At 42.6% G+C, this 1,071,677-nt stretch overlaps 6 protein-coding genes and 2 pseudogenes across 10 annotated transcripts; 2 read left to right on the forward strand and 6 right to left on the reverse strand.

The window, feature by feature from the left end:
- Nucleotides 1-740: 740 nt before the first annotated feature.
- Nucleotides 741-149,899, reverse strand: PTPRE (protein tyrosine phosphatase receptor type E). Its single transcript, XM_066619135.1, has 21 exons — nucleotides 149,842-149,899; nucleotides 100,679-100,701; nucleotides 56,582-56,688; nucleotides 38,701-38,803; nucleotides 38,310-38,383; nucleotides 32,937-33,073; nucleotides 24,605-24,695; nucleotides 23,587-23,663; nucleotides 23,418-23,454; nucleotides 21,227-21,324; nucleotides 17,918-18,037; nucleotides 16,488-16,651; nucleotides 12,839-12,974; nucleotides 11,338-11,487; nucleotides 8,209-8,302; nucleotides 7,895-7,971; nucleotides 7,401-7,535; nucleotides 5,087-5,212; nucleotides 4,625-4,776; nucleotides 2,016-2,151; nucleotides 741-846 (listed from the first exon to the last, which is right to left on the reverse strand). The coding sequence occupies exons 3-21, from the start codon at nucleotides 56,679-56,681 to the stop codon at nucleotides 772-774; spliced, it is 2,082 nt and encodes a 693-aa protein (XP_066475232.1). The 5' UTR covers nucleotides 56,682-56,688; nucleotides 100,679-100,701; nucleotides 149,842-149,899; the 3' UTR covers nucleotides 741-771.
- Nucleotides 149,900-165,084: 15,185 nt separating this feature from the next.
- Nucleotides 165,085-175,502, forward strand: CLRN3 (clarin 3). The gene is made up of 3 exons (XM_066622676.1): nucleotides 165,085-165,313; nucleotides 171,585-171,764; nucleotides 175,231-175,502. Exons 1-3 carry the CDS (start codon nucleotides 165,085-165,087, stop codon nucleotides 175,500-175,502), a joined length of 681 nt encoding a protein of 226 aa, XP_066478773.1.
- Nucleotides 175,503-243,198: 67,696 nt separating this feature from the next.
- On the reverse strand, nucleotides 243,199-248,271 carry FOXI2 (forkhead box I2). Its single transcript, XM_066621435.1, has 2 exons — nucleotides 247,683-248,271; nucleotides 243,199-243,761 (listed from the first exon to the last, which is right to left on the reverse strand). The coding sequence occupies exons 1-2, from the start codon at nucleotides 248,269-248,271 to the stop codon at nucleotides 243,199-243,201; spliced, it is 1,152 nt and encodes a 383-aa protein (XP_066477532.1).
- Nucleotides 248,272-349,202: 100,931 nt separating this feature from the next.
- NPS (neuropeptide S) lies at nucleotides 349,203-368,355 on the reverse strand. The gene is made up of 5 exons (XM_066621436.1): nucleotides 368,260-368,355; nucleotides 362,153-362,220; nucleotides 360,839-360,877; nucleotides 354,719-354,800; nucleotides 349,203-349,382 (listed from the first exon to the last, which is right to left on the reverse strand). Exons 1-5 carry the CDS (start codon nucleotides 368,353-368,355, stop codon nucleotides 349,203-349,205), a joined length of 465 nt encoding a protein of 154 aa, XP_066477533.1.
- Nucleotides 368,356-438,906: 70,551 nt separating this feature from the next.
- On the reverse strand, nucleotides 438,907-923,327 carry DOCK1 (dedicator of cytokinesis 1). 5 transcript variants are annotated; one of them, XM_066618882.1, is made up of 52 exons: nucleotides 923,208-923,327; nucleotides 865,424-865,507; nucleotides 855,795-855,835; nucleotides 850,877-850,932; nucleotides 847,819-847,915; nucleotides 843,728-843,876; nucleotides 841,129-841,264; nucleotides 839,649-839,806; nucleotides 837,836-837,917; nucleotides 836,143-836,278; nucleotides 833,062-833,134; nucleotides 828,638-828,717; nucleotides 827,396-827,521; nucleotides 825,827-825,951; nucleotides 824,219-824,317; nucleotides 819,342-819,414; nucleotides 815,786-815,889; nucleotides 815,036-815,219; nucleotides 805,555-805,652; nucleotides 799,450-799,539; nucleotides 797,400-797,500; nucleotides 796,331-796,456; nucleotides 793,851-793,959; nucleotides 784,845-784,915; nucleotides 781,729-781,835; nucleotides 774,293-774,420; nucleotides 768,960-769,055; nucleotides 643,050-643,151; nucleotides 633,031-633,125; nucleotides 581,270-581,348; nucleotides 577,910-578,010; nucleotides 573,409-573,467; nucleotides 555,683-555,831; nucleotides 541,412-541,497; nucleotides 541,062-541,218; nucleotides 536,086-536,126; nucleotides 533,093-533,183; nucleotides 527,738-527,857; nucleotides 513,428-513,517; nucleotides 508,093-508,197; nucleotides 505,902-506,043; nucleotides 505,645-505,723; nucleotides 504,157-504,241; nucleotides 502,794-502,880; nucleotides 495,494-495,670; nucleotides 492,905-492,988; nucleotides 482,243-482,380; nucleotides 471,600-471,745; nucleotides 467,258-467,456; nucleotides 449,872-450,022; nucleotides 446,843-446,988; nucleotides 438,907-440,038 (listed from the first exon to the last, which is right to left on the reverse strand). In XM_066618882.1, the coding sequence occupies exons 1-52, from the start codon at nucleotides 923,251-923,253 to the stop codon at nucleotides 439,943-439,945; spliced, it is 5,580 nt and encodes a 1,859-aa protein (XP_066474979.1). In that variant the 5' UTR covers nucleotides 923,254-923,327; the 3' UTR covers nucleotides 438,907-439,942. The 5 variants fall into 5 exon arrangements, with proteins under 5 accessions (XP_066474979.1, XP_066474978.1, XP_066474980.1 ...); XM_066618881.1 differs by having other exon boundaries at nucleotides 828,638-828,780; XM_066618883.1 differs by lacking the exons at nucleotides 438,907-440,038; nucleotides 446,843-446,988; nucleotides 449,872-450,022; ... (14 more) ...; nucleotides 541,062-541,218; nucleotides 541,412-541,497 and adding an exon at nucleotides 549,315-549,376 and having other exon boundaries at nucleotides 828,638-828,780.
- On the reverse strand, nucleotides 517,974-518,093 carry LOC136646314 (5S ribosomal RNA; annotated as a pseudogene).
- On the forward strand, nucleotides 710,826-754,296 carry INSYN2A (inhibitory synaptic factor 2A). The gene is made up of 3 exons (XM_066622664.1): nucleotides 710,826-712,021; nucleotides 738,994-739,065; nucleotides 754,113-754,296. The coding sequence occupies exons 1-3, from the start codon at nucleotides 710,826-710,828 to the stop codon at nucleotides 754,294-754,296; spliced, it is 1,452 nt and encodes a 483-aa protein (XP_066478761.1).
- A 108,397-nt stretch (nucleotides 923,328-1,031,724) lies between the features above and the next one.
- Nucleotides 1,031,725-1,031,841, reverse strand: LOC136646740 (5S ribosomal RNA; annotated as a pseudogene).
- Nucleotides 1,031,842-1,071,677: the final 39,836 nt, after the last annotated feature.

Here is a 1,071,677-nt window from a genome sequence, read left to right on the forward strand (position 1 = left end):
AGGCAAAATATGGGCATGGTCCAGCCAAAGTTAAGTACTTCTAAAATTTCATTAATTAATGATATCCATATCTTGTTTCTACATGGGGTTTCCAGGGATCTCTTCATCCAAGACACTGATGACCTTTTTACAGGAGTGCTACATTATTAAGTGCTTCATTTACTAAGGTCCAAGTCCCATTAATTTCAATAGAGGGAATTTAAGTCTGTATTTAATATTGCTATTGGTTGAAAATATGCCTAACGTAAAATGGATTGTGCCCTGTATTCATTAACATATATTGCAATCTAATGTACATGGCCACCTGTTAGGCAGAATACCACACCTCATCCAGCTAGGAGCAGCACATGTACGCAAACAGGTTTGCATCTCCCTAGCTGGATGGTGAACTCCATAGACAATTATCACTGCACACACAGTTACCCTCTTTCATTCAACAGCTGAGGTTACATGTGTGGAGGTCTTTCAAAAAGATTAGCGTTCCACCACTCAGCAGTTTGGGCAAAAAAAAGAGCTAGGTTTCAGTCCCTCCTTTCCATCCTCACCAATGAATTAATTTGAAGATTCTTATTCTTTTTGAAAAGGTTTTGCACATGCTTTTTCGGATCAGAACAAAAGTCTATTTGCATAATTTACACATCTGAGAAGACATTCAGAGCAAACAAACATAGTAATATGTACATTTAGAGTTTTAAAAAATCAATGGAAATAAATTAACATGATTTACAAATCTCTGTACAGGTGATTAAATAAAAAATAAGGCAGAAATCTTCACTTGAAATTAGCATAATCAGAAAATATATCAATGAAATCTTGTACCACTTTGTAGCAGAATTCATACTGTTCCTAGAAAAAAAAAAAGGAATACATTTACATTGATGTACTCCTCTGAATTAGAATCAATCCAGTGAAGCGTGTCTAACATTTAACTGAAGCATCAGATTTAATACAAAATACAGCAAATTACCACACTACTAACTTTTTGCATTTCAATTTAACAAACCTTTCTTTGTTATGGCGTAATCAATTTGCAAGTAATGCTGCCTGGGCTATTGCTTTTGAAATATTTATTTATTTATTTATCCACATTTTTATACCGCCCTTCCGCCAAAGAACTCAGGATGGTGTACACAGCTGCTCCCCTCCTTTTGTTTTCACAACAACCCTGTGAGGTAGGTGAGGCTGAGAGAAAGTGACTGGCCCAAGGTCACCCAGGAAGTTTCGTGGCTAAGGGGGGGATTCAAACCTGGATCTTCCAGGTCTAAGTCCACCTCTAAAACCACTACACCACCCTGGCTCTCAAATATAATAAACACAACAATGGCTTCACTGGAGATGTGAACAGAGGATACGTATGCTGTTCGCATTAAGCTCACAGTATCAGAATTGGGCATTGGAGCTGAGTGTATGTATATGGGCACACCCAGTGCAGCGTTTTACAGCTTAAAATGTTGGATTTGTTTAATTTGGACAATGTTGCCTGATTGTAAATTTTCCCAAACCTCATCTCTCCTCAAGCGGAGTTCATTTATGGCTGGCCTAATGCAAGAGCTACCAGCCTTACTTCATTGGTTGCCCTGGGGGAGGTGGGTGATGCCTGCGCCTACCTGACCCACCACACCCCCTGGGCAGCCATTCTGCATGTAACAGTGCTGCATGCAGGTTATTAGGGAGTGCAAAGGCAAAAGCCTATGCACACTTATTTGGGAATAAGCCCGACTGAAGACAATGAGACTTATTTTTAAATAAATATAGAAACAGACTGGATATTTATTTTTTGTAAGGTCTGGGCATTTTTCTGCAGAATTTTTATTGTTATTACAGAATATAAACAAGTCTGGGTTTGGCAAGCAACAGAGATAGGAAATTACAGTTCCCCAAATACTGCATATGTTGTGCCTCTAAAAAGTAGAAAACAAGAGTCCCATTGTAAGAAGATAGTAAAAAGTGCTCCTTTTCTTAGTATCAATATCCTATATTGTGGGACAATTATTTCAGTGGCTAAAACAACTTACCAGTGTTTGCACCATATGTGGTCTTTGCAATCGTAAACTCTTCACAGCTTGAAATACATCTAAAAGCCCTTCAGCTTTGACTCGCTCCAAAATATTGCTGAGTGCTATGAATGTACCTGTTCTTCCAGCTCCAGCACTGCAAGACAAATACATTTCTTAGTTTTAACAGGATACTTTGTGAAACCTATATACAGTGCAATAAAAACATACCCCAAATTGCATCCGTAATTGATCTTCTGTTACTAAAAATGCATTTGGTGCTTGTTACAGTGTCCCCAGGAAAACTTGACTAGCATTTACATTTCTTTTAGGGACCAAATAAAAATCAACATTGTTCTCCCAAGATTGTTCTTGGATGTTTCTCCCAACCTTGCTACTGTATTTATTATTTTTACAACTGTTTTAAGTTTTGCTGTTATCAATGTGCCGGCAATTAACGTATCCAATTTACATTGGTCAGTGTTGGTCACTGCTCTTACTGTGTTTTTTTTTTTGTAATAATAATACTTTACATGTATATGGTGCTGTCCGAAGCATGTACTTCCCATGTACTATTTGATTTACTCCTGACAACAAGGTAATTCAGTGCCAAACTGGGCCACCCCCCCTCCTACATTATAGGAGGAGGAGAAAGACGCAGCCCAGAGAGGAAGTGCGCCGGGAATTGTGACGCACTGCTGTTCTAGGCTGCCTCTTTTCTCTCCTCTAGGAGGAGAGGATTCGTGACCTAGAGCAGCAGTGCACTAGGAGTCACAACTCCCAGTGCGCTGCCGCTCTAGGCCACCCCTTCCTTCTCCTATAAAGGAGGAGGCCTAGGCCTCCTATAAAGGAGGAGAGGGGGCAGCACAGTCTGGCATTGAATAGTGGTCAGAGTGGCAGCAACTTACTGCCTCTCCAGCCGCAATGCTGGGTCATGTTTTTGGAGGATACAAAAGATACGAAATCCTCTCCTTGGAGGATACGAAAGATACTGCCTGGAGTGGCATTGTGCCCAAAATGGCAGCCACCCTGGGTGCGATTCTGTGCAGTTCTGGGCCACATCTTTTGAGGAGACAAAAGACGTGCCACTCTGGGCTGCGTCTTTCCTACCCTTAGAGCAGGGGTGTCCAAAGTTTTTGGCAGGAGGGCCACATGGTCTCTCTGACTCTGTGTTGGGGGCCAAGGAAAAAAAGAATTAATTTACATTTAAAATTTGAATAAATTTACATAATTTTACATAAATGAATATATTAAAGATGAACTTATATGAATGAATGAAGGTCTTCCAATAGCTCAAGGCCTATAAAAGTCAATGAACAAACCAAGGCTGGCCTTTCCTTTGCTGCCACTACTGCACCACAGGCGTGCAACAGTAAGCAGTGGAGGGAGCCCTCGTCTCACAGCTCACAGGAGAGGTCAAACAGTCGCGCTCACGCTGAGAGCAATTGCATCGGGCCAGTGTGTGCTCCAACAAATTTCTGGAGGGCCAGAGGCTCATTGGAGACTGGGGGTTCTATGAGGGCTGCATTGGGAGTTCTCGAGGGCCGCAAGTGGCCCCAGGGCCGGGGTTTGGGCACCCCTGCCTTAGAGGAAAGAAAGCAGGGCAGCCCAAAGAAGTGCAAAATCGCACCAGGAGTAGGCTTGTACTTCTGGCGCAATTCTGGAAGCAATTGTGGTAACATGATGACATTCAACGCAATTACGTCTGGGTCATGGGTGGGGCGACAAACAAAGTGGCATCCCTGAGCATGAAAAAGCCCAGGACTGCCACTGCTCCCGATTCCAAGTTAATCTCCTGAGAGAAGGAAACAGCTGTTGTTATGGAAACCACCAACTTGCTGAGGTACCAGACCAGTAACACAGACGCTGACCACAATTCAGCACACTGAGCTTGCATGACCAAACCCACAATGAAACTTGGAATTCATTGTCCCTTCCTTCCTTTCTGCAACTCTTTGTCTTTGTTCCTGGTTTGCCACAAACCAAGCAGGGAGGAGAAGCAAGTCCCATTGTAGGTGTGCAGTGCCAAACTGGGCCACCCCCTCTTCTCCTCCATTATAGGAGGAGAAGAAAGACGCAGCCCAGAGAGGAAGCGTGCCAGAACAGGAGGGAGTTGGAAGGAAGAGGGAACACGTGTGCCTGTTCTAGGTTTGGAACATTAACAAGCAAATCATGATTGGGGCAGTATATCTATGAATGAAGTCTGAATAATGAGTTGCTTATTCAAACTAGTGGTCAAGGCTCCATCCCCACTTTCCTTTCTCAAAAGAAAGTCTACAGAAAGTGAGATATTGCCTAGTCACAAAAAAAGGGCTTGAGACACCTTTGTGTCTCACCTGCCAAAGCATTAGCAGCAACAGTTGGAAAGAATAGTGAATCACCCTGAGACTTTGATCACTGTGCATTACGAGATGTTGGTAATCCACATTTTAAGGCAATGGATGAATTATATCTCCAGCTAACAAGATCAGATGAAGCAAGTCTTCAACACTGTGAATGCAATTGACTGAGCAGAAGAAATCCAAACCCACAAGTAATGACAGGTCACAGCTTTCTAGCAATGACCCTGTTTCTCATCTTAAGAGATGAGCCCGGGCCAACTTCACCATTCAAATACAAAAACATTTTACCTGCAGTGCACTGTAATGGGATGGTTGCCTGTCTGCTGCTGCTGCTTTTGGACAGCTGCAATGAGGTCAATCATTCCTTTTCCTTCAGCAGGAATTCCAATTTCAGGCCATCCATGAAAATGAAATTGTCGGACAAGTCTGCCCTGCTTTTCCTGGTCATTTAAAAAACAACAAAAGCACAAGTTTAATTCAGTTGTAAGAACAGAAGGAATATAATTTAGTCTTCTGAATCCAGCCATCTAATCTGTTAACTGCAGGGCTTGTTTAACATTAATAACAAGCTTGTTAATTATGCACCCTGTTAGTTTATATAGAAAGATAATCATCAGTAGATATATACAATTTGGTTACAAAGCTTCCAAAATACATTCAGTTGAATTACATCTGAACTGATTTTAAGCAAACCTCACGTTCAGCAAATGATTTGGATCACGATATATACAGAAAAATCACCAACAGTACCTGACTGTGTGTTATCAGAAAGTCCCTTATGCTTATGGCATCAGCAAGTGAATCATTCTTTATCTCGATGGCAATTTCACCATAAATAACAGAACCTTCTGATGGCCAATACTGAAAACATTTTTCCTATAATATTGAAACAAGGAATACATGAATTATAAAACTTTCTTTTTGATACCTTGTCATACAAAAAGAACAATACTTTCTGGAAATCACTACAAAAACCAAATCTAGTTTCACCCAATCACGTATAGTAAATAAAAATCATTTAATTCACTATTAGCAGAATAATTCACTATTAGCAGAATGATGCAAAACAGAGAGGGGAATCTAAGAAGTGGAAGACACTCTGGATTATTTGAAATGAAGGAAAACAATACTTAAATCATATAATAATCCAGTCTCTTTCCTAACTTTGTACAACTCTGAGACAATCTCATGATATCAGAGAATGAAAAACAAAACTGATATTCAACTATTCTGATCAAACACACCATTTTTTCCGCCTAGAGTCACAGTCTAAAAGTGACTAGTCGGTATACCATGAGAAGGAACAACTCTTCTAAATGTAAAAAAACATCACTATCTTTTGTAATCTTATTCTGTTGCATTTTTACTTATTTCATTATTGGTTGTAAAGCTGTATTGTAAACTGCCTGGGAATCTTTGGGCCAATTTGTTAAAATTTTAACTATCAAAAACTACAAAGTGAGGTGCACTTGAACAGTAAAACAAAGGAGTTGTATCCTATGAAAATTAGTTCCCCTGAAATCAATTAGATTTCCCCTGAAATCATTAGTCATCTTAGTATACAGGACCAAAATACTGGCCAGAACAAAGTTCCAAGACTAAGGTCAGATATCAATGCCTTCCACAGCAAATATTTTGCCAGTCACTTACTGCCTGAAATGGTATCACCCCTTCCAGCAGCACCAGTCACCAGACAACTAACTCACTTACCTCCTTCCTCCTCCTCCTGCCACTTCAAAAGAAAGGAAAGGAGGAAGAGGGAGAAGAATGACGACTGGCAATCTAGAGCAGCTCCTCTCCCACTCCCTTTCCTGCACTCTCTGTCTTTTGCTAGGATAAAAAGTCAAGGAGAAGAGGAAGGCATGATGCACTGCTGCCACCAATAAGTCTTATTGAGTTTCCAGCATGTTCCAGATATGAAATGGATGCTAGAAGTTTGCCTTTGAGCTGGTCTGTAAAGAATCTAAATATTTCTTTGATAAAGATCATTTTCATAATGTACTGGAACATTAATAAAAGTCCAAATGGCTGTCCTGTTTTTGTGTTCTGTTGTGTGTTGATTCTCCTTCCCATTTGTACTGCAATAATTGCCTGAAGAGCAAATAGCATCAAATAGGTAAGCAAAGTGGCATTTTTCAAGACGAACAGAAAAGCAAAACACAAAAAGGCCTAGGGTCACTACAAAATATTAGCTAGAGGAACTATCTTTCTAAGCTCTACAATCTAAATGAAGCATTGTTCAACCAAACCCACCACACCTCAGCGCTTATTAGAAAGATATAAACATGTCGATATAGTGAAAAGGAAGTTGGCTTAGACAGATTCATTTTATGTCTGTTCCTTCAGCAATACTGGCAATTTAAGTTACTCTACATTATGCAGCAGACAGAGAGAAGAACAACATTATATTCTACTTAAAGCTAACAAATACAGTTTGACACTTCACTAAATATACACTTCTTGCTATCATGCAGTTGTCCACACTGAGTGCAGTTCAAAGAAAGCTAAGTAAGCACTACTGTATTAAGCCTCACCAACATCTGAACACTCAATTCAGCACACTTAATTCCCATTTATTACTGTGGGACTTGATTACGTGTGATTTCCTCTGGACTGTGACAGCTGTTTCTGAATTTTCACACCAAGGATGTTCAAGCCAGGTTAGATTCAGCTGAGCCCTGGTAAACCATAGGTATACTGGATACTGTCTTGCCCAGGAGCTATACAACTACAGCCACCAAGGTCCAATTCCTGTGACTTGTCAGTGCAGTTACAAAATCTCTAAGCTGAGTACAGCAGTACATCTACACCAGTGAGTAGTTACACAGCCTACTGGACATGCTGTGTTACACAGCCTACTGGACATGCTGACACTCTGCTCACAGATGCACTCAGACACTTCTGGGGCTTGAAGGAATGAATTGGTATAGCAGAGCACTCTTGTGGCTCAGTTAACCCATTTTGCTGATGGGTTAAAATGTTTTAAAGAAAATTGTCCTAAGTTCAGCCCATTTTACAAGTATTAATAAAGGAAAACTGAAAACATTAGCCAAATTGATCATACTTGCTCCCTTTCCAGAACTTCAGTAAGCATAACAATTGTGTGGCATTTCCATTCCCACACCATTCGCCAGAAGTCTTCCACAGTATGAGGAAGTGGTCCTTGAGTTGCAATAAAGTAATCTTTTTGACGATAGCCCTTGACAGGAAAAAAAATATATTTGGTAACTTGATGGTTTGAGCATTACATTCCAAGTCATCTAATCAAAGTAGTTCTAAACTCACTAGAAACAGATTTAGGCTTAAATTTTATTGCCTAAAATGGCAGTAGAGAGAAGTAAATGTCCTTGCTATGGGGAGATATGTGCAATGATCTTTCTTAAGATACTGAAAGTATCTTTAAGAGCAAGACGAAATGGAAATCCCCATCTAATATTTCAACAGGTCATGTGGTAATGATACGAGCACACAACACAGCAATGTTGCTTGCTAGTCCTAAACAAAGCTGAATATTTTTTTATAAATGATACACATTAACACAAAGAGAGAAGTACTTACATCTATGAAAGAAGCATTGATGTAATCAGTATATTCCTGACCTCTTTTCATCGAAAGAATTACTCTGTTAAAGTCATCTACAATAGAAAACCATCACATATTAGATTTCTTAAAAGATTCTACATTTCACAGTCTACTATACAAGTTATGTCCTGCAGACCTTTGCAATTCAAATTCGCAATTGAATTTATTTGTATTTCAGTCTAGCAGTGCCATCTGCTGCTGAATGTATACCATTACTGTACTCTGTCCCAGGCATTTTTTATGTGTGAAACTTTTGCACAGGTTTATGCAGAGGAGAACCAATATCTTACATGGGATGATTTGGATAACTCTGGCTTTCTTCATATTTGCTGGCAGGTTACCAGTTCTCATGTTTTCTTTCATTATTCGAACATTTGTTAATTTCTAGAGCAAAAAGGTACAAATTGAAAGTTAAGCCATGCCTTTTTGGATCACTATGTTTATATTCAGAAAGCTAAAATGACCATTTCAATTTCATGATAAAATTTGTAAATAAAGATTGATCGCAAACCATGCAATGTTACTTCACATAAGTTCGCTTGCATCCTACATATAATAAATTAAAAACTGATATTTGCACCATGAACTTGTCACCAGTTTCTTTGTTTGGAGTGATAAGCCGAAGTGACTATAAAGAAGACTGGAAACTTCTGTTCCTTCTGCTTTGTCCCATGGACTGTAATTCATGTTAGTATGCAAGTATCACACACGTATATGTACAATACAGCTCATTTACCATGATAATGTCTGCTCATGACTTTCATGAGCAACTTGTCTGCTCGTGAAAGATAAGACCATCTATTTATATTTGTTCACAATCCTCAAATTCCATTACCAAAGATACATACATTATTCAAGAAAAATGATTTGCTTTCTTTTAAAAGTCACAATGGTTTGAAAAGTAAGTAGCACATTGTCTGCAGGACACTGGGGATAGGGCAGTATCTCATCTAGGTGGCAGATGACACAGAGGCTACTGATCTTAGATTTTACTCTTTAACCTGTGGAGGTGTGTCTCTGCCTTGCTTGCTTCATCACAGGGAATCCTAGGGTTTTTCTTTTTACATAGGTGTGTAAGACCACATGGCATGGTGTACTCCATGCAGCTGGTGGAGCTTATGGAGGGAGCTGCTTGAGCATTGCAAGGTCAGGAGGGGAGGGAGGGAGTGAAGAAATCCCAACAGAAACGTACCAGCTTTTGAACTGTAAGTAAAGTGTTTTTCTTTGAAATCTTTTTACTGCCACTGCCTCTGTTTTATTGTTAGCAGCAAACTAGCAGGGGTCAGTGGAAACCAATCAGAAAATGAATCTTCTGCTACATAACTGTATAATTTACACCCATTTTCTAACACAGTGAACCCTTGATTTAACAGACCTCAATTCAACTATTTTGAAAAAAACAGACAATTTTTGATGTCCACAGAAGTCTGTTAAGCCCTACCTTACAGAGCTCACTTGACAGTGGAAAAAGGGCTGTTTAAGGTAGTTAAGTGTCAGAAAGTGCTGACGAGTGCTGGGAGTGAAAGTGCTGGGAGATTTGCCTCCCGTCTAGGACAGCATTTATCAACCACTGGTATTTGTACAACTTGTACAAGTAACTGGTGGTACTTGCAGTGGTACTTGCGGGATGCCCAGACTCCCACCGCCTGGCAGAGAGACCAGCAACATGATAAGCAGCAATAGGAGACTCAGCTCAGTGAGTAGAGCTCCAGCATGTGCTTTTCACAAGCTCAAAAAAAGCTGGTCAGCCTGCCCTGAGCCTCTTACTGATATTTGTTGTGTTGTGTCTGGTCTCCCAATCTGGAAGTAATTGGCCTCCTGTAACTGGCCATAGTGTAGGTTTCCTCATGAGGAAGCTGCTTGAACCATTCACTAAAGAGGCTATACTATATCTCCAAAACTAGAAGTGATAGGGCAAAACGCATGCCATTTTTGGAAATCAGAGTTGGCATCCTTCAGTCTCGGAAGACTATGGTGTCATGCTCTGAATGGTGGTTCTGGAACAGAGTGTCCTCTCCAGTGTGCGAAGCCTGGGTAAAGTAGGTATGGAGGATAGGCTGTTACCCATGCAGCAAATCCCCCCTCTCCACGTCGCTGAAATGGTCCAATGGAAAGGCAGAGGCCAATACGGTTGGTTCCAGCGGCGTCACAGGAGTTGCCAGAACGCGACTGTGTTCAGCCATGTACTGCCTCAGGGACTCCGGCTCCGGATTTTGCCTCGAGGTTGACTCCTGAAGCCTTTTCCATAACTGGATGTAGCCACAAGGCAGTGGAGGTTTGGGATCAGAGTTTTCCTTCTCTCAGATGAGCTGCCTTCCCAGGCTGACGAGCCCCATCTACCCAGTGGCTGTTTAGTCGCCTCTTACGACAAGTACAGCCAAACTGAGGGCCTATTCTTATCCCCAGCCCCCAGGGGAAGATATTTTGGAAATAGCACCCCAAATATACCCAGGAATTGGTGTAACGTTTAAGGAAGCAAAATGTGTGTTGGCCTGGGTAATGTTTCTTTGTTTCTGAGGCTGCTTTAGGAATTGAGAGGTCATTAAGAAGTGGAATCCACTTCCTGAGGACCTCTCCATTCCTAGAGCAGTCTCAGAAATGGAGATGTGTTTCAATTCCTAGTGCATCCTGGCTGGGAGTGAGGCAGAGCAGTAGTGTCCAGGAGAGTTCTACAATAGGGGTTTAGCAGACCAATGGGGGAAAGGGGTGCCTAGACTTATCAGACTTTTGACATTAAAAGAACCTGTTTCCCTTCTACTAGTCTATTAAATCAAGGATTCACTGTAGTAGTAACCAAAAGTGCACGAGAATAACTTAATGCACAGGTAGCCAAAAGGCATAATTTGAATGGGTTTTAGAACAGAGTTCCATAGGCACCATTTATTGCTGTAAAATGTCTCATTTCCCCTACAGTGGTATGTCCATGTAGTCAACCAGATTTGGCTACCAAATGATGAGATCAAATTCAGATAAAACATTTCAATATAAATAACTGTGCCACAGCAGCAGTGAATTGAAGCTACAAAAAGATTAACTGGGAATGCTATCTGAGTGTTGTTGCGCTGTCCAAACATTTTCAGCCTCTTTGCACACATTACAAATCACCAAGGGAGGAATCTTTTTGGGGGGGGAATCTTTTTTTGGGGGGAGGGGGAGAAGGAAATATGTTCACCAAGGTTTCCCTCACCCTCTAGCTGAACCACCCTTATATAAAGAACCCTCCCCCCCTTTTTTTTTGCCTAGCAGGAGATTCCAGATATCTCATGGAGAAACTGACCCATAATGCCAGTAACTAAAATCATGTATTTGAAAGAGTCTTTAAAAAAATGTTTAACCGGGGGGGGGGGGGGAGAGAAAAAAGTATATCCATCTTTTCTATTTGAGTCTGAAATTTTAATAAAAACATATTTAATGCTTACCTTAAACTCATCATCTAGCCCTATTTTGACAAGATTTGGTGTTGCACTGTGTGATGGCTGCAGGTGCTTTTCCAAAGAAGACACATCTAATTCAGTGTCACCATAGAGGTAGTATTCAAGTAAGGCTTGATAAATGAAAGAATACTGCATCTGAAAAGAAGCAGACAAACTTATTAATCAGGACATTCGAAATATTTTTTCAAACACACTCAACTTACCATTGTGGTATTTTTTTACTACTCCAGAAATATCTCTCTTCTCAAAACATGAAGTTGGTCATGCTACAACGTCTCTCTCTTAGGGCTATCACCAATACATAACATATCCAAAAGTCGGTCAGATACCCTATATATTTTATTTTCTGTTAATAAAAAAATAACCTTAGTAGAATTTTCACCCCAGTGTTACTGACAACTGCATATCAGATGAAAATCTATCCTGGCTTTGAGAAAAGGGACCAGTGATTAGTTTTTTTGCACTCAGCAACTCTGAAAGATGCTAGTTGTTGTTTATCAGTGGTTAACTGCAAGAGACAGCCTGCATTTCAGGCAACCTAACTGGCATTTCTAAGCTTTATAAAAACATAATAAATGCTCTAAGCATGTGGGGGCCAAATCCATTTCTTTTTCCACCTCTGCGATGTAGCAGACAGTCTTGCAAAATGAAATTTCTAAAGTTCTAGAAGCGAGCCCCAAGGAATGGCCAGGGGCTTGTCTCCACACAAGCAAGTCAGCCCTCCGTGCACACTGACACAGTGCACAAAGCATGCAAATTCTGCTGTTGCTTACCAGGACAGGAACAGGAAGTTTACTGCCCTTAGAAGGGCAAACTCTCAGGGAGAAACTCCCAAATGTTTTAGCAAACAGGTGCTGCTGGGATACAATGCAGACACTGGAAGTCTGCCAAAGGATGATTGGCAGTGCCTGAGCAGGCACTAGTGCAGCTTTTTCCATGAACTCCTGAACTGGAGTGAATGTGTGGCCAGTCTCCTGTGGGTTTAAACTCAGAGATACATGCTTTAGCAACCATTCAGTTGCAAATATGTCTTGTTCTCCCTAACAATAATATTACTATCATTGTTGTTAAGTAGCATGGCTATCTGATGTCACTGAGGAGAAGCCAAGTTTATTTAGAGTAAGGGAAAAACAAGCAAATCATTTTAAGAATATACAGGTGCCGAAGCTGCAGCAAGCGCCATCTCCAAAAAGGCTACTTCTGGAGTATTACAACTACCATGTACCAGAACTGCTCTCTGAATGTACACCAGGAAGGAACACAATGTTAAGCCCTTTGGGGATAAGGAACCATTTAATGACTTATTTTACTATGTTAACCGCCTTTAAACTATTCTTTGTTTACTGTTTGTTGAAAAACAGTATATAAGTATTCATCATCAACTAGGCCTACTGGCATCTAGAAGATGTTTTGCTTTCATTTAATATTTCTTGCATCTTGCATGAAATATTAGCAAAGATGGACAGGGATGTATTTATGTACTTACATCAGTCTGAACCATTTGTGGACGCTGATTGCGGATTCTTGCCACAAACTCGAAAACATCAACCTTTTGTTCAGCATGCATCATGTCAATCATTGCATCAATGACTATGAATGTGCCTGTCCGACCCACACCAGCGCTGAGGCAAGAAAGAAATGCACAGTTGAGCCAAGTCATGTTGAAGTAACATTTTTGGATGTATAATTCCCTACACACGAAACCGTCTTTATACAGAATCATAAGACATAAGAACTGTCTTACACAGCTACTGGTCTACATAGGTCAGCACTGATGATTTATTTATTTATTTATGGCATTTATACCCCACCATTCTCCCCAAGAGGACTCAAGGTGGCTTACAAAAGGGCAGGTACAAAAAGGTAAAAACACAGTAAAAAGTAAAAATACAGTTAAAACCATCATACTCTGCCCTAAATATTCATAGAACTTTAAAACATTAAAAAAAAACTATAAAACAGAATATACAATGATGCTGATTGACAGTAGTTCTCCAGGGCTTCAAAGAGGGCTCTCAACTCTACTTGAAATTGTCTTCGATCTTGAACCTGGAAACTTCTGCATGCAGAGCATGCTCTCTGCCACTGACTACTGTTCCTCACTTTCTCTGGAAGAATCCTCACTGCCCAATACTCCTGAACTCCCTTGTGAACACTCTGTAGCAGGCCACTCCTGTACAGCACCTACCATGTACAGTAGTTTCTGCTTAGGGGTAATAACACTGCTTGTTGACTTTAGTTAAGTCAATGTATAAACTGAGATGCGACTCCCAGGCCAATCAGATCCAAAGTTCTCTCCATTGGATTACACTCATAACCAGTCCTCTTTTTTGAGGTCTTTTTGAACCTGCTTTCCTTTATTTAGGGCCAAACTGCACATGACAGTAACAGACCTGTGTCTTTTTTGGTCTGCTGAAATCATACATAAAAAGTAACAACATTTAAGTGCAAAAGGAGTAGGATACTGAGCGTTTTGCCAGAGTGATTTGTCCAAGTTGGGCACACTTTTAGTACTGGAGCCCAGTGTAAAATAAAAGTAAACTGGGAAGGCAGATTAGGGGCGGGGGAGCAGCACACAGGAACAGGGTTCCATAACCCTTCCCACAGGCCCCCTTTCACTTTAAATCCACCCTGCCATTCCCATTTTATGCATGATTGGGGCCGACCCAGTTTTAAGCCAATGTGATGTCTAGTTTGACCCACAGACTTGCTTTTTATTTCTCATTATAACCATAAGATCAACAGATAAGTATACCAAACCCAGTTCTGAAATCCATCACACTGGATGTGTATGCGCAACCTCCTGATTTTAGAAATGGGTTATGTCAGAATGCCAGATGCAAGGGAGGGCACCAGGATGAGGTCTCTTGTTATCTGGTGTGCTCCCTGGGGCATTTGGTGGGCCGCTGTGAGATACAGGAAGCTGGACTAGATGGGCCTATGGCCTGATCCAGTGGGGCTGTTCTTATGTTCACACTACAACTTCCACACTGATGTAACTGTTACAGTATTCAAATTATTATTAGATGATGAAATTGCATAGTATGAAATACTGCAAGAGTTAGAACCACCACTAGAGGGGGCACAATCACCAGCATCAGTATTCAAATTATGAACTCAAATGATTTTTATCCTTCCATTCAGAGGAAAAGGGCAGGGTATCCTGTCCTAAGCATAAATTTTCATCTTGCATTCTAGTAGTTTGTTTTGCTCTGTTGTTGTTATTACATCATATTCCAGCACTCTAAGTCACAATGTACATCCTGCCACCACTCTCATTCTATTATAACTAAAATGTCAAGTTTATTAGCTATATCTTTTCTTCTAAAATAGGATCTGGGAAATAGGTTGTAGAAAGAGCATGCTTTATATCTGTATTGTGACATGGAACTGACATTTTAAAAATGTATTAATCATCTTGGATCCAACCCAACTAGCCTTTCCTCCCCCTTGAGGGCATCAACAGATATGTGTGCGTCTATATATAGTTGGAAAGAAGGCTCTTAACAATATGCAAAAAGGTGTACTTGTTTATATGTTCTCACTAGAAGCAAAGGTTTTATATGGGAGTACTTTACAAATTATAAAAACATGTCTGAAGGAAATTTGGGCATGCACAGAAGTTAACAAATCCATCTACATAAATAACTGACTTTATGCCCTTGGTTAGCTAAGCCATCTGTTGATGCTCTCTTTATAGACTTCTTGTCAATATAATTTGCTGAATCAAACCCTAGAGAACATTTTCTTTTCAGACCTGGGCTGCTCATTCCACATGTATTACCAATATTGGACTTAAGCAGATGGAGGTAGTGGTGATCTACTGTTTCAACTTTGAAAAACAATTACTGAAATCTGTTTGGAAGTTATACAGTGTTGCCACTGCAAGAGGGATGCTAAATAGTTCTCAAGCCTGGGCATAATTGTGCATGCAGCACATTGAATTCCATCCACTAACATGAAGAAAATAATCGATACACTGAATTTGTTCAGGTGTAGACTTATCTAATTTGTAGCAGTTCTTGACTAAAGAGGTGTTGATTTTCTGTTTTATGAAATACAATTTCTGCTTTCCCCATTTTTGCATTACATCCTTTCAAGCAGCGTAGCGATTAAGACAAGGAAGGAAGTTTGAATGATACTGTGGTCTACACCGAAGCATGTTTATATTTAACTATCAAATATATTGTTTGGTCTTGAGCATTTGTTTATTAAACATTTAAATAACAGCTGCAGGGTTCTGATCCTGGTTGGGACTGAGTATGGGGAAGGGAATTTAGCCCCCCATCCAGATCCCTCCACAGATTCAGTTTGCTCCAAGAGGGAAGCTGCCACTGATTCTGATCAGAGCTTCACTTCCAAGGTAAACAGAAGCAACAGCAGGTATCTGGATTGGAATCATGGTGGAGGCAAAAGTTAAGGTTCCATCTAAGAATGATGCAAAGTGATGGTGGGACCTCCTTATTCGCAGGTTTGGCATCTGCAGATGCCGAACTGGAAGCCACTTTCAATTCGCACTAGTAGCTTCCAGTCATATCTAGCAGGTGTTCTGAGGCACCACCCCCTGAGGATTTAATTATTTTCGGATTTCGGTATCCATGGGCGGGGGGAGGGATGTCCTGGAACAGATCCCCCGTTAATACTGATGGCCCAATGTATATGTATGAACGGAATATCTCAATTGGCCCCTAATATAATGAAAAATCTTCCCATGACAAAGCGTTAACTTGAGTGAAGTGTTAAGCTAAAAATCTCTTTGACTAACCAGTCTCGACAATCAAATAGCAACGTGGTGGCGGTGGTGAGGAGAGGGGAACCCTGCAGGATAAATTCTCAGTTAAAGTGAGGCTGTTATAAATTTATTTTTGTTTTTCCCCCAGAATATTTGCTTATGCCAAAAATGAACATTGTTTTGGTAATACCGAGTAGGAAATTGCAGATTTTCTGGCAATCGTTCTGATGACTACTACTTCCTTTCACTAGCTTTCAGTTTCTCAGAAGTGAGAGACTGGAAATCCCACTCAGACACCGAGCAGACCCTTGGAGTCTGATACAAAAAAAAAAATCCCTCACAGTTACGCCTACTCCCAAAACACTGAGTATTTGTGCGTACCTGCACATGTAGATACACATACCTGCAGTGAACCACAATTGGGCCAGCATGTGTAGGATTTAGAGATTTCACTTTCTTTAGGAATTTAAGCATTCCAATTGGTGTGAAAGGCACTCCAAAATCAGGCCAGCTGGTGAAATGAAGCTGAGTTACAAGCCTTGGAGCTTTGCAGCCATCAGGAACCTGCTAGACACCCAGAAATAAAATGCGAGTATAATGATTTATATCTTGGGTCAAAATCAGTAAATAATTTACAGAACAATCTACATGTTTACTCAGAAGTAAGACCCAATGTGTTCAATGGGGCTTACTTCCAAGTAAGTGTAAACAGAAGTGCAGCCTTAGTTACTGATATGAGTAATCCTTCACAGAACATATCAACGGGAGTGGATAAAAACACCTAAGATAACAGTTAAGGCACAAATTCATTCATATATAAAGACACGGAAATGGTATGTTATGGGGTGTACCTCAGTTTCTGCACCAAACATGTTCCACCTTTCTAAATATTGTGCTTGCTTAAACGTGACCTCTATGCACCCACTTTTTCACCTGGTCTTTCAGTAATAGCCTTGCGGTGACTGTCTCATGACACAAGCTAGAGAATTTAAGCACCATTAGCCCCTATTCCCACAAAATCCACAAGGGGGCAGGAAGCAATTCTGAAACAAGACTCCTCAAAACCACTTTTCCTTCCTCCTAGAAGCAACTCCAAATAAGGGGAACCAATGAATCCTCGAGTGCCACACAATATAATGATCAAAATTGTGGCTTTGTGATGGCAAAGACAAAGGCTGATTTTGGAACTTGAACCATTCTGTCAAATAAATCTTAGGCAAAGCTTAATTTTATAACTAAATGAAATGTTAACAAAAACATGCAGTTTCAACTATTTATTTTAAAGAAACAGACCATGATTTTTTCATATCAACAGTGTAATCCTAGGTGTGTTTACTCTAAACCAGTGGTTCCCAAACTGTGAGTTGGAACTCACTGGTGGGTCGTGAGCTGATGTTTGGTGAGTTGCAAATCCTCAAGCAGAGCTTCCAATGAAAACATGGGTGACGGAAAAATCAGAGAACTGCTTGCCTCAAGCCCTGAAGCTATTAAAAAATGAGAGAGCTGCTTACTGCCCTGTAAAGAGCTTAGCTCCTGCAGTTTGAAAGCTTGTGCAAATATAAAACATTTGAGCATCTTTTTCTGATTATTATTTGTAAATCAAAATATTTATTTCCAGATCTTTTTTTTAAAGTCTCGTAAACCTAAGTGGGTCCCAAAAGACTGTCATTTTAAAAAGATGGTCCCAGTGCTAAAAAGTTTGGGAACCATGCTCTAAACATGTTTATCTAGACATGTTTACTCTGAAATCCCACTGTGTTCAGTAGGACTTACTTCCTTGAAAAGTGTGTTTAGGGTTGAAGGCTACACAATGGTAACTAGGCCACTACTTACTGAATGAATACAAAATTTCCGAATGGTATAATCCACAAGAACTATACAATCTTCCACAGAAACACGGATGTTTCCATAAGTCCAGCATCCTTGATCAGGCCAATACTGAAAACATTTGTCCTGTATAAACATGAATTTGAAATATTAGGTCATGATACTTGCACGTTTCTCTAAAGCAAACTGGCTACAGAACTTTTGTAACTAATCTTACATTTGTACAAATGTATACAAAGTGTACTTTTTCAATTATGAAATCCAATTTCAATTTCAAAATAAAATCTAATTGTGACCACATACTGCAGTGATTTTCAACCTTTTTCGTCTCATGGCACACTGACAAGGTACTAAAATTGTCAAGGCACACCATCAGTTTTTTGACAAAAGGCACACTGTACTGTTCGTGGGGAGCTCACATCCCCATAGGCCCTACTAACAAATGACCCTCCCCCAAACTCTTGCGGCACACCTGCAGACCATTCGCGGCACACCAGTGTGCCACGGCACAGTGGTTGAAAATGACTGACGTATTGTAATAGTATCCATGAGGGATCAGTTCCAGGACTCCCTGCAGATACCAAATTTTATGGATTGTGAAACCCATGTGTGTGACATCCCAACACCTCAGAAGGCCTCCCTGATCCTTCTGCAAGGCATTTTCAGTTTTTTGACAAACCAGAAGTGCCTTTCAGAAGACTTAAAAGGCTCCAGGACATGACTGAGAAGCACTTCTGGTCACTTCTGGGAGGTCTCCAAGGCCCTCTCATCATGGGCTTGATGTCTGCCTATATTCAAATCTGTGGATGCTGGGTCCACGGATAAGCAGAGCCCACTGTATATGTATCACTGTACAGGAGGTCTGGCCTAGAGGGAAGAGCTGCCATTAAGCCCAAAGATTTAGCATCTGAAGGTGATCAGTTCAAGATCACTGGAAGCCTCCGTGAGTAGTGAGACCTGGAGAGCTGAGAAGCCAAGCTGAGTCCTTTTGGGCGAGAGGCAAAAGAAACCGGCTCTAGCTCTTTCTGTCTGTGGGAGGCAGCATGCAGCCAGAGTGTTTCACCAGACCATGAGAGATCTACCTAGACCAGGGGTGTCCAAGGTTTCTGGCAGGAGGGCCACATGGTCTCTCAGACACTGTGTCGGGGGCCAGGGGAAAAAAGAATTAATTTCTATTTAAAATTTGAATAAATTTACATAAGTTTACATAAATGAATATATTAAAGATGAACTTATATGAATGAATGAAGGTCTTGCAATAGCTCAAGGCCTATAAAAGGCCTTGCACAAAGCAAGGCTGGCCTTTCCTTTGCTGCCGCTACTGCATCACAGATGTGAAACAACAAGTAGTGGAGGGAGCCTTTATCCCACAGCTCATGCAAGAGGTCAAACAGTCACCCTCACACTGAGAGCAGTTGTGTTGGTCCAGTGTGGGCTCCAACAAATCTCCCGTGGGCCAGAGGCTCATTGGAGACTGGGGGCTCCCTGAGGGCCACATTGAGAGGCCTTGAGGGCCGCAAGTAGCCCCAGGACCGGGGTTTGGGCACCCCTGACCTAGACTGTAGATTGTTCTTGAAAGACATATTTGCTATTGTAAAAAAACCCCTCAGGGGTCTATAAAAAAGCCTACCTAAAACATCTTGAATAAAGCCAAAAGGAGCAACAAAATGGCCAGACAGGCAGCATACAAATACCAGTTATTATTACTACTCCTGCTCACCTTCTTCCTCCTCAGCAGTTTAAAACCAGCCTCACTTACCATTGTAATGGCAGGAGAGTGGCAGCAATCTATCAATCAATAGCTAACTTTCAATTCACTTCAAGGTAAGTGATCTCCTCCTTCCCCCTGGAACTCACAAAAGAATGCAAAGAGAATGCAAAACAGAGGTGATAAACACTTCAGCTTTACATTCTTTTGCACCTCCAGGGGGGAGGAGTGGTCACTTGCCTTAGAGTGCAGTGAAAGTAAGCTGTTGATTGATTGATTGATTGATTACCTACCTGCTACCGCTCTCCATCATTACAATGGTAAGCGAGGCTGAGTAAAGGAACGTTTTTCCTTTAATTTAAAGGCCCCTTCTCAGAATATTGAGATAAAACCACCCATGAATCTACCCATGAATAATTAGGTTATACCTGCATATATCAAGTACACACACACCAGGATTCACTACTGTTGCAGATCTGCTAGAGAGTTTACTGTGTCTTCCATTTTATCAGTTTAAGCAAAATGTCTTATAAGGTTATGTGTAGCCTAATATGCGGGGTAGCAAATGACACAGCAAAAATAGGCAATGGAACTGGCAATTCCACTGAAAGTGAGTGGAAACATTTTCTTTTTAATAGCACAGGGAGCGCAATAAGAAGTGAAACCATAGCAAGTGTACAGTCCTAAAGCCCTGCCACCATGGTTCTGCTCTGGTTTGTAGCTATCCTGTGTTGCTATTTTTTATTTTTATTTTTTAAACTCACACACACACACAGGGGGGGGGGAGAGAGAGAGGACTGTTATATGTTTAGTGTCAGTATGCAACTAGGCCCTAATTCGTACCTACTAGTTTTAGTAGGTAGTACGAATTAGTACTACTAATTTAGTAGTAGTACGAATTAGTACCTACTAATTCGTACTACTAATTCGTACCTACAAACCCCGGCCTGGGGGCCACTTGTGGCCATCGGGGCCTTTCAACCAGTCTCCAATGAGCCTCTGGCCCTCCAAAGACTTGCTGGAGCCCGTGCTGGCCTCTCAGCAAGAGAAAGACTGTTCAACCTCTCACTTGAGCTGTGGGACAAGGGCTCCCTCCACTACTTGCTGTTTCACGTCTGTGATGCAGCAGTGGCAGCAAAAGAAAGGCTGGCCTTGCTTTGTGCAAGGCCTTTTATAGGCCTTGAGCTACTGCAAGACCTTCATTCATTCACACAAGTTCCATCTCTAATATATTCATTTATGTAAATTTATTCAAATTTTAAATTGTAAATTAATTCTTTTTTTCCCCGGCCCCAGACACAGCGTCAGAGAGATGATGTGGCCCTCCTGCCAAAATGTTTGGACACCCCTGCTCTAACGCATGAACTTTCACATGGTAATTTTCTTTTGGCTGAAAGCATGATTCACAGGCTGACACATAAAACATTAATTTCCTCAGTTAATCACCAGTTAAAATGAATTTTTTTTGTTACTTTGCCACACTTAAGCAATTTTGCAAGAGACCAAAGCTTATTAAAGAACTGGAAAAGGAAGTGGTTACATTAGTAACAGTTACATAGGATACGGAACAGCTCAGAACAGAACAAAGGAAAACAAAGATGACTTACCTCTTTTCTCTCTTTCACATTTGTTAACATAACAATGGTTGCAGACTTCTGTTCCCATATCATCCTCCAGAAATCATTTACTGTGTCTTGCTTAGGACCTACACACAGAATGCATCTGTTGAATAAAAAACAATGCAACACTACCAAAGCCAAAAAGCACCACTGTCCACTAGACAACCTCAGTGGTTGAGAGTTACCAAAACTCATTTTTATTTAAACATGTTTTATACCACATTTCCATTACTAATGCTCAAAATAGCTAACAATATTTTAAGACCCTCCCCCCCCACACACACACATTAGAAACTAATATTAGAAGTGGCAGCAATCCCCACTTAGCCATAAAGCTTCCTGGGTGACCTTGAGCTAGTCACTCTCAGTCCTGCCTACCTCACAGGGTTGTTGTGTGAGGACAAAAGAAGGAAGGGACCATGTACATTATCCTGAGCTCCTTGGAGAAAGGGCAGTATAGAAATGTTAAAAACAAACAGCATTTAAATGATAGTATCATGGGTGCTGGACCAACATCTCAGGGGAGGGTATTCCCAACACAAAACTACCACAGAGAAGGCCCAGCTAGCACAGTTACAATTATGACTTAAATAAATTTGTGCAGCAGAAGGTAGTTCTGCAATTAGTTCATACAATGGATGGCATTATAAGTATGCTGCCTTATTATCAAAATGATTACTGGGCTGGGGCACCTCCCTTACATCATTCGGGGCTCTTCAGTCTAGAAAAAAGGAGCCTGAGGGGGGAAATGATTGAGGCATACAAAACTATGCTGGAAATAGAGGGATGTTCTTTTCCCTCTCATACAGCGCCAGAACTAGGGGACATTCACTAAAATAGAGTGTTGGGGGAGCTAGAGCAGACAAAAGAAAATATTTATTTACCCAGTTGTAAATCTGTGGAGCTACTTCACAGAATATGGTGATGGTGTTTGGCCTAGAGGCCTTTAAAAGGGGATTGTGCAGATTTCTGAGAGAAAAGTCCATCACAGGTCACCAGCTGGGGCGGTCCTGAAGGTTTTCCCGCTAGGGGCAACCCCCCCCATTCACCACTGCCCCCAACCCAGAAGTAATTGCAGTGGTGTCATTGTCACTGCAATTACTTCCATGCTGCTGCCTCCTTCCTCTCCCCTTTGAAAAAAGGAGAAAGGCAGCCCGGGCTCTGATGGAGCTTTGTGTGCCGCTGCTAGTGGCACAGAAGGTTCCATTGGAGCTTTTTCATGTTGCTGGAGGGCACCTGGGAGGCATGTGCTGCCTGCCTCCTGGAAGCAGTGCTCCCCTCATGGGCGTCATTTCCAGAGGCATGAAAAATCTCTGATGGAGCCTGAAGTGGCGTGCGCCTCTGCCAAAATCGGAGGAGACGTGCACCCCCTTCTGGTTGGGCCGACTTCCTCTTCAAAGAATGGGGAGGAGAGGAGGCCAGCCCTCAAATTGGTGTGGAACTGCACTGACAGCAGCTGTGCTCCTGCAGCCACTCTAGGTGGGCCACTGTGAGGTACAGGAAGCTGAATGAGATGGGCCTTTGGCCTGATCCAGCTGAGCTCTTATTTTTTCATTTTATTTTCAGGGGATTTTTGATCCCTGGAAGTGGTATTTTTAGAATGTTTTATGGTTTTGCATACCTTGGGTTTCCACCCAAGCACAGAGCAACTTGCCCTTTATTTCTTGATAGTCCTGTTTAGGCGATGACCAGGGCCCCTGGATTTTGCTAAAGGAAGGACAGCCCTTAAAGCAATCTTCATTACTGTTTTAGATGGGACAGTATTAAAGGGATATATTTGCCTCATAATAGTTTTATGAGTTTAAATGGCAAAGGATAACAATGGTGAATAAGCAGCACAGAATATAGAACACATAAACACACAAGGATACAAAGAAACAAGTATGGTTTTCTAAGGAGTTGCAATGGAATCAATCTTGCAGTCCAGCAAAATTCCAGAAGTGCTACTTAAAATTTAGTAAATGAAATTTTACTAAGGTAAAATTTTACTTAGTTAAAAATTTATTAAATGAAATTGTAAGTCACAAGTCTTTGCATCTGACTTGGTACATCCAAGTAGTGTACAGCATTGGAGAAACCAAAGTGCAAACTTCTGAAATTTTGCACATGCGGATGTACAAAAACAAAACCTTTGAAAAGAGAAGTTAAAGATAGTTCGGTGATGGGAACTGGAAAGTACCTTGAGCTGCAATAAATTTATTCTGTTCTTTGTAGCCCTGAGGAAAAAGGAAAGATGGGTATACAGAGTTTTATTTTTAATAGAAATCCACATTAAAAGGTGTATTTCCAAACAGTCAATGTGTTGCATACTGAAACTAGCAATTTAAATAGCAAAATGAATTACTTACATCTATATAGGAAGCATTAATGTAGTCTGAGCATTGAACTCCATCTATTTGCATCAAAATTACTCTGGAATGATCATCTGCAAAGAATCAACATACATAATCAGAGCATTTTTACAGCAAATATGGATACATGTTGACATCTCTCCAAAATGTATTATTTTATCCTTGAAAACAAACTCTGAAAGCACTTTTCCACTTAGTATGTTTCTCAGTCCAACAGCAGTACCATATGATAAATTGTTTATAAGTGTTACAGCTTCCATATGGCACACTGCAACATGCTCACAGTAAGTGTCCATTTTCAAAGCATCATTTTGGTCACAATGCAATAAATTCTGGATACAAATACTACATGTTATTAAAAACAAAGAATGTTGTGCCACCTTAATGACCAACATTTATTATGACTTAAGCTTTCATGGACTACAGCCCACTTCACAATATGCATGCAGTATTCTTCTCAGTTGAATTTTTAACCTATATGCACAGAGAGAAAAAATTATGAAGCTTAGTACCCATGAAATGCAAGAGTATGTGAGTACAGTGCATGAATAGCCAGTAAGCATTTAAGCTTTATGTGGTATTTTTACAAGTGCCACAAGAATTTTTTACAGCAGAATACCCACAGGGAAGCTTTTGTTACTCTGGAAAACATTACTCATGATGCGAATGGTCCACAGGTATGCCGCGGGAGGGTCATTTATTAGTTGCGCCATTGGGGGAGTTTGAGGGAGAGCAGAACCTGTGTCATTCTTCAGTTAGCTGTTGATCTAATCAATGTGTTATTCCATATAAGTTTGCGCAAATGCATTTTTTTGTGATTTCTATTTCTTAATACTCATTTTTAAAATTATCTAATATATCCTTAAAAAACTGATGGTCTGCCTTGACAATTTTAGTGCCTTGTCAGTGTCCCATGAGATGAAAAAAATTGAAAATCGTTGTACAAGTCTATTCAGAAATTTGCACTTCCAGAGGCATGCCTCACAGTTAGAAGAAATCAATCATTCAAACTTACAAGGTAGTATGTTGGGATATCTGTTTTTCTCCCTGTTTTCCTCTTTATTTGCCATCTCAAGTGACCCTTGCATGTATCCAGGTGGTAAAGACTACAGAGAAAACAGAAATGTTTTGGACAGAGTAGCTAAACAAAGCTGTTTGTTTAGGTAAAAGGTTTAAACACAATTCAATAAAGTTGCATGCAGTATTTCATTTTAACATTGCCATGTGGATAAAATGTATCCACCTAGCTCAAAATTTAGTGAAAACACCAAACGAGGAAATAATTTAAATTTTAGCTTTGGAGCAAGATGAACTTTTGTTGTTGAGCAAGTTATCATTATTTCAGATTGCCAGTTCAAACACCAATGAGTCAAAATAATTCAAGTGTATGGTGCCCTGAAAACTGAAGGACAGATGTTGCAAATGGTCAGGGTTATCAGCTGTGGGTACCAACCAACTACATGTTATATTAAACGTGTTGCACTGAGCCCAGTGATGTAGCTAGCCACCCTGGAGCCCGGAGCAAAGTTTACCTATTTTTGCCCAGCCCACAGGTATATACATTTGGTCCCTGTTGCATATGTGCAACGTTGGGCAGAAATGGCTTAAAAATTATTCCCCATGACACATGTGTTTTGACACTGATGTTGTCTTCCTTTGATGAAAATAGCAACTGTGGGACGTGGATCAGATTGTGACCATAGGTGCAAAATGTTGAATGTAGCAGGGCTATGCTGCAGTTCTGAACCTGAGATTCACCCCCTGACTCTGGAGACTTTTATTTTATTTGCTTTATGTTAGTAAAGAAAATGTAAGCATATCAAGGCCAACAAGATTAACATAATGTGTCATTTGTCTTCAGAAAGCTAGCAATGTGAATGCAAAATAAGAGGCTATAAATATGCTGGAGAGTGGGATTGGGAAAAGAAAATGGTGAAGGAAAGGAAGTAAAGATGAAGTTCTTGAACAAAGCTGAAATTTAGGGATTATTACAACACTGAAATTGCATATAAATGCTCATAACAAAGACAGAGAACTATAAACTTTGCTTTGAAAAACATGCCAACATACACTCTGAAGAATGGCCAAAACTACAAAAAATTCTCACACACACTTTCAGTTAGTGTATACTAAATAAAGATCTAATAAAATGACCTAGATTGTAATCTTTTACACACATACTAAGCAGTAAGCCCTACGGAATTCAGTGCAACTGCTGAAAAAATATGCATAGGATTGCACTGCTTGAATCCAACAGGTTTACTAAAGGCCCAATTTACACTGAGGTAGCTGCCTTTAAAAGATAACTTCTCTAATTTATTCCATAAAGTTGTTCCATAGAATTTTGACAACATCTTATAGACTTTTTTAAAGCCACATTTTTGCTATTCTTTCTAAAGAAATTGAATATACTGACATATATCTACTCTATGTTTACACAGAAGTAAATCCTAATGACTTCAATTAAACTTACCCTAAGGTGTGTGTGTGTGTATACAATAATAGCCCAAGGCTGCAATTCTATTCACACTTACCTGAGAGTAAACTTTATGGAGCATAGTGAAACTTACTACTGAGAAAACATGTAGAAGATGGCTCTGAGAGTTACCAAAAGGCTGAACAAAAAGAGCCTTAAAAAAAAAAAATCAAAAGTTCCAGACAGGTACTGCACAATGAAGAACTTAATTCAGACTACTGTATAACAGAAAATTCATCAGAAGACATGTAATACACTTTGTGTTTTACATTTTGTTGCCACAATATGAATAAGTATGCTTTTGGTTTCACTGTCCAGGCTTGCTTTGCCTCTAGTTCTCCACAGCAAACTTGCATTTCCGCTCCTGGGCCGGGGGCGGACGGTGGACACAGACACATAGGTTTACAATGCAGAATTATAAATTTGTAATCACATAAGCTGAAATAACAGTAAAAATTTTAAGTTTGAAGTTTAGTTTTAAGCAAATTGGTTGCTTTAAACATTTAGCTACCCTACCCTTTGAACACAGCTTTCTTCATATTCATGACAAGAATTGTGTAAAGCTGTTACTGAACTTCCTGTTTCTATAAAAGCTTCAGAAACAAGTGAGGTAAAGGAGACCTTAGACTTGTTCTCATTTCTCCCCTGTTCCTTTCCTTCAATATTGCACATAAAGTATGTAAAATTATATTCTGGAAAATAAATAAAACACTGACTCCCATTTCAGAATTCTACTAGAAAAGCTGTTTGTACAAGAAAACCACCCAGAATTCACATCTGTTAGTTTTACAGGTAGTTATGTCTCATAGAAAAGTTTTACACAGCATTATTAAATCCATGGTTCAGCATATCATATGAATAGGGCCTCTGGAGCAGGGTATAGGAGGTACACTGTACCTGGGTCTGAGGTCAAAAAGAGTGCCTAGGAACCCAATTCACATTTGAAGGGAGAAGAGGAGGGGCCCAAAAGAAACTTGTACCCCCCCTCATAAAATTCTTCTCAGTGGCTCTGCTTACATGAACATATGAAACTGCCTTAGGCTGTTCATCCATCAAAGCCGAGGTACTATCTATATACCAGTGTTCTTCAACCTTGGGGTCAGGACCTCAGTGGGGCTGCAAAGCCTCAGTTGTGGGGTCACAGCAACTTATGGGAATGAAAAACCACTGGTTGAAGACCACTGAACTAGAGCACCATCAGGTAAAGGGGGAGGCATCTGTGTAACCCTTCAGGTACCAGGAGATTGTGTTCCAGTCCTGCTCAGATTCTTAACAATTGTGCTAAAATAGTTTTCTCTAATGCCAACCTCTAATGTCATGGTAACTTTTTTCTGCTCTCGCTAATAAGAATATTAGTGAAAGTGAGCAGTGCTGGGAGGGCATTATGAGGGCAGGGAGTGTGTGCCAAGGGGGTGGGTGAATAGGGTCCTGGGAGGGGTGCGGGATCAGTTGTGGGATCCCCACTCTCATACCTTATTTATTGGGTTCCTGGCACGAAAAATGCCTACTAGCATAATATCCATGTTTTGCTATGGTATTTAACTACACTAAATCCACTTTGACTCCAATAAACTTTCCTTTGATTGCAATGAACAATTGAAATTTAGCAGAACTACCCCATGTCAACTACCCCAACTACTCTCCCTGTAATTATTGAAGTCATGGTTCCATAGAATTTTTTGGTTTAATAAATTGTTATTTTTGTATTTTGAATTGGTTTTGTACTATAATAGCATAGTATCCGTGTTTCGTAAGGGTATTTGCAAAAGTAAAGGGAAACAATTTAAGAAAAAGTATATGTAGTTTGAATAAATCAAAGCATGTTGATGCAGAAAAACAATGACGTGAAATTTGAAGTAACACTTTTGATGAAGAAATAACAGAGAAGACTGGAGTGAAAAAATATAGCGAAAAATACCTATGATCTTTGGTTTCTACTTAAAGACCTCTTTGTAGATCACATTGGTGGTTCTCTCCTCAGGTGCTAGGATCACCAGGCTGCTGGGTGAGCTAACTCTGGAGCAGGCCACATAGAAATGCCCATGTGAGAAGCAGTCCTCCCTCAAGTCAATCCTTCAGGCACCTGTTGATGGTCATAGCACCATCACCTGTTTTTGGTCAGCAAAGTAGAAAGGTCTGCTTTGCTATGACCACCTGTTGATGGTCATAGCAAAGCAGACCTTGAGGAAGAACTGCAGCCTCTTGAATTCAAAGGGGTACTTTCATGATATGAGTGGTATGCATGGTATGAACAGTGTATGAACAGCACAGCTGGTGAACACTGTGGTCTTGATGGTGTTTTTGTGGAGGGCCTTCACTCGCAGCCTGGTCCCATTGCAGAGTTTGGGTGGGTTGAGGTTCTGAAGCAACATTACTGGAGCCCCCAGTTTGAGGAGAAGCTTGTGCACTGGGAAGCCAGGAGAACTAAGGGTGTTGAGGAACTCTACAGGGTAGTGGATGGCATCATCCATTTGCACTACCGAGTCCACAGACCTGTGTTCCATTTCTGCCCCTTCAAACAACAGTGTTATTCATGACTGCAGCCTCCTCTCACTGGAACACAGGGAGAAGCAGAGCAATGTCTCCTGTGAGGGAAACTAGACTGTGCCACACAACTCTTGAACCAGTGCCCCTCCCTAACTCTTCTCTCACTGGAACAAAGGGATAAGCAAAGCAAGGCTGGCAATAACACACGTTCTCAGGAGACAAGCATGTCACAAAGTTGGGGTAGCAGAACTTCGCACTGAACCAGAAATACACTTCATATTACTGTTCAAAAATGGCTATTGTTTTTCTATTATTTTACTACCATACCAACTTAAAAAGGGTTAAAAGGGCCGACCTGGTCTCAGTTGCCATGTAGGCCACAGGCCATTCTCAGGCAGTAGCATGGGGGGAAAAGCCAGCCAGGCCTAAGTAATAGGAAGGGTTGTATAATTCAACTCTGAATTTAGATTTGCCCTTTTAGTGCTTAAGGCAAAATCCTGAATTATGTTTTTGTTTTTTTTAATTTATTACAGATAAGGGGCAAGGATGTGGGATAAACTTAGATATGGGGTTACACAGGTTAGATAACACAACAGGATAATTGACCATTGGATCACAAAATGCATTTTAGAACAAAGTTTAAACATCAAAATAAAACTAACTATGAACTTATTCATATTAATCATCACCGCATATGACATTAAAATGCTTAACTTAATCTACTCAATCTATAAATACTATCTATCCAATCGTAAAATGGCTTCTAATATCTTCTTACTTTATCTAAATCTTTATCTTTCATTCTTTCTGTTAATACATCCATTTCTGCAATTTCATAAATCTTATCTGAATTATGTTTTTAAGCATTTGTATAAGTAACCTTTGTAAGCAAAAACCAAGTCAGTATCTCATTGGAGCTAAGAGATATTGAGGAATCCAAGAAAATACATTTTACCTTTTCACCCCCTTAGGGTGAAATTTTAGAATATGGGATGCCAAGGACACAATCTGAAATCTTCTATATGCAACACAGATGCACTACCATGGATCTACAGTCCCCCAGCATCCCTGGTTATTCAAAGGCTACATGTCTCCAAGTATAGCCTGTATACAGGACGGTTCCCATATCCATTGATCCAGTACCACTGTTTCAATTATCCGCATATGGGGAGGCGCTTATGAGACTGAATATGTTCTTGCTCTATAGGTCACTATAAGCATTCAAATTTATAGCGATACCCAGGCTGCTTCCCGACTTGAGAAAACTAGATTAAGGTTTACCCAGATTAAGGTTTACCTCACCCCAGCAATGTCTTTTCTAGTGGCTGTCTGCTGGTGTCCCTTTGCATCTTTTTGGATTGTGAGCCCTTTTGGGATAGGAAGCCATTTGTTGATTTTCTCTGTAATCCGTTTGTGAACTTTTTGTTGAAAAGCAGTATATAAATACTATTAATCATCATCATCATCATTCGGCACACGGGAGCCACCTTGATGTGGTGTGCTGGCTTGTGTGCCCCAATGATGCCTATGCTGGAGGTAGTGTATTCTACCAACAAGGTCACCCAAGCCAGGAAGAGGAAGTTAACTGCTCTTCCTGATAACCTTGATTTAGTTTTTTCAAGCATGCAGGCTGCCAGGAAACAGCCTGTGCTGTTGCCACAAGCTTGTATGCTTATAGCAACCTGTAAAGCAAGAACATTTTTGGTCCGGTAAGCATTTAATTGACACATGGGGCCACAGAAACAGGGTTCCCCATATCTGCAGTTTCCATATTCGTGGGGGGTCCCTGGGATCCCTGGGGGATCCACCACAGATACAGGGGCACACCTATACTCCAATTCAGAAATCTGATCCCAACAGCTTAATCCCAACAGTGCCCTGGGATTTGTGATTGCCTAGACTGCAACACTGGAATGAAACTGAGGCACTTACCAGAAAGACATGTATCATTATGCTCTATAGAGATTTGGGCATGGGTGTTCAACCAGTTCTTTCCATTTGTTCCTCTAATGACTGTTCTACCATTTCCCCCCCTACTACTAGTAGTAAAATTGCACATTTTAAAACAGTCATTGTAGGTTTATGGATTATTCCAGTTGCAGGCATTTCTATTGTAACCCAGGGCATTTTTAATAGCCTTTTCTAAAAATATCCATTCTCTGAGAAATGTCCACCAAACAAAACCTTCACTGAACTATCAAAATCCTTTAAAAACAGTGAGTCATCTTGATATCCATGAACCTTGTATCCCAATCCAACAAGGGAGATATGGACTCTTCTGTGAACATATTCCTTTGCTGCACTGGGAACTCAGCCCATCTGCATCACAGTGTGTACCTGGAGGAAAATCATGGTGCAACCCCCACTGCAATCCAGAGACCCTATTGCTGTCTTGGATCACTACCCATTTTCATGCAACACCATGTTGCAAATTACAATCTCTGGACAGGACTTCAGAGTTTTAAGGTTCTATACATTTATGGACACTCATTACTAAACTTAAAATGGGTATCCATGTTGTGCAGGAAAAATCCACAGCATCAAAAAGAAAAACACACCATCGGTAAAAGCAGAAGGAAAGAGATTAGTACTGAATCACAAAATATATTTGGCATTTTACTTAGTCGACCCACATTTCCCAGGTTATCAGGATAACATTTAATTACTATTTCTGGCTTTTATTTCACAGACATGCAAATATAAACATTTAATTTATGGAGATACAGTACTGCAGAAACATGTTTGAAAGCATATAATCAAAATACAAATTGCTGACACACAGTGTTGCCAATTATAGAGCTCACGTCACTCTATATTACAGCCTTAAAGGGTACAATCCCATACTTGAGACAGTTTAATTGGCATTTGTTTTTTTCATTTTGATGAAATTTGAATGAATGTGGTACTCCCATTGTTATGTCTACTTCTGTCATGAACTGGTGAAAGAAGGAAAGAGGAACAAAGAGTGGATACAAACAAAACTGAAGAGGACAGAGAGCAGAGGGGAGGGCTGCATTTGCAGGAAAGTCTTAAAGCCTATAAAACCAGATCTGGAGGGACTAAAGGACAAAAATCACACTGAAGAAAGAATCCTGAGCAGCAATGTAATGTTAGCATAATCCAAGTGGTTTCAACAAACATCCTCCTTATTCCTCAAAAGTGTCAGTATGTTTCTTTCAAAGCAGGAAGGTCAGATTTTCATAGGTAATTCAATCTCATAGGGTGGTCCATAAAGACTTTTCTGCATATAGAAAAGATATCAGATCTCAGATCTCCAACTTCCATACCAGTATACACTGTATATTAGACACAGTCTGGCATGACAGAAGTGGCCACGTGACAGAAGTGGACAAGTGGGTTGGCCACTCCTGTTCTATAGCATCCTATTTACTATGATGGCTCACTGTGTGCTGAATATATAGTGCACAGATGAAAAACGAGATAAAAACCTGGAAAGGCAATTGGGTAAGCAGTTGTTTTTAGGAATGGGGCCAAGACTTGTACACTTATGGGATACTGCTTTGAACAAAAAGTAGACTCAGAGAGCTAGGTAGAGAAGAACTACAGCAGTGTGTAGATGTGTGTAGGGGACAAACTGACAACAGAAAGCATAAGAAACACCCAGGATCTGATAACAAGGACCTTCTTAGAGGGTAGGCAGAGCAGTGGTTGTGAGCAGGGCTTAATAAACAGTGCTATATACCTGGTTCCATATCTGGCTCCTGAATCAGAGAATACTATTAAGGTCTACCATCTTCAATGGACCACTGGCAAAGTTAGTCATGCCTCAGCAAGATTGATAGGTATCAAAAAAGCCAAAATAGTCAAGTTTACAAAGTACAGGTGGTGCCACCTTATCCACAAGGGTTCTGTTCTCATGGATACAGAATTCCATGTGAAATTTTGGGCACCACTGAGTTCCAAACATGACCAGCTCTGGTCATCTCAAGAGGTTTCAGGTTGGGCTGAATGAGGCTCAACGGAATTCCGTGTTGAGCCAAATCCACAGATAAGTAGGCTCAACCTGTACAGACTAATATAGTATGCTAAAACAGAATGCTAAATGAGGTTCATGTAAGCATTTTACGTTATGTTGGCCTACTTCCAAGCCTTCTTTAGATCACTTAAACATCTTTTAAAGCTTTATTAGCTATGGATGACATCCAGAATAACTCACCTGTGAATGGAAGTGCACATGAATGGAAGCTCTCTCCAAAAATGGAAGTTCTGCTCATGCAGGGGGCCCTTTGAGAAATTGGAATACACCTGTTCTCAGAGCTTCTATTCATGGAGTGCAGTTCTGTTGATGGAAACCATGAACCCCAGATGCCACTCCAATGGCTTTGTGTTGACAAAAAAATAAAAAATAAATATGAAGACTTACATTAAACTCCTCTCGAAATAACTTCCCATCATCAGCTGCTCTTATCCGTATTTCCTCTTCCAAGTGCTCTACTGGAATAGGAAAATACTTCTTTGGGCCAGAGGGAGACCTCTTGAGAAGCATTACTCTTTGCTGTTCTGTCAAAACAGAATGCCAGATACACTGTATGATTATTGCAAGGACAGACCAAATTGTTTATTGCTTTATTTTTAGAATGACTATTTTTTTTGTTTTAGAAACACATTTGTATGGCTGAATCAAAGGAGAAAAAGGACACCCAAAAACATCCAGCTGGTAAACTGATGGCTTTGGTACACACGATCATATCCCAAGTTATACTTTCAAGAGCATGGGGTTTACTAAAATAATGTAACAAGATACAGGACCTGGAGAAGCAATCTCAGATTTTGGATTTTAACCCAACATTGACCAAGTGAGTCATACTAGAAACCCAATTAATTTGGGCATTAACTCTTCCACTAATGAGACTATAAATGTATTTATACTGCCATAAATATTCATCATAGTAATTTATATTTCCAAGGCAATAAGCAGGTTCATTAGTTGGTTTAACTTTCATCCACATCTTGGCTCTTAATTTAATGGTGTTTAGAGGTCCCCAGAGACACAGTGAATAGGTCAGGCATGGTGGCTGACAAGTAAATTTGAACACAGGATAAAATGCCACAAGTAGATGATATCTTTAACAAATGTCATAGAACACTCAAGATGTTAATGTCCAATTCTCACTGAGGTTGGGCCAGAGATGTACTACAACACAGAAAGCTATGTCCCAACCCTGGCTTTCTTGCCAACATTTAAATTTATAATAAGCAAAGAGGTGGTTTTTTGGGGAGGGGGGCACTCATCATATGAGCCCTCACACCTGCAGTCTGAAGTGTTTCAGTCTAGACACGTTTTTTAATCCAACTGATGACTAGATTGAAACTAGCTGTAGAAAAGAAGCTTAAGAGAAACACAGTAGTCATTTTCCAAAAGGATGCTAGAAGAGAAACACTAAAGGCATCATTAGGCTCAAAGAGGCCAGGCAAAGAAGCAATGGAGTCAAACTTGCAGAAATGAAGATGGATTAAGTTTCAAAGCATAAACATTCTACTTATTATGATGGCTGAGCAGTGAAACAACTGTCAAAAAACACTGCTGGCTCTTTTCTTTTGTGGACATTTCAAAGCTTAACACAGGGAACATCTAACGAGGATTACCTTATGTTGAGGAACGTGTGAGGCGGCAGGACTATGCTATCTTTTAAAACTCAGTCAAACTGTATAATTTTAGGAAATTGAGTGACTTTAAAAACAGATAAATGAAAAAGCATTCTGATCCTTTCCCCATTATCTGAAGGACTGCCTGCCTTCACCTGCCTGATTATCACCTGCCTGTGTGCTGTGATAATCTTCACCTTCACAGATTATCACCTGCCTGTGTGCTGTGATAATCTTTCAAGACTCTCCTTTGCGTAATCTTTGGGAGTAGTGACAGTGGAGAAGGTCTTCTCAGCCATGGCTTCCCTTTTGTGGCATGCTCTTGTTAGGGAGGCTTGACTGACACCAAAATGTATAAATGCCTTTTCAGCATCAGGCAAAGACCTATTTATTTTCCCAGAATTTTTATCCTGAAATATTTTTAAGCAGATGTTTGTTTTTGTTTAATCAATTGGTGCTTTTATTCTGGATTTAGTTTTTATACCTTTTTATGTGAAGTACCCTATAAATATATATTGGTGGCATAAACACTTTTTACGACATACCATTTGATAGAAATTAAGTATTTTATATCACTCTGTACCTTGAAAAGCATAATAGACATGCTACATTCATCATCATCATCATCATCATCATCAAAGCCCTGATTCCTGAAGAGAGTGTTCATGCATTGCACACCATAGTCAAGAGACACCGTTTAAATATTAATAGACATCCGATAGGATTTTTCACTATCCCAGACAGCTTCAACCTCTGAACAGGTTGTTTGCACAAAAAGCCTTTCTTTAATTTCTAATAAAATAATTATTCAGATAATATCAATGAAAACTGATATATGAATACTCTACAATGAAGTCAGCTTACATGAGGTAAATTGTGCTTTTTACAGAAGTGGTACAGGAGATGACACTGGGTCAGAGCAGTTGTTACGATGGCTCCCTGATGAATGTGGTCAGCAAAACATGTGCCAGCCTTGGAAATTGGCACTCTCACCCTGGTGCAAATTTCCCCTTCTTCAGTTAACTGTAGATAAACCCATTTCTTTATGGCATATACACAACAGGGATCAAATATGTGGGCTGGGCAGAAAGGGGTTAAGCCACTTCTTCCTTTTCCTGGTGTGATGTCCCTCCAGACTTCCTGGCCAGGTTCACTATCATGAATTTAACCTTCCCTCTACTCAGAGGTCATGTCTAGTACTTAAAACATTGTCTGACTTCCATGATATTGTAACTGCTGCCACTAGCAAACAGTCTTTAAGGCCACATTACAATCATTTCTTCCAGCTGAGCAGTCAGGTCTGTCTGTTAGCAGGTAGCCCTCCTGAGCTGAGTTACCTGGGTGAAAAGGAAGTGTCTTGACCCAACACTCTTAGTTTCTCTCCACATATCCCATGTCAGCTAAAGGAGACCTGGAGGCAAACTGCTCTTTAGGGTTAAAAATTACGCAGGTCTGTTTAATTGAAAAAAGGGAACGGTTTTTTGGAAGAAAGAAATAGGGAAATGGAATATAACCAAATTCTATACTTGAGATCAGAGGCAAAAGAAGCAAAATCCTCAAAAGAAAATAAACTTCTTTTTTGACTAAAACTTCTCTGACAAAGTTCATTACAAGCAGCATCCTGCGATACCAGAGAGCCAAGAAAAATTAAGAATCATCCCTTTCCTTGCTGGGTAGCAGTGGCATTCCTCTTCACCTGGCTGGTACCTCCTCATGCTGACCCCAATGAGACTGTTCCTTTTTATCTCTTTCTGGGGAACTGCCTTCCCAAGTATTTAGAGGCTGGTTTAAGCTTAATAAACCCCAAAATTTAAACACCTGTTTCCAACTCAGGTGTGGACTCAACCCAATTACCAGATTTAAGCTAAAAACTCAGCAGGAATCTAGGCAGTTTGGGCCAAGGCTTTTTGTTCACTATGTCAGAACCAGAGACAATAGTGATTTGATGTAAAAATGCCCTGTTGTATGTACCACAGAGCTCCTGACAGAATGGTAAAGGCAACAGGTTGATTGCCAAGTCAACATCAATGAACTCAGAGGCCACTGATATACAGTTTATGCCTTGTTATCTGCTAGGGTTCCGTTCCAGAACCCCTAGTGGATACAGAAAATCTGTGGATAAAGAAACAGTGGAAAAATAGATTTAAAGACCCACTTCCAGGTTTCTTGCCCCTCCATTGCTGCTAATAAGGTCGTGTCTTGACATCCACAGGGGTTTGATTCTGGGACTCCCTGCTGATACCATAAAATGTGTTAAATAAAAGCAATTTTTAAAAAATAAAAAATGTGTCCCTTTACAATTGTGGTTTAAAAACAGCTCTTTTATTGTTGTAGAGAGACAGTTAGCAATCAGAAATGCAAAGGAGCCCTTGCCTTTGCCTGGCTCAGCTGAAGAATGGAATGATCACTTGCATGACTCTCTCTACAACAGTAAGGAAAGCAGTTTTTTAAACTGTGATTTTTAAAAAGATGCATTTTTCCCCTTCTCCAGGGATCAGCACATTCCTTCTCATTTGCAGTGGCCATTCGTGTTGTGTCAAATCCGTGTATAAAAAATCTGTGTATAACAAGGTTGGACCTGTATATGGAAAGGGTGCCTGCCTGTTCACTATACCTGGTTCAAGAGGATACCTTGCTTAGACTTAGCTACAGTCAAGTGCTAAGCGTCAATAACTTACTTAAAGCACAGTTAAAGGGGATGTGCCCTGGGGAGGGAAAACACAGCCCAGAGACCAGTTATTACCTATGCTTATCATTGTTAACAGTGTTACATTTACACTGGTTCACTTACACTACTGGCAGGCAAAGCAGACCGGCTGAACCTATAATCAGTACATGAAACTGAATTGCCACAAAGAGGCAGGACCCAGATTCTGCACTGAATTTTTTAAAAATTCATCAATCCTACTGCTGTATGACAAATCTAGATGATATGACAATTGAACAGTTCTGAAATCAGAGTTGAGAGAGTTCCGTTTCATAACTGGCTATGCTGAAATGAAACCCACTTCTAGAAAAACACAGGCACATTTCTTTAGTTAAAATCTGACACACTGACTATTGCTTCACTCATTTTTTGCAACCCTAGAAAGACTCACTTGCATAATTCTGAATCTTCAACACTCTTGAAAACTATTTAGATTGCTTTTGTAAATATGTTAAAAATGGAAGTTTTTTTTTCCTTATATGCTTTACACTGGAAGCATGACAAATACGCCTATACATAGTGTTTGAAAAAAGGGGATTAGGAACCTCCAAGCTGCTAGGAGGAAAGGGCATGATGTCTCCTTTTCTTTGCTCTTGCCTCATTATTTTGGCACTTTCCTAATATAAGGGTGACCTTGTTCAACACTTGCTATATTTCTACCTTTCATTTTATACATGAAAACTGGAATAGTCAAGCAGCTGAGAATGTGAACTGAACAACCCCATTAAAATCTCACCCCAGCCACAAACTCACTGGCTGGTCTTAAATAACCATATCTGAGCCTCGGGTGCAGTATTATCATCAGGGGATAATACTGTCCTAACTTACAGGGCTGCTGTATAGCTTACAGAGATAATAAGTGAACTACTTTAAACACTTAAAGTGTAGCATATAAATGCTAAGCATTAACAACATCATAATGACCACAATTCAGCCTATGGATAAACCTGTCACATATATTTTTCAAGTGTCAATCACAGCTGTTTCGCACATTACATAGAAACAAACTGCTGCCGGCAATCCTATCTGCATCATAGGCATATTTTCAGGCACCTCCTTGACATTTTCACACACATTTTTGGCATTTAAAACATAGTCCCACACTTTAAAAACAAAGTGTGAAATGGCCCAAATTCTAACCTGCTTGACACATCTTAACATTAAGATTTCACTTTACATGAAATCAAAAATACTTTGTTTTTCTGAATCAAAACTTCTCACAAAATATCATAGCCTACTCAGAGCCAAAAATGTAGGCAGCACATTCTGATACCACATTTAAAGCTGCTTTTAAAAATAACAAACAGTTCTGAAACACAATCGAAACTAAAAGTAATTAAGGCTAAAGAATAAGAGTAAAATTTTGATATCCATTTTCACTTTCTTAATTTTTTTAACACAAGGAATGAAAACATTCAATATGAAGTAAATGAAATGTATTACCTTGCTCTTCTAAGATTCCATTTGGCATTTTTTTATCACTGGAATTCACAACTGCTTTTCTGTGCTTCCTGAACCTTAATAAATATAATGAGATGTATTTAGAGGAAAAAACGTAGCTCCCATGAAAAGAAACTATTTCAAACAACATATTTTACTGGAGATTGTTTCACAAACCATGTAACTCTGGAGAAACTCTTTTTAAACATCTTCTGATTGTAAAAGCTTCAGTCAGCATAGAGGAACAGGGTGTAACATTCTGTGCTACTCTTAACTAGTGTGGGAGGCTACAGAGACCACAGCTGCATGTACACATGCTTTCATTTCCTTGTTAGAAGATCACATGGAAACAAGACGGAACTAGTTCCAAGCCGACCGTCTGATGCATGCCTACCTGAAGAAATAGCCAGCTATAAGGATTAAAATTATGAACACTAAAATCAGGATTAGCATCGAAGTCAACAAATGCTGGGGTGGAACATTTCCATTTGGAGTATCTAGAATAGAAAAAAAAAACCACACACAGTTAAAGAGAGGCATGAAATAGTGCATTAATAATACATTGCTTAATTTCCAACAGATAAAATTTAACACTCAAAGTTTATCACTAGTTTCTTCTGGGTTGGGAGGCCAGATGTGACACAATCAACACCAATAAGAGGCTCAGGGTGAATGGGATGTTCTTTGAGTTCAGAAAAAGTCTCCTACCACTGTTTGTTGTTTCACGTTCCTGATCTTGCTGCTGGGAAGCAGAGTCCAGGGTTCCTGTGAGTACCACCAGAGTATGACTTCAAGAAACACTGGTATAGAAACTGGCTGAAACACTGGTTGAGAAACTCTGGTATAATCCAATCTGAACCCTAGTACTGGTTCACATATGGTACTCACATTGATATAGGGTCAATCTCTACATCAGTGCAAAAAACACCCCCAAACTCTGCTCAAAACATATCTGCCGTGCAATCACTACTTTTTTTGCTACTGAATAACACACAATGCAATAAAAAGTGAGCCATTGCACAAAGAAGGATGCTTTCGGCTTAATAATCAACCATGGGCAAGAAACAGCTGGTCAACTGAATTGTCAGTTGATTCAATTCTACCAGGCAAGTGACTGACATCCCAAGTTTAAAATCATGTCACCTTTCTCCCTGTAGTTCCCCCTCACTCCTATTTTCCACAACAAGGTTTCAAACAGGGATAAGCTGATTGGTTTGTAATTCCATCAATGAAGAAAAGCAAGGGCAATTGCAGATGCTTCCATTGGTTTAATTTCATATGGGAGGCTGTTGCAAACCCACCTAGAAGGAGAAATAATGTAAGCATGCAAGATTAAAAAATGCATGTGAAAAATAGTCTTGGAAAAACCCCTCTCTCATTGGAAGGCAGAAAAGATTCATGAGATATGGGTGATGGAGCAGTTTAAAGTCACAACATATGCTTTTGCTTAATATATTTTTCACAATACTACTCACAAGGCAGAAAGAAAAGTATTGTTGAAAGAGAAGTATTGTTTAGAGCTGCAGTTTTCAAACTCCCAGGGAATTTGAAAGTCACAGTGAATTCTTGCGGGAGCGGTGTGGGGGGAAACAGTGACGCAATCCCCAGGATCGTGCCAATCAGGGGGGCTGCAGGGGCTTGGGTACACTTACCAGGGTGTAGGGAGCCCTGCATGACTGTCTGGGGATCCTAGGGATCACGCCACTGCCTCCTCCCTGCCTCCTGGCTGTCCCGCCCCTTAAGAGGAAACAGGCCAGGGCCCACAGGCTGGGATGTTGCAACCACCAGGGCTGAGAAGCCCTGGTTTAGAGCAGTGGTTCTCAGAGGCCCTAGAGGCTGTTGCCTGATTGTTACTGCCAAGGGGTGTGGCTATAAAAGTGATTGGACAGCAGTGCTCCTCCCATAACAGACTTATCCCACGCGGCGCCCAGGGCAAGGGTCTACGATGCCGCCCCCAATACTTACCCAGCGTGATGGACCTTGCACAGCTCCAAGACCTACTGGGGAAGTATTCTGAAGCTTCCCCACAGTCTTAAACAGTACTTCTGGAAAGTACTTCTGGAAAGTTTGCTCTACCCCAGGTCAGCTGCTGGCTCCCTCCCCAAGTAGCACTTGATTAATCCTTGATGCATATAGCCTAATCTGGCCTGTCAGTTTTGTGAAGCACCAAAAAATGGGTCATGACTCACAGGTGGGTTCTGCACCCACAGTTTGAGAACCACTTATCAGTTCTTCTCAAATGGTGGGTCATGAGCCAATTTCAGGTGGATCCACATTCATTCAATATTTTATTTTTAATATATTAGACTTGATGCTGCCATGGTATGTGTCTGCATTTGGGGAAATGTTACAGATCTGTACTTTTAACAGGCTACTGTGAAGATGCTTTTAACTATGATAGTAAATGGGACTTACTCCTGGGTAAGTGTGGGTAGGATTGCAGCCTAGGATTGTTACAAAAGTTCCAGCTTGATGATGTCACTTCCGGTCATGACATCACTTCTGGTGGGTTCTGACAAATTCTCATTCTAAAAAGTGGGTCCCAGTGCTAAAAGAATGAGGACCGCTGATCTACAGAATATTGACTGATCTTCAGGTACAAAACCACCAAAAATGTTTAGTGATAGAAGCAACTTCTTCAAACACTTCTAGTAATTGACCACGCAGGAGGTTAACAGCAAACTGCACCCACCCAACTCTCCTACTTAAAGGAAATTATTAAAAAAGAGAAACCATCACCTTCCAGGAATAAGGGAATTAATTTATTAATAACCATCATCAAAGTATTAATAACCATCATCTCTCAACTCTCTCTTTTTAGATTGTGAGCCCTTTTGGGACAGGGAGCCATTAGTTATTTGATTTTTCTCAGTAAACTGCTTTCTGAACTTTTAGTTGAAAAGCGGTATATAAATACTGTTAATAATAATAACAGTAACAACAACAACTGCCAATTCAGACTTAGGCTGCAATCCTATGCTCACTTTCTTGGGAGTAAGCCCCACTGAATTCAGTGGAGCTTACTGCCAAGTAAACATGCATAGGACTGGGCTGTTGATGTCTCTGAACTTTCTCCATAAAATATCCCTTCTATCTAATGTCATCCTTAGCAACACAACAAAACTAATAATGAGGGCCCCATAACAATTTTTTAACACAGAAAGTTCAAGAAATGTACAATCTGTTTTTCCCCCCTGTTAATTTTCATACTTGAAGTCAGAAGTTACACTATGTGGATAAAATTAAGAAGTGACTTACAATTTACATGTTTTTCATGTCTAAAAGCATCTGTTTGATATTCTCTCTAGTACTGACTTTAACAGGAAAGGTTTTACTTCATGTCTGCACCAAGATTTTTCTTTTTTAATCCCTCCTCTTGTCCTTTAAGCATATGCAAACCACAATTGTCTCAAAGCAGTGAGTCTCTTTACATGCAACATAAAGGACTATCCCAGCAACAGAATGTTTACTAAACAGTAAGTTTCTTGCACAGCATGACAAGCTGCTGTCTTACTTTAGAGAAGCTCAAGAGGAGACTGCAGTGGAATGAGTGATGCTGCTCTTTGGCCAAAGTCAGCACAAGGTTTTTGTGTCTCTTTTTTTTTTTCATTGAAACAAACACGCAAAGTGGCAGCATGGGAGGATATCCCGGGTGTTCATTGAAAGTATTCTGAATTTGCTGAAAGGGTGCTGCCATAAAAAAATATTGGGAAATCTTACTGCTGATACATTTCCTGTCATACATTAGGGCTTTTAGGACAACAATGATACATGTACTTCCTGATTTCAAGGCAACATAATATTGGGAAATGGAGCTTCCAAACTACAGCCTTTGTGAGGCTCCAGCTTCACTACCAAAACACCAATAAGAGCAGTTACAAATAGTGTCAGCTTTAGTTGATTTGAAACAAAAAAATATAATCACTGGGTCTAAGGCAGCAAACTGGCTGTGTCACGGTCAAATAATACATCAGAATTTAAGGAACTATTTTTGACCTCTGCCAGGAAGTCATGTCAAGCTAAAACGAAGTAGATTTGAGCTGAAGTAGAAACACAAATGACACTGGAGAGTAGTAGACATTAAAATAAAAGGAAATACATATGTACACCTATATATTGTGTTAAAGAGAGCAGCCACTTGGATATCACTTTGTAATGTTGTGAGAGAAAAAAACAGAGGGCTGATATCAGGCTATGTGAGCAGCAGCAGATGTGAAAGTTACTTTAAAACTGCCAGCTATTCTTGAACACATCTACACTTGAGGAAGAATCCTAAGTCAGTCAGATGAAACACCAAGCTTTCTGGGGAGCAATGCTTATCTAGATATTGGTAGAAGTACCACAGAAGACCACATGTGTTCTTTAAAATGGTGTTCATTTCCCATGATGAAACGTGGAAACAGAGCCCTGGTAAGACACACCACTTCATCAGCCATTTTCATGACATATTCTGGAAAAGTTAGCTGATGTGGACACATCAGAGGTAGTTACAGAATTTGGCCAGGTTAACCTCAGAATCCTCTGTACTGATAGTTGCTGTAGCATCCAATATGTTATGCAATGTGAAGCCAAAACATGCCATAGAGAGCCCTGCACTAAGTGAACTAAAACTGAACTCAAACTAGTGTAAACGTCAAGCAACAGCCACACACACATGTACCATATTACTAAAAGGATTGTATTCTACACAACATTTACCTATTTTACAGATGGGAAATACTGAGGATATCTACTTCAAAAGATAGTGACTCCAAGCAGAGATAGTGGCTCCATGTACAGAAAGATTACTGAATGAAGCATGCCACAGACTACATGTTGTCAAATATGAATTGTATAGTTAAGAAATTAAACACTGAGAAAGCACTTCTCCATTACATGCTTCCAACTTGTCACACCCTCTCCATTATCACCTGCTTTGTGCAGCAGAAGTTGTAAAAATTAGCTCACTGGCTTGATGCTGGTGTTCATAGGGGTCTGGCAAGTTGAAAACACCAACTGTAAAGCCAACCAACCAAGATGGGCAGCATGTTGCAGTGGCCACAAGTAGTTGACTCAAGCCAGCTTGCCTACCTGAGGTTGCACAGCCTCTTGGGCTTTCGCTGCTCATCACCCACCTGTTACTCACTTGGAAGTCAGTGTATGATAGCAACATGGAAATGTAGTCAATGAGGCTCTAGCTGCCACTATCAATAGGAAGGAGGTCCTAACAAGGTGTGGGGTATAGCTTGCTCTTGGCACTGCATTACACACACACCCGGGTCTCCTGACCTGTTCCTAACATGCATGTATGTGTTCTACATGCATGCACAGAATAATCTTTTAATTAAAAATTAACTTAAAATAGTTGGAGGCTTGGAAAACAGACTTCCATCTCTCTTAATTGATAACAAGGTGAGGGCAGAAGTTTGATAACTTAACAGACTGGTAGGAGACTGGTAGGCAACCCTACCATACACAACTGCTTGAATTGCCCGTACAAGTCTAGGATTTCCTAGTTAGATAGCACTATGTCTACAAGAAGTCCCCACCCCCAGCATACAGAAATTTAACCCAAGTACATGTTAGCAAAACTGCATGGAGTTAATCTGAATTTGTTTTCTTAAAAAAGAAAGGCATATGTGGAAGTCACATGAAATGGAGGGTAAAATGGCAGGGGAAGCAGTTAAGGAACTTTACAACTTTGCCATCATCATGGTTCCACCCAACACTAAGTATGTGCTCCCCATATATACTATTAATAGAGGTGTTTGAAAAAGTGCTATTTATTCTACTCAGAAGTAAGCCCACTGTGTTTAGTAAGGCTGTAATCCTTATCTTACTCACTGGAAACAAACTCCTCTAGCTATTAACACCTTTATCTATTGTAAATAGCATGCACTTGATTGAAATGAGAACCAGATTGGGACAAAAGTCTAATGCCCCCCACCCCCTGCTGCAATTTCTTCTTTTCATGTGCACTATTTTAAAAGAAAACAAAATCTCAGGTCAATGTATGTGTTCCCACTAACATGTAGTTTGGCCCCAACAGTAAGTTTATTTTGTATTGGCAACCTTCAGTCTCGAAAGACTATGGTATCGCGCTCTGAAAGGTGGTTCTGGCACAGCGTCTAGTGTGGCTGAAAAGGCCAATCCGGGAGTGACAATCCCTTCCACACCGGGAGCAAGTGCAGTCTGTCCCTGGTCTGTCTCCCTGGCTATGGGCCTTCCTTCTTTGCCTCTTAGCCTCAGACTGTTGGCAAAGTGTCTCTTCAAACTGGGAAAGGCCATGCTGCACAGCCTGCCTCCAAGCGGGCCGCTCAGAGGCCAGGGTTTCCCACTTGTTGAGGTCCATCCCTAAGGCCTTCAGATCCCTCTTGCAGATGTCCTTGTATCGCAGCTGTGGTCTACCTGTAGGGCGCTTTCCTTGCACGAGTTCTCCATAGAGGAGATCCTTTGGGATCCGGCCATCATCCATTCTCACGACATGACCAAGCCAACGCAGGCGTCTCTGTTTCAGCAGTGAATACATGCTAGGGATTCCAGCACGTTCCAGGACTGTGTTGTTTGGAACTTTGTCCTGCCAGGTGATGCCGAGGATGCGTCGGAGGCAGCGCATGTGGAAAGCGCTCAGTTTCCTCTCCTGTTGTGAGCGAAGAGTCCATGACTCGCTGCAGTACAGAAGTGTACTCAGGACGCAAGCTCTGTAGACCTGTATCTTGGTATGTTCCGTCAGCTTCTTGTTGGACCAGACTCTCTTTGTGAGTCTGGAAAACATGGTAGCTGCTTTACCGATGCGCTTGTTTAGCTCGGTATCTTGTTTAGTAAGTTTATAGTATATGCAAAAGCTGCCTATGGCAAGCTTTCTCTCTTCCTGTTATCAGTAAACACTTGTCTCCATTTCTTTTTTACATCTGGGGCCATTTAATTTTCTGACTTCTGGTGGTAAACCAGACAGTGAGATAATATTTACTGAGTCATACAATGCAGATATCGAACTGAGTTGAGGTTAATACTCACTTTACATTGCTGTGACCAAAATACAGTAGACTGATATATTTCACATACAACCTGAGTGATCAGTAGACTAAAAATGATTTTAGTCAATATACTGTTCAGCAGTAGGATTTTGGAAAGGCAAGTACAATGAACAATCAATGTGCTACAGACTGATTTTCTACAGACATTTTAATAAAGAATATTCAATTGTGGCAATACAGTCCCAGAGCAGAATTCAGTACAGCAATTTGATAAAACATGCAACATTCTGTGGACTACTGTGGTTTTAATTGTTTGGGGAGCCATTGCAATGCTAATGCAATATTCACCAGCAAAACAAGGTAGAAAAATTATGACTGAAGCTTTAGTCATAGACTAGTCTATGATCATGGGATTCAGGCAAGCTTTGTAAACTGTTCTGCTTTCCAAAGTGTCACAATTACTTCTTCTGAAGTGGATTAGAACATAAGAACAGCCCCACTGGATCAGGCCATAGGCCCATCTAGTCCAGCTTCCTGTATCTCACAGCGGCACACCAAATGCCCCAGGGAGCACACCAGATAACAAGAGACCCCATCCTGGTGCCCTCCCTTGCATCTGGTCTTCTGACATAGCCCATTTCTAAAATCAGGAGGTTGTACATGCACATCATCCAATCCCCTTTTAAAGGCGTCCAGGCCAGACGCCATCACCACATCCTGTGGCAAGGAGTTCCACAGACCAACCACACGCTGAGTAAAGAAATATTTTCTTTTGTCTTTTCTTACTCTCCCAACACTCAATTTTAGTGGATGTCCCCTGGTTCTGGTGTTATTTGAGAGTGTAAAGAGCATCTCCCTATCCACTTATAGGATATTTGATTTGATTATTTGATGACACTGTTCTTTATACTCACCCTGTTCCTAATTTAAATAAATAAAAATGAAACAAAATAAAAAGGGAAATTGAAACATAAAAATGTGAAACTTAACATGGGACTTTTAAAAATATCTCTTATTCCTATGGAATTACTACATAAAGCAGATGGAAGGCAATCAAATTCCCTTTTCAGAATTAAGAGCTAGCACAGCTTACATCATGCTTAGAATACTGAACATGAACAAGAGATGTTGGGTCTGTGACCGTAAATAAAGAATGACGATGATGACATGAACAAGATCCTATACAGTATGTGTAAAGACTAAGGGCCCAATCCTAAGCAGGCTTAGTGCTGGTGCTGACATCCAGTGCTGGGTGTTGCAAATGCACCATAAGGCACGTCCGCAGCACTTGGAGAGGAGGGGCTGCCGGTACTGAGCCTCAGTGCTGCGTGGACAGCCGGCCAGTCCTCTTCCAGTACCAACCGGCAGTGAGCATTTTCAGGGCAGAGGGAGGCGTGGAGTGGGCAGAATGGGGTAGAGGGAGGGGAGGATTGGTCCAGGGAAGAGGGGGTAGGCAGTGTATCCTAAGTTCCGCGTCATAACCTCCTGTATCCTAACTTCCGCATCCTACCTCCTGTATCCTAACTTCCATAACCATATCCTAGCCTCCCTCCTGGTATGGGCAGCCCAACATGAGCCTCCTTGTGTATGTGCCCACTCAAAAGCAGGCACAGATCCAAGGAGATCCATTGGTACCACAGCTGCATTACCTGGGGTCAGGGAGCAATTTCTCCCTTAACCTGGTGCTAGCCCAATGCCCATAGAATCCAGTGGCTGCCATTTTGGCACCGCTGGAATCCTGGTCACCACCAGGGATAGGACTGGCCTGAAAAACATGTAGACTACATTCATGCAAGCTGTACACTCCATGTTCACAGCAGATGGATCATGTAAGTTCTAGAGTCCATTAATAATTCTCTTTGCAACAGGAAAGGATCCTTAAATGCAAGCGTGCCTCATGCTTACCACATGTATAACCTAAACAGCCATACAATGTGTGAACTGGCCTTAACTGCTATTTTCCACATCTGTGCAGGTCTATCTACTTCTGAACAGCTTTGCCAATGTGAGTAGGAAAGGCACTGTCAGAGAGTTGAGAGGGAGGGTACGTAACAGACTATGCAAGGGAATCTACAAACCTTTCACTTGGGAGGGAGCTTTCCAGATGATGCATCTCCATCAAAACTGCGTAAAGAAAAAATGGCTGTTTTTCTTTGCTTTACAAAGCTATCAGTGTCTTTGTGATATTACCTTCCATTATGCTATTTGTCACCTTCATTGCAGACATATTTTGAGTTTTTGGATGAGGAATAAGGACAAAGGTTGGGTTCATACATAATGCAAAATCATGGTTTGTGATTATCACTATTGTTTGAATGTCAAGATGTACAACAGACAAACCACAGTTTATATCAGGGATGTCGAACTCATTTCATATGGTGGGTCAAACAGCATTCATGGTGCCTGCTGAGGGCCAGAACTGACATCATTAAGCAGGAAGTGATGTTATTAAGCAGACGATGGCCAGGAATAAGCATTTTCATCTCACCTAGAAACTCATTAGCTGCAAATGACATAAAATATGCAACTCTTGATCATATTTTCAAGATTTGGGAAAGCCCAATTACATGGCTATGCTTTTAGTAGCACTGCTTCTGCCGCAGATTCACTTAGCAGCTCAGCAATTAAGAAGTGGTCTTAGCAGAAGTAGTGTTGCTAAAAGTGTAGCCCATGTATTAATTGGGCTCTCCCAGCACCTTGGCAGCATTCTCCCTCTCTCATTCATCTTGGTCTGCCCCTTACTGTGCAGCTTTCCTTGTTTTCTGAAACTTCCTTCTGTCTCTCCCTCCCAGAGGCTTGGCAGAAGAAGCATTGCTGAAAGGGCAGTGCTGGAACAGCCAAATCATCATGAGGGTCAGTTAAAGAGCTTCTGGAGGCTGCATCTAGACCGTTGGCCTTGTTTGACACTCCTGGTCTATATGTTTGCTTTTGTTTCTCATCTGCTCAGGACAAAACTTCATAAGGTCACACAGTCTCTCCTTTTAACACTATACAGTAGCCTCTTACAGCAAACATTCTAACTGCAGTTTATCAATGGCTCACGAATTCAAACAAGGCACAAAACCACAGTTAGCACTAACCATGGTTTGCAAATCACCTTCAAATCATGGATTCAGTTTCTGGTTTGTTGGCATCAAAAAAACCATGGTTTATGAACTGGCTTGGTTCAAATAGAACGCAAAATCATGGCTTAGATAAGCAAACTATGGTTTTGAGTCACATCTGAACTTAGAAAGTTCACGATCCTACATATTTAGAAGAGAGAAAGTATTAACACAAGAATCTGCTAGAATCTCTCCAGCTGACAAATGTAAAGCTCCCTACCTACAAAAGTAAACATACCTACAAGATACGTAGACCACCTTTGAAAGACTGGAGTCAAACAATTGTATTTCATAATAACATTACATTAACAAATCTTCTTGAACCTGTAATTCTAACTTAGAAAAAAAACCTGTGGCCTGAGCTGACAGCAGACTGGTATTGCTGAAGTCACCATATACGATATCAATTCCATAGATTCTGAAAGCAGATAGACAATATTTTTTCTTTACATATGAAAATATGGCCTGCTTTCTACTGTGAAGATGAATCCGATAAGAAAATATTAAAATGAAAACATGAAACCAATATGTCATAAATAAAATTTACATATGTTTAAACGAAAAGCTTCAGCTGCTGCACTGTTTACTTCAACTACAATAGAGTAGTGGGTATACTTGTTTCCCCTGAGCATTGTATGGCTTTTGTCCTAAGAAGAGCAATTTGTACTATGGTTGATCAGAAGGGCTTTGATTAACTCATTAAGAACGGCGTTCAATAACTCATTGTATGCAAAGATCCCAAAAAAGACATGGAGTTAGGAGGAACTAGTGGGAGAACAAACAAGAAAGAGAATGAAGGGGAAAACAGAGTCACATCTTGATATTCTAGAAAGCTGTTGTATTGAACCAGACAAGTGTTGTCAACTGGCAGTGGCTCTCCAGGATTTTTCTCTGCCCTCCTCAGACATTAAATCTGGTATGTTCTACCTACAAAAGAGGTGCACTGCCATGACCCTTCCCCTTCTTGATGATGGTGGAACAAAAGATTCTACAAAATCCATTCCACACTAAGGAATAGGCCAAACTATCCTCTTCTTTTTAAAATTAAAAAAGTATATGAATCAGACTAACAGCACAATCCTATGCATGTTTACCACAAGTAAACCCCTCTGACTCCCAGGTAAGTGCATATATACCCTTTCCTGGGAGTAAGTACCATTACTTCTGAGCAGACACACATAGGATTGTGCCACAAGTTATCCACTCCATCAATCTCTCCCCCATAGCAGATTTAATAGGCCAAAATGGGCAATGGTCAAATTTACCTTTAGCCTTCTTCATACAAGCATCCAACAGTATGGTAGCTGCTTCACCATGGTATGCTTTCTGCTGCTGGAAGTCTGGTCAGTCATGGAATAGGCATGATCATGCAAGTCCTTCCTATACAGTTGGCACCTCAGAGGAAGAATGTTAATCAGGTAGCAGAAACCTATGCAATGCATGAGCATCCCTACAGCATGGGGTTGCACCATGTGGAAGTGGTTCCCATGGAGATGGGTGCCTGTGTGAAGAATAGTGTGTTCTGTTCATGCACAAATGTAAAGATATCCAAGCTAAAAGAAGTCATACAGTCAGCGGCATCAGCATGCTCTAACATCTTCATGAGCAGATGACACCAGTTTTCCTCATGATTTATGAACATTCTATTATTATAAAGGCTGCACCTTTAATCAATTTTCAAAATCTCTCAGAGCAGACCATCAATGCACATATTTGTCTGCCAGTGGAATGCTAAGAAAAAAAGCTTTTCTTTGGCTATAACAAGACTGAGAAACTACACATATAAGTCTCTAGTGTCAACTTCAGTAGCAGATAACAAAGTATAAAAATAAACCCAATGGAGTTTACATTCTCAACATTGTCATCATGTGTACTGAGAGATCCTTGAGACTAGTGAAAGCATACAGGTTTTCCAACATGTAATGCATGCTGGCCTACAAAAGGGAGGATAGTACAATTTGTTCATCTCTGTATTGCTATGTAAAGTCCCCCAAACAAGTTCTTTGCTTTGTTTATATTGTTTCATTTATTCAAAAGTTAAAAAACAACAGAGTCTCAGATTAATACCAGCAGCTGCGTAAGTGAATCTTTGACCTGCAAAAGCCAGGCCTTCCAAGTCATCTAATTCAATGTGTGCTAAAAATCATTACAGAGTTCTTCTCCAGGTTTTTTTTTTTGTATTGGCAACCTTCAGTCTCGAAAGACTGAAGTATGGTATCGTGCTCTGAAAGGTGGTTCTGGCACAGCGTCTAGTGTGGCTGAAAAGGCCAATCCGGGAGTGACAATCCCTTCCACACCGGGAGCAAGTGCAGTCTGTCCCTGGTCTGTCTCCCTGGCTATGGGCCTTCCTTCTTTGCCTCTTAGCCTCAGACTGTTGGCAAAGTGTCTCTTCAAACTGGGAAAGGCCATGCTGCACAGCCTGCCTCCAAGCGGGCCGCTCAGAGGCCAGGGTTTCCCACTTGTTGAGGTCCATCCCTAAGGCCTTCAGATCCCTCTTGCAGATGTCCTTGTATCGCAGCTGTGGTCTACCTGTAGGGCGCTTTCCTTGCACGAGTTCTCCATAGAGGAGATCCTTTGGGATCCGGCCATCATCCATTCTCACGACATGACCAAGCCAACGCAGGCGTCTCTGTTTCAGCAGTGAATACATGCTAGGGATTCCAGCACGTTCCAGGACTGTGTTGTTTGGAACTTTGTCCTGCCAGGTGATGCCGAGGATGCGTCGGAGGCAGCGCATGTGGAAAGCGCTCAGTTTCCTCTCCTGTTGTGAGCGAAGAGTCCATGACTCGCTGCAGTACAGAAGTGACTCAGGACAAGTCATCTAATTCAATGTGTGCTAAAAATCATTACAGAGTTCTTCTCCAGGTTATAATCACGGTTATGAATGAAGTGGTTGAATCCACCTTCTATATGTTCTCTCCAGATTTGTTTTGAAATAAAGGAATTGTTCCAATTTAAAATAAAGTATAAATCAAGACAAGTCCCAACTAGAAAATAAAGTTATCTGGTCAATGTCTATCTCCTCCCCGCACCCAGTTGTTTTTTTCTTGAGAGCCAACATTTTGGCCACTCTAGCAACAAAGGGGCCCTGCTCTGAATTCCATCATAGTTAAAAGATACTGTAGGTGGGAAGGAGAGATGTTAGTGGATATCAAGCCAACTGTTACTGTTCTGCAAATCAGATTAGATTAAATGCAGTTAAATTAAAAGCTTTAATGCTATCAAGCAGTTTGTGGCTTGAGGGCGTTAAAACGATAATAAAAACAGCTTGAACCTTGCACTTCTGCCATAGAGTGTTACAAAATAGTTATTGGTAGCACATAATGATAAGCACTGGGGTTCATAGCTTCTTATCTAGAATTCTAAAACCTTGTACATAACTTTGCAAACACTGCTACAAAACATCGCTCAATGAAAGCTCTATTTCAAAACATCAGTTAAAAGTTTTATTTATTTGTTATATACAGTACTTTCTAATTAGGTCGCTGGAGATAACTTACGAAAGTACTTGGCTGAACTAAGGATGCACAATATACTGCAAATGAAATTGCTATTCTATCGTCCACAGCCCAGCTTCAATTATCCTGTCAGGCATTAGGCAGGAGATCTGGCTTAGTTGGTAGAGCTGCCGCCTTGTATGCCTAAAGATCTGAGGCTGCCAGTTCGAAACAACCGGAAGTACCCGAGAACTGGCGACATGCTGAGATACTGATGAGCTGACCCTCAGTGGCAGAGAGGAGTTGCCATCAAGTGGAGCATGGGAGGCGAAGGACCAAGAGAGAGGCCAGACCAGGAAGGAATCCAGCTGGAAGGAGGAGTTCTATGAAAGACTAGAACTATGCAATTGTAAAAATCCCTACGGGGGTTTAGAACAGCCTGCCTATGTAAACTGCCTTGGATTAAAGTCTGAGGAGAAATCTGACGACCAAAGAAAGGCGGTATATAAATACCTGTATCCCGTATTTTTCGCTCCATAAGATGCACTTTTTCCCCCCCAAAAAGTGGGGGGGGGGGGAAGTGTGTATGTCTTATGGAGCGAATACTGCAAAAAAAAAAAAAAACACCTCCGCCCCAGCCCCAGCCCTGGCCCGGCCCCCTGCCCGCTCGCTCTGCTCTGCTCTGCTTCCCTGGGCAGTCAGAGGCTACTCAGAAGTAAGTCTCAGAGTCAGTGGGGCTCACTCCCAGGAAAGCGTGGGTGGGGTGGCAGTCTGCCCAAGCCCGCTTGTCTACTCAGAAGTAAGTCACAGAGTCACTGGGGCTCACTCCCAGGAAAGCGTGGGTGGGGTGGCAGTCTCGCTGCCCAATCCTGTGCATGCCTACTCTGAAGTAAGTCCCATTAGAGTCAGGGGGGCTTACTCCCAGGAAAGCCTCTCTCTCCCCCCCCCCAAGCCTGGAGCATCACATCTTCTCTCCCCCCAAGCTTGGAACATCACAGCTTCTCTCTTCCGACCCCCAAACCTGGAGCATCACAGCCTTTCTCCCCCCCCCACAAAGCCTGGAGCATCACAGCCTCTCTCTCCCCCCCCCAAGCCTGGAGCATCACAGCTTCTCTCTTCCCCCCCCCCAAGCCTGGAGCATCACAGACTCTTGCTTCCCCCCCCAAGCCTGGAGCATCACAGCTTCTCTCTTCCCCCCCCCCAAGCCTAGAGCATCACAGACTCTTCCCCCCCCCCAAGCCTGGAGCATCACAGCTTCTCTTTCCCCCCACACCAAGCCTGGAGCATCACAACTTCTCTGCAACACAAACACTTTCTCCCCTCTCTCACACACACAGGCTGCCCCCTTCTCTTACACACACAGATGCTCTGCCCCCCCCCACACACACTCACTCACTCACACAGCAGGGAATGCGCACTTTCACTCACCTCATCCAGCATCTGAATGTAAGCCCCCCCCCCCCCATCACAAAGAAAAAACTGTCTCCTTGGTCAGAATGCCAGTGTTTGCTTATTGCACAAGCCCCAGGTAAGGCTCGGTTCTCACCATAAATCCAGAAGTTTGTTGTGTCTTGAGAATTCAAGTTGTGGTTGGACTTTCCACTTGTTCATTTGTATTGGAATCACGGAAGAACTGGCGAGGAGGTAGATGTGGTGTCAGCAGTGGCTCCTTTAAGGGTAAGGCCTGGGCATTCAGCAGAGTGTGCTGCACAGCTGCAGCCACTGGAAGGCAATAGGGCCCTCAGGGATATAAGGAGTACCTGAGGCAGAAAGGGTTTGTGGGTTTTGAAGGAGTGCAGGTTGGAGAGGAGACTGACTGGGTTTATTGAATTTGGAATCTGACTGTGGATTGTGACTGGACTTGGATACCCTGATGGATTTGACTGACCTTGGGCTGTAATTTGGCTTATTGGTTCTGGACTCTGATTTGGCAACTCTGATTGATGGGACTGATTTACTTGGCATCTGTGGAATGGAACTGGACTCACTTTTGCTTGCTGCACTGGTGAGTTGCACAAGGGGGACTGATCAGCCTTAAGCGGGCACAAGGCCCAGTGGATTGGGATTTGGCAGAACATCATTGTAGCAGAAAGATAATGTGATCCCCTATTTGTGTGCACCTGTTTTTGTGAGCTTCATAAATTCTGACTCTAGCGATGATGAGTTCTTGGTTTCCAGAAAACTAGAGTACTCAAACTTTTAAGTCTCTCCATTTGTTAATGACAGTGATAATGGTTCTTAATGCCACTGTTGACTGCTGTTCACTTTACATGGTTCAAATGTTATTCTGTTATAGTTTATTAAATATTTTATTACACTATTTGGTTCAGAATATTTTTTTTCCTGTTTTCCTCCTCTAAAAACTAGGTGCGTCTTATGGTCAGGTGCGTCTTATGGAGCGAAAAATACAGGAAATAAATTAGTAAAGCTGCATATGTTGTGTACATGAGGGATGTGCAACATACAAAGTTCCCAAACAGAGACTTTTTCTGCAACTCACACATTTGTTGGTCAATGTGGTAATGGTTCAGAAACAATTACTCAGAGACCATGAATTTACTCATTTCAAAGCTCAATGGCTTACTTTCTTTAAACTATTTCTGTCCTGCATCTTCTCCTCCCTTTAGGAAGACACTCAAGGCAGTTTTACAATAAAAGAGATGAAATATATTACATTAAATGTATAATGTATAAAACTCAATAAAAACACAATAACAAAATCAGAAAACAAAACAGTATCTACGGCAAACAGAGAAAGAAACAAAAATCAAGCAATAGATAGCACTGAATCAAACAAAAAGTTCTTCAGGTGGCACTGAAATTGAAATAATAAGGTGCCAATCCTCCTTCCTTAGAATCAGTGGCATACCTGGGGGGCAACAGGGGCAAATGCTCCAGGCACCATGCCTGCAAGGGTGATGCCACCAGCCTCGCTCCCCTCCCACCATTTTTTTTTTAAAGAGAAAGAAGCCGGCATCACCATTGGCTTCTTTCACTTTAAAAAGAAAAATCCTCCTCCTGATGGGCAATCAGCCCCAAAGTGGCTGTGAGTTGCAGCCACCCTGACCACAAATCAGCACTGTTCAGGGCTGCCCCCTCCTCTTCTTCTTTATAGGAGGAGATGAAAGAAGCAGCAGAGCATCAGGAGTTGCAACTCCCAGCATGCTGCCACTCTAGGCTGCCTCTTCTCCTATAAAGGAGGAGGGTGGGGTGGCCCAGAATGGTGCCAAGTTGCAGCCATAGTGGCTGCAACTTGCAGCCACTCTGGGAGAAATTCTGGGCCCCATCTTTCATCTCCAGAGGAGACAAATGGCATGGGCCAGAGTGGCATTGTGCCAGGAGTGGCAGTCACTCTTGGTGTGCCAGCACATCGCTCTGGATCGCATCTTTCGTCTCCTTGGAGGAGAGGAAGGGGGGTAGCTTAGTGCAGTGCAGAATCACACCAGGAGAGGCTTCAAGTCTCGGCACGATTCTGGAAGTGACTGTGGTGGTATGGTGATGTCACCACGATTACTTCTGTGTCAGGTGGCAGTGACCAGCAAACTGGGAGGCGGCCCCAGGCAGAGAAAAGCCCAGGACTGCCTCTGCTTAGGGAGGCAGGTCTACAGCCTGGTTACCACCACAGAGAAGGCTGTTTAACACACAGGTGCACCTCCGTTGGCAGTAGAACATGTAGAAGAGTTCTCTTGGATTATAATCTCAGGGGATAGGCATTTTCATACCAGGGTTCATTATTCATATTTATTGCAGACAGCATACAACATCAGGAAAGAGGCTACATAAAAACCCAGCATTTCCTTCAGCTACTCTGGTCCAAAGACCTTTAGGGTCTTCAAGGTTAAGACCAGGACCTTCAGAATAGCACTTGGAAATGTACCAGGAACTAGTGCAGGTAGGAACAGCACAGGCATGTTATGTTCTCCATGTCTTGTGCTAGTCAGCAATTTAGCAATAACATTTTGCATGAGCTGAAGTTTCCAAAAGGTCTTCAAGGGCAGCCCCACATGGAGTGCATTACAATTGCTGAAACAAGATATGACCAGTGCATGGAAACACCAAGCACTTCTTTACATATTTGGGTTTAACAGATCATGAACAAACACATCGCAGAAGAACTTCAAGTGACGTACCAGCAGGTGATTAGCAGCCAACTTGTTTGTAAGACCCGTCCTCTAACTGTGATGGCAGAACTATGACTGACAATTTAGGTACACAGCACATATGTTCACCACAAATCAGTAGTAACATCCAAAATGCACAAGGAAACATTTATTTAAGAAAAAATTTTTTAAAGGGAAAGGGAAAAACCATGTGAACCCAGCCTGGCTGTAAAAGACACACTCTCTAACCATTAGCTATGATATCTGGAGCCTGGAATTCAGCTACCAACATTCTAGCTCAACTGGATACAAAGAGAAACATCCAGAAAGTAGACTGTATACAAGGGAAGCCACAAGGGAACAATAATAGTATGTTGGGGGAAAGAGAACACTGGCTCCCAATCAGGATCCAATGAGAAAAATGGATCATGTGGAGATAAATAAACAAATCCCAACACAAACTGTCAATGAGGAAAGAACTCTATATGGTCCATTAATCATATGTATTGCAAACAGCATACAGTACTTAAGCATAACTCAGCATTATCCAGGATTTCCTAAGATTTACAGCATACTGCTATCAAAAATACTTAAGCTGCAACTGAGACCATGGAACAGAGAATATTCAACATTTACGCAAAAGACTCAGACTAACCAAAATAATTCAATTTTCCTTACTTGGTGTTGTATCATTGGGCGATATTGTTCCATTGGTAGGTGAAGCTTCAATGTGTAAAAAACTAATGGAAGCAAGCACAACTGAACAGGAATATTCCATTGTGTACCTGTAAGCAAGCATATAAAATATATTAAACTCACATTTAAAATTCACATTAAATGCTCAGAGTCATGGTAGAATCATAGGAACTTCACAACTACAGTAGAGACATTAAAGGTTTGCTTCTTGAAATTTGACCTTGCATTCAAGTTATTAGTTTACTTTATGTGAAATCTGACCATATTTACGCAAGCACTAGTCTAGCATTACTTTATATTTTGGCTCAAAAGGTTTGCCAGGGTTGGATAATTAAGGTACTTGAAGAGAAAAAAAAAAGCCTTTCTGTACGAACATCAAGAAAGAAGTAAAACATGGAGCGACTTCAGACGTTACACAGAAACTGCAACAGAGAAAATGCCTATGATTCAGCCTTCCTCTTTTCAGAGTCTCTTCTGTAATTTCTGAATTGGGAGTTTTCACTTCTCTTCTTGCATTTGAACTTGGAAGGATCTCACACTGTTAGAAAGTTATACAAGTTTCCAAACATGGCAAGCTACATGGGAAGCACAAAAAGAGGAAATACAAGTCACTTCCTCTACATGTTTGCAACGTCCAAACTGCCATTAATTATAAGCTTGCTGAAGAAAATATATGACCTATGTTGTAATGAGTAGAACACTATACACCATATGAAAACTATAGAACCTTAATGATCATTTTGTAACAATTTGCTGCTCTTCCAGCTTAGCCTTCACAGAGACAGTTTATGTGGATGGTTTTCTTTTCCCCATAGGAAAAATATTCAACCATGGAGTCCTCACATCTGCAGTGTGAGCTGGAACAGTCCAAGAACACTATTTTACTATGCCATCTGCCACTGTGCAGGTCAACACTGACTTCTAGGCTTCTACAGCAACTGAACATCTTTTTGATCCTCCATTCACACAAAATGTACTATTCTATAAATATACTTATATCAAAAATGTATCTTTGCAAAGAACTGTTCATGCTATCGTGTTTATATTTGCAGAATATTTTTTGCTTCTCCAAAACCTACATGCAATGGCCTTAATTCAGGGGTTCTCAGACTGTGGGTCAGAACCCTCAGGGGAGTCACAAGCAACTTGGAAGGGAGGAAGGTTGCAAACAGAGAGAAGCTGGAACACTGCCAGAACGCTCCAAACTGACTGGATTCCCTGAGCACGCTTGGAGGCATTAGAAGCAAAGGCAACTTGCCATGGTAGTAAGTTAACTGTACGTGTGCCTGATGAGGATGCAGCAAGAGGCTCAGCTAAGGAATTTGCCATATATGAACCAAAGCCCTTTTCCTCATCTGGACCTAGCAAGCCCACCTCTGTAAAGCAGCTCTCTACTTCTCCCCTCAGCTTTTCTAGCATGCACATTTTGAAGGTGGGCAGGAAGCCTGAACAGGTACCCCCCCACACACATACACAGGGTACCTGTGTACACACAGGGCCGTGTCTCAGTAACAACTTCCACAATAGAACTCTTGTGGAGGGATCCTCACAAAGCATAAGAGATCCTGCTCCCCAATAACCACTCAGACACATAGTGCTTCAATTCATTATCTCACCCTTGTGGTCAAGGTAGACAGACACTGAGGGGTACCCGGGGAAGCACTGGTCAAGAATATTGGACACACGCACTGGCCTCCCATTCCCCTAATGGCCTGATATAGTGCCTATGGATCATGCATGTACATTGGACTGAGTCCATTAACAATAACAATATTTCATTTACAATTACTTGTACAGCTAGATAACGCATAAAGTTACAAGTACACACACACTCTCTCTCTCCCCCCCTCCCCATGAATATAGGCAAAAAATAACATTCATTCTATAAAAGAAAAAAGTTGCCTTCTTAACTATAGGAAATACAGAGAAAACCACACAACTTTAAAATAATTTAGAAATGGGTTATGTCAGATGCAAGTGAGGGCACCAGGATGCAGGTCTCTTGCTATCTGGTGTGCTCCCTGGGGCATTTGGTGGGCCACTGTGAGATACAGGAAACTGGACTAGATGGGCCTATGTCCTGATCCAGCGGAGCTGTTCTTATGTTCTAACCGGAATGTTATACTCATTAAAAGAACCTTCAAACGTAAACATGGTCACTCCCTTACTTTATCAAAATGTACTGGTTCCCGAATCTCAGATGGCAAAGACAGGAAGCAACCTTCTGAAGAGCATGAATGGATTACAAAGGGTCAAGGACTGCAGTTCAGTACTACCAATTACATCATCAGCCTTTCCTAAAGCACTGTACAAATGAAATATATCTTTTAGACTCTAGCAGTCTGCTTTCATTTCCATAGCCACTTAATTACAGAATAAACTACAATTCAAAAATTACTGAATTCCCAGCTGGCCTTCAGTCAGACATATTTACCCCCCCCCCCCCAAAAAAGCACAACACATCTATGTTTTGCATTCTACGCATAGTTATATATCCTTTCAGGAAGTATCACTGTTCAAGAAGTAATCAAGTTATCACTGCCAGAAGCGAACAACAGAAAACTTTGCACCAGTACCATATTAATAGCTCAGAAATGTAATTATTGTAATTGCAACAGGATTGTAATTATTGCTACAAAATGTTAACAAAGAAATTCACCAATTAACTAATACATACATATTTATGATCTTGCAAAAATCCTCATAATTTGATAATTTATTTATAATTTATATGATTAATTTTAGACAATATATGATTCAGAAAGAAGAAATGAGAACAATCCAGCCATAATGCTAAATTCTTATTGATATTTGTCACTATCTGAAAAAAGTTTTTAAAAATGAGGAGAAAAGTACATAAGAATTTCAAAGTAAGAAAGTTTGTATTAACCTAGCGTAGTAACATATACAGGCATGCCCCAATACCCAATGCAGGTTCCATTTCTGAACCTCCCCTCATGGTTAAGTGAAACCGAGATACCAGGGAACACCCATCCCCACCCTACAAGAAAAAATCTGAAGTGACTTTTTTTGCCTCTAAGGTTCAGTCTGAACCCAGCAGAGGCTGTGGATGGATGTCTGAGACCTTCGCTGGACTTAGAGGAACCTTGGGAGGAGAGGGGAGCTCTGCAAGGGGAGTAGAGCTCCCCTCGCCTCCGGAGGGGGCGTGCGCTAGAGACTGATCTGCAGATAAGTGAAACTGCGGATATGCGACCTCCATGTATTTCTAAACTGTAATTCTCTGCTGCATCAGTTGAGTGAAATGGTGTGCAGCAGCAGTTCCTATACTTATCGTGGTCATAGCAGACTTCTTTCTCAGCAGTCTCTCTCAGGTGCTGCCATCTTGGATTACACAAGTCCTCTTGTGATCCAGGATGGCGGTGCCCAGGAGAGACAGGAAGAAAAGGCTGCCGGAACATCCTGCAGTGCTTATGTGAGGGCACTTGCAGCATACAATTTAGGAGCCACTGGTGTATAGTTTATAAAACACATTTCAGAGTCACAGCAGATACCTGAGCATAAGTCGATCTCACAGATAAGTTGAGGGCAGGTTTTGAGCCAAAATCATTATAAGTCAGGAGGGTGTCTGACTATAGTTTTGTCTGATTTTACCCAAGGCTAGATCCTGAGAAAAAAATATACCAGTAATTGCTACCTAAGAACTGTACAGTCTCTAATTTATTAAAAAAATATAGTGACAGATCATAAGATACATTTTTATTCATTAACTTTTTCAGTTCTGGCATTCACAACCTTTTTGTAAACAGTATCAGTGCACTGTAAACAACATACCAGAAGAACCATTAATCAAATCTTTCTTTAAGGTGCTTGGTGTGTTAAGCCAGAGGCTCAATATATAACATGCAACTTATAACACATAACTGGGAGTGTGCAATTCAATTCACAGCAGAGACAAGCAACAAGGAATGACTGTGAGCAAGTTCAGCTGCACATAATTGCAACCCTACTTACTCAGAACTGGCCCCATCACTTTCCATGGGTGTTATTAAGTGATAGTGCACTGAACTGTAGCCTATGACTTTGTTTCAAATGGAAACGAGGATGACAATTCTGGTGTTTTAAAAACCAGATCTCTGTCAAGCATTTGCAAAATGGAACGAGGGTGCAAAAGGGTCTGCTAAAGAGGCTTGCTTAATTTAAATGGAAGCCTTTAGCCCTGGCTTGCTTTTTTCCCCTCAGAAGCAGCAAAAAGGTTAACTTTGGCTGCAGCTTGCCTTGAAGTCTGGTCACCATGGAGATTGATTGTCCTGTCATTATCTCTGCTGCTGCAGATAAGGGGAACAGATGATTTACTCTTGATTTATTGTTGGACATTTCTGCCCCATATCATCTCTTAGATGGCTCTTATAAGCTTTCTATCTATGCACTGTCGAGGTTTCAAAAGCATCAAGGGTAAGGTTCTTCTCATTGTCTGTCCCTTAACTGTGAAACCCCCAAACCCCAGAAGTGGCAAAGCCCTCTCCCGTCTATAAACTGGAAGTAACATAGAACCTCGTTTTAATTTTTTGCTGACACTAGCTAGATTGGCAATTGTGGTGGAGTTTCAGTATTTCTTCATGCATGTTACATGCAAGCAGATTGTAACCTGTCTCAGGATTTCGCATGGGTTAGGATATATAACCACCCCATGTAGATGGATATACATGGAGGGTATTTGAGGGATCACCCCCTTCCATACAATCCAACCAGTCCTCTCAGATCATCAGAGGGGTCCTTTCTGACTGTGCTGCCACTAGCAGAGGTGAGGGGGATGGCGGCAACAAAGAGGGCCTTCTCGGTAGCGGCTCCCCATCTGTGGAACTCCCTCCCTCCGGAATTGAGAACAGCTCCCTCTTTAGAGTCCTTTCAGCGGGGGCTTAAGACCTTTTTATTTAGGAAGACCTTTTATGCAGACACCAGGGGGCATGGCACTTTTTGAATGTTTTATTGTTTTTAATGTCATATATTTGCTATTTAGAAGACTAGCCTGCCCAGCAGATTAAGGATATATATATATGGATATAAATTTCTAAAATAATAAATAATAGATAATATAAAGGGACCCAAGGAACTGAGTTAATGAAAAAAGAAAACAAAGAATGCTTTCCTTTCAAATTGGTATGATGTGTTTTGTTCATCAATGATAAAGGATTCCAGTATTTGCCTCAGATAATATTGTGTGCCTATATGTTGTTGTACAGCAGAGGGTGCTATGCTTATACTATATGACAACAGACTAAAATCAAATACCAATGTTCTGCTTTTCTAGCAGCACTTTAAAAATATTTCAAGATACGATGTCGATATTGCTTTCATAAGTTAATATCTTCCAAAGAAAGCAGCAGCATTTTAGAAGTGTAAAAAAAATGTGAAGTCTGAAAAACCCAAATTACAGAAAGCTATTCCTAACATAGCCAAGAGGAATAATGTACACACACCAAGCATGTGTGGGTCCCTTTAGGGAGAAGGGCGGGATATAAATAAAGTTTATTATTTATTATTAAGCATACAATGTTTGTATAAAGAATCTTGCTTCTCAACAGAAAACAGAAGCATGATCTTTTTATAATTGCATAAGTTATAGTAAAAAAAAAATTCTAAATGCTAAGCTAAGCCTGTCTTGCTCGATCATGTTTTTATGCTTCAAATTATTTGGATTCTTGATTAGTCAAAAGAAATGTATGGATGCTATTTTTAGCACTGCTGGTTGTATGGTGTTTTTCTTTTTAGTACAGCTTAATTCTGCCCCAAACATCAGGGCATGGTCACACGAACTACCCCCCTTGCTGAAGCCAAGGAGTCTTGAGCTGCTCAGTGCCGGCATGAAACCCCATGGAGGCATCCTTGAGTTCCAACATGGAAGGAAGTTGGGAAATAAATACCTGTCTTTATTACTATAGTAACCAATTTATTTATTGGAATAAAATTAAAACATATAGTAAATATAAGTAAATAAATTACATTTCAACATTATTTGACTCAACAGATTGTAAGGGAGCACCTGCTGCTAGAGAGTCACTGATGCTTGGCAGGTATGTATTTCATCAGTAACTTGGATGAGAGACTACTGGTAGCCAAAGGAAGAGTAGGATAGTAATGAGGCCAACTCCTCCCTTTTCCACACATGTGCAGTCTATCCTAACTCCATTTCATTTTCAGGTTAACATTTCCTCAAGAGCTAGGCAGAACTTTGTCCTGGAGGGGATGAGGTACTGCTGAACTCTTAGGAGAGGTCATCAATCAAGGACCATTAAAGGGAAGAAAGCACTGTGGTCTTCTTTCCAACAAGGCAGGGGTTCCCAAAGAGTGTATGTTGCAATGCCTTACGACATTGCAACACACTCACAGAGGCACCACAGAATGTCCCTCTCGGCCTTTCCTACCTGTTCCCTGGGCACCACCATCTTGGATCCCATGAGATCCAACATGGTGGCACCTATATCTCATGAGATTTGAGCATCGCCATCCTGATTCTCACAAAAGATGTAAGATGGTGGTACCAGGTCGAAAAGGCTATGGGGGCATTCTGACCTAAGGTAGTTTGGGAATCACTGGTCTAAGGTCTTACAAATTTAATTCCATCTTGATAAAATTTCACTACAAGTACTAGTCTTACTACATAATAAGTTAAAAGTTCCCATTGCCTAGTGATCAGGTCACCTGGACACTCCTTTCAGTTTCTCTCGTGAAGCCTCTCCCACTGATGACCTGAACATGGGTGCTGCACACACCTTGCCATACCTTTTATCCCTCACGACCCTATCTGACAGCACTAAAATTAAGCCTTTTGTGTCCCTTGATCTACTTTAGTTCAGTGAAATCTAGCTGCATATCTAGAAGCTTCAGAAGCATTTGTCCACATGGATATAGTTTTGTTTTCTTTGTGTAAAGTCCTATAACTACCCCTGCTCTGGAAGCAGAACTTTATCACATTTTAGTTTGAAGGTGTCCATGCCACTGTGCCTTTGGTGGTCGCTTCCCCCAAAGAGACCTCCACCATTTTGAGGCCTCTTGCCATCGACCAATGTGTCCATGCTGTGTGTTTCTGCAGCCTTTCCTACAGAGATTCTCTCCATTTTGTGGCACATTTTCCCCTCCAAAAGCTTCCACACCCTCGTCTTTTGCAAGGCCTGTCCTGCTTGGAAAGCCTCTCAATCCAGTAGCTGCCCTCGCCCTTGGAGGAGCTAGTTGCCCTGCCTAGCAGAGGCACTTTTTGGCTATTTTTTCCCTTTTGAAGACATGTAGCTGAAGTTTGCTGTTTAGAAGACTAGCCTGTCCAGCAGATTAAGGATCTGTTATCTTCCCCTCCTTTCCCTTTGATCCTCATAATCATCCTCTCTCTCCTTTCTAAAAGCTTCCCTTCTCAGCATTTGTGTTTAAAGTCTCCATTAATGCCTCCTTTTCACTGGCTGGTTGAGTTGAAACTCAGCCCAGCTGCAGCCTCACTTTCACTCTCACTCCTTTCTTCCTTCAGTTAACTCCTGTCTGTCCAGAATGGAGGTTACAAGTATTTCTTTCACCTGCAACTACTTCAATTTCTGTGTAACTTACTTCTTACTCAAAGTAACTGATCTCTCAAGCAAAATAAACATGCTTTCCCCTTATTTGGCTTTTTTTTTTTTTAATAAACTGTCTTCTTTGAAAAGCCGTCTCTTACTTATTAGTAGCCTAGTTTAGAGGCACTTTGAGGTTGTTTGTTCCACTGTCCGTGTCAGCTATCTCAAAACTGCCACATACTTCTAAATTTGACAGCTCACTCCAGAAGTGTTGCTAATTCCTCCCCCCCCCCATTTGAGTTTCATTCTGAGCCAGGCAGATACGAGCCTAAGATTGTGTGTTTACAGGACACACAACAGGAATAGACATCGGTATGTCAGTGAGCAGTATAGGCAACATACTTTTTTTTTTTTTAAATGGAATTTGGTAAACCAACTTAAGCACTAGCTTAAAAAAGACCAATACAGTTGTACTTTATTTCCCAATGGACAGAGAGAAATGAACATTATAATTCCCATGCTGGGGTGGATGGCTGGGAGAGCAATCTAACCAAGCATTGAGATAACCATTGAATGAATTCGAGCATATTTAATCTAGCAAATTCACTTGCAAGATTCCCTCTTCATAAATTGCTTCAGCAGAATTTTTTATCCAGTTATCAAGGATTTAACAAGTAGGTAAAGGTGTTTATATGGAACAGAATTTCTGCAAACATTTTCCTGATTCAAAGGATCATATAGCACTCTCAGGGCCCAATCCTACCCAACTTTCCAGCACCAGTGCAGCCACAATGCAACCCTGAGGTAAGTGAACAAATGTTCCCATACTTTGTGGAGGCCTCTGTGGCTACCTCCCCAGCTGCACCAGCAATGGAAAATTGGATAGGATTGGGCCCTCATCCAGTAATTACTGATTATAAAAAAAGAGGGACAGAAAGAATGAATACTAGAACTCTGACGGAATTCTAAGTAGTTATTACAGGCTTTTACTATTGAGATGTTGTATTATTTAATAATACATATTCTAAGGGCCAATTCACAAAATACTGCTTTTATCCATAAGTACTCTGCTCTTATGTGCTCTTATACTCAGTGCATGAAAACATCAATCACAGAGAGCAACCTCATTATGTGAATGAGATTGGCTGGATTTGTTGTCCAAAGGGGAAAAAAAATATCAAAATCCCCTGAGCACACACAAGTTTGGGGGCATCTAGAGTAGCCCTTTGGGTCTTGACCTTAAATGAGAAATAATTTATATGATCATGGGAAACTAGAAAAATTGCTGCCATATGATCATGTAAATCTGCTCGAAGTCTACATTACAGTAAAGAAAACTGTGAAGTTTTATTCCATCAAGCCAAAGGATTGCAGTAAATCTCATCTAAAGACAGCAAAAAAGACACAGCTGCAGTGATTAAGCACAATCTAATATAATTACGAGTTTACCAATAGGAGGACAATTAAAATAAGATGGAGAATGGGAATAAATATAAATGGTGCATCCTTTCTTAAGTGTCTTACTGCAATCCCACAGCAATTTACAGGCTTATGGTGAAGAATGGAGGTTGGTTGACACAACTCCAGAAAAACTGTCAATGAACTGCTTTTATAATTGTTAGCAAATGAAGAACTGTAAGACAAAGAGGAATGGACATGCTAAATTGGGAAGCTGTAGTAAAATCAGTCCTTCTTTTGTCTGCAATCCAAAGCTACAAATGTATTGTTAGAGGTGTGATTTTTTTCGTTTGTATTTTTTTGCAGATTTCATTTTTTGACAAAAATAAGAAGTGCAGAAAGCGGTGTTATGTGTTTTTATTTCAAGGGCACATTTTTATAAATTATAATTAAAAATTATGATGGCTTTAAAAGTGTAGTGTCAACAGATGCAGCCATAGTCATTACCCATGCACCCCCCTCAGTCTAGCCCAACCAGTCTACAATGACCAATATGTAGAGATGTTAGAAAACTATTTTATTTTTTTCCACAGATTTTGGAGTTTCTTTGTTTTTGTTTACCAAAATGAGAAGTGGCGCCTAACATCTGCAAGGCTGGGGACCCACTGGTATGATGAATCCTGATGGCTGTTGGATCCTGGCTGATGGATCCTGATAGTTTCCCAAGGGCTGTGAGGGAGCTCCTTGCTACTAGCGTCGGTGATTCACCCACTGGTCTGGTTGACCTCTGGAATGGGAAAATGGCCAGAGAGGTGGATGAAATAACTTCAGTCAGACCTTGGTCAGGCTGTAGAATCAATTCAGCTCCTTGGTTTAACTGAGGAACTGTGGGTGACCAAATAGCTTGGCAGACATCTAAAATGGTGTCAGAGGAGGATGTGGGATGAATATGACCAAACTCCAGAAAGAGTACGACTTAGTTCCTATTCTGCAGTAATGAAAGTGTTGAAGGTCTTCTCTGCTACAATCACTGCTACAGAATGCCATCTAGCAGGGCTGTTCCACATTGTACTAATTAGATGGTTGCAGAATAGTCAGCTACCTGGCAGGAATAGCATCAAAAAGCTGGCCAGGTCAGGCACTGATCAAGGGGCCCATATCTATGAAAGGGATCACTTGACCAGGCCAACCCCTCAATCCTTAAGTACCAGTGTTATCACCAAGGATCGAATCAGTAGGCTGATAAAGATGCCATGGAGGGAGCAATAATAATAATAATAACTAGGTATTTATATACCGCCTTTCTGGTCATCGGATTATTCCTCTGACTTTATTCAAGGCGATTTACATAGGCAGGCATTTCTAAATCCCTCAAGGGGATTTTTACAATCATAGAGGTTCTCTCTTTCAAGAACCAACAACATTTCAGAATGGATCTTTCTGGTTTGGTCTCACTTCTGGCCTCCAGTTCTCCCACGCAGGCTGACAAGCAGCTCCATCTCTCACATGGAGGGCAGCCAAGACACTTCTTGCTCACACCAAGAGCAGGTGGAATCACTCAGCTCGGCAGCTGCTTCAAGGTCTCGCCATTCTCAGTCGTTCAGGGAGCTGCTGGTGTCCTCGAACTGGCGGCCTTCTGATGTTATCTTCATAAGAACATAAGAACAGCCCCACTGGATCAGGCCATAGGCCCATCTAGTCCAGCTTCCTGTATCTCACAGCGGCCCACCAAATGCCCCAGGGAGCACACCAGATAACAAGAGACCTCATCCTGGTGCCCCCCCCCTACATCTGGCATTCTGACTTAACCCATTCCTAAAATCAGGAGGTTGCGCATACACATCATGGCTTGTACCCCATAATGGATTTTTCCTCCAGAAACTCGTCCAATCCCCTTTTAAAGGCGTCTAGGCTAGACGCCAGCACCACATCCTGCGGCAAGGAGTTCCACAGACCGACCACACGCTGAGTAAAGAAATATTTTCTTTTGTCTGTCCTAACCCGCCCAACACTCAATTTTAGTGGATGTCCCCTGGTTCTGGTATTATGTGAGAGTGTAAAGAGCATCTCCCTATCCACTCTGTCCATTCCCTGCATAATTTTGTATGTCTCAATCATGTCCCCCCTCAGGTATCTCTTTTCTAGGCTGAAGAGGCCCAAACACCGTAGCCTTTCCTCATAAGGAAGGTGCCCCAGCCCCGTAATCATCTTAGTCGCTCTCTTTTGCACCTTTTCCATTTCCACTATGTCTTTTTTGAGATGCGGCAACCAGAACTGGACACAATACTCCAGGTGTGGCCTTACCATAGATTTGTACAACGGCATTATAATATTAGCAGTTTTGTTCTCAATACCTTTCCTAATGATCCCAAGCATAGAATTGGCCTTCTTCACTGCCGCCGCACATTGGGTCGACACTTTCATCGACCTGTCCACCACCACCCCAAGATCTCTCTCCTGATCTGTCACTGACAGCTCAGAACCCATCAGCCTATATCTAAAGTTTTGATTTTTTGCCCCAATGTGCATGACTTTACACTTACTGACATTGAAGCGCATCTGCCATTTTGCTGCCCATTCTGCCAGTCTGGAGAGATCCTTCTGGAGTTCCTTCGGGTTAACGGAGTTAAATCCTTTAACGGAGTTAAATCCTTCGGGTTAACGGTGGCTCTACCCTCTAGACCAGACCTCCTGCCCAAATGCAAGGCTTTGCTCCACGGTCTCCTTCCAGCAACCTTGTACATGCAGTACTAACTGTCCCTGCTTAGCAAAATTTGCATTTAGAACCATTCCTTGAAATTGTTCAGAGATTGTTCATGGCAGACGTCCCCAAAGTGGAGACTGCTACATGCTGGTATAGGTGTCCCCGGCATGGATGGAGCTTACCATTCTGCCGGGGGCCTCTCTGTCGTGCAGCAGATCACCCCTGACTTTGCAGTGGCTGGGGTCTGTCACCCCAGCAGGCTTTGTGCCCAGATTTCCGGGCATGTGCAACTGGGTAGCACGAAGGTTGGGGGTGATCTTCAGCAGATCTGGGCTATGGGAAGAACGGTAACCTCCGTTCACCTGGGGGTAAGATTGCGGTAAATGCCGGATCTGGCCTGTAGGTTGAGGTTTGGCGCCCCAGTATATGGCAAAGAAAGCAGAATATTAGGTCAAAAAAGGTTCCAATATTACCAAGAATATAGTAATAGGTTCCTATTGCCTATTCTTTTTATTTAAATGGAGACGCACCTCATTATAAAGAAGTTCTAAATATTCAAAATGTGGTACTTTCTGCATTTTGTTTTTAAAAGATTGACAGATACCTAACTGCACACCAGCTTTTCACAAGCTGTGCAACAGTAGTAAAGCCTTCCTATCATAACAATGAGGTTAGATTTCAACTGAAGATGTTAAGGCAGCCTCCAGCAGATCCCTGTGGTTCTGAAAAATGCTACTGACATTTGGCTTTCTGAGATTGGATTAGCTAGATCTAATTGTATGCCTAATTAAATTGAATTTTCTGATAGCATACTATGCTGTATTCACCACAATGAACAATATTGCTATTGATTACATAATGTCTCCTGAGTCTAGTCTATATGAAAGCAATCGTTGTCAGCACTCATTCACACTTATATCTTAATTTTCATATACTATATTCATTTTTTAAAAGGCAACATAGAAGACATGCTAAAAAATTCACACAACAATAGTTCTGACTTGGAAAAAGCTCTCAAGGGTAATTTAAATTCCAATGTATTCATCTAACAAACACAGAGCAGACTATCAGAAATTTCAAGGTAGCTCACAAAACAAACACAGCAATGAAATAACAACACATCTACAATTTCTACAAAAAAAAATCTCTTGAAAACATCAGAATCCACAAAAAAAATCAAACCAACAGCAGCAAAACAAAGTAATAAAAAGCTGCAGCATAGTAACTCACTTTATTCTCAAAGGCCAGCTGAAACAAAATGTACTGTATAAGTTTTTGGTGTGCTCTTTTGGAAGAGATGCAAGTACATCTCCCTGGAAAGTCTACAACTCTTGAGCAACCATGCCATCCTGCTGCAGTTCTGATATCCATCAAAGATGACACTTTACATAACACCTGTTCAGAAGATCTTAACATAGGGTAGGCCATGTATGTTTCCCAAGATGCAGAAAGCATCTAAAATGCAATACTGCAGGATCCTTGATTGATCCTGTACACTACTTGGAAACTGATGCAGCTGCTATGTTTCTATCTGCCTATATCAACAAGGATCCATGGGCAGCACTGAGACTGTAAGCTGTTCATTTACTCCAGCACTCTCTTTCCACATTGCAAATTTTCTCACAGAACAAACAAGAACTTAGCAATAACATACATACGTCACTAATGGCTCAATTCTACTGAGCCCAGTTGCCAGCTGAATATTAGTTCCACCAGCACCAGCAGTGCTGCAAAAGCAACTATAAAGCGAACTCTGGCAGTGAGCAGTGTGCTGCCTAAGCACTAACAGGAAGACTGGTGCCTTCCCATGCATGTCAGGGGATTGCTGTCCACCAGCTGGAGCAGGTAACACTATGAGGGAGGCAGGAGGGGTGAGGAGCAGGGCTTAGGAGAGGGGGGTAAAAGGGGTAATATACCTAGGGGTAAGGGGGGTAAAAGGGGTAATATACCCAGGCCCAGAGTCAAAAAGGAGGCCAGAAGCCAAAGAACGGGTCCCAGAAATTGTTCTGTATTACTATCGATGCCACCCGGGTGGGTAGTCCTGGGCTCCTTTCCCAGCTGTCTCCACCCTCCCCCACCCTGTTTCACCCTTCCCTGCCCCCATTCTGCTTACCCATTACCACCCTCCCCTGTTCTGTTTCACCTCCCCCTTTGCAAACGGGTCCAAAAGAAACTTGTACCCCCTGATAAAATTCCTCTCAGAGACCCTGGTGAGGAGGGGGCAAAATCAGGTGGGAAGGCTACAGAAGGGGGTGGAACTGAATGCTGGATCCTATCCCCTCCAGCAGTAGCCTTCATGCCTCCTCTCTCTTCTCAGACTTGCGCCAGAAAATTGGTGGTACATGTCCAAGGAGATTCATTGCACAGCGGGAGGCTTACAGAGGTCTAAGGGGATTTAAATCCCCTTTCCCCTCCAAAGCCTCCCAATTCTTCCCACTGGATACAATACACCATTTTTGGCTTGGGTCACCAGTGGGGGCAGAGAAGGATAGAATTAGGCTGCAGGAATATTTTGATTATTCACCAATATCATAACTTTTGGGGCCCAAAAGGCAGGACATAAATGCCTAGAAAGAAACACATTTCCATCTCGCATATATTTCGTTCCAGCCTGTTCCCAACTCAGCTGTGGACTTCAGACACTGGGTTAGCATAGGACAGACAACAGACCTAAGATTCATAATGGTTTGAGAAGCAGCTCACAGGTTTAAGGTAAAATATTTAGATCACATGCATGACAAACTAAGGTTTTATTTAGATTGAAGCTCCAGGTGAAAGTTAAACTGAATTTCTGGGAAAAAGAGAAAAAAATTGCACATAAGCCTCCTGGCTAATCACATGCTACTGATGGGGGGGTTGGCCCAATTGGATCAACCTTCAGCCAGCGCCCAACCTAGCCAATCCCTGATGCTGCCTCTGAACAAACAAGAACTTATTAATAATTAATAATAAGAACTTAAGAATAATTAATACATGCATTTCATTTACAAAGACACCCACACTGTGTGCCACCCACAGGAGGATTTGATGGGATTTTAAATTCAATATTACCTTTTTGAAAACCTTTTTTTAGTGTAGTGCAATTAGAACATCCCCTTTATTTACTTGTCCCTGTACTAGTAATTAAAAAAAAAATCTCAGTCATTGTGAATTAGTTGGGAGGGCAATTTACTAATTTAATCGAAGCAGGCATGGATCATCTTTGTTAAATCAGAGCAAGATGATGTCACTGAACTACAATTAAAGCCAGCAGGGATAAATAATTTATTAAGCAAAATAAATTAAGCTTAATGATGATTAGATGAGTTAAATAAACTCGTTACTTTTGTGGGGGGGGGAAATCTACCACTTAATGACACACAGCCCTGCAATTCGTCTTCTGTACTCAGCAACTGTTGCATTGTTATTTATTATTTAATGTTTCTAAAGATAGCATTTGGTTAACTTTGGAATAGTGGCTTACTGAATACATTAAATTAATGTAGTCCCATCAAGGTTTTATAAACTGTTAAGTAAATGGCAAAATGCCTAGTAATGTCAACAGTCTCAGAGCCAATTTACGTATCATGTCCATCACACAGCAACTGCTTAAAAGACTCCATGCAGTACTTTCAGGCTGTCAGTTTCAACTGAGAATTGAATCAGCAGCCTCATGATTGGAGCACTGGGACTCTTTGTCCAGAGCCACTTAAGTTTACATACTGGGGGAGAGGGCAGAATTATATTCTTTGGTCCCAGCATGGCTCCACCTCTAGGTCAGATCTCCTGACCCAACTATAAATCCATCTGGGTCAGGTACAAGTCATGACAGGAAAAGAGCCAAATTCTGACCTCACTTGTGTAGCTTCATAAACTTGTTCTAGCTGACTCTGCTTGTCAGCTTCCCGCTCAGTTTCTAACCTGCCAGTATTTTACCTGTTCCTCTTTCCAGCAGCTCTTTTGGACTAACAGCTCTGCTCTGATCCTAGGGCTGGACTATACATTGATTCTCCAATGTACCTACAGAAGAATATAAGAATAGCCCCGCTGGATCAGGCCATAGGCCCCTAGTTCAGCTTCCTGTATCTCACAGTGGCCCACCAAATGCCCCAGAGAGCACACAAGACAATAGACCTGCATCCTGGTGCCCTCCCTCTATCTGGCATTCTGACATAGCCCATTTCTAAAATCAGGAGGTTGCACATATACATCATGGCTTGTAACCCGTGATGGATTTTTCCTCCAGAAATTTGTCCAATCCCCTTTTAAAAGCATCCAGGCCAGATGCCACATCCTGTGGATAGGAGTTCCACAGACCAACTACTTGCTGAGTAAAGAAATTTTCTTTTGTCTGTCCTAACTCTCCCACCATTCAATTTTAGTGGATGTCCCCTGGTTCTGGTGTTGTGTGAGAGGGAAAAGAACATCTCTCTTTCCTTCTTGTGCATAATTTTGTATGTCTCAATCATGTCCCCCCTCAGGCATCTCTTTTCCAGGCGGAAGCGGCCCAAACTCTGTAGCCTTTCCTCATAAGGAAGGTGTCCCAGCCCAGTAATCATTTTAGTCGCTCTCTTTTGCACCTTTTCCATTTCCACTATGTCCTTTTTGAGATGTGGTGACCAGAACTGGGCTCCATACTCCATACTGTGGCCTTACCATCAATTTGTACAATGGCATTATAATATTAGCCGTTTTATTCTCCTGCCCCAGGAGCTCTGGTCCCAGTCTTGCACGTCAGCTCCCTAAATGCTCAGCCAATTATGGTCCAGTGCTGACACAAACACTGGGTACAAAGAGACCTACTGCTTCTGAACAAAGTTAGAATGGCATTGTTAGGAGTTTTCAGCTGGCTTCATCTCTGCAATCAAACAAAGGGAGAGATCCTGGATATTGTAAAAGAGATAAATAAAAGCCTTCCCACCACTGCCTGGATCTGACTGACATATACGTATGGTTGATTCCTGCTCTGAACTCTGCCTCAGCACAGAGCAATCAGTACCCATGCATTATATAACTGGACTTTCAGAAGGCGTTCAACACGGTCCCTCACCAAAGGTTACTGAAAAAACTCCACAGTCAGGAAATTAGAGGGCAGGTCCTCTCCTGGACTGAGACCTGGTTGAAGAGCAGGAAACAGAGAGTGGTTATCAACGGGCAATTTTCACAATGGAGAGAGGTGAAAAGTGGTGTGCCCCAAGGATCTGTCCTGGGACCGGTGCTTTTCAACCTCTTCATAAATGACTTGGAGACAGGGTTGAGCAGTGAGGTGGCAAAGTTTGCAGATGACACCAAACTTTTCTGAGTGGTGAAGACCAGAAGTGATTGTGAGGAGCTCCAGAAGGATCTCTCCAAACTGGTAGAATGGGCAGCAAAATGGCAGATGTGCTTCAATGTCAGTAAGTGCAAAGTCATGCACATTGGGGCAAAAAATCAAAACTTCACATATAGGCTCATGGGTTCTCAGCTGTCTGTGACAGATCAGGAGAGAGATCCTGGGGTGGTGGCAGACAGGTCGATGAAAGTGTCAACCCAATGTGCGGCGGCAGTAAAGAAGGCCAATTCTATGCTTGGGATCATTAGAAAAGGTGTTGAGAACAAAACAGCTAATATTATAATGCCATTGTACAAATCAATGGTAACGCCACACCTGGAGTATTGTGTCCAGTTCTGGTCACCACATCTTAAAAAGGATATAGTGGAAATGGAAAAGGTGCAAAAGAGAGCGACTAAGATGATTACTGGGCTGGGGCACCTTCCTTATGAGGAAAGGCTATGGTGTTTGGGCCTCTTCAGCCTAGAAAAGAGGTGCCTGAGAGGGGACATGATTGAGGCATACAAAATTATGCATGGGAAGGATAAAGTGGATAGAGCGATGCTCTTTACACTCTCACATAACACCAGGGGACATCCACTAAAATTGAGTGTTGGGAGAGTTAGGACAGACAAAAGAAAATATTTCTTTACTCAGCGTGTGGTTGGTCTGTGGAACTCCTTGCCACAGGACATGGTGACGGCATCTGGCCTGGATGCCTTTAAAAGGGGATTGGACAGGTTTCTGGAGGAAAAATCCATTACGGGTTACAAGTCATGATGTGTATGTGCAACCTCCTGATTTCAGAAATGGGCTATGTCAGATGCAAGGGAGGGCACCAGGATGCAGGTCTTTTGTTATCAAGTGTGCTCCCTGGGGCATTTGGAGGGCCGCTGTGAGATACAGGAAGCTGGACTAGATGGGCCTATGGCCTGATCCAGTGGGGCTGTTCTTATGCTCTTATGTCTGGGGAACACAATACAGTACGATTGTTAAAGCCAAGAAGATCCAAGTCTGATCAATGGCAGAGCCAGTGCATCCATGAAGGTTACTAAGGGCCCAATCCTATCCAACTTTCCAGCACCAGTGCAGTGCAGCCCCAATGCAGCCCCAAGGTAAGGTAATGTTCCCATACCTTGAGGAGGCCTCTGTGATTGCCTTCCCATCACAGGATGCAGCACACGCCCCCAACTGGCACAGCTGCACTGGCTCTGGAAAATTTAATAGTCACCCAGCACCAGTGCTGAGCCCTAACGTTGGCACTGGGTGCCATAAACGTGCCATAAAACATGCTTACAGCATCCATTGAATAGAGAGCACTGGCGATGGGTCCACACCAGTCAGACGCCACACCCACCACTGGCAAGAGGAGGATGCACTACCACTGGGGGTAAGTGGGGCCCACTGGGTTGCCGCGTGGCCTCTGGGGGAGGAACCAGGGTGGGAGGAGAGGGGATGAACTCCATGTCAGGCCACAAGGCCCAACATGGAGTCTTTCAAGTCTGTACTGGCAAAATAGCCAGCACAGACTTGAGAAACCACACTATGTGGCATGGGGCTTTTCCTGAGGAATGAAAGTCCCCCTAAGGAAACTCCCAGCGGCTTCCCGATGCCTGCTGGATACAGTAGTAGCCGCTTTGATACTGCTGCTCCAGAAGCATCTGCTACTGCTGCAGGCACCAGGAAGCTGAGGATTGGGCTGTGAGGTATTGCCTCAGACAGGTTGGCAGGGAGCACCTGTTTCTTTCCCCATACCACACCCATTCCTCCTTTTCCTTCTCTTGCTTTAGCCTATAACTTTCCTGCCACCACCGTTCACTCTGCTACCTGCTTCTTTTTTGAATTCAGGAAGCAGCAGGAGGAGCAGTAATGGCAAAAGCTGGTGCACCACCAAGTAAAGAGGGATGGCATTTGATAAGACCAGACACCAAACAAAGAAAGGTACAATTTGACCTGCTGCTCAGGCAGTGGGAGGTCTTGGGACAATCTTGGTCAATGGCCAGATGGAATTCTGCATGGGAACTAGATGTATAAACCTGGAATTCCATAGAACAAAGGCAAAATGTAAGTGTAATAAATAAATAAAATCACCCTTCCCATACAAACTGATTGCTACCATTCATTCCTTCTTCTTCCTCAAGCAAAGTACGGTAGTCTCTATCACTGTTATTCAAACCACATTTGACTGCTGGAGGTTAAAAGAATGGAATGGTCACTGCTTAGTGCATCAGTGAAAAACATCACATAGAAAAATGTGTTAAAAGTAAAACTGTCACCTTTTAACTCTTCCTCCCACAACTGGCTCATGTCATAAAATGCTGGCAATATTACAGAACAGCCCATGACATGCTAAATGGGACAAATGAGTCAGAGAATGTTGATAGAGCAGCTTCTGTGAAGGTAGTGAAAAGCCTATGTTTGGCTGGAAAGAGGAAACCTTCACATATGGTCCAGGGAAGAGGGATCTGCATTGGGTGGCAACAGAACAGAGATTATTGAAGATGCAGGGTAGCTGAAATAATCAGCCCAATCTTTTACTTTAGATGTCCACTTACAATATTAGCTTTTAACATACAACATATGTTAGCCTCCTTACTCATTTATTTTTTAAAAACTGATTATTGTTCTAATTCCCTGTGGCAGAGGTTCAGAAATTTAAACTTATTTAAAATATAAACTTACTTAAATTTATATAAATTTAAATAATTTTAAATTTTAAATATGTTTAAATTTATAAACATTTATATAAATGGCACATTTATATAAATTTAAGTAAGTGCAAAACAGAGGCAGTTTCAATCATAAGATCTGGGTAATTATGCACAAAGGAAGCTTATATGACAACAGGAACATGGTCACTTAAGTTCAAGCCTAGCTGAAAAAACAATGAAAAGGTCAAACTGGCCTGGGAATGTTCTACATTCACGGTGATAGAGGAAAACTCAAAGAACTCTCAAGTTCAGTTTATAAACACATGAAATTCCACTCCTGGATAACCACAAAGCAGCATTTCCACAATGCTCCCTGCAACTGCTTATACTATGTAACCTAAAAGTAGATATAGCACAAAACATGCCCTGCCTTCCATATTCAAAGTGAACTGCTGTTCCCATAGCTACATGACCATATAATTTATTCAGCCAATACAAAGTTGAAACCAAGTTTTAAATGGGATCAGCAATAGTTCAGTCATAGAGCCCTTGCTGTGCATGCCAAAGGTCCCAGATTTTGTCTCTGACATTTCCAGGTACAACAGGGAATGATCCTAGTCTCAAAACCTGGAGAACTACAGTCATTCAGTGTAGACAATATCTAGTTAAACCATCTGTTAAAAAAAAAAAAAGAAGCTAATATTAAAAAGGATGCAACTGCTATCAGGAACTTCCCTTCTCACTATCTCATTTCAATGTAAATTTCTCCTGACATTAGATAATTAAAAGGCATGAAAAACTGACTTTTTAAACCAAGGTTCATAAATATCCTAGTCTACCCACAAAAGCGCCTAATTCAAAAACATTCTTCTGTTACTGTCCAAAAACATCATCTGCTCAAAGCAATATTTCCATTTAGTTAGTCCAGGAATAGAATTATTAGCATATGAATGAAACCTCTCACTGTGCAAATGGAATGAGGATACTCCCCCGAAAGGTAAATACAAATGGAAAAGTTATGCTGCCTTTTCAGCAGATTATCTGGTTGAACTATGTTCATAATCTGCCACTTCCATGCTCCATGATCTATGCAAGTTTACATAGTGCTGGTGCTCAAAAGGAATGGCTCTAGCTGAAAGGCACTAAGACATAAACAAGACACCCAATCAGTACCTTAGAAATGAAGTTCAGACCACTTTTTCCAAAACAGACCTTGTATGAATACTGTACTCCTCGCTCTGACATCCTGAAAGTTTTGCAGTGCATCTTCATTTATTTCACTGGAAGTACCCAGATTACCAAAGATACTCTCACACAAAATATTTGCGTGACTTTGCCGTTAAGTGATCATCCAAGCTCAGTAAAGTCTTGTTAATCTTAGTAAATCTCCTCTTATGCTGCATTTTGCAATGGAATTTAAGATCAAAACATTAGTCAAAATGCAGCTCTTATATAACTCTGATTGCAGACACATTAAACATCAGAAGAAACACAATCAGAAGCCTCTCAATATAATATAAAACAAGATGTCAGGATGACCTTGATATAGAGAAACATGGAATCATTTATTGTCAAAGTCTGGTATGCTGTAGAGGCCACAGAGTAGACTTTAACATTTCTTTGCATTAAATTTAGCAGCCTGTAGGCAAAATGTATTACAGAAGCTCACAATTTTAACAGTTGAAGCTGCAACCACGCAGTACTCCAATGATATCAAGATAAAATATATAAAATTAATATGCGAATGAAATTTTTAATCTTAGGGGATTTTCCCTCTCATTCACCCCCATCTTCTCCACAAAGACAAGAAACAAATACCTTATTCATATCTATAAAAGGACCAAAGCTGAATTAATCCAAAGCAAATGCTTCCCACTATTACCTTCCCAATTTAAGACACTCTATTAGAGTGGATCTGTCTTGCCAGTTCTTTAACTAGAATTCTTAATTAGCAAGCATGGCAACAGTCTTTTTCTACTGCATGCTGCTATAGCTTTGTCACTTAGCCCTGATCCTATACTCATTCTGCTGTGGCCCACATCCAGTCATTACTTGTCTCAAACCCAGATCTTAGGAGAAACATCCAAGACCTAAGTCTGATATTAACAGCAATGTACTGTATCGGTAAGATTATAGTCAGCTACTGAAATTCCCAATTCTCCAATTCCTAATTCTGCCAGTCAACCAAGTCCACATTGTTGCCTGGCACATTGTTTTATACATATGAACTGTGGTGTTGTGTGTGTGCAAGGACAACATGACCAAGTACAGATTCATGGCATTTAAACTGGACCAATGGAAGAAAGACTCAGATCTGTAGAACATCGAGAGTTGAGAGGGAAAGGAGGTTGTGATTAAAAACCAAAATTTGTTTTTCCACCTATGGTATGTAAGAGGTATCCCACTCTAGCCAGCTATAATTTGTTGGAATTAATTTTGAATCCAATATTAAATATATAACTCAGAACCAAATCATTCTGAACACAAAAACATAATTTTAGCCAGGGTTAATTGCCCAAGGTTAACTGTCTATTCAGCAAATATAATTAGGTTTCCTGAAGCAAAAAAGACAGTCTTGCATTACTTTGTTACTGATAACAGGAGCGAAATCCCACACTGTAAACCAGACACTATAATTATGTCCAAAATCTCTGCATGGTTCAAGTAAAGTGCTATCTTTTCTAATCAGCAGGGTGCAAGCAAAGATTTATATTCTCTAATTACCCAGCAGGGAGCAAACAGACTTAATCAATATACCCACAATGTGGCAATTCAGCAAAAATTGAAAAAAGAGTAAAGCAGTTCAAGAAACAAGCACATTTGCATAACGTAGAGTTTTGAATAAATTTCTCAAATTGCCTAGTGTCAGATAGCTCACCTTAATTTTTTGTCTCCTTTTCCAAATCAAATCAGTGTCACTTTTACAAATCAATACCAAATGATTTGTTAGTGCACTCCCTCTACTGGACCACGGACATCTAGTATTAAAAACTTTTACAATGTAAACACAATGACATTCAACAGCCCTAGAGGCTATGTGCTTCTACAGAGATTCCAAATTACAACCCAGAAATAATTGGTAGACTGTCTTGACATTTTTATTATGGAACCAGACAAAAGACTTATTTTTATTAAATTGTAGTGCCTGGGAAAGATAAAAAGCAAAATTCCCTATAGCCATTAGGAGGAAAAAAGTACAGTTTGAAATAACATTGAAAGACCTGAACTATGAGGTGGAAGATTACATATTTAAATGAGAGACTGTGGGCACAATCCTGACCCCTTATGTCAGTGCTTTCCAGCACTGGCACAGCGGTACCAAATGGGACATGTGCTGCATCCTGCAGTTGGGTGTCACTCACGGAGGCCTCCTCAAAGTTAGGGAATGTTTGTTCCCTTACCTCAGAGCTGCATTGCCCTTATGTCAGTGCTGGAAAGCACTGACATAAGGGGTTAGGATTGAGCCCTAAATTTTGGAAATTAACCTTTGAATAAATCTTATAAATGACATGAGATTTAATCCCACTTTATCTTCAGGCAGCAACGAGAGACAGATTAGGTCATCAGTATTTTCCTAGCTCAAGGATTCCTAAACTGAAGAACCAGCCAATTCACACACCATTTGTCCAAAAATATTACACGTTTGGGATTCTCAAATATTTGTTACTGAGAATAGGAGAATTCCTATTTCACGAAGAATACCCTATGAAGCTTAGATACAGATCTTCAACCAACTTCCATACACAGTCTGAGAAATCAAAAGATGCATATTGTAGTATAAGTAAGGAATTCCAATATCTAAATAAAAAAAAATTCATCTACTGTGAAATGGTTATTCACTATATAGGTGGGGCCTATTTATCTGTGGTTTCAGCTTCCATGGATTTGCCTCACTGCAGATGCCGAACACCCAGATCTCCTCACTGAAGACGTCCCAGGCGCAACCGGAACCTTGTTCCCATTGTGCCTGGGAGTTTTCTGAGCCTTTCAGAGGCTCAAAATGCTGCCTGGAGCCTTTTCTTGGTGACTTCCAGTTTTCACTGGCCAGAAGCCAGAAGTTGCCAAAAAGAAAAAAGAAGAGAGGCTCCACACGGCTTTCTGAGCCTCTCGGAGGCTCAGAACAGCTATGGACGCAATCGGAGCAAGGCTCTGGTTGTGTTTGGAGCTCCAGTGGGGCCCCAAAACTGTGGATTTCATTATTGGCGGTTTTTGGCATCAATGGGGGGGCCAAGGAAAAGAATGGATAAGGAGGCACCACTTGTATTAAGAACACAAGATCCCGTATTTGCAGTTAACCAAGAATCAGATTCACAGTCCCCCGCATGTCACGTCCAGAAGAGGGGGGAAGCTGTGCTCCCTTCCGCTCCTGGGGGTCTTCTGACCCACAGAGGCTGCATATGTTCGTTCAAGGCTACGGCAGGGCTCAGACTGACTAAAAGTTTTTTTGTTGTTTTTTTTAAAAGAGAGACTTTGGGTTTTATCATAAAAATGGAAGTGACTTTTTTTTGGCCTTATAAGGTATTCTGATGCCTGCGGAAGCCCCAGAGGCTGCCATTGAATCGTATTCCCCCTTTCGGTCCTCAGAGCCTAACGCAGGTTTCCTTGGTTCTGACTCAGCTGGTGCAGCTTGTAGTAGACCCACTGGGCTGCCAGGGCTCTACACAGGGTAAGGGAACTGAAGTTTCCTTACCCTGAGGAGACCTCCAGCGGCTTCCCTGGCTCTGCAAGATACAGCGTTTAGGTGCCTCTGTACCAAAGGCAGCAGTGGAGGATAGGATTGGGCCCTTAGTTGTTGCTGAAAACAAACTTAAAATGGCTTGTCCTCTGGAAGCTGTTGCAGGTTTCTCCAATTGTAAAAATTCAGGCTACATTGTTACAAGGTTATAAGGACTAATTTTTCAAAATAAATGTTATTATTCCACTGTTATTTTTGTTGTGATTTGTCTATATGTATTGCCAAATTTTCTTTTCAAACTTTCTAGAGAACTTATGCCCACTTTCAGCTAATTAGTCCCTCTGGCTCAAACACGCCTAACTCTAGCGGTGTGTGAAACTACTGCTGAACCTCAGCACCAACGTGAAGGTAACCCATAAGTAGCATGCCTGTGGGGCTGCAAGGACCCTCCCCCAGTTCTCAAAGCAGCAGCTCTTCTAGGTACAGCAGCACCCCCTCGGTTTGCCACCACTCAGCAGTCTCTGTTCAACTGGTCAGTTTGCCAGGCAGTTAGCTAGTCCATTAGCCTGTTTGTTAGGCAGTTAGCTAGTCCATGAGTCAATCCTTCTGCCAGTCCATTAGTCAGTACCAGTTAGTCCACCAGTTCGTCAGTCAGTCAGTCTGTCCGTCTTCTCTCCTTCCTTCCTCCAACATATTCTCCTACTACTATCCACAAACTCTTCTGTCCACAGCTTCTTCTGTCCACACAAACTATCCACAGCACCTTCTTCAGGTGCTGACTTTATCCCTGAGGGCCCTGTTGCCTTCAAGTGACTGCAGCTGTAGAGTACACTCACTGCATTCTAAGGCCCTGGTGTTAACCCCATGCTTGCCTACCAGAGCAAGGGGCCACTGTTGACACCACACCCTATCTCCTCGAGGGATCTTGCAAGTTTCCAATACACTATAAACATTAAAATATCTGGTGTTACATAAAATTAAGTTTTTTTAAAGCTTAACCAATACTTGATTTAAAAATATACTAGACCAAATACACATAAGAAAGAAACTAAGGTAAGAGTCTGATTTATGTCATTAATAAAGTATATTTACTCAATTTTTCAGTCAAGAAAACAGATAGAACAGCTTAGAGCAGCAATATACAACAGTCATTTTAATTACTACTGTGATAAATTATATGTCAAGCTTGTGATATGTTGCCAGTTATCCTTCATGTACCACAATAGTTGCATCAAGTACTTCCATTTTTTCCATTCAATTATTAAAGATAGCTAGCATAATTCCAAATACAGAGCGTCCATAAAGTCCTTGTGCAGTTTAAATATTAATAACTTAGAGCCCAATCCTGAGCTCTTACCGCTAGTCCTCCATAGGCACTGAGTGTTGTAAACATGCTATAAGACAAGTCTACAGCCCTCAGTGCTGGCCCACAGCTGGAGCTAGCCCGAAAACTGGAACTGCCTTTCTAGGACCTCCAGAGGCCTTTCGTCCATAGAAGCTGCGTGCGGCCTCCTTGGGACTCAGAAAGGCCCCCAAAAGCATCAGAAGGAGACTTCCGGTTTCACCTTTTGACGCTTTCAGGCATCTTCCGAGACCTTCAGGGGGTCTTTCTGAAAGAGTGTCAGAAAGGCCTCCAGAGGTCCTAGAAGGCCACTTATGGTTTTCTTCAAAAAACTCCAGAGGCTCTTCTGAGGCCCACGAAGGCTGTGTGCTCCAGTAGTCTCCGGAGGGCTAAGGTGGGGCTAAGTTTGGCTCCAAGTAGGTCCAGGGAACCCATGTTGAGCCGGATTCACAGATGGAAATTCCGCGGATAAACAGGCTTCACCTGTATTCAAAGTATTTTTCATAGGATTTGGTGATCCTTAAAAGAATCTGCCAGGACAGACTAATAATTAGTCTCCCTATATTTAGAGAGGTCAGAAGCTGAGGGATGTTGGCTCACTAAAGGTCACCCATTAGGGTTGTACTGAGACTTGCTGGGAACTTCTGACATGTATTTTCTCTTAACTACAGCAAATTCAAGTTCAAAACCTTTATTGGCATACATAATGCAAATACAGTACAAATAAAAGAATCAAAAAATAAAAATCAAATCCTTACCCAGCAATATTTGCTGGGAGCATCTGAGTTAAAAACACTGAATTTGCATCCCATTTGGATAATTAGATTAACATATTTTCTAATCCTTTTGGTTAACTCCTTATTTACCCTCCTCAACAGATAAAGGGTCCTCCTTCCAATCCAGAAAATTAGAAAGGATCAAATCTCAGTGGTGTAAACGAAGGTCCCAATACAAATCACACTGGAATAACATGGGATACAAAGATTCAGTAGCACCTACATTACATATACACTCTCTGACTTTGCCAGCTGATCCACTGAACCTACGCAGCAAAAAATTAGAGGGGAGAATATTATATCTAGCCAGCATAAAGGCCTGGTGATCAAGAGGATTTTCAAAGAAGCTTAAATATTCAGCAGCACATATACATATACATATATAAAATTGGAACGATACAGAGAAGATTAGTATTGGTGCTACAGCAGTTTTTATATTAAAACTTCATAGGATTTTATCATATCCTAAATTTATTTTCTGCAAGCAGAAAGAATCCCGGTTTTTGTGTCTGCGGCAGGGGACAATGACAACAATTTTTACTGATCCCTCTTTCCCCCTGCATCTTCTTCTGCCCTTTTGAATATCTGCTCTTGTGGATTTGTATTGTGTGAAGCTTTCTGTGAATTGTTTTGCAAGATTCAAATTAACGGGCTTAGGCTAAAATTACTTAGAGGAATGCAACATTGTGAAAGGAGGCATGCTACTTGTCTGATAATGAATTGAGGCTTCGAATAGATGACTGCGGAATGAAAAATTGGGAGAGGTTAAAATTTATGCAGTCAGGTAAACTGGGCATAATCCTCCAAAAGTAAAGCAGTTTTTAGGTTACGTGAACCAAAGTTCAACACTATTGATTTCAATGGTGGAGTTCTGTAGGTAGTTAAGTTCCATTGATTTAAAGAATTTAAGTACTTGTGTCTCGTGATTTCAAGAATTTTAACTATGTAACTATTGCTGAAATAAATAGGAGAGTTTACTATGAAGTTTAGCTCTTAGTCTCTACTCATCTTTGCAAATACCTTACCCTCTCATATCCTCAACCTTTATTGGTTCCAAAATCTATTATTTGTTTGACTTCTTTTCCTTTTCCTTTTTTTTCTTTTTGGTCCTCTCATCTTGAATGTCTTCTCAAAGTATCTATGCAACCTCAAATCCTTGAGGTCCCTGCTTATAATCTCCTTCTTTGAAACTTACATTTCTTTCCGTTATTCCCTAACCTTTTAGCTAACGTTCAAGTATATTTATTTGGAATTCCTATTAATGTAATTTATTTTCCAGTTATCATACTTGCTAACAGCCCAATCCTGAGCTGCCCTGGGTGCGCGGCTGCAGCAGCGCCGAGAACGGCTGCCGCCGCATCCTGTGCACCTCAGCCTGCCGCGAGCAGCACCTCGGGAGAAGGGCACTTTCGTCCCCTTCTCCCAGGTAAGAGAAGCAGCTCCACAATGGGGCTACTCACTTTACCGCTGACCAAAATGTTGGCGATAAAGTAAAGGCATTCGTGTAGGGCACCGAGCCCTACACGAATGGACAGGATCCAGTGAAGCACAGCTCCACCGGACCCACTTCCTGCCTCCCCATTCCCTCCCCCGGCATGCCTCCCGCCTGCCCTCTCTCCATCCCTGCCTCCCCATCACGCCTCCCACCCACCCTCCACCTGCCTCCCCCTTCCGCAGAATGCCTCCTCCTCGCCCCCACTTACTGTGGGGTGCACGGGTGCTGGCCCAGCGGTAAGCCTCACAGATGTGCCTTATGGCGCTCCAACGCAAAGCCGGAGAGCCGAGCTCAGGATTGGGCTCTAAGTTGTCGTTTACCATCTGGATATGCTGCTACTATCTGTTTTTGCATCTTTATTGCTCCAGACTGTACGCTGTTTGTGCTTAGCTCTATAAAGTCCCTTGTATTGATGACACTGTATAAATAATAAAAATAAATGGTAATAATGCAAACTGTAATGACAACAAATTAGTTATTTTTGTGTTCCTAACAATTATTTTGCCTTTAAAGCTATTTCAATGTCCGTATTAAAAAAAACAAAAAAAATTCTAGTCTCACTGATTACAAACTATCCTGATATATGTTCTACTACATCTATTTTTAGAGAATTAATTGAGTGAAACATCTTTTTTCAAAGACCAACAAGCCATGTTTCTTCTGCAATTAACTAAAATGAGAATTGGGAGAATCTTGCCAAAAGTTTATTTCAAAAGACTATATAACGATTCAAAGAAGTGTAGACCATTCAAAATAATAGTTGCAATATTTAATCAAAATAGATGGTTAAGACTGCAAATAAAAGTGTTTCACTCATTTTTTTAAACATTTGTATATGTGAGGGTATAAAACGCAGGGTGTCCATAAAGTCATTGTGCCATTTAAAATATTTATAACTTACGCTCTGTATGAAATAAAACAAACCATAAAATGCATTAGAAAGATAAATTGCAGTTTAGCATCCTTAATCTTAGGATTATTGAGTTTCAGCATTTCCGCCATCATTATGTGCATGCAAAGCATAGTACAATTGAAGTTCCACAAACACATTCTGTTGTTGTTCCAGTTGTGGCATTGATTGCATCAGTTACAAAGATTGTCTAAAGAGTGACGTTTTGATGAGTAAACAATAGTTTTAACCTGTCCTGTGACATGAGGTGACGTTCAGGTCGGGGGTGGTACAGCCACATGAATATACACACTCTCCCCCTTCCCCTTAAGCTCAGTCTCTCTCAATACCTTTCTTGAAAAACACATTCTCCCCCCCCCCCCAATAAATTTTAAAAAAATTCACCTCTTCTTCCCGACTCAGAGCTAGGTAAAGCTCACCGACATGCCTCCTGAGGCAATCAAAAAACTGTCTCTCCTAGTGCTTTAGAGCACTGGTTCTCAAAATTCTAGCACCAGGACCCACTTTTCAGAATGTGAATCTGTCAGGACCCACCAGAAGTGATGCCATGACCGGAAATGACATCATCAAGCAGGAAAATTTTTAGCAATTGTAGTCTGCAGTCCTACCCACACTGATCTAGGAGTAAGTCCCATTTACCATCATTGTTAAAAGTATATACATAGTAGCCTGTTGAAAGTACAGTTCTGCAACATTTTCTCAGATGTAGTCACATACCATGGTAGTATCAAGTCTAGCATATTAAAAATAAAATATTGAATAAAATGGGACCCACTTGAAAGTAGCTCACGACCCACCCAGTGGGTCTGACCCACAATTTGAGAAACACTGCTTTAGAGAGTTGCTTTGTTGCTGCTTTTTTCATGTTTTTAGAACAGAACAAAGGTCACTCTCTCTGCTGCTTCCCCAGAGCTTGCTGATGCAGGAGTTCTGCATTTTTTTTAATTACGAGAAGCCAGTCACCCTACTCTTTTTTTTTTTTTATTGGAAGCCAGCCATGATCATAGCCTAACCTGCTGGAGGCAAGTCTGCTTGCTGCCTCCCCAGAGATGCTTGATACAGGCACCCTGTCAGTTTTTTTCATTTGGAAGCCAGCCATGATTACAGTGAATTGGCTACTGGTAGCTTGCTCTGTATTGTAATGTACCTGTGTGTGCTGCTTAAAACTTACTAACAATGCTGGAGAAAAAAGTTGTGGAGTAGAAAGGCAAATAACTTTTTCTTTTTACTTGTTGGGTCCTTGGCTTTTTTTTTTTTTTTTTTAAATTCGTTGGATCTGGTGAGACTCTGCCTCCTCTGACCGCACGTCACTGAGCATGTTCCCACAGGAAAAAGTCCAGTGGAAACAAAGCTGGTGAGTGAGCTGGTCAAACAATCTGCCCACATCTTCCAATTCATCCATCTGGAAAAACTTCATTTAAAAACTGTCGAACACCGCAAGCAAAGTGTCAAGGTGTGCCACCTTGCTGAAAAGAATAAATAATTTGGTAGCATTTCCAGAGAACACAGTTCACTCGATGAACACATTTCACCTTCGCTTCTACTGAAGCCATTCAGTATGTGGAAAAATAAAACAAAACTGGAATACATAAATTTCTTTGTTCATAAAAACGAAAATAATATATCTAATGCATTTTTGCAGATCATCTCATATGGAATCACACGGCCCATGCCTGAGCTGCCTGTTGCACCAGGACTGCCACAGTGCCAAAATGGGCTGCCACGGGATCCTATGCACAACAGGGGAGCCATCACCGGCTCCTTGCCAGCTCCAGGTAAGAGAAGTAGCCCTGTTACTCGATTCTGCAGCAGCCCTTGGGCTGCCGTAGAATCAAGAGCCTCTGTGTCAGGCTGCACAGCCCAACATGGAGCTCAGGATCCAGTGGAGCTGAGCTCCATGGGTCCTACCTCCCTCCCCCCAGCATTCCTCCTCCCTGCCCTCCCCCTGCCCTGGAACGCCTCCTCCCCACCTTCTCCCTAATTCCCCCCCCCCATTTCCCCACCTACCTTTCCACCATCTGGTGGTCCATGTAACCGCTGAGCAACAGAACACCGGCTGGGCTAGCCCAGCAGCAGAGCACTGGCTGTGCAGTCTCCACGGGCCTCGGAACAGCTCCAGATGCAACCGGATTAAGGCTCCGGTTGTGTTCGGAGCTCAGGGGACCCTGATATCCATGTGATTTGATTTCATGCGGAATTCAGTATCCACGAGGGTTCCAGGAATGAAACCCTCAGATAATAAGGGTCTACCTGTACTTTGAAAAACACTGTATAATACCTGAGGCTCATTACAGTACAGTTTTCCAACATATTGTATAGTTTACCAATGCAGGAAAAGTAGACCATCATGCAGTACGTGCAGCAACACATACTATTTATACATCCTTTTTAGTTACTAGGAATACTGAAAAAACTGTTTGCAAGTAGCAAGGTTTATAAATAACTTTCAGCCTGTTGCGCTAACATTTAAGAGCTTCGAATAAGGTTTAGTGCCAGTGCTATTTAGTGCTATTATCACAATGTTAAAAATGCTGGCATCATTACACTATGTTAAGCAGATATACAGCACTAACACAAGCAGAGAAGGACAATCTCTCCCACCACCAGCTAAATTGGCCAGTGTGAGTAAAATGAACTGCATTTGAAGGGAGTGGATTGTGATTCACTTTTTGAAAAGATACATAAGAAATGTTGTTATAATTAGATCCAGAAGCTCTCTTTTCACAATAGTTGTCTTTATATACCCAGGGAATTGATAGGAGGTATGCTATCAACCATTTTTGCAGGTACACTAGATACTTAAGTACTTTAAGTATTTATACCAGATGCCAGAAGAAGGTTTAGCTAGCTCTAGTCCAATATAGAGACAGAGAGTAAAGCAGAATTGGATAGGATCAGCTTCTGCCAGTGCACACAGAGCAGTGAAGTATTCTCCAAAATCCATCTTCCATTTCCATGGAAGGCAGAAAGAACCCATTGCATTTGTCAGATGAAGTTAGAGCTGCATTCAGGGAAGGTCATGATTTGCTGCCTAAAGACCACAAGTTTAAAAGGAACCAGCCAACCTCAATGGAGCCAGCCAACCTCAAAACATATTGACGAAGCTCTCAAATGAAGCCTAGGACAACAAAAGAAACAGGTAGAGGCAACTATTTTCCATTTGTGCAAGGCTCTAGGGGGGGCAAGCTGAATACCCAAGAGAGATAAAGTCATCACCTGGTGCTGGGGACTTCACAGCCAACAAAATTACATCACAATAATGCAATAGGATAGAGGAAGATATGAAATTGATGCCGTATTTAGGGCTGTCATAGTGTAGTTAATAGGTTTAGTTATGTGCAGGTCCCACATAGGGCTATGATCTGAAACAAGACCACAGAAAGGAGATAGATAGTATTTAATTCTTTGCCTCTGTTATGTTTTCCTGCTGGAAATTGCCTATAAGAAGCAACAATTTTATCCTAAAAATGCCACTACAGCAAATGCTTTCAGCAGGAAAACAGCACAAAGGGAAAGAATGAAATACTCTATGAGCCCCACTCTGATTCAAGAGGCCAAGTGATGCTTATTACACCAACAGCAAATGGGAGGGATCTGAGGAGGTGGTGGATTCAGGATGACTTTCACCTTGAGTCTGCCACCGCCATCTCTCTGCAACCTGCTGCTGACAAGCCGCAATGAACTGCTTCACACTTGCTCCATCAAGAGGCAGATCGAGCTCCTTCTGTGCTGTTGTCAAACCTGGAAAAGCAGAACTTCTGACTTATGTAGAGACAGCACAAACTACTTTGTTTGAACTGTCCCTATAAATAGAGCTGGAAATTTGGAAAGTAGCCCTAGATACAAAATTAGAAAGTAGCCCTGCAGGAAGTGGCTCGAGTTGGTGTTGATAAAAATGGCTTTTGAAAATCTAAAAGATGATCATGAAAGCCAGGCCTTGTTGGTGGACTTTCTGATGGATTTTAGAAGAGAAATGGAGCAACAAGTCAGAGAACTCTCTGAACAAATTGGGCAAATAAGCTCCTCCCTTGTAAACTCGCGGGAACAGATTATAAACAATAGAGAAGAAAAAAGAATGGATCAGATGTCAGGTGAAGTTAAAGAAGTGGAGTATTTTGAAATGGGACACGAGATGGAAGAAGCAATTGTTATAATAACTGGGAATCTTAAGGAAGAAAAAGACGAAATGTTCAGAGAGCAAGCTGTCTCAAGAAGAGGAAGAATTTATGGATTGAATTCAAGAATAACAGAATGAAAAAGAAGAAAGAAAAACAGAGGGGGGGACTTAAGAAGAAAAAGAAGAAGTGGAAGAACCAGTAGGAGGACTAAGAGGGAACACCAATAAGATAGAGTACAAAGTAAACAATAAGAAGAAGGGCGAAATGGTTGAATAATAAATAGAATTTTTTTTTAAAACATATTAAATTAAAATAGATGCAAATGAAAATTTGAAATATAAATATTGTGGAAATTAAGTGGTATTAAGATAAATATTTTATTAATTAGATTAAACTAAAGTGGATGAAAAGGGAATTTGGAATATAAATATCGTGAAAATTAAAGTGGTAAATATATGAAATAAATTAGATGGAACTGCAATTTTGGAATATAAGTATTGTGTAAAATATAGTGGTATTAAGACAAATAAAAGGGTTATTTTATAAAAAAGAAGGTAAATAAAATAAATTATAGATGTCAATTTATTTTGGAGAAAATATTAAACCTGTATTTTGGGTTAATAAATATGTGGTGGATAAGCGAAGTATAATATTATTGTAATTGGAGATATTTGTTTTTAGATGTGATATTAGAAATTAAGAATCAGATAAGAGATTGTATTTTAGAGGTTAGTTTAGTGGTAAGAAGAGTCTATAAGTAAAAATTTGAAGCCTTTTTTGATTGGATAGTTATGGAAAATGATGTATAACATGTTATAAGAGATATTGAAGGAGGTAATACCATGGTAATCGGAGACTTCTTTTTTAGATGTCATATTAGAAATTAAGAATCAGATAAGAAAGATTTTATTTTAGAGACTAGTTTAGTGGTAAGAAGAGTGTATAAGTAAAAGTTTGAAGTGTTTTTTTTAATGATGGGATAGATAAGGTTAGAGGAAAAATATGGAATGTTAAAGTATTAACCAGTTGGGTTAAAGAATATGATAATTTTTGTATTGATTATTAATTTCGTTTGGATTAATGTTTGTTGTAATCGATGGCCACCACCCTCGTGTGTAACCTATGTAGTCCTAGCCTTAAGTCTATCCAATTTTCCTTACCTGTATCTGTAATAAATAAATAAAGCATTATATAAAAATATATGTATAAATAGAGCTGGAAATCCTGCACATTTGAGTTTGGTGAAAGGGTGCAAGAAGCACAGCAAGAGTTTGGGGATTTTTTGTTGTGTGTGCACTTGTTTTTAGCACAGGTGGTAGACCCAAGAAAGTATTAGGTGGTGTTCTAGACTGTATCACCCTGCCTACACACAAGTAAACCTAAGCATTTATCTACATGACATGTTTAGCATCACCTGTAATTTGGCCCTTAGAAGGTTGTGTTTTTTTTTAAACTAAAAATGCCCATCTGAGAGAACATTATAAAATATTCCTAGCATGCACAAATAAAGTTGCAGCCTGCTTATCAAGCTCCCAAATGCTTGACAAAATATATTTAGCAACTTTTTACAATATTTAAACAAATCAGTGTCTAATTTATTTTTTCCATTCAGGATATTCTTCAATAGTATTGTCTTGCAATACAGAACAACGAGCAACAGAAATGTTATTTCTTTGTCATTAAAATGCTTATTAATACAGAGCCCTGACTTTAAACTTTTGAGTGTATTGTAATGCAACTCAATTTTAGACATTTAATATCAAGTTCATTGACACTGTAGTTCTCTACAGCAGTGATTCTCAACCTTTTCATCTCACAGCACACTGACAAGGCACTAAAAATGGTCAAGGCACACCACCAGATTTTTGACAATTGACAAGGAACACCATGCTGCCAGTGGGGCTCACATCTCCCATTGGCCCTATTAATTAATGACCTCCCACCAAATTCCTGTGGCACAACTGTGAACCACTGGTGGCACACCAGTGTGCCATGGCACAGTGGTTGAAAATGGCTGCTCTACAGTCTGCTCAGAAGTAAGCCCCATTCAGTTCAAAGAGAGTTGCTGCCAGCAAAGTACATATAGGATTGCAACCTTAGATTACCATACAATATATTATGATGAAGATGAATATTTACATACCACTTATAAATAAGAAACTTCAAAGCAGTTTCTAGAGCAAACATAAAATGGTTCCCGTTCCTATAAGGGCTCATGCCAAAAAAGGTGCAGAAGAAACACTGACAAACAGGCCCTGGAAAAGATGATGTCCTGGGATGAACGGGGACAGTTGCTTTCCCACTTGAAAAAGTGCATCTTGCACACACTACATATGTTATGCGCCCTATTTGATTAAAAAAAAAAGGGTGTGTGTTTGTGTGTGTGTGTGTGTGAGAGAGAGAGAGAGAAATTCTACACAATCAAAATATGAGTGTTAGCAATTCCAAATTGTTTTAACTCACGGAAAATCTTGCAATAATAAGTGTGTGCTCCAATTACAGATGAACCATATGGTTTCAACAAATTTGAATTCCCTACTGTTGTTTTTAAGAAGTTATTTTATTTCCAGTAACTGTGGTGTTGATCATGAATGGCTCCTACTTCCTACTGACACCGAAAATAATAAGTCAAATCATTTATTGTATTTGGTAAAGCTTGCTGAGCAAGTCTGATAAGTAATTTTAATATAAAGCCTCATTAAGGGACTATATTTTCTGTCTTATCTGAAATGCAACATAAAATTATGAAGTCTGAACTAATTAATGTGTTGTTTGAAGTCTTAAATTACACTTGCAAAATGTCAGAAGCTATATTTCAAAGTGCAATATCATGTAACCTCTCTCTCACCTAACCACCTAAAGTTAATTAGCAATTCAGTTGCTGTACATTATAAAATATGATTAAGGACATTTCAAATAACATTCTTGTTAAAGTGTAAAATTTAACAAGATTCTCATATTGTTCTGGAAAATTACTACCAATGAAACTTCTTTCTGATAAAGTCAACGTTCACAGCAGGGCTTCTCAAACTAGGGTGTCGCAGCACCCCAGCCTGAGGACCCTGGCCTCTGCCCCCTTAAGGGGCGGTGCCAGGGGGGAGGCAGCAATGCGATCCCCAGGATTGCATAGTTAAGGAGGCTACAGCAGGGTTGTCCAAACTTTTTGGCAGGAGGGCCACATCATCTCTCTGTGTCGGAGGCCAGGAAAAAAAAAGAATTAATTTACATTTCAAATTTGAATAAATTTACATAAATGAATATATTAGAGATGGAGCTTATATGAACACATAAAGGTCTTGCAAAAGGTCAAGGTCTATAAAAGGCCTTGCACAAAGCAAGGCCAGTTTTTCCTTCAGCGCCGCCTCTGCATCACAGACGTGAAACAGCAAGCAGTAGAGGGAGCCTACAGCTCACACAAGGGATCGAACAGGTGCGGGGAACCCTACGCAACCGTCCACAGGGTTCCCCAGCCTTCAGAAAGTGAAAGCAGATCAACTGCGCTCCACTTCTAGTTTTGGCATGATAGCCATGCCTCTGCCAGGTCCGATTAGGAGGACAGGTAGTCAAAAGGTGGGCACCTGGAGCCAGAGCAGCAAGCACCACTTAACTCTCAATTGTGACTCAGCCTTTACACTGAAGTGGGCTAAAGAGTTTGGGGCTTCTTTTGTCTGAAAGACAACAAAAGTAGGGCAATAGAGGAATTTATAAAAGAATGCATGGTGTAGAGAAAGTGGGTGGAAAGAACTTTTCCCCCATCTTCATCACTAAAGGTCTTTAGGGTCATCAAGCGATATTGATGGCAGCAGAAATAATTCTTTCTTGATAAAGAAATAATTCTTCACACAACTTGTAATTAATTGCTACATAACATGGTAACAGCCATAAGCTTCAATGGCCTTTAATTCATGGTGAAAGAAAAGTCTAACAGCAGCTCACATTCTTTCAGTTCTCAAACAAAAAGGCAAAAAACTACTTTTTTGCTATTTAAAACCCCTTTCTTGTGCCTTATTTGAGGTAGCAACTTGCACAGACTCCAGATCTATCTTTATGCGTCAATTCTAATAGATTTCATTTTTTTCCTTGTCATCAGCCATCTAGCCCAGCAATTTTCAACCAGTGTGCTGTGGCACATTGGTGTGCTGTGAATGGTCCACAGGTGTGCTGTGGGAGTTTGGGGGAATATCATTTATTAATAGGGCCACTGGTACATGCGATCCCCATGCCATCAACATGATGTGTCCTGTCAATGGCCAAAAAACAGATGATGTGCCTTTACAGTTTTTATACCTTGTCAGAGTGCTGTGAGATGAAAAAAGTTGAAAATTGCTGATCTAGCCTACAGAGCCATATGAAAGACATACATGGCTGATAGCTCTATCAGTAGCTACGAGCCATGATAGCCAAGAACAGAATCTCAATGATGTATTAAAAAAAAGAAAGGGGCACTCAAAAGGGGTAGCAAAATGTTTTGGGTTCGCATGGATGCCAGATGCAGCTACTACAGTACCACAAAGGTAGCAGGATCAACACAGAATGGGGAGTGCTATTGATTTGCTCAAACAGTGATGGTAGCTCAAAACAAATGCAACAAGAAGCACATTGAATTACAATTCAGTCCATTATTTTCCATCCAATGCTTTGCAATGTAGTACATGATGGCAGCATCCCTTTGCCAGCTAGCAAGGAACTAGGCCAGGGGTGCTCACACTTTTTTGGCTGGAGAGCTACTTTGAAACCCAGCAAGGCCCGGAGATCTACCAGAGTTTTTTTTACAATGTTCGCGCCATCATAACATATAACATTTATGTGTACAATGTATGTTGGTGTACCTTGAGCCCCACTGAGTAGAACAGGACTTACTCCTGAGTAGACATGCCTAGGATTAGGCTGTGAGGCTGCAATCCTAGCCACACTTATCTGGGAGTAAGCCCCATTGAGTACAATGGGCCTTACTCCCAGCGTTTCCTCCCAGAGGCACCTGAAGGGGGTTCAGCACTCCGCGATCTACTCATTTTGCCTCGCGATCTACCAGTAGATCGCGATCCACCTATTGAGCACCCCTGAACTAGGCTATTTAATAACAGTGCTTGCATATATATTGGTAAATGTATGCCAAGTGGCCTCAAAACTGCTAAAGTCAGCAGTCCACATCTTTCTGACAGGTCTTTTAAAAAACAGAGGGCACATAAATTTAGGCGAAGGTGACAGAAATTGCACTTACAGTGCAATCCAGTAACACTGGTGTGCAGACAATACCAAATAAGCGTGATCAGGCAGACATATGGAGACTTTCTTATCTTGCTGTTTAAACTTGCAACAACTTCACAAGATCATGCCTTAACACTGCGAATAACAGCCTGAATAATTTAAAAAACAGTGCGATTTGCAGACAAGATAATGTGGCAAGCATTCATTGCACAACAGGTGAGAGAAAGAATAACAAAAATTTCCTGGCAAATAAAGAAAAGGATTGAATGTTGCAGCAATGCAAGACTAGCAATAAGCTACTTAAGGTAAATAATGCTTGAGCAACAAAAAAACATTTTCTTTATAAAATCCAGAACAGAATTGTTTGGTAAGATAATTATTTATCCAGCTGCTGGTGGATTACAATTTTTTTTTAAAAAAAAGGCAAATCACACTAAAGTTATTGGGAGCTAGGAATTCAAGCTCCAGCGTCCTTAAAGTCCACTGATTTACAGTACTCAAGTCAGAGCTTCCCCTTAACTGCATCTATTCTGGCAGTGCTCTTGAAGTTTATTCCCTTCATGTGAAATTAGCTTCCTCTTGACATGAAAGAACATCAATTTCCACTATTTGTCACCTCTTTGGAAACAGGGTTGGGAAAACGAGTCATTTCTTCCTCTAGTTTTCACTTCCTTTTAAGCAGCATGACTCTCCTCTGACTAGCTTTCCACAGAATTACCCCCAAATATTACTGTAGAAGTGTACATTGGTGGAAAACACAAAATTCAAGTTAAGGAGGAAGGAATTAGAAAATGTTTTCCAAATAAGAATTAGTATGGACAGTTCAGTTCAATACACACACAAAAATTAAAAGCAGGGAAGCTAAAATACATACATATAAATGAGTGATGAGAAAAGGCTATTCCAATTCCTCCTACATTTGAGGAGGTAGCCACCCATGTGTCTGTTTGGCTCGTGCACAAGTACTTTTGGAGAGATCTGTTCTTTAAATGTTAAGGTATGGCGGTTGGGGGAAGAATACACCCCCTCACTACAGACATGTAGATCTCCTGGCTTCCTCACTCACTTTACTGAGCCCTACTTCCTTCTTTCACTGTTGTAATCTAAGTAGACTAAAAGACCTCTTTACTTGGGCCTTGTTCACTGCTCTTAGGACACTGTGGGTACTAAATGGCAGGAATAACGTCAGCAAGTCAAGAAATTATGTTTTTCTTCTGTAACATCCCAAAAATGTTAGTCTTCTCTGAGGGGGGTGGGAATCTCTCTCTCTCGCTCTCTCTCTCTCTCTCTAGATATAGATATATAGATATAAATTAACTACTGTATTAAACATTCATGAAGAGTATTAATGGGATTCATCCTTAAAATAGGCCAGCTTTGTTAAATCTTGCACACATATTTATGAATACTTTTGTATATCATTTGATTTGGAAGGAAAACTGTACACAAACAATGAGATTAACAACTGCACCCATGCCTAAGTGAATAAACAACCTTTGACTGGCTTTCTCAGAGTTTGGGCAAAGCATAGTACAAAATGAAATATTTGTTCCCATGTAGGTTTTGCAATTTTTTTCAAGTCCATTTACTACGACATTTATGGCTGTTGCAGATTTATTTTCATTACTGAATTGATATATATATATATATATATATATATATATATATATATATATATATATATATATATATATATATCAATTCAGGTATATCAAGGTATATATATATATACCTTGATATACCTGAATTGATATATATATCAATATATATCAAGGTATATATATATATACCTTTAATAGTTTGTTTCTGTTGATTCAAGCTACACACAGCAGCACAAAATGAAACAAAATTCTCCCTTCTGTCAGCTCACAAAAGAATTTTACACAGTAAAAACAAAATGCAGTTAGAACTTTAGGATCTCTCCCTGTACAACCACAACCACAACCATCACAACCACAACCACCACACTCAAATGCATCTAGAAATTTATTTATCAAATTTTGACCAAACTTGAGAGTAGTAATGCACTTCACATCTGTTAACATTTCTTTTTGGACAGAAACTTCCACATCTGTAGCTGAGTAGCCAACTTGCAGACAAAGGTCTACAAGTAGAACAAGCAGCGCACACTTGTAGCATACTAGGATATACACAAGTATACACAAAACTATGGAATAGGCAGGTCTGCACCCGTCAGTGTCTCCTAAACCCAATGATACTGTCCACTTCCTGACTCACCACTTCCTGAAGGACCACTCTGAGACAACAAGGGGAAGGGCTAAATATCCACTATAGCGCAAACCTTTCATAATTTGGACTTCCCCATCATCAAAAACGTTGTCCACAAATGTACCAAAGGATATCAGATATAAGAGCTAGCAAGGGCCTTCATCTGAGATTCTGGGGAGTAAGCCATAATAGCAGCCAATTTTGAACTGGGAACAAAGCCTTCTGCAAACACAATCAAACAAACAAACACACAGTAACACAATCCAATGTGAACCACCTGAATGCTGGAACAGCACTCAGGTGCACCTCATGAATTGCTGTCATCAGGCCTGGTCCTGAACACACACAACAGAGTGAAGGAAAGAATCTGCACCCAGCATGGTGATGATTCATTGTGGATTTCTCTTCACAGATCAGTGCTGTCAATTCCAACTGTGTTAATCACATATGATTTTAAAACGACACTATTGGAACCCACCTAGCTTTACAAGACAAAAAAAAAATTCCATTTACCAGTGCTCTCAATCTGTTTGTATCCTTGTTACTATGGTGCTGGGGGGGGGGAGCAATCTTCTAGGGTAGGGGTGTCAAACATAAGGCCCGGGGGCCAGATGCAGCCCATGGAAGCTTTTTATACGGCCCTCGGGCTTTCAGCTGCCAAATAGTGCTGAGGTGTTACTACTGAAAGGGCAGCCCAAGTGAAAATTGGGCTGTCCCATTATCTTGAAATATGATCAAGATGCATATATTTTCTCTTTTGTCATTTGCAGCTAATGAGTTCCTAAGTGAGAAAAAAGTGTTTATTTTTTGTTGACCTGTTTAATGACATCACTTCTTGCCTAATGACATCACTTCCGGCCCTCAGCAGGCACCATGAATGCTATGTGGCCCTCCATATGAAATGAGTTTCACGCCCCTGTTCTAGAGCATTTGTTGAACTCCACATTAAATGGATTGGGACCATTCTGTCCGACTTGCATTCCCCTTTACAGTGGATCAAGTTATGTGTGGCTACTTGCAACTAAGTTCACAATTGTGGCTCAATTTAGCTTTCCATGGGGCTCAATACATTTTCCTTGTCAGCTTTGGAGGGGGGAGGATGACTTCCTTTTGGAGAGTTTGTTGGGACCTGCATTCATCAGGCTGAGACCATTCTGGTTGCATTGTATTCCGCTCAGCCTGCCCTTTGAATGGACTGGTGCATGTTTGCCTACTCATTAGTAAAAGTGCATGTACGGCTCCATTTTGGTTTCCAAAGGGCTCAATACATTTTCTTTTCCAGCCCTCAGGTTGTCAGTTGTCACCAAAGATCGGTGTTGGATGGTGGATCCTGACCCACAATTTGGGAACCATTCATTAGAGTCAAAAATCTGGGTTCAAACATTAAGGGCCAAACTAAACATGCACATAAATATATGAAACAAAACTGCTTCCAACAAAAATGTATCTGATTTGTAAATGAACTTCTGCATGTCAGAGGAGGTTACCCTTGCCAAAACTGCCCATTTTCATTTTTATTTTCAGTCCAAAAATTGTTGCTCTGAGTTACTAATTTCCCCAAATGAGTTGAACAGTTTCCCTAGCACTGCTCCTTCTAGTTGTCATGTGACTTTTTAGCCACATTAAATGAAGTGCAAATTTTAATAGAATATTTCTAGCTCTAACATAAGGGGGGGGGGGAAAGACCTTTACTTTAGATATAAGTGTCTCCTTGAAAACACCTTTAATATAATGGTATAAATGCAATAAGTTATTACACACACACACCCCTCAAAAGTGACCAAGAACATTAAGTCCAGATGCGACTTTAACTTACTGATGAAGCTAGAATGGTGCACATACTCATCTCACTTCTGCACTCACTTTTGACATCTTGACAATATTCTATCCAACTATGGTTGAAATCCTATACACACTAGGGACTAAATCCTTATTGATCTTAGCGAGACTTATTTATAATTTAACACGCACGGGATCAGTCTATGTATAACATTAGATTGAGCGTATTTCTATAAACTCAGGATTCTAATTGTTATATGCTCTCATGATTTTTCATTAATTTCAGAAAAAGTAGTATAATTGTTTAATATATTTAAAAACGAATTGAACTATGAATTAATCATACTCAATTATGTACAGTACAAGCTTCCTTACACTGAACACATGATTAAATTGAACAAACCAATATACTCTTTTACCTCTTTTCCATTCAAAGCTGATCTGTTGAACAACCAGCACACCAGTGTTGGACCCATTTTGCTTATCAATTTGGAATGACGATCAGCAAATCCAGGGTTCAGCAAATCCTGGCTGAAGCACAACACGGTGCCTTTTAACAGATAAATGCGTTGGCCTTTCCACTCTTTTCCCTCCCACTCATGCTGTGTTAAATGGAAACCTTGACTTTTGAGCATTTTATTTGTGGTTTACTTGTGTGATAAACAGTTTTTTTTAAAGCCTCAAGGGTCATGGGATTGTCTGGGAATGGGCCACTCCATTTAATAATGTAAATATTTCCTCTTCTTACTGGAAGAGGAAACATCATTTTTATGAATGATTAAGAAATTGCTCACTTTCAAGTCTAACTCTTAGATTAGACACAATCTTTTCCATGAAGCTACAATTGTCTGTGAGTTCTATTCTTAAAAAAAGAAAAAGAAAACAGCATTAAAATAAAACTTGAAAGAGAGCACACCAGGGAAAAATCTTTCTGTTTGCAGAAGACAAAGACTATCAAATAAAGTCTTCCATAGAATAAAACAGGTCTGCCGTACCCAAATAGTGAATTATTACCAGAGTAATGCAATTCTATTCAGATATTAATAAGCCATTTCTGCCCAACGTTGCATATATGCAACAGGGATCAAATGTGTACACCTGTGGGCTGGGCAGAAATGGGTTTTAATAAAAGGTCAGTAATTTTTCATGTGAATCTTCTCTACCACACAATCCCAATTTGGGCTCTAATCTCGAATGAGCTCTTCCATACCACATTGTGAAAGACAGAGACAGTCACTGCACCCCCTTAACAGCTTAAATCAAGTTCTTTAATTGAAACACTGAAAGAAATGAGCTTGAATATCACTAACGTTAAAAGCACTGCAGTAGATTTGTTTAAAATAACTCAATTTATAGCATTAACTTGCACCCCTCAGCACGATTAGCTCCCTCAGTCATGTGCTCATCACAAAAAATGAACAATTTTTCATCACATTTTTCTTTTAGCATGTATTTTCAAATAACAGTACACTTACTCCAAGGAAAAGCAGGCATTAATGTACCAAGGCAGATGTGCTTTAAATATTTCCTTGTACCTATTTTTATCTTCCTCTTTGAACAGAGTCCTATTTTTTTTTAACTAGAGCCCAGAATGTAAGACAATTATAATGAAAGCATCACAGTTTGCCTGATACAGATTTAGAATTGTTCTTTTTCAGTCATTTTAGAAACAGCAGACCAGTTTAAGCAGCAATTGCCATCAATGAATTAAAGGTCTTGGTTAACTCCTTTTTTCAGGATCACAAATCAATGAAACATTTGAATGCTTAAATGTGTTCAAAGCATTCACACCTGGTGCAAAAACACAAAATAAAGAAAGCTGGTCTTTACACATGCTAGCCAATAAAACTAAATATAGCTTAATTGTAATACGCAAATATAATTTAATTGCAATATGCAAATATAGCTTCAAGCAACCAACTCTATATAACAGTTTGGGGTTTCTTTAAAAAAATCATTTTTTTAGATGATGCTACTGAACTATTGTTAAATTTTGTAAGGTACTCACCTGGTGAAATACGATGCTATAGGCTGCAAAGAAAAATAGAAAGAAGAGATGAAAACGTTACTGCTTTCTCCATTTGTATAACTTCAATGTTTTACAGCACAATCCTATACATGTCTACTCAGAGGTAAGTTCCACAGTTTTTAATGGAACTTTGAGGAGGAAAATGTGTATAGGATTGCAGGCTTAGATTTATTATACAATACATATCTACAATGTTTTACATGCAAGAACAGATGATTCTATGAATTTCTCTCATAGAACAACAATAGTAGAAAATCCCATTAAAAATGGGTTTTAAAAGTGGGGTTAAAAAATGGTCTGCCTGCCAATGTAAACTGCCTATAGTCTATGAGAGAGGCAATATATTAATACTGTAATACAGTGGTTCCCAAAGTCCTCCTCAAGAGGAGGGAGCCATTTAAATCTTTTGGGGGTTGGGGGGATGCAATCTGCAGGACTGAGCTGCTGCTGGGGCTGATTGAAGAGGGGCGTTACTTACCTTCTGCAGCGCCAGACTCTAGGGGGTGCGGGGAGCCCTCCGCAGGGCTCCCAAAGTGTAAAAAAGTGAACAGAATCCTTTTCCAGTTTCCAATCACAAAACCAGAAGTGGCTTCCGATTGCATTTTTCATAATTACAGAGGCTTAAGGAGCTCTGCAGAGGCCTCTACTGGGCTCCCTACACCCCCTGGAGATCAACACTGCAGAAGGTAAGCAACCCCCCCCCCCCGCATCAGCCCCAGCAGCAGTATGATCCTGGGGATCAAGTTGCTGACATCCCCCTGTCCCTGCCCAGAGGGACAAGGGGCCAGAGTAGTGGCCTTCCCTGGCTGGTGGGTAATGACCCACTAGTTTGGGAACCACTGCTGTAATAAATAAAAATAATGTATTTATCTCCAGGTTAACTACACGTGTCTAATTCACCATTCTTATTTGTGTATCAGGAACACCCATAAATAAAGGATCTCTAATGCGGACACTGAACCAGCTGAAAGCAATTATTAGTGAACTACATATATCATTGGAAGGTTTTTTCAAACAAGCATTGATAAAAGCAGTGTTTAGTCCAGGGGTGTCAAACATAAAGCCCAGGGGCCTGATGCGGCCCCCAGAAGCTTTTTATCCGGTCCTCAGGCTCTCAGCTGCTAAGGCGTTACAGCTGAAATAGCAGCCCACAAGAAAATTGGGCTTGCCCAAATCTTGAAATATGATCAAATCTTGCATACTTTCTCTTCTGTCATTTGCAATTAATGAGTTTCTATATGAGAACAGAGTCTGATTTCTGGCTATTAGCTGCTTAATGATGTCACTTTCTGCTTAATGACATCACTTCCGGCCTTCAGCTGGAGCCCTGAATGCTAACTTCGGCTCTTTATATGGAACGAGTCTGACACCCTTAGTTTAGTCATTCTTTGGGGTGAGCACACATTTTGGCAGGAGGACCACATCATTTCTCTGACACTGTCAGGGCAGGGGAAAAAATTAATTTACATTTCAAATTTGAATAAATGTACATAAGTGAACACATTAGAGACTAAATTTATATAAATGAATGAATTTTACTGAGCTTATTTATAATATACATGAGAACTATAATACAGGCATGTAGAACCATATGACAACTATGAACTGTTTGCCACACATCTCTAACACAGTGAAAACATGCAGAACAAGCCAGAAATACATGGAGACATAAGTTGTTCAGAAACAATGGGGGAGTTAAAATAATGCCCAGGGAAAAGCAGAAAACATATGGAAAGCCTTGCTGTAAAAGGCCTTGCTCTAACTTAGCCTGCAGCTTGCGTCTGACAGTCACAACCAGCAGTTGTGGGCCGGCACAGGCTCCAACAGTCTCCAAAGACCAGAGGCTCATTGGAGACTGAGGGGTCCCTGTGCACCGGATTGGGGGGGTCCCTGAGGGTCACAAATGGCCTCTGGGCCAGGGTGTGCCCACCACTGCTCTACAGGGAAAAAAAAACAACACAGAGAGGGGGATTTGTAGTTGCACTCAGTGGTCCCAGCCCCATCCGCCTTACATCCATAGACTCATTATGCACAATCTAAGGTGAAAAGTTCAGCAGATTACTGACTATGTTCATAATCAGCAACTATTTTGTTTGGCACCTGTTCAGAAGGCTGTTTATTTTCTCCATAAGATCCCTCCTGTGTCCTGCTTAAATTGTAAAGGCTTGGCAGAACTCAGCAGAAGTTAATCTTGGAACAAATGCTTTACTGAACTAAAGGATCATCCAGAAAGAGGCTGGGAACTGTTTGCCTGGAAGCAGTACCCCACCCCTGCCCAGAACCTGCTTGCAACTTCAGTCCCAATAATCATGTCACAATCCAACAATTCAACGTATATGGGTGGGAAGACCATGGTTGTGGATATGTGTCCAATCCAGGTTTGTTTCCCTGATGAAATTCTGAAAAAGTTACAGAACAAAACGTTGGACTTTTGTTGAACCACGTGGATTTTCATTGTTTAACACAAACATGGGTATGTTGAATTGTTGGATTATTGCTGGCCATAAAAACCCACAGACATACATAATCGTATCATACCTCCTATTTACATGAAGAATAGCATGAAGCTGCTCTTGGATGAACCAAGCTGTTCACACATATATCCCACAGAGGCCAGGTAGCCATTGTTGTAACCTGGTAATACTTTTTCTAGCTGCTACAATCCTAGAACTAGCAATTCTGTATCTTGGGAAGCCTCTTGACCTGAATGTTACATAACTGTTCACTATACTAATGATCTATGTATTGATATAATCGGAAGTGCAGGAAGTGGATATTGGGAAAGGAGAAGAAATAATTTTACTACTTATATGTGGTTCTTAGTAGAACTGGGTCGATGCTACATAGTTTCGCAACTGCTTAGAAACGGAGTGGGATGGACAGGTGCTGAAGGTGAAAACATCCACTTGCTCCCTCAGACAGAGAAAAATGGAGCTGAGGCAAGTAGCTTTGTTATCATATCCTCCTCCTGCTCTTTACATTTCTGAATGGGCTTGGTAGAGGCTTCTGTGTCATCACAGGGCTCCTTGAGGAAACCCTTTTGCAGCTGGGAAGAGGAGGAAGGAAAGGCAATAATAGAGTGACTCACTTGATCAAATGCAACATACCACTGCTGTGTGCTGGGTGGCTTCAAGACCCTTGGCATGTGCCTTACTTGTACAACCTCTGACACCACTGATGAAGTAGAGAACTACTATGCACTGGCAAGCATTATTACCATGCATGAAAACCTTACTTGATAGGACTGGTTTTCACACTATCCACATTATTCATCTAATATGTACAAGAGTTATCTTGATTCTTGCTCAGTCTGTTAGCTGCTATTACACCAGCTCACTCTCATGCCTACAGCATGATTCCAACCAGAACCTGATCAAGAAATGGCCATTAAAACAAGCTTAAAATGTACCGATTTTTATTTTCAGCAAGCAGAAAACAGAACAAGAAATTAGGTCATAAATCACCAGAGATATGAATCCAAAAAAACTAATATCATTATTTCATAATCTGTCGCAATCTACTTATTTCCCCCCAAATTCTAGAGAGAATTCATCCATCTTGGAGAATGTTAGACTCCAACTGAATCATTTCAGTTGATTATGCTGCACATCAAAAGCCATAGTATAAAAACTCATTGAATAGTCATTCTGCATTATGAAGATTTAACAAGCTACAAATAATTCCAGTAACCAACTGAAGTCAATAAAACTAATTAGGTTTTCCTCTACACTCTAAGGCAGCTGCCCTCATTACCTACTATTTTCTCTTAACTCTCAACACTCCCCCCTCCTGTTATCAAATCCCTCAGCCAATGACCTTCAATTTGGAGGTGCAAACTGCCAGTGTAAACAATTACAGAGGCAATCTTCGAGACAATTATGCAAGCCTGAACCACTTAGACACAATCATACAACTGACTGAAATCGAAGACACAAACATACCTACATTCTATTTGTATAAAATATGTAGTTTCATGTTCAAAGTGAGAAGAAAGGATGCTGTAAACTTGCAATATTTAAGTTCTTATTCACATAAAAACCTTTTTCTTTATGGAATTTAACCCTTGAGTGCTTTGTACATTATCTTCTGGAGTGCAGCCTTGAGTTTCCAACTCTAAGATTTAGTTCTTTCTCGTTCGCTCTCTCTCACACACAAACACACACACAGGACAGAGGAAAATGAAGGAAGCTATTACTGAACTTCCTGATACCTAACAGATGTTTCCTGGAAAGGGGATGTGCATGAAGCCATTACGGCATGGTAAATAGCTATACAAAGTGGTGACATTTAACCTAGAGTAGTCAGGGGCCTACAGAATATCCTGTGAACACAATTAATTTCCCATCCAAATGTGGGTCTTAAATAAGATTGAAATCCTACACATGAATCTGTTTCAGCTCTCTAAAAATATGTAACAATCAATTAAATCAGGGTCAAGTTAAATAACACCCTCACACAGAGGCCACCAAGAAATGCTGACCTATGATAGCTCACCATTTGAAGGAGACAACATTTAAAACAAATCTAGAGACCAAATGAGTGCAGCCTTTCCATGCCTGCACCACACATCCCTGGCAGCTGGTGGCATGGAGATGCAATTGCATCTGGAATGACAGTGTAAGCACTTTAAATGTGTCACTTGAAGTGCAACCACAGATGAACACTCTTCATTGAGCTCCATATTTAAAACAACCCTCAAAATGAGTCCTTTGCTAGATGTGCAAAAACATGGTTATATTACAACAACAAATGTAGTGGTCTTTGACTAAAAATGATGTATTGGCTCTTCGGATGTTATTTTAATTGAAGGCCAGAGACAGCAGCTAGAAGATTTAGGGCACAATCCTAACTGGCAGTTATGCCAGTACAGGTGGCCCTGGAGGGTTGCAAACGTGCTGTAAAGCACGTTTGTGCCTCCTTAGGCGGGAGCTGCTTTGGCACATTCAGATGCGCCGATGTGCAAACGCAGGCAGAAGCCTCCACCGCAGCTCCCGCACCACCGCTTGTGTTGGCGCGAGCGCGCCAACATAAGCGGCAAAGGTAGGTGTGGGGGTGTGGGGAGGGGGCGGGAGGGGGCGTTACTGGGTGGAAGGAGGGTGGGCCCGGGGTGGGCACATGGGGGCCTGGGGCGGAGCTGGGACCCGGTGGTTATGCAGGATCCCAACCCCCGTCCCCGGGGCGAGCGGATTGGCTTCAAGCCACTCCGCTTTCCTCGGACTTGCGCCACCTCTGGAGGTGGAGCAGGCCCAAGGAAACCCATATGGGCGCGCAGCCCTTACCCACGGGTAAGGGGAAGAGTTTCCCCTTGCCCGTGGCTGAGCCGCTGCTCACTGCAATCCCGCATTGGATGCAGCGCAAGCCTCCTGGCTTGCCTGCTCTGGCGCGGCTTAGGATTGTGCCCTTAGTCATTTTAATCCTTTTATAATATTTCTATCCTGTCTTTTCCTGGCTAAAATGGGTGCCCAAGGCAATCCTAAGCACAATTTGAATGCATGGTCTTGAATATCTTATTTACTCCTGCTAACTGGGCAAAGAAGTATTGGTTAAAGTGGTGTTCTTTTTATATTTAGCAGGGGGAGAGCAACTGCCCTCCTTCACCCTAACATGGCATCTTTACCAGTGGCTGTTGCTGGTGTTTCTTTTGCAGCTTTTTAGATTGTGTGCTCTTCTGTGGCAGGGAACTATTCATTTGTTTAGCTACATAAACCACTTGTGAACTTTTCTGTTGAAAAGTGGTATATAAAATACCACTACTAAAAATAAGCAATTTAACACACTATGCAATACAAGCTGAAATCTGAACACAGGTGAACTTATTACTGAGTTAGCATGCATAGGAATGCAATACAAAATATATTTTCTGATGGAAGGCAGTGATATTTATCCATTTTACAGTTACATTGTTTAACAGTAAACAAAGCAAAAGCTGTAAACAAATTGCACAGCCATCCATCAACATTTTATTTGGACTGCTAAAATGTACATTAATTTTCTGAAAAGCAAATCTGTTTACTGATATTAATGTAGGATGGTGGTGAAGCCAAAAGGAAAATGGATCAGAAACAGACCAGTAATTATCTGTTTATGAACATAAGGGATGACAGCTAGGGCATAGTATATTTAACCGCATACTCTCTGCATATTCTCATTTAAAAGGCACGCACAGCATAGCAGAAGAACCACAGCATACTGCATCCCAAAGCATAGCTTGGAAACATTATCTCTGCATGGTTTCTCGACACTACGGAAACAATAACTGACACTTGCTCATTCCTAATGCTTTTATTAGGAATAACTTCAATAACACAAAGTTGTGAGCAGCTACTTCCACAATTTTGTGCCATTTCAATTATTACTAATGGATGCATTAGGAGACCATGGCTTTTGTGGTTCTAATGAACCAACACAGCTACTGATTATTTTTCTACACCAGTTGTGTTACCTTGGTTCCAGGGTCTAGGGGAGGGGGGGTAAAGGGGGTAATTTGTTCCCGGGCCCAGGGTCAGAAAGGAGGCCCAGGAGCCAAAAGAAGGGGCCCAGAAATTTCCTGGGATCCTACATTTTCCATGCTGGGGGCATTATCATGGGCACATGGCGGCCACTACTGCCAAAAGTCATACACACAAGGCCCAGGAATGCATACATTCCTTAACAGTGTCACACCTGGGAGGAAACTGACCTGCTACAGTAGCTCTTCGGCTTGTGGATCCACTTCCCATGTAGGAGTGTAGAGGAGCTCAGGGACACAGCTGTGGAACCGCAGCTGCTGCAGAAGTCAGTTTGGGTGTACAGAGGATACTTTCCATTCTAGTGTGAGCATAAATACAATGTTACTAATCTCCTGCAATGATTTTCTAGATTTGAAAGATTTTAGAGAGACTCTGGAGCGTGTTTGGTTTTCCATATTACTGTGGTTAGCTGCAAGTGCTGGGCAGGTTGGTAGACCTGAGCTCTGCATCGGGGAGACTGGTAGTCATGGGCTATAAAAACTATTCCGGCTGTTGCCACTTCTCCCCATCTGTTTTGCCCCCATTCTGCCCACCCCCATTGCCACCTCCAACTCTGATTCACCCCCTCTCTCTTTGGGAAGGGGCCCAAAAGAAACTTAGTACCCCCTGATAAAATTCCTCAGAGGCCCTGCTTGGTTCTCAGCACTACCATTCTGTTACTCAAAATGGATACCCATGAAACATCGCTACTTTGTGCAAGGGGAAATAATTTAGAAGTATACATCATGCATGAAGAGCTCAACCTTTCCTGTTACACTGAATAAAGAAAATATTTGAGGCCTTAAGTGACTGCGTTAGGAAAATCAATTTAAGGCATGGTTCAATAACATTTTCAATTAAAAATGCTCATATGCTAGACATTATAGAGAAATTCTGAATCCATGTTCAGCACTGACCACATGGTTACACTGTGTGTGTACGGGTACTGGGTGTACATAAATGTGCGTATACAAACGCTGTGTTGTGTGTGCACATATATTTATGAGCACACCGTATGTGTGTATACACACATGCACACATATATATGTATCTATACACACACACAAAGCATACATTAATCAGCAAGAATTCCCTCCACCTTTGTGTGTATCTGAATCCCAGAACATTAGCTGTCAGACATCTGACAATTTGGGCATCCCTACCTCAAGTGTGAAAAAAAAGATGTGACACCAATAATCTGCACCATAGCTTTATGGGACAATTTACAGCATATGTTTTTCTTTTCAAAACTGAAATTATCATCTTCAGTAATATACATCTCCTTGGTAGTTAACATATTTTGCAATCCATCTGCATTCTGAAGTTGTTCCATCTTGTTGCCATACGGTCTCGGGAAACAATGAAAATGCTTCTTAACTGACCATTAAATCTTGACCATACAACTGCATTTACTTTCTATTGCTCCAAGTAGTTCATGTCATCACACAGCCCCCCCCCCCCGTTTCATTTCTTGATCTTTCTCTGCATCTGCAATGCTTTCAAACTTGGACCAGAATCAAAAGACCTACTTTAGCTATTCCAAGGGCTTCCATACCCTTTTTCATTCTCATTTCCTGTGCCTAGCTAAATTCAAAGTTCCCAAAGTTTGATATCCTGATTTACTTATACCACAGTTTCCTAGTTCAGACACAAGTGAAAACTGTGCTTTACCAACTAAGGGCTCAATCCTGAAAATGAGTTGGGCCAGCACAAATCCCTTGCACCAGCCCATGAGGGTCACCAATGTGCCATAAAGCATGTTTGCGCCTCCTCAGGCGTAAGCCGTGTCAGCGCACACAGGTGCACTGACACATGGAGGCTGAATCCTGTCTCCATGGCGGCTTCCTTCGCAAGGCTTTTGTTGGCCTGAGTGGGCAGATACAAGGCTCTGGGGTGGGCGGGAGGGAGTCATTCTTGGGCGGGCAGGGGGAGGGTGGGCAGCGAGCAGCCCTGGGGCGGGCAGGTGGGAGCGGGAGGCAGGGCTTGGATCCAGCAGTTATGCCAGATCACAACCCCCGTTCCCAGAGAGAAAGCAGAGCGGCCTTAAGTCCAAGGAGACCCATGAGGCAAGGGCACCTTACCCAGGGGTAAGGGGAAATGTTTCCTTTTGCCTTTGGCTGAGCTGCCTTGGGCCCCTATCCTGCTGCGGATACAGCGCAAGCCTCTTGGCTTGCCTGTTCCAGGGCAGGGTAGGATTGCGCCCTCGGACATTTTGCATGTAGCCAGGGAGAGGAGAGCACATGCAATGTGGCTAATAAGTTAATGGCCCAAAGTTTGCTGGATTTTCTGAAACAGGTTTAAAATACACAAGCACGGTACTCTTTGGGGCATGCAAAAGTTTTGGTAGAGTTCTTCAGCCCCTGACCTTGTCATCCTTTACAAACTTTGTTGACATGTGTCTATTTCACTCCTCAAAGACACTTTTTTCCTGCTTCCAAGTTTGCCTTTCAGCACTGCCTGTCCCTTAGCTATCTTGCATAACTTACACACAGATATCTGTGACTTACAGATTACTTCAGTCAGCAATTTTCAAACATTTTCATCTCATAGCACACCGACAAGGCACTAAAACTGCCAAGGTGCACCATATGTTTTTTGACAATTGACAGGGCACACCAGGGTAATAGTAGGGGGCTCACAATCACCAATGGTCCTACTAAAATGACCCTCCCCCAACTCCTGTGCCACACACACACCTGAAGACCATTGTGCTGCAAGACTCTGGTTGAAAATTTCTGCTTTAAGTCTTACTCACTATACAAAACACTTTACTAAAATTCAAATAAATTACATCCAACTGTGTTTTTCTTAGTCAGAAGCCCAGTCATTTTTTCAAAAGTAGTATCATGTACTATCATATATTACTCTTTTCCTTTAATAATTGTTATAGAGGAACACTAACAGTCTGAATAATTTTTACTTAATTTGAGATGCATATCAAAAGGCAAAAGCAGCACATCTGATTTTAAGTAAGCCTCACTGAGTGGAAAGGGCTTACTCCAAAGTTAAGTGTGCACTGGATTACAGCCTAAATTTGATTTCTTTGCTGATGTTTACGTGGTTTTCAGTTGGCGGACATTCAGTTGGAACTGCAAGGATAAACACATCTGGCATAGCTTGTGACCAGAGTAGATGCTGTCATTTTTCTGGCATCTGTGCTGTAATGGTACATGCTGAATTCCAGGCAGATGGCTAAGTCTTGTGTAGCACAAAGACAGTGTGGTTGTGTCACTGTGGATAAACAGACTGGGGGAGTGACACCCTTTCCTGAACATTTAAGCAAAATTGATTCATGATTTTAGTGCCCAAGATCTCATCCAAATACATGAATCATTCAAAGGAATATTTCCAGTTTGCTTGACCAATGTTTACTCTTCCTCCTGTATTCCCACCCCCAGAATTAAATGGGACTTGAACTACTTAGGTCTGGTTTAAAAAGTTATTGAACTCTGTAATATGTGACAATTGGCAGCCCACTCCTAAGATGCGCTGCTGCAGCGGGGCCACTGCATCAAATGCAGCTCAGGAGGTGACTGGAGGTCTCCTGAGGGTAAGGGGATAAATTTCCCTTTATCTCAAGTAAAGCCCCAGTCAACCCTATGGGGCTTTTCAGATCTGCGCCAGCTGCATACAGAAATAAATTGGAACACGTAACATCAACTCCTAAGAAAGTCAGCGAAACTGGCCAAGCCCCAAGCCTGGTCTAATTACTAGGAGTCAGGCCTTCTACTTTTGCCTGGTCAGAAGAGAAATAATTCCTACATGCTGTAATTTAACATTTAGTTTCCAGCTTATTAATCTCAGATACCCTGAGCAGAAGCACATACTATCCCTGGATCTGGGTGTGATTACCCACAGCCTGGCCTCAACAGTGAGCTTGGAGAATGTCCTGGAATGAGGGAAATCCCACCATCCAAGCAGGAGTGGGTGAAGTCACCAAAGCATGTACAGGTGGAGCCGTTTATCTGCTAATTTTTCATCTGCTGATCTGGCTCAACGCGGGGTGCCTGGACTCACATTGAGCCACTCAGCTCCACCTGAACCCTCCAAAGGGGCCTGCAGCTGCACTCTGTTTCCCTCTGGAGGGCTTTCTGAAGCCCGCAGAGGCAGCGTGTGTCCACCTGCTGCCCCAGCAGACTTCAGTATGGCACAGAGAGGCAAAAAAAGCCACTTCTGCTTTCTCAAGGGAAACTGGAAGTGACTTTTTCCACTATATCAGGCATTCTGAGGCCTGGAGGGACGCGCAGCTCTGGTCCCCTTTGGAGGGAGAAAGGGGCGGAAAATCGCAAATTTGATTATCCACAATTTTTGGTGTCAGCAAAGGGTCCGAGAACTGATGCCTCATGGATACTGAAGCCCCACCTATATAGATTCAGTATTGAGGCAGAAACACAGAACAATTTAGTGGTACTTGCTGCATGTGCTCCATACTTGGGCTAGTCAGACTATCAAGTAAGGCAGCCTAAAGTGGCCCTGAGAAACCAAAGTTCCCCTACTTAGGTATTGTCAACATACACATGCAGCTGGTCAGAGTTGATCAGAACTTCCATCTCCAGAAATAACACAAGGGGCCCTGAAGGACTGCAGTGCAGTCACTGCTGCTCTCTGGGGAAATTAACTGGCGATTCTCCTGTTTGGTCAGCACGGCAAGGCTTCCTGCCTTTAAAAGGGACACTATAGTATAAAGGACTGGTTGTGGCTTCCTTTACTGGAAGTATCATTAGATATTGCAAAGACCAGCTGATTAGGCTCAGGGGAGTGTTAATATGAGAAAAAAGTGGGCCTTGAATAGAGACAACCTAGGTCCCAAGATGAACAAAACAAAACCACCAACTTTTACTATTCAGATGCACTTTTGCAGGAATGAGAATCCCTTTCTGTACAGTATCTGCATCCCACACAATACAGAGTATTGCACTGTAGCTGTTCTATAAATACCCTTCTCATTTTTTGCATAATGATTATGATAAAAGTGATGTTGAACTTAAAAACAGATCCCTAGAATTTAACCTGTTCTTAAGTAAAGAAGTTCTGTAACAATATAGCTTATGTAAGGGGCCTAGGTACAGTGCAGCCTAGACATTCATATAAATTGTGTCTTATAAGGATAAAAAACATTCCCATTTGCTTCCTTAAGGCTCAATCAGAATTTGGCCTCAATACCACCTAGCTCATTTTGTCCCAGAGGGTGTCTTGGGATCATATGCCTTGATGCCAAGCTTATTCATGATGTAGCTGAGCAGCCAGAGCCTGTCGGCCTATTATCTCACTGTGAGAAGCCTCCAAGAAAAATAAAGTCAACACCACCAAAGGTTAGGAACACTCTTTCTCCAGGGAATTCATTGAAAGGAAGTGTGATTATGCAGTAGATTAATTCATAATCCATCAGTCAGTGCATCAGCAGGCACTGCAAGGCAAGATGGGGAGGTGCAACATATATTTAATATAAGGCATGAAAATCAGGCCAAACTTGCAGTTGTTATAAAAGCAGCTGCAAAAATGTGCAGAAAAAAATGCTGAATAAGGATTTTGAATAAGTCTTCATCAAGAGAAAATTCTCATATTGCTGCTGCCTTTCTAGGTTCTTTTTTCTTTGCACATGCCTTTTCCCCTCTGGCACTGGGAGATTTGAGATGGAGCAAGATCAGAAGGTTAAACCAATTAATATTTTGCAAAGTCTTTTGTGCAAGATACTCTGGAACAGAAGCAAGAGAAGCAGTAAAGAATTCCACTTGAGTCTGGCTAGCTGAGAACACCGACACTGTAAAAACAACCATTATTGTGTCATCTACAGACAACCCACATAACATGAACTTAGTGGGTTTCATCCTAAGATTTATTCCATGAGTGAAAGAAATGCTAGGTTTGTGCGGGGGGGGGGGGGTTTCTCCCATTTTCCCTTAGCTTGGAGGTCCCCTGATCATTTTTTCCCCACTCAGCCCTCAGGAACAATTTTTGGGAGGGACTCAGGGGGTTTCAGAGGGGAGATGTCAAAAATCACCCCTTCTCCTTTTGGGCAAATCAGGTTCCTTTGCAAGTGGAAGAAAACTTAGAATGCAACCTGGTGGCATGTGACATAATAACACAAATTATAGCACTTTAATCTCTACAGCAACACTTATCCAGTGCACAAATGTGGTATGCTCAGTCTGTCACAGTGACCTTCAGCAGTTAGATTCCTCAGGACCATAAGGTTGTGCATATCATCTGAATCTCAAGGGTAGCCTATGAAAGTAGCAGTTTCTTAAACAATACCCTTCTGTATATACCCATTGAGTTTTCACTTGCTACAGCCCATGGACATTCATGCTACAGATAAAACAATACAAAAAACAATTTGTATCATCTGTGAAAACAGCCTAAGTGAGGAATTAACATAATTAGGACTTACTTCTGAGTACACCTGGTTAGGATTGTGCCCCACATTGTTCAATGGGGCTTACTCGCAGGAAAGTGTGGTTAGGATTGCAGCCTTAATCCAAAAATTATGAAAACACAATTTTCTGTGTGCAATTATTTTTATTTTATAAATACGCAAGTGCTCAGAGTAGATTCACTAGGTTTCGTTTATGTTTTGTTTTACTTGTAAATATCACTTTTGTATTATCTTAATAGTTAGAAGTGTCATTTAATTTTATATTACAGTATTATTTTACCATATGATGACCTTATAAATGAAAAACATGGACTTCTCTCAATATACAAGTGCCTTTGAAAAATCAGCGCAAGTTTCAAAGGGCAAATAACCTTATTTTCATGACAAGAGTTGAATAAAAGAATCTGTTCTCCCCACACCCCACTGTCTTGTGAGAACATTCTGTGAGCTCATCATGAATACTTCCTCCACATGAAATAACACAGCTGTATTCATTTATAAAACAAAACCAGCACTGTAGAAAAATATGCTGCTCTCCATTCTGGTGTGTTATCAGTCCAACAAAAGGCTAATGTTAAAAATGGAAGGCATGCTGTTTACGCTATCTAGAAATGTCAAACTCTTCTTGAATTATTTTCTAGCACATCTCTAAGAGACTTGTAAAATTATTTCTCAGTCCTATATGATACATTAAAGCTTAGTCTTTATGACTATTGCAAATTAACCATGACATGCAACAGGATCCTAAGTTAGCCTAGACACCAAGGTGGGAAGCAACTGAACAGCCAAAGCAAACTTCAGCAGGATGTCAAACAAGTATATACTTGCCAATAGTTGGTGAAAACCAGTAAAGGTGCATTTGCAATACACAGACTTCTGTCATGAAGAAATGAGTTCTTAAATTATCTTGAAGTAGCTATACATACATGCCTCACTTTTGTAAATGGTTTAACTTCAGCACAGGTCCACGCTGCCTGACAATTATTAATTATTATTATTATTATTAACATTAACAAAAAGTTCACAAAGCGGTTTACAGAGAAAAATCAAATAACTAATGGCTCTCATGAATCCAACCTTCCCTTACCCCGTCTCTCAAGAATCCCACAGAAGTAAGATGTGAAAATTGTGGGAAAACAACGAAGCACAAGATGAAACAAAACCATGACAAGGCACCAAGCAGCCTGCTAACAACCTGCTAACAGGGCAAAAAAGCATATTTGAAAGTGGTGATCCTCTTATATTTAGCAAGTGAACAGCAACAGCATAGAATCTTTCCTAGTGGCTTTTTGCTGATGTTCCTTTTGCACCTTCTGTTATAGTCTTAACAGAAGGTGCAAAAGGAACATCAGCAAAAAGCCATCATCAGCAAAAATTGCCCCCATACACAATCCTGACTGTGAACTAGGCCAGCGCAAGTCCTGCCGGCAGCCTGCTGCCATCAGATCCAGTCCCAGACACAGTAGGTAAACGCTAGTCTAGAAAAGCCGGTGTTGGGTTGGGAAGGGCAGGGAAGAGTGTTTCAGGGGTGTTCCAGGGCAGTGGGAAGGCGGGCAGCAGGTGAGTTGGTGGGAGGACTGAGCCTGGTAGGGGGCTGTTTCCAGGATCCAGCACTTCGGCCAGATCATAACCCAGCTCTCAGGAAACCCGGCCTTGAACCAAGAAACTCGGATCTGCGCCACCTCTTTAGGTGGCACAGATACGAGTAGCCCCATTAGGACCCCTGCAGTGTTACTTGGCGTAAGGGGAACTACTTTCCCTTGCCCTGAGTTGCACTGCAGGCTGCCCCAACCCTGTGCTGGGTACAGCACAGTCCAGCCAGCCAGCCTGTTCCAGCACGGGTTGGGACTGAGCCGCTTGTCCTCGATTCATTTACATTCACAATTAGTATTCTTAATAGTCTTACATATTACATAATATTTAAGCAATCTTATATGCATAATAAAAACACATAAATACTCTTAATATTAAAAATTATACTCTGGCGTGGATAATAGAAGACCTCTCTGGATTTGGCTGGGCTTTTCAAAAGGGCTGGCTACCACTGCCATGGCAGTCAACTTGCAAGAGGAGTGGTGGTTGTTACACGGCCACTAGGTCATGCATCATGCACTTGATTTCCTGGGGCTTGCTGTTTGCAAGTGAAGATGGACTGAAGCAGCAGAGTTGTGGATCATGCCCTTCAACCTCGTGATAGGCCAATAATGCATGTTTTCCTTGATAGTAATTTTTTTTAAGTACTTGCTTGAAACAACTCAGATTTTATATCACACCCACACCCCCTTCTGAGTATTGCACAGCACAATCCTCCTATACAGGAGGCCTGCACTGTACCCAGCACAAGACTGGGGCCAGAAGTGGCTCAGTCGGAGACAAGGGGAAACTCTTCCCCTTACCCCCAGGTAAGTGGCCACAGCCCCAGTGGGTCTCCCCGAACTTGTGCCACCTCAGAAGTGCCACAAGTTTGAGGAGAACAGAGCAGCTTGGAGCCACTTCACACTGCTTGGGGAATGGGGTTGGGATTCAGCATGACAGCTAGGTCCCAGCCCCGCCTTCCACTCTCTGCCTGCCCACCCCTGGAACGCCCTCCGCCTGCACTCCCCCTACCCCAGAATGCCTCTCTCCTCCCACTTCCTCCCCAGACTCCTCCAACGGCCAAGCTTGGCCAATGCAACCCTTCCTCCCCAAGTCAGTAAGGAGGTTGAATGCAGCCTCCGAGGGCCATGCATGTCCCTGCACCAGACCAGCCAAATCCCGAGGAGGCGCAAATGTATTTTATGGCACGTTTGCTACCCTCCTGTACCAGTGCAAGGGACTTGCACCAACCTAATGGGGAGTTAGGATTGTGCCCTAAGTTTCATATTTCTACAGTATATATTTATGGATTATTCAAAAATCTTTTCTTGTTCATATCATCTAATTTAAACAATTTGTTTAATTGTAACAATGTAAGCATTTGTGATTTGTTCAGATAACTCTATATCCAGATGCATAATTCACATTTATCACAGTATAGTATTTTTATAATTGATGACACAGATTCTCCAAATATAACATGAGAATATAAATGTTAAGCTTGCTTTCCCATCTTTTCACTCCTAATGACCTTGTTTAGTCCAGTGTTTCCCAAAATGGGGGTCAGGACCCACCAATGGGTGGTGTCCTGATTGTTGGTGGGTCATGAAACTGAAACTGAAACTGACAAGCTGAGAGCTGACAAGGAAAATGTATTGAGCCCTATGGAAAGTGAAACGGAGCCACACATGTGTGTTTACTCACAAGTAGGTAGCAATGCTTTAGTCCACTTCAAAGGGAAGGCCAAGAGGAACGCTACACAACCAGAATGTCCCCCGATCCAATGAACACAGCCCCCACTAAAGCACTTGAGAGGAAAGCCCCCCCCCCAATTGACAAGGAAAAAGTATTGAACCCAATGACAAGCAAAACTGAGCCACACATGCATGTTTACTTGTGAGTAGGCAACCATGCCTCCACTTCGATTGAAGGGGTGAAGGGGAACATAAAACAGGTGAAGGGGAACAGAAACCACCATGATCTGATGAAGCTCAACAAATGCTCCAGAAGGAGGCCCCCCAACCACAGTAAAAAGGATAAAAACAGAGACTTGAGCAGCAGGTAAGGCAAGGCCTTTTTTTTTAAGTCTTGTAAAGCTAGGTAGATCCGACAGAGCATAATTTTTAAAAAGTGCGCCCTGGTTCTAAAATGTTTGGAAACCACTGTTTTAGTCTAGTGAAGGGCTGTCTATTAACAAAAAATAAAACTAGCAATAAGAGATATCCTTGCCTTGATCTCCAAAAAATATTTGGCATCAGTGTATTTCATGGCTGAAACGTTATTTTCGGTTTGGAGGCTTCCATGTTTACAGTTCAAGTAATGGATGCCTGTAGTATGATTTCACACATCACACTTAAGTGCATTTAATAAGGCTTTAAAACTGTGAGAGGTGGAAAGAAGTGATAGATTGGTGGGGTGGAAATGACAGGATGCAAATTACTAGGGAAGTTCTAAATGGAAGGATTGCCTTCGAAATGCCCTTGGCATCAATGTATGAAATTAGTTAAAACAGCATTTGATACCTTCTGAAAATTAATTATCCAGTTCTTGAGCTAATTATGCATCTACAGATAATTGTAGTTTATTAGAAGCATAAACCTTATAAGACATTGCCTTGTAATAGAGATGTCATTCATGCTAAGGTAGTTTAATTTCAACAGAATTTCCATTACACTCTTTTTTCATTCAACAAAGCTACATTTTTATAAAGTATAACGTTGAGTTTCTCCTTGTTCTAGTCTTTGTCATATTTCATAAGAACAAGTTTAAGAATCCAAGATTCTTGTGAACTTTTATTAATGGGTAGTCCAGCCTAACCTGTACTGACACAGCTAGGCTGCAATGGCCTGTGCTGTAATCAGCACAGCTTAGGAGGCAGCTGGATGTCTCCTTGGGGTAAGGAGATATTTTTCCCCTTACCCCGAGTAACACATCAGCCTGTCCTATGAGTCTACTTGGATCTCTGCCAACTATTTAGTTGGCAGAAATCCAAGTGGCCCATTGTAATGCTAGGAGGTCCAAAACAAGGGTTAGGATATAGCAAAAGAGGCCTCTACTGTTCCCACAACTCTCCTGGGTCTGTTTCACTACTACCCTCATTCTGCCTCTGGAATGCCCTCCCGCCACTCTCTCTCAGTCCCTGTACCACTTGATGCGAAAATCACCTCTGCCAGCGTTCCAGGGACCGAATGCAGTACTGGCGGGCTGGCGCAGGCTATCCTGATGGCACTGCTTGCTTGCAAGTCACCATCAAGGGCTTCACAGCACTTTTACAACAGCTTGCACCTGAATAGCAGCCGCTGCACCGGGACTCCTCTTAGATAGGATTGGGTCTTGATTCAAAAAGTGAGTATTAGAAAAACTATAACCATTGCTTCTGCTCAGGTTATTTTTTCCTTTCTGCAAGAAGTCAGAATCTCTAGAGCAGTGTTTCTCAAACTGTGGGCCAGGACCCACTAGGTGGGTTTAGAGCCAATTTCAGGTGGGTCCCCATTCATTTCAATATTTTATTTTTAATACATTAGACTTGATGCTACCATGGTATGTGACTGCATCTGAGGAAATGTGACAGATCTGTACTTTGAATAGGCTACTATGTTTATGCTTTTTACTCCTGGGTAAGTGTGGGTAGGATTACAGCCTAGGATTGTTAAAAATCTCCCTGCTTGATGATGTCACTTCTGGTCATGACATCACTTCTGGTGGGTCCCAACAAATTCTTATTCTAAAAAGTGGGTCCCGGTGCTAAAAGTGTGAGAACCGCCACTCTAGAGCCAAAAGTCAATCTCTAGAAACAACTCCCTCAAAGTCACATATTCCTCAAAGTTTTCTGTTTGATGTATAGATTACAACTGTCACTTGTGCACTCAGAAAATAACTTGTACTCCCTGATAAAATTTCTCTCCGAGGCCCTGCTCACGGGCCTTGGACTGGTCCTGAAAAGATGATGTTATTCTTTTCAGCCAAGTACCCTGAACTCAACTAACTTGGAAGAACACAGGCATACGTGCAAGAAAACCAAAACAACAACTAGAAAAATACAGTATATGCATAGACAAGGGTGAGTAGAGGACAAATCTTTGGTTTAACTGAGGGGTGTCCAAACTTTTTGGTAGGAGGGCCACATCATCTCTCTGACACTGTGTCAGGGGAGGGGGGAAAAAGAATGAATTTACATTAAAATTTGAATAAATTCACATAAATGAATATATTAGAGATGGGACTTATATGAATAAATGAAGGTCTTGCAATAGCATAAGGCCTTTAAAAGGTTTTGCATAAAGCAAGACTAGCCTTTCCTTCACTGCTGCTGCTGCATCATAGACATGAAACAGCAAGCAGTGGAGGGAGCCCTCGTCCCACAGCTCATGTGAGAAGTCGAACAGTCACCCTCACGCTAAGAGCAGTTGCGTCGGGCCAGCACGGGCTCCACCAAGTCTCCGGAGGGCCAGAGGCTCATTGGAGGCTGGGGGCTCCCTGCGGCCCAGACTGGGAGTCCCCAATGGACGGAAGTGGCCCCTGGGCTGGGGTTTGGGCACCCCTGGTTTAACTCAATAGCAGCTGAACTATTGCAACATCACTGATAACAGTCATGACTGGAGCTACTTCGGGTGAATTCACCTGACCAATCCTAAATTTGAGGATGCATGCACTGAACTACACAGAACAAAATAATGAAGTGAGTTGGACTGTGCTGAATGAATTTAACACCTTAACATGCACATAAGTGAGTGCAATGAATAAGAAAAACACAAAACACTCAATGAACCCTACGGAGCACAGGAAAATACTTTGCTAAGTTTCTCTAGGCAAAAGCTTTCAGGTCTAGGAGCACAGAAAGTGTCCTGAATATCCCAGCATTTGCAAAACTAAAATTTGCCAGAAAAAATTACAAATGCACTAATTTATCTAGAAAATATCTGGTTTTTCATATTAAAATAGGAGACATGGTTAGTTACTTTTGCCATGCTACCCTGCTCAAAATCAAACCAACATCTGTTATCTATGAAACCACTGGTAATATATTACAAAAGCTCCTGTTCTGTGCTACCAGTTTCATCAAAATATATGACTGTTATACACAGAATGTGTATACCCACTCTGCCAAAGATCTCCAGCAGCTCATGGATCGTTTTAGCAAGGCCTGCCAAGATTTTGGACTGACAATCAGCCTGAAGAAAACACAGGTCATGGTTCAGGATGTGGACTCACCTCCCTGCATTACAATCTCTGAGCATGAACTGGAGGTTGTCCATGACTTTGTGTACCTTGGCTCAACGATCTCCGACACTCATTCTCTCGATACCGAGCTAAACAAGCGCATCGGTAAAGCAGCTACCACGTTTTCCAGACTCGAAAAGAGAGTCTGGTCCAACAAGAAGCTGACGGAACATACCAAGATCCAGGTCTACAGAGCTTGCGTCCTGAGTACACTTCTGTACTGCAGCGAGTCATGGACTCTTCGCTCACAACAGGAGAGGAAACTGAGCGCTTTCCACATGCGCTGCCTCCGACGCATCCTCGGCATCACCTGGCAGGACAAAGTTCCAAACAACACAGTCCTGGAACGTGCTGGAATCCCTAGCATGTATTCACTGCTGAAACAGAGACGCCTGCGTTGGCTTGGTCATGTCGTGAGAATGGATGATAGCCGGATCCCAAAGGATCTCCTCTATGGAGAACTCGTGCAAGGAAAGCGCCCTACAGGTAGACCACAGCTGCGATACAAGGACATCTGCAAGAGGGATCTGAAGGCCTTAGGGATGGACCTCAACAAGTGGGAAACCCTGGCCTCTGAGCGGCCCGCTTGGAGGCAGGCTGTGCAGCATGGCCTTTCCCAGTTTGAAGAGACACTTGGCCAACAGTCTGAGGCTAAGAGGCAAAGAAGGAAGGCCCATAGCCAGGGAGACAGACCAGGGACAGACTGCACTTGCTCCCGGTGTGGAAGGGATTGTCACTCCCGGATTGGCCTTTTCAGCCACACTAGACGCTGTGCCAGAACCACCTTTCAGAGCGCGATACCATAGTCTTTCGAGACTGAAGGTTGCCAATACAATATACACAGAATGTGTACAGGAACTGTTAACCACCTCTGTTTGCTTTTAGGGTGGAAAACTATATCACCTGTATTTACTTTCTTCATAACCCCCACAAAAAGGATACAGTTAGTTTTTACTACAGCAACACACCAGCCAATAAAGCTGCCTACATACCAAACATGGAGAGAGATCAGCTGACTTAGAATGCTAGAAATAAAGAAAATAAACCACAGTGCAAGAATGTTTTGCACTGGGACCTGCAACTCCTAAGGCTGGCCCTGCTCATGACAATCTGAAGGCAAGGTTTGAGAGTTCTGGTGGTATTATTATTAATAACAGTATTTATATACCGCTTTTCAACTAAAAGTTCACAAAGGGTTTACAGAAAAAAGTCAAACAACTAATGGCTCCCTGTCCCAAAAGGGCTCATACTCTAAAAAGATGCAAAAGAATACCAGCAGACAGCCACTAGAATAGACACTGCTGGGGTGAGGTGGGCCAGTTACTCTCCCCATGCTAAAAAAAGGAGCACCCACTTGAAAAAGTGCCTCTTACCCAATTAGCAGGGGTCCCCAGGTATCCAAGGATTGAAACCATCTTTCCTTCACATCTGAGGCCAAGGCTAAAGCCACTGAGCCACAGGGAATTCCATATGTAAATAGAAATACACATAACAAGTTTATAATATTTCATCTTTAAGGAGTTCATTTAAGAAAGAACTTGCCAACATGTTTGAACAGATTAATTTTTTAAAAAACCCAAAACTGTCACATTTTCTTGTGCAATAAATCATCTTCTTTACAATTTAGAATCTAAAAGGTTAATGACTCTGCTATTCTATAGTCTGAAATGCATTCTGCCTGGACTACTGAAAAGCATCATTTATTATGATTGTAATAACTGCAAAGGCAGAATTTCATCTCGATGTAGGACTAATTTGCAAGATATGTGGTCCAGGTTTTTTGAGAAGCTGTTCTCATTGCTTTCCATGAGAGCACAGATGCTCAGTATCTGTGTCAGGTCAATGACATATTTTTATGGCATCACAGCCAATACTTGCCACACTCTGTCACACTAGGGTTCCTCTCAAGAAGAATGAACACAGAGATACTGCACAGACAAGTAAAAGGGCAGACATAACCCAATTTCCATCTCAATTACTTACAAATAAAATGGATGGATTACATTTATTCTTAAGCAATAACTCCAGCAACAATAGGAGTATTACATTATTATTTAAATAATCCCAGCTCAGAATGTCTGCTTCCAAAAATACATGCATACTTTAATTTGTGACACTGCAGTGGGTTAGGGTTTTGTGACCAGTTCACATACCTTTTCTTTCACTGTTATTTCAGAAGAGCCATGCCACCATTTTTCTATACAAGTTTTCCCCCCAGAAAAGTTTGGAAAGGCAAGAAAAGAGCTTACACTTTATAATTGTTATAGAAAACTATGCTAACAGAACACTAACACTCAATACAAAGTCTTTCATAATAAAGCAATGCCCAGTAAAAAAATGCATTATTCAACAACAGCTTCACAACATGAGAGACAAAAAGGTTCAACAGACTTTGAAGAAATCATGGCTTAATGTCTGAAAATGTAGTATTATGGTTCGGTGGACATCCCTGAGAAGTGAGTTCCAGAGTTGGACTACCACCACAGAGAAGGTCCGTCTCTCTCTCTCATAGACCCACAATGCAATCCTTTACATCACTGTTCTTCAAACTGTGGCTTGTGACCTAAATGGGGTCACAAAGTCTCATTTTTTTGGGGGGGGGGATAGTGCCAAGCTTTCAAAGCCTGTGCAAATGAGGACTTGGATTCAGTCCAATAATGGTACTGCCTTATCAACTTGAGTTCCTGATATAATCCTGCACAGTCTCTTCTCTCTGTCTTGACCTGCAGCTCCTAAGGTCAGCCTTGCTCAGGTTGCTCCTTCACAAGGTTTTTGTGAAGATGCAAGATGTAGGGGAAAATGGGGCAGGTGGGGTGGGGGTGGGGGTGGGCAGAATGAGTGCTGGGAAAGGGGTGGGATCAGTGGTAGGTCCCCCATCTCATACTTTATTCATTGGAGTTGTGGCACAAAAAAGGTTGAAGAACCCTGCTTCACTTATTTAGTCAGAAGTCCCACTACTGTACATTGAATGAGGCTTATTAAATGAATTTTTAGTTGTATGTAAGTGTTTAATGATTTCTGAACTATATGCCATTAAAGTACCCCTGGGGGCTGGGGGCCAAGAATAGGCCCTCAGTTTGGCTGTACTTGTCGTAAGAGGCGACTAAACAGCCACCGGGTAGATGGGACTCGTCAGCCTAGGAAGGCAGCTCATCTAAGAGAAGGAAACTCTGATCCCAAACCTCCACTGCCTTGTGGCTACATCCAGTTCTGGAAAAGGCTTCAGGAGTCAACCTCGAGGCAAAATCAGGAGCCGGAGTCCCTTAGGCAGTTCATGGCTGAACACAGTCACGTTCTGGCAACTCCTGCGACGCTGCTGGAACCAACCGTATTGGCTTCTGCCTTTCCATTGGACCATTCCAGCGACGTGGAGAGGGGGGATTTGCTGCATGGGTAACAGCCTATCCTCCATACCTTCTTTACCCAGGCTTCGCGCACTGGAGAGGACACTCCAACTTCGCCATACGGCGTCGGCACAACACGGGAAGCAGCAGTTTACCGGTTATAAGTCTTCGCTCGATTGGCGTAGAGCATGACGCCAGGGGCTGCTTCCGACGGTGGGAGAGATCATTGCATCTCATTGGGCAGCTACCGCCCGCCTTAAGCTGGGCAGTCCCCAGCCAGTAAGGTGTTGCCTCGCCACGGTCCGTTAACCTCATGGGGTGCGTGGGGTTTAGGGTGAAAACCGACAAGCGGATCGACAACTCTGCACCATGCAACAGAAAACAGAAAACTACTGCCCTAAAGCTGGGCACCTGGAACGTTAGGACAATGACACCTGGCTTCTCTGATGACCTGCAAGAAATAGACGACGCACGCAAAACAGCTGTCATCGACATGGAGCTGAGCAGACTGCAGATGGACATCGTCGCCCTTCAAGAGACTAGGCTGCCAGATTCCGGATCTGTCAAGGAGAGAAATTTCTCATTTTTCTGGCAGGGAAAACCACCAAACGAAACCAGGGAACATGGCGTTGGCTTTGCGGTCAGAAATACCCTGCTGAAATCCATCATCCCACCTACTGTGGGAAGTGAAAGAATTTTGTCCCTGCAGCTCCAGTCATCAGCAGGACCTATCACTCTCATCAGTGCTTATGCACCGACTCTGTCGTCTCCAGCAGAAGCCAAAGACAAATTCTATGATGACCTGGCCACCACTGTCAAGAAAATCCCTGTAAAAGAGCCATTGTTCATCCTCGGCGATTTCAATGCTAGAGTTGGTGCTGATAACAGTTCATGGCCCACTTGCTTAGGTCAGTTTGGCACTGGGAGGATGAACGAAAATGGCCAACGCCTGCTAGAGTTTTGCTGTCATCACGGTCTCTGTGTCAGCAACACATTCTTCAACACAAAGCCCCAACATAGAGTCTCTTGGAGACATCCAAGATCAAAGCACTGGCACCAGCTCGACCTGATCCTCACCAGACGCTCCAGCCTTCCCAGCATCAAGATCACACGCAGTTATCATGGTGCTGCCTGCGACACTGACCACTCCCTGGTGTGCAGCAGAGTGAAACTGCAAACAAAGCGACTGTATCACACGAAAAAGGAAGGAAGACCTCGCATTGATACCAGCAAGACCCGGGATCAGAGAAAAGTGGAGGAATTTGCACAAGCGCTTGAGGAATCTCTTCCAGGCCCGGCCGACGCAAACGCATCCAGCAGATGGGAACATTTCAAGAATACCGTTTACAACACCGCCTTGTCCATATTCGGCAAGAAGACCAACAAGGCGGCAGACTGGTTTGAAGCCCACTCTGAGGAGTTGACACCAGTCATTGAGGAAAAGAGGAGAGCTCAAGCAGCATACAAGGTCTGTCCCAGTGAGCGCAACCTGCAGGTCCTCCGAACTGCTCGCAGCAAAGTCCAACAGACTGCCAGGAGATGTGCTAACGACTACTGGCTCCAGCTCTGTTCCGAGATACAGATAGCAGCTGACACGGGCAACATCAAGGGGATGTATGATGGTATCAAGCAGGCCCTAGGTCCAACACAGAAGAAAATTGCCCCTCTGAAGTCTGCCACAGGCGAGGTCATCCAGGATCGGGCGCAGCAGATGGAACGCTGGGTGCAGCACTACTCTGAGCTATATTCCAGAGAAAATGTAGTCACCGAAGAAGCACTGAACAACATTGAGTGCCTGCCTGTGCTGGAAGAGCTTGACAGTGAACCAACCCTAGAAGAACTTCACGTGGCCCTAGACTCCCTTGCCTTTGGCAAGGCACCTGGAAAAGACAGCATCCCTGCTGAAGTCCTAAAATGCTGCAAAGAGATCATCGTCACTGAGCTGCATGAAATCCTCTGTCTCTGCTGGAGAGAAGGTGGAGTACCTCAAGACATGAGGGATGCAAACATCATCACGCTGTACAAGAACAAAGGTGACAGGGGTGACTGCAACAACTACCGCGGCATCTCTCTCCTTAGCGTTGTAGGAAAGCTGTTTGCCCGAGTTGTACTAAAGAGGCTCCAGGTACTTGCAGAGAGCGTCTATCCAGAATCGCAGTGTGGATTCCGAGCCAACAGGTCCACCACTGATATGGTATTCTCCCTTAGACAACTGCAGGAGAAATGCAGGGAACAACGACAGCCACTCTTTATAGCCTTCATAGATCTCACAAAGGCTTTCGACCTGGTCAGCAGAGACGGCCTCTTCAAGATTCTCCCCAAGATTGGATGTCCACCCAGGCTCCTCAGCATCATCAGATCCTTCCACAAGGACATGAAGGGCACTGTTGTCTTCGATGGCTCCACATCAGACCCTTTTGACATCCGAAGCGGAGTGAAGCAGGGCTGTGTTCTTGCACCAACCTTGTTTGGGATTTTCTTCGCTGTCCTGCTGAAGCAGGCCTTTGGAACTGCAACAGAAGGCATCTATCTCCGGACCAGATCAGACGGAAAGCTCTTCAACCTCTCCAGACTGAGAGCAAAATCCAAAGTCCAGCTGAAATGTCTGCGTGACTTCCTCTTTGCCGACGATGCAGCTGTCACTACCCACTCTGCCAAAGATCTCCAGCAGCTCATGGATCGTTTTAGCAAGGCCTGCCAAGATTTTGGACTGACAATCAGCCTGAAGAAAACACAGGTCATGGTTCAGGATGTGGACTCACCTCCCTGCATTACAATCTCTGAGCATGAACTGGAGGTTGTCCATGACTTTGTGTACCTTGGCTCAACGATCTCCGACACTCATTCTCTCGATGCCGAGCTAAACAGGCACATCGGTAAAGCAGCTACCACGTTTTCCAGACTCACAAAGAGAGTCTGGTCCAACAAGAAGCTGACGGAACATACCAAGATCCAGGTCTACAGAGCTTGCGTCCTGAGTACACTTCTGTACTGCAGCGAGTCATGGACTCTTCGCCCACAACAGGAGAGGAAACTGAGCGCTTTCCACATGCGCTGCCTCCGACGCATCCTCGGCATCACCTGGCAGGACAAAGTTCCAAACAACACAGTCCTGGAACGTGCTGGAATCCCTAGCATGTATTCACTGCTGAAACAGAGACGCCTGCGTTGGCTTGGTCATGTCGTGAGAATGGATGATGGCCGGATCCCAAAGGATCTCCTCTATGGAGAACTCGTGCAAGGAAAGCGCCCTACAGGTAGACCACAGCTGCGATACAAGGACATCTGCAAGAGGGATCTGAAGGCCTTAGGGATGGACCTCAACAAGTGGGAAACCCTGGCCTCTGAGCGGCCCGCTTGGAGGCAGGCTGTGCAGCATGGCCTTTCCCAGTTTGAAGAGACACTTTGCCAACAGTCTGAGGCTAAGAGGCAAAGAAGGAAGGCCCATAGCCAGGGAGACAGACCAGGGACAGACTGCACTTGCTCCCGGTGTGGAAGGGATTGTCACTCCCGGATTGGCCTTTTCAGCCACACTAGATGCTGTGCCAGAACCACCTTTCAGAGCGCGATACCATAGTCTTTCGAGACTGAAGGTTGCCAATACATGCCATTAAAGGTACTGAAACTGAATGAGGCTTATTCCCAGATATGTATAAGATTGCAACCCTAGTCTCCAATGGAAGCAAGACCGTAGTCGTAGAACGTGATGAGTCAAAGATATGAAAGTCATGCATGACACAGTACCTTGATTCAGCCTAGAAACAAACTAATAACCAATGAACTCAAACAAGAATTGGACTAATATATGGTTTGAACGGGCAGGTTGTAGAATTTTGTACCTAGAGATTTCTCACTAACCACCCACACAGTCAAACATGCCTGTTATTTGACCATGATCAAATACTGTTGAATACACTATTTAGGTGGCAACATATCTTATTCCATTATTCTATTATTCCATTATGTCAGGGGTCTCCAAACCGTGGCCCGGGGCCAGATGCGGCCTGCAGTGAGCCTCTATTCGGCCCACGGCCAGCCTCTTGTCCCCTGAAAGCCTCTGGCCCACTCGACTGAACATGACAGGAACTATGCTCTGTTTCGATCTGGATGGTGTTCTGAGGGCCAGAGAGGCTGAGTGAATGAGCCCACTCATTCATTTATTCATCATCGAAGTTCTATCTCTAATTTATTTATTTAAATTTTATATTTACATTTTTTCCAGCCCTCAGCACTGTGCCAGATATTTCATGCGGCCCTCTGGCCAAAAAGTTTGGAGACCCCTGCATTATGTTGTCATTGTTGGCCAAGACAGATACGAGGGGCCACCTGCCCCCTCACTCTGCCGGTAAAGATCTGAGGAGCAGGGCCTCTGAGAGGAATTTCATCAGGGGCTACAAAGTTTCTTCTGGGCCCCTTTGCAAAGGGGGAGGGGGTGAAAGAGCAGGGAGGGTGGTCAAAGGTGAGCAGAATGGGGCAGGAGAGGCAAAACAGGGTGGGGGAGGGTGGAGACAGCTGGAAAAGTCTTTGGAGCCCAGGTCCCACATGGAACCCATGTGACATCAGCAGCAAGATACAGTAAAATGGAAAAACCAAACACACTCCTAAGTCTCTCTAAAAAATTTTCAAAATAGAAGATCATGCAGAAAATTAGCATCATATTTAGACTCACACTAGAATGGAAAGTGTCCTGTGTGTACCAAAACTTGCTTCTGCAGCAGCTCTAGTCCCACAGCTGTGTGCCTGAGCTCCTATGCACTCCTTCATAGCAAGCAGATCCACAAGCTAAAGTGCTACTGTAGCAGGCCAGTTTCATTCCAGATTTTATAATGTGTTAAGAAGTATCCATTCCTTGGACCAGCATATATGGCTTGCCAGTAGCTGTAGTAGCTCTAGCTATACACTCGTGGTAGTGTTCCCAGCATCCCGTGCAGGCAACAAGTCTGAGTAGATAGGAAAATGTAAGATCCCAGGAAATTTCTGGGCCCCCTTCCTTGGCTCCAGGGCCCCCTTTTTGATCCTGGGCCCAGGTACAAATTACCCCCTTTACCCCCCTCTCCTAGGCCCTGCCAAGGAGATTCACTGCAGAGTGGGAGATTTACAGAGGAATACAGGGACTTAAATCCCCTTTCCCCTCCAAAGCCTCCCAATCTGTCCCTCCCGCCCACTGGATATTGCACATGCCTTTTTTGGCACAGCTGAACCTGTCGGGGAAGGATAGCATTGGGCTCCCAGGCATTTTTCTTTCCAGAATTAGCTGCTTCAAGTTAGTGGTCACCCTTTGACCAAAGAACCTGTAACACAAAACAGGGGACAAGGATTCTGAAATAGAAAAGGATTCTGAAATTGACATTGAGAACTATGGCCAGATAGATATTCCTCCCCGCCCTACATTATATGACATTAAGTCAAACCACCAATAGCCTAAACCTATTTAAACAACCCCCCCCCCCATGCAGCTGTGTCAACACAACATCCTATAGGGGGTGAAACCCTGGAGGTCTCTGGGTAAGCCTCAGGCACAAGAATAGGTCTACTCAAACCTGCCCCAGCAATTTCGCGAGCACAAGTCTGAGTGAACCCAGGAAGGTTTGGGTTCTGAACTGAGGCCTGGAAAGGGGATAAGTAAGGTGTTTGTTTTCTGTAAGACTGGATTACAGTCTTACTAAACAGAGTGGGCTTACGTCTGAGTAAAATATCACCATTTTCAAATACCTCTAGGGATAGGATATCAGTGGCACTGCTGCAGCTAATACTGCCCTCTTCCTGGCCTTGATCTGTTCCATTCCAGTATCCACCCCGTCCCACTGCCTGAACTGACTTAATTATCCCAGGGATGTTCCACAGCCATGGCAGCCCAGCCACACTCTTTGGCATGTCGCCTTTTGTGACAACCATGCTACACTGTCAGAACATAAATTCCAGCAGTGCAGAGGCCCCACAGGACTGGACCATAAGCCATTAAAACCTGTTAAAATTTTCAGGATTGCTTTCAGTAGCCACCTGGAAATGGATAGAGATTCCTGGAGACTGCAGATTAAGCCAGGAGGGTTGGCAACACTATGGCAAGGAGATGCTACATTACTTAATATTAATACTATTTAATCATTAGTAAGGAACAATCATCTTGCAATTAAGCCCCTAGCACAAGTACAGGTGCAGATACAGAGAGTAAATTATATAACCAGCAAAATCAAGTGGGAATCAAGTTTTCTACAGTGTCCCTCCACTTGATGATGCAGATTCTCCCTGAAAAATATTTCCCATATGTAGAACAATACACGTTGGTAAAAAGGCTAGGACGAGCCTCTTCTCCCTGACATGCTAGTTTGCTGTTGACATTTCAGAAGTAGAATAAATTTAAAGTTATTCAGTTTCAGGCAGTTTTGAAAGCGCTCCCAAATGCATATTACAGTTAATAACTCACTCTCTGAAATATCTCATATGATGCTGAAGCATGAGGTCTCTTAAACTGCAGTCATACTGAGAAAGTGAGATTAGTTCCATGGTCATTGGAGTATTTTTAATTATTCATACAGTTGATGAATTCATTCAATACAAGCATCTTATCTCTGATTATCAATTTTTATACAGTTTATTATGAATACGAAATTGATCTAAATATGCATTTAATTTATATGTTAATTTACCAAAATATAATGAAACCGAAATTAAGATGTGACTGCCTTCAACTTTTACTACTGAACCAAATGGAAATGCTGCTTTTGAATTCAATAAGACAGCCATCTGGCTGTTCAGACAAGTATCTTATTGTTATATTGAGAACACAGCGCTGCACATATTTCAGAGCAGTTCTCCTTTAAAAGGACCAGTAACATCTGTAGTCAAGTGAGGGCCCAATCCTATCCAACTTTCCAGCACCAGTGCAGCTGCAATGCAAGGGTACAAATATTCCCTTACCTTGTGGAGGCCTCCGTAACTACCCTCCCACCAGAGGATGCAGCACACATCCCATTGGCACAGCTACACCAGGGCTGGAAAGTTGGATAGGATTTGGCCCTGAGTTATACAAAATAACTGACCACACGGCAACACAGACAGCAAGATGGGAACATCTTTCACTCCTTCACTGTGGTCTGCAAAAAAACATAAGGTCACAGATATAGCAGAAACAGACAGCTTACTTAACCTGTAACAGAGCCTTTTCCCTGCATATCTTTTAGCTTTAAAGTGGTTACTGGAACATCAGAGAGGAGGCTCCAATTAACAAATTAAATCCTTGCTGAGTAGCAAATTAAGCCTTCCTTTCTCCTTCAGCCCTTCCAGTTGGGGAACAAGAGGGAAAAGTGCGTTGTGTGGCATGTGATTAGTGCTTTTCTTTTAGCACTCAATGGTGAACTCATACTTTTGAGCTATGCTGCTCTCTGCATGGTACACCAAACACAGTCATGGACAAAGACAAAACATGGGTTCAAATTCTTATTAAGTCCTTCATTTTGTGGGTGGCCTTGGTCTGCTGCATTGTTTGAGAACTCCAGAACCAAAAGAAGCACATCAATCAATGGCAAAAATACAAGGAAAATAACCAAAGTTGCTGTTGAACAGTAGCCTTCAACAATCAACAATCAAGTTGAGCCAAGTATAAAAGTCATAGGAATAGAGGAAACTGCCTTATAATTAGCCAGTCTATTGGTCCATTCAGCTCAGTGCTGCTTAGACGAAGTGACCCTGCTAGTAAATGTTCAAGCTGAAAAATTTCTTACCCAGAGATGCTGGGGCTTGAACTAGAGTAGACTTTCTACATGAAAAGCATGTGTTTTACCACTGCATTGTGGTTCCTCCTCTATAAAGTGGATAATATGAGAAACAGAGCAACAATTTTGTTTGCTTAAGCTTTTTCTGTTAAAAAAAAAATAAGGCAGAAAATGAAGGGAAGAGAGGAAAGAGAAAGAACAAGGTAAAGGTATAAATACTGTTAATAATAATAATAATAATAATAAAAAATAAAGACACACAGAAGGGAAAAAAACAAGAAGTGGGTCCCATGTTGCAGGGGGAAGGTAAGGGGGAGTGCGAGGTCTAACAGTGCAATTCTATGCATATCTACTCAGAAGTAAGTCCCACTGCGTTCAATGGGGTAAGTTTATTTATGATTGCAACCTGAAGGCAACTAAAGACTGGTTTTTTAGTTTTTGAAAACTGGGTCAACAACTTTGAGCTGTACAGTCTTTTCAAGATTTGTATAATACAAAGATTCAGTAATATAAACTTGTTAAAATAGGAAAATTGTTCCCATTATCATTTTATATAGTACAACACAGCCAATTTCATATAAACATGATACAATATAAAACGGACATATTCATGCAGGGTAATAAAAATTTTGTTTAAGGGTTATTCCTTTTTAGAATGAAGGAGCATGCAAGTATGTACTGTAACTTGTTAAAACTCAGTTTAAGAGTTAGAACCTTAGAAAAGTATTTTTATAGTTTAGAAACAAACTACTTTTTAAATAATTGTTCTGCTTACTGACTGTAAATTTTACAAAAGTAAATAGAAATAATTTAACTTGGTTTTCCTTTTCCATCTCTACAAGGTTTTTTTCTGGGGACCTTTACCCAGTATTTTTAAGTGCAGCAGGACCAGAATAATAAACGTCAAATAATGTGCATACAGTTTTGCAGAACTCAGTCATTTTATTTTTAATGAAAGTCGTATTACTGGTATGCAAATTGCTAGCCTTTCACTCTTTAGTATGCCCTGTCACTCTGACTTGCTATCTCAGTGCCCACAAAAAAATTGGATGACATCTCACACACAGTCAGACATGAAGGTTATTCCAATCTTCCCTATGATTACTTTCATGTTTGCTCAAATATTACTTGAGTGCTTTTATTTAACCACAGTAGCTCTCTGAGCCCTCAATTTTTTCAAACAATTTCCGATATCGGGTCAAACATAGTTCTCCTTGAAAAGCACTAAACATTATTTTAAGTACAAAGGGAATAAGATTCCTTTTGAAGCTGAAAAAGAAAAAACCTGAACTCTAAATCACTTCCTAGGAAAGTGGAAATAATTGGAGAAGAGAATGGATGTTACACATTGGAGAGTGGTCTGTCCCCCAATATTAAGGTGAATAGATGGAAGACCAAGGCTAGCAAATGGCAAAATACATTTACACAGCCAACCACATTTTAACACAAAAATCTGTGGCAGAAATTTCTGAACAATTTCACTTAACAAAAATAGTTCCCAAAGTTATGAGGTATTCCACAATTTTATATTCTCTCCCCCTCTGTCCTGGCCAAGATCCCTTCAGAGAATCAATGCCATTTGTAGGTCAGATAAGTTGTATCAACTGCTATCACAATACAGTACTACAGAAGTGTCTTGTTCAATTGTGAAGTCCTTACTACTAGACAACATACTAGACAACTTCTTGTTTTCCAGACAAGAATATGCTGTGGCTCCCAAGGATAATTAATTTTTAATTGTAATTTTTAATTTAATTAAATAATAAAAGTCAACTAGCACCTCAGGGTGGACACCAAAATCCCTAGTCCCACTCTTGGCCCACACAGTAACTGCCAGATGTGACTACCTCTGCTAAGAAGAATCCTAAGTGAAAAGCAGCAGTCTGGAGTGAGCAAAAAGGTTTCTACCCAGATCCAAAAGACAAACAACTAAACTCAGACTGGCCCTTGAGCAGGTGGGTGGGGGCAAAGACATGAGGCACACCAAAGGGGATGCAGTAATTGCCACTAAGCTCTGCCCACTCCCTCAAAACACCCAGTTAGGTTGCCTCACATGTCAGCAGGGCACAGCAAAAAAAAAACCTTCTGCTGCCTAACAAGGGTGGGGTCGGCAATCTTGCAATTAAAAATTAAAACCACTTCCCTCTTTGGGAGGGAGTGTGAACTCCACACTCAAAAAAGTAAACAAATTTTAAAATTCTGCTTGCCAGTCTTTAAAGTGCATTTCAGATAGGCAATGACACAAGCAAAATATACACTCTGTAAAGCTCATGAGCTAGCTGGCTGTGTTTACAGATAAAAATACTGTATAGCAGTAAACTGCAAGCACACAGTTATGTCTTAGTTTATATCAGCATATTCAGTATTTGGTTGAATTAACAGTTGCATGTTTCAATCTATTTTGTATTTCCTTTTGCAGATGTTAAAGAGAGCAATTGGATGTTACAACAAATATGCACTAGAACACCCTTCAAAGAGGAATGGGTAAGAACATAATTTTACAATAAGCTAAAATTACTTTTGCTCAGAAAAAAAAAATATGACAGGCAGTAAGCTGGTCAGTTCATATTTTCACACCTTAGTTCTGCCAGCACTCAACTTAAAATCAGTTTAAACATTATATAGAGTCAAACAAAAGGCAACTAGCATAATAAAACTAGCCTCGTGTAAATATTTTTGTCTTCTTATATGTACACACACACCCCAATCCAAACTCCTGGACCTAGAAACCTGAAATTTGAGGAGTATATTCCTTCCATGATGCAAGGATCCACTAGGAAGGGATTTTTAGAAATTCAATAAGGGGGTGAAAGGGGGTCAAATGTGTTTGCACAGATGCCTCAACATCTCTTAGGCCCAATGAGATATCAACTTGATTTTTACTTACAAAGGTTACCCGTACAAATGCTTAAAAACATTCAGAATTTCACCCTAATCAACTCCTAAAGAGTGAACCTACGAGTGAACCTTGTACATTCAGGGGTGAATTATAAAACCCTTCCTGTTACTTAGGGCTGGCTGGCTTTTCCCCCCATACTACTGCCTGAGAGTGGCCTGTGGCCTACACAGCATCTGAGGCCTACACAACATCTGAGGCCAAGGACACCCCTTTTTAAGTCAGTATGGAAAGGAGTAGTAACAGTAAAATAACTGAAAAAATATCAGTTATGTTAGTGTTTACTCTGAACAGTGAAATGAGGTGTATTTCTGGTTCAATGCAAAGTTCTGCTACCCCAACTTTCTGACATGCCTTTCTCCTGAGAACTTGTGCTATCGCCAGCCCTTACTCTGCTTCTCCCTGTGTTCCAGTTAGAAGAGAGTTTGGGAGAACACTGACTCGAGAGTTCTGTGATGCAGTCTTGCTTCCCTCACAGGATGCACTGCTCTCTCTGTTCCAGTAGCAAAGCGCAGGTATCAGGCTAGTTACACATAAAATGTAAAGCACGATACAATGTTTTTAAGTGATCAATTCCATGTATGAGGCCTTGGACTAAACAGCAGTTAACTTCAGTCTAGGCTGCAGAAATTTTCAAAATCAATAGCAGAACTGTGACCAAGGAACAATGCCCTGCTCACCACAAAATGAAATCTTTCACATTTAGCGACAATTGCTACTCAAAAGGCCTTTTGTATGCTACAGCAACAAAACACAGGCGGATGCAACAGCCATACTCCCTATAGGGCATATTTTACAGTCTATAAGCATCTTCTTGTGTCAATATGTAACCCACGCGAGCAGTGAATTGAGAAGAGCTATAATCAAATACTTGAGAACTATGACTATAATTTATTTTTTCATTCTATTTCTCTTCATCGGACCACAGTTTTGACAATCACATTCTGAATAGTCATACCAATGACACACAAAGGCTCTGAGTCACATTTTCAAAAAATGTAGTAAAAAAGCCAAGGTTATGCCAGGTGGTCTACTAATGAATAGCAGAGATAATAAGATTGCAATAAACTGGCAGCTTCCTATATACAATACTAATGTAAAAAAGTTGTGGGGTTTTTCCCCTCTGAGCACCAAATTAGGGTTTGTATGGTACACAAACTCCTGTCGGCTAATATTCCACCACTAGGTACTTTCAGGCAATAAAGAAGAAATTACACTCTCCTATTGTTTAAAATGCATCCTAAAGCGATAATAATTGTATTCACAAATACAATAGCATTAGATCACCACAACTGTTAAGTGAAAGATGCGCATGCATAATGGAAGGCAAAGTTACTGCTGACTTGTGCTTTCCAACTTCAATGCTTTGATCAACATGAGATTCTTTTTCCAGCCTACGCTAATTAATTAAGGCTAAAATCACTATGCATGCTTAACTGCATGTAAGCACTATGAATTACTTCTGAGTAGACCTGCCTAGGATTGCATTGTAAACTATCTTTTTTTAATTTTATAAGAATCATTTAACATGTATACACAGAATTAAACATGGCTGAATAAAACTTTTCTATCTGTGAGGGCCACCATTTACCTCTGGAGAGTAGTACAAGATGTATGTCTAAGTGATAAAATGTAAGATTCTGAATAATTGTGTGTAGTTCATTATTCTACTATCTTTAATTACAGTACTACATGCAGTGATGGAACTCAAGTCAGGTGACTCGAGTCAGAGTCGCAAAAAACACATGTTTATTGCTGACTCATGTACACTTCGGCACTGACTCGGTACTCAATCGCCACGCATGCAGACTCAAGTTTGCCTGTGTCTGGGTGCACTTGCTTACTTTTTTCATGGCATGAAAGACCTCATGGGTCCATCATTCAGTCTGGGCAAGCAGCAGGGGAAGTTCCAGCCAGGAAGTAAGGAAGTGTTAATGTTTTGGTTTCACATCAAGCAGGAGGCAGGTGGGGAGGGAGGCGGAAGCGAGCTCTCTTCTCCATCTCTGAAGAAGATCATCTCTGATCTTCTCATGACAAAGGATGAGTGACTTGATTTTTTTCTTTGGATGAGGGAGGACAGCAGGAGGAGCCCAAGAGGGTTTTTGCCTTACAATTGGCTGGAGAAGCCCAGGGAGAGACATATAATCTTTAAAAAAAGAAAGAAAGAAAGACAAGGTTTTTTTAGACCAGGAAGCTAGAGAGAGAGAGAGAGTGTGTGTGTGTGTGTGCGCGTGCATATGTGCAGTCTTCCTTGAGGCCTGTGGGACCCAAGGCTTCTTGCCATCATCCCACTTCAAATGCCTCAAGACTGCCTCCTGGGATGCATCCAGTACCACATACACATGCAAACAAGCATGCCATGCACAGTAAAACCCTGATATTACAATACTTCCAGTAATTAAACAATTGCTCAGCATCCCAGTATTGTAATGTCCCCAATAGAAAAAACCCCAATCATAAATTAATCATAAACCCATAATCCACAAAACACCATAGACTCCTAGAATTCTTTGATTTGCACAGACCCAGTACACTGCTCCCAGTAGTTAAATCAATTTCACAATGTTCCATAGAAGTTCTATTCTACTGTACAAAGCCTGGAAGCAGAAAAATATTGTACTTATCCTAGACTGCAGGAACTCTTTGAGCTGCACAAGGCTGGAGATGGTACCACTAATCTTTATACTCCAATTTTGCAGCATTCTGGAATGTCATTCAGAAACCATAGTTTAGTGCAGGGACTAGGGATTACAGATTACACAATTCTGAAGGTAGCATGACTGCAAAAGAAAAATTGATCGGCACAAGTCCCGGTGTCATTCACAAGCCTGGTAACTGCAAGTATGCTAATCGAAAGGCAGGAGAGCAATTTTAATTTTTACAGAGCACACCACAAAACAGAAATACTTCAGAGGTATGACATGCTGTAAACAATTAGTGCCAGTTAGTTTGACATATTTGCCAACTGTTCAAAAACTGATGGGCATCTGACATAAAGTCCTCCCCCAAAAAGGCTTAAAAATTTAATTCATTAGATTGTTCATTTAAAAATTACCCCATTTATCAAAACAGTTCATGAAAGCATCTTATACTCACACTCCCTAGATAACAAAAACTGGGAGTGAGGGTTATCTCCTTTATCCTTCTCCAGGCAATTGACTATCACAGATATCTGAAGTTATTTTGTTGCTTGACTACAAAATGTTGAATCTTCTCTTGGCACTTTCTTAAAATTTAGGGTGAAAAATTGTAAAATGAACAAAAAACATTTAATTCTAAAAAGTATTTTTGAAACATATGAGAAACCACATATGTCCACAGAAAATTTCTTATCTTGAATTCTTCCTTAAACTTGACAATAACAATATTTATGGCTTTTATAAAAAGTTCACAAAGGATATTTTGAGTTTTCCAAAAGAATTCAGAGAATTATTTCAAATGAATTTTCACTACTGCATAGCAAATCTACAACAGCAGATCTTGTAGGTTATGTTTCTGGATTTGACATGCATTTCATTATTATCCTTTTCGATATGATACCTCATGTGCATCAGCATAAAAGTGAGTACCACTGCCAGGAAATCTGGTCAGTGATTCCTTTTCTCTACCTTGTGGTTCAAGTAGTATTAGTCATCACAGCCTTTAACAAAACTCTTTCTGGACTAAGCAATTGTCCAGTCTGCAGTTCTTGTAAACTGGAATAAGTGCTAAATCTTCTTTTGATGGCTGGACAAGTGAAAGGGATGGTGAGATCAGTATTTGTGGGAAGAAGAAATAAAAGAAACACTGGTTTTTTGGTATTCTTAGGGTATAATCCTATCCAACTTTCCAGCACTGATGCAGCCATGCTAACCAGTGCACGCTATATCCTGCAGTAGGGGGGCAGTCACTGGGGCTTCATCAAGGTAAAATAACATTTGTTTCCTTATTCTGGGGTTGCATTGCGGTTGAGTAGGTAATGGAAAGTTGGATAGGATTGGGCCCTTAATTTTCAAGAAGCCATGAAAAATTGCAATGCAATATTATCTTAAGAGTTTCAGACTGTCAATCCTAACGTGAACGTTACTTAAGATCTAGCTGTACTGTCATCTATATCAGCCTTAGATGTAGTGTAACCAATGTAAAATGTCATTTCAGAAATCCCACAGCAGCTCTTAAACAGTCTGGAAACAAGAAAGAGAAACAATACTAAATATACTTCACAGTCATGTCTGTTTTCATATTTGCAGCAAACAGAGCTTTATACCTAAAAAGTATTCATGCTTAGACTTTTGGATATTATTTCTATGTACCTGTATTAAGTCATGATGTTGGCTATTTATAGGGCTAATTAAAACACTTCTATGTTAAAGCATATATTTTCTGCGGCAAGTCTTCTTCTCTGTAGTTTTATCTTCTTTTAATACAATCCTGCAGTGTCTGGAGAAAGCCGGATTGAACTGAGCGTGGAATACATATAGAGAAAAGAATGTTTTACGTTGAACAAGTATTCTATTACTTGTTCTATTCTGTACTTATTCTATTACAGACAAATAGTTATTTTCAAAAACCTTTTTATTTCTGAATTTTTGTACATTAGATACAGTGGAAGTCCTTCAAAAACTGCAAATAGGCTTGAGAGAGTAAGGGCCCAATCCTATCCAATTTTTCAGCATTGATGCAGTTGCAACACAGCCCAAGGTGTGTTGGCATAGCTGTATCAGCACTGGAAAGTTGGATAGGATTGGGCCCTAAGTCATTCAGAATTTTCTAAGTGGTCAAACAGAAGACCGGACTGCAAATCTGCAAAAATTTTAGCTCTATGTTCTCAGCCAGAGATCCAGTGCAATTTCAGCCATCAAGATATTACTGTCTCTTAATCTAGAGACATTCCAGCAGCACAAACACACACAAGAGAAAAGAGAAGAAAGCAAGGTAAGACCTGCTTTTCAGAATTCACCTGCAGAGGATTAGGCTGTGCAAGATAGTCTCTGCAGAAAGTGAGTTATTTAAACATACAGAATTCACAGGTACAGAAGAGGTTGGCAAGTATGTGGTCCTGAAAACATTGAAATAGTGCAACCATTAGTTTCCCTTTCAGTTAAAAATAGAGAGAACTGTCAGGTGATGGAAATAACAGAATGCATTTTGAAGGTGGAAAGCAGTTCTAGAATTCTTATTAAAAATCGTACTTAGAAATGGAGCATCCTCTGCTTGGAAGAGAGAAGGGCTGTTGTCTTCAGCTTGGCTTCTATCATAGGGGCATTTGGCTGTTGGAGGGAGAATTGTGAAATACTTAGATTCCAGCTTCTGGTCCGATGCCTGAGACAGCATGCCAAATGCTACCCACCCCCCCTTGCCTGCTGATGCACCAGCCTCAGCTCCTTCTACTACCCACTGTTCAAGTTGGGCATTCCCCTCTCTTCTACATGTCAGTTTCCTCTCTGTCCCTTTTCCAATCTAAGGAATAGAAGAATGTGGAGCAGTGAGGCCAAGCAGGCAGACAAAGATGAGAACTCCTACCAACCTGCTGCCTGTGGTGACTGCTTCAATGGGCCTCATGGATGAGCCAGCCCTGCCTAACTCTGATGTAATGGAATTTGCTCATTAACTTCAGTTATTTAATTCTGACAATAGTTTACATAAGAACATAAGAACAGCCCCACTGGATCAGGCCATAGGCCCATCTAGTCCAGCTTCCTGTATCTCACAGCGGCCCACCAAATGCCCCAGGGAGCACACCAGATAACAAGAGACCTCATCCTGGTGCCCTCCCCTACATCTGGCATTCTGACTTAACCCATTTCTAAAATCAGGAGGTTGCGCATACACATCATGGCTTGTACCCCATAATGGATTTTTCCTCCAGAAACTCGTCCAATCCCCTCTTAAAGGCGTCTAGGCTAGACGCCAGCACCACATCCTGTGGCAAGGAGTTCCACAGACCGACCACACGCTGAGTAAAGAAATATTTTCTTTTGTCTGTCCTAACCCGCCCAACACTCAATTTTAGTGGATGTCCCCTGGTTCTGGTATTATGTGAGAGTGTAAAGAGCATCTCCCTATCCACTCTGTCCATTCCCTGCATAATTTTGTATGTCTCAATCATGTCCCCCCTCAAGCGTCTCTTTTCTAGGCTGAAGAGGCCCAAACGCCGTAGCCTTTCCTCATAAGGAAGGTGCCCCAGCCCCGTAATCATCTTAGTCGCTCTCTTTTGCACCTTTTCCATTTCCACTATGTCTTTTTTGAGATGTGGTGACCAGAACTGGACACAGTACTCCAGGTGTGGCCTTACCATCGATTTGTACAACGGCATTATAATACTAGCCGTTTTGTTCTCAATACCCTTCCTAATGATCCCAAGCATAGAATTGGCCTTCTTCACTGCCGCCGCACATTGGGTCGACACTTTCATCGACCTGTCCGCCACCACCCTAAGATCTCTCTCCTGATCTGTCACAGACAGCTCAGAACCCATTAGCCTATATCTAAAGTTTTGATTTTTTGCCCCAATGTGCATGACTTTACACTTACTGACATTGAAGCGCATCTGCCATTTTGCTGCCCATTCTGCCAGTCTGGAGAGATCCTTCTGGAGCTCCTCACAATCACTTCTGGTCTTTACCACACAGAAAAGTTTGGTGTCATCTGCAAACTTAGCCACTTCACTGCTCAACCCTGTCTCCAGGTCATTTATGAAGAGGTTGAAAAGCACCGGTCCCAGAACAGATCCTTGGGGCACACCGCTTTTCAACTCTCTCCATTGTGAAAATTGCCCATTGACACCCACTCTCTGCTTCCTGGCCTCCAACCAGTTCTCAATCCACGAGAGGACCTGTCCTCTAATTCCCTGACTGTGGAGTTTTTTCAGTAGCCTTTGGTGAGGGACCGTGTCAAACGCCTTCTGAAAGTCCAGATATATAATGTCCACGGGTTCTCCCGCATCCACATGCCTGTTGACCTTTTCAAAGAATTCTATAAGGTTTGTGAGGCAAGACTTACCCTTACAGAAGCCATGCTGACTCTCCCTCAGCAAGGCCTGTTCGTCTATGTGTTTTGAGATCCTATCTTTGATGAGGCATTCCACCATCTTACCCGGTATGGATGTTAGGCTGACCGGCCTATAGTTTCCTGGGTCCCCCCTCTTTCCCTTCTTAAAAATAGGCATGACATTTGCTATCCTCCAATCTTCTGGCACCGTGGCCGTTTTGAGGGACAAGTTGCATACCTTAGTCAAGAGATCTGCAACTTCATTCTTCAATTCCTTAATAACCCTTGGGTGGATGCCATCAGGGCCCGGTGACTTATTGATCTTTAATTTATCAATGAGGTCTGAAACATCTTCTCTTTTAACCTCTATCTGACTTAACTCCTCGGTCAGGAGGGGCCGTTCGGGCAGCGGTATCTGCCCGAGGTCTTCTGCCGTGAAGACAGATGCAAAGAACTCATTTAATTTCTCTGCCATCTCTAAGTCTCCTTTTATCTCCCCTTTCCCTCCCTCACCATCCAGAGGGCCAACCGCTTCTCTGGCGGGTTTCCTGCTTCTAATATATTTGAAGAAGCTTTTATTATTCCCCTTAATGTTGCCGGCCATGCATTCCTCATAGTCTCTCTTGGCCTCCCATATCACCTTCTTACATTTCTTTTGCCACAGTTTATGTTCCTTTTTACTCTCCTCATTAGGGCAAGACTTCCATTTACGGAAGGAAGCTTCCTTGCCCTTCACAGCCTCTCTAACTTGGCTGGTTAGCCATGCGGACACCCTCCTGGATTTAGTGGAACCCTTCTTTCTTTGCGGTATACACCTCTGCTGGGCCTCTATTACTGTTGTTTTAAGCAGCCTCCATGCACTCTGGAGAGATTGGACTCTTTTTACCCTCCCTTTCAACCTCCTTCTAACCAGCCTCCTCATTTGAGGGAAGTCCGCCCGTCGGAAGTCAAGGGTTTTTGTTAGAGATTTGCCTGGTATTCTTCCCCCAACGTGCACGTCAAAACGGATCGCAGCATGATCACTGTTCCCCAATGGCTCAGTAACGTTTACATCTCTAACCAGGTCCTGCGTACCGCGCAATATTAAATCCAGAGTCACCTGTCCTCTGGTGGGCTCCGTGACTAGCTGATCTAAGCCACAGTCATTTAGCACGTCAAGAAATCCGGTTTCCTTATCGTGACCAGAACACAAATTGACCCAGTCAATATGAGGATAATTGAAGTCCCCCATGATTACAACCCTGTCCCTCCTTGTCACCTCCCTGATCTGTTTCCTCATTTCAAGGTCCCCATCAGATTTCTGGTCTGGAGGACGATAGCACGCCCCCAGTATTATATCGCTGCACAAGCCTGGTAATTTAACCCACAGAGATTCTACGGTGGAGTCGGACCCACCTTCAATCTCTACTTTGCTGGATTCTATCCCTTCCTTAACATAAAGGGCCACCCCACCCTTTAAGGAATGGAAGAATGTGGAGCAGTGAGGCCAAGCAGGCAGACAAAGATGAGAACTCCTACCAACCTGCTGCCTGTGGTGACTGCTTCAATGGGCCTCATGGATGAGCCAGCCCTGCCTAACTCTGATGTAATGGAATTTGCTCATTAACTTCAGTTATTTAATTCTGACAATAGTTTACAAAGGTGGTGTATTTGTGCACATGTTAAAACAATCTAGTATTCATTTTATCTATGTAAGCATAGATATGTAAACTTAGATATTTAAACGTAAGCATAGATATTTAAACTATATTTAAACTTTACCCTCCCCCTCTCCAACAGGGTGCCCAAAGTTGGTCAAGCACCTTGAAATGATGTGTGAATAAAAATTAGAGTTAAAAATATTAGACTCCATCTCATACAATTCCACACAGACAGGGTGTGCAACAAATAATTTCACTTTCTGGTTGTTTCTATAATTAAGTAGTTAACTCCTATCATTCCAAAAAACAACCAAGTTAAAATATCAAGAGAAAGTTAAGACAATTTTCCCTTATGCTCCAAAATGAACATAAAAAGAACCCTGCAGATCAGGCCAAAGGCTCATCTAGTCCAGCTTCCTGTATCTCACAGTGGCCCACCAGATATCTCAGAGAGCACACAAGACACTAGCATCCTGGTGCCACCTTCTTGCATCTGACATTCTGAGGTAGCCTACTTCAAAAATCAGGAGGTTACACATACCCATCGTGACTTGTAACCTGTGATGTACTTTTCCTCCAGAAATCTGTCCAATCCCCTTTTAAAGGCACCTAGGTCAGATGCCATCATCACATACTGTGGCAAGGAGTTCCACAGACTAAATATGTGCTGGGTAAAGAAACAATCCTTTTGTCTGTTCTATCACTCCTGACAACAAATTTTAGTAGATGTCCCTGGTTTTCATGTAGTGCAAGAGGGAAAAACACATCCCTCTATCCATCGCCTGCATAATTTTGTATGTCTCAATCATGTCTCCCCTCAGCCTTCTTTTTTTTCTAGATTGAAGAGCCCCAAACAATGTAGCCTTTCCCCATAAGGGAGGTGCCCCAGCCCAGTAATCATTTAGATTGCTCTCTTCTGTACCTTTTACATGCCCAGTATATCCTGCATGGGAAATTACTAATTAAGGTGGTCACTCTACACCATGGAAACAGTAACTACTTTCTACAGTCTATACCAGGGGTGCCCAAACCCTGGCCCGGGGACCACTTGTGGCCTTCAGGAACTCCCAATCTGGTCTGCAGGGAGCCCCCAGTCTCCAATGAGCGTCTGGCCCTCCGAAGACTTGCTAGAGCCCACACTGGCCCGACGCAACTGCTCTCAGCGTGAGGGTAACTGTTTGACCTCCTGTGTGAGCTGTGGGATGAGGGCTCCCTCTACTGCTTGTTGTTTCACATCTGTGATGCAGCAATGGGAGTGAAGGAAAGGCCGGTCTTGCTTTGTGCAAGGCCTTTTATAGGCCATAAGCTATTGCAAGACCATCATTCATTCATATGAGTTCCATCTCAAATATATTCATTTATGTAAATTTAAGTAAATTTATTCAAATTTGAAATGTAAATTAATTCTTTGCCCCTGACAAAGTGTCAGAGAGATGACTTGGCCCTCCTGCCAAAAAGTTTGGACATTCCTGGTCTATACAGAAGTATACAGTATAGGCTGGAAATACCCAATCTTTGCCTTGGTCTTTCAGTTTGACACTGGGAGGGATGGATTCAGGCAGAAAATCCAAAAGGAGACATTTACCACATCTCTCTCTTCACTTGGCAGAGATATTTCTGATGAATGTCTGCCTGATGCATTTCCACAAGCCTCAGTCCAAAATGTCACCTACTACTATAACTGTCCAGCCACACATTTTACAGGAGGTGCAGGTTCTGACTGAATCACTCTTTAAGCAAACCTGTTTTTCCTCTCCATTTAAACTCATGGCAATACAAGAGTTTTCATAGGCTTCACCCTGGAGGGAAGACAGCCAGTTAGTAAATCATCTTTGAATAATATGGTCAATTTTATTACATATCCTTGCATGCCAGCACAAAACAAGAGGTGGGGAATGCAAGTCAACTGTCTCAGCAGATACTGATGCAATTTCTCCCCCTCCCCAAAAGGATGCTCCTTAAGATGCTCCTAGGATGCAATGGCAGGAAGGAGTAACAACAGCCCTAGCACATCCACAGATACAGCCTATAATTTCAAGCAGAAATTCACACAAGCATGGTAGCGGACAAATACGCCAACAAGATCACACATATCACTACTAGGAAGTCATGGCAGCATTTGTGGCTGGACTGAGTTAGATCACAGTGGATTCACTCTCCGGTACTGACATAAGGGCAATGCATCAAACATTCCCTTACTTTGAGGAGGCCTCCATGAGTGCCACCCAACTGCAGAATGCAGCACATGTCCCATTGGCACATCTATGCCAGTGCTGGAAAGTTGGTTAGGATTTGGGCCTAAGTCTTCCAAACCCATTGTAACCCTGGAGACTCTTGGGACATTCTGAATGAGCCAATTCCAAAAGTCTGGTTTCAGGACAGAATAAAAGGCCCAATCCTATCCAACTTTCCAACACTGATGCAGACATGCCTATGGGGCATGTGCTGCATCCTGCAATGGGAGGGAAGAGAGATACGAGGTTTCTCGTATCTTCAAGGTTTGTTCCCTTAAGTTGAGGTGCACTATAGTTGCATCAATGCTGGAAAGTTGGATAGGATTTGGCCCTAAATGTTATAAGAAATGTGTGACTGCCACTGAAAATAGCATCCCCAGGTCAAGTTCTCCTACTGGTTTTGGTCTATATAACTGTATGCTATTTGCAGGAACAGGGGAAATTAGCAGAGAGATAATTTTAGGTTGCAGAATCAGGATGGTAGGCGACAACACGGGGATGCAATTTTCAGCCCTATATTTCTTGTACCATGTATAGTATACCATGTACCTTGTACAGTATAGTATAAACAGATTTTCTGTTTCAATTTTTTTTGCTTTAGAAGCATGAACACCAATTTTGAATTCATTAACTTTGCTAGAAAAACAATTTTTCCTCTCACTCTGGTTCTATAAGCCACTGTGATCTCATGTATAGTGTATGGTATGAAGATGAGAACCACAAACACCACCTCAGCAATCAGATTTACCAAGCAGCCTTTGACGTTGAAATATTTGCCCTGAACCCCATTTGCAATTCCATTGCAAAATTCCATATGCAATTCCATTGCAAAATTGCATTGGAAATAATGATTATAGACTTTTGGATATTATTTGTAACCAAGAAAAATAAAAGTTTAAAAGATAAGCCACTGCCTTATACACACTCATCTATTTACTATCTATATCAATGGTTCCCAAACATTTTAGAGGCCAGTGACTGCTGCCTGATTTATAAATGCCAAAAGGTGTAGCTATAATGGTGATTGGTCAGCAGTGCGTCTCCTCACATAACAGCTTGCTTAACCCTTGTTGTTCATAGCTTAATCTGCCCTGTCAGTTTTGTGACTGATCTAAAATTAGGTCATGACCCACGTGTGGGTCCTGGACCCACAGTTTGGGAACTGCTGGTCTATAAGACACTGACTGGCAATAGCTTTCCAAAGTTTTAAACAACAGGCTCTCTGGTCTACCTGAAGATACCAGGGATTGAACCTAGGGCTTTCTGCATGCAAAGGAGTGCTCATCCACTGAGCTACAGTCCTTCCCCAAAACAAGCACTGAGGCAACAAGAACTCCTAACTTTGTGGACCAATTGACCACCACACAGTGTGTGGTACTAAAATGCTGCTTCTAAAAGCATACAGAAGTGCAATTGAAATTTTCAAGATTTATTAATCCCAAATTCAGCAAGGTTAGGATCATACTGAAAAATGCCTGTTCTTCAATATATTTGTTTATCCAGTAATATTTCATAAAACAGTAGCTATTGCTTCATAATGTTTGACAGAGATATTACTGCTTTCTTACAAATATTGACAGAATAGACATTATTCCCAGAAAAATGCAACAAAGCAAACCCATAAACAGTTTAAATGATTCTCTCTCCAGATGATTTGAGATTAAGTAGTGCTATGCTATACTAAATCCTCATTCCAGCCATTACTCGCCTACACCTCAAGACTCTCAAACCCAGACAAGAACACACTGTTATTTGCCTGAGGAAACAAATTCTGCAGATCAATGTAAAGATTTTAACACTTTCTAATTCAATATCTTCTAGAGAAAGAAATACAACCAAAGCATAAACAGAGAAGGTGATAGCAGATTTCATCACTGCCATGAGCAAAACTCCTCCTAATTTGCATAGAGAACTTCTTGCTATGTAAAAGATGCATAACTATGTTAATCAGTCTTGATTAAAAATCCAACTGCTGAAAAGACTGTGCCAAAGCCTTGCTACAGATTTCTCTACTTAGTCTAACAGATGCTATCATGACCAATACCTGGTGAGAGGAATACAATGCTACCTCGTCCTTGCCCGAGGATCGCTCCACAGGCGGGGACCTTGTGGGCACATGCTAGTATCAGTGTCCACACAAGATCCTATGCTTATGCCCAACCAAAACCTGAGGTATCAAGGGTCCACTGCTGCTGCCCATAACCTCTGGTAAGCCATGTGGCCATTTTACTAGGTAATTGTGGGGAAACAGCAGCAACAAACAGACTTCTTTACAGCTCCCAGATATCCTGTGCACTAATGCTGCATGAAGGAATAGGGAATCTGAACTTTTCAAAAGCACAGGGGAAAGAAAGAGGATAGTTTGTGGCCGTCACCTGGTTTCCCTTGCTTCACAGAATCACAGAGTTAGAAGGGTCCTAATAGGTCATCTAGTCCAACCCCCCAGCCTGTAGCAGGAAATCTTCCTAGAGCATCTCCAACAGGTACTTAACAAGCCTCTGCTTGAAGATGTCCAGTGAGGAAGAGTCCACCACCTCCCTCAGCAATCTGTTCCACTGCCAAACAGCTCACTTCCTTCCTAGTCAGGGTCAAACAAGAAAGTTAATGATGAGAGCCAAGCAGCAGACTGGTGAGAGTAGTCCTGCAGTGTACTGGTACCACAGCTGTAGTTGCAAGTAATAGTGTGAAGGAGGGCTCAGCTCAATTTGCTTCCTGGGAATCATGAAGGAGTTGCTGGCATGGTTGGTTGGCAACCTTCAGTCTCGAAAGACTATGGTATAAGCACCCAGTATTCCCAGGCAGTCTCCCATCCAAGTAGTAACCAAGCCTGACCCTGCTTAGCTTCCAAGATCAGACAAGATCAGGCACATGCAGGGTAACAGTTGCTGCTTTGCTGGCATACACATCCTTCCAAAGCATAGGGAGAGTGCATCTTTGGAGGCTCCCCACAAAGCTTTCACCACAGGACCCCAAAAACTGGAGCCCCCACTGTCCTTGCCACATTAATAGTACCCAGCAGTTCGTTTTTTGCAAAGTGTCTTGAAAGCAAAGATTTGTGAGTGTGTGCGTGCACATGCTTAAAATGCAGAATTACAAAAACACATCACCCTGGAGTTTCTCTTCACTCTGAATTCCTCAGACCTTAAATTTGAAACTACTGTAGTGCAGCAGCAACACTGTATTCCAAATCACACTTACTTAGGCACCAAGCCCTATCAAACAGATCTATTTTTATATAGCATCATCAATGTACCATGACATTTAATACAGAATTAAAAGATAGGTGCCCAGAGGTGCTTACTATACTGACACAAGGGAAATGACAGAGGGAGGGGAAGAGAATGGAGGCAAGATAAACAGAATTTATCTCTAAAAAAAGATGCATAGGATTGTGCTGTAAGATTGCAAGCATTATGCCAGGAAGTCTTTAGCTGAAATATTGCACGCAGTGCAATTCTATGAATGTACACTCAGAAGAAAAATCCTATTGCGTTCAGTGTTGCTTACTCCCAGGGAAATGTACATATCATTGCAGTCTAAGAAGCATTAGGCTAGTTATCATTTCAGCATCACACACACCCCATGCATAGTGCAAGGCTGCTGAACCGGAACCAACCTGACAGAGTTGTAGGGATACTAAAACAATGTTCGAGAGTCCATTCTTTGAATATTCAGAGAATGCCATGTAAATGCCAAGCACACCACAGTGTTATTACGTGGTTTCATTTCAGCTGACACCCAGTATTGCTTTCCAGCCTATATAGTTAATGAAAATGCTTGTCTGCCTGGGGGGGGGGGGGTGTCCTGATTTTACAGCTACCAAGACAGTGGCTCCGAAGAAGAGGCATGCCTGAGGCTGCAATCCTAGCCACACTTTCCTGGGAGTAAGCCCCACTGACTATCATGGGACTTACTTCTGAGTAGACACGCCGAGGCTTGGGCGCCTGTGCGTGTCTACTCAGAAGTAAGTCCCATGATAGGCAATGGGGCTTACTCCCAGGAAAGTGTGGCTAGGATTGCAGACAAAATTATTTCTTTTCAACTGAAAAGTGAGAGTCACCAGGGAAAAAGGGGGCGGGGGGGGCAAGAAACCTTTCAGGGACTCTGCAGTCCCGAGCAGGAGGGAGCCGGTGCCCTCCTGTTCCATCTCTTCCCCCCCCCCCCGCAGGCTGGCCGCATTTCGCTCGCGCGACTTGGCCCCCTCCCCGCCCTGCCGCCACCTGCCCGGGCACTGCTTGGCTCCTTCCCTCCCGGCTCTCTCTTCGCCAAGGGAAATGCCCTTTCCGCCTGCAACACCCCCACCTCCTTGGCGGCCGGCCAAGGCCACCAGAGGCGGCAGCGGGCACACAGGCAGCCCTGGCCGCGTCTTCCCGGGGGAGGCACTGCCAGACCCGGTTCTTCGCTTGCACAGGAGCCGCTCGGCTGCATGGAGTGCGGGGGGGGGGAGGCAGAGACCCTTTGCGGCGAAAGGGAGGCGCTTGCCCGCTCCGTGCCCTGGCGGTGCAGCTGCTGCGGGCTGGGTGTGGAGAAGCCTCTGCTGCGTCCGTGCCCCGGGCGGCTCTGGGATGGGCAGCCAGCCAGCCAGCCGCGGCTGGCATCCTCACCCCGGGCGGCGGCGGGGGGAGCAGCAGCAGCACCCGCCAGCCGCTTGCATCCCTCTGCCAGCTGGCCTCGCTCGCACCGCTTACCTCCCGGGGATGCGCCCAGCTCGGCTCCTCCGGGCGCGCCGGCTCCACATGCCCTCCTCGCAGCGCCGCTGGCGAGCTGTGGCGGGGGCAGCGGCAAGCGGAGGGCGCCCTGGCATCCGCCTTGCCCTGCCCGCCCGGCTGCAGGACCGCGCTCGCTTCCAGGCAGGCAGGAAATTTTAGCCGTCGCCTCCCCTCCCTGTGTGTGCAACAGCAGCCGCGGCAGGCAAGAGGCGGCGCCAGCCCAGCGCGGGAGCCGCCTGCTGTCCGCAGCGGGCTACTGCGGCTGCAGGTACTACCTGCTCCCTCTCAGACGCAGCAGCAGGCTTTTCACGCGCAGGTCACACCTGACCACGGGCAACTCCCCCCCCCCCCTTGAAGCCTGCAGGGACGTGCGGTGGGTGGGCAGGCAGGTGAGGCAGTGCCTCCCCACCGGAGTGCTTCAAAAAGCGCCAGCCATCGTGTGAGGTGCCCAATCACCCACAAGCCACGCTCTTCACAGGATCTGGGGCCAAGCTCTGCATGTATGGCGTGGGTGCTTGGGTACCTCACATGACGACGGCAGCGCTTTTCTCTGGTGGGGAGGCACTGCCTCACCTGCCTCCCCACCCACCGCAGGTCCCTGGAATCCTGTACACACGCGTCCATCTTTCCCTTTTTCAGGCTATCGCTAAATGACCCCTGCACCCAGGGTGACCAGATGTCATAACTGCCAAAGAGGACAAGGCACTTCCAAATGTAGGACATCCAAGATAAATATTGGACGTGACAAAATAAAAGCTAAAAACACTCGTACATTGATTTCATGTGGTTAATTGAAACACTAGGTTCCTTACTATTAAATTTAAAACTATATTACATGTAACAACTTGGATTTGGTTTTCATGGCCAGCAATAGTCCAACAATTTAACATATCTGGGCGAGAAGACCATGATTGTATAAAATCCATGCTGTTAAAAGTCCAACATTTTGTTCTGTTATTTTTCAGAACTTCGTCAGGGAACGAGCCTAGGCAGGACATTTCGCTAGAGAGAGAAAGCCAGAAACATTGGACTTTTTAACAGCATGGATTTTACACAACCATGTTCTTCTCACCCGGATATGTTAAACTGTTGGATTTTTGCTGACCATGAAAACCTACGAACATATATATTACATATAATGTATTAATTACAAGCAGGTTCTGCTGGATCAGGCCAACAGCCCATCTATTTCATCTTCCTGTATTTCACAATGAGTGGTCCACTATATGCCTCCAGAAACACACAAGATAACAAGCAACCCGCATCCTGGTGCCACCCTCTTGCATCTGACATTCTGAGGTAGTCTACTTCTAAAACCAAGAGGTTGCTTATACCCATCATGGTTTGTAACCTGTGATTGACTTTTCTCCATAAATCTGTCCAATCCCCTTTTAAAGGCATCTAGGGTAGACGCCGCCACCACCACATCTTGTGGCAATGAGTTCCACAGACTAATTGTACACTGGGTAAGGAAATACTTCCTTTTGTCTGTTCTAACTCTCCCAGTGCTCAATTTTAGGGGATGTCCCCTGGTTCTGGTGTTGTGTAAGAGGGAAAACAACACACCTCTATCCAACCCTTGCATAATTTTGTATATCTCAGGTCGCAACCCTAACCCCTTATGTCAGTGCTTTCCAGCACTGACATAACGGCGACGCAGCTCTGAGGTAAGGGAACAAACATTCCCTTACTTTGAGGAGGCCTGCATGAGTGACACCAAACTTCAGGATGCAGCACACATCCCATTGGCACCGCTATGCCAGTGCTGGAAAGCACTGACATAAGGGCTTAGGATTGCGCCCTCAATCATTTTTTCAAGGCACCTTTATTCCAGACCGAAGAGCTCTAAATGCTGTAGACTTTCTTCATAAGGGAGGTGCCCCAGCCTAATAATCATTTTAGGGTCCTAAAATCCTGCAGAAGTTCCTGCAGTCCTAACCCCTTATGTCAGTACTTTCCAGCACTGGCATAGTGGTGCGAATGGAACGTGTATTGCATCCTGCAGTTGGGTGTCACTCAGGGAGGCCTCCTCAAAGTAAGGGAATGTTTGTTCCCTTACCTCAGAGCTGCATTGCCCTTATGTCAGTGCTGGAAAGCCCTGACATAAGGGGTTAGGATTGCGCACTTGTTTACTCTCTTCTGCACCAGTTCCACCATATCCTTTTTGAGATGTGGTGATCAGAACTACATACAGTACTCCAGATGTAGCCTTACCATCAATTTGTACAATGGCATTAATCTCGACCATTTTATTCTCAATCCCTTTTTAATTATCCCAAGGATGGAATTGGCCCTCTTCACTATCACCACACACTGGATCGACACTTTCATCAAGTTGCCCGCCAGCACCCCAAGATCTCTCTCCTGATCTGTCACAGACAGCTCAGAACCCATCAGCCTATTTGTGGTTTTGATTATTTTTTTGCCCCATGTGCATTACTTTATACTTACTTACATTGAAATGCATCTGCCATTTTGCAGCCCATTCTCCCAGTTTAGAGAGATTCTTCTGGGGGGTTCTTCTTATGTTGAGATATTCTAATTCTACCTTCCAACACATCAGTATTGCAATGAAAACACTAACATCCATTGACTATAGGTGTGGACTGTTGTTAACTTTCCTGTTCTGTCTTTTTCGAGAGACACCTGCCCAGATTCAACAAACAGAAACAGAAAGAGAAAAAGCTGGAGCAACAGTCTGCCCTGGCCCCAGAAAGTGCTATATCTGCTGGGACGTAGAAGGAACATTGCAGTTCCACGTTGCAAGTGGAAAAGCAACACTTGTCTGCTGGGACTGGCTTTGATCTGGAAGTGCCCTGTAAGAAAACTCCAGAAATGATTTAACAGGTTGCTTCATCTTCTGGAGTGGCATGAAATGACTCATTGAGGGCACAATCCTAACCCCTTGTTTCAGTGCTTTCCAGCACTGACATAAGGGCAATGCAGCTCTGAGGTAAGAGAACAAACATTCCCGTACTTTGAGGAGGCCTCCCTGAGTGACACCCAACTGCAGGATGCAGCGCACGTCTCTTTGGCACCACTATGCCAGTGCTGGAAAGCACTGACATAAGGGGTTAGGATTGCACCCTGAAGGGGGAAAAAGGGTGATACTGGATGTCTGGAACCCAAATGATCACAATATACTTTTTGATGAGTACAGAAGCAAAGATCAATGCCTCTGGTTTCTCCACATATTGTTGCACTACTACTGGATAAGGAAGTAGGTCTCACCCATGCAGTGGCGTCACTAGGATTCATGTCACCTGGTGCGGGAGGCCTGCGCGTCACCCCATGCAGTGGGCAGGGCAAGGCCCCAGGTGGTGGGCATGGTGATGTACTATTGCCCTGCCCCTACTGGTTTTTTGGCTATACCTTTTATTAGAACACAGATATTTCAATGTGGTTTGTTTCATTGCATTCTGCATGAAATTATGCATTGACTGATATATAACATGATGGGATTATTCCTCCAAACTCTGATTTTAGTGATTTTGAAAACTTGTAGTCTCCCACACAAACCTGTAGAGCTGACACACACGTGTCAACTTACTAACACTTTATTGCAGCAGTTCTCAAACTTTTAGCACCGGGACCCACTTTTTAGAATGACAATCTGTCCAGGACCCATTGGAAGTGATGTCATGGCCAGAAGTGACATCATCAAGCAAATTAAAATAAATAATTATAAATAGTTAAATTAAAATAAAAGAAATAATTAAATAAGGGGGAGCCAGTCCTGTTCCACCAAGTGAATCTACTCTGAAGTAAGTCCCATAGTGGTCAATGGGGCTTACTCTCAGGAAATTGTGGGTAGGATTACAGCCTGTGAGCTCAAGCCTATGCATGTCTACTCAGAAGTAAGTCCCATAGTGGTCAATGGAGCTTACTCTGTAGCCTGTCTGCAATAACGCCTCCAAAAAGAATCAGTGAGATTTCCAGCCCTCCCAGTGCCCAGTTTAAAGTTCTTCTATTTAAGGCACATCAAGATAAAGACCCACCTGGCTTTGCAAGTGCAAAATAGAAAACTTTTCCCTTACCAGCTCAAGCCTCTTTTTTGTCCTTTTTAATGGGGGGGGGGGAGGGAGGCTGCTTTCTGGAGCATCTCTAGCTCCATCGGATCAGGACCCTTCTGGTGTCCTCACATTCCCCTTAGCCTGGCCTGACCAACAGCCAAGGCATGTCTGCCTACTCGTGAGGAAATGCGATGTGAGGCTGCTTGGCTTTCCATATGGCTCCATAGACTGCAGCTGGGAGGGAGGGAGGGAGGGACGGACCTCCTTCTCCCTTTTGTGTTGTTGGGGACTGCATTCATTGGATCAGGACCATTCTGACCTCCTTGGATTCCTCTCAGCCTGCCCTTTCCGACGGACTATGGCAAGTTCGCCTACTTGCAAGTAAACGCGTGATACGGCTCACTTTCACTTTTCATAGGGCTCCATGCATTTTTTCCTTCCGGTTTTTTGGCCATAACGTTTGATTGAAAGGAACTCTTTCGATTCTGTTTTTTGCATTGCACTCTGCTGGCCATTCCACATCCAATGGTATATGGCATGACACAGTAGCTCCTAAAGCCATGATTTTAGCGCATCACCCCCAGGGCGCGTCACCCCCTGGCACGTCACCCGGTGCAGCCCGCACCCCCCGCACCCCCCTAGCGACGCCAGTGGACCATGTCATACTTTACTAGAGCAACCAGGAATGGTGTCTGTGAGTCTCAGAACAATGAAAACGTATCTTCCATCTGCCCCTAATGTTCCAGAATGTATCAACAAGCGGGTCAGAAAAGCAACATGATGCAGGCAATTAGTTTTAATGTAAGGATGTACACTTAGGTATGTATGAAACACACAAGCGACTGACAGCCCAATCCTATCCACACTTTCCTGGGAGTAAGCTCCATTGACTCTAATGAGACTTACTTCTGAGTAGACATGCATAGGATTGGGCTGTCAGCCTATTCCTTACTGGTATAATTAATTGCAAATCATGTTACTTAATCTAAATTGGTGCTCATATTCACAAAATATAAAAATGACATCACTGAATACGTTCAAGAAAATTAGCATATTTTGTCCATTAGTGCACGGAGCGTATGAGGACTTTTATAGGCATGCAGCTTTAAAAATAAACATCTTGAGGATTCAAGAAAAAGATGTGTGGAGGTTGCATTGTAATATGTATACAGTATTCTTCCAGTTAAAACACTGCAAAATGTGTGGGGGTATAGAGAAAAATTAGCTGAATATCCAGTAGTATCTATAACCTATTTCTGAACTTCGGCTCATAGTAATAAGGGCCACAGATAAAGCACTTAGAGCGCAATCCAAACCCGCGCTGGAGCAGGCAAGCCAGGAGGCTTGCGCCACATCCAACACGGGTTTGTGGGCAGCAGCAGCTCAGCCAGAAGCAAGTGGAAACTCTTCCCCTTACCCATGGATAAGGGCTGCTGGCCCCAATGGGTATCCTCGGACCTGCACCACCACTGGAGGTAGCGCAAGTCCAAGGAGAGTGGAGCGACTTGAAGCCGCTCCGTTCTCCACAGGGATGGGGATTGGGATGTGGCATAACTGCCAGGCCCCAGCCCCGCCTCCAGCTCTCCGCATGCCCACCCCCGGGGCGCCCATCCCCTGCCCTCCCCCCACCCAGAAACGCCTCCTTCCCTCCTCCTCCCCACCCCCTCACGCCTGCCTTTGCCACTTGTGCCAGCACAAGCATGCCGACACAAGCAGCTGCAGGGAAGCCGCGGCTGAGGCTTATGCCAGCCTCTGCAGGCCGGCGCTTCTTGAAGCACCGGCCTGGCTTCCCCTCAAGGAGGTGCCAACGTGCTTTACGGTGCATTTGCGACCTTCTTATGCCGGCCCAAGGGACTTGGGCCAGCATAAGCCACCCTTTGGATTGCGCCCTTAACAGTGCAATTCCATAGCTATCTACTTAGAAGTAAGCCCCATTGAATATGATGGGACTTATTCCCAGGGAAATGTATATAGCAGTGAATCCCAAATTTTTTAGCACAGGGACCCATTTTTTAAAATAACACTCTCTTGGGACCCACTTAGCTTTATGAGACTTAGGGTCAATCCTATCCAATTTCCCTGCTTTGATGCAGCTACTTAGCAGCTGGGTAAGGGAGCAAATGTTCTCTTACTTTGAGGAGGCCTCTGTGACTGCCCCCCCCCCAAAGGATGAAGCACAAGTCCCACTGGGATGGTTACATCTGTGTTAGGAAGTTGGATAGGATTGGGCCCTTCAAAAATAGTTCACTTTACCAGCTGCTCAAGCCTCTGATTATGTCCTTTTGACTATGGTGGGGTAACCAACTTCTGTTCATCAGATCAGGAATGCTCTAGTGGCTTTGCATTCCCCTTTGCCTGGCCTTTCATAAGAGCTGAGATGCGTTTGTCTACTCGTGAGTGAACCTGCATGTGTGGCTCAGTTTCACTTTCCATAGGACTCAATACATTTTCCTTGTCAGCTTGGGGTGACGACAACTTCCTTCTCAACAATTTGTTGGGGCCTGTATTCATCGGAACAGGACCATTCTGATGGCATTGTGTTTCCCTCAGCCTGTCCTTCAGAGGGGAACAGGCACAGTCGCCTATTGATGAGTAAACACACCCCTGCTGCTCCTTTTGGTTTCCATAGGACTCAATGAAATTTTCCTTTTCAGCTATCAGTTATCCTTGTAAGTTTCATTCGCGACCCACCAAAAATCAGATCGCAACCCATTGGTGGGTCCTGATCCACAGTTTGGTAACCACTGACACACAGGATTGCAGCCATTGTGGATTTTTTCTCCAGCATCATTCCACTCTGCTTAAGTTCAACCCATTAAGGAGACTCTGCTTAAGTTCAACCCATTAAGAGATATGGCAGGCCAATGGGAAAACATAGGGGAAGAAAAAAGTTCTTCCATTGTCCCTTGAGAGTATGACTAAGCATTAGATCTCCCAAAGTTACTGTGGGAGGACTGTGGCATTAATGTAAAGAACATCACTGGGACATATAGGGAGGACTCAGTATTAACAACACTTTTTACCTTCCTGTGCCTTCCAACCTTTCTGCTACACTACCACAATGCTTTTAGATTTCCACATTGTATACACCCTTTCAAAATATATTTTGCCATATTTCTGTGCGCAGAGTTTACGTGGGAGTGTAGAGGAGGTGCATTTAACATGCAGTTTTGCTACATCCTGCAGCGGTAGGGGTACAATTTCAGCATAACCAACTAATCTACAGTCAAGGTATCACATCTCATTTGGGGCATCCTTCCAACATATTCAGAGTGGCATTATTGTTTCTTTAGGCTTGAATGTATGACTCCTTTATATTTATCCCTTCACCTCATCTTGATAGATGCTATGGTAACAACACCCTGCCATTCTCCAAAAGGAGAATCTGCACATTTAGCACACTAAAGTTTTCTTGAAAAAATGTGTCCATAGTAACCCATGTGTTTCTCTAAAGGGATTCTTCTAGTCATTTAATGAATGCTTTTTGGTGGGATAATACACTTCTGCCCAGGTATTTTGACTTAACCCTGAAGTTCTGGTACATGATGTTTTGAGAACAGGAAAACAGAGGAAGAGGATAGAATTTGTGGTGATCTAACAATGCCAGACTGCTTATCCCTCCAAGAACTAAGAATAGCAGCACAGGCAACTAGAAGGTATTTAAAGTATTACAACTCTGTGCTGTAGCAATTCATTGCTTTCTCCTCTCCATTGTGACCCTGTAAGCCTGAAAATCTAGGTGTATTCTGTAACATTTCAGAGGCTCTTCTCTATATAGCATATTTAACAACTGACAACATGTCTGACAACCCCAGTCATGCATCCTTCTGTTGTACAAGATGGAAAGTGTCCCAGCACTTCTCTAGCTGCTTTTCAAGTCCTTCTCAAAATAGCTTTTCATGTGCAGTGCGTCATAATAATATACAAACTATGTGATGGTGTAGTGCATTTACTGTACTACTTTTTATTATGATGGGATGAACTGTATAACTCATTTGTTGCCATGCCAATAAAATCTTTATATGACGCAAGGCCTTCTTTTCTATCCATATTTATGATATCCACACCCACACATATCCTGTGAGCAGCCTTATTTATTATGCAAATACGAAATTCTTTACTGCATTATTGAAATGCAACAGCTCTGTAGTTCTCAGAATTACATTCTGCAAAAGTATTTGGAGAAGACTGGTGTTGGCTCACCCAGTGTACTTATCTTGTGTACAAAGAGGATAAGAATGGAAGCTTCAGGTCTAGCAATGGGAACTTCAGACCTGGTTCGAATAAGAACTCAATTTGGGTCAGATTACAGGTTATATTATTAACATGCTTGGACTTGATTTCCTTTGTGTTTCTGAGCACCAATGGAAGCTTTCCACCCAGGACAAATAACAAAGCCAAAGAGGGAAGATCAAGGGCCCAATTCTAACTGGGTGTACTGCCAATGATGAGCTCCAGTGTCAACACCCTGTGAGGAATCAGCACTTGGCTGAATGATGCCCAGATCACAGTAAGTGCTCCGGGCTGTGGTAAGAGCATTGGGGGCAGGGGAGGCATTCTGGGGCAGGAGGGGGGAGAGTGGGGTGGGGAGGAACCAGCATGGGAGGGGATTGGAACGGTGGAGCCCTATGTGCCATGTCAGGCTGAAAGGCCTGCGCCACTCTGCGCCAGCAAAACAGCCAGTGCAGAATGGAGGAGACCCTTTGCAGCTCAAGGGTCCTTACTTGGGGGAAAGAGACAAAAGTCCTCTTCCCCTGAGGAGGCTTCCAGCAGCACCGGGACTGCTGCCAGATGCAGTGGTAGCTATTTTGGTGCTGCTGCACCCAGCGGAGCCACTGGGGATAGGATTGGGCTGCTCAGCCCCAAGCGTTAGGCTGCAGTCCTGATTCCAATTCTCTCCTTCCTTGTTCCCTCCTTCCAGTTGCGGCTGCTATTTAACTTGGAAAAACTAAGAGAGCAATCCTATAAGGCACTTGTGCTGACACGTATTCCTTGTGGTGGCCCAGGAACGTCACAAAACTGCTGTAGAGCACTTTTGCGCCACTCGTTGGGGAGACAGGCTGGTGTATGAACGTGTACCAGCCTGCTCATGCCAGTGCAGGCTCCAGGGAAAGGATGAGTTGTGTTGGCTGAGCTCAGCCAATGCAGGGTCTAGGTGTCATGGGGAGGGCAGGGAGGAGTGGGAGGGAGGCATTTCGGGGTGGGGGAGGGCAGGCAGGACCATGGGCAGGCAGGTAGGAATGTGGGTGGGTGGGCGAGGAGTGGGAGGCACGGCCAGAATCTGGCAGTTATGTCGGATCCTGATGCCATTCGCAGGCAGCCCAGGACAGTCCCAAGCTGCTTGAATTTATGCCACCTCATCAGGTGGTGCAGATCCGAATAGATCAATTGGGGCAGCTCCAGCGCCACATGGGGTAAGAGGAAAGGTTTCCCCTTGCCTCAGGCTGTGCTGCTTTGGGCCCCAAACTTGCACTGGATGCAGCGCAGGCCTGCCAGCCTGCCTGTTTCTAGCACAAGTTAGGACTGCACCCTAAGTATGTCAGGGCATATAATCAGTTTCAAGAATATTTATATACTGCTTTCCAACAAAATAGTTCACAAAGTGGTTTACAGGGCAAATCAAATAACTAAAAGGCTCCCTTCCCCAAAAAGGTTCACAATTAAAAAAAAATGCAGAAGAGGCACCATCAAACAGCCACTAGAAAAGAGACTTTGCTTGAGTGAGGGGGAACAGTTACTCTCCCCCTGCTAAGAGGACCATCTGCAATAGTGCCTCTTTGCCCAGTTAGCAAGTGATTTTACTTTATTTATTACCTTTCTTTGTCCATGGGTCCATGGTGGCTAATATGGAATAAAAACAATATAATTACACAATGAAGGAGAAAGAACCATAACCAAAAAAATAACCAGAAACAGTAAAAACCACCGTAGAACAACCACAACAGAGAAGTTGCTGTTCTGTGTGCCTGCCAATCCAACCTCCCTCAAAGATCTCATATAGGATGTAGTTCATTCAAGAAGCATGCAAATCTTAAATGTCTTCTGTAAGTTTAACTCAAGTTGCTAAATGTGCTTGGGGGTGTTGCAGGTATCTTTGTCTGTTGACAGCCACAGGCATAAAACACATATATACCACCTATATGACAGTCATTACAATTGATAAAATCATGTTAAAATTGATTAAAATGTTAATTTGGAATAAAAGCACATCACTGCTTTCAGTGCTCTCTCTCTCTCTCTCTCTCTCTCTCTAGGATAACAGTACACTGAAGTCCACAAAAAAAAAAATAACTGTTTTAGACTGCCCCTACATATAGCTCACATGACAGGGGTCAGTCCTTGAAATATCTAGGGCTCCAACTATTGGGGTAACAACCAGCATATTGAACTGAATACTGGAAACAGATGGGGAGCCAATATATCTCACACAGGATTGAAGTTATGACCCCCAGTCATGAGCTTCCCTATCAGCAACCAGACTGCAATAGGTTAGTTTAAAAAAAAAAGTGTAGTTTGACTCTCATTTACAGTGCAACCCTATTCATACCTGCTTAGAAGTAAACCCCATTGAGTAATATGACAATCCCAGGTAAGCCTGTATAGTATGCACCCTTATAGAACAATCATACCATGCACACTTCTGGGAGTAAGTTCCACTAAACTGAATGGGGCTTACTTCTGAGTAACCACGCTTACAGTTGTGCTGTTGGCCTCCCTGGAACTCTGACACCAGTATAACAACACCAGCATATCTCATAGCATTTTTGTGAGTTTTTGAGCATGCCTGTTGGGTTGTTTCCAATTAGTATTGTACAATTTCAATTACAACACATGGGGAAAGGCTTCTTTGAAAAGGGAAGCTCTCAAAAGTTTGCATCCGTCTGTGAAGTGATTTTTTTTTTTTTTGGTCCCTACTTTGAAATGCCTAAAAATGTTACAAGATAGAAGGTTTAGGAGTTTCATGCTGTGAAGCTAGTTTCACCTACTGCACAAACCTGGTAGATTTCCTACGTAAACTAATAGCTGAAATTTCTCTCACACTATGGTCCTAATAAATCTTTGGAACAACTCGTTAATTTCCTTGGTGCCTGCTGTGGCATCAAATCATTGAGGTAAACATATATCCATTTTTCTTTTTTAGCAAAACAGTTGGATTTAATGCTTTTGCACAGCCAAGAGATTCAAATGATGGGGCAATTCTGTTATCTCCAGGTGCAAATCTACTGCCTCTAGCTGTAGACTGGGAATGAATTTAGTATAATGAACCAGAATTGAAAGATGAGTCTCAGTAGGCATGGTAAAGAGCACAAATGGTTTTTTCCCAACTCTTCACCTGTAAGTACGTATTTTCAGTAATTATAGTGGCTGACAATAGGATGAATTCATTAAAAAAATGTGGTTAAATATCTACGGACGCCTACAATCATTTCAACATATAAAAATATGGCTATAAGAAGGATGCATTTTTTTCTTTGTCAAGAATCCTTCCAAGCAGATAAAAGAACCAAATTATAATATATAATCATATTCCAATAATGCTGTAGTACACAGTCTGTTGTTTTTTATTGGCAGTAATGGGTATGGATAGACAAATACTATCATATTTTGAAGACATATTTTGAAGACATATCATTTTGAAGACAATTCAAAAACTACACCAATCTAATCCGAAAGGCTAATTTTTTTTCTGTCAGAATGTTCACATGCCTTCATTTTGGATAGTTGTTCTGCTTCCAGTATCTAGGAAAGCTTTAAAGAAATTGGAAGGGGAAAGACAGACTGGATGGACAGAAGAATATAGTTACCAAAAGGACACGGGAGCATAAAGAACAAGCCATGAAGCCACACTATGATCACAACGAACCTTGTTCAGTCCCTCTGCCTTTTCATCTACAATGTGCACTCAGCTGTCTAAAACAAGTACAAGGTTTAGAAACCAAGGGTATTTAAAAATTAAAGCAGATCATCTCAGGATACTAAACTCTGAGCCAGATGCCATATTCACTCTAGCAAAGTGGAAACTTGGTTTTCAAAGAGGAACAGCTTTCTGCAACTCCTAGATCAGTGGTCTTAACCTAGAAAACCCTAGGGGGTCCATTGGATGGGATTCAGGAGGCCTGTGAACCAGGTGCAGAAAAAAAATGTGTTGTGTATATGTGTTTAAGTGCATTTTTCTGGGGAGGGGATCCATAGTATTCATTAGATGCTCAAAGAAGTTTAAGAACCACTGTCCCAGACATTTTCCAGCATAAACACTGATATACATTCATATTATCTAGGCATCTAAACAACTTCAGCTCCGTTCTGACATGCAATTAGCTAGTCTTAGGATGTGCCAGGGCTTGCACAAATTCCTTGCTACTTTGTTTCCTAGGACTTAAAGTCTGCAGTCCTATACACATATACCTTATAGTAGATTCCACTGACTGACTTCTGAGTACATATGTATAGGATTGTGTTGAAAGTTAGATCAGTGTAAAAAAAATGAGGAGGGAGTAACTTGTAATCCTATGTACATTTACCTGGGAGTGAGATTTATTGACTGTAGTGAGATTTACTTCTGAATAGGGGTTCATATAATTACACTGAACAAAAGTAGCCCTTCTTGTTGGCATCCTTCAGTCTCGGAAGACTATGGTATCACGCTCTGAATAGTGTTCTGGAACAGTGTCCTCTCCTGTGCGCGAAGCCTGGGTAAAGTAGATATGGAGGATAGACTGTTACCCATGCAGCAAATCCCCCCTCTCCACATCGCAAAGGGAAAAAAGAGGAGATGGTTAGAATTTGTATACAATTCAGAATTTCTCATCTTTACTTTTGTAAAAAGTGTAATGTTGGTGAAAGAAAAAAAAAGGGTTGTTTGGTATTTTATTTTTTACAATACATTATGTGAAAAATGTGAAAAATGACCTTTAGCAAAAGCAAGGGGTATTTATTTTGTCTTTATTAATGGACAGTAGCAAAAGGTCCCTCCTAAAGATGGGCAGATTGTGTGGAGGGAGGGCTTTTATATTACAAAAAATTCTAGATGGTTGTAGATAGTCTCTGTCCAGGCTCCCAGTTTTAATCATGTGCTACATTTTTATTCTGGAAAGTGAATATCAATTTATTCAATTTATATTTATGCAATTTTATTAAACTATCAATTTATTCAATTGATAGTACAGTACAGTAAGCATTTTATAATGCCCAATGTGCTTTACATCCATTTGTAATCGCTACAACACTGTGAATAAATCAGCATTATTAGTCCCCTTTTGCAGATGGAGGAAAGGTAGGGGTAATATTCAAACTGAGGCTTGAGTTCCCAGTTTCCCTAATTCAGAGTTCCCCCAAAGGTCAAACTCTCCCACTGCCTCCCTCAAAAACCTCCCCATCAGATGCCCAGTTAGATAAGCTATGTGGAGACTGGCAGTGGTAAAGTGAAATTCCTCCTTCAGCACTGCTGATGTAGCTACAGGTGGTGACATATGTGCCTGATGCTCAGTTTCAGGGACTAGTAGCTTGCACATGCATGCACTTTCCAAAACATGGGGTGAGCACACCATTAAGCCCCTACAGGGCTTTTGTCCCAGGGCCCTCCGAACATTGAAGCTGACACGAATTTCACCTTGGGAGAAATGAATTAAGAAAGCTTAAGAACAAAACAAATGGGGAAAATTACCTTGTAATTGCCATGCTGGGAATGATGATCTAAAGCAGCTGTCTCCAAACTGGGAAAAGCCCTCTTTGTCCTGACTGGTGCTTACTGTTACACCACCATGATGCTCATTTCCAACCTGATCTCTGCACAGGAACACTATGGGCAGTCACTTTTGCCCAGCATCCAAGCAGGCTGTACAGCAGGATGTCCAGGCAGATGCAACTGCCCTGAGCATCCCAGTGCAGAGATTGGTTTGGAAAATAAACCATGCTGTGGCAGAATGGTAAGGGCTGCTCATGAAGGGAGGGCTTTTTCCAAACCCCTGATCCAGCCTGTGGGCCAGGGTTTGGAGAGTCCTGATCTAAAGCAGTGGTTCCCAAACTTTTTAGAGGTCCTTGTGGGTGCTGCTTGATTTATAAATGTCAATGGGTTTGGCTGTAATGGTGATTGGGCAGCAGTGCTCCTTCGCCAAGTAGCAGCTTGTTTAATGCTTGAGGCACACAGCATCTTCTGCACTGACACTTTTGCAACCCACCAAAAATTGGGTCATGATCTACTGGTGGGTCCTTAACCCACAGTTTGGGAACTGATGATCTAATACAGTGATTCCCAACCTCAGGTATGTGTACCCCCGGGGGTACTCAACAGGATCTTTAGGGGTACTTGAAAAAGAATTGAATAACAGCAGAAAAAGACAGGTAGTGCCCCAGAATGCCTTGCAGGGCCAGTAAGGCAGGAAGGAAGGTAGCTAACAGACTGTGAAAGCCCCACCAATAGTTAGTTTTTGATCATCAATTCATGTATGAATCAGTGATTGAAAACCAGCACAGTAAAAAAGTTGAAACAAAATGTGGAAAGTTATCAATCACCAAGAATTTCTCAGGTCACATCTCACGCAAAACAGTTGGTGCAAAACAGTGAAAAGGCACAGTCTTCACTTCTTCAAACAGGTGAAAAGAGAAAATACTGTGATGAATACATGAAGAATGGGTTTTCATATATAGGAGATGAGTGCTTGTATTATTAATATTAATTACAAACATTTTGCTAATAAGAGTGGTACAATTTATGGAAATAGTCTGTCAAGGGGTACACAAGTGAAAACAAAGTTGGGAACCACTGATTTAAAAGAATGAACCAGAAGCAGACCTGTGCCATTGGCCTAATGATTGCATACGAACAGACCAAAGCCCGTCATCAGAAGGTTTTATTTGGGCAGAACTGTCTATAAAATTTTAATTGGGTTTTCCTCTATCTGTTCTTCAGTCACAAATTAATAGTGAATTATTTGATTATAGAAAGCTTGCAGATCTTTGCTGGTGCCGTTTCCTTGTCACTATGGTAACACATTACTGCTGACCAAAGTTCAGTGATTTTACATCTTTATTACTGGTCCTGTTAGTCCAAAGTTTATGGCATAACTTTCTGCCAGCACAGACACCGACAACAGTAACCCCTAATCCAGCTGCATAGGTGAATCACTGGACTTGTAATTAAAAGAACTGAGAGAAGGGAAAAATAAATCTTATTTCACTTCAGGAATAGATTCTTTCTCTGCCTGACAAAATGCCATCGAGGAGAAAATCCCTGATGTTTGCTTCAGCTTCTTTCGTCAGTGTATGCTCCTTTGTGATTGTTTGCCTTGTTCTTGCAACCAGAAATTGGGTCTCAAGTAAGATTAACTACTCGGAGAGAAACTCCACAGTGGCAGTATCCATTTCATATGGGCTTTTTCAAGGAGTTTGTTTTAAGACTGCACAAGCTGGACTTGGTAAAGAAGAGACTCCTTTCCAAGGTAACTAGCTTCTTCCGTGAATGTATATAGTTTTTGTTGGGAATGGTATGGCTTGATAATAGTTAGCTAGGTGTTGTAAACTGGCTCATGCCTTTGGTTTGTTTATGCAGCTACTTTTATTGAAGACAGAGGTATCAATGGGAAGTGGAAAGTTCTAAAATGAAAATATTCTACTAGCAATCTTTTACAAGCAAACCTTTAAAAAAAAAAAGAAGAAGATTGTCAAACTAGTAGTCCAGCACTGGGTACATCATGAGTGAAGACAAAGCAAAACAGCTGCAGTTGGAAGATTTGGCAATAAATAATAATAATAATAATAATAATAATAATAATAATAATAATAATAATAATAATAATAATAATAAGCTATTTCCGTATTGTTGTTGTTGCTGTTAACAAAAACAACAACTTTTCAGCCAAAAAAAAAGTTCACAAAGTGTGTGTTTTGCTGGGATCTTCCCAGACAAGTTTCTTTTGGATCTCTAGAATGATCCTAATGTTCTTCATGCAATGAAAGTGAAACAGCTAGTTCCTATAGATATTCCAGAAAGCTGACTCATTAACAATTATTGATTCATTTACTCATCTGAACAGTGTGATGCCAGAAAAGCAAAATTACGCAATATTTGGGAAGGGTCAATCAATCAATCAATAATACCTTTATTGGCATATATATTTGGGAAGGGTCTGAAGTTTGGTGCAAGAGCACCTATTTTGAGCATTGGAAGCCCCAGGTACAATTCTTGGCTCCTCCAGGTAGAACAGAGAAATATCTTGATATCCTAGAGATACCCTCTTCTCTACTCATCTGCACAGGGAGTTGGTATTCCCTGACCACTGTAAGGGGAAGGAACACAGTGAAAACTTCTAAGCAATAAATACACAGGGGTCTCACTAGGAGTGCGGGGGTGTGCACCGCCCTGGTTGACACCATGGCACTGCTGCAGGCTGAGACACAAGTCTTCCATGGCCTGCATAGCCCACCAACTGGGAAAAGTTGCCAGCCTGCCAGAGCACAGACCAAGTGGGCTATTGGTGGAAGGCTTGACCACGGAGAGCCTATGGTGTTTGTCATAAGGTAGGAGGCCTGTTTCAGTGATGTGCGCACACGTGTTTAGTAAAGAGCTGCAAGCACATACATGTTTGCACAACAATGGTGCCCAAAGACATATCCAGTGGTGGTGGGGGGAGATCAGGAGGCTTCAGAGGGGAAAGCAGAATTATTTCTGCTTAGTCCTCTGTAAGCCTCCCCTTCTGCAATAGGTCTCCTTGAATAGGTCTCTTGCACTAGTTCTGTAGTTGGAGAAGAAAGGAACCGGGAGGCTCCAAAAAGAGGGATAGGATTCGCCATGCACAATCACTACCAGATCCACCCCTCCCACAGCCTCACACCCTACTGCTGTTCCTCCCTATTCCTCCCATGTTGCTACCTTCCCTTTTCCAGTGGGTGCTGTGAGGTCTGGCAATGGTCAGGGAGCACTGCCATGTTTTGCTTCCAAAATGGCTGCTGATGGAATGCTATATACTCCATCACCAGCCAATTACTGACCACAGTTTCAAAATGCCCTGCCTTTGACAGCCCAATCTAGAATAAGGTCAGGCTGTTAATGTGATAGCCTAGAGCAGTGGTTCTCAAACTTAGGGAGAGTTTTACTCCCTAAGTAAGTCTTTGCCAGAGATGGCCTAGGGCAGCAATGCATTCCCCACAATTGCATTGCTAATGGGGGTGAAAGGGGGCTATTTTTCCTTACTGAGGGCTGCTGGCAGCTGCAGGAGTTGTGGGGATCCCCAAACAGCCCTCTCAGTTGCTTAGAATGTTGACATTGAATGTTGCAAAAAATCAGTCGCTAAACACTTCCTAGTTGCATGGCGATTGGTTTTTCTCAACATTCTAACATTCTATGTCAACATTCTAAGCATTGGGGAGCCCTGCAGAGGGCTGCTCGGGGCTCCCCACAACTTCTGCAACTGCTAGCAGCACTCCTTAAGCAAAAATAGCCCCCTTTCAGCCCTCCCTTAGCAATGTGATCCTGGGGATTGTGTTGCTACTTCCCACCTTCCCCCATCCCTTAAAGCAGGGGTCTCCAAACTTTTTGGCCAGAGGGCTGCATCAAATACCTGGCACGGTGTTGAGGGCTGGAAAAAAAATTTAAATATAAAATTTATATAACTAAATTAGAGATAGAACTTAGAAGAGTGAATAAATGAATGAATGGGCTCATTCATTCAAGCTCTCTGGCCCTTAGAACACCCTCCAGACATAACCAGAGCATAGTTCCTGTCACGTTTGGCCAAGGGGGCCAGAGGCTTTCAGGGGACAAGAGGCTGGCGGCGGGCTGGATAGAGGCTGGCCGTGGGCAACACCTGGCCCCCGGGCCGGGGTTTGGAGACCCCTGCCTTAAAGGGACAAGGGAAGCTTTACACAAACTGGTGGGTCGTTACCCACCAGTTTGAGAACCACTGGACTAGAAAACATTTGGCCACTGGGCCTTCTGTACTGCAGCTGTTAATTCCAAATTTCACTGGCTGCAAATAATATAAGTTGGTTTAGTTGAATTCTGAGAAACGAGTTAACATTGTGGGCTTTGGAAACTTTTAAAACACAGAAGGACAGAAAATTATTTTGAAGCACCATGAGATACCATATTTAGAGGAAAGGCAGTCCTCAGCTGAATACACTAACTACTAGCCCTGCCCTAACACCTGAACTCACCTTCCAAGAGTTCACAAAATTCAAACTTGTCACTTTGACCATAGCAAGTTGGCATCCTTCAGTCTCGGAAGACTATGGTATCACGCTCTGAATGGTGGTTCTGGAACAGAGTGTCCTCTCTAGTGCGCGAAGCCTGGGTAAATAGGTATGGAGGATGGGCTGTTACCCATGCAGCAAATCCCTTCTCTCCACGTTGCTGAAATGGTCCAACGGAAAGGCAGAAGCCAATACGGTTGGTTCTAGCGGCGTTGCAGGAGTTGCCAGAACGTGACTGTATTCAGCCATGAACTGCCTCAGGGACTCTGGCTCCGGATTTTGCCTCGAGGTTGACTCCTGAAGCCTTTTCCATAACTGGATGTAGCCACAAGGCAGTGGAGGTTTGGGATCAGAGTTTTCCTTCCCTCAGATGAGCTGCCTTCCCAGGCTGACGAGTCCCATCTACCCGGTGGCTGTTTAGTTGCCTCTTACGACAAGTACAGCCAACGTGAGGGCCTATTCTTATCCCCCAGGGGACACTTTGACCAATTAGCTGGGATAAAGTCATTCCATTTCCTTTTTGATTCCAAGGACTGGGAGAAGCAGAGGAACAATAGAGACAGGTACATGGAGGCAAGTAGAAGGCACCAATTGCCAACCCAATGCCTAGGTCCTCAGTCTGCTTCATGGCTGGCCCAGTCATGAGCCCACCCTTTTGAAACATATCCGCTCATATTGATTTGAGAATAGGATTTCAAGTTTATGTGTGTACATGGTTCAAAAACCAATGGAGTATGTGCTCAGGATAATCTGATACAATGGAGGACAGTGTCTGTACCTTTAACCATTGTATAGAAAAGGAAATTTGGGCAGGTGCAGCTTTTTAAACCCTTCCATGTTACCAAAAATTCCCTCAGTTACCAAACTGCAGTTACCAAAATTCCCTCTTCTACACCATGGTTAAAGGTACAGGCACCCTGTTCTCCATTATATCTGGTCAACCTCTATGTGCCACATGCTGAGCAGCCTACAATTTTCACGTCTCTAACAGCACAAGCCTATGCATGTCTACTGAGAAGTGAGTGCAATTGTGTTCAATGGGACTTACTTTCAGGAAAGCATGTAAAAGATTGCAGCCTTATTGGAGGTGAAATAGTAGATGGATATTTTCTTCAATTACTTACCTGAATAGATTGTTTCTCCAATCAGTTATTTGCATGTCACCAGCTGGAATACAGTATTATCAGAATTGGCTGAAGGTCAACATCTGATACTTCAACTTTATATCTCCTCTTGAAAGCAATTTTGCATAGACTTAGGCTTTGTAAATCCCACTGAAGTCAAAGCAAGGTGTCCATATGCTAGCAAGTGTCCTTGGTAGACTCTGAACTATTCACTTGGTTTTCATTCATAGTCTGAAGGACAAACTTCTGAAATGCTAGATGGATGCATACTAAATGCATCTGAGTAAATAATTGATAAAAAGAGATGGGGGGAGGAAAGTAAAGATTAAAATGCCTGGGATAAACAAGTCTTGTTGCTAGGCTTTCAAAAGAAATTTATGAAAAGAGGTTGTTGCTATAACCATGTTACATCATGTTTCAGTGCTGAAACCTATATTTTGTAAAAATCACAATGGGCTATGAAGAAACATCTTTGTGAAAGATACGATAAATATTAAAATGTATAAAGCAAACAGATGCAGGAGCCACAAACTGCTATATACACTGCTGTTTACATAGGCTCTTAAAAAGAAAGAGTACCACATTGTCTCCAATCACTTCAATGTAGACATTCTATGTACATTCCTTTCAATTTGGAAATCTACTATTTGCCTTTGACACAACATTCAGTGGATTTCAGTTCCATATCATCTCCATTTTTAAAGAAGGAAAATCCATTTTTAAAAGACCCAATGTTTGCTTTCCACTAAATAAATAAATAAATGTGCATTCTATGCTTTGCATTTGCTCACCAAATAATTAGATTTTCAAATGCTGGGAATTCCAAAATTCACAGCTGAGATTAGAATAGTAGCCAAGCTGCTGGGTAAAATTCAAAATTCAGAAAACTTTAAGAAAGGATATAAGACCTATGGCAAAGAAGGGTCCCAGGTCTGTCAATGGGTGTTAACCATAATGGCTAAACAGAGCCTCTTTTTTCTAAGGCAGTACACCTTTAATCACTAGAGCAGGCGTGCCCAAACCCTGGCCCTGGGCCATTTGCAGCCCTTGGGGACACCCAATATGGCTCACTGGGAGCCCCCAGTCTCCAATAAGCCTCTGACCCTCCAGAGACTTGCTGGAGCCCGTGCTGGCCTGATGCAACTACTCTCAGCATGAGGGCAACTGTTTGACCCCTTGCATGAGCTGTGGCTCCCTCCACTGTTTCCTTTTTTACATCTGTGAAGCAATGGTGGTGGTGAAGGAAAGGCTGGCCTTGCTTTGTGCAAGGCCTTGAGCTATTGCGACACTTTCATTCATTCATATAAGTTCCATCTCTAATATATTCATTTATGTAATTTTATTCAAATTTTAAATGTAAATTAACTCTTTTTTTCCTGGCCCCCAACACAGTGTCAGAGAGATCATGTGGCCCTCCTGCAAAAAACATGAACACCTTGGCACAAGAGTATGGACAAATAACAAAGGACCCAATCCTATCCAATTTTCCAGTGCCAGTGCAGCCATGCTAATGGGACATGCACTGTGTCTTGTGGTGGGATAGCAGTCACAGAGTCCTCCTTAAGGTATGGGAAATTTGTTCCCTTACCTTGGGGCTGCATTGCAGCTGTACTGGTGCTGGAAAATTGGATAGGATTGGGTCCAGAGACAGGCCATCATACCATACCTGTGAGTACATAGAAGCACTTGTTTGGCACTTGTAGAAACAGAATGCTGAGCTAGATGGGGCTTGGTCTGATCCAAGATGGCAATTCTTTGCCACACAATTTGTTTGTACCTACTATGAAAGTTGCAAAAGGTTTTCAGCAATGTATGTGCCACACTCCCTGTTGCCATGTACATCTACATTGCATCGGGCACTGATCTGTCAAAAACATCAGGGGATGGGGAACTCCTGCTGATCTCAATGGTGGCTGAGCATGAGAAGTAGATTGTAGAATATGCTATAAAACTCTGAAATGTTAATTAGATGGAGGGCATTATGGGCCACTCTTGGGTTGCAAGGAATTTGCTGTCAAGAGACATTTGCTTGTATATTAAAAGGTTGGTTAATTAGTAACCTTACTGCAAATTAAATAAAGATCTCGGGTATTATCCCCCAAATTTATTGTGACTGCTACTCTGCTGAGCAGTAAACTTGATCTTTTCTTCTACATTCGAAAAGTTAACCATGCAAATCACACAATCCTCAGTCACAGTGGCAAACTGTTATTAGGCTGCCATTAATGAGTTACATGGTGTAATAAACAAAGTGCCTCTTCTTGGACTTTAATGAGTGAGGTAGGATGAACAGGTGTACAGTTAGAGGCTGGTAGCTACCTTTGGACCCTTATTTTTTTTAATTCAATACCAATCTCTTTATCCTCTGGCACTAATCCTCAAGTGTTTTGTTTTTCAGTTTTCGATAATCTAGAACATGCTAAATTGAGGAGTTTCAATGTTGTGATCATCGTTCTCCTAGTTATCAGTTTGCTCAGCTCCCTCCTCAGCTCAATATTTACAGGCCTCAACGCTCTTAGTAATCCCTACCAGACCTTTCTGGGTCCAATTGGGGTCTATACCTGGAATTCCATATGTGGTAAGTAATATACAATGTTAATATAATAGTTTTGAAAATATTATAATGCAGTGCAATTATCCTGGATCCCAAGACAACCAATTTAAATAATTCCTTTAAATAGGGTACAAAATTAGAACAGTTGTAATGTTCAAGATTGTTATAAATAAATAAAAAATATTACAAAGACACAAAATGTTCATATCACAGTTATCTCTGGTTAATCTGATTCATCTGTAAGCCCACAAACATATGGAGACCAGTGAATACTTGATGAGAAGCCTGTTTCCACTAAAACTCCATCAGAAGTCAAAGGAAAAGTGAACTTCAGCAGTCAATGTCCTCCACATGTCGGTATATGATTAAAGAAATGCAATCATAATTGCTTTAACCATCTTGCAGGTTCTTAGTGCTGGTAATGATATTAAGCTCCTCAGGAAGCCAATTTTTCAGATTTCCAGTACAAGTCCAATAATGAGATAAAAGCTGCTGTTTTAGTGGCTCTTTTTATTTGCAGGCTCTGCTATTTTTATTCTTGCATTTTATGGGATTTAAAGAATAGGTATTGTACCTTATTCCTTTAATTTATTATGGTAACTCGTCTTGAAGTTGTTCATGCCAAAAGGAGGGCTATAAAGGGTATAAAGCTGGTGTAAAGATTCCATCTGGACTGGAAATGGCAGGCAAGGTTGGCCCAGCCAGCCCTGACGTGAATGATACAGATCATATTGAATGGGAGGGTGGCAGACTCAGGGTACCCCTTCACCCCAAGAATGCTGTCACTTCCTTCCAGACTGCTAGACAGAGCTGTACCAATCTGCTTCCCTACCCACTCAGTTTTTTCTTTGTGAGGTTCCTTTAAACAAACCAGGAAATGCACCAAAAGGGACCACTCAAGGAAGGAGTGAGGTGTGTATGTAGTGAAGTGGATCACTGCTGCCTGTGCCTGAAAAAGCCATGCAGGAACCAACAGTCCATCTCCCTATCCACTCTCCTGTCTTGCCTTTATATTCTGCAAGTACTGAAACAAAACACACATGGTTTCAATCCAGTTTTCCTTTATATGGGGTTCAGGCAGATAAAAACCTCCTTTTCCTATTGGCTACTCTCAATAGTGGGAAGCTTAGCTCATTCCTGGGCCTTCTCTGCAGCCTTGATTGGATGAATGGACTGTTAGCAAACCCCAGCAAAGGTGCCAGTTTTTTGTGTGTGTGTCCCATTGTCCTAACAGAACCAGAGGCCTGTCACAGTGGTGCATCCAATACATATCCTTAAGTCTTTCCTTTTCATTTTTTTCTGGATGTGCAGGTTACAGAGATCATAATGGCAGGCAGAACAAGCCAACTAATAGCTATTCTTTCCCTCCCACTCCTCTGGTGCAGTTGTGCCAAAAATGGGCATGTTGTATCCAGCAGGGGGTGGTGGATCAGGAGGCTTTGGAAGGGAAAGGGGATTTAAATCCCCTTACCCTGTGTAAGCCCCCACTCTGCAATGGGTCTCCTCAAACCTGTGTTAGAGATTTTGCTAGCATAAATCTGAGGACAGAAAGGTGGCAAAGAGGCTGCTGCCAGAAGAGCTAAATTCTGACGTGAGCCATCACCACTGGATCCAATCCCTCTCACAGCTTCCTAGCCTCCATTCTACCCCCTCCCTGCTCAGTTAGGAAAAAGTGGCATCAGTGTGCCCAAATCAGGAGGGACATTCCACTTAACTACATGCAGTGGAGAAGCAAAATTCCTCCAAAATTGGGGGGGGGGGGCTTCTATCCTGGATCTGGTAGATGATTTGCATGGCTGCCATGTGGCACTGCAAGAACCAAAGGAGGAATTATATATAAAGGCTGCAGTCACCTAGGAGTAAGCCCTATTGAACAGAATAAGACTTCTGAGTAGACATGCATAGGATTGGGCTGAAAATCTGTGCTCAGATCTCCCCTTGGTAGTTTTGATCTTCAAAGTTTCTACAAGAGTCCAATTTTGATCAAACCAGTGGTACAGGGAACAGGGTTAATCCTCTCTTCCACAGGTTCCTCAATTCTGCTATTAGTTTCACTAGGGGAAAAATATAGGCACAGAAATATCTGTATTTTTCTACCAGCTATGCTTACAGAAGCTTGTGAGAGGGACAGTTCAGATCATGGAAAACTGTGGAGGGAAGGGTTAATCCCCTCTTCACCAACACACCAGACCAGTCAAAACTGAAGTCCCTGAAGGCTGGTTTGGATAAAGTTTGGAAAATCTATCACTTATCACACCTACATCACATATACACTGGGACCGCACCACCTCCCCAAAACCACTGTTCTTGTGGTCTGATCTGTGTTGCTTGAACTGTGATAGTTATTCCATATAAACATGCTGTCACATGGCATTTGGGATTATCATGTCATAAGCATAGTTGGATGAGTCACACTGCAGATGCATCTGAAAAAAAAAATCCTCAGGTTAGCTTAAAAGAGTAGCATAAGAAATTGCGAAAATAGGGCAAAACTTTGCTAAGAGAAAAAAAAATTAGCAATAAGCTTGAAAGGAATTTTTAGAAAAAGTATTTCCCAGATACATCAGAAAGTTGTGACATGTTAGACTGTGAGATGAACTCCGCCAAACATTTCCCTGGAGATATAACCCTTCATTCCCCTATTAGGCTTACATCTGGTTTCTTTTGATGTACTTTGCTATCTTTCTGATCCTGCTGCTGAAATAACTCCAGTACTTAGAATGAATATGTCTCAAGAGGCTCTAGCTTTTTCTAACAGTAAGCATTTGGACTAAGAGAATTTATTCAGAGAGGGGAAAATCATACTGCAAAAATACATCAGTATAATTCCCATACAAAAAACTTGTACATAGAAAGCAAATGTACATGTTCAGACCTCTTGCTTCTGAAAACCTCTTTCATTTTTTCCTCCTAACTTTTTGGAAGGAATTCTATATTATTTTTTAACACCAGTGGTGCTTTACACAGAACTTGAAGCGGCATTTTTAAAAAAACATACCAGATTCAAACCTGCCTCAAAGCCATACCAGATTTTGGGGATTTTCTAAATTTGAATTAAGTCTTACAGTCCAATCCTATGCTTGTCTACTCAGAAGTAAGTCCCATTAGAGCCAATGGGGCTTACTCCCAGGAAAGTGTGGATAGGAGTGGGCTGTTACTCTTCTAAAATAGGGCTCAGAATTGCACTGTGGTTTAGCCTGCCTGGTTCCATTATCCCTGATCTTCCAGTGCTAGCATGTTGTTCCCATCTGTCCCCTTATGGGACATTGTATACTGCCACTTGCACCACTACCTATTGTTCAGGGATCAGCCTAGTAAGGTGGGCTTGCCAACCTGGCCAACCTCAGATGTCATCCCTGCTTTCCTTCCATTTCTCACCCACCTTCACTAGTTTGGCTCACCAAATTTTCTTAAAACATAAGAGAATTATTTATCTATCTTTCACTCTCCCAAAATAATAGATTCACTATTTGCATTTCTAATTTTTCAGGTATCAGCTCTCTTCTAACCTTGATACTATTTCCTGTGAACGTGGAGGCCAACAAACTATCCACTGAACTGGCCATCAAACCTTGCATGTCTTCAAGACAATCGAAACAGTCGAGTACATATGGATACTCATACTGGATTATTCTTCTTATAGTCCTCTGCAATGCAGCAACTATTATCATAATTGTCTTCTATCAGCAAGCAAGATATTCAGAAAGAAAGGAAAGAGAGAGGACTATAGAAAGTGCACCAAAGGATGGCATTTTATTTTGATGGGATTCAGTGTCTCATTCCAAGACCAAGGGTGCAAGCTAACCATTGGTTACATGTACGGAATGCCTGTTGACTTACGACTCGTAGACTGTTGACTCGTATGTGGGTCTTAACTGTAGATCATTCAGTATAGGATTGCTCCTTAAATGAGTGGAGTAAAACAACCATTGAACATGGTACAATCAGGATTGAGAATGGAATGTTGTACTTCATATTTTTCTAGCTGCTTGGTTAGCTATTCCACTTGATGGTTTTTGTCAACTCTTTCTGTCCCTTGTCAACTCTTCACTCTTATCAACTCTTCACAGAGTTTATATGTCACAAGTTGGGTAGATCTGTGTAAAAGTCAATTGCAATTCACCTGTCAACGCACCAAGGGCATGATAAACATCATAAACTGATCACCCTGAAATTAGTAATTGCAGAGTAACAAACTCACAATATATCAGTGTTTGCAATTAGAGTGCTAGACAGATGTATCTATTAATTCAAAACTAGCTAGTCCAGTGTTTCCCAAACTGTGGGTCGGGACCCACTAGATGGGTTGCAAGCCAATTTCAGGTGGGTCCCCATTCATTTCAATATTTTATTTTTAATATGTCAGACTTGATGCTACCATGAGATGTTCCTGCATTTGGGGAAATGTTACAGATCTGTTCTTTTAACAGGCTACGGGCATAATCCTACCCTGTGCTGGAACAGGCACGCCAAGAGACTTGTCCTGTATCCAGAGCAGGATAGGGGCCCAAAGTGGCTCAGCTAGAAGCAAGGGGAAACTTTTCTACTTACCTCTGGGTAAGGTACCCTTGCCCCTATGGGTCTCCTCAGACTTGTGCCACCTCCTGAGGTGGCACAAGTCCGAGGAGAGTGAAGCAGCTTGAAGTCGCTCCGAACTCCCTGGGAATTGGGGTTGGGACCCATCTCCCTCCTGCCCCCAGGGCTGTCCCCTGCCTGCCCTCCCCCTGCCCAGGAATGCCTCACTCCTGCCTCTTCCCTGCCTCCACCCCACCCACCCCAGAGCCTTGTGTCGGCCCAGCAGGGCCAACACAAGGCTCACCGAGGAAGCCAGTGTTGAGGCTTCTGTCAGCCTCCACAGGCTGGTGCACCTCTGTGCACCGGCCCAGCTTACTCTCGAGAAGGCGCAAATGTCTGCGACCCTCCTGGGCTGGTGCAAGGGACTTGCATTGGCCCAAATGAAGGGCAGGCTTACGCCCTATTCTGTATATGATAGTCAATGGGACTTATTCCTGGGTAAGTGTGGGTAGGATTGCAGCCTAGGATTGCTAAAAAATTTCCTGCTTGAAGATGTCACTTCCAGTGGGTCCTGGCAGATTTTCATTCTAAAAAGTGGGTCCTGGTGCGAAAAGTGTGAGGCCCACTAAGCTAGACTGTTTCCTCCACTAAACTCCTCTTGTGTCATACTGTACAGCATGTAGGTCATATGCTGAGAACCTTTGCATTGGATTTACCTAGTTATTTGGGGCCCACTCAAAAATCCACCAAGGTGTTATTGGCCTTCAGGGCCTGTTGCTGTAGCAACCACTAAGTGCTGACTAACCTGCAACCGAGCATCTCTTCAGAAATCATCACTGTACATCTTGTACATCCTTTTATAGCATAGGTTCTGTACCCGTAGCACAAAGAATGTTCATCTGACTGAAAACTTCAAGCTGATAATTAAAAAAAAAAAAAAGATTCAGATAAGCATTCGACACTCAAGGTGATTACTAGATGAAAATTGGAAATCTCCTGAGGTTTGTCCACTGCTGATAATAGCCTCCTGCTACTCCACAATTGCTGAAGCCATGCAGAGCCACTTATTTTTTCAAAGCCCCAGACATGGATTCTCTGATAATACAAATGGTTTGTTTCCATCATAACCAACATCTGATTGTAGATTTAATCGCATCGCATGATGGATGTTGGCTCAGCAAAACAGTGACAATTGCTCATTGAAGCTCACTGTGAAAATTTCTGCAGCTCAGGCAAAACTGGCAAAGGCTTGGCGGTGTGCCAGTATAGCTTGTGGGTGCAAAATGTCTGATGATTTCAGCTTAAACATCTGCAGTGGTGAAAAGTAGTCTCTGAGCTGAATAAAATCACCAGTTATTCAACATGATACATGGAACTCACATTGCTTGATTCATGCTGCTAATCGTATGGGTCTTAAAGCTTGTTGATGGAGGACCTTTGTTCCAGTTTGCGGACCACAATATTCTTCTGTTTTTCAGTCTCTTATTGGAGAATGCCTGTAAGGCTTTGGAATTAAAATTCAGTGACTGTAGTTGACCTCTCTGTCCTTGATTCGAGTATGCATGGCTGGGGGATAATGCAGTGAAACGTTTCTTGGATGTTTTCATGACAGTTGCTTGTACTATTCAAGGGGCAAGCCACTTTTCAGTTCAGATTTTACTATTGCAGCTAAAGCGTGGTTTGTCTCTTCAGCATGTGGTAGAAACTTTAGAAAGAACTTCTGCCATTTCCCTCTGCCATCATAGTAATCTTAGGTACCACTTTCGAAATACATTACAGGAACCAGCTGAACCAATGAGCTAATCTGACTGAAGCCACTGGACAGGGCTGGCCCATCCATGAGGCCAAATGAAGCAGCTTGCTCAGGCAGCAAATTGGTGAGGCCACCCATCTCGGTTTGCCTACTTGCCTCCACTGCTCTTCCTTCTCCTACCACTCCCTGAATTGGAAAAGGAAGAGGGGACAGAGAGGAAGAGGAAATGTGGAGGAAAAGACAGTGCTGAGCTAGAACATGAGAGAGTGGGAGGAGTAGAGGCTGGCACATCATCAGGCAAGGGGCAGAGCATTTGGCATGCCTCTTCAGGCGTCAGGAGGTCTTGGGCATGCCCTGCCATTGGCAGCACAGCATTGTCCATCCAGCCTGGGATGGCCCATTCATGAAGTGGTGGGCAGTCCAATCCTGAGCTGCCCAGAGCATGGGGTGGCTGCAGCACCAAAATGACAGCCATGGCATCCAACTCACCCTAGGCAGCCGCCGCTACCTCCTTGGAAGAAGGGGACATTCATTCCCTTCCCCTGCATAAGGAAAGTAGCCTCCCAATGGGGTTACTCGATTCTGCGCCCACTATCAAACGAGCCAAGAGGCTCAAGGTAGGGCTCTCAATGCAGGGCTCCACCGGTCCTGCACCCCCTCCCTCCTTGCTCCCTCCCTGCACCACACTTCCCCCCCACACCTCCCCCTGCCTGCCCTCCATCTACCTCCCCCTGCCCTGGAATGCCTTCTCCCTGTCTCCTCCCACACCCCCACTGACATCTCCACTGCCAGGCGGTCCTTATCCTCCCAATACTCAATTTTAGTGGATTTCCCTTCCAGCCCCTCCCCTCCCCTCCTCCCATGCTGACTTACCGGTGCCACAGCTTTTCCTTGGGTCGTTAGCACGCAGCTGCAGCCACTCACCTCACACAGCATCTCCTCTATGGCATGTCACCTTTTGCAATACCCATGTAGCATGCTGCGCCACTGGAACACCAATTCTGGAGATGCAGCTGGTGATAGAATTGGGACTCAAGCTAAATAAGATAAAACTGGCTCTAAGATTTATTTTTGGGGGGGGAAAAACCCACGAGCTCACTGCCAGGAGCTCACTAGGTGTTCTTGGGCAACTCACCGTCTCTCAGCCTCAGTAGCAATACAGTAATAAAATAATAATAACTTACTTTCTATCATGGCTGCAAGGATTCTACCAAAAGTAAGCTTTACTTAACAAATGCTAAGTATTCCTGCAACAAGCCCCTTTTCTGTTCTTCCTTCTCTAGAGGATTCTTTAGCACTCATTTGTGGATTGAAGAAAAAACCATAGAAGCAAGCAGGTAGCTTTTATGTGGGTGATTCTGACAGTCAGGTATAAGACAGGCAGGCACAGGAGAACTAACAGCCCAGTCCTACCTAAACTCCTGCACAGCAATGTAGCGGTGCCAGTGCAGCCTCCACTGCATCTTGTGAGGGAATTTTGGCTGCTGGAGGTCTCTTCAGGGTAAGGGGACATTTGTCCCCTTGCCACAGGCTAAGTCCCAGCTGTTGCTATGGGACAGCTTAGATCAAGTCCACACACCATGCAGGTGTATTAGGCCCTGGAAAGTGCTCAGAATTTGGCATGCACCTCTGATCCTGCACTCCTCCTGGCCCCAATCCACTCACCACAATGGCGTCGCTAGGGGTTGCGGGTGGTGCAGATCACACTGGTTGATGCGCACAGGGGGGTGATGCACACTGGGGGGTGACACACTAAGATCAAGGTGGTTAGGAGTAATACCATCCTGTTATAAACCCTTGGATGTGGAATTTTCAGCAGAATGCAATGCAGAAAACCAGAGTGAAATATCTCATTTCTATCAAAAGTTATGGCCAAAAAACTGGGCTGGAAGTGATGTCATTAAGCAGAGAGTGACATTATTAAGCAGCTAATGACCAGAAATCAGACCTTGTTCTCATATAGAAACTCATTAACTGCAAATTACAGAAGAGAAAGTACACAAGTCTTGATCATATTTCAAGATTTGGGAAAGCCCAATTTTCATGTGTGCTGCCATTTCAGCGGTAACACCTCAGCAGCTGAGAGCCTGAGGGCCAGATAAAAAGCTTCCGGGGACCGCATCCGGCCCCCGGGCCTTATGTTTGACACCCCTGCCTTAGTCTGTCAGAAAGGGCAGGCTGAGAGGAATCCAACAACACCAGAATGGTCCTGATCCAATGAATGCAGCTCCCAAAAACACCTGAGAAGGAAGTCCCTTCCTCCAAGCAGACGAATATATTGAGCCCTATTGAAAGCGAACTAAGCCTCATTGTCGTGTTTACTCATGAGTAAGCAAACGTGCCTTGGCTGGTGGTCAGGCCAGGCAAAGGGGAATGTGAAGCCATCAGAATGGTCCTGATCTGATGGAACTGGAGCTCAACAAATGCTCCAGAAGGCAGCCCCCCCCCCACTAAAAAGGATCAAAATAGGCTTCAGTTGAACTTTTTTGAGACTTGCAAAGCCAGGTGGATCCTGACAGTGATCTGGTTTAAACAGAAGTTCTTAAATTGAACTGGGCCAGCCATGGACCTCTGCAGCCCCGTGCCTGGAGCAAAGCTATTGCTGCCCCCCGTGCAGAAATCAGCACCCCCTACTCACCAGAGGCTCACGGAGCATCCCGTGACCTCCTCCCATGCCAGGAAAACCTCTGTGTGGTTCCCTGGCACTATAACCTGTGCTTCCGGCAAACTAGAAGCACAGTTTCTGCCCCCATCTGGAGCCTCAGAGAGGCTTCTACTACGTCCTATAGCGGCTGGCGCCTGGGGCATTTGCCCCAGGGAAGTCTATGGCAGACACACAACTAAACTAGGCACTGGGTAGGGCTGAAAACCTAGAGGGGGGTGTTATTGCAGGCAGCCTACTGAGGAAATTCACTGGAAAACCAGCAGGGGTGGAGTCGCCGGTGTCACTAGGGGGTGCGGGCCACACCAGGTGATGCGCCAGGGGGTTTAGCACTAACATTGCCGCATTAGGAGCTACCCCTGTCATGCCATACACTGTTGGATGCGGAATGTACAACGGAGTGCAATGCAAAAAAACAGAATTGAAATTGCTCCTTTCCTTCAAAAGTTATGGCCAAAAAACCAGAAGGAAAAAATGAATGGATCCCTATGGAAAGTGAAAGTGAGCCGTATCACGCGTTTACTCACGAGTAGATGAACTTCCCTTAGTGCATTGGAAAGGGCAGGCAGAGAGGAATCCAACAACACTAGAATGGTCCCAATCCAATGAATGCAGCCCCCAAAAACACAAAAGGGAGGAGGAGGAGCTGCCTCCCTCCCAGCTGCAGTCTATGGAGACCTATGGAAAGCGAAGCAGCCTCATGGTTGTGTTTCCCTGCGATTAGGCAGACATGCCTTGGCTGCTGGTCAGGCCAGGCAAAGGGGAATGTGAGGGCACCAGAAGGGTCCCAATCCCATGGAACTGGAGCACAAATGCTCCAGAAGGCAGCCCCCCTCCCCCCCATTAAAAAGGACAAAAAAGAGGCTTGAGCTGGTAAGGGAAAAGTTTTCTATTTTGCACTTGCAAAACCAGGTGGGTCTTTATCTTGATGTGCCTTAAATAGAAGAACTTTAAACTGGGCACTGGGGAGGGCTGGAAATCTCACTGATTCTTTTTTTTTTTGGGGGGGGGGGTTATTGTAGGCAGGCTACAGAGTAAGCTCCATTGACCACTATGGGACTTAATTCTGAGTAGACATGCATAGGATTGGGCTCACAGGCTGCAATTCTACCCACACGTTCCTGAGAATAAGCCCCATTGACCACTATGGGACTTACTTCAGAGTAGATTCACTTGGTGGAACAGGACTGGCTCCCCCTTATTTAATTATTTCTTTTATTTTAATTTAACTATTTATAATTATTTATTTTAATTTGCTTGATGATGTCACTTGTGGCCATGACATCACTTCCAACGGGTCCTGGACAGATTTTCATTCTAAAAAGTGGGTCCCAGGGCTAAACGTTTGAGAACTGCTGCAATAAAGTGTTAGTAAGTTGACACGTGGTGCATGTGTGTGACTCTACAAGTTTTCAAAATCACTAAAATCAGACTTTGGAGGACTAATACCATTATGTTATATATCAATCAATGTATAATTTCATGCAGAATGCAATGAAACAAACCACATTGAAATATCTGTGTTCTAACAAAAGGTACAGCCAAAAAACCAGTGGGGACGGGGCAATAGTTCATCACCACCTCCACCACCTGGGCCGTTGCCCCGCCCACTGCATGGGGTGATGCGTAGGCCTCCTGCACCAGGTGACACGAATCCTAGTGACGCCACTGGGCAGAGTGATGGTACATCACCATGCCCACCACCTAGGGTGTTGCCCTGCCCACAGCATGGCGGGTGATGCGCTGGTATCCCGTACCGGGTGACCCTAGTGACTCACCCTAGCGACTCACCATTCTCCTTTTCCTCCCTGTTCTGCCCACCCTCCATCCCATTCCATACTCTCCCCACCCTCCTTCCCCTACACTGGGCTTATCTGCTCTGGTAGGCCTCCTAATGACCGCTGGCATGTGGGGGAAAGCTCTGACCTTCCCACTGGAGTGCTGGCTGCTTGTGCTGCTGCAAAGTGCTTTATGGTGGCTTTGTGGCAGCCCATGTCAGCAGAACGTGTGTTCCACCAGCTTGCTTTTTAGATAGGAATGGGCTGCTAGGCTATAATTCTATACATGTGTAGGTGGGAGTAAGCCCGACTGAACTCAATGGGGCTTACATCTGAGTAGCCAAGCAGAGGGTTACGCTGCCAAACAGGTAGTTTTATTGTTTGCAATTGAGCCATGGTCATTACAACAGATGACTGAAGAGGGAAGCTGAAAGAAATTTAAGCAAGGCAAAAGGTAGGCTCTTATTGCACCCCACCCAACTTTTGTAGCAAAATGAAACCTTCATTTCCTGAAGCACAGCACCATACATAAATGTTCTGCACTCAAGTGTGCTGTTGATGTCCGCAGCAAGTGCCTCATTCCTGCCTCCTTCCATCCCTGAAATTCCACCAGGAGACAAAATGCTTGTCAAGAGCAATACTAACCATTCCAATATTCCGGGTATATCCACTTTGTAATTTCATGATAGTCCCTGATGGGACCAAGAAACATCAGACATGATTTAGAAATGGCATGATAACGAGAGCCTGATGGTGCTGCCAGCACATTGCAAAAGACCTCCCAAGGGCAGAAAAGAGGAGCTTTCATAGCAGAGAATGCCGACTGCAGCACTTCATAAACAGACATTTGGTGCAGGAGGACATTACTCACAATCACACCGGACGGCACATGTTCTGCCTTCCTGAACAGGCACAGGTCAAGTTAATTTAAAAGGTGAGATCCAGTCTCTGGCATCGATAGCGCATAAACTACCTTAGCCTTTTTTTTTTTTTTTTTTTTAGCTCTTATTGAAAATGAAGACCGAAGTGCTAGAAATAAAATCAATACATTTACTGGGGGCATGGGACGGTCCTCTCATCATAGAAGAGGACAAGGAAACCTCCAGTGCCTGACCAGGTCCTTTGCACTGTGGTTGTGAATAACATGAAGGTTTTGAGAGATGATGCATGCTGGATATTTTGCAGAAGCTCACAACAGCACCTTATATCTTTTCTGAAAATATTTTCATTAGCAAGGGAAGCAGAGTATGACTGTTTTTTGAGGGCCAGGTCCTTTTTATTCATGTAATCCCATCACTATTAGGTTTTCAATCATGGGATATTTCTATGGATTTTGATATTTAAATTTCTTATCTGTTTGGCACCAGTTTCCACGCAATTAACAAGTGCCTTACCCCACAAGTGGACTTAACTAAGGGCTGGTTTTCCTCAGTGGCTCACATCAAGTTTTAAAGAACAAATCTGTCCTAGGTGCAACTTTATTGTTTCAATATGTGTACCATGAGAAGTTCAGGTTAGTATTCAGGAGAGGTCTATAATTTCCTTTTGAAATCTTTGAAAGGACAGACAATTGACAAGGGAATTTTTTCTGTTCTCTTCTCCACCATTTTTCATAACATTTATGATGATGATATAGCTTTTATAGAGACATACAAAACACAATGCAATCCAGTGTATGGGGGGAGGGGGGAATCCAGCAGCCAACAGACTTTAAAACACACAGTGTGACAGTAAGAGAATGCCTGTTATTAAAACAAAGAACTAGAAGCATTGTTTATAAATTGGGTTGCCACTGCCACCTATGTGTTTATAACCTGGCTAGTATGTGAGTTAACCTTGGTTGGCAGGTATAAGTACACATATGAGGATAGATCAGAATCCTGTCTTGATACTGAGTGCTCTATGTTCCAAAGTGTGTCTGCTCATTACTTTTTTCACAGAATCGGTGAAGCAGCAAAAAAAAAAACAACAGTCTTTGAATGTATTTGAGTCTAGCATTGCGAAAAGGAATTGGTTTGGGCCTCTGCAAATCCTGCCTGCTTCCAAAATGAATGGAGTTGTATATAGCCGTTTCACCCTTTTAATGAAAACAAAATCTGACAGCTTCCCCCTTAGGAAAATAGAAAAAAAATATGTGCATGTGTCAGCTGGATACTGTACAGAAATAAAATCAAGTACTGTACCTACATCGGTGGTTCTCACGCATTTAGCACCAGGACCCACTTTTTAGAAAGAAAATCTGTCGCGACCCACTGGAAGTGACATCATCAAGCAGGAAAATTTTTCACAATCCAAGGCTATAATCCTACCCACACTTACCCAGGAGTAAGTGCCATTTACTATCATTCTTAAAAGAATATACATAGTAGCTTGTTAAAAGTACAGGTCTGAATACAATTCAAACTGAAAATATTCCTCCTGAATATAGTGTCAGAAATTAAAGACTTACAAAAGAAATACCTTATTGTACAGCTAAATACAGCGGCAAGAATATTATAAGCACAATTATGGAAATCTGCAGAAATCCCTAATAGAGAAAAATTGATAGATAAGATTTATGAAATTGCAGAAATGGATGTATTAACAGAAAGAATGAAAGATAAAGATTTAGATAAAGTAAGAAGATGCTGGAAGCCATTTTATGATTGGATAGATAGTATTGAATAAATATTATAGAATGAGTAGATTAAACTAAGTATTTTAATGTTATATGTGACGACGATTTATATGGATGAGTTTGTGTTTAGTTTCAATATGATGTATACATTTTGTTTTAAAATGCATTTTGTGACCCAATGACCAATGCCCTGTTGTGTTATGTAACCTGTGTAACCCTGCAATAAATAAATAAAAATAAAAAAATAAAAAGTACAGGTCTGTAACATTTCCCCAAATGCAGTCACATACCATGGTAGCATCAAGTATAATATATTAAAAATAAAATATTGAAATAAATGGGGACACACTTGGAATTGGCTCACAACCCACTTAGTGGATCCCGACCCATAGTTTGAGAAACACTGACCTAAGTTATCTGAAAAGCAAAGGCAAAAGAGGCGTGTGCACATCATCAGTGTGACATTGGTGTGCCACCACCATGATGTCGGCATGTCATCGGTGTGATATCTATGTGTCATTGGTGTGATGTCATCAAGGAGCCAATCACCGCATGCAATCAGCCCCGACACAGGCAACCAGACAATTCCTGTCATGGTTAGCTGAGCAGATGGTAGGGGCAGGGCCCAGTATTAATGAGCAACCATTACTGCAGGGATAGCCCCCACCAGCCACTAGGAATGAGCAACAGAGCAATAGGCACCCACTGGCAACCATGGGAAGATGATGCCCCAAGGACACTACACACCCAACATAAGGATGACATGGCACCCTTTACTTCCTACAAGAATTACACTGGCATCAGCAGCAAAGGGACAAACGCAAAGGAACCCCTAAACCCAGGGGTTCCTCATCCCACTCATCTCCTCACACAAACAGAGGCATCTAAGAAATACCTTTCTGAGCAGTGCACAGGAAGGGTAGAAAGGCAGCTCCCTTGAAAGTGGGCAGCCATATGAAACAAACACACAAATCTCTCCATGACAAAGGTTTGAGTACAAATGGGGACATCCACCAACTGGAAGGAGCACTTATGCCAATGAAGAGACTGGAACAAGACACAAGGGGGACTGCAACAAAACTTAGGCGAAGCAGGGTGTGTGTTTACGAAGACACAGGCTGGGAGCCAGGCAAGATGGGCTTGAGCCCAGCCATAAGAATTCTGCCCATTAGCAGAATTCACCATCTTTGCATGACTGGTCAGAAATATTCATGCCAAGGCCAAAAGAAGAGGGGAAGGTAGATCTAGAATCCACACCAGCAAGTCTGCAAAGGTGCAGTCTACTCACCTAGCCACAGCAGGATACAGGCAAAGAGCACTTCAACGGGCATTTAACACCTTGTAAGAAACAAGTTGTAAGAAACAACTAAGGTCCCAATCCTATCCAACTTTCCAGCACAGATGCAATTGTGCCAACAGGGCGTGCACTGCATCCTGCTATGGAGGCCTCCTCAAGGTCAGGGAATGTTTGTTCCTTTACCTTGGGGCTGCATTCGTGCAAGTGTGTGGGTTAACCCTCTGCACCTGCCATAATTCCAGTCCAGAGAGAGGCCTTTACACAGTCAAGGTCTAGGAGGGGGCTGGGGTAAAATGAATAATTTGTACCCAGACCCAGGGTCAGAAAGTGGGCCCAGGAGCCAAAGGAGGAGGCCTACAAATTTCCTGGGATCTTACATTTTCCAGTCTCACCCAGACTCATTGCACATGTGGAATGCTGGGGGCTTTACCATGGGCACATGATGGCAACTACTGCCACAAGCCATACATGCTAGGCCCAGGAATGCATACACTTAACAGTGTCGCATCTAGGAGGAAACTGACCTGCTACAGTAGCTCTTTGGCTTGTGGATCCACTTACCATGAAGGAATGTTTAGGAGCTCAGCGACAAAGCTGAGAGACTGCAGCTGCTGCAGAAGTCAGTTTTGGTGTACACAGGACACTTTCCATTCTAGTGTGAGCCTAAATGCAATACTCCAAATCTCATGCAATGATTTTCTAAATTTGAAAAATTTTAGAAAGAGGAGCATGTTTGGTTTTCCATATTATTGTATCTAGCTGCCAATGCTGGGTAGGCAGGTAGACCTGAGCTCTGCATTGGTAAGCCTGGTAGACCTGGGCTCCAAAGACTATTCTGGCTGTTGCCACTTTTCCCTGAGGAAATAGCAGCTGCAGAGAGACCAATCTGGTTTGGAACCTTATCAGAGGCCAAGAGGATAACCCCTGTGGCCTCAATCCAGATCACACCCTCCATGGCTATATATGCTAAAAACAAGCAGAGACTAGTTAATATTATTAATAATGTGTGGTTTGATCTTAATAATAGTGAACATGCATACACAGAAAATGTTTAACATGATTGCATTTCATATATCATATAACATCCTGGAGCAAATATTCATTGCTCACTTTTCCAGAATATGTTAGTTATTTTCAGTATCAACTACTTCAATTTAATAATTAAAATGTAAATCCAGCTGGAAAGAGGGTGAAAATGTTCACATTTTAAAACATTGACTAGACTGAGAACATAAAAACAGAGTAGGAGACTTTTGCTTTTCCATGTAAAAATATTTATATGATACTTACTTACTAACTTACTACTAATTTACTTACTAACTTACTAACAAGGGAGATTCAGTAGTGTTTAGATATGTGAAAAACATGAAGGCTGAACCTGAGGTCAATCAAGGCCCATTTTAAGAAAGTATATTTGACTTCCCAGGCAGGAAGTTTAACATTAATAGGATGAGCTATTTATTGAAACTGTTTCTAAAAGCCCCAAGCAAGACCAAGATAGGTGTTCTATAAATATATATGACAATGTACTTATCTCTGTTTACCATCTAGACTAGATGATCCAGTACAAGCAAAACAAACTCTTAGTCATGCATAGCAACTTGATGATTGCATGTTACAAGGAAGTAAAAACTGACTCACCTCCCCCCTCCCCCGCTTCTAGGATAAGGAATTAGATGAGTGCATAGGTGTGGAAGGCAGCATACACCAAAAAGATATCTTGAGGTGAAAAATATTGACCCTGCCCTAATTCCCTCTTCTACCCAACCATTAAGAGCAGAGCACCCAGGCCTGCATTTGCATCTGTTCAACCTATGGCAGAGTGGATTCAGTCCTACCCCAGTTCTTTTACCCCAGTGTCCATAGATGGGTCATGACTCAGATGACTTTGACTTGAGTCACAAAAACATGAGTTTTAAACTACTCTTACAGACTTGATTCAAGAGTGTCAAAAACTTGGGCACTGACCCAGGACTCAGGGGTTTTATCCTAAAAATGAAAAGACTCAAATAGAATCAAGTCAAGACGACTCACTTTTGTGTGTGCTTACAACTCTGTTTTGTGTGTGTGCTTGCTTTTCTTTTGCCACTTCTGTGACCTGACTTGTTTCTCAAAAAGACTTGGACTTGAGCCAAAATGACTCAAAAAAAGACCCTGGATGAGTCGTGATGGTCACCTATTATGACTCGTGAGCGACTCGAGTCAAGCGGGCAGAGACATGGGGCACGACTCAAGACTCAGCACTGTGACACCGGCAAATTCCTGCCAGTGCTTGGGCCCAAATGATGACATTAATTTCTCCTAATGCACCCACCATGGAAACACTGCTGTTGTAAGGAGTCCCTTCTTAAGGTACCTAAACATTTTGTATAGATCACATGTAAGTAAAAAATGTTATTTGCTTGTTCCACTGGCATTCCTGAAGGGGGAGTAAAATGCTAGGCACCTGGCAGCTGGTGTAAAGTGGTCCCTCCCCTCACCTGCAGAACCAGTTGCTGCTGCAATAGATTTTCCTTTTGCAGCCACAATTGGCTCTGAAGGCAAGGGGGAGGAACTGCTTTACACCAGCAACCAGGCATCTAAAGAAACTTAGTGTTCCCCCCCTTCCAGGTACGCCAGTGGCTTGTTCATAGGGATGGACTGAATTTCAGTGGTAGATAATGTACTTGGGATGCAAGTTCAATCCCTGACATCTCCAGGTAGGGCAGAGAAAAGTTCCTGTCCAAAATCCTGGATTACTGCTGCCACCCTGTGTTGATCATACTGAGCTAGACGGACTGAGGACCTGACTCCATACAAGGCAGCCGTCTACATTTAGCAAGGTGCTTCCATTTCTTTTCTCTTCCCACTCCAGAATAAATATCCCAAGTCAGGCCCCCTTGTGGCTACTTTTATTAAAAGACAAGGCTTTTTTTTAAGCATGCTTTTAAAAAACACTGTTAAAAGAACTCTGACTTGCACAGGGAATAGTTGCAATCTAGATGCTGGGCAAAGTCTTTCTCAAAACCGAAAAGGACAGAGCCCTGGCAGTGACGGCTGCTGATCCTCTATTTTTGTGACAGGAGCTGTAGCAATGAAGCTTCCGTCTGCTGTCTGTGGCAGTGGTAGTAGCGGTGTCTTTTCATTTTTAGGCCCATCTTCCTGTCTGTCTGTAGCACATACACTAGTAGTGTTGCTTGGCAACCGTTTGGCTGCATTTATCAGGCATCATTGCTTGCCCTTTCTTTCTGCATTTCTGAAAGAACACTCATAGACAGAGATTTTCCAGTGACCTTCGTCATGCAGTAATATCTTGCATCATCAAGTGAAATCCGAAGGTGAGCATTTCAAACTGTTTCACGAGGCATCCATCTACACTACAACGACAGCAGCTGCAGGACAGCAGTTCATAAAAAATGATAAGATCAGATTTTACAGACAGATTTTTCTGCTGGTTCATGCTCGCCTGACCGTGAAACATGTCTGTATACGAGCTGAGAAAGGGCCCAATCCTATCCAATTTTCCAGTGCCAGTGTGGCCATGCCAATGGGGCATGCACTGCATCCTGTGGTGGGGAGGCAGTCACAGAAGGCTCATCTAGGTTTGGGAACATTTGTTCCCTTACCTCAGAGCTGCACTGTGGCTGCACTGGTGCTGGAAAGTTGGATACGATTAGGCCCAAAGTCAGTAAGGAAATAGGCTCCTTGATACTGGCTTCCATTTGTAGATATCACCATCCTGATTGTGTGGAGTCTGCTCTATTACTAGATGCTGGACACAAAGACATTTGCCTAGTTCACACAAACAACGGATGAGGTGTTAATAGGGTTGTAAACTGTTAAATGGAACATTCTAGCCTCTTGCAAAGCTTGAAGGTAGGTCCAGAAATGGAACCCAAAAATGTATTGTGGGCCTTGGGTACAGCATATGTCCTCTGCTATCAAGCATACCATTCACACATTATATCAGACACTTCTACTCCATAGACCTCAGCACAATCCAACACATCCTTGGAGCAGATATTGTAGTTTGAAAATGTGAGCTACATCATTTGAGCACAGTTCACTTCCCATATATATATAGTGTATAGTTAAAGAATAGTTAACAATAAAAATAAATCAGTATGTTGGGAGAAGCCCTGGCTTGTCACCAGTGTGTCCCGCCAGCACCATCTAAGAATGATAATTCAGGCTGTTGGGCTGGTTAGCTACCCTTTGTGGTAAATCTGTGTTTGAAGTCTATCACATTTTGTCTGCAAGCAAAGGACACCCTGGTTGAATGTTCCACTATACCAAAAAAGTTCCCTGTTCAGGAGACCTTGGAATTTCCTGACAGCTATTCAACAGGTGCAGTTGCCTTTGAGAAACAACAAAACTCATGTTCCTCAGTTATGACTACGCTCACAGCACCTGATAGTTTATTTCTCTGATCTAAGCAGTACTTTGGGGAAATCTTTTTTACAGAGATTATTATGACTCTTTGTAAGTAGCCAGACATGCAGAAAATAAGCAGGAGGAGCTTATCCTGGTATGAAGACTACATTCTGCTTATGTGCTTACTGTTAAAGGTGATAGAGCAGTACTTACAAGAAGTTGGCAACCATATCAATTGTAGCACAATGTAGTTTGTATTTAGAGTGTTTAGTATTACAACTTAGCTCTTCTTCAGATGTGATAAGAGGGGGGCTGAGATAAGCAAGTTATTGGAACAAATCCAAATCACAAGTGCGTATTTTTTTTTTCCACTGAGATCAAACCATTTTGGCAGCCTTAGAATCATGCAATGTTTCCTTATTGTTGCTGTTTTCAAAGATGCACTTAGAAAAAATGCCACAAGAGAGCAGCAAAATACTTCTGGTTGCAAAAAGAATTACGCTGTTATCGCATTGTGGGATGTTAACATTCCAAACTTCATGGGACTCTTTTCTCCCTCTAGTGGGAGCAAAAAGGAGTTTATTATTTGTTGCAGTCTCAGTGCTCAAGTGATGACATTCTTAGGGAAATTTGCACCACAGAGTTTCTTTTTCTGCTACCAGATATTCAGTGAAGAGTGCTTATTTCCTAAACCTTTTGCAGAAAATTGTATTGCACTAGGATTCATGGGGGCGAGACTTTAAAGTCCATACTGTTCAGCACTTTTTTTGTTCAACAGGTTTGATTTTTTTTAAAAAGGTATACATTTGTTTAATGCTGGACTGCAGAAAAGTAGCGTAGCTAATGATTGTGTAGTTCGGTACTGAGCTCAAAATGATGCCCCAGAAGTGACGTCACAACCAGGCTTTTAAAAACGTGAAAATAAGGAAAAATCTGCCTCCTCCCCGCAGCAGCTCACTGCCCACTAGCTCTGCTGCCACCCCCCAGCCTCTCCCCATATTAACACCTGATTGGTTCCCTACTGTATCAAAATAACACCTAATGGACTCTCCAAACCATCAGTCTCATTGGTCAATTTTGAGTTAAGAAAATCCAATTTTTGTTACATAATGCATTTGTGTTTTTGTTTTCTGGTGTTTTAACTATAACTTTTGAAAATGTTTTGACAAAGTTTGTTTCATTGCATTCTGCATTAAATTCCGCATCGAATGGTATATAACATGATGGTATTATTTGAAAATACCAAGGTTTTCACAATTTTGGCCACTAGTGTCAATTTCAGGTTGTTGATCTCCTAAAGATTGTTGCCTGGTGCAATTGCTGCTCCCTGCACTCCCTTAGCTACACCATTGCTGCAGAATTCAGTGGACTTTCATCTGATGAACGTATGTTAGAAAGATAAATACTGTATAGGCCAAAATGTAAGTATTAGACCCCATCTACACATTATGTACAGGGAAATGATAAGAGGAGGAGGTAGGATTCTCAACAGTTTTATTATTGTATTTCATTTATTTCTCACATTTTTATCCTGCCCTTCCTCCAAAGAGCTCCAACGGTGGTGTACATAGTTTCTCTCCTTCTTTTGTCCTCACAACAACTCTGTGAGGTAGGTGAGACTGAGACTGGCCCAAGGTCACCCTGGAAGCTTTGTGGATTAGTGGGGAATTGAATTTGGCTCCGTTTCCCCCCCCCACCAGGAATGGCTCTGAAGGGAGGGGCCGCTTGCCCGCCGCGCCAAGCTGAGGCTTCCTGCCATGGGTGCTCCGCCCCCCTCCAGCTACACCACCGACAATATGCAAACTGTAATTAGACGTGTGATTGGTTGAGGCTCTTTGGAAGTCTTGCACAGAGACTAAACTTGGCTACAGTCTTTGCTTTCTTCGTTTGGGGGTTAGGTTGAGAGGAAAAAGAATTATAAAGAGCTTTTGCTATTTTTTTATTCCTATGTGACACCTCCTCTAGATGACAAGGAAAAACAAGCAAGGAACCCCAAAGAGATGCTTAGGCCAAGGGTGTCAAACTCATATCATACCAAGTGCCGAACAGCATTCATGGTGCCTGCTGAGGGCTGGAAGTGATGTCATTAGGCAGGAAATGTTGTCATTAAACACGTCATAACCAAAAATAAGCACTTTTTCTGACTTAGGAACTCATTAGCTGCTAATGACAGAAGAGAAAATACACAAATCTTGATCATATTTCAAGACATGGGACAGCCCAATTTTCATGTGGGCTGTCCTTATAGCAATAACACCTCAGCACTGCTCAGCAGCTAAGAGCCTGAGAGCCGGAAAAAAAGCTTCTGTGGGCTGCTTCCGGCCCCCGGGCCTTATGTTTGACACCCCTGGCTTAGGCAATACAATACAAGTTGTTCTGCTTCAAACTAATTATCTGCTCCTTTCAATATTTGTGTTACCATCAAGCAAGCGGTGACACAGAGAATAGCAAATTAATTAGCAATCATGGGCAACTTATGTTGTTCCCAATCATATTCTCAGTCACCACTTGTTGATATATTTACTTCTTTATTTTTCAAGCTCAGTAAATATTTCAGATGAAATCACTGTCACAAAACTCCATTGGCTTTTGCTTTACGGATGACAATTTTGGCTCAGAATGTATTCTACAATCAAAATATCAGAGATAACACAGGCAATAATTGATTATAGTATCTGCAGAGGTGTCCTTGGGGCAGGTGCCGCCTGGTATGGTGTTTACCTGCAGATGCTTGTGTTCCGGAGTTTTGGGAGGGTACATAATGATGTAATAAATAATGACCTTCCAGGCTATTCATTGCTTTAAATGTGAATGCTTGCCTCTAGACCGCCGCTGTTCCGCAATCTTCAGCCTGCACCAGGTCCAATTGAACATAAGAACAGCCCCACTGGATCAGGCCATAGGCCCATCTAGTCCAGCTCCCTGTATCTCATAGCGGCCCACCAAATGCCCCAGGGGGCACACCTGATAACAAGAGACCTGCATCCTGGTGCCCTCCCTTGCATCTGGCATTCTGACATAGCCCATTTCTAACATCAGGAGGTTGCACATACACATCATGGCTTGTAACCCATAATGGATTTTTGCTCCAGAAACTTGTCCAATCCCCTTTTAAAGGCATCCAGGCCAGATGACGTCACCACATCCTGCGGCAAGGAGTTCCACAGACCAACTACACGCTGCGTAAAGAAATATTTTCTTTTGTCTGTCCTAACTCTCCCAACACTCAATTTTAGTGGATGTCCCCCTAGTTCTGGTGTTATGTGAGAGTGTAAAGACCATCTCTCTATCCACTTTATCCTTCCCATGCATAATTTTGTATGTCTCAATCATGTCCCCCCTCAGGTGTCTCTTTTCTAAGCTGAAGAGGCCCAAACACCATAGCCTTTCCTCATAAGGAAGGTGCCCCAGCCCAGCAATCATCTTAGTCGCTCTCTTTTGCACCTTTTCCATTTCCACTATATCCTTTTTGAGATGTGGCAACCAGAACTGAACACAATACTCAGGTGTGGCCTTACCATCGATTTGTGCAAAGGCATTATAATATTAGCCGTTTTGTTCTCAATAACTTTCCTAATGATCCCAAGCATAGAATTGGCCTTCTTTACTGCTGCCGCACATTGGGTTGACACTTTCATCGATCTGTCCACCACCACCCCAAGATCTCGCTCCTGATCTGTCACAGACAGCTCAGAACCCATTAGCCTATATCTAAAGTTTTGATTTTTTTGCCCCAGTGTGCATGACTTTACACTTACTTACATTGAAACGCATCTGCCATTTTGCTGCCCATTCTGCCAGTTTGGAGAGATCCTTCTGGAGCTCATCACAATCACGTCTAGTCTTCATGTTCTCACCAGAAAGTGGCAAAAACGAGATCTTTGGCAAATGTGTGAGGTGGCTCAGTCCAGAGTGGATAGAACATCACTAAATAGAAGCTTGGGTTGTGTGGTGTCACCACTCCTGAGGGTGACACCTGGTTCAGCCTGTACCCACCACACTCCTGTAGTGAAGCCACTGAGTATCTGTTTAGTTTTTATATACAATTGACAATCCAAATTTGCCCAACATCTATACCAATTTTGAACTATATTCTTGGATAGTCTGGGGTGCCACAAATCAGTCATGGTGGAAATGTTTTCCTGAAAGACAGCTCGCCTGCTTTTGCCAGCGCTGCCCCACAAATGGGGGAGATTATTAGGTGTGTTGTAAGAGTCACTTCACGATTTCAAGTGGAACATGATTTCAAGTGAGGCCCAACAGCCTGATCAGTGCCCCCATGAGCTGAGCATGAACCCCCAGAATATGCCACATCATGAGCTGCAATGTTCTGGGGTTTTTCAGTAAATGAGACCATGTAGAAAGGTTTTCATGAATGCAGAAAGCTTTATCTTCACCAAATGCTGGTAGTTGGACCTCGTGTATGGCATGCCAAAGATCCTGGTTTCCATCTCTAGCATCTCTAAGTAGGACTGGGATGCATCTTGGTCTTAAACCCTGGAGAGCTGCTGTCAGTGTTGAAAATACAAGCTAGATGGGCCAATAGTTGGATTCTGGACAAAACAACTTTATATGTACCAAGTAGCTTAGATCTGAATAGAACTGTGCTGAACTTAGGGCATGCATCTCCCTTGTCTATAGATGTGCTCCATTGCCACTTGGTGGTAAAGACTGATAGATGATTTCAGCACATAAAGATGTCATTTGAACATGCACTCATGAGGGCTGAAGTCACCTCCCTCACATGAGGAATATCAGATCACTTCTATATAGGGAATCCACATGAAATATTCTTCACGTAAAAGTGTGATGGGGAAATCACCTCATGGTAACCATATCACATCAAAAATAAATGAGTAAACAGGTATGAAAATATCCTTTATTAGTGTGCACAGTTACCATGATTATGTCTGTCTCACCTGTACTTTATAATTGATTTTCCTGCTCCTTATGTTCATTCTTCTTTGCAGTTTAATCTATATTAAATAGAGAAGACTTACAGCCCAATCCTATGGGGACTTTATGACAGCAGATCTTTCATGCTGCCAGCATAAAGGCTGCAGTGGCACCATACATAGTGTAAGCTCCTTGCACTTTGGAGCTGCTAGTGCAAATGGCCAGCAGCTCCATGTGCCTGCCACTGATGGACCCAGCCCATGCCAGAGCAGGTAAGGTGGCACCATCAGTGGACCATGGGAGGTCTGGGGGAGGTTCAGGGTGGGAAGAGTGAAGGCAGAGAGTAATTTGGAGGCTAGAAGGGATGGATCTCAGCAGCAACAGTGTGCACCAGGATCCTATCCTTTTTCCCCCCAGTCCAACGTTCCCCCTGCCTCTCCTCAGACTTGCACCAGCACAATAGCTGATGCATGTCCAAGGAGACCCAATGATGATTAGGTGGCCTATTAGGAGGTAAATAAAAAAATATTTTTACTTACATCTAGCGGGCCATCTGATTGCTCACCCCACCGTTGCAAGCAGGGTGTGCTCCATCAATGCAGCTGCATTGCAGAAAATGGTGCAGCGACAGGATTGGGCTGCAAAACCATTTTAACCTTGACACACCTGAAGCGAATTGCTCTTACAGAGTATGATGGTTCTAGGTGTAGCTGTGGTTGGAGCCCAAAGAACTATGGAAAAGAAAATGTAGGAAAAAAATTCTGGGGTATGAACATCTTCATCTATGTTTTCTACATTGATTTGTAGAAAATGTCCGTATTATAAGGCATGGCTCTTTTTCCTTTTTTCTTGAATGAGCTGCAAGAAAATATTTAAAATATGTAGATATGACAAATTGGTTAAGCATTGTAACATACCTGATATGCCACCTTCTGAGCCTTGTAGTCACATCCTAAATCAAATTGACAAGAAGGAACTTGCCACCATCCATCTTAATTTGCCTTTCACAAATGTAAGAGAAGGGAGCAATAATTAGGGATTCCCTTTCACCATGCTAATGACTAATAAATGAGAGCATCTCTCAATCTGATTTCTGATACACCTGGCAATTTGAAGTCTTGAAACTTCAGGCAATCATGTTTCATTATTTCTGAAGCAATCTTAAAAAGAAGAAAATGTGTCCTCCACCTCAAGACATTCTAGTAATTTTGTCACTACAGGCAAACGCCATAGAAAGAAGACTGAAAACTATTTTTTTCTGAAGCAACACTTACCAACTATATGAATGACACTCACTGTCCAATCTTATGATGCTGCACTGGTGGTGTTCAGATGTTAGTGTGATGCCTGTCATATCCTAAGCCCACCCTGGGAACACCATGCTAATGGCACACCGATGCTGGTACCACAAGGGCCATATGCCAAACCTGCCCTGGCAAAGCAACACTTGCACAGTCCTTCCTAGTAACATCCCCAGTGCCCATGGAAACATTGACCCAGGAGGTGCAATTTTCTTCTGTTTCCCCCTTTTCTCCGATTGTTCCTTATATCCTCATCCTCGATGCCATCTCTGTCACCATTGTATCATCTTTCAAGCATTGGGAATTTGACTCCTCCTTGTGCCTCCCATATGTTCCTCCTATGTCCTTTCCATGTAACACCCCAATCTCCTCCCTCTTTTTGCTTCTTTCCTGGTGGAGTTGTACCAGTGACAAAGTGACATCAAAGCTACATCAGTGCTGTGTTTCTCCAGTGTCGTACTGCATCCATAGCTTATTCATCTTGGTGGACTTCTAAGTTGGTGGGACTGTTGTTACACTAGTTATGTACAGATATGCTGGTGTATTTGGATTAGGCTGTTCCAAATGTTTTTTCAGAAAATGTAGTATGCTTTTAAAGGCTTGGTCTGTACTAGATATGAAATCTAGTAGGGCAACAATGTTAAAACAGAGAACCTTAAAAGTGAAAAATGTTTAGGAAGTATGACAAACTACAAAGCAGAACCTACTTTAGTCCGAACTATAGATACTTCCTGGGTGTAAGCCCCACTGAAAATGATGCAGCTTGTGTAGGAAATGACATGTCTAGGATTGAGCTGTTAGTAAGTATACTAGAACTTAATCTACCTACCAAGTATACCAAGTATACCAAGTATACTAGAACTTAATCTACATACCAAGATCCAGGTCTACAGAGCTTGCGTCCTGAGTACACTTCTGTACTGCAGCGAGTCATGGACTCTTCGCTCACAACAGGAGAGGAAACTGAGCGCTTTCCACATGCGCTGCCTCCGACGCATCCTCGGCATCACCTGGCAGGACAAAGTTCCAAACAACACAGTCCTGGAACGTGCTGGAATCCCTAGCATGTATTCACTGCTGAAACAGAGACGCCTGCGTTGGCTTGGTCATGTCGTGAGAATGGATGATGGCCGGATCCCAAAGGATCTCCTCTATGGAGAACTCGTGCAAGGAAAGCGCCCTACAGGTAGACCACAGCTGCGATACAAGGACATCTGCAAGAGGGATCTGAAGGCCTTAGGGATGGACCTCAACAAGTGGGAAACCCTGGCCTCTGAGCGGCCCGCTTGGAGGCAGGCTGTGCAGCATGGCCTTTCCCAGTTTGAAGAGACACTTTGCCAACAGTCTGAGGCTAAGAGGCAAAGAAGGAAGGCCCATAGCCAGGGAGACAGAGCAGGGACAGACTGCACTTGCTCCCGGTGTGGAAGGGATTGTCACTCCCGGATTGGCCTTTTCAGCCACACTAGACGCTGTGCCAGAACCACCTTTCAGAGCGCGATACCATAGTCTTTCGAGACTGAAGGTTGCCAATACAAATCTACCTAGAGTCTTATGACATCTTTTACTCATAAAGGTAGTTGTTTTAAAACAACTACCTAGTGTAGTGGATTATCGGCTTCCCAGTATAGTGGATACTGTTCTTATACTTTGTATGGAAAGGTCCCATGGTCAAATTATAGTATCTCCATCATGTAGGGCTGGGATAACTCCCTGTTTGAAACCTTGGAGAACTGATACTATTTGAAGAAAATTTTGACCTTGAGGGACCGACTATCTGATTTGGTATAAGGCCACTGCATATGTTAATGATGGAAAAGAAAAAGGAAAAAAAAACCACACTGTCCACTTTAGACCATGTGATCCCATTCTAAAACCTGCAAAGTGAGGAGGATGCTCTGCCTGGTAACACAGGCCTACAAAATTGAGGGTCAGAAAAGTTCTTCCCAAACTTTATGGTGGTTTGATATGAATTTGGGGTGCTGATTCAAAAAATGGCATCCATTTTGCCGTATCATGTCTAGTTTTGGCCTCATTAGTGAATGGTTCAAGCAGCTTCCTCATGAGAAAGCCATGGTGTAGGGTTCCTCATGAGGAAGCTGCTTGAACCATTCACTAAAGAGGCTATGGTATGTCTCCAAAACTAGACATGATAGGGCAAAACGGATGCCATTTTTTGAATCGGCGCCCCAAATATACCCAGGAATTGGTGTAATGTTTAAGGAAGCAAAATGTGTGTTGGTCTGTGTAAGTAATTTCATAATTGTTCATCAGCAAAACAGCTGATTTCTGATCTTGTTGAATTCTTTCACATTTTTTGGATTTACAGTAGCCATCATCTGGCCACTTGTATAAGATGAAACATGTCTTAAGCTCCACCAATTACAAGGCTATAAAAGATAGTTGCAGATTGAAGCTGGCTGCCATTTTAAGTTATTGAAAGATATGTAGTTTGCTCTTATAACGACCAGTTGATTTCTAAAAATGAACCCAAACTAAAAGCAAGAAGAAGGATTCAAGCCTAGAATCCAGTTAAGAATCCTAGATGACTGAAGGCCATTTGTAATTCATTATTGTAATGAATTAAACTTTGCACATGGTTAAAGACACCTGTATTTTCATTATAGTATCACAGGCACTAGGTCTGGGACTCCTGGCTGTGAAACCTGGTTCAAGTAAAGTGCTATTAATTTCATTCAGGACTCGTTTCCCTTAATTTTTATAATGGCTAAACAATAAAAATGGTAATGGAAACCACTTTAATTGCTGAAAGAAAATAAACAGTTGATTATATTTACCAAAAGAGAGAAAAGGAAAACTTACCCAATTCAAATGAAAATTTTGATCACATTTCTTCTTTCCCTCACTCCTCATTCATTGTTTATGAATATCAAGTAAGATAGCATATATCTTAAAATATTAAGATATCATGTGTCTTTAAAAAAAAAAAAAACACCCTATAAATATTACCTTTTGTTTTTCAGGTGTGCAATGTTTTAATGTGGTACACCCCCTGAAGAAATAGCACACTGCAACCATAACTATGTAAATAAAAGCATTGGAAGACTAACAGAAAATAAGGTAGACTATATGTAGTTGAGATAAATAAGCAGCTGTTACAACTTTTCTGTCCATCTTATCTACAACTTAGTCAGTATCAGAAAATAGTATTATTTGCCCAGCATAAAAGAATACCAAGAGACCTGCCAAAGCATTCTCATGAAATGTATCTAATTGAATTAAGTGATCCATTTTGGCCTAACGCCACAGCTTTCCTTCAGTCCCTGAGGCTGTCTTTCCTGATCCCTATTGTCAATTTTTTTTTCCTGAGTGGTGATGGAGAATTTGCCTAAAGCAACCTTGCTTTCTTCAAAATTTCTTTCTTGGGAAAGCATTAACTCATTTACATTCCTTTGTAGACATGGCAGGCATGTCTTCTTTTGCAAATCCAGCTACCAAAATACTCAATTTGTCAGTGTCAGGATACTCTTTTCCAGAAATGAGAAGTCTCCCAGATTCCTTTCAGATTCCTCATGCAATAGTTTTAAAACACGTTGGAAGGAAGTTGGGATGCTTCCAAGTTGGGGTTTGAGTAAAATCTAGTGAATAATTGTCTCCAGGCTATTCAAATAGCAAATATCAAACCTTATTATCTAGTAAATTGTAGAATACAGTTGTTTGAATAGAATACAGTTTACTAGAGGGAAGGCTTCTTCTTAGTTTTAGATATGTCTCCTAAAGCATGAAATACTGATTTGTTAATCTTATCTAATCCAATTCATTTATTTATTGGGATTCCTAGTCTGCCCCATTGTAAGGGCTTGATGCTTCTATCCAAAGATAAATTCAGTAAGATTACAAAATAAAATCACTTCATACCTATTTAGCTGGAGCTATTAATAGTCAGACAAGTCAGGAAGTTTTCAAACAGGAAAGTCAAACATAAAGGGTTGTGGTTTTTTCAGTCTTATTAGCAATTTCCAATGTGGCCCACAGCACCTCCCACATAAATTATTGAGTATCTCAAGCCAAGAATCCAAATCTCTAGTATCAACCTAATAAAGGAGAAAGTCAAATATAGGTGATGAGGGTGCAGTGGTCATAAACTACTGAATTCTTTCAGTATTCAAAAAAAAAAAAATGCCAAAAAATGCCAAAAAAAATATGGGCATCATTTCTAGACATTTGGCTGATGGGGAATTGGTCCTCCTCCAACCCACTGGATGTTGATGCCCTTGTTTAATGGTACCACTGGGAAATGGTCAGGCCCAGGTCATAACCACCGTGGGAAGAGAGTTCCATGGGAATAAGTGAGTCACTGAGAAAAGTTCACTTTTTGCCCTTGCTGTCTGGCCTTGGCACACAGTTGGTACAGTCAAGAGGACTCTTTCAAACAAACTGAGGGCCTAATTCTATCCAACTTCCTAGTGCCGATGCAGTGGTGCCAACAGGGCATGTGCTGAATCCTGTGATGGGGGAGCAATCATGGAGCCCATGAAATGTTTATTCCCTTACCTCAAGACTGCATCGATGCTAAGAAGTTGGATAGGATTGGGCCCTTAGAGATAATGACAACATATATGTAGGATAGAAGCTATGAGGTCTATAAGTGATGAAGACCCAAAAACATTTTGGTTTTTAAATAACCAAAGCCAGAACCTTAAATTGTGTTCAGAAGATAACATGGGACCAATAAAGACACTGGGATATACTATGAACAGGTGCAGCTCCACATTGAGTGTAGCCACCTAATCTTGGGATTATGAAGGCATGAATGTGGGTAACTAGATTGAATTTGGCAGAAATGGTCATAGGCTTATCATGAGTTTATGGCCAAAAAATCCCCAAAAAGATTCCAGGCCATCACTGAGTTTGCACACGCACTAATAAATCCAGTTTTTGGAGGGAAAAAAACAACAGTATACAAATATTTTAGTGAATTAATAACCAACTACAATCCAGGAGTATTTCAAGGTTGTGAGCATGAAGAACAGAGGGAAGCTGAAACATCCTATTATGAAAACCCTCTCACCTCAAAAAGGACATCCATATAGTTTGTGATTTCTTCAGTGTGTGGATATCCCTGCTTGATGTGGGTGCAGTTCACGAATCTTCTGCCCTAGCAAAATAGTCTATAATTAGCATGTTTGCACTGCCTTAGGGCCTGATCCAGACCCATTCATGCTGGCTCAGTACTGGCACGCAGTATTGCAAACATACGGTAAGGCACGTCTGTGACACTTACTGCCCGGCCAGTGAGTGGGGGGAGGTGTTCCTGGGTGGAGGAGGGTAGGGAGAAGGTGTGGCAAGGGAGGGAATGTGGCAGGAGGGGGGCGGACTGGCAGAGCTTAGCTCCGCCAGATCCATTGCCTCCTGGCCTGACATGGGGCTGTTTTGTTCTGCGCCAGCTATAACTGGAGCAGAATTGAGTATCCCCATTGCAGGGCCATTTCCCTTACTTGGGGGAAGGAGACAAATCTCCCCTCCCCTGGAGGTAGCATTGGGAGCTGCCTGCAGTTGCCCAATGTCCATAGGATGCAGCAGCAACCATTTTGGCACCATTGCAGCCTTGGACACTGGGCAGCTCAGGATTGGGCTGCCAGTCCTCCAGCCCTGTTCTAACAGATATGGTAGTACATGGGGGGATAGTTTAAGAGAAAAAGGACTTGGGCAGACTAGAAGGAAAGGGAAGCAGTGAGATGGGCCCACCCTAGATTCCATTCTCTCTTCAGACAAATGTGGCCTTCACTTATCCCCTGAATACACTGGACTGTATCCTAAAGAACACACTCCAAAATAAGGTGAAATTCTGTGGAAGAAACTGCACAACAATTTTATATGTGACATACTGTTTATTGTGTTTCACCAGTGCAGTGTCATGTCAGGAGTTGATTTGAATTTCTGTGCTAAAGAACCGTTCACTATCGCTTCTGTGTGTGCAAAGCCTTATTTATTTTTCACATGTTTATACCACCCTTCCTCCAAGAAACTCAGAGTGGTGTACACTCCTTTTGCCCTGACAAGAACCCTGTTGAGGAAGGTGGAGAGATAGTGACTGGCCCAAGGTTACCCAGAATGGCTGAGTGGGAATTTGAACCTGGATCTTCCAGGTCTAAGTTCTACTCTTGAACTCCTACCATATCCAAGTGAAAGGTTAAGTTAAACAAAGCCCTGGAGTCTGTCCAAGGTAAATTTCTGTGAAAAATCTTGGATCTTCCAAATTGTGTAGCTTATGCAGCCCTATGTCTAGAAACGGGCCAATCATTGCTAGAAACCAGGGCCTGGCTGATGGCCATCAAATATTGGCTGTGCATATATTACAACTATGATCCTCGAAATTTGCTCTATATGATGTTCCTTGGCCCCTTGCCATAACAATTTTGGAAAAGAAAATTAACTCAATCGGGCTGTCTTTTGAATGTTTAGGCTCGCTTCCATATCAAGAGGCATATCAGTGCATCAAATGCAGATTTCTTGACATTGAAAGGCAGGATCTTTATAGGTTGGCAAACAGAGCATGTTCCCTGTTAAGTCTGGAGATTCCTATACTGTATGGTCAAGTAGCCTCATATTTTTATTCGTTGCACACTTATCAAAAAAGGAGAGCTTTCTCCCTTACTAGATTTAATGTGCTCCCATCAGCCGTCCTTTTTGGGAGATTTCATAAGATAGCTCATTCTGAAAGGCGATGCCCTTGTGGGCTGGGTTGTGTTGAGACCATTGTCCATTCCATTCTTTATTATCCCTTCTACACCGAGATCCGTCAAAGATATTTGGATCCTATACTGAGAACAAGAAGAGGACTTACAGACGTGGCAAAAATATGCTACCTCCTAACTGATTCCTCTGTGGAAATAATAGACTGTGGCAACTTTCCTATATCAGCTCATTGAGCTGCGCAATTGAGAAGTTGATTTGTTATCTGGCTGACTTAATGTATATAGTGTAGATTTGTTTGTTTTATATGCCAATAAAGGATTCTATATCTATCCTAAACACATTTTTAGTTCCCCCCCCCCCAAGTATCTTAAGAACATAAGAACAGCCCCACTGGATCAGGCCATAGGCCCATCTAGTCCAGCTTCCTGTATCTCACAGCAGCCCACCAAATGCCCCAGGGAGCACACCAGATAACAAGAGACCTGCATCCTGGTTCCCTCCCTTGCATCTGACATAGCCCATTTCTAAAATCAGGAAGTTGCACATACACATCATGGCTTGGAACCCGTAATGGATTTTTCCTCCAGAAACTTGTCCAATCCTCTTTTAAAGGCATCCAGGCCAGATGCCATCACTACATCCTGCGGCAAAGGAGTTCCACAGACCAACTACACGTATGCCTACAGGTTTAGGTATACCTGTAATATACAGGTAGTATACTGTATGCTTGTCAGTTTTATCTTGGCTGTTTTGAATGCCCTTCCAGAACCAAGAACACACCTTTTAAGAGTGGTGTCAGTAGAAGCAGCATCATGCAAATCAGTTGGCTTAGTTTAATCTGTGAGTGAGAAAAGTCACCCTCTCAAATCACAAGACCTCTGGAAATTATTCCCCAGTCTTGTCTGGGTTGAGAGCTCAAGCAACTGTTTATATCTCTTATCTTTTATCCCGGCCACTAAAACTCTTCCAAATGTGATTAATTAGATAAATGTCTAATGCTTCTTTGAAATCTACTTAGCTCTTGTCCTCTGTCTTGGTGTTGAGCTCAGAGGTTAATTATGGGCTTGAACAGAAAGGGGAAAAAGTCAACAAGACTGGGAAGTAAGCAAAGCAGAGTATGACAAGGAATCCAGTGGTGTAAACTTGTATTCAGAATTTCAGTGCTTTGCAGCGTCATAGATTTGTGGGTGATTGTCTGATAGTGAGACAGGACTGGAGCTGAACTGATTAGAACACTTATGGATGTTGACTGGTATTCATTTCCCTAATGGGCATACATGGGTTAGTAGCACACAGTTAAATGAAATCTGATCAAACCTGTTGGGCACTGATTCCCATAATTACAGCAGCTCATTCTCAGTTTTCTGGTAATGATTGCAATTGCTCTAGCAATACCTACAATTATTCATATATATCTCTGTCTGGAGTTGTAGAAGCCAAGTGAGAAAAGAACTAAATACCATACTCCATTCCACAATGAAAACCCGAGTTTTGTTTAACTTTTAATTTAACTAGAGCAGGATGGGCCCAGTCGCTGGACACTTCACTGACAGAAAACCACACAGAAATAATGAAGTTCAAGATGAAATTGGTAGTCATGGGGAAAAATATATAATGTTGAGTAATTATATAAAACTGTCCATTATTTGCTTTTTTTGTTTGTTTGTTTTGCTTGTTCTATTTAGTACTGTTTTCATAGATTATATTTTTTGTTTGTTTGAATGATTTTGAATTGTGAGCCCATTTGAGCTTCCTTTCCAGGAAGGAAAATAGCAGGACAGAAATGTTTGCAAATAAATGAATAATGCCATAGGGAATGCCCCTTCAAAGACTTGCAAGATTAAATTTTTAAATCTTGCAATGACCAGAGCTTAGGTGATTGGCTTTTCACTCTTTTTTTTTTCTTTTTGTATCAACATTGTCTTTTTATTCATTAATAAATACAAAAATTATGTTGCCTAGACTGAAGAGTACTGCCTAAAAGAAGACATTTGAAGACATTTAAGTATTTTGCCTCGGGGAATTTTGTGCTCAATCTTCATGATGACCTCTCCCAGACACTTTGGAGCACTTTGAACACCGCAAAAGACCAAGAACTCACTATTCCCAAGGTATTTAGTTTCTGCTCAGAAGTTTGTTTGGCAGTGACTTCAGAATGGAAAAGCACCTCTTCCATTAGCATCACAGGCGATTGAAATAGTTAGGGCCCAACTAATAACGGCAGACCCATGGCTTTGACAGTAGAGCAGGAATGGGGTGCATGAAAGAACTCTTTCCTGCTATTATTTGCAGTCCCTCCTTCTGCCTGCTTTTCTTGCTATTGGAATCACTTCCAGAATCAGAACTGAGCCTGGGAAAAAGGACCTGGGAAATAGATGTGTGTAAGAAAAGCAGTAGGCTGACACACACAAAAAATATCATATACATACACACACCGCTGGTGTAGCATACTAGCTAAGAGGCTGCAATTACATTAGCTGTAATATGGGGATAATAATACATACTTTTCCAGAGTTGTGGTAGGTATTACATCAGTAAGCCTTGATTGTGAGACCACTGTGGAATAGATGGGCCTATGGCCTGTTCCAGCAGGGCTGTTCTTAGGTTCTTATGTTAAATAATACACTTTACACCCTCAGAAAGTGCTGTACATGTATTAAATATTATTCTTATAGTTGTAGAGGAAAATCATTTGTAAACAGTGCAATTATAAGGCCACGAAATGCAACATGTAGTGACAGGTCTTATTGCATTTCTGTGCAGAGCCCAAATGTTCGAAAAGAAATGCAAAGAGCACCTACTACATGAATAAATGCCTCCTTCTTTCAATGAGCCCTCTCTTCGAATATGTTCATTAAATGCAGGCAGGAGGAAATGGGACCACACTAGCTGAGGCTGACAGGCTGATGGCCATCCCAGAAGCCCTGCATTCATAAGAAACATTCACATATATACCACAGGAACAGGAGGCCCCTGGAAAATCTGAATTCCCACTCCTATGATGCACACAAGGGACTGCCTGAATATGCAACTGAGGGAGGGGGGAAGTGATCAATAGGAGATAATTTTATGACCAGTGTGACTCTTATATAAGAAGATATGATCTGCTAGTTCTTTCCTGTTACTCTGATATTTCCACCACATGACATGAAAAGCACACAAGATGAATTGTCAGACTAACTGAAAGATGTGAATTGCTGTCAACCCTCTCACTGAACCCTCTGCAAGAAACTCAGCAGTATGTAGTATAATCTCTCTCCCAGGCAGTGAATTCACACTGCACTTACCATTTTGATAACTTTGAAGTGCACGAAAGCCACATCAATACAACTTGGTAGTTCAAGAAGCAGATACAATTCAGCTTACCAGCAGTTTGGGGATAAATTACAAAACTGATTGAAGTTTTAGTGAATCTTCAGCTTTCTGTTTCCAGAGAGATTACATTTATAAATCTACAAATGTTGCAACAAGAGACTGGCTCTTTGCGACAAGCTGAATTTTAATGGCACAAGTTTATACCAAACGTGTACATTATTTAAAGTCTCTCACCAGCAGAGCTTATTGAATTTTTTTCAGATTCCCTTAACATTATAACCTTGTTTATCCAACTGATGTGGGAAATACCCAAAATATCTGATGTCAGGTGATACCACTGATGACTCAATGTAGTCAGATCCAATTGCCTAGGATCAGAGAGTGGAAGAAGGAAATTGTACTGGAGAATCAAGCACAGAGGAGAAAAAAACTGGCTATAAACACCCCCCCCCCACACACACACACACACAAAAGGTACATTTGAATTTTGTAGGAGATGTAAAGTCAAATTCTTTTTTACAAGCAATTTTACAGACAAAACTTGGCATATCTCCAATAGTGATATTTTCACCTCCTTTTATAAACAATTTTGCATGATTGATCAGCAGGTGAGGTGAGGCTGAGCTCCATTCACCAGTGAGTTCTGTTACGAAATGGCAGCAAGAGGCACAGCAACAAAATAAACCAGAGGAGTTAAAGCTACCCATTGTTATAACATTGAAAAGTTGGTGCCATGACACTTAAGGCCACAGCAAGAGAATATAATGAGTGTTAGACCAGGGACACCATTTGAAATTTCATTAGTGGCAGAGAAGAAATTTCAGAGGAAGGAGGCCTGGTATTGTATTGTACAGATACACAGGATTACTTTGTCCAAAGGACTACATTTCAGCATTCTTTTTTACACCTCCTAAAATAAGAGATATAGATGCTCCTGAGAAATAATAAGCACGTGTGATTTAAAACATGAATGGAGGAGAATTGCCCGCTAACCCACCTGAAATGATGCCCTTTTAGCAATTCCCACTGAGATTCACTATAAGGAATATGCATTCACCCAAAAAATCTGTAGTATGCCATAATCTAGTTGTTGGATCCTAAAATAAAGGTTTGCACCTGAAATAATACCTGAAAATGACCAAAGAAAAACTATGCATATGCAACACTCATTATGGACTATATACACCTATGGTGTAACAGCTCTGTCCAGTTCACACCTAAGTCAAGAAAGGTGACCTTGGCTTACATAATTTTAAATGTGCTTTGAACATTGTTGACAGTAAATGTAACTGAGAGCTGTTTCACCTGCTAGTGGACAGGATGACAGGTGTCTCCAGCTGAATCTTACAATTGTGGAAGGAAGAAAGCTTCCCTCATCTGAGTTTCTTAATGTTTACTGTAAATTAAAACATCCCCAATGTGTATGTAAATGATGGTTGGATGAATAAGTTACACCAAGTGAAAATTTCCTTTTCCTGTTGTGTCACTGCAGCAATGAAACGGCAGAACTATCTTGCCTGCATTTTTAAAAATTAAGATGCCCTCGTGAAAAATACAAATAATGTTTTAATTGACCAGTGTTTCCTTGGTCTTATCCTTGGTCAAACCAATGCAACATTGGGCGCAATCCAAACTGTGCCCTATGCTGGCCAAGTCCCTTGGGCCAACCTGGGTGGGTTGCAAACGAGCTGTAAAGCACATTTGTGCTTCCTTGGGAGGAAACCAGGCTGGTGGTCTGAGAAGCGCCGGCCTATGGAGGCTGACGGAAGCCTCTGCACACATTTCCCTCCAGCTCCTTGCATCGGCTTGGATGAACCGATGCACATCCTGAAGACTATGTGGGCTGTTTCAGATATCTACAGAACCAGTGACCAGCATCTTCACCCTTCATGTCCAGGGTTACTGGGTAACTGGAGATGATTCCTGACAAAGTTTGTCTGCAGAAGGAGAGGCAGTGATTAATGGGGGTACCAAGATCATAAGGTCCTTCCTGCCTCAACTCAGGTGAAAAATTGAGTTATTGCTATGGATGGCGATAGCTTCCTAAACACAAACTCAGTGTTATCTGACTGGAACATATGAAAAGGTTGGACCATCTTTTGTAGCTTTGCAGAGTCACTCCAGAAATGACCTAAACATTCTGCAATATAGACATGAGACATTGTGTAGAAAGAAAAAAAGAACAAAACTGATGCCTTAAATGTCTGGGCATCAATTCATACAGTTTCAATAAAGAGAAAGCAAATGATGACATCACTTTGCCCTCAATAGCTTCCTCCCATGAAGATTTCAAGCTACCTTACAATACAGTATTGCTGCAAACTATGTAAGCTTTAGTTGAAGGAACAGCATGAAGTCATTTGTTGTCTAATAAACAGATGCAAAGATCCTTGATACAAAAGGACACCTTGAGGAGATGGCAACTCCTACATTGGGAGAAAAGACATTAGCTAATCAGGATGAATATACAAGAAGTTACACAGAGATGAAGGGTAAAAGTTATTCATGGGAATTTCTAAACAACTCTATAGATGGTGCAGGACCGAGTTGACCCATTGCAGCTGCTGGGGTTTATCTTGGGGATAAAGGACAAATATCCTGTTGCTCCAAGGAGACCTCCCACAGGCAAAAATTCCCTGCAGGATGCAGTGCAAGTCGCACTGGTGGCAGTGTCACATGGGGATTTGGATAGGATTGGGCTGATAATGTTGGAAATTTCTGGATGCAGTGTTAACATCTCTAGGATTGCTATCAGTAGTCCCCTGGAGACTGATGCTGATTCCTTGAGTTTTAAGCCAATCCTGGAGGGTTGGTAATCCTGTGCTGAACAGGAGGAGGAGCCTGAAGGAGAGAGGTTTTGGAATATACTGTACTGCCTCAGTACAGACATGGAATATCTTCAGATGAGAAAGCCTGATATAGATGTTTATTTGCAAAAGAAAGCTAAATTGATATCAGTAAATACACAAGTTGCAGTGACGTTTTGTATGCATTAATACATTTTACATTCATACGCACACACATATAGAAGAGTAGGAATGGAGTTTACATGCATCACACACATCATTTCATCGCTGGAAGAAAAAAAACAACAATGTTTCTCACTTCAGATTTTCCTGGATAGCCTCCCAGATCCAAACAATGGGACCTTTCAATATATTTGTTATGGCAATAATGAACAGGTAGTAGGCAGACTAATGTGGATTTTTCCAAGTGTGTAGTATAGATATATTTTTTTTTAATCTTGCTCTTTGAAAATAAGAACTGTCTTACTTGATCAGAACTAGGTCTACCTAGACTGGCACATTGTGTTTTAACCATGGACAGCCATAGCCAGGCAAATGTACAAGTAGAGCACAGTTATGACGACTGTCCCCACTTGTTTGTCCCAGGCATCTGGTAATCAAAGGTACAGTGCCACTGAATGTGGCCTTTTGCACAGCAATCATTGCTAATATCCACTAGCTATATGCTCTGTACAGTGTCTGTTTAAAGCCATTTAAGTAGTATCTATCGCAACACCCCATAGTTCTGAAGTTCATATGTTCATTATCTGCCACGTTTTTGTTTTTTTTATCTGTCCTGAGTACACTATCCAATCATTTTCCCCTGAATGACTCTGGTTTCTTCCTACCCAGGTCTGGTGAGAAAAAAACCATGTGGGTAACTACCCTGGCCCTGATGCACACTGTGCAGTTACCTCACTCATGCAGGTACATATCCAAAGCAGTTATACTTCATTTCTGTCCCCATCAATTTGCTAGAAAAAAACTTGTGCTCTACATGACAGGCTGGGCAAATCTACACCAGAGAAGGGGGAGATGTTCTGAAAGTACATCTCAAAGAAGCGTGATGTTATTAGAGGATAAATTGTCTCTGATCCAGTTGAGACTGTCCTCAGAGAAACAGGACTGGAAGAGGTTGATCAAGTCCCCAGAGAGTCCTCAATTCCCCTAAGGGTGGGTACTTTGATCCTGGATGGAGCTACCCTGAGATCGCATTTCCAGCTATAAAGAAGCTTATTCCATGCAGCTTTATGCAAGTACGTTCATTAAATATAAAAGCAACATGCTGAAATCTTTACTAAAAGCCAATCAATGCTAGTTTAAAATAGCTTAAAAAACTATTTTAAGTCCCTAGTATTTTTACAAGTGCCACCGCCCAAGGAGGTTCGTGGGGCGGCGGCAAGAAATAGGGCCTTCTCAGTAGTGGCACCAACGTTGTGGAACTCCCTTCCCCTTGACTTGAGAATGGCTCCCTCTCTTGAGTTTTTTCGGCGAGGCCTGAAGACCCTGCTCTTTAAACAAGCCTTCTGATTCCATGGCCTTTTTAACGTTTTTATACATCTTTTAGTTTCTTTTTGACAGACTGGATTCCTCAATGATTTTGCTGTTTTATGCTCTTTTTATTCTGACTTTATTCTGACTACTGTTTTTATGGCCTCTGTTAATATGTTTTTAATATAAGAACATAAGAACAGCCCCACTGGATCAGGCCATAGGCCCATCTAGTCCAGCTTCCTGTATCTCACAGCGGCCCACCAAATGCCCCAGGGAGCACACCAGATAACAAGAGACCTCATCCTGGTGCTCTCCCCTACATCTGGCATTCTGACTTAACCCATTCCTAAAATCAGGAGGTTGCGCATACACATCATGGCTTGTACCCCATAATGGATTTTTCCTCCAGAAACTCGTCCAATCCCCTTTTAAAGGCGTCTAGGCTAGACGCCAGCATAAAATATGCTTTTATAAATATGTTTTTAAATATGCTTTTAAAAATATGTTTTTATCTGTGTTAAATTATGCTTTTTAAAATTGTTTTTTACATGTTGTAAGCCGCCCTGGGTCCCTTTCAGGGAAAAGGGCGGGATACAAATAAAGTTTATTATTATTATTATTATTATTATTATTATTATTATTATTATTAGTAGTAGTAGTAGTAGTAGTAGTAGTAGTATTTCTCATTCACTCACACAGTCTCTTACCACTCTGGCCAGACAATTGCAGTGCTGAAATAACCTCTGTTGGGAGATGTAATGGAAAATCAGAAGATCATCAGGTGGATGATGTGGTGTTGACAGCGATTCCATGTTTAGACAGCTGGTTGACAGCTCTGGGAAGGATAGGCTGGCTCCACAGCTGTAATCAATCAAGGCCAATGGAGACTCTGATGGACATCTGAGCTGCATTTGACCTTGATGGGACTTTGAATGGACATGGACTGAAGAGATGACTCACCTGAGCCTAATTTGGACTTAACAAGGGGCTAACATGGTAGTTCACAGGTGAACTGCATTTTGGATTATGAGACATCCAAGGATAAAAGGCAACTTCAGAAGGAGCCAGAGCTACCCTGACCCAGAGGGAGACGCTACCTGACCCAGACCTATGGGAGCAGGGGACTGCCAGGACCCTGCTGGAGGACACAGAAGAGAGGATTGCCAGGACCCTGCTGGAGAGGAGGGACTCTGCTGCACTAGACTGTGCTTTGGAGACTGGATTGGACTTGGACTGGAGGCTTTGGACCTTTACCCACTAAGTTAAGTGGAGTTTTAAGGAGGGGAAAGCCTCTGGACAAGAGGAATTGCCGGGGGTGTGATAAGAAGTTCTGTTTGTTTCCTTTGCACACTGCAGCTGTTGTTCTTTGGGGGGGGGGGAGAGGGTATTAATTAGCCAAAAAGTGGGCATTAGAAGGGAGTTGGACTATTTGGATGGGACAAATTGGTTTAGTTGGCAGGATAGGGAAAATTGGGATAGGATAGGGTGCAATCCTAACCAACTTTCTAGCACTGGCATAGCTGTGCAAGTGGGGCATGTGCTGCATCCTGCAGCTGGGGGGGCAGTCACGGAGGCCTTCTCAAAGTAAGGCAATGTTTGTTCCCTTATCTTGGAGTTGCATTGCTCTTACCTCACTGCTGGAAAGTTGGTTAGGATTGTGCCCTGAGAATTGCTGCCCCTTCCCAACCAGGGAGGAGCCTTCTGCAGCAACAAGCATTCCTGGGGGCTGGTGGGTGGAGAGCAGGAAGTGGGGCCAGGATCCACCACTTATGCCAGGTCCTAGCCCCATTCCCAGGCAGCCTGGGGCAGCTCCAGGCTGTTCGGATTTGCGCCAATGATTTAGGTGGCACAGATGTGAGTAGCCCCACTGGGACTGCTATAGCTCTCCCCGAGGTAAGGGGAAAAGTTTCCCCTTGCCTCAGGCCAAGCCTCAGTCAGCCCCAAACTTGCACTGGGTACAGCGCAGGCCCACCAGCCTTCCTGTTCCAGTGCAAGTTAGGATTGCGCTGTTAGACAACTAACCTAAAATGAAAGTTCAGGATGACTACAAAGTCTTATAGTAAAATTGATTCTAGTACTGTCAATGTCAAGGTTGGCCATGCTGGTCACTAGTCAAGGCCCTAAGCCCATTAGCGAGCCCACACAGCTTCTCAACCCCTTCAGTACAAGTGGTTGGGTGGGGTATACCATGGGTAAGCGGTCTAGGACCAGGGCTTCCAGTAGCCTGGCATCAGCACTCACCTTTTCTGTCACGTCTGCCATGATTATCACCAAGATCCTTCTTTTGGAAACAAAGCACTCAGAATACTGGGGAACATCTCTGCCTCTGAAATTTTCCTGTAACTGAACTTTTCCCTTTCTTTCTGTGCATGACCAAAAGCAACCAGTGCTTATATCCTAATTTTAGAACATTGGAACTGTAGTGACACAGAGCATATTCAGCTTACTTCTGGTGTGATATCAGACCACAAGCAAATCTCACATTTGAGGGATTGCCTTCAGGACTTTTTTTTTTCCACCCAGACTTATATTTCTGAAAAACTCCATGACTAAACCCCAGAACAATTTTTTTAATATTAGGAAGCAATAGATCTTCAGCAGCTACGAACTATAAAATTGCTATACAGGGTGGGGCCTCCGTATCCGCAGATTGTGTATCCACAGATATGGCTCAACATGGATCTCTCAGACCCACATTGAGTTAGTCTTGGCCCCGTAAGCCCTCTGAAGGAGACAGGAGCTGTGCTCTGGTCACCTCTGAAGGGCTTTCTGAAAGCTTTCTCGAGAGGGCTTCCCCAGGCCTCAGAATGCCTTATATGGTAGAAAAACCTCACCTCTGGTTTCCCTCAGAAAACCAGAAGTAGCTTTTTTTTGTTGACTGAAAAGGCCATTCTGAAGCCTGCAGAGACAGCAGGCGGATGCGTGCTGCCTTTGCAGGCTTCAGAAAGCCCTCCAGAGGTGACTAAAGCACAGCTACAGTCCCCTTTGGAGGGCTTATAGGGCCAAAAATTGTGACTTTATTATCTATAATTTTCTGTATCTGTGAGGGGTCCAAGAACAGGTCCTCGTGGATACTGAGGCCCCATCTATATATCTTTTCACACATTATGCTTCTGCTGCATGCCTGCACACATTCTTTTGCTTCTTAATTCTCTGGATGTATAGCCTAAACCCAATAAAAATCCTGTTCACTTAGAAAAAGTCTAAAATTAATTCCCAAAGCTTTGCTTTATTGCAAAACAGCCAGCAAAAACCATGGAAACCATATGTGGGCTGGAAAGACTGAAGACACTCTCGTCCAGGGACAAGGTAATGGACATCCAGTCACAGACTTCCCACCTAATGAGCTAAAATGAATATATTCTATTTTCTTTTAGATACTGATGTGGAATACCTGGAAACCATTTTCATAACAAAAACAGAATAAATTAATTTTTTATAGTGTTCACAAACCACAGTGTATTCTGAAAAACCTGAGTATAAGAACAGCAAAGCACACAGACAAAATATTATGAGCTCGCATCAAATAAATATTTAAAAGGCAAGTCACTGTGCCATGCCAAAAATGTTTTCACATAAAAAAGCACACTTTTATGACCTGATCTTAAGGGCTGCTCGTAATAACACATTGTACCCATGTCAGCATCGCTTAAGGATGTGTATAATGCCATCTATTTCATGACAAAAATGAATGTTTTATTTTGCAATCTTGGAGGTAGGAGAGGAAGATATGGTGAACATAAAATCAGTAGTGAAAGAGATACATTTATACCTATTCCTCATCAATACTGACAGGCATTTTAAGACATGGGCTCTAAGGCACGAGTGGGCAAACCGGAGGCTTCTGGGAGTCGAGTTTTTGTTTTTGCCAGGGCCCACATTGCTACTGGCATGAAATGGTGCCTTGAGGAGGCAGAGAATGTCACCAAATAGTGGCTTGGGGTGGTTAAGCCAGTCACAAAATGACAGCTTGTGCAGTAAGTTACATTTCTGGGGGTAACTTTAATATATGTTCAAAAGTACCCTAGTCGATACTCTTCCCATGTGCCAAACAAGGTTGGGCTGGGATTTAAACCTGGGCTCTTGGATACACACATGAAAAACAATTCTAGTCACCAAGTGGGCAGAAGTTTGGGGAATGGTTTTAGATCACAACCGAGCCAACAGTAGTTCCAGAGTGATCTTTGTCCAACCCATATTGAGGGGATAATTATTGCTAAAATTTATTTATTTCACTTTTGTCCCACCTTTCCTCCTACAGAAGAACTAATTTTTATTTTATTTTATTAATTTATATCCCGCCTTTATGCCCAAAAGGCACACAGCAGCATAATAATAGCAGCATAGTTCAGTCTCCCATGCCATTTTTCTTCACATTTATCTAAATTACCTGTTGGGTAATTTAGACTGTTGGGTATCTAAATTTACCTGTTGGGTAATTTAGGCTGAGAGACAGTAACTGACCCTATGTCACCATGAACCGATGAGGAGCTGAATCTAGTTCTTTCTAATTCTTGACCGACATGCCATCTGCTATACCGCAACAACTTCAGGACCCAATCCTATCCAATTTTCCAGCACTGGTACAGCTGCAATGCAGCCCCAGGATAAGGGAACTAATGATCCCATACTTTGAGGAGGCCTCTGTGCCTGCCTCCCCACCCCAAGGTGCAAGGCATGTCCCATTGGCACAGCTGCACTGACACTGGAAAATTATAGGATTTTGCCCTCAGTCAGGAAAATAGCCCAATTCTATCTGGACACAGTGCCAACGGTACATCAATGCCAGTGCAATGAGTACCATATCCTAAGCCTATCAAGTATTCCCTCCCTCCTTTTCTCACCCGTGTGGGGTGAATTGTGCTTTCATCCCCCGTTGGGGTGGGGAGGTATAGGTTGCCCTTGTGTGTCTGCCTATAGAGTCCTCCTGGAGCAGAATATTTGCAGCAAGAATTCTGAGAAGACATGTTAACAACATATCTTACCACACAAGATGTGAAGGACAAGAAACTGTTTGCACAGTGCTCTTTGATCATAGTTCCCATTACCAAAGTCCAGTACAATGATTGGCTAAAGAGGTATAGCCCCACGCTCTACATCTTATCTGAGCTGTAGTCTCCCTGGCAGAGACTTATGCACTGGGGTTGATGTAATTGGCTGCCAAAAGCAGTCTGTATACTATAATCTGTGGTAGAAAAGTGGGCAAGGTGGGAGATAGTGGATTTTCTGGTGTTTTTCCCTTTCCCATTGTTCCCAATGGTTTTGCTCCTTCCTATGCCACCTCTGTTGTTGGCACAGCAATTATTCTGCATTGAGGACATGCCTATTATATGAAGATAATTGAGATATAGCATATATTGACTCTTCCCATGCTGTGCTCCACTCCTCTCCCCATTTTGGCTTCTATAACAGTGGAGTTGTGCTGGTATCCAAGTTACACTGGACACCACACTGGAGTACATTGGACTCCACTATAACAGTGGAGTTGTGCTGGTGTCTAGTCGTTATACAAGCATTTTTCTGGTGTCCAAGGTGTGACTGCCAGTGGATAGATTTCTGCACTGGTAGGGCCATTGTTATACCAGCGTACACAGACATATTTGTATCTTAAGAACAGTTGGAAGATTAATAACAGCTGAGTTTTTGAGTTTTTGATGGGACATTCCAGTGCCTATTATATCTGCAATGCACACAGATACATCAGTGAAAATATTTAAAATATAGGTGCCAAATATATCATGCACTGTTATTGTTCAAAGACTTTTTGACTTTGTAGTTATTTTGTCATTAATGATGGATAGAGTTCACATCCTCTTTATTCAATAGCTATGGTCTTTGAGAAGAAGTTTCAGTTAAAAACCTTATGTTTCTTTGTCTGCAGCAATGAAAATTTCTTAAGTCTTAATCACAGAGTCCCCACAAGCATCAAGTGCAGGAAGAGAAAATGGGCTGTAAGCTGAAGAAAAAGTAATTACAGTCTTCTGTAGAATGTGGAACCATTCACCTGTTATGGTAATAGTTGCATAACCATTTGGACAGACCTCTCTCCTGCAGAATTAATCACCATGTTTGTTTCTATAAATAATCACTACAAATCTCCTTTAATTTGTTCAGGTTGGAGCAAACTCTTGCCAACAAGCCACTTGTTTTTCTTCACTAATTATTTTTAATATAATGAACTTATGCAGGCTGTCCAAAAGATTTTGCTTCTGTGTGATACAGTTAATTGTACCTTTATAGTTGTTTGTAAACCACATAGCTTATGCAGTTGGGGTGCAGAGGGAGGAAGGTGGGATGTGCTCTAAGACCCAGAAGATATTCAATTTATGTGAAGGATTTATGTGAAGGATATCATGTAAATGATAAAGGTTAGAGAGGAAAAGTCACTGAGCACTTACACTGACAACTGGCGATTTAAGGAGGGAGGTTACTAGGAGTGGGACAGTGAGGTTACCGATACTGATAGCTGAGATAATTTTGAATCTCAGATGTTTTGGAGAAGTATAATAACTCTGTCTTTTAAATGGCTTTTCCTTTCCTTGCAAGTTTTCTCTTTTACACTGCACAGCTGACCGTACATTTCTGCTCACTTTTGAACTATGTTTGCTGTTTGGATTTTTTTTTTTTCTAAAATAGCCAAAGTATTCTCAATTAAACTGAATTTCTCTGCCAACCACCTAGCTGTTAGAATATGAACAACATAAACCTGCTCTTTGTTGTCCACTTTGTCAGGTTCCTGCTCCTTTTCAAGGTCAAGCAAATCTTGTTGCAAAAGTTCTTCTGAGGAGAATCTAATGAATCTGCACATCTTCTATCTCCACCTCTTCAAGATCTACTTTCTTAGCCACAATATTAGTTAGTTCACAATATTTTATCTGGTTTTAGATAGGGCACTTTCAACACTGAAGCCTCTTAAGTTACATGCTGGAAAAGGGCAAAGTTCCCCCCCCCCCAACACCATTCACACATGAATGACTAACTTTCTCTATACCTTATCAACCAGCATTATAGAGTCTCTAAAACACTTGTTAAAAGACTTAGGGTGCAATCCTAAGTGCTTTCCAGCACTGACCTAAGGGCAATGCAGCTCCGAGGTAAGGGAACAAACATTCCCTTACTTTGAGTGACACCCAACTGCAGGATGCAGCACACGTCCCATTGGCACTGCTATGCCAGTGCTGGAAAGCACTGACATATGGGGTTAGGATTGCGCCCTTACAGAAATATTGAACCGTGATTCTTCCATTGTTACTAGCTTTCACTACAGTATCAAAAGTTTTCTTCAGATAAGGAGCCTTAAATATGCTAATCACACCCTGATCCATTGGCTGGATGAGGGATGTGGTGTTCAGGGGAAAACGGACAACTGGTATGTTTTCACAAAGTTCTTGAATGGAACTTGGATGTCCAGGTATATTATCCACTAGGAGTTTGATTTTAAAAGACAGATTCTCACCCTCACAATACTGCACAACTCATATTTCTGCTCTGACACAAAATAGTCACAGAAAATATGACCAGTCACCCACCCCTTGGTATCTGAGAAGAAATGAACCAGTAAAAGATTTCTGACATAGCCTTTGAGAATACAGGAGCTTGTAGAATGATACACACAACTGCCAGTTTCAATTTGCAGTCTTCTTCAGATTTACTCCCAAACAATAAAGTGTAGCAATATTTAGATGCATTGAAGCTGGGTGTTATCTCCTCACGAGATATATATGTTCATACTGGCATTTTCTTCCCCCTCCCCCCCAAAAAAGAGCTGTTTCGTTCACTTTGAAAATTTGTTTTGCAGAGTAACCTCCCTTCTCAATGATAGTCTTCAGAGTCTGGAAAACCACTCAGCAGCCATGGCATTGGCAGATGCAGCCTCCCTTCCCATTTTTATATTGTTTTAGCCATACCTTCACCTAAAGTTAACGCACCAGCAGGAATGAGCAGTGAATGGCTTCACAAGGCCTCCTTTAGCATTTCTTCCAAGGTTGTGTGTGTTTCTTCCTGGGCTAGGAACATGCTGCCCCAGCAGGGCTCTTACATTCATGCCAGAAGGGCTTCCCAGTGCTCTGCAATGTCACTGAAGATGCTGGAACTCAGGTTTTGGATTCTTAAGTTTTGTTCCTCTGCAACATTTCAAGGATTTTGGGATGCATCTTTTGGACTGTGTAGTGCAGACACCTGGGATGGCAAAATGTTTTGATGGTCTCATGGAAGGTTTACATGGAAGGTTTACTACTACTAGAGACTCTTTCTTGTTTCAATCAGCACTCATGCTTGCTTCACACCAGATGTGTTTCTTATACTTTTTTTGAAGGGGATGTAACGTGACTATGCGACTTGTGTGAACCTAATTGTAACCTGTGAAAACCTATGCGAACATTGCATGAATATCTTTTAAAAGCTGCAGGGTGTTTTGTACCTATTGCTACCAGCTCCATGCAACATTGGTATGGAGATTCTCCATATAATCAATGGTAACAACATGGCAAGATTTTGTCAAATATTAGCATCCATAAAGGGAGAGGCCATGAGGAAGGAGGGCTCATTAGCATCTACCTGTATAGGTGAATCACAATATTTGATTTGGGTGTCAGAAGATACCTTTCTCTTCTCACCAAGTCCAGTTCTTTTCCTCAGGTCACTTCCTTCTCTCACACAGAGAGATTACAGAAACATAACCTTCCTGGCTTATCTTATAACAGTGATGCTGTCCTAGCCCACCCCTGGTGAGGGAAAGAGGTCAATGGCAGATGGGGGTAGTCAGGTTGTTTAGATGACTGGGACTGGGATGCCACTCTTTTCTGGCAAGAGGAAACTCTCACAAGAGGCCAGGAGCCTTTCCTATGCATGTGTGGCTTGTGGTGCTCCCTCCATAAGGTTGGGAGTAGTCCATGATAAGAGGTTAGCTCCTGATGGCTAGAGAAAGGCTCGCCCACCTGAATGAGGGTGGAGCTAAGGATGAGGAACAGCTCTCCCTATTTGTTTGGGACTGCCAGGAAGAAAAGTGATTAGACTGATAAGCCATGCAGCCATAGATTCTACTTTTTCCCCTTACCCACCTGCTTCTGCCACAACCCTTCCCCATAAAGGGGATCAGCACAGAAAGACAGGTCTTCAAGCTTTTGCATACAGCTGGAGGCTACGTGCACATAGCAGGCATGGAGGCAAACCTGCATCCTGCTGTGCAACTTCTGGTGCAGCTCACATCCTCTGTTCACAGCAAGACTTCTTATCTATCTTCCCACATGGAGCAGGTTGAACACCTGCACACGTTCTCTTTATACGGGTCACACATGCAACTCCTTGCAGAAATATAGCTTCAGTAGGACGTCAATGCCACAGTAGATAACACTTTTAAAAAAAATTCCCATGAGAAGCAAAGAGTATGGAATGATTATGCCTTATTGATTTCAAGGCCAAATGGAACTCCACATCTGCTTCAAAGGCCTTAAAAAAATAAAAAATCACAGTGCAAACATAAAACAGGTCTAAAAATAAACTAAAAAAACCAAAAGATTCCTAGTAATATAAAGGTAAGCATCATACTAGTCATTTGAATGTAGTTTGGTACATGCTCTCCCACACGTACCTTAGGAAATACTGGTATCTTCATTTGTAGAACATTGTTCGTATCACAAACTAATACTGTACACATTATGTTGTCCGACGGCAAAGACAACCCCTACTTACATTTCCATCACATCTTTGCTGTAATGGATTTTTTATTGCTTTCTAAAATATTCTGGAATACAAATCCCCCAAGATTGTCATTAGATGTCATTTTAGGGCATTCATATAATAAAAGCCTGTCCATTCTAATGTTGATCATATGATGGATTCTTACTGCTTCTGGATGACCTGAATAAATGTGATAGCAACATTTTATACTGTACAACACACATATAGGAGTGTCAAAGCTCCTATTCCTTTATAGGCTAGATGTAATGCAAGTTTTGAGTAGTTAAGTGCACCTGACAGTTTCCCAGGCCTAGCTTGTGTGTGTATACATCTATATAGGCTTGATTCCCACAATTCCTCTGCCTTGAAAGAGAGTTGTGGACAGATATGTTGAAAAAGAGATTGTGGACAGATATATAAGCCAACATATATATGTTGTGAACATGCAGGCCCTGCCTCCTATGTAACATTTAACTGTGTAGAATCACCATGTGAAAGAGATGACCTCACTGATTCATGAGAATCAGTGTTTGCAAAGCCTATCACAATTGTATTGAGTCTTTTTAGAACTAAATTTATACTAATCTCTATTTATAAAACTTACAATTACAGTTTAATACAATAACAACAACATTAATGGAACATAAATGGAAATGTCCCATTACAATACTGAAAATTAGAATTAAATATGCTTAATTGTAATTTTTACAAAACCATGTCCACACGCTATTGATTTACGATCAACCCTAATGTGATAAACTAAATAGTAAATGCTTTATTATTTGTGATTTTTTAGAAGAAGAAAATCTTCTAGATTAGCAAGGCCCATTGAGGTCCAGCCCAAGCTGGACTTGAGGCGATGCTCAAATTTTGCACCCACATTTTTCTTGATGCATGCCAATACCCACATGCCCACACACCACTAATTACTGCCATTTCCTCTGCTGCGGCTTCTTCTAACTGGCTGAGTGGAGGGATCCTCCACACCTGGCCAATAGAGGAGATGATAACACATGGTTGGACCCCTCTTGCCAAACTCCAACAGGATAACTGCAGAGGTGTTCATTACTGCACTGGCATTCATTCAGTGGCAACCACTCCCCTCTTTAGAGCCTAGAACAGCACACATGAAATCATACTACACCTGAATTTTGCAGGAAATAGCCAAAATTTGCTATTCTATCCTTAGTAGTTGACCAGGGCCAACTGATGTAGACCAGTAATTCTCAAACTGGTGGGTCACAACCCATCAGCCTGAGAACCCCTGCCATTTTCCCTTCAATGGGTGGGGACGGGGAAAGCAGTGACACTATCCCCAGGATTGCACCATTGTGGGGGAATGGGAGCTGTTTTTTAAACTTACTTGCTCCTGGGATCTGGGGAAGGGGTGCGGGGAACCCTGCGGAGCTCTCTGCAGTTTATAGAAGGTTAAAAAAAGATTGCAACCCACTTCTGGTTTAGCGATCACAACTGGGAAGTAGATTGTGATCTTTTTTTAACCTTCTACAAGCCACAGAGAGCTCTGCAGAGTACTCCGTAGGGCTCCCTGCACCTTCCCCAGACCCCAGCAGCAAGTAACATAAAAAACAGCCCCCCTTCCTCTACAGCTGCATGATCCTATGGATTGCATCACTGCTTTCCCCCTGCCCTGCAAAGACTTAGTGGTTGGAAAACTTTACATGAGAGTTTGAGAACCACTGATGTAGACAACTGGTGTTCTATGCATCACATGACAAATGAGAGCTTAAATTCCATAAAGTTTCAATTGCCTAATTCTACTGTCACTTTCTTCTGCTGTCTACTCCTTTCTGCTCCTCTGCTGTCACTTCTTTATAATAATTAATGTTTTCTGGAACGCACAGATATAAATTTGTTGATTGAGAGTTAACACTAAGATCAACTAGGAGTTCAATTCTGTTCTGCATGTAAAAGTAATCACCCTACTTTCCATCAACATGTGGTTTGGGGGGGGCTGACATAAACTGACCAACATGTATGTTTACGTCTAAGCAGGTGGCCTCCTGGCTATTAATCAGGCACAGGTATTTACCAGATATTTCAAAACAAACAATTAAAGTACATAAGATTTTAGGAGTCTGCTTGTGTTCAAGGCAATTAAATACAACTTGTGTGTGTACATTTATCTGAAGTTAATATTAGACACATTCTGCAGTAGAAAAAAAAATCCATATGAAAGAGACAGATTACCTGTTGGTGCACCTATTGGAGAGGACAAGCAATCCAGGACCTGGGAGTAATTACCTATCTTCTTCTTGGGCACACCTTCAGAGACATCACTATCACCACAACATGTGCCTTACCCCTCCAAAGCCTCCTCATCCATCCTCCTCCACTTGATACAGCATATTCTCTTTCTGGCACAGTTGCACTAGTGGGGAAAGGGGGAAGATAGGATTGGGCTGTAAGGCTCCAAAGTTACTGAGGCATATCTTCCTGGTCCAGATGTACAAGTGGCACCAATTCCCAAAAACACTCCTCCTGATTATGAGAAAAGGCATTGGCGATTCCGTTTTGCAAACCCCAGAAGATGCTTGGCAACAATGAGAAGACAGTTTCCATTGGCTTTCAGTGGAAGCTTTTTTAAACATTCAAAATATCATATGGGAGAGGTTACAACAGGGATTGGAACTGGTGGGTAGGGAAGTACTGAAGTCTGCTTACACTTGCCTTGATTTTTGCTTGACTTGAAATAAAACTGAAATAATAGCCGGCTAACGTAAGTATAGAAGGTCATTTTTTTCATCCCTAAAATCAACACTCAAGTCATCACTAATGTTCATAACAAGTAGGGTCTAGACAGAGATGACCACTGTCTCCATGGTAGCAAAATAGGCTTTGCTGTGGGCACTGCAAGAACCATGCAGCAGAATCAACATACATCTTTTGTAATTCAAGAGCCCTTCTGCTTTTTCTTACAAAGAATTATCTTGCCGATCTGATCTGAAGGAGGACATTATAAATCCAATAGATAAACTTATAAATAAAAATGAGACAATTAAGCTGCTTTTCGCTTTCTAGGAGAAATATAGGACACATGCATTTTCAGAATCTCTCAAGACTGTGAGAAAAATTCAGAGGCATGAAATATCAAACCCTTAGCAAACCCTTTTGTTCGGGTATTTTACAGCCAGCAGGAGCAAACTGTCAGAAAGTATCCTGAAAATTGATGAGTCTTGGTAAAAAGCTGGAAAAGTGATTGGATCTCTTCAGATTATAAAGTTATTGCCCTAGTCATTCCTATAATCTGTTTTCAGAATGAAGTGTACAGGGTCAGAATGTTCTGTTGTATGTTTATCCACCCTCTTATTTAGAATTTATATTTCAGCAAGGTATTGATAGAGATAATGAGGAGTACACACACACAGCAGGATTCTCTTTACAAGACCAGAAGAGATCCTTGGGTGGTGTCAGAAGAACTCTAGAACATTTTTGATGGGAAACACTTAGGGAAATCCTTATCTGTTCTAATGTAAGAATGGCTTTCTTATCTGGCTGAAGGATGTGGGTAGAATTGGGTGACAACCTTTGATTTAAGAAAATAATTTCCATTGTCAGAACAGCTGCAGAGAAGCTGCTCTCATAACTAGCTGTTCAAGGAAAAATTCTGATCACAAGAGGAAAATACTAGGATAGCCTACAAAATGATGAATGTCTCTTAGGTTTGGTCATGCTATCACACTGGACATACACTCAAACTTTTCAAGCAGGGAAACATGTACACTACAGCATCCTCATCAGGCTCAATAACTTCAGGAAAAGATTTTCATATATATGCATATTTACTCAAAACATGGGGCTTTGCACAAAAACATGTGCATAGAACTGCAACCTTTCAATCTTTGAGGGACAGAACCTGGCTCACTTCCTCCTCTTTGGAACACTGAAAGGGGAAAGCTATATCACTAGTTTGGATGATAAACGTGGTACACTCACTAACAGCCCAATCCTATCCAGCACTGGTGCAGTGGAGCTGCATGGCTCATGCTGTATCCAGAGCTGGAACTGGTTGGAATTTTCCATGGGGTAAAGGAATATTTGTTCCCTTTCCCATGTTGAGCCCCAACCTGCCCAATGGGGTACTTGGATCTGCACCAACAAAATTGCTGACACGTCCAAGAAGCCCAATGTAGGGCTTTCAAACCTAGGAAGAGGGTTAGGATATGGGGAAGGCCTCTTCCATTGACCCTGCCCCCAGGTCCGATCCACTCCCCATTCTGCCCTCCCCACTGTTACACTCCTCCCTACCTTTGTTCTCCCAGCCCCTGCACCACTCAGTGCTGTACTCACCAGTGCCAGTGGCTGCAGGTCTGGATTCAGTGCCAGCAGGGCAGCATAAGCCTTACCACTGGTGCTTCCTACTCCTGAGTCATTGCAAACATGCTAGTGACTGTTAGAATTGAGCCATAAAGTACACACACACACACAGTTTGTAACTATATGCATGTTGATGGATCATAACATGATTAGCATATTAAATTGTATTAAGTTTGAAAGCAAAGAACATTTGGCTGAAAGAGAGAAAACAGGCAATACAGTGGTAAACTTTGCTGTAACAAACACCTTAGCTCAGGAATTTTCAACCTGTGTGCCTCAGCACACTGGTGTACTACACATTGTCCACAGGTGTGCCGCAAGAGTTTGAGGGAAGGTCATTTATTAGTAGAGCCATTGGAGGATGTGAGCCCTGTACTATCAGCATGGAGTGCCTTGCCAATTGTCAAAAAACTGATGGTGTGCCTTGACCATTTTAGAGCCTTGACACTGTGCCATGAGATGAAAAAGATGGAAAATCTCTGCCTTAACTGAAAGAAAAAGGCTCCTATATTTGAAGAGGAGGATCTGACCCTTATTTTCTTCCTGAAGTAGTTCACTACTAACCATTTTCAAGAGGGTGGCAGCAGGATTCTCTCTTCTGCCAGACATTCCCAGAGATAGTAACTTTTATGGCTACAGTTTGAATAACTGGTGTAACTGATACAGTTTATGGTTGTTGAGTGGTATTAAGCTCAGCTATCGAATGTGCATATCACCTCTTTTACAATAGCATGAAATGAATTGTTCATTCTTCATAGAACAGCAAGACTTTGCCTGAGCTGTCATCGTGCTAGAAAATCCTATAATTAACTGCCCCTAGAGATTAGAAACAAGTCCATGTTCACGAGGACTACAACACCAAGCAGAAGTTTTATATAACTGTAAGACAGTCAAGTTCTATTTGTTACACAATTTTCTTTGGCTAGACAGCTTTTAAAACAGAAAAAAATGACCTAAAATTGGTTCACCTCAAATGAAAAGTCACAGCTCGTTCCTCGCTTTAAAAAAAATCCTGAGTGTTCACATTACAGAGAATGGGACAGAAAGGAGGGGACAGGGAGGCCCCTTAATCTGTTTGGAGTTTGCTTAGTTTTCTAGGTCACTGTTTCCAAAATGATAGATTGAGACAAAACGTGGTTCGTAAGAACCTTTCAGGGAGGTTCACCACATTGCCAGCTACAGTTATGCAGGGCAACAGCCCAAGGGATTGAAGGGATTTGTAAATAGTGGCTTTGGATTCTAAGGATGTACATGACTACTAGAAGTGTGCACATGTAACTACTCTCTGAAGAAAGGACTCAAGGATCAATCCCATGGGAAAACACCATGTGTTCCGGAAATGGTATTTCCAAATCACAGGATGTTCATATGGAGCTTGCTACCTGTGGAAAAACTACTTATCAGCAGATATTGGCAGTCAATCAACCATCTTTAAGGGAATGTTATTGCCATGGCTAAATTAGCCAAATACCAGATGGTGGAATTCAAGCTAGGGAATATATTGAAGGACTTAGGATCCAAAACTATCCAACTTTCCAGCATTGACGCAGCCATGTCAGTGGCATGTGTGCTGCATCCTGCAGTCATTGAGTCCTCCTCAAGGTGCACTGCAGCTGCATCGGTGCTGGAAAGTTGGTTAGGATTGGGCCCACAGTCTCCTTATATGTTTTACATGATCATACACTTCTCCTTGGATATAATTCTTTATTTCTTTCTTAACATTCTGTAAATGTTGGAGTGTTTGCTGTATGTTGAGAATTGTAAGCTGAAGTCTATAACAAAGAATTTTAAAACATGATTCATATTATAGACTATAGGCTGCCTGTATTCAAGGAGGGCATACAGAAGCCCAAGACAGGTCACACAAATCAAGTCTTTGATCTGAAGTCACCCATGACTCATGGGCCGTGAGTAGCGTTGGCCTTAAACAATTTTGCACCTATGTTGACATGACTCCTCCCTCTTACCAAATTGTGATCTTAAAAAATAAACAAAATTAACAAGCAATTTCTGAGGTTGCAAAGAGAAATCAAGAAATTAAACATGCCATCCTCTAAAGCAGCAATTCTCAAACTTTTCACCACTGTGACGCACCGCATTGGCCATGGTGGCTGCTTTGCACCCCAGAACGCATTGCGACTTCCAAATCATGCCCTATAATACAACAGCAAAAGGCATTCTGGGGTGCAATGCAGGCCAGAAGCTGCAAGGCATATGGGGGGTGAACCAGAATGACTTGCAGCTTCTGTGGCACGGAAGCCCCATGACGCACCAAAAATTGGGTCGTGACCCATATTTGAGAACCGCTGCTCTAAAGAACAGGAAAAATGGATTGAAAGAAGACAGTAAAGTAGTGTCCACTCTTGGAATCTGCTATATGAAAGGGGGGGGGGGAATCACATGGCTCTTTGTAAAGCCAGACTTGATAGTGAAATCGTTTTGGGACTTCAGGGGGTTATGCTGGTGTATTTCACAAGGTACCTGAAAACTGCTCCCCTATGTTCCAGACTCCCCAAAGCTAACACTTAGAGAGGCAGACTTGTTTGTCCCAACTGAATATCAGCATATTATATAGAATAAATGACAACAGGTTAAAAGAGTACACTAGAAACTCACAAATATCGTACTAGCTACTACATCTATTCCCAGTAGAGTGTAAAACACACTCTTTAGTATACTCCACCTATAGGACACATTTACTCAAAGGGAACATATAAAGGACAGAGGGAATACTATTTTATCCATTAAATATCTCATACAAAACATTCATAATTATTTTCCCAGCAATTGGGCTTATGCATTCCTCCTGCATTCCAGTACAGTAGCTAAAATGTGATGCCTGAGTAAGAACTCCATAAGTAAGTGCTAATCTCAGAGCAAGCTGTCAAAACATTGCAGCACTATTGGATTACAAAGTTAGCATAGAGTGTAACATTAAGGCCATGCGAGTATGTCTGCTGGATATGGCCCATTTAACGCTAAAGGAGGAAGTTTTGCCTATCGCACCTGTTTCATCATGTCACAGCAACCATGAGAATGATCCATGCTGGCAAAGATAAGAACAAGCAGATACAACAGGTAGAATTTCTTTAAGGAACACATGAGTCTGAATAAATGTGAGCTTTGTTTTATCTATAGCAGCAGGAGCTGACTCCAGCAATGAAACCAGAAGTTCTATCTTGAATTGCACATATCATTTCAGACTTCTGAAATGACAGAGAAGACAAATTCAGTGATTCATCTGTATTTAAGCAGCTACTAAGGAGTTTTTTTTAAAAAAATTCAGCATTTAAAATTCCATTTCATCTTTGAGGAAAATGGTGGGGAAAAACAAATGTCAGCTATTTATCTAGAGAGCTCCTTTAAACTTCTAGAACAGTGTTTCTCAAACTATGGGTCGGGACCCACTAGGTGGGTCATGAGCCAATTTCAGGTGGGTCCCCATTCATTTCAATATTTTATTTTTAATATATTAGACTTGACACTACAGTATGTGATTGCATTTGGGGAAATGATCTCTACTTTTAACAGGCTACTCTGCATATGCTTTTAACAATGACAGTCAATGGGGCCTACTCCTGGGTATGTGTGGGTTGGACTGGAGCCTAGGATTGTAAAAAATTTTCCCTGCTTGATGACATCACTTCCAGCCATGACATCGCTTCTTGTGGGTCCTGACGGATTCTCATTCTTAAAAAGTGGGTCCTGGTGCTGTATGTGTGAAAACCACTGTTCTAGGGAACACATTTCAGGTACTTCACATAAGGAAATAATCTTGTCTGCACAGAACTACAGACAAGGGAGGCAATCTGGAGAAACTATGGATACTTCTGTGCTGTTGTAATGAATGAACTCAGTAATGAAAGTCCTATTTATATGATTAGTGCTGGGCAGGTGCAACACTTGCATCCCCTTGTGCACAATTTTGCCAAAGCAGCTTCCATCAGCAGGAAAATATTATTGAAAAGAGTGTGTATCTGTATATTATTTTGTTTGCAAAATTTTATATTTTGCATATTATTGTATATTATTATCTGTTTGCATAATTTTTGTTTCCTTGAAGACTACGCATATCCTTGCTATAGAATTTAATTCTTGATTCATTTTGAAATTTAAAATACTTTATATATGTGTTAGTAAAACAAATAAGGAAACTATTGCATCACTTTCTTCCCTGAAGAGGGAATAACAGCTGCAATAATATAAGGAAATTTCAGATACTGCTTGACAACTTTTGCACTAATAACACAAGTGCTTAACATTTATTTACTGCCATCAGGTGCCGATTGCAGAGGAAACACTTCCAGGCCATGTAATTTTAATTTCAAATTGCTAAGGTGATTCTGAAACCTTTAATTAAAGTATTAAATATACTCTCTCTTCAGGCTGTTTCCATCTTCACTGCAATCCAAACAAATCTGCCCCAAGGCTTATCATAGCAAAGACATTTCCCACCAACACCCACAAGGTTAAGTCAGTCAAACAGGCCAGAGATACTTTGGTTCAGATGCTAGAGTTAATGCACGCCTTAGGCAGGTAAAGAGCACTGGAGCATTCAACAGTGGAAAGTCAGAATAAAGGTGATAAATTACCATAAGTGAAACCTAATGCATGGCAAAGCCAGCCACAGAACAACAACCTTGATTATATGTCACCATCAGTTTTTCCTAAAGAACATCCAATTCTCAATTTCAGTTTGAGAAATTAAATTCATTATTTGATTACATGAGGTGGTCCACATTCTTTGGGAGAATGTTATGTCTTGCTTGTATTATCTGCTGAATGTTACTGAAGTTACTGAATTTTTATTTTCAATAAATCCCATTTTCTTTAATTTTATGTTACTGCAAATTCATCTAGAAACCAATTACCAGTAACTAAATATACTTGGATTCATTTCCTCCATGCATCATATATACAGCCAGGATGGTGTAGTAGTTCAAGAATTGAACTTAGACCTAGAAAATCTAGGTTCAAATCCCTACTCAGTTGTGAAGCTCCCTGGGTGACCTTGGGCCAGTCACAATCTCTCAGCTTCACCTACCTCACAGGGTTGTTGCGAGGACAAAAGAAGGGGAGAAACTACCTGTCAATGAAAACGGTCAGCTTGTAGTAGCAAGTTCTGTAATATCAGAGGCCACCCTATTCTCCAGTCACTGATCAAGGAGTTATGTATATTTTGCCACACAAACATTTTCACATGGATGAAAAGGCTCTGTGACAAACACAGTACCCTCTAGTACTGCATGCCTCACAGTTATGGAGCACATGTGCTCACAGACACAACTGTGAGATTTAGAAAACCAAAGAAAAAGAGATGCCACATTTATATTTTTCATTCATTTTTTGTTTATTTAAATATTTACATCCTGCCATTCCACGCCCCATCAGGAGTTGCCTGAGATGCAGTACAGTATTTTTTCTATGTTTTAGTAGAATGCAAAAGTAAAGGGGGGGGGAAGGATGCCTCTCTTTTTTTCTCTTGTATGTATGACTTTGTATGTACGACTATGAGAAAAGTATGACTTTTCTCTTCCTCCACACATGGCCACTGATTTTGCTCCATGTACAAGGTGGGGCACAGTTCAGTTTTTTTAAAAAGTGAAAGTCATAGGGCAAATTTTTTCTACAACTTGATTCAAATTAGATACTATCATAAGGGCCTGTTAAAGTTGCTCAGGGGAGGATGATCTAGCCCTCTGGTTGCCAAGTGACCAACTCTGTTTCAAAAAGGTCACACTAGAGATCTTATAGGAAAAGGAGTTGGTGACAGATGACAGCAAGTCTACAGACTTATGAAGATGTTGCTAAAGATGAGGGCAAGCTTATAAAGTAAGCAAGCAAACAAACTTGGGATAGGAACTGAATTCAAGGAGACTTACAACACAATCCTATGCAGACACTCAGAAGTAAGGTCAGTTGTATTCCGTGGGACTTATTCCCAGGAAAGTGTGTATTGGATGTGCAGTCCAGTGTCCTGTGCACTTACTGAGAGTAAGCACCGCTGAACACAGTGGAACTTACTTCTGTGTAAACACACACAGGCTTGTTAACTCTCAGTAGAAGTGTTTTGGATTGGACCATAAGCATTAGGAAAGAGTCTTTGTTCAGTATCGTGAGGCAGACTGAAAAACAATAATAAGTGAGACCTGTGTGCTGATCTGAATATAGGAGTGCATTCTTTCCATCTGCTTTCCTAATCTTTTTTATAGGCAATTGCATAAAACTGCTACCAGGTAGCGATATTGCTTGGAACTCTGAGGAAAACAACAACTACCACCACTGCCGCCGCCACCTTCAGGACAGGAAGTTTCTCTCTAGTTTTCCCATTGATCAAGAGGGTAAGAGTACAGGACCAAATGAAACATGACAGTCAGCCATGCTGGTTTAAGCAAATGTCTGGCTCATTTATGTATAAAATAACAAGGACTCTAATTTTAACAACAACAGGAGTACACAAGTGTGGGGCATACAACAATTAGAAATATAACCATTTTAGAAGTTCAGTATTCCCTTGCTTGCGATGCCCGTTGAGCTGGTGTTCCACACTTGCTTGAGAATAAGATACCAATCCTGTTCAACTTTCCAGCACTGATGCAGCTGCAATGCAGCCCTGAGGTAAGGGAACAAACATTCCCTTACCTTAAGGAGGCCTCCGTAACTGCCCCCCCACTGCAGGATGCAGCACATACCTCTTTGGCACAGCTGCACCAGTGCTGGAAAGATGGATAGGATTGGGCCCTTAGTCTCATTGTACATAGCAAGTCTTACTGCTAAGTAAACATGCATAGGATTGTGCTGGAAGAGGCGTCTTTTAAGTGGTTGTTCTGAGGGGCTGAATATCAATATTCAGTTCAGTATGGGGTCTTTACTGGAAAAGCTTTTTCTTTTCTGTCTTTTTTCTTTAAGCTTTTGGGACAGGGAAACATCTCCTTGTTCATTTGAAACAATTCACCATTTTGTGAATTGTGTTTGTTGAAATGCAGCACACGTAGTTTAGTAATAATAAAACTACTTGATATAGATACTCACATTAATTCCCACTCCTCTTCACCTTGAGCCAAGACTCTCATTAAAAAATGTAATTCATTTGAATTTCCAGAGAGCATTCTGTATCAGTTCTTTGGGGCAAGGGCCCTTTTAATGTTTATTGTTAATGTTTTGTAATGTTTTATATTAATGTTTAAAGTGCTGTATACATGCATGAAGCCTTCGGTCAGCTGGCACTGAGTCCTGTCTCCCTTCTGCATGAACGGAGTTTGCAAACAGTGGGGCCAAAAGGCAATGAAATGTGAAGTAGTTTTGTCACATTTTTATTACAAGAAGAAGTTGGCATTCCTCTCAACCACTTTGCAGAAATGAAACACCAAAAAAACAATAGCCTACCTTTGTACTTCAGACAGTATTTCTTGCTAAGAAGTTTCTGGAACACTTCTGATAACTGAAAACAAGAACAACATAATTTGAGAAATTTGACCTCCTCATATTTGACCAATATTCAGTCACACATGCTGAAAAAATTTTATATAACACATACACTTCAGCCAAGTGTGCTGACACATCACATACACATTTAAATTCCACCAGTTTCAAAATTGTTTTTGGCTATAAGAAGGGAGGAGGCAATTTTCAGTGATGGAGGGAGGAACAATACTTAACCTTTTCCTGCTTATCCACTACAACCGACTCTCTTCTGTTGGTATCAAGTTGCTGGGAACCTTGAGACAAAGCCCTGCAGTGATATCACCTCCAATGATATCTACCCCCTGATGCACTGCAACGGGTGCTACTGTTACCACCAGTACTGAAGGCTCCTGGTTTGTTGGCTGGACAAGTGGACCTGACCTGAGCAACCCAATGCCTTCCTTGTCCCACTCCACCAAGCTTCTTTCTACCATGAGATTTTGGAACTACGTATGTTGGGGTAAACATCCATTTGGAATTTCACAGGGTGGGAGAATTGAAGCAAATAGTGGTTGGAAAGAAAGAGATAAAGCACCCCTCCCAATTTATTTCTGCTGAGCACTGCCTCCTCGATAAGCGGTTATTGTTACAAGAAGTAGCTATTGGACTTCATGTGCATTTATATGTCATATATCGCTTGGCCCTAAGCTATACTGATATGCAGCCTGACTCCAAGTCCCACAGCATGACCAACAACAGAAACAAGCTTGCTAAATAGTTAGCATGCCAGAATTCCAGCAGTGCTCAGTGCAGCTCAGCTCTATACATTTCTTGTAAAGAGAGAGCCCTTGTCTGCATTTTCTAAAGAGACCTTACCCTATGGCAGGGGTGCTCAAACTTTCAACTTTAGGGATGCTGGACCTTTAACAAGTGTATAGAAGAGAGAATTGCAGCAGGTGCAACTTGTCATCCCACAGATGACAAGCTACACCTGCTGAAATTCTCTCTTCTATACACCTGTTAAAGGTCCAGCATCCCTAAAGTTGAAAGTTTGAGCACCCCTGCCCTATGGGGAGTGAGCAGGAGCAGAGCTACACATCCAGCTATAAAAATTGTGGGTGGTGTTGCATTCCTACTTTAGTAAAGTGAGTGTCATAGAGGAGGCATGCTTTCCCAACCTGGAGAAAGAGAGCAGCCATGTGTTTCATCACCTGTGCGTACACCTGGATTAATTCTGCTTTCTAAATGTGTCCGGTCTCAAAGGAAAATTTTTCTTTTAACCATACCAGATATACTTTTTATTTTTTAAAAAGAGATCAAAAGATGTAAAGTTTGTAATTAAACATATGCATGCATGCATACTTTTTCATAACTTTAGGATGTTAAAATACCATCAGCTGGCCTTGGCCCCAATTGTCCCTTGAGGTTTCTGTCCCTTCATTGAAAGTCCAAGGATGAACCTGTAGTTGGCTCAAGCTCCTGACAGATGTGATAGACTGTGAATGGTGGAATGTGGCTCTCGGCTTTGAGGTCAGCGAGCCTTTACTCAGTCACAGGAGGTGTCCTCTCTCTGGAGCAGCACCTATTGTCTGACGACAGCCAGCGCCGGGCTTGTTTGTGGCCTTCTTGTCAACTTCGCTTTTCTCCTGAGCACAGATTAGAAGAACACAAGCCACTGGGAATCAATTAGAAGGTGTTTTGCTGTATTTATTGCCTTTGATTTCAGGACAAATGTTAGTCTATGCTTTTTTTCCTTCTCTCTCTGCTTTTGTTTTTTAAGAGAAAAAAAAATGTCTGTAATCCAGACACGGGACAGTTTTCTGCCAAGCTGTCTTCTGTATTTTGTATATGCACACACATAACCAACCTGCTTTTGATTTAGATTTCATATGATATTGAAATTACATCAAAAACATGCTGTTTACAGTAAGATTTCATTTGCATAAGCAATACAAGTTAGCATTGGCAGCAACATTTAAACAACTAACCAATCTTTAAAAACATTAAATACCATTTTAAGTGCATTTACTAAAGAAAGTCCAATTGAAAGTGGGTTTTGCTTCTGTAAAGACTGAACCAGGGTGACCAGATCTAAAGGGGGACAGAGTGCTTATACCTTTGAGCATTGTATAGAAGAGGGAAGTTGGCAGGTGCAGCTCAACATAAGAGTTTTAAAAGCTGCCAAAATTCCCTCTTCTATACAATGGTTAAAAGTATAGGTACCCTTCCAGATTAGATGAATCTGATTACCCTGAACTGGGCTGTCCTACAAGTCACTGTAGAATTATTTTCCCCCTTTTCCTTGCTACTCTCTTCAGCCCTTGACTCAACATTAAACTGAAGGAGTGTGTGCTAGATAGAAGCTAGAACATAAAAGCAACAAGGCGTTTGCTGGTATAAGCGCAAAAAAAGGATCAGTAGTTTATGTGTATTTTGTCCAATCAAATAAACCTTTATTGGCATAATAATAAACTCCTCCCTCCAGGGAGATGTTAATCTTAAAGATTTTAAAGATGGCCCTTCTGGTCTACTAACAAAAGAAATTTCACCACTCGCTCAATGACTTCTGTCCGGCCACCACTGAGGAGAAAAAGCAGTTATTTTGTCATGCTACAGGTTTTATTCATTGCTTTCAATGGGATTGCTCCAAGAATAAGGGATTTAGCAGTCATCTGTGTAGAAACTGCACGCTTACTCAGAAGCCCCACTGAAACCAGTAAGCATGCATGCATACAATTGGGTTGAACAATGCACTCGCTGACTCCAGCTTAGTTTACAGCCTTGCAGCTTCCTTTTAATTAATTTGTGGAAATAATCGTCACCAGACACTTTTCAAGATGCAATATTTCAAGGCAAGAGCCCTGGTGCTACATAGAACCCTTCCAGATTAGATGTTCTGACAATAACAATATGGCTGATCTCCCTGCCTGAATAACCCAAAAACACAACTCTCAGGTAAGGCTGCAATCCTATCCATACTCACCTGGGAGCAAACCCCCAATAACTAGATAAGCATAGGATTGTGCTGTAAACTGAGTGGGTGCTTTTCAGGTTGAAACCCTACATGTACTTTACTTGGGAGGAAGCCCCATGAACTCAGTGGAACTTACTTCTGAGTAAATATTGATAAACACGGTGCACATTTCACTCTTGAGGAGAAAGAACTGAGCAAGCACTTAATTCTCTCAAACCAGCCTGCCTCCCCATCTTGGAAAGAGCTGAACACATGACAATTGATGGATTTAGTACCCAATCCTATGCATGTCTACTCAGAAGTAAGCCCCATTATAGTCAAAGGGGCTTACTCCCAGGTAAGTGAGGATAGGATTGTAGCCTTAGAGCATGCTGCCTACACAGGGTTATGCTGCAAAGCCACACAGGTTTCTTTGGCATGTGTGATCCTGGGAGTGAGTGCCATTGAACACAACAGAACTTCTGAGCAACCATGTGCAGTACAAGTGTTGTGTTGTCTTGAATTTGCCAGGATTTGCTTTGGAGTAGCACAATTGCAACCATGCAACCCGATACTACTTCAGAAGCCAGCCCTGCTCAGTTGAATGGGATTTACTCCCAAGAAAGCATGTTATAGGATTGCAGTGTTCATGTGCTAAACTGGGGTGGCCAATCTTTCAACTTGAGGGCTCCTGGACCTTTAACAATTCTGAAGATGAGGGAATTTTAGCAATTGCAATTTATCCTCACAGCTGGTAAAGCTGTGCTTACTGCAATTCCCTCTTCTACATCAGGGGTGGGCAAACTTTCAACTTTAGGGATCCTGGATCTTTAACAATTGCATAGAAGAGGAAATTTCAGGAAGTGCAGCTGAAATTCTCTCTCCTACATCAGTGTTTCGCAAACATTTTAGCCCAGGACTTTTTAGAATGACTTTTTTTTGAACCCACTGGAAGTGGTGTCATTAACCTGGAAGTGATGTCATGGGCAGAAGTGACATCATCAAGCAGGAAAAATTTTAACAATCCTAGGCTGCAATCCTATCCACACTTACCCAGGGAGTAAGCCCCACTGACTATTATTGTTAAAAGCATATACAATGTAGACTGTTAAAAGTACAGCTCTCTCCAAATGCAGTCACATATTATGTTTGCACCAAGTCTAATATTCTACAAATAAAATATTGAAATGAATGGGGACCCACCTGCAACTGGCTCAGGCCCACAGTCTGAGAAACAGTGTCCTACACAATTGTTAAAGGTCCAGGATCCCTAAAGTTGAAAGTTTGCTCACCCCTGTCTACACAATTATTAAAGGCCAAAGAGCCCTAAAGTGGGAAGGTTGGCCACCCCTGTGCTCAACTTCCACCCAACTCCCAACCCCCTGGAAATGAGAAGATCAGGGGGGCTAAGAAGATGGTGTTTTGGGGGTCTCCCCCCCTTTTTTGGCCTGTGCTGCTCAACATCCCAGGTGGGATGCACTGGTGTCAAAATCAAAGGAGGCTAAGGGCACAAGCCTAACCAGGCCTACTCAGAAGTAAGTCCTATTGTGTTCAATGGGGCTTACTCTCAGGGAAGTGTGGTTAGAAGTGCAGCCTTAGAGAAAGAAAAGGACTGCAGGTTCCACAAGGGAAGGCTGAGGCAGATGATGCCTTTTCCTGATGCGGTCCTGCTGCAAGTGAAGGGAAAAGGCCCTTCTTGGCCCAGCTCCCTCAGCATAACAGCTGCCTTGACCTGAACTCCTTAATTAGGGCCATTGGGTCAAGCCACTGTCCTGGAACTGACTGAGGAAGGAAGCCAAGGCTGAGGTGGGAGACTTGAGAGTTGGCTGGCCTGGCTGGGCACCCCAAACAGGAGGCAAGTCTGCAGCACCCACTACTGCTTCTCCTCCATCCCTTCAGAGGTCAAGGAACTATTAAGGTCCTCAAAGGGAAGAGGGCATCCCTTCCTCCTACTGAGGGGTCTTTGCAAGTGCATGGAGGGCAGGGTGCAATATAACCTTGCCAGGCAGGCACACAGGCCTCAGTGGGGCTGCGATGCCAGGCTGCAATACCCTCACCTGAGAGTAAGCCCCACTGGGCACAGTGGACCACACTCCAGAATGAGCGCGGGTAGGCACATTGCTGCCTGGGAATAGAGAACAGCTCCCCACACACAGGGTGAAAAGACCCTATGGAGGACAGGGTGCCTATCGCTTTAACCAATGTATAGAAGAGGGAGTTGGGGCAGATGCATCTTTTTAAACCCTTCCATGTTGAGCTGCAGCTGCCCACATTCTCTCTTCTATACATTGGCTAAAGGGATAGGCATCCTGTCCTCCATGTGGTCTGGTCACTGTGGCCACTTTTTGGTGAAGAATGAGAACTACCCTGAGACAATGTGCAGAGTGAATGCAAATTAAGCACCCATTTATCTGCCAGCAGGGTATAGGCTACATCCTGCCTTACCTGTGTTGGAAAGTTGAATAGGACTGCCGGTGCAGTACTGGAAAGTACTATCCATATACTATCATATCATATACCATCCAATTTTCCAGTGCCGCTGCAGCTGTGCCAATGGGGTGTGCGCAGCATCCTGTGGTGGGGAGGCAGTCACAGAGGCCTCCTCAAGGTATGGCAACATGTTTCCTTAAGTCCGGGCTGCACTGAATAGGACTGGGCCCTAACACTCTGTTTTCTGCGTCCTCAGAGCCCAATCTAAGTCTCTTTCTCTCTCACCTCCCCAAAAGAGGTTTGCATTCAGGAAATCACCTTTGATTTGCTCTCCCCCCCCCCCCCAGAATGGCTCCAAAGGGTAAAGAGAGAACAAGCCCTTTCCTTCCAAATGGAGAAACAACATCTGAGGTTGGCCCTTTGAAGTTTGTCTCGCGGAAAGGCTTCCTCGTGGGAAAGGGAGGGGGAATTCTGCAGGTGTCCACCTAACGGTGAGGCTCCCTGCGAAACTCCACGTCCTCAGAGCCCAAGAGGCTCTGCACCCCTCTCTAGCTACGCCACTGGGAAGCCCAGGCTCGTTCATTCTCTGGATCTGCCTGCACCGAATGGCGATCCTCAAGGCACGAGGATATTTGTGCCTATTCCTTGAAAGTGAGGAGGTTCCCACCGAAACTACGTACTGCCTGCTCATGTCACTGCAACCTCCACTGTATTCAGAGGGGTTGTGGCTGCCACAGGAGAGGAAACTGAACGCTTTCCCAGTTTGAAGAGACACTTGGCCAACCGTCTGAGGCTAAGAGGCAAAGAAGGAAGGCCCATCGCCAGAGAGACAGACCAGGGACAGACTGCACTTGCTCCCAGCGTGGAAGGGATTGTCACTCCTGAATCGGCCTTTTCAGCCAAACTAGACGCTGTTCCAGAACCACCTTTCAGAGCGCGATACCATAGTCTCTCGAGACTGAAGGTTGCCAACATGTATGTGGCTGCCAGCCTATTCACACTTACCTGGGAGAAAGGCCCATTGACATGGGACTGACTTCTGAGTAGGCGTGGCTAGGCTTGGGCTCTGAGTCCCAAATAAGAGTTGCACAAAGCCACTTACTGGAGCGACCCCCCCTTCATTTTTGGAGAGACTGGACTTGCACCAGGAGGCTCAGACCTGCAAATGGAGGGATGCGCATAGAGAGGGTTTGGGATTGCAGGGTTGCCACACCTGGGGCTTTCACTGGATGGGTGCAGAAGTGGGCTGGACACGTGCTGAATCTGCCCCCCTTTCCCACGAGGAAGCCTTTCGCGTGAGACAGACCCCGCAGGGCCAACCTCAGCTGTTGTTTCGCCATTTGGAAGGAAAGGGCTTGTTCTCTCTCTCTCTCCTGCACAAAAGAGGTTCGCATTCAGGAAGCGAGTAATGAAAGGGCGCCGCAGCGGGGATGCAGCTTAATTTTGGACGCTCGATTACACCCCGGCTTCTCGCTCGCAATCATTGTGCGGCTCTCCGGGCGGAGACAAAGATGATCTTTTGTGCCGGCCCAGAGAAAAGGGCTGTTATTTACAAACTCGCGAGGCGTTCGGGGGCTCAACACGCGAAGCGGGAGTGTGAAAACAAGAGCGCCCTGGAAACAAGCGGCGCGCAAAGGCGGCCCGGCGCCCCCTCGCCCGCCGCCCGGCGGCCAGGAGGCTGGGGCGGCAGGAGCCGCTGGAAACGGCCCCGGGTTGAGACCCTTGGCGCTCCCGGCCGGTAATCCTACTACCCGGGGTCATTTTCTGGCAGTGCAAAGGAAATCAGTTGAGTCGGACTTCCCGTTTAGGAATGTGACTTGGGGACGAAAGGGCTCTCCCTCCCCCACCTACGTGGAAGAGGTTCCTTTGAAATTAATGGGGCTTGCCCTCCCACTGTTAATTAACCCACTTATTGTTTTCTATGGAGCTTGCCTCTGAATAAATGCAGCCGCAAAGAAACCAAGGCTGAGATCCCCTGCACGTTTTCCTGGGAGTAAGCTCACAGTGGGGCTTACTTCTGAGAAGACAGGCATAGGATTGTGCCCTAACGGCAGAGCAGACGTAAGTGGAGTCATCACTGCACACAGTGGGACTTACTTCTGAGTAAACACGCAGAGGCTTGCCTGCAATCCTTACCTGAAGTGCCATCAAAATGGGATTTCCCCGCCACACACAAAAACGTGCACAATTGGGCAATCTCAGGTATGCTTTCTAAAAAATGCCTACTTACAAGTAAACATACTTAAGCTTGAGCTACCAGGCCATGCACACTCTTTCCAGTAAACTTGCATAGGGTCAGGCTGCATACATGCAACCCCTAAGGCCTAGTTGTTTGGGAGTAAGCTTTACTGAGCTCAGTGGACCTGATCTCGGAGTAAACAAACACACATGGACTCAGGCTGCACCATGGTAGTTTTTCCAGGGCCACAGAAATTAGTGGGACTTTCAGCTCCTTTCTAAAGCTGTGCATAAATTAGGCATTAATAAGCATGTCTGTTATTGTAGCCCAAGCAGGCCTTTTAAAAACCACAAATCAAACATTTTGGACAAGAGCATTCAGAGGGTTGGATGCTTCACTCCCAGCAACTCATTTTTCAGAGGGGAGGGCTGCTTTTGCTCTGAAGCACAGTTGCTTTAAATATTTGGCTTCAGGAACCTAAACATCAGCTTGGAAGTAGGTTCATAGAAATCAGTGGGAGTAACTTAGTTCCAAGCAAGTGTGCTTAAACTGAGGGTGAAGGCGATTTAGGGTCCAATGCTATCCAATTTTCCAGTACTGATGCAGCTGCAATGCAGCCCCAAGGTAAGGGAATAAATATCGACTTACCTTGAAGAGGCTTCCCCTCCCACTGCAGGATGCAGTTTGCACCCCATTAGCACAGCTGCATCAGCATTGAAAAGTTGGGGAGGGGATGGGCCTTAGCTGCTGCTGAGTGGGCTTGTGGCTCCAAGTTGCAAGGTTATAGTCACTCTGGTTCCTGGATTTCCTCAAAACTTTACCTTAATGAGGGATTAAACATAGGCAGAAGTCTTCCTATGATGGGGCTATAGAATTACAATATGGTTTATTTGATTTGCTCTTATCAAATCCCAGTCACTGGCTTCAAAATTTACACTTGCTTCTCTGGTCCCATTCATGTTAATAGAGTTTACTTCCAGGACAATTTTTTTTTTACAAAACGTTTTTCTATCCAGGCTATTTTCTTAACTATTTACCAAGAAGAAGAATAAGCAGTACCTTATAACATTGTAGCAAGTCTTTAAATGAAAAGAGAGATGGTGTAACACAGTTGCTAGAGAGACTGAGCTATGAGATTTTCCTAATTCAATTCTTTGCTATGATATGCAGCAGTCTTATGAAAGCCACTTCTTCACAACCACAGGTTCAACTTCAATATGTGGATTATAGTAGCAGAGTTGTAAGGGTTATGAGTTAAGAACAAGGCAGCGTTTGACTATTCTGACAGCACTACGTAAAATGCTAAGCATTACACAGCATAACAAATGCTAAGTTTCAGACAGCCACACAATTCTCTGCTCATGGGTTTAATTTCTCAATCAAGGGCCTACTCCTGTGTCTTGGATGTTTTTATACTTTCATGTACAATAATTGATTGTGATTACTCAGTGGTATAATAAAGTCAACTCTGCCCATGCTCTAAAGATTTTTCTTTTTATTACTTCATACAAATTCCAAGCCCAAATCCTGGAACTGAACAAAACACTGGGGTTCTAAACGGTGTGGATCAGTGTAAACTTTGAAAAAAATTCTTAAAACTATACCTTAAAAACAATAATAAGTAGATATGGATAACACATTAGGATTGAAAACAATTTAAGGAACAGCATTTTATTTTGTTGATTGCATAGATCAGTAATATGGCAATAATGTACAGTGGATAGGAAACTCCAATCTTTTTTTTTCTCCAAAATACTGTTATTTCCTTCCAACAGTAGCATACAACTATTATATACACATTCCAAATTATTCCTATAATGTAGATTAGTGCGTTTGTTAAAATCAAAGATCAACAGCCATAATGCATAGCATCAAGGTTGGAAACAGCTATTTCATTGCTTAAATTGATAAGATTTGCTTGTTTACAGAAGGTACTCCTGAGCACAGTTCCTTGAAAGTAAACACCATTTAAATCAATGGAGTTTTCTTTCAAGTAATCGCATTAAGGATCATGGTGCTAGGACTGCATGAATTGTGTCATCAGCTTTCATCAGAGTATAGTTGTTTAACTCATTTTGTTTCTGCCCAACATTGCATATTTGCAACAGGGACCAAATGGGTATATCTGTGGGCTAGGCAAAAATGGGTTAAAGTAGTTCTTGTAAGGCATAGAAGCACACTACAAGGTAAATCTAAGGATATTTTAGTGCCAGAGCTAAAAAAAATAAATAATCCAAGGGTCATTTTCTCAGGGTTGGCCAAGATTTCTTTGTATGCCAATTTCTGCCCTCCTTACCAGGTGATACATCAGTATTTGCTCCTCACTCCTGAGATTGGAAAAGGAAGATGGGGAAGGAGCATAGGAGGAAGTGTGGAGAAAAGGTGAGTGGTGGACTCCAGTGTCTCTGGGTAGATGGATTATTAACTTCCTGACAATCTGCTGCCTGATTCAATTGATTCAGTTGGCCTAATATGGGCCAGCCCTGCATCTCCTCCTACTAATTAACATAAAGTCTATTTCCCCAGAAATTTCTCCTGTGCAAATTCCTTTTAACTCATTGAGACAGGTGCAGGAGAACCTGTCAGTAGATTGCATCCCTATTGATTAGATCAACTTGTGTTTCCCTCTACTAACCTTAATGATCCCCAAATCTGCTGCAAGGGGGGGGGGGCTGAATGTACAAAGAAATGGATTTTGCTTAAAAGAATCTATTCTATTGGATTGTGTTCTGGGATAAAGTGAGTGGCAACTGAGCAGTCAACAGCATTGTTTTTATTTGAATTTTGTGTTAAGAGGGGAAATTGGGGTAAAAAAACAGAAGGAGAAAAAGAGTGGGAAGGGGTAGGGAGAAAAAAAGGATAAGAAGAAAAAGAACTAAGGAAAAAAAATGGGGGGGGGATTTGAAATATAAAACAGGTAACAATGGGTCTCAGTTTTTTCTCAAACTGAAATGGCTGAAAACCGCTGGCCCATCAGGAACAAAGCAAATGCCTAAACACCAAACAAAGGCCACTTATGGAGTTTATTTTAAGCAGAGGCTATTTTACCGTAACTTTAAACTTCTGTTCCTTCTCTGCTATAAATCAAATTGTTCACACTGAAGGTGCTCAAGACAGGGGTGCTGAGCCAACCCGACTGGCCACCAGCAGCACCTGGAAAGTAATTCACCCTGGAGTGAGACTGACAACTAAGTTCGAATCCTGAAGCTTGATTGTTGCTGGAAGCAGAGCAAGAACTCGAGCTAGGCCCATTCTGTCTTCCGTGTGAGAATTCAGACCCGGGCCCACCAGAAAGCTGCCTGGGGAAGTTATTTCTGCCAAGGGCCGTGGCGTTCATGGTGGAGACAAATGTAGAGAAGCAACGACTAGAGTCCAGGCTGGGAGATTTGCAGTCATTCATAGAACTCAGGGAACATGGTAGTTCAACAGAGCCCAAACTGATCACATTAGTGGGCTCTGAGACTTGTTGGATGCTGCAACTGCTGCTTTTGTCCTCCACTTTGTTTGGGACTCCAGTCCCATTAGGTGGGTCAGATCTTCTCTTCCTCTTCCTCCTGAAGTTGCCATTATCAAACATCTTCTCACAATTTGGATCCAGGGTCCAATAATTGCCTTTACCTGTGAATCAATTTTTAAAAAGAGGATTTAAGAGTGCCAGGCAGAGAAAATGCTGAAAACATTTCTGGACAACCAGACCAAATAGATTTAAGAGTTGTCAGTAAAGTTAGCAGATGTCAGTGTGTGAATGGAAATTCACTCTTCTGAATAATTCTCAAGCAATTTAGCATTGCTGATTTTAATATAATATGTTTATGTAGCAGTGCAAACTAGCCAGTCTCAAATGACCACTTATTCTATAAGTAGTTCAAGAAAGTTAATAGGCTTGCACTCAGGACTTGGAAACGTCATTCTGCTGCTCTATCTAAATATGTTTACTTGGAATAGAATTATGTTGAAATCAAAGGGACTTTATATTTCTAAGTAAATATGTCTAGTAAATAAAATAGTTCTTGTGAAAAGAGTTGATATTACAGAAGCGGCTGTTTAACCATTTAATGTCCATCTCTCATTGTAATATTTCATTGGATTAGTTCTTATTCTCTGATGGCTCATGATGAGATAATTGCAAGTCTTGTCTCAATGCAGACAAAATTTCTACAGTGCAATCTTATGCACATTTACTCGGAAGCAACCAACATTAGGCCTGATTGGCCTTACTTTCTACTATGTTTAGAACAAGATTACTTGTTGCCCAAGATGAGTTGCTAAAACAGAAGCTATTTGCTTTTTATGTTTACTGTCAATTTTATCTATACTAAAAGCTAAAAGCTTTTATTTACTAAAAGCATTTTATTTACTATAAAAAGCATTAATTTACTATAGAAATGTGCATTTCCACTAACATTTCACAAAGAACAAAATATTGCCAGTGATGCATATTCTGTTTGTGAAGCTTCCTTATACAGGATCAGGCAACTGATCTGTAACAGACTTTATCTTTGAACTCAATGGGAGGTGAATGACTGCTACGCCATGTTGCTCCATACATTAGCCTATGTCAGGGGCGCCCAAACCCTGGCCTGGGGGCCACTTGCGGCCCTCAAGGCCTCTCAATGTAGCCCTCAGGGAGCCCCCAGTCTCCAATGAGCCTCTGGCCCTCCGGAGATTTGTTGGAGCCCGCACTGGTCCGACGCAACTGCTCTCAGTGTGAGGGCGACTGTTTGACCGCTTGTGCAAGCTATGGGATAAGGTCTTCCTCCACTGCTTGCTGTTGTCTGTGATACAGCAGTAGCAGCAAAGGAAAGGCCAGCCTTGCTTTGTGCAAGGCCTTTTATAAGCCTTGAGCTATTGCAAGACCTTTATTCATTCATAAAAATTCATCTTTAATATATTCATTTATGTAAACTTATGTAAATTTATTCAAACTTTAAATGTAAACTAATTATTTTTTTTTCTCTGGCCCCTGACAGTGTCAGAGAGATGATGTGGCCCTCCTGCCAAACACTTTGGACACCCCTGGCCTTTGTGGATGAGCAACTCCATGGAAAAAGATCCAGTGAGCCTACAACCAACTTCACAATCATGGCTGCAAGATTTCTAGGTTAATTCACACTTTTGTGTTCACTTATACATGGAGGAAATTAGCAGGGTACACCTGTTCTTCACTGCAAACTGGGGTGTTTATAAATCCCAATTCCAAGACCACCCTCTGATTTCAGTACATTATTAATGCCATGTAACATGTTTAAGATCATCAGAGTTCAGAAGGGAGAATAGGTTAGTGCTCCTTTTTGCTGGGTGAGTCATTTCTGTGCCTTGTCTAAAGGAGATGGTCCTACCAACTTCTCTACATTGGTGCTGGATGTTTTCTCCACCCTTTTAATGCATACTAATGCAAACCCTTGCTACTTGGGTAACTTGCTACTTTTTCAAGTGGGTGCTCCTCTTTTATTTAGCAGGGGGAGAGTAACTGGCCCTCCTCACCCCAGCAGTGTCTTTTCTAGTGGCTGTCTGCTGGTGTTTTGCATCTTTTTGATTGTGAGCCCTTTTGGGACAGGGAGCCATTAGTTATGTGATTTTTCTCTGTAAACTGCTTTGTGAACTTTTGTTGAAAAGCGGGATATAAATAGTAGTAGTAGTAGTAGTAGTAGTAGTACAGTAATCAAATCTCTCATTTATGAAGCACACAAACTTTCTAGGTGTTATACCAGACCCACCCTGCAGGCTTTCAATCTAAAAGGTAAGGGTTAAGGAGGGAAGGAAAATTCAAGGGAAGAATGGTAAATTGGGATAAACTGGACAGGATGGGAAACAGAAATGTGTTTAATCCTTGTTAAGAGGAGTTTTACTCACTTTGTGGGCTTTCCCATTGTGCCCCACTTTGTTCATCCCCCTGGACAGTATTTCGTTTCTCATCCAGCTTTCAGTTCATACTAATAAATGTATTAACTTATTTGGATTTTAGCTCTCAGTCCTTGTTAGTGGCTGTGAGTACAGAACCAGCAGGTGGTAGTTATTCCAGATGGATTAAGTCAGTATACATGACAATACTTTTGTGCTCCACATTAATTAATCCAGAATATAATGGTCACCCCCACCATTCTCTGTAAATTCTTAAACAGCACCACAGTTTAGAAAACCTGATCAAATCTTATCTTTTAACCAGCATGACTGATAGTTCTACAAAGTGATTCGTATATTCATCCTGTATCTTATCCATGATCAATTTTTGAGCATGCACCCTTTCACTTTACATCCCCCAATTTGGAAAACTCCCACCCACTGGTTCCATATTAAATGAAAAGCTGACAGAAATTTAGAATATACATCATTTCCCCCAAACATTTGCCTCAGAAAGCTGGGAAACGTTTTGTCCTTTTTATCACAGGCCAGCACCCTGAGTGGGAGTCAGGCAGATTGGTTAAATCCTAGTTTAAGGGATTACATCTATGCAGGGGGTCACTAAATACAGCCTTTGCTTGTTTTACTCAGAAGTCCCACTCAATTCAATTCACTATGAGCCTATGAGGACCAGATGAGGTGACCATGGGCTTGGCAGAGTGTAGAAAGATCCTCCAAAATATTCCCATGTATGAAACAAAAGTGAGGCAACTACTTCGCTTTCTGTCCAGAAATCTGGAGCAAAACAGCCAGGACTCTTGAAGGAGGTGGTAGAGCGACTGTAAGTTGGAGAGAAGGCATGTTGGGTGGGGGAGGTCATGAATCTGCTTTTCACAATGCCAAGGAAGTGTTGGACCCGGAAAAGGGGTCCCTCTGCTTTGACCTTTCTTAATCAGGGTGACCAGATGTCCTCTTTTTCCAGGACATATCCTCTTTTTTAACCTTGTGTCCTGTAAAGAACTTGACCCAAATCCTAACCAACTTTCCAGCACTGGCATAGCTATGCCATTGGATGTGTGCTGCATCCTGCAATTGGGTGCCACTCATGGAGGCCTCCTCAAAGCAGGGTGACAAGGTACAATGGAGAACACAGTGCCTATATCTTTAGCCATTGTATAGAAGAGGGAATTTTGGCAGGTGTAGCTTTTAAAGCCCTTCCTTACTGAGCTGCATCTGCAAAAACCCCTGATTCTATACAATGATTAAAGGAATAGGCACTCCACCCGACCTTGTTTCTGGTTTCGATGCCTCAAAGTAAAGGAATATTTGTACCCTTACCTCAGAGCTGCATTGCCCTGAGCTCGCTGCTGGAAAGTGGGTTAGGATAGCGCCCTAAATGTCCTCAGTTTCTCTGCGGGCGAACCCCTGAGGCACCGCATAGCCTTCCGGCAATTAATAAATCATATGTAATATAGTTTTAAATTTAATAATAAGGAATGCAGTGTTGAAATTAATCCCATGAACTCAATATACAAGTGTTTTCGGTTTTTATGTTGCCATGCCCTACATTTTCTTTGAGGGTGCCTTGGGGGTACATTTGGGGACGCCTGGTCCTCTTTTGCAGTGATGCCACCCGAGCACCCTGCCCTTGAGCCAGCCCGCTGGGAGCGAGGCGGAGGGCCCCCCAGGCCACCTTACCGGGGTCGTCCTCGTTGCGGGGCACCTTCCTGAAGCAGTCGTTGAGCGAGAGGTTGTGTCGGATGGAGTTCTGCCAGCCGGCCTTGCTGCGCTTGTAGAAGGGGAAGTTGCCGGCCACGTACTGGTAGATCTGGCTCAGGGTGAGCTTCTTGTCGGGCGCGCTCTGGATGGCCATGGCGATGAGCGCCGAGTAGGAGTAGGGCGGGCGCACCAGCCTGAAGAAGTCCTGCGGCGGCGGCCCGGCGGCCAGCGAGAGCCAGCCCAGGTCCGGGCCGCCCGACGGGGCGCCCAGCAGCTGCCGGGGGCCGGCCCCGGCCCCAGCCCCATAGGCCGCCGAGGGCAGGAAGGCGCCGCTCGCTGCGGCCCCGTTGGCGCCGGGCAGGTAAGCGCTGGACGGCACGGCCGCCCCGTTGAGCCACAGGTAGGGGCTGCCGCCCCCCGGCTCCCCCAAGCCGTAGCCCGCCGTGGGTCTCTGCGGGTGGGGGGGCTGGAAGAGGCTCCGGTTGTCGCAGTAGACGGCGGCCACCTCCAGCAGCTCGTGCGCGTTGGGGGGCTGCTGTTGCTGCTGCTGCCCCCCCAGGGAGTTCATCCTACACGGAGGCACCGGGCGCACCCCGAGCGCAGAGAGCCGCCGGGCTGCGGAGGAAGTGGGGCAGCGCCGCCCACTCTCCAGCCCACGTCGCCCCCCCAAGCCACAGGCGGCCCCCACTGGTCCTCGGCATCCCTCCCACCCCACCTCCGACCTCCCCGCGTCGCCACCTTCAGCGCCCTGTCCCGTCCCCAGACTCCAGCCTCTCCACTCCTCCTCCCAGATCTCCTCTCTCCTGTTCAGCATCGCCTCCTCTCGCCCAGCCTTTCCCCCCACCCAGTAAGCCATCCCAGAGGACGGTGGGCTGGTGGTGGACAGCTTTCCCCTGGGAGCGGCTCCCCCTTAGTCCTCCAGCCTAGCCACATGCTTATCCCCAGTAGCTGGGGAGCTGGAGAGAGATTGCCTTCTCAGGTCTTGGCAACAGACCACCTCACCCACAAAACCGCCTGCTCCTTTACACAAACATTTTGGCCGCAGTCGTTCCAGCTCCTATCTTTTCTTCTTCTTCCCCTTTTCCTTTTCTGACCAGATTCTTGTGCTGTAACAAGTGTCATGGCAAACAAAAGTCTAGCAGGTGATGCTTTCCCCATCACTGTTTCTCTGTGTTCAAAAAAGTTCACTTGCTGTACTTCTGCCTGTTGTGCTGCCATAAAAAGCCAAAGGAAAGGTTAGAAACCAGACAGTACCCACAGCCTACTCGAAGAAGTGTTGTTATTGTTAAGAATATTTATATGCTGCTTCTCAACAAAAAAAGTTCACAGAGCAGTTTGCAGATTAAATAAAATAATTAAGGGCCCAGTCCTATCCAACTTTCCAGTACTGATGCAGTTGCAATGGAGCCCTGAAGTAAGGGAAAAAACATTCACTTACCTTGAGGAGGCCTCCATGATTGCCCCTTCACCACCACAGGACGCTGCACATGCCCCTGTTTGCACAGCTGTATCACTGCTGGAAAGTTGGATAAGATTGGGCCCTAAATGGTTCCCTGACCCTAAAGGGCTCACAATCTGAAAAGATATAGAAGAAACACCAGCCGCAGCCAATAGAAAAGATGCCTGTGCTGGGGTGAAGAGGAACAGTTAGTCTCCCTCCTGCTAAACATAAGAACAGCACCACTTGAAAAAGTGCCTCTTTGCCCAGTTAGCAGGTCATGACCATTCTTCATGCTCCCTTACTCCATTTGTCATGATAATACTTCCATCTTGTGGGCTATCCCCCACCACATACACCCACATGGATTACTCTACCAAATTACCATTGTCTACTTTGGCAACTTGTATTTACTGTCAGGCTTCTGTTCTATGAACCCCTGCTAACTGGGTAAGAGACACTTTTTAAGTGGCTGCTCTTATTTAGTGGGGGAGAGTAACTGGCCCTCCTCACCCCAGCACTGTCTTTTCTAGTGGCTATCTGCTGGTGTTCTTTTGCACCTTTTTAGATTGTGAGCCCTTCAGGACAGGGAGCCATTAGTTGTTTTTCCTCTGTAAACTGCTTTGTGAACTTTCCGTTGAAAAGCGGTATAGAAATACTGTTAATAACAACAACTATTAAGGAAGAGCATGTGCAGAGCACCTATCCATCACCCTAAGTAAGACCCAGCCCTCTACAATGAAGGGAAGAAGATGAAATGTTTTTAAAAAGAGAAGCGAAAGTCTCTTCATGAGGGTTTGTTGCAGTTGCTGTGTACTAAGGGAAATGAATTTTGCACATGCTCAAAAGCAGAGATATTTCTTTTCACCCTCCATGTAACAGGAAAGAAATACTAGACTGAAAGCAAGCTCCAGTGCTGAGCACAAAGAGCGTATCGAGATCTGATTTCAGCAAGCTTTAGAAAGCTGTTGGTTTGACATGCTGCAAAAAGAACCTTTAATAGATGGAGGCAGAAGGATGAGTTTCAGGAGGTGCCACTTTTCAGGCAGGAGTGAGAGCCAAGTTAGAAAGACACAGAGCGCAAATCAGGACATTCATGATCAGGATTAAAAACAACTTTGTAGCAGTTATAGCTTTGTGTAGAAGTCAGACTGGGACCATGGTTAACCCTTTCATATTGTAAAATCACCCTCCCTGCAAAGTCAAATGTGCCTCATGGAACAAATGAGCTTTAAGGATACAGGGTAAATAGCAGCTTCTGCTAGTTATTTTATTCAGGAGTTGTGCTGAAGGAAAGATTAAACTCTTTCTATCACCACTGCAGTTCAGATCTGATTTCCTCACTCCCAGCTCCTTAAAAAAAAATAAAAATGGGAGAAATATATCTATGGGGGGAATCCTCTTTCCCAATGATCTGATTCCTTTCCTTGGTCCCTGTTATTTCTTGTTATTGCTTTTAAAGTGTATTAGGTAGGTGATACAGCTGGTATAGTGTCCACAGATGCAGTCACAGGCATGTTGAGGTGTTAGAGAATATACAGAAGTGTTAGAAAATGGCTTTTTTTGTTGTTGTTTTTTTGCAGATTTTGGAGTTTTTTTTGGTTTTGTTTTACAAAAATGAGAACAAAAAAGAACACCCTCTTCCATAAAGGCTTCACCTCCCTCTTTGTCTTTTCACCAGTGGGAGTTGAGTAAAGGGAGCCCAAATCATCCATTTGCTGAACTAAATTTTTCCCTCCTGTCACTTTTGCAGACAGAGGTATGTATAGTCCAGTCCAGTTCAATCCAAACCAAAGAGACATGCCCAGAGAATTGTGTTATGCAGGAGGCCTGCAAGCTGACAAAACCAAAGCAAATGGAAGAATGGTTTTCCTAATGAAGTTACCCTACAAGTTGGGGTGGGGTGAGGTGGGGAAACTCTCACTCTGCTTTATAGAAACTGTTTTGCTCAGTTCCTTGGACACCTCCAGCCACCAGTGCTGCTGCCAGTCAGTCCCAAATCTCCATCTCCACTGGAAGGAGGTTTCTTTGTTTCCCCAAAACAAATGATTCTTTATGTTTCTTTCCTCTCAAACAAAAGCTAAACATAAAAGGTACCATTCAAACTTTTTTTAAAAAATGAAGCCAGTACTAATTTATTCATGCTACAGTAGAATACAATTTGGACTGTCCATGTGTGGCTCCACATCAGCTCTGCACACTTTAAATGCAGCTAGTCCAGAGTTGTCCCTGTCCGTGGCTAATTCCAGACCTTTGATTGGGGGTGCAGTTTAGGAGAAGGGAACAGAGCTCTGGAACTTCTCCTGCAGCAACAGCAATCATGTTACCAGCAGGAGCACTCAGGTGCTGCCTTTGAATTTTATTTTTTTTTCCAAAAGATTTTTACAGGAAAAGCATCAGGTTCAGCAGGAGGCAAACTGAGAAATGTGTCTAGGGACATGTTAACATCTGGGCAGTGTTCCCTGAAATTTTCACAGGGCCTTGTAGAGCCCTAACACAGTTGTGTAGCGGCATCTCTGGAGTGCTTGGTGATGATGTAATTGCCAAGCTCTGGAGTGCCCTGACAGAAGCTGACCTGGTTCAGAACTGAACTGAAATCAGAATCATTCTGATTTCAGCTGTGTGGCTGCACAGCCTCACAGATTAAAGCAGCGGTTTTCAAACTCTCAGGAACTTTGAGAACTGCACTAAGTCCTTGCGGGGACAGGGGGAGGCGGCGAGGGCATGGGGCAAGCAGGATCACATCACTCAGGGGGCTGCAGGGGCTTGGCTGTACTTACCAGAACCTCCTGCCGCCTTCCGGGGGTGCAGGGAGCCCTGTGCAACTTCTGCAGAACTCCCCAAAGCTTAGAAATGACATTGCAGCGATTGCGCCCTGCCTCTGCAAAACTGGCAGTGGCGCATGATCGCTCCACTTTCACTTCTTCAGCTTGGGGGAGCCCTGCAGACAGTCGCACAGGACTCCCCGTCAAACTGGGGATCGCGTCGCTGCCTCCTCCCTACCTCCTCGCTGCCCCTGCCCCTTAAGAAGGCAGAGGCCAGGGCCCTCAGGCTGGGGCATCGCGATGCCCCAGTTTGAAAACCCCCGAATTAGAGGGAACACTGCATATAGGCCATCATTTTTTTTTCTTTGAAAGTCTGCCTAAGGGTCCAGTCCTATGCTTTTCCACTGCCCTGTGGTACAGCAACGCTGAAATGGCGCTACTGTATTCTGCGGGGCCAGGGAAGCAGCGGGAGGTCTTCTTGAGGTAAGGGAACTTTTATTCCCAAAGAGCCCCAGCAGCCCTGATGGGTTTACTCAGATCTGCACCAGCTCTTTAGCTGGCACAGAACCGAGGAGACTCATGTTGGGCTCTGTGGCTTGGGAGTACAGGATTTGTTTGCAGCAGTGATGAAAGAATGGTGCTGGGAGAATTCAGTTATCATGCTAGCTAGCCGTCCTTTCAGCAGCGACATTTCAGTAGAAGCAGTGCTGATGAAAAGATGGCCCGCATGACACTTGGGCTCTCCCAGCACCTACCTTTCAGCAGCACCACTTCTGTGGAGGTGTCACTTTACAGCAGGGGTCTCCAAACCTCGGCCTGGGGGCCAGATGCAGCCTGCAGCAAGCCTCTATCCAGCCCACGGCCAGCCTCTTGTCCCCTGAAAGCACCTGACCCACTTTGCCGAACATGACTGGAACTGTGCTCTGGTTGCATCTGGAGGGTGTTCTAAGGGCCAGAGGGGTTGAATGAATGAGCCCATTCATTCATTTATTTATTCACACATCTAAGTTCCATCTCTATTGACATAAATTTTCTATTTAATTTTTTTTTTCCAGCCCTCAAAACCGTGCCAGACACTTGATGCGGCCCTCTGGCCAAAAAGTTTGGAGACCCCTGCTTTACAGTTCAGCAGCTAAGAGCAGCTGATGGTGGCACTGCAAGAGCCCAGTTACCACAGGAGCCAGATAAAAAGCTTATGTGAGCTGCATCTGGCTTTCGGGCCTTATGTTTGACACCCTGATTCATCTTCATGCCATGAAAAGCATCACATGGCACAAGAGCAGGACAGGCAGTCTTTCCAATCAGTTGGTAACTATTGTGGGAAGTTTCAAGCAGTGGAAAGCAGAATTGAATGCTCTTCCATACATAACATAAAAATCTCCAGCCATAGGAACCTGAGGTCCCTATCTTGAGCCCCGCAAGCTGGCTTACCACTGGTGCACACTGCTGCAAATGTTTGCGAGCCCTTACCATGAGCACAAGGCTCATGCTGAGCCAGCTCTGGTGCTGGGCCTGTGTTCTGCCGCCCAGACCTCCAGGCAGTGGAGAGGTGAGTGGGGGCATGGGGGGACGCAATGGGAGGCATTCTGGGGCAGAAGGTGGTAGGGGAGGAAGGGCGAGGGGGGAGGCATGGCGAGGGAAGGGGCGGGACTGGCCGAGCTCAGCGTCACCAGATCCTGAGCCCCCATGTCGGGCCACATGGCTCAGCACGGAACTCTTCAGTTCTGCGCCAGCTCAAGAGCTGCTGCAGAATTGAGTAGTCCTATAGCATTCCCTTACTCAGGGGAATGGGACAAAAGTCCCCTTCCTGAGGAGACAGCGGCAGCTGCCTGGGGCACATAGGATACCGCGGCAGCTGTTTTTAGTACCATGGCAGCCCCGTGCTCCGGGCAGCTCAGGATTGGGCTACCCCATGTCAAAGACCCTCCCCCTCCCCCTAATGCATAGTCTTATTGCATGCAGGATTTAATCTTTTAATGAAGAAGCACTCAGTCATGTGAGCCCCCACATGCAGTCTCAAGTGGGGTGACCTTGGTACTTAGATCAGCGATTTTCAACCTTTTTCATCTTGTGGCACACTGACAAGGCATCAAAATTGTCTAGGCACACCATCAGGTTCTTGACAATTGAAAAGGCACACCATGCTGCCAGTGGGGGGCTCACATCCCTGTTGGCCCTACTAATAAATGATCTTCCCCAAAATTCTTGTGGCACACTCGCAGCACACTAGTGTGCCACGGCACAGTGGTTGAAAATGGCTGACCTAGATACTCCCCTCAGGTTCACCTCCTTGTTGCATGTTTGGGAGAACTGCATAGGCCTATGCAACACTCCAGTCATGTGTTTGATTCTATATAAATGTGCTACAAGACAATTGGGAGGGGAGAGGATTGTAGTAGTGGGAACAGGTTTGACACTGTGTTATCTGATAGTAGGCAGAGCATGACAAATGGATCTAAAATGGTTTAGGAATGACATTGCAAAGCACCTGGCTGTTGAAAAAGAATTTGCAAGAACAGAAGAGAATTGTCTGAGGGCCCAATCCTGTCTGACTTTCTAGCACTGATGTAGCCACAGTGCAACCCCAAGGTAAGAGAACAAACATTGCCTTGCCTTGAGGAGGACCCTGTGACTGCCCCTATACTGCAGGATGCATTGCATGCCTCGTTGGCACAGTTGCAGCAATGCAGGAAAGTTGAATAGAATTGGGCCCATAATAATAATAATAACTAGGTATTTATATACCGCCTTTCTGGTCATCGGATTACTCCTCTGACTTTATCCAAGGCGGTTTACATAGGCAGGCATTTCTAAATCCCTCAAGGGGATTTTTACAATCATAGAGGTTCTGTCTTTCAAGAACCAACAACATTTCAGAATGGATCTTCCTGGTTTGGTCTCACTTCCGGCCTCCAGTTCTCCCACGCAGGCTGACAAGCAGGTCCACCGCTCACATGGAGGGCAGCCAAGACTCTTCTTGCTCACACCAAGAGCAGGTGGAATCACTCAGCTGGGCTTGTCAGCTGCTTCAAAGTCTAGCCATTCTCAGTCGTTCAGGGAGCTGCCGGTGTCCTCGAACTGGCAACCTTCTGATGTTATCTTTGGGCTAACAGAGGCTCTACCCTCTAGACCAGACCTCCTGCCCAGGCAGGAGGGTAATGCATCAGGCAGGCCTAGGGAATACTTTAGTAGAAGGCCAAAAGGCAAGAACGGAACAAGAAAGAAAATGCAATTGGTGAATGAACAGCTGAGGTAGCTGTGCTTTTAAAGAGTGATTCGCTCTGCAGACACTAGTAGATGACCATATGTATACCCATACCATGAAAGACTTCATCAGTCATGAAGACATTTTTCTGGTCAGTTGGCAACTCTAGTGTGACTGGACTAAAATAACGCATGCACAGTCTTTCTCTAAGGCTGCAATTTTCAGCCAGTGTGCCATGGCACATTGGTGTGCTGTGAATGGTTTGCAGGGATGCTATGAGAATTTGGGGGAGGGTCAATCATTCTGTATTGGATGAAATGAAGGTTGCAATTTGTATGCCTGTGAGTAAGCCCCTCTGAACACAGAGAAATGTTTGAGTAAACAGGCATCTGTTTTCTTTCCTTTTGCCTCCCTACTGGTGCAGCTGAGCCAAAAATTGGCACACATAGGGTGGGGCTGGATCAGGAGGCTTCAGCAAGGAAAAGAGGATTTACCTTTACCCCCTCATAAGCCTCCCACTCTGCATTGGGTCTCCTCAGACCTGTTTTAGAAATTTGACTAGTGCATGTCTAGGAGAGAAAGGGGGCAGGAAGACTGCTGCCAGAGCAGATAAGACCCAGTGTGTGCCACTGCCACCAGAGCCACCCTTCTTGTAACCTCCCTGCCCCCTATGCCTCCTCCCAGCCCCAGTTACACCATTTTCCCACCCCTGCCGTCTCTCCTGCTTTTGTACCTACTCCAGTGGGCATTAGGAGAGCCAACAGTGTAAGCTTGGAACTTCCCACCGACACCCCAGCAGCGGGCTGCTCAGTACACTGACGAAAAGTGCTTTATGGCTGCTTTTCAGCAGTCAGTGCTGGTGGAACATGCATTCTGCCTTTGCTCTCAGCGCATAGGATTCAGCCCATAGGATTGGGCTGTTAGTTGCATAAAATTCTCTTTCTGAAGACCCTGATAAGAATAAAGACACCTGTGAGTTAATATTATACTCAAGTTTGCATGGATGAGCAGAATTTGCATATGGCACAGCCTGCCTATGAACTTTTGCTAATTTTAAAGTTCAGTGCCCTAGCACTACCCTAGCATTAGGAGCATTTCAGTAACACAGACTCCCCACACCATGGCACAGTAAGTCACTTTCATACCATCCATCAATTTGGGGCATTTTAGTTTGCATTTTTGCATGCATGCCCTGATGTGATATTTAGTTTAGGCTGCAATCCTATACATGTTTGTCTGGGAGGAACCCTGTTGAATGTAGTTGGACTTATGCCTGACTAAATGTGACTCGGATCAGACTGCTGGACTACAATCCTACGCATACTCTCCTGGAAGTAAGCCTTGTTTAATAGAAGTGGACTTGTGCCTGAGTGAATATGCATAGGGTTGCAAGGGTTGTGTGTTTTGTACTCATAAGCAGGTACTGTAGTTTGATGATCAGTATTACTTCAAAGCTCTCAATGATCCCTCTTCTCACTCTTACCCTACTCTAGAATAATTGCACAATTCTTTGTTATCTGGGTCTGTGTTCTGGTGCATTGCTAGTGTTACAAAATTGCTTTCCAGATCACCATTTACTTTTCTGCCTTCCAGGTTGGGGGTGAGGGAGGGCTTTTGTCAAATGGGGGGGGGCTGCAGCCCTCCTCACTTTTGTTCTTATAGCAGAAGGATTCCATATGAGAATCAGGTCTCTGTATGGTATCTCTGCCAGTGGTTTTGGGTGGTTTTTTCTTTTAAGAAGTACTCAGTGTGCTTTATAGAAAGGACACAGTAACACAGTAAGCTTTACTTCATGTGCCCTGGTGGGAATGGACATCCATGATACGCACGGACCTACACATAATTCACACATTTTATGAGGTGAGGAGATGTTTCTCCCTCTTGTGGACTTTTCTATGATGCCATAAAACAACAAGGCGAAGGCTCTCTATATTGCTCATTGTTGATATTGTATATTTCTGAGCAGATGCCAGATGAATTTTCACCTTTTGTTTATTCTGGTTGGGCAGTTTACCTTTGCTGTTTTTTGTTTGTTTTAACAAAACATCTCAGAATGTCATTCTTTGTCCCCTTCATTAGAACTATGACATGTCAGAAGTAGTCCTGAATGAACAAAATAATTAAGTAATCTGTTAAAAAGCAAAAGGACCTTAAGGATCAGGACTTTAAGAATCAGGACCCTAAATGTGTTTTACATATCTCTAGACTGCCATCTGCTGTCAGAAAAATACATAACATGACTTGTTACCAAATATTACTTTGTGGGTAGCACAGCCGAGTGAGAAGACTGTCAAACTAACATTTACAATGCTAGAAGAGAGATCTCGAAGTCCTGTTCTTCATCAGCACTTACCTTCCCATCTCTAGAAAGAGGACAATCATTGGGCTGCATCCTTATCCAGTCATGCCTCAGTCCAACTGAAGTAAGTGAAATTTCCTTAGTGACTGACACAGCTAGATACAGTAATATGGGAAAACCAAACACACTCCTAAGTCTCTCTAAAGCTTTTTAAACATAGAAATTCATTGCAAAAAATTAGCATCATTGTATTTAGGCTCACGCTATAATGGAAAGTGCCCTGTTTGCACCAAAACATACTTCTGCAGTAGCTGTAGCCCCACAACTGTATTCCTGAGCTCCTACGCACGCCTTCATGACAAGCAGATCCACAAGCCAAAGAGCTACTGTAGCAGGCCAGTTTCCTCCCAAGTGTGACACTGTGCTAAAGAATGCAATGTGTGTATGGCCCAGCACATATGGTTTTCGGTAGCAGCAGCAACTGCGCATCTAGCGTCCCATGTGGGCATCACTTCCAGGTGAGATAGAAATTTCTGGGCCCCCTTCTTTGGCTCTCGAGCTCCCTTTTTGACCCCGAGTCTGGGTATAAATTACCCCCTTTACCCCCTCCCATGTGTGTACAAACAAACCTGTGTTTATCTTTACAGCAAAGTGTCAATCAAGCATTTCTAAATGACTTGATATGTCTCTAACAGGTTTATTGTGAGGATATAATGGGAAACTCTCACATATACAAACTCCTTTGTGAACAAGTGGGACAGAAATGTGATAACTAAGATAATGTGAAAAATTATGTAGCATTATTAAAATAGTATTTTTTCAATTACCATGGGTAGAAATGTTGAATCCCCAGTTTAGAAGGTCTTTTTAGACTTAGGGTTTTGTATGTGTTGGAACAACATTATCATTTTCTTTAATTGTTTGATTCTAGTGCCACCTAGTGGACTTAGCCTCATGGGTACTTCTTTATACAAAGGCTTCTTCCCCCCCCCCCTTCTTTTTCATCCCAAAAGAGATGTAATAGAAATTTTTGGCAATCACCCAACAGGAGGAAATCTCCTGCCTTTCCTCCAAAGAGTTCAGCATAGCATACAAGGTTCTCCCTCACATGTTATCTTTGCAACAACCCAATGAGGTAGATAAGGCTAATAACACAAGTCTACAAAACACAAAACACCTTTTTTAGTTGCAAAGGGTGTTTAAATGAATTTAGAATATTTCTGGTGTATTGAATCCAAAAATGACATTGGTTTTGCCCAATAGGCTGTAGTTTTGGGGTTTCGGCATGGCCACCTTATATGCTGATTCAAGCTATTTCCTCATGAGGAAGCAGACTCCATGATTATCCGCGAAGACACATGCATCTTCCTATATTTGCACATGCTTGCAAACTGAAGGAGCTCAGCTCCTTGCAAACCTGAGGAGCTGAGCTCTTTGCAGAGTAATTAGCAGCTATCCGATTTTGATTTATCAGGGCTTGAGGCAATTAGTTATATGATATTGCCATTATCTGTGTTTACATTGGAGGCTCAGTCCAGCCTTTCATGATCCATAAAAACTCATAGTTCTCAGGATCTCAACTCATAGTTTAGGAAACAATGATCTAGCTTGATCTCCCACCCCAGTCTCACAATCAGGCAAGTTTCAGCTTACCTCACAGCATATACAGAATACCAAATAGCTACTGGTATTTTCTAACATATAAGGACACAGTGCAGTGAAGATGACCAGTGCAGAGAAGAATCATTTCACCACTTTAAGGAGTCTCCCCATAGCACACACAAATGGCACATGCCTGCAGCAAATATAACTGAGTGGTGGGCCCTTTGTTGGGAAATGCCCCATTTTTGGCCACCCCAGTCAGGTCCAGTTTTACACCTATTTTCAGGAGTGGCCTTATGAGGTATAAGATGCAAGGGGAGAAGACTTCCAATAAAATAAAAAAAGTAACATACCAAGTATTTGCTGCACTGATAGCAGCTGCATGGCAGAGTGAAAGATGTTTAATTTCTCACCACTAAACACAGAGACATCTATGTGACACAGGCTATATCAAGCTGTTGTGCAGACATAGTTGAAAGATGTACTTAGTAGATGGATGCACAGAGACTATGCTTTGATCTACAGAAGATACAATGGAAGAAAGTAGAAGAGGAGAAGCTCTAGCAGTCATGTCCACTTTAGCATCCTTCTTTTATGGCCATCAACTCAAGTGACAACATGAGTCAGACAGGGAGCCACTCTGAGCCAGTGAGATCCAGTACTAGCTTCCAAAGTGCAGGTTCTGGCCCTTGACAGTGAATATGAACTGATATGCCATGAGTCCAGAGAGCCTGAATTTGACTCCCAAAGTTGATCCTTCCTGAGCCAGAGTCAACCAAGGGGTTAGGCCATCATTTTCAAACTTTCTAGGAGAGTTTGCATCACTGTAAGTTCTTACGGGAGTGGGAGGGAGGCAGCAGGGCAGGGGTAAGACAGTGAAAGTGAGTATGATTGTTCCACTTTCACTTTTGATGAGCTGGGGAGCCCTGCAGACACTCACACATCTGGTGAGTGCATCTCAGTCCCTGCAGCCCTCCTGAGTGGCACGAACCTGGGGATCGAGTCTCTGCTTCCCCCCTGCCTCCGCCCCTTAAGGTGAAAGAGGCCAGGGCCTTCAGGCTGGGGTGTCACGATGACCCAGTTTGAATACCACTGGTAGGCCCTGGCAAATTAAGAATCTCTTACTCTCCGCTGGCTGCTTGTTGATGCAGGCAAAAGTGTAATGCACTGTCCCAATGCCTGGAACAGTGATGCCACAACATCACATGACATGGTATCACTTCTGGGTTCTCCTCAGATAAGGGGATGCTCACTGTGTTGGCTTCGTGACACCTGTTACCTCTCCTGTGGAGGCTCCTGTCTCATCACAGCTTCTCCCAACTGGGCCTCATGCCCACTTAAGGCTGATTAGTTTCCCTTGCTTTTAACTCACCAGTGCAGCTAGCAAAAGTCAGAGTCAGGTCCCAGTCCACAGATTCCCAGTAAGTCAGTCTGATCAATGAGAGTTGCCAAATCAGAGTCCCGAGCCAATATGCCAAGTCACAGTCTGAGGTTGGTTGGTTGGTTGGTTGGTTGGTTGGTCAGGTCTCATCTCCTCTCCTCTCCTCCAACATACACTCCTCCTACAACCCACAAACTTTCCTGCCTCAGGTGCTCCTTATATCCTTTGGTACCTAATTGCCTCTAGTGGCTGCAACTGTGCAGCACACCCTTTGCTGAAAGCCCAGGTCTTAACTCTTAAAGGGGCCACTGCAGACACCACATTCTACCTCCTCGCCAGATCTTCCGCAATTCCAATACAGCTCCCCTTCAAAGGGAGCCTCCACAGAAGAAGGAACAGACAGCATAAAGCCACCAATGCCTCCTCCTGTGGGGAGAACCCAAAAGTGACTGCTTTGTGCTGCTTGCTCCCCTTGATGTGGGGAGCCCTGTGCAAGTGTCTGCAGGGTGGCATGAAGCACCACCAGCACCTTGTTCTGCCAAATCCCAATCCACTGGGCCTCCTGCCCACTTAAGGCTGATCAGTCCCCCTTGCGCAACTCACCAGTGCAGCAAGCAAAAGTCAGAGTCCAGGTCCAGTTCCAGTCCACGGATGCCAAGTAAATCAGTCCCATCAATCAGAGTTGCCAAATCAGAGTCCAGAGCCAATAAGCCAAGTTACAGTCCAAGGTCAGGTTCCAAGTAGGTCAGTCAAATCCCTCAGGGTATCCCAGTCAAAGTCCAAAGCCAAAGTCCAGTCACAGTCCGATTCCAAATTCCATAAGCCAAGTCAGTTAGTCTCCTCTCCTACCTCCAACCTGCACTCCTTCAAAACCCACAAACCCTTCCTGCCTCAGGTACTCCTTATATCCCTGAGGGCCCTATTGCCTTCCAGTGACTGCAGCTGTGCAGCACTCTGCGGGATGCCCAGGCCTTACCCTTAAAGGGGCAACTGCTGACACCGCATCTACCGCCTTGCCAGTTCGTCCACGATTCCAATACACACCTCCATAACTAGGGCAGAACCTGAGGCAGTGGTGTAGCTAATGATTATGTAGCCCGGTGCCAGGCTCTAAATGTTGCCCTGGAAGTGATGTCACAACCGGAAGTGATGTCACGCCTGTGCTTTTAAAAAAGTGAAAATTGGGAGGAACCCACTTCCTCCCCCCAGCAGCTCACCTCCCATTTGCTCTGCTGCCTCTCCCCAGTCAGTGGCATAGCTAAGGCATCTATCTGCTACCTGGGGGTCAAAGATTTGTAGCCCCCCCTCCCCACAAAATCAAATTTAATTAAATAAATAAAAAGTGTGTCCCTGACTGGTTTGAGACACTGCTGGGATGAAGAGGGATGGTTATTCTCCACCTGCAAAATATAAGAGAAGCACCTCTTGAAAAAGTGCCTTTTTATCCAGTTAGCATGTATTTCCATGTATTATGATACATGGAAACGAGAGCTGACTCATATTAACACTTTATTGGTTTCATGCTGTATCATGATAATATGTCACTGCAACATGTCAATAACATAATAACATGTCATTGGCTCTCAGAACAATCAATCTCATAGGTTGGTTTGGAGTTTAAAAAATCCACTTTTTGTTCCATAAGGCAGTTGTGTTTTCATTTTATGGTTAATTGGCCATAACATTTGATAGAAAACAGATATTCCAGTGCAGTTTGTATCATTGCATTCAGCATTAAATTACCTTTCCAGTGATTTTCACAATTTTGGTCACTAGTGTCAAGCTTGGCTTGTAGCCCCTCTAAAACTGCCCTGTGCAACAGCTACCCCCTGCACCCCCTTAGCTATGCCACTGGCCTGAGGGGCTGTCATGCGCCTGTTCTTGGCAGAGCACTTGATGCAGGTGACCCTCAGGCTCAGCACTAGTTTCACCTTTAGATATAGGGCATGCATGTGATGGTCCAGAGGCAGTGAACTGCTTGGTTCCATGCCCACAGGATGCCCCTTTAAGGAGTCTCGCTCAGCAGCAAGGGGTTAAAGCCTGGGTGGCATAGTCTGAGTGAGAGATAGTGTAGCATAGTGGTTAAAGCAGTGGTTCTCACACTTTTAGCACCGGAACCCACTTTTTAGAATGAGAATCTGTCAGGACCCACCAGAAGTAATGTCAGGACCAGAAGTGACATCATCAAGCAGGAAAATTTTTAACAATCCTAGGCTACAATCCTACCCGCACTTACCCAGGAATAAGTCCCATTTACTAATGATGCAGGCTAAAGAAAGCCATAAGCCAAACACAAACAAATGTTCACTTATGCTAACAGACCAAATGTTTAATGAAGTCAATGTAATACAATGTTATGGGTGAATTAGTTAAGAAATAAGGAAAATGTTATGTTCAAATGTCCAAAAGCCTATATGTGCTTAGCACATATCACAAACAAATTTGCAAGGATTCATTTCTGCCCTCTCTCAGTCTGAAGAAGTCTGATGTAGAAAGTACAGGCTAGCTGGCAGGTCATAAATCAGTGTTTCTTAGCAAGCTGACAAGGAGATAAGATATTGAGCTTCAAAGCATTAAGAGGCTGGAATTTCCAGTTGTCAAATTTAATTGGTAAAATGATAAATGAAGCTAAACTGAACAGATGAAACCCATGGCAAGAATAGGCTAATTGGAAACCTGTTATTCTATTAATTCCCTTTAAAACCAAAATATGCACTGGGAGACCAGAGAGAAGGAAGCATTTTGGATTTCTAAAGCTATTATTTTATTAGGCTTCTCTTTAAATCAAATTACAGTCATGTATGCATATATTGAAGGCTGGGAGGAGCCAATATAGCAAAGTTTCATGTCAAAAAGAGATTTAGTAGTCAGGGAGCAGGATGGCTTGCTCCAACTAATTGGAATAACATATCTTGTGGCAACATAAATCAGAGTTTTATGTCAAAGGATCACAGAGTCAGCATGTAAGCTAAATAATGTTTCAGTATTTTAATAATTATGGCTTGAAATGTAATTAACATATATATAAGGGCATAGTGGCATCAGAAGTAAAATTAGCTATTAAAGTAAAACTTGATGTTATTGAAAGTTAAAAATAGTTTGATCAAAGCATGGAATACACGGAATAGTAAAAGCAGTTAAAATTTGAACATTGGGGCTGCTCAAGCCATGTAATTAAGTTTGGATGCAACCTTGGAGAGGCAGAAGTAAAATGTCTTGCAGATATGGAATATGGGAGCTGTATCACTGTAAGAGGCAGATGTGGTAAAGTTAATTAAGAGAATCAGACAGCTCATAGACCTGGAATGTAGTACTCCACAGATAAGAACTCTGTATATATCTGTAAAGTCCAGCTTGTTAATTTTAATTGGAACTAGGGAAGTACAAAGATAAGTAGCCAAGATGCACCTGCACCAATTAAACAGGAAGCCATATCTCTTGACACTTGCAATAATAAATTATTTATTGCAATAATAAATTATTGCAAGAAGCGAGAAAGCTAGGGGTTGTACATAGGCTAAAGAGATAGCACTAACATTTTAAAGAAGAACCAAGCCTTGACTAAGACAGTAAATCTGTTGCAAATTAAATTGGAGTTTTGACAAACACAGACATCAGCAGAAATGAACAGGAACATGTGTTGGCATCCTTCAGTCTCAGAAGACTATGGTGTCATGCTCTGAATGGTGGTTCTGGAACAGAGTGTCCTCTCCAGTGCGCAAAGCCTGGGTATGGAGGATAGGCTGTTACCCATGCAGCAAATCTCCCCTCTCCACGTCGCTGAAATGGTCCAATGGAAAGGCAGAAGCCAATACAGTTGGTTCCAGCGGCATTGCAGGAGTTGCCAGAACGTGACTGTGTTCAGCCATGAACTGCCTCAGGGACTCCAGCTCCGGATTTTGCCTCGAGGTTGACTCCTGAAGCCTTTTCCATAACTGGATGTAGCCACAAGGCAGTGGAGGTTTGGGATCAGAGTTTTCCTTCTCTCAGATGAGCTGCCTTCCCAGGCTGACGAGTCCCATCTACCCAGTGGATGGGACAACAGGAACAGGAACAAGATAAGCCCTAATTGTCAGAACATTCCAGAGGACTTCTGTCAGAGCTCTAAGCTGACAGAGAAGGGACTGGATTTAGTTAAAATAAAGGGAAAAGTCTATTAAAATCTTTATTTACAAATAAGAAGTTAGTTTGTTTTGTATAATTTTATACCCAAAGGTAACAGTACACATATGGAGAATCACAAATAGAGAGGACTTAGTTTAAATAGAAGTTAGCAAAAGGTCCAAAGTGATTAAGGAATTTGAAAGCACAGGTCATACCAAAGCCAATAAGTGAGTAAAGAATGCCACCTAGTGGTTGTTGAAATGTATGTTTTTAGTTTGTAATTTGAAACTAGCCAATCAGATGTTTGTAAAGTGATCTATCTATGATGTCATGAACCCAGCCAATGACAGTGTGAGATTTTCAAACAAAGATGCCAGAATCCTATATAAGACAAGGGTTCACACTGGAACATTGCTTTTCTCTGGAGACACTGGGAGTTCCCACATAGCTCCCATTGCTTTCAGTTTTGGACAAGAGTCCCTGAGAGGCCCGTTGCTGGCAACGAATAAAGCTTGCAGATGATCACCACTCTTGCCTACTGAGTTTGCTTTTGAACTTTGCTCTTGACCTTGCAACACTATCATTGTTAAAAACATACAGAGTAGCCTGTTAAGAGTACAGATCTGTAACATTTCCCCAATGCAGTCACATGTCATGGTAACATCAAGTCCATTAAAAATAATAATGAAATGAATGGGGACCCACCTGAAATTGGCTCACAACCCATGTAGTGGATCCCAATCCACAGTTTGAGAAACACTGGGTTAAAGTGTTAGACTGGGCTAGAGAAAGCTGGTGAGAGGCTCTTGGGGCAGGGCCTCAGCTCCCTTTATGGGAGCTGCGAGGCTCTTAGGGCTGGGCTTCTGCACAGCCTGAATGGTCCTTTAAGGGAGCCCTGGGAAGGCCTCAGACTGACTCAAGGAGAGGAGGTTACAGCTCAGCCCTGGAGCCTTTTCCTGAGGTAAGGCAGGGGCCCAGGGTGGGGACACTGACAGCTGGGTTCAAATCACACTCAGTACTGAAGCTCACTGACTGACCATGGAGTAGTCATCCCCCAGCTACCCATATAGGTAGTGTTCCAGGGGACAAGCAAGTGTTCCACCTATTCCACACAAGTAATTAGCATATACTCATTGTTCAATCAAAAACATAGGGCTGAAACCCGATAGTGGTTCACTTAGGGCTGAAACCCCAAGTATGCATACTGAATTAATGCTATCAAAATGAATTATTTCATTTACTTCAGCAAAAATATGTTTAGGATGGGAGCACTAATGCAAAATAGTTATTTCTCTTTCAGGTGTGGAACATACTCCCCCCCAATACACTTTCCCTTTTTGTAAACCGTCAGTAATTTTTTTCCCTGGTCTGTCATTGCTCATGTTTGTTGAACCTTGCAAATGCAGCTCTGAGTTTTTTTGGAGAAACAGTGGAATAAAAATGTATTCATAAAGGATAATGTTAATCCCTGCCCATTTTAAGGAGTTCTATATACCTTTAGATAGGAGGCAAACTTTTCCTGTGAAGTTCCATGCAGTAATTTGAGGGCAAATCTCTAGCTATTTGAAAACATATTTTTTTTCCATCAGTCTAATTCATTTAATTTTGCTTTTCAGCATTCACTCATTGATTTATTGTAGACTTGATCCTCTTTAAATTGGTTTATCTAATAATTATGTATGTGTGCTTTTAACAACCCTTAACACTGAAGTACCCTTGCTTCCCCAAACTACAAGAACTTTGAACAACAATCTATGGTTAATTTCAACATTTCATTTAATCGATGGTAAGATACACTACATTTAAATAGCAGGTATTAGAGTGGAGAGTTGAAACTAGCAATTAAACTAATTTCTTCATCTTAGATGAATTTTTCTAACCTAAGTTAATTACCAAAAGTTTGAGTAGGAGCTGGTAACAAATGATAAACCATGGTCCAGTTATTTCAACACATGTAAGCAATTAGAGCTACCTTATGGAGCAATAATTGTAACTAGTTTTTTTCCCTATGGATGGTTCTTGTAGTTCATTGGGAGTGAGCCTTTAAATCAAGGCCAGCCTGCATCTGTGGGCTCCAAGATGGTTTTACAAGGTTAAATAACAAGGGACTTATTTGTGTGAAAGCAAATATGTGTTCAGCCAAGTATCTGTGACAGAGTGCTAGAAGGTGCTGTAGTTCTTTGGCACTTGTGTCATCCAAGGCAGATATGTGAAGAAAAATCTCTCTAGTGAGGTGAGTGCTTTTGGAAAAGCTTCCTTGGATAAGGGCTGCTGGAGGGCAAAAGAAAGAGAATACATGAATTGACACCTCTCTGCCTTGAGGGAGCAGGTAGAACAACTTACTGAGCCCTTGAGGGGAAACCAGCTGAAGAATCACACAAGCTGCAAAAGGACATCTTGCATAAAGGGACATAACAAAGGTGGCATGTGGATCTCTCCATCAGTATGTAACTCTATCTCCCTCACAATGAGTATAACTGATGAAACATTTGCTCTGGGAGCAGAGAGGTTTTCCTCACTTTGCAAAGCTCAAATGTATGACTGCTTTGTAAATGCCTGTGGCTTGGCTTGGCTTTGCAGTTCATGACAGAGATGGACTTCTTTTTTAAGGCTATATGCAGCATCAGCTTCATGTCTAGAAAGGAAACAAAAGCTTTAAAGAAGTTAACAATGAAATATTATTATTATTAACAACAGTATTTATATACTGCTTTTCAACGGAAAAAGATCTTTCATCTAAAAAGATGCAAAAGAACACCAGCAGATAGCCACTAGTAAAAACAGTGCTGGGGTGAGGAGGGCCAGTTACTCTCCCCCTGCTAAATAAAAGAAGAGCACCCACTTAAAAAGTGCCTCTTACCCAGTTAGCAAGGGTTACCACTGAAATAGGCATACCCCTTTTTGAACTGGTATGTCATCTGCTTATTTCCCCCTCCTTCCATTGCTGAGGACCTGCAAAACGATGTGTGATATTACAGTAGTGTAGTGGTTCTCAAATTGTGGGTCGTGACCTGATTTTCGGTGTGTCCCGCAGATCCTCCAATGAAAACATGGGTGATGGAAAGATCAGATAACCGAGGCCCAAATCCAAACCAAATTTCCAGCACTGGCATAGCTGTGCCAATGGGACATGTGCTGCATCCTGCAGTTGGGTGGCACTCATGGAGGCCTCCTCAAAGTAAGGGAATGTCTGTTCCCTTATCTCAGAGCTTCATTGCCCTTATGTCGGTGCTGGAAAGTGAGTTAAGGTTGTGCCATAATTGTTGCAAGTCCTAAACTATTCAAAAATCAGATAGCTGGTAATTGCCCTATGAAGAGCTGAGCACCTACAGTTTGCAAGCTTGTGTAAATATAGGGAAATAAATGTTTGAGTGCCTTTTTTCTGGTGTGTTTTTTTCCAAGTTCATCAATAACAGCTAGTGGGGGGGGGGGGAGGTGAAGGCTGGGTCACATAACCAAGCCCTTCAAACCTTGAGGCTGTTCATTAGGGCTGCCTCATTATGAGAAATGGATAGCGTTCTTTTGTCCATAAATAAATAAAATGTTGCTTATATATAAATAAATAAAAATACTATTTCTTTCTAGATCACCTTTTTTAAAGTCTCGTAAAGCTAGGTGAGTCTTGATAGACTGTCATTTTAAGAAGTGGGTCCTGATGTTAAAACATTTGAGAACTACTGCAATAGCATGCAATAGAATTCAGGCTTAGAACCATGAGTTACTATTTGTCCTAAGCATATTTTCCTTGAAGTGGAGCTGATAGTCACCAAAAGCAAAACTCAAGAAGAATTACTCAAGTAGTCATGATCATGCACTCCACAATGATGTGAAGGCAGTGCTGGCACCAGGCTGCTGGGCACCATGGAGCAAAGAAGTGAACTGGGTCACATGTGGCGCTCCACACCCACCCAGTGGAATACTTAGCACTCCCATGGCCACCAGTGCTACACATGACTGGCCTTAGAGTTTCGGGGCCCCAAGTTCACAGTCAAGTTCAACAAACAAACACTACAGGTGCAACGCATTTATCCACGTCTTTTTAAATCTTCTCAATGGAATTTGTCTCAAAGGGAAGCGGGTGGGGGGAATTAAAAGTTGCACACACCTTTGCCTCCTTTGCCCTGCGCTGGCTTCTTGATCCATTTCAAGGCACCCCAAAACACTGCAAAAGGCTCTACCTTGCACAGGCAGGGAATAGCCCTGGAAGAGGTTCCCCTTGCAAATGAACAGTAAGACTCCTGGAGCCCCTGAGCCAGCCGAGGGGAAGAGGAGGTGGTGGAAAACCTCTGAAGCCAGAACACATGCGTGGAGGTGGGGAGCTCTCTCTCTTTTTCTCTCTCTTTCACACACTCACACACTAACAGAGGGGACTGCTTTAAAAAACCCAGGGAGTGTTTCCCAATTCCCTCCCCCTTCAGACTGAGATGGTGCAGGCTCTTCAGCTCCAGCCTTCGGAAACAAAACAGCCCAGTAAGCAAGTCTTCCCAGCAAGTCAAAGCATGAGATTTAGGCTACAATCCGATCCACACTTTCCTGGGAGTAAGCACCATTGACTAGAATGGAGCTTACTTCTGAGTAGAAATGCATAGGACTGGGCTCTCAGGCTACAATCCAATCCACACTTTCCTGGGAGTAAGCCCCATTGACTACAATGGGGCTTCCTTCTGAATAGAAATGCATAGGACTGGACTCTTAAAAGCTCAGCATCCCACCTGTGAAAGAAGCGGGACAGCTGGCAACGGGGAAGGCTGAGTAGGGAGATCATGTGAGGGGGAGGTGAAGGAGGGGAGGGGATTGATAACAGCTGCCTTAGTTTCCTTCTATCCAGAAGTGCTGTTCTCTATAAAACCTGCATTGTGGTGTTATGTGTCAGTTGGAATGAGTTGTGTGAATTTGACAAGACTAAAGTAGATTACCTTAGTGTAGGGGTCCCTTAGATTGGAAGCAATTGGTCCAATTGGGTTAAAGCTTGCCTTGGTGCTACAAGTTCAGGATAGGCCCTCCAAGGGGCACGGGCCTTGGTCAGTGCCTAACCTGGATGACTCCTAACACTAAACTGGACAGGCAGCCCAATCTTTAGCTGTTAGCTGAAAATGGTTGCCACTGCGTTCTATGTGCTTTGGGCAGGGCCTAAGAGAGGGGGGTAAAGGGGGTAATTTGTACCTGGGCCCAGGGTCTAAAGGGGGGCCCAGGAGCCAAAGGAGGGGGCCCAGAAATTTCCTAGGATCTGACATTTTCCTTTCTACTCAGATCTGTTGCCTGTATGGGATGCTGGGGACACTACTGATGCCACAAGGGTGGATAGACCTGGACTCCAAAAACTTTTCCAGCTGTCTCTATCCTCCCCTCATCCTGCTTTTTCCCTCCTTGCTCCTATTCTGTTTGCCCGTTACCACCCTCCCCTACTCTGTTTCACCCCTTCCCCTTTGCAAAGTGGCCCAAAAGAAACTTTGTGCCCCCTGCTAAAATTCCTCTCAGAAGGCCTGGATCTGTGGGATGGGGAAGATCAGGTGAATCAGTGGAATATGTGGGGAAAGGGCTACAGGGAGACTAAGTTGGAAGGGGATTGCCAAGGTCCATGATGTGGATGCTCAGAACACCTGCCTTCTGCACTTGCTTTCTTGGAGCAAAATGTCTAGTCAATTTTGACGTACGCTTTTTTAATTAACTGAGGGTGCTGTCCTCAGGGCCTAGGAGAGGGGGGTAAAGGGGGTAATTTGTACCCGGGGCCCAGGTCAGAAAGGGGGCCCAAGAACCAAAGAAGGGGGTCCATAAATTTCCTGAGATCTTACATTTTCCAGTCTCACCCAGACTCACTGCCCATGAGGAATGCTGAGGGCATTACCTAGGGCACATGACGGCTACTACTGCCACAAGCCATACACACCAGGAATACATACATTCCTTAACCATGTCACATCTGGGAGGAAACTGACCTGCTACAGTAGTTCTTTGGCTTGTGGATCTGCTAACCATGGAGGAGCATAAAGGAGCTCAGGGACACAGCTGTGGGACTGCAGCTGTTGCAGAAGTCAGTTTTGGTGTACACAGGACACTTTCAATTCTAGTGTGAGACTAAATACAACAATACTAATCTCCTGCAATAATTTTCTATATTTGAAAGCTTTTAGAGAGACTTAGGAGTGTGTTTGGTTTTCTGTATCTAGCTGCCAGTGCCAGGCAGGCAGATAGACCTGAGCTCTGCTTTGGGAAGACTGGTAGACCTGGGCTCCAAAGACTATTCCAACTGTTGCCACTTTCCTCCTGCCTGTTTTGCCCTCATTCTGCCACTGCCACCCCCGCCCCAAAGGGGCCCCAAAGAAACTTTGTACCCCCTGATAAAATTGCTCTCAGAGGCCCTGGCTTTGGGCAGCTGCCAGTGGCTCCTCGAGAGAAGGGGACTTTTGTCCCCTTCCCCCAGGTAAAGAGAGTAGCCCTGCAATGGGTTTGGCGGTGAATCAAAAGGCTCCATAAGCGTTGCTCCACTGGTCTGGCCTCCTTCCCTCCCCGCTCCCTACCCCGGCATGCCTCCCCCCGCCCACTCCCCACCTCCCCATAATGCTTCCTCCCTGCCCTCCACCCACCCTCTGCTCACCTCCCCCTCCCTGGAACGCCTCCCCCCACCTCCCCCCATGTCCCCACTTACCTCTCCACTGCTTGGCGGTCTGCACGACTGCCAAGTGGTGGAGGTCAGGTGCCCGCCTGGCAGTAGCCCAGCGCCGACCAGCTAGGGCATTAGGGCCAGAAAACGTGCCTTTTGGCACATTTGCAACAGTGCACACCAGCTGTGAGCTGGCACATCAAGCTCAGGATTGGGCTCTAAATATCTGTTTATGGGATGAGAAGAACAACAGGTGTAGGAAACAAGTAATGTATTGAACTGTCTTTCCAAAAAATTAAGCATTACACATTTTGCCTATACTGTTCTATAGAAATATTTAAAACCTACAGAAGACTGTGTGCATCAGTGGATTTTCCTGCCTTCCTGTTTAACTTTATTAAGGCCTGATCCTATTGTCCTCAGTGCTGGCACTCTAGCTCCACTGCAGGCACTGGCTTTGTAAAAGTGCCACAAGGCACTTTCCTGCCTGCGTGAGACACCCAATGCCGGCAGAGAGGCGTCTGTACCAGGAAGTTGCTGGAGTGCTGGATGGTAAGAGTCCTCACTGGGTGGCAGGGAGGCTTTTCAAGTTGGGGGGGGGGGTAGGTGGGGGAGGGTGGAATTGGCCAGAGGGAGGGAGGGCCAGAGGGAGAATCAGGACCAGCAGAAGCCGCCACAAAAATCCAGTGTCCCCTCCTGAGCTGCTCCATCCAACACAGCCTTCTTGGTTCTAATAACTGGTTCTTGGCTAAATAACAGGCACTGATCTGAGGAGACCCATTTCCACCAGTGGAGTTTGACATGAGGTAAGGGAACATTTGTTGTTCATTGCCCAAAAATACACTGAGGAGGTTCCAGTGGCTGGTCTGGCCCCACAGGTCACAGCAGCAGCAACTCTGTTCTTCACAGTGACCATGGGATTGGCCTATAAGTCTATAAGTAAGTCTGTAAGTCCTGTTATGTGAAGTTACGCAGCTCTTGACTTTCCCATTGGACACTGCCTTGACGGACTACATTTTGCAGCAAGTGCCGTTATCAAACTAATTTCTTGTCTTTTTATTGGCCATTACACTAAGTATTTTGTAACTTCCCATTTCCCTATCAAATCAATACAATAAATCTAAAACTTGTTCCAACACTGTGTCTCAAGGCTTCTCATTAGAAATTTCAGTGCTAAACATATATAGCCCAGTTTGAGATAGCACTTTAATTTGCTGCATCTTGTAATTTGCAATTCTCGCTATGAATACTGCATCCCCGAATGATCTTGAAACTTATCTTATGCATTCACTGTGCATGAATTGATTCCAAAATGGAGGACTTTCAGCATATTTTAGGAACATGCTGTTTGGCTCATATTTAACTGACTACTAAAGAGTTGGTAGTAGCAAGCTATTAGACTGACAAGACTCTATTCAGGGGCAGAAAAGTCTTCCCAAATGTTGCTTCCCAAAAATTTTGAAAGAGAATTCATTCAGGGTGTGAAAAAGCCTCTGCTCTTAAACTCCTCACTCCCTAAAGCAGCCATTTTCAACCACTGTGCCATGGCACACTGGTGTGCCACAGATGGTCTGCAGATGTGCTGTGGGAGTTTGGAGGAGGATCATTTGTTAACAGGGCAACTGGGGGATGCAAACCCCTACTGTCAGTGCAATTGTCAAAAAGCTGATGAACAATTTTAGCGCCTTGTCAGTGTGCCATGAGATGAAAAAGATTGAAAATTGCTGCCCTAAAGGATGGTTTGGCTCCTAAAATAAACCAGCCTCATTTTTTCCCCCCAACACAACATTAGTTTCATCAATTCTGTGCTCCTATTCTTTTTACAAAGGAACACGTTGGATCATATCATAGTCTAATAATTTGTTCCTCAAGGGGGGAAAACTGTCATAGAGAGGCATTCGGGGCATAATTGAAGTAGAGTCAATTCCAAGTCAGAAATCCCTAGATGGGTCTGAAAAAAGCACACTCACATCAGGGAGTTGAACTGTATGTCACCGAGAGAATGGGAAAGAAACTCAACTCTTTACTCTTTCTACTTCCTATTATAAGAAAAATGTAGCAATGTTTTATTTGCTATTGTTATCTGCCACATTTGTACACTGACTTTCCTCCAAGGATCTCAGGGCAGCATACATGAGGTTATTCCATTTTAGCTTCATAATAGTCCTATGAGTAGGTTAGGCTAAGCCTCATTCATTCATTTTCCTCCATACGTATACTGAACCTGTGTAACAGAACTGGCAATACTGGCATCAGGTTGCTGGAAGTCCTGGAGCAAAATTCTGCACTGGGCCTCTCCATGGTGCTCTGGCATTGTGCACCTACAAACCCCTCCCCCACTACTGGTTGTTTGTAATGGATGGCAAAGGCAATAGCATCTTCTGTCTTCCCCACCCTCCAAAGGGAGCATCCCCTAGAGGTTCCACCATGACTCAGTGACCTTTTGAGACCTTCCCATTTGAAGATGGAGTGCTGGACGACAGTGAAGTAAGTTTCTCAGCTGATTTGGCCATTTTTATCACTTGAGGTCATTCAGGGTTGGACCAGCTGGTTGGACACTCTGATGAGTGTGGATCCCCAGCCTAACCTCTGTTGCAGCCTCAGAGCCCAATCCTATGCATGTCTACTCAGAAGTAAGTCCCATTATAGTCAATGGATCTTACTCCCAGGAAAGTGTGGATAGACTTGTACCCTCTGTTGCCTCAGTTGCAGTTTTTGGCAATTGATTCTGTTTTCCGTTGCCCACGCTCAGGTGAGAAGAGCCTGCACATAGACTTCCACATCCTGCTAAATGTGTAGATATTAAGGGTGGGCCTGGTGGGAATGGGGCTGATTTCCTTCTGTGTGTCCACTGTGTGAAGGGGAACAAGTGAATAGCCCTTTAGTGATTTTTCTGAGTGAACATCATAGCCAAGTGGAGACAAACACAGGTGTCTGAAGGCCATGTCTACTTGGCTGAGTGGATATAAATATTATTAAGACTAGAATGTGTGTATACAATCCTCAGGTGACCCCTTTTGTCACCTGACAATACTGTTGTTATTGTTGTTGTTTTTCACTGCAAAGCAGCATCAGGAGGGGCCAATAATATTTGAAATAAACTGTACATTATGTATATCTCTATCCGTGTATTCAAGTACAATCTCTATATGTACTTATATCTATCTATCTCTCTATATATATATATCTATGTATCTCTATATGATAAATGTCTTCCAACAACTATGTCTTCATCAAATCCTAGGCATCTCATATAGAGAACATATTACAAACCAAGAAGTCCATCAGCAAGCATGCATGCGCCCAGTGTCGCATTATAAGTCCATCAGCAAGCATGCATGCGCAAACCATGGCTGAACGACGCTTCCGATTTGCAGGTCATAGCTTACGTCAACTACTAACCCAGCTCCGAAGGACAGCCATGAACTGGATTCCAAATAAGGGGAAGCGAAAATCAGGACGTCCAAAAATCACACGGAAAAAGACCTTCATTGAAGATCTAACAGCCATCAACCTGTCATGGGATGAAGCCGAAGCTGCTGCAATTGAGTACGATGGAGAGTACTTACTGCGCAATGTGCTGAATGGCATAGGAGGACCTATCAGTGTTTCAAAACCAGGTTGCCAAATTTCATCACACTGTTGTCGCACACCAAGGTACAGAACACAAGGTATGGCAATACAAACAGGAGGTAGTTGACTGTGGGGGCAAACATTTTAGCTTCTACCCCAATATAGACAGCGCACCTTTTCTCCCTCCCTCTGTACATGTGACTGGGTCCCATGCACTTCTATAGGGGAAGTGATGGGAACACAGTTGTAGTGAGAACAAAGCCTGTCACCTAAAACATTAGGTGTCCCATTTTTCACTGGCAGGAATGATGGGGGAAGGTGATGTGCTTGGTGGTAAAATGGGAGTTGTGTTCTGAACATATAGAGATCCTTGGGGTCTTTGCAGCATATAAAACTATCCCTTTGCATATTATGACCTTCTCTTATTATAATGATTACCTTCTCTCAGCTTGAGTCCCTTTGGGGAGAAAGGCGGGGTAAAAATAAAGTTGTTGTTGTTGTTATTATTGTTATTATTCAGCTTCCATCCCCCATCAAAGCAGTTCTACCCAACCTGATGGGGAGGAAGTGCTGCTCCAGACTAGAGTCTGGAGCACAAATATGGAGAGCTCCAGTGGCAACACTACAGTTGGAGCCCAATGCTATCCCCCACCACTTGCGATGATGCAACCACACCAACAGGGCATGAACTGCATCAAGTGGGGGGGGGGTGATCAGGAGGCCTGCCAAAAGTAAGTAGAAATATTTTATACTGGCCAAGGTTACCTATCTAATGCTGTGGAGTCAATCTTATTGACGTGAGATAGGACTGCTCAGGCTAGGTAGCCGAGATTCCTCATATTCCCATTTTAGGAGAAAAGTCTGTAAAAAAAAAGAGTAATAGAAGGGCCAAAAACTGAACCCAGAAGGTACAAGTCAGTAGTGTGGCTGGATTTGGGAGAGGGGAGCAAGGCAAGGGAGCTGAAGGTGCTTTCCCAAGGGAAGGATTGCAAAGAAGGTTCAATGGGTACATGGTGGGTGCTCACTTATGGGGAAGAAAAAGAAACAAGCTGAGAGGTGGATTGCCTGGCCTGTTGACACAGAGCTTCTTGGGCTGCTGAATGAGAAGGGGGAGTATTAAACAGAAACAGGCACATAGGAGAAGAGTATGCACTTTGTGTATCTGTGGCCAGACCTTCTGCAGGGATTTTGGCAATAGACTAACATAAATTCTGTTGCAGGATGAGCCTATTTCAGTTCATCTTTCTGTTTGGAGATGATTCTTGATGAATTACTATTGGCCTATTGGCCATTCTCAGTGCAGTGGCTGTACCCAGTGGTGGGATTCAGCCGGTTCACACCGGTTCTGTAGAACTGATTCCTAATGTAGATTAGGTTCTGCGAACCGTTTGCTAATAAGCGCCAGCTGCACTGCTCACAGGGGCCGGAGCGGCGAGCGTGGCGGTGGCTGCGCACCAGGTGGCCTCATGCCAGTGCCCAATTGCCTGCAGCTGATCACTGGGCGCCTTGAAAAGTCCCTGCAAGAGCCTCGCTGCACCTGCCTGCAGCACAGGCTCCAGAGCTCCTCTCGTGCCCAGCCCAGCCCCGCACCCTGGGCTCATTAACCCCCTGCCACCGCCACTTGCTTGTGCAGTCCCACGACTTGGAGGAGTGCAGCCCGTGGGTGCCTGTGGGGAGGGAGAGCCGAGCCAAGCCCAGGCATGTCACATGGCGCATGTGCCCAGCTCCAAGCAGGGGAGCATCCCTGGTGCCATAGCCTCGGAGCAGGTTCTTCTCCCTGCTCTGGCCTCCCTCCCCGCCTCCCTGCCCCTAGGCATGCGCATGCCTCCTGCCAGCCTGTAGGGTGCGCGCCAGGCTCGCAGCCTTCCCAGCTGGTGTAGACGCACGGCGCAGGCGGGTGGGCAGCAGCAGGGTCATGCAGAAGGGCAGAAGTCCCTCAGCAAGCAGGTAGGGCATGAGCAGGCTGTGTGGCCACCCTCCCCCATGCAGCCCTGACCCCCTCCCCCATGCAGCCCTGGCACCCAAACAGCCCTGACCCCCTTCCCAGAAGCAGCCCTGACTCCCCTTCCCACAAGCAGCCCTGACCCCCATGCAGCCCTGATCCCCCTTCTCACATGCAGCCCTGACCCCCATGCAACCTTGACTCCCCTTCCCACAAGCAGCCCTGATCCCTGTGGAGCCCTGACCCCCAAGCAGCCCTGACCCCCCTTCCCACAAGCAGCCCTGACCCCCTCTCCCATGCAGCCCTGACTCCCCTTCCCACAAGAAGCCCTGATCCCTGTGGAGTCCTGACCCCCAAGCACCCCTGACCCTCTCCCCTAAGCAGCCCTGACCCAAGCACCCCTGACCCTGTCCCACGTGCACCCATGGGTGTCTGGATATTTGATGGGAATACTGGGGGGGGGGCTACTGGACACCTGATGGGGGATACTGGGGGGACTACCAGGATTGTCACAACTGAGAGCCTCTGCTCCTTTCTACTCAACCCCCAGCTCAGTCTGCAACTGCCTTGCTAGGTTCTCTGTGACTCCAAAAAGCCTGGTGAAGACTATCAGTTAAGGCCTTGTAGCTGTCATTTGTTCTGTAGCTCTCATATCAAAAAGGACATTTTCAAAAAAGTATTTCACTGTTGAGCTCTCAGCTGCATTTATAAAATAACTCATGAGAATTAGTTTTAGTTCCCCATTGTTCCAACAGTTGTCAGATTTCCTATTTTGCTAAAACTGTGAAAGGAGTCATTTTTGGTACAAATTGGGGAAAATAACACTCATGTGCAGAGGGCCAAATTTTACATTTAAAAAAACCTGTTGATTCTACTTAAATATATTAATTAAAGAAGTACTTTGCTACAAAAACATTTCACTTTTATGGTTCCAATCTCCATGCATCAAGAGGAAACACTTAAAATAATAGGTAAGAAACATTCCACAGGGTCACTCTGCCACAGAGAGATGGACTTATCTCAGCACTTCAATGGAGAATTATTTCTCATCTCTTAATTGTTTGTCGCTTATCAGTTTCATTTGGTGTCATCCATCTGTGTGAGTCCAATCCAATTATAAGTGATCAGTCCCTGGTATTGGTAGTTCTGGTAATGAATTTACATTACTGCAGCAGGCTACCCTTGCGTGTACACTAAAATACAGGTGAACAGAGAAAGGTGCAGGTTTTTTTTATTTCTCTGTACCAAAAAGTGTTGGTGTTTGTCCTAAGTAAATCAACCAAAATGAGATAGGTTGAATTTCAGAAACAGACTTATTACTCAGAGTAGCATCATCAAGTGTACAGAGCTTTTCATTCCTGTTCAACTATGATCCATGACTGATTGATTTTTATTCAGTTTACAAATGTTGTTGTATCTATAATATTTTAATATTTTAAAACTCTTTCTTAAAACATAATCTAGTTTTGTGTACCTCTTTTATTGTTCTTATCTGAGTATTTAATGCATGAATTATTAAACTACCTTTTGGTATATCTTTTGGTATACTTAAAATGGTCATTAGGACATAGAACCTTAATTTATTTGAATCCCACCACTGGCTGTACCTATGGTGTTGTCTGGGGAAAGATGTGACTGGGTGCTCTTTAAAGTGCCTTGATTAGCATAAGACTCCATCTGAATTGTCAGTACTATTGGTGAGGAGAAGCTGAGACCAGCCGCACTTTTTTGGAACACAAGTGTTTCTGTAGCCCAGAAGTTCCTAGGCTGTGACAGTGTTTTGTGTTTTTTTCTAATAGGACAGCAGGAGAAAGTGTAGCACACCTGGAATTTTCCATAGAGGCTCTTCACAAGATGGGGCAGGGGGTTGTTCCAATGAACCAAAGTTAGCCTTTTCCCCAAAGATATGTGGGACCTGATGCTCTCCTGGCATAAGCCCTATCAAAGATAGTATCAGTCTGGCCTTGCTCCCAGTTACCTGGCACGCACCCAGCTCCTTGTACCCTTGTGCCCAAATGTTTTGGACATTTCCCAAGGCAAGTACTAGTACTGATGCTACACAAAATAACATTTTTTTGTAGTCTGAACCACTTCTGAGATGTGCATAACTGCAAAAGCAATGACGGATATAAAAGAGAATTGTTTCCGTGGGAGACACCACTAGAAGCAGCTCTTATCTAGTTTGTCTCTTGACCAATGACCCTGGCTGTTTCTGCAAGAGAAAAACAGCCAAGCCTCTTGCAACTGAAGTTTAACAGTACTGAAAATTTGTCATCCTATTGTCACTGACCCCATTTTAGGAAAGCAACTGCCATTATACTGTGTGTATTGGCTGACTTTATTTCCAGTAAAAGTCAGCCAACGGCTTGTAATTATGCTGAATAGTTTCCTGGAACCTTACTACTTTAAGTGGTGCCATATTTTGAGTAATATATCATCAATGTGCCATGCTCAGATTATTGCACTAATATATCATTAGAGCAACAGCTAACTGTAGTGATGGATTAGTCTAATACTGCTTTAGAGCAATTGGCCTCTCAGGTGAATCTAGGATGCTCACACTTTCATGCATAAGTACAGTATCACATAGCATTGCAGGGAGATACTGTAAGGAGACAGGGAAAATCCTAGACATATGTTTAGGAAGAAGCCAAAATATTAAGTTCACACTGCATTCAAGGCACCAAAGATGACAATGCTTGATGTTGACTGCAAATGTATGGGCTATCATTAACTTGTAAATTCAGGTAACATAGCCTGAAGTTGAAAACAACTACAACCAGGTGGCCTAGAATGCACAATCAAGAAATAATAATTAATAAGAAGGGTGATCTATGTCTCTTTTTAATTATTTACCATCTTAATGCTTTGAGGTACTGAGATTGAGGTTCCTCCAGCCCATCTACCTGTTCAACATGTGTAACACTGACTGGGGGCTAAAGCTGACATAATTTTAAATCATGTCATTGTCTTGCCTGGGGTTTAGTTTTTCTTTAAGACAGCAGCTGTGCAGGGATCTGATCTAGATTTAGATTGTGTTGCGGAAATCACACGCCATTTTCCCCACTGAAAATGCGGTCATAAACTATTACTTCTATATTAACGTTTAATGTTTTTTAAAAATAGAATAAATAAATGTCCTTTTATTTTTCTGTCTTTTTGTTACTTGCCACCTTTCAGTTGCCTGGTTCTGCTTCCTGGTGGTAATTCCAGCAACCTAGTCTGCCTTCTGCTCAGATAGTTCCTGAGCCTGAGGTGGCCACTTAAATTAAATTTTCTTCTTAGCTGCAAGTGATGCTGAACACACCTCTTCTAGTCCTGTGGTTGATTGCTGTGTTTAAGTTTAAAATAACCTTAATCCCATATCTTGTTCCAGAAATTCCCCTCTACGGGCAACACAACACAGTCAGCTATTGCTGTTTGATGCCTGCAGAGGAAAGAGAGGCCCTGGTACTATGACCTAAAAAGACCTGCTCTCTCCACCTTTTGGCTAGAGGGGGATGAAGACGCTGCCACTGTGTTGTGCAAAGAACAGGAGCCAAATTTCAGGCGTCTGTGAATGCTCTTGACAACCACCTGATTTTACGACAGTAAAATAGTTTTATGTAGGATATAATTGTTAATATGCAAGCAAGCCTCTTCACACATTATGCTCCTAGGTATACACCTGTAATTTTTGGAAATGTACAATGAAAAGTATAATTCATGAATGAGCTAAACATGAATTTGGAAATGCAGGCCTTGCACAGGTGCACACATCAGAGAGCCAAGAAGACTGCAGCTCCCTGCTGGCACATAACATTAAATAATTGGCAGAGCACCTTTTAAACTGAACCCTGGAGGAAAGCCGATGACAGCCAAGTGGCATCCGGTTCGGGACTCCTCATCCCTATGGGATGAGGTTGGTGAGGTCAGAGAACAACAAGAAAATGACACAGTAGGAATTAGGGCTAGAAGCATGATGGGAAGGCACGGCCGGTCCAGCAAAATGAGGTGCTGTGGGGACAAAGGTGCAAATAAGCAGCCCTTCTTGGGGTACCCCATATACAGGTGCTTTTATGAAAATGCCCAAAGTCTCAAAGAGAAGATGGGAGAACTGGAATGTTTCATGGCTAGGGAAAACATTATATAGTGGGCATAACAAAAACCTGGTGGAGTGTGGAGAACCAGTGGGATCCCAGGCTATACTCTTTAGGAGGGACAGGGAGGGGCATGCTGGTGGTGGGGTGGCCATCTATGTTAAAGAAGGGATACAATTTAGCAGAATAGAGATTGAAAGCAAGATCGCTGCCTCCATAGAATCACTGTGGGTTAAACTACCAGACCCAGGGCCCAATCCTATCCAACTTTCCAGCACTGGTGCAACCTCAATGCAGTGCCGAGGTAAGGGAATAAATGTTCCCATACCTTGAGGAGGCCTCTGTGACTGCCTCTCCATCACAGGAAGCAGTGCATACCCCATTGGCACAGCAGCACCAGTACTGAAAGAATGGATAGGATTGGGCCCTCAAGGATTGATGTAATAGTGGGAGCGTGCTATTGGCCTCCAGACCAAAAACCTGAAGGGGACCTTGAAATGAGGAAACAAATCAGGGAGACATCAAAGAGGGATAGGGTTGTAATCACAGGGGACTTCAATTATCCTCATATTGACTGGGTCAATTTGTGTACTGGTCCAGAAAGAGAGACTGGATTTCATGACATGTTAAATGACTGTCCTTTGGAGCAAAGAAGAGAGCCAGGTGGCTGTAATGATGCTGCCTGGAGCTAGAAAGAGAGCCAGGTGGTGATAAGGTTTGTTGGGCGGGGTGGGGGGGAGGTGTTCCAGGGTGTTGAGAGGGAGTGGGACTGGCTCAGTCCTGCTCTGCCGAATCCAATGCTCTGTGTTGGGCTGTTGTCTGCGTGCTCCCTGAGGCATCTAGTGGGCTGCTGTGAGATGCAGGAGGCGGGACTGGACTGGACTGGATGGGCCCTAGGCCTGATCTAGCATAGCTCTTCTTAAGTTCTGAAGTGTAAAGTGAAACAATGGTGCCAATATTGTAAGAATTTGCTCTTAAGTGTGTGAAGGAGAGTTGGGAGGGTTGAGCTGAACCATGGCAAAGCCTGTATGTAGTAGGAAGGAAGTAGAAGTCAATTTAAAAGGTGTAGTATTAAAAGCTAATGTTACACAGTGGAGTGACTGAGATGTGAACCAGGATTTCCCTGGTTTGAATCTTATGTCATCTACAAACTCTAGGTGAATGAAGGGCCCAATCCTATCTTTGTGGTATGTGGGGTCCTACTGCTACTGCCAGTGTAAAGGCCAGAATGTTGTGCACCGTCAGTGGTGCTGTGCAAACCAGCCTCCAGTTCTGCTGCTGCAGTTGTGAGTATCTGGGAGAATCGGGATGGATCAGGAGTGGGACGGGAATGAAACTTGGTAGCTGGGGAGCTAAATAAAGTTTTCATTTGCTTTCCTCTCTCAGCTGATCTGATCCCCTACCAGCATGCAGGATACAGCAGCCGTTGCACTGGTTGGCCCTGCATTCTCTGTGCTGACATGGGATGGGATTGGGCTTAGGCAAGTAGCTTGCCCACCACAGCTGCAGCTTGGGGAAAAGAATACTTCCCTTATAGCATGACAAATCCTGATTGCCAGGGTGCCTAGTGTTTTTGATCATAATTATTCACTTCTTTACACATTGCTGTGATAGTCGAACATGAAATGCAGTGACTCTGCCACTTAGCTATTCATTTCTAGCAGTGAATCCAAATGTCAAATTCTTTGTCTGGTGGCATTTGTGTTCATGTATATCTTGGGGTACACTTGGTGAAGAGTTTGCACATGGCCCAAGGCACAGAGCACAGCGATTGGCTTGCGTGCTGATTTGAAAATCCACTCACTGTGTTTGCATGCAGCAAACAATGTTCTATATAGACTCATGGGTATGTTATGCTGTGTTTGGAAGTGCAGGTCCAGCCTTGTTATACACAGATTTGACTCAACACCAATGACCCCCTGCAAATGAGAAGGAATGGGCTGATCCCTGGAGAAGTGAAAAAATGCACCCCTTTAACATCACAGTTTAAAAAACTGCTTTTTACTGTTGCAGAGAGACAGTCATACAAGTGATTACAGGTATAACCTCAGTATCCACAGATTTTTCTATCTCAAAGCTGATGAAAAGGGCCCTTTAAATGAAAGGAAAACAATCTTTTAATAATGCCAGAGAGGGCAGCCGGCTGACAATCCATCAATCATTCTCTCTGCAGGCTTCACTCCTTCCCCCTGAGCACATGAAAGAAGGCTAAATGGCAGCAATTATCACCTTCTCCATACTTTCCCCCTTGCTGGGTCTCCTGGTGAAGGGAGGGATAGCTGCATCCTAGTAAAACCAAAGCGCCTGGAGACAGACTGATTGCCTCTGTGTGCATTTCAAAAGGTCAGCAAGGCTGTTGTAAATCACAAGAGCAAAGAAACTTTGTTTTTTTAATTGATTTACTATAGTGCGTTTTTTGCCATCCACATGAGTTCTTGGAACGGAACCCTCCTGAATAATAAGTCTCAACCTGTATTAAATTTTATTTGTGAATTCTGTAAAAATGAAGAATGCAGAATCACCTGGGAAGTGATAAAATGCAAAACAACTGGGGAAGTAAATCTATAGCACGTTTGTTTCACATCACAAATTGTTATTTTGTAAGATATATACATTCATGAAGTTCTTCTCTATGCTTGTTTATATGAAAAACCTGGCTCTCCTTGAAATGGCTGGCAGACTGTAGAGACCCATAGGCAGCCCCTAATCTTAGGGGGAGATAAGTAAAAAATGTTTTTGCTTACCTCTGGTTTGCTTTTAGGCCACCCCCACCCCCATCACCACTATAGCATGCATGCTATATTATGGTAGGAATAGGATTGGTCTGTTATGTACCAGGTCTACTCACAAGGCTCTTGGTCTTGGATCTGAATCTTTGAAATTGCTTGAGGATTCTAACCAAGTTTCAGGGATGGGCACTTGAGTCCTGATGACTCGAGTTGCAAAAACACACATTTTCCGCAACTCGTGTCAACATGAGTCGCAGGCATCACTGACTTGGACACAACTCGCAACTTGGGGCCAGTGGCTCAGAAAAGCGTCATGACTCAAATTAGCTTGAGTTATGACTCAGTTTTTGCATGTGCTTGTGACTCAGTTTTCTCTGTGTGTGTGCTTGCTTACTTTTTTTCTCATGGGGCAAACCAGCATTCAGACCAGCAGCAGTAGCAGATGTGATGGGAGGAGGGTAGGTTGGCTCTAGGAGGTAGGGGCTGGATGGGGTGGAGAGGAGGAGGGAGGAGGCTTAAGGTTTTTTAAAAAATTTTTGGCTAAATAATTTTTTATTTTTATTTTTTGCCCTTCCACCTTGCTGAGCTTGGATGCCTCACAAGGCATCACAAGGAACTCTTGATTTTTCTTTCCTCTTTAACAAGATAACTCCTCTGCCAGTTGGCTTGAGCTGCTTATTTTATTTATTTTTCCCTTTGTTTGCTTTAGTAATGTGGCATAATAGTTAAAATTAATTCTCGGCCAACATGATAGAGGCTGAACTAGGCAATCTTGGTTCCATGAGATTTCTTGTCCCCTGCCTCTAGTCAGGGCTCAAAAATTATTTCTTAACGGTGATTAGAAGTTTGTTTATGTAGTGTGATTATTTTGCATAATGCCTCTTTCTGTAATGCACTAATAAAAAAAAGGAAAGACACTGCTTGCATTTGTTGGTAGAAAAAGTTAAGGAGTTTATTAAAGTTATAAATTATGAACTCAACTAATATAGGATAATATGTGTATGATGTATTGCAGATGGGTTTGACTGATCACTCTTTTGTTTTCTCCTAATATTCTGTAGTTATGAGAAAGACTGGGATATATATCTTCTTGGCCCTTCTTCCACAGCTCCGCATCGCTTTAAAATAAATAACTTGCTGAGAATCTTAATGCAATGACTGAAATCCATCAACAATTACAAATTACAATCAATAAAACAAACTTCACACTGAGATGATAATCCTTCTCCTCTCACTGTGAGAGGACCTTCAGGCTAGAGGGAAGGAAACTCATCCAGAGCAATATAAATATCTACAAAGTCAATTTATTCCAGTGGAAAATTCTAAATGTCACTGCTTAATGCTGTGTAAGGGATTTCACATCCAAGTGATTATTAATAACAATAAACTTACCTTTTTATGACTCTCTTTTATGGGAGGGCTTGAAAGCACGTTCAACACAGCGCATAGCTCCATGTCCAAGAAAATGAATGTGATGCAGTAATACCCAAATGTGTGTGCCAGAGCATGCAGGACCCACAGCCCCTTCCCATCTACTCTGTCTCCTGTGCAGTCAAGTTGATGCCATGCGTAGTGCTCCTGTCTTTTCCAGCTCTGTCTGTGTGCTCTGTGTGTGCCATGAGCTTGTGGTCTGTTTGGCACTTTTTTAGGAGGAGGCCTAAAGATTAGTCCCAGGCCTCCAGCATATGATTTCCCTAACCAATCCATCACGAATCCCAAGAACAAAGAAGTTCTCCACTTTGGATTGATTCCCTTCTCAGAGGCTTGGCACATTAGTTACGAATATCAAATGGCGGAAGAGGCCAGTACCATAGCTAGAGGGGGGAAAGCCATTCCTGGCAGTGATGGCAATGAGCATCGAACCAAATGGCGTCTCCTGTATGTTGCTGTCGATGCTTGAAACAGCTCAGATGGCAAGTGGGAGGAGCGGCTTACACAGCGCATTGCAGTAATTACTGTTTTGCCCCCCTTTAGCGGTGCTGTTGGGAGGGACAAGTATCTCCCACTACAGGTGAGTGTAGTGATGGCCCGTTGAAGCCTGAACCCAGGCTAGAGAGAACAAGGATTCAGCCTTGGCCTCATGCCTTGACTGGAACTTTAGTATTCTCTCACTTCTTCCTCTTCCTCCCCCCAAGCTATCTCCTCTCCTCCCTTCCTTGGCATTAGGCCAAGGCTGAATCTTCCACTACAACGAAACCACCTGGTTCTTCATTCCCCCCTTCCCCTGGGGAATGAGCTTGATTTTCCAGTGTTCTCCTCCCCCTTTTCTCTCCACTCCTTCTCCTGCACCATTGCATATTATAGTATATTCATTCCCCATCCCATTATTAGCCACACAATATAGTTATCCATGGTAACACCTTCAACTGTTCCTCTCTCCTTTTCATTCCATTTCACTGAAATAAAATATTTTATGTTCCTGAAAGCACTGTGAAATAGGCACATATGGCATTTAGGCCCAAATCCTAACCAACTTTCCAGCACTGGCTTAGCTGTGCCAATGGGACATATGCTTCATCCTATAGTTGGGTGGAACTCACAGAGGCTTCCTCAAAGTAAGGAACTGTTTGTTCCCTTACTTCAGAGCTGCATTGCCCTTATGTCGGTGCTGGAAAGTGGGTTAGTGGAAAGTGCCTTTCTCTTGGGTTGCAAACATGCCGTAAAGCACATTTGCACCTCCTCGGTTGTAAGCTGTGCTGGCGCATGGAGGCAAGGCTCTGGGGTAGGTGGGGAGGAGGTGGGAGGGAGGGAGGGAGGGAGGGATTCCTGGGTGGGGGGAGAGCGGGCGGTTGGTGGCCCTGGGGGCAAGCGGGGAGCAGGAGGCAGGGCTGCGATCCAGCAATTATGCTGAATCCCAACCCCCGTTCCCAGGGAGTTCAGAGTGGCTTCAAGCCGCTCCGCTCTTCTCAGACTTGTGCCACCTCAGGAGGTGGCACAAGTCCAAGGAGACCCATAGGGGCAAAGGCACCTTACCTGGAGCAAGGGCAAAAAGTTTCCCCTTGCATCTGGCTGAGCCACTTTGGGCCCCTATCCTGTGCTGGATACAGCACAAGCTTCTTGGCTTGCCTGTTCCAGCACAAGGTAGGATTGCATCCAAAATAACAATACAGGTGGAGCCTATTTATGCTCGTGAGTTCTGTTCTCTGACCCGGTGCAATTAAGAAAAAACTTCTTGTGCTAAATTGCATAGAGTTATGCAAATATGCTGCAGTCTGACACTTGGGGATGGAAGGAAACTAAGGCAGCTGTTTTCAATTGCCTCCCCCTCCTCTACTCCTTCACTTCCCCCTCCTCTGCTCCTTACTCAGCCCTCCCTGATGCCAGCTGTCCCTGCTTCTTTCACAGGTGGGATGCTGAGCTTTTAAGAGTCCTATGCATTTCTACTCAGAAGTAAGCCCCATTGTAGTCAGTGTTTTGGGCTGCCTTGAAAGGGAGCAAGACAGCAGCACAGGGCAGAGGCAGCAAAGGGGTGTTCGACTTTGAATTCCCCCCACCTGATTCGCCTTGAGACAAATTCGCAGATAAAAAAATCTGTGGATGAATAGGGTGCACCTGTAGATAACTTCATTACACTTTTAAAATGGACAACTGTGCATGCAAAACAACTCCCAAATCTCCTTGTATATGCAGTCTCTTGTGAGACTATAATGTTTTAGTAATAACACCAATTGCCTAATTACTGATCTCTTGTTCCCTTTGTGTACAGATAGCTTGTCAACCTCTACCCTCTCTCCATTCTGACTGGTGGATTAAAAACATAAGTAGAGCCCTGCGATAACGCAATCACATCATCACCAAACTTCTAGGTCACCAAGCTCTTTCATTCATGCAGTCCTTTTAAACCAAACCAGAAGTCCTGCACTTTTGCAAGTGACAAAACCATGCAAAGAGCATAGTAAATGGCTGCTTTTGTGTGTGTGTAATTGTGCAAAGGCCGCTGACCTGAAGCAGTCTCAGGCAGTGTTCATGGTCATGCTACCCCTGCATCACTGACATGATTTTTCTCTATTTCTGTTATCATCAGCCAATGAATAATGAGTCTATTTTGTGGGTGTGGGTGGAACAACCTGTGTTTTGTGTACTGTTCCAAGTTCCATAATGGATCCAACGCATTCTGATGCAGGGCCATTAAATACATGGTTCACAGATTGTTAAAATCCACTCAGAAAATGATGTATTCAGAAGCTTTTCTTGTCAGCAGGCAGCTAATGGGCAGTTCTAGACACATGGAACAAATGCTTTTAAAGCTGGTGTAATTATTTTTCTTCTTGGTCAGAAAACATCCCAACTTTGTTCTTCTTAACATGCTTTCTTTGAATGCCAGTAAAACTGTAACACAAAAAGGGAGGGGAAACTCATGGAGGGTACCAAAGAGAACCACGGAATGGAAATTGAGTAATTTTCTCTTTGTGATAAACTCAGCAGGGCAATGGACCACAGGTAACTGTGTTTTAGGACTGAGTCATTTCTTTTTTTACTGTTTTGTTATAATTATATATATAATTACACACAGAACTGTAGACATGCACATATACTCAAAGAGAATATTTGGGACAGGCATTCTGTGATGGTAGGGCAGTGTTTCCCAAACGGTGGGTCAGGACCCACCAGTGGGTCGCAGCCTGAATTTTGGTGGGCCGTGAAACTGACAAAGAAACTGTACTGAGCCCTCTGGAAACTGAAATAAAGCGGCAAGTGCACATTTACTCATGAGTAGGCAAGTGTGCCTTGGTCCACTCTGAAGGGCAGGCTGAGGGGAATGCAATGCCACCAGAATCGTTCCAACCAGATGAACACAGATGCCAACAAAGTCTTGAGAAGGATGTCCCCTCCTCCAGCTGACAAGGAAAATGTATTGAACCCTATGGAAACTGAAACAGAGCCACATGCCTGTGTTTACCCACTGCTAATTGACTGTGCCTTGGCACTTATCGAAGGCCATGTGAAGGGGAACACAAGGTCACCATAATAGTTCTGATTCAATGAACATGGAGCTCAGCAAAGGCTCCAGAAGGCAGAACCCCCGACCATAATAAGAAGGATTTTAAAAAAGATAAAAACAGAGACTTGAGCAGCTGGTGTACTGAAACTTTTTTTAAAAGTCTCTTCAAGCTAAGTGGGTTCCAACAGAGCCTCATTTTAAAAAGTGGGTCCTGGTTCTAAAAATTTGGGAATCACTGTTGTAGAATATAGGAAAGATCCCATACAGTGGTCAGTGGCCAGTAGATACATTGACATATGGAGTTCTGCATTTATGCCTTTAGGTTGCAGTTTATATAGGTATTGGCTTTGTGCAACAAACCATCTAAATGTGGTGGTCATTCATAGAGTGGGAGCCTCTTTTTTTTTTTTTTGGTTCACATCTACAAAACCATACCGCTATGCTTCTATATACTGCAGAGCCAGGATGATGTAGTAGTTTGGGTGTTGAATGTAGACCTGGAAGATCCAGGTTCAAATGAAGCCATGTTTAGCCAGGTTTAGCCATGAAGCTTCCTAGGTGACCTTGGGTCAGTCACTCTCTCTCAACCTCACCTACCACACAGGGTTGTTGCGAGGACAAAAGGAGGAGAGGTACTATGCATATCGCCCTAAGCTCCATGGAGGAAGGGTGGAATAAAAATGTGAAAAATAAATTTATACCACCCTTCCTCCAATAAGCTTAGAGTGGTGTACATAGGTCATGTACTTATACCTCCCCTCCTTTTGTCCTCACAACAGGCCTGTGAGGTAGGTAAGGTTGAGAGAGTGACTGACCCAATGTTTTTGTCCTCACATTTCTTTGCACGTGTCTTGTGATAGTCTCATGTTGAAATTCAGCACCTTTTAAAATAGAATTGAAACAGTGTTCTATTTATTTATTGTGGGAAGTGGCAGAGCAGTGATGAGTAAGTGACAATAAAATCAGACATGCCACTGAAATGCACAGTGTTCCACTTTTAACTTGCTGGGATTTTTTTTTTTTGTCAGTTTAACCTATTTCAGGTTCTGTGTGCTTCATTGTGAGCTTTATTTTGGACACCTTGATTCAGAAGAATGCATTTTTAAAAAAAAATACACAATTTTAAAATTTTTGCAAGGGTGCTTCAGCAAAGATATTTCATCCTTACCCATGACCTAACCATTGGCACAGTCCTTGCAGAGCCTTGATCTTGAAAGTTTTGGCTTGTACTGCAGTGTCCCCAGATTCCATTGCAAGAAGGTCAAAAGAATCAATTGCAAGGAATGAACATAGTTTCCTTTTGTCACAATGCTATGCACTTGAGTAATCTCTGATGAAACATAAATACATCTTCACTCGCCCCTGGTGAATAGAAATCAAGGTGGTTATATTGTGGTGTGATGCTTGCTGAAATATACCCATGCAGCACTAGCACCAAAGAGTGTCTTACTCACGAAGATCCTGCAGTTCGGGAACAATGAAATGACACAGAGTGGTGCAGTGCCTTTTACTGTCAAATCCCATTTAATTTGTGTGTTCATTCAAGTCTACCATTCATATTGGCATAATTCCTTGTAAGGCGCCAAAGGCTTCACACGTATATCAAGAACTGCAAGTGCACTTGAGCTTCTGCTTTCCATAGTGTATAGTCATACCTCTGAGAATGGCATGCATGTGTCTCAGCCATGAAGAAATGTATTGGCTGTAGATGTGGATGAAAACCACTTTCATAAACAACTCAGACAAAGGAAGCTTCTTTCAACAGAGTCAGACCATTGCTCCATCTAGCGCTGTATTGTTTACACCAGGAGTGGCCACCCTTTAAACTTTCAGGCTCCTGGACCTTTAATAATTGTGTAGAGGTGCAGCACCTGCTGAAAATCCCACCTCTACGCAATTCTTAAAGGTCTAGGAGCCCTAAGGTTGAATGGGTGACCACCCCACTGATTGGCAGCAGCTCTCCAAAGTTTCAGATATGGAACCTTCCCAATCCTACCTGGAGGTAATAGGGATTTAACCGAGGCCTTCTGCATAGAACTTATATGTTTACTTTATATCCCACACAATAACTGAACGTTCGTTCTCTCTCTTGCTCATGACTAACTGGTTTGGGACCTAGCTATTTTAGGCTGCAATCCTATGTATGCTTTCCTAGAAACTGGACTTCTGAGAGGAATTTTATCAGGGGGTGCAAAGTTTCTTTTGGGCCCCTTTGCAAAGGGGGAGGGGTGAAACAGAACGGGGGAGGGTGGTGACGGGTAAGCAGAATAGGGGCAGGGAGGGGCGAAACAGGGTACGGGGAGGGTAGAGCAGCTGGAAAAGTCTTTGGAGCCCAGGTTGACCAACCCATGTGGCATCAGTAGTGTCCCCAGCATCCCCAGTCATGGTAGTGTCCCAAGAATCCCATGTGGGCAACAAGTCTGAGTAGATAGGAAAACGTAAAATCACAGGAAATTTCAGGGCCCTCTCCTTTGGCTCCTGGGCCCCCCTTTACCCCCTCTCCTAGGCCCTGCCTAGAAGTAAATCAATGGGGCTTACAGGCTAATCCTACAGCAGCAACCTCATGATCCAGAAGTTGTGCCACTGTTAGGCACTTTGGGGGCACTGGTGCAAATGGCAGGAGACCTTGCACACAGATCACTGGCTCACTCAGCCCACGATGAAGGCAGTTCAGGGTTGGTTTGGTGTAGGATCAGGGCAGGAAGCTAGGTGAGGAGAAGTGTTCAGGGCAGGCCGAACCAGGGGTGTTCAGAGATGGAAGGAGGAGGAGATCAGTGGCAGCAGTGCATGCCAAGATCCAATCCCCCTTTTCTCATACTAAAACCCCCGATACTTCTCAAACATATGCCAACTAAATAACTGGTGTAGGTCTGAGGAGACCCATTGGTGGCCAGATGACTTACGAGGAGGTAAGTAAACATGATTTTTACTTTCTTCTCCTGAGCCATCTTGTTGCTCCCTGCCACAGAACGCAGCACATGCTCTGATGGGGGATATAGGATTGAGCTGTTAGTTCTGAGTAGACATGCATACAATTGGACTCTAATTTTGCAAGGACAGCTGCTCATTAAAGAGTCAACAGAACCATATTTATTTATTTGTTGACCTATGTAAAATGCTTCTTTGCTGAAAAGCAACACATTAATATTCTTGACAATAATGATATTATTCCACTGGTTAGAAGAAGAATTAAAAGCTGATGGAAAACACAGGGTTCAAGAGGCTAGTGCTATTTGCTGATGGTGAGATAAAATTTTGACATCTTGTCTATTTAGCTGAACTGACCCTTGTGCAATGGAAAATTGCCATTCAATGAACAGCTGGAGATGTTCTGGTTGCCTTGGGAAAACGCTTAGGGGCAAAAGGCACTTTGAAAACAAAGAACCTTCCATCTTAGTGCCATTCCTCCTGGAGATGCTGCTGACAGCTGTGTTCCATGCATAGAAGGACTGTGCAGAAGAGCTCTACAAAATGAATGGATGATCGAAATCATTCCAAAAATCATTTCAGTTTCTCAAGAGGATGAATAAGGAGCCTGGCATAAAACACCACAAATTAAATACAAAGGTAACAGATGGAGCAGAGCCATGGATACTCAGCATGGCCAAAGATGCCATGCTTATCTCTTGGTTTTGACAGCCATTGTGTGCCTGGTATGTAATGACTACAGGTTGTGCATTAGTTTCAGTGTGATACTTCCAGGATATAGTGAATAGTTTTAAACTGGTGACAACTGCATTTGGTTTTCCCCTGAGATAATTTCTTTTTATAAGACAGAAAAGTAGTAAGTATGCAATGGTTTGCAGACAATTGTACTGCTGGCAGTTACAGCACGGTAGAGGAAGACCTAGCAAGGACATGCGTCCATTTTCAAAGGACAGATTGTGGCAACTCCACATCCAACTACAGTTGACATGGAGAATGAGCAGGAAGGAAGGACAGAGTAGGTTGGGCTGGCCTACCTTTCTTTCCTCCCTGTATTTCAGTACTAGCAGCCAGACAGTGAGCATATGTGTCTACACATGGGCCACAATTGCTAGGAAGCAAGTGAAGGGTACAAGGCTGGCCCTGTGATGAGGTGAGATGAGACGGGCTCCTTGGGCAGTGGATAGGTGCAGACAGCATCCTGTGCCTTTGGCCATCTCATGGCCACTTCAACTAGCCCCCATTTTCCCTCTTACCTTTTCCTCTTTGCTCTTGTGGCAGACAGGGTTTTGCAACAAGGAACCACCTCCCCACTTGTGGGTTGTGAGGCCCTAAGTCAGTGGTACTCAAACTTTTCCGGCCAGTGGCTCCTCTGACCCCTGTGGCTGTTGGCCATGACTCCCCATCATGTTCCTGAAGACTCATTTTTTTAAATTGTAAGCATACCAATAGAATTGTTTTATCAAATGAACTTTGTAAACAACTAGTCTGACCAACATTACACACACACACACCCCTGTGGACCCCAATCCAGCTAGTCATTTCTCCCATTCTCCTTGGATAGGATTGAACCCTTTATTAATTAAATTAAATTTTTCCAGCAGCTGGTGGGGAAAACAAAAATAATCCATGAAAATATATCAGAGCTGGTAAGGGTTTGGTTAGGAAGCTGATTTGTCTCCTATACTAGGAGATGCACAGTTCAAGCCTCAGAAGTAAGTCCCATTAGAGTCAATGGGGCTTACTCCCAGGAAAGTGTAGATAGGATTGGGCTGGCAATCACTTCCTCAGTGGCTGATAAGTATTCCCTTCAAATAGCAAGATTCATCACTTTAAAAATACAGCCTGTCCTCTTCAGTCAAACAACAAGATTAATAAATCACTTTAAAAACAGTACCCTTTTTCTGCTCCTGGCCAAGTAAAGTGTGTGCTTCTCTCTCCCCTCCCACTTTGCCAACTGCATGGAAGCAACTTTAAGACTCCTGGTGACTGGTAAATTAGGAAGCGTTTTATTTTGGGAGGGGGAGGAAAGCGGGAAGATTTGGAGATTGAAAGGGGGAAGAGGAAGAGGGAGGGGGTTGAAAAGAGAGATTTCACTTTGATAAGAAGCAATCCCAGGCTGGGAACTAGGAACCAAATAGACAAGGATCAGCCAGGGTTAAGGACTGCAAGCTGAGCATGCTCAGTGGAGTTGAAGAGCGAACACAGAAGGCGGCAGCCTCGAAGTGGAGGGAGAAGAGGGCGGGGCGGCAGCAGTTCCTCTTGCAGCTGAGCAACTCCTGTTTCTTCTGCTTTAAAAAAAAGCGCAGATGACGGGCAGAAGATGGGCTCGTATTCTACCCAGGGGTATGACTGTATCGCTGCAAGAGGACATCCTGCGCCTCCCCTTTGAGTTCCTGGCGCCTCCCTAAAGAGTCGCGCCGCACAGTTTGAATAACACTGCCCTAAGTTGTAGCTTATTTTAGCTTTGCCTAAATCTGGGAGGAGGAGGGACTCTATTATTTATAGGGAGGAGGGGGACTCTATTATTTCTTCTGTTTCTGAAGTACTGACTGAAAGTGCTCCCTTTTAAAAGTGTGCTAGAGAAAGGATAGCATTGTGAAAGCAACCCAGGCATCAACAACAAGGTAGCTTTGGCAGAAAATGGATGCAGAAGTGGCATGCATTTTTGCTTTTTGCGCTTGTGACTAACGTGGAGAGCTTGAATGTCTCGCTGTTGTGTGAGGAAAGAATTCCAAATACTTAAGAGTTTGCAAATTGCAGCACAGGAGAAATGCAGCAGATTCTCCTTTGCATTTTAACTCTGACAAGAGAAGGCTTTTCACCACTGCTCATAAGGTGCGAAATAGCTCTGAATCTCTTCTGGTAAAAGTCCCAGAGATCAACCACAGCACACCAAGGAGAAGGCCCAGTTAGCAGTCATTAGTTTATTGTACTGCTCTTGGCATCCTTCAGTCTCGAAAGACCACGGTGTCACGCTCTGAATGGTGGCTCTGGAACAGAGTGACCTCTCCAGTGCGCAAAGCCTGGGTAAAGTAGGTATGGAGGATAGGCTGTTACCCATGCAGCAAATCCCCTCTCCACGTCACTGAAATGGTCCAATGGAAAGGCAGAAGCCAATACGGTTGGTTCCAGCAGCGTCGCAGGAGTTGCCAGAACGTGACTGTGTTCAGCCATGAACTGCCTCAGGGACTCCGACTCCGGATTTTGCCTCGAGGTTGACTCCTGAAGCCTTTTCCATAACTGGATGTAGCCACAAGGCAGTGGAGGTTTGGGATCAGAGTTTTCCTTCTGCCTTCCCAGGCTGACGAGTCCCATCTACCCGATGGCTGTTTAGTCGCCTCTTACGACAAGTACAGCCAAACTGAGGGCCTATTCTTATCCCCAGCCCCCAGGGGATTGTACTGCTATGTCATATAAAAGGCACATTAAAAATGACATAGCATATAACTGTTCACATATTTTCATATTAAGCTATTAAGTGAGACAAAGAACTTAAAAGGTGCAGGAGCATCCGATTTGCATGCAGCAGGTCCCAGGTTTGATTCCTGGCATCTCCTGGTAGGGCTGAGAAGGTTTCTTGTCTGAAACTCTGCAGCCCAATGCTGGTCAGTGATAATATCAAATGAATCAATGAATGGTCTGATTTGGTATAAGGCAGCTTCCTGTGTCCCCTAGTCCTTGGCCCTCCATCGGTGCTTTCTAACCCTGCTATCTGAATTGCTGAAAGTGCCAAGGATTTAAACCTGGGACCCTCTGCATGTAAAACATGTCTGTTACTGAGCCGTGCCCATTCTTTGTGATGGATATTCAATATTTCTCTGTCTCACAGCTAAGCGAGAAGAAACATTGTTGCTGCATTGCTAACAGTGTCTTGAGCAATGTGTGAAAAACTGAGAGGAGATGCAAGAGTCTGATGCCAATATTTTCAACAGGAATATTTCAAGTTTAGGGAACATCTAACAACTAGTTTCTTGTAAGCCTGCAACTGAGATGCTTCTGTGACTTGCAAGAGATGCTGAATCAGCTGGCTCTGCCCTGGTTTCCAGAAAATTGTATTTTTTGTTTTCAGTCCTAGGTACTGTATCCCTGCCAAAAAGAGCCACTGCACAGCATGCAATGGGGTGGAATAGAATAATGTATCTGAAGGTAGCACCAAGTCATGCATTTCTTTCTGATCATTAAGTTCCTGCTTTGAAGAGTCACATACATTCACTGTCAATTGTAAATGGGATATGCATATTTCAATAGCAGAGTTTCTTTACAATAAATGTTGATGTTATGACTGGAAAAGAATCAGTCCTTCCATTTATTTATTACTCACAATCCACAGCTAACTGTGCCCTTACGTGTATTTTGCCATTTGAGCTCAGTATCCAAGTTCCAAAAGTAAAATATGAATTGGCCTTGAAGTTACAGGAAATTATGCACTTCTGGAACTGTGTTCATGATGCCATAACACTGCCATAATGCCATAATAATGAACTGCGCTCATCGTGCCATAACACAAGTTGTAGCAGTGTTTGCTCTGAATAGGATTGGGCTGGAAGGCTGCAATCTTATCCCCATTTACATGGGAGTAAGACACATTAATTATAATGTGACTTAGTTCCGAGTAGACATGCATAGGATTGGGCTCTTAGGACACAATCCAATCTGTGTGCTATGCTGGCACAGTGGCTGTTGTGCCGGCGGAAGGCATCACAAAATTCTGTAAGGCACATCGCAACACCCAGCGAGTAAGTAGTGCTGGCGGAGCAGCCTGTATTTCTGCCAGTGCTGCATTTCGAGCCCCCTGCTGTCCACACAGGCAGGTAAGTTGCCAAGTGGTGCAGCAGCATGGAGAGGGGAGCAGAGAGAGGGCGTTTCTGGGCAGGAGGGGGAGTGGGGCAGATCAGGCCCAGGAAGGGACTGGGATTGGTGGAGGCCTCCTCCACAGTAGCCTGACCCCCTTCCTGGGCCAGGCAGCTCTACTCTCAAACTTCCCCTAGCTATATAGGTGGTGCAGATCTGAGTAGCCCCATGGAGCTGGCTGGGGCATTATTTGGGGTAAGGGAAATACCCTGAAGAGACCTCCAGCTGGCTCCCAACTGGCGGCTATCCAATTTTCCAGTGCTGATGCAGCTGAGCCAATGGGGTGAGCTCTGCATCCAGTGGTGGGAAGGCAGTCACAGCGGCCTCCTCAAGGTATGGGAACATTTGCTCCTTTACCTCAGGGCTGCACTGAGGATACACCAGTGCTGGAGAGTGGGAAAGGATTGGGCCCTTAGTTAGGATTGCCCAACTCATACAGCTAGAGCTTTAGACAATGTAGAGCTCTCACTGATTCAAGAAACCTTAGCTGATTAAATCAGATGACAGCTCTACATGTTAATAACTTATACTTGGTAATTAAATTTAATAAGACTGAAATCTATCCCCACATTTTTAGTCACAATTATCCAGCCTTCAGACAGAAACCCTAGGTAGGTGGTGGAAAATTCCTACAACATAAGAAGATGGTTTTTATATTTCTCTTTATATAGGAATCATTTTTTCAAGTAGTATTTAAACAAGAGGTTGTTGGAGTCACTGCTTGGTTTCAAACCGATGACATTTCTTTTCTCTGATGTAACAGATATAATTCTAGCACTTCTCTAATTGCATGTGGTAAATTGCCTCTTTTTGCTCTGAAAAAATACTGCTGCCTCATTAGTTACTTTGCTGTCTTCTAAGTACCATTTAAAGTACTACCAGGGTCAAAAATACAGTAACAGTGATGGCAACATGAGGGGGTTTCACACACCCCCTTCCTTCTCACCAGAGGGTGAAGCCACTTAATTGGCCTACAAATGATGATTAAACATAATTGTCACATAGGGAAGAATCCCTAAGTTTCAGACCTATACAACATAAAAGCTCTTTGGACCCAACTGCAGATGGCTTTCTGACTGTGGACTCTGGACCACTCACCAGTCCTGTTCAGGTATTCAGGGTGAACCTGGGTAAAGGGGAAATGGGAATGTGCCAGATAGCCACACCCTATGCCAGTGCACTTGCTCAGGGGCTGCATAACTGGAATGCTGCTTGATACTGTCTTGGGTCCACATCTGCCACCTCTGCACTTCAAAAAACCCAGACTCTTGCTATGCTCCTCACGCACTGTTGTGTGAATGCTCATGCTGTCCCTGTAAATAAAACCAGAAGTCAGACCCCCTTGCAATCTGCTATTGATGTAAGCGATATCAGACGGCATCATAGATGGGACAGTGTAGCACCTGCTTTCCCTATATTCAGTGCTTGTTTGCAGATGGTAGGGATGGGAGAATGTGTGATACAAAATTACATTTATCTCCTCCTCCTCCTCCTCCTCCTCCTCCTCCTCCTGGCACATAGTGGAGTTGGTGCCAGTTTTTCCAGCTTGCTGCAGCCACCCATCCACTCTGCATGAACATATAAATACTGTTAATAATAATAATAATAATAATAATAATAATAATAATAATAATAATAATAATAATAATAATATTCAGGGCAATAAATAAAAAGAGAAGTAAATGTGTGAATAAACTATGTAGAGCATAACAGTGCTGGTTATTATGAATTGTAAGTAAAGCTGACATTTTCTTGGGAGCAATTACATAGTACAGTTGTGCATAGGTTGCAGGTGTGTACAGTCTCATGTTTGCTTTGTAACTGCTGGTTGAAAATACCTTAAGAGTATGTAGTTGCATGGAGAGCAGTAGGAGGAAATCTCTTTTACTGACCCTGAGCTGTACATATTCCTGGGGAAAAAATTCATCTGCCAAGGTGAGGTTCACTCTGATATGATTGCATTTTAAGTCATTTCATATTACAGAATCACCTTCGTTAAATGACCTGGGCCTGGTTTTAATATGTGTTTTGTACTCACAGTTGCATTAAGGGTTTTGTAGTCTTCATAAATATGCTTTGTATACATGCAGTTTGCTCATTGCCATATAATTACCGTATTTATCGGCGTATAACACGCACAGGCGTATAACACGCATCTTCATTTTAAGAGGGAAATTTCAGGAAAAAAATAAGGGTAGCTCAGAACTTTTTTTTATTAATATTATTACCACATATAAGGTAAATAATGTAAAAGGACAGTAAAAGCAACTGTTTTAACAAAAGAAACTTGGATATTTTGTTTTTACAAAAGTTTACTCAGAAATCACTATCTGGGAAACCAAGAAACTCTTCATCTTCACTGCTATCTTCAAAATCGCAATGAACACTGCTGCTTTCACTGCTACTATCTTCATAAATCAGCTCATCTTCTTCACCATCCAAAGCATTACTTATGCCACCTCACCTCAATCCCTCCCCCTCCCCTCCCCAAAGAAAGGGTCTCCACTTACCATATTCATCAGCTGCCAGCGGCTGTGATAATATGCGGCGGGCGCAGCGCTGACATCACGTCACGACGCTGCGCCGCCGCTAGGCACTATTGGGAACGGGATCCCTTAAAGAGGATTCCGTTCCCTGGACATCGGCGTATAACACGCATACATCATTTGCCCCCTATTTTCAGGGGGAAAAAGTGCGTGTTATACGCCGATAAATATGGTATTTATTATTTGGAATACTTATACTGTATGTTAGTTTTCAACAGCAACAAGATCTCAAAATGGTTTGCAGAGCAAAGGGTTAAGAAGATGATTCTCTGACTCAAAGGGGCTAAGAATTATGCATTGAATGATATATAACATGATGGTATTATTCACAACTTGCAAGATTTTCACAGTTTTGGCTGTTGTGGTGTCACACACACACCCTGAGTGCATCACCCAGTGTGGTCCACACTCTCCACAGCCCCCTAGCAACACCACTGGTTAGATGTTGCTAGGAAGTCCCTAAAATTCTTTTCAGCTGTAGTCTTGTAGATAGTTAGGCAACTTAGCATGCAATCCTGAAAATGAGTAAAGCACGTTTGCGCCTCCTCAGGAGTAAGCTGTGTTGGCACACGGAGGTGTGCTGACACACGGACGTTGAATCCAGCCTCCATGGCGGCTTCCTCCGCAAGGCTTGAGTTGGCCTGGCTGGGCTAACACAAGGCTCTGGGGTGGGCGGGAGGGAGGCATTCGTGGGTGGGGGGAGGGCAGCCCAGGGGGCAGGCAGGCAGGGAGCGGGAGGCGGGGATGGGACCTGGCAGTTATGCTGGATCCCAACCCCCATTCCTGAGGAGATTGGAGCAGCGTGAAGCCGCTCCACTCTCCTCAGACTTGTGCCACCTCAGGAGGTGGCGCACATCCAAGGAGACCCATAGGGGCAAGGGTGCCTTACCCAGGGGTAAGGGGAAAAGTTTCCCCTTGCCTCTGGCTAAGCTGCCTTGGGCCCCTATCCTGCGCTGGATATCCTGTTGGCTTGCCTGTTTCAGCACAGGTTAGGTTTGTGCCCTTAAGTGCATTTTACTCAGAAGTAGTTCAGTGGAACTTACTCCCTGGTAAGGGTGTACAAGCTTGCAGCCTTAATGAGATTTAAGCAGCCTAACAAATTAAGGGCGCAGTCCTATCCTGCACTGGAACATGCAAGCCAGGAGGCTTACGCTGTATCCAGTGCTGGATAGGGGCTATAAGCAGCTTAACCAGAGACAAGGGAAAGCTTTTCCTCTTACCACTGGGTAAGGCTGCTGGCCCCAATGGGTCTTCTCGGAATTGCGCCACCTCTGGAGGTGGCACAAGTCTGAGGAGAACCGCTCCATTCTCCCCGGGAACGGGGGTTGGGATCCGGCATAACTGCCAGATCCCAGCCCCGCCTACCGCTCCCTGCCCACCTCCCCCCAGGGCCACCCATTGCCCGGCCTACCCCCACCTAGGAATGCCTCCCTCCCTCCTCGCCCTACCTCCCCCCAGCCTAACTTTTCCACTTGCGTCGGCCCAGTGGGGCACTTCTCTGCAGGCTGGCACTTCTCAGAGCGCTGGCCCGGCTTCCCCTCGAGGAGGCACAAACATGCTTTACGGCACATTTGCGACCTTCCCAGGCTGGCCCAAGGGACCTGGGCCGGCCTAACTACTAGTTAGGATTGCGTCCTTAAAGCCCAAAATAATTCCTTTAAAATTAAATAATTTGACTGACTTAAAATTTTACATGTGTGGGGTGTGTGTGTGTAACTGCTCCATTGCATTTTGAGTGAATGTCTCACCATGTTTTTGGAAAACCTCTTGAAAGCATGTGAAGAAAGCGGTTGAGAGTATGATGTACTGGAGCATTCATAAAACAAGACATGATGCTAGAATTGTTGGGGAAAGTCAATCCACAGTGACTTTGATACATAAAAAATAGTTGCATGATGGCACCTTTTAAATCTCTTCTTCAGAGAGCCAAATCTTATCCTATGTAGTGCAGTTATAAATATATCTGAGCATGTTGGTGCTGCAGTTCTTTTCTACTCCTTGGCTTTTTTCTTATGTGAGTGGAAGTCTACCATCATTTCCAAATGATTAATGTTAATTTGGCACTTCATACCCTCCTGTGAAAGTTTACAAATAATAGAAAGTAATGTTATACTGATTCCAGCAGTTAAATTCCTGCTGATTCCAGTAAGGAATTGTGTGAATACTGTAGATCTATTTTGCTGGTGAAAGTTTCCATGGACCTAGCTTGGGGGATCGGTTTGGATATGGTAGACTCTGCTGCCTCCAAACATATCCCTTCCAGGATCCAATCTCTACTCCTCCCTACTCCTGTCACCTCCCAGTTCCACCTACTCCCAGCTCTGTTCTGCCCTCCACCTGCACCATTTTGCCCGCTGGCTTACCTAGGTCGACAGCCCTTTTCCAATCAGTCACTACACATGGGACCACTCTGGCCTTCCCACTGATGCTCTGGCAGTGCACAGCTTCATGTGCTGTTGGAGAAGCATTTATGGCTGCCATAATACAGAATCCGCTAGTAGAACACTAGTTCCCCTAGTGGATAAACCCAACTGGATTGGACCGTTAATTATTATTAGTTACATTTTATCCTACCCTTCCTTTAAGAAGCTCAAGGCAGCTTTAAAGGGGGCCCCTTTTATCCTCATCGCAACCCTTGAGTTGGGTTAGGCTCAGAAAGTGCCTACCTTCTGGCCCAAGAAGAGAGTGGCGAATGTGGGATTTGAACTCAGATTTCCCCACTCATAGTCTACAACTGAAACCACTTCATCCCATTACATCTTAGCTTACATTTAAGCTTATAATATAATATAATATAAACTTAGTTTATATTTTTACTTTTAAAAAACAGCACACTTTGAATGTGCATTCATTGTAGAGGAGACCACAAGCACTGGTGTTTCTGGAGAGGGGCAAAACACTAAGTTTCTTTGGGCACCTGGCTGTTAATGTAAAGCAGCCCCTCCCTAGAGTTCCACAACTGGAAAAGCTAAAGCAGTTTAGTTGCAATTGACTCTGAAAACGAGGAGGAGGGGCCACTTTTCACCAGTGGTTCAGACATCTGAATAAACTTAGTGTTTATCCCCCCTTCAGGAATGCCAGTGACCACAAGACCTTTAAATGGGTGTTGATGCATGTGACTGTTGCTGGGTGTCACATGTAAATTCAAAAGTTTGTGCCTGGCCATTGCTGCACCAGGCCTGATTGCACTGCCCGCCACAGTTAAGACAAGAACATAGTTGGCTGTCTGAGGGCGCAATCCTAACCCCCTATGTCAGTGCTTTCCAGCACTGGCATAGCGGTGCCAATGGAACATGTGCTGCATCCTGCAGTTGGGTGTCACTCATGGAGGCCTCCTCAAAGTAAGGGAATGTTTCCTTACCTCAGAGCTGCATTGCCCTTATGTCAGTGCTGGAAAGCACTGACATAAGGGGTTAGGATTGCGCCCTTACTCAGACAGGGTCAGCAGCTTAAAAGTCGTAGCAGGCATACTGGCAAAGTAGGAAGACAGCAGTAAACTGACAAGTAAACTTGTGAATGTCCCAAGATCATTTCAGCAATACGGTATGGAAGAAACCCTGAATTCCTTACTCGACTGCTACCTCAAAACAGCAACCCTGAGGGGGCATCCTCAGTCTTTACATTGTGAAAACTTGCTCTGTCTCTTTCACTGCAGACACACTTGGCCTTTGTGGCACTTAAGAAGCAGAATAAAGGCCCAATCCTATCCAGCTTTCTAGTGCTGATGCAGCCACAATGCATTCCTGAAGTAAGAGTACAAATATTCCCTTCCCTTTGGGAGGCCTCTGTGACTGCCGTCATCACCACAGGATGCAGTTCAAACCCTGTTGGCACAGCTGCAGCAGTGCTGGAAAGTTGGATAGGATTGGGCCCTAAGACTGATATTTTGATATCATCACTTAAAGTCAATTTGTATATTTCATAGAATCAAATGGCAGTGCTTTTCTTCCAGAACAATAGCACTTTCAGCTGTTTGCACTGCATTTTTGATAGTTTCCCATGGGAAAAATCCTCCCTATGTATTAAATACCAAATCTTTCTATGCTGAACCCTAATTCAAAAAAATTACCTGTCAGGGTCAAGGGTCCAGGTTAGCTTTCTCTTTGGCAAGTTAGTGTGCCACATTCAGGGATGTACCCTTTTTCCCCACATAGGACTATTCAAACATACAAGCACTGTCTGCAGCCTGAAGTGGTACAGTCCAGCAAAAACTTGATCACTTTATTTAACTCAGGCCACAATCCTAACCAACTTTCCAGCACTGACATAAGGGCAATGCAACTCCGAAGTAAGGGAACAAACATTGCCTTACCTTGAGGAGGTCTCCAATGACTGCCCCCCAACTGCAGGATGCAGCATGTGCCCCACTGGCATAGCTATGCCTGTGCTGGAAAGTTAGTTAGGATTGCACCCTGAATGTACAAGCAACTGCCCCTTAGTCCCATGACCCATGGCTTGATATTACAGATCTACTCAGGGTTAAATAGTTTCAGCACTAGATTCTCTCACCTATCCAGTGTGAGAAAGTTGTTTACCTGTATAGCTGTTCTGTGTCACCAGTGTGATCTTTAAAAGGCTTTTTCTGCATGAATGCACCTTGCCATATTCATGCTGTATCAGCCTAATAGCATTCTGTGACCCCCAACAGATGCTTCGCTGGTATTCTGAATCCACACATCAGTAACTAAGTGCATGAGATTAGAAGAATTCTGACCATGTAGAACACATACATAGATTCAAGCAGGCATGGATTATAAATGAATATTCTTAGGGTTTTGGTCTCTTTAGATTTCTTCTAACTTCCCACACAAAAGAAAAGGGTCCCAAAACAAAATATGCAGCTCTAATTAAAGGAAAAATTATTTTCATTTATCTTGACAAAAAAAGTAAGTTGTCTGAGCAGCAGGCACGTAAAAACAGGTATTTTGAAGACAGTGTATGTAAAACTCTGACTTACAGATATGGCAGCAAACTTGTGATGGAGTCGATAGGCTTCGCTGCGTCTCCCTCCGAAGGAGCTCATTCTATACTGAAAATCAATTGGCTGCCAGAATATTTATTTTGGAGTTGTCAGATATCTATTGTAAAATTAATGCTGGTGTGTTGTTTGCAGAAGGCTTTGTGCTGTCGGAGCAGCTGAATAGTAGTGCTGTCTCCTTCATCTAGCTGAAATTGTCTTGCTGATATAAATGCTTGCTAACTTTGAACTTCTAAGTAATTGGCTCCTTTAAAAGAAATTCTACAGTACATAAGCAAGTGGGATTTCTGTGTGTGTGTCTATAATGACGTGATATCCAGTTTTGTAACTACTTACTTTCACTTCAATCCATCGCAAATCTGCTAATAAAGCTATAAACATGTCAGCTTGTGGTGTGTGTGTGTGTGTGTGTGTGTGTGTGTGTGTGTGTGTGTGTGAGTTTTTGTGTGTGCGTAGCCAACCTTGACAAAGTCTTCATAACACTGTGTGATGATGTATGTAAATATGGTTCATCTTTTATTCCATTAATTCATTTAACAAGAGGGAATGTGAAATGCAGGCTTATTTACATTTGCTCATAAAAGAAGTTCCGTTACAGCCATCCTTAGCTGAAATCTGCCAGCTATATTACAGGAACAGCCATTATGAAAAAAGTGAGTGTGCAGAATAAGAAATGAGACCAAGAAAGGGAAGAAGAGGAAGTGCACATTGCAAGTGGAGAGGAAATGTGAGTTACATTTTCTCTTTCATGTCTCTGATACTGCTGAGAAGTCGATATAATGCCTTTTGCTGGACACTGGGATGGCAGTGCTTTGTCCAGGTGGCAGATGGCTTTGAGGTTACCTGTCTCAGACCTTTGTCCTCTATAACCTCTGGAGTTGTATCCCTCTCCTTGTTTTCCCTCCCCAACCTCCAAACACATAAGAGCTTCCTCCAACTTCATGGTGTATGTGCAACCTCCTGATTTTAGAAATGGGCTATTTCAGAATGCCAATGCAAGGAAGGGCACCAGGATGCAGGTCTCTTGTTATCTGGTGTGCTCCCTGGGGCATTTGGTGGGCCGCTGTGAGATGCAGGAAGCTGGAATAGATGGGCCTATGGCCTGATCCAGTGGGGCTGTTCTTATGTTCTTATGACTGTGCCATGAGCTCTCACACATAGGCCAGCTGAGAAATGACATTGGGAAAGATGCCTGATTGAACTCCCCTTCTTAAATTTGTTTTGTTTGTTGTATAGTTTTGTTTGCTTGTTTGCTTTTTGGTTTGTTTTTGTTTATTTTGTTATGACCACCAGGGCCACCATGGGCCTGCAAGCCTGCACCCTGAGGATTTTGCCCCCCCTGCCCCTCTCAGACCTGCTCACACTTCCATGCAAAAGGGATAGCTTTAGGATTCCAAAGTCTAAGACCCATACTATTTATTTTATTTTACTTAATTACACCCTGCTTTATCTCCCTGAAGGGCATTCAAAGTGGCTAACAGAGATGTTCATGTTTTAAACTGTAAATAAAGTGTATCCTTTGTTTTTGAGACCTTTTTTTTTTGAGACCGCTTGTCTTTGGTATATGGTTATAGCAAACCAGCAGGGGCTGCCCCTAAAATAAATAGTTGGCATCCCCTCAAGGCGTGGTTCCTGCAGCAAGGTACCCCCCTACCCTCCCTTAGCTATGCCACTGCATAATCCCATCAGTTGGCCTTGCAGATTGACCAGCTCTATGAGAATTCCTTGCCTTCCTAGAAACTGATAGTAGCTGGTTTTTGAAGCAGGAACATAAGAACATAAGAAGAGCCCCACTGGATCAGGCCATAGGCCCATCTAGTCCAGCTTCCTGTATCTCACAGCGACCCACCAAATGCCCCAGGGAACACACAAGATAACAAGAGACCTCATCCTGGTGCCCTCCCTTGCATCTGGCATTCTGACATAGCCCATTTCTAAAATCAGGAGGTTGCGCATACACATCATGACTTGTAACCCGTAATGGATTTTTCCTCCAGAAACTTGTCCAATCCCCTTTTAAAGGCATCCAGGCCAGACGCCATCACCACATCCTGTGGCAAGGAGTTCCACAGACCAACCACATGCTGAGTAAAGAAATATTTTCTCTTGTCTGTTCTAACTCTCTCAACACTCAATTTTAGTGGATGTCCCCTGGTTCTGGTGTTATGTGAGAGTGTAAAGAGCATCTCTCTATCCACTCTGTCCATCCCCTGCATGATTTTGTATGTCTCAATCATGTCCCCCCTCAGGCGTCTCTTTTCTAGGCTGAAGAGGCCCAAACGCCATAGCCTTTCCTCATAAGGAAAGTGCCCCAGCCCCGTAATCATCTTAGTCACTCTCTTTTGCACCTTTTCCATTTCCACTATGTCTTTTTTGAGATGCAGTGACCAGAACTGGACACAATACTCCAGGTGTGGCCTTACCATCAATTTGTACAACGGCATTATAATATTAGCCATTTTGTTCTCAATACCTTTCCTAATGATCCCAAGCATAGAATTGGCCTTCTTCACTGCCGCCGCACATTGGGTCAACACTTTCATCGACCTGTCCACCATCCCCCCAAGATCTCTCTCCTGATCTGTCACAGACAGCTCAGAACCCATTAGCCTATATCTAAAGTTTTGATTTTTTGCCCCAATGTGCATGACCTTACACTTACTGACATTGAAGCGCATCTGCCATTTTGCTGCTCATTCTGCCAGTCTGGAGAGATCCTTCTGGAGCGCCTCACAATCACTTCTGGTCTTCACCATTCTGAAAAGTTTGGTGTCGTCTGCAAACTTTGCAACCTCACTGCTCACCCCTGTCTCCAGGTTCAGGGTTTCAACCTGAAGAGGTTGAAAAGCACCAGTCCCAGGACAGATCCTTGGGGTACACCACTTTTCACCTCTCTCCATTGTGAAAATTGCCCATTGACACCCACTCTCTGCTTCCTGGCCTCCAACCAGTTCTCAATCCAGGAGAGGACCTGTCCTCTAATTCCCTGACTGTGGAGTTTTTTCAGTAGCCTTTGGTGAGGGACCATGTCGAACGCCTTCTGAAAGTCCAGATATATAATGTCCATGGGTTCTCCCACGTCCACATGCCTGTTGACCTTTTCAAAGAATTATATAAGGTTCGTGAGGCAAGGCTTACCCTTACAGAAGCCATGGGTCAGTACTTTGCAGCCATGTAGTTACTCACTGGCCAGCCGTCCTCATGGATGTCATGAGGTGAATGAACCCATTCTCATTGAACAGCAGGTTGAAACGAAGCAAAAAGAGTTGGGAGTTTTGTTCCTGAGTTGCCCCTATCCTGTATGAAATATAAATGAATCGGGGTGAAGTGCTCTGAAACAAAATGAACAGGAACAATGGTGCTACTACAGTTACAGCCTGAAGCAACAATTATACTGGAAAGGTATATGTATAGATTTGGTAATGGCAACACTGATGAACAAACCCCTACTGCAATGGATTCAAATAGGAACATGCTCAGAGTTTGTAAGGTCAATGGAAAGAAATGGCTTTAATTTTCTCATGTTGTAAGCTCCAGAGTCCAATGTCACTTTGTGAAAAATCAGGTTCCAAAAAGGCTCCAGTTTGGGCAAAGTGATCTTCAGGGAAAGCAGGATGTTAGTGCTTCTTGAATTATTGAGATATGGGGCTATACAAGAAGGGTTAGGGTTCCAGGTAGAACAAGAGCAATTAATTTAATCTGGCAGTGTACAAATGTTTTCTAAGAAGCAACTGGAATGACTTCCCCTATAGCATGACCACAACACAAAGCCTATAAATCTATGAACATAATGGAGAGGGGGGACAAATCTTCTTTACTCTGTTTTTCTAAGTCCTAATTGAAGCCACCTCCCTTGATCATACAAGCCAGTGGAGCTGTGTAATGAACTACAGTAGTACTAGCTTCTTGGAACTTTAACTTTTAAACTTTTCTTTTGCTTATTCAATGAAGCTTCATATTTTTCCTTCTCGCTCTGAAGTGAAAAGTATCTAATGGATGACACACTATGATCATTTTGACCTTTTATCCCTATGAGGTCCTTTTTCACCTGCCATAATTCTACTTGATATTGACATTCAGGCAGATTAATAAAAGATTTGTCTGCTGTCAGTGGTTGATCAGAATAGGAAAGTGAGTCATTTAATTCAGTTTATTTACATATTTACCAACACTTCAACTTTCATTTCTCCTTAGCTACTTGCTCTTTGTCCATATCTGTGCACAAGATGTTTAAGAACAACTTCCCCTTATTTACAATCTTCTCTATGGACCATTCTTTATATTACTTTTCCCTGTAGGTGGTGTGGTGAACAGGATGTCCTTAGCCTTTGGTAAAGCCCAAGCCCGTGTTTAAAATGGAAACGGGCTGGCTCAGGTCTGCATGGTTCAGTTCCTCCATTATTCACTTCTTACCCCTCACATTTCTCTACGCAAGCCAGAAACCCTGGTAACAACTTGAGATTGCCCATCCAGAAAATATTTGGGGAAATTCTATCCTGTCTAGCACCAATATACTTTAGAACAATGGACAATAAAGGATAAATCTGGCAGTCTGCTGCATTCTGGTCATACCTGCTCATAGCTTAGAATAAGTCCCAGGAGTTGGGATAGTTTTTCCACCCTAGAACAGGGATGCCCAAACCCTGGCCCTGGGGCCACTTGCGGCCCTTGAGGCCTCTCAATGCGACCCTCAGGGAGCCCCCAGTCTCCAATGAGCCTCTGGCCCTCTGGAGATTTGTTGGAGCCCACATTGGCCCAACACAACTGCTCTCAGCATGAGGGCAACTGTTTGACCTCTCACGTGAGCTGTGGGATGAGGGCTCCCTCCACTGCTTCTTGTTTCACGTCTGTGATGCAGTAGTAGCAGCAAAGAAAAGGCCAGTCTTACTTTGTGCAAGGCCTTCTATAGGCCTTGAGCTATTGCCAGACCTTCATTCATTCATAAAGGTTCATCTTTAATATATTCATTTATGTAAACTTATGTAAATTTATTCAAATTTTAAATGTAAATTAGTTCTTCCCCGCCCAGCCCCCAACACAGTGTCAGAGAGATGATGTGGCCCTCCTGCCAAAAACTTTGGCCCTAGAACTTGACAAATAGAAAAGGAAATGATAGTGACATTGTGACATACTTGTTTTGGAGAGCAGAGCCAACTGCCCAAGACAACCCATACCGCTATCCAGCGATGGAGGAGATTCTTTATCTTCATTCTGCATAAGTGGATTTCTTAGTGTAGGTAACTTATAGCGCAACTGCTATCCCCCATTGCCCCACACTTTACAACCATTGTAAATTGCCTTTTGGCAGAGCGTGGAGCAGTGTGCTTCTAGCATGCCACTGGAGAGGCTGCGGAGGCCCAGCCCAGCGGACAATGGCAGAGACAGGAACACCCAGCAATTCAGGTCGGTGGAGGGGCAGAATGGGACAGGGCAGAGTGGAATGGGACAGAATAGAGTGAAATGGGGAGGGCTGGGGGCATGATGTAGGTGGGAGAGGATGGCACCCACTGTGGGTGTCTTGTTCTGGATGTTATCCCCTCTGATCATAGCTAGCATGCCCCCTTTGCCTCCTTGGACTTGCACCAGCTAAAGAGCTGGCACTGCTCCAAGGAGACCCATAGGAGTTACCATGGTGTGACAGAGTAGGGTTAGTAGAACTTTGCCTTACTTCCTTCTCCCATCATGTCATGATGCACACACCAACCCACAACCTGGATACAGCACAGCACAAGTCTCCTTGGCATGGCTGCATCAGTAGGGGAGAAAAGGATAGGATTGGGCTCTAACAGTTAGAAACTGCTTTTGATTCCTTTTTGTCTTGCCTCTAACCACAAGGATCTTTTTTCCTTATTTTGTACTTAGCTTTTTTCTCCTTTTAATAATCCTGTTCCTTTATTTTAAAAGGATACTGCTTATCTGTCTAAGAAAAGGGTGAAAAGCTATTTGCCTACTCACTCCTTATTAGACTGCTACAAGTGCTTTTTGTAGTGTCTGTGGATGCTACAAGAAGGTAACCAATACAGCTGGTACCCTTTTTCTCCTCCAGCAAAGTGCTCTCCCACTGAGGGATGACAAAGTAAGCTTAGGCTATAGAAGGCTTGAAATGGGGCCATCAATACCACCTCTGGTATTGCATGACCCCACTCAAGTCAATAGGGATAATCACATTAACAGCCAGGTTGGGTTGCTACAGTATGTCATGTGGAACTCAAAGGTGAATGGGAAAGTGGCACATAGGGGGTGTTCTTGCACCTTCATCACTGGTGCATGAAAGTGGTTGGAAGATATGTATCTTTGAAACATGTAAACAGGTGAGATGCATTGCAAGGTACAAGAAAAATTAGCATTTGCCACAAGAAATTTGCTAACACCTCACTGCGTGGTAGGTCTTTCTGAGAAGCTGGCACAGGAAAAGGGATAGGATCTCAGCCTGCACTGCCACCACCACATCCTGCCCCATGCCCGGCCCACACCTTGCCATGAACCACCCACAATCCTCCCTCAAACAACCCGCACTGCTGACCTACCTGCTCTGGAAGAGTGTCTGGGAGTTGCTGCCACACAGATGTGGCCTCTGGCCACCTGCACTGGCCATTTTGAAGTATATGATGGTGGCATGGCTTTCATGCTGCTTGTTCAAGTCTTATGGTGGTAGATCACAATAAGCCCTGGATAGTATTGGACTGCAAGACCACATGATTGGGGCACACAGGGATTGGTTTGTCCCCTTGTATTCTTTGAGATAAGAAGTCACTATCACATGTTGACCTGTCCTTGTGTTCCAGAATTATAAGGGTAATGGTGGTAGCAACAGCACCTGATTTTTTTGTTTTAAACTGCTGCCTAAAATAAGCTAGGTGTTACTGCTTCTGCTGAGCAGAATGAGGACAGGTGAATGTGTGCCAGTTTCTCATTCTCCTCTCTGGGGCAGTGGTAGAAGAATTATAAGGATAATCCAGTTCTCCAGGCTTTCTAGGCCCATCTGCCAATGGTAAAAAGAAACTGGCTCACTTCTTCAGCATTCAAAGGCAGGATGCTTCCACATTTGCCCTTTTCTTTGTAATTGCCATTTCCCCCCCCCCCCCGCTTGATTTGTGGTGATTTCTTTTGTAATGATACCTAATGAATAAAACCCAGTAAAACTTGGCTCAACCTGATTGCCCAGCAGAGACAAGAAAAATGCTGTCAAGGCTTTCCAGGGCTCTTGTGCCTTTAATTTGAACTCTTCCTTGTTCAGGATCCAACTGTTTTGTTTTTTGCATTGATAGAACTTGGTTGGAGGTTTAGTAAATAAGCTTTAAATAAGCTATTTGTGAGTTGCCTCTATGAGTTTTGTGAGTTTCTGTTTCTATGTGTATGAGGGGTGCAGGGTGATCTCTCATTACTGATTTTTTTTCTCATTTTTTATTTTCTTATTTAAATAGCAAAATGTTTTGCCTTAAAGAAATCATAGGAAAAAGGAGATGAAATTGGTAATTAAAGACTCCTCTGCTGCAGGAACACTACCAAAAGGACATGGGGCAATTCACAAGAAGGATGTTAAAGGGCCAGTTATTCACTAATTTGCCAACTGAGCTCAATAAAAGCCATCTTGGGTTCTTGTATAAATGGAAATGTCAGATACAAATTATGCTAAACTATCAAGCAATAAACGTTTTTTGTTTTTTTTTTAACTTTCCAGAGACCATTGCTGACTGGAACTTATAGATCTGTCATGGCCATGGGAAAAGCCATTCTAGTTAATGTAGTACTATATTAAATACTGTGTAGAACCACTGATTTAATTCTGCTCACAATTCTGCTGTTTTAATTCTGCTTCTATTTAAGAAAAGCAATGCCTTTGCACCACAAAAGAAAGCACCTTCCTCTAGTGAGCAAGCACCTAAGGACTAAGCTTCCCTCATTAGAAGAGCAACCCATAAAGCAGTTTCTTAAACATTTAGCATAGAGTTCTTTAACAGATGTAAGCAACAGAAGAACACTGTAACCCCACTTTCCTCAGGCATATACTTTATATGAATAAATTCTTCCGTACTTTCATTGTGAACATTGCTCTATAATTCATATCTCACAGATTTATACAAAAATCTTTTTATGATGATGTGTGTACCAGATTTGGAGTCTTTGTCTCACATGTTAGGAGTAGCATTTATAAGTAGCTCTTGTCTGCATGATCATCTAACAAACCAAACATCTGATATCCACATTTTAGGCCTCTGTGTAGTACAGAAGAACATGGAGACTAAGCTGACTGAAGCCTCTGACACTGGAAAATGTCCGTGAAATAGCAAGTATCTATTGTCTCTGCCTTTACATTCTTTTTTCCTTTCTTGTAGGGTTTTTGGAAGATTCCGCTGCATAGCAAAGCTTAAGTGAAAAAGACAGTGGGGGTGGGAAAGTTTCCCTGAATTTATCAGTGACCGGGTTTCACACCTGCCTGATGTAATCTTTCCTCAGGGATGCCTTGCCAAGGGTGATTTCTTGAATTTCAGCTAGAGCTGCTCAGAATGGCAGAGTTGACATCAGTTCTCTCTCTCTCTCTCTCTCTCTCTCTCTCTCTCTCTCTGTGTGTGTGTGTGTGTGTGTGTGTGTGTGTGTGTGTTACGCACTTGGCTCTTTGAAGCAAGTAAATGCCGATTATACAATTTTGGGTCTATTATATAAGTAAAATGCAGCATCTCGGGATCACTTTATGTGTGTGTCCCAAAATACCACTCAGTATGGAACAACCTGTATTCCTTTAACATTTAAAAGTGGACTTTTCTTTTAAAGTAAGCTGCTCAGCGGACTCTGTTGAGAATATTAAAGGCAGAAAAACAAACTAAAAGCTAGAGGCAGCATTGAATGGCCATTTAAGCAATATGAAAGATTAAAGGTGCCACAAGGAAATAAAACCTCTGAAGTGGATACAGTCACGCACATTTACATCAATGTGTGTTGTCTCTGGAGCTAAATTGTGCATCACCGCCGTTCCTTAGCTTAAGAAAATTGGTGTAGATTTTATTAACAGAGGGTTGGGGAAGCTGAGGGCTCACAGGGAAGGGGTTAGAAGGGTTATAAGACCATTTAGTATTATTGGAGGACAAGGTTTGCCAAAAAGCAGGCTTTTTCATAGTTGTCAAGCCCAATTAGAACTGAGTGTGCAGGAGCATGTTCATCTCTAACTGCAACTCCTTATCCCTTACTTCAGAGTATGCTACATAAATATGTTGAGTAGCACTGGTTTCATTACAGATCTTTGAGGGACCGCACTATTTACTTCCCCCATTGTGAAAATTATCCAATTATTCTTGCCTTCACTTACTGTTCTTTAACAAGCTACTAATCTGTCAGTTTTCCCTTGACTGCTAAGTGTATCCCAGAACTGTTAGACATGAACAGGGGTGTCCAAAGTTTTTGGCAGGAGGGCCACATTGTCTCTCTGACACTGTGTTGGGGGCCGGGGGGGGAAAGAATTAATTTACATTTAAAATTTGAATAAATTTACATAAGTTTACATAAATGAATATATTAAAGATGAACTTATATGAATGAATGAAGGTCTTGCAATAGCTCAAGGCCTATAAAAGGCCTTGCACAAAGCAAGGCTGGCCTTTCCTTTGCTGCTGCTGCTGAATCACAGACATGAAACAACAAGCAGTGTAGGGAGCCCTCATCCCACAGTTCATGCGAGAGGTCAGACAGTTGCCCTCACGCTGAGAGCAGTTGCGTTGGGCCAATGTGGGCTCCAACAAATCTCCAGAGGGCCAGAGGCTCATTGGAGAGTGGGGGCTCCCTGAGGGCCGTATTGAGAGGTCTCGAGGGCCGCAAGTGGCCCCAGGGCTGGGGTTTGGGCACCCCTGGTCATGAATGTTGTTGGAAAGTTTTTTGGAAGTTCAAGTATAGACAGTTTCCCCGATCACCCCTATCTATTGCTGACACTCTCAAGGGCTTCTAAAATGTTAGTGAAACAGAACTTCCCTTTCAAGAAACTATGCTGATTCTTCCTAAGCAAGGCGTGGTCTTCATGTTTAATAATTCTAGCCTCAATAAAGTGTTCTACCAATTTATGAGGACTGGAGTTAGAGTCCTACCTTCCCCCCCTTTACCCTCTCCATTTTAAGAAATACTGTTACATCTTCATTCCATTATCCCTCCAAATTCAGCATTTTCTTTAAGAGAAAAAAGACAAAATTCTTTAAGAGAAATGACAATATTTTGAAGTCAGAACATTAAAAACTAATACATATGAATATACTTCTAGGGTAGTGGTACCCAAACCTTTTAGCATTGGGACCACCAAAAAAAAAAACCACAAAAACAAAAAAAACACAAAAAAACTCTACCAACCACTCAAGCCTCAGTGGCTATAAAGGTTATTTGGCCATAGTTCTCCTCCCAAGTAGCAAATTGTTTAACCTTGATGTGCATAGTCTAATCTAATTGCTTAGTCATAGTCTAGTCTAATTGTCAGTTTCATGATCCACATTGAGTCAGGACCCACTGGTGGGCCATGGACATACAGTTTGGGAACCACTGTTCTAGTGCATACAAATATCTTCATATCATTTACAATGGGGAAAAGAATTCAAGTGTACCAATAGAGGGTTAGTCTATGTCTCATATCTGTCAGACTGGATAGAAATTTTCTATGTGTAAACATTTTTTAAAGTGTATTATAAGTGTATCTCTAAATGGTATTGAACTCCCTAGAGGCTTATGAGAATTTTGGTGGCATGCCCATAGCTTGCCACTACTTTTGCCCTGCCCCCTCTGAGTGCACAAGTTAGAGGTGCAGAAAGGTTCACCTCTGATTGGCTGGGGCCTCTTCAGGTAGGTGCGGTGAGCTGTGCGACATGTGCAGACCTCAGCTTGCTGCACAGTTAATCACTTGTCATCCTCCCCTGCCTAACCATCCCTTTGTACAGTCTTGAGATTAGTTGGTTGCTCATTTTGGGGACCAGATAGGAATTTTTTTCCTGCCAGTCTGATTGGCCAAAAGGTTTGGACACCCTTGCTGAAGAGGGCAGTGAACAAATGAGTTAGGGGCTCATCCATTCACCACTCCAAGTGACCATTTCAGGTTGCTTCATGACAAATCCAGCACTATATGGAAGGTTGCAATTATCTGCATTGCAGGGGTGTAAGAAAAGTGAAAAGTTTTAGACATAATACAGTTTAGGGTTTGGAGATATTGCTGTAATGGAAAAATAACATTTTATGTTAGTATGAGAGAAAGCAATAATGCTTAATAAGAATAATTTAACAAAGTGCATCATGCATATTATCTTGATGGTGTCCTGACAACCATGCTGTAAGAACAGCCCCACTGGATCAGGCCATAGGCCTATCCAGTCCAGCCACCTGTACCCCACAGCGGCCCACAAAATGTCTCAGGGAGCACATCAGACAAGAGACCTGCATCCTGGTGCCCTCCCTTGCATCTGACATAGCCCATTTCTAAAATCAGGAGGTTGCTCACACACATCATGGCTTGTAACCTGTAATGGATTTTTCCTCCAGAAACTTGTCCAATCCTCTTTTAAAGGCATCCAGACCAGATGCCGTCACCACATCCTGCGGCAAGGAGTTCCACAGACCAACCACATGCTGAGTAAAGAAATATTTTCATTTGTCTGTCCTAACCCTCCCAACACTCAAGTTTAGTGGATGTCATTGACATTTCCATACTGTACCTAGGAAGCTGAGAGAAGTGACTTGCCGAAGGCCATTCATGGCAGAGGTGAGATTTGAACCAGGAAACACTTGATTCACAGCTCAGTCTACTCACAAATAAGTCCCACTGTATTCAATGGGGCGTACTCCCAGGAAAGTGTGTACACCTGGGAGTAGATCCCATTGAGCTCAGTGAGAGGTACTACTGATTATATGCCTAGGCTGATCTGTTAGCCTCTGCACTACACCAGGAAATACTTTGGTTTTGAAACATCAGAGGAAGATGTACAAAATCTATTTTGGCTGTGAAATTTTTTTTCTTTGTATAATTTTGAAATTGTTAAAGAGTATGTGTGTGTGTGTGTGTGTGTGTGTGTAAAAGAATTTGGGAACATCCAATGCTTAGATCAGCGATTTTCAACCTTTTTCATCTCATGGCACACAGACAAGGCATTAAAATTGTCAAGGCACACCATCAGGTTTTTGCCAATTGACAAGGCACACCATGCTGCCAGTGGGGGGCTCACAACCCCATTGGCCTTACTAATAAATGATCTTCCCCCAAATTCCTGTGGCACACCTGTGGACCACTCACGGCACACCAGTGTGCCACGGCACAGTGGTTGAAAATGGCTGGCTTAGATACAGAGGTTGATTTTAATGAAAAGTTCCATATTTTAATTAAAGACCAACAATATCTTAACTGATGTCTTAAGAACTCTTTAGCATTGAATAATAAACAGAATACAGTACAACTTCTAATTTTATGAAATATGAAGTGACTGAGTATTTTTCATGTTACTCTATCAGTTGTCTTCCTGATTAATTAGCTTAATTGCCAACACTAAGTGGCTTTGCCTCTTCAGGATCAGACATGAACAGTGCACATGATCAGTTACATATTGCCCCTGAAACGAGATCAGAAACCTTGGCAGACACAGCTCCCATATGTGCTGGTATTTCAAAACCAATTTGTTGTTTTTTTGTACTATATAAACAGTAAATATAATACAATTAGTTGGATTATTTCTGTTATTGTCGTAAAATTCTTTTCTTTGTATCGGTGATCTCACAAACCAATTAACAACATTTAGTACACTTTCCCTGTATGGCTTTGCAGGAATGGAAGTCCAGAACCTACCAATTTTTCACTCTTATTCCCTATACACAGTACACTAAGGCTGAAATCCTATAAAAACTTTCCTGGGAGTAAGGTCCATTGAACATAGTGGGCAGTGGTGTAGCCAGAGGGGATGCAAAGCACTAAGCTTTTCAGGGAGCCTCATTGCAGTGTACAAGTGGCCCTTCCCCCTCTTCGAAGCCATTCTGGGCTGCTAGCAAAACCAAGGTGTCTCATCTGTTTTACTTAGCATCCTGGAATGTGTTCAAAGGGGAGGGGAAAGTTACATGGCACCATGCAAAACTTTGTGCTTTGCACCCCCTCTAGTTACGCCACTGATAGTGGGACCTACTTCTGAGTAGATATGCAAAAGATTTCACTGTATACCATATGAAAACAGAAAATAGCTGAAGATTAAAGTCTAGATCAAAACGTTTTATAATACAGCTGCTTTCATAACATGTGAGAGGGAACCTGCACATGAAAGGGTGATGTCTCTTTGTGTCTCTCATTCATTCTGACACACAGAGAGAGAGACAGGAATCTCTTCAGCAAAAAATATTAATTAACGCAATAGATGGAGATGAAATTATTAGCCAGAGTTTTACGTGTACTTTTAAGTCTAGCCTGAACAAGATGGAAACTCAGAGGACCAATCATGGTTCAACTTGGAGAAATAGATTATCTCTCTTCCTTTCAGTCTTCCACATAGTTTTTTTAGGAACCTCTTGGGGCTGGGCAAGGTGGTTGCAGAAGCTTCTAGCACAAAGTTACATTTCCCAGGCTGGTTTGGATGATACTGTCTTTGTGATAGGTAAATGGGATCAGCACACAGGGAGAGGGAATGGGTAGCAGTGTTTGAGAACAGTGTTATTTACCTTACTCAGAAGTAAGCCCACTGTGTTCAGTAAGAGTTCGGCTACAATCCTATCTAATTCACTGGCAACAAACACCTATGGGAATGGGTTGTGCACAATCTAAGGGGGGGTATTGCTCACTGTGCAGTGGGTGATTTGGATAGTATCAGCACCAGCTATTTCTCTTATCCAAGATCAAGCTGAGGTTGTAGTGGTCTACCATTGCTTTTGGTGCCAAAGATTGCAAAAATGTCTTGAGGAAGCTATTATGTATTCTTCTGGAAATCACTGCGGGCAGAAACTGTTTGTACTTTATACTGTTATCACCATCACTAAAGCAAGGCAAAAATATCCAGGACAGGCTGTGCTTTGCAATTGCTTTGGAAGCTGCTACAAGGGCTCCCCCCCTTTTTTCCTTCCAAAAGGGTGAGGGCGGAAGCACTGCCTGCTAAGTGGTGTTAGGAATCAGGGGATGCATCATAAGATGTTTAAAAAAACTGAATGTCGCATAGAAAAGTGCACTACTGAGGTGACTGTGCTACATTCCTGCTTCAGTTTTCTGGTTCATTGTTGATGCCTTGTTACTCCAGGGACTACAAGTGATGGCATGGAGGGAATGGCCCCTTTAGTTGTGTGTAATCTCATACATTTTGTAGGTTTTGTTCAGTATTAAATCCAAGGTCAAAAGTTATGGATAACACAAGTTACTTGCTTTCCTCTGACATATTTTGGTTGAGAAAGTTACTAGCAGACCAACACAACTGTGGGTGCAATCCTAACCTGTTATGTCAGTGCTTTCCAGCTCTGAAGTAAGGGAACAGACATTCCCTTACTTTGAGGAGGCCTCCGTGAGTGACACTCAACTGCAGGGTGCAGCACATGCCCCATTGGTACCACTATGCCAGTACTGGAAAGCACTGACATAAGGGGTTAGGACTGCACCCTGTGTGTTGCAATTTACCATGAATTTGTGAGGTAAATTCATATCCTGTGGGGGGGGGGGGGGAAAGCCTTGCTTCTCTCAGTTTAGCAGCTGTTCATAAAATGTTACTTTGGTTCTGCTGGTTTCTATGTGAAGTTAATGGTAAAAGCCATTTATTAACCAGATGGTGGCAGTGTTTTCATCAAGAAAAAAATATAAGGTATTGCCTATGTTTTCCTCAAAATCCCATCTGAACATTTTAAAGTGGAACAATCTCAATTGCTCCATTCCTTGTCACTGAAATTGTAGGCAAATTCTTACAAGAAGCAAACATATTTCTATTTTTCTAAGATTTCTAGGTTTCTCCTATTCTAAGAAGCTATATGATACTAGGAAAGGGGGGGAAAAGAGGGAAAGGGTTATTTTCTTCTAGGCTGGAACATTGTTGCTTTCTGTTGTTTGAACTGACAGGATGTTGCCTGGTTGAAGAATCCTTGCTCTGTCTGTGTAAACTAGTTTAGATTTTGAACAGAGATGTTAAAAGCGAGATAAAAGCATGACAGATTTAATATTGTTTTCCATCCACTACAGTGTGCTGTGTTTTAAGGGGGGAAATTGCTCTTTGAAAAAGAAAAAGCTCTGGGATACATGCTTCACATTCTCACACGTTCACAATGGCATGCTCCTCTCATTTACCTCACTGCAACCATAAGTACAGCAATATCAAAAACAGAGAGAGAGAGAGAGAGAGAGAGAGAGAGAGAGAGAGAGAGAGAGAGAGAGAGAGAACAAACTAGCTTTATTTGTGACACTTGAAAAAACAAGAATGACAGTTCTCAGCAATTACCACAAACTATTACAGTAACCAACCCAAGATGCTATAATAATACTGTCTTGCAGTGTAATATTTACTAATTCTCTCCCACCCCCTTGTCCCCCTTGGAATAACATCAAGATACCTTCTAGCAGGTTATAGAAGAAAGAACACTGGCAAACATTTTGACCTCTCTTTTTTTGTTTTGTTTTTAGATCATCTTACTCCTATTATGAAGCAGCAGATAACTCCCACCCATATGTCATAAAAATACCAACAGTATTATTTCCATCTGGTCACAGCCTTCTCAGTTCAGACATAAGATTCTGAATGGATGTCTATTCATTTTAAACATAGGTATTCCAACTCCAACACAAAAAGCTCCATACAGCTAAAGAAAGCAAAGAACTGCAAGCATTGATTGAACGAATTCAGTTCAGTCTGAATGTCTCATATTTTCAGATGGGTTCCCTAGGGCAGAGGTTCTCAAAGTGAGTGTCAAGATGTGTTTCCAGGGGCGTTGCAGAATGCACACTGGCCAAGCAGTTCAGCAAAGCAAACAGGACGTGATATGGCATGACAGCCCAGTCCACCATAGGATGGGGCTCTTAACTGTTTACCTAGGTAGTCCAGGATCTTAAAAACACACCTAACTGGACAGGCAGGCGAGTCACAGCGATCCATTGTGTCCAGCACATGGAATGAGAAACCAAGGAGAATGGAGAGCCAGCAAGGTCTGAGTCATCACTGTCACCTGTGACTGTGCTTCTTCTCCCCTCAGAGACTCTTATGAAGAACTGTTGTGCTTCTAAAAGCTGAACTATGCGAACTGCATGTTGAACCAAATGTGAGTTGCTTTCTGAAGAGGTGGAAAGGTGGCATAGCCATGCCCAGATGAATCAATAAATATATAAAATAATCCAATTTAACCTCTGGGATAGGATATTTCAGATCACCTAAACTCTTGAAATCCCCACTGTTGGGAATTAGTTGAGCTTCATGGTCCAAGAAGGTACCTCAACACCAGTTCCTTTTTTTTTTTTAAACCGGTCAGTTGAGGAAGAAGAAAAATGAACATTAAAAAAAACAGCACAATTGGGCAAATATGGCCATTGCATCTCATTGACTTAGCGGTCTACTCAGCAGGAGACTCTGAGGTGACAGGAGAGTCCAAATAGGTGGAAAAAAGAGAAAATCAGCTTTTCACTACAGTTGGTCACACCTCATATCTGATTTGTGCAGAATGAATCCACCTATAGTACTTTGAGAAAGAAAATTTTTGTTCTAAGATATATGAACTGTTATCATCCATCTCAGTGATATATTTTTGATGTCTCTTCAAAGCCAGTTCATTATTTAGTCCCCACCATTCGTCCTCTTTTCTGAGGAATGTAGGAGATGCTAACAAAGTTAGCTTGATTTCTGACTTTCTGGACTGAAGTATACAAAAGATGTACCAGAAGATATGGTGACAGCCACTAGCTTTGATGGTGTTCAAAAAGATTATACATATTCACAGAGGGTTATGGCCCAATTCTATTAGAGCTGTACCACCACTGGAACAAGTGTTCCAGTGGCATATGGTGCTTTCTGGCAGCTGCAAAATGCAACACGCTGGACCAAGTGACCTGGCTGCTGTTGCAAGTGGCCAGTTCCAATTGCCAGTGGCCTTTGGACACCCATTGGCACAGGTAAGTGTGCACAAGGGCCAGGGTGGGCAGAACAGGGTGACAATAAGTGTGGGTAGGAAGGTGGATTGGTGCCAGGAAAACAAGGCAGTTTCAGCAGCAGTATATCCAAACTCCCCTCCCAGTCTTGATCCGCCTTCACGAGTCTGTGCAGACTTATGCCGGTTATGGACCTGGTGCAGGTCCAAGTAGCCCCAGCAGCCCAGCAGGGGCTTATCCCAGGGAAAGGGGAAAAAATGTTTCCTTACCCCAAGGAGACCTCCAGAGGCCAAAACTCCCCTGCAGGATTCAGTGGGTGCTACACTGGCACTGCTGCATTGCCGCTTGGGGAGTTAGGATTGGCGTGTTAGTCTATCAATGGCTATTAATCACACAGCTAGATACAACCTTTCTCTTAAAGAGCAGGATAATGAACGCAGGAAAGAAAAAGGAGGTCTGTTGCCCTGCTTGGAAGCTTCCTGGGGACAACTGGTTGACCACTACTGGAATCAAGGCTAGACTAAACCGACCTTTGGTCTGTTCCAACAAGACTCTTCTCATATTCTTAAAAAATAGTTCTCAATACCTAGGTTCCTTGTTACTTAACTTCTCACCTCACCATATTTTTCTAATAGCGTTTCTCTTCCCAGTTCTGTCATTCCAGTCTTTGCTTGGATTAGCCCCTTTGTGCAGTTTACACCTCTACTACTACGCTTGGTTGGCTTTTGTATCTGTAAATTGGATGCTTTGTCTTTCAGTATTGCACAACTCCTACTACAATTTATTGTTGACCTCTGTTGGAGCCTGCAGATGATTAGACACCCTGAAGAAAATAAATACTTGGGAAATGGGAAGTCAGTACATTTTCTGAGAATGTTTGGCAACAGTTTCTGAATGTTGTCATTATGTATTCAAAGCCCCATATCACTCGCTTTATGGAATCAGCATGCTCATTTTCTATGCTGCTTAGAAGGGTCTGGATAGAACATTGCCAACCTGCTGTACAATATTTTGCTCAGACTTAGCCTGAGGAAACCCTAGTTACTGGGTAGACACCATAATTATGAGGACAAGTCTTTTCTTTCCTTCAGGTCTGTCTTACTGAAGAATACTAGCTTGGAGGTCAGAAACAGGTTAATAATTCTGGCATCTTGCTGACCTCCGTAGTTCTGTGGAAATCCATCCACTAGATTCAAGAGTATTTTAGCTGGCAATGACCTTGAAATAGCAGCACATACAATTATCATACCATGAAGCTTGATTACTGTAATTCACCTTTAGCACTGCCTTGCCATATAATGCAGTTTGTTAAGAATTCAGTAGCAGCAGCAGCGCAGTTTTGTGTTCAAGCTTGCTCTCTCATTATTATCTTGATCCTGCTCTGCAGTGGGCCCATATAATAATGATCTAGGCCAGTGCTTCTCAAACATTTTAGCACTGTGACCTACCTGTTCAAACAACTATCTGTCATGACCCACTAGAGCACTGGTACCCAACCTATGGTCCGTGAACTACAGGTGGTCTGCAAGACCCTGAGAAGTAGTCTGTGTGGTCTCGGGAGAAAAGAAAAATCACCTTCTATCACTGCCAGCGTCTTGCTGAGCAAGCACTTCCCCAGGACCACTAGAGAGGGCAGAGAATGGACCACACACAGGTGACACTTCAGTGGGTGGGTAGCTGGTCTGACCCACCTTCCTATGTGCCACATCAGGAGATTTTGCCACTAGTGCTCCCCTAAAACCTAGAACTAGCTCCTTGTGCCTACCAGAACTTGGGAAACTTTTCACGAACCTAAGGAACATTTGAAAAAGACTGCATTTATCACAAAACTAGACATGAAAGCTACTCTCTGCCTCTGCTGTCAGCTTTCCCTTCTCCATCCTCTCTGGTAGTCCTTTGAGGAGCGCTTACTCAGGAGATGCTTCCCCACAAACCACCACAGAAGCAGGAGCATAGACCTCATCAGGCAACAAAAGCAGGAATCCACAAATCTCCTATATAAATAATAAATCTTCTCATTACAAATTAAATTGTATTTTTGTGTGTGCAGGGGGGTATAGGGTGGGCAGGTTCCATGTGGTCCACAACAATTCCAATTTTTGCTTCAGTACCTAAAGGTTGGGAATCACTGCACTAGACAAAAAACGAGATCTAGAAAGAAATATTTGTATTAATGAATTAATTAATGCAAATATTTCTTTCTAGATCTCTTTCTCTTAATTAATAACAATAATGAGGGTCCTATGCTCCCAAGACTGCTAGAGAAGTTACATATAGTATGCATGCTTACACATTTGCTTAACCCTCTCTAGAAATGGAGTTCAAGACTGTTCCCCCACCTTTATAGTCATTCCAGGGTACTTGGAAGGCTCAATTGGAGAGCAAATTAGGGACATCAAGATCAGACAAAAGGCTAAAATTGGGTTCACACATGATCGATGGCACACTAATTACTAGAGAAAATAGGAAAATGTAACATTTTAATCTGGGGGTATAAAGATTACCTCATACCACAGGTTAGTATTCCAGATAACAATTTTCTTCTGCAAACCAAGCTAGGGTACTTTCAAAGTTGCTGTTTTGTTTTTTAATGTTTCAGAAACTTTTCAGGACCCACCAAAAATAGGCTCATTACCCACTGATCGGTCCTGACCACCGTTTGGGCGACACTATTCTAGGCTTTCTTCCATTCGGGATACCTGCAGGATACTTGATGGTTGCTTTTTCCATCAGCCAGTTTCCTAGAGAAGCCTCAGAGACACCTACAGAAGTTCACTTCAAAATCCATACCTTCACAGTCAGATCTAGAATTGTGTTTGGAAATTTCATTTCGGAAAGCCTGGACAGTGGGGCCGAAATTAGGAAAACAGACAGCATTAATTTGTATGGAATAGATCAGGGGTGTCCAAAGTTTTTGGCAGGAGGGCCACATCATCTCTCTGACACTGTGTCAGGGGGGCTGGGGGGGAAGAATTAATTTACATTTAAAATTTGAATAAATTTGCATAATAAATGAATATATTAAAGATGAACTTACATGAATGAATGAAGGTCTTGCAATAGCTCAAGGCCTATAAAAGGCCTTGCACAAAGCAAGGCTGGCCTTTCCTTTGCTGCTGCTACTGCATCACAGATGTGAAACAAGAAGCAGTGGAGGGAGCTCTCATCCCACAGCTCACGTGAGAGGTCAAACAGTCGCTCTCACGCTGAGAGCAGTTGCGTTGGGCCAGTGTGGGCTCCAACAAATCTCTGGAGGGCCAGAGGCTCATTGGAGACTGAGGGCTCCCTGAGGGCCTCATTGAGAGGCCTCAAGGGCCGCAAGTGGCCCCAGGGCCAGGGTTTGGGCATCCCTGGAATAGATTAATAAAAGCGTTGGCAAACCCCCTCTATCCCAAAGTGACAAGTCTGCTGCGATTGCTGCCCTTCCCATTGCTCAGTAAGCTTCCTGGGGGGAAGCAGCAGCAGTCACAGACTGACCTTTTTCTTCCTTGGTGCAAATTTGATTCTTTGCACCAAATTTGATTGGTGCAAATTCCTTGATGTCCCATCCTGAACACAGCCTCTGACTCTTGCCCAGTTTCTGGTCAGATGGAGATGGTGGTAACTGGCATGTACATTTAAAAGGACATATGCCAGGGTATTTTTAGCACCCTCCTAGGGCATGCCCCAAAAGTTAGCACCACCCTGTTTAAGATCTTTAAATTAGTTCATAATTTTCAAAATTGTCTGAAATGTCTCTCTAAATAAAATTATTTTTCCTTTCTTCAGGAAGGCCATGACATGTCATTGAGGATGTGTGCTTGGGGGAGAACTCACTTAGGGCCCAATCCAGACCTGTGTGCGCTGGCTTACAGCTGGTGTGCACTATCACAAATGTGCCATAAGGCATGTTTGCGACCCTTACCGCAGGCCCAGCACTAGAGCTAGTCCAATGCAAGCCCACGCTGGGCCCCCAGTCCACTGCCAGTGCTCTGTGTGAGTGCCGGGTGGTGAAGAAGTAAGATGGGGAGGTGGAGAGGAGCCGTTCTGGGGCAGGCAGAGGGAAGGGGAAGGCGTGGCAGGGGGAGGGAGTGGGGCGGGACTCTGCTCCACCATATCTGGAGCCCCATGTCGAACCCTGCAGCCTGAAACAGGACTCCTTTATTCTGCACTGGTTAAGCAGCTGCCGCAGAATCGAGTAGCCCCATTGCGGAGTACTTCCTTTTCCCAGGGGAAGGGGACAAATTTCCCTGAGGAGCCGATGGCAGCTGCCCAGCATGCTTAGAATACCACAGCAGCCCCACACATTGGGCAGCTCAGGATTGGGCTGTGACTGTCTAGCTGTGAACCCCCTCACACCAAGAAAACACATCTTGGTTAAAAAAACACCAAGAAAAGATTCTCAAAGTCCTCAATACTTTTTCCCTGGTGATCTGGTATGGCACAGGCATGGGAGTGATCATATAATCAAAATTAAAATAAACCAATATTATAAAAATGGTTGGTTGGCAACCTTCAGTCTTGAAAGACTATGGTATAAGCCTACAGCACCCGGTATTCCCAGGCGATCTCCCATCCAAGTACTAACCAGACCTGACCCTGCTTAGCTTCTGAGATCAGACGAGATCGGGCACGTGTAGGGTAACAGTCTGGAGGTATTATAAAAATAATAGCTGTTATTTTATTAGATTAGATGTTCAATTGCTTATAAGGTTATTCCAATACTGGCAATCAAGAATGACTAGACTCCATGATTAGCTGAATTCCCAAAATTGTCTTAAAACTTCCCTCTTCAATTCCCTACGCATTATCTAAAAGAATCTAGATAGCCAATAACATCTTCCTGTCTGCACTCCAGTTACACTCACACACTGTATTGGGCTTCTTTGGAAAACTGGCTGGCTCCACAGCTGATGCAGATTCGGGGTTCCGGAACCCCTTTCATGTTGCCTCCAGACACTTGCACTTCTGCTGAATTACTACCTGAAGAAGCCAATAAGTAGTCATGTCCTGGCTCTTCATTCAGGATGAATGGTGAGTGGGTGTGTGGAGGAGGCAGATCACAAAGGAAGCGGTATCAACAGCAGTAGTGCATATCCTTTCCCCCTTCCTGGCCTTAATCCCCTAATCTGAGTCAATGTGGACTTGCACCAGTGATATAGCTGGTGCAGGTCCAAGACCCAGCTGGCTGGCTCCGGCTTACCCTGGGGAAGGCTCCAGAGGCTGAAACTCCCCAACAGTATACAGTATGTACCACATTGCTGCATCTCCACAAAGGAAGTTATGTTGGATTGAGCTGCCTATTTTATTTGATATTACGAGCTTCCTTCCAGAGTTGAATTCTGGCACAGTTCAAATCTTGGCCTCCCAACAACACCTTACAACACCTTACCACTGTATAAGCAGTGATCAAACTCATTCATACATCTGATGCAAAATAATCATATATGTTTCCAGCAAAACAGTTTATGCCTTAGTCTGAAGAATCAAAGACTTGTTCTAAATCTATCAAATTTCCAAACCTGCAGGCAAGGCCACTGCATGTGTTAGCTCCCACCAACAGAGATCAAGCCATGAGCTGCACTGTGCCATTAGTGTATCTAACAGAGATATGCTGTGTTACTAAGAAACAAGATATGCAGCATCTTGCCAAGAAATAAGCACAAGAGGACAGGAGGAGGAGGAAAATTATAGCGTCATCTCTCCTTGCTCTAGATAGGGAAAAAAAGGATACAAGAAGGTAAAGAAAACTCTGGTTCCCATAATACTCTGGAGACACATGTCTCTTTTTCCCCCTAGGACCTGAGTGCATTCTTGGATTGCCTGTATTGGATGGAAAAGCTAATAGTCACAGGTCACTAGCACTGTTCATCTGAGTGCATGTATAAGGGGACTTGGGTCATGCCCACTCATGGTTCCTGACCATGCCCATGCACATATTTGGCTGAAGCTCTGAAAGAGGCTTTGACTACACCAGGGGTGTCCAAACATTTTGGCAGGAGGGCCACATCATCTCTCTGACACTGTATCGGGGGCTGGGGGAAAAAGAATTAATTTACATTTAAAATTTGAATAAATTTTGGGCACCCCTGGACTACACAATTAAAAAAAATAAAACTTGCCTATGGAAAAATTCCCCTTGGTGTGGTTGGAGCCAAATGAGCATATGGGGCAGCTGTGGGCTCAGTGACAATGAGCATGTAATATCGCACTCACCCCTGGATGAATGTTCATACAAAAGTCTGACTAGAGTTATTGTTTCATGCTTTGCGGGATGCAGGAACTATTAACAATGAAAAAAGTTTGCACTTACTCTACTGGGCAACCCAATCCTATCCATAGTGTACACTGATGGATCTTGTGGTCTGTCAGCATAAGTCCCAAACAACAGTGCAAAAATCATTCCGTCATTCTATGGGCTGTAGACACCAGGGCAAAGAGCCAGAGGCCACGCACAAACAACAGTGGGCTGCTGAAACTCTTTCCAAGTTGATCAACTGGAAGCCAGGCAGCCTGTGGGGAGGTAAGTAAAATTTTACTTACCTCTCCTGTGCCATCGAGTCCTGTCCCCCCCAGCATAGAGCAAGTGCACTATCAGCAGTGTTGCATGCTGTGTGGACTGATAAGGAATAGGACTGGGACATCAAATGCCTAAGTGAAATCTTGGATCATATACTGTGTTTAATGAAAAGAACAAAGACTGCCTTGATAGTAGACTACAAGCTAATGTAATGTAAATGACTATAGCTGGCAGAATAGAGTCTCTTCAGCCATATGTAACAATGGGAAGGAAATGCAGGAAGTGATCCTTGTTATGAAAGCAGAGGTGTTATGAACATATCCCTATTTTCATCTGAGAAATGCTAGGGTCTCGCTCTCTCTACCCCCCCCCCCCAGCTCTCAACTGAAAAGGTAAAAGCTGCTGGAGGGATGGAGGTGAAGGGTGGGCCAACTGGATGATGGTAAGATGGGGAAAAATGTGAATGAGCTATATGCTTTACCATCACCTCAATTTGTCTGTTTGTTGGATGACTATTGATGCATGTTTATTCTATTACATGCCTTATCACCACTCTCCACCTCCACGAGTTTCAAGAGCCCCATTTGACTGCTCTCATATGAGTATTTTAGAGTTCAGTCTTATTTTAATGGCTTTTCCCAAATGTATTTTACCATATCTTTATGCCAATGTTAAGAGCTAAGAAAGACACTAATCAAAGTTGAAATAAATGCATGCAGTGTTGTTTTAAGTATATGATGCAGGCATACAAATGCTACCTGGATGACTTTCCCCTGAACATTATTTGACTGTTCTAGCAGGAAATGTGATGAGTTCATGCGATGCAGATCTTTCCTTCCACTGCAGAGCACTGACCCAGAGGTGTCGCTAAAGATGGCTGGTCTGTGCTACCGTTTTATGATCATTCCTACCCCCCCCCCCTCAAAAAAAGAATACTCATCAAAAATGTATTTGAATCAAGGAACAGAAAAAAAGAGATGGAGAGGGGGAAAGAACCTGAAGACCAGAAAGTGAAAACTGCTTTTAAAATGTGCAAGGGGAAAAATGTGTTCATGAGTTAGAAAGACTGTCTCATAGCTATAAAAGGCATAAACCATCTATAATCCCATTCCAATATTCAAAGGGTAGTATTCATATATCAAAGTGCTAAGGTGCTTTTAGCATTCTACTTTTTTTTTTAAAGGATGACATTCATCTTTATGACAAAAAAATAATTGTAGAATACTAACCTGCAGTGACTTCAACCTTGCTCAGTGAAAACTGCACCCAAATTTAAAGAGCTGCTCCTGAAAATGATGAAAATAACATACCAATAGTTTTATTTCATTTGGTACACCTTCTCCACTGTCTGTAAGTAACACTAAAAAGTACACATATTTATGTGCATGCTCAGTTTTTGGATGTGAGCATCCTCATAAATACTGCCACAGACTAAATGAATCCACACACTCTGCAAGGTAATGTATAAACTCAATCCATGAGATTTAAGCAACCCACAACCCAATCCTATAGGGCACTTACTGCAGCTGATCTTGCAATCTGCTGCCATTAATATTGCTGCAGCATTGCAAAAGCCATGGCACTGCCATGTACTTTGGGGTTGCTAAAACAACAGCTGGAGACCCTGAAGATGCACCAGTGGTCTGCAGCAGTGCAGGTAAGGTGGCAATGGGGATGATTCAAGGGCAGGAGGGGATGATTGGTGAGGGGAGCTGGCAAGCAGGAAGTGTTTCAAGGGCAGGAGTGGGTGGAGCTCAGCAGCTCTAGTACACATCAGTTCCTATCTCATTTTCCTGGCCCAATATGCCTCCACCTATCCTAGGACCTGTGTCAGCAAAATAGCTGGCATAGGTCCAACATGACCCATTGATGGCCAGGTGGCCTAAGGACATGTAAGAAAAAAATGTTTACTTACCTCTCCTGGGCTGCCTTGCCCCCACCATCAGATGCAATGCCCAATTCAGCAGCATGGCTCATCATCTAGGATGGTGGGGGATAGGTCATCAGACTGCAAACCTGTACACACAATTTCCTGAAATTTAGCCCAACAAAACAGAGTGGGACTAAGTATGCATAGGATCATGCTGTTAATTGTATGACAGCTGGCAACCAAGGCTCCCAGGAATGGGTCCCTGTCCCATGGAACTTCAGATTTGTATGAAGGGATCTGGGGACTCTCCATGAGATTCTGTTGCTGTACACTAGGTTATTATGATATGAAAAAGGGATGTTTTAGCATGGAACAGTTAAGTAACCAGTCAAATGAGCTAGGTAAATATATGCCAAGAAACATCTGCAGAGTCCCCAAAGATGCAAATGAGGATATGTGTGTTGTATCTTTATAGCAGCAGTACCTTCCCAGTTTGTTTCTCAGAAATTTGTCCCTAGAGGGCACTGGTCGAAAGGGAGAAACAAGTGATGGGGGCAGCAGCAGAATGGAGGAAAGAAGAAAAGAAGGAAAAGCTGTACCAATCGAAAAAGTGCTGTTGCAGTCTGCAGCATCCTTCATACCAAGGACAAGAAACAAAAATTGTTAGAGAACAACTGGATCAGAAATTGTCATAGGTGACCATGCTGAAATGGACAGATGATAGTACTGCAGCAAAACTGGTGAATCTGTGATTCAGTAGTGCAGACGGGATGGTTTAACATCTCTTCACGTACGAAAGGGGCAATCCTACCCCCCAACCAGTCCATAGCATGCAGTGCCACTGATAGAGCATGTGCTACGTGCCGGGGCAGCGAATCAGACAGACAGCAAGAGGTAAGTCAAAATATTTTTTGTTTACCTCCTGGTAGGCCGCCTGATTGCCAATGGCTCTCCTCAGGCATAAGCCAGCTATTTTGCTGGCCTAAGTGCAAGGGGAGAAAGGGGGCAAGTCTGGACCAGGAAAAGCTATAGGATCTGGTGTGCATCACAGAGATCTACACCCTCTCACCCTTGAATTGCCCTGGGTTTGGCCCATCCCCTGCCCCAATACTCTCCTGGACTGCCCACAAATCACCCCCTCTGCCAACTTACATGCACTGGTGGAACATCCAGGTGGTTCTGGTGTGCGCATGGAGCTTCCAGCTATTTCTACTTGCAGCTGCATAATGTGTGATTTTGGTGTAACATTTATGCCATTGCAAGGTGACTTATAGCAGCGGACTGCTAGATTTGCTGCCTAAAGTGGCCCATAGGATTGGGCCATTTATTCAGTTCCTAAGTCAGTATATCAATGAAATTAAAAGTTCCTCTCAGTAGTATTTGATCATGTCAAGTGATGCATGATCACCCCGTCATAAAGGTCTTCAAATGCTGGAGATTTGCTGTATCTTTGAACACAGAGGGGAGTTATTCCTAAAATAATTCAAGCCATGAAGGCAAGAATGAAATCTGAAGAATATTTGAAGGGAAAAAGTTCAAGGAAGAAAAAGGGGGAAAGCCTTCCTAGTTTCTGCCTTATGGAATTTAATCCCCTAAGGCCATTGTCCATTGATCGGTACTGTGCGCTGGAAAGCAATACAGTATTTGAAGACTGCTCTCTGAGGAAAAGAGATAGCAACCTGTACTATGTTATACCCTTGATTTCATTCTGACATCTTAGTGAAGATAAATGTAGTTCATTTCCCAAGTAAGTATATAAATAACACCTTAATTACTGATCATAAGGTATGATTTGCAGGGCTGGAATACCCAAACCAAAGTTCTAAACCGCTACAAAAGCTTGTCAGTCAAGCAAAGGAAGTAAGTAAAACCTTCTAAGTAAAACTGAGCATCTTCAACCTGCAATAAGCTTTAGCTTACCTTTCTATGCATTTCTTCTCTTGGTGTTGAATAATGCATTTTATAATGATCTGACAATAACACATCACTCAGCATCCTGATGCCAAAGCAGCAATTTTGCAGCAGTTGAGGTTTGTTTTTGTTTTTTGTTTCCAAAAGGAAACTTCAGTGATAAAAACTGAGATACAGTAAGGTCATTCTGAAATGATGAGTTTGAATTCATAGTTGTCTTCAAAGACAGTAGATATACACTCCTTGGCATATGCATTTATTTTTTATTTATTTTAAAACATTTAGATCCCATCTTTCTTACCTATAAGGCGTAACCCAAGGCAACTTACAACCAAAACAATATATAGCAATAAATGAAAACAAAAAAATATATACAAGTAAAGTCTTGGCATCTGCGAGGGCTCCAGTGACGGAACCCCTGCGAATGCCAAAAATCATGTTAAATAAAAAGTTCTACTTTGCATTCTTTTGGCTCCAGGGTGACGAGAGAAAGTCCTTGCTGGCACGAACTCAAACAGAGCTGTTTTAAGCCCTGGAGACTTCCTGATTGCCACTACAATGGTAAGAAAGGGTTTTTGGTTTTTTTTGCTGTGTAAAGGGACGTGACTATTTAATTTAAAGGGCCCTTCTCATTTGCGGTGGCCACATTGAGTCAAATTTGTGGGTGGTGAAACCATGGACGAGAAAGTTGGACCTGTATACACAAAGGAAAAATAAGTATAATCAAACCCTGATGAACAACAGAACCCACTCAGCAATATTAGCCAACCACACCCACCCATAGCCAAGCACCCTCCTCCAAAAATGTTTTGAAAATCCAAAACACACCCAGATTTTGATACAGTGTCTGAAGAAGAATAAGGCAGGGGCCAACTGTATAGCAGGGTTTTTCAGACTGGGGTGTTGTGACGCCCCAGCCTGTGGGCCCTGGCCTCTGCCCCTTTAGGGCGGGGGCAGTGAGGAGGCAGGGAGGAGGAAGCGGTGTGATCCCCAGGATTGCAGCACTCAGGGGGCTGCAGGGGCTTGGCTGTACTTACCACAGCCTCCTGCAGCCTCCTGGGGGAGCGGGGAGCCCTGTGCGGCCTTCTGCAGGGCTCCCCGCAGCTTTGAAAGTGAAAGTGGAGCAATTGTGCTCCACTTCTGCTAAACAAGGGCCTGCTAAACTGAAATGGAGCGCAATTGCACCATTTTCACTTTCAAAGCAGTGGGGAGCCCTGCAGAAGGTCACGCAGGGCTCTCCACACCCCCAGGAGGCTGCAGAAGGCTCGGGTAAGTGCACCCAAGCCCCTGCAGCCCCCTGAGCTGTGCAATCTCCAGGATCGCTGCCTTCTCCCCACCCCCGCAAGGACTTAGAGCGGTTTTCAAACTCCCGGAGAGTTTGAAAACCGCTGCTCTATAGGGTAAACATTCTACAAAGTCAACATTACCACCTAAAAGGCCATGTTCTAGGAAAATGTCCAACATGTCTCAGAAAGACATTCAGAAGCCTTGGAGAATGATCAAAGTATAGCGAATTTCACAAATGGCTGAAATTATGCTTAAGGCTATCCAGGTCCCAGATTATAAGCCATACTGAAATCATTGCAAAGTTTATACATGGCAAGCTGTCAAAAATAAATCTTCTTTAAATTAAGTCTAACATTATACCAAATAAATCAAGCTGTATCACTGCTCTTTAATTATGTTCATGTCAAATAACTTGCAATATGTTGAAGACATAGAACACAAAATGATGCTGATGTACCAATGTGGTAGAACATTCAGATATATTGGGCTGAAGCTGCATTAAATAGAGGAATGTTTAGAACATGGCTTCATCCCACATGGGTGGAACATGGATGGAAGTAGAATTCACCCAGTTCTTTTTCCATGTATGATGTGCCAGACTGCCATTTATGGGGAACCAGGAGAGCCTGCCAAGCTGCTTCACAGTACTGAGGCCTCCCAGTGACATTCTGTCTTTTGCTGTGAAGGAATCTGTGCATCCACCCACCCAGGAGGTTGCAACCACTGGCCACTGTTCAGGGCTGGGTATGAATTTTTTGGTCTACCTCTTGTTATCTGTGACTCTGTTCTCGTTATCTGCTAATTCTGTGCCAGTGCACTCAGGGAGGGGGGCTCAGTACATCTACAAGCAGGCATGCTGAGGGTGAGAGAGGATGCAGGAGGAGGAGGATGAAAAGGATCAGTGGCCTCCTCATGAACAGAAGGCAGTACTGGCGCCATGCAAGGGGGAGAGGAAGAGATGCCTATACAACAGACAGTCGATGGAGGAGAGGGTTGCAGTAATCACGTCCATCCAATTATACTTATTTTTTAAAAAAATTGTCTGGATTGGGTCAGTTTTCTGCATCAAATGGGCATTGGGATTGGCTCATGGAGAATTGTCTGCACATTTATGTCTGCTTCCAGACTTGCCCCACCATCTTGGGCACCATCTTGGGGGCTCTAGCTGAACCTGCGCAACCCTGGCAGTGATGAGAGGCCAATAATGAGAAGTCTCTGGAAGGCTACCTGAGGGTTGCCCTAGGGCTGAGGCCTCATTGTTAGGTCAGCAACGAGTCAAGGAATAACCAGCGCAGAGGAGGAAGCAACAGAAATTGGAGATGTTGATGAGCCCTCACTATCAGCCCATAGCCTTCAAATTAAAATTCAGGTTCATACCTAACCCCATTTTTCCCATAGGCTCAACGATTCAGTATCCGCTAATTTAGTACTTACTATGTTTTTCAGGAACCTAACCCTAGTGGATAATGAGAACTGACTATAATGTTCTATGAGAGAAATTCATAGAACCCTCAATTTCCACACACGTTTTCTTTCCAAAGTGTGGTCATCATCCTGGCTGTACTATTGCACTTTCCAAGCTTTCACAGGTAGCCGCAAATCACACCTTGGCCGGTTCTCAAGATGTTATCTGTCTCTTGTCATCGGACTCCTCCACATTCCACATTCATCACATTCCTCCGTGAACTCTGTCAGTGACTTCTGGTTTCTTATCCAAGATTGATCCTGCCACATGGATACCAAAATCCACAGATCCCAGGATCCCAGTTAATGAATGAAATTATTCCATCAGATTACATTCAACTCCATCTAGAGGCCGAATGTGGCATAGATCTATACCAGGTGTGTCCAAACCCTGGCCCAGGGCCAAATCTGGCCCTCAGGAGAATTTCATCTGGCCCCTGAGGTTCCCCAGCCTCTCAGGGCTAAAAATAACTCAAAAGGCGCACTTCTGGAATATACCATATTCAGCCACAAGATGGAGAATGTAATACAATATAATGGAAAGAAATTATTCCATTACATTCCATTATTCCATTGCATTCAGCACCTCTAGTGGCTGAATGAGATATATACCAATGCTGACAGACCTGGAATATAAATGTAAATATGTTAGTTAAAATTAAAACCGAGCAGAAACTGAGACAAGAGTTTGAGATTTGCATCATAGGTTGCCTGAAGCTTTTTCAAAATCCATTCCCCGCTTTTCCTGTGCAAGTCAATTTTGTCCTCTGCTCCCACCCCCACCCATTTATTGTATTCAATCAAACTCCCAGCGCAGCCATCCTCCATGTATTTATTATTTATTTATTTTCTGGCCCTCGACACTGTGTCAGATACATGATGCGGCCCTTGTGCCGAAAAGTTTGGACACCCCTGATCTATACCAATGTATTCTGAGGCAATGTTGGGGGACCCAGAAGAAAATCTTTAGAGCTATTTTAGCCCAAGGGACTTGGAAATGGCGCGTTTTTGCTGCACAAAGGTAGGAAAACTGATTTTCATGAGCTTTTTTTAAGTTTAAAAGGACTGGAACCCTAGCATCTGCAGTGAGTCAGATCTGTGAATGACAGAACCGTGGATGTCGGGGTTGGACCTGTACATGTAGCCTTAAGTAGGGACAGACATAATATAAAAAGATCAATCACAAGGCTGTGGAAGTACGAACTCACTTTATGTATTAATCTTCATCTGTAGCATACAAGTGAATGGAATGCATCATTCTGCACTTCACTGCTCACTTCTCTCTCCAGTCACTTTTCCTCCGAGTGATAAATTCCCCTTCAGGTGAATGCCTGGAATGGGAGAGGTTTGTAAAAGTATCCACCAATTAAATGAAGAAGGTAGATGAATTAACTCATATAGCACTTTTGGTATGCATAGGGATTTATGATCCTTACTTCCTTTAATTCTGACAGGGTGAGAAATAAATTTTGGGATTCCATCTAACTTTATGACTCCTTTACACTCACAACCACTTAATGTTGCTTTATTTAGCCTAGCATGTATGCACTGCTGAAACAGAGACGCCTGCGTTGGCTCGGTCATGTCGTGAGAATGGATGATGGCCGGATCCCAAAGGATCTCCTCTATGGAGAACTCATGCAAGGAAAGTGCCCTACAGGTAGACCACAGCTGCGATACAAGGACATCTGCAAGAGGGATCTGAAGGCCTTAGGAGTGGACCTCAACAGGTGGGAAACCCTGGCCTCTGAGCAGCCCGCTTGGAGGCAGGCTGTGCAGCATGGCCTTTCCCAGTCTGAAGAGACACTTGGCCAACAGTCTGAGGCAAAGAGGCAAAGAAGGAAGGCCCATAGCCAGGGAGACAGACCAGGGACAGACTGCACTTGCTGCCAGTGTGGAAGGGATTGTCACTCCCGAATTGGCCTTTTCGGCCACACTAGACGCTGTTCCAGAACCACCATTCAGAGCACGATACCATAGTCTTTCGAGACTGAAGGTTGCCAACAAACTATTTACCCTTGCACACCCTTTAATAATACCAATGAGAAGGAAGTTAGAGTAGATTTTTTTCCCCCACTGGTCAGGCAAGTTTTTAGTGAAGTGTATATTTTAAACCATGTTAGTGACTGTGCAAAAACAAAATAAGTTTTTGGCAGTTATTCTGTTGTAAAATCAAAGTCAGGGAAGTTTTGTTTATCAACATAAAAGGAAAAATGTGCAAAAGACAAACAAAATGTAGTCAGGAAAGGAAAATCAAATAATCTCTCTCTTTCTCTCTCTCTCCAGCTGTTTCTTTATGTCATTGTGCAGTCAACTCTCTGCCAATTCCTGTCTAATTATGTGAGTGACTTAACACCCTTATTGACATGCCAAAGTGTCTAGCACAACACAAATGTTGCCATATTTCTGAACATGAAAATGAGTTTAAAACTGTGAAAGACAAAGTGTCGTTCACAAGGCACACTATGTAGGCATCGCTGAACAGTAACAAAATATGCTTGTGACTACACTGTTCTCATCGCCCAGTAAGTTAACAAGGTTCATTTTGCCAGAAAAGAGGAATAGTACAGCAAGCTAAAAGCAACAAAAGAAAAGGCAAAAGAGCAGCCCAGTAAGCACTGGAGAGCTCGCCGTAAAACAAACTACAGTCCCATTGTCATCTGTTATAAAACGGCTATTTGAAACCTACTGGCAAGGGCTAATTTTCTATTTTGGGGAAGAAGTCATACATGTAAAGATCAGAAATATTTCTACATCTGCCATGCTACTACTGATGCCTTGATTACCTGCGTGCATGCGCTCATATATGTTTCCCAAAATAGTCATGTTTAGGGATTGTTTACCTTTGATCATGGTGCAAGCATTGTTGGGAGTGACACCATAAAAGGGAAGAGGAGGTGGAAAGTGACTCAAAATCTAAGCAGAGTAAACAACAAGTTTGCATTTTGCTATCAATATGGGAGGGGAAAGCAAAACTTTCTTTTGTTCCCTCATTGAAAGGAACTTCTTTGCTTCCATGATGGTGATTTAGGGTCATTGCCACTAAATTTTGCTGCTGCAGCCAGCAGAAAACGTAATGGTATGACTTGCTGCTGCCAAGCCAAATCCCAGTGTCCTCCCCATCAGACTGTGGAACTGCATGCCCAGACATATTGCTGGAGCCAACCTGTTGTGTTGGCTGCATGGTTTATTCACAACAAAAACACCTCTGGAGTGCATGAGTACCTCCATAGCTTTTATCTGCTCCAAGAATTGTGCCTTGGATGAGACAGCAAACTGTATCTACTACAGCACTGGAAAAATGGACACCTTTACTACAATACTTGAGCCAGTAGCCCCATGTTCCAAGTTCCTTTATGTGCCTATGCAGACTCTTGTATGCTAGAGAGCAGTATCACCATGGCTTGTCATCTCCACTTGTGATGTGATCCATACAATGTATCTGCAGCTCAATGGATGCCTAATGATAAGCTGCATGTGAAAGCAGTTATTAGGCCTCAATCAGAGCATCAGCCCGGTAGGGTGACCAGATGCAGTGGAGGACAGAGTGCCTATATCTTTGAACATTGTATAGAATTACATTTTCTTTCATTTTGAGCTGCACCTGCCAAAATTCCCTCTTCTATAGTTAAAGGTATAGGCACTCTGCCCTCCATTGAATCTGGTCAACCTGCAACCAGGAAATCAGTTGCAGCTGTCTTTGATCTCTTTAAGAAGGAATATAACCAGGCTTGTAATCTATTGGGAAGTCCACAACTGACAACTCAAAGGCAATCTCTAGATTATGCATGCCCCTCCCCCCCAAAAATTGGGCTTTGTCCATTTCCAGTTCACATTGTACTCAAAAAGGGCCCTTAACTTGGTTTAAATGTTTTGACCATATTGCTAGTACAGAAGAACCAGATGAGGCTGTCTTATGGCAGGTGGAATTGGAAAGAATAAAGACGCTTTGCATGTTAAACATCTGCTTACCAATGTTGCTGCTGCCCGCAAAATGGAAAACTCCTTAGTTGTGTCCCATATGCTTAAATTGGATCAACCAGATAGTTATGCACCCCATATTTAAATGAATTGCAAATATATTTGCAGGGCCTCAATCACAATCAGTGCCTCCCATCTTTCTCCAAGGCATCAGGGATAATTTGAATGGGTGATTTCATGGAAAGGGGTAAGACATCAGGGAGGGGCCACTAGAAAGTTAGAGGATGAGCTAGGGCCAATCAGAGCTGGGATTTCTCTTATTGATGCTGTTAAAGTTGAAGTTTTAGCACAAAAGTTACCATATACTACACATGAAATAGGAAGGGTGTCAACACCATTATCTACTTCTGAGCCAACTCACCTCAAGGGGAGGGCCAGATTTTTCCTAACTGGGAAAGCCTTATAGAAACTGATAACATATAGTTGCTGAAACACAGTCATTAAAGAATAACTTGTCCCTGGCTTTAGCATGCCAGCAGGCATAATCCTTCACACAGACAGTAGTAATGGCAATGATTAGAGCAGCCCAGGCAGGACACATTCCCATGGAAGTAACTAACTCAATAAGAGATAACCTTTCCCCAGGCAAAATAACTCTAAGAGCCAGGTGGAGACTTGTCAATGCCACATAGGATCCCACTAAACACATGCTCAGAATGCTCATAGTAGAATCACCTGAAATTTATACAGTCTACTCTGTATTAGATTTAGGATTTCAAATCAGTTCTAATGTGGTTATGTACTCTTATGACACAAATAGATGGGCACAACACAGATGTGGGGATTGGCAGACACTTAAGGTGGGGGACTGCACAAGGAAAGAAAACTTGGGTTTCATATGGGAAGACATTAATTTTGAAATGCATCTTTCATAGTTTTTATGACACTGAAGAATCTGAATTCACTGTAGTATATATAGGTAACACTTATGTCCTACTGCTGTAAGTTGTATGATCGTATTGGGTGTTTGACTGCAGTCCTATGTGTACTTCTTTGGAAATAGGTCCCAATGAACTCACTGGAGCTTACTTCTGAATCAATATGCAAAGGATTGTGCTGTAAAAAAAAAAAGACAAAAATAAACTGCTTTCCTCAGCAAAAAAGGGGCAAAAATAAATATTATTGATAATTGTCCTTAGTCTTGTCACAGAAAAAATCCAAACATCCATTCTGCTCGATCTAGTCCATTATTTTGCTAAGCTCTTCCAGTAGAGTAGCCTGGCAGCCTGCCAATTCTAGTGCTTCTGGTGCATGCACATGTTCACCTATACTTCATTCATTCATTCATTCCATTTATATCCTGCCTTTTACCCCAAAGAGCCCTAGGCAGCTTACAACAACATTAATACATATATGCATTGAGAATGGATGATGGCCGGATCCCAAAGGATCTCCTCTATGGAGAACTCGTGCAAGGAAAGAGCCCTACAGGTAGACCATAACTGTGATACAAGGACATCTGCAAGAGGAATCTGAAGGCCTTAGGAGTGGACCTCAACAAGTGGGAAACCCTGGCCTCTGAGCAGCCCGCTTGGAGGCAGGCTGCGCAGCATGGCCTTTCCCAGTTTGAAAAGACACTTGGCCAACAGTCTGAGGCAAAGAGACAAAGAAGGAAGGCCCATAGCCAGGGAGACAGACCAGGGACAGACTGCACTTGCTCCCATTGTGGAAGGGATTGTCACTCCCAAACTGGCCTTTTCAGCCAAACTAGACGCTGTTCCAGAACCACCATTCAGAGCGCAATACCATAGTCTTTCGAGACTGAAGGTTGCCAACAACATTATAAAATGCTTAAAAAAATATAAAACACATATAACACCATATTTGTTAAAAAGCCAACCAGCAGCAGGTAGCACCTTTAGAAAAATTAAGTAATTAAAAAGAACCACCAAGCACCAAGAGACATTTATGTGTCATGTGTGGTTTGGAACAATTTACTACCTAGGTAGATTATTCATAGGAACATATGTTCAGGTTTACATAAATGTGAATAGCATGCACTGAAGGTGTTTTTCTGTGTGCATATCTGTTAATTGTTGCCTTACAATTTTCTTGAATTTACTTTTCTGCTGTGCAATCATTGTACAATTCTCGCCTCATTGAAAAATGTGTCTTGTCTTACTTCTAGCACTTGGAGTGAAGACGAACAGGCTGGTTAGAGAGGCCTCAAGGTTTAATCTCAGGTCTCTGATGTGTGGGGGCAGGTCAAGGAATCAACGTGCGTTTGGTGCATCAGGGAGAAGCTCATAGATGTGGGTTTCACTGCCAGGGCACATTTCTGACAGAAGTCCTTGGTACCACTGCACCATTAGAACAAAAAAGTAATAATGAACCCATACACAAAAAAATAGCAAGCCATTGTACGGAATACCCCCAAAAATAACATGACTGCTCTTTTCATGAATCATGAACAGATTTTCAAAATGGGAGACGGCATTTTCACTCAGCCTGAAACTTTGAATGCTACCTATATAAATATGTCCTTGTAAATAAAGCAAACAAGCAAGCTTGCACAGCAGGGAAAGGCGCTAGAACTGTTGTCCCTGATGTGTTAATTTTGTCCTTGCAAGGTGGTTTTGTTTTGTTTTTACACAGAGGCAATCAAAACTGATATTTCTTCATCTGCAGTCCGAAGTAACACTGCCTCTTCTATCATCACATTCTTGTGCACCTGTGGACCAGACTTAGAGCCCAATCCTATCTTATGCCAGTGTATCTCAATGCATGCTGGTGCAATAACAGCTCCACCAGCCTAGGAGTCCGGCTGCTGACAGGCACACCATGAACACCAGCACAATGCTGGAAAAATGCTGTGCCAAAGTAGCTGGGATGCTGGTACAACATGGGAGGGCTGTGGGAGAAGCATGAGTAGATTGAGGGGGAGCTGGCGCATGTCAACCATGCCTTCAGCACTGGAAAAATGCTGCACTAATGACGGACCTTGCATAGCTAGGAGTAAGCCCATGGGGAACAATGGAAAAGGGAAAAACACAAGGAAATCTCATCTCCCACACCCCCACCCTGCCCATCTTCTCAGCATGAAGCATAGGATACAGATTACATTTGTCAGCCAATCACAGCACTCCATCCCTAGTACATAAGAACAGTCCTGCTGGCTTAGGCCATAGGCCCATCTAGTCCAGCTTCCTGTATCTCACAGCAGCCCACCAAATGCCCCAGGGAGCACACCAGATAACAAGAGACCTCATCCTGGTGCCCTCCCTTGCATCTGGCCTTCTGACATAGCCCATTTCTAAAATCAGGAGCTTGCACATACACATCATGGCTTGTAACCCGTGATGGACTTTTCCTCCATAAATTTTTGCAACCCCCTTTTAAAGCATCTAGGCTGGATGCCATCACCACATCCTGTGGCAAGGGGTTCCACAGACTAACTACACGCTGAGTAAAGAAATATTTGCTTTTGTCTGTCCTAACACTCCCAACACTCAATTTTAGCAAATGTCCCCTGGTTCTGTGGTGTGAGAGGGAAAAGAGAATCTCTCTATCCACTCTATCCTTCTTGTGCATATATACACCCTTGCCAGGGAGACTACAGCTCAGATAAGAAAATAAATGTCATGGACCTATACTTTTCTGGGCTCGCAAAGGGGAACATTAGTGATGGTAACCATGGTGAAAAGGCAATTGGTACACAAAGGGTGCATTTTGTGCAAATTACCTCTTGTCTTTCACAAAATCCATGGCAAGACAGTTTGTTAACTTGTGTCATCTCAATACAGAATTCTTACTGCAGGTAATCTGCCCAGAAGAATTCCACACACAAACACCCAAGTGGAACCTCTACCTCACCACCCCAACAGGGAAAGCAAGGTAAACAAGTGAGGGGAGGAAGTCCCATGCTTCAATGTATTGATACTGCATCTGTTCATGTCTCTCTGTGTGCCCCCCCCCATACTAACTTGCAGGATTGTTAAACATGCCTTTGCTATAAACCACATTGTCAAACCATCTGTTCCTTTTGCAATAGCAGGGAGTGTCTGCTCTTTCTTGGTGAATGCCACAGACCTCTTGATATTACTGGCCAAACACTCATCTGAACACCTCTTGTTTTTACAGCACCATTGCCACATGGTAAAGAACAGTGGTCCTCTGCAGAGTTGCATTGCAGTTCCCCTCCATGAGAGGAAATGGACATGTTCCAAACCACCATGCTCTTACCCTCAACATGGTACAATTGCATGTACACTCTGGTGACACCACCTTCCCTCATAAACACTGCCAAAGAACAGGTGATGCTTTTGTTGAGTTCTTGTTACTCTCTCTGTGTTTCTCCTTGTTTCCCAAAGGCAGCTGTTCCACAGGCCAAAACACCATGCAGACTCCAGGGCAAGCCTGCAGACTGCCTGCAGTGACCAGTGTGAGTTCAGTTGCTGCTCAATGAGATTGCTGACTTGTTCCAGTCAGGCCCTGTGGCTTCACAAAGTCCATAGCAGAGAGTGAACCAACCAATGCAGCTAGACTTCACTGGGACCTGGCTGTCTGTTGGATCATTTACAATGGCACAACAGCCCAGCTGATGGTTGGCAACCCCACTCGTTTGTTTCTCTTTCAGATGCTGCTCTGTTGCCTGTATAGTTCAATACAAACTTTGACTGGCTCACCTTTGTTGTCTCCTTGCTAACAGATAGAGATCTTTAGGCAGGAGTTCTGGTCTAGAGAGAGAGAGAGCTGCTCTTATGCCCAAAGGTATCCTCACTTCATGACTTTTTGGGCATCAAATGGAGGACACTCCTCTATAGTCTTCAGCCCCCATCCTCTTTTCTCTGCTATCAGTAGTCAATGAGGCAAATAGTGGTAAAGAGATGGCAAAGGCAGCATACTGGCAGCCAGCAGGTGCCATGCTGGCACAGGTAAGAATGTGTGTGGGTATCAGTAGATGGGCGGGCTGCTACAGTCAGTGTCTTGTGTCACATGGCTGCCCAGTGATTGGCCCATGCAGTGCTCCCTCTGATAGGCCAATGTGTTATAGCAGGGCTTTTCAAACTGGGGCGTCACGACGCCTCAGCCTGCAGGCCCTGGCCCCTGCCCCTTAAGGGGCGGGGGCAGCCTGGAGGCAGAGAAGAGGCAGCGGCGCGATCCTCAGGATCCCGCCACTCAGGGGGGCTGCAGGGAGCCCGGCGTGACCTGCAGCAGGGCTCCCCGCAGCAGTGAAAGTGGATGCGGAGCGATCGCACTCCACTTCCACTTTAGCGGGTATGGGGCGCGTTCGCACTGCATCCACTTTCCCTGCTGCGGGGAGCCCTGCCAGAAGTCGCACCGGGCTCCCCACACCCCAGGGAGGCTGCAGGAGGTTGGGTAAGTGCACCCAAGTCTCTGCAGCCTCCTGAGCGGCGTGATCCGGGGGGGGGCCCTCTTCTGTGTTCTTCCCCTACAGCAGGGGTATCCAAACAATTTGGCAGGAGGGCCACATCATCTTTCTGACACTGTGTCAGGGGCTGGGGAAAAAAAGAATTAATTTACATCTAAAATTTGAATAACTTTACATACATGAATATATTAGAGATGGAACTTATATACATCAATGAAGATCTTGCAATAGCTCAAGGCCTATAAAAGGCCTTGCACAAAGCAAGTCTGATCTTTCCTTTACTGCCGCTGCTGCATCACAGACGTGAAACAGCAAGCAGTGGAGGGAGCCCTCGTCCCACAGCTCAAGTGAGAGGGTAAACAGTCGCCTTCATGCTGGAGCAGTTGCATTGGGCCAGCATGGGCTCCAGCAAGTCTCCTGAGGGCTAGAGACTCATTGGAGACTAGGCTCCCTGCGGGCCAGACTGGGAATTTGGGCACCCCTGCCCTGCAGCATTCATATAAGATTGGGCTGACACTTCATATCAACTGTGATCTTTTAGAAATGTACTCTGATTGCTGAAAATTTTAGCCCTAGAATATACCATTTTATATATATTTTATTTTCTTTGTAAAGCAACGTCCTAATAGCTGTGGCAGTTTCTTTCTGCTCAGTGATTTTTATTTGTATTTTATTATGCTAATAATAACTAATATACCCTTTTCACATCTGTCTTGTTCTTTCCTGCAATCAAAATGATATTTAGATCTAAAAGTGGCAAGAGACTGCTTTCTATTGCGCTTACAGTAGTTTGTGAATACTAAATTACCCATATATATGCAAATAAAAGCAAATTAGAAAATCTAAACAGAAAGACATTCTTTTTAAATATATGCTGGGTAATCATCAAACTTGCTGCATGCCATTACAATAACTAATTTTCAATCTTGTAAGTAAATAATGTGCTTTTACATCTAGTTATCTAATTGCCTTTTGGGGGGCCAATAATCCACAAGCAACAAAATGTTCCTTCTCCCTTTTTCCCATGTTGTTGTTCTAATGAACTTGTTCTTTTCATTCTTTTTAAAAATGTATTTAGGCCTCTTTTCACACAGACACATAGCAGTGTGATTGCAGTTTCAGGTATTATTGAATGTGAGGTTCCTTGTACCATGACATTGAGGAGGGTTATCAAAGGGCAAGCTCATTCAATAGCGGGCAGCATTGCAGTTGTATCATTACTTGTACGGAGATCATTAGAGGAGTGGCTGACAACAACTCAAGCTTCAAAACTGACCTGGAGACCTTCTAAGTGCAGGGGATCAATCCCTTGCAACAGTAATCTCATCCTTTGAAAACAATTTAATTAATCCTTTCTTGGAGTCTGATTTGCTAACTTTGAATGCTTACTACTGTAGTCACTCATAACAATCTTGACATACCGACAATCATGGTGTTGGAACAGTAATATAAAAGGGGTCAATTTCTTAACTCTCACAAACCATAAGGTAGCCCAATCCTACCTTGCACTGGAACAACAGGCCAGTGGGCCTGTGCAGTATCCAGCTCAAGTTTTGAGGTGCTCGTGGGTCAGCCCGAGGCAAGAGGAGGCTTTTCCCCTTACCCCAGGGAGAGCCACAGCAGCCCCAATGGGTCTATCTAAATTGGTGGTGCAAATTCGAGCAGCCTGGGACTGCCCTGGCCATCTAGGAATGGTTCTAGGATCCAGCATAATTGTCAGATCCTGGCCCGCCTCCCACTCCCTGCCCACCCCTGTGAACAACTTCTACCTGCCCTCCCCTGCCCTGAAACACCCCCCTCCCACTTTCTCCCCACCCTCCCCATACCACCCTGGATCCCTGCACTGGCCAAGTTTGGCCAATGCAACTCACCTATCTCCAGGTCCTGTGTCAGCATGGGGAGGCTGGCACACGTCCATGCTCCGGCCTATCTGCCCTTATGTTGGAGCAAAAGTGCTTTACAGCACTTTTGCGACAATGTTGGGCCAGTGCAAGGGGCTTGCTTTTTGCAAGGGTGCCTTTGGATTGTGCACTTAATGAACCAAATGGAGATTTTCCTGCTCCATATTAGAACTAGTTCTTAAATTTGGGGAGTTGCATGATTGGTGCTCCAATGTGGCTCCATTCCATGCCACAATATAGGAGAACTGTAATTCACATGGAAATAGTCAGCAAGATTGTTACTCCCCATGCTATAGTCGCATACACTTGGGGAGGGGCAACACTGGCTTATAAAGTAATCCTCGTTATTCGTATTGGCAACCTTCAGTCTCGAAAGACTATGGTATCGCGCTCTGAAAGGTGGTTCTGGCACAGCGTCTAGTGTGGCTGAAAAGGCCAATCTAGGAGTGACAATCCCTTCCACACCGGGAGCAAGTGCAGTCTGTCCCTGGTCTGTCTCCCTGGCTATGGGCCTTCCTTCTTTGCCTCTTAGCCTCAGACTGTTGGCAAAGTGTCTCTTCAAACTGGGAAAGGCCATGCTGCACAGCCTGCCTCCAAGCGGGCCGCTCAGAGGCCAGGGTTTTCCACTTGTTGAGGTCCATCCCTAAGGCCTTCAGATCCCTCTTGCAGATGTCCTTGTATCACAGCTGTGGTCTACCTGTAGGGCGCTTTCCTTGCACGAGTTCTCCATAGACATCCTTTTGACATCCTTTTGACATCCGAAGCGGAGTGAAGCAGGGCTGTGTTCTTGCACCAACCTTGTTTGGGATTTTCTTCGCTGTCCTGCTGAAGCAGGCCTTTGGAACTGCAACAGAAGGCATCTATCTCTGGACCAGATCAGACGGAAAGCTCTTCAACCTCTCCAGACTGAGAGCAAAATCCAAAGTCCAGCTGAAATGTCTGCGTGACTTACTCTTTGCTGACGATGCAGCTGTCACTACCCACTCTGCCAAAGATCTCCAGCAGCTCATGGATCGTTTTAGCAAGGCCTGCCAAGATTTTGGACTGACAATCAGCCTGAAGAAAACACAGGTCATGGTTCAGGATGTGGACTCACCTCCCTGCATTACAATCTCTGAGCATGAACTGGAGGTTGTCCATGACTTTGTGTACCTTGGCTCAACGATCTCCGACACTCTTTCTCTCGATACCGAGCTAAACAAGCACATCGGTAAAGCAGCTACCACGTTTTCCAGACTCACAAAAAGAGTCTGGTCCAACAAGAAGCTGACGGAACATACCAAGATCCAGGTCTACAGAGCTTGCGTCCTGAGTACACTTCTGTACTGCAGCGAGTCATGGACTCTTAGCTCACAACAGGAGGGGAAACTGGGCGCTTTCCACATGCGCTGCCTCCGACGCGTTCTCGGCATCACCTGGCAGGACAAAGTTCCAAACAACACAGTCCTGGAACGTGCTGGAATCCCTAGCATGTATTCACTGCTGAAACAGAGACGCCTGCGTTGGCTTGGTCATGTCCTCGTTATTGAGCTCACTGATTCTAATGATCTCACTGTTCTCATGGGAATGGTTGTGGGAGCATAGCAACCATGGTACATTCATAACATAAGAGCCAGTCCTTGGTACTTGTGTGTACAAGCCTAAGGGTTCTTTTAATTATTCATTTGCATACTTAAATTCTTACCTGACTGCAGCATAGATGGAGAGCTGACCCTGATGAATGAAATCTCTTCCTGGCATGGTAGAATCAGACCTGACATCAACTATGTGTATGTTCAGTTATGCATCTGAATGGTAGACACATGAATGTCACATTCATATGTTTACATCAAAATTTAGGCCATGACAAGGGAAGTTTGAAGAGCAGGTAAAGATCATCCCAAGTTGCCTGGCTCTCTTGCATGTAGTAATGAATTCAGGCAGCTGGCTCTATGCCCAAAATATCTGCTTTTGTTAATTGCATTCAAATTCCACCACATAGATCTGAAGGAAGGAAGGGAGGCAACTTTTGTAACTTCATTTGACAAATCAACCATTCCTACAAATGTCTGTGTATATCCTTATTCAGATGTATGCATCAGGAAGTTATTCTGGGACTACACCAATTGATTCACCACATGACTTTAATTGATTTCAAGAGAGCCTGGTTTCTGGTGTTATACAATGAACAAGTCACACTTTTCCCATTCTCTATCCTACTGGTTTGCATGGTTGTCTCATATTTGCCAATGTTATACATCACGTTATCCCAAAAGCTTGTACTGCAAGATTCCTCACAAGGGGATTCTCACTGCATGCAAAAGTTCTTAGCTATATGGGCTGATGAAGAAGATGTATCTGATTGGCCCGTCCTTCACGCAATGCAGGATGAGAGTATGGATGGCCTCTATCCAAATGCACCATCCCACTGCTCTATAACTACATGGGAATGGTTTGTCCAAACCACCCCAAAACTTGAAATTTAAAATGCAATTTTAATACTACTTTTGTCATAGTTAAATTGCAGGCTGGGGTGGTTCACATGAACCACTCCACCATTGAACTATGAGACTGCAGGACAGCATAATAGGAGGAAGACTGGTTATTGCGGGACTGGTCAGAGGTAGTGTCTGAATCAGTTTTTTGTCACTCTGTTTACTATTAAGTTACCAGTAGATTGTAGTTCCCAATCATTGGTTGTGCAAAGGCCTAGAAAACTGAAATGAGAAAATAACAATGCTCTGTGTATATTTAGCACTTTCCTGCCTCACTGGAGCTACTGCTAGTCAATGTATGTTAAGCGTTCTGAATTCTAAAATACTTGAAAGATCCTGCCCAAATGACCCCAGATTAAGCAGAAATCCATAATCAATTCCCGTTGAAGCGTTCTGCCACAAAAGATGTCCACAACTAAGCATCTACATAATTTTTATTCATATGAAAATGGATTGATAATGTTCCATTTATTGCACTTCAGACAAATTAACTCTATTATTCATCTTCCGTATCTGCATTTACTAATAACATTTCCTTCTTTGTGATGCTTAAATAAACATCTTGAAAGGAACTATCCATACAGCAATTCATACTTTGGTTTTGCATTCAAAATGCATCTGATCAGATTTCTTGGTAGCATCTTTACGCTGACAAACAGAGTTGGTAAAAGTCACACAAATAATGTAACTCAGCAGATGACCTTTTCTTGTTGACAAAATCTACAACATTTTGAGACTGCACAGCTAACCAGGTCTATTTTTGTACAGCAGAGAAATAAAAGAGAAAAGCTATAGGAAAGAAGAGAGACTATTTTCCATCATAGCACAGTCATAGTTTTTAAACAGGCAAACTGAGCTCATTGAATAAAACATCTGGCTCAACCCTACATGTGTTTGTTGTATACTTTAATTAACTGAAGCAAAGTGAATGCAATCTCTGCACTGATTTTGTTAGATTTTCCAGTATACATAAAAATGGTCGTAAAATAACTCAAGGGAGTTCTTTCTGGCAAGGTAATTTTAAATATGCATGATAAGGACTCTTGAGACAACAGGAAGTGTGTTAAGTTGGCTAAACAGGAGTATAGTGATTTTCCTTTAGATTTGAAAATAGTTTGGGAATGTATTCATCACATGCATTGGTATAGCTTCCATGCCTTCAGTAGAACTGGTGATGGAATGGTTCCAAATGAATTTCAAACTACTTTCTTGCATAAATTGTATCATAGATAACCTAGTGATCTTTCATGATTGTTATCTGAATTCAGATTCTACTTCACATAGCCCTATGCTGCTTCCATTTATTCCAAAGCTTGGTACTTTGGACAAATGAGATTGTACAGAAGTGTGAGCATGTAAATCAAAGCAATATCAGCAAAATGTGATAAAGAACAAACGTTTTTTGTTTGCCAGAGATGAGCACATTCAGATCATGCTGCTTTCCTTCAAGGATGATTTCAAGTGGAGGTGTTCAAAAGAAAGGGCCTATTTCTGTGTTAAGACCTCCGACTGGAAGTAGGTGAAATTAAAGAGAAAACACTTTATATACCAATGCAAAATGCTTGATGTTGTAACTTTGAAAGAAATGTCTGCTTTGATCAATCACATTTGCTTCACTTGGCTTGCACTGTTTCAAATAAACAGCTGTTTACATTATGAACACACTGATACATTTGTCTCTGCTGATTTCATTCATCATATAAAATGCACAACAAACAATTTTAAGCACATCTAGTTAAACTCGATATGTTCTGATTTGTGGTTACTTTCAGAAGCACCTGTTTATGACTTGGCTCTTTGAAAGGAAGTTTTTTTAATTCCTGATCCAACGCCGTTCCGAAAGGACCTTTTAGTAAAAATCTTCTCCAGAAAAGGCTTTAGCAATGCCAGTTCTTCCACCCCATCCACCAAGACTGGACAATTGTTCAGTAGAAGGAGACAGTAATCAGATTTTCTTGACAGCTGACAATTCAAATAAAAAGGATTATTGCTCTGGAGATTTAAAAAAGAAATCATAGATAAGGAGAAGCTGCATTATGGGTTTATACATTTATGACAGGCATTCATGTACACAAACACACCCCTATCCTTAAAAAAAGAGACATGGTCAATTTTGTATTACATTTAGATCAGGGCTACAGAATTTAGATCAGGTTTTTATAAGATTTATATAACAACAGCAAGGTTTACCTCTAAGGATTGTTGCTATTATTGAACTTGTGCTTACATAAAAGCACCGCTGGATCAGGCCAATGGCTTCCTGAATCTCACCATGGGTCACCAGATGCCTTAGGGTGCACACAAGACACCTACATCCTGTTGCCACTCAGGTCATCAAAAGTGAAAGTGGAGCGATCGTGCTCCACTTCCGCAAAACCGGAAGTGGAGCACAATCGCTCCACTTTCACTTCTAACTAGCTGGGAAGCCCTGCAGACGCTCGTGCAGGGCTCCCCGCACCACCGACAGGCTGCTGCAGGGACTGCTGAGTGCACCCCAATCCCTGCAGCCCTCCTGAGCGGCACGATCCTGGGGATCATGTCACTGCCTTCTCCCCCACCGCCTCCTTCTCGGCCCCGCAAGGACTTACAGTGGTGCAAACTCTCCTAGAGAGTTTGAAAACCACTGGTTTGTTCTAATTCTCCCAGCACTCAATTTTAGTGGATGGCCCCTTACTTTCAGAAGAAGTCATGTTCATTGTAATGTTAACGATGCTCCATCACTCTGCTTTATATTGAGGTATTTTTTTGTTGCTGAAAACTAATATTTTGTTCCAAAATAGTAATAATTTCATACTTGCTCTCAGGAAAATCTCTAACATTCAAAGTTTCAAAGTGCACTTGTAAGGCTTAACAGTATCTATTCCCACCTTGTTTTAGAGCCCAATACTCTTCCCCCTCTGATGCAACCATGCCAAAAAAGGTGCACATTATATCGGGGGGAGGGGAGAGAATAGGAGGCTTAGGAGAGGAAAGAGGAATTATTTCCCCTTATCCTCTCCATAAGCCTCGTGCTCGCCAATGGGTGTCCTCTGACCTGCGCCAGCTGTTCAGCTCAGTGATTTTCAGCACATGTGCTATGGCACATTGATGTGCCATGAATGGTCCACAGATGTGCCACAGGAGTTTTGGGAATGTCATTTATTAATAGGGCCATTGGGAGATATGTTCCCCATGCCAGCAGCATGATGTGCCTTGTCAGTTGCCAAAAACTGATGGGGTGACAATTTTAATGCCTTGTTAGTGTGCCATGAGATGAAAAACACTGCAAATTGCTGGTTTAGTTTATGCTGATCCAAGGAGAAGAAAGGTTTGACAACCTGCAAACAGATGGGATAGGATCTGGTACGAGTCATGCTGCTGGATCCACCCCCTCCTGTTGCCTCCCCGTCCCCATTCCTTCCATATCCCTGTCCAGTTTTTCCTTTTCTCTGCCCACTTTCACCCCCATTGCTGCCTTACCTGGTGCAGAGGGTGTGGTGGAGTCTGTTGGGGCAGTTGCAGTGCTGCTACTTCTAGCAGTAGTGCTCAAAAAATGGCAGCCAATGGAGCCATTTCACAAAGGAACTCTGTTCATAAATGCTTCCAACCTGACAGCCCAACAGTGTGGCAGCCACGAGCCTGAATAGGATTGGGCTGTCAAAGAATAATGGAGGCTCATGATACATCCTTCTCTAACCTCATCTTCACAGCCCTTGAAGGTTGCAATCCTATCCACACCTACCTGGGAGTAAGCCCCACTAATTATAATGAGACTTACTTCTGTGTAGATATGCATAAGACTGGGCTCAAAGTCATATTAGGTTGACAGAGGGCAACTCTGTCTAGCCTGCATGCATCAAAACATTACCACTCTCCAGAATTCTTAATCACACGATTACAGGTTTCAAGATACCCTGGCCAAAATACTTGCATGCTTACCTGCCTTCCAACTATAGTTGCAACATGGTTAATTTCCAGGTGCGTAATAACTAATCAAAGTTTGTAACTAATAAATAATACAACCTTTTACACATGTATTTTAAAGGCAAATAGTGCTTATTTAGAAATAAGCAATGAGAGCATTAAATGAAAGCAAAATTATAAAAGAGACCTGCAAGAAGACACCATTGTTAAAAACTGATGATCACTAATCAATATCCTGGCAAAAAAGAAGATAATTCTTGCTTACAAGCAGAAAATGACAGTCAGGTAAAGCTTAATTGAAAGTCAATATGAAAGGCATACTAGTAAGTTCTGTTTATACAGACAGTATATATTGTTAATGCAACAATAAATGCGAAGGAAAAACTCCTTTTTGATCCATTTCAATAATCACAAATTGGGCCTGAGATTTCACGAGAGCGGGCCAATCAGTCACTTTTAAGTGAGCAGTCAATTTCCCCTAAGGGTCTGTTTCACTCCCCTTCACTTTTCAAATAACATTTCTCACCTATATGATGAATGCTCAGTTAAGTGGCAATAGCGTAAAAAAAAAAACTCTTGTTATTGTAGTTAGTTATAAAAGACAGTTATTATTGTCCTGTGACACATGCTTTAACATTTAACCTACTACTTGGAAGACCTCACTGGTTTATCCAAAATCTGCAAGTAACACAAAGCTCCACCCCTCACCCTGGTTATCCAAGAGACCTTGAAAAAGTTCTGCCCTCAAAAGTAGTCTAAGAAAGGATGAAAATCTTCACCTATGCATGTGTGGCTCAAATCCTAACCAACTTTCTGGTACTGACATAGCTGCACCTATGGGGCATGTGCTGCACCTGCAGATGGGTGGTAGTCACAGGGGCCTCCTCAGGGTAAGGAAAAGTTTGTTCTTTTACCTCAGAGCACCACTGTCGTTACCTTGGTGCTGGAAGGTTCATTAGGATTGCACCCTGTGTAAGATATTAGCTATATGTCATATGTGTAAAATGTTACCCTGCACTTGCCTAATCTTGTCTAATCTTGGAAGCTAAGCAGGGTCAGGCCTGGTTAGTACTTGGATGGGAGACTGCCTGGGAATACTGGGTGCTGTAGGCTTATACCATAGTCTTTCTAGACTGAAGGTTGCCAACCAATCCAATTGTATGTGATTTTTTCATCTAATATACAGGTTTTAGACTATCACTTAAAACCACTGTTGCTGGAGAGCCAGAGTAGACAAACTCAAATTATTTTTTATTATCATTATTATTTTTTACTTTTAAAGTGCCTATTTTGTTTGTGCCTTTGTCTGGAAAAATATGCTTTCTGGTTAAATGCCTTGATTGGAATATTACTTGAGTTCTGTATTAACCAGGGACGTGCAGTGTGGATGTAGCAGGTAAAAGACAGTATTGGACTATATTTCTCCTTCGTGATCAGTAATTTATTTTGCCTTACAGAATCAATTTATTTCACTATACACTTGGCCCTGATCCAGAGCTCAGGAATAGCCAAATACAGTGGCACACAGCTCACCTGCAAATAAACTCTACCTAGAGCCTGAAGTTTGGGTGCATGGGGCTCATGAATAGAGTTGCACATGTGGTCTTTGTTCCTTTAAGCAGAAACCTTCTGCACATCTGATACAGTAAATTGACACCTGGAAACCTGTTTCTACATTGATTGTGTTTTTCAACAACCATCTCTAATAATCTAGATTTTTAAACATAATGGTTTGGATCCAAACTTACCTCTCCATTTGTGTTTTAGCTCTTTCCAAACCCTTTCTCACTCAAAGTTGTTAAAGTAACCCTCCTTCTGATCATGAAAGGAGCTACAGTGAATGGAGTGGTAACTTTGGATCTAAGCCAATCTACAGAACTTTGGTGAAATATTCAAGCCTTTCTGCCCCAATCAAATTCTTGCTGTGCTTTAAAAAGGTATTTATGCCTGACTAGTTGTTCAGAACATGGATGCTCATTGAAATGTGCATTGCATCTCACTGAAAGCAATGCTGAGTAATGCTTCTTTGGAAGCAAGTAAACAATTTCATTGGGAGGGCAATGATAGAACAGATCATGGAAGACCCAGATTCAAATCCTTATGCAGTCTGTAGAAAGTCTGTCAGTGTCACTGTGACTAACTTCATAGAGTTCTTCTGAAGGACAATATAATCGCAAAACACTGAGAATACCATCTCTATAAATTCATTAACAATCTAACAGTGTAATCTTATGTATTGTTAACTCAGAAATAAGCCCCATGGAATTCAATAGGACTTACTGTCAAGTAAGCATGTATAGGATTGCAGCCTTAGTTAAACTATTGTCGTATTAATTCCTGGAACCTTTCTGTTTTCTAGAGTTCTGTTTTAAATCTTTCCAAAAATTAAGATGTGAAAAAGTTGAAGTACATTTTGGGAATCCAGAGGACAAAAAGTACCCCCCCCCTTTTTTTTTAAAGAACATATTCTCAGAAACAACTGAAAGAAAATTTTTAACTTGCCCAAGATTATATCACTGTGTTGTCCACAGGGTGGTTTTGAGAAGATACAACTATCCAAAATGTAGATAAGGCAAATTTGTTTTTCTTATGGCAAATAATGGTTCTAAATAAGAAGCTGTGATTTGTGAAGATTTTTTTCTGCCCTAAAATACAGTTTGAAATTGAGATTGTACAATTTCAATCAATAGAGAAATTTCTCTTTCAACCAATAGCACTGTCATATAAAGCACCAATTTCTCTCTCAACCAATACACTGTCATATAAAGCACAGTGATCCTACCTGTAGTATACTAACAATTATCATTCGAATAATAAATGCTAGTGGAGTTTGCAGTTCCTTGCTTTTGCAGAGTTGAATTAATTCTCCTTAACCCAATGGTGTCTTGTGGCACCAAGCATCCCTCAGAAAATACTACTGCTTGACTCTTCTGCAAACACTGCATAAGTTTCTTCATATAGCACAGAACTGCTGCTATCCTCCTGACATCAGATCTATAACAGTGTACTTGACCCTGGAACTTGTCCCTGTTATGAAATAACTGCTTACAGTAAATAAAAAGATCTAAGCATATGAAAGAGTTCCATACTCAATAAAGTTTATATTTTGAACACATTAAATTTTAGCTTTCTGCTTCAGTCAGCAGACCAGCATCCTTCACAGAAGGTGACTTAAATTCCTGTAGCTAAAGTCCATGGAAGTCGATAATTGAGATGCTGTTATAATTTTATTAGACCCACAAAAATTGCTTAATAGAACAAATCAGATGTAAAGTTGCAGTATACTTACATAAAGAGCAGTTTATATTTATATTACATATATTTGATTACATTGATGCTTCCAGCAGTTTTATATATTAGATAGGATATCTCTAGTTGCAAGTCTCATTACTTACCTTTGAAGGAACAATAGGGTAACACCTCCACATGTGCATGGCAGAGATCCAGATAATTAATATGACATTTAATTTGGAGAGGCTGCAAGGGAAAAAAAATCATATTAGTTTTATTTTCCAATAACATGCTAATTTTCCAAAACTAAATGACAACTTCAATATATTTACCTGATCATTTCTGTTAATTTTTTTTAACTTTCAGCTCTAAGTGGAAATGCAAGGTTTTATAACCACTCCCTTATCTTTCTCACTAGTCATTTCCTAAACGATCATTTTATACCAAGAGTTCAGAACAAAAATGTCACCAAATCGCATTTAAGTATGACTAATTGGTCACTAGTTGGCCTTTATTCCTGCTAAATGGAAAAATGGCAAGGACACAACATCTTCATTGCCAGCATGGAGCTACCAAGAGACTAAACTGACAGTTCTGCCATTAAAAGAACTTTGAAATCACTTCTGGTCTGTATCTTCATGGCACAAATTGTCAAAAACTGTATAGATCTATCTAGCGTGGAATGCTGTATGTACATCGTAGGAGAAAAATGAAATGGACTTAGACACAGGAAACAAGGATATTTTAGAGAGATTGATATCACTGTTATGCTTTCTATAATATTTATTACCATAAAAGAGATATGCAGTACTACTCCTTATAAGCAAGCATATTGATACCAATAGGACAGAGGGTCAAAACAGACATTGACTCTATCTATCTACTAAAGGGTTTAACTTGAGTAAAAGAATCATCTGGTTTACTTCTGAGTCTACATCTACTTTTCTGGGCTAACATGCATGATCCAATTCTTTCTGTGTGCCCTGCCATTTGACTAAACAATCATGCCTTCACTGCTTTGCTCCACCAAGATTATTACATTCCTGAGCATTCCTACATAGAATGCAATAGTCCTGGTGAATAATGTCTTACAGGTACTCTTAGGACACAATCCTAAAAAGGATTAGGAAGTACCAGTAAGTCAGAAGTAAGTCCTATTGTGTTCAGTGGGACTTACTCCCAGAAAAGTGAGGTTGGGATTGCAGCCTTTGTGGATAAACTTAACTGAGAGATGGTTTAAGACGAGAGTGTCAACCTGATCCTGAATGCAATGTGATGGGCAAACCAAACCAACGCATGATGATGCAGCAGCAACAACTAGGTGCCCGCTGCATCTTGCAGGGGGGTTTCAGTGTCCAGAGGCCTTCTCAGGGCAAGGGAACATTTGTAAGTAAGCCCCTGCCAGCCCAGTGAGTCTACTTGGACCTGCACCAGCCAGGAATATTGCTTTTAAGGCAGCTCAAACCTGGGAAGGGGGCTTGGATTCAGTGGATACTGCTGCAATTTAATCCACCCTCTTCATGTTCCTGAGCCACCCTAATAACCACCTGTGGCATCACTAGGGTTTGTGTCCCCTGATGTGGGAAGCCAGCATGTCAACCCCATGATGGACCTCTTCCCATGCAGTGGGCAGTGGGCAGGGCAACAACCGTGGTGGTCTCCATGGTGGTCTCCATGGTGAGTGGTGGGTGTGGTATTGTACCATCACCCTGCCCTGCTGGTTTTTTGGCTATATCTTTTGATAGATCACAGGTATTTCAACATGGTTTGTTTCATTGCATTCTGCTGTAAATGACACATCGAATGGTATACAACACGATGGTATTATTCCTACAAACCGCGATTTTAGCAATTTTGGTCACTAGTGGGGTCACCCACCATGCATGTCACCTGGTGTGGCCAGCACCCCTCTAGCAATGCCACTGATCCTCACCCTGATCACTGTCCCATTCTGCCCACACCCTGTCTACCTTGCACCTGCTACATAATCCTCCCTGGAGTGGTGGCTGTCCAGAGTCTGCTGCCATGTTTAGCTGGCCGCTCACAACTTCTGGTTGTGGCCAGCCTGTGTGCTCCAGCACGCTGTGATTTGTGAGTGCTGAAAAATGCCTAGAGCTGCTGGAGCACTCGTTTTGGAGGCACTAGTTGCAGTTAAGAATGAGCAGTGAAATATCTTGGGTGTGGTGAAAGAAAAGGAAAAAAAGGCTTACAAGTTTTTTTTTAAAGAAGTAAACATGCTTTTAATATTATAATCAGCCCACATCTTATGTGAGAATTATATTCCAGAGTCAGCAATTAAAGCCAAAATCATGCCTACTCAAAATTACTTTGAAAATCTTTTACAGCCAAAAATATATATTGTCTCTGTAAAAACTACAAGAGAGAAATGGGAATGGAGACTGTTGGAACAGGATCTTCATTCTCCAATCTCAGGCTCACTCAGGGGTATGTGTTTGGTAAGTAGAATGGCTGGTGGAATTGCCTGCAATAAATTGTTGTTTTTCTCTGGGGTTCTTTTTTTTTGGGGGGGGGGGGGGCATGTGCATGTAACTGATTTCATTCCAGTAAGTCTGCGTAAGATGTAGGTCCACTCTACACCTATTTTGATCCTGAATCTGCTCAAATTCCAGATATCCAACTGTGGTGTTTTTAAGTGCTTAAGCAGAAGCACACAGAAAGCCTTGGTGCGATGGCAATTGCGGGCAAATCCTCCCTTGTTGGCAAACCGACAGGGACGCTAGTTCTCAGGCCGAAGTGTGACAATAGCTGATACAGCACTCTGTGAAGAAGCACCCATTGTTTTAAGCCCCTGTATGAGATTCTAATGTGGCACACTATCTGGGAACAGAATGTAACTGAATTAATGTTGCAATGTTCAATAAAAGAGCAGTGAGAAGGCTTGTACAAGGAGCTTCTCTCTCTCTCTGCACTCTCAACCCTCAATATGTCTGCTGTCTCATGATTTTCTGTCTGACCATTCATTGCTTCTGCTCTCGCACCTATATCCAGCAACCTGACCCCTGGGCTTTGGTTGCTCCCCCAAGGGTCACTGCAACATCCAACTTAGCAGTATCCTCATGAATTTATCTGTGAGGCTCCTAAAGAAAATGTATACTGGTGATAATTAGCAGGCCTCACTGTTGCAATAGTCTTTGTTCTGCTTTTAGCTTTTCTCATTGCATGGTTCTCACAAAGGATCTGTGATTGTTTATGATGGATTCAGAAAAAGAGCAAGAGCTTTCTGCTTGCATATAGCAGAGCCACTGGTCCCCTTTGCAGCCCCCTGTTCCCCCATCTGCTCTTGAATGCAAGGGATGCTCCAGAACACAGCAGAGGGAGGCTACAGCAGGAGGGAGGGAAATTGGAGAAGGGCATTTGTGCATGCACTGCTCATACAAGCCCAGTTTTTATCCAGCCTTATATGTTTTATAAGGTCCTTATATGGCCTTGGCCCATTTGATTAAAGCATTGCAGACACTCTAGCCCACCACTGTCCTTCACAGTTCCTCTTTTGTTCTAGTCCTTTATCCCTTTTCAAATTCATGGCATAAGAAGAGGAGGGCTGGAGGCAGTGGCTGGTTCATTGCTAAGTAAGGAGGTCTGCCAGTTGAGCCACTGAGAGGTCTTGGGCCAGCCTTGTTCATGGCTGCTTACAGTGAAGAACGGAGGAATATGAGGGTTGATAAGAGCCTGAATGCTCTCATAATCTTTCCCCACAGAGAATTCTTAGGCAAGATGTGATGTCTAAGAGGCCTCAGCCTTTTCTCCTTCTCAGAATCTAAAACACACCTATTCAACCTTGATCTATAAGTTTTGCATAAAAAAGCACTGTACCATAAAGCATGTGATGGTATTTTTAAAAAGGAGATGCTATCAAAGGCTTGCATTCGCATCACTGATTGGCTTATCTATCACCCATGAGGTCCTGTTGGCAGCAGTCATGAGCCAACCATAAAGTGAATAACATATAGTGGATCTTGTTCTACGATGGAGATTCCATTGTAAAGTGATTTGATTATAAAGTAAACCCATTGTAAAGTGGGGGCCCACTGTACTAGGGTGTGGGTGTTGAAGTACATTTCCATAAATATGAACCCAACTGCTTTCCCTCAATCAAAAATAATTCTGCACTGGAGGTGAAATGTAACAATGTTGTGCTCACTTACCTGGATAAAAGCCCTACTGAACACAGTGAGACTTACTTTCAAGTACGCATGGCTAGAATCAAACTGATTCTGATCAGTTTGCACAATATTTGAGACCCAAAGGGTTAAATATATGAGGGGTTTTTTTGGGAGTTTTCCCCCCAATCTTAGTTCTTAAGGACTCTGACAAGTGACTTCAGTCATACAAACCGTCAGGGAAATATTTGACTATTTTCATATTCAACAAATGAAGCCTTATTCATGGAGAAAATCCTGTCATTTGAATGGAACAGTGTCTCGACAGGTACAGTATGTTCATCCCTGAGAGATAAGCGGATTAACTGGATGGTTCTGGTACAGTGAAAAGTTGTATAGGCTTGAGCCTTCTGTAATAATGTTTAGCCTTGGTTTTAATTGTATCTGTACTTACTGGCTCAATCTTCATACAAATTAAGCTTGATATTCTGTTGGAGAAATCCAGGAGGCAGTCTTAATCAGCAAGGACAGGGGTGCCCAAACCCCGGCCTGGGGGCCACTTGCGGCCCTCCGAAGCTCCCAATCAGGCCCTTGGAGAGCCCCCAGTCTCCAATGAGCCTCTGGCCCTCCAGAGACTTGCTGGAGCCCGTGCTGGACCGACACTACTGCTCTCAGCATGAGGACAACTGTACAATCTCTCATCTGAGCTGTGGGACAAGGGCTCCCTCCCCTACTTGCTGTTTCACGTCTATGATGCAGCAGTAGCAGCTAAGGAAAGGCTTTTATGGGCCTTGAGCTATTCCAAGACCTTCATTCATTCATATAGGTTCCATCTCTAACATATTCATTTATGTAAATTTATTCAAATTTTAAATTCTAAATTAATTCTTTCTTTCCCGGCCCCTGACACAGTGTCAGAGAGATGATGTGGCCCTCCTGCTAAAATGTTTGGACACCCCTGAGCAAGGAGTTCAGGGATCAAGCAGCCCCTCCCCAAAAAAGTCACAGGATCACCGCATGCTCACCACCTTTCTTTTATTCACAGTGCAATCCTATACATGTCTACTCAGAAGTTGAGTTGAATGGGACTTGCTATCAATCAAGTAACTGTGTGTCGGTTTGCAGTGTCAGTCTCTTCTTTTGAAAATTATCTACTAGTCCTTTACATCCCATGATCCATGTCCTCCAAAAGTCCTGAGCAAGGACCTGTAGCTTTACAAACAGACAGCACAATCCTCCTGACACAGTTCCATGCTCACCAGCTGTCAAAAATCTGCTGGCACTGAAGCTATTTCTGTTCTTGCTAGGTCAAACACAAATGCTTACCCAATTGGCTCCTGTTCCAGGATCAGCACATTTTCTCAGGTCTAAACAAGAGGATGGCCATGTGATCTGATTTCCTTGCCTTCTCTCCACAACCTTCTTTCTAACCCTGTTTTGTTTCAGCAACAGCCTGACTACATTACACTTTACACATTACATGAGGATCAAGTCAAGCCTTACCTAAACCAGATCCCAGTCACTTCACATCCTACAATAATAAACCTGTATGCAACCACTATCACATTGGACTTCAATGGGTCAGATAGCAAAAACCATGGAGACATTCTGAAACCTGCAGAGCCTGCAGGTGGATGCATGCAACCTCTGCATGCTTCAGAAAGCACTACAGAGACAAACAGAGCTTCAGTTGCGTTTGGAGGGTTCAGGTTGAGCCAGATCCACAAATGGAAAATCTGCAGATAAGTAGACAACCTGTATTTTGAAAGGCCTCATGTTGAAGTTTTCAGACCCAGTGGTCTGAAAAAAGTTGAAGAGCACTCCACCACCACATACTGCTAACATTTTGGGCACATGCACCAGTGTACCCAAAAATCAGGTCTTGAACAGAAGCAACTTGCCACATAAGTACTCCAAAGCAAATGAGAAGAGTTCCGAACCCTTCCTCCAACCCACATTTTCACCACAAAACCAAGTCTTCCCAGTCATTGTTTCCTGATCTCAGAGCCCCACTGGAAGAAAGGCAGCTACAGGGAGAGAATGCTTTGGGTGGAAACTACAGGTGGGGGAGACATTCCTTGTTCTCTCCCTGCCTACCATCTGCAGGCTGGTCCAAGACCTCCTGTTACTTGAGGCAGCATGTCAAGTGCTGCCCCCTCTTACCTGGTAATGTGCCAGTCTCTGCTCCTCTCACTCCCAGAACTGGAAAAGGAACAGAAGTGTGGAGGAGATGAGAGAGGCAAGTTGGAATATATAGGAGGTTGAGTGGAGATGAATGGGTGGGCAGGAGTGGGTGATCCCTACCAATCTGCTATCTGAGTTAATGACAGCCTCATGGATGGGCCAGCCCTGTTCATCAGTGACCCAGTTCCAACACATGACCATCATGTCTACTTTCACTCTGAAATGCTTGAATTGTTTATCTAAAAATAGGTATGGATGTGACAAACAAACGGCAGGAGCTCTTGTCAGGCGCCATGACTGGCTACAGCTCCTCACTGAGTACACTCTCTGAGGCAAATCCAAGTTTGCCTTCAAGGACATGTCCTAAAACTACTTGTGGAGGGAGGGTTGTGTTTATTTAAATGAATCAGCAATGAAGTCTCAGAAAGACAATCTGGTGTTACATCATCATGTTCTAACATTCAAAGGAGACATTTTTGTCACTGATTCTTTTATTTCTTAGCTTTATTCTAAAGCTAACAGAGATGCTATTGCCTTTTTCTTTTTTAATACTGTGCACCCATTTAAGCTTTATGGCTTTTATTAGACCTTGTTTGTGGACAAATAAGCAGACACCATTTGTAATGTTATCTACGAGAAGCTCCTAACTATCAGATACTAAAAGCAGGAAGAAGCCATTCCATTGAAGTAGTTTAAGCTAATAGTATCCTAAAGATATAGGTTTATAATTGTTAGTCACAAAATTGGCACCTAGCTGAGTCTTGTTAAAGAGCAGAAGAAACCGTTAGCAGTGAGCAGGTAGGTAGGGTGAAGCTGTTGCTTCAAGCAACAGACTGGAGGAGGTAGAAGATTGGAGATGTGCACCAACCCCTGCACCTGCCCACCATCTTCCCCAGCCTGTTGCTATCCACTCTCTTCCACTTACACTGAAAGCAAGTGAGAAAAAATTATCACAGCAGCAACCCATCCCTTCCTCTGGTGCTGCTACTATGACAAAGCAATTGGAATGGCAGGTTTGGAAGAGGAAGCAAGAGACTTGCTACAATCCTGTTTTGATTGCACCTTCGAAGAAGCAGTTCAGCACCTGCCTGCTCCTCCTTTCCTGCTTGGCCAATTTTTCAAAACAGGCTGGCTGGAGCTTGTTGGAAGAAGAAAAGGACCCCTTCTGTTCCCAGCATGCTCTACCCAGCCTGTTTTGAAGAAGCAGCTAGGCAGAGAAGAAGGGTGGAGGAGGAAGAAGTAAGGGAGATGGGCCATGCTTGGATTGCTTTATCACCTCCTTGTTAATCTGACCTATTCTTCAGAACTGGCCAGATGTAGTAGGCCTGGTACACTTTGTCCAGCCTGTTCTGAAGAAGTGGCTAGGCAGAAAAGGAGGCAGCCACAGAAGAATTTTGCCATGTTAGACTGTAACCAGGCAAGTTCCTTTTCATTTACTGGATGACCCTCTTGACCTTGAAAGTGACAAACTGTTATCCTCAGTCAAAATCTGGTTAACAGTATTCCAAGGTGCATCTGCTAGCAACTGGATTTAGCTGCCTACTCCATGGAAATACGAGCTAGGTATGTTCGTACACAGAACATACCTAGCTGAGCAGCATGATTTATGTTTGCTACAAAGCTACACTAGCAGATCCAAGTATTTTCAGTCCAAGTATTTTAAGGTTCAGACCGCAAATTTCAAAATTTATAAAACCTGAACAAATGGAAATTCTGTCTCTTCAGCAACCTCAAATATGAACCACTTGATATCCAAACAGTGTTTTTTTCCCCCCACCAGAACTGACTGAACTACAACTAAATCATAAGATGAATTGTTTACAATAGCATATTTTTGGCCATAGGATCTCAGCACTAGCAGAAAGAAAGAATGAAGGAAGCACAGAAGTCTGACCTGAAGCTGTCATTTGTCCTCAGACTGAGATGGCCTAAATTGAGAGTGTCAAGCACTCTGTCTGCGGATTTGACTTTTGCTGTCTCAGCTTGTCCTTTCCCATCTTATACTATTGCCTATATGGTTCCTTTCACTAGCAAGCCTCGATAGTCAAAGGAAACAAACAAAATCTGTATGTAAAAACTTGATGTTAAAAAAATCCTAGAATTCTCCAGCAGGAATTGTGCAAATCCAAATAAACTTTCCAGGATTGAATAATCTGGAGGAAGTGGGGGGCTGCTGGTTTTCTTTGCTTTTTGTTAGCGATGAACATTCTGAAGTGGACAAAGTGATAAAGCTAATATGACATGGGGCAGAACTGAGTGAAGAAGCCATAGATTCCCACAGCCCATTCCTAACTAACTTCCTGCATGGTGATGTGTGAACTGTGCTGGAGGGATTTTTGGCTGCTGGAGGTCTCCTCAGTGTAAGGGGACATTTATCCCCTTAGGGTAAGTCCTAGAGGCCACTGTTGGTCAACTTGGACCTGTACCAGCAATATCACTGGCACAAGTCCACGTTGATCCATCAGGTGGATCGGGCCTGGAAAGGGGATTATGATGTAGCGTGTGCTACCCCCTCCTGGGCCCAATCCACCCATTCCTGCTCCATCTCCTCCCCATTCTGCCCTCCCTCGCCCTGTTCAGATCCATCAACTGTTAATGATCAACAACAGTTACTGCAGTCAGAATAAAAGTTCCTGTCCATTAATATAATCAGAGGAATACGACTTCTGGAAATGTCACCTCTATTTCTTTTCTCATGATTGGTAGTAATTGATGGACTAATCTTCTATAAATATGTCTAATCTTATGAGGAAAATGAATAGGAACTAGCTTGTGCTGTCAGCACCTGCAACCTTTTGATCAAGTCCCCACTTTTTAAGTTCCTTGTTGTGAAAATTACTGTACATTTAACGTATCTGAACCTTCACAAAGTCCTTTATATTTGTTTGTACACATGCCCTATAATAACCTAGCATTTGTTCTGGTGTTCCACATTTGGAGGCTGTCCAACATGTGCCCACACACATGTTTAAAATAGTACTGCATATATAGATTTCCAGGTATTGGCTTTTATACCTGTTCCCACTAAATGTGCACACAATTCCATTTTCCCTTGCACAGCTCTGCTGAGAATCCTACCATCACAGGAGTCCCTGCTCTCTTGCACTTAAACAATGTTACTGGCCTGTGTAAAGGTACACAGCAGTCTATTTGGCACTATTTTAACAAGTAATTACTCAACTGTAGTGATTCTTCTGAGCCTCTGATAGATGGTCATGAAGAAGCCCAACCATAACTGCCAGACAGTCCTCCACAGCTTAGCCTGGCAGTGGAGGAAACATCAGAAGAATGTTGCATGGAGGCAGTGTTGATAAACATCCATGCACAGCTGGGTGGGGAGGCCAGCAGGTGCACTGGTTCCTCAGTTGGTCATGTGAATGACTGCTGACCTGGAAGTAAGATGTCACAGGACTCGGGACATCTATATAGCAGCATACAGGGGTGCTGTGGCACCCTGGGTGGGAACGGAGTGACATCACATGATGTAATGACACCACATGAAGTCACTTCTGGGGAAGCAACGGGAGCATGCACCCATTCTCACAGTAGCAGCTGGAGCAAAATGCCCCAAGCCGTGGCTGTTAAGAGCCTAGGCAGCAGGTGCTCCTGTTGCTTTCCAGCTCAGGAACTCTCATGCACTCATGTGTGTGATATTTCTATTTCTCCTTACTCATCCTGGATTTCATTGTACAAGTCATCATTCATATTAGAAAACTACCTATCTTACTTTACAGTGCCAGCTTTGCGCAAGGCTTTCACTGCCTTGCATTTTCAGTGCATGCAGACTTCGGTCCTTGAAGGTAGATATAAAAAGACTCCCTATCATCTCAGGACCTGCATTTGTAATTCTGGCGAAATAGAGGACATTTCTCATTATTTATTAAAATGTCCTTTATACGAGCTACCCAGATCAAAATATTTATCTAATATTATCTCTCAGTTTCAAGAGAGATCTATTTTAGCTTTGATCTGTTGGCTTCTTGCAGACTCTGACCCTGACGTCACCTACAAAGTTGCTATCTTTGCTTTTGTGGCAAAGAAAATCTGAGATAATTTTGTGTTGGCTTGAACTTAAATTTTCCTATCCCCTTTATTAGCTGGTAAGATCCTGATTGTGGCTGCAGTTTTTGCTTTACTTTATGTGTCTGGAAGGCTGTAATGCCTCTGTCTGTTTATTTGTATTTATTGTAGCATGGTGCTTTTATACATTGTAATGACCTCTGGTTATACAATAAATTCAATAAATTCAAAATTCATGCACTCATGGGGCAGCTGGCACCCCAGGGGCAAATGGCTCCTGCCTTGGGGTGCTATACTCTAGATACACCACTGCCTCTATAGCTCTTGAAGGCAGGACTGGCCTTAGGAGCTGCAGGGCCCAATTGGAAATGCTTCTGCCGGGCCCCCCTCTAATTAAACAGGGCCCCCCCCCCTATTAATTCTTTTTAGCTCTTAGCTTGAATGGAGCCAGACCAAGAAAAAAAAATCTGTTACTTCTGTGCAAGTGGATAGAACTCCTGTACCTTTAGTGGTTATACAGAATAGGTTCCTGGGAGGTCAGCTGGAAGGAGCAGGGAGCGTACGCCCAGCCTGCAGCACTCCCCGACTCTCGCCCATTGCTGCCCTAACCACAGCAGCCCACTCTGGAGTGAGACAGGGGAGAGGATGGCGCTGGGAGCTGTGAGGACAGGGAAAGAGCAAGATGTGATGCTGCTGCCTGCATGGTATCAATTTCAGGTCAACTAGAAGCAGCGGTGGGTGGGAGCTGCTTCTGAAGTGACCCAATTTGGGGCCAATCAGATGTAGCAGTGGGTAGGAAGTGACCCAACTTCAGGCCCATTGGAAGCAGCGGTGGGCAGAAGGGCAGTGAGGGGCCTACACCATGCGCAGGGCCCAGTTGGGCAAAATCTCCCCAACTGCCTAAACGCAAGCTCTGCTTGAAGTTCTTACTGTTTAGCTTCTGCCAATTTCAGCTAACACTGATGATCCCTGAAATGGCAAGAAATGTGGAAGCTGAGCATAGCATGTAGAAAGCCAGGACTCATGGCTGGGTGCAGCCCACTTTTGCATTCTCCATTAGGGCTCAGCGGAAGATGCTCCCACTGGATTTTGTCAACAGCCAAAAAGTTTTCATAACACATTTGTGATGTCCTGATGACTCAAGCTGATGTTTTCAGCCAGAAAGTTGTGGAACGGAAACTTATTTTCTAACGTACATACTTAGTTCCGTTCTAAGAAAATGTTTTCAAGTACTAGGTGTTGCTGTTACTGAAGTGTTAAACAAAAGCCCATCCTAAGCGCATGTCTTTGTTGTCACTGGGTAAGCTGTGCATTCAATTAATGCCTAAGAAATCAATAAACCACAACACTGTTGTGGGTTTGTTGGGTGAACGAAACATGCAATGTTCCTTCCGGATTGGAATTGCTAGGTACCTTGATCTATAAATTGTGTTGTATTTTGTTGTGCCATGTTGGTGTAAACACTAGTTTACTTCTTTGTTTTCTGGAATTTGCTGATCAAGGAATGGAAAAGGCAGCATTGTTTGGACCGTAGCAAGGTGCAAAATGGAAAATAAACAATCACTCACAGGTCACAATTTTGACTCTGACTCGGTGATAATGGAAATCTCAGCAAGATATAGAGACAACAGAGAAAGACAATTTGACAAACAGGAGAAGGCTCATTTTGCTGAAGAGCTTTCTGAGTGCTTGCTATTAGCAGGGGCGAGTGCAGAATTTTGCAGCAGGAACAGAGGAAATCACTGAACTATCTGGGAATAATTTTGTAATAAAAAGAAAAGGAACAGAATGACAAGATGGCGCCGGAACATTCTGTGCTAACGATACCCAAACTTTACAATCAAAACATGGAATGTAAATTAAGCAGATTTGAATTTGTATATGCAATAGATATTTATTTTGTACACATCACTCGTCTTCCAAGATCCATATTTCCAAATAACTTATAATATTTTGGGCAATAACTTGGGGAATGGTGCAGGGAGTAGGTGCGAGGAGTTGTTCTAGAGACAAAAGGCATGCAATAGTAGTCCCAATGCATGGATAAGAAATGTTTCCGGGGATCAAATGACTGTCATTTGGCAGGTTTATTCTGGGGGTTTGAAAATGGACCATACCCTGCTCTAGCACTCTGAAATTTATCTTCAGAAACAAAACGTTATAGCCCCCTTTCCCCCAAAAAGCATTCATCTGTGGTAGATACTAGGACACTCTAGAGCAGCCACTTTCAACCACTATGCCAGTGCCACGAATGGTCCCCAGATGTGCCACGGGAATTTGGGAGAGGGTCATTTATCAATAGGACCATTGGGGGATGTGAGGCCCCATTGACAGCACAGTGTGCCTTGTCAATTGTCAAAAGGCTGATGGTGTGCCTTGACCATTTTAGTGCCTTGCCAGTGTGCCACGAGATGAAAAAGGTTGAAAATCACTGCTCTAGAGAGTACCCTGACACTGGAAGAAGGTGAGGGTGTGGGGGGCTGCCACTAAAAAAAAACAACAGAAAACCACATGCTATCAGATTAGCCACTTGAACTGGTTTGGATCCAAGCAACTGTTAGCCAAGATGGCTTTTCTTATCTATTTGTAGTTACGATAACACTTGTCATATACAATCACAACAGTGAACTCTTCAACAGAGTGTTCCAAAGTGTAATGGAAGGTCCAGATGTATGCCTTAATTCCATTATAGAGATATTTATTTTGTAAGCGTTATTTCTAAAAATGAATACGGGCATCCCCGCTGTATCTATAGATTCAGTATCTGTGGATGTGGTTAACCACGGTTCCTTGTGTCGTCCCCCCACGCCCCCATTGCCCATCACCTTCATTTGCACACAACTGGATGACTGGCACAGGGGGCATGTTGTTTATAGCTGTGTGAAGGAATCGTGGACTTGCTTTAACCAGATGCTGGAAGCAGAAAGCTTACAGCAAGACAAGCAGGCAGGCAGCCTGCAGCTAGAGGGGCTGACTCAGAGAATATTAACAGGGAACAAGGAACATGTTCACAGACAGCCGAATCTTGAACTGCCCAGTGCACGGGGCTGCCATGGCACCAAAATTGTTACTGTGGATCCTGAGTGCGCCTGGCAGCCACCGGTGGCTCCTTGGGGGAAGGGGACTTTCATCCCCTTGCCCCACATAAGGGAAGTAGCCCCGCAAAAGGGCTGCTTGATTCTGCGGCAGCTCTTTTGCTGGCACAGAATCAAGGAGTCCCATATCAGGCTGTGTGGGCCGACACAGGGTTCCAGATCTGGCGGAGCTCCGTTCTGCTGGTTCCACCCCATCCTGCCTTGCTCCTTCCCCCCACAACGCCTTCCTCAGCCCTCCGCCCACCCCAGAACACCTCCTCTGCACCTCCCCCTGCCCTGTCTTACCTCTTCTACCTGGTATTCCAGGTGAGTACCAGCTGGCGGATCACGGGCCCAGCGCTGGAGCTGGCCCAGTGTGGGCTCGCACTGGGCTAGCTCCATCGCTGGGTCTGCAGGAAGGCCTTTACAGCAAGTTTGTGACAGTGTGCACCGGCAGTGAACCGGCATGCTGAGTTCAGGATCGGGCCCTGCGATCCTTTGCATAACTATAAACAAAGTAAATGAAGATAATGGGCACGGGGGAGGTGAGGGGACATGGAGATGGGATCCCCCTATATCTATAGTTCCTTGTATCTGCTGTGGGGCCAGGAATGCATCCCCTGCAGATATGGGGTGACATCTGTATTTTCTTTTTGTGCATGATCATGCTGAGGTCTGTATATTATTTTTAAAGCCAGATAATCAAACCTTCCTTTTATTTATATTTATTTATTTGTAATATTATCCCACATTTTCTCCATTGACATAGGCACCTAAGGCCCCTTTTCCTTTTGTTCAGTATAAACAAACTCTGTTTTCAACTTCCTGGTTTTCTAGCTGGCAAAGTATTCTTGGGCCCAATCCCATCAGGCTGTTGCACTGTCAAAAATTGTGTACCAGCAGCACAGTGGCCTTGCCAGCACTGCGGATTGCAATATGCTGTTGCGCACAACCGGATGACTGGCAGAAACGGTGGGTACTGGTGTCTGTGTGACAGCAACCTGCAAAGATGCACCAGTGCCAATATGTTGACACAGGGGGCAGGTGGTGGGTGGGTAGAATTAGGTTGGTAAGAGGAACAGGTAATAGGACAGGAATGTGCCATGGGAGGGGGGAAGGAAGTAGTTATCTGCAGCAGTAGCTCCACCGATATCCCTCTTTCTGGCTTCCGTCCCCCTTCTCAGATCCACTGAGAGTTGCACCAGCAAAACAGCTGGCACAGGTTCAAGTAGGCCTATTGGTAAAAATTTGAGACAAGAAGGCCTCTGGAACCGCCTACCCAGGACACACTGTGTGTTCTCCTGGCACATCTACACCAGTGTGGGACTGGGGCCAGTGTGGATGGGACTGCCTGGTTAGAGGTTGAGCTCAGATGAAGAAGTAGTGCATATATTTTTTGTTTCTTCCCAAAATAAGGAAACAAAACAGAATTCTCTCCCCCACAGCTTCCTCTCACATTCACCTACAATAAATTTTACATCACCAGACAAAAGTAGTTGTGGTTACATCCTCTTTCACAGTTGCAGATTATTAACAGTTGCAGATGTGTTAGAGACAGTTGTAATCTCTGGATTATAATGCTGCAGTTCATAGTAAGGTCTCAGATCTCTTTTGAAATCACTTTCAGCTCTGTGTGCTCCCTTTCTACCCAAAGCTCTGCAAACCTTAGCCAGGTTCTTCTGATATCTAGGCATTTATCTCTGGCTCCCTTGATGATTTTTAACAGTGTTTTAGAGAAGAAATAATAAGGAATACATCTTCTTGCACAAGAGGAATCAGAACAATGGTGTCTTCTACGAGTCACCCACAGCATTGCCAACAATTAGCACACAAAACCAGAAATTCTTGCTCCTAAACCAAGGTAGTGATCCCCTATCACAACATGATCATTTTAACTATAGAGTCTTCTCTAGGAATGAAAAAATAGAAATTACCTGTAAAAAATAGCCAGATTTTGTGGGTCCTATCTTAGGCAGATGCAAAAATATTGTCGGCTGTGTCACAGTCATAGTTCTCTATTTATAAAATTTAATTCCTCATATGTAATTATATCCCTCCTTCCGTCTACTACCTCCCCCTCCTTGCCACATACATTATAGCTTAAACATACAGGAAGAGTGTGGCAAGATGAAATGTTAAGTTCCTTTGCATAATTGTGACAATGTGTGTCAAGTCTGCCTTCCTCTAACTTTGCCAATTATGTCAATTGTGCCTGATTTGGGGGCCCAATCCCTCTATCACATGACTAACATAAACAGCCATTGACACATACCTCTCAGTTTCCGTTCCTTTTGCAAGAAAGGTAGATTTCCATAGGGACTTCTGTGGAAGCAACGAAAACTTATTTATATCATCTAGCACATGGCAAGAAAAATCTGTTTTCTAAAAATACCTAAAGCATAGCCAAGAATATCTCTGAAAACTAAGCCCTGTACCTGATTTGAAAACTGCAGAAGCTCAAGAGAGTAGCAAGATTTTGAGGGGAGGGTTGGCTTCTAACATAAGAACATAAGAACAGCCCCACTGGATCAGGCCATAGGCCCATCTAGTCCAGCTTCCTGTATCTCACAGCGGCCCACCAAATGCCCCAGGGAGCACACCAGATAACAAGAGACCTCATCCTGGTGCCCTCCCCTGCATCTGGCATTCTGACATAACCCATTTCTAAAATCAGGAGGTTGCGCATACACATCATGGCTTGTACTTCTAGTCCTCTAAAAGTATATGCATATTATCTGATGTAATTTAAAATTGAGGTAGAAGGAGCAAGTAACCTTCAGACAATAAACCTGAGAGTCAAAGTGAAGAGCTGTGAAGATTGATTTGTAATTAGCACATCTGACCCACTTTTCAGTATGTATGTGTATTTTCAGAATCTGCTCAAATCAGTGTTGAAGCTGAAGACACCTGTCAAAGCTGAAACTTCATTTTGGATCAATTTAAAATAGGTGTCTTGGTGGTCAGCTGTGAAAGGATTGCAAGCACTTTTGAACGGCACAGCAAAGATGAGTCCCTGTACATTAAAAATGAAAATATGGCATAGCATAGCCATGAAAATCAATGTTTCAAGCAGAGGGTGGGAAGCTTCTGTCATACTGAGAGAAGGAAGGAAAATGAGAGCACACTTCAACAGCAGAATCCACAACCTCGTTAGACCAAAATGCTTGGATTGGCGCCAATCCTATTCTTACTGAAGTCAGTTGTATTAAATCAGCTTAAATCCAAGTACTTCAGCTAAACTGGATTAAACTACAAGAAAAGAAATAAAAACATCTTTATGGGAGAAGCCAAAATAGCAACACAGCACACACTTCAGAGAAAAGCTTATTATGAATACAACTAACTCTACATGCTAGATTACATCCTGTTCTCATCTCTTTCGAGACAACTTTTCTTGGCTCCAGATGGAGTTACACTTAAAATGAAAAAGAGAATCAAGTCCCTTCAAGCTCACCCACTGGGACGTTTACTGCTGTAAACCACATTGAAATTAATGTGAGCAGTAAAAGTTGTGGCATAGCAAGGGCAGGGCTAAAGGGGCAGTCTGCCCAGGGTGCCAGCTGTAAGGGGGCACCAATGGGTGTGCTTCACCTGGTGTGTGTTGCTACTGCTGCGCTATTGGGTCAGCGGGCTGAACCTGCTGCATGCACCGCCAAGAAGTCTTCAAGCAGCAGTAGTGGCAAAAACTGCAGTGAGAGATAAAAAAAAGAGTGCAAGAAGCCAGGAGCTGAGTCGGGATTATCTGGATAGACTCACCACAAAATACTTTCCTGGACTCTCCAGTTTCATATTGTCTGCAGGTGTGATAAGCCACCCCCTCAGAACATGAAGTGGCAGAGGAAACAAAGTCATAGTAGTCCTCTTCCTGGTCACTCTTCTTCCAGATAAGCAATTTGTAACTGGATCACAGTGGAGTTTATCTCCTTCTCCAACTTTGCTGCCTCAACCTTCAGCAATGGCACTGGAGGAGGGGATAAGGGCCCAATCCTATCCAATTTTTCAGTGCTGGTGCAATTGTGCCAGTGGGGTGGGCGCTGCATCCTGTGGTAGAGGGGCAGTCACTGGGACCTTCTTAAGGTATGGGAACATGTGTTCCCTTATCATGGGACTGCATCGTGGCTACACCAGGGCTGGAAAGTTGGATAGGATTGGGCCCTAAGCCACCATCCTGTTCCCTTCTGCTCACTCTTCTTGGAAAGAAGAGGAGGAGAATAGGACAGCAGCTGGGTGGAGCAGCCAGGGTAAAAAGCTGGGGTAAAAAGCAGCAGGGTAGAAAGGGGCTGGGGGTGGGCACAGGGGAAAAAGTCAGTTGGTTACCTCCACTAGCCCACTGCTCAAAACAGCCATTTGATCATCTTGGTGGGATGCCTGTGCTTTGCACACGTACAGAACAGGATTGATGTCTGAGGAAGCATGCACAGAATGGTATGGAGACCACCCCCCCCCCCATCCAGCATACAGTCTTATCTCTCAAGGCTATTTTTTCCCATGAAGATCAAGCACTACAGAAAACATGAATGGTGCAGAAAGCCATGGATGAGTTTTCACCTAACACCCAGGGAAAGTTTCATGGGGAGCAGAAGAATAAAAAATTATTTCTGTGGAAAAGATTGAAATCAGCCCCTTCGTCAATCTCACTGTGCAGGTTTCAGGCTGGAGGCAGAGAGCCCAAAAGCAGAGCTCAGGAAGGACAGGGTGAAAGAAGGTAACACAAAACCTACACATTTCCAGTCGTCACTTATCAGATGTTACCCTTTGTTAAATTGATGAGTGACAGCCAGGAGCTTTACTACTACTGGAAATGTCAGCACCAGATCATTATTTGATGACTATCATTGCTAGCATAAAGGTTCCTGTGTAGAAGAAAGCTAATGTTGCTGTCGTACAATTCAGTGCCCAGCCTGACATGCCTTTTGTCTGAATATAAGCCACTGAGCCTCCTCCAATAAAAAAAAGTTCAGCCAAGAATATCACCTACCAAGGGATGTAAGATTTTTCATTTTCCCCTTTATAGCTGTCAAAGGTGAGGGGATGTTATCTTCTAGAATGTATATATCATTTCAGCAAAGAATGCTGTGTTCATGTACTAGCAGGGTAAATCTCTTGGATTTACGAAGGGGTCCCCTTGTTGTTGTCTCCCCAACTGTCACTTATTTCGTTTGCCATTGTTCATTGTTAATACTTCTTTCATCTCTTCACTTTGTGTTGTTAAAGTTTAAAGCCTTCAAGGTGTTTTTTTCATATCTCAGGGATCCAGTGTGGCGTATTGGCTAAAGGACTGGGCTGACAGAACTTCCTCTGTTCAAATCTTATGCCTGCCATGAACTCATTAGGGCAGGGGTGCTCACACTTTTTTGGCTCGAGAGCTACTTTGAAACCCAGCAAGGCCCGGAGATCTACCAGAGTTTTTTTTTACAATGTTTGCGCCATCGTAACATATAACATTTATGTGTACAATGTATGTTGGTGTACCTTGAGCCCCACTGAGTATAACAGGACTTACTCCTGAGTAGACATGCCTAGGATTAGGCTGCAAGGCTGCAATCCTAGCCACACTTACCTGGGAGTAAGCCCCATTGAGTACAATGGGCCTTACTCCCGGCGTTTCCTCCCAGAGGCACCTGAAGGGGGGGGTCGGCACTCCACGATCTACTCATTTTGCCTCGTGATCTACCGGTAGATCGCGATCCACCTATTGAGCACCTCTGCATTAGGGGATCTTAAGCAAGCCACTTCGTCTCAGTCTCAAGCCCACCCCCACCCCCAAATCTAAAATATGGGGATAATGGTACTCATTTATCTTATAGAATTTCTGTAAGGAGCGCATCAGGATAATACATGTGGCACATTCTGCATACTCAGAAAGCACTGTAGAAATATTAAGTATGAAGTATTAAGATAATTCAAACCATCAGCTTACGTCCAGGGTGTACATTGGGGCTTTTGGAACTGTCCTGCCGCAGTGGTTCTCCGACCTGGACAGCCCCTTCAGTGCAGGCATAGAATGAAGGCTTATGCTGGAAGCCAGTGGCAGTACATAGTGTTAAAAAATAAATAAAATATATACAATCAGACACAAAATAGCAGAGCAAAATCATAATGTCCAAAGTAGAGATGGAATCTGTGTCATTCATATAAAAGCATGGACAAATGAAAACATCTTTTTTAATTTTCTATAAACAAAACAAAACACACACACACACACACACACACACACACACACACACACAAAACATACATAACATTGGGTTTGCAGGATATCATATACCTATACTAATATCTCATTCTACAAATAAAAATGAGAAAAAAAAATATTTATTACCTCTAAATACCCTGTTCTATACTTTCTGTTTCTATACTTTCTTTCATCATTTTCATCATCATCATAATTGTCTCTTCTTTATTAAATTCTTATCAATATCTCATATAATAAATTTTACTACTAATATCATAATATGGAGGTCTGTTCTAGAGGGTAGAGCCTCTGTTAGCCCGAAGATAACATCAGAAGGTCGCCAGTTCGAGGACACCGGCAGCTCCCTGAATGGCTGCGAATGGCGTGACCTTGAAGCAGCTGACAAGCCCAGCTGAGTGATTCCACCTGCTCTTGCTGTGAGCAAGAAGCGTCTTGGCTGCCCTCCATGTGAGGGATGGAGCTGCTTGTCGGCCTGCGTGGGAGAACTGGAGGCCAGCAGTGAGACCAAACCAGGAAGATCCATTCTGAAATGTTGTTGGTTCTTGAAAGAGAGAGCCTCTATGATTTTTACAAATCGCTTTTACAAATCCCTTGAGGGATTTAGAAATGCCTGCCTATGTAAACCGCCTTGAATAAAGTCAAAGGAGTAATCCGATGACCAGAAAGGTGGTATATAAATACCAAGTTATTATTATTAATAACCAAATATATCATTTCTCTGTCTATAATATCTCAAATTAATCATCTTTAATATCTCTAATCATATACTAAATTTTACAATAATATCATTATAACTAAATATATCCTCTCTTTCTCTAACCTCTATACCAGGCATGTCCAACAGGTAGATTGCGATCTACCTGTAGATCGTGGAGGGGTCAGAGGTAGATCGCCAGCCCCACTTGGCTCCATCTCTCCAGCAGCTTGCCCCGTTGCTAGGAGAGAGCTCGTGCCTGCAAGTCGTCTGCCGAGGGCTTGTCGCCACTGCTGATCTTTTGCCTGTCTTTTTTCCCTGCCTGCAGGAATTTTGCCTGCGGGTGTATTGGGGGCGCTTGTTTTCGTGCCAATAGTTTGTGGGTACCCCAGGGGACCGCCACCTACACCCCACGACGAGACGCCACAGGCCTGGCGTCATACCTGGTCTCCTGCCTCTCAGTATCACCCATTCCTGCCCCCACCCCAACACCCCTTAGAAGTGTGTTATATACCTGGTGATATCCATTCACCTGGGCTTTAACTGAATATGCTTACCGTATTAGTTGTGTCATGTGCTAGTCATTGGTCACTTTATAGTTTGCCTTCATTAAACGTTTTCGGGCAGACACAACAAAGTGTCAAGAATTTGATGATTTTGGCGGCTTTTCCAATTTTGTTCTAACTTGCCTATGCCTTGCCTTCAAATTGGTTCAAATCATTTTATTTTGCCTAGCCTTTGCGTTGATTCTACACTGTGTGCAGAATTTATTAAATCGCGTGTGGTGTTATTTGAACTTGTTCGGCGGTATTTGATTTTATGTGGTTTGCTGGACAGGTTTTTGAGTTTTTTGGATGATTGTTTGGTGGTATTTGATTATTGGTGCCAGTATGATGAATTCTTATTTTTCTTTTAGAACTGCATGTGTGGTTTTGGCATCTCCAGTCCTTGTACTGCACATCATCCAGAGGTCTTCAGTTCCTGTTGATCTTTAATACTTTGGGACAGTGACAGTTTTGAACCAGATTCAACCAGTGTTTATACTAATTTAGCAGATTTGGCTAGATTATACTCTAGCCACCTCAGTATAACGAAGATGAGTGTCCCAAAGAAGAGCAAAACCTACCACTTTCATGATGAATGGGAAATGGACTACTTCTTCATCATGGTGAAAGACAAGTGTTGCTGTCTAATTTGTAATGCCCCTGTATCCTTGCCCAAAAAGGGTAATCTGGAACATCATTCTAAGGCTCTGCATAGCAATAAGTTTGATGCTGATTTTCCACGCAAAAGTGAAATTCGTAAACTGAAGCTCAAAGAACTTAAATCGAAATTGGTTACTCAGCAACAGTTGTTGGCGAAGCCAAGGTCACATTCAGTCAATGCAACCATAGCATCCTTCAAGATCAGCAACCTGATTGCAAAGAAATGCAAACCTTTCACTAAAGGGGAATTCGTAAAAGATTGTTTTCTTGAAGCAACTGACAATCTTTTTGAAGGATTTAAAAATAAGAAAGAGATCATAGCTGCTATTCAAGATGTACAGTTGTCGTGTGGCGAATAGAAAAGATGTGTGGAGACGCAACTGAACAATTGTTGGAGGATGTTTCAAATTGTGTTGCTTTCTCACTCCAACTGGATGAATCTACAGACATAAGAGACATAGCCCGGTTACTAGTCTTTATCCAGATGGTTTTTGAAGACTTCAGTGTTAAAGAAGAACTACTTGGAATGATTTCTTTAAAAGGGAGAACTACCGGTCAGGAAATATTCAGTTCTTTCCATTCTTTTGTGACAAAGTGTAATCTTCCATTGCATAGACTTGTTTCCATCACTACTGATGGAGCAAGAGCAATGACAGGTGAGGTTAATGGTTTCATAGCCCTCTGTAGACAGCATGATGACTTCTCAGATTTCCTTTCTTACCACTGCATCATTCACCAGCAAGTTTTGGCAAGCAAGAGACAAAGACTGTCATGGACATCACTTTCAAAATTGTAAATTCAGTTTGTGGAAGATCACTTCAAAGATGGCTTTTCAATCTTACTCTTGATGAAGGGGCAGTGGAAATCATTTTGCACACAGATGTACGGTGTCTAAGTAGGCACAAATTTCTGCAAAGATTTCATGATTTGTTGAATGAAATAAGAAGTTTTTTGAAGGAGAGGGGAGATGACCAAGCAGAGTTGGAAGATGAGGAGTGGTTATGTGATCTGGCATTTCTCGCTGACTTTACAGGTGAACTAAGTGATATGAACCTTGAACTACAAGGTAAAAACAAATGCATTGGCGAGATGATGAGTACAGTTTCATCCTACAAGAGCAAATTTGAGCTAATGATGACTGACCTTGCAAACAACACTTTTGATCATTTTCCTAATACGCAGGACCATCTGGGACAATATCCAAATTTTGTTTTTCAGAACAAGAAGTATGTGACAGAAATCTGTTCTGTTATCCAGGAATTTGAAAATAGATTCTGTGACTTCCAAAAAATTGGAAAAGTTGTGAAGTACTTGTCATACCCATTCAAAGTAGATGTGGACATTAAAGAAACTGCAGCTGCTATCAGTAAAAATTACTCATTGAACAAGCCATCTCTTGAAAACGAAATATTAACCCTTAAAAGTGACATTTTTCTCAAGACCTGTGCTGAGCAAGAATCGTTTTGGAAGCTAGTGCCTAGAGACAAATTTCCCAACTTGAGAAGATGCAGTGAAGCTGTACACTCCTGTTTCAGTTCACAACTTATTTGTGCAAATCTGCGTTTTCCCATCTGAAAATGACAAAGAGTACACAACGTTCCAACATGACAGATGAACATCTCCAGGATTCCCTGAGACTGACCCTCACGCAATATTCAAAAAGCTGGTGGATGAAATGCAGGCTCAGACGTCTCACTAATGAGCAAGAGCAAAATATTAAAGATTGTGCAAGATCAGCCTGGATCAATACTCGACCTAAATTTAACACAAATTACTCAGTAAAAGTTAAAGAAAGTTATTAAGACTTATAACTTTAATAAAAGAAAATTATTACTCAATAAAACTAAGAAAAAATGTACTTTCCATTTCCCCTCGCAGTTCTTACTGGATCTTCGTCTCTCTGTTTTGTTTTTGCTTAATTTGCTTAACAGCTGATCACATCCAAGTAAATGACAGAAGGTTCATTAAAAATGGGGGAGAATCCTCCAACATTATTGGTTTAAAATTTAATTTGAAACTAATTTGAAACTTAATTTTCATGGTGGTAGATCACTGGCACTTTTGACCGGAAAAAGTAGATCACGACCTGTTCGAAGTTGGACATGCCTGCTCTATACGATCTCTAATTAACCTATAACATTCTAAAATTATTAATATCTAGAAAATACCACATTTCAATTACATATATATATTATATTATATGTAATTATATATATATAATTATATATATACTCTAATCAATTTCTACATTTTAACTCTAACTTTTACTATCACTTTCCATCTTTTCTACCATTCATTATTTTCCCTCTTTCAATAAAATTCGAAACTCTTTCATTTATACAACGTATTCTAAGACAAATTTTCTACTAAATACATACTATAAATCTAAATATAAATCAATCTACCATTATTTCCATATATTCCAAATCATCCCCATCAATACATTCTATTTCTAATTCATCAAAATTACCTTACAAAATTGACCTACAAAATTCTAGCCTATATATTCTAATCCCAATCAAATATTATATAACTACCAGATCTCAATTCACATCCCTCATCATCTCTAAACTTTAGCTTCCCTCTATTTCATTTTTAATTTTCCCTTTTTTAAAATTAACTTCCTACAAATCTGTCTCAACAATTTCTTCCAAACAACCTCTCCCTACTCCTCCCAACAAGTCCAAATCCCAATAAGTCATCTTGATCTCTTGACCAATTCCTTGACCAATGTCTTCAATATCTAGCAATCGAAATGGAGGGAATAGAAATGGAATACCTCTCCATTCTGATCTGGTATCTTCCTCAGTCCTCTCTTCCAGTTTATCTCATCCAACAATAGCTCAAATTGTTGACCCATAGTTGTCTCCAATGTTATGTCTCCGACTTCCATCTCACTCAGCGCAGACACTTGTCTGCTCAAAATTTCCACACTGATCTGGATCTGCAAGGACTGTGTTTGAGCCAATACAAGCAATTCATCCATTTTTTTCCAATATGCTATTTTTCCACTCTTGCTCCAAAGAGTCGGTCACCTCTCTGCAATTATCTTCCATTCCACCAGATGTCATTAGATGTTATAGACAGCTCTCTTCTACAATGGAATGTAAAGAATTTTTCAGTCTCAAATTACCACTCCACACTTCACAATGTCCTTCCGCGATCTGAAAGAATCCAAAATAGTTCCAAATTCAGGATCTGATAAGAAGAATTTATATCTGGCACAGGGTTACACATTAAAAGAAAATGTCGATAAAATCATGCTCCATATGCTCCATATAACACCTAATGCTCAACAATCTTCTGAGTACAAAAGTCCACAGTGAGGCGGAAGCGTCCTTCCCCTCTCTCCATTGTTTTTTCTCCAAAGCGTTGGGCCAAATCAATCCTTTAAAACTGGGATTTACATAAGCAGCACTTACTTTGTTCTTCCCAGTGTCTCATTTCAGTAGATGATCTCCTGCACAGGGTTCCAGCAGTTTGTCGCGATTCAAAGCTCCTCAAAGCTCCGCGTCACTTCCTTCACTGTCTTCAAGCAAAGTCCTTAAAGGCTAGGCCCACGGCCGAGCTTTCAGCCATTAGAATAACAATGCCTCTCCTTACTAGATCTTCTAGATCTCTAGACCTGCAGTTAAAAGGTGAGAAACAAGATATCTCCAGGACCAGGTCTTGAATACGTCCTGTTCAGGGCACTGCTTCGCCCCTCGCCCCACCAAATGAAAGCATCTTTTGCCTGGTTGTTTGTTGATCTATTATGAAAAGAGCACCAAAATAAGTGTAACGTTCTTCTGATGGTATTTTACACTTTGGCAGTCTAACGTATTACCTTTGCACATCTCTACTATCCTCTCTTCCCTGCTGCTGGTGTGAGCAACCTATGTGAGCATTATGAACAGATCAAAGCCAAATGAATGTTAAAGCTTCTCGTGTTCTAAAAAATATGTTGTTTTCAGAGGAGGAAACACCATGCTGATAGGAGAGGTGAGTCCAGATGCTCTCCTGGAGTGCCCTGTGCATCACCTTCTTATGACTAGGATTTTGACTGCCTGCAAAGACACAGAAGTTGCCCATCTAAAAACAGCATGTCACATGTTTTGCTAAGGTAATGATGGTGATCAAAGGATGTCTTGCTCCTTAAAGTGATCTGTTGAAAGACAAGATGATGCAGCCCCCTCCATTAACTGAATTTAATGGCCATATTTCTAGAAACAGATGTGCCTAATACTGTATATTGCGCCAAACATCTTTGAGTTAAAAAATGAAAGCCAGAAAAGCATGGTCAAGTTTGCTTCACAGTTCATATTTTCAGTGAACCAAGGCAGTCTCTACAAAGGACCAATGTGCAGAACACCTTACTGTGTAATGTAAATGTTTATTTTGCCAAAGGTTCATGAGTCAAGGAAGGTTCACAACATGCTGGCCCATGTAGTCACTTCAGATTAATTCTCATGTGACACTTAGCAGGCAGATGGCAATTATTTTTTTTCTTTCCAGACAAAGATAACCTCTGCATGTAAAAAAAAAAAATCCTTTTTTGAAGCAAAGTGTGTAGCTAAAGCTTGATCATATCTTTTTTAGTTCAATGGGACTTACTTTTAGGTGTGTATAGAATTGCATCTTTATTGTCTCTTTTGTAAAAAGCAGTGTTTAGTTAGGAACTGCTTACTTCCAGCATCTGGACAGGTGCATTTTTTTATTTCCTAGTACAATAGGAAAGTGCTATTTTTTTGTGGCTTTTTTTTCAACCTACTGAACATAGAACTAAAATACAAGTGGCATTTCAGAAAAGGCTTACAGGTGGGATCCTATGCACACATTCCTAGGGGTAATTTCCTGCCCCAAATTCAGTGGGGCATATTTCGTAGTAAACCTGCACAGCAGCAGTTTTCAAACTCTCAGGGAGAGTTTGAACCACAGTAAGTTCTTGCAGGAGTGGGGGGAGGCAGTGACGTGATCCCCAGGACTGCATCGCTCTGGGGGCTGCAGGGACTGGGATGAACTCACCAATCCCTGCAGCAACTTTCCTGGGGTGCGGGGAGCCCTGTACAAGTGTCTGCAGGGCTTCCCAGGTCTTGAAAAGTGAAAGCATAGTGATCATGCTCCACTTCCGCAAAACCAGAAATGGACAGGCCGACGCAAGACGGAAATGGATGGAGCAACGGGCCGACGCAAAACCAGGCTGACGCAAGCCTTGCCAAAGAAGCCGGTGTGGAGGCTTGTGTTAGTCTTCGCAGGCCGGCATGTTACCGAAAGGGCTGTTTTGTTTAGGGGAATTATTACACTGCCCTTATTGGAACCTTAGGATCGTAGGCTGGATAACAAGATGGCATAATGCAGAGAAATTCCCTTTTGCTTAAAGAGACTGAGAAAAAGATAATTTTTAATAAAAGATTATAGTTTTATTACAAAAGCACAAAGGTAAACATAATGCACATGGAGAAATGATAAGTGTATGTTTCTTGGTCTTAGTACTTGAATCCAGTGTACCTAGCTTTAATGGTGGTTGCGTGTATCCAAGAGTATTTGGTGCATCCGAGGAAATTAGAAAAAGGAAAGGTTGTAGGGAAGGATTTTAGGGGTCCCTGATCTGCTAACCCCAGCTGCTAACTTGAGAAGGGGAGAAAAAGGGGGGAAGAAGGGAAAGAGTTCCAGGCGCAAGATAGTTACCTGCCCTGTAGAGCAGTTGGGGGGGGAAGAGTCCTGTGAAGAGGACCCTCTGACACAACACAGATGTGTTGGTCCTTGGAGAGAGAGAGCTCAAGAGCATGTGGGAGGAAGCCCTCACTTAAAAGGGGTTTGCAGGCAGTGCTGAGCTGGATGGTAGCTTGATTACTACCACACAGCAGGGTGCTTGGAGTATGTAAAACATTGAAAGAGGATCAGGATGTCAGTTATCAGCAAAATTCAATGGGGTCTATGGCTGGCTTCCTAGATGGGGGAACTTAAACAATACAATGAATCAGCAACACAAGAAGGCAGTTCAAGTTTGCATACAGTACTTTAACAGTGATTGGGTTAAAACAATACAATGAATACAGTGATGTAGGAGACACTTAAACAATGATTTAAGACGCCAGACTTCATCCCACAATGTGTGACCATGGGGTGGTGGTGGTTGTGTAACCATGAGCTTGTGACTTGACTTGATTCTGGAAATGTGGCCTGGGAGAAGTTTAGCCTGCCTGATATTTTAGTCCATAGTAACATAACCAGATATAGAGAAAATCACAACTAAAAGGCAAAAGGGGATTTTCACGTAACAGCCACACCTCCATGCACCAGCCCTGCTTCCTCCTGAGGAGGCACAAACGTGCCTTACGGCACATTTGCAGCCCTCCTGGGCCAGCACAAGGGACTTGCACCAGCCCAAGGGTGTCTCTGGATTGTGCCCTTAGAGATTTTCATGAAGAAACCCCCCTCACCCTGAAGTGACTATTTGAAACTTTTCATTGCAATGATGAAATCAAGTTTTCCATCAGACAGCTGTACAAAAAAATGCTGGGGGAATGTGATCAGGCATCCTCCGCAGACACCATCAACAAGGGTAAGACACTTTTTGTATATGTTGCACCAGCAAGAAGACAGCAATTGCCCACGTATGAAGATGTTGTGGTGGTTGCCTGGGAAACTAATGTCTTTTGTCTGCAGCATCACCACTGACATATTGCATAGATTTGTTTTCAGCAACATGATGATCATCACCACTACCTTACCTATATAGGTTGCATCTGAAATGGGAACCCCTCCAGAACGCAGCCTGCTCAAATCAGTCACTCCTCTGAGGCACAGGAGACATTGATGGAACACGTACATGTGTGCCCTTGTTAACAAATTGCAGCTCCTTGAGTGCAGACTTGTTAAAGATCAGCTGAAGTGGCTCAGGTGAAGTGGCAAAGGTGAAGAAGCCCTTGTCAGTGTCATTTTTGACCCACCATGAGCTACTTTGCGAATTTGCCTGAGAAGTGGGATGGGTGGATAAATAAAAAAAATTGTTGTGCTGATCAAGTGCCTAATCCTATCCCATTTTCAAGCTCCGGGGTAGCCACAATGCAACCTCATGGTAAGAGAACACATGTTCCTATACACTGAGAAGGCCCCAATGACTTCCCCACCACCACAGGATGCAATGCACACCCCACTAGCACAACTGCACCAGCACTGGAAAATTGGATAGGATTGGGCCATAAAGCTCTGACATATTTCCACAGAGGCAGCTTCAGATGGGTTGAAGCAGCAGAAAGTGATTAACCCATCCCTGGACAGTATTTCCTCAGCCCATTTTGCACCTTTGGAATTTAAAATGTATGGTTGTAGGCCCCGTATCTGGCAGCCTTGGACAGTTGCCAGGCCCATGGGGAACCACTACTGATGTCTGTTCTAGTTCCATTAGAGGATTAGACCCAGCCAGCAACTAACTGCCAAGGTCTCCCTTCCCCTTACAGTGCTGGTGGATCAGGGATTCATTCATTCTTGCAGCTCCTTTGGAGGTGGTCAGCTCACAGAAGCAATGGTGTTTTGAGCTTCGCTTTGCTGCGGCTTCCCTCCATGTTTACTTCCTACAAATCTCCACCTAGCATTGCACGATAGAGGGGCATGGAGGTTGCAGCAGCCATGGGCTGCCAGTTAGAACATTAGCATTGCTAGCACATCCAAAGAAACCCATGTCAGGTAATGGGGGAGCCCACATTTCTGAAGGTGGGGTTCACTTGCCAAAGGCTCACTTAAACCTGGAGCCCCCTTGCATGTTTACTCTTGCAAACATGCATTTGAAGTCCTGCTGGGGAGTTAAGCTCCTGGGGTTCAATTTGGAATGAGAGATCAGTTAACACAGAAAGTGTTAAGTGCCAAGGGCCAGTGGCAGGACCATTGCATCCTGGACAACTGGGTCCTGCTCAAATGTGTCCCAGTATTGAACATTTGCATCCGCTCTTTTTACATCCCAGACATTTGTGTCCCGATATATGCAAATTTATATTAGAAATATTTTTTTATTTTTTTAAATACAGCAACTGTTACCCTGCACATGCCCGATCTTGTCTGATCTTGGAAGCTAAGCAGGGTCAGGCCTGGTTAATACTTGGATGGGAGACCGTCTGGGAATACTGGGTGCTGTAGGCTTATACCATAGTCTTTCGAGACTGAAGGTTGCCAACCGGTAGGGTTAGGGCTGGGATTAGAGGTTTGGGATGTATAATATAGGGTTTGTTGTCTAGTTATAGTTTCTTGGTTGCCCAGGTATAGTGGGAAGCAAATAACTGGAAACATACATACACACAAACATACACACACAACACACAAAAACCAGGCACAAACGTCCAATGCCTGGGACACATTTTACTAGAACACAATAGTCCAGGGTGGAAAATAGTCCAGGACCCACAGTACTAGGCTCTCGATGCAGCAGACTGCAGAGGTGTCAAACTTGCGGGGAGTAAATTTTGAAATGCTCTTTCAGTCATCCACCTGCCTTCTCACCATGTCGCTTCCATGGTGCTGGTGCAGCCACAACTACTGGCGAGAGCAGGCACTGTAGCTCAGCACTCTCCTCCACCTCCCCCTTCTTTTAAAATTCAACGTGGAAGAAACAGCACCAATTTGCCCACCTGTGGTCTGAAGGCCTTAGGAGTGGACCTCAACAGGTGGGAAACCCTGGCCTCTGAGTGGCCCGCTTGGAGGCAGGCTGTGCAGCATGGCCTTTCCCAGTTTGATGAGACACTTGGCCAACAGTCTGAGGCAAAGAGGCAAAGAAGGAAGGCCCATAGCCAGGGAGACAGACCAGGGAGAGACTGCACTTGCTCCCGGTGGGGAAGGGATTGTCACTTCTCCATTCTCAGTTGCCCCTCCCAAGAAACCAGGTGTTGGAACTTTGATATATGTGTTTGCACAGAACCACCAGGATGCCAGATTAAATGGGGAAACTCTTACTTAACACCTCGTCTTCATTGTGGCTCCTCCTTGGTGTTTCTTGAGGAAATGGAGAAAAATGTTCTTCTGGTGACTACTTGAGATTGTAGCTAGGATGAAAATGTTCCATTCCCTTAGGCTGGCCTCAAATGGCTCCACCTAGGGATAGGAATGCAACGGGTGCCATGCAAATGGCAGATCTTGTCCCTACCTGACAGAACTCATCTGCACTCCTGGGGAAGGACATCACTTAGCATTGCCCCAATTCCTGGAGTAATTAAATCACACACAAAGATGCAACTGGATGGAGTAGGGCAGCGGTTCTCAAACTGTGGATCTGTGGCCCACCAGTGGGTCACAACCCAATTTTTGTTGGGTCACAAAACTGACAGGGTAGATTAAGCTATGTGCATCAAGAGTTAAACAACCTGCTACTGGGGGGTGGTGGGTGGAGAGCACTGCTACCCAAACTTCATTATAGAGACAGAGACTTCATTACAGAGACTTCAGCAGTTGGTAAAGTGAAACTTTTTGTTTTAGGTGGGTCCTGGGGCTAGGGGAAAGTTTGAGCTTCCTGGAGCAACTCTCTGGTTTCTTCTAGGGAAGCTTCTTCTCAGTTGAGAACTACAGGTCCAGCCTTGTTATACACGGATTTTTTATACATGGATTTGACTCAACATGAAAGGCCACTGCAAATGAGAAGGAATATGCTGATCCCTGGAGAAGGGGAAAAATGCATCCCTTTAAAATCAGTTTAAAAAAACTGAACAGTCTTTTAACAATAGCCTCCTTAATGAGAGAGGGAGAGGGAAGCTGGCTAACAATCCATCAATCCTCCTCTCTCCAGGCAACCCCTCCCTTCCCCCTGAGCATGTGAAAGAAAGGTGATCACTTTGCATTGCTGAAGGGAGGGGCTGAGTGAAGAGCCTTTCTAAGCACTTGGAGGAGGACTGATTGATGGTTTGTCTTCTTAATGACTCTTATCTTACATCACAAAGGACAGCAAGGCTGTTTTTAAATCACTGGAGCAAAGAAACTTTGTAAATTGATTTGCTATAGTGCATTTTTGCCATCCACCTGAGTGCTCGGAAGGGTACTCATGCGAATAATGAGGCTCAACCTGTATTCCACTAGATGGCTTGAGTACCCCTCTGTGCAGCAACTATTACCCTGTAGAAGCTCAATCTTGGAAGCTAAGCAGGGTCAGGCCTGGTTAGTACTTGGATGGGAGACTGCCTGGGAATACCGGGTGCTGAAGGCTTATACCATAGTCTTTCAAAACTGAAGGTTGCCAACCATCCCATCCCTACCCCCTTTCTTTTTAATGGACCTACTCCACTAAAGTACTGTATTGCTAATCCTACCTGCATTTTATTCATCACAATGGTCACTACAGCTTCTGTACTCTACTCTGATAAATACTTCTTGTAGCGTGACCAGACATTTGGCACTTTTGAGCTACAATGAGAGCCTTGTAAAGGAGCCTGGACACTGTTGATGCAGGCATGGACAGGCTTAGCATCAGGCACAAATATTTTGATGACAAAGAATGAAAGGAAATGTAATATAGCTAGATAGAATTTTATTCAGCAACTCATGCCAGTTTCTGCCTTTGGCATTTATTGGCAGTTTCAGCTGGCTGCTGTGGGAATTACATACACTCATCCTGAGAACAAAAATCAGCTGTGTGCCTTGTGCCCTACATATAATGAGCATACAGTGGGGAATTGTCAAAGTAGTGGGTACAGAGAAAAAAGAAGTAGCAGCAGCTTGTGGGGAAAATATTTTGCAAGTAAAGAACTCTCTTGAACTGAGATTGTCTTATTTCAACCAAAATACAACACAGGATTTTAACGTGTTTTCAAAGTGTACAGCTGGGCTTCTCCTCACCCCAAGATTTAGGTCTTTTTTCTCATCAGCACAGAATCTAGGTAAAATAGATTGAAACTAAATGAAGCTATATCACAGCTCATGGGATTATGTCAGCATCATGACCCACTCTTCAATGTCGCATCAGGACAGTGAGCAATTGACCCTGACAGTGAGCAATTGACAATGACACTACATGATGCAGAAGTAATGGTGAGGTGGCATGACTGGAAATGATTCACGTGTCCTTTCAGCCAACTAGAAGCCAGTTATGTGGTTGAAATCATCCATGTCTAAGAGCCGGAAACAATTTGGGGGGGAAAACAGGTAGTACAGCAGAGTTGTTATGCCCAATATACTACACGTAAGATGCTATTTTAGTTGGCACAAATCATTGTCAGTGCTATTATATATAATTTAATTTTATTCTTCCTTGATTTTGTACTTCATTGGTGGTTCCTTGGTGTCTCATAATGCATTAAAATCTCCAATTTGAATTTTTCTGCCCAAGCCAGAGAAGAATATCTCCTTTCCCCATCATCCATGAACCTCAAAACACCTTCTCTCTCCCTGCCCCTGACTCTTGAACCTGAAGCACTGCTGTAGCAGTGACTCAAGCAGGTACAAGTAGCTCTGGGAAATGTGATTTTTGCCAGATCAACTAAACATCCAAAAAAATATCCTTTAGTCTTCTGAAGCCCTGGGGAAATTGCATTTCCCAGAGCTATTGGTGCCTTTCCTGCAACAGTTATACCCATCACCAGTTAAATAAACTTAGGCTTTCCTAACCAACTTTCCTGTGCTGACATAGCTGTGTCAATGGAGCACGTGCTGCATCCTGCAGTTGGGTGGCAGTCATGGAGGCCTCCTCAACATAAGGGAATGTTTGTTCCCTTACCTTGGAGCAGCATTGCCCTTACCTCGGTGCTTGAAAGTTGGTTAGGATTGCACCCTTAAGTTTTTAATTAAATGCTGTATCAGACCAATGCTCCACCTTGTGTAGCACTGTGTTCCTAATAGCGGTCAGAGCAGAAAGCATCAGCTCTCTCCAGTATTTATCCCCAACACCTACTAATGAGAGGTGTACTGTCTCTGAACATGTCAGTTCCAATGATCCTCTATAAAAGACACATCTCTAAAGGAACAAGAAGCAGGTTACTGGCTGCCATTTTTTATTCTGTAAATTGTTTCTATAACAGTTACCATTTTGGATTGCACTGAACGCACTGAATTATGTTGTACATAACCTCTCCAGCATTGGCACTGATGCACAGAACGCATCAGCATATGTGCTGCTACCAATGTTCTCATCTGGAACCTCCAACCACCACAGCCAGTTCTAATTACGAAAAGGAAGATGACTGGAATAAGATTGAAACCAGAACTTCCTATACAATCATTCTGTCATTAACTTGAAGGGTTTCTCGGCTAGCACAGGTCACTTAAGAATCTATTAGGCTTAGCTCAGAGTACTTCACACCCTGTAGGCAGCTTAACTACAGGATAAAGGAGTGCATATTCCTTCAGCACTGACTGACAGGAAAGCTCCACCAGTCCATTTTTTTCCCCAGCTATAAAACTGCTTCAACAGAAATGTTACAGGAATTACTGAGATCACATTGTTAGCACAGATGAAATATGGATGATAAGGTGCTTAAAGATGTAACACCGAGAGGAAATTTGTGTGCCGGTTTAAGGCATTTTAGTGAATTTTGCTGGATGTGCATAAATCCTTCCGCACGGCACATTATAAACTGCAAAATATAGTTATGATACATGAGGTATGTCAATACATGCTATCTATATGCTTCATAACATGATAACCATTTCTGTGCAAGGTTCATTCATTTCTTTTGCTTTTCATATTTAGGCCCCAATCCTATTTAACTGGCACACTAGTGCACCCCAATCCTATTTAACTGGTGCACTTTGTGGCAGCTCAAAGAATAGGCACACAGACCACAGGGTCTTCCCACTGGTGCCAGCAGCCAGAGCAACACCTGCTGAAGCAGGTGAGTCCCACATGGGGGCGGGGGGGGGGCGGGGTGGAACAAAATGGGGAAGAATGGTGATGAGGGTGGGGGTGGGCAAATTGAGCCCAGAAGGAGACAGGATTGGTGGCACTGGTGAATGCCATATCCTATCACCATTCCTGGGCCTGATCTGCCAATCTGGATCAATGGGCCAATGCTGATGTGCACCAACAATATCACTTGTGCAGGTCTGAGTTGATGCATTGTGGTTTCTGGGACTTACCCTGGGGTAAGGAGCAAATGCCCCCTTACCCTGAGGAGACCAGCTGAAATTCCCCTGCAGGATGCAGTGGAAGCTACACTGGCACTGTGCATCAGTGTGGGAGAATTTGGGTAGGACTGGGCTGTTAAGCTTGCATGTAGCTGAATGGAAGTTTATATTATAGTTCTAATCTTTAGTATTATTTTCAAGTTGCATCCCATTTTCACCTTTTTATATATAACTGCATTGCAAATGATTATGTATTAAGAGTGTTGCCACCAACAAAAAGAGCCAAAAGAGTCAGTGCAGTGCAATGTTCAATCTGTTCAATGCTGTCCTCAGGCATGGAACTAGCTTGGGTTTCCAAGTTGGGCAAACCACTGTCTCCCAGACAAACCTACCTTTCTGGGTTATTACAAGGGGAAAATAAGATAAATCCTGTTGGGTGTTATCCTCTTGGTCTTAAACCAAGTGGGGTCTCACTTAACTTCCAACTTGCTGTTGCTACAATGAAATGGACTTAGAGCCCAATCCTATGTAGTGCGTACTGACTCACCGCCAGCACACACTGTCGTAAACATGCCATAAGGCACATTTGCAGGACTTAGTGCCAGCTGAGTGCCGGAGCTAGCCCAGCACCAAGAGACACTGGGCTAGCACTGGGGGATAGCCAGTGCTCCACTGCTTGGTGGTTGACTGAACTGCCAGGAGGTGGAAAGGTAGGTGGGAGCGTGGGGGGAGGGTTGCTGCAGAATCAAGTAGCCCCATTGCTAAGCTACTTTCCATACCTGGTAAAAGGGGATGAATGTTCAGGGCCATAGCTGGGGGGGTTTGTCCCCCCCTGAGCCAGCAGTTTGCCCCCCCTGGCATTTTTTCCACACTTGTCATGTAAATGTGGTTGAATGTCCTCCAATTTAGCTCCTGTTCCTTGAAAGCTCAGCCCCTCCCTGCAAGCAGCCTCCTCCAATCAGCTCAGGCTGCTGATGCTTAGTAACTCACCTTAGGGGCCAATCATAGCAACCTGCTGATAGTCACAGGACACCAGAGAGGCAGGCATGAAAAAGCCTGGAGGGAATGTGCTCAGTGCCTTCAATCACCTTCCTGGGAACTGCGTGGCTGTGCAGGCACTTTGCAGGACCCTGGAGGCTGCTGCTGAGCAACTCTGCCATCATTTGGGGGTGAGCAGGCAGGAGATTTTGGATGGGCCATTTCTGCTGTTTGGGTCTGGCAGGGCCTTTCTCTTTGGGGGGGGGAGAGATAAGCATGGCTCTGGCATCTGAGATTTTGGATGGACCATTTCTGCTGTTTGGGTCTGGTAGGGCCTTTCTCTTTGGGGTTTGGAAGAGAAAAGCATGGCTCTGGTATCTGAGATTTTGGATGGACCATTTTTGCTGTTTGGGTCTGGTAGGGCCTTTCTCTTTGGGGGGGAGAGAAGAGCATGGCTCTGGCATCTGAGATTTTGGATGGACCATTTTTGCTCTGGGTCTGGTAGGGCCTTTCTCTTTGGGGTGGAGAGAAAAGCATGGCTCCAGCATCTGATTTTGGATGGACCATTTCTGCTGTTTGAGTCTGGTAGGGCCTTTCTCTTTGGGGGGGGGGAGAGAAAAGCATGGCTCTTGCCTCTGAGATTTTGGATGGACCATTTGGATGGACTGTTTGCGTCAGTGACAGAATCTGGGAATCTTTCCATCAACATGCCCCTCCCTATTTGCCTGGGTGACATAACCCAATGTGCATTACTCTTGGAAGAAGAGCGTGATACAAAATGAATCAGTTTCTTCCTCCTTTTCCTGGTGGCTTCATTGGATAAAATGGGAATAACTTTTCAACCCAGAATGTAGCAGGCCATTGCTGACACTGGGGTTTTCCAGGGACCCTGAGATAAATTCCTGCATCAAACCTTCTATAGATGCCCAACTGGGTGATGCTTTGAGCATTACCACTGCCACTGGCACTGGGGGTTCAGGGGTCAGTCCAGTCAGATTGCTGGATACTGTGATAGGCATAGGACCTTGGTCCCTGTTTGACCTGAACATGGGCCCTTGGTCAATGTTTGGTCTGATCAGTCCCTGACACTATACCTGTTGCAGTCAACCCAATAGTGTGGGTTGTTGAAAAAGTGTTAATCAAGCAAAAGGCACAAGAGCTGTACATAGGGAGTTAGTAACCTACATTTTGGGAAGATTCTACAAAACCAATCTAGGATCATTCTAGCTTCCATATTTCCATTCTAGGCAGATGGATATTGGTGCACTTAAGGCCCAATCCTATCCAATTTTCCAGCACCGGTGCAGCCACAATGCAGCCTGAAGGTAAGGGAACAAATGTTCCCATACCTTAAGGGCTGCTGCCCCACCACAAGATGCAGTGCATGCCCCATTGGCACAGATGCACCGGTACTGGAAAATTGGGTAAGACTGGGCCCTTAGGCTTTTCAGTATAGCAGGATTAAGCAGGGGGAGTTCACTGCTAGCATGCCAAATACAAAAATTGGTCCATCTTAGGGCCCTATACTATCCAACTTTCCAGCACAGATGCAGCCATGCTAACAGGATGTGCACTACATCCTGGGGAGGGGGGTGCAATCACAGAGGCCTCCTCAAGGTGAAGGAACATTTGTTTTCTTACCTGGGAGCTGCACTGCATTGGCGCTGGAAAGTTGGTTAGGATTGGGTTTATTTGTTTCAGCTCTTTGAGGTAATGCTAATTGAATGCTTGCATACTTGATCTACTGGAGAATGTATGTATCCTAGACTATAAGTCTATAAGATTAGGCCCCATAGTAAGTGAGCTTTTGATAGATTAAATTTGGTCCCGAGTTAATAATCATGCAAACTTTTTCTTTGCCTTAAAATATGATCCTGTAAGTGGGACACAATACTTACAGGACCCATGAGGTTCCCCCCCCCCCAAAGCATTTACCCTTGATTCTGGATTTTAAATATTTTATCTATGATCCTTTTTTAATCTGAGTTTGATTTAACCCATTTCTGCCCTGCCCACAGGTATACAAATTTGATCCCTGTTGCATATATTTAACAGTGGGCAGAAATGGCTTAACTGGAATCCTATTCTGTTCCGTGCTTATAGTCTCAAATAGGCCCGAGAAATAAAAATATATAATTTTATCAGCTACAAATCTAGCGCTATGCCGAGAAAGGGGATTCTGGAAGGAACAAGCATATTACCATTCAATGAAAATCTTATTTAAGAAGTTAAATGTTAAGGCAAACAACAAGAAAGTACTCTTATAACTCATACCACTTGTAGAACTCACTGGCCCAAGGACACATAATGGTCAACTTGCACAACTTACTTTTAAAGTAGTGTTAAATGGTGAAAGACTACTGAATACACAATGACTCAGAGAGAGAGAGAGAGAGAGAGAGAGAGAGAGAGAGAGAGAGAGAGAGAGAGAGAGATGGGTTGTAATAGCCTGTAACTGCCCACGAATCAGCATCAATGTCCAGGTGACCACTGAAAGCAATCCTGGTAATTTTAATAAGGCCTTCAGGAAATTTAGCCTTGCATCACATTGAGAAAAGAAATATCCCAGAATAGTTTCAGTCAGAGTTGGCAACCCTCACTCAGAACAATACTTTCGAGTGACTTAGGAACCGAAGCGCAGACGTTTAACATTTTTCATGAATGACACATGGCTGAAATGATAAAGTTCACTACTTTTGTTTGCAGCTGTGAAAGGACACCACAAATGGAATTTTTCATTAAATTATGGTCTTGCTTTTAGTAATTTTTAGAAGAGGTATAATTGTAAGGCTCTCAGTAAGAATACATTTTCTTCCTTGCAATTGCTGCCATTGTCTGTCAAAATTTTGCCCATGCTATTGCTGCATTGAATATTCAAATTAATTAAAATGTGTAAGGCAAATATGGGAGCTTGGACCCATTGGCTCTCTTCTTGTTATTAAGCCTATTATAAACAGAGGTTGAACTAGGTCATACAGACATTGAATATAGAATTCAAACAGAATCAACTGTACAGTGCCAAGGTTGCTGGGGGCCCTGGGGCAAAGCCTTGTACTGGGACCTATTGTGTTCCCATCCACCTCCTAATGGCTCCTATTGTGCCCCCATCAACCTCCTAATGGCTCATTGGGAACTACTACTGGTACTGAGAATTCAAGGAACAGCCAGGTCAGATGGGGTCTTTGATAGGCATGGCCCTTTGGCCAGGGCCCTGTCTGATTATTGTAGTATGAAACTTTTTAAATAAAAATCTATATTTCCCTTAAAAAAAACAAAAAACTATATTTCCTTATCTGATCAGCCTCTGACAACACCTCCATGCTCATGCATAAATGTGGTTGCTGGATTCCTTTCCAAGTTACTATCTATATTTTTCAGGAACTGCAGTCATGTTTTATCTACATGTGTGTCTTTCATTAAAATAAATAAATACTTAATCCAACATCATATGACATCAGCTCAAAGAAATCTGGATATTTTCTATGCACCTTTAAACTAGCCTCCTTCCGATCTCTTTCTATACTCTCTCTGTGTGGACCTTCAAACGACACCATACATGTATATTTTGTACTGAGGAATCAGCTTCTGAGTCTTTTCTTTGCAGACAGAATTTTGCGCTCGATGAAATGGTGGTCTGATCCAGTAAGCAAGTCCCATATCTGCCCATAGCAAGTCTCTGACTCTCTTTGCAAATTTGTCCCTATACTTGCTATAAGACCCTTAGCAAGTCTCTGACTCTCTTTGCAAATTTGTTCTTGATTAAACAGCAAGTTCTAATTAAACAAAGTACAATTCAGTGGAGAATATTGAAGCTGCACTCACAACCCTACCAATATGGCTCATTTGTGACTGAGACAGAGGCAGCTGGTCTCTAAAGAGTTGGAGAGTAAGTCAGACTTGTCTTCAAGTTCTTCTCAGCAGACCTCTCTATTAGTGCTGCCTGCTATGCTGTTAACCGACACGGGTGCTGCTCCATGAGGCCAGCAAGTGACCTCGCAGAGACTGCCACAAAGCAACTCTTTTTGTGCGGGCAGGATTCAAAGTAGGAATTTAGATGTTACACGATCAATATCCAATTACCAATTTTACAATATATTCGGTTTCGCCTTGCTAGTTCTGCTTTAAATAGGAGTCGAGGTTCATATGGCACCCATGAGACAAGAATGCCTCTAAAGGCACAGGCATTTTGCTGATAGACTGCTTTATTCCCCCCTCCCCAATTATAAAGGATGGTCTGTGGTTCTGTAATAGGTGAAACAACTTGAAGGATGAAACAACTAGTCTTTCTTCCAATCATAACTTTAAATTACAGGTTTCCTGTGACAGTGATTAATAGCAACTGCTAACACAACATGGGTATTAATAGAACCAAAATATCTATTTTGATGGGTGTGGGGTGAAGGACAATGGAAGAAGGCATGCTTCATTTTCAAGTATTCTTTATATCCTGAACTATGACTCTATATGAGCACTGCCTCATCATTTCTGTTTGCAACTCCTTGGCAACCCTAAATTCTCCTCAGAGGATGGAAAGTAAAGGATGTGGTGAGTGTCAGAGGCCAGCCCACCTAAGAGCCCCTGACTTAACTGCAGGGAATGGGAGGGCAGCGCCCAACCCCAAGCTATCCTCCAGGAGTGCGAATGAACTCACACTACCCCTGCCACCCCTGGAGGGCCAACGGGAGGTGGCAGGAACTCACCGAGGCAGGGCCTCCAACTGCAGTCCCAGCAGGGAGGTCGGGCGAGGCACAACCTTCCCGACCATCCCCCGCAGCCGACCAAGGCCCCCCTTTAACCAAGGCGGGCAGCAGGAGGAGCGGCCACTGCTCACGCTTCCCGCCTGCTGCCAGGACGCTGGGAAGCCTTGCAGCTTCCCAGGATGGCCCATGGGGATGACCTTGCCAGCTGGAGACACACGCAGCAGGCCCCGCCCTCTGGGCAAGGCCACCGCGTGCCATGACAGTGGGGCGGGCATCCTCTCCAACAGGACAGGCATGCCTGAGGGGCGGAAGCTCCCCTGACTTGCCGGGCAACCGCCTGCCGTACCATTAGACAACAGGGAATATGCAGGGGAAGAGGAGGCCAGGGTCCCTTTAAGGATGTCTGGATGGAGCTGATATGCTCCATACAGCTGGGGCAGGCCAGTGATGACAAGGGGTCTGAGGACAGGTGAGGCAGGCAGTGCAAGGGAAGGCTGCCTGCCTGGGAGCCACTGGCTTGCCTCAGGATCAGGGTACATTCAAACCCCCCGCCCACTTGGAAGAGTCTGAGGCCTCCTCAAGCTTCCCTTTTCAGACTCCAGACCTCCTGAGAGTTACAGGTGAGCCATGCCTGCAGAACCCCCATGCCAGCCCAGCAACATCGAGCAGCGCCATGGGCCAGGGGCCCAACAGTGAGAACATGGTAGAAATTTAATTGTAGTAGTGGTTGCACGTTCATTGGAAACTGAACTCCCCCAGTTTGATAATCCTGCCATCAAAAGTAGAAGCTGAGCCCAAACCCCCTTTGAAGTTTAGTCTCAGCTACATATACCACAAGCCAATTTTATGGTCCTTCCCAGTGCCAATGAGCCACATGCAGCCCTGAAGTAAGAACAAATGTTCCCTTAGTTTGAGAAGGCCTCCAAGGTCAGAATGTTGTGCATGCCCCATTGGCATAGCCGCATCAATGAATGGTAAGTCAGATAGGATTGGGTCGCTAGTTTCACAAAGAGAGTGGGAAAAAGTGGTCACCAAAAGGAGAGACTATAAGGCCCCATTCCTGAGGTCTTGACACACTTGAGAATACTCAGGAGAATCTATTTCCAAGGATCTGTCATTTCCAGTGCCTTCCTACTGAACTGGGAGTAAGAGGAAACTACAGACTCACCTACAGACTCATCTGTGTAACTCACTTGGAGTATCCTGGTCTTAGGAATGATATCTAAAGGACTCTTCTACCTGTAGTGACCCCTCCATGTCACAGGTCCCCCCTCCCCCCACAAGGTTAAATGTGTTTGAGATGAGGGAACTAGCAGGAAAGCTACCTGTGGGTAAGCTCCTCAAAATTTAATTTTCCAAATTTTCTTTGAAGACACATTTTTATTCTTAGAATTCTTCCAGAAAGCTTAGGGGGGAAAATGAATTAATTATGAGGTAGGCCAGGGGGTGCTCATCATGAATATCTGTGCTTATGGACCACAGCTTTTTAGTACGAGCCTTGTTTAGGGCAATCAGGGTCAGCCCATCCATGAGGTAAGCTGAAGCAGTTGCTTCAGGTAGGAGATTGGCCAGGGATTCCTTCTTCCATCTACCCCCTCCCACTCTCTCACTTGGGAAAAGAAAGAGGCACCCACTGATTTGATTCATCACTGATACCCTTCATTAAGATGTGTTGAGCTACTCAGAACAGACTGGTTATTTGCCCGGTGTATCATCCCTGCACTCATTTTGGCATGGAGGAATGGGTTTGCAAATGAGCTTTGTCAGTTGACATTACTTGTGCCAAGCAGGATGTCATGTGGGTTTCTGGAGACAGAAGGCCGACCATTGGATCTTCTCTATTTCCTACATATGTGGAATCCCACAGAGCATTGCTTGCATGGAACTATTCTCCAAATGCAACATCTGTACTGCACAAGCAAAAGCTTACTTTTGCTATTTGCATTGTATCATCTATTTTTGCTGTCTCCAATGTTTTTCATTACCCAGTGGCACAGGGGGCAAGCAAGAACAGGCAAGACAATAAAACTGAGATTATAACACTGCATTTCAACACTTTATAATATTAATTGGAAAAGTCTGGAGATGTGTAGCATAATGAAGGTGGAAATGACAGATGCAATTAATGACTGCGTTTCAGAGACATTATTGGAAGTGGTTAATGTTTAGATCTTGTTCTAGCTAATGACCAAGACAGTGTGGGGAAATTAGAAAGCGTTGAGATTCAGGGGTCATGAAACCACCACAGTGATGAATATGATGCAGCACCACAAGCGGAAGCGGAGAGTGCCGGAATTCAAAAAGCATGACTTTGAAACTGGCTGGTTGGCTGGCTATGAATAGCACATTAACTAATCAATGGAAGGCTTCAGTCGATACAGGGGAAATGTCTTTCTTCATTTGTTGGAGAGGGCGACCAAGATTCAAACAGGCACACTTTTCTGAATGCATCTGCCCATATGACACAGGGCCCAATCCTATCCAACTTTCCAGGTCCAATGCAGCTGCAATGCAGCCTCAAGGTAAGAGAACAAATGTTCCTTTCCGTGAAAGGACTTCCATGACTGCCCCCCCCCCCACATGGAATTCCCACCCACCCACCTCCACCCCCACATGGCATGGCTGCATCAGTGCTGGAAAGTTGGATAGGATTGGGCCCTCACTGCCATCCTGCACAATTTGTAACATAATAATACCTCACTTGCAAGATTGTTGTAAGGACTACAGCAGGATAGCAGGCATGAAGCCTGTTCCTGCACTCACTAGAGGAATGAGTGTTGCTTTTAAAAATATTAGTCGTATTTGCAGTGGTGTCACTAAGGTTTGTGTCACCCAGTGTGGGAAGCCAGCATGTCACCCCCATGATGGACCTCCTCCCATGCAGTGGGCAGGGCAACTGGGCAGTGGGTGTAGTGGTGTACCATCAACTCACCCCTGTTGGTTTTTTGGCTATAATTTTTGATAGAATTGCAGTTTGTTTAATTGCATGAAATTGCAGATCGAATGATATATAAAGTGGTGGTATTATTAAAAAATAACAAGATTTTATAACGTTTGACCAGTAGTGGCATCACTCCTCCTTGCACGTCACCTGGTTTGGCCCGCACCCTCCCTCCCGCGATGCCACTGAGTACCTGCAGAAAAAGACAGGCCTGACAGTACTTCAGACATCTGAGTCCAAAGCAATATAGTGCTTTCAAGGCAAGAACCAGCTCTCTGAATTGTACTCATAAGTGGACCAGCAGCCTGTGAATCTGTTTCAGCACTGGGATGAATTGTTCCTTGGGGCCAGCCCCAGACAGCAGCTGCATTTTGTTCTGAAGCTTCAGAGAAATCTTCAAAGGCAGCCCCACATGTGGTATGCAAGCTAAGCAGGAAAGAAAGATGAAGCAGTGACAAAGAAGTAGAAGGAAGTTGAGTTATGGGGTGAATGTGGAAGCTTGGGCAAAGGAACTTGCCTTCATTCGGAGCTGGAGATTTCCTCTGTGGTTGCTTGTATTGCTGAAGAGGCAGGATGCTTTCCAGTTTGGAAAGTAAACAGAAAATAGGCTTGCCTCTTCAGCAGTTTGAGTGATTGAAGTAGAACCTTCATAGGAGCCCCCAGTTGTGCTTGCAGTACTACCTGTAGGCACAACTTGCTCTCCTGCTTTTCATCACCTTCCACTTCCAGTTTCAAAGAGTCTGCAGTGAATGAAAAGGCCCATTATATTTGCCATTGGCTTTGACTGACTGTATTTATATTCATTTAGCTTTTATTCAGAGCGGTACAAGGAGCTGGAAAGTAACTAGCAGTGCATCCCACAAAGCACTTAAACCAGCGTACTTGCTCTTAAAGTCAAGCCCATTTCTTAGGTTTATGTACGCTTAATAAATGGTTTGTCGATTGCACCCTGCTGGTACCAGCTGGTTCATTTTAGCAGGGGCTTAACAATTGGGCTGCCTGCTGCCAAATGTAATTGAAAGGTTCTCATGAGGTTGCCTAAAAGGATCGGGGGTGAAGCCCAATATTTTGGCACGATCCACCGCTATTACTGCAACCCATTTCCAGATACATCAGAAGAAAAGCTTTTACAGCAACATTCTGCCCTGTTATTTATTAGTTTTATACATTCAGTTCGGACCATCACTGTAGAAGAAATGAAATGGACAACAGAATGTGTAGCCTTCAAAGTACTAGAAAAATATTTTAAAAATCTAATGCTAATGCAAGTCTCTAAAAAAGAAGGAACCCTAGTCAGATGTCACAAATCTGCATGCAGGGATCTGTTTCCCCTTTGTCCACTGAACCGATCACCCACTCAGGCAATTTTTGCTATCAACACAAATGGCACTAAACCAAGAACAGGACCTACATGTGCTGCCAACTGGATGTATGGTTTTAGCAAGGACCTCCTACACCTATGCATTACTCTGCTTCGTTCTGCCTTAAAATCCTCTGAACCAATATTGTAATTGGAACAATGATGCACTACATGGCCTTGACATTGTTCAAACTGATTAAGCCCTTTTCGACACCCTGCAAAATGCTTCCCCAAAGCAAATGCCTTATGCTCCTCTTCATTATGGCAGCATATATGTTTTTGTTACAGAATTGTACACACCTGGAATGCCTTTCTCCCCCAGTGATACGGCCCCTTTTATGCTTTAATGGGAAATGGTATCACATTACCAGCCATACCGCAATGTCCACCAGCATGCATCGTCAAGACGTGTTCCAAGTGTGTGCTTAAATCCAAACATGCAAATGGTGACTAATCGTGTTTCTGCAGAAGCCCTTGATGCGAGACAAGTTCTCCCTAAAAACAGTTATTACTTGTGAGATCTTGTACATAAGAAGCACGTATAGATGACGTGGACCATATAGATTTGCAAGGCTATGCCAAACTGCAGCAATGGCATGCAATGGCATTCTAACATCTTTAAGCAGTTATTAGTTTTGCTCTTGGCAAGTTTGGGGCAAGGTATTTCTCCCTTTTAAATCTACCAGCAGACCCTCTGTGGACTCCACGGCTGCGGCAGAATGATATTAAGGAAAGCTATGCAGGTGGTGTTTTGTCAGTATATAAATAAGAGATTACAGATGCATATTTACTAACTGTGTTAATTGTGTGCTAAATTATGCCAGAAATTTTTACAGGCCCCAACAGCTTGCTAGGCTGCGATATTAAAAACAAAGCAAACAGTACCCAGAAAGCAAAATGAGAATAGTTCATGTATACTAAACTCCAGAAGGGCATGATCAGCATGGAGAAACTAGCTAATGGCTTTGAATTCCTGAAGAGGATTTAAGACTGTGATAATAACGGTGCATACTTAATCGTTTATGTTGATTTGCAGAAAGACATTGATAGACTGCTCCTTCTGACAGGACCTTACATAAGATTCTTGCTTTTGGAATGTAGTGCCAGGACATGGAAATTGATAAAGAGCTGGGTCATATGATAAAGCAGATGTTATTTATCTGTGGAAAACCCTAAATGAAAACTTTGCCATGGCTGCACATCAGAGGAATTGCAAGCATAAAATATGAAGCCAGGGCCATTCAACAGGTTTCCAAGCTCATTAATAAATGGAAGAAGTGGCACTAATAGATGTGAAGCATGGCACAGGCAGAGCAGAAAACTAATCAAATGAACCTCTAGTGGAAGAAAGGAGGAAGAATCGCGAGGATTATCAGCACTTGAAGTGGAAGCCGAGAGAAAGCAGACTAATGCACGCTGCTGGGAAAACAGGCTTCCATTTTAAACAGTTGGTAAGCAAATGGTAAGAACCTGAGAGTGATGTTGCTCAGTCTGGTTCTTGCAGAATGGAGTGTGGCAGAGGCCAACGTAGGTCAATAGATGTTTCCCAAAGCTGACTCCAGGAGGAAAGTTCTTGAGCCCTTGTTCAGATACGGGGCTGACTCAAGCGTACATGGCATCCAAGACTCTATTGGGGTGCCCAGCTGTGTCTACTGATTAGGATAGATCCTCTACTGAAATGGTCCTCCTTAATCAGTAGCCACAGTTGAGCACATCAAGAAGGCCTTGGATGTCTTGTACATATGAGTCATTGTACAAGACATCCCAGCTGTGTGCATTGGTCTCCTTGCAATGGTCACAATTTGAAATGTGTTGCCCACATTGCTATATCCTTATATATCTCCTCTTCAAGCATGTTTTCTTTTTATACCCTAGAGCTGAGGTATTCAATCTGTGTGTTCCATCTCCCTAGTGAGGTGTGGCTAGCCTCCAGGGGCGTCGCCAGGCATCTCGGGGAGAGAGGCTGCTCTGCTCTGCTCAGCTCCACGTGCTGCCTGCTGACTTGCTGCTTTTCCGAGGCTGAGAACGAGGTGGGTGGGGCAGCGTGGGGTGAGGTGGATGGGGCAGTGTGAAACATGGTGGGGGGAGGTGGGAGTGAAGGCTGGCTGGGCAGGCAGAAGTACCTCATCTCATCATGGAGCTCTCGCCATGTGCAACCTCGCCCCAAGGACTACATTTCCCAGTGTGCCCCTCACCCCGGGCATCCTGGGATTGGTCAAGGATGGAGGAGAGAAGAGTGCAGAGGTGTTGCATCTCATCAGCACAGGGCATGCTCCTGGCAGGCTTCAAACTGGGAGGCAAGAGTAAGTACAGGCAGTGCCGGGCTTTCCTCTGCTTGGGAAGGAAGGAGCTCTGCTCAGCTGCACATGCTGCCTCCTGACTTGCTGCTTTTCCAAAGCTGAGAACGAGGTGGGCAAGGCAGGGTGGGTTGGCGAGGGCATGGGAAACATGGCGGGGGGAGGTGGGAGAGAAGGCTGGCTCTGCAGCAGAGGAGGTGCTGTATCTCATCAGCACAGGATGCGCTGCTGGCAGGCTTCAAACTGGGAGGGAAGCCTGACCTAGAGAGAGCAGTGAAGCACTTTCCTTGGCTTGGGATGGAGGAGGCCCAATGTGCTTTTGGCGGGGTGTCCAAATGCCCAGCCTGCATCCCTCCATCTTGCCTGGGGGGAATAGGGGTGGCACCTGCATGTTGGAGTGTGTGTGTGTACGCATGTACTTCGGGGGTGAGTTGTAATCTTGCTCTGTGTGGCTGCAATCCTAGTTGCACTTTCCTGGGAGTAAGCCCTACTGACTCAAATGGGACTTACTTTTGAGTAGACCTACATAGGCTTGGAGTCTGTGTCAGGTTAACTAAGGATCCTCACCTTTCTCTTTTTCCTCCCCCTTCAAAAAAGAAAAAAAAAGCCACTCTTGATGGCTTTGTCTCCAAAAATTGGTTAAAAAATCACCATTCCTTTTCAGCCACCCCCCTTTTTCTTCCTGTCTCCTTTTTTTTGGGGGGGGGGGTACTTCCCATGTTAGCTGCTATTATAAGAAAAAAGGCACAATCCTAGCTAAGACTACTCAGAAGTAAGTCCTATTGTGTTCAATGGGACTTACTCCCAGGAAAGTGAGGTTAGAATTGCATCCACAGTCTCTAGGTCTCAGTTTGCATCAGTTTGCAATTAGCAGATGCACACAAAACAAAGTCTTCCCCTCCCCCAGCAAATTCATCACTTCCCCCCTCCCTTTCCAAACCCCTCCAGGTGTGCCGCTAACAAACTCAGGGCACAAACTAAAGCCTAACCAGCTCTACTCAGAAGTAAGTCCTATTTTGTTCAATGGGGCTTACTCTCAGGTAAGTGTGGTTAGGATTGTAGCCTCAGAGTGCTGGCAGCTTTTTTTTGTTTCTATGGTTTAATTATAACACCTTCATCCCCATTTTGGGGGTAACTGAGGTGAGGTGATGTAATGGGGAGCTGCGGCCAATGGCCACAAGGATCAGGGGAGCCACGGGCTGGAAATGTTTGAGAACCATTGCCCGAGAGTGCCATCTTTTATGTTTGAATTAGGTTTCTGCAATAATACTGTCATATCCTCACCTATCAAAAGTCAGTAGTTTCAGATCCAAGTTCTTTTAAAACTTTTAGGTAAAAACCACTGCGATATACAGACATCTATTTGAGCTTAGTTTAGTGGCTTGTTCTCAGTTCCCCTCTGCACGTTAGGCTACAAACATGCTTACCAGACATCAAACCCCACTGAATACAATGGGACCTACTTCTGAGTAAACATGCATAGGATTGTGCTGTAAGTGAACATTCAGGTTTGACACTAAGGACTAGTTCAGATGCTTGTATTGCTTTCATGCTATTTTCCTTTAAGGAAGTCAAGGTTGAACTGCCATGGTGTTTTCAGCTTAGTGACTTGGACATTGTTCGATGTAGAAAAACACTGATGCATATGGATTTCTGGATTAATGGGAATATGGAAATCATAGAGTTAAATTCTCCAGTACCAGGCAGGTGACACACTCAGTTCAGACAATTAGGAAGTGTGGATAACTAAGGTATGGATAATGAGATTCTCCAGTATAATCAGTGATCTGTTATAGTGCAAACAAATTAATTGAATTACTTATTTAGAGGCCATTACATGCATCAAGAAACACATCAGGCATTGACATGGCAAATTTCCCTTATAATAGCTTACAGTGAAAATAATTGTTTTAATATCATACAGAAGGTAACGGTGATAGCAACATTAGAATAACCTTCCATATCTGCTTATTATAATGTTAAACAGATTATCTGTGATTATGACGTATAACTTTAAAATACTTGCATAATATGTATTTCAAAATTACTGAAAAGCAGATTTGCTAGCTATTTGAGAGCTGCTTAATGAGATCCATTAATATTGGCTTCTACCAGTAACAAAATAGAACCAAGAATGCTTTTGCAGCAACTAGAATCTAAAGGATTCATTTTTTTTTTCTTCCTGAAGCAATATAATATGAAGGCATAAGAATGTGTTGAAACATAATTGTCTCTCTTGGATGATAAACTCAGGAACCATGCAGGAATAACAAGGTCAAATGATTCAGGGCGTACAGCTCATTCATAATGATCTATCCAACACTGAGCAGCCACAGAGCATAATGACTTGAAACACAATAAACATCCTGAAAAGTACGCTGGAAAATTTACAATCATCTGGATTGAGATGAGGACACTGACAAATATACCTTTCAGCAGAATCACCTACAGATTACAGAAGTTCTCCCCTATTCCCATTCTATCCATCCTGAATTTGTGATCCTAGCCATAGCTGGTTGGAAAGAAAGTTCATTCAGGTATATTCCCCAGAGAACTGGTGTGGGGAATTATGAGTAAGGACTTCCCTGGTTCAACTCACGTCTCTGCCATGAAGTCTCTCAGTGACTTCAGGCAAGACCTTTTGCCTCAGCTGCCCGGCTCAATACGGGTATAAAATGGACAAGGTTTTTGTAATGAGTCCATCAAGATAATACATGTGAAGCATTCTGCACACCTGTGAAGCACCATGCAAATGCTATACAGTTATTGGTGCAAGTTCTTACACGTATGTCCATCTTGTTTGAACAGCAATATCAAGTTATTACTTCCATGTGTCAGAAAGAGCCATGACAAATTAAACACCAGGGACAAAGCTTTCTTTACCACTGACTTTTATTTCACAGTACTGCCCTCTGATGACAGTTGCCCAGTTTGCTGCTTTCACCTGCTGTTGATGACCCCTGCCATTTTGATCCAAAGTACATGTGAAGCCATGGATAGCAAATGCCAGCTGACAAAGATATTGATGCACTGTGGTCCCTGTTAAACATGTGCATGCACATTAAATTAGCAGTGACAGCAACCGCAGTTATGGTGGCCAGCTGCGGCAGCAGATGGAAGGATGGAGACAGGGAGAAGCAGAAAGCACTTGAAAAAGGACAGGAACCAGCTCCAGATATCCAAGGCTACTTTATGAACATTATATCAGTATAGCCACTTTAAACAGCAGTAATAGAAATAGTAATAGAAACTACCCAGAATTATTCTGAAGGCTTGGACAGAATTTATGGTACTTTTTTTTTCTTTGGACACAAGTTGTATTCGGAAAGATTCATCCTTCTTAGGATTGCAGACAGAAGCTCACTCTGGAGTTACGGGTGGCTCTGAAGCTCTGATGGTCAGCTAAAGTTACTCCCAAAATGTCTGCTCATCCACAAGCTGGTGAATTCCCCAGTTCCTCCCCAGTTCCCAGGAATCCAGATTCACAGCTCAGCTCAGTCTTGTTTAGAGCACTATTTCAATGTGAAAACAAATGAAAATGACTGTGTAAGCCACCTTTTTATAGCATGTTCCGCCTCTGCATGGTTTCCCACAAACCCAGTCACCAACAAAAGCCTTCAGAGCCTGCTCATTGGAATAACCTGTTAGGCACCTTAGATTTGAGTACATTACAGGAAGGAAACACAGAAGTTCAGGACCATGCTAAAACAGGAAAGGGCCTTACAGAAAAACATAAAATAAAGGAAAAGGATAATGGTGGGCTGTAGGTGCCTTAGAGCCCAATCCTGAGCTCCTTGCGCTGGCTTACTGGCAGCACACACTGTCGCAAACATGCCATAAGGCATGTTTTTGAGCCCTAACACTGGGTGAGCACTGATGCTAGCCAGCGCTGGCCAGCACTGGGCTAGCACCGGGTGGGTGCCCAGCCTCCACACTCGGTGGTTGCACAGACCATCGAGCAGCAGAGAGGTAAGCAGGGGGGTGGGGGGAGGCAGGGATGGAGGAGGCAAGTGGAGGGTGGGCGGAGGGCGAGGAGGAGGCGTGTCGGGCAGGTGGGAAGCAGGGAGAGGGTGGGGGAGTCATGCAGGGAAGGCGGGACTGGTGGAGCAAAGGTCCACCAGATCCAAAGCTTCCATGTTGGGCTTGCCGCCTGACATGGAGGCTTTTACCTCACTGCCGACATTTTGGTTGGTGGTGAATTGAGTAGCCCCATTGAAGGGCTACTGCGCTTACCTGGGGGAAGGGGACAGAAGTCCCCTTCTCCCGAGGTGCCATTGGTGGCTGGCTTGGGCTCACAGGATGTGGCGGCAGCCATTTTCAGTGCCACTGCAGCCGTGTGCCCTGGGCAGCTCAGGACTGGGCTCTTGGGCAATAGCTTATGGGCTATGGGTTGTCCAGCATAACATATGAGATGAAATGATCCATTTTGTGGATGAGCAATGTCATAAAGACAAAGCCATGTTTGAGAAAGTCAGGAATACCAGGTGGTGGCCATACATGTTACTGGACTTAGATAGATGGTGTGATAACAGATTTGCTTGTGCCGTGGTAAACAGATTGCCAGATCTGAAGGAATCAATTTCAGGTTCATCGTTTCATAGGCCAAAGAATTGATGGCCTATGGCCTTGGATACAAATACAGTAGATTACATTACTGTATTTGTGCCCACCACTTAATGTGGAAACAAGCATTGTCTTACAATTATCGATCCTTTTTCCAAGTGGCTAAAAGCCATCACTGTGAGAAGCTATGCAGCCATCACAACCAAGCCACTGTTCCAAACAGTTTTCTTTCACCACAAAGTAGATTTCACCACGCTCCATAGATTTAAACTTAGGTAGTCATTTTGTAGGAGGAGTAATGCAGGAGATACGTATGGGACTCTGAAGGGAGTTGGTCACTCACAAGCTGCTGGTCAAATCAAAAGAGCTAATGAAACCTTAAAAAGAAGCTCTGTGTAAAAAGGCCTCAGCTAGTGGGGATAAAATACGCCTTTAATGGCTCTAAGAGGGTCTAAGACAGTTCACGGTTCTCTTCCCTTCAAAGGGATGACAGGTAGACAAATGTACATGCCAGAAAGCTGAGGGTTAGGATCAGTGGTGGAATTCAAATAAATTAACAACAGGTTCTATGTCCTAATGACCATTTTAAGTATACCAAAAGATATACCGAAAGGTAGTTTAATAATGCGTGCATTAAATACTCAGATAAGAACAATAAAAGAGGTAAACAAAACTAGATTATGTTTTAAGAAAGAGTTTTAAAATGTTAATGAAAAAATATTAAATACCTGACAAACTGTTATTGAAGATATTTCCATATTGCTGTTTGATTGGCGTCCGCACTTGCATGTCCAGTAGCCCCCCCCCTCCCCAGTATTCCCATCAATTATCCAGACACCCATGGGTGCACGTGGGACAGGGTCAGGGCTGCTTGTGGGAAGGGGGTCAGGGTTGCATGGGGGTCAGGGTTGCTTGTGGGAAGGGGGGTCAGGGTTGCATGGGGCTCAAGGCTGCTTGTGGGAAGGGGGGTCAGGGTTGCATGGGAGAGGGAGTCAGGGCTGCTTGTGAGAAGGGGGGTCAGGGTTGCATGGGAGAGGGTGTCAGGGCTGCTTGTGGGAAGGGGGGTCAGGGTTGCATGGGGTCAGGGCTGCTTGTGAGAAGGGGGGTCAGGGTTGCATGGGGGTCAGGGCTGCTTGTGGGAAGGGGGGTCAGAGTTGCATGGGAGAGGGAGTCAGGGCTGCTTGTGAGAAGGGGGGTCAGGGTTGCATGGGAGAGGGTGTCAGGGCTGCTTGTGGGAAGGGGGGTCAGGGTTGCATGGGGTCAGGGCTGCTTGTGAGAAGGGGGGTCAGGGTTGCATGGGGGTCAGGGCTGCTTGTGGGAAGGGGGGTCAGAGTTGCATGGGAGAGGGGGTCAGGGCTGCTTGTGGGAAGGGGGGTCATGGCTGCTTGTGGGTTAGGGCTCCACAGGGGTCAGGGTTGCATGGGAGAGAATGTCAGGGCTCCATGGGGTCAGGGCTGCTTGTGGGAAGGGGGGTCAGGGTTGCATGGGAGAAGGGGTCAGGGCTGCTTGTGGGAAGGGGGGTCAGAGTTGCATGGGAGAGGGGGTCAGGGCTGCTTGTGGGAAGGGGGGTCAGAGTTGCATGGGAAAGGGTGTCAGGGCTGCTTGTGGGAAGGGGGGTCAGGGTTGCATGGGGATCAGGGCTGCTTGTGGGAGGGGGGTCAGAGTTGCATGGGAGAGGGTGTCAGGGCTGCTTGTGGGAAGGGGGGTCAGGGTTGCATGGGAGAGGGTGTCAGGGCTGCTTGTGGGAAGGGGGGTCAGGGTTGCATGGGAGAGGGTGTCAGGGCTGCTTGTGGGAAGGGGGGTCAGGGTTGCATGGGGGTCAGGGCTGCTTGTGGGAGGGGGGTCAGAGTTGCATGGGAGAGGGTGTCAGGGCTGCTTGTGGGAAGGGGGGTCAGGGTTGCATGGGGGTCAGGGCTGCTTGTGGGAGGGGGGTCAGAGTTGCATGGGAGAGGGTGTCAGGGCTGCTTGTGGGAAGGGAGGTCAGGGTTGCATGGGGATCAGGGCTGCTTGTGGGAGGGGGGTCAGAGTTGCATGGGAGAGGGTGTCAGGGCTGCTTGTGGGAAGGGGGGTCAGGGTTGCATGGGGGTCAGGGCTGCTTGTGGGAGGGGGGTCAGAGTTGCATGGGAGAGGGTGTCAGGGCTGCTTGTGGGAAGGGGGGTCAGGGTTGCATGGGAGAGGGTGTCAGGGCTGCTTGTGGGAAGGGAGGTCAGGGTTGCATGGGGATCAGGGCTGCTTGTGGGAGGGGGGTCAGAGTTGCATGGGAGAGGGTGTCAGGGCTGCTTGTGGGAAGGGGGGTCAGGGTTGCATGGGGATCAGGGCTGCTTGTGGGAGGGGGGTCAGAGTTGCATGGGAGAGGGTGTCAGGGCTGCTTGTGGGAAGGGGGGTCAGAGTTGCATGGGAGAGGGGGTCAGGGCTGCTTATGGGAAGGGGGGTCATGGCTGCTTGTGGGTTAGGGCTCCACAGGGGTCAGGGTTGCATGGGAGAGAATGTCAGGGCTCCATGGGGTCAGGGCTGCTTGTGGGAAGGGGGGTCAGGGTTGCATGGGAGAGGGGGTCAGGGCTGCTTGTGGGAAGGGGGGTCAGAGTTGCATGGGAGAGGGGGTCAGGGCTGCTTGTGGGAAGGGAGGTCAGGGTTGCATGGGGTCAGGGCTGCTTGTGGGAAGGGGGGTCAGAGTTGCATGGGAAAGGGTGTCAGGGCTGCTTGTGGGAAGGGGGGTCAGGGTTGCATGGGGATCAGGGCTGCTTGTGGGAGGGGGGTCAGAGTTGCATGGGAGAGGGTGTCAGGGCTGCTTGTGGGAAGGGGGGTCAGGGTTGCATGGGAGAGGGTGTCAGGGCTGCTTGTGGGAAGGGGGGTCAGGGTTGCATGGGGGTCAGGGCTGCTTGTGGGAGGGGGGTCAGAGTTGCATGGGAGAGGGTGTCAGGGCTGCTTGTGGGAAGGGGGGTCAGGGTTGCATGGGGGTCAGGGCTGCTTGTGGGAGGGGGGTCAGAGTTGCATGGGAGAGGGTGTCAGGGCTGCTTGTGGGAAGGGAGGTCAGGGTTGCATGGGGATCAGGGCTGCTTGTGGGAGGGGGGTCAGAGTTGCATGGGAGAGGGTGTCAGGGCTGCTTGTGGGAAGGGGGGTCAGGGTTGCATGGGGGTCAGGGCTGCTTGTGGGAGGGGGGTCAGAGTTGCATGGGAGAGGGTGTCAGGGCTGCTTGTGGGAAGGGGGGTCAGGGTTGCATGGGAGAGGGTGTCAGGGCTGCTTGTGGGAAGGGAGGTCAGGGTTGCATGGGGATCAGGGCTGCTTGTGGGAGGGGGGTCAGAGTTGCATGGGAGAGGGTGTCAGGGCTGCTTGTGGGAAGGGGGGTCAGGGTTGCATGGGGATCAGGGCTGCTTGTGGGAGGGGGGGTCAGAGTTGCATGGGAGAGGGTGTCAGGGCTGCTTGTGGGAAGGGGGGTCAGGGTTGCATGGGAGAGGGTGTCAGGGCTGCTTGTGGGAAGGGAGGTCAGGGTTGCATGGGGATCAGGGCTGCTTGTGGGAGGGGGGTCAGAGTTGCATGGGAGAGGGTGTCAGGGCTGCTTGTGGGAAGGGGGGTCAGGGTTGCATGGGAGAGGGTGTCAGGGCTGCTTGTGGGAAGGGGGGTCAGGGTTGCATGGGGGTCAGGGCTGCTTGTGGGAAGGGGGGTCAGAGTTGCATGGGAGAGGGGGTCAGGGCTGCTTGTGGGAAGAGGGGTCAGAGTTGCATGGGAGAGGGTGTCAGGGCTGCTTGTGGGAAAGGGGGTCAGGGTTGCATGGGGGTCAGGGCTGCTTGTGGGAAGGGGGGGTCAGGGCTGCTTGTGGGTTAGGGCTCCACAGGGGTCAGGGTTGCATGGGAGAGATTGTCAGGGCTCCATGGGGTCAGGGCTGCTTGTGGGAAGAGGGGTCAGCAAAATACGACACCACTAATTGCACCGCCTTTGTATACATCACCTGGTATGTATTTCTACTAGCACTTGCAGAAACAAGGAAGCCCTGGCACAGGCACTTCTTACAACAGAAGGAAAATGCCATGATCAGCCACACACACACACACACACACGTTACAGTGGCAGGATGGCATTAAGATCACACCTGAGAAAACATTTTATATTAAGGAAGAGGTTAGCCTTCTGAATGAAAAGGATCCACAGTTTAACATGGCGGAATACATCATTCTAATCCAGTGATTTTTCTACCTTTTTCATCTCACTGCACACGGGCAAGGCACTAAAATCAAGGCACACCATCAGTTTTTTGACAACTGACAAGGCACACCGGTGCTGTCAATTGGGTCTCACATCCCCCAATGGTCCTCCTGATAAATAACCATCTCCCAAATTTCCCATGGCACACCTGGGGACCATTCGCGGCACAACCAGTGTGGCACAGTGGTTGGAAATGGCTGTTCTAACCAATGCATAGATTCAAGGGGAAAGATCTGACTTGCACTATGAAACCTCTTGATACTTAAATGTATCTGCAGGAGATCATTTGAGGTTGCATCAGCTATCAGACTAATGCTTGATAATTTTTTTCTCTGCCACCATTATTCAGGGCAAGCTTTCCCTAACTGCAGTTTCAGAGGCAGATCACCTCCTTGATATTTTGCAAAAGGGCAATGGTTTGAGGCTGCAACCCTATACACACTTACCTGGGAGTAAGAACCACCGACTATAACGGGTCTTGCTTCTGAATTGACATGCATAGGACTGGGCTCTAAATGAGCTGATGGCAACCTTAAACACACAGAAAAGAACCCGAGGCAGAGCCACAATCCAGGCAATCAGTCCGAGTTTGCTACCTTAAGCCTTCAAAAGGGGGGGGGGAAGAGACTTTTTTTAAACTTCTGTTGAAAAGGAAGCGGAATAATGCACAGAAAATTCATTATTGGGGGGAACCTTATCAGTACAATACCTGGACTGCAAGCATTAAGTGTAGGAGATCCACTGTCCAATGACGCCCTTTCAAGGCAGGTTTTTGTAGCTAGAGAAAGTACAGCCCTCCACATGGCCACAGGAGCAGGGTTGCCCACTTCACCCCCCACGCTCAGAGAAAACTGCGCCCTTCATACAGTGGTGTAGCTAAAGGAGGGCAAAGCACTAGGTTTTGCAGGGCGCCTCACCGCAGCGAGCAAGCCGCCCCTCCCCTCTCCTTCAGAGCCATTCCGGGCAGGGAAGGTTCCTCAGTTTGCTCCAAAGGGGGAGGGGCCCCTTGCATGCTGCGGTGAGGCTCCCTGCAAAACTTAGTGCTTTGCCACCCCTTCTAGCTACACCACTGCCTTCACAGCCCGGCCTGTGGAAACCGCTCCAACCGAAAGGTTTGCGTGTTACGCGATGCCTTGGCACTGCTTTCCTGCCGGGGAAGAGAACGAACTTCCCTCCCAGGATTGGGGCCGCACGTTTGCCTGTTCCGCCTGTTTTCCTTTGTACCGCTCCGAGGACGGCTGGGCTGCGGAACCCCTCGCCCGACCCCAATCTCAGCACTGTAACCAGGGGGAGCTGCTGCTGCTCTCAGGGTCACCCATATCAGCCTCGCTTGGAACTGCTTCACTCATTTCTGGAAACTAGGAGCCCACGCCTAGTCTTGTCTACTCAGAAGTAAATCCCACTGCAGTAAATGGGGCTTACTCCCAGGAAAGTGTGCATAGGATTGCTCCTGGGATCAGGCTGGCTGGCCGGGGCTGAGCGCTGGCGTTTCCTTCCCGGACACACACTCCTCCTTCACCCGCCTGCTCGCTCGCTCTGCAGCTGCGGTGAACTTTCCTGGTGCCAGGCGCTCAGCTGCGGGCAATCGGGCATGAGGCCGCCTGGTGCGCAGCCACAGTGCGCTCATTAGCAAACGGTTCGCAGAACACCTACCTAGATTAGGTGCGAACCGGCTGAATCCCACCACTGGATAGGATTAGAAATTCTGCAGCAATGGGAAAGCAAAATTGTTACAGATGTGTGGTTTCAGGAACTAGTAACCCAAATAGCCATGGTACATAAGCAACTTAGAAAAATTCATAAAAATATTGATATGTATCTGGCATGGATGTAAACTCTGACTGTATAGAAGATGGGACAGCTGACCATTGCAAACACTGGTTCTCACACATTTAGCACCGGGACCCACTTTTTAGAATGAGAATCTGTCAGGACTCACCAGAAGTGATGTTATGACTGGAAGTGACATCATCAAGTAGGAACCGTTTTTACAATCCTAGGTTGCAATCCTACCCACATTTACCAGGAGTAAGTCCCATTGACTATCATTGTTAAAAGAATATAAATAGTAGCTTGTTAAAAGTAAAGATCTATAACATTTCCCCAAATGCAGTTACATACCATGGTAGCATCAAGTCTACTATATTAAAAATAAAATATTGAAATGAATGGGAACCCACCTGAAATTGGCTTGTGATTCACCTAGTGGGTCCCAACCCAGTTTCAGGAAATGCTCCAAAAAAAGAAGCAACACCACTGTCTCTTTGGGGGGCAGGCCCCTACTATATTGTTAATAGGGCAATGGCCCAATCATATGGGCCTTTTCCAACAATGGATCTTCTAATCCGCTTGTGCAAAAGGTCCAGTGATGGTGGAAATGTCATCCCACTGTTATACACAATGGAACCACTTGCAGAACTGGCCAACAGTTCTGTGCATGCTTCAGAATTGCCGTGAGATTTCACTGATCTAGGTAAGTTGGTGGGGGCGTGGTTTGGGGTAGACTCAGGGAGGGGAAGGGAAGTTCAGGGTGTGGGGAATGAGTGGATTTTGCCAGCAAAAGTGAACACCAGCTCCTAGGCTCCATTTCCCAACTTTCCCCACCCCCTTTCTCTCCTTAAACATACACCAGCTGCATAACTGGTGTGAGTCTAAGGAGACCCATAGATGGCCAGAAGGCCTACCCAGAGTTAAAAAAAAAAAAAAGGTTTTTACTGCAGCCATCAGAGTGGCTGCATTGCATACAGTGGTTGGGCTGTCAGTCTGTGTGCCTATCAGGTTGAGCTTACAAAGAAGAAAATTGGCTAATCTTGGCAAAACTGGTTTCATAGTTTCCAGTTAAAGGTTTGGAAAAGCAGACCACCTGATTGGCATCTAGAATCACCTAAACCTCCAGATTTAGCCAGGGTACAGTCTTAACATGGACAGCCACCTTCTAGCTTGGTCCTGATAGAGATCATTGTGCATGATTTGGTACCATCTAGTTTTGAAGTCCAGCTACATGCTTTTTGCCAGTAGTGTTCTTAGAAGCACAGTACAGCACTAAGTTCTGCAGGCACCTTTATGTGCAGTGTAAGTGGCCCCTCCCCCTTGGAGCTATTCTGGGTGGCAAAAGCAATGCAGAGGTACCTCCTCCATAGTGCTGTTGCTGCCCAGAATGGCTCCAAAGATGAGGGAGAGGGGTGTTTATATGGCGCTTTGAGGCACCTGTAAAAAATATAGCGTTCTTATTTATGTTCTTATAAGAAAATATTTCTTTACTCAGCATGTGGTTGGTGAGTGGAACTCCTTGCCACAGGATGTGGTGATGGCATTTGGCCTAGATGCCATTAAAGGAGGATTGGACAAATTTCTGGAGGAAAATTCCATGGCGGGTTACAAGCCATGATATGTGTGTGCAACCTCCTGATTCTAGAAACGGGCTATGTCAGAATGCCAGATGCAAGGGAGGCCACTAGGATGCAGGTCTCTTGTTGTCTTGTGTGCTCCCTGGCATTTGGTGGGCCACTATAAGATAAGGGAAGCTGGACTATATGGGCCTATGGCCTGATCCCGTGGGGCTGTTCTTATGTTCTTGTAGCGCTGAGCCCTCCCCTGTGAATGCTACTGCTTTTTTTCTGCTTTTCCTATCTCTGTAAAAGAAGTTGAAAAGCCAAGATCCCACAATACTTGGGTTGATGATCAATACCTTCCTCAATGGACTTGCATTCTGGCATCTAGCATTGGCAGGGCCAATGTTCTTGCAGTTCTGGCCTGGTTATGTGGAAGTCCAAGGAGGTTCACAGTAGGCCCACCTTTGTTCTAGATCACAAAAGCTTATGCTGAAATAAATTGTTGTTGTTATTATTAACAGTATTTATATACCACTTTTCAACAAAAAGTTCACAGAGCGGATTACAGAGAAAAATCAAATAAGTCCCTGTCCCAAAAGGACTCACAATCTAAAAAGATGCAAAAGAACACCAGCAGACAGCCAGTTACTCTCCCTCCACTAAATAAAAGAAGAGTACCCACTTGAAAAAGTGCCTCTTACCCAGTTAGCAGGGGTAATGGGCTAATCCTGAAGGAAAAGTCTTTAACAATAAAGGGTCTTATAGCACCTTCAGGATTAACACATTTATTTCAGCATAAGCTTGTTCCGCAAAGTAATGTATGAATAGAAAAAGAATTAATCTGTACCAAACACAGATGTAAAGGTTGTACTGTTTTTCAGCCTCTCCTACAATTAGGTGTTCACCTTTAACATTAGGGACCTTGATTCATTTATCACCTGTAAGTGAGAAAAACCACTTCTAAGATCAGTAGAGGGCAAAACTGCCTCAATTTCAAGCTGCTAAAGTAAATGTCTCAGTGAGCTGCAAAACTGATTACTTTGGCCCCTTTGGGCATTATGACTGTCATGGAATTACAAAACAGACCTCAAGGATCTAGGCCAGCCATATTGTCACCGGATTGTCCTTCCAGGGTTGCTCTTAGGCCTTTAATTTTAAATTAATGACATCTCCTATTAGCTCACCCAACATGGTCTATAGACTACTGAACCCAAAATATAGCTTAGTTTTGAAACATGAGGGGATAAAAAAAGACAATCCTTCTCTGAGTTAAAATTATGGATGAGAATACCCCACATTTTGTGTTTGTTGCCTAAGTGAAAGCACCAGTTCATTTCCAATAGTACATTCAATCATATTACACATTCATTATGTAAAATATTGAATAATTCCTTAATGATCCCAAAATAGAGGTTAGATATTTGCTGCAGTTCTTCAGTTAGTTTTGCTAATGAATAAGATGCCTTAACAATAAGCCCAAGTGACACAGCCATGGCTGAATCCATTCATTAGATAGTGCTATACATTGTGGAATTTTTTCCCCATCCATAAATCTACTATGCACAATGAACTTACAATGTCAGCAGAAATTCAGCTAATCCTATAGCAGACAGAGGGTAATTTCAAAAGGTAATTGATGTCTTTTTAACCTAGAAATGTCAGATTGTATTGAGAATAATGGTGCCTGACAAGTCTAAAGTTAAAAGAGAAATTGCAAAATTGATCCACTTTGGGTTCTGAATTTTTAAACTAAGTTAGCATTGTACTCCTACCAAAGTATTATTGCATGAATATTTCACACTGGGTTTTCAGGCTGGCTGCAGAAAGGCATGCAACCTGCTGGATGGGGAAAGCTACCACAACTTCTGTCACATAGAACCTTGAAGGATGGGGCTCTGTTTTGTAGGGCGGAATCATATGCGTTTTTGGAGGGTGGGTGGCTGGGTTGTGCTTCCTAATCATGATTTTGTTTTGCTCCTTCTGCACAACTTTCTTCTGCTGAAATCCGGGTAGAATTCAGCCTTGCTAAATGATTTAATACATTTTGAACTTGGGCTACTATGGAATGACAAATGTGAATTTTTAAATTCACTACCACTGAATTTGTGATGCTGTTTGTGTGGATGCACTGAAAATGCATCACAGCCACTTGTGCAGATGCACCAAAGCTAAATGCATGCCCCATCCTTTGACACATGTGGTTGATGCCTCAACGCAGTGGGGATTCACATTTAGCTTAGGATCCAAAGAGCAACTTCGGGTTCAAAAGGGCTAGCATGTACTAGTAGGATTTTTTTCAGCTAGTAGGATTCTTTTTCAGCAGGCCCAGCCACGACACAGCACAAACTGTTGTTGAAACTCCTTCAGATTAAAAAAAAAAATGATGTAACATACAGCAAAGGGAAATTGTTCAAGAAGAAATAAAGCCGAACCCCTTGCTATTTAGGTGCACCAAACTAGTTGCTCTGTCCTTGGGATACCGGCCTGAGTATTTGAAAAGTCTCATGTACTCATGCTTACAGCAATTTTTAAAGGTGGGCAGGTATAGCAAGAACCATAATACAGATGTTGCATGTGAATCTATTTGTAGCTCTTCAGCCCAGAATGCTGACAATGAACTGGTTGTCCAAGGGATGGTGGTTAATCAGCTTGGAAGATAATTTTGATACCACTTTCTGGAACGTGGTATGTGCCATTAAGCCCTTTCTGGCTCAATATTCTTCCTGCATTCAATACACAGCATGGGGAATGGAAACTCACCAGCTAGCCATGCCCTTTGTGCCAATGTGCTTGACAACACCTCTCAGGTGTCCCTGTATTCAGCACATTCACAGAGACCTGCACTGAATACAGAGAGAGTAAAAAGGTAATAGGGTTATTGTCAGTCTCCAATCCTCCTAACACAGGGTGGCACATGTCCTGTTCATAATGGCTTGGATTCCAACACTGTCCTAACACAAGTGGAAGGCGTGAGAGGAACTGTTCACCCATGTCTGCCAATTTTCTGCATCCACCGCCCTGCCATGATTTGTACTGACCCTTAGGAGTGTCTTTTGGAAGGGGGTTTGTGCATGCAGAGGGGATAGGAAAGCCGTGTTCCATGAGTGGAGCTTCTTTTGTGATCCTTAGGATCCAAGGCCACTGGTTTTGAAATATGGTGTGACCAAAATACAGTGCAATATTCTAATTTCAGAAGTTTCCTTAAAATCAGATATTAGAATAATTTATTATCCCAGTGATGTCTACCCACCATGTCAAAAACTGCAATTAATTAGATACACAAAGGCCACATTGCTAAATCATTTCATAATTAAAAATGTACAAAGTGTTCAATGATTAACAGGGGTCAGAATTATAAGGTGTTGCTCTATGGAGCCTGGATAATCTGAATTGCCCTAATACCCATGTTTAGAATTGAATTTAAATGGGTCACAACTTTACTGAAAGTATTAACATAAATGGAGGATAACTTATTTAAATTTCCACTTCTCATTTAGTGCAGACATTTACCTTGTGCAGTCACTTACACGAATGCTGCTATCATAACTTCTGCTTGCTTTCACAGGCATCATTACTCCGGCTCCCAAGTTGCAGATCATCTCATCATCTCACATCTCACTTTTCAGTTTTGACCTCCTAGCAGGAGCCTAGGTGGTTCTGACACACATTGGGCCCAATCCTAGCCAACTTTTCAGCATCAGTGCAGTCACAGTGCAGCCCCAAGGTAGGGGAACAAATGTTCCCATACCTTAAGGAAGCTTCTGTGACTGTCCCTCATGCCACAGGATGCAGCACACACACCCCATTGACATGGCTGCACCAGTACAGGAAAGTTGGATAGGAATGGGCCCATGGTCTGCCCAAGCCCATCAGCCTTTGAGGACAACTCTGCACTCATTGCTCAATAGGATCCAAATCAGCATCTGAAAATTGGACTTCCCCCCCCCCATTCCACTTTACCTCATAGCACATATCAAGTGCCTGTTACTGCAGTTTCCTGGACCAAGCCTACCAGCTGGAATAAACTATAGCAACCTCCCACCCCAAAGTAAGTGGGGGGGGGGGACTAGGGAGTAGAAAAAAACACTCCTCAACCAAGAGGCAATCAGGTGAGGAACAAAAGATTCCTACTCAGTTCTTAAGCAACCAGTAGTCCCAGGTGGGCTTTGCCACTCCAACAATAAGCAGGAGCATAGATTCTGCAGCCCTAACAGCTGCCTCCGTGCTTCCCCTCACACTTCAGCCAATCCAAGTGCCCCATTTTCTATCTTGCCTCACTGATGGGGGATGGGACAAAGCTGTTCATCCTCCCCCCCCCCACCTCTAGTGGTCCCTGGGGCTAGGTGACATTCCACTGAGATCCAAAACAATGCTAAGTGCTGAACTTGGCTTTCCAGCTTATAAGACCACTGGATAAAACTGAGTAATGTGCCGATTGAACCACTTTCCCCAAAAGTCTGCATGAACAGTTTCCCCCTAGCACCTTGGTCCTATCAGTATGAATCTCAGGCCCTAAGTTAGCCTCTTTCAGTAAACACTCTGTGTTATGGATCTTGAACCAACAAAACCTTAATTAAGGACAAAATATATGTTAATCACTTTCCATTGGACATGGAATCTATTCATACATCCCATTTTTGTCTTGGTATTGATTTTTTTTAAAGCCGACCGTGTTCCACTGACATGTTTTCAAGGACATACATTTTATTCATTGAGAAAAGCTTTTAAAAGTCTGCAGCTTCAGAGAATGCCATCCGCTTATCTGGGTGCAGATACGCTAAAATCCCAAAGGATCAATGTTTCTGTGGAAGTGGACAGCAATCAGTTGAAGATAAAGTACATTATATTCTATATTGTCTCTTTTACAATGCACCTAGAAGCAGATTTTGTCCGGGCTCTTAAGCAGCTGTATGGATTCTGTGTGTGTGTGTTGACTGCTGTCCAGCCAGGACATATTTGTTGCTTATAGGTCATTGTAGCTGCCCAGAAAATTAGAAGTAATTATGGACAATCGATGGCAGTGTCATGCTATGAAGATCATTTGATATATTTAATGGTATGTGCACGTGATGTGGGTTTTTTGAATTGATCGATGCTGAATCACTTGCAGAGACTGTAGCAAGTCATTACGCATATGTTTACCCTTTGTCTTGTGTGTGTGACAATCTGTAATTTTAAAGAAACAAAATGTAGATGCACTGAGCAAGAGGTTTGATTTAGGGCACAATCCTAACCAACTTTCCAGCACTGACATAGGTGTGCCAATGTGATGTGCATGGCATCCTGCAGTGGGGAAGCAGTCAAGGAGGCGTCCTCAAGGTAAGGGCATGTTTATTACCTTACCTTGGGCCTGCATTTCAGCTAGGTCATTGCATTGCAGCTAGGTCAGTGCTGGAAAGTTGTTTAGGACTGCCAGGGCCTCTGAGAGCAATTTTATCAGGAGGTACAAAGCTTCTTTGGGGCAGGGGTGGCAGTGGCAGAATGAGGGCAAAATAGGCAGGAGGAATGTGACAACAGTTGGAATAGTCTTTGGAGGCCAGGTCTACCAGTCTTCCCAAAGCAGAGCTCAGGTCTACCTGCCTGCCTGGCGCTGGCAGCTAGATACAGAAAACCAAACACACTCCTAAGTCTCTCTAAAAGCTTTCAAATATAGAAAATTATTGAAGTGATTAGTATCATTGTATTTAGGCTCACACTAGAATCAAAAGTGTCCTGTGTACACCAAAACTGACTTCTGCAGCAGCTGCGGTTCCACAGCTGTGTCCCTGAGCTCCTTTACGCTCCTCCACAGTTAGCAGATCCACAAGCCAAAGAACTACTGTAGTAGGTTAGTTTCCTCCCAGATGTGACATGGTTAAGGAATGTAAGTATTCCTGGTGTGTATGGCTTGTGGTAGTAGTTGCCGTCATGTGCCCATGCCCTCAACATTCCTCATGGGCAGTGAGTCTGGGTGAGACTGGAAAATGTAAGATCTCAGGAAATTTCTGGGCCCCTTTCTTTGGTTCTTGGGCCCCCTTTCTGACCTGGGCCCAGGTACAAATTACCCCCTTTACCCCCCTCTCCTAGGCCCTGAGGACGGCACCCTCAGTTAATTAAAAAAGCGTACATCAAAATTGACTAGACATTTTGCTCCAAGAAAGCAAGTGCAGAAGGCAGACATTCTGAGCATCCACATCATGGACCTTGGCAATCCCCTCCCAGCTTAGTCTCCCTGTAGCCCTTTCCCCACATATTCCACTGATTCACCTGATCTCCCACAGATCACATATCATGTGAAAAGGGCTATGCTCTTTGAGACTTTTCATATGCTCTCTTTTTCATTACTAAAGAGTACAATATAAAAAAACAACAAGAAGATGAAGAACTGTTGGGATTTTTCTTTTGCAGAGTCTGCAATAGATTCTTACCAAGAGTTCTGCTTTTATAGTTTCACTGGGAACAGCAGGAAACTACAGCAGGGACAAGAAGCAAGCTGTAAGGGATCAGGAAACTAATCTGCAGTACAGAACTCTTCTCATCAGACCTGGGTGGTACAAAGGGAAAAAAACACAAGCTTTGCAGTCATGCTGATAAACCACCACTCCAGTCATGTGGGAAAACTTGCAGTAAACTAATTAAAGTCCACCACCTCACAGTGGGAATTCAGCTTCACATCAAATGTTTGTATAAGCCCTCCTAGATGGAGGGGGGGGGGGAGGGATCTATAAGTAACTAGTAGTATGGCTGATGACACACCCACCTCCAATCCACCTTTCCAGCTATGTAGCTGGCCACTGAGGTATCAGCTGCTGGGGCCAGTGAATGAAGAAGCAGTCTCTCTAGAGAAAGCATCTGCTTGGCTTCTTTTCAAGACTTCCTATAAAATCCAAAGCTGAGCAGTTTTCTTACAAGGATTTAAAACACAAATGTCAAGCATTTTGCATGACATTTTGCCTTGAATTTCTAATTTTTTTCATATTTTATTTGCTACTACTGCGGGCAGGTACAGTGAAAAAGTTCAGTGGAACCATAAGGAAGCTGGAACGCCTCCAAGGAGCATCATATTAAGATGCTGCATCAAGGTGGGGATAAAGGGAAACACTGGGAGAGTAACAGGGACTTGACAACAGCATCAGCCACACCTGTTCTCTGGCTTGAGACACATACTTGATGTTAGTGAAGGAGACTGGTACCACCAGAGTGTACATTCTGTGATTCCCTGTTAGGAGTAGGAACATAGTGGCTCAAGAGATTACCTTTCCTTCTCCAGATGGGGGATTTAGTGGAACTCTGCAGAAGCCCCCTGTGGCAGTGGTACAATCCTGAAAAACAAAAGGGGTGTAATGAAAGTGCACAAGATCCCTCAAGAAGATAGGGTATAGTGTCAACAGTGGCCCCTTGCTCTGGCAGGCAAGCATGGGATTAACACCAGGGCCTCAGACTGCAGTGAGTGTGCTGCACAGCTGCAGTCACTTAGAGACCAAAGGCCCTCAGTGTTAAAAGCAGCACCTGCAGGAAGGAAAAGGGGCTTGGGTGAAGAAGGAAGGAGTCTGGGGAAGATTGAGAGTGCAGAAGGAAAGAGGAGGAGAAAGAACTAAACTGATGGATTAATGGACTGAGGAATTAATGGACAGGCTGGTGAACTACTGGACCTGTTGACTGACCAATGGACAGGTGGGCGAATGGACTTCTCAGGATTGCTGGAATGGGGCTGCTGGAGACACTGGAGATTTGGGTATGGCAGCTACGTCCAAGACCTGCTGAGGACCAAGGTGTAGCTGTAGTGGTTGGAGAAGCTGCTGGCAGAAGAGCAGAGTAAGGAGGACCTCTGCAGGTTGAACAGGTGAGCTACCCTGGTGGTGGGGTCCAGCAGTGCAGAGCTAGGGCCATTGTTGGGGAACATAGGGGAGCTAATTAGTTTAAAGTTGGCATAATTCTCTAAGTGAAGTTTGAACTGGGAATCTGGCAAAATAAGGGGTTCAGATGAAAGGAAAAGAAAGGGAGGCTTATGCTTTTGATAGCAGAAACACATTTAATTCTGGAGGGTCACAGCAGGGGCAGAGACGTGAGAGGGAGATGCAGTATAAACAATACACTATAGCATGGAATTCCTCCCCCACTTATCTGTGTGGGATACACTGTGCTTACTTCCCCTGTTGGGGTGGTGAGGTAGGTGTTCCACTTGGGTGTTTGTCTGTGGAGGCCTCTTGAGGCAGACTCCCCTACAATAGGAATCCTGAGAAGTGTTAACCAAATATCTTGCCATACACGTTGCTTCGGACAAGAGATTGTTTGTGCAAAGTGCCCCCTTTGTGCACCAGATGCCCATTCACCATGATTCCTGACACTAACATTCTCCTTTGAGAGACCATAAAGGTATAACCCCATGCTGTGTGCCGTGTGATCTGGCTGGGGCTTATATGCCGAGGTGGATGGGCTGAGATTGGCTTCCAGAGGCTGTTTGTATCCTATTTTATCCCATAGTTTATATCCTGTGCTCCATCATGGTGCAGTGCCTGGTTCAGGGGGATGAGAGGTTTGTGCTTCTCTTCTGTTTTTCACTTTCCCTTTGGTCCCTATGGGGTTCCTCTAACCCAGCGGTCTTCAAACTGACCTGTGCTGCACTGGGATTATCAATCCGGGCATGATGGCACCTTAATACTCTGCCCTGCTGCCTTCCATTGTCAAGCTTGATCTTTGTAGAAACTTCCATGAGACAGCTGCTTCTGTAGTTGTTTGTCCCAGAAGGCTTTGCACCCCGATTTCCTGGGGGAAGCATCTACCCAGTTTCTGCAAAGATTGGGTGTGAAGACAAGACGTTGTGGGGCGGAAGATGCAACTGTGTTATGCCCGAGCTGAGTTTCTGGCACAGAGGATCTGGCCTATGGGCCAGAGTTTGGAAGCCTGTTCTCGAACCTCTTCCAGGTTGGTCATTGACGCTGCATTTTTCTTATGTCGTGGGCATTTGTCATTTGAACGGGATTTGGGATCTGGCATTCATTGTCTTCTCTTTGTACTGTTCACGTCCAGCTCCATTTTGGCCTGTCAGCTGGTGGGCTTACATTGGCATTTGGGCTGTGTCAGGTTACAGCCGCATGGTGCTTTCGCAGCATTGCACCAGCATGCATGGCACAGCCATCAGTAGAGGGTAATCTGTGCCAGCAGGGCTGTTGTTGTGTGGGTTATGCATGGTGTTGTGCCAGCATATCACAGGCTAGGACTATGCGTAATGCAATATACAATACTACAGCCAAACATGCAGGAAATCCTTGAAATTAGAGAGACTGATGAAGAAAATAGGTAAAATTATTAGTTAATTAAATTTCAGCCTTGCATTTCGCGATCTATAAACACAGCCTCATTTTAGATTAAGACCAAATCCTTCAATAGACTTTGACATTTCTATCTTCTGTTTGGATTGATTTGTTTTTGTTCCTCACTTTCTCTGCACCTTGGCTCGCTACATATCACAATCCTGGCTGACATTAGTCGAGTTTCTCTGAAATGGTATTTCTCACTTTACAAGCACTGACGGAGGGTCAGAATCACTTACTAGAAGTCTAATACTGAATAGTTCTCTCTTGCTCACTGTAAAGTCCTTTATTTCCTTGTATTTGAGAGCAAACCAAGTCATTTATATACATACAGTGTAAAAAATAGTAATGCACACATTCAGAAAATATGCTCTTTTGGTCCACTTTATATCTACATCTATTCTTTTTTGAAACCCAATGCAAACATTGCCTTTGCAGCATTGGGGCTACTCTGGGATGGCCCAATTTTTGGCTGCTCCAGAAATAGTGGTAGCTCCACAGCCAGAGCCTTGTGGGGCATACATGGTGGGGGGCATGCATGCACGATTTGTACTAGTCTACACCTGAAGCAATTAGGGTCTGCTGCTGCCATTGCTCCCCAGTGTTGTGTAGTAAGCCTGGTCCCATGGGGATGCTTACTACGAGACTGTGGGGGAACAGTGAACTATCTTCTTCCCATAGTACAGCAGTTCCCAAACTTAGCATGATGCCCTTCTTTTGCACAAGATTTTGCATGATCCAAGCTGGCAGAACCAGGAGAACCTGGAAGGGACTTCCCATAGCACTCCTGTGAGTTTGCCGCAGCACCCTCAGGTGATGCAGTGCGCAGTTTGGGAACCACTGCAATAGTACCATTTTACAATCCCCCAATGCTGCGTTGGGGCCTAGGGAAACTGGGAATTGTTAAATAGCACTGGGAGAAGGAGGAGAATGGTTGTTGTGCTGCTGCCGCCTACTTTCCTCTACTTCCTAAAAAGCCTCCCTACAAGGAAGATTTTCCAGGCAAGAAAGTTAACCCCGGAACAGGGTAGCAGACAGGTAAAAACGATTCTTCATCATCTGTACCATAGGTGGCAGTATAAAGGAGAATTCATGTCCAGATGGGATCGTGTCCCCTTGGATCCCTCACAGGCAATTGTGCCACAGGCCTCAGAGCACCATGAAGAGGTATCTGGTGCATGCATGCCCTTTCCAAAATGTGGGGAAGAGTTTCACGGGAGGGAGCACCCACATGGTTTTTGTCCCAAGGTCCTGCAAAAGCTGGAACTGCCCTAATGAAGTACTGCATGGGAGAACGTAACGACATGGTGTTGCTATGTGAAGGGTTGGTGGCACTAGTGTGGGAGGTACTCCCATCATTACCCCACCCATCTTCCTATATGGTGCTGCTTGATAGAATGGTGAGGAACGGGACCATGCTGCAGCAGCTGGCATGCCACAAAGGGTAGGCCTTACTCTTTGTTCTGAAGCAGAACTTACACACAGTTTCAACAGGCATCTTGTATATAGACCTATTTTTAAGCCCAGGTCAAGAAAACAAGAAGTGAAGTTGAGCTACTATAACAGCCTGTAAGTCCCCAGCTACTTAAACCATTGCTGTCAACAACTGCTGAAGGCATGCTATGAAGATGAACCAAGGCAGATCTCTGCGCCTTTGCAGAGATGTGGAGAAGGGAAGAAGCTTCAGGAATGGTCCAGCCTTAACCCCACTCTTCCATGGAGAAACGAAAACACTGCTCATCTGCAATTTCTTCGTTCGGAAGATGTGCCATACCTACGGTCCTTTGATCCTTTTTGTTTCCATCTGCAATACAGTCTCTAGCTTTGAAATATCAGGTAGCTGAATATTGGAAATAATGTTGCATCATTAAGAGGCTGAGCTGTAAATTGGAACTTTCCTTGTTGAATCTTGCCTCTTGCCATGAACTCATAGGAGTCATTTGGGCAAGCAACTCCTGTTTAGTCTCGGCTTCCCAGCTGCAATTTGGAAATATATATTTCCTTACAAGTTTGTAATGGTCACTGCTGGTTCAGATGGCTTTGCTTTGGTTCAGTCCACTTCGGTGAGGCCTTGCTTAGTTTAGAACTGACTCCAAAGTACAGTGAGTCAAGTTTTCAACACAATTCCTTCTGAATCCAATGCACACCTTCATGTGATTGCTTTGTGCTCTCGCTCTCTCTCTCACCCAAAAGAAAGAAAAAGAAAAAGCACTATACAAACACTACTATTAATTATGATTATTTTAATCTTATTTGAGATAAGGTGACAAACATCTTCTTTAGACATGTGCAGTGTTCAGATAGCACCTGCACCATGGTCCTTTTTCTATACTTCCCCTTCCTCCACAGTGAGAATTCATGCACAAAGAAAGCAATTGGCAAGAGACACTGCTGCTACAAGTTGACCCCATCTGGACCCCATCCGGACCCCATCCAGAGACATAAATTTATCCACTTCTGCCTTGACTTCTGTTAGTTCTTTCTTTCCTCACCACTGTTGCAGGAAGACTATGGCAGGAATCAATGTTTCTCTTTTTAAAATACTGGTAAAATTGTTACTCAGTGAAGAAAACGCTTTTAGGGATAAAAGCATCTCTGGAAACGACAACATACACCAAGCTCCTTTGTGTTCCATCAGGACAAACCTTTCATTTATTTGATGAATGGGCCACTTTGCCACCACTGAACCTTGTTAAGTGCCTGAATTTTGAATACCACCACATGTATTTGGGCCTAAATTGGAGATTTTGGAATCGGTGCAACAATAGTCTACCACCACTCAAAAAAGAAAAAGAAAAGGCTTCTGGGCTTAAAAAACAAATAGAATCCAGGAAGGAATTCCTTCAAGATGATCCAGAATAAATAAGCAGAGAGAGAGAGAGAGAGAGATTTACTTTCTTAACCTGAAAATAATGGAGAGGGTCATCAAGGATGGCATGTGTGCTCAGGGGCAGTCTGTATGTTAAGTACCTTTTTTTGGTTGCTCTTTTCAAATCGTGGCTGTCACAGTAGTTTACAGCAAGAGGCAGGATGTGTGCACATAATTTCCCAAAAACCACAATGCTAGCATGTGTCCTATTTTGTTCTCAGCCAGATTTGTTCTTGCCCGAAGGTGTTTTCCTCTGCTCCATCATTTTGTTTTAAAATGAAAGGAGGAAGGAAGAAGGAGGTATTCTACTATAGGTAAATTAGCACTTTATAGGTGGCTGCTTCAGTCTTCCCTTTCAATTGTCCTTATCTCAAAAATAAAACACAACGGACATATTGATTTATTCCCTTTACAACATGGATGCTGCTTGAAGCCCTATCTTCAGCTATTAAAAAGCATTATCTCTTAATGAACTCCTTGCGAACAATTTAAATAGGCCAGGTTGAAAAGAGTTTGAGACAAAAAGTCAGGACTGGATTTGGATTTCTTTCCCATTGTATATAAAGATTTTGTGGACTCTTTCATTTAGCTGCTAAATTATATTTTGTTCCTTCAGCTAGGAAGGATATTCTTCTTTAAGCAATAATGAATGGATAAAATATATAAATGGCTTATTTGGGACATGACTGAAATAAGAAGCAGAGGTACTTTGTGACTATAAAGTACTAGTAGCCTTACTAGATGGAAACCACCTATCTCAGTATGATCTTTCTGACTGAGACTAATGCTGACAATGATGTCAACCAAATGGACAACCATGTAAATGGACACCATTTAAACAATTTTTAGAGAGGAACAAGTTGTCATTCCTGTACAAGCATGCACAAGTTCTTACTTTCCACTGAAGTCAACCTGAGAGTTTTATGGACAGTGACATCAGAGATACGAAGAGAAAATGGACACTGGCTTCAGTCTCAGTCCAGATATACAAGAGGGCTCAGGGAAGTTCTGAGAGAGGTTCTGAGTAAAGGTCCCTCATCTAGAATTCATCTAGTGCAGGGGTCTCCAAACCCTGGCCTGGGGGATAGATGCGGCCCGCAGCAAGGCTTTATCCAACCTGCAGCCAGCCTCTTGACCCCTGAAAGCCTCTGGCCCACATGACTGAACATGACCAGAGCTGTGCTCTGATTGCATCTGGAGGGTGTTCTGAGGGCTGGAGAGGCTGAGTAATGAGCCCACTCATTCATTTATTCATTCATCTAAGTTCCATCTCTAATTTATTTATTTAAATTTTATATTTAAATTTTTTCTGGCGCTCAGTACTGTGCCAGATATTTCATGCGGCCCTCTGGCCAAAATGTTTGGAGACCCCTGATCTAGAGTGTTAAGAACAGCCCCACTGAATCAGGCTATAGGCCCATCTAGTCCAGCTTCCTGTATCTCACAGGGGCCCCACCAAATGCCAGGGAGCACACCAGATAACAAGAGACCTCATTCTGGTGCCCTCCCTTGCATCTGGCATTCTGACATAGCCCATTTCTAAAATCAGGAGGTTGCACATACACATCATGGCTTGTAACCCGTAATGGATTTTTGCTCCAGAAACTTGTCCAATCCCCTTTTAAAGGCGTCCAGGCCAGATGCCGTCACCACATCCTGTGGCAAGGAGTTCCACAGACCAACCACACGCTGAGTAAAGAAATATTTTCTTTTGTCTAACTCTCCCAACACTCAATTTTAGTGGATGTCCCCTGGTTCTGGTGTTATGTGAGAGTGTAAAGAGCATCTCTCTATCCATTCTGTCCATCCCCTGCATAATTTTGTATGTCTCAATCATGTCCCCCCCCCCGCAGGCGTCTCTTTTCTAGGCTGAAGAGGCCCAAACACCGTAGCCTTTCCTCATGCCCCAGTGTTGGGGATGGTCATCTGTTAGTATTGGGGGATGTGAGTCTCCTACTAGAAGTGTGGTGTGCCTTGTAAATTGTCAAAAAACTGATGGTTAGCCCAATTCTATGCATGTCTACTCAGAAGTAAGTTTCATTATAGTCAATGGGACTTACTCCCAGGAAAGCATGGACAGGATTAAGAACGTAAGAACAGCCCTACTGGATCAGGCCATAGGCCCATCTAGTCCAGCTTCCTGTATCTCACAGCGGCCCACCAAATGCCCCAGGGAGCACACCAGATTGTAGCTGGTGTGGTTTGACAATTGCAGCACCTTGTCAGTGCATAGCGAGATGAAAATGTTTGAAAATAGCTGATCTTGAGGTTCTGGATCAGATCAAATGACCATTTAGTCCAGGATCCAGTTTTCCACAATGGCATGCCAGCTGTCTTGGGGAAGCCCACAAACAGGATATGTTAGCATATTGCCCACTCCTGCAACTTTTTCCAGCAAGTGCTATTGAGAGGTACATTGAACTTCTGAAACTGGAGGTAGCTGGCATGACCAGTAGCCACTGATAGACTTGCCATTCATGAATTTGGGTAATCAACTTGCAATACTGTCTGGGCCAATGGGCATTCTCCACATCCCATGGCCGTGCATTTATTATGCATTATGTGAAATAGTACTTCCTTTTGTCTGTATTGAACCTCCTAGTGATCAGTTTTTGAATGTAAGGACAAGATAGTGAGACTCTGGGGTCCCTTTGCTCTCATCCCTGTCTCTAGCACCCTGCCAATGCATCATACAATAAAGACTATTCCAAAGATCTCAGAAGAGGGCAGGATGCCTTCCTGAATGATGTCACACTTTGGCTTTCTTTTATATCATGTGGTCCTGAACACAGGGATAGCATTAGAGGTTGACCAGGCTCTGCCAACCCTCAATACTGGTGTCAGCAGTAGCACCCAGAGCACCACTAGGGGTAGATGGGTGGCACCAATAGGGACCAGACACAGGACATTGCCGCAGGGCTTTCAGCGAGCTGGTGCTGGCATTGCTCCAACCCACACCCTTCAGTTAGGATGCCAGACTCCATTGTCGTGGTGAAAGCAGGTTGCTCTTGCTGTACAGCAATTCTGGAGTTTACAAATTCAGCTGTACAACATTGGACAGTTGGAAGAGGTGGGAAATTGCAGAGACAAAGAAGCATCCGCCTTGCAAACATGATCTTAAAAGAAAGGAACTCCCTCCCACACAGCTTTTTTGTGGTCACTGCTCACTTCCAATTATGTTGTACCATCAGCTAATGCCTGTTGTCAGCCAGAAACAAAGAGTACCAGAGGAAAAAAAAGAAACCAAGTTCTAAGCAGTGAAATCGTTTCTTTCTGGTACTACAATGGCCTACAGAAAAAGAAAACATTCCTGCTGAAGTTACATAATTATGTGTTAGATAACCCTGTCAGAATCCCAGAGGAGGCCCGGCAATGCTGCTTTATTCCCATTAAAGATCAGTGCCCTCCTGTCAATTACCTGCCAAGCTGAGGTCACGCTGCTCTGGGGACATCTCGTTCCTGAGCGAAAAGCAAGCCAGTATTTGTATGGAAGCTCCTTCTAAATAACAGGCTATAGATAACGGGAGGAGAAGAGGTAAAATCCCTTTCACAAAACGCGGTTCAGTATCCAGGTGAACAAGCAGGTCAGAGAATTGGCCATTTGTGATCCACAAAGGCATCGCCCAGTTCTATTTAATGAACAACAAATGGGATCAGGATTTCATTTGAAAAGGGATGTGCAGGGTCCCAATCCTTCAAGAGCCTAGGAAGAAGAGACCAAAACATGTTCTGAAATTATCAAGTAGATTAGTTTCTTGGTCTTCCAGCTTTCAGGTTGAAAGTCTTCTGAGAAAACCATTTTGAGCTAGCAGTTAGAATATAGGTTTAGATCCAAATTCAAACTCACCCTATATGTGCCACCTTTTATCCTGGAAAATTCTGGGCAGTACAACCTGTTTCATGATCAATATTTTATTTCTGTTAGTTCTGTTTGATTCAAGGCATGAGTGGAGAGCAAAGGGCCAGACCAATAACATGGCTGTTTTCCAGGACTGCTGGCAAGAGGCCACAGGTTCAAAGGACAGGAAAGCCACACTTTTCATTTGAACCATATAATCTCCCCCCCCCCCGCACCACTAAATTAATCCAAGAAATTCAGTGCTCCCAATTTGAATGGGGACTTGTTTATTCCTTAAATATAAACTGAGCTTTCATGCCTCCAAAATGTAGATGAAGCCTTCCAACTCCAAATCTATCTGGAACAGCATATTGATGTCTTGAGCCCAGTGCCATCTTCTTGAATTACTGAGTTTGGAAGAAAGAATTTTTGTAAAATGATGGACAACCTTCACACCTCCACCAACTCCATGATTAAGCTCAATTCTGGAGCAATTCAGTGACACACACCCCCCCCCCCCCACTGAGTGGGAAAACAAAAACAGAACCAGCAGGGGTCCTTTACTAGTAGCAGAGGACCTCATGATTGAGTCACCCCATGTAAGAATCCCATAGAACGTGTGCTTTTCATTCCTTTGTTCTATCTTCCTGTGTCGGTTGCATCCTTGCCAATGCCAAAGCAATGGCAGAAATGAAAAAGGGCTAACCGCATTTTCACTAACACACTGTACTACTACTTTATTGTTTCAAGCATTTCAGTTGTTCATTGAAATTTTGATAACTGGGCCTTAATGTAAAAAAAAAAAAAAGTTTAGAAATAAACTTGAAGGCATTTGCTTTTCTTTAATGAGGAAATGGGTATGTTGGTCACCTTTACAGATAAGCAAGAAATACATTGTACATCAGCAAACATTTTTGCTATGGTGTATACTTATGGCAGGGAAACATGGCCAATCCACACTTTATGTATGTGTACATACATGTATGTATGTTTAATAGCATAAACATACATGTATGTATGTTTAGTTGAAAAGCGGTATATAAATACTGTTGATTGATTGATTGATTGATAATAGCAACCCAATCCTGAGCCAGTGTCCAAGGCTGCAGCAGTGCCAAAATGGCTGCTGCTGCATCCTGTAGACCCTGGGCAACCATGGGTGACTCTCGGGGACTCTTTGGGAAAAGGGGATATTTGTCCCCTTCCCTCAAGTAAGTTAAGAAGCCTTGCAATGGGGCTACTTGACTCTGTACTGGCTACTTAGCCAGTGCAGAGTAAAGTAGTCCCATGTTGGGCCAGGAGGCCCGACACGGAGCTATGAATCTGGCAAAGCTGAGCTCCACCACCCCACTCCCTCCCCTGCCATGCCTTCTCCCTGCCCTCCCCCCAATCTGGAATGCCGCTCCCCATGACTCAACTCACCTCTCCACCACCTAGCGCTTAGCTGGAACTCTGGGTGGCGGTTGCCGATCCTCGGCCTGGCACTGTCTGAATGTGGGCTCACACTGAGCCAATGTCCATGTTGGCCAGGTAGTAAGTGTTGCAGGCATGCCTTAGGGCATTTTTGTGATGCTGTGCGCTGGTGATGAGCCAGTGCAAACCGGTCTGGATCAGTCTCTAAATGCACTTCAACAAATGTGTTCGTGGTGTACAAACCCTACATACATATATATAAAATCCTAACGTGTGAAATGTCCCTGACTTTAAAACAAAATGCAGATTCCATCACCTGGACTCAGCCTTGCCACAGCGTTCCTAGTCCCCTACAACAAGAGTATTACATTTGTAGAAATGCAGTTGCTATTATGCTTCCTAATGGACTTGGAATTTCATTACATTGAAGAGGTTGTTAGTTTAAAGGACACATTTACACTGACTGAATTCATGCAGCCGGGATAATATGCTACCTACAGTAGCTGTGAATACAGGCTTCAGTCGATTTACATAGCTGTACTTCAGATAATGAGAACCAAGCTTAGAGGGGAATAATAGATTTTTTGCAAAACTGGTAGGAGAAAGTGATGTACTTATTTGCAGGCAGGAAAATGCTGTTTTTCCTGTGAATTGTCCTTCTTGAGTGATCTCAGGTGACATTCTGTACTTACAAGTTTTACTTCCAGTTCAGGATAGGAGGCAAATTATAAGAGGAAAGAAAAGGAAAATATCTTGCAATCTCCCAGTTGAGAACTCCAAAGCAGCAAGCAACAAGGGGGGAGAAAACAACCCTGAAAAACTATAACTACAAAAATGGTTCAAAGCCAACAATTCAATTTAGGGCGCAATCCTAACTAACTTGCCAGCACTGGTATAGCTGTGCCAGTGGGGCATGTGCAGCATCCTGCAGTTGGGGGGGCAGTCATGGGGGCCTCCTCAAGGTAAGGTAGTATTTGGTCCCTTACCTTGAAGTTGCATTACCTTATGTCGATGTGGAAAGTGGGTTAGGATTGCGCCCTTAAAGTGTTTACTTTTGTAATCTTAATTTAGAATTGGGAAGCCATAATGACTAGTGAAATTACAATCTCTGACTCAAATGTGATAAGGATGATATGGAACAGGCAGCAAGATAAAAGCAACTGAAGACATCTCAATACATAGCTGACCATCTCCTTCCTGGAAGCCTGTTGGATCAGCCTCATTATAGTCGCTCTAGGTATGCAACATACAAGGGCGGTCCAGGCACGAGGATGACCAAAATGCTTGTTTTAAGCAGTGGGCTGGAAGAAGTGGCAAACTGGTGGGGCCATACTCTGCACCCTGTGCCTAGGACGTTGAAAATATTTTGTTCTTGATTCTGGAGTGCAGGAACATGCTGGTAAAATATTTAAGCGAGGGGAAATCAATTTTAAAAAATTACCTTTCAGGTTTATACTTTAAAGGCAGGTATTTTAAATCACATATATTTGTACAGGCACAATAGCCTTAGCTGACCTTCAGTAAATTTTACAGTGGCTTCCCCCTGACACTTTCATATTCTCAAACTGGGATATTCATAATGGTAAACTAATACTGATCAGTATAAGGTACACTAGTTTAAGAATGCACATGTAATGCACTGCTGAAACAGAGATGCCTGCGTTGGCTCGGTCATGTTGTGAGAATGGATGATGGCCGGATCCCAAAGGATCTCCTCTATGGAGAATGCGTGCAAGGAAAGCGCCCTACAGGTAGACCACAGCTTTGATACAAGGACATATGCAAGAGGGATCTGAAGGCCTTAGGAGTGGACCTCAACAGGTGGGAAACCCTGGCCACAGAGCAGCCTGCTTGGAGGCAGGCTGTGCAGCATGGCCTTTCCCAGTTTGAAGAGACACGTGGCCAACAGTCTGAGGCAAAGAGGCAAAGAAGGAAGGCCCATAGCCAGGGAGACAGACCAGGGACAGACTGCACTTGCTCCCAGTGTGGAAGGGATTGTCACAATCGGACTTTTCAGCACACTAGACGCTGTTCCAGAACCACCATTCAGAGCGTGATACCATAGTCTTTCGAGACTGAAGGTTGCCAGCAATAGTTTAAGAATGACTTTGAAAACAAATAGAACTCAAAAAAAGAGTCCAACATGATTATTTTTACATTTACCAGTTTTGATTCAATGCAGTAGTCTATGTAAAAAAAAAAAAATGTTTTAAATACCCATTAATTTCCACCAGTTGTTTTTCTGTCCCATGTGCTTGCCTAAATGTTTTTAAGTTTGAATAGTTCTAGCTGTTCAATTTCCTAAGTTCTACATCATTGCTGCTATGATCTGTCATTGTTTACAGGACTGACGGAAAGGGAAAACTTAAATTAAGTTGTGATTAGAGTGCTGAGTACATAACTGAGAATGCTCATCAAGGAAATCAATTGTTCTGAAATCTGTGTAAAACCCAGGGAAAACAGAAAAAAAGCTTACTGACAGACTGCATGCATTCATTTTTTTTAAATAAAAGCTATGAAACTCCGATCTTTACAATAGGAGAATGTCAGCTGTACTCAGTACTTCATTCCTGCTTGTAACTATCAGGCCCTCCGGGATCCTGATCTTCAGAGAATTTGGAGATGTTCCAGTATAGTCCAGCTGTCGATTAACGAGCAGACTGGCTAAATCTTTCTGCTATCCAGAGCTGAATTAGCAAAGATAAATCATGATGTCAGAACTTTGGTGCGTGCCAGATCCTATCCCCTTTTCCAGGCCACTCTGCCCCTTTTCTTTCCTTGGATGTACGCCGGCAAAATGACTGACGTAGGTGCGGGGAGCCCCCCTCCCGGCATTGGATGCAGTGCGCACTCTATCAGGGCAGTAGCCCAATGACATTATGGCACTGCTGACTTCTGCTTCAACCGAGCTCCGAGCTGCATGGAGCTCAGCAGAGAGCTGTCCAGTTTATCAGGAACACTGCTTAAGACATAACTGTACCCAATGTCCTGTACTTGGGTTGCAAACAGTTGCTTTTTCCTTAAGGATGTGATACTGCTACATTATGCCAGTGTCCTGCAAGGACTGATAAAATTATTGTGAGCAAGGAAATTCAGTTTGAGAATTTCTAGGAGCCCTTTTCCAGGCAAACAATGAAACACTGTCCCTTTGAAATTGGTTTAAGGATTGAGAGTCTCAAACAGTGGTGAAGCAGACTTGGTTCTGGTGTGAGTGCCTTGCCAGCCTGGCACTTGCTCAGATGAACCTCATCTGAGACATCTCCAGGTACCCCCACAATAATGGGGAGGGCTGTGTCTGTCCTTGTAACAAGGGACCATGCCAGAGAGAGAGAGAGAGAGAGAGAGAGAGAGAGAGAGAGAGAGAGAGAGAGGATCCCTCTATGGAAACATGGAAGAAACAATTGGGCAGGCAGGAAGAGAACCATTAGAGGACAGAATCGCATCAAGTCACAAAGGCTCTTAAGCAACAGAGTGTTCAGCTGTACTGAAGGCAGCAGATATACTAAGAAGGGTGAAGGAGACCTTTTGATAGTGACCATTAGATCTGGCATCAGTGATGTTTGTAAGGACTGCTACAGTGAAGTGCAGTGGGCAGGAACCAGATCAGTGGTGTAGCTAGAGCAGAATGGGAGGACAGAAAGTCAGAGCGGCAGGTGGGAGCAGCCTTTTTCAGGATGGCATAAATCATGCCAAGATCTAATCAGCACCACTTTCAAGATATGCACAGAGGGAACCGTTTGGCCTTCCAACAAGTTCAGCCATCTCTGTTAATCAGTAGACCATATTGCAAATAAACCAGTCCACAGAAGTGTCTTTTCTGGGATGGAAATGAAAATGGTAAAGTGATGAAGCCATCAACATTCAGCCTTATAACTAAGGAGTAGTAAAATTGTCACAGAGTTCAGGGACACCAACGTTCTTGCAGAACTGTCATCAGGCAATGATTGAGGAGCAATCAATGCTGGTGATAACTTCAAATGCCTTAGAACATTCTACAATTATGTTAGTTCCAAGGTCAAACTTTCAGAAAAGAAACACCTTGATGACAGCACATTATGTTATATTGTTCATATTGTGTATCGAAAGCAAAGCAAAAGATGCAAATGAACTCATTTTCCAGTTCTTAAACATTTGCGACTAGTTTAAAAGAACTAGGTGCTGACCAGGTATGCGGGACTGAAATATTGAAGATTCTCAATTACTATAAATGTTGTGAAGATATAAGTCTGTGTAAGTCCCCCAAGCTCTACAGAGTGTATGGTGCTTATGAAGACTGAAGTTCTTGACTTTGAAGAGTTGGGAAGTTTTTTTTCCTAGAAGAAGCCAGAAATTCTAAGAGATGTAACATCAACTATAGGAGGACAGTGTAAAGGTAGTCAGAAGTATATTGTATGATATCAAAGAGAGACAATTTAAGAAGATTGCTTTCAACAAGTCAAAAGGTCTTGTTTGCCCAAACAATGATACATTCTCACAGGGTTGTGACTTGGAAAATAAGGGAATGTTGTTTCCTTACAGTTGCGTGCCTGCCATAGACTTCCCTGGGGCAAATGCCTCTCTGAGACTTCCGATGGGGGCGGAAACTGTGCTTCCAGATTGCGGGAAGCACAGTTTATAGTGCCAGGGAACCTTACAGAGGTTTCCCCAGCATGGGAAGAGGTCATGTGAGGCTCTGTGAGCCTCTGGTGAGGGGGGGGGGTGGATTTCTGCACTGGGGGGGCGGCAATAGTCCACGGGGGGCACTATCATGGAGCTTTGCCCCAGGCGTGGGGCTGTGGAGGTCCGCGACTGCTTCCTTACAGAAAGAACAGTATGCTACTATGGAACGCAACTTGAATATGCTCTCAAAACTGTTTATCACTTGGCACCCATGACCACCTATGGAATCTGCCCATGGCTGTCCAGCTCTTGGAGAACTCAAGTCTGATACAAATTTAGGCTGCAATCCTAACCACACTCTCCTGATAGTAAGCCCCATTGAACAAAATAGGACTTACTTCTGAGTAGACCTGGTTAGGATTGTGCCCATAGTCTGTTTTTGCAGGTAATAGCAGTTGTGGAATGATAACTGGGTCTTGATGAATATGCTTAACCTTGCTATTGAACACATGCTCAAACACTGCTTGAAATTCCCTTGAGCATATCTCCTCCTGTGCCTTTTTTCCCTCTGGCTGTTGCAGGAAGTCCCTGAGAGTGCAACCCTTCCTAACCCCACTCCTTGTTTGGTGCCTTATCAAGAACCTCCTCGGCAACCACCCCTCTGATCTACATTCTGTGCCAACAGCTTGTATTGAGCCTGATCCCCCCAAAGGTCAGGCAAAGGAAGGTGAAGATTTTCTATGCCAAATATCCTTTTCCTAGGTGGAAAGGATTTCTGACCTTCATAATGGTCTCTCCCCCATCCTGCATACCTGTGTGACTGGAGCAGGAATGTAGGCACCAAATTCAGGTGCAGCTCCTGCTGTGCACTCACACTTGAACCAACCTATCCAGTCCAAGAGGAAGAGGGAAGGAAGAGGGGGCTGCTGGACAAGACCTGATGAGCCCTTTCCTGTCATGACCAAGGCCTTACTGGACTCTATGCTGCTGACTACATGAAGGGGAGGGTGGATCTGGAGTGCAAAGGAATACTCTTGCTTTGTTGCTGCAGTCTGAATAGGTTTCAAGGAAGGGTGACCAGAAATGGGGTTTACAAGCTCCAGGCACAGGATCTCTGCTGTGCACCCCCCACTGGCAAAGCCACCCACCATGAACAGAGGCTGCAGTCTGGGTCCACGAGCCCTTGCAATGGGCTCCCCCACTGATGGTGTGGCAGAAGGGGACAAAACAGCTGCCAATACACATTAATGCAACTGCCTGGCCTGTTCCCCTGTCACCACTATGGCTCCACCTGCCACCTCTACCCTCTACTGCAGGGCTCTGTCCTGTAGGGCTGTATCTAAGCAAGAAGGGAGGGGAAGAGATACATTTCTATCCTGCTTCCTTCAAGGCTATACAAGATTTTTGCCCCTTAGAACAACCCTGTGAGACAGATCAGGCTGAGAGATGGTAACTCTCTCAAGGTGACTCCCACGAGCTTCATGGGGCTTCTGTTTCTAGTTTGATACAATAAGTAAGACCCAGGACTAAGCCCACATTTACAGCACACTTGCTCTCTTAGTTTTTAAGGCTGATGATACTTTAAGCCAAGGAATGCTCACATTCTCTATTCTATTTTTTCCATTTTCATGAGAAATTATTAGAAAAATCATTCTTCTATTGTAGCAGTCATATTGGAAAATGCTCAGCAGTGCCAAATTTGAGGTTGCCTTCTATCCTCTTTTGATCAACCTTGAAAACCTATGGATTTGAGCCAAGCATCGGCCTTCAACTACAACATGCATAATTCTTGTCAAATAACTCTTAACATCTGTTAGACATACCATTGTAAATGTCATCACAGATGCATGTGGGGTGGGGCAAATCATGAACGCAGGTGTGTCAGTCTATGCTCACACTATTAGTATTGCATGTGTTGAGCATTATCAGAATTACATCTGAACAAGCATTCTGTTCCATTTTGGAATTGATAAAGTGCTTCAGCTAAACTATTGTATACATTCTTAGTGGGCAAACCTCATGTACAGTACTGATTTGAGTCTACTTATGGAGGTTTTTATTCCTTCAAGCTTTTTATAAAATTGAGAAAAAGTTAACCCACCATCAATGCTATCTCAAGGAGAATAAACTACTCTATTATTGTCACTCCCATTTATGAAAAGGCTATTTATCCCCAAAGCCACATTCTCCTGTATCACCAGAGAAATGGTAATTGTAAGACCAAAATTTAGTCTAAATCCTGCAAATAAAATAAGTAAAATAAAAATGGAATGAGAGGAAATGAAAATGCCAGGAACTGAACCTTGCTGATAAAATGTAGTATATTAATGCTGCAAGTTGAAGATATGCCAGGGGTGGGGGAGAAACACCTTCAGTATGGCGTTTCTCTAGTACATCTAATATAGCAAGATGTGGATGCTGGGGTTGTTATTGGGAAGGGCTTCACCAGTGTTGCTTTGCCAGAACAGGCATGGCATTTGGCCCTTGTTGCACTGCCATTGATTTGCCACTGGTATGGTGTTGCCAGGACAGGCTTTGGATAGGAGAGGGATTGCTTCATACTCCATTTTCATGGCCACTCCCATTTCCACTGCTCCAATTTCCCAATCCAATCCCATATCAATTTCTAACAAAATGTTAGAATGGTATTGACTAAATGTTTCTTAGGAATTTTCCTCGTCCCTCCACCGGCAGGATGCAGAGATAATATCAGACAAAGCAAACCACACTCCTCAAATAGTCCTTCCCCTCAGCAGACTTACAGTTCTGTCTCTTCTTCTGTTTTGGCTGGTTACTTGACTTTTATGGCTTCTTGGCTTAGCAATAGTCAAAACTTCTCCACAGATATATTATTTTAGTACCTGTGGGATGAAATCTATAGAATGGCACAACTAGTTCCAAATGCAAATATGGGGACTTTGGACTTACTTCAGCAGCTCCCCATTCCCCCAAACAGCAAGCTGCTTTTGAAAAACACTTTAAAATAACCTTGGAAGACAGCATCCGATGTTTCAAGGAAATAAAATAGTGGTTCTCAAACTTTTAGCAGTGGGACCCACTTTTTAGAATGAGAATCTATCAGGACCCACAGGAAGTGACAGCACCAAGCAGGAAAATTTTTAACAATTGTAGGCTGCAATCCTACCCACACTTACTCAGGAGTAAGTCCCATTGACTATCATTGTTAAAAGCATATACATAGTAGCCTGTTAAAAAATATAGATCTGTAATGTTTTCCCAAATGCAGTCACATACCAAGGTAGAATCAAGTCTAATATATTAAAAATAATACAGTCTATCTAAATTGTATTTACAATTACATATCATTATTTCTGTGATTGATGGAAGCCCCAAATACTTTGCAGTGGAAAACCATAATTGTATGATACTAAGTAATAAGCACTCTTATTTTCTTAGGGAAAAGAAATACTTTAAAATAATTCTTTATTTTTGGAGGCAGTGAAATATTAAAACTATTATTAAGGTTATAAAGTCTGTTGATAGTAAAAAAAATAATAATACAGGGACAGTTTTAAAAAGTTAGTTTCTTTTCTGGTCTTCCCCACAATTGCCTAATATTTTCAAAGTTCAATTACTGTGTATAACATACAAGTTAGCCATTTATACATTTTCAGCAGTTATCAACATTTAAGATGTTGTTACACATGTGTAGATACAGTAAACCATTATTATTTTAAAAGCAGGCACCTTGAAAACTAAATACATGGTAAGACATCAAATATACAAAATGTATGTACAGAATGACACAATTGTAAATCAAATACTAGTGTTATTTTTCTGTTTATGTTCCACAAAAATCTTTCTCTTCCTATTTTATTTTAAGGATGATCAGCATTTGGAAACATGATGTTATTCCCCATAAATTAATACCTCTGCAGAAGCCTAACACATTTCATATTCTAAAATACAAGCAGAAGCAGATTCAGTCAATGGTAGGTTCTTACTTGGTTATAATGAAATTTTAAAAGCAATCAACCTATGAAATGCCAGCATTAATGGCAATTATAAATATTCATGTTTTCCTAATTCCTCGCTGCTGAAGATTACAGATTACAGAACTATGATACTAAACTGTACTGTTGACATTAGGCCAATTCATTTCATAAAGCTCATTTGTGCCAGTGGAATGATAGAGTGGACCATTTCTCTTATCAATCGCAAGGAAACTACACTATTGAGCAAAAGCTTCTAGAAGCCGGGGGAACACTTTTTAAATTAAAAAAAATGACTGGAATAATCTCATGCCACTTAATAACACACTACCCCTCTCTACTGTAATGCAGTTGGGGTCTAGGATCCTCTGACCTAACTTGGAAATACCAATATTTTTTGTTCTGAGAGTGAAAACCATTGCACCACATGTAAAGACATTGCGAATGTTGGGTGGCATAAACACTGTGTACCTCTTGAAACATCTTCAAGGGAAACAAATGAAAATTTTACAGCTCATTCTTTGGAGGTATCCTTTCTTGTTCACTGGACAATCCCAGAATCCACAGAGGTTTGTTTCCGAGTGGTCTTTGGAGGGGGTGGCGGAGGTGTTTTGCTTGGTAACGGAGGTGGCAGTTGCTAGAAAATAAATTTGAAATAAAAACCTCTTTAGTGATGAACCAAGTTTACATCAACAGGCTGATATGGTTGCAGTTTCCTCTGATACAGCTGCCACATGCAGAAAAAACAGGGTATATCCATTTAACCACTTCAACTTGATTTTTCTGTACAGTGTTTTGCTGCTGGCTCTTAACTAAATCTAGTGTTTAATGCTGACAGTAACTGGTTTCTCAGTATTTATTAACTAACCCAGTTTCAAAAAAGTCTGTTATAAGCAGATGTACTACCAACTTTATTGGTTTGTATTAACCACCATAGCCCCAGGCATGGCAGAGCTGGGAGAGTAATACCGAAATACATTCCTTCAGCTCTTGTACCCAGTTCCCTATTCTGCTCTTTCAGAAAAGGTTTTGTCATACAAAAAGGGTGAATTCATTATCTTATAAGCAGTCCTCCACATCCCACCATATATTCATTAAAGCTTAATACCCTTAATGCTAAAATATTAAGCTGCTGAACAACATTATGCTTTGCATTCCAGGACTTGACAAGCGCTACCAGTTTGCTTAATCAATTTAATGACAGGCAGAAGCTCAGATTAGGCGTGCGGTAAATCACTTACTCCCATAAAGATCAAGCTATATGGCCAATGACAAAAATCCATATTGTAAGGATAATGTCAAGCTATTTCAGAAGTGCTCTCACAATCCTTTCAGGGTCATTTTCAACAGCTTCATTAAGTATGCAACCAATGTTACTTCTTTGCTATACAACTGAAGTGGATACTGCAGCATGTTACACCCAGCTGAATCATCTTTCCTGCAATCGTACCCTATCAAGTGAACATAAACTCTCCCTTTCTAACATCTTCTGTCAGACATCTTCATATGACTTCAGATGTCAGATGACTTTCTGACATCTTCATAGCTCCTTTACCACTTCCCCTCACACCCATTGTTTATGCTTTATTTGTTTCCTTTCTGCATTTTCACTTGGTATGCTCCTTCACACAAATCCATTCAATAACTTTCTGCCCAATCCTAGCCATTAGTCATTTGATTTTTCTTTGTAAACCACTTTGTGAACTTTTAGTTGAAAAGCAGTATATAAATACTGTTAATAAGGTTAATAATATCCTCCCACCAGTGGTGCCGATGCAGTCATGCTGGCTAAGCATCCTTTTGGGGGAGGGGATTGGATAGCCAGCAGGAACTAAGTAAAAATATTTTTACTTACCTCCCAGTAAGCTGTCCAATAGCCTACAGGTCTCCAGACCCATGCTAGCAATCTGTTACTTGCGATACTAGCAAATGCTTGCTTTCACATCGTTGAATGGCTTATCTATTGCCATGAGGTCCTGGTGGCAGCAATCATGAGCCCATCCCGCACAACTTACTGTATAGTGAACCTTGTTTCACTACTGAGAGTCCATTTGCAAAGTGATCTGATTGCAGTGTGAACCCATTGTAAAGCAAGGGTCCATGTATACAATGGGACTTGGTAAAAAGTCCTTGGTAAAAAGTTTAAAGGGAACTTGGTATTGTGATGATAATCTCTAATCAGCCTACTTGTGGCTCACGACAAGTAGCTACACTGCTACTATCTTTTTTGTTGCCTCCCTGGAGTTGGAATTGGAAGTGAGAAAAGTCACATTTTGGGACATGTTTTGGTTGGGAAAGTGAGTGGGTGGCTAGAATCATAGAGTTGGAAGGGGCCTAATAGATCATCTAGTCCAACCCCCTGCCTTAGGCAGGAAATCCTCTTAGAACATCTCCAACAGATGCTTGTTGAGTCTTTGCTTTAATATCTCTAGTGAGGGAGAGTCTACCAACTCTCTCTGCAATCTGTTCCACTGCCGAAGTGCCCTGACGGTCAGGAATTTTTTCCTGATGTCTAATCAAAATCTCCTCTCGTGCAGTTTGTAACCATTTGTTCTAGTTCTACTTTCAGAGACAGCTGATAATAAATTATTCCCTTCTTCCATAGCTACTTGCTATGCGATTTGTCTGTCATTTTTCTTAGCCTGTTGTAGTCTGACTGATACTATGGTTTATTTTCCATGCCTTTAAAATTAAATTGGGAAAATGACTATTAGACTCTCACAAACAATATAACTGACACCCCAAACATTTCCACTTGCAATGTGTTAGAAATACAAAACTAAATTTCCCTTGGTTTTCCATTAATTATCTGTGTTTGTGTTGCAGTAGTTTCTAGGGCACTCTTCAGGTTCTAAGAGACAGCTTTCTCTCTGAAATAATGATGGAGCTTGCCAGTTCAAATTAAACCCCGTTCTAGGCAGATTTCACTGAGTCACGTGTCCCTCTGGGGAAATGGAAACTTTATGTAAAAGGCACATCTGCAACATGCAAGCAATCTGGCCCCTCCATTTCAAATACTCAATTGCTCTCGTTTGTTTGGTTTCCTTCAGCACTAAAAGAAGCAACTGCACTTAAACATTTTTTTCTCTACTCTTTACAGTCTTGAAGGCATATAAGCACAATATACAGTCAGGAAAAGAAGTGAAATATAAAAGGCACTAAGGATTTTTCTCTGCATAATAAAACAAAATCTGAGTTACACTTTGAAATATTGAAACTGTTCAAGAGAAGTTCACTTCTATGTTATGACTTTACAGGTGTTAACTCAGTCTAAATAAACCAGCAACTTATTTGGAGCAACGTGGTTTTCCAGAGCTAGCAATTATATTTATTGGGTCCTCCTATGGCAAACATAGATATGCTATTCTTCATTCTTATTACCGGCATTATTTTTTTCCAGCAATAATGCAGACCTGTCACATACATTCTACACATTACAGAAGCTCTCAGATACTTTCACCTCATTACAGAAGCTCTCAGAACTCTCAGACCAGGAAGTGCCCATTCTCCCCCTTTTTTTATATGTTTGGAGGTGCAGGAAGCCCTGTGGGGGCAACCCAGACTCCCTCCAGGACTCCAGTGCTGGTGGCTGATAAGTGAAAACACCCCTCCCATCCCCAGCACAATCCTGGCGATCGCCTTGCTGCCTTCCCCCCCTCCCTGCCCCTTAAAGAAGCAGGGATAACCAGTTTGGGAACCACCGCACCATAGTATTGTAGCACATTTTTACGGTATTACATGATGATGCCACCAGTCATTCTAATGGGAATATGCACCCTGTAAACATTTAGGCCAATGCATGCTGGGTTACATCTAAAAACTAAAAATTTATAGCCTTTATTCAAATTTTTTGTTTTCTAAGTCATATAGATGCTAATGTGTTATTTGGTTCTATGCCACATCCCCTTTCACAGACTTCAAAAGTCCTTCATAGCCTTGACTCTCCCTACTTCTCAGCTCTTGTATCCCATTGTCCACCTCTTCCGAGACTCTCTTGCATTCTCGGATCTGTTCTTTCTCCCCCCTCCCCCTGCATGAAACTGCCTCCTGGAGCCTCTGCATAACATTTCTGCATTTCTCTCAAATCCTATCATAAAACTCACTTTTTCACAATGTCATTTCTTCAAGGGGTTACACTGTATTTGCATATAATATAAAAACTCTAAAGCAAACATTTTCATGCAAACTAAATCACAAAAATGTTTGAATTGCACCTTTGAACTTAAATGAAAAAGATCATTCTAAGCTTTGTTGTAAGTAGTCTGGTATTGGGAAAACGGCCCCTGGAAGAAGGCCAGCTGCCCAAGGGGGGTAGTGCCTAGTGGTTAGCGTGCATGCACCCCTTCCTCCTCCCCACATTATTAGTCTAGCAGCTGAATGGGGAAAAATGTTGGTAGTTTATATATGTTGCCACATCCCAGACGAGAGACACCAGGCAGAGAGGGACCATCTAGGGGGGAAAAACCTTCCCAGGAGAGCAGTGAACCCTAGGGGTTCTTATTAAAAATGAAACTCACAGTAGCAACTGCCGGGTAAAGAGCTGTGACAATCCACTGAATTACCCATGAGCACGGACGGGCCAGACAGACCATAGGTCAAACATAACTAGTTTATTAAAAGTCTAAATGAAAAGGGAATTCACTCAACAATATGGGGAAAGAAAAGAGGGTTGTAAAAGTACAAGCAAGCTGATGAAAAATGCTTAGGCTTGGCTGGGAAGAACAATGTTTTCACCAAATGGATTCAGCAGCCATTAATGCCCAGCAGATGAAGCTGGGATGCTACTCAGCCCAAAAAACAAGGTTCCTGTGTTAAACCTGGCAAAGTTTGCACACTAGCTGCAGTAACTTAGCAAACAAAGCAACCAAAAGTTCCTGATCACAATCTAGGAAGGCAGTCCCTAGCTTTAGTAACTTACACTGGCAAAGGAATCCTCAGTAACTGCATTCACAGGTGAGCAAGTAGGAGCTCACAAAGAAATAGGTCACTCTGGGAATGGGAAATATATAGATTTGCTTTGATGATGTCATCAAGTTACCTGAATAGAGAAGTGAAACCCACTTGGTTACTCTATCCCACTCCCGTGACCTAGATGGACAGGTTTGGTTGACCAATTCCTAAGCTCATGCCAATCCTGGAGGGAAGGGAGTAGCTATTCCAGGAAGAGAAGCCAAATCCACATGTTTGGGGAATCATGGAATTTGCAAAGGATGGCCCAAAAGATTTTTAGGTTCTTGAACCTGCACAGGAGGTTCTGGGAAGTTAAAAGTGTTCAAAACTTCAAAAAAGAGGGCGTTTTTCAAATGGAATTTTAAAAAAATCACTGCAGTTTCAATCAACGTAATCATAAGAGTTTTCAACACACATCAAAATTCACAGTTTTAAGGACACCCACACAGAAGTTAAATCACCCTTACCGCCTTATGGGCATTAATAATATTTCTATCAGTCTTCCAGAGTCCCCATATCAAGCTCCTGGAGTCCTACCATGTGCAGATCATTGTGAATAATACAAAGTTTCCTCTTTTCTTCTATGAAAAGGAATATTCCCCATATCTTGTGGGAAAACCCTGTTATGTGCACCAAGTTTTTCTCTCTCACAGAAAAACAAACAGGCAGCTCCTACACTTCTAGAATGACCATTTCTCTTATCCTCCAGTGGATGCATTAGAGTGAAAATTTAGTTTGTGAGTGAAGCTTTGTATACATGAAACCTGATCAGATGAGATGGCATATCTGATTAGATTGTACCACCACTCCATGTTCTTCCTATGCATATTCAAATGCTCTTTAATCATATATTGCTTCACTGCCTGACGAGAAAAGAAAAGCAGACAAAAATGTAAACCAACAAGTACTGAAACTGAATTTAATAGCTCAAATTCTCGTAGTGTGGAAGGTTGTCAGTATGAATCTGCAGATGGCAAAACTGCAGATGGCAAAACTGGTATTAAGTGCAGATGGTTTCACTTAATACCAAAGGTTTGGGCAATAAACGTGTATATGTATCTGGTTTTCATATAATGCTGTACACAGGTGCACATCATCACTAAGCACTAACCATGAGCAGATCTTTCTCTCACACTGGTGCAGTGAAACATTAGAATGGGTGGAAAACGAATGCACTATTTTTGCCTGTATTAGTTATCTTATTATGCATTACTCTCTCTCTCGCTCTCTCTCTGTCACATTCATCATCAAGCTTTGTATCTGCTGCCGAACTGATGGAAATCAAGCCATTATTTGTGTGCTTAGCAAGCGTTAGAGCCAATGTTATAAATTTAAGTGCGCCATTGTCTAGTTCCTTTCTCTTCTTGATTTTGAATGCTAAGTATGCAGCTGATTTTGTATGCAATGATGTGTGTGAGCCTTTGAAAGGCCAGAAAAAGCCTTGTGGATTTGCTCCATATAATAGATCTTTGCAAGAATCCTATTTTATGTTGAACTATGTTATTAAGAAAACCTTTCACCAAAGACATTTTTTGTAACGCAACATTATATATAAAGTATGTATGTGCATATATCACAACTCATGTTTCAAAATGTCAGTGAGTAGAACAAGAATTCGAAAAGAATTGTGAGGAAATTATCCTTATAAAAATGATCTTCTTGTTGGAACCATAAGGGGTTAAAATAAAATTTTCACACAAAGAGCTACAGTTACAAAAATTCGAGAGATATTATCTTTTTTTCATAATGTTGCCTAAGTATTTTCTTGTGTCTTTAATTTCAGTGCCAATAATCCTTGGCTCACTGCCAGATTTTAATGTAGAGATCTCCCCAGTTCTGTATCATTGAAAGGTGAATAAAGGAGGTTAACTACAAAGTTGCAGTGGTTTACCCTTTTCAAGTTGTAAAATTTAAAAGCAACTAGATTTTTAAATAAAGGGTACACAACAGCTGTTTCATTTATGAAATGTCCCACATTTAAAGGGACAAGGCTCAGGCATGAACTACTGGATGCCCTTAGGCAAGTCACTTCAGTTCAGTAAATGCTTTAGTTCTCTATGAGTAAAATGGGATCAAGTTCTATTTCACAGGACTGGGAGAAAAAAACAGTCTGGAAATTGAAAAGCACCATCCCATTAGCACATGGATCTAATGGAGGGTCACCCATACATGGTATAAAGATGCTCACCTGAAAACTTCTTAATATGTTCTGGGCATAACATGATGTGTGACTGATTGGCACACTTAAAAATAAATTTACCCTACCTATATGATTGATTAGGTAATTGGAATAACATTTCTGCGATTTGATAGTTACTTGAATTGTTAGAAGAAGATGCTGATATAATAAAGCAATTGTTGAGTCTATTTCATCCCATTTGGGACTTCAAGTAGGATAAATAAGTGTTGGTTCAAATAAGTCAATGATCTGTTACCCAAAGTAGGCAAACTGCTTGCCTTTAGAAAAAACACAAATAGCTGCAAAACTTACTCTTTGAGGTACAGGTGGGGATGTGGCAGGACTAATGGATTCTTGGTTCTCCATGAGATTTCCATAATCTGCCATGCTGCCTTTCAGGGGCAATGGAGGAGGAATGTCTGCCATTTCCAAACTGTTCATGCCATTGAGTTCCATACCTGAAAATAAACACACATCTTGTACAATCAAATTGATCATTTAAGTGAATCCTAACAGCACTTATTGAGACAATACTATGGAAGGGAATACATAGACTTGGTGTGTCAAACATAACGCCTGTGGGCTGGATGTGGCCCCTGGAAGCAATTGATTCATTATAATTGGGCTTTCCCAGTGTGATAATTGGTTTCTCTCCTATCCTGAAATTATGAACAAGATTTGCACATTTTCTCTTCTGTCATTTGCATAAAAATGAATTTCTTTGTGAGAACAAAGTGCTTATTTTTGGCCATCATTTGCCTCCTACTTAATGATATCACTTCTGGCCCTCAGCAGGTGCCATGAATGCTATTTGGCCCACTATATGAAACAATTTTGACACCCCTAGGCTAGATGGATCAAGGGCTTTCACCATCAAAGGCAACTTCCTATGATGTTCTGGATTTTGAAAAGTGTGAGAGGTCTATGCAAATTAGTAGTACAAGCATTTCAGGCTTGGGGACACACACAGAGATTTACAGCAAGATTTAAAGGTTTGCTTGTGCTTACATTCAAGATTATATGGCAAAAAAGCAATGTATTCCAAGACTAGTTTGGGTTATTTTTGGACAGCCATAACTAGAAACATGGGAGATCCTGAAAATAATCACATATAGACTAAATCAAGGTGGGTTCGGCCTGCTTCTCTGCCTCCTATCTCCCTCAAACCATTGTTCATCAAAAAGAAAAGCTGTGCCAGATTGTTCCTTTTCTGTATGTGTCTACTTAATATTCACTGTTCATTCCAAATTGTCTGTTGTAGCTTCTTATCCATTTATCCCTAGTCAGTATTGAAAATTCAATGATGTTAAATTTATTTTCTAAGGTATACCACAATCTAATGGAAGTTTATTTATTCTTCCACATAAAGTCTTTCAGGAATTAAATGCACAAATGAAATTTACAATTAGCGACATGTCTACTGAAATGTTTGAAAATTACTATAATTACATTAAATGAGATTACTAAAATTATATTAAACAAACATTAGTTGTTTGAATAGCTAAAAATACTTACCAAGAGGAACACATAACACAATATTTCTCTAAATTAACTAAACATTAGCTGATGCCTCAATATGATGGGAAACAGATTGCCTCGTAGAGCTTTTGTTTTCAGATTCCCTGTGCTCATATCTCTAGGTAGTCACAAACATATCTTGCACTTAATTATACCTTTTCTTGTTTAAAAAGATTTTTGGAGACGGGATGTTTATTAGCTTATTTAACTCAAGTAAATGCAAAATTCTGTAAGAGCAGGGGTGAAAACTGTGTCATACAGTGTTGTATTCTACCCATGTCGTATATCATGGGTTCTCAAAAGAATAGTGAGAAGCCTGGCCAGGGCACAGTAACAACTATTTTCACTAGGATTATGGGAGACCCAGTTCCAAATTCCCAGTGAGCTCATGAAGCTCACTAGGAACACTCTCAGCCTAACATTTTTCACATAGATTTTTGGGAATAAAATGGGAAGCAGGCGGAAAACACGTACCATGCCTTGAATTCTTTAGAAGAAAACCAGGATATGGATAAAGAAAGACTTCCAATTTGGATGATTCACCTTCATTTAACAACTGCCTCATTCTAATTTTGTATCTCAGGTTAGAAACTTTGAAACTTCAAAAGGAAATATATCACACTTATCAAGAAGCAGCATTTTTAGAAAATGTTTTCTAGTCTCTGCCTGATAGATACATTATTCTACGAGATACATTATTCAAATTCTCGTATTTGCCTTAAGTTCCTCACATAAATCAGAAAAATTTAATTTCCTGAATTGCACTTCCTTAGTGCCCTGTAATGTGGGGAACTTTCATGTGTCCAAAATAGGCCAGAGGCTTGGCCTAGTTGTGTCCTGTGGATAACAGCATACTTGAGATAATGAGAGTGCAGCAGGATCCATCATGCTGCTCACCACATAATTTACTAGGGGAAAACACCACAGTAGGGCAGTCATGTGTTCAGGTGCCTAAGTTCAGATCCAAGTCATATATAGGTACCCCTAAATGACTCAGAACAATGTTTGCTGCCACTAGTTGTGCATGTTAGAAGGGGGTTGCACCCCACCTCATATCTCAGTAGAAATGCTAAAGGCAGTAATCAATAAACGACTATTTCTTTTAGGGATGGCACATGCTAATTAATGCTGCTTTAAATACTTGTAAAAGGGCTCTGTTCATTGTCTTGCACTGCAGATAAAAGTAGCTGATGGCTTCTCCTTCATCCTTTCTAGTACAAAACATCATATACTAGCAGCACAAGAAAAATAGTTTTTTTTTTGAACACTTATCTAAAGCAGCAACAATTACCTTTTAGAGGAGGACTATGGGGAAAAGACTCAATTTCAGTGAAACAATTTTAACTGTCCATTAAGTCAAAACACACAGATCTGAGCCACAAATTCTTGAGTGAAATGGCAAACTGAATGCATGCTGCTGTGTGCGAGAATATCCACTCACACCCATATTAAGCAGAAGGTCTGAACCAACTGCTTGTTGAGAAAAAATGACTAAGGGAAATACCAGGATTCAGTATCGTCCCCACATTATTTATTGGCATTGTCTAAGGTAAACAGGAAACCATCTTTAAGAAAATATACAGATATACCTGGATCCTCCAGACATCATTATGGGTTGGGTTCAGAGGTAATGTTTCCAAATGTCTAAATCATGATTTGGAGGATCAGAAACAGGTCCTACCTCTTTTTATTGCTCCAGTTCCCTCCTTCCCTTCCCAAACTAATTAGCCAAGTGGCTACAAAGCATTTCAAAGAAATGAGGCTTCTACAAGAACTCAGCAGGCTGACGTATATCAGAAACACAGTGTTATATAGAGACTTACTGGACTGTAAACTGAAAGAAAGCTTGGTCCTTGGAGTGATTGGTGGAGGGATGGGTTGAGATGGTGGTGATGGGGAGACAGAAAAGCGTTTTTCATTTCCCATGACGTTAATAACTTGGCTCTTTGGTCTTTGCGGTCTCAGTGGACTAATCTGCATTGAATTGAAAAAGAAATTGCACCGATTGGGTGTATCTTACACACAAAGCACTATAAAACATGAGCATATATAACTTTCTAATAGTACAGCTGGATACATTAAGAAGAAAACATTTCTGAGTGGTTTTCCTTGTGATAAATATGTTCTTATTTGTACAATGTAACATCACAGCTATTCAGAAAAAAAAAAAGTTCCATTTCAGTGCAACAGTACAGGGGGGAAAAATCCTTGGCTTGCCTTTGTGCTCTGGAACTTGTGCTCTAGAACTTTGTGCTCTGGAACACATTTGTGCTCTGGAACCAGCAGTCAGTTTTCTAACAGTGGTCTTTGGTAACAAAGTAACCTATGGTTATTGCTATCACAGTTACCCTCTCCTATGAATTGAAACAAGAATTAAGAGACAAACCAGAACAAAGTTTGTTCCCCTCCCACCCTGCATAATACTGCTTTTCTCTGCTGTCAGCACATTATCATCATTAGTGCCAAGTTTTCATTGAAGCTACGGGTCAGTAATCTGCAAAACATACTTGATGGACTCAAAATGCAACCAACAGAGTTCTAAATTTGTGTGTATTCTTAAAATATTGGCCAACATTATAGTGTTTGATTGGGTTTCTTTGTTCTTACAGTTATTGAACTAATTTCCTGTGTCAAGTGACCCATACAATTACTCAAAAGTAACTGCAGAGGGGTAATGGTACATACACAATGGAAGTATACTTTGTATACTCTTATGGCTGCCATATCACTGAACACTGGTATGGCTGATCTTAAGTTCTGATATTGAAAACTAAATGACTTTGAATGTGTTATGTATGTGAGTATTATCACCTGTGGGAAAAGCAACAGGTTATATGTGATTGGTTGTCCAATCAAGAGGGATGTAGGCTTGTTGGAGTTGTATATATATCTGGGGTAATTGTGTATGTGGGGGTGTGATTTTAACTCATTTGGAGTAGGAATAAACTATGATGGAACTTTTAATCAAGTCTACTGATGCGTGAGACCCACTATATAACAGAATGGGAGCACTATAAGAACAGACTTACGATTGCCAGAAAGCCATCTATTAGTTTCTTGACACATTTTCCCTTTCATGTACTTATTACATAGGTTTGACAGAGCTGATCTGCTTTGCTTTAAATAACACAGAGCAAAGTGCAGCTCTGGTGTCAGAGTGCTGGAACCCTAGGAGAAAGCTCTGCATTGAATCCCACATGGTATGTTTTCCACTCCCAATTTTACTGTTGATGGGTGATGGGAACTCCTCCTACCTTCACCACCAGCCAATGGGAGTATCCCCAGAAGTCTCTTAGTGATTCTGGACCCAATCGTCCATGGCAGGTACACCAGTCCAGAGTGTAATGCCATGGAGATTGCCACTGCAAATGTGCCATAAGGCACTTTGTGATGGCCTGGCATAAGGAGGATCTGGCAGGAAGGCCTACGTAGACCTGTTTTGCTTGCAGAAGAGGCCCTACAGTGCTGAGAGAGGTTATATCCTGTGTCAAGCAGCATGGGGGCATTCCAGGTCAGGAGAGGGTAGGGATAAAGCAGGGGGAGAATGGTGTGGTGGAGGGTGATGACGGGGTGGCGGATGGGTGGATAAGGCCAAGGAGAGAGTGGGGATGGCAGAGGTTCCCGCTGGATCCAATTCTCCCTCCCATTTCTGATCCTCTGACCCAAGGTCACTCAGATGAGTGCCAATAATTTTGCTGATGCAGATTTGGGTGGCCTCATGCTGGAGCTTACCCCAAGGAAAGGAGACAAATGTCCCCTTACCACAAGGGGGCCACCAGTGCAGCAACTCCACCCTTAGGATACAGTGGAGCCTGCAATGGCTCCACTGTGTTCCAATGTGCAGAGTTAGTTCAGACTGGGCTGCCCATGACTTTTGTAGATGGTGTGCAAGCACAACAGCAGTGTGAATCTCTTGAGTGAATTGTTCCATCCATGGGAAAGGGCCATGTAAATAGCTCTTTCTCTAGAACAGGGGTGTCCAAAGTTTTTGGCAGGAGGGCCACATCATCTCTCTGACACTGTGTCGGGGGCTGGGGGAAAAAAGAATTAATTTACATTTAAAATTTGAATAAATTTACATGAGTTTACATAAATGAATATATTAAAGATGAACTTACATGAATGAATGAAGGTCTTGCAATAGCTCAAGGCCTATAAAAGGCCTTGCACAAAGCAAGGCTGGCCTTTCCTTTGCTGCTGCTACTGCATCACAGATGTGAAACAAGAAGCAGTGGAGGGAGCTCTCATCACACAGCTCACGTGAGAGGTCAAACAGTCGCCCTCACGCTGCGAGCAGTTGCCAGAGCCAGTGTGGGCTCCAACAAATCTCTGGAGGGCCAGAGGGTCATTGGAGACTGGGGGCTTCCTGAGAGGCCACGAGGGCCGCATGTGGCCAGGGTTTGGGCACCCCTGCTCTAGAACACGATTTATAAATGTGATATCTTATGAAACTTTTTTCAGCCTAAAGGAACCTCTTCTATTTGATAGCTTTGTAAATTTTGGTACACATAAGTTGTATACAAACAAGTATTAAAGTAAATTGAACTCAGTAAGAATTTTACCACCCACTGCAGTTGAATGTGGATTGCAGCAATAGCCTCACTTATTCTTAAGGCTCAGTTATAAACAAAAGGATACTTAAAACACAATTAAGTAAAAATCACAATTACCCAATATAAGAGATTAATTTGTAATCTATTGCAGTGCTTGAATAAGCGTATCATTATGCTACTCTGTCAGGGACAAGAGAAAGCTGAGAAAAATGTTTTTGTTCACTGCTTTCCTTTGATCCGTTGTAAAAGCTGTTGACTCCTGCTCTGTCTTCTCCACAAGGTTAAAAGAAATTGATGCTCCTACAGAGCAAAACTCAAAGCCACCTGGATAAATTTGATTCTATCTCTACTATAGCCAGGAAAATCCAAAATAGAAGTATCACTAGAAAACATTATCTAACAAGAATGAGGAGCCAATCCTATCCAACTTTCCAGTGCTCATGCAGCTGTGCCAACAAGGCATGCACTGCATCCTGAGATGGAAAGGGGTGTTTGTTCTTGCAACCCTGAGGTTGCATTGTGGCTGCATCAGCACTAGAAAGTTGGATAGAATTGGGCCCTGAGTAAGACAAATATACTGATCATTGTTACAGATTAGAAAATACAAAATAATAAGTGCAGAAACTTATGCACTACTCCTACTCAAAACAAGAGGATATCATTTGACTTTGGGCTGAAATGCACTACCTTAAGATTGCTATAGCTTGGAGCAAGTTGTTTGCTGCATATCAGGGTAGATATCAGGGCCTCTTTTCCACCTGAAAAAGCAGTTGAAGTGGCCCAACTCAGTGGAACCATGACAGGGGAAAGGGGAAGAGCCTCCTTTCCCGTCCACTGCAGTGCCAATCCATGGAAGCCCCATCCAATTGCAAATTTAACATGAAGAAAACAAGACACTCACTTGCAAAGCACGTACTTTAAGTAATATCTAAGCCTGGTAATTGGTTTCTAAGCCTGGTTCCAAGCAAAGTTTGAGTATTGGAAAATGATCAACCTTTAAAATGCTGCACAACTCTGAAATGCTAGATTCTTACTTTGTATTAGGGAATTGTTTTGCTGAAATACTGAGCTGATAAAAATAATTCCTTAGACCTTTATATTGCTTTAGTCCTCACTGGCATAACATTTTTCACTAGATCTGTTTGCACATTCAGCTGCTAGCTTATCCAGTCTGAGAAATCAAGTGACACCCATGTAGATTTGAACAAGCAGATACATTTGTTGCGATGTCTCATCCACACAAGCAAATTACCTAGTGATGAAGATGCATGTTTGGAAAAACCACAGACAACTAAGTGTAAAATCTGCCTCTCCTAGCTAAATACCTTCTAAAAGTGCATAAGCAATTGTAACTTTCTTTTGCCACACTAAAGATAAGTACACACAGTGAGATGAGGCCTACTCTTTTAAATTGCTTAAATGGAAATATATTGAGCACAGAAACTTTGCTTGGCAGTTTGGGGATGTGAATATTTTTATCTTGCAGGACAGCTGAATGGTGAACTACTACTAAATATCTCTAGTTGAATAGCAGCACACTTTGGGGCACTTTCTGCTTGCTTTGAAAGTCGTCTCTATTTCATTACAAATGCCAGACATGGCCAAGGACACTGAAAAAGTGTATATAATGTAACACAAAAGACTCCCTCTCTTTATTCAGAGAGCCTCTATGGTTTTTTGAATTTTACCTTTTACTATACTGCTATTTTCCTTCAGCTGTCTGGGTAGGAGGAAGTGCCATTTTAGACCAGAGTAAAGAAAATTCAACAGCCAGCTTGATTCAAGAATTTTTATGATGACTTTTCAGGCATTACCTCCTGGCAGAAATCCATGTGGAACTCATCCTTGCGGATAGATTCACCTCATGCCTCACAGTCTCACCAACACATGGTCAGTGAGGTTTAAAATCCACATTCACAGGGCTCATAATGTTATCCATTTCCAAGATGAGATGCCATAGACCTCTGCCACAAAATTATTATAATAAGCAAGGCCACAAAATTATCATAAGCAACACTGATGCTGCTTGATGCTCATGCAGTAGGCTGATGATGAACCGATGGGGATGCCTAGCCTGCCTATTGCCTCCACGCTGTCCACCTGGCCAGGCTGCACACCTGGGACAGCTGCGTCCCCTCCCTCACTGCTTCACCATTTAAAAAAGGCAAGGTGGTGGTGGAAGGAGAAGTGTGTGGAGGAGAGTGGTGGTTTAGAGATGCTGTGGGCCACCAATCTCTCCTGTCTTCTCCACATACATTTGCTTCTATTCACATCTGTCTGGTGGAAGTAATGACAACAGTGCCACTTATAAGGAAAGAGTGCTTCTGTTGCACACACACACGGGGAGCAACAGTGGTGAGTCATTGAGCTGCCTCAGGCATGAGAGAGGGCTTTGATCTGCCCTGGTCATGACTTACCATGGCATTATTAATTATTACATTTGTATCCAACCCCTCCTCACAGGGTGTAAAGAAAGCATACATTGAGGGGGGCGGGGCCAGAGGCAACTGAATGGCTGTGTTTTTCTGAGCTCTTGAAAGCTCTTGGGAAAGCATGCTATTTCCTCCCAAAAAACTGTGGGTCTGAGGAGATCCGAGGATCTGTGATCAGGAGAGATTCGATCCTACAGATGGTGTACGGTTTTGGAGAAGAAGGGTCCAGCCAGGGGCTGTTTTTCTCCAAGGGAACCCAGCCATCAATGTTGGTGTTGGTGAGGATTCATCTTGAAACTAAGCTGAAGGCCCCAGGCAGGAAAAGATGTTGGAAGAACTAAGTGAGTGTTATTCTGTTGTGTGTGTCTGGCATTGATTGATTAATTGACTGCCTGATTAAGTTTTTGCCTGAGGGAAGAAGAAGGAGAGGCAGATTTTCCCCCTCTGGGAAGAGGAAAGAGGGGGGAGGTTTTCTCCATTCACTTGTTTGCTTGTGTGAGAAGAAGCTTTGGAGGAGATTTGCAGAGCTTGTTATGGAAATATGAGAGCATAACTCTAACTTTACAAATCTAAAACTCGTTGGATTACAAATTAATCGTTTAATATAAACTCTGCTTTGGAACGCTCAGTTTCGTTTTCCTGTGGAGATCGTGGAGTGCCTGTGGAGAGGGCTGGAGATCTGAATTTCTTTGTTTTGCAAATGTGGTTTATTGTTTTGAATTCCTCCACTATCTCCAGGAACAAGAATGTGGTTGATATAGTGACAAATGTAAGCAATAGAATCAAAACAGCAGAATAAGAAGAACTGAACATTGGGGACATCTAGTGGAGTTAAAAAGACGTTGCAAGGAAAAGAACAGGATTTGACAAGTGAAGTAAGGAGGACGATACGCTGAGGACATCTAGTGGCATTAAAAATATTGCAAGGCAAAGGTTTATTTGACTTAAAATTTCCTTGTGTTGGTTTTTATGGGTGAACAGTTGATTTCTTGATGGTGTGATGTGATATAAGGGTAACTGATAGCGATATATGTGATAATAGATATTTGAGTTTTACAGGAAAGAAGACATAAGAAGGAAGAAAAAGGATGACAGGAAAAGGAGCGAAAGTTAGGGGCTCTCCCTCCCTGGAGTCAAGCTTGAGAAAACTAACACAAGAGAAACTGAAAGGGAAAGATTGGAAGCAGACAATACAAGACAACATAGAAAAATTAGTGGCGATGGGACAGCAGCACACAAATTAATTTCTGCATTAATGGGGAAGGTTCAAACTAGTCTGGATGTTTTAACTACACAACTAAATGATCTTAGTGTGCAACTGAAAGCTGTTAAAGGCCAAGCAGATAAGAATACACAAAAGATTAGAAAAAAAGACAACAAAAGATCAATCTAGAATACTGGAGATAGAACAAAACCAATATGATGGAGAAGCAACTTTAATGGAAATTCAGATGGAGAGTGCAGCTCAAGTGGTGAGAATACAAAATGTACCAGGACAGAAAGGGGAAGATACACGACGTCTGATTGGTGATTTAATATCAGAGTGGATCGACACACCAACAGAGGAGATAATCATGGATCTGGATTCAGCGAGAAGAGCGAGCACTTTTTATCTAAGAAAACATGAACTACCAAGAAAAATCCATGTGAAATGCATCAGAACTTTTTACAGAGATAAAATATTGAAGATCTCACAGGAAAAGGAATGGATGGTGGAGGGTAGCAAAGTGAAAATTCTGAGACATGTCCCATGGAGAGTGAGAAAGAAGAGAAAAGAATATGAAGAGCTAGCAAAATTCTTAAGAGGAAAGCAAATACCATATAGATGGCTTCTCCTGGAAGGTATGTGTATTGGAATCATGGAAGATCTGGCGAGGAGGTAGATGTGGTGTCAGCAGTGGCCCCTTTAAGGGTAAGGCCTGGGTATCCAGCAGAGTGTGCTGCACAGCTGCAGCCACTTGAAGGCAATAGGGCACTCAGGGATATAAGGAGCACCTGAGGCAAGAAGGGTTTGTGGGTTGTAGAAGGAGTGCAGGTTGGAGAGAGGACTGGACTGACTTTGACTTGGATACTCTGACTGACTTTGTGACTAACGGACTACTTGAACAGGCTGTGGAGAGCTGAGGTGTGCTGCTATACTGGGAAGGACTGCTGCCTTAGGAACTGGGTCCCTGCAGTTTAAACAGGCAAGCTACCCTGGCGGTAGAGTCTAGCAGTGCTGCTGTAGAGAACTGGGGCCATTGTTGGGGAACAAAAGGGGAGCTAATTAGCTTAGAGTGGGCATAAGTTCCCTAAGTGAGGCTTGGAGTGGGAATCTGGCAGAACAGTATGTTTTTTCAATTCCAGTCACAGAGATATAATATAAATTCAACAATGAAAGCAGAAAATTTTTTGAGTAGAGTGATGAAAGATAAGACAAGAAATGAAGAAACTGAGGAAGAGGAACTGAGAAGAAAAGAACTAGAAAGTGTAGAAATGGAGCTGGAAGAAAAGAAATAAGATGATTCAGAGATAACTGAGGAATCAGAAAAGGAAGAAACTAGAGGGGCAAGGAGGCATTCACTGATAGCAAAAAGAAGAAGAAAAAAGAAAAAATTCATCTCAAAAATGTAAGAGTCTTTCTTCAATTGTAAAAGTTAAATATGGATAGGTCATAATATTACATTAGAAAAATGGGAATATATTTGGAAATATAATATAAAATTTATTAGAGCAACAAATTTTAAAGAAAATGTATATAAAATGTTTTATAGATGGTACATGACACTAGTAAAGCTGGTAAAAAAGAATCGGAACATATCAAAAAATTGTTGTAAGTGTAAATGTGTGGAATGTTTTTTCATATGCGGTGGACATGTAAAAAAAATGCAAGTATATTGGAAAATGGTAAGGAATCCAATACAAGAGATCATTAACCAGAGTTAATTTTGCTTAATATTACCTTAGATATTATATAGATAATGATGTGTATTTAGTTATTATCATATTAACTGCTGCAAGGATTTTATATGTTAGATTCTGGAAAAAATATTAAAATTCCAATGAAAGATGAATTAATAGAGATAATGAATGTGGCGGAAATGGATAGGCTTACAGAGATTTTGGATCAACAGCGCAAACCGACACAGATAGAGCAATGGAGACCATTTTATGCTTGGTTGAAAATGAAGTTGCAGATGTATAAGATAGGGCATTTAGATGAATATATTGTATACAGGATATGATATGATAGATGATATTAAGAGGCTAAACTAAAAGAGGAACAAGATTTGAAGATGTGTATTGATTGATTTGATATGATTGCTTGCACCCTCCAACGGTGTGTTTCTGTGTTTTTGTGTGTGTGTTGTGTATTGAGTTTGTGTTATGTGTTTGTTTATATTTGTTATTTTGGAAAATAAAAAAAAATTTAAAGTGTTGCTATCCCATTTTATCCTCACAACTGTCTTAGATAGGCTAGGTTGAGAAATGGCACAGTCCAGTGGTTCTTGTTTTGCAGCTCGCATCTCCCCTGATCCTTGTAGCCACTGGCCATGACTCCCCCTTACAACACCTCACCTCAGTTACCCCCAAAATGGGGATGAAGGTGTTATAATAATACACTAGAAACAAGGCTGCCAGCACTGTGAGGCTGCAATCCTAACCACACTTACCTGAGAGTAAGCCCCATTGAACACAATAGGACTTACTTCTGAGTAGACCTAGCTAGGATTGTGCCTTTTATCTTACAATAGCAGCCAACAGAGTACCCCCCCACCCCCTCAAAAGGAGGCAGGAGGAAAAAGGGGAATGGCTAAAAAGTAATGGGGATTTTTTATTTTTAATCAATTTTTGGAGACAAAGCCATCAAGAGTGGCTTTTTTTCTTTTTTTGAAGGGGGAAAGAGAAAGGTGAAGATCCTGGGTTAAGCTGACACAGACCCCAAGCCTATGTAGGTCTACTCAGAAGTAAGCCCCATTTGAGTCAATGAGGTTACTCCCAGGAAAGTGTGGAAAGGATTGCAGCCACACCCAGCAAGATTACAACTCACCCCAAAGTAGACGGGGGCTGCTCACACACATACATCCAGCGTGCAGATGCCACCCCTGTTCCCCCAGGCAAGATGGAGGGAAGCAGGCTGGGGCATTTGCCCCCCCCCCCACTAGGAGCAGAGGAAAGTCCTGCACTGCCTGTACTTAGTCTTCCCTCCCAGTTTGAAGCCTGCCAGGAGCGCCTTTGTGCTGATGAGATGCAGCACCTCTGCACTCTTCTCTCCTCCAGCCTTGACCAATCCCAGGATGCCCAGGGCGAGGGGCACACTGGGAAATGTAGTCCTTGGGGCGAGGTTGCACATGGAGAGAGCTCCATGATGAGATGCGGCACCTCTGCCTGCCCAGCCAGCCTTCTCTCACACCCCCCCACCATGTTTCATGCTGCCCCACCCACCTCATTCTCAGCCTCGGAAAAGCAGCGCATCAGGAGGCAGCCAGTGCAGCAGAGCTTAGCAGCAGAGCAGCTGCCGACCACCTCTCTCCCCGAGATGCCTGGTGACGCCCCTGGAGGCTAGCCACGCCTCACTAGGGAGACGGGACACACAGATTGAATACCTCAGGCACAGTCAACCAATGAGTTTTGTGGCTCAGTCAGGATTTGAACCTAGACTCCTCTAGCTGCAGGGCTAGACACACTGTCTATTCTGTCTGTGCTACTTTGGCTTTTCAGGCACAATCTGTAAACAACCTCTCACTATGACTGCAATACAGTTTTGTATTTCAGCATTCAGGTTTGTTGATTTGCTTTATAGCAGTTAGAATTACTTTTTTTAATTAATATTTGTATGTAGAGAATCCTGTACTTGGTTCCATATGGCCTAGGAGACTACTAATCTAAGAGGAAAAAAAAATCATATTTTTATACCTCTTTTATATTTTTATACCTCTTTTTAAAAAAATTTTTTAATGACAATAAAATCTTTGGTTAGTAATGTTGGGTGGCATTAAATCAATCAAATGTGCAGCCTATTATTCTGATGTTTGACATGCACTTCTGAGCAGTCTGTTACATACTGGCCTCAGCAACACTCTCAAAATGGATTAAGAAAGAGAGGACAAGGAAGTATGTCAGCTACACAGAATGAGACATAAGTAATCTAAAGTGCCATTACTAATAATATTAAATACTGAAATATTTAAACAATCTTTGTGGAGTAGATCAAAAGCAGACAAGAACACTGTAACTAGGGGCAGTTCTCACTTTATAAAATTTACTCCTTTGTTTTTGATCATGCAGTTACATTACCACGGCAATTTACCAAGTATGTAGACTTAAAACATGTTTTAAATAATTGAGAACTCTGTACAATAATTTTAACTATGAAAAACAATGACGAACAACAATTCATTCATCAATGCGTGGAAGCCTGATGAAGGGAGCAAAAGCACAAAATGGCCAAAGAAAGCCTTTCATCACAACCTCCATGCATCATCTTCTCCTTGAAGTACCTTCTGTTTTTCTTTGCTCTCTCCAAAAAGAGAATGGCTAAGTGAAGAATGTAACAGCTTAGAAATAGGAGGTTGTGAAGTGCCTTCTTGTGGAGCAGGGAAAGGAAAAGAACGACACCAGAAAGAATTATTTTCTCACAGTAATTAGATTCAAAATCAGGCACTGTGAAGGAGCTGGGGAAATACCATGATATGTTTACTCGAACACCTATGAACACTCTCAGCCGTTGCTAGGCAAATACGGAGATGTCAAGTCAAGTGACTATTTTATAACTGGTTTCTTATAGTTGTTTTCTGTTGTTGGTTCCTCAAAGAAATACACGTGTGTATAATGTGTATCATATATAATCATATTACACATAGTTCATCATATATTGCTGCCATTTTATATTTGCAATCATGGTCATAATTCTTTTTTGTTTTTCCAGTCAATTATCCACTGTATTGAAGTCCACTTTCAAAGTTCCTCTGAGCTTCAGTGCTAGTTGATCATATGGCCCTCAGCACCAAATGAAAACCAGGAGATTACAGAAGGCATTTGCAAAGAGGTGATCTTTTATACTTGCTCATGTCCTGTTAACTGGTTGATGGGTGGCTTAATTATGATGGTAATTATAAGAGGTTTTCTGTTACTGGTGATCTTGCTTTTACTGTTGTTTGCAATTGTTCTTTTGTTTTGTTTGAAAATTGCTCATATGTTATTGTATTTCTGGTTTTTATTTCTTTTCAACTCAAGCCACTTTTCATTACGTTATCTGCTAGGGTTACCACCTGGAAACCCTAGTGGATAGCAAATTTGCAGATAACGAATCATTGATCTGAGAGGTACAAGGGATACCCGGGTGGAGGGGAAGGGGTATCATCAGAAGAATCCATCAGAGATCCTAAGGAAACCAGCAGTGTGCAGCAGGAGGTGCCAAAATATCTCTGAATGCTGCAGAGATCTTCTGAAGGCAGCAGGAACCTTCAGAATGGCACTTGCAATCAGCACAGACCCTTTTAAAATGACCAGCGGAAGCTTCCACCAGCCATTTTAAAGGGGTCTATGCTGGTCACAAGCACCATTCTGAAGGTCCCTACAGTCTTTGGAAGGTCTCTGCATAGCACATAATCAGAACAGAGATGCAGAAAATAAAAGAAGGTAGCAGTACTACCCCTTGCGGGTAAGCAAATTCACAAATAAAGAGAACTGACCATACCTTCATTTCTTAAGTTAAATGAGCAGGATATACATTTTATTTTTTTGAAATTAGAATTAGATCAGGCAGCACAGGAAGTCTTTCATCAGAAAGAGAGAATATGAAGCTTTGCTATATTTACCACATTGATTTTTGCATGGAGCTTATAAATCTATTTTATATGTATTGGACAGATAATGAACAGGTGCTTCAGTAAACACCACTTACTATCGACAATTATGTACAGCATACAGAAACTAGTCTCCAAGGCAGTGGTTCTCACACATTTAGCACCAGGACCCACTTTTTTGGATGAGAATCTCTCGGGACCCACTGGAAGTGATGTCATGACCGGAAGTGACATCATCAAGCAGGAACATTTTTAACAATCCTAGGCTGCAATCCTACCCGCATTTATTCAGGAGTAAGTTCCATTGTTAAAAGCATATACATAGTAGCCTGTTAAAAGTACAGATGTGTAACATTTCCCCAAATGCAGTCACATGTCATGGTAGCATCAAGTCTAATATATTAAAAGTAAAATATTGAAATGGGGACCCACCTGAAATTGGCTCGTGACCCACAGTTTAAGAAACACTGCTCTAAGGTATATGCAGGGCCAATATGAGGTGGTGGCATAGCTGGGTAGCTGCAAAAGACTCACTGCTGATTTTTAAGATCTCCTGTACCCCCATAGCCCTTGTGTGGTGGTGGCAAAACAATTCTCCCACTCAGGTCCCATGATAGAGGATAGTTTATTGAGGGCCTCTGAAATCTAGAGTTGCCTGGGTATATGCTAGTCCGCAATAGAGAATCCAATGCATGTATACTCAGAAATAGGTCCCATTGTGTTCAATGGGGTTTACTCCCAGAAAAATGTATACAGAATTGCAGCCTACACATAACTGTGGGTGGAACCAAGTGGAACAAGTTTGCATGAACTGGATGGTTGATATAATAAGATGATCCTTATCTCCACCTTATCTCCATCATCATGACTGCTGAGAAGAAAAAAAGTATATTTGCTCACTACATGTAGTGCCTGGTTGAGACAAACGTTTCTGTCTATATACCAAAGCATGAGAACCAGCTCTGAGAACTTGTCTTTATATAGGCTATATCTTAAATCTGACAATATGGGCTTGCACCAAAACATCCCATAAAACCAACAATGATGGCAATGTCCCTGCCTCCAAACTTATACCAAGAAATGTAGCACAGTTAACTTCATTTAAATATATCGCTTATAAAAGACATTCTTCTTCAAAGTAAAACAATTTAAGGCAAGTCATGTTTTAGTTCTAAACTACTTGGCATTGTATTATCGAAGTTCTGAAAGACATTAGTAAGTATCTAATAGAAGCAATTTGATTAATTAACCTTTTAACTCCAAAGCATTTAAAGTTAACCTGGACATAGTGCAGCTTGCCAAATCTATGCAAATAGTGAAATATGAGATTTGCTCTTCTTAAGTCAAAAAGTCCTTTTCTCATAAAAAGGAAATATAATACCTGAAGGGCTTCATGGTCCTTTATCTTGCTTAAAGCACAGGGGTTATGGGAAGAAAAGGCTCTTCTACAGTTTCAAAATATCCTTAAGTGTCTACCACTGAGGCAATCAAGGATCTAAAAACCAGGTGTATCTTGGGTTGTAAATACAGGTGTGTGCCACTTTGCGACCTTCCAGCTTTGTGCCAGAATAGCATAACCGACGACCACATGTGGTCACGTGGTTGTCAGGCACGCACACCCCAATCCTCTGAAAGTGAGGGAAGCTCTGTTCCTCACCCCTCCAGAGGGTTGTCTGAGCCACCTAAAGACAGCGCACGTCCACATGCTGCCTCTGGGAAGCTCAGATGATCCTCCAGAGGGGAGGGGAGCAGAGCATCCCCTTCCCTGCAGAGGGTTTGGATTGCGTCAAGCACCGCTTGACGACAGGGATTGCGGTCCCAATCCCTCTCTTTAAGTGGCGCACGACTGTACTTAATTTTATTATTGTTAGTATTAAGGGTTGCTATATCATACTATTCATTTTCCCCCTAAAATAGCCATTAAGTCTATGCTGTCTACAGCCTTCTGCTTGTCTAAGGGCCCTATCCTAAACAGTGCGCACTGGCTCACTTCTGGTGCGCACTGTTGCAAACATGCCGTAAAGCAAATTTGTAAGCCCTGCGTGCCAGAGCTAGCCCAGCACCAGTGGCACTGGACTACTGCTGGTGGAACATTGGTGCTCTGCCACTCCGCGGTCACCCAAACCATTGGATGGCGGTAAGGTAGGTGGGGGCATGGAGATGGTGGGGAGGAGACGTTCCGGGGCGGGGGAGGCAGAGAGAGGGCATGCTGGCGGATGGAGTGAAGCAGGACCAGTGGAGTTCAGCTCCACGGGATCCTGAGCTTAGTGTCGGGCTGTGTGTCCTGACAGATTCTATGGCAGTTCAAGGGCTACTGCAGAATTGAGTAGCCCCATTGCAGGTCAAATTCACTTGCCTGGGGGAAGGAGACAATAGTCCCCTTCCCCTGAGGAGCCGCTGGCAGGTACCCTGTTGTTGTTCACAGGATGCTGTGGCAGTCATTTTGGCACCACAGCAGTCCTGGCACCATGTGCAGCTCCAGATTGGGCTGTAAGATAGTAGACAGACAGATGTGAAAATACTGTGAAGTTGACGAGACTGCATAGCCTTCACATTGTATTACAGGTATAACCTAACTATCCGCAGATTTTTCACCCCTGGTTTTATCTCAACATGATAAGAAGGGCCCTTTAAATTAAAGGAAAAATGTCCATTAACAATAGCCTTGCTTACCATTGTAATGCAGGAAAGCAGGCAGAGAATGGTCAGTCAGTCAGTCAATCTCCAGGTGCAATCACTTAGTACAGCTTAGTTTTCACTCAGTGGCAAGTGACCCATCCCTTCCCCCATGTAAAAGAAAGCAATGTGGAAGTAATTATCATCTCTGCTTCATCTAAACCCAATTTTTGGCATCTGCGTGGGTTCTGGGAATGGAACTCTCGTGGATGCTGCATACGCTTTCAAGTTGACTAAATCATAGTCTTATGATTTAGAAAAGGAAAAGGCACCATACATTTAGTACAGGACCGATAGGAAGTGTGTGCTCACAGGTTGTTCCCTTAGAGTAGATTTAACTAGTCAAGACTCCATTTAACATGTGGACTTTGGTCTAAATCTCTGCTGTGATAAGTGTTGAGCAAGTACAATATATTGGTCAATGTCCATCACCAGTCAGGAACCTAAATGAAAATGTAAGTTCACTCTTATACAATGGTGTAAATGTTGAGGGTGATACAACCTAGTTTTATTTCCTGGATTACTGAAATTCTGTTTGTTGAAGATCTGCACCCAATGTGTGGTAAATATCTCCTTGCCATTTATGGCTTATCAAATGGTTACATGAACACAGTGACAAGTTACCATTAAGTAACTTATACCCATATGGAACAAAACAAGAACTCTGCTGGATCAGGCCAAAGGCCCATCTAGTCCATGATCCTGTTTCACTCAGTGGTCCATCAGTCGCCTCTGGGAAGCCTACATGCAGAAAATGAAGGCAAACTTTTGTTCTGCATTTCTTCCCTGCAACAAGTATTCATAGAATCACACAGTCAGTGACCTTAGAGATCATCTAGTCCAGCACCCTGCTCAGCACAGGTGACTACAGTATCCCTGCCAATGGCCATTCAGCCTCAGCTTGAAAACCTCCAGTGTGGGCAAGCCCACAACTGCATAAAGCAGGCTGTTCCCATACCGTACAGCTCTTATAATTACAAATTTCTTCCTCATAAGAACAACAGCCACTCTGGATCAGGTCATAGGCCCATCTAGTCCAGCTTCCTGTATCTCACAGTGGCCTACCAAATGCCCCAGATGTCCTCATGTCTATCCTAAATCTGTTTCCCTGTAGTTTCAATTCATTGGTTCTCAATTCTGCCTTCACGAGCCAAAGAGAACCTGTACTACTCTGTGACAGCCTTTCAGATACTTGAAAATAGCCATCACACTTTCTCTAAGTCTTCTCTTCTTCAGGCTAAACATACCAAGCTTCATAACCATTTCTTACAGGACTTGGTTTCTGTAAGAAACCTTGGTTTCTGTTCCAGAACCCTCCATATTCTTTGTTGTTGTTCTCTGAACCCACTCTAGCTTATCAATATCCTTCTTAAAACACAGAGCTCAACACTAGTGTCTTGAGCACTCACAATGTGAGGGAAAGGTGGAATATAAACAAAATAAAAATATATCCCAAGTGAGGTCTGACTTGTGCAGCATAGAGTGGAATTTCTACTTGATCTGAACTCTGTGCCTCTTCTAACGCAACCCAGTATGAATTATCTTTTCTGACAGATGCATCACACTACTGCCTCATGTTAAATTTATGGTCCACAAAGAGCCAGTCCTATCCTCAGCCAGCCCAGAGCATGCAATGTTGCTGATGGAGTATGCATTGTATGCTAATGCCAGACCTGCACAAGACAGGTAAGCAAAAAACTTTCACTTACCTCTCTGTAGGCTACCTAGTCTTCCAGTGAGACTCCTTGGACCCATACCAGAACTTTAGCTGGCATAGGTCCGACAAGAGCGAGGGGGCAGGTCCGGGTCAGGCAGATAGAATACTGCATGCAGTAGTGGTTATTTTTGACCCGCCACTTTCACTTCCTCAGTCAATTTGTAAACGCAGAACCTCCCAGTTTGTAATCTTTGAACCTCCCACTCTTAGCTCTTTCCAGCGGATGTCAGAATAGTTACCATCACAACCATCACTTGACTCATAAAAACCTTGATCATCTGTTTTAGGAAAGCACAGTCTGTGATTTCTTCTAGGCCTGGTCATCTACAGTAGACTTTCACCATGGTATTAATCTTATTGTTCTCTACTTTTATTCTTACCCAGAAACTTTCTATTTGGTTTCCATGGTCAGATTCCTGGATTTCCATGCAGGTATTCCCCTGCCTTTTTGTCTGGTCTGTTCCTTTTGAAGGAATTATACCCTTCAAGTCCTATATTCCTCACATAGGTCACACCCTTGCAAGGTTCTGTGATACCTTTGAATTGTATTTGCTGTCCCATATTAGGATTTCAAGTCCACCCTGTTTGTTTTGCATATGATAGTACATAGACATCAGAGACCATGGGTATCTCCTCTCAGAGGCAAACTGGAGGTAACATCCAGGTTCAGACATGACGACTAGTAGTTAATGATAGACCTGTCTTCTAATCCCCTCTAATCTTTTTGTTCTTTAATTTGTCTAATCCTTTTTTACAGTCATTACCATTTAGTGACCATCATCACATCCCATATCACTGAATCTCATAGGTTTATTATAGGATATGCTGGAGTACTTCCTTTTATCTATTCTAAATATTGCACTAATCAGTTCCATTGGTTGACACCCCCCCCCCCCCCACAATTCACCAAGGCGGGAAACCTGAAGTTGGCCTAGGAAGTGCTTTAACATTAGACTGTCAAGCCCACCACTCTTTTTGTCACAACCCACTGTTTTCAAGTATGTAAAATCTATTATAATGCAGTATAAATCGAGTATCATTACCGTTTCTGAAAGTATCACTGCTTCAGACTGTTGCAGAGAAATATCTGTGGATTTAAATTCTTTCTCAAATATCTCTTGATGCTTGCTGTTTCTCTTTTCTTTCTTCTTCTCCTTCTTATCTTTATCTGGGTCATCCTTGTCCAACTTATCTTGTGACCTAGAATGCATCTTCTTTGGCAGAAGGGGCTCAAGCACAAACCTGAAGCATATTCATATTTATTAAGACCACTAATATATTAATGACACATATTACATTCCCTACTTTGCAGCAACAACAGATGTTTAGCCCACCATTTCCTAAAAGGTGGAGTGATGGAGAGATGGAACAGCTGACATAATTGTGACTGTTTGGTGTTAACATTTGTGGCAGATCCTGTTATGGAACAGCACCAGATAATTCCTAATCGCATAGATTTATAACTATATGAATTGGCTATGCTTATTCACAATAACACTCACAAGTCAATACACTAACATTATCTGACTCCTACTTTAACAGGCCAATCCTATTAGGCTTTATTACTGGCAGAATGTGTGTTCCACCAGCGTTAACTGCCTTCTTGCAGTAGTGAAAGGCACTCCAACAGTGCATGGAGGTGCAAGCTGCCAGAGTGCCAGCAAGAAGCCCACAGCTGCAGCGGACACAGCAGCAGTAGTACCATCATGACCCACCAAGGCAGGCAAGTTGGTAGGGGAGGCAGAACGGAGTGGGGGAGGTGGAACTGGGGCAGGGAGGGCAGAATGATGTGGTGACGGGGGCAGGGTGTAACAGGGGCAAGGGATGGGTGAATCGGAAAGGAGTGGGTTTGGCAACAGCAGTGGCCACTGATCCATCCACCTTCCCAGATCCACATGCACCTGAGCCAGTGATTTCGCTAGCACATTTCTGAGAAGACCTCTCCATGCCTCCATGCCACAAGTGGAGGCTCACCTGCTCTCTTTACCCAGAGGATACCTCCACAACTGTCCCACGCATACACAACTCAGTGGTAGCCAATTTGGCATTGCTGCATAGGTGGCAGGGGAAAACTTAGGACTGAATTGTAAGTTTACATTATTTGATGTGTTTGCAGCTTATAACAGTTTAGACATACAAGCTTGGATAAAAAAACACTGTTTGTTTGCAAAAAGGCTCTTCAAGCCATGGAAGGGCTGTTTCCAACCTAGCAGAAGAGTACTGTATGAGAAAAGTGACCCTTCAAATGCAAAGACAGTATTGTGATATATTTTGCATATGTTACACAATTCCTAGGACATTGTGGACCCAATCCCGTCCAACTTCCCAGTGGTGATGCAGCTGCAATGCAGGCCCAAGGTAAGAGAACATTATTCCCTTGCCTTAAGGAGGCCTCTGTGGATATATCCGTCTCAGGATATAGCACATGCCCCATTGGCATGGCTGCATCAGTGCTGGAAAATTGAATAGGATCAGGCCCTGCACTCTAAAAAGTCTTCTACTAGTAATTTACACAAGAGTTCATGGGATAACAACACAGTATTATGCTTTCACTTTCTACATTTATAAATATACACAACTGCTTTATACTGATCAGACCATTATCCTATAAAGGTCAGTATTGTTCATAGTGATTGGCAGCATCTCTCCAGAATTTCAGATAAGGGTCTATCCCAGCCCTACCAACAGATGCCAGAGATTGAACAACAGGGATCAAATGTGCACATCTGTGGGCTGGGCAGAAATGGGTTAAAGAAACTTTGGGCGCAATGCTAACTGGTCGTTAGTAAGGCACGTTTGTGCCTCCTCGGAAGGAAGCCAAACCAGTGCTCCCAGAAGCACTGGCCTGCGGAGGCTGATGGAAGCCTCTGCACTCGGTTCCTCCCAGCACCTTGTGTTGGCTCAGATGAGCCAACGCAAGGATGAAAGGTAGGAGAGAGGGAGGCGTTCCTGGGTGGGAGGACGGGCAATGGGCGGCCTGTCCGGGGGTGGACAGGCCGGATCCCAACCCCCGTTCCTGGGGAGAATGGAGCAGCTTCAAGCCTCTCTGCTCTCCTTGAACTTGCACCACCTCTAGGGGTGGCACAAGTCTGAGGAGACCCATTGGGGCCAGCAGCCCTTACCCAGGGGTAAGCAGAAAAGTTTCCCCTTACGTCTGGCTAAACCATGTATGATCCCTATCCTGCACTGGATACAGCACAAGCCTTCTGGATTGCGCCCTTTGTTTCATATATTGCTGCACATGCATGCAGAAGTAGAGAGCACGTGGAAACATATTTGAAAAGTGGTTGTATACCTTGCTTCTAAAATACATACACATATTTTAAAAATCTGTACCCCACAATTTCTTCTCCCATTAAGGAGGTGCTTGAGACAGCTAAGACTGCCAAGTTAAAAAAAAAAAAGTAAAATCATTGAAATAATAATAAAAGAAATAAATCAAGTGTTTGATTGATTAAAGCAGAGATAAGCTGCTTACCCCCACCCCCCATCACAATCATACAGGCATATCTGTCACCACCACACCTTTTGTCAGTCACTTGTGTGGACAAAGGGAAAGGGAAAAGACAAGTAGAACACCAGCCTCGAGAAGAACCTTTTGGCCATGTGTTCTCCTTTAAAGTGTCCTCTTCAAACACACAAAATCTCAGCTGTCTATGTACAGTGCCCTTCTTCCATTCTGCAGAACAGCAATAAACAAAGATTGATCTGATTTCTGACTTCACATATCAGAAAGCCCTATATTCTGAAGCCATTTTTTAAAAAAAGTGAATTAACTGTGAATACAGTGAATTCACTGTAATTAACACGGGTCAAGAAGTGGAAGGATTCAGGAGCAATAACTGCCCAATCCTAACCTGCACTTGGAACAGGCAGGCTGGCTGGGTTGGAGGTGGCTGCGGTGCAACTTGGGGCAAGGGGATATTTTTTCCCTTATGCCAAGCACTACCCCAGGCACTGCAATGGGGCTACTTGGATCTGAGCCAACTAAATTGCTGGTGCAGATCCAAGCAGTCTGGACTGAGGGGGATCAGGATCTGGCCTATGTGCCAGAGACAGGTTCCATACCACCAATCTGCCTGCCTTGCCCCCACACCAGAGCGCCCCGAAATACCCTCTCCCCACCCTCCCCAAACCCTTGCTCACCTCTGCCATGGCTTGCTCCCGTGCAGGGAGGTCAGTGTGTGTCCTTGCACCAGCCTCTCCAACTCAAATGGAGGCACAGATGTGCCTTATAGTACATTTGCAACACTCCTAGGCTGGCATAAGGTACTTAGGACCCATTCCTATCCAACTTTCCAGCACTGATGCAGCTGCCCCAATGGGGCATGCACTGCATCCTGAAGAGACAGGCTAGTCTCAGAGGCCTCCTCAAGGTAAGGGACCATTTGTTCCCTTATCTCAGGTCTCCATTGCAGCTGTACAAGTGCTAGAAAGTTGAATAGGATTGTTCTCTTACACTGGCCCAGCATGATCTTTGGATCGTGCTCTACAGGCGCAATCCTAAAGGGCCCTTGGGCTGGCAGAAGTCCCTTTCAGCAGCCCAGGAGGGTTGCAAATGTGCCATAAAGCACGTTTGCGCCTCCATTTGAGTTGTGGAGGCTGGTGCAAGGATATGCGCTGGCTTCCCCATTCTGCTATGGATCCCGGTACAGGTGAGTTTTCGCCAGCCTTTCTAGTCCAGTGCAGGGGTCTGAGGGGGCATGGGGAGGGCCGGAAGGAGGCATTTTGGGATGGGGGGAGGGCAGGCAGTGGGCGGTCCATGGGATGATGGGGAGTGGGAGGCGGGGCCAGGATCTGGCACTTATGCTGGATCTTAGCCCTATTCCAGGGCAGCCTGGGGCAGCTCCAGGCTGCTCGGATTTGTGTCATCTCTACAGATGGCCCATTGGGGCTGCTGCGGTGTTACTAGGGATAAGGGGAATTATTTCCCCTTACCCCAGGCTGGCCCACAGTCAGCCCCAAACTTGCACGGGATACAGCACAGGTTCGTTGGCCTGCCTGTTCCAGTGCAAGTTAGGATTGTGCAGTAAGTCTCGCATCTGAGGTGAATTTGATTGATTGGCCTCAAAACTTTTAATTTTGGTATTATTTTTATAAAAACAAAACAAGTGGCCAACAATGAGACTCCTCAGGCTTAGGATTTTTCACTGCCAAAATATAGATAACAGATTGGTCTTTAATCTGCCTGTAAATGTTAACATATGAAACCAAATAACCCAAAGGCCATGCAACATAGACATGTGTATGTATCTTAAGGGTGCTTGTGTTTTAGGTTCTCATAGCGTAGCCAGAGAGAGAGAGAGAGAGAGAGAGAGAGAGAGAGAGAGAGAGAGAGAGAGAGAGATTTTGGGTTTGAGAAGATGTTTCAAGGTCTATACTTACCCATCAGAGCCAGGTCTAGAAGGTGTACTGTCAGATGAGACGGAGGAAACTGATGCAATAGACAATGGCCTTGAAGATGAAGGCATTGTGAATGATCTAACCATAGACCTTGGACGACTGCCTCGCCTATCATCCACACTCAAGGGCTACAGAAAAGACCAAATATTATTATAGTGTTACTGGAGCACAACCAAACAAATACATGTACAAATACATGTTGGATGTAATATAAGACAACTTTATGAGTCCATTACCTTACAAAAATGCAAGTTTTTAAGGTCTCATTCATATACTTACATTCTTTCCAAATTGGACCTTCAGGAGTAAAGATATCTCAAGTTACATTTACTGCAATTTAGGCCGCAGTAACTATCATTCTGTGTCTCTTGACCTCTTTAAGATAGTCTTATGATGAAATTTACACATTCTGCATAGGAAGGAGGTAAACTGAGGTGGTGGAAATCTGTTCTACTTCAGATTGTAGGTGTGGGGATCACAGCTTAGAATGGTTTTCCATGTGCAAAACTTCACTGTGAGTCAGGGCATGGGAGAAAAAGCTTTGTTATTTTCTCATTTACTACATGCAGGCTTTTTAAAAAAACAAAACATAAGGGGGGGATTAAAAAATATGACTCTCCACCTGCTGTCTAAAATGAAACAGTCCAGAATTCTGCCACCTCACTCAGCATTATATGTAGATCAAGCAAGATTTGTCTAAAGAAAATAGTGCCTCAGGAAAATGTATACACACTTGATAGTGTTAAATTTATTATGCTATTATTCTCACATATACCAAAGATACTCGAGTATAAGTCAATCTCTGCCCTGACCCCTGAATGATCTGCAGATAAGGTGAGGAGATGGCTTACACTTGATTAATTGGCAGAAATTTCTCGCCTTATAGGTGGGTATCTATGAAGATATATTTCATGCATGCACTGCATATTATGTACAAAGAAGTGGATGCCTGACTCAGTCAGTCAGCTATTGAATTAGACCAAGTGCTCAAAATGTTCCCCATTGGTGTACAGGTGGTCTCGTTATTCATGAGGGTTCTGTTCTCAGAACTCACAATGATGGCAAAAAACGCACTAAAGCAAATCAATTTAAAAAACGAAGTCTCTTTGCTCTGGTGATTTAAAAACAGCCTTGCTCACCTTTTGAAATGCACACAGAGACAACCAGTCTCTCTGCAAGCACTTACGCTTCACTAGGAGGCAGCAATCCCTCCCTTCACCAGGAACCCCAGCAAGGGGGAAAGACCTGAGGAGGTGATAATCTCTGGTATTTAGCCTTTCACATGCTCAGGGGGAAGGGAGGAGTGAAGCCTGAAGAGAGAATGATTGATGGATTCTTGCATTATTAAACAACTGTTTAATAACAGTTAAACAGGAGAAGGCTGCTCCTGCAGAGGCCGGGAAGAGGACAAAGATGACGCTAGAAATGAAGAAGGAGATCATCCAGAAGCACAATGGAGGCATGCGAGTGACAGACCTCGCCAGGGAGTATGGGAGGAATCCATCCACCATCGGGACCATCCTGAAGATGAGGGAGAAGATCCTTGTGACAGATGCAGCCAAGGGAGTCACCAGGATCATGAAGAACCGGCCAGCTGTTCTGGAGGAGGTGGAGAAGTTGCTGCTCATCTGGATGGAAGAGAAGCAGTGTGCAGGGGACACAGTGACTGAGGCTGTCATTTGTGAGAAGGCCAAGGCCTTGCATGCAGACCTCGTACAGCAAGAGCCAGGAACCTCAGCCGAGCCAGAAGTCTTCAAGGCAAGCAGAGGCTGGTTTGAAAGATTCAAAACCAGATCTGGAATCCACAGCATGGTCAGGCATGGAGAGGCTGCCAGTTCCGATGTTCCTGAGGCTACGCAGGACCAGGCCTCTTTGGAAGAGGAAGAATCATCAAGTGAGGAACAGCTGTCCTCCACGGAACTGAAGGACATCTGCCAACAGTGGAAAAACGTGCAGACTTATGCACAGCGGCACCACCCAGACAAGGCTCTGGCACATGACCTTGCGAACATGTTTGATACAAGGATCATGTCCTCTTTCAGAGAGTTGCTGAAAAGGCAGCTGAAGCAGCAGACCATGGAGAGGTTCGTCATGAAGAAGCAAAGAATGGAAGAGGAACCTGCTGCTTCTACCAGTGGTGCCCAGTTGCCTTCTTCCTCCTCCTCGTCCTCCTAGAAGCCTTGAAGCCAAGCCTTGAAGCCTTCTCCCAGTTGTCCAAGTTGTTAAGTTAAGGTAAGTTAGAGCAGTGATGCTGAGACTTGGGGGACAGAGGGGTCTGTCTCCAAGTTGTCTTTGGCTAACTGTAAACTGCTTCTGTCCTAGCTAGCCAGCCTGAGACCGTTCCTGCATGTGCCTTCTCCACGTTTGCCAGTGTCCCTGCCTACTCTACTGTGCCTTCTCCACGTTTGCCAGTGTCCCTGCCTACTCTACTGCGCCTTCCCAGTTGACCAGCGTTCGTGCCATCCCCAAAGAGACCCTCCGCAGCTCTGGGAACGTAAACGACTGCTGCTGTGATGTGGAGACAGTTCTGTCTGCCTCCAGTTTCCGGACTTAAAGGACTGGTCCTGTAGGTTGAGACACTTCAGCCTCACTTGGTAACCTTAAAATGTTTGTGTACAAGTGTCCCCTAGAGCCTTAGAGAGTCCTTTGGTGATTTTAAAAAGTTTCTGTATTGGTTTCTGTATGATGTCCCTGTTTACATGCCTTAAAAATGTACTTTCTGAAGAGTTTTGCACAGTCCAAGGACTGTTTGTGACTGTTTCTGTTCAGTTTCAGTGTTGAGCCTCAAGTCAGATGGTCCTGCCTCATGTTTGCTGATTTTTAAATGTTTTTCTGTCATGTTTAAAAAGTTGAAGTTTTGTGCTTGAAATTTTTGAAATCCTCAGTACAGTATGTATGCCTTTAAAGAGCACTTAATAAACACTTTGTAAACCAAATTTGACTTTGTTCTGACTTTTCTTGCCCATAGGAACGCATTAATTAAATTTCAATGCATTCCTATGGGAAAACGCAATTCGCAAAACGAAAAATTCGCATAACGAAAGGACTCGCAGAACGGATTAATTTCGTTATGCAAGGCACCACTGTACTCTCATCTCCAAGCTTCTTGTGAGTTGCTTTGTCATGTAATGATTTAATTGTATTAACTATATTAATTAAAAATTAGTCATAATGTAGTGATTTAATGTAAGTAAAAAACTGGTAGTGTGCTTTGACAATTTTAGTGCCTTGTCAGTGTGCCATGAGCTGAAAAATGTTGAAAATGGTTGCTGTATATAATTCAAATGAACAAAAATCTTATTAACACACAATTACAGTATTGTGGTACATAAAGCTGTGTCCACATCTAGGCTGCACAAAAGTATTTTGTTTTTAAATAAAAAGTATGTTTTTAAATAATTTTCTGAACATTTATTCAAGGTTTGTTTCCCATTAATTACTGGTATATGCACACAATAATTGAACTCTTCCAACAAAAGTAGGAATCCCATGCTGTTTGATCACAGGTAGATTTTCCACCCCATCAGCTACTAGGAAGCTGGTGCCACACAAGACAGTCAGAAGTGATAAAACACCATCAGTTCTGACAGGTCTTCACTGAAGATCAGTGCAATGGTGGGAGGATAACATCTGGACATAAACTTACTAGTCAATTTCTGTACAATGTTATTATCTGCTACAGAAACAAGTGACATATAAAAAGCATTTGTCAATATCTCTCTTCTCAAGGGAAGCATGTTATCTTTTAGAGCAGGGATGGCCAACTGGTGATTCCAGAAACAATTTTATCTGGCCCCCTGCTGACCCTATCAAAAAATGTTTTCGAATTGTAAGAAATAGTAATTTCATACTTTAATGTGACATCTGTGAGTATCCACACTCAGATGCCATGCTTTTCACACTGGCCTGCACGTCAAGCCCAGGATTGGGCTCTTATAAGGCATTAAAAAGTCATTTCCGGTTTTACAAAAAAACCCAAAAGTGACTTGTTTTCACTGTAAAGCTTAGTCTGAGCCCGGCTGTGGCAATGGAGGGATGTCCACGGCCTCTGCTAGGCTCAGAAGACCATCCAGAGGTGAGAGGAGCAAAGCTCCCTTCAACTCCAATGGGATGCACACCAGGGCATGCGCAGGGAGGAGCCCACGGACCTGACCCATGGGTAAGTGAATCTGTAGGTATGGGGGGGCCTGCCTGTACATCACAAGTCTGGGGCTTTGATTCCCACTTGTTATGTTACAAATGCATTGGTATGTCAGAGGGCTTTCTGGAACTTCAGTTTTAAAGAGACAGAATATTTTGCCTACAAATATTTTTTCTTTGAATCTGGAAGTAGAGAGACAGGCAATTGCTTAAGAGGGACTTAAACAATTTTTGGTTAGTTGCTTCCTTGTATAAAAAGCTACAGATCACATATCTTTGAAATGATAGTTGTGCATGTGTGTGCCATCTCTTTGCCTAGTTTGAGTTTCCATACAAGATTTATGTAGTTAATAAGCTTGAAAAATTTATTCATGTGGGACTAAATACACAACGTATGTCACTATGACAAAACACAGAAAGCAGTACTAGATTTGTGCACCCAAGATCTAGTTATATTTTTCAGCCCATGCATACTTTCTTCATGCTAAACTGTGAAAAGAGGAATAAATTACAGTTAAGTGTTTTCATGTTCTTAGTTTATTATTATTATTATTATTATTATTATTATTATTATTATTATACCACCCAAATAAATAGTCTTTCTATAGAGAAAATGGCCAACACTGATGGAGAAGCTTACCCCAACTGTCAGCACCCAGAACTTAAAAGAAACAGCAAAAGCTAATGTATCAGGCCTGGTACAGATAAAATGCTGGTTTCCCACAAACCATGGGTTACAAACTGGGATACAGCTTCAGTAGCATGTGCTTTCTTCTTTTCTCCTCCTTGGGAGCAATTTCCCTCTCCCTTCCCAGGAATTCTTGGATAATGTAAACAAGGTTGCATGGTTTCAACCTTGCAACCATGGTTCGAAAAACTAACTCCAAGCCATGTTTTCAATCTCTGGTTTATGAGCAACTTATGGTTTACATTAAGCCATTTTGTGTTGATGCATATGGAACACAAAAACATGCCATAACTCTAGGAAATGAAAAGCAAGGGAAGAAACACCTGGCATAAGGAACAAGAGAAGAGGAGGCTTCAAAGAGCAGAAAAGATAATAATCAATGCATTTAAATACAGTGGTCCTCCTTATCCAGAGGTTTGGTATTTGTGGATTTCAGTATCCACAGATGCTGAGCCCACAGCTGGAGGGCCTCAGAGTATCCGCAGGGGTCCTGGAACAGATCCCCCGCTAATATAAAGCCCGCTGTCTGGGGTGACACCCATTCAGTTTTTGCATTGACATTATCTTCTCTGCAGCTTGAGGTCTCCTTTTGTTCCTGTATTTGGTGCTTTCCCTTCTTCCCTTTCATTTGACACTTCATTTCATTTGACACACAATCACTGGGAGAAAATGGGAGACACATCTATAAACTTTGAGTACTTTCTTGTCTCTGGGAGTACTCTATAAATGCACTCTAAGAAGAAACAACCAAACAATGGTAACTTGTAATTTAAACATTATTTACAATAATCAGTAGTACTAGATCATAAGAACACAGGCAGTGGCATATAACCAAAAATAATCTTCCACAATACTGAATAAATAACTGCATGGGAGACGTTGTTGTTGTTGTTGTTTAAATTGTTTCCAGCCAAATTGATATCACTCTCCCTATTTTCAAAGAATGTTCTGACAAGGAAAATGGGACAAAGAGCAGACATGGTGTTACACTGTTGCCCCAAAGAAGCATCTAGGGTCTCGAGGCCAGCCATTTTCAACCGCTGTGCCGTGGCACACTGGTGTGCCGTGAATGGTCTCCAAGTGTGCCACGGGAATTTGGGAGAGGGTCATTTATCAATAGGACCATTGGGGGTGTGAGCCCCCATAGACAGCGCAGTGTGCCTTGTCAACTGTCAAAAAGCTGATGGTGTGCTTTGACCATTTTAGTGCCTTGCCAGTGTGCCGCGAGATGAAAAAGGTTGAAAATCACTGCTCTAGGCAATGGCAACTACAATTTTCACATCCCCAATTTAGAAGCCTCTTTGCAATGTTGACAGCTCCGGTAAATTGTCAAGCACATCCCCCACACACACACACGGCTCTGGCCACAGGCAGGAGGGGATCACTGGGTCATCACGTATCTCAATCAACCTTCAAATGGTTCCCTAGGAAGCCAAATTCCTCTGGTAAGAGAACAAGCTCCAGCAATTTACTTTAAAAGTTTATTAAAGCTGTTCCATGTTAGTAAGTAAGAGGAAATCCCAACAAGCCACAGGAGAGTTCCATACATTTTAAGGCAGACTGTATGTGAGATTACATACATTTTAAGGCAGCAGAAAACAACCGACTTATCTACTTACTACAGGTCTACATTCTCAGAGTCCCACCATCCAGGGTCGGTGTTCAAATGGACATTGAGCATCCCACTGCACTCCAATCATGAACCAACTTTTTCTGGGCTCACCTGTCCCCGTTATATAGTTCATCTCCTTTTATGTCCCATCCAGGCAATAGCTCTTAATTCAGCTGAGTCATGATCTGCCCCTTAGTACCACAGCACACAGCTCAGGTGTCTGGCAAAACTCCAAATGGACAGCCTGTTCTTTGTCCTTGTACCTCTGTGCTCCTGGTGGGTTACTCCCCTTGGCTCCCAGAGCAGTAGCTCTATGCACTGGTACCTAAATTGTCAGCTTCATTTTACTGGCAGGGCATTCTCTAACTCTACATCTACAGGCATGCTCTGGTATCCGTGGGGGTTCTGTTCCAGTACACCCCATGGTTAAGTGAACCACAGATAACTAGGGACATCCCCCATGCTCTGGAGGCAAGGATGGCTGGTCTCCTGTTGCCTCCAGAAGGTCTTCTGGGGCCTGCAGAGGCTGCTTGTGACTGCCCATGGCTGCCATGGGCCTCCAAATGATGGGAAATAGTGAAAAAATGTTACTTCCAGTTTTCAGTTGAAAACCAGAAGTGATTTTTAAATCTTTATAATGCAGTGTTTCTCAAACTGTGGATCAGGACCCACTAGGTGGGTCGTGAGCCCATTTCAGGTGGGTTGTCATTCATTTCAATATTTTATTTTTAATATATTAGACTTTGTGTGATGTGATGGTATGTGATTGCATTTGGGGAAATGTCACAGATTTGTACTTTCAACAGGTTACTATGAAGATGCTTTTAACAATGATAGTAAATGGGACTTACTCCTGGGTAAATGTGGGTAGGATTTCAGCCTAGGATTGTTAAAATTTTTCCTGATTGATGATGACACTTCTAGTCATGACATCACTTCTGGCGGGTTCTGACAGATTCTCATTCTAAAAAGTGGGTCCTGGTGCTGTGAGACCCACTGTTATAGGCATTGGGAGGTCCGGAGAAGCCCTGGATAGGTGCACGGCCTCTCCAGGCCTCAGAATACCCTCTGGAGGCGAGGGTAGCCCTTCTCTCCTTGCCTCCAGAGGGGATGCATGGGGGGCTCTGCAGACCCAATCTGCAGATATCTGAAATCACGGATACAAGATCTGCAGATATGGGAGGGCCCTTGTACTTCAAAGAGAGGAATAGTTTCACACTTTGTTACAACCCGGATCTTACAGGAAGGGCATCTCCGTATCGAGCACTGTATCTCCAACATTCATCTTCAAATATTTCCCTCTCACCCCTCAGAGAAGATGTAAGGGAGGGGAGAATAACCCACCTCTGTAACACATGCCAAAGGACAAACAGGGGTGTGCAGAAAAATCATGTCTTGATCTTTAAAAACTAAACCATCCAAAATTCAGATGCTGCCAGCAAAGTCACAATTGGTGGAAGTTGGCAGTTGGGTTGAAGTGAACCTCCCTAAGTTGAGGAGGGAATTGTCCATCTAGGCATGCATTATCTGAACCCAATTGCCTTTCAAGGACTCCTGATGCTTCAAAACAAATGGGCAGCCCAGTCCTGAACTGCCCGACATGGGGGGCTCCCACACCACCAAAATCACAACCGCAGGAGCCTGAGCACACTGGGCAGCTGCCAGTGGCTCCTCAGGGGAAGGAGACTTTTGTCCCCTACCCCTGGTTAAGAGAAGCAGTCCTGCAATGGGACTACTTGATTCTACAGCAACTCTTTAGCTGGTGCAGAATCAAGGAGTCTCGTCGCGGACCGCATGGCCCAACATGGGGCTCTGGATCCAGTGGAGCTTAGCTCTGCTGGTCCCCCCTCCTTCCTGCCCCACTCCCTTCCTGCCACACCCCTCCACTCACCCCGGAATGCCTCCTTTCCGCCTCCCCCCACCCTGTGCTTTGCACATAGCAAAGGACAATGGACCATGGGCCCAACACAGAAGCTGACTCAGTGTGTGCTTGTGCTGGGCTAGCTCCAGTGCTGGGCCTGTGAAAAGGCCTTATAGCACTTATTTGCGACAGTGAGCACCGGCAGTGACCTGACATGACAAGTTCAGGATTGGGCCCTGAATCTTCAGTTAAAGAATGAGAGCTGAATTGCACTGGCTTAATCGCCAAAGGTGAAATAAGCTGCGGGATGCAGCTGCTTCACTATCTTCCTGCATACCTGTTGGCAACCTTCAGTCTTGAAAGACTATGGTATCGCGCTCTGAATGGTGGTTCTGGAACAGCGTCTAGTGTGTCTGAAAAGGCCAATTCAGGAGTGACAACCCTTCCACACTGGGAACAAGTGCAGTCTGTCCCTGGTCTGTCTCCCTGGCTATGGGCCTTCCTTCTTTGCCTCTTTGCCTGTTGGCCAAGTGTCTCTTCAAACTGGGAAAGGCCATGCTGCACAGCCTGCCTCCAAACGGGCCGCTCAGAGGCCAGGGTTTCCCACCTGTTGAGGTCCACTCCTAAGGCCTTCAGATCCCTCTTGCAGATGTCCTTGTATCGCAGCTGTGGTCTATCTGTAGGGCGCTTTCCTTGCATGAGTTCTCCATAGAGGAGACCCTTTGGGATCCGGCCATCATCCATTCTCACCACATGACCGAGCCAACGCAGGCGTCTCTGTTTCAGCAGTGCATACATGCTAGGGATTCCAGCACGTTCCAGGACTGTGTTGTTTGGAACTTTGTCCTGCCAGGTGATGCCGAGGATGCGTCGGAGGCAGTGCATGTGGAAAGCGTTCAGTTTCCTCTCCTGTTGTGAGCGAAGAGTCCATGACTCGCTGCAGTACAGAAGTGTACTCAGGATGCAAGCTCTGTAGACCTGGATCTTGGTATGTTCTGTCAGCTTCTTGTTGGACCAGACTCTCTCTTCCTGCATAACAGCTCCTTAAAACTGTTGGGCTACAGGAGAGATTGGCAGCCAAACCTTGGGAGGGACTGACCCCTTAGGTTTGTATGTATGGGAGGGGAAGGAGGAGACAGTCTCTGATTATGTCCAACCTTTAATGTGTGTTCTCCTTCTCCCCCCCCCCCCCGAACTGAGCATAGGGTAAATGAGACAAGCATTCAAATGTCCTCCCATTCAAATATATTATATACAGACAGAATCCACACTCAAATGCACATCCAAATGTAAGTTCAAGTTGATAGCAAAGCAATAGAGATAGACCATATGCATCCAGATGTACATCTGGAAGTGGGTCCAAGTGCAGATGCCATCTATATGCACTGCACTATCAATGGAACATGCACTTGGATGCACAACCAAATGAACATTTCATTGAAAATGCATTGAAAATGCAGTGCAGGAAGACTACACACTGGGATGCTCCACCCCTACACAAATGGAAATTTTTTTTTCAGGCGCTCACACTTGTTAGAGTTATTTAACAAGATGCTTAACAAGATAGTCAGGAATCAGACTTGTACTTACCAGGTACATCATGGATCACCTACAGTTGCACAATCCTGAATTTTTTAAAGAAATGAATTAAAGCAACCTTACAGCTTCACTCTGATATCCCTTGGTATGTCCCTCTAACTTCAAAGTCTGGATGCTTCAAAAGGTGCCAGATGTCACTGGAGGATTTGATCTCATTTCCAAACTTGAAAAAGTACACACTACTTTGATTTTAAAGCAAAGAGATTCCACAATGAACTAAGCACCCTGGAAAACTTAGGGCCCAATCCTCTCCCACTTTCCAGGGCTGATGCAGCTGCACCAACCTGCAATGAGGGAGCAATCACAGAGACATCCTCAAAGTAGGGGAACATTTGTTCCCTTACCTTGGGGCTGCTGTAGCCAATGAAAATTTATGTCACAACAGGCTCTATGGTTTTTGCTACAAGAGACTAATGTGGCTACCCTCCTGGAATTTATAAAATGACCAGTTAAGTGCACCTATGTGTGAACCAGCCCACTGCTCATGCCTTAACACCCATATTTATGCGATGTCGAGCTTCTGCTTTGACTGATTTGCATGCACAGCTACGTTTTCCCTATTAAACAGAACTGAGAATGGGTTGACCAAATATGGTCCTCTGAACAAAGACCCCAATGATAATGCAAAATTTACGAGGAAACAAAGAGGATAATATTAGTGTACATTTTCCAAGCATCCTAAAACCAAAACCATTTTAGAAAATGACACATGCAGGACTACTTACAAGGGTTCGGATACCATACTGTTTTTCCACCTTTTCTTTCAGTTGCTTAAAACAGGCTTCCATCCTCTCATGAAATGGCCTCAGAGCTTCTGTTACTTTATCTCCGTGAATTCGGATACCTTCAGTCAGAAATGGAATCTGAAACATGGAATCATATTTTAATTACTGTTTCCAATCTTCAGTCAAAAGGCATAAAAAGATTTTTTAAAAGGGAATTTAGCCTAAACTAAATTAATCTGACATGTAATCAATCTATTGAACTCATTGCTACAAGATATGATGATGGAACCTGGTCTAAATGCCTTTAAAAGGGGATTGGACATCATGGAAGAAAACATCACAGGATACAAGTCATGATGAGTATATGCAAACTCCTGGTTCAAGAAGTAGGCGATACAAGGGAGTACAGCATACAGGCATTTTGTTGTCGGACGCCTCCCTGAGGTGTCTGGTGGGCCACTGTGAGATACAGGAAGTTGGACTAGATAGCCCTTTGGCCCTGGTTTCACAAAGTACATGGGTGAAACAATAATCACAGATGATACATTTCCAACTGAGTGTCCTTACCAGATGTCATGTTATCCTTCAAACAATACATTTCATCAAATACCAAAAAATCAAGTGATGAGACATGGAAGTCTCAATGTTCTTATGTAAACTGTAAAAATGAAGTCTTCTAAAACAATACCAGTTACTACTGTATAAGGTAATGTGCAATTTACAGTTAGCCTAAGTGGCTCGCAGAGAGAGAATAAAATTGTACACATTCTTGCGCAGTGGTTTTGTGATTCCAGACAACCTCATATTTACACTTGGTGCATGTCCTTGTGCAGTTGTGAGTATTGTAAAATAAATGGAGTCATCGTGTTTTGAGAAACGCAGCCAAATTCATCTGGATGAATAAATATTCCATTTATATTAAGTTCAAAAGAATACCAAGGCATTCTATGCATTCTATTAGCATGTTGATGAATGCTGACTCTCACGCTACACTAAGAACATAAGAACATAAGAACAGCCCCACTGGATCAGGCCATAGGCCCATCTAGTCCAGCTTCCTGTATCTCACAGCGGCCCACCAAATGCCCCAGGGAGCACACCAGATAATAAGAGACCTCATCCTGGTGCCCTCCCTTGCATCTGGCATTCTGACATAACCCATTTCTAAAATCAGGAGGTTGCGCATACACATCATGGCTTGTACCCCGTAATGGATTTTTCCTCCAGAAACTTGTCCAATCCCCTTTTAAAGGCGTCTAGGGTAGACGCCAGCACCACATCCTGTGGGAAGGAGTTCCACAGACCGACCACACGCTGAGTAAAGAAATATTTTCTTTTGTCTGTCCTAACCCGCCCAACACTCAATTTGAGTGGATGTCCCCTGGTTCTGGTATTATGTGAGAGTGTAAAGAGCATCTCCCTATCCACTCTGTCCATCCCCTGCATAATTTTGTATGTCTCAATCATGTCCCCCGTCAGGCGTCTCTTTTCTAGGCTGAAGAGGCCCAAACGCCGTAGCCTTTCCTCATAAGGAAGGTGTCCCAGCCCGGTAATCATCTTAGTCGCTCTCTTTTGCACCTTTTCCATTGCCACTATGTCTTTTTTGAGATGCGGCGACCAGAACTGGACACAATACTCCAGGTGTGGCCTTACCATCGATTTGTACAATGGCATTATAATACTAGCCGTTTTGTTCTCATTACCCTTCCTAATGATCCCAAGCATAGAATTGGCCTTCTTCACTGCCGCCGCACATTGGGTCGACACTTTCATCGACCTGTCCACAACCACCCCAAGATCTCTCTCCTGATCTGTCACAGACAGCTCAGAACCCATCAGCCTATATCTAAAGTTTTGATTTTTTGCCCCAATGTGCATGACTTTACACTTGCTGACATTGAAGCGCATCTGCCATTTTGCTGCCCATTCTGCCAGTCTGGAGAGATCCTTCTGGAGCTCCTCACAATCACTTCTGGTCTTCACCACTCGGAAAAGTTTGGTGTCATCTGCAAACTTAGCCACTTCACTGCTCAACCCTGTTTCCAGGTCATTTATGAAGAGGTTGAAAAGCACCGGTCCCAGGACAGATCCTTGGGGCACACAGCTTTTCACCTCTCTCCATTGTGAAAATTGCCCATTGACACCCAATCTCTGCTTCCTGGCCTCCAACCAGTTCTCAATCCATGAGAGGACCTGTCCTCTAATTCCCTGACTGTGGAGTTTTTTCAGTAGCCTTTGGTGAGGGACCTTTAGGACCTTTAAGAAGGTGTCAAACGCCTTCTGAAAGTCCAGATATATAATGTCCACGGGTTTTCCCAAATCCACATGCCTATTGACCTTTTCAAAGAATTCTATAAGGTTCGTGAGGCAAGACTTACCCTTACAGAAGCCATGCTGACTCTCCCTCAGCAAGGCCTGTTCATCTAAGTGTTTTGAGATCCTATCTTTGATGAGGCATTCCACCATCTTACCCGGTATGGATGTTAGGCTGACCGGCCTATAGTTTCCCGGGTCCCCCCTCCTTCCCTTTTTAAAAATAGGCGTGACATTTGCTATCCTCCAATCTTCTGGCACCATGGCCGTTTTGAGGGACAAGTTGCATACCTTAGTCAAGAGATCAGCAACTTCATTCTTCAATTTCTTAATAACTCTAGGGTGTATGCCATCAGGGCCCTGTGACTTATTGATCTTTAATTTATCAATGAGGTCTGAAACATCTTCTCTTTTAACCTCTATCTGACTTAACTCCTCGGTCAGGAGGGGCCGTTCGGGCAGCGGTATCTGCCCGAGGTCTTCTGCCGTGAAGACAGATGCAAAGAACTCATTTAATTTCTCTGCCATCTCTAAGTCTCCTTTTATCTCCCCTTTCCCTCCCTCACCATCCAGAGGGCCAACCGCTTCTCTGGCGGGTTTCCTGCTTCTAACATATTTGAAGAAGCTTTTATTATTCCCCTTAATGTTGCTGGCCATGCGTTCCTCATAGTCTCGCTTGGCCTCCTGTATCACCTTCTTACATTTCTTTTGCCACAGTTTATGTTCCTTTTTATTCTCCTCATTAGGGCAAGACTTCCATTTACGGAAGGAAGCTTCCTTGCCCTTCACAGCCTCTCTAACTTGGCTGGTTAGCCATGCGGGCACTCTCCTGGATTTAGTGGAACCCTTCTTTCTTTGCGGTATACACCTCTGCTGGGCCTCTATTACTGTTGTTTTAAGCAGCCTCCATGCACTCTGGAGAGATTGGACTCTTTTTACCCTCCCTTTCAACCTCCTTCTAACCAGCCTCCTCATTTGAGGGAAGTCTGCCCGTCGGAAGTCAAGGGTTTTTGTTAGAGATTTGCCTGGTATTCTTCCCCCAACGTGCATGTCAAAACGAATCGCAGCATGATCACTGTTCCCCAACACATTAATGTCAACCATAACACATTTCAAGAGAATAAATAGTAAACAAACAAAGCCAGCTTCTGTTTAACAAATGCTATTTATGACCATTTGTGCCACACTGGGCAAAAAAAAAGTATTTGATGGAATTTGCACCGAACAGTATTTGTTAAGGAAATTTAGAGATCTATACGTTAAATGCTAAACCCAGATTTCTAATCAGAAATTGGTTTTCAAAGATTTTTGTGGTGGAAAAGGTAGGGATGGGAAACAGCAAAATTAATTCTGCTTTATAATTGAAAATAATCATTTATGTGCAAGGCTGCTGTCACAAAATATCCATGCCACGGTAAGATTGCATAATTAGTTTATAGTGTGGAGGTGCAGCTGACCTTTAAAATGCTCTAAGAGAAATATTTCATTCCCAAAGATACAGACTTCCTATTAGTCTCCCCTCGTCAATCTTAAAGGGGGACCAGTAGGAGGGAGAGAGAAAGGGAAATCCTTTTTTTCAGGTTTCATGATTTCTGAGTTTGATATGCATCACAATCAAGTTAAGAGGCTTTGCCTTAATAATTCATAATTAAACCATAATGCTGATTAAAAACTGGTTTTTCTAACATGAGCTGAGCTAAATGAATAGATTTACAAATGAGGAAGCTATTAAGGACATAACTAAACTCCATTTGAACAAATTCAAGGAATCTTGTCACGATGAAATCCGAAATAACGTGTTTTGTTGACATTTAGCAACAAAACAGCTGCTGCTTCTCTTGGCACTTCTAAAAGAAAAGACTGAAGGAGCACAATGTTTCGACTACAGCCATAGTTATTTATAGTCCAACATGAATTTGTTCTTGGCAATAAAGAAAAATTAAAAAATAACACTTTCTTGCTGCTTTGATTAGGACTAATGAAGCACAATTTCTTTAATCACCAAAGAGCAACTTTTAGCTATCTTCCGGATGTCAATTAACTACAGAGTGCCACAATACTTTTTTTTGGGGGGGGGGGGTAGCTTTGAGGGAAGAGTAAGCCGCAATAGAGGCTAAATTCCAAAGTATACATTTGCTGCTGGGCCATTTCTGAATTTTTTTTTTTTATAGGTAAATGAATAATGTTACAAAAGTGATGCAATTCACTACTGGACAACATGTTGCTAAAGCAAGAATTAAATGAACACTTCATACTAAGAAAACCTAGAAAGAGAGTTGTAGTACCTTAAAGATTAACCAATTTATTCTGTGTAAGCTTTCATGACCTAACAAAGCTGACTGTAGTCCATGAAATCCTACGCTGAAAGAAATTTGTTAGTCATAACATGGTACAAGACTATTGCTTTTCTGCAACACACTAACACAGTGATTCCTCTGGAACGTCACAACTGGGCAAGCATGCAGATCAAAAGTTCCTATCTGAGTAATCATGAGTGATGTCAAGCTCTCATAGTTTAGATTGCAAGTTCTTTGGGGCAGAGTACTTAAATTACATTGGATCCAAAACCAAAGAAAGTATCAATAAAGATTGGGCATCCCTTATCTGAAGTGATTGGGATAAGAAACATTTTGGATATCGAATTTTAAGTGTATTTTGCATACACTTGCATATATTTAATGAGAGATCTTGGGGATGGAGCCCAAGTTCAAACACAAAATTCATTTATTTTCATATACACCTTAAACACATAGCTTGAAGGTAATTTTATACAATACTTTAAATAATTTTGTGCAACCTGTCACATGAGGTCAGGTGTAGAATTTTCCATTTGTGGTGTCATGTTGGTGGTAAAAAAAAGTTACGGTTTTCAGAACACTTTGGATTTCAGAATTCAGGATAAAGGATGCCCAGCCAAGACAACTCAAAGGCAACAGTGCTTTAATACCCTCCTTTCCTTGCAACAGAAGGGTGGCCAGAGCCCTTCCTTTATTATGCAGTTTAGAGCCCAGTCCAGTAAGGGCAGTGCAGATCAGGAAGCTTCAAAGGAGATTTAAATCCCCTTACACCTCTGAAAACTTCTCACTCTGCAATGGGTCTCTTTTGATTCTACTAAATCGCTGGCATAAGTCCAAGGAGACAAAGGGGGTAGGGAAGCTGTAGAAATGGAGGACAGGATCTAGCGTGCACCACTGTCACCAGATCCACCCCCTCCCTCAACCTCCCTGCCCACTTGTTCCCCGCACTTACCTACCTACCTACCTACTTACTTACTTATATTCTGCCTTTCTCCCCTAAAGGCACCCAAGGCGGCACTTCCCCTCCCCGTTTCATTTTCTTGCTCTGTGCCCTTAATGTATTACAGTATTACATTTTCTAAGTAAATAAATATTGACATTCAACCTATCATGCATCCCCCTCCTCTCTACATTCTCCAAATGTTGCAAAATAAAATCAGAAGCCTAGACGTGCCTTGGACATACTGTATGAGGGCTTATAAAGGTAATGACTGGAAGTGGGGTTATTCGTGCCTATGGCCAATGCATGGAATGGAATGTCACCATCATCACATGATTTTCTTAGCTAACAACCAACAATACAACAGGAAAAAATTTTCTGAAAGGCAGAGAACCCTTACCAACTTATTTGAGGGCTGATTCAGATGGATGTATATGTAGAAATGCTATTTAAAATGTGTGAATTTGTATGCAGGATTTTCAAAATAAGCCTTGCATGAACTGGGTATACATGAATTCCTGCCATGCATTACTTTCATGTGAACTTATACTCAACCTGTATACTATATATTTCTATATTTCTAGCCATCCAAACTGGACAAATACATCTCTAAGTGCAATCCTATTCATGTTTATTCAGAAGTAAGGCTCACTGAAGTCAGTGGAACTTACTCTCAGGCAAAGTGTTATAGGATTGCAGCCCAAAGCAGACCTTAAGAGAGATGTGGGCCCAGTCCTTTTCAACTTTCCAGCACTGATGCAGCCATGCCAACATGGCATGCGCTGCATGCTGCAGTGGAGCAGTCATGGAGGCCTCCTCAAGGTAAAGGAAAATTTGTTCCCTTACTTTGGGGCTGCACTGTGGCTGCATCAGGGCTGGAAATTTGAATAGGATTGGGCCCAGGGTCTCTTTTAGGCAAACTGATCCTAAACATATTTATGCTGAAGATACTATACTAAAACTCTATTGTAGCGACTTCAGCAGAATTCTGGACCCCTTTAAGGTCAACCAACAGAACCTGTTCGGCCCAGTAAACAATTCATGTGTAGTCACTCTTGACAAAGATGTTCCAAATTTCATCCACAGAAACTGAAAAAAACTTAAGTCATAAACAAACAAAACATGTGGCATTAAACTACAAGATGCCATTGGCTAGGATTCTTTGTGGATGAACCAAGGCAGGTTACTCTATTCCTGCATTTATCTCAATGACAGCCAGGATGGTGTAGTGGTTCTGGCATTAGATTTAGAACTGGAAGATCCCCAGGTTCATTCCCATTCAACCATGAAGCTTCTTTGGGTGGCCTTGGGCCAGTCACTGTCTCTCAGCCTAACCTATCTCACAGGGTTGTTGTAAGAACAAAAGGAGGGAAGGAACTATGTTAACCCACCCTGAGATCCTTGGAGGAAAGGTAGTATAAAAGCGTGAGAAATAAATAAATAAAAATATACCTTGCACTGGAAAGCAGAGTGACAGCCAACTGAACACCGGAAGTATCAATACTAATTGCACTGGGCCTGCACCCCCTTGTTTTTATGATGTCAATAAGTTGACACTTTTTTTTCAGTTCCACATGAAAAGCTCACCATGTGGATCAGCTTCCATGTAGCTGCAGCTGAAATCATCACAATGTTACATCGTTGAATAGATTACCATTGCTTTCAAGTAAACACATGTCTAGTGATGGTGGTGAGCAATATGGAATGTAGTAAGCTGCCTTATAACCAAATCAGACCACTGGTCCATCCAGCTCAGTACTCTTTGCTCTAAGTGGCAATGGCTCTCCAACAGGTTTTTCCCAGCCCGACCTAGATCTTCTACATGCAAAGTATTTTGCTAGCATTAACATGTGACCTTACAATTTAGGAGACAAAGGCCATGGCATTTTAATTTGTCATGCTTTAGTGAAACCAGAAATTAGCTAAAATCTTGTATTAGTTAAGAGCATAATTCAAAAAGCATTCCAGGCCCACATCCTGGCATCATAATTCAATTAATTTGTTTTATAGAATAGCAACACTGAAGGCTCTGGTTTATTTTACTTCCTAACAGGCCAATTGAATCTATCAAATGATTAAAAAAAATTTAAATCATCCTTGATTAGCTATGGAGTTCAAACCAGACAAAACAGAAAATTTCAACCCCTTCTTCCTTTCAAGACTGCATCTGGGCAATCTAGTTCCATTTTCAATAGTGCTTCTTCCTTTGAAATAAAACGATGCTTTCTGCTTTCTGGTATGCATGATACAATTTTCAAAAAGGTTTAATTCCAGATGCTGTGGTTTAATATTTAAAAATCATTACTGTGCCTCCCCCTTCAGCTGCAACAATTTCAGAAAAATGTTTGTTTCTATTAATCTCATTGCTTTATTTTTATTTTTTTAGCTTTAAGCAAGCAAACCTGGGAATACACAAGAGATGTGAAAATGATGTACATCTGTCTTAAAATAAAGCCATGTGCACTGTTATCTATATGCAACCTTGCAATTGTACATTCATTTTGCTAGCAAACTAATTCTCTTTTGGGTTAATAGTGTGTCCATGAGCACTATTAAAATTCATTTTTAACATAGTTATTAGGGGCAATGACACAGCGCTGACATTAAGTTACTCTCCTGGGAGCAAATTATTTTTCTCTGTAGGGCTGAAAACTCTAAAAATCCAATCTGTTGTAAAAGTTTACAGAAAAAAAAATCAATAGGATTTCAGAGGACCACACTAGTTTTTGTTCAGCAATACTTTATGGTCTGCAGAGAATTTCTGAATATTATATCTGAGCTTTCTTCAATGCCTAAAATACAGTCCTCTGGAAATTTAAATTATTCCTTTTATAATAAGGACAGAACTGAATATAAAACAACACAAATGTAGTAACATTTTTTTTTTAAGCAGGCAGTCACATCTGTGAAATGCATCATAAAATTATCCTGAGGCCAAACACATAATATTTGCTTATAACTATGCAACAGATGCTGAAATTTACTTTCTAGTTTTTTTTTTCCTCCAATGTATCTCCCACTCGATAGAACTAAGAGTGGACCTTTGCAAAGGTTACTGTTCTTCAGCTTCACAATTAAACAACTATGGGTTACCAAAGGTCCACAAAGATGGCCTTGTACAATTTCTTCCATCTAGTAATTAATGTAATTTTTCCTTTGCATTTTCCTAAATGGAACATTTCAAACTCTTTTATTTTATACACACTGTTGGGGTGATTCATACATTAATTCCATGGAATTGCATCTGCCACAATCTATGACACTATTGCAATGCTTCTTATTGCTCAGAAACTATTTCATAAATCCCACAGTTAAGCACCTCCTGTAGGTAGGCAAGAAGCTGAGCTCTTGCTTCCTTTACTCCTTTTTTTTAAGATTCAGTTCAAATGTTTACCAATTCCACCACACAGCAAATAGCCTAAGGGGCCCAGTGGCATGAAGCAAATAGCTGCTGAGGTTCATGGTTCATGCTCCTGCTTCCTGGCAAGGGTAGTGGCTGAGAAAAAAACATACTGTTGTGCTCGTGTGAATTGCTGCCAGGCAGCAGAGAATGTAATCTGGGATGCACCAGGTCAGATGTTACATCATTCATGTGGTTGCATAATGTTTCTGTGGAGGAACTGGTAAACATCTCCTACAGCCCTTTGCTTTCTTCTTTCTTACATCTGTTCTAGAAATAGACAGCAACATGTTTTTGGAACATATACCTCAAAATAATATACTACAATTTCACTAGATCCATTTGTCACTACACTGCACAGTGTTCTAGCATTATTTTTGTTTCTTACTTGTGCTTGTGAAGAAAAAACTGAGAGGAGGTGGATATCAATTTTTTTAAACAATCAGATGCAAGCCTGACAGGTGGAAACCGTAAAGCCCACGCAAGTCTCTGTCGTCAACTTTTCCATTCTGTTTTCCAGTCTGCTCATTTCCTTAGGAAGATCTCTAAAGATCATATTGATCTCTAAAGATCATATTGACTCAAAAGATCATATTGACTTTTTCCACTACAGGTTCATTCTCGCCTCCAACTTTACATCTTCCTCAAACTATTCTAATTCCTCCTTCCTGTTGAAAACTTCTAACTCTTTAAAATTTGATCCATTCCATGAACTCCTTCTTTTCTTCCTTTGCACTCTGAAAACTACAACAGCTTTGTAAACAAATCAAACAAAACAAAACAAACAAGAACCAGCTAGAATTTGTACCAACTTCCCACTCTCACTTTTCCCCCTTTCCCTCACTCTATCACTGTCCTGCCTGACTTCTCTCCCAGTCACTGATTTGAAACACATTTCCCTTTCTCTTTCTCTTTTCACGGATGCCACTTCTCTCTTCAGTTGCTATTACATCTTTCCCTGGCTTTTAACTCCAAGCTCTACAATACATGCCAAATTACATTGTTCCCCAACTTTCTTCTATTTCATTTCCTATCTTGTTTTCCCTTAAGCCATCCTTATTTTACCAAAAACCTGAAATTACTACCTTCTGGCCAAACATAAAGGCCTATTTTCAAGATCCACTTTCCTAAATTCATACCATCCTACTCTACGGTCTACCACCATTCTCACAATAAAGTTACCAGTCCTCTCCCCATCCCATCATTTTATTAGACTGGATCTAGTACACCATTGACATGAAATAAATTCTGACAATAAAGATTAAACATTAAATAATCTCTATTTATATCAATCTTTACTGCGGTGTTTAGGTGTGATTATTTATAGCGGAACATTTAAGCTACCATACCTAACACACTTTTCTGTGTTCTTTTTACCCTCAAGGTAAATCAGTCCCAGATAAGGGGAAAATGTGACAATAAACTATACTATTATAGTTCTTCAGCTAAAAGTTCCAGTATACTTGGATCTTAAAATTGTGAACTTTACATCAGAAGATAAAATCAAGCATTAATAGTGTTAGTCACATTTGGGAGTACAAAATGACAAACTGTGTCAGACACAAAAAGATGAACTTTAACTCCTGTTCTGAGGCGTTCAAAATGCCATAGAAGCATATACACTAGAGCAAATACTTCCAAGCTTGAATTTTGTCAAAAGTGACAGGAGTCTACCTCTGAATGCCATTTGGTTACTTTCCAATGCGATTTACCTGCCATGCTATTAAGTCCTTGAGTTTTTCAATTTTTTCATGATCTTCTGGATGGTCATACATATACTTCTCAGTAAAAAAAGCCTAAAGAAACAAAACAAAACAAAACAAGTAACTAACTCCTGTGAACAACCCTAAAGCTGTGGGAGCTTTTTTGAGCAATAATTAATTTTTATTTATAAATTTAGATACCACTTTCCCCAGGTAACAAAACCTTGTGCCCAAGGTGGTTTACAACATGACATATATACATACATAATAAAATCTTATACTAAAACCACAGTAGCAAATACCTAAAAGCAGCAGCTAAAACCATAAAAAGATAAGACAGCACATAGTAAAAGATCCAGCAGACCCTTCCATTATCCACTTATCAAATCTACCCCCAACCCTACCCACTGCCATAAGCCACGCAAAATTTTAAAAAGTCTTCAGACCCACTCAGGAAGTGTTGGTTGTAATTTGCCTGGGAAGGTATTCCACATTTGGGAGGCCACGACAGAGAATGCCTTTTCTCTCACAGCTGCTCCCCTACTTCAGTCAATGGGGGCACACGAAAAGGGTCCTCTCTGAGGATCTAAGGGAATAAGCTTTGGGGCAAAGGGAAAATAATGAACTGTCTCTTGATTCAACTATTGTGAGAGGGATGTCTCAGCACTCTCACACCTCTTGCTGAAAAGGATTGTTTAGAGAATCTCATTTTCAAAAGTACTTAGGCCTGGACCAAAAATGCAAAAAACCACATGCAAATAAGCACTTGCATGGAATAAGTGCACATTTGAATGCAAAACTCATGTGGGTTTTCTTATATGTGAGTGTCTTCCCACAGAATAAGCCAAGTACCTTTTATTCCATGAGAATCTTCCACTTGAGTTTTGAACTTATGTTTGCAAAACTCATGTGGTTGTTGACATATGTGAGTTTTGAATCCCTGGATGAGGTGAGATGGCATCCTAGACTGTTTCCCAGTGGACACCTAATTTGCCACAATTCCTCCTCTTTAAAATATTTGAACGGAGGTCAACTCTTTGGATCTTTCGATAACTCATAATGGGGGAAAATGGTGTTCCAGCTGCTCCTGTCAGCAATAATGGGCCTCCTCACAGTCCAAGGAATTCTTCATGGAATGAGGGGATGAGACCTCCATTAGTAGGAAGAAGCTGCTCGGGCAGCGTCTGCTAAAATTTGACCAAAACGTGGAGCAGTAAATAAATAAACTGTAAATAAACATAGTTCTACTACATTTCAGTGAAGCTCAAAGACAAGGGATACCAGAGGGACTTTGAGGCAAGCTGGAGGAAAGCTAAGGAACTACAAACTGGAGAAGGAAAGCAATAGCCATTCTGAGTGCTCTAGGATAAGCATGCCCTTCTTTGTCAACCTTGACTAGTTTGTCTGTGTAGACTGTATGGTGATTGTATCCTGCATAAGTAACTTAGGAGGATGCAACAGAGGACTGATGAAGTAGTCACTAGAAAGTGTCTAAGCTTATTTGCATGGATTCAACAGTGCTATCCACCCTGTCTGTCAACCCATTGGCTTCCTTCCCCATTTCTGTTTGGGGAGACCATTCTGGGTGACCCACAATCAACTGGATTGGTGAGAACCCAGTCTTTTTGATCAAAGAAGAGAATGTGGGAAAAGAACTTCCCTAGTTAATTTGGAAGATGCTGGTGACTGTTAAACAAATTAGCTAAACTAAAGCTGCATAACACTAGTAATTTTCCACCCACTAAGATATTGGTTATGTAGAAAAACATAACATATCAATGGGTTAATTATTTGCCCTGGGAGATACTTTATTTATGTTTGGACTAAAGCACTTCGGGCCATGGATTTTGCTAAGAAACATTTATTTTAATTTTCCAACACTTTCCTCCCCCCATCCATGTGCCCTGCTGAAAAATGACCTCACTTTTGAACTGGTTCTTAGAAACTTAAGCATGGGGAAAGACTCGGCAGATTTTGGCCAGCTGCTACTCAGATGAAATGAATTGTGCATTTACCACACTCCCAGTTTGCGGTGTTGTCAAATGGCTCCCTTTCCTAGTTCCAACTGGGGCCATCGCGGATGGCCACAACCAAGTGGCTGAAATTGCCAATCAATTTATGGGGTTCCTTCCTGCTTAGAAGGGAACCCCACTTTCCTGGTTAAAGAAGAGAATTGAACAACGAGGAGAGAAAAGTCCCTCTGAAAACTGGAGTTCCAAATCACATGCATGAACCAGGAAGTTTTCTACCCACAGAAGGGCAAGTCCTCAGAGGAAACATAATCCTCTTTTGGCAGGCAAGTGTTGCTGTGGTACATGCAGACAAAGGAACTCTACTTAAGAATGATTGATAGTGCCAGAGGAGGGCCAAGAATGGCTTTTACCATGGAGAAACTCCCAGATTGGAGAGTGTGGTTATAAGTCCCATGTGCGTTGACACAGATGTGGCTCATATATGCATTTTTTACAGAATAATTACTTATCTGGTGAGGGCCTTAGATTATGTACCATAATTCCATGACACATTAGCACTACATTTCTCAATTCTGGGGTGCCAACAGGGCTAATAAAACTCTGAGGAAATATTGATTGGACATACCTTTTCATAGTTAGTGAAGCCACCCATAACTGCAGGGTCCACAATGCCATTTAGCAACATTGACAGAGGATTAATAGGTAGATTTGGATCATTCAGATGCTGCTGAACCATATTGTTGATTTTATCATTGGTTAACTGCATGGTTTCTATTGCATTTTCAAGTGGGCTGATTTCAACCTGAAAGAAAAGCACAAACAATTGCTGTAATCATTCTTGAAAATGGCTTGTTGGGTAACATGGAGTTGTTAACCCTTTAGGGTCAGGGAACCATCTTCAAATTTCTTTTACAATGTAAACTGCTTTGAGAACTGTTCTAAAACAGCAAATAAATATTCTAAAATAAGAATAATGATGATGATACTCATCAAACCTGTCAGCTGAACTGTCAGTTTCAAAGAAGAAAATGCTATGGGTTTGGATTTACTTTAGCATGTGAAACCTAACATTAAATAAAAGGTGCCCAAATGATGGGAGTGGAGGATTCTGGGTTGTTGTTGTTTTAACAGTTGTTGTGCAAACACCCCATACACACATTATAAGACTTGCCCCGTATGTAAAATTTGTATTTTCATACATGTATATTCAGTCAAATCTAAAGAAACACAATTACCCTTCTCCACCTTTATTTGGGCTTACAAATAAACCTAGTCTAGCTCACCTAAAGGTTCACAACAAGTTACAACAAAAAGCATCCATTTAAACCCCACTCAGGCCCTATCACTCAGTTGACCTCTTCTTTCCTTCCAAATCAGCCTGCAATAAAGAGTAACCCATTTCCTAGTGCTTCCATACTCCTTCCACCAAACTGCAGTTTCCAGTTCTCCCCAAGGTTGGATACCATCCTCAAAGCCTATTATATTTGGTGACACTTGGCCACATCAGTGCTTTTGTATAACATAGTGGTCAGACCTCTTGCTCTTTGGCTCCACTACAAGTTCATTGGCAGCTTGATGCAACAATCTGAACTGAGCTAAGAGCCAAACAAAAAGATGCATTGGATGTCATGCCTCTTTTGACTCCAAGATGAACCTCAGCAGCAAGAGTCCATCCTTCCCCCACCTCAGCATGACAGCAATTAGGAAGCCCTAGGAGTATATTTATCAGGAAGGTGAGAGCCACATGTTTGCATTCATGAGTACAGCAGAGTTATTTGACATGATATTTTTCTTTTGCGTTCTCTTGCATCACATGGCAGGCTGCTTTTGAAATTCAGAGGAATTTCCAGAATGGTTTGACATGCAGCTTGATTAGGAGGGTGTTTGGGAGCAGAAGCTCCTGCTAACAACCCATGCTACTAGGGCTTTATCCCCAAACAAATGCTATAGCAGGATAGAAAATATAAAGGGTTAATTGAAATGTGTTAAAAATACAAGCAGTATTTGATTACAGTAATTTGCATAAACTTTACCCAAGAACACTTCTATCTAGCTATCAGTAGCATTACACATTCCTGAAAGGCACTTATAATCAAATCTTTCTAATTGTCACTCCTACACCTGCACTCTGATTACATCTAACCTGCTTTAATTATCATTTTTTAAAATGTATTCTGTGTATTATTTTGGAATACAAAGTAACATGACAAACAGGTCTATTTGTATTTGTCCACCAGGGAGGTCTTAACCACTTTGAAATATCTCTTCTCCTCCGTCTCGATTTCATACCTCTGAACTTTAAACATGGTCAATAAGGGAGGATAAGAGAGAATTTAGTGTGGACAAGAACTCTTCCATCCAGCCCATTAACACCTGGTTGGCAACCTTCAGTCTCGAAAGACTATGGTATAAGCCTACAGCACCCAGTATTCCAAGGCGGTCTCCCATCCAAGTACTAACCAGGCCTGACCCTGCTTAGCTTCCAAGATCAGACAAGATCAGGCATGTGCAGGGTAAATACCACTACTGCTATTGTGCCCAACATTGTGATAAGAACAAACAAAGCAGGGAGGAAAACAATATGAAATGACATAATTTATGACATCACAAAGCCATAAAACTATAAATAAATCAGTGACTATATAGCCATTCATTGTGGATGGATAATATCAGGAGATAACTTAAGCTGAGTAAAGAATATTCTTCAGCACTGGCTACTGTGCACATTACCTGGCTTTTTTTTTTTTTTTTTTTTTGATAATGCTAACATATTTTCCATCAAACATAATCTACACTCACTGGTGATAATAGTGTTTGAAATTCTGGTATCATCCCACATCACCTGGAGGTTAGATATATATTGCTGTTAATATACATGGAGAATGTGCATGATATCCACCATATCAAAAACTATGGTCATGGTCACCCTCTCATTAGGGCTGACCTTAGGGCAATTTGAGCAATTTGGGCCCTGTGCCTGGAGGGGCTCTCCACTGGGGCAGTGGGTAGACAGCCTGCAGCCACAGCTGACACCTCACCCTGTAGTTGACGCTCCAGCATGGAATTTTCCATGCTGAAGCATCGCAAGGAGAGCATAGCAAGCGGAGCACTGCCACTAGTAAACCCTCCCTCCTGCCTGCTTATGGGTCCAATCAGCGTGTAATCAGCCCCCCTGGAAGCAGCTGGCAGTGATGCTGCTGCCAGGTGCCTTGCTGCTGCTATTCATTCTGGTGAGTAGGGGGTCCCCGCAAAAATGTTTTGCATTGGGTGTCGCAACTTCTAAGGCTGACCCTGCCTCTCATTGACTTGCCACATTGCCAGTTTTGATCTTGCCTGTTAACAGTTTTTGTCGTTTTACCTGGATTTGTTTGCTTAGTCTCAGAGAAATGCATACATTGATGCTAATATGTTCAGTTACGAAGAGACTGCTTTTTTATTTTGAATTGGTGGACTTTAGTTTACAGCAATCTGGTCAAAGTTGTTCTTCAAAGTTGTTCTTTCCTACTTTTTTCCTGCTTTGTAAGCATTATCCATCCTTGAGAATCTGTTGATGTTCCCCAATAAGTACAATCTACAGAATGATTCTTTCCTTTTGCCATTTTTGCAAGTTTACTATGAAGTTCAGTAAACTAAATGGCATTAAATACTCTCTTTCTACTTACACATTCTACATCAGATGTTACAATAGCAAAATAGGGGCAGAAGACACAATCAATCGCTTTCAGAATGAGGTCAACCTGCTGCTTAACTGCACCAACAAAAGTACAACTGTCAATGGCACTGGGTATATTACAGTCCTATTCAGCAGTGGATAAAGAGAGTGGCTGGTGGGCCCCAAGGTGGCAGGCCACAGGGGGGTGTCATGGGAGCCAGTGGCATGTAGGGGGGATACTGGGGTGATGCACCCCCCTGCACAGAATTCTAGGTGTTTCCTGGGCTTGCTGGGGAGGGACCTTAGCACCCATCACTGGAAGTGATAAGCACCTTGAATTGGGCCTACCCACCAAATTGTTGGTGGCTCTTGGTTCTCTTTCCTGTAATCTCTTCTTGATACTGCTTTGCATGCTTCTGCTAAGTTATTTCCTTCACTGACAGTCCAGTCCTATCCTCCCTATCCTCCCCCCTCCCTTGCAGCCATACCAGAAACAGGAGTACTGTATCCAGAGGTGGCAGATTGGGATTTAAATCCCCATACTCTCCATAAGCTTCCCACTCCATAATGGGTATTCTCCTTTAGCTGGTGCAGGTCTGAGGAAAGAAACTGGTGGAGAGGCTGCCCACATAGGGGACAGGATCAAGTGCATGTCACCCCCTCCAGAATCGTCCTCACCCCATTATGTCCCCTCCCTGCCCAGTTTTGCCCCTCCCCACCCCTGTTCTGCCTTCCCACCTCCTCACTGCTTACATGCTCCAGTGGGTGACCAGAGATTCCTCAGTGCATGCAGGAAGGTTTTGGCCTTCTCACTGAGGCTCAGGCAGTGCGCTATTGTGCTCATTGCTGGAGCACCCTTTATGGCTGATTTGCAGTTGTCGCCACCAGCAAACACATGTGTTTGCTGGTGGCTGGGACCAATAGGTCTGGGCATTAAGCTCTTCTTGTCTTTCAGCATTCACTGAAACTCTTGCCTTTTCCAGGAAGGAGCCTGACTCTATCAGCACTTTCGAACAGTATAGTTATATAGACAGACAGTACAGCCCTACCTAATATAGTTAAAGACACCTTCAGAAACAAAACTATACCTTTTTCAGGTTAGTGGAATCCCTGCAGCATGTATACATTCATGTGGTTCTCAAACCACAATAATTACTACCCAGTGAGTAAAAATTTATGTATCCATTTCAGTAACCTATTCTCAATATTTTACCATTTTTCAAAACAGAGGCTTTTTAAACCATAGTAATAGAAGATTAAAGGGATACGTTTGACATTGACAGAAGTAATTTCTTTGTATTAAATGGTTTTACTTAATCCGTTAACATGGTTATTATAAATAGAACAAGCATCATCAGCCAACTGAAACTAAGCTGTTTTTTAATTGTCTTCTTAAAATAACACATTTCTTCTTAAGAAAAACACAGTTTTGAAATAAGGATTTCTTGATAGGAAGGGCCATCACCCAGCTTTGGACCAGATGATCACCACAGTACCACCCATGGAGAAACTGGCTACCATACTTCAGCAGTATCTAACCAACAGCCCAATCCCATCCATGCTTTCTTGGGAGTCAGTCCCATTGACTCTAATGGGACTTACTTCTGAATAGACATGCATAGGATTGGGCTGCAAGAGAGGTGCTAGATGCAGTCATAGCTAGTAAATAATATAGACTTGTGGTGTCTTATTGGGCAACACAATCCTAAAGGTGGCACTGCTGCTAGCTGCAGCAGTGCCAAAGCAGCTACTGCTGCATCCAGCAGCCCCATAGCAGCTGCCAGATGTCTCCTCAGGGGAAGAACCTTTCGTCCTCTTCCCCCGAAGAAAGCCCCAAGACCTGCAATGGGGCTTCTCAAGTCTGCTCTAGCTATTTTTCCAGTGCAAACTTGAAAGAATCCGTGTCGGGCTTTCCAGCCCAAGACAGAGTTCAGAATTCTGTGGAGCAGAGCTCAGCCAGTACCAACCTCCCTCCTGCTACGTTTACTTCCCTGTCGCACCCTCCCCCTGTCGAACCCTCCCCCTGCCACACCCCCACCCTGAATGCCTGCCCACACCCCCAAGGCGCTCACCGCTGTCTGGAGCTCTTAAATAGCTCCAGGCAGTGTCTGGCTGGCACTGAACTCAGCATCAACTGGTGCTGGGCCAGCACCAGCACTGACTTAACACAGGGTGTTGTAGGCATGTCTTACGGCATGTTTACAACACCCGGCCCCAGTGGTATGCTCATACTGCCAGCGCCAAAGAGATTAGGATTTAGCTCTTATTTACTTGTACTTACATAAATAACTAATAAATTATAGATTTTTTTTTCCCCCTAGGACTATTTCTTGACAACACAAATCCACCTGAATATGCCCAAACTTTCAAAGCAGTATTTATTTAAATATCTTTATGTTCTTTGTAAATTTACAAATTTGAAAAACTAATTTTTTTCAAAACCTCCGCTAACTGAGTAAGAGGCACTTTTTCAAGTGGGTGCTCCTGTTTTTTTTAGCAGGGGAAGAGTAACTGGCCCTCCTCACCCCAGCAGTCTTTTCTAGTGGTTGCCTGCTGGTGTTCTTTTGCATCTTTTTAGATTGTGACCCCTTTTGGGACAGGCAGCCATTAGTTATTTGATTTTTCTCTGTAAACCACTTTGTGAACTTTTTGTTGAAAAGCGGTATATAAATACTGTTAATAATAATTAATAATAATAATTTGCATAGTATAATATACTTGCACTCATACAAAAGTATATGTTCATGCTGTCTTCCCGTTCATCGAGCTACAAAGTAGCCTGTGTCAGGCTAAAACTCATAGTTTTAATTTAATTTAAAAATAAAATATTTCTTATGACTGACAGCAATGTGTTGCTCAGGATTCTTTTTCCTTTCTACTTCCATTCCTATCCTTGAAATGTTTATTTTAAATAATATCTTCATTTTATTTTCTATGAGACTCAGTATTTGTAACAGGAATTAAAATTTAGGGTTATAGATATTCTGGGACACCAAATTTTGCTTTCTGTTTGATAAAATTGCTTATTAACACACAGGAGGTCAAAAGTTACCCATATTGTCTTCCTGTATTATGAAATTGAGCAGAGATGTTATGTTTCTTTCAATTGGGCAGCCACTATAATCCTTATTTACAAAAGGTTTATGCAAAGAGTACTATTAAGAAATTTTCTCCACATTCTGTGAGAAGGATCAAACAGTTCCAAGCAGACACTGACTGCCTAAAAGACAGTGTTCTTTACTAGAAAGATGAACAGGTTGTATTCAAGTAGAACAGGGTTAGAGAAAATGTATTATGGTAAGGAGTATCAATGAGGATCTTGCAAATGCAATATTTATTGTCATGTTTTACTCAGTGATCATATATTGGTGGGCATGACATTCTATTATATTTTGTGCCATTCAGGCAATTTCAGTCTGCATTCAATTTATTGCCAACCTGAATACAACTTCATAGGCTAGTTGGTTTTTGTAAATGACAAATGTGATTCCAAAACAAAACATATTCTGTTCTTAAAAGCATATTTTTCATTTGCCCATTTTCATATAAAAATACCGTAGAGAAGAACAATGCAATGAAGCTACAATCTTATACAGACTAACCTGGGAGTCAGTTCCACTGACCTCAGTGGTGAAAAGACATGAGTAGGATTGTTCTATAATTTACTCTTGGAACATTTAACCCTCACACATGTGCACACACACACACAAGGGGGGAAGAGAGAGAGAGAGAGACAGCTCCTTATAAAGAACATCAGAGAAAGAATGTTACTGAAAAATTGTATCAGTCTTGAATTAAAATTAAACAGGCTAATTAGTAATTTATTTCTGTTCATCTAAAAAGCTATCACTAAGCTTTTAATAGCGCTTACAAAACACCAGTTTTCTTGGTTTTTAATATGCAACAGCCCTAAATTATTTTCTTTAGGACTGCATTTCTAGTTTAAAAGGCTGCGTATAAACCACACATCATACAATAAAAAATAATGGAATGGATCTGAAGATCATTTAATTGATCCTCTGACAGAACTGGCTATAAAAAATTACTATGAAATTAACTAATTGAGTCTTATCAACCCTGTTACAATGAACAGTGAACCAAGATATACCATAGCAGAGATTCCTGTAAGAGAAAGAAAGTAACCTGAACCAGAGCAGCAACAGCATAAGCATTTACAGAATGCAAGCATCAGTAAACTGCACACGTTCAGATTTTTTTTAAACTAGTCATGTGATTAAGCAGCTTCAGTAAACATCTTCTGAATTGATCTTACCATAAAAACCGATTTGACTTCAAACCATCTTAAAATCCCAGGTAATTTATATCCTGTCACATAAATGGTTCTCTCAATCCACATGTTCTGCAAATTCAAGAGAAAAGATTTGAAGTAGAATGTTAGCAGATTGATAGCCTTTAGTCTAATCCATAATTTATATCTCCATTATAAAAAAAAAAGCATATCAACAATACAGACACTGAAAAGTTTTTACAAGTGCACCCGAAATAAATCTAGCAGATACCCTGTATGCACTAGAGGAGTACTTTTAAATCTAGCTAGAGAAGAACAACATTATTCTTTGCAATGATCCCTTTTAGGTATGTACAAGGATTTGCACGCATGCACTTATACTGTCCTCCCCCTCCTCCATCTAGCCTATGTGGCAAACTAAATGTGCACCTACTGTGATCTTCAAAGCACTTCAATGCAATAGCACATGCCTGCTGTTTAGTAAGAAAATGGAAATTTCGTTCCCGCTGCATGTGCAGTTCTCTTCTTTGGACTGTGGCCCACACGAAACATACATATGGTCAGTTGTTGCAGCAAACAAGCCATAACTCAGCCAATTCTGGAAGTGTGAGGTTTAATGCAAGCAGTACATATGTAATTGGACAATTGGACAAAGAGAAACAGGCTTTCATTTTCATTAATTTTAGCTACAACTGCCATGAAATGATCCCTAGGCCTCAAATCTTGTTTTACCACGCTTCAGCTTAAGGATCTTCATTGAGGCCTGGAAGGGAAGGGAAGGAGTAGCATAGCTAGAGGGAAAGCAAAGTACTGCATTCGCTGAACCAAACAGTGTCTTCTGCACATTGCCACCACTGCCTGGAATGGCCCTAACAGTGAATTGGAGGGGCTGTTTACATGGAGTATTGTGATGCCTGCAGTAATTACTGTTTTGCCCCCTCTAGCTATGCTACTGAAGGAAAGCTAAAATAAATGCAATAAGCGAAAAAGGAAGCTAAGCAGACATTGATACATGGAGGGTTAAATATAAAAGTTGACTTTTACTGACCACAAGATCAACTTTATTGCCTTGGAAAAGCATTAAAATATTGCTGTCTCAAAGTCAAGCGTTAAATCTGCATGTCTAAAATCCTTATGTTAATGCAGTTCCGCTTTCAGTGACCAAAAACAGCTTTTCAATACCAACAAGCTATGTGTTTCCCATAGTGAATGACCACATATTTAACAGCTTAGAGACAATATTCATATCCCGTAGTACAATGAACCAAGTGTTGACACTCACAGTATCATGTGTACATTTATTTCAGCATTGCTAAGAACTACCAGAATAACTGCTGAAGTTATAACTGAATAATAACTGAAATCCAGTTCAACATGCAAAAATTACCGCAAACTCATTGTCAGGCTTTTTCTCTCCTTTTCGAACAGGTCGTGAATACTCAAAACGCTGAACTTCATTCACCCTGTAGAAACTGAAAAGAAGGGGGTTACACAACTGCATGCATATTTTGCTATAATAACAGGTATAAACACTGCACTGAGGGCTGGGGCGCACCATACAGCTGCTACGTGGCTTTAAATCAGCAGTCACGGCAAGTCACTATGCAAGAATTGCTCTTTGCATAGTGACAGCTGCCAAGTGATTTAAACAGATCTCTCTGTAGGCACAAGTCCTGGCTGACTTAACAGGTTATTAGTGTAGCTTTGATTAACCCACTGATATCCAGTGTACACTGTGTACATTTGATCCCTGTTGCATATATGCAATGGGCAGAAATGGCTTAAAGAGGAGGAGAGACAAATGATAAAGGCTTAAAATAGCCCTGCAAACCATTCTAGAAAAGTTGTAGAATCATTATGTAGAATCACATAATCATTTATTAGCTCATCTGCTCCATATTTATGTTAGTTGTTTCTAACATCACTTTATTATTTTAAGGTCCAATCCTAACCAACTTTCCAGTGCTGATGCAGCCGTACCAATGGGGTGTGTGCTGCATCCTATAATGAGGGGAGGTAGTCATGGAGGCCTCCTTGAGGTAAGGGAATGTGTGTTCCCTTACTTTGGGCCTGCACTGTGGATGCATCAGCATTGGAAAGCTGGATAGGATTGGGCCCCTACTTATTTTGATCCTGCCCATCCTTCATGGAACTCAGCGCAGGCTTAGTTGTTGTCCCCTCCTTTTATCCTGACAACAACCCTCAAAAGAAGGTTAGGCTAAGATTTCATGACTGGTCCAGGATCATCCAGTGAACTTCATGGTGACTTACACTCAAGTCTCCTTAGTCTTACTCCAGCACCCTAAACAAGTCAAATGTTTTAGCACTGGGACTCATCTTTTAAAAGGACACTCCATTGGAACCAAAGGGTATGCAGTCCAGCACTCTGCTTCCCATAGTGACCAACAGTGTGGGAAGAGAAGAGAGACAGTGCATGTGACCTCAACATCTATTCCTTGTTGAACCAAGTTGGATCATAACAAGAGCCCTGCTGGCTCAGACCAAAGGGTATGCAGTCCAGCACCCTGCTTCCCACAGTGGCCAACAAGATGCCTATGAATAACCTAGAAGTAGGGGAGAAGAACATAACCTTTTCATGCTGTTGCTCACCCTACAACTAGTATTCAGATGGGTAGTGCCTCTTAGCCTAAAGGTAGCACACAGCCCTCATGGCTATCAATAGTCTTAGATAGGAATTTCTCTCCATGCAGTTGCCCAAGTTGAAAAAGCGATGACTGATCTAGACCTAAGTCCTTTGCTCCTGTTTCTTCTTTCTTGTGCAGTGATCAGCCATGGTGGCATTCCAGTAACATATGCAGTCAGGATCAGCCTTTCAAAACCATTAAGAAAAATTATACTTTTAAAACAATTGTACCTTAGAATTTGTTCTGATACTGGCTTGTGAAATTTTGGAGGTAAGTCAAGCTTTGGCTTTACAGTAAAGCACTGAATATCTGAATTGTAAGGTTAAGGAATGAACTAATACAATGTTAAAACTACGAATCAGGAGAACTTCATCTAAAGCAGACATATATGCAGCATAAGTATAAAAAAAAGACATAGGAAGGGCGGTGAGTCTGCAGATCCTTAGAAGAGTATTGATTACACCAAAAGAGCACTTTTAGAGGATACATTGCCCAGGAGAGTTTTTAATGTCTTCGCCTGGAGGAGAGGTTGTCTTCATTTTTTCTGCGTTTGGAAACTGGGTTAATAACCTTGCTTCAAAATCTTCACGGCGCTCATATTCTTTTCCTCGGTAAATAAAAACTTTGTTCTACGAACAAATATATAATGAAAGTTATGTCCATCATAGATTCCACAAAACCAAGCAAGCACGCATTTTCTCTAACCATATCTACCAGTTTCTTTAAATATTTCATACATTTTAGAACAGAATACCTAAGAAAAAAACAGAAAACATACAACTTTGTGACCTTTTACATAAAATAATAATAATAATAATAATAATAATAATAATAATAATAATAATAATAATAATAATAATAATAATAATAATATGCTTTTGACTACACAATTGTACAGAGCTTAAATCAGAAGACTGTGCATTGTGTGTGGTGGCCTTCAATTGGCTCAGAAGCTACAGCATATCTACTCAGGGCTATTTTATTCAAAAATTCAGGATAATTTGTCACCTCTCCTGTAGTTCCTAATGATTCTCCACTGAATTCCATTTAGTAGCTCTAAATCAGCCATTTTCAACCACTGTACTGTGGCACACTGGTGTGCCACAAGTGGTCCACAGGTGTGCCACAGGACTTTGGGGAAAGGAATAGGGCCAATAGGAGATGTGAGCCCCCCACTGACAGCATGGTGTACCTTGTCAATTGTCAAAAACCTGGTGCCTTGACCTTTTTAGTGCCTTGTCAGTGTGCTGCGAGATGAAAAAGGTTGAAAATCACTGCTCTAAATCATAGCAGACCAATCTGCCCACTGAGGTTGATATGCACTATACTTTAAATTAGCTTACATGTGACAAAATGAGCAATAAATCATAGACCTCAACACTTTTTTGTGACAAAACAGGGAAGTGATCAGTGATATGAGATGCAGGGGTGGTAGGTGAGACAGAACTGCCCCATTGTAGTCTACGGAAAAGCTCTGCAACTGCCCCACCTGCTTACACCTGAGGAGGCTCTTCTTACTTCTCAGGTGTAAGGAGAGCTTTCTCAGGTGTAAGCAGGCAGGGCAGCTGCAGTGCTTTTCCATGGACTACAATAAGAACACAACAACAGCCCCACTGGATCAGGCCATAGGCCCATCTAGTCCAGCTTTGTGTATTTCACAGCAGTCCACCAAATGCCCCAGGGAACACACCAGATAACAAGAGACCTGCATCCTGGTGCCCTCTCTTGCATCTGGCATTCTGACTTCTTTTTATATAGCCCTTCGTCCGCTGCCCTGGTGGGGCAGTTCTGCCACACCTGCTGCTCCATACTGCATGTCCCTGGAAGTGATGAGATCTAAGATAAATGCTACTGTCTTATGTTCAAATATTCTCCAAACTTTGATTTGTCAATAATTTTACCCAGAATTTAATCTCCTTGCTCTTGTGCAGCAATAAGGAGCAATTTGCGTTTATCTTGTATTTAGCATGAATGGGAACAGAACTATGGATCTCTGCAGATCAAAGAGCATTGTTGAGGAACCATCACTACTTCTGCATCAGGAAAAGCTGTTCAATAGTGCTGCATCCTTTATGCTCAGTTTTATAATCTTCTGTGGCAATGTAGCATTCAGAGGATCCAATTGGGTATTGTCACTTAATAAGACAGGCTTTGGAATAGACCACCACTGCATAGCAGCTGATGTTCATGCATAGAAATTAACAAGTACTGAGCAAGGTGATAATCTGAGTGGCTACATGATGGATGGATGGATTTACTTAAGGGGAAAAATGAAAATAAAATCTTCGCCACTTAATGGTCATACCTGATATATTGTTTCTATGTCGCACAACTATGATCCAGTGCCTTCAACAACCTTCTTAAAATTATTACTGTATTTGAAAAATCAGTAAACCTGAATTTAATACATATTGGTTCTATCATCTTTAGAACATTATAAGATTTCAGAAACATACAGTTAGTGAAAACAAAGTTTCTTCTAAGTAAAATAATAGAGGCACAAATACATAGAAAAAATTCAATACTATTCCACCTGTCTGAAAAGTGTATGATTCTAAAATACATGGAATATTTTATTAATGTACTGTTGTAAAAATCCTTTCTAAAATGAAGAGAATGACATTTTCTAAAATAGTTATCTGATAGACAGCTTTCATCAAAATCTGAAAATAACCTACCCGTAGAAATGTTGGAAATCCTTGTCCATAGTATCCAACAGCAAAGTAATCCGGTTTGGGTCTGATTACTTTTACGATATTTTCAAAGAACTGTGCTTGTTTTTTCTGTGTAGAAAAAGACATGTAATGAAACAGCTGCAGAGAGAGAAGGAGTGTTTGAGATCTATAGATTACATATTTTAAAATGAATAATACATGAATTCACAGTTTCAAGAGGATGAACAACAGAGATTAGATTAACAAAATGCTTCCTTTTAACTTCGGGATATGTAAATCCACTTCAGATCATGGCTTCTGATTCTGGTTTCCTGCTCTGGTTTAAACCATGGTTTGAAGTCACACTCAATCAGCATTTCTCAAACTGGGTCATGACTCCCTAGGTGGGCAGCAAACTAATTACAGGTGGGTCACTGAGCCTACATTGAAAATACAGTATTTGGGGATTGGCCAAGGGCCTGGCTTACCAGTAGCCACTGGCAGCATGCCAACTCTCTTCATTGGCCCCCTGGACCTGCTCTGTGGCAACTGCAGAGGGGACAGGCTGCTGCCCTCTGGCACTGGGGCTGAAAGTCGACCCAGAAGGCCATGTGGTCATTGCCACCTCCAGTTGTTGGCACCAGGCCAAATCAGTCCGCTGTGCGGTTGCTGCTGCCTACAGCTCCCTGCAGCTGGGCAATCCACTCTATAGAGTGAACCCAGAGGCCCCTGATCGGCTGTGTGGCTGCTGTCTTTGGCTACCTGTGGCCGACTGATGTTGCTAGGCACAGAGAACTGGAGGTGGTAACAAGGCTGCAGGGCCTGGATGGAGCAACTTCTGGCCCCAACGCTGGAGGCTGGCAACCTGCATGCTCCGCAGTTGCTGTGGAGCAGGTGACTCCTCAACTTCAGCCAGGACAGCCTCTCTGGAAGGGGGCTGTCAGTGATCCCAGAGACTAGCAAGGGCGGTGACAAAGCAAGAGGATTCAGGAGAAAGGAGGTGGCAGGCGCAGGACGAATAGGAGAGTCAGGAGAAGAAAAACTGCTTCCAGTTCTCTTTTGTCTAACCGTCACTTCTGACCAAATGGATGTTACATGTTCTTGATTCCACAAGACCCTCTTGCAAACCTGGCTTGCCACTAGTGACAAAACTAGCCTCTGCCTTCAGCCTTGACCACCCTCTTGCCTATGTAATCAGAATGGCTAAACCTGGATCATGGCAAACATTCTGTCCCACTCTTTCAGTCTGTGTTTAAACATGCAGAATGGAGAATTGAACCCCTTTAGCATTTGTGGATAAGGGAGAAGAAGGAGGGGGGATTTTGGAAGGATGAAGGAATCTGGGACCTCAGAATAAACTGAATCAGAATCTACTGAATCTACTGAATCAGAATCTACTGAATCATGTAAAGAAGTAGAGATAAGGGAAAGGGAATTAAGCTAGGATAATATTTGATAGGAAATGGGCAGGGACAACAGAGACTCAATTGCTGATCAGTACTTGCTGTTCCCAGTGCGACTACAGTCCATGGGACATAAATGAGAGCTAGAAGAGTGTTACAGCACAAGCCTATGCATGTTTACTTAGAAGAAAGTCCATCTGCATTCACTGAGATTTACTCTCATGTGTATAGAAGTGCAGCCTTAGTGCAACAAATCTTGGACTTGGGAGGGGGTGTCAAGATTCTTTTTTTTTTTTTGCATTTGCTTCCTGGTGCTGTGGCTGTAAGAAGCACAGAGATTTAACTTCAATCCAGCGTCTTTATTTATTGGTAAGCATTTATGTCCTGCTTTTCTTGCCAAAGCAAGCCAAAGAGGCTTACAGCCAGAGAGATTGCAAAACAATAAAAATTCCTATGAAAGAAACAATGTGTAAAGGGCGTTCTGGTGTGTTCTTGCTCAGGAGCCTGTTTTCACAATGATGACACTTCCGTCTTGATGATGTCTCTTCCACCCATGACATCACTTCCAGGTTAATGACATCACTTCCGATAGGTCCTGACATATTGTTTTTCTGAAAATGAATCCCGGTGCTAAAAAGTTTGAAAATCACTGTGCTAAACCATAGTAAAGCTTCTTTTGACTGTTTTACGTGGAAATGGATGGCAACTTTGGTCAATTTTTGTCTTGTATGAACAGTCCCCCATACAGGAAAACTACACATTCCCTTAAATTAATAACAGTGCTTAAATGAGAACTCCCTTATTTAAGGAAAATAGTTGAGGTGGGGAGAAATTATCTAGACTTGAACCATGTGGCAATGGAAGCTTTACAGTCTTTTCCTCCTGAAAATAATTGCTTTGGGGGCATATACCAATTTAGGAAAAAGGTGTTTCTTCAGTAGCAACCCCGCCCTTCCTGCACACCTTGGTTCAAAATCTGAATCTGCACACCCCACCCCACCCTCCGCCCCACTGACTGCTTTTTCTTAAGTAGTAGGCATTTCTGGGCTTAAGTACATCTCTCTGTTAATGACATGTTTAAGGAAACATCTAGTTTGGCCCTTAGTAAACAAACACATTGTAAGCAGAATGTATTGTTCATGTAATTACTAAAACATTTCCTCAGCACTGCAATTCCTTATCACCTGTCTGATTCAAAGAGTACAGCAATTTCTCATTTGGAGAGCTGACAGAATGTACGCAAGGACATGTGCTGCAAATTTTTTACGACCCAGTTCAGCAGAAACAATTTACATCTGTGTGTCGTATATGCTGATCTTGAAACAGGCATAAGCCATCAATGAAATGGCAGAATTCTTTAATGCAAAAATAAATTGTCGTCAGATTCCTATTAGCCCTTCACCTTTTAAATGCCTGTTCAAGTATTATACAATATGCTGTTGAGCTGCTAAACTTGAATATTACCTGTTTCCAAAGAAAATGATAAGAGGGAAACTGAACTTGAGTTCAGTCAATGGGAGCAACATTTATTCACTTGTCAGCAAAAGCACAGTGCAAAGACACAAACAGGATCAAAAGGAAGTTATGACTAAAGGAAAGGCAGTTTAGAAATTGTCCTTTTCCAGCCTGAAATACCATTTACACAAAGACAGAACAGCCCTGCTTTAAATGGACGATGCTCATTCCTATTCAGTCATTTTCTGTGCTACAGGAGTTCATGAGGAAGGCTGTTTTCCAAGATAAGAAAAGTGAAAAATGCCAGAGTAATCCATGAGGATTAGGGAAGACCAGCGTTGTTTTGGTCACCTAGCATCAGAAACCAGGGCGAGCACAGTCATGTGGCATTATTAGAGCTGGGAGGAAATGGTTTTATTTTTTCTGCAGATTTCCGTGTTTTCCAAAAGTTAGAAGTGTAGAAAGCAGTGGTACGTGTTTTTATTTCGTTATCACCGTTGTTCTCCTGCCTCTAGGCATTTTTTTATTTTTTTTTATTTTTTGCAATTTTATATCGCCCTTCCTCCAAAGAGCTCAGGGCGGTGGACACAGCTGCTCCCCTCCTTCTTGTCCTCACAACAACCCTGTGAGGTAGGTGAGGCTAAGAGAAAGTGACTGGCCCAAGGTCATCCAGGAAACTTCGTGGCTGAGGGGGGATTCGAACCTGGATCTTTCAGGTCTAAGTCCACCTCCCAAACCACTGGGAGGGATCTACCATGGGATGCGTAGATACAGGACTATGTTCAGGGCAAGAGGCTAGCAAGCGTTCCAGAACATAACAGTACAATCTTATCCACATGCTCCATAGCCGGAACCAGCAGTACAGAGGCGGAGCGTGCTTTACCGTGTCACAAAAACAATTCTGGAAGTGTGCATAGCCACATGTTTCCAGGCCGCCACCACAGGCGGCACAGAGGACCCAGCATGTGGCGGCAATGAGGAGAGGCCCTGCCAATACTGGTAAATTGGCAGGGTGGGCAGAATGGGGTGTGTGTTTGTGTGGGAAGGACAGAAGCATGTTGGAGGTGACTTACTCTGGATGCTATCCCCTATGAAGTCTGCTGACATGCCCCCTTTTTTTCTTTGGACTTACACCAGCTAAAGACGATCGAGGAACTTAAGGAAGGATAAGGGAAAATACTTCCCTTACCCCTTCCAAGCCTCCCAATTGGTCTCCCCCCCTCCACCATAGCATGCAGCCTTTTTTGGCACAGCTATATGCTATGGCTGGGAAGAGGCTAGGATTGAGCTAAAAGTGCATTACAAGAGAAACCTGAGAATCCCAAGCAGACAAAATCTGAAGAAACTTGGGAAGCCCCAAAAAGAAACAATATTTGGACATTGCCTAGACAAAGAGGTTAAAGGATGGCCTGGAAATAAACAAGGCCCCAGTCTTTTTTCACTAATTCAGAATTGCTGACTGTAATTAGCACAATAAGCTCTTGCATATCACGGAACAGGATATGCACACTTACCTGGGAGCAAACCCCACCAAACATAGTAGAATTTACTTCTGTACCATCAGGCATATGATTTGAAAGTTAGCCAAGTTTGGGAGAGGGTCACATTTGAGAGAGAGCCCAATCCTGGGCTCGGCGTGCTGGCTCACTTACCACTGGGTGAGCACTGGCGGTAGCCCAGTGCTTCCTGGCGCTGGGCTAGCGCCGGGCAGGTACCTGAGCTCTGCCACTCGGCGGTTGCACAGACCGCTGAGCAGCAGTAAGGTAAGCTGAGGCATGGGGTGAGGTGGGGAGGAGGGAAGGGGGTGGGGAAGAGGCGTGACAGGGAGGCAGGAGGTGGGGAGAGGGTGGGGGGAAGGTGTGCCGGGGAGGGAGGGAGGTGGGACTGGTGGAGCTAGCGTTTGCATGGGGCTCACCGCCCGACATGAATGTTTTTACCTTACCGCTGACCAAAAAGTTGCGAGGCTACTTCCCTTACTGGGGGAAGGTGACAGAAGTCCCTTTCTCCCAAGGTGCAGCCCATGGCTGCCCGAGGTGCACAGGATGCAGTAGCAGCCGTTTTCAGTGCAGCCGCGTGCCACGGGACTTCAGGATTGGGCTCAGAGTCTCACCACTATGAAAGGTGGATGAGAGCAGTGAGAGGAGTAGAAAGAAAGCAATTGTTTGAGAAAATGAATTTAAAAAATGAATATTAACTTGGAAGTTTTGTATAGTTACTAACAGCAACATCAGTAGCTCTGGAAAAAAGTTACTCTCTGAGGTCAATGTGCTCTACATACTATTTTGAACTGCAGTCTGCTTGAGGTTAAATAAAATCACCATGGTTACTTTTAACAGTGTTTCTCTTGATTCATTGTGGAATCCGTCTAATTAATCAAATAGAGGCCAACAACTTTTCCAGTAGCTCCACACATTTCCATAGTTACTGAATTAATAAAACTTAAAATTCTAGAAAACAATTTATGTTTATATTCACTTACACTGAAATGAAAGAAAACCTACCAGCAGTTCACTGAGTTGCTCATAATCAAACGTTTCATTTTCGTACTGCTCTGCAAGTTCTTTGCCCAAGGCAATGGCTTCTTCCCACATCTGTTAAAATATATCTGAACTTCAGTCAAACAGTTACATTTTAATAAGGCAATTCTTTTTCTCTAACAACAATAAAAACTACCACTCAGTAATATAATTTTGCTGGAAAATACATTGCTTATACATTGCAAAAAAAAAAAAATGTGACAGCTTTGTTTACGTATTTATTGTGCTTTCACATACAAAATATCAAGTTTTTTAAAATTTTATTTTAAACCAGCAAAAGAAACAAACAAATACAAATGCAAAAAATTAGAAATAAAAATATCAATAAGAATAGAAATAAATGTAAAAGCAGATACTGAAAGTTGTGTTGCAAGTGCGGAGATCTCAATCTACATTTCTTTTTCTACCAAATCATATAACAGATATCATAAATAATCTACTGATTATTTCTAAAATACATTTTTCAACAAAAACCAAACAAAAAAATCTAAATATCAATTATCTAATCATCAAATCCATAATTCATTAAACCCATTTTCCCCTTCGCGTGCAGGAAGTCCACGAATGGTTTCCAATGTTCATAAAAGTCTTGCAAAATATCTCATCAAGCTTTTTAATCTCACAGTGATTTGATGGTTTGATAAACTCAGAGCCCAATCCTCGGCATGTCTACTCAGAAGTAAGTTCCTTTGAGTTCAGTGGGGCTTACTCCCAGGAAAGTGTGCATAGGATTGCAGTCTCATACAGCCCAATCCTGAGCTGCCCAGGGTGCGGGGCGCCACATCCTGCACAATTTGGGCAGCCGCTGCTGGCTCCTTGGGAGAAGGGGACTTTTGTCCCCTTCCCCCAGGTAAGTGGAGTTGCCCTACAATGGGGCTACTCAATTCACCACAAAAGAAAAGGTCGGTGGTGAATCAAGAGTGTTCGTGTCGGGTGGTGAACCTGACCCAGAGGCTCTGGATCCAGTGGAGCAAAGCTCCACTGTTCCCACCTCCCTCCTTCCCCGCTCCCTTCCCCAGCATGCCTCCTCCCCGCCCTCTCCCCACCTCCCCGCTCCCCAGAACAGCTCCTCCTTGCCCTCTCCCTGCCTCCCACCAAGCCTTCACTTACTTCTCTGCTGCTCGGTGGTCTCTGTGACCGCTGAGCAGAGGAGCTCTGGTGGCTGCCTGGTGGTAGCCCAGTGCCAGCTGGCACTGGGCTACCACTGGCGCTCAGTCGGTGGTAGGACTCACATACATGCCTTACGGGGCAAGTGTAGTTCAATATGAACAGGGTCCAAGTGTAGTTCAATATGGTAAGTATGAAAACCTGTCTTGGTGATCAATTATAGTAAAAACTATCAGAAAGACACCAAAATATTCAGTCTGAAACAGATAACCTAGACTGCACTTTTCAGATATCAATACTCCATTCTTAAATGGGTCGTGGGGACAGTGAGACTGGCACAGCAGCAGTTCTAGTGGACTGCCTTCAGCTATGAAAGTTGTATCCCAAATGTATTTAGGCCTCACAAAAGGTCTTACACTGCTGTAACACTAAATCCGGTGGTGTAAGGCCCTTTATGGTGGTTATAAACAGCACAGCAATATCTAGGCAATCCTGTTTAAGTCTTGATTTGTTTAAAAACATTCACTGACTTCATTGAACTCAAAACTTGGTTTCCATATAGGAAGAAACTAATTTAGAATTCAAATGTCACAAAATGTCATTGGGACTAAAAATTTAGCTAGTTACTAATCTAAAATGACTATATATGACATTATGGCTTAAATCCAAAGACAGACATGTGCAAGTAAGCCACTTCCACTTGCGCAAGGGCCTTTCCTATTTTCTATGATCCACCCTTCCTGCAGCAGTCACTGGTGCCACATGCCATTCTGTTATAGATGTTTCCCAATCCTTCTGGATAAAAGAAGGAGGGTTGAGCAAAGGAAATGAATGAAACACTGCTCTACGAACAGAAGCTAGGATGCAATAAGCCTATTATTTTCCTTTATGCAGGACTTAAGCTGCCCTGGGATACTTTTCATCCTGCCTGAACAAAGGGATGATCTAAAGCACTCAGTTCTTACTGAGTTGCATTGCCTTCTGAATAGCAACTGCTGGAACAGACAACAAGGAAGGGCTGCGCTTTCCCAACAGTGTTTGACTGGTCAATGAAGGAAACAGAATTTTGAGTGGCTTGACTCTGGGCCTGATCCAGCAGGGCTGTTCTCATGTATGTTTAAGAACTTTCTAGTGTATTAAACATCAAATAAAGTATTAATAGTTAAACTGAATAAAAAAAACAAGCCCCAAATTCAGTATACTATAGATTTGGTTAATCACTAATGCATACAAGCAAGTTCAGTTTATCTCCCACTCTGTACACAATTTCCTTACTGATGAACTGAGTGTAAAAATAGATTAGATTTATATTTTATTTATGGTGTGTTGCCATAAACAAAAAAGTTCTTCTCTCCCATCAATCCAAAAAGTACATTTACCACCTCTAATAGTGATTTCAGTTTAGAAGCACATTAAACTTCTTTTTGATTTTGTCCCTTCTGTGCTTGTACAATCAGTATTCTTGTAGGAGTACAACAATGGTAAAAAATTATTTGTCAATGCCCATATTGTTTTTCCTTTGATTGTTCAATATTTCAGAGATGTTATCTGAGAGTTCAACCATTTCTCTCCTAATAGTAAAAGAACACATGCCTCTAAATGATAGCTAAGGTTGTCTATAAACTTCACATAGGATTTGCAGGGCTTATTTCACAATCTCCCATTCCAGGCAGCTGACTTCATCCGAGAAAATATTAAATGATGCAATCACTTCCTTCTCATACAGTTAGTTATGCTTAACTAATAGAGCTGTATCCCTAAGAGCGCCATCCTAACTAGCAGTTAGGTCAGGTGTCGGGAAAGTGCCATAAAGCACTTCTGCACCACCCTGTTCATCCAGCGCAAGTCTGCGCCGGCCTAACTGCGCCACTGTGGGCCCTGGGACGGTGAGTTTGCACTGGCCAAGCTTGGCTGGTGCAGGGTCTGGGAAGCATGGGGAAGAGGTGGGGAAAGGCATTCTAGGGTGGGGGAGGGTGGGTGGTAGGTGGATTGGTAGCACATAGTGGGCCTGGGACCCAGCAGTTATGCTGGATTCCAACCCTGTTCCCTGAGCAGTGCGGAGCGGCTCCAAGTCAATCCGTTCTCCTTGAACTTGCATCATTTCCTGAGGTGGCGCAGGTCATACAAAATTATGCAGGGGATGGACAGAGTGGATAGGGAGATGCTCTTTACACTCTCACATGATACCAGAACCAGGGGACATCCACTAAAATTGAGTGTTGGACGGGTTAGGACAGACAAAATAAAATATTTCTTTACTCAGCATGTGGTCGGTCTGTGGAACTCCTTGCCACAGGATGTGGTGCTGGCATCTAGCCTAGACGCCTTTAAAAGGGGATTGGACAAGTTTCTGGAGGAAAAATCCATTATGGGGTACAAGCCATGATCTGTATGCGCAACCTCCTGATTTTAGAAATGGGTTATGTCAGAATGCCAGATGCAAGGGAGGGCACCAGGATGAGGTCTCTTGTTATCTGGTGTGCTCCCTGGGGCATTTGGTGGGCCGCTGTGAGATACAGGAAGCTGGACTAGATGGGCCTATGGCCTGATCCAGTGGGGCTGTTCTTATGTTCTTATGGTCATTGGGCTGTGTTTGCTTACCCAGAGGTAGGGGAAGAGTTTCCACTTGCCTCAGGCTGAGCCGATTCTGGCCCCAGTCTTGCGCTGGATACAGCACAGGCCTCCTGGCCTGCCTGTTTCCAGCGCAAGTTAGGATTGCGCTGCACATGTACTTTTAAATACTTGAGAATAAGTAGAATGGGGAAGTTCTAACCCTCATTATATGTTTGTTTCTTTATAGCTTTTAACTCCTATGAATTTCAATTTTCATTTGACTGCAGCATAGAATCACATTCAATCAAATTATCTAACCAAGAGATGGAAGTCTTCTTGAATGTCTTATTTCCCCGGCAAAAACTGCACCATCATAATAATCATTTGGGTAGATAAGCTCTGGTTTCTAACTGGCAGTTTATGACCTTCATCTGAAGAAAAAATTGATGACAAATAGATGAAACAGTGGGAGACTCATGATTGGAGAAGAAGAGATGCATGTGTCAAATTAGATTGGAACCATGGTGCTGGGGAAAGGGTCATTAACTCCTTGTCTCTATGCCATTTTTCTAATTCAAATTTCCTCTCCCTCTTCAAGCTGTCCCAAGAGGAAAAATATACCAGTACCAACATATTACTGAATTTCTCTCTAGAGGGCAAAGAGCAGCTCCAGGAAAGGTGATTCTAATAAGGAAAACAGCACAGGGGACTTCTCTTTCACCATCTCCATGGTTCTAATCCAACTCATGCACTTCTACAGTCATGTATATTGTATAAAAAGAATGTTGAAGATGTAAAACATGGATTTCCTAATGGTTGGCAACCTTCAGTCTCGAAAGACTATGGTATAAGCCTACAGCACCGGTTATTCCCAGGCAGTCTCCCATCCAAGTACTAACCAGGCCTGACCCTGCTTAGCTTCCAAGATCAGACGAGATTGGGCATGTGCAGGGTAACAGTTGCTATAATGGATTTCCTATTATTTTGTCAAGTTGTGCCCTGATGTGTTAATCACAGTAATACACAACACAGATTACCAGCAGCATAGTTCTCATGTTTCGCATAAGCTCACTAATGGGGAGAACAAAAAACCTGGACATTCCCCAATTCCTTCAGTGAAGAGTCTTTACAGATTATAGGTGTGGCTATAAAAAGTAGACATGTATTAATAAGAGCAGGAAATCATAGCCTTCCTCAAGTCAATATTGCTGCAAGATAATCCTTATTTTGACATATGGAATACAAAAGTTTTAAAATATTTGTTAGCTAGCAAAACGAATCATGCTTCCCTAACCTTCACAGAATGCTATTAGGCATCTATTAGAAAAATCACAATCACTATTAAGTCGTAATAGAAATTCAGTTTAGTGCGTCTTCCTGTTTCAAAAGCATAAGAGTGTGAGAAAGCTGGATTTCTAAAACGCACTTGCGTCCACTCATTAGACTGGTTTGTTTAACTGAAGTTAATACAAAATGCAGTGGCTCAGACACAAACTGGGACCAGATATTCAGAGTACGTCTCCTAGGAACTTAACCAACGTCATGGGTCCCAAACCTCTTCTGGGCTGAATTCAAGTTCTGGGCATGATCTTTAAAGTTCCAAATTGGTTTAAGACTGGGGCACCTGGTTTCTTGGTTGTATTCCAGGAAAATACTCTTGTATTTTTGTTGGTTGTTATTTTATCAGTCTGTTTTGTTTTTACTGCTTTGACTATTTAATTTATATTATCTTGTTCTTAGTGGATTGCGGGCCTCTGAAAAGGTCAGTTCATGAATGGGGATGGCAGCAGAGAGATTGATTGGGCACTCCTTCTTTAGCATCATCAGAGTACTGAACAAGGGGAGTCCTCTGATTGTTCCTCTCCCTTCTCCAACCTGTCCCAGTCTGGAAAAGGAAGAACAGTGATCGTGGAGGGTGATTCTCAGCAATGCTGCAGCACCGATTGAGAATCATCCTCTCCCGAGACTGTAATCTCAGCAGGAGATGCCTCTCCCTCAGCACCCCTCCAAGATTGGTCTGAGGGGAGGAGAGTGGTATTCACACATACAAGCATGGGTATGGTGAGCCCATATTTTGCCCTCCCCAGTCCTCAGATAGCCTTCTAAGCCAGAGTTTCTCAAACTGTGGGTTGGGACCCATTTCAGGTGGGTCCCCATTCATTTCAGTATTTTATTTTTAATATATTAGACGTGATGCTCCCATGGTATGTGTCTGCATTTGGGGAAATGTTACAGACCTGTAATTTTAACAAGCTACTAAGTATATTCTTTTAACAATGAGAGTAAATGGGACTTACTCCTGGGTAAGTGTGGGTAGGATTGCAGCCTAGGATTGTGAACAATTCTCCTGCTTGATGATGTCACTTCCAGTCATGACATCACTTCTGGTGGGTCTTGACAGATTCTCATTTTAAATAGTGGGTTCCAGTGCTAAATGTGTGAGAACCACAAGTGTGTAAAAATGTCACTTCTTGTTTCCCTGAGAAACTGGAAGTAATGATTTTTGGCCTCCTGAAGGCCTTACAAGGCCTTCTGAGGTGGCCATCCACGGCATCTCCAGCCCTTTAAAGGCCTCTAATTGGGAGGCAGTGGGTGCACCTTTGAAGCATGGCTGGAGAGTACTGCACCCCCAGAAGTGCCACCCTTGGTCACTTGCTCCCATGGACCCTCTTAGGTATGCCACTGGGAGGGGTTAAACACTACAATTAATTAAATAAGAAACACATATTCATTTCCATTTCTTGACTATGGTGCTATCTCAGGAAAATAATTTAATTTTGTAGGCCATTTCTTTAGATCCTGCCACTTCTATAATTCCTGCTATACTCACTAGAGTACAGTTTAAAAAAAATGCACTGGTTGCTGAAAACCAGGGGGAGAGGATTTTTTCCCCACACTTTCAGGCACAGGAACAAAGGGCCACAGAGGGGATTGCAGACCCCCCAGAGAGCCTTAGCAACCCCCAGGAAAGTGTAAAAAAACCCTTCCCTCCCTGGCAGCAGCATGATGGTCCAAATTGTGTTCCTGCCCCCTCCCTTCCCCTTCCTCCTTCCCTGCAAATACTTACTGGGTTCCCAAAGTATGAGTAGGAACTGAGTAGGAAAGTCTGAGTACAACTTTGGGAACCAATGCTTTAAAGTCATGTGGAAACTGAAAAAGTTCCCTACGTTCACCACAGCACGTTTATTTGAGCAAGAACAGTTTGGTTGTCACAAGAGCCTCTGATAACTGAAATCTATAAATATTCTTGAAGGTCAATAATGTCCAATCTGCTGCCTCTCAGATTTCCTGCTTTGGAACTTTTCCCAGCTTTGCCTAGGACATGGCAAGTCATCTAGAGGAATGAGCTGTAGCGGGAAAAGAGAGCCAATATATAGCATTTTGCTTGATGTATGTTTGTAACACAAGAAAAAAAATTCTACCTGGATAATGCACAAGTGAAAGATGCTGGGTATATACTGCAATGGATAAATGTCTTCCTTTTGCTGAAAGGATGAGAAGACAGACCTGAAGTTTCAGCAGCACTATTTTATGGGAAAGCCTTAAGTTCTGAAAAGGAGATCTTTTTTAATGGAGACAACTATAATTTAAACGTTCACATTAAACACTAATCTACTTAAAATGTACCATGAAATCTTGTTTCATATGCTTTTAAAAAGGTTCTTAGCAGTGGAAATGAAGTGTATTTCAGTGAAGTTGAAACTGTTTCATTGATACTGAAATTCATACCAGGTTAAACTATTATGTTCCAGTATGGGAATATTAGTTTAAGACAGTATAAACTTCTTAGAATCTAAAAGAAGATGCCCATATCTCAGAAGACAGTCAAAGAGAGTGGTCCACACTTCACCAGAGTTGTATGTCAGAGTGCAAAAAGAGTACAGGAACAAGCCTTGAACTTATCTGCTTTTAACATGTACAGAATTTCAAGATACATGTACTTATATTTTTGTACATTTATCTGAGCAAGAATAATGTGATTGTGTTCTGCCCATAGTCTGTCTATTTGTGGTGAGCAAATCATGTACATGGATGTACAATGTGCGATCACATATGATATCCTACACATGGTGATGGGGCACATGTGAGCATGTTTATTTATTCATTCATAGCCCATTTTTCCAAATAGTCCTGAGGTAGCTAACAAAGTCTAAAAACGGTTTGAGTAAAATCAGCTTTAAGGTAGTAATTAAAACAGACAAAAAATGAAATGCTTCAATAGCAGTTCACAAGCCAATAGCTCATTGAAACAGGTGGGTCTTAAGATACTTGATAAAAGCAGAGACAGACTTTTTGACCTCCTGGGGCAGGGAGTTTCACAACTGGGAGGTTATCATGGAGAAGGTTCTATGTGTGCCAATCATGCTTTGGTCATTGATAGCACATGAAGTCAAATCTCTCATGAAGATGATCTTGGCAGAAGATAGTTTTGAAGAGATTAAGGGCTCAATCTGTGTTAGGGTTAAGTGTGAACTTACATGTATGAACAATGCCTAATATTGTTTGTCTTACGCATTGGTCTAAGCCATATTTTACTGTATTTAAGAAACTGAGAGCCCAATTCTCTGCATGTCTACTCAGAATCTAGTTCCACTGAGTTCACTGAGACTTACTCTCAGGTAAGTGTTATAGGATTGCAGTCTGAGAAATAGATAAGAATGGGTGCAATCCTAACCTCTTATGTCAGTGCTTTCCAGCACTGACATAAGAGCAATGTAGCTCTGAGGTAAAGGAACAAACATTTCCTTACTTTGAGGAGGCCTTCATGAGTGGCACCCAACAGCAGGATGCAGCACATGTCCCATTGGCTGGAAAGCAGTGACATAAGGGGTTAGGATTGTGCCCAATGTCTCTTAAATGTGTTCCCTCAGGCATTTGGTGGGCCACTGTGAGATACAGGAAGCTGGATTATATGGGCCCTTGGCCTGATCCAGCGGGGCTCTTCTTACGATTGCAGTCAAGATCTTTCCTCACAGTTAATTCCCAATAGCTTGTAAAAAAAAGTGTTCTTTTTTTCCTCCTTTTGTTCTGCTGAATACGATGGAGTAAGGCTCCAATCCTATGACTCTTTATGGCTGTCACAAAAAGCAACATGCCATTTTGCACAGACAGGTCACTGCTGCAATTGGGAAGAAGACGTGGCCCCGCACCACTGTACATGACCCCCAGCAATGGTAAGTCAATGCAAAGGATAGAAGGGAAGCAGGGAGCAGGCAGAACGGGGCTGCAAAGAAAGGAGGCAAAGACTGGGGTGGGGAGGAGGGCGAATCAAGGCTGGGAAGAGGGAAGTATCAGCAACAGTAGCACCATCAATATCCTATCCCAGGGGTGCTCAATAGGTGGATCGCGATCTACCGGTAGATTGTGAGGCAAAATGAGTAGATTGCGGAGTGCCGACCCCCCCCCTTCAGGTGCCTCTGGGAGGAAACGCCGGGAGTAAGGCCCATTGTACTCAATGGGGCTTACTCCCAGGTAAGCGTGGCTAGGATTGCAGCCTCACAGCCTAATCCTAGGCATGTCTACTCAGGAGTAAGTCCTGTTATACTCAGTGGGGCTCAAGGTGCACCAACATACATTGTACACATAAATGTTATATGTTATGATGGCGCGAACATTGTAAAAAAAACTCTGGTAGATCTCCGGGCCTTGCTGGGTTTCAAAGTAGCTCTCGAGCCAAAAAAGTGTGAGCACCCCTGGCCTATTCCCATTCCCAGCTTCAATCTGTCTTCCTGGGTCCACATGGACTTGCACTAGCTAAATCACTGATGTAGGTCCTAGTAGACACAGCAGAGCAACAAGGGCTTAACCTGTGGCAGGGGAACAAATGTTCCTTTACCCAGAGGAAACCTCCAGGACTGACCCTCTGGCGGGCTATAACAGTATAATTCTATGCATGTCTACTCAGAAGTCAGCCCCACTAAAGCTAATGAGACACAGGGAAGTGTCCTATATTTAAAACTTCTTTTGATTTCAGCTTCCTGCTAGCTCCTATCCCCCTCATTCCTTTTTTTTCCCAAGCTCCATCAATCAAACTTGGAACGTGGCTGTTAGATCATGTGCAAATGTGAAAAAAAGAAGTATCTTTTCATCTAACATTTTGTTCCAACAGTGTTTATGTAATATGTAGCTGGAAATAATAATGCTAATATGGAAGGATAAATTATCCTGTTACAGTATACTTGTAATTACTTGTTACTGCAGTAAACTACAAGATGCACTTCAGTTGATGATAAGAAAATCTTCGTATCTGCCTAATCAACAAGAGTGAAATACGTAATGAAGAGCAGTCTCGGAAAGTCAATTTTCAAAGATAACAATCTAATCTGAAGATCTAATACTTTCTTTGTATTGCCCATATTTGGACAGAAGATTCTCAAACTAGTCTGTTCAAGTATAATGTTTATGTCCTATATGCCTAGTTACATTTTCTAAATCACCTTTTCCTATGACAATCTTTAAACCTTTTTCAATGTATTCCTACCACTCTCTATATAGAGCTATTACAATATAATATCAGCATATTCTTGTTATCAAATGTTATCATTTTGTTAGCAACTTCTCAATCACCTAAGATGCCACTCAGATCCTATTCATATTTTGACTATCCAATTAGAATAGTGCTATTTGTTTGTTTGTTTATTCATTTATTTATGCTGTATTGATCAATTCATCAGTATGAATCTTTCATTCAATTCTGCAATTGTATACACATTTACCTGACAGTAAGCCCCATTGAATCTAGCAAAACTTAACACAAGTAAACATGCACAAGGTTGCACTGTGAGGGAAGTATGATGAAACAGTCAGTGTCTGATAATTATTCTGTCCAATGTTATACACAGATGTTCTATATACACTGTTCTGTATACACAGATATATATTAGTGTTCTGACCTTTAAAGAATGTGACAGAATATGAGTATTTAATTCAAGAAAAATGTAAACTGGGACTGCATTTCTTGCCTGAAACAGGTGCAGAAACTCTATAATTTAGAATGTGAAGGTCATATCAGTTTTGCTAATACTATGTTCCTGCTTCAATCTATTTTCTCTGCTCACATAGCAATACAAAATACATTAAAGGTCTTGACTTAAGAGCTATCCTGAAAACTTCAAGTCTCATCATTTCAAAGCTCTGATAAAATGAACTATGCCTTTTAGTCTGGAAAAAGTGGGGAAAATTACATTACAAAGGAGACAATATAGAGGAAGGATAATTATTTGAAGAAAAACAAATTAGAACAAAATTACAAAAAGAGGAGACACATAATCAACTGAGAAAATTTTATGCATAAGGAGAAATGTAGGAAGCCACAGAAACTGGTTCACAAGGGAGAGCAGAAGTAGAAGAAAAATTGTTACAATGAGGAATAAAGTTGACCACAGTCTCATAACTTTGTCTCCCCAGGACTGGTAGAGTCTCCATTGAAAATCTTCCCTACTACTTCTAGTTGCAGAATGCACTGCTGCTGCCTTTACATGGTGGCCACTCCACACCACCATGCTCTCCTCTTCCCCACACCACATCATTACTCCTCTCTGCTGCTTTTTTTAATATGGCAGGTGAGAGGAGCAGGAACGGAGGGCACTGACCATAGCCACAGACTGCAAGGAAGAAGGGAATTCTGTGCACAGAGCAGTGGAAGATGCGGCACCAATGCTAATACACTTCTGGGTAAGATGGGGAAGGAAGTAGAGGAGACATCTGTGGAACAAAGGAAGGGGGTGGCAGTGCCACAATTCATCAGGCACGGATTTGGGGGAGAGGTTTTGATTGGTCTTGTCCAAGACAGCCTAGAAAGCCAGCAAACAACCTACCCAGATGAGTGAGAGATGCTACTTATGCTTTCAGTAGATGGGCTGCCTTTGCATGACAAATAATAGGCCTAGCACTAGGGACACTTGGAAGCCAACCAGAGACTTATAGCGCAATCCTATCTTGCGCTGGAACAGGCAAGCCAGGAGGCTTGCGCTGTATCCAGTGCAAAATAGGGCTGCAAAGTGGCTCAGCCAATGGTAATTGGAAATTCTTCCCCTTACCCCTTGGTAAGCCACCGCAGCCCCTATGGGTCTCCTCAAACTTGTGCCACCTCCTGAGGTGCCTGAGGTGGCACAAGTTCGAAGAGAGTGGAGTGGCTTGAAGCCGCTCTATGCTGCTCAGGTATGGGGGCTAGGATCTGGCATAACAGCTGGATCACAGCGCTGCCTCCCACTCCCCGCCTGCCTCCACCTGAGACCACCCTCCGCCCACCCTCCCCTGCCCTGGAACGCCCTCCCTCCCACCTCTTCCCTGCCTCCTCCCGGACAAGCTCGGCCGACGCAAGGCTCCCTCCCTCCATTGGCGTGGAGGCTGAATTCAGCCTCCGCAAGCTGGTGTTCCTCTGCATGCTGACCTAACTGACTCTTGAGGAGGTGCAAGCGTATCTTATGGAACGTTTGCGACCCTCCTGGGACAGCACAAGGGACATGCACCATCACAACGGCCAGTCTGCACTGTGCCCTAAGACAAATGAAAGATAGCATGGTCCCTCCTCCCTTCTCTCAAAAGTTCTGAACTTTTCCTTTCTGGTCACAGTCTTTCTAGGAAAGCCAGTCAGAAAGAAACAGACCAAGCAGAGGCCATTCCTTAAATTGTATAGTCTAGAATGGAAGTGAGCTCTCTTCTGTGCAGTTGCATATCTTGGCAGCAACCCCACAACAGACTCAATATCTGACTTTCCCTGAGCCATCACATATGCACGCCTTCATTCGGTCCTTACTGAATACAGTTGTTTCCAATTAATGCAAATTTGACCAGCTATTGGGCAAATCTGCCCTTCTTTGGTATGTGTTAAAGAGACATGGTAAGGTAGTTGAATAACATGAATGTTCAGTTAGGAAATTCAGGAGCCTCTGTAAACAGGAGGGAGAGTTCTAACATTTGTTGCTTGAATGCTGACAACACAGTTAAGAATAGTACAGATTCTGCTGATCTTTCCAAACTGTAAGAACGAAGGAGACAAAGCAGACGTTCAGCAGTTCTTAAACAAGCAGACATTTTCTTCCCCTTTTCCATTTATGACTAGAATAATATGCACAATTGGTGCCAAAATCCATTTATTTTGCAGATTGCTCTACAAAACAGTATTTTTGCAAACTGTGAATTCCTTATTTTGCAGAGCCCTGCACAGGTTGAGGCATTGTAAACAGGTATTTTGCCTGCTGTTCATAAAGAGCTCATTAGTGTCATAATAGTGCAGTGCAAAAGTCAGTATTTAAAATAACATGAGCGCTAAAGCTTCTGTTTCTCCTAAACAGCTGAAGATGGCGAAAGTAGAGATGCTGCAAGATATTTTGCAGTTCAAAGTGATCCTGCCGGTTTTATTGCCCGCTTTTTTCCCCGAGCTAGCTGTTTTTTGGTTGCCTGTCTCATGCCAAATTTGAATTTCACATGACTTATGCAACACCTCTCCTCCAATCCCTCAAGCCTGCCATTGTTTCATATCCAACACTTTTATAGATGCTGCCTTTCTTTTAAGGAGCTCAGGATGGCATACATGAGGATACTCATTCAAGGTGATTATTCCATTTTATACACAGAAAAATCTTGATGAGTAGTCTAGCTCCAGATTCACAGGCAACATGCCTCTGAGTATCAGTTGCAGGGCAGCAATGGTGGGAGAGAGGTAAGCCTTCAGCAGTGTAAGGAGAAACACGATGCTAGACTAAATGGGTCATGGGTCTTGTCTACCAGAGCTCTTCTTAGCTAAAGACTTCCCCAGGATTATCCATGACTAAGCAGGGATTTGGGCCTAGATCTCTCCACTTCATGCCCACTTACTACAATGCACCAGGTATCACTACTCGTTCCCCAAGCACATTTAAACAAAAGCACTTGAAGACAGATAACATTCGAATTAGCTACATCCCCATACCTGCAAACCATGTATGTGGAGCACATGGAAATAGGACTTCCTTTGTCCATCTGAGCATAGTTTCTGTTTAAGAGTAGGACACCTAAGTGGTGTTGCACACCTATCAATGAAGCCTCCAGTAAAAGCACAAATTACACTCATTTGTCCCTAATAGTTAGCAACAAAGACTACCAATGGTGGCAGGTTGAGTGCCAAACTGTTTCTGACTGTGTTCACCTAGTACACAAGGGAAACAATACTTCCTCCCACTTACAGAATCTACTGGTAGGTAATCAGAAGTCCAAAAGAAATCAAGAAAAAACAGAACATGCTCTACCAACTACAACAGAATCTGACATAGATAGTTTATGATAGTGACACCATCTTCCCTCCATCTCCCCCAAGTAAGCTCCACCATTTTTTACCAGCCTCAACTTGTTATCAATAAATCTCTTCAGAATAAGATGCCTTATGGTTTTGTTTTTTTCTTTCCTGGCAAAGTATGTACTAATATTTGCCCTTTTGGTTTATTCAGCAAATAAATGTGCTGCTGTTAGTATTATCGTCTTCAGGCACTAGATTGCAGGCTGTTCACATAAAACATCCCAGATCTCGACTTGAAAGCTCAGAGAAGGTCATTTGATAAATTCATTCTTTGCCATACTGCACATTTTTAGAATGCAACTTTGCAGGAAAAGCAATGGAACATGCTTCCTTGTTACCTTGCCCTTGTCAAAATAATGGATAATTTCTTGATAGAGCTGGTCTTTTAGTTGTCCTTGCGTTGCTGCCTGGTATCCATCCCGCTGAGTAAGATGCGCAGCACATGGCTCTTCTGACCACTACATTAAATGCAAACAGTGGAGAAAATGAAAGGGAATAAAAGGTGATTAATGAACCCATAACTTCGTCCTATTTTAAACAAACCCAAGAGATGTTTTTGGGGGAAAAAATTACATCAGTGGTGACATCATGCCTTGAAGCTATTGGCTGTATTTGCAAAAAAATAATTTGATACTAAGGACATTCAGGTTGCTTAGATGAGCATTACTGATTGGAAAATAATAAAACTATCATAGCAGGACCTAAGTGAACATCTCTTGAAGCAGATGTCCCTTTCCAGTACAAATGACCTTATGCTGTTCAGCGCAGTCAATTTTACACCATGAAAGAGCCTGCAGTACTGAGTTATGAAAATACAGGGAGTCCCTGTTATAAGTCTCTCTGTCCTACATTTCCTTACATCTAAGTCCACAAGTTTTTAAGGAGCTAGACATAAAAATTCCCTGCACTTACATTCTTTATCACTGTAGCCCTGCACACATATCTTCTTTCTGAGCTCTTAAACAGATATGCCTGAAATTTGGATTTTGCCAGTGCTGGATCTATGATATACTTTCTCCTTCCTACACTCTTCAAGAGACATAAAGAGACATTACAGTACAGCAGTGGTATCATTAGGGGTGTGTGGAGGGTGCAGACTACACCAGATAATGCACTCAAGAATGCTGGGGTCCAAGTATTCTCTCCAACAACTGTAAGAGGTGTTGGCAGTAATGGTGCTGGATGCCAAGGAAGAGAAGTAAGCCCTCCACAACCTCCCCTTGCATGCTACACCAAGAGAAGAGGCTGGAGCCAGTCTGGACACCATTGAAGTGGCAGATGGGCACATGGGTGTGGGTTACACCTCACCAACTTGCTTCCTCCAATTCACTGACTGGCACCTAGTTCTGAACTTATATAATGGAGGGCTTTCCTCTGCAAGAACTGTACTGGTTTATACATGTTCAGGATTGCATGTCACTCTCTACTGCCCTTATCCCTACCTTCTTATGCAATAAAATCTTCTTCTTTAAGTTCAGGGAAGGGCATGGATGGTGTATAGTCCCCATTAATCCTGATTTACATTATGGAGGAAAATTCCCCTTCATAACTTGGCTTGCTCGAAGTCCAAGATTTCTAGTACTTAATTCCAATTTATAAAGGAGACTCCCATATAAGGAAATGAAAGGCTCAGAAGGAAAAAAAAGTCACATACATTGGTCAGGTGAATACAATATGTAATGGAAAATCATAGTTTCCTGCTATGCGAACAAGCCTGGAAGAGTCAAAAGCTCAGATAAGAAGTGCAAGAAGAGAAGAATGCAAAGCATAGTTCCATGTCACATTCACATTTAGACTAGCCTCAAACTGTGGTTTCAGATCCTGGTTTGTTATCTAATACTAATTTGAATAAACCATAATTCCTCGAGTTCAACAGAACAAAACAGGAGAACAAAAAGTTATCATTAAAATTCTAAAAGGGTGATTGTCAATGAACTTTCTCAACAGCTTTACAAATGTAATGAAATGGCCTTTGCTGTTAAGCTGAGGGGAAAAAAATTCAGAAGGCACTGTGAACAGTATATAATATCAGTTGCAAGAAAAGCCATCACTGATGTCACAAATTTGATGTTCACAAAAACCTTTTCCAGGCATTCTGCTCCCAGATAGAGAGAATGTGCTGCTTCCTTCAGGCCCATTTAAATAAAATGGTGGGACACTTTTAAATAAAGTGTGGGACACTTCCTGTTTTGTTGAAAATGAATTCAGAGGGAGAAGTTTAGAGGCTATATTTTTCGCTCTGGGTTTTCTGGAGGGAGCACAAGTGTGACAACAAAAGCAGGTCAAGATCTGTATCAGGTAGTGGATCATGTTAGGTCAGGGATGTCAAACTCATTTCATACAGCAGGCTGTATAGCATTCATGATGCCTGCTGAGGACCAGAAGTGATGTCATTAAGCAGGAGGTGGCGTCACGTCATTAAGCAGGACATGACCAGAAATAAGCACTTTTTCTCACTTAGGAACTCATTAGCTGCAAATATCAGAAAAGAAAATACACGAACCTTGGTCATACTTTCAAGATATGGGAGAGTTCAATTATCATGCTGGCTGTCCTTTCAGCAGTGACATCTCAGCACAGCTCAACAGCTGGGAGCCACTGATGGTGGTTCTGGGAGAGTTCCCAGGTCTTATGTTTGACCCCCTGGGTTAAGCCATACTGCTCTGTGCCACCAGTCTACTCTATCCCCTTCAGCCTCAATCTTTTTAAAATTGAATGGGAGGTGACAGAGATGGAGGAACTAATGTGTTGGTAAGTCTCTGTGTGTGTGCGTGCACACGTGTGTGTTAAAGGAGAAAAAGTCCAACTCTGTACAATATACTTAATACCTTAATATTAAACAATTAAAGAAAGTTCACACATGTTTAATAAAAAGCTCTTCAGTGACAGCTTCATCCTTTAAGTGTCAGCTGAATGTCAGTGACATTTTCTTTCCTACAGAAAAGATTTACCAATCAATTTTAAGGTAAAAATGAGTATATCAACCTAAAAATGTCATCGCATAGGTCTTGCACATATGCTGTACACCTTTTCTGCCCTTACTTTCATAGGTTACCAATTATACTTTTTTCTAGTCACTCAGGCTGTGCTGTACTATAACTTCGTAAGTTAAATTTTTCTCCAATAGTTTTCCTCCAAGAAAATCAGAACAAATAAGTGGCTTTCCTGCTGATCCTTTATTTGTCCTATTAAGTGATAGTTCTGTGGCTATCACTAACATTGTAGCAGATTATCTTTCCGCTGTCTCTAAGTTAAAATTCCCCTCCTGATTTTATATAGTTTCCTCACCCTCTGTTTGTCTTTCCTCTTTATTTATTTGTCGTATTTTCCCCCCCTGGTATATAGTCACCCGTTGGCTCTGTTTTGCCGTTGTGTATTGTTGATTGTGCTTTTGATGCCAATAAAGGTTTCAGACTTGAACAAGTGGCTTTCAAGGCAACCATCAAGTGGTTTTAAAAGAAATTTATTTATGTAAATGTTTTTTGCAGGGTTTCTTTTCCTTCAAAAATGTATTTTTAAGAATCTCAAACATAAGGAATGTGTGGTTTCTCCCCCCCCACACACACACTTTCTTCCCTTTGACCATGTACCCCATTCCCCCTTGCAAAATAGCCTTGGTCTTACTGAGGTCCCCAGAACTTTAAGTATCATGAAAGACATTGGCACAAGCTTGGATGGTCACCATTCAGCTGAAATGAATTATATATTGCTGCACAAAGTGATTGCATTGTATGTTGGTGGTAGACTCCCTTCCCTGGTTCTAGCTGGGGTCAGTCATCATAAGAACATAAGAACATAAGAACAGCCCCACTGGATCAGGCCATAGGCCCATCTAGTCCAGCTTCCTGTATCTCACAGTGGCCCACCAAATGCCCCAGGGAGCACACCAGATAACAAGAGACCTCATCCTGGTGCTCTCCCCTACATCTGGCATTCTGACTTAACCCATTCCTAAAATCAGGAGGTTGCGCATACACATCATGGCTTGTACCCCATAATGGATTTTTCCTCCAGAAACTCATCCAATCCCCTTTTAAAGGCGTCTAGGCTAGACGCCAGCACCACATCCTGTGGCAAGGAATTCCACAGACCGACCACGCGCTGAGTAAAGAAATATTTTCTTTTGTCTGTCCTAACCCGCCCAACACTCAATTTTAGTGGATGTCCCCTGGTTCTGGTATTATGTGAGAGTGTAAAGAGCATCTCCCTATCCACTCTGTCCATCCCCTGCATAATTTTGTATGTCTCAATCATGTCCCCCCTCAAGCGTCTCTTTTCTAGGCTGAAGAGGCCCAAACGCCGTAGCCTTTCCTCATAAGGAAGGTGCCCCAGCCCCATCCTGGGTAAGCAGCAATCAACTGGCAGTTACCACTAATCAGTTTCTTGGGAACCTCCCTGCTCAGATGCACAGAGGGGAGCTTAATTCTTTTTTTTCTTGGTTAAAGGATTGAAAGGAACAACAAGAGAAAAAAATGTCCCTCTGAAAGTAGGAGCAGCAAATCACATAGGATGTCTGAATCAGGATTTTTTCTGTTCTCAGAAGGGACAGCCCTCAGAGAGGACCTCCCACCCCTTTCATCAGGTAAATGCTGATAGAATATATGCAGACACAGGAAATCTTCCAGAGGACGACTGACACTGTCAGAAGAGAGATTAGCATGGTTTTTGAAAGAAACCCCCACACTGGAGTGAATATGTGGTTCCAAGTCCTACATGTGTTGACACGCATAGATGAAGCTCTCATATGCAATTTGTCATGGAACAATTGCACATTTTGCCATGGAACAATTGGGCAAGGTCTTGAAAGATCACAATCACTTGTCTAAAAACTTTCATTTGCTGAAGGAAGGGTGTGATAGTGAAAAACATCTTTAAAACAAGTTCTACTGTACAGTGCATTTCATTTCTTGAATTTCATTCAATGTTTTTATTTAAATTAAAATGCAAAAAGCATTGTGAATGTGCAAATAAGTAATTATTTTTGTATACGCTGCAGGTATACTGCGACAAAACTAAACACCTACATCTACCTAAACCAGAAACCTCCTCTGGTTCCATACAGCTCCACTAAAAAATTAAATGAATTTTTGCCATCAGAAAAGTACTGCACTCTCTGAAACAAACACAAGATTAAAGAATCTGCTCTTTCAAATTTGATTTAGGAGATTAGAATATATGCAGAAAAGTGTACTCAAGAATGCCAAACCTTGGGACATTTTCCTGTTCTTTTTCATGCATAGAAAAATAGATACTTGTACTTATGTAGAGAATTTCCATATCTATTGGAATTCTACTGGGGTATGTAAAATGCCCAACTTCTCACTTCATGCTAAGCAATTTCACTAGTTTCAGAAACTCTTCCCTAGGGTATTTTGGGGACATTTCTTTCTATCAGGAGCCTCCAAATTCATCTCAACATTTTGTTACAGCATCTTTGTCCTGCATCTTTTCAATATTGGTTACTATGCAAAATGTATTTTCACGAGTCCCATACTCTCAGCAGGACATCCAGTGTTGGTGAGGCAACACCATAACAAGCCAGTGGTGGCACAACTTAACAAAAAACCTTCAAAAATGGTTTCTGCAGTTCCACACAGTAAATGTATATTTTAGAAGTGGGTATTTACTCTGGGAAATCCACTTGCAGCTTAGTACAGAAAATGTACAGATGAAGTATTTCTGAAGTATTATACCTTAAGAAGCTTTGCATGCAGAAGTAATGTGTAGGCAGCTTCAGTGTAGTTATCACATTCTTTGTGCAGGTCACAAAGCTTGTACAAATACCTATGGTAACGAAAGAAAATTCATTCTTTAGATGTCACAAGTAATCTTGGTTGAAAATTCCTATGCTCAAATAGTATAATACACCTGGGGTTTTTTTTATTGCCTTTTTAAATCTGTACTTCGTTGTAGCCAAAAACTATTTAGGCCACAGCATGCCAAGAAAGTCAGCAATAAACAATAATATATTGCTGCATTTTGGAAGATCATACCTCAGTGATACACACACACACACACACACACACACACACACACACACATATCACTATCATAATTATGGAATAATTAAATCGCTTTCCATTCAGTGAAATTAAAGGTGAGAAGGGTTGAAACATATAAATGGCAATAGGGAAACTTCAGAAGGGTGAAAGATGTTTTCTCAAATTGTTGCCTTTCTCATGAGGCACTGAAAAAAATAAAGTGGAATAAAATATTTTTTGTAATTGGCAGTGTGTTTGGAAGATACAAATTTAAAGACTCTAAAGAAATTAAATTAAATGAAATTGTTTCATTACACCAGTGGTTCTCACACATTTAGCACCAAGACCCACTCTTTAGAATGAGAATCTGTTAGGACCCACCAGAAGTGATGTCATGACTGGAAGTGACATCATCAAGCAGGAAAAATTTTAACAATCCTAGGATGCAATCCTACCCATACTTACCCAGGAGTAAGTCTCATTAACTATCATTGTTAAAAGAATATACATCAGGGGTGTCAAACTCATTTCATACCAATGAGGGCCAAATAGCATTCATGATGCCTGCTGAGGGCCGGAGGTGATGTCATTACACAGGAAGAGATGTCATTAAACAGGTCAAAACCAGAAATAAACACTCTGTTCTCGTGTAGGAACTCATTGGCTGATAATGACAGGAGAGAAAATACAGAAATCTTGATCATATTTCAAGATATGGGAGAGTCCAATTATCATGCTGGCCACCCTTTTAGCAGTGTCACCACAGCATTGCTCAGGAGCTGAGAGTCCAAGGGCCAGATAAAAAGCTTCTGGCGGCCGCATCCGGCCCCCGGGCCTTATGTTTGACACCCCTGATATATATAGTAGCTTGTTCAGATCTGTAACATTTCACCAAATGCAGTCACATACCATGTGGCTAATCAAGTCTAATAAATTAAAATGTCTAATAGATTAAAAGTCTAATAGATTAAATGTGGTTGTATCATGTCTAATAGACTAAAAATAAAATATTGAAATGAATGGGGACCCACCTGAAAATGGTTCGCGACCCACCTAGTGGGTCCTGACTCACAGTTTGAGAAACACTGCATTACACGGCATTACATTCAGCACCTCTAGTGGCTGAATGCAGTATATACTGATGCTGGGAGACCTGGAAGTGCATCTTTAGAGCTATTTTTAGCCCTGAGAGGCTTGGAAATGGCATGGTTTTGCAGCACAAAGTTAGGTAACCTGATTTTTCTATTTAAAGTTATTTAAACTGGGTCCAGGGTACCCATGAATTTTGGTATCTGGGGGGCAGGGTTCTGCTCCAGAACCCTGTGGACACAAAGGTCTAAACTATATACTGAAAAAAATCAGGATGCAAGTATAACAATAAAAAATAAAAAAAATCATTTGTTTGGCTGCCAAGAGAAAATGAGGAATGAATGCCCCTCCCCCAAAACAGAAGGGGAAAAATTCACTAATCAAAGGGCTGATTCAGTGAAGAAAAAGTGATGCAAGGGCCAATGCCAAGCAGCTGAAGCAGCTTTGAAAGAGAGGAACAAGAAGACAATTATAATTAAAAGGGGCCAGAAGCAGAAAGAAGCCTTAATAGCATTTTGCCAGTCCATCCCAGATATGTTGACGGCTGCAACAGCTTTTTCAATTTTTTTAAAAAAGTCTCAATTCTCAAGTCTGAAGAAGCACAATTGAACAAGATGGAAATCACTGAAGTTCGCAACCATTTAGCAACCACAACTGGGTTCTCAATAAAAATCAGTGAACAAATGATGTCCTTTCTGAGCGAACACAAGGTGTGAACACCAGGTAAGTTTGTTCCCTTACCTTGGAGCTGCATTGCCCTTACCTTGGTGCTGGAAAGTTGGTTAGGATTGCACCCTATATCTTATATTTTAAAAACCAAGCAAAACTATAGAATTCCAAGGGCCATGTATTTCTCTTCACAGAATATAGGTTTAACTTTGTTTTCATTATCTTCAAATAGAGCTTGGTTATCCTTTGCAAATAGTGCACTGAGCACATGGTAATGGGATGCATGTAATTTAGGGCGCAATCCTAACCCACGCTGGAGCAGGCAAGCCAGGAGGCTTGTGCTGCATCCAACGCGGGATTGCAGCGAGCAGCGCTTCAGCCAAGGACAAGGGGAAGCTCTTCCCCTTACCCATGGGTAAGGGCTGAGCGCCCCTATGGGTCTCCTCAGACCTGTGCCACCTCTGGAGGTGGCGCAAGTCCAAGGAGAGCGGAGTGACTTGAAGCCGCTCTGCTCGCCCCGGGGGCAGGGATTGGGATCTGGCATAAATGCCAGGTCCCAGCCCTGCCCCTGGCTCCCCGCACGCCCGCCCCGGGGCCTTCCCTTCCCCCACCCAGTAACACCCCCTCCTGCCCCCTCCCCACGCCTACCTTTGCTGCTTATGTCGGCGCGCTCGTGCCAACACAAGCGGTGGCATGGGAGACGTGGTGGAGGCTTCTGCATCCGTCCACATGCTCCCGCCTAAGGAGGCACAAACGTGCTTTACAGCACATTTGCAACCCTCCAGGGCCACCTATACCGGTATAACTGCCGGTTAGGATTGCGCCCTTACTTACTTATAGTATTTTTATCCTACCAAAGCAGCAAAATGTTCCTTGGATTTCTGCAAACTCTCGCCCCTCCCCCCACTTAAACATAACAATGACTAATAAAGGTCATATATACAAACCTTATGTACATTTCTTCTCTTTCAATCTCTTTGTAGAAATTCTGGAACAAAAACATATTAAGTGCGCTTTAGATAACTCAATTTCACAGTGAGCCATATATGTATTAAACACATTAGAATTTCATAACTTCACATTAGCCTCCCAACTGCAATACGAAGCTTGATCCTGGTAAAGGAACTCGTTGTCTTTTCTAACTACAGAGTCCCAAAACAATGCACTATTTGTTTTCCTAGGTGAACCATATGAAGTTTTACATCGGAGGACAAACGTAGGGAAACACTACCATACAGTACTTTGCATACTTGATTTGCTATAGAAATTATTCACAACAACAAGGGATACCTTCCTTCTCTTCCTAAGGAATAACTTGATGAATGCTTCCAGTCTTTAATATAAAATGGAATTCAAAAGGAAGCATTAAGCAGGAATAATGAAAATGCATTAAAGGTCAGAGCCACAAACTAAAAGATTTAAACAGAACACAGACTGTACAAACTATTAACACAACATTACATTGCTTAACCTCAGCAGGTTGCTTCAGGTAACCACTAAAATGAAACAGACCCATGGCCTCCTTCATCTGAACTAACATATCTACAATCATTGGGGCTGCCTGCACAAATCCTGTATCATTTTAATTAGAACTGTAATAGTTATTTCTACAAAGCTGTGATAAGGAATTCCTTTTTTTGTATGATCCCTGTAAATCAGTGGTCACCAAACTCACAACTACTGTACTGTGCTAAACCGGGCCCCGTTTGGACCAGCACTTACCATTCTGCAACACAGTTCACAAGAAGCCCCTCAGTCTTCCTGTGTGATGCTCTGGGCAACTGCATCTGTAGCCCACTGTCCCAACAGGTGTTGTGCCCAGATTTCTGGGCAGACGCAACTGCCCAGACAATGGAGGGGCTTCTTATGAGCAGTGTGGTAGAACGGTAGAGGGAGGACACCAGGAAGGGAGGGCACCAGGATGAGGTCTCTTGTTATCCGGTGTGCTCCCTGGGGCATTTGGTGAGCCGCTGTGAGATACAGGAAGCTGAACTAGATGGGCCTATGGCCTGATCCAGTGGGGCTGTTCTTATGTTCTTAACGGTAAGCGGTGCTCACAGTGGGGAGGGATTCAATGTCATGCCGGATCTGGCCTGTGGGCCATGGTTTGGCAAATGCTGCTGTAAATCAAATGACTTACTGCACTTCTGCATTTGAAGAAACCATGTGAAGAGCACAGTACAAAGACAGATGATCTGCTTTCTGCTCGTTTTTAGTGAGCAGTGAGCCGATCAAAATAACTTGTGTTTGTGGTAGGTTGGATGGAGGTAGTAATGGCAGGGTGAAGGCTACACCACATTCGCTGCCCTCTCACCCCACCCCCCGGTAATCCTCTGCTGATGCAACCTGTATCAGCTAGGTTCTAGCCCAGGGGTGCCCAAACCCCGGCCCAGGGGCCACTTGCAGCCCTCGGGGGCTCCCAATCAGGCCCTCGGGGAGCACCCAGTCTCCAATGAGCCTCTGGCCCTCCAGAGACTTGCTGGAGTCTGTGCTGGCCCGATGCAACTGCTCTCAGCATAAGGATGACTGTTCAACCTCTCACCTGAGCTGTGGGATGAGGGCTCCCTCCACTACTTGCTGTTTCATGTCTGTGATGCAGCAGTGGCAGCAAAGGAAAGGTTGGCCTTGCTTTGTGCAAGGACTTTTGTATGTGCAAGGACTTGAGCTACTGCAAGACCTTCATTCATTCATATAAGTTCCATCTCTAATAAATTCATTTATGTAAATTTATTCAAATTTTAAATGTAAATTAATTCTTTTTTCCCCCGGCCCCTGACACAGTGTCAGAGAGATGACGTGGCCCTCCTGCCAAAATGTTTGGACACCCCTGTTCTAGCTTCACAGATGGGCCATCCCTGTTGGTAACAGTGGGAAAATTATTTCAGGAACATCAGTGGACAAAGTTGAATTGAAATTTACAAGGGTGCTGGTGTGGCCTCAGAGATTTTACATACAAATCGCATACATGGACAAAGGATAAATGACTAACAGACACTGGTTGAGAACATGTTGCATGGGGTTTAAACTAGACAATGTTTTTGAAACACAATGGTAAACAGAAAAAAGGCTGTAAATAATTGCAGACCCATGGGATATTTGGCTGCCTCACATATACCACTGTTTCCATTGCAGTTATACTGATAAGATGTGCCAAGGCAGAATAAAACTGTAAGCTAGACAAAGGTGTTACATTGCAACAATATCAGATGAGTCAATTTATGCTCTCAAATGTTTTCATGCATTTCCTTTTTACTTTAGTGGGAATTGTGTGAATGTGTATTTGAAAGCTATTTGGCTCAATGACAATTATGAAATTTACCATATGCAAATATTTCAATCATATTCAGAATAAGGAGTCTTCACAGTTTTGAAAGACAACCTTTTGCATAAATGAAGAAAGAGAAGAACTGTGTTCAGAGAAATTAACATGTTTTCTCTGGATTGAGAAATCTTTTATTTCCTGCCTTACCTGTTAAGAAGTGCACTGACCAGACTCAGGTTTTGCATTACAAAAAATAACATTTTGACTGGGAGGTTGAAAAACATGTTGTAATTCCAACATATTTACCCATATAATGAAGGAATTACAAGTCTTTTGTACTTTGACTGTAAATTATATAGTGTCATGCATAAGAGAATGAATCAACTTTTTTTCTTCTAAAAAAAGAACTTGAGCTCCATAAAACCACAAACCTGCCATTTTTAATGGACACTGTAAAAGAAAGATTGACTAGAGCGCTCACCACTTCTGGTGCTCAAACTAATTATATAAACAGATCATTTTGAATAAATATTAAGATTTTTATTGACAGATAACTAGTAATATTAGTTCTAGGTAACTGACAACAGCTGGTATGGTACTGTGCAATCCTATAGGTCTTGGAGGTAGGTTCCTTTGTACTCAGTGGGACTTCTGAGTGGACATGCTTAGGACCGTGCTTAATTTGTTCTGTACTATTAATGTGCCATGCAAAACACATCCTGGAAGTGACATCATGTGACGATGCCACATGATGGGATGATGTTTTCTTCACCCTGGGTGCTGCTGCCCCTCACAACTCCACTGCTCTGCTGCCTTGTTGTTGCATCTGCCTGATACGGCTCCAGTTATACCTGCCCTCAGGACTGCGTGGGGAAGGGGCAAGACACTCAACTCTCCCCCACCCATCCCAAAGATTTAAAATATTATCATTTCATGTCTTTTCAATTTCATGTGTAAACAATAAGAGCAATTAATAGTTTTATTAGCTATTAAGGGTGCAAACCGAAAAAGGAGATGGGCCGACACAAGACCCTTGCGCCAGCCCACAGCTGTCGCAAAAGTGCCGTAAAGTACTCTCGCGCTGCCAGGAGAGGAGGGAGGCCGGCGCAAGGACACATGCCAGGCTTCCCGCACCAATGCAGGCTCTGGGGAAAGGTAGGTTTGTGTTGGCTGAGCTTGGCCAGTGAATGGATCTGGGGAGGCATGGGGGGAGCAGGGAGGAGGTGAGAGGGAGCCATTTTGGGGCAGGGGGAGGGCAGGCAGTGGGCATTCCCAGGGGTGGGCAGCCAGGGAGCGGGAGGTGGGGCCAGGACCCTTCGGTCCACGGCAGTCACAGGCTGCTTAGATTTGCACCACCTCCAAAGGTGGCATGGATCCAAGTAGCTCCACTGAGACTGAAGTGGCTCTCCCCTGGGTAAGGAGAAATGTTTTCCCTTGCCCCTAGCTGAGCCTCTGGCTGCCTGAAACTTGAGCTGCTTACAGCGCAGGCATGCTGGCCTGCCTGCTCCAGCGCAAGTAGGATTGCTCTGTAAGGGTTTAAGTTTTTATGTTATCATAAACTTGGGCTAGAACTACGTGAGGCCTCCCTGTGGGGGAGGGGAAGGGAGGGGAGGGCCCACCCAGCCTTTTTGAGGGGGACCCCTTGTGGAGGCCTCAGACTTGTTCCCCACAAGAAGGGGGGGTTGCGTCACCCGGTTCCCCTTCTTTGGGTTGGCAGCATTCATTAGTCAGGAGCAGGGGCTGCTTACCATAACTCCTCCCCTTTCACTCTCTGTTTCCCTCCCACCTCCTCTCACCTGGAGTTGCCAGGGTTGTTCCTGAGAGGGCTAGGAAAGCTGCTGCCTCTGCTCTGGTCCAGAAGCCTCCTCCCTGGGTAAGCTGGGGACTCGGGGGAGGAGGGGAACCCTGACACACTACATATTCCACAGACTTTTACAATGGAAAATGCACAAGGTGGTTTGTTTCTTCAAAAACCAACCACAGGTGCTTCAATTCAGGTCAGTTCCATGGCATAAGGGGAGGATGGGTGTTTGTGTCCCATAACAATTCTCCTACTTGGATACTCCCCTGAAACTCCTATTAGGATAATTTTACACTAAGAAGTGTAATTAGCAGCTTAAGTGGAGATTCAAGCTGAGGGGAATTGTTATGGAGGCAAGAGTTAAACCTCCTGAAGCAGGGCAGCTCCATTAGGGTTTTTATGAAGAAAAAGACTTGCAGACTTTCAACTAAGTCCACCTAATGTGTAGCTTGACTCTCGCTGGTCTCCATTTCATCATTAGCTAAATGGAAATTAGATGTACAATTTTTTATTTTACAGAGTTCTGTTGGAATGAGGAGAAAAAGTTTCATTGTGGATACACTTCAAAGTAGTCCATGTTACTACTGTGTATGCACGTAAGGTACTGCAAAGTTAAGCAAAAAACTGCAACCTACCATAACTACCAATGTATCAAAAATCTTCTGCACAACATCACAAAAAAAAGCTTTCATTCTCCCTTTTAATTAGGGGCTGCACACCTAATGTTATGACTCGTCACCCTAAAATCTATAGCTTCCTTAACAAGGTAGTCACAAAATGAGATCTCTGCTTCTCATTAGGATATATTTAAAAATTCAGCATCCATTCTAAATTTAGCCAGCTCATTTTTTCTCACTCACCAGTACGTTGACAGTACAGCTCATACGGTTCTCTTTGTTTTCATCATGCATAATAGTTCTGTAATCGAGAAGTCTCTCCATTAGCCGAACCACAAGCTTAACAAAAGTTTCACCAGTTTTGGCAAGGTACTTGTGTTTTCTGCAGTGCTCCAGGAGACTAGAAAAAGAAAAACATTATAAAAACCTTGTTAATCACACTTGGGAGCAGGCATTTCACCAAGGTGTAATTTTAAATATTTTGTATCATTAACATATTTTAATTATTGCTAGGCTCCAAAGTTCACTGTAGCCTAATTGGTATCTCTTTGAACTATGTTCCAACACAAATCCCACTGCTAACCCACACTTACATTTTGTCAAATAACACTTTATATTGTTCATCTCCTCTGCCTCCTTCAACTTCATGATCCAGCTTTGTGATGATCTCATTTTCAAACTATAATTAAACAGAGCAAGCGTAAATAATGATCAAAGAAAATATTTCATTTTATTACTGCCAAAATCAATGGGTCATAGATTTGTTGAAGCCCACAATGAGATATTTAAACACTGTTTTTAAGCTTGATTGACTTTTAACAGTTTGAGATTTCTGGTATTAGGCTATGTATGCTGCTGCCCTATGAGGGTCTTTCAATTCAGGAAATATTCGATTATGTTGTTAAATGGAGCTTAGACAATTGCTTTTAGAAAATCTAAATAAGGTGGTTGATTACAGGAATAAGGGGCGGGAGGGGATCAGAACAAGGCACACAGTGTCCTTTACCATAATTATAACAGCGACAAATGCAAGTAGTTTGAAAGCACCATTACTGATGATATATAACACCTTAAGTTGTTCTGCCAATTGCATCATTCAGTTGGATGAGCATCTCAGCATCTATTTGGACTAGAGAATTTGGCTCACCTCAGAACACATCTGATCGCTTCAAAGTCATTTATTTGGGGGAGCAAATTTGGAAGCTGAAGTGGAAAATGCTAGTAATGAAGTTAACAACAGGGTGTAACATGATTGTAGTGATAAAGGAAATAATACTTCTTGCTGAAGCAGACTAAATTGGATGGGGACAGTATCATGATAAGTTACTGAAGCAAGAAGTTCTCAGTAAGATTTTAGACATCTCATAGTAGTGTACAGAAAGATATAGAACAACCATCAATCAATTAAAAAAAATTAAAATGAATGTTTAAAGGATCTGGACGGTTTCCCTTATATTTTTAAGGTTTCACCCAGTAACAACAATACCACCATCTGTGGAAAAATAGTGGGAACAGAAACCAGAAGAAAATTGTCGAAAATGAGCAGATGATGCTGTGGGACTTCAACACTCAAACAGATAAGAAGATAAAGCATAATATGTAGGACATAATTGGATTGAAAAAAGAACAAGTAAATGTATTGATGTGGCAATCCTTGGAGACAATGGAATTGAAGAAAATGAACTGGAAAAGGCTACTTAATACAAAGATTTAGAAACTGAAATTCAGCATCTATGGAGAAAGAAAGCAACAAAACTCGCAGCAGTGAGCACTAGTTGCAACTCCAAGGGTCCTAAAGAAACATCTGGGCAATGCTGGCATAGATAGGATAACAGCTGGACAGTTGCAAAAATCCACACTACTGGGAACATGCCACATATTTTGATGATACTTCACTAGTTCCTACATTCTTGGCTAGAATTCAAACTAGTGAGAGTCCCCCCCCCCCCCAAAAAAATGCCAGTCCAAACACCTGGTTGACTAGGAAGGTTTATATATTGTACATCCCTTTCTGAATGTGTAAATGCTTGACATGTATTATCTTGATGTACTCCTTACAGCCAGTTGCATAGCTGAGGGGGGGTCACAGGAGAGCCCTGTGACCCTATGAGGGGGGCAATGCCACCCCCACTGCGCCTGCTGGGGTGCTGCCTCCCGTTGCGCATCCCCACGACCCCTCTGAACATGAGTGGATGTGTGTTCTGGTTACATGAGAAGGGTGCTCTGATGCCCTCAGAACACAAATCTGCATTGACTTGTAAAGGCAAATCAGGCTTAGGAAGGCGGTCAAGGTTTGCCATATGCCACTGCCACTGTACCTATCCCCATTCTGGGCATGATCTGCCCTCTGCCCTGCCCTACCCTGTCACCACCCTATTCTTCCCACCTGCTCTATAGTGGAGTCAAGTCTGCGACAGCCACAAACTGCATTATCCCACCAGAATGTATGTTAGGATTGGACCCTCAGTGAGTTTACTGAAGAGAAGAGATTCAAGCAGTTCAAAAAAGTTCTGATGTTCAACTCAGTCTTGTAGCTATTACACCACACCAGCTGTACATCAGTTAAACGATTCCAATTATGTGCACACTCATTTGTGTACTTATTCATATCAACTGCAGATGTCTGAATTCAATAGTCCGATTCAATGATACACTAAAATCTGTCAGGACCAACCGGAAGTGATGTCATGGCTGGAAGTGACATCATCAAGCAGGGAAATTTTTAATAATCCTAGGCTGCAATCCTACCCACACTTGCCCAGGAGTAAGTCCCATTGACTATCATTGTTAACAGTATATACATAGTAACCTGCTAAAAGTACAGATCTGTAACATTTCCCCAAATGCAGCATCAAGTCTAATATATTAAAAATAAAATATTGAAATGAATGGGAACCCAGCTGAAATTGGCTCACAACCCACCTAGTGGGTCCTGACCCACAGTCTGAGAAACACTGGTTTAGACAATTGTGAAGGATTCTCATTGAATCTTGAGCTCAAGAGAAGGAGAGTGAAAGCTTATGCTTTCACTTAAGAATAAACCAGAGTTCTGTGTTAAATACAGCCTTGGGTAAATGTGTTTTGTTTAGTCTGTTAAAACAAACCAGATTCAGACCATAGTTCGATATCATGGTTCAGTGGTTCTCACACATTTAGCATCGGGACCCTAGAATAAGAATTTGTCAGGACCCACCGGAAGTGACATCATCAAGCAGGAACATTTTTTACAATCCTAGGCTGCAATCCTACCCACACTTACCCAGGAGTAAGTCCCATTGACTATCATTGTTAAAGGAATATACATAGTAGCTTGTTAAAAGTACAGGACTGTAACATTTCTCCAAATGCAGTCACATAACATGGGTAGCATCAAGTCTAATATATTAAAAATAAAATATTGAAAAGAATGGGGACCTACCTGAAATTGGCTTGCAACCCACCTAGTGGGGCCTGAGCCACAGTTTGAGAAACACTGTCTTGGTTTATTAACAAACTATAATTTTGTTAATTCAGGTGTATAAAGAAAGAGGAGAGTGGAGTAGGAACATGTGAGTGCAAAGTTTGCTCTTGCTCAGCCACAATGTTCTAATCTAAACTGTGGTTGTCATTCTAAAAAGTGGATCCTGGTGCTAAAAGTTTGAGAACCACTGGTCTAAACAATGGCTTTAGATCTTACCCAAAATGATCCAGTGAGACTTATTTCTAAATTAGCATAATAGAATTGGGCTGTCAAATCCTAGTTGTTAGACTGTCAACAGAATAAAATAATCATTTTTTAATTCGTTCAAGGAATGGATACTTCTGCTAATTTGAATATATGTGTAAATCTGCAGCCTGCTCCTGATTTCACTATATGTATAGGTAAGTGGAAAGAAATATAATTTCATAGCTCCCACGTTATCTACCAGGAGTTAGAGAGTTAAAAAGTAGCAGGCAATTTTCAATTATAAGACTTGCTCAGCAGTTTTATTTTTCAAAAAAGTTTTTGTTTCCCAAAGCCTCCTCTGGGGTAGAATATTACAGACTTCAATACAACTGTGGCATGAACAGGAAAACTGGCTTTATCACTGTATAGAAAGGTTCTTTTTTCCTCTCGCCATTGGTGCCAAATGAATAGCAAGGTCACTGATCTAATCTTTCCAAGCCAGATGTAGCATTACTTTCTCTCTGCATGGACACTGCTCTCTTAAGGCCTCAGCCTTTGAAGTAGACACTTGCACAAGTTTGTATCTACGTATTACGGGATACACAGCAGATGTCAGTGCTCAAAATCACAGTCTACTATATTTATGAAACTAAACATGGTTTCAACTTAAACATTGTATTTGCAAAACATTGTTCTGCACCCAGATCATATTCCTGGTGGGAAAGGAAATTTTTCAAATGTTAATCAAATCTCAAGTGTGCATCCTATCATAATAAATTATAAAAATGTGTCTAATATGAACAATTCAAAATGTTTGCAGATTTGGGGCTCATTGTCACTGAGACAATAAGATGCATATACATTAGAGGCAGGATTCTCTTGAAGTGAAAACTAGTTGGATATAAGAAGAACATAAGAAGAGCTCCGCTGGATCAGGCTAAAGGCCCACCTAGTCCAGCTTCCTATATATCACAGTGGTTCCATTAAATACCTCAGGGAGCACATAACAAGAGAGCTGCATCCTGGTGTCCTCCCTTGCATCTGGCATTCTGAGGCGTTCCAGACAGTGTAAAAAGGTCTCTATTTGGCCTTACAATCAAATCTGAAAAGACTTTAAAACTCATTTCACAGCCTCAGGAGGAGGGGGGTATAAAGGGATGACAACACAATCAAGGATTTACAAATGCAATGTTACTGATAGTACAAAGCAATGAAATTATATGGCAAGCATATGAGCTCCTACTATGTGGGACAATAAATACACAATAATAAAACACATATGTTTAAGCAACTATACGGTAGAGAGCACTCAAAAAGAGATTTAGCTCCAGTAAAAACTCTAGCAAGGTTCTCTTCACGTAACACATGAATATTTCTTCACAAAGGAATATTTTTTTAAGATCTCACATTTAGGGACATAAAGTGGATGTAAATTATTTGATACAAATTAAATTTTTGGAGTCCAGACACTTTTGCAGTAGCCATAACCTACCAAAGTCATTTGGGACCTAACTGTAGCGAGTTAGCAAGATCCTCCAAATGAAAGAATTTACTCTCATCACAACATTTGAACTGCAGAAAAATTTCTTAAGGAATTTCAGAGCACAATCCTAAGATTGCATTGGGCTGGCGCATGTCCCTTGCCAAGCCCCATGGGGATCTGGAGGGGTGTGGGGAGGGCGGGGAGAAGGCAGGAAGGTGGTGTCCTGGGAAAGGGGGAGGGCAGGCAACAGGTGGGCCCATAGACAGGCACTGGGGCAAGGACTTGGCACCTCTTTCAGTGGAGCAGATCCAAGTAGACCCATTGGAGCTACAGCGACTCTCCCCAGGGTAAGGGGAAGCAATTCCCTTTGACCCGGGTTACGTTGCTTTCCACCTGAAACTTATGTTTGATATGGGGCAGGCATGCCAGCTTCTCCGTTCCAGCACAAGTTAGAATTATGCTGTCAGATATTTATTATTTAATCACAACACTTTCAACACCCTGATATGTCTGCTTTAAAGTGTTCCAAAATATACAAGTTGGTCATTAAATGTGAGTGTATAACTTTGCGTGGCATTCATAGTGATTCCTGCAAGATGCAGGTCACTATGATGGGGGGGGGGGAGAGTCTACATATTGCAAGGCACCCTGGAGGGTTGCAGTGCATCTCTGTATACTCAGCATACAGGCATACTTTGTACTGTCTCAGGGGTGCCTTCCCAGTAAGAGGCCAGATAGAATTTTTTGCAACAGCATCCCTATATTATTCAAAAAATTTTATGTTCTGATGGGAATGAATTGCATCTCTTTATTTATAAGGAAGAAAGTAAAAAAGCAAAATTTTATTACACTGCTCTTATTAGGGAGATAGACAGACATTCAAAATCCTTCAGGATATCCCTTGCATCTAGTCAGAAGGAATTATACCTCCCTGTATGCACCATGCCAGATATTCTTTCCAAGTAATCTCATATGCTCTGATAGTATGCTGCTACCAAGATAAAAAAGGGTATCCAGGACCTCATCCAAATAGCGAAACCAACAATTTCAACTTAACTATCAGGGTGTCAGATGAAAAATCTCAGCTGTGGTTGAAGAACTGGTCCCTAACATAGAAGGTCTAGGCATATAATTAACTTCTAGTGCCACTAGACTAACAGAAGCAGCAAGTCTCCTTGACAAGTGAGAAGCTATCAGAATCACCTCTGTATGCTGCACTCTTATTTTTTGGATAAAGTTCAACAGGATATACAGAAGTGCTGTTGGTCACTGTTCTAGTGCATTTGCACTCATGGCATATTTGTGCTTGAAGTATAACATGAACCACTCCATTTCTGCTCTCCTACATCGCAGACGCACCAAATATGGACCCCAACCATTTGGCAATTTGGAGAAAGGTTCTCCAAAGAAAGAGCTTGCTTCAGTTCCAAGATGGATGTCCAGCTTGGATTATATGCCACCAACTTTGTTACACCTGCAAGAAGATCCACTCTGATCCATAGATAGAATGTGCTGCACCACCCACCAGACTGTCCATTTCTGGACAAGTGATCTGAAATCAATGGCCAAGACCAGAATGAAACAGAGCAAAGGAAAAGACAGATGAAGATCCATACCAGTGAATTGGGTTAAGCTGAACAATTACAAGAGAAAATGCTTATATTAGCAGCCCATTCCTATCCAAACCCCCTTCCTACTGATACAGCTGGGGCACCGGAGCACATGCTGCGTCCTGGGGGGGGAGGGCGGAACAGTCCTGGAGGTCTCCTCCAAGCAAGGGAACATTTGTTCCCTTGCCCAGGAAAAAGCCTTTACTGCCCTGATAGGATTTTCATGGCTGAATGGACCCAAGTAGGTGAGGGTGACTGGTGGGTCAGGAAGGGGTATAGGATATAGGTGAACTGCTGTTGCCAATATCTACCCCCTTTCTGCCCTGGATACCCCCCCCCACATCCCTGCTCGGTCCCCATCCTGTTCCACCTATTGCCCTTGCCAACTTACCAGCGTCAGGGCTCCTGCCACTACTTAGGCGGTGCTGTATGGTTCACTATGTTTGTGAATGCCATAAAGTGCACTTTGCTGCTGGAATGCAAGTTCCAGTGATGCAGCTGGCCCACAGGATTGAGCAAAAGAGTCTGTTCAGACTCTCCCCCTTCAGTGATGTTCCAGCTGTGTGCAATCTTAGAAAAGAGGGCAAGACAGAAGGAGAATGCGGCCCCAACAGGTCAGAAACTACAAAAGCAAATTCCAAGATAGGTGCTTGATTTATCCAATGGAGCATATTGCACTGAACAAATCAGGCAACAGGGATGCACTACATTCCTGTACAGCACCAAAACTTCCTGATGACATTGACCTTTCCTTGTGAGAGATTAGAGGCTTTTTGTAAGCGTGCACGACTTGCTGCACCCCATTTGAGCACAGGGGAGAGAACAGCTGAAGGAGATAGCTGACAGCCAACATTCTTGCACATGAGAAGGCAGAAAGAGGAAATGGGAACAGATTACCGTGAAGCCTTCCATCTCCTGTCCAAGGCCTCTGGGGGCTTAAGAAGAGTTTTGCTCTTCCAACTCCTTCAACGCCAGGATACACACTGTATCTTAAATGAACCTGTTATGTGTACTAACAAACATTTTAGTGTTCAAAAAGTGAGTAATGGGGATGTGTGTGAGTTGTGATATTTTGTTTCCTTACTTGTTTTTGTTTTTCAACAACAAAAACATATTGTTTTAAAAAGAGGACAGTAGCATATGGTGCTTCAGTAACATCAACCAAAGGAAGCAGAGAGGAAAATGTGTAAATCATCGTAGCTTCACTTCTTGCATACATACCTGCTTTTTTTTGGGGGGGGGGGAGTGGTCAGCTTTATGGGCTTTCAAACAGATGAAGCCCACTCCTAATGACTCTCTTGTCTACAAACATGAAGCTGAAACTCACCAACTATCAAATGACTACACAGTGAACTATCTGGCTCTTATGATCATACAACTCTGGATCTGGGTCTCTATGCACCCAATTTAATAAATTTATGCTTCTGCTGTTTATAAAAAAAAGTTAAGCCTGGAAAGATACTACAAAACGAAAAAAATCCACAAAACCGATTAAAATGCAACTGCAAGATAAATTGTTATTTGGCCTTCTGTGCCCCCAATGAGGCAATGCAATTCTTTAATGTAATAAATGTACTGGTTGGAGAAAGGAAATTAAAATGAGGAGGAGGAAAAATCCAATCCACCGCCTTGTCATGCAAGCTCAGAGGTGCATCCCTGTAGTGCAAGGGCATGCCAAGCAGTAGTTTAAAGCAGTATAGTAAAGAAGAAAGCCACAAATCTTCACGGATTCTTTAATGAGGTCCAAAAATGAAATTGCCTTCCTTGACACTTGCTGCAGAAATTATCCTCTGGCTGATTTTCCATTCGTTTGAGGTTGCTAGTAAGTAGAAAGGAAATTTATTTGTTAGAAAGGATCTCTAACATTATGATGACACCCAAACCACTCAATCATGTGAAAATGAATATGCAGATTGCTTAAAGTTCTGCTTAGGGATGCTGCAGCCATGTTGGTCTCATGGAGGAGACAAAATGAAGCAAATATGGCACCTTTGGAAGGCAGAAGTATTGGGGGGGTATGCTTTTGAGCCACAAATATGAGTTTGGTGTTTAATGAGTTTGAAACTCTCATCTTCCACCAAGGGCAGATCTCACAGCTGCTATAGCTACTTGTCAGGTGCAGATCAGGTGTTGTCAGTCCCACTGTTTCCAAATGGGGCCCAACAGGTTGGCAACCTTCTCGAAAGACTATGGTATAAGCCTACAGCACCAGGTATTTCTAGGTGGTCTCCCATCCAAGTACTAACCAGGCCTGACCCTGCTTAGCTTCCAAGATCAGCTGAGATCAGGCATGTGCAGCCCAACAAGGGAAACAGTAAGGCAGGTGTGAGGGAGTGGTACCCTAGTTCCAGAAAAATCTTCTGCTTTTCCACCTCTTGATTCGACTTATTTACAGGGTTCACTTATGAACTCAGTATGAAAGACAGGGTTCCTTGTGAACTTAAAAGTTAAACTTGAAAACAAAAATGAGTCTGTAAAGAAATGTAACTAGTGATGCATCTCAAAGTACACTCCCAACACGTAATGAGTTACTATTGCATCAGTATACCACAAAGAAGTATACTGTCCTGCTTCTACACCCCTTTTCCCATAACTCACCCTTGCAATGTCTGCAGCAAGAGTTGAATGGAGTGCATTAGCCTGGTGGAAGTCTCCTCTTCCAAGATATTATGATTATTAAGAATATTTACATATCACTTTTCAATTTTAAAAAGTTCACAGAGTGGTTTACATAGAAAAACACATAATAAATGGGAGTCCCTGTTCCAAAGGGGCTCACAATCTTACAAAACTGGAAAAAAAACCTAACAAACTTCAGCAACAGAAAAGATACTATGCTGGGGTGAAAAGGGACATGGGCTCCCCTGTTAAACATAAGAGGACCGCCACTTCAAAAGTCGCCCTTTTTGCTCAGTTAGCAGAAGTTGCTGCCAGCCAGCACTTACCAGGACACCTTCATATCACTTCCAGTGAGATTGCTTTGTCCCTTCTTCTTTCTCTTATTTCCTTTCATTTGCCTACTTGGCTCTCATCTTTGCATTATCCTTCTCTCTATCACTGTTTTGCCCTAGTTACGATCACTTCGGCAGCCCCCATCTGGCAACTTCTTTCATTTGACTTATCCTAAAATGACGTATGCATTTATAGTCCCCCATTTTGTGTTTCTCCCATCTTTACAAACATTCTGCTTCTCCCCTTTTAAAAATTACTCCTTTCCTATCCCCAACTTTTCCCCACTTTGTAAAGAAAAACATCATAATCAACTTTCATCTAGTCCTTGTCATTTTGACCAACCTTTGTGTCCATACTTGATTTGTTGTTGCTACTTTTAATCCTTTTACTTGTGTGTCAGAATAAAGACAACCAAAAACAATCCTTCCCATGAAGTTCAGTGTAAACAGACCAGAAGAACAGGGAGATGTAAATATCAAAAGGTGTGGTGTCTTGTCACAAAGTTGCTTTGAAGCATCTGTAGGTTTTTGTTGTTGTTGTTGTTGTTGTTTAAATAAGGCCAACAGCCCAATTGTATGATTTTCCCTGCCACAGCTTGCAGCTGCACCAAAACAGGCTGTAATGCATGCTATGGGAGGGGGCTGGTTGGGAGGCTTGGGACTGGAAAGGTTGAGTAGGATGGGAAACTGAAAGCAATGACAACTTTGCCACTATTCCACAAGTGCTATGGACAACAGAGATGGTCTCAGGAATTGGCAGCGGGTCCTTCTGATGGTCCTGGACCCTCAGCAGCTACCCAATACTGTTAAAAGAGGCATATCTAGGGTGGAGCTGGAGAGGCATGTGCCCCAGGCGCCACACTGGGAGGTGGGTGAATGATGCCCCCAGGCTCTGCCCAGTCAACTCAAAGCACTGCAGGTTTCATAGCACCTCCTCCCAGCTTCAGGAAAGGCTCAGAGCTTTTCCCAATGCTGGGAGAAGGTATGCAAAGCCCCACCCTCAGGGAAAATGTCACAATGTTCTCCCCAAACATGAGGCACTGCAGGCAGCCTTTACCGATGCTTGAAGAAGGCACAGGAAGAAGCTGGGGCAGTGACAATGAGTGATGCCCTGACAACACTTCCCCTGGTGTTGGGGTGAGGTGTTACACCTCTGGCTGTTAACACCAACCCTGGATATATTACCTGTCACTACAAAAAATTCCTACAAAGTTTGTGGAATCAAAATTCACACAACCACCACCACATGAGTAATCAACACACTCTTGGGGTTTTAAAGCATGGCATTTTTCAGGTCCACACTACTGCACTTCAAACACAAAGTCCTCACATCTGAAGGAAAATAATTTTGGGAAAACATGATGAATATGTACAACTATTAAACAACAAACTGAGCAGCAAGAAAGACACTCCAATTTCATACAACCAAAAACAGTATTTTACACTCAGAAATTATATTTTCCAAACTTATTTGCCTGAGGAAGTGCTTTTACATTATTCAGTAATGGATTTTCAATGGCAAAAACTCTATTAAGTGCAGAGTTAAGGAATATTGTTTGGACAATTTAAATGGCCTAAAGCATGAACACACAAAATTGAGTGATTCCTGTCTCCTGTGGATGGCCATCAGAAAAAATTTAAATTCCACAAAATAGATAACTGATTATTAAGTGAAGTTATTAAGGTGCTTACTTAATAGCCAAGGGAAAACATGAAAATATGAAAATACAATGAAAACACTTAATTAAGCTATAATCTTTCCAATTAATTAAGTGATAGTATGATGGGTGAGAGAAGGATATAACATTCAACTCCTGATTTTATTTAGCACTCGTGAACTTTACATGCAGTGTCTAATTAATTATTTCTCTGAGTGATAGATACTGAGTGTGATAGGTAGGAACACAGCACGGAAAGCTTGATGAATGTGCCAACGGTGTGTGCTGATGAGGTAACAGAAGAGTTAGGTTGCTAAGAGATTCTGATTAAGAAGCAGAGCCAGGAAGCAAACTTAGAATTTAAATACACACCCACAATTTTTCTCCCACACAAACATATTTGCTTGCTTATTGTTCGTCCTTACGATTTTGTTTTACTTGATGATTTTGTCTTATTGCAGGTCAGTACAGTACTGACTTTGTTTTTAACTGATTGCATTTTTAATTGGAATTGTAATTCACCTTGAGCTCCCCCCCAAGGGAAGAACGTAGGATCTTTTTTTTTAAAAATGTGTCACTTATCAACCAAGCTAACCAAGCTCAAGCCAGGCCTTTAGACCGAAACTACAGGGCTGTCCTTGGGCCTTTTTGTTGCAAGACCCAGGCCCTTATTATTTTATTTCTCAGATGTTTTTAGAAGAGCATATAAATTTACTGCATAACCTCCACCAGGTTAGTTCTACATACATAAAACAACACAGCAGAAGACGTGAAACCTAGCCACAAAATAAAAATGATAACAGGCATATGATGTTTGCCATCTAATTTGTTTTCATTTTCTACATCTTATCTTTAATGACAAGTCAATAAAATTTATCCTTCATCACGGTTAGACATTATTGCAGTGTGGTTTACAAAAATCATTATGTTCCATGATTTGATTCAACATGATGCGTGAAAACCTTGTTTTTCTGAGAGCTATATATCTAGTGGTGCTAAAATTTCTCCCTTTGCCAGCAATTTTCAATTTATTTTGCAAATAAAACAACTCAATCAGAAACTATTCAGAAGAATACAAGTGCTATTGTTAATGTATCATCCAATAATCATGGCTATGGCTGGGGCGGGGAAGAACATTTGTTACTGTCCACATGGCAGAGCTATAATCTCTGATCACAAAGCCGGGAAAAAGATGTTGAGCTAAGAAATTCATGTTCTCACCTCTTTAGAGGAAGGTAAGTTTTAAGTATCTATCATCTCTTTAAATCTATCTGATTCATCCAAGTCCCTTAATTGTGAGCGACAGGTGTGAAGGACAGCTGGATGTTAGGTACTGGAAAAAGATGAATATGTATAGTCAATTTATTCAAGCTGGCTTGCACCTCCCAAAAGAACTCTAGGATTATTGCTTTTCAGTGCCCCTTTGTGCACCAATATTTACATACCACCCCATATGACTTGAGATTTAAGTATTTAATTAGGCCTTCTAAATTTTTTATAATGCTTACAGGAACTGCATTATGCACTGTGAGTGACAATTATTAATTTTCAAGTTCTGGGAAAAACAAAAGTTAAGACCCTCACTGACAACTAGATAAGAAAGTGCTGTCTTGATATTAAAATTTATTGTCAACCTCTAGAACAGAATTAAAAAATTCTCTGTTTCTTCTTGCTGACAGCCCCAACTCAATTACCTGCTTTCCATAACAGAATTCTAGCAAGAGGTGCTTTATTTGCATCAATAGTTTTCTGTTAGCAATCATGTGTATCATACGTTTGTTTATTTTACAGCCTTGTGATTTTTCTTTTCTACTTTGGGAGGGCCTAAGAGGAAAGCCACATTTGCTTTCTATGACACAAGATGGATACACAGCTGTATGTTGGAAACTGTAAAGAGATTGACTAGCACCATCATTTCACTCAGTTGCAAATTCTTAAGGATATTTTTCTGATGACCCAGTCTTATAGTGACCCACATGCTCCACCAGTGCGCACTGTTGCAAAAGTGCCATAAAGCGCTTTACAACTGTGTGAAGACCGGAAGTGCTACCGAGAAAGCTGCACAAACAACTGCTGGGGCAGGTAAGTTCAGCACAGGGGTGGAGGGAGGGTGGCAATGGGAGCAGGGTGGGCTGATCAGCCTGGGAGGGGGTGGGATTAATGGCACTGACACACATTGTATCCTATCCTCCTTCCTTGGTCTGAATCATTATCATCGATCAACTTGGACTCGCGCCAGCGATAGCACTGATCCTGGTCCAAGTTGATATGTTGTGGCTGCCTGGGCTTACTGAGTGGTTAGGGGACAAACGTTCCCTTACCCCAAGAAGACCTCCAGCAGCTGACATTCTCACCCACAGGATGCAGTGTAGCCTGCACATGTAGTGGCATCACTAGGGTTTGTGACATCCTGTGTGGGAAGCCAATACATCACCTCCATGATGGACCTCCTCCCAAGCAGTGGGTGGGGTAACAACCCGGGTGGTGGGCATGGTGATGTACCATTGCCCCGCCCCTGTCGGATTCTGGCCATACCCTTTGAAAGAATAGAGATATTTCAAAGAGGTTTGTCTCATTGCATTTTGCTGTAAATTACACATTGAATGGTATACAGGTGCAACCTATTTATCCACAGATTCTTTATCTGCAGATTTCTCTCAACTCGAATGGGGTGGGGGGACGGACGACTGAAAGTCGAATACACCTTTGCCTCCTTTGCCCTACGCTGGTTTCCAGGCAGCCCAAAACTCTGCAAAAAGGCACAGGCAGGGAAATACCTCTGGAGCCATGGCAGATGGTTATAGATAATGACATGAAACTAAGCAGCCAAGCTTCCCATTTGACTTAAATCAAAAACAAGCAAAAACCATCACGTAAATGTGAACATCTTGATTGTAGGTTTTTCAGTTTTATTGCAATGATAGAAATAATTAGGACAAGAAACAGAAGCCAAAGATTTGTCATGTTTCTATCTAGTGTAACTTTTATGTGCACAGCATGTGTGACTGCTCCAGTGTGAGCCTTTAAAGACAAGCAGATGAAGTAATGATGATGATGAAAGATTGTTTAGAAAATGAAAAACTAGTTCAGGAAACAAAGATGAGGTCTTATACTTTCAAAGTGTTATACAAAGAAAATACAATATGGTGATATTTATAAAATTAAGAAATTCAATGATAAATTTCTTGCTCAGCTTTGAAATTTTTACATAATACATTTCTTACATGTAGTACAGCATGTAGTTCTCTGTACTCGCAGATCCAGGAGGACTATCTGTGTCCATTAACTTGCACCCCCTTTGACCATTAACTTGGTTCTTAGTTTTACTACTAGTACCAAGGATGAATGTGTCTTGCTTTTACAGGTACTGGTCGCTATAAGCATGAAGCTTATAGGCAGACAAGCAGGAAGGAAGCCTGCATGCTATAGGGGACGACTCAGAGAATGTTAACAGGAAGCAAGACCGGGGAGGGGGGGAGGGAGGAGAGAGAAAGAAAAAATATAAATAATTCTTACCATCTGGAAACTCCTTGTAGAATGAAATTCGCACTGCATCATATCAAAGAATATTGGAATAGTAGCTTTTCTAAGTTCAGTCTCGGGGATGAGTGTCATTTCTAACATGGGCCCCACCATCTCAGGGATAAACTTGATCTTATGCTGGCCTGTAGAGACAAAAAAAAAAGTACACCTGATTGTTTGAAAATGGGGTTGATCAGAGCTCACAAGAGTTAAGCACAGGAATCTGTTTTTGATGTCTCTGGAAGAAAATCAAGTAATATATGAGACTCGGCATGTAGATAGTGCAATTTGCCATACCACTGAAAACCACAGTGATTTGGGAACAGTATGTTAAGTGTGTCTCTTATACAGATTTGTAATCCCTTTATTTAATTTACTTTGTTTAGAGGATTTATATCCCACTCTTCAGATGGCAGCCAAGGTATCCAATTGTGACTGAAGCTATTGGTGGAGAGATTTCCCAACATGATATAGTATTTCTGGAAACTTCTGGAGGCCCTGTTAACAATCTCCAGGACGGATGCCAGCAGTCACCAAGAAGAACAAAACTGCAGCAATAGGACGACCTTGTAACCAGATAAAGTCATGTATGAAAACCCAATATCTAAAAGGTCTGAGAAACAGGAAGTCAGCACAAGGAAAGTTTCCCAGGGGAATACATTCCAGAGTCCAGAACCATTCCTGAGAGAGGCCCTATCACGAGTTACTGCCTCACTTCTGAAGGTAGAGGAACTTGCCAAGTCTTAGAAGCAGATGCAGATCAGAATTGCTGGGCAGTTTACATGAAAGCAGTCGGTCCATCAGCCATTCCAGTAACAAGCCACTTAGGACTGTAAGGGTACAATCCTAAACCCTTATGTCAGTGCTTTCCAGCACTGACATAAGGGCAATGCAGCTCTGAGGTTAGGGAACAAACATTCCCTTTCTTTGAGGAGGCCTCCATGAGTGACACCCAAGTGCAGGATGCAGCACATGTCCCTTGGCACCACTATGCCAGTGCTGGAAAGCACTGACATAAAAGGTTAGGATTGCACCCTAAAGGTTGCACAGCCCAATCCTGAGCTGCCCGGGATCCTGTATTTGCATCTTAATTCAGACAGATCAAATATTGATATATCTGCACTTAGAATACATCCCAACCACATTAAACAATAACACGATAAGTTAATTCTTATTGGCCTTTTAAAGGCTGAACAGTTCTTATTATGCTGCATTTATTTTCTCAAAATCTTAAAGTTGCAATCTTATACACAGTTGCATGGGATAAGGGCCCAATCCTATTCAACTTTCCAGCACCAGTGCAGCTGCAATGCAGCCCCAAGACAAGGGAACAAATGTTGTGGAGGCCTCCATAACTTGGAGGAGACCTTGTAGAGGCCTCCATAACTACCCTACCACCACAGGATGCAGTGCACATCCCACTGGAACAGCTATACCAATGCTTTAAAGTTGGACAGGATTTGGCCCCAAGTCCCATTATCTTCCATACAACTAATTTTTGAGCAAATACATACAGTAGACCCACGATACAAATTGATTTACAATACAAAGCTTATCCTGCTTATTTGAGTTCCTGTTTTTTGTTAACATTTTCTCTCCATCTCCTGCTTCTGGTATTCAAATAGCCTTAAAATAACTTCCAGTGACCATAATTGGAAACATCTGACTGAACAGTGGTTGTTACCATAGACCAGGGGTGCTCAAACATTTTGGCAGGAGGGCAGCATCATCTCTTTGACACCGTGTCGGGGGCCGAAGAAAAAAACCAATTAATTTGCATTTTTAAATTTGAATGAATTTACATAAATGAATACATTACAGATGGAACTTATATGAACAAATGAATTTTACTGAACTTTATAATACAAATACACATGAGAACTATAATACAGGCAAAACACATGAGAACTATGAACTTTGAGCACTATGAACTAAGAACATTGAGCAATATGAACTTTGAGCACTATGAACTTTCAATGAGAGTGGTGGAGCTGTTGTCTTGATCTCAATAGTTCATTGTAATCTGGTACTAGTTTGGAGGAGCCAATGATCAGTAATGACTTCAAATGCTCATCAGTTAATGTGGACCTGTATTTTGATTTTACATATTTCATTCTTGAAAATGTCTGCTCGAAGAGGTATGTTGTCCCAAAAATAGAGAGAGATCCACGAGCAAATTCTTTCAAATTTGGGAATTTCTCAGGCTGCAGAGATTTATAGAATTGTGCCAGGTCTCCTTCCTTGTGCCTTGCTCTCAGAAGATCATTTGACTGCAATTCAATTATTTCCATTTGGAACCGACCTGGCAGTCTGTCCACATCACAGTCAAAGGGATTCTGAAACATTTTTATTTCCTCTGCGTGAGCATCCAGGTCAGAGAAGCGTTCTGTGAATTGTTTTGTGCAGCTCCCTGACTTTTTCTGCAGGAAATGATGATGGAAATGCTGCTCCACTCCCAGCACGCAATTTTGCACAGGTGGTTAAGTGCTCCAAGTTCTGGTGTTGTACATTCCTTCCAAGGAGCAGCAATTTGGACCTGAATGTCTTCACAAGTGAGAAGACATCACTGATTAGATTGTTTTCTCTTTGCATACTGATATTGAGTTGGTTCACGTGGGATATCAAATCTACAAAAAAAGCCAGTTTCATAAGCCAGTCAGTGTTATACAGGACTGGTACATGGTGATTCTTCTGTAGCAGAAATAATTTTATTTCCTCTCTGAGCTGGAAAAAGCACGAGAGGACCTTCCCGCAACTGAGCCATCTGACTGCTGTATAGAAGGGCAAGTCTATGATCTCTGAATCAGTCTCCTTCAGGAACTCACAAAATTGGTGATGAATCAGCCCATGAGATCTTAAGTAATTTATTGTATCTACCACAGGTTTCAGAACACGTCATGTCCACATATTTTACATACAGTGCTTGCTGATGGATGAGACAATACAGAAACATAGGCTTTGATAGTTCACTACTCTCCACTCTTCTTGTTATTTGCCCAACCAACCCTTTCTTCACCCCAGACATGTTCTTCCCTCCATCAATTGTCACACATTTCAGCTTACTCCAGTTTGTATTCTAATAAAGACTTTTCTAATTCTTTGAAGATGTCCTCCCCAGTTGTTGTGCCATGCACGCTGTGCACTGATGCCAATTCTTGAGTCACATTAAATTTGCTGTCGACACCACGGAAGAACACCAGGAGCAGTGAGGTGTCACACACATCTGTAGACTCGTCGAGAGCCAGAGAGTATACCTGAAACTGGCTTGCCTAGTCTACAGTTTGATAGACAATGTTGTTTCCAATATCTTCTAATCTTCGAGTTACAGTACTTCATGACAGATTCACCATGTTGAAAACACTTTCATAACCTGGGGTTATCTCTTCCACCATATCCACTGCACAGCCTTTGATTAGTTCTGCATCTGTGAATGGCTTCCCCCTTCTAGACAATCTACATGTCACCTTGCAACTGGACTTGGTCACAGCTTCATTCTCTGTTCTCCTGTGGGTGAACACAGCACGCTGTGACTCCAAATTTCATTTGAGTTGCTCCAGTTTCTCAGAACGCTGTGCTCCTGTGTACTGCGAGTATGTCCTCTCATGCTTGGTCTCATTGTGGCGAAGTAATGAGACAGCAGTATTAGTAATGCCACTGATGTGTGCGTGCTTTCTCTCTCTCTCTCTCTCTCTCACACACACACACACACACACCCACACCACAAGAACCTACCTCTTGGCCAGGTAAAAGCATACAAACAAAGCCAGAAATACATGGCGACATAAGCTGACTCTGAGGCAGGATGCCCCCACAGATATAACTTGTTCAGAAACAGGCAGGATGTGCCCTGAAGCACACACCTTTTGGAAAGGAAGAAAAAAGAAAAAAGTCCAGGAACACATGGAAACATCAGTGACAGAATAGTGGAGCTAAATACACATTTTGCTGCACAAAACCCCACCCCAAAAGAAAGAGGAGAATTTTAAAAAAATTATAAAAGCAGATATATCTGAGGGACAAAATGGGAAACACCAGAGGGGGTGTTGCCCACCGCACTTGGTCACAGCAACAGAACAAGCATTTTAAAAACCAGAGGCAGACAATGCAGGGCAGGTGTGCATCTTTTTATCCAGGAAAAGGGGGGTGGGCAGAGGAGGGGCACCACAGGAAAAATTCCACAACAGAGCAAGCATTTTAAAAACCAAAGGCAGACAATGTGCAGAGGCAGGCGTGCATCTTTTTATCCAGGAAAGGGGGGGCAGAGGAGGGGAATCACAGGGAAAATTCCACAACGAAGCAAGCACATATTTTGGACAGGAAGGTTGCAGGCAGCAGGAAAAAAAGGAATAAAGTATTTTTAAAGAGAGACTCACTCTTTGCTTCACACCAAAGTTATTGAGGCAGGGAGCCTTGTAGGTGAGGGTGGTGGCTGCTGCTGTTGCTTCTGTGGTGGCGCTTGCCCGCTCTCCCTGGCACATGCTGCTGCTGCTATGCAGTGGCGGTGGAGCAGTGTCTCGCCGGCTCTCCGCGGTGCCTGCTGCTGCTGTGTGGCGGCGGCAGCGTCGCTCACCCGCGCTTTGCTGGTGAAGCGCCTGCCTGCCCACATGCCCGCCCACCCAACCTCCCTCGTGGAGGTGGTGACGCAGGCGCTCTGTCTCTCCCTGCTGCTTCAGGCTCCACGTGTTGCCCGGGAGCCTGGCAGGGAAAGACTAGCCCAGCACATGCGCACCAGGACTTTCAGCAATAAGGTAACGCGAGACCTGCAAGTTTCACATTACTTTAAGACTATAAAAGGCCCTGCACAGATGCTGGGCTGGTCTTTCCCTAGCTGCCGGCAGCGAGGGAAAGACATACTGGGAGCTCGCGCACGGGGTCAGCACAGGCCACGGTGATTCTTCTGCGGGCCGTGTGCCCATTGGAGGCACACAACCCACTTGGGGGCCAGATGGGGACCCACTGCGGGCCACGAGTGGCCCACGGGCCGGGATTTGGGCACCCCTGTCATAGACAGTAAAGATGCTGAAGCCAGTGGTGGCTCCTTGATCCCTTGGTGCTAGGTCAGAATGAATGGAGAGCCATTTGCACCCCCCCATCCTATTTTCTAAGAGGCCCTCAAAGTAGATAGATTACACCAGCCAATTTGGAGGAGAATTCCAGTGTCTTGAGGGCTGGTGTTCATGGTGAGTGGGATCTTCCCTTGGCCTGGTCACAGGTACCTGTGACCTCTGAATCAGGAAGAGATACCAGTGTTTAGTTTCACCACCACAGTGATCAGTGTGAATGCTGGGGCCCCAGAAGGCTCTTCTGAATGTTTCACCTTCTTTTTGGGAGGCTCCTCAGTTCCAGCCACCCATTTTGAAGGTAATGTGTAGTGCTTGCCATGTGCCTTGTGATCCTCCCCTCAGTCCCAATAGGTAGTGGAGTAAACATGATAGTAGGTGATGCTGACAAGGCCAAAGTGAGAATGAAGATCATCTCCCAAAGGGCAGATTTGAGATAAAGTCCTGGTTCTTCCTTGTCTGTCTGGAAAACATTTTGCAATGTATGCAGGTGTTTACAAGCTGATTCTCTGTGTCTGACAGAGAAGATGAATATCAATCTTGTCCGCATTGAGAATGTCTGTTCCACAGTAACAGCACCTTTTAAAAAATGGCACTGCTCATGATATTATGAGACAGGGCTACTAACTACACATAAAAAATAAAAACACACACAAAAAAGATGTACACTGAGGTAAATGTCTTTTCTATTCTAGGAGATAAGGGACTAAGTGTGAGATCCTATCCTGTGCTAGAAAAGGCTAGCCAGGAGGCTTGCGCTGTATCCAGCACAGAATTGTGGCCAGAAGCAGCTTAACCAGAGGCAAGGGGAAACTTTTCCCTATACCCCTGGGTAAGAGCTGCTGGCCCCTATGGGTCTCCTCGGACTTGCACCACCTCTGGAGGTGGCACAAGTTCGAGGAGAGCAGGGCAGAGCGGAACTTGAAGCTGCTCTGTTCTCCCGGGCAATGGGGGTTGGGATCTGGCATAACTGCCAGATCCCAACCCCACCTCCCACTCCCTGCCTGCCCACCTGCCCCTGGGGCCACCCAATGCCTCCCCTCCCCCCACCCAGGAATGTCTCCCTCCCGCCTCCTCCCTGCCTCCCCCACACCTACCTTTTACTCTTGCGTCAGCCCAGGTGGGCCGACGCAAACCTTAGCGAGGAAGCTGCCACGGAGGTTGGATTCAGCATGTGTCGGCGCATCTCCTTGCACCAACACGGCTTTCTTAAGGAGGTGCAAATGTGCTTTACGACAGTTTTGTGCTTTACGACAGTTTTACGACGATTTGTCAGTTTGCGACCCTCCCGGACCAGCACAAGGGACTTATGTCGGCCAAAGGTGCAGTTAGGATTGCACCCAAAGAAGAAGTGCTCCTCCCCAGTGAGAATCAAAAAGGAATAGAGGGATTCGGCCTTTTACCTGTGCTTGATGCACACACCAATGCATGGAGTCTTGCCACACAAGCACACGGACAGAATGGTCAACAAGGTCTAGAAGCTTCCAAGACTGTTTCAGTATATCTCCACTCCACTATGTGTATCAGCACAGAGTCCATGTTTTTCCCTCTGTTTTCTGCCCCTGGCCATTGTTTTTAATTTGTTCAAATTTTGTTTATTTCGCATATATATTTTAAACATGCCCATGTTATTAACATAGTAAACCTGGAAAAGATACTTACAGCCACTGCATGATATAGAGCATATCCTAGTGAGATCAACCAAAGATTACAGCTGCAAATATTACAGTACACCAACTACATTAGAATATTGAGTGATAGAGCATCTGAAGTGTGGCCAGCTACAGTAACTTCATCAATTGCTTTTTGGTCTGCCCTCTTGCCCTTCATGCATCCATTGGCACACTGGTACACTGTGACATCTCAACACACAGCATCTGAGAACTTTTATAAACTAATAGCAAACTCAAGCAGTTGAGTGCCTATCAGAATGGAGGTACAAAGGGGCCATCCAAAAATAAGGACATTATTTCTACATAACTGGGGTACTCCTTCCAAATACAGAAGTACTTAAGTGTGCAAATCATCAGAAAAAGGAAAGAACTTTCCTCCCCCCCCCCAAAAAAAACATGAAGTAGTCTGATCTCACAGAAGCCCCAAACTACTGAGTAATCAATTGCTAAAACAAGAATAGTACAACACAAGTGTAGGAGGGAACTGACTGAGCCTATAAAAGCTTATAGTATCCTGGAGGTGATAATTTGAGTTGGGGAGATGAAACATTTTGTTGCAGGTCCACTTGTATGCTATCAATGTGACTGTTTCCCTTAACTAAACATTGACAAACTTTTTTCATCCTTCAGTCTTGGAAGACCACGGTATCACGCTCTGAATGGTGGTTTTGGAACAGAGTGTCCTCTCCAGTGCGTGAAGCCTGGGTAAAGTAGGTATGGAGGATAGACTGTTTCCCATGCAGCAAATCCCCCCTCTCCACATCGCTGAAATGGTCCAATGGAAAGGCAGAAGCCAGTACGGTTGGTTCCAGCGGCATCGCAGGAGTTGCCAGAACGTGACTGTGTTCAGCCATGAACTGCCTCAGGGACTCCGGCTCCAGATTTTGCCTCAAGGTTGACTCCTGAAGCCTTTTCCATAACTGGATGTAGCCACAAGGCAGAGGAGGTTTGGGATCAGAGTTTTCCTTCTCTCAGATGAGCTGCCTTCCCAGGCTAACAAGTCCCATCTACCCGGTGGCTGTTTAGCCGCCTCTTACAACAAGTACAGCCAAACTGATGGCCTATTCTTACCATATTAAATGAATTGTTTGAATCAAGAGATGAACACAGAACAAAGGCACACACACGAGATGTACATGGTACTAGTAGTTGACACTTTTCAACATGATACAGCTCTTACAAACATGAAATAAAATCTACCTTTTAATGTGTAATGGCAGAGCTGAATAATAATCACTTTATGTTATTGAATATACTTGAAGCTCTCTTTGCATACTAATGTATGCAAAACCATGTGGTGTCCTAAGCAATTCTTTCAAAAATATGAAACGACTATAAAGATTTCTATTTCAGTGTTATTACCGTTCAGTCTTTCAAGTGACAGTTTTCCTCCATTTCGCCTGAAAACTGTCAGAGCCAATAGATCAGAAAACAAATTGTGGTGATACAATGCGATTTGTCAGGGAGACCATCAATGTCATGAAGTTTAGGCTCTATCATAGGATTCCAAGTTTAGGGATGGGATTGCAAAAGAAAAAGGGAAAGAAAAGCAAAAGCAAACTTTAAATCTCTACTGAAATGAATGAAAGAAGTAAAAAAGCTGTTCATGCAAAGTAGAGCTCCCACGCACACAAGCAATTGCTGCATTGGGAAGTGGGGGGAATATTTTCCTGATCAGACATGTGAGGGAAAATCTCAGCTCAGTAATCAGCAAGCCCATGAGTGAAAAAGCTTTAGGTTCAACTTACAAAGGTACATGTGCTCACTGTTCTGTTTCTGTAATCCATTTTAGAATTACAATCTTTTATAGACATCAGGAAATCAGGGGAAATGCAGCAGTAAGAACTGCTGTCCTTTTTGACCTCCACTTCTGCCCTATATTGAACAATCCTTCCTTATGGGTCTTCACCAGCAGAAATTAAATCAATGAAGAAGGAAGGGGCTTATTATGAATGCAATGCAAGAGAAACTGTGTACCAGGAATAGCAGAGAAAAAGCTATTAGAAAATATTAAAATATGTATAATCACACTGAAGAATCACCATTCTTCAGCTATCTGAAGGCTGTTTAGCTCATCAGTTCAGCTGCAGTGTTTGAAGGCAGCTTTCCCCAGAATTTATTTTATTCTCCAGGAAGGGATGGGGGGGGGGAAGTCATTGAAAAAAGCATACAAGAACTGCAGAGTCAGCAGTCTCCAAGTTTTGAATGATAAACATACATCTCCACAAAACAACTCTGCAGCATATCTGATCAGACACTCAGCAAACTCTTGTAATTCCACTAAGGAATCAGAACTTTCCTCTACCTCCTTCTCCCCCCCTCCCAGTTATAGTTTATTCAGTGAAGTAAACCACTATGTTCAACATCAAAAGCCTTGTTCTATGTCCCCCCCCCCCTTCCCCGAAGCTTGATTTGGAGGGAACAGTGAAAGGGACTTCTCAGTTGTAGCCCTCAGATTGTGCAATAATCTTTTTCTTGAAACCAGTCTGGCTTCTTGATTGGCAGACTTTCACCACCTCACCAAAACTTGCTTGTTTAGACAGCCATTTCTGTTAACATTGTTTGATGTTCTCTTATTCTGAACTAGTGTTTAACCTTAGTCAGGTTTGGTTTTTAAATATTGTTTGATTTGCTCTGATATTATTAATGTTTTCTCATTGTTTCATTTGGAAATACAGCAGAAGCTCCAAAGTTGACCACCTCTCTATAATGACCACCTCCTTAAGTTGACCTAATTTTCACAGTATGGACAGACACTGCATATAAACTATGGGAGACCAACCTCTCTATATTGACCACCTCCGTAAGTTGTATCTTGACCACTCTGACCATTGCACAGAGTATTAATTTACCCTTTGTAAGTTGCCCACTGAACGCGATACTGTGGGTCTGTGTTTTGACTGGTTTGTCCCATCTTGGAAAAGCAAGAAGCCACGCAACAACCCCTCCCCTATGCCTGCTATGTTACCAAAAGGGCTGTTTTGTTCAGGGGAATTATTACACTGCCCTTATTGGAACATTAGGATCATAGGCTGAATAACAAGACGGCGTAATGCAGAGAAATTCCCTTTTGCTTAAAGAGGAGACTGAGAGAAAGATAACTTTCAATAAAAGATTATGGTTTATTACAAAAGGACAAAGGTAAACATAATGCACATGGAGAAATGAGAAGTGTATGTTTCTTGGTCTTAGTGCTTGAATCCAGTGTACCTAGCTTTCATGGTGGTTGCGTGTCAAGAGTATTTGGTGCATCCGAGGAAAACAGATAAGGAAGGGGGGCTGTAGGGAAGGCTTTAGGGGTCTCTGCTCTGTCAACCCCAGCTGCTAACTAAAGATTGGCAGAGAAGGGGAGGAAGGGGGGGGGAAGAAGGGAAAGAGTTCCAGGCACAAGATAGTTACCTGTCTTGTAGAGAAGTTGGAGGGGGGGGAGTAGTCCTGTGGAGAGGACCCTCTGACACAACACAAATGTGTTGGGCCTTGGGGGGGGGGAGAGAGAGAGAGAGAGAGAGGACGCCCTCTCTTATAAATGGTTGGGAGACAGTGCCTATATGCTGAGCTGGAAGGTAGTTCGATTGCCAACACAATGCTGGGTGCTTGGAATCCTGTTTTCATATGTATAAGTCTGAATGGGGATCGGGATGTAGGTAGTTATCAGCAAATTTATGGCTGGCTTCCTCGAAAGGGGAACTTAACAAAGGCTGTGTGGGGAAAAAAATGTAGGTACAATACAATGAATCAGAAACAGAATTTCAACACCAAAATTATGGAAGGCAGTTCAAGTTTGCATACAGTAATGTAGGAGATGCTTAAATAGTGATTGGATTAAGGCACAAGACTTCTTCCCATAATGTGTGACTATGGGGGGTGGTGGTTGTGTAACCATGAGCTTGTAGCTTGACCAAAGTCCTAGAAATGTGACCTGTATGCTGGGAGAACAGTTTGGCTTGCATGTTATAGTCCATAATAGCATAACTAGATATAGAGAGAGAAAATCACAGCTAAAAGGCAAAAAGGGGGATTTTCACGTAACAGCTAGTGCGTGTGTGAAAGGGTTTTTATAGGTGGGCATACTGCACATAGCCGACAGACCTGTGCTGGCTGCCGATTGTACCTGGACATGTACCAAGTTGTGAGGGACATGAGCTTACTTGTGCATAGTGAAGCCACTGTCCTTTCACTTTGGTTCCCATCACCAGTGCATTACTTTACACTTATACTGAAACACAACTGCTATTTTGCTGCCTATTCTCCCGGTTTGGAGAGATCCTTCTGGGGCACTTCACAATCCCTTCTGGTCTTCACCACTCAGAAAAGTTTAGTGTCATCCACAAACTTGTCCACCTCCCTGCTTATCCCTGTTTCCAGGTCATTTATGAAGATGTTGACAAGCACCAGTCCCAGGACAAATCCTTGAGGCACTCCACTTTCAACCTCTCTCCACTTTTTTTGTCAATTGCCCACTGACACCCACTCTCTGTTTCCTGGTCCTCAACCAGTTCCCAATCCATGAGAGAACCTGTCCTCTTAATCCCTGACTGTGGAGTTTTCTCAACAGCTTTTAGTGAGGGACTGTATCAAACACCGTGTGGCATTTAGTGAATCTGAGGAGACCCAGTGGTGGCCCGGTAGCCTAAGTAAAAAAGTGTTTTTTGTTTTTTTTTAGCTGTTGGGGCTATGTAACATGCTACATGCTATGGGCTGGCAAGAGTCTATATGCATTGGTCTGCCTGTCTGCTATGAAACCAAGTTTTTTTTTTTTACAATTTTTTTTAAGCTTATGAATTTTCAGGGTTTTTTAAAAACACTGATTGTGGGCTGTTTATTCTCTGTCTCTTGATATAGATGAAATAAATAATAAGCATCACAAGAAGATCAATTCTCATTGATATTTGCAATAAAACCTTTTAAAAATCCAATCTAAATAATAACTTGGCCTTGCATTTGTTGTCCTGGGAACTAAATATGATAATATTTAAATGCCTTTTCTCCATATGTTGACCACCTCCCTATGTTGACCAATTTCCTCCAGTCCCTTGGGTGGTCAACTTAAAGAGGTTCTACTGTATTATTTTTTCCCCCTGAATATTTTGTGAATCACTTTGAGAGACCTTCCAGAGTAGAAAGGTGGGATAATAATTAATAAAAATTAGATGCTTACTGAAAAGCTAACTCTACTTTCCTTTCCCAACTAAAACTGGTCAACAGAAGATAACCCAACTAATTCTTCAAGTATTTCTAGAAGTCATTCAAGTGTGGCCAAGAATTCAGGGAAAACAAAGGTTGAGCACCAACATTTTTCCAGAAGTATGTATTTTAGTGGTATGACTCACTGACAGAGACAGAAAATTAAAGCTAGGTGATACAACTGTCACTAGTGTATATAAGTAACAAGAAGAACATGTGGAAGGGGTGAGTAATACAACTGTTTTCCACAGCAGTATCCCTTGACCCAAGGAAAGAGTGATCTCCAACTCTTCCCAGGTGATCTCCTCAATTCAAACGTTACCAAAATAGGATGGGAACCACCATGCTGCTCAAGTTAATGTGAGAACAAGCTGTAAGTGGTTGAATCATCTCTTTGATGACCAGTCCTCTGACCATAAACTAGGGGATTATATGTGTGGGAGGCCTTGCAACTCCTGAATCGGATAGAACTAAGGTCTAAACGGAAATTTTCCATTGAACTTTTGAGGGAGTAAAGATGGGGATAAGTTTGAACCAGATATTAGCAGTTCAAAGTTTTGCAGAGCGGAGTCTGAATTGTCCTACCAGCCACCCAAAGCTGCTCCCTCTCTTTAGGGGTCCCTGTTGGAGAAAGCAGAGAACACTATCCAATGCTGCAACAGCTGGAGTCCTGCCCCTTTAAATTCCTTACAACCTTACTTACAGTACAGTCCTATGCATATCTACTTTGAACTCAGCAGGGCTTACTTCTATGAGCCTTGGTAAGCATGTACAGGTTTGCAGCTTTAGGAGCTCTGGCAGTTACAAACTTTGCTTGTGGATATGACAACTTCAGAAGTCAATGGATAAACTCAAGCAGTCTCTAGGAGCTATCCAAGATCCTAACTCTGACCAAGTACCTGAAACTGCTTTTACTATGCTATCAGAGATCTGTTTTATGTTAAGACTTTAAAATCTGGTTTTTGTCTGAAAACAAAAATGGAATATAATAGAACATCATCATATTATTTATTTTAAAAGATATTACTAAGTTTTGATTCCAAAGTTAGAGACAGAACCTTTTCAATAGTTAGAAACAAACTCCAGCATTGGAATCCCAAATCATAATTGCATCATGTAAGTTCATTATTATTTAGCAAACAAGGACTAAAACACTGCAATTGTATACAAAATTTGTTTCCCCAAGATTACCAAACTCAAATACTAAATGCCTAATCCTATGAGCAAGCTGGTTTGCACTGATCATTCAGTGATTTCTCCTGCAAGGGTGGGAGACATGTCAGAGGTGGGGGGCAGGTATCCTGATGTGTGCAGGGACACCAGCCCCTCTGGAGCATTCCAACAAACTCCCTTTATCTCTACAGACTTGCGACAGCCATATAGCTGGCACAAGTTCAAGGAGACCCATAGACAACTACAGGGGCTCTCAGAAGGATAAGAGAAAGTTTTTTCCCTTGCCTCTTCCAAGCCTCCCAATCAGCCCTCCGCACCATAGCAAATGCCTATTTTGGTGTGCCTGCATGCTATACTCAGGGGGAGGATAGGATTGGGCTCTGAGAGACTTCAATATTTTCTTGATGCCCACTGTTATCAGTTTACAATTTTAGTATGCTAGAAAACAGGAGGCTGTTAAACACATATCATCATTAGTATGCTGTGGATCTCCAACATGAAAAAAAATGGTAATTTAAATTCATGGGCTACAATCCTGCAATTAAATACCTGTGCAAATCAATGGGCTTTGTGTATGTTAACTATATGCAGTATAGCAGTGTTAATCTGCGCATTAAAATGAAATCATTTTCTATTACAGCTGATGTATTTTCCTAACTCTTATAAAATTGAAGTTTCCAAAATCCCAGTAGCAAATCAATGATGTTGTTTCCTTGGTTGCATTTTTAGAATCCTTGCTTACTTGGAGAAATCTATGGTTAAATTTTCCCCCAAAAAATATTGACTAATGATTGCCATGAAATGAAAAACTACCACTGGCCAAGGGTAAATCTCCCACTGAATCATCTTAGTCATAACTCAAAATGATGCATCTTAAAAGTTTAGCATGTGTACGTGATATATTACATAGTAAAAGTAGGCATTGCCATGTAATGAAATGGCCTGAATAACTAGACAAGATCTGCAGTTGACATGAGACAGCACCTGTTTTTTCAGTCCCTGGGCACTCAAGGCAGAGCATAATAAAACAAGTGATTTCACATTCCTCCCACACTCATTTAAAAATGTGGCAGACATGGGAGCAAATTTAGCTTTCAGTCTTCTGCAACCCAGCAGCAAATATGCAATTGCTTGTAGGCTACTCTGAACTTTGCATTTTTTCACAAATGGCCCAAACGCGGGTTTGTGGGCAGCAGCAGCTCAGCCAGACAAGGGGAAACTCTTCCCCTTAGCCCTGGGTAAGGGCTGCTGGCCCCAATGGGTCTCCTCGGACCTGCACCACCTCTGGAGGTTGGTACCAAACTCAAATACTAAATGCCTAATCCTATGGGCAAGCTGGTTTGCATTGATCATTCTGAACCTCTGGAGAAGATTGTGTATTGGAGTCATAAACCCATGCATAACAGAAGTTCCTGGCAATCAAGATGTGCTATTTGGTTTGCAAGAGAAGCCAGTGTATCATGGGAAGGCTTGGAATCATGCATGAAATAAAAAGGATTTTGTGTATAACATAGAAGGGAGTATTCACAAAGGCTGTCAGGCATATAAAAGGTGACATCAGGGAAGAGTGATAGAAATTAAGCATATTGTGAGATAAAGCAATGTTGTAGAAACTACATTAAAAAGGCAGACATGTCAGAGTCCATTTTGTTCTGGGAATGCATCTTGCCTAACCAAGAATGAGGATTGTGAGAGCATAAAGAACAGAGACAGCAGGGAAGTAGAAATTGGCTAGAAAAGTTAAGTTAACCTTACTGCTTTAAGTCCTGGTACTACAGGTTTTGGTACATGTCTGTCAATCATGTATTATTGTGTGCTTTGCTTTATTCTGGTCTCTAGTCACTAATGCGCGCTTCTTTAATAAAGTCTTCTTTAATAAAAAGAGAATTCAATTTTTTCCCAAAAAGGCATTTCTGAGATCTTCCTTTCCTTCATCACATAATGTTGTCATTGGAACAAAATGCACTTCCGTGATCTGTAAGAATTTTCTCTCAGCATACATACTGCATATGCTCACATAATAATTAGACAAAGTATCTGCATTTTGACTGTTTCACTGTTACATATCAAAGCACACCATTACTTTGGCCAACAACTATCTCCAATGCTGATGTTTTGCTTTTTCTGTATATCAGAATTATACCTACAAAGAGTGGTTCAACCTCTATTGAGGCCAAGTTAATTTTAAGAAATCAATACTATTTTGTACTATTTCTAATAAAATGCATCTACTTGCTCTTCAGTCTCCATAATTTCTATCAGGACATGACAACTGGCAGGGTGACAATACTGAGAGTTATCTTATGATGGTCCCTATAAAATGTTTGAGTTGTGTCACCACCACTCCTGAACACCCTACCTAGAGAGACCCCCTTCAGCATTGTTGCTGTAGGTTTTCTAAAGCCTGGTGAAAACTAACTCTTTAAAGAAGCTTTAAAGCTGAACTAATTACTAGTTCTGATGCTTGATTTTGTCATTGAACATATGAAGCTGTCTCATACCAAGTCAGACCACTGGTCCAACAAACAGTTCAGTTCTAAGCTTCCCAGGATCTAGAGCTAAAATGTGCTGTATCCTGCAGGTGCCTGGAAGCAGCCAGAGATCTCCTTGGGGGAAGGGGGTGTTTGCCCCTTCACCTGAGTAAGGGTGCATTCCCCACAATGAGGCTTCTCAAGTCTGCCCCAGCTATTTTGCCCACTCCTGGGCTGGTTTCTCCCCTGGGGGGGGGAATGACCCCTGGGGGGGAAATGTCTCACTCACCTCCAGGCGGTGTCTTTCTGGCACTGGGCCCTGCACCAACTAGTGCTGGCACAGCGTTCCTTCCTCCCACAGTGCCATAAATATGCTTTATGGCATGTTTACAACACCTAGAGCTGGCACTGGAGCCCAGTGCCAGAGCTACGGCCAAGTAGGACTGTATTCCAAGACAGTATACCATCTTCACTGTTTGGCAGTGATTTCTCAGGGCTTAAGGCAGGATCTTTCCCAGTCCTTCCTAGAGATGCCAATAATTGAACCTAGAGCCTTCTGCTTGTAAAAAATGTGCTCTACCACTGTTCTTTGGCCTGTTCTTCATATGATAAATACTATATTTTATCATGCTGTTTGATATTGTCTTGATCATTTGTATCCCTTGGCTCCTTTAGTTCCCTAGCATAAGAAAGATGGAATGGAAAAAATTAAAAATAAATATAAACAAATATAATTCACTTAAAGTCAAGACATGGGAAACAGCTATTTGCCTAACCACTATTTGCCCAATCAGCTATTTGCCCAACAAAAATTATTTGAAGATGTTCTTTTATATTCTGTAAACTAACACATTGACTGCTGCTACCTGCTGCCACACAGGGGGTTTACTTGGACCTGCGCTAGCTCAATAGCTGCTGCAGCTGAACCCACCCCCATCATGGACCCAATCCACCAATTCCCCTGCCTGTCATTGCCCTATTCTGCCCTACCCAACCCCACTATGCTCTCCCCATCCATCCCACCTCCTCTGCCATCTTACCTCTGTCACCAGTGGTGTCTAGTTGTTCTGATGCATGTGAGAAGGCTCTGGCCTTTCCACTGGTGCTCTAGCAGCAAACGACTTTGCACGCTGCTAGAGCAGTTTTTACGACTAGTGCCGACTGCTTTATGGCAGTCAACAACAGCAGAACAGGTATGCCACCATCACCCAGCCCAAGTAGGATTGGTCTCTTAAACTTCCATTTCTTTTATAAGAAAATCATATTACAAAAGGCGGAAGAAGTGCAGATATTTATGAAGGGCACAGAGGAAGTACCACAGGCAGAAATCTTCCTGGTCATGTTAACAGAAGTTTTTGTGCATATTACTTGACAATGGACTAATGAAAAAAAAAATCTGTAAGGTGGTAAGGAATAATGTTCACAAGTGATTTATGTGCTTCTTAAAATATATCCGGATCTCAATTTTTATATTGTCTGGTTACTCATTAAACCAATGCGAACAAGAGATACTTGATATTTCTTCCAGAGAATAATGGTGCTAATCTTACTATGAGTCTGTTGATTACTGATAATCATTACAATATCATTCTCAAAAAGGATTGCATGATTATACTTCATTCTTGATCTGAAAGCAATAAAACATCTGACATTACAGATCCAATGTGGTGTGTGAATTTAAACATTGAACTGGTCAGGCTGACAGATCAAACTCTTAAAAGTGAAACTGAAACTACTATTGAACTGTTATCTGCTTCCTTAACAAAAGATAATTTATTTTACACACTCAGACAAGGATTCTTTCAATACAATTGAATTACATTAATGATAATGCATTCAAAGATGAGAATGCATTCACATTCGCTAGTTTTAACCACTGAGGGCCAGCCATTGCATTAAGGCTGACACGTGAAAGTTGCTGATTTGACAGTGGCTCTACACACAAGCCAAAATGTGACTTGTCCTCATCATTTGAAGATTTTCCATATTGAGGCCAGGAATTGGCTTCCTCGTGGCAGCTGTAATGTAAGATTTGGCCTTGAGTTGCAATAACAAGCTACTTACAAATAAGTATTTCAAAAAAAAAAAAAGGATAATTAGAAGTTTAAATAATTGTGCCACTGATTCAAATATAAAACATTAGATAATGGAGTTCTTACCCAGGTTATACCACATATCTCGTATCTCAAAGCCAATTTGTCTTCTCATATCACCATACCTAGGGAGAATGGAAATCTGTTAATTAAATGTTTTCAGTAATATGTTTCAATACTAGAATAGAATTATATATCAAAAACACAGCCTAAACCAGTGGTTCTCAAACTTTTAAGGAGCATTATTCCCTAACTAAGTCTTTGTGGGGGAGGGGGGAGGGCAGCAACGTGAACCCCAGGATCACATCCCTAAGGAGTATGGGAGGGTGTTTTTACTTACTGTGGGCAGTAGCAAGGAGCAGGAAGTGTGGGGAGCCCTGTGCAGCCCTCCACAGGGCTCCCCAAATGTTAGAATGCTGAGAAACTGTGCAAACGACTTCCTGCAAACCGGAAGTGGTTTGCGCATGCTGTTTCTCAACATTCTAACACAGTAAATAAAAGCATGCCTCCTCACTCCCCTTAGCGACACGATCCTGGGGATTGCGTTGCTGCCTCCCCCTTCCCCCATCTCTTAAAGGGACGGGGGAAGCTTTACACAAACTAGTGGGTCATGACCCACCAGTTTGAGAACCACTGGCCTACACTATACAATAGGCATATTATTAAGATTTTTAATGTACCTTTTATTTTTGGGTAATTTAAACCTCTTCAGCTCCAATCCTATAGACACTTCCCTAGCAGTAAGTCCCACTGGACTTAGAAGGACTTACTTCTAAGTATACCTGCATAGGATTGTGCTGTTAATTGAACGTGTTTGTTAGCTAATACAACCACTATTGTAGATGGGGGGGGGGGGAAACATGCAGAAGATTAAATAACGTTCCCAAACCACACAGAAATGATTTTTTTTTCAACCAAAACTCGAGCATGATAGCTCCCAGCCTAACATCTGCATTTCTCTTCCTTGCTTGTAGGAAGAAAGGAGCTCCTCTCTGTACTTCTTTTTCTATAAACGTTTCACCTGTGGGAATTTCACTTTGCCTTATCGGCATATTACATAACCACCCCTTGGAAGTGTGGGGGTGGTTGTGTAGATTAATGAGAGTATTATCCACTTCTCAGACTCTAATAGCTAGAGAAAGCAAACTGCACAGCCTTAGGAATGTTTTATTTTTACACTTATTTTTTAGCATATATTGGCTGCCCTAGAAAATGAACTGAGAGGTTCCATATCCAGCAGGTATCAAGGACAGCCAGATCACACAGTTATGATTTTGATTACCACGGTACCAGATGGGATACTGTAAGAGAGCTAAACACAACATATCCAGGACAGGACACAAAAAACACTGACAAAAATAGGAGATCATCTAGTTTCAACCTGGCTCTAGAAAATGCAGAGAAACAGAATGAATGCCTGCACCTTGGGGAAAACATGTTCACAAGCAGTGAGAGCATGAGATATAAAAATAATGAAAGGAAACTGCGGCGCAACAACAAAAAGTTCTCAAAAGAGCATATTACAACATATTGAAAGAGTTTAATTCAATTTCCCAGCTCAGTATCTGAGAGCATAGCTTCACACAAGGCATTTACACTGTACCTGTTTGCATACAGTCTCCTCCCCTATTCTCATGTGCATGCAAATACTACTGACATTTGCCCAAGTGTCTCTACCCCCCCACCATATTTCCGCATTTAAAGACGCTGTTAGAAAATGCAAAATTCATGTGACAAATGCACTCTTTTTCCAAAAGGTAAGAACTGGAAACTATAAGACTTTTTTTTTTTAATTTTTGTGCTAATTTTGAATGTCATTAAGCGCATTCTGAGCCTTCTTGAGAAGCTGTTAGGTAAAGCTTTCAACATTCCCACGTGGTTTTTCCCTTGTTGAAATAGCAAATGCTACAATGAAGAAGTACAAACTGCAAAGAGATTTGGGTCACTGGAGAATAGCAGGATAAACCAGTTACTTTCAGTGAAGGATTAAGCTTTTTAATTGCTAAGAGATTTACCATCAGCAACCCACACACAAGAAAGCCTAAAATAAATTCAGTCTTACCCTGTAAACCTCTCTGTCATTTGCACATTTCTCCTCTCAATGTAGGATGCTCTAGGGAAAAGCTCTGCACTGAGCGACAGAACTTGAACGCTGTCATTGGTACTGAAGTTTCAGTGGTCCACCTAGCTAGATTGACCCTCTAATGGATGTGTGACCTTGGCTAGAGCCCAATCTGGCTGCTACCCCCTCATCTAGTCCTCTCACCAATTGTCTTTTGCCAATTGTCCTTATTTAGGTTGTCATTTATCTGCTGATGGTGGTTACTGCTGTAGCATTCAATTTATTCTCTTTTGTTGTGTAATTTGATTTTATTGTATTTTTCTTTTTTCTATTTTGTCATTTTGACGTTACATTTAGGGTACACTGCTTTGGCACCTTGGCGGAAAAGTGGTTTATTCATTGTTTTAAAAAACGCTCATACTAACAAAACATTTAAAAATGAAACAAAACATATTTAAAAGGACATAATAATACTTAGCATTTATATAGTGCTTTCTGAGTGTGCAAAGTGCTTCACATGTACTGTCTTCATGTAGTTTCATAAGGTAAGCATTACTATGCCCATATTACAATTGGGGAGTGCAGGCTAAGAGCATTTGGCTTGTCCAAGATGGCTGAGTAATCTCATGGTAAAAGCACAAGTTGAACCAGAGAAATTGCAATTCGTAGCTCAAAATCTTAGCCACTACACTAGTTCTCTGTCTAGGAATCTAGTATGAAAACTAGTACTAGCAATGGTTCTCCTCAATATTAACAGGAATTAAACTATTTTTGCATTTTTGAAAGGCCTGCTGATATTTAACACGAAGAGGAAAGAGTCAATGCTAATTTTTATAAGGTTAATTAAAACTCAAAAAAGAGCTGTTGATATTGGATGAAGCAATCATTTACATCCCAGTGGGGTAGAAGAGAGAATTCTTCTGCAAGTAAATATCTTATGCTTCTACCACATGCATTTATTGGTTTCCAAACAATTTACTTTATCGGTTCATTGCCTACAGTATAACTGATTACGTGAAAAATAGTAATTTATGAAACTTATCACAGAGCTCTACAATTTAACTAATTCTAATAAGCAATTGTGTCTCAGAACCCAGGCTGTTTATCTTAATTATCATTGTATGTGCAGAATATATGAAGTGTACAGATGTCTTCTATACCTCCTAAGAAGCTTGGTTTTTGCATACAACCAAGTATGACAGAGGACTATGGATGTCACAAGTATTTCTTTACATGGCTTCCTGACGCTGCAGTGCTTAGCTAGCCTCTTCAAGTAGTGGTTAAAATGGTTTTCGTTCTCACCTATGAGTCAATCATATGAATTACGTTTATAATTATTTACTATGTAGAAACAATGCATTGATGGATATTAGGCCTGCAGGGCCCTAGATAGTGCAGAAACCTGAAAGAGGGAAATCCAAGATGCTCTCCTTTACCCCACTGATCTCTTTGGCACTCATACTTAAGAACAAGCAATTCCTTCTGAGTCACCTAGTGGAACTGTAATACTGCCAAGTGCTAAAACACGGTTAGGGAAATGAGAGGGCCATGGGACCAACAGGCTTAAAATCATTCAACATTATGTTAGTCGAGATTAACAGTAGTTAGGGTAAACCAGGATCTGAAACCAGTTTCAGACTTATTACACCTAGTGGGACGGGGACAGATAACATGCAGTCTCCTTGGCATTATTAAAATGTGACTACTGTATCACACTTATTGTGCTTACTGCATGTAACTGGCAATGCACTTCCATTTCACCATGTGAAATTCACATTGTTTAAAACTATTCAACACTTTTTTTTGTCTTGGTAGGAAGCATTCAAGCTCAGCCTGAAACACTGATGCACAATCCTAGGAAAAACATTAGAACTTGCTTATTTAAGTAAGTAGATTTAGGAACAGAGCTTAGATTAAAACAGAACTGAAGGCCAAGCAAATACAAGTGACAAACCTGCATTCTTCTAACCGGCACAGCATGTTGCTATTGACAGGTTTTATTTGCTATGAAATTTAGAATATAATGCGTAAATTCCCTGTCCAAAGGTAGGCAAGGTAATCCCTTTTAACCAAGACGTGGTACAAGTTCGTGGCAATTCAACAAAACATTCTTTACAGATATCACACTGAAATTCACAGCAGTTATTAAGATTAGCTACAAAAGACCTTCAGGAATTAGGCAATAAAGTATACTCATGAAATGAGATTAGAAAAGCAAAAAGCTAAAGTGGCTTTAAAAACTGAGTTTTCTAATATGTTAATTCTGAACTGTCTTGACTTCATGAAAATACTGTAAGATAAATGTTTGCTTTATTCTATAATTTCGGATCTTGACTTGTGTCTAAAGAATATGGTAAATACTTGATTTGTGGTTTCAACACTAAGCTTTCATCATACCATGATTGCATCTCAATACGCCTTGAATTTTCTAAGCAGCTAAAATAATATTATGCTAATACACCCTCATGTTCTCGTTCATAATTTAACACTTGGAATATAACTTACTTGTTAAGTATCTTGCATCTTTTTGTACTTGAAAAGTTCTCCAGTTGTAGCGACTCTTGGGTAAGAAAAGCAACAGCAAGGTGGAAGTAGTTGTTCCAAAGCTGGAGGTCACAAGGTTCACAAGAAATGTCAGTTTTCCATGCCTGAGATATCTGAACATGCAGTATTTTGAACATGCAATTTATATGCACAAATACTCATGATAAGAAGGCATCCTTATGCTTGTGCTTGATCAGATCTTTGCATAGTGCTGCACTGTGAGCACTTGAATAAACAAAACTTACAAGTAACAAATCATCACTTCCAGTTTGGGGGGGGGGCACCAGAAGTGTTATTTTTATGCGTTAAAAGGCATTATGAGGGCCAGGGAAAGGCCCCGTCTCCAGAGGACAGGAAGTGCCCCCAGCATTTGTGGTTTCAGGTATCCACAGGGGGTGCCAGAATGGAACCCCTGCAGATAGGGGGTACTCCAGTTTTCCTACTCTACTTAATCACACTGTCCCAGCAGTCTGGTCCCTAATTCACATGGTAAGTGGGCATGCCTTTTGCAAAGCAAGAGCTGTTTTCAAGGACAAATTGGGGCAGCATACCTAAACATCCTTGTGTGTGACCTTTAAAAATTAGGGCTGATTATGCCAGAGGTTGATGTGATTGGATGGGTTATAACCAACTGTTATCCCTACTTTCTCTTTTGCCTGCTCAGGATGGTTTGGATGCCCAGTCAGTTGTTGCATGCCAATCCCAAAAGGGACTGGCTAAGGTCTATTGATTTATCTGGCCCCAAAAGATGAAGTCAAACAATTCATGAAATACCTGTTCATTTTGCCATGAAGCCTTTGTACAATACTACTGAATTCAAAGATACTCAGGGAAGTATCCCAGGACAATGGCTGCTTTTCAAAATGTCTCAAGGGCCATGTTTGGATGTGGAGGTACCACAGAAGCAGTGTTCCCACTGAGGTGAGAGGGGGCATGGTTGCATACCTTCTGGCTGAGCTCTGTGCAGCGTGGAGCTCAGCAACTCAGAAGTTCAGCAATGTCATGATGACTGCACAGCTGCAGAAAGGTCTGCAGACCCCTTAGAGGAAACAGTGCACATAAGCCTCTGGCAGAACTAGAGGGGTTCAAAACAAGTAGACAAATAGACAAAATCCAGGGAGAGCAATGGTGAAGATGGCAATGAAGGAGGTGGCAGCCAAAGTGGATACAGATGACAGAGCTTCCCCCCAATCCATCACCAAAGGCAATTACTTTGGTCTGCCTTACGGATAGGGTAGCCATGCCATCCTGAACTAGGTCTGTCACTAGGATTGATCCTCACTGAAACTGATGCTACCAGAGCTGTGGGCTCTCTCACTAAATTGCCAGGAAAAGGAATTATATTCTTGCAAAGGGGAAACAAGCAGTGCTGGTAAACATCTTCTATTTCTAAATAAACCTACTTCTCTAGACACTGAATTCAGAATGAGAACAGAAAGGATGATTATGGGAGACATGCAAAACAGGCATGTTTTGCATCGGTAACACAGGCCAACACACATTTTGCTTCCTTAAACGTTACACCAATTCCTGGGTATATTTGGGGTGCCGATTCGAAAAATGGCACCCGTTTTGTCCTATCATGTCTAGTTTTGGAGATATAGTATAGTATCATTGGTTCAAGCAGCTTCCCCATGAGGAAGCCTACACCATGGCTATAATGGTGTGATGTGATAGGGCAAAACCAATGCCATTTTTGGAATCAGCACCCCAAATTCATATCAAACCACCATAAAGTTTGGGAAAAACTTTTCCGACCCTCAATTTTGTAGGCCAGTGTAATGAGCTAATCCTACAGTTAAGAGTTCAGTGAACCAGTTCAATGTGCTCCTTTGAGCTCATGACAGGACATCTACATTTAAGCATGGAGTTCCCTTGTGTCAGAGGCTACTGCATATCCTCCAACATTTCATAACAATTACGTTGACAGTTGAAAACACATGGCTAGAAAGTGTGGGGGGAAGAGACCCAGAAAAAATCTATGAAACACACAATGGTAATTCAAAGCCCCTTTATATGACAAATTTTCATAAAAAGGAACAATACATAAGGAAAACGTGTGCAAAAGACCTGAAATGCCCAGTCAAGTACCTCGAAAGGACTGAACAGTCATATTAATCCTGAAAAGGAGAAGTGAAAATTGGGATCCATATGCCACTTCTCAAGATTGGATAGAAAATGATGGTACAGGTGGTTATTTGCAAGAGATCCATTCTTGGACCCCTTGAAAAAATCATGGATAATCAAATCTGCCATTTTTCTCCTTTTCTCCCTCCAAAGGGGGCCAGAGATGCACTCTGGTCGCATCTGGAGGGCTTTCTAAAGCCCATAGAGGCAGTATGTGTCCACCTGGCCTGGAGAGGAGAAAAACTGCCACTTCCATATAATATGGCAAAAAAGCCCGTTTCCCTCAGGAAACCAGAAATGGCTCACCTGAACCTAATTTGGACTTAACAAGGGGCTAACAAGGTAGCACACAGCTGAGCTGCATTTGGACTTAACAAGGGGCTGCAGGATAAAAGGCAGCTTCAGAAGGAGCAGGGGTACCTGACCATGACGGCTACCCGGATCCAGACCTACAGGACATGGATGGACCAGGACCTACAGGAAAAGGGGACTGCCAGGACTCTGCTGGGGAACTCTGCTACAGAGAAAGGGACTCTGCTGCAGTGGACTGCAGAAGACTGGACTGGACTGTGCTTTGGAGACTGGATTGGACTTGGACTGGAGGTGTCAGACCTTTACCCACTGAGTTAAGTGGAGTTTTGGGGAGGAAAAGCCTCTGGACAAGAGGACTTGCAGGGAGTATATGTCTGTAGCAATAAATTATTGTTAATTGCTCAACTGATAAGGAGTTCTGTTCATTTCTTTGCACACCACAGCTGTTGTTCTTGGAAAAGGAGGGTGTTAATTAGCCAAAAAGTGGGCATTAGAATAGGACCTGTGCTGAGACAGATCTGTGGATGAAAAATCTTCAGATAAACAGGCTCCACCTATACATTGTAATTTTACCCTAAGATGGACTTCATAATAAGTGTACCCTATGTACGACACCTATAACGTATAACGTACCTACAGCTCAGTATTTTTTTTTTTTGCTAGCCCTGATATATTTTCTTCACTAGCTCCATTGATGAAATGGACAGGACAATTAAAGTAAGTACATCAATGTGCCAGCTGCACTATATATAGGGATCAGCTGAGTGTTGTTCTTATCCCAGATAATGAATGTACTTGGCAAATACAGTAAGAACTTAAAAATGAAGCGTTCAGGTTTCTACCTGAAAAGTATTTTTTGTAGACCATATTAAAACTTTTTACCTGTAGCTCAAAGTTGGCTTGATCAAGAAATTTTTTGTTTAGCATATCTGCATACTGATTAATTGCTCGCAGGAAGACTCTGAAAGATCAAGAGAAAATTACATAATTACACACTTAAGACTTTGGCACCTTTGTAAGTTTGGCATCTCAATTAGATATAAATCTGAGACTGTCTGGAAAATAGAATCTACCGGATTCATTTGAAAAGCAGTGCTATCTCACCCCCATTAAATATGCAGAATTATATGCAGATGTTCTCAAAATTAATCGAGGGAATTAGCATATCTAGAAAAAAGTGAAGCAGAAGCAATTCTTTGGATGAAATCACTTCTCTTTAATAATACCATGAGATTATCAAAAGATCATTAACAATTCCATTTACTGATAAGTAAAAATTAATTGCTTTATAAAACCACATGTACTAATATTATTGGTTTAGTGTAAAGCTATGTACTTAAGGAGAATCAGCAGCTGGTGAACAATGATTTGAAATGGGTAGTTTTTACAACCTTTCAATTTATACATTAGCTCATTAAAAGGGGAAGAAACAGATTACATTAGGTACAAACATATAAAACCCCTACAGGTATTATGCAGGTATTATACATAAAAATTCTTTTATTCTCTGCAAGAGTGAAGCATAATCTTCACTGCCCAGATCTCTGCCTTTTTAGGCAAGTGTCTCAGTAGCAAATTGTTTAATTGGTGTTATTAGCATGTCAGCTAATGCCTTGGTAAACTGACATGTCATTTCAATAGGCTATAGATGCTGTAGGTTTCTGCAATTATCTTTGAAAGCATTGCAATAATAAAGGCCAGACTCTTTCTAAAGGACCTCTCTCTTCTTGCACAATGGTAATCTGTGTGAAGAGGAACTCACATTAGGACACAGATAATAAACTTAATTACCCCTAATACATTTCAGTATCAAGCAATAAAAGGGAGTCTAAAAACCAAGGACATATGGCTTTTTGACACTTCCTTTACAGAAAAGTCAAGGATCACAAGGTTAGTTAAGGACAAATCCACAACACAGTGAAATCTTTTCACTTTATCTTTTTCATAAGCAGCCCTGCTGGTTGTTTCTGTCTATATAGGCCAGTCTCAGAAGGTGGGCCTCACCACATGTGTTTTTTCTTAAGAGGGAGCTCAGGGGAAGGGAGGGGTGCCACTATCAAGAGAGTGACGGGCCAGGGGAGATATGGTGGTGGGGGTTGGACAGGCCATTACAGGAGAAGGAGAACCCATCATAGGCAGATCATCTCTCCTTCTGGTCCTTCCCCCCAATTCCTGGATGCCTGGTGGTCTTGGCAGTGAGTCCATGGATCTGAAGCTGCTGCTTTTGAATGCCAGGTCGGTGAATAACAAAACCTGCATCATCCAGGATTTAATTCTGGATGAGAAAGCCCATCTGGTATGTATTAATGGAGACCTGGTTGGACATGGCAGCTAGAGGCTAGACATGGCGGCTGAGGCTAGATTATTGTAACGTGCTCTGTGTGGGGCTGCCCTTGAGGACGGTTTGGAAACTGCAACTAGTACAGAATGCGGCGGCCCGTGTAGTTACTGGAGGTAGGCGGTTTGACTCTGTCAGTCCGCTTCTCCAGTGGCTGCACTGGTTGCCCATTCGCATCCAGGCCCAATTCAAGGTGCTGGTTTTGACCTTTAAAGCCATATACTGCTCTGGGCCAGGGTATCTTAGAGATTGCCTACTCCCATACAATCCGGCTCATCCTCTTAGGTAATCAGAGAAGGCCTTCTTACAAGTGCTGCCGCCTAGGGAGGTACGTGGGACGGCAGCAAGAAATAGGGCCTTCTCAGTAGTGGCACCAACGCTATGGAATTCCCTTCCCCTTGACTTAAGAACTGCTCCCTCTCTTGAAACTTTTCAGCGAGGCCTGAAGACCCTTCTGTATAGACAAGCCTTCTGAGTTCCCGGCCTTTTTTAACATCTTTTCAACATCTTTTCAAATCTTTTTAAATACCTGGTTACAGGCCTGATTCTTTTATGATTTGCTGCTCTATGCTCTTTTTACCTGACTACTTTTTTTATCTGACTACTGTTTTTATGATATGTTGTTAATATGCTTTTAAATTATTTTTTAATTTGTTTTAACCTTGTTGTAAGCCGCCTTGAGTCCCTCTGGGGAGAAAGGTGGGGTAGAAATAAAGTTCATCATCATCATCATCATCATCTACCTATTCTTTTATCTTTTGCCACTTCCTTATTATAGGCATCCATATAAGGCACTGCTTAAGTCAAACCGTTCTAGAAAGGCTATAGCATTTTCCAGTTACTCATAAGGTACGCTTATTGCCCAGGCCACGGTTAAAGCAGAAGACATGTAAATTTTTATTTATGCACACACACACACAATTAGGCCTAGGCCTGGGCAGGAGGTCTGGTCTAGAGGGTAGAGCCTCCGTTTGCCTGAAGATAACAACCGCAGGTCACCAGTTCGAGGCCACTGGCACCGTGCGACCTTGAAGCAGCTGACAAGCTGAGCCGAGTTATTTTCCATCTGCTCTGCGCGTGGGAGGATGGAGGCCAGAATGTGAAACCAGATCAGAAAGAAACATCTGATATGTTGTGGTTCTTGAAAGATAGAACCTTCTTTCAATTGTAAAAATCCCTACGGGGATTTAAATAGCCTGCCTATGTAAACCGCCTTGAATAAAGTCTGAGGAGAAATCTGACGACCAAGAAAGGCGGTATATAAATACCTGTATTGTATTGTATTATTACTCCAAACATGCAGTTGCTCCATATGAAAAATATATCTGAGACTACATCAATGAGTTTCAATCCATGTGGTATTTGCAAGCCATATGTTCAATCTGGGCATTGATTCATTAAAAACACTGTACTAGTCTGACCTCCAGTGCTGCTAGTCACCCCTCAGCAGTCTTCCTCTATCTGCTTGTATTCAAGAAGGAGTGCAACATTCTCCCTGAAGTTTTGCCCTTCTGGGGACAGTAAATTTCCTGGCTCTGTTCTGAAAGTGACAGCTTTCTCTCTCTGTGTTTCTTGACTGTCCCAGCATGCACAGAATGCTGACTTGCTTATGTGGGAACAAGCTCTCAGTCATTCCTCTGGGCTTGCTTTGGCGCAAACAAGTATAGGATTGTGCCCCAAAATTTCGCTTCTTTCACATTCCACTGCTACACCCACAGCCCGCCCACATATTACATGTGTTGTGATCCTATATGCACTTTCTAGGAAGTAAGCTGCAATGGGACACAATGGGACTTACTTCTGAGAAGGCATAGGCTCGTGTCCTTGAATGCACTGCACAGAGAGGTGTCTCTGCTTATTTGAGGAAAAAAATGTGCTTGATGGTCACCTCTGCCTGATGGCCCTACAGCACTTGCTTCCCCCTTCTCCCTCCAGCACTGAAGCAGGAAGAGAAGTGCTGAGTTTCATAGCCCATTGCAGGATTTGCTTTGAGCTTTTTTCTGTAATCAATGAAGTAGCCCATTTCATACCAACAAACTCTACTTGTCTTGTGTTATTTATTGGGATGGGGGGTGCTAGAGCCTGAATGTGTTCTACTGCTAAGCTACACAAGGTCAAGCCCAGCTGTGAGGCTGACTGAAGCAATTGACTCCACCATATCCACTCACCTCCCCTCCCCATCCCTGTTCAGCTTCTGCTCCCATACTCATTTTGCTCACTCTCATTGGAAGCTGAGAAAAGATGGCGGAGACGGCTTTCTTTTCCCTCTGGTGTCACTGGCAAAAATTGTGGTCATGGAGCTGAAGAAGAAGTTAGTGTCAATTTCAGCTGAATACAGTCTGAAAAGACTGCCCCCCCCCCATAACTGCTGACATGTCTTCAAAACAGGCTGGTGTAAAGGGATCTTTTCCATGAGCCCTGCACTTGTCGGTTTTGAAGATATGCTGGCAGAAGGAAGCAATGGTGATAGTTGGGAGTGTGCACAAAAAACACAAAGGGCTCTGGAAAATTGGATCATCTCACACAGTGTTCAACCCTCAACTGGGTATGGAGCATGACTCTTATTCAGGAAGAGTCTTTCTTTGTTACACCAAGCAAGCAAGCAAGCAAGCAAGCAAGAAAGCAAGAAAGAAAGAAAGAAAGAAAGAAGCTTCCTCTTGCTCAGTTATTAGTTGAAATATTAGCAACAAACCAGGAAAAGTTCTCATAATGCACAGATATAGTTAAAACTGTGAAATGTAATTCTGAACTTAGCAACTGAATTACTTGCTAAGGTTTCTGAGTACAAAATTGTCAACGCTTGCAGAAATCAGTTCAAATGTCAGTTCAAATGTCTTTATTTTATTATTGCAAAGATATAAGATGTAAGGGGCTTTATCAGCATAATATCAAAATGTAATAACCAGGATATATATCTAAGTAGCCATTGCTAAAGAATAAAAACAATAACTTTCAAAGTGTGTCTAACACTGACTTTTAACTGGTTTGTTGGGGCCCACAAATGGGTTGCCCCCTAAACCAAGGTGGGACACAGCCATGGTATCACTATTTTTTTTTTTTCACATTTTTATACCGCCCTTCCTCCAAAGAGCTCAGGGCGGTGTACACAACTGCTCCCCTCCTTCTTGTCCTCACAACAACCCTGTGAGGTAGGTGAGGCTGAGAGAAAGTGACTGGCCCAAGGTCACCCAGGAAGCTTCGTGGCTAAGGGGGGATTTGAACCTGAATCGTCCAGGTCTAAGTCCACCACCCAAACCACTACACTACCCTGGCTCTCACTATGTTCACTATGTATCACTATGTTTTTTGTTTGTACAGGGTTTACTTTTTAAGAAAATGAAAGACAGAGGCTTGGTTCAGTTCTGACAGGAAACTGTAGTTCTCCACTACATGAACAAGTCCTGGAGCGCTATGGTTTGTAAACTACTCCTCCCTATTCTTCCTCCTTCACATGTCCAAGGGGGCGACTATACATGTTTGCTTTAGATTTTAAACTATGTACAGCTCCATGTGTAGCTTACACTCAGAGAACCAAGTTAGTTTTAACAATGGTTTGCTTATCAATAAGAATCTGAGACCAGAGTCTGATCTTTGTTTGAACAAATCATATCACAACTAACCACATTTCTCCCAAGATCAGGGGATGCACAGAGGTATAATAATTTGAAATCAAAAGTCAAAATATTCACTTCCCTTATTTGACACTGTATAGGAGGAGGAAAGGGGAAGTCTGTGGTTTTCCAGGGCTTTTGAACCTAGTGGGAAATTACAGTTCCCTATTATCTCTGAATTGAGCCAGAAAGATTGTGCATTTGCATGTTGTGTGTGTATGTTTGGGATGGCAACTGCTGAACCACCAGTGCCACAAGCAGTGGTAAGTAAGTACTCAATGTATGTACTACTGGGGAGCAAACAGGGAACACGCGAGGTGGGACTAATGCAGGAGTTTGCCACACGTCTACCAAAAACCTGGTACTGATACGGAAGTGACCAGATATAAATGTCAGATATAAATGTCAGATATAAATGCGACGCCGCTGGAACCAACCGTATTGGCCTCTGCCTTTCCATTGGACCATTTCAGCGACGTGGAGAGGGGGGATTTGCTGCATGGGTAACAGCCTATCCTCCATACCTACTTTACCCAGGCTTCGCGCACGGGAGAGGACACTCTGTTCCAGAACCACCATTCAGAGTGCGATACCATAGTCTTCTGAGACTGAAGGATGCCAATCAACAATAGTGTAGAAGGGGGAATTTCAGCAGGTGGCCTTTTCTAATCTCTGCATGAAAAGTTGAGCCTAAAGAAATTCTCTCTTCTACACAACTATTAAAACGACAGGAGCCCTGTTCTCCTTTGCAAAAGGCAGGAAGATGAATGCACAAGGTTGAAAAAGAAAAGTGGTCTCATGCAGAGGTTGTAGTTGATGGTAGGTCCTAAGTCTGCAGCAAAACCTGAAGACAATAGTGTCATAATGACTGTAAAGATTCAGTACCATTTAGAACAGTGTTTCTCAAACTGTGGTTCGGGACCCACAAGGTGGGTTGGGAGGTGGGTTCCCATTCATTTCAATATTTTATTTTTAATATATTAGACCTGATGCTACCATGGTACATGACTGCATTTGGGGAAATGTTACAGACCTGTACTTTTAACAAGCTACTATGCATATTCTTTTAACAATGATAGTCAATGGGACTTACTCCTGGGTAAGTGTGGGTAGGATTGCAGCCTAGGATTGTTAAAAATGTTCCTGCTTGATGATGTCACTTCCAGCCATGACATCACTTCCAGTGGGTCCTGACAGATTCTCATTCTAAAAAGTGGGTCCTTGTGCTAAATGTGTGAGAACCACTGATTTAAAAAGTTTATATATTCAGGAATAATTCTGTTCTGTCTTGTGAGTGTTTGAACTGAAGTTTGAAGATGGTTTGAATGAACCAGCTTTTGGAGACAATGCGGACTTTAAGGAGTATAATCAGTGGGGGAAAATTTACAACATTGTTGGAAATATGAACTGAAAGTTAATTTCTTTTTAAAAAAAACCCAGGTAAGATCCACAGTGAGAATAAAGTTGTTTTTCAAATATTTCACAGAGCCTACCAAGGGAATCCCCTCCTTTTTCTCACTGACAGCTCTGTAACTTGTATATTAAAAGTTAAGAGAGAGACCCAGAGTCCACTGTATATAAAACCTCTTCAGATGCATGCTTCAGTCAAATGCTATCCTTTACAACTGCAGTACCAGCTTCATGGCATGTTTTATTCAGTGGTCACAAGCTATACGGAAACTATTGCAGCTTATTCCAAAGTATTTACACTTCTAAAAAACTTTGATTTACAAATTATGAACAATGGGGGAGGGGACACAAGGATGTTTTGAACGAGCAAGGTGTCAAAAGGTGAAGTTTACATTTTGATTTGTGCCAAGACAAAAATTAGCAAAATCTTAGTGACAACCAATTTTCTTCTAAAGAACCTTCTCTTTTTCTGGGACTGAAAAGGTGAAGCTAATTATGATATGTGATGGGCAATTTCTCAAGAAAAATATTAGCTAAAGCTATTTTGGTCTTCATTGCTGGATCCCATTGCTTTTGTTGTTCTTGATTAGGCAACCAACATTTAAACATTACTCAGTGCTGAGGAAAGCAAATCTGTCATAATATATAAAAGCCAGGTGAAACAGTTAGAAATCCAGGTATAAAACAAAGCTCCTTGCTTCTCTCCAGCAGTGTAATAGAAAAGAATGGTACAGCTGTAGAATTGGTTCTGCTTTGTTGATCTCAGTGTACTTGTGTTGCTGACACTGCTGTAAATGGATCACTAATGCCAACAAAGAAAAAAGAAAACTTATTGAAGCTTTCTGTAATCTTCCTTTTGAGCCATACAATAGTTGTCACATTTTAAAGTGAGATAGAATATCTTTTTTAGAAAGCAAAAGGAGGGAGAGGTTAAAGTGCTGCTGAAGAATCATGTGGAGAGATTACTATCAGCACATGGGAGGACACTGCTCAGTTCTAAGTTATGATAACATACTTGCCTACACTTTTCCCTCCACAGTAAATATGCTTGTGTTCAAATATGTAAATATATCACATATATTTAATTCATACTCAGCAAAGCCAGTTGCTTGCTTCCTGCTATTGAAGTGCTCATTATATTATTGCATCTCATGTGTCTTTACCATTAAATTACATTCTGCACATCAATAAGGGGTCATGAAGCCTTTGCAGATCTGGGTAAGCAGAAAGCACATGATCTTTCATATTGAGAGTGGAGATAAGCAGCCTCTGCCAGGATGAACAGAAGTGTTTCACTTCTTGGAGAGTATCTATATCAGTGGTTCCCAACCCGTGGTCCAGGGACCACAGGTGGTCCATGAGACCCTAAGAAGTGGCCTGCAACGTCTGAGGAAAAAAAGGATGATCACTTCTGATCACTTCCAGTGTCTTGCCAAGTGAGCACTCCCCCACAGACCACCAAAGTGTTAGCTGTGGCTGTAGGCATCTCCGCCCTCTGGTCCAGTGCTTGCTGAAGTGACAGCTGAGGGAGGGTTCATTCTCCACCCTTTCTGGTAGTTGGTGGAGGAGCGCTCACTCAGTGAGATGCTTCCCCATGGACCACTAGAGAGGGCAGAGAATGCAAGCTGGCTTTTCAGTGTCTTGCTGAGCACTCCCCCATGGGTTACCAAACTGAATTCTATTTTTTGTGTGTGGTGGGGATGGAGGGGGTTACCAATTCCAGTGTTGACATAAGTGGTCTACAGGTTCCAAAAGGTTTGGAACCACTGAGCTATATGAAATCCCCATGGCACTGGCATTTTTGTGCTCACTAGGCATGACTGCTGACTCCCACCATATCCCTGAGATTTGTGGTGTCTAGCCTAATATTCAGTTTGCCAAATTTATCACTGTACTTTTTCCCACTTTTTTTACCCCAATCAACATTCAAGGCTGTATGAAACTTGTCTCATCAGATCTTATGCGGAATTAGATACATGACCATACTCAAACTTGGCAAGTCAAGTATGAGGCCTTTCAAGAGCATATGAGATAAAGAGCCAAATGTGATTTCTTGAAATTATCCAGTTCCACAAACATTTCATCAGCAAATGATTAAAAAATGCACAGAATCAGGTAAAAAAAAAAGATTAAAAAGCTAATAGCCAGAGGATGTTGGTTAACTTTGAAAAAGAACCCTGGTCAGAGTCCAAAAGGAAGAGGCTTTTCCCTTTAGATATGTCCATTAATACCACCCTACAACAAAGACTGTACATTGGCCCAGACTAAACAGTGCCTGTCAAAAAGTTCAGGGCCATGAGCTAAACCATTAGTTGAATGTACACTGCCCTCATTGATCAGATCAATAGCACTCAAAATGTCTTTTGCTCCTGAGAAAGGAAAAGAAAAAGGAAACCGAAGTCCTAGTAAATCAGTATGAGATGTGGGCTTCCCTAAGAAATAAAAAACATGTCCCAGTTCCATGAGTGCATGGGGAGTGTGTGCGTGTGCGCTCACGAATCATCACTATGCTGATCGCGCAATGTAAGCAGCGAGATCAGAGTTTGTTTGGAGCAGCCTGGAACATGAGAGCTCCTCCCCTGTGGGGGGATTGGAGGAGGGCAGGGAGCTGAGTGGGCTCAGAGGGCTCTTAGGGCACCAGCGCCCAGACCTCTTCCTCCTTTGCACGTGGACACAGTACTGACCCATCCAGCCCACCCTGAACTCCAGACAAGTGCAACTTCCAAAAAGGCCTCTCCTGCGCTGGATCCCACTTGCCAGCTGGTGTTTGGTTGCATAAGGTGGGGGATGGGACTTTGGAGGGGCACTGCCCAAGGAAAGTCTCAGGCTGCAGTCCAGGCACACTTTCCTGGGAGGGAGCTCAACGGAGCACAGGGGGACTCATTTCTGAGCAGACACACCTGGGAGTGGCGCTTAGTCCCTGGCACTGTGGCTGGAGGGGGACGGGCTGCTGTCTTCCAGCTTGGAGGCAGGTCTCGAGCCCCTGCCTTCTCGGGGTCACAAGCAGACATGGCGCTCACAGCTGCTGCTGCTCCCCGGGAGGGCGCAGCCCACCTGCTGTGAAGCCCACTGGGTTGCTGGTGAGGGGCTCCACAATCGCGTGGGTGCTGCAGGGCCCTCCCCGCCTGCCCAGGCAGTGGATCACAGGCAGGGATTGGGCCAGTAAGCAAAGAGGTAGAGTTCTGCCATTCCTGTTTCCAGTAAAATGACTTACATGATAGTACCTTTCCTAGCATGGGTATCAATTTTGCTGCAGAATAATGGTCGATGTATTCTTGCAGGTATTCCTTTCCAAATGCTGCCTTACAACAACCCTCCTCATCTTTCTTAGCTCCTGCACTAACGGAATGAAATGTGGTCTGTGCAAGCCCAAGCAACATTGCATTTTTCAAGAATATATGAATTCAAGAACAAGAGTTTTCTGGAAGAGATTTCTGTGTATGGATATCCAAGGAACTATAGTTAGTGCATATGTTCGCAGACATTACTGCCTCAACATCCTGGCACAGTCCCCAGAGCGAACAGCAGAATCAATGGGTCGCTAGGGAAGCATTGGAGCATGGGGTATATTGCAGCAGCATTTCTGTGCATGGAAAATCAAACCTACAACTCAGTGTTACCCAACACATATACTGACACGTAAGAAAGCCTGTGCTCCAGACTAGGCTTGTGTTATTCTGACTAGGTTCGTATCAAGGGAGAATCAGGTCCACAAGACCCGAGGCAAAATTTGGGTTCCATTATTTGATTGCAACCGCCTCCCCCAGTTCAGAAAACCCTCTGGTGCAATTCCATAAGCAGCTGCATCTTGCCCTGCCATCCTGTTCAGGCATACAAAACAATAACACAGTTCTGGGAGTTTCCTGTCCCTGGGACAAACATGAGAATTTAGGCCACAAAACAGTATGCCTCTGGCTCTTGGCTTGCTCTCATAAACCCCATTGACAATTTAAACAGAGCACTAGACTAAATGAATTATTTAAAAAAAAATACCTAGGCACAACTTTTCCAAGCTGGGTCACAGAAGTAAATGGCTATCGCCATTCTAGAAGACAGAGAATGGGAGACTGAAACTCAGTAAGTACCATCTCCTAACAATAAGTTACACTGGGATAAGCTCACTCCCCAAAAGCTCCCACATTTGCTTATGGCCAAAAGCTTTAAAAGTCTGGCCGCAGAACCACAATGTTTGCATTCCGCTAACTTGGTGTGTTTAAGGATTACCTGTTTGTGCTGCATTGTGTAGTCCTATCTCCTTAACAACCTTGGAACCTGTTAGAGATAATTGGGCAAAACACAGAGATAGCAGAAGTGCAAACCGGCAGCTGCAGTGTGTGGTGCTCAGAGCACAGGGAAGAACGCCAAAAAAAGGAGGCAAGACCCAGGGAAGTACCAACACCAGAGTCTATTTACAGGCAGTATTTACAGGTAGAAGGCAGTTCCAGAAATCAGCAAGCAGAGGCAGTCCAGCAAACAGTCCAAGTAGTCAGTAAATCAGGTATCCATCCAGCAGAGATTCATGCAGCAACTCACTCCTACAAATCACCCAGTGGAGTGTGCTTGTTGGCCATTTATACTCCTGTCAGCAAATGGGAAAGGCCATGACCTCATCCCTGAGGAATGTCATTGCATCATCTTGGGTGGGGACTGTATTAGCTTTTCCCATCTCTCCTTGTTCTGTGCAATGACTCAGCACTTTACCCTGATTGGTCCTTGCCCCATTGTCTGACAGGTATGCTTACATTTGCTTATACACAGCAGCAGTCTGGTAGGCCTGCCTTATCCAGCCACCAAATTGCCTTGCTGTATGGGGCACATACTGTAACAGAACTTTTGTGCCAGCACAGGCACCCAGCACAGGAATCTAACCTCTTAGACCTTCTTTCTTCTCTGTGTTCCTGTCTTTCCCATACACCTCCCCCCCCCCCAAAAAATGAACAAGCTGCAGCCTGTTGACGTCTCCAGCAAGATCCTCTTGAATCTTCCCCTGGGAAAGTTCCTTTGGCTCCTTAGTCTTGCATCCCACTCCTTGCCCAAACAGGATATTGCCTTGTGCTCACTGGGTTTGCATACTGAACCCTGTATTGCCTTCCCTGAACATACAGTGCTATCCTAACTTGTGCTGCAACAGGCAGGAGTGGGACTGCGCTGTATCCAGCGCAAGTATGGGGCTGTCTAAGGCCTACCTGAGGCAAAGAGAAACTTTTCCCCTTAAGCCGGGAAGAGTTGCAGGAGCCCCAACGGGGCTACTCAGTTCTGTGCCACCGAAATCAGTGGCGCAAATCCAAGCAGCCTGGAGCTGTCCCAGGCTCCCCAGGAATGGGGCTAGGATTCGGCATAAGTGGATCCAGCCAAGCTCACAAGTCAGCTGCATAGGTTGGTCCATGTCCACCACATATGCATGTTATTTTACACCTCAAAAACATTTATAACATCAGCCTTTAGACTTTAGTTTACTATGACAAGGCTTGGGAATCACTATGTCAATAAAAAATAATCACATGAATTTAATGCATGAGAAATTCACCTTGCCTTGTCCTTTTTTTCTTCTAGCAATATCCATGTGCTGGTTATGTCAGACAAGATCAGAGTACTTGCAGCATCTGTTACTCTAGTCATGCGCACAGAAGAAAAGTAGTTGGTAACTATTCTCTTTGAGTTTTTAAAATATTCTCTTTTTTTGCTGTAGTTGTTGGCAAAGAAAAAAATTATAAAGAATGTTTATAAAATATTCTAATTTTAATTAGAATTTTTTGCACTGTCCACTTTTTGCAGAACAACAATTTATAGATTTTGTGTTTTGCATTATAAAGCAGCCCTATAAATAGAAATCATAGCGATGGTTAACCTCCTCCAGACATTTAGTTTTTGAATCTAAGTAGTCATGTCAGCTTACTATGAATGGAAAATATCCGGTACTTATAGGACCCTTTTTAACTGAAAACACAGACTCCCATACCAAAGACTGGGACCAGTTCACACACAGACCTACAGATAAAACAGAGCCCAGCTCAGAGCTGTGAAGTAAGAAAAGTGAGCAACATAAGACTATTGCTTGGAATACACCAAGTTGCTTCACAGCCCAATCCTGAGCTGCCCAGTGCACAGGGCTCCTGCTGCACCAAAATTACTACAGCAGGATCCTGAGCGCGCCAGGCAGCCACCAGCAACTCCTTGGAGGAAGGGGACTTTCATTCCTTTCCCCAGGTAAGGAAAGTAGCCCTGCAATGGGGCTACTCGATTCTGCAGTAGCTCTTTAGCTCCCTCCCCTCCCACACCTTCCTCCCACATCCCACCTACCCTGGAGCACCTTCCCCCACACCCCCACTCACCTCTCTGCCACCCGGCAGTCTGGGCAAGCACTGGGCAATGGAACATAGGCCAAGTGCTGTGGCTGGCCCAGCACTGGTTCGTGCTGGGTCCACAGTACTGCTCACTAACATGCCTTACAGCACGTTTGCAACAGTGTGCACAGCAGTAAGCCATCACGAAGCACAGGACCAACTTACAGCCCAGTCCTGAGCTACCCAGGGCACAGGGCTGCGGTGGCGCCGAAAATGGCTGCTGCCACATCCTGCATACTTCGAGCAGCCGCGGGCAGCACCTTGGGAGAAGGGGACTTTCATTCCCTTACCCTGAATAAAGAGAGTAGCCCCACAATAGGGCTACTCGACTCACCACCAACGAAAAGGTCGGCGGTGAATCAAGTGGCTCCATGTCGGGTGGTGAGCCCAGGATTAGTCTCTTACAGCCCAATATTATCAAATGCCCTATGCTGCCTATACCGCTGTACTACAGGAGCAGGGGTGGCAATCCCAGAGGACTTCTCTGGGTAAGGGAGCATTCCCTTACCTGGGGATAAGCCTTTGCTGCCTGAGTGTGTCAACTTGAACCTGCACCAGTGATACCGTTGATGCAAGTGGACCCTAGAAGGCAGATTCAGGCTGGGAACTGGACAGGATATCAACAGTGTCACTGCTACCATTACTGCACCTGCCCTCCATCTGAATTCCTCCCTGCCCCTCCCCACAACATACTGAGGCCTCCCAGGGACTCAGAACACCCTCAGAATATGGCCAGAGCCGTGCTATCCAGCTGGGTTCAGAGGTCTGGGTGTCCTGACTTGTGGATTTGTTTATCAGCAAGTTTTGGCTTCCACAGGGATTCTGGGAACAGAGTCCTACGAATGCCAAGGCATATCTGTATATAATAATAATAATAATAATAATAATAATAATAATAATAATAATAATAATAATAATAATAATAATAATAATAAAACATTTATTAGGATTGCCAGTTCAACATTCTCCTGAAAGTTTAAAGTTGACTGTGAACTGTTAAAAGGAGTAAGCAGACAGGCAACAGGTGGTAATAATCAAAATATGTATGATATGCTAATTAACTATATTTGTGTTAAATATAAACACAGATTGCAGACTTTAAGGCTAAGGTAGTGCTCTGTGTGTGTGTGCACACACTTCACATATATGCATTTATTTAAAAAGCATCTTTTTAAAAAGCAGCATTTTCATTTCCAAAGCCCAAAAATGTATTCTTGAATGAAAAATCTATATGATTATTCTTAAACACAGCACAACAGCTTGTGAGCTGTCCTTTGCATTACCAGCTAGTTCTTTTTGTAACACAATATTCATATCAGGTAGAGAAATGGATACAGCTGACATTTATTGTGACAAAGTAAATGATGTTTTTATGTGCTGCAGAACCTAAATATGTACAGCAATCACATCACAGGATTCCATCTGCCTGGAAGAGATAATTTTATATCATCTTTGTATACCTGTCAAATTGTATTGTACATCTATCAACAATAAATCCAATCATCACTACAATGGAAAGCTTATAAAGCCATGAAGACTGAATTGGACCCCCCAAAAAGGTAAAGAAATTTTACTATACAAGCATGATTTTAATTTGCCTTCATTTTCTATGTATTTTGTCCCCTTTGACATAGAGTCTAACAGGTGATAAATCAGCCACCTTGTCTGGGGCATTAGGAGATTGTAGTGCTATGTTTTGCATCTCTATTGAAGCTTATATCATTTCGCTTAATAACTGGGACATTACATAGTCTTAAATCACACAGCTGTCTCCCTTTCTGCTCTGTGACCACTCCTGTGGCTCTGAACATCCAATATGAGGAATCATTCTTCATGGCAACCTCTCTGTAGCTGCAAGCAAAGCAATTTAGAAAACACTTTTATGGAAGCAACTTCTGTATAGCGCTTGTTATGAATTGCTTTGCTATGACAACATCTACAAAATATTCACTTTAACTAATTCAAATGGGTTATCAAATTACCATGATGTAAACAGGTAGAAAAGTGGTTTCCCATCAATAAATCCATTATAAAACTAGCAACAAAACAGGATTATTTGCTCAAGCTCTATTTAGCCCTGCTACTCCAGCACTATGTTCTTACAGCCGAAACCTTAAAATGCAGTTCACTCAATTCTTTTAGTGTAATTTATTAATGCTGAGCACCTAATGTTGCCTAGTTTTTTTTAACCGAGGAGAATGGAACAACCAAATTTGCTCATGTAAAAAACAATGTTTATGGAGATAAATCCAAGTCTTTGTGCAACAGAGGCTGCAATCCTAACCAACTTTCCAGCACTGACACAAGGGCAATGCAACGCTGAGGTAAGGGAACAAACATTGCCTTACCTTGAGGAGGCCTCTGCGACTGCCCCCCAGCTGCAGCATATGCCCCACTGGCATAGCTACGCCAGTGCTGGAAAGTTGGTTAGGATTGCACCCAGAGACACACAATAGTGATATATTTAACATTCAAAATAGATTTGATGCAACACTGCATGTCTTGTATTATGAAAGGTCTATGCAATATATACATTCAATTTTAGGGACTAATCAATATAAACCGGTGGCCTGGGAACTACCACTAAACTACAATGACAGATAAAGAAAAATGCACAAGCGATTTTCCATTTTGTTAGTTACAGCAAAGGGATTCTTTTAAGGCAATATGATAGCCTGGAAGGTTGAGGGAGGCATGATTACATCATTATGTTACCCCCAAACTTCCGGAACGTCATTCTTCTTCAAGTAAGCAACTAGGTGGTACCCACCCCAGGGACACCTCTGTATGCAGAGAATGAAGCATTGCAGGAGCAAGGGGCCAATCAGATAAATCTCCTGATAAAAGACTGAGTATAAAGGCAGAAAGAGAGTTTTGAAACTAGTCTATAGAACTAGGTGGTAGGCTGGATCCACCTGAGAGGGGGCAGCTGGAATTGCTTTCCCTAGAAAATGAGTGCTTGGAAAGGCAGCCCACAAAGGATGGCTGTCTAGCCCATGTTGGTACAGCAGCTTTAACTGCACTCAGGGGAGAAAGAATGGGAAGTGAGGAGAAAGTGGGGAGAAAGAATGGGAAGGAGAGCACAGAAAGGAGATGGAAGCAAGGGTTATTAGGATTGTCCAACCAGGTCTGCTGCCCAACACCACCCTTGACTCACAGCTTCCACTTCTGCTATGTGCAAGCACTCTCCTTGCAGCCAAAGGGGCAAAGTAAGGAAGCAGATCCATCAGGCTCTGTCCACTGCAGGCTGGAGAGAGGTGGTAGCGGATTTGGGGTGAAGGGCAGCCCTAATCTGCCACTCTCTCCACACTCTACATAAGCAACATCTTCCACTCCATGGATGAGCCAGTCCTTTCACTGATCCTTGGTGCCAGCTTGGCATGGTGGTCATTGGATTGCAGCTGGAATGGGGGAGGCTTCATGCAGCACCAACAAGTCAACAAACAATAGATCAATAGCAAGGCAGAATGAAAGTGAGAAATGGAGACATGAAGGTCTAATGACCCACGTTTCTATATTTTTTTTCCCATAGAATCCTATGGGATCCTTTATGGAGAAAACTCAGCAAAGAACATCTTTGTTAGTTGACTGTCCTTGATGGGAGCTGCCTTTGTCTTTGCACCTGGTTGAGGTTGAAGTAGCTAGCTCAGAAGGTATGTTGGCTCATTAACATGAACATGGCTCATTTAGCAAAAGAATGGTGAGGGCAGTTAGAGCCCCTCAGGAAAAGGGAAGTATTTTTAAATTCATTTTGCTATGTAAATAGTTTGTTTTTTTTAATCTTTGTTGAAAAATAAAATGATGATTAGCTACAGGCTTTCACATTCCCTTTTCCCTCCTCACCATTCTGTATTTCATGGAAACCATAATTTGCCATGACAAATTGGGTAAACTACAGTTACTACTAATCATGGTTTGCCTTCAGAAACAGAAATCATGTTCTGAAGTGGAGACATACTACGGTTAATGGTAACTGCTATTTGCCCAATGTGGATGCCGGAGACCAGGTAGTAGAGTGGGGAACTGGGAGACAAGGGTAAAGAAAGGAGGAGCAATATGAAAGCTTGCTGCTAATTCCTGAGATAGTCAACTGTGGCTAAAACATTTGAACTTAAGTTGTGGTATGGTCAAGACCTATCTACTACCAAAGCTTTAGGTGATTCAGAGCCCAATCCAACCCCTCCACACTACAGCTTGCAGCCACGCAAAAAAGACACATGCTACATGATACGATGAGGGAAGCGACATGAAGGCAAATGAGAGATAAGTAAAAAAAAACATTTTTACTTACCTCCATGTAAGCCCTCAAACTGTATGTGTCTCCTCAGACATACATGACCCATTTTGTTGGTACATGTACAAGGAGAGAAAAGGGGCCAGGAGGATTTAAAGAGGGTTTAAGATCAGGTGTACATGACTGTCACTGGGTCCACCCCTCCCCTCCCTTCCCTGTCCCCAGTTCCTTCTACCAATTACCTTGTTCCTTCCTGTCACCTATAGCCTGCCCCCACCGTTGATTTACTGGCACTGGGGGATCTGGGATGGCCAATGCCACACGGCTAGCACCATTCACTATTTACAGCACCAGCCAGATAGCGTGTGATAGCAAATCACGATTGACAATACTGTAAGTTGGACTGTGCTGCTAGAGCATGAGTTCTGACAGTGCAGCCTGATGATAGGATGGGACCATCAGTCTCCAACAATATGAACTCGATATGGTCTGCAAAGACATTAAGACCAAGAAGTTTAAAAAAAATTACAGATTACCGTATCTTCACATATGTGACAATGACACTTGGCTCATTATTACGGATTTGGGAAAGTTTGGCTCATGACTGCCATTTCATCCCTCTGGACAAATTGTGTTCTCAAAGGGCAGATATAAGCAAGATCAACATCAGCTTTTCCCCAGGGGGCTGGGGGATAAGAATAGGCCCTTGGTTTGGCTGTTCTTGTCTTAAGAGGTGACTAAGCAGCCACCAGGTAGATGGGACTCCTTAGCCTGGGAAGGCAGCTCATCTGAGAGAAGGAAAACTCTGATCCCAAACCTCCACTGCCTTGTGGCTACATGAGGCAAAATCCATTGCCGGAGTCCCTGAGGCAGTTCATGGCTGAACGCAGTCACGTTCTGGCAACTCCTGTGACGCCGCTGGAACCAACCGTATTGGCTTCTGCCTTTCCATTGGACCATTTCAGCGACGTGGAGAGGGGGGATTTGCTGCATGGGTAACAGCCTATCCTCCATACCTACTTTACCCAGGCTTCACGCACTGGAGAGGACACTCTGTTCCAGAACCACCATTCAGAGCGCGATACCATAGTCTTCCGAGACTAAAGGATGCCAACACACAACATCAGCTTACTGAATCATAGATCCCTTAGTACATAATGTTTGGATAAATGCAGTTAAAATCCAGAAACTACAGAACTCCAACATGAATCCTCTAATGCTTTTCTTTTGCAGAAAGTTAATATCCATTAGGGAGAGTAACCTTATAGCGTTATTCTGGAGTGTGCAAGTACTTCTATTAGACCTTGCAATCAGTGGCAATCAAATTAGTGTATGGATATTTTCTTTAGAAAGGATCATCACAGGCACTTGTTAGCTGCACTTCTCCAGGTGGGGATCATTTATCTAATGTGATTTGTACAGCCTGTAATACAGCAAGATAAATAAGATGGTTTTGGAGCTGGGAGACGATAATAATTGAAGACATTGTAGCAGAAGGTCAAGTAACTTTTCCAGGATAATCAGGAACTAGAAAGACACGGAATTAGAAATGTGTGTCTGCTATCTGGTTCCTCTCAGAATTTCTAAGGATGACTCGTACAGTAGTTTCAAAATATTCTGAAGTTATAGGTAATGGAAACAGTATGACAAGCTAAGTAAACTAAGGGCCAGTTCAGTGTACACAACAAACATTCTGTTTGTGAGTTCCCTTTTTAAGTGATCAGAGATCAGTGATCTAAATCCAAACATTGGAATTTTACATTTCCAAACAAATGCAGTTTTTATCATTCCAAGAGCAATGAAAGGAGCAGGCACCTTCCATTTTTCTTGTGAAGAATTGATTCTGCCACTAGAGAAGTGATTTTCAAACTCTCAGGGAGAGTTTGAGCCGCTCAGAGTTCTCGCAGGGGTGGGAGGAGGCAGCGGCGCTATCCCCAGGAATGTGCCGCTCAGGAGATCGCTTCCACTTTAGCGGAGATAGGGCGCAATCGCTCTGCTTTAGCTTTCAAAGCCCCCTCCTCCCTGCTTCCAGGTTGCTCCCGCCCCTTAAGGTGAAAGTGGCCAGGGCCCATAGGCCGGGGCGTCAACTGATGCCCCAGTTTGAAAAGCCCTGCACTAGAGAAAGAAAGGGACTTTGATTTCAGTCAGAACTATTTTATCTGCTACCAGTTTGAAAACTTCTGACAAATCGAAGCAATCAGCTGTACCATTAAGTAGGAACAATCCAGATTAATCCTATAGTTAACTGCTTGAAACACTTTTGCCAACAGAGGCCTCATGAGAGTTAGTAGAAGTGAATGCATCTCAGATTCCTGTTCATCTGTGGCAGGACCATGCAACTTCAAGAACTCTTTACTAAAGATACAAATGAAAAACAAAAGGAGGGTTTGAGAGTATTAAGATGTTTCCCCAACCTATTCTTTCTTTTCAAGTGTTCAGTGGTTTGATTGTGCAATTAATTAAAATACATAAATTGCTATAGCTTGTCAACAGACCACTATTTTTATTGGGCCAACCAGTAAAACCATGCTCTGTCAATTATGAGGGAACTGAAAAGCCAGTAAACCCCCAAATCTTCCAGGTACCACCTACTACTCACTACATTCTGCCAGGTTCCATCCATAAACCACTTGGTTCTGTCCTGAGTATGCTCTTGTCCTGACCTGCCACATTCAGCCCCCAACCTGTCAGTTGCAGTCTTGCCTCTGCCCTGCTCCAACTAACACTCATGTCTTATATGAGGGGTGATTGTGATGGGGTTAGCCCAGGTATTGGCCACATTCATCAGAGCTCAACCTGGCTGTACTGACCTAATCTTTTAGGATTGGTAACAGAGGTAGCAATGGGGTTGCTGTGGGTGTCTTAGGAGACACTTTGCATTTCAGTGGAACTCTGCGGAAAAATCGTAAAAGGAATAGTAAAAGGAATACTTACCATTGTCAAGTAAAAGCTGACAATGGTAAAAGCAATTTCTTCATACACAGGGGAACTAAGAGATGTTGGAGAACAACCAGGAAAGAGAATGATACATCCACTGAATTATTAAATGTAACTAATAATATCAAGCCTTACACAAATTTTTATCAAAACATACCTGTATTTTAATAACCCCAGGTATGTAGATGCAATAATGTTCAAAAGATCAAGATTTACATTATAATCTCTCTTTCTCTCTCCCTCTCTTTCTCACACACACCCACATACACACACAATCCCCTAGCCTCCTCACCCAAAAATTGTGCCTGATTGTAAAGGGTTAATATTAAATGATGAGAACAAAAAAAATGTTAACATTAAAAAAAATACAGCAGTTAAAAGAAACTTGACTTTTGACAAAGATTTTTTGTGTTTTGTTTTTTAATTTACTTTTATATTTGCAGTAATAGAGACATTGCTAGAAGATACTGCTGACTTATGAGCTCTGGATATTAGTACTAAAATGCATACTTGGGAGGGGAAAATGCCCCATAGTAAACCAAATGTAACATATGTAAATGAGTATTTGAACTGTACAGCTATAACATGAACAATCCCAGAGTGCAGCACCCAAGCTGTTGAGTGAAAAGACCACTTTGGAGCAGCTACTTAAAATTAGGAAACACAAAACAATGTAGACTCAAAATGCTGCAGTGATGCAGTAGTAATTCAAGTTTGCAGATGCTGAACAAGAAACATGCACATCACACACACACACACACACACACACACACACGCCAGTAAATTTTCAAAGTATGTATGCAATAGTAAATTAGGAAAGACTCCTAGCACATGGAGAATCACACTTTACTGTATAGCATCATTTATACAGCCTCTTGTCTGCAACCAAAGTGAATTGCAGTACATCAGTCTGCATAAGAATGTCTTGGGTTTCTGCTTAATGCAGAGCATTTACGAAATCACCATTAAACTAATGTAAGGTGTAGCTTCTCCATGGTAGTGGTGCTTGTGAATGAATTGAATTTAAAAAAAGCACAATGGACTGTTATAAAGGTCCTCAGCACTCTGGTTGTCACAATAGAACATAAGGAACAAAATAGTACCTACGTGCTGGTGAAAAGCAGAAGAAATGGTGACTCAATCCAGGCTATTCCATGATTGATATATTTTTATAACCTGTCTCTTAATAAGCATCTAAAGAGCTAACATTTTAAACCAAACACTTATACAAGAGGAGTGGTTAGCCAGGCAGATGGGCATCCCTGCCATTCCACTACTGCCCCAGCTAGCTACCCAAACTGGCTGCTTCATCCAGCCTCATAAGGCGGCTAACCCTTAGAGCAGGGGTCTCCAAACTTTTTGGCCAGAGGGCTGCATCAAATATCTGGCCTGGTGTGGAGGGCCGGGAAAAAAATTTAAATATAAAATTTAAATAAATAAATTAGAGATGGAACTTAAATGAGTGAATTAATGAATGAATGGTCTCATTCATTCAACCTCTCTGGCCCTCAGAACACCCTCCAGACACAATCAGAGCACAGTTCTGGTCATGTTCAGTTGAGTGGGCCAGAGGCTTTCAGGGGACAAGAGGTTGGCCACGGGCCGAAAAGAGGCTTGCCGCAGGTCACATCTGGCCCCCGGGCCAGAGACCCCTGCCTTAGAGAAACCTATCCTCTACATGACACAGAAACTGGGCCCTCTGTGAGACCACCCAATGACTTAGCTCCAGGGGCATCACTAGGGGAGTACAAATCAGGTGATTCGCATGGGGGAGTGACACCAATACTGGCCAAAATTTTTAAAATCTTGGTACTTCCAAATAATACTATCAATCAATGGGTAATGTCATGCAGAATGCAATGAAACAAAACACAGTAAAAGACCTCTACTCTATCAAAAGTTATAGCCAAAAAACCAATGGGGTGGGATAATGATGCATCACCATGCCCACTGCCCAGGGCATTGCACTACCCACTGCATGGAAGGAGGTTCATCATTGGGGTGATGTACTGGTCTCCCACACTGGTGCAAACCCTAGTGACGCCACTGCCTAGTTCATTAGAGTCTTGTCATCTTTTCTTGAGGGAGAAAGGCTCTTGTGAAAGAGTGTCACATCCCCAATTAATTTAGCATTTCTGTATCAGAAAGAAACAGGTTGTGTCTTGATGTCCAACAGTACAATGATAAATAAGTAGGACTAGTGAAAATAACTAAACATCTGTCCATATCTTTAATGAGAACATTCGATTTTTATGGATTCACAGATTAATGCATTTCTTCCCAAACTATAGTTTTGCTTAGCACTTATGGTCTTAGAACATACCATTTTCATTGCCTCATGAACTCACTAAACATTCTATTACAGTGCTTCTCAACATTTGTCCACCTTTTCAAAGCACCACTGGAAGTAACTGGTGATGATATCACCACCAGTTATTTCTGGGTTGGGAGGCCAGATGCGATGTGACCAACACCATTAAGATGCTCTGGGTGGATGGAAGGGTTTTTTCGAGAGTGGAAAAGCATGCTTTTTGGAGCTCTGTTGCATACCTGGTTTCACTGCCAGGCGGCAGGGGTCGCATGAGTACCATCAGACACAATCACAAGTACCACTGGTGGTACCCATGCCACTGGTTAAGAAACACTGTTCTATTCCATTAAACCTGGAGCATCTTGTGCACTTTGCATCTCTCATTTCAAATCAACAGTCTTTACTCTTGGATTACAAGGCTGACTTTTTTTCAACTCTGTTGTTCAGTTCAGGGAAATCAGTCTCACCCCCTCCCTGTGATAAAGATAGCTTACTGACATACAAGGCAGCACTTAATATTCTCTGATAAAAGCTTGACAGGGAACACCACACTTCTTTTGTTTAACAGGCGTCGGTCAAAGGAAAGCACTGTAGCTTTCAGTTAGAGGTTTTGTCATGTCTTCCTTTGCTAAATACTATTATGTGCCTATTGTACAAGGTACTGTTGAGCCTATCCTTGCTGGGGCTTAATTTTTGCTTTTCCCATGTGCCTGCTCTCTAGCTGAAAAGATGACCTTGCATTTTCATTTTTAAGGGCTTTTGCTAAAACCCAGCTGTATTAAAAAGTGAAAGTTACAGGCTTTCACTTTTAGATATCATGTACTGGGCATCAGTACATCAGTAAATGGGCACACATGGGCATATGTACTGATTTTGAGCAAAGATTCATTTCATCTTGTCTAGCAAGAATAAAAACCCAGATCACACATGCTGATTGATTGGAATCTGTTTTCAACAATACCTTGAGAATCCAGCAGACTATGCATCTGCTTCCCTATGTGCATTTGTAATCTGGAAAAATATGCAAAAATGGACTGTGAAAATCAGGAACTGAAAAATCACAGTTGCAATTCGCTAGTTAATACCTTCGTATACTGATTCCTATTCTATTACTATTTGTTTCCATCATATAAATTATTTGGTTATTTATACTTGATTTCTATTTCTTATTTCAGTTTGGCTCATTGATCTTATGCAGTATTCTGTTCCACTCTGGCACAGAATCTGAACATTTTGCACTTTTAAGCTGTAACAGGTGCGCTCACCTGCCAAAAAAGGACATTAAAAAACAGTAGCTTTCCAGGTAGTCCACTATGACTGTGCTTGGTTTAGAAGCAGAAACATTTTGCTCTACAGTGTGGAACAGCCAGCAGAACAATCCAGAATGTGAAAATAGTGCTGAGGCAATCTTCTAAAAATGATTATCTGTGTGCAACTGTATTCATTTATTACTCTTGAACCTGTTAAGACTAACAAACAGATAATTTGAAGATAGTAAAGGGAGAGCATATCCAATTCTCATTCATATCTGCTGAAGTACATATTTCAGTAATGCTGAACTTGGCTGAGATCTCTAAGTAAATGACACACATTGCCACGACTGTTCCACTCATGAGGCGGACTGAAGCAGCCACTTTGAGGGGCAGGCTGGAGGCAGCGGTGAACCAGTATGGAGTGCCCTGCTACCTCTCTGACCTGCTGCCCACCCCGCACTCTGAGCCTTTTCTCACTCACTGAGAGAGCAAGAGGAAGATCAGGACAGCAGCAAACCACCTCTTCCTCCAGTTTCAGTGCCGCATCAATTGCAATGGCAGTGCTGGAGAAAAAGCAGCAAAGCACCACAGCAATCCCATTCTGATTGTTGTCATCAAAACAGAATTGCTCCACCTCCTCCTTGCCTTCCCAGCCACAGCCAGGTGGGCAAAAAGGTGGGAGACCTAGAGCTACCTCCCTTAACTTTATCTCCTCTACCTCCTGCTTGTTACTACCTGCCTGCATCTTCAAACAAGCAGGCTGAGAAGAGCATGATGGTAGTGAAAGAGTGCTCCCAGTTCACTCCATCCAGTCTGTTTGTTTGAATGTGGCCAGATGGCAACTTGTGGTAGGCAGCAAAGGTAAAGACATGGAGGCACAGGCAGAGGGTGCTCCAGGGTCACTACTCTGTATTCACCTTGCTCACCCAGTTGGTATTTTAACCAGCCAGATCAGCAAAGAGGAAGTGGCATCAGTGGTGGAGACAGGGTAAATATTAATGCACACAAGACTGAAAAAAAAGATGTGGGGCTGAAAATTAGGGTGCTGCCACAGGTATAAACTCAACAGTGTATACATGTGATGTGAGGTGCATGCTGGCAAAGGTGATGGACCTTCTTGGGCCACTCCCTGCAGGAAGTATTCACAACTTTTTTTTTAACCTCAGCTTTTGTTAGTATTTTTACTTTCAAGTAGCATAATCAATTATTTTAAAAATGGACCACATTGTAGGCAGAGTTGTTTTTTTAAAGAAGAGATAGTTTGGTACACTGAAACTCGAAAGAGGGAGAACACAAATATTCCTACATATTCCAAAGGTGCTTAATTCATTGTGCATTTGTAACAGCAGCTTTAAGGATGGAGGAATCTGTGTTCCACCATCACTAAGTGCTGCAAAAGCACAACAAAGCACACAGTGTGCTCAATATCATGCTGCCAGGACATCAGTGGAAAGGCTTGCACCTTCTCATTTGCTGGTTCTCCCTCTGGTACAGGAAGGTTAGGGAGCAGGGGTGGGGAGGGCAGAATGGGGAAGGAAGTAATGGGGATGAATCTGGCAGCAATTGTGTATGCCTGATCCTATCCCACTTTCCTGCAGCCTCCCCACCCCTTTTCCTCTTTGAAGTTGTGCTAGTGAAATTGCTAGCATAGGTTCAAGGAGACCCACTGCAGTGTAGAATACTTACAGAAGTGTAAGGGGAATTAAATCTCCTTTTGCCTCTGAAGCCTCCCAATCCAGCCCGTTTTGGGCACAGCAGTATCAGTACGGGAGAGGAAAGGATAGGACTGGACCCTAATGAGTTATACTTAATAGGCTGTCTGCTGACCTGCCAACCTGCAGAAAGCCCTGCCTTTCTATCATGAAGTACAGGTCAGCCCTCAATATCCATGGGGATTCTGTTCCTGGAACCCTTGCAGATGCCAAAATCTGCAGATAATTGAATCGTAGGATTTTGGGCTCCTTAAAACCTCTGAAGGTGAGCAGAGTTATGCTCCAGTTGCATTTGGAGAGTCCAGGTGGGCCCTCCCCTGTGGGTTTGGAACCTGCAGATTAAGAGATCTGCGGGTATCAAATTCGCAGATAATGAGGGTCGCCTGTACTATGAATTGGTTCCTCCATCACATGTTCACAAAAAAATATCCAGTAGTGTGGGCAGTTTCCAAGAAGTGATACAATGTGAGTGTGGGTATTTGCATGCTGATGTCATTCTTTCCACAAATTGGCTATGTAGCTCATCCATAGTTTGCAAATGCTAAAAACTATTATTGAAAGAAGGGAAGAATAAATTAGTATGGACTATGCATAGGTGACTCTGGGCTTGCAGACAACTCCTATATGGAATAAATGCATCTGACATCAGGGGGAAAAAAAGTCTTGTTCAGACATTCCCTTGGAGCACAGGCTAATACCCAAACCAGATGAATGTGGAAGAAGCTGTAGACAGAATGCTCTGAAAAAGTGACAGAAAACATTCAGACTGTCTTCTCTAGCCTTTCACATGCCATTTGGCATGCACAATTTTTCTGACCCACATTTAATTCATTTCTGCAAAGAAGATGTCTGATCAACATTCACATAGCTTTGCAGAAGACCATCTGGTGAATTCAGTTCTCAGTGTTTTGGAAATCGTGTTAATTGCAACTCACTGTCATGCATGTTAATGTAACACACATTAACAGAAAACTTGTCAATAGTTTGCCTATTAGCCTGTAACTATGGCTGAGTAGGGCTGAGCCAAATTGGGGTGTAGGGAACTTTTTGAGAATATTTTCCCTCCTTGCAAAACACTCCGTATGTAGAGATTTGAGGAATATGCATGTAAAAGCATGGGCAGGAATGATCACACACACACACACACACACACACACCCTTGCAAAGCCAACTCCAGAATGAGCCTCATCACAGCCCTAATTACCGTAGTTGCTGATTTGGCTTTGTTTCCCTGACCTCATATGAGCTTTAACTGGATCACTTCCATCTTAGTATCACTGGGAGCTTTACACCTGGGATAGCCATGGAGGCCCAATCTATATTTGAACTATAGTGGGGACGAAGAAGGAAAGCTTCTCCTGTTACCACTATAGTCGCTATCCACATTGGCTGAGACTGGGCTCAATGTGTTTCATTTTAACATAAATAGCACATACTGGAAGGTATAAAATAAGCTGTTTTATATGTATTTGCTTTGTGTGTGCTTCTTATAAATATATCAAAAAGGGATTTTCAAGCTTGGCCCATAATCTGCTAGTATTTTACAGTGATGCTGTTTTTCCTTTTTCTTTCTTTCTTTTTTTTTTTTTTTTGAATTTTCAAACATTTTTATATTATCTGCCTTAATTGTACTATAAGAAAGGATGGGGAAGTGTTGGTTTTGTTTTTTTATTTATATAGGAATTAGAACCTCCTCTATTATCACTGCTCCCTTCTACAAGTGTACTTTGTAGAAAACAGATTCACTACAACACTTCTATTCACTTTTTTCTGATTTCAGGGGAGAAAAAAACCTCCTTCCCCCTTCCAAAAATCATACCTAATCTAAAGAATGCAATCCTTCGTAAACACAGAAAGAGTTTAGGGAACTCTTCGTGCACATAGATATAACCAATTTATAGTATTTGTTAGGCTCCTCTGGATTTGTAACAAAACCTGAGTTTTGCTGTTCACATATTACTGTCTACTGGGATTGCAGCATCTCAGCCATCTCGTTAGTCTGGCATTATGCAATGTGGGGTCTGGCACTTAACTTCTGTGCCAGACTCGACATCACATAATGTTTAAGTAACTGTTTCAGGCACAATCCAAACTGCTCAGATTTCTAAACTGCTTAGCTTGCCCTTCAAGGATGTCAAGCACAACAACATCCCACCAGTTTTACTGTTCAAAATGTGTAGCAGCAGTCACTCTATGAGCATTGTCTTATGAATTGATTCACTTATACCACAGTGAAACAGTACAATCCTTCCATAACAATGCAATAAAGTTTTCACATAGGGAGTCACTTGCTTGAAAGTGTCCCGCTGCTTGAATGGTGCCCACATTTTTTTTTTAAAAAACTCACCACAGAGATTAAAAACTCTCTCTATGAACTGGTATACTTTGATATGGGGCATCATTTTCACACTCAAGGTACTTTTGACTCAGGAACGCTCAATGTGAAAAGTACGATCCTACAAGTGTATCAGGGGCTGTATTTTGAATTGGGCTGTAACTCAGGTTGATAGAAAAGGAGCCTACAAAACCAAAACAATAGCTCAAATCCAGAGATGCATGTGAAAACATCCACATATGTAGTGGAACATTTAACTTTCTTTTTTGAAATGCAAAACTATGTGCTTCATAGTTAATCAGTTCTAAACCATGACCCTCAATACAAGTTTTAGAAGAAGCAAGAAGTTGTACAACATGCAGGAGTGGCATGAAACTTCAGGTGACAGGGCAGAGTTTTGCTTCAAGACTCCCAACCTTGACATGTTGGCAACCTTCAGTCTTGAAAGACTATGGTATCGCGCCCTGAATGGTGGGTCCATGTTGGCAACCTTCAGTCTTGAAAGACTATGGTATCGCGCTCTGAAACATACAACATACCTTGACAACGTACAAATAAACAGAAAAGCAGGAATGTATTAAATTCCAACAATCTTTTCTAATAATTTAAATGAGTCCCAAAAACCAATGTCCAAATATCTATTTCATTATTTAATCCAGGGATGATTCTGTAGATTGTTTACATTAAAGAAGAAGGGGGGGGGGACAGGAGATAGGAAAGATCATCACAGATGAGTGGCCGAGACTTGTAGGGTGAGTATGAAATGTTAAAGTCCAGTATAAGTCCATGGACTGGTGACGATCCTTGAGCCATCAGCTGCTGGTCTGCAGCATAGCTCCTGTGGATTCCATCTTTTGCCTCTAGTCTTGCACCACCTCCTGTCTTCTGGGATTTCTTTAAAATAATTGAGAGAGATTCTGAAGGACTGTCACATGGAAGAAAGAAAATATTTGTTCTCTGAAGTCCCATTGAGCAGGACTAGATCTAAGGGTTTTAGCTGCAAGAAGAGATTTTGGTTGACTATCAGAAACAAAATTAATGATAAGAATTGCTAAACCCATGGAAGAATGGAACCCATTACTGAAGGAACTCCCTCACAAGAGGTCTTCACAAGCAGAGGTTCAGCAGGCACATTTTGGAGATAGTCTACAGAGGATTTTCCTGCTTTAAGCAGGGGTTAGACTAGATTGCCTTGAAGGCACCTTCCAATTCTGTGTTTCGGTAAAAAAAAGCAACAAAAACCCTTCCAAAAAACCCTTTTTTATTTTTTGTTAAAAAAACAAAAGCAAAATTATGTTTGCCACACAGAGCAGAACATTTACCATATTTTACTAAAGTCTTTCAAAAATGTAAAAAAAAGATAGACAAATTCTCCATTTCTGGTATTGTTGGCTATTCCAAACACCAACTATTGCTTCTTAATAAGCCAATTTCTCTGCCAGTTTCACTCAGTAATGACATTCTTCACTGCTTTTGACTGCAAAATCACTTCTGCTATAATAAAGAGAGATTTGTAATGAAGTAGCCAGTTCAAATTGCATAAGCACAAATTCAAAGCCAACATTCCTTGAGAATCACAACCTGAATTTCTTATTTCAGTTTTTGCCTGGCTTTATGGTCTGCTCATTTGTCCTGAGAAAAGGAGCAGAGGTTAAGAAATACCATTGGGCTGTGGGTGGGGGGGGGGGTAAACTAATCTCATTCTCTTTCTGATTTATGAGGAAAAAATCCCAAAAACGTATCACTCAAGAGAATAAGAATGTTAGCTTAGAGATTTCCAACCTGTCTTTTCAATCAGACGGGTCCTATAAGCTTTGTTGATTCTTCTTATAATGATTACCTGTCTCTCAGATTGAACTGCAACATAAACTGAATAAATAAAGGAGGCAATTAAGAAGCTAGCTATCAAGAAAGAATCTGGTATTAACAGACACATCACATTTCTTTGGCAGGCTGTACACTGTTACCTTCCCACAATGCCTGGATGGTTCTGCAGTTCTTTCTGCTCTTCAGGAGAGATGCTCCATTTTCAGAACTAACATTCAGTGGAGCCACTAGACAGAAAAAGGGCTGTTTATCCAGAAATATCACTGTTCTGACAGGATTTTTAAAACCTGAGAACATGCTCTCAAAAAAAGAATTCAGGCAACTATTTCATTGCTTCATTCAGGACTTTACAAACAAAAAATAATAATAATTGGATCTGCACTGTACTGAGCATTGTACTGAGTTGTCTACTATCGCCTAAATTCTGTCTTCAATTTCATTGTTTGTGGGGAGGAAATAACTCAAAATGGTGAATATTCTATTGTAAAATAATTTTCTGACCATACGTTTCAGAGCACACAATGTTTTTTAGCCATCTCATGAATCCTCACAAAACCCAAGTGACATAATTTAAGGAGAAAGTGTTAAGTCCTAACAGGCCCAGGTCCAATTAGAGTCTGTCCCAAGTGTGTGTGTGGGGGGGGAGAGGCAGGAGGGATGATCAAGGCCAGAGAATCTTATCTGCCCTATGGGAGCAAGACACCTCCAGACGGCAATGTCTACTGAAATGAGCTTTATTGATTCCAACATGACTTAAGAATATAATTAGACTGCTACATCCCTAACATTCACAGACACACACACACACACACACACACACACACACACACACACACACACACACACACACACACTTATTTGTCCCATTCTCTCACACAGGGTTGGCCATGCCTGTTCATGATTGCTACTCAGTCTGCACTGGGAGAACCATGATAAGACCATGTCTTCTGGCCTGTGGGTTCTCTTCTTTTTTCCTCTTAAGAGAAGGGAGAAGAGTCACTTTGTGTCTTCTGGGCCCCTCCTTCTGTCTCTTCTGCTCCTGGGTGGAATTTCCCTCTTCCCTGATGCACGTCCCTGGGTGACATGGCTCTTATCAGCAGGCCCAATGATATACAGATATACAGTGGCCTCTTTTTGACACATCCTGGTACTGTACAGAGCAATTCTGTGAGAATTGCCTGTTTTTCCTTGAGGTTGGCCAGTTCCAAGGGGCCTGTTTCAGTCAAGGTAATTTGGGGGCAATACAGTTTGCTTCCCCTTCTCTTAGGGCCCAAAATTTCCAGCACCGGTGCTGCAGCAATGTAGCCCCAAGGTAAGAGAACAACCTTACCTTGAGGAGGCCTCAGTGACTGCCCCCAACACCACAGGATGCAGTGCATACCCCATCAGCACAGCTGCACCAGCACTGGGAAATTGGATAGGACTGAGCCCTTAATCTCCAGCTTCCTCTCTCACTATCTGGTCCTGGTTCAGCCTTGCACAATCATGCTTTGACACATTCCAAACCTCATTACTACATTGCCAAATTTAGGAAAAATGCCTTTTGTTAGAAAGTTTTGAAGTAACAATCTCAAAATGGTTATCTGGCTCAAACAGAAGTACAGAGCTCCGCTGTCCATGAGGTCAAATGAGAGGGGTGCCCTAGGACCAGTAGCAGATGTTCCCCTCCATGCAACTGCCCTATTGTCTCTTCTCCTTTATGAGAACTAATACAACTTTTTAAAAGAGTTTTAGACTTCCACTTCTCTCAGAAAGGACAGATATTTGTTCATGCTCAGTTCTGGCATTGTCAGTCATGATGGTCAGTCAGCATGCACCTGCTCCCTGCTTCGATGTTCATATACATGCCAATGCTGCACCTGAAAGGGAGACTTTATTTGGGTAGACCTTACCAGTAATAGTAATACCAAACTGTTATTATGGATATGTGCGGGCCTAGAGATCTCAAGGACTGAATTTGGTCCCAAATTCTTACTCTGCTCACCTCTACAATAAAATCTCCAAGCCCTAAGGGGAAAAAAAGGATGTATCCAAGTAATTTCAAAACTCTAATTATCAACAAGAAGCTAAAACAATATGGCCCAAAAAACAGTGACTGAAAAACAAGAATGATTCAGGATATTCTGGATCACTAAAAACTCATAAAACAAATTGTTCACCCCACACATGATTAAGGAAACTAGCCCTAATGTACCCCAAGGAAGGGGGAGGGGTCATGACTTGTATGCACCAAGAGTGAATGTGTTTTTTAATGCATTGGGCCAACCAGATAATAGAAGAATTATTCAACCCACCCCACAATAAATGTATTAAGATGCTACAATATTCTTTGTTCTCTTTTGCCACTACAGACAAAATTACCCCTCTGGAATTGGTCACCTACATAAGTCAGAACCTATGATGCACATGTAACAGAACTCACTTTGGTTCAGCAGGAGGAAAAAAAAAAAGAGACAATTCAGTGAATTTTGAGAGTTTTTCTTTTGGTTCAAAATGCTTGAGACATTAAAGCAGACTTAAAGCCCTCTTCCTTTAGCACCATCTTCAAAAAACTAATTTCTTTGCATTCGCTGGCAATATTCTTAGTGCATACAAATGTGAAACACTAGCACCTCTGCCTTTGATATTTCCCAGTTACTTTCACTTCTTGTGATCAGCAAAAAGCAGTCAATATGGCAGTTAGCCAAAGTACTATAGTTTTGGAAGATTAACACTGATTTGCCCCGAGAGGAGGCAATCTTGCAGTTCATTTTCTTTTGGATATAAAATTTTCCATCCACTTTCTTAATGGCCTTATAGCTGTAAGTAGTAATGAATAAATTTACTTCCACGTTTGAAAGAAAAGTCTTGCTATGTATTTAGTATTAACACCAAGTATTATTTCATAAAAAGTTATATAATATTTTGCATTGGCATACGTAAAATATTTTTACATTGGCAAGGGTAAGGCAGATGCTTACTATTTAACATTAATGCCAATAGGTTTTGGGTAGGCATGATATTAAGTCTAACTTATTCTTGTTTGAAGACTTGTCCAGTCTTAATGAAGGATGGAAGGAACTGAAACTTAAGCTGCAATCCTATGTGCACTTACTTGGGAGTTAAGTTCTATCATACACAGTAAGAATTAATTCTGGGTAAGCAAACATAGGATGGCACTGTTAATAGGATAAAGGCCAAGCCATATGCTAGAGTTTCAAAATAAACAATTTCCCTTAAGAAAAAATTATCTTAATTTGTTTCCTCGGGAATATAATTTGTTTCCTCAGGAACATCCCACTGAGAGGACCAGAATAAGTAATAGGGTCTCTTTCCTCTCACCCCTCCCCCCGCCAGGCAAGAATAACATGAGCTTTGATCAGCCATTTTCAACCACTGTATTGTGGCACACTGGTGTGCCATGAATGGTCTGCAGATGTGCCATTGGAGTTTGAGAGAGAGTCATTTATTAATAGGGTCATTCGGAAATGTGAGCCCCCCACCAACAGCACAGTGTGCCTTGTCAATTGTCGAAAGACTGATGGTGGGCCTTGACAATTTTAGTACCTTGTCAGTGTGCCGTGAGACAACAAAGGTAGAAAATCACTGGCCAGGATCATAGGGAGGAGAGGAATGGACTGGTGCAACCTTGGCATCGTGATGTATTCTGAGGAGAACCTAGAAGAAGCCAGAAACCTCTGTGTGACCTGGAAGTGGGTCTTCTATACCTAAAAATAGAGCTGGAGGCTGGGAAATGATGTGGTTTGACCGTGCAAAGGTAGGAAAAGCTATTTTGGTGCTTTTTGTTTTTAAAATGCTTTCAAAGTGACCCCATTATTCACTGTGGACCCCAGTATCTGCAGATTTCCGTATCCATGGGGAATTCTGGAATGGAACCCCAGTGGATACTAAAGTCGTACAAAAGTGGATCCCAGCTTCCTAATCTAAACAATAAAGGAGCAAACCATAGTGTGCATACTTCAAGAGGAGGGAGCAAAAATGCTTCAACTGAACCCTATGTATATTTCTCTCACTGATGCAGTCATACCCAGACAGAAGGGCAAGGAAGGGAGAGCCTGCACATATTTTTTTCTAATTAATTTTATTTCCATCATCCATGGATAAGAACCTATTGCCTGAAACAGTACAGACTTTCAAGGGAAGATATATTGTGTGAACAATCTTTAAAAAGGTTATAGTCCTGATTTTGTGAACAAACTCTGATGTTCTGTACTCTCTCAAGAGGCAACAGATTACTTACATCTCCAATCCCACAATGATAAATCTACCACATGAATTCTACAAACATTCTTTTTAAGAAATCACAGAACTTCTGTAGCTGAAACTGCATCAAGACTTTAAAAAAAATGTACCTGCTGTTTAGAAATAGCTATGACATGATATAAACGACTTATGATGATCTTTCTGAAGCAGTTCTATTTTAATTTAACACTTTTTCCTCTCTTTAATTACTTAGTTCACACCCCAGCTTTTATAAGTAACGAACACATCAACACGTTCTTGCTCGTGAGACATGCGCTGACAGTGAAAAATAGCAACATCTGAAAAGTGACTAATGCCAGTTTAATGGCTTTGAATGAGAAAAATAAGCTTTTAAAAAGCCCACACAATTCATAAGAATTCAAGTTGATATTATGGAAAGCATCTGCAGGAGCCTGGCCTAGAGACAGCTTGTGGATGCCTTACCCAGGTCACAGAATCTGCTCAGTCCATATTCAACTTCGTAGAACTCTGTCACCAAAGAAGCTTTTGTTACAACTAACTACGGACTATAAAAGCAAAGCCCTTTCCCTATTTGTTTTATTATGAATCCACAAACTAACTCATCTTCTTGGAAGAGGGTCACCTAGCTAAATGTTTATTACAAAGTTGATATGTTGCCATACCCACTGTATCTCTCTCAGTGCCAATTATCATTAACATATTGGTATTTTCTGATTGGGTGTTGCAGCACAATCTGTGTATGTCTACTGAGAACTAAGTACCATTGATTTCACTGGCACTTGTTCCCAGGTAGTAATAGTGCCAGACTGCTGGGGCCCACTCCCTTTGGAATCCCTTCAGAACATTGGGTGTTACCACTGTCACTGATACTGATGATTTACAGATTAATCTGGTGGGCCTTAGGGCGTGACCCAACCTGGTTGACCCCAATGCCATTCTTACTCTCAGATAAGTGTGCATAAGATTGCAACCTTCCAATTTAACATTCCAAAAGGTTAGTTTCAGAGTTGACATGGCTGGTACTTTTCAAGTTCAAAATTTCAGAATTAAAATCATGAATGGTTTACAGTACATGAAAGTACATGAGCCATCAGTTATCTGCTTTTTGTCTGTAAATTGCTTTGTGAATTTTTGTTGAAAAGCAGTACAGTTAAGTCTCGGTATCCATGAGGGTTCCCTCCCAGAACTCCCAGGAATGCCAAAAACTGCATTAAAGGAAATCCATTTTAAAAAGCAGTGTCCCCTTGCTCAGCAATTTAAAAACAGCCTTGCTTATCTTTGTAATGCACAAGAATGACAGCAGGCAGACAATCAATCAATCTCTCTCCAGGTGCTTAGAAAGGTTTCATTCAGAGGTAAGCAACCCCTCCTTTCACCTCACCAGGAGCTTGGAAAAGAATGCACGGAGAATGCAAAGTGGAAGTGATAATCACGTCTGCTTTGCATTTTCACATGCTCCAGGGGGAAGGGAGGGGTCGCATGCTAGAAGTGAAGCCTTTCTAATTGCCTGGAGAGAGAGAGAGAGAGAGAGAGAGAGAGAGATAGGTCGATAATTAGGGTATATCTTTATATATATTCTTAACCACAATAATAATAATAATAATAATAATAATAATAATAATAATAATAATAATAATAATAATAATAATAATAATAAGTACTACTACTACTACTACTACTCCTACTCCTACTAGGGCAGGTCTGGTCTAGAGGGTTGAGCCTCCATTTGCCTGAAGATAACATCCGAAGGTCACCAGTTCGAGGCCACCAGCACCATGTGACCTTGAAGCAGCTGACAAGCTGAGCCGAGCTATTCCATCTGCTCTGAGTGTGGGAGGATGGAGGCCAGAATGTGGGACCAGATCAAGATAGAAACATCTGAATGTTGTGGTTCTTGAAAGATAGAAACCTTCTTTCAAATTGTAAAAATCCCTACGGGGATTTAAATTTGCCTGCCTATGTAAACCGCCTTGAATAAAGTCTAAGGAGAAATCTGAGGACCAAGAAAGGCAGTATAGAAATACCTGTATATTTATTATTATTGTAGTAGTAGTAGTAGTAGTAGTAGTAGTAGTAGTAGTAGTAGTAGTAGTAAAAACTGAAATGATAGTTTCAGGATGTCTATATTGTACCCCACATTTTTCTGATTTAATTAAAATTGGGTGCTGGGTATATTAAAGATATGCATATATACACCTCTCCAGTTAGAATATTTTCAAGGAATTTTAGTATAGTATTCCCTGAAAGCTTCAACTGCTGCCACATAATTTTATTTACTGGCAGTAACATGAACTACTTTTTCCTCCAGTGTAATGTTTGTATTTCAAATATTGCCAGGATTGTTTTTATGTATCTGTATATGGTGCTGGGTGTTTGCCAGGCAAGTATGACCCAGACCAGTCTCACAGCATTTTGCTTAGGCTGATGGCAAGGAAGTATTAGACCCCAAAGGCTTTAGAGAAAAGGTCAAATTTTGGTTCTACAGAGCAACCCCTCCCTCTAACTGGCTGGCTTAGGGGAGAGTGTGGAGACATAACCTTGACAGAGAATAAAAATATGTCTTTTACATTGCTTAAGATGCCTCTTACTGGTTATAACATTATTCCTAGTAATTATATTCTATACCCTCGCATAGACCACTCTTCTACAGAATACCATACAGTATATAATACTGTAACATATTATATTGCCTCAAGTATATCAATATCATTTTTTTCTTAAAAGTCATCCCAATTTCAGAACAATGAATAAGTTTATGAGGGCAGGAAGAATTTATTTCTTAGAGACTCTCCTCCCCCAAACTCCCACATCTGCACTCTAGAGTATTGTATAAGCATTTCAGAAAGTGAGCTGGCACTTCATTTTCATATTACCATTTTAGAAGAATAAACAACAACAACAATGTTCAATAAAATCCTGAAGTATATGGTAAGCAAGATAAACCAATAACTGAGCCTTCTAGCTAAACAAAATAAAATAAATTGGTATCTGTATCAATATTATGCATATATCTACCAAAGGAGGCATTTGCAAGAAAAATTTGCTGGACTAAATAATGTTTTAATTGTACAAATCTAATTACAAAACTCTTACAAAGGTTTTGAAGGAATGATATCCCCCATCATTCTTTGATAAGGGTAGTAACTGGCCCTCCTCACCCCCCAGCAGTGTCTTTTCCAGTGGCTGTCTGCTGGTATTCATTTGCATCTTTTTAGATTGTGAGCCCTATTGGGACAGGGAGCCATTAGTTATTTGATTTTTCTCTGTAAACCGCTTTGTGAACTTTTCGTTGAAAAGCGGTATATAAATACTGTTAATAACAACAACAACAACAACAATAATAATAATAATAATAATAATAATACAAGGGATACAAATACTTCAAGCTACATTCCTGTGATCACTTTTGCTGGTTAATTCTGTGTACAAGCACAAAAATATTAGAATACATAGGTTAGATTTTATTTTTAAAATCATTTCTTTCCCCTTGCTCTATTAAATTCTAGAAATACTACAAGTGCTAACAAACTGTTCTCCCTTACAAGGATATTTCTCTCTTCAGTTCCTGACCCATTCATTCTTTTAGCTTATATTCAAGTTTTTATTTTATATCAACCTCCAATTTAACCACTAATTAGTGCAATTTTGCAAGCTCATGGATTTCAAACTGAGGTCTGAGGAACTCTGGTTGGAACCATAAAAGAAGGAAAAGCAATTTCCCTGAAAGATAGTTTGTCCATCATTATTTATGCAAGCAACCATAAGAGAGTCTTGTGTATCCTAGGGTGCACTATTAGTTGAACCTGGCAATATTGATGCCCAATAGGCCATGAAAATGAGCTCTTGGCAAGGACTGCACACTCCAGAGCGTATACCAAAATTGTATTTTTCTGCAAACCAGTAAATTTGAAAACAATTCCATTTAAGTAGAATATTTGGAAACCGCTGCTGTTAAGATATTTGGCATCAAAATAAGTACTAATTAGTAATCAGCAGTATAGTATAAATATATTCCTTTGACAATTATGAATTCTATGTAATCCTGACTGGTCAATATTGTTTTGGGTTTCACCTTCGTCCCGTCTTTCAGTTCCTCAGAACTGACTTCTTCGATACCTCCCCTGAAACTTTATTCCCTCTCTCCTATTCCTGCAACTAATTCAAAAAGAGGTGCCTCTAAAGTGTTAGGAAGAATGAGAATATTGAACAAATGATAAACTATCAGCAAAACTAATCATGGTCATCCTGGCTAAGCAAAGAGGTCTAGCCAAGTAGCATTAGTCTATGGAACTCCTTGCCACAGGAAGTAGTGATGGCATCTTGCCTAGATGCCTTTAAGAGGGGATTGGACAAATTTCTGGAGGAAAAGTTTATCATGGGTTACAAGTCATGGTAGGTATGTGCCAGCTCCTGGTTTTAGAGGTAGGCTGCCTCAGATTGCCAGATGCAGGGGAAGACACCAGGATGCAGGTTGTGTCTTGTTGTCTTGTGTGCTCCCTGAAGTATTTGGTGGGCCACTGTGAGATACAGGAAGCAGGACTAGACGGGCCTTTGCCCTGATCCAGTGGAGCTCTTCTTATGTTCTTTAAGGAAACAGCAGTCTTGCTCAAATGATACCAGATTTTGTCCAAATGCAAACGGACGTTGAACAGTAATCTGTTAAGATGGGGGGAAGGTGTAACCTCAGGAAAGTGAAAGAGAGAAATGAGAACACTAAAATCATTTCTTTGTACCTTTTCTGCCTTCGATTAAAAGAAAAAGCTTTCAAAATCTATCACCTCCATAAGAGCCTATTTTAATACGACAGCTAACATATACAGCATTTGCAAAACTCCCATTCTGCTATGCATTTCAAGTAATTAATCTGGAGTCTAAGAAAGCCTATAGGATTAATAAGAAAATAAATCGAGGTTAAACTGTTTTAAAATCTCATCTTTAGAACAGGACCTCCGGCAAGTTCAATTTCATTGATGCAGAGTTATCACTTATAGGCTTGCTACAATAAATCAGTGTTCTCAGAAATAGATGGCTTAAAAAAACAGATCCATTATAGCCCGTGCGCTGCTAGAATCTTAAGTCCCTAAATACTCATGTGATATCATTATCAGCAGGATAACAATGTAAAACAGGAAATAGTCTCAATCTCAACTGTCACAGATAAAACTCTAGCATATGAGCTTTCCTCTCTTGCCTGTAACTCCATTCCACTGAAAGAGGCAATCTGTCAAGGAATTGCCCCCCATCAATATGGGTTGTATGAAAGAAAGGAGGTAGTAGAAATGAATATAAAAATCTTAATTTGCATTATTCTATTTAAAATTTATATATGGCAGATACAAGAGTGAGAACAAAACATCCTACAAAAGGTTTTGAACAGGAGTGCTCAAACTTTCAACTTTAGGGATGCTGGACCTTTAACAAGTGTATAGAAGAGAGAATTTCAGCAGGTGTAGCTTGTCATCTGTGGGATGACAAGTTGCACCTGCTGCAATTCTCTCTTCTATACGCTTGTTAAAGGTCCAGCATCCCTAAAGTTGAAAGTTTGAGCACCCCTGGTTTTGAAAATGTCAAAGCACCCCACAGCTAGTTCAGAAAAGAATTTATTCTCCATACAAACAGTTAGCACATTATCAGTTTGATCTTTCCCTATATACAGAAGATTCTCATAGGGCTCAATAAAGCCCTGTTTCTTCCCTTCCCCCTTGGCATGGATGCATGGGCATTTAGATGCATGGCAGCGCTGTCTGAGAAACTCGAGGTCTGTGCGCACTTCCAATAGAAGGTACGCATAAACTTCCTAGTCTCCAGAAAATTCTGCCCTGATGACTAACATGACTATATACAGGTGTGCGTCGCTTAGCACACATTCCAACCTATTACGGACCACATATATGATGGTTGGTTGTCCATTTACTGTAAACCAGCTGAAACACTTCACCTTGGAGTCCTTAGGAGGCCCCACAGACCTCCTCTGTTTTGAATCAGGCCTCAGAATGGCCTGCAGAAGCCTCAGGAAGCTATTTCTGGTTTTCAGAAAGCTACTTCCAATTTGCTTCCAAAAACTGGAAATGGCTTCCAGAGGCTTCTGCAGGCGATTCTGAGTCTCATGGGGCCCGGTGCAACCCAGAGAAGGCCTCTGGGACCTCCTAAGGACACCACCAAGTTAAGTTTTTATACAATTTTTGCATAACAACATCGCTTAATGAAGGGTTACTAGAATGCAACCCCAGTTGTTGGCATCCTTCAGTCTCAGAAGACTATGGTATTGCGCTCTGAATAGTGGTTCTGGAACAAAGTGTCCTTTCCAGTGCGCGAAGCCTGGGTAAAGTAGATATGGAGGATAGACTGTTTCCCATGCAGCAAATCCCCCCTCTCCATGTCGCTGAAATGGTCCAATGGAAAGGCAGAAGCCAATACGGTTGGTCCAGCGGCGTCGCAGGAGTTGCCAGAACGTGACTGTGTTCAGCCATGAACTGCCTCAGGGACTCCGGTTCCGGATTTTGCCTCAAGGTTGACTCCTAAAGCCTTTTCCATAACTGGAAACTCCAAACTCGTAGCCACAAGGCAGTGGAGGTTTGGGATCAGAGTTTTGCTTCTCTCAGATGAGCTGTCTTCCCAGGCTAATGAGTCCCATCTACCTGCTTAGAGGCTGCTTAGTGGCCTCTTAAGACAAGTACAGCCAAACCGAGGGCCTATTCTTATCCCCAGCCCCCAGGGGAAGATGCAACCCCATAGTTAAGCAAAGCATACATGTATACACCTCAAAGAGGAGGGAAGGGGAAGAAAACAAGGCTCTCTTGAATCTTATGAGATTCTTCCACACATAGACACTTTCCCCACACAGGAAAACGTTCTACTCATATTAATTCAAAGAAAAAAGGTACATTATACACATTGCATGGCAAATGCTTACCAGTCTACAATTGTTTAATCATGTTAAAAGCCATTGCCATTTGGCTTTGACTCATTCATCAATAGAAATAACACACTGGGGGACAGAAATCTAAACAAGTATTGTACTATAAACTGTGATGAACGTTCAGCTTATTTTCAGCATTAGACAGATTGGGAGAAAAAAAACACATTTGTATACAGTGTAACGCACACATAGCCAAAGCTGTTCCAAAACTGCCTAACCATTAGACAGATGACAGCATGACCCCTGTATTTTACTGACAGTTTCAAATTACCAAAATACAAGGGCACATAACTCCCAAAAAGTAGATAAAGGAAGAAATCAAAGCTATTAGGTAGTTGTTGGTAGCACTGAATTCGGTTGTTTTTAAAAGGAATTTGTGAATTGGATTGTTTGTATTTATAGTGTGATATGGACAGCATTGACATCAGGTTCCTGCGGGCCACGAGACAAAGCCCTGCAGTGGACACTATTACTTGCCCCATGATAGTGCATCAGGTGCTACTGGTACTAGTTCTGAGGAGTTAAGGATTGGCCCAGCTTGGTGCTGTGATGTGTATTGGCTCTCAACCAGTACCGAACCCCTGATGCCACCCCAAAGACATGCACTAAATATCCAGATGTCACACTAAACCATGATTAAACCATAATTTAGCATTATCAGCACATGCCTCAGGCCCATACATGAGAGGAAGAAATCTGCTATCTGTGTTCTTGGTTTTAAATCCAATAGAATGCCACTGACTACTCTCAAATGGTTTACATTTCAAGAACAAGACAGAATATTCAACTTGGGCCTGAACCTAACTGGATTTCCTGGTTTATTCCTACACATTGGTTAGAACATACTGGGGTTTGACAGGTTTGCACACAACAAATAATCCTCATTTGTTTTAAATCAGGAATGGATGGTTAAAATGTCTTCCCCTCATCTATGTAAGGCAGTGGTTCTCAAACTCTGAGGGAGCTTTACTCCATCAGTAAGTTCTTGTGGGGGAAGGGCTAGGGCAGTGACACAAGGCTTAGAACGTTCGGAGAAAGAGGCTGCAAAGCACTTCCATTTTACAGGAGGTGCTTTGCGCCCACTTTCTCCAAATGTTCCAAGCTTCGGGGAGCACTGCAGAGGGCTGTGCAGGACTCCCCGCACCTCCTGCAGCCTGCTGCAGCCCTGTCCTCATAAAGTAAGTCACAAGCACCCCCACTGCCCCCCATATGGGCGTGATCCTGGGGATCACTTCTGTGCCTCTCCCCTTCCCCTGCCCCTTAAAGGGATGGGGGAACCTTCACATGAACCTTTACACAACCAACCAGTTTGAGAACCACTGATGTAAGGAATTGAAAAAGAGAGCTTCAAATTTATTCTAATGACAGTTACGGTGGAATCCTAACCCACTTTCCAGCACTGACATAAGGGCAATGCAGCTCCAAGGTAAGGGAACAAACATTCCCTTACTTGGAGGAGGCCTCCGTGAGTGCCCCCCAACTGCAGGATGCAGCACACGTCCCATTGCCACAGCTATGCCAGTGCTGGAAAGTGGGTTACGATTTGGGCATAAGTCATCATTTAATCATCGTGTTAATTTTGGGAAGCACGGGACTAGGTTCTAAAGTATCTTCATCGTGATGCCCTAGCACCTGGAAGGAAGTGGTGATGATGCAATGACGTGATTGTGCAATGACATTATTACCACTTCTGGTTTGGAGGATGAACCCAAGCCTAAAAATAACAGAAAGGAGGACAAAGCAGGCAGGAGTGCCTTTTCAAGTATGCTAAAACTGTGCGCAACAGCTCTTTACTATGCGCAGCATCTACGTCTACTGTGCTAACCTCCTGCCACTGTGTGTAGGCTTGCACTGCGATCCTGCTGCCGGGCGGTGGGCTTCCTGAGACGCCCTGGTGAGTGCCTCGTGACTCCCCAGTGTGTCACAACACACACTTTGGAAACCTCTGACCTAATCAATGCATGTGGGAGAAAAGGGCTTAGGGTAAATCAGGAAGAATAACAGATCAAGGAATAGTCTAAATCAGTGGTTTCCAAACTTTCTCCAAGAGTTTGGGAACTGGGGCAAGTCATTGCAAGGGAGGGGTGAAGGTAGTGAAATGATCACACAGATCACACTGCTGTCTGGGACAAGGAGGGCTTTTTTCAACTTAGTATTAGCAGTGTTGGCCTGCTGGGGTGCGGGGAGCTTGTGGATGCATCTGATGGGCTCTTCAACGCTTGGAATATCTAAAAATAGTTATCATGACCCACTTCTGGTTTCACAATCACATCACTGTCTTCCCCATCATCCTATCCCTTAAGGGAACAGAGACAGGGCTTCCTTTGGCCTAATTTGTTAATCTATCTATTCAATTGTTTATCATGCCTAAAAGTGCTTTTTATATGTAACTAACAAAGCAGCCAGCTCCCTCCATGTCAAACTACATGACATGCACATGGCAAGTGTCAACATACAGAAGACACCATGATCACAAAGCTGGCAAAAACTGGTCAAAACTAGTGTAATAAGAACTGAAGAAATAATTGTCTTCAAACCACATAAGGAAGGGAATGCATACGTGCCACTGATATAGCAAACTGTCCCTCTGTATAAATATTGAACCCTACCCATCATGGGTAGAGACATTAGCCAACTTTTGCCTGCAGTCATACATGATGTCTCTCATTATGCAGAATAAACTTGGAGCATTTCATAGCTTCACCCTGTTGTGTATTAGCTTGCCATACCAGCCATGAACTGCTCTTTAGGAGCACCACATTAATTTGGTTAACAGAAAACAGAAAATTGATTGGCTTCATCACAAAGACATACCTACCTCAGAATGCCTTATTAGGCAATAAAAACCTGGTTTTACAATAAAACTGGAAGTAACTTTTTTTTTAACTGTAGCAGTCATTCTGAGTCCTGTAGAGGCCAGAGGTGAACGCACGTGGCCTCTGCGGGGCTCAGAAGACCCTCTGCAGGCAAGGAGAGCACAGCTCCCCACGCTTCTGGAGAAGGAAAACAGGGGAGGAGCATGGATCCTATCGATGGTTAACTGAAACCGTGGATATAGGATCTGTGGATATCAGGGCCCCTTCCCATACAAGAGTCCCTGGTATCTGCAGGGGTATGTTCCTGCCTCCCACAGATACCAGAAACCATGGGTGGGGGGAACCTATCTCCATGCAATTTCTGTGTCTCCTGTATCCATAACCTTCATTTAGCTTCCTCACCAAGCATGTACTGTATATGTCTTCCTTTTACCAAATGCTACAAGCTAAAAAGCTTACAGGAAGACAAGTAGGCAGGCAGCCTGAATGCTAGAGAAGACTAATGCACGTTAACATTAATGCTTTAAAACACTATTGAAACACATGTGTTCTTTTAAAATGTATTCGTCTCCCAAGTTAAAGTTTTTCTTTAAATCGGCAGTTTTAATTTTTAATGTAATTTTATAAACGCAATTTTCATGTATGCCTTAAGTCACTTCAGGAAATTCCAAGTTAAGCAATCAGATAAAAGTATAATAGAAATATATGCAACTATAACATTAAATGTGCTATTTTCCTGACTGTTTACGTTTACGGGAATTCATGTGCTGATTTTGAACAACACTCTTCTTCCAGCTCTATGGTCCATTATAACAGGAAATTAATGAGGGGGGGAGGCATATTTTAAGCATAAGAAGAAACACTTTTTGTTGTTGTTGCAAGGAACTTAGGGCCCAATCCTAACCAATTTCCCAGTGCTGGTGCAGCCATGCCAATGGGGCATGTACTTCATCCTGTGGTGGGGACACAGTCACAGACGCCTCCTCAAGGTATGGGAACATTTGTTCCTTTACCTACATAAGAACATAAGAACAGCCCCACTGGATCAGGCCATAGGCCCATCTAGTCCAGCTTCCTGTATCTCACAGCGGCCCACCAAATGCCCCAGGGAGCACACCAGATAAGAGACCTCATCCTGGTCCCCTCCCTTGCATCTGGCATTCTGACATAACCCATTTCTAAAATCAGGAGGTTGCGCATACACATCATGGCTTGTACCCCATAATGGATTTTTCCTCCAGAAACTTGTCCAATCCCCTTTTAAAGGCATCTAGGCTAGACGCCATCACCACATCCTGTGACAAGGAGTTCCACAGACCGACCACACGCTGAGTAAAGAAATATTTTCTTTTGTCTGTCCTAACCCGCCCAACACTCAATTCTAGTGGATGTCCCCTGGTTCTGGTATTATGTGAGAGTGTAAAGAGCATCTCCCTATCCACTCTGTCCATTCCCTGCATAATTTTGTATGTCTCAATCATGTCCCCCCTCAGGCGTCTCTTTTCTAGGCTGAAGAGGCCCAAACGCCGTAGCCTTTCCTCATAAGGAAGGTGCCCCAGCCCCGTAATCATCTTAGTCGCTCTCTTTTGCACCTTTTCCATTTCCACTATGTCTTTTTTGAGATGCGGCAACCAGAACTGGACACAATACTCCAGGTGTGGCCTTACCATAGATTTGTACAACAGCATTATAATACTATCCGTTTTGTTCTCAATACCCTTCCTAATGATCCCAAGCATAGAATTGGCCTTCTTCATTGCCGCCGCACATTGGGTCGACACTTTCATCGACCTGTCCACCACCACCCCAAGATCTCTCTCCTGATCTGTCAGACAGCTCAGAACCCATCAGCCTATATCTAAAGTTTTGATTTTTTGCCCCAATGTGCATGACTTTACACTTGCTGACATTGAAGCGCATCTGCCATTTTGCTGCCCATTCTGCCAGTCTGGAGAGATCCTTCTGGAGCTCCTCACAATCACTTCTGGTCTTCACCACTCAGAAAAGTTTGGTGTCGTCTGCAAACTTAGCCACTTCACTGCTCAACCCTGTCTCCAGGTCATTTATGAAGAGGTTGAAAAGCACCGGTCCCAGGACAGATCCTTGGGGCACACCGCTTTTCACCTCTCTCCATTGTGAAAATTGCCCATTGACACCCACTCTCTGCTTCCTGGCCTCCAACCAGTTCTCAATCCACGAGAGGACCTGTCCTCTAATTCCCTGACTGTGGAGTTTTTTCAGTAGTCTTTGGTGAGGGACCGTGTCAAACGCCTTCTGAAAGTCCAGATATATAATGTCCATGGGTTCTCCCGCATCCACATGCCTGTTGACCTTTTCAAAGAATTCTATAAGGTTCGTGAGGCAAGACTTACCCTTACAGAAGCCATGCTGACTCTCCCTCAGCAAGGCCTGTTCGTCTTTGTTCCCTTACCATATAGTTCCTTTACTAAGGTTCCTGGAACATTTGTTCCCTTACCATAAATGACCTGGAGTCAGGGCTAAGCAGCGAGATGGCCAAGTCTGCAGATGACACTGAACTTTTCCAAGTGGTGAAGACCAGAAGAAACTGTGAAGAGCTCCAGAAGGATCTCTCCAAACTGGCAGAATGGGCAGCAAAATGGCAGATGCGTTTCGATGTAAGTAAGTGTAAAGTCATGCACATTGGGGCAAAGAAGCAAAACTTTACATATAGGCTAATGGGTTCTGAGCTGATCAGGAGAGAGATCTTGGGATGGTGGTGGACAGGTCGAGAAAAGTGTCGACCCAATGTGCGGCAGCACTGAAGAGGGCTAATTGCATGCTTGGGATAATTAGGAAAGGCATTGAGAATAAAACAGCTAACATTGTAATGCCATTGTACAAATCGATGGTAAGGCCACAACTGGAGTATTGTGTCCTGGCCACCACATCTCAAAAAAGACATAGTGGAGATGGAAAAGGTGCAAAAGAGAGCAACCAAAATGATTACTGGGCTGGGGCACTTTCCCTATGAGGAAAGGCTACTACGTTTGGGCCTCTTCAGTTTTGAAAAGAGGCGCCTGAGGGGGAACATGACTGAAACATACAAAATCATGCAGGGTATGGACAGAGTGGACAGAGAAACACTCTTTTCCCTCTCACATAACACCAGAACCAGGGGACATTCATGAAAGTTGAGTGTTGGGAGAGTTAGGACAGACAGAAGAAAATAATTCTTTACCCAGCGTGTAATTAGTTTGCGGAACTCTTTGCCACAGGAAGTAGTGGTAGCATCTTGCCTGGATGCCTTTAAGAGGGGACTAGACAAATTTCTGGAGGAAAAGTTCATTACGGCTTACAAGTCACAGTAGGTATGTTCAAACTCTTGGTTTTAGAGACAGGCTGCCTCTGATTGCCAGATGCAGGGGAGGGCACTGGGATGCAGGTTGTGTCTGTTGTCTTGTGTGCTCCCTGGGGTATTTGGTGGGCCACTGTGAGATACAGGAAGCTGGACTAGATGGGCCTTTGGCCTGATCCAGCAGAGCTCTTCTTATGTTCTTGGGGCTGCATTGTGGCTGCACTGGAGCTGGAAAATTGGATAGGATTGGGCCCTTAAACAGTAGGGAAAATGGTTGAGAATAAAGTATTGTTTGGACCTGAGAATCCCTGATAGGTTCACTCACATCCAACCAGGAAAAAAAGGACCATTTACAAGGTAGGAGAACACAAATAGAAATCTTGGGAGTGTACAATGGCTTGGGACAAAATGTTCTGAACAATTATTTGGAGGACTTCATCCAAAAACGTACTGGCAGACACTGCTCCTTTTAATCATGATGATAAATGTTTTGCTTTATTCAGTCAACCACTACCAAATAAACATTTCTTAAGCATATTGGTAGCAATCAGCCAGTGATAAAAGTGTAGTAGAAATCAATTATATCCTATAGTGTAAATCCTTGATGAATAAATTGTTTAAGCCAGTTGATGTTAATTAGATTTTGCAATGGTGTATAGAGAAGTCATGGGTAGAGAAAGCAGAGTATTAATTGACATTACTTTTTCCTAATGTCATACTAATCTGTAGCTGATCTAGTACAACAATTCGGGTGGGTAAAGCAGTGCAACAAGATGTGCCATCAAAATGTAGAAAAACAGCACAGAAGATAAAGCGCTTGGAACACAGCAGTATTGCACATCATCATAGAGGTGCAATTTATAATTTGGAGTGCAATTTCAAATTAGGGAGCAAAAAAAAAAAATGATTTGAAAATCTTCTGTTCATAATGCACAGAATTTGTAACCTAAAGTTCTTAAACAGCGCTTCCTGTTTCAGAGGTTTCATGCCTTTCTGTGGCTTATATTTTACCAGCACTAAAAATTTATTGGCACCAGTGTGTCAGGTGCTATGCATTTAAAATTTGCTGTATTCTATTTTAAAGACAGCCTTGCTATATGCCACTGGAATTCCCATGAACAAAAATTAACCAATTTCTGCCCAGCCTACAGGTGTGCACGTTTGAACCCTGTTGTGTATATGCAGCGTTGGGCAGAAATGGCTTAAGATAGAGAATAAACTCTTAAACTTTTAAAAATCTCCATCAAACCTCCACTTACTCCACTTACTATAGACATCATATGGCTCATTCAATTCCTAATTGAAAATGAATGGAAGGGCTGCCTTACACAGTAGAGGAAAAGATTTCTGCTATCACCAAAAGATGCATCTGCTGTATATTTCATCCCTATTAACAGGTACTCATTAACATACCGTGTTTGTGGTAGTATCAAACAGCAGCAGTTATTTGGGGATAAATATTTGTTTCAAGTCAGCAAATTTCCATGGAATATGTATAAAATATTGTTTTATATCATATTGTTGTTAGACTTCAATATCATGTTGTTGTTAGACTTCATTGTGCTATTTTTTTTTAAAGGAACTATGATTAGTATTGCAAAAGGCTCACAGTTTTCAGCATAAAATAGTATACAGACAGCAAGTTAGCCTGTTCCCAAATAGACTTTTTTGTCTTTGGAACCTTCTAAAGACAGGTTAAACCTATCTATCTTAAGCCATTAAACAAAACTGTCACGCATACACATATAAATCTTACAAACTTATATTGCATTGTCTGTTAGTGGAAACCCACTAACCAGGGGCAGCGCGTGCCTCCACATCGCCTGAATCTGCTGCACAGTATCACCTGCTCACAACTCTCCAATGGGGGGCGATCAGGTGGGCAAATGAGCAGGTGCACATCTGCACTTCCCATTCCCTTTACTTACAAAGCATGTGCAATACAGCTTTCTCAGTCTACACCTCTTCTGTTTGAAATGAATGGGTGCAAGTGATGTTGGACAGTGTGGGAAGGCTGCATGCAGTGATCTTTGTAAGTACAGGCAAGGGGAGAGCAGCCTCCCAATTGCCTATACCTGCCTACTTGGTGCTTCATAAATATCAGGTACAAGAAGTGATTTGAGGCTGCAGCAGCTCCCCCCCCCCCATTTCTTTCTCCAGCAGTACTGAAGAGAGAAGGAGGCTGCCACTACTGTGATCCTGGGACTTGCTCCCAGTCACTAAAACTATATACTCTTAACTCAGAGTATAATTTTCCCCCTTAGTTCCTAAGTTGTTGAAATCCTTCATCATATTTTACTGTCAGAATGTTGTGTTCCATCTACTGCAAAAATGTTACTAAATTTCCTGAAATATGGATTAATAATAAAAACACTGCAGCCCAATCCTAACTTGCGCTGGAACACGTAAGACAAGTGGTCTGCACTGTATCCAGCGACAGGTAGGAGGTGGCTGCCATGCAACTAGGAGTAAAGGAATATTTATCCCCTTCCAAGCTGGTGGAAGGGTCTTGAGCCGCCTGAACGCATAGTTAGGATTTTGCTCTTAATTTCTAAATGATCACTTCCTAATGAAGGGAGGCCACAGCACCACAGAACACACCCTAATCTCTAAAAACCAAGTATGTGATGCTGCCTTTTGAGAAAACTGGAGTTTATTTTCATTTCTGGTTTGAATGCCAGCAACTGTAGCAACAAAGATTAATTGTTAATGACATTTGGGGGAAAGAAACATCTCCTGTAACTTATCAGCAAGCTCTCTGCATGAGACTGACAAGAAACTGACAAGAACAGTCCAGTCCAGTCCAGTCCCAAAGCTATTTCTCATTACTTTTGATAGGCACAGATACACTTGTGAGATTCACACCCTTGCTTGCAGAGCCAGGGAAACATAATCCTGAATGGAAATCATAATATGCTCCTCTGTTCCAGATAGATGGCATGCATTTTCTAGAGTTTTCCTCCGGGTACATCTTCCTTCTGAATGAATAGCTCTCTTTTCCAAAAGTTGCAACAAGCTCCCCAAATCCTTCTGAAAACGGAGGAATGACAATAGGCAGAAAAGGACAACAAATGCAAATACTGTGAAAACTGTCTTAGGGCGCAATCCATAGCACTTGCTTGGCAGGCGCAAATCTCTTTTGACAATTGATGAGTGTTGCGAAAATGCCATAAAGCACTTTCGCCCCACTTCCAGGGAAGATAGGCCACGCACAGATGTGTGTTGGCCAAGTTAGGATTGCACTGTTAGTCATTTCTGTAACTGAAGCAAAAAATTAAAGCAAGTAGAATTATGAATACCCACTTCACATTCCAGAGATTACAATCTCATGCATGATTACATGCAAATAAATGTCACCAGTTTAATAGAACTTTAGGGCCATGTCACATGAAATGGCTACTTATGTACAAGATTATATTCAAACCTTCCATTATATGAACAAATTCTCTAAAGAAGCCATCTTTCAACAAGACAGCTTTCCATAACTAATGAACATACAATTCAGAGATGTATGCATTCGTTTTAATTAAGTTCTAAAGCCACAATAAAGTTAATTTGTGAGAAGCTTTTGTATCTTCTCTGCCAAGACAGTTCCAGTATTCTGGCACAGGTGCAGCTGAACTCTATGGCAGATGTAAAAACACATAAAACATAGTGTTAGTCACAAGCTGACATCATTTAGACTTTTCTGCTGCAAGAGTGATTTAAGGTCACAGTCCTTACTACCTAATAACATAAAATGAGACCTTTCTTATGTCTACCTGTAGTGCATTTCCTAATCTCCACTACAATTAAGAACATGGAAGATGCATGTCAGAAAAAATATTTTAAGCATTTAATAATTGGGAATGTAGCCCAAAAGCAAGTGTGCTTGATGTGTACACATTACTGAACTTGGGACACACCCTTATGTTATCTGACTTAAGAATGTGTAGAAAAGCAAAAGGAACAGAGGATCACCTTCCAGCATGTTTAAGGCTACAATCCTACACATACTTACCTAGGAATAAGATCCATGGATTACAACTGGGCTTTTGTTTAGATTAAATTTCATCTTATTCACTGACAGTCCATCACCAATCCTAGACAACACATCGGAATCTCCCTTGCTTTCTTGGAGCAGATGTAATCAAGGAATAGAGCTGGATGTCATCAGTGTAGTGACATCCCAGCACACATTTATGGTAACTTACTCAGAGGTTTTATGTAGTTATTTTAAAAAGATGGAAATCTGCAACATGCAGCAAAACAAAAAGCCAGGAGAACAGTAGCCCCCCTACCAGTATCTGCTGGGTCTGACACTTGAGGTAGAACCAGAGCCACTGAAAAAAAATGGTGCTTCTCATCCCCAAGAGAGAACTCATAAGGATGCCATTGTCAATGGTACTGAAAGTATCTGAGATATCCAGGAGAACTAACAGAATCATGTTGCCCTGTCCACATCCTGGTATAGGTTATTCAGGAGAGTAACCATGATGGCTTCAGTCCCAAATCCAGGTAAGAAACTAGGGGTGCAATCCTAACCCCTTATGTCAGTGCTTTCCAGCACTGGCATAGTGGTGCCAGTGGGACATGTGCTGCATCCTGCAGTTGGCTGTCACTCATGGAGGCCTCCTCAAAGTAAGGGAATGTTTGTTCCCATATCTCAGAGCGGCATTGCCCTTATGTCAGTGCTGGAAAGCACTGACATAAGGGGTGAGGATTGCACCCTAGGGTGATAACAATCCAAATATTTGATACCCTTCAGGAAGACCTTAAGTTGAGGCAGAACTATGTTTTACATCATCTTGTCCAAGGATGGCAAATTGGAAACTAGCTGATAGTTACTGAGATAGGAAGGTCCCAATTAGGGCTTCTTCAAGAAGGATCTCCTTCTTAAAAAAAAAGTTTTCTTTGAACATACCAGGATCATACCTTCTAACATAACTTCCCGCAACAAAGGACTCACAACTTCCACCAGCCAAAATACACACACACTCATACATGAGTAAAAAGACTTTCCAGATAAAACAAGCAAGAGTTTCAAGGAAGGTTCAGTGCATTCTTTTGTACTTACTTATTCTGCATCATGTTCATTATAACCCAGTCAGATGGATAGACATTCTTCCCAATTAGGTTTTTGAACATGATGAACGTCTCCATCAGGAAGTCCTAAAATAAAGAAGGACACATCTGAAAAGCGCCACTGATTTAGTTTTTTAGAGGGAAAAAATCCAACTGGGTGAGGGGAAAGTCAGTAGATTAATGACCAGACTCAAAAAGTTTATCTCACTGGACAAATAGAACCAAACATCTACTATCCAACGCTCTGTGAAGAGCTGACTACTATGCAGCAATATATATCATAAAGACAGATTTGTCAAGCAGTATCAAATGGTAATGAACTAAATAATTGTTTTAGTGACAACAGCTGAAAGGAAAGTAAACTTTGTTACAAAATCACCATCACAGACAAAAAAAACACACCCCAAAATGTGTAGTTACATTGCAACTTATTTCCTTGGGGGGAAGGGGGTTTAATGTCATGTTGCAACTCATATTACTTTCTGAATCAAGGAGGTCTAAAGTTTAATGTACACGTTAAGCTTTAAGCTGGCTAAAAGCTTCAGCAGCTAAGGAGAAAAAGACATTGATTTTCAGTCAAGTCAGTAAATTCAAAATGTGGCTCCTGTGCAGTCACTACTAGAATGATTCCACATAAAACACCAAGGAAAACGTATTTTGACATGAATAGATTGACCTTGCAGGCTTCAAATTTGTAAGTGACAGTAGGTAATGTAAGCTGTTAGCAATATATAAAGGAGTGTTTTTATTCCAGGCACGTTCTTAACAAGCTCAATAAATGTGTCATTACCTTAAGTGACCAAACTGCATTCTTTACTACTAATTTTCCCTATATAATGTTGAAACCTTAATATTTTTTTCTTAATCAGACCTAATATTTTGCTGAGTTATCGTATAGCCTCCCTTTCATTAAAATGCATGTTTTCTTATTGCATAAAATGGTAGATTTTCTTGCTATCTTGCTATATAGCATAATCATTGAGACTTTAGTAGAACTTATGCCCATGTGAATAGGGGGGAGCAGAACTGGGCCTGAAGAGTTAATTCTGAATATTTTACAGCTGCAGATATACAGCAAGACACTCTGTAAAAGTGGATTCCATTTCATACTTTGTTGTACTGCATGCTTTCAACTGTTGGGTTTTCACATATTTTGCCGAAGTTTGACAGATGAATTTCCATACACTTTGCAGACTGACTTGCATACTTTACTAACCATGAAGGTGGAAGAACAGATTATCAATGCTAACTTGCTGATTCAGTAACTCATGCTTAATTTATTAACATTTACACTTAAATAGTCTCATATTCACAAAAGAACTTTGACAATCAGAAACAGTTTATTTAGTAGTACTTATTTTAGAAACTTGGCAATTTGTGGCTAACACCTGCCTCCTCATTGAAGCACCTCTCCCCCTCCTTCTTTGACCTTCTTAAAACAAGTAGGATGGAAAGAAGAAGAGGTTAGGACTAATGTGAATGTCCATCTCACTGTCTGGTTCTTCCTTGCTCAGTCATTTTATTTTAAAGGAAATCAAGACCCAGCTCTACTAGGAAGAAGAATCTCTCTCACTGGCACTTTTCAGTCTCTCCCACCAACTAAGCGGAAAGGAAAATCCAGACCCAGCTATGCTTTGTTTCCTTTAACACAAACTCCATCAAAGTCAAGCTCCATGTAGCTCAGCATTTCCAAAGTCCAGCAATGACATTTATGTCATCACCATTCATCCAGAAACACCAAGAAGCTGCCACATAGCAAGAGGAAGAGTTCATGCAGTGGCACAGACTGTTTAGCTAGATTATTTCCCTGCAGTATACCAATTTGTCCTTTCTAAGCAGGAGAAAAACAAGACTAAGGAAAGTGATTTAGAGGGCCAGCGCATGTTGTAGTCTGCCCCAATTTATTGGATTAAAAACACATTTATTTAATCTAAGCACATTTTAATATAAACTTGCATATATGTAAGCCTACAAGTAAAACAAAATGTGTAGATTACCTTTGAAAAGTAAATAGTTACAAAGCCACTTGTTTTAGTGACTGTGAAATGATTTAGTAAAAATCTGGCCACCTTTCAGGGGTGCTGCCACCAATGGAGGTGGAAGGGTTGGCGGTAAAGAGTAGGGCCTTCTCTTTAGTGACATCAACCTAAGGAATTCCCTTACTCTCAATTTACAAACTGCACTCTCCTTAGAGCAGTGTTTCTCAGACTGTGGGTCGGTACCCAATAGGTGGGTCATGAGTCAATTTCAGGTGGGTCCCCATTCATTTCAATATTTTATTTTTAATATATTAGGCTTGATGCTACCATGCTATGTGACTGCATTTGGGGAAATGTTACAGATCTGTACCTTTAACAGGCTACTATGTATATTCTTTAAATGATAGTAAATGGAACTTACTCCTGGGTACATGTGGGTAGGATTGCAGCCTAGGATGGTTAAAAATGATGATGTCACTTCCAGTCATGATGTCACTTCCGGGGGATCATGACAGATCCTCATTCTAAAAAGGTGGATCCTGTCAGGATGGATCAGGTCAGGATCCTGACATTCTCATTCTAAAAAGTGGGTCCCAGTGCTAAATGTGTGAGAACCACTGCCTTAGAGGCTTTCTGGTGGGGCCTAAAGACATCTTTTTTTACACTATCCTTCTGAGTTTAGGTCTTCTTCAATAAGGATATTTGGTGTTTTTTGCTGATTAGTTTTATCGGCTAGCAGTTTTTATTGTTTACTTCTGGTTTTCTTTTCTTTTTTTCCCTTGCTCCTGACTTTTAATTAGATTTTTAGATTGTCTGTTGTTTTTAGGAGATTTTAATGTTTATTTTAAAAAATTTTTATAATGTTTATATCTTTATGATTTGTATAAGCCTCTTTAAATGCCTGTCAGAGAGATAAAATGAGATATGATTTGTAAATAAATAAACATTAATTTTATATTTTAGCCTAATGTGGGTTCCCCTAAGGTGTGGGACCCAACTGGGAGCAATTGGTCCTATTGGGTTAAAGCTGGCCCTGCATGGAAGGACCTCTGCCTGAAAGCCTGAAGTGCCCCTGCTCATCAGAGTAGGCAATTCTGAGCTAGATGCACTAATCATCAGTCTCTAAACACAGCTCCATGTTTACACTTGAATAGGGCAACTAAAGCATTTGGGGTGGTACCCCAAATCAGCTTTTCCTTCTATGAAGCAGAACTTCAAAAAGAGCAAACAGATGTAACTGCAATTTGTTCTATTTAAGCTACTAGCAGTAGTCTTCAAGCTAAAATGAGGTTTATGACGTACAAGCAAAGAAGAGGCCAAACGAAGCCAAAGATCAACTGCTTTATATCAGAAAACAGCAAGAAAAGTAATTTCCCAATAGGTTGGGGTCAGTATGTCAGACTCCAAAGCAGTGCTTATGGACACAATAGGCAATTAAACTTTCAGGGATGAAGCTATCAGCTTGACCTTGTCTGAATAAGATCTACATACAGAATTCACTTCCAGCTCATACACAGAAGAACATGTTTTAGTAGCACTTCATTGGAACAACTAAAGCTGCAAATCTAAAACCTAGTCATCAGTCTATAAGTCTCACTGTAGTCAACAAGTCTCACTACATAGTAAACATGTTTAGCTTTGGATAGTAAAAGAGGAGATGTTAAGAGAAAGAGTAGCAAATAAATTACTTCTTCCACACTGAATCCTTGTCAAACTCAATCTATATTAAAATGGGATCCTCAGTGAAAAAAATTGGATTGGTGCTTTTGCAGATAACTTACTTTAGATAAAAGATCCCAGGATGCAAAAGGATGAAGAAACAACATTTTATAAGAATAGGTTAAAATACGTAATTTTAAGTAGAATCATGTCCGTAGCTGCACTGTTGGTTCCTGGGACTGCACAACATGGTTTTAAAGTTTCTATAGCAGGGGAGGGCAAACTCTCAACTTTAGGGATCCTGGACCTTTAACAATTGTGTAGGAGTGAAAATTTCAGCAGGTGCAGCCAGTCATCTGTGAGATGACAAGCTGCACCTGCTGAAATTTTCTGTCCTACACAATTGTTAAAAGTTCAGGATCCCTAAAGCTGAAAGTTTGCCCACCCGCTCTATAAGATATTTTTTATTTTCAATATTTTTAAAAGATTACGAAAACTTATTAAACACATTTTCATCTTTGTCGTCTGAAGCAATAACCTCTTCGTTTTTGTTAAAGCTTTGTTAAAATCTCCAGGATTTCTTTCAGTAGTCACATGGAGATGAATCTTGAAGAGTTCAGACCAATTATGGAGGGTTGGAGACACCAATATGGATTATAGAGGGAGGTTGTCAACCACAAATACCCTGCCTCCGATTTATAAATACAGACATACTCCTTTATCCATGGGGATTTGTTCCAGAACCCGAGATACAGGCTAATGTCTCCACAACCTGGACCCTGTGGGGCTTCCCCAGTCCTCCCAATGCTTTATAAGGCATTAAAAACATTGCTTCTGGTTTCTCTGTGAAACCAGAAGTTGCAGAGCTCCTCTCACCTCCAAAGGGGGTGTGTGTGGGAATGGCAAATAATGGAACCTGCGGATATGCCTTCCTGTACCTGATTTCAGTGTCTATTATTTTCTCAGTATCTTGGTAGTTTGATATAAATTAAATAGATGAGTGCCAACTGGCCACTTGCATATCCAGTTCTTGCTTCCCAGCATTTTGAGATCATTACATATTTGGTGCTTGAACAACTGAAGAAACCCATCAATGTTTTCAGCAGAATATTTCAAAAAGGGTAACAAAAGGACAACACAGTGGAGAAAGGTAGAACTGAAATCATTAAGGGAGTTTGAACATCTTGTCTATTAGGAAATGCAAAATTGCTTGGGAGCTCTTAAAGTCAAAATAAAAAACTCAGGTTTATAAAATTATAAATGAGGAGTAAAACTCAGGGGTATAAAACACATTTCATTCAGAGGGTTGAATAGGATACAAGATGTGTTGAGGGCCAGAGGTGATGTAATTAAGCAGGAAGTCATGTCATGAAGCAGGTGATGAGCAGAAACAAGCACTTTTTTCTTATTAGAAATTCATTAGCTGCAAATGGCAGAAGAGAAAACATGCAAGTCATATTTTATATATATATATATTTATTATTATTATTATAATATTTTCAATATATGGGAGAGTCTGATTATCAGATGGGCTGCCCTTTTAGCAGTGACACCTCAACACAGCAGCTGATGGTGGTGCTGGAATACCCTGACGGCCAAATAGAGCTTTTGAGGGCCACATCCTGCCCGTGGGCCTTATGTTTGACACCCCTGGGTTAGAGCATGTGAATAGAATTTCTCTTTCTCATAATACTGGAACTTGACATAAATGAAAGAAATGGATCTTCAGTTGGTTCAGGCAGACAAAACAAAACACCTCTTCATAATGCACAATGAACTTGTAATTCACTAATACAATATTAAATTCCCTAATACAGTATATGACCCTGACTTAGAATGCATTGAAAAAAAAGGATTTTGTAGATTTAAGAAGGCCAAGTTTATCAACTGCTATTGGTAACAGTGTACCTCCAGAGACAATGGACCTCTGTTATGTTTCTATGGGAGAAATGTTGGGAATTATCCAATCCTCATATGAATTAGACCACAACTAAAAGAACAACTAATGCTTTGTCTTGTTTACTGTATTTGATACTGACTATTGATGGAACATTGTTGATGTGTCTCCAAACTCTGGAAGAGCTGCTCAAATCATCATTACATTTCTTTCTGCAAGGAAATGAAGATTTACTAGCAAACAATTCCATATCTTCCCAGGAGAGGAGACTGTAGCCAGGGTGGAGGCAGCGCTGCATGGTCATACCTGAAGCACCGATCCACATCAAGTAAGTACTTTTTGAAAAACACACTTTAAAAAAATACTTCCGAATATACACCTAGTAGCATTAGAGTTTTGCCGGTATTTTTTTTAACCCAGTAAAGGAAGCTAATTAAAAATAAAAATGGTTCACTCATATCACAGCAGGAGAATTAAATTTGTACTCTAGACAGATTTTTTTTTTAATGTACCTCGTTACATAAAATATTTATGAAATATTTTGGCACAGGATGTGGTAATGGCTATTAGGCAGAATCCAGCAAACCCATCCACCTCCTCACCTGTGGGCAGGGGGAAGAACTCTGGCAAGCAAAAAGTTTCTCTTACTGCTGCTGAGTGAGAGTTGCAAAAACCAGAATTAAGATTTTTGCAGGGCGGGGGGAGAGCATCTATATACTGGGGGGGGGAGAGCATCTATATACTGTAAACGCCAAGCCCGCGGAAAAGAGAAACCAATTGTCCTTTTCAGCACAGACAGCTAGAGGAAGGAAAGGAGAAAGGCCTTCTGTATCACAGCAGGACTGAGCACTATTTCCCCACATGTCTTCACATGGTTCCTGCATGATTTGAATGCCAAAACATTCCTGCATGTGCTGGCACAATTCTCTCTCTCTTGTTCACACTAACCAGGCCACCATGGAGTCAGCAAATCAGCAGCCAAGTTACTTCCAGGATATGCGAATTGGTTTAACATCTAGTGTTCCTCTTTTCATTCGATGCCACTCTGTCTCCAGACACCGTTCAAAGTGCTGGTTTTGACCTACAAATTCCTAAAACGCATGGGACCATGGTCCTGGGACTGCCTTCTCACATATAAACCTGCTCATGTGTTATGCTCTTTAGCTAACACTGTGCACCGTGCAACCATCTCTTAAGTGGTTAGGGCTAGAAAGATGAATGCCCACAGACTTTTTCTGCAGTGGCTCCCTATCTCTAATCTATCCTTTACAAATATGTTCATCAGGCACTTACTTAGTTATCTTTTAGATGCCAAGTGAAAATTATTTGGTTCTCCCAAGCTTCTGGAGCATATCATGTAGTATGCTTTTACCTATGATGTGAACTGCTGTTTTGCTCGCCTGCAGGGACATTCTGGCTTTCATTCCATGTTTTACAGCCCAATCCTAACTTGTGGTCAAATGGGGAGGTTGGTAGGCCTTGGGGAGGTTGGTATCCAGCATGTTGGTATCCAGCATGTATCCAGCATGAGGTTGGTATGTGGTCAAATGGGGGGGGGGGGTTTGGTATCCAGCATGAGGTTGGAGCCTAAAGCAGCTCAGCCAGGGGGAAGGAGAATCGCTTCTCCCTACTGTGGGTAGAGCCGCAATAGCCCCAATGGGGCTACTTGGATCTGCGCCACCTAAAGAGGTGGCGCATATCTAAGCAGGATGGAGCTGCGCTGGACTGCCTGGTAATGGGGTCAGGATTCAGCATCTGTAGGATTCTGGACCCATCCATGCTCTCTTGCCACCCACTCACATTCTCCCCCTGCTAAATATAATAGCAACACCACTTGAAAAAGTGCCTCTTTACCAGTTAGCAGTAGTTATGTTATGATACATGGAAATGAGAGCTGACTCATATTAACACCTTACTGGTTCCATGCTGTATCATAACATTTCATTGGCTCTCAGAACAATCAGCCTCATAGGTAGGTTTTGAGTTTAAAAAATCCACTTTTTGTTCCTTAAGGCAGTTGCGTTTTCATTTTCTGGTTAATTGGCCATAACTTTTGATAGCATACAGATATTCCAATGGAGTTTGTTTCATTGGAGTCTGCATTAAATTACCTTTCCAATGATGTATAACACGATGGTATTATTTGTACATACCAAATTTTTTCACAATTTTGGCCACTAGTGTCAAGCTCAGCTTGTTGCCCCCCTAAAGCCTGTTGCCCGGTGCAACGGCCACCCCCTGCACCCCCTTAGCTACACCACTGATGCAGCACATGTCCCATTGGCACAGGTATGCCAGTGCTGGAAAGTACTGACATAAGGGGTTAGGATTGTGCCCTTAGAAGACTAAGAAGGCAGTCAACTGCCTTTTTTTTAAGCTTAAGTAATACAGGTACTCTGGGGGGAAAAAAGAGAATGATGGTATAATAAACAATACTGGTCAGATCTGGCAGGATAGTGCAGGCACAAAGGCTAGAGTTGAGCACTTGGTGTGCACCTGGAGGTCAGCAAAGGAGGGGAGGAACCCAGCTCCCACTCCTCAGTGGCCAGATGGAGGGCTAGTGGAGTAGCCCTGACTTGGACAGCAGATACTGCCTCAAAAGCATTCTGGCGTGGCATGGGCTTGTGCAGTCTGGCTGCCTCTGCTTCTTATGGCATGGGGCATGAGTTGGTGTAGGAAAGCCCAGCCTGGGGCTTACAAAATCAGCTGCCACCCCTTTTATTGAATCAGCCACCATACTATAAGACAATCCTTTCCTTTATTGCTGCAAGTTTCATGCTTCCCTCTCTGAAATTAACTGTTTAATAAAAGTGGCCCATTCACCCATATCACTGTTTCACATGTTTATTGGAGAGTGCATGGGCAAATGCTTATGTCTTTTCCTTTCACACACTGAATTTGAATTATCATCATCATGTTTCTTTAGAATTGTTTCTTCATCATGTTTCTTCATCATCAATTTTGTAGAATTGATTCAGAAACTGTCTTGTGAAATATGTCTACAAAGCCACACTGAATGAAAATGATTTAATCACAAATGAAAATGGTTCTGATCTGTTGGGATTAATCTTATTAAACTAAAAAGCCATTGGTACCAAAATCAGAGATAATTATTTTTCTTTCTTTTTTAGGAAATGAAATAATCAAGCCTGTATGATTCTGTTACATCAAAGGCTTTTTCTTTTTCTCCTACTATATATTTTCAAATATATTTCCGAATAATTTCTGAATCACATTTGTAATAAACTGAGAACTCTTGTTTCTCTCCTTTGCTTCTACAGTAAAGTCAAAAGATTCAAATCTGTCTCAAACTATTTAAAATGCTACACCATAGAACCCAACTCCCCTAGGTAACAGAGCCTGTAATCTAACACAGTTGATCAGACTTCAGGTCATTTGCTAATTAATGGATCTCAGCCAACAAGTTTGGTTGTTACTTTCTAGCATGCATTTGCCATATGGCAATGATAGTTTCAGGTCATTAGAGAGGTATCTACTTAGCTATAAATTCCCTTCTATTATGCTCTAATTAAGTTGTACTATACACCCAGAAAGAAAGATCAGAAAGAACCTTTGTGGAGATTTGACTCATTATGGATATTCATAATCAAACATATCTTTAAACCAAGCACGTGTGAAGTAGCACTGCTTAAAAGGACAGCCATGTAACAAAAATCATAACTAACCAAACAAAATAAATGCTCTTGGGAAGTCAGGGGTCTGTTTGGACAGTCCTTTACAGTCCTGACTGGCTGCACATGTTTACAGACATTTGAGCACAGGTTCTAGCCCTGCACATGTGCCCAGGCAAGGTTGCTGAATCATGAGGGGGAGTGGAAGTTACAGAAGGGCATTTCAGGTGAACTGCTCCCTGACATGATTAATCAGGGATGCTCAGTCAAAGTGAAGGAGACAGGATGTGTGTGTGCTGAGTCCAAGTCTTTAATTGCATGGAGCTAGTTGACACACTTTGGCCACAAACTTACCCAGGTTTACCTGTGACCAAGCCCAACTGGATACAGCAGGACTTGTTTCTGAGTAAGCATGCTGTAAAGTATAATCCAAACCAGGCACTGAGAAATTTTAGCTATTTCGAGACAAAAAGGTAGAAGAATTCAGGCAACAAAACAATATAAGAAAAACTTTAAGCCAAAACTTAAACAGTAGTACTGTTAATGACTGAACAAACCTATGGGTGAGCTTCAGAGGCAACTCAGGAACAGAATTTAGATGTATAAAATCTTGTTACCCCCAGCAACTGGATCAGTTGCTTCATCATTTAATACAAAGGTAATGAAACAATCTTTGCTCTTGGCTCAGAAGATAAACAACACCGCTTCATCGATTTTTATGTCAGGTCATGTGGTTTATAAAATAAAGGTGTTTTTTCCCCCCCAAGTTGTGTAACTTCCTTTACCAAATGCCAGTTAAACACACACACACACCCCAATGAAGCAAGGAGCAAGATTAACTTACAACAACATCAGATCTCATCTTCCCAAAAGTCTTGATTAAATGAGCATAATGATAGTCTTCCATTTGCCTTAAAATAGCAGTCATGCTGGCCACAAAATTCCCCTGTAAACAAAAAACAAACATACCCCAAGTTTAATACACTAACATGTAAACCAATACACAGTTGCAAAAATCTCTCTCAAGGACATCTGAAAGATGTACAAACATTAGAATGCCTTGAAGAAATTCATTAATAGAAATCCAAATACTTACCCATTCTCACATAATTCTACATTATTTCAGCAGCTTATTTATTTACCACTATATCTGCTGCCAGTGCATAATTTTGAGCATTTAATTTCTTGGTGCTTTATTTTATCATTTCAGTAAATTTATGGTATATTTTTCTCTTGCCCAAAATTGGGTCATACTATTCAACTATTCATACTATTTTTTAGGTACAAAAACACGAGTCTTTCTATCTAAAAAACACTGGTTTTAATCCTAAAGTTTGCATGTTATGTTTCACTAATGAAAACAGGATTTCTGATGCAGATCTTTGAAAATCCACTCTTGGGGGTCTTCTGTAACCATATAGGATGCAACAAAGTTAAGGTTGCAGTTAGAAGAACTGAAGAACACCCAGGACCCTCTCAGTTGGGCAAGCATCCTAATTGCACAACTGCTCTGTTAGATACAAACCAACAGTACAGTATGTGTATTCTCTTATTTTATCTTATCTTAGGTAAGCAGGACAGAGAGTAAAAAATGGAGAGCCCAATCCTATTCATGACTACTCAGAAGTAAGTTCCATTATACTCAGTGGGGCTTACTCCCAGGTAAGTGTACATAGGATTGCAGCCTGAGTTTTCTTTAAAATAACATGTCTATTATTATATTTTAAAATATGTTATAAAATCACAGCCATGACCAATAAAGTATGCATAACAAATCTGTAAATCCATGAATATAAAATCAAAAGGCATGAATTATCTCAATTTATTGTAGCATATGTTTTCATCGACTATGACTGACTTCATCAAGTAGACTGTAGTCCAGCCACAGAAAGTTTATGCTGAACTAAATTGGTTAGTCTCCAATGTTCTACAACTGTATTTCTCAACCGGTAAGTTGGGACCACTAGGTGGGTTATGAGCCAATTTCAGGTGTGACTGCATTGAAACGTACTGATCTTTTTTTAACATGCTACTATGTATATGGTTTGAACATATGCTACTATGCTTTAAACAGGCTACTAGTATATGCTTGTAACACTGTTCCACAAGGTTCTCTATTTTGCAACAGATTGACATAATTACCCCACTGAAAGTTAACAACATAGAATTTTTTATTTTTTGCTAATGTAAAATATTTTACAACGCGATTATTTCTTCTGCTGTATAAAGTACATTCAAATACTTACATAAAATTACTACATCGTTAAAAGCTTTATTCCTTTAGAGCTCAATCTCATAACTGCAATCATGTTGCTTTGATTTTTTTTTGTATTGACTATATTATTTTGTGATTCTATGGGAATTTTTTTTGTCCTAATCTTGTTGGCCACCATGGTGAGGAAAAAGTGGTCCATAAATATTTTTAATAAACAAATAGTGCAACTAGAGTATACTTATTTTCCTAAGATGTGATATGTATAGTTGTCCTTTCCAAACACATGGATTTAATGACATATCTACACATTTCTGTTTCTGGTTAATAGCTTTGATCATATGCATATTCTAACCTATTTCTGTTTGTTTAGCAATTTAAATGATGGTGAAGTGCAACCACCAAGAGATAAATATGAGGCCTGAGGGAAAAGATTATGCTAACTTTATATATGAATGGAAGCTAACACTCTGATTGTATGGATTTAAACATGAATTCTAAGATGTATCCATGCTAAAAGAAAGATACTTAAATGGACTATCACTTGTATATTTGTGACTCCTTTCCTCTTTAAATGGCTAATTATTTATGATTAATGTGTGTAAACAGGACCTTGTTCTTTATATTCTAATACCTTCAGCTTTTATCAAGAGATCCTAATCCTCCCTTTGTAATTGCACACTGTTCCTCTACGGGAATTACTATGATTATGCTGATAAGCAAATAAAGAAGATGAATCATTGCAGGAAGAGACAATTACATAAACACATCTGTAATATTTAGACATATGAAGAGGTTAGTCCCTTTCATTAACTGTTATATTTCCAGATAAAATAAAAGGCTGCATTCAAGAAAATCTGCCTTATATGCATTTACTCCCCTACTCCCAAAAACACACTCCTTAATTCAAAATGAGTTTATCACTACATAAACTGTCAGTTGCAGACTGACAGCCCAATCCTATTCATGTCTACTCAGAAGAAATTCCCATTAGAGTCAATAGGGCTTACTCCCAGGAAAGTGTGGATAGGATTGGACTGTAGGATTGGATGTGTTGGGAATTCAAGTCAGGTGACTTGGACTTTGGCGACACCAAAATGTATGATTTTGGCGACTTGTGAGTTACATGCATGGAAGACTCTGAAAAAGACTCGAGTCAGGCCCCCCCCCCTACTTGGCACTCATTCCCATGTGTGCTGACTCAAGTCTGCCTGTGTCTAGGGGTGCCTGCTCACTGTTTTCACCGTGTGGAAAACCTCGTGGGGCCAGCAGGGAGTTCCAGCCGGGAGGCAGAAAAGGGCAATGAATGGAGGGAGTCGGCACTCTCTTTTCCCGACTCTGATAGGAAAGAAGGAATGGGTGATCATTGTCAAAAGATGGGCATTCTCATATTTCCACTGGCTGAGGGCAGGAGGAGGTGCCAAGGGGGTTCTTGCCCTATGGGCGGCTTGAAAAACCCAGGGACAGAGAAGAAGCAAGAAGTTCATAGAGATTACATTTTGCAGGCATTGCTGGTGGGGACGCCTGAAACAGACACCTGTGTTGGCTTGGTCATGTCGTGAGAACGGATGATGGCCGGATCCCAAAGGATGGCCGGATCCCAAAGGATCTCCTCTATGGAGAACTCGTGCAGGGAAAGCACCCTACAGGTAGACCATAACTGCGATATAAGGATATCTGCAAGAGGGATCTGAAGGTCTTAGGATTGGACCTCAACAGATGGGAAACCTTGGCCTCTGAGCATCCTGCAGTCTTTTTAAAGGGGGAGGGTGACTCAACTTGAGTCCATTAGAGTCACTAAAGGGTGACTTGGAAAGTGCCCCCATTAGGACTCATTTTTGAGTCGAGTCACGGGGGGCAGTGACTTGGCAACTCAACTCGAGTCAAGCCACATTGGGTTTTCCCATTCCTACTTGCAAGCAAGTTTTAATGAACAAGATGAGACACCTTTAAGTACACATCCATAAGTTCAAATAAGGCAGAAACAGCACAAGACCCATCAGTGGATAGTCATATGGAGTAGGAGTAAGCTCCTTAATATGGAAGTCAAAACAACCCATAATATCAGCTAGCATGGCCATATTGCAATTGAAGGAGGGCTTTTCCCAAAGGAATACTATAAAAATCATTCCTGCTTAGCTCTTATACAGAAATGGGAGGGGGGAAAACCGCCATTTTTGTTTAGGAGGTTAATTGTTTGCCCCAGTTACATTTTGTAGCTTTACAAATGAAATTGAAGAAATTTTATTTGCATTTAACAGCAAATGCCAGTATGTGTCACACCACCACGTGTCTTATAAATAAAGATGTTTGTTTCCAGTGAGTAAAATAGGATTACAGCTTAAGGGCCAAATCCTATCCAATTTTCCAGTGCTGGTGCAGCTATGCCAAGGGGGCATGCACTGCATCTTTTAATGGGGAAGTAATCATGGAGGCCTCCTCCAAGTTAGGGAGCATTTGTTCCCTTCCCTCAAAGCTGCATCTCAGCTGTACGGGCCCTCAAAAGTTGGATAGGATTGGGCCCTCAGTCTTCCTGAATACAATGGGCTTACTTCTGAGTAAAACAAACAATACTATTTTCAAACACCTCTACTTATAAACACAAACAGAAATACATACATACAATTATGTCTTGTGACATACACTTGTATCCCAGATGCATATTCCCAGACATACGCTTGTACCCCAGATGCAGTCCAAGGCATGCCTACTCGGAAACTAGAGCTGCTGATTTCAGTGGAACATACTCCCAGCACTATAGAATTCAACAGTTTCGATTCAGTAAGGTCTAAAAATCAAAGCTACACCCCACTTTTCATCGATCATATTGGACCAACCATTCATAGTCAAGAGTCTTTCCAAATACTTTTTGAAATACCTGGGTTGGAGAAGCTAGCTAGAATACATAAAAGAAAGTCAGCAGGGTTAAATTTAATAAAACTTAGCCAGGGTACAAATTTATTCCAGTAGAAAATCCCATTCATTTCTGTGGTAAAGTTTTACCCCAGGCATTTTTTGCTCACAAGAAAAAAATGGTAGAGTAATTCCTTTTGTTTTGGGGATATCATGTACCTGGGGAAGAGTGACAATGTCATAAAAGGACAAAGTGCTAGAGCCACTAATTTTTGAGTATTTCCACAAAAAAGTGTTGCTGGATAAGAAACTATCCCTATCCCAAAAAGTGAAGATTATCATGTGTGGGTTTGTATTGGTCAGGCAGTGACATAAAGCAACAAAGCCCTACGAGCTACTGTTCAGACTCAACACGCATATAGAGATAGAAGATTTGTCTGTTTTGTGTACAAGTTATATTGTGACATGTCATGGGCATGTAAGCCTAAGCATGACAGAAGACAAGCACTCAGAAGCAAAACAAATAATGCAATCATATCTTTGCCTTTTGTGTCTCCAAAAAGTCTGGAACAATCTCTTAGGTGGGCAGTAGAGATGACAGATGAGCAGCTAAATACAGACTTCTTTCCAAGACAAGGCACTCCAGAAGCCTGTTCGCTCCAATGCTATTAAGAGAATGGCACTAAAAGCAGGATAGGGATTGGTCTTCAAGAGTAGTGCATACTCTTGGCACTGTGAACTTTAAATACAGAGACTGGGCAACCTGACACAATCTATATATGTGGTTTGATGTATGTTGTCAATTAGCTGGTTTGGGAGGAAACAGCTGTAATTTCTATGATTTAAGCATGCTTCTTCTCTGAACTGAAACACAGTGTTATCTGTTTCCTTCCTACCTACTTCTAATACTCTATCAGTGGTTCTCAAACTATGGGTCCCGGACCCACAAGTGAGTGTCACAATTTTGAGTAGTTTGCAAAATTTACAGGGCAGATTAGACGATGTGCATCAAGGATTAAACAAGCTCCTACTTGGGGGGGAGCACTGCTGCCCAATCACCATTATAGCCACACCCCTTGGCATTCATAAATCTGGCAGCAGCTTCTAGGGCCTCTAAAAAGTTTGAGAACCACTGCATAATATTTGTAATTTATTGCACTGTAGATGTTATATTGCAAAAAACATTTAAAATTATGTACAAAATAGATTTTTCAGAATAACACTACTCTCTACTATAAATAGGTGTTTATATCTATTGATGCACATAGCCTAATCTAACCTGTAAGTTTAATGAATCATATAAGCATCTCATTTTGTTTCATTTAAGAAAGCATAATTAGAATTAGGATTCTATATATAAGTAAATAAAGGCTGAATATACTGGCATTCAATGCTAATTACATTGTTACAGTAGTTTTCAAAATGCTATTGAACTAGCTGTCAGATTTAACCTTTTATTTAGCATGTTTATAACTCACCTTATCCTTCAGAATAACTCAAGGTAGATAACTAGAGCATTTTTATCCCAACACTGTGGTGTACAAATTCATTTCAAATGCTAAACAGACACTGATATAAGTGGCATGTTTAATTTTAATCTACTACACAGTGACCAGTGGAGAGTGTTTGAATGTAATGTTCACTCCAACACCTGTTAAACTGAAATTAGGTTTTGTGCATTTAGAAATCTGAACAGCATGTATATAGAATAATTTCTGTGTCTATTTTCTGGCATACATTATAGTTTGATATTAACCTCTGTGTCATATATTTGATTGATGATTACTGCAATTAGATATGATTAGTCACTAATGATTTTTAACATGAAGTAGTGTTGAATTACAATGTATATCCAGGTTAGCTGAAATCATACTAAGTGGCAATAGAAAATAATTATGATAAGGTCCTCAAACTTCTAATGGACATTAAACTATTAAAACTATATTTTGGAGATCATGCTTTATATCAGAAAGGCTATTCCTTTCCGATATAAAGATCGGCAAAATTTGCATTCTACACCACTGAACTAACAAGAGGTTTATTACAGATTCTGGGAGGGACTATAAAAAACAAAGGGATGCTACCTTAAAGACAAATTAATTTGATTCAGCATACATTTTATTTATTCTAATTCTGACAAAGTCATCAGGTATAATGCAGATTTCACACAGATGAACTTGATTTTATTTTGCAATTTTTTTCCCCCTTTCAATAGCAACTTGAGTTGGCATCCTTCAGTCTCGGAAGACTATGGTGTCACGCTCTGAATGGTGGTTCTGGAACAGAGTGCCCTCTCCAGTGCGCGAAGCCTGGGTAAAGTAGGTATGGAGGATAGGCTGTTACCCATGCAGCAAATCCCCCCTCTCCACGTCGCTGAAATGGTCCAATGGAAAGGCAGAGGCCAATACGGTTGGTCTCAGCGGCGTCACAGGAGTTGCCAGAACGTGACTGTGTTCAGCCATGAACTGCCTCAGGGACTCCGGCTCCTGATTTTGCCTCGAGGTTGACTCCTGAAGCCTTTTCCATAACTGGATGTAGCCACAAGGCAGTGGAGGTTTGGGATCAGAGTTTTCCTTCTCTCAGATGAGTTGCCTTCCCAGGCTGACGAGCCCCATCTACCCGGTGGCTGTTTAGTCGCCTCTTAGGACAAGTACAGCCAAACTGAGGGCCTATTCTTATCCCCAGCCCCCAGGGGAAAATAGCAACTACTCTATTAGAAATAGTTGGTGGTTGGGAGAGATATTGCCTGACCATTGTACACTGTACCATTTCTGTTTCCATGGTGGAGCAAAACAGGCCTTTGACAGATTCACAGTGGCACCACAATTAAAGCTCTGCAACTTGATAGCTTTTCTTCTTTTCCTTGTTCATGTGATGTGCAGCTGCTAATTTCCTTTTTATTAAAAAAAAAACCCACAAAAATTTGATTCTCTGAATTTCTCTATTTCCTACCTGCACTGCAACTTCCTCAGCCCTGTTTCCTCAGCCATTGATACCACCAGCAATTAGTATCAAAATCTAGGGGTACACATCTAGCACAGTAGATTGGGTCAATAGGTTTTATTCAGTATGCATGGGATTGTAGCATTAAGGTCCTAACAGGATAAGGCACTTGAGCTTCAATCATATGCTACCAGTAGCTGCATATGAGTGCTGCAGCATGACTGCCTCCATATTTTTCTAGTAATGTATGAAGAAAGTAGTTACTTCCCATTCCAGTGCTGGCAAAGGCTATTGTGGGAAGAACCAGTAACACTGACCCGGTCTATGGGAACACTTACTTCAAATTCTATTTGATCAGTAGGAGAACTCAGTAGGAGAATCAGTAGGAGAATAGTGCTGGGCTATCAAGACCTGGTTATTTTGAGCTACGCACTTTCCAACTTCCATACAGAACTCCAGAATGGAACAGGTATGTATGTTGGGGACTTAGTGTAATCGAGAATCAGGACTAATAACCCAACTCTATCCCTGGCAGGTCTGCCAAGTACAGCAATGTCAAAATGGCTACTGCCGCATCCACTGACTCAGTTGGGTCTGCTGGAGGCCTCCTTGGGGGAAGGGCACAGGGCCCACAATGGGTCTCCTCCATTCTGAGCTGACTATTTTGCCAGCATAGAAGGGAGGAACACCATGCTGGGTTTTTCAGCCCGACATGGAGTACAGGATATGGTGGAGCAGGGCTCCTCCAGTTCCAATCCTCTCCCACCCCAGTTCTTCCCCCCATCTCCATGACCCTCACAGCCATCCAGAGACTGTGCTTATCATGCTCCAGGCGACATCCTGCTGGTGCTGAGCTCAGCGCTGACACGCTGCGCTGGCACAGACTCCTCATATGGTGTCACAGACAGCACATCTGCAACACCCAAAGGTGCCTTAGGATTCAACCCCTAGTCTAGTTGCAGTGTCAGGGTGCTGGAGCAAAACGCTGCATGGACCTGCCATGGTACCCCATACCTGCCCACTAATACTGCATTAGAAACTATTACTGCCACCAGAATTGAGGATTCATGGGTTAACTTAGCCAGCTGGGTCTTCTGAAGGATGTGAGTCCTCCGCCAAGGCCCACCTAGCCAGCTTCTGAAGCCTCCTGCTGGAGTCGTTTTTCAATGAAGTGCATTTATGAACTGAATTTATGGAGAAATTTTCTCTGTTACCTTGACTGTGGCAAATACTTAGATCCTATTTCTGTTTATTTAGGTATTCTTCTTATGCATTTCCACTCAAAGAATGCTTAAGGTATTTACAGTTGTGAAAAACACAATTAAATAAGAAAATCAACAATAACCAAGAGGATGTTCTATTCTCCTGGCCCCTAGTTGGTCTCTCTCACCACCACCACCACTGGAAGAGTAGGAGCTAAATGGCAAAGTGTCTTCCCCGCTTCTCTCATCTCTTGGCTAACATGAGCAGTTTCTGCTGCCTACTAGTGTTGGGGGTCTTGGATCAGGCCTAGTGTTTATTCCTTCAGTCTATATTGTTACATTTCCCTGCAGTATCTACTAACTATATTCACTTCTTTTTCTCTCTCCCTTTTCTTTGATTACTGATCATCAGTAATAAGTGAATCTGGTCAGACATGTGCTTTCTGACCCCTCTGGTTTACACTGTTTCAGACTTTCTGTCACAATCATGTCTATGTATTTAATCGCTGATAGCATAGAGGTGCTGGAATGTGTTTTTTATTTATTATTTATTTTTTTAATCTTTAGGTTGTAAAGACAAAGCAGAACCCTCAATTCTGAATTCGTATAGAAAAGCAAACTGTAAAACTAATCCATAGAAATACTGCCATTACACATGAGCTTTCAAAGATACATGGAATAGACCTCTGCTGCTTATAAGGAGAGATTGAATGGTAAATTCCAATTGAAAACAAGCCATGTGCAAAGAGTACAGAAGTATAATTGATGACCAGTTGCTGCTATAATGCAAAAATTACAAGGAAAGCTTACAACAATCTGTCTAGGAAGATCTCTGCCCTTCTCGTGAGACATTTTTCTTATTGGAGCAATTGTAACCATTGTAGCACCACTTCTATTTTTCCATTTTATTTTGCTTTATCTAGTGTGAAACTTGCTCATTAAAAGATATGGAATTTCTGTATACTACAGGGAGAGTCTCTAAGTACAGGGCAGCTCTCCAGCAGCTGATCCTAATTTGTAGATATATTTTGCAGAGGATGACCAGCTTGTATAGTTCTAATACCCAAAACCACTGGAACTACTTCTAATGTACATTTTTTTTGACACACTTTACATACAAAAACCGTTAACTTGATGCCTCAAACCACTGTCTTTAAAACTGATAATTTTCTCCTATTTGCAATATTTTTGTGTAAATACTAATTTAAACATAAGCATGTAGTTCATGCTCATATGTTACCTTGTAGAGAAAAATGTAACCTTTGTGGAAAAGCAATAATCTAGGAAGTTTACTTAATTTAATTGCTGTTATTTTCAATTCTTGCAAAGGAAACAATATAAAAGGCAGAAGGTTTTGTTATTCATATATTGGAATTACATCCTACCCAAAAAATCAATTTCAAATAAACTGTATAATCCAGGTTGTAATAGAATCCTTTATGGACAGAAGTCAACATTTTTTTTAAATAGACAGGTATTGATCCTTCTCCCACCACAGAGAACTTATTAAGACTCTTGTTTCTATTAAGATCTGGTTGAAGGCACAGTACATCAATGGAACAAATTTAGGTAATCTTGAGATTGCAGCTATCTCAGTCGAGAGGAAAGTTTAGCTTCTGTACTGGCAGTGGCCAATGATCAGAGCTACGCTGTTAATTATAAGAGGAATTACATACACAATGTACCTAGCTTCTGTGGATCAATTGCACCACCCACCTGTTACCATTTTCATTTATTGTATTTGTATTAATACTCTGTAAGCATGAAAATGTGTGACAGACTGAAATCTTCATATTGCTGCTTCAGATGAATCATGAATAACTGCACATGGGATCCATAAGACCCATATGTTGACCTCTGTTGCAGTTATATAAATGCAGCTTTACAATTACTTGTACTGTAAAATTGAAATTGATTTTTCAGAAAATTAGATTTTTCTTTGTTCTGCCTGAAGTGATATGCTATATTAAGGGGGTAGTGGGAGAGGAAAGAAAACAGTATTCTGTGTTTCTAATTAAGTATTTAAAACCAACAAAAGAAAAAATAACAATTTTAAACCATTGGTATTGTTTAAGAGTTGATAGGATAATTAAACATAAGCTAAAAATCATTATAGATCTATTAGCTCAATCCTATGGTTCTCTTCTGCCACTGCAGTGACACTAAGGGCCCAATCCTATCCCATTTTCCAGTGCCGGTGCAGCCGTGCTAATGGGGCATGTGCTCAATCCTACAGTGGGGAAGCAGTCACAGAGGCCTACTCAAGGTATGGGAACATTTGTTCCCTTACCCTGGGGTTCCATTGCGGCTACACCAGTGCTGGAAAGTTGGATAGAATTGGGCCCTCAAATGGCTACCAGTGCATCCTTGGGGGGGGGGGGAACGATCTGAGAGGTGCTTTCCAGGAACTCTTGTAATGTTAAAAGAAGGTGCTGGCTACAACTTCTGAACTGTCTATGTGGTCATGTGCAATTCAAGAACTCTGTCCTGTCATTTGATGCAATACTGAAAGGGATTCTGGGATATATATGTAGGATTGGAATGCCTTGGATTCTTAGGACAGGGAAAAACCTTGTAAGCTCTAACTAAAAATTGAAGGATATGCACGGTGGTCTCTGTCAGGGCAGCAGGGGAGGATAGCCCTTGCTTTCCCGATAGCAGAGTGGCACGGGAGCGCAGGGAGCTAGCACAAGAAGCAGGTGATCCTAAACAGAGCCAAAGAGGCAGACACAGGCTTGTTTGCAGAAGCAGGTATTGGTAAAGGAGCAGGCAGAAGAGTAGTCAGTCAAACGGTCCAGAAGTCAGGGATACAGAGAGGCACAGTAACGGTAAGCAGTCCAAGTCACGGAACAAACCAGCAGCACAACACGCAGAAACTTCACCACAGCAAACCACATTTGGTGTCTGTTCTTGCCCCCACATATAGCAGGGCCAGCCAATCAGAATAGGGCGACCTCATCATCACAAGACCCTTTCTGATTGGCTGTCCAGTGGTGCATTGCACCACTCTACCATAGCCAAGTGACTCTGCACACATCCTCCCAGATCATATGGCTCCCACCTAACACAGGTGCAGTTGATTGCTAATTACACACATATACAGTGCTGCAGTTCCTTTATTTGCATTTCATACCAGGCCTGGACATCAAGGCCTCTCCTGCTTACAACAATTCAGGGCCTGGGAAGCCAAAGGCCTGACAGTCTCCTTCCATCATCCTCTGCTAAGGGAGCATTTTACATAGTATTAAAAAAAAGTTTTTTTGTACGTTACAGACCCCTTCCTGTTCACAATAAGAACATTTTCCCTATCAAATTTCCAGACTATTTCTATCACAGCAAGCACACGTTGTGCCCTACTTTCCAAATCAAAGAATGGAGAGTTATGTTTTGAACTGTCAAGTATTTGGTGCCACCAACAAAAAAGGCTTTCATTCAACTGTGTTTCTGCATTTTGTTACCAATTAAGAACTGTAGATTGAGAAAACTTAGTATTGTGCACTCTGAAGTCCCCCCTTCTATTGCTTTAACTTTGTTGATCTCATGCTAACAAAACTATGTATCTTTTAGTGTCAAACAAATGTCAGAACTTTAAAAAGTGACACTTCAAACAACTTCAGAGAGTTCCAGGAACTAGAAAGTTAGCTTTGTGAAAGATTTACATAGCATTTACTTTTTAAGACCTGTGTACAGCAGATTTGGATGCCTGACAGAGTTGGGAAGGGTCACTAATCTGAATGCAAAATGGCCACTGGGTTGTTACCTGTGAGTTTTCTTCTTCCGATTGTCTTAGGTACCATTCCATAAACAGCATTATACGCATCTCAGACTAGTAGGAGGGAGACTGTACAACAAATTAATTGGGCACAACTGCTAGCAACACCATGGGCACAACCACTAGCAGCCCACAGACAAGCTCTTTCAAAGCAACAATCATTGTGTTAATTATTAATTCATGAATAAATGTAAATTTAAAAAATGAGGTGAATATTGTGAAGGAAAGGACTTCAGATAGACTCTCTTTATAGGATCACTAGGATTAGGTCAGATTTAGGGCAAATAATATATAGAAAAACCAATATTTTTGAGTCCCAAAACCACTATAGTACTATGTTTGGGTAACACACAATGAGTTCAGAGCAAAAACAGTTAGTCCATATTTTGTAAAAAAAATTTCTTCCCTTCTTCTGGCACTGTTGCAAAAGAAGGGTTCAAATGAGGCCTCAGAGAATTTGAGACAGGCAACTCACAGCAGAGTACCCAACCAGCCATTCTCTGTGTCACTCTGCTTTATTGGAGTGAAACGTAAGAGAGTTACTGTACAGTAGAGGCCTTGCCACATTCACTAACATAACTGATGAAGCTATAATAATGAAGCTATAATAATAACTTCATCAATGGGCCCACTGAAGTCTAGATAAGAAGCCATATCATTTATGAACTTGAAAACCACAAAATGCCTATCTTTTCATGTGTTTGCCTGGAACTGAAATTCTGGATTATATTAAACTCCAGCCTGCCTTGATCCCTTGGATAGGGATCTACAACTGAATGTCAACTATTCACTGGAACATCTGAGCTTAAAAATTCACTAACAGATGCAGATGTGGAAAAAAGAGAAAAAAGCACAGTTTTCACTGCATTTTCAAAGAAAATACAACTTTTCAGACAGAAAACTGTCGCATTGTACACAAAACATTATTATAGATTTGCTAATAAATCATAAATTTATTAAATATAAATATAGATTTATGAACAGTGTACTCTAAAATAGTGACATTCTCTTTAGCTTCCTGACCAGTAGCTTCAGATACTCATATAAAATAGTATGTCATGTGTAGTTCAATATTTCTGTAGTCTTATTTAGCAAAACATTCTTAGCCCATTTTGAACCCAATTGTTTTGGTACTAAGTCTGTTTTTCATCATTTGTATTTTGCACTTGTTCGCTGACTGTTTGCAAAGATAAACAGATGACAATAAATTACAAATTTGTCATTGATAATTAGCTTACCCCTAATCCTCTATTACCAGAAACTATATTTAAAATTGCTTACATATTTGGCTTGTAGAAAACAGTCATCTGTGATTTTGCAACACTGTACCAGGCAATTTCAGATCACGTTACTATGTAAGCAAAAAAATTCAAACAGAAGAAAGCAATGATGAATGCTGATATGAAAATATGTTTATGGGTGGCACATTAATTTCAAGGGTATACCTAAAAAATACACATACTGTTTGAAATAATTTTATCATAATTTTCATGACTTGTTCCAGTATTATCATTTTTCTACAGATGCTAAATATACCATTCCTGATAGCATTACTTATGCAGAACAGTTATAATTCAAGATTTTGGATCCACTTCTGTTTGGTACTGCATGCCAAATCAAAAGTTAGAGCAGTGGTTCTCACTCCTTTAGCACCAGAATCCACTTTTTAGAATGAGAATCTGTCAGGACCCACTGGAAGTGATGTCATCAGAAGTGTTGATGAAGAACCTGGGGGAGCCTTGGGGGAGCTCAGGTTCTGAGTCAAGGTGGTTTGTCCAAAGGAAGGCTCAGATAGGAACTGTCTCCTCCTAGTTAGGTATAGGAGGAGTATAAAGGGGAGTGTAGTCAGGACCCATTGCACTGCACCAATTGCTGCCCTTGTAATGGAATAAATCATGGCCCTGTTTCAACCAAGTCTTTTGTGTCATGCATGTTTGTGGGGGGATACCTGGGCAAGTGATTTCATCAGAAGTGACTTCATCAAGGAGGAAATTTTTTTACAACCCTAGGCTGCAATTCTACCCACACTTACCAAGGAGTAAGTTCCACTGATCATCATTGTTAAAAACATCTTTATTAAAAGATGTTAAAAGTACAGATCTGTGACATTTCTCCAAATGCAGTCACATACCTTGGTAGCATTAAGTCTAATATATTTAAAATAAAATATTGAAATGAATGGGGACCCACCTGACATTGGCTCATGACCCACCTAGTGGGTCCCGATCCACAGGTTGAAGAACACTGAGTTAGAGTGTAAGATATGAGCCAATTTCACTATCAAGTGTGCCATTTCAGAACAATATAAAAATGCCAAAAGAAGAAACTGAGGCATCATTAAAATAGGATGCCAAGCGTGCACTTTAACAGGAAGTATCCATGTATCATTCAATATATGGTAGTCACAGTCTGCTCTAATCATCAAGATACACCAAGATATGTCCAAGTATGCTGGTGCAGTGATGGCCCCACTGGCACAGAAATCTGTCCTCTGATAGACACATCCATGGTGCCAGTGCAATGTTGCCAGCACAACTCCACTGGTGGAGAGGCCAAAATAGGGGGAGACCAAAACATATCCAAATCCCCCGTTCAGATAACATACATGTTCCCAATGTCAGAAAAACACCAATGACAGAGCTGCCATAGAAGGCGTAATCGTATATGGAATAATGGGGAAGGGAAAAAACCAGAAAATTGTACCTATTGCCACCTCTGCCCCACCCGCTTTCCTACAAAACAGCATAGGATACAGGCTACATTTGACAGCCAGTGACAACACACCTACCCCAGTATATAAGCCCTACAAGGGAGCCTACAGGAGTGGGAAAGATAATATTCAGAGCCACAATGCCCTCACTTCCAACAGAATATGTACACTCTGGTGGTATCGCTCTCCCTCAAAACACTGAATATGCATCTCAAGCCAGAAAATAAGTGTGGCTGACGCATTTGGTATTCAGCCAAATCTGTACCTAAGATGCACTTGCAGAAACTTTGTCCATTAGGAGAAATAAATAAAATAGGACCAATTCTATCCAACCTTCCAGCCCTGGTGCAGCTGCAATGCAGTCCCTAGGCAAGAGAACAAATGTTACCTTACCTTGTGGAGGCCTCCATAATTACCCTCCCACCACAGGATGCAGCCCAAACCCCACTGGCATGGCTACAGCAGGGCTGCAAAAGTTGGATAGGATTTGACCCTTAGCTGCTTTCATCTATGACAAGTGGTTACCTATTTTGTATAAGCAGATATCAGTAGGAAACTCCCATAAAAAAAACAGTGTACTATTAGTGTTTGTATAGCACTATGCATCAATGCAGTAAAATTATACAAGCCACTTGTGAGTCCCATTACAACAGTTAATGGCATCAATGTGCTTCAAGCATTGCTTCAGGGCTTTGCTGAATCTCTGTCCTGACCAACTTATTCAAGGAAAGCAAAATTTCACACACACACACACACACACACACACACACACTTCAACATCACAAACAACATAAAAAGAAGCCCAAAAATATTGATCGAGTAAACAGTTTTAAGCCTAAAACTCCTACATTCTAAGTCTAAAAGAGCAATACCTCATATAGCCCTAGGGTAGTTCTTACGTTCCCTAACATAAGTTTCCCACTAGAAATCATGAACAACACTACTTCAACTTACAATGTTATGAGTAAAAATATATATTACTACACCTATCAGAAGTGCTTTGAAGGTGAAAGCCTCTATATAAATCAGTGCTGACAGTCGATTCTAAAGGAATCCTACCAAAAATATGTAGAAGGAAATGATTCAGTATGTCAGTACTGCAGAGAGTTAGCAATACACAACATTTACAAAGACAGTATGAACTCATCCAAATAGGACAAAGTATGTAAAAGACATCAGCATGTACACAAACCAGCACAATAAAACATTCCTGTTCGAATTAATTCCCACTGACGCTTGTACTGGATTTTCCTAGCTTCTTCAAAATGCTTGCTGGAGCATTGCAGTTGTACGGATGACACATCATCTGGGACTTTAACTAATAGACAAGTCTTTGTGAACCAAAAAGCTCTGCAAGAATTGTTTTTTAAACTCCCTTTCACACATACTTCCACAGAGACATCTGTGAGCTTCCACTGCACTATGAAAACAGCATATAAAATTTGGCTGCAATTTGGCCTGCTGTTTTATTTGCTTGCCTCTGCATATACATTGATTGCATTCATTGTTGAGATAGAAAACGGAAGAAAAATAAGAGGAACAAATTTCATCCTCAGAAGAAATTTTTTAAAAAGAAGATGCCTATATTGTAGCTTGGGTTTTAAATTTTCAAGTGAAAGGTGTGAAATTGAGGGTGCATTGTACACACCTGTACCAACCCCACACAGCTGTAGTACTTTTCTCATAGACTTGAATGTGCGTATAGAGATTTGATCAAAAGGAGTAATTTCCATAACACACATACTGATAACAACTCCACCATTTTGGGTGGCATAGTATCCATATAAACCAGTGGTTCCCAACCTGGGGTATGTGTTCCCCCAGTGGTACTTGCCAGGACCTTTAGGGGTACTTGAAAAAGAACTGAACAATGGCGGAAAAGGCAGGTCTGTATTAGAATGCCTGGCGAGGTTAATATGAGGGGTATAATTTAAGGAAATGGGCTGCCAAGTAAGCAAGTGAAAAAATGTTAGGAACCACTGATATAAATGATACTAGAAATTCCCACCACATGTTAATTTGTCTGAATAGTGGACGTTCACATGCATAGCATTACATATTTAAGGTGTTTGTACACTGCTTTTCCTAAGCTCAAAGAAGTTTTATATAAAAATGAAACAGTACTTAAATCACATACAAATTAAATAACAAAATAATTGAAGAGCTGATTATGTCAATTTCCGGGGTCATGCTTCTCTTCTCTTCTCTTCTCTTCTCTTGCCTTCCCTCAGCACACAGAGGCCTAAGAGCAGAGGTCTGCTCTTGAGCAGGTGAGGAAGGGGATGTACCAGCTAGATTCTCTGAAACCACCGGTAGTTTCTACAGGAGCTGATAGTATGAGCTCCTTGGCTTTGACCTCTCCTTTCTTGGTTTCCCCCTCAGAGCACACAGCTCTTTAAGCACAATGGCAGTGGAGAGGCTATCTCAGATGGATTCTTTCATGCAAAATGTTAAATGTTCCTTCCTTTGCCAAGCACTGACAAATTCATAGGACAGCTCTACCCATGTTTAGTTTCCCCTTTTTTTCTGGATGACAAAGCACTGGATGATGTCACTGCTGCAATATCTGCTTTATTTACAAACATACAAGAGGAATATAAAGTGGTGACAAATAGCAGGTATTCCTACAAGGCAGCAAATCTGCTAACAAACATCAGATCCCCATAAAGCAGTGATTCCAAATTTTTTTCAGCTACAATCCTATACACTGTATAGGGTGGCAGGATTTTTGTGAGGATTCCATGGCTCCCCTGGCTGGTTTCTGCAGCTCCCCAGGGAGCCACAGCTCACAATTTAGGAACCACTGCCATAATGAGTTACAACACACCAAAGTGCTTTTAACAAACTCATACTGCTCTCTCTCTCTCTCTCTCTCACACACACACACACACACACACACACACACACACACGCACACACAAATCAGTTCCTTCTTGGGAAGGAGGGAGTAATTACCATCCTGCTTTTGATGGGAACCTCACTCAAAACACAGAGATTGCTAATTATCTCCCAGCTATTTGTTTCCATTTGCCTGCCAACCCGGGTTAGCAATCTGCCTAACACAGAAATGGCCATCCAGCAGTCCCTCAAAGTATTCAATAGGTACATGAGAATCCAAACTAAAATTAAGATCTTTGTCTTTATAGCTGTGTTAGCAGTCTTGAATTATACCAAATTCAAATTTCAGAATTCATACCAATGACATGTAGCCTCCACAGCAACATCACACAGATGTAGCAGCAATGACATGCTGATGTCAGGGTGATGACATTCTACCCTCTTGGTGATGGAGAACACACTGTGTATTTCCATGGATGCTGGCGGGGATGAGCTGTTACTGCGAAGGGCTGTGCCAGCTTTGCTTTGTCAGGACAGGCCTGGCATTTAGCTCTTGTTGCGGTGGTGTTGGTGGGGTGCTGGCGTGGTACTGCTAGAACAGGCTTAGGATATGATGGATGCGGCATCCATGCAATGCTGGTATGGCATCAAATAGAACTAGGCTGCAAGATTCTGGATCTCTCTTATCTAAGCTATCAACGGTGATGAAATAGTTTACCTGTACACAATTACCAGCCATTCTTGCCCACTTTTTCAGCTGACTGGAAGATCAACATTTCAAAAGAGTATCGATGTACAGAAGTAAGGAACTTATTAAAAACCCCAAACTGGGCACTGACTGTTTAGGCATGAGCAAGCTGCTATCAGGTTATAAGCCAAGAAAACACAAGCATGGAGAAAGCTCACTGCACAAATCTAAACATATAAGTTCAAAACAAAAGAACTTAAACAAGTATTGTATTGGCAACCTTCAGTCTCGAAAGACTATGGTATCGCGCTCTGAAAGGTGGTTCTGGCACAGCGTCTAGTGTGGCTGAAAAGGCCAATCCGGGAGTGACAATCCCTTCCACACCGGGAGCAAGTGCAGTCTGTCCCTGGTCTGGTCTGTCCCTGGTCTGTTGTCTAATTTAAACAAGTAATTAAAAACAAAAAGCTAAATCCTCTATAAGTCTTCTACAAGTAAATCTCTATGGCAGCACTTACTTTTTAAAACAGTTATTTTCAAATGGGGATCTTCAGATAAATAACTACAAAGGATTATGTGAACAATATACTTCAGCATGTTTTAAATGTTTTAGGCTGCAATCCTAACCCCACTTTCCTGGGAGTAAGTCCCATTGAACACAATAGGATTTACTTCTGAGTAGACCTGGTTAGAACTGTGCCCTTAGTCTGCTTCACATATTTTTAAAGTCTTTGAAGAGTGACCTTTCTTTACTTCAATGTTTTGCTATAGGGAGATAAGGAAATGTGTCAAGGGGATTACATTTTAAAGTAGAAATGGAAAATTATGCCTGTAATTCAGCTTCTCTAAAAGCATAAAGCCATTTTTAAGAAGGCATGTGAAGCCTTCTCACTGGCTTCCAAAGTACATTGTTATCACATTCTAGTAATTAACTACAGAGTTCCATGACTAGAATAAACCAAGGGATGATTTTAATCAACTTCTATTACCTACTTTAAAACAATCAACAGCTTATTAGACAACATATGAAAAATGCTTATTGCTCTTTTTAGCATTTATCAGTTTAAAATTAAGCTTTGTGCAATCTGAGACAGAGAGGGAAATCTGTCTGATAGAGAGCTCCAGTTCACTGAGAGCTCATTTTTTGTTTTCGTTGGGGACTACTACTGGTTTTTTTCCACTGAGCTTTTTCCCTAAAGTTTTCTGTCAGACATAAAAAGGGTGCCTTGTTTTTGTTTTCATAATACTCAAATCAAAATCAACTGTACCACAGAGACTCAGACAAATTGAATCTGAAAAACAGAGTCAGCAAACCCAATAAAAAAATTCATACCACATTATGGAAAGTGCTTTGTTCACTCATTTTGACCTGCATATCTTAGTTTTAAATTTTTAATGTAATACTTCATGGTAGATTAGAAAAGGAACTATTATTTATACACAGTCACAGGTGAGAATGGTTCTTGAGAGAGAAATGAAATGACAGAATCTTTTTCCAAGGAGAATAGTGACTGAAATTAGACTTTGCGAAATATGGGTTGACTGACAACATGGTGAGATGCAACATTTTAAAATATACAGTGGCTTTTGTAGGCCTTGTGTTCTCTTCTGCATTGAAAACAGACCAGGAAATAATACCAGCCTGTATAGGAATAGAAGACATCCTCAAAATCTGTACTACAGAACTCTCCACCTTATTTTTCCCCAGTACCTATCTTCAAGATTTGCTTTCTAACCACCCCCTTCATCAGTATCAGCCCCAGGTTTCTGAAGAATCCGAGGCAATGCACTGCACAGGGTACCTCCTCATGCTCCTCCTTATCCCTCAATATGTGTTGGACACTACCAGTGCCACCAGTATTGAAGGTTCAGGAGCAGCCCAGCGGGGTAGACCATGTGGTAGGTGTGGGTCCTTGGCCAGTGCCCAAATGTTCAATCTCCAACACCACCCCTCCCGTTAACTAAAATAAATTATTAATCTCTTGCTGGATTGCCTGCCACTCCGTCTCCTGTTCACAGGTCATATCCACAATCTATGACCTTTGCATAAACATCAGATGCACAAGCTGGGATCCGCTTCTATACTTTCCCTTCTATACAGCCTCAACATTTCACATGAAACGCAGTGACAAAGAAATGCAACACACTTCGCAACTTGTCAGCTAAAAAAGACTATCAATACTAGTGAACTAGCAGTGAGGCAACTAACAGCCAAATCCTATTCTCTCCCTTCCCCCCCCCCAACAAATGCAGCAATGCCAAAATGGCTACTGCTGCATCGGGGAGGGGGAGCTGTGGAAGTATCCGCTGTATAAGAGACCAGTTGTTCCTTTACCCAAGGGTGAACCTCCATGGTGCAGAGGGGTCTATTAAGACCTGCACTAGCAAAATCGCTGGTGCAGGTTCGTGTGGACCAGTGCTGCAGGATCTGTCCAGGAAGGGGGTTAAGATTTGGCAATCACCGAATCTGCCCCCTTTCCAGAGCCGATCTGCTTTTTCTATACCTCATTCCCACCTTGTTCTGCCCTCCCCCATTCCTTCTCCCCGGCTGGCTACCTTCATTAGCGGGCCTGCAATAATCTGCAATAATAATTAGGGCACACAAGAGGCCACCCAAATCTCTCAGCCAGCACTCCTGCAACACACAACACTGGAGTTGTTTATGGAACGTGTGTTCTGCCAGCATACAACCCAAATAGAATTTGCAAGAAAGAAACTTTTTAGCAAGAAAGAAATTTTCCTGAAAGATTTCATTGGTTAGAAAACTTACAATATTCTTTTGCCCTCTACCTTGTGGCAAGGTTTGCTTGCTTGAACCATTTGAGAATAATCTGACTAAACCTATTTCTTGCCCTACATTAACTATGTCTTCATCTCCCACTGACATGCTCCAATGCAGGAGAAATTTCTCTCAGGTGGAAGGAGTGCGTAGGGTGACTGACAGTACTCTTGCGAAGATGTGAGTAACTTGAGCCTATCAAATTTGCCAGATCAAAACAAAGACTTTAGGTTCCAGACTACAACACTGCACATTTTAAATAAAATTTAGGGACATTATTACATAGGTTCAGAATAAACCACCATTTTTCCCCTCTAGAATGTTTCCTCCTCTACAAAGTTTGTATCTCCCTACTGGTGTAAATGCCAAACATTCACTGAAATGACTACCTAGCTGCCATTTTGAATTCTTCAGTGAGAGGAATAAGATGTCTTGCTGATAAATATGAAGTCCATGGGGGGGAGGAGACTCACAATGATGCATTTGCACCAAGATAACCAAAACTGAAAACAGATTAGATGTTTCAGCAAGAGAAACACTGAGAATAAAAGCACTTCGCTTTTGTAAATGCTGAAATGGAAAATTTAAGAAATATCTCTGGGGCTTTAAATGTAAGAAAATGATTTCTTTGCAGCAACTGAGTGCTCAAAAACAATTCTGTTAAGTAAAAATTGATGGGTTCAGAGAAAGTGAAAAAGAGAAATAGCTTTGTTTGCCGTGCATGTACAATGCACACACGTAGAGGTATCCTATTGTTCAACTGAGGTTGAAATCAACAGGAATACCATATTACCTGAAGGACAACTCACAATCCTTGAAAATGACATGAATTGCATAATCATACTCCATTTTCCCCAACAGACTGCATGGTAGCAAGCTTTGGAGAATTTCCAAAGGGTTTATGCTTAAATTCTATCCTCATTTCTACTGGCACTCTATAGATTTGTCTGAAGAGAGTGAAAAGAACTTTCATCTTTGCTGACTTGTCAGTGAAAAAAGAATGAGCTAATTCTGGAAATCTCAAAGAAAAAATGCCATTAATACAAAAAATAAGTGGTGTGTTGCATCAGCCAGATCTATCCCACATTATTCAAGCATGGGCACGTTGAGGAAGCTTCTTATACTGAAAGTTCTAAAATGACAACTGATATTTTATATACAGTAATCAGCAAAATAGTGATTGTTTTAATAGGCTAGCATATTTTCTTTTATGGTACTGAACAAAACAGTAAACTTGATATCCTTTCTATTAAAAAAAAAGAAAATAAACATTGTGGTATAGAGTTAATTTTTATCCCCACTCATTTATTTTTTTTAAAAAAATGTCTACCTCCACTTTTCCCTTGCCAGAGAAAATGCCCGAGGCGACACCCCACAGTTGCCACTGTATTAATAAATCATAATGTTCTAAGGTTATAAATCTCCTAGCATCTCTCATTACATCCCCCTTGGCAAAATATAACTTATGGCAATCAAGATGATCAAACTTGACTTTTTTCCTGAAAACATTTATATAAAAGCAAGATAAATATTTTTACTCTTATCTGAAATGTGTGGAAGTAATAACAGTTCTTAGCTGAATTTAAGGAGAATTTAAAGGTGCATAGGTGAGGGGAAAACTATTTCAAATAGTTGCAAAAGCCAACATTAAATTTAGGCTACATTTATTTTTATTCTTTTTTCCCCCAGTCATAGCAGATTTGAGCAAAAGTGAAATGAATTGGCTATGATGTTTTATATACTTTTTATTGGATTTTCTGAGAAAACAAAAGGAGGTTGGTAGAACAACTGATCTGATAAAACGCTAGTATGTTTCAAAAGGTGCTTTTGCATGAGCAAAAGGCATTTCTGTTCATGTAAGGGGAAGTCTTTGATTCTCATTGACTCTGTCTTCCTGATGTGCCTCCCTTACCAAATCACTTGCCATTACAAAGGGTCACTCAACTTTCAAGAGAAGTTTTCCACTGGCTCAGTGAGGGGATCTGCATCCTACATGCAGAACTTGACAGAATCAATTTCTTTGGACACAAGTTAGACTAAGTTTGACAAGTTTAAGTTCCACTGAAATACACAGAAGTGCTTTCTGTATTTTTACTTTATCGATGACTCTATCCAGAAGGAGAACATTATTATTTATCTAACATTATACAGATTCTGCTAAAAGGCAGCTTTTAAAGTGGACTCTTATACTTGGCAGGAGAAACCCAACTGCTTCCATTCATTCCAGCACAGCACAACAGTGGCAGTTTGCTGGTGCCACCCTTGTGTCTTTTTTAGACTATGAGCTCCTCTTTAGAACAGGAACCATCTTTTCATGCATTTTATGAGGTTGGGAGACCCAGAAGAAGGTCTTTAGAACTATTTTTCGCTTGGAAATGGTACAGTTTTGCCACAAGAAGGTAGGAAACATGATTTTCATGCTTTTTGTGTTTTTTAAGAACATTTAAACTGGGACCTGCCATCTGCAGTGAGCCAAATCAGCAGATGCTGGATTTGTGTATGTTGGGGTCAGATCTATATACAACATGTTAATGATACTAATTAAAATAACAAATTAAAATACCACTTCTCTGACCCTTGGCATTCTTGCCAATGATCTTCTGCCTCTAAAGCTGCTACTCCTGCACACCAGATCAGTGAATAATAAAATCTGCTTAGTCCTTAGCAGGGATGGGCTGGAGTCACTACAGTGAGACTTGAGTCTAGCTCCAACCCCCTTTGACTTGACTTGAGCACGAATCATAGCACACACCCATGGCAACTTGCCCCCAGAACTTCCTGAGTCATTCTGACTGGAGTCAGAGTCTCCTGTGAAGCAAGCTGCAGCACAGGACAGGCACGACTCCATGGAAAAATCAACCACCATTACATTTATGTAAACAAAAGCCAGCTGTTCTTCTTGTTTGAGTGAGCGTAGCAGTGCAGTGAGAGAGAGAAAAAACTATCAGCTCCACAAGGACCCCAGGGACAAAACACCTCCCCCTGTTCACATCATGACTCCTGATTCAGTCTTCAGAAGAAATGCCAGGATACAGAGCAACAGGGACTTGGAGGTGCCTGAGTTTGGCAGGGTGGGAGGGAGTGGGAGAGACTGTGTGAGCACAGGTAAACAAATGGCAAGCAGAAGGAGGGTCATGTGCTGCAGCTGGGAGGTTTATCAGTACAACCCAATCCTTTGCAGCTCTTCTCAGAAATAGTTCCAGTGTGGTCAGTCATTGAATGAGCCCTGCAGAGCCACAAGTTTCTTTCGATCCATAGGAACTGTCTCTCCCTGGCTTGCCTACCTCCTCTTTTTTCCCCCTCTGTGGGCTTCTCCAGTCACTCCTAAGGCAAGAACCCCACTCCCATCCCTTGGGCTCCTTCTTCCACCCTTCCATCATCTAATGAACATAGATTCCTTCAAAGATGGACAAGAGAGCCTGCTCCTGCCTCCCTCCTCCTGCCACTTGCTCGATCTTTCATGTGCTGAAAAAAGTAAGCAAGCAAACCCAGACTCACGGACTCGACTTGTTCACATTCATGACTTATTTCCAAGTCACTGGCTGGAGAGTCACTGACACGTATAACTCAAGTGTACATAATTTAGGGGGGGGCGAAGTGTTTTTACGATTCTGACTCGTCCTGAGACTCGAGTTCCCATCCCTGGTCCTTAGGACCTTCTCAGTAGTGGTGTCCCAACTGTGGAATTCCCTCCACTAGGAATTAAGAAGAGCTTCCTCTTTGGAGACCTTTCAGTGGAACCGTAAAACCTTTCTATTCAGGGTGGCATTTGATAGCTGGGATTAGCGGCATAGCTGCATACATCATGTAGCCAGTGCCAAGCTCAGAATGATGTCCAGGAAGTGACGTCACATCCAGGCTTTTAAAAAAGTGAAAACTGGGGGAAATCTGCCTCCTTCCCCCAACCTACTCGCTGCCTACTTGCCCTGCTCTCCCCCAGGCTCCCCCCCCCATTAACACCTTATCGGTTTCCTGCTGTATCATAACAACACCTAATTGGCTCTCGGAACAATCATTGGTCACTTTTGAGTAATAAAATCCAGTTTTTGTTACGTAATGGAGTTGTGTTTTTATTTTCTGGTTTTTGGCTACAACATTTGATAAGAGATATTTTGACACTGTAGCAGTTTGCATTAAATTCCACATTGAATTGTATATATATAATTATGGTATTATTCAAAAATACCAAGGTTTTCACAATTTTGGCCACTAGCGTTAAGCTCAGGTTGTTGCCCCCCCAAAGCTTGCTGCCCAGTGCAATTGCTACCCACTGCACCCCGCTAGCTATGCCACTGGTTGGCATGATGGACTGGCATTTTAATTAATGTAATTTTTAATTGTTTTTGTGAGATCAATTGGGGGTTTTGTCTTGTTTTTATCCTTCTGTATAAGTTCTTTAGATACAGAAGGAACAAACCTGCTTAATGTTAAGTGTGCAGAGCTCTTTCCCCTGTTGAAGACTGGTTAACAAGCAACATCAGGTCCTGTCTGCTGTAAATGTTGAGACTACTTTAAAGAGGAAGGCAAAGTCCAGTGTAATCATCAGTGTGTTTGAGTGAAATCTAATAAATGGAGGGTCAGATCATGAAATGCTCACTGCCCTCCATGCACAATGGTTATGGTTATGAGAAAAAAAGGTTGTGAGCAGGTATAAGTCTATCACAGCCACAGGTTCAAAGGGCTTGCTTATTAGTTGGGATGAGACCAGAGATAAATTCCATGATGGAGCTACAGATTAGGTCTGTGGTGATGGCGGCAGCTGTAAATGTTAGATACTCCCTTAATAATTTGACAAGCAGGTGAGAGAAAGTGAGGCCATTTCCAGATGGAAGGCAGAGATTGCGGCAAAATGAACTCTTAGAGAAGAGTTAGCTAAGTGCGCAATCCTAGCCCACTTTCCAGCACCAACATAAGGGCAATGCAACTTTTAGGTAAGGGAACATTGCCATACCTTGAGGAGGCCTCCATGACTGCCCCCCAACTGCAGGATGCAGCACATGCCCCAATGTCACAGCTATGCCAGTGCTGGAAAGTTGGTTAGGATTGCACCCTAAGTCCACTGATCTGAGGCAAATGCTCTTTTGTAATGTATCCTGAAGAGAGGTATCCATGGTAAAAAGTTCTTAGATATTGCGTAAAACGCAAAGGCATTTCCGCTTCCTGGGTACATCTTGCACGTTGAGAGTTTCCTTGATTGAGCCAGGTTGTCCTTTAGTTCATCCTCAATGCTAGAAAAGGGCCCAATCCTATTCATCTTTCCAGCACTGGTGCAGTCAGAAAGCAACCCATTGGTAAGGGAATACACATTCCCCTAACTTGAGGTGTCCGTAACTGCCCTCCCACCACAGGATGCAGCACACGCCCAATTGGCTCTGCAGCATCGGTTCAGCAAAGTTGGATAGGATTGGACCCTGAGACCAGATCCTCTGTGTCACTGGTGTCAGTGTCTATAGCTTGCGGTGTTCAATCTCAGTTTTGGAACAAGAGATTTCGAGAGATGCAGATACCATCCTTAGGAAAAGGTGCAGCATATAGTGTCACACTGATAAAGGCTGCTGTGCTGTATACTGAGGACAAGAAATTGATTATTTTGCATTTCCTTGCTTTTTGGTCTTTAAATTATCATAACTTACTTTGCATTCTGTGTCACTGAATCTCTTCTACAACAGAATACTGAAGTTTAATCAGTCCCTTGGATATGCGTTTAAGTAAAGAAAAAACAAAAACCCTCCTTTCTACTTGTAATCTGAAAATGGGCAAAATGGGTATCATTATAATCATCACCCAAGATGTTCAGAATTGCTAGAAGTATCTCAAATTACATCCTATATTGTTTTTCTTTTCAGTGTTTCTTATTATGCAGCATGATCATTGAAGTTGTAATGATACAGGGTTCTTAGTACAACAACTTGAGCACTAGAGTATTCTAACAGCCTAATCCACTGTAACTCCTTGTGTGGTAATACAGCGGTGCCAGTGTGGCATCCGCAATATCCTATGCGGGGGGGGGAGTTTTCGGCATGTGGAGGCCTCCTTGAGATAAGGAAACATTTATTCCCTTGCCCCAGAGTAAACCCCAGCTGCTGACATGTGTCAACTCGGACCTGTGCCAGTGATATCATTGGCACAAGCCCTCGGTGACCTGTGAAGGTGCATCATTCCTTGCCTTCTGAGGCTTCCTTTCATCTCTCCCTCTCAGAGCCTTGGCAGAAGGCTCTTGGAGTGCCCAGTTATCAAGTGGGCCAGATGAAGAGTTCCGGCCCATGATCCTTATGTTTGACACCCCGGGACTATACCATTTCAGAGTGTAAATGTGATATGCCATTTTTGGATTACAGTCAGTTCTCTTTATATGCAAATTCATAATACGTGAATTCACTTATCTGCGAGGGGCAGAATTGCCTCTCATTTTCAGCAACTCTGTCTTCATTATCCACTAATACTGTACTAGTGCACTATATAAGCTGATGGGGGGAGAGGGTTGCAGATGATGATCCACCATATCACTCAGCCCCTCAGACCTCAAGGTAAGATTAAGATTCATAAAGTTCATAGAGTGTATGGTGAAGAGGGTCCCATGGAACCTAACCCCATTTTCCCCATAGGCTCAATGATTTAGTATCTGCTAATTCAGTATCCACAAAGTTTTCTAAGAACCTAACCCTAGTGATAACGAGAACTGATAGTATATGCCAAATGTCCTGTAAGTAACACCACACAAAACAAGTAGATTTACAGCCCAATCCTATGCATGTCTACTCGGAAGTAAGCCCCATTACAGTCAATGAGGCTTACTCCAAGGAAAGTGTGGGTAGGATTGGGCTGTAAGGCCAAAATCTAACCAACTTTCCAGCACTAACATAAGGGTAATGTAACTCTGAGGGGACAAACATTGCCTTACCTTGAGGAGGCCTCCATGACTGCCATCCAATTGCAGGATGCAGCACATTTCCCATTGGTACAGCTGTATCAGTGCTGGAAAGTTGGTTAGGATTGCACCCTAAGTTTCTAACCCAGTTCATTTCCTGTCGTGTGAGATTACTAGAGTGTGTGTGTGGGAGGGGAATTGGTGTTAACAAGAGCATTCAAAAATATGGTTCTCTTTCTTCTCACCTCCCCCCATCTCCAGTCTGAAGTGTGTTCTACCACCCAAAGACTTCATCATCTCATTCTTCTGCATATGTACACCTCCAGTAAGCTAACAACTCTTTTCTGTAATATCTTTAATATATAACCTCCCATCTTTGCTACAATATTTACTACAGTAGGAATCTGACCACCTGGTTTTCACACTTGCAAATCACTTTGGACCAAAAGGATAAGTCACAGTCAAGAAACACTAGCAAAACAAACTGAATACAGGTGGAGCCTCTTTATCTATGGGGGTTCTGTTACCAGGCCCCCCACAGACACAGAAAACTGTGGATAACAAAATCCACAGTTTTTTTAGTCCACCTTCGCTCTTAATGCAACCAGAGCCTTGTTACGGTCATGTCCAGAGCTATTCTGAGCCTTGGGGAGGCCATGCGCCACCTTACGTGGCCTCCCCAGGCTCAAAATGGGCCCCGGAGCAGTTTTTAGATGAATTCTGGTAAAACCAGCCTTCAGAGAGGTTGTGCCTCAGAGTCTCTCTCCAAGGCTCAGAAAATATCCCAGTCGCAACCAAAACCTTATTCCAGTCGCGTCTGGGAGATCTGCTCAGGGGCACAATCCAGGGGTTTGGCATTTGCATTGGGGCAAATCTGCAGAATCAGAATCTGTGAGTAAAGAGGTCCCACCTGTACTTATAATGGTACAGTTTTTGTTTTTCTATTTAAACTATACAATTTTTTGCTACCTTTTCTTGACAGTATAACACATAACACAAAGTTCTAGCATCATCCCTATAAGATTATAAGAATCATTTTGCATTTGATCTTATAGAGCAAATTAGCAGGAAGTTTTATAAGTCAGTGGTCAAAAACATTCTGAAATGGAGAACAGAACTGCAAAGGTACAAATCATTAGTAATAATGACAAGCTAAATGGTTGCACACATATGAGCACAATACAACCATTTAGGGTAACATATATCATCGTTTCCAAGATGCTTAGATTTTCATTTGTTTCCCATACAGCATATAGCTGTAACTATGCATAATAGTTTGAATTGTGCAGTACTTCACATTTGTTGAGAATCCTTATTATGTAAGCACTCCTTCAACCTTTATACAGAACAAAGGTTTTTTGAGATCTAAGATATTTGAAATGGAAATAGCTAAACTAGCAAATAAATGTGATTTTTTTGTTTCCTGCTTTCACTATCATGCTTGCATCTTTAAAATGGATCAAAGAACAAAACCAATCATAAACGGTGCTCATGTGTCCATTATAAATTGTGGATGATACAGTCTTTGAATAATTTAAAGATTATTTCCAACACAAGAGAAAAGTTGTCCAGTCTTTTATTGTATATGTTACTGTGTTTGTGGTGGTGAAACTTTTAGCACAGATTGCTTGACCCAGTGAAGCAACAGAGCACTGTGTTGCTCAAGGAAGCATAGTAGTCTACAGTTCAGTCAGGGAAAGGACCATTGTTAGTCATGGGTCAAAACTTCAGAGGACAGAGGTGCTGGAACATAGGACAGAAAGACCAGAGGCAATGGGGCACCAGGAAGAGTAAAGAGTAGGCAAGTGAGAAGAGGAACTTGAGAGGGGAAGAAGATACAATTTGAGTAAGAGGACAGCAGGTACAAGACATTACAGTGAGACAGGGCTTTGAATGAATCTCACAACATTTAAGGTAAAGAGAGGTAGTTATTATAGGGGGGAGAAAGAAAGGGAAGGCAGGAGAATGCTAGGAAAGATGGTCAAAGGAAGGTGGACAAAGAAAGTGAGACTACGCAGCATAGGCAACTGCCTGAAAAGGATGAACAGCAGGAGTATAGACAGAATTGAAGGAGGAGCCAAGGAATGTTGGGACCTAGAAACAGTAGAACTGTACATTATCAGCAAGAAGGAAGTGACTAGGCCATGAATCAGCAGACCATAGAGTAGCTAGGTCTGAATTCTAAATCCTGAAAGAAGAATTCTATCAGGTGTGGCTTTCACTATCACTGCAGAATTTGTGATTAGTGGCAAATTTTGAAATGCAGGAGCTCTTCATAGTCAAGTCCCATTCCAATATCCAAAGTCAACTAAGGATCCAATCCTATCCAACTTTCCAGCATTGATGCAGCCATGCCAATGGGGTGTGCACTATATCCTACAGTGAGGGGACAGTCACAGAGGCCTCCTTCAGGTAAGGGAACATTTGCTTCCCAAATTGCAGCTGCATTGGCAATGGAAAGTTGGATAGGACTAGGCTATCACATAATCAAATCAAAACAGTCTTGTCAAGTTTTATCCATCTCAAATCCATCTCCATGTTTCCTGTCCCAGTGAGCTGTCAATCCCTTAATTAATTACAAAGTGTTGTGTGTGTTTACACGTGCACAGGAATCCATCACTTTCCATCTTTACTTGAGAATCCACAACTTTCCACCCCACCCATCCACCCCCCCCCCCCCACAGCTGATGACTAGATATAAAATACCCTGGCTGGCTATCGTACCCAGGCTCATACCCTGGCTCGTCTATCTGGCTTACTGGGGTTCCTGGAAGCATAGACAAGCAGGAGAAACGGAGCTAAGCAGCCTTGTCCCCTGTTCTTGTTGCTACCAGTGCCAAGCTCCAGCTTTTCTCTCCAGTTTCCACTCCAGGCCAGGGAGGTAATATCAAGACTTTAAACCAATAAGTTTCAAACATGGCAACTGATTAGTGCTCACTCTTGCTGAGAAAATAAATGCATTACAAAACAATAAGAGGAAAACCTCCTGATTTTAGAAATGGGCTATGTCAGAATGCCAGATGCAAGGGAGGGCACCAGAATGAGGTCTCTTGTTATTTGGTGTGCTCCTTGGAGCATTTGGTGGGTCGCTGTAAGATACAGGAAGCTGGACTAGATGGGCCTATGGCCTGATCTAGTGGGGCTGTTCTTATGTTCTTATGAAATAGATCAGTTGCCTTGATTAATCCATGGTAACTGTTCACAAAATACAATACAGTATACTGTTAAAGCAAGATAACCAGTTTCATCTAGAGAACTACAAAACTAACAGAAACCATGCATATACTACAGTGACAATGGACATCAAGTCTATGACTAAGCTTGTGCACAAGCTTCCACAGATGTACATATGTAATCAACTTTTTGTATATTATGGGGTTTGTACATAGGATCTACTGTCCTCATGCAGGACATCTTTCTACAGGCCCTACAGCAACAAAGGTATTATGTGGGCATTAATGATCAAAAGCTTTGGTATCTTAGATCCCAAGAAAATGATGACACTGTCACCATAAAGTGAGATACAAAATGTCAGTGCAGGCAGTTGAAATAAAAATGACTACATTATTACTTGGCATTACAATACAAGATATAAAAATATTTTTAAATCCATTTTAAAAACCCAAATTGTAAATACTAATTTGGAATAAGCCATACCAACCTCTGCGCTGAGCTCAGGGCTGGAACCATGATTGCTACCTAGATACTGTGAACAGGTAAGGAGCACAGCACGAGAGGATATCAATGAGTGCTGCCAGGATCCTCAAGTTAGGTTTTCTTGTGAGAGACTCAAAGAATCAAGTTATTATGTAAATTCCTAATTTTGATTGTATGTTCAAGAAAGAAACTGAAAATTTAACCAACCAGTACAATGGTTCCCAAACTTGTGGGTTGCAACCTTCCAAGGGAACCAGAAATGGGTCATTCCCCCTTAAGGGGCGTTGTCCAGGAATGGGTGTCTGATGGTGCTGTAGCAATCGTGGTGCTGCAGAGACCCAGGGCCTTTTTTTGTACCTGGGGGGTTGTGTTGGCTTCCAGGAGGGTCTGGGAGGCTCATAGTCACCTCTGCGAGTATCACCATAGCTCTGATCACCATTCATCAAGGGGAGCAATGGAGAGGCTTGCAGAGGTGACTTCAAGGCTCCCAGAGCCTCCTGGAGGCAAACCAACTCCCCCACCCTGTGAGTAAATGTCCCTGGGTCACTGTGGTGCAGCAATTGCTGTGAGGCAGTTGGGGCAACCACTCCACCCAATACTTAGTTTGTTCCCAAAGTCCAAGTAGGAACCAGTATATACACTGAGAAAGAAAGAAAAAATAATTAACAATTCAGGAATCCAGGCCATAGAAACAACTCCACAATTTAGAGAAGTGTCCAAAACAGCACCTGTGCTGGCTCATATTCTGGTTACAAAATAAAAAAAATGGGAAATATGCAACTACAGTAATGCCAGAAAAACAACACCCAAGCTAACAGTTTATTTAACATCAGCAATATGAAAATAATTGCTTTCAACAGAACATCTAATGATGTTGCTGATCCCAGATGATTATAGAAAAGAACAGCCAAATACAGTTCATGTCTGAAACAAAACCCTGTCTTTTTCCAATTTAAAGGAGCAAGTATCTTGACATGACATCTAAGGGGACTCTAAGTGCAACAGGAGCAACCTTGATAATATCTGAATGCCTTTAATTACATCCACTTTGTCAGAATTGCTCCAACTGTACTACACAGCAAGTATTAAGTGTTCAGAATAAGCAGCACTAAGTTTAAATCATTTTGATAGAGATCAAAAATGAACTGTCACCCTTTGATTTCTGTAGCTTCCTAATTTAAATAAACTAGGCTCTTCCGTTAAAAACTATGACACAAATATGGCCATTTTAAGACACTGATATGTGTCATTTACAAGAACAGTATTATTGGTACCTTAGTTAGGACCCACTAGAATCAGCAAAACATTTTTTCTTCTTCCTTCAGGGCACAAGGATCTGCCACAAATAGTGACAGAATGGACTTGTGCCCCCCCCCCAAAAAAAAACTAGAGGAAGTCTCAGTTGTGTGTCAGATGTGCTTCACTTGTAACATTAAATTTATCTGTATATTTAGAGTTAGGAAGAACATTTCTTCAATGAGAAACTGCAGAATTAGCATACTTTCCAGTTTGGCTCACTTAAGCTGTGCAGTCCAAAGTAGTCTGTAGAGCAGCGATTTTCAACCATCTCATGGCATACTGACAAATTGCAAAAACTGTCAAAGCACACCATCAGTTTTTTTCAAAACTGAAAAGGCACACTGTACTACCGGCTAGGGGGCTCACATCCCCAACGGCCCTACTAACAAATGACTCTCCCTCAAATTCCTACGGCACACCTGTGGACCATTTGCAGCACACCAATGTTGTCATGGCACACTGGTTCAAATTCACTGCTGTAGAGTATAGATGTGCTGTGATGAGGTTTCCTACTGGAGCTGTGGCGGTGATAGAAGGATTAAACATGATGATGTCTGGGTTCCTTCTACCAATAAACTACGGTAATTCCATAAACAGAACTCTCATAAAGGCGGGCAAGTGAGTGTGTTGCTATCATAAGCAGTGCTTTGGAATTCCTCACAAGACGCTGAAATTCATGGAGGTGTGGGGGGAAATAGGTACATTATTATAGCATGTTAATCAATGTGCTATATTAAAGGCCTGATCCTATCCTCAGGATACACCAGCTATCTCCATGTGTGCTGGGACAATAACAGTCCCACCAGTATAGACGTCTGCTCACCAACTGATCCTCCAAAGACACTGGAACAACATCATAAAAAAGCTGTGCTTGCACAGATTGGACACTACTTGGATGCCAGTGAAACCAACACTAGAAAAGCCAAAAGAGGAGGAGATTGGGGTGAGACATTGGGGCGGGACACTGAAGGCATATATGGGGGAAACACAGGAGGGACAAGAAGGAGTTGACGTACCCTTTTCAGTTAACAGACTTGCCCCTCAGTGCCAGAAAAACGCTAGGCCAATGACAGAGATGGTTGTAAGTAGGAGTAATTCCATAAAGAACAATGGAGAAGGGAGTACTGTTGAGGATCCCCTTGTGATTTCCTCCAGTCCTTCCCTTAGCACAGTGGCTGGTGGCTATTTCCACGGAGACGCATACTTTTGCCATTGAGCGGCTTTTGTTTGTTTGTTTCACATGGCTGGCTTCTTTGTTGGCCCCTGCTCTGCTCATAAAGGTATGTACAGGCGGGCAGATTCAGATATCAAAGGATCTGGGGTCCTCCTATGCGCCCATTAACATTGTTGAAAGGCTTACAGGGGCAAAAATCTTCTTTCTTGCACAGGTCACTATAAGCATTCAATCCTGTTAGGAAAATATTATTATTTCCATCTTGCAGCTTAGAAAGTGAAGCTGAGAGGGAGCGCCACCTAGGGAGTTCACGGCAGAGGTGAGATGCAAAGCAGGCAAGTCCCAATTTGCAGCTCAGTCCCTTAGCCATCACACTACACATGCTCTGATGCCAGCAACACTTTATCAAAAGGAAATAAATAACACTGAAATATTATTAACAACAATATTGGTGGATTTTCATTACACTGATTGATCGCACACAAAGATTATCTTTGTTGTAAAGTAAATTTGGCATGATGGGAATACCCCATGTCTCCATTTTTATTATTTTTAATTATGTGCCTGATGTGAGCTACAGCAGAGCACACAATCTATAAACAACAGGGGAACAAAGCAGGAACAAAGGGAAAAACAATGATACAATCACAGAATATTCTTGGTATGCTCACTTGCTATACAGCTTCTTTACATCAAATAGGAAGCATATGCCTAAATCATTTGAGAGCAACAAGTAGTAGGGCAGGAATCCCAAATACAACCTTCAGTTTTGTCTTTTTCCACCATGCTAAATATTAGGTTGAAACACCATTTGAACATTTCACATCGTCTATATCTGAAGAGTTAAGCCATTCCTGCCCAAGGCTGCACATATGCAACAGGGACCAAACGTATACACCTGTGGACCAGGCAAAAATGGTCCAATGGTTTAACTTCATTGTCTGTTATTGCTTTATCTCTTGCTGCTAAAAACAACCAACTATTTTCACATATTCAATTTGGTCATAACAGTACACCACTTTTTTAGTCCCCCCAAAAATCAAAGAGGTATTTCCTCACAAAATCATAACAATTTCCAGAAAGATTCAAATAAGCCTGCAGTAGAATACAATTATAAACTCTTACGTGTAAAAATATTGAAAAAGTTGGTTGACTTGACCTTATAATCTGAGGCTATTTTATCCCTACCAGTGAGCTCAGAAGGCGTAATAGCTATTCGCCTATAGGACATTTATACAAAACCAGAGTTAAGAAGGATCATAGGAAAGTCACCAGAGAAATTAACAAATCTATCAAGACTCCCTTAGACATAGCTAGACAGGGCTGCTTGAAAGAAAAGAGTTGGATAATTAAGCAAGTTATGGATGCAGAAACTATTGTGTGTGTAAGCTTATCACAGAATGAGACTGGAGAGGGAAAGGAATGAGTGTACAAAATTATGCATGGGATGGACAGAATGAATATAGGGACATTGTTTGCCCTCTCATACAACACAAGAATCAGGGGACATCCATTAAAATTGAGTGTTGGGAGAGTTAGGACAGACAAAAGAAAATATTTCTTTATTCAGCGTGTAAATGGTTTGTGGAACTCCTTGCCACAGGATGTGATGATGGTATCTGGCCTAGATACCTTTAAAAGGGAATTGGGCAGATTTCAAGCCATGAGTATGCGCAACCTCCTGGTTTTAGAAGTAAACTACCTCAGAAGGCCTGGTGCCAGGGAGTGGCAACAGGATACAGGTCTTTCGTTGTGTTGTGTGCTCCCTTACATATCTGGTGGGTCACTGTCAGACACAGGAAGTTGGACTAGATGAGCCTTTCGTTGGATCCAGCAGGGCTCTTCTTATGCTCTTGATATAATGACTGCGATTACATCAAAAATGGAAACCTACTGTTAATCATACGGTCAACACTTGGAATAATTTTCCATACAATGTCTCTAGCTATTTTGGAAATTAGTCATTTGAAGTGTCCATCCATGTGGCAAACCAAATTGAAGGCTCTGCAGTTAAAGAGGTCTGGCTTGTTCTGGATGAAGCCAAATAACAATAAGATCCTCAAACAGCTACAGTTGTGATATATAACATTTTAAATCACTTTAGCCATGTTCATTCACTTTCACCCTATGTCAAACAGTGTTAGCATACTATTGAGTCATGATAGCTGCTACTTATGCCCCAACCTCACATGCCAATTATGGCAGTAGATCTAGCAATCTGCTGACATAAGTAACTTTCCAACCTCATAAATGGCTGGAGGCTCAGTGTTTGTGCAACAACTACCCAGATGATCCACCAATCCAGATAAAGTGGCAGAGGCAGTGGGAAATGGGTCAAACCAGGGGGCAGTTTGAGGGCGGTAGGGGGAGGATCTCATCAGTAATCACACACACCAGATCCCCTCCCCCTTTCCCATTCCAGACCAACCCCCTTCGTCTCCTTGGACCAGCAAAATAGCTTGTGCTGGACCAAGCAGGCCCATCAGGCAGCCTTTTACTACTGGAAGGCAAGTAAAAGATACTTTTACTTATCTCTCACTGACTGTCTGATCGCCCCACAAACCATAGCATGCAGCATGCACTCTGTTGGCATGACTGCAGGCTATGCACTCATGGGGGACAGGATTGGGCCATCAGTGTACCATACGACTGCAGTATCCAATCCCAAGTAAGCAACACAAATCTGCCTCATGCTGCTCTCTACATATCATACTGCTAACTGGGGCTGAAATCCTATACAGACTTTTCTGGAAGCAAGTGCACTGAACACAATGGAATTTACTTCTGGGTAGGTATGCATAGGATTGTGCTGTGAAACTAGTAATTAGGGTTGGACCAAGTTATTCTTGTGCTTAGTAGACATGCAGGACATACAATACCATGTAACAGAAGGATTGCTCTTATCTTTCCTTTTCTCTACAGCTGGAACCACTGTGTCATGTACAAAGACCACAGGTGCATTATTACCCAGGAGTTGCTACATAAGAACTGAGCTGTGGCATTGTGCCATTGTACCAGAGCAAAAAAATTAAACCCAATCGTAACATCTCGGTTAGCAACAAAGCAGTGAATCAAATTATCAAGTCATAAATCTCCTACCCTGAAAAGACAACTTGTACTGCTGTGCTATTTAATGGCTCCCACAGCACAGTAAAACTGACGGCTGCTTCAGCCCCATTGCAAAGTTTGCACAGCTCTTAGGGAAAAGACGTCCTCTTGCATCAGTGCTGGCAACACATGCTGTATTACTGCATAGCAAATACTGTATATACACAGACTACTGTTTATCAGACAATAACCTTATCAAGATTCAGGCCCAACACAATCTCTACATTCAGAATCCAGCCCAATATTAATGAGCAAAGGCAAGAACTGATTATCATCTTCCATTGATACCAATCCGACAGTTCAAACACTCATATATTTGAAACAAAACAAAACAATGTCTTATGAAAAGCAAAACAGTCAAACCATGCAACCAGGAAGCCCAAATCCTACAGGCAGAATGAATATTTTCATGTTTGCCTGATATTTCCCATTTATTCTAGATTTACCATATACCACACTCTATCCATACCTAAATGCATTCGCAATATTAAGGCCACAATCCTAAACCCATTTATTAGAAGGAAGTCCTATTGAATGTAGCTGGACAGACTTCTGAGTAAATAGGATCATTACCTGCGATCCTAAAGCCCTAATAAGGACCTTATTAGAAAATCAAAGATAACTAGGGTGGGTTTTTTTTAAAACTACCAATTTATGTAGTTTGTGTTGTTTTTTTTAAAAAAAGATACAATCTTGAATTTTTTTTTTGGGGGGGGGGGGAAATAAAAATTGTTGTATCAGTGGCAGATGAAGTTACCCTCTATTGAGAATCCAGTGTTTCTCAAACTGTGGGTCAGGACCCACTAAGTGAGTCACAAACCACAAATTTCAGGTGGGCCACCATTCATTTCAATATATATTTTATTACTAATATATTAAGGTTGATGCTACCATGGTATGTGATTGCATTTGGGAAAATGTTACAGATCTGTACTTTTAACAGGCTACTATGTATATACTTTTAACAATGACTGTCAATGGAGTTTACTCCTGGGTAAATGTGGAAGAGATCACAGCCTAGGATTGAAAAAAAAAATCCTGTTTGATGATGTCACTTCTGGCCATAATATCACTTCCAGTGGGTCCTGAACAGATTGTCATTCAAAAAAGTGGGTCCCAATGCTAAAAGGTTTGAGAACCACTACTCTATACTTCTCTTGTATCCAAGTGTGACAACATTCAAAGCTAGAACACTGCTGATAATGTGAAACAAGCCCACCCCACTAAAGAAGGATTATCCACAACAGAACATGTGACCCAGGCAGGTGTAGCTCTAACAATTTTAGAAATCAAATACTACAAAAACTATAGGCTGCAGACTGTTTTTGCTCTTTTAATTAAAACAGGTGATCCAAGCTATAATCCAAAAGATCAATTCCATGCTCAGCTTCAGTTTCAATGAATATAAAATTAGACCAGTGTTTCTCAAACTGTGGGACGGTACCCACTAGACTGGTCGCAAGCCAATTTCAGGGGGGTCCCCATTCATTTCAATATTTTCTTTTTAATCTATTAGACTTGATGCTACCATGGAATGTGACTGCTTTTAGGAAAATGTAAGAGATCTGTACTTTTAACAGACTACTCTGTATATGTTTTTAACAATGATAGTCAATGGGACTTAGTCCCAGGTAAGCTTGGATAGGATTGCAGCCTTGGATTGTCAAAAAAATTTCCTGGTTGGTGAGGTCACTTCCAGCCATGACATCACTTCCAGTGGGTCTTGAGCAGATTGTTATTCTCAAAAGTGGGTCCCAGTGCTAAAAAGTTTGAGAACCACTGACAACATTCCAAGCTAGAACACTGCTGAGATTGTGGAACAACAAGCACACCCGGCTAAGAATTATCCAGAACGGAACGTGTGACCCAGTCAGGTGGAGCCCTAATATTTTTAGAAATCAAATACTACAAAAACCAGAGGCTGCAGGCTGTTTTTGCTCACAGGTGCTACAGATCCAAGCTATAATGCAAAAGGTCAATTCGATGCTCAGTTTTGGTTCCAATAAATATAAGACTAGACATTATTCATAGAATCATAGAGTTGGAAGGGACCTGGTGGATCATCTAGTCCAACCCCCTACCTTAGGCAGGAAATCCTCTTAGAGCAGTGTTTCTCAAACTGTGGATTGGGACCCACTAGGTGGGTTGTGAGCCAATTTCAGGTGGGTCCCTATTCATTTCAATATTTTATTTTTAATCTATTAGGCTTGATGCCACACTAGTATGTGACTAATTTGGGGAAATGTTACAGATCTGTACTTTTAACAGGCTACTATGTATATTCTTTTAACAATGATAGTCAATGGGACTTACTCCTGGGTAAGTGTGGGTAGGATTGCAGCCTAGGGTGGTTAAAAATGTTCCTGCTTGATGATGTCACTTCCGGCCATGACATCACTTCCAGTGGGTCTGGACAGATTCGCATTCTAAGAAGTGGGTCCCTGGTGCTAAATGTTGAGAACCACTGTCTTAGAGCATCTCCAGCAGGTGCTTGTGCTTGAATACCTCTGGTGAGGGAGAGTCCATGCAACTGACATGCAAACAGAAAATGCAAACACCACCCAGTTTTGTAAGGGGGGGTCCTTTCTGGGTGGGCTTTTTCCTCTCCACTCTCCTCCTTCCTTCAGTTTCCCCGGCTGACGCAGCAGGGAGCCTGTGGGTCCTCCTCCTCCTCCCCCTGGGACCACCACTAGGAGAGCAAGCCCACGCCTGCATCTGGAGAGCTGCAGGCTGAACTCAACAAGTTGCTGGGCGCAGCATCGGAGGGAAGGCGAGAACTCTCCCTAGCGGAGAGCCAGCGCAGTCCCGTCTCCTCTCCAGCGAGCTCCACTCACACCCGCCAAGCGCCAGCCCAACAGCGGCCGCGCTCGCTCGCTCGCCTGCATCTCCAAAAGTAGGAGGGAATTGTGCTCGCCCTGCAGCCAGCCAGCAGGGACCGGAGAGGATGCTTCAAAGGGAGCCGGGTTTGAAGCGGTGGCCGCGGAAAGGACCCCCGCCGCCCCCTCCTTCGCCCCTCGCCCCGTAACAGCGGCTCGCTGCCCCCCTCCCCGCAGCCTCTGATCGGATCTCGTTGAAAGCGATTGCAGTAAATGAGGACATTTGCAGGACTGCCTGCCTGCCTGCCGCTGCTGCTGCTACTCTTCACCATTGCTTCTCAGTCACGCCTGAATTGATGTTTCACTGCGAAATCTAAGAGGCGGAGGTGACCAAGTCTCCGGGAAGCAAATACTATTTTTTTTTTAAATAAAAATAAAAAAAATTCTCTCTGGTGTTATCTTGCAGCAGATGCTCTTGCAAGAGTGGATCGTGGCTCTGCAAGCTTGCAGAAGTGAGCCGGGAGAGAGATGCATCATCGCAAAGGGACTGCACAGACCTTTACTTATTTGTAAGGAAGAGGAGTAAGGTAAGCGGAGCCCTGCGCATCAAGCCCGAACGGTGAGCCCCAGCCCAGGCAGCTCTACTCAGAAGTAGCTCCCATCCTTGGCAAGGGGGCTTCCCCCCAGGTAAGGGGGGAGAGGATTGCAGCCTGTGTGTGTGTCCCTGGAAAAGCTTGCCCACAAATTCCAGAGGGATCAGAGCGCTGGAAAGCCTCGGCAGGAAGGGAGAGAGATGCAAATAAGTGAGTTACCATGGCTGCCTAATTAAAACTTCACAGGGAGAGCGAGAGAGAGAAGTGTGAGCAAATACGAGGAGTAGATTCTATGTGCGGGGGGGCAGTGTGTATGTAGGTTGGGGGGGCGAGTGTTATGCAATAGTACGTGGCTGGAAACGCGATTGCATCTGCTAACTTTGGCGACAGACGGGAGAAGAGAGGAGGGGGCTGGACGGAGGCTGGGAGAATCCCGCTCCACATGTCTGAGCATCTCAGGGTTCTAGAAGCATGCGGGGAGCCAATGCGCACGGCGCAGAGTTCCGGAGAGGGAGCTGCTCCGGTGCCCCCGGGGTGCAGTGACTCTTTGGCCGGGGCTCCCACTTGCAACTTGCTCCTCCGGGTTGCCTGACGTTGCTCAGCCTCTTCCTCCTCCCTGCATCTTCCCCCAGCCAAGAGGCTGGGGATTCGATCTGTCTCTCGCCTGCATGATGATGGAGAGCCCTACTACCAAGAGGACCTCCTTGCCAAGAACTTGCAGTGCAGTGCAGTGGAGTCCTCCCTCTCCCCCCCCCCCATAGCTAGGTAGACAGATGCTCGGTGGGCTTGGACTCTGGAGAGAAAAATAATGGGATCTGCTGGAGCACTGCCCTGCTTCCCCCCACTGAACCACATTTAAGCAGGCAGTCCTAGGAAAATGCATTAGGCGAAGACGACAAAAGGGCAATAGCGCACGCCAGCCAGGCTCCAAAGTCACAGAGCCCATCGCCATCCTGCTGGCTGATGGGGAGCTGGGGGGGGGGGTGTCCTGCCTTGCGTCTCTAGCTAGCACTGGAATAAAAATTCTCTCTTGTGACCTCAGTCTCCCTACTTAATAAAACGCTAGAGTGAGCTTCAGCAAAGATTGCAGCTACCTAGTCTGGGTGGGGGGATTTGGGGGTTCAAAGATGAGCCCCCTGATCATTCTTTCCAATCCCTGGAAGAAAATGCTGTATGACTGTGTGCCCCTGTGGTTGGATTTCAAGGGGTCTGTCCCAAGAAAACAGGAGCCCCTTTCCTGGTTCTACAAAGCCACACTAGGCAGTGAAGCAAGTTAAATTCGACCTTGTCTGTCTAAATAGCTTAAATCCTACACAGGCAGACTGGGGAGGGCTTAACTCCTTAGCATCTGGAATTAGGAAGTTTAGAAGGACCCATTTCTCCTCTTCTCTCCCCCCACCCCCACTTCAGAAGATGGCATACTGTAGTAAAGAAATAATGCTGCTGTGATACTATCAGGAAGCATTGGTATATGTGCCATGTGGTATTATGCATTTCTTAGTATTTTCACATCCCAGTGTGGATAGCTTTCATTTACATTCTGTGTCATGGATTCTGTGTGCATCAAGGTTAAAATCAAGATGCTGAATGAAGAACTACCAGCTAGAGATCATATGATGTGACCATGCCAAAACACGGCATGAAAGTCACAGTATTTTAACCACGATGGTTTCAAGCCACAAACATTTTATAAAAATATTAAGCATAAAATCAATGTAATATGTGTTTTGCTGGCAAAAAATGGGTGGGGAAATAAAGTTAAGTTTTATTTCAGCATTTATTTTGTAGCTCTGCATATAAGCATCACACATAAATGCAAGACTACCATATTTAGCTATAGATTAATTATTTACTGGAATAGATGACATTTGTATATTTAATAGTCTGTTGCCAGTATGTTAGGACTACTGATAACCATTATTTCTGAAAATCTCTTGACTTATAACACATGGGCACCTTGCATTATGTAAATAAGAGTTTGAATTAGACTAATATATTAATATTGATTTAAAATGATGTGGAGTTATCCCCTCATTTTAAATTTTATGCACAAAAAAATGGGTTCAAATAAGCCTTTTGGAAATCAGTGCCCTGTATATATACATGTATATATACATGGGCAAATATTCCATTGAGCAATATGAATAATGCTAATTAGTAAAGAAACATTTAGTTACTGACCTGAGGAAAAAGCATTTAAACTGTTTAACATTCAGTGCACAGGTTTGTTCATTAAGCTAACAAGCAACTACTCTTACAGAAGCATGCCTGCATTTTGAAAGTTAACTACTTCACCAACAGGGATTGATGATCAAGGAAAAGTAAATGGAATTCATCTGTTGATAATGAACCCCAAACAAGCACTAACTGGGCACATGTGCATCAAAGCAATGAGGGGTGGTAATCACTTAGGCTGCACTCCTATACCCACTTACCTGGGGGTAAGCCTCATTGAACATAGTGAGACCGACTTCTGACAAAATGTGCTTAGGACTAAGCTGCTAGTTTCCAACTTCATATTGTAGTTAACATTTAATGTTGTACTTGGTGTAGGTGTGAAATTTAAAAGCACAAATAATCCCAGTTAAAATGAAATTTTTTACAACAGTAATTTAAATATACTTGGTGTTGAAGAGGGAATGGCAAGCTTGCACACTCCAAGTACTTAAGTGTATCTTACTTCAAAGTAGAACCCACTGACATTGTAGCAAACTAAAGAAAAGGCTTATTATCTAGTAAAATGGACATCATTATCATGCAGAAACAAAAACAACCAATCACATTTTGAGAGAAAAGGCTCAGAAAATAAACATTCCTATAATCCAATTAATGAGTGGTAATAAATTTGGATATTCAATGACTTTATAATACTGCTTCACATTATTTCAGCATTGTGCAGAACCAGTGTCATAGCAAGTACAGATAGCATATATAATTTTGTCTGCTATATTTATAACCCACTCCATCCCCCCAAATTATATATCCTTGAAAATAATGGCGTAATTTTATTTTTCAGAATCTCATATGAAAAATTCAGAGTTTCTTTCTGGAATTTTCACTTGGAGCTTCATAGACTTCAGAAAAGCTTCTCAACTTTTTCACATCTTTGATTGTGTGTATATTTTCAAATATTTATCAGTCTCTTCCATTTGATGCAGAAGATGGAAGAATTTGGCAAATAAGGAGTCTGAGGCCATGTGGAGGCCATGTGGTATAAAGGTCTTGCCCTCCATTTTGCAGGAGATAGATGTCTGGCAGACTTCCAAAATAAGCTCTTGCACTAAGCAGCTGAAGATGTTCTGCAGTATTTAAAAGTAGTTTTCCAACACCAGTTAAGGGTGTTGCTTGTTTAATAATCTTATCAAATGAAGTTGCAGTATTCTCCTTGCTACCTTTTACTCTAGCATCCAAGAGTTGACTTTGTCATTGGCCAAGTACTTTACAACAATATTTTCCAAAGTATTTTACTCATCAGTCTAAAAGAAGGGGGAAAATTGTTTCAGCCCTATCTTCAAATTTGAGGGTGCTTTTTCTGTGCCTTCACATCTGTAGTCATCATAGACCACTGTATGTAGAATATCAGTCTATGTTGGCTATAATGACCAAATGGACTAATGGTCTGATTCAGTATAAGCAGTTTCCTATGATCCCAAAAACTAACGTTTTAGTTGTTTATCAGGGAACAACATCACATAATTATACTTACTAGACAATTACTATTGGTTTCAACCATTCTGATAATGAAAGTCACTGAAATCTAATCTTACGACAGAAATCTGTCCTCCAAGTTCAGGAACAGTCTCACAAAATGATTGACCTGTGAAATCACAGGGCAATTTCAATAATTTCGTAGCCAAATAGGAATTAGTTAGCTTACCAGAGGAGCATGAAATTCCAAGGGTTTTGCAAGACAACTCCACAGATCATGTGCTTATTATATATGCAACTTCATGTATCACCACATGCACACCTTAATAAGTTATTGTAGAAAACCTATGAAGAGAAGCCATGTGCAGATACTTCTGTGTTTGAATCACATAGTAACTAAATCCACATACTGAAGGTAGGGCTTATTTTCCTTAAACACTAGCCCACAATGCCAAAAATTACTTTTAAAATAGAGATTTCCAAAACAGCTTGTTATGTGGCAGTGAGATACCATGGTATTAAAAATAAAACAATGATCCCAAGCAGCTTTTTGGATCTTGGTCCAATCTTTGCTCTAGAATAGGCAGTCTGATAATTTGCATAAATACTGCACCAAAATCCTAATTTTGGAGTATCACCAAAAGTAGGCCCTTTTGCACAACCTGATAGCTGATATGAAGTGGCAAATAAAATATAGTGTTACAAGACAGCATGCAAGTCTACAACTAAACTGATATTCAAATTTACATACCTTTGAAATCTTTAGATTCATTATTTATCCATAATATAATCAGATGCTTTTTTCATGACACGTGTTATCAAAAGTCTACAGCACAGTTTATAAAGCATGTAGAATATATATATACACAGTCCCAAACTAAATCAGAAAAATGACTGATTTTAGATTTCAAAAACCTTTTCATAAACAATAGCTCAATATTTACTGTGTGTCCATTTGTTTACATAATACCCTCCTGAAATATTCATTTCTGAGTAGATGAGAGAGAAAGTGAGCATTGCACTTTCTATCAGTTTTACTGGTCATTCCACTAATGGAAGTACAGATGGTTCTCGTTTTGATCAACTAAAACACAGTCCACACAAGGGACCACATCACCAATAGACATCAATTAGGACAAAATTGTTTCATTGGACCATTTTCTCATAACTAGTAAGGCACAAGAGGAACTTGATTAACAAGAGGAACTTTAGAAAGGCCGATTCATACTCTCCTATATGCTTGATCATCAATTGATCACATTACTTTATGTCCCATAGCTGAAAGATTTACAGTTTAATATGTGAGATGCCTCCATTAAACACTGTGATTGATACAATGCAAAGCAATATCAAAGCTGTATGTAGTAACCATTTCACACTTGCAAATTTTCGCTTGATGCCAGCAGCCATCATAAGTAATATGCACGTTTGAACTCTACCAATATTATATTAACGTAGAATGCTTTCTACAGAACTTTCTAAGAACCAGTTTAAAAAAAAATACACACACCATGAAAATGTTAGATCACACAATTTAATTCCACAAAAGGGTATTCTATAGAAACTGGCTTCTCCAAAATGTATAATGAAAGATTTATGTTGCTATGTTGTCAGTGTGTATAACAGAGCATGTTGCTTAACCCTGCTATATAAGTCTAAAAAAAAAAATGGCAATCTCAATATATTTACAATTTTAATCTCTACCTCAACCTAACAATGTAACAAACATTTTAAGGGCAACTTATCCAGAACATGGTTTCTAAGATGTAAAAAATTAGGATGACCATGCCATACATACATGCTTATCAGATTTCTCCTTTCAACCTTTCGTACCCTACATCTCCCAAAACAAAGAGTAGCCACTTCAAACAGCCCAAAGGAATGCTGCAATATTCCCAAGATAAATGACTGCTTAGGTATTTCCCAAATCACAATTAGTTTTTCATTTCACAAATTGCTTCATAAGGCCTACAATGAATTTCATTTACTTTTAAAATCTGCAGTTTTCCCAAATTATATTGGGAAAGTGAATTTACACAATGTTGTTCGTGTGTGTGTGTGTGTGGTACACTGTACTGAACGGGCTGCAATCCTATGCACACTTTCATGGTGGAAAGCTTCACTGAGCAGAACTTCTGAGTAAACATGCATGTTGTGAGAGTAAGTGATGAGTCCTTATTTCAAGGATACAGTCTAAAGCTAGACATGAGGAAAAGAGAGAGCAAAACATTTAATAGAGGTCAAACCTCAAAACTATGTACTAGATAGGTTCAGCTAGATGTCAGAATAGATTCTCATTTACCTTGCATCAAACTGACTTACTTGATTATTCTTTGAGGTTACTGGACCATAGACTTCTGTATGTTAAAATTATAGGATTCTTTTCAATATTTAGCTCTACTCAAAAGTCTTCATTTTTTTTTTCTATGCCTCTTATTTAACTTCCTAGCTGGTTTAGAAGACTTTTTAGTTGCTTTTTGCATTTTATAAATAGAACTGAATTCATTTCTAAAGGTTTGGTTAAAAAAAAAAGAGAAATTATAAGCAAGTGGATTTTAAGTATTAGAACTGTTTCCAAACTGGAGGGTCAAGGGAACCAGAAAAGGGTTATTCCCCTTTAAGGGAAATGGCTCAGAAATTGGCAGCAACGCAACTGCACTGCTGCCAGACAAGGAAGGGTTTTTTTAACTTATCTGGGGATTGCTATGGCTCTCAGGAGGGTCTGGGGAACCTGAGACCCCCTCTGTAGCCATCCCCAAGACTTGGAAATGTTGTAAAAAGAAGGGAAAAAACCACTTCCAGTTTTCATTCCAAAACACGAAGCTGTATGTTTCTTTTTTTTTTTTCTTTTTACAACATTTCCAAACCTCAGGGAGGGTCTACAGAAGGGGTTGCAGGCTCCCCAGACTCTCTGGAGAGCCATAGTAATCCCCTGGTAAGTTGAAAGAAAAACCATTTGCTGTCCAGCAGCAGCATAATTGTGGCAATCCTGTTGCTTCCCCCCCCCCCCCCCCGCCAACTCAGACTTGTAGGATTTCCAAAGTTCAAGTAAGACTGGGAACCACTGTAAGACATATGAGTGGAAAGATGGGCAGAAGTACTGGTTGTAGCAATGTATTTTTAAGCAATTATTTCAACTCCCATCAAGATATGCTCTATACATAATCTATGTTATGCAAAAATGTTTACAAATTTCCTCTCCCATACTTCTTAATTCTTCCCGATATGATAAAGTTTAGATTTATCTCCTCCTATCACACTTTTGAACACAGAGGAAGAAGTTCCATACTTGCAGATTTTCCCATCACCATGATGCAGTTAGGAGAAAACAAAATATTATTGTATATTGTGTATACTAAACTATTCATTGTTATAGGGACCAAAATGGCTTGACGGATCAAAGATATTATTGCAGGCTGTTTGACCCTATAATGACTATTAACTCAATAAGCAGAACCAGGATGGTGTAGTGCAGTGGTTCTCAAACTCTCTGGGAGAGTTTGACAGCCACTAAGTTCTTGCGTGGGCGGGAGGGGGGAGGCAGCAGGGGCAAGAGAAGGCAGTGACGCGACCCCCAGGATTGCGCCGCTCAGGGGTCGCTCAGGGGCTGCAGTCTCCCGGAGGTGCGGGGAGCCCGGTGTGACCTTTGGCAGGGCTCCCCGCAACTGTGAAAGTAGATGCAGAGCAATCGCGCTCCACTTCCGCTTTAGCAGAGGCAGGGTGCGATTGCTCTGCATCTACTTTCACTGCTGCGGGGAGCCCTGCCAAAGGTCGCACTGGGCTCCCCGCACCCCCGGGAGGTTGCAGGGGCTTGGGTACGTGTACCCTGCATCCCCCGAGCGGCGCGATCCTGGGGATCGCGCCACTTCCTCCTCCAGGCTGCCCCCGCCCCTTAAGGGTAGTGGTTCAGGAGTTCATTCAGTCTGGTGTCTTTATTGGGGGGGGGTGAGGGTAGAATGCCAGATGCAGGGGAGTGACAGCAAGAGGCAAGTATCTTGTGGTCTTGTGTGTTCCCTGAGGCAACTGGTGGGCTGCTGTGAGATACAGGAAGCTGGACTAGATGGGACCTGGGCCTGATCCAGCAGGACTCTTCTTATGTTCTTAGGACTTAGTAGGTTCAGGTCCAGATCTCCGCTCAGCTATAAAGCTTCCTGGGTTACCCTGGGTCAATTACTATCTCTCTGCTCACCCTGCTCACAGGGTTGTTGTAAGGACAAAGAGAGGGGAGGAACTGTGTACACCATCTTTAGCTCCTTGGAGGAAAGACAGTATAAAAATGTGAAAAACAAAAACAGCCAAATAACTGGACGTGGAATTACAGATTTATTTTTTTTAAAATATGCATCTCACATTTGCTGAGAAAGTTCTTTTAATTATTCCATCTATTTCTAAGAAGTTTGTGAGACACGTAAAGTTGGTGTTTGTGGCTTCCTGTAAGCTACTAAGCAACTTGGCAATATATCCTAGAAGAATGTACAAACTCCTTGGTCTACAAATTTATCATCAAGCTTAAGCTTTTAACTGGAAATAAATATTTAATATGTTTTATTTTGCTTGAGTTTTAATCACTGAGGTATTTTCTACATTTTATACTGTAACCTGCCAGTTGCTCTTCAGGGATGGGACAGATGAGAAGTCAGTTACAGTATATACTTTCTATCTTCACCTTGCACTGTGGGAGGTCCCAGGACATTTTCGCTGGAATGTGTAGAATTATATAACTGGAATTCAAATTTGCAAAAGCACTAATAGTAGTAGTTGTTGAAATTTGGGGGCTAAGAAAGAAATTTAAAGAACTTTGATTCAGTCCCAAAAGATCGGATTAATCCACTGTCACTTTTAAACAACAGCCTTATAGATGCCTCTGAGAAGCTCATGACTTCTCATGAGCTTGGTGACAATCCTGGAATAACTTCATAAGCCAGAGAAACAAAAAAGGGGGCCATTCAAAAGAAATGATAGCATAGTGACAAGTACTATGTTAACATTTAGGAGGCTTTGTGGTTCAAATCCCCATACAGACTGGAAGCTCACTCTGGCTTTTGGCTAGTTATTACCTCTCAGTATACCAACCTTGCAATGTTGTGATTACACAACAATCCCAGGTAAACCACGCTAAACTCTTTGGAGAAGGGACAGAATACCAATATGATAAGTAATAAAATATTTGTGCTAAGAGCAATTTCACCCTGACCTCTGAAAATCCTACCAGACCTTTTCTGTTTTCTCTGTTTTCCACAGAAACTGCCAGCACATTCTCAGACATTGGTCTGTGACTCTGAGGGCTAGAAACCTGCTCTTTCCCCCTTTTCTTTCTATGAAGACACAAAAGCTGCAGAGCTTGGCAACCCTAGTCTACATTTTTCAGTGAACTGCAGGTCTAGTGATTCTTAGCTTGTGTATAAAATACTTAGTGCTTTTGAATAATAGCTTCAGATAATAACTGACATGGGAGATCCACTTATGACCAAAAGGTTTGAAAAAGTTAGAACAGGAAGGAATGAACTGTTACAGTTTTCATCATTCAACTATTCCTTTTGTGCATAATTATTGCATGCACTGATTAAAAGGCACTGAAGAACATTCACACAACACTTCAATGCTTTCAGGGTATACTTCTACATGTGGAACTGCTTATCTGTGAATAGCTCTTGGGAGGCTGGTTTAAATAACTTCAAGTATTTGGGCTTGGCCTACTTGAGTAGGTCTTTGTGTAGGTCTCACAGAATCAGCCCATGCTCATTTCATGGGAAAGACCTATGCATTCAGACTCTCTACAGGTTGGTGGGGCTAACTTAAATCTTTTCCCAGGCCTTCTTCTAGACAGCTGGAAGAACATACAAGGGTCATTCAAGTGATGTTACCACCTTCCTGTTACACTACCAAAATTCAAGAGTATCATATTACTGTAACAGCTGGATCCTACTGTATGTTTACTCAGAAGTGTCCCAGTGGGCATTCAATGAGACTTATTCCCAGATGAGTGTGAACAGAATTGTAACCCAATTTTCTTAAAACAAGTGAAGTATTAATTTCACAGCCAGGAAAGGAAGTGTTACAAAAGATAATGAAACTTGTGCAAAATGGACATGAGACAACAAGTCTGAAGTTAAATATTTTTGACAGCACATTTCAGTATCAAAACAAATTTGCAGTTTAGCTATGTCGAAAGCCTGCAATGGAATTTCATCATTGATTTTTAAATCAGGAAAGCCTCTAGCAATGTGTCTAAAGCAGAGAGCATACTTTTCCCTAGGGCCCCCCCCCAAGTAAGAAAGACTTAACATTCTGTAGAACTGAGTTCCATTCTAATATCCCTTTTGCAAAGAACTCTATAGATTTATGAATATCATCTAGCCTAATTTAAGATAGTCTAGGATTACACATCAGAAACATTTCACAGATATAAAAGAAACTCAGAGTAATTAAAGTGCCTGAGGCTTGAAGAACAGAGGCTCAAGGCATGATATGATATTTATTTATTTGAAATCCTGTCAGATACCTTGAGCAGGCTTATAATGTATTTAAAATACAGGTGCAGCCTATTTATCCACGGATTTTTTATCTGCGGATTTGTCTCAACAAAACGTGTGTTTTGTTAATCATGCCAAGTCACTGAACTAACACAGATAAATAGGCTCCACCTGTACAACCTGGAGAAGCAGTCAGGGCGTTAGAAACCCTCTCATCAAGGCTGTTGACTGGAGGTTTGGCTGAGTCAGGAAGGAGCTTACAATTAGTTCTGGATGGGATTGTACTTCCTCTGAAAGGGAAGCTTAACAGTTTAGAGTGGTTTTCAACCTAGGCCTCCTTATGGAGGACCAAGGGAGAGCTGTGTTGAGTGGTACATTCCAGCTTCCCATGGTCCTTAGATGTTTCAAATGATGTTTCTATTCAACAATGTTATGATTTCATGCACTGTTCCAGATGTGTCAATATTTGTAGTTATTATTATGCCCAAAATGGTTTGTACCAGTAAAAAAAAGGGGTGCTATGTGTTCACAAGCTGGACTAGGTTGGCATGCTGTGCTAACTTTTAAGTTGCAGGATATTTTTAAAGGCCATTTAAAAGTGACGGTTAATCTGGAAAAAAGACAGAGGTAATGTTGGTTGAAGTCTCTGGTGATAATTGTATTTTAGATAAAGTTACACTGTGCTTAAACAATAAGTTTGGGAGTTCTCTCGGATATTCAGGTAGCAGTGGTGGCCAGGAGAGAGGGAGGGAGGGAGAGACTACAGGTGGCTCCCCTTATCCAAAGGGATTCCATTCCCCCCTCCCACTCACACACGCGCGCACACACACACACAGATACAGAAACCACAGATACAGAGGAACCCTATTCACATAACTGTCCCCACATCCATTCCAGTAACTTAGTTTTTGTTTAGTAGCACAGGTATTTCCTTCCTTAAACAAAGTGATATTCTTGCTGAACTGAAGAGCAATCCACAGGCAACAAGGCTGCACACTACAGGCAGGAGACTAATTGAACGTTAACAGGAAGCACTTGCTGTTAGCATTCAATTAGTCTCCCTCTAGTGTGCAGTCTGGTTGCCTGAACTTTGCTCGTCAGTTCAGCAAGAACATTTTAGGGAAGAATCTCCAGCGCTGCTAAACAAAAACTAAGGTAACTGAAATAACTGACTCCGATACATGGTTAACTGACTCTGTAGATCTGCAGATATGGTAGTCCGAGTGTATGAACTTTACCAGAGTAATGCTACAGATTGTGCTGGTATAACAGCATCTGTCACTATGGGCACAATCCTAACCCACTTTCCAGCACCGACATAAAGGCAATGCAGCTCTGAGAAAAGGGAAAAAACATTCCCTTACTTTGAAGAGGCCTCCTTGAGTACCACTCAACTGCAGGATGCAGTGTAGGTCCCATTGGCACAGCTATGCCAGTGCTGGAAAGATGGTTAGGATTTGGGCCTATTCTGGATAATGATTTGCAACTCTGGTGATTCAAAAGGATGAGATAGAAATACAACCCAAGAAACTTTAAAAATTGAACCAATAAATGATTGATCAATAGATTGACTTATGTTAATAGAGAGACATCTCTATTAAGAACATAAGAACAGCCCCACTGGATCAGGCCATAGGCCCATCTAGTCCAGCTTCCTGTATCTCACAGCGGCCCACCAAATGTCCCAGGGAGCACACCAGATAACAAGAGACCTCATCCTGGTGCCCTCCCCTACATCTGGCATTCTGACTTAACCCATTTCTAAAATCAGGAGGTTGCGCATACACAACATGGCTTGTACCCCATAATGGATTTTTCCTCCAGAAACTCGTCCAATCCCCTTTTAAAGGCGTCTAGGCTAGACGCCAGCACCACATCCTGTGGCAAGGAGTTCCACAGACCGACCACACGCTGAGTAAAGAAATATTTTCTTTTGTCTGTCCTAACCCGCCCAACACTCAATTTTAGTGGATGTCCCCTGGTTCTGGTATTATGTGAGTGTAAAGAGCATCTCCCTATCCACTCTGTCCATTCCCTGCATAATTTTGTATGTCTCAATCATGTCCCCCCTCAAGCGTCTCTTTTCTAGGCTGAAGAGGCCCAAACGCCGTAGCCTTTCCTCGTAAGGAAGGTGCCCCAGCCCCATAATCATCTTAGTCGCTCTCTTTTGCACCTTCTCCAGTTCCACTATGTCTTTTTTGAGATGCGGCGACCAGAACTGGACACAATACTCCAGGTGTGGCCTTACCATAGATTTGTACAACGGCATTATAATACTAGCCGTTTTGTTCTCAATACCCTTCCTAACGATCCCAAGCATAGAATTGGCCTTCTTCACTGCCGCCGCACATTGGGTCGACACTTTCATCGACCTGTCCACCACCACCCCAAGATCTCTCTCCTGATCTGTCACAGACAGCTCAGAACCCATCAGCCTATATCTAAAGTTTTGATTTTTTGCCCCAATGTGCATGACTTTACACTTACTGACATTGAAGCACATCTGCCATTTTGCTGCCCATTCTACCAGTCTGGAGAGATCCTTCTGGAGCTCCTCACAATCACTTCTGGTCTTTACCACTCGGAAAAGTTTGGTGTCGTCTGCAAACTTAGCCACTTCACTGCTCAACCCTGTCTCCAGGTCATTTATGAAGAGGTTGAAAAGCACCGGTCCCAGGACAGATCCTTGGGGCACACAGCTTTTCACCTCTCTCCATTGTGAAAATTGCCCATTGACACCCACTCTCTGCTTCCTGGCCTCCAACCAGTTCTCAATCCACGAGAGGACCTGTCCTCTAATTCCCTGATTGTGGAGTTTTTTCAGTAGCCTTTGGTGAGGGACCGTGTCAAACGCCTTCTGAAAGTCCAGATATATAATGTCCACAGGTTCTCCCGCATCCACATGCCTGTTGACCTTTTCAAAGAATTCTATAAGGTTCGTGAGGCAAGACTTACCCTTACAGAAGCCATGCTGACTCTCCCTCAGCAAGGCCTGTTCGTCTATGTGTTTTGAGATCCTATCTTTGATGAGGCATTCCACCATCTTACCCGGTATGGATGTTAGGTTGACCAGCCTATAGTTTCCCGGGTCCCCCCTCTTTCCCTTTTTAAAAATAGGCGTGACATTTGCTATCCTCCAATCTTCTGGCACCATGGCCGTTTTGAGGGACAAGTTGCATACCTTAGTCAAGAGGTCTGCAACTTCATTCTTCAATTCCTTAATAACCCTTGGGTGTATGCCATCAGGGCCCGGTGACTTATTGATCTTTAATTTATCAATGAGGTCTGAAACATCTTCTCTTTTAACCTCTAGCTGACTTAACTCCTCGGTCAGGAGGGGCCGTTCGGGCAGCGGTATCTGCCCGAGATCTTCTGCCGTGAAGACAGATGCAAAGAACTCATTTAATTTCTCTGCCATCTCTAAGTCTCCTTTTATCTCCCCTTTCCCTCCCTCGCCATCCAGAGGGCCAACCGCTTCTCTGGCGGGTTTCCTGCTTCTAACATATTTGAAGAAGCTTTTATTATTCCCCTTAATGTTGCTGGCCATGCGTTCCTCATAGTCTCTCTTGGCCTCCCATATCACCTTCTTACATTTCTTTTGCCACAGTTTATGTTCCTTTTTATTCTCCTCATTAGGGCAAGACTTCCATTTACGGAAGGAAGCTTCCTTGCCCTTCACAGCCTCTCTAACTTGGCTGGTTAGCCATGCGGGCACCCTCCTGGATTTAGTGGAACCCTTCTTTCTTTGCGGTATACACCTCTGCTGGGCCTCTATTACTGTTGTTTTAAGCAGTCTCCATGCACTCTGGAGAGATTGGACTCTTTTTACCCTCCCTTTCAACCTCCTTCTAACCAGCCTCCTCATTTGAGGGAAGTCCGCTCGTCGGAAGTCAAGGGTTTTTGTTAGAGATTTGCCTGGTATTCTTCCCCCAACGTGCACGTCAAAACGGATCGCAGCATGATCACTGTTCCCCAATGGCTCAGTAACGTTTACATCTCTAACCAGGTCCTGCGTACCGCACAATATTAAATCCAGAGTCACCTGTCCTCTGGTGGGCTCCGTGACTAGCTGTTCTAAGCCACAGTCATTTAGCACGTCAAGAAATCCGGTTTCCTTATCGCGACCAGAACACAAATTGACCCAGTCAATATGAGGATAATTGAAGTCCCCCATGATTACAACCCTGTCCCTCCTTGTCACCTCCCTGATCTGTTTCCTCATTTCAAGGTCCCCATCAGATTTCTGGTCTGGAGGACAATAGCATGCCCCCAGTATTACATCGCTGCACAAGCCTGGTAATTTAACCCACAGAGATTCTACGGTGGAGTCGGACCCACCTTCAATCTCTACTTTGCTGGATTCTATCCCTTCCTTAACATAAAGGGCCACCCCACCTCCAACACGCCCCTGCCTGTCCCTCCTGTAGAGTTTATAGCCCGGGATTGCGGTATCCCACTGATTCTCCGCATTCCACCAGGTTTCCGTTATGCCCACTATGTCAATATTTTCCCTTGTCACCAGACATTCCAGTTCTCCCACCTTTGCTCGTAGACTTCGGGCATTCGCATAAAAGCATTTATACACGGAATGCCCCAGGATGGGCTGCTTATTTGCTCCTTTGTCCCCGCATCCTCTCATTGTGCCAAACCGTCTATCACATCCCATCACCCTACCTTTCCCAATTTCTTCTCCTACCCTGCCTTTGTCTTGTTGTTCTCTAACTTCCCCATCCTCATCCCATAGGGATGAGGAGTCCCGAACCGGATGCCCCTCGGCTCCTGTCGGCCTTCCCCCAGGGATCAGTTTAAAAGCTGCTCTGCCACCTTTTTAATGTTATGCGCCAGCAGTCTGGTTCCATTCTGGTTCAAATGGAGCCCGTCCCTCTTGTACAGGCCCCGCTTGTCCCAAAACGTTCCCCAGTGCCTAACGAATCTAAACCCCTCCTCCCTACTCCTCCCTTCTATTTAGCCATTAGAAGTTAAATTGATACTGTATATTCACTGACCACTTATGAAGTAGTTGGACTGAAAAAGTTATCTATATTTGGGACCAAATTCTTATTTAGTCTCAACATTTATTACTCTGTGGACCACTTAACTGTCACAAATGTTATAAAAAACAGTTCAAAGGTTTTCAAATGCACAGCAAAAATGGCTTCTGTAGCATCAAAATGCATATTGAATGACTGCTACAGAAGTCATGTTAATGTAGAACACTGAATCAGTGTGAACTACATCTTAAACTGAGTGCATCAACTTGATTTTGTCTTTAGAAGTGCACAGGTACGGAAGTGTCTTTGATCCATGCTTCATTTATGTCCTTGGATTTGTACATAATACAGTTCAGTATGCATAAAAAGCCATGTATGGAATGATACTAACTGACTGACGTGATTTTGATGCCTATGGCCTTAGGCAGGCAGTTTCTGTTAATGCATAGACGATGTTTTCAGGTAAAATACTACACATTTGGTAAGAAGGTTTTATATGCTGACAAAATGGAGAACTTCAGAATTTTCTCACTTGATGTTCATATTCTATCAGTGCGATGGGAGAAGGAAAGTGCCTATCATCAAAGACTTCCACATGGACATTGTCTCATTTTTCTGAACACTGTTCAAGTTCACATTTTGCAGATGTACAACTCTATCATCAATTAATAAAAAGGGTGTTTTTTTTAAAGTCTCTCTTAAACCACATTTTTTTTGTCTCTGTGATAAATTGCTCATCTACAGAAGATGCAGTTACAGGCTATTTGAATCCTTAACAAAGGGCAAAAGTACCATTCTATGTATAATTTCTGGTCTTCTAGTTTCCATGGAGACAGGACAAGGTTGAAAATAATGGAAAGTAGCTTTCCAGTTTGGAGTAATGGAACTTGGGATATTGGATATGGTATCATAAGCTGTATTGTTCACATTTAGCCGTGGGTGAAGTTTAATTGGATTAAGGGTACAAATTCTGCCTAATACTCAAAATAATACAGGCCAATTCAGAGTTCATGTATTTAGATATCCACGCCATAACAAAATGAACATACTCCACAATAATTTTTTTTTCCTAACACAGAAACAGCTGGTAATTCTCTTGACTTCATTTTGGTCCCAGTCTTATCCATCCTTCCAGCACTGAGGCAGCTGTGCCAACAGGGTATGCACTGCATTCTGGGGGGGGGGGGGGAGAGAGAGAGAGCAGTCACGGAGGTATCCTAAAGGTAAGGGAACATTTGTTCCCTTATCTTGGGACTGCATTGGAACTGTAAATTCAGATAGGATTGGACCCTGAAACCCACTGAAAGAGCTATATCATCAAATGATTACCACAGAGTGTGAAACAAATGATCTTTCCAGATCCATAGTGACCACTTGCCAGAACACCCCTATCTAGACCAAATGTGTGATGAGACTAGAGACCCTTAAATCTCTTGCTGACTTGGAACACTGATACTTGAATAAAATATATTCTTAGCTTGTCATTAACTCTTCTCTGTTTATCATGTCTCCAGTCTTCAGAAAGTCATCATACAAGCTAACTTCCCTGCAGTTTTGTCTTACCATCAGTTGTTCATTTTGATTCAAATTTTATTTAAGAAGAGTGGTCCTAGCCTGAATCTATCTGCATCTGCTATATACTTCTAAAGTATGCTTTCCAATAGCACTTATGGAAAGTACTTCACAAAGCAAGGTTGTAATGTACTGTTTGTTTCTCCAGTAAGGTAAGGTTCTACATTACCCTTGTGGAACAGTGACCAAACACCTTTTTTTAAAGTTTTTTTTTAAAACCAATTTGGTTTTTACATTTAGCTTGCATTGATTTTTGTGTGTTCAACATAGCAGAAATCAGAGTGATTTTCTTTTTTCCCTTGGAAGAGACAGAGAGAGCTGCACTTAAAACTAGCAAAAGCAATCAGGAATTCTAGGCAGAAAGTTGAACCATTAACATTTTGGGATCAGGCTCATCAGTAGTTAACTCTCCAGATCCATTGTGATTCAGTCCTCACTCTGGAGGACAAATTGTTTCCACCCTGGATTCATACCCTGACCTATCCTTGAAAAAGAGAGTTCTCTTTCTCTGTGCACACTTTCTTGGGAGTAAGCCCCACTGAATGCAGTGAAATTTGCTTCTGAATAGATGCATAGAATTGCATTGTAAAATAAGTTGTGTTTTTTTCTAAACTTTTTGTAGTACATGTTTAATATCTTCTTTAAAAAAACAAAGTAACCTTACATTTTATCTTGGCTGTAATGGTTTGCGTTGTATGAGATAACCATAAAAAAACAAGTCATTTTTATTAAACCCCTTGATTGTAGGTGAAATGCAAGAAGTCAATCTGTTCTACTTAAGTTAGCCAGCTGTTACCCAGCAGGTTCCACTTGAAAGTCTATCAGTCCTTGAGTGGTTGGCTGTCCCTTTTACCTACTGCAAACAGAAGATGATTAACATATGGATTACTGTCTGATAGTGCTAAGGTCCTTTTCTTTGGGGGGGAGGGGAGAAAAAAGAAACCATCCTGATTCCATATAAATCTATGTTTATAGAAATTGACAGTAACTTAGTTACTGGCTGAAGCATAAAATTAAATATAGTTTCTAATAATGATGAAACAAGGATAGTGACTCAAAAGTATGCTACAGGTTTTCAGGAAAGCATGCCATAAAATTGATTTCTGCTTGGAAAAATCATATATTTTTAGATATGTAATCATATACAATTAGTTTACCAACATCCACAATGATTTCAAACAGCAACATATATTCAATTGCCATTTTATGAAGTGAAAGTTACAAGTCACAAAATAAATGCAAATGTATAAAACATTTGCAAAGTGCCATGCAAAGCTATGGACAAGTGGTTGTGTACGGAAAACTGGTGGGCAGACTGCATTCATCCCCCCTCCCCCGAATACTGATTTCAACTCTAATTACAACATGTATTTCATATAGCTTGTAAAAGGCTAGTTTAATTCCTATGTTATTTTCATTTCATATTCTAACATATCTTTCAGAATAGCAGCTAAAGATGACTTAACTGCCATCTTGAATTTGTTCAAACAGTAAATGCACAGAGCTAATTTTATTGCTTTGTTATGCAGATACATTCATTCAGTTGTGTTGTGCATTATTTTCAAAAATATGGAACATCTATGGGGTTTTAAAAACTATATATGCATTCAGGTTAAGTTCAGACCTTCAAAGAAGATTGTAGCACAATATAATGGATTGTTTAAAAAAAAAAAGCAACAACAAATCATTAATGCCATATGTGTTACATTTTAGGTGAGTGGCAGGATGGCGAAAGGGGCTGATAATGAGATGTGGAATCTTTCGTCTCCAGCCTCACAATCCCTCAGTGATGAAGGTATGTGGGTTCTACTGAATTCCAATTTTGGAGAGGGGGTGTAGGCTATTGCCTACATGTCCTGCCTGTGGACTTCCCAGGGCCATTAATTTGGCCACTATGGGAAAACAGGATGGTGGGTTAGATAGACCCTTCATCTGATCTAGCAGGACTCTGTGATCTCTGTAATGAAAGAAGCCCATGAAATCCATTTCTGGGATTTTGATTTTTGTTTTGCTGATAAACTGCATGGCAAAATGCACAGTAAAACTTTGAAGCTGAATCTTTTGGTAAATCAGTAAGCCAAACAACATGCAAGTTTCAAATACTGACCTTTTAACTTCTGCTTCTTAAATAAGAAGGCACATGCAACATTTTAAAAACTTAAAGGAGTTACAGAGACATCCCCAGTGGTGTCACTAGGATGTGCATCACCCAGTGTGGGACACCAGTGCATCAACCCCATGATGTACCTCTTCCCATGCAGTGGGCGGAGCAACGCCCTGAGCGGTGACCATGGTGATGCACCATCGCCCCACCCCCTGTTGGCTTTTTGGCTACAACATTTGATAGAATAGAGATATTTCAATATGGTTTGTTCCACTGCATTCTGCATGAGAATATGCATCGAATGATATACAACATGATTTGTTGTATGAATATGCCAAGATTTTAAAAATTTTGCCTGGTAGTGGTATAATCATCTGGTGCTGCCTGCAACCCCCTAGTGACACCACTGGATATCCCATAACTCTGGGACATTCTCTGCAAGTGGCCACTATTTCATTAAATCACTAAATATTTAATCTATACAAATGTTAAGTGCAACTTGCAACTTAGTTAAATGTATTTCAGTTTTATTGGAATTTATGGGGAAAGGGGCCCAGGAATGAAAACAACTATTTGGATCTGGAGGTTCAGGGCACCCCAACCTGGACTGCAAGCCCTTTCCCATGAAGACATAAAACTGAGGCTAAATTGTAGATTGTGCTTGAATATGTTAAAGCAACTATAAAAATTCATTTCTCTCTGTATCTATGTGAGGTGTACAGATCTTGTGAGATAGAGAATTTGGGCAGCAAACTCTAGGACTTATAACTTGAAACAGAGACATAGCAGACCTCTGTCTCTAGTGTTCACAGAAGTACAGACACTAAATTCTTGGAACAAGAAACAGTATCTTAAAAAGTATCTGTTACTCACATGTGTATAAGTAATATACATACACTGTATAACATAATGCTATGTCTAGCTATAAATCAGCTAATGAGAAACAGAGGAACCTTAAACAAAAAGGATCCAAAGAAGCTAAAAGAGCACAAATCTTTCAGTTTTCAAATTTGGCCTTTTGTGGGAAGAAGAAATGGAGGGAACTATATTAATTTTGTACCTGACCCAAAACAGTGATATTTGGGCACTAAGTGGGAATTAAATATATTTAACTTGATATTCTTGTGTAGCTTTACAGTACAATCTTATGCCTGCCTACTCAGAATTAAGCCCCACTAAGTTAAATGATACTTACTCCCAGGAAAATGTGAGTGGAATTGCAACTTCACAACCCAATCCTAACCAGCGCTGGTTCAGTGGGGCTGCTCGGCCCACATTGTATCCAGCACTGGGAAGGAGCAGACTAGAGGCCTCCTTGAGATAAGGGGACATGCATCCCCTTATCCTGGGTAAAGCCCCTGCCAAATCAATTTGGCTGTTTGGATCTGCACCAGCAAAATCACTGGTGCAAGTCTGAGCTGCCTCATGTTGGGCTTCCAAGTCTGGGAGGGGGAACAGAATTTGGCATGTGCCAGCGCCACCAGTCCCACCCCCTTCTGGACCTTATCCACGCTGTTCTCATCCTCCTCCACCCCCTCCCCCCACCCCTTGCTGCCTGGTGGGAGCTTATCTGTTGGGTGCTCCTTCTGGATCTAATGCTAGCAGAGCAGCGCGGGCCTTCTCACCAGCACTACTTATTCCCAGGATGTTGCAAAGCATTTTATGGTATTTTTCCTACACCCTAAGCCAGCGCAACCATCAATGACCTGGCACTACTCAGGACTAGGATTGTGCTGTCTGTTGCATATTGTTTTCCCTGCTGTTAATAATGTAAAGCTTAATAATTGAGAGAGAGAGAGAGAGAGACTCAAGTAACTAACAAAAAGGACTCAAGTAACACAAAAATGACCCTATAAAATATTAAGAAACTCATAGAAGGGCATTCCATGAGATTCTCTCACAGTAGAAATCACAAAGTTGAGCTACCGATTTCCCATAATGAGTGAATTGCTTATTTAACATTTTTCATCAGTTTGTATAACTGTATTATTCTTTACTTTGTAGCGCATGACTAAGCACAGTATAAGCTTTTATTCACTTGTGAAAACAATTCATGCAAAAACAACAGTATGCAGAAGGAATAAACAAACTGATGCTCAAATTTCTTTTGTGCAACTTGGACATTCTCACTGAAATCTTAAATATATCCATTTTCATGGTGAAAGGGCACATGAGAGCCCCCACCCCCAGCTATCTCATGTTACAGAGTTATTGTGAAAGTAAACTAAGTTTATGTTGAAACTTATCCTGAATCCATGGAATACAGTGGGATAAGTTGTCCAAGTAAAATCAGAACAATACGTATATGAATATTTTAGAAAAATCTCTTGAACAAGTTTGGCAATGTATGCAAAGACAACGATTTTCAACCTTTCCCATCTCACAGCCCACTGACGAGGTGCTAAACTTGTCAAGGCACACCATCAGTTTTTGGACAATTGACAAGGCACACTGCACTGCCAGTGGGGGAGAGGGGACTCACATCCCCAATGGTCCTACTAACAAATGACCCACAAACTCCCACAGCACACCTGCAGACCATTTGCAGCACACAAATGTGCCAGAGCACAGTGGTTGAAAATCACTGTGGTTAGTACAGGCTGCCCTCCATATCCCTGGGTTCAGTACCCACGGATTTGAATACCTCCAGATTCCAAACCTGTGCCGGGGCGGCCACCAAACCTGACCAGACCTGTGCTCCAGTCAGGTCTAGAGGCCCTTCTGAGGGCCAGGGAGGCTGCACACTGCTTCCCTGATCCTCAAAAGGCCTTGTAAGGCCTCCAGAAGACCAAAAAGCATGACTTCTGGTTTTCAGCCCAAAACTGGAAGTTGTGATTTTCTGCCCTCTGGATGCTTCAAAAGTCTTTCAAAGGGTCGGGAAGTCCACGTAGCCTCCATGGCCCATAGAAGGGCCTCTGGACCTGACCAGAGCATGGTTGTGGTCAGGTTCGGAGGGTTTGGGGGCTCCCAAAACCCATGGATTTCATTATCAGTGGGTTTCCTTATCTGTATGGGTTCCTGGAATGCAACCCCCATAGATAATGAGGAACACCTTCTAATACAGTCAGTTCTCATTATCTGCTAGGGTTCGGTTCCTGGAAACCCTAGCGGATAGCGAATTCGCAGATAAACTACTGATCCTATTAATAGTCACCTGATAGTAGGAACGGGTGCTTTCCTTGCCATTAGAAGAATCCAACAGAGACCCTCAAGGAAGCCAGCAGAGAGCAGCAGGAAATGCCAACAGATCTCTGAATGCTGCAGAGACTTTCCAGAGGCTGCAGGGACCTTCAGAATGGCTCCCACAACTAGCGCAGACCCCTTTAGGACCGGCAGAAACTTCTACTGACCATTTTAAAGGGCTTCGCACTGGTCAGATGTGCCATTCTTGAAGGTTCCTGTAGCCTCTGGAAGGTTTCTGCATAGCAGAAAATGAGAACAGAGACACAGATAATGAGGAAAGGTAGCAATGCTGCCCTTTGTGGATAAGCGAATTCTCAGATAGTGATTTTGCATATAAAGAGAACTGACTGTAAGTCAAAAACAGTTCATTTTCTTCTCTCTTAAATAATTTTACTACAATTATTTAGTAAAAAAAATTACAAGACGTGTAAATAAGTTTTCAATTACCTTGTGGTCATGGGCATTTTCAGAGGATATTTTAGGTGTGCAATTCTTCGATAGCTCCACCCCCAAACAAAACCATGAGGAGAAAGTGACTGTTGAAGCCTTGTGCACTGTTTTCCTTTGTACACAGGTTCTGCCTGTCTATGATTAAAACAGGACATAGCAAAAGTTCCATGCTCACTTTTGCTACACAAGACACAAAATGCTCATTTGTCCAAAATTCTTAGCATATGGATAATGTATCTTCACAGTTTTTGTCAGATTCAGGTCATAGCTTGAGTTCCAGATGTATTTAGAAAAGTGTAAATTCAAGATACTGCTGGAAAATCTTTGGACCTTTGGCCCCACCTTGCACAAAATGGAGATATTTAAAACTTTCACAAGAATGCAATGATCTTTTGATGCTAACTATAAAAAGTACAGTAAGTTTCTTCCATAAAAAATCACAACATGGTAGAAAAATACTTATTTAATAGATGGTTGTCAAACTGAATGTGTGTATTTTACAAAACTGATATTACAGAGCCTGAAAGCAGGTAGAGCTCCTATTGACTGACCATAGCTGTGGCTAGGCAAAGACAGACAATGCATGCAAATACCAACTTACTAAGGAAAAATAAATTATGAGTTTGTCTTTGGAAGCCCTCCTTCAGGATGAAAAGATTGGCAAAAATAAATAAAGCTTGTGAATCCTAAACCTTTTGAATGTATTTGCTTGATGTGTTGGTTGGGATTCAATGTGTATTTCATCTTCAAGGCAAATAAAGTTGCTGGATCAACTTTAAGAGGCTGTAATCAAGCACTTCTCGGATTGCTTAAACAGGGATGATGAACTTAAGATCACTTGATTTTCCTCCCCTTCCCCTTTAGTGACTTATTCCTGTTAAAAAGAGGAGTGTGTTCACCTTTCTTATTTCATCATAGGCAAGCTTACCTTCTTTCCTCTGTACATTCCTACACTGCTGCTTAACTTAGACAAAGGAAGCAGGAGCACAATGTATATGAACTCCACTCCTTCCTGCCTTCCGTGTGTGTTCACACCTTTGCGAAAATCCTTTGTCTAGATCTTGGCTTGACACGGTTAGATTTTTCTAAGCATAGATCCTATTTGTTTGTATTTATTTCTAAAGCCCTGTTCTTAGAGAAATGAAAAAATAAAGGCAAAAAAGTGGCCATTCCATCTGAACTATACCTATTCACTTTTATTTCAAAACTATATTATGCAGTAGAATTAGAATGGCTTAGTAAATTTCAGCTATAATTTTTCTCATTGTACATCCCACACAAGCATTGTAAATAATAGATAAAAAAAATCAAACATGACCAAACTGTCGTCTCATACAACCTGGCACTGTTCCTCCCAAATCAGCTTTTTTCCCCTTACTTCAGCAATCAAATAAACTTCACCATGTGTATAACACAGCTGTGAGGCAGCATAATAAAACTAAGGTGTGACCCTTCAAGTATTCCCTGAGCAGGGCAGAGCATCCAACCTGCATCAACTTAGCTACTTTCAATAATTGAACACTATATGAATATTAAACACAGTGCAAGGTTCCAGATTTTGCTATTTATAATTAAGATTTTCTTACTGAAATTTGATTATGTGAAAAATATGGTTTTGTACAAATAACTGAACATAGCTAGATAATTTTTTTCTCTAAAAATGCTGATTGTTTGGCATTTAAAACCAAATAAATTTAGATGGCTCCATTGCCATGGAAGCAATTAATAAGCAGCATACTTCTAGAATTATTAGCTTTCTTTACAGGAAATGCAAAAAAGATCTTAAAAGAATAAAAAAAGAAATGATTGCCCAAGCATCACACATTCCCCAAAATTATTTTTGTCAATATGATGCCTTACACAACCAACCCATGTCATGACTGAACAGAAAAAGTGTGTACAAGAAAAATGTTACACAGTCATTATGTAATCACTTCATAGCGAGAAAAACAACCTCGACACTATGCTTTGACATGGTGGAACCTGAATAAAACTTCAACAATACACAACAGTGTTGTTATAGTATTCATAACTACCCCTCCTCCCAGCATGCAACTAGTTATTTCCATATTACAGATATATAATCTGATTCACATCTGACCTGATTCAATGGCTCCCATGCACTTGCATCACTTTTATACTCATAGTGACATAATGTATTCTAAGGCTGTAATCCTAAACATACTTTTCTGGGAGTGAGCCCCATCAAACCCAATAAAATGTAGTTCTGGATAAGACATGCGCAGGATTGTGCTATAAGAACGTTATTACTAATACTAAGGGCCCAATCCTGAACTGCACCAGTGCTGACATCGAGTGCTAACGCTGGGTATTGCAAACATGCCATAAGGCATGCCCATGACACCCTGCACCAAGTCAGCATTGAGCCAAGCACTGACTGGACACTGCCCAGAGTTAGGTAAGAGCAACGAGTGGCAGTGAGGGCCTTGGGGGTGGGGAAAGAGCAGGACAGAGTGGTGGGAGGGCAGTATGGGGGAGGAACTGGGGTGGGAACGCTGCTCTGCTGGATCCTGAACTCGGTGTCAGGCCAGAGGGCCCAACACGGAGTCTCTCAAAACACACCAAAACAGCTGGCGCAGTCTTCAGAAGCCCCAGTGCAGGGCTTGGGGCTTTCCCTGGGGGAAGGGGTCAAAAGACCCTTCCCCTGAGAAGACATCCAGCGACTGCCCCGGGCCACAGGATGCAGCAGTAGCCACCGTGGTGCTGCTGTCTTTAGGATTGGGTTGCCCAAGCTTGTCCTATGCTTGTCTATTCTTAGTAAGTTCCACTTTCTTCAAAGGGGCTTACACTCTCATGAAAGTACGCACAGGATTGCAGCATAAGTTATGCAGAAAATAATAGACTATTTTGTCATGACAAACTTGTACCAGTGATTTCAGTGGTGTTCTTAGGACACAACCCGTATGCATAAGAAGGACGCACCCAATCCATTCAACACCAGGGAAAATACCATGCATGGATCCTTCTGCATTTATGGTATTTTTTGTGAGGACAGCAACATGCTTGAAAGCATCCCAAAGGGTGTGGTTTTATAAAATGAGATCAAATATAGCGCTACGATTATGATTCAGTACACTTCCTGTTCTAATGTCACTTCTGCCATGATCTCATTAGGTCATTTTATGCAAGTTGCCATCTCATTTTTAGTCTCTCCCCCCCCCGCCCATTTGCAATCCAGTGGTTTATTACCTAATCCCAGTTTGAATAATTCTGGCACGCACTGCATGAGAAGCATGCATGCCCACATCTCCCCCCACCTGGTATACCATTCTATTGCCACATAGATTTGGTGCGCGCGCACACACACAAGTCTGAACTGCCTTTAAACTTGGAATTTAAATAGATATATTTAAATCACATATTATAGTGAAGTCAGTATGTTGTCCTCCATATAACTATGTGGGGTAGAGCTAGAGATGTTTGTGGGAGACATGTATAGACACGCTGCTCCTCATAGGGTAGGTATCAGTACTGTCTGAACCCACCTGCTGCAGTTTAATTTAGTTATTTATTAGAACCAATGTGGGGTAGTAGATAGTGTCAGAATACAACCAGGAAGATCAGTATCCACATCCTCAGCCAATGAAACTCACACTGAATTACCTTGGGTTAGTCACTATCTCACAACTTAACCTACCTTGCAAGATTGTTATCACAATATAACAATGATGGGGGTGAAACTATGTATGCCATCTCGAGCTCCCTGAGGGAATTTTATTTCAGTAAAAATGAAAATAGCAGCCATTATAATAATAAAGTACATTTTTGGCCTGCCCTTCTCCCAAAAAGGTCTGGGTAGTTTACATAGCCCTATGTCATCATCTTTCTCTTCGTAATGCCTTGTGAATTCCCTCCAGTTCCAATCCAACAATTTATCCAATCTTTAACACACTTGGGAAAACATCTGCTCCCAAGGTTTGCCACCACCAAGACCAGCAAGAGGCCTGGGAAAATTACTTCATTTTTTACTTAGTCCCTTAGGGCCTCTACTTGCGGCACCAACAATGGAAGAAAGAACATCTGTTAGACTGCTGTTTTCTGGAAAACATCTAGTTCCTGGTATCCCCCTTTGCTGCCACCACCATTCTGGTGGAGAAAGGCAGCAACTCCTGATACTCCAGATCTATCACTGTGAGGGTAACAAGATCCACTTATCAATCTGATTTTATTATTATGAACTGCTTTTATATTTCTAGAAAAATAAAATAAAACATAAGACAGACCTTAAGGGGTGGTTGTAAAGATTACTACGAAAAGACATGAAAAGTAATTTGAAAGCCTAAAAAAAGTGAATAAATGCTAAGTTCATCCTCATCCTAAGGTCACTCATCGTTTAATTACATCCAAAGCTCAGCCAAATTAGTCAGGCCTGGTTAGTACTTGGGTGGGAGACCGCCGGGGAGTACCGGGTGCTGTAGGCTTATACCATAGTCTTTCGAGACTGAAGGTTGCCAACCATTTCAGCCAAATTAAAATTTGAATTGACATTTCCCAGATAAAAGTCCAACGTTTACAACGAGATCACACTTGCTGAACCACATGGGAATATATTGCTTTTCCAAGCAAACAAGAGATTCTAAACATATATTTTTTTTAAGTATGGGATACTAAGCACACCTATTTAGTGTAATAAAACTCTTCCTAAAAACTGTTTTTGAATACAGGAACCATGGTGAGTAAGGAACCCAGCAAGTGCTTGCTTACAGCCTCTGAAAGCGAAGTTGATCCAGCAACGTCACTTGCCTTAGAGATGAAATACGCTCTGGATCCCAACCGGCAGATCAAGAAAAGAAACAAAGCCCTGCAGGTGAGATTCAAAGACATCTGTGAGGCCCAGAATGAGCAGAGGGACAAACAGCTCTCTACGCTGCAGCAGACAGACAAAAAGGAATCCAAATCCATCTCTTACAGAGCAGCTTACCGGAAATATATGACAGTGCCTGCCCGGAGATCAATCCCTAATGTAACTAAGAGTACTGGAGTTCAGACTTCACCTGAACTTAAAAAGTGTTACCAGACATTCCCTTTGGACCGGAAAAAGGGGAGTATCATTAAAAGCATAGCTTCTGTTGACACTTTTCCAACTCAAAACAATGGATTCCTAATAGATGTTAAAGATAAAGACAGCAAAATCTCAGGGGAGGCTGCTCACTGTAGTAAGAAAGTCACTGGATTTGTGACAGCTGAGTTTATTTCACATACTAATGAACGCATGAATGCAATAGAACAGCCTTCTAGTGACAACTGTTCAGAGACATGTAGAAGCACTGATTTGCACAGCTGTACTAAAGAATCTCCTTCTCTTCAAAACTCAGCAGCTTCTGTTTTAGAAGAGCCTGATTACCAGCTGGATGACAAAGCAAAACACCACACAGGGCCATTGGGGAATGAGGAAGCTCATCCATCCATCCATGGAAAAGTGTTTAAGACAGAAGTAGCTTCTGTCTACTTGCCTGCATCTGGTTCACACGTCTCACAGACTGACCTGCAAAATTCTGCAGCAGGGAATGAGTGGTCTCTGTGCCCAACCAAGGAGGACAAAAAAAGAACAGTGCATCTTAATGGTCTGCAATCACAAGCAGTAAGTGCAGCTCAGGCCTGTTCGACACAGGCACAGTGCCAATCAACCGAATGTAATGAACAGACCTTTCAGATACATGTTTCACCTATGGAAGGAAATCAGCCTTGTCAGACAGCAGTTGCTGTGAGTGAAGGATGCCAACAAATTGTGCCTCACACAGAAGTGGTAGACTTGAAAGCACAGCTACAGATGATGGAGAACTTGATCAGCTCAAGTCAGGAAACCATAAAGGTCTTGTTGGGGGTTATTCAGGAGCTGGAAAAAGGAGAAGCTCATCGAGAAGGGTAAGCGTTTCTCTTTCTGGTATTCCTTCTTAATGTCCATGATCATTACATTTACTAAAATGAACAGAACAGAATTTCACTAAGTAGTTTACAGTTCCAATTACATGTTTGTGTTCTTAAATTTTTACTACAAATGTTTTAGAACTGCTCTAAAAGTACATTTAACTGCATATGCATCATCATCTTGCTGTATTACTTTCATGAAATAATTGTACCTGATTCACCATACCTGCAATACATAATTCAGTGCCTAGACTGACAGTAATGTACTAATGCTGCAAAATGACCTTCAGTCTATTTTTTCATTTTTTCTATATTTGCTTCTAGTACAGCTGTACTCCTAAAATAAGCATGCTTTCAATAACAGAATTGCTTCCAAACTAATACTAGTGTTAAATATCACATATATAACGGGTCTTCTGAAAACAAATATCAGTATTATTCAGTTATCCAAGAAATTTTTTGTTTTATTGTTTTAAAACAGATTAGTACTGTAAGTTACAGGAAAGCATTCAGCAGAAGTATCTAAAATATACAGCATCACTGGACTGGAATGCATAGAGTATTTTAAACGTGCATGCATGCGTTCCTTTCTTGTTCCACAGTTTTATATAAAAGTGTTGCTCAGAACTATTTGTACAAGCACAGCTATTTACTCAGACTCAGTTAATTAAATCTTTATCTGATAATTGTAACTTTTGTGCTTTTGGCATTTCACACATGTTCTCTGCCTTTACCCCTTTAAAAATGAATTGTCTTCATTTGCCAGTTAATTCAGTGGTTGCAGCCTCTCTCTCTCTCTCTCTCTCTCTCTCTCTCTCTCTCTCTCTCTCACACACACACACACACACACACACACACACACACACACACTTACTTTTCAATTAATGATTGTATGTTTCAAACACCTCCATACTTTCTGAATGCTTTGCATAGCCCTGGTTTCCCCTATCCCAGTAAACATTCTTTCACTGATTCTTTACTTTGCTCTGAAATTATCACTATGTACTTTGTATGTGGTTCTCACCCAAATCAGCCCTTGAATAAAAAGTACATTAAGGAAATTTAGCATTTATAAACATGGGAGCAGATTGTTCCCTAGAATAAAGTCATTAACATTTTCACAAAATAGTACTTGGCCCAAGACCTTTACAGCATTTATTTAAATTTTTCGGCCACCACGTCTCTCTAGGGTTTAGGTCACATTACACAATTTCCAACAAAGCTTTCCCGCTTCCAACTGCTTAATTGTGAATATTCTTTTTGGGTATACTACATAAATACAATACAACAATGCATGTTTTTTAATTGGTGATGTTGAATTCCACAGCAGTGTGTCATGTTGCTTGGGGAAATCACAATGGTGATTTTTCTTTGGCCACTGTTAAGACCAACAAAGAATTTAAACACCACTTAATCTCTAACTATAGTGCTCAACATCTTTCTTAGACTGTGGTTTACTGAATAGCTGACCTACAATTTTAAATTCAGCAGAACAATATAGAAGATAGAATACTGAATAGCTGACCTACAATTTTAAATTCAGCAGAACAATATAGAAGATAGATTTAAGCCTCACAGGTGAATCTTTTAGAACAGAAACCTAATCACAGTTAAATAAGCTATAACATCTCAAATTAGGAACTCTAGCAGTTTGCTTCATTTAAAACCTTGATTTTCAGAGTTGAATGCATCTCTTTTGCACATCCAGGCACTCTAATGATCAGCAAGTTAGTCTGAAACTTCTGTTTAGTTATGCTGTAATCATGATGACTCCTTAAATGTAACTGATTATCTTTTGATTTTAAGTTGTAATGAAGTAATTATGCATTTGTCATTGAGCAAGTTTTTGAGGCCCACAGAACAGCTCTTACTCTAGATACAGCAAGAATTCAGTGAAAATTTAAAATTGCCAGAATGCATTTGCCAACACCACCAGATATAACAGAAAAATAAATCTAAACTTCCCTCATGCAGTGAAAATGAAGAACTCCCTCAAGTAGGTTTTGCAAAAACCTGTCCCAGCAGTTACATAAGCATTATTATATGTACAATATTTAAATATTATATATTTCAGTTCTAGGAGGCTGTTTGACCTGACACTGAATCAGACCATTAGTTCATCTAAGTGAGTACAGGTGTTTCCCCTGTATCCATGGGAGATACGTTCCTCTGCACCCAATTCCTTGCAGATACCGAAACCATGGATAAAAGGGAATCTTATACTTACTGTGGCACCAAGCATTCCTGTTGCTTCCTTTGAAGCCTGTTATAGAATGCTAGAAGAGGAACGTGAGAAGCAGTCAGCTGGAACTACCAAGGAGGTAGACAGCCAGAACCCTAACAGAAAGTTGAAGGCTTCCTGCTTCCTGTTAGCATTGTCTTAGTCTTCATCTCTTAGAGTCCGATCCTGAGGGCTCTATCACTGGTGGTACACACATTACTGTTGTCTCTAAGTGTCACAAGCATGCTGTAAAGCACGTGCATGGAACCAGGGGTGGAGAAAGTGTTGGTGCTGGGCCAATGCCAGCAGGCGCTGGGCATCGCACCAGCATCGTGCGGCTGGCCAGTGCTCTTCCAGCAGTGAGTATTTTGGGGACTTGGGAAGGCAGGAAGTGGGTGGAATGGGGCAGAGGAAAAACGAAGGAAGATGAAGATCAGGTTTGCAAGAGCAGTGGAGGTGTTAGCAGAGTCTGCCGTAGAATCTTGAATCCCCTCCTGAGCCAGCCGACCCAACATGAGTCTCCCCACTCAAATGCAGGCACAGAGCTAAGGAGACCCATTGATGCTGCAGCAGTGTTACCTGAGGTAAGGAGACCCCTGTAGTAGTCTCAGTGCCCTCAATATGCAGCTGTCACCATTTTGGCACCACTGCTCCTCTGGACAACACCAGGTTCAGGATTGGGCTATTAGACTTTCTCCTCCAGCATTCCAGATGGGTGCTTCTCATGTTCCTTTGCAGTTTATTATATAATACTAGGAGAGGAATATGAAAAGCAGCCATCCAGTAAACTGGAGGAGGGAGACTAAAGAGTATGCTGACAGGAAGCAGGAAGTTCCAACTGCCTGTTAGCATTCTGGCTGTCTTTGAGACCCTTTGTGTAGCACTACACTAGGGCACATCACGTTTTAATGTGAAATGGGCAAATGGGAGATGTTACCACTAGACATGTTGACCAGTTGATAAAAAAACTAAAACTTATGCTTCTTATATTGTTATGCAACCCCCAATACACTGTGGTTCTGTACTGCAAGAATATACTCCATTAGAATTTACAGAAGAATTCATGGAATCTGCTCACTATTCCTTGGAGCTATATGTTTATAGCTTTATCAATGTTTATCAATGGAGCCTTTATCAATGTTTATCTACACTAAAAACATTAAAACTTATGTATTTCTCTTATATAATAAGTTCACAAGGATTAAAGTGCATTTTACCACTTGGGAGGGAAAGTGTATACTAGGAAGTGTTATTTTTTTTTTTCCATAGTAGCTAACCAAGGGCCCAATCCTATCCAATTTGCCAGTGCCAGTGCAGTTGTGCAGTGCAGTGCCAGATGGTAGCACCAATGCTGGAAAGTTGGATAGGATTGGGCCCTAAGGGCCCCTATCCAACTTTCCAGCACCGGTGTAGCCGTAATGCAGCCCTGAGGTAAGGGAACAAATGTTCCCATACCTTGAGGAGGCCTCTGCCTCCCCATCACATGATGCAGTGCACACCCCCATTGGCACGGCTACAATGGCACTGGAAAATTGGAAAGGATTGGGCTCTAAGGCCAAATTCACCTTAATTGTTAACACAGCAGTGGAAGATGGTAAATGCAACAATATAATTCAACCAGGGAGAGCTTTTCCAAGTAGTTATTAAAATCTTATAGTCCCACGAGCATTTTCCATTATTGTAAAGAACAAAGTAATACCTGCCAATACTGTTTACAACAATAAGCAAAATTTATAGAGTTTGAATTACATAGTATTGATCACTGTCAAGTGTGAACGTTATTATGATATGAGAAAATGGTAGTGGTAAGATGACAATGCCAATATAGCTTGAGTGTTTCTTAAAGGAAGAGCAGCTGAGTGGTCTCTCTCTCTCTCTCTCTCTCTCTCTCTCACTCACACACACACACACACACACACACACACACACACTCTTTGTATGCAGCAGGTGTAGAATTCAAACCCTGGCATCTACAGTAGGCCTGGAAAAGACCCTCTTTTCTAAAATTCCAGAAAGTTGCTACCACTCAGCGTAGACAATACTGAACACTAATGGCTTGACTCTCTACAAAGCAAGTTCCTAGTTATGTAACAAACAGGAAGCCCAAAGTGAATCACCAAGACCAAGGTAAATTGGTCTTTTGTCATTACTCCCAAAAGAAAAGTCTGCCCATTAGTCTTTTCTCCTAGAATGTTCAGTGGTAAAATATATTTTAAACATGTATTTCCTTTTCCTATTGGCAACTTGCTGGTTTTCTCCTCCCCATCTTTCCTGCTGGACAAAATGTTAAAACTTAGGTGCTCAAATAGTGGAGCAGCCCCAGCCGTCCAGGAGGACATGAAGTTCTAGGAAAGGAGAATATCCTTAGGCAGATAGAACCTTCCAACCTGCAGCACACAAGAACTTTCAGGCAGAAAAACGTCATCAATCCCACAATGAATTTGTGGGATTGTCAGCTCCACTTGATTTGAAAGGAGATCAGAAAGAACAGTAAAGAAAGCTGATCTAATTATGTTTCCTCATGTGTGCATTGAAAAGTAGGTGAGCAAGGTCCTGTTATATTCCACTTGAATTAGTACCTCAATTTCAAAATCCTGCAAGGCTTCATTTGTGTATGCCTATGCCTAATGTTTAATTCTGGACCCATTCCAATCTGGCTTCAGGTCGGGGTTCGGGACGGAGACTGCCTTGGTCACTTGGTGGATGACCTTCGCCGGGGGATGGACAGGGGGAGTGCAACCCTGTTAGTCCTGCTGGACCTCTCGGCAGCTTTCGACACCAACAACCATGGTGTCCTTCTGGTTTGGCTGGCCGGGTTGGGGCTTGGAGTGTTTTGAAGTGGTTCCGCTCCTTCCTAGCTGACAGATCCCAGAAGGTGGTGCTGGGGGATGCCTGTTTGGCACCCCAACCTCTTAGGTTTGGGGTGCCACAGGGTTCCATCTTATCCCCCATGATTTTTAACATCTACATGAAGCCGCTGGGAGAGGTCATCCGGGGGTTTGGAGTGGGTTGCCATCAGTATGCTGATGACACCCAGCTTTATCTCTCCTTTCCCCTTGATTCTGAGGAGGCGGTTGGGGTCCTGGATCGCTGTCTGGAGGCGGTTAGGGGCTGGATGTGGGCGAACAAGCTGAAATTAAATCCGGATAAGACAGAGGTGTTCTTGGTTTGGAAATCCACAGCTCAGGTACTGGACTATCGGCCTACTCTGAATGGGGTTGCACTCCCTCTGAAGGAGCAGGTCCTCAGCTTGGGGGTTCTCCTGGATTCACAGCTGCTCCTGGAGTCCCAAGTGGCGGCTGTGGCCAGGGGAGCCTTTGCTCAGCTTCGGCTGATTTGCCAGCTGCGACTGTACCTGAGCTGTGCGGACCTGGCCACAGTAACCCATGCCCTAGTGACATCTAGATTAGATTATTGCAATGTGCTCTACGTGGTGCTGCCTTTGAAGACGGTCCGGAAATTACAACTAGTACGGAACGCGGCTGCTCGTGTGGTTGCTGGGGCACGTCGGTTTGACTCTGTCGAGCCGTTGCTTCGGTGGCTACACTGGCTGCCAGTTCTGTTCCGGGCCCAATTCAAGGTGCTAGTTTTGACTTTTAAAGCCCTTTACGGCTCAGGTCCGGGGTATTTGAGGGACCGCCTCCTTCCCTACAATCCTGCCCGTGCTCTTAGATCATCTGGTGGAGCCCTTTTGACTGTGCTGCCACTAAGATGTGAGAGGCGCAGCGGCCAGGAAGAGGGCCTTCTCGGTGGTGGCCCCTGAACTGTGGAATACCCTCCTCTTAGAATTGAGAACTGCTAACATTTTGGCATGGACTGAAGACCTTTTATTTCAAAAAGCTTTTAATTGTTGACAGGCTAGCTGGCGTTCTTGCTTTTTTAATATGAGAATCCACGGGGTTTGTTTGTTTTTTAGATTTTTTAATATTGTAAATTGTTTTAATGATTGTTTTTAATGTTGTATTTTAAATTGTTTGTAAGCCACCTTGTGTGCCCTTTGGGCAAAAAGGCAGGGTATAAATTAATAAAATAATAATAATTCACAGTCACCTATGGAAAAGAAGGTTGGGATTGGGTTTTTCTTGGGAAGGGGGACCTAGAATCAGCAAATTAAGAACACCCCAAGCTTGAGAAACATCTAGTTGTATACACAACTGTGCTTTAAGAGGAACAGGAGTTGCCAAGATGGATAAAGAGTATGCACAAGCAGCAACAGTAACCAGTATAAAATGAAAACGATCCCTGATGATACACTGTCACTGGACTGAAAGAACTGCTAGTAGTGAGCACATTTGTGGGCCCTTGACTCATATAATCACTCATTTAACAATGAAATCTTCCTTTCTCTTCCTGAGCTTAGAGAAAGTGGAAGGGAGACCCCCAAAATGGAAGTCTTCTCACTGCTTTCTGAGTTCTCAGTGCAACAAAAGCTTCAGGGCCCAATCTTACCCAACTTTCCAGTGCTGGTGAAGCTGCAATGCAGACCCTAGGCAAGGGAACAAATGATCCTGTAGAGGCCTCCATAACTACCCTCCCACCACAGGATGCAAAGAACACCCCATTGACACGATTACACCAAGGCTGGAAAGTTGGATGGATTTGGCCCTCATTCCTTTCCTCCAAACTCAGAGGTTAAAAGAGGGCAGGATTTTATACATACCCCCAATCATGCTAAGGTTGACATATAACTTCAGACAAGACATTGCCCTTTTCTATGATGGGATCTTGATAAGCACACATTTGGTTGGCTGTCACGTTCAGCCAAAAGTTATGGATCTCTGGTTCTTATGAATAAAGAGAATGCACATAAATATGCCTATGAATCATGTGAGTAGATTTTTTTAACTCACTCTGTTTCTTTTTATAATGCCATGTCCATTTTATATGTAAGACAACTAGCGCTAGCAAATGAATTGTACACATTTGCCACAATAAGGTTGTATTCGAAACTGACTTTCAGAGGTTATATTAGACCTGTGATTATGCCTGTAAATCTGGTAACAAACTTGGGCTGCAATCCTAACCACATTTTCCTGAGAGTAAGCCCCATTGAACAAAATAGGACTTACTTCTGAGTAGACCTGGTTAGGATTGTGCCCTTGCTTTTAGAGCAACTCCGAGTTTAAAGGGGGGAAAAGGAAGCGGGAGAAAGATTACAGAAGTACTCACCTTCATTTTCTGAACTGCATGTAGTATGTTTGCAGCTACACCAGCCTGGTTAAGCAGCCTCAAGTTTGGTTCCAGCTACACCTGCCTGGATAGGTGTAAGAAGCTTAAGATGCTGTTTAAGCTTACAGGCTTATTGCAATCTAACCAGGCTGGTGTAGCTGCAACCAAACAATGTGGCTTAAACTACACCAGCCTGGTTAGACTGAAGGGAGGGAATAAGCCTACATGGAATGGTACTTCCAGTGACATAGCTCTGCTGGAGTTGCCTCCATAGAGGCAATAACCTCCCCCAAACTCAACTTATCCATTATATGCTATAGGAAATGTTTGGACTTTTGGTTCCAAACTTGCCCTTGACTTATCTATGAGATCAGTTTATACTCAAGTAGTATATATGGTGTATTTAGCTTTTTTAAACTTTTACAAGTTTGTTTTGTAAAGATGCAGAAAGACAGTAAAGATATATGTATGGACGGTATTGTTACCTGAAGACACTTTGCAAAGAGAGATATTTTGGTATAAAATAATTGATACATTTTGTGATAGATATCATGTTTCTAGACTGCATTTAAAAATAAAAAAAAAATATTATGGGTATATGTTCTTCATAAGAAGAGTTTCGAAAGACAAAGGTTCATTCTTGTTTGGGAGAAAACCAGAACGTGCCAAACTAGACCTATGAGTTTCAAGCTGTATCCCATGTAATCATGCAATTTCCTGAAAGCCTACTAACGGACTTCAATGAGAGGTTAATTAACTATAGATGAACTTGCCTGAAAGATAGCTTGGCCCCCACAGCTCATCATGTGCAATGCATGGGTGATTTCTCATACACTCTCTCAGTTCATACAATTGCAGACAATAGTGAGGCAAACAACAGTGAGGACCAAAATGAACCAACCATGTACCTTACCACCATTCCCAGAATCTTCTAAACTACCTAGAAATTCTACAACAGATGTTCATGATTTCTTGGCAAACAAGTCAGTGTGAAAATGGATCTCCTGAAACCCAGTGAACTAGTCTATACAGGCAACTAGTCAATGGCTTCCACGCTGCAGAAAAATGGGGTTCAGGTGGTGAGAGGATGGACATTTATGTGAAGATATGAGAATATCACATAAGGAAAACTAGATGGCTTAGCCAGGAAGTAGGCACAGAGTTTATTCAAACCTATATTCTATTCCTGGTATAGTGATATGGGTTTAAGAAATAAAGTTTTCAGCTCAGCCTCACATTGTAAAAGGGATACAGAATGTTTTTATTCAACTTTGCCCACAATCCTGAACAATTTTCCAGCACTGACAGAAGGGCAATATAACTCCAAGGTGAGTGAACAAACATTGCCCTACCTTGAGGAGGCCTCCATGACTGCCCCCCAACTGCAGGATGCAGCACATACCCCACTATGTGCTGTGGCACAGCTATGCCAGTGCTGGAAAGTTGGTTAGGATTGCGCCCTTTGTGGCTTTACTCTTCCTGCCAGCATTCTCTCTTCAATAGTCACATTCCAAAACAGTACTTAACCAAAAGTTCTTGCAGTACCAGTATCACAAAACCAGCTAGGTATCACTAGCTAGACCAGAGTTTCCAAACTCTCTGGGAGTTTGGGAACCGCTGTAAGTGCTTGCGGGAAAGGGGCGAAGCAGCGATGCTAAATCAAATGTGGGTCCCAATCACTATTTTTAGCTTTTCTAAGGCTTGGGGAGCCCTGCAGAGTGGCCAGCGGGCTCCCTGTACCCTCACAAGGGCCAGTGCTGTCAGGGATAAGTAAGAAAAAGCTCTTTTGTCCCTGGCAGCAGCACGATCATGACAATTGCTTCGCTGCCTTCGCCATCGCCCCATCCCTTAAGGCTGAGGTATTCAATCTGTGCGTCCTACCTCCCTAGTGAGGCATGGCTAGCCTCCAGGGGCATCGCCAGGCATCTCGGGGAGAGGGGCTGGGCTGGGCTGCTCTGCTCTGCTGCACATACTGCCTCCTGACTTGCTGCTTTTCTGCAGCTGTGAACGAGGTGGGTAGGGCAGCCTGAGGCTGGGAGCGCATGTGAAACATGGTGCAGGGAGGTGGGAGAGAAGGCTGGCTGGGCAGGCAGAGGTGCTGCATCTCATCATGGAGCTCCCTCCATGTGCAACCTTGCCCCAAGGACTACATTTCCCAGTGTATCCCTTGCCCTGGGCATCCTGGGATTGGTCAAGGCTGCTTGGGAAGGAAGAAGCCAGCTTGCTCCGGGTGGGGGGGTGTCCAAATGCCCTAGCCTGCATCCATCTGTCTTGCCTGGGGGGAACAGGGGTGGCATCTGCATGTTGGGTGTGTGCATGTGAGCAGCCCCCATCTACTTTGGGGTGAGTTGTAATCTTGCTGTATGTGGCTGCAATTCTTTCCACACTTTCCTGGGAGTAAGCCCCATTGATTCAAATGGAGCTTACTTCTGAGTAGACCTACATAGGCTTGGGGTCTGTGTCAGCTTAACCCAGGATCCTCACCTTTCTCTTTTTCCTCCCCCTTCAAAAAAGAAAAAAATCACTCTTGATGACTTTGTCTCCAAAAATTGATTAAAAATAAAAATCCCCATTCCTTTTTAGTCATTCCCCTTTTTCCTCCTGCCTCCTTTTGAGGGGAGGGGGTACTCTGTTGGCTGCTATTGTAAGACAAAAGGCACAATCCTAGCTAGGTCTACTCAGAAGTAAGTCCTATTGTGTTCAATGGAACTTACTCCCAGGAAAGTGGGGTTAGGATTCCAGTCAAACAGTCTCTAGTTTACCTCAGTTTGCAATTAGCAGATACACACAAAACAAAGTCTTCCCCGCCTGCAAATTCATCACTTCCCCTCTCCCTTTCCAAAACCCTCCAGGTGTGCTGCTAACAAACTCAGGGCACAATCCTAACCAGGTCTACTAAGTCCTATTTTGTTCAATGGGGTTTACTCTCAGGTAAGTGTGGTTAGGATTGCAGCCTCAGAGTGCTGGCACCCTTGTTTCTCGTGTATAATTATACCACCTTCATCCCCATTTTGGGGGTAACTGAGGTGAGGTGTTGTAATGGGGAGTCATGGCCAGTGGCTACAAGGATCAGGGGAGGTGTGAGCCAGAAAAGTTCGAGAACCACTGTCTTAAGGGGTCAGAGACAGGGCTTCCCCGGCTGGGGCATGAGGACGCCCCAGTTTGGGACCCTCTGAGCTGGACAATTCAGACAGTCTAATGAATTATCAGAGATGGCAGTCAGCAGTTGTATCTGTGCTAACATCTTAGATACAGACATAAAGAAATCTGAGAAAGTGAATTACAGTACTCTTGCTGCATACTAGAACAAACCTTGACACATCTTTTATAGGACTATGCTGGCTACTCTAACAACTCTGCTAGGTTAGCAAAATTTAAAAAAACAAACATTGGCATCAGTTGTGTCAAAGCCAACAGAGAAACTGGGACAGTGGCTTCAGTCTTTTCCTACATGTAACCTGACGAGAGACAGCAGCAGTCAGTAGGCTGGTGCACACTGTTAATTGAGAGCTATGCTGCTTTTACCTCTCCCCTGCCAAGTGGCTGTAGTAGGATAGCCTGTGCTACCATTATCTGTCTCCTTTAGGTGCAACATGACCACTTTGTGCTTACACCGAGGCTCTTAGTAGTTGTTGCCTTTAGCAGCCTGCACCAGCCAATGACATCAGAGGAGTTACAGACTGTAAATATTCATCATAATTACTCTGCCTTATGCTTAAATATGATTTTCAAAAGGTGAAAGGCTGGCAAAGCCTCTGCAACAAGGACTGATTTTTGACAGATATGCAACTGCTGAATAAAACATAGGATACAGAAACAACTGCAATAGTTAGAGGGGTAGATGGAGAGATATAAATTTGCAAGTCCTGCAAATTAACACCATGCCTGTTTGCTGGATGTCAGACTGCAGTATACTCAAGCATTAAATCATTCTCTTCAAAATGGGCACATATAGTTCTAGAATTTCTCTAATGTATAGATTTCTAAACTGCAATTTCTTTGTCATTATAAATACAAAGATAAATAAAAAGCTGCTTTCTTGCCTTCTGTGAAAACTAGACTACCAGTGGATTTTTTTTGTTTGATGTAGCTTTATGACCTTGATTTTGTGCGTGATTTTTGTGACTGTAAAAAATAAAAACATACCTGTTTATGTTCATCAGGGTTCTCAAGGAGGAACAAATTTAAACATACAAAGCATCCAAACTTAATATTTATTTTGCATTTTACCAAGCACCGACCAAGTTAGTTGGCAAATGTTTGTGTTAGTCAATTTTCTTTTTTTTAAAAATCAAAACATAGAAAACCTAATAATGGATGAGTCTCATCCCAGTTACAGTTTGTAAGTGCTTTGATGAGATTGGGAGATTAGTGCTTAGTGGCCTTCTTTTCAGAAATTCTCTGGAGGCCTTGAATGATGCTGAGTGTGTCTGTGCTGGTTAACAGCTATATCAGCATTGCTAGTAAAATCATTCTCTGGGTAGCTCTGTTCCCTTTTCAGAGTGTCAGTTTTACATCCTCAGTATGAAGGACTGATTAAATACTAACAGACTGCTGTAATGTCTAATGCTGAAAATGCATTGCCAAACGCAGAGGAGAAAGCAGTTGTACTGGCTGCAAGTGGAGGGCCTCTTTCTTTCTGACTTGTGTATACAGACTATACAGTTAGAATAATTAAAGCCTGACATTATTCAGAACACATTCATATGTCTTTCTCTTAAAAACAGTATTAGAATCCTTATGTACTTTCCAAAGAACACTACTAAAATGGGAATTTCTTATTGTAAATTCCTGTATTGGGAAGGAGAGGCATTCCCAATCCTATGGAATTGTCCCTCCCATGTTGTTGGAAGCAGGGCCAGCTAGTTAAGCTCAACTGCAGAGATGGGGGAATGACCCTCTTCCCAGACTAGGAATTCACAGTAAAATTCCAATTTTCTCTGGTAGAGGAAAGGGCACATCCCTGAACATTTGGAATATAAAATTGAGCATGATAGGCCTTCTGGTAAAAGGCAAGAACTTAGGTATTCAAAACCCTCTGCAGAACATGGCCACATCTCTTGTGGAGAACACATTTATCTTATAGTACTTTATGAAACAGAGGACTAGCTTGCTGTCCTTTAGATTTCAGCTGAAGAGGAGAAAGCACAAAAGGCTGCCAGAACTGCCTCCCCTCAAAGAATAAGCTGAAGGAGGGGTCTCCCCTCCTGAAGGAGGGAGGTCTCCCCAGTGTCTTATACAGTACTGAAACCAACAACTTGTTTCACCTTTTGCACTATGGATGGCTGATCCCTAAAGAATATGAACATGGCCTCTGACTTCTTGCTTTTAGCTGTCCAGTCCATAAAAACTGCAAGGCTCTCCACATATCCAATATATGCCAACTCTTTTCTTATGAGTCAATGGCAGAAGGACCAACTCCCAAGATCAGTGTGATGATTCTCTGTGTAGGGATTTGTAGTAAGGTCCACCTTGGCAAATTACGCAAGCTTTTGCTGCTGCATTGTCTGTCTGTATGAGAATATGGCAGCACTGGCTCTGATCCTGAAACATAAGGATCAGCCTTATTGCCCCAAGTTTCAGTCAGTTTTTTTTTTTTTTTTACTCCACCTGGACCAAGAGCTCTACATCATACCCACTCCCATGTAGGCTCATCAGCCGATGAGTTGGCATTCGTGGTGATCCTTGTTTTGTCTGCAACAGTGAGGATCACCCCATGTTCACACTTGGCACTGCTGCAGCACTTGGTCTTACTCATGATCCAGATTAGCCTGTGCAGATGCTTCCCTGTTGCTTCTCCTTATGGGGAAGAAGGATGTCTTGCAGCTTTCTGGTATAGAACTATACCCAGCTCACCACATCCTGACAGGATACTAGTATGCTCAGTAGTTGTGCTAGCATTATAAGGTCAATTTGGTTGGCTGTTTGCTTCTTACAGCTTAGCTTCCATATCTTCCTTCATCACTCTTTTGAAGGGACATGCCACTAGTTCCAGAAAGCTCTCTTCCTAGTTGATTACAAAACCATGAAACTGGAAGCAGTTCATAGACTTCGGGATATTCAGGTGACCCTGAGAAAGAGGAGGGTGCATCCACCCTCCCAGACCTGCTGCAAAAACCACTATCAGGCCCCAACGAGGCAAGAACTGATGAAGCCTTTCCAAAGCCCATGGAATAGCTTGATGCCATCCATTCTCCAAAACCTTCCTGCTGCTGACTCAACAGATTGGGTTTTGCTGACTGCCATCACACTCCAGTATGGCCGTTAGGTCATTCCCCTACCAAACTGCAAGGCCAGGGTGGTTGCCAGAGGGCTACTGTATCTCCCTCCCTTCCCATGAAGGATTCCAGCCCTAACAAAACTGCTTTTGGAGGGAAGAAGATGATATAAACATGGGGAGAGGGAGAAACTGCCTTAACCTGCAATAAATACTGAGCTCTCAGGAGCTTAGCCAAAAACCCACTAGGCAGAGTCTGGAGACTGGGCTACTTGCCTCTATGGAGGAGGAGGCAATTTGGCTAGCAACCCCTGCCTATAAAGCATGGGAGGAGCAAAGTCAAATGTCCCACTATCAGAATAACTGGGATTTGAGGAAATATTTTTCAGTGCAGAAACACAGTAAAGTTGCTTATTAATAGTATTTAACACATACAGTCTGTCTTAGGAAGTCCTGGGGCCCAATCCTATCCACCTTTTCAATGCAGCCATGCCAATCTTGGTGTATCCTGTTGAGGGTGGACAACAAAGGAGGCCTCTTCAAAATAATGTTTGTTCCCTTTCCTCAGGGCTGCATTGTGGCTGCATCAATGCTGGAAAGTTGGTTAGGACTGGGTCCTTGGATATTTAAGGAGATCTAAATTACCTTCTCGTATTCTAAATAAGCAATACTATGGTTATTTTCTCTGTATCTACAGTTGCAAGCAAATTGTGGTGCCAGATAACTATATAATTTTTTTAAAATTTTCTGTCTGTACCAAAAAAAGCAAAAAAACACAGCACCTAAAAGTTCATCAGGATCATCACCCAGAATCAAGCACTACTAGAACCACTACTAGAGGGACTGCAGATAATGAAAATGCACTCCTTCAGCTTCTGATTAGAAACCTTACAAAAACAGTCTTCCAAATGAGTTGATAGTTTCAAAGTATCCATCCTTTTTTTGTCAATTACAGAAAAAAACAACCACAGTGTAGTTCAACTGGTAAAAAAGAAAATAGAGTATTAAAATGTAGGAAAATAAAAAATAGCCTTTGCATTAGACTTGTGGAGGATCACAGAAACAAATTGTCCAACAGCAGGAAAGAGACCTTCAGGCTCAAGGGTCCCATGTATACATAATCATGGCTCAGTTTATTAATTTTGCCATGACACAGCTGCATTAAATGTTGCAAGCTACTTCAGTTTTAAAAGTGCTTTTCCAATGCCAAAGCTACAGTAGCAAAAGGTACAGAGGAAACCCTGTTCATGTACACATGATCTTTTCATGCCACATGCAAACTGTTTCTTTGATTCCCTGCTTAGTTCACTCTAAAATGGCCAGTGAAAAGGTCAGTAGAGGTGAAATTTTTGGTTGCCGTAAAGAATTAAAACACCCTCAAAATTTGAGATTAGCCTAAAGGACTTGGAAGCATTTGATGTTCAACCTGAAGGTAATTCCAGGCTTAGTCCTCATCCTTAATGTCATGTTGAATCTGAATTGTCTACAGTTCAGTGCCATATATTGAAAGTATCTTGGCAGGGTCATCACCCACCTCCATTCTGTAGATAAGTATAGGTGTATGTTTCTCAATAGGCATAGGCTATCTTTCCATCTTGTAATGCAGTAGCATAGCTAGAGGTGGTGCAAAGAACTACATTTTGCATGGTGCCTTACCGCAGCGCGTAAGCAGCCCCTCTCTCTCTCCTTCAGAGTTATTCTAGGCCACTAGAGCAAAATGGTCTTCTCCGTTTTGCTCTAGTAACCTGGAATGGCTCCGAAAGGGAGGGGAGGGGTCACTTGCATGTCATGGCGAGGCGTCATGCAAAACTTAGTGCTTTGCACCCCCCTGTAGCTACGCTACTGTTGTAATGCTCAATGAATTTCTCTCTACAAATCATATATGTCCTATAGTAGTTACTGAAATCCACCATAATTAAACTGTCAACACTTTGTTTTCCAATTCCAAAATAGTATTTCTTCTCTGCAGAAAAAATATGTATAGTGAAATATCTGTGAAAAACATTACATGGGTCTGCAAAGATCAGATTGCTGCTCACTCTTCTCTTTCCCCCCTCCCGCTGCAAAATCCACATGGATTTTGAATCCTATTTTCTACATAATTTTTTCACATGTATTCTTTCACAGATATTGTTCCATGAGGAAAAACCTTTTGTCGAAATCGGACCTTGACTATGTAATGAAAGCTTCCTCTCATTTGTTGAGACTTGACCCGTTAAAGTAAGTTTTCTACTATTAGTGCGGCCGGACTGTTATAAAACAACTATAAATTATTTTAGTCCAGGTACTAGGAAAAATAAGGAAAGTTTGCATGAATCACTGATCCAGGACTGTCAGAAAGTCTTTAAATAAACAAAACAATAGAAAGATGAACATAATTCTATCACTAAACTACAGAAGACTGGAAAGGCTGCTGACTACTGCCCACCAAAATTTGATAGCAAATTTTGAGCTCAGGCAGAATCCACTGGGAAATTTCTAATGTAATTACCAAACTCTGTTACAGTTCTGGCACCCAGTCATGCCAAGTTTCAATTATCCCTAACTAGAGACCTCTGGGTCATGCACTGTAATCTTATGTTGAGGCTACTGGCTGCATGGTGTTCATCAGGACTTCTTTACTGCCCTAGGGTTTAAATAGAGAAGGTCCAATTCACATGATGAAGAGCCAGGGTCAAACTGTGTGTGAGAATTATAGTTTCTAGCATATACACAACTGTAGAAGCATAGTGGCAAGCATAGTGGCCAAGGGCCCAATCCTATCCAATTTTCCAGTGCCAGTGCAGCCATGCTAGTGGGGCATGCACTGCATCCTGTGGTAGGGAGGTAGTCACAGAGGCCACCTTACGGTATGGGAACATTTGTTCCCTTACCTTGGGGTTGCACTGCGGTTGCACCGGTGCTTGAAAATTGGATAGGATTGGGCCCTAAAAGAATAAGCTGCTAATCAGGGCTCTTCTGGTTTGAATCATACTTCTGTTATAAACTTGCTAGGGGCCTTTCCTTCAGCCTCAACTTCCCAGATACAATATGGTGAGAACACCATATGTTTACCTTACAGGGTTGTTGTAAGGATTACATCAATATAATACACAGGACGTTCTTTGAATACTCAAAAGCACTATACAAATTCTAGGTATATTATCATGCACCTCTGCTCCATATGCTCCCAAGATCTTGTTACAGGCTGTTGTCCACAACCCACAGGGTAGTCATTTCCCCTGCCCTCCACCAGATGCCTGTTTGGTGAAGACAGGGTGGAAAGACAGACTGTTACTGTGAAGAGAAGCTTCTGGACAATCCTGTATGTTGGAACTCCCAGCAAATCAGGACAGACTTTGCTCCCCCATCCACTCTCCTTAGCCAAAATCTAACATATACAAAAAATTTCCATTTAAAAATAAAAATCTAATCTCTTCTACAAATTCAGCAGATATTTAATTCTATGGAATTTGAGAAGTGGGAGGCAGTGCTGGTTTCAACTGTTCCCCTAAAGAAAAACAAAAAGTTTATTGGATTGCAGGCTAAAAATCCTAGAGCAAAAATAAGTCACTTTAATGTCTATTCGTAAAACTCAAACTGGGATTTTTATGACAGCTACGAAAGAATTATGTAACCATTTATGAGTATTCTACACTGCCTGTAAATAACTGAAAAAATCTAGGCTACATCATTCTCTGCTTTCTTTACTATGGCCGCCACACACTTCTGTGTTTGGTAAGGTCGACATACTGACACAGAGCATACTCTAGCATAGTGAGGTCTGTGTTTCTTTTCCCCCTGAAGTAGCCCGGCCATTATTCTGAGGATGCCCGTTGTGTTGCTCTTTCTTGAATGCAGATGTGCTAAGATGGCTTGAAGGCTGCAACAATTCACTGTTCTACAGTAAATACTGCAAATCTGTTTGGACATTTCCCCCTGTCAGGACAAAAATAATTCTATGCAAGCTAGTGTAACATTGACTTTTGCCTGCAGTGGCCACTTCCTTGAATGTTCTTTTAGTCATGCTGCCCCTTTTGCTGTCATCACAAAATTCTGTCCTAGGGGTTTAAACATGTTTTCTGTGAGACTGCCAAGGGCAGTAAGCTCAGCAGTAATAATTTGCTTTTAATTTTGCAGTTATTTCAACAAATATAATCCACAAATTTATCTTGCCATCAAAACTGCCTCACAAGCCCAATCAACCCTGACTGCATTTATTAGTCTTTTAAAAAATTATCATCTCCTATAGATATTAAGAAGTTACCAGTCCATCTCTCTCATGATAGTTTCAGAGCCCTAAAAAGTACTTTTAGAGTCCTAAAAAATCTTAACAACTCTTTTCTAGGTATCTGAGTGAACTTTACAAGCTCATGATTCAGACATCAATGCTTCCTCTTAATTGGGCATTCCTTATTCAACACAATGAATGTCTTGCTGTTGGACATTCCAGATTCAAAAGAATCACATTCTGTAGGGAGCGAAGGACATCTCATCAATTACATACTCGTATAACCTAATACCATTATTGCGTCACACAGCATCCCATGTTCTAACCCCATAATGCAAACAAATGTGCCACATACAGAGAGCAAGGGCTTCATAACACAGGTACTTTCACAATGTAACAATGAATTCAATGCATACAATCCACCTGCTACTAAGAAGCCCTCACAAATTACTAGGTATTTTGGTTACAAAAATCCTTTTACAAACCCCAAAAGGGAATTATAACAGATCAGAGAGTGAGGCAAATCTCTCCCTCCACCCCCCTCACTTTCTAAGGAGCAGAGAAAAATTCTCTACTTATTCTTCCAGGGAATCTATATGATCTTTGAAGCGCAGACAAATGTCAGGGGTGTGTACCCAAGCTAGAACTATTCAGTCAGGCTATTTTTTTGATTTGGTTTAAACAGTTGGCTTTCTAGCTGGGTCCTGCAATTCTTTGCTCACCTTACAGAACAGTTTCTCTAACCATTAGCACAGCAAGCGGGGAGGGGGACGATGGAGCGGTCCACCCTAAGAATATAAGAACAGCCCCGCTGGATCAGCCCATAGGCCCATCTAGTCCGGCTTCCTGTATCTCACAGTGGCCTACCAAATGCCCCAGGGAGCACACAGAACAACAAGAGACTTGCATCCTGGTGCCCTCTTGCATCTGGCATTCTGACGTATCCCATTTCTAAAATCGGGAGGTTGCACATACACATCATGGCTTGTAACCAGTGATGGATTTTTCCTCCAGAAATTTGTCCAATCCCCTTTTAAAGGCATCTAGGCCAGATGCCATCACCACATCCTGTAGCAAGGAGTTCCACAGACCGACCACACACTGAGTAAAGAAATATTTTCTTTTGTCTCCCCTAATTCTCCTAACAATCAATTTTAGTGGATTGCCCCTGGTTCTGGTGTTGTGTGAAAGGGAAAAAGAGCATCACTCTATCCTTCCTGTGCATAATTTTGTATGTCTCAATCATGTCCCCCCTCAGGCGCCTCTTTTCTAGGCTGAAGAGGCCCAAACGCTGTAGCTTTTCCTCATAAGGAAGGTGCCCCAGCCCAGTAATCATTTTTGTCGTTCTCTATTGCACCCTGGTGATGCACCCTGGGTGATGATGGGTGTACCTCTAAGACCTCACTGAGCAGAGGTCACATTTGGCAGCTGATGGGCCCTCCTGTCCCCCCAGTCTCTGAACAGCCACTAATGGTGGCCCCAAAAGCTATCTGGTGGTGCGCATGATGACATGATCGCATCAGCACCGAACAAGTTCTTGGTGCTGCATGTTATTTTAGGTGAGTAAGGGGATGTCATTTGGCACAGGGGAGTGACGCCCGCCCTTGGTAGTGCCCATGATGGCAGTGTCACTATCTAAAACTACAATTACTATAAAATTGTACTGAAAAGTGGCATACTTCCAAAATTGAATCCATGATAGCTTTATGACTATATTTTGTCTGACTGTTGAGATTCACAGCACAATGCTAACTAAATCCTTCCCCACCAATGCAGCCGCCCCAATGGGGTGTGTGCTACATCTTGCGGGGGGGGGTCTTTAATCATTTACCCCCTTTGCAGTTCTTATCTGAAATGGGATGGGAGGCATGGCTATTTGGCTGTTTGCCCCTGGAGGACAAATTACCTCCACAAACATTTGTAATCTCATTATCAGCTATATTTGTTGAAAAGCAGTATACATATCTTCTTAACAATGATACATTGTATTTACTCAATGGCATTTCACTCAGGTGGTTTTTCCAGAGGCCAAGTCAGATATTGGCTTTCCCCACCCTTCAATGGGATTGTAATGGGCAGTAAACAGTAAAAAATGTAATGGCAGTAAACAGGAGTGAGTGTCTTTCTCTACTTGATTATTCTCGTCATAGTGAGAAACAAACTGAACAGGGTTAATCTTGCTGGCCAGGGCAGATTCCATTTTCAAAATGATCTCAAGTTCACCCTAATTGTGTATTAGTAAGAAAAGCAGGATCTTCTAGGTCACTTGTTTCTCCATGGTGAGAAGAGTAGGAAGAAGCACAAGCCAAAGACCCAGTCTTTATCTCTAGGTCTTGGTGGGTGGGAAGAAAAGCAGGAATTGCTTACCATAAATTTCTGTTCTAGGGAGATGCAGGAAGCATTAGTGATCCTTCAGGGTTTATTTGTATATTGCCTTTAGGCTGAGGCCTCTCAAAATGGCTTGTGTGCAGTAGAACAAGAAAATAAAGTTTCTCTCCTCCATTGAGTTGCAGATATTACAGCCATGTACCCGTTTTAGATAAGAAAAAACCAAGCTATAAGCTAAAAAACATCAATTTACAGAAGCATACGGCAAGAATTGGCAGCTATTTCATTAAGAGAGTTTCAATGTTGGTATTGGTTACATGGCTTACTTTAGGATTATGCAACTTTTCTCTAAAGAACTAGTGGCTAAGCAAGACCACTGGAGTGAAAAATGGTAGCACATAGCAATGCTTGACAAATTGCACCCACAGCTAACTCCATAGTGGGTGATGTATCACAAGGGAGACATGACGATGACTCGGATAAGCCTGTATGTGGAAAAACTAAACTCAGCATTTTAGGCTTATTTTTGGCATCTTTCCCCCATAAATTCCTTTGTCTGCCTTATCAGCCCTGTACGTTGATTACTGCTTTTGGCTCTGCTTTCCCTTTCTTCAAATAAAGAGGAAATGAGTAGTCTTCATTTTTATATAGTCACTCCCAGGCCATAGAATAAGCATATTTGCTTGCAGTAACCAAGTATTACTGAAATACATCCTGAAGAATAAGCATATTCAAATCCAAAAGATGTTCGTGCCACTTCTTTTCTAGTACACTTACGACACAATAAACATATTAATTTCAGTAAATACAGAACCCTAATTGTCAGAATCTGGTATCCAGATTCATTATGTCTGCCAAATTCTCCTAGAATTGCAAGTAAAACAATCAGTACCACCCAGTGTAATGCTGCAGCAAGCCTCATCAGGGATAAAGAGTCCAGGACACACAATGTGTGCACTCGTGTACATGCATGCATAGACAATTCTCTTTCACAGAAGAGGCTATTTGGAATATGGATAGGAACATGCAGACCTTGCCTCTACACTGAATGAAACAGAGAGTTAAATGTAGGAAGCTCTGCAAATGCACCATAGTTATAGGACTCTTGTATTCTATGTCCAGTGCTCTAAGACAAGATATTCTTAACCTATTTGGGGAAATGGCTATCCTTCTGTCACAATTCTGAACAGTGACAATCCTGTATTTTTTTCTAGTATAATTATATAGATGTTAGAGTTAATGAAAAAATTGCATTGTCTAAATGCTCTGCTCTGCATGGCAACCAGATAAAAGAGGTGGCAGCTGTTGTAATTGTTCTAAACATTGTTTTGTCCACTGTCAGCATACTGAAATGGAACTGAGCAAACCACAGCCCAAGGATATTGGAGTTACTGACCCTTAAATGTACTCCTTTATGAAATTCACCAGAATCCGATTGGATAAGGGAGCTTTCATTTACATAATAACTAGGATATTATTAATCCCTATACTCAGACTAGCTAAGGGCTATTAGCCACAGTCCATGAAGTAGAATAATCACTGAACAGTTGAGAGCTAATTCAGCTAGGGATTCTAAGCGATATGTACTTGTGAGGGTATAAGCCAGTCAAAAAGAATTTGCATAACAGCTGTGCCATTAAACTCATCAACCTACCTGACCCTTGAAAACAAAGTAATTCATGTTTAAATTAATTTGGCAAGGGACAGAAGTGAATTGACTGGGGTCCAGTGGAATGTTTAAGGCAAGTATTTCTACCTGGCTGTGAAATGATGTAATATAGTACTGTTCAGAAACATTTTGGAGTAACATTTTGGAATAAATAATGCATTTGTTCAAAGTTTGGTTACTCAGACTCCCTGGGAACTGCATTATATGAAATGAACTGTGCTCCAACACAGTGAGTCACACGGATTTCATCATAAGAGTTAGTCATGAAAATTTGTAATCTTCCTGTGATACAGCCTCTTAGACTCTCAGTATTCACAGACAGCAAGAGGAGTTGAATATCCTGGAGGCACTGACTATTGAATCTTGGGACAATGATCACAGAGAGAAAGAAACCCCACCCTTTGACTTCCTGTTCTCATTTTTCATGGACCAGGAAGACTTCTCAACATGGCAGAGGATCAGAAAAGCCAAGTTGAGGTGCCATAGTGGAAAGCCAATCTCTTGCAGTGCAATGCCCTCACACTGCCACAAGTTTCTATAAGGCGAGATGCCTGGTAAAACAGAAGGAGAGCTGAAACATTTTGGAAGCAGGGACACTTCTAAGGGTTCTTTCCATCCTTGCATCAAGCAAGCATAGCACCAAGTCTGAACATCCTATCCAAGTTTGTTCAGCCTACTATGAGCTGAAAAGGGCATCTATGTTTGGTTACTCAGTGGAAACAGCTCTACTTGCTCATCTTTATCAAGAAAACCTTTGTCATCAGACCTAGCTATGGCTGGAAGGAGTCCTATTCTTTTGCACAGGAATGGCAGCCACCATGAGGTGAGGGCTGATCATACTACAATCCCAGAAGAAGACTAAAAACAACGGCAACTTAAGGATTCTATTATGCTATAAATTATTTATTTCCTGCTTTCTCTTCCTGAAGGGCATTCAAAGCAACTCACAACTATACAAATATTATAAAATAAACATTAAAATCACCTGAAAACAGTATAAAACCTAAAAAATCTCAAAAAGTAAAACAATCTTGTTCAAGATTGGAAAGTCTGCTTTTTTTTCATTGAAGCACCACATAAAAAGGAAAGGCTTTTCTTTTGATCCCCCTGTCCAAACAGAACAAACCGAATACTTCTAAAAGAAGCAGTTTTACTTTACTAAAACTGCATTTGCAATATATTTTCAATATATTTTAGTCAAAACATCTGTCACAAAAAACAAACAGTATGAAACAGAAACAGAAAACAGAAACATGGCTAGTTCTGTAAGGCTGTCATCCCTGAGAAGGCTGTTCTGTAAGGCTAGTTCTGTAAGGCTGTCATCCCTGAGAAACATAAAATTTGCTCACTTGAGCATCATGTAAATTGCAGCAACTGCATGAATGGCCCTCTTGTGGAGGTGCCACTTACTACAAATGGATCCACTCATCAGTATCCTTGTGCATATCCATGTCATTTGCATGTGATGCCTTTTACAGTTGACTGGACCAAACATCTGGGAGACATTTTTCCTCGTATCTTAACTAAATACTGAAAAAATACAAAAGCTTATAACTTCAGACTTGCCATACATTAAATCTGTTTTACACTACATCAAGTGACAGAAAAAAGTAGTCGAAATTTAATTTTAATTAATTGCTGCAACTGCGTTCTCATTGCATTAGAGTTGTCAGTTTACAGACGGTAATTGTGCAAACAAACCACTGTTTTGTCCTGTCCAAAATCTAGATGCTGTTAATTCTTTGATTCCATGTGACATCTTTGCGTACAGGTTCAACCTTGTTATAACACAGATTTTTTATACACAAATTTGACTCAACACGAATGGCCACTGCAAATGAGAAGGAATGTGCTGATCCCTGGAGAAGGGGAAAAATGCATCCCTTTAAAATCACAGTTTAAAAACTGCTTTTCTGACTGCTGTAGAGAGACAATCATGCAAAGGATCATTCCATTCTTCAGCTGAGCCAGGCAAAGGTTGGGAGTCCTTTGCATTTCTAATTGCTGACTGCCTCTCTACAATAGTAAGAAAAACTGTTTTCAAACCACAATTGTAAAGGGATGCACTTTTTAATAAACTGCTTTTGTTTAACACATTTTATGATATCAGCAGGGAGTCCCAGAATCAAACTCCTGCGGATGTCAAGGCAAGAGCTAATTCCATTAGGAGCAATGGAGGAACAAGAAACCTAGAAATGGGTCTTCAAATCTATTTTTCCACTTTTTATCCACTTTTTTTTATCCACAAGGAGTTCCAGAACAGAACCCCAGTGGATAACAAGGGATGACCTTATATACAATCAGCATCTCAAGAATATTAATATTGTTCTGGAGAAGAAGTACACGTAGTCCTCTGTGTTTAATACAATCATGTGGAGCCCTATCAAAATGTTAGCACACAGTTAGCACAATCCTGTGCGTGTCCCATTATATTCTGTGGCACTTACTCACAGGAAAATACTATAGGATTAAAGCCTGAGTGTATTTAGAATTATTTGTGGAGTGGTAGTTGGTAGATTGGTAAGGATACTGAGGTTATAATCTAAACAGCAGTTTCAGCTGAAGCAAAGGAATTCGGCTAGCTCAGAAAAACAGCTATTATGCTATATCACAAACTCATTGTGAAGTCCCCCTCACTTTCAAAAACAGATTGTGATGTTGCAAGGAGTGGGGTGTTTGAGAAAAACAAGTCTGAAAGCTCCCTTGGGCTCATGGAGTTAATGAGCTCATTGAGTCAAAACAGTGTTTTGGATTTCAAGTGATGCTAACTCTAGACTTCCCTGTTATTAAAGTAGAGATTCTTAACCAGGGATATCCATACTGCTTGACAGTATTGGAACTAAATTATGGGGGTATGGGACTCTATCTCTGAATAATTAAGAAAATGTTATTAGATTACTATGACCATTATCAATACCCATTGGGGTGTTATGTTCCTAGCTATCCACATGTAAAGTAAAACCAAGCTATTGACATCTTTTGAAGTCATACTAGTATCTAATAGGACTGGTGATGATGATGATGATTTCGACAGTCTGGTGACGAGAGTATGGGGACATATTGGGGGGACTATAATCGTAAAAAGGTTAAGAACCTCTATATTAGTGGCATTAAAATGCATTTTCCATTTCTTCTGCAATGAGTCAAAATTTAAGGCCTAAGTATACTTCTTATACCACTACACAATCCTCCATCTCAAGGGTCTACAAATATCAGTCTGGCTTACCCCTCCACCCTGAGCAGAAATTATATCAAGGCATGGTAATCAAAACATATGCTTACTAGCCAGTGGGAATACAGTTGGACTTCCTTTACAACCATGCAGAGTGCCTTTTTCTTTCCACTGAGCAAGTGTAGCCTCCCTTTCTTACCACAGAATACCCCTCCTGCCACCACCCCATCTCTCTTGTGATCAGGTGCTTCTGTGAACCCATCCCACCAGCCCAGGGCTTCATGTGAGTCAGAGCACAGTGCAGAAGAAAACCCAGTTTAAAGGCTAGCAAACATAATCTTTCCCTACATGCTATCTGCTCCAGATTTTCCTGCCAGACTGCTCCTTAAAACAGCTCCATTTGGATTCCCCCAACTCATTCTTCCCTTTCTGTTCACATAAGAAATCCAACCCGTTATTGGGCAAACCTCCTTGCCTAGACAGCAGCTTGCTTTGGGTTTTATTTTTCGTGTCCTTCCCCTCCCCATTCAATGTTAGAAGGCAAGGTTGATGCAAAGTAGCTGGTGTTTTATTTTTATTTTTTCCTGGATAAGTGGGAGGGGGCGTCAGGTACATGTATTAGCCAAGAGAAGAGCTGGGGAAGGGACTGGAAAGCTAGCCCTGAAATAAGAACTAAAAGAGATTTAAAAGGAGATTCTAAAATGCCCCTGCCTGTGCCAGTAAAGTCAACCAATGGGATGACAGTGTGGCAATACTAGCAATTCAGACGACACAGAGATGAGTCTGGCAACATCATTGGAAGGCGCTAGTAAGGAAGGTATCAAATGTTTCTTTTTAAAATTCCAGTAATAGTGTGGCTTTTCCTGGCTGTGAACTGCTTCCCAATTCCACGTACTATATTTTTTGACTGCTGCTACTTCTCTTGTTCTGAGCATGGGAAACTCACATTATGCAAAAAGGAAGGGATAAATGGGAATCATGCAGAAACAGGTCCCATGCCCTGTATACATACCAATGTGCAAAAGGGGAAAAAACAGGTTATTGCTGACGGGCTTATATGTCATAATATAAACAAATTTGTTATCTATAACCAGCTAATAGATATATGGATGAATGTGTAGTGCACACACACAGAAATCCTGATAATTCTGATAAATTTTCAGATGGATCACATAACACTTTTACCCATTTGTGCTATAATTCCAGATATTATGATCCGAAGCCAATTCTTGCCAATTTGGGGTGAACTGTTGAATTTTATTCATATTTGGAATAAAATCCTGCACTCAATTTCCCCATTTATGTTTAATAACTTCTTTGGGAATATATCCAGGTAACGTCACACTAACCCACAGCCTTAAGCTTTCTCAAAATTGCACCAGTATTGCGTTTTGGAATCATTAATAACTATTAAAGAAAAATTGAAGAGCATGTGGTCTACAGGTCAAGTGTACCCACCACAAGGCATTTCTTTGACTATCCAGTTCTGGATGTCCTCATTCCACAAATAATGTTGACAGAATAAAGTCTGTCAATAACAACAAAACAAGTTATAAGAGCACCACGTTGGCTAGATTTTTAGTGATCAATTTGTACACCTGTCTTATGATAAGGCACTGCCACTGAATGACTGAACTTTGAGAAGGTCATAGTAGTGCTCTTGGTTATCATGGGTGGCTGTAGAATTTCCACCACATTATTTGGAAGGAGAGAATTTGTCAGTATATTTCTGCCAAACATGAGTATCCAGGTTATGCTAATTACATGTGAGCATCCCATTCATTTCAGTTGTAGCCCTCTATAATGAACAACTGCCTGCCCTTTGCTGTAAAGTTTACAAGCATCTTTATCTTTCTAAGGTCAGAGGTAAAATTATGACCAAAAGTAAACAGGAAGCGAGATAAAAGTTTTACCTGTGCTAGAAAACAAAAGCACAAGAAGGAAGCAAAAAGCCTTAATGATCTCATGTTCTTATTTTTGTAGGCTTTCATATCGGACTGGTCAAGACACATCTAACTGTGACACATGCAGGAACAGTGCATGTATAATCTATAGGTAGGTTAATAATTCTCATATTCCCACTTTTAAAATTGGATTAAAATGATTTTATTCTTTAGTGGATGATCAAATGCAAATCACTATTTTAAATTAGTATTTCAGTAAGAAAGCACAGGAGACCAGGAAATTAATGTTTATTGTAGTATAAAATCCAATTTATAAAATATTTCAGATTCGACACTGAAAAGAAATGAGATGTCTTTTACACTGGTACTGTACACAGAACTCTACAGCTGGCACAAATCTGCATCCCAAGAGCTTTACCTTACTTTTAAAGAAGCATTCATAAACCCTACTAGTTAAATCTCAGGGATGCTTTCCACATTATATTTTTAGAAAGTACACGTTATTGACTTGCAAGGCCAGACAACCATTGCAAACATGATCAGGAGACCTGCCAAGCCCATGTACTTTGCACTTAGCTCTTTTTCCTGACTTTCCAAACCCAAAGCTGTGGTTTAACTATGGTTTATGAATCAGAATATGAAACTAGAATTAGATCCTTTTTTCATATCCTAGTCTGTAAACCACAGGTCCCAGGTACAAACTATTTTAATTAAACCAGGATGTCTGCATCAGAATTCAGCTGTGTTGGGGAAGGGGAGGGGGAGGAGGAATAAATGGACTAAAGCAGGTGTTTCAGTTATGTTTAAACACTCAACAAACCATGGTTTGTTGGACTATGTGAACTGGTCCATAGTATGTACCCATTAATTCTGATATCTGAAGTGAATACACTCATTTTGCTTCATTTTAAGATTCTAGGAAGGCACAGCCAGTTGCAGCTCACTACAGCACATTTTAATAGTGAAACAAACGCATGTCTCCATATCACAGGTTCAGTGGTAACGTAACTCAGGTCCATATTAACAAGTATCTATTAAAAACGTAACATGTGAAGACACCTCCAATAATTGGAATCGTGGAGCTGAGTAAGACTTCCAGAAGATAAGCAACTATGTGAATTGAATTCTTTTAAAATCATAGTGTATACGTATTTAACTAAATATTTATCAAGTTATAACGGAGCATATTTTAAAGATCAAACATGTGGTGGAATTTGAAAGCAGTCAGTCATTGGCAAGAATTGGAGATTACTGGACCAGATTACATAGAAAAGCTATACAAATATTTAAACATATGAATAATATGAATAATAAGGAGGAGACAAGGAATATGAGTAAAGTGTGGTTGCCAATGCTTAAGAATGCAGTGGTCCAGAGGAACGGGGTAGAAGATCAACTATAAGCATGAGAGGTGGGTACACTGGAAAAGAGTGGTTGGGTCTTGAAGACTAAGGATGAAGCTGTACAGCAGATAAAGTAGTTAAGGAGATAATGAGAGATAGAGAGTAACATTTCATTAAGAAATATAAATTCCAGGTGTAACAGTTGGTTAAGGAAGTGCACTAAGCAGAATTACACTGGTTTCTGAAGAAACCTGCCACAGACTTTAAGATACCACCACAGTGTCAAGGTACTACAGGTGTGTGCCACTTAACAAAGCCCAACAAAGGGAGTCTTAATGAGGCAGTCAGGTCTCCCATATCCTGCAGCAGAGTATCTGTTAACACAATAAAGAGGCTCTTAATACAGAGAAGAGACACTCAGTAGCCTGTGCTGCCAGCAAGTGGCAGGGAGTGTCTGTTTACACAACAAAGGAGCTACACTGGGCTGAATATTAGCTTACTGATCTAATCGCATAACAGCAGGGATCAGAGAATCCCCATCAAGGATCCCCATCATTAAGCAACACACACCTGTACTTTTTTTTTTTAATTGATAAAGTTTTTTTAAACTTGATAAACATTTAGTTATCATGGATTTTGGCTGGGAAGCCTTAGCAAATATGTATACATATTGCTTAATTTACAATTTAGATCATTGTGATGCAGTTCTGATACTTTTAGAGTGCATACAAGTGAAAAGCAAGATGGTATTATTTGGGGGCAAGCAGGGGGAAGGAAGAAGAAGGATACACACATGCCATTATGTTTTGGAGTAGTCATAGGGAGAACTCAGCCAGTGGGGGGGGGGGGAAGCAAATAGATAAACTTTAGGTTTTAAAATATTGACCTGTGGTTGTCATGTATTTAAGACATAAGATTACATCTCAAAATATTTTTATTTTAAACTGTCGGACTGCATAATCCATTCAGTATACATTTGTGCACTATCCATTGATTCACGGGAAGTCTAATGTCATCGCATTGGTTGTTCTGCATAATATATGCTATTACAGAAATCCTTCACAAGTTGTTTCAGGACTGAATGACTTCATGTGGATTTTGTTTCACATGTTGCCATTGCACATGAGCAGTGATTTTCAAACTTTTTCATCTCATGGCACACTGACAAGGTACTAAAAATGGTCAAGGCACACCACCAGGTTTTTGACAATTGACAAGCTACACCATGCTGCCAGTGGGGGCTCACATCTCCCATTGGCCCTATTAATAAATGACCTTCCACTAAATTCCTGTGGCACACCTGTGGACCACTCGCGGCACACCAGTGTGCCATGGCACAGTGGTTGAAAATGGCTGCACATGAGATTTCAATAAACCAAATTCTATGAGGAACAATTTTAAAAGCTTAGTACGTTTAGCCTGGAGAAGGTAAGATATGATCGCTGTCTTCAGATATCTGAAGAGCTGCCACTTTGAAGAAAGGGAGGGTTTAGCAGTCCAATCCTAACTAATCCACCACCACCCCAGTGGAGCAAACGTCGTATTCTAAGGTGTGGCTGTAGTCACAGTTTTCCTTATGGTAAAGGAACTTTTGTTCCCCTACACTGGGCAAGCCTTTCTGCCCAAATTGGTCTCCTCAGATCTATGCCAGCCATTTTGCCGACACAGAACCAAGGAGAGGGAATAGGCATCGGATCATGGCACATTCCAGTGCTGCCAGGATCAATTCCCCTACCCTGCCCATTCTGCCTCGTTCAGAAAGTTTGAGACCTAGAAAAGGAGATTGGAGGCTGCCCAGATGCATAGTGAGGATACAGCAGGACACCAATTGTAAGGATACTTCAGTGGCAGAGGCAAAGAAACAAGCCTCTACATAGATGCTTACAAGTGAAAAACACTTTTCTGAACTTGTCCTGATTAAAACACAATTTACTTGAACTCGGATAGCTAAGAGGCACTTGAGGATAATGTGTTTTAAATGCTGCATATGAACTCAGGAACATACTCACAGGGTGAAAGTAGGATGTGCTTGGAAAACTCACATAAATGAGACCCTTTTAAAACAGGTTTAAATGAAGCAGAAAAGCAACCTTACAGCAACGACGCTACTGCCCTCAATGCTACCCAACTGCATCATCTAATGTCAAGTGCAGCATAGCTGGGAAAGTGAAATGTAGAAATGATTAAATATAATTAATTCTTTTTCTCAAGATGACATTTTGGAATATTAATGTGGCATGGTATAATAGCTGAAGACTAATTAAAGACCATGAACTGAATTTTTTTTATTTTGGTTATTCCTTTTATTCATCAAAATATCCTTGGATTACTTCAGGAACCTTTATTAGTGTTGTTTTTTGCATTCTCTGTCTCCATTCCTTTTCTCCTACTTTCAGGCTGGATTCCAAAGAACTGTGCAACTGGTTCAGTACATACAAGGGGCTTTAGGCATGTGTGTCACATATCTCCTCCCCATACCCTCATGCCACATTACAAACTACATGTAAAATTGAGAGGACTTTCAAAAAGTTTCTGATTTGGCATTGGCAGGTCTCCTGTTCAAAGAAGAAAAGCGGAGGTTTTGAGGCATGCTCAAAACCTTGGGCATACCGAAGGCAACTCTCTTAATACTGCCCCCTTAGTTTTATGTTTTTAATATGAACGGAGAGCATTCTCAAGCAAAAGAAAGTTGTGAAAAGTAGATATACATAAATGAACACCAATGTAGAGGTAGTGTAAAGGGTACAGTACAAGAGAGCTTGGGAAATGGGGCCTGTGTGATGTGTCAGTTCAGGAAATGAGATGTCTTTCCATCCATTTCCTGCTTGTCCAGCAGTGAAAGGGCTTTACATAAAACCTTGGTCCTGCTTGATGTAGTTTTACATCACTAACTTCTAGCTATGGGGATAGAAAAGGCAGCAAGGATAACAGCCATGCTCCTTCTTCACAAAAGTTTTAGACCCAAAAACTGTGAAATAAGTTCTGGCACCCAGAGTAGTCTTAGAACAGCATCCATCTCCCATAACGCATGACAAGTTATTATTGAAACTGGGAGGGAGTTTCACAAAAGTTGTTTGATTTGGCATAGAGATCTGCCATTCAAAATTTTGAAAGGTCAGCTGTTCTTTGGGCTAGACCAGTGGTTCCCAAACTGTAAGCTGTGGCTCCCTGGGGAGTCATGGAAACCAACCAGGAGAGCTGTGGAATCCTTGTTAAAAAAACTGTTGCCTTATACAATGTATACGGTTGTAACCTTAATGGGAAGCCGCAGCCAATGGCCCAGTAGGACAAGGGAGTTGCCCATTAAAAAAAGTTTGGGAACCACTAAACTAGACTCTTAAATGAGCCTAAAGAATTCTTTGGATTCCAAGCACTGTTCACAATGTCTTATTAATTTACAGATCCTTAAAAATGACTGACATTCCCATTCTTACTGTATGAATTGGGACAGATATTCTTGGATGATTAGGGATTTGAACCAAGGGAACCCCTTGTTAAACAGGTCAATTCTATGCAGGATTGGGATGCTGAGTTAAGCGCATTGCCACAGTGGAAGTGACTTCTATTGTCAAGAATGGGTTGTCAATGACTTGTACAGCACTCGCAAAATGGCCATTGATGGCCATTTTGCATGTGCTGCTCCAATAGGCAGAAGAATGCAATGCAACCCCAATAGCCAATGCAATGCAATTGCAAGATGCAATGCAAGCATTTTTGGTATGGCTGCATTGGCAGGAGAGGGGGAAGGATAGAATTGGGTTGTAAGCCCTAGCCACTTACCTACCACCGATAGCTCTGTATCCCAAAAAGCTGCACAACATATACACAGAAATAATGTCCCAACACAAGGAAAGTATTTCTACATGATTTACTCCAATAACCTCTAGCAGCAAACAAGTTAGCACTCTCTCTTTCCTTCTCCCTCTCTCTTTCTTGAGTCAACTCAACTAGTACGGTAACTTCTCTACAGATGTAATTTTGTGATATAAGATAGTCTAAAGGCCATTACTGGCTGGCTTAATTCTGAGGGTTTTTTGTTCTGAAAGGATCACAAAATTATATCACAGTGGAGAAAATGTAGACAGCATTAAAATCTTCAGCACACTGAAGTGACAATTCTTTTCAAAGTATTGATAAGAAAAAAGTAGATAAAGCTCTGCAAGCTTTAATAAAATTGATGTAATAAAAAGATTCTTTTGTTTTGTTCTGTCAAGTGTTCAAGCAGAGAAAATCTATCCCATTAGTAAGAAGTTCACAAAATAGGAGATCAAGTACGTCCTCCATTCAGAATAAACTATATTTCATAAAACTGTGCTGCCAAATGAGATTAATGCAGCAAAAAAGTTATGTATTATTAGCATTATCAAGATAGGAGTCAAAAGCGCAAATATTTCTGCCTTATTGTAATTCACTGTTGAGAGGTAAAGGCACTTCTATGCAGAAATTGGGCTAATCCTATTCCATTAGAACTAACTTTTGTAATAAAACCCCTAAAGATTTTATCCTTTTAAAATCATTATCTACAGGTCGAACTGCCCTTTCTATTCCTGCTTAAAAACAACCTTTTATTCAATACGTTGTGCACTGATCTTAGGCACTTATCATGAATTATCTTAATGAAATAACCTTGACTGAATTTTACAGAATGCCTCTGTTTCTGACCAAACTGAGGTTTGTTATGAATGTTTTAGAAGATTTCAGGTTCAGAAAAGATTTCTTATCAAACATATACTGCTGATTCTTTTCAGTGGTGAAAAATGATTAAAGCAGACCACAGAACTGGAGTTCTTGAGAAACATTCGTGAAAGCCAACCCAACCTACCATTTGGATCTGTTCGGTTTCAGTTTTAAAAAAAAAAGTATTAGTCTTATTCAATAATTTAATTTTATCCTAGATATGATGGTTCTCCGGATGTCCAATTCTGAGCTCAACTGAAAACAGGTCATTACAAACTATGAAATGTAATCTCTCTGTCCAAACAGCAAGTGGGAAAAAAAGTACGTTAAGATAATCTTATGAGATGAAAGCTACCGTATTTTTCGCTCCATAAGACGCACCTGACCATAAGACGCACCTAGTTTTTAGAGGAGGAAAACAGGAAAAAAATATTCTGAACCAAATAGTGTAATAAAATATTTAATAAACTATAACAGAACAACATTTGAACCATGTAAAGTGAACAGCAGTCAACAGTGGCATTAAGAACCATTATCATTAACAAATGGAGAGACTTAAAGGTTTGAGTACTCTAGTTTTCTGGAAACCCCAAGAACTCATCATCGCTAGAGTCAGAATTTATGAAGCTCACAAAAGCAGGTGCACACAAATAGGGGATCACATTATCTTTCTGCTACAATGATGTTCTGCCAAATCCCAATCCACTGGGCCGTGTGCCCGCTTAAGGCTGATCAGTCCCCCTTGTGCAACTCACCAGTGCAGCAAGCAAAAGTGAGTCCAGTTCCAGTCCACAGATGCCAAGTAAATCAGTCCCATCAATCAGAGTTGCCAAATCAGAGTCCAGAACCAATAAGCCAAATTACAGTCCAAGGTCAGTCAAATCCATCAGGGTATCCAAGTCCAGTCACAAGCCACAGTCAGATTCCAAATTCAATAAACCCAGTCAGTCTCCTCTCCTACCTCCAACCTGCACTCCTTCAAAACCCACAAACCCTTTCTGCCTCAGGTACTCCTTATATCCCTGAGGGCCCTATTGCCTTCCAGAGGCTGCAGCTGTGCAGCACACTCTGCTGAATGCCCAGGCCTTACCCTTAAAGGGGCCACTGCTGACACCATATCTACCTCCTCGCCAGTTCTTCCAGGCTTGGGGGGAGGGGAGAGAGAGAGGCTGTGATGCTCCAGGCTTGGGTGGGGGGAGAGAGAGAGGCTGTGATGCTCCAGGCTTTGGGGGGGGGGGAAGAGAGAGGCTGTGATGCTCCAGGCTTGGGGGGGGAGAGAGAGGCTTTCCTGGGAGTAAGCCCCCCTAACTCTAATGGGACTTACTACAGAGTAGGCATGCACAGGATTGGGCAGCGAGACTGCCACCCCACCCACGCTTTCCTGGGAGTGAGCCCCAGTGACTCTGTGACTTACTTCTGAGTAGACAAACGGGCTTGGGCAGACTACCACCCCACCCACGCTTTCCTGGGAGTGAGCCCCACTGACTCTGAGACTTACTTCTGAGTAGCCTCTGACTGCCTGGGGAAGCAGAGCAGAGCAGAGCAAACGGGCAGGGGGCGGGGCCAGGGCTGGGGCAGAGTTTGTTTGTTTTTGCAATATTCACTCCATAAGACGCACACACTTTCCCCCCCCCCACTTTTTTTGGGGGGGGAGTGTGTCTTATGGAGCGAAAAATACGGTAATTAGATGGTATGAAATCACCACCAAGACACATCTCAGTAGGGCATCCAATAGGTCAAAAGAATTGGGGATCAAAGTTTACAACTCTCAAAGCCAAGCATAGTGATAAACAATGCCTATTCAACTGAGTAAATGCAGACTAACACAAACATCTAGTCAAACAATATAACGATATCTTTCCCAAATATGTTTGTTTCTGGAACTTGTATACTCAACTTTGGCTTGGACAAATCTCCTTAAGAACTGGAACACTTGTTAAGAACTATTTCCGCTATATTTTCAGAGGCATACTTAGAACCTTATCCAGGTGGCTAGTTTAAAGTGCAGCCTTATTGCAAGTCCCAATTCAGAAGTAATAGTATCATATCCAGCCCACCCTCAACACGAACACATGAAGTAATCCTACAGCTAGTCAGACTTGATCCATCTAGTCCAATATTATCTACACTGACTAGCAGTAGTTCTCCAGGATTCAGGCAAAAGACTTTCCCCAGCCTACCCAGACATAGCAAGAATTGAACCTGGGACCCTCTGTGTTGAAAGCAAGTACTATATGATGGCCTCCTCCCTGCATAATGAATGGTCCAGAGATGAGGGATCAATTTCAAAAAGTTGGGTATTATGTGCAACAGCACTATAGAAGTTCAACAGTGTCCATGAGGCAGGAACAGCCTTTTATTTCCCAGAATACACGGCTCCTATTGGCTAGAATAGCTGTCAATCACACCTAGAGTACTGGAACAGATCACTCTAAAAGAAGCAGAATTAGGGACGTATTTCTGTAGTAGTTATTGCTGTAGGTGGAAGAGAGTTAGGTTATTACTTGCTTTCAGTCATTTGAAAACTGGATAATGTGATGTGCACTTCACCAAATGAGATAGAAAGCACTAAGCCTGCAAAAGTCTTACAGGGATTCATCTCAAAGAACGCCTTAAAGCAGGGCTTTTCAAAATGTGGCATCGCAATGCCCCAGCCTGTGAGCCCTGGCCTCTGCCCCCTTAAGGGCAGCCTGGAGCCAGGGAGGAGCATTTACCCAAGCCTCCTGCAGGCTCCCCGCAGCAGTGAAAGTAAATGCGGAGCGATCGTGCTCCACTTCTGCTTTAGCGGAGGCGGGGCATGATCGCTCCGCATTTACTTTCACTGCTGTGGGGAGCCCTGCTGCAGGTCGCGCCGGGCTCCCTGCAGCCTGGGGAGGCTGCAGGAGGCTTGCGTAAGTGCACCCAAGCCCCTGCAGCCCCCCTGGGAGGCGCGATCCTGGGGATTGCACCGCTGCCTTCCCCCGCCCCCACAAGTACTTAGTGGCTCTCAAACTCTCCCAGAGAGTTTGAGAACCACTGCCTTAAAGTAATCCTTTATAACAGGGGTCTCCAAACCCCGGCCCAGGGGCCAGATGCAGCCTGTGGCAAGCCTCTATCTGGCCCGCGGCCTGCCTCTCATCCCCTGAGAGCCTCTGGCCCAGCTGACCAAACACAGCCAGAGTTGGGCTTGTGGGGTGAGGGAATGGGGGTCCATTTAAGTGTGTACTTTATCTTTTGGACTGTGTTGGTGCTTGGAGAAATCCTGGACATTTGAGCCCATTCATTCATTTATTCATCTAAATTCCATCTCTACTGTATTTATATAAATTTTATATTTAATTTTTTCCCCACCCACAACACTGTGCAAGATACTCGTATTTGATGCGGTCCTTCGGCTGAAAAGTTTAGAGACCCCAGCTTTAAAAGTCTTTCAAACATATTTAAAATGATATATTACATATATTAAAAATGTTATCTTTTCAATAGTCTTAGTGAGAATGTCAGAGTCCAAATTCCCATTGCAGAAGTGCACAGTATTGTGACAAGAAGCTGAAGTTTGTGTGCATTTTATGTTTCCAATGACAGCCCCTAGAAAGAGGCACCTTTGTTCTTTTTTATTCCTGAAGCCAGGAAGAAAAAGAGGGGGAAATGAAGTACAGGAAACAGAGTAAGCAGGGACCAAGTGTGAGAGATGACTGAAGTAGAGTTCCAGGTTATGTGCAGGGTAATAGGCCTTATTACAACAACTCTAGGTATGGAGTGGCTTTTTATCACTGTGACAGAAGTCTTTACAAACAGGCAACTGTCACCTCTGAAGGACAAATCTGCGCTGAAGACTTCCTGGAATAGACCACATAGCACCACGTGAATGGTGGAATCAGTTTAGTCCAGCAGTTTAGCCACACAGCAAATTTAGTGATGATGGTGGCCAATTTTGTGCAGAATTCATGGTGTAAAGCAGCTGACATAGTAATATAGCCAGCTGTTTAATTGTACTAAAATGATCATGCAGCATATCAAATATTGTTACTGTGTGTCAGTAAAAGGTGATTGACCTGGTAGTTTAAAATGCTACTCTTTTAAAAGTAAATGATTGGAAATAGAATACTTTCCATGTCGGTTTTGCTGCTTATGGAATCAGCAATTGCTTGGGAAAGTAAATCAAGTTCTAATCTTTATTCCACAGCAGAGATTGTCTAGCATAACTCTGTTAAATGGCCCAATCCTATTGGTCCCTTTGGGGAGAAAGGCAGGATAAAATACTGTAAATAAATAAATCTACGACAGTGCAACCCAACTTGGAAAACACAACATGCTACTGTGCACTACACAACCACTATCAGAAACAGATGGTGATAGTGGCAGCAGCCCTCCCAGATCCCCTGTGCCAGTAAGTCAGCAGCAAGGAGGGGGAGGAACCAGAGGTAGGAGGGGTGGATCCTGCGACAGTCATACATGCCAGTTCTCTCTTTTTAAAACCTCCCTGCCCCTTTTCTCTTCTTGAACTTATACCACCAAAATGGGTGGTGTATCTCCAAGAAGACCCCTAGGATGCCATGAAGGCTTACATAGAAGTAAGTAAAAATGGGTTGGTTTTTTTTTTTAAACTTACCTCCCATTTGCCTTCAGATCGCACCCCCCACCATAACATTTTTTGGGTGTGCGCTGCATGCTATAACATGGTGGGGGGTAGGATTTGGCTCAAAATGTATTATAACTGTATCTAATTAAAAGATATATTCATTGTATTTATATCTGTGGCCATGAAATTGTAAGATTTGGCACTGGATATGTCACATGTAGCAAAAACAAAGCAAGAAGTTCTTCCATGATGGTAATAGTGGCTTGATCATTCTGTAACCACAGCTCACACAGATTACTGAGCCATAGTCAGGGTTAGCAAGCAGTGTCTTAGGGCCCAATCCTATCCAACTTCCCAGGGACAATGAAGCAGCAATGAAGCCCTAAGTTAAGGAAACAAAAGTTCCCTTTCCTTGAGGAGGGCTCCATGACTGCCCCACCACCACAGGATACAGCACACGGCCCATTGGCATGACTGCATAGGTTCTAGAAAATTGGATAGGATTGGGCCCTTAGTGCACAGAGACTGACTTAGGAAAGCTAATACTGCATGCCTCTACATCAGCATCTCCTACATCAGTGGTTCCCAATCTGGGGGTTGCAAACCCCCCAGTCAGGCATACACATTTGGAGTGGGAGGCTACCCCCTTAAGGAGGTCCCAATCTGTAGCGTCCCAAAAGTAGCGTCCCAATCTGAGACCTGTAGTGCTGTTAGTGTGGAACTTCCAGGTCTTGCCACCGTCTTCCCCCCACCAAACATGTGCAAGTAAAAAAGAATTATTTTTTTTTACTTACCTGTGGGTGGCAGCGAAACCCAGAAGTGCCATATTAATGGCATTATGGGTCCCCAACTGAGACACTACTCTCCTTAAGGCAGCATCCCAACAAAGGTTGGGAACCACTGCCCTACATTATTGTCTTTAAATTAACAAAGAAGTGGCAAGGACTATGAAGTATGGCCTATTCATGAACAGTGGACCCTCCTTATCTGCAGGCTTGGCATCTGTGGATTTGAACAACTGTGAATCTCTCCCTGTGCCTCAGAAGGCCTCCAGGACACGACCATATGTTACGTCTGGTTTATGTCAACAACTTCCAGTCACATCGGGAAGTATTCTGAGGTACACTGAGGCCCGTGACGTACTCGATTGGCCTCCTCGCGCATCAGAACACCTCCTAGATATGATCAGAAGTCACAAACGCAAAACAGAAGGCTCTTCCAGTCATGTCATGGAGGCTGTCTGAGGTGACAAGGCCTCCAGAGGTTCAGGCAAGACCTCCAAGTAAGCATTTGAAGTACGATACTGTTCCCACTTTGAGACTCCAGCATCCACTGATATCGGTATCTGGGGGGTGGTGTGGTCCTGAAATCAATTCCCAACGGATACTGAGGGCCCACTATATTCAGCAAATCGTTATCCCACCTTTCCTTCACATTGGAACTGGACAAAGTTGATGTGCTTATTGGCAAAATTAAGGTAGGAGAGCTATTATGACATGCAAGAGGATTCTGGAGGAAAGAAAAAAGAAGAGAGGAAGAGGCATAGATAGATGCTTAAATTGAAACACAATCCAAGGGAGGGAATGGAGCTGGCAAGTGGGGGCACTGGTGGCACTTGTGAAGGGATTTTGGAAGACAAGATGTGAAACACATTGGAATAGGTTGAAAGAAATTTGTAGAAACTTACCACTAGTTACTACATCAAAATTGTCAAGTTTTTAGTGGAAAAGGGACTCAGTGTTAATGATCATATTTTGAAATAGTATTTATCTGCCTACCTCAGTATTTTTAGAAGTTCTAAATATTGTACCTTGTTGCACTTAGAGCCCAATCCTATGCCTGTCTACTTACTCAGAAGTAAGTCCCATTTTAATCAATGGGACTTAATCCCAGGTAAGTATGGATAGGATTGCAGCCATAGTCACTGTTAGGTAGAGTATCTGCATTCCATTTTTACAGAGATTTCAACAATGGGCTTGAAAAATCTCTATGGTTAGCTGTTTGTCAAAATGTGGCTATTATCTCTACTCTTGTTAGATTGTGTGGGAGTACATTTATAGCAGCACCTAAACACATGCCATTTACAGAGATCTGACACGCTGTGTTAAAATTGCAAAGGGAAGGGAGCCACACCCAAGTTCATTATTACCTTTCCATTTTCTTGGATCCACATACAGGTGAGAAACTGCTGCATTACTTTACTTGGCATCATTCAAGAAACATTCCAAACAAAGTGTTGTTTTTAAGATTATCTTCATTCCTAGATCGATGTGCATTACCATTACTAATTGCCCTTTTGCTGCAATTTGAAATCATGCCTCTTTGTTTTTAGAAATTAAATCTGAAATGTATTTTACTAATGTATGTTGATCTGTGAGCTATGATTTCTTCTGAGTCTTTTTTCCTTAACTGCAGGGCAGCCAGCAGGGTTTTCAACTCTACATACTGCTTACGATTTTGGATGCATATTTTATAAGCTTAACTTTCCTTTTATATGGCAATTTTAAACCTTAAATTAATAAATCTGATTTTGTTTCTCCCTTGCACTCTTGGTTTGAAAGTTTCGTAATGTGAAGTTCTATAGCAATTTTACTGGTTTTAGCTTTATAATTGGCTAAGCTTCAGGTTTGAGATACTAATATAGTGAGATTGTGCCTCTCAAAATCAAAGCAGAGCCAAAAGGTCATTGTTTCAATGTGTTAGTGAAGTGTAGAATATTATTTTTTAAACACATATAAAACTCAGACTGAATGATTTGAGCAGCACAGTCAGAAGACTGCAGTTCTGATTTCATTAATGTATATTAAATTTGTTATACAGTAGCTCACGAAAGAGAGGCAAGGGCTTCTTCACACCAAGGTTGTTGCAACTGCTTCATTTAAGTTGTTGCAAGCTTGCCCCTATGCAAAAGTAAAGGTAACTGAGAACACAGGCCAACACACATTTTGCTTCCTTAAATGTTGCACCAATTTCTGGACCTCTTTAGTGAATGGTTCAAGCAGCTTCCTCATAAGGAAGCCTACACCATGGCTTCCTCATGAGGAAGCTACTTGAACCATTCACTAATGAGGCTATACCAGGGGTCAGCAACCTGAGGCTCTAGAGCCGCATGCGGCTCTTTCAGCTGTCTGCTGCAGCTCCTGTGGGTGAAAGTGGCAAAGGGGGTAACAGGAGGCACCTGTGCTGGGAGGGCAGGCTGCTTCCCTCTGCCCCCTGAGCTCACTGCCCTCCTCTCCCTTCACCCCCACCTGCCCCACTTTGGTTTCCCTTTTCAATTTTACGCTCTGCAGGCTTAAGCTTCCTGTTTTTCCCTTCCCCAACTCTCCAGTAGGCTCAGCCAATCAGCATCCAGCAGGCTCCTGGCTTTTTCAGTTGGAATGGCTCAGGGCCCTTCACTGGCAGACAGACTATACTATATCTCCAAAAGTAGATGTGATAGGGCAAAACTGATGCCATTTTTGGAACCAGCACCCCAAATTCATATCAAACCACCTTAAAGTTCAGGGAAAACTTTTCTGACCCTTAATTTTGTAGTCCTGTGGAATCAGTATGCCTTTACTGTAACACAGTAACAGAGTACAGGCATGCTGCAGTATCCGCAGAGGTTCCATTCCAGAACCCCCTCCCTGAGGATACTGGAAACTGTGGATAAGAGCAAACACAAAACACGTGGTTTGCAATCCCCCCTTCCATCACGCAAATTACTTCCCTGCATCTGGTTACAGTCTCCAGGTGGGTTCTCCAGGAAGTGCTTAGAGGCAGGGATTGGCCAAATCAAGACTGAAACCAACCAGAGGCTTTAGTACAACTAGCCTCTGGTTGGTTTCAGCCTTGATTCAACCAATCCCTGCCTCTAAGCACTTCCTGGTAGCCTTTGCAAACAGTGACATAGGAGACACCCACCCAGAGGCTGCAGCCAGACACAATAATTTGCACAATGAGAGAAGTACTTTGCATGATTTGGGGGGGGGGGTATTTGTGAACTGCAGAAAACGGAAACCGAAGATACTGGATCTGTGGTTAAGGGGTCATGCCTATACAGCTACTTTAGGATTAAACTATTTATCCTGAGTCAGATGCCATAAGTGGGTAGTTTCCTACTTATGGACACCCAACTTACAGAAGTCCCAACTTCAGCCATGTAATGCTTTCACACAGGTACAGTCCATCCACCCCAATGTTTCCTCACAGGCATAATAGCACTCGGTTGTGAAAGGCACTGTGGTTTTCAGGGGGAGAGAGAGAGAGAAGTATTTCCATTTTGTTTTTCAACCACAACAGAAAGTTTTACACAATTCTGTTTACATCGCATGAATAATGTTTCAGCTTAAGTACAGATGTCCAGAACCTCACCTGTACTTAACTAGGGGACTTCCTGTACTACTCTTTAACATTCACTTTTCATAGAGTTGAGTTTTGAAAAAGTTATGGCGTTGAAAAAGTTACAGACTGTTTTCACACTGAAATGATTTTTTAGTATCTCCAGGCTGTGTTTTGTTGAAGGAATGCAGGCATTTGGTTTCCTTTAGCATTTCACACTTATTGTCAATGTTGACTGAACTGAAATCTGTATCTTGGCAACTGATTATAATTTTCTCTTTTCCCTCCACTGTTTAGTGTGGAATTAGATTTTAAGCAGCAAGAAGACAAACTTCAGCCAGTTCTGAGAAAACTTCATCCTATTGAGGAAACTCAGGTTGCACCTTTGCCTTATTCCCAGGAGAGTTACTCCTCAACTCCCAAGCAAAAATCCAAAACTGAATCAAAAAAGCATGGAAGATGGAAACTCTGGTTTCTCTGAGTCCGTAATATATGGAATTTAAGGCCTTCTTTGAAAACACACAGACACACACAGACACAAACACAACGTAAGTTCTGAAATTTTTAAAAAATAAATCTTAGTAATTTGAACAGGCAGCTGTCAGCCCATGTTATTCTGACAGTATTATGGAAGCATTCTGTTCTCACCATATGTACCAAAAAGGCCTTTGTACCTCTGAACTAATTTTTGAGAGCAAGGTGTTAAAGTTACATCTTGCCAGCTTTTTATTCAAATTTCACCAGTGTGGGATGTAAAAGAAAAAGAAAAATCAGGATAGAAATTTATGTTGGCAACGATGAAAGTAAAACTACTCTCCCCCAATTCCCTTAACCCATAACCATTTTTTAACATGTTAATGTCAGACTGCCATCTTATTCACATCTAACAGTACAATTAAGATTTTTTTGTGAAGGAAAAGAGTGAGCCTTTTGTTCCCAAATATCTTTTTTCATAAAATGTTTCAAATATGCTGGGGTTGGGTAGTGCCATTTTCAGCACATAAAATCCTAAGGAAAGCACAATATTTTTGAATGGTCTATGACCATGAATAATCTTTAAGATGTGATTATGTGTATATTTGCCTTTTTGTGCTGTAGCATTAAGACAAGTGATTGCATCTCAGTGAAATGCTGGCACCTTTAATTTAGTATCATTCTCATCACCAGATCTGCTGCTCACTCCAAATCATGAGCAGCCAAAAGCCACCCAAAGTCAGGACATGCCTTTAATCACTGCAAAGATGACAGGGTCAAAGCTAGGGGCACTGAGCTCTCTTAGATATCATTTTAAATCTGTTGGTACCCAACAGCTAAAATTATACGTTCTGGCATGGTATGGGGGGAGGGGGAAGAAGCGATGGATAACATTAAGTGACAGATCATTGGCAGCTGCCACAATTTAATACTCTTTTGTAATCTAGTCTTGAGAAAACACTATATACACACTATTGACACACTGTGCCAGATATTTTATAATGTGTTGTGTTATTTGAAAGTTCACAAGAGCCTCGCAATTTAGTTGTACATCAGAGAAAATTATCCAGTCATCCAAATGCCCGTATATAAGTTCTTCAATAACAAGTCATTACTTTGAATTAAAAGGCTATGGAATCATACAACTTGAGGAGCATCATACAAAATTTACCCTCAACTATATATTTTGGGCATGGACCAGAGTTATAAATGTTTGAGTCCGAATGATTTCACTAAACAGAGTGGAAGACTTGAACACTTGCTTAACTCACCCACTAAAACCAATGTGTTTGAACAATGGTTGGATTGTTCCCTACATTTTTTCCATTATTTATTAGCATTTCTGGAAAAAAATATTCTGTAATGGTTCTCTTGGGAAACTTATGGGTTAAAGTGGGAATTTTCTGATATTTTATATTTTAAAATTTCAGTAAGATATAAAAAATTTCAGTAAGAAATTGTGCTAGGCCTACCATTTTAGTTTCGAGAACATTTGACAGGTTTGTTTGATTTTAGTACTGGAAAGGAACAGAAAGAGGGAAGAAAAAGAGGGAAGAAATAATTTTTTTGATATATTCTCCACCTTAAAAAGAATATGAATGTGTGACATGCCATATTTGTCACTATTAAAATATTTGCAATTTTACATGGATCCCAAAGCAAACAATTTGGTCATTTTCCTCAGAAAATTGCTGATTAGTTTATGAGAACATATGATATATACTATTATTATTGTCAACTTCAAAACTACTTCTTATTATGCTTTAATGAAAGCTCACACCTTTCTAGTAAAATTCCAAGAGGGCTACAAATCATTGTACATAAGCAAACAGTATTCTAAAATATTTTTGTTGCTTTTTGTTGAAGTTGAAGGATGAGAAAGGCATTTCTGCACCATGAAGGAAAGTGCAATTGTTTTATGTTAGAGAGGAAAAAAAGAAATGTAATGTATTTTATAATGTTTTTAATTAAAAAGTTCAAAAACTGTTTACAAAATGATCCCACCATAAATATTTTAGAATCCCAAATATTTCAGAGCATTAACTATATTATTTTTATGAAAACTAGACAAATCCCCCAATATAAGCATATGTAGATTAAACTAAGTTGTTTTGTGTGCTACTGGAAAACAACATTGTCACATACATGAGCAGCTCTGTTCCAATGGCCATGTGCATGGTCTCAATGAAGACCATGTCCCTGATCCAGAGACGTTCATAACATGACTTTTGTTTACTTTTGCTGACAGCAATACCCCATTCAACCAAACAAGCTGCTTTTTAGCTCTAAGTCCAAAAAGTAGTGAGCCACCTGATACAGGAGCTACTGTTCAGAAATGGTACACAGTAGCCCAGAACAGGAAGTATGTACAATTTCACAGTGAGCTTGCTCAATAAGTCTACCAACCACAATCTCCCAAGTACCCAAGGCACACACTAGAAGCAACATAAGCATGTGCAGGCTTTTCCATTTTCGCTCCAGCAGGCCTCTGTTGTCCCTTGTCCTCCTCCAACGTCACAAAACCAGACCATAACTTAACTTCATTCACAGGTTGTTAGGTTGGAAATGGCTTGTTGAGGGGAAATGGAGAACAAAAACATGTGCATATATCTAGAATGCACATGATAAAGATTTACTGGTTTGCAGTTCACAGCATGGTTAATTGTTTTGGAATCCGAGCCAGAAACAGTACTATATGTGTGTCAACTATTCATAGAATACTCATCTCTCTGAGGTTCTTTACAGCATATGATTTGTGTGTTTCATCAGACAGCCTATGTTTTTATGGGCTTCAATTCACATCCCCCAAAAATATTTTTTCCTTGTTAGCAAGTAACACACAAGTTCCATTTGTACAGGCACAGCGAATGGAAAAGGTACAAAGCTGCCCAACCATTTTGGAGCTGAAAAATGAAACCTACCAATACCACTGAGCATTCTATACATAAACAGAGTATTTTCCTAAAAAGCCCACAAATCTTAATTTTTACATTTCCTCTTTCAAAAGGTAAAATACATATTCTTGCTCAAAATTACATATTGTGCTATCGTACCATACTATGTAACTTGTAATAAAATGTTATTTGCAAGTGTGTAAAACGTATCATATTGTATTACATTTAGGATCACTCAGGCACAATTTAGAATTTTTATGAGGGAAAGATTTAATTCTTAAAAATGTGTAGCTAAGTACAATATGTGATTGAGATGGCAATAGTTCCACTTTAATGAAATCTCTTATAAAAAGCAGGTATAACAGTGAAAAGCAAGTCTATCATCACTCTCCGATCTGGCGTACTTCTTCATTTCCTGCTAAATTCATTAGCAGTATCATGTGATCCCAACCACTGGTTTACTTAAAAACCTATATGCATATCATGCTTCAACTCCATTTTTAAACCAATAAATGCTGCAGTAATTTTATATTACTTGCTATTTTCATATTACAGGGACAATATTTTCTAAGTTTGCATAATTCCCATAAATCAGCAGTTAACACAGATCTTTGTTTTGAAATTATTCTTGGGAAACAATACATGTAAATATCACTTGTTTTATTAAAAAATAGATCACTGTAAGATACTTTATATAGTCAGGAGAAAATGAAAAAAAAATTAAAAACACTAAAATACAAATTGTTTGCTTTTATTTTTTATTTTATATTTTAGGCTTATAAGAACACTCTTGTACAAACAATACTGGCTATGCTGTCTGTTTTTCCTCAACATTTCATTGCTATATTAAGTTTTTAAAAATCCAATGGATTAATTTTTCATGAGCATTTTAAAATCAAGATAGGATTAGTTCTATAGCATCTGTGTAATAGGCACTAGCTTGATATTATTTGTAAACTCTGTAATTATCATTGCTACTAACAGCATCATAAAGGCACAGCATTCCACTGTCCGACAACAAAGCAGTGGGCTTCCAACAACTTTCAGCATTATTTCCATATTAATAAAGTATGCTTGCAGACTATTTAAAATTAATGTGGACTCCTAGAAGTATGCGCTCCAATTTATTTAGTTGAATACAGTGTGTAAAGCTTAAAAAAAAAGTATATAGTATGTTCCATTTCTACAAGGTACATTTTGGATACTGTAAATTTAAATAGATGAATAGTTTCATAGAAGAGGAAAAGCCAAAAGTCATGCAATATGACTTCATTTTCTGTATTTGTAGTTTGCAAAAATGAAGCCTTGTCATGTGAAAAAGGAAGGCTTTGTTATTAGCACAATGCAGCGCTATTCAAATAGTTTAGAATAAGAAACTGAGCTGAATCAGGAAGTCCAGACTCAGGATGTGCTTACCAATTGAAGACATGTAAACAGTACAGCTGCAGTGCTGGGTGGCGCAACATGCCCATGGTGAGCACACCAGGCCATTGATGTAAACATGCTCCCAAACAGGAAGTACACATTATCCTTTAAACTTGCATTTCAGAACAGCCCCCATTCAGTAAATTGATGGATTATTATAGGCTGGTTGAAGTTCTAAAAAAATGGGGGGAGGACAAAGTATTTTCCTCAGTGCTTAAAAGGGTTAAATGAGTAGACTATCCACACTAGTTTTTATGATTGGCTCTTTTTGGCAAGCTCAATAAAATAAGAGGCAACTGCAGTGGCAAATGGAATAAAATGGAGACAGTAACGTGCCAGCCCAGGAAATTCTTTGGACTGCTTTCTGCATACATGGGATAGCTGTGAACACCAAGGTCTTCACTTTGCATCCTACAAGTTATACCAAGCCAAGATGCTGGACACAGCCAACTCAAAAGGCCACACTGGCTACTGCTATGTGGAACAGATTGTCAAGTGAGGTGGCAGATTCTCCCTCACTGGAGATCTTCAAGCAGAGGTCCAACAGGTATCTGCTGGAGATGCTCTAGGAGTTTTTCCTGGTACAGGTAGGGGGTTGGATTACATGATCATGTGGGTCCCTTCCAATTCAATGATGCTATCAGTCCAGCTCAGTATAATTCTGTTAATATTTGCATTAAACGGGCAACACGGTCATCTCAGGAAACTGAACATCACAATGATACACATACCCCGATATGAAGTCAGCACTATCACCATCAGTCTTTGAAAAGGGGTAGCTACTTCATGGAGTCCAATATGGTGAATTTGTCAAACAAGCAAACCAAAAGCGGTTGAAGACAGTCTTTTTGTTCACTCTGGGAGCCTATTTTGTGAAGTCTATAGTAGTTCTGCATTAAGCTCTTGTTAACCTCTCAAACAGGCTGCTGACATACATGGGGACAGATAACTCTGAACTTTGAATGCTAGTTTTAACTCCCCTACAGCAGCATTTCTCAAACTTGCGACCAGATTTTGGGTGGTCGCAGTCTGCCGTATTCAGGAAACCAGCAAGCATCATGGTGCATGAAGTGGAAGTTGTTTCTGGGTCATGCCAGTGCACAAACCAGCGTCATTGGCCACACCACACCCCAGGCTGCCTGCAGGTTTCTAGTTGCAATGGGCCTGCAACTAACCAAACATCAGGTTGCAACCCACAAGTGGATTGCAGCCCATAGTTTGGGAATGCATTGTATTATGGGCATTGTATGACGCTATGTGGCCAATGACATGGGTCATGAGCTGGCATGACCCAGAAGTGAATTCTGTGCTGCACTTCATAACGCCTGGCAGACGTTAGCCAAAGGTGGTGGGTCCATAACTGACTTTGTTGTTCATGGTCGTTCAAAGCCCAAAAGTTTGGGAACCACTGCCCTACACTGTATACAGAGGACTGTAGTCCTGTCCAGTTTTGATAGTTGGACAAGGAACTTCTTTAGGGACTCCAGGAATTCTCTTTGACTCTTGGAGAAGTGAAAGTACTTACAAAGAGAAGGATGTCCTTTTCAACATCCCACTCTGCACTTCATCCCACTCTTCAGTCACAATTGTCAGGGTCAGGTTCAGATAAGTCAAGATAGTTAACTTGAAAGGCAGTCCTGGCAGAGGCCCAGATCAAAGGGCAATCAACACCTTGGCAGGGATAGGGGAATGCTATGGAAGGTAAAGCAAAGGGAGTTGACTTGTTGACAAAGTTGTTTCTTTAGGAATCTCTATTCTTCCACTTGCAATCCCCCCTCCATCCCACCCCTGGATTCCCTGGATAATGCAGACTTTGCATATACTCAGCAAATAGTTAAATATGCTGTCCAGAAAAATATTACATCAAAGAGAAAAAATAAAGCCAATATACAGATTAGTGAAAATAATTTTACTTGTACATTAGAAACAAAGCACTTGGAACAGCAGACTGAATTTATGCTCATTCTTGAGGCCATAATTTCACAAGCCTCAATTAAAAACTGATTAAACAAGCAGTCCAAGTTTACATCCCAGCTAATAGAGATCCATAATTTTATATTCTTCCCCCCAAGAAGGAGCATGACAGATTTTCATAAATTATGAGGACTAGAATAAAATGCAATGGTGCCTGGAAGTGTGATTTTGCTATGTCTACAGCTGTTGCAGTGTAGCAAGCATGTCTATTTAGGACTCTATGGGACCTGGATTCAAATCCCAACTCAGCCATGAAGGTCACTGGGTGATCTTAAGTCAGCCATCATCTCTCAGCTGTGAAATTAAGACATCCAGAACTGCACCATTCTCAGCTTCTTGGAGGAGGGACAGGCTTAAAATGCAATGAACAACTAATAATGCACAGTTGCTGCTGAATGCCTAATCAAACCTAAGAAACAATGGTAAAACCTCAGTAGTTGAGTCTTATTTAAAGTCTGGTTTTATGTAACAAGGCGCATCTCAAAACAGTCCTGTGCAGCTCAGGATTAAATGCCATTTCACATGGCAGTTAACATATGATAAGCCAATTTGCCTGTTATCATCAGCTCTCTCATACACAGCACTGAGATGCCTTCATTAAAAAACACCACCACATGCATTCAAAGATAATCACTGTCACACAGCAGCAACCATCATCTGGAGAAAGACAAGTTGTCTGAATCCACTCATGGGGCACTGTGGGAACCTCATGCTTAGTTCTCACTAACATTTCTGTGGCACTTTCCAACATAATATGTTGCTTATTTACATACTGTACAAAGAAGTGCTTTACTTCACATCTCGATCTCTTTCAATAGCATAAAAAAATTCAAGGTCATCCATTATCTTCCAAAGAACTTTCTTATAGCCAAGGTATATAATGAATTATCTAGGAAATAAAAACTTCTCTGTTAAATATGCTGCCACACAATCTTGTAATGTACCCATGAGGTTTTAAAGATTCAGTATACAATATATTCAAACAACAAGATTTATTGCACCCAATAAAAACCAACCTAATGCTTTAGAAATATTTTGACAATCTGCCAATCAACCGTGCATTCACTGAAGCAGCAATAATGATTTAAAATGCCATTTTAAAGTTATAACAAACTTGTGTTCAAGTGCTGCACAGAGCCTTCAAGGAGCTGAGCGATAGATTGTGGGTTAGTCTTAGAACCCTGAGAAGTCCAATTTGTAGGTTTTTCACTTTCTAGTCACTATGACTGCAAGGATAGTTTTTTATTTAATTTTTAGCATTAAACATGTTACCCACTACTGAGTTTCACCATACAGTACTTCAGTTTTCCCCCAACTGTCCTCAGTTTGCACAACAGTAAAGTTTAAAAAGTACAGTAGTTAATAATTTAATATTTCTTAACTAAACCTCTGAATTATATATACCTTGTCGAAACAGTACACGCTACATGTAGAACTTCTACATGTAGAACTTCTACCCTATGACCACTTCTAGTGCAAGTTTCTGACAACAGGAAGAGAAAGACACAATTCAAACCTATGTTCCAAGAGCACTGTGTTTCAATTCCTAATTCAGCATTTGAAGTAACAGCAAACTGCTGCAATCCTAACCACACTTTTCTGAGAGTAAGCCCCACAGAACAAAATAGGACTTACTTCTGAGTTGACCTGGTTAGGATTGTGCCCATAATCTCTTAGCACCTATTTCCTTAGCGCTTATTTCCTTAGAAAGGGAAGAACTTAGCAGTATCCTATTCTTTGTCCAACATTATATATTTTGGCAGAACTGAAAGGCAATACATGGGGGGGGGGGAGAACTGGAATGTACCTTACTCCCTTAGGTTAACTCTAAGATAGAATATGCAGCCTGATTATAGAAAAAGATTATACCAAGACTATTATGTCTATCTCAAAAAATAAGAGATGAGCATGATCATTGAAGCATCTATCTCCTGGAATACTGAACTTCTTACAAAGGTTCCCATTCATCCCTATTCACTCAGAGAATTTGTCTCTGCAAATGGGAGCAATTGTTAGGACTATTTTCTATTGTAATATTTGTCATGGAAATATTGTTAAGGTGCCACAGTTATGCAATTCTATTGGGTTGTTTTATGAAGGAACTGAATATTCACTTAACAAAAGTTAACCGTGAAACACCTTGGCAGCATCAATTCTAGCAGGCAATCTTTTATGCATTTGTCCTAAGTTACACGCCTGCAGTACTTTCAAAACTAATTTAAAGTTTTTGGAGCAGCTGACTAATAGCCCAATCCTGAGCTGCCTGGGGCGCACGGCTGCAGTGCTGCCAAAAATGGCTGCTGCCACATCCTGCATGCTTTAGGCAGCTTCCGCCAGCTCCTCAGGAGAAGGGGACTTTTGTCCCCTTCCCTGGGTAAGGAGAGTAGCCCTGCAATGGGGCTACTTGATTCACCGCCAACCAGAAGGTCGGTGGTGAATCAAGAGCCTGTGTGTAAAGTGATGAGTCTCCACCAGTTCTGCCTTCCTCCCTCCCCCCAGCATGCCTACCCCTGCCTCCCCATAACGCCTCCCCCACCCGCCCCCCTTCCTGGAACGCCTCCTCCCCATCTCCCCCCATGCCCCTGCTTACCTCTCTGCTGCTCAGTGGTTCGCGCAACCACCAAAAAGCAGAGGATGGGCACCTGCCTGGCAGTAGCCCAACGCCAACCAGCGTTGGCACTCGCCCAGTAGTAGGGCCTGCAAACATGCCTTACAGTACGTCTGCGACAGTGTGTACCAGCAGTGAGCCAGCGCGCCGAGACCAGGATTGGCTCTACAATGGCTACTCATTTAGAATCTTCATCAAAGATTGGTTTTGGATTGCATCAATCTTTATCTGAAGATACATTATATTTGAATTACTACAACATGGTCTACATGAGACTCCCCCTGAAGACCATTCAGAAATTTCAACGAGAGCAGAATGGGGCTGCACACAGCTGCACTGCTTTATCAATTGCACAGATTGCCAGTCTGTTCCTAGGTACAATTCAAGATTCTGGTTTTGATCTTTAAAATACTAAATAGTTTGGGGCCAGAGAATTTCAAGGACTACCTACAACTCTCATAGGAAACTAACTGCTTACTTAGGTCAACCAGGAGGGTCCTACTTGCATGTCCACCACGGACAGAAGTGCATTTAGCAGTGACACATGAGAGAGCCTTCTGTGCAGTGGTACCCAGATCTTGGAACTCCATACTCCTAGCTAAAGGCTGGCTACATCACTTCCATTCTTATGATGGCAACTGAAAACATTTTTTCTTGTTAGCCATTGGGGGAATAGGTTTATGCTCATCTGTTCTGTCTTCTCTTAGTTACACTGTTTTTATACTGTTTTCTGGTGCTATAAACTATTTAATGTGTTTTATTATATTTTATTGTGATCTCTGAATATGTAGCGAGTTGCCTTGAGCACCTCCCTTGAATGATTGGAAAAGCCAGATACAAATGTTTTAAATAAAATAATTTTTTTGTTATCACACTGACCCAACCCACAAAAACCCTCTACAAAAATATTCATCCATAAATCTTAATCTGACACTGATCCATGAAAGGTAAGTTTATTCACTCTAAAGTTTCTTTGCAGTGCACAGTCTCACAACTTCATTGACACTGAATCACCACTGGTTGAGTGAAACTAAATCCTTTCAGAAATGCATTGAATCTTAAATGGTAAGTGCTCCTTTAAAAATTCTTGGTGCTGCCAGTACTCATTAAATAATTATAGTATGTTCAAATGTAATGCTTTCAAGCCTGTGTCATATTCACAGTGTGCATTTTTAATACAATGCAGTCTGTTAAAAATATCTAGAGAAGGCCAGCTTTCAAATAAAATCTAAAATATTTCAAATAAAATATAAAATAAAATAGCAAGGCCTGCCAAGATTTTGGACTGACAATCAGCCTGAAGAAAACACAGGTCATGGTTCAGGATGTGGACTCACCTCCCTGCATTACAATCTCTGCGCATGAACTGGAGGTTGTCCATGACTTTGTGTACCTTGGCTCAATTATCTCCGACACTCTTTCTCTCGATACCGAGCTAAACAAGCGCATCGGTAAAGCGGCTACCACGTTTTCAAGATTCACAAAGAGAGTCTGGTCCAACAAGAAGCTGACGGAACATACCAAGATCCAGGTCTACAGAGCTTGCGTCCTGAGTACACTTCTGTACTGCAGCGAGTCATGGACTCTTCGCTCACAACAGGAGTGGAAACTGAGCGCTTTCCACATGCGCTGCCTCCAACGCATTCTCAGCATCACCTGGCAGGACAAAGTTCCAAACAACACAGTCCTGGAACGTGCTGGAATCCCTAGCATGTATTCACTGCTGAAACAGAGATGCCTGCATTAGCTCGGTCATGTTGTGAGAATGGATGATGGCCGGATCCCAAAGGATCTCCTCTATGGAGAACTCGTGCAAGGAAAGCGCCCTACAGGTAGACCACAGCTGCGATACAAGGATATCTGCAAGAGGGATCTGAAGGCCTTAGGAGTGGACCTCAACAGGTGGGAAACCCTGGCCTCTGAGCGGCCCGCTTGGAGGCAGGCTGTGCAGCATGGCCTTTCCCAGTTTGATGAGACACTTGGCCAACAGTCTGAGGCAAAGAGGCAAAGAAGGAAGGCCCATAGCCAGGGAGACAGACCAGGGACAGACTGTACTTGCTCCCGGTGTGGAAGGGATTGTCACTCCAGAATCGGCCTTTTCAGCCACACTAGACTCTGTTCCAGAACCACCATTCAGAGTGCGATACCATAGTCTTTCGAGACTGAAGGTTGCCAACAATAAAAGGTGCTGTCAGTACTCATTAAATAATTATAGTATGTTCAAATGTAATGCTTTCAAGCCTGTGTCATATTCACAGTGTGCATTTTTAATACAATGCAGTCTGTTAAAAATAACTAGAGACGGCCAGCTTTCAAATAAAATCTACTGGAATTTAGACAATGAAGCGCCTATCAAAGCATCAAACTACAATCTTACAGTGTAATCCTATGAATGTTTCCACAAAAGTATGTCTCACTTTGTTTACTGGGGCTTACTCTTTAGTAAGTGTTTGAAGGATTTCAGCCTTGGTGTCACAATCCAAATACAGAATTACTACAGACCTGGGTATATACTGCTTTCATAAAGAAAAAGGTGAACCTGCTGCATCTCATTTAAGTCAAAGGCTATGGAAGTTGAGGAAGAAGTTAAGAATACTCCCTTCCTCTTCCACTCCAAGCTCATTGGTCATTAGCCCACTGTATAATCTTTCTCTAGTCTGTAAAGGTTCCTGTCCTTACCTGTGCTAGGAGGAAAGTGGAATTAAAAAGAAGGAAAGGAAAAAAATACTATAGAAATCAGAAGGCTCCTAAAAGTTGTGCTGATGTCTTGCTACCCAGCTACTAGAGGTCAAATCTGGGAAACTGGTATTGACCCTTCCCAAGGAAAAGTCAATTATCCTGAACAAAAGTCCAGAAAGCTCAAACCTTCTGTCCAGCCACAAAAAACTAGGAGCTAGCATGTGTAGTAGCCTTTGTAGCTGAAACTCTCTATCAATATCTTCAGGAGAAACAGAACCCAACCAACCAACACAACTGCAATATGTGGCTGCTTCTGACAACTTTGGTGTCTATACTGTATTAATGATGAATCAATTCGAACAATTCTTTGAGCAAGGAGTCATAGAAAATCATCATGGCAAGCTGTAAAGTGTTCAACCCCCTTAGAGTTTAGTAGCATACATACTACCAGAAACTGGTCAGCTAATGGAGTCAGACTGTAACAATTATAGTACAGGAACACGAATTATATGTCCACATGTGAAGGATACAAAAAGGACAAAGATCTGAAGTGAATGTTAATAAATATGAGAACAAGAGTCATTGCAAATGACAACATCAATGAGGCTGCTAGAGAAGGAATGGGGAAGACCACGAGGATAGGCAAAATATTTCATTCCAAATAGTATTATAATTTTGTAAACATTAAAATGCTATGGAGAGCAGTAAACCCAAAAGAGGAAGCAATCCAAGGAAAGCTTAAAGAAGTTTAAAGGTAAAGTATTTGAAAATTAATACACAAAGCTTTTTCTTAATTCAGAATGTCAAAGAACACAGAAAAGCAATGTGAAGAAGAATTTGCAAACTAAAAACCCTTTTAAGACATGACTGAAGTTAATATGAGGTAGACTGAAGAAGGAAAAAAATTCAGTGTAGGAACCCCCCCCCATGCACAATTGTGGAACTCTGTTGGAAAACTGTGAACAAACAATTCAGTTAGTAAGAATGAAACAATATTTCAAAAAGGACTATATAAATACATACAATAATGTGTAAGAACCATTATTAATCTGCCAAGTTCATTTCTGAAGTTATTTAGACGTTAATATCTTGCTCTGTCATGAAAACGTAAAGTAGCATACTTGTATCGCTAGGCGGTCTCATATCTTAACTTCAAAAAAACAGGCCAGGCAGCCAAATCTTATCCCTCACCAACCCACAGGACGAAATGCTGCCAACAGAGCACCTACTGCATACTATGGGGGGGGGGACGGACACAACCAGATGACCTGGGAGAGGTAAGTAAAAATCTTTTTACTCACTTCCCCATAAGCCACCTGGCTACCAATGAATCTCCTCAGAATGACACCATATCTGACGCAAGTTCATAGAGCCTTAAGGGGCATGGGGGGCCTGGAAAAGAGGAATAGAATCTTGGTGTGTCCTGATCCACTCCATCCTGTTGCCAGTTCAGCCCACTCCATGCCCCAATTCTCCCCAAACTGCCACCTTACCTGCTACATTGCAGGCTGCATGAGCCACTGGAGTGCATGTGGGGCCTTCAGCCATTTGCGCTGCTGTTCCTACGGCATACAACCACAGCGCAGTAACACCAGCCTGGGAGTTATAGCAGCAGATCACAAGATCCATTGCCAAAGGCACTCATTAGCATTGGTCCAAACACTATATGCATTCAGATACTATATAAGCATCCCTAGATTTCAAATCAGTCATTTCTGACTGACAGGATAACACAGATAATGGTACTGCTAAATTCTGGTTTACAATGGCCTAGTACCATTGTTAAAATAATCCAAAAATGAAGTGGATACCTCTTCCAACACACACACATCCCACCAGAGGCATAGCTAAGGAGGGTCAAAACGTCAAGTATTGACAGCACCTGAACCAGCCATGAAAACTGGCCCCTCCACCTTGCTGGCAGAGCCATACTGGGCAACTGAAACAATGCTGTCAGTAGCATTTTGACACCCCCCCTTAGCTACACCACTGCAGCCCACCTCACATGTGTTAATGCAATTTCTATCCTGCTGCCCTTTCTTCAGGAAAACCAAAGGAAACTTCCTTTAAAATACTGCATTTTAGCACTGAAATATTCAAATGCAAAATAATCCTGCCCAATTGCTAAAAAGCCATGTCATTTCACAAGAAACTATAACCCTTGTCAGCAATTTATGCACAGCATGCTGGAAGCGTTGATGTAAGCACAGCAAAGTGCATTTATCAGGATTGCTTCCAATATCTTCCATCTAAAACAAAATCTTATTTACCCAGAAATCATTATGCAATTGAGTATATATCCAGGCATAATTGATCAATGAAATTAACTTCAATAGATCCTGTTATTTAATAGAAAATACTGTTGAGGAGAAAGCTGACACTTTTTGCAGAAATAGTAGAGGCATCCACTGTATTTTATATGTTAAATTCATTTCACTCTAAAATTCTTATTTTTTTTTTAATCTTGTTGAACACCATATGGCATAATTAATTAAAAGTAAACTTGTTTTTTTTTAAAGAGATATTTCTGAAATCCTTGTAAATGTCTTTCCCTAGTGCAAAATTGTTTTGAGATAAAGAACTAGCCATGTTGGTTTATATGTTTGCTGAAAGGAAAAGCCTGCAGGCATGCTATTTATTGTTGCATTGCTCTGTAAAGGACTGCCTGACAGAAGAGATTCCAAAGGAAAATGGACAAAGTCTTTGTGCAGCTAAAGCAATTACAAAGATAACAAAATTTCTCACAATGAAAAGTAGTATTTCTTGGTGTACTCGTTCATAATTTAGTAAAGATCTTCCACTCCATTTCTACACAACAGATAAATAAAAATGTTTTCCAGCATAAACATAAAGACTTCTTTGCTCTTTCTTTTGCAGCCCAAGGGCCGACTTTTATACTATTGATGGCAATCCAACAGAACGGCTTCAGAAGAAACTCCAGAGAAATTAATTGAGCTTATTGAAGCTCACAATAAGGAACTTGCAAAAGTTTCTTACCATTTCTCACAGGGGAGGTTTCCCAAGAAATTAGGCACTTTTGTGAAGTATAATTGCAACAATATATTTCAATCTTTGCCAAGAGGAACTTACTATGAGTTCTGAATCACGCCCCATTGAGATGACTGTTCTGTTTACTGTCCTCAGTAGCTTTTCCATAATAATCTGCACATGTCGATGTGTTGGACCCTTAAGACAAAACATAAAACCAACAAAAAACATTGATTACTATGGTTACTCAACCAGCAAGTCTGTTACTAGAACTAGCATCCTCATAGAAAGCTTAAGTTTCACTCTCAGCAAGAATCAGTCTTCAGTAAAGAGCTAATCTGAACTGTTGACTAATAGTATAGAAGTCCACTATAGATGAAGCATGGTGAAGTTTCGCCTTTGCCATCTCCATCTGCTCCTTATCCAACTTTGACAGGGCTGCACCTTCCCCTTCCAGAAGCTAACCAAATTGCTCTGCGAAAAGGAGAAGCAGCCATCAAGCTGTAAAAAGAAACTGATGTTACTGTTTTAATAACATAGGCCAACATACATTTTGTTGTTGTAAAAATTAGACCTATTCTTGGGTATATTTGGAGTGCTGAATAAAAAAATGGCATCAGTTTTTCAGATCAGCTCTAGTTTGGGGGAGTATGGCATAGCGACCTTATATGCTGATTCAAGCAGCTTTCTCATGAGGCATCCAACAACATGGTTTCCTCATGAGGAAGCTGCTTGAATCAGTATATAGGGTTGTTATGCCATACCATTTTGTTATGCCAAAATGGTGAAAACCTTGTAACCCTATGCAGTCTGCACTCCCAACACCCTGTAGAGATGCCATTGGGTGTTGGGCCAAAATGTTAGTATTTTGTTAGTATGATTTGCTAATGTTTTGTACTTGTTCAGGAGTGTTCAGTACATGCAGATACATGAACTTGCTTAGCAGTTGCATCTCTCAGTGGAGAATGGATGCATCTTATTTCTAGCGTACATGTACATGTCAATGCATACACATGAGCACTGAAGCACCATGCAACAGCCAGCCTGCTATTTTGCATGGAGGAACTCCACAGATGGATTGTGAACGACTGATCACAAATTGCACTGCTGTTCCATTTTCCAAGTTTTGTCTTTAGGAAAAGAACAATTATTCTTGTGGTTTTTAAATCAATAGAGTACAAGCTGTTCAGAGAACATTGATACAACAGATTAGTTTGCCATATCTAATATTTCTATTTCATACTTACCCCTGCTAATTGGGTAAGAGACACTTTTTCAAGTGGGTGCTCCTCTTTTTAGCAGGGGGAGAGTAACTGGCCCACCTCACTGGCCCACCTCAGTGCCTTTTCTAGTGGCTGCCTGCTGGTGTTCTTTTTGCATCTTTTCAGATTGTGAGCCCTTTTGGGACAGGGAGCCATTAGTTATTTGATTTTTCTCTGTAAACTGCTTTGTGAACTTTTAGTTGAAAAGCAGTATATAAATACTGTTAATAATAATAATAATAATACCCCCAAAATTAGAGCCAATAAGGCAAAACTGATGTTATTGTTGGATTCAGTACCCCAAAAATAACCTAAATTTGTTCAAACATCTTTGGCAACTTAAAAAAAAATTTGTTGGTCTGTGCAATTTGCTAATTATCAGTTATATTGGAATCACTGTCAGCTAAAGAGTGGGGTAAAATGTTTTAAATAAACTAAATAAAACTTTCAAACGCAGTGGCAAAGACAGACCAAAGTAGATTAGGAAGACCAAATTGGAACCCAAGGACAGAAATGAATAATAAGAGTGAGGAAGCCACACGTCTTTGGTAGTATAGCACAAGTGGGTACATTCCTCCATTTCACTGCCTTTAGTAGATACCTGGGATTTCTAACATGTCTGAACATCCAGTTCTAAAAACACATTAGTTTTTGTTTTGACACCACTGTTGATATATATATTTAAATGTACAATAAAGTTCTTCATGAATTGTGACTCCAAGTACACGAATTACATGTGGGTATTGATCACAGGTAAGGCGTCTGTGAGTGGCATAGCTAAGGGGGTGCAGGGGGTAGCAGTTGCACCGGACATCAAGCTTTAGGGAGGTAACAAGCTGAGCTTGACACTAGTGACCAAAATTATGAAAATTTTGGTATGTATGAATAATACCATCATGTTATATATGATTGGAAAGATCATTTAACGCAGAATACAATGAAACAAACTGCATTGGAATGTCTGTATTCTATTAAAAGTTATGGCCAATTAACCAGAAAATGAAAACACAACTGCCTTATGGAACAGAAAGTGGATTTTCTTAACTCAAAACTGACCTATGAGACTGATTGTCCTGAGAGCCAATGACATGTTATTATCTTATTGACATGCTGCAATGACATGTTATCATGATACAGCATGAAACTAATAAGGTATTAATATGAGTAAGTTCTCATTTCCATGTATCGTAATATAGCTACCCCTGCTAACTGGATAAAAAGGCACTTTTTCAAGTGGTGCCCCTCTTATATTTAGCAGGGGGAGAATAACCATCCCTCTTCATCCCAGCACAGTGTCTCAAACAAATCAGGGGCACACTTTTAATTTATTTACTTAATTAAATTTGATTTTGTCTGGGGGGGGGGCTACAAAATCTTCTTTGATCCTAGGTAGCAGATAGATGCCTTAGCTATGCCACTGACTGGGGAAGGCAGCAGAGCAACTGGGTGGCGAGCTGCTTGGGGGAGGAGGTGGGTTCCTCTCAATTTTCACTTTTAAAAAGCCCCAGAGTGACATCACTGCCGGTTGTGAAATCAATTCCGGGGCAACATTTTGAGCTTGGCACCGGGCTACACGATCATTACCTACGCCACTGGTGTCTGTCTCATTTTAATCTAACCTTAGTCGAGACATCTGTGAACAGTCTTCTGGTGACAACTATTTTGAGGATTTTATTTTTTAGCCTAGAAAGAGTCTCGCCTGATTGAACAGAACCATGGAAACGATGTTGTGTGACCTTCGGCCATCACAGGGCACAAAGAAAAGCTGTCAGCAAACCCATGAAAACTGTAAAAAAAAGTCAGCACAGTTCATTGTGTGAAAACCAGGAGCTTCCGCTTGTGGCAAAGAGGTCAGGGATTTACACTATCTATTCCCTTTTGAAGCTAATCTTTAAATCAACAGACTTCCTATCTATCTGGACTGATGTACCATATCTCTTGTGGCAGCATGAACTGAACCTCAAGTTCCTCAGAACACAGATAAAACCTTCAAGAAGCCCCTTGCCCTTGAAGCAGAATAGATAGTCTCTTTTCCTATATACCCATGTGTATCTTTCATTCCTGTACCATGCATTTTATCAGCTAGCAAAGGACATTTCTAAAAGAGACAACATAACACAAGGGTCAACACTTTGCATATTCCCCTCCTTATTTAAGAAGAATTGCTTTCCTCGACCTTAATTCCAGCTACTTTCTAACTTTTCCTCCCACTCTTCAGCAATAAACTTTTAACCAATACAGAGCATCTTTCAATTCCCAAAGATTTCTTGGGAACTGGTCTTCTGTCATCATTCAAAATGTGTTTTCTTAATTCAGCAAGAATTTCTTAATTTCTTAATTCATCTCTAACTTGCACTCTCTTCTCAGCAAGTCTCCTGCTAGTTCTTAAGCAGAAGCACCTGAACCTTGCTCATCTCAGCAGGTAAAGAAAGTGCAAGATAATTGCTAGTGCCCCAAGATATACCTCAACCAATTCTCCTTTTCCATAATGTTAGGCCCTGCTGATAGTACTAACCAAGGCCACATTTATCTAAGAATACTAAAATACAATCAGGTTAAACAGTATTTCTGGCACTTCATCCTTCTTGAATGCAGGGAAGTAGATTTAAAGCCAACAGTTCCCTAGCTTAATACTCCTTAAGGGCTAGTGAACCATCTGGGTGCATATAAAATCTCAAACCAAATGAGTTCAAGGCAGAAATGAGTTCAAGGCATCTTACCATGCTAAATTTGGGGATATGCTAACACTGGAAATAGAATACAATTGGGAAAATCAGCACAGCAAAGCACATGGAACTGGGCATAACATGGGGGAAAATTACTCTTTAATTTAAACATTGTATTCTACTATCTCAATGACTAAAATAATTCCATGTCATCATTATATTTAACTGAGGGTGAACATCTCAGGTTAAAATGTAGTTGATAACCACTGCTGTATTTATCGTTTTTAACTTAGGTTGCTAGGTAGGCATCCACACCACATAGATTTTGATGTACATTTTCAACACCTGACAAATAAATCAAACATCAATTTAATATTTTAGATTTGCCTATGTATAAAATAAACCTTGTGGGCAAGGCGTTTGCCAGAGTTTTGATTTCTTCCAAGGACTACCCATTTCAATAAGAAGCCAGAGAGCAGACAGACTTCCTGTGGTGACAATTTCTTTTTTAAAAACTGTTCAAACCAATCTCTTTGCTGATAAAATGATAATTAAAAGCTATCCTCAAAAGACTGCATGCATAAACAACTAAAGACTTGCCTTTCAGTGCAGCATGGATATAACACAGTAACTCAGAAGCCCTTATTGCAAAGTTACTAATTACCTGGGAGTGTTGTCAAGCCAGTAAGTGCAACTCCTAGGATTAGTTGTACTAGATAAGATACTCAATGAATCTTGTTTTGTTTCAATTCTTTTTAGAATACAAATGTGTCAGAGCTAGCATTCCAGAGGCAAACAAGTTCTGACCAGGCACTTTACTGAATCAGGAAATAGGCAAACAGTCACTCAGACTAGTCAGCAGGGAAGTGAGTAGTTCAGTCTGTACCTCAGCAATGAATTGTCTCCAATGAAAAGCCTGGCTAGAATCAGAAGCTTTATATACTCACATGGAATCTTACTGCATCACCTAATATTGAGCTGGTGGCACAACACTATACATTGGCCATTGTCAGCACTGGCAACAGTGGTGACAGAAAGGAGGTCAACAGCTTCCTTCCTTGCAAGGTATCACAGAAGCACAGAGAACTGAGATGCTTGTATCTGATCATCAGAACCCTCAGCTCCAAACAAACCTAACAATTGTGGGTTGGATAAAATAAAGATTACATATTTCTCATATACTACATGTCACAGGACCCAATTCTATTCAACTCCCCAGTGCCAACGCAGTCACACTACAGCACCAAGGTAAGGTAACAAACATTCCCTTACCTTGAGAGGACCTCCATGACTGCACCCCACACTGCAGGATGCAGCACACATTCTGTTGGCATGGCTGCATCAATTCTGGAAAGTTACACAGGACTGGGCCCACGGTGTCCTTTCTCCTCCCAAACAGAGTTCTAACTCAGTGACCAACAAAAAATCTATTTCATCCACAAGTTCATTCATATCTATTCCAAATATTTGCAGTAGTAACAACATCTTTTCTGTAAAGGTTACTAACCACGTCTTTTCGGTAAAGAACTTCCAGGATATTACTGAGCAACTGACAGCATGCTTCCAGATCTTCCTGCCTTTCCAAGTGATACTTCAGCTGATCTGTCATCATTGGCAGCAAAATCTCTCTACAGTCTGCATATTTAAAAAAAGAAAGTCAAACAGGAATCAAGTTGTACACAAAGGTATTTACCCCTAAAATGAAAAATGCGCCATATGACAAACTTTCAAACCAAAAAGAACCATCTCAAAATTCACCCCAAATAAATATTTACAGAAATGTACACATTCAATCAATGGTAGCATCAGAAGGTGTGTGCCGAACTGATGGATCTGTCCCATGGTAGCCATGAGACTTATAGCAGTCTAAAAGTTCACTAGAGTCACCAGACACTCTAAGGCCACAATCCTAACCACACTTTCCTGAGAGTCAGGCCCATTGAACAAAATAGGACTTACTTCTGAGTAGACCTGGTTAGGATTGTGCCCTAAATATTCTTACCTTTATGTGCAAGTCACATTGCCTCTGCCCACCAACCAAACCTGAAGAGTTGCCAGTCCATGATGGGCCAGCCCTGATTACAATTCAGGTGAATCAGAAGTACAAATTAGAAATGCATCAATGTCCTATAAGCTTTGACAATAAAATGCTTTTTCTGAATTATGCTCTTTCCACAAATCTCTCTTCCAACTTGCTTACCCAGACATGCCATTATAAGTGTTAAATGGCATAAAACTATTACTTTCCAAAGCTGATTAATGAGTGACCTTGAAAAATAAAAATCTGCTGCCTATAGGATTATGCTCTTGTTTACAATTCAAGACTGACAATAGCTCATAAGTATGAGACAATAATCACAAGGAACAATACTTCAACATCTGTTCATTCTCTGCTGCCCAGATCTCACCCACAATGATTAATGGCAGGTGAACGTGTGCAGGAATAAAGTATTAATCTTTTTTAAACAGATGCTTAGCAGGGCATCATCCACTGAAGCAAAACCATTCTCACTGCAACACAGATATTAGCATCCATGCTGAAGTAAAATACAGGCACTCGGATGAATCTGTAAAATTAAAACACTTTATGAACATTGAGTTCTGAGGGGTCATGTTAAACACATGACATAAAGTTGAACAACCTCTCAGCCACTAGAAAGTGTTAAAATAGATGAACACGTTCAATGAGAATTAAAACAATAAGAGCTCTTATAAACGGCAAATGCTCCTAGTCTTTTATGGACAAGCAATTTTCCAACACTTGGCTTTTCAGAACTCTGAATACACAGCGACAATGAATCATTTGATGCTCAGAGTACAGCATCAAACATCTGAAATCTAAAAAGCTATGTGAGTGCTTACTCTAAAACATTTATATTAACCCTAGCTTGAAAAAAGGGTCTAAGAAACTCAATACTTTTCATATTCAATTGCCCTATGATATTTCATGTCCCCCATGTGCTTGTACTATTTTGTAAACTGCAGTATTTACTATTTTGTACCCCAATTGCACTGAATTAAAAAAAAACTGACTAGTATTGCTGTACAGTATCATACAGTGTAGACTTGACCCCATAATTTTGCTGCTGTTGTATTCCTGAACTGCCAGATAGAAAAGCCTAGAAATGAAGGACTGATTCCATTCTATGCAGGTCTTGTAGGTTGTTTTTCTATGACTCACTTTGGGGTACATTCACACAGGTGCACAAACAGCTGCAGCAGCAGTTCAATGCTTCTGATATTACCCCCAATGACAAGGGCTAGAGTTCTACTGCAGCAGTTCTCATGCTGCCAGTGTAAAGTGAGAATTACAACAGACTCATGTGTAGGTTTAAAAGGCTGACAAAAACTACAGCACTTTTTAGAAGCCTCCTATTAGCTGTATCTGACTTATGAAGCTGAAATAGCTTTGTCTACAGCTTGGTACGTGGCAATAGTGTGAATAATGAGGCTAGGAGGAAATGTCTAGTGTGAATACTTCAGATGAAGCTGTGAGTCTGAAGCATGCTCCTGCATGACTCCAGGAAATTTGTGCAGCACAGTCTTCAGAGTTGGACTATCAGCAGCCATGGACACCAATAACACACTCAAAATGAAGACCTGGCGTTACCTTAATTCATACTCTGAAAATAGCACCGAAAGCAGACATTAATGAAAGTAGTGAGGGAGAGAGTTCATTATTGAGCAGCCCCACCCTCAAGTCACCAAGTAGCATTAACATACCAGGTATTAGTAACATTACCACCCTTATTTCTCCCAAAGATTAATCATTTCAAGGATAGACTACAATGCTCTTTGGACCCTACTGCAAGTTCTTTTTTAATGAAAAAGAGAAGAAAACTTTGAGGACATTAGTAGAAAATACATTTTCCCATGTGATTGCTGCTCTCAGAATGTCTATCTCATTTATCATGATATTATAAAATTGCTTATCAGATTTTTCAATTTGACAATAGAAAACTTTTTTATGCAGCTCCAGAACCAGCAAAATTAGTTTTCAACTTTGGTCAAAGTACAGGAAGGCATCCTGGAGCACAGAATGGCAAACCTAGAAGCAAAGGAAATTTTCTTATCCTGCTCAGAATATATCATCAGCTGGCGATTACATGGTATGCACTTATTTGAGAAAAAACAGATACCATTTTGAAGAGCTGTGTATCTATAGATCCCTGTTTACTACTCTAGGAAGACAAAACTCTTTCAGAGACACTCCAGAGGTTCCCAAACTGGGACGCTGCAACACCCAGCCAAGGAAGCCCTGTCTCTGCCCCCTTAAGGGGTGGGGTGATGGTGAAGGCAACAATGCAATCACCATGATTGTGCTGCTGTCTGGGACAAAAGGTTGTTTTTGTTGTTTTTTTTAAACTTACCCCTGGCAGCGCCAGCCCTCTAGGGCAGGGGTGCCCAAACCCCGGCCCTGCGGCCGCTTGTGGCCCTCGAGGCCTCTCAATGCGGCCCTCAGGGAGTCCCTAGTCTCCAATGAGCCTGTGGCCTTCCGGAGAATTGTTGGAGCCTGCACTGGCCCGATGCAACTGCTCTCAGCATGAGGACAACTGTTTGACCTCTCGCGTGAGCTGTGGGATGAGGGCTCCCTCCAGTGCTTGCTGTTTCACGTTTGTGATGCAGTAGCGGCAGCAAAGGAAAGGCCAGCCTTGTTTTGTGCAAGGCCTTTTATAGGCCTTGAGCTATTGCAAGACCTTCATTCATTCATATAAATTCATCTTTAATATATTCATTTATGTAAACGTATGTAAATTTATTCAAATTTAAAATACAAATTAATTCTTTTTTTCCCCCAGCCCCCGACACAGTGTCAGAGAGATGATGTGGCCCTCCTGCTAAAAACTTTGGACACCCCTGCTCTAGGGGATGCAGGGAGCCCGCATACCTTCTGCAGTGTTTCCCAAGAACAGCTTAAAAAAACGTGATTGTGACCCACTTCGGGGTCACATGTATAATGTATGTATGGATTAAGTAACATTTCTCTGCAATTTCCACAAGAACTAGCCCGAAAACACCATCAGGAGCCCTTGTTATCAGGAGGAAGAGGAGAAAAGCCTGCCAGAATAATTTTATGCCTCTGCCACTGAAAAATGTGCAGTTCATACCACCAAAATATAGACCTGTTCCTGTATATACATTTGAGGTTTGTATCTAACCACTACTGAGGCTAGAAACAGATTTGCTGGCAAAAATGAATTATTAAATCTGTTTTCTAAGATATCTGCAATTTTAATTAATGAAATTCTAAGGTGGTGGTTCTGGGAGAATTCAATATTCTTAGTTTCAAGAGGCCTTTTACTAACTAGTGAAGGATAATGTATAAATTCATCTTAGTTGCGCATAGTTAAATGATAATTTCCAAATCACATTACTTTTACATTCACTGCTGCATTGGGTAAGACGATTTATCACCTGATCCATTCAGCTCTGAATCAGAAATACAGAGTTCAACAAGCAATTCAGGTAGCAGTGATGTAAACGCTTGATAATACACAAATGTTGTCCTTATCAAGGTATTGTACTTCTTATCAGAAAAGTTTCAACAAGGCTAATGCATACAGAACAGGTTTATTTCAAAACTTACACAAAATGTTTTATCTCCCCCCAACTCCAACCTACTATGAACATTTTTAATAGCAGAGTGCTTTTACCTAGCCAGCTTCCCACCTATCCAAGCATAATTAAGATGAACCCTCTGTCACCACCCATACATTGTTGAAAAGTATGGGTTAACACCACAAAGGCAAATGCCATGGGGTTTAGAATTCTATAGTATGTTTCGTCCAACACCTCAAGTTGACATTGGGAGAGGAATTTGTGGCTTGTACATCGTTCAACACTGAAGAAGTCTATTTATCATACTCCTAACCTGTGTTCCGGTCACCAGCTTCACCAGATGCATTTTTCAGCATGCTGACTTCACCTCTAAGCAAAGTCCAAAATACACAAGAAAATAATATTTTACAAAACATTTAGATCCTTGGTATACGTTAGCCTTTTCATGTAACTAGCCAAATGCAAATTTTTAAAAAGTGTCACTTTAGGACCTTGAAGAGGGATAGCTGTGTTAGGGTCCAATCCTATCAAACTTTCCAGCACCGGTGCAGCCGCAATGCAGCCCCCCAAGGTAAGGTAACAAATGTTCCCATACCTTGAGGACGCCTCTGTGACTGCCTCCCCACCACAGGATGCAGTGCACGCCCCATGGGCACAGCTGTACCGGCACTGAAAAATCGGTTCGGGTTTGGTCCTCTGTCTGTTGCAGCAAAAACAACAAAGGGCACAATCCTAACCCCTTATGTCGGTGCTTTCCAGCTTTCCAGCACCAACATAAGGACAATGTAGCTCTGAGGTAAGGGAACAAACATTCCCTTACTTTGAGGAGGCCTCTGTGAGTGACACCCAACTGCAGGATGCAGCACATGTCCCACTGGCACCACTATGCCAGTGCTGGAAAGCACTGACATAAGGGGTTAGGATTGTGCCCAAAAAGTCTTTTAGCATTTTAAAGACATTTATTTCAACATGAGCTTTCATGGACTCCAGACATGTTCATCAGATAATTCATACACCTGATGAAGTGGACTTTAGTCCACAAATTTTTATGCTGAAATAAACTGGCTAGTCTTTAAATAAAGTTGTGCCAGACAGCATTTGTTTAGAACTTAATGATCCAAGCAGGAATACCAAAATTTGGTCACATGTAGTTTGGGTTGTCAACATATCCAAAAGTCATATTTACCTAATCCAAGCCTCACAAGATAAAAATCATTGCATTAATTCAACAATTTATTATGTCTTTATTCAGGTGAGAAGACCATGGTTGTGTCAAAGAATTAGAATCCATGTTGTTAAAAAGTCCAACATTTCATTCTGGAACTTTTTCAGAACTTCATCAGGGAAATGCGCCTAGACAGGACACATTGCTAGAGAGCAAGCCTTCCTTCTGGCTCCCCTCCCAGCTATTCCGGCTTTACACAAGGCTTCCAGGATTTGTGCCACCTAGACTGCTGGCATGGATCTGAGAAGCTTCATAGGGCAGGCTGGAGTTCAACATGCAGTAATGATAAAAATATCCTCTTACCCCATGGAAACCTCCAGCCACCCCCTAACCTCTATTGGATATAGCACAGGCCATATACAACCATTCATTAGGAGTAAAGCCTTCTTAATGATGGCTTTAACCTTGTGGAACTCATTCCCCATTGAGGTTTGATTGATCTCAGCTCTATGATCCTTAAGGAATTTTTGCTCAGTTTTGGCATTGCAAAAACTGGCATTTTTGCTCAGTTTTTGAACTGATGATTTTGGATGGCATGGTGGCGGTAGGAATCTGTAGTCTGATTTTTCAATTATGAATTTTGCCTTGTAAATGCTGTTTTTAAATTTTATTGTTTATGTTTTATCTGATGTTTTATTCCGTTTAATTTCATTGTAAGCCACCTTGGATTGCCTAAGGTCAGGAAGGTCAGGTAGAAATAATTTTTAAATAAAATTTCTGGAAAGGAAGTCTCTGCTACACTAATTTACCCTGTTGGAGATTAATGTATTCCACTGACCTGTCATTAGCTATCAGTGTTTTATGACAAAAAGAAATTTTGAAACGCAAAATAAAATGCTGAATCTAGGAAATCTAAGGATCAAGGCAATTGTACTAGTTGCCTTTTTTGGTCATCAGATAGATACAGCCTGAAAATCTGGTGTACTGTAATTCAGAAATATACTTCAGAAGCCTGCAGGAGATGGTACTTTAAAAGTTACTTAAAGACAAGAGTAACATTTCTAGGGCTGTGTATATTGTGTGATCTGACTTTGTAAGCCAAGAAAGCATTATTGTGTGCAGAATTCAACACCTGATCAACTCAGCATTCCAACGTTAGACAAAAAAGTTCTAACAGTTAAAGCTGCTAATATAAAACGGTAAATATTTTGACAATGCACGATGATCTCGCAGAAGTCAGAAAAGCAATGAGAGAGGTGGATGCTTTTTCTGGTATTCAGTCAGAAATAGAATAAAAGTGTACATCTGCACGCCAAACCTTAATCTGACAGTCCTTATGGGCAAAGCTGCAGACTGCCTAGAAGTTGTTTTCTCAAGCAAGTAGAATAGATTAGTGAGAAATCTAGGAACAGTCTCAAGAAAAAAGAATGCTGAACTTTAAAAAATCTGCTAGTTTTTATACTCCATGATTTGGCCATCGTCCAGGAAAATGGTCACCCTTCTTCACTGATTGCTATGGAAGGTGGTGGTATCCTGGAGGGAGAAGAATTGGTGGCAGCTATGTGCTCTAGAATGGAAATGAGAATTAGTTACTATGAACTCCTCTCCCCTAAAATGCCTGTGCCTGCACCACATTTCCATGCACCACACTGTCCACAGAAGTGGGCAGCTTGCACCACTTCTTGGGATTTTGATCTGCAACCTTCTTTTCCAAACTGTGCCTCTTCTGAAGGGTCAGGCAGCTGCATAGTTACATCTTCCCCACTGGTACACTACTACCCCAGCCATCTTCACTTGCACTGGGGTTGGGCCAGTTGTAGCAGTATCTTGTGATCACTATGGCAGTGAAGCCAAGTACTATCCTTTCAACCCCTCTTCATATTTCATTTATAGTTTCACTGCAGTCCATAGTTTTCCATGAATCAGAAAGTCAAGGAAGGTATTGAAGCATGCTGGGGAGGAGTAGGGAGAAGGAAAGGGAGTAATGCCTGAGCCAACCGTCAAATCATGGTTTGCTGATTCATGTGAACTCACTTGATATCTTTATAAACTTTTCTATGTAAGTATACAGGCTTTGCGGTAGTAATGGAGCAGTTTTCCTTGGCGACAACCTCACTACTATCTGCAGTGAGGCACAGTATACAAGGATAAAGACTGGCATATAACAAATAATGCAACATGTTAGTGAGTCTTTAAAAGATTCTTTGGTTTTTCCTTACCATGCTGTGTGAAAAGGTCACTGTGAACTATTTCAATCAAACAGTACAGCTTCTGAATTGTGAGACGGCCCACAGGAACATTCAGTATAAAATCCGTAAACAGTTTACTAACAGAAAGAAAAAGAAATAGAGAAAGAGAAAAGATATAAGTTGCTGGCAATTGAATTAAAAGGTTTGGAAAGAGATTATTAAAAATAATTTTTTACATGTAGCACAGGATCTAAGAATTGGAGTCAAGTTACAGCAGTGACATTTCCCTCTCATCCTGACAGGAAACCTAAAAGCCACATCTAAAACTCTTCTCTAGTTAGAGAAAGTTTCAGATAGAAATCAACTTTTTTTATCTCTTTTATTCAACACTACTCCATGACCATACCCACAAGGGCTTGTATAGGTCAGCTGATTGACAGGGCAGGAGGTGTAGTCTGGAGGTGGAGGTGTCACCTTGCCTGAAGAGGTTAAGCAGGATCAGTTTAGGTCTCACCTTGAATGGATGACCGGAAGCTGATGGCTATAAATGAAAAAATATGGAGGAGACAACTGACAAGAAATGTACAACATCCTAAGAAACAGCCTGAAACATGTTTTGCAGCAGCCTGTGGAAGCTTGAAAAGTGTAAGAGCTGTGCAGCCAGGACAATGACTGCACTATGAAGGGAAACATCTGGAGAAATGAAAGATTCTATGAGTTTCTCTCAAAGTGTAAAATTTTTCAAATGGGGGTCGACTGCTTAAGTTAACAGCCTTGAGTCTACGTGACTCAAGTCTAGGAAAAGGTAGATATATAAATACTGTAATAAACAAACAAACCAATTTGTTCTTGCTGGTCACCTAAATATCTGCTAAGTCACCTGATACAGCAGCCCAATCCTATTCTTCACCTCCCCCCCAGTAGTGCAGCCACACCAAAAACGAGTGTAATGCATGCAGTGGTGGAGGGGGGTGAATTGGGAGGCTTCAGAGGCAAAAAGGAATTTAAATCCACTTGCACTTCTGCAAACCTTCCACTCTGCAATGGATCTCCTCAAACCTGCACTGGCAATTTTGTTAGCACAAGTTCGAAGAGAGAAAGGGGGTGGGGAGGCTGCAGGAAATGGGAATGGATCCGGCACATACTATCACCGCCAGAATCACCCCCTTCTGCAGCCTATCCATGCCCCGTTACACCCCCCTTTCCCCAATGCCACCCTTCCACAGACTTACCTGCTCCAGTGGGTGACAGGAGAGCTGATGATGCACAAGGGAAGGCTCTGGCCTTCCCCTGGTGTCATGACAGCACACTTCTCAGAGTATTACCAAAAAACACTTTATGTTGCATTTTCAGCACAAGGCATCAGCAGAATATGCGTTGCACTGCTCACTGGCCCTGACAGGATTGGGTCATTAGTAACCTACCCACATGACAGTATCAGCAACAGACACTAAGCAGGAATTCAAAATGACTAGCATTGGACGAACCCTGAAATTTCCCTAAGTATTTGACTGCCCAATCCTGAGCTGCCCAGTGCGTTGGGCTGCCGCAGCACCAAAAATGGCTTCCTTGGCACCAAAAATGGCTGCTACAGCACTGAAAATAGCTGCCGTGGCATCCTAAGCACACTGGGCAGCCACCGGTGGCTCCTTGGGGGAAGAGGACTTTTATTTCCTTTCCCCCGCGTAAGGGAAGTAGCCCTCCAATTGGGGCTACTTGATTCTGTGATGGCTTTTCAGCCACTGCAGAGTCAAGGAATCCTATGTCGGGCTGGTTACGGGGCTCAGGATCCGGTGGTGCTGAGCTCCACCAGTCCCACACCCCTCCAGCCCCGCTTCCTCCCCCTGCCACACCTCTTCCCCACCCTCCCCCACCCCAGAATGCCTCCTCCCCCCATGCCCCATCTCATCTCTCTGCTGCTTGGTGGACCAGGTGAGCTGCTGGGTGGTGAACTGTGGGCCCAGCACCACTGCTGGCCCAGCACAAACTGGGCGAAGAACTGGCCCAGAAGGAACACAGTGCTACCTCCAGTACTGGACCTGTGGTAAGGTCTACAAACATGCCTTACAGCACATTTGTGACAGTGTGTGCCGGCGGTGAGCTTGCGTGCGAAGCTCAGAATTGGGCCCTTAGTCTCCAGTAATTTCAGTCACACAACCTCTCCCTTTTTGGTCACTCTGGTCACACACATTTGGTCACACACATTAAATGCCTCTCAGATGCTTTAAATTTCTCTTAACTCTTCCTATCTACAGATCATAAGAGCAAAAACCAATTTATAAAATAGCATTTTGGGGACTCATTCAGAAATATATAGTAACTTTCATGAAAACTGGAAGTGACTTTCTAAGACCTCTAGAAGGTCTTCTGAAGTTGCTTATGGACTCCCTGGGCCTCAGAACACCTCTCGGATGTGACCAGAAGACGCTTCTGGCCCCCACCCACTGATTTAATTATCTGCAAGTTCTGGCATCCGCAGGGGGTTCTAAACAGATCTCCATTGATACCAAGGACCAACTATACAATAAAGCTTTCATTTCAGAGAGTTCAGAGTGCTCACATAGTACATTAAACATAATTCTTAAAACAACCCTCTGAGAAGGAAACTATTGATAATTTTAGTCTTTTTTATTTTAAAGGTAAGATTTATCTCCTCATTACTGTAGAAACATTTCCAAATTTGGAAATTACTTTTATTATCCAATAAAAATCTGCCTGTATAAAAACAAATGCCATTAACACCTATACACGGAAAAAGTAACAGAATATTTGTAATGAGAAATATATGCATACATAAGACGCATTATATTCCCCCCCCCCCCCAAAAAAAGGGAATATCTATTAAGATACTGATGCCCTAATAATTTATAATTTTTGACACCATACTGCAAAATCTATAAACCATGAAGGTCAACAACATTTGTCTGGAAAAATGTCTGTTCTAAATGTGATATATGCATGTTCCATATGCCTTCAAGGAGTATAATATATAACACATGATTATAGTTTATTACCTTGGCTGCCAAATTTCCAATGCAACAATAAAACACACGTCATATAAAAAAACAAATGTAAGTTTTAGCTAAAGGAGTACAGTGAATAGCATAGTAACTTTTTAGACTCTTATTTAAGCAGCCTGTACTTACCTAAGCTCTTTGGGATCAAACACAAGTTTCACATCATTCACAATAGTTGGCAGATATTTAAGTGCAGCCCCCTAAAATTAAAGAAAGAAATTTATTTTTTGATAAATAGAATTCATGTACAACCAAATTCAACATAATATATTAAATATAATAATTACATTATAAATATTTAAATACCACAGCCACACTTAGGGTTGCATGGTGTTATTAAACATAGCATATTTTATGGCTTCGCTGGATGTTACTTTTTTCAGTTGCTGTTTCTTTGGTTTTATTGCTTTACGACTTTACTGTATCTGTGTAATCAACAGAATATGATTTTACTGTTCTCTTTTAAACTATATGTCTCCCTGAGACACTTGTCACAGAGAGGTGACTTACAAAATTAACTGTGTTAAACAAGAAAAAAAACAATCACTTTGAACACTCAGGTGTGCTTCACAAGCATCTCCAACAGTCATTACAGGTACCCTGCAGTAAAAGTTTAGCAGACGAGGGTGAGGTTGAGGCAGAACATAATGGCTTGCCTAAGGCTAGCTGAAAAGTCATGACTGAAACTATTTGAACCGAGAATTTCTCAGATTATAGCTCTTGGGTTTCATGCTACACTAGTGCTCAAAATTTAAAAAACAGAATCTACACAATTTCTAACAGTTCATGTCAGAATAAAAGGCCAAAAATGTACAGTATCTGAACATTATTCCTACAGTGTATACTTTCCAATAGTAACAAGCAGCTGAAAAATAGTGACCACTGATCCATCTAAGTCCAGCAATTAGACAGTTTTAGGGGCAAGGAGAAAAATTCCAGTCCTACAACGCAATATCTTTTTATGGAGATGCCTGGAACTGGCCCCTCATACATGTAAGCAATTATTGTGGGCCTAAGCTATGACCCTTTGGCAATCCTTCTTTTCTGCAATGTAATAAGTCACTGTCCTAGGATCATATCAGGCAACTATCTGTCCCTGCACCAAGTTTCTGTTTGTAGCCCTTGTCCTCCAACCATCTTTTTTCTCTCACCTTTCCTTTCTTTCACTCACTACTTACGCAAGTTCCTCTTTTTACTACCAGTTTTGTTCCCTCTGCCATCTTTCTCCCTATACTTGAAAGCACCTTTTTTCTTCTATTTACAAGTCACTACATCTTCAAATTCATCTCCTTCAGCAGTGTCGTGCCCAAACCACTTTGCCCTGCTTGCTTCCACTTTCACCCAATCCTCACTCACTCTTCAACATTCTTACCTAATTCTATTCTTTTCCCTCTGCATCCTGGATTTACATTCCAGTTTCCTGATTTGCTAAAGTGAGCAAACCTTTAGAGACACCAATTTCCTTATTTCTTGTGTAATTCAGACGTGGTCTCTTGGGCTAAAGGTACTTGATTATTTAGCTGCACCACTTTTTTTCTACAGTGCCCAGAATGTGGCAGATGTAACAGAAAGGATTGGTCATCTCCATCAGTGTGTTGTAGACAGAGTTTCCAATCCTGTGGAGCTCAATGGAACACTTGGAATTATCAGAAAAAAATGGCTGCTGAGGCAGGCAGTGACAAAAAGACCATATAGGCAAACTCAATTAATGCAGAACCCACAGGCAAGGGAGACAGCAAGCAACAGCCACTGGCAGAGAAACTATGCTGGGATGAAAAGAGAAAGCAGCCTAGAAGAGGGGTGCCAAACTCGTTTTATACAGCAGGCCAAATAACATTCATGGCACCCACTGAGGACTGGAAGTGATGTCATTAAGCAGGTGATGGCCAGAAATAAGCATTATTTGGCCAGAAATCAGCATCATTATCATTAGCTGCAAAAGGCAGAAGAGAAAATGCGCAAATCTTGACCTTCTTTTCAAGATATGGGAGAGCCTAATTATCATGCAGGCAGCCTTTTCAGTACAGCTCAGCAGCTGAGAGCAGTTGATGGAGGTGCCGAAGGGCCAGATGAAGAGCTGGAGACTGCCAACCATGAGGTTGTGTTGGACAGCAAAAAACAGCACTGCCCACAAGGCAGCTGTCCCCTACCTCACACAAGGAAAAAGGTAGGGAAGGCACTTGGAGAAGCAAGACGACAATGCAGATAGAGGGCTGTTGCAGCTCAATCCTAGGTGGGTCTACTCAAAAGTAAGTCCCATAATGTTCAGTGGGGCTTGCTCCATTAGGATCTCTTACTATGTTTTTAATAAATTAGAGATGGTACAGTTCTTAGGTATGCCGTCACAGGGCAGGCTCCATCCCCCCTCTGCTGATCTCCGGCATGGCTGCAATTTTTCTTCCCACACAAGTTTTTCTTCCCACACAAGCCTCCAGATGTGCGGGAGCGAGGGGGAGTGAGGCACTGTGCAGAGGCACCCGCCAAGAGGCCCAACACCAGCACGCCCTCCTCACAGCAGGTGTGCTGGACCTCAGTAGACCCTTGGAGCCCCTGACTGCAGCTCGGGAGCCAGAAAGGAGCAGCGTTCCCTCCCGAGTCATCACACAATGAGGTATGGGGGCACAGGGAAGTGCTACGTCTGAGCACATATTCAGGATGCGAAGATAATGCAAGGAGATGCTCTAAGCCTGACTTATCGGTAGAAATTTCTCACCTTATAGGCGAATATCTACAGCACATCTGAGTGAACCCTCCTAGGATTACCCTGTAAATTGTATTTTCCTTGTGTCCTCAACTAAAACCCTGCATTGACTGTGGTTTATATATTCCCAGTGTGCAAAACAGTGCACTGCACTCAAAGCTGCCCTGTCCGCTGGCGTTAGAGTGACTGAATCATGTCCTAAGTTTTCTTATCCATTAGCCATCAAGTGTATAACTGACTGTGACTAAAAATACAACTATAGATGGTGATTAACTTGAACTATTTTAGGGTAAAGTTCAGGCTACATTATTCAGCATAATTATTTTAATTAAATCCATTAGCATATCTTTATATAAAAAGATAAGAGCTATCAATGATACAAAATAAGCTTTTCTTGAATAATGTATGAGGTAATTATTAATTTACATATTTCTCAAGATGTTGCCTATTAAACTGATTTTAGTTAGCAAAGAATGAAGGAGAAATTCACCCAACCCATAAATGCAGCAGTTGTCTCTTCACAAAAAGAACTGAACTTCCCTTGTTCAGGGAATGGCAGAATGTGATACCTTTCTCAGCAGAACTAAAGAAAACTAGATCTACCAGCTTTATTTCTCATCTAGACAATTCCTTTCCACAACAAAGAATAAATAGAAGTTCTGCAGAAGTAGCATGGTGGAATACAATTAAGTCTTACAGAGATGTTTAAGATATAACCACCAACATCTTTACCAGGAGAGTCAAAGGATAAAATCCTTACATAGGGGCAAGTCCCACTAGATTCAATGGGGCTTGCATCTGAGTAGATATGCATATGACATTTTAATAGCCCAATTCTACCTACCTAAATCTCTGTGTGACAATGTAGCAGTGCCAGGATAGCTTCTGCTGCACCCCGCTGGAAATTTTTGGCTACTGGAGGTCTCCTTTGGCATTGTCCCCTTGTCCCAGAGTATGCCCCATCAGCCAGTATGGGTCAATTCGGACCTGCGCCAGTTGGCACAAGTCCGCATTGATCCATGCAGGTGGATCAAGTCCAGAAAGGGGATCGGAATTCCATGTGCAACACCACCACAGAACCTCCTTTCTTGGGCCTAATCAACCCACCCCATCTCCTCCCCCCTCTCTGCTCATTCCCTGCCCCATTCAATCCCCTCCTACTGCCTCCTGTGCCAGGCTTCCCTGCTCTGGTGGGCCTCCATCGCTCTGCCTGTGCATGCAAGAAGGTTCTGGAATTCTGGTCAGCATGCTGGCTCCTTCCGCTACCACAGAGCACTTTAGAGTACTTTTGCAGCAGCCAGAGCCAGAGGAACATGTGATCCACGGGCACATCCTTTAGTTAAGATTGGGTTACTAGTCCCTGAAATTTCATTTAAGTTTGTTAATAATTAGAATTAAAACCATGCATTAGCTCACTGCTGAGAATGAAAATGCCTATTCCTCTTTAGTGTCTCTTCAAAGATCCACTTCAGACACTAGTTTTGAAACATCACAAATCACAAATGACCCATTTCTGTGCCACTTCAGAGGGCTGGTCATGTAATTTTGGCAGTATATCTAAAATATGGTATTTCAATTCAGCGCAAGACAGAGTTCAAACACTCAAGATCTTTTAAAAATATAATTTTTTACTGTAAGGGATGACAGAGGTTGTTTAAAAGACTGTAAATTAAGGATAATTCTCCTGAATCAACAATTCCAGTACTATAATGCATTCCTCACGTCTGACCAGGACAGGGATGGTACAAGCCCAACAATGCTTTACATTATTCAACAATGCAACTGGGTTTTATTCTGATACGATTCAAATTGGGGTAGATTTCAGAGCAGTCTTTTAACAATACATTCCGTTGTAATAAAAAAAATGACTTCTTAACTGGCTAGAAAACACTATTTTATATTTTAATAATCAAAAATACAGAAAGACATATGATGCAAATTTATACAAAAATATTGAAAGCAAAAGGAATATATTAAGCCAGAAGCAAAATGAGATAGTTTCTCTTGTCCTGGATGCTATTCCATTTTCATTTAACTGAGAATGTTGGAACTTGAAAGATTGCTTGTGTTGTTATCTGCAATTCTGTGAAAGGTTAAAATGCCACTTTTTATAACATCATAATATTGCTTTATTTTATAGTTTTCTCACAACAAAAAAGACACAGCATAGAGCCAAAAGGCTTGCAACATAGATCAAGAAGGAAATATCTGGGTTTAAAATTACAGCCCAATCCTAACCTGAACTCTTTCCAGCGCAGGTTAGGAGGTGGCTGGAGTGCAACTCGTAGCAAAGGGATAGTTATCTCCTTACCCTGTGACATGTGCCAGCCATCCCGATGGGGCTACTCAGATCAGCGCCAGCGAAATCACTGGTACAAATTTGAGCAGCCCAGTGTAATGCTGGACTGGCTGAGAGAGCGGCTTAGGATCCTCTGCCTAAGGTATGGAGGCCAGTTCCGAACACTGTGTCCGCAACATAAAGGGCATCGTGAGCCAGGTAGGTTTAGGAAGCACTGAGTTAGAACCATATGGACACAATGACTTTGTCCAATATGCTGATACAACTATTGTTTTGGTGTAGCTAAAATAAAGCAAATCTGGGTAACCTGTTTGGTAAAACAAATTTGTGTTCGCAACAAGGACTCTGCTATTTATGTTGCAGATCTTATTAAAATCATAATATAGTTAGAAAACGCAAAGAAAAGAGCTCCTCTAAACTGGTTTAATCAGAAAGCCTGCCAATGTTACACAAGGTCAATACTAATTCTTACAAAAGCAAAGAATGCTGCCTTCACTCTATTCACAAGCCGTAGCTGAAATGAGACTCTGCATGATTAGTGGCATCATTACTATCTTGGCTATTCCCAGATGCTGATATACATGAGTACAGGGATATTAATTTCAGGCGACAGTCATCAGATACCAGTGCAACATCAAGAACAATTACCAACAATTAAGCAGTTTGTTAACTTCTTAAATTAACGTTTTTAATTAGAATTACTAACATTACTAATACAGCACTGAGCCAAAGTTCATCTCCCTGTTCCCATCAAAGCAAAAAAACGGTAGGGTTTAATCAGCCTAAAAACAACACATATTTTCATAATCACCAGCAAACAAGGAAGTAAAAAGGAATGGTTCTCTATCACTGTTAGACACTGTACTAAAACCCCTCAAATCCCTAATTCTGCTGTTCCAGAAATTATAGGAATCTGCCTGCCCCTCTTAGATGCATGTCCATAAAGTAAAAAGGGATGCCATGAGTCTAAACACAACCAGAAATTCAATATGGCCAAGAACTGGGAATTGTGGGAAGAAGTGAGGCAGGGATGCAGACTTGAGCAATTAAGATTGGGGAATCTGAAAAGCTATTATTATTATTAACAACAGTATTTATATACCACTTTTCAACAAAAAGTTCACAAAGCGGTTTACAGAGAAAAATCAAATAACTAATGGCTAATTAATTGACTTGAGAATTTGCTGTAACTAGAGTAGCTCACAACCAAACATTGATATGCATTGTTCCATGTGCACACTGTTTTTGAGTCTCTTCCTAGTGCAGACCTCCAAATGCTCGCCCCCCCCCCCCAGATTTGGAGGAACTTCTGATACAGCTTGTAATATGGTCTGTAACTGGCAGAAATCAGTGATGCCATAATCCCACTCACACATGGGGCATATTGGATCAAAGCTATTGTTTTTCTAGTATTGAATTTGAGTGAACTGGGTGAATTATTAGACATGGGCAAAATTGTTGATTTGACATTGATGCAACAGTGAGAAGCCATCTATTCATTTAAATCATTCTCAAATCCTATTTGCCTTCTGTTAAGTCAAGACAGGATGTTCACTATGACATTTTTTTCTATCTTTCTAGGCATATCATGTATTGAGACGAGGATCAACCACCGTAAAGTTAATTATTCCTTAATGAAAGTGACACAGTTCGCAGACAGAGTTATTATAGGAAACAAATTTCTCATTTATTTAAATGACTAAGTACTCTGCAACAGAATCTGAAAAGGCTATTTTCTAGGCTGATCTAAATTAATAGAACTGTAATTTCACAAATCATCAATTGCTCTGAGATCACACCACACTGTAGGGACTAGGATGAGGGAGAGAGGGACACTAGAAAAAGGAAAATAACAGAGCATTCAATGCTTCATTTCTTTGTTTTCCTGAAACCTGAGAATATAAAAATAGGACAATTTACTGGGTTTCCAAGCACACTAATCTTGCTGCTAATGATTACCATATTTCGCACAACATCAACACTAGCAGCATATTATTAGATCTGGTATTTTCACTCATGGCAGAGATATAATTTATGACAATTTTAAACACTTAAAAGTGTCAACGCGAAAGATGCACAAGTGGATCATGCTTCTACTTTTCCACCTGGTATGTCTGACTAACTAGCCTTAACGCTGAAAGCCAATGTATATAGCATATATAGAGAGCACAGGTACAAAATATACTAGGCTCTGTCAAAAGACACTTAGGGTTCAAACCTAACCCACTTTCCAGCACCGACATAAGGGCAATGCAGCTACGAGGTAAGGGAACAAACATTTCCTTACTTTGAGGAAGCCTCCATGAGGCTACAGGATGCAGCACACATGCCATTTGGCACAGTTATGCCTGTGCTGGAAAGTTGGTTAGGATTTGGGCCTTATGCACACAAGTCAGCTAGATGCTGCTATTTTGGTGTGGATTAAGTTAAGTTAGTGTTAATCAGTTGTGTTATCTGGTCGCTGCATTTCAAAAAGGATATAGGGGAAATGGAAAAGGTGCAAAAGAGGGCAACTAAGATGATTACTGGGCTGGGGCACCTTCCTTATGAGGAAAGGCTACAGCGTTTGAGCCTCTTCAGCTTAGAAAAGAGGCGCCTGAGGGGGGACGTGATTGAGACATACAAAATTATGCATGGGAAGGATAAAGTGGATAGAGAGATGCTCTTTACACTCTCACATAATACCAGAACCAGGGGACATCCACTAAAATTGAGTGTTGGGAATGTTAGGACAGACAAAAGAAAATATATCTTTACTCAGCGTGTGGTTGTTCTTTGCAACTCCTTGCCACCGGATGTGGTTACGGCATCTGGCCTGGATGCCTTTAAAAGGGGACTGGACAAGTTTTTGGAGGAAAAATCCACTATGGGTTACAAGCCATGATGTGTATGTGCAACCTCCTGATTTTAGAAATGGGCTATGTCAGAATGCCAGATGCAAGGGAGGGCACCAGGATGCAGTTCTCTTGTTATTTGGTGTGCTTCCTGGGGCATTTGGTGGGGCCACTGTGAGATACAGGAAGCTGGACTAGATGGGCCTATGGCCTGATCCAGTGGGGCTGTTCTTATGTTCTTAAGTTAAGTGGAATGGCTGATACGAGTGAATGACTTCCCTCCCACCCTCTGGAGCCAAAGGATATTCTGCTCCCCTTGCCTCCAGAGGGTCCTCTGAGACCAGCTTCCCTGGGCATCTTAATGTCTTATAAGGCATTTAAAATGTGACTTCTGATTTAACAGAGAAACCAGTAATGGCATTTTTCGCTGCTGCGCTCAGTCTGAGCCCAGCATGGGTCACAGATGGATATCCAGGGCCTCTGCTGGGTTCAGAGGACCCTCTGGAGGCAAGGGCTCCCCTCACCTCTGGAGGGGGCATGCAGGGGAGCAGACCCAATCCATGGATGTGAATCTTCAGAAATGGGGATCCCCCTGTATAGTAAAATCCAGACTTGTACCATTGCAATGCTTCCAATTCAGAAAGTAGCATCAAAACCATACAGATGAAGTTATGGTGATGCCACTCTAGGTAAGTTTCATATCAATGCAGCAGAATAAAAATTTCCAGCTTCAATAATCCTAACAGACTTCAGAAATACATTCCAGTCAACTCTCCATTCCAGGCTACTGTGGATAAGTACACTAACAGTGCAAGCCTATGCATGTCTACTCAAAAGCAAGCCCCACTGAGTTTAATGGCACTAACTCTGATATAAGTGTATAACTCTGATATAAGATGAGTCTAAGAGAATCACACGGGGGGAAAAATGCGTAAGCAGATTCTGAACCAAACTTTGCAAAAGAAACTGGGGTCTAGCATAATTTATAAGACAGCCACACATGCAAGCACGTGACTTGATTATGGACAAAGAAAAGACCTGCTGTATTAAGTTCCTAGAGAAAAATGTTAATACTAATGTTACTAGTTTCTTAAAAATAAATATTAAATATTTAAAGAATAAATATTAAAACAATGAATTTAAAGTTATCTTATTCTTCAACAATTGTTATCTTCAACAATTGTACTTGAAATACCACATTAGAAACCTGTTACTGCTTCTCACTGAAACACAGAAATAACTTAAAACATGCTGATAAACAAGACACAAATACCAAAACAACTACAATCTCAGAAACATACCTTTACTATAACAGTCTGATCAGAGGGACTACTCATCATCTCATTTATGGACTTAAACAGCTGAAGCAATGATTCCCTAAAGTCAGCTTCTCCTTTGTTTTCATAAAGCCTGAAAAGCAATGCAAACATGTTAAAATATAGAAGGGAGTTCTTCACAGGAGTGATTTCTCAAACAGACACAGCTTTCAACCCACCGGACTGATTTGGACAATACCATTTGAGCAGCAGGCCAACAAAGAGCATGAACACCCCACTCTAGCCATGCCCATCATATGGCCAGAACACTGAAATCAGCTCTTAATAACACAGTTAAACTACTACTTTGTATGGGCTGGTTCAGTAATTCTGGTCCCACAGAAGCACACAGAGGTAAAATTGGCACAATAGCTGAAAGGGACAAGAACAGCGTGCCCTCACTTATCATTTGATGGGTGCTGCTCAGGCAATACAGTATAAACTGTCTACTAATTTTCAGATTAGCCACATCTAACTCACAAGCATGTGTGGTGTTTATAATTTTTAAAAATGCACTAATATTTGCAAGTATACAGAATTCCAATGGGCATAACACCAAAAAAACAGGCTTTGTATTTCATCATATATTTCAGTTGTGAATAGTTCCACAGTGGATTCAATCATTCCAAAATACAATTTTCCAGGGAGCAGCCTAAAATTGGTAAGATCTCAGGATCCTGCATACCTTGTCCCGGTGTTAGAGGGAGAAACTAATGGGAGAATTGGGCTATATTTGAGTGGAATATCTTTCTAATCAACCAATCTGTTCCCGGAAAAAAAAAAATGGAGCTTTCCAATCCGGAGGTCAGGGTGACAATGCATTCCAGTTTACTCATTACCTGAATCATATAGAATGAAGAAGCACAGGTTATGTAGAAACCTACCTTACATTAATAAGGTAGGTTCATTACCTTATAATAAGGTAGACTACATTCATCTAGTTCAGTATTGTCTATATCAACTGGCAGTGATTCTCCAGGTTTCTGACAGAAAAGATGCCAGACTGAACCTTTTGCATGCAAATCAAGTGCTGCTGCCACTGAGCTGTAACCCTTTCCCCTAATGAGAAGAAGCAAGAGCCTGAGCCTGCTCTCAGTCACATCCTCAGTATAATTCAAGGAGTAAAGTGGAGCTTGAAAAGTTTAGAATACGAAGAGGAGGATAATGTGCAGTTCTGATTTGGTTTCTGAAGCTTCACACTAGCTGTAGATCATTTTTTTTTAAGTGGTACAAGTCTACTGAAATAATCTTCCCCTATTTTGTGAATGTGTCGTTCAGAACTAGCATAGCTCAAGTGATCACAAACTGGATTATGACTGTGAATGACATTAAATTCCTATTGACTCTTTTGAAATATTATTCCATTAGAACTCATTATTAATTGCTTACACTATAAAGTACACTAAACAGCTGAAAATATTGTTTCAGGGTTGATTACTGTAAAATTAGATACTCTCTGCTAAAATTATGATGGATATAATCATGGGCAGGAGGTCTGGTCTAGAGGATAGAGCCTCCGTTAGCCCGAAGATAACATCAGAAGGTCGCCAGTTCGAGGACACCGGCAGCTCCCTGAACAGCTGAGAATGGCGAGACCTTGAAGCAGCTGACAAGCCCAGCTGAGTGATTCCACCTGCTCTTGGTGTGAGCAAGAAGCATCTTCGCTGCCCTCCATGTGAGAGATGGAGCTGCTTGTCAGCCTGCGTGGGAGAACTGGAGGCCAGAAGTGAGACCAAACCAGGAAGATCCATTCTGAAATGTTGTTGGTTCTTGAAAGAGAGAACATCTATGATTGTAAAAATCCCCTTGAGGGATTTAGAAATGCCTGCCTATATAAACCACCTTGAATAAAGTCAGAGGAGTAATCCGATGACCAGAAAGGTACTGAGTTGTTGTTGTTGTTATTGTTATTGTTATTATAACTCTCTACAAGTATCTAGACAGCAACAGATCCCTATGACTGTCCAAAAAGTGTGAGAGCTATATTATCTATCATTCTGTTTAGTATCAAGTACAAGATATATAATGTGACCTTATTATCTATCTCAATCTTGACTAAATGTTTTCTTTATAGCTCAGCTATTACCAGTTGTTTGACCTGAATTCTATAGCAGTTTCAATATTTTCTAAGCTTCCATATTGTCATGAACTGTGAGTTTAAAAATGAAACACTATTGCAACAATAAAATTTGGAGCCCTTACCTCCTCATTCAGAACCATTGCATATTGCCTTGGCAGGGCTAACATTAATACACAATGAATTAATGATTAGCCAGCAGGAAATCTGAACACAGTGCAAACTAAACAGTCAGTGTTCATTTAATTAGAGAGTAATAAAAAGGGTAACATTTTCCAGTCTATCCTACACAATCTATTCATCACATTATCTAATATAAGCTGATATTAATATAAGAATGGATGAATTTGAAAGCTACAATACAATGAAGAAAAGACAGGATACATACTGGTTGAACAAAATTCTGGAGCGTACAATAAACTTGAAGATGTATTCCAAAGACTTCATAGCTTTGAATAGCTGGTCTGTGACACCAGCATTATCCACATAGGTTCTTAAAACTTTTGTCAGCTTTCTGTGTAAAAATATTTTTTTAAAGTTATTATGCGTACTAAAAATTAAGTACAATTTTATGATATTCTTAACATCATACAAGAATATATATACAAGGAATATACAAGGAATATATACACAATGTAATGGCCTAGTATAGGCACCAGGTTGTTGGCAACCCTGGGACAAAACCCTGCACTGGGCACCTCCATGGCACCCCTCTACTTTGTTGCCACCAGCACGAGCATACAAGGGTCCGCCAGGCCAGATGAGCCCTCTGACATATGCAAGTCCTTGGCCAGTGCAAGACCTGACTAAACCCCAACACCATTCCCTGGCAATGGCAACTAATCATCCGTGGTGGTGATGGCCACAATCCAGAATACCATCACTAGAAATCAAAAGAAACACATAAATAGTTCTAATAAAGGATGCTTTGGGCTTGTATTTTTTAAACCAGCAGACAAAAACCACTCTTGAGATGGAAGTAACATTCAAAAGCAGTTTGCCTTGTGTTCATATAGGTAAAGCAGGAGGATGTTTACTGTTCAAACTGGAGCAAGAGGATGGCTCACAAAAATCCTACTAGGCATGTACAAGCTCTTAAGGTGCTCAAAAGCTACTCTTGGAATATCAGCCTATAGAAATAGTGCAATGCTTCACACACACCAACTCCTCCTGGTACACCCACTGGCTTGGGGGGCAACATATTCCCATGCAGAGATTGCACTCCTCCACACCATGACAAGCCAGTAATCAAATAAAAAATGGAAAACCTCATGCCTGCAATGGTCTCTCTTCTAATCAGGCAACAGAACCGCATGCAGATTATGAGCACTTATTTTGGGCCTAAAATACATTTAGAGCCAATTCTTAAGCATGTCTGCTCAGAAGTCAGTCCCAATATAGTCAATGGGAAATTGACAGGAAGGTGTGGATAGGATTTCAGACTTAAAACAACTTACGTGTAGGCCAAAGTAGCACTGAAATGTTTCTTAATGTAGGTTTCTAAAACAGGGTTAAAATGCTGGAATTTCCGGTCAGCAATCAATCCAATGATGAATACCTATTAAGTTTGAAAAGATAATCCATTATCTTGAAAAGAGTATTTTGAATATTTATATACTTCCCCCATGAAAGCTAGAAGGCTCTTCCAAGATGTAAGGCATTCCTTGTGAGCAGGACCTCATCTAAATATGTTTTGTCCAAAAGGAAGAGGGCTTACTGGAATTCTTGGCAGGCAGCTAAACAGGCAGTTGAATCAAATTGTGAACTTCACAAACGGAACTGAAGAAGTAGGAGAACGACAATCCATGGCAGGTTTGCCTTCTTCTCAAACATTTCTGTTTACATTAAAGGGTCTCTTAAGTAAAAAGTGTGTCTGATGGGGGGGGGAAGAGTCTTTCCATCAGTATAACAGTACTTTGTGTGTTAGAACACCTTTCCAAACAAAATAACATTGGTTTTAGTGAACAAATGAAAACAGAAGGCATTTTAGTAGGATATTTTGATTTGGTTAAGCTCTCCTACAGTGTTATCACATACTTTATTTTGGGCACAGAACTGCACAGGTTTTAGCCATGTACCCTGTGTGGTAATACAGAGGTATTTTGGGAGGCTCTTGAGTGCCTCATATCCTGAAAGTCTCCAAGCTGCTTAATTAGATTTCTTTCTAATCTACATATTTCTACATTTCTTGAACCTACATATAAATGCCCACTCATTGTGATGGTTAGAATCTGTGACATTTATGAAGTGGCAAACCTTTCATGATCTCTTGGGCTATAGCTTTAAAAATCTTTGAATAAGTGACCTCTATATAATTTTATTAATCTTATCCTTTTATCTAAAGTCTTTCATACTTAAAAAAAAAATTAAATCCTCTGTTCAACAACTCTAATGTAGACTGCACTGGGAATTACCATCCCTCACCATAAATTCCACAGAGAAAGGCTGTACCAGTATGCAACATTGCTCTATGTCTAAGCTAGCAACAGTACGGTTACTGCATAAACTTCTTCAAAAATGCAAATTCACAATTACTAGTTCAATAGTTTCTGCTCAGGGATAATCTCTTATAGGTGAAAGCTGAGCTTGTTTCACACCCACACAAACAGGACATTATGAGTCATTACATATTTAGAGATCTCTTTGACCCTTCTCAAGTCTCCTCAACAGTCCTTTTCCAATGGTCACCTCACCAACATTCTATACACTCAGCCTCTCATCAAGTAGAATTCACCAAATTGATTCATAGTCGATGTCACAATTTCTTTGGTAACCTATTAGTTACTTCTTTGGATGACTCCTGGGAACTCAAAATCACAAATATTCTTATTGCGTGCATGCATTTGACTTTGAATAAATACATGAACAGGTTCTGTGGTCTTGCTTAAAGAAAATCTGAAGTAACTGGCCTGGTCTCTTCTTGTAAAACTCAGAATCCCACAAAGTCCCCAAATCCTGTGTTGCTTCCCACCAGCCAAATTAGATTCTTTCCACGTCTTACATTTTAGAACCTGCCTGACTCATGCTTAAGAGGTTCTCTCTGACACTAGTTTTACACATCAACCAGATCCTTTTCCCTTATCTTAAGTTTTGCTCCACACTATTACAAAGCCTTAGAGTTGCGTCAGATTTAATGGCATAACACAAAGAGTACTAGCACCGATTAGGATCTCAAGCACCAATATGGCTTTTCTGCAACATCATCTGAACAAACCAGGCACATTCTCAAACCAGTGTATAAAAGGATCAACAGAGAGATTACTATTTTTAAAAGGTCTTCTATACAAAGCTGCAGATACTTCTAAGAAAGGCAGTATAAAGCCCTAAAGGAATATTTTAGCTAGAGAATCGCATCATGAATCACCCTGAAGCTAAGGGGAATGTGGATATGATCAGTGCCTGGATGGGAGACCAATTGAAGTTCTCATGTAAGCCACTTTAAACTTTCCAAGGAAAGGAGAATAGAGGTATAATAAAAGCAAATTAAATTTTAAAAAATCGTATTACCAAGGCATCAAACACCAATGTATCAAATGTCTCACTCTCTGAATTCTCCATCATGATGTTAAAAAGTGCATCCAATGTATCTTGGAGGAACTGAAAAAAAAAAAAAACAACCACTGATATCACAACTTTAACACAAAATTAGAAAATCACATTTTCCTGCTATATGCCATTTCTGCTATACTATGTCCTTGGCCAAGTCTGCATGGGAGGGATGAAGTAAGAGAACAGAACACTTTTTCTTCTTTTAATAAGCTTGCACTTCTTGTTCCATGAAAGGAAAGCTACTTAAAAGATAACAAGAAATGTTCACAGCAGATATCCATCTGAAATGAAACTTTAATTTGTTACAATTTTTTTAAAAATCAAGTATTTGATCACGGCATTTTTCACAGTGAGGATATTGTTTCACAACAAAAATTGTGATAAGCCAGTAGAATGCTTTAGGCTACAATCCTAACCAAACTTTCCTGAAAGTAAGCCCTATTGAACAAAATAGGACTTAGAAGTAAGTCTACTCAGGACCTGGTTAGGACTGTGCCCTAAAACACTGAATTGCACTGTATGCTTCTGTGTGATATAGCTACACATGGTTGGAAGAAAACTCAGGCCCCGACTATCATAAGAAATCCAGAACCACCTAACCCATATTCTCTTGACCAAAAGCTTAAAAAAACTTATAAATAGAGAACTGGGAGATAACCTATATAAAAGAAAAAAATCATCTGGATTATTAGGAATATTAATGGGCACATTTTAAAAAAAATTAAATTATCCAATACTTGGATTGAAGACCTTCAAGAAGATAACTCTGCAGCAAGACCAAAAACACTCCCTGATAGAAATAAAGATTTGATGGACGGGCACAGGTTAGACAGACACTTAAAGCACGTTTTGATCAGTGACTATGACAAAAAAGGTGCATTGTCTGCTGCCAGATGGAAGGCAGAGATTGCAACAAACTGAACTCTCAAAGAAGAAAGTTAGCCTAACCTGTAGACTCAAGTGGAATACTGTACTACAGGATGACCTGAATAAAGGCATGAAAGTTGTTAGACACTACATAGGCACAGAATCTACTGCACTTTGACAAATCTGTCTTGTGGGTTCAGGATTTCCTCAAGTGGACTTTAGCTCCCCATCAGTACTGAGGACCTACACACTGTCAGCTTCAGTGTTTTGAGGTTGTGGTGCAGTATTCAACTTAAATTTGAGAGATGAGGTTCAAGATGGTTACCCCTCACCATGTTGAGCAAATTTGCTCAAATCAGATTGCTTCAGCCACCACAGTTGGAATGCAGTCTGTGCGGAAATAGGGTATCCTGTTTATGACCTTGGTAATCAGCATTGGGGGGGGGGGAATGCATTAAAAAAGGCTTTTCCCAAGGGACTAGAAATGCATCCCCTGATGGAGAAGGAATTGTGTTCAGTCCAGCTGCAGAATTTCTGGCACTTGGCATTATGCCTCATGGCAAACAGATCCGCTATAGGTAATGAACTGTAGACCGGAAGACCTAAACGTCAGGACTCCGTAGGTTTGTCCTTTTCTGAGGGTGTCTCCCATTGGATATCCCACCTAGATGAACAACAGTAGGGGTGATGTAGTGTCAAATGCACCAATTCCAAATCATGTGTGCCAAGGGGCAATTTCAATGCCATATTTATGTAGTAGATGGCTATTGTATTGTTCATTCAAATTTGTACTTCATGACCCTTCAGGTATGGTAAATAAGGAGCACTCTGAAGATGGCCAAGAGGCCTGGAAAACTGATGTGAGATTTCCCTTGTTACGGTGACAAAGCCCTACTGATTTTGAGGAAATCTCAGTGAGTTCCCCATTCCATAAACATACAAGCGATTATTGTTCTGGATAGTGGAAAGGTACACTCTCAAATGGAAGGGTACACCCTCAAAGACATTAACTGGGAGAGCCCAACAGAACAGGGAATGTAGGATTTGGTTCAGAATTATTATTAGTTTATGTTGACACTGTCCATCAGGTCTGAAAATCAAGTGGAACCATCTCTATAGATGAGTGGTTCCTGACCTTTAGGAGTCCATGGACCACTAAGGCAAAAACTGGAATCATCATGGACCACATGCAATGCCAGTTGTGGGCAGTCTGTTTTCCACCCTCACTGGTGCTCCATGGGGAAGCATCTTCCAAGTTAGCACTCCTCCTCGGACTACCAGAGAGAGTGGAGAATGGACTACCCACAGCTGGCACTTCAGTGCCAGTTGCAGACAGTCCGTTCTTCACACACACACACACACTCTCTCTCACTCTCTCTCTCTCTCTGATGGTCTGTGAGGGTGTGCTTGTTCGGCAAGACACTGGAAGTGATCAATTGTGATTTTTTTCTGAGACCTCATGGACTACTTCTCAGGGTCTTGCAAACCACCTGTGGTCCATGGACCCTTGCATGGTCCACAGGCTGGGAACCAGTGCTACAGAGGCTCCATGTACAGTCATGCCAATGAGATATCTGCTGTATGAAATGCCATGGAATGTATATATTTGTGGATCCAACACATGGGTTAAGACAGACATTTGGAAATCCATGACGAGAAACCTAATGGTGCAACTCCTCAATTCCTGGAGACAGACACCAAAAAAATGCATAGAATCCAGCATAACCCTATGAATTAAATATACTGAGATTTGTCATTGACATATAGACCCAGGGAGGTTAAAAGGGTTGAGACACTCAGGTGTTTTATGAGTTGCTGCTTGGATTCCACCACTATAAGTTAATTCCTCCAAGTACGGGACAGCTGTTGTCTCTCAAAGCTGAAGTAATGGCGTGAAAACAGGCGCACACCTTGTAAACACCTTCGGTGCTGTGGAAATGCCTCAGGGAAGCATTTTATATTCAAAGTGCTTGGTGCAGTCTTAAATCATATATGCTTCTGATGTTGTGGATGTATTGCAATGTGAAAATAGACATCCTTTAAGATTATGGCTGCAAACAAGATACCTTCACAGAGACGAGTCAAGGTGTTCAGTAGTTATTCAAAATTTCTTGATACGGATGAAAGCACTAACATCCTGTATGTTTAGAGAAGGATGCAGATGCATCTTTCTTCAGTACCATGAAGTACTTCAAAGTTCTGATGTGCTCTGAGTGGAAATTTTTTAGATGGAATGGCAGTAATGATATAGAGTGAAACCTGATTGATTCCAATGAAATTCGACTATTTTTACAGGGGAAAGGATGAATTGGCACTAAATCCATGGTAGCCTCTTGGATTTAGTTTTACTAAATCAATGTTTTACTGTTCATATGATGATTAGTAATTGTACATAGCAACCAGCATCATAGCTGAGCCTTGAAGCTTGAACTACTTCTATGAAGAGGGTGGCTACCGAGTCCAACAAGGCTCTGAGTCTTCAACCACACACCCCCAAAGAAGAACAAATACTGCAGCATGCTAGGGTCAAAGATCGTAGCATGGTATAAAAGTCCAGACTCTAAAAAGAGAGAGGCATATACCCAAGTGTTGGACTAGGTATCAAAGTGCTGAAGTGTCCATTCAGTGAGACTGGGCATCAACGATAGCTTGATATCAAAACTCATTACTACCTGTAAATTATGAACCCACTACTGAGACTCAAAGTATTCAGTACCGAAGAGTTTGACATGGAAGTCAGTATTAAAGCTTGGAAAGTTATAACGTAAGTGATAAATACTAAAGTATTATCTAGAAACCAAAGTTTTTAGCTGTGCGCATCAAAGTTCAGTACCAAGGTTGAGAGTTGAAATTGAAATTGAATTGAAAGCCAGTTACCACAATGTTGAATCTCCATATTGTTGAGGCTAGATACAAAGACCATAGCTCAGTATTGATGTTTAGAGTGCTTGTAAAATGATGCATTTTGTAAACATTAGTTTGAACCTTGACAACACATTGGTTTTCAATAAGGCAGTTAACTCAATCATGACAGATTTAAAGTGACTGATTGACAAGCTCATGAGAGTTGAGAGCCCAAATTCTTTCCAGGATGGAGCCCCTTTATGTGGCCCTGATCCAGCCAGTTGATGCCTGGGCCAAGGATTCATGTTTCCTGCATGAATCTGAATGCTGCAATCCCTCTTAGAATGGAGCCTGTTTAGTCAACATTGATTCAAAATTACGATGCCTAGGCTTCAGTTTTATGCTTCTCACATGAGAATGAAAACCAGAATTCTCATGGGTCAGAAACTGTTTAGGCAGCTTTAATGTCAAAGGTTTATGTGCAGTGGATCCTTCATGAGTTTGGATGTGTTTGGATGTCAAAATCCTTTTGAGCATGGGCCCTATAAGGGCAGTTTCAATTCAGAGGGAATGTCCAAGTCTCAGTTCTGTGCATTCCACATGAAACTGAAAATTGGAATTCTCCTCTGGAAAATATGACTAGGCAGTCACAGTTTACACTGTGAGGAGAAAAATATTTTCCTTTTTAACATTTTTAAACCAATGAAAAGAAATAGATTCAGAAGTATGCGAACTTTTAAAAAATGTTTTTGCCTTCTCCTTCTTACTTTTACTTATCTTTTTAAAACAGAGAATTATGATGAATGAAGATAAGATCAGGTAAAATGTCTCTCCTTTTGTTCCCCTTCTTTTTCCCTTAACAGTAAAAGTAGAGGAGCAAGATAAAGAAAAAACCTAGAGGCAAACAATTTTCACATTTTCATTTTAAAGGTGACTCCGCTTGCCATATGGAAGAGCACAGAACAATTAACAGACTAGCACTTTTTCTTCTATTTGTAAAAATTAAGACAAAGCAAATAAAACAAAAAACTGAGGTTAAACATTTATCTTTCTGTCAAATAAGCTGAGAAAGAGGACATGAGAATGGTTTCTTTAATAATGCTGCTGGGGTGATAGTTGAAACAGAAGTGAAAAACTGGGCACTCTTTTGAGGTACATGGTGTGCATGGGGTTTTCCCACATGACAGCAGGGACAGACAAAGAGCTGGAAGTTTCTGAGGTTAACTCTGCAGATGAACAGACCTCTACAACATGGCTGCACAGATACCACAAAGAACTACCTAAAAAATCCTGAAACTGTTTGTTCAAGTAAGTTAATAGTGTAGTGAACAGTCTTGCAAATTGGAGAGCCGTTGTGCTAGGTGGACAGAATGAACAGGAAAATGTCAGTTCAAATCTTGCTCAGTCCAGAAACACATTGAGTAATCTTTGGCAAGTCATTCTGTCTCACAGTAGCTTACCTATATCAAAGGTTGTTGTAAAAGTGGGGGTGGGGGAAGGGAGGGAAGAAAGGAAACCATGATTGAGTAGCCATACTGACCATCAGCAATTGCTTATGCCAGTCTAAAATCATCACCAAAACATTTACATGACGATTGTCCAGCAAAGATTTATTAAGAAAAGAAGATTTTATTATTATTTTATTTATTGGATTTGTATTCCGCCTTTCTCCCCAAAGGGCACCCAAGGCAGCTATCTGTTATAAGAACTATTCCTATTTATTCATCAAATAACCATTCCTATATATATGAACAAACTGGAGCTACAATCCTATTACCTGCAAAACAGTCCCTACTGAACACAACTGGATCTACTTCTGAGTAAGCATGAACACGATTGCCCTGTAAGGCCCTATATTCAAAGGCACTTGCTTATGCAGTTCCACACATACGCCAAGGCCTTTGCCATCTCCTGTTCCGATTATGACTACTACCTGACTTCCTGCTGACCCCTATTACGAGTGGATTGTTTGGCAGCACAAGTGATGTAATTAAAAGAGTGGCTCTCGGAAATGCACTGTACCCAGAACAACAGTTTTCTATATAGCAGTTTGCACACTGGTATTTATTCTGTTTACTGTTTCCATGAAGTAGTAACCTATACTTAAAAAAACAATTATTTTATACTACCAGAAAAATACTTTATACTACTAAAAAAAAGTACAGATTACAGCAAATAATGAAAAGCATTTTTTTACTCACTAAAACTTGCAAAGTACTTTTATGGGAGTACCCTGTTTATCATGCATTCCAAAAAGCAAGTAATTTTAAAAAGTAGAATTTTAAAATGTTAGCCTGTATGAAAGAAATATCAACATATCAGCAAAAACTTGCTAAAAATTGGATTTGTTACCTTAACAACTTCACCCCCATCAACTTTCATCAGTTGCCTCAAATTCTGTTGTAGCAAATTGGTATTGGATCGCCACTTCAAGAGCCCCAGAAGATCCACTAAGAGGAAAACGAAAAAGGAGAGACACAACAGAAAAGTGGGAAACTGTTAGCTCAATACAACAATAAAATACAATGCAGGGTAAGGATGTAAAGTAAGCACAATCCAGTTCATGTATACATAGAAATGAGCCACGTTCAATGGAGTTTATTCCACAAATTAGGACCAAATCCTATCCAATTTTCCAGGGCTAGTGTAGCTGTGCCAATGGGGCATGAACTGCATCCTGTGGTGGATAGGAAGTCACAGAGGCGTCCTCAAGGTATGGGAACATTGGGGCTCACTGTGGCTGCACTGTGGCTGCACCAGTGCTGGAAAGTTGGATAGGACTGGGCCCTTAGTGTGCACAGGAATACACAAATCTGGAGTATCAGATTACTAAATTGGAATATCAATAAGTGCATCGGTAAGTGTAAGAGCATAACATTACAGGATCATGGTATCACTAGAGAAAATAACTACAAATACACACACGATAAAATCGCCTCCTAAGCAGAGCAAGCATTCCAAGACTTGATCGTGGAAGAAGGCGCTGATCTGGGTGTGTATAACAGAGCTCTATAAAGCCCTTTACAGATTAGAGCCAGGGTATCAAAGGGCTTGCCTTCTCCTGTACGAGTGATCCACCTCCTGTCTGTCAACTGGGAGTGTTTTTCTTCAGGTGCCAACTTGAGCTGAAGCTATGGCTAGCGGTAACCAGAATAAGGACCTTCTCTATAGAAGCAACACAATTGTGGAATTCCTTTCCCTTGGAAGTGAGACCTTCACCCTCCCCACCTGCCTTCTGTCAGGGTGTTAAGATTCTCCTATTTCAAAGCACACTTGGTTAATTTGTTGTTGATTACTTTAAGTTTTTGATTTATTCTCCTTTGCTCTTTGTTTTTGGTTCTGTTTCTGGTGGGCAATTTTTTTCATTTAATTGCTGTTTGAATGCCACTTCTGCTATTATATGCTGCTTTATTTGCAGCTTTTATGGTGCTTTAAAATGTTTATTGTACACTGCCTCAAAGGCCTAATTCACAAGGGGAGAGGCAGGATAAAAATCTTTTAAACAAATATTCCATCACCTATAGTCCCATGCCACACAAGCAACATCTGAAGTTTCCACATAATTCAGCCTTCAGATGTTGCTTTTGTGGCATGGCACTATAGATGATTGAATCACCCAGACTGATAAGCAGCTTATCCAAGATTGATGTATAGTTGTTCAAACTCGATTCATGATTTGTCCAGCCCACATAATTCTGCTATTCAGCATGGTACTGGTGCCACACAGAATTAAGCCACAGGGATTGCAGCTATATAGTGTCAGTAAAGCATCAATCAGGCTCGTCAGTTGTAAACACACAAATGATTTCGAGAAAGCTGGTTGAATGGCTGATGATGATGATCTACAATTTGCATGCTATTTGGAACATAATGCTCCCTGCTCAGCCTCTGTTCAAAAGTCCTTCCATACTTTTATGACATGCATAGTTCTGATTCATCTTCACTTTTAGTTTGCTTGCCAGGATAAAAGTGGCAGGGGGAATGTAAACAACATTCTAGAGAGGAATGCCATTAAGTAGCAGATGCCTGACAACTGTTAACAGACTAGGACGCCCTGAAACATTTGACTTCCAAAATTAATTAGGAAGAGAAATATTAGACACAAAAGCACTCAAAAGTGAAAGACTTCACTGCCATATATAGACAGATTTTCAGCTCATTGCACCTCCCAACATCCTACCACAATCAGCTAAATAAGATGAAAATGGAAGAAGCATCTATAAAACATGTACTAAACTATCAACACATATGAATGGTCACATCCAAGGCAAAACAACATACATCCAGATTAACTAACACATGGGAAACATAAAGATTCAATTTCAAAGATACTAAAAAGAACCATACAACATATTACATGAAAGCCGACTAAAACGAACCATCTCTAACATATTACACGAAAGCTGACAAAACACAACAGAACATAAAAAATGAAAAAATTGCCCTTTGATTTCTGTCTACTGATAAAGGCATTATCACCATAGACTTATCACCACTTAAATATCTATGGGGGAATCCGTTCCAGGGACCGCCCACAGATACGGAAACTGTGAATAAGGGGAACCCTGTCTCCATTGTCCCCATGCACCCATTAATGTTATTAACTTTCCAGGACTGAGATAAGGGCAATGCAGTTCCAAAGCAAGGGAACAAACATTCCCTTACTTTGAGGAGGCCTCCATGACTGCCACCCAAACGCAGATGCAGTACATGCAGTACATGCTCCATTGGCACAGCTATGTCAGTGCTGGAAAGTTGGTTAGGATTTGGGCCTTAAATGCTTACAGGACCAAAAATATTCTTGCTTTACAAATCACTATATAGAAGCTTACAGCAACGTGCAGGATGCTTGCAAAATCTAGATCAAGGTTTACAGGAAGCAGTTAACTTTTGCATGAGGGGGCAGATCTGTGGATAATTGAAACCACAGATATTGGGTCTGTGGATACGAGGCTTGCCAGTACTTCAAGAACTGCAAGTGCCTCAACTTGCAAATCAGTACAGAGCTGGAGATTGTATAAGAAAGAAAATAAAACAAATAATTTAAGTATACTTTCCTGATATTAGAGGGAGCAACCAAAAGATACCAAAAAAAAAACAAAAAACAAGGCTGTGGGCAAAAATGATACCTATGTGCAAAATTCCACCTGACCCAGTGTCTAAATATCATTACACGTTCATTTCTCTTTCCCTACTCTTAACATTTCAACAGCTAAGTAACCTGCCATCATTCTTTAATTTTTCAATACAAATGCTTGGAGAGAGTTTGTGTTTGTAGCTGGTTGCCAAGGATTTTTAGTTGCTTCCTTTAACATCCGTTCCCTCTCCATGTAATCCCTGCACTATAAGCAGCTCCAGAATAAAAGCTTTGTTATTTCATTTACTCAGTTCATTATCCTGTTCGGAAGCAAGAATGCTTGCTTGGAACCATATGCCCTACAATTAGGGGCAGTGTAATACGGTAAAAATGAAATACACCACTATAATGCAAAATAACACCATCATGTAGCTATTAAAGAGGCTGAGGAGTGGCTGGGGATCATCCCAAGTGCTTCTGACTGTGTTTCTAAGCCCCTAACTCCCTCAGAACTCTGTTGCTTTAACAGGCTCAATAAACACTCCTTTAGTCTTCCCTTCTTCAAACCATGTACTTGGGGACCAGAAAACAGAACTCAGTTCAACTCTACAGCAGTTTTTCTAGTTGCAGTTTTACATGTGCTGCGTTAGATCTCTGTGTTGCCCTATGCATACATTAACAGGAACTAAGGATAGCTGCATCCCATTTACAAAGTGCAATTCCAGGGTTGCCACTAACATTTTTTTCATTTCCCTGACTTTCCCTGACCACCATTTGTCAATTTCCCTGACCAGGTTGTTGGCAACCTTCAGTCTTGAAAGACTATGGTATCACGCTCTGAAAAGTGGTTTTGGAACAGCATCTAGTGTGGCTGAAAAGGCCAATTCGGGAGTGACAATCCCTTCCACACTGGCAGCAAGTGCAGTCTGTCCCTGGTCTGTCTCCCTGGCTATGGGCCTTCCTTCTTTGCCTCTTTGCCTCAGACTGTTGGCCAAGTGTCTCTTCAAACTCGGAAAGGCCATGCTGCACAGCCTGCCTCCAAGCGGGCCGCTCAGAGGCCAGGGTTTCCCACTTGTTGAGGTCCACTCCTAAGGCCTTCAGATCCCTCTTGCAGATGTCCTTGTATCGCAGCTGTGGTCTACCTGTAGGGCACTTTCCTTGCACGAGTTCTCCATAGAGGAGATCCTTTGGGATCCGGCCATCATCCATTCTCACAACATGACCGAGCCAACGCAGGCGTCTCTGTTTCAGCAGTGCATACATGCTAGGGATTCCAGCACGTTCCAGGACTGTGCTGTTTGGAACTTTGTCCTGCCAGGTGATGCCGAGAATGCGTCGGAGGCAGCGCATGTGGAAAGCGTTCAGTTTCCTCTCCTGTTGTGAGCGAAGAGTCCATGACTCGCTGCAGTACAGAAGTGTACTCAGGACGCAAGCTCTGTAGACCTGGATCTTGGTATGTTCCGTCAGCTTCTTGTTGGACCAGACTCTCTTTGTGAATCTGGAAAACGTGGTAGCCGCTTTATCGATGCGTTTGTTTAGCTCTGTATCTAGAGAAAGAGTGTTGGAGATAGTTGAGCCAAGGTACACAAAGTCATGGACAACCTCCAGTTCATGTGCAGAGACTGTAATGCAGGGAGGCGAGTCCACATCCTGAACCATGACCTGTGTTTTCTTCAGGCTGATCGTCAGTCCAAAATCTTGGCAGGCCTTGCTAAAACGATCCATGAGCTGCTGGAGATCTTTGGCAGAGTGGCCAAATTTCCCTGACCACCATTCAAATATAACCACAAGTTAAAAAATGAATAGGTCCTGTTGCATTAATGCGAGGTTTAATGAAATGTTCCTCTCTACAACTACACAAGTCTCAACTGCAAAAATAAGAGATTTAATATCAGCTTCTTTCAACATTAACTGCAGCAACATCTATTTTACAATTGCACCAACAATTACACCAAGATGGACCGTTGACTTTGATATGTGCAGAACTTGGGCTCAGTTGACTGCTGTAACTTGGCCTGGTAGGATCGTAGCTGTGCCCATGAGCCAATAGACAGCCTGTCTGAGTTTGTCTGAGCCAATAGTTACAAAGTTTTGTCTGAGCCAAAGCGTTCACTGTTGAGGAAAGTGAACTGTGTATGACCCTGTAACAAGCCCTTGAGAGTTGGAGGACCAAATGGAAAACTGCTGCATTGGAGAGACAGAAGGAGGACTGGGAGGGGCTGAGCAGGAGACTTGAGTGCCATGTGCAAAAAGGCTGCAGTATCATCAAAAGAAAGGAAGAGGGCTGCTGTGTGCAGAGCCACTGAGGCTATAAAAGGGGCTGCACCAGCACAGAGAGCTAAGAGATCACCAGGGAAGAGCTGCTGAGAGGAGCTTCAAGACTGGGCTCTACAGGATGAGATACCAAGCCACAGAGCTGCTGTGAGGAGCTTTGGAGAGTGTCTGCAGAGAAAGAGCTAGAAGATCAAGCTGCAGATACCTCCAGGGAAGAGAAGCTGTGAGGAACGAGCTGGGAGAGACCAAGCTGCAGAGCAGAGCTGAAACCTGAGCTCTGAGGGAGAGCTGAGGAGAAAGCTGCTGGAAGGAGCCCCTGGGAGAGCCTCTGAGAACCAGAGAAGGGAACAACCACCCAGTCTTTGCCTGGCTTGCCTCAAGTCCTGCTGCCTTGTGCCTGCCTCAAGCCTGCCTGCCTCAGGTCCTCAGGGAATTTGGAACAAGGTCATTTTGATTTGTTTGGTTCAGGTTCCATTCCTCCTAATAAAAAACTTAGCTTGGTGTCAGTGGTCTCTTTCAATCCTGTACAACAACTTGATTTAATTTTCAGGTTCTTCTGATGTAATGGCCTTGTGCATGAGACTCCACAGCTCTAATTCCCATATTACTTAGTTCAAAGGTTTCATATCACACTTCACAATAATCTTTGTATTTGTCTCCAGAAACTGGTGATAGCCATGGAACGGTCAGGATGAAGTTTGAAATCCGGCCACTGCATATTAAAAACTGTCCTCTTGGAAGCCATCTTCAAAATCTGGTTTCAGATACAATTGTACACAGAACCGCCTACCTGACCCCAAGATGTAAGCAGATTTGTTTTCTGGCAAGTAAGAACTTTCCAAAGCTCCAAAAGTTTCACTTTCTGGTTCCAGAAAGTGTAATGAGCAGATCAGCAGCCAGAAAGGAGGTGGAGTTTCTGCAATTTAGAGAAGCAGACAACCCTCATTTGGAAACTTTATGAATGGGAGAAGTCAGGAAAGAGGGTGAGAAAGTACTCTGGTACTCTGTAAACTCCAGCAGGAACAAGCAATCACATTTGCAAAATTTACTTTGCATGGTGCAGAGTAGAAAGTGCTAGATGTCTGTGAAATCCAACAGCAGCAAAACTCATTTGCAACTCTGCTGGGTTTAGTAGGAGACAAAACGTTCATTCCATACACAAGCATGACCCAAAAACATGCTTATCTTTATATGTAAGTTCAATGCAGTACTAGTAGGTAGGGATGAAAACAGACATTTAAAGTCTGTATATTGCTAAATGTTTAAACTAGCCTTGCTTTGCAAATGCTACAGGCAGACCTTGGAAATCATGCAGCGACAGAGCTCAACAAAGACATTAGGCTGGTTGCTGGGGGTGGAGCTGAGAAAAAGGAGGAGTTGGGAAAGGGCATCATTAAGTTTTACTTGTATTCTGCTACTTCTCTATTCCAGTTGACACAAGAATAGATCATGCTCTTGCAGCAGCAGGTCAAAAATCCACTACTTGAATATACAGTAGAACCTCCAGAGTTGACCACCTCTCTGAAATGACTACCTCCTTAAGTTGACCTAATTTTCACAGTATGGTCAGACACTGCATATACACTATGGGAGACCAACCTCTCTATATTGACGACCTCTGTATCTTGACCACTTCAACCATTGCACATAGTATTAATTTACCCTCCGTAAGTTGCCCACTGAATGTGATACTGTGGGCCTGTGTTTTTTCTGATTTGTCCCATCTTGGAAAAGCAAGAAGCCACATGACAATCCCTCCCCTACGCCTGCTAGTGCATGTGTGAAAGGGTTTTTATAGGTGGGCACACTGCACATAGCCGACAGACCTATGCCGGCTGCGAATTAGTGTCATCCACAAACTTGTCCACCTCCCTGCTTATCCCTGTTTCCAGGTCATTTATGAAGAGGTTGAAAAGCACCAGACCCAGGACAGATCCTTGAGGTACTCCACTTTCCACCTCTCTTCACGTTTTCATCAATTGCCCATTGACACCCACTCTCTAGTTCCTGATCCTCAACCAGTTCCCAATCCATGAGAGGACCTGTCCTCTCATTCCGACTGTGGAGTTTTCTCAACAGCTTTTAGTGAGGGACCGTATCAAACACCTTCTGGCATTTAGTAAATCTGACGAGACCCAGTAGAAGCCAGGCAGCCTAAGTAAAAAAGTGGTGTTGGTTTTTTTTAGCTATTGGGGCTATGGAACATGCTATATGCTATGGGCTGGCAAGAGTCTATATGCATTGGTCTGCCTGTCTGCTATGAAACCAAATATTTTTTTAAGCTTATGAATTTTCAGGGTTGTTTTTTTTAACACTGATTGTAGGCTGTTTATTCTCTGCCTCTTGATATAGATATAGATGATATAAATAGTAAGCATCACAAGAGGATCAATTCTCATTGATATTTGCAATAAAACTTTTTAAAAATCCAACCTAAATAATAACTTGGCCTTGCATTTGTTGTCCTGGGAGCTAAACATGATAATATTTCAGGGCCTTTTTTCCGTATGTTGACTACGTCCCTATGTTGACCAATTTCCTCCAGTCCCTTGGGTGATCAACTTAAAGAGGTTCTACTGTATTTTAATCACAATTTCCCTGACTTTCCCTGACTTCAGACCAATTTTCCTGACTTTCCCTGACCTTCCTTTTCCCTGACTTTCCAGAAAGTGGCAACCCTGAATTCTAGATCATTCCTTAGTATATCAAATAAGCAAGAACAAATTTGGTAGAGAATCATTTAATACTGGTTGCTTCTGTACTGTTTTCCTGTTCGATTTTGATTTGTATTTTAAGGTTGTAGAGAGCCATTCTGAGGGACATTACATGAATAAAAGGAAAGCTAAAATATAAAAATAATAACCAAGTATTTGGTAAAGTAACAGAAAAGCAACAGGTCTCATATTTAAAAAAAAAAGTTACACTTTCTGTGCTTAATTTCTGCCTGATCACCTTTGGGAAATTTGGAAAAGGAACTCAAATGCTTTGAATAAAATTAAATTAAGACAAACATGCTCTTCTAGAAATATCCATTTGTGCAAGCATTTTGTGGCAAGACAAAGAGTTGGCTCCACTTTCCTCCACCTCATTCTTTTTAGATTTAACAATAACAAAACACTGAAGTCTCTGAAAAGTCATATATGGATCATTAACTGTAGAAATTTTCCCTGGGGAAACTGGAGAGAGTGCCTACTGATCATTTTCTCCTTCGAAAGAGCACACAGATACTTGAGAATAATTCAGTGCTCCTTACAAAGTTTTCCATCAGATCCTTGCCATCTGACTTTTTGCAACATTTCCGTAGCCACTATGAACTTGGCATTGTAATACTGAGTATATGACAAAATCTGAATTGTTGTGTTCACCAGAAATGAAATTTCTGGAGACAATGGTCTCACAGACTGGCTCGAGATATTCCACAAGTACTTCAGCACCCTGAAGCTGAATGAGAGTGCTCTGGACTCTTCCAGTTTCCAGAGTGGAATATTCCAGGGCTATTGCAAAAACTGGTAAGTTCCTAAGAATTTCCAAGCAACAATCTCCAAGACAGAACATGCAGTTGAGGATAAGAAAGAAAGAATAGGCTCTTTCTTGCTTCCTATGCTGCATTTGTTCAGCTAAGGGGGAAAACTGAAGATTCTCTATTGCTTCCACTGTAGTTCATAAAGAGCTTGAATCTATTTGACTCATCTGTTGACAGTTAGACGAATTAGGAGAAATAAAATGCCTTTGCACGAAACACAGTTACACACCTGAGAAGTGCAAGAGAGAGAATGTAAACAGCTGACAGTGGGTTGTAGTCAACAAAAGCCTATATCACAATGTCATTGTGTTTAAGGTGTTTTTCGACTATTTCTGTAATAAGAACAAATATAGCTGCTCCCCTGAAATAAATTAATTGCAAAATTCTATTTGGCCACTGTGCTGGCATAGAGTGTCCCAAACGTGCCAAAAGAGAAGACCTATACCATCCCACCGGCAACTAAATCCACCCAGCAGAGCAGGTAAACTCCTGCCAAGTGGAGCAAGGGCAGGGGAGGGTAGAATAGGTCAGGGAAGGGTGTAACGGGGCAGGAGGAGGACATAAGGGGGTTTTGGTACTGGGAGGGGGTTGGATGGGTGGCACTGGCCTATGCCACTGGGCCTGAAAGCCCTACATAGGGCTTCTTTGCTGACTTGCACCAACAGTTTTGCTGGCACAGATCCAAGGAGCCCCACTAAGCAAGCTGGGGCTCAACACAGGGTAAGGGAACAAATGTTCCTTACCCAAAGTAGATCTCCGGTCTGCTCAGTCCAAGCACTGAATACAGTGTGGGCTGTGCGGCCCCACTGTGCCAGTGCTGATTAGGATTGGACCATGAGAGAGGTTCCCCAAACCCAAGGCATGAATGGGAGACTCAGTGTAAACAAGGGCCAGCTTTAATCTTCTTTATAGATGTAGAAGGACAGAAATTGTTTTAAAGATGTAGTTATCTTCCTCACCATTTTGAGTTAGCTTTGTTGAACATACTAGAGTAGAAATCTGGAAAGAATCTTTACTGATGGTGCAGCTTCCAAGATTCTGCATACTCTTGCCAGCTGTTGAATGACCTTTTTCTTCCAGTTCTATTTTAGTAGATGGCAAGCTTAAATACGTTGACGAATCTTCTAGTTTCTTTGCTTCCGCCTGTAATGTTTTCCCAAATACACAAAATATGAAGTATAAGACTGAAAACATTATTATTTTAAAGTATTTACTGCCAAGATAAACCACAGGTTTTATTCTTACATCTCATTGTGATTAAAAGCAGATACACTTAAAAGTGTTTATTTCATTTTTAATGAAACTACAACATGAAGGCACTTTCCCGTATCTTCAAAGGCTAGATCAAGAACATATCACATAGCAAAATTAATGCCTTTTCTATACCTGTGAAATCCACCCATATTCAGCTTACTAGCTAGAGGGAATGAGAACAGAAATTTTTCACATATAAAAGGTTTAACATTTACAAAAGCCGAAAACGTTTTTAAACTAAGAAAAAACTGAGCGGGTTCAATGGGCTTCATGCATCTTTATAAAGCAGAAGTACAAAAGTAGACTTTTCATTCTTCTTTTTAACACCCTATAATTTTTCCCTGTGCCAATGGAATGCAATTTGAATATATGTTTAAATCATCTCTATATCGAATTCAATGTAATAACTGTTCCTTAAACATTTCAATTCTCAAAGTACTGTTTTAGAGTGATACCTTGTACACTATAAGATCATGCTCTCCATCACGTAGAGTGGTGCCATCATATCTCATCAATTTAACAAATGCCAGGGCAAATATTTTCTCAGACTTATCTTTGGCTGTATAAAATAAAAGCACATTAACATACTGTGAATCAATAAAGAGTGTAGATACAAACATTCCAGAGAGCAGATAAAAGCCTGCTCTAGTTCCACATATGAAAGCTAGTAAACACTTGGAAGCTTCTAAGTTGAAGACATAATTTAAAAATTTAAAAATCAATCCAGATGTCTCTTTCCTCATGTGGAGTGCAGCATGTAGAAGTCTCCTCACACAGAAACTGGGCATGAATAAGGATAAGGGCCACTGATATCTGATTCTGAAGAGTTTTATACATGCAAAAGCCATGCCATAGCCATAGCAGATATACCAATGTGCACCAGCTCTGGTCTAGCTTATGGAATGTGGACCACACTGGCCAACTACGCATTCAGCTTCACGTATCAAGCAGATCAGCTTCAAATACCCAGCAACCCAGATACACATACTGCTCCCCAGACCATGTACAGTAGGCCCTTGGTATCCAAGGGGGATTCATTCCAAGACCTCCCCCCCCCCCCCCCCCGTGGATACCAAATTCCATGGATCGTGAAACCCACCACCGGCAAACCAGAAGTGCCTTTCAGAAGCCTCTGCGCAAGACCTCCCCACACCTCAAAAGAAATCCTACGCCTCAAAAGAAATCCCGGAAGTGACTGGAAGGCATTCTGGTTGCATCCAGGAGGTCTTTCAGGCCCTCGAGCCACTGGTTCCAGATATTCAAATCCATGGATGCCGAGCTCGCATACAAGGAGGTTCCACTATATAGAGTGGCCAGAACATGTGAGAAGATTCGCAAAACTCTAGCTTAAATATTGAGGTTTCAAGAGGCTGCAAGGGAGGAAAATGGGGCTAGTTAGAATGATGCACTCAGATTGCCTAGATCCTGTTGGCAAATGGATCTTGTGGTCTTTTTGTCCTTCCAGGATTCCAAAAAAAGCAATGATTGACTGATTGAAAAAAGCTTCAGGGAGGGGCCAAATCATCAGATATGACCCTCCTGCTATGAACAGTTTTGATGAAGGTACCAGCACAAGGCTAGATACTAATGCTACCTCCCCCTTCCCCCACATACACGCAAGGGGCTGGTGCATGCTCTTAATTATAATTTCAGGGACCTTCAAATGTCCATGGGAAAGCTTGTTCAAGAACATAAGAGCAACAAAAATGGAGAGAAAAATTTTTCTACAAATTTTGACTAAAAATATTTAGCACACCTATCATTCAAAGGCATTCATTCTTTGATATAGATGTGTTTAACAAAACTACAAAACAGTATTTATTGTTGCTGGAACATCTCAAATCATACTCAGAGTAACATCTAAGTACTACCACTACTTGTCCATAAAACCCTTCTATGCACTTAGGAAATGAGTCCCTCTTTAAAGTTAATCAAATAAACAGAAGTTCATGACATGGATTTTAAGAATGTACTTCCCCTGAAACCTACTTGCTTGTAAAACACCATGGAAAGCTTGGAACATAATCCACAATACGGTAGAAAAGTTTATGTTTCCATTGGGTCAATGGCTGATCCCAACGAACCTATGTACCGGTACTTGCATTTTCTTTCAGTATTTATAGTAATAATGGAATCCACTGGTGTGGAGGCGAAAGGACAGTATGAGCAGAGGTGAGAAATAGAAGCTGGACAGCAACACTCATCAACCCAGTGGCAACCCAGAGAATATGAGAAAACATGGTAGTGGTCCAAGCCTTAACTAATGATGAATACAATAATTTAGAGCTTAATAGGTTTGGCCAGCCATGAACTGCTACAGTGTAATACGAATGCTTCCAACCAAATCAATTTGTAGTTCACAGTCATAAATATGACAGTAATTTGCTTCACATTGTTTTTATTAGCAAAATTGTTGATATATTCTGTTAAAATAACTACTGCTTTCATATGTAATTTTTACATCAAAACTAGCTACTTTTAATTACACAAGCATTAACCATTATGGAGTACGTGTCAAATATTAAAAGTTCTTAAATACATTCAGCGAAGGTTACAAGATTAAAGCTCTGAGTCCTCTGCCGATAGTATAATGAAAATTTAGACTCCAGGTTTTCAGAAGATTCAATGACGTTAACTAAGATAAGCGCTTTATCACAAGCATGCAAGTCACAGTTCTTCTAGTTCTAAGTAATTAAGCAACACACACAAATACTTTGGATACTGGGGATGTCAAGAATATCAAACTTTAATTAGAAATATGATCACATACCTAATGGAGTTAGTACTTGACTAATAAATAAGGGCCCAATCCTATCCAACTTTCCAGCACCAGTGCAGCTACAATGCAGCCCTGACGTAAGGGAACAAATTTTCCCTTATCTTGAGGAGGCCTCTATGACTGCCTCCCCACCACAGGATGCAGTGCACGCCCACTGGCATGACTGCACTGGAGCTGGAAAATTGGATAGGATTGGGCCCTAAGTCTCTAGCAAGCTTTTCCCACAATTGAAAATGAACAATGAAGATCAGGATAGCCCACACAAATGCAAATCCATTTATCTTGCCTGCCAAAATATTTCTGCTGACCATTAAGTATGCATCCCATCTACGTACACTCGATGTTGGTGGCCTGGCTTACTTACAGAAGTGTAAGAGGAAGGAAAACAGCAGCCAAGTATTACTTCAAAGATGCCTAGCACAAACTTATAACAGTCCCTACCCTGAATTCCTTGTCTGCTTAGAAAAACCATTGAGCTCCCTCTCTTTCAACTCCTTTTGCTTATGGCTTCCTGATTTGTATTCGTAGCCAGATGCAATCATGGCACATATATATAGTAAATTATACATATGTAACAAATACTTTTCTATGTCTCCTGGGATCTAGCATCAGTTCTTCTATGAACTCTGAAGAGTTCAGCTGATAATCCAGCACCACTGGGAGCTAGGCAATGCTGGTCTATTGGACATACTGGACCATCAGGAGACATTCCTCGCCAGCTTTCAGACCATAACTGTCCAGCTGGGATTGCTTTCCACACCACCTTCTGAAAGAATCAGATGGCAGTGAGAGGGTGGGAAGGAGCCTGTTGTGCAATCACGGGGCTGGGGCAGCCCTACACGGCCAGCATGGGCAAGAGAGGTCATGGAAGAGGCGGAAGCCTGTGTTGGGCCAAGGTGCCATCAATGTTGCTCAGGGAGCTGCAGCAGCTCAGAGTGATTGTCAAGCCCTGGTCATTGTACAACCAGAAGTGCTATACAATAAGATGCTAGACTACTAATCTCCTAATCTTCTTCCTGCGCATGCACACACACATGTACAAATACTTTGGCCCTGGAAGAAAGTAAATAAAAAGCAGCAAGTGGAGAGAAAAGAGACACCAGAGGAAAAAGACTTTTCAGACATAAAGAAAAATGATTCAAAATTGTTCACAAAATTATTTCCTTCAAGCAGATTCAGGCATTAAGGAATAATAGAAGTAAGATCAGTGGAGGGAAGGTTTAGTTACTCACAGTCCTGTGATGATCTGTGGCGGAATGTAAACCTTAAGTGACTGCGGTTTACGTCTTCAATGGGAATTGCAACCTTCAGCCAAAAAAAAAATTAACACAAATGTCTACCTTGAAAATAAGTCCACAACAATTACTGTTTTAGAAACTTTACTAGCCTGATAACACATACCCATGTGTCAGGGTCCCCCTGACTTACCTGGGGGAAACCTGGAGGGAACAGGCTTGCAGGGCAATAGGGGAGCTCAAGGCAAGGAGGAGACAGGCTCCAAGGCCAGCAGCAGGTAGAGTACCGATCTTGAAAGCCAGGAGAGGGAGGAGGGGGGAGGAACACCAGGTCCAGCCTTTTGGCTATCACAAGCAGTGAGGGGAGGGGTTGGGAGAGGCCAGTCAGCCTTTTAACCCTCCCATGGAGGAAGGAGCGGGGCCTGGAGGGGCTGGTCATGAGCATAAAGCCCAGCTGGGCCAAGGATGGTCTGGGGCAGGCAGCTGGAGGGAGCAGAACCCAACCTGCCCATGAACCAAAGACTAGCTAGGAGCCAAAAAGCCCAAGCAGCTGGGGGAGAAGGGCCCGGGTGACACAACCCCCTTCCCCCCACACTCTCTGCTGTGGACCCGGTGGCTGGGCCATTGCTCTGGGAGACAGAACCCCCAGTGCCCCGCCGCTGCCACTTGCAAATATGAGGGTCCCCCTCAAGCCAGGACCCCACAACATGTTAGTTCACATATATCTGCATTAGGCATATGTACATCAAGTCAAAGAAACATATGAGCAATCTTCTAAATTCACAAGTTGTTGCATTTACACCATATAAGAGAAGGAAACGGAATAAACACTATAAGCCAGCAGATTTCTGCACTACCTGCCACTACTGAATGAGTCCTACTATTCATTCAGAACTTCGCAAATAGCCATAAGCAGGTTGGACAGATTTCAGTATTCTGCAGCTCTCTCACTTTGTGGCAGCTCTGCTCCACTCACCTTATTTCAAAGAGCCTTGACATTTATAGCATAGTCATGCAATTTCACTAGACCAAGTACGTCTTTGACCATGAATTCAGGATTGCTCCTATCAACAGGTTTCACAACTGTCAATTCAACTTAACTGCTTTGTCTCACTATACATCCTTTTCTTGCCACACTGTTCTTGCCCCAAGCCTTCCTTCCCATTGACTTGTTTCTCTTCATTTTTCACATTCTTTCTTAAGAGTTTCATACTCACCCTTAAACAAGTCTCATCACTTCAATTTCAAGTTTAAGCAATCACATGTACACAATACTAAGATAACACATTCACCTCCGCTCTTCTAAAATACACACACCCCCTTTGTCATCACTTAACCTTGATTTTCTTGATTGCAAGATCAGATTAGCTGGTTTCCGATGAGGGTCTCAGAAAACTAACACTCTTAAATGTCCTCAACACTCAACAGGGTTGAGCAGTGAAGTGGCTAAGTTTGCAGACGACACCAAACTTTTCCGAGTGGTAAAGACCAGAAGTGATTGTGAGGAGCTCCAGAAGGATCTCTCCAGACTGGAAGAATGGGCAGCAAAATGGCAGATGCGCTTCAATGTCAGTAAGTGTAAAGTCATGCACATTGGGGCAAAAAATCAAAACTTTAGATATAGGCTGATGGGTTCTGAGCTGTCTGTGACAGATCAGGAGAGAGATCTTGGGGTGGTGGTGGACAGGTCGATGAAAGTGTCGACCCAATGTGCGGTGGCAGTGAAGAAGGCCAATTCTATGCTTGGGATCATTAGGAAAGGTATTGAGAACAAAACGGTTAGTATTATAATGCCGTTGTACAAATCTATGGTAAGGCCACACCTGGAGTATTGTGTCCAGTTCTGGTCGCCGCATCTCAAAAAAGACATAGTGGAAATGGAAAAGGTGCAAAAGAGAGCGACTAAGATGATTACGGGGCTGGGGCCCCTTCCTTATGAGGAAAGGCTACGGCGTTTGGGCCTCTTCAGCCTAGAAAAGAGACGCTTGAGGGGGGACATGATTGAGACATACAAAATTATGCAGGGGATGGACAGAGTGGATAGGGAGATGCTCTTTACACTCTCACATAATAACAGAACCAGGGGACATCCACTAAAATTGAGTGTTGGGCGGGTTAGGACAGACAAAAGAAAATATTTCTTTACTCAGCGCGTGGTCGGTCTGTGGAACTCCTTGCCACAGGATGTGGTGCTGGCGTCTACCCTAGACACCTTTAAAAGGGGATTGGACGAGTTTCTGGAGGAAAAATCCATTATGGGGTACAAGCCATGATGTGTATGCGCAACCTCCTGATTTTAGGAATGGGTTAAGTCAGAATGCCAGATGTAGGGGAGAGCACCAGGATGAGGTCTCTTGTTATCTGGTGTGCTCCCTGGGGCATTTGGTGGGCCGCTGTGAGATACAGGAAGCTGGACTAGATGGGCCTATGGCCTGATCCAGTGGGGCTGTTCTTATGTTCTTATGTCCTATTTTTGTGTCTACTTTAACACCAATATAGTATTCACAAATATTTCTTTTAATTGTGAAGAAAACAGAAGAAATGTATATGAGGTGAAGGAAGTTGCAATAATGATTACATTACCAAGCCAGATACTGACTCAAGTGTTAATGAAGTCTAAGTTCTTAATACTGGTCAAGTTCTTAATACTGGTCAAGCACCAAAAAATCAGTTTTCTTACCATGATGAGCCACCTCAGCAATCCAATATTGGCATAAACTGCCTTTTTCTCCACTCTTATTGCAAAGGTTCTGATACTACTGATGCCTTAGCTACCTACCTTCTGCCGTTTCAATACTCTGTGTACACTCCATCACTTCCATTCCCAAACTAGCTACTAACATTCTTGCTTTGCATCACCATTTTGAATGTATCCAGACTCTCCTCTACCCCCTTCACCAGCTTGCACTACACCAAGCACAAATGCTTGTTGTCTAAGACTTTCTGTTGCAAGCAACTACTACAGTCAAATCCCTGGACCTTCATTTTCTTAACTACTTCCACATTTTCCCCTTTCCATTCTTTCACCACAAAACATGAATATTGTACAAACTCTCTCCCTCAACCATCTCAACCTCAACCTCAATACATCTTAATATTTCAAAACTCTACAATATGCCTTACATAAGAACATAAGAACAGCCCCAATGGATCAGGCCATAGGCCCAACTAGTCCAGCTTCCTGTATCTCACAGCAGCCCACCAAATGCCCCAGGGAGCACATCAGATAACAAGAGATCTCATCCTGGTGCCCTCCCTTGCATCTGGCCTTCTGACATAGCCAATTTCTAAAATCAGGAGGTTGCACATACACATCATGGCTTGTAACCCATAATGGATTTTTCCTCCAGAAACTTGTCCAATTCCCTTTTAAAGGCGTCCAGGTCAGACGCCATCACCACATCCTGCGGCAAGGAGTTCCACAGAGCAGCCACACGCTGAGTAAAGAAATATTTTCTTTTGTCTGTCCTAACCCCCCCCAACACTCAATTTTAGTGGATGTCCCCTGGTTCTGGTGTTATGTGAGAGTGTAAAGAGCATCTCTCTATTCACTTTATCCTTCCCATGCATAATTTTGTATGTCTCAATCATGTCCCTCCTTAGGCGTCTCCTTTCTAGACTGAAGAGGCCCAAACGCCATAGCCTTTCCTCATAAGGAAGGTGCCCCAGCCCCGTAATCATCTTAGTCGCTCTCTTTTGCACCTTTTCCATTTCCACTATGTCTTTTTTGAGATGTGGCAACCAGAACTGGACACAATACTCCAGGTGTGGCCTTACCATCGATTTGTACAACGGCATTATAATATTAGCCGTTTTGTTCTCAATACCTTTTCTAATGATCCCAAGCATAGAATTGGCCTTCTTTACTGCCGCCGCACATTGGGTCGACACTTTCATCGACCTGTCCACCACCACCCCAAGATCTCTCTCCTGATCTGTCACAGACAGCTCAGAACCCATCAGCCTATATCTAAAGTTTTGATTTTTTTGCCCCAATGTGCATGACATTACACTTACTGACATTGAAGCGCATCTGCCATTTTGCTGCCCATTCTGCCAGTTTGGAGAGATCCTTCTGGAGCTCCTCACAATCACTTCTGGTCTTCACCACTCGGAAAAGTTTGGTGTCGTCTGCAAACTTAGCTACCTCACTGCTCAACCCTGTCTCCAGGTCATTTATGAAGAGGTTGAAGAGCACTGGTCCCAGGGACAGATCTTTGGGGCACACCGCTTTTCACCTCTCACCATTGTGAAAATTGCCCATTGACACCCACTCTCTGTTTCCTGCTCTTCAACCAGGTCTCAGTCCAGGAGAGGACCTGCCCTCTAATTCCCTGACTGTGGATTTTTCTCAGTAGCCTTAAAACTGTAGCATGGCCAAATTCACATGCAAGTATATTCCTACACAATTTATTGTCATGCCTTGCTTCCATTTCTTATCATTGTCTTCTCCCTTGTCTAACTTTATAATAGCTAATTCTTTGAGACTAGAAAGCTGATAACACACATTGCTTTTTCCAGTAACTAGCATCTGCTTTGATATACTGCTATTATGGTCCTTTTATTAACAATATACAAGGAATTCCAATAATCTCAGTATGTTTGTGCAATTTATGGCATTACATTTTTATCCTGAATAAACCATTACTTGCTATATGGTACAGCTAATATAAGAGAGATATGAGACAGATGTTGGAATAATTCTGTCCAAACTGTCTTGACCAGAAAACCAGTCGATGTCTTCATCTATGTTGTTCCTTAGCAACTTTCAACAGCTCCTCTGGCACAGCTACCTCCTTTAGTTTGACAGTCACATAAAAAATCTATCAATGTGGTTCTCTCTTTTCAAGAAAGAATCTTAAGATCAGGCATACCTTTACAGTTTCAAACCAGCGAGGTTGTTTTACTTGGTAATATATCACAGACTTGTATTCTGAAAGGGCTTCATCTCCAGCACCAGGAAAAATCACATTCTAGAAAAGAAAGATAGAAAACTTAGAACCTGTTTCTCAGTTGCAATTCTGAATAAAAGCTAAGGGAAACTCAAGCAAAATCAAAGTCTCACACTTGTATCTCACCAGTTTCAACAAGAGATTTCAACTATTCAATACAAAAACATAAGAACATAGCAGCATAAGAATATAAGAAGAGCCCTGCTGGATCATGTAGTTCAGCTTCTGGTATGTCACAGTGGCCTACCAGATCACTCAGGGAGCACATAAGAGAACAAGAGACCTGCATCCTGGTGCCCTCCCTTGCACCTGGCATTCTGAGATAGACTACTTTTACAATCAGGGGGTTGCACATACCCATCATGACTTGTAACTTGTGATGGACTTTTCCTCCAGAAATCTGTCCAATTCCCTTTTAAAGGCATCTAGGCCAGATGCCATTTCCACCAACAGAAAATACTCCCTTTCAGTACAAGAAAATGAATTCCTCCATTAACAAAAATAAAAATTCAAACATTCACTTTGACAATGTTAACTTACCATATTGACATTCTCAGAATGAACGGCAAAAGCAGGGTTAGCATACTGGTAAATGTACCAATCAAACATTGTCAAATGACCACAGTTACATAATGACAAATATTCTAAGAAGTCAAGGTTACGTGCAGACAGCTTCATATATTTTTAAAATGTCCTTATGGTAGGAATTGTTAGCAAAAGAAGAGGCAGAAGTTGTTATCCTCTAGCCACACAAAGGGGCAAATCTAGCAGCACAGCAATATTTCTTCTACTGGTCACCTGCTATAACTGCTGGCATCTCCCAACAGGGTTAACAGGCAATCGTTAGTGATGAAATCCTTCCTAAAGTCTTCCTATGATTCCACTGCGTGTGCTGCAGAAACTAAAGATGGCCTCTTCCAAGTGAACTGCCTGGCCACTTTAGGGCTAGCACAAGGTATGAAAGAGTCCTCAGGAAAGAGATACTCCCCAGTAAATATCTCCTCCAAAGCTGAGGAGAGGTTTAACTTGAGAGCTGCACATTTTTTCCCCTTTTTCTCAGTGGTCACAGACTGACAACCACCAGTCTGTGATGCCCGTGACATAAGTATTATTCCAGGGTATCATGGGGGGGGGGGGGAAAGTGGCTAGGAGAAAACCTCCCTCCTCAGAGGCTTAAGGGTAGCCGAAGCCAGTGGGTCCTAGGGCCCCAAGAAGCTGTATGAGATCGCTGTTATGCTGAGGCTAGGCCTGTTCTAACTTTGTAAAGGTTCTGTAAGAAATGGATATTTAAAAAAAAAAAATCAGCTGTTGAAAGCACTGAAAAGTACTGGTTGAAAGAAGACAAGTGAGATATTGTAGCAAGTGAGACATGAATTTGTGAAGTATCAGAAAAAAAGTCTAATCTTTCTTCTAGTTCCAATAGATTAAATGCTTTAAAAATATCTGCCAGTTATTTGGCTGATCAGTCAACCACGTCTTTTTTGAGCATCCCTGCGTAAGAACCTTGGAATAAATGCAGAACTGAAATACCTCCAATCTTTTGCCATCTTCATCATATACAGATATTGTAACCTCTACATTCTTTGCTGTGGTTTTGCTGCCTTTATCAAAGTCTCCTTGAACTAAAGTTACATAGATATCGTTACGGACATCACCTAAGAGAGAGAGAGAGAGAGAGAGAGGTAATAAACACTTTATCAATAAAGAGAAATTTAACACATTTAACCACCTTGCAGGTCTTACACCTTTTCTAAGCTACACTTTTTTTACTAACTTCCCTCCCTTCTTATAAGAATCTCATAAGAATCTTATAAGAAATATAACAAACTATATTTGTGAAAGAGTAGAATTTTTGCTTATCATTCCACTACCAAGACCAAATCAACATTTTAGTTAGGATTCATCAGCTCCAAGTTACATAAATTTCATTATTTTCTGCAAGTTAATGAATGCTTGTAATGAACAATTTGTATGTTCATTGTAGTGCATGTTCAACATTTTAAACACATATGCACTACCATATATATCATTAGCATCTGCCCAGAAGGCCTGGGGCAAAGCCCTTCTTTGGAACCTCCAATGCATTCTCGGCTGTCTCCAGATGGCACTCTGGGTGCTACTGCTGCAGCCTAGAAGGGAGACTAAAAGTAAACATTCATTTCCTGCTTCCTGTTTGCTTTTAGACTCCCTTCTAGGCTGCAGGCTGCTTGCCTGGCTAGAAACTTTTTGCTTATTATGTTCATTCAAGCAAGACTATTGCTTTGGGGAAATGTAATCAACATAAACAAAGGTATTAGGGGGCCACGGGGAAGAGCAGGTAACCAGATCCGCGCATACTGCATCCACAGATATGGGGGATGCTTGTGTGTAAATATTAATATTAATAAAATTCACTCCACTTATTTTGGCTCACTTGGAAATGAGCATGATTTGGTCATTGTTTTCTGCCCTCATTCTCAAGCCTGTAAAAAAAACCAGTTAATGGTTGGTCAAGCGGATTTTCTTTCCTAGGATGCCTCATCACAAGGTGTTCTTGCAATAGCATTATTAAAATGTAACGAGAATGGTGTAAATGCTCCTTGATTGGTTACCGCAATATATTCTTCACACACTCCTGCATTACCATATCAAATTAAAAAGGATGCATTTCACTGAGCAAATGTTAGCATTCCGTGCACAAATGTTCACACATCTGCATGCAATAATGAATAATCTAAGCACTTGATAGCCCATTTGGACATGCATGCAACAAAACTACTTTTCAAGCCTGCTTTTATTGCTTTATAGATTCATTTATAACATACATTAAAAGCTAAAGTAGTCAAAACACACCAGGAACCTCAGTTCTGAAACTAAATGAATGAGACATTCGACCATCTGTGCCCAGTTAGTCCATAGTATTTACAACAGTGCTACTGCATTATTAATAGAAATTTGAAAGCAGATTGAAAATATAATTTCAAAGCCAAATATTCAAAGACGATGGTTTAGCACCAAAAATTCAATCTAATACTTTTTATTCCACACACACCTGAAAGGCAAGAACATTAGCAGTGCCTTCATTGTTGCAAGTACAGCAGATCAATTATTGACTCTTACCAGGCATAATAATCTCAGGAAATCCCATTTTCCGAGCCACAGCAGTGGATCTATCAACTAAATGAGGGAACTCTTTTCTTATCTGATGAATATCTCCAGGAAGAAGTTTCAATGTCACCCATAGACCTGAAGCAACAAGTTCAAAATACTGACTGGAAAACCTTTAGTAAAACGTTGCATTTCAAGTGCAAAATGAACACAAGGCATTTTCTTATATTTGTATTAATAATAAGGTAAGAAACTTAGAAAAATGAAAACATGTAACCATCTTCCAAAGCTGGGACTAGTACAAGAAAAATTGAACATTTCTCTTCAAAACTAACAACAACAAAACAAGAACCATGTATTTAACAAAGAAATGTTCAAATAGAGAAGGAGAAAAACAGAAGGCAGAGAGGCTAAGATTTTTTTCATCCAAAGACAGAACTGGTAGAGTACATTTTTCCACTGTTTCCTAGACGCCTCTTCTTTCCTTTTCCTCAGGTCTTATTTATATTATGAACCTGAGGGTACGGTCCTCCCACTGTTCCAAATTATGTCTGTACAGCACTTTGTTTTTTTTAGATACCCCAGAAACAAAATATCATGTTCTAAATGATTTCTAATTATGGCACATGACAAGGAGTCAGACCTGAAGTAAAGATCATTGGGTTTACAAGATGCCAGGAAGCCTAGAGTATACGCATGCTCTCCAAGCCTTATAGAGACAACTGAACATCTACTAAGGGCGCAGTCCTAACCCACTTTCCAGCCCTGACATAATGGCAATGCAGCTCTGAGGTAAGGGAACAAACATTCCCTTACCTTGAAAGGCCTCCATGAGCACCACCCAACTGTAGGATGCAGCACACGTCCCACTGGCACCACTATGCCAGTGCTGGAAAGTTGGTTAGAATTTGAGCCTAAATCTCTAAATAGTTTATGCTCTGTATATCCAGGCGCCCACCTTCTTTCCTACCAATACCAATGATCAGTAAGAATATCATTCCTCTGTTGGCTGTGTATGACTGGCATTAAAACTTTTCTTTTTTTTAAAAAACAAACAAAAAAACTTACATCCCATTAATTCAATGGAACTTGGAAATCTTAACTTTCTTAGGATGCAACTCATAATAAAAAAGCAATGTTCCAAAACTGAACACAATTACAGAAAGTACAGCGCAACACTAATGTTACTGGACAAACTTGATGCAACAATATTCATTTCCCACACCAATAGCGTAAATGAAGCAGAGTACCTACCCTGACCCTTGTGGTTAACTTCTTTAGCAGCAATCACTTTGTTTATTACAGTCTGAAGGAAATCATTCTCCCCTGCCACCCTGGGTGAAAAACGGGATGATATGTTCAGCTGCTTGTGTCGAATGGCGTTATCCAATGCTAGCCTGGAGGATGCACATGACAACCAACACCAAAAGGAAACAAAGGTGGGAGGACAGAAAACCAGAAGTCACAGTAACAAGAAAACACAAAAGAGTGTATCATATAGTTGACAAAGAGTGTTTGTTAGTCAACACAAGACAAAGGATAGGAAACAGAACAACATAAAGATAGGAAGATAATCAATAAGGAAAATGTGAACCTAATAAAGAGAAGTAAAACAAACCTATTCCAGACATGAACATATATCAGATCCCAGTTCTACTTCCAGGAAGCATGTAGAGTAAAGATAAAAAGTCTGAGAAGTCACATATAACATCAAAATGTAAGACAGTACCCAATGGAATGGCCAAGACCTGCTGTCAATACATGAAGTGGTAGCTTAGAGAGTTAACAGAAGCAGGAAAGCTACCAGAAACAGAAGTTGCTTAGAGCAAAGGGGAAGGTACAGTGAACTCCTGAAAACATTTTTTTCTGCTACAGCTGAAGTTGGTGAAAATATTGAAGTTGTAAATGAAATGCAACATTCAGACAAATTGACACCTACTATGCCAGAGCAACCTTGCCTTTTAATGGCAACCAATAACCAGCATATGAAAAGAGAAACGCCAAATGGCACAACAAAGGCACAGCGTGAAATGAGTAAGAAAAAAAATTGTCTTGCATACACTATCTCTTAAGTCAACATTGGGAATGACACTGCTATTCATCATGAATGTGCAAGTTACTCATCCCCGATGCAGACGTTATCTGAAAAAAACATTTTAATTCACCATAGAAAACGAAAAGAAAAAGAGAACCAAGACTTATATTTATTGTGCATCCTTTCAAAATGTTGATTTGCAAACACTGCTATAAATCAGATTCAGTGGTGCAAGAAACCTGAAAGTATTCCATTAATGTCTATTTTTCTGTACTTATAAGCATGCATTTTCAGGTTGTGTCTATTCTTAGCTACCCAAATTCCTGCTTGTGGCAGGTTAATGTAAAAAGAATGTGAAACATGAAGAGAAATATTCTCTTATTCAAGTTTCTATGATGATTGCTATCATCTGGATTCATTTTTAATAATCAAGCTATTAACATCATGTACACATATCATAATTGCTATGAAAACACATATTTGTAACAGTCAGAGCCATTGGGCATATACATCTGATCACACAGTGATATTTAATCCAGCAAATGAAAAACTGCCTTATCTTCTATACTGGGGTGTCCAAACTTTATGGCAGGAGGGCCACATCATCTCTCTGACATTGTGTCGGGGGGCCAGGAAAAAAAGAATTTACATTTAAAGCTTGAATAAATTTACATATGAATATACAGGTTGGGACTAGTCGCGTGGGTTCCATTTCAAGCACTCATGTGGATGGCAAAAAATGCACTATAGCAAATCAATTTAAAAAGCAAATCAATTTAAAAAGCAAAGTTTCTTTGCTCCAGTGATTTAAAAACTGTAACACCAAAGACAGCAAAATTGCCACAACAACTAGTTCCAGAGAACAAAATGGATTTTGGTATCCATGGCTGATCAGTGCTCTGACTTTATCATAGAATCCAAGAAACTTATGTTTAGTTGTTAGCAATTTTTCCAATTTCTCTTATTCAAGCTTTTATTCTAATCTAGAGATTTATATACACGGTCATCTCTTTAGCAAGTGAGGATCTGCCTTCATTTCAGTGAAGGTAGCTGAAATGCACTCACAAAAGGCAAGTGCATTCTGATTTTCATCTACCAAAATGAATGACTCCCTCTAAGGCAGTGCTTCTCAAACTGTGGGTCGGGACCCACTGGTGGGTTGTGACCTGATTTTTGGTGGGTTCACAAAGGGTGATGGAAAGATCAGATAACTAATTGCCTCAAGCCCTGAATCTGTTCAAAAATCAGATACTGTAGCTGCTAATTACCCTGCAAAGAGCTCAGCTCCTGCAGTTTGCAAGCATGTGTAAATACAGGGAGATTAAAGGACTTTTTGGTGGTTATTATAAATAAAATATTTCTTTCTAGATATCCTTTTTTAATAGTCTGGCAAACCTAGGTGGGTCCTGATAGAGTGTCAATTTAAAAAGTGGGTCCCAGTGCTAAAAAGTTTGGGAACCACTGCTCTAAGGCAGTATTCTTCAACCTTGGGTTTGAGAAGCCTCAGTTTCGGGGTCGCAGCAACTAACAGGAATGAAATAGGTTGAAGACCACTTGATAGTACACCAAAAGTTAAAGGGGGAGGCATCTGGTGTACCCTTTTGGGTACCAGGAGACTGTCCCAGTCCTGCTCAGGTTCTTAGCAATTGTGCTAAAATAGCTTTCACTAGTGCCAGCTTTCATAGTAACTTTTTCTGCTCTCTCTAATAAGAATATTTGGTTACAGTAAACAGTGTTTGGAAGGCATGGGGGCAGAGAGTGGGCGGTGATGGGTGCAGTTAGGGTACTGGAAGGGTAGCAGGATCAACAGTGGGTCTCCAGTCACTCTCTCTCTCTACCTGTCTAGGTCATGGTACAAATAGGTTGAAGACCACTGCTCTAAAGTGGAAGACAGGGGTGTCAAACTCATACAGAGGGGCGAATAGCATTCATGGTGCTGAGGGCAGGAAATGACATCATTACATGGATGATGGCCAGAAATAAGCACTTTATTCTCACATAGAAATTGATTAGCTGCAAATGACAGAAGAGAAAATGTGCAAGTCTTGTTCGTAATTTCAAGATATGAGACAGCCCAATTATCATGCTGGGAGAGCCCAACTATAATGGGGTCCAGAGTATTTGCTTCCAGGGGATGCATACGACCCATAGGCCTTATGTTTGATATCCCTGGTATAGGAGAATCTCCTATATATATCAGAGCGCTCAATCTTAGAAAATCACTGGCTGAAAGTCTGAGCATCTGCTGTGCAAAGAACTAAGATAAAAATTCCACAAGTTGCTCACAAGCTCTTGATTGCAACCAAAATAGCTCTCTGGATTCTAGTCATAGATGACACCACCAGTTGCATCCATCTGGACCTCAAACTGTATTTTCCAGGTATACATAAGTTCAATGCATCATTCTCACATAGCATGGTATTTGCATTCCACCCTTTGCAGAACAGTAAAAAGTTATGCATGGCAATTCAAAACTCTCTTGTAACTTTGGTTAATTTTTTAACCAAGTGGGTTAGCTATAAATTAAGACATGTATCTAAAAATAAGTGGCCTTATGAATTTTTGTAACATCATGAACTCAAAGGGCCAAAGGCATCCAGTGTTTCCCGGGCAACAGGGAATGCAATTTACATTGTTTCCCCCCAGCTTAAAGGTCCAAACCCCACTTCCTTGAGATGTCATCCACTCAGCAGGCCACTGAATGCATCTCCCAACTTCCCTCCTGCTTGTACCTCTCCATCCTAAAGCTCCAGCTGCAGGCAGAAGAAAGGGGATCACTAGGTCTTCAAGTGTACTACCCAGACCTTATGATGTCCTCTGGGGTAGCCCAATTCCCTTTAGTCAATCAACAAGCATAGACTCTAGCAATTTACTTGAAAAGGGATATTAAAGCTTTTCCAAGTTAGTAAATAAAAAGAAATCCTTGCACCCCACAGCCTGAAGCTCTAAAATAAGGATCGAATTCAATGAGTGACATACATACATTTCAAGTAGAGCAGAAAAACTAACTAGCTAATTACTTGTCTAAAGTCTCAAGAATTCCGCTGTACACGGTACAAACAGGCAGAGTGTGCTGCAGCACTCCAGGAACAAAGCACAGCTCTACAGTCTCCCACTCCCACTTATATAGCTAAAGCTTATGTGGATCTAGTCCAATAAAATAATCTTAATTCTGTTGAGTCATGATCTGCTCCCCTCCATTTCCATGACACATAGCTCAGGTATCTACTATAACTCCAAATTGATGGCACCTAATCACTGTCCTCGAAGACCCCATGCTCATCAGATAACAAGCTACTCAGTAAGCTACTCCCCTTTGGTTCCCAGGCAGTACTCTCCACTCTGATGTCTTAATGTGGTAAAGTTTCCCTTACTGGGCATCTCAATCTCTTCAATTGATTTCACACTCTCCTCACCAACTGGACTTTTCTACTTCAATACAACCCAGATCTTACACAGAAAGGCATCTTACTTCAAAGCACAGCATCCTTTCCCCCACATTCCCCATTTACTCCTGAGAGGATGTAACAGGGGAGGGGTGAGAATCCCACCACGCTGACAACTTTATTATGCAGAATTGTAATCCTCTACAATATTTATAGAAGTCACTTCTGACATTTCTTTCGCATTACTTTGTACTTACGATTGAAAAGGAATGAAGTGTTGCTTGTCCTCATCATCTACTTTCCCATTAATTATGTCAGTTACATCCATTACTGAAATCAAAAAGAAAGAAACATCATTAAAGAGATCAACATCTAAAGAAACAGAATGGCAAAGACACAGAAAGACATCTTTGTACTTCATGACAGACATTAGGAACTGTTTTAAGGCAAAATATATTCATATGTTCAAAGATAGCCTGTTATTTTCACATCAGTGAAAAAGCAGAATCTTCTGAAATTCAAAATGGATATGGATATACGCATATGTGAGCCACATACTGAAACATGTTGCAAATGATAATCCACTTCACAGCAGAGTTTATGCTTTCACAGACGACGCTGCAAGACTAAAGAGGAGGTGGTAATAAGAATGCAAACTCTCATTTTTATATCAATTAGGTGTGTTTTGGGATATACATGCCACATATCCCAAAAGAGATTTCAAGAACTCACTCAGCACTTGAAATATTCTCCACCAAGACATTTATTTTAATCATGGCATATCATGTCATAAGGACTTATTTACCAACAAGGTAACTTGCACAAAACCAGTCACTGAGCAACACAGTTGTGCTTGAAAGAGGCATTGGCCTGACAAAGGAGAAGCCATTCTGGTCAGCATAAGTCAGGGCACCTCCATGGCTTGATACTCTAACATTTATTTAAGAGATTTTTTTATCCTGCCAAGGCAGCTTATGAAAGACAAAAATTACAAAAGCCACATAGGTACAGTAAAACAAAATAAGTAACAAGCCATAAAAAAATAGAAAATGCAGACACAAAATAGTACTGATAAAAACTGATGGCATAAAACACCACCACACCAAAAGAAACCGCAAGAACAGAAAATGCAGACCATATTCAAAAAGAAATAAATACCTTAAACAAAAAATGAACACATTCTATGGCAGAAAAGCCAAACAGAAAAGAGAAGTTGTACCCTCTCCAGTAGGATAACAGGGAGGCTGTAAACCTCAATTCAAAGCAGAGGAAATTCCATAATTCACAGATGCCTCGGGGAGCACACAAAACAACAAGAGACTTAAATCCTGGGGCCCTGCCTTACATCTGGCACTCTGACAGAGCCCATTTCTAAAACCAGGAGGTTGCACATACACATCATGGCTTGCAACCCATGATGGACTTTTCCTCCAGAAATTTGTCGTCCCCTTTTAAAGGCATCGAGGCCAGATGCCACCACCACATCCTGAGGCAAGGAGTTCCACAGACCAACCACACGCTGAGTAAAGAAATATTTTCTTTTGTCTGTCCTAACTTTCCCAACACTCAATTTGAGCGGACACTCAATTGCCAGCAGGGTCTGCAGCATTCTCACTGCATGACTCCTTGGGCTCTGTGGGGGAGTGACACTTCTCAAGGGTCATGAGGCCCCGTTCTCTGCTGTCATCAGTCAATGAGGCAAAGAGAGCGGAGGAAAGGAAGGGTGGCAAAGTGGTAGCCACGCTGGCTGGTGCAAGTGATTCAACAAAAGGATGAGGTGGCTGTGGCTAGAGTAGGCTCCCTGTATCACATGCCAGCCCAGTTTGACCCATGTAGTACTCCCTCCAATAGGACCATGTGCTACAGCCTCCCAGCCAGGTGTTAAATGCCAGGTCGTCCTTTGACCATCTCCTGCCACAGTTTGTGGTTAGCAAGAAGCTTTGTCGAGTGGCTAATGTGGACTGTAGACCCACTTCTTTTGTCTCTGTCATGGGTGGTTCTGGCCAGTTATACAAAAGGTGAGGGCCTTGCTAGTGAGGACAATTTTCTTGGATGAGTTCCTTCCAGCTGGTAGATACCCCTCTGGAGACTCAAAGCCTTGCTTCTGTGTTTGTTTCACATGCTTGCCCTTTTCCAAGGGAGCTATCTTTCTACCTGTGATCTGCTCTATTCAAACGGCATTCCTTGGATGTATGTGTTTACATGGGTGGGGATAAGGGAACCTGAACCCTGGGTACAGGGGTCCCTAGTAGTTCTTTACTTTTTTCCCCTATATGAGAAAGGTGGGGGTGCTCTGGCATGGGAAGGCATGGTACATGTGTGTGTTTTGCCCTTGAGGCACCTCCCCATGGTTGAAGTGGTAGGTATTGCTGAGTTATTCATTCCTAGTGGCTAGACAGGGGGTGTCCCCAGAGTTGGCCACTCATCGGCCCTACACCTGCCCCTGCCTCCTGCTGAGTTCACTCTGGCAGCATTTCTCTGGCTGCAAGTGTTGATCCTGATTGGATGCAGTGACTGGTTCCTTGGACATCACATCAGTAATTCACAGAAGTCGCATAGGTGCAACATCTGAAAAGGATTCAGCTGTAAGAGCTCCTTTACACTTTATGCAGGAGGTACGCTTGCCATGGCTACTATGGTATTGCACCAGTGTTATCCTGCAGCAAACACAACGTATGAAAGGCACACAAACATCCCTGAACAAGTTACACAACAGGGAAGTATAAAATACAACAAAGTGACTTAATTGTTGGCATCCTTCAGTCTCGGAAGATTATGGTGTCACGCTCTGAATGGTGGTTCTGGAACAGAGTGTCCTCTCCAGTGCGCGAAGCCTGGGTAAAGTAGGTATGGAGGATAGGCTGTTACCCATGCAGCAAATCCCCCCTCTCCACGTCGCTGAAATAGTCCAATGGAAAGGCAGTGGCCAATACGGTTGGTTCCAGCGGCGTCGCAGGAGTTGCCAGAACGTGACTGTGTTCAGCTATGAACTGCCTCAGGGACTCCGGCTCCGGATTTTGCCTCGAGGTTGACTCCTGAAGCCTTTTCCATAACTGGATGTAGCCACAAGGCAGTGGAGGTTTGGGGTCAGAGTTTTCCTTCTCTCAGATGAGCTGCCTTCCCAGGCTGACGAGTCCCATCTACCCGGTGGCTGTTTAGTCGCCTCTTACGACAAGTACAGCCAAACTGAGGGCCTATTCTTATCCCCAGCCCCCAGGGGAAAAGTGACTTAATTGTTTTCAAGAACTACAATATGCCAAGTCAGCAGTTGTTCAATATTGAACAGCTGTTCTTTCTTACAGTATATTTTGACAGTCTGCCTAAAGAGAATGGATTACCTGCTACACCAAAAGGTCGTCGTAGCCCAGAGGTTAGTTTTTTTGTGTTGTTGTCCCTTAGTTCCATTCTGCCTACTCGTACAATCTGACAGACAAAACTGATTTTCTCTCTTTTCAGGTCTTTGCTGCCAAGGTCCTAGAAATGTGAAGTGTTCGTGCATTAGCTTTAGAAAATACATTCACATCCTATCTGAATATTGTTTTCTATTAGCCTTCCCAGATGCCATCTTCTCAATGCTAAAATTTATTTGCATAGCAAAAATTTTCCATACATTTTAAAAAATGATTTAACAGAATTAGCATAAAAAATGTATTTCCTACACAAACATCAAGACTGGTCCAATTTGGGTAACATGCTTTAAAAAAAAAATCAGAAACTCCAGAAAATATCTTACTTTAACAACAGCAAAAAAAAAAAAAAACTTTTTAAAATGTGCCCCCAAATTGCACTAAAGCCACATGGAATGTTATGTGGCTTGCAATAGCTCCGGATGCTAGGGAATGCCATTCTAGCCCCCACTGTCTGAGGTGGTGTGCAACTAGCCACTTTTACTTGTTCAGGTGGCTGGGTTAGCTTTTGCTTTTACTTCTCTCCTGGCTTGCTGAAGATCCTGGAATTTGACAAGCTAGCCAGTTACGAAATTTATCCCACAGTTACTGGGCTCATGAACCTGTTGTCTCCCACTGCTCCCCATGATCAATATTTTGTGGGTACACATCCAACACAGGATAATGAATACTTATGCCCATTGATTTCAGTACCTCTCTATGTGGATTGTGGCCATAGCCCCAAATGCACCCTCTCTAGAACATTCCTATCTACTTCAGTAAGTTCCACAGCAAAACAGTCAAACTTGAAAATGTTTCCAACATGTTATTCTTTTAAAAATATAATTGGTTTAGCTTATTATGCACAAGAGTGCTATAACAAATAAGAACAGTGGAGTAGGTTCACCATAGTCACTATTTCAGCTATGTGCTTGAAAATTATACACACATACACTTATTTTATATGTCACTCACTGTAGAGCAGGGTTGTCAAACATACGGCCTACCAAATGAACAATATTGACTCAATATGCAGCACTATAGGTGCATAGGTGGCTACAGCCATAACTTACAATGGCTATGAATAATGCTAACCCACTCAGGTAGTCATTGTGTCTGTTATACAAATATGAGGCATAAATACGATGTATAAAATAACCTGCAGCAGGTGCCATGAATCTTATCTGGCCTTCTGTAAGAAATGAATTTGACACCCCTGGTCTAGGACAATAGCTAGTCAACTGAAGATGACATTGAGACATAGCATTTCCAATTTTCCAAAGCATGGTTTGGGGGATCAGGAACAAATCTTCTCATGAAGTTGCTTCCCCCTACTCAGTTTAATAAATAACTTATTTGTATGATAAAACTGTATTTTGCCATTACATTCAAAAGAGAGTTATGGTTTAAGCAAGTCTTTCAGACCAGGATACAAACCACAATCAATCTGCAAAATCTAGCTCAAGTAAATATAGTCTTTAGTCCCCCGTTAGAGACTAAAAAGTCTCCAAGGATGGTGTGAGAAAAAGGAAGAAGAGCTTTGGTAGATCACAGAATGAGTTCTATAGCTGCAAGCAACATGTACCTTGCAAAATATCAAAACATGACAATACCAGAATGTCATACATAAAAAGAGAAAACTCACTGTGAAGACTGCACGGAGATTGTGTAATCTGTCTATGTCTTTTGGTAGCCCAGAACTTGACCACCTCACCAGATAGTTCTCACTATACAAATAAAACCCGCATTTATAAACAGCATCGTAGTTTTTGTCTTACAAGCAAAAGTTATGTGTCACATCACTTCAAAACTGACATTTAACCAAGCAAGCAGAAATTCTACTCAAAACACAATTTTGTAAAACAGCTCCTCAGACAATAATATTTTATATTTATACATCTCAAGAAGAGCGGTAGTAGGAAATACAAAAACATGGTATTATTTCCTTCTATTCATGCTGCAGAAAAAAATTTGTTCTGAAAAAGTATGGAGGAGCCTTAGTTTGAGTTATTTTCTCTGATACACCACGAAAGGATTAAAGGCATTTAAACCGGTTTCCCGACATCAAGTTATAATTATCATCAACTCATGATGCCTTTTTCCCCCAGATTTAACTTGTCAAAATATAAATATTTAGCCTATTTCAATAATCATTTATACTTTGAATGTGCTACTTGCTGTATAGCCTTCATATTTTCTGCCTTCAGATCTGTAAAACTGAAGACTATTATTACCATTTCAAGAACTCAAGACTCACAACTCTCACATTGAGGAGGAATGCAAAGATAGAAGAATTTGTTTGGTTTGGGGTCCTCTCTTTCACAAACATATGGGAGTGAGAGGGAGTGGAGCAGGATGTAGAATTTGTATATCCCCAACTCTTTTAGCAGGGGCCCCTCCCCTTCGGAGGCATTCTAGGAGGGGGGAGCAAAACAGAGTCAGAGTAGAAGGCACAGGATTGGACTCTAAGGCTGTCATCTTATCCACAGTAAGCCCCATTCACTAAAGTGGACTTCTGAGTAGACACGCATAGGATTGGGCTCTTAGGCTGCAATCCTAGGCACTTTCCTGGGAGTAAGCTCCATTGACTAGAATGAGACTTACTTCAGAGTAGACATACCTAGGATTGGGCTCTTAATCCTGGCAGAGATATATATCTGCACCCATTTTCACATACTAAGGGCAGGTGAAAAGGGATTCTACGTGTGTACAACATGCTGTCCAGCCTTGCCAGAGATCTTCCTCGTCCTTCCCCTACAAGCATGCCCTCCGCCAGCCAGCATTTGCAGCTCCTCTCCAGCAATGCACAGCAGCTGCTCAGGGCAGCAGAGAACATACAATTGCATGCCAAGCGCCTTCCCAAAGACACAGAATATTCTGATACCTGAATTAAATCATATTTAATTGCTTGTTTGCAAATGTAGCTGTTTCTATGTGCACCTAAGGACCCCTCTCGTGTAAGAATTCCTTTTTTGTTCTTACTCCCACAGTTGCTCAGAGTAATTTTACTACATGGAACTCATGTAAACCATTTTTCGGAATCCATTCACTGCTTCCTCTCCTCGAAGTAGTGCCACACTACATACTACACGCTACAAGTGCACCTGTACAGTATTTTTCCCCCCATGTGTAGAAAAAATAGCTAGGGGGAAGGGGATGTGGAGATTGACAGCCTAATCCTATGCATGTCTACTCAGAAGTAAGTTCATCTTTAGGGGGAAGCACATAAAAAAATATTTCTCCAATAAAAAATGGTTTAAAAATAAATAAATAAATAAATAAATAAATAAATAAAATATTAACAAGTTGTGAGTTCCTGCACCTTTTTTCCACAAAAAAAGCACTCTGTGTGTGTTTGTGTGTGTGTGTGTGTGTGTGTGTGTGTGTGTGTGTGTGTGTGTGTGTGTGTGTGTGTATTTCAATTGACCAGCAAACAAAATATTCCATAAAACACTGACCTGATGAACTTGGATTCCAATGGATCATACAAAGACATAAGAACTTCAGCATCTTCACCAATTTTGCAGACAACATTTTTTAGGTTTACAAATAAAGCCAACGAAGGAGTCGCAGCAAACTTAGCTTGTCTACTAATGTCCAGATTCTGTTTTTGAGACTAAGAATGAAGGAAAGGGAGAATAAAAAACTACTGAATAGTCTGTAGCAACTACAAAACCATTTGACCAGCAGTTTTCAAACTCTCAGAGAGTTGTCAGGAGAGTTTCAAACTCTCAGAGAGTTTGAAAACCACTCTAAGTCCTTGCAGGGGCAGGAGGAAGGCAGCGACGCAATCCCCAAGATCATGCCACTCCAGGAGCTACAGGGGCTTGGCACCAGAGCCTACTGCAGCCCCCCTGGGTTGTGGGGAGCCCTGCATGACCTTCTGCAGGGCTCCCCGAAGCTTTGAAAGCAAAAGTGGAGCGATCGCACCCTGTCTCTGCAAAAACCAGAAGTGGAGTGCAATCGCTCCATTTTCACTTTCAAAGCTGTGGGGAGCCCTGCAGAAGGTCGCACAGCGCTCCCCGCACCCCCAGGAGGCTGCAGGAGGCTCTTGTAAGTACAGCCAAGCCCCTGCAGCCTCCTGAGCGCCACGATCCTGGGGATCGCGTCACTGCCTCCTCCCTGCCTTCTCGCTGCCCCCACCCCTTAAGGGGAAAGAGGTTAGGGCCTCAGACTGGGGCGTTGCGATGCCCCAGTTTGAAAAGCCCTGCATTTGACTAAGAACAATACAAACATTTACATAAATCTGACCTTAAAAATACTTGTGGATCCAGCTCCCACCCTAAAGCTGATCTTCTGTGGCCTGTTCACTCATTTCTCCTGCACTACAAAGGGCTCTACCTGCTGTGACAGTGATAGTGAGAGAAGGGCAGGGACAGAAGGTATATACAATAGCTGTAAATGACCAGGAAGGCAGCCTCTACAACCATAACAACCTTGCCAGTTGTCTGGTACAGGGGTAGTTGCATATCCATCTCTTCAGGGTGCAAAGTGCAGCACTGAGCTATCTCAATGACTCTCTCCCCCCAAATCTAAAAAGGACTTGGAAACAAGCCAGAATAGCCCTGCAATGCCGCCACAGTGGCAGCAAGAGGTGCAATTTGCCATTTATCTGTCTGCTTGAGGAAGTGGCATCTGACCCAAATGAAAAGACCTGCATAGATTCTCAGGCAAAACCTTATTTCCTACAACCGGGAATTTTGGGTGCTATACTGCTAAATGAAAAACCCTGACTTGTCCTCTTTTAAAACTCTGGAAAGGGGCTAAACACCACAGCTAGACAACATAAGTAGTGTCTTTTGGATACGTAATTGTGGAAACACTTCACAGCCTGAATGCATTAGCCAATCCTTTTTTTAATAGTCCATTCCAATTCTCATTGCACTTTATACATTTCATAACAGAAAAGTGGGAGAAAGTATACATGTTATCTCTTACTTTTTCCTCCAGTAGTCTTTCTTCCACTTGCTTAGAAGCGATTTCATGAGCTCTGAAAAGGCTGATGGTACTCGTTTGTTCTGGATCTAAAATATTACCATCTTCATCCCTTACTACGAGGTCCAGATCAAGAATTCTGTATGAAAAGGGATACAACTGAGACCAGGCTCAACGTAACATTCACTCAAACCAGGAAACTTCTCAGAAAGATCTCCCTGACTCCAACCCATATGCATAATATAATGGCTGCGGGGTAGGCAAGAAAGAACCAATAATGTGTTCACATGCACCCCAAGAGGCACCTGTCTCTGTAGTATTCGCAACATAGGATGAGAGAAAGGAATAATACAAGAGCTATATCTTGTCTTTTAGATGTCCCCAAGAAAGCATACACACTTCAGCCAGAACCAGGTTGTCATACTCTTTCCATCACTGGTTGCTATGTGAAGACAGAAGTTCTGACCAAAGAGAAGCAAGACCCCTAACTGAATTATGGGTACTAGAGGAGGCCTTTGGGTAACAGGAGATAAGCGTAGACCAATGGTTTCCAAACTGGTGGGTCGGGGAACCAGAAGCAGGGCATTCCCCCTGGAGAGAAGTGGCCATGCAGCAACAGCAGTGACAACTTCGCAGCAATCATGCTCCCACAGCAACCAAGAGGCTGCTTTACATACCTGGGGTAGCGCTGGCCTAAAACTCTAAAAAGTAAAATGGCACTGATCTATTTTGCCAAATGAACTGAATTCTCTAAATTTCCATCTTAAATTCCTCATGATACATAATTCAAGAGAAAACTAAGGGGAGATACAATAGCCATCTTCAAATATCTAAAGAGCCATCACTCAGAAGAAGGAAAGAACGTGTTCTTTGTGATGCCTGAGAGCAACAGCAGAGCCAATGAGCTGAAACTGCAGGCAAGTAGATTCAGGCAGGACATGAGGAAGAATCTCATAGCTCGAAGAGCTGTCCAGCAAAGGAACAGTCTGCTTCGTGAAGTTGTAGGCTCTCCCTCATTAGAGATTTTCAAGCCTCCACCTGTTAGGGATGCTGTAGTTGCCTATACTGAGAGGAGGTTTAGACTAGATGACCTCTAAAGTTCCTTCCAACCTTCTGTGATACTAACTGGTGAGCCAAGAGATTTTATCAAGTGCCTATTTGATCAATTGTTTTATCAATTGTTTCCTTAACAATTCTACGATTATTACAACAGATAGTCAGCACTACTCCTTATAAAACCTCAAACCCAATGCTAGCTATAACTAGCTTCATAAATATTTTGCAGTTGTTTCAACAAAATAAAACTGCTGTTTTTACAATATTTCATTAAATGAAAGGGAGGGCAAACAAGCTGTTTTTTGAAGTCCACAGGGTAGTTACTGAAGACATGACAAATAACATTTATGGAGATATCCATAATCTGAAATAGCCATTTTTGTTTCATTAACAGAAAAACATAATACACAGCTCACTGTAACAAAAATTGCATTGCTTTATAGTACACATTTTACTCGGAGCGAGATCTAAACTCAGTTCTTTTTCCAGTTTTACAGAGAATGTTGTGATCATTTCATTAGTTCATCAAAACAATAATGAATAAGAACACAGTACAAGATGGTCTATAAAGTCTGCGCATTTAGCATCTGGAGGTTATTCAGAATACCTTTCACCAGCTCCTTAGCCAGATGGCAAAATAAAGTAACCAACAAATAAATATTGATAACATCTGGTTAATTGTATGGCATAGAACAGCCCATATTGTAGACTACACATGTTCTGTGCCGCAATGGTGCTGAAGGCTTTTTTCCCCCAGAACCGTTTCTATAGATAGGAGACAAGCACTCTCTCAACAGAAAGTAGTCATGTTATGCATCCCAGTGACACTGAGAACCCGAGCTCTTTAGCACCACAAGAGTGCACCACCAGCACTGGGTGTCGCAAACATGCTATAGGGCACATCTGCAGCACCCAGAGAGAAGGGCCAACCCCGCTGCTGGGCCAGCACCTGTCAGGGCTGAGCCTCAGAGCCACTCAGAAGGCCGGCCAGCACTCCAGCAGTGCTGGTCAGTGATAAGTAGTATTGAGGCAGGGGGAGACAAGGAGTGGGCAGAACAAGGCAGGGGGAGCAATCAGGGCAGGGGGTGAGACCAGCGGAGCTCTGCTCTGCCAGATCCTGAACTCCAGTCAGGCCAGAAGGTCTGACACTGACAGAGCAATCATAACTTGCACTGGAACACCCAGATCAGCAGCCCTGCGCTGTATTCAAGTTTGGGGCTGGTTGAGGTGCGGCTCGAGTCAAGGGTAAAAAATTCCCCTTACCCCTGGGAGAGCTGCAGCAGCCCCAATTGGTATGCTTGGATCTGCGCCACCTGAAGAGTGCCAAATCCTGGCCCTGCCACTCACCCACCCACAGGCATGTCTGTCATTTCACAAATGCAAAAGGAGTCACAGGTGTGAATACACTTTCTCTATTACATTTGCCTGCAACATCAATATCCTTTCTTGGAGCAAAGGAAGAATACGCAATGGTCAATGAATCATTCAGCAAAATCCTATGTGTAAAAGAAAAATACTACATATTTCAAAAATACACATCACAAACCTGTTTCCATAGTCAATCTTGGCAGTAACTTTCTTCTTTAATTCCTTGAGCTCATCCTGGGGTAGGGTTCCAGACAGAATTTGTGATCTCCATTCTATAAGGTCATATATCATGTGTCTCACACTGTGGAACATTTCTCGGTTATCTTGCTATAAAGAGAAGAAAACACTCAAAAGGAACTGTTCAGCTATCAGACTTCCCTTACAGGGGAGTGTATTAGGGAACCAAAATGCTGGGGCAAGATGTGAGAAACCCAGGTTCAAATTTCCCCTCAGTTATGAAGTACACTGTGCGGTCTTAGAAGTCACCATTTCTCAACCCAACCTATTTCATAGCTTATGAAGTTAAAATGCTATTGTGAGGGAGCCAGTGATGCAGGGAATAAAACAAATGGAAAAAAACTACCTATTGGGTGGTTCAAAAATTGCGAGTACTTGACTGGTGAAAACTGAATCCATTTTTTGGATTTGCAAGAAGAGATAACAGAAGACCAATTCTATGCTTGGGATCATTAGAAAAGGTATTGAGAACAAAACGGCTAATATTATAATGCCGTTGTACAAATCGATGGTAAGGCCACACCTGGAGTATTGTGTCCAGTTCTGGTTGCCACATCTCAAAAAAGACATAGGGGAAATGGAAAAGGTGCAAAAGAGAGCGACTAAGATGATTACTGGGCTGGGGCACCTTCCTTATGAGGAAAGGCTACAGCATGTGAGCCTCTTCAGCCTAGAAAAGAGGCGCCTGAGGGGGGACATGATTGAGACATACAAAATTATGCAGGGGATGGACAGAGTGGATAGAGAGATGCTCTTTACACTCTCACATAACACCAGAACCAGGGGATATCCACTAAAATTGAGTGTTGGAAGAGTTAGAACACACAAAAGAAAATATTTCTTTACTCAGCGTGTGGTTGGTCTGTGGAACTCCTTGCCACAGGATGTGGTGATGGCATCTGGCCTGGACGCCTTTAAAAGGGGATTGGAAAAGTTTCTGGAGGAAAAATCCATTATGGGTTACAAGCCATGATGTGTATGTGCAACCTCCTGATTTTAGAAATGGGCTATGTCAGAATGCCAGATGCAACGGAGGGCACCAGGATGAGGTCTCTTGTTATCTGGTGTGCTCCCTGGGGCATTTATTATTATTATTATTATTATTATTATTATTATTATTATTATTATTAACAGTATTTACGTATATACTGTTTTTGAACTAAAAGTTCACAAAACGGTTTACAGAGAAAAATCAAATAACTAAATGGTTCCCTGTCCCAAAAGGGCTCACAATCTAAAAAGATGCAAAAGAATACCAGCAGACAGCCACTAGAACAGACACTGCTGGGGTGAGATGGGCCAGTTAGTCTCCCCCTGCTATAAAAAAAAAAAAAAAAAAGGAACACCCACTTGAAAAAGTGCCTCTTACCCAATTAGCAGGAGTTTGGTGGGCCGCTGTGAGATACAGGAAGCTGGACTAGATGGGCCTATGGCCTAAACCAGTGGTGCTGTTCTTATGTTCTTAGCTAGATGCTGGGATTAACAATAACTATTTCACAATGTTCGATAGCTGGCTGAAGCAATTTGTAAAATGCGTTAAAAGATACTGCTGAGTTTTTGCTGTTTTTCATCTTCTGAACCAATACAAAAGTGAAATGGCTTGTGCTGAATTTCTTACAGTTGGTTTTCTGCTATAGGACAAGTTTGAAGAGCTAACAAGGAATGAAAATATACAAGCTGTACAACAATACTGAGTCATCAATTAAAATTTTTCTCATAGGTAGTCTGATAGCTCAAATTAGTTTCAATGGGTGGTACTTGCTACAGGGAGCCACACTTTGGTCCATGGAACAAGAATGAATGGGATCAAAATTAAAAAGAATTGTACATCTTGAGCCTGACCCAAACATCCTCATTTTCTGCAGCACACAGGCAGCTGGCGAATACATGCACGAAACAGATACTTGAGGGAGAGTCAGCATGGCTTTTGTAAGGGTAAGTCTTGCCTCACGAACCTTATAGAATTCTTTGAAAAGGTCAACAGGCATGTGGATGCGGGAGAACCCGTGGACATTATATATCTGGACTTTCAGAAGGCGTTTGACACGGTCCCTCACCAAAGGCTACTGAAAAAACTCCACAGTCAGGGAATTAGAGGACAGGTCCTCTCGTGGATTGAGAACTGGTTGGAGGCCAGGAAGCAGAGAGTGGGTGTCAATGGGCAATTTTCACAATGGAGAGAGGTGAAAAGCGGTGTGCCCCAAGGATCTGTCCTGGGACCGGTGCTTTTCAACCTCTTCATAAATGACCTGGAGACAGGGTTGAGCAGTGAAGTGGCTAAGTTTGCAGACGACACCAAACTTTTCCGAAGTGGTAAAGACCAGAAGTGATTGTGAGGAGCTCCAGAAGGATCTCTCCAGACCGGCAGAATGGGCAGCAAAATGGCAGATGCGCTTCAATGTCAGTAAGTGTAAAGTCATGCAGATTGGGGCAAAAAATCAAAACTTTAGATATAGGCTGATGGGTTCTGAGCTGTCTGTGACAGATCAGGAGAGAGATCTTGGGGTGGTGGTGGACAGGTCGATGAAAGTGTCGACCCAATGTGCGGCGGCAGTGAGGAAGGCCAATTCTATGCTTGGGATCATTAGGAAGGGTATGGAGAACAAAACGGCTAATATTATAATGCCGTTGTACAAATCGATGGTAAGGCCACACCTGGAGTATTGTGTCCAGTTCTGGTCGCCGCATCTCAAAAAAGACATAGTGGAAATGGAAAAGGTGCAAAAGAGAGTGACTAAGATGATTACCGGGCTGGGGCACTTTCCTTATGAGGAAAGGCTACGGCGTTTGGGCCTCTTCAGCCTAGAAAAGAGACGCTGAAGGGGGGACATGATTGAGACATACAAAATTATGCAGGGGATGGACAGAGTGGATAGGGAGATGCTCTTTACACTCTCACATAATACCAGAACCAGGGGACATCCACTAAAATTGAGTGTTGGGGGGGTTAGGACAGACAAAAGAAAATATTTCTTTACTCAGCGTGTGGTTGGTCTGTGGAACTCCTTGCCACAGGATGTGGTGCTGGCGTCTAGCCTAGACGCCTTTAAAAAGGGATTGGACAAGTTTCTGAAGGAAAAATCCATTATGGGGTACAAGCCATGATGTGTATGCGCAACCTCCTGATTTTAGAAATGGGTTATGTCAGAATGCCAGATGCAGGGGAGGGCACCAGGATGAGGTCTCTTGTTATCTGGTGTGCTCCCTGGGGCATTTGGTGGGCCGCTGTGAGATACAGGAAGCTGGACTAGATGGGCCTATGGCCTGATCCTGTGGGGCTGTTCTTATGTTCTTATGTCACTATGAACTTTAACAGCAGCAGTCACTGTTGTAAAATGAGGGCAGAAAGAATAGCCCTGAATTCTACCAATTCAGGGAACTGGGAAGAACAACAGCATGTGCAAGAGGAAGAAGATCCACTAATAGAAGTCCACTAAAAGAAGTGGATCAGGATGCTTTGATTGTATATTAACTGCTGAAAAGAAAACTCAGGCTGTGTGAAAATAAGGAAATGAGAATGAAAAAATAATCTGCAAAGATGAAAAATTTGCATTCTCTTGCATTTAGAATATTGAAACCATAAATAAAATTTAATTCTCAAATTAAGAAAGGTAATCCATTCCAAAGCTAAAGTTATATCCAAAGTTAAAGACCAGATTTCCCCAAGTACAGCAAAAGTGTTTCCTTTTTGTTCTCATACAAGCATATGAAGCTGCCTTATAGTACCAAACTGCTGGATCATCTAGCCAAATGTTGTCTCTCTACTCAAACTGGATGGAGCTCTTCAAGGTTTCGGCCAGGGACCTTTCATAGCCTCACTATTCAATATCCTTGCAACTTAAAAATGAACTTGGTTCCTTCAGAATGCAAAGCACATGCCCTATTGCTAAACTGTTGTCCTACAGACACTTAAGTCTTCTTAGCAGGTGTCTTTAGCATTACCGATCGACTGAGCTGTATATCATTACAATGACAAAAGGAATAGCACCCTCAAACCATGCCTACAGCCCTCGGAAAATCTACTGTACTTACAACATAGAGCTGCCGCCATATTGTGGACCATTCCCGTAGTGTTGTGGTAACTTCTTGAATGAGTGGTAGTTCACTGGGTATAACAATTTCATATTGCCTGTAAAAATTGGAATTCTCAAGTAATTAAAATAGTCTCACTGGAAAAGACACAGGCTTGGATAACTCCTTAGGCATGCCCACTGGATCTTTGACCTCTTCTGTCTGTGTGACAGAATGTTACGCTATGTTTACAAATTGATTTTCAAACTTTCTTCAAAGTGGTGATTTTGCACAAGAAACTGTCACCCAAAAGGAAGAGGCCAGAGATTTCCCTGGGCATGCCCAGTTCAAAACCAGTTTTTATTAATCAATGAATTAATTATTAAACATAATAACATCTTACTACGAATACTATGAATGCTAGAACTTCAATCCTATTTCCTTGACTTTAATTCCTCCCAATATTTATTTTATATCAGTTTTCCCCTGCCATAGAAAACAGTAAAAACCAACAAACTAGGCAACAAAATCTATTATCAAGACAACAGAGAGAGAGAGAGAGAACAAAAATAATCTAGACATAGCAGCATGATCATATCTTTTATAATATGCCTATTTCTAAGGTTAAAAATAGATTCTAAATATTCTTTTGAGATATCAATTATTTGACATTCATCAGTCAAGCAAGAAACAAATTAAAAGTCGTAAGTTACTATAAGGGCTTTGCTCAGCCCCAAACAGCACTACTTTTAAAAAGACAAGAGAACAACAGGGTGTTTGTGCCTTTAATCTACTATGTTTAAAGAACATATTACCAGAGCCTTGCACAACTGCTACACCATGCAGTATGTTAAAAGTACATGAAGGAGCTTTGCAATCACTCAGGAAAGTGCTATTATGCAGTAATCAAATGATTAGTGCTTTCATAATTTACATATTTAAAAGGGCATAAAAATAAATCGGGCAGAAAAGAACATTCAGGCTGTATCTGGCAAAGTTTTTGAACAATTCACACTTTTAGTTGAAGTGTCTCTTAAAATATCAGCTAATTTCTAACATGCACGCATACTTAACTGGGCACCATACTACCACTATCACGTACTCAATTTGTAAATAGCCCTACGTTAAGCACCAAGGACAACAGCATACATAAAACACTAACTGAAATGGAAAAAAGAGCTCTCCTTCAGAAGAGTAATAAGGATCTGGCAGAATAGGGTTATATGAATGATTCGTGATCTGAAAAATACACTTTGTAACAAATCCTTGCTGGAAGGCATAACCATTCTTCTTTGTTCTATTAAGAAAAAAAAAGGTTTAAAAGGCCCAGTAGTGGCATGAGGAAGCTTTAAAAAAAAGAAAGAAAGATAGTACAACAATCTGCATTTCTAATAGTAAGTAATTATAAAATGCATAACCAAAGAAAGAAAGAAAGAAAGAAAGAAAGAAAGAAAGAAAGAAAGAAAGAAAGAAAGAAAGAAAGAAAGAAAGAAAGAAAGAAAGAAAGAAAGAAAGAAAGAAAGAAAGAAAGTCAGTCAGTCAGTCAGTCAGTCAGTCAGTCAGTCAGTCAGTCAGTTTTCTTTCACCAAAGTATTTCAATCAAGACTGAATTATTATTCCCAAAACAAACTCTGACAAACCAGACATGAAAGTGGATATGCATCTCGACAGTGGCATAGCTAATATCAGGTTGCCCGGTGCCAAGCTCAAAACAATGCCCCAGAAGTGATGTCACAACTGGAAGTGACATCATGTCCAGATTTTTAGAGAAGTGAAAATCGAAGGAAAACCCACCTCCTCCCCCCCAGCAGCTCGCCACCCACTTGCTCTGCCACCTCCCCCCAGTCAGTGGCATAGCTAAGGCATCTATCTGCTACCTTTGATCAAAGAAGATTTTGTAGTCCCCCCACAACAAAATCTAATTTAATTAAGTAAATAAATAAAAAGTGTGCCCCTTATTGGTTAGACACACTGTACTGGGGTGAAGAAGGACGGTTATTCTCCACCCTGCTAAATATAAGAGGAGCACCACTTGAAAATGTGCCTCTTTACACAGTTAGCAGGGGTAACTGCATTATGATACTCATATTAATACCTTATTGGTTCCATGCTGTATCATAACAACATCTCATTGGCTCTCAGAACAATCAGTGTCACAGGATAAGTTCTGAGCTAAGAAAATCCACTTTTTGTTCTGTAAGGCAGATGTGTTTTCATTTTCTGGTTAATTTACCATAACTTTTGATACAATACAGATACTCTAATGTGGATTGCTGAATTGCATTCTGCATTAAATTACCTTTCCAATGATATATAACATGATGATATTATTCATACATACCAAGGTTTTCACAATTCTGGCCACTATGCCCCCCCCAAAGCTCGTTGCCTGATGCAATTGCTACCTCTTGTACCCCCACAGCTACACCACTGCACCTCAAACACCTGCCTAAGTGCACTTCATCATTCACTTTAATGGAACAAGCAGGTCTGTCCATGCAGAGCTGCTTTCTTCAACAAACTGAACTAAAAAGAAAGCTTGTAAACCAAGGAGTATTCTATCTTATATGGGAGCTTGGGAAGCTTCAATGAGCAGCTAACTTAGACCACAGTCTTTACTCAGTCAGGTTTACTATGGGTCACTACCACACACAATAGCATATGCCAGTACCAGACACTTCATACTGACCCAAGTGTCCAATAACTTGAAGAACAACTTGTGTCCTCCTTTACAATCCACAGCAAATCCCTTGTCAAATTTTCCAACTACCTTCTCCAATGGCCAGCTATTTTCTCTCTTCCTTAAACTGCCTCACCAACACTTTCAGTGAATGTCAGAGATGAGGACCCCTATGCTTGGTTACTCCTTTTGGACAGTTAGTTTGCTGAAAACCTGCCATGCAACCATTTCTCTAAAGGTTCTTTTTGGTATTACAAACTAAAATGGCAAAAGAGGTCACAATGATGGCTAGAGATTATGGCTAAATCTGGAAAATACTAATGTGAACAGAGTTTTCTAAACAGGACGAAGTGCAAAGACAAAACCACACAAATATTTTCTTTAAAGCTAAAAACTTACCCTTTTCCTTCAACTATTGCTTCTTTAAGCTGTATATAAGAAGCAGGAAATATGCCCTTTAACAGAAAAACACAAAATGTCATCATTTTCGCTACATATCCAAAAAGTTCATATTTTTAAGAAATATAACTTTCCTAGGTTTTGAAATATCTGGATAAAACAGCTCAAATTGTTTTAACCCTGCTCATATCTACACATTATATTCAAGAATACTTGAAAAGGCGATCCATACATAGGACTCAAATTTCTGCTATAAGAAGATTGCAGAAGTCTTAAGGACATAAGAGCAGCCCTGCAGAATCAGTCCAAAGGTTCATCTAGTCCAGTATTCTGTTTCCCACATCAGCCAACCACATGCTCCTGGGATGCTGTATCCCACTACTGCTGTTGATCCCCTGAAAATAAATATTCTGGGTAAAAAACCTCAGAACACTCACCGCAGACACTCGTCAATAAGTCGACCCCATAGATAAGTCGAGGGCAGGTCTTGAGCCAACAATCATGGAATTTTCTATGACCCTCGGATAAGTCGGGGGTTAAACTTAGAGGGTTGTCTGACTATAGTTTTGTCTGATTTTACCCAAGGCCAGATCCTGAAAAATAACCTACCACTAATTGTTACCTAAGAACTGTAACCTCTAATTTATTAAAAACATAGTAAAATATCATAAGATACATTTTTATTCTTTTTAAATTCTGGTCTTCACCACCTTTTTGTAAACACTATCAGAGTAAGTGCACTGTAAACAACATACCAGTAAATCAGTGGTTCCCAACCTGGTATTCATGTACTTCCAGGGACACTCAACAGGACCTTTAGGGGTACTTGAAAAAGAATGGAATAATGGTAGAAAAAGGCAGGTCATGCTCCAGAATGCCTTGCAAGGACCAGCAAGGCAGGAAGGGAGGTAGCTAGCCGGCTTTGAAAGCCCCACCAACAGCTAGTTTTTGGTCATCAATTCATGTATGAACCAGTGATTGAAAACCAGCACAGTAAAAAAGCTGAAACATAATACGGAAAGTGATCAATTGCCTAGAATTTCTCAGCACACTTCTGGTGCAAAACAGTGCAAAGGCAGAGTCTTCTGTTCCTCAAACAGATAAAAAGAGAAAACACTGTGATGAATACATGAAGTCTGGGTTTTCATAGAGAGGAGATGAGGGCTTGTATTATTACAAACATTTCGCTAATATGAAGGGTACAATTTATTATTGCCAAGGGATATGCAAATGAAAAAGGTTGGGAACCACTGCAGGAAACCATGAATCAAATCCACCTTTAAGGTGTCTGGTGTGTTATGCCAGAAGCTCTACATACAACATACAACCCATAACACATAACTGAGAGTGTGCAATTCAATTCACAGCAGAGAGATGCAGCTGCATATATTTGCAATCCTTTTTACTCGGAAGTAGACCCACTGCTTTCCATGGGTGTTATTCTTAAGTAATGCTGCATTGAATTGTAGCCTGGGAATTGTTGCTTCAAATGGAAAGGGGATCCCATCCTGGTGTTGAAAAATAAGACCTCTGCCAAATGCAAAACCTTTGCAAAAGGTAATCAGGTTGCAGCAGCAAAAGGGAACAGAGGGGAATAAAAGGTTAACTTTGGTTGAAACATCCCAGGAAAGTAACTATAGCAACTAGTTTGCCTAAGCTTAGCAGAGAAAGTAACCTGTTCAGAGTTGAAAGGCTCTGCCCTCTGACTGACCCAGAGATAAGGCGAAGTGAGAATTGTAACTTGATTACTTGGCAAAAATTTTATGTACTATACCCGAGTATCTACGGTATCTAATTTTTTACAATTGAAGTTAGGAACCATCACCCCCATCTTGTGGTAGCAAATTCCAAAGAGACGTGCTGTATGTAGTAGTACTTTGCCTTCTACTACCAGTAATAAAGAAGGAAGGCACATAGTCAGGGCGACAGACCAGGGACAGACTGCACTTGCTCCCAGCGTGGAAGGGATTGTCACTCCCGAATTGGCCTTTTCAGCCACACTAGACCATTCAGAGTGCAATACCATAGTCTTTTGAGACTGAAGGTTGCCAACAACTACCAGTAATAGTTTGTCTTCTCTCAGTTCCCTGCCAATCAATTTCACTGGATGATACCCGGTTCTAGTGTCTCTAGACCAGTGATTTTCAACCTTTTTCATCTCACAGCACACTGACAAGGCACTAAAATGGTCAAGGCACACCACCAAGTTTTTGACAATTGACAAGGCACACCATGCTGCCAGTGGGGGCTCACATCTCCCATTGGCCCTATTAATAAATGACCTTCCCCCAAATTCCTGTGGCACACCTGTGGACCACTCACGGCACACCAGTGTGCCACGACACAGTGGTTAAAAATGGCTGCTCTAGACACTATCCTCTCTATCCACTTTCCCCCAATTGTATAAACCTTGTACTCTTGTATCATGTCCCTCCTTATACAATACATGTTTACCCAGACGCTGGTCCCACTATGTTCAATGGAGCTTGCTCCCAGCTAAGTGTGTACACCGTAGCTAGAGTCATTTTCCTAAACTAAAAAGTTCTAAATGTTGTAGATGTTCCTTCCAAGGAAAATGCTCCAGCCCCATATCATTTCTGTCACCATCTTCTGCACTTTTCAGTCTAAACAAGAAGCCTGTGTGAATTATTAGGAGATCTAGATCAGATTCAAAGAATTGCATAAATAGCTCCATATCTCCAAGGTAGGTTTAATCTATTTTTCTTGAGCAGGAGCCTTCAACATCACCTGGTAAACCTCTTTTGAAAGTGGGAGGAGGGGCTTAAAGTAGTTCTTTGGCTCTAGGATCTAGAGCAGGGGTCTACAAACTACAGCTCAGGTGGCACATCTGGCCTGCCATAAGATTTTATCCAGTCCACAGCAACTTGGGATTTTTTGTCAAAGCATTTGCTAATGCATGACATTGTTACTCATTATACAGGGTGACCCAAAAGTAGGTGGACAGTAGGTGGAATAAATGTTATCATTTACTGTCCACCTACTTTTGGGTCACCCTGTATATATATATATATCACTTCTCAATTTAAGCACAGTATTTTTTTTTCATAAATGTCACATTTCTCTTTTGTTCTGTATCATGCTGATTACAAAAAAAGATTCAGATAAAACATATTCATTCATTCAAATTTCATTCATACATTTATAGAAACAGATTTTTTTTTGGCCCGCAAAATGTGTAAAATATGTTATTTGGTCCTCGTACTGAAAAGTTTGGAGATCCTTGCTATAGTCGAGAGGCTGAAGCTAGCATTCATGGTGTCTGCTGAGGGCAGGAAGTGACATCTTAATGCACAAAGTGGCATCATTAAGCAGATGATGGCCAGAAATAAGCACTTTGTGCTGACATAGAAGAGAAAATGTGCAAATCTTGTTCATATTTTCAAGATATGAGAGAGCCCAATTCTCACACTGAAAGAGCCCAATTATAGTGGGGGCCAGATAAATTGCTTCCAGGGGTCTCAATTGGCCTGCGGGCCTTATGTTAGACACACCTGTTCTAGAGACTGAACAGACACCAATAAATTGCTTTCAATAAAATTCCTAAATAAATTATTAAGTTTAATTCTTCCTGGGTAAGTTCCTGTGACAAACGCAAACAATGTTTAGGCAACAATCGTAAATTGTACTGAAAATTCAAGTATCCTACTAAGTCACTGGATGCGCTGGATTATGAATTTACAGCCCAAAGCTAACCAATTTTCCAGTGCTGATGCAGCCACAAGGGAACAATTGTTTCCTTACCTAGAGGAGGCCTCTGTGATTGCCCACCATCACAGAATGTAGCACATGCCTTGCTTGAATGGCTGCATCAGCACTGGAAAGTTGGTTAGGATTGCGCTGTTAGTCTGCTAGACCAGGGTTGCCCAAACCAAGGCCCTGGGGCCACTTGCGGCCCTCAGGGACTCCCAATCCAGCCCACAGGGAGCCTCTAGTCTCCAATGAGCCTCTGGCCCTTCGGAGATTTGCTGGAGCCCATGCTGGCCCAACACAGCTGCTCTCAGCGTGAGGGCAACTGTTTGACCGCTTATGTGAGCTGTAGGATGACGGCTCCCTCCACTGCTTGCTGTTTCATATCTGTGATGCAGCTGCAGCAGCGAAGGAAAGGTCGGCCTTGCTTTGTGCAAGGCTTTTTATAGGCCTTGAGCTTTTGCAAGACCTTCATTCATTCATATAAGTTCAATTTCTAATAAATTCGTTTATGTAAATTTATTCAAATTTTAAATGTAAATTAATTCTTTTTTTTCCTGGCCCCAACACGGTGTCAGAGAGATGATGTGGCCCTCCTGCCAAAATGTTTGGACACCCCTGTGCTAGACTCTTAAAATCAGTAATTGAATCCATATGCCTTAGGATTCATTTTAAGAAACAATCTGACCATAGTGACTGCGTGCTACCAATTCGAACATTATATTTTGATCCTGCATACAAGGATTAATGGTCAAAACAGACTACAAGGTACAAGTTCAATTGAATAAACCTGATTCAGTTGAAATCAGTATCTTAAGTTTCGTCTTAAGACATTTTTGCATAAATTGCTATTAAAATTAAGTGTTCAAGATTACCACGAATTCTAAACCACTTTTCTCTAATAACCAAAAAATATTCTATAAAAGTCTATAACCAAAAAAAGCTTGTGAAGGTTAATCAAGAAGTCATTTTTCTAGAGAGCACAAGACCTTATAATAAAAGCAATTATCAAAAGAAATTCATTTTAGGGCTAACCTTTTTTTTTTTTTTTTTTACACAAAATACAAAGTCAACAACATCAGCACTTAGCCATGTTATTTCACAGAAGTTCCTAAATCACTTTTCAATAAGAAGTTTCAGAAGAGGGTGGTTACTATGAAATATCTCTGCCATTAGACAAAAAAAGTCACAATGGAAGCAGAATACTTACTTTTTTTGATTTTTTCCTTAAAGTGTAGCCTCTGTACCAACCTAAAAGAGAGGATTTCTTAATAAGTATCTGTCTCAACTAACTGCAAGGTACCACATGCTAACAAAATAAACAGATCTTCCCAAAAGGTTCAAATCTATTATAATTCACAAGTGACATCTTTGGTACAACAGTCCATTTTCCTAAAACGCTAGCATAGAAAGAAACAGATATCTGCTTTTATTCATAGAATTGTCATCCATGATACTGAGATACTGCCCTGAGAAGTTTCACCTGTTCAATTTCCTAAATGCGCCCAACAGAGAGTGCTCCCCTGCAAAAGATGGAAATGGGGAACCACCATGTTTTTCTGCCTAGCAGCCCAGGAAAATGACAAAACATATTTGCAGATGAGAATTTAAATAAGTATAATTTAACAATTTTTTTTTTTGTTTTGCACTGCTATAAAAATTTATGTTCCTTCTCCAAAGCACTCCATGTGATCATTGCAGAAGTTCCTCCCTCTGTTTCAGCTAGCAATATAGATTTTCCCCACTGACAGTCCTATTGTAGTGTAATTATTTCAGCCTATTGAAACATTTCTCACATTTGTGGCAGCAGCATGCCACGCCAAGGAAACAAAGAGGTAATTTCTCATTCACTGTGCACCCCAATCCACAACACATCTGCAAGCGATCAGCATTATGGGCTTTTATTGCTACCAAGCCCATTCTGGTTTAGTGTGACTGTTTAATTAAAAAAAAAAATCCCATACACAATAGTCATTCACATAGAGTGATGGTACTGTGCCAGGCAAATTGGGAGGGATCTTTCATAAAAACTGTACCCAATTCAGCACAGAATTGGCAAGCAAACCCACATTGTAAACTGTTCTGTATGTCAGTCTCAGTAAATATTGGTCCTTTTTTCCCCTTGATACTCTGGAGAAGCCATAGACAAATGTTATAACAAAAATGAGAAAAAGACAAGTCAGCTTCACTGCATATCTAAATTACTGATTGTTCCCCCTTAAGCACAAGCTTTTGTGCAAGCCATGTAGAGGGCCTGCCTACCTCATCCAAGAGAGATTATTGGCATATACCTGAGGGAAGCATAGAAGATCTCTTGCCTACCCACCATTCAGTTTCATAGTAAAATGATTGCAGATGGAAAACAAATACGAGCGAGAGAACTTTCTTTTTAGCCTAAATATTAGAAAGGAGCCTATTGAGACTTTCAGCTCAATTATTTTGGAGACACCTAACGAAGGTTCTATCTTAAGCCGTACAAAGTGTGGAAGAAAGCCCACCCCCTAAATCAGGCTCAGAAAGCCCTGAAAATTATGAGACTCTCTAGAGCAGGGGTGTCAAATTCTTTTCATACATTGGCCAAATAGCATTCATAGTGTCTGCCAACAGCTGGAAGTGACATCATTAAGCAGGAAATAATGTCATTAAACAGATGATAGCCAGAAATAAGCACTCTGTTCTCAAGTAGGAACTCAGTTGCAAATGACAGAAAAGAAAAAGTACAAATCTTGATAATATTTTCAAGAAATGAGAGAGCCCAATTATCACCCTGGGAGAATCCAACTGACATGTGGACTGTCCTTTCAACAGTGATGCTTCTGCTAAGGCACCACTTCACACCTCAGCAGCCCAGCGATGGCCTACGAAGTGACGCCTCACACATGACAATTGCACTTTCCCAGCACTGGTTTCCTCTCTCATCCCTCTTGATCTGCACCTTCCCGATAGCATTCCTTGCCTTCTGAGGCCCCTTCCATCTCTCCCTCCCAGAGCCTTGGATAAACAGCACTGAAAATGTAGCACCAGGAGAGCCTAACTATCACATGGACCATTTCTGACCTGCAGGCCTTATGTTTTGACACTCCTGCTCTGGTAGAGCAACAAAGAAAGTAGTTTAGGAAGGCTCAAAGGAAATGAGAAACTGGCAAATATTCTCCCAACTCCCAACCTCTATGTTCCACTTCAGTAGATGGAAGTACCTTCCACTTACATGTGAATGGGCTAGAATGCAACTCAAGGTTACCTTTAACTATCCTCCTTCACCACTGAGAAGCAGGACTTTCTGAAGCATACTTTCTTGGGTATGCTCCTGCAGGTTTTATAGGAAGCGCTCTTTGGGAGCCTCAAAGGACTGAGCATAGCTGAGGAACAGGTGCCTCATTTGTGAGAGACACGCTGCCTGATGGATAGCATGTCCCCACACTTATGAGGCACGTGGATTACAGGCTCCCTTTACAGCATATCTGTTTTGTGCTGTGTTTCTACAAATTACTGTGAATGTGCACCCTAAAGGACAGAAAATGAAAAAAAAAATCACAGGAAACGTGGAAAAGAAATGAAACATAAAAGGGCTGCTCATAGTTTACAACTAAAACTTGAAGTGCTAAATCTCATTACATGAGGCTAGAACTTCTGAAACATTTTCATTGTCAACACTAACACATTAGTGACACTGCATCATGTTACTAATTGGTGTTTATTCTATCAGGCCACACAACTTATTCCTTATGGTACCAGGCAATTAGGGTGAATTTTGGGTGAACTTAAGAATAGCTTTGGAATGAGTTAGAATTTTTCCTTTAAAAATTAATGTAATAATTGTACTTGTTATCCAGATTTTTTCTGTAAGAGTCATTTTTAGGAATAAATTAGGTATAGATAATGAGGGAAGCATGTAGAGGGTTTTGGGGAGGAAGAGAACTTTCCAAATATATATTTATATTTTGCATCGAATATATATATTGGATATATTTGCATTCGACTTGTTGACTATAAGCATTCCAACAACAACCTACATCCAGTAGGCCAATTTGGAGCTAATTTGTTTAATAAATAGAAACAACTTAGATTTAAACAAAAAATAAAAGTAAAATCAAATAGGTAAAGACAATTTAGAAAAATCAGCCTGGTAATTCTTATTCGATTACAGATCTTCAATTAACATAGCTCTTTTTGTTGCCAAGTGAAAGATGCCTAGGAGGGTATATACAATTGCCTGATTCATCATTCCCTTAAAAGTTCTTAATTAAAAAATACTCTTTTCCCTTAAGAGAAAAGAATAATTAGCCTCAATGTTCTCAACTGAGAGACATTTTTACCACTGAAAGAACTAAAATGTGTCTCTCAAGTATCTAGTTTTTCAAAGGTACAATTAACCAATTTTAATGGTAATTTTGTGCTCATGCTGCAAGCCATATAATTTTTCTAGAAGTTTAGCTGCTTGATTTCATGCATGTTCACAACCAAACAAAACACCATAGGGCAATGGTTCTCAAACTCTGAGGGACTTTTACTCCCTCAGTAAGTCTCTGTGGTGGAAGGGCTAGGACAGTGACGCAATCCCCAGGACCAAGTAGCTACGGGAGGGCACTTTTGACTTGCTTTATGTAGGTAGGGCTGTAGCAGGCTACAGAAGGTGTGGGAGCCCTGCGCAGCCCTCCACAGTGCTCCCAGAGGCTTGGAACATTCAGAAACAGCAGGAGCAAAGCACCTCCTGCAAAACAGAAGTGCTTTGCACCCCTTTTCCGAATGTTCCAAGCCTCCGGGAGTGCTGTGGAGGGTTGCGCAGAGCTCCTCTCACCTCCTGCAGCAGTCCTGCCTACATAAGAGTAAGTAAAAGCACCCCCTCAACCCCCCCCCATACAGATGCGATTCTGGGGATCGCTTCCCTGCCTCTCCCCTTCCCTGTCCCTTAAAGGGACAGGGGAACCTTTACACTAACTGGTGGGTTGCAATCCACCAGTTTGAGAACCACTGCCAAAGAGGAATAGGACCACTTAAAAGCAGAGCCTCATAAAGGGTCATCTCAGCCTCACTTTTCAGGGTATAGTTGATATGATACATTATTATGTCACTCACTGTAAAACGCATTCAGGTTAGTGTACATGTTCAATGTTCCTTTTTATGTCACAACCTTTTCAATAGGCAAGGCAGTATAAAAGTTATCCTGTACAAAAACTTCATGGCTGAGCTGGGACCTCTGCAGTTCAAGTCCTGCACTCAATCCACTATACCACATTGACCAACTCAGCAACTGCAGCAGCAAAAGCCACAGCATAATCTTCTGTGGCTAGACAGAAAGCACTACTGTCAGTAAGTTTAATCATCTTGATTAAAAATAGCATAGTAAAGTTGACCCACAAACGTTCTTTTAACATTCTGAAGTAACATGTTATTAACTAATCAATGAAGAAGAAAATTAAATACTGGGCGATTAAGAACATTAGTTTCAACTGGAAATTACCAAAAGTTATTAACATTTTCAAAGTTGATCAACCATTAAGAGAATTTTGAGTATTCATCTCTATATCTATGTACCACATAACTACTGATCAAGAATTTGCCTACATTATACTCAGGTCAGATAGAACAAAGTTGAAAGTCAGCCAAAAGCCTATATAGCCAATAGCTTATATAGTACTACTTTTCTGCAGGCCAGATAGTCTAAGACTTTACCTAAAAAGATTTTGCCAAGAAAAATGAAAAATCTCTTGGAATTCTCTCAAATGCAGTTTTTAAAATGGTGCCTAAGAACATCTCTTTGCTCATGCAAAAATATGCAGAATTTTTCCAAATGCTCTGAAACTGTGTTTTTCATTTCAATGTGGTGCCTTTACACTTTAACCCTGTGTGGTTTTTGGCATGCTTGTAAACAAAATCAAGAGTTAAGTCCAGAAATTGTATTCATATTCACTCACTCACTCACTCATTTTCATTTACATAGAATTTCAGCATGTCTACCTGGATTTTTCCATAAACCTCGACTTCAAACAAATAAATTAGGGAAGTATAGTGAAGAAATATTTCTAAGAAACGAAATAATCATACAACAAAATATTGAGGGCTGCAATCTTCCTGAATCAGAAGCCTTATAGCACTTCTCCAAGTTCTCATAGGACACCTTTCTACTTTTCCACCCTCCTGAAAAACTCCCCCCCACTGTAATATACAGGTGTGACCTCAGTATCTGCAGATTTAACTAAATGCAGATGCCAGCAGATACCAGGGTTGCCATTTAAATGCCTTAACAATGAAAACATGCGCCAAAATCACATTTCTTATCTTCATGTGGTCAAACCATGTGGTTTCCAAGCCTCCCAAGGCTAAAAATAGCACTAAAGACACACTTCCAGATCGCACACAGGTTCCCTGCTTCTTCCGGTGTCACCCCAGCAATGCTAATGGGTGGACCAAGCCCAGGAGAGGTTGGGGATGGTGGCAGAGGCTCCTGCCAAATCCTATACCCACTTCTGAACCCAATCTGCTGAGACAGAGCTGCACATTCATGCACCAGTGATTTTACTAGTACAGGATTGAGTAGCCCCATAGCAGCTGCTGGGGATTACCCTAGGGCAGGGGTGCCCAAACCCCGGCCCGCGGGCCACTTGCGGCCCGCGGTGCGTCCCCATGCGGCCCCCAGGTGGGTCGTGTACCTCCAATGGGAACACGGCCCGCGGAAGAATCACCGTGGCCCGCGCTGCCCCAGCGAGCTCACGATATGTCTTTCCCTCGCTGCCGGCAGCGAGGGCAAGACTAGCCTTGCGAACTGTGCAGGGCCTTTTATAGCATTAAAGTAACGCGAGACCTGCAGGTCTCGCGTTACCTTAACACTGAAAGCACTTGTGCCCATGTGCAAGCTGAGTTAACACGTGGAGCCTGAAGCAGCAGGGAGAGACAGAGCGCCTGCGTCACCACCTCCACGAGGGAGGTTGAGCGGGCGGGCGGGCGGGCGGGCGGGCGGCAGAGCGTGCGTGCGTGCGTGCGTGCGAGCAGGCAGGCAGGCAGGCAGGCAGGTGCTTCAGCAGCAAAGCTACCGCCACCGCCAACTGAACGCAGCAGCAGCAGGCACCTGTGAAGAGACCAGGCACCAGGAGAGAGACTGCTCCACCGCCTGTACGCAGCAGCAGCAGCAGCAGCACGTGCCAGGGTGAGCTGGCGAGCACCACAACAGAAGCAGCAGCAGCAGCAGCAGCCACCACTCTCACCTACAAAGCTCCCTCCTTTGGTTCAAAACAAAGAGTGAGTCTCCATTTAGAAATACTTTATTCTTTATTTACTGCTGCCTGCAACCTTCCTGCCCAAAATATGTGCTCGCTCTGTTGTGGAACTTTACCAATGGTTTCTCTCCTCCTTCCATCCCCCTTTTTCCTGGATAAAACATGCACACCAGCCCTGCATTGTCTGCCTCTGGTTTGTAAACTGCTTGCTCTGTTGTGGAATTTTACCAGTGGTTTCCCTCCTTTGTTTCCCCCCCCCTTTTTGGATAAAATGATGCACACCCGCCCTGCATTGTCTGCCTCTGGTTTCTAAAATGCCTGCTCTGTTGTGGAATTTCCCTCCTTTGTTCCCCCCCCCCTTTTTGGATAAAATGATGCACACCAGCCCTGCATTGTCTGCCTCTGGTTTCTAAAATAAAATACAGGTCCACATTAACTGATGAGCATTTGAAGTCATTACTGATCATTGGCTCCTCCAAACTAGTACCAGATTACAGTGAACTATTGAGATCAAGGCAACAGCTCCACCGCTCTCATTGAAAGTTCATAGTGCTCAAAGTTCATAATGTTCAATGTTGTTCATAGTGCTCAAAGTTCATAGTTCTCATGTGTTTTGCCTGTATTATAGTTCTCATGTGTATTTTGTATTATAAAGTTCAGTAAAATTCATTTGTTCATATAAGTTCCATCTGTAATGTATTCATTTATGTAAATTTATTCAAATTTGAAATGCAAATTAATTGGGTTTTTTTCTTCGGCCCCCGACACTGTGTCAGAGAGATAATGTGGCCCTCCAGCCAAAAACTTTGGACACCCCTGCCCTAGGGCAAGGGAACAAAAGTCCCCTTACCTTGGGGAGACCACCAACAACTTTGTTGCTCACATTGGATACAGCAGTGACTGTTTCGGGGTAACTGCACAGAGGCGCAGGTAGTTCAGTTAGAATTGGACTGTGAGAGAGGCTTACTCACTATCAATGGAGGATCCTCCATAGAGGCAAATGGGGTTTGGCCCGTCCAACAAAAATGGAAAAGAAGCAAAAAATGCATTTAAAGTCTTAACAGCATTAATCGATCAATCAAAGATTTCTGTGTGACTTTTGTTAAGTCACACTGATTAATTAATACTGGTTTTCTTCTTTTTGTCCAATTCCAAGTTTCAAACTGGTTTTTCATTCAGGCCTCTCTCTAAGGCTGTCAGAGCAAGGAGGAGGTGTCTACTGACTGGAAACTTGCATGACAAGACTCCTTTACAACAGTCTTCTTAGTGCAGAGAGGACCCACTTACTTGTTCCAATAGCTTCAGCCCTTCTTTCTCAGCAGCAACTGGTTGAAAGTGCTATTAGTTCTTTCTTTGAGGAATTATCAAAACTTTCAGCCAACTGCAGCTGAGGCTGCCAGCTGTTGTGAGCCAATTTTCAATCAATCACATAAATCCAACAAAACTGACATTGATACATAGCAACAAAGAATCTTGAGCAGGGCTGGTTCTACTCAATATACCTCTTGAATACTACTTCTTTCCAATTGGCTCCCTCTATATGGGAATGAATTGCCATATCAGGAAGAAAAGCTACAAGGCTAAAAAGCAGACTCCCCCTCCCTTTGCAACAAGACTTGTTCCTTGTCTGAGACAGTTGTAGAAAGCTAAGACTGGCTTAGCAGGTTTTTATGTTCAAATTTTTCCCCAGTGTCCCCTCGGTCCAAGGAATTATCTGTCCAAGGAATTATGTTCGAATTTTAGTCCCTAACTTGCAAGGAACTGTAAGGGCCAGACATGATATTTCCTCAATCCCCTGTTATCTTCACCAAAATGCTTTGGTTATGCTACAGTAAGTGACTGGCCTATGTGATATAGCTATTCTTTCTTAATAAATAAAAATATGTTAATGTTGTTAAAGTACATACAAGTACATGCATAATTGTGCAGTTGTGTCCTACAGTTTGCCACCCCTCCAAGATTGGTCTGAATGTCTTCAGGAACCAGCATTAATCTCCAGGAGATTGTTATATGGGTCTGCATGTTCTTATGTTTGTAGGAAAGTCCATCTATGAGAACTATGGACATTGGTATTGAGTGTAGAGAATATTAGTATTTATATAATATTTCTCTGTGCTCTAAGCATTTCATTCATTCATTCATTTCATGCTCGTAATGATACGAGCATTCATTTCAATGCTCTGACCATTTCATTTCAATGGTATGATTTCATTAACCTCAAGGTGCCTAACGTATTTAGAAAAATGTAAATACACAAGGGATAAGAACCAGATCTACCATGATAGTGCAAGAAGTAACTGTCAGTTGTCATTTGATAGAGTGGAAAGTTAATGCTTTTGAAAAATACACTACAGGGGAAGTGAAAGTGAAAGGCTCTTGCTTGGCAAACATTGCTTATCCAAAAGTGTATATACACATAAGAAAACTGCACTGCAACTGTTATAGGGATACAACACTATGCATCAGTAAAAGACATTGGCCCCAACAACTTCAAACCTCCCCAGCCACCACAGCTCACTGTATATCTAGAGTCTAACTTATGCTGCTGCTCTGTTTGAATATGCCATTGTGATGATCAACCATGCAACAGCTAAGTCTGACTTATAAAAATCACATCAATAAATGAGAGAGGGAGAGAGAAAAAGAGAGAGCGCTCTCAAAAATAAAAAATGTTAGAGAACCCTTACTGTGCTTTTTACACAAGCAGCCCTTCTAGAGCTGTAAAGTGTCAGGAGAAACAATGAAACTGCATCCTTTATTTGAGTTTGAAAAGGTCAGAGAAAGAAAAGCTTGAGCAAGAGTATGCAAACATACATATTGATGAGAAAGAAAATAAGGCCCTCTTCTTGTAAGGAGCTGGGGAAAAAATCAATACAAAATGTATGCATTGGCAACTTTTAGGACTGAGCTTTTCGTCTATATATGCACAAAAGAGGTAAGAGTAAATCATGCGTACAGGTACGGTAAGCAACGTCTACACCAGAAGGAAGCTAGAAATAAAAACTAGAGGTTATCTTATTCTTCCTTCTAATGCATGTGCCTGATGGTTTTCAAGTAAATCAGATTGAAAGGTTCTATGGGTTCTTGAAAGCCTGCCAATAAAGAAGAATATTGAATACATGCCATCATATGTAAAAGCTAATACTTCTTCAGCAGAAGGACATTGCAGATAAAGCTTTCTTTTGAAAGGGCAGATTATACTTGCTACCATCTTATACAGGAGTATAGGAAATTTAGAAGATAAAATATATTTTGTTTTCAGCACTGAAGATTAACATTTTTAAAACGAGGATTCTGTATATTATTGCAGGGTATCCTATGCACATCTATCAACCTTTTAACCCTCTCAACAGACGCTACCAGAGATCCATACAAATTAAACTGTGCAAACATCAATCTTGTTTTTGTAATAAATAAATAAATTTGCATCTTTGAAAGGTTATTCATCAGCTGTCACATGCCTGCTCACTTAACGTATAGTGACTGCTAATTTTGTGCCCATTTAAATACTTCAATATTTCATTAGGTCTCAAAATAGAACTCATCTGCAGATATGTTAAACCCAAACAGTCATAATAATGACTGTGTGAATAATGGCTATGAAAGAAACATTTGTTCCACTCGCCTTCATGTGTCTCCAGTATGTGCACGGTGTCTCCGATTTGTAAAGACAGCTCATCTGGACCCCTGGCATCATAGTTGTAGAGTGCTAGAAGAGAAAGTAAAGGAGGGGGAAAATCAAGTATTTATCATCAAAATACAGGCCAAAAAAACCCACAATCCAGAAGCCCATACTGGAAGCACTGACTGAAGGCTCCACAATTACATCACTTAACAGGTAACTGGTGCTGTCATACATTTAGCAGAGAAAGGCAGCTGCTTAAGAGTAGCATATGGATATCTGGATCAGGGCCAAGGGTGTTGCTGGGTGGTATCCAGAGTTTGGCCAAAACTCTGAATGCCACCTCATGTTAACTGAGGTTTAGAATAAACAATTTTGCTCTCTGAAACCATCCCAACACATTTCTTCCCTTTGAACTCCAAAAGTGACAAGTCAACCGTGAAGGATTGCAAGATTTCACTTTGTGACATAGGATGTTTCCCACACTGTGGCAACAGATGACAGAACATGGTTAAGTTTCAACAGATTGCGAGTTCCTTTCCACCACTACCACAATCCAGGCAGAACAACATTATAGCAGGTGCTTGCAATTTGTTGGGCATGAATGGCTGCCAAGTGGATGACGAGAGCTCTCATTATCTTTGGACGAGTTTTTCTTTTTGTTGTTGTTTGTTTGTTGTTTAAATATTTTTGTTCACTGTGAATAACTTGGAATTCATAAGAGAAAACAGGAAAAAGGTTTCCACCTGGAGAATCAGATGCCAACTGTGACTAGGAGTGCATTTGCCCAGCTTTAGCTGGTGCACCGGCCGTACCTGTGCCAAACACACCTGATCACAGTGGTCCATGCCTTCGCCACCATGACTGGATTACTGTAATTGCAGTGGTTCCCAAGCACTTCTGACTGGTGGCTCACTTGACCTATTCAATTCCAAGCCCAATTCAAAGTGCTGGTACTAACCTTTAAAGCCCTTCATGATCCAGGCCAAGTTGTCTGAATGACTGCCTTCTCCTGTACATTCTGGCCTGCCGTTTTAGATCACGTAAGGGGGCTCTCCTGCAAGTGGCACTTCAGACTCAGGTTAAGGGGGATAGCAGCATAAGCACAAGCCTTCTCCACAGTGGTGCCACAGTTTTGAAACTCCCTTCCATAAGAACATAAGAACAGCCCCACTGGATCAGGCCATAGGCCCATCTAGTCCATCTTTTGAGAACACCAGATAACAAGAGACCTGCATCCTGGTGCCCTCCCTTGCATCAGCATTCTGACATAGCCCATTTCTAAAATCAGGAGGTTGCACATACACATCATGGCTTGTACCCCATAATGGATTTTTCCTCCAGAAACTTGTCCAATTCCCTTTTAAAGGCGTCCAGGTCAGATGCCGTCACCACATCCTGCAGCAAGGACTTCCACAGACCGACCACACGCTGAGTAAAGAAATATTTTTTTTGTTTATCCTAACCTTCCCAACATTCAATTTTAGTGGATGTCCCCTAGTTCTGGTGTTATGTGAGAGTGTAAAGAGCATCTCTGTATCCACTTTATCCTTCCCGTGCATAATTTTGTATGTCTCAATCATGTCCCCCCTCAGGCGTCTCTTTTCTAGGCTGAAGAGGCCCAAACACCGCAGCCTTTCCTCATAAAGAAGGTGCCCCAGCCCAGTAATCATCTTAGTCACTCTTTTGCACCTTTTCCATTTCCACTATGTCTTTTTTGAGATGTGGCGACCAGAACTGGACACAATACTCCAGGTGTGGCCTTACCATTGATTTGTACAATGGCATTATATTATCCGTTTTGTTCTCAATACCTTTTCTAATGATCCCAAGCATAGAATTGGCCTTCTTCACTGCCGCCGCACATTGGGTTGACACTTTCATCGACCTGTCCACCACCACCCCAAGATCTCTCTCCTGATCTGTCACAGACAGCTCAGAACCCATTAGCCTATATGTGAAGTTTTGATTTTTTGCCCCAATGTGCATGACTTTACACTTACTGACATTGAAACGCATCTGCCATTTTGCTGCCCATTCTGCCAGTTTGGAGAGATCCTTCTGGAGCTCCTCACAATCACTTCTGGTCTTCACCAGAAGAAAAGTTTGGTGTCATCTGCAAACTTAGCCACCTCACTGCTCAACCCTGTCTCCAGGACATTTATGAAGAGGTTGAAGAGCACCGGTCCCAGGACAAATCCTTGGGGCACACCGCTTTTCACCTCTCTCCATTGTGAAAACTGCCCATTGACACCCACTCTCTGTTTCCTGGTCTTCAACCAGGTCTCAATCCAGGAGAGGACCTGCCCTCTAATTCCCTGACTGTGGAGTTTTTTCAGTAGCCTTTGGTGAGGGACCATGTCGAAGGCCTTCTGAAAGTCCAGTTATATAATGTCCATGGGTTCTCCTGCATTCACATGCCTGCTGACCTTTTCAAAGAATTCTAAAAGGTTCGTGAGGCAAGACTTACCCTTACAGAAGCCATGCTGATTCTCCCTCAGCAAGGCCTGTTCGTCTATGTGTTTTGAGATTCTAGGGGATTTAGGAACTATCCAGGGCATTTAAGAACTATCTTTTCCCTTACAGCTTTTTGGTGCGAGCTAAAAACATGCTTTTTTTTCACTTATGCCAAAACTAACAAATATGTGGGGACGGATGAACTAAAAAACATATTTGTGGGCCAAAACATTTTGCAGGCCTGTTAACAATGTTAAGCTATATGTAAACATAAGGTGAAGTTCTGTAATCTTTTCATCATTCAGTGTCAAAGGTAACTCAGGTAACCTTAGAGGTGCTTAAGAGGCCCGTGATTTATGAATTTAAAAACCCAAAACTTCTTTATTACAGTACTATTAGGCAGAGGGGCATACCACAAAGAATGTGCATGAGTGAGATAAATATTGAATGTTTACATTTTACTTTGAGAAAAATATTTCACCTAAGATTATGAGAACAAAACACAAAGCCATCATTAGGAAAAGATTGCTTATCAAAAGTAGACAGTACAAATGTGCTGGGATCCAAAGGATTCCTTCCTTATGCAAGAGGCCCTTCCACTTACATGAGGTTGCCCTCCTAATTTTTAGCAGTTCTCACTGTAGCTCCTCCATACTAACTCAGGAGCACCTTTTCAGGCTGCATAAGAGGCTGCATGAACAGCAGGAAAACACAGTTGTGTGCTGCTGCTGCTGCACATGGATCCAACATCTTGGACCTGCAAGATAGTTTCAAGATCAGCACTGCCATCTTGCCCTTTTCCAACTCAGTCGTTTAATTTTTTTGACAGTCTTTTGCTTTGTGAAGAACAAGAGTAAATTTTATAATGCTCTGAACAGCCATTCCCCACCTCAACACTGCGCGCAGGAATTCCATCAGCTTCTTCTGCCTGTCAGTGTAGTTAAGTATCTCACAGCAGATAACTTGTTCACTTCTCATCCCTTCACTAGAATATTTGTCTACCAGTAGACCATTTGTATGCATAGCTGGAAAGCATTTATTTTTCAGGAGTGGGTCTTTTGATAAAGAATTGTTGCAGAGAATCCAACCAAAGAACATGCACAGTAACTTCTAAAAATATCACATGCACATGCCCAATGTGTACGCAGAATCAGCTCTGTGAACTGAAACCACAATTATTCTCTCTCAACTACGAAAATAGTAACATCAGTAATAAGCCATGTTCAAGCAAGTCACCACGTCCTGGGACAAGACCTGTTTAGGCAAATTAACTCAGAACAAAACACTTTATTACACCCAGCACAAAATTCCATTTTTCTGGGAGTCAACATCTCTCTGAAAACAAATTCAAGGCTCATTACTTTCGAGACTGAGAACCAAAGTATGGGTAATGATGAAAGAAATTCAGTAGCTCTGCATCTTAGCTTATTAATGTCTTGCTAGGGCTATGCTGAATAATCTCCTCTTTAACTTCAAGGGTCAAAATCAGCAAATTCAGCAATGTGGAAATTTGTCCTCCTAAATACTTAAGATGGTATTTATGGTCAAGGTAATCTTTTCAAATCCTATTTGGTACCATGTTCTCATAGTGGCTGGTTCTTCGGGACTTTTTTATCCTCTGCTATTTATTCCTTCTTAGATTAGTAACAAGGATGATCCCATCCAGTCACATAGTGCATCACACAGTGAATGGCATGATAACACCATGTAGCCAATGAGATTCAGCAAGTGAGTTAAAAAGAAAATGTCTACATCTCCAGCAAGGTTTACCAAAGAAACACCAAAAGATACAATGAGCTTTGCTTCTTTGCATCATTCCATCATGACCAAGTACTTGGACTAACACATACCTCAAAATACCTCCCTTGTACAGATATATCTTCCCTTCAAAACCCAAATATCCAGCACCATACTAAAGTTAAAGCAACAGCCTCTCGTAATAAAGTACACAGATTTAATCAAAGTAACAACTCCTTAATTATAAGCATTTATAATGTTCACATGTGTTAACAACCCTGTAACAACCCGCTTCACATGTGTTAACTTACAACAACCCTGCAAGGGGAGCAGAGGCTGAGAGGGACTAGTACACCTGAGGCCACTAGTGAGTTCAAGCCAAAAGCAAAATTCCAACTACGAAGCCTCAGTGTGCAGCTCAATCTCTTAGCCATTACACTACACCAGCTTCCATCATATTGTTATGCAGGATTGAAAGAGACCACTGACACCAAGCTAAGTTTTAAGGCTTTTTATTAGGAGGAATGGAACCTGAACCAAACAAATCAAAATGACCTCGTTCCAAATTCCCTAAGGACCTGAGGCAGGTAGGCAGCCAGGCTCAAGGCAGCAGGACTTGACGCAAAGGCTGGATGGTTGTTCCCTGGTTCTCAGAGGCTCTCCCAGGGGCTCTTTCCTGCAGCTTTCTCCTCGGCTTCTTTCTGTAGCTTGGTCTCTCCCAGCTCGCTCCTCGCAGTGCCTCTTCCCTGGAGGTCTCTCTTCCTCTGCAGAACTCACTCTCCAAGGATGCTCACATCAGCTCTTCCCTGGTGGTCTCTGAGCTCTCTGTGCTGGTGCAGCGCCTTTTATAGCCTCAGTGGCTCTGCACACAGCAGCCTCTGTGTGGTACTGCAGCCTTCTCTCCTGCAGCATTTTCCATTTGGTCCTCCAACTCTAAAGGGCTTGTTGCAAGGTACTCAGCAAGTAAGCCTATTGGCTCAGACAAACTCAGACTGACTGTCTATTGGCTCATGAAAGGCACAGGCTATGATCCTCTCAGGCCAACTTACAGCAGTCAGCTGAGTCCAAGTTCTGCACATATCAATATTTAGAAGCAAGAGTCACACGTATGTTCTCTTGATCTGAACTAGGGGCCAGTTTATGCATTCAGCAGAATCAGGTAGTAAAGATTTCTTGGACTGTTATCACTTTAAGCTTCAGGAGAGGGAGTTGGTTTTTCATGGTTTCCCCATGAAAAAGGAACTATCTTGCTCGCAGAAAAATATTCAGCAGAGAACCTAACTGAACCTTTCTAGTTTTGTATGTGCAAAGACAAGACTAGACCAGTTATGAGACCTACTGAACCTGTCATCTCAAGCAGTAGTCTGGGGGAAGTGGCAAGCTGGCAAGAATGCCCACACACTACAATCAACTGTTGCCTCACAGCAGCTCCAATCAGCTGCCCCATTCTCATCTCATGCACCTGGATAACACACAAAATGAGGATGGGATGGAAGGTTTTAACTCATCATGCAGAGCTGGGAGCTCCATGGCCACCTTGTAAAGTGGGCAACAGAAAGAATTCTGGAAGCAGAGAGGTTCCACCCCCAGTATTCTCTCTACTTGTCACATTACAAGAAGTAAAATTGAGTTGCTGGTTCTTCAGGAGAAGGATAGTGATGATGAAGTGAATGGGCAAAGAAAGGGATGGGGGGGCAGAATATGGATGGGGTTTCAGAGACGGTATATCTTGAACCACCCCTGTGCAAGAAGCATTGCAAATGAAAAGGGACTCAAAACAATTATCTTGGACAGAAGTAGGACAGTCCATGCAAATGGCTGCTTGATTCTGTTGAATGCAAAAAAAATCCTGTCATACTGGCCCAATGAGATAAACTAATTATCATAGCCCACCTAATATTATCAGAGTATCCAAAGAAAAATTAAACACTACACAAGTCACAATAGAGTGATTTTTTTTTCAAAAAGTCATTCCACAGAAAAGTCCAAAACACCCTTAAAATAAAAACAATCCTAAAGATAAATATGACAGCATTCATATCCATTAATAGTGCTTCTGAAAGCTAGATCAGCATTTTCTCTAGTCACTGTCTTCAATTCCTTTCTCTTATCATCCAACAGAGTTCCATGGGAAGCATGACCTTGCCGATACAGCTCTAAATTAACATTTGAAAAGATAATACCTTCCCTTTAACTAACACACACACACACACACACACACACACACACACACACACACACACACCCCTTAGGACATATTTAGGAGAGACTGAAAAAATTGCTATAGATGCATTTTCAGCTGACTCACTTCCTCATTACATACTCTTAGCTCAATAGTTCAAGGAAGGCCCTAAAAATTGAAAGGAAAAAAAGTTCTAAGACGGTCTGGAAGATTGTATATGGTATAAAGATAAAATGGTGCAAAGAAACCACCACAAAAATTGCTAACAGATTTAGTTTTCAGTACGCTTTGGTTTCCCGTACACTTCAACACTCCATTATGAAAACTTTCGGGACACTGAAGTTCTGCTGATGCTGAAACCATTAAAAGTAATTATTCTTGGCTTTAAATACAATATTTTTTTTCCTCCCATTAAAAATAAAAACCTTTGCTAGTATCAAAATGCAGCATTTTAAAAACATAATAGCTCTTCAGCAAATAAAAAGTTATTAAAAAGTAATTGCAAAAAAATTTTAGTCTTCAGTTCAGTACAATGAAACAAGTGAACAGCAGCACAGGGGGACAATCTTGGTGACAGGAAATTCAGAACTGCAGTTTAGAACTTTGGCGTTCAGAGGAAGACAATACTGCACATCCCATGCAAACATCTTTGAAGATAGGCAACTCCAGGAGATTTTAACACACATCTAACACACATGAGTTGGGAGGTTGGGGCACTGTTTTGCGGTAGTTCCGCTCCTACTTGGCAGAGAAGTCCCAAATGGTGGTTCTGGGGGACGCCTCCTCAAGCACCCTGGCCCTTGAGGTGTGAGGTGCCACAGGGTTCAATCCTGTCACCCATGCTATTTAACAACTGCATGAAACTGCTGGAAGAGGTCATCTGGTGATTTGGGGTAGGGTGCCATCAGTATTCTGATGACACCCAGCTCTTTCTCTTCTTTCCACATGATTCCAGGGTGGCTGATGAGGTCCTGGAGCGCTGCCAGGAGGCTGTGAGGATCCGAATGAGGGCTAACAAGCTGAAATTAAATTCTGATAAGACAGAGGCTCTCCTGCTTTGGAAATACACAATGCAGGTGCTAGAGTATCAGCCTGCACTGAATGGGGTTGCACACTCCCTAAAGGAGCAGGCTCACAGCTTGGGGGTCCACCTGGACTCACAGCTGCTCCTGGATTGCCAGGTAACAGCTGTTCCCAGGGGGGCCTTTGTTCAGCTTTGGCTGATGTGCCAGCTGCAACTATACTTGGATCATGCAGATCTGGCCAAAGTGATCCATGCCACAGTGACATCAAGATTAGACTGTTGTAATGCACTCTATGTAGGGCTGCCCTTGAAGATGGTTCAGAAACTGCAATTAGTGCAGAATGCGGCAGCCCATGTGGTCACTGGAGGTAGGCAATTTGACTCTGTTGGGTCACTTCTCCAGCGGCTGCACTGGCTGCCCATTCATTTCCAGGCCCAATTCAAGGTGCTGGTCTTGACCTTTAAAGCCCTATACAGTTTGGTCAGCTATATGATCTCAGTCAGTTATATGATCAATATACAGCTATATGATCTTCTCAGGTCATCAGAGAAGGCCCTTTTACAAGTGCTGCTGCCTAAGGAGGTGTGGGGGACAGCAGCAAGAAATAGGGCCTTCTCAGTAGTGGCACCAACTCTTTGGAATTCTCTCCCTCTTGAGTTACAAACTGCTCCCTCCTTATAGATATTCTGGCAAGGCCTGAAGACTTTATTCAGGGAAACCTTCTGAGACTTGGCCTTTATAATAAATATCTGGCTCTGACAGGCTTGTCCTTTTTAGGTGTTGCTGTTGCTCTGCTGTTCTTAATTATGATTTATTGTTGTTTTTTTAATGTTTCATTTAATGTTTTATGGATTTTTAGGGCAGAATATGATTGTTTTAACTGTGTTTTTACTTTTTTACTTTGTTTTTACTTTTTTGTACCTGCCCTTTTTGAAAGCCAGGAAGAAAGGCAGGGTAAAAATGCCATAAGTAAGTAAATAAACAAATAAATGGCTGCCTCATTACAAAAAATGGATCCAGTTTTTTGCAGACAAAATATTATTTGTAATTAAAATATTAATTCTTTCTAGATCACTTTTTTTAAGCCTTGTAAAGCTAGGTGGATCCCAAGAGTGTCATTTTAAAAACTGGGTACTGGTGCTAGAAAGTTTGAGAATCATTGAACTACATAAGACACCCTGCATCCTAAGGATGCCATGAGATACAAGTCTAAATAAAACAGAACATTCCTAGGAACCATACTAAATGTCCGTACAAGGCACAAACATTTGAGAAATGTTGCTCACTTGCTTCTGCTATTCACAGTTGTACCATATTTCAAAACCCCAAAAACAACCCTAAAGTAACACAAAGTCACTTTTGGTCAATGAAGAAAATTAATTTACTTCCTGCTAAAGTGAATTTTGCCATCTGGGAGCACATCAACTGGAACAACAAACACAATGAATTCATTATTATCTGCAGCAATGCACACAAGTGGCTCCTAAACTCTGGTTCCACCTATCAGCCCCTAAATCCCTAAGCCTTAAATCCTTGCACTTGTCTGCAAATCTTTCATTGCCAAATCCCAGACAACTATTTAGTAACTCAAATGTATCGCAAAGGCAGTGGAAGCATAGAAGCTCGTTGCCATACCCTGCATAACACTGGAGGGGCACTCCCAAGGCCATATATGATTGTCTCTCCATTCTGCACTTATTGTGCAAGTCTACAAGAAAGAATGCTAATAAGTCCATAGCACTTTGAGGTTGAGACTCATTACAGCGCAGCACCTATCCAACAGCCAACTCCAAATAAAAAGGCAGATTCCATAGCTCAAGGCTGAGGATGGCTAAAATCATCAACAGAAATGATGGGCAAATACAGCAGCAGCAGCAACCCAGCACTTCTACAAAGGATCTTAAAAATGCCACACTGAGTGGTTCTGACAACATAGCAGGTGCAAGACATAGGTGACAAGAAAGGAACAAGAAATCAATACACCTTGCTAAAGGCTTATCTCAGCCACTCACTGCCAAATTGACACTTTAAATGGGTTTGCACTTGTGTGACCACAAGAATTGGATTCAACAGTAGTCAATGATGGCCCAAATCAGTGAAAGGGGATAGGGCAATGTCAGAGTAGATACTCCATGAGTCAAAGCAATTGCAATTAATGTGCAAATGTAGAATTGATCTATTACTTGTAGTGTCCCACTATACTACATTAAGGGAATGCTAGGTATATATATATTTTAATACACTCTATTGCTCTTGATGAAACTAGCAGAATCTGTCTCTTCTTGTTTGCAATATTCTGATCTCCAAGCTTCAGTTTTTATGATTATAAAACACTATTTCTAATTCACCTGTCCACTGTGATCCTTCAGATTCTGCATATTTCAACACTGAGTCCTTCGCCATAGAGCAGCTTACAGCATTTCCCCCGATGGGATACAGTTGGATATAATTCTATGAGCCACTAGCACTGGCAACCATAAAGCACATTCATAAAGACTGGTGAGGAAGAAGTACTGGCCATCCAACTGGCGCTGAATCCAGCCAGATGGCAAAAGTAAAGTACAGCACCAAGTGGCAGAGGGCTAAGGGGAAGGCAGAACAGAGGCAAGGAGAGCACATTTTGGGACAGGGGGTTGGGGAAGAGGCAGGAGGGAGCAAAGAAGTCAGAAGCTGCCTTCTCTCCCAGCCCGCCAGACACCCCTACAAGGATTAATTCCAAAGCCTCCTGCCCACTTTCACAGTGTCTTTTTGTTTGTTTGTTTGGTGTTTTGTTTTTGGGTTTTTTTGGCAGAAAAGGCAAATTTGTAGGGAGCCAACTCAGTAGGCAAGCATATCTTCGGCATTGCAACAGGGAGCTCAACATGCTAAGCTCTGGCTCAACATGCTAAGCACCACTCCAAACTGACAACTCATTACAGGCAAACTGTACTGTGCCACTGCAACACTGCTGACTCAAACAGTGTCAGCAACAGTGTCAGTACTTAACAGAATTGTGAAACAAAGCAAAATGAGAGCCACTGAAAGTCAAGAGACACACCAGTAACATGCATGTACATTTATCTCTTCTACACCACCTTGTTCAGCCAGTCTTGTTTTGTGAAAGGAAAGGGAGAAAGAAGGATAGTTGAACTTTTATCCACCCTTGAAGTTGCCCAAGACTGCAAGGCTCATAACCACCACTATAGTGCCAATGTCTGTGCTAACAATCCCTGAGGCTTAATCTTTCATTTAAGCCAATTGTCAGAGGAGGAAAAAAAACTTTCTGTAACAGCTGCAGTTTGTACTACCAACTTTTTCAGGCAGCTGCAGAATAAGAAATTATATTATTCACTCTCCAGATAGCTTTGAACTCCTAGAAAATGTAGGTACTGTTGAACAAGAGACATTTCGGCAAAGCAGTAAAGAAAAAAATATGGGAGAGATTTGCAAACAAAGTAAGTGAAAAATTGTTTACTCAAAATCCATAAGTAGTCACATGACTTATCTGGGTCTCTCAATAGCAACAGAATTGGCTTGGCTAGAAACTCTAACAAAGAGTTACTGTATGCCTTAATCAGGGCTTCAGAGCACACTCCTGCTACAGCAATCAATCCTTTTTATTTGCAGTACACTCCCCATTTAAAGGACTCCTTCTGCCAAACATAATCCCCGTTTTAAAAAGGAAACCGACAAGGAAGACACGATTATTAGTTGACTCCTCATTCAAATTCATTTTCATGGTCTTCCCCGCCACAAATCTAACACACACAGCCATGATCCACCCAAAGTTAAGCCCTTTCCAGTTCCACTGGTTTGAAAATGAGATATTTAACCACATGTTTGATTACATAACACAGAACTTGAAAATTCTTAAATCATGCTCAATGGCTAAGTTTAGCATAGCACATCCTAATGCAAAATGTGATATAATTGGGAAACCATACCACACAATGCAGCGCACACTCCACTGACATAGTTGCATCAGCACTGGAAAGTTGGTTAGGATTGCGCCCAAGTTCTAAGTTCTATAGTTTTTTGTTTTTTTTAAGTGTTCAAATTTTACATTTCCACCTTCTCTTTTTTCAGATTGTCCTTGTACAAAATTCTTGTCTTTGGCTACAAAAGCATTTCCCCCAACATCTGCAATAAAAGTTGATCACTCCAAATCAGCATACAGCAATATGATCAAGAGTCAGTTCCCTCCATTGAGAGAACTGCCCAAGACCATTAGGTCAATTTAGTATCTGCAGCTCTACCTGTACCTCGTAGTAATTCTTTGTTTTACAGTAACAGCCGTCAGCCTATAATTTCGGTACAACCATTTCTCAAGTTTTAAAAAAAAATTGATTTGACCAACACACCCAGACAAGTCAAAGTCCAATGCATATGAAGTACCTGCATTTCCTATAATAAACATTCAAGAATATTGATCAAAGAAGAAGATTTCTGTATTAATAAAAATATAGAACAGAGCAAGAACATTCAAGACCAACAAAATTTACAGCTGCATTGTATATTTTACTGGTATCTTTCTTTAAAAAAAAGTGGTAGGGAAAATGCACAGAAGGAGTGAATATGTCTCTACACTGAATTGCAAAACCATTAGAATTACTGTAGCTACTCGCCTATATGGCAATTTCACAGGTAAGTCAAGGACACGTTTTCAGCCAAAAATCATGGAATCAAAAATCATGACCCTCGGATAAGTTGGGGGTAAAACTTGGGGAATGGTGCTTGTGAGGAGAAGCTGCATCTTGCCCTGGAGCCTGATAGACAGAAGGGAAAGAATCTGAGCCACGCCACCGTCTCTGAAGACTTTAACAAGGGTTTATGTAGTACTGTGCATCATTCCACCCCTTAAAGCAACAGAATTGAATATTGCTTTGAACTGCTTGATTAAAAAAAAAAAATTCCGGTTTGAAACTGCAGAAAAGCATTTGCGCTTTTAAAAACCTTCCAAAACAAATGCAGCACCAACATAAAGCAACATAAATAGCTTACCTAAGCACAACACTCTGCTTCCATTGCTGCCAGACAACTTTTTATACTGTTCACTGTCATTTTAAGAGGCACTTCTGGGCTTGAAGTTAATGAGCAAGCACTGAAGACTCTACAATGGAGCCTCAAACAAAGCTGTGTGTTTGTAAGCTGTTTGCAATCACTCAAAACATTTTTCAGACCCTCTACAGGCATTTTTAAACCTCTTCCAGGCTTCTCCTGGCTGATACAACATGTCTGATCAGCCCTGATTCCTTAGTGACCCACAGATAAGATGAGGAGACAATCAAAGCTTGATTTATTGGTAGAAATTTCTTGCCTTATAGGCAAGTATCTACAGCAGTGCTAGTAATCTGTGATAACATCACAAGGTGCACCTCCTATATACAAGGCACAACTTTGGCAAACAGCACAAGATTAACCTTGGACAATCTTGCTATCAATGTAATTACGAATGAGTTGCGACTCTCTGACTCTGTTGCTTTTGTCCATAACTCACAGCACAAAGCTGTATAACTAAGGACTGGTTCACACATTTGAAATTCACAAGTACTACACAAAAAGAATGTGCCAGCAGGCCACCACTTGTGTTTATTGTGTCAACAAGCACGCCTGCATCCATATACACAATACTATGGATTTGTGACCTTTTCACTCATTTCTGAACTAGAAATATTGTAGAATCAAGAGTCTATCATATGTGCATTGGGGCAAATGAACAGGGCCAACTGCACCACTATGTGTGTGGTATTTAAAGGTTTTATTATTCTCACTTGAGCACTGGCAAAGTAACCAAAAGAATTCACACAAAACCCTGACAGCAAGGGCCAAATAAAGCTTGTACTGCAGACAAATCATACACCAGCTGTAAAGTGGATGGATGAAGTCCAGTAACTAGGTAACTTTTGGTACAGAACATGCTGTATAGTTTCTAGCGGAAAACTTGAGACAAACTGATCTCACTAGCATTACAGAACAATTTGCTCAGCTTACAGGAAGGAAGTATGAGAGAACAAAATAAATTGTTAGAAAGGCAGTCACGCAGTTATTACTTAGAGTCATAGAAAGCTTCCTTATATTGAGTCACATTGCTGGCCCATGTAGTCCAGCATTGCATAAAGTGAGTGGCAGCAATGTTTCAGGCATCTTTCCCAGTCCCACCTGGAGAGACCAGGTTTCAGATCTGAAAACATAATGATGTGCGTAATGCCTCTTCAAGTCAGCTCAAGCAAGGAAACATACTGGAGTTCTTAAAATAAAAAAATGCTGCAAAATAGACATGGGAGAAATACGGAAGAGTCTCTATGCAAAGATCTTATCAAAGTAAATTGATGAGAGGCACATACACATCCCTAGAGATGCCCTGAGTAAAAGCAGTGCACTTAAAGCATCTCTCTTCTGATACCCTTTGCTATAAGCAAATGATTCAGGGCCAGACTTTGATTAAACCAAAAACCTGAGTTTCAAATATGTTTCACGTGGTGATCTTTTTGTAAAATCATGCAATGAGTCTATCCACTATCAATGAATCTATAAATGAACCATTTATTGTGTGTGAACACTTTCCAAGAGAACAACCTTTCCAAAGACCGCCAAACTCCTGCACATGTAGAAAAACCAGCAAATATGCCTGAAGAGGAGTGGCTGTCCCTTCCAGCAAAACTGTGATAAACATTTGCCCAACTGACCCTTTTGTTTTCAAGGACTGATTTTCTAATAACACAATGGGGGGAGGGAACTCTGGGAGCATAACTCTATTACGTACAATATCTGTAACAGGTTGGCAGAATTCACAGCCCAATCCTGCGCTGGTGCAGCCAGGCCACATGGCCTACACTGCATCCAATGCAGCTTAGGAGGAGGCTGGAGGTTTCCTCAGGGAAAGGAAATATTTTTCCCCTTACCACAAGTATTGCCCTGCCACCCCTACGGGAATTCTCAGATTTGTGCCAGCTATATAGATGGTGCAAATCCAGGAAGCCCGTGTAAGGCTGTCCAGGCCAGGAATAGGGGAGATGATTGGGCAGAAGAGGCCGCCACCATTCCCATCCCCCTCCTGGGTCTGCTCCTCCCCCCATTCCGCCCTCCCCTACCCAAAAACACCCTCTCCCTGCCTCCTGCCACCCTCCCCATGCCCCCACACCACCTGACACAAACATACCTCTACCGGCCAACACAGGGTCAGTGCTGACACTGCTGGGCCAGCGCAGGCTTTTGCACCACCCCATCCAGTTCCCAAATGGCACATTTGCAACACTCTGAGCTGGCGCAGGGACAGCCGCACCAGCTCAAGTTGCAGTTAGGATCACGCTGTCAGATACCTAATTTGTGAAAAACCATTTAACTCATTCTTCATCTCAATTAGCAGTCTTCCATCACAAGGCAAAACTATGAAAAGAGCCAAACCCAACAGCTAAAGAGACATTACACTGTTGACAAGGCAAGCTTCTATGTTCCAGGGGGGGAAAAACCTACTTCCAATACCTATAACAGCGGTTTGTTTGTTGTAATGATTAAAAAGTCACCATCTAACCCAGGGGTGCCCAAACCCCGGCCCGGGGGCCACTTGCAGCCCTCGAGGCCTCTCAATGTGGCCCTCAGGGAGCCCCCAGTCTTCAATGAGCCTCTGGCCCTCCGGAGATTTGTTGAAGCCCGCACTGGCCCAACGCAACTTCTCTCAGCGTGAGGACGACTGTTTGACCTCTTGTGTGAGCTGTGGGATGAGAGCCCTCTCCACTGCTTGCTCTTTCACATCTGTGGTGCAGCAGTGGCAGCAAAGGAAAGGCCAGCCTTGCTTTGTGCAAGGCCTTTTATAGGCATTAAGCTATTGCAAGACCCTCATTCATTCATATAAGTTCATCTTTAATATATTCATTTATGTAAACTTATGCAAATTTATTCAAATTTTAAATGTAAATTAATTCTTTTTTTCCCCCGGACCCCGACACAGTGTCAGAGAGCTGATGTGGCCCTCCTGACAAAAACTTTGGACACCCCTGATCTAACCTAAGGGACCGTCATCTCTCTTTTTGAACCTAGCTGGCTCCAATTTTATGCAAGACTCAAAAAAAGAACAATTTTATGAACAAAATGTTGTGGCTACCTAGAAAGTACAGTATAGAGGCTCAGGGCTATTTCCTATATTACACTTTAAAGCATGTACCATACCACTTATGTAATAGTGGCATTTACAAATATGCTTTACAACATGTTTAACAGATACATTAGGAAACTTATGCCTTCAACCCATACTGCATGAAGTAGCCATCAGCCTACACACACATGAGAAAAATTATCTGAACCATTTTATTTCTAAAATATAATTAACCAATGGATATACCATTGGATACAGTGTTGGTTTTCCAGAAAATTTTGAATCAGAAAATGTTTCCCCCCTTAAACCAAATCGGTTTCAATCAGCATGCTAATTTTAAACTACCTATAAATATCTAAAATTTTTTTGTTAGCCAAAGTGAATTGAATTTGAATGAAAATATTTGAATAGGAAAAAATATTCTTTTATGAATACTTAATACAATTTTTAAAAGTTATATTCAAATCAATTTAAAGCTTTAATAGTTTTGTTGGAATACTCGTAACTATTTTAAGATAAGACAATTCACTAGCATGCACTACCATTATGTGGAAATATATATTATACATTCATTATATAAATATATATTACACACACACACAAACTTTGTAGGGAAAAGAAAGAAAGTTCTGAAAACTGCTACCAAGCTGGTCTTAACACATCCAAATAGCCTTCCATTGACTTAAATGGAATATTCCAAAGTATAAACTCTCTTCTCATGTTTCATCCATGCATTCAATTAACACTTGGAGGAAGGGCAGAAATGAGTTCACTGGCTTCATCTCCAACCTCCACACACTTGAAGAAAGGCAAAAAGGCAGCTCTACAAGCATTTATGTTTTAGAACCCACTTTTACCACCTACTGTTTTCAGCTTCCACAAGGGATATCAGACACAGGGGCCAGTAACCACAATTCTACTCTCTCATCAACATGGTGGTTGAATACATGGACAAAACCTAAGAAGAGGGCAATCACAAGAAGCTACAACTTTGAAACCACCTGGTTTAATTGGTATTGTGTCCTTTTTTTCCTTTTTTTATTTTCCAAAAACAAATATAAACAAACACACATAACACATAACACAAAAAACATAACACCACTACACACACAAAAAAAGGTGCAGGAAATCATATATCATTATCATATATCACTACAACTAATAAATCATTACATATCTTAATCATTCCTCTTCTAAATTTACCTCTTAATATCATTTTCATTCATTATTTGTCTCTTATAACATATCAAATATAATATATATGTGATACAATCATCTAAATACCCTATCATATATTTCTAAAACTTCATTTTCAACCAAGCATAAAAAGATTTCCATTCCTCAATTTATGTCGGTTTTTGTTATTAATCCAAAATTTCTAAACGTCTGTCCACTGCCTCATTATTTTCTCTATTAATTCATCTTTCATTACTATTTTAAAATCCTTCCAATATCTAACATATAAAATCCTCACTACAATTAAAATCATAATAACTAAATACACATCGTTTTCTTTATCTATAACATCTAAAATAATATTAAGCAAAAATAATTCAGGTTTCAACAATATCATAAATTCCGCAATCTCTTTTATTACATTTCTTACCATTCTCCAATAGATTTTTTTTATATATCCACCACATGTTCCTTCCACACACATTTACACTTCCAACAACTACTTGATATATTCTGTTTCATTTTTACCAGTTTTTTGGTGTCATATACCATCTATAAAATATTTTATGTATCTTTTCTTTAAAATTTGTTGCTCTAATAAGTTTTATATCATGCTTCTAGATCTGTTCCCATTGATCTATTGTGATATTATAGTCTATATTTTATGCCCATTTTATCATACATTATTTTTTCTTACGTCTCAAAATCCAATAAAAACATATACATTTTTAAATATATTTTTCTTTTGTTTCTAGCAATAGTCTATCAAATGGCGTCTATTCCATATAGAAACCTTCTTATTTGTCTCTCCCAAATCTTGAATCTAATTATAGGCACATCCACCAGCCGGATGCCACACCTTGCCTTGACAATTCTTTTTTCTCTTCTTCCTCACACTCCATGGAACATGTCTCAGAATTCTAGCTTTATTGTCATCCACTGTCCATTTCTTTTCCTGAAACGGAAGCCTTCAGTAATTTATCTCTGTAAAAGGTTCTAATGAATTTCACATGAATTTCTCTTGGTAGTTTGTGTTTTCTCAAATAAAAAGTGCTCAATCTTCTCACTGAATCCAATTCTTTAGGTATCTCCTTCTTCGGTGTATCAATCCATTCTGATATTAATCTAACAATCCGTCGTGATATATCTTCTTCTTTCTCTTCTGGTATATTTTGTATCCTCACCGCTCGAGCTGCACTATCCATCTGAATTTCCATTAATGTTGTCTCTGCACCGTGCTGATTTTCTTCTATCTCCGATATTTTAGCTTAGTTTCTTATCTTTAGTCCAGACCTCTCAATCTCTTGTTTATTTTCTTCTGGTGTAATTTTCACATCCATCAGGTGTCCACTAAGTTCATCCAATTGTTTAGTTAAAACATCCACGCTGGCTTGAATCTGTGCAGATTGATTTATTTGTTGCTGTACCATTGCCAACAGTTTTTCCATGTTGTCTTGCACAGTCTGTTTCCAGTCTTTCCCTTTCGCTTCCTCTTGTACTAATTTTCCAAATCCCATCTTCATTGCTGGCAAACTTCAGACTTTCTTAACCGCCATCTTCATTCTTCCTTCCTGTGGAACTCAAATATCTTTTGCTCGCAATGCTCTTTAAGACCACTAGATGTCCTCAACATATTATCTTCCTTGCTCCACTTATAAACACAAATCCAATTCTTGCAAGGTCTTTTTAAATCCACTAGACGTCACTGGTGCACTGTTCTTGTTTTGTTTCTGTTCTCTTATCTCTTATTTATACTTGTAGCCTTGGCAACCAACATTCCTCAGTCTGCAAGAATGTCAAAACATCCAGCCGTTTTCAGGCAATCCCAAACGAAAGTATCAAGGCAATAAACGTTCCAATACACAAACTTTATCCAAGGACAGTTAATTTGTAGTCCACCGAAATTCAAAGTTATAAAATTGTAATTATATTTTCAGATAACCCTAAAAAGCTTGGTAAATCTCTTCTACAATTTCTCCTCATACCGATAAGCAGCTGAGGGGGGGAAACCTCCCCCCCTCTTCTTCTCACGGCAAAAAAAACCAAATCAGGCAGTCAATTACTCAATCCACGCCAGGCATACACAAACGGAATAACACTTACTTAAGTCTTTCAAAGTCTTTCCCTGCTGGGGCCTTCAGCTTGATTCAACATGAATTCTTCACCATTACTGCCAAGACAGTGAAATCTCCTGAGAAAGTTCCCTGGCCAGGCTTTATCTCCTCAGGAATCATGCCATCACATGGAGGAGTTTGTCTTCCCTGACAAACAATTTCCTCAGATCCGCAGTTTTTGGGAAAAAACAGAGTGCCCTCCAAGAGCTTGAGAAAGGCACGTCTGCTCACTGCCGGATGACCCCTCCCCCCGGTACTGTGTCCTTTGACTGTGCTACAGATGAATGTTACAGGCATGCAAAATTTTCCATATAAAATAGAAGTGGAAATTAAAAGATTTGCATTCTGCCTTTCCCCAATGGCCCTGAAGGAGGCCTATTCCGCAGGTAATTGCAAAAACCCACACATACAGGGAGCAATGCACATGGAACACAGACACAGGTCTGCCCCTCTTCTGTCATCAGCACAAGTTTGGTTAGGGGCTGAACTCCAAGCTGGAAACTATGACTGAAGTTGGGAAACTTTCCTCTTCTTTTTCCATGCTTATATTGCTTTTCACAGGAAGCTTCTTTAAAACTAGCTCTGCATATCTCCCTTGCAAATATCACACCAACAACTAAAAAATGTTCCACAGATAAGGTTTGGGAATATGACATTTCAAGGACCAAAAAGTTTAACAGAGTTCATTCTGGCCTATGAACCTGAAGGTCCTCAGCTCAATGTACAGATTCTTCCAAATAAACTGAACACACTTCTTAGCTTAAGTTTAAAAAGATAAGGCATTTTGGATATATAGATATCACTATTCAAAACCTAGTTAAGTACTTAGAACTATATCAGCTTAAAACCTAAACAAATCCCAGCTTCACAGGATTGTAGTGCAAGTTTGCTTTACAACTAAATTGGCCTCATTCCACCTAAACAGGTTATACATTGGAATGAAAGTCCCAATTACTGTGGTATCATAATTTCAAACATTTTCATTACAGCTGTACTTGAACATCTATCTAAACCTATAAGGAAAGGACAACTGTTTCCACTCACAAGCTTATTGTTCAAGAATACACAAAGAGCATAGTAAAGAAAACAATATCAAAACAAATACTTCAGATACCACCAGTGTTTTTAGCATATGTGCTTTGAATAAAGACCTGTAGACTAAAAAAAATCCAACAACTTCAAATGGGAAAAAGTCCTATCAAACTAAAATAAATAAGAGGTCTACAGACATGCATACAGCAAAAAATATTGAGGTATTTAAGAAAAACAAAAAAAACCTTTTTCCTCATATAGATTAGTGCTTTTTCCTCTTTCCCCAATAGACTAGCACTATTCAAACACCACAGAATTAAATCTAAGTGAATATAATAGTTTCCTCTTCTCTAACCCTCAAGTTTCTGTGTATCAGGCAAAGATACAATCTGGTTGCTTGCTCAAGAACTGCAAACTGCTTTTAACTGCCAATTCACACTTTCCCCATCAGATTTATATTATAAGGAATGATGGTAGATATCATATTTAGTTGCCCTTGTCCTTTTTTCTGAAAATTGGCCTTCATTGGCCCTCATCCAGATCACTACTGACTCCAAGCACCAGGAGGCAGGAAGCAGGGGCAGGAGGTCTGGTCTAGAGGGTAGAGCCTCTGTTTGCCTGAAGATAACATCCGAAGGTCGCCAGTTCGAGGCCACCGGCACCGTGAACGGCGAGACCTTGAAGCAGCTGACAAGCCTAGCCGAGTTATTCTACCTACTCTTTGGCCGCTGTCAGCCTGCTTGGGAGGAAAATGGAGGCCAGAATGTGATACCAGATCATAAAAGATCCATCTGAAATGTTGTGGTTCTTGAAAGACAGAACCTTCTTCAATTGTAAAAATCCCTATTGGGATTTAGTATTGCCTGCCTATGTAAACCGCCTTGAATTAAAGTCTGAGGAGAAATTTGATGACCAAGAAAGGTGGTATATAAATACCTGTATTATTATTATTATTATTATTATTATTATTATTATTATTAAGCACCAATTTAGCACTTTTACTGCTACAATAGAGATCAATGTCAGGGGGAGGAGGAGGAGCTCCAGGGGCTCCTGAGAGACAGTGTTTTCCCCCAAAAACTGCAGATCTGAAGGATCTGAAGATCTTTATCAGGAGAGATAAGATCTTTCCACGGTGCAGGTATCTGAGATATTGAAAGCCCGACCGGGAGGGGGGGCTTTCTTCTTGGAAACCTAATCGTCAGGGACAGTACTGGGGGAGGTGCAGTGTCTGCAATCAAGCTGCTGACTCCGTATTAAAGCATGAAGCGTAAAGTTTAAGTTGGAAATTTAAGATAAGTATGTGTTAATATTGTCCCTGGCTTTGATTGGCTGATTTGACTAAAAGCCCTGGATACACTGAAGGCATTAATGAGAAAGTTTTTAAGGATGTTGAAAGTGCTCTTTATCTTGTAGTGGAATAAAGTTGTGGATTATAACTATAAATATAATTTGGTGTGTGAACTAAAATCCAGAGTTGCTTGTGGACATAATTTTCATTAGACTTGAAAGAGTTTTGTCTTCTTGAGACTGTTTCTTTTGTTTTGTTTTCTCCATTAACCACACTGTTATCTGTAAGAAAAATTCAAAGAATGCCTGACTGAAAAAACATGTGGTGGAAGTAAGGAGAATAATATGTTGTGGACATCTTGTGGATTAGAGAGAAATTGCAAGATGGAGCCTGTATTTGGACTCAAATGATCCTCAAAAACTTGGAAAAATTCTCACAATGAGAAGATAGCAGTTGAGTTGGTCCTTGCAGATTCAGGCCAGTTTAAAGACTCTCTCAACAGATAGATGTGTGCAAGGAGCAATTTGAAGATGTGAAGAAACAAGTATAAGATACACAGAAGGAGAAAGCGGAAAAGATGATGGTGAGGGATGAAATCATCATCAGAAGAGTGAATACAGAAATTAGAAGAGTGGAAAACCAACAGGATCTAGAGGGGGATGCTGATGGAGATTGAAATAGAAAAGATGGACAGAGTAACATGGGTGCGCAAAATACAAAATTTGTTGGAACAAGAAGAAAACATATCCCAGTTAATTGGAAGAATGAATATCCCTTATACAAGAAAGTGTGGGCTTATTGGATTCTGTTATGGAGATAAATTATTAAAGATATTACAGGAAAAAAATGGAAAGAAAGAAAAAGAAACCTGAGGGTTAAAGAAAATTGGAGGATTTTATTTAGTTAATAACTGGTTTAAATTTACTTAAAAAACAAATACATATGAAACTGATATATATGAATTAGAATGAATTAGAAAAAATAGCTGGAAATATTAGCATGTGGATGAATTGTTTTATAGGTGGTTATTATGTTAAATAATAAAAAGAGAATATTTAGAAAATATTATAGGGAATTAGGGAAAATCTATTAAATTTGATATAAGAAATATATAAATGAGTAGAAGTTAGAAGTAGATGAAAGAATTGTTTTATATGTTATATTTTGGTAATTAGATTATTTTGTTTTAATATTAATGAGTAATTGAAGTTTATGTTTGATAGAAAGTGAAAATTTAGAAAATATAGTACAGGGCATTAGGGAAAATTTAGTATATATTATATAAATAAATGGATAAACTAATAAGAGGCAGAAGTAGATGAGTAGTAGATTACGAGATACAGTATGATTAATGAGTAATGGTATATGGTATTTAGCATTCGTAAATGTAAGTTATATGTTTGCACGTTTGTGTGTGTTAATTATAAATAAATAAATAAATAAATAAATGGGGGAAGATCAATGTCAGAGTGACACTAACATAAATGCAACACCCTACTCCAAATCCCTGAATGCTCTCGCTCATTTCATCGAAATATTTAAAAACATGGGACAACAAGTTGGAGCCCTGCAAGACCTTATACCAGGTGGGTCAAACACATTTCATACAGAGAGCTGAAATTAGTATTCATGGTGCCTGCTGAGGGTCAGAAATGACATCATTAAGCAGATGAGATCATTAAGCAGAAATAAGCACTTTGTTCTCACATAGAAACTCATTAGAGGTAAATGACAGAAGAGAAAATGTGCAAATCTTGTTCATATTTTCAAAATATGAGAGAGCTCAATTATCACACTGGGAGATCCCAATTATCATGGGAGCTGGACAGATTGCTTCCGGGGGGCCGCATTCGGCTTTGGGCCTTATGTTCTACACCTCTGCCTTATACCTTAAAAACAAGAGGAACTACTGTTCAGCCCCAGCACGATCTTCTGGAACCAGTATTCCAGTTAGCAACAGAACCACCAAGATGCCATGTCCCCAATAACTTTTCTTGAAAGACACCATGGTCATTGATATCCATAACTGACGAAAGGTCCACTTATTATGGAGCTCTGTAAGCCACCTTGGGCATTTGCTTCTGCATGGGAAAGGCAGGATATAAATTTTTTAAATAAATAAGAGAATGAGCAAGGTCACACACTTCTTTTCCTTCTCTGGACATAGGGCATCCATAAGGTGGCCAAGGCAGCTTCTGTGCTAAAACCAGTCCTGAAATCAGATTACCTGGATTCATTTCAATCTTATACAAAAGTGTCTTGAGTTGCACACACATCTCAACCAAGGAGGGCATATCCACAACTGCTGATAAGAACAAGGACATCTGCAAGAGGGATCTGAAGGCCTTAGGAGTGGACCTCAACAAGTGGGAAACCCTGGCCTCTGAGCGGCCCGCTTGGATACAAGGACATCTGCAAGAGGGATCTGAAGGCCTTAGGAGTGGACCTCAACAAGTGGGAAACCCTGGCCTCTTGAGCGGCCCGCTTGGAGGCAGGCTGTGCAGCATGGCCTTTCCCAGTTTGAAGAGACACTTGGCCAACAGTCTGAGGCTAAGAGGCAAAGAAGGAACGCCCATAGCCAGGAAGACAGACCAGGGACAGACTGCACTTGCTCCCGGTGTGGAAGGGATTGTCACTCCCGAATTGGCCTTTTCAGCCACACTAGACGCTGTTCCAGAACCACCTTTCAGAGCGCGATACCATAGTCTTTCGAGACTGAAGGTTGCCACATCATCTGATAAGAACGTAAGAACAGCCCCACTGGATCAGGCCATAGGCCCATCTAGTCCAGCTTCCTGTTTCTCACAGCGGCCCACCAAATGCCTCAGGGAGCACACCAGATAACAAGAGACCTCATCCTGGAGCCCTCCCTTGCATCTGGCATTCTGACATAGTCCATTTCTAAAATCAGGAAGTTGCACATAAGCATCATGGCTTGTAACCCATAATGGACTTTTCCTCCAGAAACTTGTCCAAAACCCTTTTAAAGGCATCCAGGCCAGATGCTGTCACCACATCCTACGGCAAGGAGTTCCACAGACCGACCACACGCTGAATAAAGAAAAATTTTCTTTTGTCTGTTCTAACTCTCCCAACACTCAATTTTAGTGGATGTCCGCTGGTTCTGGTGCTATGTGAGAGTGTAAAGAGCATCTCTCTATCCACTCTGTCCATCCCCTGCATAATTTTGTATGTCTCAATAATGTCCCCCCTCAGGCGCCTCTTTTCTAGGCTGAAGAGACCCAAACGCCGTAGCCTTTCCTCATAAGGAAGGTGCCCCAGCTCCTCAGGCCTGGTAATTTAACCCACAGAGATTCTACGGTGGAGTCAGACCCACCTTCAATCTCTACTTTGCTGGATTCTATCCCTTCCTTAACATAAACAGCCACCCCACCTCCAGCACGCCCCTCCCTGTCCATCCTGTTGAGTTTATAACCCGGGACTGCGGTATCCCACTGATTCTCCACATTCCACCAGGTTTCCGTTATGCCCACTATGTCAATGTTTTCCCTTGTCACCAGACATTCCAGTTCTCCCATATTTGCTCGGAGACTTTGGGCATTTGCATAAAAGCACCTGTACATGGAATGCCGCAGGATGGGCTGCTTATTAGCTCCTTTGTCTCCGCATCCTCTCATTGTGCCAAACTGTCTATCACATCCCATCATGCTACCTTTCCCAATTTCTTTTCCTACTCTGTCTTTTTCTTGTTGTTCTCTAACCTCCCCATCCTTGTCCCATAGGGATGAGGAGTCCCGAACCGGATGCCCCATGGCGCCTGTCGGCCTTCCCCCAGGGATCAGTTTAAAAGTTGCTCTGCCACCTTTTTAATGTTATGCGCCAGCAGTCTGGTTCCATTCTGGTTCAAGTGAAGCCCATTCCTCTTGTACAGGCCCCGCTTGTCCCAAAACGTTCCCCAGTGCCTAACGAATCTAAACCCCTCCTCCCTACAGTTGCTGCAATCCTTAGGCACAGATCCTATAGAACCTTAAAGATCTATGTATCATTCCTCTAGCCAAATGGGCACCACGGGTAGCTGATGACAAAAGACAACAATATCAAAGAGCCCAATCCTATCCAATTTTCCAGGGCCAGTGCAGCTATTAACAACGGGGCATGTGCTGCATCCTGCGATGGGGGTACAGTCACAGAGGCCACCTCAAGAAATGGGAGGTTCCCTTACCTCGGGGCTGCATTGTGGCTGCAACGAAGCTGGAAAGTTGGATAGGATTGGGCCCAAAGTCAATTAAAAGTTCTGTATTTTTCGCTCCATAAGACACACTTCCCCCCCCCAAAAGTGGGGGGAAAAGTGTGTGCATCTTATGGAGCAAATACTGCAAAAACAAACAAACAAACAAAAAACTCCGCTCCAGCCCTGGCCCCGCCCCCTGCCCACTCGCTCTGCTCTGCTTCCCAGTCAGAGGCTACTCAGAAGTAAGTCTCAGAGTCACTGGGGCTCACTCCCAGGAAAGCGTGGGTGGGGTGGCAGTCTCACTGCGCAAGCCCGCGTGTCTACTCAGAAGTAAGTCTCAGAGTCAGTGGGGCTCACTCCCAGGAAAGCGTGGGTGGGGTGGCAGTCTGCCCAAGCCCGCTTGTCTACTCAAAACTAAGTCACAGAGTCACTGGGGCTCACTCCCAGGAAAGCGTGGGTGGGGTGACAGTCTCACTGCCCAATCCTGTGCATGCCTACTCTGAAGTAAGTCCCATTAGAGTCAGGGGGGCTTACTCCCAGGAAAGCCTCTCTCCCCCCCCAAGCCTGGAGCATCACAGCCTCTCTTTCCCCCCCCCCACCCTGGAGCATCACAACTTCTCTGCAACACAAACACTTTCCCCTCTCTCTCACACACACAGGCTGCCCCCTTCTCTTACACACACAGATGCTCTGCCCCCCCACACACGCACTCACTCACTCACACAGCAGGGGAGGGGCACTTTCACTCACCTCATCCAGCATCTGAATGTAAGCCCCCCCCCCATCACAAAGAAAAAACTGTCTCCTTGGTTAGAATGCCAGTGTTTGCTTATTGCACAAGCCCCACGTAAGGCTCGGTTCTCACCATAAATCCAGAGGTTTGTTGTGTCTTGAGAATTCAAGTTGTGGTTGGACTTTCCACTTGTTCATTTGTATTGGAATCACGCAAGAACTGGCGAGGAGGTAGATGTGGTGTCAGCAGTGGCCCCTTTAAGGGTAAGGCCTGGGCATTCAACAGAGTGTGCTGCACAGCTGCAGACACTGGAAGGCAATAGGGCCCTCAGGGATATAAGGAGTACCTGAGGCAGAAAGGGTTTGTGGGTTTTGAAGGAGTGCAGGTTAGAGGTAGGAGAGGAGACTGACTGGGTTTATTGCATTTGGAATGTGACTGTGGATTGTGACTGGACTTGGATACCCTGATGGATTTGACTGACCTTGGACTGTAATTTGGCTTATTGGTTCTGGACTCTGATTTGGCAACTCTGATTGATGGGACTGATTTACTTGGCATCTGTGGACTGGAACTGGACTCACTTTTGCTTGCTGCACTGGTGAGTTGCACAAGGGGGACTGATCAGCCTTAAGCGGGCACAAGGCCCAGTGGATTGGGATTTGGCAGAACATCATTGTGGCAGAAAGATAATGTGATCCCCTATTTGTGTGCACCTGCTTTTGTGAGCTTCATAAATTCTGACTCTAGCGATGATGAGTTCTTGGGGTTTCCAGAAAACTAGAGTACTCAAACCTTTAAGTCTCTCCATTTAATGACAGTGATAATGGTTCTTAATGCCACTGTTGACTGCTGTTCACTTTACATGGTTCAAATGTTGTTCTGTTATAGTTTATTAAATATTTTATTACACTATTTGGTTCAGAATATTTTTTTTCCTGTTTTCCTCCTCTAAAAACTAGGTGCGTCTTATGGTCAGGTGTGTCTTATGGAGCGGAAAATACGGTAAGAGCAGGATGTTTTCAATCCTTGGGAGTGGGGTCTCTTCACTCATGCCAGCAAGCTGTCAGCATGGCTTCTGACCTGACACAATTCTCTCCGGGACGGCAGTAACTGCAGGATTGTGGGGAGAGATGTAAAATAGAAAGTAAAAGATTCTTCCAGCTCCTGAAAATTCCAAACATCGCTGCTAATCTGTCCTTACAAGTATAAAAGACACAAGTAAGCAGGCCTTCTTCAAACTTTCAGGTCACATTTCTCCTACAAAGTAATAGCTGGGGAAGTTGCTAAGACAATATGAATCAAATGCTTCCTAAATTACCAGTCAGTGCATAAGAGGACATGCACTGTAATTGCTTGTGGTTTATGAAACCAAACAATGATGGAATGTTAACCCTGTGTGTCAAAAATTATGCTGTAAACACAAACCTGTTCAAAATTTTTAATAACCAGGGCACTGCTGCCTCTTTATAAATCAAGTAGCAAAGCTAACTAAGTAAACAGACAACTCAAACACAGACTGCATAAGGAAATAAAAAACTAGCAACTGTTATGTTCATTAACATTCTGTTCACGTCAATATAACCCAAGTTATCACTGTAGCTCTCTTTAGTCCTGCGCGCAACATGTGTATTACAGTAATACCACTGGCTACTCAGAAGGAAATTGCCTATATGGCATACAAAACCATATTCTATACACTAGTCCTGTCCAAATGTTTCATACAAAGTGGTTTGACAAAGAACGGTTGCCCAATGGCAAACCACTGTACAATACTGATAATCAAGGAGTGTTTTTCAGCAGTCAGCAAGTACAGCCTTACAGGCTTTCAAGGTTGCAGGAGTGTCGTGAACAATGCCACACAAATGGTGCAGAGGGCATTTTGCTTCCAGGTCACCAAATCACCAAAGGTGAATGTTGAACAAAAATAAAATTTTATTGGCAATTCCTTAGTAGAGTGAGCAGAAAACACCACAATGAACATAATGATAAAATAAATCCTTCCATTGCAATGAGTTCCTTGCTTGCTAAAACAGGTTGCTTTTACTCCTACCTATTATTCTTATGACCATCTAATCTGTCTTTGAAATTCTTCAAAGTTGTATTAATTTTACGCACAAATCCTCAACATTTTTCACATCAATGAGTGGGAGAACAACTGTAGGCCTCACTCTATTTTCCAAAACTTCCCTGCACACAAAGGTATTGCTAAACAACAAAAGATAAAGCTGCATTCCATTTAAATTCCCATTGCAACTAAAAAATATATTCACAAGGAATCCTGAGGCCTTAATTAAGAATGCAATGGTTTTTCTTGTATTCTTCTGCATTGTTACTCCTATTCACACCAAAGAATCTTCCTAACAGTCTAGGGAAATATCACCTATGCCAGGGTTGGTTCATCCCTCACAAGGAGTAGTTCTCAAAGCATCTACCCATGATTATAGAAAATAAGGACCAATTAACCGATGCAACAGAAAGAGCTTACCCAATGGATTGTACAACTTCAGACTATAATCATATTTTTAAAGCTTCCTCATATTTAAGAAAAGCCCCTATAAGTTAAAAAAAAATAGCATATCAAAGAGAAAGTATTCAGCTACAAAAAGAATTAAGTAGGGGAGCATTTTAAAAAATGGTGAGCCTTTCCACCTGTAGTATAAAATGGAACAGCCCACCCTATGGTGATCCAACCTGGTGACAGAGTCAAGGCCATTAAATTCTGGGCTATACCACTTCAGAATGCAAGGAAAAAGGAAACACATATTTCAACATTTCCTCAATAAAAGCTAAATATAGTAAACTAGCATACCAGGGAAAGGACTGCGAAAAATCTCTCTCCAATATAGCAGTTTATTTCAGTTAGTGTAGATCAGAGGTGCCCAAACCCCGGCCCTGGGGCCACATGTAGCCCTCGAGGCCTCTCAATGCGGCCTTCAGGGAGCCCCCAGTCTCCAATGAGCCTCTGGCCCTCCCGAGATTTATTGCTGCCCGCACTGGGCTGACACAACTGCTCTCAGCGTGAAGGCAACTGTTTGACCTCTTCGCGTGAGCTGTGGGATGAGGGCTTCCTCCACTGCTTGCTGTTTCATGTCTGTGATGCAGTAGTGGCAGCAAAGGAAAGACCAGCCTTGCTTTGTGCAAGGCCTTTTATCAGCCTTGAGCTATTGCAAGACCTTCATTCATTCATATAAGTTCATCTTTAATATATTCATTTATGTAAACTTATGTAAATTTATTCAAATTTTAAATGTAAATTAATTCTTTCTTTCCCCGGCCCCCGAAGCAGTGGCAAAGAGATGATGTGGCCCTCCTGCCAAAAACTTTGGACACCTCTGATGTAGATGTGACATCTACAACCAGCCCTTAAACAAGAAGTCTTGGCTATTCAGCAGACAGCAAGTATGAAAGAAAGTGAAGGAACTTTCTAGGTTAGGAGTGATCATGGAAAAGCTCTGTGTGCAAGAAGTCTCACTGCTTATGGGCAACAGCACAAAATAAATTATGGCTATTTTACATATGAGCATTCTGTAGTCCATTTAATATCTATATTTTAACTAACTGAGAGTATAATCCTATGCTGGTTTTTTCCAGCAGAACAAGCATGCACACTGTCGCAAACATGCGTAAGGGCATACTGCACCAGCGCAGAGGTCCATCCCACAAGCAAAAAGGCCTGCACCAACCTCCCACCACCAGTCGGAGGCCAGGGCCCACCAGAAAAAAACAGGCACTCCGCTGGGCAATGGGGGAGGGCGGAACAGGGGCAAGGGAGACATTACAGGTGGGAGAAGGCAAGGAATGGAGCAGATCAGGTCCGGGAGGGAATCAGGAATAGCCATAGAGGCCTTCACCATATCCTAACCACCCCTCCCAAGAACGAAAGCCCCACATAGGACGGTGCAGATTAGTGACGACTCAAGCTGGTGCAGATCCAAGTAGCCCAGTGGTATTCACACTGGGGCATGGTGACACCCCAGCCTGAGGGCCCTGGCCTCTGCCCCCTTAAGGGGTGAGGGCAGGGGGGCAGGGAACTAACGGGCCTGCAGGGACTTGGATGTACTCACCAGTCCCTGCATCAGCCTTCCTGGGTTGTGGGGAGCCCTAAACAAGCGCCTGCAGGACTCCCCAGCTGCTCTGAAGTGAAAGTAGAGCTATCACGCTCCGGTTTTGCAGAAGTGGAGCGTGATCGCTCTACTTTCAGTTCAAAGCAGCTGGGGAGCCCTGCAGGCACTCGCGCAGGGCTCCCCACAACCCAGGAAGGCCGCTGCAGGGACTGGTGAGTACATCCCTGCAGCCCCCCTGAGCAGCGCGATTCTGGGGATCACATCACTGCCTTCCCCCTGCCCCCGCTGCCTCCCTCCTTCGCCCGCAAAAACTTAGTGGCTCTCAAACTGTCCCAGAGAGTTTGAAAACCACTGAAGTAGCCCCATAGAGACTTCTGAGACTTTACTCAGGGTCCCCTTGCCATGAAGTTCCCCTTACCTCAAAGAGACCTCCAGCAGCCACAATTCCTGTGCTGGAAGTGGCAGAGGCTGCACCGGCCTTGCTGCACTGCAGCATGGGAGTTTGGTTAGAACTGAGATGTAAATCTGGTTTTGTTGAGGGGAGGAGTTGTTGGGGTGAATCTCCTGGCAGGCTCTCTTCATTCAAAAGCACCGGAGATTTCTCTTTATTTCACTAACTGATACATATTTGAAAATACCTTTGATATTGCTCCTGTTTATTTCAAATTCTATGCACTCAAAACATCATCAGCTACTTCCATCTGACCCCGTGTTTAGACACACTTCCTGTTTCAAAGCACACTGGAGGAATAGTTTCTACATGCTTAGTACATCCCATTCCAGCTGACTTCCGACATCATTTTTTTTTTCCAGCATAACCTTCTTTCCAAGATTCTGTTAAGGCTTTCACCAGTGAACCACATAATTCTCAAACAAATATTTAACCACTAGCATACAGCTACAACTATCTCCACCAGTTCTTTACCAACAATATTTAACAAATTCAATTTATGTAGGATACATCTTTAATAAGAGTTCATACTAATCTGTTGCTATAACAATTCACACATTTCAGTCTCCCATGGTTGCACTCAACCAGAGGATAGATTGAATTAAATCAAGGCAATCTGAATAAGCGATTAAAATCATGGCTTAACAACAAAAGAAACATACTACAGGTATTTTAAATTGTTGCTTCTAATCAAGTTTCCTATTTCACAATTTATACATTTCCTGAATAAGAGTGCAATCTAATCTGTTGCTATAACAATGAACACATTTTTTTACTCAACAGCCTCTAGTGTCGGAGTCCTGTAGTTTCCGAGGGAGCCCTCTGCAGGGTTCCCCGCACCTCCAAACATGTTAAAAATAGAAAAAAAGGGGAACTTCTGGTTTCACAACGAAAAATGAAAGTGCCTGTTTTTTTTCTTTCTTTCTATTTTTAACATGTTAGAACCCCCAGGACTCCAGTGCTGGAGGTTGGTGAGTAAAACAAATCCCTCCCATCCCCAACAGCAGCACGATCCTGGGGATCGTGTTGATGCCTTCCCCCTTTCCAACCCCTCAAAGGGGCAGGAACAAGTGCTTCCAAGTGCAACCACTGTGTTATACCATTCCTGACAGGTGGCTGTTTAGCCTCTATTTGAAAATCTCCAACAAGGCAGAGCCCACTACTGTACGAAGCAGACTGTTCCAGTGTTCCACTTTCCCAGTGTTTCACTTTTCTAGTTAGGAATCTTTTCCTCATATCAAGCCTAAATCTACTTCCCTGCAGTTTCAACCCATCAGTTCTAGTCCTGCCCTCCGAAAATATGAGAGATGCCCCAACAATGCAATCAGGGTTCAGATAACAGAACGGCTGAGTCCATACACCACATAACCATAGGAATCTGCCCTATCACAGACCCTTGATCCTTCTAGGTCAGTACTGTACCATCAACTCAGACTGGCAGCTGCTCTCCAGTTTTTCTTCTCTGCCTGCCTGGAGATGCCAAGGATTGAACCTGGAGCCTTCTCCATGCAAAGGACAAGTTCTATCACTGCCCTTCCCCAATTACTACAACCACTAATTAATTTGGTTTTCATCCAGGCAAGTAACAGGGAGTTAAGGGCAAGGAGACTGGAACAAATGAGAAGGGGAAGGCAAGAGCAGAGTGGCAAGGCTCCTGAGAACAGCTTCCCTGTCTGTATGCAGGAAACAAGGGAGCCTGGCTGGGGGCGGGGGGGGGGGGTTGATTAAAGGATCAGTGCAAGTGGGTTGGAGCTAATTTGCCTTGTGCAAGTTAAATAAACAGATTCTATTCGCAAGAGTTCTATGACTTCGGGTGCTTGATTTTGGAGTCAGCATGTCTTTTCCAAGCCCTTATGATACTGACCTACCCCCTGCAGGGGGGAAGGCAGGCAGGAATGAGCACATGAAACTGGCAAAAAGACTGCCCCCTCCATGCAAAGCTGTAGTACTTATTATGCAGGTCGCTTTATTTACATTTCACAACAACTTTAAGGAAATGCTCTATCTCCACACGATACAAGACACCACTCTTTGTATTGAAAAATAAGGAAATGGTGACGTTATTATGAGAGAGTTGTTAGACGCACTGTAGTTTCAAGAGCAACGTTTCTATCCACATGCTGGTAATTGGTGAAGATCAAAGGATCACTTCCCTCACTTCCCTAAAGGAAAATCTAAACACAAAAACAAAGGAATACGATTAACTACTGTGGCTTCCAAAACTGCTGGCATAGACATTCCACTCGAGCCCTCACAAGTCAGCTTTTTCACAGGACCCAGGGCACCTGCTATCCAGCAGTGAGACCAGGAACACAATGCAACAAACAGTGATAGGACACTGGAAGATCTCCAAAGCATGTTTTTCCTCCCTCAAAAAAGCCCTCCTGTCCACTTTGAGCCTCTTACTGGTCTTTGTCGCGTTGCATTTGGCCTCCCAACCCAGAAGTAACTGGTGATGACATCGCCAATTACTTCTGGTGGTACTTCCAATTGGTGGATCATGTGAAGTGGTACAGCAGAAGACAAACCTTAAGAAACATAGTCCTAGCCTGTTTAATAGCCACACATGTCTGTGTGCCTCATTTGTGGCAATTCAATACTCCAAGAGAAAGAGGACCAACACTTAACAAATGTTTCCCTTTCCCTTTCTGGCAACTTAGAAAAAAGTTCTCACCACAAACGAATACTGCACCTATTTTCAATCCCACAGTTGATCAAAGTAACCTTAATTCTGAAAAGCAGAGAAAATGACTATATAATTCTCTATATTTTTCATCTGGCTCCTCCAGAAAAATCATTTACAAGTTGCTAACTACTTGCAACAAGATCTCTAGGAGACTACAAGCAGGTTAGCAATTTGCAAGTGAAATTTCTGCAGTCCTAAGCAAGAACCATAATATCCAGCCCTGCAGACTATACTTAATGTCAACATGCACAGTATGACTTGGCTGAGGGCCAGGGCACATGAGATTTCCTGTCCAGCAAAGTATTGTTATACAGTCTAAGTATAGTTAGCTTTACTACCTCCTCCCAGGAAATCTTACATAGAATTCCCAAGAGTATCAGAAGTAGAAGTGTTTCAGGACTTCCTGGTAAATCAGGGACTAATTACCATATATTATGGTGTCTTATGGTGTTTTTTCCCCCACTGTATTTAACACTGTATCTCCACCGTGTGCTGATAAGGCTCAGGAGTAACCAGGGTTATCTCTGCTATAGTCAGAAGATTGTTTGCCTTGAGGATCTATATTTTAGTTATGACTTGCCTGTTAACCTGTTTTATTTTTATTACCTGCTCTACTTCTATGGAATGGTCATTAAAAAGAACCCAAGGCAAACCAAACAGAAAGGAGATTTGAAAGCTGCTCTCCTCAATTTGCAAGGTACATAGGTATAGGTGGCCTAGGAGCCCACACATTTCCCATTGTGTTTAATTCTTTTAAACATAAAATTAGGGAAGAACAGAGGTTGAATCCTTGCTCCAGCGGGAAGAAGTCTCTTAAGAAAACCAATTCTGTTCAAATTATATGACTTCTATTCAAGACACTGCAAAAAAGCCTTTTCAAAAGAGAACGAATTATAAGACTAAGGACCCAATCCTATCCAACTTTCCAACACCGATAGCACTGTGCTAATGAGGCACAAGCACCCTGCGGTGGGTGGGACTGTCACAGAGGCATCCTCAAGGTAAGGGACAGTTTGTTTCCTTAACTCGGGGCTACACTGCAGCTGCCTGGAAAGGTGGACAGGATTGGGCCCCAAGTTAAATTGAGAGAAGCTTGGTTACTTACAATAATATTTTACACAGCCAAAAGGCAAACAAAAGATAAGAATGCCACACCTGTGTTCAGAAATTCATTTTTTTTAAAAGAGAAAACCCCTTTATTTTAATGGGCTTATCTGAGACTTTAAACCTTCTTGCAATTAACTACAACTGCTTCAGGACAAAATGCGTCCTGATGCAGTAATTACACCTGCAGTTTGTCGGCGGCAATATATTAAACACTGCTCCATCACAAGCTCATCTAAAGTGCAGTTCTGCCACAACTCTGGCAATAAGCATCACCGAATAAATTTATGCACATTCCATTTCTATTCAGTTTTATCACCTGAAAACTAGCAAGATCCAACAACATCTGACAAACATACACCTTTCCCTGGGCTGGACTGTGGTCATAAATGTTGTGGCTCACTTTTTGTTTTAATCAAACAAGCCTCTGTACTTTAAAAAACAAGTACTGTACATACTTTCATTTAGTTATTCCAAGTCAACACTTTCCTTGCCAGACTTTTGTATCAGGATGACAATTCTGCTACACTATTTCACTCCCAAGGTTTCCCATTCAAAGCACACTTGGGAAAAACTGGAGGAGCTGGAGAACATCAAATATAGAATAACCAGTCCCTTAACAAGGATGATGTTGAGGCTTGAGATTCTTAAAATGTGGATCACATAGAACTTGACAACATACATACCAAAAACATGGTGGCTATTTAATGAAACCAAGGTACTAGGAACATCTGCATACAAAAATGGCATCTGAAGAAGGATGCAGTATATAGACATCCATATGTTAATGCCAGAAGTGTATAAACACATACATGACAGTGGAAAGAGAAAATGCACACACTCTCTCCCCCCCCCCCCTCAGAACTTAGGACCATTCAGTGAAACTGAAGTGAAAGGACTTCTGTGCAAAATTTATAAAATCTGATATTGCAAAATCTTGTGACAGGTCACTGGATTAAATGACTTTACAATGGGATTGCACAAATTCATAAAAGGTTATATCAATAACTGAATGATGATAGCTAAACACACTTCATGTTTAGAAGTTACATACTGCTGGTATGCAAGGCACAAGGTTTTTCTTTCCTTTGTAACCTGCTTTCTTGAAGCATCTAACAAAAAGAGAATGCTGGAATGAATATACCTTGAAATCTAATGCAGGGGTGCCCAAACCCTGGCCCGGGGGCCACTTGCAGCCCTCAGAGGCTCCCAATCAGGCCCTTGGGGAGCCCCCAGTCTCCAATGAGCCTCTGGCCCTCCAGAGACTTGCTGGAGCCCGTGCTGGCCCAACGCAACTGCTCTCAGCATGAGGACAACTGTTCGACCTCTCATCTGAGCTGTAGGATGAGGGCTCCCTCCACTACACACTGTTTCATGTCTGTGATGTAGCAGTGGTAGTGAAGGAAAGGCTGGCCTTGCTTTGTGCAAGGCCTTTATAGGCCTTGAGCTATTCCAAGACCTTCATTCATTCATATAAGTTCCATCTCTAATATATTCATTCATGTAAATTTATTCAAATTTTAAATTGTAAATTAATTATTTCTTTCCTGGCCCCTGACAGTGTCAGAGAGATGATGTGGCCCTCCTGCCAAAATGTTTGGACACCCCTGATCTAATGCATAAGGATTCTACTTATATTTTATAAAATTCTACTGCTTCTTTAAGGTAGATTAAGCAAAGAGTTTACCAGCTCATTAACTCCATGTGAGTACACAGTGTAGTGAAAATCATTATCCTACCACATTTTCAATACAGCCCTTACATCCCACTCCCCCCCACAGCAAACAGCACATTTTTTAAGGATTATAGAATCCGCACTGAACTAGCTGTCCATCACCAAGACTGAGAGCCCAATCCTGAACTCATACTGCCAGTGTTCCGCCAGCAGTGAGTGTCGCAAACGTGCCATAAAGCATGTTCACAGCCCTCAATGCCAGCTCAGCACTGGAGGTAGCTTAGTGCCAGCCGGCACTGGGCTAGTGCTGGTGGATTGTCGGTGCTCTGCCGCTTGGGGGTTTTGCGGACTGCCAGGCAGTGGAGAGGTGAGAGGGGCATGGAGGGAGGTGGGGAAGAGACATTCTGGGGTTGGGAAAGGGCAGGGATGAGGCATGCCGAGGGAGGGAGCAGGGTGGAAGGGAAGCAGGACCGGCAGAGCTCCACTCCATCACATCCACAGCCTATGTGGTAGGCCTTGTGGTCTGAGACAGTGGCTCTTGATTCTATGGTGGCCCAAGGGCTGCTGCAGAATCGAGTAGCCGCATTGCAGGGCTACTTCCCCAGAGGAGCCAATGGCAGCTGCCCTGTTAGGCATAGGATGCTGCCAGCAACCATTTCAGTGTCACAGCAGTCCCAGTAGCTTAGAATTGGGCTGCCCATACCAGTAATTCCTAACTCTTAACAAATGCAAGATCACAGTCGTAGGGACAAGAGTAATTCAATTAATAAGGAATCGTGTGTGGAGGCAGACTTAAACAAACACATATTTCAAAACATTGCTTAATCTCTTCATCAAATTTATCAAGTTAAATCCTTTCCAAGAGTGCCTTGGCTAACGTTGCATAACATGCAGAACCACTGGCCTGAATGAAAGGGTGGACATGCATAATTAATAGCATTGGGAGCTATGAATCACAAGCTTATGCAAAATGTATCACTATACTACAAAAGGATTTCCCTACTCCCATCACCAAGAACACAATGCATGCTGCTCAAGAATTAGCCAATCCTCAATTCCTTCATTTAAAATGTTTTCATTTTTTTATGAAGGCAGACTGCCAAATACAATTGTTTTATTTTTATTGTTTCATTTTACACTAAGCAAGAAAGATTGGCATTTGATTTCTTTGTAAACACACATAAACACTTGGTTTAAAAAGGGGCCAATACTTTCCTGACTTGGAATGTTAAGGGTCTTAAGAAAGTGCCCACAAATGTGGGGCAAAGAGTGTGTCAGATCAAGCAACTAACCCCAAGTCAAGTAAAAGCTGCAGACATCCTCCTCCTCCTACATAACACGAAAGAGAGAGAGAGAGAGAAGGAAAGCAAAAACTTATGTTCATTATTACGTAACACAAACGTGCCTGCCTAGAGCAGCCCAACCATGAGGAGGCTTGAAAGGTCACTTAGAGGGATGGTGAATGGACAATGCCCCCCACCCACCTGTCTGCCACCTCTCCGGCCTGCATCTCCACTGGGTGTTCTAACCCTCTTCCGACTTGCTAGGAGAAAGCTAGAAGCAGACTGCAGCAGTGGCAGCCAAGGGGGAAAGAAAAAAATGAAGCTGGTTCCTGCAGCTCCAAATCACTTTTACCACTTTAATTATCTTTAAAAAGAAAAAGTAGTATTTATATTTAAATACAAGCAACTGAACACAAACTACTCAGACCGAGCCATATAAAGAGAACAAAACAAAACAGTGCATGTGCAAACTCTACCTAAAATAGCAACTGAGCATTAGTACATGGACAGATTTCAGCAACATCCTTTTCTGCAAAGTGCTCTAGCATGGCTGCAGCTGCACACAATACATTTCCCAAAACCAAACTAGTTCTCAAGAAAGAAATGTTATTTCCACCCCCTTTTCTCTCACCTCCAAGTTTAACCCATTTTTGCCCAGCCCACAGGCATACACAATTGGTCCCTGTTTCGTATATGCAACACTAGACAGAAATGGCTCAACTTGAAAAAGGAAGCATTTTATGTCTCTCCCGCATGGGATCTGAAAGCCATCACAAAGCGGTGAATGATATCAATAATATCATCAGTAAAAATTCAGCAGTGTTAACCAATAAAGTGAGGCTGTTGCTACTTAAAAGCTTCATAGAACAGGAAGGTGCCATTTAATAAAATGTGCCCGTTTAATGGCTGAGAAGGTAGAGGTCTGGTGCATTTGTGCAGTTTCATGACATAAGAGGCCATGTTACTGGTCTCTGCAATTGAAAATGAGTTAATAGCAGGCCAGAGAGCAGGGCTTGGGAAACCCAGGCAGTGAGCCTCAAGATAATCCAAACCACAAAGGACAATACCAAAGGTATGAGCAACAGGCCTTTCCTAGACAGCTCCCATTCATGAAGTTGATGTATGTAATTCTGCTACCTGGGTAAAGAGGTACCTCTTAAGTTGCAGTTATCTTCTCTTCAGCAAAGAGGGAGCAACTATCCCATCATAGCATCTTTTCCAGTGGCTCTTTGTAAAATTGTAAACCTTTTGGGACAGAGAACTCTCCCTACATTTAACTTGCTATGCAAACTGCTTGCAAACTTTTTGTTGAAAAGCAGTATATAAATATTTTTAATGATAATACTTCACATACATAGAGAAGTTTTACAATGAGACAAAAAGTGCCTCATGAACCAGAGCATGGCAACATAGCGTCAAGTTGTTTTGAAGATCTTAATAAAGATAATCATCAACATGTACAGAAATGATGACATCCAACCTATTAAGAAACAATGCATTCCTCTCCTTCCCCCAACCACCATTTCAGGCCCATCTTTAGGCCGGCATGAAGTACTGCAAGATGTGAAACTGAGTCATCCTTACAACTGCATTCTGTGATAATATTTATAAACTACATTACAATGCCTTTTGTTCCAAGGCAGTAATTCTCATTGGTATATGCAATGGATATTCGGGATGGTTTATAAATCCCACACCACAAGATTAGCTTAGCAGAGGGAAAACAGCTTTCCGAGGACATTTATACCTCACTATGGTATCACGCTGACAGCCCAACCTTTCAGTACAGATACAGAGAATAAGTTATTGAGATGTATATCACAGCCAGCAAGGCTCTGGAACATGAGAGATTAGAGAAGCCAGTCACGCACAGGAGTGTGCAGCTCTGAAGGAAAGCCTATTCTTTGCTGGATTCCCAAGATTGCAGCAGAAATTACAAAACCAATGAATGCATTCATGGAGTTCTACAGCTCTGCCACAAACTGATGCCACTGCTTAAGGGTAGCATATGAATTAAAGAGAGGAGAGCTACAAATGGGTTTAGCATAGCTTAGGCATAGCTTTCATTGGATTTAAACGAAGCACAACCTGTTCTGCAGGTGACACATCATAACCGCTAGCATAGTGCTGATGTGGTCAGCTGATCCAGGTATCAAACCAACACAGAAGCACAGATTTATCCAGCTACAACAGCATGTACAATTACTATGTGGAAGCAGCAATGATGTGGATTTTCTGGGGGGGGGGGGAATTAAATCAGAAGGTTTTCCAGCCCTCTGAAATAATTAGGATCTGATTTAGCAAGCGTACTTTCCTTAACAAACAAAACCAAGAGAAGTGTGTCGTGTTAATTTCACATGCTACATAACTATCTCAGAATCTTTTTCTTCTCTCCCCCCATTAACTCCATGTATTTCAACCAAATACAAGTAAGAAATTATTCAATAAAGAAGATTTGAAGTCCTACCCTATGCATGCCTACTTGAATGCATACTATTGAATGCAATGAAGAATAGCAAGCATATATACAGAGTGGAAGTCTAAATTGCGGTATAAATGTTATACAGTCAAACTATTTCAAAGCTTTTACTTGGAAGTTGCTTTTAGTGGGGTACTTGCAAATATTTTAAGATGCAACAACTCAGTAGCACGTACTTCCCTATACTATTTAAACTTTCAGGAAAAAAATAAAGGTACTGAAAGCTATTAAACTGATTTTGGCATGCCCAAAGAGCCATGCATTGATATTTATTAGACATGCATTCTTCCTAGGGGCAATACCTGAAAAAAGTTAATTAAAACTTTGAAACTGCCTAGTTTGAACGGTATTATATCAATTTATCATGTTACCAATTAATTTTACGCAAAGATGCATTCTGAGAAGTGGAAAAATTTCTGCAGAAAAATATACCTGCAGAAAATTTCCATTGCAGAAAAAGTTCTAATACAGTGTTTCCCAAACTGTGGGTCAGGATCCACCAGTGGGTCACAAGTCAATTTCTGGTGGGTTGCAAAGTTTCTAATTTTTTTTTAACTATGCAAGCATCCCTGCCCATTTTACAGGAGAAAATTGCAGCAGTGGATAATCCAGATGGAGAGATGGCTCTCATGGCTGGAATGTTAACTTGTGGTATGAGGTAATCTTCATATCCCCAAATTAAAATGTCACATTTTCCTATTTTCTGTAACATTTGGCATGCTGGTGATCAAGTGTGAACCCAGTTTCAGTCTTTTGTCTGGCCTGGAAGCCCTAACTACACATCATGCTCTCCAGTCTTCTGGGTACCCAGGAAAAACTGTGAAGGTTTGGGAAAACAGTTCTTGAACTCCATTTCTAAGGAGAGTCTAGCAAGTATCTACACACATACTATAGAATCTGTGTGGTCTTTATCAGCCTCAAGAGCACAGGACCCCTATAAATAATAATAATAATAAGACCTTTGTAATGCAACAACATAAAAATAAAAAATAGCTGCCTATCCTAGGTTCTTGGAAAGAACTCAATAGGTAGATATAGTATATAAAATCCAGTCAAAATCAATATGACTGCGAAAATAGATAATATGTCTTTCTAGATCACTTTTTTGGTCTAGTAAAGCAATGTGGGTTGTGACAGATTGTCATTTTAAAAAGTGGGTCCCAATGCTAAAAAGTTTGGGAAGCACCATTCTAATACAAATCACTGAATAGCAAACCTTTTTCCATAGGAATAGCTGGAAGAAGCAGAGCTGAGGTCACAGAAGCTGATTCTGAGCCCACAGATCAGGTCAAACTAGCTGTTCTCCATATGGCTATATTAAATACATACAGTATATGATCACATTTGAAAATATTTGACAATGTGCATTGTTATCAAGAGAAACACAGCAGGTTAGACCTACAGACCTGCTCCACCTACCAACGAAGATGTGTGGTTGGAATTATGTTGGTGCAAGACTTACTAAAGGAGCTGCATACTAAATAGTTGGATTTTTTTACATGCAATTTTTATTCTTTGCTGTTAGAAGATTCTAACAGCATGTTAGAAGATTCTAATCCAACACTCTGTAAAAGCAGTGGATCCTTGGAAAGCATCCTCCAATCACTGTACTTTAAAAGGTACACTTGATTTCCTATATGGTTCGAAGTAAAAACAAGTAGCTCAGTGTATCAATTCCAGGGTGCCTAGCAGCTATGGGGGAATGGAAGTCAGCTGGGTTCCATCTACTTGCCTATAGTCCACTAATTATTACCAGGCTTGCCTTCTCTTTGTATGCAAGAACTGCTAGGTGTGTTCCACTGCAAAATCCATCAAAACACACTGGCTACTTTGGGGGAGTTGCTTATTTCATGTTATCTGCTTTAGCTTCCTCTGCACAAGTGTGTGCATACAAAAGAGATAAGCAAAGAGTGCTATTTTACTGATTTGAGATTCAATACCCACAGTGGAAATTCAGAAGGTGCAAGTTGGAAGCCACATGTCAGGAATGAGGGAGTTTGATCAGTGAAAAAGTACAATGATTATTAAACACATGAAAATGAAGGGACCATGGGTAAAAAAAATATCAGTTTTGATGGTGGCTCTTAGCAAGAGAAGAGGGAAATAAGCCAAGAGGAAGGACTAGATTTGGAGGGGAGCACATGCATTACTACCTTAGCTAGGAAACAGGGGAGTATAATATGTGGTAGAGAAGAGGAAACTTCTTTAATTTTTTCACCAAATAAAATTAGATCCCTATATTTTCATACTATGAAACCAGTTTTTAAGCCCTAACAATCAACACACATGAAACTATGCAAGTGTCTGATAAGGCAAGCTGATCCAACAGACATCCACAGTAGATGCATCCACTCTGTCTTTCCCCAAGGTTGTAATCTAATATACACAGTTACCTGGGAATACACCCTACTGAACAGAATGGACATGTATAGGATTGCACTGTAAAAAAGCTATGGCATTATCCTTTAATAATAGCTATCCTATTCTAAGCTTGACAAGTTCAGAATTAGCTCACTGACCAAAAAGAGGAGGGGATGGAGAATAACTTCAAGAGCTTTCAGAGGAGCTGCAAGGTCATAACCCTGCAGTGTGAGAGACTGCTATCCACAAGATTGCAAATGTTCAATTAAAACAACTTCTAGCCATTTACACACACACACACACACACACACAAAAAGCCACTTCACAATCTATATTGCTTATCTTTATACTGGCAGTCTCTTACATATAATTCCAGTACAAAGCTAGACAACAGTCTCTGAAGTTGCTCACAAAAAAAGTTTTTGTAATTAAGTATGTACTGAACATTCTTCAAACTTTGAATTTTGCAACACTGAGAAAGGACCATACTTCATTTCAGAAGTTCAATATTACACTCAAAACATATAAAGTTTCAACATCTTGTTTATTACACAAAAGACGTGCAAAATACATATGTAAGCAAACTGAATATGGTATATTCAATCATCGAAAGAAAATTCAGTGAAGCAGGGAATACACAAAAAGTTTGTTTCAGATCCAGATTTCAACAGGGAATTGCAGGAAAATGATAATGTCTATGCTCACTTAGCATCAAATTTAGTTTCTACCCTCTCTTAGCAACAATAGATCTATTTTCAAATCCTACACCCTTGAAATTCATTAGGGACATGTCATATTGTAGAACACGATCATCATTCACAGCTATTCTAGTAAAAAAAATTATGCTACTTTTTTCAAGATCAATGGACAAAATTTTCATTACATTGCAAATTAACAAATATAACACAAAAAACTCTTCTGCTGCAGGTTCAATATCAAACAAGAGGCAGCAACTCCAACTTAGCAGGCTGCAAACATCAAAATTTTTATTCTTTCATAGAACTGCAACTCTCAAGAACATGGACTTTGTCTCACATTTTTTGTTATGCTTAATGAAAGTAATGCTAGTGAGACTTTTGTGCTGGTTCTGTGAGGCTACACTCCCTTAAAAATTCAGCCTGAAGACAAATGTAACATTTTAAATGTGGCAGTAGTGGTTTGAGAATACATTCAGTGCCCAAACAATGTTTTAGACCACACTTCCACCATGCTTCTAATATTACACCTACTTTTATCTTTTATGAGCTGAATTCATACTCATGATGTAACAGTTTAGAAGAGAAGATTGCTAATCTAGCTATTACAGAGTTTTAAATCTGATTGATAGATACAAACAACCACAATAAGGGACCAATCCTAACCAACTTTCAAGCACCAAGGTAAGGACAGTGCAGCTTTGAGGTAATGGAACAAACATTCCCTTATGTTGAGGAGGCCTCTATGACCGCCACCCAACTGCAGGATGTTGCACCTGCCCCATTGGCACAACTATGTCAGTGCAGGAGAGTTGGTTAGGTTTTGAGCCTAAGTGTCACATGGGAACAGCAAATAGGAGTCATAGACTGCAATCCTACACATTTCCTTGAGAGTAAGCCCCATTGAACACAGTGTAACTTACTTCTGAGTAAACATACATAGGATTGTGCTCTCAATCTAGCCTAGGAATATTCCTTAAATATTAATACAGTAATCACAAAAACCCTGAAGATTTGTGGTTGGAATAGAAATCCTATTTTAACATTGTCTTCAGAGGCCAATAAAAAAGAATCCCCCTTATAGTCTACACAGTATCAGAATATGTTAGTAAGAACAGCATTGTCCAAACAGTTTTGTCGCTTTCATACAATTTTGTTGGTTTATTACACTTATCTTGCCAGTCTCTCTTTTGTTCTTTTTAATGAAACAACACATTCAGATATATGTGCTATATCAAGCAGCTTATCTGGATTGATAACAACCATTCAACTCTAATTACTACTTTAAAAGACAAGCTAAATCCATATTTTCCTAGTTTATCACATACAAAAGAGAACTACCAAGATTGCAGTTATGATATTATTCAGAAACCATTTAAGCCAACAATTCCAAGAAGGGGGTATAGTCATTACAACCAGTCATTATTGGACACTCTAGTATTAAACTCAACTTTTTGCAACTCTTAAGTGCCAATGCACAACATGTAGGAATTTCATCACAGAAACACTAGCAATACAACAAAATTATATGTGCGCCAATACAGAATCATAATCAGTGGAATGGAGCTTCCAACGTAAGACCAAAATGCATGAATTCCACTTAAAGTGACTTAGGAACCAATAGCAGCAAGGAAGTGTTTACAATGAGACAAAAACACTGCTGCATCAGCACATGACCACTGCACTGGCCATTTAAGATGTCACACCAGTAAACCAGCAACCACCAATGTCATATATGGAATTAAGAGCTGTCATTTGCAGAGCACAGAAGTCTCACATCTTCAGGACTGGGAACAACATATGTATATAGCATCACAAAAGCTGATTCTGTTATAAGAACAAGTTGGAAAGAGGCCACAGAGAAGTAGCTCCCAAGTATTCAAGTGACATATGGATCACCTCCTACAAATACCATGTAAGATGGAAACTAACAGGCAGGTGTTTCGAGACAGGACGAAACAATGACACAAAGTATAACAAATAGCTACTATTCAGCACAAGCACTTTGTATATTTTCATAGATCTGTCTGTTTATATAACCAGGGTGTCAAATCCACAGGCCTTTATAAGCTTAGGTTCAAATATACCAATTACTACCGGAAAGTTCCAGAGATAGCTGCACTGGAAGAATAGTGACTAAAGGTATTGGTTCTGGCAGAAATTGAAAAACTTAGAATTTTTCTTAAAGACAAGTCAGTAAAAACTTTTATGGACAATTGGACACCATTCATGGACTTCCTGCGCATCGAGGGGAAAATGAGTCAAATAACCTATGGATTCAATGAGTAGATAAGAGATTTAATTTTTTCCCCTCATTTTTCTTTGGTGTTGAAAATGTGCTTTTAATAGACTGTTTAAGATCTGATAGTTAATATGTTGTATGATTTTGTAGTAGGGCAACGAAATGTAGATCGAGATCTATGCACTTGCCACACAACTTGCAATATCTTTACTTTTTAATTTTTCTTTTTATTTGTTCTTAATAAAATCAAAAAGGAAAAAACCAATTACTAATGAATAGATTTATAAATAAAATTTGTCTTGACACCTTAGTCTCAAGTTGTTCAAAACAAACACAGAGCACCTACATACCATTTCACAAAACAACCATGATTACAAGTAAAAATTTTCTTTCTAAAAACGAACACGCTGAAGAGCCACAAATTTTTCTTCCTATTATAGTCAGCATTGCATATCCAATAAGTTAAAGCACTTTCAGGTAATTTCTGCTTTCTCCCTCCTGAAAACTATGTTTTAATCAGTACACAAAAGCTTCCTCCCCTTACACCCCACCTGTCCAGAATTTCAGGTGGAAGGAAAGCTCAATTCCAAACAGTAAGAAACTCAGCACTTGCCCTCAGCTTTATATTTTTCAGTCCTCAGAGCAATCCTCAAAGCTTCACGTACCAAGACACTCTGGAGATCTGCTATTTACACAGGCAAAGTGTATCATGAATTTGCCTTTGCTCTCCTTTGCTCTACCTTTGCTCTCAAAGGTAGCGTTCTCTGAAGTGCTACCTGTTCCACGCGCAGGGCCAGCTAGGCAGGCGGAGATCAGAGGTCTCAATGCGTGGATGAGACGGTGGTGTAGGGAGGAGGGGTTTAGATTCGTTAGGCACTGGGGAACGTTTTGGGACAAGCGGGGCCTGTACAAGAGGGACGGGCTCCATTTGAACCAGAATGGAACCAGACTGCTGGCGCATAACATTAAAAAGGTGGCAGAGCAGCTTTTAAACTGATCCCTGGGGGAAGGCCGACAGGAGCCGAGGGGCATCCGGTTCGGGACTCCTCATCCCTATGGGATGAGGATGGGGAGGTTAGAGAACAACAAGACAAAGGCAGGGTAGGAGAAGAAATTGGGAAAGGTAGGGTGATGGGATGTGATAAACGGTTTGGCACAATGAGAGGATGCGGGGACAAAGGAGCGAATAAGCAGCCCATCCTGGGGCATTCCGTGTATAAATGCTTTTATGCGAATGCCCGAAGTCTACGAGCAAAGGTGGGAGAACTGGAATGTCTGGTGACAAGGGAAAATATTGACATAGTGGGCATAACGGAAACCTGGTGGAATGCGGAGAATCAGTGGGATACCGCAATCCCGGGCTATAAACTCTACAGGAGGGACAGGCAGGGGCGTGTTGGAGGTGGGGTGGCCCTTTATGTTAAGGAAGGGATAGAATCCAGCAAAATAGAGATTGAAGGTGGGTCCGACTCCACCGTAGAATCTCTGTGGGTTAAATTACCAGGCTTGTGCAGCGATGTAATACTGGGGGTGTGCTATCGTCCTCCAGACCAGAAATCTGATGGGGACCTTGAAATGAGGAAACAGATCAGGGAGGTGACAAGGAAGGACAGGGTTGTAATCATGGGGGACTTCAATTATCCTCATATTGACTGGGTCAATTTGTGTTCTGGTCACGATAAGGAAACCGGATTTCTTGACGTGCTAAATGACTGTGGCTTAGATCAGCTAGTCAAGGAGCCCATCAGAGGACAGGTGACTCTGGATTTAATTTTGTGCGGTACGCAGGACCTGGTTAGAGATGTAAACGTTACTGAGCCATTGGGGAACAGTGATCATGCTGCGATCTGTTTTGACGTGCACGTTGGGGGAAGAATACCAGGCAAATCTCTAACAAAAACCCTTGACTTCCGACGGGCGGACTTCCCTCAAATGAGGAGGCTGGTTAGAAGGAGGTTGAAAGGGAGGGTAAAAAGAGTCCAGTCTCTCCAGAGTGCATGGAGGCTGCTTAAAACAACAGTAATAGAGGCCCAGCAGAGGTGTATACCGCAAAGAAAGAAGGGTTCCACTAAATCCAGGAGAGTGCCCGCATGGCTAACCAGCCAAGTTAGAGAGGCTGTGAAGGGCAAGGAAGCTTCCTTCCGTAAATGGAAGTCTTGCCCTAATGAAGAGAATAAAAAGGAACATAAACTGTGGCAAAAGAAATGTAAGAAGGTGATAGGGGAGGCCAAGCGAGACTATGAGGAACGCATGGCCAGCAACATTAAGGGGAATAATAAAAGCTTCTTCAAATATGTTAGAAGCAGGAAACCCGCCAGAGAAGCGGTTGGCCCTCTGGATGGTGAGGGAGGGAAAGGGGAGATAAAAGGAGACTTAGAGATGGCAGAGAAATTAAATGAGTTCTTTGCATCTGTCTTCACGGCAGAAGACCTCGGGCAGATACCGCTGCCCGAACGGCCCCTCCTAACCGAGGAGTTAAGTCAGATAGAGGTTAAAAGAGAAGATGTTTCAGACCTCATTGATAAATTAAAGATCAATAAGTCACCGGGCCCTGATGGCATACACCCAAGGGTTATTAAGGAATTGAAGAATGAAGTTGCAGATCTCTTGACTAAGGTTTGCAACTTGTCCCTCAAAACAGCCACAGTACCAGAAGATTGGAGGATAGCAAATGTCACGCCTATTTTTAAAAAGGGAAAGAGGGGGGACCCGGGAAACTATAGGCCGGTCAGCCTAACATCCATACCGGGTAAGATGGTGGAATGCCTCATCAAAGATAGGATCTCAAAACACATAGACGAACAGGCCTTGCTGAGGGAGAGTCAGCATGGCTTCTGTAAGGGTAAGTCTTGCCTCACGAACCTTATAGAATTCTTTGAAAAGGTCAACAGGCATGTGGATGCGGGAGAACCCGTGGACATTATATATATGGACTTTCAGAAGGCATTTGACACGGTCCCTCACCAAAGGCTACTGAAAAAACTCCACAGTCAGGGAATTAGAGGACAGGTCCTCTCGTGGATTGAGAACTGGTTGGAGGCCAGGAAGCAGAGAGTGGGTGTCAATGGGCAATTTTCACAATGGAGAGAGGTGAAAAGCGGTGTGCCCCAAGGATCTGTCCTGGGACCGGTGCTTTTCAACCTCTTCATAAATGACCTGGAGACAGGGTTGAGCAGTGAAGTGGCTAAGTTTGCAGACGACACCAAACTTTTCCGAGTGGTAAAGACCAGAAGTGATTGTGAGGAGCTCCAGAAGGATCTCTCCAGACTGGCAGAATGGGCAGCAAAATGGCAGATGCGCTTCAATGTCAGTAAGTGTAAAGTCATGCACATCGGGGCAAAAAATCAAAACTTTAGATATAGGCTGATGGGTTCTGAGCTGTCTGTGACAGATCAGGAGAGAGATCTTGGGGTGGTGGTGGACAGGTCGATGAAAGTGTCGACCCAATGTGCGGCAGCAGTGAAGAAGGCCAATTCTATGCTTGGGATCATTAGGAAGGGTATTGAGAACAAAACGGCTAATATTATAATGCCGTTGTACAAATCGATGGTAAGGCCACACCTGGAGTATTGTGTCCAGTTCTGGTCGCCGCATCTCAAAAAAGACATAGTGGAAATGGAAAAGGTGCAAAAGAGAGCGACTAAGATGATTACGGGGCTGGGGCACCTTCCTTATAAGGAAAGGCTACGGCGTTTGGGCCTCTTCAGCCTAGAAAAGAGACGCTTGAGGGGGGACATGATTGAGACATACAAAATTATGCAGGGGATGGACAGAGTGGATAGGGAGATGCTCTTTACACTCTCACATAATACCAGAACCAGGGGACATCCACTAAAATTGAGTGTTGGGCGGGTTAGGACAGACAAAAGAAAATATTTCTTTACTCAGCGCGTGGTCAGTCTGTAGAACTCCTTGCCACAGGATGTGGTGCTGGCGTCTAGCCTAGACGCCTTTAAAAGGGGATTGGACAAGTTTCTGGAGGAAAAATCCATTATGGGGTACAAGCCATGATGTGTATGCGCAACCTCCTGATTTTAGGAATGGGTTAAGTCAGAATGCCAGATGTAGGGGAGAGCACCAGGACGAGGTCTCTTGTTATCTGGTGTGCTCCCTGGGGCATTTGGTGGGCCGCTGTGAGATACAGGAAGCTGGACTAGATGGGCCTATGGCCTGATCCAGTGGGGCTGTTCTTATGTTCTTATGTTCTTATGCCTTCACTCAGAAAGACTTTGATGAACTGATTCACTGTGGACATTCCCAGGTAACTAGGAAAATAATACATACACTACATCAGGGGTGCCCAAACCCCAGCCCTGGGGCCACATGCGACCCTCGAGGCCTCTCATTGTGGCCCTCAGGGAATCCCCAGTCTCCAATGAGCCTCTGGCCCTCCGGAGATTTGTTGGAGCCCACACTGGCCCAACGCAACTGCTATCAGCATGAGAGCGACTGTTTGACCTCTCGCGTGAGTTGTGGGATGAGGGCTCCCTCCACTGCTTGCTGTTTCATGTCTGTGATGCAGTAGTGGCAGCAAAGAAAAGGCCAGCCTTGCTTTGTGCAAGGCCTTTTATAGGTCTTGAGCTATTGCAAGACCTTCATTCATTCATATAAATAACCTTTAATATATTCATTTATGTATATTTATGTAAATGTATTCAAATTTTAAATGTAAATTAATTGGTTTTTTTCCACGGCCCCCGACACAGTGTCAGAGAGATGATGTGGCCCTCCTGCCAAAAACTTTGGACACCCCTGCACTACACCTTTTAGATATCACAGAGAAAGATGGGCCTTCTGAAAGCATATCAGAGCAATAGCACGGGGTTTCCTACACTGCAATCATAAGAACATAAGAACAGCCCCACTGGATCAGGCCATAGGCCATTCTAGTCCAGCTTCCTGTATCTCACAGCGGCTCACCAAATGCCCCAGGGAGCACACCAGATAAAAAGAGACCTCATCCTGGTACCCTCCCTTGCATCTGGCGTGTTTACTCACATGTAAACATACTAAATTCAAAATGAGAAAGTTGACAAGCATCTCACATGAGAAAAGAAAAGACATGCAGCACTCTCAAAGCACTTAGATCTGAACATGGACAACCCTTCACATCAGCATACCACTTGCACATTGCCTACAACATCACAATGCCATAACAGTTCACATTTCCTGAAGTTCAAATGACCCCTTGAGGAAGAACCATGGCTTAGTGGTACAGCACATGCTTTGGAATATGCAGAAGGTGGGTTTAATCTCTGGCATTTAATAAGAACATATGGACATAAGAAGAGTCCTGCTAGATCAGGCCATAAGCCTATCTAGTCCAGCTTCCTGTATCTCAATAGCCCATCAAACGTCTGAGGGAGCACACAAGACAATAAGAGACCTGCATCCTGGCGTTCTCCCTTGCATCTGGCATTCTGAAGTAACCCACTTCTAAAATCAGGAGGTTGCACATACACATCATGGCTTGTAAACCGTGATGGACTTTTCCTCCAGAAATCTGCCCAATCCCCATTTACAGGTATCCAGGCCAGATGCCATCACCACACACTGTGGCAAGGAGTTCCACAGACCAACTACACGCTGAATAAAGAAATATTTTCTAACTCTCCCAACACTCAATTTTAGTGTATGTCCCCTGGTTTTGGAATTATGTGAGAGGGAAAAGAGCATCTCTCTATCCACTCTATCAATCCCCTGCATAATTTTGTATGTTTCAATCATGACCCCCCTCAGGAGCCTCTTTTCTAGACTGAGGAGCCCCAAGAGTTGGCATCCTCCAGTCTCGGAAGACTATGGTGTCACGCTCTGAATGGTGGTTCTGGAACAGAATGTCCTCTCCAGTGCATGAAGCCTGGGTAAAGTAGGTATGGAGGATAGGCTGTTACCCATGCAGCAAATCCCCCCTCTCCACGTCGCTGAAATGGTCCAATGGAAAGGCAAATACGGTTGGTTCCAGCAGGAGTTGCCAGAACGTGACTGTGTTCAGCCATGAACTGCCTCAGGGACTCCGGCTCCGGATTTTGCCTCGAGGTTGACGCCTGAAGCCTTTTCCATAACTGGATGTAGCCACAAGGCAGTGGAGGTTTGGGATCAGAGTTTTCCTTCTCTCAGATGAGCTGCCTTCCCAGGCTGACGAGTCCCATCTACCCGGTGGCTGTTTAGTCGCCTCTTAGGACAAGTACAGCCAAACTGAGGGCTTATCTCCAGCCCCCAGGGGCTAAGAATAGGCCCAAACACTGTAGCCTTTCCTCATAAGGAAGGTGCCCCAGCCCAGTAATTGTTTTAGCCACTTTGTATTTGAGATTTGTATATCTCAATCATGTCCCCCCTCAGGCGCCTCTTTTCTAGGCTGAAGAGGCCCAAACGCCGTAGCCTTTCCTCATAAGGAAGGTGCCCCAGCCCCGTAATCATCTTAGTTGCTCTCTTTTGCACCTTTTCCATTTCCACTATGTCCTTTTTGAGATGTGGCAACCAGAAGTGGCTGCAATACTCCAGGTGTGCCCTTACCATCGATTTGTACAACGGCATTATATTAGCCGTTTTATTTTAAATACCGTTTCTAATGGTCCCAAGCACAGAATTGGCCTTCTTAACTACCATCACCGCACACTGGGTTGACACTGAATTGTCCACCAGCACCCCAAGATCCCTCTTCTGATTTGTCACAGACAGCTCAGAACCCATTATCCTATCTATTTTGAATTTTTTGCCCCAATGTGCATGACTTTACACTTACTTACACTGAAATGCAAATGCCACTTTTCTGCCCATTCTGCCAGTTTGGAGAGATCCTTCTGGAGCTCCTCACAATCTCTTCTGGTCTTCACCACTCAAAAAAGTTTGGCATCGTTCGCAAACTTAGCCACCTCACTGCTTAACCCTGTCTCCAGGTCATTTATGAACAGGTTGAAAAGCACCAGTCCCAGGACAGGTCCTTGGGGCACACCGCTTTTCATCCCTCTCCATTGTGAAAATTGTCCATTGACACCCACTCTCTGTTCCCTGATACTCAACCAGTTCCTAATTCAGGAAAGGACCTGCCCTCTAATTCCCTTACTATGGAGTTTCCTCAGCAGCCTTTTGTGAGGGACCATATCAAACACCTTCTGAAAATCCAGATATATAATATCCACAGGTTCTCCCACATCCACATGCCTGTTGATCTTTTCAAAGAATTCTAAAAGGTTTGTGAGGCAAGATTTACCCTTACTGAAGCCATGCTGATTCACCCTTAGCAAGGTTTCTTTGTGGAGGCAGGGAGGGCTGGCAGAAATCCCTGTCCTAGAGATCCTGGAGAGATGCTGCCAGTTCATTGGTTCATCCTCAATGAACCAATGGTTTGATTCAACATGATGTTGTTTCCCATGCTCACCCATCTACAAATTAGGTTAAGAATGCACTCGTTGTGAATGTGTGTGTTTTTTTTTTCCTTCTCCAGGTGACAGCCATGTGAGCATAAAATCTAGATCACAGCACTGAGGGGAACTTCTCTCCAGGCACAAATGGACAACATGGGAGGGGGATCTATGGACTGAGATGAGGCAGAGTTAAACGTCTTTCTTTCCATGCTTCAGTCCCACCATCCCTGCCAGTAGCTACTATTTAGAAAGCAAAATACAAGCATATCAGCATCAGCCATGTATTTAAGGTAATACGCTGTCATTGTAAAGCTATCCTGGTGGCCACTGCAGGAATAGAACAGCCACGTATAATTTTTTTTTAATAGACAAGCAAGCAAACATGTAGATTGTTCTTAAGTAACAGGCCTGGACAACTCAATTCTGTATTTAAAAAAAATTCACGTGAAAAGTCTCCTGACAAGGTATTTTCACCTTGTATTTGTAAAATAAAGCTGCTTTATGAACGCTTTCCCTGATATGGTAACTTTTTTTTACTATCCTCAGAAGATGCAAAACGATTACCTGGTTGAGGCTCTTTAGCAAGGGAACACAACTGAAAAAGACACTCTTTAGAATGTTTTCATTCAAAACCAGAACATTCAAGAAATGGTCTACTATTCACCAGGATGGAAGTAAACACCTTAAAGTCAGAGTCTGAAAGTTTTTATACAGATACAGAGTACACTTGATAAGAGGCAAGCAACTTCAATCCCACTCTGTAATACAAAGTTAAAGAGTATCATAGAAATTATCTCTTCCTGAAATGAGGACTCACAGATTTTTAACCTTAAAAAGGTTCATAGATTAGCTAAAACCCGTAATATACAAGACTAGGAAATACAACTCTCTCTAATTTTATGAAAGGGTAACATTTTTGAAAAGCAGCTTATCTCTCAAAAACGTGCACATTAAAAATACTTTTAACATTAAGACATGACTACACCACCAGCCAAATACGCGGGAGCGTGCAGGAAGTTTGACTGCTTTATTGCAAACATTTACAAGCATAAATTAGATTTTGATATTAAACAAGCATTTTTTCCAAGAAATGTCTAACTCAAACACATGTAAAACATGAGGTGGTTATATCTGCATATTAAGGAGATACGTTAAGAGTACATTAAGCCAGGCTCCTGCAATTAGGATCCATAAAAGATCTTCAGTCAAGAAGATAATAAGGGTAGCAAAGAACATCCCAAGCCATAGAACACAAGAAGAGCACTACTGGACCAGGATAAACACCTTCTAGTACATACCATCCTGCTTCCCATAGTGACCAATCAGATGCCACTGGAAAGCCCACAAGCAGGAGATGTCATGACTCAATCCTGCTGTTACTTCCCTGCAACTAATACTCAAAAGCACAATGGCCCTGAACCTGGAGAAGGCACATAGCCATCATAAAGACAAGATCATTTCCAATGGCAGAGTTTGAAGAACCACCCTTTCACAGCAGAGTCTCCAATCCCCCTGCACCCAAAACCATGGTACATCACTCTTCAAGCAGTTCTTCCACAGCATTATTTTGTGGCATTGCCTGACTAGGAGAACAGAACAGCAGAAAACAGAAGACACTCCTAAGGTTTGTACATCAGAAGAAACAGATATTTCAAATTCACTGGCGACCTTTTAAATATTACCATAGCTTTTAACATTAAATGTTAATGTTGTTCTGTATGGGAATCACTTTTCATGTGCAGATCTCTCAGGGCTGGGAGAACACTTAACTCTCCAAACTAAGCAAGCATGAACCCATCACACAGCTGCCGTGTAGAAACAGCATCCACCCACCGCCCACGAAGGGGGCATGAATTCTGTCTCTGGGACTCATAAAATCAGTTGGGTCTTTTAAATATTACTCCAGCCCTGCAGGATTTGCTCATGGAAAGTAATTCCTACATACCTATGATCATGATTAAAAAGCTCCTTGGTCTTCTGCAAAACCCTACACAAGAGTTATTGCACCAGTCATCTATCATTATCACACAGGAATATATAAAATGAAAGGCGCAAGACAGGCTGTAATTGACTTGGGAATTTATCAAGATTTATTTGGCAGGCACAGAGCACTGGACACTGCTTTCAGACAAATCACTAACATTTATATAGCACTTTTTGAACATTCAAAGAACTGAACAGGCATAGTCTCAGTTATCTTTCCAACATCACTATAAGGGCAAAGCAAGACTCTACTGTGGACAAGGGGAAAAGAAGTTTAAGTAATCCCTCTTCTACTCATTGCCATTCCTCCACATAAAGTGGCAGCCTCCTTCAGACACTTTTAATTGAAAAATCAAAAATCAGAAGCCTGCTTACATACCAGCTGTCCAGTTTGGCCAGCTCAATATTAGCATCCTTAACACAGTATCAAAGGTGAGACCAAGACCACAGTCTGCTTGGAATACTGCAGTGCAATACCACACGTGTCTATTGAGAACCAAGTTTCCACCAAATTCAATGGAACTTACTCCCAGAGCAGTGTCCATAGCATTGCAACCCTCGACTGAGAGAAAGAGAGCAGCAGCAGTAGCATGGCAAAAGCCCAGTTGAAACTTATCTATGGGGGTCACATAGCAAGCTCCACATTGGAAGGGCATCCACCACCACTTCATTCCAGCCACTTGCTCTGGAAACAAGGCAATTGGCCTCTCTGTAAGGGTTTCACCTAGGCAGAGCGGATGCATCTCAGATAGGTGAGGGAGAGTTAGGCAGCATGCAGGCCCTCCTATAAACCAGAGTGACAGGTGCCAATTTGGTGACAAGTACCTATTCCTCCAGAGGGTCATCGGTAGGACCTATGCACTCAGCATCCATAAAAGTCCACAGCTGCTAGCCAAATCTTCATCACGTTTGTCTGCTTTTATGCCCTGAGGCCTCTTCTACCCACCCCCAAAACCAGTTCCATCCTTTCCTTCCCCGCTTCCCTACTCACCATCCCCAGTTTACCATTCTCCTCCCCCCCCTCCTTCTCCAGTGGATTCAAGTGACCACTCAAAGTGAGCCACCACCTCCTGCGGGATGAGCCCCATCACACACCCTCATTGGCAGCAGCAAGCCTGTCTGCTGGTCTGTTGAGAGCTGAGACAGTCACTGTGGCCTTCCCTGCTGGGTGCGTCAACTGATGCTGCCCACCTGCAGAATGCGGCAGGGACTAGCACCAATTTCAACTGACCGCTCAAAACATCAGGCAAAGTCTGTCACACTGGGAGGGGGTCCTAGTTGGAGGAAGAGGAGCCTGGTACGTCTGTCCCTGGACTGTCATCTTCCAGATATGGGGTTTCTGGTCCTAGCGCAACCCACAACAAAACCAGACACAGAACAACTCCAACAGTCTGCTGTACACTGGCAGAGGGTCCTGCCGTTGCCCACTGCTTTTCGCTGAGGACAGCAGCAGTGTGATGGTGGCAGTGGAAGCATCCCTGCCCTAGTCAAAACCCACGCCCTTGGACTGTCATCTTCTGGGCGTTCATCCCAGCGTTCTCCACTGCCAAGCCAGACAGGGCCAACCTTCCCCTCAGCTACTTTGCCACCACCTTCCCCCTTTTGCTGAGGGGAGGGGAAGAAACCACTTATTGTGACTACACTTCACCTGCTCTGTGACCCCAGTTACACTGACACTAGAAGGGCCCCTACCATGTTAAGGATTTTCCCTCACCAGTGTTCAGCTTGACATTTCCAAACTAATCTCTTCAAAAATCCTAAAGCATCCAGGAGGACATCCATGAAAGGAACCACTGTGTATTTCCCAATTCCCACATGGGTTAGAGCCTCAGTACCAATGAAGGGCAACGGCACACTCCCATCTCCATTACATGGTGCGGAAGACAAATCCTATTTCTGGATGCATGAAGAGGAACTTTCATCTATTCATCTGTCAAAATACTGGAGGGCTTGCTATAACCAGGACTTCACTGTACCCTGATCTTTTCTCACTTTGCTTCATTTTAAATGTCATTTTTCCACAAAATAAAGGCAAAACATGTTAAAGTGCAACTTCACTTGTGCTTCAAAATGAACAGGTTATATCTGAAGTGTTCTTTTCCACAACCACAAGAATCGTAAAAGGATCTGGTTTTTCAAACTCACCAACCAATTCTAATTAAACACTGCATTTTCAATCAGATGCATCTATTTTAAAACCATCTAATCGATCAAAATTGTACTCCCAGTTAACTGAGCAGCTTTTTTTCAAGTTCTGCTTTTCATTTAAGTACAGAGACATTCACAGGTGGCAGATGTTTTCTTAGAAGAGGTATTCCTTCCCCTCTCTCACACAGGAGGGCAATGCTCTTCTGAAACGTGACACATGGCTGCATCATCCAAAAACAAAGATGGTTCTTCTTTTCCTTTTCTTCCTTTCCATTGTTTTATTCAGATGTGAAAGCAGGCTGGCGTCATTCCTCACAACTCAAGTAAGCAACTATCATTTCTTTAAACCATTTTTGCCCAACGTTGTGTATATGCAAGAGGGATCAAATGTGTACACCTGGGGCTGGGCAGAAATTGGTTTAATCAAGAGACTGCCCTTATTTTACTCAGTTTCACCAGTGTTGGAAGACTAGGGGAAGAGGCAGTGCCTACAGGGTACAAGGATCTAGCTCAGTTTTTGCTGGAGGATTTGGGATTAAGAGATGGGGGGGGGGTTTCAGCCCAACAATGAAATGCAGGAGTTCACCCAGCGTTTTGCAAGACACACGAGAGATTTAGCAGAGGCAAAGACAAGAAAACAGGGGCTGAAACTGGTTCCCGGGTGAAAGTTTCTGCTCTCTTTGGAAAGGATCACCAAGAAGCTGATAGTGGGGCTGAAAGCGAAGGCTGCAGTCCTATCCACACTTTCCTGGGAGTAAGCCCCACTGACCACAGTGGGCCTTGCTTCTGAGTAGACGTTCATGGGATTGGGCAAGAGGGAGCCCCAGAGACTGTGGCTTGGCAAGTCCTGGGGTGGGATCAGCCCCTGCGGGGTCCAGGCAGGCGGGTGGGAGGCAGCCCGGGGGCAGGAAAAGGCTCCTTGGAGAGGAAGCGCGCCTCCTTCCAACGTGGGCGAGTGCGCAGCCCGCACCCCGCCCTTCCCGCCGCAGGCAGGCCTTTCTGGGAGAGATGGGAGCGCGGTGCCTTCCCTGCAGCCGCCGCTGCTCCCGGGGGGCCACGGTGGGGACCAGGGGCGGGTGGCTCCTCCTGGCTGCGGCCGCTCGCAGACAATGCACCCCGCGGGAGAGGCGAGGTGGGCAGCAGCGCGGAGACGCCGCAGCCGCTCTGGAAGCCAACTTGGGAGGAAGTTGTGCCGCCGGCAGAAGCGCAACAGGCGGGATGAGGGGGAGGGGGAGCGCTCACCCACGCCGTATTTCTCCTCGCGCTTGGTGGGCACCCAGCGCGTCATGGCGCACGGAGCGCAGGCGAGCAGAGGGATGCGCACGGCCCGCAGCCTACCGCGCCGCCATCTTCCAGCCCCAGTCGCGGCCGCAACGGGACAAGGAGGAGGAAAAAGTTTGCAGGCAACGGAGGAGAAGTCATGTGGTGCAGGCGGAGTCAGGCCAGCGCTGGGAGGCCCTCCCAGCCCCGGCGCTCCGCCGCGCAAGGACCGGGAGGCGCGCGCTCTCCCTGTGGACGTCGCCAGCGGGGACGCTGCTCTGCGCTGAGCCTCGGCGCGTCTCCTCAGAAGTGGACCCCTTGCAGGCAGGGGGGCTCACTCCCAGGAAAGTGTGGATAGCGTTGTAGCCTCACAACGGAGAGTAAGCCCCATTGTCTAATGGAACTAACTTGAGTGCTAACTTGACTGACTAACTAGTAGACATGCATAGGATTGGGCTGTCAGTCTCACTGAACAAATGGGACTTAGAGCCCAATCCTGTGCATGTCTACTTAAAAGTAAGTTCCATTATAGTCAATAATGGGCTTACTTCCAAGAAAGTGTGGATGGATTGCAGCCTTACTTCTCTGAGTAGATATGCACAGGATACTGCTTATTTGCAGTCCATCTAATTTCATCATCCTGGGTTTACACCTCAAAACTAGCCATCTTTACTTGGAAGGAAGTCCCACTTAAACAGACTAGGCATACCTGGTTCCTGGGGGATGCCTTTCTCACCTCTGCCTTCACTTCATCCCCTGCTGTGTCAAATCCTCCATCTCAACCAGAGGTGGTTGAGCTGCAAAGGTTGTTTCTTTCCCCCACCCCCAGTGATTTGCAAGGAGCAGCTTCTTCTGGCTGACTGATCTCTCTGGGAGGCTTGGCAAATGGGATTGGAGCCCATTCCTCCCAACAGAGAGAGGGGTGGAGCAGTGGCTCCTGCCACCCACATTTGCCACTCACCTAAGTGGGCAAATGAGTAACTGTCTTTCTCTCTGCAAAGGCAGTTGGGAATGGGGCCACCACACTGCCCAGAGGAAGCAGATGACTGAATAGAGATAGTGTTTGCTCCATGCAGTGGAAAAAAAATAGGGCAGCAAAGCAATAGGAGGGAACTCAATAGGAGGGAACTCAAGGCATACTGAAGACATGATTTAGTGAACAGGCTGTGTGCCTTTCCCAAAGACACTTCTTCAGGGGCACCAGTGAAACAAAGCGAACTCCTACACTGACTGTGTTCTGTGAAGCAGACTGGGCAACCAAGGAGTTCGGGCAGCTGCAAGAGCCGTCTACTTCTCTTCTGGGTGACCCGGTAACTGGGGATTGAGCCCAGTCACCCCAGTCTGCTCTGTCCAGAGAGAGATGGTAGTGAGCAGTCAGAAGTGGCAGCAGCTCCTTCCCACTGTCACTCAGTCATCCACCTGAGAACAGCCACCTTCACTTTGACCACTTTTTATGGGCAATGTGGAGCCCAGTCAAATCACAGCACTCAAAGGCCATAGTGGTGGCTGTTCCATCTAAGTCAGTGTTTCTCAACCAGTAGCATGGATACTACCAGTGGTAGTACTTTAATGTACTTTAATGTAGTACTTTGGTAGTACTTTAATGGTACTTGTGGAACCCCCAGACATCTGCAGCCCAGCAGCAAGACAAGTGACGTGACACGACAAACATTAGTAGAAGGCTTAACTTAATGGGCAGAGCTCCAAAGCTCATGCTTTTCACACACTCTAAAAAGCCGTCCTGTTTATATACAGGTGGGTTGTGATCCTGCCCCACCCTTTTCTCCTGTCACCCTGACTGAAACAGCATGGGCTATAAGACAGGTTGCAGAGGCCTCAGGTAGGTGCTTCCCCAGACAGTCTCCTAAAAATACCCTAGATCAGTGGTTCTCAAACATTTAGCACTGGGACCCACTTTTCAGAATGAGAATCTGTCAGGACCCACCGGAAGTGATGTCATGACCAGAAGTGACATCATCAAGCAGGAAAATTTTTAACAATCCTAGGATGCAATCCTACCCACACTTACCCAGGAGTAAGTCCCATTGATTATCATTGTTAAAAGAATATACATAGTAACTTGTTAACAGTACAGGTCTGTAACATTTTCCCAAAGGCAGTCACATGCCATGGTCACATCAAGTCTAATATATTAAAAATAAAATATTGAAATAATGGGGACCCACCTGAAATTGGCTCACGACCCACCAAGTGGGCCTGACCCAGTTTGAGAAACACTGCCCTAGATAGGTCAAAAGATATGGTACCTTGGGCCAGGGCTGGTGCCTCCACAAAGTGAACAACGCAGATTGCATTGAGTTGTAGGTAGCTGCTTCGCCCACATTCTGCCATCACTTCTCTCCAGACCACCATTGGTCTCTTCAAACTTTTAAACTTAAAGAGACTGTCCAAGGAAGGAGAAGGATGAATGGGTAGGGAAACATTGTTGCCTGCATATTTTTTTTTTAAGTGGGTGAAGACAGCAGAGATCCACTTCCCTACCCCCTCATTCCTTCCTTACAGCCCCTAAGTATTCCCAGGATGACCCACACTTCCTGTTTTATCAAATATCAAACGTGGAAGAAGCTAAATAAGTGTCATTTTGTTTGATTCTGGGTTTTGGGAAGGTGGCAGCAACATAAGAACAGCCCCACTGGATCAGGCCATAGGCCCATCTAGTCCAGCTTCCTATAGCTCACAGTGGCCCACCAAATGCCCCAGGGAGCACACCAGATAACAAGAGACCTCATCCTGGTGCCCTCCCTTGCATCTGGCATTCTGACATAACCGATTTCTAAAATCTGGAGGTTGCGCATACACATCATGGCTTGTTCCCCGTAATGGATTTTTCCTCCAGAAACATGTCCAATCCCCTTTTAAAGGCGTCTAGGCTAGACACCAGCACCACATCCTGTGGCAAGGAGTTCCACAGACCAACCACACGCTGAGTAAAGAAATATTTTCTTTTGTCTGTCCTAACCCGCCCAACACTCAATTTTAGTGGATGTCCCCTGGTTCTGGTATTATGTGAGAGTGTAAAGAGCATCTCCCTAGCCACTCTGTCCATCCCCTGCATAATTTTGTATGTCTCAATCATGTCCCCCCTTCAGCGTCTCTTTTCTAGGCTGAAGAGGCCCAAACGCCGTAGCCTTTCCTCATAAGGAAGGTGCCCCAGCCCCATAATCATCTTACGTAATCTTACGTAATCATTTTACGTAATCATCAGCAGCACCAGATCAGGTTGGACTGCCCCTGTTTTGCTGTACAGGCCTGTGTATTTACGCAGAAAGAAGCCCTGCTCATTTCAGTGAGACTTTCTACCAAATCAGTATAGATAGGATTGCTGCCCCAATTGTTTTGTATTTTGATTAGGAATAACTCTGTAATACTTTGTAGAAACATGCTGCACATATTTCAACAGCTGCCCAATTATATATCTGTCTTTCTGCAAGAATTTTTTTAAGAAATGACATTCATCCAGTTTTCGGAGTGAAATTTGATTAAAGTTGCACAGTTTTCACCTTCAATTTACAAAACATTTGTGGTAACTGACAGCCCAATCCTATGCATGTCTACTCAGAAGTAAGTCCCATTAGGGTCAATGGGGCTTACTTTCAGGAAAGTATGGATAGGATTGGACTGAGTTTTTAAGAGCCTATAAAATCCTAACTATCTGCTATTGTCTTTCCAACTTGTCTATACTGTATACAGTAGTAGTTAGACATATATTCAGACCCTGAACCTATTGAAATCACAACCTGTGTAACATGGTAGAGACACCAGATATATGGAAAAGCTTGCTTTCTTTTGAAAAAGTGGAAGGAAAGAAGAAAATATCCCTGGGGTCACTGTTACAAATGCTTCGTGTTTCTAGGAAATAAAAACTACTGTATCTTTATAGCACCATTTAGATGCAATTCTTCTATATTTTGATATTGGTATGTGTTGTAGCTCTCTTGTCTCTGGATAATTTTGTATGAAAGACAGAGCTATGAGAGAAAATTTAGTGAAATTTTGCTCACTGCTACTTCAGAAGAAGCAGGGAAAAACCATCTCCAGCCCAGATGAAACCTGCCACTTGGGTTGTCATCTTCAGGGTGGTAGTTACCTATATTTGGTCCCAGGCCAGCCCATGGAACCTGTTACCAGCTTTGTCCCCCAGGCTTCCAGGTACTGCAGCAGTTGTGGCTGCAAGGCCAGGGAGGTGGAGTCATGAAAGTCCATCATGATACAGGCAGGTGTCTTGTTCAGTGGTCCCAGGTTTCAGTGTCTTTGTGTGATGCTGAACAAGTGAGACAAGATTGGGATTCGGCTGGTATTCCACCTGCCTTGCTGTCCAACAGTCCCTGCCTGGGCTGGCTGGAGTGCTCTCTGGCATGGCATTGGAAGGCTCCCAACAACTGGTGTTGGGGGGCTTCAGTAAGGGTGCATGAGAGGGGGTGAAGGAGGTAATTTGTACCTGGGTCCAGTCAAAAAGAGGGCCCAGAAATTTCCTGGGATCTTAAATTTTCCTATCTCACCTGGAATTGCTGCCCACGTGGGATGTTGAGTGCACAGTTGCTGCTGCTACCAAAAGCCATATGTGCTGGTCCAAGGAATGCATACATTACACTCTTTAACACAGTGTCATATCTGGGAGGAAACTGGCCTGCTACAATAGCTCTTTGACATGTAGATCCACTTGCCATGAAAGACAGTATAGGAGCTCAGGGTCACAGCTGCTGGGCTACAGCTGTTGCAAAAGTATATTTTGGTGCAAACAGGATACTTTCCATTCTGATGTGTGCCTAAATACGAGATGCTAATTTTCTGCAATGATTTTCTATATTTAAAATAATTTAGAGAGACTTAGGAGTGTGTTTGGTTTTCCATATTAGTAAATCTAGCTGCTGATGCCACCAGGCAGGCAGGCAGGCCTGAGTTCTGCATTGGGAAGCCCAGCAGTCTTAGGCTCCAAAGACTTTTCTGGCTGTTACCACCTTGCCTCAGTCCTGTTTGCCCCTCCTCACCCCTGTTTTGCCCACCCTTGTCACCATCCTCCCCTGCTGTGTTTCATCCCCACCCCCTTTGGAAAGGAGCCCAAAAGAAACTTTGTACCCCATGATAAAATTCCTTTTGGAGGCCTTCGTGAGAGAAGCAGAGGCATGTATTGAGTGCTGGCTGATACATTGTGCACAGTGATTGATTTGGTCAGTGGGTTGCAGCAATGATACCCCAGCTTCATTTTATTCTGGAGAAACATCCTTGCAAAAAACCAGGGTTGGGAAATACATCCTATCAAAAAGTGTTTCCTTGGTTGAAAACTAGAGCTGCAGATCATAGGAAGAACTCCCAATGATAGGGGCACAGTGGTTAGTTTTCTACCTTCAAAGAGGCAAAGCCTCAGAGGAAAGCACCTGCACTGTTTGCTACAAGGCTCCTGAGATTCCTACAGAGTCAGGAAGCCTGCCAGAGGTTGACTGGCAGTGCAGAAAAAGGAACTGGCATGGCTTCCACCATGACGAAAGCCCTGGATTGCAGAGAGTGTTTTTCTATTGTTTATTTCCTTGCCCCTTATCAGGTGCTCCCGAGCTGAAAATGTGCTGCGCCTGCACAACTGAGGAAAGATGTGCACAGGTGTGATCAGGATCAGTGCTATCATTAGGACAACCACGCAGCTGCCTTGGGCACAGACCTCAAAGGGCACTGTACTGACCTTTGAAGGGCACAGTTTTATACAGATTAGTTTTTTTTTAACTCATGTAAAAATGCAACTGCAATAAATGCAACTGGAAACATGCAATAACTTTTTTTTTATTTTAAGATCAATACCACAACATACATAAAACATATCATGTGTGTAAATTCCCTAGAGAAGTCGATGTTAGGAACTACCAGTAGAACGAGAAGAAGGGGCAGGCAAAGAATGCACTGGCCTGATACCAGCAAAACAAATAAAAAAGATTACAATTGAGCCATTGAATTGTCCAACAATTGAAAGAAGCTGTGCTTGACAGGGTAGCATGGAGAGCTCTCACCTATAAAGTCACCAAGAGTTGGACATGGCTGAATGGATAAGACACACACACACAAAACACAGGCCTCTATTCATGTGAGTCTCTGTTTCTGTGAATCAGGTACCCACAGATTCAGTTATCCATGGATTGAGGGAGGCCAGCACTCCCTGTGCTGATTCCATTCAGTTTTTGTATACTAGCACTGGAACCACTAGTGTTTCTTCCATAAACAAACCAAAATTGTTGTTGAAATGAAGAGCAACTGCCAGCCTGCATGCTAGATGGAGCCTGACTGAACATTAACAGTCAATGTTAATGGGAAGTGCTTCCCATTAATATTGAATTAGGACCCAGTCCTAAAAGCAGCTACCGCAGCACCTTCGGCACCATGGCAGCCACTGGAGATCTCCTTGGGGAAAGAGGACTTTCGTCCCCTTCTCCCATAGAAAGTCCCAAGCCCCGCAGTGGGGCTTCTCAAGTCTGCACAGGCTATTTTGCTGGCACAGGATTGAGAGACTCCATGTTGGACCAGAAGGCCTGACAGAGTTCAGGATCCAGCACAGCAGCACTCTGCTGGTCCCGCCCCCCTTCCGCCCTGCTTCCTCCATCTGTCCCACCCTCCCCCACCCCATTCTGCCCACTCCCTGCCTCCCCCCATTCTAATAATACCTACTGCTGGCTGGCACTGCTGGAGCGCCAACTGGGCCTCTAAGTGGTGCTGAGGCTCAGCGCCAACTGACGCCTTCCCAGCGCCGGGGCCCCTCCTCTCTAGGTGCCGCAGACGTGCTTTACGGCACATTTGCAACACCCAGCATCAGCAATATGCTCATACCACCAGCACCGAAGAGCTCTGGATTGGGCTCTTATGCACCAATCCTAACAAACTTTCCAGCACTGGCATAGTTGTGCCAATGGGGCATGTGCTGCATCCTGCAGTTGGGTGGGCCTCCACTCACCCAACTGGGTAAGAGAATACTTGTTCCCTTACCTAAGAGCTGCATTGCCCTTATGTCAGTGTTGGAAAGTGGGTTAGGATTGTGCCCTCAGTCTCCTACAAAGGCATAACACACTGTCCTGGCACCCAGGGCAATGACGTTACAATATTACTTGATATGTGATGTCACTTCTGGGTTCTTCCCAGAGGTGGGGCACTTGCCTCAGTGGCTTCACACCTCTGTTTCTTCTGCTGTAGTGTGCAGGCTTGTTGACTCTATGTCGCTCTTCAGTTCAGCAAGGATTTTGCTTTGTTTAAGGAAGAAACAGTAAAACCAAGATAATGGAATGGGCAAGTAGGGGGTGTGTGGGTTGTGCTTCAGTATTTGAAGAGTTTCCCCATATCCACGGTTTCTGCATCTGTATTGTGTGTGTGTGTGTGTGTGTGTCCGGACCTGGGTGTGCTTCAATGATGCTTTGAAGATGGACAAATGGCAGATCTGCTCTTCCCAGGTGTCTGACTCAGGGGTTGGGCACCCCCACATGCCTTTGAAATGTCTCTAATATTAAATTTGATGATGTGGTGGGTCATGACTTCAAGGTGATTCTTCTTTAGCCCAGCTCCAGAGGGTCTGAGAAGGTACTTAAGATGTCCAGCTGCATCTTCCAGTGGAGAAGGTGGGCTTCCTGATCAGCTTGGGATTTCATTGCCTACCAAAGACAAAGTGCTGTTCAAAAAGTGAGTCCAAGGATGTTTTTGACAAACGAGATTGGCACCTAGTGGACACAAAGGTATGCCAGGCACTCCATCACACTGATAAGTAGAAATGAAGCAGAACTGAGCATTGCAGGCAGACTGCCTCCAAGTGAATAATGCACTCAAAGAATCCATAATCTATGCCATGTGAAATGGGGCTCATCTCTCCAAATATAGGAAGTGATGTCAGGGCTGATGTAGCCACAGAAGGAACCAAAACATAGCAGGTTGAAGTGCTTCTATGATCTCATATTCCCCACACCTACAAGGAAAGCTGTGGGTCTAAGGTTGACACTATGGGGCAGTGGCTCTCTGTGAGCACAGCAAAAGGGGACACTGGCTGCCACTTACTTCCCTCTTGGCAGCCTTCTTCCTGCAGTATATCCTGCAGAACATGTTGCTGTAGTTTATGACGGAGTAGATCAATAATGCTGCAAAGACAAGATGAAGGACCATGCGAACTGATGTGAGAAAGCAAAAAAACTGGAGTAACTTTCATTTCCCATGAGGCCTCCTGACTTATAGAGAGGCTGCTCACAAGTCCACATTCTTTGTTGAGTGCCTGATTGTGGAGCCATGAACCTGTTAGATAAACAGGAAAAGAATAAAACATTGAGTTCATGTGAGGGGGCAGGATATCTGGTCTTCGTTTCATTATTTTATTTTTCAGTTATAGACTGCATCACACATTCTGCTGCTGCTTGATTTTTAGGGGATTCCCCAGATTTGGGGGAGGTTTTCTCAAGGAGGCTGTCATCCATGTAGGCTCTGAATTTGGGTGGTGGCGATGTGAGCTACCTTTTCCCTGTTCACACCCAGTTAACGGGGTGAAGCAGGGAGACAGGTGTTAGTCATTGACTGTTAGGGATTCCACCTGTCAGGCCCTTCTTCATTCACTTACATGTGTGAACAGTCCTAGGGTTTGAACCTGAGGTCTAGGCCAAAAGGCTAGTTCTTACATTCAGAAGAGAACACTAGTGAGCAAGTTCGGTTCCTCTTCCTTGGGGGAGTTATTGACAGATCCTTCAGGGAGACCCCTAAGTCAGAACAGGATTCATCTTTCCTCCCACACTGAGGCTTTTCCCTTACCCAAGAGTGGTAAAGCAACCTGAAATCCCAGATGGTGAAGAGAACAAAAACAAGAGCTGCTCCAGTCCTGCAACAAAGTCATGGTATGGCATGTCCATCACAAGCACAAATATGATGCTGCCTTGTAACCAAAGACCAAAAGCTGCTGTGGCAGTTTCTGGACAAGACCTAGTTTTTCCTTGGGAAAAACTTCTGACATCACAAAGACCTTATCCTTGATTGGCTCAGGGGACCTTTGTGATGAAAACACAACAGACTTCTCAATTAGGCATGAATTCCATAAGTGATCTGTGTTTTGTGTGAAGAACTATGTTTTTTCTTTGTCATGAACCTACTGCCAAGTAGTCATATTGAACCTGCCCCCCCCCCAAAAAAATTCTAGTTTTATGAAAAGAACTGTTTCCTCTGCAGCATTAATATTGCCTCATGGACATTCTTCTGCTGTCCAGTCCTGGTCTGGTTGGACAACTGTAGCTCAGCAAGTGTCACCCAGCATGGAAAATCAATGCAAGGCAAAGCTGGAGAAGGGGCAGAAGAGAGAAAAATCGACTTTGATAAAAGTTCCACTGGAAAAGAGATAAAATACAAAAAAGGAAAATCCGTTGAGATTTCTGAAACCCTCTGTAGAAACAGAGAGAGGCAAAGATGGTGGCTCTGGTGTGGATTTGGTGTATTATTTTTAGTGATGAGTGGGCCATATCTCGCAGATTAGCTTGGAAATTATTTGACTTCTCAGGAAAAGCAGGATGAAATGGGATCATTCCCAAGACAATTCTATGTTGAGGAAATTACAACCCCATGTAACACCCCTGGGGTAGGGAAGGACCAAGGGAGACCCCCAAACCAGCCAAACCAGCCAGACCCCCAAACCAGCCTCCTCCACCACCCTCAAGAGCAATGCTTATTTATTTTTGCTTACTCCAAGCCCCAGGTCCCATTATCATACATGCCCCTGGTCAATCACTGCACCCAATGTTTTAAATAAAAGATTTTTATTAAAGCTTTAAGGGAGCTTCAATTGCTCCATAAAAACATATCTACATGCAACAGAATAGCTTTAAAAACAAGAAAGATCTTACCTAAAAAGAGGCTAAAACTACCATCTTACAAGTCTCCGTATTGCTTCCAATATACTAGCTGTAAGCTCCCTGCTCTCTGCTTTCAGGCACCCAAACCCAGGTTTTATTCTTTAAGTTATTAATACCCTACACCTGGTTAACCAACACCCAGCCTAAACCATCTTAAAGGGAAAGGGACTTGCCCCACCCCGTGACACCCCACCAGCCCACCCTGTCAGCGCTTCACCCTCCCAAAGCACACTCCCCCTAGAATTCACTCATCTGTCAACAGGTGAGAGCAGCAGCAGAGGTGGCAAGGAGGGATTTTTCTCCCCTTCTCACATTCTTCACAGTGCACCCAGAAACACAGTTGTTGTGGCAGTCCATAATTTTACACACTCCAGAGCCCTAACACATTCATGGCCCAATCCTATCCTTGCCTGGCCTGCTAGGTGCAGTGATGCCAACACAGCCTCTGCTGCATGCCATGGGCTGGCTGGGGCTTGGGCAGCTGTAGCAAAATAAGTAAGTACATTTTTTACTTACCTCCACCACTCTCTGGTCCCCGATGGGCCTACTTGGATCTGTGCCAGCTCTTTTACTGGTATAAATCTGGTAGGTCCAAGAGGACATGTTGGGCTGTTGGAAAAAAAGTATAGAAAAATATTTCTGTAACTAAATGATTGCCTATAGAAAATTCACTGCCTAGTGAATGTACACTCTGTGATAACCCTGCTTTTGTTAATGTGCAATGTACAAAATGGGCCTTAAAGCAGCTTTGATGTGGGAGGCCCTGCATTATATTAGTTTTGTTTTACAAGAATTTACAAGTTACATTTATATTAGTTGGAGATTCAGTATCCACACCAGGGTATGGATATAAGTGCAGCTCAAGATTTTAGTACCACCACGGCAACCATGAGCCTATCTCAGTAAATTCAGCCCCAGCCTTGGACTTGGCGTTGACTGAAAGGGAAGTGTTCCATATTTTGTATTTAATTTTTTTACAGCTCTGTTCATTATTGTTGTTGTTGCACTTTCCATTTTTTTACTTTATTGTACACCGCCTTGAGCGCTCCAGTTATTCGGAGGGAAAGATGGGATAGAACTCACTTACAGCCCAGCCCTGCATTTCCATCTCTGATGCAGCCATGCCAATGAGGTGTGTGCTGCATCCTGCAGTAGGGGGGCAGTCATAGTGGCCTTCTCAAGGTAAGGCAGTGTTCGTTCTCTTACCTCAGAGCTGCATTACAGCTGCACCAGCACTGGAAACTTGGATAGGATTGGGCTGTTGAATAAATAAGTGAAGAAAATGAAAAAAAAAAAAGTTAGAATTTAGAAATGACAGGGTTCAATGGGCTAGGATTGTTTTCTCTTTGGAGAGGGCGAGGAGACGGCAGGGAGAAGGTGTGCCAGGGGAGGGAGCCGGGCAGGAGGGAGGTGGGACTGGAAGAGCTCAATGGGCCCGACACTCTATGGGCTCTTGATTCTATGGCAGCCCAAGGTTTGCCGCAGAATCGAGTAGTCCCATTGTGGGGTTATTTGCCTTACCTGGGGAAAGGGGACAAAGATCCCCTTCCCCCAAGGAGCTGCCAGTGGCTGCCGTGTTGCGCACAGGATGCCACAGCAGCCACTTCCACGCTGCAGCAGTCTCCACACAATGGGCAGCTTTGGTCAGGACTGGGTTACCCATCAGTATATCATCTCGACTGTCTTGCCTAATGGAATCAGCCTGGAAACTTCTTTGCATCTCAATTTCTGCAGTATATATTTTGCATTTAGATCTTGAAAGATCAGCATAATAGGACAACAGTTGTAATGGATCAGGAATCTGATAATGCAGTTCATACCAGATGCAGGCTTCGCATTATCCAATCCCTTGTACTTTCTTTGTCCTTGATTTCCTTATATACACTTGTACAGCAGCATTATGCAGCTCTCCTACTTTAGACCCCTACTATATAATGTATCTGCAAAAGAAGAGTCTGAGACCAAAATTTATTTTCCTGTTGTAAGTGAACTCAAATCTTTTTGAATTCAAAAGCCATCATGATGTACCGAATCTCTGTACTGGTAGGCATTTTTGCCTTGAGGTTGGAAGATCAAACGTCTTTTATCCTTGGTCCTCATGGTTCATCATTCACAGTATTTAAATGATTTCAGTCCTAAAAAGAGGGACTTGTAGATGAGAATGAAAGCTTTGATTTAAATTGTTTCTCTTTTTTCTTCTTTTTTTTTGGAAAAAAAAAATAATACTGTGACTCAATCAAATAATCACCAGTGTCAAAGGGGAGTACATTTGGGTTCTTTCTTTTTTCATTGTGGCTCCAGAGGACCCAAAATTAGACTGCAATCCTATTTATATGTACCTGGGAGTAAATCCCTTGAACTGAATGGGGCTTACTACCAAGTAAACATACATAGGATTGCACTTTTAGGTAGAATCTGCATTGACGTTAGCACAATTTTTTAAGTCTTTTGCTTTTTCTACACATATAGACAAGAATCTGGAGAATAAGTCTTTATAGAACAGGGTCCCTTAACTAATTGAACAAGAGTCCCTAACATATAAAGTTTGTCCTGAACAAGCCACTTTTGCTTGCACAGGAGCAAAAAGTTATTATGTATCTGCTGCTTCAGAGATACTGAGACTTTTGTTAAAGAGTTCTTGCAGCAGAGAGCAAACTCTCTCACTATGGGTTAATAGCAAAGCACTCTAGACCCAGGCTCCTCCTCATTGGTCTCCACTGTCTAATTTATTGTATGAATGGAGCCTCCTGGAGGTGTTCAAAAGGTACTTCTGGTTTTCAACAAAAAGAAGCAAGGCAAGGAAGAAGAGGTGCTTTTCACAGGTGTTGATGAGCCTGAAAAAATAGCATTTTTGCCTCCCCCCTCCAGGAACACTGGTGCTTCCGGTTGCATTCAAGAGGTTCTTTGAGGGCTTTCCACAGGTTTAATTATACATGGAAATTGTTATCTGTGGGGAGTCCTGAAACGGATCCCCTGTGGATACTGAAGGCTCACTGTATTTATTTTACTCAGAAGTCCATTGTGTTCAGTAGGACACACAGCCTAATCTTAACCTGCACTGGAATAGGCAGGCCATCTGGCCTATGCCATATCCAGCGCAGGTTAGGAGGTGGAAGGAGAGCAACTTGGAGTAAGAGGATTTATGTCCCCTTACCCTGAGTAATGTTCACCCACCACATTTGCTGGTGCAGGTCTGAGCAGCCCAGCATAATGCCGGGCTGCTCGGGAGAGGGGTTAGGATTCGGCCTAAGTGCCAGAAACCCGTCCCACCTCCTCCTGGGCCTGGACTGCACAGCAGCCCACCCGCTGCCCATCCTCTCCCTGCCCCAAAATGCCCTTGCCAACCCCCCACACCAGCCTATGCAGACCAGCACAATCTTACCTGCTCATGGAGGTTGGACGTGGCCTCCACAGGCCAGCGTGTGTCCTTGCACCTGCCCAGCCAACTCCCCAGGAGGCACAAATGTATATAGCATTTTTTTTTTTAATGATGAAGGTAGCATCAGTGGCTGAAAGGTGCAACCACTTGCAATTTGGAAACAGTCACATGCTTGTCTCTTACAGCCCAAGCCTATACATGTCTATTCAGAATGAAGTCCTATTGAGTTCAATAGGACCTACTCCCAGGTAAGTATGTATAGGATTGCAGCCTTAGGGCCCAGTCCTATATAATTTTCCAGTGCCGGTGCAGCTGTGCCAATGGGGTGTGTGCTTCATTCTATGGTGGGGAGGCAGCCACAGCGCCTTCCCAAGGTATGGGAACATTTGTTGCCTTACTTCGGGGCTGCATTGTGGCTGCACTGATGCTGGAAACTTGGATAGGATTGGGCCCTTAGCCATCCACCTTCCATATGGCTTTCAAATATGCTTGAGGTGCAGAGCCAGTCATAGTTCTGTCTCCCCTTCCTAAATTCCCAGCATGCTCCACTTCTGTTTGTTCAAAACAGGAGCAGCACAGAGGGTAGACATTGAGTGCTGAGCTCCAAATAAGTAAAAGGAAGGGGTGGGAGGCACATCCGTTACCCCGCCTTATCCACAGGAATGCATGTGCTCACTCACTTGCCCCCTCTGCTTTTTCACTGGGGAGCATCTGAAGGAGCAGTAAAATTGGGGAGGTTCAGGCAGCAGGAGACATGGGCCACCCCTGCAACCAACTGTAATGAATAATAATCTTCTGCAGAATTCAAACAAATACTGGGCAAGGATCAACAGAGTTCTTAAACCCATGAGTCTCCAACCACAGGTAATAAGCCAGTACATTATGACCAGTCTAGATTACTTTAGTTAACAGCTAATGTTAACACTAATGGGGGGAAACTAAGCATTGTGTGGAATATTTTGATCTCTCCATGCATTTTTTAATTTGGGGGGGTCCTTTTAAAAGTAGCCACTGTCCCCCTGATTTGGACTGGGATCATGGCATGGAAGGAAGAAACATGTCTCCTGCTCCTTCACTATAACAAGTCACTCCTCAAAACTGGGAAAATATACAGTTACAGAATGGGCCCTGACTCATGGGTTGGATATAGTGAGTGGCCCTTTACATATCATGCTGATGACACACAGGTGTCACATGGATGATACGCCACTTCACGGTGATGACAAATGGATAATGAACCAACCTCATGGCAATAACACACTGATGATGTGCTGCCGTCAGGATTCTGTGCTGAGTTGATATTTCCATGGATGTTGAGGGTGTTACAGGGGACTAACTGTGCCAGTATTGCTTTTCCAGGACAGGATTAGCATTTGACCCTTGTTGCCTTGGTGTCAATATGCTATCAGTGTGATGTTGCTAGTACAGGCTTAGGATATGGCGGACATCATGCAGGTGCCAATGATCAGCATCCAAATAAGATTAGGCCACTTGTCTTGTTGTCTATCCCTCACCTGTTGCCTCTTTATTTGATGGTAATAGCAGACCTTCTATCATTCCATCAATCCCTTGCTTCACCTTTTCAACTGAATCAAGAGGAAGTGGAATGTTATTGGCTTGGCACACCCAAGATGGCTAACAGGGATGAGAACTTGAGTCTGGTGACTCAACTCAGAGTCACAAAAATGCATGTTTTTCACTGACTCGTTTACACTCAAATTGTATGCATGGAAGACATGAATGCATGAAAGCACTAATGTATGCATGTATGCATGAAAGCATGAAAGCACTCATGTATGCATCTATACATGAAAGCATGAAAGCACTCAATGCATGAAATGCATGAAAGTACTCGAGCGAAGGGCCCCTTGACTCGGTACTCATCCCCATACATGCAGACTCAAGTCTGCCTGTGTCTGGGTGTGTTTGCTTACTGTTTTCATGGCATGAAAAATCTCATGGGGCCGTCAATCAGACTGGGTGAGCAGCAGGGAAGTTCCAGCCAGGAGTCAAGGAAAGGTTAATTTTTGCTTGGAGCAAACTCTCTTTTCCTTCTATGATCATTGGAAGAAGGATGGGGGGTTTGATATTTTCTTTGGCTGAGGTAGGGCAGGAGGAGGAGCCCAAGGGAGTTCTTGCCTTACAATTGGCTGGAGAAGCCTAGGGAGCCAGAGACAGGCAGGAGCAAGCTGTTTGCCCATCTCTGAACCATTGGTTGGAAAAGCCCAGGGAGCCAGAGGAGGCAAGAAAGTGGAAGGCGGTTCGTAGCAATCATACTTACCAAGCACATGGCTCTGTTGTTACTTGGGAGGAGGAAGCCTCACTGCATGGCACAAATGGGATTACTTCTGAGTAGATCTGCAAAGGATTGGGTTGTCCTGGTAAGCCTTGTAGCTGATGTGTGTGACCCTCCTCCCTCTTGCTGCTTCTGTCCCTGCTCCTACACAGTCCATCCCACCCCTCCTACCTTGTTTACAGATGTTTAAAGAGAATTCCAACACAGACACACACACACACACACACACACACAGAGGCAGCAGCTCTTTTTTTCCATGGCAGGCTTTTTAAAGGGGACGACTCGACTCCTTTAGAGTCGCAAAAGGGTGACTCGGCAACTCGGAAAGTGCCCCTGTTATGACTTGTTTTCAAGTTGAATTATGGGGTGGAGACTTGTGACTTAACTCGAATCCAGCTACGCTAGATTCCCCCATCCGTGGTGGCTAACATGACACTGCTGAAAGAGAGACCCCATTTAAACTATGATCTCAGATCATTCAGAGTACACCAGTATTCACATGGTGCTTTCTGCCATCTATGCAAACTGGATAAAGAGAGGTGGGGCCCAAAATTTGACATGCTTTTGATACTGAAAGAATAAATGCTGTCTTACTCTAGTAGTCAAGAAAGATTAGGTAACCTTGGAAAGCCATAAATACTTTCCCCCTTGAAATGGTGAAATACTATTTTAATAGATTTTGCACAGTATACTTCTACATATGTACATCCTGTATAACTCTGTTCCACTGTTGAGTAGCAACAAGATCAAAACTAAGATAATTTATCTTAATCATATAAATATTAAAACAACAATTGGAAATTAAGCCCATCTATAGTATCCACATGATGAATCCTTGCCTCAGGAGTTTGGAATTACAGGTCATTTATGAATGTACAACATGAAATTGAAAGTCAGCCCCCTAGAGCTGCATAACATCATTTTAAAAAACAAAAGAAATTACATCCACCTCCACTCCTTGCCACCATCAGTATTTGAAATTCCTTATCATGGGATTGGAAATATATTTGAAATGGGATAAATTGAAACAGAGCTGTCAATCTGGATGAAAAATCTTTGTAATAAACACATGAGAAATGCCATACAAATGCAAGGGCATAATCAAGTTATTTTAATCTAATAAGTAGAACTGTACAGAATACACACTTTTTAGCCTCTGTTCCTTCTATTTCAGATAATTTCATTTTTTGTTTATTCCCATCTTTGATTTGGAACATGGACCTTGAGGGCAGGTGTTGCTGCCTGGAAAAAGCCTTGCCATCCAGAAATCCCCTCCCCACAATCCAATGTCACTTTCTAGGCTAGAATAAAGAACAGTCTAGTTGGTAATTCAATGCTTCACAATAAGCTATGGAGTCAGAGTCCTCTCCCAGTTTTCAGTCACTTTGGCTGCAAGCCTAACCACAGTTATCTAGAAGTTACCTCTGTTTTAAATGAATGACATGCACTTCCAAATATATGAGTAGTGTGGTGCAAGAATCTAATTTTTGCAGAATGGATAGAAGAGTGTGATCTAGTTATCAAGACTAACTGCCATCCTTCTAGTTGGCCTGTCTGTAAATAGAATAGATTAGAATTTATCACACAGTATTTTAGGGCCTCCTCCTCAAGAGGTGTTACACAGTTGACTCACCAGACCTGCCAAGTCTTTCCTGGAGTCTTCAAGCCTGTTCCTGACACTCACATCATCATTTTTTCCACACACTTTTGCAGTTTCCATTCACTGGTCTGCCAGCACCCTTGGTTGCCATGGTTCCTTATGTCATTTTATGTGCTATGCACAGGGTGCCAGATACAATGGAGAAAAGAGAGCTTATATCTTTAACTATTGTACAGAAGCAGGAATTTTGGCAGGTGCAGCTCAACATAAAAGCTGCACCTGCCAAAATTCCCTCTTCTATACATTAGTTAAAGGGTATAGGCATTCTGTCCTCCATTGTATTTGGTCACCCTGGCTATGCACAAAATTGCCACCATAAATTTATATGTACTTATTCTACATGCAGGCCCTCTCTGGCATCTTCTCCTGTCAACTACAAAGCACATGACCAATTTTACCTCATGAGGTGAAATAACCCCCCCTGCTAGCCACCACCCAAATGAAGACGTTCTGAGAAAAGACAAGATATTTCTAAACAAATAAGATTTATTTAGAAGCATATTTTAATACTATGTTTTCTGTTTAAAAATCATTTTTAATATCTCTTCTGGTTTTCAATAGTTTTTACAGCACATACAACTGTGTGCAGGAATGTTGTCAGTATTGCTCCTCTATGTACTAACCTGGTGCTGTATTAGTGGAATTGTGGGGAGTTGGTCCATTCTCTGCCACCAGCACAAGGATCGTTGTTCAGGATCCACTATTTTGCTGCTGCTATGCAGTGGTGCTGCTAGAACATTTAAAAAATAGAAAAAAAACATTATACACGTTAAAGAAAGCATTTGCAGATTCCATACATAAGCACCCACCCACAGAGAGAGTTCTATGAGCTTTTTTTTTTTTTTTTTTTTTGTAAAACGTAAAAATACACTAACTTAAGGGAGAATGTTCAAAATGTGAAGTCCCTCTCAAAGGTCATTATTTATTACAACCCAGATAAAGACAAGGCTGCGGAGGATTTAGGCACAAGATGAAAATATAAATTATTTCTGTGTATTACAGTTTGCACTTTACATTTCCAAAGTACTGCACAAATATTAACTATTATCATTGGAGAGCCTCATACCTTCAAAGATGCTTTTTGAATCAGATATAGGAGTACTGATCCTAAATTCAAACCATACTGATTCATGAGTAGACCATAAGGTACTGTATGTTCTTAGTGACTTGTGAGAGCACCACATCCGTGCTTATTATTATCAAGAATTCTTACATAACTTCTTTTCAACAAAATGTGATTCATAAGGCAGTTTACATCATTGAGACTGCTATCCTATGCACACTTTCCTGGAAGTAAGCCCTACTGAACACAATGAGATTTACTTTTGACCTGATGTGCATAGGATTGTGCTGTAAATAAATAAATAAGTTCCTACTCCAAAGCATTCACAATCTGAAAAAGATGCAAAAGAAACACCAGCAACTGTCACTGAAAAGATGCCACACTGGGGTGAAGATGGTCAATACCTCTCCCCCGTTAGATGCAGTCAGATTGTATTATACACACACTTTACTTGCACAAATTTGACTATATGCACTTAGTAAATGTAAAAGAGATAGATACAACAGTTTAAATAGTGTGAGCAATTCCACCTTCCATTCCACTCAATGAGTACAGGTCTAGCCTTGTTATACACGGATTTTTTATACACAGATTTGACTCAACATGAATGGCCCCTGCAAATTAGAAGGAATGTGCTGATCCCTGGAGAAGGGAAAAAATGCACCCCTTTAAAATCACAGTTTAAAAATCGCAGTTTAAAAACTACTTTTTACTGTTGCAGAGAAGACAGTCATACAAGTGATTACAGGTATAACCTAAGTATCCACAGATTTTTCTATCTCAAAGATGGTGAGAAGGGCCCTTTAAATTAAAGGAAAATAGTTGTTTAATAATGTCAGAATACATCAATCATTCTCTCTGCAGGCTTCACTCCTCCCTTCCCCCTTAGCATGTGAAAGAAGGCTAAATGGCAGTGATTATCACCCTCTCCCCCTTGCTGGGCCTCCTGGTGAAGGGAGGAATTGCTGCTTCTTAGTGAAGCCTAAGCTCCTGGAGAGAGACTGCGTGCATTACAAAGGTTAGCAAGGCTGTTCTTAAATCACCAGAGTGAAGATACTTTGTTTTTTAAATTGATTCGCTATAGTGCTTTTTTTGCTATTCACCTGAGTTCTTGGAACTGAAAATACAACATTTAATATCCAGCTTCTTCAGTGATATCATTCTTTTAATTCTGAGAGCAGATTAAATGTTCTTTTAATGAGGTTGTATTGTGAATTTCAATACGAAAGATTTGTCTGCATACTTTCCCAGATTACATCACAAAACTGTGCACAGATCAGAATTTGATTGGTTCCATATGGATATTAACACTTGCACATGTTTTATAGAGAGAAAATAAAAAATAATAATATTGGTATTTATACACCGCCTTTCTGGCCATTGGATAACTCCTATGACTTTATTTAAGGTGTTCATATAGGCAGGCTCTCTCTAAACTTCCAAGGGGATTTTTACAATAACAGAAAGGTTCTATCTTTCAGGAACCGCACAACATTTCAAATGGATCTTTCACGGTCTGGTATCATTTCTGGCCCCCAGTTGTCTCCCACGTCCTTCATCTCTCAATTGAAGGGCAGCCAAGACACTTCTTCGCTCACACCAAAGAGCAGGTGGAATAACTCAGCTCAGCTTGTCAGCTGCTTCAAGGTCTTGCCATTCATGGAGCTGTTGGTGGCCTTGAACTGGCGACCTTCGGATATTATCTTCGGGCTAATGGAGACACTACCCTCTAGACCAGACCTCCTGCACCAGACCAAACAAATGTAGCAACTAGACAATTGGACAAGTGTATATACAGTCCATTGGACAAGTATATATACAGTCCATCATTACTAGGAAGAACTAGATTGGATACATGTGTATGCACTTCAAACTACTGGATAGCCACAACCCATACTACTATTAGTATGGAGTGGTGTTATTATATTCTAATCTACAGGGAAATGTTCTGGCTCAGTGATAGAGCACATGTTTTGCATACAGAAGGTCCCAGCTTCAATCTCAGCATCTCTAGGCAAGATTTGAAAAATAAAAAAAAACAAATCCTGCCTGTCAGAGTCACTGTTAAGTCAGTGAGGACAATTATGAGCCAAATGCACCAGTGGTCTGACTCAGAATGAAGTAGCTTCCTATATATGGTAATCAGTACTGATGCATAGGATTAAAGATCCATAAAAGGAAACAGATATAATTATAAACTTTTTTTTTGCAGCCTTTTCCTGTGCATGCTGACTCAGAGGTTGCACTGCTGGCGCATAACATTAAAAAGGTGGCAGAGCAGCTTTTAAACTGATCCCTGGGGGAAGGCCGACAGGAGCCGAGGGGCATCCGGTTCGGGACTCCTCATCCCTATGGGATGAGGATGGGGAGGTTAGAGAACAACAAGACAAAGGCAGGGTAGGAGAAGAAATTGGGAAAGGTAGGGAGATGGGATGTGATAGACGGTTTGGCACAATGAGAGGATGCGGGGACAAAGGAGTGAATAAGCAGCCCATCCTGGGGCACTCCGTGTATAAATGCTTTTATGCGAATGCCCGAAGTCTACGAGCAAAGGTGGGAGAACTGGAATGTCTGGTGACAAGGGAAAATATTGACATAGTGGGCATAACGGAAACCTGGTAGAATGCGGAGAATCAGTGGGATACCGCAATCCCGGGCTATAAACTCTACAGGAGGGACAGGCAGGGGCGTGTTGGAGGTGGGGTGGCCCTTTATGTTAAGGAAGGGATAGAATCCAGCAAAGTAGAGATTGAAGGTGGGTCCGACTCCACCGTAGAATCTCTGTGGGTTAAATTACCAGGCTTGTGCAGCGATGTAATACTGGGGGCGTGCTATCGTCCTCCAGACCAGAAATCTGATGGGGACCTTGAAATGAGGAAACAGATCAGGGAGGTGACAAGGAGGGACAGGGTTGTAATCATGGGGGACTTCAATTATCCTCATATTGACTGGGTCAATTTGTGTTCTGGTCACGATAAGGAAACCGGATTTCTTGACGTGCTAAATGACTGTGGCTTAGATCAGCTAGTCACGGAGCCCACCAGAGGACAGGTGACTCTGGATTTAATTTTGTGCGGTACGCAGGACCTGGTTAGAGATGTAATCGTTACTGAGCCATTGGGGAACAGTGATCATGCTGCGATCCGTTTTGACGTGCACGTTGGGGGAAGAATACCAGGCAAATCTCTAACAAAAACCCTTGACTTCCGACGGGCGGACTTCCCTCAAATGAGGAGGCTGGTTAGAAGGAGGTTGAAAGGGAGGGTAAAAAGAGTCCAGTCTCTCCAGAATGCATGGAGGCTGCTTAAAACAACAGTAATAGAGGCCCAGCAGAGGTGTATACCGCAAAGAAAGAAGGGTTCCACTAAATCCAGGAGGGTGCCCGCATGGCTAACCAGCCAAGTTAGAGAGGCTGTGAAGGGCAAGGAAGCTTCCTTCCGTAAATGGAAGTCTTGCCCTAATGAAGAGAATAAAAAGGAACATAAACTGTGGCAAAAGAAATGTAAGAAGGTGATACAGGAGGCCAAGCGAGACTATGAGGAACGCATGGCCAGCAACATTAAGGGGAATAATAAAAGCTTCTTCAAATATGTTAGAAGCAGGAAACCCGCCAGAGAAGCGGTTGGCCCTCTGGATGGTGAGGGAGGGAAAGGGGAGATAAAAGGAGACTTAGAGATGGCAGAGAAATTAAATGAGTTCTTTGCATCTGTCTTCACGGCAGAAGACCTCGGGCAGATACCGCTACCCGAACGGCCCCTCCTAACCGAGGAGTTAAGTCAGATAGAGGTTAAAAGAGAAGATGTTTCAGACCTCATTGATAAATTAAAGATCAATAAGTCACCGGGCCCTGATGGCATACACCCAAGGGTTATTAAGGAATTGAAGAATGAAGTTGCAGATCTCTTGACTAAGGTATGCAACTTGTCCCTCAAAACGGCCACAGTGCCAGAAGATTGGAGGATAGCAAATGTCACGCCTATTTTTAAAAAGGGAAAGAGGGGGGACCCGGGAAACTATAGGCCGGTCAGCCTAACATCTATACCGGGTAAGATGGTGGAATGCCTCATCAAAGATAGGATCTCAAAACACATAGACGAACAGGCCTTGCTGAGGGAGAGTCAGCATGGCTTCTGTAAGGGTAAGTCTTGCCTCACCAACCTTATAGAATTCTTTGAAAAGGTCAACAGGCATGTGGATGCGGGAGAACCCGTGGACATTATATATCTGGACTTTCAGAAGGCGTTTGACACGGTCCCTCACCAAAGGCTACTGAAAAAACTCCACAGTCAGGGAATTAGAGGACAGGTCCTCTCGTGGATTGAGAACTGGTTGGAGGCCAGGAAGCAGAGAGTGGGTGTCAATGGGCAATTTTCACAATGGAGAGAGGTGAAAAGCGGTGTGCCCCAAGGATCTGTCCTGGGACCGGTGCTTTTCAACCTCTTCATAAATGACCTGGAGACAGGGTTGAGCAGTGAAGTGGCTAAGTTTGCAGACGACACCAAACTTTTCCGAGTGGTAAAGACCAGAAGTGATTGTGAGGAGCTCCAGAAGGATCTCTCCAGACTGGCAGAATGGGCAGCAAAATGGCAGATGCGCTTCAATGTCAGTAAGTGTAAAGTCATGCACATTGGGGCAAAAAATCAAAACTTTAGATATAGGCTGATGGGTTCTGAGCTGTCTGTGACAGATCAGGAGAGAGATCTTGGGGTGGTGGTGGACAGGTCGATGAAAGTGTCGACCCAATGTGCGGTGGCAGTGAAGAAGGCCAATTCTATGCTTGGGATCATTAGGAAGGGTATTGAGAACAAAACGGCTAGTATTATAATGCCGTTGTACAAATCGATGGTAAGGCCACACCTGGAGTATTGTGTCCAGTTCTGGTCGCCGCATCTCAAAAGAGACATAGTGGAAATGGAAAAGGTGCAAAAGAGAGCGACTAAGATGATTACGGGGCTGGGGCACCTTCCTTATGAGGAAAGGCTATGGCGTTTGGGCCTCTTCAGCCTAGAAAAGAGACGCTTGAGGGGGGACATGATTGAGACATACTAAATTATGCAGGGGATGGACAGAGTGGATAGGGAGATGCTCTTTACACTCTCACATAATACCAGAACCAGGGGACATCCACTAAAATTGAGTATTGGGCGGGTTAGGACAGACAAAAGAAAATATTTCTTTACTCAGCGCGTGGTCGGTCTGTGGAACTCCTTGCCACAGGATGTGGTGCTGGCGTCTAGCCTAGACGCCTTTAAAAGGGGATTGGACGAGTTTCTGGAGGAAAAATCCATTATGGGGTACAAGCCATGATGTGTATGCGCAACCTCCTGATTTTAGGAATGGGTTAAGTCAGAATGCCAGATGTAGGGGAGAGCACCAGGATGAGGTCTCTTGTTATCTGGTGTGCTCCCTGGGGCATTTGGTGGGCCGCTGTGAGATACAGGAAGCTGGACTAGATGGGCCTATGGCCTGATCCAGTGGGGCTGTTCTTATGTTCTTATGTTCTCTCTTGTAAGCATGCATAGGATTGGCCATGCTAAATGCTCAACCAGCATAATTCTTTGGCCACACATTGCATATTTGCCGACCATCCTCTCACGTCATGCTTCACTTTGTTTCAGCTGTCATGGATGATATTACACAGATCTTTTTAAAGATATCAAAATGGAATGTACTGTATAATTTATAATTCAAAATTCCATTAGGAAAAATTCTCACTAGAAGCTGTTTGCCTGCCCACATGTTTATATACTATATATGTCTTCAAAACAGACAAGGCAGTACAAGGCCTGCCTTGTAAAATTGTGTTTCTCTTTAATAAGCTGTTCACTGACAGGCAATTATTCACAAAGGTTGTTCAGTGCTAATTTTTTCTCCATGCTTTCCTGTCTCTTGATTGTGAGAATGTGCTCCTGTGAATTATAATTATAAGTAAATATGACCTAATATGTTTGAAATAATGTGCCAGAACTTGTGCTTTTCCTCCATATTGATTCAGTTCACCTGCATTATAAAGATAAAAGACTTCTGAAAGTAAAAGTGGATCTGAAAGGAAATGTATTTGAAACACAGCAGGAATTCTTGGTGAGACTTGCTGCAGGGACAGAGCAATTACGATACAGCCAGGTCCATTGAAGTCAATGAGTTGACAGGATAACATTTGTGCATCATATAATTTAGCATTTAAGATATTTCAGCAAACACAAAAGTCTTTCTGTAAAAGGTCATAGCACAGGGTCAGAAAAGTGGCATGCATCTCCAAAGCCCTTTCGGCACAGTTTGCAAATGTGTACAATAAACATATGGATGAGGAAGAGGATCATACCTGTACACCATGCTCGACCATGGAGGAGGCTTTTCGACAGCCATAAAGCAGTCTCCTTTTGCTCAACGCTAGTTTTACTGGCAGGGAAGGGGGAATAGGGTTGACCCAAAAGACAAGGAAACACAGTGGGAGGTTGGTGGGTCCTTGCTGAAGCTGCACCATGGACCAAGGTTACCATTCTGTTCTGCAAAGTTTGAGAGTGGTGCATTGCAGGGGTTATGGTGGCAAAGGGCCAAACACATGATTCCCAGGACACATAGGGGTCTCCTAGCCCAAATGAGGGCTATAAAGTAAGTCTTTACATGCACAGGAAGCAGTTGCCTTAAAGCAGGGATGCTCACACTTTTTTGGCTCGAGAGCTACTTTGAAACCCAGCAAGGCCTGGAGATCTACCAGAGTTTTTTTACAATGTTCACGCCATCATAACATATAACATTTATGTGTACAATGTATGTTGGTGTACCTTGCATAACCGCATGAGCCAATATTGCACAACACAACATAATTAACTATAAACATTTTTTGTAATTACTTGAGTTTACTTTGATGACTTGCACTGAAGTGAATCAGCCAAGGATGCATAGCCCAGACAGTAGCTGCTGACAGCCAGCCTCAAGCACACTTCCAAATGTTCATCAGTCATGGTGGAACTTTACTTGGACTTAATGATCTTCATGTAGGAAAAGGCTGACTCACATAAATAAGTGGAGCCCTTCCTGCCTCAGGTGCTCTTATATCCCTGAGGACCCTGTTGCCTTCAAGTGGCTGCAGCTGTGCACCACACTCTGCTGGATGCCCAGGCCTTACTCTTAAAGGGGCCACCTTAACTGCTGACACCACATCTACCTCCTCACCAGATCTTCCTCGATTCCAATACAAGTGGGGGGGGGGAGCAGATCTCTATACAGACCAGTGCAAAAACAGGGAAAAGGTATGGGGGAGGGAAGATCTCTATATAGACATCACAGCAAGACCAGTGCAAAACCCCTTGCACACAGAACCAACAGATGGAAGTTGGGGGGGGGCGATCTCCATACATACCAGTGCAAAAACAGGGGAAAGGTAAGTCAGCCCCAGTAGAGTCAACGGGGCTCACTCCCAGGGATGCGTGGACAGGAGAGAAGCCTGCCAGCGGCTCCTCTCCCAGGGAGGAGCCTGCCAGGGGCTTGCTCCCTGGGCTCGCTCCCTGGGCTCACAAGCCTGCCAGGGGCTCACTCCCAGGGATGCATGGACAGGAGAGAAGCCTGCGATTGACTCATTTTGCCTCGCAATCGACCAGTCGATCACGATAGAGAGGAGAGAGAGAGTGTAGGGGGCAGTGGCATAGCTAAGGAGGTGCAAGGGGTAGCAGTTGCACCAGGCATCAAGTTTTAGGGAGGCTACAAGCAGAGCTTGACACTAGTGACCAAAATTGTGAAAATCTTGGTATGTATGAATAATACCATCATGTTATATATCATTGGAAAGGTAATTTAATGCAGAGTGCAGTGAAATAAACTGCACTGGAATATCTGTATTCTATCAAAAGTTATGGCCAATTAACCAGAACATGAAAACACAACTGTCTTGTGGAACAAAAAGTGGATTTGCTTAACTCCAAACAGACCCATGAGACTGATTGTTCTGAGTGCCAATGAGATGTTATTATGATACAGTATGGAACCAATAATTTTTTATTTATTTACTGAATTAAATTTGATTTTATCATGTGGGGGAGGGGGCTATAAAATCTTCTTTGACCCCCATTAGCAGATAGATGCCTTAGCTATGCCACTGACTGGGGGGAGGCAGCAGAGCAAGTGGGTGGTGGTTGGGGGGAGGAGGTGGGTTCCTCCCAATTTTTACTTTTAAAAAAGCCCAGGTGTGATGTCACTTCTGGTTGTGACATCACTTCCTGGGCAACATTGTGAGCTGGGCACTGGGCTACATGACCATTAGCTACGCCACTGGTAGGGGGGCTTAAAATGGCCTGCAAAGGGTGGCTGACCAGCCTGCACTGGCTTCAGCAGTTTGGTAGCAGTTGGGGAGAAAAAGGAAGGAAAGCTCAGAAAAAAAGTAGGTTATGAGTGCCAGCTGCCACAGTGGTTCTTGAATGGAGGCTGGAATGTGGGTGATTTATTGCAGCACCAGAAGGTTAATGCTTCACACTCAGCAAGACAGGTACGGATGAAGTAGTGGGGTGAAGGAAAAAGAACAGGAGGCTCTGACACTTGCGGTTTTTATAAGTTTTCACTCCAAGCTATGTTTACTCTTTCAAGTACACATGGGTACTCAAATTTTTCCCCAGCTGGGGTAAAAGCAGCAACAAAAGCAGCTGGGGAAGCAACTTGGGGCAGGAAAACTGTGTGAAGGGAAAGAGTTAAGATTTCACTCTTACCCCATGCCAGTCTCTCCCTTCAAACTGCAGCCTCAGGGGCTGCATTATGTATACATAAACTCCACTCTTTTGCAGGCATAACAGGAGGTGGAAGCAGGTCAAGAGGAAGCAGAGATTCTTCCTCAGCTCTGCTTCTCCTTCATCATACCCTGCAGCTCCACTTACTGTTTGACTTTTGTGCTGGCAGTCTTCCATCAGCAGAACAGCTATACCAGCATTAATGGTCTGCCAGCAAAAGGTAATCATTTTGTTTTGCTTTGTTTTTTGCCTGTGCAGGGGGACAGGAGGAATCCTGTCTAGTCCCAGTGGATGTAATCCATGTTTTTTTTTTTCCTCTTGGGTCTAATATGGGCCCCCGAAATGAAACCACACCTTATTTTGCTGTCCCATTCCTTTTCCATATCAGCCACAGTCCAGCACTGAATGAAGCCCATTCTGTATTGAACTGCAGCCATCAGGAATGTCTTGTGCATTTAAGTCAAGGGTCTCCAAACTACAGCCCAGGGGCCACATCCAGCCCACCACAAGATTTTATCCAGTCCACAGCAACTTGTTTTTGGTCAGAGCATTTGCTAGTGTTTGACATTTTTAGTTATTATATGTCATTTCTCACTGTAAGCAAGGCATTGTTTCTTTGTCATGGTCACATTTCTCTTTTGTTCTGAATCACATCATGCTGATTACAAAAATGATCCAAGTAAAACTTATTCATTCATTTATAAAACTGATTTTTTTTTTGGCTGTGAAAATGTGTAAAGTATACAACGTGGCCCTGGTATGGACAAGTTTAAGGACCTCTGATTTAAGTTAATGGAGAAAACTGGGGAATATAAATAGTTTCACATGTAAGTAAATAAATAAATATATTGTACCACATCAACAACTGACCAAAATGGACAGCACTGATTTAATTAGCATCTTCTGGTTTATTAGCATTCCCTTTGGGCATCATTTTTAATCTGAGACCCACTTGACCAAGAGTCATTTTGCATCATCTGCCCAAAGAATGGCTTGTGGAAATGCTAAACTAGAAAAAGGTAATGGTATTCAAATACGTTACAAATACTGTTTATAGTTGCAAGAGATATTTTTATTTGTTTTTAAAAGCCAAGCCTGTTCAAGCATATGATCGTATAGAAGAAATTATGTTGCATAGTACAGAAAAGCCTGTTAACAGTTTCTGGTTCTGCATGCATTTCTGTATACTGGTGGAAAAACCGAAAAGCTGGTGGCAGGAAAAGAAAAAAACACAATAAAGCAGGTGGTTTACTCCCATTGATTTCAGGGCTGTTGATATGGGAAATAACAGCAAGGATGAATAGTCCAGAAATTGCCTGATAAGTTGCTCAAAAAGCAACTTTACAGAACTGGGTGGAATACTACTGTGTCCTTTTGTCATCTGATCCCTTCTGGCTTGGTAGTTGCAATATCACCATCTGGCCATCTGCAGTGGTGGTGCAACGGCACAGTAGAAAGCCAGCAACTCCCCCCTGTGGCAAGGTGTCACAATGACAAGAGTACCTAGTAGATCCTGCTACCAAAGTCTGCAGTTTCAGACAACTGATTTCATTTGATGCAGCAAGTATATTGTGTGAACCCTTGCAACATGGGGCTGGTATTTATTATGGAGTAGTGAATCCCAATTTTTTGCAGGTTTGAGCCCAACCTACCCAACTTCCAGTGCTCATGCAGCTGTGCCAACTGGGCATGCGCTGCATCCTGTGGTGGAGAGGCAGTCACAGAGGCCTTCTCAAGGTAAGGGAACATTTATTCCCTTTCCTCAGGACTGCATTGCAGCTGCATTGGCACTGGAAAGTTGAATAGAATTTGGCCTCTTGTAGCTACCTAATCTCATAACAGGTAGTTATAGTCAGCCATGCCCTGACCATGTGAAAGTGGCATTGCTACATCTGCTGACTTTTTTAAAATTACAAATTTTGGTTCTAGATCAATGATCAAATGAGGATTAAAAGCACATCTATCCAGAACCCTGATGTGCTGATTTCCCTATTTAGGCATCCAAATGTACATAAGCACTTTTAAACCATGCAAAAAAAAATCACTGAAATAATATATTTAAATAGGAATTAGATTGTTCTTATAACTATTGTAAGCTTTTCTTCATAGTTTTCCAGAAAGAAGCTGTATGGCACTGAGCGATGCTCAAAGAAAGCTTGACCATACAAATACCATGTTGGTTTTCTGTAGGCATGAAATGCATCATACTCACAGAAGGAAAACATGTACTCCAAATTTGTCTAAAATACCATGCTCTCTCTGAGTAAACATAGTTATGGAAGGTCATAGAAGGGACAGCAGTGGCAAACAGTGATACATTTTTTAAAAAAAAGAAATTTAATTTGAGAACTAATGTGTTTTTACATGGGTTTATAAAGAAGAAATCATGCCAGACAAAATTGATTGCTTTTTTAATTGAATTATAAAATTAGCAGATGAAGTGAACAGTCTGCATGAAAAATATCTAGGCTTCAATAAAGCTTTTGACACAGTGACTCATGGAAACTAGCTTGGAAATTAATTAGAATAGGATTGGAGAAGAATGTCGTTATAAGATTTAGGGGTGTGATGTTCTACAGCAAGGGCAGCCAGCACTCTGTGTTCAGCAGTGCTCTTAACTCCCTCTACTCTGCCCCTCCTGTGCTCTCCCTTTCTCTCTGCTGTTGAGCTGATTCTCTCTCTAGTTCAGGCCCAGCTGGCACTCTTGGGAGACAGCTCTAGTGGTGTGGATCTCCTCCACCCCACTGGCCCCCAAATAGACATATATACACCCTCTTTGTCCCCCTCACATGGGGTGGGTGGAGGAGGGAGAGAACTGAGCCATGGAGCCTTTTGACACTTTCCCTTATCTCCAACTTTGAATGCACAAAGGGTAAAGCTTTAGAGAAGAGGATGGGGTGGGAAGCTCTGTCTCTCCATCTCTCAAATCATTTGGCAGCTTTCTTAAGCAGCTCAGGTGTGGTGGTGTGGAGATGGAGTAGTGGCCCCAGCAGAGGTTTGGGGGAGGGCTGCTCCTGCATGGATCTTTTTCTGCTCACTTTGAATTAGTGGTAAGGGGATCAGATTGCAGACTGGAGTGCCTGCATCAGTGGTGGGCTGCAGGGACAGCAGGAAGATGTATCATATGAGGAACTACTGCTCATCATTTCTCCACACACACCCCAAATTTACTACTCAATGCAAGGCCTTCAAGGTTCTGTCATTTGTGGGCCAGCCCTGCCCTGGTTACTATGTCTTCCTCTTCCTCACCACTGTACACTATTCCACTTGCCTGCTTGTGTCCTTATTTCCACCTATACTGACACATTCTTTCTTTTACAACATGAAAGAATAAACCAAGCGGTATGCTACACCCATTGCTAAGGAGAGAGACATCAGAAGACAGCATTGTCAGGCAGGTGCTAAGGCTCCACAACACTGTTGGTCTCAGAACCCATCTCTGTAACCAAGACCTTCATGTACTAGTGGCAGAGTAGGTTACCTCCTCTCTCCCAGACCTTTCACCAAGATAAGTTTCATCACAAAACACCCAGATTAGGTAGGAGGGAGTTCGAGGAGACCAGTCAAGGCCCTCTGAAACCTGAATTCAGTCCTCATTACTATCACTGAATCCATTACTGGAGCAGTGTGACAGCAACTATGGAATGGATGTAACATTTAAACCAGTCACATGGGTTATCTTTTTACTGAGTTCAACTAAACTGTTCCTGTGTGAGCAAGGACTTTAACCCAGTTTGCCCAGATCTAAGACCAACATTTTACCTGCTAGATTTGATTAATAAGCCAACAGTGATGCAAACATTTGTACATTTACATTTACTTTAAAATGTTAATATTCTCTTTGGTTAAGAAGCCACACTGAACATAATTATAAATACACATTCCAGTCAATTTTTCATAAACCAATATGCACCTTGTGATTTATTGTCTACCTGGCTGTAATTCAAGATTTCAGAAGATGCCGCATTTCAATAACATCTGAAAGTTTTGCTCAGCAAGGAATCTGTATATACAATATGCTTTAGGGACCCAGCAAAATCAATTATGCATTATTGTCTTCTTTATGCTCAGCCTCAGAAAAGTATAATAAAGACTAACATTTCATAAATCATTGAGGTGCAGGTGCTCAACTGAATATTGTAGACTGCTGGTGGCAGGGGACCCTCCAGTATCATGTAGTCTCAGTACATGGTCATTACTCAGAACAGGTATATTCAGACTTCTTGAATGAAAGTATAATAGTCTTGGTTATTGCTTTCGGACACCATATTCCTTTGCTCCACCACAGCTGATACTTAAGATTCATATTGCAGGATAATGCAAGTGAGAAGGAAAGAAGGTGCGCCATAGTGCAACTTCATTAAGGGGATTGGTTTGGACCAGGCCCTGTCCATTTTTGCGTATAACCATGGTAACTAGTAGCTATTAATACACTTGTCCCTGATTCGCTTTTAAGGACCTCTAAACTGGTAAGCATCACCATGTCTTGTGGCAGAGAATTCCATACATTACCTATGCTTGACAAATGATCCTTGATAGTTTATTTACATTATCTTAAGTATGTACATATGTGATGGGATATTCACTACATCATGTATACACTAAAAAGATTTCAAGCTAGTTTCATGGAAATTAGTTTTTCTAATTAAAAACAACAGCAACAGCAAATGACATTTTTGTCACTATTCATTAGAACTGGCCACAGCTTTTTCACATACCATCGGTTCCCAGACTTTGTTGGAGTGAAGTCATGGCAGTGAATGGAACTTTTGGATGATCTTGGAGATAAGATGTTGGAAATTCCATACTAAGGATGTCAGCTAGGTTTGAAAAGAAAGGAGGGGTGGGTATAAGGGGCCATAGGGTACAACAAAGATAGAGTCAGAATGAATGTTAGAGAGCAGGGCTCTGATCCTGCCAGCTCCCTCTTCTGGCAGTGCTGTGCCAGTCCCAGGGCTCCCCCAGGGAATATTTCTATCATTTCCTATCTGCATGGGAGAGTATAGGGGAGGATCAGCCAGGTCTGCAAACTTCTGATCTAAAACTAAGCTTTTGTACAGCTGTGTCACTAAGTGCCATGCTATACGGTTGGTGTGATATTTGCTTAAGATACAAAGTTACCATCAAATTGATTATAAAGAATATAGAAACAGGTCTGTACTCATATATGTACTGCACTTGAAAGAGAACATATAGAAAAGTTAACGTCATACATACAGCAGTGAGACAATAATCTAAAGGAGGCTGAGAAGTTATTTTGAAACAGAGGACCTGAAATCCTAAATATGCAGGGCCAGAACATATACAGGGTTGACATTGTTGGACAGATGCTAAGGCTTAGAACCCTCAGAAGGGCCCACTGTTGATCTCTGAGCCAAAGTTTCTGTGTGATGGCTACAGAATTGCTCCCTTGGAGGCCATCCAGGAACAAGAGGAACGATGGGGTGCAGTTTGCCAAGGGTTCCCTGCAATGCAGAGATAGCCTGCAGGAATAATACCATTCAAATAGAAAGCCTCAGGTTGAAATAGGCAGAGGTTGGCCAAGTAAGGCACTGGATGAGGCCCTCCCTGGCTGGACTAGCCCCTGAGCCTTCTGTGCTACCAGTGGCGACAGTTCTCCATGTGCCATCTGGGATTGGATGGTGGGCCCGAAAGTGGGTCAGTGGGCGGTTTTCCACAGACCCTCAGCACTACATGGCAATCATGGTCTTTCCAGAGTATTTTCTCATGGGCGGAAGGCTACTTATAAAGTCCAGGCTTTTTTATTCATTTGAAGCATTTACCATGTATGTATATTCTCTCATTGATTAGCATTTTGTATCTTAACCAGTGGTGGGATTCAGCAGGTTCTCACCTATTCTATAGAACCCCTACCTAATCCAGCTGTTGGTTCTAAGAACCGTTTGCTGGCCAGGGAGCTCGCGCCTTGAAATGTCAGGGCTAACCCTCCTGGGAGCAGCAGCCGTGCGGGGCCAACCCGTCCCGGGGGAAAGGGGGTCGCTCCCAGTGGGTGCTGAGGCTGCTGGGGCTGAAGGGGCGAGCCGGACGTGGCCAACTGGAGTCTCTCACGACGTGGCTGCCGCTCACCAGCCCTTGCGAGCTCGCTTTCACAGCTCCTGCGAAAGGGTGCAAACGGCCGGCGCGCCCACAGATGCAGCCTGCTGATGAGGGCAAGAGAAGCAGCCCAGCTGCCCGCCCCGTACCTCCCTGGCCAAGCTGGCTGAATGGCAAGTAGACTGCTCCTGTGCCTGGAGGCTCCTTGGGCTCAGCTCTCCCAGTGGGTTGGGGGCGTGGGCGGGACGAAGAGGAGGGAACTGGAGCAGCTCCCGCCCAAAGAGTCCCCGCTGCCCCCGAGGGCGAGCCCCCCCCGCCGCACGTCCATGGACACACAATGGAACTTACCTCTGGGTAGGCACTGAGCACAATCCTAACCAGGTCTACTCAGATGTAACTCCTATTTTGTTCAATGGGGCTTACTGTCAGGAAAGTGTGGTTAGGATTGCAGCCACTGTCAATCAGAAGGTGAAGGAAGGAAGCATCTCATCCTCATCACTGAGGCGTTAAAAGCAATAGAGCAGCATTTCTCAACCAGTAGTACTCATACCACCAGTGGTACTTGAGGTGGTGCCCATTGGTACTCATGGCAGGACCCCCCCACCCAGACCTCCACTGCCTGGCAGTGAGACCAGCAATACGATGCAACAAACAGTGGTAGGAGGCTCAGTTCTGCTTTTCTTGCACTCAAAAAAGCCCTCCCACCTACCCTGGGAGCCCAATCCTATGCATGTCTACTCAGAAGTAAGTTCCATTATAGTCAATGGGACTTACTACCAGGAAAAAGTGGATAGGATTGTAGCCTGAGCCTCTTACCGTGGCTTGTTGCATCATGTCTGGCCTCTTAGTATGGAAATAACTGGTGATAAAAGTCTTTCCAGTTACTTCCAGTTGTACTTCCCAGAGGTGGGCCATGCAAAATGGCAAGAGGCAGATGCTGAGGAATGCTGTAATAGAACAAAAAAGAAGGGAAGATGTAAAGATGTTACTATGCTGTTGTTGTTTTTGGTTGATGATGAGGTGTCAGACTATGTGCTCAGTGCACTTTTGCTGACCAGATGTTCACTACTAAAAGTGAACCAGATCCTTGAGAGGATTGACTGCTTTGGTAAAAATCACCAAGTTCCCACTGAGAAGAAGGTGGCCCAGCTCAAAGCCCAGTGCAGCAAGTTGGTTTGTGCAGATGTGAAGGTGCTATGCTGCTGTGGTATCTCCAGAGGTTGGTAACCTGGAGCCCTGGCAGTTCCCACCTCCTCTTCTTGGTGCCTTCCTGATTTCATTATACAACTGCCTTGAGAATTCAAGAAAAAATGTCCATTTGAAGTGTGCATTTCAGCCGCATGTTTATCCTCCTTGGGAACTAGTGGCCAGAGGCCTGTAAGTATGACTATAGAGGACAGAATTGCAGCTGTGCAATTTGGATTTAGACATTGGGTGTGTGTTAAAGTTACAGTGCAATCCTATGACTGTCTACTCAGAAGTAAGTCCCATTATGTTCAATGGGACTTACTCCCAGGAAAGTGTGTACAGTACAGTATAGGAGTGCAGCCATAGTCTTTCAACTTCCTTTGCAGCAGACAATTGAAGCTGAGTTGCTCATTGCTCATTAGGACATAGAACCTGTTGTTAATTTATTTGAATCCCACCACTGATCTTAACTATAGGAGCCACTTGTCATTAACATTTGTGATCAATTGGACTCTGTAGAGGGATACTTGCAAACTTGTATATTTGTCTTTGAGACAACAAAGTCTATTAAAAATTCATGGAAAATGAATCACGGCCAGTCACTTTGCACTAATAAGAGTATGCAAAAATACACTACAGAGCCTATTTAGAAAGCTAAGCAAGCTTGTTTTTTCTGATTTGTTATCTAGAAATGCATCTGTATATGCATTTTTAATGTTTGCATTTATTCATACACAGAACTTCATAGCTTATTGATTTATACAAGGTCATGACAAGTCAGTATGAGTATACTGTTTGTTTGCACACCGATAGCTAAGAAACAGCCAGTTGTTCAGGTAGATTGGCTGAAATGAATGCACTCTACCCAGTGGTGTCACTAAGGAAGTGCGGGCTGCACTGGGTGACAGTCACTGGAGGGGGGGGTGACACTACTACTGGCCACCATTTTAAAATCTTGGCATTTGCAGATAATAGCACCATATTATATGATGTGTAATTTCATGCAAAATGCAATGAAACAAACCATGTTGAAATATCTCTATTATATCAAAAGATATAGTGAATACCTTTTGATACAGTGCATCACCACACCCACTGCCTAGGGCTTTGCCTCTTCCACTGCATGGGTCCATCATGGGACGGATATGCTGGCCTCCTGTACGGGGTGATGCAAACCCCAGTGATGCCACTGGCTCTATCACTGCAAATGCTGCATTTGTGGACTAACCTACACATTACATACATGGGGATCTGTGACTGAATACCCCCCTTTTAAAATTAAAGTACAGCTGCAGGGGATTTGAATTTGCTCACAATAATGCAGAGGGACAGAAGATTTAACCCTCCATTTCATTTTCCTGATCAAATCCCCCCCCCTTTGCCTCATGAAGGGAAACCAAGACAAACACCTGTTCTCTGCCTTTTCTCCTTCATTTCTGCATTCCCTACCTTTCTTTCTCTGAACTCAGGGTTTTCAGGCAGTTTCCTATCTAGGCACTGAGCACACCCAGACCCACTTCAGTAAGGTTACTGCTGCTTCATTGGTCTTCAGAGCATGCCCGTAATTTTGTGGAATGCCCATAATTTGACAAGCCTCAGAGGGCTTAATTCTCCTTCTTCTCTTCTCCTCCACCTGTTCTGTTATAAAACCTGAGCTGCAGCTGAGTGTGCCAACCAAGGGCCCAATCCTATCCAACTTTCCAGCACTGGTGCAACCTCAATGCAGCACCAAGGTAAGGAAACAAATGCTCCCATACCTTGAGGAGGCCTCTGTGACTGCCTCCCCACTTCAGGAAGCAGTGTGTACCCCATTGGCACAGCAGCACTGGAAAACTGGATAGGATTGGGCCCCAAGTTGTCCCTCTCAGTGTTCTTGTTCTTGGCTTGTGGCACCAGACTGCATATTATCAATAGTGCTCATTCCCTTGCCTCTTCTATCATCTCTGTATGGAAAAGGAAAGTCCGTTAGGCTGTCTGGTAAGTTTGCCTCTTAGATTCCTTATTCAGAAAGTGTGAGAAGCTGCCATTTGAACATGCTTTAATTCTCACTTGGAGGCTGTATTGGAATACAGAAGATATGATGAGGAGATAGGATGTGGTGTCTGCAGTGGCCCTTTGCTCTGGTGAATCTGGGAAACATGGGGTTAAGACCTAGGCTGCACAGCTGCAGCCACTAGAAGCAGTTGGGCTATTACAGGATATAAGGAGCACCTGGGGCATGGAGACTTTATGTGTTGTAGTTGGAGAGAGAGTGTGGAGGAGGGAGACTAGACTAGCTAGCTAAGTGGACTGACTTTTTGGCTAACTGACTGACTGATTGGCCTCATGGACTGACTAATGGTTAATGACTTATTGGACTTTTGGACTGATAAACTGGTGACTTCACCAATGGACTGGTGGACACATGATGAACTGTGGGACTGACTTGTGGATTAACTAATGTACTACCCAACTGAGTAATGAACATTGTCTGGACGGAGATTGCTAGATGGTAGATAGTTGAAAGGGTGCTAATGCACCTGGAAGGACTGCTGCCTCAAGAACTGGGAAAAGGGATCCTGCAGGCCCACAGGCAAGCTACCTTTTTCACTGGTGCTGGGGTACAGTGGTAGTGCTTGCTAGAACTGGCTGTAGTTGAACTGGGGGAGCTAATTAGCCATAGTGGGTATAGGTTCTCTAGGCCAAATTTATAGCAGGAATTTAGTGAGACAGAGGCTAAGGAAGAGATTAGTATACAGCCCTGATTGGGGGGGGGGGAATTTTCCTTTCTTAAAATTGTGATTGGGGCAATTGCATTGTGCATATTGAAATCAATTGGGCTTTAGTTGCAATCCACACTTATCTGGGAGTAAACCATGTTGAACACAGTGGGACTTGCTCCTGAGTACAGGATTACACCGTTAAGGCATTTAAGTGTGACATACGATTCCAATGGATCTTAGGCAGGCTGAACTTGTATGCGTTTTTGTTTTTTTTGATACGCACATTTTCCTTCTTAGGTTTTCTGTGCTTTGTGGCAGCTTTTTATGTGACAGTATCAAAGGACTGAGAGTTTTCTTAGTGAACCTGTATCTTTTAGTAGGTCATTCACACCCCAAACTTTTAGGAGAAAAAAAGTATTCTCATGAGTTGATGCTTTAATTAAATCATTTTTTTTAAAGTAATATCACTTTGGCATACCTTCATGAATATGCATGGCAGCCATAGATGCAAGCTGCTTCATGGCCCATTGTTCACCTCAAAAAGCCGTTAGCTGCCTACCAGCAAAATACTGTATTTTTGCTTTTCATGTCAAAATTCTAATTTGTTTTTGCCTTGATACTTGCTTCAAAACAGCTCAGTGGGTTACATGTTGGGGAAACCTTCTTGATAGCTTCTACAGATCTAGCATCATCCTTTTGTTTCTCTTCATCTCTCTTTGTCTGTGAAGGATTCTCGAATTTTCTTCATGCCTCTATCACATCTCCATATCCCTAGAGAACTTTTACTTCTGGTATAACCCCCCCCCCTCAAAAAAAAATGTAGTAGAAAGAGTTTGAAAAAATTAGCTGTTACTTCACAGATTTCTGGAAACTCAAGCCTTCTAACATAAAAGGAACCTTTGGGAAGCAAAAGTTAAAATTCATGTTTTGATTTCATCTGGTCTTGGATTTTGTTCATGGAGAACTTTGAAATAATCCTTAAGCACAATATTGAAAAAATGTTTTCCTTCAGGGTGCAGATTTCTATATGGCACCCTTTAAAACATGTTAATTTTTTAAAAAAACGATCAATTCTGTTACTGATCAGAATTCAAGACTCTTTCTGGATATCACTCAGAATTTTCAGTTTGTATGCGTGCTGTCATACTGGAAAGCGTTGTTGATGCTATTGTTACATGATCCTCACAAAGAACACTGGGGTGAGTGTGTCTCTTTTCTCATTATACAAGGAACAGTGTTGGCCTTAAGCTAATTCAACCAATTTGATGAAATGGGTTCCTGTGCTTTGCTCCCCTCCATGCCGGGGCAGCAAGCAGATCACTGGTGTTTGGGAGGCCAATGCAGCGAGCATTCTGTGGGCCTAACCCCTGTGACTGTTTGGCCCAAAATGGGCTTCCCAGACACAATTGGTGGTGACATCTTCACGTTCCTGGCTACTATTTCCAGGTGCCATGCTTTGCATGCAGTACCACCTTGGCTCTGTTCACCATGGTTGCAGTCACCACAACTGTATGATGAGTGGGGGGGGGGGGCCAGGGAGGGTGGGTGGCCATGCACAAATGCTCCACATTGGGCCCCTTAGCTCCTGGGGCCAGCCCTGACAAGGGATCTCTTTATACAAAAGGGCCCTGGATAAGAGTCAGGATAGAAAAGTGTTAATTTTTTTCAACTTCAGAATATTTCAAGATGTCATGACTGGAGTACTGGCCAAAGACCAGGGGGAACTTGGTTCAAATGCCTACACAGCAGGGCTGGCACCAACTTGTACCCAGCCCTGTGGCTCAGAAAGTTTAGGCGCTCATACTTGCACTTAGGCCACCAATCCCTGATCCAGGCACCCTGTCCTCGGCTTATAACAATGCTGATAAAGCGGTGGCAGATACTAGAATATTTATTTGCGTTTTTCAACAAAAAGTTCACAAAGCAGTTTATAGAGCAAATCAAATGCCTCCCTGTCCCAAAAGGGCTTACAGTCTTAAAAAGATGCAGAATAACGCCAGCAAACAGCCACTAGAAAAGACACTGTGCTGGGGTGGGACATTTGGTCTCCCCTTCTTAAATATAACAGGATCACTCCTTGAAAAAAAATGCAGCTTTGCCCAGTTAGCAGGGTAAGATGAAGGCAGTTCTTGCACTCTTGGAGGGACTGCCTGATCCTACCCTCCCTGGCTTGCTTCCAAGTGACAGTCCATGTGCTAACTGCTGTCTGGGGAGAGGAGGCATTTCTCTCTGGCCAATCAGGTCTGCTTCTGGGAAACTTACATTTGTGAAAATTGCCCCAGGCTGCCACAGCAATTTCAGCAGCTCTCTGCCAGTATGCATTGTAATCACAAGGGCCCATCTGTAGTTTCACTGTGCCACACAACTGTGGAACTCGCTGGGTAATCATGGGCCATTCACCCTCTATCAAGCCCTGCAGGGGGGCAGCTCCAGGCTGTCCATTCAGGTAGGTCAATCAGGCTCATCTTTCAGCCTACATGTCACCATGATGTATTGAGCTCAGCCTTCTGAGACTACAGAGGAGGCAGAGTGCCAGAGGCCAGTTGCTGGAGACCACTGCCTCATTTGGCTCATGAATGTCAACTGGGAAGAATTAGGTCCTTTATTAGCAATAATTGAGACACCAGGATGCCAGATTTGTGGTTACTCAAATCTGTGGTTCCACAGCTCTTCAATAAGTAATCAATTACAGCACAATCCTACTTCAATCCCCCCCCACTGATGCAGTTATGCCACCAGAGCATGCACTGCATCCTCCTGGAAGGGCCATCCCAAAGATCTTTGGGTAAGGGAACATTTGTCCTCTTGTTTGTGGGTAAGCCCTCATTGCCTGGCTTGGTATAGTCAGACCTGCACCAGCTACTTTGCTGGCACAAGTCTGAGTGGACGCAGGAAGGCCATTGAGGCCGGGAAGAGGGATGGGGTATCAGTGGCACTGCTATTGCTAATGCTGCCCCTTCCCAGCCTCTGTCTGCCCTGTTCTTCCTACCCCCGCACTGACTTAGTGGACCCAGGGGTCATTGATGGTCCACTGGTCTATGGCTGCTGCTTGCCACTTGTGGTGCAGCCCAGCTGTGCTGAATGGCATGTTGCCGTTTGCAACAGCCATGATGGAACTTGTGCTGCCGGAACTCTAGGCCCAGGAGAGCAAGGCCCCCATAGAATTGGGCCACTACTAAAGTAATTCTGATTTTATGTGTCCTTATTTGGGAGGACTTATGAGGAGCTTGTTGCTACCCAGTTACAAGTGTGCCTGCATCATAAGAACATAAGAACAGCCCCACTGGATCAGGCCATAGGCCCATCTAGTCCAGCTTCCTGTATTTCACAGCGGCCCACCAAATGCCCCAGGGAGCACACCAGATAACAAGAGACCTCATCCTGGTGCCCTCCCTTGCATCTGGCATTCTGACATAACCCATTTCTAAAATCAGGAGGTTGCACATACATATCACGACTTGTAACCCGTAATGGATTTTTCCTCCAGAAACTTGTCCAATCCCCTTTTAAAGGCGTCCAGGCCAGATGCCGTGACCACATCCTGTGGCAAGGAGTTCCACAGACCAACCACATGCTGAGTAAAGAAATATTTTATCTTGTCTGTTCTAACTCTCCCAACACTCAATTTTAGTGGATGTCCCTGGTTCTGGTGTTATGTGAGAGTGTAAAGAGCATCTCCCTATCCACTCTGTCCATCCCCTGCATAATTTTGCATATCTCAATCATGTCCCCCCTCAGGCACCTCTTTTCTAGGCTGAAGAGGCCCAAACGCCGTAGCCTTTCCTCATAAGGAAGGTGCCCAGCCCCGTAATCATCTTAGTTGCTCTCTTTTGCACCTTTTCCATTTCCACTATGTCTTTTTTGAGATGCGGCGACCAGAACTGGACACAATACTCCAGGTGTGGCCTTACCATAGATTTGTACAACGGCATTATAATATTAGCCGTTTTGTTCTCAATACCTTTCCTAATGATCCCAAGCATAGAATTGGCCTTCTTCACTGCTGCCGCACATTGGGTCAACACTTTCATCAACCTGTCCACCACCACCCCAAGATCTCTCTCCTGATCTGTCAGACAGCTCAGAACCCATCAGCTTATATCTAAAGTTTTGATTTTTTGCCCCAATGTGCATGACCTTACACTTACTGACATTGAAGTGCATCTGCCATTTTGTTGCCCATTCTGCCAGACTGGAGAGATCCAACTGGAGCTCCTCACAATCACTTCTGGTCTTCACCACTCGGAAAATTTTGGTGTCTGCAAAATTTGCAACCTCACTGCTCACCCCTGTCTCCAGGTCATTTATGAAGAGGTTGAAAAGCACCAGTCCCGGGAGAGATCCTTGGGGCACACTGCTTTTCACCTCTCTCCACTGTGAAAATTGCCCATTGACACCCACTCTCTGCTTCCTGGCCTCCAACCAGTTCTCAATCCATGAGAGGACCTGTCCTCTAATTCCCTGACTGTGGAGTTTTTTCAGTAGCCTTTGGTGAGGGACCGTGTCAAACGCCTTCTGAAAGTCCAGATATATAATGTCCATGGGTTCTCCCGCATCCACATGCCTGTTGACCTTTTCAAAGAATTCTATAAGTGTTACGTGAAAATCTCCTTTTCCCTTCCAAGTTGTGATTTTGTATGTATTATGGACTAAAACTCATGCAGGTAAAACCTCAGAATACACCCTTCCCCCCAGTACACTTTTTCCAAGGCCCTGGCAGAAGTCACAAGTTTGCAAAGCTCAGGGTGATTACATCCCCTCCTCCAGTCAAGGAATGTCTCCTGATTATGCAAAACAAGCATGCACCTCCGGAGGAAGAAGTCTATTGTTCTTTTGTTGTAGCTTTATCACTCTTAAGCACCTTATGCAAATTGCCTCCCTCCCCCAGAAGGTCAGCCTGGCTGGTAAGCTGACTTCCGGTTCATCATGTCTTTCTTACACACGTGTACCATGTGTGTACTGAGCATGCGCATCTAGGACAGCTGTAGGATACTTCCGGGTCATTCTAGGTCAGCCATAACCCTTTAAGAGGAAGCTCTGGCCACATGGTCTCTCTCTCTGGCTGCCCTCCCAAGGGAGTGGTCCTTCCTAGGACTCTTTCCCATCCAACTGCTCCCCAGGATAGGTAAATGTATCTTGCATCTAAAACTCTCTCCCTTCCATCCTACCTATTTCTCCCTTTCTTCCCCCATCTTTAGTTAGCAAACGGGGTTAGGCAGACCAGGGACCCCTAAAATCCTTCCCTACAACCTATCCTTTTCGGATTCCTTATTGGATACACCAAATACATAGCACATGCAACCACCATAAAGCTAGGTTCACTAGACACAAGTACTAGAAATCTATACTTATCAATTCTCCATGTGTATTATGTTTACCTTTGTGTGTTTTTGCAATAAAAACATAATCCTTTGATTGAAAGTTACCTTTCTCCCAGTCTCCTCTTTAAGCTAAACAAGGGATTTCTTTGCTTTACGCTGTCTTGCTATCCAGCCTGCGATCCTAAAAGTTTCCAAAAGGCTAATATACTAATTCCCCTAAACAAAACAGCCCTTTTTGGTAACATAAGGTTCGTACAAGCAAGGCCTGTTCATCTATGTGTTCATCATACATTATTCATCTATGTGTTCATCATTACAGCTTTCTTCCCATTTCTGATATGTAACCCAGGTTTTTTGGTCATCAATACACATTTAGATATTGGCAGGGTTATGCTTTCCTTAAAGGCTTTCTGCTAAGATTAAGGATCAGTTTCTTCATGTGACCTTTCTGGATTCATACACTTTTAAAACCAGTATTTCTACTATATTCAATTAATCACATATTAAAAATATCATCGACATATGTTTCGGGCTGCAGAGCTTCGGAAACAGAATGCTGTTTACACATCTTAAAAGGTATTGGACCAATTCAAAGAGCACTTTGAAGTGGCTTAAATTTTTAATTAATGGATACCTTTGCCAAGATCAGTTAAGGCCTTTCATTTGCTGCTTTTCATTTTGCAAACCGCTTTAGAATGTTAATAACTCTTGGGTAACTTATTGGTATCTTAGTTTCCAGATGAAGTTTACACAGCAATACAGATCATAACACGTAAAAGTATTTAACCTAAAGAACATTGTTTTTAAATTTGCACATTCCATCTGTTGGAGTCTGATAATTTTAAACTGTAGAGAAGAGTTCAACAAAGCACAGCCAAATAAAATCGTTTTTCTAATACAGATCCTGACTGTTACTGGAATTGTCTTATAACCGTGGAAAACTATTTATTAGTTTTTGCAGACAAATCAAGTTGGTGAAACCAGAGGTTTCCAGGAATTATACAGAAAAAAGTGTGGCAAGGCTATAACCTAAGATGATCAATTAACAACCAACCACAAGAATGGGAGAATGAGATGGGAAGAAGATGAATATAATGGGTTTTTTAAACCTAGACAATTCACTTTGAGTAACCAGGTAAAGGCATGTGATTAACCAACTAAGGGCGCAATCCTAACCAACTTTTCAGTGCTTGCATAGCTGTGCCAGTGGGGCATGTACTGCATCCTGCAGCTGGGGGGCAGTCAGAGACCTCCTCAAGGTAAGGCAATGTTTGTTCCCTTATCTCAGAGTTGCATTGCCCTTATGTCAATGCTGGAAAGTTGGTTAGGGTTGCAGCCTAAGTGCGCAATCCAAAGGATGTGCTGGGCTGGTGCAAGTTCCTTGTGCCAGCATGGGACTGTCGCAGATGTGCCGTAAGGCACGTCTGCATTGACTTGGGAGCCGGGGAGGCTGGCACAAGGACGCATGCCGGCCTCACTGTGCCAACGCAAGCCCCAGGCCTAGTAACTGCAATGACCTGGAAAGGCTGGCATGAAGGAATCTGGGATGGCATGGGGAGGGTGGGAGGGAGGCGTTTTGGGGCGGGGGAGAGTGGGTCCATGAGTGGGGAAGAGGGGGGATGGGTCTGTGTGACACTTATGCAGGATCCTAACCCTGTTCCCAGGCAGCCCAGGACAGCTTCAGGCTGCTCGGATCTGTGCCATGGCTGTAGCAGCTGTCCCTGGGGTAAGGGGAAGCAATTCCCCTTACCCTGGGTTGGGTCACTTTCAGCCCCAAACTTGTGCTGGATAAGGGGCAGGCAAGTTGATTCTTCAGTAAAGCAATACTGTTATGAGTATATTCTTGTGCATGCCTTATTGCAATAGCACACCAGACCTCAACAACCTCTACAGTTTTGTCATTAGTAGGTCCAGTGATCATGATTTGCCCTCAGATTTGGTTTCCACTTATCAATCAACAAAAATCATTGAATGGATGAAGGGGGCAATCCTCAACACTCATGCCAGAGAGTAAGCCCTGTTGAACACAGTGGTGTTTACTTTTGAGTAGATATACATAGGATGGTGCAGTAAGATTTGCTGCCTAGATTTAAGCCTGGAGTGGGGGACCAGATGTCTCTGAAGGCATAAAGCTCAGAAATCATGCAGAAGCTTCAGCCCCATCTTTAATATCTTTGAGTCCACAGACATCCTGCATGTCTTGGCATCCTTGATAGAGTTCTTCTATACTACTGAAGCAGATTTATTTCATGTTACAAATTAAATTAGCGGCTATTAGCATACCCTAATTTCACAAGCATGAATACTGGAAGGATAGAGAAGAACTCTGTTTAGCGGGCAATTTCAGTTTTGAGCTGAAGAGTTATGCTTTGCTTTCAATTTTTTTGCATCAGTTGGTCTTTGCTTTGAAGGATCTGTTTAATTATCTTCTTTGTTTAACCCTGCAGGGTGTAGATTCAAACATAATTTAGAGATGATTGCTCTGACAAAATCAAAAACCTTATCGATGGAAAACTTGTTCTTTACTTTTTATTTTAATATGTTAGTTTTGGGCATGATAGTTAAATAACTGTAGCCCAAATTCTAACCAACTATCCAGCACTGGCATAGCAGTGCCAATGGGATGTGTGCTGTATCCTGCAATTGGGGGGCACTTACGGAGGCCTCCTCAAAGATAGGGAATGCTTATTCCCTTATCTCGAAGCTGCACTGCCCTTATGTTGGTGCTGGAAAGTGAGTTAGGACTGTGCCCTGTGTTAATGTTCCATCCAAAGCACCCATCTTTATGTTGGAGTTTTAGAAAAGTTACCTCAAAGCCCTGTCACGTGAGCACTGATTGTATGCTGTTTGTGGTGTTTCATAAACAGTGACAAGTACAAAGCTGGTATGCAACTAAATAAAAAGTTATGGGTGGGCACGTCTGTATGCCCGTATTCATTCTTGTAATCCTTCATTTTCAGGTCTGTTAAGCTGGATAATCTTTAATTGGTTCCAAGGGTTTCAAATGGATCTGAAAGGATTGGTAAAATGCCACCTGAAGTCAAAAAATCACTGATGATTCCTTGAAACAATATTTGTGTGTTTGCAAGAGTAACAAGCATTGTGAGGCTCTTTTCAGGTAAAAGTTTAGATACTCCAGATGGCCTATTACCTTTCTTCCCTCTCAGTTTTTTTTGACAATATGTATCCCACCCCATGCCAGCATTCAGGTGAAAATGGTTTGAAGGCCGACCAACTGGCAGAAGTATATGGTGCTACTGTAGGATATTCATTTCCAATAGATGAAAAATATTTAAGGGTCCAATCCTATCCAACTTTCCAGCACTGATGCAGCAATGCCAACAGGTTGTGCACTGCATCCTGCAGTGGGGAGGGGGGGAGCCACAGAGGCCTCAAGGTAAGGGAACATTTGCATCACAATTGTATCAGTATTGGAAAATTGGATAGGATTGGGCCCTAAAGCTGCTGTGTAGCTAGTTAGGGGCGAAGGGGTCATCCAGCCTAGGTACCAGCCTACAAGTGACCAAAATTGCTAAAATCTCCATTTTTTGGAATAATGTCATCATGTCATATACCATTCAATGTGGAATTTTTATCAGAATGCAATGAAAAAATTGGAGTGAAATATCTCTTTTCTATCAAAAGTTATGGCCAAAAAACCAGAAAACAAAAATGCATGGAGCCCTATGAATGTGAAACTGAGCAATATTGTGCATTTACTTGTGAGTAAGGCAAACTTGACTTAGTCCAGTGGTTTTCAAACTCTCAGGGAGAGTTTGAACCACAGTAAGTTCTTGCAGGGGCAGGGAAGGGGCAGGGACGTGATCCCCAGGATTGCATTGCTCAGGGGGCTGAAGGGACTAGGATGCGCTCACCAGCCCCTGCAGCAGCCTTCCTGAAGTGTGGGGAGCCCTGTGCAACTTCTGCAGGGCTCCCCAGGTCCTGAAAAGTGAAAGCGCAGTGATCGTGCTCCACTTCTGCAAAACTGCAAGTAGAGCAAGATCACTGTGCTTTCACTTTTCAAGACCTGGGGAGCCCTGCAGACGCTCGTGCAGGGCTCCCTGCACCCCAGGAAGGCTGTTGCAGGGACTGGTAAGTAAATGCCAGTCCCTGCAGCCCCCTTAGTGATGCAATCCTAGGGATCGTGTTGCTGCCTTCCCCCTTCCCCTTAAGGGACAAGTGGCCAGGGCTCACAGGCTGGGGCATTGTGATGCCCAGGTCTGAAAAGCCCTGACTTAGCCCAATGGAAAGGGCAGGCTGAGAGGAATCCAGCTACCCCAGAATGGTCCTGATCTGATAAATGCAGCCCCTCAAAAACACATGAGAAGGAAGTCCCTTCCTCCAAGCTGATGAATGTATTGAGCTCTATGGAAAGCGAAACTAAACCACACAGTCACGTTTACTTGCGAGTAGGAGAATGTGCCTTGGCTCATGGTCAGGACAGGCAAAGGGAAATGTGAGGCCACCAGAATGGTTTGGATCTGATGAAAGTGGAGCTCAACAAATGCTCCAGAGCCCATCTTCACCCAGAAAAAGAATAAAATAGAAACTTGAGCTGCTAAGGTGATTTTTTTTCTTTTTAGACTTGTAAAGCCAGGTGGGTCCTGATAATGAAATGGTTTAAATATAAGAACTTAAATTGAACCTGGCACTGGGTAGGGCTGAAAATATCAATGATTATTTGGGTGGGGGAGGGTGGTGTTATTGCAGGCAGCCTACAGAGGAAATTCACTTGGTAGAACAGGGCTGGCATCTCTTTATTTGTTTTTCTTTATTTTAATTATTTGAAATTATTTATTTTAATTTGCTTGATGATGTCACTTCCAGCCATGACATCACTCCCAGTGGGTCCTGGACAGATTATAATTCTAAAAAGTGGGTGCCAGTGCTAAAAGTTTGAGAACTACTGCCTTAACTCAAAATGGACCAATGAGACATCCTTGGGGGGTGGGGGTGACGCACTAGTGACCAAAATTGTGGCTTTTAAGAATAATACTATCATGTTACGAGACCTTATTATTATAAGAATAATACTATCATGTTACGAGACCTCGTATATATCATTTGATGCAGAATTTCATCCATTGCTTATGGGGAAATATTCACTGCATTTATTTTCTGGCCATTATTATTCTTTTTATTTCATGACTCTTACTATCTCTGTCTCATCTGCCTCACAGGGTTGTTGTGAGGACAAAATAAAGGGAGGAACCTTGCACACCACCTGAGCTCTTTAGAGGAAGGTTAGTATAAAAATGTAATAATTAATTAATCAATCAATTAAAAATTAAATTAAAAATAGAGTTGTATGGGGATGACAAATTTATGGGCCCTGGGTGTCAAATGACCTAGCTACACTTCTGGTCCTAAGAACTGTTTGCTCTACACAGTCACAACATTACAAGTTAGTGAGTTCATCTACTAGTGACTATGAAATGCACTTTCTATAATTACCTTAGGACTGTGAACTAACTCTGGTCCTCAGAAGAACCTGGACTTCCTGGCCTTTGGGAAATCAAGCCTGCAGATCTTTAGCAGGTTATGCTAGGTAAGGAGACTAGCCAAGAGCTTTGAGCAGTGAAAGAGGGCCAAAATCAAGGAAGATTTCAATGATGAGTTTCTCAGGCTAGATGAGTCTGAGCGCTAATGCATGAAAATGGATTTCGGGTCTCATGGAAGGGCAAGAGGAATCATTGTCAATATATAGGATTAGGATGGAAGAGGCAGACATGGCTTGAGATCTGGACATACAAAGGAAGAGATGCCATTAGGTCAGGGTCCATGAGAGAATCCCATATGGTTGCTGGGATATATTTCCTATCTTCTCTGAGGCTTTTTATTCACTGTCAAAAAAATCAATGGGAGTCAGAAAGCTGTTGCATTCTGGTAAGTAAACTACAGTTGCTGTCAGTTCCATATGGTGAAGTGGTCAAACTCAGTAAGGCTGACATTTTCTGGTCTTTGTCCCAGTAGAGAATCCTAATTTTCTTAGACGTTACGATGCATTTTTAAATTGTTACAGTGCGATGATATTATTGTATGGACTGCTGTTATTGTATATAATTGATCATAGATCAGATCTTTCCAGTAGTATAATTTCAATAGCCACAATATACAAAGCAGAGGAGATAGTTTGGTTGTTAGCATGTGACTTGAATAATATAGATATTGTATATAATATATAAATGTATATTGTATAGAAATAATATAATAGCAATATAAATGGAATAGAAATATAAATATTAATGTCATTACAGTTTCAAGTGATATATTAACCTTGTTTCAGTACTTGATTCTAATCAGGCCTTGCAAATAAATTTATCTATTCATTTCTTAAAGCCATAAATCTTACTTTCTGCACTAACCCTTAAGGGGGCAGAGTCCAGGGCCCTCAGGCTGGGGTGTTGCGATGTCCTAGTTTGAGAACCACTGCCTTTGGGGGATATTTTCATCAGACTTGAGAGAAAATATCCTGCATCAGTGCTTATAGAAGTTTTTCTACTGGAATGGAACATTATCATGCTCAGCCCATACTTGACAAAGAAATTGACTCCCTAAAAAAATAGATTTTATAACCCCCCCATTAAACAAAAAACAACTATCCAATCAATCAAAGGAGGAGGCAGGAGAGCATATATTTCAAATACGCCCTTGGGCAGTAACTATGCAACAACTCTTACCACTGAATGTCTCTTTTTGGTTGAATCTTGAACAAGTCCTAGTTTCTTTAAAAAGTCCTACAGCAATTTTAAGATCAAACTAAATCAGTTTGTTGCTGACACAGGATTATGAATCTGAATTTCTGTCACTGTGCTATACATTTGTATTCTCATTAATATTAGAAGCCTGTGACCTCCGGATTTTACTGTGACCTAAAACCAGAGGTCTGTAGTCTTGATTGCTGACAGGCTTATGGGATGCTAGAAGTTCTGGTCTTGCACACAAGGCCTATTGTCTCTTTTAATCAAAGTGTACTTAAATGGAAGGTTGCATCAAGTAGACAAGATCTTACTGTTTGCTAGAGAGAGATTATTCCAGTTCTTGCAAAAGTAACTTTCGGATACAGCGCTGGTGAAACTACTGACTGAGAAACTGGAATAGTTCCTAGTAACCCAATGAATGTTTCTAATAGCCTCAAGTAATCTTTTCAGTTGTTATTGAAAGAATTACTTAGAACTTTTAGAGTTATTTCTCTCAACTTCTGGACTGTGGTTATAATTTAAAGGTGATTAATAGCCCAATTCCCCCTGCACTGCTGCAGTCACGCCAACAGAGTGTGCACTGCATCCCATGGGGAAATTTCAGGTCCTGGAGGCCTCCTTGAGGTATTTGTTCCCTTGCTCTGGCTAAGTCTCCACTTCCCCAATGGATGTACTTGGACCTGTGCCATTTACTTTCTGATGCAAACTCAAGTGTATCTGAGTCAGTGGACTGAGGCTGGGAATGGCAATAGGATGTTGGGGGCAGCGCTGGCACTATCACCCCCTTCTGACCTTCATCCACCCCCTCCCTGCCCCAATCTCCTTCCCATTCCTCACCTTCCCTTCATCGCCCCTTTCACCTCCCACCTGCCTCCACACTGACTAACCAGCACTGGGGCTCGTTGGAGGGTTGCTGGTGCACAGACCTAGCCTTGCAACTTGAGGCCCAGTCTCACTATTTACTGAATAAAAAAGCAAGCACAGTAGCCTCAATCATGTACTCCAAGTAATACCTTACTTACCCCTCAATTGCCCACTGAAGACATCGGCTAAAGTGAATTCAAGGGTGCCCATTCCAGATAAGTGACTGTATAAACAGGAATGCTGGGATCCACCATGAATTGTCTCTGACCTCTGAATTGTTTCCATGTTTGAAGACTGAGTCAGAGGTTGAAGTGAGAGACCAAGCGTCAATGGCAGCTTTTTAATTGGAGGTCCTCATGAATTATTTAACACACCCAATTGTAAATCAATATTTAAATGTGCTGGTTTGTAAATCAGGAGCCAGTTATTGGTCCCACTTCTGCAATAAATGGAAGCTTGCTAGTAACTACTCAAATTAGTATTGACCTAATTGGGACCTTCCCACGTAAGTAATATTATTCTTCAAAGTCTCGAGGATTGCACTGTAGGGAACAATCATTCTGAAAGTGCATGTTCCTTGCATTTCTTGCTTATGCATTAAAAGGGTTATTTACCCATAATATTTGTCCAAGAGGTTGGTATGCAGTAATCTCCTGTTATTGTTCTGTGTTATTAAAGAACTGGTTTAAAATCAGCTCCAATATTTTCTTTGTAAAAGTGTTCCCCCAGTGAATAGTTAACTGTATCTGTCCTTTTTGTAAACATCAAAACATATAGCAGCCAACATTAAAAATAGGCTACTATGAAATTCATATCAGGAAGAAAAGAGATGTGCAGATATACTAGGATGCTGAGTTGAATGCTTCCCACTAAGAAATCCTTTTATAAGGTGATTCCACCAATTGTTCCTATAATGAGCCAAGCTACACATTTATTGATTTATTGATGATGTCACTTCCAGCCATGACATCACTTCTGGTGGGTCCTGACAGATTCTCATTCTAAAAAGTGGGTCTTGGTGCTAAATGTGTGACAACCATTGCTTTGGAGCAGGGGTCTCCAAACTACGGCCCGGGGCCCAGATGCAGCCCGCAGCTAGCCTCTATCTGGCCCACGGCCAGCCTCTGATTCCTTGAGAGCCTCTGGCCCAGTTGACCAAACACAACCAGAGTTGTGCTTGTGGGGTGGGGGAATGGGGGTCCGTTTAAGTGTGTGCTTTGGGCTTTGTTGGTGTTTGGAGAAATCCTGGACGTTTGAGCCCATTTATTCATTCATCTAAGTTCCATCTCTAATGTATTTAAATTTTAATTTTTTTTCGGCCCTTGACACTGTGCCAGATGTTTGATGATGCCTTTTGGCTGAAAAGTTTAGAGACCCCTGCTTTAGAGAAAAACAAACCACAAACCTAAGGATGATGCTTTTATGTCATATCTAGTTTGGCTCAGACAGGAGGCAGGTTTTGCAGTTTGAATGGACAGAGAACTGAGAGGTTGTTTTTCCCCCAGAAGGAGTTGACTTGGATACAGCCTGGGATAGCTGGGTTGCACAGGTTGATCCTAGAGAAATAGGATTCAAAAGTAGAAATCTTGGGGGGGGGGGGGGTAGTACTGTTTTCTTGCATGCTCTAATCCAGCAATTTTCAACCTTTTTCATCGCACAGCATGCTGACAAGGTGCTAAAATTGTTGGGGCACACCATAGGTTTCTTTTTTAATTGACAAGGCACACCTTGTTGCTGGTGGAGGGCTCAAACTCCCAATGGCCTACTAATAATAAATGACCCTCCCCAAATTCCTGCAGCACAACTGCAAACCATTTGCGGCACACCAGGTTGCTGCAGCACTGTGGTTGAAAATGGCTGCTTTAACCCGTCATATTCTGTGCAGGGACAGACTGCACTTGCTCCCAGTGTGGAAGGGATTGTCACTCCCGAATTGGCCTTTTCAGCCACACTAGACGCTGTTCCAGAACCACCATTCAGAGCGCGATACCATAGTCTTTCAAGACTGAAGGTTGCCAACAAAAAACAACAACAAAAAAAAAACTCTGTGCTGAAGTAGCAGCAGCTATTGGAAGGGTGACTTTGGCACATAGGGATCTTATGAATATTACAAGGAGTGCTGAAGAAGGAACTGCTAGAGCAAGATACTTTTTTTCGCCCTTTGTACATTCAGTGAGATGTATAATTGAATCTGGCCAGGACACCCTATGGGCCAATGTGTGCTCTGGATGCAGGAAAACTCATAAAAACTCCAGATGGGTAGATGCACAACTTCCTTGTTCGCTAGGGTAGATGAGCAAGAGGAAGCCTCATTCACTCAGACTTCCAGCATTCCAGCTCTTGGAGATAGTGTATGTGTGTAGTACAGATATGACATATGAAGGCCTGGGAAGGCAGAATATAAAGTCTATAGAAATAGGCTTCAGTCTAAGAACCTTTAGGGGAACGTTCTCACTAGCACTAATACTTCTTTGTGGTTTAGCAAATAGTAATTATTCATTTTCATCCAATATTCATAGCTGTGCATAGAAAATCATATTTTATTCAGCCATCTGTATGTCCAACACCAACATAAAAATATTACCCAAACTTAAAATAAAAAACTCTCTCAAGATTAATATTTAGACAATTTGTTTGCTTGTAGTACATGTGACATACTTCAAGCTTCAAGAAACCCTTCTCATGTGATGTGCAAATATTTGAAGTTTAGAAGAAACCAAAAACATCCACCTTGAGTTTTATTAAATTATCATTTACTCTTGTGTCCGCTTCACTAGTGCCACAATGGTTTTAGGTAGCTGAACGTTTTAAATAAGACGCATACTAGTGGATACAAAACTCATTACAATATCGCTTAATGATGAAGAGAGTAATGTGGATGTAAACAAGGCCACAGCTAATATGCCCGCTTGGGTCATTGCAAAGGAAGCAGGTCAAATCAGTTTACAGCTTAATTAGCACTTTGTTCAATTCTCTGAAATATTGTATACATTCAGAGAATTTGAAGCAGCCAACCTCTTTCAGCATCATGCTAATATCTATTTTCTTGTTTGTTTTGTTTTTTGTTTTAGATTCAGGAGTAGACTTTGGGAAGAGGGACAAGTATGCCATAATTTATACAAGGTTTTATATATGGCCTAGGCAAAAACATCCAGCTAATGTTAAGGCAGTCTTGATTATCATGAGAGCGCTCTTCAAATTCCTGTAGCAAGCGTAATGTTCACCTCTCATAAACCTGAGAGATTTCTCTGACACAGGTAGACTCTTTCTCACATACTTTTCTCCTGCCCAATTTATACTGATATGCATTCTACTTATCTAGATCAGTGTTTCTCAAACTGTTGGTTGGGACCTGCTAGGTGGGTTGTGAGCCAGTTTCAGGTGGGTCCCCATTATTTCAATATTTAATTTTTATTATATTAGACATGATGCTATCATGGTATGTGACTGCATGTGGGGAAATGTTATAGACCTGTATTTTTAACTGCTACTCTGTATAAGCTTTTAACAATGATAAGTCAATGGGACTTACTCCTGGGTAAGTGTGGGTAGGGTTGCAGCCTAGAGTTGTTAAAAATTTTCCTGCTTGATGATATCACTTTTGGTCATAACATCACTTCCGGTGGGTCCTGACAGATTCTCATTCTAAAAAGTGGATCCTGGTGCTAAATGTGTGAGAACCACTGATCTAGAAATTAACCTAGGGAAGAAGCCTGGACTTTTGGAACAGCTAAAACTTTTATATTTATTAAATGATGGCCCAGTAGATGTATTGGTGGGCACTGTTAATTTTCTTTTGTCAGTTGCAGAAAAGTATGGAAATAGGCCGGTGTGATGTTTTATTTGTATTTTAGAATTTCTATTTTTTCTTTTGCTTAACTTCCCATATTTATATTTAATGACCAATTTTTTTTGGAATAGATGAGTTTGATGCCAATAAAGTTCTCTCTAAGCTCAACCAAATAGACTAAAGCTTTAAACCCCAGACGCTCAAGAATTTGTGACTACAGGCACTATCATGAGGAATCACCTTTCCAGAGAGAAAACCCCCTCTCCTCCCTAAACTGCAATGCTTTTGCCCACAGAGCTACTAGACACCCATCTCTGAGGCCTTGCTCAGTCATATATTATCCAGAGAAGGCCTCTGGATAAGATAAGATGGATAAGAAAAGCAAAGCAAGAAGGTTGGTCAAAACACTTTTCATTCTTCTCCCTCCCCAGGTTATTCAGCATGAAGGTTATCAGTGGACAGACAGCTGGGAGAAGGGAGGTAACATGACCCTGATTTTAGTGTTGGTGGTAGTGATTTAATGGATGGTTTTGACGTGATCTTGGGTGGGGAGCCCAGATTATCAGAGGTGGATGATAATCTTCTCAGCTACCCTGGAGATTGCTTCAGCTACATTTAGACAGCAACTTTCCACATTAGAAAGGATGGATGTAGGATTCTGTAAAATGGTTCACTGCCTTGAATACCATTTTAAAGGAATTCTAAAAATATTTTAATTTAATACAGTAGCATATTGAATCCAGTATTTGGGCAGGAGGTGTGATCTGGAGGTTGAACTGTTGCCTTGTCTGAAAAAGCTAAGCAGGATTAGCTGCTTTGGAAGGGAGATGCTGTGAGAGGGTGCTAGTGTATCTCTGAGGAGTAGTGTGGAGGAATCCACTGGCAAAAGACAGATAACATCTTGACACCCACTCTCTGGTTCCTGGTCCTCTTGTCTCTTGTTGGCAACCTTCAGTCTCGAAAGACTATGGTATCGCGCTCTGGATGGTGGTTCTGGAACAGCATCTAGTGTGGCTGAAAAGGACAATATGGGAGTGACAATCCCTTCCACACTGGGAGCAAGTGCAGTCTGTCCCTGGTCTGTCTCCCTGGCTATGGGCCTTCCTTCTTTGCCTCTTTGCCTCAGACTGTTGGCCAAGTGTCTCTTCAAACTCGGAAAGGCCATGCTGCACAGCCTGCCTCCAAGCGGGCCGCTCAGAGGCCAGGGTTTCCCACTTGTTGAGGTCCACTCCTAAGGCCCTTCCTTCCTAAGGCCCACTTCCTAAGGCCTTCACTCCTGGTCCTCAATCAGTTCCCAATCCATGAAAGGACCTGTCCTCTTATTCCCTGACTGTGGAGTTTTTTCAACAGCTTTTAGCGAAGTACTGTATCAAACACCTCCTGGCATTTAGTGAATCCCAGTGGAGGCCAGGCAGCCTAATCCCTTGGGTGGTCAACTTAAAGAGGTTCTACTGCATTTAACTTCTGAGTGGCAGTCCCACCCTTGGACTTGTCAGCATCATAATTTGCTTTGTTTTCACCTCAGTTGTCAGCGGTTGATGGGCCTTAGAGCATCCGTAGCTCTCCTCTATCTGGTGGTGAGCTCCCTCTTGCTACAGATACCTTGATTTCATTTGAGAACCCCTGATAATTTTACAGAATTACGAGCTGGAATGCCTTCCAGAAGATGCAAGGTTCCTAGAAATGACTTGCACAGTAGAAAATGACAAAGTTCAAAATGTGTACTTGGCACAGGAGTCGCAGAACATCTCTGAGATGAGAGCATTCTTTTTAGTAAGTAACTAGTGTTTCTGTCATTAGATGATAGGTTACCTTCATGCATCCACTGCTGTGGCGTGCATTAGCTTCACATGTGATTCAATTATCCTACAACAGACTTCGTAGATATAGCCTGTTGGCAACCTTCAGTCTCGAGAGACTATGGTATCGCGCTCTGAAAGGTGGTTTTGGAACAGCGTCTAGTGTGGCTGAAAAGGCCAATTCGGGAGTGACAATCCCTTCCACAACAGGAGCAAGTGCCGTCTGTCCCTGGTCTGTCTCCCTGGCTATGGGCCTTCCTTCTTTGCCTCTTAGCCTCAGACTGTTGGCCAAGTGTCTCTTCAAACTGGGAAAGGCCATGCTGCACAGCCTGCCTCCAAGCGGGCCGCTCAGAGGCCAGGGTTTCCCACTTGTTGAGGTCCACTCCTGAGGCCTTCAGATCCCTCTTGCAGATGTCCTTGTATCGCAGCTGTGGTCTACCTGTAGGGCGCTTTCCTTGCACGAGTTCTCCATAGAGGAGATCCTTTGGGATCCGGCCATCATCCATTCTCACAACATGACTGAGCCAATGCAGGCGTCTCTGTTTCAGCAGTGCATACATGCTAGGGATTCCAGCACGTTCCAGCACTGTGTTGTTAGGAACTTTGTCCTGCCAGGTGATGCCGAGAATGCGTCGGAGGCAGCGCATGTGGAAAGCGTTCAGTTTCCTCCCCTGTTGTGAGCGAAGAGTCCATGACTCGCTGCAGTACAGAAGTGTACTCAGGACGCAAGCTCTGTAGACCTGGATCTTGGTATGCTCCGTCAGCTTCTTGTTGGACCAGACTCTCTTTGTGAGTCTGGAAAACGTGGTAGCTGCTTTACCGATGTGTTTGTTTAGTTCAGTATCAAGAGAAAGAGTGTCAGAGATTGCTGAGCCAAGGTACACAAAGTCATGGACAACCTCTAGTTCATGCGCAGAGATTGTAATGCAGGGAGGTGAGTCCACATCCTGAACCATGACCTGTGTTTTCTTCAGGCTGATCGTCAGTCCAAAATCTTGGCAGGCCTTGCTAAAACGATCCATGAGCTGCTGGAGATCTTTGGCAGAGTGGGTAGTGACAGCTGCATCGTCGGCAAAGAGGAAGTCACGCAGACATTTCAGACATTTCAGCTGGACTTTGGACTTTGCTCTCAGTCTGGAGAGGTTGAAGAGCTTTCTGTCTGATCTGGTCCGAAGATAGATGCCTTCTGTTGCGGTTCCAAAGGCATGCTTCAGCAGGACAGCGAAGAAAATCCCAAACAAGGTTGGTGCAAGAACACAGCCCTGCTTCACGCTTCGGATGTCAAAGGGGTCTGATGTGGAGCTGTTGAAGACAACAGTGCCCTTCATGTCCTTGTGGAAGGATCGGATGATGCTGAGGAGCCTGGGTGGACATCCAATCTTGGGGAGAATCTTGAAGAGGCCATCCCTGCTGACCAGGTCGAAGGCCTTCGTGAGATCTATGAAGGCTATAAAGTGTGGCTGTCGCTGTTCCCTGCATTTCTCCTGCAGTTGTCTAAGGGAGAATACCATATCAGTGGTGGACCTGTTGGCTCGGAATCCGCACTGTGATTCTGGATAAACGCTCTCTGCAAGTACCTGGAGCCTCTTTAGTGCAACTCGGGCAAACAACTTTCCTACAACGCTAGGGAGAGAGATGCCATGGTAGTTATTGCAGTCACCCCTGTCGCCTTTGTTCTTGTACAGCGTGATGATGTTTGCATCCCTCATGTCCACCTTCTCTCCAGCAGAGACAGAGGATTTCATGCAGCTCAGTGACGATGATCTCTTTGCAGCACTTTAGGACTTCAGTAGGGATGCTGTCTTTTCCAGGTGCCTTGCCAAAGGCAAGGGAGTCCAGGGCCACGTGAAGTTCTTCTAGGGTTGGTTCACTGTCAAGCTCCTCCAGCACAGGCAGGCACTCAATGTTGTTCAGCGCTTCTTCGGTGACTACATTTTCTCTGGAATATAGCTCAGAGTAGTGCTGCACCCAGTGTTCCATCTGCTGCGTCCGATCCTAGATGACATTGCCTGTGGCAGACTTCAGAGGGGCAATTTTCTTCTGTGTTGGACCTAGGGCCTGCTTGATACCATCATACATCCCCTTGATGTTGCCCGTGTCAGCTGCTATCTGTATCTCGGAACAGAGCTGGAGCCAGTAGTAGTTAGCACATCTCCTGGCAGTCTGCTGGACTTTGCTTCGAGCAGCTCGGAGGACCTGCAGGTTGCGCTCACTGGGACAGGCCTTGTATGCTGCTTGAGCTCTCCTCTTTTCCTCAATGACTGGTGTCAACTCCTCAGAGTGGGCTTCAAACCAGTCTGCCGTCTTGTTGGTGGTCTTGCCAAATATGGACAAGGCGTTGTTGTAAACGGCATTCTTGAAATGTTCCCATCTGTTGGATGCGTTTGCATCGACCAGGCCTGGAAGAGATTCCTCAAGCGCTTGTGCAAATTCCTCCACTTTTCTCTGATCCCGGGTCTTGCTGGTATCAATGCGAGGTCTTCCTTCCTTTTTCGTGTGGTACAGTCACTTTGTTTGCAGTTTCACTCTGCTGCACACCAGGGAATGGTCGGTGTCGCAAGCAGCACCCTGATAGCTGCGCGTGATCTTGATGCTGGGAAGGCTGGAGCGTCTGGTGAGAATCAGGTCGAGCTGGTGCCAGTGCTTTGATCTTGGGTGTCTCCAGGAGACTCTATGTTGGGGCTTCGTGTTGAAGAACGTGTTGCTGACACAGAGACCGTGATGACAGCAAAACTCTAGCAGGCGTTGGCCATTTTCGTTCATCCTCCCAGTGCCGAACTGACCTAAGCAAGTGGGCCATGAACTGTTATCAGCACCAACTCTAGCATTGAAATCGCCGAGGATGAACAATGGCTCTTTTACAGGGATTTTCTTGACAGTGGTGGCCAGGTCATCATAGAATTTGTCTTTGGCTTCTGCTGGAGACGACAGAGTCGGTGCATAAGCACTGATGAGAGTGACAGATCCTGCTGATGACTGGAGCTGCAGGGACAAAATTCTTTCACTTCCCACAGTAGGTGGGATGATGGATTTCAGCAGGGTATTTCTGATCGCAAAGCCAACGCCATGTTCCCTGGTTTCGTTTGGTGGTTTTCCCTGCCAGAAAAATGAGAAATTTCTCTCCTTGACAGATCCGGAATCTGGCAGCCTAGTCTCTTGAAGGGCGACGATGTCCATCTGCAGTCTGCTCAGCTCCATGTCGATGACAGCTGTTTTGCGTGCGTCGTCTATTTCTTGCAGGTCATCAGAGAAGCCAGGTGTCATTGTCCTTACGTTCCAGGTGCCCAGCTTTAGGGCAGGAGTTTTCAGTTTTTTATTGCATGGTGCAGAGTTGTCGATCCGTTTGTCAGTTTTCACCCTAAACCCCACGCACCCTGTGAGGTTAACGGACCGTGGCGAGGCAACACCTTACTGGCTGGGGACTGCCCAGCTTAAGGCGGGCAGATATAGCAGTGTAGATATAGCAGTGATCAGTAAAACATGCAAACCATCACTCGGCTACTCACTCTAAGCCATTGAAAGGACCTCAAAATTCATTTCTCCAACTCTGTTCCAGTGTTCACCCCAAGGTAGTGAAAAGTAATTTAGAGTCTCACTAGGTGAGACTGGTAGATCTTGCACTCTTCCCAGGCTCCTATAACAGGGAAATAAGAATATTTTCCAGTAACTAATGAGATGCGGGGATGTAAAGCAATAGCGTTTTGGTCACTGGGGAATTAGCCTTCAAAATCAGTTAATGTTGGTATCTGCTATCTCCTTGAAACTGTATCCTCAACATAGGTTATTATTGTTATTGTTATTGTTTGTTATTAGCATTTGTATATAACTTCTGAAGCATACAAAGCACTTTAATGCTTAGGGAAGAACATCACTTTTTGATGCTGTCCTTACCACAACCTTGTAAACTATTATACACAAACTATACATTGAAGCTGGGGAGCTGTGTGTAAAAGGCTGTGGCTTGTCTACCTACTGAAAATTCACAGCAGAGGTCAAATATGAACCAGGGAACCTCTGGTTTGCAGCTCAGCTTCTTAGGTCCAAATCCTATCTGAGTTCTGTTGTAGCTGTCCCAACAGAGCTTGTACTGCATTCTATGGTGAGGGGGCGATCATGGAGGCCTTCTCAAGGAAAGAGAAAGTTCATTTGCTTAACTTGGAGCTGCATGAAGGCTGCATCAGCACTGGAAAGATGGATAGGATTGGGCCGTTAGTCACTAGGTCAAATTTTTGTTGATTTGAGGTTGTGTGAAAGAGGGGCCCCGTATCCATGAATGCATACCCGCAGCTTCAGTTAACTGCAGATGGGGTCCACATGCCTGGAGGGTCTTCTGAAGCCAGCAGAGACTGAATCACACACCCTAAATCCCCAACCCTACACCTTGCTTCTAACAGTGGTCAACCAGATATATCTGGGAAGCCAATAAATCCTACCTGTTGTTTGTCCCCCAATAACTTTTATTCAGAGGTGTGGTACCTTGCACCATGGGTGTTCCTTTTAGCTATAATGACTAATAGCTGTTGAGAGACCAAATCTCCATAGATTTGTCTCATTTCCTTGTATAGCCATCTAAGAGAAAACTGGATATGATGTCAAAGATCTGTGATGAGCATCTACCATGATTTATTTGTAATATCAAAACTAGCTGTGCAGGGTGGGGAGAGAACAAATCAGTATCACAGTGTTGGGTGAGGGGGTTAATCTGTTCCTCCTACTCCGTTTTCTTGATTAAAATTCTTCCTTCCCTGACTAGTATTTGCTCTATTTGACCACAGGTATGGTGGTGGTGTGGTGGTGAGGCCTACTGAAATGGTAAACTCTGCATTTGTACAACTTGCTGTGCGGATGGAAAGCTGCAATTTGAAGTAGACTTCACATGCCAGCTATTTTTCATGAACTGGGCCGCGTTTACCAAAAGTCTGCACTTGTTCTGTGTGTGAAGTTACTATTCCAGCATTTTGAGAAGCTGCAGCCCGGTTTCAGTGCTGCTCTCATTTGTTTATAGTTTTCACACATTGTGCATTTGCAGAACAGTGAAAGGAATGAGGATAAAATTAAACTAGGCCAGTTGCACTGAATTTCACAGCTGGCATGACGACGATCACAGTCCTCCAGAGGGAAGGTAAAGAGCCTGAGTGGCAGTACAGATGTATCTGGCAATGTGGCAATTTTGTTTACTGCTTCACAGACGCTCTTACATTTGTATTTTTGCAAGTTGTGTGCATGACCCCTATGTCTCTCGCAGGTCTGAGGAAGCAAAATGGATTTCTTCTGCAGGTGTGTGTCTGCCGTACACGAGCATGAGTTTCAGTGAACATTCAATTACGTGTGAGATTCAATTAGGGGCTTTTGAAGGCATCTCAGTTTCATTATGAAAAAATGTATGCATAATTCCTGCATGGTGCATACATCACACCTTTCCCCCTCACTTTTAAATCTACAAACAAAAAAGCAACAGAACAACAACAAAAAAGTCTACGACTCTTCGTACGCACCAGGATGCTATCCCTGTTTTCATGGTCTGACGCATCTCCCGCCTCTCCTTGGACTTACGCCGAGAGGTGGTGACATGGCGTAGATCAGGGGTGCTCACACTTTTTTGGCTCGAGAGCTACTTTGAAACCCAGCAAGGCCCGGAGATCTACCAGAGTTTTTTTTACAATGTTCGCGCCATATAACATTTATGTGTACAATGTAACATATAACATTTATGTGTACAATGTATGTTGGTGTACCTTGCATAACCACATGAGCCAATATTGCACAACACAACATAATTAACTATAAACATTTTTTGTAATTACTTGAGTTTACTTTGATGACTTGCACTGAAGTGAATCAGCCAAGGATGCATAGCCCGGACAGTAGCTGCTGACAGCCAGCCTCAAGCACACTTCCAAATGTTCATCAGTCATGGTGGAACTTTACTTGGACTTAATGATCTTCATGTAGGAAAAGGCTGACTCACATAAATAAGTGGAGCCCTTCCTGCCTCAGGTGCTCTTATATCCCTGAGGGCCCTATTGCCTTCAAGTGACTGCAGCTGTGCAGCACACTCTGCTGGATGCCCAGGCCTTACCCTTAAAGGGGCCACTGCTGACACCACATCTACCTCCTCACCAGATCTTCCTCGATTCCAATACAAGTGGGGGGGGGGGGAGCAGATCTCTATACAGACCAGTGCAAAAACAGGGGAAAGGTGTGGGGGAGGGAAGATCTCTATATAGACATCACAGCAAGACCAGTGCAAAACCCCTTGCACACAGAACCAACAGATGGAAGTTGGGGGGGGGCAGATCTCCACACATACTAGTGCGAAAGCAGGGGAAAGGTGTGGGGGAGGGAAGATCTCTGTATAGACATCACAGCAAGACCAGTGCAAAACCCCTTGCACACAGAACCAACAGATGGAATTTGGGGGGGGGCAGATCTCCATACATACCAGTGCAAAAGCAGGGGAAAGGTGTGGGGGAGGGAAGATCTCTGTATAGACATCACAGCAAGACCAGTGCAAAACCCCTTGCACACAGAACCAACAGATGGAAGTTGGGGGGGGCGCAGATCTCCATACATACCAGTGCAAAAACAGGGGAAAGGTAAGTCAGCCCCAGTAGAGTCAATGGGGCTCACTCCCAGGGATGCGTAGATGGGAGAGAAGCCTGCCAGCGTCTCCTCTCCCAGGGAGGAGCCTGCCAGGTGCTCACTCCCTGGGCTCACTCCCTAGGCTCCCTGGGCTCGCTCCCTGGGCTCACAAGCCTGCCAGGGGCTCACTCCTAGGGATGCGTGAATGGGAGAGAAGCCTGAGATCGACTCATTTCGCCTCGAGATCGACTGGTAGCTTGCGATCGACATATTGGGCACCCCTGGCATAGATCCATGAGACCAATTGAAGACCAGGCAACCTACAGAGGGGTATGTAAAATATTTTTACTACTTATCTCTCCCAGGGCATCTGGTTTTCTCCCACCATCACATGCAGTGCCCACTCTGGCAGTGGGGCTGCATGGCAGAAGATGGTGGGAGATAAGTCTGGGGTCTAAATAGATAAATACAACTGTACCCACATCCAACATGAATCCAACATCTGTGGTATCAGTTATCCAAGGTTCCATGGATACTGGGGGGGGACACTTTAAAAATGTGGGGAGAGTAAACAGCCAAAAATAGCTTTGCCTACCCTCACACACTGAAATCACTGTGTTTCGAGGCCTGCTGAAGGTCTTCCGAGCTGTTTGCAGCCTCTTGTTGGTCATGTGAGGCTCTTCGCTTTGCCCAATATCTCCCCAGAATACATTGCATTATGCATTTTTTTAAAAAAAGCTTTATGCTGGCTTTTTTAAAAAAGATTGTTTTTATCTTTTAATCTTTATATTTTAGTGAATATAAGCCTCCCTGGGCACTCCACTAGTGTGGAGGAAGGACAGGGTATAAAATTTTTAAATAAATGTATGTATATATAGTTATGTGGTAATCACCACAGATACTCCTGCATATTTCATCATTCTTATTGCACACTTGATAGCTACCAGCTACTGCTGTTTCCATGTACAGTTTTTCTGCTTTGTTTTCCATGTCTGTTTTTTCTGCTACTTACACTCTTTGTTCATGGTTCAGCAATAATATCTAATGTAGTATTTGCTCATTGGTAATAATAACCAGTTCAGTATTGGCTGGACTGAATCTGTGAGCCATTTATTAGCTGAAGAGTTAGCAAGTCTATCTTTTCATCTGTTCATAACGCAGCGCTTCACTTGCAGGAGTCTCCCCAATTATAGAAGGCACAGGGTACCATGTTTCAGTTCTGAATATGGTAATAGCAAAAGTTCAGCATTTCAAGTTGGTGATTATTACCTTGAAAGCTTTAAACACCTTGGGGTCCAGGTACTTGAAAGACTATTTCATTTCATATAGACTTCCTGGGTTCATCTGGAAAGGCTCCCCTATGCGTACCATCTGTCAGTTAAGATGCATACTTGGCGATTGCACATTAGAGGGCCTTCTTTGTGGTGGCAGCTGCCCCATGGCTTCTGCAGGAAGATATTGGTGCAGGCCCCATTCTGGCCATTTTTCTCAAGAATGTAAAAACCTTCATGTTTCACCAACACTTTGTATGGCCTTGAAGTGTCCTTGCTGGTTGGTTTCTCCAAGCTTGCTGCTGGTTTCTGCTTTATAGTTGTTATATTGTTGCAGTGTCTTTGATTGGAAAATTTACATTGTCATGAATCCCTCCTGCTAGAGGAGAAAGGCAATCCCAGAAATATTTTCATAAACAAGCAAGCAGATACGCAGCTCCTTGAACCATTCCTTTCAAAGATATACATCTGTGTAAAACAGTTTACACTGGTTGTGCTTAATTAGCTCTTTGCACAATGTACTTTAAAAAATAATTATGCAATGAACATATTTCTATTTCTATCCTGAAAAATTTATGTTGCTATTGTGAGTATAGTATATCATTGTGGTGGCGTATAGCTTGGTTTAGAAAGTATGTAATTTAAGTGTGTGCTAATTGATTTTTCCTCTCCATAATATACGCTTATTATTCTTCACCATGCACAACAAACATATTTTCTAAACAGAAGTGACTGACATCTTCATGGAAATGTCTATGGGTTGAGTCATCGCTGCATCCTCTGTATACATGCAGCCTTCCTCCCTGATGAAAACACTCTGGTCCCCCTCCTTTTGGATAAGCCAATATTAGCAGATACATTGTAACTATATTTTGAGACCCCTGAAAATCCTCTCTTTGTCTTTTGCACAGGAACCCTATCCAGACATGCTTGCTGTGTAGTCAACAAATGTGGGGGGGGGGGGGAAGTGGGAGCATGCTGGCTAGCCACGCCCTATTCCACTTTTTTTGTACCCTAGAGAACAGCACCTTGACTGTGGGACTAAGGGTGCAAACCTAACCAACTTTCCAGCACCGAGCTAAGTGCGATGCAGCTCCGTGGTAAGCGAACAAATATTCCCTTACCTTGAGGAGACTTCCATGACTGCCTCCCAACTGCAGGATGCAGCACATGCCTCATTGGCACAGCTGTATCAGAGCTGGAAAGTTGGTTAGGACTTGGGCCTAAAAGTACTTACTTAAATGTAAGAGCAGACTTGGCAGTCAGGGTGTGTTACAGTCAACCCTATGGGGTGCCACCAAAATGAGTGTTCCCATGGCATTAGGCGCTTTCTGGCCATCACAAAAAGTGACAAGTGAGCAGATGGCTCCACGTGCTAGTGGAATGTAAGTGTGTGCAGAGGTTGGGAGGGATGTGGGGGTGCGTGGAACATGGCAGAGCGTGGGTGGAACAGGGTGAGGATGGGGATGAGAAGGAGCGTGAAATGGATTGGGACCAGGTTTGGCGGCAGTGGTGTCTGTTGAATCCTAACCCCCTACCTGTTGTTGATTCTATGACTTGGTCCACACGGACAAGTTATAGAACTGGTGTAGGTCCAAGTAGACCAGGTATAGAGCTGGCGCAGGTCCCTTACGCTGAGGAAGTATCCAGATACTGAAACTCCCCATGGCACCCAAGATACAGTGGGTGCCATGCTGGTGCTGCTGCATCACTGTGTGGGGAGTTGTGTTGAATGGGACTGTTAAAGCACAATCCTAACTTGCACTGGAACAGGCCAGCTGGCAGGAACAGGCAGGCCTAGAACAGGCAGGCCCTTACCCCGGGTAAGACTGCAATAGCCCTGCTTGGATCTGCACCACCTAATCGGTGGCACAAATCCAAGCAGCCCAGGGCTGGCTTAGACTGCCCGGGAACAGGGCTAGGATCGAGCATAACTACCAGATCCTAGCCCTGCCTCCTGTTCCCCAACACCAGCCCACTGTCCTGCCTCCCACCTGCCTCCTCCCCACCTTCCCCACAACCCCCAGACCCCTGCACTGGCTAAGCTCAGCCGGTGAAAACTCACCCTACCCCAGGGCCCATGTTGGCACAGGGAGTGTCTCTTCCAAGAGTGGCACAAAAGTGATTTACGCCACTTTCGTGACACTCATCGGCCAGCACAAGGGATGTGCACTGGCTGAGCAGGCACTTCGGATTGTGCCCTTGGACATGCTGGTTTACTGTAAGGCTACAGGACTTCCAAGTAGCAGCCTATATACATTTCATGGCTGCCTTCCAGACTTGGAATACCCTGGCAGAAAAGAAAAAAAGTCCTGCTTTTTCTGGGGACTATTCTTTTGTTTCCAGAGGTGGGTCAGTGCTTACCTATATCTTAGGACTTAACACAGGCTTATGACTCATCCAACCAAACACAACCATGCACTTGGCATACCAGATGTTGGCTAATTCCTCTGTTCTCAGATTCCCAGAGAAGCAGTAAGAGACTAGTTGAAGCCCAGGTGGCTTATAGATTGTATTTGGCAGAGTAGATTACTAGTGCAGGCTTCTTTCTGCCCTATACATTAACACTGATGCTGTAGGTGTTGAATAGTGCATACTAATATTAAACTAAATGGATTCCAGCATGCAAAAAGAACAGGCTGACCTAATGTTTCATCTTCACACCGTGGGAGTATGAAAGATTGTAGTTTCATTTTCCTTTTGTGGATATTAAATCCGAGGCTCTAACGAGAACATAGTGCATCATTTCCATGCCGTTCTCTTTATCTTCATTTCTTCCTGGCCATTGATAATATGATATGGGGATTTTTAATGCTCTTTAAACACTGATCTTGCTTTTAATTGCCCATTGATCCTAATGTGTAACTCTCAGCCTTGCCTCAGTGAAGTATGTATTACTGGGTATTGGTAAATCTATACACCATATTTTTATGATCTGTTATCCCAAAGGGATTTATGAAAGCCATTATACATTAAGTTGTTTAGGCTGATTAATAGTTTATGCTATCACTTTACTCTTTCATAAGTGAAAATGGCAACCTCACACTTTATCTTATCTGTGGGTACATTATTATTATGAAACGTTTAATGATGTTCAGATGACATCCTTCATTTTAAATGTTGGAAGCTGGTTGAATGAGTAGGAATGAAAAGAATAGGAAAAAGCAGCCAGCTTTTAAAACGTTGGCTGAAACATTAACTTTTTCCCCCTAATGCTCTTGAGACAGAATGAATGTACGTGCTCAGTCATGTTCAGTAGACTTCCTTGTGTAGGAGCAAGCAGGATTGTGTATTTGTGCACTATGATAAGCAGAGGCCTCTGTCCATCATGCATGATGTTTACTATTTGGGGTTGAGGCTGTCCTGAGCCACATATTGCCATATGGTACAGATGCACCTATCCAAGGCTGGCCTTAGGGCAATTTGACTAATTTGGTCAAATTGGGCCCTGCCCCTGGAGGGACCAAGCACTAGGGCAGCAAGTGGAGCACCTGCAGCTGGCACCTCGATTTTTAGCTGACACTTCAGCATGGAATCTTCCATGTCAAAGTGTCACAAGGAGAATGTGGTGAGTGGAGAACTGCCACAGGATGGCCCACTCATCCCAGCTCCAGTTGGCTTGAAATCAGCCCCCCCTCCAGAAGCAGTTGGTGGTGACACCACTGTTGTTCATCCTGGTGAGTAGGGGGGCCATGGGGGTGGGGGGTGGGGCCCCTGCAAAAGTGTTTTGCATTGGGTCCTTCAGCTCCTAAGGCCAGCTCTGCACCTTTTGATTCTAGGACAGTGACCTCAGCTGAGAGCAAGTAGGCCCAGATTGGTAAAGAAGCTTTGAATATTGTTCCAGGCTAATCTCACAACTATGCACATGGTCAAGGGAGTCTATTTGTGAAACAGGCCTGTTCCAGCAGGATTTGGAACTGGAAAGCTTCATCTACATTTTGGAAATGCAAAAACTCAATTTACACTTACTCTGTTCAGATTTGGAGCATTAGGTTCCATGGATGAATTAAAGAAGAGGAGTATGTGATTACATGTTTCAGTGAAAAACTTGGCTTGGCCTTTGGATCTGTGGCCTCTTGCCATCAATCCCTTGAACAGTCATATTACTGGTGCCTGGTCATATGCTTTCCTGTCAGGCACTAGCGCCAAGGATGTGTCCGATGTGTGTCTCTTGCGTGTCTTGACTTAAAGTCAACAAAATAATGACCATATACCATATCTGTTGCTCCATGGTCAGAAAAGTCATTGGTGGTAGTTTTGGTTGTGTGTTTAAGGATGTATTTTAAGATCTGAATGTACAAGATGCATGCACATTCTGTATGCCTTATGGAGGTCTATTCCTATTTACATTGTTTTTAATAGCAAGACTTTCTAATGCTCATTTTGAAATCCTGTTCTGTGCTTGCAAACTGGGGTCAGGGGAAGCCTGGACATCAACAAGCTATTCAGAAAGTCAGTTTGGCTTTGTGAAGTTGAGTTCATTTTTCCAGCTCCATGATTGGATCTCTAGTTATTTCACCAGATACTACTAGACACTTGTGAAGGGTGTGATCTTCACAGCACCTTTTCCTGGGCAGCCTACCCATGTGAGTGTGTCTCTCTGACAATGTATATTGTTTTCTACTGTTCTATATACACCACTATTCAGAGCTGAATCAGAATATTTAGTGTCCATCACTTGGGACGCATAGCTCTTGCCATATGTTCTGAAGTGCTTGAAATATGTTTCTTGGTCTGAATTTTCCTCATGTTACTTTGTATACAAAAACCAGGTGCTTTACCAGTATTCCCAAGCCACTATTGCTGCCCTATTCTCAGCATTTTCTTTCCAGTGTCTCTAATTTAATAATGGACACACCACAATTTACGACTCTTAATTCCAGTTTCCTCTCTGATTTGCCGAACATCGCTCCTGCTTTAGGCTTTATTTTACTGTAGGGGCCACTAGACTGCTCCATGTTGTTTAATCTGATTAATGGGTTCAAGCTCTACATTTATATTGTCTTGTCTAACTCCCACTTTTATTCTATCAATCAAGTGACTGGAAATAAGGCAGCCTAACATACAGTAGCTTATCCCTCTATGTTTCCTTCTGTCATTTGTCATTCCTGCTCCTCTTTACACCTTATTTTCTTTTAACAATTACCTGGCTATCCATGTGTGTTAAACACTGTTGAAAGAAGTTGTCAGATGCATAATGTGTTAAAATCACAATATCAATATCAAGCCTACAAACACAGGGGTTACATTTAAGAATCACAACAAGGAAATGGGAAATGCCCAATAAAATACTGACTTAAAGACCATCTCTTTTCTCTACATAAAAACCAGATCTTCAGTTCCATCAGAGCTACAAAATATTGCCAAAGAGAAGCCTAGGCTTTAATGGACTGTCTTTGGAGATCCTGACCTTCTTTTGCTGAAGAGGCAAGTTTATCAGGCTCTGAGCTCCACTTCATTTGTTATGCAGCATGAGAGGCTGCTGTATAAGAATTGCAACACTTCCTTGGTCATGCAGAACTAGTTGTGTGGCTTTCTGAATCGATGCCATGGAGCCTAATGGTTTCCTCATTAAATGGCTTGTAAGCAAGTCACTAACACACAGTTAACAAAGAGACACTCAAATTATTGGTGGTTTTATTTACTGTTCCTTAATTCAGAATAGAATTTGAACTAAGTGAGTCAATCAGAACCTATTCAATAGGAAATAGATAGATTTTAAACAAATACCTTCAGTTTCCAGTTAATTTGTTAGCAATCTGGAGCTAAACAAACGCATCGGTAAAGCAGCTACCACGTTTTCCAGACTCACAAAGAGAGCCTGGTCCAACAAGAAGCTGACGGAACATACCAAGATCCAGGTCTACAGAGCTTGTGTCCTGAGTACACTTCTGTACTGCAGCGAGTCATGGACTCTTCGCTCACAACAGGAGAGGAAACTGAATGCTTTCCACATGCGCTGCCTCCGACGCATTCTCGGCATCACCTGGCAGGACAAAGTTCCAAACAACACAGTCCTGGAATGTGCTGGAATCCCTAGCACGTATGCACTGCTGAAATAGAGACGCCTGCCTTGGCTCGGTCATGTTGTGAGAATGGATGATGGCCGGATCCCAAAGGATTTCCTCTATGGAGAACTCGTGCAAGGAAAGCGCCCTACAGGTAGACCACAGCTGCGATACAAGGACATCTGCAAGAGGGATCTGAAGGCCTTAGGAGTGGACCTCAACAAGTGGGAAACCCTGGCCTCTGAGCGGCCCGCTTGGAGGCAGGCTGTGCAGCATGGCCTTTCCCAGTTTGAAGAGACACTTGGCCAACAGTCTGAGGCAAAGAGGCAAAGAAGGAAGGCCCATAGCCAGGGAGACAGACCAGGGACAGACTGCACTTGCTCCCGTTGTGGAAGGGATTGTCACTCCCGAATTGGCCTTTTCAGCCACACTAGACGCTGTTCCAGAACCACCATTCAGAGCGCGATACCATAGTCTTTCGAGACTGAAGGTTGCCAACAGGCTATATCTATGAAGTCTGTTGTAGGATAATTGAATCACATGTGAAGCTAATGCACTCCACCACAGCAGTGGATGCATGAAGGTAACCTATCATCTAATGACTGAAACACTAGTTACTTACTAAAAAGAATGCTCTCATCTCAGATACCATAGTCTTTCGAGACTGAAGGTTGCCAACACTCTGGACTACAATAGTATGTATGGGAATAATTTCAGATCTTCTACTCTGATTTGCTTAACTGCTGAATGTGGAATAAAGATCACATTATTCTCTGTGTCTGTCAAGATAATTCATTTAGGATGAAACAATGCAGTTCAATATACACTGTGCTGGTAAATTAAATGCATGTGTCCATCTTGCAAAGGCATGTAGAAAATCTCCCAGGGAATAGCAGTACAAGGAGAGGGTGGATCCCTTGTGCACATGCAGTTTTATAAGGTAGAAACTGAAGGAAAAGGGAACAGTGTGATCTGTATATATGAACCTACATGGAGAAACTGACTAGTAGGGGAGGAGAGATTGTACTGTAATAGAAAGAGGTGTACCTTTCAAGAGGTGAGGGATACAGGGCTGCCAATTTTTTCCTAATCAAGGGCAATACATATAAAAAGCCTCAACAGTGAAATAGGAATAGCTTAGGGCAGGGGTGTCCAAAGTTTTTGGCAGGAGGGCCACATCATCTCTCTGACACTGCATTGGGGGCCAGGGGAAGAAAGAATTAATTTACATTTAAAATTTGAATAAATTTACATAAATGAATATATTAAAGATAAACTTATATGAATGAATGAAGTTCTTGTAATAGATCAAGGCTTATAAAAGGCCTTGTACAAAGCAAGGCTGGCCTTTCCTTCACTGCCACTGCTGCATCACAGATGTAAAACAGGAAGTAGTGGAGGGAACCCTCATCCCACAGCTCATGCAAGACGTCAAACAGTTGCTCTCACACTGAGAGCAGTTGCATCCGGCCAGTGTGGGCTCCAACAAATCTCTGGAGGGCCAGAGGCTCATTGGAGACTGGGGACTCCCTGAGGGCCGCATTGAGAGGCCTCGAGGGCCGCAAGTGGCCCCAGGGCCGGGGCTTGGGCACCTCCAGCTTAGGGCCAAGATGTACATCAGGACATTATTATAGAGGATGTGCAGTTTGACCATCCCTCTAAGGAAAAGACGTTTCTCTTTGCATAACTATCACAATTGTTCATTTTAACACCTGCTGTTGGCTTTTCACAAAATATGTGTGCATATCCCTCTTTATTCAGGGATGCTGAGGAAGGAAGTAAATGTTTATGACACACAATAAAGAGCCAACATAAAGAATGGAAGGGATTGTCACTCCCGAATCGGCCTTTTCAGCCACACTAGACGCTGTGCCAGAACCACCATCCAGAGCGCAATACCATAGTCTTCCGAGACTGAAGGTTGCCAACTGGTATATTAATGACTTAAAGGATAAAATACATATAAATAGTCCAGAACTCTGGCATTCCAGGTTGAAGCCATGGCTGACATTAAACCCTATAGTCATTACATGCCCATAAAGACTCAATTTGTGATTGCTATTTCATAAGTTTTGGAGTTGAGATCTGTCTTTGAAATCAAACTAGGTCCTTTCTCACGCTTAGCCCAGATTTAATGTAAGTTTTGGACCATCTTCCACCCCTTTACCCATTGCTACTCATACACATAAATGAAGTTGGTGTAAAACAGTTATCCACTCCCCCCCCCACCCTGATAGTATATACTTGAATTCTGGGAATTAAAAGTCAGATAACTGCAGTGCAAGACTTTTTGCACACAAGTCCACCCAGAGGTCAGTTCACATCACACAGATTAAACTGTGCTTCAGAGCAAACAGGAAGTAATCATTTGTGCTCAGGGGCAGACCAAGATTTTTCAGTTCTTGAGCTGGATCACCAAATGCCACTCCCCTTACCTGGCAACACACTAGCCACAGTTACCATTCCTCCTCTTCCTCCCCAGCTATAAGGGCAGGGCTGCCCCAGTGATAAGTTGGGTGAGCAGGGCTGCCCCAAGTGGCAGATGGACATAGACAGCATCCTGCATCCATTGTCCATATCTGCAGCAACCTCACCTTGTCTCCACTTTCCTCCTCTGTAAGTTCCATTTTGCTACCCAGTTTACAAAGTGTGCAGACAGTCAAGCTGGAAGAAGGAAGCTGGGGGCTGTTGCCACCCATTACCACCTCCTCTCTTCCTAGCCATGCAGGGAGGATCTGGCCAGTTCTGGATCTGGATCTTGAGGGGGAGGTAGCAGTGGTGGCAGCAAAGGCCACATTCTAATATGTGCTCCAGTTTTAAAAAAAACAAAAGAAGGGTGTGTGTGTGCGTGTGCGCATGGACCCACATGCGTGTGTCACTAGGGGTTATGTGGCCACTGGCATCTGTGCTTATGTGTGCACATTGGCCAAAGCAGGCAGCAGTATTTGCATATTGGGGTGGCATCACTGCTGCTGTTTCAAGTGGTAGACCAGCTGGGGCCACCCCTGGAAGAGGAGAATGGAAAGAAAGATAGAGTGTGGAGGAAAGCAGAGTGGTGGGCTAGCGCCTCAGAGCATCAGTTCCCCTCCTTCTTTTCAACTCCAGGGCTCAAGAGGAGGAAGGTTGATGGAGGGAGAGCCTCCTTAATGAGTGAGTGAGAGAGGGGGGGGGCAGCAGGCTAACAATCCATCAATCCTTCTCTCTCCTGCTGACCCTTCCCTTCCCCCAGCATGTGAAAGAAAGGTGATCATTTTGCATTGGTGAAGGGAGGGGCTGAGTGAAGTGCTAATGGATTGTCTTCTTAATGACTCTTAGAGTCAAAAGGTCAGCAAGGCTGTTTTTCAATCACTGGAGCAAAGAAACTTTTTTTAAAAAATTGATTTGCTATAGTGAGTTTTTTTTAATCCACCTGAGTGCTTGGAACGGAACCCACGCGAATAATTGGTCTCAACCTGTACTCTGTTTTAAGACTGTGAGGCTTTTCCTTCACACCCCAGAACATCTTTTCCTTTTCCCCATCTTCCCTTTGTTACTGAATATCCAGCCCAAAACAGAAGCTTGCTCTGATTTCTCACCAGACACTTGGTGAGATCTTAGTTGGTTCTAATAAAAGTAATTATTGTAAATGCATATTGACATTCCTGTTGCAACAGCCATTTCTAATCATGAGATAGATAGCTTACAGCTCCTAGCTTTGTGTAATCGGCAAACATGTAAACAGGAAGCTGGGAAAGGTTTTGGAGCTTAAGGGGTATTTCCTTACTAATAAAAGCTCTGCCGCGTGACCAAGTCCAGAGGATGTCATTCTCAAATCTTATATTCTAAAGTGATCCTGTTAAAGTCAATGGGACTGTGTTGGAATAAGTGGTTTGGAGGGTAGCATCTTATTAAATCATGTATGTCCCTGAAAAGTGTACCCATAATTATTGTTTTATGTGAAATGAATTAAATTTCTTCTGACCAAATGCTTACCATCATGTTAAATCATGATAATAATTTATGTTCTAGACAGCAAAAGGATTTAAGCCAGGCAGACCATTCCTATCTTGTGCTATATCTGGCACAGGGTAGGAGGTGGCTGCTGTGCAACTCGAAGTAAAGGGATATGATGGCACAGATCTGAACAGCCTAGTCATGCCAGGCTGGCTGGAAGGGGGAGTTAGGATCTGGCCTACATCGCCCTGGCCAGTCCCACCCTGTCCCAGGCCCAGTTTACTGACCTGCCCACTGGCCCACTCTCTGTCCACCCTCCTCTGCCTCGAACCACCCCTGTTTCACCCTCCCCAACCCCCTGTGCCAGCCACACTCGCTTGGTGCAACCTTATCTGGGTCCAGCAGTGCAGAGGATGGATGTGGCCTCAGTAAGCTAGGCACATCTGTGTGCTGGCTCAGCCAACTCTCCTGCAGGCACAAATGTGCTTAATAGCATGTTCACGAGACTCCTGGGCCTGCCTAAGGGACTTGCACCAGCCCATCAACGGTCTGGGTTAGGCCCTGAGTGAAAGATTAACAGCCCAATCCTGTGTGTGTTTATTTGGAAATGTGTCTTACTGACTTGTAGGGATAGGAAAATCCAGCGTGGCTTGAATTGAGTTGAGTCACTAAGTCACCACCCCTCACAACTCGACTCAAAAAAGAGTCATAAGAACATAAGAAGAGCCCCACTGGATCAGGCCATAGGCCCATTTCGTTCAGCTTCCTGTATCTCACAGCGGCCCACCAAATGCCCCAGGGAGTGCACAAGTCAACAAGAGACCTGCATCCTGGTGCCCTCCCTTGCATCTGGCATTCTAACATTGCCCACTTCTAAAATCAGGAGGTTGCACTTACACATCATGGCTTGTAACCCATAATGGATTTTTCCTCCAGAAATTTGTCCAACCCCCTTTTAAAGGCATCCAGGCCAGATGCCCTCACCACATCCTGTGTCAAGGAGTTTCATAGACAGAGTCGCCCCAGTAATCATCTTATTTGCTCTCTTTTGCACCTTTTCCATTTCCACTATGTCCTTTTTGAGATGTGGTGAGCAGAAGTGGCTGCAATACTCCAGGTGTGGCCTTACCATCGATTTGTACTACTGCATTATAATATTAGCCATTTTGTTCTCAATAACTTTTCTAATGATCCCAAGCATAGAATTGGCATTCTTCACCACCGCCGCTGCACATCAGGTCGACGCTATCATCAAGTTGTCCACCAGCACCAGATCCCTCTTCTGATTCGTCACAGACAGCTCAGAATCCATTAACCTATAAGTTTTGATTTTTTTGCCCCAGTGTGCATAACTGTACGCTTACTTACATTGAGACGCACCTTCCATTTTGCTGCCCATTCTGCCAGTTTGGAGAAATCCTTCTGGAGCTCCTCACAATCACTTCTGGTCTTCACCACTCAGAAAAGTTTGGTGTCATCCTCAAACCTAGCCACCTCACTGCTCAACCCTGTCTCCAGGTCATTTATGAAGAGGTTGAAGAGCACCGGTCCCAGGACAGATCCTTGGGGCACACCGCTTTTCACCTCTCTCCATTGTGAAAATTGCCCATTGACACCCACTCTCTGTTTCCTGGTCTTCAACCAGTTCTCAATCCAGGAGAGGACCTGCCCTCTAATTCCCTGACTGTGGAGTTTTTTCAGTAGCCTTTGGTGAGGGACTGTGTCGAACGCCTTCTGAAAGTCCAGATATATAATGTCCATGGGTTCTATCGCATCCACATGCCTGTTGACCTTTTCAAAGAATTCTAAAAGGTTCATGAGGCAAGACTTACCCTTACAGAAGCCATGCTGATTCTCCCTTAGCAAGGCCTGTTCGTCTATGTGTTTTGAGATTCTGTCTTTGATGAGGCATTCCACCATCTTACCTGGTATAGATGTTAGGCTGACCGGCCTATAGTTTCCTGGGTCCCCCCTCCTTTCTTTTTTAAAAATCGGTGTGACACTTGCTATCCTCCAATCCTCTGGCACTGTGGCTATTTTGAGGGACAAGTTGCATATTTTAATCAAGAGATCTGCAACTTCATTCTTCAATTCCTTAATAACTCTAGGGTGGATGCCATCAGGGCCCGGTGACTTATTGATCTTTAATTTATCAATGAGGTCTGAAACATCTTCTCTTTCAACCTCTATCTGACTTAATTCCTTGGTCAGGAGGGGCCGTTCGGGCAGCGGTATCTGCCTGAGGTCTTCTGCCATGAAGACAGATGCAAAGAACTCATTCAATTTCTCTGCCATCTCTAAGTCTCCTTTTATCTCTCCTTTCCCTCCCTCACCATCCAGAGGGCCAACCGCTTCTCTGGCGGGTTTCCTGCTTCTAACATATTTGAAGAAGCTTTTATTATTCCCCTTAATGTTGCTGGCCATGTGTTCCTCATAGTCTCTCTTGGCCTCCCATATCACCTTCTTACATTTCTTTTGCCACAGTTTGTTCCTTTTTATTCTCCTCATTGGGGCAAGATTTCCATTAATGGAAGCTTCCTTGCCCTTTACAGCCTCTCTAACTTGACTTGTTTGCTATGCAGGCACCCTCCTGGACCGTCCTGGATTTAGTCGAGCCCTTCTTCCTTTGTGGTATATGCTTCTGCTGGGCCTCTATTACTGTTGTTTGAAACAGTCTCCATGCACTCTGGAGAGATTGGACTCTTTTTACCTTCCCTTTCAGCCTCGTTCTAACCAGCCTCCTAATTTGAGGGAAGTCCGCTCGTCGGAAGTCAAGGGTTTTTGTGACAGATTTGCCTGGTATTCTTCCCCTGACGTGCATGTCGAAACGAATTGCAGCATGATCACTGTTCCCCAGTGGCTCAGTAACACTGACATCTCTAACAGGGGCATCTCTGACATTGACAGTCCTAACAGGGGCACTTTCTGAGTCTCTGACTCACCCTTTAATTATTCTAAAAGATTTGAATCAAGTCACACACCCCCATTTAAAAAGCCCGCTGCAGAAAAAATGGAGTTGCTGCTGGGTTGTGTATGTGTGTTGGAGTTTTCTTTGAACACTCCTCTGATGTTGGGAGAGGTGGGAGGGAATGCGAGAGAGCCAGGACAGAAGCGGCAAGAGGGAGGAAGGTCATGTGCAGCAGCTGGGAGGCTTAATAGGATGACCCAATCCTTTGCAGCCCTACTCATAAGTAGTCTCACTGCAGCTGGTCATTCAGTGAGGGTTACCGCTCCCCACCACCCATGGTGGAAGGCGTGATCGCTATGAACAGCCTTCCCTGCCTCCCTTTCCTTCCCAGCCAATTGTAAGGCAAGAACCCCTTTGGGTCCTAATTGTGCAAGGGGGCAATTAGCATGAATTGCCCCTCCATACATGAATATAATCTGTGGTTTTAAACTGCATGTTGAGGGGCGGTTTGGAACCACACCCTGCGCATCATTAGGCTAGGGTGCACTAATGCACCAGAAGGGATGTGCGCATTCACAATCATCCCCCACATGTTTCTGAGGATGCTTCAGAGTACCATCTGAACTGGCCCAAAGTGAAATAAGGCGTTTATATTATTATGGCTTCTCCTAAACCTATAAGATACACTCTGCCCCAGTGTTCTCTTCTAACCCAGCAACAAAAAAGTAACGAGGGGAACCTCAGCATATTTGTTCTGTTTCTGTTTGAAGAGATGGCCATTTGAATCCTATTCTGCCTTCTTCAAGAAAAAAAGAGAACTCACCCACCTGCAATGTCTTACAAATAAAGCAAAATGCCCAGGAGAAACAGAAGGCGGGGGGAACTCTCTCATTCCCTCAAAGGAAACAAAATTAGCAATTCATGAATTCCTCATGATCTGTTTTATTGCTGGATAATGCTTTATTGGATCTGTGCAACCCCCTGCAGATAAGCTCAGAAGCACTGCGTAACCTACAGTAGAACATCTTTCATGGCTGTAAATGTTAATCTCATTATAAAACAGATTAAGAATTCACAGACATGAAATCCTGGCATCCTGTACTTGTGGTTCTTTTCCTTTTCCTTTTTTAAATCTCTAAATGCACATCATCTACAACATATCTAAATGCACTGCACACAAGGAGAGTCAATTAATTTCTTTGGCATTAAAGGAGAATGATTGGAGCTCATTTATGTTGATTATCTACCAAACAGCTACAATTGCTAACAGTGCAGTTGTTTTATGATAGCATTAAACATCCAGGTCCTGGGAAATTTCGAGTCATACAGAAGCAGTGGTGTGTTCGTTCCCTCCGAACACATCCCTCTAAGTATATTTGTCCTGGGACTAATTCATCTTCAGGCATTTTGCTAGCAATCCAAAGGCTTGGGCTGCAACCTTAAGCATATTTACTTGAAAGAAAACCTATATTAAATCAGTAGAACTTACTCGGGGATAAATGTATATGGGGCTGAGTGTATCACATTACTTTATATGTCCCTGCAGTCCACCTTCATCAGATACTGCTGAAGACAGATGGGTTAACATACAATAGGATGGAGAGGAGAAGTGACATACAATAACACCTGAACAGGGGGGTTCTGCTGGCATATGACTCACAGCCTGATTCTACCTAGGTTCTCCTGCACCAGTGTGGGTTCTGCTGCATCCCATGGGGTTGGAAATTTGCAGGCTGGAATGTACAGCAGACACTCACATATAAGTCGATCCCACAGATAAGTAGAGGGCAGGCTCTGAGTCAAAAATCATGGAATGTTCTATGACCCTCAGACAAGTTAAATTTAGGGCAGTGTCTGACTATAGTTTTGTCTGATTTTCCTTGAAGCCAGATCCTGAAAAATAATCTACCAATAATTACCTAAGAACTGTATATTCCAGGGTTGCCACTTTCTGGAAAGTCAGGGAAACTGTGATTAAAATATATTCAAGCAGTGGATTTTTGACCTGCTGCTGCAAGAGCATGATCTGTTCTTGTGGTAACTGGAATAAAGAATTAGCAGAATACAGGTCCAGCCTTCTTATACATGGATTTTTTATACCCGGATTTGACTCAACACAAATAGCCCTTGCAAATGAGAAGGAATGTGGTGATCCCTGGAGAAGGAGAAAAAAATACATCCCTTTAAAATCACAGTTTAAAAAACTGCTTTTTACTGTTGCAGAGAGACAGTCATACAAGTGATTACAGGTATAACCTCAGTATCCACAGATTTTTCTATCTCAAAGCTGGTGAGAAGGGCCCTTTAAATTAAAGGAAAACAGTTGTTTAATGCCAGAGAGGGCAGCTGGTTGACAATCCATCAATCATTCTCTCTTCACTCCTCCCTTCCCCCCCCCCAGCAAGTGAAAGAAGGCTAAATGGCAGCCTTCTCCATTTAGCCTTCTTTCCATTCTCCATCACCTTCTCCATTCTTTTCCCCTTGCTGCCTCCTAGTGAAGCCTAAGCTCCTGGAGAGAGACTGATTGCCTCTTTGTGCATGACAAAGGTCAGCAAGGCTGTTTTTAAATCACCAGAACAAAGAGACTTTGTTTTTTAAATTGATTTGGTATAGTGCGTTTTTTGCCATCCATGTGAGTTCTGGCAATGGAACCCTTCTGAATAATGAGACTCAATCTGTACAAGTAAAACTTAATGATGCCCTTTCCCAGCTCCACCTTTTTCTCAGCTCCACCCCCAGCAACCAGCCTAATGTCTTTGTTGAGCTCTGTCCCTGCATGATTTCCAAGGTCTGCCTGTAGCATTTGCAAAGCAAGGCTAGTTTAAACATTCAGCAATATACAATATCTGTTTTCATCCCTACCTGCATGTACTGCATTGAACTTACATATAAAGATAAGCATGTTTTTGGGTCATGCTTGTGTATGGAATGGATATTTTGTCTCCTGCTAAATCCAGCACAGAGTTGCAAATGAGTTTTGCTGCTGTTGGATTTCACAGACATCTAGCACTTTCTACTCTGCACCATGCAAAGTACATAAGAACATAAGAACATAAGAACAGCCCCACTGGATCAGGCCATAGGCCCATCTAGTCCAGCTTCCTGTATCTCACAGCGGCCCACCAAATGCCCCAGGGAGCACACCAGATAACAAGAGACCTCGTCCTGGTGCTCTCCCCTACATCTGGCATTCTGACTTAACCCATTCCTAAAATCAGAAGGTTGCGCATACACATCATGGCTTGTACCCCATAATGGATTTTTCCTCCAGAAACTCGTCCAATCCCCTTTTAAAGGCGTCTAGGCTAGACGCCAGCACCACATCCTGTGGCAAGGAGTTCCACAGACTGACCACGCGCTGAGTAAAGAAATATTTTCTTTTGTCTGTCCTAACCCGCCCAACACTCAATTTTAGTGGATGTCCCCTGGTTCTGGTATTATGTGAGAGTGTAAAGAGCATCTCCCTATCCACTCTGTCCATCCCCTGCATAATTTTGTATGTCTCAATCATGTCCCCCCTCAAGCGTCTCTTTTCTAGGCTGAAGAGGCCCAAACGCCGTAGCCTTTCCTCATAAGGAAGGTGCCCCAGCCCCGTAATCAGCTTAGTCGCTCTCTTTTGCACCTTTTCCATTTCCACTATGTCTTTTTTGAGATGCGGCGACCAGAACTGGACACAATACTCCAGGTGTGGCCTTACCATCGATTTGTACAACGGCATTATAATATTAGCCGTTTTGTTCTCAATACCCTTCCTAATGATCCCAAGCATAGAATTGGCCTTCTTCACTGCCGCCGCACATTGGGTTGACACTTTCATCGACCTGTCCACCACCACCCCAAGATCTCTCTCCTGATCTGTCACAGACAGCTCAGAACCCATCAGCCTATATCTAAAGTTTTGATTTTTTGCCCCAATGTGCATGACTTTACACTTACTGACATTGAAGCGCATCTGCCATTTTGCTGCCCATTCTGCCAGTCTGGAGAGATCCTTCTGGAGCTCCTCACAATCACTTCTGGTCTTTACCACTCGGAAAAGTTTGGTGTCGTCTGCAAACTTAGCCACTTCACTGCTCAACCCTGTCTCCAGGTCATTTATGAAGAGGTTGAAAAGCACCGGTCCCAGGACAGATCCTTGGGGCACACCGCTTTTCACCTCTCTCCATTGTGAAAATTGCCCATTGACACCCACTCTCTGCTTCCTGGCCTCCAACCAGTTCTCAATCCACGAGAGGACCTGTCCTCTAATTCCCTGACTGTGGAGTTTTTTCAGTAGCCTTTGGTGAGGGACCGTGTCAAACGCCTTCTGAAAGTCCAGATATATAATGTCCACGGGTTCTCCCGCATCCACATGCCTGTTGACTTTTTCAAAGAATTCTATAAGGTTTGTGAGGCAAGACTTACCCTTACAGAAGCCATGCTGACTCTCCCTCAGCAAGGCCTGTTCGTCTATGTGTTTTGAGATCCTATCTTTGATGAGGCATTCCACCATCTTACCCGGTATGGATGTTAGGCTGACCGGCCTATAGTTTCCCGGGTCCCCCCTCTTTCCCTTTTTAAAAATAGGCGTGACATTTGCTATCCTCCAATCTTCTGGTACCATGGCCGTTTTGAGGGACAAGTTGCATACCTTAGTCAAGAGATCTGCAACTTCATTCTTCAATTCCTTAATAACCCTTGGGTGTATGCCATCAGGGCCCGGTGACTTATTGATCTTTAATTTATCAATGAGGTCTGAAACAACTTCTCTTTTAACCTCTATCTGACTTAACTCCTCGGTTAGGAGGGGCCGAGTAAATAAGTAAATTTTGCAAATGTGATTGCTTGTTCCTGCTGGAGTTTACAGAGTACCAGAGTACTCTCTCACTCTCTTTCCTGACTTCTCCCATGCATATAGGTTGCAAATGAGGGTTATCTGCTTCTCTAGATTGCAGAAACTCCACCTCCTTTCTTGCTGCTGATCTGCTCATTACATTTTCTGGAATCAGAAAGTGAAACTTTCCCACCTTTGGAAAGTTCCTACTTGCCAGGAAACAAATCTGCTAACATCTTGGTGTCAGGCAGGCGGTTCTGTGTACGACTGTATCTGAAACCAGATTTTGAAGATGGCTTCCAAGAGGACAGTTTTTAATATGCAGTCTCTGGATTTCAAACTTCATCCTGACTTCGTTCCATGGCTATCACTAGTTGCTGGAGATAAATGCAAAGGTTATTTGCATGTGACAAAACCTTTGAACTAAGTAATATGGGAATTAGAGCTGTGGAGTCTCATGCACAAAGCCATTACATCAGAAGAACCTGAAAATTAAATCAACAGTCCATCGCAATATGTTTGTATCTTGGTGTAATTTTAGGTGCAATTGCAAAACAGATGTTGCTGTAGTTAATGTTGAAATAAGCTGATATTAACTCTCTTATTTTGACAAATATTTTTGCAGTTGAGACTTGTGTAGTTGTAGAGTGGAACATTTCATTAAGCCTTGCATTAATGCAACATGACCTATTCATTTTTTAACTTGTGGTTATATTTGAATGGTAGTCAGGGAAATGAAAAATAAAATTTTAGTGGCAACCCTGTAGTTTCTAATTTATTGAAAACATAGGAAAAGATCATAAAATACATTTTTATTCATTAACATTTTAAATTCTGATCTTTACAACCCTCTTGTAAACACTATCAGAGTAAGTGCACTGTAAATAACATACCAGTAGAACAGTGGTTCCTAACCTGGGATACATATATCCTGAGGGGCACTTGACCAGACCTTTAGACCAGACCAGACTTGAAAAAGAATGGAATAATGGCAGAAAAAGGCAGGTAATGCTCCAGAATGCCTTGCAGGGCTAGCAAGGTAAGAAGGGAGGTAGCCAGTTGGCTGTGAAAGCCCCACCAGCAGCTTGTTTTTGGTCATCAATTCATGCATGAATCAGTGATTGAAAACCAACACAGTAAAAAAAACTGAAACATAATATGGAAAGTGATCAATTACCCAGAATTTCTCAATCACCAGGACACTTCTGGTGCAAAACAGTGCAAAGGCATAGTTTTCAGTTCTTCAAACAGATGGAAAGAGAAAATACTGTGATGACTACATGAAGTCTGGGTTTTCATAGAGAGGAAATGAGGGCTTGTATTATTAATTACAAACATTTTCCTAATATGAGGGGTGCAATTTATGGAAATGGGCTTCCAAGGGGTATTGCTGTTGGCATCCTTCAGTCTCTGAAGACTATGGTATCGCGCTCTGAACAGTGGTTCTGGAACAGAGTGTCCTCTCCAGTGTGCGAAGCCTGGGTAAAGTAGATATGGAGGATAGACTTTCCCATGCAGCAAATCCACCCTCTCCATGTCGCTGAAATGGTCCAATGGAAAGGCAGAAGCCAATACAGTTGGTTCCAGTGGCGTCGCAGGAGTTGCCAGAACGTGACTGTGTTCAGCCATGAACTGCCTCAGGGACTCCGGCTCCGGATTTTGCCTCGAGGTTGACTCCTGAAGCCTTTTCCTTAACTGGATGTAGCCACAAAGCAGTTGAGGTTTGGGATCAGAGTTTTCCTTCTCTCAGATGAGCTGCCTTCCCAGGCTAAGGAGTCCCATCTACTCAGTGGCTGTTTAGTTGCCTCTTACAACAAGTACAGCCAAACTGAGGGCCTATTCTTATCCCCCAGCCCCCAAGGGGTAAGCAAGTGAAAAATGTTGGGAACCAGTGCAGGAGAACCATTAATCAAATTTTTTTTTAAGGTGCCTGGTGTGTTAAGCCAAAGGCTCAACATACAACTTATAACACATAACTGGGAGTGTGCAATTCAATTCACAGAAGAGAGACAAGCAACAAAGAATTACTGTAAGTGCAGCTGCACATAGTTGCAACCCTATTTACTCAGAAGCAGACCCATTGCTTTCCATGGGTGTTATTCTTAAATTATGGTGCACTGAATTATAGCTGGGACTTGGTTTCAAATGAAACAAGGATTATATCCTGGTGTTTAAAAAAACAGACCTCTGCAAAATGCATGCATTTACAAAATGGAACGAGGCTGTAGCAGCCAGTTGCAGACCTACCATAAGGTCAAATGGGGCAAAAGCCCCAGGCACGAGGTACCAGGACCCTGCAGAAGGCTCTCTGAGGCGCCCGACGGGCCGAAACTGTGCTTCTGGTTACCTGGAAACACAGTTTATAGCATCGGGGAACCTCACAGAGGTTTACCCGACACATTCCTGGGTCTTGCTAGACTCTGTGAGCTTCAGGTGAGGGGGGGTGGATTTCTGCATGGGGGGCGCGCCATCATGGACCTTTGCCCAGGGCATGGGGCTGGGGAGGTCCTCTGCTGGCAGCAGCATTTGCAAAATGCAGTGAGGCTTGCTTGATTTCAATGGACGTCTTTAGCCCTTTTCTCAGGAGGAGAATAACTTTGGCTGAAGTTTGCCAGGGAGGTTACCTTGGAGATTAACAGCCCTCTAATTATCTCTGTATTGGTTCTCTGGCACTGCTACTTATTTGAAAATCCCTGACCCTGAGTAACCTCGGAGGTAAGGCAAGGTGATGATCTAAACTTGACTTATTAGCAGAAATTTCTCACCCTAAGGTATGACTGTAGACTTTCATGGGCAGCAGTAATCCAACAATTTAACATGTCTGGGTGGGAAGACCATGGTTGTGTCATAGGATTAAAATCCATGTTGTTGAAAAGGTCCAACATTTCATTCTGTAACTCTTTTAGAACTTCATCAGGGAACATGCCTAGTTAGGACATGTTGCTAGAGGAGAGGTCAGAAATAGCAGTTAAGAAGCAGCACCCTCCAAGTGCTTAAGGAGGAGTTAATTACTTGGCTGTAGAGTGCCATTTTGCTGAGTCTTAAAGCAAACTCAGTCTAATGTGGATTTTAATCCTTGGACACAATCATGGTCTTCGCACCCAGACATGTTAAATTGTTACAGGGTGGAATTTTGCAGGCTTAGGGTAAGGGGACATTTGTAAGGCTGGAGACACAGCCTTCAATCTGGAAGTGCTTTTAGCTCACTTAGGGTGCAATCCTAACCCTTTATGTCAGTGCTTTCCTGCACTGACATAAGGGCAATACAGCTCTGAGGTAAGGGAACAAACATTCCCTTACTTTGAGGAGGTCTCAGTGAGTGACACCCAACTGCAGGATGCAGCACATGTCCCATTGGCACCACATGTTCCATTGGCACCCACTGGCTATGCCAGTGCTGGAAAGTACTGACATAAAGGGTTAGGATTGCACCCTTAGGTATATATGTTTTATGAAGGCATAAGAAGAGAAACCCCTCTTCACCAGCTCCATATCCTTGTCTGTATACCTAGCATGTGTAAATGTCTCAAGAGTAAAGGTTTCATGCTACCCCACACCATGCACACTGGAACTTAGGATATTCTTCCTATATACAATAACCCACATGTCATATATTCATCACAGTATTTTTTCTTCTTACCTGTCTGAAGAACTGAAGACTATGCCTTTTCACTGTTTTACACCAAAGTGTTTGTTAGAGGTGTCCTGACAAATTCTTGATTGATCACTTTCCTCATTATGTTCAGTTGTCTTACTGCTCTGGTTTTCAACCACTGATTCATATCTGATTGTACATGAATTGATGACCAAAAACTAGCAGTTTATGGGGCTTTCATAACCAGCTAGCTGCTTTCCTTGCCTGCCTTGCAAAGCATTCTAACACAGACTTGCCTTTTTCTGCCATTATTCAGTTCTTTTTCATGTACCCTGAAGGTCCTGGCAAGTACCTCTGGGGGTACACATACCCCATGTTGGGAACCACTGGTATAGGGCAATGGGGAAAGAGTTATCTTCCTTTGCACCTTAAAGTCTTACATCCACGCTGCCTGCAATCACAACTGTGGTGGAAGCAGGGGCATATCTTGGATGTAGCAAGACAGGGCAGGTGCCCTGGGCATCATGGGAGTGTGTGTGCCAGGCACAGACCAGGTGGCAAGCAGTAGTGGCAGTGTCCCCTGTCTGTGGCGCTCTGGATGCCTCCCTGCCTCTTTGTGGGAGGGGGGTGACTTTACACACCCATTCATTCTCCTGTGCAGGCTTCCCTTCAAGGGAAGAAGGAACAGGTGGGGAGGCATGAAGTTGCTGCAGTGCGCACCCCATTCTCAGGGGAGAACATGGCAGATACGTCACAATGTATGCCACTGAATGGAAGGCTCTGGCTTGTGTTACAGTTAGGGAGACAGTTAGGGAGACAAGGTGTGTTTGGGTTACAAGCAAAAGATGCCCTCCTTATTCAAGAACAACTTTGTAATAATCTATACATTATGCAGAATGAGGTTGCTGAGAATTCTTCACGTTGGGAATCATATTTGTGAATCTTCCCCAATGCACACACACAAAAATCATGTTTGTTGTAAACAGTGGCGTCACTAGGATTCACATCACCCAGTGTGGAGGGCCTGCGCATCACCCTATGCAGTGGGCGGGGCAACGCCCCAGGTGGTGGGCTAGTGATGTCCTATTGCCCCGCCCCCACTGTTTTTTGGGCTGTACCTTTTGGTAGAACACAGATATTTCAATGTGGTTTGTTTCATTGCATTCTGCATGAAATTACACATTAATTGATATATAACATGATAGGATTATTCCTCCAAACTCTGATTTTAGTGATTTTGAAAATTCGTAGAGTCACACACATACCCATGTCAACTTACTAACACCTTATTGCAGCAGTTCTCAAACTTTTAGCACTGGGACCCACTTTTTAGAATGACAATCTGTCCAGGACCCATTGGAAGTGATGTCATGGCTAGAAGTGACCATCAAGCAAATTAAAATAAATAATTATAAATAATTAAAACAAAAAATAATTAAATAAGGGGGAGCCAGTCCTGTTCCACCAAGTGAATCTACTCTGAAGTAAGTTCTGTTGTGGTCAATGGGGCTTACTCTCAGGAAAGTGTGGGTGGGATTGCGGCCTGTGAGCCCAATCCTATGCATGTCTACTCTGGAGTAAATTCCATAGTGGTCAATGGGGCTTGCTCTCAGGAAAGTGTGGGTAGGATTGCGGCCTCTTAGCCCAATCCTATGTATGTCTACTCTGAAGTAAGTCCCATAGTGGTCAATGGGGCTTACTCTGTAGCCTGCCTGCAGTAACCCCCCAAAAAGAATTAGTGAAATTTCCAGCCCTCCTGGTCCCCAGTTTAAAGTTCTTCTATTTCAGGCACATCAAGATAAAGAGCCACCTGGCTTTGCAAGTGCAAAATAGAAAACTTTCCCCTTACCAGTTGACGCCTCTTTGTCCTCCTTAATGGGGGGGGGGCTGCCTTCTGGAGCATTTGTTGTGCTCCAGTTCCATTGGATTGGGACCCTTCTGGTGGCCTCACATTCCCCTTTGCCTGGCCTGACCAAAAGGCAAGGCACGTCTGCCTACTTGCGAGTAGACGCGACCATGTGGCTGAGTTTGCTTTCCATAGAGCTCTGTAGACTGCAGGAGGAAGGGAGGGACTTCCTTCTCAGGTGTTTTGGGGGCTGCATTCATTGGATCAGGACCATTCAGACGTCATTGGATTCCTCTCATCCTGCCCTTTCTGATGGATTATGGCAAGTTCGCCTACTCACGAATAAATGCGTGATACAGCTCACTTTCACTATCCATAAGGTTCCATGCATTTTTGTTCTCCGGTGTTTTGGCCATAACTTTTGAAGGAAAGGAATGGTTTCAATTCTGTTTTTTGCATTGCAGTCCGCTGGGAATTCCACATCAAACGGTGCATGGCATGACGCAGTGGCTCCTGAAGCCGTGACATTAGCGCGTCCTCCCCCCCGGGCGCGTCACCCCCCACCGGTGCGGCACCCAGTGCAGCCCGCACCCCCCTAGCGACACCAGTGGTTGTAAACTGGCAAAGCAGTGAGAGGCTCGTGATAAACCACTTGCCTGCAATTCTGTATGGTCATGTTTATTAATTTCTTTGGCTGACAAAAAATTGATTCTGTAGTTTCACATTATTAAATACATTATTTGTATTTGGGGCCTGGAGCTAAAAAAATTACAGCATCTGATAACTCTTTGCCTTGTTTTAAAACAGGGCTCTCCAAACCCTGGCCCAGGGGCCAGATGCGGCCCGCGACAAGCTTCTATCTAACCCACAGCCAGTCTCTTGTCCCCCGAAAGCCTCTGGCCCACTCAACTGTACATGACCAGAGCTGTGCTCTGGTTGTGTCTGGAGGGTGTTCTGAGGGCCAGAGAGGTTGAATGAATGAGCCCATTCATTCATTTATTCACTCATCTAAGTTCCATCTCTATTTATTTAAATTTAATATTTAAATTTTTTTTCCGGCCTTTAACACCATGCTAGATATTTGGTGCAGCCCTCTGGCCAAAAAGTTTGGAGACCCCTGTTTTAAAACATGCTGCTGTTAGATGGAATTAAAGGGCTACTCTGAAATCAGAGATTAATTTTCAGTTACTGGATAACCATTGAACAATGGAGACAGGCTGCAAGCGAGCAGATGAAACAGAGAACATCTCAGAATCTGAAGGGGATTCCTAGAACAGCTTAATGATGGTGCAGTGGAGACTTTTGTATTATGTATTCACTTTCATGGTTTTGGATTTCAGAGTAGAGAACTTCAGAGTTTTTGAAAATATTTCAGGGAATGAAAGTTTGAACAGCAGTGGCTTTTAAAACCACTATCAGCACCCACAGCAAGAACAAAGGCACTTCTGTTCTTGCGGCAAACCGCTTAACAGCAAGTTTCATAGTAGCAAGGAATCTTCAGGAATCTGTGCCTGTGACAGGAAATATCTCTCAGGAGATGTGGTCAAAAAGTGTCAGAAAAAAAATCTTTTGTACTGGAGTGACAGCACAGGTGGTGATAAAGCACATTGCAGCAAGTGGTTGGTTTACCTGGCAAAACAGAGACCAACAAAATCCTTTTTGTGCCTGTACAGATATGAAAAGAAAAAATAGAAAATCTGAGATGTGTGCCAAACTGCTGCTGCTGCTGCTATGGTTACAGGACGGGCAGCCCAATCCCACCTAACTCTGTGGGCCAATGTAGCTGTGCCAATAGGGCACGTGCTGCATCCTGTAGGAGTGTTTCGAGCTGCAAAGGCCTCCTTGAGGTAAGTCACAGGTTCCCAAACTGGACTGTCCCAATGACCCAACCAGGGAAGCCCTGTCTAACCCCCCCTTAAGGGGTGGGATGATGTTATTGCCACAATTGTGCCACTGCCAGGGATAAAAGGTGTTTTGTTTTTTTAATTACCTCCAGCAGTGGTGGCCCTCCATAGGGTGCAGGGAGCCTACAGACCCCTATGCAGAGCTTCCCAGTCCTCAGAAAAGCTAAAAAAAAGGTGATTGTGACCCACTTCCGGTTTCTGCGGCCCAAATTCTCCCAGAGAGTTTGGGAACCACTAAGGTAAAGGGACACTTGTCCCCTTGCCCCAGGGTAAGCCCTTGTAGCCCCTCAGGGTCTACTCAGGTCTGTGCCAGCTGTGTAGCTGGCACAACTCCAAGTGGACCTGGGAAGGAGGCTCAAGGCTGGGAAGGGTGATAGGGTATCAGTGGTGATGCTGCAGCTGATACTGCCCCCTTCCTGGCCTCAATCCACTCCTCTCCATGACCCAGTCTCTTCCCTGCTCCTTTCTCTCCCCTTCTTGATCCCACCCCCCATGCTGACATAACTGTACCAGGGCTTTTTGGGAGACCATGCTATATGACGTGTCACCTTTTGTGACAGCCATAAAGCATGTTTTGCCACCGGAATGTGAAAGACAATTACAATCATCAGTCTGAGAGATTATCAAAAAATGGGAGATGGACCAGCAGATTCTTATGTTTCAGGAAATGGTGTGCACAACACATTGCGGAGATGGTGGTTGCAGGGGCCGTGGAGACAGAGTTCCCATTTCACAGTTTCTGTATCTGCGGGGGGGGGGGGGGTCCGGCTGAAATGGATCCCCTACTGATACTGTGTCCACCTGTACTGTAATTAAATGGCTCCTTATCACAAGTTACTTCCTCGATGAGCCCAATCCTGGGCAGGTCTACTCAGAAGTATGTCAGTGGGGCTTACTCCCAGGAAAGTATGGACAGGATTGGGCTGTCTGTTTCAGAGTGAATAATCAGTACCAAGTCTCTGTGTTAAGGAAATCACAAGAGCACCTGTTTCAGTTTCTGTAAAAGCTTGGTCAACTCTTCTGATATTATTAGGAGTTATGTGGAACTTTTTAAAAATCCTTAAACAAGCTAATATGCATATTTGTGCAGTATTTGCAAGCTATGCAATTTACTTCATGTTTAAACGAGGTTATTATCCAAGGCTATTATCTTAGAAATCCAAAGTGCATTGTAGGAAGCAAGAAGAGTGGGGAGATTTTAGAGATTAAAATGTCAAGGAGATAAACACATTATGCTGAACCATATTTGTACTCTATGGCTAGTTCAAACAGGCAGGCAGTGATCCTCCAGAAAATAAACATGCATGAAATCTGATCTGCTCTGCACTGTGCATGAAGTAAATTATGCAAGACATTGCAATAGGATAGACTCCTTTGTAGCTCTTTTGTTCACATATTCTTTAAATGTAATAAGCAGAATTTCTGAATTTGAGAAGACAGTGTTTCCTACTGTTACCTTTACTGTGAAATTGCTAACAGTATTGCGTTTGTTTCTGGGTGTGATTCAAAATGCTGGTAATTACCTTTTAAAGTCCTAAATCAGCAGTGTCAGACTCGTTTCATACAGCGAGCCAAATAGCATTTATGATGCCTGCTGTGGCCAGAAGTGATGTCAATAAGCAGGAAATGATGTCATTAAGCAGGTCATGACCAGAAATAAGCATTTTTTCCACTTAGGAACTGATTAGCTGCAAATGACAGAAAAGAAAATACGTGAATCTTGATCATATTTTCAAGATATGGGAGAGCCCAATTATCATGCTCCCTGCCTTGTGGGTTGCAGCTGACATCTTCCTTGCTGGTATTCTGGCGCCCATTGAAGGCTTTTTTATTTTGGCAACTTTGCGAGTTGGCTGTAGGCTTCTTTTGATTGTTCTCTTCCCTATGCCTGTTGTGTTTTAACAATCCGTTGATATTTTTGCCTTAGAGATCATTGCAAATTAGGCAGGGCATATATTTTTAACATGTTTAAATATATTTCTGTGAATTTTCTTTCCACTTTTGAAAGAAAGCTTGTCACAGAAGCATGGAGGAAGGAATGCAGTCAGCCCTGAGTTAATCTCATCTCAGTTATGAAACTTTCCAGGAACTTTTCTAATGATAAAATATTAAAGACAATATGTGAGAGCAGTCTGCTCTATTAAACATGCAATTAGAATGCAGCTAAAAAAAAATACAGGACTGCTCCTTACCCCATGAAGGCTAATAGTGTAGCATTTGGAATATTGTCCAATATTTTCAACACTGCTAGTACTCATTTTAGGGCCTCTCACCTGCCCCTCGATGGTGCGTTGGATACTAATTTAGGGGGTTCGATTCAGGGCTTGTTCTGCTCAGGTGAACTCTCTAATGGGCATGTGTTCTTCGCCATTGCCAACATGGCTGACCTCTGATGCCACTTCTAGTTCTGGTGCAAAATGCTGGAGACCTCAGCAGTTGTCTGTAGTCCTGTGGTGCTGTATACCTTATAGCAGTATTTCTCAAACTGTGGGTTGGGACCCACTAGATGGGTTGCAAGCCAATTTCAGGTGGGTCCCCAATCATTTCAGTATTTTATTTTTAATATATTAGACTGGTATGTGACTGCATTTGGGGAAATGTTATAGATCTGTACTTTTAACAGGCTAATATATATATATGCTTTTAACAATGGTAGTCACTCCTGGGTAAGTGTGGGTAGGATTCCAGCCTAGGATTGTTAGAAATTTTCCTGCTTGATGATGTCACTTCTGGTCCTGACATCGCTTCCAGCAGATCCTGACAGATTCTCATTCTAAAAAGTGGGTCCTAACGCTAAACACTTCAGAACCACTGCCTTATTGGTTCCCATTCACATCAGTTGTTGAAGTACGAGAGTTAAATTGAACTACAGCATTCTTCTTATTCTAATCCAGTTCTTTCAGTAAAGGTCTTCACTGCTTTTTAGTTGGGCATCTGCATTTGAGCCTTTTAAAAAAACAACCCTAATTTATACAGAGAGTGAAGGAAGGCATTGCAGCTATATTGGCACAGGAAAATTGGATATGATTGGGCCCTTTGCTACCTCTTTAAAAGACATGCATCATCTGGCACAGTTTGTTAAGGCCCCTAACACAATGGCTGTATTTTCTTCTTTTACAGCCAGGTTCCCATTATGGTATCACCAGTTTATTTATTTTCTATTTTTTTCTTTACTAAATTTCTACCCTGCTTTATCTCCCTGAAGGACATTCAGATTATGAGTAGTGTGGAAGTCCTTCCATACTCAAAGAATCATCTGAAGGACTCATCACACAGTTGAGGCTTCTAGGGAATACGCTCTTGAAAACGTTTCTTAGGTAAGTATCCAGATATAGAATTGTTACCACACCTGCTCAATGACAGAAGAGCTCACCCACATGTGTACTGAAACATTCATGTTCTGGGGACCTTTGATCATTGGCTTGTGGTGTTCCCCAAAGCATGGTTGGCTTTAAGAGTTTAATGGGAAGGCAGGAATCAGCATTAATCAGAAAGTGCCATTTATTGCAGGATCACTAGAATACTAGAAGAGGGAAATGAAAAATAGTGATGTGGGCAAATAGAATGCAGTAATCCCAACATGAGATGAAATTGTAATTGGTAGAAGAGTCACCTGTGTGAGAGCCCAATCCTGAGCTCTGCACCACCGTACCTAGCTTACTTATGTGCACTGTCGCAATGTGCCATAGGGCACGTTTACGGGGCTCAGTACCAGCCCAGCACCAAAGCGAGCCCAGCGCAAGCTCGTGGTGCTCCGTCACACTCTGGAAAGCTGGGGAGGAGGTGTTCTATTTCAGGGAGAGGGCGGGCAGGAAGCATGCCTGGGGGAGGAAGCAGGGCAGGACCAGTGGAGCTGAGCCTGACACGGAACTCTTTGATTCTGCGGCAGCTCCAGAGCTGCATAGAATCAACTTGCCCCATTGCAGGGCTACTTTCCTTACCCAAGGGAAGAGGACAAACCGGCAACTGCCCGGTTACACTCAGGATGCCACAGCAGTCATTTTCGGTGCTGCAGCAGTTCTGCACTCTGGGCAGTTCAGGATCAGACTGTGAGAGTGCTAATTTTTCTAACAAGTGCTTGTTTCTAGAAGTGGTGGGGAGAGGGAGAAAAACTGCCTGAATTTAATTAAGCTGGAAATTGAGAAGCATGGGGTGTTATTTTTTCCTATAGAGGGAAAGGGGGGATTGTGGGGAGTTGGGATAGAAGTGGTACAGCTAGTAGTAACCCCTGCTAATTGGGTAAGATGCACTTTTTCAAGTGGGTGCTCCTCTTTTTAGCAGAGGGAGAGTAACTGGCCCATCTCACCCCAACAGTGTCTTTTCTAGTGGCTGTCTACTGGTGTTCTTTTGCATTTTTTTAGATTGTGAGCCCTTTTGGGACAGGGAGCCATTAGTTATTTGATTTTTCTCTGTTAACCACTTTGTGAACTTTTAGTTGAAAAGCGGTATATAAATACTGTTATTATTATTATTATTATTATTATTATTATTATTATTATTATTAATAATAATAATAATAATAATAATAATAATAATAATAATAATAGTGGAGGAACCAGAAAGATTAACTGAGACCTGGAGAGGTGACTGTGATTGGGCTGGCAACCAGAAAAAAGGAAAAGAAACAGGCAACTGAAAGAGCAAAAAGAATCTAGAGTTGAGTCACATGGGCTGCACTTGAAACCCTGGAAAGATGGGAAGAAAGGTCCAGAGACCAAGATGATCTCTCTTTATTCTTCTGAGTCAGTTTGTTAAAAAACCAGAGCGGGGGGGGGGGGGTCTCAAAGACAGGCTGCCAAGTCCCTGAGAGCTCCTGGCTACAAGACCAGAATACTTTGGTATCTGGTCATTGTAGAGGCGAGCTGAGCAGACACTCAAGATACTTAGTGAATGTGGTGACTTATGGGGAAATGAGGGCAAGTAATGTTGATAAGGTGGTTGGAGTGGTGGGATGAATGGTGCTTGCTCTGCATACTGACTTGCTGAGCTGTTGCAAAGAAAGGAGATACAGATAGATGACCCCTCATCTGGACATCTGAAATCTGGACTATTCTGAAATCCAGCCAGGATTTGAGCCTAGTTTGCTGTTAGACCTGGAAAATCAGCTCGATCCTATCCTGCACTGGAATAGGCAGGCCAAGTGGCCTGTGCCGTATTCAGCACAGGGTAGCAAGTAGCTGCCACACAACTTGGAGTAAGGGAATTTATTTTCCCTTAACCTGTGTAGTGTAGCAGCCACCTCTATGGGGATATCTGGTTTGTTGCAGCAATATTGCTGGTGTAGATTTGAGCAGCCCAGTGTAGTGCCAGGCTGGCTGGTAGGGAGGTTGGATATGACCTAGGTCACCCAAGCCAGTCCCACCCACCTTTGGGCCCAGTCTGTCCTCCCCCCCCCCGAAACACTCCCATTCCACCCTCCTTCCACCCTCACTAACCCCCTGTACTGGCTGCCCTCAGCCAGTGCAAACTTACCTTTCCTCTGTGCCATGGAGGCTGGCTTCGGCCTCCATGGGGTGGCTCACGTACTTGCACCAGCCCAGCCAACTTGAAAGGAAGCACGAATGTGCATGTTCGCAACACTCCTGGGCCAGCACAAGGGAGTTTCCTAGTGGGTTGATTGTTTTGAGACAAAGACAATTGAATTAGAGTTGAGGAAAAGGGCTCGAATAGAGTACCTTTTTGGAACTTAGGTAAAAGTAGCAGAAAACACCCCCCACCCCAATCTGATTCCATTGTCTCTCTGTTAGCCTAAATGGCCTTGTTTTCTTTTAGTGACAGGATGTCCCAAGGTTTGAGACATGCCATGCAGGTCAGTTAACATTGTCAGGCAATTACAGTCATGTTTGGGAAAATTTCAAAAGGCTTTTCATACCAAGGGAGTCCTTTTGAGTCTGAATTGGGCTGCATATCATTCCAAGCATTGATCATGGACAAAAAGACATATAGTCTGCAGTCCCACGCAGATAGGAGTGCTGGTAATAGAGCTCATATTATTAAAAAATTACTGAGATTGGATATGAACCAAAGTCTTGTATGACATAGGGCACAATCCTAACCAGGTCTACTCAGAAGTAAGTCCTATTTTGTTCAGTGGGGCTTACTCTCAGGAAAGTGTGGTTAGGATTGCAGCCATAAGTGCTTTAGTTTCCATGTATACTTTGCTATAGGCAGAAAATGACAATCTGTTGGATTGCTTCAAGTCTGCATTTGCAGGACTGCATTGCTTTCACATGTCCTGTTGCGAGGAGAAATTCCTTCCCTAGTTTTTCATTCCAAGGCTATAAAATAGAGCTGGTCTTAGAAAATACGTGTTCAGCTTGAAGAATTAGAATTCAGGACTGTGATTCATGTTTTATTTGGGATGACAAAATGTATCATCACAAGTAAACGTATCACATAAATTATGGATCAGTTACATAACTGTATAATAAATGTATCACATAAATTATGGATCAGTTCTGTATCACATAAATTTTATTTTCAATTCTTTCTTGATAGCTACTAGTGACAAAAGTCTTCTATGAGAACTCCCTCCATGAAAATATACCACACAGCAAAAGACCACATTGCTGCCCCTATGCCATCATTTGAGCTATCTAGTCTAGACTATCTGGTTGATTGCTAAGATAGAAAAAAACACCCTTCTGTATTTTAATTGCCAACTTGCCACTAGTTGTTTTAGAACTTGCTAATGCTGGAGCTCTTTTCTTAGATAAAAAAAAGAACTTTACCATGTTTTAGTCACACTATCTTAACAAATTATCTTGGGTCCTACTTGGAGAACTGTTGTCTTCCAATAAATTACAATAAATAATAATTGGCTTCCAATAAATAATAAACTTTACTGAGTATTATCCACATATTGTCACACAGTATTATAAGCATGCTATTATTTATACATTGGGCCCTCAGCATTGCAATGGGCCTTGCAGGGATCCATTCCAGGACACCACCCCCCCCCCCACCTCATGGATACCTAATTCCATGGATAATGAAATCCGGGGTCAGTGCTGGCAAACTAGAAATGTCTTTTAGAAGCACATCCTCCCCGCACTTCAGAAGACCTCCCAGACATGACTGGAAGGCTGCATCCTGGAGGTCCTCTAAGGCCCATCAGTTGCAGGCTCATCATCTGTGGATATTCAAATCCATGGATGCTGAGCTCACGGAAAAGGAGGGCTCACTATAATGTTTACATATTGTTAGACAAATCAAAGTTGTATTGAAGGCCGCTTTTAGAACAAATCTTAAGTGAGGTGATGGAAGCAATGGTTATTTCATGTTAACTGACAGCCCAATCCTATTCATGTTCTGGTGCCAACAGGCTCTTTCTGGGTGTCGCAAAAGTTGGCACACTGGAGCATGCAGCCTGGCCACCGCCAAAAGTGGTGAACAGCCATGCTGGCAGTGTCCATAAGCCTGCTGGCCCTAGTGAGTATAAGTAGGGGATGGGAGGCAGGTGAGGGGTGGGTGGAACAGGGTAGGGGTGGGCAGAATGGAGCAACAATGGGGTCAGGAAGGAGGGTGGCTTGGGGAAAGGGAAGGGGGTGAGTGGCAGCAGTGGCACCTGCCAAATCCTAACCCTCTTCTTGGCCTCGGTCTGCCTTCCTGGGTCCAGGAATATCGCTGGCACATGTCCAAGTAGACCTGGCAGGCTGGCATGGGCTTACCCCAGGGCAAGGGAACAAATATTCCCTTACCTCAAGGAGGCCTCTGAAGGTTGAAAGACCCCCCCCCCAACACACACACACACACTGCAAGATACATCAGACACTTTGTTTGGCCTACTACCTTGCTGCACAGGGAGTGAGTTAGGACTGGGCTGTGAGTTGTGCTTAGATTTCTGTTTGAAAAAAATATTTTGCAGAAAATAAAACATGCATTAAATCACAAAGAAGGAAGCTTAGCAAGTGGAAGTTTCACAAACTCTTCTGGCTCAGGAATCCAATCTGCATTGGAGGGACGTATTACTTCCTCCACTGCAGCTGTCAAGTAAACCATGTCTATCAAAAAAGTCTTTGAGGAAACCATGATGACTGTTGTCTTGCAAGGAAGAAAATAATCACTCATGCAGTTGAAGAAGTCTTGTCATCTGTCTTCACCCCAAAGACTTAACATCATATTAAACATATCTTTATATAGAAAAGGTTCTCCTTAACTCTTCCTAACAGTTTCAAAAGATATGGATAAAATAACATGCAATCACAAATTTTAAAAGGGAGGTTTTTTACTATAGCAAATTTCTTAGGCTTGCCTAAACTCTGATACATATAGGAAAGGCTTGTCTGCCTTCAAGTATTGTCCTCTTAATTTCCATAGCAGTAGCATATCAGCATGTGCATTGCTGTGGAAAGGTAGCTCCCATTAAAATGAATGGGGCAGCTTGCAGTTACAAGAGCCTGGGATGCACATAAGAGTGCACTGAACTCTGGACTGGATGAAGGTTTTTCCTTGTTTTACATGAGTGTTCTGCCCTAGGGACCACCTTGAATGTTGTTGCAATCATTGAGGAGAATGGAGAGGGGCCATTTCTAGTTTCTGTTTTACCCAGATAAAGTCAAGTGATTTATTATTATTATTATTATTATTATTATTATTATTTTATATCCCGCCTTTTTGCCCCATGGGACACAAGGCGGCTTACAACAATTAAAAATACAAAAATAGCAATTAAAAACATTAATTAAAACAGTTGCACATAATTTAAAAAACTAAAACAAGCCCCATGGATTCTAATATAAAAGAAAAAAAGATAAAGAAAGCCAGCCAGCCTGTCAGCAATTAAAAGCTTTTTGAAATCGAAAGGTCTTCAGTCCACGCCGAAATATTAACAAAGAGGGAGCAGTTCTCAATTCTAACGGAAGGGTATTCCAGAGTTCGGGGACCACCACCGAGAAGGCCCTCTTCCTGGCAGCCGCCCCTCTCACCTCTCTTGGTGGTGGCACAGTCAAAAGGGCCTCCCCCAGATGATCTAAGAGTACGGGTAGGATTATAAGGAAGGAGGCGGTCCCTCAAATACCCCGGGCCCGAGCCGTAAAGGGCTTTAAAAGTCAAAACTAGCACCTTAAATTGGGCCTGGAACAGAACCGGCAGCCAGTGTAGTCGCCGAAGCAACAGCTCGGCAGAGTCAAACCAACGTGCCCCAGCAACCACGAGCAGCCGCATTCTGTACTAGTTGTAATTTCCGGACCGTCTTCTAGGGCAGCCCCACGTAGAGCGCATTGCAATAAACTAATCTAGATGTCACTAGGGCATGGGTTACTGTGGCCAGGTCCACGCAGCTCAGGTACAAGAAGAGATGATTAATGGTACCTCACATAACATAAGAACATAAGAAAAGCCATGTTGTATCAGGCTAACTACTCTGCTAGATTTATTCTGCCTACTCCTTCTTTGACATAGAGAGCCACCCTACCTCCAATATGCCCTCTCTGTTCCTCCTATAGAGTTTGTACCTGTATAGGTAACCCACAGGTTCTCCACATTCTGACAAGTTTCCATTATGCCCATTATATCAATGTTTTCCTTAGCCATTCCAGTTCCCCCATCTTAGCTCAGATACTAGTATGTGCATAAAAACACTTATATACTGGGTCTTCTATGAAGGGTTGCTTGTTTGTGCCTTTATCCCTGCAGCCTCTTATTCTGCCAGGTTGGATCTCATGACCCATTGTGCTTCCATTCCTAAATTCTATGCTGTCTTTGCTTTGCTGCTCTAGAGCATCTCCACCCTTGTCCCATAGGGATGAATAATCCTGAACCAGGTGCCACTTGGCTCCTGTTGGCTTTCTCCCAGGGGCCAGTTCAAAAGCTGCTCTGCCACCTTTTAAATGTTACATGCCAGCAGTCTGGTTCCATTGAAGCTTGTCCATCTTGTACTGGCCCGGCTTGTCCAAAAACATTCCCCACTGCTTAATGAATCTAAGCCCCTCTTCCTGACACCATGGTCTCATCCACATTCAACCTCCTATGCTCTGCCTGCCTGTGGAACAGATAGCACTTTTGAGAATGCTACCTCAAGGGTCCTGTCCTTGAGCTTCTTAACTAGCAGTCTAAATTTGGTGTCTGGGTCTACCCCACTATATTTCCGTTTCGCGTTGGTGCAAACAGGCGCCATAGCTGCAACCTCCTCCTCAGCACTCTCAACCAGCATATCTAGACAGAATGTGATGTCTGCCACCTTCGCACCAGGCAGGCAAGTCACCATGAAGTCCATACATCCTTTACAGACCCCTCCATTTATGCTCCTGATTATAGGATTTCCCACAAGGAACACCTGACCCCCTCCCAGTAGTATCCTTAGTGCAAGTGGATACAGATGCCTTATAAAGAAGAGGCCCCCCACTGGGGGATTATTTCTCTCTTCTCCAGAATGGTCCTCCATCCTGGGGATCTCCTTCCATGTCAGCTGAGGAGCTATCATCCTGAGAGTGGGACAACATCTCATGTCCCTGGAAGTCTCCATGGGATCCCTTTGTGCTTCACCAGGTCTGCTACTAGGACTTCTAGGAAGCAAACCTGTTCCCTGAGTGTCCAGGACTCTTTGCAGGCAGCACACACCCACAACATATGCCCATGAGGCATGTAGTTATATATGCCACTCTGTGCAACACACTGAATAGCCCCCACCCACTGCTGGCTTTCTGCCATCATAGTTTTGTTGCAATGTTTTACTTTCCTAGTTGGGTTTAGCAAAGGAATCTTCTTCTCTTCTCAAGGGAATGGAAGTGTTTTTGGCCCTGGTTGTCTCGCCTTGCTGCTCTACTCACACAGGTGCTTAACTCACTGTGTGTTTGTTTACTTGGCACCTGATCACAAAGCACACTTGCTACTCTTGGAAAAGGCTCCACATTATTTGTGGAGATCCCAGGATCTGGTCTGAGGCACATAGTATACCATGCTTAATGATTCTAAGCACATCTGTGATTGATTAGTGCCTGGATAGATCATCTAGAAAATTCATATGCTCCATCATGCAAGAACAGTGGGATGCCCTTCATTAAAGGCAAAGGGATGTAAGCAGCCTGTGTGGAGGTTTACAGACTGGCAGTGCAATCTTATTCATGTTTACTCCCAGGAAAGTGTTTATAGGATGGCAGCCTGAGTCTCCAAAGGTTTAAAAGCATCCCAAGACAGACTCTGAAACTCTTATCTGTGTCAGATGCAAGGGAGGACACCAGGATGCAGGTCTCTTGTTATCTGGTGTGCTCCCTGGCACATTTGGTGGGCCGCTGTGAGATTCAGGAAACTGGACTAGATAGGCCTATGGCCTAATCCAGTGGGGCTGTTCTTACGTTCTAACGCCACATGCATTTAATGGAAGATACCCCTGCTAATTGGGTAAGAGGCACTTTTTCAAGTGGGTGCTCCTTTTTTTAGCAGGGAGAGAGTAACTGGCCCACCTCCCCCCAGCAGTGTCTGTTCTAGTGGCTATCTGCTGGTATTCATTTGCATCTTTTTAGATTGTGAGCCCTTTTGGGACAGGGAGCCATTTAGTTATTTGATTTTCTCTGTAAACCGCTTTGTGAACTTTTACTTGAAAAACGGTATATAAATATTGTTAATAATAATAATAATAATAATAATAATAATAATAATAATAATAATAATAATAATAATAATAATAATAATAATAATTTAGAACCAATATCCCTCTTGGACTCCTGCCAAGTTAAAGGAGGAAAAACAGCAAAGGAACTGCCCTTGACTGCTATATGCATATTGGGAGAATTTCAACTCCAGGGCTTAGGGCAAGATCTTTGGACAAATGAAGTCTATTTAAATAACTTAAAATGGTGTAAGGCATCCCAGCTCTTCAGGAAAGTGAATAATCTTCCTCAAAGCCTTCACTTCACCTCTAAGGGAAAGCATACTTGGTGTCAAATTGAGGTGAACAGCTATCGAGGTCTGTGCAAAAGTACTGGAAAATACAGATTATGTAACACAATTCATCACAGTCTCGCAGCAACATTTTTTAAAGTAACCACTTTCAGCACATCAAAACAGGTTGGAAATGGCTGCTTAAATGTGAAATACTGCTTGAATTGTGATCATAATTTATGTTATGTTTTGATGGCTTTTTTTTTAACTGTTATTATAAAAGAGAGCCACAAACTTCCTATAAAGAGCTACAAAACAAAAATAAGGAATACAAAACACTGTTGGCATAAGAACAGCCCCACTGGATCAGGCCATAGGCCCATCTAATCCAGTTTCCTGTATCTCACAGTGGCCCCACCAAATGCCCCAGGGAGCACACCTGATCACAAGAGACCTGCATCCTGGTGCTCTCCCTTGCATCTGACAGCCCATTTCTAAAATCAGGAGGTTGCACATACACATCATGGCATGTAACCCATAATGGATTTTTCCTCCAGAAACTTGTCCAATCCCCTTTTAAAGGCATCCAGGCCAGATGCCATCACCACATGCTGTGGCAAGGAGTTCTACAGACCAACCACATACTGAGTAAAGAAATATTTTCTTTTGTCTGTCCTAACTCTCCCAACACTCAATTTTAGTGGATGTCCCCTGGTTCTGGTGTTGTGTGAGAGGGAAAAGAGCATCTCTATCCACTCTATCAGAACTGGACACAATATTCCAGGTATGGCCTTACCATTGATTTGTACAACGGCATTATAATATTAGCCGTTTTGTTCTCAATACCTTTTCTAATGATCCAAAGCATAGAATTGGCCTTCTTTACTGCCGCTGCACATTGGGTCAACACTTTCATCGACCTGTCCACCACCACCCCAAGATCCCTCTCCTGATCTGTCACAGACAGCTCAGAACCCATTAGCCTATATGTGAAGTTTTGATTTTTTGTCCCAGTGTGCATGACTTTACGCTTACTTACATTGAAACGCATCTGCCATTGCTGCCCATTCTGCCAGTTTGGAGAGATCCTTCTGGAGCTCCTCACAATCACTTCTGGTCTTCACCACTCAGAAAGGTTTGGTGTCGTCTGCAAACTTAGCCACCTCACTGCTCAACCCTGTCTCCAGGTCATTTATGAAGAGGTTGAAGAGCACCGGTCCCAGGACAGATCCTTGGGGCACACCGCTTTTCACCTCTCTCCATTGTGAAAATTGCCCATTGACACCCACTCTCTGTTTCCTGGTCTTCAACCAGTTCTCAATCCAGGACACAAATTGACCAAGTCAATGTGAGGATAATTGAAGTCCCCCATGATTACAACCCTGTCCCTCCTTGTCACCTCCCTGATCTGTTTCCTTATTTCAAGATCCCCTTCCGGTTTCTGGTTTGGAGGACGATAGTACGCCCCCAGTATTACATCACTCCTCAGGCCTGGTAATTTAACCCACAGAGATTCTATGGAGTCAGACCCACCTTCAGTCTCCACTTTGCTGGATTCTATCCCTTCCTTAACATAAATGGCCACTCCAACTCCAATACGCCCCTCCCTGTCCCTCCTGTAGAGTTTATAGCCCGGGATTGCGGTATCCCACTGATTCTCCACATTCCACCAGGTTTCTGTTATACCCACTATGTCAATGTTTTCCCTTGTCACCAGACATTCCAGTTCTCCCATCTTTGCTCGGAGGCTTCGGGCATTTGCATAAAAGCATTTGTACATGGAATGCCCCAGGATGGGCTGCTTATTAGCTCCTTTATCCCTGAATCCTCTCATTGTGTCAAACCGTCTATCACATCCCATCACGCTACCATTCCCAATTTCTTCTCCTACTCTGCCTTTACCTTGTTGTTCTCTTACCTCCCCATCCTCATCCCATAGGAATGAGGAGTCCTGAACCGGATGCCCCTTGGCTCCTGTCGGCCTTCCCCCAGGGATCAGTTTAAAAGCTGCTCTGCCACCTTTTTAATGTTATGCGCCAGCAGTCTGGTTCCATTCTGGTTCACATGAAGCCCATCCCTCTTGTACAGGCCCCACTTGTCCCAAAACGTTCCCCAGTGCCTAAGGAATCTAAACCCCTCCTCTCTACTCCACCGTCTCATCCACGCATTGAGACCCCTGATCTCCGCCTGCCTAGCTGGCCCTGCACGTGAAACAGGTAGCACTTCAGAGAATGCTACCTTTGAGGTCCTGGCTTTCAGCTTCCTACCTAATAGCCTAAATTTGGCCTCCAGGACCTCCCGGCTACACTTGCCCATGTTGTTGGTGCCGACATGCACCACAACCGCTACCTCCTCCCCAGCACTACCTACCAGCCTGTCTAGACAAGAAGTGATGTCCGCAACCTTCGCACCAGGCAGGCAAGTCACCATGCGGTCCTCACATCCGTTGCAAACCCCCTTCTCTATGTTTCTAATAATCAAATCCCCCACTACAAGAAGCCCCCAACCCCCCTCCCGCCGAGGAGTATCCTGAGTGTGTTCGGATATGGGCATCTTTATTCATATCCAAACAAGGGAACAATTCTACCATTTAATTTCAGACAGGGGATATTATCTGTGAGATAAAAAGCAATTGAAAATCTAAATGAAAAATCTAATACTTTTTCCATGCTGATTTATTTTAGATTGGCAAAGTTAAACAAGATGTAAGCATGACTAGATGAAACTCAGAAATAGATCCCCTCTGAAAAGAGATGTTTTGCTTTCATGGGAGTTTGATTATATCAAATTCCACTGCAAGGTTGATGGCATGCTGCTGATTATGCAGTGTATAGCTTGTGGGCTATGCATCTAATGTCCAATCACATGTTAACTGCTGTTATTATACAACCAATTCAGAGCAACTTTCATAGCACATACAATCACATTAGCTAGCCTCATTGTGAGTGAAAACAAAGTGAGGTAACAAAGGACTCAGTCCTAACCCATTTTCCAGCACCGACATAAGGGCAGTGCAACTTTGAGGTAAGGGAACAAACATGGCAATACCTTGAGGAGGCTTCCGTGACTGCCCCCCAACTGCAGGATGCAGCACATGCCCCACTGACACAGCTATGCCAGTGCTGGTAAGATGGTTAGGTTTGTGTCCAAAGTAGTTCTAACTAACTTGTTCACCAGGAGAAAAAAATTAAGAGTTATCTAAGCCGATGACTGGCAAGGAATACGTCCTTGAAATGGAGCAAGATTGGGTGGAATTTTAGATTACTAAGATATAAAGCTGTAAGTAATTAGAACATTTGACTTTGGCCCATGCTACATTAATAGAAGTCTTCTTTGCATTTCTTATTTTATAATGCATCTTTAATGTTTTTTTTTCTTTTTTTCCTCTTTTACTGTGTTTTTCCTTCCTTTTTCCTTTATTATTATAAATAAATAAAATTAAAGGTAGAAAAGAAATGGAGTAAGAGGATGATACAGCTTCCAAAGCACACCCCCAACACCTCATTCTAGAGTCCAGTAGTTCAACCCAGAAGAAATATACTAAAAATGTCTCTGAACACATGAAGAGTTCTGCTCTCTTTCCACTGAGTAAATGTCATCTGCTCCTCCCCATACAGTGCTAAGGAGAAGACCTTGGAGAATTGGTAGCAGTGCTCTTTCAAAAGCTGGAGTCTCTAATCTTCACAATAAAATTTAGTCCTGATTTTTCCCAACATCAACTGCTGTTCAGAATGAAAATACTGTTCCCCTTCCCCTAGCTCTTTTGCCACCATCAGGTTCTTCATTTTTCATACCCACCCAAACCAACAGGACTTCATTTGTGCCTCCTCACAGTCCAATAAGAATCTGCTTCTCGTCATTGGGGCTAAAAAGGGTAGTGAGTACAATCTTGCCTTCCACAGCAGGCATCCATTGCCTGTTTTGTTCCAGTCTTACAAAGCAGCTCTGTACTTTTGAGTTTTTCCTTCTTTCTTTCATCAGCCTCGTGAAGGCGGGACTGAGTGCAAAAGCTGGGTAGATAACTTTGCTGCACAGAGCCCAATTCTTGTAGCACCACAGAGAAAGCACCCAATTCTTGTAGCACCACGCATCCCTTCTACAAAGAAATTGTGCTACTTAGTTAAGTTTGGCTTTCTCTGGTATATACATCTGAGATGGACACAACAGAAATGGGGGAGGGAGACTGAGATTGCTGGGCAACATCAAAATGGAAGGAAAAGGTGGAACTCAAAGTATTAAACCTACTGACTCGTGGTTCTCAAATTGCCACTTCAGAGGCTGTTTTTCAGGATGGTGATTTTTTTTTCTCTCTTTGAAACCATGCAGGTTGGAAGAATGGACCTCTCTCCCCCCCAGGCATCCTGGCTCTGTGCAATGTTGTTTCCTTGCCCTCCTCCCCTCAGCAATTTTAAACAAAAATAGAGGAATTTCTGATTGGAAGCATGCTTGGATAGCACGCTTTTGTATATGTCTAGTTTGATGCTTAAAGGTGGAAACGGTGTACAACCCTCCTTAATGACAACCCATAATTCCACCCATGCAAATGCAGGATAGAAATTAATCATTAGAGAAAGGAACATGAAAAAACCTGGATGACCAGTGGCAATTGTGTATGTAATGTGAATGAAAATGTCAAAGACTGTAGCCAGGAAGTCCTTGGATGAAGATACATCCCAAGTTGGTCACCTGTACCCAACATAACATAACTTTAAAAAAAGGCACTGTGTAATGAGTGAGACCAATGGTCCATTTAGCCCAGTACTGTTTGCCTTCATTGACTACAGATAGAGCTCCTTCCTTGCCCTGCTGCCTGAGGGCCTTTTAATCATTAGTCTAAGCTTGTCCTCATCCACTATCCACAATGAACCAGCTGTGAATTTAAAAGAGCAACTTCTGTACTGGTAGAGATATCGAGTGAGAAATGGGAGTAAACAGTCACCGCACTCTGATGCTGCTACCTGCACAACACTACCAACACCTGCAAGCAGTGACTAACTTCATTACACCTTGTAGAAAAATGCCAAGCACTTAAAATGTTTTCTGCCTTGTCTGTAATAGAATAATCTCCATTATAGGGCATTTAAATGTATTGGTTGATTGCAGCGTGTTATTTAGTCTTCACCGTGCCTTTGAAGTCATCAGTATCGCAATTTCATTTTCTAGTAGAATTAGCTCAGGGAGGAACAGGGGGAAAAAATGCATCATGCAGTTTATTTCTTAGTAAAATGCTCGCTCTGGGTCCAATTCTGTCATTGTTGAATGAAAGCTTCCAAATGCTGTTAAGATAGGATTTGCTTTATAAGACTGAGCTTCATATTTCACATGCTATCTAGCCAGTTGGTCAGAAGAAAGGTGTGTGCAATTGTATACATTTAAAACAATTTTTTTTTTCCATCTGTGAAACATCACTCTGAGCGGAGAAGAAAAGAAAGCTTTTCAAGTAAAGATAATCACTTTCTGTCTATAGGGAAAATATTGGCTGAAACATTTATTTGCCTCTCCTCTTAGTAACTACTAATAATGAGATACACTCTCTGAAATACAGTCTACCTTCTCTAATGCCATGCTATTGTAGTGGCAAGGTGTGTGGCAGATTAGAATTTCTAAACCAAAACAAAAGCTTTCCAAAGAGAAGGAAATAAGAAGGGGAAAAAAATCAAAGAAAATTCTGCCTATTTCATACTTGTTTTAGCAGTCTCTTTGAACTTTGTCCAGACGGCTGTGGAGATATCATCACAGTCATGATTTATTCTCATAGTCAAGTCACTCAGAGAGCATGCTAGCCACACACATAAGAAAAGCCCCAATGGATCAGGCCATAGGCCCATCTAGTCCAGCTTCTTGTATCTCACAGTGGCCCACCAAATGCCTCAGGGAGCATACAAGACAACAAGAGACCTGCATCCTAGTGCCCTCCCTTGCATCTGGCATTCTGATGTAGCCCATTTCTAAAATCAGGAGGTTGCACATACCCATTATGGCTTGTAACCTGTAATGGATTTTTCCTCCAGAAACTTGTCCAATCCCCTTTTAAAGGCATCCAGGCCAGATGCCATCACCACATGCTGTGGCAAGGACTTCCACAAACCAATCACACGCTGAGTAAAGAAATATTTTCTTTTGTCTGTCCTAACTCTCCCAACACTCAATTTTAGTGGATGTCCCCTGGTTCTGGTGTTGTGTGAGAGGGAAAAGAGCATCTCTACCCACTCTATCCTTCCCGTGCATAATTTTGTATGTCTCAATAATGTCCCCCCTGAGGCGCCTCTTTTCTAGGCTGAAGAGGCCCAAATGCTGTAGCCTTTCCTCATAAGGAAGGTGCCCCAGCCCAGTAATCATCCTAGTTGCCCTCTTTTGCACCTTTTCTATTTCCACTATGTCCTTTTTGAGATGTGGTGATCAGAATTGGACACAATACTCCAGGTGTGGCCTTACCATCGATTTGTACAACAGCATTATCATATTAGCCATTTTGTTCTCAAATTAGCCATTTTGTTCTCACACATTGCCCATGAGCAAAGTATCAAACAAACCACTAGGAATAACAGGGTTTTAGAAGAGTGTTTATGATGGATAGTGGGGCTGCAATGGTTAGTCAATCATTTGGTTAGCTCTGCATTTTTCAAACTCTCCAGGAGTTTGAAACCTGCAGGAAGTCTTTGTAGGGGCGGGGGGGGGGGAGGCAGCAGGGGCAGGGGGAAGGCAGCGACGCGATCACTCAGGATTGCGTCGCTCAGGGGACTGCAGGGACTGGGATGCACTCACCAGTCCCTGCAGCAGCCATCCCTGTATTCAGGGAGCCCTACGCGAGTTCAGGGAGCCCTGTGTTCAGGGAGTGGAAGCGCGATCGCCCCACTCTCCCTTTCCCTGACCTGGGGAGTCCTGCAGGCACTCACGCAGGGCTCCCCGCACACAGGGATGGCTGCTGCAGGGACTGATGAGTGCATCCCAGTCCCTGCAGCCCCATCAGAAGGGAAAGCGGAGTGATCGTGCTCCGCTTCCGGTTTTGAGGAGCGGGGCACGATCACTCCGCTTTCACTTTTCCTAACCTGGGGAGCCCTGCCGAAGGTTGCGCAGGGCTCCCCACACCCCTGGGAGGCTGCAGGAGGCTTGGGCAAGTACATCCAAGCCCCTGCAGCCCCCCTGCGCTGCTGCCTTCCCCCTGTCTCCTGGCTGCCCCCACCCCTTAAGGGGGCAGAGGCCAGGACCCACAGGCTGGGGCGTCGTGACGCCTCAGTTTGAATACCACTGGGTTAGGTTAATATATGAACAACCTTTTGATTGGCTACAGTGATGCCCCCAATTAACTCTCACTGCAAACTTTTTAAAATGTAAGGTGTCACAAAAAACTTGTAAGACACTAAAATAGGCATCCCCCCCCCCCTCTGTTATAGGCAGATAATGCCTCTTCCAAGGTAGCACCGGGGTGACCAGATACAATAAGAACATAAGAAGAGCTTTGCTGGATCAGGCCCAGGGTCCAGCTTCTTGTATCTCACAGTGGCCCACCAGATGCCTACATCCTGTTGCCACTCCCCTGCATCTGGTATTCTGAGGTAGTCTACTTCTATTTGTAGTGCAGCATGTGAGTGTATCATAAAAAATCAAACAAGGATGTTTTTTTCCTCAGAATGATTATTGTATTTCAGTGCAAATATGATCAGATTTCAACAGCAGATTAACAAGCCAATCCTATGCATGTTTACTCAGATGCAGGTCCTATTGTAGTTAATGGGGCGTACTCCCCGGAGGGTGAGCATAGGATTGCAGCCTAAAACTCATACAATGAACTGAGTGTTCCTTAGGCGACATTCCTATCTGCACTTACCAGTGAGTAAGCTCTATTGACTAGAATGGGACTTACTTCTGAGTAGACATGCATAGGGTTGCACCCTGAACCCATTTCTGCCTGGCCCACAGGTGTACACATTTGTTCCCTGTTGTGTATTTGTCATGTTGGGCAGAAATGGCTTAATCAGATGACAGCCAGATGTGATCTGCCAGATATTGTAGAGCAGCACTGTTTGTTTTTGACAAGACCAGTTTCTCTTGCTTCTCTTTTATCCCAGACTATGATTGTATAACAGTACAAGGTACTTATTCCTAATGGACAAAGGTCTGTTATACAATGCTGGGCACTTCCTTCTTTCTTGAGAGAGATTTCAATCTGGCAGAAATGAAATTGTTTTTATTAGCTATTAATAAAATAATTGACCTTGCAGGTTGTGGTAAAGATGAGAAAATATGTGAAGCACTTCGAACACACAGAAAGTGCTAAATAAATCACTATAATTATTATCAAAATTAAATAGGTTTAGGAATGGGGTGATGGCTAAACTGTTGCTAACCTCTTTGATCTAGATTATGTAGAATTCAAATAAAATATGGTTGGCAACCTTCAGTCTTGAAAGACTATGGTATAAGCCTACGGCACCTGGTATTCCCAGGCAGTCTCCCATCCAAGTACTAACCAGGCTTGACCCTGCATAGCTTCCAAGATCAGACAAGATTGGGCGTGTGCAGGGTAATGTCCAAGAGAAACACCTTCCCCTTCTAAGTGCATTTTTTGAATAACAAATCTGCAATCAGCATCCAGGCTGCTTAGATCCCATTTCCATCTTCTGCAGAAGGCAGCCATTGTTTTTTATCTTACAAATTGCCTTCAGAGAGGAAAAAAAACCTGTTGCATAATTTCTTGAAATTGTAGCAATGCAAGTAGACTGAAACAATTAATAATTTGCTGTGATTGTCAGTGTATGGTTTGCAAACCAAGCACTGTGCCCTTAATGAGATCAGTGCCGAAGGTGTGTGGACCAAACTGTCTTATGTGTACTCATGTGTTGCTATTAGGTTAATGAAATCATTCAGTTCAGAGATTCCTGTAAGAATAAATGTGAAATAAATACAGCAGCAGGACAAGAAGGTGTGATTGATTTGCAAAAGCTGCCTCTGTTCCATTTCCGGGCCTCTTAAGTTGACAGGGAAGGGTCTGCTCTTGAGAACTGATTTTCTGCCGCTTGTTTACAAAGCCATTATCTCTGATCTAAAGCCACTTTCTGTTTTCCACAAAAAATGGAAGTAGCTTTAGATCGGAGGAGATCAGAGGGGGTTATGAGCCTCCAGGATCCTGCGGGAAGTCAGTGCTACCCCACTCCAGTAAGTAAAAAAGCCCCTTGGCAGCAGCAGTGCTGCAATTTCTGCAGCACTATCGCTGCCATTGGAGCAGGTCCACTCCCATTAAGGGGGAATGTCCTGTTTCTTGTTCCCCTGGTGGGTCACAACCCACCAGCTGGGGAACCACTGGCCTAGAGTTTTGCTTCATTCTGATGAGTTCTGAACCAGTTAATAATTGTTTCATCTGTTATGTTTTCTCACAACATAATTCTGTTATTTTATTGTGTTACATTATATGATGGTTATCTGTTTTAATTGTAAGCTGCTGAAGAGACTGTGTCTGAAACTAAGGTCTAACGCTGAAAATCTAAAAACCAAGAAAACTCAAAATCATCCCAGGAGGTACTAGTATAGGAAGAACTAGAATTAAATGGTGCATTTGGCTGTATTCTCTCCCCCTTTATTTTTTATATGTTTCTGAACCTTGGGTTTACTCTCTCTTAGTATGCTGTATTTCAGATGCTATGGAATCAGTCTTGAGATCAAGTTAGTAGGTAAATCCTGTGCTCATTTAATGGCGCCCTACTTTAGCCCTCTTTCTCTAAATTAATACTGTACCATTCCAAGGAGGGAGGAAGAAATGATTCAGACATAAAACTGTACTGGCTACATGATCTCTCCTTGCAGTTCCTGTTACTGCATACACGTGAATGTGTGTCATACAAGGAGAGACATGTATACACAAGGGCCTATAAATATTTCTGTTGCTTTTCTGTCCCCCAACATACCCAATACACATTCATTCTTCAAACTGCCTCCCACCCCACCCCCTACATACAGACTCACACATGGACCAAACTGTCTCCAAAGCACATGCTTACACACAGCCCCATCAAGGAGCAATGATAGGAATGTTTCACTCACTAGAGTCCTCCCCCTGACCACAGGCAAGAAGGCTACCAGATTTGTGGAGCAGGATTTGCTAGGAGAGAAGCCCCATCAACTGCATCTGTATTCAACAGGCAAGTTGATGGTTCCTTTGCATAAAGCATTTCCATGAGCATGTGGTATCCACCTGCAGTCTTCTAAGTCAGGAGTTAATATATTCCTAAAGACGAGCCCTTCAAAGGAGCTGATGAATCATTACCAGCTAGCATCACACAGTTCTGAACTTCCTTTTAATCAGCATGGTACTGGAGTAAACATGAATTCTTAGCACACAGCTTCTTCAACATTTTGGCAGATGTACTTGGGTCTTGTTCAGGATCAGGAACTACAGGTCCAGCCTTGTTATATAGGAGAATATCTGTTATAATCTGTTATACAGATTTTTTATACAGGGATTTGACTCAACACAAATGACCACTGCAAATGAGAAGGAATGTGCTGATCCCTGGAGACAGGAAAAAATGCATCCCTTTAAAATCAGTTTAAAAACTGAACAGTCCTTTAACAACAGCTTCCTTAATGAGAGGGGGGGGGCAGTCAGTCCTTCTCTCTCCAGGCTACCCCTCTCTTCCCCCTGAGTGAAACTGGTGATCACTTTGCATTGGTGAAGGGAGGGGCTGAGTGAAGCGCCTTTCTAGTGCTTGGAGGAGGACTGATTGATGGATTGTCTTCTTAACTACTCTTATCTTACATCACAAAGGTCAGCAAGGCTGCTTTTAGAAGGGAAACTTTGTTTTTTAAATGGATTTGCTATAGTGCATTTTTTGCCATCCAAGTGAGTGCTTGGAATGGAACCCACACGAATAATGAGGCTCAACCTGTATACTGTTTCATAAGTGCCTGCTTTTACAGTATAAGCAGTGCAATGCTTCCTTTGGAGAACAGATTACTGGCTTAGAGTGCCACTGTAAGTAGTTGCTTTATTTATGACCCAACTTTATCCTTATGATGCATTGATGGATGTTGTGATCACATGGGCCACCATCCAAACTGCTCTGACAGTGGGTGGCTCATTGCCTACAGTGTAGAAACCAGTAGTATAGAAGCTGGTAAGCTCTGTACCGGCAGAAGCTGGCAGCACACCAGCTGCTGGAGCAGGTAAGGCAGAAGTGGATCAGGATGAGAATCAGACCCAGACAGGATTGGGGTGGGTCTTGGCAGCAGCAACTTCTGTGAGATCCAGAGCTCCTGTCCTACGCTCAACATGTCCCTTGGAACTAATAGATTTACAGCAGTAAAATAGCTGAGATAAGATATCTAAGTAGTATCCCCCACCAGTCCAGAGTGTGCAGTGCCTCTGATGGACTGCACATTGTGTGCTATGGACCAGCAGGAGACCAGGCAAGCCCAGGAGAGGTGAGTAAGGAACATTTGTATCTATCTCTCCATAGGCTGCCTGGTATCCAATAGGTTTTGGACTTATGCCGGATCTTTAGCTGGTAAGACACTTGGGGTAGGTCTGGGCCAGGAAGGGGATGTAGGATCCTATGTGCACTAGTGTCCTACATGCTGCTGACGTCCAGCCTCTGGACTGTCCTCTACACTGTCCTACCTCTGGCCCAGTCTGCTCCTTGCCCTGATCCACCCACTATCCTCCCCTGAATTGCACATTGCTACCTTACTGAGAACAGCAGAGGTTCTGCAAGCCAGTGGCTCCCGAGCATAGCCTCCATAACTGGCCTGCATAACTGCAGAGTGGCTTTTGTGTGTTAGCCTGGGATTTATGGTAGAAGATTGCAAGATTCACCACCATAAGGTCTGGATAGGATTGGGCTATAAGTGTATATAAAATACATACACACACAAGCACCCTCCCCCTGTTTTCTTATGAAACACATCACTATCAGTTAATTCTGTGAAGTAATTCTGAAACACTTCTGTTACTTTGCTGCCAAGAATACCTGACATTAGTTCCAAACATGCTTTTGACATCCCTGAACTTTCTGAAATATTTCTGTACTAGTAAAAATCTGGAGACTGCATTATTCTGATTTTTGGAAGAACTGTATTCTTTGTGCCCCTTTCCATTTGCTAAATCCCCAAAGACAAAGGCCAGCACAGTGCTCAGTAAAGTGAATATAATTTCTGGCCTACTTTTTGTAATTATATAATGCATTGCACAGATTGAATTAACATCTTGAGGAATGTGGCTTGTACAATTTTAAATGCAGGATTCAGATTCCATCAAATAGCTTCACTTGCACATAGCCTAGTCATTTCATGTCTGGATTGCAAAGCAGATTCATTATACAGCTGATTGGTCCGACAATCTTTATGCTGAAAAAGTGGCTCATTTTCTAGTCCCACATTCTTTTTGTTCCCCAGAACAGGGTGAGGTTGCGCTGCTTTTAAAATATGGCACCCTACCAAGTAAGAGAGTTTTATCCCATTCGTTTCTGAGAGCAGTAATGGGAATTACATCTACAATTCCCGTTATGTCAGTGAATAAGAATAGATTGCCCTGTTAGACACAGTTTTGCCTCCTGTTACATGGGCAGTAGTCCCAAAAGGTTTATCTCCCCCCCCCCTTCTAACAGGTGTGGCAAAACTTGTTAGAATCATAAGGATTTGTGACTTTAAACACTAACACCAGAATGGACCGATGAATCGATGGTCCAAGCAAGTCCTCTGCAGTCTCTTTTGTAAGCTACTGACGGAGAAGGCTTTAAAAGGGCTACATCTCTTCAGCTGCCCACGGATGACTGAAGGTCACCTGGTGCTTGAGACAGAGTGTCAGGTGTAATGAGCTAGAACTTCTCTTTTCAAATTCAGGGAATGGGAAGAGAAGCGGAAGAGGTAGGTTGATGAACAGAGGTGAGTGGCAGGTGTCCCCACCAATATACCAGCTGACACAGCTGCCTAAGTTGACCTCGTGGACGGGCAAATGTCCTTGTTGCAAAATCCTTTCTTGGTCATACATTTATGTCACAGTACACTTGACATCTTCTTATGGTTCATGATAACATGCATATTATGGACTAATATCAACAAAATGTCTAGGAAGAACCACCATTACACCCACTTCGGAATCAGGGCAAGACTACAAATTACCAAGGCACCATGAAGTAATAGGCCTTGATTCCAAAGATAATGAGAAAGCTTGGAATCCCTGACATGTTACAACATGAATTGGTTCCTAGCTTCTTTAAAACCAGATTATTTGAAATTTGTATGTTATATTTCACAAAAAGAAGCCAACATACTCAGTCTCATGTTACTAATTTTTTTCCTTCAGTGGAAAGTCCACTCAGAAAGGCCTCAAGCTCCTGAAAAGCTGTCAGTCTAGCCTTTCGTATTGTCTTCATAACAGAAAAAAACTATCTGACAGCAGTGATTTCCAAATAATTTCACAGAGTTCAGCCACCATATAATGGGAGTCTTGTAGGTAGACTGCCAGCAAAAGGGCATATCAATTTAGCATAAAGGTCTGTAAGCAGAGTGAATCCTTGGATGAGAGGGCTGTACCAAGTGGTTCTTCATACATTATATTGGTTAAATACTTAGGAACAGCTATTTCATTAAGCCATCATTGTATGAATCAAAGAACACCTGCAGCCTGGTATTCAGAGAGTTGAATGTATCTAAAACCACTGCTAGAGCTGACACATTTAGTTCCATATAAGATGGAGCAAATGTAAGTCAAGTTGTGTTATGCCTAGCTGTCCTGTCCCAGAAATGTTCTGTCTCCCAATGCCCACTTTTTTGGCTAATCTCTAGAAACAACAGCTGTGGAGTGCAAAGGAATGAACACAGAATTCCTTATCTATAGCAAATTAACCAAATTTATTGCTACAAACACCCTCCCTCCCTCCCTCCCTCTTGTCCAGAGGCTTTCCCCTCCCCAGAACTCCACATAACTTTGTGGGTAAAGGTCCAAAGCCTCCAGTCCAAGTCCACTCCAGCTCAGTCTCCCAAAGCACAGTCCAGTCTTCCCAGTCCAGTCTTCTGCAGCAGAGTCCCTCCTCTGTATCCTTTCCAGCAGAGTCCTGGCAGTCCCCTTCTCCCGTAGGTCCTGGTCCGTCCATGTGCCGTAGGTCTGGGGTCCTGTAGGTCTGGGTCAAGTAGCTCTTGGCTCCTTCTGAAGCTGCCTTTTATCCTGCAGGCCCCCTTGTTAAGTCCAAATTAGGCTCAGGTGAGCCATCCCTTCAGTCCATGTCCATTCAAAGTCCCATCAAGGTCGAATGAAACTCAGGTGTTCATCAGAGCCTCCATTGGCCTTGATTGATTACAGCTGTGGAGCCAGCCCTGCCCTTCCCAGAGCTGTCAAAACATGGAATCACTGTCAACACTACATCACCCACCTGATGATCTTCTGACCTTCCATTACACTAGCCTAGGAGCTATCAAAGCCTGGCCCATGGCCAAATCCGGTGCACCAAGATTCTTTGTCTGGGTGTGGCATGGCAGTGGTGAAACCTTACTGTTCCATGCCGCAGCCAACGTTTGTTGCCCCCAATCTTCACACAAACTTGCAGTGGGCAGCCGCTTCTGCCAGGAAGTTGAAGCACAGAGCTTTCTGGGGCAACAGGCAGTGGAATCAACTGCCCAGCGCATGTCTGAAGATCAAGGGCGAGGAATATTGGCTTCAGCGTGGAACAGTAAGGCTTTACCACCTCTGCGCCCAGACAGAGAATCTTGGAGTGCAGCAGTCTGCTCTTTGGAGACCACTGGCCTAGCCCAATATTCATTCCACACTGCTTGGATTCTTCAGGCAGGGACTGCAATAGCAGAAACTATCCATTCCTTGTTTTGGTCTATCAGCTCCTGACAGAGACATTAGAGTACTTTAACGGTGAAACCAAATTTCCCAATCGTTTTGGTGACCAGACATTGGTAGCCCTGCCTTCAAGTGAATAGTCCTAGGCTATCGCAGCATGTTGTAAGGAAACTTCTCTGTGGTTCAGTACAGGTTTAGTATGCCAAAAAGTAGAAGGGCTAGTTTTCTTAGTTTTTTTTTTTTCACTTAAGATGCTTGCATATAAAAATGAGATGTTGCAAAATTAGTATGTAGTTCACTGACAAATCGGTCTCATCTTGGTCTCTTGTAAGATGTTTACCATGCCTATGAAAACATAACAGTGCCCTACTGACCATTTCCCATTCAACAGTCATGGATTAAGAGGCTGGTCCAGATAATATTGCCCAACTGTCCTGTCAAAGCAAGTGGGCAGGTGGTGTGTGCATACCCCACCTGATGTGCCACCCCACTGATGCATAACTGCATGGGGATGGGACATCTAAATCACCCCTCCTGGTGGAATTTAAATACCTCTTTAAAGTAGCATTCTCACAGCCATCCATGAGGACAACTACAGGGGTAGCCTCAGGTAGCAGAGTGGTGGGAGGGACCCATTTCTGTCCACCTACTTGCCTCAGCTGCTCCTCCTCCTTTCACTCCCTAGATTGGAAAAAGAAGAGGGGGACAGAGAGAAAGAGGAAAGGTGGAGAGGAGGAGAGTGCTGAGCATTAGTATTGGAGAATGGGAGGCTTGGAGGCTCGCAAATCATTGGGAATGGGGGGCAGCATTTGGCAAGCCACCTCAGGCATCAGAAGCTCTTGGACCGGCCGTACGACTATCTGCAAATCCAGAACCCTCCTTTTCAACAAGTGGATAAAGTAGGACGGATGAGAATAGTGCTGTGCAAAGTGGCAATGTGGCATTCATAAATGCTGTTTCTTTGATCAAAAGCTGCTCAAGCACTAATTGCAGTCTCTGGATCAGGAGCTGACAAGCCTTACTTGGACATGTGCTGTCAGAATCTTGCTATATATCCAGAAGATGCCAAAGCAATGACAAAGCACTAATCACCATTGAAAAAGAGTAATCTCATGTTGCTTTCACTGTACAACCATTACCTAAAAGATGGCCATGTGAATTAGTATGTGCCAGTCCAGAGATACGTTTAGTTAATCTTCTGAGTCTCAATTTACCCTTTTGTAAATTTCAAGGAATTTAAAGTCCCAGCGCCTCCAGAGTATTGTAAGGTTTAATTAAAGGGTGTAGGTGACTTCGGCTCATTGGAAGACAATTATTACTGAGCTGTACGGAACTGATCCTTACCCTTATAAAAAAAATACTCTGACTCATTCCCCATATGCTGAGCAATTGCTGTTAAGATGTGGAGAAAAAATTCTCAGAGAGGGAATCTGGCTTGCAGCAACGAAGCTTTGGAAGTAGCTGATTCATTCTTACAACCATTTTTGGGGCGAGGGAATTCTTCTATGTGAATCATTGAAAAGGCTCCTGTTATTTACAGCTTGATTGCTTGTTTTAATGAAATGGTAATAATATTGCACTGCCTGGAAAGAGTTGCTGATGAGCTAATGTTCTGTATTTCTGGGACTTGCATGCCAAAACAATCATTTTGTGAAAGAAGACTACAAAACAAGCAACACCATATCAGAGGCTTGTATGACACAAACCAATGAATAAAACCACAACAGAAAGACATGCCCTTTCAACACCCAACAGTCCCAAAGCCTATCTAATCAGGCATGTTTATAGAGGACACCTGAAAGCTAGAACAGGCTGTAAAAGCATCCCAAGAGAGGATGTTCCAGGGCCCAAGAGCTGTCACTAAGAAGGCCTGGACATGCCATGTGCCAGCCAGATGAGCCTCTATGGGCATTTTGCACATGGCACAGGACTTCCAAAGAAGATCTTAATACTTGAGTAGGAACCTATAGGAGCAGATGGCCTTTTTATGTTTCTGGGCTCCAAACCATGTGGGATTTTAATGGTCATAACCAGAACCTTAAATTGTCCCCAGAAATTGATAGGGAGCCAAGCAGATCACCCAACAGAGGGGTGACAGGTTTTCCCCAAGTGGCCTCAAACAGAGATAACATCTATATAAAACTGCTGGAGGAGATCATCTGGGGATTTGGAGTGGCATGCCACCAATATGTGGGTGATACCCAACTCTATCTCTCCTTGCCATCCTGCTGCGAGGAAGTTGTGGAGGTCCTGGGGCACTGCCTGAATGCGAGGAGGGAGTGGATGAAAGCCAATAAGCCAAAACTAAATCCTGAAAAGATAGAGGTTTTCCTTGTCAAGAAATCCTCAGTGCGAGCATGGAATCATCTACCCATTTTGAATGGGGTTGCATTCTTAGGTGCGCAGCTTAGGAATTTTCCTGGAGTCTCAGCTCTCTCTGGAGAACCAGATGGCAGCAGTTGCTAGAAGTGCATTCATCCAGCTTAGGCTGGTGCATCAACTGAGACCATACTTGAGCCATTTGAACCTGGCTATGGTGACCCATGCTTCAGTAACTTCAAGGTTGGACTACTACAATGCACTCTACATGGGGCTACCCACTAAAACAGTTCAGAAACTGCAATTAGTACAGAATGCAGCAACTCGAGTGGTTACAGGGCAGGTTGATATGACTCAGCTGGACCACTGCTTCAGCAGCTACACTACCTGCACATCCGCTTTTGGTCCCAATTCAAGATGCTCATTCTAAGTTTGAAGGCCCTCCATGATCTGGGTTCAGGCTATCTGAAATACCACCTCCTTCCATACATCCCAGCCCGCCCTCCTACATCATCTGAGGTGGCTCTCCTACAAATGCCGCCTCTGTCCCAAGTGAGGGGAGTGATAGCCGGGGGGGGGGGAGCCTTCTCTGTAGTGGCACCACAACTATGGAATTCCCTTCCAGGGGAACTGACAACCACTCCCTCCCTTATGGCTTTTTGTTGGGGGTTCAAAAGATACCTGTTTTGTATAGCATTTGGCTGCTGATATTTGCCCTCTGTGCCTCTGAAATACAGATGTGACTTGACTGCTTCCCTGGACTAATTTGTTCCCCATTGGTCCAATGGTATTTGTTTGATTTAGCTCTGTTTTGATGTACGTTTCAATATGTACAATTAACCCCTGTTAATTGGGTAAGAGGCACTTTTTCAAGTGGGTGCTCCTTTTTATAGCAGGGGGAGAGTAACTGGCCCACCTCACCCCAGCACTGTCTGTTCTAGTGGCTGTCTGCTGGTATTCCTTGGCATCTTTTTAGATTGTGAGCCCTTCTGGGACAGGGAGCCATTTAGTTATTTGATTTTTCTCTGTAAACCGCTTTGTGAACTTTTAGTTGAAAAGCGGTATATAAATACTGTTAATAATAATGTAGTGTTAAAATTAATGTTTTAATGCCTTGTTTTGATGTTTTTACCTGTTATACTTTGTACTTAATTATAAAGCTTTGTAAGCCGACTTGGACATTTGCTTTGGCATGGAAAAGGCGGGGTGTAAATTTCTGAAATCTGTCCCCAGCATTCAGCAGCCGTTTGAGGTTTCCAAATGCTTTTCAAGGGCAGCCTCAAACAGAGTGTTTTGCAATCATCTCACCCCACCATTGCATGGGGACAGTAATCAGCAGAGTTGCTTTAATGATTTCCAAGCACAGGCATATATTTCTCATCCAATGAGCCAAGGTTACAGCAGGGCTTCTGTTCAAATCGCTACAGAGTCAACTGGCTTCTTTAATTGCTTGTACGAGAATACAGCTGCAGCCTGCAGCCCTTGCATCGCTCCAGATATGTTTATTGATCCTGGTGATTCAGAGCTTTTGCTTCCAGGCACAAGTCAGCACATTTAACAGCTCTGCACAGCAGTTCAGGGATCAATCAGTGTTTCTTCCTCCTGATCCATTTTAATTGTGATATCAAAGATGAATCTTCTTTTAGGTTAAGAGGGAGATTAAAAGCTGGGATAAAATAATATGATAAAAGCAAGAGGTATTTGGACATGCAGATCTAAGGAGAAAATGAAATCTACTAATCTCATGAACTGACCTGAAACTAAGCAGTCAGAATAATGTCGGGATCAGTTTAAGCTCTTAGAACAGCAAGCAATTCAATAAATAAAAGGTAGTTTGCTCCCTTCACCTCCTCACTTGGCAGCATCAGAGAACAAGAAGGCAACCTCTCTCCACAGGACAGCAGAACTCAAGGGATGTGATTAGATTCAGATCCACAGTCTTTGCTTTAACATGCTGGCATTGACCAGATGCGCTGATACTTCTGGCACAGGTTTGTCTGCATCTGAACTGAAATTGGGCAAGTGTTGATTTGAAACCTTTGCAGTCTGTGCTACTGCTCAACAGTTTCAAGGAAAAACAGCCTGGAAGCATGTCTCATGGCAGCAACATTGAGTAATATCTGTAAAATATGAGCCTCACAGGTAGCTGTATTGGTTCCAGAAACAGGAAGTTACTTCTGCAGGTCATTCTGAGGCTTGTGGAGGCTAGTAGAGTGGTTCACCAGCCCTGCGTGATCTGGAATTGGCCACCAGGGCCTCCCATTCTGGCACCACCAGGAACATCGCCTGAGGCCCAGGTAACAGGGTCACAACCCACCTGTGGATTACAACCCACAGTTTGGGAAATGCTTCCCTAGGGCAAGCATTCTCAGCTTCTCTAGTCCTTGCTTCCAGCCAGGGTCTCTGAAAGGAATTTTATCAGGGGGTACAAAGTTTCTTTTGGGCCCCTATGCAAAGGGGAAAGGGTGAAATAGAGCAGGGGAGGGTGGTGACAGGCAAGCAGAATGGGGACAAGGAGGAGCAAAATAGGGTGGGGGGACATATGGCATCAGCAGCTAGATACAGTAATATGGAAAACCAAACATACTCCTAAGTCTCTCTAAAATCTTTTAAATATAGAAAATCAGGCAGAAAATTAGCATCATCATATTTAGGTTCACACCTAGGAAAGTGTCCTGTGTGTACTAAAACTTGCTTCTTCAGTAGCTTGTGGGCCTCACATGGCAGCGGTGCTTTTTGAAAGACTCTGGTGAGGTGGGGAGACACAGAGCCCAATCCTGTGCTCGATGGCACGGCTTCATGCCACCGAACACTGTCACAAATGTGCCATAAGGAATGTTTGTGAGCCTCTCCACCGGGCTCCCACCCGTGCTAGCCCAGCACTGGCTGGTGCTGGGCTAGTGTGGGGTAGTCGCCCAGCCTCCGTGGCTTGGCGGTCTCATGGACTGCCAAGCCGCAGCACAGTAAGTGGGGGCGGGGACGGAGCAGGGAGGAAGCATTCTGGGGAAGGGGGAGGCGTGATGCAGAGGCGTGACGCAGGGAGAGGGCCAGGCAGGAGGCGTGCTGGGGGGAGGGAGGGAGGAAGACGGGTCCGCTGAGTTCTACTCCGCAAAATCCAAGGCGGTTGTGGAGGGCTCGGCACCCTACACGAGCGCCTTTACCTTACCCTTACTTACCTTTACCTTACTCAGAAAAGAGCTGCAGTCTCCCTTGTGATTTGTATGTACTCACTTTCCAGCTCTGTGTGCATTCTGATTTCTATGTGTGCAATCACAGGGGAGGCTATGGTTCTTTTCTGTGCACTAGGACACAGGCAAATCTGCCTCCCCTCACTGCATGAACCTACTAAACCCAGTTCAGACAGGTTACAAAGCAAATGGGCATTTATGCACAATCCAATATTCATATATTAACATCAGCTTCAGGTTGGCCCGCTTCTCAGTGGAACTGTTTTAGGTGGGTGTAGAAAGTGCATAAAAAGCATGACTGAATTTAAGACAAAATTTAAGATGGGCTTGGTGCTAAGACAAAAGAGACAAAAATGCTGATTCAATGGGAATGATAGATGCAGCAGGTGTTCCAACAGCAGACAGGCAATATTAGGTGAACTTGTGTTGGCCCAACAATGAAATGAGGTCATGCCGCACATAGCTGCTATCTGACAGAAGAGGTCAAGGGACTGGGAAGATAAAAGTGTACCACAAAACAACAGCAGCAGCAACAAAGCAATAGCACAATGAGGTGGGGTTGACTGGCACAATTGCAGTGATTGATGAAAGCCAGTGAACAGAAAAACAAGATATATGGGGAATCAGGGAAAGCAGGGAAAAGACTAATACATTAGTTTCTCCGGAAAAACTAGTTGCTCTCCACGAAAGATGATCTAAAAGTTTGAACATTCTGAAATGCCTTTAAATGGGGTTGAAAGCCTTACTGTGACTTTGAATGTCAGGATCACTGAATTTATGAAAATCAAAGTGCAGACACTTTGAAAGGCTCGGCCAGTCACATTGTGCACACATGTGATAGAAAGATTTTCCTTTTATGGCTTGGGAAGGTCAGATTCGGATCTGCTGATACAGACAGAAGGGCTAATAAGCCAATTAGGGTTTCTAACTGAGAGGCGGTGGTGCTTTTAACCAATTAATTGATTTGTCATTAACATGTTACAATGCCTCCGCTGACTGAGAAACATTAAAATCATAGCCTGGATCAATAGATGTACTATATATGTGTGGTAACTTTTTTTACGACTTGGTCTTGTGCTGCTGAAAGTGGTGCTAGATGAAGTTCTGTGCTAACAATTCCATAGGTTCCCATGAGAGTAAGGCAGTGATTCTCAAACTTTTTAGCATCGGGGCCCACCTAAAATAAATTTCACTTTATCAGCCACAAGCCTCTACAGCTATAATGGTGATTAGGCAGCAGTGCTCCCCCATCCAAGTAGCAGGTTGTTTAACCCTTGATGCACATAGCCTGATCTGCCCTGTCAGTTTCATGACCAAAAATGGGTCTTGACTCACTGGTGGGCCACTGTTGGTTTGAGAAACACGGGAGTAACAGATTGTTTTTCCCTCAACACGACCCTGAGGACCAAATCAGATGTGATACAGATGATCTGAAAATAAGATATCCCTGCTATTTTCAGGCCTGGTACAGGCTCTCCTGATGCCAAATGATGCGCCCTCTTACCAGCCACTGCTTCTCCCACTCTCCAGCATTCTAGCTCATCACTCTCCTCCACATTTCCTCTTCCTTTCTGGCCCCATCTTCCTTTTCCAGTCCAGAGAGTGGTAGGAGAAGGAGGAGCAGTGGAGGCGAGTATGTGAACAGAGGTGGGTACTCCCCACGCATCTGCTAACTGAGGCAATGTTTTCAGTTTGCCTCATGAAGGGGCCAGCCCTGGCAGGTGCTGCTCCTGTGATTCTGTGTGGATGTACTTGCATCTTTTGGCCCCTAGAGCTAATAGCAGCTTGGGATGGGCACAGTTTTAATGAGGCAGATAGCATGGGAGAGAAGGCCTACTTCCTCAGCACTGGGGTCTCGAACCAAATACTCCACTTTCCCTATGGCAGTTGCTCACAAACTTTTTCGACTGGCAGCTCCCTTGACATACTAGGCTAGTGTTTCTCAAACTGTGGGTTGGGACCCACTAGGTGGGTCGTAAGCCAATTTCAGGTGGGTCCCCATTCATTTCAATATTTTATTTTTAATATATTAGGCTTGATGCTACCATGGTATGTGACTGGATCTGGGGAAACGTTACAGCTCTGTACTTTTAACAGGCTACTATCTATATGCTTTTACCAATGAAAGTAAATGGGACTCACTCCTAGGTAAGTGTGGGTAGGATCACAGCTAGAATTGTTAAAAATTTTCCTGCTTGATGATGTCATTTCCAGTCATTACATCACTTCCAGTGGGTCCTGACAGATTCTCATTCCAAAAAGTGGGTCCCAGTGCTAAAATTTGAAAACCACTGTACAGGCCATTGGCCACAGATCCCCATTAGGGCTACAATCCTATACATTGTATAGGGTGGTTTGTTTTTTGCAAGGATTCCATGGCTCCCCTGGCTGGGTTCTGTGGCTCCCTTGGGAGCTACACCTCACAGTTTGGGAACCACTGCCCTACAGTATTAGTAACACTTTGAAAAATGTGGGAGATGGTATTCACCAATCTCCCATGTCATGCCTGAATAGGCTCTGAGCCTTTGCATATACCGGTAATTTCAGGAGTGCTTTGGACAGAGGTTTCTCTCTTGCTGAAGTTCTGTCTCATGAATCAGGGTAATTGGTCCCTGGTGCCTGCAGATGACATTTTGCTTCCTGAAGCAGAGCCCCAAATGGTGACCTCTCCTTTCCCTCACCGTTCTCTTTCTTCCTCTTAAAAATCATGTTCCAATTTCATTCTTCTTTCAAATCTCTTTTCCTTCCTTTCTTTTCAAAACTCTTTTCCTTCAGATGAGGAAGGGAGGAAGGAATGCAGCATGGTACTCTTTCACCTTCCTTTTTCTGCAAATGCTCTTGGGGGGAGAGTTGCTGTGTGTGCTGCGCTCGAGAATGAGCTCCCCATTCACTACCCAAAGAGACTTGCTTCATCCTGCTCCGCAGTCAGGCCAATCCTGTAGGACCTGTCTAACACCTAAGCTAGTGCTGGAAATTCTAACATTGAAAGCAGAACATAACCTTCAAAGGGGGGGGGGGGTGTATAGTTCCAGATATAGATGTAGGTCAAAATAGTTATAGATATAACTAGATATACTGTAAGCTGCACTGTTGGGAACTTGAGTCAGTGACTCGGACGCGAGTCACAAAAATGCATGATTTTGTGTGACTGTGACTGTGAGTCGTGTGCGTAGAAGACTCTGAAAAAGACTCAAGTCAGGGGTCCCCTGACTTGGCACTCATGCCCAAGCATGCTGACTTGGGTCTGCCTGTGTCTGGGGGGTGCCTGCGGCATGGAAAGCAAGCATGGGGGAAGCATCCCGACAACGAGTAGCAGGGAGTTCCAGCTGGAAGGCAAGAAAAGGGTAATGCGAGCAATAGCAGGAAGGTGAGACTGAGCTCTCTTTTCTCATCTCTGATAGGAAGAAAAGAATGGATGATCATTGGACAAAGGCTCAGAGGCTCAGCATTCTCATATTTTCATTGGCTGAGGGATGGCAGGAGCAGAGGAGGACAACTCTCATTGAATGGCTGGCACAAATGGGACTATTTGTGAGTAGGGCTGCCAAGGATCGGGTCGTCCTGTTAAGCCTCCCACCTGTTGCTCGTGACCCTCCTCCTTCTTGTCTCTTCTTTCCTGGCTCTCACTCATCCCCTCCCCACCCTGTTTCCAGATGGAAGGGGCAGCAGAGGAGTGAGTAAAGAGAACCCCCCCACACACACACCTGGCAGCAGCCCCGTTTTTCCCACGGCTGGCTTTTTAGAGGGGGTGACTCAGCCCAGGGGGAGAGAGGAGGCAGGGGAGCAATCATGCTTTGCAGGCATGACTCTGTTGTTACTTGGGAGGTGGACCCTCATTGAATGAGCGGCTAAGGAGGGACTTCTTCTGAGTAGAGGTGCAAGGATCAGGTTGTCCTGGTAAACCTCCCAGCTGCTGCTCGTGACTTTCCTCTTCCCTCTTGCAGCTTCTCTCCTAGTTCTCTCGCCATCACTTCCACCCCTCCTGCCCTCTTTACAGATGGGCTGGGACAGCATGGGAGTGTTCAAAGAGAGCTCTGACACATACACACACTCCCCAGCAGCAGTCCTGTCTTTTCCACTTTTTAAAGGAGGACTTTTTAAAGGGGAGGCAACTCGATGACCCCATTAAAGTCACTTAAGGGTGGCTCAGAAACTTGGAAAGTGCCCCTGTTAAGACTCTTTTTCGAGTCAAGTCGTGGGGAGTGGTGACTTGGCGATTCGAGTCAAGCCCCACTGGGTTTTCCCATTCCTGGTAATCTGTTCTTTGCAATACTTGTAGTAGGCAGAGCAGGCACCGTGCAGGAGGGGGCTCCTACACTTTTCACCAATGACGTAGCTAAGGCATCTAGCATCCAGGGCACTGAATGCCTTCAGGTGGCCTCCTTCTGGATGCCCTCAGAAGGCCTTCTGAGGCCTGGAGGGGGCGCAATGACTTTTTAAGATACCCTTGTCTAGATACCCCCTCAGGTGTGATATCCCTGTACCCCCCTTTACTATGTTAGTGCCTTTCACAGTGTGTAGAAGCAGCATTTTGGCCTGTGTAGCTTTTCTCAACACTGTGACATGACAAACAACACTCTTGTTAGAGGCGAGGCAGAGGCAAAGGCTGAGATGTGAAGCTTCTTCTCAAACTTTGGCTGAGCCTCTCCTTTTGCTGCTTGGAGTAGCTGAGATAGGAAGGGGAGGCAAAGGACACTTTATTTGGAACTGCAAACACCCATAAGTGGCTTTGAGCATTTGGGACTGACAGAAATGGGCAGCTGGCAAAGCATGTTCTGTAATTGGATGGTCACAGGTGTCTGTTGTCTCAGTTCAGAGTGAACTTCTCTACTTTTCCCCAGACAAGGCACACTTACCTTCTGTCAAACAAATGGGCTCACCATCTGCCACTCACCATGCAAAGAATAGTTCGATTCTAGCAGTCATGAATGCCCCAACAAAGACTGGAGGTATGCAATACTTTTAAAGACATTTCAGTTTGGTTTGAGAGGCACACTCTCTCCCATATGGTGCACAGTCATCTATTTTATTGTTGTCCATCCTGACCCCTGTTACCTCTGGTTGAAAAGACTTTGCAGGTTTTTGAAATGATATAAAAACCTGCCAAATCTGTTAACTAAAGGGGGAAGTGGGACAAACGTACAAAACATGGGCAGAGATTCCGCTTTCAAACTGCCACCAGTTCACTGGGGGGAAAAACTACTATCCATCAGCAGTCTAAAGACCCAATCCTGTGGGCCTGCTATGGTGCCAGTACTTGAATTTTGACAGTGCAGCATGTTTCACAGCAGTTGCAAAAGTTGGCCTCTCGCATCTACCTGTAGATCTAATAAAGTACTGAACCAACAAAGAAATATCCCAGGAATAGGACGTAATTACTAGGGAGCAGTAGCTGTAGGTCTTTCAAATTTCTCATTTTAGACATATTACATAGACTAAATCTTTGGAGATATACATAAGTAATCACATTTTAAACTTAGTCTTGTTGTATTAGGTGCTTCCCACTTTCCCATGCAATATGCGGAAGTCCAGAGGCAGGGGTTTTTGCTATTGGTTAGCTTACAAATAAACAGGAAGAGCCTACTGGAAGCAAGCAGATACCTAAAAGCAGTCACACAACCATTAATTTTACACCCAGTTTCCAGAGAGAGCAACTGTACATCAAATATGCCTCAGTTTGAGGGCACGTCCAGCTAAAACTCTCTTTCTCTCTGTCCAAATTTAAACTGACCTCTGCTCCTTCCACTAGCTGAAAGCTCTCAGGTTCCAAAGGCAAGAAAGAGAGATTTCCAGCTTTCAAGGAACATTAATGTTCTTTTGTTAAAGTCCCCGATGACTCATTTGTTGCCTGGTGATAGCCCTAGTCACAGTAATCGAGACAGACAAACCCATAACACCTTCCAGAAGTAATGAATCTCCTGCAATTAATTTGGCACAACATGAACCAACAAATGTTACTGTACAAAAACCAGCCACTGGAAGAGACTATCCCACCTGTTCTGTTCACTGCTCTGTCTAATGCAGTTCTCTCTCTCTTCTACCTACAGCATGGCTCGCCATAAATCCAACTTTAATTATTCTTGTAATAAGAAGAATCCCCTTAGAGCCAGTCTAATACAGGGCTCTTGAGGACACTGATGGAAAAGAGAGCTATGTGTCTCTCTAAAAACATTAGTGATTTATGAACCAAAAATAATACATTCGTTTAAATAAAAATGCCTAGTGTGTCCATAGCTGGGTAAGAAAGCAAAACATAATTCAGATTTTAAGTGGAATGTAAACGTTTTCTATAAAGGTGAAGACATGCATCTCACTGTACAGGCTACAGTTGTTCTTTAGATAGAGCCCAGCTCCTTATGCCACTGTACAAGTCAAACAGGGATGCAATAATGTTGTACCTGCCTGAAGGTGCCAAAGGGCTATACAGGAAAATGCACCCATGAGAGGCAGCTGACAGTGAAAATGGAGTGCACATGGGAAATTTCTACCTGTTTTCTGTCTTTTGCCAGCCTATTGCCACCTAAGGCGGCAACTCTATCCCACTTCATGAGTGGACCACCCTTGCCTCTAATGGCCCAATCCTAATGGGGCCAGGTAGCAATGGAATGTGTTGGCACTGACTGCCTTTACATGCGTTCTGGAGCAGCCGGAAGAAGCCGCTGGCTGAGGTTAGGGAGCAGGGGAGGTGGGATGGGATGGAGGAAGGATTGAACAGGACAGAAGGGGGTGGAAATGGGTGGTGAGAGGGATAGGGGATGGGTGTATTGGCTCCAGGAAGGGGTGGGGTTGAAGGCAGTGGCAGTTGCTGAATCCTAACCCCCTTCCCTTCCATGTAGACCTGCACCAGCGATTTTGCTAGCGTGGGTCCTAGTAGTAGGGAAGAATAGGATTGGGCTGCAAGTCTACCCGCTGGATCACAGTTCAGAGAAGTAGGTCATGCCATTTTTACTCAGAAATAAGTCCCAATAAATTCAGTGGGAGTTTCACCCGTGTAAGTATGCATAGGATTCTTTAAAAGAAAAAAAATGGTTTGAGAACCCTAGCACTATACATACAAGCGTGTAGCTCCAGGGTCTGAAATTTAATAATTAGTTCTAAAGGAATGTAATTTTTTTGTTTCTGAATTTTCTCTGCATGTTTATACATCAGCTAGGATGAGAAGATAAGGGGATATCATACTCTTGTGGATATGCATTGTTCAAAGGAAGATATCTTTGCTTGCTTGCTCTGCCAAAGGGAAAATCTATATTTCTAATCAAGCATGAGTGTATAATAAAGTCCAGTTCAGAATTTGCTTCTTATTGAGAAAGGCACAAACATACTTTTAGAAGAACTTATTAAAGTTACGCACTCCCTTGGGATGTAGACTGTGGAGTAGAACTGTTTCAAATAGTAAATAAAAAAACAAAGACAAAAGAAGAAGAAAAAAAACAAGCTATTATCAAGAGAGGAAGAACAAAATTCTGTTTCATTTGGAGCAACAACTTGTCTCACTCTTTCATATCAGTGCATAATGTTCTCATTCCTTGAATGTGTACAACAGCAAAGTAATAACGGTAGAATAATAATTATAGATACTGCAGTATCTTTCACCCATAACATTCAAAAAGCCCAGAATGAAAAAAAGGAATGAAAAGAATTAGTAGGTACCACAACCTAGCCTTAGAAATCAAGCATGGCTGGGAACTTTGGGTACGTCTTATACTACTTGTCCTAATGGCCATCATGGGAGTTGTTCCAAATTCAAAAGTCATCTTAGCAGACTAGATGTGACATCACTCCTGTTAAATACAGTGAAAAAGAAGCCATTCTCCAGATTAGCCACATAACCAGAAAATTCTTAAACAACATTTGATATGCATTTCTGAAAAAGCCTTGGGGGTATGAGATGTGAGAAAACATTGAGACTGCGGAAGAGAATAATTCTATTTTGGATAACCCCCAATGAGGCTTCCCTAGATGCCAATCAGGAACACCATGAAATGCTGTGACCGAAGCCAAACAGCTTGACATCATCTTAATCACCTTAGCAGTAGAGCCAAAGCTCAGTCAAGCCAAGAGGGAGAGGGGTATGATAGGGAGGGGCAACTTGAGGTGATGGGCAGCCTAATCCTGAGCTACCCGGTGTGTGGGGCTGCAGCAGCGCCAAAAATGGCTGCCACTGCATCCAGCGTGCTCCAGGCAGCCACCGCAGCCTCCTCGGAGAAGGGGCTTTTGTCCCCTTCCCCCACGTAAAGCAAGTAGCTCCGCAATGGGGCTACTCAATTCTACTTGAGGGTCAGCATAGAATTCAGAGCCTCTGTGTCAGGCAGACGGCGCAACACAGAAGCCCAGGATATGGTGGAGCTTTCCACCAGTCCCGCTTCCCTTCCACCCCACTCCCTCTCCCAGCACGCCTCCTCCCCGCCCTCTCTCTGCCCCCCGTCCCAGGACACCTCCTCCCCGCCGCACCTTATGCCCCACCTACCTCTCCGCTGCTTGGTGGTCTGGTGCTCCAGCAGCGCTAGCCCAGCCTAGCGGTGAGCTGGCGCACACTAGTTAGGATTTGGCCCTGAGACACTTCTTTTCCTGCCAAGAAACCCAGACAGTTCAGGGGTGTATAGCCAGGGGGCAGGCCTCCTGTCATTGCTATGTCTGGCTCTGCACAAGTCAGCCAGGCATGGCTATGGAGGACCAGATCCATAGTAGACGGGGGTAGACTGGGGGGAGGGGATAAGGAACTTAGGAAAGCAAAGGAGAACTCTGGATGACTTAACCCCTTCTCTCTCATAGGTGAAACTTGAATTGGGAGCGTGCCATGAAGAAATCAGGCTAGCTACTCTCCACTTGCTATATACTACTATTACTACTTAACTTTATCCACAAACTGAAAAGCAAAATTCCCTGGTTGTATTGTATTGCTGGGAAAGCTCGGATAATGCACATGTATCTTGTTCATAAACATGCAGGAGGTATTATTTTACTGCTATTATTTAGAGTTAATCATTTCTTCTAATCTAGTAAGGATGATTCAAGTGCAGAAACAAACTTATGTACAGGTGTTCCCTTGTATCTATGGGGAATCTATTCCAGCCCTCCCCCCATACAGATACTGCTGATATTGGGGAAACCCTATCTCTGTGCCCCCTGCACCCATTAGCAGTTAACTTCCTGCTTCCACTTAACCTTCCCATCTAGTCTCTTCAGCATTCAAGCATAGCAACCTGTAAAGGCAAGAAACATTGCCCCAACAAAGCCTTTAAAAAAGCTAATGGGTGGGGGGGGGGGTGGGCACATAAACTGAATGTGCAAATACCGGAGGCCACCTGTATCCTCCTTCTGGATGCAGTCACCACACAATGAAGGTTGCTGGCCCCCCTTGCAATAGGATGAATTATGCCAGACATAGTTCATTTTCACATGGGGAAATGTTTTACGAGGACAGTTTCACTCTCAGCTGCATGCATGCAGCCCCAAATGTTATATGAGGATTTCTAGTCTATGACCACCATCTACATAAATAAGGAATTTGCATGTTGATTCCCTAAACTGTCCTGTAAACGTCACTTCACATAGCTGCTTCCAAGGCTAAAGGCAGTGCAATCAATTTAAATTATAAGACACCCTTTTAAGAAGTTACTCACATTTATTGCATAATGAAGGGGGAAAGCACACTTTAATTAATATTTACAATTAAAAGATTAGCGCTAAAATCCCCTATTAGCAGTTCCTCCAATCCACCTATAATTGTGTACCAAGCTATCACCGAAGCACTTAAGATCTGAAAAAGCTTCAGTGAGAGCTATAAGGCACTTGTCTGCTCTAGCATCTCCAAATGGGGATCTCCTCAAGTTGCCAGCCATTACTTTTTCCTTGAAATGTAACCCAAACACTTTAGCTGCAATATCATTTTGACTTCCAAAATACGGTACATTTTGAGTGCAACCCATACTTCATCTGCAATGCAAAATGCATTCTGGTTTGTAAAAAAGCACAGCTGCTGCTGCACTTGTTGAATCTACAGCAGCTTGGCCACTATGCATCTTTATTTGGGAGCAAGGCTCACTACATTCAATGGGTATTACTCAGAGTTGAATGTGCATAGGATTACAGCCTTAACTGTCGGGGAAGAACTTCATGTGAAAAAAAGATCTGTACTGCTGTACTGTATACCCACTGCTCTGTACCCTGAATATTTCATAAAAAATGACTCAACTGCTCTGTCAAACATAGGAAGCAACTTTTGAGTCTTGTGTGGGTGTCAGAAAAAGATACCAATCCTACTTTTGCAGCTAAAATCACAAATGTATTTTTCAATTTTGAAATTGAAATACAATTTCAATGTATTTTTCATGAGCCAGTGGTAATGATATTTTTTAAATATGTTATTCATTTTAATGCAAACATAAATAAAAATGAACATTTAAAACAAGTAGCTTGAATTAATTTCTTATACGTGTGCCCTTTCTCTTCCATTAATCCATCAACATCCCTCTCCACCTTCCTTCAGCATTTTGCTTGCAAATTGTTGTAAACTTTCTATATATTCAGTCGGATACTCACACCCTTTCGTATCTCCATGTGTGTGAAAATCCAGAGGACAGGCAGAAGAAAGGGAAAGAAGAGGAAAAGAGACAAAAGAAAAGGGGGGTAGAGAAGGATAAACACAAATAATGCCACCTGCTTTTTACAATGCATAGATAATCTTCACACACTTACCTTGTCTTTCTTTAGACTTCTGTTTCACACCTTGACTTTTACCTCACTTCTTTTCAGCTGGCAGGTCCACCAATTACAACCATTTGTAAAGCTTGCATCTTTCTGTATACATTTTCACTGATGTGGGTATAACCAAAAATTAGAGCAAATGTACAAGAGATGATAGCTTTTGTTGGAACAGATTTTACAATTCTACTGGGCATTTTCAAAACTGCCCATTGAAACAAGAGGCATGACTTTTGTCTGTTGTCAATCTACTGTGCTAACACTTCATGTACTCGTATTTGGCTAGCGTCCTCCACATATATGTCCATGTCCATGTCGGCATCCTTCAGTCTCGGAAGACTATGTTATCGCGCTCTGAATGGTGGTTCTGGAACAGAGTGTCCTCTCCAGTGCGCAAAGCCTGGGTAAAGTAGATATGGTGGATAGACTGTTACCCATGCAGCAAATCCCCCCTCTCCACATCGCTGGAATGGTCCAATGGGAAGGCAGAAGCCAATACGGTTGGTTCCAGCAGCATTGCAGGAGCTGCCAGAACATGACTGTGTTCAGCCATGAACTGCCTCAGGGACTCCAGCTCTGGATTTTGCCTCGAGGTTGACTCCTGAAGCCTTTTCCATAACTGAATGTAGCCACGAAGCAGTGGAGGTTTGGGATCAGAGTTTTCCTTCTCTCAGATGAGCTGCCTTCCCAGGCTGATGAGTGAGTCCCATCTACCTGTTTAGTGGCTGTTTAGTCGCCTCTTAGGACAAGTACAGCCAAACTGAGGGCCTATTCTTATTCCCCAACCCCCAGGGAGGTCACATATATGACACTTTACAGATTAACAAATGTCCTGCTGGGGAAGCAGCTTACTATTTAAATTTCATCAGAGCCAAGGCAACTGAGGAATGTGAGGGGAGGGCAGAATAAGGGTAGAATAGGAAGAGGAACACATGCATTGAAGTTTAAATTCAGTAGGGGCTGAGGACAAAGGGCTTGGACCAAAGGCTTCACAGAAGAGACAGGTTTTGAAATCCATTTCTGAAGTAGGTGGTAAGAAGAGATTGCATAATGCTGGTGCTCTAGGAGGATGTTCTAGGTTTAAGGGACAGCAAACATTAATGGGCAGAATTGTATGGAGTAGCAGAAGATCTTGTAATGTCTGAAAATACCATGGCAGAATCAGAGACGCACATCTTATAGGCAAGTTATATTGGGAGACAGGGATGAGAAAGGGCCATGGAGGCCTAGATAAAGGAAAGAGTTTGTTTTTCATGGGCGTGGACAGGAAGCCAGTGTATGGACATTCACCCCACATCAGTGGTGTTGGTAGGAGAGTGCGGGGGGGGGGTTGCAGGCCGCACTGGGTGATATGCCGGGGTGTGATGCGACGTGGGGGTGATGCGCTAAAATTGCGGCTTTAGGAGCTACCATGTCATGCCATACACCATTGGATGCGGAATTCCCAGCGGAATGCAATGCAAAACAGAATTGAAACCGCTCCTTTCCTTCAAAAGTTATGGCCAAAAAAACCAGAAAGAACAATGAATGGATCCCTATGGAAAGTGAAAGTAAGCTGTATCACATGTTTACTCACAAGTAGGCATACTTGCCATAGTCGGTCGGAAAGAGCAGGCTGAGAGGAATCCAACGACACCTGAATGGTCCTGATCCAATGAATGCAGCCCCAAAAAAACACCTGAGAAGGAGGTCCCTCCCTCCCAGCTGCAAGTCTCTTGAGCCCTATGGAAAGCAAAGCAGCTTCATGGTCGTGTTTACTCGCGAGCAGGCAGACATGCCTTGCCTGGTGGTCAGACCAGGCAAAGGGGAATGCGAGGACACCAGAATAGTCCCAGCCCAATGGAGCTGGAGTGCAACAAATGCTCCAGAAGGAAGCCCCCCCACCACTAAAAAGGACAAAAAAAGAGGCTTGAACTGGTAAGGGGCATGTTTTCTATTTTGCACTTGCAAAGCCAGGTGGGTCTTTATCTTGATGTGCCTTAACTAGAAGAACTTTAAACTGGTCACTAGGCAGGCTGGAAATCTCACTGATTCTTTTTGGGGGTGTTATTGCAGGCAGACTACAGAGTAAGCTCCATTGACCACTATGGAACTTACTTCAGAGTAGACATGCATAGGCTTGAGCTCACAGGCTGCAATTCTACCCACACTTTCCTGAGAGTAAGCCCCATTGACCACTATGGGACTCACTTCAGAGTAGACATGCATAGGATTGTGCTCACAGGCTGCAATCCTACCCACACTTTCCGGAGAGTAAGCCCCATTGACCACAATAGGACTTACTTCAGAGTAGATTCACTTGGTGGAACAGAACTGGCTCCCCCTTATTTAATTATTTCTTTTATTTTAGTTTAATTATTTATAATTATTAATTTTATTTTGCTTGATGATGTCACTTCTGGCCATGACATCACTTCCAATGGGTCCTGGACAGATTGTCATTCTAAAAAGTGGGTCCCAGTGCTAAAAGTTTGAGAACTGCTGCTGTAAGGTGTTAGTAAGTTGACACGGTGTGTGTGTGTGTGTGTGTGTGTGTGTGTGTGTGTGTGTGTGTGTGTGTGTGTGACTCTACAAGTTTTCAAAATCACTAAAATCAGAATTTGGAGGAATAATACCATCATGTTATATATCAATCAATGTGTAATTTCATGCAGAGTGCAATGAAAGAAACCACATTGAAATATCTGTGTTCTAACAAAAGGTACAACCAAAAAACCAGTGGGGGCGAGGCAGTGGTACATCCCTAGCCCACCACCTGGGGCATTGCCCCGCCCACTGCATTGGGTGACACGCAGGCCTCCCGCACTGGGTGACGTGAATCCTAGTGACGCCACTGCCCCACATGGTCTGAATGAGGGATGGATGATTTTGGTGGCAGGGTTTTGAATACAGATGATAGAACAGACATCAAGTCACAGAAGAGAAGGTGAGATAGATGATGTTTAGAGTTTTTATTGAGGATGTAAAGAGTGAAGAAAGATGCTTGGTTGTTGTATTTGTCTGAACAGGCTGGACTTTCTTGATTTTGCCCAAGCACACCTAGGAACATAAGGAATACTCTGCTTGCTCAAACCAAAGTACAGCACCCTGATTCCTACAATAGCCTTCTCTAGATGCCTCTGAGCAACCCACAAGCAGGACATGTGGTTGTTCCCTCTCCTGTGGTTTTTTCCTAGAAATTGATATTGAGAGGTAGCAAATATCCAAAATGATCCATAGCTAATGAGTGGGAATGCCTGTGGGCCCAATTCTATCCAACTTTCCAGTGCCAGTGCAATAGCAATGCAGCCCTGAGGAAAGGGAACAAATGTTCCCTCACCTGAAGGAGGCTTCCATGACTGTTCTTCTACTGCACGACACAGTGCATACCTCATTGGCACGGCTGCATCAGCGCTGGAAAATTGAATGGATCTGACCCTGAGTCGCCAGCCTCTTCTCCTCCCAGGGAGGCAGTTCAAGATCCATGGGGTTCTAAAAGGCCATTGCAGAGGCAGCTTTGTTGCTTGTAACGTAAAGATTTTAATGTCCTTTAAATCCAAAACTAAAGGTCAGTGGGATCCCCTTTGCTCCCCAGGTTATGTTGTTATGGGGTGCTGGTTGTTTCCCACTATCAATCCCTGCCCAGGGGTCAGGTGGAGGCCCATTGCTCTAGGGCTAGCTTTTGAGGGTACTGCAGTGTCCACGCCACATGCCTATGTGGAAGGTCTGACTGGGGTCAGTGATCTTGGGGGCTTCTGTGGTGTTTCACCTGTGGATCAACCAGGCATCACAGTCACCCAGGCTCCACAGCCTGCATTTGGGAACTTGGTCATAATGCATACGTGGGCATATGATTGATCTATGAGGAAGAGTGTCATAATTAGGTTAATTCTGAATACCAACTGTGGCTAAGCTGTCAGCACAAAACAAAAAAGTTTGATTTGGGGACTGGAGAGAGACTGGAATCATGTAGATGAGATAGCTGATTTTTCACTTGTTTGCATCATTTTGTGCTGAATGTCAGACAGGAAAACTATGCAGTAAACTAATTAATTTCACTCACTTTTGACATACTGCTTAAATCAGCTTAGAAATGCCACAGCTGAATAAGCCCATCTCAGAGTTTATGATTGCTTCCTTCCAAAAGACTGACTCACATGCCAGCATCAACTGAAACAGTGCTCTGAAAAGAGCTGCTTAATTAAATAACTACTTGAAAAGGTGATGTTAAAACATGTAAGCAAATCAAGAAAACACATTAATGAAGGATAATACAAAGAGAGTGTATAATAGTTTATACTGTGTATGCAGGTAGTAGATACAAAATAAAGCCGGGGGGGGGGGAAAGTTCAGTCATATCCAATTTTGAATTTGCAACACTGTGAATGGGAACTAGAAGAATACAAGGATGGACAGCACATCACGAACAGCCCATGCCATCCTGTGCATGCCTGCTAGAAATAATAAACCCTATGGAAATCAACAGAATGTAAATGTGAATGGAATTGAAACACTGTTATATATTAAGGCCCCAATCCTATCAGAGTCTTGAACTGCCGGCACTAGTGTTAGACAGTGCAAGGACCTTCACAGTGGCATAAAAACTGAACCACCATTGCGCACTTCCAGGCCATGCTACAAATGGGCAGCAACATGGCACATGCAGCAGTGGCTCATGGAGGTGCAGGTAATGGGAGAGTGCAGGTACATGTAAGTTGGCAGTGGGGGTGTGTTGTGGGCAGGGAAGGGGAAGGCAGGGGGCGTTTTGGAGTGGAGAGGGAGGAGATGGATCCCGGTGGCACCAGGGTGTGTCAGGATCCTATCCCCTCTTTTTGAAACCACCCCACTCCTTTTCACTCCTCAGACATGAAAGCTGGTATGTATCTGGTGCATGTCTAAAGAGACTCATAGGCCACCTGGAGGCCTACTCAGTAGAAAATATTTTTATTTACCTCTGGTGGGCCTTCTGACTGCCACCTCACCATTGAATGCAGTGTGTACTCCATCAACGTGGCTGCATTGGCACCCATGGTGGGGGATAAGATTGGGCAGTCAGGTATATATTTCAGAAGGCAACATCTATATTGGTGATCCAGAGCCTTTCTGTACATTGTGTTTGTTCTCTCTCACTGCAGAAAAATGCACTTGTCGAAGTCGCTTGTCTTTATTGTGGTTCGGCTTAGGGGCATCAGCTGAATCCCAATGGAAATAGATGTGTTTAGCTTTCTGCAAATTGCACTTAATTTATTACTGTTTTAGACATTTTAAATTTTTGTTCTTCATCGTTAAGGTTGGCTGTTTTTCCTGATTTTAGCGCTTTTAAAATGATTGTATTGTTGATTTTATTGCTGAAATGCTGTTTAAAGTGTCCTGACTGCTCTTTACTGGCAGAGGTTTTTTTTTTTAAATCAATAAAAATTAATAAATCCGTGCTTGCCATCTTCCGTCTACTCCAACATCTGTTCACAGCATATATTTATATTTCTGGCTATTCCTGCTAACTGGCTCATAGCCCTTGGTGTGCTTGCAACACTGACAGATGGGCCGGAATCCTGATGATGCCATACCGTTCTTTGTCGCTGATCAGGTCACTGTGTTACAAACAGAGCCAGCCAACAGCCTGGGGGATGAATGGTCTATTTCTACATGCTCAAGGGCAACTTGATTGTCTAAACAGAAGTCCAGGGCCTAGAAGTGTATTTTGCTATACAGCTCAATCCTGCAAGGTTTCTGACAAAGTTGGTACAGTACTTCCTGCCAGGAAGGGCCTCACAGGTAAGGAGTATTCATGCTTGGGCCATGCTTGTCTGTTTCATAGAAGCCACTGAGAGAGATGTGACAATGTGTGAAATACCGCTGTCTCTAACAACTTTGGAAAATAAGTCTTTTCCCCACATGAGTTGAACTGTCTCTGGCCAACATTTATACTAGTGTGGCGAGAATGATTGTTCTGCTTTCCTATATGTGCAAAGATGGAACAAGAGATTATAACCAGCAGAGGCCAGCTGCTGAAAACAGCAGCCATGCTGAATTCTCTCCATTACAATTCCCTATGACATTTAGCAGTTACCTTTGTTGTTCCACCACCTCTGTTGACAGCAATCAATGATCTAGAGCAGCAGCTCTCAAACCTTTTAGAGGCCCCAAAGGCTGCTGCCTGATTTTTACATGCCAAGAGGTGTGGCTGTAATGGTGATTGGGCAGCAGTGCAAGCAAGCAAGATTGGGCAGCAAGATTGGGCAAGTAGCAGGTTGTTCAACCCTTGATGCACATAGCCTAATTGGCCCTGTCAGTTTCACAAACCATCAAATTATTGGGTCATGATCCACTGGTTGGTCCCGGATCCAAGGTTTGGGAACCGCTGATCTAGACTAGAGCAATGTTTCTCAAACTGTGCTCCTAGCAGCCCTGGGGCTCTCTGAGACCCCTTCAGGGGCTTCATGAGCGCACCTTAAGTGGCCACCATCTGTTTGGCAGATCCTTGACAGTTTTAGGAATTATAATGAATTTTTTTAAAAAAAGATTTCATTCATTCATGGTAGCATGAAATCTTCAATCCAACAAACACATAAATGATATTGTGCAGTGAGCAGGAAGGGAGACCTAAGACAAATATTTCAGAATTTTATATCTCAGATTCTATACTTCATACTTTTTTTCCTTTGGCAGAAAAACAATGAGGGTCCAGTGTATACAGAGCAGCTGTGTATGTGTGTGTGTGTGTGGGGGGGGGCATTACATGAAAAATGCCCTGTGGGGAAAAGCTTAATACCCCCATTTCTCTGTATTACTGCTCTGATCGAAGATGCAGCCCCCTGCTACTGCAGTTCACTACCGAAGAAAACTTGGCAGTGACTTGCACATTGCACATTGTCCAGTTCAGCCCTTACATTGTAAGTGCTTCAGGGCAGCTACCTGGCTTCTGCTTCTGTTATTTTATAAAGTGCCACGTGCACTTTTAAAACAATAAATATGAATAAACAATAATATTTTGAATGAGGAAAAAGTCTTGAAACTCTCAAGTAATTAATTGCCTGTAGAAGTGGGAATAGCAAGTGTGTGTTATCCCCTAAATTGCTGTTTTGTTTTTCTTAAACTCAGCACATAATCCTATCAGTCAGCCTAATTGACCTGTTAAAAGTTTTTAATTTACAGGAGGCCTGCCAGCCATCTGAACTCCCAAGGAAGCTCTCCTTTGCCTAGCAACAATTGCAGCATCAGCTAAGCCTTTGTAATCTCTTGGCTGCTTTCTCCCCCCCCCCCCACTTCCACTCCCTCACCCCACATTTATTTCCAGAGGTTAGCAGTTTCCCAGGTCAGAAAGCCAAGGCACTGTGTGCCAGTGACAGATTCATCCCCACCCTAAGCTGAGCCTTTTTAAAAAATTATTTTTTGCATCAAGGTAAGATAGTAATGCTGAGAAACAGCACAACCTCTGAAATGAAAGGGAGAAACTGTTATAATGAATAATGATGACTGGATAACAGAGATTCTTATAGCACCTTCAAGACTAACAAATGTATTGCATGTGCATTGGATTTTCTGCATTGTGTATTGGATGAAGTAGATGCTTGACCATGAAAACTTATGCGGGGGGAAAAATGGTTAGTCTGCTACAAAACTCATTTTTGCTGCAAAAGATTAAAATGACTTCCCTCCAAATGACATTATTGTTCTTCCAGCTCAATTCTCCCCAATGCAGCTGTGACACTGAAGTTTGTGCTGCATCATCCTGTGGGGGTGGGGGCAGTACTGGAGGTCTCCTCGAGGTAAGAAAGCATTTGTTTCCTTGCCTGGGGGTAAGCCCTCACTATCCTGTTGGGTCTGTGTGGACCTGTGCCAGTGATTTAGCTAGCGCAGGGGTGCCCAAACCCCGGCCCTGGGGCCACTTGCGGCCCTTGAGGCCTCTCAATGTGGCCCTCAGGGAGCCCCCAGTCTTCAATGAGCCTCTGGCCCTCTGGAGATTTGTTGGAGCACACTCTGGCCCGATGCAACTGATCTCAGCGTGAGGGCGACTGTTTGACCTCTCGCATGAGCTGTGGGATGAGGGCTCCCTCCACTGCTTGCTGTTTCACATCTGTGATGCAGTAGTGGCAGCAAAGGAAAGGCCAGCCTTGCTTTGTGCAAGGCCTTTTATAGGCCTTGAGCTACTTCAAGACCTTCATTCATTCATATAAGTTCTTTAATATATTCACTTATGTAAACTTATGTAAATTTATTCAAATTTTAAATGTAAATTAATTCTTTTTTTCCCCAGCCCCCCAACACAGTGTCAGAGAGCTGATGTGGCCCTCCTGCCAAAAACTTTGGGCACCCCTGAACTAGCACAAGTCCACATGGACCTGGAAAGGGAGATAGACTATTGGCAGTGCTGCCGCCGCTGATACCAGCCCTTTTCCAACTTCGATCCACCCTCTCTCCGACCCAGACTCTGCCCTGTTTCTCCCCCTCCCTGCCTGTTCCTCCTACTATCACCTCCCTCCTGCCCCTGTACTGACTTACTCGTGCTGGGGGTCATGGACAAGCCGCTGGTGCATGGCCACACACAACGATGGCAGTGGCCTAGCTGTGCAAAACAGTGTGTCATGTTTTGTGACAGCCTTAAAGGACTTTGTGGTGTTTGGGAGCAGGGAAGGGGTGGTCCAGGCCTGGGAGGGGGTGGGGACTGTGGAGAAGGCCTCTGTCATATCCTAACCTCCTTCCTGGGCCTGAAAGCCCTACACAGGGCTACTCAGACTTGCACCAGCTATTTTGCTGACACAGATCCGAGTAGCCCCATTGGGCAGGCTGGAGGTGAACACTGTACAGGAGACCTCTGGTCTGCTCAGTTTCCTTTCGGGATACAGCGTTGAAATGCAACCCTGCAGCTGTTGTTAAGTACCTGCGTTTTTCCCTGTCAACACATATACTTTGGCTCTTACACCTAAGTTCTCAGTGTATTTCACTCCAGAGCTCCTGAGAGAACAATATCTTTCTGAATAATGCACTAATGATTTTAGAGGGATAAAAGCCACATTGACTGAACAGTCATTGAGCATATTTTGCCAATTTATTTTGAGCACTGCAGTTTGCAGCAGGTTCTCAGCAGGGACTGGGAGAAAAAAAACAACGGAGCCTCAGCTCTGAATTGTGCCAATGAGGTTTTCCAGGCAATGACTGTAACTGGAGCAACTGCACAGGTTTTAAAAGTTGAATTATGTTATTTCAGTGACTAGGGATGCCCAGCCACCACTAGTAAATTGGTTTTATTGAACAATACGAGAAAGCTATCAGAAGGCAGCCTGATAGTGGTGCTTCTCAGGTCCTTGGGACTATTAGCCACATTATTTAGTCACACTCTTACAGCTTTTGGATTCTTTCCTTCTGTGCAAGATGTAATCCCACCCTTCAGTAGCGATACCTATGCCAGTCCATAGGTACATTTTGGAGAATTTCAAATGCCAAAGAGTGAGGAACTGAGCTCCCATGGGAAAGGTCATCTTAACATGATTCTGATAAATTGGTTTGTAACTACAAACGTGTCGCTTAAAGACCTTCCGCCTAATGACAAACTGAATATAGGAGATGGTCAGAGCACAACAAAGAGGCTCTTAATGAGGCAATCCGGTCTCCCATACCCTGTAGCAGAATGTGTGTTTGCACAACAAAGAAGAGGCAATAAGAAGAGGCAATTGGTTTCCAGTAGCCTGCACAGAGAGTGTCAGGCAGGAAGTGTCTGTTCACACAAAAAAGGCACTAGATTGGGCTGAATGTTTGCTTAACAACCTAACTGCATAACAACGGAGAGCTGGTTGTATCCCCATCACTAAGTACTAAAGTTTTACAAAATGGTTGAATTAAAAGGCTTTAATCTTTTGTGACCCTAAATTGTGGTGCACAATGGTTTATGAGACCATGAACTACTATGACCTGAGTCACAGTGCATGGTTACAGCTAACATACTGACTGAACTTGCATAATTTTACATTTCTTTGCATTTGTCATTTTTATTGCCCCAAATATAGTCCACTTAAAGCATAAGGAAAGAAAGTTTAATGCATCCTTTGCACTTGGAATAAATTGCAGTTTCTTGTCGCATGTGAATTTGAGAAACTACAGTTTTTTCCAAACTACAATTTGGTAATAAAGTAGGATCTAAAACCACAATGTGAGCTCTTGTTATAATTAGCTGTGGGTTGAATAAACCACAGTTTCCTGAATTTGCACGCAGCAAGAGATTGCAACTTGTTCTAAACCAGGAGAGAAAATTTTTAAATGTCCAAGGCTTACACTGCTTTTTCTTATAATGCTAAATCTTGTAATATTTGTACATCGTGCCTTTATGAAGTCAAGTCACATACAAAGAAGGGAAATGGGAAGTGAAATATTTACTGTGATGACACTCCTGAAATGGAACTAGTATCCTGTACTCGATTACACAACAGAATTCTGTACTGTATATAATGGACTTCGAAGCTAACAGATTCTGTATGCTTTCTGATATCTGCAGAAATCCATCAAACCCATTCCTTAGAGAGCTCCCTTAGCAATGCCAAAGGGCTCTGTAAGGTAGGAGTGTTGAAAAGGGCTTGGGGGAAGACTTACCTACCTTCCAGGGCTCTGCTGCAGATTTTCTTTTCATCCCAAACCTTTGTCTGGCATGCTCATTTCAGAGGTGCAAGGGTAATGGAAATATTTCTCCACTTTCTAGGAAAAGCAGGACCATCACCATTTCAGAGCACCCAGAAGGGAATGTCTCCATTCCTTGACTGCCCAGACTGAGGGCAGAGTAGAGAGTGATAAAGCCAGTGGAGTCCTGGAAGAGAGGCATACATGAGCCCTTTCCAACACTTATCTACATTACAGAGTTCTGTTAGCACTGCTGCTCTGTTGTCCACCTTGGCAATCTAGGAACAGAGATGTTCCTCAATTCTTGTATCACCTTGGTGCAGAGATCAGTGGCAGCACTGAGGGCCCAATCCTATGCAGTGCACGCTGGCTCACTACTGGCACTCACTGTTGCAAACGTGCTGCAAGTCATGTTTGCAGCCCTCAACACCGGTGGAGCACCGGTGCTAGCTCAGTGCTGATCAGCACAGGGCTAGTGCCAGTGGAGCACTGGTGCTCCGCTGCTTGGTGGTTGCGTGGACTGCTGGGTAGCGGAGAGGTAGGTGGGGGCTTGGGGAGAGATGGAGAGGAGGTGGGGGAGGCAGAGGGAGGTCGGGACAAAAGGCCTCTATGCTCCCATCCCCTCTGTGTGTCCCATTTCCACTCATTCATCAGAGCATCATATGATCATAATCACATGATCCATATATTAGAAAAACCTGAGTTTAAGGTTTGTGTGGTTGGTTGAGATAAAACATGTTCCCCAACCAAAAAATGGAATACAGAAACATGGAAACTGGACCTCATTGGCAACCTGCCCCCCCCCCAAACAGTGGTAAAAAAGAACCAAAGGAACATCTGCAGAGGGCTTAGATATGTGCCTTCAGATATCAAAGAGGCTGAGAACAATACTGGGAATGGTGAAAAGCAACTGCAGCCTGGATACAATGAACAGTGAATGGGTTACTCTAGCAACATGCAGGGGAATGCAGTCTGGTAATGAAGTCTCAGAAAAAACAAAAGTGAATGCAAAAACAGTAGCCATACCCATGAGTCATAAACCCAGATTGATCCCGATCCCTTCCTTCCCATCTCCTGTTTTCCTTTTATCTTCTTCCATCTTGTTCCTTACCTTCCCACTTATCTAATTTAAAAAAACAACAACTAGACTTTCAGTAATTCTACAAAGGCAGAAGATTGAGACAAGAGGGATTTAATTTAAAACGTTAGAAATCTCTTTACTACTCAGTGATTTTGTACCATCCACAGAGACAATATATTTGTTTTTCAAGCCTTTTGTTTTCAAGCTGTTGTTCTTATTTTAATTATAATTCTTCTCCTCAATTTCTGTTATTCTTTACTGTTAAAAATAAATGAAAAACCTAAATGAACTACTGATAGGAAAACAGGGCGGAGGTGTACATGTGTTTATATCTGATCTGGAATTGAGACAATTATGGCACAATCCTATATTCACCGGCTGCAGGTGGCTCTCTTGTCCTGCTGGTGCTGACTGCAGTAAAACGGTCACACCGTTGTGCAAGGGGCTCCAGCAGCACATGAAACTGCACATTGCTGAAATGCCAGTGGGGAGGGCAGAATCTTCCTGAGCACTCCAGTGGGAAGTTGGGGGAGGTGGAAGGGAGTGGGGTAGGAAGGAACAGGAGGAATGAGGGCAGACTGGATTCAGGAAGGGAGTAGTTTCAGTGGCGGCAGCAGCCACCAAATCCTAACACCCTTCCCAGACCCTATCTTGTGATGTGGGTCTATGCAAACCTGCAACACCTATTTAGCTAGTGCAAGTATACCCCCATGCGCTGCAGAGACTAACCTCTGGGTAAGGGAACAACTATTCCCTTACCCAGAGGGAACCTCCTGGACTCCCCCTCCCCCACTGCAGGATGCAGCAGTAGTCATTTTGGTGGGGTGGGTTTTTGGATTGGGCTCTTAAGGATTGTGCTCTAAAATAACCAACCATTCATTGACTAAGAGGTTGACAGAAGGAAAACTTTGCTATGCCAGTGTCTTATGTTTTATGATGCTACAAATGCCAAGCACATGATGTAATTCAATCCTAACAAAGATGGTCCATTAAAGGAAAAGAAATCTTTAAAAATTAAGCTATGCTCTTTGTCCATAGACTCTGGCATTCATTCCTGGCTTCTCCTAGAGCATATAATTCTGTTAAACTGCTGTGAGCAAATTAGAAAGGAAATGTTTACTAGACAATTAAATGGCTTACATTAAATTTAAAGGGTTTCAGGAGAAAAATAAATTAATAAATGGCAGCTATTTCAGGTGCCTTTTTGTTTCAGGCAATAAATGTTGACTTGATTTATTTTTTCACCCATTTATTATAGAAAACTATAACCAGACAAAAAGGAAATTATTGTCCTCTTTTGTACAAATGGCTTATGAGTGTAATCATTAAGTAGTAGGCAGGCACATGTCTCTTTATATAGAATGCTAATTTGATTTAGCTCAATTTCTATGCCACAGACTTCTGGGAGGCTGCAAACTGTTTTATAAATACCCCCTCTGATTAAATTAGGGCTATGATTTTTACAGACTGCAGTTATTTGTAATTTACAAAGTTTGGGGTGAAAGAGAGAGAGAGAGAGAGAGAGAGAGAGAGAGATTTGTAAATATTAATTTCTTCACAGGCCTTGGTTCTCAGTGAAGATATTTCTTGTCATGTCCCCAATACTGAGAATTGCCTCAGACCATGGTCTTTAAAAGCAGTGTCAGGAAACCTGCATGACCCTAGAGACAGAATACGCAGATCATGGCCTAAGGGAGAGAGAACATCCAGATCAAGAGCCTAAACACAAGGTTATTTGGACTGTAGCAAGCTCTTAGGGGCAGCACACAGCTTTAAAGAGAAGACAGGCTGCACCACGCTCACAAACAGAAAAGAAAATGCATCCGCAAAAGGTGCACAAATATCTATTTAAAGGCAGTATGATAAAATCATCTCACTACAGTTCAAGCATAGCAGATCTCCATCAGGGAAATGAATGTAATGAACTGAACTCTGCAGTCACTTATAGGCAAGGGCTTTACATGCAGCTGAACAACTGAATACATTATGTACATTCCCCTGATGATCAGCAACTATTTTAATTAAACTATTTTACTTGCACTCTAAAAGTAGTCTTGTTTGAATACTATTGTAGTTACCACTTTGAAAACTTAAATTTAGAAGTGTGTGCATGGGGGGGAACCACTTTGCCAAAATATAGGGAAACACAGCTGCCAAAGTTAAAGCAAATGGTTTAACCAAACATTGTCTTTCCTCAGTGATAGGCAAGTTCAGTGTGCTTGACTTGAGTTGAGTCATGGCTCTCCACCCCCCCCCCCCAACTTTCACAACTTGAAAATAAGTCCTAACGGGGCACTTTCCAAATTGCCCAGAGCATTTTTGCAACTCAAAAAGACTCCAGTCACAAGTTTTTCCCTTTCAAAAGCCAGCTGGAGCTCCATGGAAAAAACCTGTGCTGCTGCCAGGGTGTGTGTGTGTGAGTGAGTTCTCTTTAAACACTCCTCTGATGTCCTCATCCCATCTGTAAACAAGGCAGGATGGGGTGGGATGGATTGAGTGAAAGTGGGGACAAAAGCAGCAACAGGGAGGAAGGTCAGGTGCAGCAGCTGGGAGGCTTACTAGTATGACCCCATCCTTTGCAGCTCTACTCAGAATTAGTCTAATTTATGCAGGTCATTAAATGAGGCTTCCTTCTCCCAAGTAACAATGGAGCCATGAGATTGGAAAGTGTGATCATTACAAACCTCCTCTCCCTCCCTGTGTTTCTCCAGTCAATTATAAGGCAAGAACTGCCTTGGGCTCCTCCTTCTGCCCTACCTCATCCAAAGAAAAAAAATCAGACTGCCCATCATCCATCCAATTATCATTAGTTCCTTCAGAGATGGACAAGAGAGCCCGCTCCTGCCCCCCACCCGCTCAATGCAAAAGCAAAACACTAACTGTTGCCTGCCTCCTGGCTGGAACTTCCCTGCTGCTCATCCAGTCTGAATGATGGCCCCATGAGGTGTTTCACACCACAAAAAAAGCAAGCAAGCACACCCAGATAGCCATGAGTCTTTGTGTGTGGGGGACCGAGTGCCAAGTCAGTGGCTTCCGACTCAAATCAATGCCAAGTCATCAACATGGGTGACTCGAGTGTAAATGAGTCAGCGAAAAACGTGTTTTTGTGACCTGGACTTGAGTGACCTGACTCTAGTTCCCATCCCTGCTGATGCAATCAGCTGCACCTGTTGCAGGTTGGAGTCACGTGACTCTGGGAAGATGTGTGCAGAGTCCCGTAGGCTATGGTGGATTGGTGCACCACTGGACAGCCAATCAGAGTGGGTCACAAGACTGTCTTGTGACTATGAGGTCGCCCTACTCTGATTGGCTGACCCCGGTATATATGGGGCAAGCACAGACACCAAGGTGTGGGTTGTTTTGGTGGAGTTTCTGTGTGCCATGGTGCTGTTTGTGTACTGATTTGAACTGCCTTCTCGTGACTGTGACCTGCTGTATCCCTGACTTCTGGACTGTTTGACTGACTACTTTTCTGCCTGCTCCTTTTACTAATACCTGCTTCTGCAACAAACAAGTCTGTGTCTGCTCTTTTGGCTCTGTTTGGGATCGCCTGCTTCTTGTGCTGTCTTCCTACGCTCCCGTGCCACTTTGCTATTGGGAAAGCAAGGGCTATCCTCTCCTGCTGACCTGACAAGCATAAAGAATGCTAATGAAAACAAGTAAAGAGAACAATAAAATACAAGAGTCTAAAAATACACATCTAAAGAGCAGAGAACTAAAAACGAATTAACCCAAATCGAACTAGTAGTAGTTGATGTATTTCAGAAAAAAATGGTCCTACATTCAATTTATGTGGTTTATTATACTTATCTAGTTTTCTCCTCAAAAAGAGGATATTTTGTTTACTGAATTGCTGTATGCTTTAGATATTTGCTTCTTATGTATGCCTCACAGGAGAAAAATCACTGCACAACATGAATGCGGGGACAGTGATAAACATATGGATCAGAGTAGTCAAATCCTTGTCTAGACAGTGAACACGGCATCTGTGGAGAGAAGGAAATGATTTCCTTAGCTAAAAAGGTGCAGTCATGTAATTGATGTAAACAGAAAATATTCTGCAGGACTATGCAGTTGAGAAGCCTGATGTGGTTTCCTAGTGGTAGACTAAGCTCCAGGTTGTATGGCAGGTTCAAATGAAAAATTCAAACCCTGTAATACCTTTTTTCCCCCCAACTTGTCCTTTCAAGGGATTTAGCTGTCTCTTCATAACATGCCAGGGGGTGTTGGACATATGCAGGGCTGTCCATACTCTATACCAGTGGTTCCCAAACTCAGGTGGGAGTGGGGGAGGGTAGCCCTGACAGCACCGCAGTAATCACTGCACCATGGGGACTCAGGGATATCCCCTTGTATCTGAGGGCATCCTGTAGCCTCCTGGAGGGTCCTAGAGGTTTGCAGCCGCCTCTCTGCTTGGCTGCAATGAGCTCCATTCTGCTCTTGGAGCTCACTTCCAGTTTGCGATTGCTGCAGGACGTCCCCAGGAATTCCTGGGGACGTCCCTGGGTCCCCACTGCACCACGATTGTTGCGGTGCTGTCGGGGACCCATTCCTGCCTCAGCAGGCCAGCCTCAGTAGGGCTCCTCATGTAGTGCAAAGCCCTCCAGAAGGCGATCACAACCACTTCTGGTTTTGCGATCAAGAAACAGGAAGTGGTTGTGATTGCCTTCTGCGGGGCTCTGTACTGCGTGGGGAGCCCTGCTGAGGCTGGTGCCGGGCTCCCCCAACCCCTGGGAGGCTCCTGGCAGGCTCCTGCAGAGTGGCAACGCGCCAGTGTGTCCTAATCGGAGGCACAATGCTGGGCATCATGTCTCTGCCTTTCCCCTGCCCCCTGCCTTCTGAGGCTCTGAAAGTTTGAGAACCACTGAATTAGGGGGCAAGTGGTAGGCCATTCCTTTATTAACAAAATTCACAAGCCCCACCCCACAGATTTACCCCAGATATTTTGCTGGCATAAATCTGTTAGGTCCAGAGGAGAACATAAGAACATAAGAACAGCCCCACTGGATCAGGCCATAGGCCCATCTAGTCCAGCTTCCTGTATCTCACAGCGGCCCACCAAATGCCCCAGGGAGCACACCAGATAACAAGAGACCTCATCCTGGTGCCCTCCCTTGCATCTGGCATTCTGACATAATCCATTTCTAAAATCAGGAGGTTGCGCATACACATCATGGCTTGTACCCCGTAAAGGATTTTTCCTCCAGAAACTTGTCCAATCCCCTTTTAAAGGCGTCTAGGCCAGACGCCAGCACCACATCCTGTGGCAAGGAGTTCCACAGACCGACCACACGCTGAGTAAAGAAATATTTTCTTTTGTCTGTCCTAACCCGCCCAACACTCAATTTTAGTGGATGTCCCCTGGTTCTGGTATTATGTGAGAGTGTAAAGAGCATCTCCCTATCCACTCTGTCCATCCCCTGCATAATTTTGTATGTCTCAATCATGTCCCCCCTCAAGCGTCTCTTTTCTAGGCTGAAGAGGCCCAAACGCTGTAGCCTTTCCTCATAAGGAAGGTGCCCCAGCCCCGTAATCATCTTAGTCACTCTCTTTTGCACCTTTTCCATTTCCACTATGTCTTTTTTGAGATGCGGCGACCAGAACTGGACACAATACTCCAGGTGTGGCCTTACCATAGATTTATACAACGGCATTATAATACTAGCCGTTTTGTTCTCAATACCCTTCCTAATGATCCCAAGCATAGAATTGGCCTT

This window comes from Tiliqua scincoides, chromosome 3, assembly GCF_035046505.1.
Source record: "Tiliqua scincoides isolate rTilSci1 chromosome 3, rTilSci1.hap2, whole genome shotgun sequence".
Taxonomy (NCBI): domain Eukaryota; kingdom Metazoa; phylum Chordata; class Lepidosauria; order Squamata; family Scincidae; genus Tiliqua; species Tiliqua scincoides.

Coding starts and splice junctions, on each gene's coding strand:
- PTPRE (XM_066619135.1), bottom strand. CDS start 56,681: ATGGAATATTCCTGTTCAGTTGTGCTTGCTTCCATTAGTTTTTTACAC. Junction 38,384..38,700: donor ATAGCTGGCTATTTCTTCAG/GTAGGCATGCAT, acceptor ATATTTATTAAG/GTTCAGGAAGCACAGAAAAG. Junction 24,696..32,936: donor TATTTCGAGAGGAGTTTAAT/GTAAGTCTTCAT, acceptor TTTTCTCTGTAG/TCTTTACCACCTGGATACAT.
- CLRN3 (XM_066622676.1), top strand. CDS start 165,085: ATGCCATCGAGGAGAAAATCCCTGATGTTTGCTTCAGCTTCTTTCGTC. Junction 165,314..171,584: donor AGAAGAGACTCCTTTCCAAG/GTAACTAGCTTC, acceptor TTTGTTTTTCAG/TTTTCGATAATCTAGAACAT. Junction 171,765..175,230: donor TACCTGGAATTCCATATGTG/GTAAGTAATATA, acceptor CTAATTTTTCAG/GTATCAGCTCTCTTCTAACC.
- FOXI2 (XM_066621435.1), bottom strand. CDS start 248,271: ATGAACTCCCTGGGGGGGCAGCAGCAGCAACAGCAGCCCCCCAACGCG. Junction 243,762..247,682: donor CCGCAACGAGGACGACCCCG/GTAAGGTGGCCT, acceptor ATTGATTCACAG/GTAAAGGCAATTATTGGACC.
- NPS (XM_066621436.1), bottom strand. CDS start 368,355: ATGGAGCTAGCCCAGTGCGAGCCCACACTGGGCCAGCTCCAGCGCTGG. Junction 360,878..362,152: donor TGGCCAGTTCTGAAGAATAG/GTCAGATTAACA, acceptor TTCCTTTTCCAG/TTCTGGGAGTGAGAGGAGCA. Junction 349,383..354,718: donor ACCCTATTGTTCCTTCAAAG/GTAAGTAATGAG, acceptor TTGAATTGTCAG/CTGTCAAGAAAATCTGATTA.
- INSYN2A (XM_066622664.1), top strand. CDS start 710,826: ATGGTGAGTAAGGAACCCAGCAAGTGCTTGCTTACAGCCTCTGAAAGC. Junction 712,022..738,993: donor GGAGAAGCTCATCGAGAAGG/GTAAGCGTTTCT, acceptor TTATTTTTGTAG/GCTTTCATATCGGACTGGTC. Junction 739,066..754,112: donor AGTGCATGTATAATCTATAG/GTAGGTTAATAA, acceptor TCCACTGTTTAG/TGTGGAATTAGATTTTAAGC.
- DOCK1 (XM_066618881.1), bottom strand. CDS start 923,253: ATGACGCGCTGGGTGCCCACCAAGCGCGAGGAGAAATACGGCGTGG. Junction 536,127..541,061: donor GCTGTACTGTCAACGTACTG/GTGAGTGAGAAA, acceptor TTTTTGTTCCAG/AATTTCTACAAAGAGATTGA. Junction 450,023..467,257: donor CAGTGATACTTTCAGAAACG/GTAATGATACTC, acceptor AATTCAATGCAG/ATTAGTCCACTGAGACCGCA.